The 1073926-nt window shown below is 40.4% G+C and overlaps 31 protein-coding genes, 16 long non-coding RNA genes and 1 other non-coding gene across 74 annotated transcripts; 19 read left to right on the top strand and 29 right to left on the bottom strand.

The window, feature by feature from the left end:
• Window positions 1-13621: 13621 nt before the first annotated feature.
• LOC145434657 (uncharacterized) lies at window positions 13622-21889 on the bottom strand. 4 transcript variants are annotated; one of them, XR_013913516.1, is made up of 9 exons: window positions 21422-21889; window positions 20240-20294; window positions 19907-19962; window positions 19366-19558; window positions 18863-18982; window positions 18117-18306; window positions 15922-16020; window positions 15159-15257; window positions 13622-14791 (listed from the first exon to the last, which is right to left on the bottom strand). It is a non-coding gene; the product is annotated as an uncharacterized LOC145434657 (long non-coding RNA). The 4 variants fall into 4 exon arrangements; XR_013913515.1 differs by having other exon boundaries at window positions 20240-21889; XR_013913517.1 differs by lacking the exon at window positions 20240-20294.
• A 17161-nt stretch (window positions 21890-39050) lies between these two features.
• On the top strand, window positions 39051-88433 carry LOC145434656 (cGMP-specific 3',5'-cyclic phosphodiesterase-like). 5 transcript variants are annotated; one of them, XM_080311996.1, is made up of 22 exons: window positions 39051-42070; window positions 44740-44877; window positions 50791-50971; window positions 52114-52327; window positions 53163-53264; window positions 59345-59461; window positions 60378-60467; window positions 64777-64947; window positions 65007-65145; window positions 67305-67426; window positions 67486-67533; window positions 67592-67667; window positions 68415-68581; window positions 70333-70383; window positions 70440-70586; window positions 74889-74975; window positions 76803-76933; window positions 77326-77414; window positions 77914-78094; window positions 81406-81469; window positions 83421-83579; window positions 88159-88433. In XM_080311996.1, exons 1-22 carry the CDS (start codon window positions 42043-42045, stop codon window positions 88270-88272), a joined length of 2616 nt encoding a protein of 871 aa, XP_080168122.1. In that variant the 5' UTR covers window positions 39051-42042; the 3' UTR covers window positions 88273-88433. The 5 variants fall into 5 exon arrangements, 4 of the variants coding, with proteins under 4 accessions (XP_080168122.1, XP_080168123.1, XP_080168121.1 ...); XM_080311997.1 differs by lacking the exons at window positions 39051-42070; window positions 88159-88433 and adding an exon at window positions 80348-80411 and having other exon boundaries at window positions 42082-44877; window positions 83421-83575; XM_080311995.1 differs by lacking the exons at window positions 39051-42070; window positions 81406-81469 and adding an exon at window positions 80348-80411 and having other exon boundaries at window positions 42084-44877.
• A 16876-nt stretch (window positions 88434-105309) lies between these two features.
• On the bottom strand, window positions 105310-108716 carry LOC145459255 (uncharacterized). The gene is made up of 4 exons (XR_013921318.1): window positions 108515-108716; window positions 106961-107101; window positions 106553-106632; window positions 105310-105586 (listed from the first exon to the last, which is right to left on the bottom strand). It is a non-coding gene; the product is annotated as an uncharacterized LOC145459255 (long non-coding RNA).
• A 1901-nt stretch (window positions 108717-110617) lies between these two features.
• LOC145459146 (uncharacterized) lies at window positions 110618-115940 on the top strand. 3 transcript variants are annotated; one of them, XM_080337774.1, is made up of 9 exons: window positions 110618-111221; window positions 111806-112014; window positions 112075-112128; window positions 112453-112506; window positions 112596-112661; window positions 112842-113055; window positions 113265-113589; window positions 113977-114033; window positions 114270-115940. In XM_080337774.1, the coding sequence occupies exons 3-7, from the start codon at window positions 112116-112118 to the stop codon at window positions 113389-113391; spliced, it is 474 nt and encodes a 157-aa protein (XP_080193900.1). In that variant the 5' UTR covers window positions 110618-111221; window positions 111806-112014; window positions 112075-112115; the 3' UTR covers window positions 113392-113589; window positions 113977-114033; window positions 114270-115940. The 3 variants fall into 3 exon arrangements, with proteins under 3 accessions (XP_080193900.1, XP_080193908.1, XP_080193916.1); XM_080337782.1 differs by lacking the exon at window positions 110618-111221 and adding an exon at window positions 112250-112392 and having other exon boundaries at window positions 111429-112014; XM_080337790.1 differs by lacking the exons at window positions 110618-111221; window positions 112075-112128 and having other exon boundaries at window positions 111429-112014.
• Window positions 115941-126520: 10580 nt separating this feature from the next.
• On the top strand, window positions 126521-127640 carry LOC145459224 (uncharacterized). Of its 2 annotated transcripts, none has more exons than XR_013921313.1 (4): window positions 126521-127126; window positions 127204-127321; window positions 127386-127460; window positions 127523-127640. It is a non-coding gene; the product is annotated as an uncharacterized LOC145459224 (long non-coding RNA). The 2 variants fall into 2 exon arrangements; XR_013921314.1 differs by having other exon boundaries at window positions 127255-127321; window positions 127523-127621.
• A 21886-nt stretch (window positions 127641-149526) lies between these two features.
• Window positions 149527-151946, top strand: LOC145434655 (uncharacterized). The gene is made up of 3 exons (XR_013913512.1): window positions 149527-149655; window positions 149896-150046; window positions 151695-151946. It is a non-coding gene; the product is annotated as an uncharacterized LOC145434655 (long non-coding RNA).
• A 15170-nt stretch (window positions 151947-167116) lies between these two features.
• On the top strand, window positions 167117-170903 carry LOC145434653 (uncharacterized). Its single transcript, XM_080311991.1, has 2 exons — window positions 167117-167345; window positions 169282-170903. Exons 1-2 carry the CDS (start codon window positions 167181-167183, stop codon window positions 170125-170127), a joined length of 1011 nt encoding a protein of 336 aa, XP_080168117.1. The 5' UTR covers window positions 167117-167180; the 3' UTR covers window positions 170128-170903.
• Window positions 170904-177824: 6921 nt separating this feature from the next.
• On the bottom strand, window positions 177825-178563 carry LOC145434654 (small nuclear ribonucleoprotein-associated protein B'-like). Its single transcript, XM_080311992.1, has one exon. It carries the CDS (start codon window positions 178470-178472, stop codon window positions 177942-177944), a length of 531 nt encoding a protein of 176 aa, XP_080168118.1. The 5' UTR covers window positions 178473-178563; the 3' UTR covers window positions 177825-177941.
• Window positions 178564-193423: 14860 nt separating this feature from the next.
• Window positions 193424-202192, bottom strand: LOC145459244 (uncharacterized). The gene is made up of 7 exons (XR_013921317.1): window positions 201714-202192; window positions 201065-201194; window positions 200144-200260; window positions 199438-199544; window positions 198010-198126; window positions 197693-197799; window positions 193424-193658 (listed from the first exon to the last, which is right to left on the bottom strand). It is a non-coding gene; the product is annotated as an uncharacterized LOC145459244 (long non-coding RNA).
• Window positions 202193-229596: 27404 nt separating this feature from the next.
• Window positions 229597-229670, top strand: Trnai-aau (transfer RNA isoleucine (anticodon AAU)). The gene has a single exon. It is a non-coding gene; the product is annotated as a tRNA-Ile (tRNA).
• Window positions 229671-232489: 2819 nt separating this feature from the next.
• Window positions 232490-250839, bottom strand: LOC145459041 (uncharacterized). 2 transcript variants are annotated; one of them, XM_080337623.1, is made up of 5 exons: window positions 250417-250839; window positions 238342-238517; window positions 236958-237085; window positions 235851-235968; window positions 232490-234235 (listed from the first exon to the last, which is right to left on the bottom strand). In XM_080337623.1, the coding sequence occupies exons 1-5, from the start codon at window positions 250580-250582 to the stop codon at window positions 233549-233551; spliced, it is 1275 nt and encodes a 424-aa protein (XP_080193749.1). In that variant the 5' UTR covers window positions 250583-250839; the 3' UTR covers window positions 232490-233548. The 2 variants fall into 2 exon arrangements, with proteins under 2 accessions (XP_080193749.1, XP_080193754.1); XM_080337628.1 differs by lacking the exon at window positions 250417-250839 and adding an exon at window positions 250161-250364.
• Window positions 250840-257374: 6535 nt separating this feature from the next.
• On the bottom strand, window positions 257375-259278 carry LOC145459635 (ficolin-1-like). The gene is made up of 4 exons (XM_080338218.1): window positions 258988-259278; window positions 258857-258925; window positions 258120-258216; window positions 257375-257577 (listed from the first exon to the last, which is right to left on the bottom strand). Exons 2-4 carry the CDS (start codon window positions 258899-258901, stop codon window positions 257474-257476), a joined length of 246 nt encoding a protein of 81 aa, XP_080194344.1. The 5' UTR covers window positions 258902-258925; window positions 258988-259278; the 3' UTR covers window positions 257375-257473.
• An 8488-nt stretch (window positions 259279-267766) lies between these two features.
• On the top strand, window positions 267767-684353 carry LOC145459277 (uncharacterized). Its single transcript, XR_013921333.1, has 2 exons — window positions 267767-270611; window positions 683876-684353. It is a non-coding gene; the product is annotated as an uncharacterized LOC145459277 (long non-coding RNA).
• On the bottom strand, window positions 275186-334403 carry LOC145459127 (uncharacterized). The gene is made up of 6 exons (XM_080337759.1): window positions 334400-334403; window positions 286384-286468; window positions 284952-285084; window positions 284576-284648; window positions 284169-284298; window positions 275186-275499 (listed from the first exon to the last, which is right to left on the bottom strand). Exons 2-6 carry the CDS (start codon window positions 286445-286447, stop codon window positions 275273-275275), a joined length of 627 nt encoding a protein of 208 aa, XP_080193885.1. The 5' UTR covers window positions 286448-286468; window positions 334400-334403; the 3' UTR covers window positions 275186-275272.
• On the bottom strand, window positions 287300-289012 carry LOC145459215 (SOSS complex subunit C homolog). Its single transcript, XM_080337855.1, has one exon. The coding sequence runs from the start codon at window positions 288955-288957 to the stop codon at window positions 288616-288618; it is 342 nt and encodes a 113-aa protein (XP_080193981.1). The 5' UTR covers window positions 288958-289012; the 3' UTR covers window positions 287300-288615.
• LOC145459236 (large ribosomal subunit protein eL38) lies at window positions 295517-298117 on the top strand. Its single transcript, XM_080337884.1, has 3 exons — window positions 295517-295660; window positions 296346-296459; window positions 297961-298117. Exons 2-3 carry the CDS (start codon window positions 296355-296357, stop codon window positions 298069-298071), a joined length of 216 nt encoding a protein of 71 aa, XP_080194010.1. The 5' UTR covers window positions 295517-295660; window positions 296346-296354; the 3' UTR covers window positions 298072-298117.
• LOC145434651 (ficolin-3-like) lies at window positions 306303-312501 on the bottom strand. Its single transcript, XM_080311989.1, has 5 exons — window positions 309536-312501; window positions 308260-308318; window positions 308122-308197; window positions 307831-307927; window positions 306303-307621 (listed from the first exon to the last, which is right to left on the bottom strand). The coding sequence occupies exons 3-5, from the start codon at window positions 308143-308145 to the stop codon at window positions 307467-307469; spliced, it is 276 nt and encodes a 91-aa protein (XP_080168115.1). The 5' UTR covers window positions 308146-308197; window positions 308260-308318; window positions 309536-312501; the 3' UTR covers window positions 306303-307466.
• LOC145458946 (uncharacterized) lies at window positions 334514-381791 on the top strand. 4 transcript variants are annotated; one of them, XM_080337464.1, is made up of 16 exons: window positions 334517-334685; window positions 348484-348616; window positions 352443-352552; window positions 362762-364015; window positions 364618-364782; window positions 365165-365365; window positions 366811-367097; window positions 367722-367947; window positions 368185-368271; window positions 368607-368771; window positions 369119-369225; window positions 369290-369413; window positions 369818-369864; window positions 369930-369961; window positions 377993-378056; window positions 380789-381791. In XM_080337464.1, exons 3-16 carry the CDS (start codon window positions 352462-352464, stop codon window positions 381098-381100), a joined length of 3162 nt encoding a protein of 1053 aa, XP_080193590.1. In that variant the 5' UTR covers window positions 334517-334685; window positions 348484-348616; window positions 352443-352461; the 3' UTR covers window positions 381101-381791. The 4 variants fall into 4 exon arrangements, with proteins under 4 accessions (XP_080193601.1, XP_080193590.1, XP_080193595.1 ...); XM_080337475.1 differs by lacking the exon at window positions 368607-368771 and having other exon boundaries at window positions 334514-334685; XM_080337469.1 differs by lacking the exon at window positions 348484-348616.
• LOC145459136 (fibrinogen-like protein A) lies at window positions 387274-391934 on the bottom strand. Its single transcript, XM_080337766.1, has 2 exons — window positions 391567-391934; window positions 387274-387941 (listed from the first exon to the last, which is right to left on the bottom strand). The coding sequence occupies exons 1-2, from the start codon at window positions 391749-391751 to the stop codon at window positions 387635-387637; spliced, it is 492 nt and encodes a 163-aa protein (XP_080193892.1). The 5' UTR covers window positions 391752-391934; the 3' UTR covers window positions 387274-387634.
• LOC145459292 (uncharacterized) lies at window positions 394743-397792 on the bottom strand. The gene is made up of 3 exons (XR_013921339.1): window positions 396256-397792; window positions 396038-396192; window positions 394743-395401 (listed from the first exon to the last, which is right to left on the bottom strand). It is a non-coding gene; the product is annotated as an uncharacterized LOC145459292 (long non-coding RNA).
• Window positions 402696-413620, bottom strand: LOC145459079 (actin, cytoplasmic-like). Its single transcript, XM_080337676.1, has 7 exons — window positions 413405-413620; window positions 411395-411610; window positions 410890-410998; window positions 409906-410067; window positions 406417-406544; window positions 404758-404941; window positions 402696-403049 (listed from the first exon to the last, which is right to left on the bottom strand). Exons 1-7 carry the CDS (start codon window positions 413525-413527, stop codon window positions 402844-402846), a joined length of 1128 nt encoding a protein of 375 aa, XP_080193802.1. The 5' UTR covers window positions 413528-413620; the 3' UTR covers window positions 402696-402843.
• LOC145434650 (lissencephaly-1 homolog) lies at window positions 418618-437275 on the bottom strand. Its single transcript, XM_080311988.1, has 11 exons — window positions 437077-437275; window positions 434561-434639; window positions 432469-432543; window positions 431747-431953; window positions 430947-431043; window positions 427274-427345; window positions 426126-426228; window positions 425083-425182; window positions 424321-424449; window positions 422405-422663; window positions 418618-419889 (listed from the first exon to the last, which is right to left on the bottom strand). The coding sequence occupies exons 1-11, from the start codon at window positions 437106-437108 to the stop codon at window positions 419816-419818; spliced, it is 1227 nt and encodes a 408-aa protein (XP_080168114.1). The 5' UTR covers window positions 437109-437275; the 3' UTR covers window positions 418618-419815.
• Window positions 453685-455022, top strand: LOC145459298 (uncharacterized). The gene is made up of 2 exons (XR_013921340.1): window positions 453685-454111; window positions 454147-455022. It is a non-coding gene; the product is annotated as an uncharacterized LOC145459298 (long non-coding RNA).
• Window positions 454578-464595, bottom strand: LOC145459070 (proliferation-associated protein 2G4-like). The gene is made up of 8 exons (XM_080337666.1): window positions 464456-464595; window positions 463541-463669; window positions 462608-462713; window positions 461668-461830; window positions 460997-461139; window positions 458355-458515; window positions 456652-456926; window positions 454578-455022 (listed from the first exon to the last, which is right to left on the bottom strand). Exons 1-8 carry the CDS (start codon window positions 464541-464543, stop codon window positions 454918-454920), a joined length of 1170 nt encoding a protein of 389 aa, XP_080193792.1. The 5' UTR covers window positions 464544-464595; the 3' UTR covers window positions 454578-454917.
• Window positions 484249-519053, bottom strand: LOC145459062 (protein Wnt-10a-like). The gene is made up of 7 exons (XM_080337656.1): window positions 517636-519053; window positions 506878-507049; window positions 503309-503423; window positions 502125-502270; window positions 500588-500773; window positions 490394-490551; window positions 484249-487130 (listed from the first exon to the last, which is right to left on the bottom strand). Exons 1-7 carry the CDS (start codon window positions 517698-517700, stop codon window positions 486752-486754), a joined length of 1221 nt encoding a protein of 406 aa, XP_080193782.1. The 5' UTR covers window positions 517701-519053; the 3' UTR covers window positions 484249-486751.
• LOC145459184 (ficolin-1-like) lies at window positions 545541-556463 on the bottom strand. The gene is made up of 5 exons (XM_080337819.1): window positions 556337-556463; window positions 556224-556282; window positions 556093-556161; window positions 555830-555926; window positions 545541-547529 (listed from the first exon to the last, which is right to left on the bottom strand). The coding sequence occupies exons 1-5, from the start codon at window positions 556392-556394 to the stop codon at window positions 547402-547404; spliced, it is 411 nt and encodes a 136-aa protein (XP_080193945.1). The 5' UTR covers window positions 556395-556463; the 3' UTR covers window positions 545541-547401.
• On the top strand, window positions 569389-570101 carry LOC145459165 (uncharacterized). Its single transcript, XM_080337802.1, has 2 exons — window positions 569389-569750; window positions 569973-570101. The coding sequence occupies exons 1-2, from the start codon at window positions 569424-569426 to the stop codon at window positions 570090-570092; spliced, it is 447 nt and encodes a 148-aa protein (XP_080193928.1). The 5' UTR covers window positions 569389-569423; the 3' UTR covers window positions 570093-570101.
• Window positions 573953-579463, bottom strand: LOC145459121 (ficolin-2-like). Its single transcript, XM_080337746.1, has 6 exons — window positions 579324-579463; window positions 579213-579271; window positions 579078-579146; window positions 578801-578897; window positions 578295-578394; window positions 573953-574390 (listed from the first exon to the last, which is right to left on the bottom strand). Exons 1-6 carry the CDS (start codon window positions 579382-579384, stop codon window positions 574081-574083), a joined length of 696 nt encoding a protein of 231 aa, XP_080193872.1. The 5' UTR covers window positions 579385-579463; the 3' UTR covers window positions 573953-574080.
• LOC145434649 (angiopoietin-related protein 2-like) lies at window positions 604464-615335 on the bottom strand. Its single transcript, XM_080311986.1, has 6 exons — window positions 615067-615335; window positions 614954-615012; window positions 614824-614892; window positions 607480-607576; window positions 607189-607288; window positions 604464-605078 (listed from the first exon to the last, which is right to left on the bottom strand). Exons 1-6 carry the CDS (start codon window positions 615125-615127, stop codon window positions 604763-604765), a joined length of 702 nt encoding a protein of 233 aa, XP_080168112.1. The 5' UTR covers window positions 615128-615335; the 3' UTR covers window positions 604464-604762.
• Window positions 624723-627949, bottom strand: LOC145434648 (C-type lectin lectoxin-Thr1-like). Its single transcript, XM_080311985.1, has 3 exons — window positions 627831-627949; window positions 625481-625628; window positions 624723-625092 (listed from the first exon to the last, which is right to left on the bottom strand). Exons 1-3 carry the CDS (start codon window positions 627907-627909, stop codon window positions 624825-624827), a joined length of 495 nt encoding a protein of 164 aa, XP_080168111.1. The 5' UTR covers window positions 627910-627949; the 3' UTR covers window positions 624723-624824.
• Window positions 635606-660239, top strand: LOC145459019 (uncharacterized). 2 transcript variants are annotated; one of them, XM_080337564.1, is made up of 15 exons: window positions 635606-635698; window positions 636902-637056; window positions 638073-638174; window positions 638902-639044; window positions 641311-641455; window positions 645598-645744; window positions 646816-646926; window positions 648427-648621; window positions 650089-650249; window positions 652021-652128; window positions 653919-654099; window positions 655382-655562; window positions 656567-656764; window positions 657269-657435; window positions 660013-660239. In XM_080337564.1, exons 1-15 carry the CDS (start codon window positions 635626-635628, stop codon window positions 660157-660159), a joined length of 2214 nt encoding a protein of 737 aa, XP_080193690.1. In that variant the 5' UTR covers window positions 635606-635625; the 3' UTR covers window positions 660160-660239. The 2 variants fall into 2 exon arrangements, with proteins under 2 accessions (XP_080193690.1, XP_080193701.1); XM_080337575.1 differs by lacking the exons at window positions 635606-635698; window positions 636902-637056 and having other exon boundaries at window positions 638091-638174; window positions 638865-639044.
• On the bottom strand, window positions 660177-693555 carry LOC145458976 (uncharacterized). Its single transcript, XM_080337493.1, has 13 exons — window positions 688842-693555; window positions 682957-683261; window positions 682053-682232; window positions 680881-680958; window positions 677752-677940; window positions 666913-667082; window positions 666565-666701; window positions 665411-665818; window positions 664806-664980; window positions 663584-663897; window positions 662274-662885; window positions 661616-661694; window positions 660177-661146 (listed from the first exon to the last, which is right to left on the bottom strand). Exons 1-13 carry the CDS (start codon window positions 689272-689274, stop codon window positions 661098-661100), a joined length of 3129 nt encoding a protein of 1042 aa, XP_080193619.1. The 5' UTR covers window positions 689275-693555; the 3' UTR covers window positions 660177-661097.
• Window positions 693556-696096: 2541 nt separating this feature from the next.
• On the top strand, window positions 696097-701521 carry LOC145434646 (uncharacterized). Of its 4 annotated transcripts, none has more exons than XR_013913511.1 (6): window positions 696097-696242; window positions 696837-696945; window positions 697031-697203; window positions 697579-697692; window positions 698533-698639; window positions 700553-701521. XR_013913511.1 is itself a non-coding variant. In XM_080311984.1 (6 exons), the coding sequence occupies exons 4-6, from the start codon at window positions 697586-697588 to the stop codon at window positions 700612-700614; spliced, it is 276 nt and encodes a 91-aa protein (XP_080168110.1). In that variant the 5' UTR covers window positions 696099-696242; window positions 696837-696945; window positions 697007-697203; window positions 697579-697585; the 3' UTR covers window positions 700615-701521. The 4 variants fall into 4 exon arrangements, 3 of the variants coding, with proteins under 3 accessions (XP_080168110.1, XP_080168109.1, XP_080168108.1); XM_080311984.1 differs by having other exon boundaries at window positions 696099-696242; window positions 697007-697203; XM_080311983.1 differs by having other exon boundaries at window positions 696099-696242; window positions 697031-697692.
• Window positions 701522-704106: 2585 nt separating this feature from the next.
• Window positions 704107-707619, bottom strand: LOC145434645 (uncharacterized). Its single transcript, XR_013913510.1, has 3 exons — window positions 707068-707619; window positions 706909-707005; window positions 704107-704265 (listed from the first exon to the last, which is right to left on the bottom strand). It is a non-coding gene; the product is annotated as an uncharacterized LOC145434645 (long non-coding RNA).
• A 9939-nt stretch (window positions 707620-717558) lies between these two features.
• LOC145459020 (uncharacterized) lies at window positions 717559-722063 on the bottom strand. Its single transcript, XM_080337591.1, has 2 exons — window positions 720356-722063; window positions 717559-718603 (listed from the first exon to the last, which is right to left on the bottom strand). The coding sequence occupies exons 1-2, from the start codon at window positions 721810-721812 to the stop codon at window positions 718129-718131; spliced, it is 1932 nt and encodes a 643-aa protein (XP_080193717.1). The 5' UTR covers window positions 721813-722063; the 3' UTR covers window positions 717559-718128.
• A 9818-nt stretch (window positions 722064-731881) lies between these two features.
• Window positions 731882-751262, top strand: LOC145459102 (very long chain fatty acid elongase 4-like). 3 transcript variants are annotated; one of them, XM_080337718.1, is made up of 8 exons: window positions 731882-732012; window positions 733421-733527; window positions 736804-736991; window positions 741127-741207; window positions 744068-744239; window positions 747986-748113; window positions 749974-750156; window positions 750874-751262. In XM_080337718.1, exons 2-7 carry the CDS (start codon window positions 733479-733481, stop codon window positions 750130-750132), a joined length of 777 nt encoding a protein of 258 aa, XP_080193844.1. In that variant the 5' UTR covers window positions 731882-732012; window positions 733421-733478; the 3' UTR covers window positions 750133-750156; window positions 750874-751262. The 3 variants fall into 3 exon arrangements, 2 of the variants coding, with proteins under 2 accessions (XP_080193844.1, XP_080193834.1); XR_013921278.1 differs by lacking the exon at window positions 731882-732012 and having other exon boundaries at window positions 733385-733527; window positions 750874-750900; window positions 750960-751262; XM_080337708.1 differs by lacking the exon at window positions 731882-732012 and having other exon boundaries at window positions 733386-733527.
• Window positions 751263-756763: 5501 nt separating this feature from the next.
• Window positions 756764-761058, top strand: LOC145434644 (uncharacterized). Its single transcript, XR_013913509.1, has 3 exons — window positions 756764-757006; window positions 758301-758475; window positions 760766-761058. It is a non-coding gene; the product is annotated as an uncharacterized LOC145434644 (long non-coding RNA).
• A 12230-nt stretch (window positions 761059-773288) lies between these two features.
• Window positions 773289-776487, top strand: LOC145434642 (uncharacterized). The gene is made up of 2 exons (XR_013913507.1): window positions 773289-775324; window positions 776219-776487. It is a non-coding gene; the product is annotated as an uncharacterized LOC145434642 (long non-coding RNA).
• A 17025-nt stretch (window positions 776488-793512) lies between these two features.
• On the top strand, window positions 793513-803490 carry LOC145459113 (ficolin-2-like). The gene is made up of 5 exons (XM_080337732.1): window positions 793513-794502; window positions 794566-794720; window positions 794782-794878; window positions 797347-797446; window positions 801542-803490. The coding sequence occupies exons 1-5, from the start codon at window positions 794460-794462 to the stop codon at window positions 801897-801899; spliced, it is 753 nt and encodes a 250-aa protein (XP_080193858.1). The 5' UTR covers window positions 793513-794459; the 3' UTR covers window positions 801900-803490.
• A 1038-nt stretch (window positions 803491-804528) lies between these two features.
• On the bottom strand, window positions 804529-891857 carry LOC145458996 (protein NLRC5-like). Of its 5 annotated transcripts, XM_080337523.1 has the most exons (14): window positions 884838-891857; window positions 883373-883502; window positions 865008-865151; window positions 864260-864406; window positions 855862-857301; window positions 852865-853172; window positions 846629-846733; window positions 844746-844832; window positions 831060-831209; window positions 826961-827041; window positions 826616-826783; window positions 826132-826333; window positions 819307-819361; window positions 804529-804870 (listed from the first exon to the last, which is right to left on the bottom strand). In XM_080337523.1, the coding sequence occupies exons 2-14, from the start codon at window positions 883446-883448 to the stop codon at window positions 804810-804812; spliced, it is 3024 nt and encodes a 1007-aa protein (XP_080193649.1). In that variant the 5' UTR covers window positions 883449-883502; window positions 884838-891857; the 3' UTR covers window positions 804529-804809. The 5 variants fall into 5 exon arrangements, with proteins under 5 accessions (XP_080193649.1, XP_080193642.1, XP_080193658.1 ...); XM_080337516.1 differs by having other exon boundaries at window positions 883373-891857; XM_080337532.1 differs by lacking the exon at window positions 826961-827041 and having other exon boundaries at window positions 883373-891857.
• An 11635-nt stretch (window positions 891858-903492) lies between these two features.
• On the top strand, window positions 903493-906701 carry LOC145434641 (uncharacterized). Its single transcript, XR_013913506.1, has 3 exons — window positions 903493-904148; window positions 905449-905634; window positions 906528-906701. It is a non-coding gene; the product is annotated as an uncharacterized LOC145434641 (long non-coding RNA).
• Window positions 906702-941485: 34784 nt separating this feature from the next.
• On the bottom strand, window positions 941486-947604 carry LOC145459175 (uncharacterized). Its single transcript, XM_080337811.1, has 5 exons — window positions 946712-947604; window positions 946040-946238; window positions 945438-945582; window positions 943711-943790; window positions 941486-941900 (listed from the first exon to the last, which is right to left on the bottom strand). Exons 2-5 carry the CDS (start codon window positions 946079-946081, stop codon window positions 941736-941738), a joined length of 432 nt encoding a protein of 143 aa, XP_080193937.1. The 5' UTR covers window positions 946082-946238; window positions 946712-947604; the 3' UTR covers window positions 941486-941735.
• Window positions 947605-952397: 4793 nt separating this feature from the next.
• On the bottom strand, window positions 952398-955713 carry LOC145459285 (uncharacterized). The gene is made up of 2 exons (XR_013921337.1): window positions 955540-955713; window positions 952398-952835 (listed from the first exon to the last, which is right to left on the bottom strand). It is a non-coding gene; the product is annotated as an uncharacterized LOC145459285 (long non-coding RNA).
• Window positions 955714-962342: 6629 nt separating this feature from the next.
• LOC145434640 (uncharacterized) lies at window positions 962343-963387 on the bottom strand. The gene is made up of 2 exons (XR_013913505.1): window positions 963101-963387; window positions 962343-962897 (listed from the first exon to the last, which is right to left on the bottom strand). It is a non-coding gene; the product is annotated as an uncharacterized LOC145434640 (long non-coding RNA).
• An 8171-nt stretch (window positions 963388-971558) lies between these two features.
• LOC145459024 (cytochrome P450 2C3-like) lies at window positions 971559-991693 on the top strand. The gene is made up of 9 exons (XM_080337604.1): window positions 971559-971873; window positions 974148-974293; window positions 977211-977313; window positions 978831-978940; window positions 982032-982153; window positions 982213-982331; window positions 984363-984507; window positions 988196-988356; window positions 991115-991693. Exons 1-9 carry the CDS (start codon window positions 971598-971600, stop codon window positions 991439-991441), a joined length of 1509 nt encoding a protein of 502 aa, XP_080193730.1. The 5' UTR covers window positions 971559-971597; the 3' UTR covers window positions 991442-991693.
• Window positions 991694-994979: 3286 nt separating this feature from the next.
• On the bottom strand, window positions 994980-996711 carry LOC145459261 (uncharacterized). Its single transcript, XR_013921321.1, has 2 exons — window positions 995711-996711; window positions 994980-995233 (listed from the first exon to the last, which is right to left on the bottom strand). It is a non-coding gene; the product is annotated as an uncharacterized LOC145459261 (long non-coding RNA).
• Window positions 996712-1019629: 22918 nt separating this feature from the next.
• Window positions 1019630-1025865, bottom strand: LOC145459193 (uncharacterized). Of its 3 annotated transcripts, XM_080337836.1 has the most exons (6): window positions 1025199-1025865; window positions 1025084-1025140; window positions 1024799-1025026; window positions 1020372-1020470; window positions 1020192-1020296; window positions 1019630-1019946 (listed from the first exon to the last, which is right to left on the bottom strand). In XM_080337836.1, the coding sequence occupies exons 3-6, from the start codon at window positions 1024814-1024816 to the stop codon at window positions 1019860-1019862; spliced, it is 309 nt and encodes a 102-aa protein (XP_080193962.1). In that variant the 5' UTR covers window positions 1024817-1025026; window positions 1025084-1025140; window positions 1025199-1025865; the 3' UTR covers window positions 1019630-1019859. The 3 variants fall into 3 exon arrangements, with proteins under 3 accessions (XP_080193962.1, XP_080193968.1, XP_080193955.1); XM_080337842.1 differs by lacking the exons at window positions 1025084-1025140; window positions 1025199-1025865 and having other exon boundaries at window positions 1024799-1025030; XM_080337829.1 differs by lacking the exons at window positions 1024799-1025026; window positions 1025084-1025140; window positions 1025199-1025865 and having other exon boundaries at window positions 1020372-1020604.
• A 6450-nt stretch (window positions 1025866-1032315) lies between these two features.
• Window positions 1032316-1037880, bottom strand: LOC145459270 (uncharacterized). The gene is made up of 3 exons (XR_013921326.1): window positions 1035949-1037880; window positions 1035544-1035701; window positions 1032316-1033884 (listed from the first exon to the last, which is right to left on the bottom strand). It is a non-coding gene; the product is annotated as an uncharacterized LOC145459270 (long non-coding RNA).
• Window positions 1037881-1073926: the final 36046 nt, after the last annotated feature.

Here is a 1073926-nt window from a genome sequence, read left to right as displayed (position 1 = left end):
GAAATCATCTGTACTGTATTGTGAGCCAGCGAAAAGCGCGAAAATTTTCGATAATTTATGATAAAATCGGTCAAATCAGATCGGCGATTGCATATATATTATGCTATCAATTTATTGTCCTCTCTACTCACGTAATTAGATTTACCGGTAGAGCTGAGTGAAGTGTCTTGAAAACGGGACGGCCCGTAAATAATAATTAAACATCTTCGGCCGGGGTGACCCGTAAATATGACTTCGTTACATGATGTTATTTCGTGACTTCCAGTCTGCTATATCAAAAAATATAGAATCGCCCAAACGTAGGCTTCTAAACTAAGAGACGCACACGATTTCAAATTGGTATTTCTTCACTGGCATAAAATTTTTCCCAGAGGGATGGTATTTGTCTTGTGAGGTTCAGATTGCAAAGACAGGAACATTCGGCGCCAGTCATTTAGTCGCCTATGGACAATTAAACCTATATGTAGGCTATTATGTATATATAACGAAGTCTTCGGTCAGCATAAGGGCATAGACCTTTTCGGCCAAGGTTTTCTCGCTGCCGATAGTTCTGGCACACTTCTTGGAGTCGCAAGTTATATGGCCTAAAACTTGATTGTGTTTCTTGGTTAGTCGTGGCTCGGTAATGGCCTAATACCCAATAATGCAGATAAATGGCAACTTGAATTCGCGCGCTACGTGAAAAAATTTTGAAAAAATTGCATAAATTTTCAAAAAATACTCAATGATTTATGCTAATTCACGAAATAATTTTGGGCCTCCTTCGATCTCGCCCCCCCCCCAATTGGGGGGTTTGGGGTGCGGCAGTTACGGTGCTGCTGGCAACATACGGCCCGCAACGAGATTTTGTCCGGCCCGCGGACAGTTTCCCGTCATTTTACATGATAATGTGGCCCGCGGCCCAGTCTGCCGAGATTCCCCACTACTTGCCTCAACGTCAAATTTTAGTCACCGCATGTTATTATATAGGTCTGCGCACTGCGCAGCGTGCGAGAGTGGAGCCCAAGGGTAAGTTCTTCGAAGCGAGAAGACTTGCATTATCGGCATTTACGATGTACCCAACCCTAATGAATTGATATCTTGGTAAATTTTGGGGAAAGGGGCTTATCAAACGCTTTGCAATCTTAATTAAGGATTGCACTGTGAGTTAGTTGATCGGAGAGAAGCAGACATGGCGGCGCCTGTATGACAATGCTGTTCTCAGATCCACATTGTATTTTCATTATCGGCGAGAAATGGCTTTGAAGTGACATTGCTGTCGATAAAATACATTCAATAAATACGATTTATTCCTTGTATATATGGGCGAATAATTTATCCATTCAGCAATCCGGCCTGCCAAGTAAGCCTACTTAATTTTCCTATATCCCGCCCACCTACTAGAGAAGTTGCACGCCCATGCTCCGAATATCATCGCATTTCCGGTACATTGGCATGAGACACATGCAAGTTTGAAGTAAATACTCGCAAAATAATTTATAATATAGGCGCACCCATAAATATCGCAGCTGCAGGCGATCAATACTGCAGCGATCTGCGTGATTATTAGTACAGTATTTGGTTGGGATTAGTGGCGAGAATTTCAAACTAAATCTACCCCACTCCCTGATCTATAATCCTAATGCGAGAGCGTTTGAAATATGACCAATAAGATATCTCGGCATGTAAATAGTATAAATGTGCAGATAATATTTCAGAAGAAATGTAATTATCAATCACATTGCGCATAAAGTACGTTGCATCATGATTGCTTGTAAGTTCTCGTCACTCAAGGAATGAGGTAGTTGGAGTAGCCAACATTGCCAATTATTGCGTCACATGATAGACTATGCTCGGAGACGTCGTGTCTAGACTCGATAGAATATCGGAACAACAGTACTGTTGTCATTATTACATCACAAAATCATGCCAATCCAAGTGCTCCTAAAACCGTTGCACAAGCGTGTATTTGATCCTACACAGCGTTCAATAGTTCACGTTCGCACATAACAAAAGCGACCATATTCCGTGAACAGCGAACAACGTACGTTTCAAGAAGCTTGCACAGATCACGATAAAACACCAAAGTATGGAAGTATGGAAATGTCGTTCCATACCATAGATTAAAATCTTCCATTCCATACCATACTTGCATTGTTCCATATTCCATACCAAAATATCGATCCATACCATTCCATACCATACCATACCATACCATGCCCTGGTTATTTCCTAGATAGAAAAAGCATATGAAGATGAGATTCTGGGAGGTACAGAAGTTCAATACACAATTGAACAACATGAGCATATTGAAATAACCCCGAGTATTTTCTGCTCACTCACCAGAGGTAATAGTCAGAAAATGGTTAAAAAGCAAACCGTATCACGATTATCTCAGTTACCATACCGAAGCATTTCGGAACAGACAAATATCTGGCGTTTCTTGCTAGATCACAGTCAAATAGATTAGAGAGAAATTTTTTTGGTCCCCAGGTCAGTCGAAGCGGTTTTATACAGTCTTATAATATCCTCAAGACGTTCAGCGAAGTAGCCACGTCTACGCGATACCAAGCGATCAGAGGAGATTTTATAATCAATTATGCAAAAATAGTCTTTGCTGGGCTAAAGCCGCTGGACGAATCGGTCGTAAAGCATATGCTTTGAAACTCTTTGACATTTTCGAATGTAGCCTATATTGCGCGACCTTTGTAATGGAAAGTCAAAATATTCAAAGCTCACAATTGCTGATTGATCTTTCGACGACAAGGTATTCATCATCATCATCATTGGTTTATTAGCAATTTTATCAGTTCAATACACCACAAAATGCGATACAATGAAAAGACAGGAAGATGTCGAAGCGACAAGGAGTATCATACTCTTTAAAACTAAACACGTAGTAATCTGATTTAGTACAGCAGAATTATAAATAATGCAGGCATTCTCATTTGAGAACTTACTTGGACTGTGTAGCCTATAGTAATTATTGACATATTATAGCCAGTCTACACTTTCTGATTTTGTAATTCTCAATCATTTCGATCTCAGACATCTCACCGTCGCTGGTGACTAATGTTCCGTCGCCGAGAGACGATAGATTCTTCTTATAACGATATTTCTAGAAGCGCTGTATTTGCTGCCACTATTCAGCCTGTGTGTATTAGGAGATGAAATCCTCACCTTGAATGAAATCACATCTCAGGATGGTGTCAACCAAACGATACTTTATATCCGTCGTTTGTGTGTATTGGTTATGATATCCAGATATCGCCATTCAACGGGTCGAACATGAACGAATGATGCTGATGTGGCAGCCCTCGTGCGCCCCCTATCTGGGTTGGTGCCCTTGTGATGCTCTAGTGATTTCATGCTAGGCGTGTCTCTTCTTGTTTGGTCTCGTCGCTGTTGGTTTGTTTGAGTACGACTGAGTGAATAAACCTCCTATCTGAGCAAAGGCCTCTACATTGGCGAGCACGCCAGGACCAGAATGGATAGTTCACCTCAGTCGTTAATTTCCGAGGCCAGACAGATCGAAGAAGAGATCGAGTCGCATCAACTAGAAGTGCTGCGAACGAAAATTGAATACCTCGAACTGAGAATGACCAACACCGAAAGTAGAGTATCGGGACAGATTGAGCGCATCTCATAAAAAATTCTACTTGCTGTCGAAGAGATGATCGACCGAAAAATGCAGGCGTGGGAGACCAGGATTCTTTCGCTAATTAGAGAAATGCAACGTACTGTACCGGGACAGACTAGTTCTGACGACAAGGGCAGTGTTGATCGTCCATGTGTTTCTGTTCCGGATGGCATAAATTCCAACGATACCATATTTTCGAGCAGCAAGAAATCAACTGAAATACCAGTGCCTGGTAAGCCTATTTATCTGGAATCGAAAACGCCAAATGTTCTACCTAATAATAAGTTCAGTGGAACAACGGACGTTACGTTGAAGACCATCTAAGCCACTTTGAGTATGTTGTTGGCTGCAACCCATCTTGGGGTGTACGTGAAATTCTTTCATATTTAGGCTGGAGCCTGGAAGGTCCCGCGCTAAAGTACGCCAAGGAGGTTTCTGCCGAGGATTCCCAAAACTTCGACATAATAGTGGAGCACCTCAGAAAACGTTTTGGGAAGGAGCAATCAGGACAAAACTACAGAACTAAGTTCAACTGCCGAAGGAAAAAGCCGAATGAGACCCCTGCTGCATTTGCTGCTGCTCTCCGAGAATTGGTACGTAAAGGCTACAAGATGATAAACGGTAATGCTGCAGAGTTACTGGTACGTCAACAATTTTGTCAGGGGTTCTCTGATGTCACACTGTGTGGTATGCTTGCTGTGCGTGAGAGTGACAGTTTAGAGGAGTTAGTTCGTGCTGCCGAAAACTATGAGTCAATGGCTGCTACTCATGGGGCCAATGCAGGTACAATAAAACCTTATGTGGCAGTCGTTAACAACCCTACCCACAAGGCTGACTTGAACTCAAAATCAGAATGTGATGAATGTATTGGTGAATTGCAAAACCAGATTAAGTGATTGAGAACTGAGCTGACCGAGTTATTTAATAAAAATCATGTCCCAGACAATAATGCGAGTCGTCCGAATTCACCAATTAGAAACCGTGAAAGTCCCAAGTCAAAATTCTTTGGTAAATGCTTCAGGTGTGGCAAGTCTGGTCATTCTGCACGTTTCTGTAGGGCACCCTTTTGTCCACTTTGTCGAAATGCAGGGCAATATGATTATCAATGTCAATATTCCAATCAGAATAGTTCATGGCAGCATGGGCCCAATGCGCAAACACAATATTTCCCTCAACCTCAGCCAACTATGGATAATAATGGAAATTGGAACGGTCGTTTAAACTCGCAGTAGCGGGGTGCGAAACCAGTAACCCCGCTTGTAATACAGTTGATGATGATCTGGATAACTTGATTTGCTCCCTCAATGTTTCAACCAACTGGTACACACTTGTTAGTATTGCCAGGGCAGATTATAAATTTTTGGTAGATACCGGTAGTCCGGTAACATTCATAGATTCTGGGTTACGGGAGTTTATTGATGTCGGTGAGCTAGAATCGAGTCCGGATGACAATCGATTTAAAGTGGCTAATGGCAGACCCCTAGTAGTGCATGGAAGTTGCACACTCAAGTTGTGTATAAATAAAGTTTGTGTGAGGATGCGAGTGTTTGTGGCTGAGCTCGGAGCGAAAATTGGTATTTTGGGTATGGATGCTCTGAAGGAGTTGATGTCACCTTGTATGCCAGACGTAGAGTACTGCAAGTGGGTGATGACTCGGTTCAATTAATGAGTTCCAATAATGTCACGTGCAGCCGTATAAACATTAGGGAATCAATTTTGGTCCCCGCTCACAGTCAATTATGTGTGACTGGAGAGAATAACCACCCTTGGCCAGTGGATGTTAAGGGAGTTACGGCTGTAGTTGAGCCAGTCAGGGATTTTTCGTGGGCACAGAATAAGTCGGGAGTGTATGTGTGTCCTGCTTTCGTTACCGCATCAGAATGTTCGGTGCCAGTTCTGGTTGTAAATGATTCAGATTGTGTGGTTGAGATACCCTCTGGCACTTTTGTTGGCATGATTTGCCCTGCAGACAACTTCCAGGATGTACATGGAAGAGTTTCCGGCATTGCCAGTATAAGGAAGAGTGAAGATGAAGAGGTGCCCCCGGGTGAAGCGAAGTACTATTTAGGTGAAGAATCGAAATTGCAAACGGGAGAATTTCCAGGTCATCTGAGTTCCATGTTAGATGGGGTTCAGAACTTAACGGAGGAGCAGTAGTCTGCAGTGCGGGATCTCTTGACTGAATTCCAGGATGTTTTCATTGGGCCGGATGGGAAACTCGGACAGACGCAAGTTTTGCAGCATAGAATCACTCTCACCACAAAGCAGCCTGTCAAAGTACGTCCTCGGCGCATAGGCTGGGAGAAACGCAAGTTGGCTATTCAAGAAGTGGAAAAGCTGAGAGCACAGAACGTGATAGAGGAGTCTGATTCACCTTTCAATGCATCAATTATGCTGGTTCCTAAAAAAGATAATTCCTGGAGAATTGTTCTGGATTACAGAAAACTGAATAGCGTAACGGTCAAAGATGCGTACTCATTACCTCGAATTGAAGATATTTTGGATTCGTTGGGAGGAGCCTCGTGGTTTTCATGTCTGGACTTGGCAAGCGGTTTTTTCCAAGTCACAATTGATCCTAAGGATCGCTCCAAAACAGCCTTCAGTGTTCCAGGTCATAACCATTACCAATTTACAGTACTTCCCATGGGATTGGCAAATTCGCCAGCTCTGTTTCAGAGATTGATGGAGAAAGTTCTTGCTGATGTATTATGGTCGCGAGCTCTGGTTTTCCTGGATGATGTTATGGTTTTCGGAAAAATGTTTGAGCACGAAATGGAGAACCTTCGACACGTTTTCTCCAGGATACGCTCGGCGGGACTAAAGTTCAAACCAACTAAATGCAGGTTGTTCCAAAGACGTGTACAATATCTTGGCCATGAAATTTCAGACAAAGGGGTTAGCTGCAGTGAGACAAAGATATCGTCGATTCGTGACTGGCCGGTTCCTGGGAAGTTGAAAGATCTCCAGGCTTTCCTGGGCACCGCAAACTATTATCGGCAGTATGTGAAGTCATTCGCGTCCATCGCTTACCCACTGACACATCTGACAATGAAGAATGTGCCTTTTAACTGGGACGATCAATGCTAAAATGCGTTTGACACCTTGAAGGAGTTATTGACAAAATCTCCGATACTGTCTTACCCACGTGAAGATGGTGAAGTGTTCATTCTTGACACTGATTGCAGAGCTTTTGGTGTGGGTGCGGTTCTCTCACAGAAGCAAGAGGGTCTTGAGAGGGTAATCGCTTATGCAAGTACTACTCTCAACAAATCACAGAGGAATTACTGTGCTACATATCGAGAGCTTTATGCTGCAAGATGGGCAATTGAGCATTTCCGGCATTACCTTTGGGGGAGACCATTTATTCTGAGGACTGATCATTCTTCATTGCGTTGGCTTCTCACTTCGAGCGAACCCCATGGTCCCTTGGTGGCAAGATGGATTGCGTTTCTGAGCAGCTATGATTATACAGTAGAACATCGTCCGGGCGTGTTGCATGGGAATGCTGATGGTCTTTCCAGGAAGTACCGTAGACGCTGTGAGCGAGAGGAATGCTCGGACTGTTGTGACTTGGCGGAACCTCCAGCAACAAGATGTGCTGCGGTCATCGTAGGAAGTTTGGAGCAGGTTGCTGCCGAATCTGCATCTACAAGACCTGATTTGTCAAACTGGTTGCGGTCATACACTGAAGAAAATTTGAAGGAGCTGCAGATGAAAGACAAGGACTTGAAAACAGTCATTTCAATGAAGGAAACAAGAGATTGTAGACCTTCTGGGACTGAACTTCTGTTTCAGCAAAAACAGGTCCGGGACTTGTGTTCGCAATGGCGACTCATCAGTCTGCGAAATGGGGTACTTTATCGTGAATTTGTGCATTCTAATCCTGGGGGTAAACCAATATTTCAATTAGTCCTGCCTCTTTCGGTTCGTAAGGATATTTTTCACCAGTTTCATGCATTGCGAATAGCAGGTCATTTGGGCCGTGATCGTACTTATAAGAAATTGAGAGATAGGGTGTATTGGCCTGGAATGAAACGTGACGCTGAAAGTTGGATTAAATACTGTTCTGTGTGTACCAAATCGAAAACTCCTCATGGAGGTCACAAGGCTAATTTGCAGAAAATGTTATGTGCTGAGCCATTTGACAGAATTTCTATTGATTTCATGGGTCCCTTGAATGAGACGGAATCGGGTTATAAGTACATTATGGTATGTACTGACTACTTCTCAAAATGGGTAGAAGCAATCCCGTTGAAAAACTTGTTGGCTGCTTCTGCTGCAGATGTACTTGTGACTGAAATTTTCACCAGATTTGGTGCGCCGTCTATAATCCATACGGACCAGGGTGTACAATTTGAATCTGACCTTTTTAAGCAAATGTGTATGCTATTTGATATTGATAAAACTCGCACTACTCCCTATCACCCTAGATCAGACGGGCTCACAGAAAGGAACAATCGGGTTTATCTGCAAATGCTCAAAAGTTTTGTGAACAGTGCCCAAGACAACTGGGATGAACATTTACCTTATTTATCCATGGCTTACAGGTCATCAGTGCATGCATCTACTGGTTATACCCCTAATCGTTTGTTTTTAGGAAGAGAGATATCCCTTCCTGTTGATATCATGTTCGGTAAACTGCCATGCAACACTGCCTATCGTTGTTATACTGAGTTTGTCAAGTGGTTTGACATTGCTAGTACAGATGCTTTTGCGTATGCCCGTGAGCCACTGAGTAAGTCTGCTATCCGCCAGTCTAGAAACTTCGATCCATCTGTTAAACCCTTGATTCTGGAAACTGGTACCTTGTGCTGGTATTTCCATCCACCCGCGAAGTCAAAATTGAGGACCGGCCCATGGGTTGTGTCAGAGCGAATTGAACAATTCCTCTATCGGATAAAACAAGTGGACTCCGAACGATATCGCATTGTGCATATGGATAATTTACATCCTTACGTGGATGATGTTGAATCACTTCCAGCTCTGGAGGACGATTCAGTCGGTGAGACCGTCATCGCTGTGTCGGAAGAGATACCGAGCGTCCTGCCCGGCCGTAGCAGACAAATGCCCTCACGGTTTAATGACTATGTTATGTGAAAGTTTTTTTTTTTGTTTTTTTTTTCAGTTAATGCTTGTTGCATGGTTATTGCTTGTATTTTGTTGTGAGAGTCTACTTGAGTAGCACCTCTCAAAATTGATGGGAGGGTGATGTGGCAGCCCTCGTGCGCCCCCTATCTGGGTTGGCGCCCTTGTGATGCTCTAGTGATTTCATGCTAGGCGTGTCTCTTCTTGTTTGGTCTCGTCGCTGTTGGTTTGTTGAGTACGACTGAGTGAATAAACCTCCTATCTGAGCAATGGCCTCTACACTATGCAAACTGTTGCATGAGAGTATCTGGTAGGCTACTAGTCACTACCACTAACTAAGACAGGAGCTTCGTAAATTTAAGTCTATTAATTCGAATTCAAAAATTTAACAATCTGTTTGGCTAGGAAACTCTTTCTCAGCCTTTATTGCTGGAAATTAATAATATGTAAAGGCTTCCTATTACCAACACCGCAGGACGGCGCTATAGAATAATACCTGAATCGCCTAGTTGAGGAGTATCAAACATACGGCTTGCCAGACAGTTTCTTCCAGCCCGCATGCCAATTTTGAGTAAATTGAAAATTTATGTATTATCCAGCACATTTCTACTTTGTCAAGACCGCACATATCGAACATTTTCATAGGCCAAATTATGACCACCTGTCGACGGTGTTGTGTTCTTACTCAAATACCCATCAACTACATGTCGGTGACATTGTCGCTACATTCTGAGAAGGCGAAAAAATTCACACCTGAGAGTTTTGTGAAAAAATGGACTAAATAATAATTATAAACGGAGGCGAAATCGCCAATGCCCAACCGCTGTATATGTTAAATACGTGTGGAATTTGTTAGCTACACGAATAATATAATTGCAATATCCTTAGTCGCACTGCAGCCCAGCACACCTCGGTCTGCAGAGAAACTCGAATGTTGAATTGGCGATATAAAAATATTGAACAAAATTCCAACGTCAGCATTTACAATATCTTGTATTCCTCAGCACTAATGCTCCGGGCGAACAACACATCACGACTGAAACAAGGGTGCTTCAACTTATATCGGCTCCAGAGCCACAGATTCGGTGGTTGACAATATTCCCTCTAAGCTGCGCACGTTCGCAAATGCGCAGTGCTGAAACGGTCTCTGCGCACAGAAAATCCAGGCTGCGCACAAAAAATCCGAAGTGATGATTTTTTCTTAATCGTTGCGCATACGCACTCTTGTCCAAAGCACTGCGCAGGCGCTCAGACTCGAGAAAAATGAGAGGGAACATTGCCAGGGGTGAATAGTGCTATCGCTGAAGTCTGAAACCGAGGTAGGCCTACAAGTGCGGCCCGAAAAGGCAAATATTGCGTTCCGCGAAGCAATGAGAATTTGCAATCGAGTGCGACTCAAGAAAGAGATTTTTCTTTTATTATGGTATCGTATGTGTGAGCGATACTGATATCATATCAATAGCGCAATCCTTTGTGGGAATGGCGAAGTAACATGGTTTAACAAAGTTATAAATAACAATGGGCTAGCTCGAAATTAACTGCGAGATACTAACGAATAGTCTTCTCCGCGTGGCATGAATATTGTGTAAGATTTACTGTACAATTACATGCTGCGAATTTTCGAAGTCATCACTTCCTTCAGGCGAATCTGATCACGTATGGTGATATAGGATAATATGCAGAATATGCAAGTACAAGCACCAATATTGTTGAAAAAATCCATCCCTTGGCAAACGTTGATCGGAAATGCAGCAATTATATGCACTGTGCACTTCGTGCCTTCAGCTTCTCAGCAGCACAAATTTGTGATTTTATTCGATTCGTTTGAACGGGTATCTTCTGTCGATAAGGTCATACGCTGATCTTGTTCTTGCTTCAATCAGACTTGAATATTCGTGTCATTATATATCGTATCATTATATATTCGTATATTATATCTTGATAGTAATGAGTGCATTGCCGGTATTAAGACGTCACATCAGTGTTTTAACGCGATAGGCCTACATCGATCGCATGTATTGATTTCAAGTGCATTCTCGTGCGTGTATGTCTGTCTTCTAGTAATCCGTAGTATGTCACCATATCGTCGCAGTGGAATCAAAGTGACTTATGTCCAGATTTAAATATCTTTTGGCATAGCAGATAGGAGGTCACGAAATAGCATGATGTAAGGAAGTCATACCAACGGGTACGCCCGAAGATGTTTAATTATATTTAGGGGTCTTACCTTTTCTCACTCGATCAGCTTTACCTGTAAATGTGATTACGTGAGCAAAGACAGGATTAAAATTGACAGCAATATATGCAATTCCCGATGATATTTACCGATTTGATCATGAATAATAGAAAATTTTCGCGCTGCGCGCGTTTAGTCGTAACACCACTAAACAAATACCGGACATAGATGACTAGTAGCGGTAAAAAGCGCGTAGCCTAAGGGGGGTCCGGGGGGCGAAGCCCCCCAGAAGTTAGGTTTATTATCCCATGGGGGGCCTGGTTGCGCACTGTTGTTCAGGGGCCTGCGCAGTGAGTTGGCGTATTTGCGCAGACTCGTGAAAAATTAAAGGGAACATTGGTGGTTGACTGCATTCAATCGGCCAACCACGGTGTTTTTGCCAATTCCATTGTTTAGAATAACGGTGTTACTCGAACAGAGACCACATGATCCGTGATATATTTCATTCTGCATAGCGTTAATAACGCGAAACAATAACTTCATATTGTTAATTTATTCGCTAAAAGCTTTTCGACTGACCCTCATCAGTAGCGAAACGTCAGTGATAGGGTGAATCAAATTCGAAATGTAAGAACTATTTTGTTTGTATGACGTAATAATAACAAAAACAAACAACTAGTAGTCGAGCAAGATACGGCAGTAACGCCAACGGTACAAAACAAACGTTAACGAGTACATATTCGGTTACAAATAACCGAAAACACAACACATAACATTAATGAAATATTCCAAGAGTGTAGAGGCGTTCCTTCTGGCGACAGAGAATCGGCTTTCGTAGCTTTATGATCGTAGATTCCAGGACCTTTAAATGAAAAAGAGAACGGCCACGAGCAAGTTTAGAAAATTGGCTGTCATTCTAATGATCAGCACGTTCTGGATGGGATAAGAAATGCTGTCCAATAGCCGAATTACAAGCAGTAACTTGATCATAATCACGCATTGTGTCAACAGACTGCGATGAAGGAGTAGGAGAAACATTAGTTATTCTAATTTGCCGTGGGACATGCTGGCGAATTCTTTGCTGCAAGCGCTGAGACGTGCGACCTACATACCGACTGTCACATCGGCACGTGTATTCATATATTATGTTGCTTTGATTTGTCGCAGGTAGCACATCCTTTTGTGTTGCAGGCATCAGAGATTTCGTCATGAAGATTATCTGAGGTTCTACTTGTGAAAAACAATGCCTCACTGACGATTTAAATTGTTTTTCAAACCTGTTGGACACTTTCCCAATCCAAGGAAGATGCAAATAAACAAGACATTTTCTAGGTCCAAACGGTTTAAGTTTTCTGAAATCTTTGAGTTTACGATCCATGGTTATTTTAATGATATGATCAGGATAACCATTTGACTGAAAGATTGACCGAATGTTCTCCAATTCAGAATCAAGTTTGACTTTACTACAAATCATCAATCAAAACAATCAAAACTTTTGAATCCGGCCCGCGACCCAATTTGAGTCTGACAGCCTTGGCCTAGTTGATTGAAAGGGGCTGCGACTCATGTCAACAGTCACGGATCGTAAAAGGTAACTCTGACTTATCCAATAATTCGACGTCCGGTGCTTCGGTCCATTGCATTGAATTTTTCAGTCTTTGCACAACCATCACCGAAACTTCATCTCAGAGTAGTGAAGTAGTTTGAAGGAGAACCCATCATACCAGTATTGGGATCAAGTCACTACCGTCGAGTCACAAGTTAATGTCTACACAATGCATACTTTGACTCGAGTCAAGTCAAGTAACTCGATTTTTGGAGTTGACTCGTGTCAAGTCAAGTCGCGAGTCAAGTCACTATCTATTCAAGTTGAGTTCTCACAGTACGAGGCATGATTCAAAGTCATTGCATTTTGCTAACTGTTTTAAATACTGATGAAGTCCCCATTTATTCTGAATCGTGGAACGAATGAAGAGTTGATTATTCACGCAAAAAAGTGCTGTATCACTCACGCATACGTAGGACGGCTATACTACGCGAGTATAGCGGTATATACCCTCAGTCTATAATTTATCAGCCAAAATACAGGATAACGTGCGAAGCCTTAGAAAGTAAAAAAAATGTTATGGTGCAATACCATAATACCAGCGTACATATCAATGATATGCAATTATATAAACGTATGAGCAATATTCGTTCGATTAAAATTCTACAAAAGGCCTAGTTAAGGTGATCAAGATTACGACAATGTAAACTGTAAGCTCCGGTTACTGCGTTTGCGATCAATTTTTTGTGATTACCAATGGAGGCTCCGTAAAACGCACAATCATTGGGTAATTGGTTAGCAATCCGAAACTATACAAGATACAGCAATTTCGTCGATATCGATTAGCCTACTTGATGACTTGAAATTGACTCGTCAATTTTTCTTCGACTCCCGAGTCAATCTGAATTTTTGAAGAGTCGAGTCAATTCGAGTCAAGCCATTTTTGCGAAGTGACTCGAGTCAAGTCAAATCATTCGAAAAAGGTAACTCTAGTCATCCCAACCCTGCGTCATACCACCAAATATAGGCCTACACTGTAAATTCTGAAGTGTTGCTCAACACGGAAAATTGAACACGAAACGTGATCCAAAAATTGAACGCCTAGAAGTGTTGCGAAGTGTTTAAATTAAAAGTGTTTACCTAAAAAGTGTTCAGCCTCAAAGTGGCTGGTTGACTAGTCACCGGAACGCAGGGCTCAAAATAAAATCAGATTTTATTGATTCATGAATAGATGACGCTTATAATACCCAACCTGGGTGATTAAATACGTGCAAACATTGAAATTTCCAATAGCTGCTGTGACAGGGTTTCATAAATTCAGATCAGCAGTTGAAACCGTTTCCGGAATAGTCCATGAAATCACGAACATCACAAATGATCAAGAGCAAACTCACTACAAATATCATGCAACTCGTTCAATCATGAAAATGAATGCATAGGGAATTAGGGATAGTGATAACAAAATATCATTTAGTATCTTCAACTTTCGTGACAATGGCATGGATTCAAATTCATTGGTTACATCCGTTAACGGAAAACATGATCAACACAAATCATTAAAACATATTTATAATTGATCAAATTATGGCTTGTAAATTTCTAATTTTATTGTAAAAAAACAAACAATGAATATATCAGTTTCACTACCACTACCACGATAAACAAGTAACAAAGTATTTTTTTACTCTTAATGAAATTGGGCCTGCTAACCATGCATCAAAAATATTCTTGGGCTTGCATTACAAGGATTTATATCAGGTTAATGCCAATCACTTTTGTTTAAATAACAAAGAAATCGTTTCTTTCAGTCCATACAAATTTTGCAGATTTACAGAAAAGATTTTGTTGTTATTTGCCAGTCTGCTGCAAAATATGAAATCTGGAAGTCATTAGGGCACTGGTTCATGAACATATTTGGACACGCCCCGTTATGATAGCAAAAAAAATTCACACACCCCTTATCGTCGTATCATGAAATTAAAAAAAGCAACCAGAACGCTAAAAATCCCAACTGATAGTTGGATGGCAGTGACGGTAATAGTTGTTGATGAGAGAATATTCAAATATTAAATTCTGACCATACACAGAGAAATAAGTAGAAGCTGCCATGTGCGAACAAGATTTTAGTTGACAGCGGGTTCACGCCCCTTCAAATGCTTTCTCCTGTTTGAGAACCACTCCTTCAGGGTATGACAATCCAATGCATAGTAGCTCAAAACGTCAACAATGTTTCTGAATACTTCATTTTCACTGAAGCAGTTTTATATTCTTGGCATCAGCTACAATCCAGGATCGGTCAATCTCTGATTCGTGGCGTGCCATGATGTTTGCTTCTTTTCTACTGGTCGACTCCAAGTTGTGCTCCCTGAAAATGTGATTAAATTCCAAAGTTTTGAATATGTCAATGAAAATTCTAAATTTTATGCAGAAATAAATATAAATATTTCACACATGCAGGTTACACAAGCGCAGGAAAGGCGCTCAAGTACATGTGAAATGCTATCACTGAGAAGAACTAAAATTCGCATAACGACTAATAAAAATATCTTGAATTAGGTCCGCGCTTTTTTCAATTCGGCCATTTTGACATTTACATTGACATTCAGACGCACAGGCCACAGTGAGAATGCAGAACTGTAACTCAGGATGAAATTTATAGCAGAACGTCTATGTACGTCTACGAACGGTCTATGTATATTTGTATGGTCCACAAAACAGAAAGATTACGATACCTGTTTCAATAAGACATGCGCTTGGGTCTTGGATTGTATTTGCTTGTCTCTCAATTTGGCTTGGAGAAGAAGACAGTTGACTTCATCAACCTCGTTTTGCTGAAAATGTAATTGATTGCAAACAAGATCCGAAAATAAATATAGTAGAATCGTTATTCCTATGGATTTGGATTTCCATTACAATAATTGACCAGACAAAGGACACATTGATTGTCTTTAGTAAAGACTTTGTGACATCTTATCGAAGGTGTTGAATACTTTTCCTTCATTGCAGTAATTGTAATTGTTCTCAATCTTTCAAAATACTTCCTTCCTGATTAAATTTAATTAACGAAATTATTTGGAATTAGCATGGTGTTTGCTTCTTTTCTACTGGTCGACTCCAAGTTGTGCTCCTTGAAAATGTGATTAAATTCCAAAGTTTTGAATATGTCAATGAAAATTCTAAATTTTATGCAGAAATAAATATAAATATTTTACACATGCAGGTTGCACAAGCGCAGGAAAGGCGCTCGGGTACATGTGAAATCCTATCACTGAGAAGGACTAAAATTCGCATAACGACTAATAAAAATATCTTGAATTAGGTCCGGGCTTTTTTCAATTCGGCCATTTTGACATTTACATTGACATTCAGACGCACAGGCCACAGTGAGAATGCAGAACTGTAACTCAGGATGAAATTTATAGCACAACGTCTATGTACGTCTACGAACGGTCTATGTATATTTGTATGGTCCACAAAACAGAAAGATTACGATACCTGTTTCAATAAGACATGCGCTTGGGTCTTGGATTGTATTTGCTTGTCTCTCAATTTGGCTTGGAGAAGAAGACAGTTGACTTCATCAACCTCGTTTTGCTGAAAATGTAATTGATTGCAAACAAGATCCGAAAATAAATATAGTAGAATCGTTATTCCTATGGGTTTGGATTTCCATTACAATAATTGACCAGACAAAGGACACATTGATTGTCTTTAGTAAAGACTTTGTGACATCTTATCGAAGGTGTTGAATACTTTTCCTTCATTGCAGTAATTGTAATTGTTCTCAATCTTTCAAAATACTTCCTTCCAGATTAAATTTAATTAACAAAATTATTTGGAATTAGCACGAAATGGGAAATGATCTCAATTTGATGTTCCAAGTATAGATCAGTAAGCAGTAGTTTAAATACAAGTTACCCCAGCTCTTTACATTCAACAACACCTCTGTTCAGGGCTGTGGAGTCGGTAAATTTTACCACCGGCTCCGGCTCCGACTCCACACATTTTCAATATACCGACTCCGACTCCTGAGTTCTTAAACGTACCGACTCCGACTCCTGGGTCTTTAAACGTACCGACTCCGACTCCAGCATTATTACCAATTTACTTCGAAAATCATATGCCACATTGTCGGTTGAATGACTATCATACAACCATTAAACATATGCAAACATATGATTAACTGTGGCATGCTAAATTGTTTCATTGTGGCACAACTCGAATTATCCACTTGCAATTAACATGAAATAAAGATTTGCTAAATATCCTTCCTTATTCAAGTTTTTATAACATGGACTCTCTAATATCCTGAAATGTATGAATCATTCAAATATGGCAGATATCTAATCCTGTTTAATAAAAATGTAGATAAAAAATCCAAGTGTAGCTCTTACGTATGACTCAGCAACTAATAAAGAAATTGAACTTACTAATTTTGTCATTGCACACTATCCTGATTACAAGCACATACAGTCTTACTGCTAACAATAGACATTGGTCAGAAATGGAATTTAGTTAAGTAGTCAAAGACCATAGCCTATGTCTAGTCTGCATGTACTTAATCAAGTATTCAAGGATTGGGACTTGCAGTCTTTCTTAATCATTTGTTCGACCCAAACAGCTAAGCTACACTACAAATATTTTTAATTTTGTCAAGTGGGGAGCACTCGCGCGAAAATTTTTTGCAAGATAACGACTGAATTAGGCTATAGCTATATCAAGAAATATGTCGCTATCATACATTGGGGGTCGCATCTGTATATCACTGGGCTCATTTGGCAAGGACAGGATTATTCGACTTTTAGACATAGCAAAATCGATATTATCAGTGAACATGCCTCTATCATTTTGTGCAAATGTTTTGTCGACGATCTCGCTGCGAGTGCACAAGCGAAGCCGTATCTCCTAATTGCGAATACAGTTAGACTCAATTCTGTGAATAATACGTATTTATAATTTTCAGAAGTGGGCTCAAATACTGAATGCAAGAAATCTAGTGACAATGAATCATGCGAAGTACCGAGAAAAATTTCAAGTCCAATAAATCTGCTATGAAATATTCTACTTCATGGTCATATACGAAGATCTGGGATAAATGTAGCTGGCCCCTGGATACGTCAATGCGTCAGAACTGTTGTTTTAGTCATCATCAAATTTCGCGGTCATGCTAATCAAATTTTGGTTGGCCTTGCGATTGTACCTGATGTCATAAATAATTTCGAGAATTACCTCGCAGGCCACACCTAACCTTCTCGTGTGCCAAATTTGGCCTTCGTGCCACGGGCTGGCCGCACCTGATCTGCATGTATGGTTAATAATAACAGTGGTTGGTGGTACATAAAAATTATATTGAAAATTCTTTGAAAGCAAATGTTTTCATGATAGAGAAGTTGGAGTCGGAGTCGAAGTCATAGTCATTCTCACAAACTCCGACTCCGACTCCAGTCAGTATTTTCCCACCGACTCCGACTCCAGCTATTATAGTTTTCACGACTCCGACTCTATCAAGCGAAAATTACCCCGACTCCGACTCCACCGACTCCACAGCCCTGCCTCTGTTCAATGTACACAGATCAAGCCTCTCTTCAGCTCATATCGCATATATAGATAGTTATTAAGAAAATTAGGACTGCAAAAACCAGCACATTACATGATCAATGGTGATATATGAAATGAGTAAATAGACTTACATGATCACATGTTTCCATGGGTTCTTGAGGCAAAAGTATTATCGCAAAAGATGACTGCACCGGCACAAAATCCGTTCAGATGACTCCTCACGTCACTATCAACATTGTCTGTTAGCACACGCACGGTAGAACCAGGGGGTCTCTTCGAAGAGTCGACACCAGTTGGATGAATTTGAAGATCAATCCAAGACTGTTGAAAAGAAAATACTTGTTTCAAAAATTTGCAATACAAGGGAACTATTCAATATTCGAACAGCTTCTCCGAGGTGCCAAACTTCAATATAAAATTGAATAGTATATGCATATTGAAATGAGCCCGAATATTTTCGGCTGAGACTCGTCAGGGGTAATCGTCAGTAACTAGTAGAGAACTCGAAAGAACGTTGTACATCAACAATCGTATCACAAAATATCACGTCACCGGCATTCAGTATTACGCAGATATCACACTGGATACATTTGTATGTGACAAAAGGGTGTCTTTCATAGAACAAATAATTATTGTAATGGAAAGTTGCATGTGACCGTACCACCAATTTTACTACAGCACGAGTAGCATACTTTCCTGGATTGTTAATCATTTTAGTGGAATTTTACCAGCAAACATTCATAAAAATAACCAAATGCAGCAGAATCAAATTCATTATCTAAGGATATACCAGTTTACTTACGAAATACCGCGATGCTTACCAGTATTTAAAACAACAAATGCATTTCAAGAAGGTGCCAATTGCAATACATACTACCTGCACATTAGGGTATTTTTCATATTCTTTCCATCAGCCGCAACCCAGGCTTGATGAGTCCCTGATTCGTGGCGTGCCATGGCGGATCTTTTTTTTACTGGTCAAATCCAAATGCTGCTCCTAGAAAATACGAAACATTACAAAGGAAAATTGTAAATTTGATGCAGAAGTAAATATAAATATTTCACACAGATAGGTTACAGAAGCGCAGGAGAGGTGCTCAGCCCCCCAGGTTGAGAACCACTGACCTAGCCCATTATAGTTCAGTAAGCAATAGTTAAAGTACAAGTTACACGAGCTCATTACGTTTAACTACATCTCTGTTCAGTGTAAACAGTTCAGGATACACTTTACTGTGCAGTGTACACAGATGAAGCCTTTTTCAGCTCATATCGAATAGCCCGTAAGCTACTCTGCGAGATAGTTCGTGAGAAAAGTAGGACTGCAAAAACCAGCAAATTACATAATCAATGGTGATATATAAAATGAGAAAATAGGCTTACATAATCACATGTATCCATGTGCTCTTGAGACAAAGGTCTGTATCACATAAGATGACTGTGCCGGCACAAAACCCGTTACGAACGACTCCTCACGTCACTGTCAACATTGTCTGATAGCGCAGGCACGGTAGACCCAGGGGGCTCTTTTTAAAGAGTGGACATCAGTTGAACGAATTTGAGGATCAATCCAAGACTATTGAAAAGAAAATATTTGTTGCAAAATTTCGCAATTCAATTGAACTGCTCAGTAATCACGCAGATATCATACTGGATACAGTTTTTTTTTCTGCAATAAGTTGTGCGTGACAGAAGGGTGTATTTCATAGAATAATTGAGTAATGGAATGGAAAGTTGCACATGACGTTACCACCAATTTTACTCTGGCACAGTTAGTATACTTCCTGGATTGTTAACAATTTTTGTGAAATTTCACCAGTAAACTTTCATAAAAATCTTTATCACAAAGATAACCGATTGCAACAGAATCAAATTCATTCTCTAAGGATATACCAGTTCACTTACAAAACAACGTGATGCTTACCAGTATTCCATACAGCAAATGCATTTCAAAAAGGTGCCAAGTTCAATACATACTACCTGCAAAATAGAGTTTAGTTCAGTTACCGTATCACAATAAACTCAGAAAAGTCAAATTTGGGGATTGGGCAAAACAAATACTACCCCTTGTGATCCATGGTTTGTTGAAAAGATTGTTTGTTTGGCTGTGCTATTATTGGGGCGATTTTTTGGACCTAAAAAGGTAAGATTTTGACTAAAAAATTCAACTTCACACATATTTTGATGATGAAAAACTTAATTTTGACCCCATGTACTTAAATTAGGTTTTTCTCACATAGTGTTAGAATTGTATTACCAGAACTTATCTTTATTTCTGGCTGGAGCTCTCTGTTCTTCCGAAGTAATTTGATCTGAAAAAATCTTTTAGCATGAAAATTGACAAATTTTTACATGAAAAAGAACTTATTTTATCGAAATCTGGACCCATGAATAATTCTAGTATTAGTTACATCTCGTATTATGGTAGAAATAATTAAAAATTTGTTGTAGTACAACGAAAGATACTTTCCTACATTTTCGGGTAGAAAGTGTCTGTCCTAACTAAGTAGCTTGGCAAGAATGAAGAAAGAACGTTCACCAGCTGCAGTTGTTGGCCGGCAACACTGAAGTTGTGCGTACACTGCACTCTCTCTCTCATTATGACAAAGTTGTCTACATTGCAAGTATTCATCATACGGTTTTTAATCGAAGAACCAATGCCCACGCAGTCTCGCTTCAGTTAGGATAGTGCAATAGGCTACGTTGAGTATTTGTTTCATTTGACAGTTTATGATTCACAATGAGCAGACGATGGTCCGTCTACAACGGTAGGACTATAAAGTAGGCTACAAGATGTAAATTGTAAAATGATAAGTTCACCGACAGTGCAATCATCTATGATACAAACGAAATGCAAGTTGCCAACAAAATTTTGATTTTGTGAAGAATTTTGGCAATTTTTGACCTAACGGTACAATTTTGACAAAATTCTGACCTATTTTGACATTTCAAAAATCGCTTTAGTTAACACCTTACCACTTGGAATAAACAGTAGGCCTACAGTGTAAAACGTGTTGCAGTTGAAAAACAATCAAAACCGTTGCATGACTGTCATACCGGCATTCAATTGCTGACATTGCAGTACTTGTCTACAATGGACCACAATATCGCCTACATAGTGATATTTCAGTGTGGATAGAGAGAACATCCCTTTATCCATATGTCAAAAAAGTTAATTTTATAGCAGCTTCCCATCAGTACCGTTACTGGACCTGGTCGCAGCCTGGTATATTATCAGATTCGAAGCTCGATCATCCAGCAATAATATCAGACGAATCATATACTACAAAACATCTAAAGAACATTCATATGAATAAGGGATATGAGTAGCCTGCTACAACATCTAAAACAAACGACGTTACTGCAATGTCAAAAAGAGTTAATTTTATGACTATTCTCACATTACATACATTCAATAACATTTACCGCATCTCCATACCTTACAGTACATGGAATTTATGATCCTTTACGCCATCAGGTAGCAGAAACTGCTTCAATATATCCATTTCGCCAAGTTTTTTCGTGTACCTTACTCTCTGCCTGAAGCCTGACGAACCACCAATTCAAATCCAAACTGAAATCGAGCGCGCTCTACCGCGACGAAGGTTGTGACCCCTCTGCGTCACAGGGAAATATGTATATTTCATTGAAATATTACCCTTAAACTTAGTGTTGGGTCAAGTGAGTAATATTATTTTACATATACCGTGATTTAATGTGATCTCCAAATGTAGCGATGGTTTATGAATGCAAAATTGATGATAAATTACCAAGTATAAATTTTCTTGAAAATAAGCCGCAGTGACGAAGTGTTACAAGTAAACGGAGAAATACGCAGAAGCGTTGCGACGATAATGGCCCAATGCGTTTATATGCCCAAAAAGTGTGTCTGTACGCAGAAAAAAGTGTCATGAAGTGTTCAATACGACCTTGCGGATTTACAGTGTATTTCTGTTCTGTTCTGTTTTGTTGCAGTTCCAATTCATATTGCTGCCAGCGCATGGTCGCAATTTTGTGATGCAGCTTTCGTTGACAATTGTTGATTGTTGTGATGTGTTCGAGCATGGGTGGGCAAACTACGGCCCGCGGGCCGCACCCGGCTCGCAACGCCGTTTAGTGCGGCCCGCGAAAGCCTAAAGAAACGTAAAAATATTGATAAATGCGCAATAAATTCAAATTACTGTCGGTGCGAGTTAGTGCGGAGCATGGACCGGAGTCAGATTGGATATCCGGCCGGATCGGAGCCGGATCAGTACTTTTTTGATAATGCCAGAATCTTTATAGATAAGCATGACGTTTGTAACTAAATAGCCACCCACCAACCACGCGCAAGTAACCGTCAAGCCAGTGCGAAAAGAAACGAGCCATATTTTGAAATTCACGGAACCACCGTACCGTGTTGGGCCGGATTTCCGGCAGGACTTTTTCATTTTGGGCCGAAGCGGATTGGAGCCCGATCAGGTTTCCTGATACGGCCGGAGTCGGACCAGAGAATGGGCAAGCCGGATCGGAGTCGGACCAGAGAATTTTTCGATCCGCTCCGCACTAGTGTGAGTATTTGATTAAAATTTTTCTTAATATATTTCAACATGGTAATCATTAGCTATATTCTTACCATAGTATTTTTTTTATTTCATTGATGTCGCGATAGCATGACCTTGAGGCCTGGCATTTTTAAATGTTTCAATTGCTAAGCATCACAGAAAGTGAGACGTAAATGACTCAATTCGGACCACGAGTGTAATTTTAGGAAGTTTTTTTCCTTTTAGTGCTGTACTTGAAAAAACCAATTACCTAGTGTGTTAGATAGATTCGTTCTTTGTATGTGTAGAGACGTTTATCTTTATCATATATAGATATCGTAGAAGCGTATTTAAAGTTAATGTGGTTATGATGCTGTCAGCATTGTGAGTCCTGGAGTTGGAAAAAAGTACAATCAGCAAATCTATGAACAGATCGCTGCTCACAGACTCAAATTCGCGTCCTGTTGTACGAATCGGGACAACCGACTTTCATGCCTAATTTTAACAATGAGGACGACCAGCTTATAAATTCTCGTCAATGCTCCTGAAGAGTGTATGTTATCATCAAATCAATGTTTGGCTTGTTTCAAATATACATCTATATTATTACCATGTCGTCGGTCACTATATCATGAAATAACAATATTGCATTTTGGCGTATAGTATCCTAATTTTTAATGGTGCGACCCGCGAAAGGTTTCAAATGTTGAATGCGGCCCGCGAGTTAAAAAGTTTGCCTACCCCAGTCTTACAGCATCACGATAGGTAATCCCGGAGTATCCGGATATAGTCAATCGGCAGCTGTTGGAACCGGGAATGATTACACAATAGCAGGATAATAAGAATGGTCATTAAATTGTTAGCTTACTGCGAATGATACAATGAAGATGCATAGGCTACGTAAGACGTAATTACAGTGAATTCAGAAAAATGTTAAGTACTGTATCGGAATGTCATCATTTCAAAACACCACAAGAGTGCGATACAATGAAGAGATAGTAAGGTGTCGAAACGACTTGGAGTAGTCTTTGGCGAATGTTAGTTTGCAATGAGAACTCGGGGATATATAGAACTATTGTTCTACTATATAATCATATGTCCTTAGTACACCATCTACTTCGAGGCCATTTTTCTTCAGCGTCCCTCATACCGGCCCCCTGAGCGCAGATCCCCCTATTTCGCCCCCTGAGCGTTTCCGGCCCCTTCAAAATCGAAATCTCCCACTCGGGGGCGCTGGGGGAAAGGTCAAGAACCACTGGTTTCGGAATAACATACGTTCTCTTTTAAGAGGATTTGTCCTCTTTTTTGACTTTTTTGAAAGTGTCCTCGGAGGACGCCCAAATGTTTTCTTTTTTGAGACTTATGGTTTTATATAGGGCAAAATTCGACTGAGATACATCGAATTTGCAGTGAAGTAACACCCCGGCGGCTATTTCGGAAGCTGGGCCAGAAAGTTGACATTTTTTTTCTCAGTCTATTTTCTGGTCAACCACTGGATGATGTAAAACAGTGGTTCTTAACCTTGTGTCCAGCGCCCCCAGGGGACCATTTGGATTTTGAAGGGGGCGGAAACGCTCAGGGGGCGAAATGGGGGGCGCTGGACTCAGGGGTATGGTATGGGGGCACTGAAGAAAAATGGCCTCGCAGTAGATGTTGTAGTAAGGACATATGATTATACAGTAAAACGATAGCTCTAAATATCCCTGAGTACTCATTGAAAACTAACTTTCGACAACAATGTTCCCTCTAATTTCGACTAGTCTGCGCACGCTCACCAACTCGCTGCGCAGATCCTTGTACAACAGTGCGTAACGACTAAATAAAGGTCATAACTTCGGATCTTTTGTGCGCAACTTAAATTTTTGTGCGCAGAGACCATGCCAGCACTGAGCATTGGCAAACGTGCGCAGCTTAGAGGGAACATTGCTCGACAAACTATAAGTCAAATCACAACGTTTTCGCTACGCTCATCGCGAAATATCCACCAACCATGTTTTCATGGATGCGGTGGTTTATTTTAATTCATGTAAAATTAATTCGGCGTAGTTTTGGATTGTCAATTCCCTGTTATCACACTCACGACACGCTAGCTACTCCAAGTCGTTTTGACACCGTCCTAATTCCTATCTTGCCATTGTATTACAGTTTTGTGCTGTTTTGAAATGATGAAAATATTGCAGCGAACTGCGTGTCGAAATCGAAAAGGCACTGTACGCCACTGTACAACTTCGAGTCTTCGAGTTAATAAATTCTTCACTGCAATGAATGTATAGTTGTGAAAGCAATACTCATACAAAGTAGTATCCAATAAAGATGTTTTGAAGCTTTTTGGCCAAAATAATTAACTAAATATACTTCTAGTACAAAGCTACAAATTAAATCGTCAGAATATTTCTTCATCGTATCATAAAGGATGGAACTGATTAGAGTCGTTACCCCCATTCATGGTAGTTAAGAGCTTGATGCAGGACTAAATTTAATGTGACCAAATCTCTACCAAATTCTCAGTTGATTTAATATTGTCACGAAGCAATGAAACAGAACCCAGCACAAGTGACTTCCCCGTATTGCCAATCGCAGAGGAGAATTCTGGATGTATATATCGATCTCGAACCAAATGATACGAGCCCGTAGGCCAGTGGTTCTCAACCTTTTTGTCCTCGCGGACCCCTTTCGGACCGCCGCGGACCCCTTGAAGTTTTAGTCCAAATTTGGTTGAATTATCATACAATCATCATCTGTATTGTGAAAATGATATCTGTTGGCTATAGTGATAAACATCTAAAAAATGACTTTTCTTGAAAATAGCATCATATATGTATGTGGAAATTGGGTTGATTTTGACTATTTCAATGCGAATTCTGCAAGTGCATTTCTTGAAATACCTGGTCGTGTCTTCAGAATCCCTGTCTTCGATTTGATATCAACGAATATAGGTTGTAGCGAATTTATTAATAACGTGTAACGCTTCCGACGACACGTTTGGGCATGATCGCAACAATATTTCACCAAAATTGACAAGCAATTTTTTTAATGAACATATGATGCTAAGCCTGGTCAATAGTCATTTCTATCTAGCACAGTGGTTCCCAACCTTTTTTAGACACGCCGCCCTTTGTGATAGTGAAAATTTTCGTGCCCCCCTTACCGTCATATCACAAAATCTAATCGGGATGCTAGCAACCTCAATAGATTGTTTTTTGGCATGGAAGGTTATGACTAGGGCAAGTTTTTTGCAATTTTGGCAACTTTTTTTACAGCTTTCGGCAGCTCCCTAAATACTCGTAAGATATGTAGAATGCTGTTTTAAGCTGTTTGAAGGAATCTTATAGTGCAACTTTTTGCAACTTTTGTCCATTTTTTTCATGCAACTTTTTGCAACATTTTGCAACTTTCTAGATTTTTCGCGTTACGCGCGATTTATTGGTGTCGACTTTCTTGATTATTGGGTACCCTTCCCCTAAGAAGAAAAGACGCATGACTAATATCTTTTTCCCAAACGCCTCACTCAGCTTTACCGGTAAATCTGGCTACACGAGCAGAGACATGATAAAAAGTTTGCATCAATATATATGCAATTCCCGATCATATTGACCGATTCAATCATGAAATAGGGAATATTTTCGCGCCTCGCGCGGTTCATTCGAAACAAGCCGGCTAACTAAACGGTACAAATATTTCGCTGAGAAGTAGCGGTAAAAAGGTTTCGGAAGAGGGGGGTTTGGGGGCGAAGCACCACAGAAGTTAGATTTATAACCCTGTGGGGGCCCAAGACAAACGTTTTTTTTTGGGGGGGGCTGACGATGTGGTGTTACGGTACTGCACGTAGGCACCTTGCATACGTTTCCGGCGCGATATACGCTGAGTATTGTTGATTGATTATTGCGACTCGTTCCCTTGCAGACGTTATTTGGATATTGATAAATCGTAGGGACATGTGCTAATCACAGTAACAATCTATGGTTGTCTATTATAAGTAGAACTCGAGATATGGACTGCATTACTGAACAGTTGCTTGAATTACAAGCCGATAGATGTGGAAAGACATGTTTACAAAAGCTTCCTTGACTCAATTTTGGCCAAATGTGCAGTCGATGGAGCATAGTCTTTCAGATATTTGCTAGCAAGCTGCAACAGCTCTTTTGCTATTTCCGGCCACATTGCCTACCTGTGTGAATCTCTGACGGTGAACAAAGGAAGTAGGCTATAGCAATAGACTTCAACCGTAAGGTGACATCAGATGTAGGCCTACATTGACAACCATAATTCCGGAATTCGATAAACAAACTTGTCAAGCAAGATCAAGGACAAGGCTCTCATTAAATGTGGGTGGAGTGAAAAACAGTGCTTGCCTGTTTTGTTGATACCGTATTACACTCTCTTGGATCGATATTGAAAAACCTCCTTTTCGTTAATATAAAGCTCGAGTCCGCGGATATATAGGTGAGCTTGAGAATAGTCCGCGGCTCAAAAACGTTGAGAACCACTGGGCTACATAGAGGATTATCAACGAAAAACTCCAATACCTCTGTTTCTACTGGTTGGAACTGAGTCAAATTTGTTTTGCATCGTCTCTGAAGACAGCTCAACAATTTCATGGGGTTGACAGAAAAATTTGATTTTTTTTTAATTTTCCTATTTAAATTAAAAATTTTAATTAGATCTTCGGAACCCTATACTTGTTAGAATTGAACCAAATTTGGTGTCCAGCATTTTTAGGGTAACCTGACAATTTAATGACTGAATAGCTCGAATCCAGAACAAAAAGTTATTTTTGAACAGCCCTATTGTGCATGTACAATGTATACAATACATGTATGATATATGTATGTATGTATGTAAGTATATTGTATACAGTAATATAGGCAATGACTTCACTCAAATGCAGGGTTGAAATTAGCAATATGACGTCACGTCACGCCATGAGGTTCACGTTCGCGTTCACACAGAACTTTTCAAAAAGGTTCGCGTTTACAGGAGCCTGAACCTTTCAGAGGTTCACACCATCCCTAGTAATCAGCGTTGAATTGACAGTCGAAATTTGTATCATGGAATAATTATGTTCAATTTGGAGACTTTTCGGAGCGACTAAAGAGTCACCATGTTTATAGTTTTCTCCGACATCGATTGATCGTCAGACATTGGAAAACGTATCTTATAACGTGAAGAGGAGCCTGTCCATAGTCAATTCTATGTTGCTGGATGTTATTTGGGTGAGCGCTGGTAGAAATATCCAAGAGAACTTTCACAAGATTACTTCTCCTTCCTCTTTATCTTAGTTCTAGTTTTCCGGGTCAAGTATTGAAGTGAATCTTTCGAGTACTACACCTTTGCGCAACTTTGCTTCTAAGAGAGTTCATTTATCAACGAGGTTTCGGTCTATTTTCCACTGCGGAACCCGTGAAAGCTCGATGGGTCGTGTCTAGGTTTGCATTTAAAACAAATGATTGTTTAAAACACTTTGTTTAAAACATGCATTGAATAGTGTTTTAAACGAAGGCCTCTTCAAAAAATGGTGCCCAAATTGTGTAAATACTTTTTCAAAAAACATGTAGAATGAGCCTGCAGTCGATTTACACCCGGTGTAACCGACGTATTTAATATGGAATGGTAGGAAACCTCGAAATAGTGGGCCTAATAGCTATAGTACGTAGTTTTAGATCATTGGTACGGACTGAATGTTCTGGTGATGATGGTCCCGACAGTAACAACGCTGTATGACGATGTAGTCCTGGCTAAAGATATTTTAGGGATCTATATGACCTGGGGTTCGAAGCCTATTTGGTCAAAGGAGCTATATTTACCGTGTATTTTTAATTGTCGATGCCATTACACTATGACAGGGGCGGGCAACTTCTCCGGTCGGCGGGCCGGATATGGGAAAATGAAGCACTTGGCGGGCCGGATTACAGAATATATATATTATACCAGGGGCGGGCAACTTTTCCAGTCGGCGGGTAGAATATAGGAAAATTAAGAACTTGATGGGCCGGATTGCTGAATCGATAGGCCTACATTATTCGCCCATTTATCCATACATACAAGGATAAATCGTAGCCTATTTAATGAATATATTTCAACGACAGCAATGTAACTTCATAGCCATTTCTCGCCATTAATGACGAAGACAATGTGGATTTGATAACAGCATTGGCATACAGGCACCACCGTGTCTGCTTCTCTCTGATCAATCAACACACGTTGCAATTCTTAATAAGGATTTCAAGGCGTTTGATAAGCCAGGTACGGTACCCCAAATTTATCAAGATACCAATTCAAAAGGGTTTAGTTAGTAGGTGACGAGATAGCGTGGTTGTTCAATGTTCAGTTATGTGGCCTATTCTATTTCGATATTGAATTCATGCGGCCCGCGGCCGCTACGAAATTTGAAAGTGACCCCGACCCGTTTAGAGTTGACAACCCCGTGCATAAGTGATGTCTTACAGAAGCCTAGAAGTGTGCCGTGCTACAAGTCGACGGTTACGGAATGAAAAATAAAAAAATATCGGCCTGGTGTAAAAGACCATTGTTGTCTACAAACACCATGATTACAACAAATGACATTAGGGTTGACTACATCGTAAAGGGCGTTAATGCAATAAGTCTTCTCGCTTCGACGAACTTACGCGTAAGCTTCACCCTCGCTCGCTGCGCAGTGCACTTACATGTGCCGCGGGCCACATTATCATGTAAGACGGAAAACTCTCCGCGGGCCGGACAAAATCCCTTCGCGGGCCGTATGTTGCCCGCCCCTGCACTATGACGTCACAATTGAATATTCCTGACTTCATGGCTTTAAAAACAACAACAACAAAAACAATAAAAAACATGTTTTATACAAGGGCTTTATTTTAAACATGTTTGTCTATTGTTTCAAAAGCAACCCTAGTCATGTCGCATAGTACGCAACATCCAGTACAAAGCTACCGCCTTAGTTTAGTGAAAATGACATATCTGTGATCAACTTTCAGCATTGTCACAAGTTGCAATGAAACGGGCATTATCGCAAAATACCAAATCATGAATGTGATGTAGAACTGGGATTATCTTTTTGCGCTAGCTTGAAAGGTACATATTTGAATTTTGCGCATTATCCGTACCGTTTTGAAGTCAAATGAGTGCTACTCGAATGCCATATTCGACGCCTCATGCTCAATTCGGAATCGAATCGCTCATAGCTAATCGATTTTGCCCAGCCCTACTTATGAGCAGACGTGGCGTCAACAAAATACCTCCGAAAGACTCGTCACCTACGGTGATCTATTCCCGTTCACAACCCAAGAAATGAGAGTGATCTCGGTATTAGGATGTACATCGTCCGAACATTAATCAGCATTATCCGTGCCATCCATCATGATAAAGATGGCTCTACAGTTCAACGATGGATCAAATCATTTTCCTCGTTCCCTGGAAACAAACAAACCGTCAAAATCGGCGCCATCTCGGCGCGCTTGACGGAAGTGACTGAACTGAATAGGTAACGAAGTAATTCGTGGGAGTACTCAAGTAGGTTTCGTATACGTACCTGAGTGACTACTTGAACTTATACTTGAACAGATTATGAAGTAAAACTACATGATTTTCAGAATGCAATAAATTGCAATGGCACCTTCACATTTTGAAAGGCTATCTCAGAATTTACTGACACTAGATCCCGATGATAGTCCATCGAAAATATATGCTAATATGACTGTGTTGATCCTTGCGGTATTCAAATTCTGCACCACGACTAATACGGCTGGGCTAAATCGCTCGCATGAGTGAATCGATTCTGAATCAACTATTAGACTCGATTCCGGTATAGAGCCATACTCTATAATTCCAGCATTCGAGCATCACTCATGATGACGTCACAACAAAATGAAACGACGTGGAAAATTCAAATCCGCACCTTTTATGCGACGACAGAGAATATCATGACAGTTCTACATCAAATGAGAGATGAGACGGTATTTATTCGAGCATGCATGCTTCATTGCACTTTGTGACAATGCTGCGGGTTGATGAAGACTTCTCATTGTGCTCAAATATGTCATTTCCAGTAACATGCGTAGCTTTGTACTACAGTACTACACGTTTCGTATGCCGCGATACGCCAATCGAGGTTTACGACTTTCCATAGTGTCGAACGTACAATTCTCGTTGCTAAATTAATTATTGGCAAGGAGGGTATCATTTCAGTATCCGCAAAAATCATCTCTCCTCACTCGACTTGAACATTAAAATTTGATAGTCGTTACAGATTCGAGTGCTCGAATTATTTTACTCAGTCCTATTCACGAGGGACCTATTAATGATATTATATATTTGTCACCGGGAAGTAGTATTTGCGCCTCCTTTTCCACAGTGAAATCGCTCTAACGACTAGGCGACATGGCTGTTGCGTCACTGTAATACTTTCGAACCGAAGCTATTTGTGACGGCATTTCAATCACCCAACGTAAGTATTTGAGATGCATCTTGCAATTTTAGAAACTATCGAAAACGATTGACTGCAGGTGGCGAGAAACAATATCAATGCAGAAACAAGGATGTGTTTTTTTTTTGCTTTCGGGGAACCAAAACTCGGATAGAGGTCGCATGAGAGAGAAGGGAGAGACAGAGAGAGAGAAAGAAAGAGGGGGAGTGAGAGGGAGAGAGAGAGAGAGAGAGTCATTTTTATTTGTCGAAACGGAAATAAAATCATATGGGCCAATGGACGCATGAAAATAATAACAACTATATTTATCGGTGTACGACAGGGTGCGATCGGTATGACTTTGTGTTAACTGGTCTGATCACAATTTCCAGTCAACAATTACATGCAATATTTAGAAACTTGGTTGGTTGAGAAAAATATCGTAATTATACTCATCTTGATACAGACGATGCAAGGTTAGGCTGAGTTACGTGTGTTGTTAAAAGGGCGGGTATATGACGTAACAATTCATCAAAGGTGACCATGTAGACCAGTGGTTCTTAAAGTATGGGTCGCGACCCAAACATAGGTCGCGAAGGGTATAATTTTGGGTCGCGAAGGTGCCAGAGCGGTATTTTAATATGTATGTAATATTATTTGAGGTCATTGCAACAACAAAAATATCTTCGCTTTTCGCGCGATTTACTGTAGTTGGTTTGAGCATATCAGAGGTCACTGAGTTTGGTACCGCGGCCAATAAGCGAGACACGCGGAGAAGTCGCCACCACAACATGACTTGATCATGAAAATGTGCCGACCTTTGTATTAAACAAATTGGTTTGAATTCATGATAAGATTTTTCAACATTGGTTTCTCTGAGAAACACTACCGTCGAAGACCTGGGACGCTCTAGTGTAGAGTTGTATAACGAGCGGTTGCCGGTTTATGAGGCCAAAACCCGCCCACGCTTGGATACATGAATATATGACGTTGGGCCAACATACGGCTGGGCAAAGTGCGGTGCCAAAAAGTTCGGTGGCGATAATTCACCGTCGCTGGGTGGCCAAACCCTTCGTTATTGATATAATTGGTCGGCACCAAAATGAATGCATTCATTTTGGTGCGTGTTGCTTGGGTCGCGATATACCACTAAAAGTCAGATTTGGGTCGCGGTCTAAAAAGTATAAGAACCACTGATGTAGACTGTAGAGTCTGCAATGAGTTCACGATTATATTTTGAGTGACAGAGAAATACAGTTGTATTTAGATCTAGAGTAATATTATCAGAGACGGTATTAATATGCAGCAGCAAGAATGTTCTTAAACGACAAAAGTCAAGAGACAGCCTGAACCGTCTTGCCGCTAATTATATTTTCTGCCCTGAATTATTGATTCACTCTCGAGTAAAGCGCACGGCGAGCTATCAATAACTATTACGATCAATGTTTGCGAAAGCAAATGCGTCACAACCTCTGAAGGACGAGCCGATCGATCTTGTGTCGATTTTCTCTCGAACAATACGTTCAACAAGCGACTGATGACCATAACCATGCCATCTAAAATCTACGGCAGATATTCGATTCGACCACGCACTGCATCTGCAAAGGTACACCTCCCAAAGTACTCAAGTGAGGATTGTCTCCGTAGGCGATTTTGGTCATGCTTGTAACATTAAATCCTATTTTAAGATGCGTAATCGTATGACGTAATGATGTATGACAATATAAATACTGGTGTACATTTCGGAAACAGTTTCCATTACCATGTTGCTAGTTACATGCACTGATTTTGTCGGCTGTCATGGAAATTTCACTCGTAAAAGGGGTGTAAACTTTTCCCGAATCTACTTTCTACATTACAGTTCGAAAGTGTAAAACAGAAAGTACTTTTGCCCCAACTGTTTAAGTTTAAGTGGAAGTGGTGTGGAAGCATAATCACTTGAGCAAGCATGGCAAGTAGGCACTAGGCTACTCCGGAAAAGTACACGTACTTCGTTACTGACCACCTCAGGTAACGCATACTCAGCGACAGTTACGTGCGGTGAGGTTCATGGCTGGTGAGGCACGGACCCCCCCCCCCCCAAAAAAAAAGACACACACACACACACAAACAAACAAACACTCACGCACGTAAAGTACTTGATAAAGAGACCCAAAATATGAATAACAGCAGCGACATTTTCTTTGCACACTGATAGACTTTGCAATTGGACATTCTAAAACACATGTAGGGCTGGTCGCTATTGCGCTGAATGGGTAAGTTTTGTCGGATAATAATTACAATCTCTTCAAGTACTGGCATAAATTATTCGAAGAGCATGAAAATAGCATCCTCATTTTACAGATACTTTTCAGTAAAAAAACATCAGGTTTGCCGAATTTCGAATGAAAATGCACTAGGACACAACTAGGTGAAGTCAAAATACACTAGATCTAGTGTAAAAATACTACTGGGAGTAGTGGCAACACTGACCACAAATATCGACAACGCAGGCTATGTAAGTATAGCTATCACATTCCACAGCTAAGGGTTATAGATATTGCAGTTGAATACAGCATTAAGGCCACAAACAACGACAATGCAGTCTATGAAAGTAGCTATCACATACCACAATTCAACATAGCTATGGATGGAAAATACATTACAGCCACATAAGTAGGAGGACGTAGTTTATTTTTGTCCTTGATGTTTTTGCGGCATATACACCGACTCATGATACACATACGTACGATTTGCGCATATGCATACCATGAGTGCATGATGTGCATATGCCGCTGGACAAGGAAGTGCAGATATAGCCTTTACGGCTTTCTAAGTCATGCACCACCCCTCCATGCCATCCCAGTAATGCATGAGCGCCAAGCAGAGAAGCCATGGATACCAGTGTTACTAATCAGGTCTTTGGTCTGACCCGGCCGGGAATCGAACCCACGACCTACCGATCAAGAAGCCGGACGCTTAACCATTACGCTATCTTGTCGGTCAAGTAAGGGAACGTAGTTGCTGCGCATTATGTATTGGACGTCGCTACTATACAATTCCTACAAGACTGTTGTATTCCGAAATCGGCAGCGCGTTTCACTGTGCTGCGATTGTCCAATTGTTAGCGAATAGTGCATGAAGCAGATTCGTTTGTGCCTCACCTGGCCATTGTTTCTCTGCGATCGCATTGTCTGTAATAAAGCTGAATGTCACCTTCCTTGGCGATTTTTGGGGGGTTATGGTGCTCTGACACTGTTAATATTTGGATTTTCGGAATCAGTGTGACGATAACATTTGATTGATACCAGTTATTATGAATTCCGAGCTATTTATGATGAATTGCATTGTCTCAGGTGAGTCACGACCCGCCCGTGCCCCACCTGTGCCTCACCTCTCCTTTCGCGTTGTATTTTGAATAGGAATTATTGAAAATTGATGATGTTGGGTAAAAAAATGTTCAAATTTAGTTATTTATGAGTATCGATGTAAAATATCAATAATCTTCGACTCATGGAGGGTTTTCACAATTTTCACTTACCCACCCTAACAACAGGTGAGGCACTGCCTCACCTGCCTCATTGGACCGCACGTCACTGCTCAGCGACGTGATATCCTGCTTTCATATGCGGTCATTGAGAAGATGATCGCGTAATGAAATGATGGGGTGGGCTTGTGGGGTCGAGATCCCTTCCATTTTAAGACTCGACTGATGTCCACGTGGAAGGCCGGTCCGATTAAATAAAAACGATTTGTTGCGGGATTGAATCTAGTTAGCTGTGTTTTAGTTCGTCGGTTGCGGATTTTACAAGGTTGTTTGTTCCCCACTTACAAGATTTGAAAAGTGATTGGTTCTGGTTCTAGTTGTGCCTTCTGAAAATCTAGTAGTTTATACAAGTCAGAGCAGAGATACGGTCAGAAATGACGAACTTGTACTTTTTCGGAATCTTCAACTTCAGCTAGCATTTGCCTACTTGTACTACCGACTCAGGTGGATATGTATTCAAACGACTTCCTCTGTTGCTAAGCAGTTTACAGTTTTTTGAGGGGCACGATTATGCCTAGAATAGTCACTTTTGTACTTAAAATATAATTCTACTTGGACTTGTAGTAGAAATTTTCGACGTTACTTCTACTTCTACTCAGGTACAGCCTCTGGTCAAAGGTGACACTCGCTATAATACTGGCGACATTTCTTGTACAGAGACTGTGACGTCATTCTTCGAAAATGAGAGGCTACCAACTAGCAATCACCCTGTAATGCCGACGGTGATGATGAAATGATTATTTTCATTTCGAACCCTGAAGTCTTTCATGGAAACTCTTGTAGCTCATTACGTCAATGTTTAACCGGCTCGCAAATATTCCGTTGGCGAAAAGGTGGACTCCTCCAGAGATATGTCGCCATTTCAGTCGTTTAGCGGAAAGTCTTCCAGACAGGTAGATTGCATTTGCGTTGACGATCAGTGCCAGTAATGCATGTCGGATCAGTTGAAAAGTTTGCGTTTCGCAGAGTCACAAGACTGTGGCATCTTTGTGTCAACTTCGTCGGGCACGTAAGCTAACGACGGACGCTTGTTTGTCGTATGATAGGAATGTGGTGCCTGGTATCGGTGTAAATAACGGTTTACTGCGAGATTTTGAAGTACGGGCGTCTTTGTTTTATGCGTGTCGCTGACACGCTGAACCTTTTTAGTGCGGAGAAGAGTTTGTTATCCATGAGTAGCGCTGTTTACGAGCTTGGAGGGTTTTACCAATAGTTGCAAGTGAATTCAGCATGTTCAAGTCGGCACTTGGTGAATTTACCTTTAGATGAAACATGAAAGCAATGCATAAATATTGTTTTTCGGACGTACATTTTTCACTGAATGTGAACGTGAATTATGATATTCGGCACTTGTTATTATGTTTATTAATGTATTCGGGTTATGACTTAGAGTTACCGGTATGGGTTCGGGTAGGGTTAGAAGTAAGCATTAGCATAGTCGCATGTTCGGATTACGATTAGGGGAGGCCAAGTGCTGTTAACTCACTGGTGACCTTACCAATACAAAGACCGGTCAAGTAGTGATATACATGTCACTTTTGGCATTGACACGCACGATCATTGTTGCATCGATCATAGATTTGTAAGTTGCTTTAGAGTTAGACAGAATACGTCAACGATCATATCCTGCTCGTGGGTATCGATCGAAAAATGTTTCATCGATCGCAGATTCGTTTGTAATCCTCAATTTGTCTTCGCTGTTTGAAATATCAGTAGGTGAACATCAATAAGTGAGTGGACATGTTCTTTAGGTAAAGCTGTTCGCAATTCCGCGTCAGCTACGTATTGCAATTCATCGGTTGCTGACATCTAATATTGAAGAAGCGTCCTTTTAACTTATGGTTGAGATCTTTAGTGATGATCGTCCAGCAATGAATGTGATGTTACATGTATCCGTTAGGTGCCTACGTTTGCTATATGTACGCTAGGGTTAGTTTAGATATCAATAATTTCACTATCCGGATAACTGATATATCCGTATATTTGGAATTTATCTAACCGGTTAACCGGATAATAACTGCTGAGTGAGACAATCGATTTCACGAGGTCTGCATGACAAACGAATCGCAAAATCATTACACGGTGTTATTGTAGACCTATACGTACACGCGCAGTACGAGCGAACACGAGAAAAATCACGCAAATTTTGTGTTCACTGCTTCTGCAACACCCTCCTTATAAAGCCCTATGCGTCATTTGTGGCATCCTGTAGCCGGGACCGGAGTACTGGTTTGCAGTACTGGATGGACGAGTAGCTGATACTGAAATTGATGCCGACATAATATCTCGATCTAATTCCTCCGTGAGAAATTCAAGTGATCAGGCGCGTAGCCAGCCGAAATATAAGGAGGGGCGGGTGTTTGAAATAAAATGAGGTGGTTTTGATTTTCTTCGAATTAAGTATCAGCGGAAATCCATTACGCTTGTACACTCGTAATTATTGCTTCCGTCTGTCCTTCATTTAGCGTTACTACAGTAGCATGTGTTTTTCTGATTTTATCGTTTAGAAAGCCTCGTATCTGTAGGTAGGTTTTCCTAGACGGGTCACGACAGAACTACGTACGGTACGTATATCGTCAGTCGTGGTATTATTATGGAACCATCAGGCTGGATTTAATAAAGACACCCTTCCCGAGAGCGGTCGCTTAATAAACACCGGGAGATCGATACTGGTGACGTAAACCCAGTAATACTATATGGTTCATTTGCGTCACGATTCAATATCGCTGCTGTGTTGTTTTACGAACAGCGATGATCGGCACAGCCACGTTGCAATAATTCGGTTTGAAGGAAATTATTTCCAGAGCGTATGAATCTAAACAATTAGCGAGTCATACCGCTGTGGAGGCAAGTATTCAAACGACGCGAGGTAGAGAAATTCAGCCAGGCTCGAAACAAAACGTTGTTAAGGTGCGCTGTAAATAATTGTGACAGAAGCCATCTTCTTCAAAACTCCGCTGTATTCAAACTGCAGATAGACGATTTTCACGATTGTTACTTTGCGATCTAGCTTATTTCTGTGACTTCATAACCATTCGCCAAATGTTTGTCACGCGTCACTTTCTCGATGCGATCAAGCAGAGGATGGACTTGGACAACTAGAATATTTTCAGCTTTTATAAATTAGATTGGAATTAGAATGACAGCTACACAGTCTTTTCGAAAATTGATTAAAATTGGAATGATAGCAATACAGTTGTTTTTCAAAATAGATTAGGATTAGAATTACTGTTCTCAAACACTTGGACATTGTTCAAGTTCAGTTCATATCAAATCAGAGTTCATTCTCGTGAGCATGAGAATGACAAATGTCTGCACACCGAACTTCGCTCGCTTCGCACTATATATTATCCTGTAGTATAAAAAAAAACAGAAATTATATTAGAATTAAAATGAGAGCATATAAACATTTCACGCATTCGATCACAATCATAATTAGAGGAAATATTCATTTAACTAATTAGATTCGTATTAGATTACTGGAATTTCGCTTTTTAGTCTAATTGGGCAACTAAAATTCTCTAGTTTGTCAAGGCTGGCAGGTAGTTTGAGATAGTAGTCAGCTGACATTAGGAAGGAATTTGTCTTAGGAGCCACGGTGGTTTCGTATATTCATTTGGGATTATATCCTTTTTATAGCGCAGTACCCATTTACTCTGTCCAGGATCTTTTCATTTGATTCTCATGGCCGTGCTACAGACGTTAGCTAATGACGAGGGGATCAGTGGAAAAGCTTTTCGGGATTAAATTAATTCTTACTTCGAGTTATTCAGAGGTAGTTAGTAGGGATGGTGTGAACCTCTGAAAGGTTCAGGTTCGTGTGAACACGAACCTTTTTGAAAGGTTCTGTGTGAACACGAACGTGAACCTCGTGACGTCACGTGACGTCATATTGCTAATTCCAACCCTATCTTTCAATGAAGTGATAGCCTATATTAATGTACACGATACCTAGCAACGACTAGGGCCACATAATGCCATAATGCTGAAGTACATTTTGGCGATTTAAACGTCACTAAATGTATCAACTGGGGCAATCATATGATATATTACTCCCATAAAATCAATATCATCCGTCGTTTTGCCAATAATTTCGAAGAGGTGTTGCCAGGGAATATAAGCTTACGCCTTAACGATCTTGACCAGACCGGGCAATGTATTCGGTGTATGAGTATTGCTACATTGGTATTGGGCAGAGTGTAGTACAGGTTTTTATACTTGCTACCGATATTAGGCTACCCCAAAAGTTATACTGCTGTGACCAACACCTCAATCGCACGGATTTGGTTTTATTGACACAGTAAACATATGAAGTGAAGATAGACCCCGTACGCTAGCTAGATTTGTTACATCAAAAAACGATATCAATCTCATTGATTGGTTGAATCGCTCTCTACATGTTATATATGTCGCTCGTGATGTTATGTGATTGCGGGTCAGCTCACAGCAGAGAGTCACTATATATTCACAAACGGAAAGTTGGATATGTAGAGCAGAATTTTTGTAACAAAGCAAGTAAAATCTTTGAGATTGTCAAAGTGCATGCTCGTTTTGAGTTTTTTTTATGCTGCCGGCGTCATTCATAGAGTTGCCCGCAGTTGAAATGCAATAAATTCGAACCAAAGATGTCATTATGAAGTGAAAATTGTTATGTATGAGAAAGGTTCACAGTGCAGAACCTACCAAGGTTCTGTTGTGAACGCGAACCTCCAAATTCCCGAGGTTCACACACAGAACGCGAACGTGAACCTCGGGTTCACACCATCCCTTGTAGTTAGTCTGCAGTCGGCAATCGTAGGATGGCAAAATCGAATGAGCTTGGTCGGTCAATATTTCGAATTTGTCCCATTTCCTTCATTCTTAGGTTATTTGTTTGTTGGCGATTGCCCATGTGATTTCATCACCTTTATTTGCAATTGAATAGTATAATCATATTGAAATGAACCCGAATATTTTCGCCTGACACTCGTCAGTCGTCACCAACCAGTAGAGAATTGGAAAGAACATAGTATATGAACAATCGTATCACAGCCGCAAATATTCGGGTTCATTTCAATATGAATATACTATATACTATTCAATTGTATATTGCAGGTCTTTACTTTGAGTTGCGTCCGTAATGAAAGAATCATTTGCAATTAGGGCTTTTCATACCAGACTTGGACAACTATATATTCCTAGTTGTCTAGAGAGATTAATCAGAGCGAAATTCTAATCAATTTCCCGAGTTGCTATAGAGCTGAGTAGTGTGAAACGACGAGCCAAGCCTGGTGTACGAACTGTGCATAGATTTACCATTCACGAGCTAATGAAAATCAACTGTGGTTTGACATAAAGTGAACTTGATATTTGTTGTATTTATGCTAATTAGGAATGGAATTCAATTTCCATGTTTTCGCGAAATCAGTAATTCTAATTTAGTTGTATGTTTCAACTGTGTAGCTATATTCCTAGTTTTTATCTAATTTGAATAGAACTGGGTAGATATAATTCTAATTCCAATCTTAGATGGAAAAGCTGAACACCGAACTTTGTATTAGATAGGTAATGTATATCTTTATCTAAAGCGTCCACAAACAAATCAATCGTTGGTCCTTTACGACGACGTATCATTAATTGTAAATCTTACGCTGTTTCGTACGTTCTTACCGAAGTGCGTTGGTTCGATGTTAAAATTGTTGATGTCTCTTTGATTGGTAACATAGAAATTCCATTACATACTTTGGAAAAGACAGGCGTGTGGCATAAAAATCGACATCAGAAGAATTGGACAGCCCCGCAAAAATACTAGTGATTTAGCGGCTATACCATGCTTTATCCCGGCGAACTAGCCGAGTGTAAACTAACGAAAGCTGCAGATTGTACGGTTGTAGATTGAATCTGTTTCGTGTAGATCAGAGACTGCGTATTTAATGCCGCTACTTTTGCGTCTCTGCATCGCTATTGTTGACACGGACTAATCCCGTGTTTGCTCACTCATGCTTCTGAGATTTTCATATCGCGATAACGCTGCGATTTCTGTAACAGAACACCATAATGGAAACTTTTCCGCGCGAACAGCCGTTCCGTGAATTCTTTCGTAGCCGCAAGCGGAAAACAACATTCGAAGCGGAATTCGCGATTATTTGCTGCAAGATTCGGCGTTTGTTCTCAGGATGAGAGCCGTTGTGCCAGTTTAGAAAGATGAGTGTAGACATTTAAATTAAAGCGAACACGATGTTAGGATGAAAATTATCGACCAGTTTTCCGACAAATCTAGTAAGAGCGTTTTGCGAAAATGGCGATGCTTGGCTCTGCACTGAGGTTGTTTGGTATTTGTTCGTTGCTTCGTATCGAGTGCTTGGTAGAGCTAGGCACAAGGGTTCGAGTACTCAAATCTGAATCGACAATTCATTCTAATGCTTCGAGTCGAGCAGTGAGAGATGATCTTTTCAAGTAATAAAATGACACGCTCATGGCCACCAAGAGTTAATTTTTCAACTAGATTTATGGGGTTTGGGTTATGGTTTGGGTTAGGGTTTCGATACTATTTTCCACTGTGGAAGCCTTGAAGCTTCGATTGGTCGTATCGCAGCATAGGAAACGTGTAGCATAAGGCTATATACTAGCGTTAGTACAATTGAGACATCTGTGAATGTGTGATCGAATTAAAACATTGTCACAAAGTGCTATGTAAATGAATGAAACTTTTGATCCAACAAAGTAGATTTCGATCCACATACGATTAGCATACATCCGGCTAAGCTAACTTTATGATCCCCGCCTTTATACAACAGCTTACTTCGCTATAACTACGATCTGATTTCAAGATTTCGTGCAGAATTCACAATGTTCTACAACTGAAAATCATTTCTTTGGCCGACCGCATTTCGTTTCAAATCCATTCGATGCGGTCTACGCTACTTCAACTTTTTAACGGTACGGTTTGGATCGATATGAGTTAGCATGGCAGTAAGTACGATGCACGAACAGAAGGCATCAATATTCCAGATGCCATTCAGCTTTATTTGTTATGTATCAGAGATTCAGAGTCGGTGGGGCACAATGATTCGGATACGCAAATATGAATCTTTACCGGAATGAAATGATACTCTCCTTGCCAGTAAGAGCAAATTGATCATCGAAAATGGTCATTTCGATTCTTTTTCAATCTCGATTGATCGTATCCTACCACACGAAACATGTAGTACAAAGCTACGCAGTACGCGCGTTATTGGAAATGACATTTCTGTGAAGCCGTGATCAACCGACGACATTGATACATCGTTCAATGGCATCGTCGAAAAATACCAAATCATCTTTTTTGTGATGTAGAATTTCCATTAAGAGTATTTGTGATCGCATAAAATATACCTATTTAAACTTTCCACATATCTCATACGGTTCCGACGTCATGATCAACGATACTTCACTCGCAGCGTAATACTCGATACTCAGAATCGAATCACTCAGGTACTCGATTTTGTCAAGCCCTATGTACGAGATAAACTCGTTGTTCCTTTATTTATCACGAACATTCATGCTTCTACTACGTCACAGAACTCGTTATAAGCTATGAATTTTCCGGGATAGGCTTTGTTTGGATGATAGGAAAAAAATAATAATAAAAGAAGATGGTGAATCTCAGTGAACGGGAAGTTGGTGAGTTTTCTTTGAAATTTTTTGAAAAATCTCAGAAAATTGAAATCTTGTCGCTGTCTCATCCATTTAATGCAGGGTCTCAAATTCAAATGTAATAGCGGATCATATTCCTGGGAAAATAATCATCCTTTTCAGCTGACGAGTGTTAAACGGAAATATTTGGTTTTATGTGACTATAATTCCGTGGTTCTGTATCTCGAAGTGTCTATGCAAATACATAGACAGCTGTAATAGCCTAAATCGAGCGAAGCCCGGAAAACTTCACATCTGTAAAATCCGATGGTCAACATTTTGTAGGGACTCAACGTAATTGTATGTGTGCTCTGCTACTGATCATGTCATTGCAAGAGTCAAGTATGTAGCTCGCTTTCGAATATTCGCATTCCTATAGATCAGAGGTCTCAAACACGCGGCCCGCGAGATCATTTTGTGCGGCCCGCGTCGGCATTTTGGATTTTGAAGTATTCATATTTATATGCCACATTATTTTTTCGGATATAAGAACTTACAATTCGCCCCCAAACTACTCCAAAAACATGACCCGTTGCTGATTTATAACTGAACATTGTGATTTGTACTTGGGGCCAACCTTTCGTGGAATTACTCGAATTCGGACTGAATGGGTAATAAAATAAAAATGATTCGAGTTGAGTCAGATCAAACGTTACTTGTGACTCCGACCGATTTTACTTGATACAACAAGGACGCAACACAATATCAAACTGTTGTGGGCAATAAAAATAATATATAAAAAGGTCGTAGCTTGCGTTGCGTATAGCGCATTTAGCTAATCAGTTCGCTATGGGAATGGAATCGATTGGCATTCTGTTTTCCCCTTGATGTATTGTTAGTTAGGCTTCATCCTGCGTCATCTAGGGTCTTGTCTTCTCTCTTTATACATATTAATATCACCAATTAAAAGTGGCGAGTCAGGTAGTGGTAACTCCACATGTCTATTACTATGGCACATTATTCAATATATATAAGTTGTTATTGGTCTGTTCCAATGTTCGGAGGAAAATCTAACGCTGATTTAATTTGACTTTGATAATGACATGATCAATAGCCTAGTTATCAGGAGTATACTCGAAAACCTGAATTAGGCTGTGCTGCTGGAATGGTCTGATATCAGATCAATCTTTGTTAAATTCTAAAATATTCTACCTATAATTGTGACACGTCAAATTTCCGCTAGCTGCAAAATTATAACGCAAAATAATAAGCTTTTACGATGTCATTTGTATGATCGCATGGTGCCTAACTATTCATTTTCACAAACTATACCAAGTATACAACAACAATTTTATTCAAATATTTAAAAATATTTTTTTCCTGCCAGGCGTGAATTCGCAATAGTAAATCACATTTTCACGATGTGTGTGGAATGCCAATCTGCAAGGTTCCGCCCAATAATGCCTACTTGGAAATACATTCAATACCCCTATTATTTGTGCTGCGGCCCGTGGCGCCATCAACTACCAGGAAATTGGCCCGGGAGCACATTTGAGTTTGAGACCTCTGCTACAAATGAATAACAGCACAGAACGACCTTCAATTCATTCGTGCTTCACAACATTGACTGATGCTGTAACTTTGTTGCACGAAATGTGTAATGTGCATAGACAAGGTCTCTCCATAGCCTACAATGACAACATCATGATAAGTGCATCGTGTTGCCGCGAATTTTGGTTTATAGCTTCAGTTTAGGTGACCTGATAGATTTGAACGCAAATAGGCCTATGTTTGAAATGAGCGTTCATTAAACGTGCATGGGTGGGTGGTTTTGCGAATAAACAGATAAGCAATATTGTTTGCGACATTCTCATTTGTATTTGCTTAGGTAAATGAATGAATGACTATAAAATTATGATTATTGCTTTCACAAAGGAGTCAGTGGACTCATTATACGGATGGACCCCCGAATCTCAAATTAGCTTCTATTTCAGTGACCTCATATGAACCTTCTTTTTGGATGCCAATGGGTTTGAAATTATGAATCATCATGCGAGGAAGAGCGATTTTGCGACAAACAGATAAACAATATTGTTTGCGAAATAGACGTTTGTAATTGCCTACGTAAATGAATGAATGACTGTATTATTGCTTTTATAAAGGGTGTGTGAGGACCGGATTTGAACAAACTACCAATCTGGTTAGTTGGTGGTCACCTAACTGCTGCTTTTTGAGTCGTTCTGGCTCTAGTTCTAGTTCCTGTCTGTCTGTCTTTCTGTCTGTCTATCTGTCAGTCTAATTGCGGTTTTCGAAATGTGAGTAGTTCATGAACTAGGTCTAGTTCTGTATTGAAAAATGTAGTTGCCAGACAACTAGAAAACACGTGTCGTTGTCTGCTGTGAATCGTGATACCGGTGTTCAGTGTTTTGTGATGTTCTTAGACCCATTGCTATCTAGCTACCATTTTTAGAAGGGAGTATTTGCGGTTCTAGTTAAACATTTTAAAGATCCAATGGTTTGTATAAATCTGATGCGGACTAGTACTCAATACTCACTACTCACCATCAAGTTGGTCCCAGATTATCTGCGTTGAGAGTTTGGACCCCGTATGCATATCATGCTGGTGGGTGCACCGTTTAGTAGCCAACATTTTCTCCTGGAAACGTACGCTGTGCTGTGGCTATGGCGTCACCCAACGGCTTCATTTCCATTTTCAGAGTCGTGGCTCGACGACCACCCGGAGTTCAGTCAGGAATATTTCCTCCGCAAAGCCACGAGAACGATGATCAACAGCTGGCTCGTCGAACGAGTCGTCAAATTATCTGTTTCGGATTTCCGGGTTACGGATGATGACGGTTAGTGCGGGGGTTCTGCCACGAAATTGTATTCGATGTCACAGTAGCGAATGAGGTCAATAACGCTGTTATGAACGTACTTCTGAAACCTTTATTCAAATACCGTATTAGTAAACGGTTATGCAACGACGTCAATGTACGAAATGAGAGTAAACTTTGTGGCACTCAACACTTTGATTGTCGTCACCTCCAAATTGGATGCAGGACAATTTAGCACACGACAGAATGAAAATCGACAGACCAGAAGGCCATACGTTAGCATGAGACTTTAGAACCCCAGAATGAACCTGAAACCCAGTCCTAATCCTGAAATTAACCCTGTAATATATCCAAACTCTACCCTTAAAGTAACCTTAAATATACCCCTATCCTGACATTTAACCCACATGCCCAATCATCGCGTGCTCATGTCCGCCGCCCATCCAAATGACCTTCCACAGAGTATTATGTTTAAATGCATTGTGACGCAACCAGTCGACGACCGACTTAATCCTATGGGTATCAGTAAAGTGGTGCGCAACAAGGCATTACAGATCAAACTGTCCTGCCTGGCAACTAGCGTGGGGCCACTGGAAATCCCGATCCCGGGATCCCGGGATTTGAAGCAATCCCAATCCCGGGATTAATCACAATGAAATCCCGGGATTTGTAAACAGCATCTACCAAGGCTTACGTAGCGCCATATCTGTTATTTTGGTGATAAAGCAGTGTCACAAACTCGGTTCATTGTCTAAAACATTGTTTCTTAACCTTTCTCCCTGCATTGCCCTTTTCGAAAATTGCCTAGGTCTGCCCCACCCATATTTTAGGGATATTTCGCCAACAAATTACTAAACCGTCTAAACCATTGGTTCTCAACCTTTATTCAGTCACGCCCCCTCATGATATTGAAAAATTTCGCGCCCACCTTATCGTCGTATCACAAAATCCAACGGGGATGCTAGCAACCGCAACAGATTGTTTGATGGCATGGAAGATTATGACTGTTGATGAGAGTATTCAAAAATATGAAAATCGGTCTATATATAGAGAAACACGCGTGAATTGGGGGTACATCGCGCAGAGCGCGAAAAATGTTTGTAGTTGACCGCTTCTTTGCGCCCCCCTTCAGAAGCTCTCACGCCCCCCAGGTTGAGAACCACTGGTCTAAACGATGATACTCCTAACCATTTTGGATGTCGGAGCCGCATTTTAAACTTCGGAGTATGCGTAGAGAGCCGCATTAAGACACTCGAGTAGGCATTAGGCAATATACCTATAACGAAAATTGAGAGGTAACCAATAACCTACCTCTGGATCTCACTATCTAGCTAAGTCAAAAGCATGCGTATGCACATAGACTTATATAGACTCTATATCGGTTATTTTAGCATTGGTCGACGAGTGTTATATACATTGGAATAAACTGAAAATGCATATTATAACTACTGCATACTATTTTGTCATTATGTGATAGCTCTTCATACATTCCAGCACTTGATGCACAAGTTTGCGGGGACCATCCGTTGAATAATATTGGACTTATTGCAATTTATACTTGACTATGATCCGTTATTTTGATGTTGGTAAAATTGTGTCGAAATTTACTCTTCACAAAGACTATATATAAAGGTCTATGAATAGCAGAACTCGAGATATATCGTTGTCTGACGGGTATTCATCCATGCGTTTGACGCTAGTCTGCAAGAATTCTCTTTCCCTGTTTTCAGAAGCGGACTTGGACGGCATTAGACATAACTAATATCCCTCATTTTAGCATTAATATACAGAAATTGACCATAACTATTCATAGAAACAAACAACAACTATCGTCTATCATATCTTTGTGAGAGGTCATTCAGAGCCGCAAAAAGGCTACCTTGGAGCCGCATGCAGCTCTTGGAATCACTGCCCTTGATGCTCTCATGTTGTGCGTCAATATTACATGGGATAAATGTTGTTTGTGTAGCTTTATGTATGTGTATTTTATTATTTTGCTAATCACGGGAAATTCCGGGCATGAGAAGCGAAAATCCCGATCCCGGGATTTCAAATTTGATCCCGAAGTCCCAACCCTACTCGCGACCAGAGTTGAATAATTGGAAAATTTTCAGCTTTTCCAGATTTTATTACAATTAAAATCATAACTACGTAGTGCTTTTCCAAATTAGCTTATAATTAGAATGACTGAATTCGCATTAATTCGATTCAATCCTCACGTAGAATGAAATACAACAAAAATCAAGTTCAAGTCATCAAATCAGAGTTAATTCTTTTAAGCATGCGAATGATAAAGGTCTCTACACCAGGCTTAATTCTCCCGTGGCATTTTCAGGAAAACCGGAAAGAATTAGGTCACCGGCACATTGCTGAAAGTAGACCAATTATACGACTAGAATCATCTATTTGTCCTAGCCTGCTGCTAACAAGATTACTGACTAGCGTACGTTCACAAATTCAGAAACTGTGGCGCCTGATATTATTCACAAACTTCGAGGCATCTGTAATCGAATGACGTACAGTTATGGATATGTTTCGCGGTGGTCCACAATGATCCCCGCCATGAATCGATTTCAATATTATTAACTTCCATCAAAAAACATTTTTTGCTGTAAGCTTGAGCCAAAACATTCGAGGTCAATAGACCATCTTGATTGATAACACAAGATGTGCTGCTCGCTATTTTCGGTAGCGGTGCAGTACTTTACGATCGATCGTACTTCGCAACTTGGAAATTTTATCCGCATCATATTAACGGTACGTCAAGAATACCGCAGGCTCTGATTACTTCGTAATATATAAGTGGGGTAGGCTCAAAAGTAAATGTTAGGATTTTACGGTATTCATGGAGCATGGAAATAAAGGTGTGACATAATTCGGGCTTGCCAAATGTAATTGGAAAATGCTGGTGATCATCTAGTACACTTATATCAAACGATATTTCTTATAGGCTATCTATCCAAGTGAACATTCCCTTAAGATGCGTTATGCCTATAGCCGTTCAAAGAAGCATTGTAGAAGTTAAACAAGTTCTAATAAAACTCGAAAATTGCATTAAGATACAACTTTGGCATACATCTTGAACTTTCCATGGTGACGCATATCAATCGCTAGCTGTGTAAGCAATAAATTTCTTGTGTTGAATTTGTCAACAAAGTGGATGTACGCTGTTCGCGGCATATATTATGCAAGTCGAGATAATGATATCTGTAATTCCGGCTTGATTGTTCATATTAAATGATAGCCACAATGTGTAGCCGGAAATCAGGTAACCTGACAATTTTATCAAGTAGCCAGTACGATTTGAGAAAAAAGTTATTTTTGAAGACCCCTCAGCCACATACGAGGTGCATAGGCTAGCTATCATTACCGTGAGGGTCTCTACTAGGGGATGGAGGATGTGGATATACACGTTATACATTACAATATTTCTTGGTTACTAAGTTGTTAGGTACAGCCAGTCGGTGTATATTGTATAATCCGTGAGTTTCGTAGCCAAATTCAGTTTAGCCGTAATCTACATTTATAGGGGACCAACCGTCGGTAATTCCGGGCTGGTTTTGAGTACTTTCCCGTCAAAGCCGCCGGTATCAGCTGGAAGCATGTCAAATGACTTACACATCGTCAGTTATTCTGAGAAATTACTGCGCCTGATACCGCGCCAAACTGAGAATGAAATATTTTTTTGAATGCTAATTGTCGCGAAAAACGTTCGAACATAAACGAAATGATGATTTTGAGTGTTCATAAAATTGTTGTAAATTGACGGTACATTTGTGCTAACAATCTACAAAAGAAATGCTGCAGATTTATATAAAAATTGTATCATTTCATATCTTTGGGTAGCATCTGCCATCGTATCGACCTCTATATGTTGTAACGATGTTTATATTTTTAATCGGCGGGGATATAGGGTGACGTGAAGTGAAGCGTCATAAATAGGATGTTTTGTAGATATTTTATAAATCATTTCATAATCCACGTGCTGATCATGACGGCCATAAAATCTCTTTTACCTACACAGATTTTTCGCAGGCTTGACCAATGATAATGAGCATTCCACCGACAGCACGGTATCTCCATGCGAGAATGGAAGGGTCCGAGACCAGCCGTGGCGATAATTCTGGTTGTCAAAATAGACTAACCGCTGCAGGGGTTACCATCCAGGGGTACGAGATGCATTGTGAAATTAGGCCTATACGATGTCTAGAGCTCAAAATTATTTTGCAAACCTATATAAAGTGGGTTATTTTCGGGATCAAATTATACAACTCATACCATTTCTTCCCGCTGTGCGCGATTTCATGTGCATGGTCTTTGTAATTTTAATACAGGTACCATCATAGGCTGTGTTAAAAAAGCACAGTACATGTACACTGCATGGGAGAAATCTTTATTGACAGCTCAAGGGGTACTAGCGCTAAAAAGGTTAGGAAACACTGAATTAGAGCGAAGTGCCGGTAATCCAATTCTAATCTAATTTGTGAAATGTTTCCATGCTCACTAATTGTAATATAATTTCTGTTTTTTTTTCTTCTGAAAATGCTACATAAGAACTGTATCGTGCGAAATGAGCCAATTATATATAGAGAGAGATTTGTTATTCTCGTGTTTATGAGACTGAAGTCTGATTTCATATAAACTGAGCTAGATTTTTGTTATATTTATTGCTAATTCTAGATTGAATTCAATTTCCAAGATTTTTTTGCAATCAGTAATTCTAATTTAATTTGTAAATCAATGTAATCGGAGTTGGAAAATCTGAATTTTTTTAAATTTTCAAACGATGTCTGTAACATATAAGCGTGTCCGGGTAGCAACAACACCTGGCCTGCCGCGCATCCAATCGATTGATCAGTTAGTTATGACCCAGCCGAACAGATGTCGGTCAACGAACGATAGTTTACGAGCGTGTTAAATTTCTCGACGTCGTTATCGAGATTTGTAGCCGTCACGTACTCTTGTTTGCTTGCAAGTTTTAGAACTGACGTATCAGCTTGCCATTCGGACTCTTGTACAAACTGGTGGGACTAGAACTAGAAATAACGACCTTCAAAAATCAGTATCCAATGAACTAAAACACAACTAACTATAGACTCAGTTCTGGAGCAGCACAAAAACATTTATGTTATCGGAATCGGATCGTATTCCACACGAACTGAACGCAAACATAAAACGGGAGGTGTCTCGCCCCGAAACTTACCCCCTGACTACGCCACTGTAAGAAGCGATGACTCTGAGATAGTGATGCCTGCAAGAACATCACGCATCAAAACACCGGTATCACCGTTAACGCCAAACGACGACACGTGTTGTCCAATTGTCTTATACCATTGTTTTTTATCATTCCCGATTCACTTTTCAAAATACGCAACTAGAACTAGAACTAGAATTAGAACTACTCACCACTGTTCCTTTTAATTATTCACGAGTCTGCACGCTCTCTCCAACTTGCTGCGCGGTCCCTTGAAAGACAGTGCGTAACGACTAAACATTAAACAAAGGTCATTACTTCGGATTTTTCGTGCGTAGCTTAGATTTTCTGTGCGCAGAGGCCGTGTCAGCACTGCGCAATTGCACACGTTAGTATATTAGAGGGAACATTGTAACTCACTTTTGAATGCACAACTAGAACTAGAACTACCTAATTTTCCAATGCGATAGCTACAACTAGAACTGTTACTCTCTTTTAAAAATGCACAACTATAGAACTAAAACTAGAACTATCCTTCATTCGAAATCGTCAATTAGAAGTATAACTGCTTGCTTTTGCTTTTCAAAAGGAGCAACTAGAACTAGAATGACTCAATAAAACAGTAGTTAAATGACCGCCAATTAAAGAAATTGGTAATTTGTACAAGTCTGACCAGCTTTTCATTTCGAAGGTCCTCAAGTTTAACATCTTGTGATGACTTATCGTTATCTTATATGTAGCGAAACGAGAGGGTGGATCCCCGATGCTCGAGCGAGGCCGACACACCCCGATTCGAAAGGTGTCGTCAGACCAAATCAACTCAAGACATCTGCCTCTGAAGCCGATGGTTTTGAAAGACGAATTGGGAACGCCCAGTTTTTATACCCCGGCCGATAATGCCTCGCCTGTCACCCCTAGAAGGTGAGACCTCGTTTGGTTTCGCCACAAAACGACTGAAGATCAAAGTAGTAATCCTTGCTACTCAACTAGAAGTAATATCGTCTATTTCCACTGGATTGAAAGTATTTTTAGCGACTACCAGGAGCCACAGCTACTTGAACTGGACGCGAGAAGTAGCAGGTCTCAAAAGTATCTGAGTACTTTCAAAGCGTAGCTTTGGTGGAGGCATGATTTAGCAGTTGCTATTCGAAATATAAAAGATGTCGCGCTTAACACAAGATAACGTCCGACCGATTGACTATTCAAAGTGATACAAATCCAGTGCTAAAACTACTTGCCACTTTTCTAACTCAAAAGTGGGAAGAAGTAGGTAGTTTTGCTTCTCAAAACGTGAAGTAGATGTGGAAGTAGTCTAAAGTCCTGACACTTGAGTAAGTAGTGAAAGTATGCCAAAAGTATGCCAATATTTGAGTAATGTGAAACGTAGGAGTTCGTTACGGGGATTTAGAAGTATCCTGGTACATTTCTAATCAAGTACAAGTACAAGTAGTGGTCTCCAGGACATGGCGAATCTACTTGAAGTGTAAGTAGAAAATGAAGGTCGGGAAGGTACTCGAATATTGTTTCAAAAAAGTAGTTTTGCTTGAGAGATCAAGCGGATACTCCGCCCAGATGTTATCACAATTGAACATATAAAGCTGATGCAAAAATACCCATAAAATAGTTCCAATTTCTAAAATTGGAATTTTAAAACAAAATAGTTTTTCCAAAAAACTAGAGTTGAAGTAGAAGTAGTTGAAAGACATATTCACTCGGGTAAGCAGTGGAAAGCCATACCTACTTAATTATTCCGGAAAAGTAGCAGTAGGCTACTTCGTTGATGGGATTCTAGAACAGGTGGGAATTAACGAAGTACTTCAAGTAGATTTTTCCTATTCGCACTACTTCCTCAGGTGGTCATTATGTTAAACTACTTCTACTTCCACTTGGCAGTTTACAGTTTTTTGGAAAAAGTATTCCTAGAATACTTACTTTATGCTCACTTATAAATCGCTACTCCTACTTGAGTACCGACGGTGAATACTTTGACCCCTTATGGATTCTAGTATTTTTGCTGAATTCGATCTGAGTTGATGAAACTGAATGTCAGTCTTAACCTTCAGAGGATCATCAGTGCAGAAAGTTCAAGAGCAGAAAATCCGAACGCGCCGATTGTCGCACTATCACATGAAACCGAATATTGCTCCGGATCTGCCGGACGGGCCGGTTCCGAAATCAGAGAGCTCCGTGATTGACGAGCGAGATATGATCATGGAGCTCGTGAAAGATATCGCCATGGATCTCGACATCACATCTGTCAGTCACAGGATATTGCAGGTAACTTTACATCGTTCTACATTAGAACTCTACAAAAATATCTTTCCTAATTTCAATAGTCCAATTAACTGATTACCTTAATATGTTGCTGATTGCTGCTATCACTGAGCAATTCTGAATCACTACCTATAAAATCGAAGTAATTTCAACCATTTTAAAGGATAATAATATGGCTGGCCAAAATCGAGTAATATCTGAGTGATACGATTCTGAATCGAGTGCTAGACTTCGAGCCGGGTATTCGATTATCACTCGCGATGACGTCATAACCGCAGGAAATATGTGTATGGTTCAAATATGTACTATTTACTGTATTACAAAGAATATAATGCCAGTTCTACATCACTTAATGATCATTTCGTATTTCTCGATCGTACCTATTTCATGCCATTTGTGATAACTCCGTGGGCTGATAACAACTTTACAGATCCGTCATTTCCAGTAACGTGGGTAGTGTTTGGGCCTACTACATGTTTCGTATGATGTGATATGACGAGTCGAAGTTTAAAGGCTTCCACGTGGAAAATGATATCCAAACTATAATTGTCATTGATAATTTAACTCGTAGTAGCGAGGAGTTTATAATGTCAGTACTCTGGAAAACAGTCACTATACTTGACTCGAATCATTGGAATTACAACGCGATTCGGATTCGAGTCAAATCATTTCGCCTTGCCCTACATAATAGTACGACGTGAGAGCATCATCAATACGTCGAGCACCGCCAATATTTCCTAAAAACATAAATGTTATAGAATATATATAAGAATGAAGTATAATTTTTTTAAAACTATCCGTCGTGCTTCGTTTTTGTAAGTTACGGGATTGCTTTCAGAACGTGAGCATACTCTTAGACGCAGATCGGTGCTCGTTATTTCTGATTCGAGAAAAAGAAGGAAAGAATTTTCTCGTCAGCAGACTTTTCGACGTAAACAAGGTGAGAGTTTCGTGCCAGAAACACCTTATCTGGAATTTTAAAAGTCAACCTTCAACTTAACACATTTAATATTTATGGGTATGATATGAAAAGTCTCGAACCAATTCTGGATGTTACTTAGTACAGTGCTACTCATGCTACGCGGTGCTGGTCAAATTAATCAGAGTTGCTACTTTAGTACATGTATAAATTACTCCTTACATTTCTCGTAAATAGCACGTAAAAGTGGTAATTTCCAGTGAATGTCAAAACTATTTCAAGCTGAAGTAAAACATTAAAGGCTCAACAAGTAAGTAGTTTTTAAAAGTAGATGTGGTCGAGGTGTAGCATACTTTTAGTAGTCTATCGAAATTGACTACTTTCGAAATGGCAAGATGCATATTCGTGACTGTTGATAGCCTAGATCAGGGGTTCTCAGCCTTCTTTTGGCCGTTGTCCATTTTCGGGTTTGAAAATGTTCTGTGACCCACCTCTTATCCTAGAATCATAGTCCTGTTCCAATGTGTGGTAATCGCCGTCACCGATATGCCAATTTTTCTAAAATATGCACATTTTTCTCTTAGCCTACTATTATTATATAAAGGTAGGCCTGTAAGTACATGAGATCGCGCCTAGCGCGACAAAAAGTTTGAAGTCCAGTAGTTCTCCGCCAACATATACCAACGGAATAATTTTGGGCCCTTTAGAGCTCCCCCCGATCAGGAGTTTGGGGTGTGACAGCTACGGCCTCGAAGATCGTATATCTCGTCTGTACTCCTGCTGTTTCACTCATGTCGCGAAAACCAATGATCCAATCCCCACATACACTGTGTGATTGGGGTTTTAGTTCTATGGTGGGGAATAACATCATCATACTGGGCCCAGTCCAAACAATTCTTTGGTGAATGGGATATTACAGAAAAGTGGAGAAAGAATTATTTAATATGCTGCAGGTACAATGCACATAGTATGTCGTGTACCTATTGAAGTTGCGATGCCAGAACATTAAATCCAATGATGCAATCAATTCATGTTACTCTTATGTACAATGACTTCATGGCCGGGCAATGTGGGTATTATCGAGCATATTTCTAACAGCAAATGTTGGATTTTTAGCAATAAATACTTCCATTAAATAATCCCTCACGACAGCAAGTGTAGATTATGTTTATAGGCCATAACCGTATTCGCCATTACGAACGAGTCGTTCACATTGACGCACAATTTCGAGAATGCAAAAGAGGGATAGGCCTACAGAGTTCGCCTGATGCCAGTGCACGACCGAATCAAAGGGTGCACAGAAATACGACAACTTGTATCAACGTGAGAGCCTCTGTTATAGCCGTTTATTACGGTATTCAACCGCCCATTCATCGTATCATTGCCATAATTCCACTGTTTGCGAATAACGGTATAGCTAGAATAGAGCCCGTATAATCCGATATATTATGTAATACCGTATACTATTATGCGTATAGGCTTGATAACAAATTATTAAATTGAAAATCAAGGGTAGTAATTTTGAGGTAATATTCTGGAATCATTTGACTACTGCGGCCCACGAGCAATCTCAAGGTTTCGATCCGGCCCGCGATGCAAGTTGAGTTTGACACCCCTGTTTAGACCGAAACCAAAGATTAATGTGTTGCGCTAAATCCCCAATTCATTACGATTCGTTGCGAGGGTGCCGTATGCCTCCACAGGAAGGCGATAATTGATAATAAATTGCAACTGTGGCTATTTCAATAATGCGACCTGCCGAAGTAGGCCTACCATTAATCTACATCAAATGCTCTTCAGTCCTAGATTAATGCACACACCCATTTTAAGGACAACATACGACGTAGGACATTGCCGGAATATTTGGTCACTTTAGTATTAACTTCCAGTTAATATATAATCGAAATTATTTCCGTTGCTATTGGATGTAGGCTGTCATAGCCGGGGACAAAAGCCGCCGTTTCCCCTCCTATTTTCGACTCGTACATTGTGAATCCAGACGTCAATACATCTCATACACAACATAACAAATATAACGAAACTTTCACTAATTCTACAATTTTCCAAATAGATCTGTGACCCACATCAAATTGCGTCTGTGGTCCACCCTTTGAGAACCACGGGCCTAGGGTTACCATACGTCCTCCTTTTTCAATAACTCGAAAATTTCATCCGATGACGACCGAATGTCCTTCATTGTTTTGGGAATTCGTCATTCATTACAGCTTTGAAAACCAGCCGAGTGTACGTACACGGAAAACAAAAATGACGGCAGTGACGATTTAAAAAAAAGTTCAACCCCAACCGATTTGACGTGGGGGCGGGTCTTTCGGTAGTCGGGTTGGAAATATGACCTCTTTTTTAGTTAAACCAATGGGATTTCACGCAAAGATTTTTAAATCAGCATATTTATCTACCGCTTTTATATATTTTGCAACTTGTAAAGAGTGTCCTACAGGGTTGTAATGACTCGAGTCATGACTCGACTCGAGTCCGACTCGAGTCACGATTTTCTGATGACTCGACTTGACTCGAGTCATTTTTTCAAAATACGGAAATGACTCGACTCGACTCGAGTCAATCTGTGTATTGACTCGACTTGGACTCGAGTCATTGCGCATGACTCGATCCAAGTCATTGACTCGAGACTCAGACGGCCAAGACCGACATTTCATTGTAATTCCGAAGCCAACACACTATTGGGATTTCGTCTGTGGGTACTGGTACTTGAATATGCGACCAGAAACTGCTAAAAGTGAGGAAAATTGGTATATTATGAATGCGAAACATTCGATATCACCAAACAGAGTTATAAAAAGTGGGTTTACCAATACTTTAACTGGAAACTGAGCAGTCTATACAATGACTTGGACTCGGACTCGAGTCATAATTCCATGACTCGGACTCGACCCTCTGCTCGCTGACTTGGACTCGGACTTGACTCGGTGGTGAATTGAAATGACTCGACTTGACTCGAGTCAAAACTATAAAAGTGAGATTGACTTGTGACTCGGAGCCTTGTGACTTGGTTACAACCCTGGTGTCCTACTTTTCGGATCGCAAAATGTGGTAACCCTACTAATGCCAAATTACAGATGATACTACAAATTGGTGCATTTCTTGAAAATCAATCCAGATGATGAAAAACTGATAATTTTGTCTACGGAATTTAGCTACATCTAACAAAGTACGATAAAATGGCAACTTATAGAACTACCTAGTAAAAAAGTATCGAGTATGAAATCAATTTTGAGAATCGCAACCTTGTGTCCATCTCAGCCGCAGAATATTTTGATAATACCGGACATGTCTTAGGACACTGGTTCTAAACCTTTTCGTCTTCGCGGACCTCTTTTGGACCGTCACTGACCCCCACGGACCCATAAAGTTTTAGTTGAAATTTAGCTCTATTATCGAACAACCGTCATCTGTCCTGTGCAAATATCAACTGTAGGCTAGTGATAAAGAGCAACAGAATGACCATTCTTGAAAATAATATCCTAGCCAACTCTATATGTAAAAATTGGTTGAATTTTATGATTTCAAAGCGAATTCTGTAGCCAAATGTCTTTGAAATACGCGGCAGGTCTTGAAAATCCGCGCAGTCAAGTCGATATGAACGAATGTCGAAAATCCATTTCCACAAACGTATGCGGTGGCGAATGTAATAATAGCGCGCAACGCTTTCGACACCACCTTTGGGTATGATCGCAACAAATATGACACTAAAATAATATAACGTCCAGCATTGTCATTTCTATCTAGCAGCCCATCTCGAAGCTATTCTGGAATAGCGGTTATGCGTATCGCGGGACAAAATGGATTTTTGCAAGCAATTATTTTCGAACACACCAGCAAAACATCTCTGAACCGCCATACGTTTGTATCAGTAGGCTATTGGCAATTCGGCAATTAAGATGAGTTTGCACAGTAGAATATTTCATCCCCGACGGCCATTCTGTTTATGTGAGATATGAAGTTTTAGCAGTTATGAAGCGAAACTGCCTCGCGGTTTCGCAGACCCCCGGTTGAGAACCTCTGTCATAGGATATTTGGACGTATGGCAACCATGCATCGGACGCTCTATGGCAGTGGTTCCCAGCCTTTTTCATCTCGTGCCTCCCTTGGCCGAAATTTAAGCCAAAATTCCCCCCTTAGGATAAATCTCCCCGGTGATTAAAAAAGGTCATTTTTACCGCGCAAACACCTGTTGACTGAGAGAATAAGCCGGGCGGTTCCGAGTGTTTGTTTCTAGCAGTGCTGTAATAACACTTCGTAGACCTCCAAAAATAATGGCCTTGGTTCCAATCAAACAAATTCTGGAAGGCTTGACTCAACAGACCCCCTCACTTCCATTTGTACTTTCGGCTTAACATGCACCAATCGCTAATATAACTGCTCTGAAAAATCGGTATCCATAAATTTACTGGTCTCGCGATTTTTTTTTTCTCAAGTTTGCGTTTGCATTTGGCCAATAATATTGGTACTTTCATATATAGCAGGGTTGACCAGACTCGAGTCAGACTCGATTCACCATTTTCTGATGACTCGACTTGACTCGAGTCATTTTCTCAAAATACGGAAACGACTCGACTCGACTCGAGATAATCTGGGTATTGACTCGACTTGGACTCGAGTCATTGTGCAGGACTCGAACAAAGCCATATGACTCGAGACTATAAAACGTTGGACGTTGGGATATTTTGTCACTGTCTGAAAATGTTGACTTGAAAATATAAGATAAATTATTTCACTAGAGGCCTTATTGTGATAGAACGGCACGACATTTCCTCGCTTAGGAAATATTTGATTGACAGGCCGTCGCCTGCCTACAAAATTGTCTTGCGAACTGCAGCACATCTGAACTAGTTTAAAAATGGGGAGCGGGGATTCGTATGTGAAAAAGAGATTTCAAATAGCATTTGAACATACTTTCAGCAAACAAAAAAACAGCCACAAGGAGCATACGTTCGGATATAACTGGTTGACTACATGTCAGTTCGGGCATAAACAATTTGGGAAATCCGTTACAATTATAAAGTGGAATTCCTCCCTAAAAATTGCAAAATTCCCCCCAAGGGGGGAATTCCTCCCCGGTTGGGAACCACTGCTCTATGGTCTATGTTCTTTGGAAGCTCAAACTACACACCAGAAGAAATTTTAAAAATGTATGAAGCCCTTCTCACCAATGTGGTGCAATATTAATTCAAGGGTATAATAATTACGCGTATCACTCCTTATGACTTCATTGCAGTGGATGATTTCGATCGTTATAATAAGTATATTTTACTTTTTTCAATTTGCGCCGGGTCACAAAACAAATCAACCACATTACAAATCTTATACATTACTATAGAATACCCTTGCACAAAGTGAACTGTTGAATACTATATTCATATTGAAATGAGCCCGAATATTTTCGGCTGACACTCGCCAGGGGTAATCGTCAGCAACTAGTAAACGGTATTCTTTTGAATTCTCTACTAGTTGATGACGATTACCCCTGACGAGTGTTAGCCGAAAATATTCGGGGTCATTTCAATATGAATTGGATATACTATTCAATTGTATATTGAAGTTCTGTACCTCCAAGAAGCTGTTCAAAGTGAACTCTGCATCAACAGAGTGCTGAAAGAACAAAAGCATTAATATCTGATGTAAGGTTGCATTTAAAATACAAATCAATTTAAAACAAAAATCAATTTAAAACAAACATGTTTAAAATAAGGCCCTTATTAAAAACATGTTTTTTATTATTTATAGGTCATGACGTCACGAATATTCAATTGTGACCTCACAGTAGATTGACATACACAATCGAAAATATATGGTAAATATGGGTAAATATTTACCCAATTATAGCATAATTATAAAACTTTAAAAAAAAACATTTTTTTAAAAGGCATTTTTCTGTGGTATTCATGGTGTTTGTCGACTACTATGGTCACTTACATCTGGCCGATATTCTTCATTTTTATTCCTTAACTGCCGACTTATAGCACGGGCCACTTCTAAGCTTTTTGTAAGACACCGCTTTCGCGGATGAGGTGGCGAGGAAGAGCTTAGATAAACCTTCAAAACTTAATTTGTTTCGTTGGCAGGATTCTTCATTGGAAGATAGTTTGGTGAAGAACGAAATCAGAATCGAGCTTGGTCAAGGAATCGCCGGACAAGTTGCGTTGAGCGGAAAGAAACTCAACATACCAGACGCGTACAAGGTCTCAGCTCATAACATTTTTATAGCATGGGACAAGAGACGTTATAATGTAGAGCAGCGGTTTACAACCGTTTTTTTTTCACCGTGGCCCTTTGAAAATTTAGAAAAAATCGATGACCCCTCTATTCTTCCAACTTTCAGCTATCCTGGTTTCATTGACTCATTAGTTAGAACTGTTGAATATAAATCGCATTGCGGCTTGCACACTCCTCCGTCACGCAGATATGTAAATCCAAGCTTAAGTTAATTTCATCACGGTTTATTCTCTTAGCAGGGCTAGCCGTTGCCATTTACAATATTAATATTATTAACCTCAAGTGTTACTATAAGTAGTTTATTAGTACAATTAGTAGATTAATATCAGTAAACTTAAGATCAAGTATAGTAGATTATTACTGTGTGGGCATTCTTATTAAATATTGATATATTGCCTTTGTTATTGTGGAGTATACTTAAATAACATACATTTTTAGTGGCCCTCTTTCAAACTCATCTTGGTTTAGAGCAGTGGTTCCCAACCTTTTTCGACTCATCGCCCCCTTTTCAAGTTCAACAAAGATCATCGCCCCCCCCCCCAAAATTTTATGAACCGAAAAATGGACATACGAACTGGAATCACCGGCGGGTTGACTAAAAAAAAGTCAACTTTTCGGCTTGATGTTGAATTTTCCACATTTGCAACCAAATTTTGGTGGGTTGACTAAAAAAAAGGTCATTTCTCCGCTTTGACTCTAATATAGCCGTTTTACCGTGTCCTCGCCCCCTTCGCTATTTTCGACCCCTATCGCCCCCTTTGTCCATTCCCCCCCCCCCCGTATCGCCCCCTTCGTCATTTGCGCCCCCCCTAGACCGCCAAATCGCCCACGTTGGGAACCACTGGTTTAGAGTAAAGTTTTGATGTCACTTTTCTGTGCCAGGATTCCAGATTCAACCAGGAAGTGGACAGGAAAACCGGCTACCACACTTCGAGTCTGCTTTGTATGCCGATCAGAGACAGCAGGAAAAGGGTGAGTCATCGCGTCACGCTCTGGTGATCTTGTGAGACTGCAGGGAAAGAGGAAGATTTATTTCGTCAGCAGAGAAATAAATTACAGATTTGCTATACAACAAGAAATGTTTGATCAGTATTGTCTGGTATCGGTGATATGAACATAACGGTCTTGGTGCAGACTTGTACAAACTACTGAATTTCCGAAATGCTCTACTAGAACTACAACATATGGCGTTTAAAAATCCGCATCTAACTAACTAAAACACAAATATTCGATTCAAATCCGAAGCAACTTGTACATTCTGGTTTTTGTTCCGCTCGTGGCCCTGGAACTCCCACAATAAGCCTCGAATTTTCCATTGTTATGGAGATTGGCATTAGGACGCACCAATGCTGTCTGGCGAAACGAGAGAGTAGCGCAAGAGCAAAAGAGCCAGACAGCATTGTTGCGTCCCAATGCCAATCTCCACAACAATGAAAAATTCGAGGCTGATTGTGGGGGTTCCAGGGCCGCGAGCGGAATAAAATTTATATCTTCGTAATCGGTGCAGAGTCAGCTATCGATTGATACCCGCTTTACCAAATTTAATGCTCGGCAAGCCGGTCAAAAATGACCGTCAAATTGCCTGTAGCCAAATGGAAATTGTGACGTGAATCAATTTCACTGAGCCGTGAGATTTGCTTGTGTCGACACCATATGCAGGGTTGCCATATCGTTCTTATTTCTAAGATTTGTTCTTATTTTGAAGGGCAACGTCTTAGAAAACTCAACTGTCACTATTTCTAAGAAATGTCCTTATTTTCGAGTTGCGTCCTTATATTGTCTTATTTTCAACAACTACAAAACTTCGATAGTTTCCCTCTGGTATCTGTGTTGCATAATATTCTAAAATTATGCTTTTGCGTCGAGATGTTATGACATCATGAAAAAAAAAACTCCCGTGGCGTACGCACCACTTGATTTGACTTCGAAGTGGTGCATTGGCTTAGCAAGGGCAGTGAGTGGTGTAGGAATTTCGGCTGTACCAACCTATCATAGCGGATGTCATTTTAGCAGTAAACAGCAGTACCAAGTTTCTGCTGTTTAGTCCAAAGAAGAATAAGCTGCAGCGAAGGCAGCATTTAATATTGCGTACTAAAAAAAGACATTGACACCTGGGTTCAAAAGTAAAGCTATAAATCATTGATAAATACATATAGTTTTAGGCTGTTAGCAACTAATAAGGCTAAATCTGGTAGTTAAAATGAGCATGCGTAAAAACGTTTTTTGTGGCGATTATGAAAGAGAATTTAAGAGTATCAAACGAAGCTTGAACGGCGAGTTCTTCGCACATTGCAATATCTGCAATTGCGACATTAACCTGGAGCTGCGGAGACCACAGGAAAAACCGGTATTTCAACTGATATTGATACCCCAACACACAAGAAGTGTGTCACATTGATTAATTCGAGGCAGTCGATGAATAATTTTTTCACCAAGTTGGTCAGCACCAACGACCTAAGACTACAAGGCTGCTGCTGCTGATGGTATCTGGACATTGCATACTGCAAACACCAGCAATCATTCCGCACCAACGATTGCACATCGAAGTTGTTCAAAGCAATATTCCCCCATACCAATATCGCAACGAAGTTTGCTTCGGCCAGAACCTAGACTACAAGTATTGCTACTGGAGTTCTTGCTCCGCGATTAAAAATGATTTTGTCTAAACCTGCTGTACAGCCATTTTCCATCTTGGCTGACGCCTCTAATCACAACGAGGTGTAAAGGTTTGGCTTCTCACCCCATGGGGGGGGGGCAAGACCAACGTGTTTTTTTGGGGGGGGCTGACAAAGTGCTGTTTCGGCCCTGAGGAAAGGTAAACCTAGACCTGAGCTGTCGTAAGGTCAATGAAGCACTTTATACTGACACGGAGGTGCTGGAGCCGGCTGTTTCTGGAATGAGCTTGTATAATTACAAGGCATATGTACAAAAACGCTTTTAATGCGAATCTAATTTTTCGACTGCCATTATTTTTGTGTCGATGGCAACCTTGCATATAGGACACTATGGTATCACGATTCACGCCACATTTTTCTAGTTGTTCGGTAACTACTTTTTTATTCGCAACTAGCACAAGAGCTACACACTTCTTAGAATTCGCTACTGGAACTTGAGCTAGGACTATTTATAGAACCATTATGATCTTCAGAGAGTTTGAGTATCAGAAAATATATCAAAATTTGAATGATATGTAGATAATATATTATACAGAATACAATAATGCCAGTCGCTGGACAGGAATGACAGATGTACAAAAACGAATGAATGATAAGAAATATTATATACATATAAACACGTCTATTAGTGTAGGGGGGTTGTGGTACCTATAGATCAAAAATTGTAAAATGATCTCTGGCCCCAAAATTTTCAGCCGATAACAGAAGATCATTTGCTGGCTCAACACTTTGATACAAGCTCTACCTATCACGCATATATACATGAGTGTCCGTCTTCTCAAAAAATATTTATGAACGTTCAAAATTTGCTGCTCGAACGTATTATCACCCGGTGGGTCCAATGGCACACGAGCCGTGGACCTATGAGACTTAGGGGAGATGTGGTACCGATGGATCAAAAATTGGAAAATGATCGCTGGCCCCAAAATGTTCAGCCGAAAACAGCAGGTCTTTTGCTGGCTCAGCACTTTGATACAAGCTCTACCTATCGCGCACATATACATGAATATCCGTCTTTTCAAAAAATATTTATGGACGTTCAAAATATGTTGCTCGAACGTGTCATCGGTCCCCACCCGGTGGGTCCAATGGGACACGACCTTGGGACCTATGACACATATACCCTAAATACCTCAGATGAGACAACTTTTCTTGCTCAGTATTATAATCTAAGCTACAGTAAGCCAAAGAAGAATGTTTGATCGCAACCGTCAATAAATAGAATAAATATTAACTCAAATGTTGTCATAAAATCACGTTTCGATTTAGGGTCGGACTTATAAATTTGAGGGTACCTACATATTGACCGAAAATCGACAGTGTGACTTCCAAATACCTCGTTATAGCGATAAAACATCATATGCAATTATTACATAAAGATTTTCTGTACGTAGGCATGTTTCATTTGTTTTATGATTAGTATGCTTGATTATTTTGCTTGATTTGGCTGTTGTATCTTCGGTCCCCACCCTACGAATTTTATACATGAATCGAAAAAAATTCCACTCAAGGAAAGTACTGAAAAAAATAATAGGTGCCATTATATAGCCTGATACAAGCCCTGCACTTCACAATAAAAATGATTGCTGGTTTGTTCGTGTTGAAGGTTACAAAGAAAAATGTATATGTCGATATAAATTTACTTTACACCCCCCAAAACAAAAAACATCTGTGAGAGACCCCATAGCTCGCGCACGTCGAAATTTTTTGTATGTGAGGAAAGATTTTGCCAGCAAGCAACTGTGGACAAGTTCACGGAGTGTAATCATGGAATTATCATAGAGAATTTTCAAAGTATTTTCGGTCCCAGTGATCCATCGGTACCACATCTCCCCTACTCTCAAAAACTCAGATGTGACAACTTTTCTTGCTGTGAACATATAAATTTGAGGGTATATACATATTGCCCGTTAATTGACAATGCGACTTTCAAATACCCGTTATAGCAATAAAACATCACCTGCAATTATTACGTAAAGAGTTTCTGTACGTAGGCATGTTTCAGTTGTTGCGTGATTAGTATGCTTTGATTAGTTAGCTTGATTTGGCTATTGTATCATCGGCCCCACTCTACGAATTTTATACATGAATTGAAAAATATTCCACACCACGAAGGTATTGAATAAAATATTACGTGCCATTATATAGCCTGATACAAGCCCTACACTTCACATTAAAAATGATAGCTGGTTTGCTTGTGTTGAAGGTTACAAAGGAAAATGTATGCGTCTATCGAAATTTAGTTTACACCCCCCACAAACAGAAAACATCTGTCAGAGACCCCATAGCTCGCGCACGTCGGAATCTTTTGTATGTGAGGAAAGATTTCACCAGCATGCAATTGTAGACAAGTTCACGGAGTGTAATCATGGAATTATCATGGAGAACTTTTCAAGTATTTTCTGTCCCAGTGATCCATTGGTACCACATCTCCGCTATTTATGAATATCATAACGAACTAAATAAATACATAAATATGGTGAATATATATATATCAAAAAACGACAAATATTAGTATTTCTTGCCTTGAACGAATAGTAATTTGTGTACAGAAAGTGAGTGAGTGAGAAAGAGTGAGTGACGTCACTAACTTGAACTACGTTCAGATAGTGGGCGTGGCGCAAGTGATCAACAAAGTGAGTCTGGACGGAGTGACTCATCAACCTTTCACTGCGAGAGACGAAAAGATATTCGCCTCTTATCTCGGATTTTGCGGGATCGCCATTCACAACGCGCAGCTCTACGAGAAGTCGCTGCTCGAGAATCGACGCAACGAAGTGATTCTCGATTTTTATAAAGATTTGACAAAATGACCTAATATATATTCCCTTCCTAGGTGCTTTTGGAGTTGACGAAGGTTTTGTTCGAAGAACAAAGCTCTCTCAATCAAGTGATGGAGACCATTCTTCTCCACACGACGTCTTTGCTGAACTGCGAACGCGCCTCAGTGATGCTCGTGGGAGACCAAGACGATAGTGAGCGAACTTTTATGTAGATAGGCAGAAGTCATAACTCGACTCGACTCGACTCCGATTTAAGACACAATTTTTCGTTGACTTGACTTAACTCGAGTCGCTTTCTTCAAAACGTAAATTATCTCTATTCGACTTCAGTACCTTTTTCTGTTAACTCGACTTGTACTCTTTAAGCACTGCGCATTATACGACACATTCCATATGACTTGATTCAAGACTCGTCTATCAGCAATGATATTTTAAAATTAGACCTGACAACTGTTTTTAGTTGTTTGAATGAACATGTTAGGAGTCTAATCATGAATGTAAGACATTCGATATCAGCCCAGAGTTTCAAAAAATTGAGTGGGACGCATGACTTTTCGGAATCGAGTTTCAACACTACGACCCGGATTCGACCCATATCTCCCTGCCTTAGAATCGCACTTGACTCGTTGGTGGATTGAAAATGACTAGACTTGATTGGAGCCGAACTATAAAAGAAAAAATTCGCCTTTGACTCGGCACCTCATGACTTGCTTACAACCATGTAAATTGTAAATAGGCAGCACCGAGATTTAATATAAATGCTAAGTCAATACGCTCATTCGATGAAACTTTCGGAGTTATACGGTCTCGTACCAAAATTGTAGGTCTAGGCCAGTGGTTCCCAACGTGGGCGATATCGCCCCACAGGGGGCGATTTGGCGGTCTAGGGGGGCGAAAATAACGAAGGGAGCGATAGGGGGCAATGGCGCGTTGAAAACGGCTATATTGGAGTCAGGACCGTAACTTCCGCAACCCAAACCCCCAATTGGAGGGGGGCGAACTCGAAGGGGGCCCAAAATTATTTCGTGAATTAACATAAATAATAGAGTATTTTATTAGAAATTCGTGCAACATTTTAAAAAAATTTCGCGCTGGGCGCGATTTAATATTATCATGTATCTTGATTTTGGGGTTCCCTTCCCCCAACAAAAATACGCATTATTTATGGAAATGGAGACTTCGGTGTCGGCCATTACTGCGCCGCGGCGCGCCAATACATATGAAGTTATAGGCCATGTAACATGCAACTCCGAGAAGTGTGCCAGAACGATCAGCGGCGAGAAGACCTTGGACGAAAAAGAATGCCCTTGTGCTGACCGAAGGCTTCGATATACATATATGTTTAATTGTCCTTAGGCGCCTCAATGGCTGGCGTCGAAATTTCCTGTCCGGGTGATCTGAATCCGACAAGACAAATGCCACCCCGCGGGGAAAAATTATATGCCACTAATGAAATACCCATTTGAAGCAATATCCGTCTTTTAGTTTGGTTCGTTTTGACGCTATCCACATCTTTTGACACAACAGACATGGGAGGTCACGAAATAGCATCATGTAACGAAATCAATATAACAAAGGGTCCACCCGAAGATGTTTAATTATTATTTAGGGTCCCTACCTTTTCCAACACACCACACTCAGCTCTACCGATAAATCTGACTACGTGAGCAGAGAGAGGATAAAAAATTGATAGCAATATATATGCAATTCCCGACCATATTGACCGATTCAAGCATGAATTATATAAATTTGTCGCGTTTAGGCGAAGTACGATACCTCACCAAACAGTACATGAATTAGGGTATAGCTGATATGTACCGACAAAAAGCCCACTGGTTGAGGGGGGCTGGGGTTTGGTTTATCACCCTATCGGGGCCCAATACCAACGTTTTTTTATGGGGGGAGGGGCTGACGAAGTGCTGTTACGGTCCTGATGGGAGTCAAGTCGCAGAAATGACCTTTTTTTAGTCAACTCACGAACATTTAGCTGTTAAAGTGTAATTTCGAGGTCGATCGAGCCGAAAAGTTGACCTTTTTTTTATTAGTCAACTCGCCGGTGATCCCAGATTGCATGCCCATTTTTTGGTTCCCAATATTTGGGGGGGCGATGATCGGCGTGGAGCTTCAAAAGGGGGCGATGAGACGAAAAAGGTTGGGAACCACTGGTCTAGGCCTTCGGGAACATAGAGAAATCTTGGTCAAATTGGAATTTTCATACCCCCCAAAATCTCTGAGGATAGATGGCGTTTGCCAGAGGCGGTCACTGGTCAGTAACGGATGGATTTGATAGACTTGCACTACTTAATCAAGTGCCTATGATTTAAGACTACTACGAAGTTCACGCTTTTCAGATGTTTTCACTCAAACGTTCGAGCACGTTTCTAGTTTTTACCAAGGAAAGCATCCGTCAGTAAACACTCGTAAAGTTCCTTTCAACGTCGAGTTGACTTCTTACGTCAAACAAACCGGAAAGGTGAATTCCCGTTCAATCAATTCGCCTCCCTTGTAATAAGCGTGATTCTATCCACACAGACGGTGAAAATTTCGAAAGGATCTTCGGAGAAGCGATTCAACTTTTCGGTATTTTCCTGCAAACTTCACACCAGTTTTTCGTAGAGTTTTCGATTTTTTTCCGCAGGAAGATTCGGAACTCGGGTTAATAACGAAAAGTCTCATTTGCACTCCGATCAGAGATGCGTCACGTCATGTGATCGGTGAGTGACATAATCCGTAGAGTCAGACTACAGCTTTTACAAATTGCAATATAATTTGAATGATAACTACACAGTTTATTGTTTATCAAGGAATTAAATCACAATAACTGAAACCGCATAAACTTGGTAACTGAATTACATTCTGAACTCCAAATATATACAACATAAGCCAAGTTCAGATCTTATCAGATCAGAAATTATTCTCATAATTAGGACTGTGACAAATTCGGTACACCGAGTTTTGATCGTTTCGCACGATACGCAATTCTCGTGTATAGCGTTTTCAACAAAACCGGAAATTAGATTAGAATTAAAACAAGAGCAAAGAAACATTCAGCAAATTAGATTACAATTAGATCACTGGCATTTTGTTCTAATTAGTGTAATCAGACAACTAGAATTACCTAGAATTATCTAGTTGTCAAGTCTGGTTAAGTGTCGGTTCGGCGGCTTGGAGTCATGAGCAGAGCTTACATGGATAACAAAAACGCAATTCGATGAAATGCAATATACAGATAAGCATGGCATAGATTGGAAGCTCGATATAGTAGAGTCATCAAAGCCGAGCCGCCCAGATCAGGAGCCCCCTGCAGAAAATTCGTTGCCCGCAAACGTTTCGATTATCTAATAAAAATAAATCTAAATAAACACAAGTAACAACAACAACACAATGGATCGTGGAAAATTAGAAATGATATCAATAAAATAAGGTTATTGCATATACAATATAGCGGGTGTTGATGACAGGCGTGATTCAACTGATCAACAAGAATCTGGGCGATGCAAGTTCGTTTACAACAAGCGACGAGCAGCTCATCGAAGCTTTCAGCATTTTCTGCGGACTCGGGATCAGTCAAGCGAGACGATACGAAGAGAAAAAGAGATTGTTGGCCAAACAAAGCGTCGTTCTCGAGGTAACTGGTCGTTTGGGGCTTGGTAAAATCGGGTACCTGAGTGATTCTGAATCGAGTATTAGGTTTCGAGTCAGTTTCGAGTAATCAACAGAGGGGTCAAAGTAGTAGAAGTGGCGTTAAATGCGTAAATTCCTAGTCAAGTGGAAGTAGAAGTAACGAATCTCAAGTAAGTAGAAATGTATTCTAGGACGAACTTTGGTTATGCAATTTAAACGCTTGAGTATAAGTTTTCTTAACCATGACCACTTGAGGAAGTAATGGAAGTAGGTAATATATATTTGAATGGAAGTACAAGTACTCTAGTATTCAACTATCAGTGATTATGACTTCATTACAGTATGTGCGATGTGTAAAGTTGAAACATGTACCTTTTATGCGACTACTAAGAATATAATGCCCTTTTTTACATGACATTAAATATTATTTGGTATCATTTCAACAATTCCAATATCATCCCATTTGTGACAATGGTGCAGATTGATCAAGACTTCACAGATATGTCATTTTGCTAACGTGCGTCAGTGTTGGGATGACTCGAGTCATGACTTGACTCGAGTCAGACTCGAGTCACCTTTTTCGTATGAATTGACTTGACTCGAGTCACTTTGCTAAAATGACTTGACTTGACTCGGCGTATCAGAAATGTGGATTGACTCGTGACTCGGAGCAAAATTCACGAGTCAATTTCGAGTCATCAAGCAATCGAGGTCGATAAAAATCATTGTGTCTTGCATATGTTCGGATTGTACGCGAAATGCTGGTGTAACCCGTGAGAGCAACCAATCATTCAATGATCGTGCGTTTTACTGAGCCTCCATTGTTCTTACACAAATAAACTGATCGCAAACGAATTTATCGTAGTTTACAGCTTACGCTGTCGTAAACTAGTATAGTAAAGTAATTTAGCAAAATGTCTATTTCTGTTCTCTGTTCCTTACTTAACGAAACCTCTTGTTTCATTGAAATTGAATTCCAATATAGTTTATATAGTCCTCAACCATTAGCGCAGGCTGGAATTGTATCATATGAATTTGTAACTGGGTAATGTATTGAATCTTATCAATTCGTTTCTCCATCTTGGCTGGTAACTATAATCCGAGGCTATGCTATTACTCACGTAGTTTAGCATTTCTACGTATATGTGAGCAGTGAAGCGCCTTCTTGCGTTTATATTCAACTCCATATCCGTTCATGAGTCCAGAATCAATTACCACTCAATCCGTATTTCAAACAGCTAGCAAAATGCAAAGACGTAAGCCTGCCTCATACTTTGAAAAGGCAACTTGACTTGAATTGCGACTTGACTCGCTACTTGACTTGACTTGACTCGAGTCACCTCCAAAAATCGAGTGACTTGACTTGACTCGAGTCACCTTCGAAATTCGATTGACTTAACTTGACTCGAGTCAAAATGTGCAATGACTCGAAATGACTCGTGACTCGAAGGTAGTGACTTGATCCCAACACTGACGTGCGTAGCATTACACTACATGTTTCGTTTGCTGCGCACGGCCAATCGAACTTTACACGCTTACAAAGAAAAGAGTAGTATCGAAACTGTAATTGTCGCTGCTATATTAACTCAAAGAAGCAAATAAGAGTATGATTTCAGTCCTCAGACATATCATCTCCCCACTACTGGCCTGGAATCATTGATACACGATTCAGATTCTAATACTCGTATCATTGTGCCTAACCTTAGCCATGTTGTGTTGATCCCGCAACAGCGCTAAAGATGATTCTTTTTGCAGGTTTTGTCGTATCATGCTGTTTGCGCGCCAGAGGAAAGTTCCGAAATCGACGTGAGATCGCGCGTTCATTCGTCCAAAATACAATCACAGGTGTTGTTTTGTAACAGAGACGTTTGGTGCCGTCGTCCAAGAAGTTTGATCTTTTCAACTTCGGGTTTGACGACGAACGGCTGAACACGGACGAGACGTTGGTCGCCTCCATTCGAATGTTCAAGGATTTGAATCTGTTCGAAAGATTCAACATCAACACCGAGGTTATTTGACTTCTGCTACGTGATCAATTCAACTTGTGACTTGATCAGACTAGGACAGATAATTCTAGTGGTGTAATTTAACTAATTTAAGCGAAATGCTGGTATGATTCTAGTTTACCTTTCGAAATGTTTCTATGGATAAGTGTTAGTTCTAATCTCATTTCTGATTTTCCTGAAAATGCTACTGGAGATCTGTATCGTGCCAAACGAGCCAAGCTTGGTGCTGCACGGACATTTGTCATCCTCGTCTTTATGCGAATCAACTCATGATTTAATACATGGGTGGGCAACTTCTCCGGTCGGCGGGCCTGACAAGGGAAAATGAAGTGCTCGGTGGGAATCGATGCATTATTCGCGTATTCAACTGCATGTACAAGGAATAAACCGCATTTAATGTAAACTTCAAGTTTAAAGCATAGAGAAGAAAAACTTGAGTGTTTTTTTACATCGTCTAGGCAAGGTTGGTGTGTGATATCGAAGACTACTACACGTTGTTTCAACACCTTCCTATCTTTCATTGTAACGCCATCTATTGAAATCATCATCCGGCACCGAAGTCAAAGAAACCTTACGGAGGTGTTGGTCTGTACATTGAAGAAAAAATTCCTTACGAAATTTGAACGGACTACGATCTGAATGTCAAAGATTGTGAAGAGTTATGGCTGGAAGTTGATCACCCAATTGGAATTCACAAATCTCTTCTTGTGGCCGTATTATACCGTCATCCCACGCAAAACATGAACCAATTCGCGAAAGCGTTGGAGCACTCACTGGACAAAGTCAACAGCGACAAAAAGATGTGTTTCATTGCGGGAGATATTAGCATAAACCTTCTAAAACACAAAGGCAACACATACTCCAACGCCGTCAAATCCGCCGGTCTCTACCAAATGATCACCGAGCCTACACGCATAACCGATAAGTCAAGGACTTTGATCGACCACATATATACCAACTCGCGCGACATGGAAATCATTCCATTTGTCATTTCGGCAAAACTCAGTGACCACAACCATATTGGTTTTCTATCACAAGAACAACAAAGGACACCCCCCGAAACATATCACCTCTGCAGACGACGAGAGTTAGTGGACGAAGAAGCGCTCGATCATGCCGCATTCAATCAATTTAAAACATCAGCCATCCCCCACATCTCGATAAACAACTTTGACGAAAAATTTGTAGAGTTTATGCCTGCTATCAAATCACTGCTGGATCAATTTGCACCTCTACAGTGCCTTTCGAGAAGTCAAAGAAAATTGAAGCGAAATCCGTGGATGACCACAAAGCTGATTCAACTTATCCGTAAACGTAACCGGTGGCATAACCGAATAGACACCAAGAACTGCCCAGAACATGAACGAGAAAGATTTCGACGTTTCAGGAATCGCACCGTGCATCTCATTTCCAAGGCAAAAGCAAAGTACAATGAGAGATTTTTCAACAGACACAAAAAGGACACTCGAAAAACATGGTCAGGACTTAACTCTCTCCTACATCGAAAAAAAGGCCTCTCTCCTACATCGAAAAAAAGGCCATAAGTCAGTTTCGGAAATTGTGAATTCGGATACCGGAAACAAACTTTCAGACCCGGCGGCCATCGCGAATCACTTCAATGAATATTTTTGTAATGTAGGCCCTAATATTGCTTCTTCTATTACAAAACCTGTGTCGGCCAGGTCAGAGGTGAGATCGATATCCCAGTCGATTGTGCTTGAACCTACGACCAAATACGAAGTAGAAGTAGCCATCCACAAACTGAAATCGCACAAGGCCGTCGGCTATGACCAAATCCCATCATGGTTTTTAAAAATGATAAGCCTGCATATCGGTCAATATATGGCCCATTTTTTCAACTTCATGATAGAAAATGGAGTCTACCCAAGCTACCTTAAAAAAGCCAGAGTAGTCCCTGTACACAAAGCTGGAGATAGAACTAATGTCACCAACTACCGTCCGATATCCGTTCTCCCATGCATTGGGGTTGTATTCGAAAAGTTGCTCCTCTCCCGCCTGTCCTCATTCCTCGCCAAAATGTCTATCATTTCCCCTCAACAATTTGGCTTCCGAAACAAACACCAAACCGCACATGCCCTCCTAACAGTGGCCGAGCAGTATTATGATATCTCAGAGAAGCGAAACGTGGGATGTAGCATTTTTCTCGATCTAAAAAAAGCGTTTGACTGCGTAGATCATAAAATTCTCATGTCGAAATTGGCGCGTTGCGGACTTCGGGGCGCACAACTTGAGCTCATAAAAAGTTACCTCACTGGACGCCAACAAATGGTTGCGATCTCAAACACCTTGTCCTCTCCTCACCTGGTGACCTGTGGTGTGCCTTAAGGCTCAGTACTTGGACCGGTCCTCTTCACCTTATATGTCAACGACATTTTTGAAACCTCCTCATTGAACACCACACTGTTCGCTGATGATACTCACCTCCTCTCTTCCGCATCTTCGACGGCAGAGCTGGATGCCCTGACTGGTGACCAAATGCCTAAAGTCCATGAGTGGACGGCCCAGAACAACCTTTGCATAAACGCCTCGAAATCCCAATTGCTGATAGTAAATTCAAAAAATAACCTAACCGTTAATATCGCTGGTCAGCCCGTTTCCAACACAGATAATGCCAAATATCTCGGGGTTTTACTGGACTCGAACATGTCCTGGAAGAGTCATATTCAGTCCCTAGAAACTAAATTATCTCCGAAGTGCGGCCTGTTCTACAGCCTTGGGCGCTTCATGCCAGCATGGCTTCTTCTGATACTCTTTAAATCCTTAATCCAATCGAAGTTACATTATGGCATCCTCTGTTGGGGGGCTGCCAGTAAAACTGCACTCAAGCCACTGCAGAAACTACAGCATAAAGTACTCCGAATCATAGCTAGGGCCTAAAAGGGGCCTGGCTGCCCATAAGTCGCTGCTGAAGAGATTCGGCGTCCTAAACACAGAAGATATGCGGAAACTAAAAATCGCCAAGTTTATGTATCAGTTTCACTGCGGTCGTTGCCACGAATATTTCAATGACTTCTTTACCTCTTAATCAAAAGCGCACAAGTACAACACACGCGCGTCCACGTCGTCCAAATATCATATGATCGACCGAAAAGATCATCGCTCTATCAAATATGCCGGACCTAAGGTGTGGAACAGTAGCCCACCGGCCATCCGGCAGTCGAAGAGCATGTCCACATTCAAGTCGAAATACCAGCAATTACTACTAAATAAATACAGTCCATCCTCAAGATTACCGGACCACGACTGACCTATCGATCTCGCTTCCCATGACATGGCGCCCTATATTTCTTGTCGCTTCCTTTTTCTATATTATCTTCTTTACTTTCATTCAGTGTGCATGCCTCCTCTTTACATCGCCTAGGCCAAGGTGGGTGTCCGATTCCATAGACAACTCCTAGTCGCTTCGACATCTTCCTTTCTTTTCATTGTATCGCATTTTTTGTGGTGTATTGAACTGATAAAATTGCTAATAAACCAATGATGATGATGATGAAAATTGTAGCAATAAATTGAAATAAATTGAATTGAGTGAATTTATTAACCTAATGTACTTCAATAGCTATTGCAGTCAATCAGACCTCTGTGGTCGATTAATGTTGTCAACAAGGTCTTTGAACTCTGGCTGCATGTCAGAAGTAGAAACTCTTAGTAAAGACTGCACGTGAACATCGGTTATAATTGGAACGCGGTCTTGTCTTATTTATGTTCATCATTGAAAATGATTGCTCAGAAATGTATGTAGACTCAAGGGAACAAGTTGTTTCATAGCCACCTTTCTCAGGTTGGCAAACTTCGATTCATTATGTGCCGCATCAAATTTGTCAATACTTTCAGGATAGAAACTCTCTGCGGGCCGCTCAATATCCCGTCGCGGGCCGTATGTTGCCCGCCCCAGATTTAATATGAACTGTATTTCTTTCTACGCGATTCACTATTTAATTTCAAATCCCTGGTTTTTGCGAATTCAATGATTCTAGTTCTGCGTAATTGGATAAAGTGTATAGCTATGATTATATTTTTAGTCAAAATTGTTAGTTGTTGAAATCCGCTATACAAAAATGGATTGATTTCATAATAATATCCATTGCAAGAAAACATTTATTGTAACTGGAATATTTTCCGCGTTCCTCTTATAACAAATCAAGTTCTGTACAATGACCAAGTTCCTCATTTTTACATCCAATGCTGTTATTCAGTAGTAGGAAACAAACTGTCCCTCGTCAATTGCGTTGACCTTCAGCTTTACAAATCCTTCCCGTCTCTTTGATTTGGTTTCAACTGCAGATATTTTCGAGATGGGTATGCAGCGTGAGGAAGAACTACCGTCAGGTCAAGTACCATAACTGGAGGCACGCTTTCAACGTTTGTCAGGTACAGATTTAAGGTGTCGGTAATGCCTACATCTATACCACCCAGACTTGTGTACAAACTGCTGGCTTTTCAAAATGCACATCTAGGATTAGAACTACAACTGCTAATTTTTCAAAACTCGCATTCAGAACAATAACCATATCTAAAGACTTTACATTTCTACATCTAACTGATACGAAACTAATTAGACTCATTCTGAAACAACTCATTCATTTTTATTTTTATCGAAGTCGGATAGGTTTTTCACTTGTATCAGTAGGCTACAAGTATGGAATGAGAGGGTTTCGGTTTGACCGCTCAAAACCCACTGGCTATACGCCACTCTTACTATCGATAACTCTGAGCTAGCAGTGACTACGGGAATAGTAGTCCATTCTCAAGATTAGCGGATAGACCTATAGATCTCGCATTCCATGACACGCCACCCCATTTTTGTCGCTTGCTTTTTCTATACTATATTCTTTTACTTTTCATTCAGTGTGCATGCCTCCTCTTTACATCGCCTATAGGTCAGTGGTTCCCAACCTATTTCGTCATGCGGACCCCTTGTCCGATATTTGAGCTATAATCACCCCCAATGAAAAAGTTGCCTGTCACTAAAAAAGGTGCTTTTTAACGCACAACCTTTTGTTGACTGAGCAATATATGGCCAAACATATTCAGAGATGTCTGAACTACGTCGAATGTGCACTGCAATACACTTTGGTAAAGTACCGTTAAATTTGACTTGTTTTTACCGGTCGCGTAGCCACTGACGAAAAAGAAATCGCCAAGGTCGCTTGCTATGGCCTTGAGTTGAATCTATGAATTTGGTCTGTTTTTCCCGCTAGCTCATATGTTGGCTTAAAAAGGTAAATATTTTCACTGGCGGCCTTGTGCTGAATTCGGCATAACTTTTTCCTACTTAGTAACAATTTGGTCGAGAGGTTATCACGGGCCCAACGAAATCGTCTCGCGAGTCTGACTTTATCAAAGTGTGTAATATCTACGGTAGGCATTTAAACATAGACCTAGCTAAAAATCCACCAAAGAAACATACAATTATGAAGAACTAGTTTCAAACTTGACATTTTCATTTAAAAAATTTAAAAAACTTCGTGAACCCAGTGTATCTTCCGATACAACTCTAAAGCCAGATTCTCCCCTAAAAATTCCAAAACTCACCTAAGGGTGGAAGTCCCCCCCCCCCCCGGTTGGGAACCACTGGCCTAGGCCAAGGTGGGTGTCGGATTAGAAAAATTATTCCAAGTCGCTTCGACACCTTCCTATCTTTTCATTGTATCGCATTTTTTGTGGTGTATTGAACTGATAAGAATTGCCAATAAACCAACCAGCACGCAACAGAACGCCGGTATCACGATGTAAGCCAGTGGCTTAAACCACGTGGCCCGTGTCGATAGTAAGAACAGCGACAATTTAATTCAAATATATAAAAATCTGATTTTTGCAGTGTTGGGCAAGAATTGATACATAGTAAGTCACATTTCCACTATGGTTGTGGAATGTTATTCTGCAAATTTCCATCACATAAAGCCTACTGGCCTACTTGCCTACTTGGAAAGACATTGAATGAAACTGCGGCCCGTGACGTCATCATAAACTAGTAAATTGGCCGGCGAGAAAATTTGAATTTGTGGCCCCTGATTTGAGCGAAACGACGACACGTGTTTTCTAGTTGTTCTACAGATGAAATATATTTCAAATTCGCAAGTGGAACTACAACTAGGCTACTCACTTTTGAAATCCGCAACTAGAACCACTAAAACACCAGCATCAGCTAGATAGTTGGTCTCCACAAGTCGGATGGGCATTGACTCGTTATTGCAGAGCATGTTCTGTATGATCGTGAGCGGAGGAATCGCGCAATATCTTAACGACTACGAAAGGCTGGCTTTGCTCGTGTCTTGCCTCTGCCACGATCTCGACCATCGCGGAACAAACAACGCCTTTCAGGCAAAGTGAGTTTTTCTATTTCACCTTCTCCTTCCCAATGGTGGTCATGGTCAGTTCACTGTCTAATTTTCAGTTGCTCAAGTGGCTATGTTTTAAGACTATATACTTCTACTTCTACTTACAAGTTTTAAGGCATTTTAAGGCAGTTGTATTAGGCCTACACCTTGGACTTTGTAAATAGGAAATAGGATTTTGGGTATGTGTGAAATAGCTGTGATATTTGGGCGAAATATCCCTTATATTACCCCAACTGTGGGTATTCATAGCCTCAGTCGCCATTTCACGTTAGTCACTAGGATACGTCTTGGAATTTCGAAAGTTGCGATGATACCTCCGATCACTTTCATTCCTACTTGAGTACCAAGGCTGACTATGCTTTGACCACCTCTGCTTCCAGAACCGAACATCCACTTGCCAGTCTCTACTCTACCTCTACGCTCGAGAAGCATCACTTCGACCAATGCCTCATGTTACTGCAGAGCGAAGGTGAACCAGCAATTTTAAGAGTAGGGGCTCCCAACCTAGGGACCATAATCCCTTTCCATGTGACATAGAGATTATTTGGAAAAACATCTATTCCTTCATAACTGAAGAAATTAATTAAAACTCGATAAAAATATTTATACATCAGTAAACTTACTTCTTTATCTTGAGTTAACTTTCTTTCTTCCCTACGCCACCAAACCAGCAATTAGGACATTGACAGAGAAATAAACAGCTTAACCTGATCGCTAATCACTAATTAATGCATTATCATGTTCATTGCGTGCTGTATTTATGTCATTTTATCCTTCTGGCTACTGGGAACTGTAAAAATCCTTTATTTAATGAATATAAAAGTTCCTAAATTTTGTCAAGTGTTGGAATATTAGGGAAGCCCATGATTTTCCCAAAAGGGTCTGGTGTTGAAAAGGTATGGAACCCCTGTTTTCGAGCCGGTGACGCCGGCTTTTCGTAGCTAACGGCGACCGGGAAATGTCTTCAGGTTGCCAGATATTCGGACACTTGGACGCGGAGGAATACGAGAACGTGATCAAGTTAGTCGAACACGCGATCATCAGCACAGACCTGGCAATTTATTTCAAGAAACGGAGCCAGTTCCTTGAATTAGTCAATATGGGAAACGCGGAATGGGACGTGAACCCCGAACACAGAAAGCTTCTGAGGTCTGTGAAATTGCACGAAATTAATTGATTTGTTCGCATTTCGAACTACGTCAGTCATGCCTGAGCTGTAATAACTCATATTTCGAGTTTTTTTTGTGACTCGACTTGACTCAATTTGTGTCTCCTGACGCGACTTGTACTCGAGTCATTGCGCATGACTCGAGACTAGGACGGCCAGGACAGCCATTATTTCATTTTAACTTCGAAGTATTGCTTTAGGGTCCGACATCCTAAGTATTACATCTGTATCGGCGCTGATATTCAAGAATAGGGCAATAACCTGTTATGAGCGGTATTTTAAGAATGCGGGTATTCTATATCAGTGCTCTTCAACCTTTTTCGAAGTGGTACACCCTTTTAAGGTTTGCTCAAAACTCGTACACCCCTTTTCATTAGGGGTCTTCAAACATGACTATTTTTCTCAAATCGTACTGGCTACTTGATAAAATTGTTAGGTTACCTAATTAAGCCTACACACCAAATTTGGTTCAATTTCAACTAGTAGCCGCCTTGCTACGGGAGAGGAAAGTTTCTATTTACTATACAAAAATAATTAACGAAAAATTTGAAATTTTTCTGTTCACCCCATGAAAGTATTAGGTTGTCTATAAAAACTATGTTATTCAAATTTGGTTCAATTCCGACCAGTAGAAGCGGAGGTATTGCCGTCAAAAAAATGGATTGAATAAAATAGTATTTGGTCACAGAGTCTATTAGCAGCCAGTTAGGCAGCCCGCCACGCAAATTTAGGCTTACCATATTTTGGAAATCTAAAAAGAGGACACTTTTTCAGAAATTTGAGACTTGCAAAACCGGAGAAGAATTCTAAAAAACCGGTGAATTATTTCCACTTGGTGATCAATTGACTAAAAATAAAGGTCATCTTTCCGCTCAGAGCTCAAAATATCGTTTTTCTCTCCGCATTGCTAGGTGGATGACTAAAAAAAGGTCAACTTTTCACTCAGAGCTAAAATCACAGTTTTTCACTCCGAAATACCCGCCGGAGCGTCACTTCTGTGCTGATTTACGGCATATCAATTTGCTCTAAATCTGACCTAAATTTTCAAAAAAGAGGACAAAATCTCAAAAAAAGAAGACAAAAGGGCGTCCTCCGAGGACACTTTCAAAAAAGTCAAAAAAGAGGACAAATCCTCTTAAAAGAGGACGTATGGTAACCCTACGCAAATTGGAATTTATTTCGTGTCAGAGCAAAAACAGCATGATATAACGAACGATAATCAACCTAAATGTAACAGTATTGGGGGGAGAGTAGGTAAAGCTACTGCTGCAGAAGCGGTAATTCAGATCAGCGATGATAGCAGGCGCACCAGCCTACTGCACATCAGGCCTGCCACACACCACACACAGTCGATAGTAGCACATGGGCTGCAAGAGATGTCAGTAACCTCAGATCATATGGCGCTTTCACAGTCTACTGTCGCTAATTTACATCACTTATAACAAAATACTAGATTGCAAATGTATGGCGAAAGATTGGACATACAATCGGGTAGGAAGCACGGATTCAAAAAGTCTGAGCTATCGCGGCGGTTTCCTCACAAATCAATAAAATACTAATGACTAGCTGAACACATGTTTGTTAACAGCATACTTTACAACACCAAACGGAACCATTGGTCTATTGCCGACGGCTAAATGAATAGAAGAAATATTTGCTTATGACATCACAATCAAGCGGTGTACAGTATTACACTTGAGATAACATTGTACCATATTGCTCGTTAACCTGTGCGTCAACCTGTCTGTACTGACCTATAAACCAGCATTTGTGATAGCTAGCCATCGGCTCATTGTTCCTCGGATCTGGTACACCCCTGTACACCCCATCCGAGTGGTACACCCTTTGCGAATTCTGGTACACCCAAGGGTGTACGACCACCCCGGTTGAAGAGCACTGCTATATCACCCAATGACAGTTGCAAAAAGTTGGTTTAACATGGCTTGAACTAGAGAGTGTAGCCTACGTACAGTAAGAAACACCAAAATTTGGACTCAAAATCACGACTCGGATTCAATTCTTTGCGCCTCGACTTGAACTCGGCGATGAATTGAAAATAACTCGACTTGACTCAAGTCAAAACTGTGAAAGTAATATTGACTTTGTGACTCGAAACTTTGTGACTTGATTGCAACCCTGGTCCTGCGACATGTGAAAAGTACGTTATCTTGCCATTGGACACTTTGGCATGTGAAGGAAAATGTTTTTCGTTAATATCGTGTTCAACTCCACAGGGGCATCTTAATAACCGGATGCGATATCGCGGCAATAACCAAACCATGGAGTGTCCAGAGAAAGGTAGCTTGCCGGTTACGCTCTAATGCACGCAGCAAGTCACGTTACTATGCTCAATCAGTATCGTTGCATCCATTCGTCATCGATCGTTTAGAAGATTGGTTCTTAACCTCTTTGTTAGCGCGGATCCAGAAATTTGTCTGTGTGGTTGTGTGTTTAGAGAGCTGATGAGTTTGACTATTGTGTGTGAACTGTGGTGAGCGCTGACTATACGCCAAATATTGTTAGATATTATAAATACCAATGTAATATCATAATTGTAGTTTCAACATCGGCCTTTCATGAATCCACTAGAAGTTGTCGGCGACCGCCCAGGGGTGTATGGACCCCAGGTTATGAAACCCAAGTTTAGAATCGGTTCAGTATAAAGAGAGAAAATCGCCATGCTATGATACTATCGCCCGCGTTGTACTATAGCTTCAGCCTCCAACCAAACAAGAATAGTAATCTAAGTTGCTTGCAGAGATTGTCAGGAACCGTTTGGGACGAAATTTGCTTTATTTAAAACTAGCTGACATCTAGCAGTGTTTTGTATGAAAAAGGAAGCATAATTTTATATAACAGTAGAAATAAGTCAAAATTAAACCGATGTAAAAATAATAAATTATACAGAATAGAATAATACCGATCGCTGGAAGAAATGATAAATATAAATAAACGAATGGACAAAATAAGAGTTCATGGAATAGAAGCGTGTTAATCCGTCCGGCATTTACGTATACAACAAGGAAATAGATGAATAAATATGGTGCAAATATATATTAGATTATACAAATAAATGACTTCGTACAATGCCTCGTGAGGTTCACAAAGACTGATGTTCAGAAAAGCCTTCAATTTCCACTCTTTTCAATTGTTCATCAATGCGTGTGAACCTTCATTCTCCGCGCAATGCGCCGCGAACCGCGCACATTGTGACGAATTTCATTCATAAAAGTTTTCCATCTCATCGAAATGTTGGGTCGCTTCATTTAATGGACCCCTTGTGTGCATGCAGGGGTATGATCATGACCGCCACCGATATATCCGCCATCACGAAGCCGTGGAAAATACAAAGCAAGGTATTGCTCTCCATAATTTGCTTCTAGCTAATCCCCCAAACGCGCTGTCATCGCTACACAGAGCTCGAATGGAAGAAACTCAATTATTGGAACACATCCTTTTGTTCCCTAGTCATCCATGCTTAGTGGAAGCGACACACAGACTTTGAAACATACGTCAGCCTTGGGGACTATTATATCACTGTCAATTGAACTATAACTGTAATGTTTGTCCGTCCTCGTTGTCGCGAGTGGGGCTGCACACAATGATACGGGCATTCGAATCAGAATCGAGTATACTTGTGATGTTTCGAGTCGAGTAGTAAGAGGTGCTTTTTTGAGTACTGAATTCATAAAATCATACGCTCCTTGCTAATTAGAGTTATTTTGTCAACAAGAAATATAGATTCGATACTATTTTCCACTGTGAACGCATAGAGTCCTATATGGTGTGGACACAATCTCTCAGCTCAATGCGATTGGTCTACGTCAAACTTGCCATTTGGCTAAAGGCAACTGCCGGTAATTTTCGACCGGCTTGCCGAGCATTAAATTTGATAAAACGGGTATCAATCGAAAGCTGCCACTGTACTGATTACAAAAATATAAATTTTCATGTACCTGAAACCTCCACAATTAGCCTCGAATTTTTTATTGTTATGGAGATTGACATTGTGACGCAACAATGCTGTTTGGCTAAACGAGACCGCAGCTCAGGAGCAAATGAGCGGATGCGCGGCGAGAGTGAGAGTGCTAAGCTGACTTCGCTGCAATGGGCATTGGGCAATGAACTTTTGTCTGGCAGTGCAATCGCGTCGCAGGGAAACGTTGCGCTGTTGATACTTTCTATAGGCGCTTCGGTAGAAGCGAGCACACATTACCAGTCTTTCCTTGACTTGTGTGCTCAAACTTAACCAAAGCGACTGAAGTACCGACACTCGCCATCAACAGCGCAAAGGGTCTCTGTAGCCTACACAGCAATCGGGATAAGCCGAGCTATATCATAATTATCTGACATGTCTGATGTTTGTAGCTACCTAGACGGAAAGATCTCTGTAAGGTGAAAGATAAGGCGCGAAAATTCGTATAGGGCCCGAATGCATTCTGTGGACCCAGTTCCACCCAAGTCAAGAAAAGCGCAACTGAGACGCGATTGCACTTCAAAACACAAACTCGTTGCCCGAAGGCCATTGCCGAGGAATCAGCTGAGCACTCTCACTCTCGCCGCGCAGCCGATCATTTGCTCCTGAGCTGAGGTCTCGTTTAGTCAGACAGCATTGTTACGTAGTAATGGCTAATTGTGGTGGTTCCTGGGCCATGAGCAGAATAAAATTTATATTTTAGTTATCAGTATAGCGACAGCTTTAGAATTTTACGGTCGGCAATCCGCTCAAAAATTACCGTCAAATTGCTTTTTGCCAAATGGAAAGTGTGACGTAGACCAATCGCAGTGAGCCGTGAGATTTGCTCGTGTCCACACCATATAGGACACTATGGCCAAAGCCTTGCAACCGCGCTTTGCCGTATCGCAGCATACGAAACATGTATTACAAACTTACGTACGTTATTAGAACTGGCATATATGCGAAGTCGTGATCAACCCACACTATTGCTACACAGCCCAATCGGATTCAAGCGGTCTAAATAAAATCAAATTGTTTTTATAGTGATGCAGAACTGGCATTTTAATCCTTTTGGTCGGATAAAAGTTAGATATTTGTACTTTCCACATCATTCATACCGTTATCAAATCATCATCAGTGATCTACTTGACTCGAAGCCCAACTCTCAATTCAGAATCGAATCACCCAGATACTCGATTTTGCCCATCCCTAGTCGCGAGATACCCCGAGCATAGTCGGCTATGTGTTCGTATAGTTCCCATCTCTGTGATCGCTCGTGATTTGCATGAACTCAAATAACCATCAACATCTCGCCGTATCGATTTAAAACCGGTTTTATCCTGCTGCAGGTGGCGCGTCTGGTCGCTGAAGAGTTCTTCGATCAAGGAGACATCGAAAAGAAGGAACTTCATCTGGAACCGGCCGAAATGATGGACAGAAACAAGTCGGACAAATTGCCTTCCATGCAAATCGGTTTCATCAACGCCATTTGTCTTCCGCTGTACGAGGTAAGCTCACTTGGTCCCTTTTAGCATGAGAGATTCCAAGCCATTATTTGTGTCAGAGTACAATGCGGAGGCATAATAATGCTGTATAACCAAAATTTTATAGCATGTATGTCTCAGAATACGACGATTCGCCAAATTCCAAATCAGGCATATAGACTTCTACAGACTCCGTATCTTTTAGTTTATCATTTATAGTCGCAGAATGGCAATATATGATTTATGGCAAGTGTTATTGATTGAAGCAAACCACACAGTTGCACATGCATATTGTTGCTACAACGTAATATATTTGTTGCTATGTCATAGTTCTTCATGCATACACTTCTAGCGAAAAAAATCGTGTATTCATACCCGTCAACCACCCGTCAGATAAGGGTGTGAATGTACAGTTTTACACCCGTGGCACACGAAACCAGAGCCTATACATCAGACTCACGCCACGGTATAAATCAAACACAATATCCTCAAATGCACGTAGGCACGTAGGATTTACAACGGTGGTATAATTCTGAGATTGGTTCTGTTTTCGTGCACCTCCTTTTGGGTGTAAATACACACACCTTTCGCTAATAATAAATGTACGGCGTACGTACAGGTTTGCGGGGGAGTGGTAACACACGTGTAATAATATTGGACTTATTGCAATTTATACTTGGCTATGAGTCGTCATTTTGATGTTAATAAATTTGTATGGGCATGTGTTCTGCACAGAGACAATATGTAAAGCAGTGTTGGGATGACTCGAGTCAGACGCGAGCCAACTTTTTCGTATGACTTGACTTGACTCGAGGAGTCACTTTGCAAAATTGACTTGACTTGACTCGACGTTCCACAAATGTCGATTGACTCGTGACTCGAAGCAAAATTTACGAGTCAGCTTCAAGTCATCAAGTAATCGGTGTCGACGAAATCGCCGTATCTTGTATAACAGGGACGGGCAACATACGGCCCGCGGGTCGAATCCGGACGCAGACAGTTTCCGTTCTTAAATGATGACATGACCGGCGATAACAGTAGTCTTCCGCAATTATCCATTATACTTGCTTAATGCGTCACATTATAGAGACTCTGTATGTTATTCGTTCTTGTTATTCGGACACAAATAATAGTTCTTTGTTTCCTTTGTCTCCGACACGCTGCCAGAGTGCAAAGAACCTGTACACAACTTTGATCGACCACAGATGTCTCATTGACTTGAACAGTCATTGACGTACATTACGTTAATAAATTGATAGAATACTGCTTGGGTCTATATGATTCAAACTTAAAGTTTACATCAGATGAGAGTAATCCTTGTATAGGTGGATAATACGCGTCTATGTATCGATTCAGGAATCCAGCCCGCCAAGTAGGCCTACTTCATTTCCCATATCCGACCCGGCAACTGAAGAAGCTGCCCGCCCCTGTTTTATAAGTTCGTATTGTTCGCGACACACTGTTGTCACATGTGAGCGCTATACCAAACATTCAATGATTACGCGTTTTACCGATCCTCCATAGTTATAACACAAATAAATTGACCGTATTGAACACAGTGGTAGGAGCTTTACAGCGTACGTTGGTGTGAATAAGTAGTAAAGTAGTATAATAGCAATGTATCTCCGTTCTATAAACTGCTCTCAGGGCCCAGTGCTGGAATAACCAACACTCCTGTATGATTTAAAGCAAACGAATATCGTTTATACGTATATATTAATCGTAAACAATATGTGTGTATGTTGGTTTCGTGGGTAGGGTAGCGTATTGCATCATATTAATTTATCTCAACTTTCTGAGGTTTCCTATTCTATCTTCTATTTGGGCTGATAATTATAAGCTGGGGCTATAGCGTTACTTGTGTAATGTGTAGCGACCATGAAACGGCTCTATACACCCAGCAGGGAACTTGGTTGTGTTCCTGGGCTTGGGACCTCGTCTCTCTGCGATTGCCACCTACTGGCATTCGTTACATTGAACGCCTATCACAGTACACAAGTCCTTACGGTTATTTTGGGATTATGTTACATGGCACAGTACTCCAAAGAGCGATTCACACTAGACTAATATTCTCACGATACATACAAACTCATAACGGACACAGACGACCTATCAATACGAGTATAGCACACAAGTTCACACAAACCGTATTCCGACAGCTAGGCCCAAACCTACACCAGCAGCAGCCTTGTCATCTACAGGCGAGGGACTACTTACGGGGCAATATCACTACCCAGGTGCTCGCGTAGCATCGTCCGTGATCTTTCCATGTCCCAGTCAATTTATCCTAGTAGTTCCCAACCGGTGGGGAATTCCGTGCTGATGGGGAATTCAATAGTTTCTGACGGAGAATAGACGCATTTGTAAACCTTATATACAGGATAGTATACATATTTACGGAGACACATGCGCGATTACCGTTACAACTTAACTGCTCTGGAATGTATGCATCGAAGATCATATTGCGTGTTTTTCACAAAACTCATTTCACAAAACAAAAGCAGAATTCACATTGATTGTGAGGTAAACTGTTATGTGGTGTGTTTTATATTATCTTCCGTTGAAATGATTCATTTGTTGAATATCATACACTTTTCCAATAGCAAGTCCCTGCTAAAACGAGTTTTGGGTAGTGGGGAATGAAGACTCGTAATAAATCTGAAGTGGGGAATGAAGAGAGAAAGGTTGGGAACCACTGACCGATCCTCACATAGATTCCGACAGAATACATTCACCTCAAGCCAGCAAATACAATGCCAACTACGTGCTGCTTCACACCCTAACTGCCTAATACTACAACTACTTCATGCTGCTGCTCCCGACTACTCATAATTCAGCTACTCAACACAGAGGCATACTCACTCACATCCAGAGGTGATCAAAGTAGTCAAGAAGGCTACTCAAGTAGAAGTAGAAGTAGCGACGAAAAAAGTCTACTCAAGTACGAATAGAAGTACTTTCTCCATAAGCCACCTAAAACTACTAGAATTAGAAGTATAATTGACTGATTTTAAATCTACTCAAGTAAGTAGTTTTTAAAACGGTCTTAATTCGTTGGCATGGACTGTCAAAAGCTGCAACTTGAGCTATACGGAAGGTGCAGAGAGCTTGATTCGTATTGATGCGTCCCAGCAGGTATTAATTTTCGACAGAATAAGCATTCTTTCGCATCATGGGTTGCAAATTATAGTATTGACATGAAAATGCGATACTAACCCTTTGTTTACTAGAAGAGCGCGTCTTAGATAATATCATGACATGGCGCCCTACCCTATATTATAGGGCCCCAAGCTTAGGCGAACAGCAAATACGGAGAGGTTGTATTGGATACGGTTTCAACACTTTGCGCGATTAGTATACGTTAATAACAAATATTGTGAATCGTGAACTTTATATTTAGTGTAGCTTTATTTTCGGAAAATAAAGGCATTACTACACTTGCTTTTATGCTTCAACACAACATGTATATGTTCTGCACACAACCGAATTGAAAGTAATTAGAACTCAAAGTATGATGCTCCGAGTATCATACTCGGAATTGAAAGTGAAATACAAATACCACTTCTAGAAAGCGGAAATATATATCAAAGCTTCAAAGGTGATCTGCTTAAACAGGTGTAACGTTCCAAAATGCCGGATTTCCAGATTAGCAGGACACGTCATACTCTGCTAGATAACGATAGGATAGGTAATTGCTAGATTGCGAAACGGTAGTTTCAAACGTTATGGTGGGTCATGTTTACTGTGATGAAATATTTGATATGGGCGTCAATGCGATGTGAGCGGAACCATAAGCAATCCGGTACCTAAATTATATTACCTGATACTTTCGTGAAAACATATATGACACCCATATACTTGAGTACTTTCAAAAAGTAGAACTACTTCGTTACTGATCACATCTGCTCAATCCGCCTTTAGCCACGCTCTCGGCCAACTTCCTAAGCAACTAAGTCAACGCGCGGTCTCCCGCCATACCCCGCGCAACATAATTTCCAAACGGCAAATACAGAACGTTCTGGACACCCCGGGTTGCCGCACTTGCGTAGCGCAGTTATACGGATGCGTGGCTTTTTGCGAGCATATTCAAATCTTTATTCGTTCCCTAATTCAGCATATTTGGGGGATCAATTCCTATTTGGAATAGCTAGCAAAACCCAATGACTTTGAATCATGCCTCGTACTTTGGAATTCAACTTGAATTGACTATAATGATTCGACTTGACTCGAGTCAAAATGTGCAATGACTCGAAGGCAGTGACTTGATCCCAACACTGATGTACAGATATATCGCGGTATGTAGCCTAACATATATACGTCCATGGATTTGACGATAACCTGGAGGAAGTCCTTGCCGGTTTTCAGAATCGGTCTTGAGAGACAGAACTAATATTCGTTATTTTGTTAATATTCTTACATTAGTGTAGAGGAATTCATGAGACATATTGCACGAAACCAATTACAACTGTCTGTGATTGTCAATACGATTTCTGTGAGATTTTCAGGGCTCAGTGACATCCGCGAGATAGCATGCGGCTCCAAGAGCCACGCTGGAAAACCGAGGGTTAAGATGATGACATAACCCTTGTTGTAACGTTGACAGGGGCTAGCGAAAGTGTCGGACGGACTGAAGCCACTTCTGAACGGATGCCTCGAAAATCGCCAGCAATGGGAGAAGGAGCGAGATGAGCCTGATTTTCAGGAGGATAAACTCTGACTTTCGTGGCGAAAGAAAATCAACTGGATTCTTCAATTTATTTATTTCCGCAAGCATGATTTTTAATCTTAAAATGAAGTCGGGATTCTTCAAAGGTGATCGCTTGAAACTTTTCTATACAGTCGACTTTAAATAACAATAAAATTGACAATTTGTGGCAAGATTGCCGCTTCAATTCCTTTTTCCAGTAGTATGTGGGGGCGAGCTCGAAGGTGGCTAAAAATTATTGCGCGAGAGGAACATGCATTAGAGAGTAGTTTTCGAAAATTCTTCCATCTGTTTTCAATTTATTTTTCGCGCTACACACAATTTAATGTTCATATTGTTCAAGGATGATTATACTAATAATAGGCATTTCGGCGTCGACCAGTACCGCGCTACACCGCACCATTACATGTAAAGTTCACCCAGTGGCGACTCGTGACAATCTCACAGTAGGGGTCTCAGCTTTCCCGTGGCCACTTACTGGCCACAGTTTTTTTCATGGCCGGCCACAGTGAATTTCGTGGCCGGCCATACGAAATCATCGTGACCAGCCACGAGTTCATGGCCAGTTCGTGATTTTGCAACGTCTAGTTGAATAAAATTCCGCCCTTTGCCTCTACTTTGACTATATTCGTGTAGATATTCTTCATTTGTACTACGAATTTGCTGGCGGCTAGGTTTGTAGACAGCTACCACTAATATCGCACGTACTCAAGTTACATTACCACTATATTGAGCAGTTCGGGGATTGGTTCGAAATTACCATGGTTTTACACATGTTTACGCTATGTGTTCGCTGTAAAAATGAATTCAATTCCCTCTGAGTATGAAAAATTACTCTTGGGCGGTGCGTTGTAAACTAACACCGAAACCGGTGTTCCTTGAACTTCCTAGATAGTTGATATTATAGAAATTAAACAGATAGTTGATATTATAGAAATTAAACAATTTCATTTCTATAGTTGAAAGAGTAATGTTAGATCGTATGCATCTTTTTGCTCGGCTAGACAAACGACTTTACATTAAAATTGTTGTCCACAGCTTCCACGCCAGGCGCTTAACGCACTGGGATTGTGTGGAGAGATAAAAGCGTGGTGCAGACTCGATATCCTTGCAGTCTCTTCGCTTCTCCACCGTCCAAGCCCATTAGTTAATCAAACGTAGATCATCCAACTCCCTACCCCTCCTTTCTTTTCTACGTAACGAAACCGTCATATTTTTCTTCAAAAAGTTCGCTTATTCCGGCCGTTATTAACAATTTCCCAAAATCGAAAGCAATTGAAGATATGATTACAATCACTCACATACAAGTAGTTCAATACAATGTGTCGAATGCATGTTTTTCATAGAAGACACCCAGTGGCACAAGAGATCAGATGCACTTTACACAGCGATAAGCATTTGCACTGCCTTCAGATGCTAAAACTATAATGAACGATTCGAACTTGTCTGTGTCGTCAAAATTGTTACCTGCACATTGTTTTGGGAAACATTCCATTGCTCCTTGCATTATAACCACAAATATATTATGAGTATTGGTCAATACGCAGGCATAGGCATTTTTCCGTCGGTCGATGTTACTGCATTTGATGACGCAAAGCATCTGGAGTGATTTATTAGGCCTATTATAACAGTAATTTGATTATAAAGCAGACGTCCTATGATCACCACATCGGTTAACTGCTTGATCTCACAACGACATGCTTTAAAAAACGATCCTTGCACTTGCACCCAAGTAATCATATATCCTCTGGCATGCACGCCATGGATAGTGACTGCGACATACATTTCATTCGTACATGATTTGTTTCAACCTGGAAGAACGGCTCCTAGATGACATATAGATCGTCGCAGTGGAATCAAAGTGACATATGTCCAGTTTTCAAATTTAGAAGTTCCATTTTAAAAATTTGAAATAAATCAAGTTTTTGAAAAAATTTTCAATTTTTTTCGGTCATGGTTACTTCTGTTTCATCAATTCAAAGTTAATCAGGGCCAATATATGGATGGAAGAAAAAGAAAAGTTTACGTAAAGTCAATTTTCTCAAAATGTGTAAAATGGACATATGGACATAAGTCACTTTGATTCCACCGTGACGATATACATACAAACTATACGGGATCGGAAACGTGACCAAAATCGAATTTCTGGGAACAAAGCCCCACATGTTATCATTAGTAGCCTACTGGCAGTAGGTTAGGCTACATCGTTGACTTTTGTCACATATGCAGAAGATCTGCAGTGCGTCAAGTTCAAGTGCTGCTACAGCATCGAAATGTTCATAGCTTCATCGACACAATTATCATCGTCCAACAATATGAGTGCAGCAAGCTCCATTGATGTTGAGGATTTTATACAACCGTATATCTTGGACTTATCATGGACCTGATGCAGAAAAGAAGTATTGTATCAGCCAGTCATTATCCAATTCACTGCTATTTAGCTATACGAAAGATAACAAACTATGGTATTGTTTGCAACTACATATCCTATCTATACCGCTGGAAAGAGCTATCAGATCGGGGAAGCACCGGCCACAGCCAGTTGCTCTGTGGCCGACCACAGAATGTTCAGTGGATTTCACAGCAGTATTTTCTACATATTCTCGGTTCTTTGGAACATACATATGTATTCATAAGAAAATATAAACGTTAATCGAACAAATCTGCAGTAAATTAAGACAAATTTCCAGTATAGTATTGTACTATTCATAAATTCATCAGGGCAATTCACGATAAAGATTTTAAACTGCCCCTACATTCTTTAAGTACATGATCTTAAAGTTGTAGTAAAGTAATTTAATAGAAAAATATATCTTTCTGTTCTCTGTTCTTGCATTAGCCAAACCTCTCGTTTTATTGAAATTGAATTCTATAGTTTATATACTCCTCAACCATTGGCGCAGGCTCGTATTGTATCATATCAATATGGAATTGGGTAATGTATTGCATCTTATCCATTCGTTTCTCCTTTCTCTATTTTGGCTGGTAATAAACTAGGTCTGTGCAATTACATAGGTAGTTTAACAGTTCTAGGTATATGTGAGCGATACAGCGCCTTCTTGCGTGCATATTTAACTCTATCTTTTTCATAGGTTCAGATTCAATGACCACTCATTATGTATTTCAGACAGCTAGCATATTGCAATGACGTAATTATGCCTCATACTTCGAAAAGGCAACTTGACTTGAATTGCCACTCGACTCGTGACTTGACTCTATTTGACTAGACTAGAGTCATCTCCAAAAATCGAGGGACTTGACTTGACTTGACTCGAGTCAAAATGTGCAATGACTCGAACTGGCTCGTGACTCGAAGGTAGTGACTTGATCCCAACACTGGACTAATACAAAATCAAGTGACTGGCAAACCATGTCCATCATTCGCTGAAATGTCTGCGCTGCGTTTTCAAGCCCGAATGGCATGCGTAGGAATTCGAACAATCCGAATGGTGTGGTGATCAGAGGTGGTCAATAACGAAGTACTTCTACTTTTTCGAAGTACTCAAGTAGTTTTCCTCTACTTCTGGGACTTACTCAAATACATCGAATATTCGCTACTTCTACTTCGTAGTATTTTGTGATCTACTTACTTACTTTTCACTATTTTCAGTTTGTCAAGTAAAAGTAGTGTAACCCTCCATTCAGAAAGAGAAACTGAGGAATTCTCGGTCTGTTTTCACGGAGTTCTAACTTTCAATTTTAAGAAAATTTAAGTAAAACCCAGAATTTCCATCGCGCTTCACATCGAGTAGATATAGAGTTACAAATATTTTTTCACAAAAGTGAATATTATTTAGGTTGCAGGTTGAATTGCACCGCATTGTTGCCTAAATGACATTATTTCATCACAATAAATATGGCCCATCATAACGTTTGAAACTACCGTTTCCCAATCTAGCATTTACTCATCATATCGTAATCTAGCAGCCCATGGCGTGTCCTAATCTGGAAAAGTGGGCTCTGACTTTTTGAGTGTTAGGTCTGCTTTAGCAGACCATCGTTAAAACTGTCGACAAAAGACATAAAACATATTTCCGCTATTCTGATGTAGTATTGGCATTTCTCGTTCAATTCGCTGTATTATTACTTATATTTCTAATTAGTTGCAGTTCTTTTTGCCTCGAGAACATACATGTTCAAGTTTAAAAGCAAGTGTAGGATCGACGTCTAATTTCCTAAAATACAATTACACTATATGGCATTTTTACGTTACGCCATATTTTATTATCATCGTATACGAATTGCGCGAATTGTTAACATCTTATCCATAAAACTTCTCCGTATTGCTCTTCGACTAAACTAAAGGTTGCAATATATGCGTGAGGGAACATGCCATGGCATTTTCTTAAACGGGATGTTCGATTGAACAAAAGATTAATATGTCATTTCCATAGCAAAACTATCATTTGCATCTCATGATGCGGCCGAATGCTCATGCTGTCGGAAATCTATACCTTCTGGGATGCGTCAATAACTCAATATGCTTTGTACATGAAGCGCTCTGCATCTTACGCATAGCTCAATTAGCAGCTTATGAAAGTCCATGCGAACGTATTATGGCCGCTTTCAAAACTACTTGCTTACTCGAGTAGATTTGAAGCCAGCAAATTCTACTTCTACTTCAAGTAGTTTTAGGTTGCTTATGGAAGAAGTACTTCTACTCGTACTTGATTAGATTTTTGCGTCGCTACTTCTACTTCTACTTGAGTAGCTTTCTTGACTACTTTGACCACCTCTGGTGGTGATGGCTGTTTTCGGAATGTCATCAGGTGCTACGGGAACCTGATGGTAACCCCGCACCAAATCGATTTTAGAAAATACATTTGATCCCGCGAGGCGCGCGGTGAAGTCTGAAGATGTGGGATGGGATAACGGTCTGGTTGCGTGGCGGTATTAAGACGCCTGTAATCTCCACAAGGCCGCCAACCTCCGGAACCCTTGGGCACCATGTGCAAAGGGGAAGACCATTGGCTCAAGAACGGTGGATAATTCCCAGCTCTAACATCTTATTGAACTCAGTTTGTGCGATGGCGAGCTTATCAGAGGCCAATCGCCTTCCACGTGAATGAATAGGCTGTTCTGTTGCTGAGATAAGATGCTCCACTTTGTGCTTGGGTACATGCGTAAAATGAGGGGTGATGATCTCGGGAAATTCAGCTAAGATTTGCGCGTAGCAAGACCGGCCCGTGCTGACAGAATTAGGACCAAGCGAGACGTGTTCACTAATACGGAGAGGAACGCTGGTCAGGGAATGCAAATGATTCAGGCGATGGTGTTTGACATCAACCAGCAATTGTTGCGCTCGAAGGAAATCTGCTCCGACCCAAGGGCTGGGACACGTCAGCCCTTGTGAATTCCCAACCGTATTTGCCTGGCGGGAAAAACAAAGAAAGACGCTTGGTCCCGTAAGTAGGCTACGTATGATGCTTCCGTTCGCGGCCGCAAGCAGTGGACCTTGTGTGTCCGTTCAAGCCTGGTAGGTGGGAATACGCTCACGTTCGCCCCGGTGTCGACAAGAAAAAGGAAGTTAGACCTCAGGTCTCGAAGGCACCGGTGCGGACAACCGGCTTTGTCATTTTCCTGTTGCCAAGCACAGGGAGGGCAGCATCGTCGTGCTTACTTACCAAATCGTCGATGGTAGAAGCAGAAGTTTGAAACCGGCTTAATAGTATTAGGGATGGTCGGTTTTGTCTTACTCAATTCACTAATGCTGTAATTGCCGGATCTCGAAAGTCGAAAGCCACATTTGATCAGCCCGCCGAGCCAAATCTAGGGGGTTATCTAGATCAGTGCTCTTCAACCTTTTTCGACGTGGTACACCCTTTTAACGTCTGCTCAAAACTCGTACACCCCTGTTCATTAGGGGTCTTCAAAAATGAATTTTTCCTCAAATCGTACTGGCTACTTGATAAAATTGTTAGGTTACCTAAGTTAAGCCTACACACCAAATTTGGTTCAATTCCAACCAGTAGCCGCATGGCTACGGGAGAAGAAATAACGAAAAATGTGAAATTTTTCTGTTCACCACATGAAAGTATTAGGTTGTCTATAAAAATGATGTTCTTCAAATTTGGCTCAATTCCAACCAGTAGAAGCGGAGTTATTGCCGTCAAAAAATTGGATTTGAATAAAATAGTATGTGGTCACAGAGTCTATTCGCAGCCAGTTAGGCCGCCCGCCACGCAAATTGGAATTTATTTCGTGTCAACGATAATCAACCTAAATGTAACAGTATTGTGGAGAGAGTAGGTAAAGCTACTGCTGCAGAAGCGGTAATTCAGATCAGCGATGATAGCAGGCGCACCAGCCTACTGCGTATCAGGCCTGCCTCACACCACACACAGTCGATAGTAGCACATGGCCTGGAAGAGATGTCAGTAACCTCCGATCGTATGCCGCTATACACAGTCTATTGTCGCTAATTGGCATCACTAATAAAAAAATACTATATTACAAATGTATGGCGAAATATTGGACATAAAATCGGCATTTTAAAACAAGATGGTTTCGATTTCAACATGGAAGTTGTTTCGACCCTGGCTGGCTCCGTCATTTTATTTATGTGCATTGCGGTATTTATTAACGTCGGGTAGGAAGTACCGATTCAAGAAGTCTGAGCTATCCCGGCGGTTTCCTCAAAAATCATTAAAAGACAAATGACTATAGCTGAACACATGTTTGTTAACTGCATACTTTCCAACACCAAACGGAACCATTGGTCTATTGCCGACGGCTAAATGAATAGGAGAAATATTTGCTTATGACATCACCATCAAGCGGTGTATAGTATTACCTTTGAGATAACATCGTACCCAGAGATGCCACTCCTGGGTTTTTCCACCCAGATCTGGGTTTTTCGAGCATCACCTGGGTTTCTGGGTTTTTGTGCTTGAAATCTGGTTTTTTTTCAACATCATGTTGGTCAGGTCAATTTTACGGCGCAAAATTGATTATTAGCTTAGTAAGATCTAATAATATCGACGGATTCTACTGTGATTGAGTCTAAAGAGATCCATTTACTATTAAAATGAGAGGTCTTGGCGTGATGAGAGAGCTTAATTGAATACTGACTACTAGGTCGCAGAAAGTCATTTTCACAAGGCAACTCTGGAGCATTTGTTTTGCAATTCAAAACTATTCAGGACTTGAATACTAGCGCTGCAACAAATTCGTTGTGTGTCAGTAAATAGTATGTAACTGCTGTAAAGTATGCAATTAATGCACATGGAAAGACCAAATGTAGATCTAACTAATTCACCATGTTGACATCGGATTATATTCACTTTGAACAGGGACACTCAAAGAGACAGTTTGGGCACCCGGGCAAGTTATTCAGAGGGAGAGGGGTTTGTCAAATTCAAATGTACCCTTAATTTCATGATCTGGCAGTTTCTTTTTCGACTAAACATCCCAGATAAAAGTGCTTGTCCCAGGTTTAATGAATCGAAAGCTATTTTTAATCTATCTGGTCAGCTCACAGTCACTGGAACTATACCCTAGAATCATCCTCATCATAGATGGGGATTAGCATTGTGACAAACATTACGAATATATAATAAACTACGCATTGACCCCCCCCCCCCCCCCCCTCCATACCGAATTACCCGTAGTAATGTGTCGAGAGGAAAGCATCATCTTTCGATGGATTTGCTCCTTTAACTGAGCAAGATGTATAGTATGAAAATGAACAGTTGGGATTTCAATATCAAGGGCTAAAACTTCTTCTATGTCCGTATAACTGTCGTTGATGACTCTCAGTCACTGTTTTGCAGCTATATCATATAAATTTGAGTGAAATATAGGATCTGGGTTTTTCTGGGTTTTTTCAACGTCCAAATCTGGGTTTTTCCAAGATATCTCAGTGGCATCTCTGCGTACCATATTGCTCGTTAACCTGTGCGTCAACCTGTACGGACCCATAAACCTGCCTTTGTGATAGCTCATTGTAATTCGGATCTGGTACACCCCTGTACACCCCATCCAAGTGGTACACCCTTTGCAAATTCTGGTACACCCTAGGGTGTACGACAACCCCGGTTGAAGAGCACTGATCTAGATCCTCTTTTGCCAGCACTATCCGTATGTTTTCCGGCATTTGCTGTAAGAATAAGCATTTGAAAAGGAAGCAGGGGTGATGATCTCCTAGCAGCGCTAGCATTTCGTCTATCATCTCTGTCAGTTTTCTGTCGCCGAGAGGTGACATATTCAACAGACGTGCAGCTCGCTCTGGTGGAGACAAGGCAAATGACTGTAATAACCTGCTTTTGATTGTGTTGTACTTCTCTGCCTGCGGAGGATTGTCCAATAGTTCCATCAGCCGTTTTGCTGCGGTCTGATCTAAAGCTGAAACTACGTGATGGAGTTCGCCAGGTTTCGTCCGTAGTAACTCCTTTCACGGCGAACTGTGCTTCCGCCTGTCGAAACCAAACTCGTGCTTCCTCTGCCCAAAAGGTTGGGAGTTTAACAGCTACCGCATTCTGATTGCCTGCTTGCTGATCCATGCTCGTAGTGCAGGAATACGTTCCTGCGCGTCGGGGTTACCAATGAAGCGAGAGCTCCGTTTATTGCGAGCGAAAAGAGTAACTGACGCGTAGATGCATCAATATGCATGCATTGGAAAGGGACGCGGAAGCATACACAAATTGCTAATCAAATAATTAACACGATCGACGAGCGCGCCTTGTAGAGTCGCTACCACACTGGGGAAGAGGAGCCCAGATAAACCTACGCGGAATCGAACTCGGGCCGCTCGGTTTGCCGGCGGTTACCGTCACCACTCGCTCTAACTCTCCCTCAACTTCAATAGTTATCGAAATGCATAAGTTATTATATTCATTAAACAGTGCTTTGGTCTGCATGCTTTAAACTTAAAGTTTACAGTAAATATTTTGATATCCGGTAAAGGGGACACTTCACATAGTCACAAAATTTATAAAATAAGACGAGGTAACGCAGAGTTTGAATATTATTAATGTAACGTCCCTTTCCTAGTCTGGTTCAATAGTCCGATTTTTACATATACTTCAGATTTGCACTATATGCAGCCACAGACTCCTATCGTATTATCTTAGTAACATTTAATTATAAAGCAGCAACTCACTACCGTACTCAGTGTTCACTGCAACCCAATCACAAACCAATACCGTCGACAGACTAACAAAGGAATGCGCGCCGAAAGTTGCACCAAAAATTTTATAACCGGAAAATATCAATACATCAAAACATTGGATTTCCACATTAAAACTAGAATTACTCTTGTGTAGACTAAAAAATAAATAACGGTAATTTTCCAACTCGACCTCCACCCGCTCTAACTTAATACGGTTGTGTAACTAAAAAAACTGTCATTTTAAGAAATAGATTCCCGGTAGACCCGCTTTAACGTAAGTTGTTTGTCATCTTTGCCGTCGTTATCCGGTTTTCGCGCCATTTATGCCGTTTTAGTTATGCCTTACCGTTCAGTTGATTAACAATTTTCATCAATTAAAAACACCACAAGACTGCGATACTATGAAAAGATAAGAAGGTGTCGAAACGACTTGGAGTAGTCTTTAAAATGCCTGTGCAATCTTCTACCTGTCAAAGCTTTAAAGGAGGACATTTAGGCGTCATGGGCAGAGATTTTTGATATCTTGAATAAGGACGACAAATTATCCTAAAGGAGGACGTATCATTGGTAACCAGAGGTGGTCAAAGTAGTCGCCGTTGCTACTCAAGAAGAAGTAGAAGTAACGTCGGAATTTCTAATCAAGTAGAAGTAGGAGGTGTGGTTCACAAGTAATTAAGTAAGTAGGTATTCCACGCCTATCTTTGCCTAGAAACTGTCAAGTAGAAGTAGAAGTAGACTAAAATCATAACTACTTAATAAGTAGTGCAAGAAGGCAAAATCTACTTCAAGTACTTCAAAAAGTAGAAGTACTTCGTTACTGACCACCTCTGTTGGTAATCCACGATTTAATTCCTGTGCAGGTGAATAAATACGCGAATAATGTATCGATTCTGGAATCCGGCCCACCGAGCAGCCTACTTCACTGTTCCATAACAGGCCCGACTATTGAAGAAGTTGCCGGATCGTTCATTAGAGTCATTTTGTCTTTACTTTGGTCCACCCGGTCAGTGGTCAGTGGGTCAGCGTCAGAGATGGTCGGATTCCCGATTTTCGGAATCCAAATCTATCCGGCTTCGGCTGGCAATTCGAAATATAGAGTCCGAAAATATCAGGCTGATGAATTTCCATATTCAGAGTCCAAATTAATGCTGCTAATCTGACGATTGATCTAGCCAATTTTTCATATTTCAATGGGAAAATCCTGCTTAAGTCCGACTTTCAAAGCAGATACAAAATCTGGGTCCAATCAATCAATCAGTTTGATAATATTTTCATATTTTCAAAACATTACAAGACTGCGATTCAATGAAAAGATAGGAAGGTGTCGAAACAACTTGGAGTAGCCGTTAAGATCAGACACCTACCTTAGCCTAGGCGAAGAGTATAGAAGAGGCATGCACACAGAATGAAAAGTAATGCAGAGAATATAAGACGCAAGCGACAAAATGAGGTGGCATGTGGCGGAGGGCGAGGTCGATGTTAGGTCGTAGTCCTTTAATCCAGAAGGCTGGCTAGTATCCATTTAGAAGAAATTGCTTGTACTTCGACTTGAAGGCGGACATGCTCGACAACTGTCGGATTGCCGGCGAGATGCTGTTCCACAATTGGGGTCCGGCATATTTGATAGAGCAATGCGTCTGTTTGTATTCCGTCTTGATCATATGGTAGTTGTTCTTCGTTTAGAGAGAGAGAGAGAGAGAGAGACAGGATCTTTATTCGTATACATTCCATATCATCATTACACTATAAAGATGTAACAATGAATTGCGACATAGGTAGACGGGAGGCTCGATATGACAAAGTCTTCAGAGCCGAACCACCCAGGACTGGAGGAGTTTTCAAAGTTGATAACAAATAAACAAAAAATAAAATTAACCAACGAACGAAAAGAAAAATAAGACACAGCATCATGGACCAATTCGAAATACAATGCAAACACAATTCAGCGGTAGTTAGACATAGGAGAATGGAAACATTGTTTTTAAAAGCATAGATTGCGGAGATCAGCTGGCAGCATTATTCCAAACATTGACACCAATAAAAATGATCGAATTTTGTACTAGACTGGTAGAGTGATGTTGCACAGACAGAGACACGTTAGAAGAAAATCTGGTATGATGTTGGCGCGCGTGTGCTGTAGGCTACTTGTGTGCTTTTGACTCGGAGGTGAAGTAGTCGTTGAAATTTCAGGGACATTGACCGCAATGGAACTGATACATAAACTTGGCAATTTCTAGCTTCCTCATATCTTCTATGTTTAGAATACGATCCGATGTTGAAATTTTTGCAGTGGGTCAATCGTATTCTCGCATACAGCACCCCAACAAAGAACTCCGTATTGTAACTTTGATAGGAATTGCTGAAGAGTATCAACAGCACGCTGACTGACAGGGTGTACTTAAGGCGGCGAAACAGACCACATACCTTCGATAGTTGTCGTTTGAGTGATTTTATGTGACTCTTCCATGACATGTCAGGAGGGATAGAGTAGTACCGTATAGTGTAGTGGTTACGATAAGCGCCCACCAAGCAGCCGGCCGGGGTTCGATTCCCGTCGGGGATTATCTGGGCTCCTCTACCCCTGCCGATGCCGTTCTTACGGCGACAAAAGAGCCCAGAAAAAGACCCAACGTAGAAAGCATTCACAGGGAATGGAAATCCCTAGTAGAAAGGGCCGCTACTGATACGTGTCGTTCGACATCCATCCTATCTTAGGGTTGCCATACGTCCGGAATTTCCCGGACATGTCCGGGATTTCACTGAAAAATGGGCGTCCGGGAGGAATTTCTAAACTATGCCTAAAAGTCCGGAATTTTAAAGGCTTGAAGCAGGCTCAAAAGTTTTTCGTATATCAACATAAACAATATTAATTTGAAGCAGATTTATGCTATTCGAAATTGTTCTTCGCGCCGCGCGCGAGTTAATGCAACGTATAATGATATTAGTATGTGCACCAGGCACCACCGTCGTTAAAAAATGCAATCAAAATTAATATAAATAACCATCATTTACTGAAATAAGTCTGATTGTAATCGGAATTATAAGCTAACGGCATATTTCTAGAGTTGTTTAAGGCCGATTGGATGCTTCAGTCACAGACAGTGGTTCCAAATCTTGGGGTCGTTCGCCGTTATCTGGGGATTGCGATGATGTTGGACGTAATCAGCTTCCTAGGCCGTGAGTAAGTTTGGGCAAGCTGAATTTTTTTAGTAATCAGTTTTGAACTTTGCCGCGGAACATTTTCAAATGGGAAATGAGGTCGCGACCATATAAGGTTGGAAATCACCGGATGTGCAACCTGTTCATGCATTTCATAGTAGCCTAATATATGGAAGAATCAATATTATTGACAGAATTCATACATAAAATTTAACAGCCAAATGCATATAGTAAGTGCCCAACAAGTTACATCGACTATCCTATAGTGGGCCCAAGATCAGTGCTTTGTTGGGTGGAAGCGGGCAGATAAAATGTTGTTTCGGATCTGATTAAAACACATAAACAGATAGCCACACCGACCTAACAGTATAGCAGGGCTGTCAAACACAATCCTGACAGGCCAGACACGGCCCGCCAGATGATTTTATCCGGCCCGTGGATGAATCTATTGCAGACCCTAGCAAGTAGCAATCACCAGAGATCACATTATACAGATGGCCCAATTCATGACCCATGTTCCACTCCATTCCTGTATAGTGTATACCAGGGGCAGCCAACCCGTGGCCCGCGGGCCAAATGTGGCCCGCGAGAAGGTTTTGAGTGGCCCGTGACGTAATTCTCGAAATTAGGTATAACAAAAATTAATTAGCCAGGTAACTTATTGTGAACTGGCAAGGCAAACTAAAAATTTGATTAGTGTGACCACGGAATGTATGATGTTGATGACTAAAATATCAGTTCCGATGCATTTACGTCGCTAGGGGCCAGCCACATTTCTCGTAGATCTTCGTATATGATCATTGATCAAACAATATAATATTTCGTGGCCGATTTATTTGTCTTGATACGTCTCGCGATTTATTGTCACTCGATTTATTTGTTTTAGTATTGGTACCCCCTGAAGATAAAAATTTTAAAATACGCCAAATTTACGGAATGGAGTATGACTATATTCGAAATTATGAGAGAACGCCGCGTGTCGTCAAACATGTTCTAGTCCAGTGGTTCTCAACCGTCGGTCCGCGGACCGGTGCCGGTCCACGACGACTTTCCTGCCGGTCAGCCAGGCATTTTACAATTTTAAACCTTAATTTCAAGATGCAATATGTTGAAGGCTTGTCCATTGATAAAATCAATAAAGCGTCAAAACTTAAACTGATTGAGAACTTCGTGAGGTAGCATTAGGTCTTGAAACATTTGACTTGAAGTTCCAGCCGTGTCGTTTGACGACATGTGACAGTACCAGTACAAGCTGACTTGCTAAAATGCGCAGTTTGCACGATGATTCGTTATCCATTCATTCATTTTGTGCAGTATAGTAACTATAGTAACTGCCACACTACAACCCCTAATTGATAGGGGCCGAGCTTGAAGGAGCCCATAAAGTTATTTCGTGAATGAACATAAACTAAAGATGATTTTAGTTGAAACTTCATCCAACTTTTAAAAACGAAATTTCACACTTTGTCCGATTTGGTGTCACTAAATAAATTGGATATTGAGTGATCAGTAGGGCGATTTTTTTTTGACATGTCAAAAAAAGTCAAAATTTGGTCAAAATTGTAGCGTTAGGTCAAAATTTGTCAAAATTGTTTACAAAATCAGACATTTTTTGACCTCTACATTTCGTTTGTATCGTCGATTTTGCGCTGTTTGTGAACTTATCATGTGGTAATTTACAGCCTGTAGCCTACTTTATAGGCTTACCGTTGTAAACGGCCCATCGTCTGCTCATAGTGAATCATAAACGGTCAAATGAAACAAATAGTGACATGGTTTTATGGTCAACGTACCGCAATATTCTAACTGAAGCAAGACTGCTTGGGCATTGCATGGTTCTTACATCAAGAAGCGCAAGCTGAAAATTGTGATATAGACCAGTGGTTCTCAACCGCCGGTCCGCGGACCGGTGCCGGTCCGCGACGACATTTCCGCCGGTCCACCAGACATATTGCAATTTTATACCTTAATTTCAAGATGCAATGTTGAAGGCTTGTCCATTGGTAAAATAAATAAAACATCAAATTCTAAACTTATTCAGAACTTCGTGAGGTAAGATTAGGCATAGAAACATGTTCGATTTGACTTGAAGTTCAAGACATGTCTTTTAACGACATGTGAGCGACAAGTACAAAACAGATACGAGCTGACTCATCGCTAAACAGCGCAGTTTGCGCGATCATTCGGTTTTCGCCCAAAATTATTTTGCAAGTGAACATAAATCATGGCGTATTTAAAAAAAAACTTTTTCCAACATCTTTCAATTTCCTTTCGCACTTTGCGCGATTTAGCGTCACTAAATGTTTTGCTTATTAGGTGACCTTCTCCGTGATTTATAGAAATAGTCATTTCGGAGTCAGCCATTACCGCGCCACGGCGTAATAACACATAATGAAGTTTTACCTAACACGGGACTCAGAAATGTGTGCCGAAAACTCGCCAGCGAGAAAACCGATTCAGTTATGAATGAGCTATCACAATTTTCGCTATTGGCGTCCTAGTACAGTGGTTTTCAACCGCCGGTCCGCGACGACATTCCTGCCGGTATACTACAATTTTATACCTTAATTTTAAGATGCAATGTTGAAGGCGACAAGTACAGAACATATACGAGCTGACTCATCGCTAAACAGCGCAGTTTGCGCGATCATTCGCTTTCGATTCATTCATATCGGGGAGGACCGTAACTGGGGCCCCCCAAACCGCCCAATCAGAGGAGGGCCGAGCTTGAAAAGGGCCCACACTTATTTTGCAAATGAACATAAATCATTGTGCAATTTTTTTTTAAACTTTTTTCATCATTTTTCAACTTCTTTTCGCGCGTTGCGCGATTTAGTGTCACTAAATGCCATGCGTAAATGTTAAGCGTCCGGCTTCTTGATCGGTAGGTCGTGGGTTCGATTCCCGGCCGGGTCAGACCAAAGACCTGATTAGTAGCACTGGTATCCATGGCTTCCCTGCTTGGCGCTCATGCATTACTGGGATAGCATGGAGGGGTGGTGCACGACTTAGAAAGCCGTAAAGGCTATATCTGCACTTCCTTGTCCAGCGGCATATGCACATCATGCACTCATGGTATGCATATGCGCAGATCGTGTGTATGTATATCATGAGTCGGTGTATATGCCGCAAAAACATCAAGGACAAAAATAAACTACGTCCTTTCCTTTTCCTTTCCTTATAGGTGTCCTTTTCCGAGATATAAGCATGATTTATATAAATAGGCATTTCGGCGTCAGCCATTACCGCGCCGCGACGTACCAACACAAGCTCAGGCTAACATGAGACTCCGACGGTTGTGCCAAAAATTCGGCAGCGAGAATACCGATTCAGTCATCAATGATCGGAAATTTTCGCTATTGGCGCGATTAGGCTGCATAAACTTTCTGGTTACACTGAGTAGATTGAATGTGCTCACAAGTAGGCCACAGGTAAAAACATCCACCTAACTGTGGGGTCTGGGGGCGAGGCCCCCGGAAGTTTATCTTATCGCCCTGTGTGGGCCCAAGACCAGCGTTTTTGGGGTGAGTTGACGAAGTCATATTTCGGCCCGGGTTTGTGCATGGCCGGTACAGCTTCTGTAAGGTGTTGTCTTGCGGCACGCATTGTATTCGTAGTTGCTAGCGTAGCCTGCGTCTGGTGACAGTGTGCAATGAGCAAGGTAGCACGACAAGGTGCTTGGCTCTACTCCGAAACGCTTCTTCTCTCGATATTGTCAAAGAGAAGAATATTATTCGTGTTGGCGTGGTCGGTTAAACCCACGGCCTTCGGCGCGAAAGACTGTTAACGACTCTCGGCGGTAGCACGTTTATCTGGACAAGGCAATTCAACCTCGACTCAGCAAACTCACTACCATGAAATCACATGGATGCCATCATGACGATAATTAATTACGATCAAAACCCTCTAAATGTCGCACTCTAGCACCATATAATTGCAAAAAACGGTTGCATACTTTACATTTTGGCTTCATTTCAATTTTGAAAGTTCACCGGTCCGCCAGACATTTTTGAAATTTTACCGGTCCGCGAGGTGAAAAAGGTTGAGAACCACTGATATAGACAACATTGTCAGAATGAAGCAACACGGTGTATTACCAGAAAGCAGTGTGCACACAACTTCAGTGTTGTCAGCTAACAACTGCTGCTGTTGAACGTTCTTTCTCCATTCTTGGCAAGCTACTTAATAAGAACAGACACTTTCTACCCGAGATAGCGCAGTGGTATAATCCGCGGCTGCAACACCAATGGGTGTGGGTTCGATTCCGACCGAGGTCGACTTCATAATTCCGATAGCTAAGTGTTGGAGGTTTACCTGGGCTCCGCCTCGCCACCTCATCCGCGTAAGCGGTGTCTTACAAAAAAGCCTAGAGGTGGGCCGTGCTATATGTTGGCAGTTACGGAAAATAATGAAGAATATCGGCCTTGTGTAAATGACCATAGTAGTTGACAAACACCATGAATACCACAGAACAAACAAACAAAACGAACACTTTCTACCCGAGAATGTCGGAAAGTATCTTTCGTTGTACTACAACAAATTTTAATTATTCCACCATAATACACTCTAAAAACTGGGCCCACCTTTTAAGGTGTTTCAAAAAAAACCTTCAAAAGAGGAGGGAAATTTTCTACCTTATTTTATACCTGGTGGTTATTTTCCCACCTCATCACAAGGTGGGCAACTTTCCACCTTGCCCTATCCGGATTCCGCTTCATCCTACCCGGATATCCTCGAGGTACAGCATATAACCACACTTTAAGCCTTCACAAAACACTAAATCACCTTCATTCCAATGCCTTTATTTGCAAATTAGTCACGAATGTGATCCAGTTTGGCATACTCTGCAGTACTGATGTCTCTTACACCTGGCAAACGCGCCAGAAAAACTGACATGACAGTCACAAACTGCATTTCGAAGATCCAATGAATTTCTAGCATCACTGCAAATGCCTCATGGAAGCTCTCGATATTCTTCACCTTCTCAACATCAAACCAGACGGTCCACTCTTTCTTCGTTGTATCGTAGCAAATTGTAGGGCACGCGGATGTGGGTGTCTTGAAGAAATATATTATTATGTGAAAGAAGCATCAGGTCAAACATACACTTAACACACACACACATTGATGTTATTTCAGTATTCAGCTTATGAAATATACCGGCAGCAGGGCACTGCGGATCCTATTTTCAGTCAACATATGATATCAAATAGCAAATAGGCCAATGTATACGCAGACTTGGCCAGGTGGAAGTGATGACCATTTTGAGTCATCAGCTAATGTGAACAGTAACCTTTAGTAGAGTGGCTCTCAATTTTTTGTCGGTGTGGACCCCTTTTCTTATACATCAGGGCAAGGCATCCGTGCAGACACCCCTAAAGTTTTAGTTCAAATCATGCTCAATAATAGTGCAACCGCCAACCACCTCTTGTCAATAGTCCTTTTTTTGCAAGTTGCAAATATACATCTTGGCGAGTTCAAAGTAGCAACCTCGGATAACTGCTGATATCTACTTTTCGAAACTACTTGAGTACTTTGCAGCCCTTCATTTCCTACTTCCACTTGAAGTAGCTTTGACATGGATTTGAAATCACTACTTCTACACTGTAATAACCTAGAAATATCCGAAGTGATGCTTTACCCGAGCTAAGAAAATCACAAATTATATTACCATTCAGATAAAAAATTTAGAGGTCTGCAAACACCATAAAGATGTGCTTCACGGACCCAGAGTTAGAGCTGCGGGTTGTGGGACCGAGCTGAAAAGGGAGCATGGGCTTGTAACACCGGTTTTAGGTTTGCTCCTCACTAAAAAAGGTTGAATACACCACATTAACAGAAATGTATTGATACTATAATTCAATAATTGATAATATAAAACGTAATTTTCAGTATTTAAAATCGTCTCCGAATCTCCACAACTCGACTACAGTTGAAGCTCGATTTTGTGCCAGTAGTGGAATAGTTTTTCCCATCCCAAATTTTAAGCAAACAGGTACTTATAATATTTATAAAAATCCGTACCTGTTGAACCTGGAAGAAATTGCCACATCCTTCATGAAAAATTGTAGGTATAGAAACAATCCGGTCTAGATTTTGAGATGCTGTAAAACAAAATATATTATAAGTCCAAGTTGATCACTGAATACATACAGGTCAACATCAACTCATTACAATACAGCAGAGTGGAGTGCGTCAACGCGTCGCGTCGTAATGACAGATTAGTATAGATTAAAAACAGTGCGAAAATTGATGCCGTGCAATTGCAACATGACTGAAGAACGCTTTATAGGCCTATATCCTGAGAGGCAATTTATAGATGGAAATTACCTACTCAATACAAATATTTGAAGAGATCAATGCTTATGTCAAAATCAACAGCTTTATTACAACAAAAGTAATAGATATAATAGCAGAAAGAGAAAAACATACCAATCACAATCCATCATTTTGTCTTCGGGACATCGATGTCAGCTTCTGCGCTTCATCCTATCAATCATATTTTCAATCAATTCCGCGTTGAGGGGAAATCATGCTCATCTCGTCTTCAGGGACAGAAGACGAAACCCTTTTCTGCAAAGCAGTCGAAATTTGAAATATGCAGTAAAACAGAATAAATATTTCATTAGGAGAAAAATTCGTCAAACCGAACCTCAAATCATTTTTTTAACAGATGAAGCAGCAAAAATGAGCAGATTTAAATTTATAGGCTTTACTTTGCCTTGATGAGCCAGTCGAACTTTTCATGCTACTAGTAGGGCTGGGCAAAATCGAGTACCTGAGTGATTCAATTCTGAATCACGTAATATGCTTCGAGTCGGGTCAAGTAATCAAGTATCACTCATTATGGCGTCATAACAGAATGTAAGATGTCAAAGATGAAATATGTACCGTTTCTGCCACCACCAAGAATTTAATGCCTTTTATCCATCACATATAAAATGCTTTGGTATTTTTCGACTTCATCAATTTCATTCGACTTGGTGACGATGCTGTTGGATGATCATGACTTCGGAAATATGCTACGTCCAGTAACCTTGGTAGCTTTGGTACTATAGGTTTCGTATGCTACGATACCGCCAATCAAGGTTTAAGGCTTCAACTGTGAAAATTAGTATCGAAACTATAATTCTAGGGTATAAAGTAACTTTCAGTGGAGAGAAGCGTAATATCAGTACCGGTACTCGAAAATATCGTATTTTACTACTCGACTCGAATCATAAGAATTAATACTAAATTCAAGATTCAGGTTTGGGTACTCGAATCATTGTGCCCAGCCCCAGCTACAAGTGATAGTCAGCCTGCCAGTCGCCTAATTGTGCTGCGTACACCAATTCCCTACTGGATCTACTATATAGCATGGTTTCATATCATAGGCTTACCATACGTCCTCTTTTAAGAGGATTTGTCCTCTTTTTTGACTTTTTACAAAGTGTCCTCGGAGGACGCCCTTTTGTCCTCTTTTTTGAGATTTTGTCCTCTTTTTTGAAAATTTAGGCAGATTTAGAGCAAATTGCGAGTGATATGCCGCATATTAGCACAGAAGTGAAGCTCCGGCGGCTATTTCGGAGTGAAAAACGGTGAATTTAGCTCTGAGCGAAAAGATGACCTTTTTTTTTATTTTGTTTTTTAGTCATCCACCTAGCAATGTGGAGTAAAAACGTTATTTTGAGTTCTGAGCAGACGTGATGACCTTTTTTTTTTTTTAGTCAACCGATCACAAAGTGGGAAAAATTAACCGGTTTTTCAGAATTTTACTCCGGTTTTGCTAGTTGCAAATTTCTGAAAAAGTGTCCTCTTATGTGATTTCCAAAATATTGTAAGCCTAACATATCAGAAAATGACCATAAATTGCAGTTACTTTTAAAATTTTTGAACAATTATTTCAACTGAACTGAAACAAAGCTCACTCTGACTTAAGCATGTAGATTTGAAAAGGCAAGTTTGAAGCATGAAAATTCATTCATTAGTGCATTATCGTCTCACCTTCCATTTCTTCACGTGGCGTAATGTAATCTCCATTCTCCAATATGGCGGCCGATCGTCAGACAGCCGACAACGACAGGAACAGTTGAGCAACTATATACGGGTTTATGCTGGCGAGAAAAGAATGCGTTCATACCGCATTCCTTAACAGGAAGAAGCGGTTCATATTTAAAAACGTACAACTATTGTCTGTGTAGTAAGAAAAAGCACAAGTCATAAGAATAATCTTCATAATGAAATTCAAGAGGAGAAGACATGCGTCGCCAACGCGGTCTCTTCGATCTGTCTGCTTCGAGGTTCGGACGCTTATTAATTAAAGCGTAACCGACATGGCTGATCAGTCAGCATGAGATATTAGAATCTTCGCTTTTTGTGTTCGAATTACTACTTAGTACACTAAATAAATATTATAACTATCATTATTGAGTACAGACTAGAAATTGACTGAAAAGGATAGTAAGATGCAAGTCGAACCATAAGTAAATCGGTGTTTATGAAACTCGATGGTTGAACGGGGTCCGTTGAGAATGTGGTTCCCGCGGAAACTCAGCTGACTTCACGGAATCGCCGCGCAAGTAACTGATGCGTTGCATTAATTTAGTATATATTATTCGATATTATTTTCGTAGTTAAATGCATTCATTGCTATGGATCAAGCCCAGGCTGGTTTCGGGAATATATGACAACGTTGAAACCGCTGATACCAGTCACGTCTTTGAAATGCGTAAGCAAGATAATTAAGTTTCTGTGCAGTGATGTGATGATGAATGCTGAACGAGGACGACGGCAGGTTCCTGCAAGCGAGCTGCAGAAGTGTTTGTTTTCGAATTCAGTTGTTCATCAGACATTGATTCTTATACTGCATGTTCATCAGCCATTAGGTTACTTGATATCAGTTGTCAGGATGACAGAAGAGCGAGGTGTCCGTGTTGTTGCAGAGGTACCGTAACTGGTGGTTCTGATTTCTGCTGTCATTTGGAATGATTGTGTGGTGAGGTAATGTATGAATATATGCTGGCATGGTCAATTGGTCATGTTTATGATTTCGGAAACACACTGGAACTGAAGAACTACCGGTACTCTCTGATTGATTGCGCACATCATCATGCTGGTTATATAATACTATTTATATTTCCTATTCATTGCTGTGCTGCTTTATCAAGTGATAATTTTGATTGATTCATCCATTTTGTTTGATATATGGCTGTTCTGTGACTGCTTACTTCTTGTGAAAATTTAGTATCATTCTTCAGGAGTATTATGGTAGGAGGCCTAGTGGTCTTGGCCAAGTCACAGTAACACAATATTTAATTTTGTTGTTGGCATCAGCAATGCATCATGGCATGCCTGGTTTACTTATGTTAACTCTCCATTAAGCAACTAATATTGCTTTCTCTGTTCTCGCAGTCTTTTTATCTTAGTTTCTCTGGCTAGTTCCTACCACTTGCATTTATATTCAAAATATATACCGTACCTAAGATTATTGATTTGAAATGTAATATATATAAACCCTTGTAAGGCATTTGTTGATACTAATTTTTTGATTATAATGTTCATATCTGTTTTGCAGGCTATATTTATGTGAAATAGCACTAAAGCAATACCCCGCAAATAGTAAACGTTTGACACGGCTTTCAAACGTTTACAAAAGTTTCAAAAAGATGTTCAAAATAACGATGGGAATATGGGTTATGTATTTTCATGATCAATTTAAGCTGTGAGGCATGGGGACTTGAATTAATACGAACTAAACTGCAGGGGGAGTGTTATCATGACGTATTATCGCGTATGTCATCTGGAGGTGGCAAACATGTAATTCGCTACTGCCCGACATGGCATGCAAACATTCTCATCTTGACGATACACGCATCATGTTGTCATTTTATTGCAATTGTAGCATTCAGACCCAGTTCACTGATTACCGACAACGAAAATACTACATGCGCACATACCCGACACTTCATATTGCATTATACACAGACGCGTGTCGCGTTGGGATACAGCCGGCACGATGTCGCCGAGTGACGTAGGGCATTTTTTTCCTACACGAACATCAGCTCGCCCGCCGCGCACGTGTGATGCCGCCAGACAACAGCGCGAGGTCTTACAATCGTAGTTGAGGGTGCGGTGTTAGTTGAATTCGCGGATTAATCGCGGTTAACTGATGTTGAAGCAAGAACATAGCTATAGCGGAGTGCCGAAAACTGAACTTTGCATGCTAATTTATAATTATGCTTCGTATAAAAACATAGTTCAGGCATACAGTTACTTGATAGACCGTAGTTTTCTGTCGGTCATATCGTCAGCCGTAGTTACATGCGTGATTTCTCGAGTATAGTATTCATCTGTTCCTTATTAATTGATGGCATGTGCAAGTATGCTTCCTTATCCACAATGACATGTCTGACCATCACCAATCAGTGTTCCTTGTGAACATGTCAAAAATATTAGTGTTTGGTAGAATGCAGATTTCTATTGATCATGAGGTCGTGATATGCACACAGCAAACCGTGGACTCTAATAGGTTCAATAATTTTCTACTCTATTGAAGCAGCTACAGTTCAGTATGCCTAAATGTCGAAAAAGACACCGATTACCGTAGCTTATAGAAGGAGATGGACTGCTGCGACCAGGTTAATCAAGCAGGCTTGAACTAACAAAAAGGATGAAATTTTACAGTTTGAAGATATTAATAGACCAGTATCAAGTAAGTGTTTAATTTTATTCAGTTTTGGATTTGAGTTTCATGAATCACATGGTATTGGCCAGACTGGAATCGGTGGTTGTTTTCGACAACATGTTGTGCGTGACAGACAGATTTCTCGCGTGATTGGAAAATTTCATCCGCGTGACGGAAATATTTTTCGCTCTGATTCAATACTGAATTACTTATTAAACGACACAATGCGCTAAAATAGACCTGGTATACGCCGGACTAGGGCTACGCCGTATATTCGTTGTTACTCAAATGCCACGCTTGCTTGAGTTCATTGTAAAGCGCAAGCCTTATTCTGGATCTGGACTTTGTTATCGCTTTGTGACGTCATGATAATTCATTAATCGGCGTGATCAGATATAAATGCTCGCGTGACGTTGCGCGTGCCGTTGCCACCGATTCCACTCTGGGGTATTGGCATCATAATGTTTGTGTGATGTCAATTTTAGAATCAAGCTCTTTTCTCCCAGCCAATAAGATGAAATCTTCTGCTCATTCTTACAATAGCTCCCAGTCCAAGTAAACATTTCATCATTCTCATGCCTGCTTTAATACATGAATTACTTTATCAACAGATGGCCGTAACAGTACAATGTTGGATCAATTTGAGGATGTCACTCCATTGCATGCAGAAACGGCTGTTCCTGCCACTCATTCTGATTCAACTCCCTATGAGAGCTCGGACACGGATGACCGCCCAACAATTATGTTATCTGATGTTTCATTGTGTCTGCCTCAACTTCGAAGCAAACTTCGCAGTTCCTATCCAAGAAAAAGCGGGGAGGTCTGTTTAATTACAATCTGAAAAATAATTCGATACGTGACTATGTATTGCTTTCTTCAGTCACCTCAACACAACGACGTCCCGAGAGGCACCACGTAGAGATGATTTTGGAAGGTTTGTTTAACATTTTGTACTCCCGAGATGTTGCTTGCTTTGTAAAATTATTATGTATTTATTATAAATTGTTTATCCATTTCCATAGTGTTAGTGTCATTCCAACTTGTATTTTCTGCAGATATTGATGATTCTGACAATGAAGCAGTTCCTGCTGATACTTATATTCATTCTCAACCATTGTCTGCCATATTCATTCTCAACCATTGTCTGCCTCAACTTCGAAGCGAACTTCGCAGTTCCTATCCAAGAAAAAGCGGGCAGGTCTGTTGAATTACAATTTGAAAAATAATTCGATATGTGACGATGTATTTCTTTCTATAGTCACCTCAACACCAAGACGTCCCGAGAGGCACCAAGTAGAGACAACTTTTAAAGGTTTGTTCAACATTTTCTTCTCCTGAGGTGTTAACTTGCTTTGTAAAATTATCAAATATTCATTATCAATTATTATTTATTTATTTTAGGTTGCTCTTCGTTCGAAATGTCTACCGACAGTGTATTCCACAGGCGAAACGGCTATTCGGATGACGGTACGTTCTGAGATTCATATTTTTATAGGTAGTGGCATTTGATTCACTTTTACGTATTACGCTTCCCAGAACTCAAATTTATATTATAAGGGGTCGAGCTTTGAGACATTCATGGCCATGTCGTTACACAATAATTGATGATTTTAATGTGCGGTATAGATGACTTTTAATTTTATTTAGAAATCATGAAGAAAATCTTGATTTGTGTGCGAACTATCTCGGAGAAAGTAGATAAAAATCAAGCGTATCTCGTTCGACAAGATGTTGGAAAACGTATGCAATCGCAGTCAAGCACGCAGAATTTTGAGTATTTAATCAAGAAACCTGCAACTAGTGTTGATGAATTAAAAGGCATAGATGAGGAACTTCAGCAGGGGGAGCAAAAGTTGCCGCAGTAAGTAGCTGTTATAATTACCAAACCCATTAATTTTCGATATACAATTGCTAACATTTTTTCCCAGCTGATCAAGTTAAATGACTCTCGGTGTAGTTTTTCATTCACTGTAAAAATACTGTTACAACTAGAATTGGTCATGATATAATTTGACAGAGTGCTGTTGCCACCTGTTTTTATGATTTTTTCTGGATTTCTTGGTTTTCCAGGTATCGTATATTTGTCGTTGGTTGGTGGACAAACTGTGACTGCTACAATTCGAGGCGTGTGGGACAAAATTGCAACCAAGTTTCTACTTGCTCAGTATTCCAAAGATGGACAAAAAGGAAAGCATAAGCATCGCTTCAAAGACCATGAAATGATATGTGAGTATTGAAGTTAGAGCAACGCTCCCAGACAGTACAAGGTGTAATTAACTTAGCTCCAACCCTATCTTCTTGTAGCTATATGCAGAAAGACCCACAGCAAAGTAACGGAGAAAGAGAAACGCACATCGGTGAAGTCTTCAAGTCCTACCCTCATTATCTCAAGAAGGTACAGTTTGCTGTTGGTTAATCATTCTGATATCCCTCGGCTATAAAAAAAAAATCAGTCATAGGTGCTGGTGCATTAAATTACAATTATTGTTATGATGCGCATTCATGTTGGTGTCATATCTTATTTAGTAACAATCATCATTTTCTCGTGTGCCTTGCTTTGTATTTATACCCTGTGTTCTGTGATCTACTCTCCTTTGTTTATATGCCCTCTGGATAGTAGTTGCATGGTGCTTGCTTGTCTAAAGTAATTCTGCTGAACAGGATTAAATACATTGGATTTTTATTACAAGTTCTTCGTATAGGTTTACTGTCCTACCATGACCTAGAATATAACAATGAACTTCTTGCAGCAATCATCAACACGACAGGATGGACGTTGCAGCAATCATCAACACCACAGGATGGACGCACTACTAGTGAAGAATTCGCTGTGGATGAGGTATGCATTTTTCAAACTTGGTTTTAATGGGACTCGTGAAATCATCCAGATTGAAATAGTGAGAAATTTAACACTGTTGATCCCGCAACACCATTTCTTACATATTCTCAGCATGGGATTCTGTTTTTTTGTTTTGTTTAGCTGTTCCAACACAGCTCTTGTACATTAAATTGATGTGATATTGTTCTAGCTAGTCATCTATTTCTGACTTACCAACTGTGACTTCTTGATTTCAGGAATGATAGATGGTGTGCTTTGATGAGAAGAAAGAGGTGGACTAGTGAGCTTGAAAGTTACGTTTAATAGTCTCAAAGAAGACGTCATACAGTTCTTGCATCCAAGTGCCACCTTATAAGGTGAACAGCGGACATCCAGGCACCATGTACTGGTGTAATTGCCTGCATTTAACTAAGAATGACATTCCTGCTACCTTTGCTCATTTATATTTGTACTTAGAAAACCTGTAAATAAGTGATTTTGCTGACATCGGCTACGCAGTTTTTCATTTCTTTATTTGTCAATATCGTAGGGTTACCATATGTCCTCTTTGAAAGGGGATTTGTCCTTTTTTAAAGTGTCCTAGCAGGACGCCCAAATGTCATTGTCCACGTTTTGAAAATTTTGCGTAGATGTATGTTAAATTTAACTGCGATAAAGCAAGCTCAAGTACCGGTTAGGTGGGTCTTACAGGAGTTGTGCCAGAAAAACGGCCTTTTGTTTTAGTCATCTAAATGAATATTCATAGAAAGTGTGTAATTCGGAAGTCGAGTCGGAAAGATGACCTTCTTACAGTCAACAAACTACAAACTCGCAAAATGTCTACCAATTTTACCGGATGTTACTGCTGTATTGTAAGTCCGGAAATTTTTATTAAGTGTCCTCTTTTCAGATTCCCAAAATATGGTAACCCTACAGTATCGTAAATTGGCTCACGGTAAAGTGTTTAAAGATTTTACTTGTGATGGTGCTAACACCGGCTACGCAGTTTCTTCATTTTTTATGTATCAATATCTTGCCATTAGCTTGCTGCCAAGTGTTTCTTCAAGTGTCCCTGCTTCTCCATTACTAATGTCCTGTCTATCTAGACACATCTAGGTAAAATCCAACAATAATTGCTAGTCAAATTTGTCGTAGCTCTGCTGTCTAAGGGGGTAAAGCGTTGTTGCAAAAGTAGAACTGCAATATCCAAGGCATGTTAAATTTACTTGGTACTTAAAACTAGTAGTTGAAAATGAAGGCATTGAAAGTACTTGAGCTGGTAGTCTGAAAACTTCGATTCGGACCAGGTGTCGCATTCTTTTAGCACTTTTAGCCACTTTTGAAATTGTTGCTTTAGTGTTAGTGACTAATATGATGCTACGTCGACTTTTCGAGAATATATAAATTCAGTTGCTGACATTATTGTTGTTATACTGATTAAATTGTGATAAGTCATTGTGAGAACGACAACCGTATTTCACAAAACTAATTTAAACATACAAAATCCGAAATGAAAAAGTCTGTATAGTTTTTCCTAATAGCACGTGAAGTAGAAGTGGTATAACATCACCTCTAGAGTAAGTAGTGCCAAGTAGCCAAACCCGAGTACTAAAATCAACGGTACTTAGTTTAACACCTCTGGTTAATATGAAAGTGTGTCTGATATTTGAATTATTGACGTCGTAGTATATTGCTATGTTGGTTATACCTTGATATGTTAGTCCTGTGATTTTTGTTTGATTGCATGTATTCTGTAATATTAATTATACCTCCGAGCTCAGTACCTCAATTATACAAAATTGCAATATTGGTGTTGGAATATTTTGCACAATGCTTGCCTTCCACTCTTTGCGCCATTTATGACTGTGTGTAGAACTGGGCCTAACGACTTGTTATCTTTTATTGGCAATAAACTCATTGTTCCTGAAGTATTGTGACTCGGTATTATTGCATTAAGAGCTCTAATTTGAAAGGCAGCATTTAGCAACGTGGTCAGGACCAACGTGGTTAAGGTGTCGTTTCAATTACGTCATCAGAAACGTCAGCTCATCGCTACCTTTTGTTCACAGAATGTCGCAATGGTAACGTGAGCGCCAAACGTTCAACGTTCCATAGTTAACGTAATCGTAACGTGACAGGCGCGTGATCTTGTTTGCGGGGTAGCAGGATTTTTTTCGGATCCTAATTTTGTTACTCAGCTGTCGGACTCCGAAATCCTATTTGACTGTTGGATCAGGACGGATACAGATTCCCCAAATCCGCCCATCTCTGAAATCATCTCATCAAATCATCTCATTTGGCTGCAATTCTCAAGATTCCTGGACAGTAACGGCATGCTGAAAGATTGGTGGAAATTCGATTACGGCATTGGCTATCTGAACCGATTGAAGAAGCAGTTTTGCATCAATATGAGAAGTTTGAAGACTTGACTGGCTGCTTCACTTCATAATAACTGTTTCACTGGCGGATCTGATGTAAGCGCGCGTGGAAGGGATGGAGCTTGTGTCTCTCCCGGTGCGGTAATTCTCCCCATGATGTGGCACGGCGTTGTTATGGTTTTAGTTTGGGGAATTTGTTCATTGATGTTAGTTTAGGGCTAGTGTTCTGCTAATGTAGTGCGGTCATGCCCGTGTTTGCGGTTTTGTTGATGATTTTTAACTTTTTTATGGTATTTTGTGAGACTGCTGCTATAGGCACTTCTCAAGTTCGATCGGAATAGTGTAGCAGCTGTGTTCTATACTGCTCCTTACGTCAGTTGTAGTATCATCGCATCGTGCTTTCACTTCCGCTTTTGCTGCTGACCGCTTCGGCGGACGGACGTGTAATAAAGTCTCTTCAGCATTGTTGAATCGTGCGTGATCATGATAAACTACAGATGGAGGTCTTTTACAATTATGCATTCGCATTCAGATTCATTATCAGGTGATGCATTATATGATCTCGCGCGAAAATACATCTTCCACCTCCCAAAACCCTCCTTATAAAGTGATGTATCGTATATCACTTTATAGGAGGGTTTTTGGAGGTGGATGATCTATTGTCGGAGGTGGGAAGACGTACTTCACCTTCTTCAGAGGTGTATACCATGTTCCTACCTCTTGTGAAAGGAGGAATTATCGTTTCCACCTCAATTTTAGCCAAAAACCCACCTTTATTTTTTACAGTGTACGTAATGTAACTACTGCAATTCTTCATAGGGCCAGATTTCGTTAAAATACTAGTTTTTTCATGTAAAAATGTGTCAGTTTTTTAGCCAAAAACGTTCTTTCAGGCCAATCTACTGTGTAAGGACAGACAGTTCCAACCGGAAATGAAGATAAGTAGTACAATTTTAACATTATGTGCGAAAACACCTAATTTGCATACGTGAGGTCAAAATTTGGTCAAATTTCAGTTTTTTTAGGTAAAAAAAAGTCAAAATTTCGATTTTTTAGGTCAAAATCATCCGTTTTTTAGGTCAAAAAAAATCGCCCTAGTGATCAGGCATTTTCGGCGTCAGCCATTGCCGCGCCACGACGCACCAATGCACGATGAAATTTGGGCTAACACAAGACTGCGAAAAGTGTGCCAAAAATTTGGCAGCGACAAAACCTTGGCCGAAAATAACTGCCCTTTGTAGACCAAAAACCTCGATGTAAATATGTCAAATGTGTCCATATGTCCATAGGCACCTAAATGACTGGAGCCGAATTTCCCTGTACTGTACCCACATCAAAAACGCCATCCCACAGAGAAAAGTTATTTTCCAGTGAAGAAATAGCAATTTGGAATCGTGTGCTTCTTTTAGCTTAGTACGCATGGGCGATTTCAATACCTATTCGCTTTATAACAGACAGTAGGTCATGAATTAATGACATGCATGTAATTATTGCAACAGTCCAGCCCGAATATGTTTCATTTGATTACATGCCATAAATTTTCCAACACGACACCTCACTCAGCTCTACCGGAGAATCTGATTCTGATAGGATAAAATGTAGCAATGTCTACGCAATCACCAATATTATTGACGGATTCGGTCATGAATTATAGAAAATTTCCACGCTTCTAGCGATTAGGCTACGTAAACTCTCTGCCGGCACTTAGTAGAACGGATGTGCTCTCAAGCAGTGGTGAAAGCATCCATCTAGCTGTGGGGCCCAAGACTAACGTTTTTCGGGGGGTTGACTGACGAAGTGCCTTTTCGGCACTGGTTTTGTGTATGGCCATTGGCCAGGTATAGCTGTTCCAGGTGTTTTCATGCGGCGCATTGTATCCGTAGTAGCCAGAGTAGCCTACGTCTGGTGGTAGTGAACAATCAGCATTCAGGAAGGTAGCACGACAAGGTGCTTGGTTCGACTCCCAAACACTCCTTCTCTCGATATTGTCGAAGAGAATAATATTATTTGACTTGACATGGTCGGTTAAATCCACGGCATACGGGGCGAAAGACTGTCAACGACTCTCTGTGGTAGCACGTTTATCTGGACAAGGCAATTTTACCTCGACTCAGCAGACTCACTACCGAAAAATCTCATGGATATACACCATCATGAACATAATTAATTACGATCGAAACCCTAAAATGTCACTCTCTAGCACAGTGGTCGGGAACCTATGGCTCGCGAGCCATATATGGCTCTTTTGGGTATAAGATATGGCTCTTTGCCAAATATTTATTTTTGTGCTGAATTGTTCAATATTGCAGCGACTTTTTGGTAAATTTTCATCACGGCCAGAATAATTATTCTCGTGGCAGTATAAACATGTCCTTGAGAGGTAAAGAAAATGCCATCTTCAAGTTTAGGGGCTCGAGCCCCTCATTTCAAAATTATCTAATTTAAGTTACTGTCACGCCGTCGGCCAATATCACTTGCGAATTATGTGTACCCGACTCGAAATCTTGCATTGTGCGATACGTTGATTAATCAAAGAACATGGCGGCGCCCATTTCAAAACGCAGTTTTCAAATGCACCTTGTCTTTTTGATCCACGGCGCGAAATGAACTGGTGTGGATGTGACATTCACAATTACAAACTCGAATTACAAACAACGCCATAGCCATCCACGTTCTTGATTGGTAAGTATAGCTCTGTGTAGTACAGGCGGTAAAATATATGCCTGTAGCGCGACGTTACGTTATACCGCCGAAGACTTTGAGAAGTCGATAAGTATTTAGATTTTTGGAATCAGTGTGACAGTCACATTCGATTAAAATCAGTTATAATAAATTCTAAGCTACTTACGATGAATTGCGTTATCAATGGTGAGGCTTGCATAGCCTGTCTGTGCCTTACCTCTCGTTTCAAACTTTATTTTCGAACAATAAATACCAGTTTTTACAGAGAAAATATGACGCACACGAGCAATCCCATGTAGTCAGATCGAATTAGTGCTACCATGACGTCACGAATTTTCAATTGTGACGTAACAGTTGATTGGCATATATGGCTCTTTGGCAGTTAAGATGTAAGAAATAGGGCCAATTTTATCTTCGGACAAAAAAGGTTCCCGACCACTGTTCTAGCACCATATACCAAGCCCCGAACTACTGCCATCTCCGGCTAAGCAAAATGGACGATTCTCACCGCTTTACCGTTTCCTTGTGGACGGTTGGCCAGAGTGACTTTGGCCTCCATAAGGCTAGCATTGTCAGCAAAGGCAATCTCATTATTTTGCCCTTCTGGCGACGCTTTACTGCGAGCGTACGAGTTCTTAGTTATTGCTACAGCCCTCATGTCTGATTTCATGTCATTGCTAGCAAAATCAGGTCCCTATTTGTTCACTAGTTGTTTGAGAATCCTTATCTGTTGAATTGCATTTTGCCAAAATGCACTGATGCCAATGTTTATCTCCAATGTCACAAATGATGGTAGGAACATTTTAGTCAGTAAGTGAACCGAGAGTATGGAACTAGTATATTCTAAGTTGATGATGGGTTTACCCACGTTCAGTTTTGCTGACGTAGACAGGATTGCCAGTGAATCGAGGGTCAGTGGAAATAACAAAGATAAAGGATATAAATTATTCGCTGAGCTTATATAACAGATTTTAGAGGTATGTAGAAATTTACACCATCATAGGTCGTTGGTAGATATTATCATGCAGTTCAGTCGTTGGCTCTCACCTGCCTTTCCGTATTTTTTATTTGAGAACTAGTAGTAATGACTTCGCAAGTAGCATCAGTAATGAGTTTGATCATCTCGGTATCTGCACAGTGTTGAGCGATGTACAGCACTTTGCAGACAGTGTGATGTTATATAATGTTGAATCAAAATTTTTAGGCAGTTGTATTTTCAGCATGTCACGACACTGCAATTTTCTACGTGCAGGCGAAGAGCTATCATACCATGTCGAGAAACAGCCCTCTTGACAATTTGAAATTGACAATCAATAGACTATTTTATCAAAGAGAATGGCAATTACTTTTATCAGGTCATGGGCCAACTAGCTTTAACAGGACTGTCATGGTGTGATTTCGTGGTCTACACACCTTCTAAAAAGGTCTACATAAACCGAATTTATGCTGATGAGATTGTGTTCAAAGAAATATTCTCCAAACTTGAAATATTTTATTTCAAATTTATTTTGCCTCTCGCTGCCGTCAATGCGTGATATTGGTAAAGCAATAACTTGTAGAGCTAAGTATAAGCAGTGAAATTGTTCACAAATAATAACGAATTATACGAAGCTTCAAATACGAGTGCAAAATACTGCCGCATATTCTTATTTTCCATGTGCAGATGTGCCATATTAACCAACCACAACGCCGTGGACCATGAAACGATGGACATTATTTCAAGATCTGATGACGAACTGCCTAAAACTGTCAGTGGCACCCAACCCATTTGCTGGATATGAAAGGGTCATGGCGACCCGGAGATCTTTCATTTTAACCGGGTTTATACTTCGGTCTCCATGGTGTTCTCATGCACCAAACCCCCCACTTCCAGTTGTGCCCCGGATAGCTCTGCATAACTGGCTACGTCATTGTCTACGTGCCTAATTCGTCAATATAAATAACGCACAGAACTGTCAAAAGTTGATCATTTATTGAACAGATGGGAAATGAAAGGATTGCATGCTATGATAGAATAGCAGTCAACCATGCCTCAAGACTTGTGTGTATCCTCCCTTCCGTGTGCTAGAGCAGTGGTTCTCAACCGCCGGTCCGCGGACCGGTGCCGGTCCGCGACGACGTTACTGCCGGTCCGCGAGGTGAATTACAATTTAATATACCCTAATTTCGAAATGCAATATGTTGAAGGATTGCCATTGATAAAATAAATATAACATTAAATTTTATACAGATTCAGAACTTCGTGAGGTAACATTAGGCCTAGAAACATGTTCGATTTGACTTGAAGTTACAGCCGTGTCATTTGACGACATGCGAGCGACAAGTACAAACTGACTCACTAAACAGCATGGTTTACGCGATCATTCGTTTTCGATTAATTCATTTTGCGCGGGACCGTATCTGCCACATCCCAAACCCCGCAATTGGAACGGGGCCGAGCCCAAAATTATTTCGTGAATGAACATAAATTATTGAGTGTATTTTATTTTATTTTATTCAACCTTTTTCACATTTTTCCGAGCCTTGCGCGATTGTGCATCACTATAAATGTCTTGCTTATTAGGTGCCATTCCATCAAGTAATACGCGTGATTTATAGAAATAGGCATTTCAGCGTCAGTCATTACTGCGCCACAACGCACCAACACATAATTAAGTTTAGGCTAACACGGGGCTCCGAAAAGTGTGTCAAAACATTCGTCAGCGAGAAAACCTTGGCCGAAAACGACAGCACTTTGGTGACCGAAATCTTCGATACCTATATGTCTAATTGTTCATGAGCGCCTAATAGCTGCCGCCGAATCTCGCTGTTCTGACAATCTGTACCCCACAGGACAAATTATTTACGAGTGAAGAAATAGCAATTTGGAATTGTATGCGTCTTTTAGTTTAATACGCTGGGGCGATTTCAATATTCGTTCACTATATGAGAGACAGTTGGTCACGAAATATTGACATGTAACCGAGTAAATTATTCCAACAGGCCCACCTGAATATGTTTAACTATTATTTACGTTTAAATTTTCAAGACGACACCTCACTCAGCTCCACCGGAAAATCTGATAATTATGATAGGATAAAAAATTTATAGCAATAAATATGCAGTCACAAAATATCGAAAATTTTCGAGCTTGGCGCGTTTAGGTTACATTAACTCTCTGGATACACTGAGCAGAATGAATGTGCTCACTTCTCACAAGTCCTGGTGTCCACAAGTCCATCAAACTGTGGGGTATTGGCGGAGAAATCCCCAGAAGTTTGGTTTATCACCATGTGGATGACCCAAGACCAGTGTTTCTTTAGGGGTGGGCTGAAGAAGTGCTTTTCTGGCCCTGATTTTGTGGATGGCTGTTGTCGGGTGTTTTCGTGCGACGGGCTCTATTTGTAGTAGCGAGCAGTGTTAGGATGACTCGAGTCATGACGTGACTCGAGTCACCTTTTTCGTATGACTTGACTTGACTCGAGTCACTTTGCGAAAATGACTTGACTTGACTTGACTCGACGCTTCAGAAATGCCGATTGACTCGTGACTCGAAGCCAAATTTACGAGTCAATTTCAAGTCATAAGTAATCGATGTCGACTAAATCGCTGTATCCTGTATAAGTTCGTATTGCTAACCAATCACTCAATGATTTTTTCAATGATTTGATTTTACCAAGCCTCCATTGTTATATCACAACTAAATTGATCGCAAACGCAGTGACGATAGCTAACAGCTTACGTTGTCGTAAACTTTGCTCACCTTAGCCTCACCTTTATAACCTACTTGTGTGATTTAAATCGAACGAATATTGTTATAATTGTATATCATGGACATGTAGGTGGGAAGGGTATTGCACCATATCACTTTTTTAACTTTCTTTAGGCTTCGTGTGTTATCCTGCATTTTGACTGATAATTATTATAGACTGAGGCTATACCGCTTGAGTAGTTAATCAGTTCTACGTATGCGTGAGCGATACAGCGCCCTTTTGCGCGTATAATCAATTCTTTATTCGTTCCTCGATCACGAATAGATGGAAACTTCATCTGTATTTGAAACAGTTAGCAAAATGCAATGACTTTGAATCATGTCTCGGACTTTAAGAATTCAACTTGACTTGATTACTGACTTGACTCGAGTCACCACCAAAAGTCGAGTGACTTGACTTGACTCGAGTCACTTTTGAAAATCAAGTGACTTGACTTGACTTGACTCGAGTCAAAATGGGCAATGACTCGAGATGACTTGTGACTCGAAGGTAGTGACTTGATCCCAACACTGGTAGCGAGTAGCCAGAGCAGCTAGCCTACGTCTGTGTGTGGCAGTGGGCAATAAGCAAGGTAGCATGACAAGATACTTGGTTCGTCTCCGGAACACTTCTTCTCTCGATATTGTCGAATAGATTAATATTATTCTAGTTAGCGTGGTCGATTAAATCCACGGCCTTCGGCGAGAAAGACTGTAAACGACTCTCGGCGGTAGCACGTTTATCTGGGCAAGGCAATTTTACCTCGTGAACATAATTATTTACGGTCAAAACCCTCCAAATTTCACTCTCTAGCACTATATACTTGCAATAAAATGATTGTATACTTTACATTGGGCTGATTTCAATTTTTGAAAGTCCACCGGTCCGCCCAATATTTTTCGAAATTTTACCGGTCCGCGAGGTCAAAAAGGTTGAGAACCACTGTGCTAGAGGATTTGTGAATATACGCATCGTCATTGAACCTTGTAATAACGTTTCGTTCAGACCTTGCGATCGCTAGCTGCGAAGAGAGAGACGATTGGCAGTGCAGACAGAGCAGCGCAGATAGAACGTCAATCAGAAAACTATAATAGCATATTAGGAACAACAAAGGACCTAGTTCCAGATTCCTTAGAAACTACATGAAAGTAATGGCGAAAAGTTACATGGTAGGAATATTCAAAACAACGGGCCCCTGAAGTTAGTGAGAAGACATGCCACACACCAACTGATTAGCAATACCCATTTTACCTTGTTTCTTCTTTAACAGGAAACCTGTGAAAAGATAAATTCATCGTCATTCTTGAGTCATTGTTGCATTTTCGAACGCAACAGTGCAAATGGGATCTTCCTTTCACAGTCCGCGGTCCCTTATCTGCATTCATATCCGATTTCCTATAAGCTATATAAAATAGGCTATAGATTTTTTTAACGGTACTTTGCAAATCAACCTGTACAGATAAAACATAAAGATTATTAGTCGAATAAATTCATCACTTTATATGCGTTATGACCAATTATTTCACAGATAGGGTTATGCTATGGCCTCAAAGTCTATCTGGTATTACTTGTTGGTCCTGTGGATATACAGCTGTCGAGTCGAGTCGAGTCATCAGAAAATCATGACTAGAGTCATTGCCGCATTGGCTGTGATACAGCTAATACCTGAGTGATACACCTGATACTTGGGTGATACAACTGAAACAGCTGTGATACAGCTGCATATCCACAGGGCCTTACTTGTTCCCCGACTTTTGTGAGTGAAAAGTTGTCACACACCGGTACAAGAAAGCTTTGTAAAACGACTGTAAACCAGCTCGGTTTTTCGCTCAAAAACATTGCATAGTATTGATGAGTATTTTATCAATACTTAATTTGCACCAAAACGCGGAACCACCATAAAGCGAAAACGCACGGCGTTAAATAACGTAACCTACTCCAAAACAGCCACCTTCGCCTATGAAGCTCGATTCAGCTCTGGCCAACCATAGGCCAAGATGGCGGCGCCCGAAAGCAAAAATGAAAATCGTCCATTGTGTGGTCACCATCTTACAGATGCATTATGGGTAGTAGGCTGGACGATTTAGTACAGGCGCTTATGGAAAAACGTCCAGTGTTAAAATATATTTGATTCGTAATGGGTTTGTAGTATTTTATACGAATGGAGCTTTGAATGAATAATCATCGTAACATTCAGGATTTGTTTCAGCCCAATATCTCGTGTTTATATCTGTGTTATCTGTGTATTTCGACATGACGAAGACATCTCGTTTTGATGGTAGTGATTGTTGCGTCTATGAGTGCAGTAAAAGGCAGAAAAAGATATCCACGGAGTCATATATATGAGAAGTTATAGCGATGGTAGTAGCGATGAAGAGTCTTTGGTAAAGCGTCGGCATCCAAGAACATTTCACCGGTGAGTGAATGGCAGAATAAGCAGGGCAGCAAGACTATATTTGAAGAATCTGTTTCTATTTTTAATATCTCCTGACCATCACAGTCAATCAATGTCCAGATAAGCCACAGCAATAATGAATAGGCCCATGTTAAAGTGTCATTATACCAGAACATTTTGTCACAAGTATATGGATGTTGGTATGATCAGAGCAGACTATATCATCAGTCCCAGCAACATGTCAGTTCATCAGTATACCTGTAATAGCATGACCAGGTCACTGTTTGTATTCTGTATGGGCAGTTCAGCCAATAACTAGCTTAGTACTCAATCCTTGCTTAAAATTGTCGTGAAGGTTGGAGGTAGGACTAGAAGGAAAGGTATAATTAACGGCCACACGGTTTTGCCCAGCATAGTTGATTTCTGGTGCCAGATGCCCACACTACAGTTCAAATTGCTAACTCCGTGGTCGAGTTCATTATAGCTTCGTGCGTGCGAGACGTTCGATTTGTCTCGTAAGATGTTTTTAGGATCACCTTTGGCTTTAGATTTAAAAGGTTACCTAATAGTCTATCCTTCTGGGGTAGAAAGTAACAGATATTTTAAATCGAACAAGATAATTTCACATATGTTCCTGCTACTTTAATCGTCGTTCATAACAAAGAATGGTCAATTTGGTGTGCTTTGTATCATAGAATTACTTGTGAACTGATACAATGTTCTGTACAACGGGGCTTTCCTACCAATGATTCCCTGAAAGAAAGATGGATAGAATGTATTAGAAGAAAAGACTGGGTGCCAGCAAGATACTCGGTCATTTGCCCTGATCATTTTTCAGAAAGTGATATTAAACGTGTTGACGGGAGAATTGGTTTAAGGACGGCGGTGCCGACAAGATTTCTGAATTTTTCAAAATATATGAGGACAAAGGTACGGTAAACACTAGACAGTGACTATATATTTATAAAGTTTGAGTTCTAATTACTATACCTTTATTTTAGCCCTAGTTAACGTAAAATTCGCAAATTTCAGGCTTCGAACACCCGACGAGTGAGACCTTCTGCAGTTCCAGATAAGAAACGGCATTATGAAGCACAATCCGCTGAACCTGAAGTAGTTCTTCAAGACCACAGCTACTGTGCGCATACGTCTCCTCGAAAAGTCGTTCAACAGCAACGCCGTAGGATGGCAGATATTGAAAAGAGGTTGCATGCAGCCAGAATGAGAACATACCGTCTGCAAAAAAAGTGAAGACTCTGGATGAGGTCATTGCATCTCTTAAGAAGAACAATTTGATAAGCGATTCGTGTGTAGAGGTAATGTCACAAAAATTCAGTAGTCTACCAAGTGAGCTCTTGCAACGTATGAAGCTACAAGCTGGTGAAAGAGGAGTCAAATATTCTCAGGAACTGCAATCATTTGCAATGACGCCTCAGTATTATTCCGCTAAGGCATACGATTTTGTGCGTCAGAATTTTCAACTTGCTCTTCCCCATCCAAGTGTGATAAGACACTGGTATGGAAAACTTCCCGCTGAGCCTGGCTTTACTGGTATTGCCTTTTCTGCTATCAGAGGAAAAGTAGAGGCATCAGCAAATCCTGTAATATGCTCCATAATGATGGATGAAATGTCGATCCGCAAACAGGTTTTTTGGGATGGAAAACGATACCGAGGATATGTAGACATGAGTACTGACTGTGAGGATGATGATTCTTTGCCTCTTGCTAAAGATGCATTAGTACACACATAGTAACTATCGCTATATTCCATACTTGCTCGTGGCTGTTCTCTTTTCTTTTTCATTCAAAGGTTCTGGAATCGACCATCGTTAAGCTGTAAAGCCAATCCTGCGTCGCCAGAAAGAATGTTTACATACCCAACTCGTACTTCAAACCCACGGAAGACACCGGCTAACCCACTGAATGAGGTGAGGCCACTTTCTTCGTATGCCGTAGAATTTTCGTTATTGTAATTCTGTACTAACCGTTTTTGGTATCTTTACAGATAATAAGCTTCAGTAAATAATTATGGATAAGATATCCTTCATTTTTGAAGAGGTTGAAAAAGATCAAATTGATTTGGCTGTGGAAGAACCAGCACCGGAAGATGCAACGGTCAAAAGGTATCCCAATGAATATGACGCCAATGTCATTATCATTTTACAAACAATTATCTATATTGTTCAGGACTCCGATCGTCTATGACCTCCCTCCCCTACCGAAAGAAAACAAAGAAGGGAGGGAGGTCGACGCAACTCCAAGGTATGTCGATCAATGTGTTGAGTCAAAAATTTCTCGAATTTTAATTCATACATCGTGAACAGTGTGAACTCGCCAAACCCCCATCTACGACACACACGTCGTCGGCACCGCCGTAGCCGTAGGACGGGAGTAAATGTGTTAATTCAATTACACTGGAACTGAAATATGAAACGGTATGTTTATAATACCTCGTTCGCAGATACTAAGCCCTAACTTATCCCACTTTTTATTTTCAGATCACCCTCAATTACGTCGAGGGCGACGTGAAGTCAATTACCAATAATTAATTAATTCTGTCTTTATTTTTTCATGTCATTTTAATATCATTCAATCATTCAAAACCTTGCGTTTCTTATAACTAAAGCTGTTGTTTCTGTAAAGGAAAGTTCAGTATTTTGGTACGAGGCAGCACAACCCGTTATTTCGTGTGATCACAGAAATGGTTGATCTAAAGCCAGGTTGGAGTGCTTCATCTAGTAGGGTAGGCAAGTATCGTAGGCAGAAAAACTGCGTGTGAAATGTTCACGTGTCCAGTCAGTTTTGAATCTAATCTTATTTCTGGTTTCATGAAAGTGCAAAACGAGCCAAGCTTCATGTACACACATATATGGGTAGCTATAGGTGTAATTATGATCAAATACACGTACGTCATCTAGATTGTATCTTGTGCCGTATTGATCCGATAAAATAAATATTTATTATGAACTCCCACAGTGCACAGATTGCTGTAACCAACATAGCCTCAATTTCAGTGTGAATTAGGCAATTCTAGCTACATCTGAATATATTCAGGGTAGGACCCATGCATCTATTCCCAGCAAACACAAAACCGTAAAAGGATCATCCGGGATCATCTCGATTAGGTTCTGATTTTCTAAGTGTCGAGGGAATGTCTAAAATACGTAGTAGGATGGTATTGTGGTTATATTCAATCAGAATAAATTCATACTCGGTGTTGTTCCATCTCATGCATTAGGCTTCGTTATATCCGGTAGTTAACCTAATAATGCAAATTTTCTATCTCTCGCTGGTATGACTAAAATACGTAGAAAGGATGACTTTGTCGGTACATTCAATCACGATGAATTCCTATCCGGTTTTGTTCGATCTCATGCGGTAGCTTCGTTCTATCCATTAGAAAACAATGTTCTCCCTTCGTTTTATTGCGTGAGGATGTCACCGGTGTTGTATATTCGTGTTGTTGCTCTAAGGTCGATCAGTTTTGTTTTCTTCTGATATATATGATCTTCATTATATATATATTCGCTCTTTCGGTAATCTCGCATGTTCAACGAGTATGGCTAATAGTTTTATTCAGAGAATAACTAAATAAGTGAGATGTTGTACGTTTAGGAATATGATTATCGATGCGTGACTTCTAGAATATTTCGGCGATTCAAATTTTACGTCATCGCGCCGGACAAAGATTTGACGCGCAACAGGTCGCAGCCAGGCATAGTTCGCTCTTTCTGTATGGTAAATGCCGTAAATATATAGGAATTGTGACTGACTGAGGTAGCGGGTTAAAGGTATATACGCAGTAGCATATAGCTTATGGGGTATTTCGAATTGCCTGTAGTATATGACGCCTAGAGCTGTTTGACTTTCTGCAAACAGGTGTAGAGAGAGAGAGAGAATTTTTTTTATTCATCATCGCAAAATAACAAAACAGACAACAAAGTAGCATAAACTGGACACATACAAAAAAATGGTTACAGTGTCAATTTCAAAGTAAATGAGATGTGTACGAATACGATTTACAGTTCATAGGATTGGCCATTATGTTTTACGGTTGCAAGATGAAGCTGCAGCGAAGTGATCTGTTGATCATCGAGTCTGCTGCAGCTGATCGAAGTAGATTGGCTATAAATTGCATACATCGTACTGCAACAGTGAATTGTAAGATTGACAGAATAAATGTAAGAGCACATGTTAGGAAAAACGGAGGAAAAGAATATAAAGTGTACTGGTCTGAAGCAAACAAGATATGTTGACCGGTACTAGTTACCACTGAAAATACATTTTAGCTTTTGTATGACTCATTAAGGAAGGCACGATACATGGTTTTAAATACATATAAAGAATTGCTCCTAATATGCGAGGAATGGAGTTCCATATTAGAGGACCTTGATAGGCAATGGTAGTAGTTAGTATGATCGGTCGTGACGGGCTATGGGCTCTTATGGGTGCGGTCGCACATCGTATGGAAAACTCGTGGTGGCACATCGTACTTTTTGACCCCCCTCTCGGTCGCACATCGTAATGCGTTCTTATGGGTGCGCTCGCACATCGTACTTTCAGGTATAGGCATCTGTCGCATATCGTATTGAAAACTCGTGTTGGCACATCGTACTTTTAGGTATAGGCATCTGTCGCACGTCGTACTTTCGCATGTCGTATTTCGCGTATAGGCAGTGGTGGTGATTCGCCATGTGTTCTTATGGGTGCGTCGGCATATCGTACTTTCGGGTATAGGCGGCGGCGGCACGGTGTTGAATATGTATCGGGTATGGTAAATAGTCACGTGATTGCTCCTTAGTTAATGTGTATATCCCAAATTATTATATATGACCGGTCCGAGTTGATCCTAGCGTTTACGGTGAGTGCGACTTCGATATATCGTTATTCTTATGGGCGCGGCGATGATTCGTACTTTCGTTGATAGAATGCTAGCGGCATGTCATACTTTCAACAAAAAGGGTGTGAAATAGTTTGCTAAATCTAGGAATCAGTCGCTTGGTAATTAGTTTACCACGGAGCCGGCGTAGACGGCGATTCCAATACCAACAATAGCCGCGTTCACATATTAACACTCCAAATAGGTGTGAAATAGTTTGCAAACCCGGCGATCGCTGACAAGATAATGTCTCAGACATACGCGACTTGATGTTACAGGCATATCGATCGCTCACGCGGTGAAATTCTCGTAAGCAGTTTGTCACAGAACTTGATTTCACTCGTAAAGATTTAATAAGTAACGAATAACAGACCGCCAGTGTCGGTAACTTGAATAGCGACAAATTGTCACTTATTTCTACTCTAACCCTAATCCTTTGTGAAGTGTACGCTTATTCAAAAAAGTGCGACATAATTCTAAAATCCTACGATCGCTCACAAGATAACACCTATAAGACATAACCATCTCTCGTGACTTGTGGTTACATACATCGCAATCGCTACAATGTAATATGTTGGTAGTTTGGTGCAGAACTGGATTTCACGAGTCTGATACAATAAGAATATTACCTATTAAGTAATAAGCACCGAATAACAGAACCGTCGCAGACGGTGACTTGAATGTCCAAGATTTGATACTTTTCGCGATCGCTATATGTTTCACGTTGACTTTGGTTGCGTGATGCGAATCATGAGAATATTCAATCAATGTGTCAATTTGTCAACTTGAAATGAAACTCACTACACAAACCAAGTTGATTCATATTTGAATGTGTTGATCCGGTACAACTCTAATCCTTTGAGAAATCCATTTACCGCGATCAGTTGATTCGAACGTAACTTGAATATTGCTGACTCCAACTTCAGTCGCATCGAATTATTCACACATTCCACGCTGCTGTTTTCACACCTATAGAATCAATACCAACTAACTAAACAAGAATCAAGAGTCACAAGTATGTGCATTATACAGTTATTATCTTTATAAACATGAATTTAAACTCTTAACAAAAACACACAACTAATCATTCGCCAGCTCTAACATTATCAAAAAAATTCCAGTATTGTTGATTGAAAATCCTTGAACCTGTATTATTAAGAGTATTATAGCACGACGTCGGAATCCACTCGCGAGGTGTACTAAAGGTAAATTCAGATAATCCAGAATGAAATATTTTGACTTTGACATAGTGTGAATTGAAATAGGATTGACAAACATGAGTAACAACTTTCAACCCGGTCATATTTAGAGATTATACGCACATTGATTCGAAACAAGTAATGAAACATTACAACTCTATTCGCGACCTGTCTTTACGTTTGTCAAAGAGAGTTTCAGAAATATTATCACTATGACATCTCAACATTTTAACATCTTGCCATCAACAAAAGAGTAAAATACAAAAACCTTGTCAAGTCAATCCGTTTGTAACTCACCGAACCAAAGCAAAAAGTGTCCATACGAAAAGTAGACAAGACTACGCAAGTAATCACTACAACCCACAAACATAGCAAGTTCGGTTTTAGGCATATGCCACCAACTCGTCTTTTTTGTTCAACTGTAAAAGTCGTTACTATGCCGCAAGACCAAGAAATTACTATGCGGTATATTTTGTAAGACAAAAGTAATTACTTCTCGGTGTCGGCGACTTGAGATTAACATAATATATTTGAGTATACGACATTTGAAAGTATGGCCATCGTAGTTTCTTACAATCGAACGCAGGTGTTATATCGAAAATTATCGTGATGTAAACATAAGGATTGTCACATCGATTTAACATATGAGATTTTGTAATGGTCTATCATGACTTGATTATTAAATTATTCGCGTTAATTAGACCCGGCGTTGTTGTTGTAAAGGTTATTATGACAGCAACAAACTTTTCAGTACCGTTGTTATTAACATATTGAGTTGTAAAACTATGCGTGTCTGAAATGTTCTTGAATGGAAAATTATTCCACCTTGGTACATATCACCCTGCGTATCGCGGATATCAGAAAATATTTTACAAATGTAATTGTCTCCACTAACCGAGACTAAAGATGAAACAACAATTTCCTTTGTTAAACAATAACCGGTACAATACTTTATCATCGTAAACAGCAGTGAGAATTGAAACACTTTCGCACATTATCCGGTGTCAAGATATCGCACTAGGTGAATTGACATACCGCCGCTTGATTAATACCTAATCCATTCGCGCCATTTCACATACTTTGATCATTACAAAAGTAAATTGGAATATGTTTGCTAGATGCATTCAATTCAGTTAGAAATGGCTGGTACACAACAATCGTAATATCAAGGAAGTACTTGCTACGCTGTAATTCACTTAACGTGTTTTGTATTGTTGTTCATTTGTAGTATTGATTGTTTTTGAACCCCCAAATAATAATTCCCGACATGAAACCAAACCGCCGAAAGTCGTTACCATCACAACGAAACAATCTGTACAATGTTTGCCAAATGTATCCTATAGTTAGGTGTACTAGAATTATTCGTCTAACACATACACCGACAATGCAACCGAAAATTTTTCCGTTATCATTCGCTAAAGTAAATGTCGTCACAATACTCATCAAGCTGTCATCTGTAAATCAAGATTACATCCAACTTGTAACTGTATCGTTTAACTACTGGGTTGCATCAGTTTGCTATTTTTGTCATTTAGTGACTGCTGAACATACCAAACGATACACATTCACTTACGAAATACTGTGTTGATCGTAATTTCAATCATCGTGATAATCGAAGTACATTTGTTTCGAGTTCATAACAACCGACTACTTCTCTATGACATGACGAATTTTTGAAAAGTTATGCTTAGAAGATTGGTTGCATATCGCGAAAAATAATATACCACTCATATTGATACTGTTACTCCATTGATCGATATTTTCAAACGAGTAAAATTTATTACTTGAGTTTCTCCGCTTAATGTAAATGAAAACTCAGCCGTCTTTTAACATCACAAAGACATTGATAAAAAGTAGGCAATCAAACACAACACTTTGTACGACACTAATTATTGTTCCACACATCTCATTTCATACTAAGTGTATACGAAAGATATTCACGACACATGAAAATATTCCCATGCTACAAACCTGTACAATGATTGGTGGTGCTTTCAAACTGTTTCGATATCACAAGAACTTTATTGTCTGAACGGGTGTTCATGTATCTTAATAATCAACACAGAACTAGTACTAACAGAAACATCAGAGTTGTTTACACAAAAGTTTGTATGTGTACAGTATGCGAATACCATGTGTAAGTCCAGCACAATTGCGGTATCCATCCGAGTTTAGTTAACACAAATTTATTACAACGGAACCACGTAAACTTTCGTGAAAGAAAAGCATACTCACTTCCAGAGGGTTATGTCAATACCATAGCAGTAAATCAGCTACTCCAACAAGAAAGTACATATGTTTTCTAGTCACGGTCCTTCCATCTTTCACATTGATCAATCTACTTTGCTAACGAAAAGTGCTGAGTCATCACATGATTGCCCTCACAACAAAACAGCTAGTAGATATTATCATACAAAAATATTCCTAACCCTTTGAGCACCTGTGACAAATCATACAACGAATATGTTTTGTGGGTCGAATTGTTGTTCAGTGTCAAGTCTACCTGTTGAAACGTACATTAAAACAACACAGTCACAATTCAATTAAAACCACGAATCTATTTTCATTTCGTCACATACAGAAAAATAAATTTTCTTTCCCAACACATACTTGTAACCAATCGCTTTCATTAAACACACAACTTCATAAAAGTATTTACTTTCTACAACATAGACATTCCGATGTAGTCAAGAAATATTTTTATTAATCAAAATCATCGATTTCTGTTTACGGCGTTAGTGTGTGCATGTCATATATGTGGGATCCGTATTAAAATGGACACGACGCGACTGAATGTAAGGAGATAGAAGTCTATCGCATAGATTTACATGTGGTCTTCGCTACGGTTTCAAAAAACTAATCATCGCTTTTGCATTGATCGAGACCGAGCAAGTTAGTTAATGGCCATGATTGTGTTTGTCATATGCGAATGATAGGGTTACTGTCAAATCTACATACAACAACCTTCTGGCACTCATAATAGCAATTTCATTCTCTCCTTTCGTAATTGTAGACTCACGACAAGTATATTGTACAACTCGACAGCTACGTTTAACAACACCAACGACACTAAACATACGATACCTACCCAAGTAAAATTACCATTTTCACCTAGAGGTCAGCCGTTACCTGAGTAAAAATACCATTATTCTTTGGAGATTTATCGTTTAATCAGAGTAACAAAACATTTTCACTTGGGGGTCCATCGTTTCCCAGAGTAACAAGCCCCCTTTCCTTTGGGAATCTATTTTGTTCCGTGGGTAACAAATCTTTTTCACTTGGAAATATCTTTTTTCCTCGGGTAACAAACCTTTTTCGCTTGGAAACATATTTTTTCCTTGAGCAACAGACCATTTTTACTTGGAAATATAATTTTTCCTTGAGCAACAGACCATTTTTACTTGGAAATATAATTTTTCCTTGAGCAACAGACCATTTTCACTTGGAAATATATTTTTTCCCTGAGCAACAAACCATTTCACTCGGCGGGTCGTCGTTTACCTGAGTAAAATATCATTTTTCTTTGGAGATCTGGCGTTTACCCATTGTAACAATACATTTTCACTTGGAAATCTGTCGTTTACCTGAGTACCAATACCGTTTTCACTTGGAAATCTATCTTTTCCCTGGGTAACAATACCCTTTTCGTTTTTGAAAACTGACAACCACACCGGTCAATTTGATATTTTTTGTATATTGTTACAACAGACAGCGACAAAATATACACCAACAACGACTCCGATACATGTGTCTAATCAAATATTCACTTGCTCTGATGCATCCCATCAAAATCATTGGTTACTCACATACAATAACAATGTGCTGTTGTACATCGACATGTATGTTTTCGGAATTGGTGAATAAAGGGGTTTCCGATATGTCCGTGATGTCCGGGTTTGTGCTTTGGATTTTCCAGAGTCAAAATGTCTGAATAAAACACCTCCTTGACGATGGTTGGTATGTGGATAATGGTGTTCGGAAAACGGATGAATTTATGTTCCCCATCGCGCTGACAGCATCGGGTTACTTGTGAGTTTCCTCGGGTCAGTTTACTATATTGTGTCTTTACTGGTCAATACATGTCGCTCCAGTCAGCTGAAACCGGATCACCAATATGAGAAAGTGTGGGGGCCGGATCCGGATATTCACTCATGACCCAACGACCGATATTCAAGTAAACATGTTACAGACCGTGTTTTGTCTCCATGAAAAATACCAATGCATACACCATCACATCAAGTACGTCACGATTGTTCACAAGTATTCGCGTAAACCAGGTGTACATACAAGGTGTCGGTGTACAAACATCACGGAAAACAAATTCATGTTCTCAAGTCTCATCATGCGACGACTCTGTACATTCAATATGGGCATAGATGACTTGGAGACAGGTAAGCAGCCATATTTGGACGTAACATGGTCTTAGTATGAACCGACCTCCACCCAACTTGTGAAAAATCAATCTCACACGAGTGCAACCCTTTCACGGGTTCACATCTTGATTTTGCAAGATTGTTCGGATTCTCAGGTAGACTTGCATCGTGATCAAGACCTCGATATAATCGTGTTGCGTAACTCACTCAATCCCTGCGCATTGTTGGTCATAACCTGCTAACTTTTTCGCCGAGACCGCAGTGTTTCACCCGACATAATGTATTTGTCGATCACCATCGTATCAATCTTTCACGCGATGAATATGTCAGATGTCGCTACTCCCACATAACGACTACAGATAAACATCGTGAGCAGTGACTCCGCATTGAAATCGTAAACATGGACTCTGTGTGTGTGTGAATCTCGAGTTCGATTACGATTTGATAATGTAATCCAAGGTGAATCTCTGCGAGTCGAAGACTGATTTCGTGTTAATCACGCCACAAGAGGGCGATGTCTCGTAATTCTACAGGTCAACATAAACCGCGGTTGGAAACTTTTGGTCTAGTTGATCCAGCTACGTATTGAAACGGTGTACCCACACAGACCATTGAGAAAACGTTGTCGTTACCTGACTATATCCACGAGTGAATATGGGACTATGCGTAACGTTCCACAGATTCCTCTGGCCCCACACCGTGGTTTTACGACACAGACAAGATGCAGCGGTGGAAATATTGAAAATGAAAAACGATACCTTGGTGACATTTGATTTGGATTTTACACCTGATGAACCATACACTCGATTGGTACATTGGGATGACAACTCTATCATCGAGGTCAAGGGAAAAGAAATGTACAGATTTGTTGGTGTTGTGGATATTCAGCGAAAATCAGGGTATATGGTTGTGTATGGTTCGCATATTTGACTGAGAATATATCGGTATGCATAATGCACTATCCATTGTATCATATCGTGTGTCATCTATGCCCACATTGAATGTCCAGAGTCGTCGCATGATGAGACTTGAGAACATGAATTTGTTTTCCGTGATGTTTGTACACCGACACATTGTATGTACACCTGGTTTACGCGAATACTTGTGAACAATCGTGACGTACTTGATGTGATGGTGTATGCATTGGTATTTTTCATGGAGACAAAACACGGTCTGTAACATGTTTACTTGAATATCGGTCGTTGGGTCATGAGTGAATATCCGGATCCGGCCCCCACACTTTCTCATATTGGTGATCCGGTTTCAGCTGACTGGAGCGACATGTATTGACCAGTAAAGACACAATATAGTAAACTGACCCGAGGAAACTCACAAGTAACCCGATGCTGTCAGCGCGATGGGGAACATAAATTCATCCGTTTTCCGAACACCATTATCCACATACCAACCATCGTCAAGGAGGTGTTTTATTCAGACATTTTGACTCTGGAAAATCCAAAGCACAAACCCGGACATCACGGACATATCGGAAACCCCTTTATTCACCAATTCCGAAAACATACATGTCGATGTACAACAGCACATTGTTATTGTATGTGAGTAACCAATGATTTTGATGGGATGCATCAGAGCAAGTGAATATTTGATTAGACACATGTATCGGAGTCGTTGTTGGTGTATATTTTGTCGCTGTCTGTTGTAACAATATACAAAAAATATCAAATTGACCGGTGTGGTTGTCAGTTTTCAAAAACGAAAAGGGTATTGTTACCCAGGGAAAAGATAGATTTCCAAGTGAAAACGGTATTGGTACTCAGGTAAACGACAGATTTCCAAGTGAAAATGTATTGTTACAATGGGTAAACGCCAGATCTCCAAAGAAAAATGATATTTTACTCAGGTAAACGACGACCCGCCGAGTGAAATGGTTTGTTGCTCAGGGAAAAAATATATTTCCAAGTGAAAATGGTCTGTTGCTCAAGGAAAAATTATATTTCCAAGTAAAAATGGTCTGTTGCTCAAGGAAAAATTATATTTCCAAGTAAAAATGGTCTGTTGCTCAAGGAAAAAATATGTTTCCAAGCGAAAAAGGTTTGTTACCCGAGGAAAAAAGATATTTCCAAGTGAAAAAGATTTGTTACCCACGGAACAAAATAGATTCCCAAAGGAAAGGGGGCTTGTTACTCTGGGAAACGATGGACCCCCAAGTGAAAATGTTTTGTTACTCTGATTAAACGATAAATCTCCAAAGAATAATGGTATTTTTACTCAGGTAACGGCTGACCTCTAGGTGAAAATGGTAATTTTACTTGGGTAGGTATCGTATGTTTAGTGTCGTTGGTGTTGTTAAACGTAGCTGTCGAGTTGTACAATATACTTGTCGTGAGTCTACAATTACGAAAGGAGAGAATGAAATTGCTATTATGAGTGCCAGAAGGTTGTTGTATGTAGATTTGACAGTAACCCTATCATTCGCATATGACAAACACAATCATGGCCATTAACTAACTTGCTCGGTCTCGATCAATGCAAAAGCGATGATTAGTTTTTTGAAACCGTAGCGAAGACCACATGTAAATCTATGCGATAGACTTCTATCTCCTTACATTCAGTCGCGTCGTGTCCATTTTAATACGGATCCCACATATATGACATGCACACACTAACGCCGTAAACAGAAATCGATGATTTTGATTAATAAAAATATTTCTTGACTACATCGGAATGTCTATGTTGTAGAAAGTAAATACTTTTATGAAGTTGTGTGTTTAATGAAAGCGATTGGTTACAAGTATGTGTTGGGAAAGAAAATTTATTTTTCTGTATGTGACGAAATGAAAATAGATTCGTGGTTTTAATTGAATTGTGACTGTGTTGTTTTAATGTACGTTTCAACAGGTAGACTTGACACTGAACAACAATTCGACCCACAAAACATATTCGTTGTATGATTTGTCACAGGTGCTCAAAGGGTTAGGAATATTTTTGTATGATAATATCTACTAGCTGTTTTGTTGTGAGGGCAATCATGTGATGACTCAGCACTTTTCGTTAGCAAAGTAGATTGATCAATGTGAAAGATGGAAGGACCGTGACTAGAAAACATATGTACTTTCTTGTTGGAGTAGCTGATTTACTGCTATGGTATTGACATAACCCTCTGGAAGTGAGTATGCTTTTCTTTCACGAAAGTTTACGTGGTTCCGTTGTAATAAATTTGTGTTAACTAAACTCGGATGGATACCGCAATTGTGCTGGACTTACACATGGTATTCGCATACTGTACACATACAAACTTTTGTGTAAACAACTCTGATGTTTCTGTTAGTACTAGTTCTGTGTTGATTATTAAGATACATGAACACCCGTTCAGACAATAAAGTTCTTGTGATATCGAAACAGTTTGAAAGCACCACCAATCATTGTACAGGTTTGTAGCATGGGAATATTTTCATGTGTCGTGAATATCTTTCGTATACACTTAGTATGAAATGAGATGTGTGGAACAATAATTAGTGTCGTACAAAGTGTTGTGTTTGATTGCCTACTTTTTATCAATGTCTTTGTGATGTTAAAAGACGGCTGAGTTTTCATTTACATTAAGCGGAGAAACTCAAGTAATAAATTTTACTCGTTTGAAAATATCGATCAATGGAGTAACAGTATCAATATGAGTGGTATATTATTTTTCGCGATATGCAACCAATCTTCTAAGCATAACTTTTCAAAAATTCGTCATGTCATAGAGAAGTAGTCGGTTGTTATGAACTCGAAACAAATGTACTTCGATTATCACGATGATTGAAATTACGATCAACACAGTATTTCGTAAGTGAATGTGTATCGTTTGGTATGTTCAGCAGTCACTAAATGACAAAAATAGCAAACTGATGCAACCCAGTAGTTAAACGATACAGTTACAAGTTGGATGTAATCTTGATTTACAGATGACAGCTTGATGAGTATTGTGACGACATTTACTTTAGCGAATGATAACGGAAAAATTTTCGGTTGCATTGTCGGTGTATGTGTTAGACAAATAATTCTAGTACACCTAACTATAGGATACATTTGGCAAACATTGTACAGATTGTTTCGTTGTGATGGTAACGACTTTCGGCGGTTTGGTTTCATGTCGGGAATTATTATTTGGGGGTTCAAAAACAATCAATACTACAAATGAACAACAATACAAAACACGTTAAGTGAATTACAGCGTAGCAAGTACTTCCTTGATATTACGATTGTTGTGTACCAGACATTTCTAACTGAATTGAATGCATCTAGCAAACATATTCCAATTTACTTTTGTAATGATCAAAGTATGTGAAATGGCGCGAATGGATTAGGTATTAATCAAGCGGCGGTATGTCAATTCACCTAGTGCGATATCTTGACACCGGATAATGTGCGAAAGTGTTTCAATTCTCACTGCTGTTTACGATGATAAAGTATTGTACCGGTTATTGTTTAACAAAGGAAATTGTTGTTTCATCTTTAGTCTCGGTTAGTGGAGACAATTACATTTGTAAAATATTTTCTGATATCCGCGATACGCAGGGTGATATGTACCAAGGTGGAATAATTTTCCATTCAAGAACATTTCAGACACGCATAGTTTTACAACTCAATATGTTAATAACAACGGTACTGAAAAGTTTGTTGCTGTCATAATAACCTTTACAACAACAACGCCGGGTCTAATTAACGCGAATAATTTAATAATCAAGTCATGATAGACCATTACAAAATCTCATATGTTAAATCGATGTGACAATCCTTATGTTTACATCACGATAATTTTCGATATAACACCTGCGTTCGATTGTAAGAAACTACGATGGCCATACTTTCAAATGTCGTATACTCAAATATATTATGTTAATCTCAAGTCGCCGACACCGAGAAGTAATTACTTTTGTCTTACAAAATATACCGCATAGTAATTTCTTGGTCTTGCGGCATAGTAACGACTTTTACAGTTGAACAAAAAAGACGAGTTGGTGGCATATGCCTAAAACCGAACTTGCTATGTTTGTGGGTTGTAGTGATTACTTGCGTAGTCTTGTCTACTTTTCGTATGGACACTTTTTGCTTTGGTTCGGTGAGTTACAAACGGATTGACTTGACAAGGTTTTTGTATTTTACTCTTTTGTTGATGGCAAGATGTTAAAATGTTGAGATGTCATAGTGATAATATTTCTGAAACTCTCTTTGACAAACGTAAAGACAGGTCGCGAATAGAGTTGTAATGTTTCATTACTTGTTTCGAATCAATGTGCGTATAATCTCTAAATATGACCGGGTTGAAAGTTGTTACTCATGTTTGTCAATCCTATTTCAATTCACACTATGTCAAAGTCAAAATATTTCATTCTGGATTATCTGAATTTACCTTTAGTACACCTCGCGAGTGGATTCCGACGTCGTGCTATAATACTCTTAATAATACAGGTTCAAGGATTTTCAATCAACAATACTGGAATTTTTTTGATAATGTTAGAGCTGGCGAATGATTAGTTGTGTGTTTTTGTTAAGAGTTTAAATTCATGTTTATAAAGATAATAACTGTATAATGCACATACTTGTGACTCTTGATTCTTGTTTAGTTAGTTGGTATTGATTCTATAGGTGTGAAAACAGCAGCGTGGAATGTGTGAATAATTCGATGCGACTGAAGTTGGAGTCAGCAATATTCAAGTTACGTTCGAATCAACTGATCGCGGTAAATGGATTTCTCAAAGGATTAGAGTTGTACCGGATCAACACATTCAAATATGAATCAACTTGGTTTGTGTAGTGAGTTTCATTTCAAGTTGACAAATTGACACATTGATTGAATATTCTCATGATTCGCATCACGCAACCAAAGTCAACGTGAAACATATAGCGATCGCGAAAAGTATCAAATCTTGGACATTCAAGTCACCGTCTGCGACGGTTCTGTTATTCGGTGCTTATTACTTAATAGGTAATATTCTTATTGTATCAGACTCGTGAAATCCAGTTCTGCACCAAACTACCAACATATTACATTGTAGCGATTGCGATGTATGTAACCACAAGTCACGAGAGATGGTTATGTCTTATAGGTGTTATCTTGTGAGCGATCGTAGGATTTTAGAATTATGTCGCACTTTTTTGAATAAGCGTACACTTCACAAAGGATTAGGGTTAGAGTAGAAATAAGTGACAATTTGTCGCTATTCAAGTTACCGACACTGGCGGTCTGTTATTCGTTACTTATTAAATCTTTACGAGTGAAATCAAGTTCTGTGACAAACTGCTTACGAGAATTTCACCGCGTGAGCGATCGATATGCCTGTAACATCAAGTCGCGTATGTCTGAGACATTATCTTGTCAGCGATCGCCGGGTTTGCAAACTATTTCACACCTATTTGGAGTGTTAATATGTGAACGCGGCTATTGTTGGTATTGGAATCGCCGTCTACGCCGGCTCCGTGGTAAACTAATTACCAAGCGACTGATTCCTAGATTTAGCAAACTATTTCACACCCTTTTTGTTGAAAGTATGACATGCCGCTAGCATTCTATCAACGAAAGTACGAATCATCGCCGCGCCCATAAGAATAACGATATATCGAAGTCGCACTCACCGTAAACGCTAGGATCAACTCGGACCGGTCATATATAATAATTTGGGATATACACATTAACTAAGGAGCAATCACGTGACTATTTACCATACCCGATACATATTCAACACCGTGCCGCCGCCGCCTATACCCGAAAGTACGATATGCCGACGCACCCATAAGAACACATGGCGAATCACCACCACTGCCTATACGCGAAATACGACATGCGAAAGTACGACGTGCGACAGATGCCTATACCTAAAAGTACGATGTGCCAACACGAGTTTTCAATACGATATGCGACAGATGCCTATACCTGAAAGTACGATGTGCGAGCGCACCCATAAGAACGCATTACGATGTGCGACCGAGAGGGGGGTCAAAAAGTACGATGTGCCACCACGAGTTTTCCATACGATGTGCGACCGCACCCATAAGAGCCCATAGCCCGTCACGACCGATCATACTAACTACTAATGGTTTTGTGATGGGCCTTAGGTAAATACAGATTCATAACAGAACCTCTTGTAAAATGAGAATGGTGTTCACTGATAGGTGTAAAGTAGTTCGAGAAAATGTCAGGTAGGGTGTTATTGTAGAACTTATGCATCAGAATGCCGACTTCAAATCTGTAAATATCATCAATTTTCAGGATTTTTAAATTATAATATAAAGGGTTAACGTGATCTCTACGATAGACAACTACGGTATAGAAAAGTTTCAGCTTTTCCAGGCTAGAATTAGAGCTAAACCGTTTTTCCCGAATTAGATTACAATTATATTGCTGGCATTTCGCTCTAATTTAGTGAAATTGGACCACTATAATTATCTAGTTTTCCAAGTCGCTTCAAACATCTGAATTACCGGTACCTATACCTACGGTATATCATAATATTTATGCTTGTATTTTCTATGTATATAAGTCATATAGATACATACCTGTAGAACACTGATTCGTGATTTTATACAAGTTGGTGCAAGAATGGACATTTTCAACTTGATGTTGATTAATGGAGCAAAATTTGGTATTTGAGTGCAATTATACCTCGAATATAGTGACAAGATTATTGATCGTTGAAACCAAACGCAGCTTGTTTATGTTGGCCCAGAGAATTTGGCTAGCCAGACCATATTGATAGAATATGGTCACAGTAAGATAATATTTTGCTACAGGGTTGGTTCGATTGGTTTGAAATAAGGACAGATTTGTTTGAAATGAGGAGAGTCTCATGTTTGAAATGAGGATAGTCATGTCAGAAATAAGGATAGTCATGTTTGAAATAAGGATAGTCGCTATATTCACTATAAAGTCAGTTGCAGTACCAGGCACGACTTCCCAGTGGTAACCCAGTCCGAATACATCCCAGACATGATGTCCGAACACGCCCCAGACACGATGTCCTAGCGTCAACACAGTCCTAACATACCCCAGACATGATGTCCGAACACGCCCCAGACACGATGTCCGAATAGCAGCACAGGCCGAACACACCCCAGACATGATGTTCAAACACGTGCAAGACACGATGTACGAGTGTCAATACAGGCCTAACATCACGCCCAAGACACCATGTCAGAATGGCAACACAGACCGAACAGGCCCCAGACACGATGTCCTAGTGTCAGCTCAGATCCGAAAACAACCCAGACACCATGTTTGAATGGCCAAACATGCCCCAGACAAGATTTCCGACTGGCAGCACAGGCCGAGCACACCCCAGACATGATGTCCAAACACGCCCCAGACACGATGTCCGATTATTGGCAACACAGGCCGAACACACCCTAGACATGATGTCCAAACACGCCCAAGACACGATGACCGATTGGCAGCACAGGCCGAACACACCCCAGACATGATGTTCAAACACGCGCCAGACACGATGTACGAGTGTCATTACAGGCCTAACACGCCCAAGACACTATTCTGAATGGCAACACAGACCGAACACTCCCCAGACACGATGTCCTAGAGTCAACTCATAGATCCGAAAACAACCCAGACACCATGTTTGAATGGCCGAACATGCCCCAGACACGATGTCCGATTGGCAGCACAGGCCGAACACACCCCAGACATGATGTCCAAACATGCCCCAGACACGATGTCCGAGTATCAACACAGGCCGAACACGCCCTAGACACCATGTCCGAATGACAATACAGACCGAACACGCCCCAGACACGATATCGGAGTGTCAACTCAGACCGAACACAACCCAGATACCATGTTTGAATGGCCGAACACGGCCCAGACACGAAGTCCGATTGGCAGCACAGGCCGAACATACTCCAGACATGATGTCCAAACACGCCTCAGACACGATGTCCGAGTATCAACACAGGCCGAACACGCCCAAGACACCATGTCCGAATGGCAACACAGGCCGAACACGCCCCAGACACCATGTTTGAATGGCAATAGCACAGGCTGAACACGCCCCAGACATGATGTCCGAACTCGCCGCAGACACGATGTCCGAGTGTCAACACAGACCGACACGCCCCAGACATAATGTCTGAATGGCAGCACATGCCGAACACGTCCCAGTCACGATGTGCGATTGGCAACACAGTCCCAACACCCCCCCCCCCAGACACGATGTTAACAAGGTTGGTCATGTTTGAAATACGGTCCTTGTCAAATGAGCCCAGCGGCAAACACAGGCGACCCGCAATAAATGCAAGGGACATTAGTATTGGCCGAACTCATACATTAACTTTGAAACCCCAATTTAACAATACCGATCTTGATCAAAAGCTATTCCGGAAATACAATTTTAAAGCTGGCAGGTCAACGGAACCACCCAGAAATATAGCCGTCCAAGTCTGAAATCTGAAAATCGGCATTGTTCCGAATGATCGCTCGATAAAATTCCCATTATCCTGGTCAATTATTCATTCGGACATGGTGTCTTGGGCGTGTTCGGCCTGTGTTGATACTCGGACATCGTGTCTGAGGCGTGTTTGGACATCATGTCTAGGGTGTGTTCGGCCTGTGCTGCCTATCGGACATGGTGTCTTGGGCGTGTTCGGCCTGTGTTGATACTCGGACATCGTGTCTGAGGCATGTTTGGACATCATGTCTGGGGTGTGTTCGGCCTGTGCTGCCTATCGGACATCGTGTCTGGGGCGTGTTCGGCCATTCAAACATGGTATCTGGGTTGTGTTCGGACTGAGTTGACACTCGGACATTGTGTCTGGAGCGTGCTCGGTCTGTGTTGCCATTCAGACATGGTGTCTTGGGCGTGTTAGGCCTGTCTTGACACTCGGACATCGTGTCTGGATCGTGTTCCGACATCATGTCCGGGGTTTGTTCGGCCTGTGTTGCCAATCAGACATCGTGTCTGGGGCGTGTTGGGTCTGTGTTGTCATTCGGACATGGTGTCTTCGGCGTGTCTGGGGCGTGGTCGGACATTATGTCAGGGGTGAGATCGGCCATTCAAACATGGTGTCTGGGTTGTGTTCGCACTGAGTTGACACTCATCGGACATCGTGTCTGGAGCGTGTTGGGTCTGTGTTGTCATTCGGACATGGTGTCTTCGGCGTGTCTGGTGCGTGGTCGGACATCATGTAACGGGGTGAGATCGGCCATTCAAACATGGTGTCTGGGTTGTGTTCGCACTGAGTTGACACTCATCGGACATCGTGTCTGGAGCGTGTTCGGTCTGTGTTGCCATTCAGACATGGTGTCTTGGGCGTGTTAGGCCTATGTTGACACTCGGACATCGTGTCTGGAGCGTGTTCGGACATCATGTCCGGGGTGTGTTCGGCCTGTGTTGCCAATCAGATATCGTGTGTGGGGCGTGTTCGGTCTGTGTTGTCATTCGGACATGGTGTCTTGGGCGTGTTCGGCCTGTGTTGATACTCGGACATCGTGTCTGGCGCGTGTTCGGATATCATGTCTGGGTCGAGATCTGCCATTCAAACATGGTGTCTGGGTTGTGTTCGGACTGGGTTGACACTCGGACATTGTGTCTGCGGCGAGTTCGGACATCATGTCTGGGATGTGTTCGGACAAGATCTGGGATGTGTTCGGACTGGGTTACCACTGGGAAATCGTGCCTGGTACTACAACTGACCTCATAGTGAATATATAGCGACTATCCTTATTTCAAACATGACTATCCTCATTTCTAACATGACTATCCTCATTTGAAACATGAGACTAACCTTATTTCAAACATGACTATCCTTATATCAAACATGACTATCCTCATTTCTAACATGACTATCCTTATTTCAAACACGACACTGACCTTATTTCAAACATGACCAACCTTATTATCATCGTGTCTGGGGGTTGGGGGGGGGGGTTGGGACTGTGTTGCCAATCGCACATCGTTTCTGGGCGTGTTCCGACATCATGTCTGGGTTGTGTTCGGCATGTGCTGCCATTCAGACATTATGTCTGGGGCGTGTCGGCCTGTGTTGACACTCGGACATCGTGTCTGGCGCGTGTTTGGACATCATGTCAGGGGTGTGTTCGGCCTGTGCTGGCAATTGGACATCGTGTCTGGGGCGTGTTTGGACATCATGTCTGGGGTGTGTTCGGCATGTGCTTCCAATCGGATATCGTGTCTGGGGCGGGTTCGGCCATTAAAACATGGTGTTTGGGTTGTGTTCGGACTGAGTTGACACTCGGATATCGTGTCTGGGGCGTGTTCGGTCTGTATTGTCATTCGGACATGGTGTCTTGGGCGTGTTTGGCCTGTGTTGATACTCGGACATCTTGTCTGAGGCGTGTTTGGACAACATGTCCGGGGTGTGTTCGGCCTGTGCTGCCAATCGGACATCGTGTCTGGAGCGTGTTCGGCCATTCAAACATGGTATCTGGGTTGTGTTCGGACAGAGTTGACACTCGGACATTGTGTCTCGGGCGTGCTCGGTCTGTGTTGTCATTCACACATGGTGTCTTGGGCGTGTTAGGCCAGTATTGACACTCGGACATCGTGGCTTGCGCGTGTTTGGACATTATGTCAGGGGTGTGTTCGGCCTGTGCTTCCAATCGGACATCGTGTCTGGGGTGTGTTCGGCCTGTGCTGCCAATCGGACATCGTGTCTGGGGCATGTTCGGTCATTCAAACACGGTGTCTGGGTGGTTTTCGGATCTGAGTTGACACTAAGACATGGTGTCTGAGGCGTGTTCGGTCTGTGTTGCCATTCAGACATGGTGTCTTGGGCGTGTTAGGCCTGTATCGACACTCGTACATCGTGTCTGGCGCGTGTTTGAACATCATGTCTGGGGTGTGTTCGGCCTGTGCTGCCAATCGGACTTCGTGTCTGGGACGTATTTGGACATCATGTCTGTGGTGTGTTCGGCCTGTGCTGCCAATCGGACATCGTGTCTGGGGCGTGTTCGGTCCGTGTTGCCATTCGGACATGGTGTCTTGGGCGTGTTCGGCCTGTGTTGATACTCGGGCATCGTGTCTGGGGTGTGTTTGGACATCATATCTGGGGTGTGTTCGGCCTGTGTTGCCATTCGGACATGGTGTCTGGGGCATGTTCGGCCATTCAAGCATGGTGTCCGGGTTGTTTTCGGATCTGAGTTGACACTCGGACATGGTGTCTGGGGCGTGTTCGGTCTGTGTTGCCCTTCATATATGGTGTCTTGGGCGTGTTGGGCCTGTATTGACACTGGTACATCGTGTCTGGCGCGTGTTTGAACATCATGTCTGGGGTGTGTTCGGCCTGTGCTGCCAATCGGACATCGTGTCTGGGGCGTGTTCTTACATCATGTCTGGGATGTGTTCGGACTGGGTTACCACTGGGAAGTCGTGCCTGGTACTGTAACTGACTTTATAGTGAATATAGCGACTATCCTCATTTCAAACATGACTATCCTTATTTCTGACATGACTATCCTCATTTCAAACATGAGACTCTCCTCATTTCAAACAAATCTGTCCTTATTTCAAACCAATCGAACCAACCTTCCTCATATTTTGGGCTAATTTACATGAACTATCCAACATTTGATTTGATATGTCCGCTAAAACAGCTGTTATTCTGCTTTCGAATAAGACCTAAATTGCTGATTTCAATGGTAACTGTGTTTGTCAGAGGCTGTAAAGGTAATTTCTTTTTCATGTTAGATGTTTGTTTGTTTGTGGTGTTCATGGTGGTGGTTCGACTACACTGGTCATTTTACACCAGGCCGGTTCTTATTATTATCATTCCGTATCTGCCCGATTACCAGTGAACTCGGTTCTTATTGAATTCGGCCGCACAAACTCGGCACTTGGTGAATTCGGCCGTGGTAGATCTCGTAGCGGTACCGGTCACCATGATTGGTAACTGGAATGTTTGCCGATGAACTTGGCACTTTGAGTGGTTGTCAATGTTGTACGGGGGTCAGGGCATGCGTAGATCACACAGTCACGGCGTGATTAGATCACAGATTGCGTAATCGCGGGAAATAACGCGACGCTCTTCACTTGGTGAACTCGGCCCTTGGAGGAATTGGCACTAGAACACCTTCGCATTAGAAATGCATTTAATATGAATGAACAGTATCAAAAAGGAAATTTAAACGTGTCGTGGCTCGCGTTAGATCTCGTAATCTTGGGATCCTTCAACCCTGTTATCGAGACACCCTCACCCCAGAGTGGAATCGTCTCTTCAAAGGCAAAAAATAAAATATTTTGACGTGATCATGCGAAACATTTGTTCATGAGGAACACTGGCTTGTCGTGATCGATAAACGAAGAAGCGCCGCTTGATCTTCCACAGTTTCGATCTCACATACAACGCCAAGATCCATCTTCTCAAAACTTACACGACACAGGCCCGTCACTCACGCCATCGATTCCAAGCAGACCGCGCGTGGTCGGTATATGAGCGTTGCGTTATTTCCCGCGGCTACGCAATCCGTGATCTAATCACGCCGTGACTGCGTGATCTACGGATTCCCTGACCTCCTTACAAGATTTACGAATCACTTGATAATACTATTATTAGTTTAATAATTCATATTAATAGCTGTTAATACACTTCATTACAAAATTTCCCGAGGGCCGAATTCACCAAGTGCCGAGTTCATCGGCAACCATCTGCCCACTTATAGCACGGCCCACTGCTAGGCTTTTTAAGACATGGCTATGCGGATCAGATGGCGAGGAGGAGCCTAGATAAACGGCCAACACTTCGGTAGGAATTATGGAGTCGACGTGTCAGGCTCGAACCCGCAATTCATTGGTGTTTAGCTATAATGGAGGGTACCACTACGTTACTTCGCCATACCTTGTAAAATGGGACCGTAGCATTTGGCATTTCGTGTGGCAATTGACTTTTGTGTGGAAAATTGTGTTCGCTTTAGAACTTATCCGAAACTTTTATTCCACCATAGATTGTATATGATAAAACGAAGCCACTCACCACAAAGGAGGATTTAAAGAAGTTTGATGACATATTGAATGAAAGCAAAAGCCTTTGCAAGAGATGTGGTATGTTGAATCTGTTTTGTTATTTTCAAATGCTTGCCGATAGCAGACGGTATATATAAACGTAAGATGTGGAAGCTATCAAGGTGTCATGTTTATTATTTTTAGAAATTCAGTCAGTCAAAGTGGACGATCGTATTGCTTGGATTATATTTAGGCTTATTTTAGCATCTTTGAAATGCAACTCTGAACGTGGACGGTCATGAACAGTCAACTAATTCTGTTCCTATATTGACATATCAGACATTTGCACTCGTACCGTTGGCGGCGACAATATTGGTCAGTCAGCGAAAAGCATCATGAAGAAGGTTGCCAGTCTGGTGAAATTATAGCAGAGTCGGAAAGAATGGGAAATACGCTTTCATCAACCTCCATTTGAACAAGATCACATATAGTAAGAGACATTCATGATATGCTGCAAATGTCACTGTGTTCTTTGTCTAGTCACCCCACTCAAGTAACTATTGAGGCTTCATGCCAGGGTTGTAACCAAGTCACAAGGCTCCGAGTCGCAAGTCAATCTCACTTTTATAGTTTTGACTCGAGTCATTTTTTATTCACCACTGAGTCAAGTCCGAGTCCAAGTCAGCGAGCAGAGGGCCGAGTCCGAGTTATGGTATTATGACTCGAGCCAGAGTCATTGTGTTAGCTGCTCAGTTTCCAATTTAAGTCTTGTTAAACCAAATTTTTATATATTTTTTGTGATATCGAGTGGGTCGCATTTTTAATATACGAATTTTCCTTGCTTTTAGCAGTTTCTGGCCGCATTTTCAAATACCAGTATCAATAGACGAAATCCCAATAGCGATTTGCTGTACTATTCTTTGAAATAATCATGAAATGTCGGTCTTGGCCGTCTGAGTCTCAAGTCATGCGCAATGAGTCGAGTCATTTCAGTACTTTGAGAAGATGACCTGAGTCAAGTCGAGTCAACAGAAAATCCTGACTCGAGTCTTACAACCCTGCTTCATGCAATGAGCATTTACTTTGAAGATAAATAGTAATTAAATAACTGGTTGGTGGTACAAAATTGTAATACTGCTTTCAAAAGTACGTTCATGATAAACGTTATTGAAACCCGAAGAACTTTTCGCGTGCCTATTAAAGAGCTACCGGCACGATAAAGGAAGCAAAACAGAGTTGAATTCAAAACCAGATGGAGAATTATGACGCATTAATGTCGAATTTAGAAATAACATCAATGGAGCCAGAACACAGCAACAATGCAGTGCATAACAACGGTTGCGTAAAACAGTATGACAGCGTGACACAATTCTTTAATTATTTATTATAGTGGTGCCCACCGTAAATACTATTTTATTAAAATCCGAATTTTTCGATGGCAATAACTCCGCTTCCACTTGTTTGAATCGAACCAAATTTGATGAACATCGTTTCTATACATAACCTAACACTTTCATGGGGTGAACAGAAAATTTTCAAATTTTCTCTATTTATTTTTATATAATAAATAGAAAGTTTCTTTTCCTGTAGCAATGCGGTTACTGGTTGGAATTGAACCAAATTTGGTGTGTAGGCTTGAATTAGGTAACCTAACAATTTTATCAAGTAGCCAGAACGATTTGAGAAAAAAAGTCATTTTTTAAGAGCCTTAATGTCCATGTCAGAAACGTTTTAGGGTAGGCCTACTCACATGTCTCGCAGCGTTCTCTACATAATTGTCAATTGCGATACAAACTGTTCGCTTGTATTGGTTAAGCCATCCAACTTCGAATTGTAAAATGTTGGGAGTCTTGATATCAAATTTTTGAAAGGTGCACTTTGAGAAGAATTCGGAATCTGTCAAATTATACAAAAAAATTTAGCAAATTCTTTGACATATTTCATCCATTTGGGACTCGATCAACGTAAAAGAATTAGTAATTATTTTATACAATATATTGTATTTGTAGTTGAAGTATAGTAATAATTCTTATGGTTACCGCACTTGTAACGATTCACGGCCATAACTGGAATAATTAGAATGATGTAACTTTCAAATTGTCATGCATTTTGCAACAACATTGTTCTCAGTTTTCAAGGTGCTGACCATTGGAGGAAGAATCACCCTTAAGCCGGGAATTCACGATCCGTAAACGCGGCCGACTGTTTCTCTCCTCAAGAGGAAGGAAGAGAAAAAGGGAGCAGAAATAGCAAGAGTGTGACAAGTCGCGTCCATTCGCTTTAATGCGTATTTCCATCCGCGAAGCGCGAAGTAGTAGGTGGGAAAACTAATGGGCGTTTGGTTAGCGCTTTATAAGGTTGACTCCAGCGCTGTATTTGCTAAATGTTGCGGTGAAATAGGAGTGGTGTCATTTGGTATCAATATTGACTATTAAAAGACCATTTGTTAGTGGTCATGGATTTGTTCGGCCAGTATGCAGTAATTTCTGATGGTCACTTCCCGGGCTTCTGTTCTCTAACCCCTCATGATTGTTATTCTGCTTCTAGTAAGACTGTCGATTCTAATGTTTTATCGTATTATTTGTCGGAGGTTTCGCTCGCTTTTTTTTACAACGTTTTGCTCTCTGCTAGGTCAATTACTGGCTGAGTATCACTACAGCCTAAGAAACTGCACTAATTCTCATTTTAATGTCTTGCTGGTTATCTTGCTGTCAATTCTGATAATTTGTTAATATCTATACCAGTGCCGCCACTCAAATGTTTTGTTCTCTGTACACAATATTGTTAGGTCTTCAGCTTTCCAGGCAGAGTATCATTCCACTTTCTAGACTTGAGTATGTATCTCTCCAACTAGCTGCCAAATAACTGATTCATTTGGATTGTTGAATTGATCATTTCTGACAGAATGTGAAGAAATTTTAGTCAAGAATTCTTTTTGTGTTAGTGGCTGTTTTCAAAGATTGCTGAAGTAGTCATCGTTGATCTTGATAATCAAGTAGAAGTGGCGATTGAAGTCAGTTCTCTAGTCAAGAATTCTTTTTGTGTTAGTGGCTGTTTTCAAAGATTGCTGAAGTAGTCATCGTTGATCTTGATAAACAAGTAGAAGTGGCGATTGAAGTCAGTTCTCTAGTCAAGAATTCTTTTTGTGTTAGTGGCTGTTTTCAAAGAGTGCTGAAGTAGTCATCGTTGATCTTGATAATCAAGTAGAAGTGGCGATTGAAGTCAGTTCTCTAGTCATATAATATTAAAAAATATAATAATAAAACTTGAAAACTTGAGTGGAAATAGTTCAGAATCAAATCCATTTTAGTAAGTATGGGCGAAGAAAATGTAGGAGTCATTCGTTACTCGCTACCTCTGCCATTTTCGCAGTACGAATGTCTTAGCTATTAATCGTCATTTTCATTTTATTTCTGCAGGATGTTGAAAAGAAAAGGCCGCAGGGTTATTTATCCAGCTCATCAGAAGATGAAACCTGATGATACGGACTGTTTTCAGTTTCTTTCTTCGGGCATTCATTCGTTTGTTCATTTCATTTTTTACAATGGCATTATTGCCAATTCGTTTACAATTAAATTAACACAAATGTGATTATTATGTAGTAGATAATGTGGTGTGTGTACGCAGCCGTGATCAGGTTATGCCCAGTGGTAGAAAACAGGTTATTATATCAGGATCTTCTTCTAATGTAGGATCTACATTCTACTCACCATGTTTAAAGGCTGTAGCATCTGCATAATATTTACATTATTGAAGAACATGGAAAAGACATTGAATTGAGTCGACACAAAATCCCCCTTTCTACGACCTGCCGAGATCTAATATCTACTATATCGGGCTCGGCTTTCTACATCTTTGGTCTGTACTGTGTTTACTGGGTTGTTTCTCTCATTCAATGAACTCATTCAGTCACTTCTGCAGAAATCACTACCCTGTCGCTACACATAGCAGACATATCTTTACTTTCTCTTTTTTGGATTTATTTAAATACACTGAAACAATGAAGACGTAGAATAACCACAATGGCATTCAATTGATTTCAGCAGTGCCTTCTGATATGTCCCATGATGCTGAATTTTCTCCATCAGCAATATTCACAGCCACCACGTAGCTGGCAGTTACAGCATTCACATCAGCTGCATTGCAGTATGAAGATTTTGAATCCAGGATAGGTAATTCCGAGGCACGCTCCGATAATAACTTCAAGCTGGCAATCGTAAATGCTCTTACTTCCTATAGATACATATATCTGAAAGATAACTGAACTGGCATTATACATCTTTTGACAGCTTGGTTATTTCTGCACACGTAAAATATGCCAGTTTGTTGCTATCCAACATTAGTAATAAAAGCAAACTGCAATGTGTATTTGTATCATTGCATATACGGTGACCTGAAACTGAAGGTAAGGAGTAAGAAGACAGCATCAGAAAACTCCCTCAGGATAAACGGTGTCATACCCAAGTCAAATTGTCAATGCCATGGCAATCACCTTATCCAAGTAATTGTGATAAAGGCACTGAACGACCATAGCAATTTCTGAACATAAGTACGTTTATTTAGCTGCATACAACGAGTAAAGCAATCTACATCAGGAATATAACCACAAATAAATACATACGATGACACATAGACAACATTATTTTACCACGAACAATCGAAACCACTTATATCTTCGACATGTCGAACTGCACAGATAACACCGATATAAACACGAGATGTTGGGCTGAAACAAATCCTGAATGTTACGATGATTATTCATTCAAAGCTCCATTCGTATAAAATACTACAGACCCATTATGAATCAAATATATTTAAACACTGTATGCTTTTCCATGAGCACCTGTACTAAACAAGCCCCGAACTACTGCCATCTCCGGCTAAGCAAATTTGCGTTGTCACCATGTTACAGTTGCATTGTGGGGGATAGGCTGGACGACTTAGTACAGGCGCTTATGGAAAAACGTCCAGTTTTAAAATATATTTGATTCGTATTGGGTTTGTAGTATTTTATACGAATGGAGCTTTGAATGAATAATCATCGTAACATTCAGGATTTGTTTCAGCCCAATATCTCGTGTTTATATCTGTGTTATCTGTGTATTTCGACATGTCGAAGACATCTCGTTTTGGTGGTAGCGTTTGTTGCGCCTATGGGTGCAGTAAAAGGCAGAAAAAGATATCCACGGAGTCATATATGAGAAGTAATAGCGATGGTAGTAGCGATGAAGAGTCTTTGGTAAAGCGTCGGCATCCAAGAACATTTCACCGGTGAGTGAATGGCAGAATATGCAGGGCAGCAAGACTATCTTTGAAGAATCAGTTTCTATTTTTAATATTTCCTGACCATCACAGTTAATCAATGTCCAGAGAAGCCACAGCATTAATGAATAGGCCATGTTAAAGTGTCATTATACCAGAACATTTTGTCACAAGTATAATGATGTTGGTATGATCAGAGCAGACTATATCAGCAGTCTCAGCACCATGTCAGTTCATCAGTATACCTGTAATAGCATGACCAGCCAGGTCACTGTTTGTATTCTGTATGGGCAGTTCAGCCAATAACTAGCTTAGTACTCAATCCTTGCTTAAAATTGTCGTGAAGGTTGGAGGTAGGACTAGAAGGAAAGGTATAATTGAGGGCCACACGGTTTTGTCCAGCATAGTTGAGTAATAACTCTATATTTCTGGTGCCAGATGCTCACACTAAAGTTCAAATTGCTAATTCCGTGGTCGAGTTCATTATAGCTTTGTGCGTACGAGACGTTCGATTTGTCTTGTAAGATGTTTTTTTTAGGTTAACCTTTGGCTTTGGATTTAAAAGGTTACCTAATAGTTTATCCTTCTGGGGTAGAAAGTAACAGATATATCTAAATCAAACAAGATAATTTCACATATGTTCCTGCTACTTTTATCATCGTTCATAACAAAAAATGGTCAATTTGGTGTGCTTCGTATCATAGAATTACTTGTGAACTGATACAATGTTCTCTACAACGCAGCTTTCCTACCAATGATTCCCTGAAAGAAAGATGGATAGAATGTATTAGAAGAAAAGACTGGGAGCCAGCAAGATCGTCGGTCATCTGTTCTGATCATTTTTCAGAAAGTGATATTTACCGTGTCGGCGGGAGAATTCGTTTAAGGACGAATGCGGTGCCGACAAGATTTCTGAATTTTCCAAAATATATGAGGCCAAAGGTACGGTAGACACTAGACAGTGACTATATATTTATGAAGTTTGAGTTCCAATTACTTACCTTTATTTTAGCCCTAGTTAACATAAAATTCACAAATTTCAGGCTTCAAACAACCGACGAGTGAGACCTTCTGCAGTTCCAGATAAGAAACGGCATTATGAAACACAAACCGCTGAACCTGAAGTAGTTCTTCGCGACCACAGCTACTGTGCGCACACGTCTCCTCGAAAAGTCGTTCAACAGCAACGCCGTAGGGTCGCAGAAATTAAAAAGAGGTTGGTTGCAGCCAGAATGAGAACATACCGTCTGCAAAAAAAAGTGAAATCTCTGGATGAGGTCATTGCATCTCTTAAGAACAATTTGATAAGCGATTCGTGTGTGGAGGTAATGTCACAAAAATTCAGTGGTCTACCAAGTGAGCTCTTGCAACGTATGAAGCTACAAGCTGGTGGAAGAGGAGTCAAATACTCTAAGGAACTGCAATCATTTGCAATGATGCTTCAGTATTATTCCACTAAGGCATACAATTTTGTGCGTCGGAATTTTCAACTTGCTCTTCCCCATCCAAGTGTGATAAGACGCTGGCATGGAAAACTTCCCGCTGAGCCTGGCTTTACTAGTATTGCCTTTTCTGCCATCAGAGGAAAAGTAGAGGCATCAGCAAATCCTGTAATATGCTCCATAATGATGGATGAAATGTCGATCCGCAAACAGGTTTTTTGGGATGGAAAACGATACCGAGGATATGTAGACATGGGTACTGACTGTGAGGATGATGATTCTTTGCCTCTTGCTAAAGATGCATTAGTTTTTATGGCTGTTTGTATCAATTCATCCTGGAAGATCCCGCTTGGATACTTTTTCATTAATGGTTTAACAGGATCGGAACGAGCAAATTTGGTCAGAATTTGCATAAACAAGCTTAATGAAGTGGGTGCAACTGTTGCTTCATTGACATGTGACGGACCCTCATGTCACTTCGCAATGCTTTCTGCATTAGGGGCAAATATATCCTACAGGAACATTGTGTCTAGTTTTACTAATCCGTATTTACCCGATCATCAAATCCAAGTAATTCTATCAATGTGTCTTCAGGTGAACAATTTCTCATATGTTAGTTCATTTATCTTGAACAGTGCCCCAAAACGACGTCGTCGTCGTAGGACCCGTAGTGGGGTGGCCTTCAATGTGACTGTGCCTGTGCCGCGTAAGAAGAGAAGAAATTCCATTAAATTGGAACTAAGATCAGAATCGGTTCGTTTATTATACCTCGTTCGCAGATATTAAGCCCTAACTTATCCCACATTTGACTTTGAGATCACCGTTAATTACGCCGAAGGCGACGTAAAGTCGATAACAATTAATTTATTTCTGTTTTTATTTTTTATGTTGTTATTTTAATAGAAAAATTCGTTTCTCATAACCGAAGCTGGTGTTTCTGAAAACGAGAGTTCAGCATTTTGGTACGAGACAGTACAGCGCGGTATTTCGTGTGACGAGGCAGTACAGTTCACATCTCCAGTTTAGTTTTGAATCCAAACTAATTTCTGGTTTCATGAAAGTGCAAAACGAGCCAAGCTTCATGTACACACGTATATGGGTAGCTATAGGTGTAATTATGATAAAATACATGTACGCCGTTTAGATTGTATCTTGTGCCGTTTTGATTCGATAAAATTAATATTTATTATGAACTCCCAAAGTGCACAGATTGCTGTTACAACCAACATAGCCCCAATTTCACTGTGAATTGGGCAATTCTAGCTACATCTGAATAAGGACCCATGCATTTCTTGTTTCTCTCATTCAGTCACTTCTACAGAAATCACTACCCCATCGCCACACATAGCAGACATATCTTTACTTTCTCTTTTTTGGATTTATTTAAATACGCTGAACCAATAAATACGTAGAATAACCACAATGGCATTCAGTTGATTTCAGCAGTGCCTTTTGATATGTCCCATGATGCTGAATTTTCTCCATCAGCAATATTCACAGCTGGCAGTTATAGCATTCACATCAGCTCCATTGAAGTATGAAGATTTTGAATCCAGGATAGGTAATTCCGAGGCACGCTCCGATAATAACTTCAAGCTGACAATCGTAGATGCTTTTACTTCCTATAGATACATATATCTGAAAGATAACTGAACTGGCATTATACATCTTTTGACAGCTTGGTTATTTCTGTACACGTAAAATATGCTGGATACAACGAGTAAAGCAATCTACATCAGGAATATAACCACAAAAAAATACATACGATGACACATAGACAACCTTATTTTACCACGAACAGTCGAAACCACTTATATCTTCGACATGTCGAAATACACCGATAACACAGATATAAACACGAGATATTGGGCTGAAATAAATCCTGAATGTTACGATGATTATTCATTCAAAGCTCCATTCGTATAAAATACTACAAACCCAATACGAATCAAATATATTTTAGAACTGGACGTTTTTCCATAAGCTCCTGCACTAAATCGTCCAGCCTATCCCCCACAATGCAACTGTTTCTAGTGACAACGTAAATATCGCGAGTAGCGCACTCCAGTGTTTATATAGCTCAGTGGTACTAAATCGTCCAGCCTACTACCCACAATGCAACTATTTCTAGTGACAACGTAAATATCGCGAGTAGCGCACTCCAGTGTTTATATAGCTCAGTGCCATATACTTGCAAAAAACGGCTTCATACTCTACATTTTGGGTTGATTTCAATTGCTGAAAGTCCACCAGTCCGTCAAATATTTTTTGAAATTTTACCGGTCCGCGAGGTGAAAAAGGATGAGAACCACTGTTCTAGTCTGCAATTGCAGAAAGATAGTTGGCGATAAAATATTTGCGCAAAATGATAGACGCATATTTGCCGAAGCCCGAAATATTCGATATTAATATGCCGAACCGATTAATCAGGTCCTTGCCAAATGAGCCTAGCCCTATCTGTATCCTGTTCATGATATCGCATTGTGTATTATTGCATTGTACATTGTGTGTGACTTGTTCAGATGAAAAATATAACCCAATGATGTTATGTTATGTCCGAATCCAGTAAAACACCAAGGTATTTGGCATTTTTATTCCAGTCCAGCTACATAAAAACGATCGATTAAGTCCTGCACCTATTCCAGTCCTGATCTCCTGGACCGGAGCTTGGGATTCTTGGCCACCTCTGCTCAGTGGCCTCACCCCTGATCCGTACTCCGTAGTCCCAACCAGTCCCAACGGGTCCACCGTTTACTAGCATAAGTTCCGCTGGTCCGAGATCTGTGGTTTAGTGTTTGTCAAATATTTGCTCAATAATAGATTTATATTTTACCACTGTGATGCTAATAGCACATCAGCAGAAATATCATGACCGGGTGAATCATTGTGAATGTACATGGAAATAACGTATTTTTTCCGTATATAAAATTTAGGAATAACTGGAACATGGGTTGCCAGATCTCAAAATTCTCTGGAAAACCAGTTGCCAGTTCTTGATGTTAAGAAACGAGAAATTTCAAAAATCAGATTTACCCCCTTGCAGTCTCAAAGGAAGAACTACACCGTGCTGCAAGTCGAGATGACTATCCCAACATTACCCAAAAAAATATTTAAATCTTCGGAACACAATAGATTACAGCTTTCAATACAACATCCATTGTAGCAGTATATTTATTAAACTCAAAGACTTTTCGGGTGCCTCTTTTCAAGAGTTATCGGCACACTGAAGCCAAAAAGGCACAGTATGACGCAACAATCAAAATCACAGACCATAGACAATAGATTACCCACCAAAGTCCAATGAAAATGGATCATTTATCAGGAAATAGAAATTCCCGCACTGATATTATAACGGAAATTTGAAAAATCATATTCACTACCCTGCGGCGTCAAAGGCGTGACTACATATTGCTAAAAGTCAAGAGGAGTATCCAAACATTACTCTAAAAAATATTTCAACCTTCGGAACACAATAGGGGACCCACCAGAATCCAATGAAAATGGATCATTTTTGGGAAATAGATATGCCAGTACGGATATTATAACGGAATTCCAAAAATCATTTTCACTACCCTGCGGCGTCAAAGGCGTAACTACATATTGCTACAAGTCGAGAGGAGTATCCCAACATTACCCCCAAAAATATTTCAGCCTTCGGAACACAATAGGGGACCCACCAGAATCCGATGAAATGGATCATTTTTCAGGAAATAGACATACCAGTATTTATATTATAACGGAAGTTAGAAACATCATATTCATCCTCATCTCCTGCGGCCTCACAGACAGAACGGAATTACAAATAAAATCATTTCTAATCTAGTAAACCGCAAGGAGAGTACGGATCAGGAAATTGAAAATGCCGTCAGGGAATCTGCTGAGGCTTGTAAGTTTCCAGAGGGACAACAGCAAGATGCCATGGAATTTTTCGAGCTCAGCAATATTCCCACAATTTTGGAAAAGGTTAAACTGAATTGTGACACGCATATTGAATTACGAGGAGCTTGCCAATCCTGTGGCTTCATAAATCAATCGACCACAAACAAAACAGTCATTCGTCTTGTTGTCGGGGATAATGCACCTGAGTCACTGGAGGACAATATCCGAAAACAATTCGATGATTCGACGACAGAACATTGTTTGAAATGTAACTCTATGGTGAATATGCATCGTCAGATCTTGTCGACTCCGACTTTATTGGTCGTTCATGCACCAAGGAACGATCGCAGCAATATTCTTTCCTACAGTCTCGCAGCAGCGGAAAACATTAAATATGGAGTCAAGTGCTTTAATTTATGCGCCGTAGTTTCAAGGCTTGGTGAATCGGTCAACGCGGGGCACTACGTCACCAACGTATTCAAAAAGGATGGTACCGCAGTTGTTTATGATGACAAAACCGTTTATCGAGAAAGCCGTGACGTTTCATCTACTGTGAAGACTCAGAATGGATACATATTTTTTTATGTAAGACGCCCAGATAAGCGTCTGATTATAAGCGACGATGATTCTACCGCCGACGAAGATGAGACTCCAAAACCAAAAATTGTGAAGAGAAAAAGAATGAGACCAATTGAAAATGTGGAAATCAGGATGGAAAATGTAACGGAGTTCCAAATGATAATATTTAAAATACCACAAGAATTTGACGAAATCTTTGCTGACGGTTTAGTTTCGTACTTCACAGCTTTGTGTGAAAGGCCTCGAAACGCGTGCCAGGAGCCAAATCATCAAACTCACAGATCTTTTCTTATCAACAAGAAATTGATGATGATGCAATCCAGATTGGCTCAGCGTACTCCGTCCAAAGCGCCGGCAGACTTATTACCAGAAGATCAAATTGGAAACTTGTATTGGTATTTGATGTCGAAGTTATGCCTGCATAAAAAACTCTTCAGAAAATGTGTCAATTCGACTGTCACTGTGCACGCGTACTCAGCACCACGTATCACGAATGTGTTCAATCCATCGGTCATCAAAAAAGATTGTGAACTGATGAAAGTGTTGGAGCCCGATTTTCGTGCAGATGAATACTTCCGACACGTTATACTCACAGAGGTCTGCATTAAATATGTAATGCACACACGCAACCTCAACTACATTGCAGCTAAAGCGATGATGGACTCGTAATATGATATTTTTGTATTTATACTATGAACGAATACTGATTTCGAATGAAATTGCTTTTATAATTATAATTGATCGCCGATTTTTACATGTATCCTATATATTTGCGACGAACTCTATATAACCCTGGTTTGCATTCGCATTTACGATCTAACGTGAATGTTTGACTTTAGTCGAACATCAACGAACATGACATGACTCGACATTATTCCTGTTTTTTTTTCGGAAAAGTTTATGATTGGGATAGTCATTTCGACCTGTAGCACAGTGTAGTTCTGCCTGTGAGGCCGCAGGAGAAGGGGGTAAATATGATGGTAGCAATATGTAGTTACGCCGTTGACGCCGCAGGGTATAGTGAAAATTATGTTTGTAATTCCGTTATAATATCAATACTGGTATGTCTATTTCCTGAAAATGATCCATTTTCATCGGATTCTGGTGGGTGTTCCGAAGGCTGAAATATTTTTGGGGGTAATGTTGGGATACTCGTCTCGACTTGTAGCATTATGTAGTTACGCCTTTGACGCCGCAGGGTAGTGAAAATGATTTTTGGAATTCCGTTATAATACCAATATTGGTATGTCTATTTCCTGAGAAATGATCCATTTTCATCGGATTCTGGTGGGTCCCCTATTGTGTTCCGAAGGCTGAAATATTTTTGGGGGTAATGTTGGGATACTCCTCTCGACTTTTAACAATATGTAGTTACGCCTTTGACGCCGCAGGGTAGTGAAAATTATGTTTGTAATTCCGTTATAATATCAATACTGGTATGTCTATTTCCTGAAACTGATCCATTTTCATTGGATTCTGGTGGGTCCCCTATTGTGTTCCGAAGGCTGAAATATTTTTTGGGGTAATGTTGGGATACTCCTCTCGACTTGTAGCAATATGTACTTACGCCTTTGACGCCGCAGGGTAGTGAAAATGATTTTTAAAATTTCCGTTATAATATCAATGCCAGCATGTTTATATCCCGAACAATGATCCAGCCAATTTCATTGGATTCTGGTGGGTCCCCTATTGTGTTCCGATGGCTGAAATATTTTTAGGGGTAATGTTGGGATACTCCTCTCGACTTGTAGCAATATGTAGTTACGCCTTTGACGCCGCAGGGTAGTGAAAATAATGATTTTTGGAATTCCGTTATAATACCAATACTGGTATGTCTATTTCCTGAAAAGTGATCCATTTTCATCAGATTTTGGTGGGTCCCCTATTGTGTTCCGAAGGCTGAAATATTTTGGGGGGTAATGTTGGGATACTCCTCTCGACTTGTAGCAATATGTACTTACGCCTTTGACGCCGCAGGGTAGTGAAAATGATTTTTAAAATTTCCGTTATAATATCAATGCGAGCATGTTTATATCCTGAACAATGATCCAGCCAATTTCATTGGATTCTGGTGGGTCCCCTATTTTGTTCCGATGGCTGAAATATTTTTAGGGGTAATGTTGGGATACTCCTCTCGACTTGTAGCAATATGTAGTTACGCCTTTGACGCCGCAGGGTAGTGAAAATAATGATTTTTGGAATTCCGTTATAATACCAATACTGGTATGTCTATTTCCTGAAAAATGATCCATTTTCATCGGATTCTGGTGGGTCCCCTATTGTGTTCCGAAGGCTGAAATATTTTGGGGGGTAATGTTGGGATACTCCTCTCGACTTGTAGCAATATGTACTTACGCCTTTGACGCCGCAGGGTAGTGAAAATGATTTTTAAAATTTCCGTTATAATATCAATGCGAGCATGTTTATATCCTGAACAATGATCCAGCCAATTTCATTTGATTCTGGTGGGCATCCCCTATTGTGTTCCGAAGGTTGAAATATTTTTTAGAGTAATGTTTGGATACTCCTCTTGACTTGTAGCAATATGTAGTCACGCCTTTGACGCCGCAGATCATATTCAAATTTCCGTTATAATATCAGTGCGGGAATTTCTATTTCCTGATAAATGATCCATTTTCATTGGACTTTGGTGGGTAATCTATTGTCTATGGTCTGTGATTTTGATTGTTGCGTCACTGTGCCTTTTTGGCTTCAGTGTGCCGATAACTCTTGAAAAGAGGCACCCGAAAAGTCTTTGAGTTTAATGAATATACTGCTACAATGGATGTTGTATTGAAAGCTGTAATCTATTGTGTTCCGAAGATTTAAATATTTTTTTGGGTAATGTTGGGATAGTCATCTCGACTTGCAGCACGGTGTAGTTCTTCCTTTGAGACTGCAAGGGGGTAAATCTGATTTTTGAAATTTCTCGTTTCTTAACATCAAGAACTGGCAACTGGTTTTCCAGAGAATTTTGAGATCTGGCAACCCATGTTCCAGTTATTCCTAAATTTTATATACGGAAAAAATACGTTATTTCCATGTACATTCACAATGATTCACCCGGTCATGATATTTCTGCTGATGTGCTATTAGCATCACAGTGGTTATATTTTCTAGCATCCCGGTGCGGATGGATATAGGTAGGGCTGGGCACGATGATTCGAGTACTCGAATCTGAATCGAGTATTCATTTTAACAATTCAAGTCGAGTAGTAAAAGACGATTTTTTCGAGTACTGAAATTGTACGCTTATCGCCACTGAAAGTTAATTTATCAACGACAATTATAGTTTCGATACTAATTTTCACTGTTGAAGCCTTGGAAACCTTGATTGGCGGTATCGTAGCATACGAAACATATAGTACAAAGCTACAAAGGTTACTGGACGTAGCATATTTCCGAAGGCATGATCATCCCACAGCATTGTCACCAAGTGGAATGAAATCGGTATGGTCGAAAAAATACCAAAGTATCATTTATGAGATGGATAACAGACATTATATTCTTTGTGGTGGCCTAAACAGTACGTGTTTGAACTTTGACGTATTACATTCTGTTATGACGTCATAATGAGTGATACTCGATTACTCGACTCGAAGAATATTACGTGATTCAGAATCGAATCACTCAGGTACTCGATTTTGCCCAGCCCTAGATATAGGTTTCTACCTTCCGTCATAGGTCAGTCATAGATGACCGTTACTAATCTATTTAGTCTATGACGATGCTGCATAGCATGTTAATGAACAATGAACCTGAAAATCATTATGCATTGTCGCAGATCACGCTCAACTCGGGCGATTAATGCGAGCCTTTCACCTATATTCAGGGTTGCCGTACCGTCCTTATTTCTAAGATTTGTCCTTATTTTGAAGGGCCACGTCTTAGAAAACTCAACTGTCCTTATTTCTAAGAAATGTCCTTATTTTCGACTTGCGTCCTTATTTCGTCTTATTTTCAACCACTACTGAACTTCAATCGTTTTCCTCAGGTATCTGGGATGCATAATATTCTAAAATTATGCTTTTTCGTCGAGATTTTATGATATTATAACTGAAAGGAACTCTCGTGACGTACACACACACAACAAGATTTGACTTCTAAGTGGTGAGATAGCTAGGGCAGTGAGTGGTTGTATAGCAATTTCGTCTGTACCAAGCTACCACACCGGACGTCATTTTAGCAGTAAACAGCAGTGCCAGGTTCCTGCGGTTTGGTCTGCGGCAGAGTAAGCTCAAGCTGTGGGGAAAGCAGCATTTATTGTGTAGTGAAAAAGGGCGCAGTGCAGTCGACACATTGGTTAAAAAGTAGTAAAGCTATAAATCATTGATCAATTTATCTAAATTATATTGTACTTGCGCATATAGATTTAGCTACTGATGCTTAATCTGATTAGTTAAAATGAGCAGCCGTAAAAACGTTTTTCGTGACGATTATGAGAGAGCATCCTGAAGTATCTAACAAAGCTTGAAGGGCGAGTGTTTCCCACTTTGCAATATCTGCAATTGTGTCAATAACCTGGAGGGAGGCCATAGGAAAGACCGCTATTTCAACTCACATTTATTGCCCAAAACACAAGAAGTGTAATTTGAGCTAGTCAATGAATAATTTTTCCACAAGTCGATCAGCACCAACGACCGCAGACTACAAGGTAGCTGCTGCAGTGGGTACCTGGGCATTCCATACTGTCAAAACCGTGGTGTACGGCCTTTTTCCATCTTGGGTGACGCCACTAATTACAACGAGGTGAAGAAGTTTGGTTTATCACCGTATGAGGGGGGGCAAGACCAACGTAGGCATATGTTTTTTTTTGGGGTGGGGGGGCTGACGAAGTTCTGTTTCGGCCCTGAGTATAGGTAAATCTAGACCTGAGCTGTCGTGACATCCATAAAGAACTTTTTAATAACAAGGATTTGCTAGAGCAGATTGTTTCTGGCGAAAAGTATGGAATGTGATGTGCCACGGCTCGTATAAATACAATGTATATGTACAAAAATGCTTTTTCATGCTAATCTTATTTTTCGAGTGTCCTTATTTTTGGGTCCATGTCGATGGCAACCCTGCCCATATGGGATAGGGATAGGCTAATAACTAGGGCCATTTTTATATGACCTTAAAAATCAATTATATGACTTTATTTTTGGGAAAATATGACTTTATGTGACTTTATGCGAAAATCGTGTATTTTTACATGTAACCAACGTCACTCATGGAACTGACGAGTAAAACATGAACAACATAACAGTAATACACGTCCATTTTTATTTTAAACCACTTTTGTAGTACAGTTTCATGTAGTGTGGAATGTTGGAGTCTTTAAAGTTACTATTTGGACGTAAAAATGACTTTGATAAGGAAAATGAGCGCTCTACAGACGCAGATGTTTGTTGACACTTCTGCAGTTTTGCATACGGCGTTGGTGAAATGTCTTGTCTTTGTAGCTCCATAATTTGTTTCACATCATGTTTGTCCAATCGCTTCTTAATGTAATTTTTGAGCTCAAGCCGTTCTTTTCCGAAATCAAGGCCATTTAGATCAGCATGAGCCTCTTTGATAGTGTACGTACAACTCCATTTTCAGTATCAAGTTTGGAATATTGTAGCGGAGGCATATTTCTGTTAACTGACTCGTCAACTTTGGATCGTTCACTGAATCTTTGACGCTCTTTACAATAACTCCTTCAGCTTCCCATGCGCCATGCGTTGACTATTTCTTTCACTTGTGGAAGTCTCTGAACTTTAAATTACGTCCCACTTCAGTGCACAGAAGTAAAACAGATTGTGTGGCAACACAATGCAATGTGTGACCTCATAGGTCTGCGACTGTAATGTTATGTAGGCTAACCTTACAGTTGGCCTTCGTTCAATCAGAAATTGCCTTACTTTCTTAGTGCGTAATTTGCTTCAATTGACACATTTTATTTAAAGTATACAACAATATGACTTTATAACTCATATATGACCTAACAAGAAAAATATGACGTTATATGACTTTATAACTTTCTTAATATAGCCTGTAGACCCCATATGGATGCGATTTTTGCGTTAAAATTGATTTCACGACTTACTGATGCATAGAAAAAAATATGACTTTAATGACTTTAAATGGCCCTATAACACTGCAGCAATGACCGCAGAGTTACCGGTAAAATATCGGTTCGTTAAGGACCGACTTATCCAGCCTACCAATTTTTGTAAAAAACTATCTGCTACAGCTGGAATTCTTGCCATGCCAGACATAGAAATTCTCTCCCTAGATTGGCCTTGGAAACCATATATTTCTCATTATTTCGTCTCAAAATTAAGTCCGAAATTGCTTGAAAATAAGACTTTTTTTAAATAAATGTCACTTTGAAAACTTTGAGACTTGTAAAATCTAAAACAACTATAGAAATAATGCAAGCTCCCCCCTGTATTCTTCAACAGGCTATACATAGGTCTATATATTTATCTGCTTACGATGGCTAATTATGACCCCACCGAGGGCCGGGGGGATCGCAAAGACGTTTGGAAACTCAATCTTCCTCCAGATTTGAGAAAAGGAAGCGATTCGTTCTTCTCCGAAAATCCAGAGCTGCTATGCGGGACTTCAAGTCATTTCTATGCAGAACCAAAGATGGGCGAGGTAAGTTGCAATGTTGTCAAGTCAATACCATGTGAGTCTTTTCAGATTAGCCTATTTTTTTTCTTGTGGTATCAGATTCAGTTCATTGATAATTTCATTGTTTCAAAACACCACAAGACTGCGATACGGTACAATCACTATAACAATGAAAGGATGCAAGGAGTTAAATGAAACAACTTGAAATAGTCTTTTAATGGTTGCTTAGACCAGTGCTCTCAAACTGTTTGGCTGTCAGTAGAGATTATGCACGCAAAAATTTGGCTCAATTCCAACCACTAGAAGCGAAGTTACTGCTGTAGAAAAATTTGGATTTGAATAAAATAGCATTTATGGTGCCCAACTCTTCAATTAACACTGTGCTGCATTTGAAAATTAATTTTCGAAGGTGAAAAATGTTTTTGAGTCAATATTTTGCGCTGAACTCAACAATGCAACCAGTTTTTTCTCAATCAGGTCAATTTTTTTCTCTGCGGCATATTCAATTATGCTAGCCTTTGGTCGTTATTCTACACAAAGAAACTAATTTCTGTGGTAGCTTAATTGGTCATGCATGTTGTCAATTTTTGCAAGACGATATTTTTGTCTGAATTCAAGATTTTGCATTCACAGCCATTTTAAATACCGTACTAGCCTACTAAAATATAATAACAAAGTTGAAATGAAGGCGCTTACAAGTTACAACCAACCAAGAAATTATAATTTTGTTCAATGGCGCTCAACCTAATAAAAGAAGGTAGGCTAGAAGTTAATATGTAACATATATTCCAACGATAAATACAATAACAATATAAGATACAAATGATTTATGCTGACTATAAATGTCGCTTCAAAGATTCTCTTTCGTGTTTGGCGTCATGTGGGGATCACTCTTTAAGCACCAACGGTTATCTACAAACATGTTTCCTGTATCCTTAATACTCTTCTTCCCTCTGGCGAAGGTCTTGGGGGAATCTCTCTCCTTGTTGTTCGCTGTAATCACCGCAGTTGACGGCAAAGTAACCCTAATGAGAAGTCAGAAAGTGCATTTTCACAGACATCAGGGCTCAAAGGGATTGAAAGCTTTCAAGCAGCTCTTGACCTGTGCTTCGTAATCAAGACTTCTATGCTTTCCATGCAATTTTGAAGAACTGTCAATATTTTAGTAACCTCAAAATTAACGCAGCACAGTGTTATTTATTATGAAATCGTGGAATTAAAATTTTTTTTACTGCAATAACTTCGCTTCTAGTGGTTGGAATTGAGCCAAAATTTGGTGTGCATCATCTCTACTGACGGCCTAACTATTTTATTGGGTCGTCCGAAAAATTTCGAATTTTTTCTATTTATTTGTTAATGACAAATTAAAAACTTTCTACTGCAGGAATTTCGCTTTTACTGGTTGGAATTGAGCCAAAGTTGGCGTGCAACGTTTTTTTTAACCAACCTAACAGTTTTATCATGGAAGCCAGCGAAATCTGAAGGAGAAGTTTTTTTTTTTGTACAGCCCTAATGTATGCTAATCTTTACTGGGGCTATTTTATTATGCCTGAAGAGCTACCTGATAACTACAAAAAACTGTCTCATTAACCCAATATCCGCTGCCCGAAAACTAGAACTAAGACTACTCAATCATCAGACCCAGAAATAGAACTACTCAAAAAGCAGTAGTTACTTCATAGTTCACCGTCATCTAACTCGAACTATTGGGTTCTCAAGGTCCGCCACGAGAATTAGAACTAGCCTACTGACTTTTGAAAATGCGCTACTAGAACCACAACTCATTTTTCAAAATGCACAACTAGAACTGCTGATACGGGCAGTATGGTTGTTAAAACCAGCTTCCCAGAAAGCTATCCTACCTAACGACTAAAACATCAAATACCGTAGTCACTTCTGTGGACCCGGTTTAAAAACCCTGACATATTTAAACTGCTTCACGTGTACCTCTTTCTTGCAGGTCGATTTTGACCTGACAATGGAGACACCGGCCCTAGTCTGCGGTGATTTCATTTTCACTCACGAAGACCCAGAGATCAACTTCGGCCGGACGTCGCTCTCATTGCAAGACCCGGTCATTTTCAACCGACCCGAAAAGTTTTCGATCAAATCGCCTACTCCCGCCATTATAAATGACGCCGGTCACGTTCTATTCTTCAAAACAGAACCGCGAATTTCTACCGGTTCTGACACTCTCCTTTTCGAAGATTCAACCCCCAAGTTTTCGGAAAAGGCCGAATCGCGTGAATTCACAAACAACTATCCGAGAATGATCGACTCGGCCGAAACGGAATTGAGGCACAACGAGCCTCGGATGGTTTTGAAAACCGAAGCTATTCTGGATAAGAGGGAACCGTTGATGGCTGTAGGAGAGAATGTAACCGAGCTCGAAAAAAACGAATGTCTCATTGTGACAGGTGAATCGAGTTTAGAGATTGCCGTGCCTATAATGAGCGAGAATTTCGACGAAGTCGTGCTACAGGAGAACAACCCGTTAATCAACTGCGGAGAATCGTCTTTACTTGAAAGCATTCCGATGATTAACGTCGGAAAATCCATTCTGGAATGGAATCGCGCCCTCTTAAAGGCCGGAACACTCTCCCTAAAACACAACGTTCCGATTCTGGCAAAACTGAGACAGACGTTAGCTCATAATTTGCCCAAAATGGGGTCCACTTCCGATGAACTGCAACTTAATCTTCCAAAGTTCTCTACGGGAATGTCGTCCGAATTGCAGCACAACGAACCTGACGTCAATTATGGCGAAATGATTTTGGAGCATAATCAGCCAGTTTTGATTGAGTAACATTTTCAAGGCCGATCACCAAAGCTGGGCAAAATCGAGCACCTGAGTGCTTCCATTCGGAAATCGAGTATCACCGATTATCACACCACAACCACAACAGTATGATGTGGAGAGTTCAAGGTGATTTGGTATTTTTTCGAGCAAGCCTATTTCATTGCACTTTGTGATGATGCTGTGGGTTGATCGCTACTTCACAGATGTATCATGACCACTAATGCGTGTAGCTTCGTAAACTGCATGTTTCGTATGATGCGATGTAAGCAATCTAGGTTTATAGATATCATCAAAACTCTGTGGCAAGGAACATGTAATTTGAGTACTCCAAAAAATCATCTTTCACTTCTATACTTGAATCATTAGAATGAATCCGCAATTCAAATGCGAACACTCGCATCACTGTATCCTGTCCGCAAGTCATATCATGGTGCTTGGTGTATCTATTTTGTCAATGTCGCCAACTATTCTACTTGAGTAGTATCAATGTCAGGATCTACCACGAAATACTTCATTCTACTACTTCTAACTTGTCAATGTCGCTAAATATACCCGAGTAGCATCGATATCAACAACTATGTCGATCCTACCTGGATCTATTTCACTGTTCTACTTCAGACCCAATGTGGGTTACTATCTCGTTTCCTTCACAAACTATATCATTGTTTTACTTGAGTAGCGTCAATGTCATCATTTATCTCAACTAGGACTGAGAAAAATGATATGCCCGACTGAATCGAGTATAAAGTTTGGAGTCGAGCATTTGACTTGAGTATCACTCATGAATAGGGCTGGGCACAATGATTCGAGTACTCGAATCTGAATCGAGTATTAATTTTAATGATTCGAGTCGAGTAGTAAAAGACTATTTTTTCGAGTAGTGAAATTATACGCTGAATGTTAATTTATGAACGAAAATTATAGTTCCAATACTATTTTTACTGTGGAAGCCTCGAAACCGTGATTAACCGTATTGCAGCATACGAAACATACAGTACAAACCTACGAACGTTATGGAAATAACGCATTTCCGAAGTCATTATCATCCCACAACATTGTCACAAAGTGCAATGAAATCGGTATGGTCGAAAAAATACCAAAGTGTCCTTTATGTGACCTAAAAGAGGCAATATATTCTTTGTGGCGGTATAAAGGGTACATGTTTGAAATCTGACATACTAGAATATGTTATTACGTCATAATGAGTGAGACTCGAATACTCGACTCGACTCGAAGCATATTACGTGATTCAGAATCGAATCACTCGGGTACTCGATTTTGCCCAGCCCTACTCATGAATCATGATGACGTCATAACAGTATGGATGGTGCGGAAAGTTCAATTATGAACATTTTATACGACTACAAATACGATAATGCCAATTCTACATCGCATTAAAGATGATTTGGTATTTTCGACCAAACAAATTCCATTGCACTCTGTGTGACATTGATGAAATTGATACAGCCATGGTGCTGATGGCCACGACGTTTTTAAATTCAAACCGCACTTCGTAGAGGCTGGTTTTCTTGTGTGGCTCTTATGAGATATTAATTACCTAATTTATGGTCTTTGTAGCATGAGATTCTCTGAAGATTGTCACTAGAGAGTCATTACAACCTTGAATTGGTGTAGATTGATGAAGATTCAACCGGCGGCCGGTTTCATGCGAAGTACTGACAAAGCCAAAAAACAACGACAAACATTTATTGTTGATATACAATGTTCTTTCCAATTCTCTACTAGTTGCTGACGATTACCCCTGACGAGTGTCAGCCGAAAATATTCGGGTTCATTTCAATATCAATATACTATTTAATTGTACAAACATTTATATATCCCATTGTGATATGTTGCTACTCAAGTCAAAGTAGAAGTAATGCCGGAATTTCTACTCGAGTAGAAGTAGTAGTGCTGGTTCACAAGTAAGCAAGTAGGCAGGCAATCTACACCTACTTTTGCCTGTAAAACTGGAAACTGTCAAGTAGAAGTAGAAGTACCGTAAACCAGGGTAACTTTGGACAATTTTCAACAATTCCGCTTTGTATCATGGAAATGCTAGGGTGAAGGGGACGCAAGTTTTGTGTTTTTCAGGAGTCATGGAGCAAAGATTAGAATTAACTAATCCAAAATCTTCATGGTCACAAATCAGTACCTTATTTTTGTAAATTATCCGTGTCCAAAGTTACCCCGGCATGTGGGGTAACTTTGGGCAATGTTGTCTTTTGTATGCCTTTACACTCTATTGTTTATGAAACCTTGTAAATGAGGCTTATTTGGTAAGTGTTGATGAGAGCAGTGGCTAAAACTGAAACAAAATAGGAAATGTCTGGCCTATTGCATGATTTTTACCTAATCCCCACCAAAAAAAAATAGGTAGTTTATGAAGGCTAATGCCCCCTTCTTCATCCCTTATCTCAATTTTCCCTCATGCCTTCACCAATTGGGACTTATAAATAAGACATTGTGATAAGGGGTGTCCCACTGGCAGTGACAGCAATCGACACCAAACATTAAGCATGTTTCCGTGATTTATTGCCTATTTCAAATATACTACTGTTCTTTAAAAGATACATTTTGCCTTTGCTATGTCCTCTGACGGATATATTTGCCGTAATTTACGATATCCCATATTCAGCAGGCACATCTTTATGAGTATGTGATAAGTTTTTGAAGTAGCTGACACCCGATTACAATCTCTCGGCTTATTGTGCCTACCCATTTTTCATATTTTGGCAAACTCTTAATTTATTAACCTTCTCGTTCCATTTTAAAAAGCCATCAGGCCGGTCATAAGGAATATAGTTGACGATACACTTTGACACAGATGAAGCAGCCACTTTCCAGAGCTCTAAATATCACATTTACAACTGTCCAAAGTTACCCCGTTCTGATAAAATTTGACGGGGTAACTTTGGACATCACATTTTCTTGTATTGATCTAAGGGTGAGCCTACTGAGATTTTTGCCATGGATTAAGACTACTTGAAGGTATCTGCTGCCAAGTTTTGAATCTATGAAACACATGTTATCTATGTTTGGTTGTAAGAAGTTTAATGGCCATCAATCTTGATGAAATTGACCCCTGCCATTAATTTATCAATGCTGGGGCAAGTTTATCTGGTAGTGAAATGAATCCACCTTTTATTGAGACTACTTGTGGTACTGTTGCCTCGTGAAAAAGATTTGGACATCCAGCGGCCACCCTTTTCCATCAATAACCATGTAAATCTTTTACTGCTTAGTGTCCAAAGTTACCGTTAAGTCCAAAGTCACCCTGGTTTACGGTACTTCGTTATTGACCACCTCTGTGAGCAAGTATGTACATTAAGGCTGTTCAAAAATAACTTTTTTTCCCGGGTTCAAGCCATTCACTGATTGAATTGTCAGGTTACCCAAAAAAACGCTGCATACCAAATTTGATTCAAGTCTAAAAATTATACGACTCCACAGATCTAATTTAAATTTTTAATTTAATAGGAAAAATTTTGAACAAAATTTTTCTGTCGACCCCACGAAATTGTTGAGCTGTCCTCAAAATCGATACGAAACAAATTTGAGTCAATTTCAACGAATAGAAGCGGAATTATTTGAGTTTTTCGTTAATAATCCAACGATCAAGGATAATCTGAGAATTATCAACGAAAAACTGGAATAAGTCCGCTCGTTTGAATTGACTCAAATTTGTTTTACATCGTCTTTGAAGACAGCTCAACAATTTCGTGGGGTCGACAGAAAAATTTTTCCTGATTGGATCTGCCGAGTCGTATATTTGTTAGCATTGAATCAAATTTGGTGTGCAGCGTTTTTTTAAGTAACCTGACAATTTAATCAGTGAATGGCTGAAATCCGGGAGAAAACTTATTTTTGAACAGCCCTAATGTGCATATCCAAGAGCTGGCTAATGTAGGCACCATTGTAAAAGTAACATGATGAATATATGCTCAATAACAAGTAGCAATTTCTACGACATGTCAAAACTACTCGTGGAGTTGCATAGTATTAGCAGGTAATCATAGGTCTCCACTTTCAAAATTGACAGATGTATATTCACACTATGAATAGATGAAATTTTATAATACATATTCAGTTAGCGTGATACTATGGTTGGCGATATAACTGCCTTGTAGTTTTCAAAACTTCAAGTTATTTTGCCTACAAACTGTCGAGTGGAAGTGGTGTCAAAACATATATAAGCACTTGAGTGAGTAGTGCAACAAGGCAGAACTGGAAAAACGTACAAGCACTTCGTTGCTCGGCTGTCTTGACCTACCATAGCAACAACAACCCCATAGATTTGGGATTTGCTCAGATTCAAACTGCAATTCATAAAGGCTGTTATTGTGGAAGCCTTCCATGCGATCCATGATCCACGTATATTTCAGGGTTTTGTGATTTTATTCTGCCCATGCCTCAAACGCTTCTGAAATTTGCTGCGATCCTTATGTAAAAACTTACTGCTCTGCTGTATCTAACATATGCACGATCTATATTTTTGAATGCACTACGGTCTCATTGTGAGATGTACTGATAATATATCGGGGTAACCACTTTTCACCTTTTCTAATTCAATAAAAATCTTTAAAACTGGTGTGAAAGTTTCGCGTTATCTTTGTGACATTTTATGGTGGTCGTCGGCATTTTCTGATTATTCAACTGATTTAAAATGCTTTTAAGACTGGTGCGAACTGCCGATCCAGTTGGTTGGCGGTCACCTGACTCACCTCACTACTGGTTTTTGAGTGGTTATAGTTACAGATTTTGAAAAGTGAGTGGTTCTAGTTCTACTTGCGCATAAAAAATATATTAGTTGTCCAACAAATATAAAACGTGCGTCCTTGTTTGACGTGAATCGTAATACCGATTCTCTGATGTGTAATGTTCTTGCAGCCATCGCTAGCTCAGAGTTACCGCTACTAACAGTGGCATACCGAAGGAGTGGGTTTGAGCTTGAAACGACTTCCCCATCAAATTTGTACCGACTTTCATGTGGAATGCCGATTACGATAAAATAAAGATTAAAAGTTGCTTCAGAATTGAATCCAATTAATTGTAGATTTTTAAAGTCATCAGTTCTAGTTGCGAGATTTTAAAAGTGAGTAGTTATTGAAAAGTAAATAGTCCTAGTGAGTTATGAATGAAAATCCAGTAGCCCACCTTGAACAAGTGTAATGGAAATAGCAGGAGTTAACCAACCAGCGCGGTGACCAGATAGCTGTCCCGCCTTCGAGTTTATTTCTAAATTTCCTTCATTCTAATGGAGACGTCTGCCATGTACCCAGTGTTAACAATGACACTAATCAGCTTTGGTAACCCCACGCACGAAATAGGCGTGTCAGTCAGAAATGATTGAAATTTGAGTAGTCATCACACTGGTACTGCTGATTTGAAATTTTAGAGTTGTAAATTTAACGGTAAATAATTTTGGCAAGCGCAACATGAACATGAATAGTTTGATGCACAAATCGCACATGCTAATAACGGAAAAAGCTGTGATGCACTATGCAATGGAAGATTCTTCACATCACCTTAACTCACTCAAGTATGTAGTTACGGTACTGGTATTGGCACAACAAATCTTTTTCAAAACTCTTGCACATCATAGATCCGGGGCGGATATTAGACCGCTCTTTGCAAGTTAATTGCGCATGATTGGAATTTTTGCAACAAACAACACATTCACATTGCCAAATTTACTACACTCGATGATTTTCGAGTTTACTCGTGTGAAGAACATCGATTTTAGGGTATGACGAGGCTTGAACCATGTGCTATATACAGGGTTGCCATCGACATGGACCCAAAAATAAGGACACTCGAAAAATGAGATTAGCATGAAAAAGCATTTTTGTACATATACATTGTATTTATACGAGCCGTGGCATATCACATTCCATACTTTTCGCCAGAAACAATCTGCTCTAGCAAATCCTTGTTATTAGAAAGTTCTTTATGGATGTCACGACAGCTCAGGTCTAGATTTACCTATACTCAGGGCTGAAACAGCACTTCGTCAGCCCCCCCCCAAAAAAAAACAACAACATATGCCTACGTTGGTCTTGCCCCCCCTCATACGGTGATAAACCAAACTTCTTCACCTCGTTGTAATTAGTGGCGTCAACCAAGATGGAAAAAGGCCGTACACCACCGGTTTTGACAGTATGGAATGCCCAGGTACCCACTGCAGCAGCTGCCTTGTAGTCTGCGGTCGTTGGTGCTGATCGACTTGTGGAAAAATTATTCATCGACTAGCTCAAATTACACTTCTTGTGTTTTGGGCAATAAATGTGAGTTGAAATAGCGGTCTTTCCTATGGCCTCCCTCCAGGTTATTGACACAATTGCAGATATTGCAAAGTGGGAAACACTCGCCCTTCAAGCTTTGTTAGATACTTCAGGATGCTCTCTCATAATCGTCACGAAAAACGTTTTTACGGCTGCTCATTTTAACTAATCAGATTTAGCATCAGTAGCTAAAACTATATGCGCAAGTGCAATATAATTTAGATAAATTGATCAATGATTTATAGCTTTACTACTTTTTAACCAATGTGTCGACTGCACTGCGCCCTTTTTCACTACACAATAAATGCTGCTTTCCCCACAGCTTGAGCTTACTCTGCCGCAGAACAAACCGCAGGAACCTGGCACTGCTGTTTACTGCTAAAATGACGTCCGGTGTGGTAGCTTGGTACAGACGAAATTGCTATACCACCACTCACTGCCCTAGCTATCTCACCACTTAGAAGTCAAATCTTGTGGTGTGTGTGTACGTCACAAGAGTTCCTTTCAGTTATAATATCATAAAATCTCGACGAAAAAGCATAATTTTAGAATATTATGCATCCCAGATACCAGAGGAAAACGATTGAAGTTCAGTAGTGGTTGAAAATAAGACAAAATAAGGACGCAAGTCGAAAATAAGGACATTTCTTAGAAATAAGGACAGTTGAGTTTTCTAAGACGTGGCCCTTCAAAATAAGGACAAATCTTAGAAATAAGGACGGTATGGCAACCCTGGCTATATATATAGACTGTCTGGTGACAGTATTGACGGGCCGAAATCAATTTATAGCATTTGCGGTGGACAGACGATTTTTATTAGGCAGTCAACACTGCATGCTGATTGTGTGCAATATTACAGGAATCCACAACCTTTTTTGCTCTATGGACCGCTCTTCAAAAAACACAATTGTCAACGTTGAAAATTGATTGGACCTATAATACCAGATAAGGTCAGTAAAGCGTTTCCCAGTAAGGCAGTAACAATTAACTGTTTTGGCTGACGAGTTTAACTTCATTTTTCAATTTTTATCTATTGATTCTGGCCACTATGCAAAAGTATACATACTTTTTGCGGACCACAAAATCCTGGCAACCGTAATTGCCAACTATGTCGGGATGACTGCGTGCCAAGGACACCAGACGATTAGGAAATATAGACAGCAAATCGTGATTGATCAAATGTAAAATGCAGCTTCTTCGGTATTGTCAAGATATAGTTGTCTAGGACATCAGGTCACAAGTTGTTGAAAACAAAAGTATAACTGGACTCGACTAAAAACATACAGGTGTTCAAGGAAAAACCTCTGCCATCTCACAGCATGGAAAGCGATGCAGCTCCAAGTCACTTCTAGCAGCTGCCTAACCACAACTATTGGTGCATTACACTGAAAACTGCTTGTGAAATAATGGAGTAGCAAATTTTGAAAACTAAGCATTTTTAATAACATGATCAAAACTCACGAAATCAACAGGTGCAGTCATTTGTATAACGCGTTTAAAGTCGAGAATTGACCCAATTAGTTTGCATCATTTGTCTCAATATCCACCCCCGTATCCTCCAAATCCACGACCCATGCCGGGTGGCGGGCCCATTCCAGGAGGCGGCCCTCTCATACCAGGCGGTCCAAACCCTCCAGGCCCTCTCTGAGGCATCATGGAACCCTGTGCGGGCCCACCAACGCCCTGTACTGGACCCCGTAAGCCAGGCGCCGGACCTCCTGGTCCTGCCATACCTCTGCCCGCAACACGACTTTGACCGGGGCCGTGATCTCCTCCAGCCATTGGGTTGCCCACAAAGCCTTTTTCTTGAGGTGGGGGCCCTTCAACAGACATAGAAACCAAATGTTCGCCGCGTAGCAGTACGAGACCTAGAGTTCGCTTCTCTTCTCTGTCAGTCGAACCTTTCTTGGGTCGGATCCTTCGGAACTCGTCGCAATCCACGAGGATGAGGTTCATGTGCTTATCGAATGCTTTAAACGTGCCGATGAAGGTTCTGCCGTCTTGGAGAATGCATCGCATGCGAAAATTAATGTGGTTGTTGAGCTTCGAGCCTCCCTTGGGCGGCATTTTGGTGTTTTCCGAGTAAACGGCTGAGCAAAATTTCGCGACTATACGCGACTGTGAGCAAGCGACGAATGAAGATCGAACTTTTCGCGACGCATGCGCGCCAATCGATGTTTTTTAAAGCGACGCCGCGCGGCCGCGATACTCAGCTTCTTGTCACCGTTAGGTGCAAAGCTATGAAGTAAGCTCAGTGAGTAAGACACAAAATAATAGTCAGCAGCATTTCCGTCGTCAGTGATCAGACTTTATACAAACTATAGACGATTTCCACTGGCTGCGCAAATGCGCATGGTTTCGAAAGGCTGGCCAGTTGTCGGAGCGGACTGTTGAAGCTTTCTGCTTGGTGGGCGCTTATCGTAACCCCTACACTGTCTCTCCCGCTGTTATTTTTAACATTTATTTCCATTCACTTCCAACATTATATTATTATGACGACCAGCGTATTTTTATCGCCTCGACTGCCAGTTTAGTTATATAGGCCGTGGTGTTTTTCTTATGTCATCTCTAATGGTTGCAGTCAGGGCGTCGGAGCCGGAGCCGGAGCCCCGGAGCCGTGCATTTTTACCGGAGCTGGAGCCGGAGCTCTACATAAAATTCAGCCGGAGCCGGAGCTGGAGCCAGTTATTTGAGGGGTGGCTCCGGCTCCGACCTATTTCATAAGATGCTATTATATGTGCAACAACCATATCTGCTGAGTTCACATAATTCAACAGCAGGCCTTCGCGAAATTAAGAATCTTTTCCTCTTTGGCGCTTCCTTTTCGGACTAACCATGTTCCTGGGGATTTAACAGCAGAGCAGTGGTATGTTCATTGTTCAATGTTCAATTTTCATACATTAGTGCCGAACCTCGGTATGCGAAATATGCCTGTGAATATTGTGGGTATTCGGCATATCCGCAATTTCATCATCAGCATAACCTTGTTGGTATACGGTTCGGAAATAATGGTCACTATGTATTACGGGAAATGAGAGATAGGATAAAAACGTGATTTCGTTGCACATGTCGATATGACGAGCACGAGCCGAGAAATTCCATCTCATCGTTGCTATGAATCGGATGAGCAAACACTCGTTCTTTTGTGATAGTTCTTCAATCGGGACGCGAAATTGGACAGTGTTATTGAGTATGCAATTATGCATGCTAATTGGAATTCATTACTGCGCATCATCGTCATTCACTCCAGTAAGGATGTTCGAGCGTAAATAGGGGATGGCAGAAGAGTAGCCCAAAACACCATGGTATTTTATGTTGGAGACAAATTATTGATTTGATATGCGATCTCCAATTTGTAATCATCTGTTTCGTAAACTTGTAAATGTGCAATGTGTATACTGTATAGTTTAATTCGTTATGGGCAAGGCGCAATGTGCATGGCGCAGTGTTTAATTCGATTGTTCGATTCGTTTTAACGGGAAGATATGATATTCAGATAAACTTGAGCGACACCGGATGGACTGGTAACGAGTGCACCAATGTTGAACGTCAAACCATTGGCCATTTGTACAAATCGAATTTCTATTGATCACGTCGTTATATCCGCCCATATTGCTCTTACTACAGTTCATCATCATCATCATTGGTTTATTAGCAATTTTATCAGTTCAATACACCACAAAATGCGATACAATGAAAAGACAGGAAGATGTCGAAGCGACAAGGAGTAGTCTATGGAATCTGACACCCACCTTGGCCTAGGCGATGTAAAGAGGAGGCATGCACACTGAATGAAAGTAAAGAAGATAGTATAGAAAAAGAATGCGACAAGAAATAGGGCGGCATGTCATGGAAAGCGAGATCGATAGGTCAGTCGTGGTCCGGTAATCTTGAGGATGGACTGTATTTATTTAGTAGTAATTGCTTGTATTTCGACTTGAACGTGGACATGCTCGTCGACTGTCGTATGGCCGGCGGGATACTGTTCCACACATCAGGTCCGGCATATTTGATGGAGCGATGATCTTTTCGGTCGATCATATGATATTTGGACGACGTGGACGCACGTGTGTTGTACTTGTGCGCTTTTGATTCAGAGGTAAAGAAGTCATTGAAATATTCGGGGCAACGACCGCAGTGAAACTGATACATAAACTAGGCGATTTCTAGTTTCCGCATATCTTCTATGTTCAGGACGCCGAATCTCTTCAGCAGCGACTTATTGGATGGGCAGCCAGGCCCCTTTGGGGCCCTAGCTATGATTCGGAGTACTTTATGCTGTAGTTTCTGAAGTGGCTTGAGTGCAGTTTTACTGGCAGCCCCCCAGAGGGCAGCCCCCAGAGGATGCCATAATGTAACTTCGATTGGATTAAGGATTTAAAGAGTATCAGAAGAACCCATGCTGGCATGAAGCGCCCAAGGCTGTAGAACAGGCCGCACTTCGGTGATAATTTAGTTTCTAGGGACTGAATATGTTAGAGTTGAATAATATATCGCACATTTAAAGATTGAAGTGAACTGTAGGGCTGTTAACGAGTACAGTGCCAGTGTTAAAACGCCGCATCAGAATTTTGATGCTGTACAGTGTACACAGCAATGGCACGGAGTATGGTGCGTTCTAGTGCAACTATGATGTTATCGACAATTGACAAGTACTCATTATGTCGTCACAAGCCGGCACGGTGGCACCTATGTCTTCGTTGCTGCATCCGATGTTACTGACGGCTGACAGAATCTAGATTACCATAGATAACTAACTTACGGGTAAATTAGTAATCTAAATAGACCAGAGGTGGCCAACCTTTTCGGCTAAAGGGCCACATGAAATTGACGAACGAGTGCGTTGCCCACTAGCCGCGCCAGGCACGTAAAATTTTCAAAGGTAACATTATTATTACTTGGCCCGCTTGGGTATATTGCGGGTCGACTGTATACCGCCCGCTGGGCTCAGTGTGCAAGGACAGGACTATTCGGCATCTGGACATATCGATATCGGAGATTTCCGCTAATATACGACAATCATTTTGTGCCTACATTTCATCGTTGGCGATCTTTCTGCGAGCGCAAACGCGAATATACTTTCTCTCGTAATTGCTAATATAGTTAGACTACAGAGTATGACTGGAGTGACGACTCGATTGTTCTCCCATTGTTAGCCGGCAGAATGGTCACGGTCAGATGGCTGCACCCAAAACAGGATCGCTCTGCGCTTGTTTCTGTGGCGTTCAGGGCGATTCGTCATGTATTTCTCGAAGTTGCGTCGGATTTAGTTAGACAGTTCAACATTTAGGTAGCGGTGGCGAGTCGTTATGACTAGTGAATATTACCGTGTAGCCCAGGGGTGGGCAAACTACGGCCCGCGGGACGCATGCGGCCCGCAACACCGTTCTGTGCGGCCCGCGAGAGTCTAAAGAAACTTTTTTTAAATATTGATAAAATGCGTACTAAAAATCGAAATAATGCATGGACTTGATTAAGCTATTTCTTATAGTTTCTTATTTCACCGTGATAGTTCTAAGACAGTGGTTCTCAAACTGGGGGCGTGAAAGCATCAAAAGTGGGGTGCAAAGCCGAGCTCAACTGAAAAAATTTTTCGCGTTCGGCGCGATTTAAAACCAATTTCATAATTTTTGCTCTGTATTTACCCTGAATTTCATATTTAAAAATCTTTCGTCCATAGCCGTAACCTACCATGTCATCAAACTATCCGTTATGTTTGTTAGCAACCTGGTAGCGTTTTGTGATATGACGATGAGGGGCGCGAAATCTTTCACCATCATAAGGGGGGGGGGGCGTGTCTTAAAAATATTGATAACCACTGTTCTAAGGTAGATATTTTCTATATTCCTTTTTATGTTTAATTTCTGGTGCGACAGCCCGATCTCAAGGCCCACAGGGTTTGAAAGGTTTCAACTGCTAAACATCACAGAAATCCTGAACGAGATTGACATAATTCGGATCACGAGTGGGATTTAGATTGGCCACTCAAGTTTTAATTATTTCAGTGATGTGCTTATAAAAACCGATTCGCGCGTGTCTTAGGTAAATTCGTTCTCTGTATGCGTAGAATTGGAGCATTTATATTTTATCTACACATAGTATATAAGCGTGTTTGAAGCTAGCATGTAAGGCCATTTCCATGTCCAGGTTTCGTTGGCAGAGTGACCATATATTAGTTTCTGTGAGCATTGTGTGTACTGGAACTGAACCAAAAGGGAAATGAGTAAATCTATGAACAGATCGCTGCTCACAGTTTTAAATTTCAATCCTGTTCCAAGAATCGGGATAACCGATCTTCCTCTCTATAGTTTTGATAATTGGTTAAATGGTTATTGAGGTCGACCAGCCTATAATGAAATCTCGCGTGTACGATATCATCAAAGCAATGTTTGGTTTGTTTTAAATAAACACATATATTATCTCCATGTCCTCACTATATAATCATATACCAATATTGCGTTTTGGTTCATAATCCCATTTTCTATAGTGCGGCCCGCGAATGAATTCTGATGTTGAATGCGGCCCACGAGCTCAAAAGTTTGCCCACCCCTGGTGTAGCCTATGTTACATTTCTCACGAGATTGATGTGATATTGTGACTTTGATCCTTTATAGAGTTTGCTACGTATATAAATATAATGACAGAAGGTAGATAGAATATCTGGTTCGTGTGCAGTGCATGTGCATTGGCTATTGAAATGAATGAATGAATGAATTCATGGAAAGGACGACTGAAGAATACTACAGAGTGAACAAGTGGAAAGATCTTGAACTATATCGATATGCAGTTCACAATAGCTTTGATTGCAAATATATCCTAAATTAACTGCAGAAATTCGAGTATGAATCAGTGTTGGGATCAAGTCACTACCTTCGAGTCACGAGTCATCTCGAGTCATTGCACATTTTGACTCGAGTCAAGTCAAGTCAATCGATTTTCGAAAGTGACTCGAGTCAAGTCAAGTCACTCGGTTTTTGGAGGTGACTCGAGTCAAGTCGAGTCAAGTCAAGTCAAGTCACGAGTCAAGTCACAATTCAAGTCAAGTTGCCTTTTTTAAGTATGAGGCATGATTACGTCATTGCATTTTGCTAGCTGTCTAAAATGCAGATTGAGCGGTCATTGATTCTGAACCAATGAGCGAATATAAGTTAAATATAAGCGCAATAAGGCGCTGAATCGCTCATATATACGTAGAACTGCTAAACTACGTAAGTGATTGAACAGCCTCAGTTTATAGTTACCAGGCAAAAGAGAGAATAAAGAAACGAATTGAAAAGATGCAATACATTATGCATTTACAAATTGATATGATACAATTCAAGCCTACGTTAATGGTTGAGGACTATATCAACTGTATTTGAATTCAATTTCAATAAAACAAGAGCTTTAGTTCAGGAAAGAACAGAGAACAGAAATAGACATTTTGCTATTAAATTACTTTACTGTATTAGTTTACGACAACGTAATCTGTAAATTTCGATCACTCCGTTTGCAGTCAATTTATGTGTGCGAGAACAATGGAGGTTCAGTAAAGCGCACAATCACTGAAAGATTGGTCACTCTCACGGGTTACACCAGCATTTAGCGAACAGTCCGACCATATATGCAAGATACAGGGATTTTTATCGACACCGATTACTTGATGACTTGAAATTGACTCGTGAATTTTGCTCCGAGTCACGAGTCAATCCACATTTCTGATACGCCGAGTCAAGTCAAGTCAAGTCATTTTAGCAAAGTGACTCGAGTCAAGTCAAGTCATACGAAAAAGGTGACTCGAGTCTGACTCGAGTCAAGTCATGACTCGAGTCATCCCAACACTGGTATGAATATAACAAATAATATCGCAGCAGTCTTGTAGTCTCGTGTGCCTGTCCGATAACCGCAGAAACTTGAGTATGACTAGAACCAGAGCCTTGTGTAATGTCAATGTTCTGCTTGATCTCGATTCACAATAGTCAGAGCTTACTCCTTGGAAGTATGCAAAATCGCACTTGAATGGAACTCGTTGTCATTGCCAAAAATACAAGAATACCCTGGAATTCGCTTGGAAGACCTCTGCCAGTCGACATTAGTAGAAAGCCGATGCACCACGTCAAGGTTTCGACGCATTGGTTTCCTTTTTTAGGTAGGGAATCTCAATGTGGATAGGCAGCATTTGACACAGAGAGAAAAAATACCATACTAACACTACCAGAAACTACATTCGCTTCATCTTTTCTTGGTCATGGGTTCCTAGCCGACTTTTGTCCAAGGATTTTGATCACCATTGACTATGTTGTATTGGCACCTCTCCCTCTCTTTATAACCTTACGCTGGCATAAGGCATTTACTGAGTAACTGACTTGGCTAATATCTGGATTCCTGCTGTATGTCATCGAAGACCGCTGTTAACGTTTAACATCCGTGAATAATATTAATGAATGTCAACTCGAGTTACCAAAGATCCAAATGCTGCTTCCAGAACATCTTGTGTTAGGACTCTGAAAGATACTGATTCCAAACACCATTCAAAAGCCGAATTGCTAGCTTGACCATATTCTTGGTCCATATTTGTATGAAACTCTGAACATAGTGTTCACTTTTAACCTTCTTGAAATTGTATGTAAATTTCACCGACTTGTTACTAGTGGTAACTAGAGTGGAACCACATAGTCGGGTGGTTATAATGGGACCTATGAACATGGAAGTATTTCCTGCCAAAAATCTCAACATTTGTAACAGATATGCTGGAAAATATAAGAATATTTCAATCTACTCGGAATTGCTTCGCTGGCAGGATGAAATTGTCTGGCGGGCCGGATGCGGCCCGTATCTTTGACACCTCTGCTTTACATTATAGTAAACCCCACAGTGATAGCAGTAGCAATTGTCAGATTAGTAAAGAAATACCATGGCTTATACAATTTCAACAATAACAAAAAAGACTTTCAACAGCGTCATGATTGAAACAAGAGGTTTTAACGTATAGAAAATGGTGCTAAAATAGCATTGTTTTCAAGCTATGTCGCAAACATTTGGAGAATTGTGAGAACAGATGTTATTCAAGTGTTTCATTGCCTTGTCCATGACATCCTCAACCTCATTTAGGTCTGAAACAGATTGAAGGGATACAGTATGAATCAATTTGTTATCGAATGGATCGCATTGAATTGCCTCAACTACCCTGAAAAAATGTATCTTTTTCAGGGGTTTTGCCATTTCTTTACTGTGGATAACATAAAAGCGGAGAACCGTGCCATGAAACTATTTAGACGGGCTCTTCAATCCACCGTCTTTCTTCTGCATCACTTTAATGAGGTTTCCCGATGGCGCTGCAGTTGTTAGGCATGTGGCCTTTGCTTCGTTGGCTTGCTTAGAAATGGCTTCCAAAAGCACTCCACCAAATATATTCAAGTATGTCTAAAAACACGTCAAAGTTTTTCCATGGAAAGGAAAAGTATAGGCTATTTACTTACCATATTCCTTGCTGTTGACTCCTCCAATCTATGATTGTATGCTGCTCTTTACCGCAGACGAGAGAACCAAAAATCTTCAAAAGCAATGCTGAAGCTGGCAATTGTGGCAAACCCAGAAACTTGTTAGCTTGATGGCAGGATGTTCGAGTAATGTTGATAAAATCCGTCAACACCAAGTTTACAATATTCAGAATGGAGTTTTTCCACCAATGGAACAGCTTTGGTCATGTCTAGTTCCTCGAATGATGGCGCGCATTCAAAGTATTTTTTGCTATTTACACAAGCCCTCTTCAAAACAGCAATTACAGCATCCTCAGATATATTCCAATTACTGGTGAGAACTTTATGATTTTTGTAATGTTTCTTCAAAGCTTTCACATTAGGAAAGGATGCTTCGCATTCCTCACAAAACACACCTTTCCAGTTATTGAGTCCTTCGAAACATTCTTCAATTTCCATTTCAGTTAGTCCCTCCCAGTCATCCCCAAAGGCCAAAGTGATGCGGCGAATCAGCAATGATACCGACTTCTATGCGTGACGAAGTATGATCTAATTCTGGCGAAAAATATAACAGAGGATACACGGCATTATTCACTAGTCATAACGACTCGCCACCGCTACCTAAATGTTGAACTGTCTAACTAAATCCGACGCAGCTTCAAGAATTACACGACGAATCCCCTTGAACGCCATAGAAACAAGCACTGAGCGATCCTGTTTTGGGTGCAGCCATCTGACCGTGACCATTCTGCCGGCTAACAATGGGAGAACAATCGAGTCGTCACTCCAGTCATACTCTATAGTTAGACTCAATCGGCTAAATCAGGCGTTTTTTCATTTTCAGTGTGGGGTAGGCTACAGAGAAAGAAATCGCGTGACAATTAAACACGCGAAGCGTGAAGAAAAATTTTACTACTTTTTTAGTTTATTGTAATGTACGACGATTTATTAAAAATGTGACTGCTTCACCCTGGATCTGCCAATGCGTCGGAACTGACATTTTAGTCATCAACATCCCGGCCATATTAATTATATTTTTGGTTGGCCTTGCAAGTTCACAATCTGAGCAATTCAATTTCGATAATATAACAGAATTTCGATAATATAATGGGAAATTAGCTCGTGGGCTACTCAAAACCTTCTCGTGGGCCACATATGGCCCGCAGACCGCGGGTTGCACACCCCTGATATAGACAGACACCTTCGATAGTTTTCAGAGCCGGAGCTGGAGCCGGAGCAGGGGCAATAATGCTGCTCCGGAGCTAATGTATGAGAGAAGAAAGCTCCGGAGCTGGAGCAATGCAAATTTACGGCTGCTCCAAAGCCCTGGTTGCAGTATAGAAATTAAACGTGGAACGGCAACGACCGATTTTGCAGCTTCGTTCCGCTTCGCTGAGGCTGGTGTGAAGAATGGGGTATTTCCACTTCATTCTGAACACTAGGGGCGATAAAGATAACGCGACCCAAAACTGTGGGACTGGAGTAAACATGGACATTATTTCGTCTCTTGATGCACAACGAGAATGGTGAAAGTATTCATATCAATACAAATCATCCATATGGCTATCAAATAGCCGTTAGTGACGAAAATGATGCTGTTTCTTGGCGTCTTATCCTCGTGATGGACATAGAGATCCTGGCAGCTTACGTTGCTGTTGCTGTTAATTTTCGAAAGTCGTATGATATGGCTGTTGTTATATTCCTCATTGTGTAAGGATGATGGTCATTTGATCTTAAAAGATGCATCAATAAGAAACAGAAAGTTATCGGGAGGATGATTCTGTTTACGAAGAAGAGGTATGGATATGGATGCCTGGTCCTGGAAAAGCTGTCTGCAGAATATCATTTCACCATCATGATTCATCATGCTTCCCCTGCAGTAAATCAGTTCACCGATTAGTGTTGTGCGCTATGGGAAATCGTGTAATGTGCAGTTGCTGCTATGAGGTCCTACAGCATATAAAAATCATGCGTTTGAATCACAATGAAGCTGATGAAACTTCAAAGAGAGAGGCAGTCTCATCTGTTTTCAATGAATGAGGTTGCAGAAGAGACGTCTATGCCAAAAAGCAAAAGCTGTTGCAAAAAATAGACCGTAGAGTCATCAGTCATGGCATCTTGTTATGACAATTAAACAATTTGGGAAAGGACTCGCTGAATCTATAGTGATTCACCCGTTATCAAAAGAACTAAGAAGCATACTTAGTGAAAAGCAACCAGCATTCCAATGATAAATCCATCAAATATTGTACCGGTACTTTTTTCAAGTACAGTCACTTCAACCTCTTCTATGACATTATGATGCCTATGGATTGAATTAGAGCTGTTGGACATTGAACCCAGAAGAGTATATCAATGAAGCTGTGTAAAGCCATGGATGATTATGAGCCAGACCAGAGTGGACGGTTATTGACTATTGTCGGTTGCTCGCTACCGGGACTCTTGTTATATGTATCTGATACATATTATGTTGGTAGCGCAAGGAACTCAGCTAAACCTTCTAAATTTTCAAGTACAAATGACCAATGCTCGCGAGCTCATTCTTGTGTTTTACAATCTGCAAGTTTCACATTAGCATTCTCGTTGAATACTCTTGGATATGGTGATGGTATTTGTATCAATTGAGTTCCCACCGTAGTATTTTGCTTTGTGTCTAGGGCAATCCCATACATAGGTTTCTCAAATAGCAGGTTGACATTCCTTCAAGTTAAGAATTGTTATGCATCCAAGTAATAATGAGCATGAATAATGCGTTGCTTAGAATTTTACAATCCTAAGTTTGTGCTTACCATACAATTTATTTCCGGGGTCGGTCAATAAATATTCAGGACTCTGCTTTATAGACTATAACCGTTCCATTTTATTCCACAAGATAACTGCAAGAATACAACTGGTACATCCTTTCATTGTCAATCATCAGAACGAGTTGGTATTATTAGTATTTTATCATTTAAAAACACCAACAGATAGTGATGAGATTGAAGGATAGGGAGGTATTGAAATGACATAAGGTCTTTCAACCAGACAGCTACTTGACCAAGATCATAATATATCTAGAAAGGGTATGTATTGAATGCAGTCCAATCTGGTGTAGCTTTGCCCGATAAATCGGGAAAATAATAATGATAGAACCATTACAATTGGTGATAAGAATAGAATCGTAATTTCAGCACTTCCATCACGACGACTCACGCCAAGAAACAGCATCATTTTCGTCGGCTAACAGCTATTTGATATCCATATGGATGATTTATATTGATATGGATACTTTCACCATCCTCGTTGTACGCCAAAAAACTAAATTAGGTTCATGTTTAGTCCAGTCCCATAGTAAAGCATATAGCAGCAAAACAGTTTTGGGTCGAGTTATCTTTATCGCCCCTAGTGTTCAGAATGAATTGGAAATGCCCCATTGTTTTAGGTTAGCGACTGTAGGATTTCTGGCAATCCAAAAGCTATCTTCCCGAGCGCAGAAATTACTGAATCTGGTTTTGATCGAAAGCTACTGTTGCACCGATTCCGAAAATATAAATTAAAATAATGATCAGGTACTGTCCACCTAGAATCTGTCCTCCAAGTCAAAATATTGGCATTGTTCAGAACAATCGGGTAACCGCAACACAATGGCCATAGCAATGACCCGTTGCGACTCTCCGATTGTTCGAACAATGCCGATAATTCAAACTTGGAGGGCGGATTCTAGGTGGATCAGTGCCAAATCATTATTTTAATTTATATTTTTGGAATCGGTGCAACAGTAGCTTTCGATCAAGACCAGATTCAGTAATTTCTGCGCTCGGGAAGATAGCTTTTGGATTGCCAGAAATCCTACTGTCGATTACGCAAAACAATCCTCCACTCCAGCCTTGGCGAAGCGGAACGAAGCTGCAAAATCGGTCGTTGCCGTTCCATGTTTAATTTCTATAGTTGCAGTCTTGCACACTATATCTATCCTATGGTAAAATGAATGCACTGTATCACACCAATTCTGTGTTGGCGACGAGTAATAATAAGACCTTTTACAAGTTACACCATAATTTCCAGTGATATTTGTTGATTTTGTACGAAGCAATGAAATGTCTCTCTGTCTGTACCGTTTGTGATTTACATTTCTAGATCACTCATAGAATACAGGTGTATACGTGGAAGACATTTCCACGATAGTGATATCAGACTTGTCTCAGTTAGTAATTTCCATTACTAGAGCTCTTAGAATATATAAGTACGTGGAATACATATCCACGATCATCAGTCTCTAACGCATTGCTGCAGACAGAATGTGATTCAGCTCTGTCTTAAAAGACTTCAGTTGAGCAATATCTAGTGAGGAAAATCTCTGACAAGTTATTGATTGCGGTGGATCATTTTCTATAGATTCAAGAGACCGATCCAACCAGTCATAGCCATCATATATAGTCAGTCTACAGCAGGGTCGCAGTAAGGCAATATCGAGACGAAATAATGAGGCAGTCAGAGAGCGAATTTTAGATAATTGTCAGCCGATGTTATGAAGGTAATATGTCCAAAGTTCGTTCTGTGCGTGACTCCCTTATCGCGTCGAGCAAGCGCGACGATGAAGACATCGTACCATGCAACGGGTTAAGCAGCCGCGGCAGCTGGAGCGTGAAGGTCTTGTAGAAATTTCAATAAATTGCAGCTCCATTACGGTGGCGTTCTGAAGGAAATGGTTGCGGCCAAAAAATTTTGTTCGTTTTTGCCTTCAATTTGAGACCACATCATTTTTAAAGCGCAGTCCTCCTTTAAGTTGTCGCATTCGTCAATTCCATTTCATGTAAGCCACTACAGACACACAGGGAATTGGCTAAGCAGTTCAGCGTGGCCATGGGCTTTTGTGGCATGCAAAACGAAATGATCTGTCTCAGCCTAATTTTCTTCTGATCTTTCTTTAAAGTCTCAATTTCAGTCCTACTTGACCAGAGATGGTCGGTAAAGAAGTACTTATTATTTGCCAAAGACTCAAGTAGGTTCGCATTCTTGCATTAATTACTTAAGTGGTTATGGTTTTAGACTACTTCTACTTGACCGTTTTCGTTTTTAGGGAAAATCAGTCCCAGAATATTTCGCCTTACTTGTAAATCGCTACTCCTAGTTGTACTCGGGTATAAATTTACTCAGTTACTTCTAATTCTACTTGAATATCGGCGATTGCTACTTTGACCACCCCGGTCCCTGTGGCATATATCGCGAAATCTCGAAATTCACGTTACATGCCATTTCAACACGTTCACTACCATTTTCAATATAGAATTGAAGTTGTGTACCTCCAAGAAGGTCTTCAAATTCTCATTATCCAGGTATTTCCGAGTCTCATCTGCTTCCTCGAAGTACAGACTGCAAGCAGGCGAGTTCTCCGGAAATGCGTCCGGCAATGGTTTGCCAACGTACAACAATCGCGCTTTTTCAACGAAAGACGCTGACCCCGGCACTGGTTGGCACTGCGCTCGCACTTACGAAGGGGGCTGGTGGTATGGAGAATGCGGGTATAGCAATCTGAATGGAAACTTCAACAAAACAGGCGACCAAGGAATCTGGTGGTATGATGGTTTATCCCACAAACAGCTGCGTTATTCGCAGATGAAGTTTCGCATAAGATTCGATGACGATTCTGACTTTAAATAAGCTATGAAGGGAGAAAAATCAGTGAAATGGACTTTTGTAAATAACTTTTCCCCTCTCCCCTCCTGATTTGTCGGTCATTATCAATAGCAGGAGTGGGCCAAATCGAGTACTTGAGTCATTTTATTATGAATCTATTATGTAGCTTCTAGTGGAGTCGAGTATTCAAGTACCACTCATTATGACGTTAAAACAATACGAACGATGTGGAAATACATATAGATACCTTTTATGAGACCACAGACAATATAATGCATGCCAGTTGTTCATCAGTTCAAAGAGGATTTGGTATATTTTGGACCATGCCTATTTTATGGCACTTTGTAACAATGCTGTGCGTTGATCACGACTTCACAGATAAATGTCTTTTCCATAAATGAGCGTAACTTTGCACCACATGTTTCGTGTGATTCGGACAACCAATCGATAGTATCTAAACCGCAAGCTACAACACTACAAATTACCACTATTCTGTGTACGACTGGCATTATATTGTATGTCAGTGATTCTAAACTGGGTGCCGTCACAGATTGTCATGTGTGCTGTGGATTTTGGAAAAGAACTGCTTAATATTGAAGATAGGGCATGTAAGACTGGCATATCCGACTTAGAATTGGTCTAACTTTTTCAATAGCGGACAAAGCCCACGAGACCATGACCATGAAAGCAATCATGGCATTGCCGTTGAGTACGGTAATGTCCACATCACAATTTGGATGGTATGTCTCGCAGAAATTCTTTGATTCGTTCCAAATCAACTCATGAACAAAAAATCGTGTCCCAAACCTTCACTTCAACAATATTTCCGAGGATATGCTGTAGTTTTGTATTAAGCAAATGCATGGTGGGTAGTTCATTTGGAAGTCATAAATCAAGCAATCGTTTTGAAGAGGAACAGCTGATTGACTTATGAAACGCCCCGCTTTTTTAAAACGCTGTTTTCACAAACAAATTGATGCGTTTTGCATGCCTCCTTCCAAATCCTATTCCATGATATTACAATTATAATTATATTGTCATTTGCTCCATAATTTGTATGCGAACATAATTGCTTTTCGTTTTGATTGACATTTACAGCTGTTACCGAACGACACTGCTTGGAAAACGACGAAATGCGGGTTTGTCAAAAATTAAACCTCGCTTCAGTCAAATGTATTTTCGTATGAACTAGCATAGCCATCGAAGTACCACGTGAGTAGATTTTCAAGCAACTTTCTTGTAAGTGTGCCGTGTGGGTTGTATAATGTTTATGCCACAAGCCACAAAAGTTTGGGAACCACTGTTATATGTGGTAGGGGTAGCATAACACTTTTTTTTCAAATTCTCCGTTGATTGACTAAATAAAAACACTCCAGAAATACAGTTTTTTTTTCAAAGTTTACATTGGTTGACTAAAAAAGGTCGTCACTTTCGTTCGTTCCTACTTAGCGGCATTTATGCCCATTTTCACCACTATCTTAGCTCTATAAGCTGTTAAGGAGGACGAATTGCCAAAAAGGAGGACATTTAGTCGTCCTCTGAGAGCATTTACAAAAACCCGAAAAAGAGGTCAAATCCTCCTAAAGCAGGACGCATGGTAACCCTAATAACAATGCGAAAACGCGTTCTGTCAGTTGCCAATTTGTTGAATGAAACAGCAGCCTGCTGTTACGGATACTCCACTGCAATAGGTAGAATTTGTGTGATTATCTCTTACTACACTCTTAGCGAAAAGAGTGGTTATACACACCCCAAAAGGTGGTACACGAAAACAGAACTTACGTAACCCTGCCGGTGTGAATGACCAGAATCCACCCCATTCCTTGAGGTGTATATCGGATATCTCACCCTAGCCATTAGAATTGATTGGGGCGGAATTTCAATATATACACCCCACTTGAAATCCTGCATCTTCTTCCAAATGGCACGCTATTGCAAATAAACTTTCTTGATTGCATATATTCGATATCAATTGAATCATAATAACATAAAATGGAAACATATTTCGTGAAATAACAAAAACAGAGATCCCAGCGACGGAGAAAAAATTCACTGAAAATACTGCTCGAAGAACATTGCCCATGTAGTATTGGGAAGTCGCCTCCTCCAGGTTTCCGAAATACACTCTTGTACGGCGAAGGCTGAGTCACTATCTTCAGCAAGAACTTGTGGCATCATCCTGAAATCAAAATGCATATTCACAACCCAAATAACAATCACATATGCTAACATGCATAACTTAATGAAAGACCACAAAAATAGAAGCCATTACAAAGTATATATATTTTCACAAAGTACTTACAAAAAATCAGATGTTACACTTGCTAAGGAATTGCAGCACAGACTGTGGTCCGATAGGGTGAACTTACCGCTATAGGAAACATGTTCACACACGATCACTGTATGTGTGGGCAATTAGGCATCGACAAGATGGAAATTGATGGATAGTTTTCATGCAAACCGCATGTAAAAGGCAGACTTGGACAACTAGAAAACGTTCCCTTTTTCCAAATTGGATTGAAATTATATTACAACTACAAGTTTTTTTTTCGAATTAGAGTAGAATTAAAATTTGAGCTAAACAGTTGGAAATTAGATTAAAATTATAATTCTACCTAACAGTTTTTTTCAAATTAGATTAGAATTAGAATTACTGAAATCGCCAAAAGTTGAATCAAACTCCGTTATCATCAAATCATAGTTCATCTTATAAGCATGAGAATAGCAAATTTCTACTGTACAGTAGGAGTGTTCAAAAATGACTTTTTCTTTCAAATCTACTGGCTACTTGATAAAATTGTTAGGTTACCTAATTGAAGCCTGCACACCAAATTTGGTTTGATTCCAACCAGTAGCCGCATTGCTACAGGAGAAGAAAGTTTTTTTATTTATTATATGAAAATGAACGAAAAAAGATTTAAAATTTTCTGTTCACCCCATTAAATTGTTAGGTTGTCTATAGCAACAATGCTCAACCGATTTGGCTCAATTCCAACCAGTGGAAGCGGAGTTATTGCCGTCACAAAATTTTGGATTTGAATAAAATAGTATTTACGGTGAACGATTCTTTAATCATTTATGACTGTTGTGCCCACCGTAAATACTATTTTATTCAAATCCAAATTTTTCGAAATCACCAACTACGCTTCGGCTGGTTTGATTTGAGGCAAATTTGGTGGGCATCGTTTCTATAGACAATTTTTCATGGGTGAACAGAAAATTTTGAATTTTTTTACCAATTTTTAAATAATAAATAAAAAAACTTTCTTCTCCTGTAGCAATGCGGCTACTGGTTGGAATTGAACCAAATTTGGTGTTTAGGCTTCAATTCCGTAATCCAACAATTTTACGAAGTAGCCAGAAGAATTTGAGAATAAAGATTCATTTTTAACACCCCTACTGTACAGCAAGCTTGGCTTGTTTCGCACTGTACAGTTCTCCTGTAGCATTTCCAGGAAAACCAGACATTAGATTAGACTTAAAATTAGACCATAGAAAGATTTCATACATTCGATTAGAATTGGAATTAGAGCATAGAAACATTTCACAAATTAGAATAGCTTCTATTAGGATAATTCGACAACTAGAATACTGGCAACCGCCCATATCAGAAATAACTGAATATATTTTTGAAGATTCTTGCTGTTAGTAGTGTCATACAGGGGCGTAGCCAGCCGAGATAAAAAGGGGGTAGAACTGAATAAAGGGGGCAGAATGAGCCTCTATGCGTCATACCTTTAGCGATTTCTGTATTCCGTACGCTTTTGAAAGCGTAACTAATTGGCGGATCTAATTACCGAAAGCGAGTTAGCAATCAACAACTTGCACGGGGATCATGTTACGATGCGCACGCGCTCATCCCGTGACAGTGCAGGAGATCTTATTTGTATTCAAATAAGTAATCGACCTTGAAACAATACCAGAACAACATTTCACGACGAACAATCTATACAGCGCAGAATCTGTTATATCTTCATGAATTTTGACATGATTCAATTCGCGTGTAAGAGTAACGTCTTCTCGGCGTTTTAATTCCATTCATTACCCTACCCCGCCCAGACATTGCTTCATTGATCATTTGCTACCATTGTTTAATTTTTTTTCTATTTTCCTTTCCTAACTAAACACTTTTTTACAGCCAGACTGTTCTGAGTCAAGTGTACCTGTTTGATGCTGGTGTGATCAGACTAGATGACCTTCACGGTCTTATCGATCATTCCTATCTAATACCGAATACTGTGCACGCATATTTTCTGTACCACCATCACTGCCGTTTGTTATGTATTTTGGTTCGATGAAAAATAAAGACTCTCTCTCTCTCTTTCGAACAAGGCGCATATACTAATTGTACCGGCGTGTGAATAATGACCTATTCGCAAAGCCAGGGAATCCCAAACAAGTTTCGGCGCGGCTATTGAAGGCTGAATGCGTCCCGGTGGGATACCGATCACGAAAGGCATAACCTAGTATGACGTATACATGGTCATTGAGGTCAAGACGATGCACAACAATGGCGTCAAATATAAAATGCGAATCGAATGTATTATGTCTTCACGCTGTTTTGGGGAACAGACTTGAGATGCGATTGCTTTAAAACATTTCATTCAGTAATAAAAATAAGTTGTTATTTTCATGTTATTAATGTTCGTTATCGTTTACAATGAACTGTTGATGAGAAAACAACGCGTGAACGACGCGACAAATGTTATTGTTGCGCGACGGCTGCATTCAGAATAAATGAAGGGATTAAGCTGATCGCTAACCCTCGCCAAGAGAAAAATCTAACAATGGCCCTTTCACGCTTGCATAGACGCGCTTCCATAGACGAGAGATCGACGAGAAAAGGGCATGTAATCAGCGTCGGCGATCGGCGTCGCGCGCAGCAAATTGAAATTAGGCGATAACGTGATGAAATGTTGTTATAACAATAGCGTTGACTTGGGATTTTCGGGATAGAATCGAGCCTGGAAGGGGGTAGAACGTTCTTCAATTCTACCCCCCTGTCTACGCCCCTGGTGTCATATGCCATTAGTAATTTTATATTAGTCGCGAAGATTCATATTGCAATTTTCAAGGTAGAATCCTCTGAAAATCTGCGTACCATACTTGATTATTTTTCCAACATTTCGTATTCTACTTCCACTTGGCGTAGTTTTGACTCGTATTGGGAACTGTTGCATCTACTTGTAATCGAGTATAAATTGAAGTTGGTATTTCTACATCGACTTGAGTAGCAACGCTGGTAACTTTGACCATCTCTGCTTTGGTTTACCTCATAGATGCGACTACGAAAGTTGACATCAGGTGTCATTACTAGGGCAATTTTTTTTGACATGTCAAAAAAAGTCAAAATTAGGTCAAAATTGTAGCGTTAGGTCAAAATTTGTCAAAATTATTTACAAAATTTGTCAAAATTGTTTACAAAGTCAAACATTTTTTGACCTCTGCATTTCGTTTGTATCGTAGATTTTGTGCTGTCGGTGAACTTATCATTTGATATTTTACAGCTTGTAGCCTACTTCATAGGCCTACCGTTGTAAACGGACCATCGTCTGCTCATTGTGAATCATAAAGGGTCAAATGAAACAAACATGGAAATGGTTTTATGGTCAACGTACCAAAATATCCTAGCTGAAGCAAGAATGCTTGGACATTGCATGGTTCTTATATCTAGAAGCGCAAGCTGAAAAATTGTGATATAGACAACATTGTCAGAATGAAGCAACACGGTTTGTCACCAGCAGTGTGCACACAACTTGAGTGTTGTCAGCCAACAAATGCTGCTGTTGAACATTCTTTCTCCGTTCTTGGCAAGCTACGTAGTAAGGACATACACTTTCTACCCGAGAATGTAGGAAAGGATCTTTCGTTGTACTACAACAAATTTTAATTATTTCCACCAGAATACGAAATGTAACTACTGGAATTCTTCATAGGGCCAGATTTCGTTAAAATACTAGTTTTTCATGTAAAAATCTGTCAATTTTTGAGCAAAAAACGTTTTTTCAGCCCAATCTACTTTGTAAGGACAGACAGTTCCAACCAGAAATGAAGATAAGTAGTACAATTTTAACATTATATGCGAAAACACCTAATTTGCATACGTGAGGTCAAAATTTGGTCAAATTTCAGTTATTTTAAGTCAAAAAAGGTCAAAATCTTCCTGTTTTAGGTAAAAAAAAATTGCCCTAGTCATTACCAAAGTTGTCATACCTGCTGGCTTGATAACGAGTCTTTCAGTTTTCGCAGCAAACGTCTAAACTCGGTTAGTTCCTATGATATAATCTTGCTCTTGCAGCATCCAGTCTTTAAGCAGCATCCTAAAATTAGAAGAAAATCAGAGAAAGAGATGCATGGACTTGATTTAAATTTGACTACTTGGTATTAATGCAAAACACGAAACGTTTTCTAGTTGGGCAATATTGACTTTCAGAATGGATTCAAAGCGACTGCAGATACAGGTCTGATTAGAAAACCTTGACTTGCCTTATACATGGAAATTAGCAAATTAACTGGATGCTAATGATTACCTTGCAATATGTGCTGTTTGATAACGATCCATCACTGTTTCGCAGAATACGGTTTTATGGTTCAATGCGACGTCGACTTGGTTAAAATGCCCTGACATGATCTTGTATAGTAGCATCCTAAAATTGAAATAATAACCATGAGGTATAAACGTTTAGTTGACAATTTGGATTGGATTCTAAACTCATCTGATATGTGCGCTGGGGGTCTTCAAAAATGGATTTTTTTCTCAAATCGTACTGGCTACTTGATAAAATTGTAAGGTTACCTAATTTAAGCCTGCACACCAAATTTGGTTCGATTCCAACCAGTAGCCGCATTGCTACAGGAGAAGAAAGTTTTTTTTTTATTATATGAAAATGAATAAAAGAAGATTTGAAATTTTCTGTTCACCCCATTAAATTGTTAGGTTTTCTATAGAAACATTGCCAACCGATTTGGCTCAATTCCAACTAGTGGAAGCGGAGTTATTGCTGTTGAAAAATATTGGATTTTAATATAATAGTATTTTTACGGTGACCGATTCTTTAATCAGTTATTACAGTTGTGCCCACCGTAAATACTATTTTATTCAAATCCAAATTTTTCGACATCAGTAACTCCGCTCCGGCTGGTTTGAATTGTGGCAAATTTGGTGGGCATCGTTTATAGACAACAATTTCATGGGTGAACAGAAAATTTTGACTCATTTTAATATAATAAATTAAAAAAACTTTCTTCTCCAGTAGCAATGCGGCTGCTGGTTGGAATCAAACCAAATTTAGTGGGCAAGCTTCAATAAGGTAACCCAACAATTTTATCAAGTAGCGAGTAGAATTTGAGATAAAAAGTCATTTTTGAACACCCCTACTGCACCGCAAGCTTGGCTCGTTTCGCATTCTACAGTTCTCCTCTAGCTTTTTCAGGAAACCCAGACATTAGATTAGAATTAAAATTACCGTAGACCATAGAAAGATTTCATAAATTCGATTAGAATTAGAGCATAGAAACATTTCAAAAATTAGAATAGCTTCAATTAGTATAATTAGACAACTAGAATATCTAGTTGTCCAAGTCTAGCAACACCACCTGTACCAGGAATAACTGAATATATTTTTGAAGATTGTTCCTGTTAGTAGTGTCATATGCCATTAGTAATTTTATATTAGTCGCGAAGATTCATATTGCAATTTTCAAAGTACAAACTTCCGAAAAACTACTTACCATACTTGACTATTTTTCCGACATTTCGTATTCTACTTCCACTTGACGTAGTTTTGACTTGTATTGGGAACTGTTGCATCTACTTGTAATCGAGTATAAATTGAAGTTGGTATTTCTACATCGACTTGAGTAGCAACGCTGGTAACTTTGACCATCTCTGCTTTGGTTTACTTCATATATGCGACTACGAAAGTTGACATCAGGTGTCGTTAACAAAGTTGTCATACCTGCTAGCTTGATAACGAGTCTTTCAGTTGTCGCAGCATACTCCTAAACTCGGTTAGTTCCAGTGATATAATCTTGCTCTTGGAGCATGCAGTCTTTAAGCAGCATCCTAAAATTTAAAAAATAATCAGAGAAAGAGATGCATGGACTTGATTTAAATTTGACTACTTGGTATTAATCCAAAACACGAAACGTTTTCGAATTGGGCAATATTGACTTTCAGAATGGATTCAAAGCGACCGCAGATACAGGTCTGATTAGGAAACCTTGACTTGCCTTAGCCCAGTGGTTCCCAACCTTTTTCGACCCATCGCCCCCTTTTCAAGGTCAACACCGATCATCGCCCCCAAAATTTTGTGTACCGAAAATTGGGCATACAAACTGTAATCACCGGCGGGTTGACTAAAAAAAAAAGGTTAAATTTTCGGCTCGATGTCTAATTTGACACACTTTTGTAACTAAATTTCCGTGGGTTGACTAAAAAAAAAGGTCAGCCGTTTTGACGCGTCATCGCCCCCCTATCGCCCCTTCCTATTTTCGCCCCCCGTCGCCCCCTTTGTCCATTTTCGCCCCCGTGTCGCCCCCTTCGTCATTTTCGCTCCCCTAGACCGCCAAATCGCCCCCTGGGGGGCGATATCGCCCACGTTGGGAACCACTGCCTTAGCCTATACATGGAAATTTGCAAATTAGCTGAATGATAATGATTACCTTGAAATATAAGCTGTTTGATAACGATCCTTTACTGTTTTGCAGCATACGCTTCTACCGTTAAATGTGACGTCGATTTGGTTGAAATTCCATGATATTAGCTTGTATAGCAGCATCCTAAAATTGAAAAAATAACCATAAGGCATACGGTAAACGTTTAGTTGACAATTTGGATTGGATTCGAAAGGCCCACGACATCCGAAATGTGTACTGATGTTGTAGCCTTGACTTGCTTTATGCTTGTAAATAAGCGAGTTAAAGTACAATTTTGTAACTATCCTACGCATAGTATATTACTCACCAACAACATATTTGATTTCACATTCACAGAGTAAGAGTCTGCTACTAATAGCAATCAGTCCTTGAATCTAACAAAAAGCAGATTTGTGCATATGCACAGATCGTGTGTATGTCATATCATGAGTCAAGAAGTGCATATATTATGATTTGTTTATATTGATCGAAAGGATGGTTTGATAAACTTTGGCAAGGCTATGTTTGCCTCTTCATATTGGTTAAAACATTGAAGACCCAGCTAACCCGTGCATTGTTGCACACCGAGTTGACCGCAGTAGTGCGCATTGCTACTCAAACAATAGATGTCAATTTCTACTCAATGAAAGCATATAGAAGTGGCTATGTCAAGCTGCTTCAAATTAAAATAAATATATGAACAGAACTCAGAGAAGTAGTTTCAAAAGAAGTAGTCTGGTTGATGGGTCACATACTCTTAACAGATAGTCTGAGTTGGCCACTGCAAAATATGTTCAATGAGGTAAGCCTGTTCCTAGTCAAGTCTCTCATATTCATAGTGATGGCAATATAGCATCGTCATATTTTCACCCATGTCATAATATCATTAACATGTACTGGCCCCAATTTACGGGGATCGAAAGCTTTCATGAAATTTCCATTGCTCACCTCAGATACCATTGCTTCATATGCTTCAGCCTTTTGCTGTTTGTATGTTACACTTATTTTCTCATGAGGAGAAATCGATAATTTCATTAGCTTCAAGAGCCCCAAATTTGCGATCTTTGCCCATGCAAGTCTGAAGTAGAATAGATAATATGTTTACCTTCCTACCATAACATAACATAATAAATAATGTGTATATAGCTCAGTGATAATGACAGGGTGATAGGCCTATAAATATAGCTCTGCATAGTCAGTGGTAGGCTACCCTTTACACTTAAACAGGTCGTGATGTGCTTTGGTAATCAATATAACGACAATCGAGTCGATTTTTTTTCAATGCACTTACAAACGATGTCGCTCAAACCCAAATTACCATAGTTTATAATCATAGCTAATGCTGGACCTGTCAACAGTATCTCCATTAGAGACATTGAGCTACTGTGTCTTGGAGATTGGTATCGGTACTGGTGATACAACAATTTATGTTAATTCAATGTATCGACACTACCGGTACGTTTAAAATTCCAACTTGCTACATATAATTGTGTTCAGTACAGCTGCGACACTGAGTAACAGGAATCGGATCTGTACTGGAAACGCAACGGAACAAATGTTCTTTACTACAATAGTACAGATACGAAATGTAACTCACCATCCAGATATTTTCAATCTCGAAAGAGGCTTTCTTCACAGATTCACGACGACTAATACGGTCAGTCGATAGCCAGTCTGGTCTCTTAAGCGCGGAAATACGGCATATAACGAAACATTTTACATAGCTGTAGCCAAACATAGCAGCAGCTGTTCTGGTGACGACGGTTTGTATATTCCATTATGATGTGACAATTGACTAACTGATGTAATAACTATATTGAAGTTGAGGATCTCCGGAATATTTGTATGTATACTATAATTGATTTATCGAAAATATGGATTTGATAGCTGTGAAGCTGCAGATTGCATCATAATAAGCTTCAAAAAGTCTTGCAGTACTAGATTTATCTTCATAGATCGAACCATTGATACGATCCGAAAGCTGTATGCGAATTGTCGGTTAGGCTTAGTGTGCAATTCATAAAGCTACCAAATAGTGAATAACTATAGAAAGTCACTTTCTATAGAATAACACATCAATATAGATATGAAAATAACCAGGAAACTTTGCCCAATTTAGTCCCTCTTTCGCCCAATTCAATGATTGTTCCGTGACGTAACCTGGTGTTCCATTCTAATTTGAATTCTTGCTACGCCCATATTGCGTACTGCTCATATAAGTTTGTGGCTGAAATTTAACTCCTTCTAGTATTCGCAGCTCTAAATACCCTTAACCTGCATTATGGGGAAGCGAGTGGCGCAGTTGGTTAAACGCCAGCGCCACGACACCAATGGTAGTGATTCGAATCCCGGTTCGGACCAACTTCTATGTGTCGGAGGTTTCTCTGGGCTCCTCATCGCCGACCTCACTGCAGTAGCAGTGCTTTGAAAAGCCCAGACCGAAAGTGAGCCGTGCTACAAATTGGCAGCAAAGACCGTGACGGGGGCGCATGGATGCGAGAGAGACTGTCTGAATGAGCGAAAGATTGAAGAAGTCGTCCCCAACATTACGAAAGACAAAGACCTATATGAACATTACAAACATTCATGTCGTGGTGCACATAGCCTGAAAAAGGCGAGAAGCACCACTGTAAAATGTGTAATAATATTAATAATAATAACCTGCATTATATTGTGGTTATACACTAATGCTGTGCGGAATAGGCCCGATATATTTTGTACATATAGGCTACGTACAATGTACAATTGTGCATTTGACGTGACATGAAAGAAATTATAAACCAGTATCGTGACAACTTCATAATGTGTCGTATTTTTGCGACACACTTGAGATACATCGGTCACACTATAGTAGACCGGGTGAAATTTCAGCCAAAGTACGAGTACCGCAGTGCACGATAAATGTGAATTACAATATGATATTGCGGACTTAGCTATCATTCATTCATGTCAATGTAGCACACGAATGTTATACAACGAATGCTTATTTGTCACTGAAGCTGAAACTATATGCGTAGGCGAATTTACTTGATCGAACCGGGTTAAATCCATAAAAACTGAACAATGGAACATTGCCGAAGCCTACCCAAGAAGCCTTAAAGACATGGACAACAATAAAGTGGGCGAAAACACGCATTTTCTGTGGATAATTCAACCCTAAAGAGAATATGTCCTACACGACCTACAGTTAGACACAGCAGAGAAGTTCTCAAGTGCCCATACAATGATCAGTACAGTGATTCGACTGAATTTTTAACAAGAATCCAGACTTGCCGCACCCCTGCCTGCTTAACCAGGAATCTGAGCGACACAGACTTGAAACTTCAACAGTCAAGTTTTGTGGAAGCGGCTAGCGCGGATTGAATCCCAAACTTCATATTTGTCTGACAAAAGGTGTAATCTTTAACAATTCACCCCAAATGCCAATGCTTGGGGTGTATATCTTATGGTATATGTGTGTAGGGGTGAGTTCGGCTCATTTCCACCAATAGCTTAGATGTAAATGACAAATTTAGTACCCAATAGGTGTGATGACCCAAAACACACCCTACGCTAGGGTGTGAATTGCGAAAACACACCATTTTCGTTTACAGTGTACTATCTCTCTGTCTAATAGTCTCCCTAAACGCATGAGCGATCTCGTCTTCTTGTTGTTGTGATTGTGCGACGTGCGTGCATGTATATGTATATATTAACACCCACGTTTTGTGAGTTGTTGGAGCAATAGGGATTAGGCTAGTCGATGCGACTGTTCCTTTGTATTTCAGTTTGATCATTTATTACGGTATTTAACCTATGAATAAATGCAAAGTTGCCAATCAAAGCATGGGTCCCAGTTTTCACCCAGCGCAATATCAGGCCATTAAGGAGGAACCTCTGGCAGAGTCGCGAGCACACGTTACGTACCAGATTTGCGAAGCAGCTGGAATCTCTGTCGTTGAACACTAAGCCATTATCACCGCTTCTTGAAGGTGATGTCTGTCGCATTCAAAACCAAAACGGTCGTTATCCCCTTCGCTGGGACAGAACCGGCACTGTGGTTCAGTGCCGGGACCATGACCAGTACCTCGTGAAAGTGGACGGTTCCGGCAGATTGACGCTGCGCAACAGGAAATTTCTGCGTAAGGTTGAGCCGTACTTCCAGAACCAAAAGCACACACCTTTTCAGCCAACGGTCTCGTCTCCCGGCACAGCCATGTCACCTCAAGTCGTTTCGCCACCCGCTCTAAGTGGACAGTCAAATGAGGCAGACCCTGGCGCGCTGAGATCCACCGAATTGAGTGCAGAAGATCATCTACCAGTTGAAGTACCGATCGACGACACTAGTGTTGCCGCACCGTCTAATGACAGACGCCAGCGCTCGGGCAGAAATGTTACTCCGCCAGTATGGCACAAGGACTACGTTATTGGGGCACAAATTTTATGTTGATTCCCGCTCCAATCGCCATTAGAGTATTTGGTTGGACGTTCTCTACACGCTGTATTTTGAACTCCTCACTCAATGCACGTTGATTTCGTTAGGAGTTGGGGGGGGGTGATTATCTCTTACTACTATCTCTCTCTCTAGTAGTCTCCCTAAACGCATGAGCGATCTCGTCTTCTTGTTGTTGTGATTGTGCGACGTGCGTGCATGTATATATTAACACCCACGTCTTGTGAGTTGTTGGAGCAATAGGGATTAGGCCAATCGATGTAACTGTTCTTTTGTATTTCAGTTTGATCATTTATTACGGCATTTAACCTATGAATAAATGCAAAGTTGCACAGAATTATCATCATCGCGAAATGATAGTCGTGTCCAATTCATACGGTACAGCTGAGAAACGGATAACGGAATATTGATATCGCTCTGCAATGACGGGTACATATAATTCGTTGATTGTTTAGTGAAGCCATTATTTAGGAGACAGTCGGCACATTATCGAAAATATTTGGGCGTAGGAAAGGTAAGCAGCGTACGCAGTATTTTTAGATATAGTATCTAACACGCAGTTTTTTAGATGTAGTTTGTTAAATCATGTGATTAACACTAACTACATGCGCTGTGATCAACCGGTTTCCTGGGTTGATAAATCGCGACGAACGCGATAATCGACTTTATTGCTAATCCAACGTTATTATCGACGCCCAAAGTCTTGTTCTCGAATTGGATAACCATGTCGATGATAAGTCAGAGTGGTTGATCTTCTACGATCACAATTCAATTCAACACTTCCTGTGAATCTGTATGAATGTATTTTAATCACCGAAATTAGGAACTACCAGCGTAAGTAACGATTGCGACTTTATAGCTCCATCTCGCGGTGGTGGTAGTCGCGCGCTAGACAGATAAGGCGAGTTTAAGTGAACCGTGAACCCAAATGAAAGGTTAAACGATCTTTACAAATCTAGTTGCGTTTCGAACTGAATTTTTTTGGAGAATTACAAACTGCAGGTGTCAAATAAGACCAATTAGAACAGGGATCACCAACACGCGGCCCGTGACCTGATTCGTGATTTCGGAAGGCATTTAAAATGCTGAAATTGATTTCCATTAAAAATATTGTTGTTGTTGTTCAAAATAAGCCATTCTCTCGTGCCCAACATCACTATTCTTCACTAGCTGATACGGCCCCAGAGATAGCAATAGCATCCATGAAGGAGGCATTCGCTGACATGAATGGGCATTGGACACGGGCATGCACGTTCCACAGTGACGTGCGGTCCAATGAGGCAGGTGCGGCAGTGCCTCACCTGTCGCCAGGGCGAATCACTGAAAATTGTGAAACCCTCCATGAGTCGATGGTTATTGATATTTTACATCGATGTCCATAAATAACTAAATTTGAGCATTTTTTCACACAACATCATCAATTTTCATAATCATTATTCAAAAATACAGCGCGAAAGGAGAGTTGCTGCATAGGTGAGGCACGGGCGGGTCATGCCTCACCTGCGACAATGCAATTCATCATAAAAAGCTCGGAATTCATTACAACTGGTATCAATCAAATGCTATCGTCACACTGATTCCGGAAATCCAAATAATAACAGTGTCAGACCACGAGACCCCCCTCAAAATCGCCAAGGAAGGTGGCATTCGGCTTTATTACAAACAATGCCATCGCAGAGAAACAATGGCCAGGTAAGGCACAAACGAATTTGCCTCATGCACTATTCGCTAACAATTGGACAATCGCAGCACAGTGAAATGCGCTATCGATTTCGGAATACAACAGTCTTGACCAGTGATTCCCAAGCGCGGCCCCCAGATAAGCCTTCTTGTGGCTCCCAAAATATATTAAGAAATCGATTTATGACAAAAAATAAAATTTATAAGTGTAAAATACTCTTGCTTGGCTTGACCTCTGTAGTTTTAATTATAGAATTGCAGGAAAGTTGTGAGTATAGACTGCTAGCGTTACGTCACTGCTGCTTCAACAGAGGTGGTCAGTAACGAAGTACTTCTACTTTTTGGAAGTACTAAAGTAGTTTTCCTCTACTTCTGCTACTTACTCAAGTAGATCTGATTTTCTCTACTTCTACTTCTACTTCGTAATATTTTGTGATCTACTTACTTACTTTTCGCTATTTTCAGTTTGTCAAGTAGGAGTAGTCTAATCCCCCAATACGAAAGATAGCCTGAGGAATTTCGGGGCTGTTTTCACGGAGTACCAACATTTAATATTCATAAAAGTCAAGTAAAGCCCGGAAATTTTGTTGCGCTTCGCGCACAGTAGTTATGGAGAGACAAATATGTTTTCACGAAAGTATCAGTGAATATAATTTAGATACCGGATTGCTTGGTTCCGCTCACACCGCATTGTCGCCAATATCAAATATTTCATCACAGTAAATATGGCCCACCATAACGTTTGAAACTACCGTTTCGTAGCAATCACCTATCATATCGGAATCTGGCAGCCCATTACGCGTCTTAGCATGTCATGTGGAATATCCAGCTTTTTTGAACGTTGCACCTGTTTTAGCAGATCTCCTTTGAAGCTTTATGGACAGAAGACATGAAATATATTTTCCTCTTTTAACAAGTGGTATTTGTATTTCACTTTCAATGGCGATGCGACTATGCGAGTATCATACTTTGAGTTCTAATTACTTTCAGTTCTTTTGTCTGCAAAACATACATGTTGAAGCATAAAAGCAAGTGTAGTAATGTCTCTATTTTCCGAAAATAAAGCTACACTAAATATAACATTTACGCTCCACAATATGTGTTATTAACGTACTAATCGCGCAAAGTGATGAAACCGTAGCCTATACAACTTCTACGTATTGCTCTTCGCCTAAACATAGCGGCTATAATATGGGGTAGGGCGCCATGCCATGATATTCTCTAAAACGGCGTCTTCTAGTAAACAAAGGGTTAGTATCGCATTTTAATATCAGTACTATAATTTGCATCCGATGATGCGAAAGAACGCTTATTCTGTCGATGATACCTCATGGGATGCATCGATACGAATCAAGCTCTCTGCACCATTCGCATACCTCAATTCGCAGGTTCTGACAGTCCATGTGAACTAATTAAGACTGTTTTCAAAACTACTTACTTACTTGAGTAGATTTAAAGCCAGTCAAATATACTTCTACTTCAAGTAGTCTGAGGTGGCTAATTGAAGAAGTATTTCTACTCGTACTTGAGTAGATTTTTTCATCGCTACTTCTACTCCTACTTGAGTAGATTTATTGACTACTTTGACCACCTCTGTGCTTCAATGCAATGTGCCCTAACTTTCCAGTTGAACGAACCCTAGCTATAGATATAAATAGGTATTGATAACTTTCAAAACCGGAGGAAAATCCTGAAAAATGGTAAATTTTTCCCACTTCGTGGTAGCTTGACTAAAAATGAAAAACAAGCTCAACTCCCGGAAAATACAGTTTTTCTTTCACATTAACAGGTGGTTGACTGAAAAAAGGTCAACTTTCCGGTCCAGCAGCTTCCGAAATAGCCGCCGCAGCGTTCCTACTGCTGACTTAATGTATATCAGCCAAATTTGGCCCTATATGTAACCAAAATCCTCAAAAAAAAGACAAAATCACAAAAAAGAAGACATTTTGGCGTCCTCCGAGGACACTTTAATATAAATCAAAAAATAGGACTAATCATCTTAAAAGAGGACGTATGGTAACCATATGATAACTAGATGTGCAACACGTTACTCACGGTTGAATACGTCGAGATGTATACTGCTTAGCCGGCTAAAAACAGCATAATTGGTAGTCCTATAGTCAGGGCTGTGGTGACCTTTCGAGGAAAGCGTAGGTATAGACGAAGACGAAACTGCTTGACAGCATTCTAGGTTTTTATTAACTGAAATTCGGCTACAATCAACTTCACGGAACTAGGACATGCACTCGACAACACAGATATAAGCAACTGAGGTACGAAAGGAATGAACAGAGCAAAGTAAACTAATTACAGTAATCAGCACTTATACAATCACAACAATCACCACATTCACCCCCACCAAGAAAAATAGGGACTAGCTTTTACGAGGTCCCTTGCCCGTAACGTTCGGGAGCGCGCCTTATGCGCGTGGATCGGCGCAGTGGAGGTTCCCCGACATCTATACGCTGCTACTGGGCTCCACTACTTCGTCGCGACACGGAGAAAATGTTTTACAAGTAACGCCATGTTTTTCGCTGCTGGACGACGTCGTAAGTTCATCGGATGACGGTTCCGTTGTATCGCAGACTGAGGAAAACTCTTTTTCCTTTCTTTCAAGCGCCTCAGAAGACTTTGTAGAAACAGGGTAGGGTGCGAGATCTTTAACGGAAACCGTTGATTCTACGCCGTTTCTGTAACGTATTAAGGCGTATTTAGGGTTGGCATCCAATATTTCTACCTCATTAACGAGGGGGTCGCCTTTGTTCCGCACAAAATTTCGTAGAAGTACGGTGCCGCCATGAAGAAGCCAGTCGGGGATGGAGTCGCCCAACATGGATCTCCTTTCAAACTTGAAGAACCTGTCATGAGGAGAACAATTAGTTGCCCTGCATAAGAGCGACCGGATGGAATGCAGAGCATCCGGCAAAACCGATTCCCAATGTCTCTCCGGCAATCTCCGACTTTCCAAAAGCAACTTGACGGATTTCCACAAAGTCTGATTAAGCCTCTCGCATTGCGAATTGCCTGTGGGGTTATAAGGAGTCGACTTGCTGGTGGCAATACGCTTGCGTGTCAAGAAATCGGTGATTTCCTTAGATAGAAATGAGGCACCCCTGTCACTGTGTACATATTCCGGTACACCGACAAGCGAAAACAAGGATGAGAGACAATTGACTACCGTTGACGACGTCATGTCGCAACAAGGATAAGCAAATGGGAAGCGACTGCATTCGTCAATAATAACAAGTACAAACTTTCTGAGTCCATCAACGGGACCTTTGAAATCGATGCTAATACGTTTCCATGGTCGAGTAGCTTTTATCAACTTGTTCGTTTCATTAGACATGAAGAACCGAGGTTTCAATTTAGCACATATTTGACACTTAGCACAAGTTCTTTTAACGTCCTCCATTGAAAAAGGTAGATTCTTGGATCGGACGAAGTGATCAAGTCGTCGAATCCCAGGGTGACTCAGCGCTTCATGGATCTCTTGAAGGCTCATGTGTGGCTGGCCTGGGGACGAACAACAAACCCGAGACAGAGTATCAGGTCCGATATTCTCGGATCCAGGGCGGTGAATTATTTGATACTTTAGCGGACTTAACTCGAGTTTCCACAGAGTGAGCTTTGCATTTTTAATCTTACTCGGATGGTCTTTTCGAAATATGAAAGATAATGCCTTTTGGTCCGTTATCAATTTAAATTCATTTCGGTTCAAGAGATAATCCCATTTTCGAAGAGACTCGACAATGGCCTAAGCTTCCTTTTCTACAGCGGGGTATTTCATTTCGCATTTTGATAGCGTTCGAGACATGAACGCAACAGGCCTGCCTTTTTGGCTTAAAATAGAGGCGATCGCAACTTCGGAAGCATCGCATTCAACTTGAAACGGTTCGTCATCATAGACACAGCTCAAACAGGCGCGAAGTAGATTCTGTTTTAACGTTTCAAACGCGTTTCTCTGTTTTTCAAGCAAGGGGAACACGACATTTTCACACAGGGGCTTCACTTTGTCGGAAAAGGACGGAATCCATTTTGAATAGTACGAAAACATGCCCAATAGGGCTCTTCAAAAATGTCTTTTTTTCTCAAATCGTACTGGCTACTTGATAAAATTGTTAGGTTACCTAATTTAAGCCTACACACACAATTTGGTTCAATTCCAGCCAGTAACCGCTTTGCTGCAGGAGACGAAAGTTTCTATTTATTAAATGAAAATAAATGATGAAAAATTTGAAAATTTTCTGTTCACCCCATGAAAGTGTTAGGCTGTCTATAGAAACGATCCTCACCAAATTTGGTTCAATTCCAACCAGTGGAAGCGAAGTTATTGCCGTCGAAAAATTTGGATTTGAATAAAATAGTATTTACGGTGAGCACAACTATAATAAATAAGCAAAGAATCGGTCACCGTAAATACTATTTTATTCAAATCCGAATTTTTCGACGGCAATAACTCCGCTTCCACTGGTTGGAATTGAACCAAATTTGGTGAGGATCGTTTCTATAGACAGCCTAACACTTTCATGGGGTGAACAGAAAAATTTCAAATTTTTCATTATTTATTTTTAGATAATAAATAGAAACTTTCTTCTCTTGTAGCAAAGCGGTTACTGGCTGGAATTGAACCAAATTTTGTGTGTAGGCTTAAATTAGGTAACCTAACAATTTTATCAAGTAGCCAGTACGATTTGAGAAAAAAAGTCATTTTTGAAGAGCCCTAATGCCCAAACAGCGCTTCAGACTACGAGTATCGCTTGGAGCCGGCATTTGCGTTAACGGTCGCAAATGATCCGGATCCGGTCGAATATCATTGTGGGATATCAGATGGCCGAGCAGTGAGAGCTTCGAAACCCCGAACGCACATTTATTTTTATTTAGAGTCAGACCTGTTGAATCAGCGGCGGTCATGAACGAAGAGAGCCTCTCATTGTGCTCCTTCTGATTCCTTCCGTATATAGTTACATTATCCAAGTAAGCTATTGTGCCTTTCAAGTGATTGTCCGCTATGAATTTATCAATGAACCGCTGAAATGCAGCGACCCCATTGGTGATGCCGAAGGGTAGGCGACGAAATTGATACAGACAGCCATCAGCTTCAAAAGCTGTGAAGGGTCGGTCGGCCGCAGAGAGAGACACCTGGTGATAAGCAGACTTGAGATCGATCGTGCTATAAACGACACCTTTTGCAACTTCATTGACAATATCATCAATTTTTGGTAGTGGATAAGCATCCAAAGGGGTGTGTCGATTTATCGTCCGCGAGTAATCAATCACTAACCTTTTCTTATGTCGAGGGTCCTTGGTTACCAAAACTTGAGCTCGGCAGGGAGATACCGACTTCTCTATAACGCCTTCATCCAGGAGCTTCGACACCTCGCTCCGTACGAAAGATCGATCCTCTGAGCTGTACTTTCTCGACTTCACAGCTACAGGCTTTACAGCTGGATCGACAAACTTGAATATTTCAGGCGGATCACTCACTTTAGCGGCAGCTACGGCACAATGCTTGCGTCCTATTACGAGATCTCCCTTCGGCCCACCGAATTCAAATATAACTCTCTTATGCTGTTTGAGGAATTCCAAGCCGATAATTACGTCGGCGCACAATTCATCAACGACGCATAATTGAGTGGCGCCGTAATCTTTATCTTCAATACGAAGTGTCGCGTATGCGTGACCAATTACTCGAGCAGAAGATGACTTTGATGCCAAGGTAATAGTGTAATCCCGAGGAGTAAGAACGAGATTGAGAATTTTGGCGAACGATGAGCTAATGTAGCATTCGTATGCTCCCGAATCTACAAGTACTTTGACCAACCTCTCAGCAACAAAAACTTCCAACGTCGAACGCCTCAAAGAACCGGGTACACCGGCTAGCGAAGCCAAATTGAATTTGCAGACTTTGGCAAAGTGACCCCGTCGGCCACATCTCGAGCATTCGCTGTTTCGGGCTGGACAAAACTTGCGAAGCATCGTATGGAAACCGCCACAAAATAAGCACTTCTTTTTTTCAGGAGACTTCTGTAATGCAGCTAATTCAGAGCCGCAAGACAACACAGGCGATTGATCAGGCCTATGTAAAGTCTTCTGCATTTCCTGATTTCCCGGAACCATGTTAGCGGTAGGAGGCGATATTACATAGGACGAGGAAAACGCTTGCGCCCGTTCAAGAGAGTCTGCTATCTGCATGGCTTTTTCGAGTGTTAACTCATCATGTTCGAGAAGACGCAATCTAATGCCAGAGGACCGCAAGCCAGTAATTAGGGCATCTCGCACGGCCTCCATTTTATGCACTTCTGCATTAACAGTTTCAAAATTGCAATCACGCGATAGAGCGATCAACTTTTGTGAGAAATCAGCGACGGTCTCACCAGAGTCTTGCTTAGCAGTTGCGAGTAAATGTCGAGCATATATGGTGCTCTTTTTCTTCCGATATAACTTGGTTAGGTGTGCCATGGCAGATTCGAACGTGCCATGATCTTCGATCAAAGCGTACACGCATGGCGATATATAACCAATCAAAATAGCCAACTTATCGAGAACTGCCCCGGGGCGGCCACTGCTAGATTCTTGTCCAGTGTCCGTGCTGCTGGTCGATGGCAAAGAAGACTCTGCAGCCGATATGAAACTCGACAACATTTTGTCCAAGTGGTTGAATACTTTCGAAGAGTCTTGAGAGCTCGGTAATAAATCTAGAACCGGCACGCGGATATACTTCTCTTGAGAGAAAGCCATTCCAGAGTCGATCGTGTCAATAGCAGTTAATAAAATTGTGGTGACCTTTCGAGGAAAGCGTAGGTAGACGAAGACGAAACTGCTTGACAGCTTTCTAGGTTTTTATTAACTGAAATTCGGCTACAATCAACTTCACGGAACTAGGACATGCACTCGACAACACAGATATAAGCAAATGAGGTACGAAAGGAATGAACAGAGAAAAGTAAACTAATTACAGTAATCAGCACTTATACAATCACCACAAGGGCCGTAACTGCCGCACCTCAAACCCCCCAATTGAGGGGGCCGAGCTCGAAGGGGGCCCAAAATTATTTCGTGAAGTAGCATAAATTATAGAGTATTTTTAGAAAATTTATGCAACTTTTTCAAAAATTTTGAGCGCTCCGCGCGATTTCAATTCGCCACATATCTTGATTATTGGGTACTCTTCCCTAAGAAAAATACGCAAGATTTATAGAAATAGGCACATCAGCGTTTGCCTTGACCGCACCACAATGCACCAAGACATATAAAATTTTAGGCCATGTAACATGTGACTCCAAGAAGTGTGTCAGAACGATCGGCAGCGAGAAAGCCTTGGCCGTAAAGGACTGCTTTTATGCTGACCAAAAACTTCGAAATATCAAAAACTTCGTTATATAAACAAAATAGAGAAAGGTTTAATTGTCCATATAGGCGCCTAAATGACTGGCACCGAATGTTCTTGTCTTGGCAATCTAAACCTCACAAGACAAGTACCATCCCGCAGGAAAGAAAATTATATGCCAGTGAAGAGATACCAATCTGAAATCGTGTGATCTTTCAGTTTAGTAGGTTTGGGCAATTCTACATTTTTTGATATAGCAGACAGGAGGTCACAAAATAACATCATGTAAAGAAGTCATACCTAGGGGTCCGCCCGCCCGAAGATGTTTAATTTTACAGGGTCTGCAGTATCAAAGATACCTCTCATTCAGCTCTACCGGTAAATCTGATTACTTGGGCAAAGAGGACAACCATGCAACTCCCGATCTTATTCACCGATTTTATCATAAATTATTGCAATATTCGCGCGTCGCGCTGTCTCACTAAACAGCACAACTTTAATTTCGTGGCAAAAGCGAACAACGTGATGCGGGGTCAGTTTATCACCCTACGGGAGCCCGGGGTCCTGACGAAGTGCTGTTACGTTCCTGCCAACGGGTATACCCCCGGAGATGTTTAATTACTATTGAGGGGGCCTATACCCTTTTAAACACACCTCACTCAGCTCTACCGGTAAATCAGATTACGTGAACAGAGACAGAATGAAAATTGATAGCAATAGCCTACATGCAATTCCCGATCATATTGACCGATTCAGTCACGAAACTAAAGAAAATTTATCGCACTTCGCGCGTTTAAGCGCGAAAAGCTGATTCACTCAACGGACACCCAATGTAGCCGATAAGTAGCGGTAAACAGTGTACAGTTTTGAAATATCGCCAGGGCAATCAAACTACTCCGAAATGGCCGTGATGACTGTTTGGGTCCGTTTCATAGCCGTAGTATTCTTGCGGCCCCGACCGTACTCTGAAATTCTAAATTTGGCCCTCACACCGAAAAAGTTTGGGAACCACTGGTCTTGACTGTCTTGTAGGAATTATATAGTAGCGACGGCCAATACGTAATGCGGAGCAAATACATTCCCTAACCTGTTATTTATTTTCCGTTAAGTTGTGGTATGTGATAGCTACTTGCATAGGCAGCATTGTCGTTGCTTTATGCTTCGAATAATTTATACCGGTACTTGAAGAGATAGTATTTATTATCCGTCTAAACTGGCCCCTTTAGCACAATAGCGACCAATCCTAGATGTATTGTATAATGTGGAATTGCAACGCCTATCAGTGTGCGAAGAAAATGCTCTCTATACCCGCTGCTGTTGTTATTCACATTTTGGATCTCTTTATCAGGTAGGCTACGTTACGTGCGTGTGTGTGTGTGTGTGTGTGTGTGTGGAGGGGGTCCGTGCCTCACCAGCCATGAACCTCACCGCACGTCACTGACTTTCCATGACCCAAACCCCACCAAGACCAAGAAGCTTAGAAAACAACTTGGGGATTCCCCAGAAAAACAAGCTTAACGAGGAGATATTTTCCAGAAAGTACCGTGTCTCGCCAACCCCAATATCGCCAAGTGTTTTCGGGTTTCGTGCACAGCTAATAGTTTGAAATAGAACGAAAGTGATGTTCATTATACTTTTTGTTGTATTTGTATTTTCATATTAAAATAATATTTCTCTTGTGGCAACTATGCCTGTCACCTATGTCAGACCGCACCGCGTTGTACTGACGTAAAGTTTTAAAAGCGTGGTTGCTAAACTGTGTGACAGAATTTTTCTCGATATTGAATGCATGTGGCCCGCGACCTCTATATGAAATTTTAAAAGTCGCCCGTCACCCGTTTTGAGGGGCAACCCCCGGATTAGAGCGATATGTCGGTAATGTAATTTTAATCTCTGAAATGTTTATGTGCTTTAAATTCTAATATAATTTCTGGTTTCACTGAAATGCTACAGGAAACTATATTGCGAGAACGAGCCAAGCTTGTTGTACACTGTGCAGTCGTTTGCTATTCTCGTTGTTATGAGAATGAACTCCGATTTGATAAGAAGTGCACTTGATTTTTGTTCTATTTCTTTCTAATTCAGCAGTCGGGAACCTTTTTTCCATCTCAACTCCCAAAGAGCCATACATGCCAATCTACTTACGTCACAATTGCAAATTAGTGACGTCATGGTAGGACTAATTGGAACTCACTCTATGGGATTCCTCGTGTACGCCATATTTTCTCTGTAAAAACTGGTATATATTGTTCGAAAATGAAGATCGAAACAAGAGGTAAGTCACCGACGGGCCAAGCTTCACCATTGATAACGCAATCAATCGTAAGAAGCTTAGAATTTATTATAACTGATATTAATCGAATGTGACTGTCACAATGATTCGGAAAATCTTAATACTTATCGACTTCTCAATTCTCAAAGTATTCGGTGGTAACATAACGTTGCGCTACACGCCTACATTTTATCGCCGGTACTACACAGAGCTTTACTTAGCAATCAAGAACGTGGATAGCTATGGCGTTGTTTGTAATTCAAGTTTGTAATTATGAATGTCACATCCACAGCACTTCATTTCGCGCAGTAGATCAGGAAGACAATGTGTATTTGAAAACCACATTTTGCAATGGGCTTCGCCATGTATGCTATGCTCTTTGATTAATCAACGAATCGCACAATTGAAGATTTCGAGTCGGATACATAGAGTTCGCGAGTGATATTGGCCGCCGGCGTGACAGTAATTTAAATTTGAGGATTTTGAAAATAGGTGGTCCGAGCCCCTAAACCTGAAGACGGCATTGTCTTTACATCTCAAAGACAAGTTTATACTGCCACGAGACCAATTATTCTGGCCGTGATGAAAATTTACCAACATGTCGCTGCAATATTGATCAATTCAGTACAAAAATAAATATTTGGCAAAGAGCCATATCTTATACCCAAAAGAGCCATATATGGCTCGCGAGCCATAGGTTCCCGACCACTGTTCTAATTCATAGTTGAATTCAATTTTCAAGTTTTTACGAATGTAGTAAGTCGATCTATAATGGAATTCGTAGAAAATTGTGGTTATCATTGGAACTCTAGTCTAATTTAAAAAAGCTGAAATGTTTTGGTTGTCGATCTCTGCTCGTGAGGGAAAACTAGCTTGCTAGCCGGGTCCGGAGTTTCCGAGAGAAACCGGCCACCATCAAGCCATCATCATCCCGCCATTCATGTGATTCCAGGATGATACCGTTAGGTAAACAACACATCGCTACCAGATGGTCGGAATTATTTCTGACAATTTCAGAAAAGGTGCTGACTCGCGGTCACGTGTCGTTGCGCTTCTACGCGGCCAAACCCGCTTCTCACAATGGGTCTGGAAGTCACTGACAGATATCAACAATGGACATATTTCTGATGCTGAATGAAGAATATCTATGTTTTGTGTTGCCGGTTATAGTTTGTTTTATTTTCAGACAAGAGTCGTGCTCGATACAATTACCGCCATTTTTACGACTTCCTTGATCGCAACAATGGATATTATTTTTGCGGGTAAACCAGCTTGTCATTGTTACGAATAATGCTGGTTGTTTTATTGTCTCCCTGAACGCAAGGGCCCGACTTTACGGATCGGGCATTGGGCTTATTTCGGGATCACGCGAACGACTGATCTCTCACCTGCCTGTAACTTGGAATTCGGTATCTAACGATTAAATGTTTAGGACTTAGTTGATTGACGGCATGAACACAAAAGCTGTCGAGGTAAAAATCGCACAAAAGCTGACAACTTTCCGCTAGCCGACTCGCCACGAGCATCTTAGAACTTTATCTAAATAAAAGTCGCGTGCCGTAACAATCGACTCGAGGCTGCGTGTTGTCAAAATAAAGTCACATTTCTTGACCTCCGCTTCGACAGGTATAGTGGAAAAGTCATCCATGGTATGGTTATTTCAATATGAATACACTTTTCAATGTTATACTGAAGTTATGCACCTCCAAGAGTATATTCGTCGTATATCGTTGATAATTTCAATAGTTTTCATGCCCTTTGCGAATCACGTTTTTGGCCACACTTCACTCAGAAGCATGAATTTTTATTGTCATTGTTTGCCCATTTTAGGCTATTTCTTTGTGTTTCCCGTGTACCGCTCATTTTTAAAAGCTCATTTATTATTACTATATGATATATTGAGCGTTGGATGCCATCCAATTCACTTCCTTTCTTTTCATAGTATCACAACTATCTCGCGAAAATAGTTAGTTCCGTGCAGCTTATTGATCAGTTCAGCATTGTAAAACATCAGAAGATTCCGTAAGAATGAAAAGATAGGAAGGTGTCGAAACGACTTGGAGTAGTCTTTTAATCAAGTACCAACCTTGGTTCTAAACGTTTACATTTACTAGACCAAGGAACATTTACGCTAATCTAGAAGCCTTCGCGGAACCCTACGGCCTACATGTCCGTTCAGTCTCCACAATGCATAACTAACTAGACAGGGAATACATTACTATAGATTATTAGTGCACAAAATGAACTGCGCTTCAACAGTATCATGTCAATTGCTTGATAATAAATGAGCTTATAAATAGTAGAGATGGAATAGACATTTCAGGATGTCGACGATTCGATTTCGAACCCCCACATATCATAATGCGTACGCCAGTGCACACGACGTGTCATCGCGGCGTAACAGTCATAATTCGACTACTGATCGGTTTTAATTGCCTGCAATCAATGGTAACCAAGACCGGCGGATCATCACAAATCATATGTGTGAGTTGAGTGTGTGTCTCCACCTCTCCGCGGAACCCCTGAGACTGGTTCGTGGAACCCGTAGTGCGCCACGGAACACCGGTGAAGAGCCACTGGACTGAAACATGTAAATAATAGGCAAGTAGCCTTCATAGGATGTGATCTATTTAAAGATACTATAAAAGGACAAGCGATGAAAATCAACTGGCATGCATCGTTATATGAGAAGTAGATGTGTAAGATCATAGTTCGCTGACTATAGTTTGACAAAATCCGTTTCTATTTTGACACGAAAGTGCCGCTCGGAGACTGTCGGATTGACGACGGAATACTATCCCGCTATATTGTTGAGTGATGCTCGACTCTACCATAGTTGTGAAAGCTATAGCAATTGTCCCAAGTCTCATGTGATCAGATCTCCATCGTATACGATTGGTACGCTGTCACATCGATAGTAACCTTTTCGCAGTCCCCGTGTCGAGTCTACATTTGTAAAGGAACAAGAAAACCGAGATCCCGCTAAACATACGAAGTAGGATTCGAATTACCTGAATCCGTGTACTTCGGTAATTACAACACGGGTGACCCTTTCGGATTTCGTGTAAACGCGGCCTTTTGTTGCGAGGGAATGAAAGTTCTAAAGAGATTACTCGCGAATCAAGTGTCGCCTTTTCACGCTCTCAGCACGAGACTCTTATAGGAAATCTCGGCATGTTCCATGGAAAGGTCCGATGTTCATGGACTTGATTATCTCTTCAAATCTATTGTACTATCGCCGTTGCAACTTCACTCCCTATCTTCTCTCGTTTATCAGCCAAGATAGCATATTGAAAATAATAACTGAAATACGAATATTATAATAATTGTCGCTCACTGTTCCTATTTTTTTTGCATAACACATTTATCAGCACCATCAAACGTAACGCATTATATATAACCCCACTCCTAGCTATAAAGCTGGGCGCAATGACTCGGGTACTATATTCTGAGTCAAGTTTTAATTATGATGATTCGAGCCGGACAGGAGAGATGATTCCTTCTAGTAGGCCTACTTAAATAATACGTTCCTTGCCACAATAAGTGGCTAAACTTCAGTCGTATCGCAGCATACGTAGCATGTAGTACAAAGATACACACTTTACTGGAAAGGACATATCTAGGGATGGTGTGAACCTATGAAAGGTTCAGGTTCGTGTGAACGCGAACGTTTTTGAAAGGTTCTGTGTGAACGCGAACGTGAACCTTATGACGTCACGTGACGTCATATTGCTAATTCCAACCCTACATTTCAGTGAAGTGATAGCCTATATTAATGTGCAGTGTGCACGATGCCTAGCGACGACTCGAGTCACATAATGCCACAATGCGGACGTTTTAAACGTCGCCAAATGTATCAACTGGGGCAATCAAATGATATAATAATCCCATAAAATCAATATCTTCCGTCGCGTTCCCAACAATTTCGACGAGGACTTGCAAGGAGATATAAGCTTACGCCTTAACGATATAGGTCAGGCCGGACAATGCATTAGGCGTCCGAGTATTGCTACGTTGATATCGAGCAGAGTGTAAAACGGGTTTCTATACTTGCTACCGATATTACTACCTTAACAAGTTTTACAACAGTTCCCAACTCCCCAATTGCACGGATTTGGTTTATGTAATGCAATAAACATATGAAGTCAATATCGACCCTGGCCCCGTATGCCTGCTAGATTTTCTAAATCAGACAACGATATCAATTCTATTGATTGGTTGAATAAGAATCATTCGCTGTCTACATGTAGTGTATTTCGCTTTTGATATTGTGTGCTTGCGGGTTAATCTCACAGCAGAGCGTCACTAAATATTCACAAACGGAAAGCTGGATATTTCGAGCAAACTTTTGCAACAAAGCAAGTAAAATATTTGAGATTGTCAAGGTGCATGCTCGTTTAGTGTTGATTTTTTTTATCCTGCCAGCGCCATGCATAGAGTGGCCCGCAGTTGAAATGCAATAAATTTCAACCAAAGATGTTATAATGAAGCGAAAATATTATTATATGAAAAAGGTTCACAGTCCAGAACCTACCAAGGTTCGTTTGTGAACGTGAACCTCTAAATTTCTGAGGTTCACACACAGAACGCGAACGTGAACCTCACGTTCACACCACCCCTAGACATATCTGTGAATCCATATCATCAACCTTCAGCCAAATTCTCGATTCAGAATCGAATCCCTCAGCCACTTGAATTTGCCCAGCAATAGTTATAACACAACGTGCTCGGACGCGATTCGTGTCAGAAACAATATTTTCATATCAACCGCGTTCGCCCAAAATAATACATTCAGTTTGGGTAGTATAACGAAGTAATGCCTCCGAATAGCTTCAAATATCTCGAGTGCTTCTCTTCAGTCGTAAATAGCGACACAGCTCATGTTGTTAATCAAAACAAACGGTTTGAATGCGGCGACGCTAAAATAATATTGCCGGTCTTGTAAAACAACTTGTAAATTCGAGAGGTTTTGTCGCACGCGACTGGGGAAGCACCCATGATATTCCGGACTGGTTTGGAATTACGAACAGGAAAATTCGTGATGCTACGAGAAGGTCTGGCAAAGTTGATTATCGGAGTGCTTCGATTCTTAATCGGATATTAGGTGCCGAGCTGGGTATTTTGGTATCACTCGTTATGGCTTCCTAGTTAGAGCATAAAACACGCGGAAGGTTTACAAATTCACCATTTTCGCGACTACAAAGGATATCATGCCAGTTTTGCACCTCATGAAAGATGATTTATTATTTTTTCGACCATGTATTGCACTCTGCGACAATGCTGTGGTTTGATCACGACTTCACAGATTCGTCCTTTGACTCATTTCCACTAACGTTTTTTGTACTAACGACATGTTTCGTACGCTGCGACACAACCGATCGAGGTTTGAAGGCTTCCGCTGTGAAAAATAGTAGCGTGAGTCGTAACTGTATCGCTCTCGTCTGTAAATTAATTCTTATTGGCAAAGAGCGTGTAATTTTAGGCAATCGAAAAACCATCTTCAACTACTCGACTCGAATCAATTAGATTAAATTATTGATTCCGATTCGAACACTTTGCATTACACATTGCGGCCAACCCTAGTCCCGAGGCCTTGATTTTTGTACAAATGGTGTAGTAATCCAGGTTGCTACTCAAGTGGAAATGGCAAGTCGATTTCTAGCGTCATCATTTGCCGAGACTTGACAAAAGTACCTGAAGTGTGGAAGTACAAAATAAATTGTTCCGAAAAATAGATTTGATCTATAGGTATCGCATACTTTTAGCCATTTGAGCAAATAAATTAACAAATTATTGACTGATACCAACATTTTACATGTAATCGACTTTGTATAGTTGCGTTATGAATGATTCATGAGAATTAACTTTATATTGTGAATATGTAGCATCTCTTTATACAATTACCTGAAAAACTTGTGGTGCAATAGATATTCGACTTTATAAGCATCACAACATTATTTTAACAATTATTATCAAAAAAAAAAAATAACAATAACTTTTTGCAGTTCCGAAATTGCAGGACATATCTTCCTCATTAAATCAAAGTAACAAATGAAATACGATTAAATAGAATCTTCTAAATATATATTTTAGTTGTCGTGATACAGTGACTATTCCGTTCAGTTGCCATGACAATTTCACTCGTAATAATGACTCAAACTTATCCCAAACTACTTTCTACTTTATAAAGTCCAAAGTTTAAACAAGTAGTGTGTAACGTAGTAGGTAGCAAGCATATTAGTCAGTAGTTAATATAGTTTTGCCTACAAAACTCTTCAAGTAGAATCGGAAGTATTCTGAAACACGGCCCCTTTAGTGCACGTGCTAGAGTACTCCAAAAGCACAAGTACTTAACTATACTCGCCATCTTTGGTTCGATACATTTTCACTATATTCCGTCAAATTTCGAGCGTAAAACCGTTGGTGAATTCGCAGTCGTCCACTGCATTGTTGACAGAATAATTCATTGTCACATATAATAAGTTCCGGTTCACCGCCGTACTGCGAGACGCCTCGTTTGCCGTAAATCAGTCAAGATTAACCAGCTCGTCGCGAGTGAGGTCGTTCCATTTCACGTTTGGGCTAGTAACAAGTTGGAGCTCTCCAACTACTACATTTACAGACTTTCCGAATTAGATTATAATAAGCATGATAGCTACACTTTTTTCCAAATTTAATTAGAATTAGAATGAGTGATTCTGAAAATATTTTGAAATCGAATTAGAAACAATACAGCAAAAATCAAGGTGACTCCATATCAAATCAGAGTTCATCTAGATAAGCACGAGAATGAATAATGTCTGTATACAAAGATTGCCTCGATACAGTTCTCCTGTAGCATTTCCTAAATAGCGAGAGAAATAAAATTAAAATTTATACGACAGCATTAAATGGTTCGCAAATCAGACTGGCTTTTCACTTCAATTTGTCTCATTATACAACTAGAATGATGTAATTGTGGAAGTCTCTCTAGGAATAAATTTGTAGGAATGAATATTCCGCTACAGTTCACGTTTCCAAGGAGTGTTCGTGACAGATAGCGCAGTAACGGGTCGCGATGATTTTCAAAATTAATCTGCAGTTATGATATTATCATTCTCCGGCGCATCGCGTCGCTTACGGTCGAATAAATTACAAAGGCCGCTCCGTATTTACACCTTACCTTCAAATTCCGAGGTTGCTTCGCTACTGAATGCTTCACTGACAGATTATGGGCGAATTGGAATTGGAAAAGCTGATGGCGGCGTGAATAATTTTCGGCCATGTATCATAATAAAGTTGAGTTATTTCTATGGCCGGATTCGGTCTCGTTGAAGTGAGATAAATCCCAAACAAACATTAAGTTAAGCATGGTGAGACTGCGATATTAATATACGACAACTTGTACTTGAAATGATCGATGCCAGATGCTTCTTGATCGGTAGGTCGTGGGTTCGATCCCCGGCCGGGACAGACCAAAGACTTATTGAAAACTGGTATCCGCTGCGATCCTGCTAACAGGGGCGGGCAACTTCTCCGGTCGACGGGCGGGCGCCGCCATGTTCGCTTCTTTCTGATCAATCAAACACACGGTGCAATCCTTATAATTAGGATTTCAAGGCGTTCGATAAGCCCGGTACCCCAAATTTATCAAGATATCAATTCGTTAGGGTTGAGTAGGTGACGAGATAGCGTCGTTGTTCAACTGTGTGGCCTAATTAATCTCGATATTGAATTCATGCCCGCGTCCTATTCGAAATTTGAAAAGTGGCCCGCGACCCGTTCTGAGATGGCAACCCCTGGCATAAACGGTGTCTTACAAAAGTCTAGAAGTGTGCCGTGCTACAACTCGGCGGTTACGGAATCAAAAATAATAAATATCATCCTGGTGTAAACGACCATTGTAGTCGACAAACGCCATGATTACCACAAACAACACTAGGGTTGAGTACATCGTAAATGCCGATAATGCAAGTCTTCTCGCTTCGACGAACTTACGCGTAAGCTCCGCTCTCGTACTCTGCGCATACACGTGTAATAAAATACAGTCACTAACATTTGACGTAGTAAGCATATAGTGGGGAATCTACGCAGACTGGGGCCGCGGACCACATTATAATATAAGACAGAAAACTGTCCGCGAGCCGAATCCGGCCCGCGGGCCGTATGTTGCCCGCCCCTGTGCTAGGCGGTCAGCATCCACGGATAGCACGGAGGAGAAAAAACGGGGGTGCTGACTGGATGACCTTACGGTCGTATCGCGTCTCCGTCGTCAAAAGAATCTCGGTGGTGCAGGCGAAAACGAATACCTCTCTCTCGCTCTCTCGCTCTATCTCTCTCTCTCTCCCTCTCTCTCTCTCTCTCTCTCTTTCACTGTTCGTATAGAAACAAAAGAACTTAAAATGCAAACTGAAACTCATTTCAATCACTCAAATCCAGCAGTTTTTTCGGAAGTTTAATAATAATAACATCCGGACCCGGTGGATAAAATTATTTTGAGCAGACTTTGACAACCACAAAATTTTTAGCATTTCCAAATTAGATTTGAACTAGGAGTACAGCTACAACGTTTTCTCGAAATTAGAATTTAATCATAGTTATAGTTACGCATTTTTTCAAATTAGAAAAAAATGAAAAATTATAACTACAGTTTTGTCAAATTATATTAGAATTAGAATGATAACTTCATAGTTTTTTTTTCATCAAATTAAATTAAAGATATAATTACTGAATTCACAAAAACTTGGACTTTGAATCGAGTTCATTTCATATCAAATCATAATTCATTCTTATCAGCATGAGAATGGCACTATTCGCACTATTTAGTTCTTTTGTGAGAAAAGCGAGAAATTAGATTAGAATGAACATGAGAGCAAAGAAACATTCAACAAATTAGGTTATAGATTTAGATTTGCAGCATTTCGCTCTAATTCGTCTAATTAGACAGGTATAGTTTTGAAATTTCAAAAGAAGCCACCGCTGAGTCACTGTTCGAAGCATATGCGATTCCTCGAGCAGATGTATATATACGTTGTACAACTATACTGACTCGAGTGCTTCGAAGACCTTTATTTTCTACTTCCATATCAAGTAATTCTGATTTTATCTTGGAATCGCTACTTCTACTTTTATACTTGAGTACCAGCGATGAGTACGTTGACCAATCCTTAGAACGAACCACATTTAGTTACAATATACTTATATCTGCAATCGTTTATGTAAAAGAGTCTATACTCTATACTTCTGCGGCATAATATCAACCACAAACATTGTTAAGTACCGTGCTATCTAATCCGTGACTAATAAATTGTTGCCGGAATCTTATACACTTGGTATGCGCGCAAAACAGAATCAATATTCTTGAAAATCATGACAAATCGAAGCTCGAACGAAGACGAGATTTTCCGTCATTTCATGCAGGCTCTTATCCGCCATTTTGTAGGCTTTCGCCGTAATTACACAACGTGATCACGCGATTCACCATCATTTCCAAGGCCAAATCTACAGGTCATATTTCTATCTACAGCATGGTATGGTAAGATGTATACATTATCTTCAAAAATATTCCGGTCTTAGCAGATGATGCGTGGAATCTTTTGAATTTTGTAAATATGATACGATAATATTGTGACAATTTGCAAAACTTTGCCTTCTAAAAACTTGACTAGCATATTCATATTGAAACCATGCATTTGGTGTATAGAAAAGCTTCTCGGAGGTACACAGTAGTTACGCTCACTATATTGACCACCGCTGGTGGTAAGGCTACCATCACGCCGACTTGAAGGTGCGTACACAATCTTAGTTTCGCGATGCTTAGAGAATTTGGACGTTTAAAATTATAATTGTCCAACTTACGTCAATCAATCGTAGCAACTATTATTATGGTTAGAGAAAGATGTTGGTAATCTAATTCTAACACAATTTGTGAAATTTGTTTCTATGTGGATTTTAATTCTAATTTCAGATTCTCGTGAAAATGATACAGGAGAACTGTATCGTGTGAATAGAGCCAAGCTCGGTGTACAGACATTTGTCATTGTCGAGCTTATGAGTACCAAATCTTAGATATCAACTTCTTTTGTTGTATGTCTTTCTCATTCCGAAGTAGGCCTAACTCAATTTCCTACTTATTACGAATTACGAAATTATAAATCTAATCCAATTTACGAATAAATCTTTGTGGCTATCATTCTTATTCCAATCTAATTTGGAAAATCTGTAAATTTCCAAGTTGTCCAACTCTACAACAAAAGGCTACGATCTACCACAACCCCGTGGATTCAAGATTAGAGAAATGGCATTCCCGTTTGAAGCCTACCGAGTGTTTGTATATAATCCGCAATTTTACAAACCCTTCAAAGCCTCGCCAATGAATCACCGTGTTGCGTCTGTCACGCATTCCGACGACATTCGACATTTTCAAACGCCAGATCGGAATCTGAAAGCGCACATCTTCGCCGCTCGACCTCTCGACGATGGCTTTACAAATCACCGACATCATCGCCATCATTTGCCTTCGGTATAATACGAATTAACGCGGATTTCGTGCGGCGATTATTGATGACGCTTGCTTTCTATCCCACAAATTATACGTATTCATCGCGGTCGGACATCTAGATAATTTTAATTGGAGAAAAATACCGGTAATGTAAGTCTAATCTAATTTGTCAAATTTTTCTATACTTCCATTTGCATTCTAATCTTACTTCTGGGTTTCCTGAAAATGCTGCAGAAGAACTGTATCTTGCGAAACGAACCAAGCTTGTTGTACAGACATTCGCCATTCTCGCTTTTACGGCAAAGCATTCTGATTTGATATGACGTGAGCTTGATTTTTGTTGTATTTCTTTCGATTCATGAATTTAATTCGACTTTCAAGTTTTGACGAATTCAGTAATTCCAGTCCTAAATCTAATTTGGAAAAGATGACGAGTTTATTTGAGTTGTTACAGGCTATCTAGCGATAGCTGTGAAGGAAACGGTTGCGTTTTTTACATATACGTGTAGGGTGTAGAAAAGACACTGTATTCTCGTGAATCACGAAACTTGATAACACGAAAGTAAGGCATGTTTGGGAGATGCACCCGGGCGATTAAATCATCATTTCACCGGGATGCCTGTATTCAACTCAGTTCATTAACATTTTCATCATTTTAAAACACCGCTAAATTGCGATAAAATTTACAGATGAGATGGAATCTTAACGACTAGTTGCGGTGTTTCAATCAAGCACCCACTTTGGCCTAGTACATGTAGCCAAAATACGAGGCATCACAATGATGTTATATGCAAATGAGTTGGTATATCTGTCGGTCAGACCTGTACAAATTACACTGGTCAACACATATTTTTATGCAGACAAAGTAAGAGTGGTTTTGGAGGTTCTGAAGGGAACTGATTCCGAATATGACCTTGTCTTTCAAATTGTCTCTTGATTTGGAGGTAACTCATGGGGATATTTTGACCAAAACCTCCGATTTTTGCTGTAATAGCTGGATAGAAAATCGGCTCAGTCGTACTATAAAGTTTATAAATGGAATTTATATGTTATTTTTACACACAGAAGACTCTTTTAAATCAAAATGCAGCAACAGCACTATATTTAAGGGTATTAGATTTATCACAGTTAAAGACTTTCACGGATAAACTCCAATCATATATATAAGTATTTACATATTCAATATCTAAATTTATTTATTTAATAATAATATTTAAATAACGTGGCAATAATTCAAACAGTTTTATGCCAACCACCTATTATAAATTTGAAATAATTAGTTGCAATATATTAATATTAATTTATTTTAAAGCACAATTGTTTTTTGTACGATTTTCGTCTGTAAGTGCAGTTTCTCGAAAGGTCCCAGCAATGGTCTGCCATAAGCCTATGTTCATCTCATCTTCCCCCATATCTTTCTTTTGTTGTTTTGATGTCTTCGTGGAACCTCCCCCCTGGCTAATCAACAAGAGGCTGAGTAAATATATCAAGATGACTGAACAGAAAGTGAACTTTTATGCTTGTGGGTATTCCAAGTTTTCCATATGCAGATACGAATTTTCGGATTGATTGTTTGTAGTTGGGTGCTTTGTGATCATCTAAATAGTTTTATTTGCTACATCTTAGGAGAAATTACATGCAGCAGTGAGCTCCTTCCTAATATGAAATTGGAATCTTTCATCCGTTTCGGAATCCGAAATCTATCAAAGATACCAGATTTAAGCTTCTCGTTTGATTGGCAACTAGGTATGACTAAGCGGGAAGTTATCCATTTACTAGTCAAACGACATGAACAAATATGAATTCTTTGTTGGGGTGCGATTGACCCACTGCAAAAAACTTCAACATCGGATCACCTGTATCATTGCCAAAGTCCCACGGGGGCCTGGATGTGCAACTGACAAATCGCTTCTCAAAAGATTTGGTGTTCTAAACATGGAAGATATGAGGAAGCTAGACATTGCTGAGTTTATGTATCAATTCCATTGCGGTCAATGTCCCTCAAATTTAAACTACTACTCCACCTCGGGGTCAAGAACGCACAATAGCCTATATAACACACGTTGTGTCAACGGAGAAGAACCACCATACGATCAGGACGGAATACAAGAAAATGCATTGCTCTATTAAGTATGCCGGACCCCAATTGTGGAACAGCATCTCGCCGGCTATTCGACAGTCGCCGAGCATGTCCACATTCAAGTCGAAATAAAAGCAATTTCTTCTTAATGAATACTAGCCAGTCTTCAGGATTACCGGGACCACGACCTAACATCGACCTCGCCCACCTCTTTTTGTCGCTTGTGTCTTATATTCTCTGCATTACTATTCATTCAGTGAGCATGCCTCTTCATTACTTCGCCTAGGCTAAGGTGGATGTCTGATCTTAAAGGCTACTCCAAGTTGTTTCGACACCGTCCCATCTCCTATCTTTCCATTGTATCGCAGTCTTGTGATATTTTGAAATGATGAAAATAATAATAAAAACTGATTGATTGGTTGTAGTTAAGCTTTTCACGGAAAATTGTTATAGCTTTATACTCCTCTTTGATCTGGATAGAATGATCAATTGATGCATGAGAATTGTACATTTCCGTTGTGCAAAAGTACGACCGTTAGGCTTGACAAACAGCTTTTTTGACAAACAAATATTTCGCATGAGGTCATGTTAATATTGATAGATTGACTGATAAGAACATGATTGTTCATCATAGTCTATCTATATATGCATCGCATAAAATTAGGAAAACTACTATTTCTTCCTACCAAGTGAAATATTCGAGGGTAAAAACACTAATTTTGGGCTTTATAATGGGTATACAAAAATACATATCTTCTGAACAGCGCCAATCTGGCAAAACTATTTGGTATTCGTAATCAGCAACCGCGAAAACCCCTAAAACGGCAGTCAGATGTTTTGCTATTTTTTTCATTTTGTTGACAACGGAATTTAAGTAGTTCTAGATGCGTAGCCTACTTTAAAATTTAGTTCACGGAAAAATAGAAAACACGTGTTGTCATTTGGCGTCATTTGCTCAGTATGAAAATCCATTAGTTAGCGCAAATGTGACAGCGAAACATATTGCCAGCACTATGATCAGTAAAATCTGCTGATGTAAACACGGAGAAAATAGTTCGGATGTTATTAGGATTGGGCATTTAAAACACAATTAGCGCCACGTAATAGGGATACGGTATTGGAAAATCTGAATAGAATAGAATCACTCAAACAAAAGTCTTTATTTCAGTTCACTGGTATGTATACGTAAGTTGTCTGCATCGTCGTCGCGGCCGGTTAGCTCAGTTGGTTAGAGCGTCGTGCTAATAACGCGAATGTCGCGGGTTCGATCCCCGTACTGGCCAGAGTTTTTTGTTTTTAATTTCAACACCAACGTAACTGTAGTGACTTTTTGCAACATAACCAGCACACAATCACCCATTACTACCTCATGCTTTCTTTGATCTCTCGTCAACTAATAGCGATCGCGGACGAAATTAGAATTCAAGCAGGATATATATGACATTGATACTGATCAAATCTTTTAATGAGACGAGAGTCCAAGTTGGCATCTTGTATTTTACCGTGCGATCATAGACTCTGCTCCATTACCACCGATTTTATCAGCCAGAATTGCCGGTCTTAAATAAGAGAGGCCTTCACAATTATGAGAAGGCGGTTTGTAAGGGCCCTTTGAAGTTGTTTTATCTTATCATTTCAACAGTTTTGGGCAAATGGAGGGTTAATCGCCGTATTACGGACACAATGCGATGGTATATCGAATAACGACCGATTGGTGACGAATTTGGGAAATTTAAATCACCAAGTCCGCGGGTTGTGATTAAAGATATCGGGTTTTATAAGATGCTGAGTTGATAAGTCATAAATCTCGATCTTGAGACTTCAGAAAATAGCTGCTTGCTATCATCCGGAAGTGTTGGGACATATCCACAAGAAATAGAACCTCATAGCCTACATGTCAAACTCACACATCATGCAAATACCAAGAGCTGGGAGTAAGTTTATTCCTATTAACTATGGAATAAAATATACAATCCGTTATTTACGGGGATTCTTACCAAACAAATTCTCGTTTTGAGCTGTTTTTTCATCAATTTTCTGTAACTATAGTCATCATTTGGATAGAGGTAGGGCCTACAATAATCACTGGATTATTATATATCTATCATTTGGCTTCCGCGAACTCTAGAAACTTCACAGTTGGCAATTTCAATTTCAAAAACTTCTTGGAGGTAGGCCCTACAGAACTGCAGTCTACATATGAATAATATATTAATATTGAAATAACCCCGAATATTTTCGGCTGACACTCGTCAAGGGTAATCGTCAGCAACTAGTAAAGAATTGGAAAGAACATGGTACATCAACAATCGTGTCACAAAATATGTCACCACCCATTTTGCGGTCTCGCATCGAACCGAAATAACTGTATCTTATCCGTAGGATGTCTCAATTCTGATATAAGAAATAGTCCGTGCACAATTTCACTCCGGCGCCCGTCCTTTGTTTATAGTTTTGTATCAAATTTTGTTCGGATTTAATTGTAATCGAATCTTTCTGGTTCTTAACCCGAAATCGCTGATGGATAAATTATAAGAAGTCACGTAAGTGACGGCCGTTTATCGAGTTGCGGATCAGATTGATTGAACTATCAAATCTCTTCAATGGGTCATGAAACGTAGCCAGAAAACGAAGGCTTCAACTTGAATGTGTAACTCTTCACCTCAGAATTAAAAACGCGTATAAGACAATATATACGCGCGCCCTTGTTTTCCAACTTCCATATGTTATACAACCACAAAGAACACATCGCTCTATCAAGTATGTCGGAGCACAACTGTATCATTCCCAAATGTATATCTTCATTGTGTCGCAATCCTATGGCGTCTTTAAAAAGGATCAAAATATTCAAAATAAGCCCAACTTAACACTTTAGAAATAAATAATAGACGCCGTAGCTTGCGTAAAAGCAGTACATTCCCAGCCTGATGCCGCTGGATTTCCAGAACCCTAGAAATAGAAAAATGTGTCAAGTCTTCGTGGTGCCATCTCGGTCATTTTCGGATATGTTCGTAGATCGTAGAGTTCTCAGCAAAACTCCGCTACATGTTCTCTCTACGTGAAACGGTCGAATTTCGAAATTGCTATAATCAGTCTGCGCGATGCATCTACTCTCGAAGATAATTTGACATAATTTTATCGCTGTTTGTAAACTCGGGCATCATTATAAACATTGAAGTTGGTAATAGAGCGATCGTATCGCACCATTCACTACAATTACGATATCGACATGCCGGGCTGTGCGTCGCGTACGATTCAATTCCGGATTCATTCTGTAACAAAAATTCGATCGACCTTCTAAATTTGTGACGCTATCTTTTTTTGAGATGTCACTAGGGCCGACGCAATTATAGGAGTACTCGAGTCTGAATCGAGTATTCATTCCACTGATTCGTGTCGAGCAGCATTCAAAGATGATTTTTTTCGAGTACACTGAAATGATACCATCCTTGCTACTAAGAGTCCATTTGTCAACGCAAATGATAGTTTCGATGCTATTTCTCCCTATGAAAGTCTCAAAACTTTGATCGGTCGTATTACAATATACGAAACATGTAGTACAAAGCTACGCACGTTAGTGGAATTGATGTATCTGTGCAGTCGTTATCAAGTCACAGCATTGTCACAAAGTGTAATGACATAGTTATGGTAGAAAAGACCAAATCATCTTTATTGTGATGTAGAACTTGCATTATATTCCTTGTGGTCGGACAAAGGATACATATTTGAACTTTTCACTTCATTCACACTGCCTTGATATCATAATGAGTGATACCCGAACACTCGGCTCGAAGCCTATACTCGATTCAGAACCGAATCAATCAGGTATTTGATTTTGCCAAACCCTCATCGCCAGTCACTCACCCATTCAAGTATTTGATGAAAAGGTAACAAGACATTGCGACGAAATGTCGTTGCAAATTTTAGCCTTTATCGGAAAATAATGCTCGCAATTTGTATCGTTGAAAATGCATTTCCTGGGCCGTTACAATCTATAGATTACCTCGAAATAGAAATGAGTCATCGTCGAATCATGGTCTGTCTTAATCCAAAATTGACGATATGATTCTGAATACACTGGCCGATTGCAAAACGCCGCACATCTCAGTCATAATTCCTTTTATTTCTAACAGCACAGCCTACGAGCAGAAGAGAAAAAACGCCATTTAAATAAAAAAATGAATTTACTGCATAAGTTACGGGAAAACGGAGGCATCCGACGACTAAGAGCGCGTCTGATTTGATTCGGAAATGAAAAATCGACCCCTTTAGACGGAGACACAGTGAACGCACCATAATCACATCTCGGGTCCAATCTGAACCAGAACTAAAGTCGCAACACCTTTACGCCAATAAACAAAAATAAATCAGGAAAAAAGAACCAGTTCAACGTCCGCATCGAAAATGTCAGCATTCGTATCTTGAAAGGGATTCTGATTCAAATATTTCCGCACGACGACGCTAAACCTCTCATGAAAATTCACAGATAATCAAATATCATCAAATAATTCGGGCATGAAAACAACGCATATGTAGAACAGAATGTGCAAATTGATTTTACAAATTCGTTGACTTTCACTGTGTAACGCACATAAACGTTAGGTGTGAATTCTATCAAACGCGGAAATAAACACTGTTTTGGTTAGAGACATTGTGGCTAGAGGCCCCCGATATCAGATTTTTGAGCCTATACCGATAAAAACCGACCTATTCGATATTCAAAAGATATAGCATCTAGTTTGAGGCACATTTCAAAAACTTCATAGCATTGATTTGAAAAGCTTTACTGCCATTTATATTCTTGAAGCTTGAAACTAGAAAGGTTGCATCTGGACGTGTGTAAGCTATAACAAAAAGCTCAATATTCCCAGTGTAGCAGTTCAGACTCCATAACACCATGCTGGACGTCGCGAACTAACCGATAATATTTACCTCTTAAGGCCGACACCGATATTTCCTTCCAAGTGTGATATCGAGTCGATATGATCAACGAACCAATGATAATGGGCCTCTAATTGATCACTTGATTTCGAAAGTCATGCTGATATTGAAATTTTTAGCCTTCCATTTTTGTCACTTCTAGGATTCTAAGATATAGATGTCGCTAGGCTGGAAGGTCGCCATTTTCACACGCCGACGTCACAATGGTAGAAATTGCGCATCAATACTTGGGATACTCGAAGGGCGAGTATTTCCCGTGCCTGTGCATGGTCTGGTATTGGTGGTAGTAGGTCTGAGGCGCTGGGGTGGAATATCGCAGTTGATATCCGTGCGTCGCTATTGCGATTTCGTCTTCGTGAACTGATTGAAGCACCGACGTTTGATTCGGGGGGTAGAATTCATGGGATGGGTATATAGGGGGTTGCGTTTGGTGGTAAGAAACTGGGGTGTTGATTCCGTAACTGCCATCTGAAAACCAACACAGTCCGTTGCTAGTAGAGACAGCGGTTGGGGGCGGGGTCGCGATTTGGGGTAATACATCAGGGTTTCGGCAAATTAAACCTCTCCCTTCGTCTTGGTTTGCGGTTTGCTCCGAAAAAACGTTTTCCCGCTCTCGCCCGATCTCGGACGACGCCCCCGTCGCGTCGCAATGATTAGACGAGTCGGACGCAGGTGACCGCGTCATGCGCGAATTTTCCGCGTACTTCGCCGCGTGCACCGCCGTGTCCGGTAAAGCTTCATGGCGCGGAATTGGATCCGGATCCGGGTTTTCCTCAGAGTTGTGGCGCATTCGCAAATCCTCGGCTTTGTTTTCGGGACTAATTTCTTCGTTCGCGATTTCAGACGATTCTTTCGAGGAATTTTGTGGATCTTTGGTGAATTCGAAATCTTCCGTGTTGTCGCGTTTCTGAAGTTTTGATCTATATATTATTATATTGTATATAGCTCATATTGCTTTACATTTTCCTTTATATATATATATATAATTATTCGCTATCGGTTTAAGATAGATGGATAGATATATTAATAAGGCTAGTAACAATGATTCGAGTTGAGCAGGGAGAAATGATTTCTGTGAGTAGTGAAATGAAATAATACGCTCCTTGTTACTAAGACCTGACTTGAGTTTAAAAAAATTTTTGCTACTTGCATTTCGTTTGTATCGTAGATTTTGCACTGTCGGTGAACTCATCATTTTACAGCTTGTAGCCTACTTTATAGGCCTACCTTTGTCGACAGCCCCTTGTCTGCTCATTGTGAATCATAAACAAATAGGTTAACGTGGTGTTATTATCGAATGTTAACATTCGATAGTGTTATGCTCAACGTATTACCGCAATATCCTAACTCAAGCAAGACTGCGTGGGCATTGAATAGTTCTTATATCAAGAAAAGCATGATGAAAAATTGTGATGTAGAAACCATTGTCAGAAAGAAGCAACACGGTTTGTCGCCAGCAGTGTACGCACAACTTCAGTGTTGTCAGCCAACAAGTGCTTAGCTACTTAGTAAGGACAGACACTTTCTCACTGAGAATGTAGGAAAGTATCTTTCGTTGTACTACAACAAATTTTAATTTTTCCCACCATAATACGTGATGTAACTACTAGAATTCTTCATAGGGCCAGATTTCGTCAAAATAATTTTTTTTCAGGTAAAAATCTGTCAGTTTTTGAGTCAAAAAAGTTTTTTCAGGCCAAACTACTTCGTAAGGACAGACAGTTCCAACCTGAAATGAAGATAAGTAGTACAATTCTAACATTATGTAAGAAACACCGAACTTGCATGCGTTAGGTCAACATTTGGTCAAAATTACGTATTTTATAGTCAAAATTTTGATTTTTGAGGTCAAAATCTTCCGTTTTTTAGGTAAAAAAAACTGCCCTACTTATCAACCACAATTATGGTTTAGATACTATTTTACACTTTAGTAGCCCATAAACCTGGATTGCTAAAAAAACGCCATCCAAAGCATGCACCATCAAGCCGACTTGTGCAACCACATAACTCGATGAAGTTCTGTAATTAGAGCGAAATGCTAGTAATTTAATTATTATTTAGTTTGTGAAATGTTTCTATGCTCTAATCCTAATTGTAATCTAATTTCTGATTTTCCTGAAAATGCTACAGAATAACTGTGTAGTGCGAGACGAGGCCAGCTTGATGTAGAGATATTTGCTTTTTTCATGATTCTGAGAAATAACTCTGATTTGATATGCACTGAACTTGATTTTTGTTTTATCTCTTTACAATTCGAAATTGAGTTCAATTTCCAAGGTTTTGCGAATTCAGTGATTCCAATTCTAACCAAAATCGAACAGGCTGAAACTTTTGTAGTTGTCCGACTACGCACGTCAGTGGAAATGACATGACACGCTCAACCCGCAGCATCATCACAAAATGCAATGAGATAAGTACAGTCCGAAAAATACTAAAACATCTTTATGTGGGGCAGAACTGGCATTATTATGTTTCAGGTGATAAAAAAGTGCATATCCTACCAACCGTTAATATAATCTCACCTCTTTTTTCTCTTTCTTGAATCGCTTTCTTCGTCTGAGGTAGCTCCCGTTTTCGAACATGTTGTAGGAATCGGGGTCCAGGGTCCAGAAGCTTCCTTTGCCAGGTTTGCGGTCGTCCCTGCCGGCAAATATTCGTTCAGGCATCGGCATATAACTAGTTGGCTATGCTTTGGTTTTGGGTCGTTCAGCCGTGACTCATCATAATCAGTAGAATTTATTTAGACTATACCAAGCTTTATTCGTGATCTACACATGAATGAGATATTGGCGACTGTAGCCCAAAACAGTTATTCTAGGGTACGCACACTTTCCCAATAAGTGAAAATGAGTCAATACAACAATTGATATGGAGATATATCCTAGTGGTGTAGTGGGTTTAGTTTACGTGTACCACCCCGATAAATCCATAACAGGGGGTCATATACAAATCCCTGTGATATATCTACAAAAGGATTGATATTTTTGACTCATTTTCGCCCATTGGAATGGTGTGAAAGCACAAGTTCGTACCATAAAATGTCGTTTACTCTATTTCACCCCACGCTATAGTGAAATCTAATACACTCTTAGAAAGAGTGTGTATTCACACCTGTTTACCACCCGTGATATACGGTGTGAAAATATATCCGTGGTACACGAAATCCGAACCTACATCAGATTTACACCACGGTATAAATAAAACGCAACATTTTAATCTACATTATGCATGTACGTAGGAACATAGGATTTGTAACCGCGGTATCATTCAGATTTAGGTTCTGTGTTCGTGTACCACTTTTTGGGAGTGAAAACGCACCCTTTTTGCTAAAATTAAATAAGCTTTGGGCATCGGCCATGTTAGCATATGAGTTAAGGTTAGAGTTGGTTTGGATTATGTCAATGGGTCGTTCAGCGTTAGGATTACAAAGGCATTATATTGCGGCTAGGATTTAGGTTAGTTTTGGGTGATAAAGTCAAAAGCTCAAATGACGCGCGAGCTTTTTCTAAATGTGTTGCACATAATACTACTATAAAACTACTCGAATGTTATAATTGCGATGCCGGCTATTCCAGACAGGTGACTGGTGTTTAAAAATGCTACGCATTTAGCTCGACACGGCCACGCACCTGGGTATTTTGACGAAACATTCGTTGAGAGAGAGGTTGTGTCGAATGGAGTTCTGCCAACCCTGTTTGTTCTCTCGGTAGAATGGAAAACGCTCCATAATCCACTGGTAGATTCCGTTCAATGTCACCTGAAAACGAGAAACAAGCTCCGTTTTTAGTATTCATAGTGCTTCGACGTGTATGGCCAATTCCAGAGGTGGTCAGTAAAGATGTACTTCTACTTCTCCCGAATACTAAAAGCCTACTTACACTACATTCTCAAGAGGTTATGTTTTCAATTACTTCTACTTCTATACCACATTACATTTGGTAATTCGGATTTTGAAAAGTAGAAATTAGCTTTTTGATTAGTCTTATGAGTGAAATTGTCATAACAACCGTCTGAGAAAGTTCCTGTATCATGATAACTGACTATAGATTTGCTAGATTATTTCACACATTTCTATTGTCGTTTGCGTTGGCTGTGAAGATTGATGTTGAAATTCGTCAGATTAATTGCGACACTTCACTCTTAGCGAAAATAGTCAGTGTATTCAGTCCCTAAAGATGGTACACGGTAACAGAACCTAACTCAGAATTATATAGCGTAGCAACACCGACTGCTTAGAATCCACTGACAATTTTACTCCCGGAATCATTACTCCTTGCTATTCTGCTACTTCCATTGTTTACAGCCTTGTACAAACCAGCAATATATTTAGTTGACGGTCAACTACCTACTAACTTTTTGATACGGTCTAGCTTTAGTTGAAAATTTTGGAAATAGAGTAGTTCTAGTTCCAGACCTAATTGCGGATTTCACAAATTATTTAGTTGCTCCACTACCAAAAAGCATGTGTCATGTACGTATGTATTGGAGGGAGGGGGTGCTTCTCGGTAAACTGAGGCCTTTTACACCATGCCTGTTCATTAATACAACTATAAGTCCCTAGTGGACAATATAACAAAGTCTAACAGTGATTGTACCGTGTAAGGACTTTGAAATAGCGAACTAAACGAAAGTGGAATATTGTGTCTATGAGCGGATGTGTCATCGTTTGGCGTGAATCGTGATACCGGTGTTCTGTTGCGCGATGTTCTTGCATTCACTGCCGGCTCAGAATCATCACTACTAACAATGTGTAACCATAGGGCTGGGTTTTCGGGGTGGAAACCCCTCCCATTTCAAACTTGTACTGATGTTCATGTGGAATGTCGCTAGGATTCCGATAAAATAAAAATGAATCAGTTGCTTCGGAATTGAGTCTAATTAGTTCTGTTTAAGTTAATCAGTTGCGAATTTTTAAAGGTTGTTAGTTCTAGTTCTACGTCTAGTTCCGAGTTATGAAAACGCAATAGTCTGTACGCGTCTGATTGCTTATTATTACGTAAAAATGCGGCGAACCTTTTTGTCTGTGGCGTCGTTGATGGCCATCGCTATGAGCGCGATGTAGGAGTAGGGCGGCTTGACCATATCCTTGTTTTGGTGCGGGTGGGGGTGATGGCTCGCTTGCCCGTAGGGTGGGTACGGGGAATGGGGTCCGTGAGGCATGTAGTGATCATGGCGGTGCTGGTGAATCCCTGAAAATGAGAAAGTATAACAATTGTCACGCAACGTGAAGGAAAAGAGGCATCGAGACATATTGGTACTCGAAAGAATTCCGTTTTTAACAACGCGACTCGAATCGTTACAATCCACACTAGAATCTAAATCGAATCTTGTTGATACTATACTTCTTGGTGGAAAGGATCGTGTCATTTCATTACTAGAAAAATAATCTATTACTACCAGGGCTATAAACAATGAATCGAGTATTACTCGAATGATTCGAACCGGGTGTAGTGAAAGATGATTCTTTCGACTACTGACATGATATGCGCTCCCTGCCACTAAGAGTTCATTTGATAACTAGAACAGTGGCTCTCAACCTTTCCGTCGATGCGGGCCCCTTTTGGGCAGTCACGGACCCTGCGGACCCCTAAGCAATATTCCCTCTAATTTTTGCCGAGTCTGCGCGCACTCACCAGCTCACTGCGCAGACCCTTGGAATACAGCGCGTAACGACTAAAAAAAGGTTATCACTGCGGATTTCTTGTGCGCAACTTATATTTTCTGTGCGCAGAGACCGTGTCAGCAGTGCGCATTTGCGCACGTGCGCAGCTTAGAGGGAACATTGCCCCTAAGGTTTTAATTCCAAGTAAGCTAAATTATCGTGCAACCGTCATCTCTTTTGTCCAAATAGGAACTGCATGTTAGTGATAAACAACAGTATGATGACTAGGGCCATTTAAAGTCATTAAAGTCATTAAAGTCATATTTTTTTCTATGCATCATTAAGTCGTGAAATCAATTTTAACGCAAAAACCGCATCCATATGGGGTATATTAAGAAAGTTATAAAGTCATATAAAGTCATATTTTCCTGGTTAGGTCATATTTGAGTTATAAAGTCATATTGTTGTATACTTTAAATAAAAAGTGCCAATTGAAGCAATTACGCACTAAGAAAGTAAGGCAATTTCTGATTAAACGAAGACAAACTGTAAGGTTAGCCTACATAACATTACAGTCGCAGACCTATGAGGTCACACATTGCATTGTGTTGCTACACAATCTGTTTTACTTCTGTGCACTGAAGTGAAACGTCATTTGAAGTTCAGAGACTTAGTCAACGCATGGGAAGCTGAAGGAGTTATTGTAAAGAGCGTCAAAGATTCAGTGAACGATCCAAAGTTGACGAGTCAGTTAACAGAAATATGCCTCCACTACAACAATATTTCAAACTTGATACTGAAAATGACAAAGTTGTACGTGCCCTATCAAAGAGGCTCATGCTGATCTAAATGCCCTCGATTTCGGAAAAGATCCGCTTGAGCTCAAAAATTACATTAAGAAGCGATTGGACAAAAACGATGTGAAACCAATTATTGAGCTACAAAGACAAGACATTTCACCAGAGCTGTATGCAAAACTGCAGAAGTGTCAACCAACATCAGCGTCTGTGGAGCGCTCAGTTTCCTTACTAAAGTCATTTTTACGTCCAAATCGTAACTTTAAAGACTCCAAATTCCACACTACATGAAACTGCACTACAAAAGTGGTTTAAAATAAAAATGGATGTGTATTACTGTTATGTTGTTCATGTCTTACTCGTCAGTTCCATGAGTGACGTTGGTTACATGTAAAAATACACGATTTTCGCATAAAGTCATATAAAGTCATATTTTCCCGAAAATAAAGTCATATGATTGATTTCTTAAGGTTATATAAAAATGGCCCTAATGATGACCTTTTTTGTAAATAATATCATACTGTCAGTAGAAATTACGCCTATTTTATTATTTCAAAGCGAATTCTGCAGCTACATTTCTTGAAATATAAGGTTGTGCCTTGAAAATACGAGCCTTCGATTTGATGTGAACGAGTGCCGAATATCCATTTCCACAAAGATAGGTGAAGGCGAATGTAATAATAACGCGTAACCCATCCGAAGACGCAACATATGTGGCCCCAAAATGGGGGAAGATATTTTAACGAACCTTTTGCGTACACTGTACAGTCTAGTCCAGAGGTGGGCAAACTGCGGCTCTTTCAGCCTTTGGTAGAGGCTCTTTAATGATTGCACAACAGAGACACGCGTTTCGCCATTTTGGTAGAAAATTTTAGGGATGCATTCTATCGCGTATATATGCGTATTGTTATGTCCTTATGGTTTACGCCAGACTGGTAAAAGTCAGGGGACGGCGGAACTACACAGACTACTACAGTGTTGCATATCGAAGTCTCGAATCAAGTTAACATAAACGTTTCACCCGCAATAATGGTGCCGGGTCAGTGGGCATCAATCAATGATTGATCTCAGAAGGTCATTCTGACGATGCGAGTCTTGAAGTTTTAGCAGTTATGAAGCGAAACTGCATCGTGATTTTCCAAATTTAGAAAATTACAAATTACGTTATCAATCATTTTCAATTTTGGAGGTTTCGAGGACCCCCTAAAAATGCTTCGCGGACCCCAGTGGTTCTCAACCGCGGACGGTTAGGAACCACTGAACTAGAATCAAAGTTTCAATCATATTTTTCACTGTGGAATGCTGTAAACCTTGATTGGTCGTGTCGCAGCATACGAAACATGCAGTAAAATGCTACTCACGTTAGTGGAAATGACATAGTTGTGTTCAGTTATGTGTTCAAGTTATGATCAACTCACAGTACTGCCACAAAGCGTAATTAAATAGGCATGGTCGAAAAAATACAAAGTCATTTTTCATATTATGTATAACTGGCATTTTATTCCTTGTGGTAGCATAAAAGGTCTATGTTTAAACTTTCCACATATTTCATACTGTGGTGGCGTCATAATTAGTGCTGCTCGAATAGTGGACTCGAATCCCAATACTCGACTCAGAACCGAATCAGTCAGATACTCGATTTTACCCGGCTCTAGTTATGATAGTTAAAAGATCTCCATAATCGCTCATCAAACACCCCGCACTGCCGCTAGTCCGTAAGAAACGACCGGAGCATTTTTCTGATACAAATCAGTGTCAAACATCATCTCAAAAACGTTTTCAAAGTTCATCGGCTCGTTCAAAGGCCGATTACTGGCGAAGATAAACTTGGCTTTATGTCGCAGCCGTCTCCGATGCGTTACATCCCAATTAAGATCGCAATCTGGCCACGCGCGCAAATTACATCATCAGATTGCGATTTGGCGAATTAAAAAAGCTCCCTGTGAAATCGTAGCGTTCGGTACGGCGTAACAACGAACCGCTAGCCGTCATTTCCAGTCAAAAGTGTGCGACCGCACGGCGTAGGTAACTTAATAGCGTGTTACAAGCACAAAGACATTCGTTCTATTGACAAGTGACAGCTTTGTCGATTCCAGTAACATTGCTTTGATCACAACAGTCACTGCAGGAATACATGTATGATAACACGAAGTGTGACTTTAGTCTGCCGTTAACTCTTGATAAAATGCACCCGTAAAGTCATCGAGTTATCGTTGGGGCAAAATCTGAGTGATCACTTGAGTGATTCGATTCTGAGTCGAGTATCGCTCATTATGACAACAATCTAAATGATGTGAAAAGTTCAAATGTGTACTTTTTTGTGACAACAATGATCACAATGCCAGTTTTACATCACATGAAAGATAATTTGTCACTTTCTCGACCATACCTATTTCATTGCTGTTCGTGACCATGCTGTGATCACGATTATCAAAGATATGTCATTTCCTCTAACGTGCGAACCTTCGTACTACGCGTTACGTATACGGCCATACCCTCAATTCAGTTTACAAGGCTTCCATAGAGTAAAATAGTATCGAAACTATGATTTATCGTTGTAAATAATACAACTCTCATTGGCAAGGTTCGTATCATTTCAGAGCTCGAACGAATCTGCAGAGTCTCACTGCACGACTCAAAACATCAGAATGAATACTCGATTCAGATTCAGAGTGCTCGCATCATTGTGTCCAGTCATAGTTATCATAAATGTATTCCCGAAACGGATTCGATTTATGTACCGTGAACCAAGTTATTGACGGTAGCATCGGTAACGTATTTTCGCCTCGTTATCAACGGCAACTTCATCGAAACACGGTCAGACCTCGCGATATAACGGGACGCTATCGAGCGTAGAAATCACAATGGATTTCAGCGCCCGATGACATATTGACTTCCGACAGGCCGTCGTAAATCTGGCGTGTGGGAAACGGTTCGGTAGGCCATGAGTCGCAACAAGATTCATGCGGTGATTCTACTCTTTCCGCCTTTCAAACTCTAACGAGTTGAGACATTTGTGAATTCCCAGGCAGCCCATTTTAGAAATTCAGCAGCGGCCTTCGAGAAGCGCGACCTTTCGAATAGCAAGCCGCCCACGGATGAGTCTGCTGGTTTATCCGCGAGTGAAATTCAGTTGTGCTTAAATGGGCGTTTCCTGTCCTTACAATGCTTTAGTAGCACAAGATACTGGATAATCACCAATTGTGTCGCACCCTGCTCATGCTGATACCTGCATCGTACGTTAACTTCTTGTTGTGGAATTGTAGAGTTTGATGTGATTGTAAAGTTCAACATCCCGAATGGCTTGTTTTAAATGGGTTGTGTTTTAAGGCTGGGCACAATGAGTAGTACTCGAATCCAAATCAAGTACGAATCGCGATGATTCGGGTAGAGTGGTGAGAGACGATATTGTTAAGTCCCAGATGATTCGTCCCTCTCCAAAACCAGTTAAATTATCAACTAGAATTATATTTTCGAAAGTATTTTCCATTACGGAGCCTAGTAATCTTGATTGGTCGTATCGCAGCATACGAAACATGTTCTACAAAGCCACGCAGAACACACGTATTTGAAAATGAGATATCTGTGATATCATGATGAATTCGCAGCATTGTCAGAAAGTGTAACGGAATAGGTATGGTTGAAAAATGCCAAATCTGCTTTTTGCGGTGCAACACAGACATTTTAACAAGCCATTTAGGGTACTGAACTTCAGAGTAACGCGAAACAATACTTCATGTCTTTAATTTATTCGCTACAAGCTTTTCGACTGACTCTCATCAGTAGCGAACGTCAGTAACAGGGAGAATCAAATTAGAAATGAAGGTACTATTTTGTCTGTATGACGTAACAATAACATGCATTATTCTCATTTTGGTCGCATAAAATGTACATATTTTAGCTATCCGCGTCATACTGTAATGCAGTTATAACAAGTGATACCGGACTCGAACCATGATACTCTGAAACGAATCACGAGCGGTATGATACTAGATTTTGTCCAACCGTACTTACAGCACCTTATCGAATTGTGTAGTGCAGTGCTTTTCAACCTTTTTGAGCTTCATTCGCACTCTTTTTAGAAAATAAATTTCATTCGCACAAGCCACCGAAAATTGTTATACAAAAAGAAAATGAAGATATTTAAGAATATTCTGTTCAGATGTGCAACAAATTGGCTAGTATAGCTTTTAGGCCATGAAGTGTCTCATTAATAAGGCAACTCTTTTCCCTCGTTTTGATTTCAACTATTTCACTAAAACGCTTCTCGGCCAAACAAGTTTTTGGATTTTGTATAATAACGCCTACCATGGTGCTTGGATGGCCAGGTCTTAAGAACTGTTCTGCACTCCTATCCAAAACACAGCGTATTTTCCACGAGTGAAAAACGCTTGCTGGCAGAAATCGTTTTTGAGAGATGACACAAAGGTCCAGGAGGGTCCAGTTTGTCGAAAGGGTGAAAAATACACATGCTTATGTAGAGGCTTGTGCCTGATATCTTGGAAAATATAGTCCAGTAACATCAAGGATAGTATGCACATTAGAGCTCGCTACCTTATGATACGTTGCTCCAACTTGTGTTCCATTTTTTATCGGTTTCCTATTTTCTGTCTCGCGAGTATATGAGAACAGCAAATAAAGTCACGATACTGTATGTTCGGCTCTTCAGCTAAATCTAACTTGAAAATTCATGACAGTTTAGTAACCTTAAAGCAGCTTTTCAGACTACCACCAAAATCTGAATGTTTGTGGCATCTTGCGACCCGAGCCTCACCCATGAAAAGGAATTCATTTTTAGTATTACAGTAGTGTGCTACGATTTTACGGACATCTATGACATACAGAACGCGCACACCACAATTCTACCCAACACAGCTCTATAAAATATGTCTGACGCACGTGATTTCAAATTAGGGTGAAGTAAATTCCTCTGCGTGTCGCATTTGTACTACTGTCTACTCAGATTGCAAGAACGGGACTATTCCGTGCCGACAACGGAGTATATCTATATCGAAAGGTTTGGCCATCCAATGACGGTCATTTTTTGGCCAAGGTTTTGTCGCCGCTTATGTTTTTGGGACCGCATTTTATCAGCGGTTGGTTGGCAAAAACTTCACGTCTTCATGTGCCCCGACACAGCTAGGGGTTGGCCTCGAAATGAATGACTCTCATAGGCCTGAACTCGCTCCTTGCACACCCCTACACTAGTTCATCCCAACGGTCTTCGTCCATGTTTTCCAGAAAAAACATACGGACAAATCTTATTATGAATTCAAACCAAAGGTCGGCTGATTCTCATGATCAAGCCATATTTTCTGCGTGTCTGTCTTATTGACTACAGTACCCAACACAGTGACCTTGGATATATGTAAAAACTATCGCAGGACTTTTTGCAATAAATTCAACAAATATTACATACATATTATCAGATAGCTCTCGCACCGTATCGACCCAAAATTATACTCATGCGGTCCATACTTGGAATAACCCTTGAAGAAGTAAAAATGTGTGTTACAGTAACATGCAAATGTGAGAATGTAATGATGGTATTTACTACCTCGCGCTAATCGAAGAGTGATTACGAAAATATGATGATTGTTTAGCGAAAGAAAGCAGAAAGTCAATTTGACGTCATTTTTTCAGCCTGTCGCAGGCTCAGACGGGCTCGTATACTGTATGTCTGCAACAACACCAGCTTCCAAACCTGGTTTTTGATTACGTAATAATTAAAGTGCGAAAATGTTAATTCACTACGGCTTGTGAGAGCTACGATTAGTGGTGCGTCAAGTTAAACAAGTTTTTACAATTGCGTCTCAACTATACAGCAGTTACACTGCCTTGAATTTCCAATAAGGTTTATTTGAATTATTCCACGTCAGAATAATTAACAATTATTTACAATTTTCATTCGCACTCATCCGGATTTTTCATTCGCACTGTTCGCACCACCTTCGTCATTCGCACTGCATTTTTTTTCATTCGCACCAGTGCGAACCGTCACACAGGTTGAAAAGCACTGGTGTAGTGGATTTGATGACATCGTTAGCAATCACAACACTAGCAGGTATTCGGGGTAATCTCTATAATCCCACAGTACCCATTTGTAATCACAAAGCCCACACGGCTGGGATGATATCATTGGGGTAGTTTACGACGCAAAGATTTTTTCATAACACAGCGGGCCATTTAGTTTTTAGTTCAAATTGACACATTCAGCTGATCTAGCAAGCAAATGCCGGTCCAGAAATACTGTTTGATTTATCACGCTACTCCGCGTGTGCAATTCGACATTTGCCTCCAGCAATATTCCAAGTCACACTTGTACAAATACTAGTGCAGTGGACGGTCAACTAACTACAGACTTTTTGAGTAGTTCTAGTTCTATTGGCTAGTTCTGGTAAATGAGCCGTTTTAATTCTAGTTCTATATGCTAGTTTTGAAATGTAAGTTGTCCTAATTCCAGTTCTAGTTGTTAATTTTGAAATGTGATTAGTTCTAATTCCAGATCGAGTTGCGAGATTTGAAAAGTGAGTAGCTGCAGTTGTAATTCTAGTTTCACATTTTGAGAACCATTTTACGAATCTGATTCTAGCAGCTACATACACAACAAATTTCCACTCGGCCGCCATTTTGCGTAGAAACAATGTTTGTCCAACTCATGCAAATTGTAATAAAACACAGCACTACCAATGAGTGTGTCGTTATACAAGTGTGCTGCGACACTCTTCATATAATGCAATAATGTGGTACATGTAAAATAAACACACGCAATGTTATTTTAACTTGCGCCGGTTTTGAGTAAGAGTTATGCTCAGCGCCTTAATTCACTTCATTACAAGACGCCTGAAATGACTTAATCGCCCACCGAGCTTCAAACCACGCCAGATCCATATCATTTGTCAGGCACGGGTAGTCGAATACGTTTTACCGGAAATTCGCAATCAGTGAGTTGCATATGAAAAATCAACATGGTGGTTATTATGTTACATTTCAAACCATCATTTCATATGAAATCATTCACAAAGTTTTATACGGCCCAACGATAGCTCCGATATTTATTTACATTTCAGAACTATATAAAACATTCGGAATCATGTTTAAAATGACAAGAAAACTATTTTACAACAACCATCAATGTATCGCACACTGTGATATGTGTGCGTCGATATAGCGGCTTTAGCCTTTAGCACCATCCATTTAATAACTCGCAGTCAGCGCATCAACTAGAATAGCTGCTATATGCAAGGCCGGGCTCGCTAAACCGAATTTAAAATAACGGACGCAATATTGATTGTATTTCTCGTGACCAAGGACAGTGGAACTTACGTGAGAAGATTTTTGCGTTAAAAATCAACCATTTTGATAGCAGGATCAATAAATTATTTGTGATAAGCATATGGATGATATAGTTGTCTGATCATGATGTCAACCTTTTAACCCTCCAAGTTATAATCAATTGTTGAATTTGACATTTAAGGTGCTTCGAGTATATTGGTTATTTTACACCAGGCCGATATTCTTTGTTATGGACCAGATCTGTCGACTTGCAACACGGCCCATTTTCGTTCTAAGCTTTTGAAAGATACAGCGCACGCGGATCAGATGATGGCGGAATGCTTCATAATCTTTATTTAGGTCTCCGCCCCTAAAACATAATCGAAAAGGCTACGGACCTACTCCGAAAGATATCGGGGTACGCTGCTCCATATTACGTGAATCATGTACTGTTTTATATTTGATGACATGAAGCTCACTTGATAAGCATGGAAGAAAACGAGCCTCTTGTTGGAGGCAGAAAACCTCAATATACGATTGATTAGTCTATTGATATTGAAATAAACTCAAGTATTTTCGGCTGAAACTCGTCAGGGGTAATCTTCATCATCTAGTAGAGAATTGGAAAGAAGATTGACATTTCTAACCCGAATTTGCGTACTACTCAACAAGAATGCAGCTTCCGCCATATATAACCAGACGTTACCGTGGGTGCTCAGGACCGGTTATTATTTTTTCAGCCTCTTCCTGCAAACGCGGTTCAGGGAAGGAACACGGTAAGGTAGACGCGTTCGCCCGCATTTCCGATGTTATGCACATTTTCATTCAATAGAGACAAAGATATTTATGCGGCCTATTTTCCGGCCTGGGCACCCACACTTTCTACGCAAATGATAGGATCCGAAACCAGAAGAAATAGCGAGCGAACAATCGATGTTGTCCAGTTATATCGGCCCACTCAGACTTACGATGCCATGCATATAAGTATCGATATAATATAGTCTACGTTATGTCTATGCTATCGTTTATTTATTTTTATGAAATATACATGCCTTTTGTTGACTTGCTCTAGACCAGGGCGGGCTACCTACGGCCCGGCGGCCGCAGCCAGCCCGCGACCGGATTTTGAGCGGCCCGCGGACACTTTCCGGTGTTACATGATAATGTGACCCGCGGTTCTACATACATTTGCGAGCAAACATTTTCGACCATGAACAATGAACATGAATAAGACAAAGCTGCGTTCCTATAGAACAGGTCTTAACGTGCAGTCTTTACTAAGGGTTTCTACAGCCGACATGCAGTCAGAGTTCAAGGAACTAGTTGACAACTTTCATCGACCACAGATGTTTCATTGACTTCGACTGCTATTGAAGTACGTTTGGTTAATAACTAACTTCATTGAATGTTGTTTTTGACCTCTGTGCTTTAAACTTATAATTTACATTAAATACGGTTTATTCCTTGTATAGATGGATAAATATGCGAAAACTGTATCGATTCAGGAATCCGACCCACGAAGAAGCCTACGTCGTTTTCCCATATCCAGCTGCCAACTGGAGAAATCAATTGCCCGACCCTGCTCTAGGCCAAGGCGGATGCTGGATTTAAAGACTTATATACTTCAAGTCGTTTCGTCACCTTCCTATTTTTCATTATATCTCAATCTTGCGGTGTATTGACCTCATAAAAATTCCAATGAAATGACTCTCACTCTGACCGACCCACAAATATTACAACATGTAGTTGAATATGTTAGATCGGCGGGAAGAACGTTAAAAGCTACAGGGGCGACTGTGCACTAAGGCCTTGCGGCCCCTCGTCGTCACCCTAGTCCGTACCGGATTTTCACTGGTGCGACAAATATCTATGTCTATATTCATACTGTTTGTACGCACATCGGTAGTGTGTTATTTTCGTGTTTTATATTATGAATGTCCTCTAGCATTAACTTCACTCTGTCAATTGTATAATAGATTCATTCGGAATGAGCCCGCATATTTTCGGCTGATGCTTGTCAGGGTTGCTCGTCAGCAACTAATATAGAGAATTAAGAAGAGCTTTTTATATCAACAATTGTATCGCCAAATATGATGTCAGTGACCTGATGTTTCGAATAATCGATGTCACTGTCGCAAAAATCCTACAGACTTTATGTTCTCCACTCTACCCACTGTTTAATGTATAATAATAATTCGCCCACTCACACTCATACGCGTGTTAAAATATTTCATGGAGACAGTAACCATTCACTGATAACGGTATAAACCAATGGTCATCAACCTTTTCCAGCTTGCGAACCGGTCAAATTTCAAACATAACTTTACAGTGAAATTTAAAAAATGGAAATCAGCCAAAATGTGGGTTTCGGGTTAGTTTGGCGCTCTGGCCCAGTTGGGAGGGTTGGTGTGGGGCTATATTCCATTTCCAGACAGTATTACAAACCCTGTTAACGGGTGTACCATCATCATATTGTGATTATGACAGGATCACGCACAGAATGAATTAGAATTTTAATGTAATGAAGAATTTCCTGCTGTATTTTTAATATCACGCACGTTACGATTGGTTTTATTGAAGCTTAATAAAGTCCTGTTAAAACCACCAACTTGATTTCGTATGTTGCATTTCTGTTGAAAGAAATCCGACTTTGCTCATCGCTAGATTCTATTACAATGTCAAACGTCGCGAAATTGTGGTGTTGTATTTTGTCAAAATTTGTCAAAACGACTTCTTACCTTTCACATAGTACTGATCCTAAGCGAGTGTTACGCTGTTTATAAACAGTACACAGAACTTGTAGCATTGCGACTAAAGCTAATTAGCAAGCAGACTACGATCAAGACGTCACGTCTCTGAACCCGTTCTAAATTAGTTTTAGATTTAATGTTTTAATTCTTCAATTCATTTTCAAGCCTCCAACCGCTGATGTAAACCATAAACGAAACAGTGGATTTGACAAAATTTTCTTGATATCGTTAGATAAACAAGTCTACGCTACTGTATTGTACAAAATCCAGTCGCCCGCAGTAGATGGGCAAAATCCAAATGTCTGGTGTACGGTGCGCTACGTTTCTGCGAACCATCGTCTTCGATAACATCGTATTTTTAATCTCAAACTATCAACTATGCCGATAAATCGTCTCGATTGAGCTTACCCACATATTGTAGCATCGCAGGTTAAATAATCACCGCATGTCCACCGGTTTCAGAGCATTAATCATTTCCAAGTCCTGAATCACGCCCGCGTCTAGTCCTATACACTTGCTAACATTCTACCGTGTAGGAACGATACGGTGGGTGATTCGCAACACAAACTACGCAGTGAATCAAAATTGACAAAAAAAATATTTGCCCTGACATGAATGAAAATAGATTAAAACAACAGCGTGGAAAAATCATGTTGTTCCTCACCTGCGACGTCGATGGGTTGGTAAGTCCCGTGTTGGTATTGCGTGTAGTACGGATGCTCGGCGCTGGGATACATGTTTGGCGGCACGGCGGCTGTTATTTGCGGCAAAGGAGATCTGTGCGACGCAGGATGATGAGGAGAAGACGGGTAACGAATTTGCATCGCCATACTCCGGCATAGACTTTGTTCAGAAGGCAGCTATCAATTTCATTCGTAACACAATCCTGTTCTAGTGCTAAGCGACACTGTCAATCGACCTCACGCCTGGCGTTAGCAAAATGGTGCATCCGACACTTTCCGTATGCTTATAAATCTCACCCGCGGCCGTTGATGAACGAGATAGATCGCGAAAAAAGGTTGCGCGAAGAAACATCTAAAGATTCAAGCAACGGTCGCAACGCGTCGCATTAAAACCGAGCTTATGTCGCGGACTGAACTGTGATGAATCTAGATTTGTGACACCGCGCAGGTGCGGCACCACGCGGATTTAGTTGCTTAAAGATTTCGCTTAACAGAAACGATTCGAATTTCCGCCGGGCTTGTACAAACTAATGAATTTTCAAAATGCGCGACTAGAATTAGAACTAACAACCTTTCAAACTCGCAACTTAGTAACTCAAAATCAAACGCACAACAATAGATTCAATCCTTGTATATTACAGGAATTGCTTCGGTTTAACGTGCGTGAGTCATAAGTCCTAGTTTGAAATGAAAGGTGTTTCAACCCCTATAATCTACCCGCTGGCTACGCCATTGCTGGTAGTGATGACTCTGAGTTAGCAATGGCTGCAAGAGCATCACACAACAGAACTCTGGTATCGCGATTCACGCCAAACGACAACGCGTGTTTTCTAGTTGTTCGACCAATATAATTTGTTTTAATAAAAGCAACTTGAACTAGAGCTATTCGATAATGGCAATCTATGACTAGAATCAGAACTAGAACTACTGAAAAACCATAGTTGAGTTGACTGCCAATCAACTATATTGGTAAGTTTGACCGAGTCCGAGTTCCGGGCCTCTGTGGCTCTGTCGAGGTGACACCTGCGAAGGAAATCGAACGTCTCTGAACCACTATTTGTCGCTCGATATCTGGGTTAAATCTACAGATATTAAAACCAGGGAATCTAAGACTTCCGTTTCATACTCTAAAGGAAGATATAGGACCAAAATAGTCGATATTCTCCCGTCGTTGAATGAATCTGTAACGCGAATTAGTATCTTATTTACCTCTATAGCAGACCTGGTCAAAGTGCGGCCCAAAAAAGTTGCTTGAAATTCAAAACATAAAGCCTACTTTTTATTACTGCTGCGTGGACTAAAACCATATGCTGTATAAACTGAACGGAAAATCTGTTTACTTTCGAGCCTGTTCATTAATATGTCGCGATTACGCAGCCTACGAACCTCGCATGCGGATTCAAAATAAAGTCTACGTAGCAACTTTTGCCGTAACAATTTAAGTCGCAAGAAGTCACCAAACCTTTTTTGTTGACATTGTCACATTACACCAGTGGTTCTCAACCTGGGAGTGCGCCCCCCTTGGGGGGCGTGAAAGAATCTGAATGGGGGGCGCGAAGCCGTGGTCATCTGAAAACTGTTTTCGCGCTCCGCGCGATTTACCTCCAATTCATAGTTATTACTCTGCGTATAGTCCGAATTTCATATTCAAGATTTCTCTCATCAACTGTCATTAGGTTCCACGCCATCAAACTATCCGTTGGGATTGCTAGCATTCCGGTTTATTTCGTGATATGACCATAAGGCGGGCGCGAAATATTTCACTGTCATTAAGGCGGGCGTGTCTAAAAATGTTTGAGAACCACTGCATTACACGGTCTGTCTGTGCTTCAAATTATTACGGGATACTTTTTTAAATTCATAATTCGTAAAACATATCAATCAGTGCCCGTGATTCCTATGTGACATCATCACCCGTAAAGGATGGTTGGGCTTGTCAAAAAAGAAAGCAGAAAGCTGAGATTCAAAGATGGTTTGGCGCACTGAATATTAGTCTACTGAAGTCAGGAGTAACCCCTTTTATTTAGTAGTTAGTAGTGAGCAGATCGCAGTGTTTAGGGACCATAACTCAAGTCGGTCTTATGATAAAACACGAAGCACTCGGGACTCAGCCAAAGGAGTGCGTAGGCCTACTTCAGAAGAACTACCAGCTTCGTTCCAGGCTCTTTCGCCAAGCTGCACACAGTGAACACTGCTCGGAAGGCAGCGACCACAACAATAACCATTACAGTATCCGAAAAAACGTTTTAATGTTTTGATAGAAAAGCGCGATTAGGGGTTTAATGAGAGTTCAAAATGTATCATGTTTAACATTGTTTCGAAGTATCAAGCCAAATAAGCATTATTTTGGGGAATTAACCGTCACTTTCCCATTCCCTAATATCAATAACACCCACTGTGCAGAATTTATTGGCTAACAGTATAATGTACTGCTTTCAATTTAATAATAAAATGAATACGCTTGAGAATACAGCTAAAAAATTACTCGGCCCGCCAACGTATTTCCTGCTTCTCATTTGGAAAAATAATTGCCCACTCCTGCTCTATAGCCCACATTTCATTTCACAGCCTGATCTTGTTTTGTTCCCAGGTAGAAAACCAACCCAACAAGTCCTGACCTGAATCGTTACATTTTAAAGACATCTTGCAGAATAATCATTATAAAATAAGTTTTACTGTCCTCAAATATCGTTTTCACCGAATCGTTTCACAATAACATATCGTCATTGGGAGGGAATGAACGCTGCGGTCAACACCTTCCTATCTTTCCATTATATTGCATGCTTGTGGCCTTTTAAAATGGAGAAATTATGAATAAACTCAACTGAACTAAAGTTATTCACTAGATTTTTTCTACTAACCTTCAAATGAGGCCTTTAGAAGATATAACGACGGTACGATTTATTCCTAACAAGTGCAAAAGATCATAGCTATGCTATGAATAAAAGATATGAAATTGAAGCGAAGGAAAAGTTGGAATCACTCTCGAATTCCAGAAAAAAGTCGAGGCTGATCATTTTAAAAGTTTCTAAGTTGGAATAAATTCCTAGATAATGAACAATAGACAGAGTGGCGCTCCATAATCCAGATCATAAAGAACACATCCGATATTACAAGTGTCCCACAGCCGGCGGTGATTAACGTCCGTACTCCTTGCGAGCCTCGCCAAAGGCGCGGTTACGTAACGATCGTCCTGCATGCACGTGCAGTAAGTTTCAGTAATTACTGGCAACTCGATATCCGAGATTACGGTGTCCAGTAAATAGAGGTGTATTGGATTACCCGAGTAACTTATAATGAGCGAACATCAGTTTACAAGTGCCTTGTGTAGTAAGATGGGGAATAGTTATCATGTTCTACTTCCATGATCATAATTACGCGCCCGCTGCTATATTGAGGAAGCTGTGGTACTGCTACTAAACTCCAAACACTTAGGTATGAGCGCACTAGCGTTTCAAGTTACATTCAACGATTCGTGGCCGGCCATAGACAACTAATGGACGGCCAAGGTTTGGCGACCAGATCTAACTAGAAAATGATATTGATGGCATAGCACTGTGCTTCGCAGCCTTTTTCTGTTCGCGACTCACATTAATGCAAGTTAAATTGTGTGACCCACTATGAGATGGACCAAACCATGAAAAGAAATAATGAGTATAGAAATAATGTATTGAATACACCTGCAATTTACTATTAATCCGAAAGTTGAGCTCGCATATATTAGATATTATCAGATCAAATCTAGGCTTAGTGTGCAACCTTTAGGGTGTCAATACACACTCTGTTCGCTTAGTTTGGATGACCAGCCTCGCAGTCACGTGTTCCGCATCTATCCACAGTTATCTTTAGTCGGACACTTCATTTGGAGGTTAGGACCGAATAGCAGAGACGGCGTTTGAATCTTCCATGACGACAGTCGCACATACTGACCCTTGCATGTCTCAAGTCTCAGAAAACTCGATCGACAGAATCAAGGGTTTGATCTGGAATTTTGATCACTTGTCTATTTTATGTTATCTCCTGATACCAGTTAACAAATTGTATGATATGACTCGAGACTGCTGTAAAATAGTGGCACAGTGTTACCACTCCCCCAGTTGCCTCATAAAAGCCTGTAGCACTCATGAGTCTTATTGGGATAGCCCAATATATGTTGGTCGGCTAACCTTCGTAAAAAAAAATTTGCCCAGGCGGCATGTCACACAAGCAACTATTAGAGCTGGGCCCAATGATTCGAATACTCAAATCTGAATCGAGTATTAACTCTAATGATCCGAAGTGAGTAGTTTGAGATCACGGTGTAGGTCGCGACCTAAATCTGAGTTTTAAAGGCTCTCGCAACCCAAGCCTCACACATCAAAAAGAATACAGGTTTAATATTCGTATATGCTACGTTTTTACGGTCATTTATAACATAGAGAACGTACAAACAGCATTTGTACACAACGTAGCTCTATGCAACATGTCTGACGCACGCGATTTCAAATTGGGGTGCTTTACACTTCTCTAGGAGTCAAAGTTGTACTGCATTTGTACTATAGGCCTAATTGTCTACTCAGATTGCGAGGACATAAGGAATACCATTCGGTGCCGACCATTTCGACGACCGGACGTATCAATATGTTTTGGCCAACCAGCGACGGACAATTTCGGCCAAGGGTTCCTCGTCGTAGATATTTTTGACGTCGCACTTTGCCCAACCGTATATTGGCCTAAACGCCATGTAGTCATGTGTCCCGGCACGGATGGCTATGGCCTCTAAGGACCAGCATATGATACTTCCGAACTCGCTTGCACACCGCTATACTGAAGCATACCAACGGTTTTCGACGGTGTTTTCCAGAGAAACCAATGTCGGACGAATCTCATCAAGAATTAAAGCTAAATTGTGTAGCCTCATTCAAAGGTCGCACATTCCCATGATCAAGCCATACTCATACTGTAGTAACGACTTTTCTGCGTGTCTCGATTATTGGTTATAGTACCAACATAGTGACTTCGGATATGGATAAGGAAGTCGCGCGAATTGCGAATAAATTTTTTAGTTGCAAGAATTTCACGATCGCGCTCGTGCCGTCGCGACCCAAATTTATACCCTTCGCGACCCATACTTTAAGAACCCCTGACATAAAACATAAAATCGCCCTATAGCTGTCATGCAGAGATCTATAAATCTTGAACAGAAAAAATGAGAGAAGATGCGAACCATCATTGCGAAAGAGTTGGCTGTGCACCAAAATTCTCATTCCTATTTGTACTTCTATCACCAAGTTCGACGGTCCTGTCCCTGATCTTGGAACCATTGCTAGGTCAGAGTCATCACCGCGAACAGTGGCGTAGCCAGGGGTTCGAAACCGTCCCATTTCAAACTCGAAATTCCGTCCCTTTGAAATGACGATTCTGTCTCCCCCATTTCTTAGGTAATTAACAATTTACTAAACCGTGTCATCGTTTATTAATTATAGTCGTGTTTTGGTTATTTATAGTTGCGGATTATGGTAGGCCGTTAGTTCTACGCTCCTGCCGAAAAGAATGTGTGCTTCGACCCGTGTACCACTCCAGATGTACGGGTGTCAATATAAACCCGTGACACTTGAAACCAGAAACAACTCAGACTTATACCACGGTATAAATTAAAAACAACATTTTAATCCAAATTGTGCTTGCACCTAAGCACGTAGGATTTCAGACCGCGATGTTATTCTGAGGTAGGTTCTTTTTTCGTGTACCATCCTTTTCGGCCCTTTGGGTGTGAATACACACTCTTTTCGGTAAAAATGTAATAGCTCCAGTGGTCAGTATTGAAAAGTATGAATTTCTAGTTTCAGTCATAGTTGCGCATTATGAAAATTCAGTAAAGTTCGAAAAATGTTTTCGAAAAGATCATCCAATTGAGTTTTCAGGCATCGCCCGTTTTGAAGTATATTTTTATAGTTTTCTTCGAAACTTCATCTCTGAGTAGCGCAGGTAGCGTCTGGAGGCGGTTGCATTAATCCACCACATTCCGTTGTCCCCTGTTCTGTAGAAGATTCCATTCAGATTGGCGGAGACACAGTTACGATACCACCAGCCTCCGTTTCGTTTTTTAGCGCAATTATGCGAAGACTTGGTGTCATATGTTGTGAATTTTCGGTTGTTGTGATGAGAGAGAGCATCGTATGTTGCATTTCCGGAGAATCCTGATACGGTCAGTGTGTAGTTGTCCGTACCGGGTCCGATGCGGAAATTGCTAAATAATAAAAAATGTTGCGGTTGTGGAATAAAGCCAATTTTGAAGTAAATTGGTCCAGTGCTAGGGGTAGGGCCGGACACAAAAATTCGACTGCTCAAATCTGAATCGACAATTAATTTTCATGATTCGAGTCGAGTAGTGAAAAATCAATTCTGCGAATACTGAAATGATACGCTCCTTGCGAAAATAACGAAAATTATTGTGCCGATGCTATTTCACACAGTGGAATGGTCGTATCGCAGCATACGAAACGTGTGCACAAAGCTGCGTACGTTACAGGAAATGATGTATTTGTAAAGTCGTGATCAACCGACAGCATTGTCGCAAAGTGCAAGGAAATAGGTGTGGTCGAAAATAATCTTTCTAATGTGATGTAGAATTGGCAATATATTCTTCGCGGTCGCTTAAAAGGTACAGATTTGAACTTTTCACATATTTCATACAGTTATGACTTCATGATGATATATATAACTTAATATATTCGACTCGATTTCGGCCAACCCTATACAGTTATTGATTTTGCAAGCCCCACGACGATAATCTATAGATCAAATTTCGGTGCGAAAAGCATTACCGGCGTAAAGATCACAATATTGCAGCACATACTCACCTGAACATTGTTTCGTGAATGCTGTCAACGCTGATTCAAAATATTACATACTGATTTCGCTCTCATTCGCTCTAAACCAGCTCCAGCTGTTTTTAACCTGTGAGCACTGTGTCTAGTTTTGTTGGGCATTTTATTCTCCTAATGATATTACCATTATTTCCAAATGTATGCATCAATTGATGTAACGAAATACAGCTTACCTGTATTTAGCCACCCAATGAACTCTTGTATCGTTCGTGATCATGTTGATTTCTAATTCCATCTCTCCTTCCTTTGTCCATTCATGCAATCGCTTGAGCCCTGGACACGCACATTGTGAAATGATTAGAAGACGTTGGTTTTGAATCAAACTACTTGTCAGGCGAAAATGCTATAATCCATATAACCTCTACAAAACAGAAAAAATTGTACTCCCTGCATAATGGGCTGCATTTGTTATATAGGCCTAATAACTAAGTTAAGATCGACAAAACTCTACAACTAGATCAGTGGTTCTCAAACTTTTTTAGACACGCCCAACTTTATGATACTTAAAAATCCCCCCCCCCCCCCCACCCTACTGTGATATCACAAAATATCGAAGAGAGCAATTAGAATGCTGGCAATCCCTACGGATAGTTCGATGGTATCGAAGGTTATGGCTGTAGACGAGAGAGTTCACAAATATGGGAAATTCGGACAATAGACAGAGCAATAACCATGAATTAATAGTCAATCACGCAGATCACGACAATCTTTTCAGTCGACTGCGGTTTCGCGCCCCCTTCAGATGCCTGCACACCCTCCCAGTTTGAGATCCAAGTGAACAAGTTGGAATCAAATGCAAATCAAAACCTTCGTACCGAGCCAGAAATCGCCGTCACGATTTCCGAATCCTTTCTCGTAATTATCCCAATCTCGGTAGAAACTCACGTTTCCGTGTTTTCGTCGCTGGAAAACCTACAAAGAAATTCAACAAACAATCAAACCATCAGATATCCCATGAATACTCTTCTGTGAGTCAGTTCGGCCTTCGAAGTTACGGTTGAAAAGTATGTATAGCTGGGAACTTATTTCAAACTTTTGTTCTTCTTGAACCGAGCTTGCTCACGGTTAGAGCCCGGCCGATATTGGATTTTGAGCCGATACCGATAAAACCGATCACTAGCACCTTCACCGATAACTGCGATATATTCCGACGATATTCCAAAAGTGCAGCATCTAGAATCTAGATTCTACATTAAAGTAGAAAGGTTCATCTGTACACATGTGCGCAGAATTGGTTGGTAATGAAAAACACTTGTACTCTACAAAGCGCCCAAGTAGTTTTTGTGTACTGCACTAATTGATCGAGTATACGATTTCAGACCACTTCTACTTCTGCTTCGTTTTTCAGATTTCATGCAAAACTAGGCGTAGAATTCTTACTTTTATCTTACTTTGAAATCGCTACTTCTACTACAGGAGTACCAAATATGTCTATTTAGGTCACCTCCATATGCCAGAAAACTGTAAGAAATATATGCATATTCGCTATTTGTTTGATATTTATTTACTTACCGTCCAATATTCGCTATTTGTTTGATATTTATTTACTTACAGTCCATTTCTGCTCATTTTCCGCTCTGAGTTGACTTTCCTTCATTATCTCCGACACCCTTTCCGGACCCTTCATGAAACGTACACAGAATAGAACTTCCAGTAGTAAAGTAAAACTACTTGCATACCAACCCCACAATCTCCCACTGAAATCCATTCACCGTCAACGTGTCTCCTCGTGCAAAATCGGGCTGAAAATGACAAAGTTGCGACTCATATCTAGGCGGCTATAGCCTACGTGTTGTTCATACCTGATGCCGGCGGGAATCCATACATCGAAAGAGTCCAGATAAGGAGCGACACTTTCAGAAGCGATTTCATATTCAATATCCAGCGGCCGTGAAGTTGTGTATCCTACTAAGCTGAATGCGGTGGTGCAGTGGGTATGAATGTATTGGCGCACGGTAGCCTATAATGCGACCAACTTCAACTGAGCCACACACATCAATGCTTTTTTAGTTCAGTGTCCGACAATTTACTATGAATAGCAACCAACTCTTCCGTCGAGTGCAATACGTATGCATGGGCTCAGGAAGGCGGCTCGTTGATATCGTTTATGAAATACCCGGAATCGCGTTTAACAGGAAGCTCGCTCGATGAAGCATCAGTTCTAGAAAATTAGATCTAAACAAGGAAACGTTGACGCTTTATTAAAATAGGAATTTCTGGAAATGGCATGAATGTTATGATGAAAAAACGAATTCTCCATTTTGGGCGAAATGGTATTATCGTATCCACATAAGCAGACTTGTACAAACTATCAATCTAATTTGTCGACGGTCAAAACTGCTGGCTTTGGAGTAGTTCTAGTTGCGAGTTTTGTAAAGAGAATATATAGTTCTAGTTCGCATTTCAAATAGAAAGTAGTTACCGAAAAACTAAAAAAACTTGTCGTCGTTTAGCATGAATCGTGATACCGGTGCCGTTCTGTTGTGTGATGTTCTTGCAGTTATTGCTAGACGAAAATCATCGCTACTAACAGTGGGGATAACAGTAGGCTTACCATATTTTGGAAATGTAAAAAGAGGACACTTTTTCAGAAATTTCAGACACGCAAAACTGGAGAAGAATTCTCAAAAACCGGTAAATTTTTCCCACTTCGTTATCGGTTGACTATAAAAAAAAAAATTCCGCTCAGAGCTCAAAATAACGTTTTTCTCTCCACATTGCCAGGTGGATGACTAAAAAAAAAGGTCTTCTTTTCGCTCAGAGCTAAATTCACCGCTTTTCCCTCCGAAATACCCGCCGGAGCTTCACTTCTGCGCTAATTTGCGGCATATCACTCGCAATTTCCTCTAAATCTGACCTAAATTTTCAAAAAAGAGGACAAAATCTCAAAAAAGAGGACAAAAGGGCGTCCTCCGAGGACACTTTCAAAAAAGTCAAAAAAGAGGACAAATCCTCTTAAAAGAGGACGTATGGTAAGCCTAGATAACAGGGATAAACAAACTAATGGATGTCAGCTATTTTAGTGATGCGCATGTGTTAGTTTAATCACTGGGTAGTAGAACAGAATATCCTCATCGCTGACCTCACTGCTTATGCAGTGCCGTACGAAAAGGCATCACATAGACTCTATACCACGAACAGCTCACAAGACGAGCGAGAAATGTTTTGGCCCTTCAGAAATCACATCGCCCAAGGTAAAAGCGAAGGCTAACGCGAAATTCTTCAACAAACATAAGAAGGACACTCACAAAACCTGGTTAAGAATTAAATTGCCCTTGCACTAGAAAAAAACGCCCCAGGCCTGTCACGCAAATCACGAGCTCGACTACCGGGGACAATCTGACAGATCCTGCGGCCATCTCAAATTACTTCAATGAGTATTTTTGCAATGTATATAGCCTCAATATAGCCTCATCTATTTCGAAACCTGCGTCGACCAAGCTTGAGGTTAAATCAGCCGTGCTCGAGCTGCAACTTCCACGGAAGTGTTAGGCTACTTAATTGCCATTCATGAGCTTAAATCTAACAAGGCAACTGGATATGATCTAATTCCAGCCTGGTTTTTAAAACTGATTAGCCTACACATCGGCCATCCCATTTCTCATTTTTTCAATTTCATGATAGAAAATGGTGTCTACTCAAATGATCTGAAAACTGCCAGAGTTGTCCCGGTTTACAAAGCCGGAGATAGAACTAACGTCACCAACTACCGACCTATATCTGTCCTACTGTGTATTGGAATTGTGTTCGAAAATTGCTCCTCTCCCGCCTATCTTCGTTCCTCGCCAAGAAGTCTATCATTTCTCCGCAACAATTCCGCTTCCGCAAAAAGCATCAAACCTCGCATGCCCTGCTAACACTGGCCGAATAGTAGGCTACTACGACATCTTGAGGAAACGAAGTGTGGGCCGGGTGTAGCATTTTTCTTGATCTAAAAAAAGCGTTCGACTTCGTCGATCACAGTTTGTTTGTTTGGGGAATTCATAGTGTTTGTCGACTACTATGGTCATTTACACCAGGCCGATATTCTTCTTATTTTCCGTAACTGCGGACTTATAGCACGGCCCACCTCTAGGCTTTTGTAAGACACCGCTGACGCGCATGAGGTGGCGAGGGGGAGCCTAGGTAAACCTCCTACACTAAGGTATTGGAATTCAGAAGTCCACCTCGGTCGGACTCGAACCCGCACCCATTGGTTTTGCAGCCGCGGATGATACCACTGCGCTATCTCGTCGGTCACAGTATTCTTGTCTCAAAATTGGCGCGTTCCGGGTTGGTCCACAACTATAGAGCCAGAGCTCATGACAAGCCACCTGACTGGGAGATATCAAATGGTTTCGATATACAACACTTTGTATTGCCCTCAGCTTGTTACCTATGGTATTCTGCAAGGCTTTTTTCTTGGGCCGGTCTTTTTTACTTTGTATGTCAATGATATCGTTGAAACCTCATCATTGAATGCCACACTGTTCGCTGACGATACTCACCTCTTATCTCACGCACCTACTACCTCAAGCTTGAATGCCGGCACCCGTGATCAAATGCCCAAAGTGCATGAGTGGACGTCCCATAATAGCATTCGGGTTAACGCTGCGAAATCCCAATTATTGGTCGTGAACTCCTGCGATGACCTAACCGTTGACATCGCAGGCCAACCAATTTCCAACACTAAAAAAGCCAAATACCTTGGAGTCTTTACTGGATTCGGACATGTACTGGAAGAGTTGATCACATACAATCACTCAAACCATAACTATCGAAGGTATGTAGTATGTTTCGCCGCCTTAGCTGCACTCTGCCAGTCAGGGTGCTGTTGATGCTCTTCCACACTCTATTCCTATCAAAGTTACAATACGGAATTCTTTGTTGGGGTCATGCCTGCAAGAATACGATTGACCCACTGCAAAAACTTCAACATCGGATCACCCGTATCATTGTCAAAGCACCACGGGGGCCAGGATGTGCAACTGACAAATCACTTCTCAAGAGATTTGGTGTTCTAAACACAGAAGATATGAGGAAGCTAGAAATTGCCAAGTTTGCGTATCAGTTCCAATCAGGTCAATGTCCCTGAAATTTCAACGACTACTTCACCTCGGAGTCAAAAGCGCACCAGTAGGCCTATACAGCACACGCGCGTCAACGAATAACAACTACCATATGATCAGGACGGAATACATGAAAACGCATTGCTCCATTAAGTATGCCGGACCCAGGGGCGTAGCCAGTCGAGAAAAAACTGGGGATATTTAAAAAAGGGGGTATTTTATTTTTTTTTAAAAGGAGAATGCTTAAAAAAAATGATGTTCCAAGTTCTAAACGATTCATCGGGTTAATTGTATAAATAAATGCAGACATTACAATGGTCAGATAATCTTCCTTGTGTTTGTGACTTCATCATTAGCATATATATAACCCAGTTGTACGATTTAAATCAGTGGCTCCCAAACTTTTTCGGTGTCAGGGCCAAATTTAGAATTTCAGAGCACGGTCGGAGCCGCACGAACACCAGGGCAATTAAACGGACCCAAAATGTCATCATAATATGAAAATCGGCATTGTTCCGATCAATCACTTGACGCTATTGGCCATTGTTATGGTCACTGTATTGCTGCGCTCCCATTGCTCAGAACTGTCGACCATTGGAGGCTATTTCGGAGTAGTTTTACTGCCCTGGAGAGATTTCAATTTGCATTTTTGGAATCAGTGCAAAACTAGCTTTCGATAAAGACCGGACCTATCAAATTATGCGGAGGCTTCGGTCGTGAGCTATAGGACTACCAATTATGCTGCTTTTGGCGAGATTTACTGAGTCAGGTTTTATCGCCTAGATGCGCTAAGCGCGAAAATTTTCTGGAATTCATGATTGAATCGGTCAATATGATCGGAAATTGCATATATATTGCCATCAATTTTTATCCTCCCACTGCTAACGTAATCAGTTTTACAGGTAGAGCCGAGGGAAGTGTGTTTGAAAAGGTAGGGCTCCTCAATAATGATTAAATATCGTCGGGCGTATATACCCGTAACAGCACTTCGTCAGCCTCCCCTCCCAAAAAAATAGTAAACTTGGGTCTTGGGCTTCCATAGGGTGATAAACCTATCCCTATCACCTTGTTCGCCTAGCTGTACTACTAAGTAAGCCAGCGCGAGGCGCGGAAATTTTCGATAATTGCCTCCTCTTTACATCGCCTAGGCCAAGGTGGGTGTCCGATTCCATAGACAACTCCTAGTCCCTTCGACATCTTCCTTTCTTTTCATTGTATCGCATTTTTTGTGGTGTATTGAACTGATAAAATTGCTGATAAACAAATGATGATGAATGATGATTTATGATAAAATTGGTCAATATGATCGGGAATTGCATATATATTGCTATCAATTTCTTGTCCTCGCTGCTCACGTAATCAGATTTACCTGTAGAGCTGATTGAGGTGTCTTAGAAACTGTAGGGCCCATTAGTATGATTCTGTAACATGTTATTTCGTGACCTCCTGTCTGCTATATCAGAAAAATATAGAATCGCCCGAACGCAGGCTTCTAAACTAAGAGACACACACGATTTCAAATTGGTATTTCTTCACTGGAATATAATTTTTCCCTGCGGGATGGTATTTGTCTCGTGAGGTTAAGATTGCCAAGACAGAATTTTGTATATACAACGACGTTTTCGGTCAGCATAAGCGCAGTCCTGTTCGGCCAAGGTTTTCTCGCTTGGTGCGTCGTGGCGCGGTAAAGACTATAACGCTGATATGCCCAATGCCCATTTCTATAAATCTTGCGCATTTTTTCTTGGGGATGAGTACCCAAGAATCAAGATATTTGGCAGCATGAAATCACGCCTACAGCAAAAAAAAATTGAAAAAGGTACATTGGACGTTTGGCGTGCGGCAGTTACAGTCCTGTCTTTACCTATATCTGTAGCTATACTGCTCGTTCGATAACAGTCTACTCACGACTTTCCTACAATCTTAATTAAAGACTCCAGACTCCAAGCCAAGCTAGTGTATTTTATAAATATAAATTTATTTTTTGACACAACTCGATTTCTTAATATTTTTTGGGGGGCCGCAAGAAGGCTAGCTGGGGGCCGCATGCGGCCCTCAGGGGCGCGCTTGAGAATCACTGATTTAAATACAACACCGCAGCCCCTAAGCTAAGATAACAGCAGAAAGAGGGACAACGAGGTATCATGACCTAAGCGAGGATCGTTATCAAGAAATCGCGCGCGCAGATCATATTACACCACGGCGGGAGCTTTCTCAATTTTGCGATCAGATATGAACACTGAACGCTGAACAGCGAAGATGCACAAATGAATTAGCCTGTTGCCTTTTGTAGCCTGTTGCCTGTTATTGCACATGATCTGGATTAAATTTGTTTTAAATCAATGTGATGTCTACTGTCGTCTAAGATGGTGTAGTATTTTGATGTGTGGAGCCGAGAGCGTAGCCAGGAAAAATATTTGGGAGGGGCGAAAAAAATCGATGACGTAAATGAACACCCCCCTTAAAGATAAGTATAAAAGATAGGCAACAACGATGGTCTTGGGCCCTTATTGGATGATTAACACAACAGCTGGGGCGATCGTTATACATATATTCCACTCACAGACATAAAGTGATGTGATAAATGATTGTGGAAGTATTAGGCGTCAACACTTTCGCGCCATGCGCGAAAATTTTACATGGTTAATGAATGAAATTGGTTCCTTATTTTTACTTGCATATTGCAAATAGGTTTTAATTATCATATTTACCGGTAGGGCTCACCGGTAGATCGCTCACACGCAGGGTCGTACCCACGTAGGCAGAAAAAAACATTTGTCTTAAAAGGAGGGTTTAACGAGTTTACGGGAGCTCCCCCATGGGAACACCTCGGAGAACCGTACATCCTTCCATTGCCCATATTCATCACTACCCTTTTATACATACGATTCTTAGACACACACACACACAAACACACCCTATGGAAGCTCCCGGTTGCCAACTACAGCTTGTATAAGGCGGTCCTTTCACGGACGAGCCCAAATCGCTGACACTAAGTGGTGAACAATCAGTGTGAATTTTGGGCCTAGTCGCGCCGCCGAGCGTAAATAATATATTTTTGAATAAATGAAAGAATTGATCAATATTATTGGTGCACGCGTGTATATGAGCAAGTGCTGTCCATTTTTAATAATTAATTCGTTGAAGCACGGTTATTTAGTAACCTCATGAGGTATAGATTGACGCTACTTCAAAGATTGGAATCGCTGATACATACCAAACCAATTAAAAAAACTCCTTTGATCAGACTCGTGCGATTTCAAATTAGCCCTTTTTAACGGGAGGTGGCGATATCTTCTTGTGTCAAACGCATTTATGTCGAAGGTGTCTGATTGCAGGGACAGAGTCATTAGGCGCCAGCCATTTTAAGCACCCGAAAATCCATATCGAAGGCTTCGGAATACATGCGTAGGTGTGATGACCATCAATAATTTTGGGAGCGCACTTTGCGGAGTCGCGTGTAGCCTACTGTATATGTCTTCGTGTATGTCCCGGAACGGAAATTGCCGGCACTAACAGTCCCCGACCCGATACTGAGCTGACATCCCTAGACTAGGGCTACCATATCTCCGCAACCTGAATTCCGGACACTCTTTAGCGCCCACTAGTGGATTTCAAAATGAGTTATGATGTCACACTAGCTTTTCTCGTATATACCAGAGGTGGTCTCGATCCGGTTCAAGAGTATGTTGCTGTGTGTCGCGTAACCGGGACCGAAAGCACATGTTTTCAGCCCCTTCCCGCCCAAATAAACAATTATTTTGAGCCCAGACTATAGGGTTATCGATGCAAACTATGGGGGGGGGTGTTGCTTCCAATATGAATCTGGTTTCTATATGCATTTGGTCGTTAAATTATTTGAATGAATTCTGGCAATAATATTGGTTGTTCCATATATTAATATATAGATACTACTCTCCGCACATATGATCAGAGTTACCGGTAGAGGTGGTGGAGGATGATGAGGTCGAAAATACAGGGAACGCAATTGCACATCGTTAAGTCATGTTCATGTCCTACCGATAAGATTTTTTATCAGCCTTATGCCGGTGCGCACCACGGAGCTTTATAAGAACCCCACATCCAGTGGTTTCCAACCTTTTATGGTCGCGACTCCTTGTCCAATTTGAAAATGTTCCGTGGCCCAGATCAAAATTTGACCAGCTGATTACCACAAGAAGTCAGCACCTTGCCTAGACGTATACTCACGGGCTATGTTGGAAGCCGCATGATTACGTTCAACATAATCGCAAACTCAAGAATAAATAAGGCAAACGCCCCCCTCCCCGTTTGGAACCATTATCTTTGAATAAAGCATTTAATTTTATCGATATCTATGAATATCCCGTTCTCCAGTGGCGGCTCGTGACAATATCGGGTGGTGGGGCAAGGGCCGCAAGCGACTTGTTATCAATATGACGTCACAGTAGCGTTTTTCAACGTTCATGATGGCCACATGAATTTCCCGTAAACAATGATTTTTAACGTAGGTGCCGCGAGAGGTTTGCCGGTGGCGTGACTTGAAGTGCGGTAACAAATGTTTTATTCATTGTTTTTTATTCAAATGATTATTTTACAAAATGTACGCGAACTAAGAATCGTTCCCATGCCACGAATCAATCATCAGGTTATCCTTAGTAGCATGCGTTATGATTTCGTGGTAGAGATTACGCAAGCGCCGAGTAAGACTATACCAAAAATACACAGACCAACTACCTACAAAGAGCATTCGCATGACACCTTGTGGTGTTTTAATCGTTCCATGCTCAGCAATTCTGTAAAGTGCTGCAGCGCCTCCGACCCGATTTGTATATGGATTCTCGTCCCGAAAGCGAGTCAAATCGATTTGCCCTCGTCCGAAAGTGTTTGGTACACGATCCTGATGCGTTACGACCAGGGGATAGGCAATCAAAGCGGTGGCACCCATAAACGTAAAACATTATAAAAAGCCAGCTGTTATCCATGGAAGATTAATTACGAGTCTGCCTGCCATCATTCAAGCAGGAATCAAAGCATTGTGTTAAATTGAAATGCGAGCACATATCGCATTAAACAATTTCATGAATAAATTATTTCATCTTGATGAATTTTTCACTTTTTTTCCATAGCCATAACAAAATATATCGGTAAATTAACTGTCAGTGTGCCTCGAGTAATAAGGATGAAAACCACTCACTTTTGCTTAGCCATAGACATGGTTGAGTTACCTGGGCTCACTTGATTGAAATTATTCGGAAAGAACATGATGTGTACACTGTACAGTAGGGCTGTTCAAAAATAACTTTTTCTTCCCGACTCAAGCCGTTCACCTCTTAAATCGTCAGGTTGCAGTAGAAAACCTTGCTCACCGAATTTCACTCGATTCCAATCAGTAAAAGCATTCGCAGATCCAATTAAAATTTTTAATTTATTATGGAAAATTAAAAAAAAAAAATTCCAAATTTTTCTGCCAACCCCATGAAATTGTTGAGCCGTCTTCAAAGACGTTGCAAAACAAATTTGAGTCAATTCCGACCAGTAGAAGCGGAGTTATGTGAGTTTTTCGTTGATAAATTGCGGATTATCCACCAATCAAGGATAATCCGAGGATTATCATCGAAAAACTCACATAACTCCGCTTCTACTGGTCGGAATTGACTCAAATTTGTTTTGCAACGTCTTTGAAGATAGCTCAACAATTTCATGGGGTTGGCAGAAAAATTTGGAAAATTTTTTATTTTTATTTTCCATAATAAATTAAAAATTTTAATTGGATCTGCGGATGCCTTTACTGATTGGAATCGAGTGAAATTTGGTGAGCAAGGTTTTCTACTTCAACCTGACGATTTAAGAGGTGAACGGCTTGAATCGGGAAGAAAAAGTTATTTTTGAACAGCCCTACTGTACAGTCGTCCGCCCACCAGCATTAATTTATGTCTTGTATAAGTATTGTGCGCGACGTGATTTCTTATTAGCAAAATGTTCAATAACGAGTTTATTGAAATCTGGAATTCCCAGAACCACGTCGTTGTGAATCGAGAGAACAGCCAACGCATTAAGCCTATCTTGGCCCATCCTGTTTCTGAGAAAGGTCTTGAGACGTTTCAATGTGCTGAAACTGCGCTCGGATTCCGCGGATGAAATCGGGGTGGTCAAAATGATATTCAGAAAGCTAGTTACTGTAGCAAAGTTGATCGAAAGCGAATTTTCAACAAGGAATTTTGAAAGTTCACTAGTGGTTTTAATTTCCGAAAAGGATGTGTTAGAATACAAACAAGTCAACTCGCTCTCCAACCGAGCAATGTCGATCATCGGGTAATAACGAGGCACGCTGCGCAGTAGTCCAGAAGGATAATGAATTTTGTAGGCAGGGAAATTTCTCGGATTTAACAGGGCGAAAGTAACCAACTGGTCACTATTCAGACGATGTTGGATTTGGGACATCAGTATATCGCAACATTCGTAAGCCGCAACAAGCAGGTTTTGCACACTTATCCCACGACGTAAAAGCGCTGTGTCACCAGCGAAGTGTACATTCGCCCGGATATGCGAAATTGCCTCACAAAAATGTGCAATACACAATTGCGCAGTAGTACCATCGGCCATACGCGACTGAAAAGTGCTGTACAGTGTATCGACGTGCATGAAGATGTCACAAAAAAGCTTCAAAAAGAACAAAAATTCTTCGTCTTCCAGGAGTCGTTTAAGCCCCGCCGCTTCACGTATGGAAGTATCATCCCAGACAGGAGAGCTCTCAATCACTGAGAAGCATTCCAGAAGCTCCACCCTACTCTCTGACACTCGTTGCACAACTCTGGATTGGAAGTTCCACCGTGTTGATACGCATCTAGGTAACCGGTGCTTGCATATGTCGCGCAATAGATCAGATCGCTTTGGCGAAATAGAGAAAAAGGAGGAGAACCCTGAAAGATTTGCAAAGAATATCTTGACAGAAGATATTCCTAAGCACATTTTTCCACTACAAGATTGAGCTGATGCGCGTAGCAATGCAAAAAATGCGCATGCGAGTAAACTTCTTTCATTAAAACTTGTACGCTATGTCGCGATCCGCTCATGACTGCTGCGCCGTCGTAGGTTTGCGCAATAAGTTTCGACTCAACTGAATAGGGCTGTAATGTTTTTTTTTAATACGTAAGAAATTCCGACAGCAGTGCGATCGTCAACAGCCACAAAGCTGTGGAATCGTTCGACTGGCATACCAAATTTCGTGAACCGAAAAATCACGACTAGTTGTGACAAACACGTAATGTCAGTTGTTTCGTCAGACTGAATAGATAGAAATTCAGCGTCAACAATCTCGGTAAACAAATGCTGTAGATAGATGTGATATATCGAATCAAGCACATCATTTTGAATAGTCTTTGAGGTACCCTTAGCTACTGTCGCGGTGTCGAGATGTTCGCGCAAAATGCTATCAATGGAAGCCGTGTATTTAATTAGATCCAAAAATACCCCCCTATTGAGAGAGCATTCCTTCTCATCGTGGCCTCGAAGGGGCAATTCATGAACTCCAATAAATTTAATGGCATCAATCACCCGAGAGAGAACATGCAAGCTCATTGTGCTTGCAGACTGATACGCGATAACTTTCATTGAGCTGCGACATTACATTTACTCTGCCAAACAATTTATATTTAACTGCACTAGCCATGTGCACTTGGGATTTTTGGTGCGTTTTCAGACGCTCTGACAAATGCTTCAGATCGCGATAACCAATTTTGTTCCAACAAGAGCCACTGCTTCCGGTACCGGCACTGTCGAATAAAAGACAGTAAAAGCAAAACAAGGCGTTTTTATCCTCGCCATAAGTAAGCCATTCATTTTTATCGAAATGCGCTGAAGAAAAGGCACGAGTGCGCTTTCCTCCGGCGTACGATTGGATCAATGGGCAATTTCTAGGCTGATACGGACCTAGTCGCTTTACCTCTAATTTTTGCTCTAAAGGCAGCTGGCTAAACGGCGTACGGAGCAAAGATTCAACACGATTCATGTTCGCACTTGACCTGACTACTTATCTGCAGAAATGGAAATGACTATAAATCGAGAGATTGCGTATGCCTAACTGGAAAGGTCAACGAGTTCGGACACATACGCAATTGTTATCTCATAGATTGGACAAGGAAATGTCATATTGAATCCAAAACATCATTCTGAAGAACTACGGATAGCAGCCTCGGAAATTCGGTCCCGGTACAGCTTGGGAGATTCTGGCCTTGAGGCTGGAGACTGTCACACGACACATACGGCTTACGGTCTATAGTGTCTATATGTCTGCTGCAAAATCGCCTTCGGAAATATATTACCGAATAAATACGTGGATGAAAGCCGAAAACTTGGTACACTGTTACATGAAATCATCGAGAAGTATAGCCTCATGACCGTTTTCGGTATGGTACACTGTCAAAATTAATACGAACAGATCAACGCCGAATTTTGCGTAATATTTACTGAGGAATCGGCTGATCAAGCGATCAGCTGTTAGCCGCCATCGAAAACGAAACAGCTATCGCGCTTGACAGGGGTTGTAATTGTGAGCAAATGGCCCGAAGGCCACCATTCCACGGTGAAATTGACATTGGAGAATATAAAATAAAACTAAATATTTGAATGCAAACCGAGGATGTTAGTAAACTGTTTCATGATATCATCATCTCATCACCTATCTCAGTATGGAACACAGATACACCGGCTTTTGCGTGAAATCCGCAATGCGTTAGGTAGGCTAAGTGTCAGATCAGCGCACATCTCTACCATACTCGAACTTAATAACGAAATTGCTGCCCTAATCATTGAGTGTCAACCTTGAGACTTGGCACAGCGTTCGATACTAAAATCAAGACATACCATGTAAAAGTTCATGACGGATCTAGCTAAGGAGCATCGTTAAAATCAATGGAGACCAATACCGGCTTTGCGTGAAATATGTTTGCGATACATGACCGATCAGCACACACTCGACTTTGGAAACGGAATTACTACCCTAAACTTTGAGTAGAAACCCTGAAACTTAGGACAGTGTTAAATACCACCATCACGACATGACATACCAAGTTTCAAGAATTATCATGGTGTGAAACACCATCAAAATCGACCTGTACCAGCAACGGTCGACTCAACGCATATCACGGTATCCGAGTTCAGATATAGATACGATTGTTACATCACACCTTAGGGGCGAGCAAGCATATTTGCCCCGGTTGCTCGGCCATTTTACGAATAGGAGAGAGTAAAGCAACGTTTCTTAATTGTGCGCAGCTTTGAGAGAATAGATAGTGAAAGCTTGTTATGAGCGCTACCGGGGCAAGCCCCGGCTAGGCATTCACAAAGCGAAAACACAGAAGAGAATTCGATTTTCGCGGAGACTTCGCTATGTATGGGCATTTGCAAGCGAAAGCACAAGAAGAACGCGGGTTTCGCTGTGATCTCGATATATATTGAGCGCTGTGCGTCTATAAATGGTTAAATTGTTATTGAACATAATTTTAGGTGGGGCAATGCCCCAGTTGCCATATAGGACGAGCCGCCACTGCCGTTCTCCTATAATTGCGATTACAATTAGGCTTATTCCAGTAAATGAAGGTTGTTTTTATTTATATTTCATCGCAGTTTTTGCGGGGGTGGTAGTCTCCATATTAAAATGAATAAATGTGATGGTAAATCGCGCGCATCGCGAAGAAAAATACCATACATCAACATAAATATTCCCAAAAAATATTGTTTTTATTTTTTGATTTACAAAGAAATTATGAGCCCACGTCAATCTTCAAAATTCCGGACATTTGGCATATTTTAGAATTTCCTACCGGACGCTAGTTTGAACAGTGAAATTTCGGACGTATGGCAACCCTACCCTAGACTCAATAAACTCAACGTCCTCGGGCTACTCTATAGATCAGGGGTCACCAACACGTGGCCCCAATTTTCAGTATCATAAAGCAGGACATGTCTAAAAAGGTTTGAGAACCACTGGCTTAGGGCTTCTTCACAAGATCAAGCTTTATGTGGAAATGGTCTTTCATCTAGTAACGTACCTATCTCGCTAGCCCCATAAATTAAGCGTTTCAGGGTATCGTGCACAGCTCAGAGTTCAAAATCAAATGAAATTGATGACGGTGATATTCTGTTCTATTTTTATTCCTTTAGTAAAATGTTACTTCTTTTGTGATCACTATGCCCATCGCCTATGTCATAGGTAGCACATTGTTGTACTGACACAGAGTTTTAAAACGTGGTTATGCCTACTTTATATCGATATTGAATTCATGCGGCCCGCGACCGCTACGAAATTCTAAAAGTGGCCCGCGACCCGTTTTGAGTTGGCGACCCCTGCTATAGATAGTGTATCTATACTGGTCCTGTTGTATTCTCATAATTGAGAATGCAGCTAAATTCAACTATGGGTATTTGCGGTAGAATTTATTTTTCGGGATACCGATAATAAAATCAATACATCTGTATATGGACAGTGGACACTAAATTGCGCGAACAAAATTTTAAGGTTACATTCATCTGCCCCAAAATACTGTAATCCCTACTGATTTTACGAAAATGTTCAAAAAATTTGGGAGGGGCGATTGCCCCTTTCGCCCCTCTCTGGCTACGCCAGTGAGTGGAGCTAGTAAAGACCAATTAACGCTCGAGCTTATGCGATTGTATCTCGTAAATAACAGCGGCCCGGCGCAGGCTCAGGCTGCAACCAAAAAGCATTCCCAAATGCGTTTGCCGTCCAAGCCAAGACTTAACTTCTCATCGTTACATCGAACATTGATAGCACTATGACGCGCCTCGAGTCACGGAGTAGCCTAATTTTCCTAGCCTCCGATGTTTCTACTACTGCCTACTGACCAATGGCCATTGGCCAATAATGGCCATTGGCCAATAATGGCCATGTAGCCAAGCGCGTAAAAACAGGACAATTAGCAGATGCGTCAGAGGCCCGAGACGCGCAAAGACTGAAATTTACACTGCGCCGAACTAAATGATCGCAAATTGGATCAATACATAATAGATTCCACATCGGACATTTGATTAGTACAACCTATTTTGGTACTTTAGGGATCTGCTATCTCTAACAATACAAGCCTAGGTCGGCTGCAATGTAATGTGATACGAGATTCCCGAGACTGACGCATGGAACGCGTGGGGTTCGTCGGAACACCGGGCTATAAAAACCACTAACTTAAATGTCTACGTGATTTCAAATATGGCGTACCATTGCTCAACAGATAAATATAGCGCAAATGGACTTTCGAGAAGCCATGAAGTCACAATTCATGAAATCAAATAAAATTAATTGCATCAATGATCCGAGATCAAATATGACGATTCTCGTCCATCAGCTCGTTTTGCCGATCTCAACAACTGCCGTGGACAGTGCTGTACTGATTCTACTCTTCAGTTTTTCTTTTGACTCAAGTCATGTTCTTAAAATTGGAAAAGAACTTGACTTCAGTTACTTTGTGTATTGACTCGACTTGCTGGCCTACTCTAGTCGATGTGTAGGCTACGACTTATTGACCAACAGCGGTGGTCAAAGTAGTCAAGAAAGCTACTCAAGTAGAAGTAGCGACGGAAAAAATGTACTCAAGTACGAGTAGAAGTACTTTTTCCATAAGGAATCTAAAACTACTTGAAGTAGAATTGACTGACTTTAAATCTACTCAAGTAGATGTGAAAACGGTCGTAATTCATTCGCATTGATTGTCAAAAGCTGCAAATTGATTCATACTTCTACTTGACAAACTGAAAATAGCGAGAAGTAAGTTGATCACAAAATATTATGAAATAGAAGTAGCAATAATTTGATCTACTTGAGTTAGTACTGGAAGTAGAGGAAAACTACCTGAGTACTTCATGAAAGTATAAGTACTTCGTTACTGACTACCTCTGTTAACCAAGTGGTATGACTCGGGATATTTTATGTGAATTGGTTCAAGTCTCGAGTATCACGACGGATACTTGAAAAATAGACCCAGAAACTGGCCTTTCAATGAATTTTAGGAGTGAGAAAATGGGTAGCCTATATTATGAAACCTAAGGGGAATCGAGTGTCGCGGCTAGTTACGTCGCTATGATCGTCGCGACACCAATGGAAGTGAGTTCGAACCCTGATTTGTCTAACTTATATGTGTCGGGGGCTTATCTGGGCACCATCGCTAACCTCACTGCAATAGCAGTGTATGAAAAGCCCAGAGTGAAGGTGAGACGAGTCAAAAAATTGGAGGTACAGACTAAGATGCGAACGCATGAAAAAACAAAGAGAGACGCTGGTGAATGGCCTCGGGCGTGAAAGTCGTCCAAAAGAATACAAAAAGCAAAAGACAATGGACATTTTCTGTGACCGTCGTGGCGCACAAATCCTTGATACACGACAAGCGTCACTGTATGCGTGTGAATAAAACTAAACATAAATCCGAGGCCGTCTTTCGATATCACTAGATACTTCTGAAAATATAGGTACCCATTTATAAAATTCATAGAAAATCTTTTTTTTTCAATTTTCTGGCCATATCTTGGCCACTTATTTCTGTCCCGCTGTTTCAACGTTAACCATGGCCAATATGCTCGAAAGGAAATAAAAACTTCACATAAAGTCGATTTTCTTGAACGGTGTGAAATGGACATAGCTACTTTGATTCTCCAGCGACGACATCCTCTGTGACGACACGCGTGATCGTGGGTTGCAACGCCTGCTTGGTGCTTAGTGTCAGTTCAGAAAATTAGCCTTTGATGCATAAAATCACACGAAATCTAGATATTTCGAATACGATCAGCTTGTTACGGTTTCAGATCTCTCTGGCCGCGGATCCGGAAAATCGCAGGCAGAAACCGGGTTGAACACAGAGAAATAAAATATATAATTCGCACACGACATCTTTGCGGACAACAAGTGAAGATATATAAACATTGCACAACACAAATCAAGCAGAAGTCTTCCCCATTTTGGCCCTGGAGCTGGCGATCACCCCGATAATGACCCCAAACAAGCCAATGGCGCTCCCGAAGATCTCAACGATGAGAACTTTCACAAACAAGGACTCATTGGCCGCATCTGCTAGCGCCGCTCCACTGCCAACTATACCAACACAGACGCCACATGCCAAGTTAGTGAAGCCCGTGATCAGTCCGGCCGCGAATATCGAGAAACCTGCAAAACAGACAAGGATTGATGATGGTGCGCGTGAGGGTGCCTACGCATACGCACTCCCCAGTTTTATAACTGGCGATTTCTCGTCCACAACTAGGCTTTGGCGTTTTTTTCCAAATCAGATTAAAAATACTGAGTCCGCAATTACTGATTTCAATTCCGAATTAGCAGGGGCTGCGACAAAACTCAAGTTCACTTGATATCAAATCGCACGAGAATGGCAAATGTCAGTACACCGATCTTGGCCTGATTCGCACGACACAGTTCTCCTGTAGCATTTTCAGGAAAACCAAGAATTTGGACCAGAATCAAGATAAGATCATATAGAAACCGGCATTTCGCTCGCATTAGTAGTCTGAGTCTGGAACATTATGAAACAATAATAAACAAAATCATATCCAGATTTTGATTTTACAATCTAATCCCGACATAATTGCAATACGAATATCCACATCTAGACAATTTAAATACTAATTTGTACTTTTCGAACTCAGAATCAGGGGGCTGATTAATTTTATTGGTTTCTCAAGTTCATTCTAATCTCATTTGTTATATGCTCTCATTTCAAATAAAATATCATTTATGGCTGCCCAGAAAATGCTACAGGAGAACTGTATCTAAGGAGATTCTTGGAGGTACAGAACTTCAACATGCAATTGAATAGTCTATTCATATTGAAATGAACCCGAATATTTTCGGCTGACACTCGTCAGGGGTAATCGTCAGCAACTAGTGGAAAATTGGAAAGAACATTGTATATCAACAATCGTGTCATGAAATGAGATCTGAAATAAGATGGTAGGGGAGAGTGTGTAGGTATGGGCCACTGCCATATCAGGCGTCTGTGACATCATATATGCTCGTCAAGCTCTGTGATTGTAAGAAAAGGCTCCAGACTCACCGATGTTACTCACAGCCATGAAGCCAGCAGAGTTTTTGACTCAGCTAGAGATATATAATTTTTGCAGCCTATAGTAAATTTTTTTGAAAATAGGGAATTTGGGTTTGAGTCTATGCATGTGCATGTTTGGATAAGACTTAGTTAGGGTGTGAAAGCTATAGAAATATGCTATCTACTGAGAATAGTTATAACGCGCTGTCTATCACTCGGATCTTGAAATTATGGGAAGAATCACCAAGATGGAGTGTTTGAGGTGCGGACCTTTCATCAGGTTGGGGTATGGGCCGGCCCATACCACAATAGGCTGGGTTATGGGACAGCGTAGCATATACCTGAGGTCAATATTTGATTGATCCTATTATATATATTTACCACTATAATACAGAAAGCGTTGGTCTTATCCTTCCCACATACAATCGCTTAAAAGTAGATCATGAAACCCGCTAAAAAGGCCAGTTTTCAGAATCAGATTTGAGCTTGGCAAATGATACGAAAAGTTAAAGCATGGGAGGTATCAAAAAGAGAAGCATGCTGTCAGTACAAAATTGATAGAGGTACATTAAACAGGTATCTGGAAAAAAAACGGGATGAATCTCGCACGAAAAACATTTCAAAATCGTTTGCCAATACTGTCTTTAATGAAGAGGCGAAAAGTTTGTTAGCACAGTATGTCATCATATGCTCAAAGATGTATTATGGTTTGTCCCTCCCACTTAAACAAGAGATTGCTGTGAGTGTGACATTTGGATTTGATGGGGTAGTTAAGGCGAAGGAAGCATAATTTGATAGTGATTTTCATGTTTCATATTTTCAGTTACCTGGTTTCGTTATGACTTATGATCAATACAGGAATTGAAATATATGAATTGTTCACTTCCAGACCAGCATTATATCAGTATATCCAAATTGTTGGTTACTGTGACAAGAGTTGAGGTTTTTAGGATAATGAATAGCATTTATTGATTTAATACAGGCAGCGGCCCATACCTCATCACCCTATTTTTTATTTACAATAATGATGTATTATTACAAAATTTCATGTCACCTCCAAATACATGGGTATTTTAACTCAATTCTATCAGTAATAGTTAGCCATATAACTAATGATTGTCTGTACCAAAATGTTGGAATATTGGACCAAGTTTGGCCAAGTTATAGCTTGGCAAGATTTGGTGGCCCATACCTACACACTCTCCCCTACATGAATTTGGGCAGATGTATTTTGATTAAGGTCGACTCCAAGGAACACTGATGAAACGGTGAGCGGCCCCTCCCAATGTTGACATACGATGTTCTTTCCCATTGTCTATTAGTTGCTGACGATGACCCCTGACGAGTGTCAGGCGAAAATATTCATGTTCATTTTGATAGAATATACTATTCAATTGTATATTGGTGAACTGTATCGTGTGAAACGAGTCAAGCTTCCTGCACAGACATTGGCCATTCTCATGTTTGAGAATGATTTGATATGAACCGGTCTCAATTAAATTTTAAAGTTTTTGTGGATTTAATAATGCTAATTATATTCAAATTTGAAAAAAAATGTAGCTATGATTCTAGTCTAATTTGAATAGAAGTGCAAAGATTTAATCCTAATTCTACAATATTTTGGCAAAACTCTTCAAGTAATAATGTATAATTATTAGGGCAAGTTTTTGTTGCACTAAAATCGCGAGAAAGTTGCATTTATAATTTTTGTTGTATTATTAGGATATAAGATACTCAAAAGGTTCCGTTCTATAACCGATGCATTACAGAAAAACTCGCTCTTGGAGACTTTACCAAAATCAATAGCCTGAAAAAGGTGACCCAATGAAAATCTAATTTCCGGCGGGCTCGCCAGGGCGTTCATAAAATGGGAAACTATTTTAAATTTAACAAAGCGATCTATTCACATATTGTACGGGCACGGTCGTGCTTGGCAGGTGTAGTTGAACTTGTTGCTTACAAGCCATTGTGTCATAGATAACAGTGAGATGCAGCCAACCCATCATATAGATCTTTGTTATGCAAATCAAAGAGAATAGAATCATACTAGAAATAGTTCATACTGTAGGCATAGGCGCCGACTTAGGAGGTTACCACCTCGTGACCATATTTACGAGGTGGCGACCACCTCGTACAAAATGCTCAGACGCTGAAGTGATTTGTGACCAGTAATCAGGCGAATCGATGCGACCTCGTTAGAGACGTCTCCGATTTCGATACGCGAGTGTGCCAGGCGCGTAGCCACAGGGTTTCGGGGGTCGAACTTCCCTATTTGAAACGCGAAACCCCGTCATTTTGAAATGATCATTCTAATTTCTAACTCTAGTATTCAGTTGCCATTCAATAATTTTGTTATCAGTGTTACGCGCGGCTGATTTGCGAGAAACGCGTTGTCAATTAGTGAGAAGAGTCAGTGGTAATCTCCCGCTGAGATGGTCGCGAAATTAGGTCATTCATTCCTGTGCGGGTGGCAATCGTCGCGAGCCCGATTTATCGCGTCTGCAATAGGCTCAGTTAACACTATATCGCCGCTTGCCTGCGCAATGGCATCTGCATTTGCATTGGAGGCTTCAGCCTGGTGTGCACGATATCATCGCTGGCGTACACAATAGCATCTGCAATAGGCGTGTTGTTGAAGATATCATTGCTGGCCTAACTATCGCGTCTCAGGCCTAGCACGCTTTGGCTCCTATCTCTCGCTGGTTTGGAGACAATGCGGTCGAGTTTACGCTAATTAGTAATTGTTTTATGTCATATTGATTAAAAAGCAACATCGCGAAACTGAATAACATCGAATCGCTGCAAACAGACGTAATTGATTCCCGCTCATACTTGAACGTATAACGATCAGATGTGTGTCATGCAGGGCTTTGGAGCCGGAGCCGGAGCACAGGAGCCGTGAATTTTTGCCGGAGCCGGAGCTCTACCTAAAATTCAGCCGGAGCCGGAGCTGGAGCTAGGTATTTGAGGGGTAGCTCCGGCTCCGACGTAATACATAAGATGCTATTCTATATGCAACAACCATATCTGCAACAGCAGGCCTTCGCGAAATTAAGAATTTTTTACCTTTGGCGCTACCTTTTCTGACCAACCATGTTCCTGGGGATTTAACAGCATAGCAGTCATATATTCAATGTTCAATTTTCATACATGAGTTCCGAACCTCGGTATGCTAGTTATCCCTGTAGATATAGTGAATATTCGGCATACCCGCAATTTCGTCATCAGCACAACCTTGTTGGCCAATTGTACGGTTAGAAAATAATGATAACTATGTATTACGCGAAATGGGAGAGAGGATAAAAACATGATTTCGTTGCACAAGTCGATATGACGAGCACGAGCCAAGAAATTCCATCTCATCGTCGATATGAATCGGATGAGCAAATACTCGTTCTTTCGTGGTAGTTGTTTAAATCGGACGCGAAATTGGACAGTGTTATTGAATATGCAATTAAGCATGCGAATTGGAATTCAATACTGCGCATGATCGTCATTCACTCCAGTAAGGATTTTCGAGCATGAATAGGGGATGGCAGAAGAGTAGCCCAAAACGCCGTTACACTCAATGAACAATTTTCGCGGTGTGAGCTACTCAATGCGATGTCAGGACCCCATGGTATTTTATGATGGAGACAAATTAACTGATATGATACGCGATTTCCAATTTGTAATCATCTGTTTCGTAAATTCATTCTTGATGTCTGCTTGATACTCTAGTATTCCCGGATTATCGCGGACTGTGACTTGTAAATGCGGAATGTGCATACTGCATAGTTTAATTCGTTATGGGCATGGCGCAATGTGCATGGTACAGTGTTTAATTCGATTATTCGATTCGTTTCAACGGGAAAATTACCTATTCGGATAAACTTGGTCGACACCGGATGGACAGGTAACGAGTGCACCAATATCGAACGTCGAACCATTGGCCATTTGGTACAAATCGAATCTCTATTGATAAGGTCGTGATGTCCGCCCATATTGCTCAGTTACAGTTGACTAATAATCGCTTATTTTAAGATTTAATTGAGCTTAATGTTAACGAGTACAGTGCCAGTGTTAAAACGCCGCGTTGTACACAGCAATGGCATGGAGTAAAGTGCGTTCTAAAATACGTAAAGTGCAACTATGATGTTATCGACAATTGACAAGTAGGCTATTCATAATGAAGTCACAAGCCGACACGGCGGCACGTATGTCTTCGTTGCTGCATCCAATGTTTCTGACGGCTGACAGACTCTAGATTGTTATAGATAACTAACCTACGGGTAAATTAGTAATCTATATAGACCAGGGGTGGCCAACCTTTTCGGCTAAAGGGCCACATGAAATTGACGAACGAGTGCGGTGCCCACTAGCCGCGCCAGGCGCGTAACATTTTCAAAGTTAATATTATTATTACTTGGGTATATTGCGGGTCGACTGTATACCGCCCGCTGGGCTCAGTTTGCAAGGACAGGACTATTCGGCATCTGGACATATTGATATCGAAGATTTCCGATGATATAAGACAATCATTTTGTGCCTACATTTCAGCGTCGACGATCTTTCTACGAGCGCAAACGCGAAAAGACTTTCTCTCATAATTGCGAATATAGTTAGACTCAATCGGCTAAATCGGTCGCTTTTTTCATTTTCAGCAGGGGGTAGGCTACAAAGCAAGAAAATGTGTGACAATTAAACACGCGAAGCGTGGAGAAAAATTATACTACTCTTTTAGTTTATTGTAATGTACGACAATTTACTAAAAAATGTGACTGGACCCTGGATCTGCCAATGCGTCAGAACTGATATTCTAGTCATCAACATCCCAAGTGTCGCGGTTTTTTGGTTGGCCTTGTAAGTTCACAATCTGAGCAAATCAATTTCGATAATATAACAGAATTTCGATAATATATAATGGGAAATTAGCTCGCGGGCTACTCAAAACCTTCTCGCGGGCCACATATGGCCCGCAGGCGGCGGGTTGCCCACCCCTGATATAGACAGACACCTTCCATAGTTTTCAGAGCCGGAGCCGGAGCAGTGGTAATAATGCGGCTCCGGAGCTGGAGCCGGAGCTAGTGTATGATAGAAGAAAGGTCCGGAGCTGGAGCAATTCAAATTTACGGCTGCTCCAAAGCCCTGGACTGTCATGGCTCGAGTTCTGAAAGACGTCAAAGATTTGAAATCGGTGTCATCAGGTTAAGACATTTTGATTTGCGAAAACTGTCGCCGAGACTACGTAATACGCGCACGTATTTAATTGTTCACCAGAAACCAGGGACTCGCTAATTGACAGCACTCCCGGACTCTTTGACAAGCTTATCATACGCCTAAAATCATAAATACGAAGAGAATATATGATCGCCATTTACGCATGTACTTGACCCGAATTGAATTGATGCTATATTGGTAAATTTGAAAAAAATCCAAATCCCCCTAATTTGCCGAGAAGCACCATCCTAGATCTCCTCTACCGACCAGGCGCTCAAATAGACGTTCTGCTTTTCTGAAATCTAAATTATGTGCGCCCATATTCGTTTGCAAAACCATTCATGGGCGAGCTAGCTTCGTGATAGTCTTGGTAATCGGAGCGCGGAATTGGAGGGTGTGTTGATGTGTGCCTGCAAATTGGAATTCATTTCTGCGCAGATTCGTTTCTCTAACAAGGCTTTGCCAGTGACATTAATCGGGAACTGCAGCAATACAGCTTAAACGCCGATATAATGAAAAACAATTGTCGCGACGAAAGCTACTCAATACGGTGTCAGACTCAAAACCCAGTCGTGACGATACTAATTAAAATACACGCTTTCTCATTTGCCATCATCCATATTTCTTGTTATCTACTTGATACATTCGTACTCCGAAATTGTCGCACAAAGTCATTTTGCAGTGTTCCTTTCATTAATAACGTGTAGTAGGCCATGCCATGCCATTGTCAAATATTGATGCATCACAAGATTCTGGGTGGCACAAATTCTGATTTTATTCGATTCGTTTGAACAGGGAACCATCTACATTCCGATAAACTTGATTGTTTGATGTACTCGTATCAAGAACAACATTATCGAATATTAAACTATTAGGCATTAGATAGACAGTGGATTTCTATTGATAAGATCGCGGCATGCGCCCGGAAGTGGAATTAATTCTAGCCCAGGGGTGGCCAACCTGCGGCCATAGAAGTAAATTTGTGCGGCCGTCAACACGTAATTCAATTAGTATGTGTTGGCGGCCGTCGACATGCAGATTGAATTTACGAATTGACCGATGTACTCCCGAAATGCTTCGCGAACATCAATCGGGAAATGCACCAATGCCGCCCAAATCGCTGTTTTAATCAGCAAACAATTGCCGCGATGCGAGTTGGTCAACGCGAAGCAAGAAACCGCAAGAGACAATTACTGATTGGCTGCGCGATTTCGCGTTTGTAATCATCATTATTGTCTGCTTGAAGTATTCGAGAGTTGTCGTGTGTTACTTTAAGACCAGTGTATTTCGTTAGTTACTCACACGGCGCAATGTGCGTGAATAACATTGATGGAACTGCAGATTCCCAGTGCAGTAAATGTTCGATGCATTCCGTCGGACGGACTGGTAGCGCCGGCCGCAGTTACACTTTCGAATGATATGTTTTAAGATTCCATTTAATAAATCGACTGCATGGTTTGATATTAATTAGTGCAGGGCCGATATTAAAACGACACGCGAATGGTTTAACTCTGCACTAGGGCTGTTCAAAAATAACCTTTTTTCCTGAATCTTGCTGGTTACTTGATTAAATCGTTAGGTTGCCTTAAAAAAACGACGCACACCAAATTTGAATTCATTCCAACCAATATTCGCGGATTTCGTAGAGTTTGAAAATTTTGAATTTGCCTAGAAATGAAAAAAAAAAATTTTTTCAAATTTTTCTGCCAACCCCATGAAATTGTTGCGCTGTCTTCAAAAACGATGCAAAACAAATTTTACTCAATTCGAAGCCGTAGAAGTGGAGTTATTTCAGTTTTTCTTTGATAATTCTGGGATTATCCTTGATTGGTGGATCATCCCAGAATTATCATAAAAAAACTTGAATAACTCCGCTTCTACAGCTTGGAATTGAGTCAAATTTGTTTTCCATCGTTTTTGAAGACAGCGCAACAATTTCATAGGGTTGGAAGGAAAATTTGAAAAAAAAATTTTTTTGCATTTTCAGGCAAATTCAAAATTTTTAAACTCTACGAAATCCGCGAATATTGGTTGGAATGAATTCAAATTTGGTGTGCGTCGTTTTTTAAGGCAACCTAACGATTTAATCAAGTAACCTGCAAGATTCAGGATAAAAGGTTATTTTTGAACAGCCCTACTCTGCACGTATGCTACACCAGCGGCATTTAGTGAAATGCGTTTTCGTGCGACGATGACGTCATCGATATGGAACAATTATGACGTCACAAGACTTCGCCACCTCGTAAAAAAATAAAAGCTGGCGCCTATGACTGTAGGCCCTAGCATGTTTTCAAATCATTCCTTAACATTTTTACGCAATATTTGATTAAAGTTGCAGTAAAAATTGGCATGAAAAATAGAGAAGAGTTGCAAAAAGTTGCACTATAAAATCGCTCTGCACATTTCAAGACATAATAGTATGTAGATTATGAGTATCTAGGCAGCTGTCGGAAGCTGTAAAAAAAAGTTGCAAAAACCGTCTGATTTGGAAGAAACGCATAGATTTCATTCTAATCCGAATGTAATTTGTAAAAGATGACAATTTTCCAGATGTCCAACTCTGTCAGATTCTCCTTACCGGCATAATAATTGGCGGCCCTTTCTTTGGCGTTGAGCGAGTCCCAGTCCACGTTTTCCAGATTGCTGGACATGACAATGGCGACGATGATCCCGTAAATGGCGACCGCCTCGCAGAAGATGATGCTCACCTGACAATGGTTGGAAATGACGGCCTTCTACTAGGACTGGGCAATGAATGCAATGAAATTGGTATGGTTGAAAAATATCAAATTTTCTTTAATGTGACGCAGAACTAGCATTAAATCCTTTGTAGTTGCAAAAAAGGTACATGTTTCAACTTCATGTCATACTGTTACGATGTCATAATGAGTGTTACTCAACACTCGACACGGTTTTGTCCAGCCCTAGTGACCAGCTCTACATTTCCAAAGGATTGGGTACAATAGAATTGTCAACTCTCCTTACCAGGTTTTTCGAGTAAATCCTCGGCGTCATGATGCCGGCGCCCATTATCGTAGAACCCGTCGTGAAAATACCCCTGAAAGTTAGTTTTGAGAAATTGTCATTCAATCAGACTTCTGAAAACTACTAATCTACTTCGTTGACATTCAATCTGTATTTTGAGTACCGGTGGTTCTAATTCTAGTTTTGAAGAGCGAGTGCTTCTGTTTATAGTTGAGAGTTTTGAGAATCGAGTAGTTCCAGATGCGGTTTTGGATTTTGAAAAGTCAGTAATTCTAGTTCTAGTCGCCAGTTTTGAAATGTGACTAGCTGTAGTTCTAGTTGCACACTTTGAAAATCCAATATTTTGGACTCAAGCCGACAGATAGCAGAAGCTTACCAAGCCGCTCCAACGACAGACAAGGAGACAGACAGACCGACGCCAACGGACCCGTAAGCGTACGGACTCACAGACAATATCAACCAACCGACATCGAGACGAAATTTCTGCTCCGTGAATAGAAAGTAGAGGCCTGAAATGGTAAGGTTCAATGAAATCATTGCTATGTTGTCATAACGAGAACCCGGCAAACATATTTTTGAGCCGACATTCAAAAGATATGGAATCTCGCTTTAAGGCACATTTATTTGAACATCTTTGCAGTCATTGCTATGATTGGACTTGACATAAACTAAAAAGATTTCATAAGGACTCCTGTAAGCAGTGGCAGACAGTAACAAAGTACTTGCACTTTATCAGAGTGCTCAAGTAGATTTTGCCCACTTGCGCAACTTTCTTAACCGGCGGGCACGTGCGGGTTTTTCCGAAAACTTTTGCTTCACTTTTCAAAACTGTAAAACACGACCTCAATGGGATGCGAAACCAACAAGCAACATATCGTTGGATTCAGAATGTCAACGACTAACCAACTACGCTTTAAAGCTAGACAAAAGCATGTCAACTGAGTGTGTATATAATCAAGAAGACGAGAAAACCTTGTTGTAAAAATGTACATTTTTGTACACGTCCACAACGGATAACTAGTGTAAATAAATACATGCTATTCACTGCGACAGAGATATCATCTTTCAAACAAGCCATTAGTGACCGCTTTTGCTCCACTATTTCAATCCATACTATCAATACATGGTAGAGCCACCAGGCAGGTTATAACGAATAGGATTTGACTATATACTTTGACGCAGATGAAGCAGCCACTCTCCAGAGCTCTAAATATCACACTTTCAACTGTCCAAAGTTACCCTGTTCTGATAAAATATGAGGGGGTAGCTTTGAACATCACATTCTATTCTATTGATCTGAGGGGGAGCATACTGATATTCCTGTTGTAAATTAAGACTACAAAGAGGTGTCTGCTGCCAAGTTTTGAATCGATGGCTCATATGCTATCAAGAATTTTGTAACCATCAATTTTGATGAAATTGACCAGTACGCCATTAATTTATCAATGTTGCGTCAAGTTTATCTGGTAGTGAAATGAATCCGCCTTTTGTCAAGACCACTTGTAAAAAAGAATTGGACATCCAGCGGCATTTCCATCAATAACCTTTGAATGTTTTACTGATTAGTGCTCAAAGTTACCCTCAAGTCCAAAGTCACCCCTGTTTGGTTTCGTTTCAAAACTTTCTACTGCAGGAATCTCGCTTCTACTGGTTGGAATTGAGCCAAAGTTGATGTGCAGCGTTTTTAACTAACCTAACAATTTTTTCAAGTAGCCATCGAAATCTGAAGGGAATTATTTTTTTTGAACAGCCCTAGTGTCCAATTTATTGGACAGAAATCTTGAACACCAAGTCTTGCAAATACTCACCAAAAGCGCTGATCGCGATCAGAGCGGTTGAGATTAAAGTGCTATAGATTGCAACCTTGACCATGATTAACTGCAAGAAAATGCTGCAAAATAGAAAATTTGATAGGTGGTTCAGATACCTGGGAATGGCGGCACTGGAATGGGACAATAGTAGAGTTGAACATGGCTGTTTGCAATCATCCAATCAATATCACATATCGACTATAACCAAGACTAGAAACGACTTTTCATTACGAGTGTGTCACTCTGTCACATGATACTGCATTCAGGAAACATGAAAATCAATACGATTGATGAAATGGCCTCTCACTCCAATGCAGATTTACGTGCCACTTAGCAAATCTTTGTTTGAATGCGAAAATTTTGAAGGCTATTAATGAATACTAAAATCTCAAAGAACGGCAGCTCAGTTCAAGCAAACTCAACAAAGTCACTTGAAGCACAACAGTCACCCAAAAATGAACTGCTCTCAAATAGGGGGCTGGGCAGAATCAGGTAGGGTTTACTGCAGGGGCGGCCAACCCGTGGCCCGCGAGGTTTTTGAGTGGCCCGTGAGGTAATTTTCGAAAATATAAAAAAATATATAAAAAATGGATTGCCCAGATTGTGAACTTGCAAGGTCAACCAAAAATTTGATTAGTATGACCGCAAAACTTGGGATGTCACGACTAAAATATCAGTTCCGACGCATAGGCAGATCAATGGGCCGGTCACATTTTTGGTAGATCGTCGTACATTACAATAAAGCAGAATATTCTGCGGTAGATTCAAACAAAGAAAGAATGTTCTATCCGCTTCCCGCAATATGCTGTTTATTTATTTCTTGCTTTTATTATTGTTACCCCTCCTGAAGATGAAAAGACGCCCAATGTACTAGATCCAACATCCGTTTGCGCTCGCAGAATGACTGTAGAGGTTGAAACCTTGGCACAAAATGGTTGACGAATGTTGGCTAAGCTTTCGATATCGATATGTCCAGGCGCCGAATAGTCCGGCCCTTGCAAACTGAGTCAAGCGATATACAGCAGACCCACAATACTCAAGTAACAACATCATTGACATATACACTATGAAAAATGTTCGCGCCCAGAGCAGCTAGTGGCCCGCACAATGATGTGTCACTTCCATGTGGCCCTTTGGCCAAAAAGGTTGGCCACCCTGGTCTACTGCCTTCTACAAATGAAAATAGCATCGAAACTACAATTGTTGTCAATAAATTAACTCTCAGTGGCAAGGCGTATATAATTTCAGTATGCGAAAATATCTCTCACCACTTGACTGGAGTCATCAGAATTATGGGAGAGGAGGGTAAGATGAGACACTTTTTGAATATGTCAACAACACACACAGATGCCTTCCAAGAATAAATTTTCGTTTTATTCATATGCCTAGCAGCCTAGGTTTGGAACAGCATGCTCCAGGATCTCTTGAGCTTCAAGAGTACTTGATCAAATGTCTCAATTTACCCGCGAGTGAGGGTAACATGGTCTTCAAGATGAGACACCAAGCCAATCTTGTTTATTGCAGCACCAATTCATCGCAAATGCTGAATCAACTAGTAACATCATAAATGAAATTCATAAATGAAATAATTCACTTTCAAAGAATTTTTATATCATATATGATTTTAAATGCCAAATCGAAAGCAAAGCATCCTTGGGATCCTGCAACAATAAGAGTTGCGTCATTGTTTTGTCTTGTACTGCCACATCTGGCCAACTACTAGATAACTACTCTTAATCTGTGCTGTGAACAGTTTCAATTTCGACGGGAATTTCTTCCGATATCCATGCCTCAACTTACCCCCGTGGCTTTGTCTCATCTTACCCCACACCTCAATTATTGAATAAACTTCAATAAAAACTTTTCTGTCTACTACTTTTTGAAGAAAAGTGCATGATTGTACTGCTATTATCGCACTCTACCAGTTCCAGTAATGTCAACATGAATAGGCATACTCGCATTTATAAACTATGAAATACCATTTTTGGCGTTTTTTTGTCAACCTAAAATCCGTTTGCCTTGGTCGTATATTAGGGCTAAATAACGACATATCGGGAACATTTACATGGTTAAAAGAACCTGTCCCCGTTCGTAAATTGCTCCATGAAAAAGATGCATGTCTCATGTTAGTCTCCTCTCCCTTAATACTCCATTTAGATTTGAGTACTACCCAGCCCTAGTCTCAAATATTCCACCGTCATAGTACAACAGGGAATAGATAATCTTGGATCAGTTCGGCCCGATTCTTGGAATAACAGGCAGAATCATATTTCCAAATCCAGAATCTTGTGGAATGAAATATCCGAACGAGGTAGAACTCGCCATCTGCATGGCCATACGCTGCGATACTCCGATACTGTTTGCGTTTTCCGAGCTTGCGACTGGAATGTTCATGCGTTGGGAGCTAGGGCCAGACGCAGACATAGGATTGTTGTGCAGCATTCGAAGACGCGCTTTTTCTTTCTGTAAATCCGATATGATCTTTCGATTTTGTATTTCTTGGCTGGCGTATTGTGGGAGACCGCTGTTGGCAGCTGACATGTCTCTGAGATTGACAGTTCGCTTGTTCATATCGACAAACGCAACAAAAGCCAAGATATTTAATCTGAATCGAAGAAAGCTTACTCAAGGTAATCCATAGAGATAAAAGCATTTGTAACGTGTAAAAATAGTACATTGAGCTGAAGCGATCTCTTTGCCTCGATTATTCGTAATTTCATGTGGTGACGTCATATCAGATAATACATTTGTTGATATGAAATGTTATATATATCCAATCTTTCACTAGTTGCTGACGATTACCCCTGACGAGTGGCAGTCGAGAACATTTGACAGACTAACAAATCGCTGAAATATGGGACCACATCCATTTACCGTGTAAAATTTAAAACCAAATTGCAAATTATATTTTGTAGTGTATACCAGTGCCATCTTCTTATTATGAAGGCTAACCGATCAGCGCTATTGCAATTTTCAATGTTTTGCTCAAGATTGATCAGCTTTAGTTTAGGAGGTTGACCTAGTATATGACTATATGCGGTATTGCTGTATAGCCATACTAATTGACTAATCAGGGGAGAACACGTAGCGGTGGCGATCCTGTGTCGCAGGTTATTCTGGACTCCTCTTCCCCCGCGTCGTTGTTCTTACAACGACAAAATAGCGCAGAAAAAGACCCGATGAAAGAGCGCACACACAGGAATGGAAAGAGCTGCGGAATAGAGACCAACATCGATAAAAGAACTGCATGTGGATGTGACATCGGGCACTAGGTCGATGCCTGTTCAAGAGACCGTAACTGTACATCGAAAATATAATCTGACACTGACGACTATTGACCAGGGTTGCCAGTGAACTCGCCACTTGGTGAATTTGGCCCTCGGGAAATTTTGTATTAAAGTGTATTAACAACTATTAATATGAATTATCAAACTACTAATATTAGTATCGAGTGATTTGTCAATGTTGTACTGAGGTCGGGGCATACAAAGATCACGCAGTCACGGCGTCATTAGATCACGGATTGCGTAGCCGCGGGAAATAACGCAACGCTGGTATTGGTAATTTGACGGCGTGAGTGACGGGCGTATGAGTTTTGAGAAGATGGATCCTGGCGTTGCATGCGAGATCGGAGCCTTGGAAGATCTTCTTCGTTTTACGATTGCGACAAGCCAGTCTTCCTCATCAACAAATATGTCCCATGGCATGATCACGTCAAAATAACTTATTTTTTGCCTTTGAAGATACGGATATCAAGGTTGGGAAGGGGGTATATTAGGGTTGAGGGAGGGGGATATAAGGGTTGGAGAGGGGGTATTAGGGATGGAGATGAGTTAGGATTAAAGTTGGGGTTAGGGTATCCCAAGATTAAGGGAGGGGGTATAAGGGTTGAGGGAGCGGGATATCAGTGTTGGGTGCGGGGGATATTAGATTTGAGGTGGGGGATATCAGGATTGGAGGTTGGTTAGGGTCAAAGATGGGGTTGGGGTATCCAAAGATTATAGTTTAGAGAGGGTCTATTCAAGTTGGATTTGAGGATATTAGGTTTGGGGTGAGTTAGAGTATCCCGATAATGGGGTTCAAGGATCCCAAGACTACGAGATCTACCACGATACGTTTAAATTTCCTATTTGAGAATGTTCATTCATATTAAATGCATTTCTAATGCAAAAATGTTAAAGTACCAATTCCTCCAAGGGCCGAGTTCACCAAGTGATGAGAGTCGGGTTATTTCCCGCGGTTACGCAATCTGTGATCTAATCACGCAGTGACTGCGTAATCTACGCATGCCTTGACCCCCGTACAACATCAACAAATCACTTGTTAATACTATTAGTAGTTTATTAATTCATATTAATAGTGGTTTATACACTTTAATACGAAATTTCTCGAGGGCCGAATTCACCAAGTGCCCAGTTCACTGGTAATCTTGACTAGATATCACACGGTATAGACCACTGTCCCCCCTATATAGAATCTCTGTCCATTTTTTGAAATAAATCCTGCGTGATGAGAGCTTTTCTATATAGAATAATTAAGGAATTAAACAGAAAATCCTGCGTGACGTTGCCACCAATTCCACTCCGGCTGTCCCCTATGGAATCTCGGTTCATTTTTTGAATTAAATCCTGCGTGATGAGAGCTTTTTTGCATAGAATAATTAGTTAATTAAACGGGAAGTTCTGATTGACGTTGCCACGAAATCCACTCTGGACTCCTGTATTGCAGCGAAGTTACGATCTTAGGGTTAAGTTTTTCAAGTCACAGCTTTGCATGGATACAGAACCGTGTACTGGAAAGTTAGAGTAGTCAGTAACTCAGTACATATTGGGCAAAGGTTTTGAGTTTTGACAGAAGTTCCTAATTTTCAACCTGTTTTATGGTGGCGCAGACAAGCAACGTGGAATTGGTGGCAACGTCACGCAGGATTTACTGTTCAATTACTTAATTATTTTATGTAAAGCTCTCGTCATGCAGGACTTATTTCAAAAAATGAACCGAGATTCCACAGGGGATTGCAAGTATAGGCCCCAATATGGAATCGGTGTCTCGTGCACACCAAAGATTCTACTGATTACACACAGGTGTGACGCTGAGAACCGTCTTGGCACACCAAAGATATTACGCTAAACCGGAGTGGAATTGGTGGCAACGTCACGCAGGATTTTCTGTTTAATTCCTTAATTATTCTATATAGAAAAGCTCTCATCACGCAGGATTTATTTCAAAAAATGGACAGAGATTCCATATAGGACGCTAAACGTACCGGGATTCCAATCCGGTATAGGCCTAGAGCAAAAAGTGAGCATTTGGCTGAATAGCATACACAAAACATGAATAATATTCTGAATATGACTAAGATAGCGAGTGGTAGGCTACGGGTAACCAGTAACCACCGTGTTACCCGTATGTACGCAGGCGGCAGGCCTATATCCAGCATTTCGTGTCCAACGAAATTATGGTCCACTGGTCCTATTTTGCCATTCCCTATTTAATCGCCAGTATCATCAGTCTGTAAATAAAGTTCAGAAACTGCACTGCCTTTGATATGATCAATATGCTAATTATTTGATAAACCCTCCCTACCACTGTAGTAACCATACAATCTACAATGTTGTAATTTCCTCCAGTCATAAAAACCAGAGATCTATTGAAAATCACGATCACGGGACTCGGGGAATCCTGAGGAATCGCGTCTCTCGGCTGTCACCACATGGCCAGAGAAAGTTTTGTTGTTGATGCTTCGATCACTGGCAGGCTGACTAAAATTGCAGTATAGAGACAGTCTCTATAATTGCAGTTACAAAATCACAACTCTCCGCATTGTGTTGATCATGCTCGTTATGCAGTAATCAGAATACAAGCACCTGCTATTGTATGAATACTTGTCAGCCCTCAAGATTTCCAGACCACAATCTGACATCGACCTCGCCCATCAACAATTCAACACATCGCATCGCACATCAGCATCAGTCAGTATCAGCCGCATTTATTTTCGTCGCTTGCTTTTGTCATAGCCTTGGTGAAAAAAATTGCTTTTATTTCGACTTGAATGCGGACATGCTCGTCTACTGTCGGGTGGACGGCGGAATATTGTCTCACACATCAGGTCACAGCTAGAGCGTTGATTTGATGAAAATTTTAATATAAATGACGATGGACGACGGAGCTGTGTTCGCTACTGCAGCATTCGCGGTGCTGGTGCATCTGATGGGATCGGCATAGGCATTATATTCTGTTATGGTAATTCCAACTATTCCATAGACTACTCCAGGTCGCTTCGACACCTTGCCATCTTTTCATTGTATCGCATTTTTGTGGTGTATTGAACTATAGATAACTAACCTACGGATAGATATACAACACCCGTCGTCGCGCTTGCTTGCTTGCTGCTCAACAATCTGAACGGAACGCAACAGTAGCTTTCAGATAACATCAACTTTATTCAATTTGAGGGCTCGGGTCGTCAGCTATGGGATTGGCTATTACGTTGCGTTCAGATTGTTGAGCAGTATTTTCCTCCGAGCAAGCAAGCGTGACGACGGGTGTTGTATATCTATCCGTAGGTTAGTTATCTATAATTGATACCAATGGGGGAGTTCCACTTCATTTTGGACACGCGCTAGCGATGAAGATAACTCGATCCAAATCTGTTTTGTTGCTATATGCTTTACTATGGGACTGGGCTAAACATGGACCTATTTTCGTGTCTAGACGTGCAACGAGGATGGTGAAAGTATCCATATCAATATAAATCATCCATATGGATATCAAATAGCTGTTAGCCGACGAAAATGATGCTATTTCTTGGCGTCTTGTCCTCGTGATAAGTGCTGAAATTATGATTATATCCTTATCACCGACTGCAATGGTTGTATCATTATTAATTTCTCCACTTAGCGGCCAATACTACATCAGGTTGGACTGGATTCAACACAAACCCTTTCTAGATATATTTATGTCATTTCAATACCCGAGTCCTATCCTCTAATCTCATCACTATCCGTTGCTGTTGGTATATTCAAATAATAAAATACTAATAATACCAACTAGATCTCATCCTCTCTGATGATTGACAATAAACGATGAAGCAGTTGTATTGTTGCAGTTATCTTGTTCAATAAAATGGAACAGTTATAAAATGAAGTCGCAAAGCGTATATAGTCTATAAAGCAGAGGTTCTCGAATAATTTTTGCCCGACCCCGAAAATAAATTGTATGGTAAGAACATAAATTTTGTATAATAAAATTCTAAGAAACTTATTACACATGCTCATTTATTACACTATTACATAATTCTTAGGAAAAGGGAATGTCAACCTGCTATTTGAGAAACCCATGTATGGGTCTGCATTAAGACACAAAGCAAAATACTACGGTGGAAACCCAATTGATACAAATAGCATCACCATATCCAAGAACATTCAACGAGAATACTAATATGAAATTGTAGATTGTAAAACACAAAAATGAGCTTGTGAGCCTTAGTCATTCTTGATCATCAAGTTTGAACTTGGAAATCTTGAACCTTTTAGCAAAGTTCATTGCGCTATCAATATAATATGTATCAGATACATATAATAAGAGTCCAGGTAGTAAGCAACCGACAACAATAGTCCTGTTTTGTTCAAGTCATATGAGATCGTTTGCGTCACTGTCTTACAACTAAACCTAATTTCCAAGTCTTTCAGTTGGAAGTACAAAAATGACGCCATCCTTTCAATATCCGACAGTGTTCATGGATATCATGAACGCAATAGAGAGCTCGTAATCCAGACCGGAAACTTTGGTTTCGCCAATAAGTTGCGCATGACAGAAGGTGTACTTGCATAGAATAATTACGAATGAAGCAAAGTTGTGTGTAAACTTGTCACCAATTCCACCCAGGCTCATAATCATCACTGGATTTACTCATCTTACTCACTGATACTCTTCTGGGTTCAATGTCCAACATCTGTAATTCAATCCATACGGTAGGCAACGTACCAGAATGTCAAAGAAGAAGTTGAAGTGACTGTACTTGAAAAAAGTACCGGTACAATATTCAATGGATTTATCATCGGAATAATGGTAGCTTTTCACTACCAACTATCCAATATGCTTCTTTCGATAACGGGTGACACACTATAGATTCAGCTATTCCTTTTTCCAAATTGTTGAATTGTCAGAATAAGATGCCGTGACTGATGACTCTACAGTTTATTCATTTGCAACAGCTTTTGACACTGACGTCTCTTCTGCAACCTCTTTCATTCAAAACAGACGAGGCTGCCTCAATTGAAGTTTCATCAGCTTCAGCGCAATTCAAACGCATGATTTTTATATGTTGTAGGACCTCACAGCCTCATTACATAATTTTTCCTGCCACACAACACTGATGGGTGAACCGATTTACTGCAGGGAATGCAGGATAAATCATGTTGGTGAACTGTTATTCTGCAAACTTTTCCAGGACTAGGCATCCTCCATATACCTCTTCTTCGTAAACGGAACCATCCTCCCGAAAACTTTCTGGTTCTAATTGATGCATCTTTCGATATCAAATGACTGTCGTCCTTACGCAATGAGTAATATAACAACAGCCATATCATATGACTCTAGAAAAATAACAGCATAGTAAGCTGCCTGGATGTCAATGTCCATCACGAGGACAAGACGCCAAGAAATATCATCATTTTCGTCGGCTAACAGCTATTTGATATCCATATGGATAATTTATATAGATCTGGATACTTTCACCATCCTCGTCGTACCTCAAGAGATGAAATTTGGTCCCTGTTTAGCCCAATCCCATAGTAAAGCATATAGCAACAAAACAGATTTGGGTCGAGTTATCTTTATCGCCTCCGCGTGTTCAAAATGAAGTGGAACTCCCCCATTATGATGATGATGATGAACTTCTATTTTTTCAATTTTTTTCATGAAACATCCGTCTGTATTCGATTATAGAGATTGTACAATCTCTATAATTCGATCGTGCCTACGTTTCCCGGAGATGTATGTATCTTCGGATATGAATTCAAATGGTATCCGGTCTTTGAGTCTCCGATGATTCCTTCCGTAATGGTAGCAGCTTATATCTTGTCACCATTATTTTAAATATTGGAAAAATATCGATAACATTCAAAAGGCTTATTTTCCGAACAGAAAGCAATATTACCCGACACGAATGTCTTGGATGACGTCAGAGAGCATGTACTGTGTGAGCACGGCTCCCGATCGAGATCTTCGATTTTCCTTTTTGCGAATGTCAGCTCGCCGATTCGCTGCTAAGGTGGGTTGTGTTCGGTTTTAGTGGCTTAGTGGCACTTTAAACAGTCTTTACAGTCTTTAAACAGTCTTTACAGCCTGCGTAATGTTGCGGCATGAAATGAGATTTAGCAAGAGATCGCACGCCTATGTTTTTTCTCCACAAAATCTGCTATTTTTAAACATGTTCGTCGTGTTAATTTTCCGGTGCAAAATGAATTATTGTATTAGTAAGATCGTAATGTCATCAAATTCATGCACTTCAGATTAATGGTTGGATTTCACCGTTATAGTAGCATCATTTTTTGTTATATTTTTGGGGTTTTCTGAGGAAATGGTGTTCTGTGTAGAAAGTAGGCCTACTCTGTTGGAAATAATACCATCTAAATAGAAGTTGCTTCTACGTCTATATGAGTATATGACTGTAATTTAGTACTCTCATTTTCCAGTTCATCATTTCGGTCGCATAGAAATTATAATGAAATATAGCTTCCTGCTTTTCTGTTCATTTTAGCTGCCGCAAACTATGACTTTTTTCAAGCATATCAGTGGGATCTGTGGGTTTAACAGACTAATTGTTTAGTTCGCCCGGGTTTAGTGTACTTAACTCTTGCTTTATGTAGACTTTATTTTAACTGTTTTACCAATGTATATGTACTGTATTGTGCATATCTTTTTGAATTTATCTATTGCAATATTGTATGATCTAGACCTGAAAAATGCCGAGAGAAATCAAGGAGATCAAGGATTTTCTGTTGACCGCGCGTAGGAAGGACGCAAAGTCGGTCAAAATCAAGAAAAACAAGGAAAACACCAAATTCAAGGTCTGTAAAAACTGCTATTAGATCAGAATCTATTCACATAGACTGTGCTCCATAATTTGAGTACTCGAGTCTAACCCTAATATAGATTTATATGATTCAAGTCACGCAATGAGAGATACTATTATAGAACCGAAATCATACGGCATTTTCCACTAATTGTTGATACATGGTACCATGTTCATTCTGGTTCTCTAGTAGGTGCTGACAATTACCGCTCACCAGTGGCAGTCGAAAATATTCTGGTTCATATCAATTATACTATTCAACTTGTGCTATTATTCTTTAAAAAATGATGGTTTTGATACTCTTCTCCCCATACTGGCAGCCTCGAGACCTCTATTGGTTACGCAACATCTGGATACTTGTCAAACAAATGTATACCAAATTGGTGAAAATAACATATCTGTGAAATTGTGATCCGTCCACAGCGTTGTCACAAAGTGGAATGAAATAAGTATGGTCGAAAAATACTGTTACGGTATCAAATTAACTTTATTGTAATGTAAAGTTGACATTCTTCGCCTCGTCCATAAATTATACATATATGAACTTACCTCATCTCTCTTACTGATCTGACATTGTAATGAGTGATACTTGATTCGTCTAATACTCTGGTCAGAATGCAATCATTCAGATACTTGATTATATCCACCCTTATACGCAGCACACATTCAATTTTTCCCACTCCACCTTTATTTGGAGGTGTGCGGGCTTAACACTATGAATGTATGGCTATAATTCTAGTCTGATTGGGAAACAGGAAGATTTGCAGCTTTGTCAAATTACTCTAGAATTAGGATGACTTGGCATGACTGAATTCGCAAAAATGTAAGAAATTGAATTGGAAATGCAATAACAATAGGCTCAGTTCACATCAAATCATAGTTCAATCGCTTGAGCACAAGAATGGCAGCTGTCTGTTCAGCAAGCTTGGCTCGTTTCACACCAATCGTTCTCAAAACTTTTTTAGCTCTATATGAATGACAAATTTTGCGCACCCTAATCGTCGTTGAACGAAATGCAATCGGAATGCTAGCAATCCCAACATGGTTTGATGGCATGAAAGGTTATGTCTATTGATGAGAGGATTGTCAAATATGAAATCCAGACTATACGCAGAGCAATAACTATGAATTGGAGGTAAATCGCGCATAGAGCGAACAAATTTTTCAGTTGACCGCAGCTTCGCGCTCCCTTGAGATGCTTTCACACACCAGTTTGAGTACCACTGTTTTACAGCATACAGTTCTCCTGTTGCATTTTTCAGGAAAACTAGAAATTCGATCGGAATTCAAATAAAAACATGAACATTTCACAAGTCCGATTAGCATTTTGCTCTAATTAGACAACTAGAATCATCTATTTGTGGATTTGTCCAACTCTGATTTTGGTGACAAAAGTGACATGTGTGTTTATTTGTCATCACAGATGTGTTTGAGCAATGTTTTTGAGAGAATTTTTGACCACGTAGGCTCATTTAAAAACACTTTATTATTTGCAGGTGCGATGCAGCAAATACCTGTACACTTTGGTGATCCAAGATAAGGACAAGGCAGAGAAACTCCGGCAATCCCTTCCTCCGAGTCTCAGCGTGAAAGACATCAAGGGTTGAATGATGTCGCTGTGCCAATAAAAACTGAATATTGTAAACCTTGCAATTGCTTGTTCGGTGTTGAACTTGAGTATGGTTGTTGAAGGGTGTTAACTAGAGCCCGACCAGAAGTACTCAAGTTTTCTCAGCTTGCAGTACTTGCCAAAGTAGAGCTCATTTTATTCTACTTGGTCAAATTTTCTTCACAGTACGTCCAGTGGAAGTATCATGTTTTCTGGTAAGAGAGCAATACCAAGGGGTCACTGTACCGCCGTGTATTTAGAGCAAATCGATCATGTGTATCACATGATGTGGCCAATATATATATATGTCGACTTTTTCAATTAGATTAAATAAAAAAGGGCAAAAGAAAACAGGATACAAAAGAACATCGAGATAATCTGTTTTGGGCTCGTGTTAAGCGTCTCCAACGTAGGCGGTCGTGGGCGTCTTCAAGCGACAGCCCGCGTTGCGCTAGATCAGTCTTCATTGTCGAGCGCCATGTTTCCGATTCCAGCCACCTCTGCGTCATGGCTCCGTGGGAATGTGATTGATGATGGCGGCGGCTGGTTGCTCGTCTTGATGCCGCACTAGATGGCCGATTAGGCGGAAGCGTCGTTCAGCTGCCAGTAGACGGCATGGGACCGTTCCTGTGAGTTCTCGCAATGCGTTCGTGGATATATGCTCCGGATGGTGAATGCCGAGTGCATAGCGGAGGAGTGCGTCGTAGTTGGTGGCCAATGGGAGTGTAATTACATGTGCCTTTTAAAATTAGATTTGGAAGAGCAACTTCTACTTGGAGCAGTTTCGGACTGACTCGGGAAGCTCATGCTTGATAAGCCTTTGATCACCTATAAAAAGGTTACCATACGTCCTCTTTTGGGAGGAGTTGTCTTCTTTTTTGAAAGTGTCCTCGGAGGACGCCCGAATCTCCTATTTTTTGAGATTTTGTTCCAAGTTTATTCATAAAATTTCATGACTCCAAATTATCACAAGACTGCAATACAATGAATGATAGGAAGATGCCGAAACGACTAGGAGTAGACACCCACCTAGGCCTAGGCGATGTAAAGAGGAGGCATGCACACTGAATGAAAGTTAAAGAAGCTAATAGAAAGTGGCAAGTGACGGAAGGCGAGTCCTTTTTTGGGGGGAATTTCGGTTAAATGCTGACTTTTTTTTAGTCAACCAACTGATAATGTGAAAGAAAAACTGTATTTCGGGCGCTAAGTGAGGAAGTTGACCTTTTTTTAGTCAACCGACCACGAAGTGTAAAAAAATTACCATTTTTTCAGTATTTTCATCCGGTATTGCGATTCTGAAAATTTTGAAAGCGTCCTCTTCAGATTTCCAAATTATGGTAACCCTAACCTATAGGCTGGATTGCCATCGACATGGACCTAAAAATTAGAGGTCGACCGATTATCGAAATGGCCGATTATCGAGGCCGATATTTAGAGCTTTCCCGATCATCGATATCGGCCTATGAAGGCCGATATTGCGGCCGATATTTTATATTTAAAAAAAATTCAAAATTATTGGAAATTCAATGCTCCGTCTTCTCAATCTCAAGAAATCGACGACGTAAAGAGTGATATATGACAGATTTACCCTTGCAGGACGAATTTAACTGGGTGAGCATGCAGAGAAACTATGCTTCCTGCATTACAATCTACCTTTTCTGTACTGATCTGCAATTCTGTATCATGTTTTGTTTTTTGGGTTATCCCAATTTTCAACGAATGTGCACAAATAAGCAATAATTATTTTCAATATCAGCTTTCTCGTTTGTTGTTCAACTTTCTGTGGCATGAACAAGTGCCATCTGGCCTAATATAGAATATCTTTGGTGAAATTTTTCTCTGCTCCTTCCATAATAATATCGGCCTATGATATCGGTTATCGGCCTGTGAGTGTGCCGATATATCGGTATCGGTATCGGCCTCTAAAAATCAATATCGGTCGACCTCTACTAAAAATAAGGACAGTCAAATATAGACTACATTAGCATTAAAAAGCGTTGTTGTACATAGGCTACTCTGTGTGAGTTGAAATAGCAGTCTTTCTTAGGGATTCCAGGCTAATGTCACAATTGCAGATATTGCAATGTGCGAAACACTCGCCCGTCAAGCTTCGTTTGGTACCTTTGAATTCTCTCTCATAATCGTCACGAATGACGTTTTTACGTTTGCTCATATTAACCAATCAGATTTAGTCTTTTTAGGATATAAACCTAAAACTATATAATTTAGATATGAGATGATTTATAGCTGTAGTAGGCCTACTTCTTAACCCGAGTGTCGACTGCATTGCTCCTTTTTTCACTACGAAATAAATGTTGCTTTACCACAGCTTATTCTGCTGCAGACTACAGCAGAAACCTGGTCCTGCCGTTTACTGCTAAAATCACGTCCGCTGCGATAGCTTGGTACAGCCGAAACTGCTATACCACTCACGGACATCTATCTTGCCACTTAAAAGTATAATCCTGTGGTAAGTACACCACGGGTGTTCCTTTCATTTATGATGTCATTTAAATCACGACACGAAAGCATTATTTTAGAATATTATGCAACACGGATACCAGAGGAAAACGATCGAAGTTCTGTAGTTGTTGAAAATAAGAGAAAATAAGGACGCAAGTTGAAAACAAGGACGTTTCTTAAAAATATGGACAGTTTAGTTTTCTAAGACCTGATGGCCTTTCAATCAGAGGTGGTCAGTAACGAAGTACTTCTACTTTTTGGAAGTACTCAGGTAGTTTTCCTATACTTCTGGTACTTACTCAAGTAGATCTGATTTCCTCTACTTCTACTTCGTAATATTTTGCGATCAACTTACTTACTTTTCGCTATTTTCAGTTTGTCAAGTAGAAGTAGTTCAAATTCCAATACGAAAGATAGCCTGAGGATTTTCGGGGCTGTTTTTACGGAGTACCAACATTTAATATTTGCGCTTCGTGCACAGTAGTTATGGAGTGACAAATATGTTTTCACGAAAGTATCAGTGACTGTATAATTTAGGTACCGGATTGCTTGGTTCCGCTCACACCGCATTGTCGCCCATATCAAATATTTCATCACAGTAAATACGGCCCAACCGTTTGAAACTAGTTTCGCAATCTAGCAATTATACCTATCATATCGTGATCTAGCAGCCCATGACGTGTCCTGCTAATCTGTAAAATCCAGCTTTTTTCAAGCCAAACTACTTCGTAAGGACAGACAGTTCCAACCAGAAATGAAGATAAATAGTATAATTCTAACATTATGTGGGTAAACACCTAATTTGCATACGTTAGGTCAAATTTGGTCAAAATTAAGATTTTTAAGATAAAACAAAGTCAAAATTAAGTTTTTTTAGGTCAAAATCTTCCATTTTTCAGATAAACAAATCGTTGCGCCAAGAACAGTCTTACTTTTAAGGCGCGTCATGTTGAGTCATTTTCAATTCACCACCGAGTTCGAGTCTTAGAGTTGAAACTCAAGTGAAGTCCAAGTCATATTGTTTCTCATTCAAGCCATTTTTTTAAAACTCTGCTTGGGTGAATCGAATCCGTCGCATTCATAATATACTAATTTGTCTCGCTCTTAACCAGTAAAGAAGTACTCAAGAACGTATTGTTTGCTTGCATTAATTCCATCAGCGTAACTGTAACCCTTCTTTGGGGTAATATTTGAACTCGTCTTTTGGTACCAAGGAAGTGTTTCAAAATCTCTGCTCCTTTAAATTAACAACGTTCAAATGCATCCGACTACTCCGCGGGTCGGCACTTTTTTGATATTCATGGTGCTTCGAGTTTCGACTGCATTGGTCATTTTACACCAGGCCGATCTACTTTATTTTTGATTCCGTATTTACCGACTTGTAGCACGGCCCACCTCTAGGCTATTTATATGACACCGCTGAGGCGGATCACGAGGCGAGGAGGAGCCCAGATAAACTTCCAACACATAGATAAGAATTCTGGAGTCGACCTCGGTCGGATTAGCACCCGTATACAATGGTGTTGCAGCTGTGGATTACACCACTACGCTATTTCGCCACAACGCACTCATTTGTTGGGGCTCTCTATCGCCTCAAAAATTTCATTCCTCATCAAACTCTCAGATCAGTCTACTATGCCCTAATTCAGTGCTATCTCATTTATGGGATCCTAGTTTGGGGACCTGCTGCGAAAAAACATCTGCAGAAATTGCAAGTCCTGCAAAACCGAGCCATACGAATTCTCTGTCGGAAATCTGAATATGAAAATTGTAATAGCATGTATCGAAGCGTTGGAATATTGAAAGTGGGAGACATTTTCAAATTTGAGGTAATGAAATTTATACATAGCTATCATCAGGGTGAACTGCCACCATATTTTGATAATCTGTTCAAGATACTTTAAGATACCCACCAACATCATACCAGATTTTCTGTTAGGTTGTCTCTGTCTGTGCAACACCACTCTACCAGTCTAGTACAAAATTCAATCAGTTTTATTGGTGTCAATGTTTGGAATAAGCTGTCACCTAATCTCCGTAGTTTAGACTCTTGTGCTTTTAAAAAACAATGTTTTCATTCTCTTATCTCTAACTACCGCTAAATTGAATTTGCATTGTATTTCGAATTGGTCCGTGATACTGTGTCTTGTTTTTCTTTTCCTTCGTTAGTTTATTTTATTTTATTTTTATTTATTAGTTATCGACTGTGAAAATTGCTCCTGTCCTGGGTGGCTCGTCTCTGAAGACTTTGTCATATCGAGCCTCCCGTTTACCTTGTATCTCGCATTTCACTGTTACATTTTTGTAGTGTAATGTTGATATGAAAAGTATACGAGAATTCTCTCTCTCTCCCTCTCTCTCTCTCTCTTGTTGGTAAGAATTTCGATTATCAAAATATCTTAGACGTCAGATTATAGTATTGTTACTTTGTATAAGTAGGGCATTTGGATCTACAAATAATGCGACTTATCTGCTATTACGAAGTCGTTATCGAATTCTATAGAACGGCTTATCGGATGAATGCGAAGCCTGTATTTCAGCGTAATATCAGAGCTTGAATAACAAAGTTCCTACGATTCATGGCGATGAATACATTAGTAAGTTGTTGAACAGACCGAATATCAGGGTTGTAACCCAAGTGACAATAGGCTCCGTGTCACAAGTAGGCTACATTTCAGTTTCATAGTTTTGACTCGAGTCAAGTCGAGTCATTTTCAATTCAACAACGAGTCAAATACGAGTCTAAGGTCGAGTCCGAATCAAGTTGTACTGTTCACTGTTCAGTCTCGAGTTCAAGCTAGGCTCATCTCACTTTCTGACTAACTCTTGTGTGATATTGAATGTGTCACATGTACAATGTACTCTTTATTCTCACATTTAGCATGTTTATCAAAACCGGTAAGAGACCCTATAACAATCGAAAAAAGCTGTCATATCAAATTATATCATTTTAATCAAGTCATATGGATTGGTCGAGTCATTCTTCGTAATGACAAGTCGAGCCAATACACAAAGAGACTCAAGTCGAGTTGAGTCAACGAAAATAGTGATCTGAGTCAATACAACCCTGCCAAATATCCCATTCCTATATCATTATATCATGGGTATATAAAAAAATATTAGTTACGTGAAAACTCAACAAAGAGGTTTCATATCCGTGGTTTTCTCTGTAGTAAGATTCGACATCGACACTTGGCGTCAGATCCGAGTAAATAAATCGACAGAAAATAGTCCCAAACAAAATATGTAAAGTATGCATTAAAATCAGGCGAAGTGTATCTGCATATCGTGACAAGCTGTAAGTCTAAAAATCATATCATTCACTATATACGTTCTAAACATGGAAAACAAGAAAAGTCCCAGCTTTTCCAAATTAGATTAGAATGACAGCTTCAGAGTTTTCTGCATTAATTCGCAAAAACTTGGAGATTGAAATCAATTCCGGATTACAAAGAATAAAACAGAAATCAAGTTCGGTCCATGTCAAATCAGACTTCATTCCCATAAGCATGACAATAACAAAGGTATGTACACTGCTCGTGTCGCGCTGTACAATTCTCGTGTAACATTTTCATGAAACCAGAAATTTGTTTCCAATTAAAATTAGAGCGTAGAAACAGTTCACAGATTGCACCAGAATTAGATTACAGGGATTTCGCTGCAATCAGCCAAATTAGACAAATAGATTTCTCCATTTTATGGATTTCTGTAGTTGTCCAGGTTTGTATGCAACGCGATATTGGTTTTATGCACAAGTCTATAAATCTGGAAGAGAAAAATGCGAGTAGTTTCCGATCATTGGTATGAAACAGTAGGTCTTTCTCGCTTTAAACCAAAATTCCCAGCAGCATTTCAACTGATATCACAAAGTTCGACGACCATTTCCCCGTCACAGAAACCACAGCTTTAACGTCCACGAGCACGAAAATCGTGACCCCATTCGGATAGTTCGGAATTTTGCGGATGCTAATTCAATCCAAGTAAAAGTTCAATTCAACATATCCGCTATACCAAGTATATAATGTGCGATCAGCAAGATTAAACCATGAATTGGGAGATCCATGGAGTGCTGTATAACCTTGTAAGAGGGCCCCATATGTTTTTAATTTTTTCATTCCGTATAAAACATGGGTGCATAGTCTGGATCTATGGATCCCTTCGGAGTATGAATGCATCAAATCAGGGTTCGTGATGCATAGTGGAATTATATGGAATTTAGAGCCAAAATTACTTCTCGAAGTAACATATCACGTGCATTATTTCTTGGGCGGATTTACACAACTAGGGAATTTTCTGATTTCATAGCAACATATTTTTTCATAATTTAGTATGTCTACACCCTCTCAAACAATCGTAACAGTAAAGATATCAAACATACGCATAATTAACAGAATTAGTTGATCCGTCTTCGCAATTATGAGGAAAAAGTTTATGTCATTTCTTTCGCTTGGGCTGTTGAGTTCTGTTTGTTTTTTGATTAGTTTAATTAAAAAACCCCACGGGACTGCGTTACAATGAAAAGAGAGGAAGTTTTCGAAACGACTAGGAGTAGTCTTTGAAATCAGTCACCCACCTGGTCTCAGGCCTGGGCCGTTGGGATGCTTTAATATAGTGCGCGTAATACGACCTGCTGGTGCGAGACTACTGGCCCCACAAAAATGCTGGGAGCAGTACAAGAAATGAGAATTTGAAATAGTTTACGTGTAACGAAAGTAGTTTTATTGCGGTTCGGTCTGGAACGTGTGAGCGATATCAATATTATTTGAGTATAGCGAATCTTATCCAGTATTTCACGAAATTCATTCATTAACCACAATTTCACGCATGAAATGTGTGGAAGGCTGATGGCAATACATAAATCAGTCTTGCGTTTGTGAATTGCGTAATCCGGAGTGTCGTTCTGTACGGAAAGAGTGTGTTTGCTTGTGTACCGTAAGTGTGAAGGGTAGCGATGAAGTAGCCAGTGTCAGAAGAAGTGTTGCACACCCTGCGGGGGTTCGAGGGCCAGACTTCTACAAACTACTGCATTTCCAAGATGCTCAACTAGAACTAGAACCTAGAAATTGAGGTGTAATCCACTGCTGCAACACCAATGGGTTGCGAGTTCGAGTGCGACCGAGGTCGATTCCTGAATTCCTATACCTAAGTATTGGAGATTTATCTAGGCTCGCCCTCACCATCTCATCCGTGCAAGCGGCGTCTTAAAAAAAAGCCTAGAAGTGGGCTGTGTGCTACAAGTCGGCAGATACGGAATAAAAATAAAGAATATTGGCCTGGTGTAGATGACCATGTCGACAAACTCCATGAATACCACAAAAAATAAACCTAAAGCTAGAACTACTCACTTTTCAAAACTCGCAACTAGAACTAGAAATAGAACTAGAACCACTCACTTTTCAAAACTCGCTACTGGACCCAGAACTAGAACTACTCGCTTTTCAAAACTCGCAACTAGATCTAGAACTAGAACTGCTCACTTTTCAAAACTCGCAACTAGAACTAGAACTGGAATTACTCACTTCTGAAAACTCGCAACTGGAACTAGACCTAGAACTACTCACTTTTTAAGACTAACTAGTAAACCTACAATTAGAACTGCTCACTTTTCAAAACTCGCAACTAGAACTAGAACTAGAATTACTCACTATTCAAAATCCGCAACTGTAACTACTCAAAAAATCAGTATTTAGTTGACCATCAACTAACGAGGTTGATAGTTTATGCAAGTCTGTTCGAGGCGCCTGACGAGGTGCTGTGCTGATCATGGACAGGGGGAGCGAGATATTTTAATGAAAGCGCAAGGGCTACGAGCGCTAAAAAGGTTAAGAAATATTAGTATAAAAGAATACACCGAACTCAAGTTTTCACAATCTTGTTCGGAACCTCATCTCCGAGTAGCTCAGATAGGGAAAGCGGGTATGATTTAACCCCCAATAAAATCCCTTGTATCCTTTTTTGTTGAAATTTCCGTTCAGATTGGCGGTGGTGCATTGACGATACCACCAGCCTCCTTCGCGGGACTTTGCGCAATTTACCTCAGCCCAAGCATCGTTATCGATGTCTTTCGTTGAAAATTGCATGTTGTTTAGACGTGCCAGTGTATCGAAGTGTCCGGATACGTTAAGTCTGTAGTTGTCGGAACCGTTTCCTACTTTGAAATTGCTGGATAATAAGAATTATCACGAATGTTGCATAAATCCAATCAGAAATTAGAGTTCGGGGCTTTATGATAACGACATTGAGACAAAACAGTGGCAGAAGTCCCAGCACCAGGGCTGGGCACAATAAATCGAGTACTCGAATAGGAATCGAGAGTATTTTCTGCAATGATTCGAGCAGAGTGGTGATAAATGACTTTCAGGAGCACTGAAATTATACAAACTTCATTTATCAACGGAAATTGAAGTTTCCACCGTGGAAACTTTGAAGCCTATATTAGTCGTATCGCAGCATACGAATCATGCAGTGCACAGCTACGTTAGTGGAAATGACATATCTGTGATGTCGTGATCAACCTACAGCGTGGTCACAACGTGTACTGAAATAGGCGTGGTCGAAAAAAGACCAAATTATCTTGAATGTGATGTACACCTGCATGCCATTATATTCTTTCTAGTTGCGTATAAGGTATAAATTCCAGCTCTGCGCATTTTCAATATGGTTATGATTTCTTCCGAATACCCGAATACTCGATTCGACTTAACGTTTAACTCTCAACTCATACACCGATCACTCATGTACTCAATTTTGACAAGGCCTACTCATCGAGAGGCCTTATTTTTATATCATATGATCGTGTATTAAGGTTATTGCTCGCAATACAGACTCAAAGTATTTCAAAACGCAAATCATAATACTCTCTGTGCATTCACTCACAAGCCAGTGGTTTTCAACCAGTGGACACCTTTTTCATGTTTATTCAATAATTTTTTATACATATATGTCCAAGTCGGCGTGGACATTGATGCATTGAAATAGCTCTTGCCTGTATTTAGCCACCCAATCAATTTCTTTATCTTTCCTGATCATGATGATTTCCAATTCCATATTTCCCTCGTTGGTCAGTTCATGCAATTCCTTAATTCCTTGAGACAAACGTTGTGAAATGATAGAAGGCGTTGATTTTCAAGTAAACTGCTTTTCCAGGTAAAAATGCATGAAACCATAAACCGCTACACGACGTAGATTGCTTCGTTCATTACAGAGTGAGCTTTATTCCTCAGATACTAGCCAAGTTAAGATCGAATAAATCGTACAACTTTAAAGAGTCAAATGTAATACAAAACTTTCTTACCGAGCCAGAAATCGCCGTCACGATTCCCGAATCCTTTCTCGTACTCAGTCCAATTTCGGTAGAAACTTACGTTTCCGATCATTCTTCGCTGGAAAACCTACAACGTAATTCAGTAAACAGTCAAAGTATCAGATATCGCGGGAATTCTCTTCTCTTCATCTTTTGAGGTTTTGGTTCACAATGTTATGCCGCCTCGACCTTTCTTGAACCAAGCAGTTAATGACGTGACAAAAACTCGATCTTTGAAACATTTACAATTCTACTCACAATTCTACTCACAATTCTACTCACAATTCTACTCACTACACTTCTCATTTTTCGCTCTGAGTTGAATTTCCTTTTGCATCATCGACATCCTTTCCGGACCCTTCATGAAACGTACACATAATAGATCAATCAGCGGTGACGTAAAACTACTATTATACCAACCCCACAATCTCCGTTCGAGATCCACTTGCCGTTGACGTATCGTCTCACGCAAAATTGTGCTAAAAGTAACAAATTTCCAACCGATTCGAGGAGGGTTGGTTCGATTTGTTTGAAATAAGGTCAGATTTGTTTAAAATGAGGTCAGTCTCATGTTTGAAATGAGGATAGTCATGTTAGAAATAAGGATAGTAATGTTTGAAATAAGGATAGTCGCTATATTCTCTATAAGGTCAGTTGCAGAACCAGGCACGATTTCCCAGTAGTAACCCAGTCCGAACACATCCCAGACATGATATCCGAACACGACCCAGACACCATGTCTGAATGACAACACAGGCCAAACACATCTAAGACACCATGTCCTAATGGCAGCACATGCCGAACACACCTCAGACATGATGTCCGAACACGCCCAAGACATGATGTCCTAGTGTCAACACAGTCCTAACACACCCCAGACATGATGTCCGAACACGCCCCCGACACGATGTCCAGGTATCAACACAGGCCGAACACACCCAAGACATCATGTCCTAATGGTAGCACATGCCGAACACACCTCAGACACGATGTCCGAGTGTCAACACAGGCCGAACACGACCGAGACACCATGTCAGAACACGCGCAAGACATGATGTCCGAACACGTGCCAGACACGATGTCCGAGTATCAACACAGGCCGAACACGACCAAAACACCATGTCCGAACAAGCACCAAACATGATGTGCGAACACGCTCCAGACACGATGTCCTAGTGTCAACACAGGCCGAACACGGCCAAGACGCCATGTCCGAACAAGCACCAAACATGATGTGCGAACACGCGCCAGACACGATGTCCTAGTGTCAACACAGGCCGAACACGACCAAAACACCATGTCCGAACAAGCACCAAACATGATGTCTGAACACGCGGCGAGTTGGGACATCATGTCTGAGGTGTGTTCGGCATGTGCTGCCATTAGGACATGGTGTCTGAGATGTGTTTGTTCTGCGTTGTCATTCAGACATGGTGTCTGGGGCGTGTTCGGACATCATGTCTGGGATGTGTTCGGACTGGGTTACCACTGGTAAATCGCGCCTGGTACTGCAACTGACCTCATAGTGAATATAGCGACTATCCTTATTTCAAACATGACTATCCTTATTTCTCACATGACTATCCTCATTTCAAGCATGAGACTGACCTCATTTCAAACAAATCTGACCTTATTTCAAACAAATTGAACCAAACCTGGTGACCGATTCGAATTCAAATGCGAATTCTTCATATACCTGATGAACGCCGGTAGATCACGGATCCGATCGTCAAAAGTATCCAGATGTGGAGCGGCATTTTCATATTTCACATAAGCTGTCGTGACGTTGTGTATCCTACTGAACGTAATAAGATAGGCGATATTGGGTAGATGACTGTACAAGTGTATATGCGTAGCATTTTATTAGGGCAGTGCACAATGATTCGAGCACCTGAATCTGAATCGAGTATTCATTCTAATGCAGGGGTGTCAAACTCAACTTCGGTCGCGGGTCGGATTCAAGAGTTCCAATCGCTCGCGGGCCGACTAGTCAAATAATTCCAATATTTACCTCGAAATCCATATATTTGTTTTCAACTGGAATGCTTTCTTATTATCAACGCTATGCAAAATAGTATTCTCCATTATATGATGTATCATGTGGCAGACTTGTACAACTATATAATTCTAGTTGTCTAATTTCACTAAATTTGAGCGAAATGCCAGTAATCTAATTCTAATATAATTTGTGAAACGTTTCGATGCTTTAATTCCAATTCTAATCTAATTCATGAAATGGTCCTATGTGCTAATTCTAATTCTAATCTAATTTATTGTTTTCCGGAAAATACCTTGTGGTCCGCGGCAATTTGCAGCGAGTTAACAAAAATATCCTTCTCGCGCAGGAAAATCCAGTACCAAAAGCCACCATCGCATTACTTATGCCGTACTTGCAATCATAGTAGTAATTGTGACGAATAATAGCCATGCGTTAGTGCAACTCCGAAGCCGTTTCAGCTAGTGCGGAATAGCGTTGTTGGCCACAGGCGAATATCATATTTTGAAATACCAACAATAATACTTTACTTTTACCGGACCACGACTGACCTATCGATCTCGCTTCCCATGACATGCCGCCCTATTTCTTGTCGCATTCTTCTTCTATACTATCTTCTTTACTTTCATTCAGTGTGCATGCCTCCTCTTTACATCCCCTAGGCCAAGGTGGGTGTCAGATTCCATAGACTACTCCTTGTCGCTTCAACATCTTCCTGTCTTTTCATTGTATCGCATTTTTGTGGTGTATTGAACTGATAAAATTGCTAATAAACCAATGATGATGATGATGATTCACGTTCCTCCAAAATCACAAATCAGATCGCCGGCCGCATGTGGCCCGCGTCTTTGTGACCCCTGCTGAGTGCAAAGCGAGCCAAGCGTGGTGAACAGACGCTAATCATTATCGTGGTTATGGGAACGCACTGTGATTTGATACCAACTGAACTTGATTTTTGCCGCATTTATTTCTCATTCACAATTTCATTCCATTTCCAAGTTTTTTTTTGCGAATTCAGTAATTCTAATTCTAATCTAATTTAATTTGGAAAAGCTGTGTAACTTTAATTCTAATTCTAATCTAATTTTGAAAAATTGTGTACCTCTAATTCTAATTCTAATCTAATTTCGAAAAACTGCCTAGCTTAATTCTAATTCTAATCTAATTTGAAAAAAACTGTAACTCTAATTCTAATTCTAATCTAATTCGGAAAAGCTGGAAATATTTTAGTTGTCCAAGTCTGCATGTGGGCCGAGGACTCTATTCGAGCAACACCGTTATTCGCAAACAATAGAATTGACAAAACTACGATAATTGGCCGATTGGATACAGCTATAAGCCACCAAAACAGTGAGTTAGACGAGAATAGAAGTTGGAATATTTCTATGATTCCCTTGTTTTAGTCGAGATGCCTCGTTGGCCCCGCGTATTCGTAGTCGGGAATACAGGAGATTATAAATTGGAATTTTGTTCAATATTTTTTTTATCAACAATTCACCGATCTATAGTTTCTATGAAGACCGTGGCTGGTGTCTTTTGGGTCAGAGTAAGGTGAAATAGCATAGCGACCAAAGATATTTAAATTAAATTCTTTGTGCATCTATGATATTCTCCTTATATTTTACATGTAACGGTTTCGGATTGTCGTTTCCGCCTCTGTGAATAACTATTATTTGGCCCATTTTTTCAATAAACTCTGAATGAACTGAGTGTGTACTTTTTGTCTTCTCAAAATGTAGTGTCAATGTCGTCGTCTTGTTCCTTATGGTTACTTGACTGATAACTTGAAACTGTCGACAGATGGTTCTAATGTGAACTTTGAACATGCTCGACATTTGCTGTCTTGATGGATGATATTATTTACGTCGAAGTATGTTTATTGCTAACAATCTCACCTTCTGTTATAAATCTGATGGATAATGCGATGATTTTTCAATATTCTAAGAATGGCCTCGCGGGCCGGATGAAATGGTCTGGCGGGCTAGATGCGGCCCGCAGGCCGTATGTGTGACAACCCTTCGAGTTGGGCGATGACAAATGAATTTTTCGATTACTAGAATTATATGCTGCATTGCCACTAAGAGTTAATTTATCAACGAGAATTGCGGCTTGGATACTATTTTCCGCTGTGGAAGGCTGTAATCCTCGATTGGTCGTGCCGCAGCATACGAAACATGTATTACAAAGCTATGCAAATTAATGGAATTGAGATTTCTGTGAAGTCGTGATCAACTCACAGCATTGTCACAAAGTGCTATGCAATGGGCATGGTCGAAACAACACCACATAATCTTAAATGTGATTTAGAACTGACATTCTATTATTTTTATTCTCTTGAACTTCCCACACATCACTCATAATGATCTGACGTTTAAAATAGCGTTACCGAAATACTCGACTCAACTCGAACCCTAATATTTGATTCATGACATCAGCTCTAAAGATAATGCTACCATAACTTAAAATGAGCCATACACACAGAAATGGCTTTCTTGGTACAGCATTCGCTGATTTATCCCGAATAGCATTTTTTTCTACACAGCCAACTTTTTCATCGATTGCAATATAGCTTTGCAATGGTAGTTAGATACGTTACTGCGGTGACTGTAATTTTGAGGAAGTCAAGCTCACTGGTATCGTTTATGAAATACCTGGCACCGCGTGACTCATTCTACGAAGCATCGCATCTGATATTCTGAACTAAACGAGGAAGCGTTGACTTTCGAAGAAATATGAAATGGTATTTTTCCATCAGAACACCGACGTCAACCATTTTACTGATGAGTTTTTGTGTAGGGGAGATGTGGGACGGATGAGACAATGGCACCGAAAATACTTGAAAAATGATCCATAATAAACCCATGATTACACTCCATGAATTTGTCTACAATTGCATGCTGGCGGAATCACTGCTAACATGCAAATTACTTCGACATGCGCGAGTTAGTGGGTCTGTGACGGATGTTTTCTGTTTTGGAGGGTGTAAAATAAATTCCGAACGACGCATAAATTTGTCAGGCTATATGAAGACACATATTATTTTGTTCAACACCATCCTTGATAGGAATTTTTTCAATTCAATTACAAAATTTATATAATGGAGGCCGATGATATCTAAGCCAAATCAAGCAAAATAGTTGGACCAACTAATCATGCAACAACAGAAACACGCTTACATACAGATATGTGCTGTCTGTAATAACGACCTGTGGTGTTTTATCGCGGTAGCTTATATATTAGAATTATTAAGCAGCAAGAAAACTTGGAACATTTGACTTGGAGCGTCCGTCTCATAGGTCCCCATGTCGTGTGCCCTTCGACCAACCGGGTGGGGACCGATGATAAGTTCCAGCACAAATTTTTAAGGGTTCATAAATATTTTTTGAAATGTGGATATTAATGTATGCAGCCGCGGTAAGTAGAGCTTGTATCAAAGTGTTAAGCCATTGCTGTGAGCACGAAGCAATATTTGTAAGCAGTTTATTAGGACTTCGCTTAAATGAACTAATACCTTGAATAGGATACTCGCAATACCAACAGTTGAGACAACAGCAACATAGACGAAGAACAGTTCTCAGTACGCGGAACAGGTAGACAGTCTGCAATCATTATAGTCCACGCCAGTACATTACGACGAATGATAATCAACACAGAAAGGTAATCACAACAAAACTGAAGTCGGAATCAATTTACCAACAACCACACAACATTCACCCCTCCTTATTTTAATGAGGCACTCGGCTTGTTCGCAGTGGCAGCTCGTGACAATATGGCAACACGTTACGAACACACCCTAGGCTCGAAGTCCTAGTTGCAAAACTGTCCAAACGCACCCAAGACATGATGTCCCGAACACACCCCAGACACGATGTCCGAGGGGCAAAACAGTCCGAGCTCATCTCAGACATGGTGTTCGAATGGCAACACAGTCCGAACACACCCCAGACATGATGTCCGCACACACCCCGGACTCGATGTCCGAACACGCCCTACTAGTACTGTATTTCCATGTACAAATGAAGTGTGCTCTTGAAACTGCAATTTCATCACTTTACAGTCTAAAAACCAAAATCAAACAGCTATGAACGAATTCTCCTTGAAGCAAACTTTCATTTAAGATCGTTTTTTCCAAAATATATTAATATGTTTTTGAGCAATCCGCAGTCTAAATCGTGTAACGCCTGACTGATTTTAGATTTCCCCCTCAATTTAACCTTTGGCCCTAACCTACAGGGCATCAAATTTCACTTGGAAATGTGGACGATCAGACAAGCTTCAAATAAATCCAAGTGCGGTATCTCAACTGTCGTCCATCATCTAGCTACACCTTCTTGAATATTTCATTAAAAAAAAACCGAGATGTGCAGACCTGAAATGAGCAGAAAATTGTCAATTTTCAAAGTGGCGTAACTTTTGACCCCGAAGTCCAATTTTCATAAAATAAAGTTCATCCTGTATCAAATTGGCTCCTCTGTGTGTGTACCAAATTTCAGGAGATTTGAAGAGGTAGTGATGTGAACATCGGTTGTCTGTGTATGGAATGGCCCAGTAACTTCATGATGGTACGGTAACATGAATTTGCCGGCAACTGTGATTTTAACGTATGTGCCACGAGAGGTCCGCCGGTGAGCTGTGACTTGAAGTGTGGTAACTGCGTAAACGGCGTACGGAACAAAGATTCAACACGATTCATGTTCGCACTAGACCTGGAAATGACTATAACTCGAGACTAGAGATAGCGTAAGCCTAAGTGGAAAGGTCAACGAGTTCGGACAGATACGCAATTGTTATCTCATAGATTGGGCCTGTCATATTGAATCCAAAACATCATTCTGAAGAACTAAGAATAGTAGCCTCGGAAATTCGGTCTCGGTACAGCATAGGAGATTTTGGCCTTCAAACTGGAGACTGTAACACGACACATACGGCTTTATTACTGTCTATAGGTCTGTTGCGAAATCGCCTTTGGAAAATATATTACCGAATAAATACGTGAATGAAAGCTTTAAACTTATTACACTGTTACATGACATCATCGAGAAGTGGTCTCATGCCCTTTTTCGGTATGGTACACTGTCAAAATTAATGCGAACAGACCAGCACCAAACTTTGCGTAAAATTTACTGAGGAATAGGCTGATCAAGTGATCAGCTGTTAGCTGCCCTTGAAAACGAAATAGCTATCTCGCTTGACAGCAGGGGGTTGTGAGCAAATGGCTTGAAGGCCACAATTTCACGGTGAAATTAACATTGGAGAATATAATATCAAAGTAAATATTTGAATGCAAACTGAGAATGATATCATCATCTCAGTTAACTTTACCGCAGATACACCGGCTTTTGCGTGAAATCCGCAATGCGTTATATGCTAAAGTGTCAGATCTGAGCACATCTCTACCATACTCGACCTTGATAACGAAATTACTGCCCTAATCACTGAGTATCAACCTTGAGACTTGGCACAGCGTTCGATACTAAAACCAAGACATACCATGCAAAATCTTATGACGGATCTAGGTAAGGAGCATCGTTAAAATCAATAGATACCAAGACTGGCTTTGCTTTTAATCTGTTAGCGATAAATAACGAGTCAGCTCTCACTCGAATTAGGAAAAGAAATTACCACTAACACAGTTCAGTGACAAACTTAAAGCTTGGTACAGCGTTTGATATTAACATTAAGACTTACCGTGCCAAATTTCATAACCGATCTCAGTATTGAACATCGTCAAAATCAATGGATACCAATACCGGCTTTTGAGTAAAATCTGTTAGCGATACATGACGGATCAGCACACACTCAACTTCGGAAACGGAATTACTACCCTAAACTTTAAGTAGAAACCCTGTAACTTGGGGCAGTGTTAAATACCACCATCACGACATGACATACCAAGTTTCAAGAGTTTTCATGGTGTGAAACACCATTAAAATCGACCTATACCAGCAAAGGTCGACTAAACGCGTATTACGGTAATCGAGTTCAGATATAGATACGATTGTTACATCACACCTCAGGGGCGACCAGGCATATTTGCCCCGCTTGCTCGGCCATTTTACGAATAGGAGAGAGTAAATCACCGTTTCTTCATTGTGCGCGGCTTTGAGAGAATAGACAGTGAAAGCTTGTTATGAGCGCTACCGGGGCATGCCCCGGCTAGGCATTCGCAAAGCGAAAACGCGGAAGAGAATTCGATTTTCGCACAGACTTCGCTATATATGGGCATTAACAAACGAAACGACAAGAAGAATACGATTTTCGCTGTGATTTCGGTATATATAGATTGGTGTGCGTCTATAAATGGTAAAGAATTGTTACTGAACAGAATATTAGGTGGGGCAATGCCCCAGTTGCCCTATAGGACGAGCCACTACTGGTTGTTCGTATCTGTTCGGTGGGACGCCTCTTGTTGTTCTAGAGGAGCGACGAGGTGAAATTTTCATTTCGTTTGTACCGAGAGCAGAATCATCAGCTTGTTTTGGCGGCTCTTCGTCCTTCTGCGTAACCGGCTTGCAACTCTGGATGGCATCGGAGAACTTCGAATCAAGCGGACATTGCTCCGGAACTTGCGGACGAGGACACGGGGCAATATCGGATATTGCAACAGTTCTTTCTCTCCCGTCGACGTGGCGAACGTTCGCATACAATGGGTTTGAGTTCAACAGTTCCACTTCCTCCACCAAGTCGTGGTTTTTGTTCGAACGGACGTGACGTTTCAGGAAAACAGGACTAGGCTGGGACAGCCAAGTCGGCAGGACCGTAACAGCACTTCGTCAGCCCCCCAAAATTTTGGATTCGGGCCTCCCACAGGATTGTCAATCCAACTTCTGGGGGGCTTCGCCCGCCAGACCCCCTCCCTACTCCCGTTTGCATACTAGCCAATTATACTCGCTGTACACGCTGAAGCATATTTCATGTCGGTAACCATGGGGTTTCGAAAGAAACGAAAAGAGTACATAATCGTTGTTTGTATACAAGTACGACGCATACTAACGTACGATTCTTGGTGACAAAACATGCAAAAAAACAATAACACTGAAAATAAGAGCAAATGTGTTATCGAAAGCGTTCGGAACGAACCTTACTAGTGGCAAAGGCTTTGATGACGTCTTCGTAATCAACACTCTTTTTACGAGCATTTTCGATAGACAACATAGTGAGCGAGGACAATCTGTTGTCGGACATACTAGTACGGCTGTACGTTTTTATAAGCTTCAGTTTACGGAAGCTGCGTTCGGCACTGGCAACGGTAGCAGGACACGTCAACACAATTCGAAAAGCGATGAATAAATTCTGATAAACCTCGAACATTCTTGGGGACAGGCAGTAATTGAGAAAATCCTCTGTGGATTTTAGACTGGTATCTGTAAGATCCGTCCCAGCAGGGTGCCAGTAATCTTCCCGTGCAACCCTCTCCTAACCTCATTTCCCACGACCTTAATCTCGTATCGATAAAGTATAGTCTGCGAAGCACGTGCTTTGAGAGATCGCCACTTCGCCAGTGTATAGCGCCGTAGCGGGCGTGCTCGCTTAAGTCACAGAGTCGTATACAGGCAATTAGATACATCTAACTTTGTTCTTTCTATATTCGTTAATATATTGCAGTATGATTTGAACCTGGTAAATCTACAAGTTTCTGACCACTATTACTACTATTTGGCTGTTCTGTGCTAGTAAAGAAAGCTCCTTGGATCTGCGTGTGTGATCAGGATTGCAAGTGTACTCAGAGCGGTCATTAGTCAGTGACTAGTGCGTACAACGGGAACTGTAAGCTGTAGCGTCGACTCCAATCAAGCACTATACCAGCGTGTCTTGCAACAAGTCGTTGCAACGACCGCTACAGTCAGAAACTTTACCAGTCATAAAGTTGAAAGTCGGAAAAGTTGAAAATAATGGAAGCTGCAGCAACGTCAGAGATAGCTGACTGCTCAGCCGTACAAAGTCAAACTGTGGCAACGTCAAAGAGTGCTGACTGCCCAGTTCCCCCAAGTCCAGAGAATGTTGAAGACGAACGTGGAAGTGTCAAGAAAGAAATTGTGGACCAGATCCCCGCGAAGAGCAAGTCAGTGGGTTCTGATGTTCCAACCAGTAGTGACGGCACTTTCCATGGATTCGATCAGAGATTGGTTGAACTTGAACGTCAGTTCCATGAAACAAAAGGCGAAGTTGAAAGATATTTGGACGAAACTGAGACTGCCATGGCGCTATGCGCAAATAAAGAGGAAGTGCGTGAAGAAATGAAAAGAGTTGTTAGCCATCGAAACGAAATGAAGAAAATTACTGAAGAAATTATTTCAAATCACGCGGAAAGTACGGAAACAAAAGACTTCACCAACAGTCTGAGGTTGGTTGAAATAGATTTTAAAAGAATGCGGCAAGCCGTTGCGGACTTCATGATGCTTCGATCCGAAAATGGATCCGTATGTAGCCGCGCGAGATCTGGAGCCGGCTCGAGATCGAGTCGCCATACACAACACAGTCGCACCAGCCTCGCCAGCAACAAAGAGCTACGTCATACGAGAATAAGGGAAGCAGCCGCTCTGGAAGCGAAGCTGGAATTTTCAGAGCAAGAAGCTGAAATGAAGAAAAAGTTGTCGCAATTGGCTCTGAAGAGTCAAATTGCTGAAAAACGAGCCGAGATCAAGGCTTGTGAGCAAATTGAAAGGGAGGAAAACGAAAACCTCTTTGGTTTTGATGATGATGAAGATGTCGTACGTGAAGAGCCAAGTTATGCAGATATTCGGTGCAAGGTTCCCGTATTGAATTCGGAGGAAAAGGTACAAAACTTCGTTATTAGTGACCCACATGTGTGTCCTGAAGTTAGGCAATGTAATGTGAAATCTAGTGAACCCGTATCCTACGGCCCAGTTATTGATGAAACTCCCGTGCAAATGAACAATGTCCCACATGTTGAACCGGAAGCAACCGGTCGAAACACGTATGTAAAGATGCCCGTAAATCAATCTATCGATATACCAATTGATCGTCAATACAACATGAAACCGTTGACGCGAATACCTGATATAAAGGTTTGGGTTTTCGATGGCGATGAAACTAATTATATGGAATGGGAAAATTCGTTTAAAGCGTTAGTGGAAGATAGAGTGTATTGTGTTCATGAAAAGATGAATTTGTTGAAACAACATCTTGGTCCGGGCCCGTTGAAAGTTGTAAAATGTTATTTTTTGCATGGTACCGAGGAATCTTATCGAAAAGCAATAAGTGACTTGCGAAGTAGGTATGGAAGCCCAGTCGTTGTTGGGCAGGCCTTCCTAGATAAATTGAAAGGTTGGCGTCATATAAAGGAACATGATAGACTTGGGCTGCAAGAATTCTCTGATTTCTTGGAGCAAGTTTTTGTGAACAAACGGTTTGTGCCAGAGTTAGGCACTCTTGATTACTCGTCAAATCATGTTTACGTTGTGAAAAAGTTACCTCCGTCACTTATTGATAAGTGGCGTTGTAAAGTGTCAAAGTACAAGGCACAGATGAATGATGTAAATTGCTACCCCCATTTGAGTATTTTGTGTCATTTGTGAGAGATCAGTCTGAACGTCGAAATATGCCAGAATTCAGAATGTTGGATGAAAACCGAAATAGTAATATCACGCAATCTGCTCAAAAGTTTGGCCGTGATAGGCCATGTGTTTCATTTGGTACTAATGTTATGTCAGGCGAATATAATTGCCTGTTTTGTGGAAAATATGACCACCATATCCCAGATTGTGTGGATTTTGAGAATTTACCGTTTTCTGAACGAATATCGTTTATGCGTGACAAGTTTTTATGTTATGGATGTGGGGAAAGATGTACTAGAATGCACCACGGTAAAGATTGTCCAAAACGCGTAGTTTGTAGGAAATGTGGAAAGTTACATTTAACTAGCTTGCATCCGTGCTCTGCTCCCGCTGTTTCGAATTGTATTGAAGTGTCCGAGTATAAAACTGTGGGTGATTGATGTTGTATAATTGGTGCTTTGGTCTGAGATTATCCTTGTCTGTTTTGTATTTTATTGCTGTATAATGTATGTGATTAGCATTTGTTTGTGTTTGTTACCTGTTGCCTGTTAGGGTCTATTTCTCCCTTTGTGTTCGATGTAATGTTTGTAAAAGTCCGATTACCCCGACGTGGAGCCACATTGTTTACGAAAATAGTTGTAAAGACATTTTGTGTTGCACAAAAATGTCCTTAAAGTGGGGAATGTAAGATCCGTCCCAGCAGGGTGCCAGTAATCTTCCCGTGCAACCCTCTCCTAACCTCATTTCCCACGACCTTAATCTCGTATCGATAAAGTATAGTCTGCGAAGCACGTGCTTTGAGAGATCGCCACTTCGCCAGTGTATAGCGCCGTAGCGGGCGTGCTCGCTTAAGTCACAGAGTCGTATACAGGCAATTAGATACATCTAACTTTGTTCTTTCTATATTCGTTAATATATTGCAGTATGATTTGAACCTGGTAAATCTACAAGTTTCTGACCACTATTACTACTATTTGGCTGTTCTGTGCTAGTAAAGAAAGCTCCTTGGATCTGCGTGTGTGATCAGGATTGCAAGTGTACTCAGAGCGGTCATTAGTCAGTGACTAGTGCGTACAACGGGAACTGTAAGCTGTAGCGTCGACTCCAATCAAGCACTATACCAGCGTGTCTTGCAACAAGTCGTTGCAACGACCGCTACAGTATCCTTCTCAATTACTAAAACAAATCTCTTCAACTCCAATGCCATCTCACATGCATCCCCGATCTTTTGTTGGAAGATTTTGCAGCATTTGTGAATGCTTTTATTTCTGTGTTCTCGCAATAAATTTTCTCGTGTCACGAGAAAGCCGAGTGTATCTGCGACGTCACGCATCATCTGGAAGCGTTCTCTGATTGACATAATAACTTGATCAACAACCTCCAGAAAGAAATTGGTTCTAAACCTGTCGACGGATGAAACTTCGTCTGTTTCATCTCCGGCTTCATAGCCGAACAATTTGCGTTTTCTGCTGGTTCTCGATTGTGGAAAGTTTGCATCGATGTTTAACTCCCGAGAAAGCTCGCGACCAGACAATACTACATTTTCGTAGCCTGTTTCGCGATATGGGCGCAAAAAGGTTGCAGTAGCTGCAACCTCCGTCACTGCTTTTGTAGCGATACCCCGCTGCCTTGTAGCAGTTTACTCGTTTTATTAATTTCACGGAGAATGCTAGGCCAAATAATCAGCGACAATATGAAGCTCCATGAATTCATTAATGCAAATAAAGATCTGGCCCAGGGTTGTAATGACTCGAGTCATGACTCGACTCGAGTCAGACTCGAGTCACGTTTTTTTTGTGACTCGACTTGACTCGAGTCATTTTCTTGAAATGGGAAAATGACTCGACTCGACTCGAGTCAATATTTGGATTGACTCGACTTGTACTCGAGTCATTACGCATGACTCGACCCAAGTCAATGACTCGGCTTATTTTATATGACTTGAAGATGAATAAATTTGCGAATCGTAATGGCTAGTTCAACACATCTGACGAATTCTGCCGACATCGCTATTTGTCACCACTGCATTCGTTGCACTCGTCTGATATCAGATATGCCGCCGCAAAAACAACAGACTATAGAAATTAAACATGGAACGGCAACGACCGATTTTGCAGCTTCGTTCCGCTTCGCTGAGGCTGGAGTGGAGCGTGGTTTTGCCTAAGCGACTGTAGGATTTCTGGCAATCCAAAAGCTATCTTCCCGAGCACAGAAATTATTGAATATGGTCTTGATCGAAAGCCACTGCTGCACCGATTCCGAAAATATAAAGTAAAATAATGATCAGGCACTGATCCACCTAGAATCCGTCCTCCAAGTCGAAATATCGGCATTGTTCGAACAATCGGAGAGTCGCAACGGGTCATCGTTATGGTCATTGTGTTGCGGTTACCCGATTGTTCTGAACAATGCCGATATTTCAGACTTGGAGGACAGATTCTAGGTGGATCAGTGCCTGATCATTATTTAAATTTATATTTTCGGAATCAGTGCAACCGTAGCTTTCGATCAAGACCAGATTCAATAATTTCTGCGCTCGGAAAGATAGCTTTTGGATTGCCAGAAATTCTACAGTCGCTTACGCAAAACAATTCTCCTCTCCAGCCTCTGCGAAGCGGAACGAAGCTGCAAAATCGGTCGTTGCCGTTCCATGTTTAATTTCTATAATGGTACCATAGTGTCTTATATGGCGTCGACACAACCAAATCTCACGCCTCAGAAATTGACTCACGTCACAATTTCGATTTGGCTACAGGCAATTTGAAGGTCATTTTCGACCGGCTTGGCGAGCATTAAATTTGGTAAAACGGGTATCAATCGAAAGCTGACTCTGGACTGATTACGAAAACATAAATGTTATTCCGCTCGTGGCCCCACAATCAGCCTCGAATTTTTCATTGTTATGGAGATCGGCATTGGGACGCAATAATGCTGTCTGGCTCTTTTGCTCTTGAGCTACTCTCTCGTTTCGCCAGACAGCATTGTTGCGTCCCAACGCCAATCAGGGTAGTACCAACTACCAATCCTGCTCTCTCTCTCTACAACCATTCAATTAGGCACGCTATCACTGTCAATTAATTGCGCGCATTAGTGGAAGCATTGAAAAATTCTATTTTAAAGCGTTTTGCAGGAGTGTTTGTAAATGTGAACATGATCACAACTGATTGGTCTTTGGATTGGCCTATCGGTAATCCAAAACCGTTTGGTGAAACCATCTTCTTCACATCATGCGTGTTCGATCCGAAATTTGCTTTCCATTAGCTTATGGATCTAAATTACTCAGAACAATCCCGAATTGCACTGCGGCAGAAAATAATCGAGTTGATGATGACTGGGCTTGACACTCATTCATAGAGAATTACCAGCCAAGGTACATGAACATTGAATCTAGCTCAATTTTAAAAAGTAGAATCAATTAGATGATAGGAGAACATTTGAATTTTGGATTTGAAAATAAATGAAGTATTTTTAGTGAGAAATTCTTTCATATAATATAATTACATTGTAGTAGTAAGCCGACTATTTTTTCATATCCAAAATATTCTACTCTAATAACTTCATTTCTTCTAGTTGGAATTTGCTATGAATCATATTTTTACACAATGTAACAATATCATGAGATAGCCGGTAAAATTCGAAAATCTCTATTTGTAATTAATCTAAAATTTTCTTTCATAGCATTGCTTTCTACTGGTTGGAATTGAGCCTAATTTGATTTTTTGGGGCAATCTAACAATTTTAAGGAGTAGCCGGAAAACTTCAAAAAATGTTTTCGAACAGCCCCATTGTACAATTATTTCTCCAATGCTGATGCTGCGATGTAGTCTGTAATGCAATTGGGAAAACCTTAAGTAATATCAAAAGGTATCTGTTTTTTGTCACTGCACAATGCACATCGCTGCATGCACGCTTTTACAGCATGGTGTAAATACCTCTACATAAACATGCATCTGCTGATTCTCTATCAGCTGGTATCTCCGTGAACTCGTTGGTTCTCTATCAGCAATTTATGAGCTATCGTCGATGTGCTTATCAGAAAAACTGAATGCTTGAATTGGTGATGTATCAGACTGACAAGACAGATATTTGATTTTACGTTCGAACTTAGTGAAGTTATCTGTAGCATCGGTAAATGAGGCCAGGACCTGTCCATTAACTGCCTAAATAAACACGTGCCAAAACTCTGATAGGGAGAAAATGAGCATGTTTGCCAATCTAGGAATTCGATATCACCCAAGCAGGATTGAAAACATGAGCTGAACATGACTTCAATACTGTGACTTGGACTCGACTCGAGTCATAACACTATGACTCGGACTTGACCCTTTAAGCGGTGACTTGGACTCGGACTCGAGTCATTGATGAATTGAAAATGACTCGACTTGACTCGAGTCAAAACCACAAAAGTAAGATTGACTCGTGACTCGGAACCATGTGACTTGGTTACAACCCTGATCCGGCCTCTGGAGCAGGTTTTCCATCTTTCTTCGAAAGATCTTGCAATTCAGGAAGAGCCTGTAAAACTTCCTTCAGATCAAATCGAATAGGTTTGATACATTTGATGCGACTTTCCCAGCGTGTGTCTGACGGAGCATTGACTGAATGCTTGACACGGTTTTCAGAATTGTCCAGCGTTGAGGTAGGACGAAAACAATACGTAGATTCTTGTTAGAATTCCAAAAAACTTGACCGATTCAATTGACGATTTTACGCTGTCTAGCAAAACCAGATTTAGCGTGTGATTAGCACATGGCACATACATTGCCTTGGGATTGATTTGCAGCATTCGAGCGTGGACACCAGACTGTTTCCCTTCCATATTGGAACCATTGTCATATGATTTCCCCCGACAGTCACGCAGATCAAGCCCAAGTTCCTCTACTCGCTCGAGGAACGCTTTGAGCAAACCCCCCTGTGGTGTCATCTACCCTCAAGAACCCGAAAATTTATTCTGTCACCACAGCGGCGGCGCAATAGTCCCATTCCACATATCTTAAAATAACAGACATTTGCTCATGGTGTGAAGGATCTGGAGTACAATCTAGAACAGTGGTTCCCAACCTTTTTCGACTCATCGCCCCCTTTTCAAGCTCAACGCCGATCACCCCCCCCCCCAAATTTTGTGAACCGAAAAATTGGTATCCAATCTGTAATCATCGTCGGGTTGACTAAAAAAAGAAGGTCAACTTTTTGGCTCGTTGTCGAATTTTACACTTTTGCAACTAAATTTCCGTGGTTTGACTAAAAAAAGGTCATTTCTCCGACTTGACTCCAATATAGCCGTTTTAACGCGTCATCGCCCCCTTCGCCCCCTTTGTCCATTTTCGCCCCCCTATCGCCCCCTTCGTCATTTTCGCCCCCCTAGGCCGCCAAATCGCCCCCTGGGAGGCGATATCGCCCACGTTGGGAACCACTGATCTAGAATAACTTAAAAGTATTTTGCTTTTTTCACTTGCTCCAGATTTTACTTCTCTACCTCTTTTGCCACAGTTTCGACCAGCTCGTTCTCAATTGCAGGACTCAAATAATTACATTCATGATTGTTTACTCTTTTGGATCCTGACTTGTAATTCTTTCAAAAATTGATCTCGTTTTGCCATAAGCTCAACTAAGCCTAAAAAGTTGCCATTACTCGGCGATCCAAATATTTCATTCGACCCCCTGAACGCCATATTCCTCTCAGCCCAAAAGAGAATTATATCGATCAACCTCTCCAAGACGTTTCTCCAAAATTTGTGCTCGTATTGAAATGATTCCATCTCTCGTTTGTCTATCGTGGAAGACCTTGCGATTCCTTGTTTAAGTGCCACACAGTGAGCGAAGTATTGTTGATGTAAATTTCCATTTCCATGGTCTTTGAGTTTCTTTGATAGCCCCTCCCATTTATTAATTCCAATGGAAAATGGATGCTGACCACCCCCAAAAAGCTTGCAGCAGAAACAGTACACTTTATCCGGTTCTACAGAATATATTAGCCATGAACGCGGAACATTCTCACCATTGTTTAAAATGCGTTGGTAGTGAGCTGAGGTAAAGCACCGTCGTGGAACGGAATCGTCAAATGGGAAGGTTGTGTGTATTTGACGTGGACCGCGCCTTGCTATGTCACATCTCTGATTTTCGGATTTTTTCTCTGGCCGAGTCCCGGGATCATCACTGAGAATATCATGCAATCTTGAGGTTGTCGGTAATTTAACATCCTGCGATGGCAGGGTATACGTTTTCGAATGTTTCTTATATTTATGCACAGAATCTAGATTGATTGAGTCATTAAATTCTGCATATTCCTGACAGTCCCCAGTAGACTCGTTAGGCTCAGTGGCGTGGATGATACTTTTACTAGTACAAGGCTCTACTGACCTGACCTTGAAATATTTCGTCACTTTCGGCAAATTTGCAATGCGATTTTTCAAGGCAGCTGCTTCTTTCCTTTTACTTGCTCCACTTTTTACTTTGAGCATGATTTACGAGACGCTGCACCTTATAAAATACTGACTAGCAACGACTACTCAACACTCAGATTGATGTGATCCGCTTTCATCAAACATTTGCCCGAAAGTCGCGACGGAATTAAGATGTCAAACGACGTCAACGTCGTAGCAGATTGATGCAATATTTCGTCATAGTAGATAAATGCTATTTCAACTTCAGATACTACAACGGCCAGCTAATTTAAATTGTGTCGGCGACTTCATTCGATACAGAAACCAGTTCTAACTAGCTTCTAATTACCAAAAGTGAAGTGATATCATATATAACGCAGTAGGACATCTCGTGTTTATGTACGTGACCTTGGCTCCGTATGATACCAGATATCACAAGTCAAAATATCCAAAGCAGAATTTCTATCTAACGATACGATTTGCGATGTTTAGTTCAATTGTTCGAGCGACGACTGCCCGGGTTCGTAATCTTTTGTTATCTCCGTCCTGCAGTACACTCAGGACCAAAACAACACGTCGCATATGCACTGATCGTGTAGTATATGTATATCATGATTCGGTGTATATGCCGCAAATAAACATCAAAGACAAAAACAAACTATACGTCCTTTCCGTTTCCCTTTCGTAACGTTGGTCTTGGGCCCCTATAGGGCGATAAACCAAACTCATGGGGGGTTTCACCACCAGACCCCCCATCAGGCTATACGTTTTGTCGCTACTTATCATCGAAGATTTTCTATAATTCATCCTATCCTCTCTTCGCTCACGTAATCAGATTTACCGGTAGAGCTGAGTGAGGTGTCTTGGTAAATGTAGTGCCAGTAAATAATAATATATCTTCGGGCGGGCGGACCCGTTGGTATTCCTTCGTTACATGATGTCAGTTCGTGACCTATACTGTCTGCTATATCAAAAAATATAGAATCGCCCAAAAGTCCTAAACTAAAAGATCACACGATTTCAAATTGATATTTCTTCACTGGCATATACTTTTTCCCTGCTGGATGGTATTTGTCATGTGAGGTTCAGATTGCCAAGACAGGAACATTCGGTGCCAGTCATTTAGGCGCCTATGGACAGTTAAACCTATATGTGCGTTTTATATATAACGAAGTTTTCGGTTGGCATAAGGACAGTCCTTTTCAGCCAAGGTTTTCTCGTTGCCGATCGTTCTGGCACACTTCTTAGAGTCGCATGTTACACTTCTTGGAGTCGCATGGCGCGATAATGGCCATCGCCAATATGCTCATTTTTATAAATCTAAAAAAAATTCTTAGGGAAAGAGTACCCAATAATCAAGATATTTGGCAACATGAAATCGCGCGGGGCGCGAAAAAAAAACTCTGAAAAAGTTGCATAAATTTTCAAAAATACTCTATAATTTATGCTAATTCACGAAATAATTTTGGGCCCCTTCGAGCTCGAACCCCTCCTAATTGGGGGGTTTGGGGTGCGGCAGTTACGGCCCTGCAAGTCGGCAAGGTCTTCTCGCTGGGTAGCCTGCGATTGAAACGAAAGAAAAGCTCATGCGGAGTAGAATTTGTGCTGGTACAAAGCAAGGAGGGAGTCGCTCGCAATACATGAGGTAAAGCTAGCTCCCAGGATTCAATGGGTAACTCGTGAGATCGAAGGTATAATCGGATCGCTTTCCACAAAATTCCATTATAGCGTTCGACTTGAGCGTTTCCGGTCGGATGATAAGGAGTAGAATGACTGCTAGCACTGCCTATACACAGCTGGTAATCTCTGATTTCGCGAGACATGAAAGAACTGCCACGATCCGAGTGGACGTAATTAGGCGTACCGCAAAGAGCAAACAGCTCATCTAAACATTTGATAACAGTAGATGACCACATGTTTGGACAAGGGAAGCAAAATGGAAAGCGTGAAAACTCGTCAACCACTACTAGTAGCCTACATATCTGTTACCAGTGTTCGATGCCAGGGGACTTTTGAAATCCATGTTTAAACGCTCGAACGGTTTCGTAGACTTGATCAGGACTCCCTGTTCTCGGCAATAAAACCGAGGCTTGATTTCGGCACTCACTTGACAGGTCGAGCATACTCTTTTCACATCGAAAGATGAGTAAGGCAAGTTCTACGAACGCACGACATGAAGAAGCCGGGTGACACCCGGATGACATAGCTCTCGATGCAATTCTTCGAGATTACATCTGGAAAGGACGAACAATGAGCTCGCGTTAGGGCGTCAGGTGCACAATTCATTTCCTCTGGCCTATATCGAATATCGTACGTGAACTGCGCGCCAACTAGGCGCCAACACTGAATCCTGTTGTTTTTGATTTTCGACCGTTTACGCATATCGAACATGAACGAAACAGCTTCCTGATCCGTGATCAGTGTAAATCTTCGTCTCGCCAGAAAATGATGCCATTTCCTCACTGCTTCGATGATAGCGGCCGCCTCTTTTTCTACGGCAGGGTATACTGCTTCTCGTTATTGTTGAGCGTGCGGGACATGAAAGCAATAGGTCGACCACCCTGATTCAACGTAGCCGACACTGCGACATCGGAGGCGTCACACTCAACCACGAATCGTCATCGATCGCCTGTAAAGCAGTATCTTCCACGCCCCTTTTCAATGCATTGAAATCATTCAAGCACTTCTTGCTGATTGGGAAATCGATACAGTTAGTCAAGCTTGCAATCTTGTCTGAGAACGCCGGTATCCACTTTACGTAATAGGCAAATAATCCCAACGCCCTCTTCAGAGCTTTCTTGTTTGTAGGCGGAGGCAATTAGCGCAATGGTTTCAAGCGCTCCGGATTAGGTTTTATAACACCACGACCAAGGCGGTATCCCAGTATATCCACCTTTCCACAGACGAAATGATCTTACTGTGGTTGAGAGTCATGTTTCTTGCACTCAGCGCATTCAGCAAACGCTTCACATTTTTATCGTGTTCTGACTGTGATTGACCTTCGACAGTGACATTATCAAGGTATGGAAACGTGTCTGTCAGTTTGTCCGAATCGACGATCGCGTCCATAGTTTGCTGAAACGCGGGAACACCGTTCGTGACCCCGAACGGCAATCGATTGAACTCAGACAATCGACCGACTTCTTCAAAAGCGGTAGGCGCTTTGTCGCTCTCTAGTGGCTCCAATTGGTGTTACGCGCTCTTTAAATCGAAAGTTGAATACACTTTGTATTTTGACAGCTTTTGCACGATGTCCTCTATGCGAGGTAACGGGTAGGCATCGACTACCGTAAATCGGTTTACAGTTTGTGAATAATCTATGCACATTCGCTTTTTACCGGATTCGTGATTGGTTACGACCAACGGCTGAGCGCGCCATGGTGAGCTACTTGGTCTTACAATTCCGTCTTTCGCTAGCTTGTCAATTTCGGATACGGTGAAGGCTGCATCTGCAGCCCAATAACGCCGCGATGGTACGCACACTAATTTGAAATCTGACGTAACGGACTTGAAGAGTTCTGCTAGATCAGCACAGGTTTCACGGTCTTGAGATGATAGAACGAGCTCGGGCTCTTTGCCATTATACGTGAGCACCACGCGTTTGTGTCGTTTCTGAAAGTCTTGGCCGAGTATTATATCGCAACAGAGATCTAGCGTAACATTTCTGTAAACTTTCCCGTTCAACACCAACTCTACGATGCATCGACCAGAGATAGTTTCTTCCAGAGACTTTGCCGCCATCATTACGCAATCTGTATAGGGCAACACCGGCAATTCCATCGCCTCAACTGTTCTCGGGTTAATGGAGCTTAAGTCACTTCCGGTATCCACCAACGTCGACATTCGTTAGTCTTTCAGGAATGTATCAGTGATTGCGTTATGTAAACATCTGGGAGCTTCTTGTATAGCGCAGGACGAGGACGAACTAGGCTTCCTTAGTACCTCTTATCAGTGGTATTATTAACCATTTCTTCTAGTAACCTGGAAGGTCACTCGAGGAAACCCAAAACCTTGAAATTGTGTTAAAATGTATATACAAAGCCATGCCAATTATTTGTAGCTATGTACACGCGACAGTTTACTCACTGGGTATTACCAACCTTTTTTTTCTTCTAGTAACCAGGAAGCTCACCTGATGATGCTCAGAACATTGAAATTTTGTTAAAATGCACGAGCGGTAAATTGGGTGCCGGATATTTTTAAAGATGCACGCGTGATACTTTGCTCATTGGCATTATCGACCATTGTTTCAAGTAACCAGGAAGGTCACCAGATGAGCTAGATGCCAACAGATATCGATAACACAAATAAGTACGACCTTCACCGATGACCCCGATGTATTCAGCCGATATTCGAAAAATATGGCGTCTAGCTCAAGCGATTAATTATGACTTTAGACCAGTGGCTTCCAATCTTTTTCAAATAATCGCCCCCTTCTCAAGCTCGACACAAATTTTCGTCCCCCCGATATTTACGGATCTAAAAGAGAGGTCATATATACGGGATCTAACTGTGATCGCTGGTGAATTGACTATAAATAAAGTCATTTTCCAAATAGGTGCTCTAAAAACCGGTTTGTGCGTCCATTTTCCGTTTAGTTATGACTAGGGCGATTTTTATTACCTAAAAAATGTAAGATTTTGACCTAAAAACTTCAATTTCGACATTTTTTACTTTAAAAAACTTAATTTTGACCAAATTTTGACCTCGTGTATGTAAATTAGGTGTTTTCCCACATAATATTAGAATAGGGGAGATGTGGTACCGATGGATCACTGGGACCGAAAGTACATTGAAAATTCTCTATGATAATTCCATGATTACACTCCCTGAACTTGTCTACAATTGCATGCTGGCAACATCTTTCATCACATACAAAAAAAAATCGACGTGCGCGAACTATGGGGTCTTTCACAGATGTTTTTTGTTTTGGGGGGTGTAAAGTAAATTTAGATCGACATATACATTTTTCTTTGTAACCTTCAACACGAACAAACCAGCAATCATTTTTATTGTGAAGTCTAGGGCTTGTATCAGGCTATATAATGGAACCTATTATTTTTTCCAGTACTTTCCTTGAGTGGAATTTTTACGATTCATGTACAAAATTAGTAGGGTGGGGACCGATGATACAATAGCCAAATCAAGCAAAATAAACAAGCATACTAATCATGAAACAAATGAAACATGACTACGTACAGAAAATCTTTATGTAATAATTGCATATGATGTTTTATCGCTATAACGAGTTCTTTGAAAGTCACACTGTCGATTTTCGGGCAATATGTATGTACCCTCAAATTTATAAGTCCGAGCCTAAATCGAAACGTGATTTTATAACAACATTTGAGTCAATATTTAATCTATTATTTGACGGTGGCGACCGAAAATTCTTCTTTGGCTTGCTGTAGCTTAGATTATAATACTGAGCAAGAAAAGTTATTACATCTGAGTTTTTTTAGGGTATATGTGTCATAGGTCCCCGGATCGTGTGCCATTGGACCCAGCGGGTGGGGACCGATGACACGTTCGAGCAACAAATTTTAAACGTCCATAAATATTATTTGAAAAGACCGATATTCATGTATATGCGCGCGATAGGTAGAGCTTGTATCAAAGTGCTGAGCCAGCAAAAAATCTGCTATTTTCGGCTGAACATTTCGGGGCCAGCGATCATTTTCCAATTTTTGATTCATCGGTACCACATCTCCCCTACTACTTATCTGGATTTCTGGTTGGAACTGTCTTTCCTTACGAAGTAGTTTAGCATGAAAAAAAATATTTGACAAAGTAACTGACAAATATTTTCATGAAAAAAACTTTATTTTAACAAAATCTGGACCTACGAATAATTCCAGTAGTTACATCACTCATTATGGTAGAAATAATTAAGATTTGTTGTATTACAACGAAAGACACTTTCCTAGAAAGTTTATGTCAAAACTAAGTAGCTTGCCAAGAATGGAGAAAGAACTTTCAAAAGCAACTGTTGTTGGCTGGTAATACTGAAGTTGTGCGCACACTGCTGGTGACACAGCGTGTTGCTTCATTCCGAAAATTTTGTCTACATCACAATTTTTCATCATGCGCTTCCTGATATAAGAACCAATGCCCACGCAGTTTTGCTTCAGTTAGGATATTGTGGCACGTTCAGCATAACACCATGTCAACCTATTTGTTTCATTTTGCCGTTTATGATTTACAATGAGCAGATAATGTGTCTTCTACAACGGTAGGCCGATAAAGTAGGCTAAAAGCAGTAAAATGCCTTATGGTAAGCTCACCGACAGTGCAAACATTTACGATGCAACCGAAATGCAGGTGGCAGAAAATCTTCGACTTCGTAAACAATTCTGAATTTTTTTTGACCTAACGCTACAATTTTAACAGAATTTTGACTTATTTTAAAGTGTCAAAAAACATCGCCCTAGTTATGACCTTTTTTTAGTCAACTTTCATGTCATATGCAGAACAAGCCGTATTTCCGTGTATTTTTAGGCCGTGATAGGACGTTCTAACATTTCACCCCCAGCACCCCCCCTGTCACCCCCTAAGCATTTCCCCCTGTTTCTCAAAATCGCCCACTGGGGGCGATATCGCCCACGTTGGGAACCACTGCTTTCGAATATACTTCACTAGACTATAGCTACTTTTTGTTTACTTGGAAATCAACACTTCTACTTGTACTAGAGTAGAAATTTACGACGTTACGTCTACTTCTACTCGAGTACCAACGAAAAATACTTTGACCTCTTCTTCGTTTAAGCTATAAAAATAGACGGATATTCCCAGTGTAGCATTCCAGATGACTCCCGTCTACCATGTTGTGATGTCTTGAAAAATCGCGATGTGTTCTAACACAAATGGCCGATACCGATATTTCTGTAAAAGGTGTGATACTGATGCGATTGTATCGGCGAACTGATGAAATGTTGACCTCGGGTTAACGTTTCAGACTTGATCATTGTTGTTGGCTGGAACACCGGTTAAAACACTCGCTTAGAGTGGATGAAAACGAAATGATTATATCTTAGCAATGTCCCCTCTAATACGCACTGCTGACAAAGTGTGTACGCACAGAAAAATGTGTGCCGCACGCAAAATAAATCCGCCTGTGGTTCGAAAAAAAGATCCCTATATCTTTCGCAGAAGGCACTGATGATCATGCGACCAAATTGACGACCATTTCAGAGGTACAAATGTTCATCACTAATTTGTAATCAGTAATTCGTATTCGCACGAAGCGATACCATCTCATTCAGTAAAAATGTATTGAAATGCGATAAAAAGAAACTCGAGTCCGTCGCTGCGAACGTCTGAGTTTCGCAAAATTCGGGAAGATCGGTGGTCGAGTCAAAGTGACAACATGTCTTTTAAGTCAACATCAAATATGATCGTAAAAAAGTGGGTATATAATTCGTGAGTCGGGCCGAAGTGATGACCTTTCTTTAGTCAACACCACACATTACCGGAAAAAATGCGGTTAAATCGGGAGTCCAGCCGTGGCAACCCTATATGTTACGCACGTTTGTCCAAGGGACCGCACAGTGAGTTGGTGAGTTTGCTCTGACTCGTGAAAAATTAGACGGAACATTGCATCTTAGGTTCTGAAATGCCTTAAATCTCCACTGAGAGCAGTATCGCGAAAATCTTTCAGCAATTTTATGACGAAACAACTTATGTTGTGCACAAAGATTCGCGTACTAGAATGTGAATCGACAACATAGCGTAATGACCGACAAGATAGCGTAATGGTTAAGCGTCCGGCTTCTTGACCGGTAAGTCGTGGGTTCGATTCACGGCCGAGTCAGACCAAAGACCTGATATCCATGGCTTCCCTGCTTGGCGCTCATGCATTACTGGGATAGCATGGAGGGGTAGTGCATGACTTAGAAAGCCGTAAAGGCTATATCTGCACTTCCTTGTCCAGCGGCATATGCACATCATGCACTCATGGTATGCATATGCGCAGATCGTGTGTATGTGTATCATGAGTCGGTGTACATGCCGCAAAAACATCAAGGACCAAAACAAAATATGTCCTTTCCTTTTCTTATTAATTCTAATGATTCGAGTCGAGTATTGTGTGACAGGAAATTTTCGAGCATTGAAATGATGCGTTCCAAGCCACCAAGAGTTAATTTCGATAATACATTTTTCACTGGGGATATCTGTAAACCTCGATTGGCCGTACCGCAGCACACGAATCATGCAGTACAAAGTTACGCACGTAAGTGAAAATGATATGTCTGTCAAGTCGCGATCAACCCACAGCATTATCATAAAGTGCAATGAAATAGGTATGGCCGGCATATATACAGCTGGCATTGTATTGCTTGTAGTCGCATAAAAGGTAGGTCTACATTTTTTGAAATTTCCATGTCAGTAATACTATATTGTGACTTCATAACGAGTGATATTCGAATACTCGACTCGAAGCCTAGTACTTGATTCAGATCGAATTACTCGGTATTCCTGATTTTCCAAATGAGAAGGAAAACTACTTGTACTAAGCTACTTCACACTTTTTCACTATGCATTTTGTAAAGTAGAAAGAAAACTACTTTTACAGGTAATGCTTACGATCATTTCCCCGAAACGCAATTGATATCGAAATAGCTGCTTTCGTAACAACAACAAGACGCACGCAATTACCTCTTGTGTATAACAACCGACAGTCATGTTTATTTTACTCGTATACGATCGTGCGTGCACACACACGCAATTATACTGCCAGTGACAACGTACACAGAAAATTAGGAGACGGCCCGTCTCTCTTTGCGCAATGTAAGCAACAAACTGCGCATGTTTTGGGAACACGCGACCATCAACTCTTAGAGCCTAGGACACCCTGCACTGTTGCAGACGGTTTTTTGCTACACGGGCAAGCAAGTTGGCGTATACTTTGTTGAAGAATCTTGGCGCGATCGAATATCAAGTACAATTAAGGTATGGCGATCATTTTGTTTATGTGTTTTATCGTGAAATGTGTGATCATCGGCAGTGTGATCATTAAATCGATCTTAGGCTTCATTGGTTGCTGTTGCGTGTGGCATTCATGGCATTTTTTATGATAATAGTCATTTGCACGAGGTCTTTATTGTTTATTATGGTCCCGCGTCTACCGACTTGTAGCATGGCCCTCTTCTAGGCTTTTTAAGATACAGTTTACGCGGATCAGATGGCGAGAAGGAGTCGAGATAAACCTCCAACACTTCACGCTTGGCTGTGAGATGTGCATTGTGCAATTGTGCGTGCATATCCAAAGGAAGCCAACGACTACTTTAATGACCACTGATCTTGATCAGTTGTCACTAATCTGTACACGGCATTCAGTAAAACATTAATCAGCATTTCTATGACATTAGCTTGAATTGCGAGTCACAACTTCAAGCTGCAACGTGAATACATCTGTACGGTTCCTGCGCGCGCGTATTACATTAGGGTTAGGCGTCATTGGCTGTGTATTGTTCTTCGTTCATATCATCATCATCATCATTGGTTTATTAGCAATTTTATCAGTTCAATACACCACAAAAAAATGCGATACAATGAAAAGAAAGGAAGATGTCGAAGCGACTAGGAGTTGTCTATGGAATCAGACACCCACCTTGGCCAAGGAAGACTAAGCCTAATTTAATGATCAGTAATGTGTATTCGGTCTTCTTGTTATATTCCCTACAATTGCGAGTCACAATTTGAAGCCGTAACGTAAATATAGCTCTATCAATAATGTATGAATCGCACAGAACGGTATGACACGGGTCGGATATGCGTATGAGAAGCATTATAAAACGCGTGTTTACATTCGAGAAGAGGCGATGGAAACGCACCAACTTCGAGAGGGCTCTTGCATTGCTTAGTTGCTTACGTTGACATTGTGAACGCACACACACAGTTTGTGTATTTTTCCGCCGGCCCGTAGTCAAACAATTTCTCGTAACTTGGCGCAAACCACACAAATATAGATAATGGAAGGAGGGACGGAGATCGTCCACACCACGCGCGGCTTGTAACAAACACGCGCGTATTAAATTTTAACCAAAACTATATCTCGTGTGTGCGCTTGTGAATCATATTTTCGTTGAATAGAAATTCCATACGCGCGGTTTTTATCGGGCTGTCGATTGTTTAACGATACATTACGAGTGGGAATGGATGTAAAGTGCGGCATCATAAATTTCGTAGCGACAATACGCGCTGCTCGGGAGACACATCCCGGTAAGTAAACAAATTTAGCGCGTCCTATACGAAATGATCGGACTCGAAATTGATGTTATCTATGTGTTTTCATTGTCGGAGCGCATTGAAAACATTTCGTTACGTTACCGGAGTAGTGCAAACTACTGGAATTTCAAAACGCGCGCCTAGAACTAGAAGTACTTGATTTCCGAAATCTGCAACTAGAAATAAAACTACTCACATTACAAATCTCGCAACTAGAACCACAACTACTGTAATTTTAAAATGCTCAACTAGAACTAGAGCAGTGGTTCTTAACTTTTTACTCCCAGCGCCCCCCCCTACCCATGTTTTAAGGACAACACTCAAGACGATAGGGTAGGGGCCCAAGTCCGGTCCATTTTACCGCAGGTTTGGACTTGTATATTGGGATTATTTCGCGCTTGAATCGCGCCCGATGACCACTGGACTCATTAACAATCTACTAATTGTATGCACTATTCTCGGGATGAAATCAATGTTCTTATAACAACTGTTGGATACGGGCTCATACCCATAGGTTGTGAGCCCAATGTATAGTTGTATACACCCTGATTAGGTGACGTTGTGTTTTGTAGCTCTCGAAAACAAGGATATTTAGGTAATAGTTGTGGTCAGACAGCTTCAAATCATGTCTACTGAAAAAATGGCTGTCACTCTCAAAAGCAGTATAAAGCCACTCTTCCAAATTTCGAGACGCAGTCTGCTGCATGCTATATATATTACCTAGTTCAAAATATGTTGTTGGATAACCCCTATCCAGTGTGCCGGAACTATGTTAAGAGAGATTTGCTATCTTCAACTACGCGCATGAAGCGAAAAAACACATTCCAGATGAAATAAAGTAACCGCTGCATTCGTGGAAACACTAAATAAATCATCGGGACTCGGTATATTTCGCGAAAATTTTGGATAATTGATGAATTTTGTTTGGAATGGATGAATTTTGCAACGAGATCTCAAGGAGAAGAACTATAGAGCTTTGTATCTCTATGACAACTATTACACCATCTGTGCAGTTTCGCTATTATTATTTCGCGCCACCATTATATCCCAGCGCCACCATAACGTCCCAGCGCCACCACATCACCCCTGAGTGTTTGAAAGCCAAATAGCCTCGGTTGGGCGCTGGCGACATGGTTAAGAACCACTGAACTAGAACCAGCCACTTTTCAAAACTAGCAACTAGAACTAGAAATAGACCGCAGCTAACTAAAACACAGCTGACTAGATTCAATACCGAAGGAACTTATTCAATTATATTTTTATGAGGATTAAATTAATGAATTGCGAATGAGCTGGGAATTATTATGTCAGTACGGAAAGCGTGGCTCGTTTAGCTCGACACAATTCTCACGAAAACCAGAAATTAGACTGGAATTGAGCTAAAGTCATAGAAACATTACGTAAATAAGATTGCTGGAATTTCGCTCTAATTAGTACAAGCAGACAACTAAAATTATATTTAGTGGTCCAAGTCTGCTGTATGGTAGATTCATATTTAGGCAATACATAGTCACCTTATATCACGACAACAGCTCGGATAACGCGGATGGGAGAAGCTATAGTAAATATCTCACCTACTATTTATTGGCAGTCGAAGCAGTTATGTTAAGACAGTACATTAAGTTAATGCCACTACGGTGGCCAGTTGACGTGACTCGACCCGAGTTTTTTCGGTACTTATCTAGACATATCGCTTATTTGTGCCAAGCCGTATTTTCACGACTATGCGATTGCAGTAAATATTGTGTTGAATTCCGCCATAGGTTACGAATAGCTTTGGTCCTTCGAAAAACCAGTTTTACCGCGACGCAACTAACATGACGTCGAACTGTGTCGTAGCCTACATGGTAAATCATATTTACTTCGTACGATAAAATACGCACGATACCTTGTTTTTATTGCTGTTAGTCAAGATTACGTCGAATAATTCTCGAAATATTTCTCTGACGCCATAAATTACAAACGGATAAATCATTTGTTGCGACCAGACGTGAAAAACTAGATAATTGTAATTGTCCCATTGCTCCACTTAGATCGAAATGCCGGTAATCTAATTTGTGAAATGTTTCCAAGGTCTCATTCTGATTCTGATCTAATTTCTTGTTTCCCTGAGAATGCTGCACGAAAACTGTATAGTGCAAAACGAGCCGCATTCGCTGTACAGACATTTGCCATTCTCGTGATTATGGGGATCAACTCTGATTTGATATGAATTGAACTCGATTTTTGTTGGATTTGCTTCTAATTAGGAATGGAATAGTTTGCTAATTTGGGAGAAAAAGTGTAGTTTATTCCTAATTCTGCCGAACTTCATATATTTGAGCAAGCCAGAAATTTACGACCGCCAGATGTCAACCGAGCGTTGAGATTAAAGCACTATCCATTGTAATCGGATTGTGATTAGTTCGCCGATCATACCGAGTCGATATCACGCTTTGAAAAAGTATCGGCATCGGTCATTAGAGGTAAAATGTCGGTATTTGCGTGACTTCACAACGTGGAAGTAGCGACTCAGAGAAGTATCGTCAGCGTCTGAAAAACTTGGGAACATTCATCTATTTATCGTAGATTACAGGCAGAAGTGGTCAAAGTATTTATCGTTGGTACTCCTGTAGAAAGTATCGTTGTAAATTTCCTCTCATGTACATCTAGAAGTAGCGATTTCCAAGTAAGCGCAAAAGTTACTATTTTAAGTCTAATTTGGCCTGGAGTGGACGTATCCTTAAAACATAACATGAAGCATTTTTGACCTGGTCATGCCTAACCGAAAACGAGTGAGAATAAGTAGAAATATAGTCTAAAATCATTCAGAACCAATCAAATAATCAGTGAATCTAGTTGAGTACTCTCAATTGGCAGAAATAGTTCGTTACTGACTGCCTCTTCTACAAATGTCCGAGGGACAATCGCTTCTATCGCGGTATCGACTCAAAAATCTAATAAAGGTCTGGCTCAATTCATAATCGCGTTCCAGATTAAACTATGCTTAAAGTTTATTTTGACCCGCAATCCATGATTGCGAAATTCGTCGATCTATTTTATCTCAGTCACTGTTTTCGTTTCTTTGCCCGAAACCTTGACTTCGATTCCGCAAATATTTATCGCAGAATGTCTCATTTTCTTGCTCTATGAGCCGTCTCTTAAACTCAAAAGCTTTTTAGCGATTCCAAAAAACAAGCCCAAAATTCCCGATATGATTTCGAACTGTTTACGGTAAAAAGCGACTTAAAACCCGCAGTCAACGCAAAATGACTTCACGCCGATGATGTCTCTCTTTACCTCGTCAGAGCCGCCGACCGTTTCTCCCGTTACGATTTCACAAATCCTAATTCGTAATTGTTTACATCCCCTTATAACGGTTGGCAGACTATCTGACTCTTAAATACTGTATTGATATTGGAATAAACTCGAACACTTTAGGCTGACACTCATCAGGCTAGTCGTCAACAACTACTAGAGAATTGGAAATAACATTGTATATCAACAATCGTATCACCAAATATTTTTCTCATGAGAACGGAAATTTGGATAATCGAGATGAACAGATTGCTTAAACTCAACGCACTATTTTTAGATGGTAAACAAACTACTTTTATTGGTTACTATAGTTTAAATTCATTTTAGTGTACACATTAGAGCCCGATCATTATTGGATCGTCGCTAATATCGAGTTGTTGTCACACTTCGATAAAAATATCGGTATCGGCCATTATAGGTAAAAAGATACAGCAACTTTTCCTTTCGACTGCTGGACTAGTAATATTGATCTTTTCCTCTAGCTTACAACAGGGTTCTTAAAGTATGGGTGGTGACTGGCGACCCAAACATAAGTCGCGAAGGATATAATTTTGGGTCGCGACGGCACCTCGGCGATGTATATATCTGTAGTGTTTGTTTAATTTCTTGCAACAAAAAAAAATCTTTTTACTTGCTTAGTTTGTCCCTATCCAAGGTCACTGTGTTGGGTACTATCAGGGCCGTAACTGCCGCACCCCAAACCCCCTAATTGGAGAGCGAGCTCGAGGGGGGCCCAAAATTATTTTGTGAATTAGCATAAATTATAGAGTATTTTTTGAAAATTTATGCAACTTTTTCGAAATGTTTTTCCGCCTCGCGCGATTTCAAGTTGCCAAATATCTTTATTATTTGGTATTCTTCCCCCAAGAAAAAACACGCAAGATTTATGGAAATGGACATAATAGCGTTGGCCATTACCGCGCCACGACGCACCAAGACATATAACGATTTAGGAGATATTACATGCGACTCCAAGATGTGTGACAGAACGATCAGCAGCGCGTAAACCTTGACCGAAAAGGACTGCCCTTGAGCTGACCGAAGATTTCGTTATATATACGAACTACAGATAGGTTTAATTGTCCATAGGCGCCTAAATGACTGGCGCCGAATGTTTCCGTCATGGCAATCTGAACCTCAGAAGACGAATACCATCCCGCAGGGAACAATTAGCAGACAGGAGGTCACGAAATAACATCATGTTACGAAGTCATACCAACGGGTCCTCCCGCCCGATGATGTTTAATTATTATTTACAGGCCCTACAGTTTCCAAGACAACTCACTCAATTCTACAGGTAAATCTGATAACGTGAGCAGAGAGGACAAGAAATTGATAGCAATATATATGCAATTCCCCGATCTTATTGACCGATTTTATCATGAATTATCGAACATTTTCGCGCTGGCTCGCTAAACGGTACAGCTAATTATGTGGCGAAAGCGAACAGCGTGATGGGGGGTCGGTTTATCACCCTGGGGAGCCTGACGAAGTGCTGTTTCGTTCCTGCCAACGGGTGTACGCCCGAAGATGTTTAATTATTATTGAGGGGGTCCTACCTTTTCAAACACACCTCACTCAGCTATACCGGTGAATCTGATTACGTGAACAGAGAGAATATAAAAATTGATAGCAATATATATGAAATTCCAGATCATATTGACCGATTCACTCATGAATTATCGAAATTCTTTGCGCTTCGCGCGTCTAGGCGAGAATAGCTGACTCACTAAACGGACAGTCAATGTATAGATAATAAGTAGCGGCAAATAGCGGACAGCCAAAGGGGGATCTTGGGGGCGAAGCCCCCCATAAGTTCGGATAATCAAGCAATGGGGGGCCCAAGACCAACGTTTTTTTGGGGGGGCTGACGGAGTGCTGTCACGGCCCTGGGTACTATAGCCAAGAAGCGGGACAAATATAAATTTCGCTATACAATATGGCTTGATCAGGAAAAAGTGTCGACCTAGGTATAACAGTCATTGGTTTGATTCCTGATACGATTTATCCGGCATTCGTGTCTCTTGAAAACACCAGTGTGCACCAGTGGAAAACAGCAGTGGAAAACAGCAGTGTGCGAGACTATGGGACACAGGTATTCCGAGACCAATCCCATCCGCACCGGAAAACCTCAATACATGGAGTTTTGGGATACATACGGCTGAGCACGGTGCGGTTCCAAAAAGATCGGCGGCGATAAAATCTTGGGCAAAAATGACCGAAGATGATTGGCCAAGAACTTGGATATTGATATGAATGTATAACTGGTCGGCACCGGCACAGTTCTATCCTTGCAATCTGAGTGGACAGCAGTGCAAATGTAGTACAAATGTGACACCCAGAGAAAAATATTACACCCCAATTTTAAATAGCGTGCGACAGACATGCTTCAGCTGCGTTTCGTACAAATGTTGTCTGCCGCTCTCTATGTAAGAAATGCCCGTAAAACGTAGCATTCTCATATTCAAAATGGATTCTTTTTTATGACTACGGCTTGCGTCGTGAGATGCCATTAAACTCAGGTTTGGGTCGGGGCCTAAAAAGTGTAAGAAACACTTAATTGCAGGCAGAGGCAGGTTTGTAACCAAGTCAGACAAGGTTCCGAGTCACAAGTCAATCTCACTTTTATAGTTTTGACTCCAGTTAAGTCTGGTGATTTTCAATTCACCACCGAGTCAATTCTGAGTCCAAGTCACGGAGTAGAGTGTAGAGTCCGAGTCATAGTGTTTGACTCGAGTCCGAGTTCAAGTCATTGTGTTGACTGTTCAGTTCCGAATTGTTGTCATGTCAAACCCACTTTTCACAACTCTGCTCGGTGATATCGAATGCTCTGCATTCATAATATACAAATCTTCCCTACTTATAACAGTTTCTGGTGGTATTTTCAGGTATCAGTACTGATAGACGAAATAATAACAGTATAATAACTTTACTATTCTTCCAAATTACAATGAAATGCCTGTCTTGGTAGACCTAGGTCTCGAGTCATATGACTTGGTCCGAGTCATGCGCAATGACTCGAGTACAAATCGACTCAATACGCAAATTGACTCGAGTCGAGTGATGACTCGAGTCATTACAACCCTAGGCAGAGGAGATCAAAGTCCTCATCGTTTATACTCGAGTAGAAGTAGCGTATTGCATTTTGACTCAAGTAGAAGAAATAGCGATTTCCAAGTAAGCAAAACGGAAGTACCATATATATCTTGTTTTGACTAAATAACCTAAAATCTGCTAAGTACAAGTAGTCTGAAATCATAACCACTTGGGCAGTTAGTACAAGTAGGTGAAATCTACTTGAGTACTATGAAAATGCAGAAGTACTTCGTTACAGACCTATGAGCTGCTAACGGATGTCCAGATGCAACCTTTCAAGCTCATTTCGTGTCCAAGCGTAGCGATGGCTGTGAAGTTGTTCGAATAAATGTTTTGACAATGCGAGTTCATGGAATAGATCGGCCCTAGTTACCGATTTTATCGGCATATGCTCAAAAACCCGGTACTGATCGGACGATATAGTACACATAGCGGGGAAATATTTATTCCATCGCTTCGATCGGAAGTGTCTCATCATGAAGGTTTCACATTATCGCTCTGAGTAACATCAGCATACACTTTAATCGCCCCAACATATTGCGCAAAGTCATAGAATCGCGTTCGCTATTCCTCGAATTAGAACCGCGCTGGCAAAACAGCGACTCTCGTTTCCTAATAAACACGACGTTAATGGAATCTGCTTCCGGAGTCTACGGCTAATGAGTTTCCGACCCGGCTGTTGCGACAATGATTAGCTCGCAACATCTTGCGTCTTGTCTTTGGGGCTTGGAAGAATCGAATACCTGCGTGATTCGATTCTGGAGCGAATAGGCCTATTAGGCGTCGAGTATCGCTCATGATGGCTTCAAAACAGTATAAAACATGTTTAAAGTTGAAATCTGTACCTGTTATGCGACTACAAAGAATAGAATGCCAGGTCTACATCATATTAAAGTTATTTGGTGGTTTTATTCTGAATCGCCGTGGAAAGTTGAGTAAATGGCCATGCAGTTGGTATTGTTTCTATCTTACCCATTTTATTGCACTATGTGACAATGCTCCGGGTCGATCACGACTCCACGGATATGTCATTTCCAGTAACGTGCGTATAGGTTTGTAAAATATGCTTCGTATGCTGCGATATCACCAATCGAGGTCTCAAGGATTCGACATGGGGAATAAAGCATCGAAACTATCATTATTGTTGATACTATGACTCTTAATGGCATGCATCGCATTATTTCTGTACCCGAAAAAACGCTTATCACTACTCAGGGCGTGCAGAATCAATCGAGTATTAATTCTAATGTTTTCAGTCGAGCAGTGAGGAGATGATTTTTTTCGGTGCTGAAATGAAACGCTGCTTGTAACTAACGAAAATGATAGTGTCCATACTATGTTTCACTGTGGAAGACTGTAAACCTTCATTGGTCGTACCGCAGCATACGAAACATGTAGTACAAACCTATACGCACGTTTGCCGAAAAGACATATCTGTGAAGTCGCGATCAACCCACAGCATTGTCACAAAGTGCAATGAAATAGGGATGGTAGAAAAAATACCAAATAATCTTTCATGCGATGTACAACTGGCATTCTATTCTTTGTGGTCGCATAAAAGGTACATATTCCGACTTTCCAAATCCATAAACTGTTATAATTTCAACATGAGTGATGGTTGAAAACTCTATTCGAAGCCCTACTCGATTAAGATTCGAATCACTAAACTATTCGATTTAGTCTAGCGCTATTCACTACTCGACTCGAATCATTAGAGTTAATATTTGATTCGAGAACTGAGGTCATTGTGCCCAGCATTGCTTATCTCCGGTATGTTTCGTCACAGTGTGGGCTGAATCGCACGCTTTTGTGCCGCTGTCGAAACCGGGTCGATTAAACAAAACTTACGTAAATAAATACCGATGATCAGCAAAATGCAGCCTCGCCCTCTTCCAGATTTGCTATCTCACGTTTTCTGCAGCCATTGGAAGTGGTTTGAAATTGACCTCAAACAAATCGCTTGTTCTGTTTATTTACGATGCGATCGTTTCCAAAATAATCGAAGGTATCGTTTCTTATCGAGCGGAACCGTTGTTATTGTTCCGCGCGGTTTCGATAATCGCAGTTTGCACTTTTCACTTCTCCTGTAGTTCGGACAACGAGGAAATCGGATGTAGTTTCGTATAAACATTGCGCGCTGTTCTTACATATGGACTTTATGGTCGCCGCGATAAATCGCTAACCAGCCCCTTCACCGATAACCTCGATATTTATTGCCAATGTTAAGAAATATAGTGTTTTTGTTTAAAGTGTATTTTCAAAACTCGAGAACATTTAGTTGAATACCTTTACATCCATTGCTATTCTTGAACATGGAATAAATTAGAAACGCTGTATCTGGACGTTTGTAAGTCAGAGATGTTCAGATTGTTTACACTTACTTCAGAGTACTCACGTAGATTTATGACCACTTGTTCTGATTATTCAAGTGGTTATGATTTTAGAATACTTCTTCTTCTTCATAATAACTTTCAGCTTTGTAGGCAAAAGCGCAAAATTATAATCCCAGAATACTTTCTCGCTCACTTACTGGGACATCGCTACTTATGTACTTGTACTTCAGTCTAAACTGCAACGCTGCTTCTAATTCGGTTAACGGCTTCCTGTTTTCACAAATAAAGGCCAGAAATCTTACTTTTTACTTACTTGGACATCCAAGACTGAATTTTCAAGTTAGCTTGTGCTATTGATGGAATTTTTGGCTTGTGGTGCAAAAGACCAACGCTGTTATAAGCACCATAATATGATTTTATTAATAAATAATGGATATCAAAACTTCTATACATGTATTTGAGTAGAAATTACGATGATAATTCTTCTTGCGACCAACGACCACTACTCTCTACTACGAATACCATGTAGTGACATCAATAAAATGTCCCGTATTTTTGACCTCTCATGGCCGATGCCGATATCTCTTTCAAACTGTGATGTCGACCCGATATGATCGGCGAGTTGATAATCGCGGGCCCTATTTTTGAGTCATTTCTGAAATGTGCAGCTTCATGGACTTGCCTTCCGCTAGCGCAGTGGTTCTCAACCTTTTTGGCTTCGCGGACCCCTTTTGACCGTCACGGACCCTCGCGGACCCCCTCAAGTTTTAGTTCAATTTCAGCTCTATTGTGGTTGTGGTGCAACCTTCGTCTGTCTTGTGCAAATATGAACTGTATGCTTGTGATAAACAGCAAAATCATGTTTTTTGCTTGAAAATAACATCATACTATTTATGTAGAAATTGGTAGACTTTTATTATTTCAAAGCTAATTTTGCTGCTGTATTTCTTGAGGTACGTGGTCGTGTCTTGAAAATCCGCGTCTTCGTTTTGATATGAACGAGGAGTGCCGAAAACCATTTCCGCAAAGATAAATGGAGGCTAATGCAATATTAACGCATAACGCTTACGACGATATTTTTGGTGTGATCGCAATATTTATGGCACCAAAATGAAGAAACACATATTTTATGAACATATCACGTCCAGCATCTAGCGCAGGAACGGGCAACATACGGACCGCGGACCGGATTCGGCACGCAGAGAGTTTCCACATTCAAAGTGAAATACTTATCTAAAAGTACAGACAAATTTTATGCGCCAAAGACTGGATCCAAGTTTTCCAACCCGAGAAAGACTGTCATGAAACGACTTGTTTTGTTCGGATCTACGTATTTATTTACTAGCAAACATTTTCGACGATGAACAATTAAACAACAAAAAGACAAGGCTGCATACCAATATAACTGGTGATATGAATTTCAGGGTTGGAGCGTAATGCTTTGATAGCAACGAAACACTCCTTGTTCATCAAAAAAACAGCCTTGTCGATAGGGCATCCTCAATAAGAATGCGCCAAATCAGATAGCCGAGCTTTAAACGCAGGCATATCATTGTCCGATTTATGACCAATGTCACCCGAAAATATTCGGGTCCATTCCAATATGAATATAATATACAATTGTAAATTGAAGTTCTGTACCTCCAAGAAGCTGTTCAAATAGTGGTTATGTATATCACAGGATAAAATTGATTTCGTGGCGAGGTTTCAATATCTGCATTGGGACAAATCAGGGAAATACGTCGGAAATTTTTATTTCAAACGACTGTTTACTAATTTGATGAGTCTGAGAACTTTAAATGGAGAAGGTTTCGCAGACATTAAGAAGCCACCCTGGTTGACGTTACTATCTCCATATTTTTATCTTTTCCACAAACCCCAACAAAATGTCTTTAAACAGCAATATATTGTTTCAGCAGGTTATGGGAAAATTGGTAATGAAAATGAATTTCCACACTGCGATAGTTCATGTCAAACGATTATTATGATGATATGAATCATGAGGTTTTAGCAGTTGTGGTGCGAAACTGCCTCATGCTTTCTCAAATTAAAAAACGAAATAAAAATTAGGTTATCAACCATTTAAAAAATGTTGAGGTCTCGCTGACCCCCTGAAATTGCTTCGAGGACCCCCGGTTGAGAACCGCTGCGCTAGCGAGTTTCTTGAAATTCTCAACTGCTGCGAAATCGCATCGAACAAACCTATTATTCCGGTAATGTAAACATAGTATACAAATCGCTTTGGATGTAAATAGCGTGACATTGCAGCGATCATATCTGACGTTGTACTATTTGTAGACGGTTCGCCGGTAGGATAATGATGCAAGAGTTGGTGAGATGGAATCCGGATCCCAGATTTGAGCAACTAGAACATCTTCAGTCTTCGTGCAAATTTGATTACATTAGGATGATAGCTGCACACGTTTTTCCAAATTTGACTGCAATTAGAATGAGTGAATTCGCAAAAATATTGATTACTTTCCGGGTTGGACAGAAATAGAACATAAATCAAAATCACTTCAAGTCATCAAACCGGAGCTGATTCTGATGCGAATGGCAAATGGCTCTACACCAAGTTTGACTCGTTTCATAATATTACAGTTTTCCTGTAGCATTTTCAGGAAAAGCAGAAATGAGATTAAATGAGAGAGTAGAAGCATTTCACAAAATGGAATTACAGTAGATTAACGACATTTCATTATTAAGCAACTAGGAACTGTCTATAGTTGTCCAAGTCTGTTGTATGTGGACTGTGGAGCTTCCACGAAACCGAAACCTCGTCGGAACGAACAAATTTCCGACCTGCTGCAAATGATCGGGTTGCGTCACGACTAGATCCCGACTGACATTGAATTTTTGAGCCGATAACGATCAAACTGATAACTAGCACCTTCCCCAAACTCGTGCAACTAGAAAATGTTCAGCTATTCAAAACTAGATTACAATTAGAATGATAGCTACACAGTCTTTTCTTTCGAATTAGATCAGAATTAGAATTACCAAATTCGCGAATGGACATTGAGCCAAGCTCCTTTCATATCACGTCAGAGTTGATTCTTTAAAAAAAGGTAAGCGTCTGTACGCAAAGCCTGGCTCGTTTCGCACGATACAGTTCCCCTAGCATTTCAGGGAAACCAGAAATTAGATTAGTATAAAAATGAGCATAGAAACATTTCACAAACCGAATTGAAATTAGAATTAGAGCGAAGAAAGAATTCACAAATTAGATTCGAAATAGATTAGCGGCATTTCGCTCTAATTGGACTGATTAGACAACGAGAATTATCTAGTTCAAGTCTGACCTTCGCCGATAAACCCGATACATTCAGCCGATTTGGTATCTCAATTATGGCGCATTTCCAGAACTTCGGAGCCATTTCAATGCTTGGATATGAAATAAACTCCAAAGGCCGGACCAGGGCCTTTGGTAAATCATTGTTTAGTTATCGTATAGGCCCCGGCTGGACACTTGAAATTAGTTGAGTAGGCCTACCATATTTCTGAATCGGGAGAGGAGGACACTTTTACCAAAACATAGAAGCTAATTGACCGAAATTGAAAACAGCTGATTTTGAAATATTTACTGGAAATCTTGTAGTGTTGACTTAAAAAAGTGATTACTTTGACTCGACTCCCGAATTACCGAATTTTTACGATAATTCAGTGATTTTGACTGAAAAAATTGTCATCACTCCGATTCGACTCCCGAATGACCCGCTCAAACGTCCGTATTACATGCTTCGCGCCATTTATGCAGATTTGCAGTTGACCCTGTCCATTACATCAATTAATAGCCTGGCTGTTAAAGCTGTAAAGGAGGAAGGATTTCCAAAAAGGAGGACGTTTGAGTGTCTTCGGAGGACATTTTCAATTTCCTGAAAAACAAGGGCAAATTCTTCTAAAGGAGGACGAGCGGTAACCCTAAAGGTGAGGTGGTGAGTTACTAAGTACTGTCAGAGTACTTTTTCTGGGTACCAAAAGTGGATTTTGCCTGCTTGCAGCAATTACTCGATGAGTTATGATTCTAGACTACTTCCTGTTCCAATTAAGAATTTCCGTTTCCGGACAAAACTTTTAATATCGATTTAATTCTCTTGTAGTTGCTGACGATTAGCCCTGATGTCAACCAAAAATATTAGGGCTTATACTTCAATATGAGTATATTATCCAATTGAACTCAGATTTTCAGAATATTCGCAATCATTATGGATTCGGATCATGATAATATCTACAAGCCAGTTTATTCCTATAATCCGAATCACCACCAAAAGGTTCGAGTAGTCTTTCGTAAACACCTTGAAAGTCTCACATCACAGTGATGCAGGATGCGCAGTCAAAGTCAACAAAAATAACCGCTGTGGTTGTGATTTTTTATTGTTTTTCGACGGAACCGTCCCACGACATTGGAAAGTCCAATCGAGAAGCGGGAAAATATTTTCGTGTTTACAAAAGCGGCCTGAAACACAAATGACTGTTCGATGATCGTGTTGACTCTCGGTCGATTCCCTGTTGGTTCGGGATTCTTTGTGTTTTAGTAACCGCGTAGTCAACGCTTTATTATCATACGCCGCCGGTCTGACATCTTTCTATTCGTAAACGTGGGCGAAGGTCGCGATTTTACAACGAAACATCGTTCGATGCAAATGTGCTTGCAAATTGTGATCAGACTTGTAAAAACTGCTGGGATTCAAATACCAGAACATAGTATGTCGGATGTCGTCTATTTTTGGCCATGCCACTTTCAGAAAAAATTTGGGTTTCAGTGTTGACCAGGTTTCTGATACATACTGGAGCCCAAAATGGACTCTGCATCCGCAACAGTGTTGCGGTCATACATTGTAGTGGTATGATCCTTAGCTGCAACATCAATGGGTTGTTGGTTCGAGTTCGACTCCAGAAGGCCTATCCAAGTGTTGGAGGTTTATCTAGGCTCCTCCTCACCATATCATCCGTGTAAGCGGTGTCTTATAAAAGCCGTGAAGTGGGTCGTGCTACGAGTCGGTCAATACGAAATCAAAATGGAGAATATCGGCCTGGTGTAAAATGACCAGTCGACACACCATGCATACCAAACATACAGCAGTCTTAAGAAAACCAAACCATCAATAACATGATGTCACACAAATAAAAAATAATGTAACGAATATTAACCGGTAATCAATAGAACTTTTGCTGTTTGAGTCGGGCTCGTGTTTTCACCTCCTACGAATCCATGGGGTTCGTTTGAAGCCCCAGTTAAGAAAACAAGGTGCGTGATGATGATTAGTGGACGGATTATTTTATTTACAAATATCTTACATATCAACATTGAATGACATTTTTCGTATTTTAACTCAATTATAATTGCTGGTTTGACCTTTTATAAAAGCGATACCCATGGTCTAAATCTGTGTTTCTTACCTAGGTCCCGACCGATTATGATTATCGTTACTCTAATCATATTGAGTCGATACCACACTTCCAGAGAAATATCGGTATCGGCTGTTAGACGTAAAAATATCGGGAATTTTCGTAACGTCACAACATGGTAGTAAGGATTGAGACAGTTATAATCTGCGAATGCTGGAATGGAAATAATGAGTTATTTTTGTATCATACAAGTGTTCAGATGTAGCCTCTCTAGTTTATTTCATGTCCAAGCATAGAATTGGATGAAAAGCTGTTCAAATCAATGGTCAGAATTTTTGGAGATGCGCTTTAAGCTTGGTACCATATTTGGTGAATATCAACTGAATATATCTGGATTTTCGGTCAAGGTACTAGGTACTATCGGTTTTGTCGGTATTGGCTCATAAATTCGATATCGCTCTAGCTATAATCTTAACCTTTTTGGCGCCACACTTTTTAGCACCAAAATTTCCAAGTTGGACGAATTTAGTAATTTTAGTTCAAATCTATTTAGGAAAATCTGAGAACTTTCTCGTTTTCCAAGTCTGGTTCCACAGCATGTTTCATGCAATTCAATCGTGAATCATATTCCTGATTTAAAAGCGCCACTAAACTCACTTGCTTATTGTGGACGATGTGACTTCGCTTCAGCATCTGCGCACTAACGGTGACGAATCGCGAGTAATGGCACTGTTGCGTCACAGACCGTGCTGCCGTGACACAGGCCAGATGATGTCATTCGTTCTATTTTGTAAATATTCAAACCAAAACATAAATGCATGGCCTGCAAGATTCTTTGCTGGTGATGTTACAAACCTAATGAGTGAGGTATTCAGGTTTTTGCAGCAGTTAGACACAATTATCTGATTTATAGAGCTAGGTGAAATCGAATACCTGAGTGGTTCCATTCTGAATTAAGGACTATAGGCGTCGAATATCGCTCATCATGGATTTATGACAATATGAAGTATGTACCTTTTATGCGACCGTGAAGAATATGATACCAATTCTACATCACAGATAATATATTTTTGTATTTTTTGGATCATACCTGATTCATTACACTTTGTGGCAGATAATGCTGCTGGTTGATCGAGACTTCGCAGAAATATCACCTTTCCTATTTTGTTGTAAGATAGCAATGTGCGACTGGCTTGAAGTCAAATTGTTTTCATGGACAAGAATCGCTACTGAAGCATGTTTTGTAAATATATCACGCAATAAAAGCATGGCGTCTTTCGAATATCTGTACCAATCAATACGATGCATCTGAGAATCGTTTATTTTATCGAAATTGCGAATCATTGTTGTCAGCAGGGCTGACCACGATGATTAAAGAACTCGAATCTGAATCGAGTATGAATTCTAATGATTCGAGTCGAGTCGTGAGAGAGGATTTTTCCGAGAACTCAAATGATACGCTCCTTGCCTCTAAGAGTTATTTTATCTACGAGAATGATAGTTTCGATATAGTATTTTCCACTGTGGAAGCCTTTAAACCTCGATTGGTCATATCGCAGCATATGAAACATGTAGTACAAAGCTACGCACGTTAGTGGATATAACAAATATGCAAAGGTTTGATAAACCCACAGCATTGTCACAAAGTGCAATGAGATAGGCACGGTCGGAAAAAGACCAAAAATCATTAATGTGATGTAAATCTGGCGTTATATTCTTTATGGTAACATAAAAAGGCTCGTATTTAAACATTTTGCATAGTGTTGTGAATTCATAATGAGTGATATTCGAATATTCGTCTCGAGGCCTAATACACGAATCACAATCGAATCATTCAAGTAATTCTCGATTTTGTCCAGCCGTAGTGGTCAGTTTTGCCTCGTCTGTGAAGCTCGGTCGAAATACGTCAAAAGTCGCTCTACTGGCAACAGAAATATTTGTTAGTACGTAATGACACAGTGGCCTGATTAGATGATCGGTGTTTGACACATGTTCACTGCTTGTTGCCTTGTTTAGACTTGTGATTCGGGTGTACGAGGTGATACACGGATTGCGTAAGAGAAATGAACTATTACACGCGCACCTACTAAGCCGTAAATGCGTCATAACCTGAATAGGAATACTTGAACAAATGAACAATCGAACTAGCCTGGTTTTCTGTACGAATTTGTCCATTTTCCATGTGTAAGACTAGAGCCCAGCTGATTATGATCGGTTCGTAAATGATATCGAGTCGATATCGTAATTTGAAAAATAACTACTTCTACTCGACTACTTTAAACATTTTGATTACAACATTATGTTGCTGTGATGCAAATGGCTTTCATGCCAGAAGCGTCACTCTATTTCCCTTTATTTTTTTAAACAATAATAATCGAATTTTGCTATCAAAATCGTTTGTCAGGTTGTTCGGTTGATCTACGATGAAAACGAGGACTCGGGTATCGAGGAAGTCGGGAGCCCACGACATCGCTAGAAAGGCGTCATTGCATCATCAAAATACGGAAAACTCAGGTGAGCAGCAAAATTGTACAAACAACAAATCTAGATTTAGTTAACGGCCAACTAACTACTGTGTTTAGTAGTTCTAGTTCTAGTGGGAGATTTATAAAAAACTAGTAGCCGAACAACTAAAAAACAACTGTCGTGGTTTGGCGTGAATCGTGATACCGGTGTTCTGTTGTGTGATGTTCTTGCAGGCATTACTACTCACAGTAGCGTAGCCTGGGGTGGATTTTGGGATCGACATCCCTTCCATTTCATTTTCGTGTTCAGTTCGTGTGGGAAGCCGATCCGATTCCGATAAAATAATTAGTGATACGTTGCCCCTTTGCCCCCTTTTGAAATGCCGATTCTATCTCTACTTGAAATTCAATAATCCATGTAATCGGTTATTAGTTACTTGTGTTTTCCTTAGATAGTAGGGGATTTTTAATGGTCATTAGTCCTAGTCTAATTGCGCAGTTTGAACATCCAGAAGTTCTTATTCCAGTTCTAATTGCGCATTTTTAAAAATCAATAAGTTTCAGATCTAGCTCTAATTGCGCACTTTGACAAACCAGTACTTTGTACAAGTCTGGTAAGCAGTAAATTCACAAAAAGTCTGAAATTCATTTGTAATTCGTTAGCAACCTTAGACTTAGTGAAGAGGCAAAAGTAGCCAATTTTGTAGCAAAGCAAGCAGAAGTGATGGCTCAATCATCTTCTTACATGCAAGTACCAGTAGTTAATTCCAGTACATGTCAGAAACTACCAAAAGTACAAGTAGAAAGTGAAACGGCTGAAAATTTTTAAAGTATGTAGTCTCAAAAATGAAATCACAGCTTCCATGCACTTGTACTTGAGTACACATTTGTGACTTCTACTTCTACTTGAGTACCAACAATGTCTACTTGTTATTTATTTGAAATAGATGAATATTCCTAGTTGAACAATCTCACATTATAGTGCTCGGACTCCTTACTGTCATGCTGTGAAATCACGAAAATGGCAGATATTTTTACCGATAACGATATTGCTTTCAAATTGTGATATCGAATCGATATAGTCGACGCACCGATCATCGATCAGGCTTTACATTCGTGAAAGTGTATAGGTAGAAACATGCCGGTTTTGCATGACACAGTTGTAGAATCATTCCTGAAATATCTCGTTACGACTTGTATCGTTATTACACGCGCGATAAATATCGTGATTGATACTCAACCTGGGACATAGCATCAAGATGATATCGCACAACGCATTTACGTAACTTGCAACCACACGCTTTATCACGTTACCACCAATTGATTTTATACGAAGTGACCCGAATGTGTATTGACGGAAACGCCTATCATTGTACGTCTACTATTTACGACTGTGTCGTTTTTTGTATATTTGTGAGTAGCTCTACTTCTAGTTGCGGATTTTTAACAGTGAGTAGTTCCAGTTCTAGTTTTACTTGTATATTTTGAAAAGTGATTAGTTCTACTTTTATAGTTCTATTCGGTAATTTTGACAAGTGAGTAGTTCTAGTTCTATAGTGGCGGGTTTTGAAAAGTGAATAGCTCGAATTCCAGTTTCTGGTTCTGAAACGTGGGTAGTTTTAGTTGTAAATGTGAATTTTGAAAAGTGAGTAGTTCCAGTTCTAGTTGTAGTTGCACATTTTTAAAATCCAGTAGTTCGTACCAGTCTGCTCCTGCGTTGAGAAATCTAATGTCTCAACTTCAAATTCATTGCATTAGTTACCCATCCGGTTACCACAGCCTACCATGTAGCGTGTAATGATGCAATCATTGATATGAATCATGACTCAAAATTCACGTCATATAATATAATTATGCTTGTGTTTTAGTTCCAGAAATTGCCGTAGCGACGGCAACAGTATATAAACTGGTTTTAAAAAATCGATTTGTATAGTAGCCAGTAGTTGCATCAAGACGGCGGATCTAATTATTGACAATTAGCTCAATATTGTGGATATCAGTCCTCGTCGAGATTAATCAATTAGTTTATGTTGTTGGAATTAATTCAGCTCATGGTGCAAAAGACCTTCGTTTTTATAGAATGATTTTTTAAATTATAAATAATATTAAAACCGATTTCAAAAAGGCATCTTATGGTTCAATTATTTATCGCATGGCAAATATCCATAATCTTTGCGTGACGCAAACCTTTTCAGAACATAATTGAAGTACTACATAATTCTAGTTGACCAATTTGTTTAATTATAGTGAAATGCCAGTAATCTAATTCCAATCTAAGTGTAAAATTTTTTTATGTTATCATTTCCTTTCTATAATCGAATGTCTAGTTTTCCTGAAAATGTTACAGGAGAACTGTGTAGTGAGGGCCGGGCCAAGCTTGCTGCAGTGGCGTAGGAGCACATGACGCCGCCCATGGCTTTCGTTGAAACTGCCTTTCAAACTCTGAAATAGTTCCAATCTTTTGAATTATATTTACTGGAAATCTTGTTGTGTTGACTAAAAAGGGGTCATGACCTCACATTTTGCCGCCCCTAGCAGCCTGCCGCCCGTGGCGTGGAGCCCTAAGCGCCAATTGGCTGCTAGGCCACTGGCCTGCTGTACAGACATTTGCAATTCTCGTGTTTATGGGAATGAACTGTAATATGACATGGACTTGATTTTTGTTGTATCTCTTTCTAAATCGTTGGAATTCAATATAAGTTTCCGGCGAATTCATTCATTCTAATTGTGATCTAATTTGGAAAACATGTGAATGTCCTAGTTTTCGAACTCTGTTTGATATGTAGATCAAATTATTATGATGCCATCCTTCTTTGCAAAAGCACCTTTTCACGCACCGGGAAGTAATGCTTCCGATGCAGCAAACGCATTTCGAATTCCGGTGGTGATGTTTTCGTGATCAGGCGCGAAATTAAAATAAGAAAACATTGCCACACTTATGACATCAATAATCGTACTAACGAGTTATTCTTTCATCAGAGCGCGGTTTCCATCCGTGGTGCGAATATAAATCAATCCGGTGCACGCCTTCCGCCGAATAACGGCGATATGCGGCGTTTGCGAGGCATGTTATGTTATGAAATGGTGGTATCGTGTCTCTTGGAGCTGTTCATGTGCGCCTATGCTCGTGGCCTGGTCATGATTCGTGTAGTGTAAGCGAGGTAGTCTTCATGAATCGTTATAGATTAGTTGGCTAACATGATAATATGTGTCTTCTTGACCTTTATGATCTTATGTGTGAGCTTGTTGGTTAGTACCGAGCATTGAGAGACGAAGGCAGAGTCCATGCAGGTAGAATTGGACAAGTAGCAAACTTTTAGATGTTCCTAAGTAGTATTCGAATCACTGAATTCACAAAAGAAATACAGCAAAAAAGGACTTGGAAATCGATTTTAATTTTGAAATAGAAAGAAATGCAACAAAATCCCGTTCAGCTCATATCAAATCAAGATTCAATCTAATAAGCATTACAATGGCAAATGTGTGTATACTGTACAGCGATCTTGACTCGTTTTGCACGATACAGTCCTCCTGTCTCATGTTTAGCAAATCAGAATCTAGAATAGCATTTCGTAAATTAAATTAATGGCATCTCGTTCTTATTCGTCTAATCCAGTGGTTCTCAAACATTTTTAGACACGCCCCCCTTTTTGATTGGGAACTATTTCGCGCCCTCCTTATCGTCATATCACAAAATGCAACAAGGATGCTAGCAATCCAAACGGCTTGTTTGATGGCATAGAAAGTTATGACTGTTGATGAGAGAATTCTCAAATATCAAATTAGGACTATACACAGAGATATAACTGAGAATTTACGTCAAATCACGCGCAGTGCGAATTTTTTTTTCAGTTGACCGGTGCTTCCCGCCCCCCAGTTTGAGAACCACTGGTCTAATCAGACAACTAGAATTATGTAGTTGTTCAAATCTGCTATCAATATTATATCCACCTCACGTCGTGCACTCATTACATTTGTTTATAATAAACACGGGTATAGTGTTGTATTTTTGAGTATTTATTACGTGGTATTAGTTATTCATACGGTGTCGGTGATTCCCAATATTTTTTCGGTCACTATACTGAAAAATACGTCAGCAAACTAAATTCAAACGAAACCGTTATTGCAAAACGCGGAATACGTATCGCAAATAGTTCTACACTTTGTGGAAATTTTAATCGAGTGTTGTACCGAAATTCGTCACTTGCTGCAGGTTGGTAGCATTGGAGTTGTGTCGTCATCATTTTTGAGCTTGGGTTTCAGCCAAACATGTCAACTACTATTGCCGTGGATGATTATTCGCGCTTCGTACTGATAGGTAATTCGGGTTTGTAGCGCTGTGGCCGACCTATGTTTATAAATAATAGTGTTCATTATAGAGTGCGTCACGTGAAATGGAGTGACTAGCGTTCGGTAATGCAGGTCATATCACGATGCTAGGAGAAATGCACTCGTATCTCACTACATTGCGAACATAACGCACTGCTGGCTGATAGCTTCGGCTTTTGGGAATATGCCGTTGGCAAGCTAACAGCGTTACGTCGTGGGCTTTCCACAGTGTACGCTGTACAGTAGCTATACAGTATAGATAGCTGTGAACCGTGTGAGGAGAAGATAGATATATAGCAAGAAGCAGGGCTTGGCAAAATCGAGTAACTAAGTGATTTGATTCTGAATCGTGTAGCTCCGGGTCGAATCGGGTATCACTCATTCTGACGTCACGACAGTATGAATAACGTGGAAAATTCAGATATGTACCTTTCATGCGACCACAAAGAATATAACGCCAGTTCTACATCACATTTACGATTTTTTTTTGTATTCTAGTCGATACCTATTTCATTGCACTGTGTGGTAATGTTGTGGGTAGGGTTGCATTTAAAACAAACGGTTTTTTAAAACGCTTTTGTTTAAAACATGTTTTAAACAGTGTTTTAAACAAAGGCCTTTAAATACTTTTTTCAAGTTGTAAAATTATGCCATAGCTGTGTAAATACTTTTCAAAAAACATGTTGTATGAGCCTACGGACAATTACCACCCGATATAGCCGACGTATATCGATATGGGATGGTTGGAACCCTCTAAATCAGTGGTTCCCAACCTTTTTGTCTTCATTCCCCACTTAAGATTTATTCCGAGTCTTCATTCCCCACTACCCAAAACTTTTGTCATTACGGAGAAGCTATTTGCTTGTTTGAGTAAACAAGACGCATATCCACACCAGTACGCAAGATAATCGCCTATAAGTACAACATAAAACGTAACGGTAACCCTCAAAATGTAACGAAAGCGTTATTTCACGTCATACTGGTCGTGCTGGATGCGTTTATGACGCCATCATTGGCTATCCAATGTTAAAAATGGGTTTTTGTGAACAACACGCAATATAATTTTCGATACAAACATTCAAGAGCAGTTAACTGATAACGGTAATCGCGCATGTGTGTCCGTAAATCTGTAGACTGTCCTGTATATAATTTTCAACAAATGCGTCTATTCCCCACCAGAAACCATTGAATTCCCCACTGGTTGGGAACCACTGCTCTAAATAGTCGGTTCAACAGCAATAGTACAGATATTTCGTCAAAGTAGCTATAGTCACCCAATATATTCAATTGTCAATGTCAATCCACTATGACGTCACAATCGAATATTCGTGACGTCCTGGCTTAAAAAAAACATGTTTCAAACAAGGGAATGCAACCCTAGCTGTGGATTGATAACGACTTGACTGATATGTAATTTCCAGTAACGTGCGTAGCTTGGTACTATCTGTTTCGTATGCTGCGATACCACCAATCAAGTTTTACGACTCCCACAGTGGAAAATAGTATCGAAGCTATAAGTCTTGTTGCTAAATGAACTCTTAACGCCAAGAAGCGTCTAATTTCACTGCTCGACTCGAATCATTAGGATGAATACTCGATTCGAATTCGAGATTTCGGGTGTGCCCAGCCCTTGTGCTCACTTGGAGACGTGGACCGTGAAAAGGCATTTTCTGACTCCCATCTATACTTTCAAGAATACAATCGAGTTAATGTGGCTTCACAACGACGCTTACGTTGATACGGATTCTGTTTCGTGTGGACTACTTTTACTCGAAACGTAAGAAAATAACGATTTTGGCCTCAAGAAAAAAACGCGAGTTGAAACTCCCCGTTCGAATCGATTTTGTTTAGTTCGGTTTTTTAATAATTTCATTTCACAGCGCCACAAGATTGCGGTAAAATGAACAATGAATACGTAAGGAAAGAGCCAAAGCGACTTGAAATAGACTATTAAATCAGACAATCACCTGGGCCCACAACAGTTGTTGCTGTTGTTGTTGTTGTTGTTGTTTGTGGTATTTATGGTGTTTGTCGGCTACTATGGTCATTTACACCAGGCCGATATTCCTAAGTTTTGATTCCGTATCTGCCGACGTGTAGCACGGCCCACTTCTAGGCTTTTTGTAAGACACGCCGCTTATGCGGATGAGATTGCGAAGAGGAGCCTTCAACCTCCAACACTTAAGCAGGAATTCTGGAGTCGACCTATTTGCTGTAAATATTCATTCTCGTCTTTTTGTTTAGTGTGAAAACTAAGTTTCAATGCTTTGTTTTTAGCCCTATGTTTATGCACACTGCGCAGTTTATTTTGCGCGTCACTATTTGATAGTAATGTATTAGATGCGTAACACAGAAGCTTTTTGCTTTTGTGACTTAGGGTTACCATACGTCCTCCTTTAGGAGGATTTGTCCTCCATTTTCGAGATTTTGTCCTCTTATTTGAGAATTTTGATCAAATTTACTGTGAAATTGTAGTGAGATTCCGTAAATCAGCACCGAAGTAAAGCTCCGGGGGGTATTTCGGGAGCTGAGCCGAAAATATGACCTTTTTTTAGTCAACCATCTGTTAACGTGAAAGAAAAAACTGTATTTTGGGCGCTGAGCGAGAAATTTGACCTTTTATTTTTTTTCAGTCGACCGACCACGAAGTGGGAACAATTTACCATTATTTCAAGATTTTTCTCCGCTATCCTAAGTTTGAAAATTTTGAAAAAGTGTTCTCCTTTCCCGCTTCCAAAATATGGTGACCCTATGTTACTGTATCACTGAGTTCGAAAAAACTTGGAAATTGAATTAAATATGGAATTTGAAAGAAATTCAACAAAACGAAGTTCACTTCATATCAAATTAGAGTTCATTCTCATCAAAGGCACGAGAATGGCAATGCCTTTACTGTACAATGTACAACAAGCTTGGGTATTTTCGCATCATACATTTCTCCTGCAGCATTTTCATGAAATCCGGAAAATAGATGAGAAGTTAGAAGAGAAATGAGAACATTTCACAAATTATATTACCAGCCATTTCACGCTAGTTAATCCAACCAGACAACTGGAATGATCTAGTTGGGCCGAGTCTGGTTTATGAAGCCTGGCTAGGGTTTTGTATATTCAACACAGGCTGAAATGTTGGCTCATTAGTTCCCGGATGTCTTGGCGATCATTTTCGTAAGTACCGGTGTGACTCTTAGTTTCGGTACGTCCGCTTTTACTGAAGAAAACTTTCAGGCGTCGCCAGTGCGCAGCTCAGTCGCGCTAAGGCCTTTGTTACCGCGAAATACGCTGAGACTTTCTGTGTCGAAAACACAACTCGAGAGAGTGTGTAAACTAAGATGCAGTATATATGCGATACAAATACACCAGACACGCATAGTGGGTGCTATTTGCGCTTAGTAGTAATATTAGAGCTTGGAAAAATTGATTACCTTAGCGATTTGATTCTGAATCGAATGTTAGGCTTCGGGCCGTGTCGAGTATTTGTGTATCACTAATGATGGCGTCAAAGCAGTGTGAAAAATGTATAAAGTTTAAATATTTTCCTTTATGCGGCTACGATTAATACATAGCCAATTCTATTCACATTAATGATGATTCGGTATTTTTCAACCATACTTATTTCGTTGCACTTTGTGGCAATGCTGTGAGTTGGTCAAGATTTGACAGATATATCATTTGCAGTAACGTGCGTAGCTTTGTACCACAGTTTCGTATGCTGCGCGACGAGCTATCGTAGTTGCAAGGCTTCTGTACTGGAAAATCGTATCGAAACTATAATTATTGTCGATAAGTCAACTGTTAGTGACGAGGAAGGTATCATTTTAGTAGTCGAAGAAAATCATCTGTCACTACTAGACTCGAATCAGTAGAATGACTACTCGATTCATATTCGGGTACTCGAATCATTATGCCCAACCGAATTACTAGCAAACGTTAGTATTAGTATCCTTTGTGTAGCTGACAAGCGCTATTTCAAATATGACATTTCCTCGTCGCACAGAGTGTTACGTCATGCGGTCTTCCGAATCATGTAAACAAACTTCTCGCGCGAAGCAATCTCGACCATTGTAGCCTTTATTGGCGTACTTGTTTACGGCCAAGCTGTTTATAACAGCCCGCGTAGATGCTATACAGAATCGTACCGACGTTGTTTGTGATATTGTAGCAGGTATGATACAGCTATGCAATATGTGCTGTTAAATAGTGATTAATAACTAGTTGTGACGCATATAGTAAGCCATCTCGATTAGTTCGATGTTATTCACGGCGTCGTACTCACAAGTTAGCTTTCTTTACAGTCTTTTGTCACTGCATAAGTCACTGTATATACACGCGCATTTGGTTTAATTTATATGACGCTATGCTTAGATCAGACGCTTAGCGACAACAAAGAGTGGAAACAAACGCGCGCAGAATATTTATCATAAGCTTTATTTCTAATAATGCGTGCCGGACGCTGTGTCCGAAGCAGATTGCGGTGTTGGTGTCGAATTTAGCTGCATAATAAGGTAGAATGTATCAGGCAGGATATTTGTGAATACTGGTATTAGCACGGTTTCCCGTGATAGTGATCGGCGGCTGTAAATGAGATGATATGATTGTGTATAACAAAAACCGGACCAGGCAGTCATATCACAACTATTTACTCGTGTTTTATGCTTCTTTAGGTCTAACGGGTGTGCGTTCATATCCTGTGGGATAATGTTACATTCGCAGCTATCTAAAACGCATAATAATCATGCTTTGTATCGCAACAAGGCCATAAAACAGCAGCTTGTAGGGCGATTTACAGCGCTGTAATTTTACACAGCAATAGGAAACGCTTGTCAGAGGCACCGGTCCGAACAATCAACAAACATGGAATCCCTCGCACGATGCGCTGGTTTCGCGTAATCTACACAAACCAGGAAACTATGAATATGTGAGACACTCAACGCATAGGCTCAATTACGGTGTTGAAGTCGTTAATTAGCGGCAACGTAACACTGAATGCAAAGTGAAAGGCTGCGTCTAGCCTTCGTTAACGCCGTCAAATTGTGTGTCTGTAGAGACGATTTGCTATTCTGTGTAATTGCGAATTTCACCGTGATATGACGCTAATGTATTGTGACATTCCTGTTTATAATTGGGTTTGTTGCTAATTGACACGTATTCGAGAAACATTTTCCTCGTAATCGGTCCGGCGACAATTGTTTTGAAGGAGTTATTTCGGTACGCAGCCTAATTTTGTTTCTAATATTGTGTAAGAAATATCGTAATTAAGGCTGGGGAAATTGGAGTGTCTGAATGATTCGATTCTGAATCGATTATGAGTCTTCGAGTCGAGTGTTTTATTACCACATTTTATGACTTCAAAACAGTATAAACGATGAAAGTTCGCATATGCACCTTTTACGCGACTACCAAGTATATAACGCCAGTTCTACATCATATTAAAGATTGGTATTTGCGACCATACCTATTTCATCGCACTTTGAGACAATGCTGTGGGTTGATCGCTACTTCACAGATAAGTCATTTCCACTAACGTACGTAGCTTTGTACTATATGTTTCGTACGCTGCGATGCGACCAATCAAGGTTTCAAGGCTTCCACAGTGGAAATAGTATCGAAACTCGAAACTATCATATTTGTGGATAACTGATTTTTTAGCTATACGAGAGCGTATCATTTCAGTACTGAAAAATATCATCGAATATGATCGACTCGAATCATTACAATGAATACTGTATTTAGATTCAAGTACTCCAATAATCGTGCCCGACTTTACATTCGTTATCAATTTGCGCGCGTACTATAGAAAAAGTGCTATGTACGCGGCCAGTATGGGGTACGCGAATCATAGTATTGTGTTTACCTTTTTAGATACGTGTTCACTGTTAATATCGCGGTGTACATTCTTGTTTATAATCGCCTTTCGATCAATTTCAAAGCTTCGCACGGAACGCCAAACCAAAACGCGACGAAGAACAGCCCTAAACATATCATAGCGTGCGAAGAGCCCGGGAATGCCAAACAATCTGTGTTTACATCAGCCCACGATACAAACCCGATACAAGATAATAGCTTCGAAGATATAAACGCGAAAAATTCAACAAAAAGCAGAAATCTCGACCTTGTAGTGAGTCGTATGTTGAAAGCGAAAAAAGGAGACGCCCTCTTAAAAGCGTGCGCGTCAGACTCGAACATCGTCAGTAGTGAGTCGCAGTGCGCCAGCACGATACAGATTAATCACAAAGGAGAGAATTTATCAGCTCTACGCGGCGTCGCAAGCAATCCTATCCCCGCGGAAGGAATGATAGACATCCAACGTTCAGGGCAGATTATTCTCGAGAACGATAGAGTCGATTCGCCTCAAGCCACATCTTCGGACAACGAAAATTGTAAACAATTCGAGTCGCATTGTGACGAAGACAAGGCAGAAAACATGACCATGTCGACTTTGATCAAGCAAGAGCCTATGGCGCTGCAAGAATCGCGCGCGGAGATATACGCGCGCCAACCGTCGCCCGCTTCATCGTACAACAGCGCGCACAGCGCGGAACATCGAACCCCGAGCCCCAAATCGCCCCAGGACACCCACACGGACGTAATGCGACATTTAGCGCAAAATTTTGTTAACGCGCACCAGTTGCACGATACTTTTAACGGATACGGATCGAATTCAACCGCAGAATCACCAAATAAACGAGATAGATCTTACAACGATGACGTGACAAAAGGGGCCGGACCCCCTTCTCTTATCCCATCACAGTCGGCTATTTCTTCAATAGAAGCTTACAACACTTTGATGACCCACGCCGGATATCGAGATCAGACTTACTTCCAAAGCCCGTTTTTACCCCATCAAAGAGACGCAAATCCACAAGGAATCAGAGTATCTCCCACTGCACCGTTGGGTCGAACCCCAACTAGAGGCATCGTGGGCCATAAGGAAGCGGCCGCTGCAGAAAACGGGGGTCGTCGCGGTAGCGCAGACGGGAAATGTACCTACAAGCGACCTCCGCACACTTACCCGGCTTTGATAGCGTCTGCTATCTTGGACAGTCCAGGGAATTTGATCACGCTACGCGGGATCTACGATTATATCATGAACAATTTTCCGTACTATAAATTCGGACATGATAAATCGGCTTGGCAGAACTCAATCCGACACAACCTCAGTCTTAACCAGTGTTTCATAAAAGGTGATTTTTTACGTTTTATTCGAGTCCTGTATCGTCCAAATAGCCAGCGATGAAATCCTAGTAGAAGTATTAGTAACGTACTAAACTTGTACTGATTTAAAAGTTATTAAAACGATTACATGCTGAACCTGCTTCAAGTAAAAGCATATCACGTCATGTCTAAAAAGAACTGATGTAGCCGGTTTGAAAATGTATATTGGGGCGAATTTGCTGATCATTGCTACTCGAGTAGACGCAGAAAGTCACAGCGATAAGTTCCACCCAATTACAAGTACAAGTACCGAGATGTGAAAACTACGTCAAGATATGGTATGTCATGCATTAAAACTGCGAAGTAGTATAAGTAGATTTGGTGTAGACGACGCATACTCTTATTAGTAGTAATTCGAAGTTGGCTACTGTCGAATTCGCAAGATGCATGTTCGCCTTAGTCGCTTTACAAAAGTCTACGTGTAACAAATGAGTAGTTTTGCGTCACAAACTGTAAAGTACAAGTGGAAGTGGTTTGAAAACACTCCGATTTCAGGGAGTAGTTCGGGGAAACTAAAAAAATAAAAAAATAAAAATAAATAACAAAAATGAACTTGAATATTTCGACCCAGTGCCTCGATACGAGAACGCCGCGAAGTCGAACTACTGGACGATGACGAGGGAGGGGTTCGAAGAATTCGGGAACGAGAACAGCTTCAAGCGCAGGCGCAGGAGGGGCGCTACCCTGGCCCCCATTTCAGCCTACAAAAACAAAAAAGGGATTCAAAACAATGAAAGTAAGCCAAGAAATGTGAACTTGAATAGCATATTATTTAATCCTCTATTCAAGCTCTGTACCTCCAAGTAGATTCGCACAAACTACCGATCTAGAAGGTTAATAGTGTCAACTAACTCCCGTTTTATTGAGTAGTCCTAGTTGCGAGATTTGGAAAATTAGTAGTTCTCGTCTAGTCGTCTTATTACCAGTTGAAAATTTTGAAAAGTGAGTCGTTCTAGTTCTAGCTGTGAATTTTTAAAATCCAGAAGTTTGCACAAGTCTGTTGACACCCGACAGCGCTAACTATTCAGGCTAATTTCAATGTAAAAATATTATTCAATTGTATTTTGAAATTCTGTACCTCCAAGAGTGTCTTCAAATGGAATTTTTCTTCTGTCAAGATAACAGAACCAAACAACGGGAAGCCTACGACACAGCAGCCCGAGAAAAGAAATTGGTCTGGCATTCCCGCGCACACACCCCAGACGCCTCGACAGGACACAAGGCGCTCAAGAGACCATGCAGTCCCGGTTCGGACCCGCAGGCCGGTTGCAAGAACCCGAAAATGCTGGTTTTGAAACACGGCGAGGGACCGTCTCTAGGTTTGTGGACTATTGAACAGAGTTGTTATTAGAATATTTCAGAGCTTTACAAAATATTAGAATTACAGCTACACAGTTTGATTTTTAAAATTGGATTAGAATTCGAAAAAAACACAACAAATATCAACTTCAGTTCATATCATATCAGAGCTGATTCGCATCAAGTCAGAGAATGGCAAAATACAGCAAGCTTGGCTCGTTTCGCAATGTACAGTTCTTCAGTAGGATTTACGGCATGACCGGAAATTAGATTCGAATTAAAATTAGAGCATAGAAATATTTCACTAATGAGATAAGGAATTAGATTAGTCCAAGTCGCAAGAAACTACTTGTTTGAGAACTTGTAGAGCTTTCGTTTCTTCTTCCACTTGAAGTATCTTTGACATCAGTACTTGCTCTTGCAACTCAGTAGAACTTTAACGTGTTACTTCCGCTTCTACTTGACTAGCAAGGATAGCAACCTCGACTAATTCTACGTTTACGAACTATTTACCTTAGCATTTTAAGACATGAAATTATGTACTACTTCGACCGCGTATTGTATTGAAGGCTATACCTTGTTTCGCGTGTTTGTACCAGCGATATCTGTGTATTGTTTACGGATAATTCCACTCGGGTAACGATGATTGTCGCGTCGATAACAGGAAATTGTTTCCAATTGATCGTACCGTTTATTTGAGAACGTATGGTCGATGTAATAACAAGATGGCGGACATCCCTCGTTATTAAAACAACCCTTGTTATTCCTAGTATCGTTTTTGTGTAGGGGAATGTAAACATCCTGGTTTAGCGCGTTTTCAGCCGTTTTCTCCCAATCTGTAATTGGATAACGTCTCGAACATGTGCGTGTTGCGTCACAATTAGTGTTAGCTCACCGTATTATTCACACGCCGCAAATATCGCGGATATTCAAATTGAGTGTTCGCCGATAGGTCAGTGGTTATTAACCTTTACTGACCCGGCAGACCTATATGCTAATCCGCAGTCCTTTGGCGTACCCCAAGTTGTCGCCTAGTCACAATAAATGGACCGCATCTCATGCATTACGAGCGAATATTGGTACACAAAATGAACTGTCCACCAAAACCAGAAGATAATTCTGGTTGTCTAACTATACTAAGTATTGCGGAATGCCTGGATTTAATTGATGAAATGCTCCTATGCTCCCATTTTAATTCCAATCCAATTTATGGATTTCCTGAAAATGCTATAGCAGAGCTGTATCATGCGTAACGAGCCAAGATCGCTCTGCAGACATTTATCAGGCTTGTGCTTATGGGAACCAACACTGATTTGATATTTGCTGTGTGTAGCTATAATTCTAATTCTATTGTTATTTGGAAAAAGGTGTGTAGCTATAGCCTGTCATTGAAATTCGAGTCGAATTTCGCAATGCCGAACATTTTCTATTTGTCAAGCTTTACCAATCGCTACAAAACTCCCAGATGGAATCTCCCAAAACCAGGACAGGCGCCCAAACTCCCTCTCCTCGCTGGACGAGATGCAGGTCAACGTCAACACGTTCACGAAAAGTCTGAACCCGCCTTCGGACAACCGGAACCATCCGGAGTCTCCGGTCGAAAGTTTGAAACAGCAGTGGATGATCGCGGCCGCCATGCAGAAAAACTTCAACATGTTCCCGATGCTGCCGGACTTGAGTTCCGGAGATAGGAATCAATCCGGGGCAAAGTCCGGATCCGGGAAGACGCCTGTGATGTACGACGGGGTTGAGGTGAGATTTGAAACTGATTTTGCGAACTCTTCTTATGACTCGGGCTCGGCAAAGATTTTATTCTGAATCGTTGTGGAAAGCTGAATATAATGCCAGTGTTACATCACATTAAAGATCATTTTGTATTTCTTGTGCCTTACCTATTTCATTGCACCTTGTGACAATGCTGTATGGGTCGACCATAACTTCACAGATATGTGATTTTCACTAACGTACGTAGATATATTACGCATGTTTCGTATGCTGCGATACAACCAATCTTTCGAGGCTTCGGCGGTGGCAAATACGATCGAAACTCACTCTTACTGGCAAGTAGCGTATATCGTTTCAGTTTCAAGAAGATCATATCTCACTGCTCGACTCGAATCATCAAAATTAGTTCTCGAATCATTGTGCCTATTACTAGTTAAAGTTGAGCCTGGGTTAGGCTAGGAATATGATTGGGGTCTACTATATTCTTGAGATAGCTGTGGTATTTCATACGTGACGCTCATCGTAGCGGAACCGATTGTTGCGCAACTACCTCTTATTTTGTAAACACTTCGTAAACAGCTGCTATGGGGGGCGTCTACTTTTGCTTTCGTGTGTCTTTTCTCTACGACTTCAAGTTAGTTTGTTTTGCAGATCGGTTTCCGTACCCCCGTTTACTTCGATTCGAACGGGCTCGGTTCGAAATGGTCGTTCCGCTGCCAGTTCTGCGAATACCGAAACGTCAGCGACTCGCAGAACCTTTTGGAGCAGCATTTCCTGCTCATGCACCCCAAAAGTCACGATTCTGCGGCTAAAATCGCGAGTGGGGCTCGACGGGCGAGCGATCAGACCCAGGAACGCAAGTCACCTGGCAGACAAGGTAGCTTTTTGTATAACTGCACAAGTAAAGTTGGATTACCATACAAAATTTACATTAGAATTAGAATCAATTGATGATGATTCGATTATAATTACAATCATAGCTACACAGATTCTTCTAAATTAGATTAGAATTTGATCACCGTCATTTTACTCTAACAAAGGCAATTATAGAATTATTTTCTATTTGTCCAAATCTCGAGAACATGTCGGTTCTAATCGATAGTTTTATTCGCAGATGCGTCTCTGCCAAGCATGGGTTGGCCCCCTTCCATTCTGGCCCCCTACAACGGTCACAATCTGTTCGCGGCCCCGCAAGGATCGGGTAAGTGCACTTCTGGACGTCGTGTGTGTTTATTTGATGAGTTTCTATATCTTGCTTCGAAATATTATGTTGCGGACTTGGACAGCTAGATAATTCGAGTGTAATTTATGAAATGTTTCCTATGCTCTCCTTCTAATTTTCATCGAATTTCTACTTTTCCTGAAAATGCTACTGGAGAACGGTCTAGTGCGAAAAGATCCGAGATTGTTGCATGTGTAGACATTTGTCATACTCATGCTTGTGTGATTGAACTCTGGTTTGATGTGATGTAACTCATTATAGTGTGGAACATGATACAATTTTCAAGTTTGTAAAATTTGCCTTTCGCATTTTAGCGTTAAATTTACCGATGTCGTTCGCTTCGACCACGCCCTTTGATTCGCTGGCCCGCGCCCTGGCCCAGCAGATGAACCCGAACGATCCTGCCCACTCGAACGCCGATCACGTGAGGCGGTTGCAGGCCGGCAGTGATGCAATGAGCGGGGCTTTTGCCAAACCAGGTACAGATTTGGATCTTTTCCAAATTTTATCATAATTGGAACGGTAGCTACAAAACGTTTCCAAAATTTGTTTACAAGCTCGATAAAACTAAGCTTTTGAATAATTCCAAACTAGCAAGAAATACGACTAAAATCAAGGTCATATCGTATCATAGTTGATCCTCATAGGCGCGAGGATGACAAATGTCTGTACACCTGGCTTGGCTCGTTCCTTGCTATACAGTTCTCCTGTCACATTTTCAGGAAAGCAGATTAAAGCAAATTAGCCTAATAGGCTACTAATTGGTCTACTAGAATTATTCGGATGTCCAGGTCTATTGTTTGACTTTCGACTTTTGTCGTTACAGGCGATTTATCGAACGCGACCCAAGAACACTTCAGACAGCTTCTCTACCAGCAACTAATGCCACAAAACCCCTTTTTTCCGGGGTCCAACCAGGCTGTTCCGAGACCGGTACGTGGCCCGATATTCAACACGATTTTTGAGTGTTTTCAATTGTTTTTATGAAAATCGACAGGTTCCCAATCATCAGGGCGGTGACATGAACGAGATCGCGCAAAAGATTTTGCTCTACCATCAAAAAATGATGGAGCTCGCTTCTCAAAAAGGGGGCGACCCCAGTACACCCCCTCGCCCAGCAGGTTTGTTTCTTAATTATACAGATAGAAAGTTTTCACATTTTTTTAAATAAAATGTAAAACAATTTGAATGATAACGACACCGTTTTTTCCAAATTAGACTGTAGTATTAGAATTAGAATTAATGAATTCGCAACAACTTGGAAATTGAATTTCTTTCCGAATTAGAAAGAAATGCAACAAAAAACAAGTTGGCTTCGTATCAAGTTTGAGGAAATTTCTGTACACCAAGTTTGGCTCGTTTCGCACTACACAGTATACAGTTTTCTTGTAGCATTTTCATGAACGCCAGAAATTACTTTGAAATTATATTACTGGTATATCGCTATGATCACTCTAATTAAGACAAGTAGAATGATCTAGCTGTGCAAGTCAATAGTTTGTAATACAGTGACCTTGTTTCGCAGTATCTCCCGTCGAACGAAATCCAGACAAAGCCAACGACAACCGCGAGGTATGACATCACAATAACAAAAACAACTAAAAACCGCCATTCAGCGCTTTGATTTCTGTTTTCAGGCGAGAATTCCCAGTCACGGCGCAGTCAACACGTGAGTAATCTGTCGATTAGATTCGCGCATGCAGTTGGTGATTAGCTGTTTGCTTTACCGGGCCTGGTATTGATCGCATCCCTTTGAGATCAGCAAAGCTACAAACTATCAATGTCGTGTGCTGTAATTTGAATGACTCGATGGATCAGACCCCGTCTGATTATGGACAGCTTATCGAACGATTGTTAATCCATTTGGGAATACATATGTATGGTTGCTGACAACTGCCAAGCAATTGCATGCGTGCGTACATCACAGCGTCCTTTTGATGCACTGTGATATTAAAGATGACACGCTCCATTACGAGTAACAAAATATTCGAGTATTAATTGTAATGAGAGATAATTTTTTGAGTACTGAACTGATGCGATAATTGCCAATAAGAGTTAATTGAATGACGAAAATAAAGTTTTGAAGCTATTTTCCACTGTAGAAGGTTGGGAAATTGATTGGCCATATCGCAGCATACGACACACGTGGTACAAATAACATATCTGTGAAACCGTGATCAAACCTGCTGTAGAACCACATTATCTGCTTTGTGGTGGCATAAAATGTACATATTTGTACTTCATACATCAGCCATACTGTAATGAATTCGCAAAGAGTGATTCTGGAAGTCAAATACTCGATTCAAATTTGATTCGTTCGGTTACTGGGTTGTACCAAGCCTTAATGATGAGTGCTTACGCGAAATCGAGTATTTGTGCCCGCAATGCGATTATTTCTGGGTGTTCCAAAGCGTCGTGAACCTATCAATACGCAATCGCGGTGCCTGTTATGCCGCGGTGTGCGCGATCATTTCTAATTCGTGTGCAAAGACAAATTCTTTCGGATACAATTGAAGAACATATGATTATGTTATTATGTTATGTTATTCAATCTTGTTTACAGCTAAAAGTGTTGTCGACTCGTGTGAGGCCAATATCTGTCATTGCGTTGAAACAAAGGATAACCATTTTTTCTGGTTTACTAAAACAAGGAATGATTGGGGAACTAAATACGTAAATAATCCACCGTGTTTTAATCACTAACGCACAAAGAAATCCGTGGGTGTTGTCATAACCGGTCGAACGCTTTGGAATTTTTTGAACAGACACTCGTTTGGTAATAATTGTTCATTGTGGAATCGAAAATATGACATATCTGGCCTGATTACGTCACGCGAGGCGGACGTATTTAGATTCGCACTACAACTCTGTGCCGGTAAATATGTACAAACTAACAATCAAGTTGGTTGACAGCGAACTAACTACTGTTTTTTAGTATCTCTAGTTCTAGTTGCGGATTTTGAAAAGAGAATAATACTAGTTCTAGTTTGCGCATTTAAAAAGAATTAGTTTTAGAACAATTTGAAAACATATTGTCTTATGTCGTGAATCGTGATACCGGTGTCCTGTTGTGTGATGTTCTTACAGCCATTGGTAACTCAGAGCCTTCACTGCTAACGGTGGGTAGTAGAAATGTGGGTTTTGGGGTCGAGACCCATTTCAAAGTAGGAACCCCGTACTTTTGAAAAGTGAGTAGTTTTAGTTCTAGTTGTAGTTGCGTATCTGGAATAGTGAGTAGTTCTAGTTCCAGTTGCGCATTTTATAACTCCAGTAGTTTGCACAAGCCTGCGGCTATTGATGTGTTTCGCTATCCCGCGAGTTCCCATTGTACAGCGACCGTTTCGCAAGAAGCGCATTCTATAAATAACGACATCCCTTGTGCCCGAACAATGTACCGATGTAAACACGCGCCTGTTGACATGAGTCACTTTTGTGACGTGTTTACGAGTCACTGGTACAAAAGCAAATTGCTTCCGTTTGAATGCAGAACCGCGCATGCGAAACCAAACATGCACAGATATATACAGTTGAATAATATATTCTCAAGTTCTGTGCCTCTCAGACAAAGATGTGTTTTGCTTCTGAACAAACCCCACTAACGCATCGACTTGGAGCAGTATTAGTTTCCTCTCGACCGATTACAATATCAATAACCCGAATGTTATCAATCTCGGCCTGTCGCATACTCTGCGGGGTTGTTCAACTCGTAGAAAGGTCACGGATTGCTTGTAAACAAGCTATACGATGGTTGATTACGGGGTTGTGCAACTTGGAAAGTCAAATTAGATTAAAATTGGAATTATAACTACATAGTTTTTTGCTACAAAAGTAGATTAGAAAAACCTAAAAATTGAAGACAATACGGAATTAAAATGAAATACGAAATAAATCAAGTTCACTTGGCTTCATATCAGCTCTGCAAATCTCATAAACGCTCACGCTTTAATTCGTGTAATTAGACAACTAGAATTATGTAGTTGTTCAATTGTGGTTGATCGCGAGCAGTTTCGCTATTGGTTACCAGTCAATCTTAACTTTACGTCATTTCCGCTGTTTTATAGCACCGCAACAAGGCTGTTAACTAACCCTGTATTCAACGATCGGTTTTAAGATATATATCTGTATCCTTTGATTTGTGGCTCAATCCCAGATGCCTATTGTGTGGCGCTGTTTCGCCGTGAATGGGTGAAGTCATAACAATGTGTGCTGCGTCCACAAAACGTTTGTAACAAACGTAAATACATATCCAGCACTCTGCCCACAAAGAGATATTAGCTACAGTTGTTTGTGTAAGTGTAAGCAAGTGAACTGGAATTATTCCAAACACTGAATCCGTAACCATAAGATACTCTCTTTTCATAACAACCATATATTTCAAGCTTTTATCCGGCCAATATGTTCTGCTATAAAGCTACCCTTCCATTGTGCGAGCGCCTATGAACGCATGTAACAGACGCCACATTGCGTTAACATCGCTTTCATAAACAATTGTACCTTACACACAAACGCCAACGCTGTATTTACTCAGTACTATGATAAAATGTCAGCACACGTCACAACAAGACGCCCCTGGCGATTATGAGTAGCCTAGGCCAAGATAAACGATTCGGGGATTGATTGTAGTGATTCGAGTCGCATAAAGTCAATAGATCAAAAATGTCATATTTCCGGACTAAAACTGCTTCGTGCATTTCTGACCATTGTGATGGTCGGCCGCTACAACAACCATTCGACAACTGTAGAAAATTTTCAGCGTTTTCCAAATCGCCGTACCCCACCTTATTGGTTTTGCTTTTGAAGCTGTTTACATCCCGTTAGTGTGCCGATATCTCATGAAAAGAGGCACCCGAAAAGTCTTCGAGTGTTAATATATGTTATACTGCAATGGATGCTGTATTGAAAGCTATTTTTCAAATTAGATTAGAATTAGAATGATAGCTACATCGTTATCTTGAAATTGGATTGAAATTTTAACTTTTTAATTTGAACTTGGAAATTGAATTCAATTCCGTGAAACATTCAAGTTAATTTTCATAAGCACGAGAATGGCAAATGTCTGTACAGCCGAGCTTGGCACGTTTCCCGCTATACAGTTATCCTGTAGCATTTTACTTAACACCAGAAATAAGATTGGAATTTAAAATGAGAGCACAGAATCATTTCACAAAATAATTAAATTACCGACATTTCGATGTAATTAGTGTAATTCGATACTTGAATTGTATAGTTGTCCAACTCGTTACAGGATTTCCAGCAGTTGTATTTTTGCCAGACATATTCGATATTATGCGTGTGTAACTGTGTACGTGTGTGTGCAGAAATATCCTCCTCCCTTTAACAAACAATCAACTCTAAACATTCATTCGTACGCGGAGTGTTATGTCTCCGCGAGCTAACAAAGTGCGGGTCGAACGATTGGGAAAGGTTGCGAAAATATTTATGGATTGAATCATCGTTTGATAACTGGTTATTTATTAATCATCAGATATCTCCCGTTTCCTCGCAGTCTCAAAACTGTTAACATGCCTTGTCTGTTTTCATAATCGCCTCGATTTGATAAGGGGTGACTAAACGGTGTTATCCTAATATTGCTAACTTGCAACTCTCATATATTGTCTCCCTGTATGAGTAAAAATTGTTAAAGTGAAATCATAATTGTGAAGGCGGTTTTGGGGCCTATAACCCACCTGTGTGTAGGTTATGTATCCTTTAAAATAGACGCTGATACCATAATAGCGTGATAACGCCCGTGCTCGTCATAATACCGTGTATACGCGCGCTTATCGCGTTAGATATTATCTCGCGCGGTATAGAGAGAGAGAGAGAGTCTTTATTTTCATCCAACCAAAATACATAACACACGGCAGTTATGGTGATAGATATAGATATAGATATAGATATAGATATTGGCATTATCGTGTTTTGGATACATGATTCGTGAAACACAGTTGTAATAATTTATACGCCCGATGCGTCGCATCTTTGTATGTACGTTGGCTGTAAATGGAACGATATTTTTCTAATTTATGATATTTGCGCGCTGTTAAATCAATATGACCTTTGTTTTATGGGTCGGCGTCGACGTGTGCGGTATTTTGTGGGTAGCGACTTGAGTTTGGGAAATATGTTATCGTTAAATCCGGTCCATTATCGAAATCCAAATCTACGCCAATTTACTCTCATATACATGCAGGGTGTTCATTGATTTGATATGAACTAAATCTGGTTTTTGTTTTAATCTGGAATTGAATTCAATTTTCAAGTTCTTACGAATACAGTCATTCTAATTCCAATCTAATTTGAAAAAACTCGAATGAACTGAGAAATTAGTTGTACCGGTATTTCTTTCTCGAATTCAAAAATTGTAATTCCAATCAAATTTTGAAAAGGCGAACATTTTCTCATTGTCCATCTATGAATGGCATTAGCTTGCGTCCCATGCGTAATTCGGCCAAGTTGTCTAGCCGTAACGTAACAGGAAACGGCTTACTGTGCGAGTTACTACTTGCTGGTACCTTTACGAAATGAGAAGCATCTATACGCGGAATACAGTCGATTGTAAAGCACAGAAACAAGCGCGTCTGAGTCATAACTATACAAATTTCGGAACCAGTCGCAACTGGCGTTTCCACACGAATCGTTTCTCGTAAACAAGATCATAAACACGAAGCACTTGCGATCTCCGTTGCCAGCGACCGCACAAATTCCATCTTGCATGAATCGCTTTGACAAGGAGGCGAATGTTATGTTATCTCTACTGAAAAATTCCGGTCCGTACAATAACATGATCTTATTGACTCCCACTGCTGTGATAATAACGTATACCGTTACCAATACCTAACGAAATAGCGTATGCATTTAACCTCGCGTCACAGATATCAGTTTTATCTGCAATATGTCTGCACCACAGCTAGAAGTCATTCATTTCGCGATCCATGAAATACAAAATGAACCGTACAAGCCATGGAATTAGATCATTTTTTGAATAATTGCGACACTGGCATTAGATGGAGACCCGATATGACTACAGCAAACTCAGATGCTTCAAATTAGATTAGAATTAGAATGATGACGACACAGTTTCTTTCCGAATTAGATTAAAATTAGAATTATAGCTGCACAGATTTTTACGAATTAGACTTGAATCAGAATTTTAGCTACACAGTTTTTTTTTAATTAGATTAGAATTTGAATCACTGAATTCGCAAAAACTTTTACATCGATTCTAGTTCTAGTTTCAAAGTTCATTCCTGTAAGTATGAGAATAACAAATTTCAGTGCGCCGAACGTGGCTCGTTTCACACTAAACAGTTCTCCTGTGGTATTTATAATGAATTTCCTCGCTCAGTTAAGTAGGATAAACAATATAAAAGTGTAAATATAACACTAAAATGGAAGAAAACCGCAGTGTTGACAGTGTGATTTTGTGTTGAGAAACTAACAATTTGATCTGAGCACACAAAGGCGATATGATTGCAACATATGAACCAAAACAACAACGGCATTTACTCAAAATACATCACTATGATGACGTGATACATTCTTAGCATTTGGATAAGATGCGTTTGCTGTTCCATGCTCATACTCATCCAATTCGTTACGCAAGTCCCATATCGATTGCTGTGTTTCCGTGTAACTATATACCTGTTGTTGATTTTACACCCTAACGGATGCGCTTTGACAGTTAACGGTCGCCCGTTTTCCGTGATTATTAAGATGAATCGATTCTGTGATATCTCTAAAGCCTGGGGTTGGACGAAAACGAGTTTCTCAGTGATTCGATATTGAATCGAGCATTAGGCTTCGAGTATCGCCGATACTATAACCGTTTGAAAGATCTGGAAAGTTCAGATATGTACCTTGCGAGCGACCACAAAGAATTCAATGCCAGTTCTAGATCACATTAAAGGTTATTTGGTATTTGTTCGACCATACTCATTTCACTGCACTTTGTGACAATGCTCTGGGTTGATCACGACTTCACAGATACGCCATTCACTTTAACATTTGTAGCGTTGTACTGCATGCTTCGTATGCTGCGATACGACAACCGAAGTTTCAAGGCTTCCACGTTGGAAAACTTTAATTTTTGTAGATAAATTAGCTCTCGGTGAACCGTGTGATACAAGTACTCCAATATATCATTTCTCTCGACTCGAATCTTTTGAATGAATGCTGCAATCATCGTAGGCCCCAGTAATATCGGCACAATCGTTTAGTAATGATTATTCCGTCACGTAACTCTCTGATTGGACTTGTCTTCGAGTAAGCGCGTTTTGACTTTATTAACGGCCACGATTCGTCACTTCAAAGGCGCTTTTGTGATAGATTACATAACTTGCGATGTCTCACTCTTATATCACGGTGCTTGCGATGTTATTGTAATCCTTTGACGGATAAGCGGAGCATTCGCGTGCCAACCCGAAGGCCATATTCGGCTATCTCGCTGAGCGATGGAATCGCGAAAATTGCGCCTCTAAAAAGCGATCTAGACACGCGATGTTGTGGACGGTGTAAACAGCCAACGAGATCTAAACATCGCGTGCCAGAGAAAATGCGTGCGGTTTACGTTGGAAGGCCAGTTTCTAACGGGCTGTATTTACAAACTATCCGTTCACGCTAGGGTGCATTGCTCGTGACCGTGAAATTACAATGCTGGCTCAAGGCAGAATGGATCGACTACATAGTTCTAGTTATCCAATTATACTAATTAGAGCAAAATGTCGGTGTTCTAATGCTAGCTCTTATCTTGATTACAATCTAAAGTGTGGTTTTCCTGAACTGTATAGGGCTAAATATGGAAATATTGATCTATTTGTTGTAGCTCAAAGTAGTCCTCGTCGGTAGTCGAGTAGAAGTAGAAGTAGCGATTTACAAGTATGCAAAAAGTATGTGTTCTAGGCCTAGTTTTGCCTATAGAAGACTAAATAGTGTCAGGTGAAAGTAGAAGTAGTCGAAAATCATAATTACTTGACTAAGTAGAGCAAGCAGGAAAAACCTACTTGAAGTAGAAGTGCAAGTAGTAGAAACTACTTCATTGCTGACCTTCTCGGGCGAGATGCCACAGTTTTTGGGTATATATCGTTGATACCGGTGAAGGCGATTAGCGATCGGTTTTATCGGTATCGGCTCAAAAATCTGATATGGGTCGGACAGAATATTATAAACTACCAATATGGTTAGTAGGCGATCAACAGACTACTGTATTTTTGGGTAGTGTACGTATTTTGAGAAGTGAGTAGTTCAGGTTCTAGTAGCGGATTTCGAATATTGAGTAGTCAGTATTAAGTCCCGGTCATTCTCTTCATATAAAACACTCTGGACTTTTGAACCTTTGCGGATTGGTGCGGTCAATAAATAATCATCATCCCGAACACGATTCGCGTTCTCCACAGAACCCGGCACGCACGGGCACCAAAATAAACGCTTACTTTGATGTAAACAGCGCATCTCGTGCGAGCCTCTCTCCCGCGAAACGATTAGATTACATAAACAAGCAGATAAGCAGACGTGGTGTGTCATCCATGTTTATAAACGCCTTTGTATTGCCATTCACGAAACCGTAAGAAACAGCCTCGGGCTTTTTTGACTTCTCACGCGATCGCGAATTTGCAACACGGCTGTCTGTGGTTCTTTTGTTTGATGACGTACCAGTTATCGTGACGTCGGATCTTAATTGCTGTTCTAATCCTGATTACAGAAATTCTTCGAAATCGAGCGACAGATTCCAGCCCGCTAGTCGACAACAAAGCCTTAACGAAGAGGTAAGCTCAGTTTGAATACACTCTTGGAGGTATTTGACTTTAATGTAAAAACAAATAATATATTTATATTGGAATAAACACCGATATTTGTATAGTTTGTGATACGATTGTTGATATGCAACGTTCTTTTCAATTCTGTACTAGTTGCTGACGATCACTCCTGACGAGTGTCAGCCGAAAATATATATGACAATTGTAAGCACAATTTCTAGACACAAAATTTGACTCAATTTGATATACAATATTCTTATCGTAGCGTAGGCGTTGGGCCACTACAAAACTCCAGCTTTTTAAAAGGTAATTAAACGATCTTAGCTACACAATTTCTTCCGAATTAGATGAGGATTAGAATTACTGATTCTAAAAAAACCTTGGAAATTGAATTCAATCCCGGCTTAAAAAAGAAATGCAACAAAAATCAATTTCGTCGCACACCAAATCAGAGTATATCCTCAGAAGCACAAGGATGGCAAATGCCTGTACACCGAGCTTGGCTCGTTTCGCACTATACTGTTCTCCTACGACATGATCAGGGAAACATCTCTCAAATTCTATGAGAATTAGATTACCGGCATGTAGCAATTAGTCTTATTAGACAAATAGACTAATGTAGTTATCCAATTCTGGAAGTGGTGATTTCATAGAGTCGCTGAAAAATACTTAAAATTCATATGCATATGCTTTTTCAATATCACGTAGCTATCATATTCCGAACTGTTCGGCGCTAGCTATTCATGCGGTCGTGACGTCACAGAGAGAAAAGCGACCGCCGTCCGAAACGAGACCGAAATTCCAAATCTGTGAATCAGCGCGATAATTGGCCGCTTCCATCACGCAATTTAAGTCCAAGTTTAAACAAACCATTCGATGTTGATGTTTAGGCCTGGCTCGCACGCGATCTCGACTATCGCGCATGCGTGACCGGCTATTTTCGTGTCAAATTTCAGATTCTGAAAGCCGCTGATAACATGCCTCGCGTTGCGTAAATTTAACCCGGTACGCGCCTCGCGCGGTGTTATCGTTGCGTAGTTCGTTATGTAGTCATTCGATTCTAAATCTAGTATTGTGATTCGATTATCACTCATTATTAATTCATAACATTATTAATAATGTGGAAATTTTTAAATGTACCTTTAATGCGACCACAAAGAATAAATGCCAGTTCTACATCACATGAAAGTTAATTTTGTATTTTTTCTACCATACCTATTTCATTGACTTTGCGACAATGCTGTTGGTTGATCACGACTTCACAGATATGCCATTTCCAGTAACGTGCGTAGCTTCGTGCCACATATTTCGTATGCTGCGATACCACCAATCGAGGTTTTGGGGCTTCTACAATGCAAAATAGTATCGAAATTATAATTCTCGTTAATAAATTCCGTATTAGTTGAAAGAGCGTATCATTTCAGCACTCGAAGATATCATCTTTTACCACTCGACTCGATTTGCTGTTGCAACCCAAACTTGTCACGCGAGGGTTAACGTAACCTTACATTCGTACGGCCTTGAGATTTTATTTCGGTTTGAACATAAACATTCGGCGGTTTTGGTTCGCACGCAACTGTAGTGGCGCCATTGTTTAGGCGAGGACGGCTCGCGGTTGCTTGCAACGAAGGTCACCTTTTCACGTCGCGAAATCGACCAAAATCCTTACTAATTATCGAACTAACGCGTGAATTATACAATATTAGACGATTGTCAGCGATACAGCTTATATTTCGTCACGAAATCGTTCAAATATCTATGAAATCAGAACGATTTAAAACCACACTAATCTGACACGCGTATGCTCGAACTGATTATAATACAAACCGCATTTCTTTTTACATAGTAACGTGTTTAGTAAACGAAGTAACAATTTTAATAGTCTAGTAGGGATTGGTGCAACGATTCGAGTGGAGTCGTGATAGCAGATATGATCGAGAATTCACGCACATTTATTATATTCGATCAGAGGAGGTTACTTAAAAAATTGGAGGTTGTAAGGTAGTTTCTCAGCAAACTGTCAAATGGAAGTGGGAAGCGTATAACAACATAAGCCTTTGAGTAAGTAGCGTAATTCGGCAACGCCTACTCGAGCACTCGTAAATAGCAGATGTACATTGTTACTAACCACCTCGGAACTAGAAAAAGGTAGCTTTTCCAAATCAGATTAGAATTAGAATAATAGCTACACATTTTTACCAAATTTCATCAAATAAACAATCATTGAATTTTCAAAAACTCGGAGATTCAATTTTATTCCGGATCAGAAAGAAATGTAACAAAAATAAAGTCCATATCAAATCAGAGTTCATCCTTCTGAATATAAGAATGACAGATGTCTGTGCAGAAAGCTTGGCTCATTCCGCACTACACAATTCTCCTGTAGCATTGAAAAAAAAACACAAATTTGATTACAATTCATATTTGAAGAGCCGCTTGGTAGTACAGAACTTCCATATACAATTGAATAATATATTCGTGTTGAAATGAATCCGAATATTTTCGGCTGACACTCGTTAGGGGTAATCGCCAGCAAGTAGTAGAGAATTGGAAAGAATACTGAATATCAACAATCGTATCACAAAATATGAATTAAAATGTGAGCGTAGAAACATTCCAGATATATCTCGAATTAGTTAAATTAGTCAACTATAAGTAACTAGTTTCAGTTCTATAGTATATAAGTTTGGTAAAAAAGTTCTGTAACATAAAGTGTTATAATGACATCATTATATCATTAGGCGCCGTCAACCTCGACCTCTGAAACCAGCACTCAAACTTGCACCGACGAATCCAAACGCGTTTGCACGTACTGCGACATCACGTTCGGAGACGACACCATGCACGCCCTGCATATGACGTGCCACGACCGCAGCGCGCCATACCGATGCACGATATGCGACCAGGACTGTCACGAGAAATACTACTTCAACGTGCACCTTTTAAGAGGCTTACATCAGCCTAGACCAGACTCTGGGGCGGTATCTAGCGCGGAAATCGATCGTGAAGTCACGGAACCGGTATCGAACGGGGTTCCCGATCAAGTCGAATAGTTTACTTATCGTCAATGATTAGTAGATAATTACGCTGGATTTGAGCCCGGCCGATTTATCGATTCGCCGATCATATCGAGTCGATATCACGCTTTAAAAGAAATATCGGTGTCGGACTTTAAAGGTGGAAAAATGAATGCTCTGAAGTTTTGAAAATGCCGTATCTTTTGAATATCGACTAATTATATCGGGATTATTGGTTAATAACTACGAAATCGGCCGGGGTCACCACTTGATCGCTTTTTACTGAGAATTTACTGCCGCTAAACTGATCCGGAAGGAAATACCCGAGAATCGTTTTGCTTTACCAATCGTGACGTCACGTTTGTATTTGCTATTTTCTTGTCGTAATTCGTAATTTTCTGTTCCACGATTTCGATAAAAACGAAATCTGACTCGTTCCAATTTATATAATTCTGGTACTTTATACGCTTCTTGTTTTTTGTATTTTATTTTTGATATTTTCACCCCTTTTCTATATAGTCGCCCGTTTCGTTTTCGTCGCGACGCTCAATTCGTTATCAATATCGCTCGCCCTCCATGACGTTACAGTAATCAATCCTATCGAACGCTGTTCTGTTCGTTTTTCGCAATCCTTCAACTTTTGTTCGATTCGTATTCGCGTATTTTCTCCGATTTTCTGCGAAACCGGTTCGTATTTAGTCGATGAACAATACGTGATATCATCATTTGTGACTTCGTGATTTTTTGTTGTGATATCTCGGGTTTACTATTCGGTTTATTTTCATAATGGTTCAGGTAGGCTGCCGAAAAAGCCAACATCCCAAAGTTTGATAATAAGACAGATAATCCTGACTTTGACGACTCAGGCAATTCTCAGCTTCTCCAAACACAGTCATTTCTAGGTTAGATCAGAATTAGAATTACTGAATTCGTAAAAATTTGGGAATTGACTTTAATTCCGAGTTAGTAAGAATTACAACAAAAATCGAGTTCAGTTTATGATCAATCAGAGTTTATTCTAAGAAGCGAGAAAATAGCAAATGTCTGTACAGCATGCTTGACTCGTTTCGCACGATGCAGTTCTTGTGTAACATTGTCAGGAAATCCAGAAATTAGATTAGCCCACAATCGAAATGAGGGCATAGAAACATTCAAAATTAGATTACAATTAGAATTATAGCTACACAGTCATTTTTCAAATTAGAATAGAATTAGATTACCGGCTTTTTTTCTAATTGGTCTAATTCAGGGGGGTCCAACCCGTGGGCCGCGAGGTTTTGAGTGACCCGCGAGGTAATTCTCGAAATTAGTTGGATCATCAGAAAATAAATTAACAAAATTTGATTATTCTAAACGCGAAATTTGGGATTTTGATGGCTAAAATATCGGTTCCGCCGCATTGGCGTAGCCAGGGGTCAGTCACATTTTTCGCAGGTCTTCGTATATGACCACAAAGTACAATAGTTGCCGAAATCTTCGATATTTATAAGTCCAAGCGTCAAATAATCCTGTCCTTGCAAAACGAGCCCAGCGGTGTGCAGAGGCGACCCGGAAAATATGCAAGTAATATTAATATTGACCGAATTCATTCATTAACTTTAAAACGAATTCGCGGGGCGTTACGTCGTGTCTGCACAACGGATCTTCATGTCATAATTCTTATTTATTTTGATGCGTATTATTATAAGTATTATTGTACCGTTACCTAATCCGGTTATCTCCTATCGGAAGACTATAAAATGGTCGTCAACATTCAAGTGGCCCTCGCAATGGTTCGCAGATCTCATGTGGCCCTTTGCCTGAAAATGTTCCCCCCTGGTCTACTTATACAACTAGAATTATCTAGCGGTCCAAGTCTGTTACAGTGTGTGGATTAGCAGTCTAAAAACAGAGCCCTTGAGTCAGTATAGTTCGAGTAGACAAAATCTACTTGTGTACTGTGGTAAGATGCAGGTACTTCTTGGTTAAAGTAATTATCGTTGGTAATCAAGTAGAAGTAGCCCGTACATTTCCACTCAACTACAAGTAAAAGTAGCGATTCACAAGTAGTATAGCTTCACATCTACTAATTAGAATCGAGCCAAATTTGATGTGCAACATTTTTTCAGCCAACGTAACATTTTTATTAAAGGGCTGTAAAAATTGAAAAAAAATCTTTTTTGAACAACCCTAATGCACAGTGAATGAAGAGTAATAGAAAATAACATTAAAGGACAAGCGATGACATGAGGTGGCACGTGACGGAAGGCGAGTTAGATATATCGGTGAATACGATTATATACCGAGTAAGCAGCAGGGCTGCAACCGATTCACAAGGCTCAGAGTCGCAACTCAATCCAATACCAATGACTCGAGTTCAAGTCGAGTCAATACACAGATTAACTCTGAAAGTCTAGTCGAGTCAATTTCCGTAATTTGAGAGTCGAGTAACCATTACTTTACAGCCCTGTTACATACCTGCACGTGTATGTTTGTCTTGCAAACTCATACGGAAAATTGCAATGGATTTTTTTCTTGATAATCGTGCTATTTCATAGCTGCCAACTTATATTGATCTGAGTGAAAGAAAGACCCGAGAAAGAACGAAAGAAAGAAAGAAAGAAAAAGTGATAGAAATAGCTTCTCAAAAGGACCGACGAAGAAAGAATAACATTGAAGAAGACTGTGACATCGGGCACTAGGTCGAAAGGAATAGGAAAGGACGTAGTTTATTTTTGTCCTGGATGTTTTTACGGCATATACACACCGACTCATGATATACATGCGCATGGTCTGCGCATATGTTTACCATGAGTGCATGATGTGCATATGCCGCCGGACAATGAAGGTACAACAATAGACTTGCACGGCTTTGTAAGTCTTGCACCTCTCCTCCATGCTATGCCGATAACGCATGAGCGCCAAACGGCGCAGTTATGGATACCAGTGTTACTAATCAGGTGTTTGATCTGACCCGGCCGGGGATCGAACCCACGACCTACCGATCAAGAAGCCGGACGCTTCACCATTACGATATCTTGTCGGATATTACCCTATCTCGGGGATGGGCAAACTTTTCAGATCGCGGGCCGCATTCAACATTTGAAACCATTCGCGGGCTGCATTATATAGAATTAGGATACCAATCTAATATTCTATATTATAATTTGATTATATAGTGACCGAGAACATGGAAATAAATATATCCGTATTTGTATATTTAAAACAAACCAAGCATTGATATGATTATAACGTACACGGGAATGTGCAAGCTGGTCGCCCTCATTGTTTAAATTAGAGATGAAATTCGGGTGTCCGATTCTTAGAACTAGATGTAAAATTGGGTCTGTGAGCAACGATTTGTTCAAAGATTCGCTGGTTGTGCTTTTGGCTTAACTCCAAAACACACAATGCTGACAACATTATAACCATGTTACCTTTAAATACGCTTTTACGATACATAAATATTATAAATAGAAATCGGCTACTTCTACACAGACAAATACCGAATCTATCCAACACACTTGCGAATCGAGTACAGCACTAACAATAATATACTTGCTCATGAAGCGAATTGGATATCACACTCGTGGTCCGAATTAGGGGATTTACGTTTCACTTTGTGTGACGTTTAGGAATGGCAACCTTTCAAAATACATGGGCCCCGAGGTCAGGCTATTGCACCATCAATAAAATAAAAATATAAACACTACAGAAAGCATATAACTTATCATTATCATGTTGAGATATATTTGGAAAAAGTTTATAACCAAGTATACCCACAGTAATTGATTTTCGTACGCATTTTATCAATATTTTTACAACGTTTCGTGAGGCTTTCGTGGGCCGCATGCGACGCGCGCGGGCCGTAGTTTTCCCACCCCTGCCCAATCTTGTCGAGGTGGATGCCAGTTCAAGAGACCCCGACTGGTTGGTCGTTCGGCATCCCCCTATATGTTCATTACACCGCATTTTGTGTTTTGTATTTCGCATTGTACATTTTTTGCGTGTCTTGGCCAGATGAAAACATGATCTGACCGTTGATTGATTTATTGATTGAGAGCCATATGCAACTACCAAAAGATAGATTCCTGACCACTGATCCACCAGCAAAGATGCTTGCATTGATTACGACTCCATATCGCCGTCTCGCGATGTAGTCGGATGAATCTGAATACCGCTGTTTTAAAGCAGTAAAGATCGAAAAATACTTTCGTGGCCGCAAGCTGCGAGTTTTAATGAGTAGTTTACACAGAAGACCCGTTACAGTTAAACCCGTGGTTCTTTACCTTCAATCCTTCGCGGAATCCACATTATTATTTTTTCGCTGAAAAATAAATATCAATAGAGTGCATTAAGAACAAAACCATTAAAATATAATTTTCACACAAAACGAAAACATGAGTGTTCCCATTCTGATACCAGTTCAAAAATAAATACGAGGCTGCACTTTGGAATGTGTCATCGTATTGTTCGGTCGAAGCACGACGGCGTGATGCCGATTGCTTACAAAATGAACTTAGCGAGGGACATTGCGTAGCGGTGACGATAAGCGCCTACTAATCTGGCGGACCCTATTCGATTCCCGTCGGAGGTTTATCTGGGCCCTTCTTTCCCCGCCGTTGCCGTTCTTACGGCGACAAAAAAAGCCCAGAAAAAGACCCGACGAAAGCAAGCACTCACAAGGAATGGAAAGAACTAGAAGAAAGGGCCGCGGCTTCAAAAAGATCAACATTGAAAAGAACTGTGACATCGGGCACTCCAGGCCGAGGTGGATGTTAGATCGCACACATGACACATGACACATCGACACATGACATCGCATTGTGTCTAATCGCATTGTACATTGTGTGTGACTTGTTCAGATGAAAAATATAACTCAACGATGAAAAAAAAACTTCTAAGTACAAGTTTGTACAAGTCTCACGATAAATAATCTGAGCTGCATATGTCTGTACTTGTTATATGCTAAGACATATATTTAACCGATCACTATCACCTTAACCGATAACCCCGATATATTCAGTCGATACGATAAAGCAGGGGTGGGCAAACTTTTGAGCTCGCGGGCCGCATTCAACATCTGAATCCATTTGCGGGCCGTACTATATAGAATTGGGATTATAAACCAAAACGCAATATTGGTATTTGATTACATAGCGAGGACATGGAGATAATGTAAGTGCTTATTTAAAACAAACCAAATATTGTGTTGATGATATCGTACACGCGTCAGAAACATTGGCGAGATTCTATAGGATGGTAGACCTCTATAACCAATTTGTAAAAACTATAGAGATGAAAGTCGGTTGTCCCGCTTTTTAGAACAGGATCGAAATTTAGATCTGTGAGCAGCGATCTGTTCATAGATTTACTAATTCCAGTTTTGGTTCTGTTCCATGACACACAATGCTGACAGCATCATAACCATGTTAGCTTCAAACTCGCTTCTTCTATGTGTAGATATAATATATTATTACCCCGATTCTACGCATACAGAGAACGAATCTACCTAAAACACGCGCGAATCGTTTTTATAAGCACATCACTGAAATAATTAAAACTGGAGTGGCCAATCTGAAATCACACTCGTGATCCGAATTACGTCAAACTCGTTTAGGATTTCTGTGATGTTCAGCAGTTGAAACCTTTCAAACTGCGTGGGTCTTGAGATCGGGCTGTCGCGCCAGAAATTAAACATAAAAAAGAATAATAGGAAGTATTTACCCTAGAACAGTGGTTCTCATTTTTTTAAGACACACGCCTCCCCCCCCCCCCCCCCGTATGATGGTGAAAGATTTCGCGCCCCCTTATCGTCACAGTACAAAACGCAACCACGATGCTAGCAGACCTAACGGATAGTTCACTGGCATGGAAGGTTACGACTGTGGATGAGATATTTTGAAACATGAAATTCAGACTAAATACAGAGCAAGAATTATGAATTTGAAGTAAATCGCGCGGAGCGTGAAAAATTTTTTCGTTTAGCTCAGCTTCGCGCCCCCCTTTCAGATGCTTTCACGCCACCCAGTTTGAGAACCACAGTCTTAGAATTATCATGGTCAATTATACTAAGAAAATGTTTAATCAAGTCCCTGCATTAATTCGATTTTTTGTACGCATTTTATCAATATTTAAAAGAAGTTTCCATTGACTCTCGCGGGCCGCACAGAACGGTGTTGCGGGCCGCATGCGGCCCGCGGGCCGTAGTTTGCCCACCCCTGCGATAAAGATATGGTATGTAGCTTAAAGCGCATTACCAAAACTTTAGAGCATTTATTTGAACAGTTTTACAGCCATTGCTATGCTTGAACATGGACAATGGACACGAAATAAACTAGAAAGCTTTAAGGCTGCATATAGACACTTGTAACTCTCTGTCTTCCCGCTGCCATTCTGTGACGTCACGAAAATTGCCGATGATTTTTTACTTCTAATGCCGGTACCGATATTTCTTGCAAAATGTGATATCGACTTGCTATCATCGGCGAACCGATAATGATCGGTCGGGCTCTAGTTATATCGGCAACAGTTTTCTAGAAAATGTCGATTTTATAGTTTTTTTCAAACATCACGTATTGTCATGTCTTTTCAGAATATTCTGCGAAACTTCATCTCCGCATAACGCAGCCGTCTATAGGAAGCACCGTCATACCACCACATTCCCTTGTGGTCTGTTTTGTTGAAATTTCCGTTCAGATTGCAGTAGGCACACCTGATATACCACCAGCCTGCGTCGTCGTGTGAACCGCAATTTCCCGGCCAAACATCGTGATCGGAGTCTTTGGTTGTGAATTGCACATTGCTGTGACGGGAGAGAGCATCGAAGGTTACATTTCCGGAGTATCCAGATGCGGTCAGTCTGTAGTTGTCGGAGACGGGTCCGATGCGAAAATGACTGAAAAATTGAAATTTCGCGTACGTTGATAAATTCGATTTGAGAATAAATTGGGTTTCGGAACAAAATTTTAATATCGTGTTGATTGGAATGTGGCGTCATTTTCTCTTTACTGCATAGTTTGAAAATCATAGCAGCTGGATATTTGGAGCCTAAAACTTACTTTACAACAATTACTGTATACTGTTAGTCGTGAATCTCACGGTCTAGTACACAGATCTAGAGATCACCCGGAAATCATTCAACAAACTAAAGTGAAGAATATGTAAGCTATACGTTCAAAGACCGTAAATGATTGTGGGCCCGGTTTCAAAGTAGCCTATTTTACTCGATGTCTCGCATAAATCCTCCCTAAATAGACGGATGTCGATCTTGACGTCAGAATTAGTCTTAATCGGATACTTGATGCCGTTCGACGAGGATCCATACATACATGAGGGGTCGCAGTTATATCAGATAGTTTGAGCGCCTTAGCTATATACTGTAAATTCGTAAACCCATTTATGCACTGTACGTGTATACGCAGAGTTGTAGACGCTATGGTCAATGGTATTTCAACTTCCTACAGAGATCTTCATCGTGCTGGGATAAATATTACAATCCTTTGGATTACAGCTCACTGCGGGGTTGGATTTAGCAGTATCACCGTAACCTCGCAAAGGAAGCTGAGTGCTGACACGTCTCCAACACAACGAATAGTCAATAACATCCCATTATCCCTACAAGATGCAAAAACAACTCCCATAAAATGGATAAACGAATTTACATTCTACAACAAGCTAGTTGGTCAGCCAGGGCTCGAAATAAATATAGGTATCAAAAATATATCCTGTCCAACTTCGAGGCTGCGCGATCATAAAAAACTTGATTGTTTGATTGGAATTGTTGTTCATTTCAACTATAGCCCGTCGTCAAAACTCGGTATGATTTTCGGTCATGCTTAATTGGGCACGATTCGCGAAGTCAGCGCTCTGATTTCACACCCTTTTCGAACCTCTGGACTTTTCATAGGAAATTTCCTACAAAGTTATTCGCAAATGTCTCTATTGAGTGAAGCCATACACGACGAACATTAGCAATGAACAAACTATAGAAGAGCGTGGGTATTGAGCGAATAATATAGTTCAAAACTAGCTTTACTCTGGTTGTAATCTCCCTGAATCGACTTTGAAAATAAAGCTCTGGGACTGATCAAGTTTTAGTTTCGAAATTTTCTGATCAAATCATTCGCTAACTAACTAATGATAATTATCTAACATGTAAACCAGACATGGGGTGATTACTTCATGAATGTAATCGATTGCGATTACGATTACTTCCGAATGACGCGATTACGATTACGATTACGATTACAGCAAAATCAGGAAGTAGTCGATTACGATTACGATTACATTGGAAAAGTAATCACGATTACTCACGATTACATTTATTTTGCATTTTAGAAGTTACATTGGAAGACAATATATGGATTGCGCTGAAGAGGCCTAACGAGATAACAAACTTCCTTTAAAAAAGATGCGTCATTTGCTTGTTACATCATAATGTACCCATTGCCCATTTTTTTAGAGGACGATTCATCGCACCCAACCAATTGCATTCTTGCCAGGTCCATGACTGCCGCACCCCAAATTTCTCAACAGGGTGGGGAGCGAGCTCGGAGGGGACTCAAGAGTATTTCGTAAACCAACATAAATTATAGAGTATTCTCGAAAGATTTAATTAACTTGAAAATTCTCTCTAGATAAGCTTGATTTTGGAATGCATACGTTTCCCCCTCAACAAAAAAGCATACATAATTTATAGTAGGCATGTATTTAAATTGTGTTTTTTTAAGTTGTAAAATTATGCCATAATTGTGTAAATGCTTTCCACAATTACCACCCGATTTGGCCGACGTACGTCGATATGAGATGGTTGGAACCCCTCAAAATAGTCGGTTCAACAGTTATAGTACAGATATTTCATCAAAGGAGCTATATTTACCCTATATTTTCAATTGTCAATGTCAATCCACATTGGTGACGTCAAGGCTTTAAAAAACATGTTTTAAACAAGAGCATGTTGTAAACATGCTCGCTTTAAATTTATTTTTGTTTTAAATGCAACCCTAATTTGTAGCAATAGGCATTTAGTTTCCAGTCAATACCGTGCCACGACACACCAAAAGACATATGCAATTTCGACCAACACGCGACTTCACGAATTGTGCTACTAAAGAAAGACCTTGGCCGAAATTTAGGGCATGTGTCAATTGTCAATAGCCAATAGCCGCGCTGGGCGGGTGTGGCTAATAGTCCAGTCTTTCCAATCCGAGCCCACAATGCAAATGCCACCCGGACACTCACAGAGCATTAAAGACATGACAATTTTTGTGTGCGTCTCACGAAAGTTTTTCTTTTAGTCTGCTACGTTAGGGATACAACAATATCTTTTGATTATATAACATACCGGAAATCACGAATTAACTACATACACTAAAGTAATTATAAACAAGATAACAGACGTTATAATTATGAATTACGTGCCCCCAGCTCTGCAGGTAAATCTGACCATCGGGGGCAGAGAGAGAGAGAGAGAAGAATAAAAATTAATAATAATGTAATGCGATTACCAATGTTATTGACGAAATTCAGTCTTCAACTTGAAATTATCACCATATGGGGGCCAAAGACTAACGTTTGGATTGGGGGACGAATAGCTGTTTTGTTCCTGAGTCTAGCTACAACCCACGCTAACATGATATATAAGCCCATGGCTATGGCGGCAGGTCACAATGTTGAGTAAAGAATTTGAAATAACGATTAGCGCATGTTTCAAGTGGAGTCATATGAGAATAAGATGAAGAGAACATAAAATTCTGCCTTCAACTTAATACAGATAATGTACTACAAGCTGCCGCTACGAGAAACGGCAAAAAAGGCTCGTTTGTGATATACATCAGCAACTGTTGATTTTTATTGCTTCGTTGTGGAAACCGTAATGTTATATCTGACGAGTACAAAATTTCAAATCTCTGTCCGGTGTATGTAGTACTACATAGGGCTACTGCTCGCCAAGCAGCAACGGTCAAACTGCATTTGCCTAACCAAACATCAATACACAAGTTACTTGGTAGAGTGGTGATTAATTATCCTGCTCCGGGGTACTGACGTGTGGGATGGGTTGATAACCTGATATACAGCACGGCGGGTGTTCTTACAATCACACGAATGTACGTGACGTAGGCCTACATCGAATATCTATTTACTGTGGATACTTCTTACGCAATGACTAGCAACGCTAATAGGCTACTTCTGACGTAATAATGAGCAATGGCATTTAAAAATCAAACGTATGTGTTATCATGAACCTGGTATAATATCTTTCTTGTTCACGAATGTTCAGTTTATGTCATAGTCCTTGTACAAATAAAAGTAATCGTTCTTTCACAAAGAAATCGATTAGATATAGGAAGTAGTCGATTACGATTACGATTACTTCGGAATTTTTTCGAATGTAATCGATTGCGATTACGATTACTTGAAAATGCTGTAATCGTCGTAATCGATTACGATTACTAATCGCGATTACCCCATGTCTGATGTAAACTATGAAATGCACCAATATATGCACAACTCAAAAACACCTGTATTTAGCAACCCAATAAGTTCCATCATCCTTCGTAACCATGTTGATTTCCAACTCAAAACGTCCTTCATCTGTCATTTGATGCAATGGTTCCAAGAGAGAGAGAGAGATATGATATTCTTTCTCGCCTGCACCATCGAGATGCTTTGGCGACGGAGTTGCGATACGGCCCCATGAGGTCATCTAGTCTGCGCCCCCGTTTTTTTTTCTCCTCCATGCTATCCTTGATTGCTAAGCGCCTAGCAGGATAGCTGCGGATACCATTTTTCGAGTCTTTGGTATGACCCGGCCGGGGATCGAACCCACGACCTACCGCTCGAGAAGCCGGACGCATAACCATTACACTATCTTGCTCCAATCCTGAAATAAGGTAAATTGTCACTCATCACAAAAAAATTGTTATGACATTCGTCTTCCATTTGCCAATACACAGAAATTGTCATCATCTGCAGCAGTGGTTCTCGAACTGGGGTTCGCGGTCCTTTTGGGGTCCACGAGACAATTATTTAGCACCTTCTGAAAAATTGACGCGAACCCGAAAATTAATTGCAGAATATAAAAATTCATAGGCAACTTATTTTCCAAACCAAAAAATTGCAAGGAGTCGTTGCGTAATTTTGGGACAAGTTTGAGAATCACTGATCTATTACAGCCATATGACATTCGTGTTGTCTATCTAATCGTAAATGTGGACTCTGGTTGTCAGCGTAACATAACGAGCGACACAGGTGCCCGCATTCCAAATAAATCTCTGACAATGCCGAGAATCGAACCGGGTATACCGGAGATATAACCACTATGCTAATTCCTAACTCCATATCTGGAAAAGTGCGACGTGATAGGGCCAGAAGTTCTCGGTAACAGAGCACTTCTACTTAGAGTAACTCTACATCTACTTGACAGCTTTCAGTTCTCCGGACAAAACTACGCCTAAAATACCTGCTTCAACTCATTGAATTCGCTATTCGAGTACAAATGTAGGACGTTACTTCTACTTGACTACCAACGATGGCTAATTTGACCATATGTGGATATGATCTCTCTATGATACAAAATACCATCGAGATTATGCAGAAGGACCCATATATATGATTCGAGCATATATGTCTGAAAGCACATTGTGTAACGGCTTGTCTCTGATCCAAGTCCATGTTCTAATCTAGCTGCGATCCCGCTACATCTGTGAGCTACAGAAAGATGCAGGCACGTCAAAATTATAGCTAACAACTGAAGCTTTTCTACTGATGACTCAAGCACCTAATTTATGTTTCAGAAATATTAGACATCTTGTTGGACCTTATCGGAGTGCAGTACAAGGGATGTATCGACGACAGAGAAAGAGTCTTTTTAAATTGTGCTTCCAGATCCACATTAAGCTCTTTTACTTGACAACAACCTAATACATGTTTATTTTTGTAGCCGAGAAAAGACTACTACATTCTCGCGTACGACTTACGGCAGTGGTTCCCAAAGTGGGCACCAGCGCCCCCCTGGGGGCGTTCGCGAGCGTGAAGGGGGCGCTGGCGATGAAATTGGCGATTGAGGGCGCTGGCTATGAAATTGGGCGGCAGGGGGGGGGGTGGAGAGCAAATGGGGACGGTGTAGGCTTCGAAGGCAACTTCTCCGTAGTGTTGAAACGGTCGATGAATGGAGCAGCTAAATATGCAGTAAAATGCAAAATCGATTTACTTAGGGCAATTTAGGGTCGTCCATCTCTATTTCATCAGCTGTACCGGAAACAGCCATTGTTACTTGACAATGTTGATCGTTCCCATCAATAGACTAATTTAGCAGTCGTCAGAATCCCTAGAAAGCGTGGTTCATTGTGTGCTGTGAGAACTACAAAGTATTTGAGCAGTTATTGCTTACTACAAGGTGTGATGGCTTTTTGAGATAAACTGCGTTTTGTGATTTTAATCTCTGCGTCAAACGATTGTGGATTATCCACAGTGGTGCCGCCGAGGCCTTCGACACGACGTTCTGGTTGCGAGATGCGATGTCCCTTCTAGGCCTACTTGACGGGCATATTCTCCAAAATTTATGAGTAGAATATTTCCGTTTTTGGTAATAATGAAATCTGATAAAGACAAGAACGGCACTGTCCGGATTCAGTGCTAAGCCCGTGATATTTCACCGAAATTTTGCGAGACGTGAACTGCATGTTCCAATTATTATCATGCTTGCATGAGCTACCGGCCCTGCTCGAATACCCGATTTTGACGGAGAAGCATAAATCAATCATCTTAGAAAACTGCACAAGGATATATGGTGGCTCGATTCCGGGATATATTACAATGAGAAATTCCTTACCGTATTAGCAATACATTCTGTAAAGTTTTCTAGCATGAAATGATCTAAGGGCTGATTGCATTGTAGTGTTGGTAGAACAAGTTTGAGTTCTAACTGAAGTTTAATATCTCGAATCAATCGTCCTGGATGCACAATTAAATCAAATAAAAATACTCTCACTGGAGTCGGGTTGACATTTTGTCGTTGCCTTCCCCGCTCATATTTGATAGAATATGACACTCACACAAGGTGTCCGACTCACAGCAGAAACCGACTTGACAGTACCGGACGTGGAGACCGGAGATTTCAGAATGAGATTGGCAGGGTGGTAACCAAGTCACAAGGCTCCGAGTCACAAGTCAATCTCACTTTTATAGTTTTGACTCGAATCAAGTCGAGTCATTTTCAATTCACCACCGAGTCAAGTCCGAGTCCAAGTCAGCGAGCAGAGGGCCGAGTCCGAGTCATGGTATTATGACTCGAGTCAAGTCCAAGTCATTGTGTTGACTGACCATTTTCCGGTTAAAGTCTAGTTAAATTCACTTTTTATAACTCTGTTTGGTGATATCGAATGGTTCGCATTTATAATATACTAATTTTCCTAACGTTTAGCAGTTTCTGATCGCATTTTCAAGTACCAGTACCAATAGACGAAATTCCAACAGTGTGGTTACTTCACTATTCTTCGAAATGTCGGTCTGGTCGTCTGAGTCTCGAGTCATATGACTTGGTTCGAATCATGCGCAATGACTCGAGTCCAAGTCGAGTCAATACACAGATTGACTCGAGTCGAGTCATTACCGTATTTTGAGAAAATGACTCGAGTCAAGTCGATTCATCATAAAATCGTGACTCGAGTCAAACTCGAGTCATTTCAACCCTGGAGATTGCTCTTATCAAAACTCAAACCCAATATGACGAGGATGATGATAATAATAATGATACACCCGCTTGAACCGACTCGTTATTAGCTGTAATAAATGCAAAACAACATTTATTTGATTTAGGCGTGGTGAGGGGGGTCGGGGGCGCTGGTACTTTATTCGTTGTCCAGGGGGCGGTGGCTCAAAAATGTTTGGGAGACACTGACTTACGGTAACCAAAGCGTCATTTTCGTTATTATGTTTTCGTTTTGTGTGAAAATAATATTTCATGGTAATGTTCTTTTCAAACTCTGTTTGAGGACAGTTCATTTATGAACAAGACTAATGTAGTAGATTTTTGTTATTATGGCTCATAGAAAATTTTAATTTTCCAAAAGATTTGAAGGTTGCCCCGGTTAGTAAAGGTTTGGAACCACTGTCATAAACTACGTATATGTTTATAGAATAATTAATTGATTGAGTGTCTTGTAGAGTCATCGATATACAAGCGCAATTCATGAGATAAAACAGGCTCGAAAGCAATATATTAGCAGCAACGAAAAAAGTTATATACTTAGTCATACCCAGCCAAAACTCTTCTTGCAAATCACCAAATCCTTCCATGTAATCTACCCAACCTCGGAAGAAATCAACTTTTCCGTTCATCCTCCGCTGAAAAACCTTTAGAACCGGAAATAAAGATCATTATTCTACAAAAAATCATCCAATCAATTCAGGGTTGTAACCAAGTCAAAAAATTCCGAGTCACAAATCAATCTCACTCTTTTGGTTTTGACACGAGTCAAGTCGAGTCGTTTTCAATTCACCACCGAGTCAGGTCAGGAGCAGAGGGTTGAGTCCGAGTCATAGTGTTGAGACTCAAGTTCGAGTTCAAATCATTGTGTTCACTGTTCAGATTCGAGATCAAGTCATGTTTAACTTACTTTTTCCTACTCTACTGGGTGATCTCGAAATCATCGCATTCGTCATATACCACATTCCTCACTTTTAACAGTTTCTGAATTCTGACCCTGTTTTTCAATTACAGGTCCTGATAGACGAAATACCAATAATATTTTGATTTTACTATTCTTCGAAATTATAATGAAATGTCGGTATTGACCGTCCGAGTCTCGAGTCATATGACTTGGTCGAGTCATGCGCATTATAAATGGCACGAGTACACGTCGAGTCAATACACAAATTGACTCAAGTCGAGTCGAGTCATTTTCCGTATTTGAAGAAAATGACTGGAGTCAAGTCGAGTCACCAAAAAATCACGACGACTCGAGTCATTGCAGTCTTGATTCAACTTACGGTCCAGTTTTCTCCCTCGCCAGTTATGTCACAGAATACGTCCTTAAATCCAAGTGTTGGGATGAACAATTTGAAGACACCACCCGAGTCATTACGTGCCAATGCTGATTCTAATTTGGCGCCATGACAACTTCTCAAGGAGAACATTTGAAGAGCTAGAAATCATGATATCCATTTCATAAACATCAATCGACGAATGACAGCGATTGAAATCTTACCTTCCTTGATTTTTCTGTCGATGCTTTGCTCGATCAGAGTCATGTTAACGACCCCGCTAGGGCCTCTTGGTCCCACTACCCCATCTTTGCCACGCGGTCCAATGTCACCTGATCTACCCACTGGGCCCTGTGGGCCAGGGGCCCCGGGAGCTCCCTGAGGGCCAGCTTTACCGATTCTCGTACTCCCCACTGTCACCGTATACATATTATCGCACCATTGTTGGCACTGGTTGCAAACAATTCCCTTGAAAGGCGACGATTGAACGTTTGTGGCCCACGTTGCTGATGTGTCGAGGACAATACAAAACAGCACGAAAGGAACCAGGAATTGCATCTAATTTTACAACGGACGCAAAAGATGAGAAGTCAGAAGTGAGAGAATTATTCGAAACTCCCTACACTCTACAGCAGGTCGGGCAATATACTGCTCCCGACGGCGTTTAGGGCGGCCCGCAGACAGTTCCCGGTCTAACGTGTCCAACCTGACAAAGATGGCCATAAAATATTTGTTGTGTTCGAGTCTACATACATTTGCGAGCAAATCTTTTCGACGATGAACATAAATGAGACGAAAGTGCTTTGCTATATAACTGATGTTCACGTGCATTCATTACTAAAGGTTGCTACGTCCGACATGCACTCGGAGTTCTAAGAACTTGTTGACAACTTTGATCGACCACAGATGCCTCATTGGCTTCAACAGGTATTGAAGTAGCCTACATTACGTTAGTATATCCGTTAAATACTGTTTTGGTCTCTATGCTTATGAAAGTTGAAGTTTACACTAAATACGAGTAATTCCTTGTACAGTAGTATACGCGATTAATGTATCGATTTCAGGAATCCTGCCGACCAAGTATTTCATTTTACCATATCAGGCCTGGCAACCGGAGAAGTTGCCCGCCCCTGCTCTACAGTGATCTGTGATCATTCATTTCCGTTGTTGCAATGCCATTCTATGTGACTCCGGAAAAACCTGTGCGCCCAGCGATTCCCATATGATGCGCCGACCACACCGCTTGGCCGTAATAGAATCGGCCAAGATCATGGTCAGAGTTGTAATCAAGTCACAAGGTTCCGAGTCACAAGTCAAATTCACTTTTGCAGTTTTGACTCAAGTCAAGTCGAGTCATTTTCAATTCACCGACGGGTCAGTCCGAGTCCAAATTACGGAGCAATGCGTCAAGTCCGAGTAATTGTGTTGGGACTAGAGTCCGAGTCATACTATTTACTGTTCACTATCGAGTTCAAGTCGGGTTCAACACACTTCTGTAAAAATTCTGGGTGACATCGAAGGCCTCACCCTGGTACGACGCAATTTAGACATTTAAATAGGATTACTGCTATTGTGGAAACTTGGAAGTTTCAACATAATTTAAACTCATTTCGAGCGCATGAAACATTTCTCTCGGGCGGTTTCGCGCCTCACCTCAGACGCTTTCACTCCCCGCAGTTAGTGAATCGCTGCTCTGACATGTTCCGTTGTCAGCTTGCCTTTATAAGTGCAGACCCCCTTCTTCTTGTCGCTTCATAATAACCTAAATTTCCAACTCATAACGACTAATGACGCAGTTGCAATGATAATGATGAAACTGCAGAATGCGGACGAAACAACACGCTGATTGACCTCATCGCTTTTTACCGAATCAATGACTCTCAGACGTTTTCGAGTGTGAACCTCTAATTATCTCCATTAGTGGTTGCATCGATAGTGTATTCATTTTTCAGCTTCATAGCCAGGCTAACTACCGTTGTCGTGCATCAAGAATGTATGACATTAGCCCAGCCACGAAATTTGGAAATTTGATGACTAACATACAGTCATCACTGTTTCCCTCTCCTCGCTACGGTCTGATTACAGGTTGGAGAAGGCTACATTTATTCGTGCTCGTGACATCCGCATGGTTATTGAGACCAGAGGTGGTCAGTAACGAAGTACTTCTACTTCTCTTCCAAGTAGACAAATGTGGTTTCTCATTATAATTAAATAATAAAACAATTACCAGTTTCGCGTGTGAAATATTGACTAGTACTGCCACGCCGTTATAGTCTCGTATTTATGTTCAATGTATAATTACAAGCTGTGGTTAGGAACGAAGTAGGTCTATGTCTGCTTGTCGAAGTACGTCACGAAGATTTTGCACTATTTCCTGAACTGGTTATGATCTTAGACTGCTTCTACGTTTACTTGACAGTTCTCAGTTTTCTAGGCAAAACTAGGCTTAGCATTTAAAACACTTTGTTTAAAACAAAGGCGTATAAAAAAATGTGTTTTTTCAAGTTGTAAAATTATGCCATAATTGTGTAAATACTTTTCAAAAAACATGTTGCATGAGACTATTTAGCCGACGTATATCGATAGGGGATGGTTGGAACCCACAAAATAGTCGGTTCAACAGTTATTATAGTACAGACATTTCGTCATAGGAGCTATATTTACCGTCTATTTTCAATTGTCAATGTCATTCCATGATGACGTCACGATTGAATATTCGTGAAGCAATGGCTTGAAAAACAACCATAAAAAACATGTTTTAAATTAGGGCCTTGTTCTAAACATGTTTGTTTTTAATTGATTTTTGTTTTAAATGCAACGCTACCTAGCATACTTTACTCATCGGGAATCGGTGCTTTTACTTGTACTTGAGTACACGTTTTCGTTACCTTCACTTCTACTACTAATGACTACTTTAACCCCCTCTGCTTGTGACCTGTGGTGAGCACTGACAAAAATACAGATATTTGCTTAGAAATAAGGAAAATCTAGTCGTGTAGTTTCAACACTAGCAGACCCCTTGAAACTAGTTCACGGACCCCTAAGAGGTCAATGGACCCCTAGGAGGTCAATGCGCCCCAGTTTGAAGTACTCCGGGATCTGGAAACATTTCAGTTTGATGTTAGAAAATTAGAAATTTTACCCTAATGTTGAGTTTGTTAGTCACTTCAATAAAGATGTATTTGCGGCAGTGACTGCACAATAGAGCTATTTATTAAATAAAAATAACTATAAATATGGTTCTAATTTTACTGGCTACCCTATGAAATTGTTAGGTTGTCTAGAAAAACGGTGAGTACACAGAATTTAGCACAACTCCAACCAGCGGAAGCGAAGTTATTGCATTTGATAAGTTTGCATTTGTAAAAATAGTATTTACTCTGGGTATAGGTCTATAATAAAATAAAAAAAAAACGATCTATAAATTTGCCACGGTACATACTATTTTTTAAATCCGAAATTTTGCACTGCAATAACTGCGCGTACGCTCGTCGGAACTGTGCCAAATTTGGTGTGCAGCGTCTTTTTAGGCCACCTAACTATTTTATCAAGTAGCCAGTAAAATTAAAAATATATATATATTTTTGCACAGCTGCAATACCAATGGGTGTCGGGTTCGAGTGCGACAGAATTCCTATCTAAGTGTGCGAGGTTTATCTCGGCTTCCCTCGCCACGTGATCCGTGTAAACGGTGTCTTAAAAAAGACTACAAGTAGGCCGTGCTACAAGTTTTTTGTTTTTGGGGTATTCATGGTGTTTGTCGACTACTATGGTCATTTACACCAGGCCGATATTCTTCTTATTTTCCGTAACTGCCGACTTATAGCACGGCTCACCTCTAGGCTTTTTGTAATACACCGCTGACGCGGATGAGGTGGCGAGGAGGAGCCTAGGTAAACCTCCAACATTTAGGTGTCGGAATTCGGAAGTCGACCTCGGTCGGACTCGAACCCGCACCCATTGGTGTTGCAGCCGCGGATTATACCACTGCGCTATCTCGCCACACGTGCTACAAGTTGGCAGCTACGGAATAAAAAAAATAAAGATTGTCGGCTTGGTGTATATGGCCATTGTAGTCGACAAACACCATGAATACCACAAAAACAAAACTTCGCTTGTGACAAAATGAGACGAGACCTCACACCTCTGTTTATAGACTGAAACGAGGACATCGCGTGCGAAGAACAAAGACCGCTGTTGAAGAATCATCGGACATTCGAAATACCACTCTTGAACATGCCATTCTCACCAGGACTGGACAGACAATTCATTCACAACTATTCATGCATGCAATTGACGAACAAAGTGTCGTATATAGCTATAGATTACTAACCTGCGGATAGATACGCAGGTCCCGTCGTTACGCTCCGGCAAGCAGTTACACTTACTGCTGAGCAATCTAAAAGCAGTTCGAGTTAATAAATATTATTCTGCAATGGATATTGTATTGAAAGCTATATTCAAGTTCTGTACCACGAACCAGCTATAATTGGTAGTGTTTTAACTTGCGACCCGAGTGGTGAAACTTAATGAAACTGGTCTTAATCGAGAGCTACTGTCGCACTGATTCTGAGAATACAAATTAAAATCATGTCAGGGAAATGGAACTACGTCAAAACATCCCCCAAAGTCTGAAAATTGGCATCGTTCTGAACAATCGATTGACGAAATTGCCATGGTTATGTTCATCGTTTTGCGGTGGTGCCATTGTTCGAACAATGCCGATTTTCAGATTTTGAGGGCTGTTTTGAGGTGGTTCTATATCCCCGACAAGATTCTAATTTGTATTCTCAGAAACAGTGCGACAGTAGCTCTCGATTAAGACCAGTTTCATTAAATTCCACCCCTCGGGTCGCAAGTTATAACACCACCAATTATGCTGCTTTTAGATTGCTCAGCAGTAAGTGTAACTGCTTGCCGGAGCGTAACGACGGGACCTGCGTATCTATCCGTAGGTTAGTAATCTATAATATAGCATGAACTTGCGATATTATCTCTGACCTCTCAGATTACTAACATGCGGTTACTCAAACCCAGGATTTTAGATTCGTGCTAATTTGAATTCATTGTCCCTGATAGATATATCTGCTCCTAAACTTGGACATCTAGATGATTCCAGTCGTCTTATTGAACTAATTAGAGCGAAATACCGGTAATGTAATTGTAATCTAATTTGTGAAATGTTTCTATGCTCTCATTTTAATTCTAGTCCAATTTCTGGTTTCCCTCAAAATGCTAGAGGAAAACTTTATAGAAGGAGACGAGCCAAGCTTGGTGCACGAACATTTGCCTTTCTCATGCTTATGAGGATTCGATTTGTGATTTGAACATGATTTTTGTTGAGGCCTACTTCTTTCTTATTTTGTTTCTAATTCAGAATTGGATTCAATTTTTGCGAATTTCGAACAACATAATTTTAATCTACGTTGGTAAAAAGTGTGTAGCTATAATTCTCATACTGATCCAATTACAAAAATAAAATCTGTATAGGTGTGACTCAAATTTTCATCTAATTTGGAAAAGCTGATTTTTTTTTAGTTGTTTAACTCTGTCTGGTGCATTTGTTATTGCATCTCGCCAGTGCAGATAAAAGTATTCCGGCGCCTGCATGATTGCTTGGCTTAGAGCTGGTTAGCCTTGTCGGGTTTCCATGGCTTTCGAGAGTTGATGACCAGAAGCCTTTGATATTGATCGTGTTACGTTTCGGTTGACTCTGTATTTGAAGTACGCAAAGCTTGTTCTGGGATACTTAGAAATAGCCCTAAATTGTCTTTTCATCAACCTAAAACTAGGAGATCCTCGATTCGCGTGAAATGCAGTAAGGTATCATTTTCAATCCAAGCCAATTTAGGGGGTGGTCAATGTAGTCGCCGTTCTCCGACAAAGCACAAATAGGCTACTTTGTTGCTGTAGGTGGCAGTAATGAAGTATTTCTGCTTGCACTGATTCCTCAGGTGATAGACTACTTCTGCTTGACAGAGTCTAAGCCTGGAATACCGACTTGGAAATAGCTACTTCTGAGTGGCATTAATGCAAACTTTTTTCAACAACACTTGCTTGTGTACTTTCCAAATCTTCATGTTCTGCTTCTACTTGGAGTATTTTTGAAGCGTCTTCGAAACCGCCACTTCTACTTTTTATCAAGTAGAAATTTATGGCATTATACTTCTACTAGAGTAGCAACCATATGTCTAGCTATATTAAATGAAGCAAAATGCCAGTAATCTAACACTAGTGAAATGGTTCTATGCTCTAATTTTGATCCAATTTGTTGTTTTCCTGAAAATGTCTTTGTCCCTGGCAGTTAGCAACAACACAAAAGGAATACCCCTCCCGAGCAGAGAAATCCAATGCTACGCCGCCACAGCATTTCTTACAACGTAGTCATAGGGACGAATAATAGCTTGTAGTCTGCGAACAAGCTTTATTTTCGATCACAAACAGAACGCCGAAGAAAGCGAGGTATTTGGTACAGGCTTGTTTACCGTCATGCCCTCAACTATCTCAGTAATTCTAATCCAGAAAAGGTGGAAATTTTCTCGTCGTCCAAGACTGGTTTACAGCATTTCATCTTCTAGCTGAGTAGCAAAGATGACTCCTTGATCAGCTCTGAACGTTACTGACATCTGGCCCTCTCTAATTCTGTAAGCTGCAAAGACGCAAATAACTCGGTATCATGTTGACTCAAGAATACAAATATCCCAGAATAATAAAAAATCACTTTTCAACTGCCAACAAACGACCAACACTCAACCGACTGCAACACGTGGTATACGATCACTGTGCACTGTACACTGAACAGTATTCGCATCTCAGAAACATTTCCTGTGCACGATGGAAGGCCCCGATTCGTCATACTCTGGTTTGGAAATCCACATTTGTTGAAACGTGGACAGAGACGCCAGGATCGAGCCACCGATCCAGACCGAGTATTTCCTTTCTGGAGGGGCGATGATTTTGATTTTCATCGTGCTCGGGGCTAACGACGTGATTTCCTTTTGCATGCGGTCGGCTATGCCTGGGAAGGACAGAATAACACATACCATGGTTGGAGCATTCTTGGACAACTAGCTAATTCTCGTTGTATATTAGCAGAGCAGGTCAAAGTAGCCAACGATGGTACTCATGCAGCAGTAGAACCACAAATTTATACTCAATTACTAGTACAATTCGTGTCGTTGGGAGGGGCCGTTCACACTCTCATTTGTGTGGCTTGGAGTCGACCTTTATCAAAATACACCAGCCACGGCTGTGTCAACAAAAGGAGTTCGTGTACCATCGAAAAATAGTACATTGAACGCTGTGTTATTTGAAATTTCCATGCTGGTGACGTCATATTTTGTGACACGATGTTCTTTTGAATTCTCTACTAGTTGCAGATTACCCCTGACGAGTGTCAGACAAAAATATTCGCGTTCATTTCAATATCGCTAATGAATATACTATTCAATTACTAGTAGAAATAGCGCTTGGAGCTACTATAATTACATTTACTGAATAAGCAAAAACTCAATATTTGAATTCAATTCTGAATTTGAAATTATTGCAACAAAAATCAAGTTCACTTCATATCAAATCAGTGATGATTTTTATAAGCATGAGAATGGCAAATGTCTGTACAGCAAGCTTGGAAAGTTTCGCAAGATACACTACTCCTGTCGCATTTGCAGGGGAACCAGAAATTAGGTTAGAATTGAAATAGAGCGTGAAAGCATTTCACAAGTTAGATTAGAATAAGACCAGTCATTTTGCTCTAATGATTCTAACTAGACAAGTTGCGGCCAACCCGTGGCCAGCGAGAAGGTTTTCAGTGGCCCGCAAGGTAATTCTTGAAATAAGTTATATTATGTAAGATAAATTACCGGGGTAATTTATTGTGAACTTGCAAGGCCAATCAAAAATTTGATTAGCCAGACCGCGAAATTTGGAATGTCGATGGCTAAATTATCAGTTCCGACACATTGTCGTAGCCAGGGGACAGCCACATTTTCGTAGATCTTTGTATTTGATGATAAAGTTGAATATTCCGTGGCAAATTTATTTGACTTGACATTTTTCTTAGCATTTCGCGCTATTTATAGTCACTCGATTTTGTGCTTTTCGTATTGGTACCCCTTCCTGAAATTATAAATACGCCCAATTTATAGAATTGAGTCTGACTATATTCGCAATTATGAGAGAAGGTGTCCTCTGACAGCCGACTTTGCATGTGTGCTCACAAAAAAATCATTGGCAAATGAAACATTTCCACAAAATGATTGACGCATCTTCACCGAAATCTTCGATATTTATGTCCAAAAGCCGAGTAATCCTGTCCTTATCAAATGTTCCGAGCGTTATACAGAGGTGACCCGTAATATATGCAAGTGACACGATTATTAACCGAACTCGTTCATTAACTTTGAAAAACTTTCCCGCTTCGCGCGGTTCTGGCATGAATACACGTTGACTTTTCATGACATGATTGCTATCGATTTTGATGAGTTTTGTTTTCACCGTTACCTAATCCACTTCGATCTTATTGGACGACTAAAAAAAGGTCATTAACATTCAAGTGGCCGTCCGCAATGGCTTGTAAATCTCATGTGGCCCTTTGGCCGAAAAGGTTGGCCGCCCCTGAATTAGTCAATAGAATTTCTAGTAATCTAAGACCGCTAATCAACCTGATTCTACATAGTTGAAAACTGAGCGTTCTTCTGGTAGACATCTCATACACTGTGTCTCACCCGGAAACATGGTCGTGCCCCCAGAGAGCACGGTGTTAGCGTAGAGGTCGCGTCTGATGTCCACGTCGCATTTCATAATGGAATTGTATGTCGTCTCGTAAATGCCGTACGATTCCATCCCGAGCAACGACGGTTGAAACATGGCTTCCGGGCAGCGGAAACGTTCGTTACCGATTGTGATCACCTGGAATTAAAAAATTGCAGAAATTTCAGGGACACTCAACTTGGGGGCCATCAAGTCTCGGCCACTATAAAAGATGGCAATTGAAACGCATATAACAATACTGGTACAGCAATAAGGTACTGGTCGTGGGCTCAATTATTTTGTTTTACTTTTAGATGTACTAGTCATAATTCTGACGCTTTTTTTGACATGTCAAAAAAAAGTCAAAATTGTAGCGTTATGTCAACAAAGACAAAACTTTTTTGCAACCCGCATTTCGTTTGTATCGTAGATTTTGCACTGCCGGTGAACGTATCATTTGACATTTTACTGCTTGTAGCCTACTTTATAGGCCTACCGTTGTAGACGGCCCATTGTCTGCTCAATGTGAATCATAAACAGTCAAATGAAACAAAAGGTTGACATGGTGTTATGCCCAACGTACCGCAATATCACAACTCAAGAAAGACAGACTGCTTGGGCATTGCATGGTTCTTATATCAAGAAGGGCATGATGAAAAATTGTGATGTAGACACCATTGCCAGAATGAAGCAACACGGTTTGTCAGCAGCAGTGTACGGTGTACGCGCAATTTCAGTGTTGTCAGCCAACAACTGCTGCTGTTGAACGTTCTTTCTCCATTCTTGGCAAGCTACTCAGTAAGGACACACACTTTCTACCTGAGAATGTAGGAAAGTATCTTTCGTTGTACCACGACAAATTTTAATCATTTCTACCATGATACGTGATGTAACTACTGGAGTTCTTCATAGGGCCAGATGTTGTTAAAATAAAGTTTTTTTCAGGCGAACTACTTTGTAAGGACATACAGTTTCCACCAGAATTGTAAATAAGCTGCACGATTCTAACATTATGTGGGAAAACATGTAATTTGCATACGTCAGACCAAATTCGGTCCAAATTAGGATTTCTAAGATCAAAAAATGTCAAAATTTTGATTTTTTAGGTAAAAAAAATCGCCCTAGTCATATTTTCTAATTTGCGCAATGGCTACCCTCATACTTGTGTACACATTACCAATCTAGTTGACAATCAACTACTGGTTTTTTGACTACTTCTTGTCAGGCATTTTCAAAAGAGACTAGTTCGAGTTCTAATAGCAGATTTTGAAGAGTGAGTGGTTCAAGTTGTGCGTTTAAAGATTTGTTGCCAAACAACTACGAAACACATGTCGTCGTTTGTCATGAACCGTGATACCGGTGTTATGTTGTGTGATGCTTTTAAGCCGTTCACTGCTAACAGTGGCGTAGTCGGAGTGGGTTTGGGTGGTTGAAACTCCTCTCATTTCAAACTTGTACTGCTGTTCATGTGGAAAGCCAATCTGAATCCGATAAAATGTATTTTAGTTGGTTAGTTCTAGTTGTAGTTTCTAGGTTTTAAAATGGAGTAGTTTTAGTTACGCATTTTGAAAATCCAGTAGTTTTTACAAGTCTGCTCATGGCCCCCAGGCTGAGCCCGGTGTAAGATTACATACTTGACCGTCTGGCATTTCGTAGCACTTTTCCAAGGAGCTACCGGTAGCTGCAGTCGCCAATTCTTGGTCAAAATCCAGCGCGATGTAGCAAAGCTTCTCCTTCATGTCTCGAACTATTTCTCTCTCCGCTGAAATGCGTTACAATTACAGATACTTTGGTTGAGTGGTCCATTTTTCGGCATAATAATTCGAGCCCGACAGATCATGGGTTCGCCAATCATATTGAGCTACACTTCTAGCATAGATATCCCTGACTTCTAGTCCCAGTTTTGCCAATAAAGTAGAAGTAGTCTAAAATCATCTCCACTTGAATAATATATTGATATTGAAATCAGTGGCGTATCCAGGGGGGGGTTTTAGGGGGTCGGAACCCCCCCCTTTTCAAAATCCTAAAAATTCATGTCAAATATAGCCTCTAATATTTGCTAACTTATTAGTTCAACATATTCATTTTTACGTATGAGAAGGCGAATATGGCGTCTTAATGTTATTTAAGGGGACTAAAACCCCTACAAAATATTGGAATTATGCGCCGAATTAGTCGAAAGGATAAAATAGGTCGTTATATTTCGCTAATTGCGTACGAATTCTGCGCTTGTTCAGCTACATTTCAGCTGTGGCAGATGCTGACGTTCACAACTTTCTTCCCTCGATTTCTCTCTCGCCTTGCTAAAACGAGAGACGCATTTTAGGAAAATCTAATCTAATTGGCCGACGCGATACCGCCGATACGTAATTGCAAAGACAAAGTTGTCGGCAATGAACATCGCCCGCGAATTCGCTACACCTGCTCGCCTTGAAATCCTAATTAAGAATTGCACGGCGTGTTGATTGATCAGCGAGACGCAGACACGGCGGCACCGGTACGCCAATGCTGTTCTCAAATCCACATTGTCTTCGCGATTATCGGCGAGAAATGCCCTACGATTGACATTCACATTTCAAAATACAAGCCTATAGCGATACACGTTCACGTTCCCGATTGTTAGGTGGCTGTCGTTGAAATACAGGCCTATGTTGCCGCTGAACGGGAGAATTGAGTAGGCCTATTAGTAAAGTTAACGTAATGATATCGGCTGACAAGGTCCTCTGTCGCTCAAGTTATTATCCCAGTGTGTAGGCCTACGCTGTATTAATAGAGTGACTTGCGTGCCTGCAATTAAGGGCTAATTATCTTCGCGCGTACTACACGCTCAACCGTGCGGATAGTAAAGCCATCGAAATGCACACATTCGTGTACAGCTGTACACTCCACACCTCTCTGTGGCGATCGCGATCGCCCTCGTGTATGCTACCGCACTATTCCGCGCTTGTTCGTCCGCTGCGATACTACCGGCTGGGCGCATAATATAGTCAAAACCTAACAAAATCGTGCATCTCTGGCCGGAACTAGGCGCTTGGAGACCGGCGGCGTTAGTCGGCTCATGACTAAATGTGAGCATTTACGAATTTCGTTCAATCATAACGTAAAAACACGAAATTTCAGGCATTGTCTGTATCGAATTCGTACATCTCCCACTCACCGCAAATCTCTTTTATTTATTGAACTATAATATATCGTAAATATTCGCCTTGGCGTGTAGACGAGTGATCGTAATTATGACGTCATAATAGGTAATTTCACTCAAAACCCCCCCCTTTTTCGCGCTCTGGATACGCGCCTGATTGAAATGCATCTGAATATTTTCGGACCACACTCGTCAGGAGTAATCGTCAGCAATTAGTAGAGAATGGAAAAGAACATCGTACCACAAAATATGATGTCACAAGCATGAAATTTTGAATACGAGAGCGTCAGGGGCGTAGACAGGGGGGTAGAATTGAAGAACGTTCTACCCCCTTCCAGGCTCGATTCTATCCCGAAAATCACAAGTCAACGATATTGCTATAACAACATTTCTTCACGTTATCGCCTAATTTCCATTTGCTGCGCGCGACGCCGATCGCCGACGCTGATTACATGCCTCTTTCTCGTCGATCTCTCGTCTATGGAAGCGCGTCTGTGCAAGCGTGAAAGGGGCATTGTTAGATTTTTCTCTTGGCGAGGGTTAGCGATCAGCTTAATCCCTTTATTCTGAATGCAGTCGTCGCGCAATAATAACATTTGTCTCGTCGTTCACGCGTTGTTTTCTCATCAACAGTTCATTGTAAACGATAACGAACATTAATAACATGAAAATAACAACTTATAACTGAATGAAATCATGTTTTAAAGCAATCGCATCTGATTCGTGCTTTGCCGAACTCAAGCCTGTTCCCCAATACAACGTGAAGACACAATACATTCGATTTGCATTTTATTTTTGACGCCATTGTTGTGCATTGTCTTGACCTCAATGACCATCTATACGTCATACTAGATTATGCCTTTCGTGATCGGTATCCCACCGGGACGCATTCAGCCTTCAATAGCCACGCCGAAACTTGTTTGAGATTCCTTCCGCTTTGCGAATAAGTCATTATTCACACGCCGGTACAATTAGTATATGCGCCATGTTCGAAATGAATGGAATTAAAACGCCGACAAGACGTTACTCTTACACGCGAATTGAATCATGTCAAAATTCATGAAGATATAACAGAATCTGCGCTGTATAGATTGTTGGTCGTGAAATGTTGTTCTGGTATTGTTTCAAGGTCGATTACTTATTTGAATACAAATAAGATCTCCTGCACTGTCACGGGATGAGCACGTGCGCATCGTAACATGATCCCTGTGCAAGTTGTTGATTGCTAACACGATCCCCGTGCAAGCTGTTGATTGCTAACTCGCTTTCAGTAATTAGATCCTCCAATTAGTTACGCTTTCAAAAGCGTACCGAATACAGAAGTCGCTATCGCTAAAGGTATGACGCATAGAGGCTCATTCTGCCCCCTTTATTTAGTTCTACCCCCTTTTTATCTCAGCTGGCTACGCCCCTGGAGAGCGTTATGTACTATTTTTAGATGGTACATTTGACGCAGCCAACAAAGAGAGTTTGTGTACCGTACCATCTAAAAATAGTACATTGACCGCTCTCGTATCCAAAATTTCATGCTGGTGACGTCATATTTTGTGATACGATTGTTGATGTACGATGTTCTTCTAAAATCTCTACGAGTTGCTGAAGATGACCCCTGAAGAGTGTCAGCCGAAACTATGCGGGTTCATTTCAATATCAATATACTATTCAATTGAATAAGTGTACCTAAGTAGACGTAGTCTAAAAATCAAAGCATTTGAGTAAGCAGCGCAAATAGGAAAAATATCTTGAGTAATCTGAGTGAGTACAAGAATTTATTACTGGCTGCCTGTCATCAGCAGCACCAAAAAGCGGCAAAACTACATACTTTTTACGATTTGGATTTTGAAAAGTAAAAACGGAGTTTTGCGATGAGTTGATATTACTTCCGCGTAACTAAATCATCGAGCAAAAGTACTTGTTTATTTATTTGGATTTTGAAAAGTGAAAAGTAGTTTTGGGTAGAGTTAATATCACTTCCGCATACCCGTTGTTGTGAAGGAATGGCCTCGTTCTGTCAATATCTTCATCAAGTAATCCGTGAGGTCTCGGCCAGCCAAGTCCTGCCGTAGAATCGCGTGCGGTAATGCGTATCCTTCGTAAATTGGCACAGTGTGTGACACACCGTCGCCGCTATCAAGGACAATTCCTGCAATAGGGCATGAAACCAGATTTTACGTACTGTATTTTCAAAATGCGTAACTCGAACTACTCACTTTTCAAGATTAGCAATTACAACTAGAACTACTCGCTTTTCAAAACCACTAACTAGAATTATAAAAAGTAATGGTCACATTATAAAACCAGCAACTAGAATTTGAACTATTCACTCTTCAAATCTCGCAACTGCAACTAGAACTACTCCACTTTTCAAAACTTGCAACTAGAACTACAACTGCTCACTTTTCAAAATGAGCAACTACAACTAGAACTACTCGCTTTTCAAAACCACTAACTAGAATTATAACTAGACCGGAACTAACTAAAACACTAGGCCTACTCCCTATAACTAATAACTGCTACTACATATTCCGGAACTGAAAATGAGGTAGGAAATATAGGAGATAGAATCAGCATTCCAAGAGGACGGGACTTCCACCCCAAAACTCACCCCCTGGCTACGTCACTGTTAGTGACTTTGAGCTAGCAATGGCTGAAAGAACATCACGCAACAGAACATCGATATCACGATTCATGCCAAACGATGTTTTCCGGTTGTTTGCCAACTATTTTTTTTGAATGTGCAACTAGAACTAAAACTACTCACTTTCTAAAATCCGCATCTAGAACTACTCGCTTTTCAAAATGCGCGACTAAAACTGAAACAACCACTTTTCAAAATCTTCATGTCCTCAAAAATCAGTAGTAACTAGATTGGTAGTCTGTACAAGTCTGCATTGAGATCCAAGACACATTGCTTGACAGAATGATAAAACTTGTCAATAACTTGATGAGAACAAGGGAAACTGACCCGTTGTACGTCCAGATGCGTACAGCGAAAGAACAGCTTGAATGGCGACATACATTGCAGGAGTGTTGAAGGTTTCGAACATAATTTGAGTCATCTTTTCCCGGTTGGCCTGCGATAGAGAGTTACTACAGTTTTTACCCAATTAGATTTGGAATTACGGAAATCGTAAAAACTTGGATACTGAATTCAATTCCGAATTGGAAGGAAATGCAACCAAAATAAAGTTCATTTCATTTCAAATCAGAGTTATTCTAGTAAGCACAAGAATGGAAAATGTCTGCACGCTGAGCTCGTTTTGCACGGTTCAGCTCTCGTGTAGCCTTTTAAGGAAAAGCAGAAATTAGATTCGAATTAAAATGAGATCATAGAAACATTTCACAAATTGGATTAGAATACCGGCATTTTGCTTCAATTAGCCCAATCAGACAAGTAGAATGATCTGGTTTACCAACTCTGGTCAAAAATGATAAGCATAGTATGTATAGTCTGGAGTGGTGATTTTCACCTTTGGATTGAGAGGGGCTTCCGTTAAAAGCACGGGGTGTTCTTCGGGGGCCACGCGCAGCTCGTTGTAGAAAGTGTGATGCCAGATCTTCTCCATGTCGTCCCAGTTCCCCACGATCCCGTGCTCGATGGGATATTTCAGGGTGAGTATTCCGCGTTTGCTCTGAGCCTCGTCACCCACGTAACTGTCCTTCTGACCCATCCCTACCATCACGCCCTGCAATGAATGAAAGTTTGGAACGTACAAGTACAAGTAATGCCACCACAAATTTCTAGATGCGCATTTTGAAATTCTGGTAGTTCTAGTTCTAATTCTCAAGTTGTGAGTTTGAAGAGTAGTTCTAGCTAGATCTAGTTGCGCATTTTGAAATTATAGTAGTTCTAGTTCTGGCTACAAGTTTTGAAAAGTGAGTATACCGTTCTAGTTATACACTTTGAAATTATAGCAGTTTTAGTTCTAGTTTCGAATTTTGAAAAGTGAGTAGTTCCACTTCTAGTTTTGAGATTTGGAACGTTTCCAGTTATATTTCTAGTTGAGAAAGTTTGGAATTCTAGTAGTTCTAGATCATGTTGCCAGTTTAAGAAGTGAGTTTTAGTTGCGCATTTTGAAGTTCTACCGTAGTAGTTCCAGTTCTAGTTACAAGTTTTGAAAAGTGAGTATATCTAGTTGCGAGCTTTGAAAAGTAAGTTGTTCCAGTCAGGGGCGTAGACAGGGGGGTAGAATTGAAGAACGTTCTACCCCCTTCCAGGCTCGATTCTATCCCGAAAATCCCAAGTCAACGCTACTGTTATAACAACATTTCTTCACGTTATCGCCTAATTTCAATTTGCTGCGAGCGACGCCGATCGCCGACGCTGGTTACATGCCTTTTTCTCGTCGATCTCTCGTCTATGGAAGCGCGTCTTCTACATTTTTCTCTTCGCGAGGGTTAGCGATCAGCTTAATTCCTTTATTCTGAATGCAGTCGTCGCGCAATAATAACATTTGTCGCGTCGTTCACGCGTTGTTTTCTCATCAACAGTTAATTGTAAACGATAACGAACATTGATAACATGAAAATAACTTATAACTGAATGAAATCTTGTTTTGAAGCAATCGCATCTGATTCGTGCTTTGCCGAACTCAAGCCTGTTCCCCAAAACAGCGTGAAGACACAATACATTCGATTCGCATTATATTTTTGACGCCATTGTTGTGCCTTGTCTTGACCTCAATGACCATGTATACGTCATACTAGATTATGCCTTTCGTGATCGGTATCCCACCAGGACGCATTCAGCCTTCAATAGCCGCGCCGAAACTTGTTTGAGATTCCCTCGCTTTGCGAATAAGTCATTATTCACACGCCGGTACAATTAGTATATGCGCCATGTTCGAAATGAATGGAATTAAAACGCCGAGAAGACGTTACTCTTACACGCGAATTGAGTCATGTCAAAATTCATGAAGATATAACAGATTCTGCGCTGTATAGATTGTTCGTCGTGAAATGTTGTTCTGGTATTGTTTCAAGGTCGATTACTTATTTGAATACAAATAAGATCTCCTGCACTGTCACGGGATGAGCGCATGCGCATCGTAACATGATCCCCGTGCAAGTTGTTGATTGCTAACTCGCTTTCAGTAATTAGATCCGCCAATTAGTTACGCTTTCAAAAGCGTACGGAATACAGAAGTCGCTATCGCTAAAGGTATGACGCATAGAGGCTCATTCTGCCCCCTTTATTCAGTTCTACCCCCTTTTTATCTCGGCTGGCTACGCCCCTGGTTCCAGTTGCATATTTTGGAATTCTAGTAGTTACAGATCTATAGTTGTCAGTTTTAAAAAGTGATTAGTTCTAGTTTTGTAAAGAGAGTACTGGTAGTTCTAGTTGCACATTTTGGAACTCTAGTAGTTCTAGTTCAAGTTGCGCATCTTGAATTTCCAGTTGTACTAGCTCTAGTTGCTAGTTTTGAAAATCCAGTAGTTTGTACAAGTCTGCATGCCGGTATAGTGTCAAAACATCTCACCTGATGCCTTGGCCTTCCAACGATCGACGGGAAAACAGCTCTTGGCGCGTCGTCACCGGCAAAACCAGCTTTACACATCCCACTTCCATTATCAACAACTAACGCGGCTATATCATCGTCCATATTAGAGATTTAACAAGATATATAGGCCGAAGAATACAGAGCACACCAAGCAACGGTAGCAAGAGACAGGCTTGGAATCTCACTGTGCGCACGTGACTTTGAACATTGTGACGTAATAGAGATGTTTGACTCGGTTCTAGCACGATGGCTGCTTTCGCAACTAGGATCGCTTTTTTCTTATTACCTAATATGGGCATGGGATGGTTTATTCAAGGGGTGGCTATAACCTTGCGGTTGTAGACGGAAATTTGTGCGGCCGTGGATACGTAATTCAATTAGTATGTGTTGGCGGCCGTCGACAGCCAATTCGAATTCACGAATTGACTCCCGCATTTTTGAGAGATAATATACTAATTAATCTTGTAAATTTCTTCGCGCTGCGCGCGATTCATCTTCACTTCATACTTTCGATTTTAGTATATTAGCGCCCTTTGCAATCTGAGTCCCGCGATACAGATATGAATAGCAGAGGAAAATGATTTGCCCAACAGCAACATGAAATCGTGTGTTCCTCACGAAAGAAATTTGTTTATGGTAGCCTACGTTTGGGCGATTGCAATATCTTTCCACTATACCGACAATGCATATGGGAGGTCGAGAAATAGCAGCATGCAACAAAGTCATCATCATCATTGGTTTATTAGCAATTTTATCAGTTCAATACACCACAGAAAATGCGATACAATGAAAAGACAGGTGATGTCGAAGCGACAAGTAGTAGTCTATGGAATCTGACACCCACCTTGGCCTAGGCGATGTAAAGAGGAGGCATGCACACTGAATGAAAGTAAAGTAGATGGTATGGAAAAAGAAAGCGACAAGAAATAGGGCGGCATGTCATGGGAAGCGAGATCGATAGGACAGTCGTGGTCCGGTAATCTTGAGGATTGGTCAACCCGAAGTTCTATCATCTTTTGTAAGTTGTCCTGAATTTTCGATAACACCCGCGGGCCTCCATAAACTCTACCGGTGAATATGATCACAGACGCTGAGAAAGGAAAATGTTTGATAGCGATATGTAAAACTACTGACATTAATGACGAAATTACCTTGTGAATTTGAAAAATTCTCGCGCACGGCGCGACCGCAACGAATCCAGACTCAGTTCATAACGTGACGACTTGCGATTTCGGTGCGTATAGTCGGCCGATATGAATAAATAGATTAGTCCGGAGTTCACTGGAAATTGACATGTACAGGGTAATTATTATGGGTATTTGGCGTCCAGTTAGTTCATATTACGACCATGCCCTAGAATGCGGCCGCGTAGACTACATGAATAATCGAAATGTTGCCGAGGATAGCAAAAAAGTTGGCCACTCCTGGTTTATTCAAACTGAACAACCTTACTCTGGCCGACTTTTCGTATGGTAACCAACACGAACCCACACTTCAGTGAAGTCGTTAGGCGGAGGCCACACGTACAATAGCCTAGTGGCCGCACTAGGGTTAGGTACCATATTGTGAGATCCGAAAAAGAAGGGAACACATTTTAAACACTCTGGAAGCTAATACCGGAAAAGATAATGTTTAATTTAAAAAGTTTTCGACCGATAGTACTTGTGTAGGCTAAAAAATAAAAAAAGTCATTAGAATACTTCGACTCAATCTCCGTTTTACCCGATTTTTTTTTTACGAAACTCTGACGTTCGCTGCGTCGAGGTGGAGTTTTTGATGGCATTTTAATACTGCTTTTTAAAGAAAAAGAGGGCAAATTCCCCCGAAATGAGGATATTTTTAGGCGTCCTCCGAGGACACTTTCAATATATTGAAAAAGAGGAAAGGACAGATCCTCGAAAGAGGACAGCCCTACACTAATATAGTTTTTTTTTCTACTACCACTGTTTTGCGTTTGCGTTTTGTTGTTTAATCTTTTGTTGAAGTGTTACTGACCGACAGTTGCATGATATAAATGTTCTAACGTTACGCCTTGACTACAGCTGACTTGAAGACTACACATCTTGATGTGGTCATATCGCTGTGTTTGTCTTTTTTACATATTTGTGTGAAGAACCATCGTACGAATAAAGAATCTGTCTGTCTGTCTATGTAACTTTTGGTAATACCGCAATTCTTGTGGTGCGTTGATCTGACTAGGACGACTCAGAAAGTCGCAGCGACCATTTCGGCGCCAGAACATCATTTCACTGGAAGTTTTCGGTCAACATGGGTATATAGTCATGAGACAAGACTCTAGAGACGAGCTTCATGAGCGCATTTTTGGTTGCAGACGTCGCCAAGTATAGTCAGCATTGCGTTGAAGTAGAACTGCAGATCTCAAACCTGTCTCTAATCCATTATCAACCCATGCCAAAAAACTAGCTATACTTTTAGTGGCAGTAAAATTTGAAACGTCTGAGAAGTCGTCGAGTAAAGTTTCAGAAACTAGATTCAAAGATCAAAACTACTTCAAGAAGAACTTAAGGGATCGAAACAATTCTTTCTCAGCACCCTCTCGCCCAAAAAAACACTGGTTTGGGGAACACCATAGACACTGATCGGTGCAACTTCTGGGGGAGGGGGCTTACTATATGCATCGGATTGTTAAATTTTGTGAATGAAGTCTGCCAATAATCTTACCATAACCTACCATAAATTTGTCCAAGATAAGATATTGTTTATGTTGATTTACGGAAAATTCTGAGCTCCCTCAAAAGTTGCGGACATTTTAGCATAGTTCAGCATTTCCTCAAGGACGCAGTTTGAACAGTGTAATTCTAGACATGTCCCAGAAAATTCGGACGTATGGCAACCCCAGCGTCGAGTAAACAATAGGATAGGGTTAGGCTACATGCTGGACTATACGGAACCATTACACACCATGTTGTGAAGTTAATTGGCCAGTCGTCTATATATGCATATGTGGTCACTGGTCAGTAACGAAGTAAGTAGCCTACTTTTACTTTTGTTGAGTAGTTGAGTATAGGTTTTGTTTACTTCCGCTACTTCAAGGAGGATTATGTAACTTTCGACTACTTCCAATTTTCATGTTAGGTATTGCATATTATCTACATAGAAAGGGGTATGTCAGGAGTCGATCCGGAAAGCTGACCTTTTTTTGGTCAACCGACCACAAAGTCGGGACCATTTTTTAGGTTTTTACCCCAGTATTGGAACATTTTGAAGAAGTGCCATCTTTTCAGATTCCCGAAATATGGTAACCCTATAGTTGTGTGTGGATTAATTGGAGGAAAAGTGGTGATGTAATTCTAATCTAGTTTGTGAAATGTTGTTTTGCTCTCATTTTCATTCTAATCTAATTTCTGCTTTCCCAGAAAATTCTACAGGATAACTGTAGCATGGGAAACGAGTCAAGCTCTGTACGAGGACATTTGCTATATTCACATGCTTGACATGAAGTGAACTTGATTTTTGTTGTATATCTTCCTAATTAGGAATTGCATTTTTGTGCGAATTTACCAGTGATGGGATGACTCGAGTCATGACTTGACTCGAGTCACCCTATTCGCATGACTTGACTTGACTTGACTCGGCGTATCAGAAATGTGGGTTGACTCGTGAGCAAAATATACGAGTCAATTTTAAGTCATCAAGTAATCGGTGTCGATAGAAATCACTATAGCCTATCTTGCATATGTTCGGATTGTTCGCAAAACGCTGGTGTACCCGTGAGAGCGACCAATCTTTCGATGATCGTGCGTTTCATTGAGCCTCGATTGTTCTCTCACAAATAGATTTACCGCAGACGAAGTGATCGAAGCTTACAGCTTACGTTGTCGTAACTCTATAGTAATAAAGTAATGACATAGCAAAACGCCTATTTCTGTTCTCCCCTTAACCCAAGACCGGCCAACCCGTGGCCCGCGAGGTAATTTCCGAAATTTCTAATGTTATCAAAAATGGATTGCACAGATTGTGAACTTGTGAGGCCAACCAAAATTTGATTAGTAGGCTATATGGCCGCAACACTTGAGCTGTGATGACTAAAATATCAGTTCCGACGCATTGGCAGATCCATGAGCCAGTCACATGTTGGTAGATCTTCGTAGGCTACAATAAAGCAGAATAATTTGCGACAGATTTATCAAAAGTAAAATTTTTCTACACGCTTCGCGCAACATGTTATCACTCGATTTCTTGCTTTTAATGTTGTTGCCCCTTTGTGAAAACAGGGATATAGAGAGCTCTAGATATCCCTGTGTGAAAATGAAAGAACGCCTAATGTATCAGATTGAATCTAACTATATTCGCGATTGCGAGACAGAGTGTCGTTCAACATATGCGACTTTGCGTTTGCACTCGCAGAAAGACCGTCGACTATGAACCTTGGGCACAAAATGATTGACGCATGTTGGTTGAAACTTTCGATATCGATATGTCCAGACGCCAATAGCCCAGTCCTTGCAAACTGAGCCCAGCGATATACAGCAAGCCCGCAATATAGTCAGGTGACAATATTATTGATCTGTTAACTTAAAAAAAAATTCGCGCTTCGCGCGGCTAGTGGCCCGCGCAACAGTTCGTCAATCGAATGTGGCCCTTTTGCTGAAAAGGTTGGCCAGCCCTGCCTTAACCAAACCTCTTGTTTTATTGAAATTGAATATAGTTCTCAACCATTGGCGTAGGCTCGAATTGTATCATAACTATTTGTAAATGGGTATCTTATCAATTTGTTTCTCTATTTTGGCTGGTAACTACAAACTGAGGCGCAGTTTAACAGTTCTACGCATATGTGAGCGATACATCGCCTTCTTGCATGTATATTGTATATTTAACTCTATATTCGTTCATTGGTTCAAAATCAATGACCACTCAACCTGTAATCCAAACTAGAAAAATGCAATGACGTAATCTTGCCTCTTACTTCGAAAAGGCGACTTGACTTGAGTCACCTCCAAAAATCAAGTGACTCGACCTGACTCGAGTTACCTTCGAAAATCGATTGACTTGACTCGAGTCAAAATGTGCAATGACTCGTGACTCGAAGGTATTGACTTGATCCCAACACTGGAATTTAGTCATCCTAATGCTAATCCAATATGAAAAGAAAACGTGTGGCTATCGTTACGATTCTAATCTAATTAAAAAAAAGCAGCTCCCTGCCCAACACACGTCTTCGGAACCCACCATTTTTACATATAAGGTTCAATTTATTAAGCTTCAAACCGCAAACATGCAACAGTACCAACACCGATGGCAGATGCTACAAAATTTGTCCTCGCCACAGACCAGCGAAAAATTCAGCGGAAGTACCCTACTCGACGCGACTCAAGCCTGAATTTTAATACTCTTCCGCCCGATACGTGGATTTCCGAAGACGAACAGGAGTCACAACACCGTTAATAAATACAAGCAGGTTTACGATACAGATATACTTGATAACTCAAGTTACGCACGTCAGACGCAGTAGCAGCTGATGGTCTCCACGTTACATTTCAAAGTGCAGCGGCAGTATAATATATTCAAATCCAGGGCTGGGCACAATGATCCGAGCACTCGAGTCTGAATGGAGTATTCCTTCTAATGATTCCGGTTGAGTAGTGAGAGATATTTGTTTCGAGCACTGAAATGATACTCTCCCTGCCATCAAGAGATAATTTATCAGAGTAAATTATAGTTTCGATACAATATTCCACTGTGGGAGGCTGTAAACCCCGATTGGCCGTATCGCAGCATACGAAACATGTAGTACAGAGCAACACACGTTACTGGAAATGACATATCTGTAAAGTCGTGATCGACCCACTGCATTGTCACAAAGTGCAGTAAAATAGGCATGGTCGAACAAATACCGCATTACCTTTGATGTGATGTAGAACTGGTATTATACTCTTTGTGGCCGCATAAAAGGTACGCGTTTGAACTTTCCACATCATCCATATTGTTATAGGATCAAAACATGCGATATTAGATTGCTCAATCCAGAATGGTATCACTCAGGTACTTGATATCAGCCAGCCCCAACTGCAAACCACCTAGCACTCGGAAATAACAAAGGCGCGGACCCGGATCTGTTTCCCGACATTGTAGAGGCACGCTTCTACCGTATTTTCGTTCACAAATTTTCAGGTGGGAAACTCCATGATTCTACCGGCGGTGTTTAAAAACACTCGATATAATAGTGCATGTTCGAAAAAAAGCGGATATCGCGACACACGTAAACACAACCGATCACAAGCGAACAATCAACGACACATTTATCTAGTAAGGTTTCAAAGCGGGGCGGGCCTGAGGAAAAAAGCCGTATTCAGTCACTCGGTGGTGGGGTTTAGCCCGTAGATTCTAATTTGAAACGGTGACTAAAGCGCGCCAGACTCGGTTCCGATGCTAGCGACACTCCCACACTCTGGCTAGTAAATCGACACTTCCTGTTATGACGTACGGTGCTGTTGGGTGGACATCTGAAAAATACAAGATATAAAAAATTCACAAAATACAGTCGACTTGGTTCAATTCGAATACCGGATAACCGGAACAACCCCTTAATTTGACCAAAGTGCTTTCGAATGGAACAAAAGTAAAGATTGCATATAAAACATGCTCTCCATTCGAACACAGGTTCACAATTCATATCGTTAGGTTATGACACAATAAACAGTACTTCGTTTTAGCACAAGATGAGTGATCACAGTGAAACAATGACGTTCTGTGTAACAATTGACAATAAACTCATATAAGGCTGTGCCCGCTTCATAGCAGTGTTGGGATGACTCGAGTCATGACTTGACTCGAGTCACCTTTTTCGTATGACTCGAGTCACTTTGCTAAAATGACTTGACCTGACTTGGCGTATCAGAAATATGGATTGACTCGTGACTCGGAGCAAAATTCACGAGTCAATTTCAAGTCATCAAGTAATCGGTGTCGATAAAAATCCGTGTATCTTGCATACGTTCGGATTGTTCGCGAAACCCTGGTGCAACTTGTAAGAGCGACCAATCATTCAATGATCGTACGTTTCACTGAGGCTCTATTGTTCTCTTACAAATAAATTTACCACAAACGAAGTGATGGATTCTTACAACTTATGTTGCCGTAAACTAGAAGTAAAGTAATTTAATGGCAAATTCTATTTCTGTTCTCTGTTCTTACCATAACCAAACATCTTGTTTTATTGAAATTGAATTCGAATAAAGTTTATAGAGTCCTCAACCATTGGCACAGGCTCGAATTGTATCATATCAATATGTGAGTGGGTAATGTATTGCATCTTATTAATTACTTTCTCTATTCTCTATTTTGGCTGGTAACTTTAAACTTTGGATATGCGAATAATTACGTAGTATAACAGTTTTACGTATATATGTGAGCGATACAGCGCCTTCTTGCGTGTATATATTCAACTCTATATTCGTTCATCGGTTCAAAATCAATGACCATTCAATCTGTATTAGACATCTAGCAAAATGTAATGACGTAATCATGCCTCATACTTCGAAAAGGCAACTTGACTTGAATTGTGACTTGACTCGAGTCACGTTGAAAAATCGAATGACTTGACTTGACTCGAGTCAAAATGTTTAACGACTCGAAATGACTTGTGACTCGAAGGTAGTGACTTGATCCCAACACTGCTTTATAGTCGCTTTTACTTCGGTACCATTACACGAATCTTGTAGAACAGATTGGTAGAGAGAAGTTTAGCAGAAAAAAGTGGCAATTTACAACACACGTAACATTCCCCAAAGCATATGAAGTGGGGTGCGAAGCCGCGGTTAAGTGAAAAAAATTGTCACGGTTTACGTGATTTGCCTCCAATTCACGGTTTTGCTCTGTGTATAGTCCTCATTTCATATTGGAGAGCACTCTCATCAACAGTCACAACCTTCCATGCCATCAAACTATCCGTTTGAATTGCTAGCATTCTGGTTGCATTTTGTGTTATGAGGATAACGGGGGCGCGCCTTAAAAAGTTTGAGAAGTAGAGGGTCTATTCCGAGTCATAGTATTGTGACTCGGGTCCAAGTCATTGTGTTTACTGTTCCGTTTCAAGTTCAATCCACTTTTTCAACTCTGCTCGAGCGATACAGAATGGCTCGCATTCATAACTTGGTAATTTTCCTCAGTCCCAACAGTTTCTGGCCCTATTTTCAAAGTATCAGAACTGATAGATGAAATACCAACCGTGCGGTAACTTTACTATTCTTTGAAGTTACATTGAAATGGCTGTCTTGGCCGTCCTAGTCTCGAGTCATATGACTTGGTTCGAGTCATGCACGGTGACTCGAGTACAAGTCGAGTCATATACAAAAATTGACTCGACTCGAGTCATTTTACGCATTTGAAAAATTGACTCGAGTCAAGTCGAGTCACCAAAATATCGCGACTCGAGTCATTACAAGCCTGCAATTTAGCTGATCCGAGGTCAAAAATGTTACGCAAAGTCTTTCTAACGAATCAATGTAAATGCCTACTCGATTACATGTAGTGGAAGTTATTTACAGAACCTAGTCTTCAAGTAGAAGTAGAAAATGAACGTCAGAAAAGTGGTTTTGGAACGAAGATATGTTCTCCTACTTCTAGGTTCAAGCAAGAAGAAATGAAAATTAGATAATAAAAAATATAAAAAGGCTGGACAACCTGTGCAGCAGGTAATAAATCCAGAACAAATGTAAAAAGACAAATATAGATAAATATATATGAAAAAATTTGTGGGGAAAAATAATTGCCGACCCCTGACCTACATGATGACTCCCAATTTGAAAAAATCCTGAAACCGTTGACGTAAAACCTTGAGTGCGAAAGTCCAAACATAAATACTGAAAATGAAAAGATAAGAAAATAAATCATAAAAGACTGAAAATGAAAGCAGAAATTATGGTGAAAAAATAATTGACCACCCTGACTAACACAATAAAGCTGCATTCAACAAAATCTCAAATCGGTCCAAGAGTAGAATACTAGCTATCGACTCACCCAAGGTAGTTACGAAGTGTTCGTGGGCGGCCAGCGTTTTGTGGCATCGTTTGCCCTTCACGTCCCACACTCTCAAGGTCTTGTCGTCCGAAGCGCTGAGCAGGTACTTGCCACGCGGGTGAAACGCGACCCCCCTCACCCAGTTGTCGTGACCCGTCAGCACCACGACGCATTGCTGTATGGAGATGTCCCAGATGCGGATGGACTTGTCCCTGGACCCGGACACGAGGAAGGGACCCACTTTTGTGTCGTTGCGTCTCTGAAAAGTTCAATCGAAATTATTCGTTATCCACTATGAGTGCAATTGATGTAAGTTCTTGATAACATCAAGTCAGCAATGTAGTTCGTTGAAGGCCAACTGACTTCAGCAGGGGTGGCCAACCTTTTCGGCTAAAGGGCCACACGAGACTTACGAACTATTGCGCAGGCCACTAGAAAATTGATGACCTTTTAGTAGTCGTCCAATAAGAGCGAACCGAATTAGGTAATGATGAAAACTATGTCATTAAAACCCAGTGTACATCAATGATCTAGCCGCGCAAGGCGTGAAAATTTTTCATAGTTAATGATTTGTCAATAATAATGGTACTTTCATATACCGCTGGGCTCATTTAGCAAAGAATGGATTATTCGGAGCCTGGACATATCAATATCGAAGATTTCGGCGAACATGTGTCTATCATTTTGTGCCAAGGTTTCATTGACGAAAATATTTCTGCTGGTGTAGACGCTAAGTCGCATGTTGGACCACAGGTTGCGAATATAGATAGACTCAATCCTGTAAATTGGACGTATTTTAATTTTCAGGAGGAGTCCCAATACTAAAAGCAAGTAATCGAGTGACAATAAATCGCGCAAAGAGCTAAGACGAATTCAAGTCAAATAAATCTGCCACGAAATATTACACCTCATGGTCATATACGAAGATCTACGAAAAACGCGGCTGGTTCCTGGCGACGCCAATGCATCGGAACTGATATTTTAGTCATCGGAATCCAGTATTTAGCGGCCAGGCTAATCAAATTTTTGGTTGGTCCTGCAAGTTCACAAAAATTACCTGGCTAATTTATTTTTCGATATTATAACTGATAACTAGAGCAAGTTTTGCAACTTTTTCTTACAGCTTCCTAAATACTCGTAACATATGTAGAATGCTGTTTTAATCTGTTTGAAGGAATCTTATAGTGCAACTTTTTGCAACTTTTGTCCTTATTTTTCATGCAACATTTTGCAACTTTTTCGATTTTTCATGAAAGTATTTTCGATTTTGGTGAAATACACGGCCAAATTCGACTGAAACACCGTAAATCAGCACCGAAGTAACGCTTTTACGGGTATTTTGGAAGCTGAACCGGAAAATTGACCTTTTTTTTAGTCAACCGAGCATAATGTGGTCAAAATACAACTTCTGCAACTTTTTTCGAAAATAAATGAATAAATGCAACTTTCCACCGATTTAACTGCAACAAAAACTTGCCCTACGATAACGTAAATTACCTCGCGGGCCACTCAAAACCTTCTCGCGGGCCACGGGTTGGCCGCCCCTGGACTACAGGTTTTGACAAGAGTTCTAGTTGCGCATTTTGAAAAGCGACTAGTTCTACTTCTAGCTACGGTACGACTTTTAATATGTGATAGTTGCAGTAGCTGATTGTGCGTTTTTAAAGTGAGCAGTTCTAGTGGCACGTTTTGAAGAATTGGGCATTTTACAAACTTAGTTGCCGAGCAATTAGAAAATATGTGTCATCGTTTGTCATGATTCGCGATACCGGTGTTCTGTTTTGTGATATTCTTGCAGACATTGCCACCTCAGAGTCATCACTGCAAACAGTGGCGTAGTCGGGGGTGGTTTATTCTGATCAGCCCCAACTGAAACTTACCATTAGCTTAGCCATGAACGCAAACTCAAATTTTACCTCCATTTCAGCGGCTTCACATATATTAGGATAGGATGTCTGCGGTGCCCACGAGACGCACTCAACCACATGCGAATGGTCTCGCAATTCTGCTTTACATTCCGATGTAGACGTCACCCAGATACGAATCTGAAAGGAAATTCAGATCACGCATGTAATCGAACTACGGATATACTCGGATTCCTAATGCCAACATATCTTAACATATTGTAGCTCAGGGCATCTAAAAGAGGCACAGATCCACTGTTCATCCCCGCAAGCCAGCAGAGTAAGACCAGGAAGTATTCGATTTCAAGGTGCCAGACCTCCTGGGCTCAAAATATGCAAAATATCTTGTCAGTGATCAACTGCAGAACGCTGCACTTCGTTTGATCACAGGCTGATATGATACCGCATACATTGATACCTAACCTAAAGTTAAAGATTGAAACCTTGATTGGTCATATCGCAGCATACGAAACATGTATTACAAAGCTATGCACGTTACTGGAATCACATATCTGTTAAGTCATGATGACTCACAGCATTTTCACAAAGTGCAAAGAAATAGGAATAGTCAAAAAACACTAAATCATCTTTAGAGTGATGAGTAGAACCGGCATTATATTATTTGCGGTCACATATTTCAACTTTCCACATCATTCATACTGTTATGACGTCATCATGAATGATACTCGATTCAGAATGGAATCACGCGGGTCCTGGATATTGGCCAGCCCTTGATATTTAGACATTGTCTGATCAACACTGTAGAATACCAACCGTTTGATCATTGGAACAGCTGGCAAGAAGACTTCCGTCAATATTTGGCCGCGTCATCCGAACCCAGTCTCTGTGCCCCATGTAAGTCTTGATACAATACCTGCGATAATTCACAAACATTCACATCTATCATGCCACCATATGTTTCACCACGCCGCGAGGTGTTAGGGATGCTTTTACTGCTAACATGCAGTTCTAAGAGTCGCTATTCTCAGCCCCAGCCGTATGTATGCTAGAAGTTGACTTGATAGGGTATGTTTCACAGTACTAAGATCAATAATAGACTTTTGATACACTGGGCTGCAATTCACCGCATCAATTTCAGCAGAAAAAATTAGTACTTTGCTTGCGACTTCAATCCTTGTCAATTTAAGACTTAGTTCTATGAGATATGAGATAGAAACATTTTACTTCTACAGCTTTGTAGTATAGGGGGTTATCAAAATATGGAAAAACTAGCTATTTCATGGCTCGTCTGGTGAAATCGCACAGCCACTAGAAGTTAGGAGGACCCAAAATCATGGCAGCAGTACTTCATTTTTGGCGGCCAATCTCAACCCGGCTTTTTCAAATTTTTTTATTTTTAGGTCATGTTTTAGACACAACTTAAACCTCAACAAACAGTTTTTAGGCAAAATAGTTGCTTTATACATGTTGGATTTTGCGAAGCAAAAAGTAGTTCGAAATAGGTGTGTATTACTCTCGCGACTGAAATTGTCATGAAAACCAGGTTTCAGTACTCTCCAATTGACTATGTTCAAAGTATGTGACGATTTACTTCTATAAACTATTTACTCAAGCAGGAGTAGCCTCAGTGCCTTTGAGAATTGAGACATCTCACTTTCCAACTCTTGTTGAAATAGCTTGGCCATGTTTTCGAAATGGCTACTTCTACTTGTAATTGCGCAAAACTTCATGCCATTACGTCTACTTCTGCTCTAGTAACAACGATGACTTGTTTAACCATCTCTTCCTGAATATGATATGATGTCCAAATTAGGAGACGTTTCTATAGGCACGAAACATAAAACAAGCTGAATTACCCTGTGGCCACTTCCCATAACTTGATAGTCTTGTCGCGACTGCTTGATACAATATGGTCGCCGTTGGGCATGAAGCATACAGAGGACACGTTGTGATCATGGCCTGAAAAGCACATGTTTGACAGTGTGTTATCAACAGTGGGTAGCCCCTGCACAACGGACAGATCTGGCAGTATCACTCAGAATAGTATATTGATATTGAAATAAAACAGATGACACACTTCAGCAATTAGTAGAGAATTGAAATAAACATTGTATAACGAAAATCGTATCCCGGTGAGGTCGTCTTTTCTGATACAACTTTCGATATACGATGGTCTATCCAATTAGTTGCTGGCGATTACCCCTGACGAGTGTCAGCCGAAAATATTCGGGTTCATTTCAACATCAACATACTATTCAACGGTATAAATTCAGCAGAAATAAACTAAAATAATCATGATAAAACGTGTACAATGTTTCTGTGGTTATTACCACAGATATGTATGTCACTCAACGCTGCATATGGAGATTAAAGTTCCAATGAACAAATAGCACTGGGCGAATTGCTGATATACAGTTGCGTTCAACAATATCTGTGACCGGCGACCATCTGCAACCTGCATCAATTATTAAATATCACAGGCTGAAGTCATAAAGTAGGAGTCGTATAATCTGTTAAAATGCTGCAATGCCCACGCATACTTTTAATTCAGTGTATCGATATACTATTCAGAATCCTGGAGGGAGGAGGGTTCATATTCTGTAATTCAGAAAGATTTCAAGGGGGTCATACTTCTACTAGCATTTCGCTAAATTTTCTTGGCCAATGAGCAACTTAATTCACAAGTACATCACATTAAAGATTAAAGATTTTTTCGACCATGCCTATTTCGTCGCACTTTGTGCCAAGAGCCAACAACAAAGTGGTGCCCTCTATTGGTAGAGTAAATGTACTTTAAAACAGTTTTGAGGAGTGATAGCAACAACAAAACACATTTTAAACAATAACAAGGTGTTTTTCTTCATAGAAAAAATGGAGAGTGAAATTTTTATGTCAGTGTGTTTGACAACCAAACCCGGAATTCCTAACGGTAATGAATAAAACTTTGTGGCGAGCAAATATTGAATCTACGCCACGATCTTCAATAAATAAAACACTGCCGTACCGTGCAACGTTTTCATACATTCGAATCCTTGAAAGTCCCATAATTTGATTGTCATATCGGCCGAGCATGATACTGAAATAGAAGGAAAATTCTTGATTTATACCAACAAAAGCACGTTTCAGCAATGAAACAACACAATGGGATTTCAAATTTGCCGTCAATACTGGTATTCAAGGGTAGAGAACTATAGAATGGCAACAACCAATAAAATCATGTTACCAAACTGTTTACAATACTAGCAGACTTGGAAAACTAGAAAATGCCTTTTCAAATTAGATTAGAATTATAACTACTTGATTCGTAAGAAACTCGGAAATTGAATTCAATTCTGAATTACAAAGTACAACGAATAAGCTTAGTTCATATTAAACCAGAGTTCGTTCACATAAGCACGACCACGGCAAATGTCTGTAAACCGAGCTAGACTCGTTTAACACTATACATTCCTCTTGTAGCATTTTCAGAAAAACCAGAAATTCATTCAGAATCAAAAGCATACAAACATTACACAAATTAGATTAGAATTAGACGACAGACAGGCTAATTAGTCTAATTGAACAACGAGAATTATCCAGTCAAATAAGTCTCCATACTAGTTAGGCCGGTTTTATGCCTTCATCACATTTAAAGATGAAGTATGTATAATACTATAGTCCTAAGGTTTGATCTAATCTGGTGTGAAATCAAGCAAATAGTCACCAACCCGACAGAGATGCATGAAATGCATTCTGAAGCAGATTACAAGCATTATGATAGAATACACACCATTGGAAATGTCAACAAAATATGTCACCATATGTCCAGACAACATCACAAAATGTAGCTACAAACTTCAGAAGCAACAAAAAATGACCGACAGTGCCATAAAGATTATATAACAGATGTTTGGATATCAACCTATAGAGTAGCTGTTTGCACAGCAGAGGTATTTGCATCATGCAGACTACATCGTGAATAAGGCAATGATTCAGTAGCTATGACTTGGTGCACAAGATGACAAGAACATTTTATATCAACAAACAACGGCACCAGCAACCTATCTAGTTGACAAAATTTCACAAATACTGCAGTGCTAGGGACAAGGCCATAAAATTGCGTAAATATAACTTGAAAAACAATAGCGAACATTATTTTGTCACAAAACACATATGGACTATGTCATCCCAAATGCTACCTGTCCTTAATTAAGGAGACAATTTTCAAATTAGCATCACTAGATTAGAATATGATTAATATCTATTCAAGTGCAGTAGTTGGAAAGAGCATCTTTGAATGATAAGATAAGCCTACTGGGCTATATGTAGCTGAGGCATTGAGGATATATGCAGAGTATTCGATTAATGAAACAGAAAACTGCCATTATTTCGATGTGAGTGATAATAACAATCATTCTCTAAGCTCAAATAACCAAAGTATCTTGTTGGTACAATAGGCATTGGACGTTAGGCTATAGGCTACATTACATGTAGAAAAGACTTGTACAAACTACCAATCTAGATAGTTGATGGTAAACTAACTACCCAGGTGAGCCTATTGGGTTTTTCCACTACTTCTAGTTATAGCCGCATATTTTTTGAAGTAGTTTGGTTCTGGTTGCGGATTTTGAAAACTTTGCAAACTAGCCATGGCTAGCTCAGAGTCATCAGCACTAACAGTGGCGTAGCCAGGGGGTGGGTTTTGAGGGACGGAACATCTATAATTTCAAACTTGTACCGATGTTCATGTGGAAAGTTGTTTCGATTCCGATAAAATGAAAATGAATTGAGATATTTCGGAATTGAATATATAGTCTATGGAGTTGTGTTCCAGTTAGTTAGTTGCGGCTTTTCAAGGTTGTTAATTCTAGTTCCAGTTGCGAGTTTTGCAAAGTGACTAGCTCTAGTTTTGAAAAATGAGTAGGTCTCGGTTCGAAGTCTAGGTTTAGTTCCAGTAGCCCATTATGAACATCCAGTCATTAGTACAAGTCCGATGAGCGATGACCACATCTCAGACTATTTGCCGCTGTTGAAGTGATGAACTAACAGACACAGCATGACACCTTTGTAGTGGACCTGAATGAACACATCCTTTCCACAGTGCTGAAGGATATTTTGAAAGGTTAGGATATAACAAAAGAACCAGGGGTAATGTACTAGGTTTTATTTGCTTCTAAAATAGAAATATTGTATTAATTGTGAGTTGATGTGAACATATGATAATACTCGCCTCTATATAGCTCACCTTGAATGTAAACATCAAAAGGCACCTTCACACATTGTCAATACAAGAATAATATTTGTCAATTGTATTTCCTTGCTGGTAGGGATGGGAAAATTTTAATTCTCCATTTAGTATGAAGATTGAAGTCAAGTGTCACTCATTATCATGTCACAACAGATTTTATGCTACCACAAAGAATGTAATCCCAGTTCTACATCACAATTGAGATAATTTGGTAATTTTTCGACCATGCCTATTTCATTGCATTAGTGAAAATTCTGTGGGTTGATCACATCTTTACAGATATTATGTCATTTCAAGTAACGTGTCTAGATTTGTATTGTATGATATGTGTGCCGAGATACCAATCGAAGATTACAGGGCCTTACACAGTAGCCTACTTCGGAGTACTCGAATCATTGTGGCTGGCCCCATCTGCCACACAGACTTCTTAACAGGCAAAAACAACTTCATAGTCAGTACTTGAGAAGACTTGAACATATCCAATGTCAGGAGAAATGAAGAATTGGTACTTATTGCCTACTTGGCAAAAGTATGAAGCAAAGCTTGAACAACACTGTATGATAAACGCAATGCAACAACATGAACTGGGGTTTGACGATTAGAAACAATATACGATTCCCATTATGACGGCACCTAATGACAGAAATTAATATGGATCACGTATGGCATACTTTTACTTCTTTAGTAGTTTTAGTTCTAGTTCCAGATTTTGAAAAGAGAGTTGATGGTCAACTACCTACTTTTTTTGGTAGTTCTAGTTCAAGTTGTGGATTGTGGAAAGTGAGTAGTTCTAGTTGAGCATGTTGAATAGAGATCAGTTCTGGTGCTGATTGCGCATTAAAAATACTTGTAGAACAACTAGAAACCATGTTGTCGTTTGGTGTGAGTCATGAAACCGGTGTTCTGTTGTGTGATGGTCTTGCAGACATTGCTTGCTCAGTCGTTACTACTACTAACAGTGGCGTAGCCAGGGGTGGGTCTTCAGGGTCGAAACCCCTCCCATTTCAAACTTGTATGAATGTTCATGTGGGAAGAGTTGCTTTTGCTTTGCAATTGAATATAGTTAGTTAGCCGTCAATGAAAATAAAAGTATCAGAATAGAGGGCATAACTGCAATGAATTCGAAAAATGCTTACGAACTATTCAAGCGTCGAAGCCCCGTTTATAATTTGAGGGATGGAATATCACCAGTAGGAGCCACCAACAACAACAGTTATTTCCAGATCTCTTCAAGGTAAGGTAGTGATATAGAAATTACCAATCGCCGCAGTGTACAGTAGAGGAACTACATCCATTGCAATCTTTCCTAATGTCAAACTGTGTAGTTATCAAGTTATGGACTCTCTTACTACACAAAATCTGGAATTAGTCTACGGAACAGTTGTTGATAGCCATGAAGAAGCATTGTTTTTGTGTTAATATTATATGGAATACTATGACCAAAACTCACCTAACAGTTTTCCTTGGCTGTCAAAAGAAACATCTTGTACTGAGTCGGTGTGGCCTTTCAAGGTCCGTTCGAAATCACCGGTTTCATAGTCCCAGATCTATAGGGGTACGAATTGCTACAGGTAACTATTGATATCACAGATTCCAGCAGGGTTGTAATAAAGTCACAAGTCGATGCTACATTAATAGTTTTAGACATTGTAAATTCACCACAGAGTTCGAGTCTTACAGTGGAGACCCTGACTCGTATTCATCACCCTGACATCTACTTGGCAGTTTTCAGTTTTTTAAGCAAAACTAGGCCCATAATGCTTACTCTTTTACTTGCTTGAAAATCGTTACTTCTACTTGTAGTGAATTTACATCATTACTTCTACTGCTGCTTGACTACTTTGACCACTTCTGCTCTTAAGAGGTTCATGCAAACAGATAAAAGACAGTTAGTTCCTGGCCGACTTCTCTCGAGTCATTATGACTTGGTGGAGTCATGCACAATGACTCGAGTACGAGTTGAGTCAGCAAAAAATTGCGACTCGAGTACAAGTCGGGTCAATAGACAGATTTACTCGACCCAAGTCGAGTCATTTTTGATATTGAAGAAAATGACTCAAGTTGAGTCACAGTTATGCCAGTGTCCAGTCCAGTTACTTTCCGTATTCAAGAAAATGACTCAAGTCAAGTCACCAAAAAATGGCGACTCAACTCAGACTTGAGTCATTGCAACGATGGATTCCAGTAAGGCCGGTTTATTGAGGAGCATGACAAGTAAAATTAGTTTCCGAACACCGCCATAAATCAAACCTTTATCGTTGCGTCTTCTGAGGTTGAAACAAATAGACTGTATACAGGATGGAACACAACACGCGTTATAGGAGTCCGATGTCCACTCAACGAAAAGCGTTCGGGCGGCCGTGGGATCCATTCTGATGGGTCTTTACGGTCCCGAGGTACGATGCCGTCTCGCGTCTCAGTTTGGAGCTCGCCCAGCTTGGATTCCAAATCCATAACCTCAAGATAACACCAATTGATTACACCAATACATTCGCAGCATAAGGATGAATAACTAGGGCTAAGCCCAATGATTCGAGTCATAAATGCGATGAATCGAGTCGGGTAGGGAGATATGATTTTTATGAATACCCTACTGGAATGATACGCTTCTTCCTGCTAAGTGTTTATTTAATAACAAAAATTACAGATTGGATATTATTTTACATTGCTTAAACCTTGAAACTTGGATTAGTTAGATCTCAGCATATGAAACATACAAAGCTACTCACGTTACTGGAAATGACATATCTGTGCAGTCCTGATCAAACCACAGTATTGTCACAAAACGCCATCAAAAAAATAACAAATTATCTTTATTGTCATTTCGAACTGACATAATATTCTTTGTAGTCGCATAAAAGGTATATATTTCAACTTTCCAAACCATTCATACTGTAATGACATCACACATCATCATGAGTGCACCTCATAACATCGAGGTTAAAAGTCAACAATTTAATATCATTTCCTACTTTTCGTTGCAGTCGCACAACTGACGTCCATTTTTTCTCCATGAGACCTTCATATTTCTTTTCCACCGTTCCTGGCTGCAAAAGAATTTGGTAGTTTCGTTTTAATCAAAAATTAGTTGCTTTTTGAGCCATTTTTAGACCCTCGACGTTGTTTCTATCTCAGCATTCTAATTGAGCTTTAATAAAAGGACGATCCATCGAGGACGTTTGTCTGCAGTCTTATTGGATAAATACTGCTAAAAATATTCATGCGCAAAAGTCAGTTTATCTCGAGTGTTTTGGGCACTTATCTCATTTCACCATTTTAAATTGGAATCTTATTTCGAGGCAGAAAACAATTCAAAATTGCCACTTCATTGCGGGACACAAAATGTTTCTTTTCAGGCTGCAGATTGCACACTAGGGCTCTACAAAAATGACTTTTTTTCTCAAATCGTACTGGCTACTTGATAAAATTGTTAGGTTACCTAATTTAAGCCTACACACAAAATTCGGTTCAATTCCAGCCAGTAACCGCTTTGCTACAGAAGGAAGTTTCTATTTATTGCCGTCGAAAAAAAACTCCGCTTCCACTGGTTGGAATTGAACCAAATTTGGTGAGCATCGTTTCTATAGACAGCCTAACACTTTCATGGGGTGAACAGAAAATTTTCAAATTTTTTATTATTTATTCTTATATAATAAATAGAAACTTTCTTCTTCTGTAGCAAAGCGGTTACTGGCTGGAATTGAACCAAATTTTGTGTGTAGGCTTAAATTAGGTAACATAACAATTTTATCAAGTAGCCAGTACGATTTGAGAAAAAAAGTCATTTTTGAAGAGCCCTTTTGCACACTCCTCCTGGCCTATGCTGTCATTCCGCGTATTTGTACAATGTGGGTATATTGTAGTCGTTAAGATAAATGCTCAAAGCAGACTTGGACTACTAGCTAGATAGATATTTCGATTGGTCTAATTAGGCTGACTCAGGCAAAACGTTAGTCATCGAATTTCAATCTAATTTGTGAAATGCTGCTCAGCTCCCATTTCTATTTTAAACTCGTTTCTGGTTTTACTGAAAATGCTGCAGAAGAACGGTAGGCCTATCGCTGAAATGAGCCAAGGTTGGTGGACTGATATTTGCTATTCTCATGCTTATTAGAATGTGCTCTGGTTCGATATGAACTAAATGATTTTTGTTGGATTTATTTCTATTTCTGAATGTATTTCCATATCCAAAATTTTGCGAATAAAGTACCGTAATTCTAATCTAATTTGGAAAATACACTGTACAGTAGGGTTGTTCAAAAAAAACTTTTTTTTCCAAATCTCACTCGCCTAGTGACTAAATCGTCAGGTTGTCCAAAAAAACGATGCACACCAAATTTGACTCAATTCCAACCAGTAACGGCCGTGCAATCTTGAATTGAAATTTTTAAATTATTAATAAAAATAAAAAAATTAAAATTCTCAAATTTCTCTGTCAACCCCATGAAATTGTTGAGCTGTCTTCAAAGACGATGCAAAACAAATTCGAGTCAATTCCGACTTGTAGAAGTGGAGTTATTCGAGTTTTTCGTTGATAATTCTCGGATTATCCTTGATCCGCGGATTATCAACGAAAAACTCCAATAGCTTCGCTTCTACTGGTCGGAATTGACTCAAATTTGTTTTGCATCGTCTTTGAAGACAGCTCAACAATTTCATGGGGTTGACAGAAAAATTTGAGAATTTTAATTTTTTTATTTTTATTAATAATTTAAAAATTTCAATTCAAGATTGCACGGCCGTTACTGGTTGGAATTGAGTCAAATTTGGTGTGCATCGTTTTTTTGGACAACCTGACGATTTAGTCACTAGGCGAGCGAGATTTGGAAAAAAAGTTTTTTTTGAACAACCCTACTGTACAGCTATCATTCTAATTTTACTCTAATTTATAAAATCTGAAAATTTTCTAGTTGTCCAAATCTGATTCACTGTGTGCATATGCATTAGCTGACCATTTGCGAATATATGTTAAAATGGTTCAATGCCATCCAATATAGGCCTACTTACCAAATAATTGCACATCAGAAGAAAAATAAAATAAAATAAAAATCGAACGGTACTTACAAGGTTGGCCTCGGCTTTGAATGCATTGAATGTTTTTTCGTAACCGTTCGATCGTAAATAATCTGAAATAGCTTGATTTCTGAAAGAAAAAGGTAGGCATAATCTAGAAGGGCAGTATGATTTAAGTTACTGAGATATGCTGAGATGAGAAGATGTCAGGTAGGATATTTTAATAGTAGGCTACTTATATGCATTATACAATCGAATAGTATATTGATATTGAAAAGAACCCGAATATTTTCGGCTGACACTCGTCAAGGGTACTAATAACCAGCAACTAGTAGAGAATATATGCATTAGAATGTAGACTTCACAACTATAGATTTCCTCAATTTTCAGGACATTCGGACTGCAATATAAGGGTTTGAGGCCATTCTATGAACGGCAAGGCATAGTTGCTTGACGAAACAGAATGAAAAGGGTAAAAAAGAAAATGAGACATTGATATTTAAAAAGATCAAGTTCGAGCACTGTTGTTACATTGAGCATAATAGGAGGAGATCATGTTGATTTTAATATGCACAATGAATACTTTGTACCAGTAGACCCGAATGGAATATCGGTCCTTTTTTAAAAATGAATCCTGCTTCATGTGATTTTCTCGCGTGACAGAGCCGACTTTGCGGCGTAACGAGTGAGATTACTGATTTCAAATAGCTATGCACTTAGTCAGTTACAAGAGATCAGATGCTTGTCAGCAACTGGCAAGGTGGAAGTGATTTCCCAACAGATACTAGTCAATATATCCTGGTAAAAGAAAAGGTCAAAACATTATATACCACAACCACATACTAACTGCAATATAAGCATTTGGGTTGACCGAGTCCACCAACTTTTTTTCAATTTAAATAAATAAAATCAACGAACTGTGACCGCATGCAACTATGGAAGATGAAGTCTGCAAGCCATGAACACCAATTCCATACTGGCCAGTAGGTTGACATGGCCGCTAGATTTACAGATTGTACTTTGTCATTTTTACTAATACTATATCTTCATTACTTAAATTATCTTTTACATTTGTGTTTTAGGACTTGTACACATACCTATATAATAGATAGTCAACAAACTACTGTTTTGTTTTTGAGTAGTTCTGTTCCTTGATAGTGGCCGATGGTTCTGGTTCTATCTAGTGGCGGATTTCAAAAAGTGAGTAGTCCTAGTTCTATAGTTGTGGAGTTGGAAAGTGAGTAGGCTAGTTCTGGATCCGTATTTAAAAATAGTTTAGTTGTAGATCAACTAGAAAACTCGTGTAATCGTTTGGTGTGAGTCGTGATACGGGTTTTCTGTTCCGTGATCTTCTTGCAATCATTGCTAGCTCAGAGTCATCACTACTAACAGTGGCATACACTCATGAGGAAGGCGGGTTTTGGGTTCGAAGCAATTCCCTTCCCATTTCGAACTCAAAATCCATTCATTTTAAAATGCCGATCTCCAATAGCTCTAAGCTCATTTGCAATTCAGTAATTTGCATCAGGCTATCAGTTGTAGTTAGTTGTGTTTTAGTTACTTGGTAGTGGATTTTTAAAGGTCATTCGTTCTAATTCTAGCTGCAACTTTCGAAAAGTGAGTTGTTCTATAATTGTACTTCTAGTTCAAGCCTAATATAACAGGTGAGCAGGCGATGATTATCCAGGTTAAAGTAATTTGATAAAGAATATTAAAAATTAAAGAATTGTGTGAGCACAGGAAACCAGATGTTTAGTTTGAGCAGAGGTGGTGCGTCCTGACCTGAAACACGAATTTTGAGCGCAATTGGCAACTTTTGTGTAGCTTATACATAGCGTGACCGTCGTGCTCGTGAGCAATGTTCCCTATAAGCTGCGCACGTGCGCAAATGCGCAGTGCTGACACGGTCTCTGCGCACAGAAAATCTAAGTTGCGCACAAAAAATCTGAAGTGATGACCTTATTTTAGTCGTTACACATTGTTGTCCGAAGGTTTGCGCAGTGAGTTGGTGACCAGAGTGGAATTGGTGGCAAACGTCACGCGCAACTTTTCATTCAATTCTTTAATTATTCTATGGAAGAAATCCTTCTGTCACGCGCAACTTATTGACAAAAACAACCACTGATTTCAGTCTGGGTTGGTGAGCGTGCGCAGACTCGTTAAAAATTAGAGGTAACATTGGTCGTGAGTGACTATGCGCTCTGAGCAGTGACACCTAACTTGAAAATCCTACTGGTTTTTAAAAATGAACAACTAAAAGTAGAACTAATGACGTTTAAAAAATCTGCGAACTACCATAACTAATTACTGCTGAAAATTTTCAGGGGAGCTGAGAAATATTGAAGATAGAATCGGCATTTCAAAGGGACAACGTTTCTAGCCATACTGAAATCTCGGTACGTTTTGCCTAATATAAGAGGTGAGCAGCGATGATTCTCAGAGTGTAAGTAATTTAATCAAAATAAATAAAAAATAATAAATAATTGTGTGAGCACAGGACACCGATTCCATACAGGGAAGTGACTCAGAGAGATTGATATAGAGTTTAAGGTTAAACGTAAACTTACAATTCATCTCGTTGTCTTGTTGAAAGGACCATTTTCGCAGCATAACTGGTCCAATGTTTAAAATCCGCAGCCGCTCCTCACGATTGCACCTCGCCGCAGCACATTCACTATTAGCTCTCTATAATGATCTCTTTATTCTGTATTCCAACTATTTTCACTGTAGTATAAAGCTGAATGAACAAAGAAGCATTACGTGTATATATTGGTAAACAAGCAGTAGTGTATAAAATGAGGTGAGCTCGCCTATACATTAAAATATATTGATGAGTTTGGAAAAAGAAATAGCGTCAACATTTTTACGATTCGATAATCCTTGCCAGCTCCACCTTTTTGTGAAATTCATCGTTTCGTAGTGGGGCGCTTCTTATCGTCCATGTATCACACGAGTATCACGTGAAATTAACCCTGGGTTTACAGATTTTTTATAGTAGGTTGTTGATACGATTGTTGATATGTGATGTTCTTTTCACGTCTCTTTCACTTACATTGATGGTTGACAGCCAAAAATGTTCGATTTTATTTGAATATGATTATATTATTCAATTGTACATTGTAGCTCAGCAGTCTTGACGATAGCGCCTGCTACCCGAGAGACCCGGGTTTGATTCCGCGTCGGATGATCATCTGGGCTCCTCTTCCCCCGTATCTCTGTTCTTACGGCAACAAAAAGCCCAGACAAAGACCCTATGAAAGAACTCACAAGGAATGCAAGAGCAAAAAGAACCACGGGATAGAGACTAATATCGAAAAAAGAACTGCTCGCTCTCTCTCGCTCTCTCTCTCTCTCTCTCTCTCTCTTTCTCTCTCTCTCTGCTCAAAAGATTCGGTGTCCTAAACATAAAAGATATACGGAAACCAGAAATTTCCAAGTTTATGTCTCAGTTCCACTGTGGCCACTGCCCCGAAAACTTCAATAACTTCTTTACCTCGGTATCAAAAGTACATAAGTACGATACACGCGCGTCCACGTCTTCCAACTACCATATTATCGCCAAAACAGATCATCGCTATATCAAATAGACTAGGGTTGCCATACGTCCGGAATTTCCCGGACATGTCCGGAATTTCACTGTTCAAACTAGCGTCCGGGAAGAATTTCTAAAATATGCCAAATGTCCGGAATTTTGACGTGGGCTAATAATTTTTTTCGTAAATCAGCATAAAAACAATATTGTTTAGTAATATTTATGCTGATGTATGATATTTTTCTTCACGCTGCGCGCGATTTACTATCACACTCATTGATTTTAATATGGAGACTACCACCCTCGCAAAAACTGCCATAAAATATAAACAATAACGATATTCATTTACTGGAATAAGCCAAATTGTAATCGCAATTATAGGAGAACGGTATATTCCTAGAGATCATTAATGCCGTTTAAATGCTTTATTCAAAGATAGTGGTTCCAAACGGGGGGTCGTCGTTTGCCTTTATTCTGGGATTTGCGAAAATGTTGAACGTAATCATCTTGCAAAATAGCCCGTGAGCAAGTCTGAGCAAAGGTGCTGACTTCTTTTAGAAAGCGCAGCTCGTAAAATTTTGATCTGGGTCACGGAACATTTTCCAATTGGAGATGGAGGCGCGACCAAGAAAGGTTGGAAACCACTGGATGTGGGGTGTTTATAAAGCTCCGTGGTGCGCACCGGCATACGGCTGATTAACAAGCTTATCGGTAGGACATGAACATAACTTAAAAATGTGCAATTACGCTCCCAGTATTTTCGAACTCATCATCCTCCACCAGCACTACCGCTAACTCTGGTAATGTGGGCGGAGAGTAAGTATAGTATCTATATAGTAATATATGGAACGACCAATATTATTGACAGAATTCATTCAAATAATTTAACGACCAGATGCATATAGAAACCAGATTCCTATAGCAAGCACCCTCCCTTCAGAAGTTGCATCGAGTACCGTATAGTGTGGGCTCACAATCATTGTTTATTTGGGCGGGAGGGGCTGAAAACATGTGCTTTCGGTCCCGGTTACGCAACACACAGCCACATGCTCCTGAACCGGACCGTGACCGTGACCGTGACCTCTGGTCTATGAGCAAAGCTTTGCTGGTGTGACGTCATAACTCATTTTGAAATCCACTAGTGGGCGCTAAAGAGTGTCCGGAATTTGGGTTGCTGAAATATGGTAACCCTAAAATAGACCTGACTTGTGGACTCGACGGCTATCCGACAGTCATCAAGCATGTCTACATTTATGTCGAACTACAAAAATTTTTCACGGAGTAGCCCTACTAGAATAGTCCTCTAGTCAGGGCCGTAACAGCACTTCGTCAGCCCCCCCCCCCCCCCAAAAAAAAAAACGTTGGTCTTGAGCCCCCATAGGATGATCGTCATCATCGTCATTGGTTTATTAGCAATTTTATCAGTTCAATACACCACAAAAATGCGATACAATGAAAAGACAGGAAGATGTCGAAGCGACAAGGAGTAGTCTATGGAATCTGACACCCCCTTGGCCTAGGCGATGTAAAGAGGAGGCTTGCACACTGAATGAAAGTAAAGAAGATAGTATAGAAAAAGAATGCGACAAGAAATAGGGCGGCATGTCATGGGAAGCGAGATCGATAGTTCAGTCGTGGTCCGGTAATCTTGAGGATGGACTGTATTTCAAGCCTTCCTCAGTGGAAAATAGTACCAAAACTATAATTCTCGCTAGTCAATTACCTGTCAGTTGCGAGGAGCGTATAATTACAGTACTCGAAAAAATCCTCTTTTACTACTCGACTCGAATCATTAAAATTAATACTCGATTCAGATTCGAGTACTCGAATCATTGTGCCCAGCCCTACACATAAGTACGGACGTATATAGGTATGTATGCGCGTATAGTCATATAGGATTTATAACTGCTGTCTGCGATATCATTCTGAGTTAGGTTCTGTCGAGGTGTACCACATTTTGGGCGTGAATACATATACGTTTCGCTACGAATGGACCGATTATATTTTCATCGGCCACGACACACACAATGTAGCCTACAATGCGATATACAAGACACACAATGCAATGTAATGAACAGATAGGGAGATGCCGAACGACCTACCAACCAGTCAGGGTATCTTGAATTAGGATCCAACTATTGCATTGACAGTGCGATGTATACGAATAAAGATTCTCTCAAGACTGGGTGGTGTGCCCACGTTTTGCCTAGTAATTTGTTGTTTGTGAGTTGATTCATTAGGAGCGTTAAACGAATTAAAGACTTTCTACGACACATGGCATCCTACCCAGGGCATGGTATGGTATGGTATGGACGTATGGTATGGAAGTATGGTATGGATCGATATTTTGGTATGGAATATGGAACAATGCAAGTAGGCCTATGGTATGGAATGGAAGATTTTAATCTATGGTATGGAACGACATTTCCATACTTACATACTTTGATGTTTTCTACATTTTATCGTGATAAGTGCAAGCTTCATGAAGCGTACGTTGTTCGTTGTTCACGGTAAAGGATCGCTTTTGTGATGTGTGAACGTGAACTATTGAACGCTGTGTAGGAACAAATACACGCTTGTGCACCGGTTTTAGGAGCATTTGGAATGACATGATTGTGTGATGTAATGATGACAACAGTAATGTTGATCCTATGTTCTATTGAGTCTAGACCAGTGGTTCCCAACGTGGGCGATATCGCCCCCCAGGGGGCGATTTGTCGGTCCAGGGGGGCGAAAATAGCCAAGGGGGCGATAGGGGGGCGAAAACGAACGAAGGGGGCGATAGGGGGGCGATGGCGCGTTGAAATGGCTATATTGGCGTCCATGACCGTAACCGCCACACCCAAGCCCCCAATTGAGATGGGGGGCCCGAGCTCGAAGGGGGCCCACAATTTTTTCGTGAATTAACATTAATTATAGAGTATTATTTTGGAAATTTAGGCAAATTTTCCAAAAAATTTTCGCGCTGCGCGCCATTTCGTGGTCGCATATTTCTTGCTTATTGGATACGCTTCTTCCAAGAAATAATACGCATGAGGTATAGAAATGGGCATCTCGGCGTCAGCCATTATCACACCATGACGCACCAAGACATATGAAGTTTCAGGCCATGTAACATGCGACTCCGAGAAGTGTGCCAGAACAAGAAAACCTTAGCGGAAGAGGACTGCCTTTATGCTGACCGACTTCGATATATATATACGATATACATATATATTTGATTGTCCATAGGCGCCTAAATGGCTGGCGCCAAATGTTCCTGTTCTGTCTAATCAGAACCCCACAAATAAATGCCATCTCGCAGAGAAAAATTAGTTGCCAGTGCAGAAATACCAATTTGAAATCGTGTGCGTCTTTTAGTTTAGTACGTATGGGCGATTTGAATATCTTTTGACATAGCAGACAGGCCACGAAATGTCATTACGTAACGAAGTCATTATACCCACGGGTCTGCCCGAATATGTTCAATTGTTATTTACGGGCCCTACATTTTCCAAGACACCTCACTCAGCCTTAGTGGTAAATCTGAATACAAGAGCAGAGAGAGGATAAAAAATTGACAGCAATATTTATGCAATTCCCGATCATATTGACCGATTCAATCATGAATAATAGAAATTTTTCGCGCTTCGCGCGAATTAAGCCGACTAACTAGAGAGTCCAACATGTTGTGCTGAGAAGTAGCGGTAAAGATGTATCGGGGGAGTTAGGTCTGTGGGATGCAGAAGTTTGCTTTATCGCCCTATGAAGGGGGTCAAGACCAACGTATAGGGGGCCTGACGAAGTGCTGTTACGGTCCTTTGGGAATCAAGTCGGAGAAATCACCTTTTTTGTTAGTCAACTCACCAAAAATTTAGCTGGAAAAGTATAATTTCGAGGTCGAGCCGAAAAGTTGACCTTTTTTCTTAGTCAACTCGCCGGTGATTTCAGTCTGTATGCCCATTTTTGTGTTCCCAATATTTGGGGGGGGGGGGGGGGGGGGGCGATGATTGGTGTGGAGTTTGAAAAGGGGGCGATGAGTCGAAAAAGGTTGGGAACCACTGGTCTAGACTCTAGACTCTAGCTAGACTCTAGAGCACGACGTCTCCGAGCATGGTCTATCATGTGACGCAATAATTGGTCATGTAGGCTACTACAACTACTTCATTCCTTGAGTGATGACAGCTTACAAGCAATCATGATGCAACGTACTAAATGCTCAATGTGATTGACAATTACATTTCTTCTGAATCATTGTCCGCACATTTAAACTATTTACATACCGAGATATTGGTCATATTTCAAACGCTCTCGCATTAGGATTGTAGATCAGGGAGTGGGGTAGATATAGTTTCAAATTCTCGCCACGCTAACCCCAACCAAATACTGTACTAATAATCACGCAGATCGCTTCAGTATTGATCACCTGCAGCTGGGATATTTTATGGGTGCGCCTATATTATAAATTATTGTGCGAGTAGTTACTTATTGAAACTTGCATGTGCCTCATGCCAATATGTATCCTCAAGATTACCGGACCACGACTGACCTATCGATCTCGCTTCCCATGACATGCCGCCCTATTTCTTGTCGCTTTCTTTTTCTATACTGTATTCTTTACTTTCATTCAGTGTGCATGCCTCCTCTTTACTACGCCTAGGCCAAGGTGGGTGTCCGATTCCATTGACAAATCCAAGTCGCTTCGACATCTTCCTGTCTATTCAGTGTATCGCATTTTTTGTGGTGTATTGAAGTGATAAAATTGCTAATAAACCAATGATGATGATGAAATGCGATGATATTCTTGTGGACGGGTAACTTCTTCAGTTGGCGGGCCGGATATAGGAAAATTAGGAACTTGGCGGGTCGGATTGCTGAATGGATAGATTATTCGCCCATATATACAAGGAATAAATTGTATTTAATGAATGTATTTTATCGACAGCAATGTCACTTCAAAGCCACTTCTCGCCGATAATGACAATACAATATGGATTTGAGAACAGCATTGTCGTACAGGCGCCGCAATGTCTGCTTCTCTCTAATCAACTATACTCACGGTGCAATCCTTAATTAAGATTTCAAACGTTTGATAAGCCCGGCACCCAACAATTACCAAGATATCAATTCATTAGGATTGAGTGCATCGTAAATGCCGATAATGCAAGTCTTCTCGCTTCGACGAACTTACGCGTAAGCTCCACTCTCGCACGCTGCGCAGTGCACTCAAATTACACGTTTAGGCAAGTAGTGGGGAATCTTGGCGGACTGGGGCCGCGGGCCACATTATCATGTAAGACGGGAAATTGTCCGCAGGCCGGACAAAATCTTGTTGCGGGCCGCATCCAGCCCGCGGGTCGTATGCTGCCACTCCCTATTATGGACGGTCCTAGATAACAATCAGCAGACTATCTCACTTTTCTCGTGGAATCTGTAGAGTAGACGTACACGGCACCTCACCACCGTGAACTAAACCTCACCAAAACAGACTATGTAAAACTATTACCAAGAATTAGATTCGCATCATGGTCAGTTTAAGCAATAAATACATCCGAAATATCAATAATATAGGTGCTATAAAAGGTACTATACTTATGATATTGAAGTATTTGAAAGTATGGAATATGTATAAGTATGGTATGGAACAATGTTGGTATGGTATGGAAAATTGCAAGTATGGTATGGAGAGAGTAAGGCAAGTATGGAGTATGGAAAATTCTCGTTCCATACCATACCATGCCCTAATCCTATACGTATGACGTTTGCAAATACTCAGCTCGTCAGCAATACCTTGATTGGTTCCATTGAAATGGTCGCATCATATATGTTTATTTATCAATATCACATATGAAACGGTTAGAGCACTTTCTAGTCGCATATGATAACATGCATGCCTCATTAAAAAAATATTCAAGTTATTTTCAAAATTACAAAAAGATTCGCGGCACACCTAGCAATATGTGGAGCCACACTAACCTGCCGCGGCACCCAGTTTGGGAATCACTGCTCGATCTAGGGCAGGGGCGGGCAACTTCTCGAGTCGGCGGGCCGGATATAGGAAAATTAAGTACTTGGCGGGCCGGATTGCTGAATCGATACAATATTCGCCCATTTATCCACATTCCACATATACAAGGAATAAATCGCATTTAATGAATACATTTTAACGACAGTAATGTCACTTCAAAGCCATTTCTCGCCGATAATGACGAAGACAATGTGGATTTGAGAATAGCATTGTCATACGGGCGCCGCAATGTCTGCTTCTATCTGATCAATCAACACACGGTGCAATCCTCAATTAAGATTTCAAGGAGTTCGATAACCCCGGTACCCCTAATTTACCAACACATATATTCGTTAGGGTTGGGTAGGTGACGAGATAGCATCGTTGTTCAACTGTGCGGCCTGAGAAATCTCGATAATGAATTCATGCGGTCCGCGACCTCTACGAAATTTGAAAAGTGGCCCGCGACCCGTTTTGAGTTGGCGACCCCTGGTATAAGCAGTGTTTTCGTCTTACAAAAGCCTAGAAGTGTGCCGTGCTACAAGTCGGCGGTTACAGAATGAAAAATAAGAAATATCAGCCTGGTGTAATTGACCATTGTAGTCGACAAACACCATGATTACCACAAACGACATTAGGGTTGAGTACATCGCAAATGCCGATAATGCAAGTCTTCTCGCTTCGACGAAATTACGCGTAAGCTCCACTCTAGCACGCTGCGCATATACGTATATACTAACATGCACTATGCAGTCACTAAAATTTGACGTTGTAAGCAAGTAGTGGGAAATCTCGGCAGACTAGGGCCGCGGGCCAAATTATCATGTAAAACGGAAAACTGTCCGCGGGCCGGACAAAATTCAGTTCGCGGGCCGTATGTTGCCCACCCCTGATCTAGGGCGATCTTTTAACAGATAATAGATATGTGACACTTGTCAAATAGCACGCAATAGGTTTATTTCTTCGCGTATCGCGCGATATTCTATGGAAAGTTTGTTAATTTCTAGCGTCACTGTGTTGCGTCGGCTTACAATAGCCAACAAGGAAGATACACAGTAAATAGGTTAGGACAATATGGGTTGATTATGGAAATGTGCAGATCGTTGTCTGAGATTGGATTCTCTTTGAAGGTCTATAACTTGCGCGACTAATACTCGGGCTTCGGGCATTTATAATATGTAAAGGTACATCACTGTAGGCCGGGGGTCACCAACACGCGGCCCGCGGGCCGCATGTGGCCCGTCAAGTCATATTCTGCGGCCTGCGACCTGATTTGAGATTTTGGAAGAAAGCTAAGAAATCCAATTTCAAATGCGGAAATTGACTACAGTTTCAACATGTTGTTGTTTCAAAACAAGCTATTCTCCTGTGCCCAACATCACTATTCGTCACTAGCTAAAACGGATGTGGTGATGGCAACAGCATTCCATCGCGTGAGAATCTGCTGATGTGAATGGGCATATTGCGTTGACTTGCAATGGCCCAAACACTGCCAAAACCGAGACGCTTAGAAATGGCTTAGGGCAGTGGTTCCCAAACTCGGGAGCGCGAAAGCATCATGAAGGGGAGGAGGAGATGCGCTCAACTGAAAATTTATTCGCGCTCGGCGTGATTTACCTGATATTCATAGTTATTGCTCCGTGTATAGGCCGGAATTCATCTTATAGAATTCTCTCATCAACAGTCATAACCTTCCATGCCATTGAACTAGCCGTTGGGATTGCTAGCATTCTGGTTGCATTGAGTGACATGACGATTTTTCAGTGTCATAAAGGGAGGCGTGTCTGAAAAAGTTTGAGAATGACTGTCTTAGGGCTTCTCCACAAGATCAAGCTTTACGTGGAGATGGTCTTTCAGCTAGTAAGATATCTCGCTGGTCCCAATATCGATTCCTTAGTTGCTGAAAAGCGTTTCCAGGTATCGTACACAGCTCGCAGTTCAAAATGAAATCGAATTAATGATAATGGTTTTTTGTTGTATTTGTATTCATTTGATAAAATATTATTTCTTTTGTGGTCAATATGCCCATCGCCTATGTTAGGTAGCTCGCCGTGGTACTGAAGCAAGTTGCAGTAAAAAGTTGCATTTATTTTTGCACTAAAAGACCACATTTTGCTCGGTTGACTAAAAAAAAAGTCAACTTTCTAGTTCCATCCGCATTCTCTAATGATTGACTAAAAAAGGTCAACTTTCCGGCTCAGCTCCCGAAATACCCGTAACAGCGTTACTTCAGTGCTGATTTACCGTATTTCAGTCGAATTTGGCCGTGTATTTCACCAAAATGAAAAATACTTTCATGAAAAATCGAAAAAGTTGCAAAATGTTGCAAAAAGTTGCATGAAAAAAAAATGGACAAAAGTTGCAAAGAGTTGCACTATAAGATTCCTTCAAACAGCTCAAAACAGCGTTCTACATATGTTACGAGTATTTAGGAAGCTGCCGGAAGCTGTAAAAAAAATTGCAAAAACTTGCCGTATTCATGACTGAATCGGTTTTCTCGCTACACAACTTTCGGAGTCCCATGTTAGCCTAAACTTCATTATGTGTTGGTACGTCTTGGCTTGGTAATGGCTGACGCCGAAATGCCTATTTCTATGTATCATGCGTATTTCTTGGAGATGGGCACCTAATAAGCAAGACATTTAGCGACACTAAATCGCGCAAAACGCGAAAAGAATTTGAGAATGTTAGAAAAACTTTCAAAAAATACGCTATGATTTATGTTTATTTGCAAAATAATTTTAGGCCCCTTTCAAGCTCGTCCCCTCCCCAATTGGGCGGTTGGGGTGCCCCAGTTACGGTCCTGCACAAAACGAATGAATCGATACGAATGCTTGCGCAAACTGCGGTGTTTAACGATGAGTCAGCACTTATCTGTTCTGTACTTGTCGCTCGCATGTCGTCAAATGACACGTCTTGAACTTCAAGTCGAATCGAACATGTTTCCAGCCTTATATGTTACCTCAATAAGTTCTGAATTAGTTTAAAATTTGATGTTTTATTTATTTCATCAATGGAAAAGACTTCAACATTGCATCTTGAAATTAAGGTATAAAATTTTAATATATCTGGCGGACCGGCAGGAATGTCGTCGCGGACCGGCACCGGTCCGTGGACCGGCGGTTGAGAACCACTGCTGTACACGATACACGTAGCGACGACTCGGGCCACATAATGCCACAATGCTGAAGTACATATTGACGTTTTAAACTTCTCCAGATGTATCAACTGGGGCAATCATATGATAAGATAAATCCCATAAAACCAATATCTTCCGTGGCTTTGCCAACAATTTCGGCGACGACTTGCAAGAGAATAAAAGCTTACGCAACGGTCTCAGAGGCCAGACTGGACAATGTATTCGGCGTCTGAGTATAGTTACGTGAATATTGAGCAGAGTGTAAAATGGATTTCTATACTTGCTACCGATATTACCCCATTACACATACATACACCAGTAGCCAAACTCCAATCGCATGAATTTGTTTTTTGTGATACAATAAACATATAAAATCAAGATTTACCCAGTACGCCTGATAGATTTTTTACATAAGACAACGATATCAATTTCGTTGATTGTTTCAATAAGCATCATTCGCTGACTACCTACATGTAGTGTATTTCTCTCCTGATGTTGTGTGATTGCGGGTCAAGCTCACAGCAGAGAGTCACTAAATATTCACGAACGGAAAGCTGGATGTTTCGAGCAAACTGAGCGTCTGAGAGTTACCGGGGGGGGGCTATAGGTATCTAACCGTAACTTCTCGGGGGCTCCACCCCCCAGACCCCGCTTGCGCACATGTTATAATTACCTATCTTTCACCGCGTCAAGGTTTGCCCAGATGCTGGATTCAGCCATATCTATTATTGCATGTGTGCAAGGATAGACTACATCAAAACTAAGTAATTCTACCGCATGCAGAGACGTGCTGATTATAGGGATACGGGACTTTCCTAACAAATGCAGAGATTTGATGATGATTGACACATCTGCACGGAATCATATTCTTGATTGGTACACGGATTTCCGTGTTTAATCGCTATTATCCCTGAAAAAAAGTACATGAACCAAAGAGGGGGGGCCCCTTCGACCAGGGGGGGGCCCGGGCGACCGCCCACCTCGCCCACCCCAAAAGCCACCACTGGTTGGGAAGCATTGCTCTGGAACAGTCCATATTAGTGTGATAATAATACCAACTTACACTGATGAATTATTCTAACCTTCACTGACACTAATATCGGTAATAACTACGCAGCCTGCTGTGATTCATACCTCAAAATAGGAGTAGTCTGATTGGAAATCCTGAATATTATTAAAGACTGTGATTTGATTGATTCAAAACTGCCACTCACCGTCGACATGGCATCACTTTTCTAACCAGGCTAGACATCAGGGACAAACAATACCCAAAGACTTCAATTCTTGAAAACTTAAGAGGCGAATCATAGCCTGAATTTCGCAGTTGATTACTGCGGAGTTGCGACAGGGATTATACGAAATTGACGAATTTTCAACCGCGAATCAGAAACTTTCCCAACAATGATACTCTCGTGTTTTGCGTCTACACAGTATGAGGTTTGTTTAGCTTACACGTGTACGTTCGTACTTTGTTAACCCAGGGATCAAGGATTAGCAATACCAAAATCTCTACCCGACACATATGTTATTTCAAACTGTCATTTTATTGATGTTTGCCATAACGCTTTAGCAGATATTTTGCTTCATACCATAGTTTTCGTTGTGCAGTTTGAAAATTGCCCTAGTACTAGGGATGGTCTGAACCTCTGAAAGGTTCTGGTTCGTGTGAACGTGAACCTTTTTGAAAGGTTCTGTGTGAACGCGAACGTGAACCTCATGACGTCATATTGCTAATTCAAGCCCTACATTTTAGTGAGGTGATAGCCTAGGGTTACCATATTTTTGTGAAGCAAATTCCGGACACTTTTTAGCGCCCACTAGCGGATTTTAAAATGAGGTGTAACTCATTGACCGTCAATATGACGTCACACTGGCAAAGCATTGCCATTGACTGTATAATACACTATACCGGAATGGAGTGGAGCATATGTCATGAATTAGGTCATCTGCAGGGCTGTGGAGTCGGTAAATTCTACCACCGACTCCGGCTCCGACTCCGACTCCACACATTTTCAATATACCGACTCGGACTCCTGAGTCTTCAAACGTACCGACTCCGACTCCGACTCCTGGGTTTTTAAACGTACCGACTCCGACTCCCGACTCCGACTCGAGCATTATGACCAATTTACTTCGAAAATTATATGCCACATTGTCGGTTAAATAACTATCATACAACCATTAAACATATGCAAACATATGATTAACGGTGGCGTGCAAAATTGTTTCATTGTGGAACAGCTCGAATTATCCACAATGCAATTAACATGAAAGAAAGATTTACTAAATATCCTTCCTTTTCCAAGTTTTTATAGAATGGACTCTCCAATATACTGAAATGTATGAATCATTCAAATATGGCAGATATCCAATCCTGTATAATAAAAATGTAGATAAAAAATCCAAGTGTAGCTCTTGTGCATGATTCAGCAACTAATAAAGAGATTGAACTTACTAATTTTGTCATTACACACTATCCTGATTACAAGCACACGCACTCTTACTAGGCTACTAATAGACGTTGGTCATAAATTGAATTTAGTGAAGTAGTCAAAGACCATAGCCTATGTCTAGTCTACATGTACTTACTCAAGTATTCAAGGATTGGGACTTGCAATCTTTCTTAATCATTTGCTCGACCCAAACAGCTAAGCTACACTACAAATATTTTCAATTTTGTCAAGTGGGAAGCATTGTTTGGTCATATTTACATGATTCTTACAATTTTACAAGGCCAGCCGATGCATTTGCTCTGTCACAGTACCATGGTATAATTCCAAAAATTGCATCAATTTTGACTGCATCGCGAAAACGCATATTGCGATTTTCTTCCCCTCTGCAACTGAGTTGTAATTTGCAAGCAGCACCGTAACTGCCGCACCCCAAACCCCCCAATTGGGGGGGGGGGGGGCGAGCTCGAAAGGGGCCCAAAATTATTTCGTGAATTAGCATAAATCATAGAGCATTTTTTGAAAATTTATGCAATTTTTTTATATTATTGGGTATTGGGACATTACCGAGCCACGACCCACCAAGACATACAATCAAGTTTTAGGTCATATAACATGCGACTCCAAGAAGTGTGCCAGAACGATCGGCAGCGAGAAAAGCTTGGCCGAAAAGGTCTATGCCCTTACGCAGACAGAAAACTTCATTATATAGGCTATATAAAATACATATAGGTTTAATTGTCCATAGGCGCCTGAATGACTGGGGCCGAATGTTCCTGTCTTTGCAATCTGAACCTCACAAGACAAATACCATCCCGCTGGGAAAAATTTTATGCCAGGGAAGAAATACCAATTTGAAATCGTGTGCGTCTCTTAGTTTAGAAGCCTACGTTTGGGCAATTCTATATTTTTTGATATAGTAGACTGGAAGTCACGAAATAACATCATGTAACGAAGTCATATCAACGGGTCCGCCCGCCCGAAGATGTTTAATCAATATTTACGGGCCCTCCCGTTTTCAAGACACTTCACTCAGCTCTACCGGTAAATCTAATTACGTGAGTAGAGAGGACAATAAATTGATAGCATAATCTATATGCAATCGCCGATCTGATTGACCGATTTGATCATAAATCATCGAAAATTTTCTCGCTTCGCGCTGGCTCGGCTCACATTACAGTACAGATGATTTCGTGACAAACGCGAACAACGTGATGGGGGCCTGACGAGGTGCTGTTTCCGTCCTTCCAACGGGTATACGCCCGAAGATGTTGAGTTATTATTGAGTGGTCCTACCTTTTCAAACACACCTCACTCAGCTCTACCGACAAATCTCATTACGTCAGCAGAGAGAAGATAAAAATTGATAACAAATACGCAATTCCCGATCATACTGACCGATGAAATCATGAATTCTAGAAATTTTCCGCGCCTCGCGCGCTTAGGCGACAAAACCTGATTCACCGAACAAACTCCCGATGATCATGATGAATAGTGGTAAACAGTGTATTGCCGGACGTTCGCCCCCCAGACGTTCGGTCTATAACCGGGGGGCCCAGACCAAAGTTTGGAGGGGGGGGGGGGCTGACGAGGTGCTGTTACGGCCCTGTTTGCAAGTAATGTCTAATTGTATCTATATCAGGGGTGGGAAACTTTTTCGGCCAAAGGGACACATGAGATTTACGAACCATTGCGCGGGCAACTGGAATGTTGATAACCTTTTTTAGTCGTCCGATAGGAGCGAACCGAATTAGGTAACATTGCAAACAAGACTTATATAAATGCGCTCTAAAATTGATAACAATATATCATGCAACGGTGCAGTGCGCAATCAGGCCCTGGTCGCGCCAAGCGCGAAATTTTTTTGCAAGATAATGACTGAATTATATCAATAAATATGTTGATAGCATACATTGGGGGTCGCAACTGTATACCACTGGGCTCATTTGGCAAGGACAGGATTATTCGACGTTTAGACATAGCAAAATCGACGATATCAGTGAACATGCCTCTATCATTTTGTGCAAATGTTTTGTCGACGATCTCGCTGCGAGTGCACAAGCGAAGCCGCATGTTGGACGACACGTTATCTCCTAATTGCGAATATAGTTAGACTCAATTCTGTGAATAATAGGTATTTATAATTTTCAGATGGGGGCTCAAATACTGAATGCAATAAATCTAGTGACAATGAATCATGCGAAGTACCGAGAAAAATTTCAAGTCAAATAAATCTGCTATGAAATATTCTACTTTATGGTCGTGTACGAAGATCTGGGATAAATGTGGCTGGCCCCTGGATACGTCAATGCGTCAGAACTGTTGTTTAAGTCATCATCAAATTTCGCGGTCATGCTAATGAAATTTCGGTTGACCTTGCAATTGTACCTGATGTTATAAATAATTTCGAGAATTACCTCGCAGGCCACACCTAACCTTATCGTGTGCCAAATTTGGCCCGCGTGCCACGGGCTGGCGCCACCTGATCTGTATGGTCATTAATAACAGTGATTGGTGTACATAAAATTATATTGAAAATTCTTTGAAAGCAAATGTTTTCATGATAGAGAAAGTTGGAGTCGGAGTCGAAGTCACGGTCATTCTCACAAACTCCGACTCCGACTCTAGTCAGTATTTTCCCACCGACTCCGACTCCAACTATTATAGTTTTCACGACTCCGACTCCATCAAGCGAAAATTACCCAGACTCCGACTCCACAGCCCTGGCCATCTGTAATGTGAGCTCTGGTGATTGCTACTTGCTTGCTATGGTCTGTGTGTGATTATCTCTTACTACTATCTCTCTCTCTAGTAGTTTCCCTAAACGCATGAGCGATCTCGTCTTCTCGTTGTTGTGATTGTGCGACGTGCGTGCATGTATGTATGTATGTATTAGCACAGTCTGCAATAAATTCATCCACGGGCCGGATGAAATCATCTGGCGGGCCGTGTCTGGCCCGTCAGGATTGCGATTAGCAGTCCTGCTATACTGTTGGGCTATCGGTATATGTGAAATCAGATCCGAAACAACAATTTTTTTTCTCCTCCACAACCCCCCCTTCCGCACAAAAAAGCACTGATCTTGGGCCCACCATAGGATAGTCGATGTAACTTGTTGGGCACTTACTATATGCATTTGGCTGGTAAATTTTAGGTATGAATTCTGTCAATAATATTGATTCTTCCATATATTAGACTACTGTAAAATGCTCCAGCAGGTTGCACATCCGGTGATTTCCAATTTTGTATGGTCGCGACCTCATTTCACACTTGAAAATGTTCCGTGGCAAAGCTCAAGATCATCGCGATCCCCAGACAAAGGCGAAAGACCCCAAGATTTGGAACCACTGTCTGTGATTGAAGCATCCAATTGGCCTTAACCAACTCTAGGAATATACCGTTAGCTTAGTTAGAGTTATTTCAGTAAATGATGGGTATTTATATTACTTTTGATTGCAATTTTTGGAGAGGGTGGTGCCTGGTGCCCATACTAATATCATTATACGTTGCATTAACTCGCGGGCGGCGCGAAGAACAATTTTGAATAGCATAAATCTGCTTGAAAATAGAATTGTTTACGTTGATTTACGAAAAACTTTTGAGCCTGCTTCAAGCCTTCAAAATTCCGGACATTTAGGCATATTTTAGAAATTCCTCCCGGACGCAGATTTTTCAGGGAAATTCCGGACATGTCCGGGAAATTCCGGACGTATGGCAACCCCATGATAGCCTATATTATTAATGTACACGATACCTAGCGACGTCCCGGCCCTAAGAATGCCACAATGCTGAAGTACATATTGACGTTTTGAACGTCGCCAATTGTATCAACTGGGGAAATCAAATGATTTAATAATCCCATAAAGTCAACATCTTCCGTCGCTTTGCAAACAGTTTCGACGGGGACTTGCAAGGGAATATTAGATTGCGCCTTAACCGTCTAGGCCAGACCGGACAATGTATTCGGCGTCTCAGTGTTGCTACGTTTCTCCTATCTTTTCATTGTATCGCAGTCTTGTGATGTTTTGAAACGATGAAAATATTAATAAACCTGACTGACTGACGTTGATATTGAGAGAAGTGTTAAACGGGTTTCCATATTTGTGAACGATATTACCCAATTAACAAGTTATACAGCAGTAGCCAACACCCCAACCGCACGGATTTGGTTTTTATGGTAATTGGTTCAGTAAGCATCATTCACTGACTACCTATAGTACCTACATGTAGTGTATTTCGCTCTTAATGTTGTGAGATTGCGGGTCAAGCTCACAGCAGGGAGTCACTATAACTATTCGAGCAAACTTGCGCAACAATGCAAGTAAAATTTTTTGATTTTCAAGGTGCATGCTCGTTTAGTGTTGATCTATATGCTGCCAGCGTCATGCATATGACGGCCCGTATAGTTGTAATGCAATAACATTTAACGAAAGATCTTATAATGAAGTGGAAATTACAATATATGACAAAGGTTCACAGTGCAGAACCTACCAAGGTTCGTTTGTGAACGTGAACCTCTAAATTTCCGAGGTTCACACACAGAACGCGAACGTGAACCTCAAGTTCACACCATCCCTACCTAGTACCATTTGTGGATTTTGAAAAAATCGAGTTCTAGCCGGGCATTAAAAAATAACTGCAGAAAAAACCAGCAACATGTACCATCGTTTGGCGAGACACCGGTGTTCTTGTAGCTACTGCTAGCTCAGAGTTATCACCACTAACAGTGGCGTAGCCAGACCCTTTCCATGTCTAATTTGTACTGATATCCATTTGTAAAGTGGATCCTTTAAAACAGAAATGGAGGAGTTGCTGTGGATTTTTGAACGGTCGGTAGTTCCGGTTTAGAGTTTTGAAAAGTGTGCAGTTCCAGTTGCACGTTTTGAACATCCAGTATTCGGTGTAAGTCTGGCCGCCCTATCCTGTTCTTGCTACCTTCAACCACAAAGCAAACGACGAAATCCAGTTCAAACACAGGCAGATGAACCACCAAGTTCTAATCAGTTCCAAATCCACCACTCTTAAAACAATTATCGTCAAACCAAACACGAAGAAGCAACCCCAGAGAAGTAATATTCCTAGTTGGCTCTCTGCTAGACGAGCGCATCTTCACAGAAAAAGCAGAGCAGCCCATGTCTCTTGTAACATCTTGGGAAAATCATGTTCATGCAAGATCTTACGTAAACTGGATTTTCCTAACATGTTATAAATGAATAAGCTACTCAAATTTGTCTGTCCGACAAGCACATCTCCCACACAACGTAACCCCGCGCCAATAGCACATCTTCGAAACGTGCCATATCAGGCCTGTGCGATCTCTTCCGCGGTATCTTGAGCGGCTTTAGAAGCAGCCTTCTTCTTTTTCTTCTTAGCGGCGCGCTTGCTAGTAGAAGTGTTCAGCAAAGCCTGGAAAAATCATTTGCAAAGTGTTTCCATGCTCCCATTTTCATTCTCATCTAATTCATGGTATTTCTGAAAATGCGGCAGAACTGTATGGTATGAAATGAGCCAAGCTCGGTGTACAATGTAGGCTACATACATTTGTCATTTTCCTGATTATCAACTCTGATTTAACATGAAATGAACTTGGTCGTTATTTTATTTCCAATTCGGAATTGACTTCAATCCGAAAGTTATTGACAATTCTGTAATTCTAATTAAATTTGAAAAAGCTGAAATTATTCTAGTTCTCCAATTCTGGCTAAATGCAATTCACACTTAACCAGAACACATCATCAGACGAAGCTCAACATGGGCTGAAAATTTTGAAAATGTATGTCTTTCGAATTGGATGGAACATGGGAAGACAAATGACGCCATGACTAGAGCCCGACCGTTAACCACGGTATGTTCAGCAGATACGAAAAGAAATATGGAATCGAGATCAACACTCATTTCAAAAACTTCACAGCATCGATTTGTAAAGCTTTACAGGAAGAGACTTGTACAAACTACTAATCTAGTTACTTGACGGTCAGGTACATATCAGTTTTTCAGAAGTTTAGTAGCGGATTTTAAAATACAAGCAGTTCTAACGCGAAACAGTAACTCCATATTGTTAACAATATGAACAATATGTTAACAATAATAATTGTTATTATTAGGAAATTAAAAAAAATTAAATTGTTAATATGTCAACAATATGAAGTTATTGTTTCACGTTATTCTGAAGTTCTGTACCACAAATGGCTTGTACAAGCAGTTCTACTTGCGAATTTTCAAAAGTGACTAGTCTTGGATGTGAGCATTGAAAAGCCTAGTTCTAGCTGCGGATTTGGAAATGTGATTAGTTTAAGCTGCGAGTTTTGTAAAGTGATTAGTTCTAGTCATAGGCGCCGACTTTTATTTTTACATGGGGAGGCCAGATGAAAAAAAGGGAGATGTTTGAAATTATCTCAAATTTACCAAGTCGGCATCAATTTAGTACGGTTAAGTACACGTGCAAATGCTCCTAATACATGGACAGATCAAGCTTCAACGTGTTGACGCGTAAGCTTGTCAGCGAGTCCAGCGGTTAATTAGCGATTCCCCGATCCCGCTCCAACATCATCTATTCGCTATCCACCAACAATTGAATACGGAACCTCGGTGACGACGAACAATTTCACAAATTAATACGATTGAAATCTGCTGTGTAATCTGATCTGCAATGGCACCGATTTCATGCGATTCAGGACGGTTGTTTCGTTTGATAACACGGCCTTAACACACATCTTCTAATGTTTTAGTATTAGCGCCGCTAATCAATTACGTCCGTTCGCGCCACCCAGTAACTTGGCGCCTATGGTTCCAGTGCTAATTGCTAGCTTTGAAAAGTGAGTAATGCCAGTTGTAGTTGTGAATTTTGAAACGCTAGTGGTACTAAATCTAAGCTGCTAGCTTTGAAAGGCGTGTAGGTGTAATTACAAGTATCGAAAAGCGAACAGTTTTAGTTCTAGTTTGGAACTTTGAAAAGTGACCAATTCTAACTGCAAGTTTTGATAAGTTTTATTTGCTAGCTTATAAGAGTCGGTAGTCGCAGCTCCAATTGCTCACCGAAATCTCGGGGTCCTTGACGCTAAACTCAGACTTGTACATCTCCGCTTCGAACGGCCCTGACGTGATCCTCATCGGCGAGTTTGGCATGAGCAAGAGCGTGTACTTGAACTGCGCCACCGTCTCTCCCTCTTTCTCCCAGAGTACGGGAAACGCGGACAAGAGCTCGTGCTTGACGCACTCCACAACGCCCAGCTTGCCTTTCTTCTCGTCTTCGATCGCTCGCAACGTGAAGCACATCGAGCCGAAGCGCTTTTCCACTTCGCTGAACAAGGCTGCAAACAGAACCACTTCACTCAGACCGGGCAACTACACAATTCAAGTTATCTAGGTGGAGCGAAACAGCTGTCCTAGAATTATAAGGATTTTTCAAATGTTACCATCTTCTCTTATTCGAATTATATTCTAATTTCCGCTTTTCCTGAAAATGCCACAGTACTGTATAGTGCGAAATGAGCCAACCTCGGCGTATGGACATATTACATTTTCGTTCTTATGAGATTCAAGTAGGATTCGATAGGAACTGAAATTGATTTGATTGTATTTCTTTCTAATTCGGAATAGAATTGAAGATCAAAGATTTTGCGAGTTCAGCGATTCTAATTCAAGGCCCTTCAATGACTATTGTTTTCATGTGAAATAGCCTATTTGAAAGAAACAAGATTCAAAAACCTAATTTTGAGAGGGCAGAAAACCACTTCAAAATGTGGATGGTTCGGCAGTAATTTGCAGTAAATATTCATCATCAGCTTTTGGCTTTGTCCGAAAATCACGTTTTACTGCTTTTTTTTTCACATTTCATTACTGATGACGTCCAGTTCCCTCTGAACGACAGAATTTCATTAGATGTGTATTGTGGTGAGCATAGGCGCCGATCGCGAAATTGTGTCATTGATTGCCGTGCGCTCGGCAATCATCGTTTGGGACGCTTGCCTGCTTTATCGTGTCTCCGACAAGCCTAGTTTCACTTGCTTGTGCATGAAATCACATCAGCAGTAGGCCCGGTGCCATCGCTGCCTGCACTATCGCATCTGCATTGGCGCGCACGACAGCACTTCCGGACTCGTTGACAAGCTTATCATACGCGCAAGTTTGTTAACACGAAGATATTGCATAATCGGCATTTATGCAGGCACTTAACTCTCATGAATTGATGCTGTATTATCCCTAATTATCAATTCCGTCGGATCATGACGTCATTCCTTTGTGACGTCATCGAACTCGCATGCCTAAGGAAAATTAGCGTTCGGCGCCTATGGTGGTGAGATCTTGTTTTTGGACTCACTGAAAATTTGGGGTTCACCCGGTTCGTGAAGGTATCCACTGTATTAGATGAAGCTAAATTGAGCCTATCAAAAATAACTTTTTGTTCAAATTTTGCTGGCTACACTGTGAAATTGTAAAGTTGTCTAGAAAAACGATGCATAACACATTTGGTTTCATTCCAAATTTTGTTGAAACGAAGAAAATTGGAAAATTTTGGATTTGAAAAATTAGTATTGACAGAAGGAAAAAATCCAAGTATTAATTATAGAACTGTCAGTCGTATAATCAACGCCCAAATTTTCCAATCCAATAGATTCGCTTCTACCGGCTGGAATCGAGTCAAATTCAACATGCAGCGTTTTTAGCAAACTAATATTATTGAACAGCTCTACGCCCCCCTACTATGTAGCATTTGCGCAGAATTGACGAGATCTCACCTCTGGAAGTCTTCATTTTCAATTGGTACATAATCTCCGGGTTGCGTTTGTAAATGGTGGTCCTGGCGTCCATCTCACGAGGTTTTCCCTCACCGGTACTCACCAGAACGTCCACTGCGTATACTTCGTGAACACCAAATTCAATCTCTTCGTGCTCCTGCCTACGAACAACACAAGTTTTAAGTAGGGATGGGTACAATGAGTACTTCAGTCTGAATCGAGTATTAATGAACAGTTCCGAGCAAAGTAGTGAGTGATTTTTACGAGTACTGAATTGATTCGTGCCGCAAAGCAGGCGTGTAGCCAGGGGGATTGTCTCCTATCACTCCATTGTTTTGAGACAATGTCGTTATTCGTTACGGGTATACTGCTAAGCAATTGTTATGTCATAATGGTTAGAGCGACATTGTGAAACAAAATGACATTGAAGCTTGCAAACACACTTCAACGTGGAACGTTAATTCCCACTGATACTAAAGACGTGTTTCAAGATACCGTAGAAGATGAGACTCAACTCCATCAACACTAGAAAAGCTTGTATGATCGCCATTTACGCATGCAGTGTTCACTCAACCCTATTGAATTGATGCTATATTGGTTAATTTGAAAAAATCAAAAAACACCCTTCCATTTCAAACCTCTTTTTCGGCTGGCTAAGCGCCTGCCACAAACTGAGAGTCAAAGGGGAACTGCGCGCTAAAATTGATGTGGTCTCAAATTGAAGGGCAAAATGAAAAAAATTTTGGTCGCAGTCATTTTCTTCAGAACGCCACCGTAATGGAGATGCAATTTATTGAAGTTTCCACAGGACCTTCACGCTCCAGCTGCCGCTTAAACCGTAACATGGCACGATGTCTTCACCGTCGCACTTGCTTGACACGATTAGGCAGTCACGCAGAGAACAAACTTTAGATAGTTGTCAGCCGATGTTATGAAGGAAATTTGTCAACAACTATCTTAACCCTTTCGCCGCGGGTGGATCCTAGAGGATCCATGCACAGTTTTTCACAAACACGCTTCAATCAATGAACAACATCTGGCGTTGTAGGGGTCATAAACGGTTACAATGATCGTCTATAAATAGCGATTGTCGATACGCATACGACCAGCTATATATAACCCATTGCCTTATGGCATAACCTGTTCAAAATACAGAAAAACGTTTCTCGCAAAATACAATGTGTAGCTCAGTTCGCCTGAATGAACGCTAATCTTATAATTCCTTATATCTTCCGTTCTACACGTCGTAAGCAGACACAGTTGTCGTTTTAGAGTAGTTGTTGATCGCAAGAGTTCATTGCAACCATAATATCGGGAATTAGTTGGATAGAACACGCTTCAAATTGGTGTGAAATAAAGCAATACTCTGTTACGTGAAAAATGCGGCGCACGTATGAGCATTGCCGCATAAGGCCATATACATTCACTTACGATTGTCTTATACAGTTGAATGTCACACACATAGTTAGATGCAGTCCATAACACTTCAACAAGATCAGTATCACGAAGGTTGGTCTTATATAAGTTACACGACGCCAGTGCTAAACACTCTAGACATGGGTGTGTAAGTTGGTGCGAGTGTACGGTACTCGCGCCTGTAATAACAAAATCATACAGACAGTTGAATCATCCGTTTTATATGTTATACGAAGTTACTGTAGACTTCAATGAACAGATGTTGATCATATGGCCATATACTGACGAACCTGTATCGGACATTCGATGTGTAGAACACGTTTCAAGTTGATATGAAATGAAGCAACAAGAGAAATCGCGCGCCTATGAGAAGTGTCAAACAAGGCTAATATATTTACTTCCGATGGCCTTGTGCAGTTGCAAATTGAACATTTTGTTAGTTATGTACGATCAATAGTATCTATAAGATCAGTAACATGGATTTGGACTTATATAACTGGATCAGGCAAAGCCAAATAAACACGAATTACAACGCGCGTTGCCTCTATCGCGATGACGTAATCAGCGGCGGCCGTGAGTAACGCTTATAACGAAAACTTCCCAGTCGCGGTGCGCTCAACTGCGTAAAGATTTCAAGCTCAGTAATGTCTTGTTTGAATGCCGAAATTGATATGTAAGACAACCACGTGGTCATTCACCATGGGAAGGATTATGTATCACGTCACGTGAAAACGAAAAACAAATTTCTCTTTCACTTTTGAGAAATCGCGTAGACTGGTTTGAATATCATCGTCACCTCTCTCGCCTGAGCCTTCCGAGTAGCTCAGTTGGCTAGGCTGCTATATCCTGATCACGGCGATATATTGGGCGTCGGTTCAAGTCCCGTTGTTGGCGTTTTATGAACTTTTTGGTTGATGCATTAAAATTTGGCCTGGAGGCCGACCGCGGGAGTAGGGTTAAGTTCGTTCTCTGCGTGACTGCCTAATCGTGTCGAGCAAGTGCGATGGTGAAGACATCGTGCCATGTTACGGGTTAAGGAATGACGCACAGTTGCAGCAGCTGGGGCGTGAAGGTCCTGTGGAAATTTCAATAAATTGCAGCACCCTTAAGGTGGCGTTCTAAGAATATGGCTGCGACCAAAATTTTTGAAGTACATGTTTGAAGATGTTGAGACAATGAAGACATCATTTTTCTATCTCTCTATTGGAGAGCACAATTCTTGCTACCTTTGTCGTTCCGACGGGTTTTGTATGATGCTTTTGGCTCCGTCGATACGATTTTGTTGAAGTTGATGCGACAACATGCCCTCGACCGCCGTGCAGTTGAACGATTCCGCGACAGTTTGAAACGCTTTCGTTACGTCACTATTCTGTAAATAGCAGTCGTCGGATTATTTGTGCAGGCAAAAGAAAATCGATGGCTTTCTAGCAAGCCTAGAGAATTTTCAGCTTTCAAGCTAAGATTTGAATGATAGCTACAGTTATTTAGAAATTACATTAGACTAGAATTAGTGAATTACAAAAAAAATAGTAATTGAATTAAATTCTGAATCAAAAAATACTACAACAGTGGTTCTCAAACTTTTTAGACCGCGACCCAAATCTGAGTTTGAGTGGCATCTCGTGACCCAATCTTGACACATCAAAAAGAGTACATATTTAGTATTCGTATACATTTTATGGACATCTATGACATAGATAACAAGCAGAAAACAGGTGTACGCAACGCAGCTCTATGCAAAATGTCAGACGCATGCTAAATTGGTGTCGGAAGAATCTTATCAATAATTCGAATCCATTTGTATAATACATGTCTCGCTTATTGCCTGTATTTCCCAACACAGCGAGCTTGAACATCTACAAACTGTTGGCAGGTTTTGCCCAGTTGCGAGTCGTACCTTATTGCCAGGCTTGATAAGTCTGAGAGCGGCTTCCGAGCAATAATAGGCGGCCATAATCACGTCGGCTTTTTTCCCAGTAACAGGATTGTCTTTGCTAGCTCCCACCACGAGCGTGTGGGCCACGGATCCGATGAAACCGTCGATATGAGTTGCTAGATCGCTGAAAATAAGACAGGTCAGTACCGGTGTTGATCAGATCCACATCACATTTCAACATATGTCCACACTTGTAAAAGCGACCATGCAGTTCGTTGACAGTCAACTCATTTATCGCTTTTTTGAGTAGGTTTACCATATTTTGGGAATCTGTAGAGGACACTTTCAAAAAAGAGGACATACATGGTAACCCCAAGTTGAGCATTTGCAAAAACATAGTTGCCGAACAACTAGCAACCACGTGTGGTTGTTTGGTGTGAACGGTACTAGTGTTCTGCTGTGTGGTGCTCTAGCAACCATTGCTACCATAACTACTAACAGTGGTGTAGCTAGGGGGTGGGTTTTGGGGGTCGAAACACCTCACATCTAAGCTTGTTCTTGTATTCATGTGGAAAACGGATTCCGATACAATAAAAATGACTGAGCTTCTTCGGAATGATATCTAGACAGTTGTGTTTTAGTTAGTTCGTCAATTCTGGTTCCAGTTGCAAGTTTTGAAAACTGAGTAATTCTAGTTTCTAGTTCTAGTTATGAGTTTTGAGAAGTGAGCAGTGCTAGTTCTGATTGAGAGGTTTGAAAAGTGAGTGGTCCTAGTCACCTTGTTGCAAATTTTGAAAATTGAGTAGAAGGCCACCAATACTGGTGCCAGTTGCAAGTTTTTAAAATTACTAGTTCTAGTTTTGAGTTTCGAAATTTGAGTAGTTCTGTTTGCGAGTTTTGAAAAGTGAGTAGTTCTAGCTGCGCATTTTGAAAATCAAGTTGTTTGCAAAGGTCTACTTACATCTTTACGACATCGCCGGCCTTCAAAATAACTTGCTTTTCGCTTTTTAGAGGTGAAAAATGACATACACAGTTGTTGACGGATATCGAAGTTGGAAAACCAATTCCTGCACGAAAAGATCGGATATTTTATCAGATTTAGAACTGTACACAGATGTCACCAATCATATCATACTCCTACCACGCCGAGAAAAAAACGCATTAATTCATAGGGTTAAGTTCTTAAGTAGCCTACAAGCGTAAATGTAGATCATACATGCAGATTTGGACAACTAGATAATTCTAGTTCTGTTATCTGATTAATTAAAGCTGAATGCCGTTAATCTAATTTGTCAAATGTTTCTATGCCCTAATTCTAATCTAATCTCTGCAGGCACGTAGTCAAGGAGGGGGCTTCGGGGGGGTCAAAACCCCTTACTTTTGAAGCGCGAAAGCCCATCCCTAATCGTGACACCCCGTCCTTTTGAAATGATTGTTCTGACGCTAATAATTGGTTGCAATTCAATCAGTCAAAAAAATCAAAACCCCTCCCTTTTATTTCAAAACCCAATTCTTATTTATCGGCTGGCTACGCGCCTAAATCTCTGGTTTTCCTGTAAATGCTACAGCACTGTATAGTGCGAAATGAGCCAAACTTGGAGTAGACATTTGCCAATCTCTGACTTTTTGGTGTATAAATTTTCAAGTTTTACAGATTTCAGTCTAATCTGATTTGGATAAAGACCGTGCAGCCTAGCTATATTTCTGATTCAGAAGTAATTTGGGAAAGCAGAAAACGTTCTAGCTGTCCAAATAGGCTGATAGGCTAATGTCCAGGCAACACTGGGTTTGTAATTCTAAACAATTTAAAATTTCGAGAATAACTTCGCTTCTACTGGCTGGAATTGATTCAAATTCGTTCTTTAAGCGTGTAGACACAGCTTAGACATACCACCTTTGAGCATTTCTTTTTCTTTCTTGAAAACTCTGGTGGTGTGTTCTTCTATAAGTCTGTCTCCCTCCATACAGAGTTCGATGACGTTGGCACCGTCAACACATTTCTTCACCAATATTTTCAAAATAGCTGGAATAAAATGAGATTTCATCATACGCTGAAAATAACTCTTTCAACAGATAATAACCAAAGATTAAAATGTGCGTGCGAGTTGGACAAGTCAAAACGAGACAGTGTTGAGATCAAGTCACTGAATTTTTGGAGGCGACTCCAGTCAAGTCGAATTTTCAAAGTTCAAGTCAGTTCATTTTGCAAGATAGAATATAGATTGAGTCACTATTTCTTCCGAATCGACTAACCAATTATGATTCAGTTATAAGTTATTATGATCGAACATACAAAAGCGTGCGCGGAACACGGACATAAAAGTACAACAACTTAGTCGAGAACGATTCCTGAATGATTTGAAATGGACATTCTGCTTCTAATCAAGAAAAACTTTAAATTTTGAAACCTCAAGTCAAGTCAGTTTTATAGAGTGTATAGAGTTAGGTGAAGCAATTTGAAAAATTTGACTGGAGTCATCCTAATCCATAGTGACCCGTAGAATCACCCGGGCTATACAAGTCAAAGCCAAAACACAACTACTGCAAGTTTTAACCGCAATTGCGAACTTTTTCATGTTTTTTAGGTAGAAGTGGACAAGAATATGAACAGGTGTGATGTAATTGAAGGATTGTTGCATCATAATAAACTATATATATACACTCAGAGTGACAATTTCATGTTTAACAAAGTTGAAGGTTGGGAAATCTTGGCGTCATATATCATTACAGCAGACTACAGCATAGATGCCGCAAGAATTGAATAACTGAATCTAGTCCGCATATCACACAAACGAAGCTTTCAACTTACTGTTCGCCATATCGCCGGCCATTTTGTACTTTGTGACAACGACATCCTCAGCAATCGTTTGTTCTGAATCAGACTCGGAGTCAGACATTCTGTTTGATCTGACTGCTTGGAATTAAAACCAAAAGTATAGGTAAAAATCTGGAAACAAATGTATCAGTTGATATGGAATCTCAAGTATAACTATAATATCTAAGCAGCTGAGTTGCAACTGAGATCTTTACCATTTATTATCAGACTTGTATCCACTATATATACCAATCTATAGTCGACAGTGAACTATATAGCTACGGGTATTCTGAGTAGTTCCAGTTCTAGTTCCGCAGTGCAAAAACTCAGTTGCCGAAAAACTATAGGAAACATGCGTTGCCGTGAATCATGATATACCGTGTTGTGTCTATTGTGTGATGTTAATTGTTCCGGCAGCCATTGCTAGCTCAGAAGCAGAACTAGTCATAGTCACTAGTATATCACAACTAACTGGTGTAGGGTGGGTTTTGGGGTTGAAACCCCTGCCATTACAAACCAGAAACCCTGTCCTTTTGAAATGCTGATTGCATCTTCAATATTTCTCAGCTCCCCTGCAAATTAGTAATTTTTTATTGGCAGCAGTTATTTGTTAGTTGCGGATTTTTAAACGTCATTGGTTCTAGTTCAAATTGCGCATTCTCAAAAAAACAGTAGGTTTTACAAGTTTGGTGTCACTGCATCGAGCGCCGGTCACAGTTATACTATATACAAAAGTTGCAATTTGCGCACAAAAACCGTGTTTTTCTACGCACCACCTCTGCTTTAACTAAGTACTGGGTGAAGACAAATCCGCGTAAAAATACACGTTTTTAATGATTCTGTCCCCTATCCATGAGTCCCATTCAAAGAAATCATCGTCCACACGGCATATAGCCGAGGCGTATTCGCCATTATCTCCATTCGCCAACCACGAGTTTGCGGAAAGCGCGCAAGGAGGCGAGTACGGTTTGTATTGGTTAGCAACATCGGCTATATCAGCACTTGAGAACTGTCTGAGAACTGGGAACTGAGAACTGGGATGCCATCAGGATATTTCGGATAAACCCAGATGCGGGCGTTCAAAATGTCAGAAAAACTAAGATTACATATTTTACTCAAATTGTCATGAGGATAACCATGAGTGATAAAGTCACTGACCACAGTCACAATAACGAAGAGGTAATTTCCAGCCTGTATAATTGAAATTCAAATAGTTCTAAAAGCCGTCTTTCGTTCATTCAGTAAAGATGATAGTTTGACTCGATTTGTAACCATGTATTTTATATCCAGTAAAGGCGTATTATTCAACAGTCACCCACCTCGCAGAAACGACACGAAATGGCTCGGTTGTCAGATGTCGACACTATTATTTCAGTGATGCAGGCGCCATTACCAGGGTCCAAGGTTACCATATTTTGGAATCAATAAAAGGTGGACACTTTTACCCAATCATAATTCAATTCAATTCAATTTATTGCTACAGTATCCGTCATTTCAATACAACACAATACTGAGATACAACGAAATAGGAAGGTGTCGAAACCGCTGAGCTATATAAACGATTAGGAGTATTCTTCGAGTTAGTTGAACGAAAATAATTCATCAGAAAACACTGTGAACTCGTGAAACATAAGGCAGTTTGGATTGATGGGGCAAAGAGAACGGGGATGGACTGGGTGGTGTGGAGCTCTGGCCCCTTCTCTCTCCTATATCTGTTATGGTATAATGCTATATCACGTGACTTATCGCATAGTTATAACCCAGTGCATATCAAAGATTGACTCAGATTTATACGAGACTCATGTACGCTGTACTTACTGCTTAAACTATCCAAATTACTATCAACCCGTACAATATATCTGGAAAAGGCATTGTTTGTGTCTATTGAACTACAGTCAAGAACTAAACAGAACACAGGACGTTCGTGTCAGCAGCTACTGCGGAAGTGCCAGTTAAGTATAAACTGTAAGCGGATATCCGTTGACCACGGACTTGCCGTATCCTTATCGCAGACTAACCGACAGCTACTACCTGATGTCGCAGTGGGCATGCGATATAAAACATAACCTAATTCTATAGTTCTGTTTTGTGTTCTAACATAACTTTGAAAAGGAATTAAGCATGTATGAATCACGGTCATGGGGAACTCGATCTAATCTTATTCGATAAAACGGAATCTTGATACAATCCGGATAATATTTCCGTCGGATCTAGGAAGTTCTGCTCAAGGTTGAGCATCCATTGACATGAAACGGTCCTCGATGTCTTTGTTTTTAGTTGTCGACATTATTATCTACCCCCGGCAAACACTGGTACAGACCAGAAATGTTGAAAATTTGTTTTTTTAGGGCGTGGTGAGTAGTTATGTAGATCGGTCGTGATGTGGCAGGGGCTCTTATGGCGGGGTGGCGATTCGCCTGGAAACCCGGGGTGGCGATTCGCCTCTTATCTCTTATGGCGGGGCCGCGAATCGCCATGTGTTCTTATGGGTGCGGTCGTGATTCGCCTTTTCGGGTATAGGCCGCGGTCGTGATTCGCCGTGAAAACTCGTGGTCGTGACTCGCCTTTTTTGCTATAGGCGGTGGCGGCGATTCGCCAGTCGCACTTTCAGACATCTCTCGCGTGGTGTTGAATATGTACGAGTCACCAACAATAACCGCACCAACGGAAACGCGGCTTGCAATAGGATTACGCGTGCGACCCATATTTCGAATGTTGAATTGTAATTGAATGCGAAAATTTATCACCTCGACATCAAAATTCGAAAACAACAACTTGATGCTTTATGTTCTCACTCTAATTTCATGATAAGTGTAATAAGTGCCGAATAACAGATACACCACCGGCGAGACTTGAATACCAACAAATTGTCACTTATTTCTATTCTAGCCGTAATCCTTTGTGAAGTTAACGCTTATTCAAAAATGTGTGAAATATTTGCAAAACCCCGCGATCACTGACAAGATAATGTCTCGGACATAGTCATCTTTCACGACTTGGTGTCATAGCCATACCGATCGCTCGCGCGGTGAAATTTTAGTAATCAGTTTGACACAGAACTGGATTTCACTGGTAAGATTTAATAAATACCGACTAACAGAACCATCAGTGTGGGTAACTTGAATAGCAACAAATTGCCACTTATTACCAACGGGGAAATTCACTAAACCACAGTATATTGTGCGATTTTGAAAAACAGATGTTTGGGCTTGCGTTTTGATATGTGCGACCCACTAGCTACATCCGTTTTGCGAACACGGTTTGTTGTGAGGATTACGCGCGCGCCCTATATTTCGAATGACCCGCGCGCTGAATTGTTACCCGTGCAGCTGTTTCGTGCTACTATCGTATCGATTATTACACTAATCCAGTCAGTGCGAAATAGTTTGCTAAATCTAGGAATCAGTCGCATGGTGTTACTTTAGTAATTAGTTTACCACAGAGCCGGCGTAGACGGCGATTCAAATACCAACAATAACCGTGTTCACATACTAACACTTCAAAAAAGGTGTGAAATATTTGTAAAATCCTACGATCACTGACAAGGGTAACGAATAACAGAACCACAACGGCGGCGACTTGAATACCCACAAATTGTCAATTATTGGTATAACTCGAATCTTTTTAAGAGTATAATCCTTTTGAAACTGAATATTACTTGACTTGACCAACTTTCAACTCCGTTTCCGGATCATTCACACATTCCACGCCGCTGTTTTAACACTTATAGAATCAATACCAACTATCTCTAACCCGATAATATTCAATCATTTTGGTAATTTGCCAACTTTAAATCCATTCGTCAGATGTACTAAAGGTAAATCCAGATAATCCAAAATGAAATATTTGGACTTTGACATAGTGTGAATTGAAATAGGATTGACAAACAAGACTACCAACTTTCAACCCACCCATATTTCGAAATTATACGCATATTGATTTGAAACAAGTAATGAAACCTTACAACTCTATTCACAACTGAGTTTTCCGTTTATCAAATAGAGTTTCAGTAAATACTATCGCGATATTTTAATGTGTTACTACACACAATAGAATCAATCAATGAAATAACACCTGTTGTAAATATTTCTAACTTGACAACCACTTGTGCATACCGCGATCGACTTGTGACGCGATGAGTTAAATCGGAATATTTCAATCTATTTGTCGTAACCTTGAACAAACTATCGGGTTATTTTTTGTTGCAATCGAGTGAACGGAAATAGTATTACGTCTCGACATCTCGCCATCTTACCATATTCAAAGAGTCAACCACGAAAACATTGTCAAGTAAATCCGTTACCCGACCAACTCAAACAGTTAGCCAAGCATACACGAGTCCATACAAACACTAAAACCTAAAATCCATAACAAGTTCGGATGTATTCGTATCCCTACGCATCTTTTTTAATCAACTTGAAAAGTCGTTACTATTCTGTAAGATAGAGGGATTACTACGCGGTATATTCTGCAAGACAAACTAATTACTACTCGGTATATTTTGTGAGACAAAAGTAATTACTCTTTGGTACAGGGGACTTGAGCTTAACATAATATGTTTGAGTATACGAGATTTGAAAGTCTGATCGACGTAGTTGCGACTTCATTTCTTACAATCGAACGCTGGTGTTACATTGAAAGTTATCATGCTGTAAACATAAGGATTGACACATCGATTTAACATATGTAATAGTTGATCATGACTTGATTATTAAATTATTCGCGTTAATTAGACCCGGCGTTGTGTTGAAAGTTATGACAGCAACAAACTTTTCAGTACCAATGTTATTAGCATATTAAGCTGTAAAACTATGCGTGTCTGAAATGTTCTTGAATGGAAAATTATTCCACCTTGGTACATATCACCCTGCGTATCGCGGATATCAGAAAATATTTTACAAATGTAATTGTCCCCACTAACCAAGACTAAAGATGAAACAACAATTTCCTTTGTTAAACAATAACCGGTACAATACTTTATCATCGTAATCAGCAGTGAGAATTGAAACACTTTCGCACATTATCCGGTGTCAAGATATCACACGAGGTGAATTGACATACCGCCGCTTGCATAATACCTAATCCGTTCACACCATTTCACATACTTTGATCATTACAAAAGTAAATTGGAATATGTTTGCTAGATGCATTCAATTCAGTTAGAAATGTCTGGTGCACAACAATCGTAATATCAAAAAAGTACTTGCTACACTGTTATTTGCTAAACGTGTTTTGCATTGTTGTTCATTTGTAGTATTGATTGTTCTTGAACCCTCAAATAATAATTCCCGACATGAAACCAAGCCACTGAAAGTCGTTACCATCACGAAGAAACAATGTGTACGATGTTTGTCAACTGTATCCTACCTAGCCACCAGAAAACAATTTTCACTCACTCGAAATGAAACCAATGTGATGGTCTCCATTCGATATTTTGTTTGTGTCAAATACTTTACAATGATCACATTTGAGTGGTTGAGGTTTACATCATCAAGCTGTTATTTGTAAATCAAGATTTCGGTAAACTTGTAAATGTATCGTTTAACTAACCAACATTTAGTGATTGTTGAACATACGACTTCGAAATACTGCGTTGATCGTAATTTCCATCATCGTGATAATCGAAGTGCATTTCTTTCGAATTCGTAACAACCGGCGTTTCTACGACATGATAAATTTTTGACAAGTTATTCTTAGAAGATTGGTTGCATATCGCGAAAAATAATATACCACTCATATTGATACTGTTACTCCATTGATCGATATTTTCAAACGAGTAAAATTTATTACTTGAGTTTCTCCGCTTAATGTAAATGCAAACTCAGCCGTCTTTTAACATCACAAAGGCATTGATAAAAAGTAGGCAATCAAACACAACACTTTGTACGACACTAATTATTGTTCCACACATCTCATTTCATACTAAGTGTATACGAAAGACATTCACGACACATGAAAATATTCGCTCATGCTACGAACATACGCAATGATTGGTGGTGCTTTCAAACTGTTTGGATATCACAAGAACTTTATTGTCTGAATGGGTGTTCATGTATCTTAATAATCAAATAGTTCAACACAGAACTAGTACTAACAGAAACATCAGAGAGTTGTTTACACAAAAGTTTGTATGTGTACAGTATGCGAATACCATGTGTAAGTCCAGCACAATTGCAGTATCCATCCGAGTTTAGTCAACACAAATTTATTACAACGGAGCCACGTAAACTTTCGTGAAAGAAAAGCATACTCACTTCCAGAGGGTTATGTCAACACCATAGCAGTAAATCAGCTACTCCAACAACAAAGTACATATGTTTCTAGCCACGATCCTTACATCTTTCACATAGATCAATCTACTTTGCTAACGAAAAGTGCTGAGTCATCACATGATCGCCCTCACAACAAAACAGCTAGTAGATATTATCATTCAAAATATTCCTAACCCTTTACACACCAGTGACAAATCATACAACGAATATGTTTTGTGGGTCGAATTGTTGTTCAGTGTCAAGTCTACCTGTTGAAACGTACATTAAAACAGCGCAATTCAATTAAAACCACGAATCTATTTTCATTTCCTCACAAACTGTCACATACAGAAAAATAAATTTTATTCCGCCAAAACATACTTGTAACCAATCACTTTCATTAAACACACAACACCATAAAAGTATTTACTTTCTACGACATAGACATTCCGATGTAGTCAAGAAATATTTTTATCAATCAAAATCATCGATTTCTGTTCACGACGTTAGTGTGTGTATGTCATACCTGTGGACCCCGTATTAAAATGGACACGACACGACTGAATGCAAGGGGGTAGAAGTCTATCGCATCGATTTACATGTGGTCTTCGCTACGGTTTCAAAAAACGAATCATCTCTTTTGCATTGATCGAGACCGAGCAAGTTAGTTAATGGCCATGATTGTGTTTGTCATATGCGAATGATAGGGTTACTGTCAAATCTACATACAACAACCTTCTGGCACTCATAATAGCAATTTCATTCTCTCCCTTCGTAATTGTAGACTCACGACAAGTATATTGTACAACTCGACAGCTACGTTTAACAACACCAACGACACTAAACATACGATACCTACCCAAGTAAAATTACCATTTTCACCTGGAGGTCAGTCGTTACCTGAGTAAAAATACCATTATTCTTTGGAGATTTATCGTTTAATCAGAGTAACAAAACATTTTCACTTGGGGGTCTATCGTTTCCAAGAGTAACAAGCCCCCTTTCCTTTGGAAATCTATTTTTTCCCTGGGTTACAAACCTTTTTCACTTGGAAATATATTTTTTCTCTGGATAACAAACCTTTATCACTTGGAAATATATTTTTTCCCTGGGTAACAAACCTTTTTCACTTGGAAATATATTTTTTCTCTGGATAACAAACCTTTTTCACTTGGAAATATATTTTTTCTCTGGGTAACAAACCTTTTTCACTTGGAAATATATTTTTATCCTACAGCAACAAACCATTTTCACATGGAAAACTACTTTTACCTAGAGTAACTAATCATTTTCTTTTGGAAATATATTTTCTCCCTGGGTAACAAACCCGTTTCGTTTGGAAAACTATCATTTACCTGAGTACCAATACCGTTTGCACTTGGAAATCTATCTTTTCTCTGGGTAACAATACCATTTCCGTTTTGAAAACTGACAACCACACCCGACAATTTGATATTTTTGTATATTGTTACAACGGGCAGTGACAAAATATACACCAACAACGACTCCGATACATTTGTGCAATCGCATATTTACTTGTGTTGGTGCATCCCATCAAAATCATCGGTTACCCACATGCAATGTGCTCTTGTATATCGAAATGTATGTTTGGAAAATTGGACAATAGGCTTCGATAGGTCTGTGATGTCCGGGTTCGTGATTTGGATTTTCCAGAGTCAAAATGTCTGAATAAAACACCTCCTCGACGATGGTTGGTATGTGGATAACGGTGTTCGGAAAACGGTTGGATTTATGTCACCCATCGCGATAACAATTCCAGGTCGAGTTTTCCCCCCGCATGTTTACTATATTGGGTCTTTATTGGTCATGTATGTCTCGACATTCAGTTTGAAATCGGAAACCCTGATAAAGTATGTAACCGGATCCGGATATCAACTCTGAATCGATAAACCAATGAACAATATTCAAAGTAAACATGTTACACCCTGTGTTTCCACGAAAAAATACCATCCAGACATACGTCGCGCTTGTTTGCCCACATCAGTATACGCGTAAATGGAGGTGTGTGACATTGCATGCAATGTGTTGGTATACAAACATCGATCCACAGACATTATCATAGCCGGTAATTTTGATGCAGATCGAATGTCACCCGATAACAATACCAATAAGCCACATTGCAACGACTCTGAGTCAATCTGAAGTATGACATACAGACACACAAACATGGAACCGTAACATGGGTTATTCGCACGACGGTGAAAGTGAACTGTACAACATATACCAATAGAGCGTTCACAGTCGAATATGCGAACCATGCACAATCATATACCCTGGTTTTTGTTGGATATGTACGAAACCAATAAATCGATACATTTCTGTTCCTTCTACGTCAATAATACAAGCGTCATTCCAATGCATCGCTCGAATGTAAGGTTCGTCGGGTGTAAAATCCATGTCAAATAAGACCAAAGTGTGCTTTCCGTGTTTTATTATTTCCACCGACGCTTCTTGTCTGTGTCGTAACACTATGGTGCGGGGAGTTGAAAAACGGTGGATTGTGAAACGGATTGACATGACCAACAGAATCGACGTCAATAGACTTGTGACGATGTCGTTTCAAAATGATACCGATCTCTTGTGGCGATGACCGTTTCGAAACCGGACGAACTGGACCCTTACGATGATGTGTGTTTATGATTGCGTGTGAAATCGCGAGGTAGTGTTCTATTGTGGTGTACGATTGCAGTCTTCATTCCACATAAACACACCTTATTGGATCACAGTATCAGTCCGAGATTTTCAGAATCACGATATTTATCTGGAGTCGTTATGTGGGAGTAGCGACATCCATGCATCGTGACTGAAAGACTGATGGCAATCATTTCGAGCACCCGTGATTCGATAGTTCACCTTGGTCAAACACTGCAGCAGAAAACCTCGGACAACACGACGGATATTGACCGATGTATCCAATTGGTCTGGGTGGTCTGTCCGGAGATAGGGCCGTGACTATCTTGTAATGTTACAACACAATAACACCATCGAGTAAATCAGTGAACGGTGTGGAAATATCGATGTAATAGCGCGGACTCAGAGTCGTTGCAATGTGGCTTATTGGTATTGTTATCGGGTGACATTCGATCTGCATCAAAATTACCGGCTATGATAATGTCTGTGGATCGATGTTTGTATACCAACACATTGCATGCAATGTCACACACCTCCATTTACGCGTATACTGATGTGGGCAAACAAGCGCGACGTATGTCTGGATGGTATTTTTTCGTGGAAACACAGGGTGTAACATGTTTACTTTGAATATTGTTCATTGGTTTATCGATTCAGAGTTGATATCCGGATCCGGTTACATACTTTATCAGGGTTTCCGATTTCAAACTGAATGTCGAGACATACATGACCAATAAAGACCCAATATAGTAAACATGCGGGGGGAAAACTCGACCTGGAATTGTTATCGCGATGGGTGACATAAATCCAACCGTTTTCCGAACACCGTTATCCACATACCAACCATCGTCGAGGAGGTGTTTTATTCAGACATTTTGACTCTGGAAAATCCAAATCACGAACCCGGACATCACAGACCTATCGAAGCCTATTGTCCAATTTTCCAAACATACATTTCGATATACAAGAGCACATTGCATGTGGGTAACCGATGATTTTGATGGGATGCACCAACACAAGTAAATATGCGATTGCACAAATGTATCGGAGTCGTTGTTGGTGTATATTTTGTCACTGCCCGTTGTAACAATATACAAAAATATCAAATTGTCGGGTGTGGTTGTCAGTTTTCAAAACGGAAATGGTATTGTTACCCAGAGAAAAGATAGATTTCCAAGTGCAAACGGTATTGGTACTCAGGTAAATGATAGTTTTCCAAACGAAACGGGTTTGTTACCCAGGGAGAAAATATATTTCCAAAAGAAAATGATTAGTTACTCTAGGTAAAAGTAGTTTTCCATGTGAAAATGGTTTGTTGCTGTAGGATAAAAATATATTTCCAAGTGAAAAAGGTTTGTTACCCAGAGAAAAAATATATTTCCAAGTGAAAAAGGTTTGTTATCCAGAGAAAAAATATATTTCCAAGTGAAAAAGGTTTGTTACCCAGGGAAAAAATATATTTCCAAGTGATAAAGGTTTGTTATCCAGAGAAAAAATATATTTCCAAGTGAAAAAGGTTTGTAACCCAGGGAAAAAATAGATTTCCAAAGGAAAGGGGGCTTGTTACTCTTGGAAACGATAGACCCCCAAGTGAAAATGTTTTGTTACTCTGATTAAACGATAAATCTCCAAAGAATAATGGTATTTTTACTCAGGTAACGACTGACCTCCAGGTGAAAATGGTAATTTTACTTGGGTAGGTATCGTATGTTTAGTGTCGTTGGTGTTGTTAAACGTAGCTGTCGAGTTGTACAATATACTTGTCGTGAGTCTACAATTACGAAGGGAGAGAATGAAATTGCTATTATGAGTGCCAGAAGGTTGTTGTATGTAGATTTGACAGTAACCCTATCATTCGCATATGACAAACACAATCATGGCCATTAACTAACTTGCTCGGTCTCGATCAATGCAAAAGAGATGATTCGTTTTTTGAAACCGTAGCGAAGACCACATGTAAATCGATGCGATAGACTTCTACCCCCTTGCATTCAGTCGTGTCGTGTCCATTTTAATACGGGGTCCACAGGTATGACATACACACACTAACGTCGTGAACAGAAATCGATGATTTTGATTGATAAAAATATTTCTTGACTACATCGGAATGTCTATGTCGTAGAAAGTAAATACTTTTATGGTGTTGTGTGTTTAATGAAAGTGATTGGTTACAAGTATGTTTTGGCGGAATAAAATTTATTTTTCTGTATGTGACAGTTTGTGAGGAAATGAAAATAGATTCGTGGTTTTAATTGAATTGCGCTGTTTTAATGTACGTTTCAACAGGTAGACTTGACACTGAACAACAATTCGACCCACAAAACATATTCGTTGTATGATTTGTCACTGGTGTGTAAAGGGTTAGGAATATTTTGAATGATAATATCTACTAGCTGTTTTGTTGTGAGGGCGATCATGTGATGACTCAGCACTTTTCGTTAGCAAAGTAGATTGATCTATGTGAAAGATGTAAGGATCGTGGCTAGAAACATATGTACTTTGTTGTTGGAGTAGCTGATTTACTGCTATGGTGTTGACATAACCCTCTGGAAGTGAGTATGCTTTTCTTTCACGAAAGTTTACGTGGCTCCGTTGTAATAAATTTGTGTTGACTAAACTCGGATGGATACTGCAATTGTGCTGGACTTACACATGGTATTCGCATACTGTACACATACAAACTTTTGTGTAAACAACTCTCTGATGTTTCTGTTAGTACTAGTTCTGTGTTGAACTATTTGATTATTAAGATACATGAACACCCATTCAGACAATAAAGTTCTTGTGATATCCAAACAGTTTGAAAGCACCACCAATCATTGCGTATGTTCGTAGCATGAGCGAATATTTTCATGTGTCGTGAATGTCTTTCGTATACACTTAGTATGAAATGAGATGTGTGGAACAATAATTAGTGTCGTACAAAGTGTTGTGTTTGATTGCCTACTTTTTATCAATGCCTTTGTGATGTTAAAAGACGGCTGAGTTTGCATTTACATTAAGCGGAGAAACTCAAGTAATAAATTTTACTCGTTTGAAAATATCGATCAATGGAGTAACAGTATCAATATGAGTGGTATATTATTTTTCGCGATATGCAACCAATCTTCTAAGAATAACTTGTCAAAAATTTATCATGTCGTAGAAACGCCGGTTGTTACGAATTCGAAAGAAATGCACTTCGATTATCACGATGATGGAAATTACGATCAACGCAGTATTTCGAAGTCGTATGTTCAACAATCACTAAATGTTGGTTAGTTAAACGATACATTTACAAGTTTACCGAAATCTTGATTTACAAATAACAGCTTGATGATGTAAACCTCAACCACTCAAATGTGATCATTGTAAAGTATTTGACACAAACAAAATATCGAATGGAGACCATCACATTGGTTTCATTTCGAGTGAGTGAAAATTGTTTTCTGGTGGCTAGGTAGGATACAGTTGACAAACATCGTACACATTGTTTCTTCGTGATGGTAACGACTTTCAGTGGCTTGGTTTCATGTCGGGAATTATTATTTGAGGGTTCAAGAACAATCAATACTACAAATGAACAACAATGCAAAACACGTTTAGCAAATAACAGTGTAGCAAGTACTTTTTTGATATTACGATTGTTGTGCACCAGACATTTCTAACTGAATTGAATGCATCTAGCAAACATATTCCAATTTACTTTTGTAATGATCAAAGTATGTGAAATGGTGTGAACGGATTAGGTATTATGCAAGCGGCGGTATGTCAATTCACCTCGTGTGATATCTTGACACCGGATAATGTGCGAAAGTGTTTCAATTCTCACTGCTGATTACGATGATAAAGTATTGTACCGGTTATTGTTTAACAAAGGAAATTGTTGTTTCATCTTTAGTCTTGGTTAGTGGGGACAATTACATTTGTAAAATATTTTCTGATATCCGCGATACGCAGGGTGATATGTACCAAGGTGGAATAATTTTCCATTCAAGAACATTTCAGACACGCATAGTTTTACAGCTTAATATGCTAATAACATTGGTACTGAAAAGTTTGTTGCTGTCATAACTTTCAACACAACGCCGGGTCTAATTAACGCGAATAATTTAATAATCAAGTCATGATCAACTATTACATATGTTAAATCGATGTGTCAATCCTTATGTTTACAGCATGATAACTTTCAATGTAACACCAGCGTTCGATTGTAAGAAATGAAGTCGCAACTACGTCGATCAGACTTTCAAATCTCGTATACTCAAACATATTATGTTAAGCTCAAGTCCCCTGTACCAAAGAGTAATTACTTTTGTCTCACAAAATATACCGAGTAGTAATTAGTTTGTCTTGCAGAATATACCGCGTAGTAATCCCTCTATCTTACAGAATAGTAACGACTTTTCAAGTTGATTAAAAAAGATGCGTAGGGATACGAATACATCCGAACTTGTTATGGATTTTAGGTTTTAGTGTTTGTATGGACTCGTGTATGCTTGGCTAACTGTTTGAGTTGGTCGGGTAACGGATTTACTTGACAATGTTTTCGTGGTTGACTCTTTGAATATGGTAAGATGGCGAGATGTCGAGACGTAATACTATTTCCGTTCACTCGATTGCAACAAAAAATAACCCGATAGTTTGTTCAAGGTTACGACAAATAGATTGAAATATTCCGATTTAACTCATCGCGTCACAAGTCGATCGCGGTATGCACAAGTGGTTGTCAAGTTAGAAATATTTACAACAGGTGTTATTTCATTGATTGATTCTATTGTGTGTAGTAACACATTAAAATATCGCGATAGTATTTACTGAAACTCTATTTGATAAACGGAAAACTCAGTTGTGAATAGAGTTGTAAGGTTTCATTACTTGTTTCAAATCAATATGCGTATAATTTCGAAATATGGGTGGGTTGAAAGTTGGTAGTCTTGTTTGTCAATCCTATTTCAATTCACACTATGTCAAAGTCCAAATATTTCATTTTGGATTATCTGGATTTACCTTTAGTACATCTGACGAATGGATTTAAAGTTGGCAAATTACCAAAATGATTGAATATTATCGGGTTAGAGATAGTTGGTATTGATTCTATAAGTGTTAAAACAGCGGCGTGGAATGTGTGAATGATCCGGAAACGGAGTTGAAAGTTGGTCAAGTCAAGTAATATTCAGTTTCAAAAGGATTATACTCTTAAAAAGATTCGAGTTAGACCAATAATTGACAATTTGTGGGTATTCAAGTCGCCGCCGTTGTGGTTCTGTTATTCGTTACCCTTGTCAGTGATCGTAGGATTTTACAAATATTTCACACCTTTTTTGAAGTGTTAGTATGTGAACACGGTTATTGTTGGTATTTGAATCGCCGTCTACGCCGGCTCTGTGGTAAACTAATTACTAAAGTAACACCATGCGACTGATTCCTAGATTTAGCAAACTATTTCGCACTGACTGGATTAGTGTAATAATCGATACGATAGTAGCACGAAACAGCTGCACGGGTAACAATTCAGCGCGCGGGTCATTCGAAATATAGGGCGCGCGCGTAATCCTCACAACAAACCGTGTTCGCAAAACGGATGTAGCTAGTGGGTCGCACATATCAAAACGCAAGCCCAAACATCTGTTTTTCAAAATCGCACAATATACTGTGGTTTAGTGAATTTCCCCGTTGGTAATAAGTGGCAATTTGTTGCTATTCAAGTTACCCACACTGATGGTTCTGTTAGTCGGTATTTATTAAATCTTACCAGTGAAATCCAGTTCTGTGTCAAACTGATTACTAAAATTTCACCGCGCGAGCGATCGGTATGGCTATGACACCAAGTCGTGAAAGATGACTATGTCCGAGACATTATCTTGTCAGTGATCGCGGGGTTTTGCAAATATTTCACACATTTTTGAATAAGCGTTAACTTCACAAAGGATTACGGCTAGAATAGAAATAAGTGACAATTTGTTGGTATTCAAGTCTCGCCGGTGGTGTATCTGTTATTCGGCACTTATTACACTTATCATGAAATTAGAGTGAGAACATAAAGCATCAAGTTGTTGTTTTCGAATTTTGATGTCGAGGTGATAAATTTTCGCATTCAATTACAATTCAACATTCGAAATATGGGTCGCACGCGTAATCCTATTGCAAGCCGCGTTTCCGTTGGTGCGGTTATTGTTGGTGACTCGTACATATTCAACACCACGCGAGAGATGTCTGAAAGTGCGACTGGCGAATCGCCGCCACCGCCTATAGCAAAAAAGGCGAGTCACGACCACGAGTTTTCACGGCGAATCACGACCGCGGCCTATACCCGAAAAGGCGAATCACGACCGCACCCATAAGAACACATGGCGATTCGCGGCCCCGCCATAAGAGATAAGAGGCGAATCGCCACCCCGGGTTTCCAGGCGAATCGCCACCCCGCCATAAGAGCCCCTGCCACATCACGACCGATCTACATAACTACTGTGGTGGGAATATAAGAAGACCCTGCCTGTCGACTCTTTTCAACGTACTTCTAACGCTCTGCGAGACTGTCTTTATTACGACGTGGCGAGAATGTAAAAAGACCCTGTGTTGTCGACTCGGTGCAACGTACTTTTAACGCTCGACAGGGCTATCAACACTAGCGTCATACCTGATCTCGGGAACACACAAATGACGCCTTTGTCCCTCTCCACGCTATACTAATGTTCAGACTGTGAAGCATTTGCTACAGCGCTAATGACACATCAAAAGCTGATTGATATCATTAACATCAATACTGTGCAATAGCCAAATGGATTATATCACAAAACAGGCTATTTTGGATGCCTCTCGTTAAATGATTACGCTGATCTACACAATTTTTGCGCCAGAACTTTTTAGGGTCAATTATGCTTAATTTGGGGGCACTGAATACGAATCTGGCGATAATTTTCGCTTCATCACGTCACGTTTTGAGATGTTATATAGGTTGAATATTTCTACTTTTTCGAGGTACTCAAGTAGATTTTGGCTACTTTCAGTACTTATTGAAGTGGTGATGTTTTACAACTACTTCGACATCTACCTGAACAGCATTCTGGATGAACTAATTACATTTGCAATTTTGTTTTTGTAAAGCAGAAAGTATAGTTCAGGGATAATATTGTACCACCATCATGAGTTGAAGTGTCATCAGGAATGCGTAAAATAGCTTCTGAATCATGATAACTGAATATATTTTTTCGAAGATTCTACCCATGGGTGGTGTAATTATAGTCATTTCGCGTTATATGCGTCGATACATCTTGCGATTTCGTATGTAGCTACCTCCGACTAGCTGTTGAAAGTATGCGACCACCCTCCCCCGGAAACACCTTCTAATTGAACGAAGATAGAGAATCACTGTATTCGAGTTCACCGAAAACTCACCCATTCTGTACTACAACAACTCAGGTCTCATGACAGACGATTTCAATAACAATATTTGATCTGTTGTTGTTGTATGGTTACCGTGATTTCACTACGGAAAGCCGAAATTTCATTAATTCAATAAAAATGAAAATATTCATGCGGAAAAAAATCTGACGTGATGAAGAAATTCTGAGCATAGAATCGGATTAGCCTTAAATTAGCCTAAATCAATCATTAAAATTTTTGGTGCAAAAATTTTACCGAAATTTGTCGACCAGTGTTATAGATCTTTGCACATAATGATCGACTGTTTGACAAGTTACTCTCTTGTGCGTCTGTACTACTGTACTTCCATGTCACGTGATAAACATATTAAATTTTCCGGCAGTAAATTTGGACGATGTCATGTTAGTTAGACGTATCCGTTTCTTAAGTCGCAGTCGCAATACGACCAGAGGTGGTCAAAGTAGTCACCGTCGCTACTCAAGTAGAAGTAGGAGTGCTGGTTCACAAGTAAGTAAGTAAGTAGGCATTCTACGCTTATTTTTGCCTACAAAACTGTAAACTGTCAAGTAGAAGTAGAAGTAGTCTAAAATCATAACTACTTAAAAAGTAGTTTGAGTAGGCAAAATCTACTTCAAGTACTTCAAAACGTAGAAGTACTTCGTTACTGACCACCTCTGAATACGACCATGGACCATACAACACCCTAGTAACCTGGTCCGATCTTTTCATAAACTACCACTTACGGAGCAGCCACAGCTAATATATAATCCAATCTGAATTATTCCGCCAGAAGATTTTAATATTACAACCCCACAACGAAGATTTATAATGTTATGTCATAAGCATATATACACAGAATAGCTTACTATATAGTCAGTCAGTCGTTGATGTGTGACTGTGCAATCATCGTCCCATGAAGTCCTATAATAGCCTATGATATCAAGTGTTTCAATGTGCATACGAAGAAATCCTACCTTCCATCGGCATCCCTCTTTCCGGCTTGGGAAGTGCCGCAGTGCTTCCCTGATAACATGAATATAATCTTTTTCATTCGTCCCATGAATCCTTTTGCAAGCTTCTAAAACGATTTTTAGACGCGTTGGCATCAGGAATAGTAAATCAATATTCCCTTTCAAGCAACACATTTGATCCGCTTATATAATTACATTACTCATAGGCATTGCCTTTTATTTTTTTACGAGGTGGTCAAGTCTTCTGACGTCATCATCGCACATCGCACTACATGCCGCCGGTGCTGCGTTAAACCATTCGTGTGACGTTTTAATACCGGCTCTGCACTCGGTAATATTAAACAATGCAGTCTAGTTATTAAATGGAATCTTAAAATGGTAAGATCATTCGAAAGTGTAACTGCGCTACCAGTCCGTCAGACGGAAAGCATCGAACAAAAATCAGAATTTACATCACTGAGAATTTGGAGTTGCATCCAGTCGGACGCAATGCGCCATTTGATTAACGAAATACACTGGTCTGGCAAGCTCACAAGTAATACACAACTCTCGAAATATGAGGTTTCAAGCAGACAATAATGATGATTACAAACGTGAAATAGCGCAGTCAATCAGTAATTGTTTCTTGCGGTTTCTGGCTTAGCGTTGAGTAGCTCGCATCGCGGCAATTGTTTGCAGTTTAAAACAGCTATTTTGGCGGCATTGGTGAATTTCTCGATTTACGTTTGCGAAGAGTTTTTAGAGGAAATAGATCTAGGAACAATATATAAACGTCCCCTCCCTATTTAAAGTAACGACTATATGCGCTAGAACAGGGGTGGCCAACACCGCCCACGCGGATGAGGTGGCGAGGAGGAGCCTACGTAAACCTCCAACACTTATTGGTATCGGAATTCATCAATCGAACGCGGTATCTACCGACACATACCAATTCATTTTCATCTCATGTACTTCGTGATTGAATGTAACCCCAAAGTCATCCTTTCTACGGATTTTAGACACTACTGGGCGATGCTAATGAATGACAGTGCACGAGTAAATGACCGGACCGCGATCGAACGCGTATTATTATTTGCTTTATGTTATTCATAGTGTTTGTCGACTACTATGGTCCTTTATACCAGGCCGATATTCTTCATTTTTATTCCGTAACTGCCGACTTGTAGCACGGCCCACTTCTAGGCTTTTTGTAAGACACCGGTTACGCGGATGAGATGGCGAGGAGGAACCTAGATAAACCTTCAACACTTGGTAGGAATTCTGGAATTGACATTGGTCGGACTCAAACCCGCAACACATTGGTTTTGCAGCTGTGGATTATACCATTACACTATCTCGCCGCAAGATCAAACGCGGTATCTACCTACACACACTGGCGTAGCAGTAGGTATGTGCGGCCGCCCTTGGCTCTCGCTTGAAATGCCGCCCCCCCCCGTAAGTAAACCGCAGCAAATTTCGACATAGATTCATGCTCAGGCAATCTTTTCAATGAAAATTATTACAAATAATACAACGCGTCTCAGCCTCACCGTCCCAACGTTAAAGGCCAAAAATATTAAAGACAAGAAATAGCGAACGAATGCATTTTTGTCAATCTGTCAATCGGGCAATTATTACCAACTTAAACAGTTCCTAGGACCAGTTTACCTTCATTGCTATATCTCGGTCTGAGCGCTGTACAAATCGTGACCCAGAGTATAGATCACTAACCTATGGATATATGGGCAACTTATTGTCACACTTGAATTCCCGGACAAGCCTTCTGCCGAGACAACTAAGAACAGCATAATTGGTCATGGCCATGGCCATCCTATAGTTGGCCAGGCCCTCCGTGCGCTCAAATTTAACAATACTGATCTTAATCGAAAGCGGGGCCTATACGAAATATAAGATGTAATCAAACTGTTTTCAATCGCAAGCTATTGTGGCCTTGATTCCGGAAATACAATTTAAATATTGGTCAGAAAATCGGCATTGTTCCGAATAATCGCTCGATATAATTTCCATTATCATGGTCAATTGGTCATCGTGTTGCGGCACTCCGATTGTTAGGAACAATCGGCCTTGCCGGCTATTTTGGAATGGTTCCATTGCTATGTTAACATATTCGGAATCAGCGCGACACTAGCTTTCGATTGAGAACAGTTTGATTACATTTTAGCTCACGGGACGCCAGCTATAGGACTACCAATTACGCTGCTTTTAACCGGCTGTGTACACTGTGCTGCCTCATTTGCCGCCCCCTGGAGCCTGCCGCCCCTGGCGCAGAGCCAGAACCGCCAAGTGGCTGCTACGCCACTGCCTACACATACCAATTCATTTTCATCTCATGTACTTTTTGTTATCTTTTGTCACTTTTCATTGAGTTCCAGACCAAAGCAGGTCCGCCATTGAAAGACTACTCTAAGTCGATATGCTGACTCTTTCCTATCTTTTCAGTGTATTGCGGGGATTTGAAATGATGAAATTGAATAGTATAGGTATTGAAGTTCTGTACCTCCAAGGAAGCTCTTTAAATGATGAAATTGTAATAAAAATCAATATTAAATCAATTTTCATCAGAATATATTTTCATGTGAACTATAGTATATAAACACACTCAATGCGATAAGACACAATACGACGTAATGAACAGATAGGAGAATGCCGAACGACCAGTTATGGTTGCAGTAGCGGTCTCTGGCATCCACCTCGGCCTAGTGCCCGATTTTAGAGTTCATTTTTCGAGGTTAGTCGTTATTCCGCGGCTATTTCTTGCTCTTTCCATTCTTTGTGAGTGTGCTCTTTTCATCGCGACGCGGGAAAGAGGAGCCCAGAATAACCTCTGACACGGAATCGAAGCCAAGCTACCTGAACCAGATTTCTTTCTCGCTTGCGTAGTCAAATTAGAGTTAGGCGGACATGGTAACGAGGATGTAGCCAAGTAATTGCAGACTTTACTAAAATGTCACTAAGTTTGAAACTTTCTAAAATCTTTATTGCCTGAAATAGCATTAGGAAAAGATATATGACCGCCGAAAGTCGCTATGGAGCTGTTATCAATGTATTCACTTGCAAGATGCAAGTACTAGTTAAGGATTTCAGTGAGCAAAATATAAGTGGTATCACTTTCAAATACTAGTAATTTATGTTTTATCGGCCCGCCAAAATCCTACCAGTTCACATGTTACATGGTCCACAATTGCAGATCCTCTGCCGTTTTCTTATGCCTGAATAATGCATTAATATCTATGCCCAGTTCATTGCTTTAACACAGCTCACTACGAAAGAAACAAATATCGATTTATTATATAGACGTCAGAATAGCGATACATTCAGAAATTACTTCATAAACAGAACAAGAATCAAGAACGAAAAGTGAATGACCAATTCATACAATTGCTCTTTCAATTTACAATCTGCAATTTAAACGAGAAGTTAAATTGCTCGGAAACAACAGCAAAAATCAGCATGCAGGAAATCTACCGATGGAGGGGAAACGTCGTAAGACTCTCTAATTTTATCACACACATTTAACCTCAACCAAAACATGACCATAACGCTACATGCGTGCCTACTAGGGTTGTTAAAAATAACTATTCTTCAGGATTCCAGGGATTCACTGACCAAATTGTAAGGATGCCAAAAAACGCTGCATACCAAATTTAACTCGATTTCAACCAGTAGAAGCCGGCGCAGAGCAAATTAAAGTTTTTGAATTTATTAATTTATTTTCCAATTCTACTGTCAACCCCATGGGATTGTTAAGTTGCCTGTAGAGCAATACATACCAATTTTTGCCTACTTCCTACCGGCAGAAGCGAAGTTATTGCAGTTGAAAGTTATGGATATGCAAAATAGCATTGATGGTGCGTATGGTGTCAGAATTATTATTGAAAAACTCAAATAAATTCGCTTCTACTGGTCGGTATTGCATCAAATTTGTTTTGCATCGTTTCTGTAGACAACTCAACAATTTCACGGGGTTGAGAATAAAATTTGAAAAATATTCAAATATTTCAATCGTCTCTGCGTCGGCTTCTATTGGTTGGAACTGAGCCAAGTTTGGCGTGCAGCGTTTTTTAGGCAACCTAACAATTTAATCAATAAATCCCCGGAATCCCGAACAAAATGTTATTTTTGAACAGCCCTAGTGTCCACCCCGAAACTTTCCACAACCGATTGCCATTAGCGCTTGCTACTTCTTGGATATACAAAAAATAGCAGTGTAAATTCGTGCTCATTTCGATCAATATTGCGTCCATACTAGTAAATCCAATTTTTGAACGAGGTATTTTACTTCCTTCGTGAATTCTTTATTCAATACAAGCGTTCTCTGTACTTCCGAGAGACGACAATAAAATGTAGACGGTGTTAGAGACAGTTGAAATATCCCACCAATTCATATTTATTTATGTATAAATAAAACTAAAAAACAATATTTCACCATCCTACACAATAGATTTATAAGATAATGGATCATTGTTAAACGATGACAGTTGCCATACCCGAACTGTTTCAGAAATATTCAGAAAAGTCCATCACTTTATCTTAAGTCATACATTTGCAATTCATTTAATTTAATAAATTTAGAAGCGATTTACCGGTTGCGATTGCAGCTATTGATTATCTCACCATTCGACTCGAATTATGAAAATGAATACTCGATTGAGATTCGAGTACTGGAATCATTGTGCACAGACATACTGAGCAATGCATGTATCCAACTGGATGCTATCAATTGCGCTGAACAAGTTTCCTGACAGTGTCGAATTTATAACCCCTCCAATACGAAAGAGATTGTATAAAAATACTTCTTTTGCTGGAAGCAATAGCCAAGACATTATCTCTATCACGTTAGATTAGTAAAAATAGTCCCGAGTGTTCAGGCATGGAGTTTTGTCGTGGATACACAGTCTATACTCTTTCCAAAGCGTCTTCGAGACTTGATGGTGGCGGAAATGGCTCGGAAGGACTGCAGACCGTGCCCAGATCAGCCTCCTCTACCGATGCGAGGCATATTTATACGATTATTTCGGTTTGGATTTTTTTTTATTTTTCCGTGTGGAAAACTATCTGCAAACCGACATTTTTTCGACTTTTGTACACGAGGCGCACTCCACGCGGCAGCACCAATGGAATTTACAGTTGCATTGCTCCACCCTGGTCTCTTTGAATGTCCTGTGACCGCGGTTGCAACACAGGTTGGCACAGGAGCCTAGTTTTTTCACCCCTCCCTGCCTACTGCACTGTCTTCCTTTGGTGCCGTAGAAGTTTATGGATGGTTCGATCCTGCAGTAGTCCGGCGATTCGTTCCAGTACACCAAGCTGGTGAGACCAACGCCAAAGCGACGGCCAAGGCCTCGGACTCGCCGATTCCGACTGTTGCGATGAATTGAATTGCCGATGTTGCGAATGGTGTTCTCGATTTGGATGGAGTTTTGACGTACCCTTCAAAAGAAAAAAGTAGCAATTTTGAAATTGAAATCGGAGAAAACGAGAATCTTTAATAGTTCACCGTGTGAATCAAAAAGATGTATTTGAACAGTATATACAGACAGAAATGAACCGAATATGTTCAGCTGACACTCGTCAGAAGCAATGGCTAGCAGCTAGTAAAATTGGCAAGAACTTTGTATATCGATAATCGTATCACCCGTGTTCCTTCCAACTATCAACTAGCTGCTGATTATAATCCCTGACGAGTGTCAGCCAAAAATATTCGGGCTTATTTCAATATGAATACACAATTCAATTGCATGTTTAAGTTATGTGCATCCAAGAAGATCTCGATATAACCAGAGCTGGTTAGTAATGAAGTACTTCTACTGTTTCGAAGTATACTCAAGTAGTTTTCCTCTACTTTTTGTACTTACTCAAGGAGATCTGATTTTCGCTACTTCTACTTCTACTTCGTAATATTTTGTGATCTACTTACTTTTCGCTATTTTCAGTTTATCAAGTGGAAGTAGTTTAATCCTCCAATCAGAAAGATAGCCTGAGGAATTCCGGGGCTTTTTTTCACGGAGTATCGACATTTAATTTTCATAAAAGTCGAGTTAAGCTCAGAATTTTCGACGCGCTTCGTGCGCAGTGAATGCGCAGTATCCATTATGATTTCACGAAACTATTGGTTAATATAATGTAGGTAGCGGGTTGCGTAGTTCCGTTCACACCACATTGTCGCCCTTCGCCATATCAAATATTTCATCACAGTACATATGGCTCATCATAACGTTTGAAACTGATGTTTCGCAACCTAGCATTTACTTATCATATCGTAATCTAGCTGTCCATGGCGTGTCCTAATCTGAAAAAGTGGACTCTGACTTTTTTATTTTATTTTTGGAGCTGTTTAACCATACCAACCTTCGAAACTTGCTGGAATAAAGACATTAAATACATGTTCCGCTTTTAGATTTATATTTCAGTTTTAATTCCCAGTATCATATACTTTGAGTTCTAATTACTATCAGATTTTTTTGTGTGGATAACATATATGTTGACGTATAAAAGCAAGTGTAGTAATGCCTTCCATTTCCAGAAATAAATCTACACAATATAGCATTTTTACGGTCCACTATAATCGGACAAAGTGTTTACACCGTATCCAATACAACATCTCCGTATTGCTCTTCGACTAAACTACAGACTAGGGATGGTGTGAACGTGAGGTTCACGTTCGCGTTCTGTGTGTGAACCTCAGATATTTAGAGGTTCACGTTCACAAACGAACCTTGGTAGGTTCTGCACTGTGAACCTTTTTCATATATTACAATTTTCACTTCATTATAAGATCTTTGGTTGAAATTTATAGCATTGCGCTGGCAGCAAAAAAATCAGCACTAAAAGAGCATGCACCTTGACAATCTCAAACATTTTACTTGCTTTGTTACAATTGTTTGCTCGAAATATCCAGCTTTCTGTTTGCGAATATTTAGTGTCAGCGAATGACTCTTATCCAACCAATCAATGAAATTGATATCGTTGTCTGATGTAAAAAATCTAGCAGGCGTACGGGGTCAATCTCGATTTCATATATTTATTGTATCATAAAAACCAACTCCGTGGATTGGGGTGTTGGCTACTGCTGTATAACTTGTTAAAGGGGTAATATCGGTAGCAAGTAGGGAAACCCGTTTTACACTCTGCTCAATATCAACTTAGCAATACTCGGGACGCCGAATACATTGTCCGGTCTGACCTTGACCATTAAGGCGAAAGCTTATATTCCCTTGCAAGTTCTTGTCGAAATAGTGGCAAAACGACGCAAGATATTGATTTTCTGGGATGATTACATCAATTGATTGCCCCAGTTGATACAGATGTAGACGTTTAAAACATCAATAGGTATTTCAGCATTGTGGCAATATGTGGCCCGAATCGTCACTAGGTATTGCAAGGTTATCAATTCACTGAAATGTAGGGTTGGATTAGCAATATGACGTCACGAGGTTCACGTTCGGGTTCACACAGAACCTTTCAAAAAGGTTCGCGTTCACACGAACCCGAACCTTTCAGAGGTTCACACCATCCCTACTACAGACCTTATAATATGGGGGAGTGCGCCATACCATGATTTTTCTAAAACGTGCTGTTCGGGTATCACATTTCCATATCATTACTATCATTTTCATCCCATGATGCGGACGAATGCTTAGGCTGTCGAAAATTGGATACCTCCTGGTATGCATCAATATGAATCAAGCTCTGGACCTTTCTCATAGATCAATTTGCGCCTTTGACAATCCATGCGAACGAATTACGATCGCTTCCACCACTACTTACTTACTTGAGTAGATTTAAAGTCGGTCAATTCTACTTCTACTTCAAGTAGTTTTAGGTTGATTATGGAAGAAGTACTTTTACTCGTACTTGAGTAGATTTTTTCGTAGCTACTTCTACTTTTACTTGAGTAGCTTTCTTGACTACTTTGACCACCTCTACATATAACACACATAATAGAAATACATTTGACTGAAATGCGATATACAGAGCAAAGTATAAACCAGGGGTTCGCTTTTTACATAGCGTCCCCCTTATAAAATATGGAAAATGAATGAACCTCTATTTGTCTCAACCAATTTTTTTCGAAAAATTAGGAAATATTTTGTTTTGAAATGATAATTAACGAAGCTGGTTTGTACAGTGACCGATTGTTAGTACGATACAATGATATAATTACAGGATAAAACGATAGTACACTAATTAGATTTCCGATATTCAGTATACTGTGATGGTTGAACTCGTTTTTGCTTTAACAATGTCTTAATTGCTGGTTTCTTGGTCTTGTAAAAATCAAGATGTGGATTATTGCTGTAATTGCATTTTTTTATAAATCATCAACGATTTAGAAGTAAGTAAAGAGAACATATTTTAGGTGGTCTAGTTTAGCCAAAGAATAGAAAACTGTCAAGTAATGCAAGTAGGCAAAATCTAATTGAAGTACTTCGAAAAGTAGAAGTATTTTGTTAATCATGATCTCATGCATACTTTCCTACGTCAGTATGCGCCTAAGTTTGTTTGTACGTCATTTGCGCTGATTCTAATTGGTCAAGTATCATTTGAATTAACATGTTGTGTTTGATTAAACAACGGTATAATTCTGAGCTAGGTTGCGACTTCGCTCGACACCTTTGGGTGTTAATACGCGCTGTTTCCGCTAAGAGTGTATGACGCTAAATAGTACCAAAGCACATATCAATCATCCCAACCTGTTGTCGTGTGGCATTTTCGCGGCGGCCGTGTAGAGCTTCTTCAGCGTATTTCCGACCTTGTGTATTTCCGGGGCTTCCTGCCAGCAAGTCTCAATGCTGCACGACCCCGACATGCCGTGGCACGAGCACTTTTTGCGCATATTGTTGGCGACTACCTATAATTAATGACGGATTACGATAAGGGGTTTATAGTTCTGGGTATTGGATTCTTGAAAATGTGAAGGCACGCGCTGGCACGCTTTTGATGTGGTGAAGATGAATTGTCGTTTGTTAGCGGTTGAGGGTATGGGTGGCCTGTTCTGCAGTCGAAAGTCTAAGCATCGCCAAACACTAATATTCATTTGAATGGCCCATCCCGAGGCAGTAAATGCGTAATTTCATTCTAAACTGATAGGAATTGGTTTCTGGCATTCGGTATCCTTAATCTTAGAGTAGGGGTAGGGAGACGTATCCGCCGGAAGAGCCATATTCGTATACTTTATTTTTCGTTGTAATACATTGGAATGTAGCGATGTAAATTAACTTGTACTTCGGCATCCCTGGAAATGCTACAAGAGAACTGCACAATGGTGTACAGACATTTGGCCTTCTTCTGTTTATGAGAATAAACCCTGACTTAATACGAACTAAATAATTTACTTTACTTTAATTTAATTTCCAATTTTTTTGCGACTTCAGTAATTCTAAATAATTTGGAAAAACGGCAAAGATATAATTTTACTTCTAATCAAATTAGGAAAAGATGGAGATTTTTTAGTTGTCAAACTGGAAATGCCTAAATACGTACTTTTTATGCGGCTACGAAATAAAGAATGGAAGTTTCACTTAACTGTATATTGTACATAGAAGTCGCTGTATTATGTTGCACGTATTGAATCAGATCCTATATACTTTTTTGTTTGTGTTATTCATGGTGTTTGTCGACTACTATGGTCATTTACACCAGGGTAATATTGTTCACTTTTATTCCGTCACAGCCGACTTGTAGCACGAGCCACTTCTAGGCATCTAGGAAAGGCTGGTAATGTGTGCGGGCTTCTGCCGAAGCGCCTATAAATAGTATCAACAGCGCAAAATTTCTCTGCGACGCGATTGCACTTCGAAACACAAGCTCATTGCCGCGACGCTAGCTGAGCACTTTCACTCTCGATGGGCAGCCGCTCCGTTGCTCTTGAGCTGCGCACTCGTTTAGCCAGACATTATTGCCGCCTCTCAATGCCAATCTCCATAACAATACAAAAGTTGAGGCTGCTTGTGGGGGTTCCAGGGCCCTGAGCGGAATAAAATTTATATTTTCGTAATCAATGCAGCGGCAGCTTTCGATTGATACCCGTTTTATCAAATTTAATGCTCGGCAAGCCGGTCAGAAATCACCGTCAAATTGCCTTTAGCCAAATGGAAAGTGTGACGTAGACCAATTTCACTAAGCCGTGTGATTTGCTTGTGTCCACGCCATATAGGACACTATGCTTTAAGACGCCCTTAGTGTCGAAGCATATCAACGAACCTTTTCTTCATGAAATATTAGGCAACTTATCATTTCGGTACTCGGAAACATTAACTCTCATCACTCGACTCGAATCAGTGAAATTGACACTCGATTCGGATTTGAGGACTCGAACCTCTTGTTGACTGTAAACAATGTTTCAAATACGTAAATAAGTCATTAACGACGTCTACTATCAACAGAAGATTCCGCGAAAAAGCAATTCGAATGGATATATTTGATACGTTTCAAGTCTAGAGCCAGGCGCGTTACATTCAATATTTACGGATATAAGAGATCTTTCCAAACCTGCTTTGAGTCTAAACATTGAGGTTAAACTTTAGATCCGCATCACGACCGGATCTTGCTTGCTGTAATGCAGGGGTGGCCAACCTTTTCAGCCGAAGGGCCACATTTGATTGGCGAACTATTGCGCGGGCCACTAGCCGCGACTGGAGCGAAATTTTTTCGAAGTTCATAGGTCAATAATATTGTCACTTGACTATATTGTGGACCTGCTTTATATCGCTGGGCTCAGTTTGCAAGGAATGGACTATTCGGCGCCTGGACATATCGATATCGAAAGCTTCGACCAACTTGCGTCAATCATTTTTTGCCTAGGTTTCATAGTCGACGGTCTTTCTGCGAGCGCAAACGCAAGGTCGCATATGTTGAACGACATTTTGTCTCGTAATCGCGAATATAGTTATACTCAATCTGATACATTAGGCGTTCTTTCATTTTCACAAAGGGGTACCAATATTAAAAGCAAGAAGTCGAGTGACAACGTATTGCGGGAAGCGTGAAGAAAATTTTTTACTTTTGATAAATCTATCGCAAAATATTCTGCTTTATTGTAGTGTACGAATATCTACCAAATTGTTACTGGCTCATGGATCTGCCAATGCGGCGGAACTGATATTTTAGTCATCACATCTCAAGTGTTGCGGCCAGACTAATCAAATTTTTGGTTGTCCTTGCAAGTTCACAATCTTTGCAATCCATTTGTGATAATATTACTAATTTCGGAAATTACCTCGCGGGCCACGGGTTGGCCGGCCTTGCTGTAATGGCTGTATATACCTCTGCATTGTACCTTTTTATTTTTGTTCAATGTTAAGATTTCGACTGTTGTTGGTTATTATATTTCTCAGATGGAAGCCTTGGAATCGCAATTAGAGCTAGACCGACATAGGATTTTTGAGCCGATATTGATAAACCGATAACTTGCACCTCAACCGATAACCCGATATCTTCTGCAGATACTCAAAAGATATGACATCTAGTTCACGTGTTATTTCTAAACCTTCAGTGCATTCATTTGGACAGTGGCGGCTCGTCCTATAGGGCAACTGGGGCATTGCCCCACCTAAAATTCTGTTAAATAACAATTCTTTACCATTTATAGACGCACACCAATCTATATATACCGAAATCACAGCGAAAATGGTATTCTTCTTGTCCTTTCGCTTGTAAATGCCCATATATATAGCGAAGTCTCTGCGAAAATCGAATTCTCTTCTGTGTTTTCGCTTTGCGAATGCCTAGCCGGGGCATGCCCCGGTAGCGCTCCTAACAAGCTTTCACTGTCTATTCTCTCAAAGCCGCGCACAATAAAGAAACGGTGATTTACTCTCTTCTATTCATAAAATTACCGAGCAACCGGGGCACAATAGCTCTGTGCCCCTAAGGTGTGATGTAACAATCGTATCTATAGCTGAACTCAGTTACCGTCATATGCGTTTGGTCGACCTTTGCTGGTATGGGTTGATTTTGATGGTGTTTCACACCACGAAAACTCTTGAAACTTGGTATGTCATGTCGTGATGGTGGTATTTAACACTGCCCCAAGTTTCAGGGTTTCTGCTTAAAGTTTAGGGTAGTAATTCCGTTTCCGAAGTTGAGTGTGTGCTGATCCGTCATGTATCGCAAACAGATTTTACTCAAAAGCCGGTATTGGTATCTATTGATTTTGACGATGTTCAATACTGAGATCGGTTATGACATTTGGCACGGTAAGTCTTAATGTTAGTATCGAACGCTGTACCAAGTTTTAAGTTTGTCACTGGACTGTGTTAGTGGTAATTTCGTTTCCTAATTCGAGTGAGAGCTGACTCGTCATTTATCGCTAACAGATTATACGCAAAGCCGGTATTAGTCTCTATTGATTTTAATGTTGCTCCTTACCTAGATCCGTCATAAGCTTTTGTACGGTATGTCTTGATTTTAGTATCGAACGCTGTGCCAAGTCTCATGGTTGACACTCAATGATTAGGGCAGTAATTTCGTTTTCAAGGTCGAGTATGGTAGAGATGTACTCCGATCTGACACTTCAGCCTACAACGCATTGCGGATTTCACGCAAAAGCCAGTGTATCTGCGGTAACGTTAACTGAGATGATGATATCATTCTCAGTTTGCATTCAAATATTTACTTTGATATTATATTCTCCAATGTCAATTTCACCGTGAAATTGTGGCCTTCAAGCCTTTGCTTACAACCCCCTGTCAAGCGCGATAGCTACTTCGTTTTCGATGGCGGCTAACAGCTGATCACTTGATCAGCCTATTCCTCAGTAAATTTTACGCAAAATTCGGTGTTGGTCTGTTCGCATTAATTTTGACAGTGTACCATACCGAAAAGGGCCATGAGGCCACTTCTCGATGATGTCATGTAACAGTGTACTAAGTTCAAGGCTTTCATCCACGGATTTATTCGGTAATATAGTTTCCAAAGGCGATTTCGCAGCAGCCCTATAGACAGTAATAAAGCCGTATGTGTCGTGTTACAGTCTCCAGTTTCAAGGCCAAAATCTCCTATGCTGTACCGAGACTGCTATTCTTAGTTCTTCAGAATGATGTTTTGGATTCAATATGACAGGCCCAATCTATGAGATAACAATTGCGTATCTGTCCGAACTCGTTGACCTTTCCAATTAGGCTTACGCTATCTCTCGAGGAATAGTCATTTCCATTTCTGCAGATAATTAGTCAGGTCTAGTGCGAACATGAACCATGTTGAATCTTTGTTCCGTACGCCGTTTACGCAGTTACCACACTTCAAGTCACAGCTCACCGGCGGGTCTCTCGTGGCACATCGTTAAAATCACTGTTGGCGGGAAATTCATGTTACCGTGCCCAGTGGTGGCTTTTGGGGTGGGCGAGGTGGGCGGTCGCCCGCCCCCCCTGGTCGAAGCCCCCCCCCCCTATTTGGATTTTGCGCTTTTTTCAAGGAGAATGACGAATAAACATGGAAATCCGTGCACCAAGCAAGAATATGATTCCGTACAGATGTGTCAATCATCATCAAATCCCTGCATTTGTTAGAAAAGTCCTGTATCCGTATCCGTAAGTTTCGGATAGATACTTATAAGGGGCCCCCCCGGTAAGTCTCGCCCAGACCCCCCCCCGTTCGTAGGGCCACCACTGACCTTACCATCATTAAGTTACTTGTTTACGTTGGAAAACGCCATTGTGACGTCATCTTGATAAAAAGTCGCTTGCAGCCCTTGCCCCACCACCCGATATTGTCACGAGCCGCCACTGCATTTGGATAGCTTTACAGCCGTCGCTATGCTCGGACATAAAAGAAACTCGAAAACTAAAAAGGCAGCAACTGGACATCAGTAAGTAAAGGTAATGAAGTATCTCTACTTAATCAGAGTACTCAAGTACGTTTGTCTACTTGCGCGAATTACTCAAGTGGTTATGATTGTAGACTTTTACTTCTACTTAACACTTTTTAGGGATAAAACTAGGACTAGAAGAGTTACTTTTTTACTTACTTGCAACGCGCCACGTCTACATGTAATCGAGTATAAATTTTTGGGACTAATTCTACCTCTACTTGAGTACCAACGATGGCCACTTTAACCACCTCTTCCTGTAACTATAAGAAATAGACAAGTATTCCCAGCAGTCTACCATACGCAGATGATAGTTCTCCAACTCCCTACTACTAGGCTTACCATATTTTGGAAACCTAAAAAGAGGACACTTTTTCAGAAATTTCAGACTTGCAAACCGGAGAAGAATTCTCAAAAACCGGTGAATTTTTTCCACTTCGTGATCGGTTGACTAGAAAAAAAAAAAAGGTCATCTTCTCGCTCAGAGCTCAAAATACCGTTTTTCTCTCCACATTGCCAGGTGGATGACTGAAAAAAAAAGGTCATCTTTTCGCTCAGAGCTAAAATCACCCTTTTTCACTCCGACGTACCCGCCGGAGCTTCACTGCTGTGCTAATTTGCGGCATATCACTCGCAATTTGCTCTAAATCTGACCTCAATTTTCAAAAAAGAGGACAAAATCTCAAAAAAGAGGACAAAAGGGCGTCCTCCGAGGACACTTTCAAAAATATCAAAAAAGAGGACAAATCCTCTTAAAAAAGGACGTATGGTAAGCCTACCTACTACCATGTTGTGACGTCACGAAAATGCCTGGCATTTTTGACTTCTAGTGGCCGATACCTACCTTCTTTCCAAGTGATCCAAGATGTCAACTTGATATGATCGGCGAACCGATATTGAGACGCTCTGATTTCAAGGCAGGAAAACACAGCTTTATGATATATCGGCTTGAATAGATGTGTTTCATTTCATTACCGTCTATCAGTTGAATACATCACAGGTTTGTAGGCACAAATTACTATAGGTTATGTTTAATGTAACAGTCCCTGGGAGTCTCAAGACTGTCCCTATTTAATAACTCTACCAGCTTGTTTGAACTCTAAACTTAAATCTTCTGCATTTAAGGATGAATATTACTCCTTGTTACATCACGGTGGACGATATCTATCTCGATGCGTTTTTGGATATGACAACTACAGAGTAGTAAAGTGAGTTATGTCCGCCTGGATTATGCTTACACACTGCTGTTTACATTGGAAGTGATATCTTCGCATCCCGGTAAAGATTTCTAGCAGATTTCCCCTTCGTAAACAAAATAGTGACTCAAGATTCCTGACAATATCTCAAGAGCTAGGATGAACACCGTTTACACTGTAGCGGCACGGGTCATCGGTAATAATGATCCTACTTTGTTAGACTCGAATAAATTCACGTATACAAGAGCACAATGTTTATATATCTGAGCAGATATTTTATGACATATTCCTGGATTACTATAAGGCGTTAAGTGTGCTTCTATGTAGTAAAACTATAACGGTGTCTCGTGTGACTAGTCGATCACAGTGACACAATGTTCGTGCGGTTATCATTAGAATGCCACCTGACTGAAATTATATTTTGAGGAGTAGTAATACGTGGAATAACGTAACATATTCCATGACGCAGAAATCCTTGAACTTGTCTAATTAACTTATTAGAGCGAAATTCCGGTAATCTAATAACATGTTTCTATGGTATCTTTTAGTTCAAATCTAATTTATGGTTTTCTGTAAAATTCTACAAGAGAACTGTAGACTGCGAAAGGTGTCAAGCTTGGTGGACAACAATTTGCCATTTTCGTGCTCAAGAGAATCAAGTTTGATTCGATTGTTGTTGTATTTCTGTCCAATGTGGAATTGACATAAATAATTACCAAGTTTGTGCGAATTCCGTAATTTTAATTATAATCTAATCCGAAAGAAAACGGTGGCTATCATTCTAATTACGGTATAATGTAATTTGAACAAGCTAAATCTTGCCTTGTTGTCCAACTCAGGCAGAAAACAAACATGGCATCAAACTATTCCGATCAAGATTTTGTCTCGGGGGCGCTATGACTGCATATTACGGCGTGAGTTTGGAAAGTGATATCACAATTGTACAGTAGGCTGGTGATATTCGCCTCACACAGGATAATCCCACAGCAATTATGTTTCTTCGCGCGACCCGCGTAGACTATGATTCATTTCGTTTAATCTATTTTGACATATTCTCGGTGAATCACGTCGATAAGGCACAATACTGAAATACTTCGGCGAATTCTACAAGGTCGGCATGGATTAGGGTGTTAAAATAGGGGGTCATTTCGCTAGCAAACGAAAAGTCACCATGAGGTCCATTATTTGGTGCAGAGGGGGCAGGCCTAAGCCCGTATATTTTCGGCTGACACTCGTCAGGGGTAATAGTCACTGTACATAAAAAACCGTGTCACCAGTTATAGAAATTCTAATAATTGAGATGAACAGATGGCTTGCTCAATGTACTTTATTTATACATTAAACTCTAATTGCTTTTGTTGAAAAAGACTATAGATTGGCCGATTCTGATGAATGACCAATCCAGGACACACAGATAGAACAATATTGAACACTAACTACCTCACAAGTTTAGTTTAACAGGTTAAATTTTTCGAAATAAAGGCTGTGCTTTCATCCAATATGTGAAATCAGTCGAACCAATCGTTGGTGGATTGGTGAAAAGTTCACCCGGACTCTAAACTTCTAAGCTTCTGCCAAAGCCTAGTTCATGCCAGGGTTGTAACAAAGTCACAAGGCTCCCAGCCACAAGTCAATCTCACTTTTATAGTTTTGACCCGAGTCAAGTCGAGTCATTTTCAATTCATCACTGCGTCAAGTCCGAGTCCAAGTCAGCGAGCAGAGGGTCGAGTCCGACTCATGGTATTATGACTCGAGTCCGAGTCCAAGTCCGAGTCAATAAACAAATGACTCGAGAGTCATTACAACCCTAGTATTCACCCCCCAAAGGGCAGAACAGGGGTACATGAAACAGAACTCAACTCAATCACACGTTTCATTTCAATACGAATATGCTATTCAATTGTATAACTTAGAATTATATCGTGGTCATAAATCCTATACGTGCCGACGTGCATAGCTTCCGACGTTCCTAGAGAAATGCGTAATTTGTATAAAATGCTGTACTCTATTTCTACCGTGGTTCAAGTCCGAGTTAGGTTCTGGTTACGTGTGTCATGGGTGTATATTCACACTGCGGTAGGACTATCTCAAGGGTGGTACACGGGTGGAAATACGCATCACTTCGCTAAGAGAGCCCGCTATATTAGGGTTACCATACGTCCTCTTTTAAGAAGATTTGTCCTCTTTTTGACTTTTTTAAAACTGTCCTCGGAGGACGTCCTTTTGTCCTCATTTTTGAGATTTTGTCCTCTTTTTTGAAAATTGAGGTCACATTTAGAGCAAAATGCGAGTGATATGCCGTAAATTAGCACAGCAATGACGCTCAAACGGTATTTTGAGCTCTGAGCGAAAAGATGACCTTTTTTCTTAGTCAGCCACCCGGCAATGTGGAGGAAGAAACAGTGTTTTGGGCTCTGAGCGGGAAAGCTGACCTTTTTTTTTAGTCAACCGATCACAAAGTGGGAGAAATTCACCGAATTTTGAGAATTCCTCTCCGGTTTTGCAAGTCTCAAATTTCTGAAAAAGTGTCCTCTTTTTAGATTTCCAAAATATGGTAAGCCTACTCTATATGTACGTACTCGTATATCTAGAGTATTATGTATCTATAGGTATTAGATAGACTGTTTAAATCAGGTAATTTCCTAATTGAGAACATAGTTAGACTCAATTCTGTAAAGTATGCGAATTTATAATTTTCCGGATGGGGCTCCAATACTAAATGCAAGAAATCTAGTGAGAATAAATCATGCGAAGTGCTAAGAAAAATTTCAAGTCAAATCAATCTGCTACGAAATATTTTACTTGATGGTCATATACGAAGATCTGCGTTAAATGTGGCTGGCCCCTGGCTACGCCAATGCGTCGGAACTGGTGTTTTAGTCGTCATAAAATTTCCCGGTCAGGCTAATCAAATTTTGGTTTGCCTTGCAATTTTACCCGAGGTTATAACTAATTTCGAGAATTACCTCGCGGGCCACTGGTCGACGGTCCATGGTTTAAATCAGTGGTTCCCAACGTGGGCGATGTCGCCCCCCAGGGGGCGATTTGGCGATCTAGGGGGGCGAAAATGACGAAGGGGGCGATAGGGGGGCGAAAATGGACAAAGGGGGCGACGGGGGGCGAAAATAGCGAAGGGGGCAATAGGGGGGCGATGACGCGTCAAAACGGCTGACCTTTTTTTTTATTTATTTTTTTTATAGTCATCCACCTAGCAATTCGGAGAGAAAAAACGTTATTTTCAGCTCTGAGCGGAGAAAGATGACCTTTTTTTTTAGTCAACCCGCCGGTGATTACAGTCTGTATGCCCAATTATTGGTGCACAAAATTTGGGGGGCGATGATCGGTGTTGACCTTGAAAAGGGGGCGATGGGTCGAAAAAGGTTGGGAACCACTGGTTTAAATCGTCCCGGTAAGTCCAACAACATTAAGTGATATATCTTTCAAGTCCGAATTCATCCGGTTAGCGTGAGAGCAATAAAGAGTCTATGTTCTTTGCTGTCGATATTTCACACAAAGAAACAAAAATGATTCCACAGTCGAATAAACGAAACAAGTGCACCGTGTGAAAACGCAATTTTCGACCTTAAACTAATTTCATGGTTTCAAACTAAAAACATACACGTAAATCCGCACAAAAATAGCAGTCTCAACGCCTAGGCCAAGTTACAATCGATTACTTTCAAGATTCTCTAGCCGCATTAACGATTTACTCGAATTTCGCTCAAATTAGCTAGTCCGCGTCGAATGATTTGGGATGTTTGTTAGCTTTGAGTGTTTTCCGGTCAACATGACCCCTTGCAGCGCAAAAAACTGCTTGACCCTCGTTAATCCCGAGGTGTGAATTGTAAGAATCACAAAACGTATATAACAGTGAGGTGACTCACCAAGCGTCCGACTCTGTTGTTGTGAAGAGTCAGTCTTGCGTAGAAACTCTTTGAGGATTGCCGCTCGTCTAGGAATCGCCTCGAGAATTTCATGGCGAAGTTGATGTCATGGTCGCAACGACCCCACGAGTATTGCAGCAAGTTTGCGTCCACTTCTGACTCGTCGCCGCCGTTCTGTATTAATTGCTGGGAAGGTGGAATATACTTTTATCTGTCTGGGATGGCTCTAGGGCTGCGACAAATTTCAAGATCACAAACCTCAAAGTGCTAATTCTAATTTATTAAGAAACATTATGGCCGTACTACAGCACACGAACCAAGTAGTAAAATGCCATTCACATTCGTGGAAACGACATATCTGTGGAGCCGTAATCGATCCACAGAATTCTCACAAAATGCAATAAAAGAGTAGTCGAGACGATTCGTTTGAGAACTGGAATGACACGATCCAGGGCCTACTATAGTAGGCCCTGCACGATCCTTGCCAATAAGAGTTGATTTATCAACGTAAATTATAATTTTGACAGTATTTTGTGTTGTAGTAGCTTTAAAGCAGGAGTGACCAACCTAATCGGCCAAGGGGCCAGCACGTGCCGTGTACGAACCATTTTGCGGCCCACTTGAACGTTCATGACATTTTATAGTCGTGTACGATACGAGCAGAATAGGTGGCGGTGAGGGCAAGATTTGTCTTACTACGCGCCGAAACCACTGACATTTATTACCTAAAAATTCATGTTCTAGCCGCAAGAGGGGCGAAATTATTTCAACATTTAGGAATGTATTAGCAAAAAATCGAGTGGCACTAAATCACGTGAAGCACGAAAAAAAAATATACGCTACATTAATCGGGCCAGAAATACTCTATCACGTAAAATTATAAAGATGTAAGAAAAACGTGCGGCATGGCCTTTTTCGCCTACCATGGGTCGGATCTGCTTTTCAATCATCAACACCACAATCCCGCGGTCAGGAGTTAATCAAACATTTGGTTGAGCTTGCAAGCTCACATGAAATTACGTCAACTCATTTGTGATACCGTAACTTATTTCAAAATTTACCGCGCGAGCCACTCGAAACCTTCTCGCGGGTTGGCCACCCCTGCTTTAATGCCTCTAGTTTTCGCATCGCTGCATACGGAATATGCAGTACCAGGTTACGCACGTTAGCGGAATTACATTACGTCGCGATGAATCCACATCGCAAAGTGCAATGAAATAGGCATGGTCGAAAAATTACTATAGCATCTTTAATATGATGTGGAACTGGCATTCTATTCTTTGTGGTCGCGTAAAAGGCACATATTGATAAATCAACCTACCACATATTTCATACTGCTTTGACTCTCATATTGAGTTTTACTCGAATGCTCGACTCGCAGCCTAATACTAGATTCAGAACACTCAGGCACTCGATTTTGCCAAGTCCTACATATACTCTAAAAATATGAATGACAATCTGTACCGCATCCCTGAAAGCAATGCTTCGATACCATACTCAATCAGTGGCATCTACAGACCATTTGTCTGGCCATTACCTGGTGAACGTATTCGGACGCGGCCTCTCGGTGCCTCCCGGCCAGGCATTCGCATCCAGGTATTTTTCCGAGGCCACAAGCATGCGCCACAGCGTACGAAACCGCGGCCGACGACATGGCGTGAAAGAAGGCAGCCTCTCGATAACCTGAAAGTCAACAAGTTCAAGTTTAAACGCGGGTGTCGTTTTGTATCATTTGAAAAAGTCTGGTTAACGATTTTCATTGCTTTAAAACAGGGCTTTTCAATCTATTTCTACATATTGGAACATTTTGAAAATTCTGAAAAACCAATGTTCCCGCATTTCTCAAACATTTGAAAATATTAGGATACTGTAGCCCCTAAAAATTATTTTCATTAAAATATTCGTTTACACAGTAATCAGTATTTACAATGATAACAGGCAGTTAACCATTAATTAGTAGGGCAAGTTTTTGCAACTTTAGCAACTTTTTTTTTACAGCTTCCGGAAGCTTCCTGAATACTCGTAAGATATGTAAAATGCTGTTTTAAGCTGTTTGAAAGAATCTTATAGTGCAACTTTTTGCAACCTTTTTCCATTTTTTTATGCAATATTTTGAAACATTTTGCAACTTTTTCGATTTTTCATGAAAATATTTTTGATTTTGGTGAAATACACGGCCAAATTCGACTGAAATCAGCACTGAAGCAATGCTCTTACGGGTATTTCGGGAGCTGAGCCGGAAAATTGACCTTTATTTTTTTTTGGTCAAACTGGGAAGTTGACCTTTTTTTTTAGTAAACCGAGCAAAATGTGGTCTTTAAGTGCAACTTTTTTGAAAAAGTAAATGCAACTTTTTACTGCAACGTTCCACGGATTTAACTGCAACAAAAACTTGCCCTATTAATTAGTTATTACAGATTCAGTTACTGTGACATGTGAGTATGTTTTTGTTCTGACATCGTCTTAGTTTTTGGTTGGTGGCGAAGATATGAAATTGAACTCAAGATCGAGTAGTAGCGTATTGCCTTAATATAGTATTTTATTGTATTTATTATATTTTATTTGCAGTTGTGATGATCGTCTTTATAAACTTCCTGTACGACCCTCTGTAAAAGGCTCATGGTACCAGATTGGGAATTCCTAGTTTAAAATGTAAAGGAAGACCAGGATTTCAAAATGGCATATCCCGTAAAGTCGTTGTGGATAAATGTAGACTTTTACCGGTATAAAAAAAATCGCTCGTGAACGGAATTTTGTTTCGGGTTTCGAGAGACGAGCAGTTCCATCGGTGGTTCTCGAATTGGAGCTTGCATTCATACAGAGCGATTTGTAGTCCCTAAAACGGAAAACAAGAATATAAAACCTGTTCAGACCAAGAGACCCATGAAGGTACAGAAATTTTACTACAAAATATTTTCACGCCTACTTTCTATACTAGTCTCTGACGATTAGGCTACTCCTGGCGAGAGTCATCCGGAAATATTCAGGTTTATTTCAATATGAATATATTATTTAATTTGTATATTAAAATCAAATGAGCGAAACAGGTATTCTACGAATGTTTGTGCGCTTTGAGTGAGTGAAGCGTGGGGTGTCAAGGAGTTTCAACGAAATCGATTACTGCTTTTATTCATATTTCCTTCGGATGAATATGCATTTGGATTTATTTTTAGATCGTTTATCAATTCGGTACCTAAAAGCATAAATTTAGCACCGGGGGTGAATTTACCCAAGATTAAGAAACTCAGCACTAGATTAAAATGGACGACCAATAATCGATTCTAATATATCGCCTTCGAGAATGTTTATTTTTGATCGAGTGCACGCAAATAGCATTGTTTTCGGGCTTATGCTGAAAGCCAGTTGCTCTAGTACTTTACGTAATTTATCTGTCAATGATGAAGGTCGGGCATTAGTACGCACAGAAACTACTAATCGAAGGTAGTCCAAATTCGTCATGGGCGTAAACGACTCGCCAACTCAATCAAACCCGAACATGGTTAGACGTTTTGTCACAAGTTAAGGTCGTACATTCAATGTTGCCAAATTAGTGAGTTTACTGTGTAATCTATAAATAGCATACTGTATCAGTATCAGTACTAGTTTTATCAATATTTTCAGCTATTAAAACACCACAAGACTGCGTTACAATTAAAAGAACGGAAGATGTCGAAACAACATGGACTGTGAAATGCGACACGCATCTGGACGTAGAACATGTAAATAAGAGGTATGTATACTAAATGTATAGTGTGGCGAGATAGCATAGTGGTATGATTCACGACTGCAACGCCAATGGGTTGCGGGTTCGAGTCCAACCCGAGAGCGACTCACGAATTCCCACCTAAATGTGGGATTTCATCCAGGCTCCTCCGCGCAACATGATCCGGGTAAGCAGTGTATAAAAAGCCTGGAAATGGGCAGCGTTCCAAGTCGGCAGTTACCGTAATCAAAATAAGGTCAGTCGGTCAGGTGTAAATGACCGTTGTTGTTGACAAACACCGTGAATAACACAAGCAAACAGATTGAGTGTATACATGTATGTAGGGGAGATGTGGTACCGATGGATCAAAAATTGGAAAATGATCGCTGGCCCTAAAATGTTCAGTTAAAAACAGCAGATCTTTTGCTGGCTCAGCACTTGGATACAAGCTCTACCTATCGCGCACATATACATGAATATCCGCCTTTTCAAAAAATATTTGCGGACGTTCAAAATTTGTTGCTCGAACGTGTCATCGGTCCCCACCCGGTGGGTCCAATGGCACACGACCCGGGGACCTATGACACACATACCCTAAAAAACTCAGATGTGACAACTTTTTTGCTCAGCATTATAATCTAAGCTACAGCAAGCCAAAGAAGAATGTTTGGTCGCAACCGTCAAAAAATAGATAAATATTAACTCAAATGTTGTCGTAAAATCACGTTTCGATTTAGGCTCGAACTTATAAATTTGACGGTACATACATATTGCCCGAAAATCGACCGTGTGACTTCCAAATACCTCGTTATAGCGATAAAACATCATATGCAATTTTTACATAAAGATTTTCTGTACGTAGTCATGTTTCATTTGTTTCATGATTAGTATGCTTGCTTATTTTGTTTGATTTGACTATTGTATCATCGGTCCCCACCCTACTAATTTTGTACATGAATCGAAAAAAATTCCACTCAAGGAAAGTACTGAAAAAAATAATAGGTTCCATTATATAGCCTGATACAAGCTCTAGACTTCACAATAAAAATGATTGCAGGTTAGTTCGTGTTGAAGGTTACAAAGAAAAATGTATATGTCGATCTAAATTTAGTTTACACCCCCCAAAACAAAAAAACATCTGTGAGAGACCCCATAGCTCGCGCACGGCGAATTTTTTTGTATGTGAGGAAAGATTTTGCCAGCATGCAATTGTAGACAAGCTCACGGAGTGTAATCATGGAATTATCATAGAGAATTTTCAAAGTATTTTCGGTCCCAGTGATCCATCGGTACCACATCTCCCCTATGTGTGTATACTTTTGACATTGCGTTTTGAAGCTATTTTATTCTCCTGCGAAAACGGACAGCTATTTATCACGATATTGGTTGCTAAGGTCAGTCCATTCTCATTTATGTTTGAAAATATTTACCAGCAAACTGGTGCTGATGCTGACCTCTACCATGACGACATCGACCACGCTGTTGTCTCACACTTTCGACGATAAATTGGTAATCTCCCAAACGTAATTAGTTTTGCGGCTCATCAGCGCGAACGGGGGATATTCGACAGAAAAGCAGACGCAGCAAAACTAAACATCTATTTCACGAAAACACTTCCCAGCGACTAACTTTTGTGGAACTTTCATGGATTTGTACGGAAATTTATGTTACACATACCTCAATTTCTGGTGTATTGGTAATAGTTTTATTTTATATTTTTTATAAGTTAACCTTAAGTTTTAAAGTTTGCTGTTGTTCGTGGTATTCACGGTGTTTGTCGACTGCTATGGTCAATTACACCGAACCAATTTTCTTCATTTTTATTCCATAGCTGCTGAATTGTAGCTCGGCTCTAATAAGACACCGCTTTCGCGGATCACGTGGCGAGGTGGAGCATAGCCTAGATAAACCTCCAACACGTATAGGTATGAATTCTGGAGTTGACCTCGGTCGGACTCGAACCCGCAACCCATTCGTGTTGCAGTTGTGGATTATACCGCTCCGATATCCCGCCACGCAAGTTTTTAAGGTGATGTTTTCTACAGTTATAAGGTTCTGACCAGACTTCTGTGTTTTAAAATTGAGCAAATAAAACTAGATCTGGAACTACACACTTTTCAAATCCATCAACTAGAACTACTCATCTCTTCAAAACTCGCGACTAGAACTTGAACTAGCCCTACTCACCTTTCAAAATCCGCGCATAGGACAAGAACTAGAACTATTCACGTTTCGAATCTAGTAACTAGAATCTGAACTAGAACTAGAACTAGAACAAACCGCGTTTCAAAATCAACTAAAACTACTCAATTTTCGAAATCTACAATTGAAACTAGAGGTACTCACTTTTCAAAATCCGCAACTAGAACTAGAACTGCTTAAAAATCGGTAGTTAGGTGACCCCCAATAAATCTGGCCTTGGCCTGGGTTATTGCGCTTTGATGGCACATTTTTATCGAGTCTCCGGTCTGCACCATGCTTATTGCTTGTCTATACACATAGCATTTCACTGAATTTCATTTCTGATGTTGTTGATTTGCACGGTTGAGAAATATCGATTTCTCTCTCTGATCAGAGTTCACATTACCTGGATCGCGGAGGCCACCGCTTCTGGATTTTTGAGGCACATCTCGTACTGCTTTTTGGATAAGCCGTCTGCGTTACCGCATATCGTGTTCGTGTTGATACGCTGCGTAGAGCTTGGTAGACCCAGGCCGACGACGTCATCGAAACTGGACGTGAAAACGGTCTCCTGCAAACTGAGAATTTATTAATTACATTCATTGTAGCGCTTATGCGAGAATGCCAATATTCCGTGTGGGTATTTACGTGGAAGATATTCTTTATCTTGCGTAATGGAAAATGTCTCTCGATGAGAAATATACTATGCTATAGGGCAGTGATTCTTAACCAGGGTTACCCGGGATTCGCTGGAGTACAAGACACATACTCAACTCGTACAGAAGAAGTCAGACTGATTTGGAGTAAATATTCATATCATTATTTCGTTTTGTGTGAAAATCGTGTTTTAATGGCTTAGTTTTGTTAACGCTGTTGTTGATGCCAGGGCGTTGGAGCTGGCACAAATTTTAGCTGCTCCAGCTCAAGCTCCGGAGCTCTCTTCTATGATGAACTAGCTCCGGATCCAAGCTCCTGAGCTCATTGATACCGCTGCTCCGGCTCCGTAAACTATCGAATGGTTTCGTCATTTCTGAGCAGCCTCGTGTACTTTGTAGGCTGCGTTATATTTAGTTATGGACGGATATATTTTGGCGATTCCTGCCACTGAATCAGGTTAGTGGTTACATCGGCGAATAAGTTTTAGAGAATACTCCAAGAGTTGGCATTGGATTAAGGAGCATCGCCAAACCAAAGTATGTCCGTTCGTTGGTTATTGTTCATTGCTGGATTATTTACAATTCTGTGTTTTGCAGAATTAAGGAGAAGTCCCTCCATTTTAATTCAATGTTTCGCAAGATGGCGCTATGTTAAAGTAGAGTTAGCACTCGGTGTGGCGCGGCGACCGACATTTTCAATCAACGATAACATCCCGGCAGAGATCGGCCTTGGAATTCCTTACCTATGGCACATTTTCCTGTGTCTTTTGAAAAGAACAAATTGATGCCCATCAGATATGCTGCCCTACAAGCTACGATGTTGTGTCTGGTCTCTGGCGTTAGGCCATGACTTTGAAAACATACATATCAAATCAGGCATAATTGTGCTACTTCGGAAAAATGGCGATTTTGAAGATGTTAGTGGATTATTGCCCGCGAACATTCTAATAGTATTCATTTGTTGTTTATTATTATGCAATAAGTTTCTTATCATTTGATGATGGTGGTCCTGGAATGCAGTGGTGTTTGGGGTAGGCCTAATATTTAATAAGTAAAACAGAAATTCACATTAAATTCGGAAAATTTCCCTACCTCCCAAGTCTCCAATTTTTATATGTTAACAATGTAATTTCGTTGCAAACTTGGCTGTGGAGGGGCTGTTGACGATACATCTTGTATCAATTTCGAGGGTATTTACTTTGAGCCTAAGGGTACATTGGTCTTCCGTCCTGTAGGCGTCTGTATATTTACTTAGACTTAGGTTAATGCTACGAAATTATCGATTACTTGTTGTAATGTTGACTGAGGCAAGGTAATTTCACCAATGACCTCAAGTTATCGCTGGCTAGCAGCTTTTTCCATGTTTTTCGGTAATCTCCCAAAGCCACCACGAAATCATTCTATTAGGAATCATTGCAGTTGCGCACCATTCCATCATTGCACTACAGGCTTATGGATACCGAAATCTACACGAGGCGTGATGAAATAGCAAAGCCGCTCCGATGATGTTGTGTGTATGCGATCGCCTGATTATATTTACAACTGTCTGGATCGACGTACTGTCAGAAAAATGCTCAAATATCATGAATTATCACCGCGTTTGGATGTCTAGAATCCCTCTCATTCTATCAATTATTATTTTGTGTAATGCCTCGAGGGTGGTGGCCTGTACAAAGGTTTCATGGCTGTTGGTTGACTCTGTCTTTGCAGAATCTAAATACACGATTATATCATGAAGAGAAATATAGGAACCGCGATACACATATCGTATTAGGAGATCAATTGAAACCTATCAGCAATATCGAGTCGATAGCACACTTTGAGACAATATTGGTATCGGCCATTGGAGGTAAAATAGAATATCGGTGATTTCCGTGAAATAACAGCATGGTAATAGGGAGTTGTTGAACTATAATCTCGACTGTTGGACTGGGAATAATAATCTATTTATTACGAGGGATGGTGTGAACCTCTGAAAGGTTCAGGTTCGCGTGAACGCGAGCGTTTTTGAGAGGGTCTGCGTGAACGCGAACGTGAACCTCATGACGTCACATGATGTCATATTGCTGATTCCAACCTTACTTTTCAGTGAAGTGATATATACTAATGTTCACGATACCTAGCGACTACTCGGGCCACATAATGCCACAATGCTGAAGCACATATCGACTTTTTAAACGTTGCCAAATGTATCAACTGAAGCAATCAAATACTATAATAATCCCATAAAATCAATATCTTCCGTCGCTTTGCTAACAATTTCGACGAGGATTTCAAAGGGAATATATACTTACGCCTTGACTGTCTAGGCGTGACCAGAAATGTATTCAGCGTCTTGAGTGTTGCTACACGTTGATATTGAGCAGAGTGTAAAACGTTATACAGCAGTAGCCAACACCTCAATCGCACGGATTTGGTTTTTATGGTACAATAAAGATATGAAATCGAGATGGACCCGTACGCTTGCTAGATTTTTTTACACCAGATAACGATATCAGTTTTATTGATTAGTTGAATAAGCATCATTCGCTGACTACCGACATGTAGCGTATTTCGTTGTTGATGTTGTGTGATTGCGGGTCAAGCTCACACCAGAGAGTCACTAAATATTCACAAACGGAAAGTTAGATATTTCGAGAAAACTTTTGTAACAAAGCGGGTAAAACTTTTGAGATTGCCAAGGTGCATGCTCGTTTAGTGGTGATTTTTTATGCTGCCAGCGGCATAAAGTGACCCGCAATTGAAATGCAATACAGTTCAACCAAAGGCGTTATAAAGACGTGATAATTGTAATATATGAAAAAGGTTTACAGTGCCGAACCTACCAAAATTCGTTTGTGAACGTGAACCTCTAAATTTCCGAGGTTCACGCACAGAAAGCGAACTTTAACCTCACGTTCACACCATCCCTATTTATTACAGCTTACAAGTGTCCAGATGCAGCCTTTCTAGTTTATTCTACGTCCAAGCATAGCAACGGCGGTGAAGTTGTTCAAATGCTGTGAAGTTTCGGAAATGTGCCTTAAGCTAGAAGCTATATCTTTTGAATATCAGGGTTATCGGTGAAGCTGCCGCTTATCTGTTTTATCGGTATCGGTTCGAAAATCGGTACTGGTGGAGCTCAACTCAGCGCTTTGTATATCCGTTAGTGATGAGCATCGGAGCGGAGTTTTGCCGATTTCGTGACAGTCGGAGCGGCGTCGGAGTTTACTACAAATATTTTTCGGATAATTTCGGAGTATTGTAACTTTTGTCTCCGATATCTTTGGAGAGCTCTGACCAGAATACACTATTGATTATGATTACAGACCAAAACACAGACAGTTGACACCTTGTAAAGTTGCAATATGACGGGTAACATGCAAAAATGATTGCCAAGTGCATAAAAATCAGCCATCTGCACTGCAATTGGGGACTGGAGAGTAGACAATACTATGAGGCCAACGCTATTATCACATTAATTTAGAAAAACACATTACCAAGTGTACCATGATTGCCACTGTTTCGGATACTTGACGAGATTCATCGGAGTATCTCGGAGTCTGGGATTGAGCTCTTCGGAGTCGGAGGGAGTTTTCCTCAGACACTAAAGTTGTCGGAGGGATTCGGAGTCTCGAAAAGTACTATCCGCTCATCACTGATATCCGTATACTAATTCAGACTACTCAGTGCTAAGGCAATAGAACTTGATGCGAAATATCTATCACTGATATATAATGGATTGTGCGAATTGCGTGTGACGTTAACTTTCCCAGTAATAATCGAGGCAAGTGACTTATTCGGTTTCAAATTTCGCAACTGCGAAATCTATCCCAGATTTGCTCCATGCCTGCGGCGTGAGAGGTAATCCGAAACGGCACAGTCGACACTTGTCTTGCAGTTATTACGACGCTGATGTTACTAATGGTAGGCACACATATATGTATACTGAGTATGGTGGGCGACAGTCTAGTAGAGTTTTGCATCATGGTGACCTTCAACTGCTAGCCGATGTCGAGACAGTACCAGCACTGCCCTACTGTGAGATGCCTTGTTAATCAGCATTTCTCTGTACGTCATGCAGTATGATGGTTATAAATACGGTTCTCAAAGCTCATACACATTCAAAACATAACATATCACCAACAGCATTCCACTGTCTTATTCATTCAATATCCAGTGATAAGCGCCACCCTACCTTCTGTTTTTATATAAATTATTAATGACCACGTTTCATCTACCACAATTCTGTAATCTAACCTCTTCAAGTCTTCATGCATATAGGATTAACGATTTGACATTGTTTGTAAAATTTTAAAACTCATAAATCTCGACATTTTACTGATTAAGGGGCAGATTGCGACCCCGGTTGTGTGCGTATTTACCAGTTTTATTGTGATTGAAGGATATTATAACAATAAAGCATAGTTAGAATCCAATATTGCATGATGCAACGGCACCGAATTTTCCTAGAAGATCACCAAGATCAGGCATGGGCAAAGTGCGGCCCGCCGAGCGATTCTGTGCGGCCCGCGAAAGGCTGCTTGAAATTTAAAATATCAAACCTACTTTTTGATGTTGCTGCGTGGACTAAAACCATACGATGTATAAACTGGACCAGAAATTCGTTTACTATCAAGCCTGTTCATTAACATACCGTGATTACGCAGCCTATACGTACCTCACATGCAGGGCCGTAACAGCACTTCGTCAGCCCCCCCCCAAAAAACTTTGGTCTTGGGCCCCCCATAGGGTTATAGACCGAACTTATGGGGAGCTTCGCCCCCCAGACCCCCCTCCGGCAATACCCTGTTTACACCTATTTATCATATTCGTTCGGAGTTTGTTTAGTGAATCAGCATTTGTGGCCTAAGCGCGAGAAGCGCGGGAAATTTCTAGAATTCATGACTGAATCAGTCAGTATGATCGGGAATTGCATATATATTGCATATATATTGTTATCAATTTTTATCTTCTCTCTGCTCACGTAATCAGATTTGCCGGTAGAGCTGAGTGAGGTGCGTTTGAAAAGGTAGGACTACTCAATAATAATTAAACATCTTCGGGCGTATACCCGTTGGCAGAAACGAAACAGCACCTCGTCAGGCCCCCAAAACGTGGGTCTTGGGCTCCCATAGGGTGATGAAACGACCCCTCCATCAAGTTGCTCGCGTTTGTCCCGAAATCACCTGTACTGTATTGTGAGCCAGAGCGAAAATTTTCGATAATTTATGATAAAATCGGTCAATCAGATCGGCGACTGCATATCTATTATGCTATCAATTTATTGTCCTCTCTACTCACGTAATTAGATTTACCGGAAGAGCTGAGTGAAGTGTCTTGAAAACGGGAGGGCCCCTAAATAGTAATTAAACATCTTTGGGCGGGCGGACCCGTTGATATGACTTCGTTACATGATGCTATTTCGTGACTTCCAGTCTGCTATATCAAAAAATATAGAATCGCCCAAACGTAGGCTTGTAAACTAAGAGACGCACACGATTTCAAACTGGTATTTCTTCACTGACATAAAATTTTTCCCAGCGGGATGGTATTTGTTTTGTGAGGTTCAGATTGCAAAGACAGGAACATTCGGCGCCAGTCATTTAGGCGCCTATGGACAATTAAACCTATATGTATTTTGTATATAACGAAGTCTTAGGTCAGCATAAGGGCATAGACCTTTACGGCCAAGGTTTTCTCGCTGCCGATCGTTCTGGCACACTTCTTGGAGTCGTATGTTATATGGCCTAAAACTTGATTGTATGCCTTGGTGGGTCGTGGCGTGGTAAGGGCCCAATACCCAATAATAAAGATAAAACGGTATTTGAATTCGCGCGCAGCGCGAAAAAATTTTGAAACAATTGCATAAATTTTCAGAAAATACTCTATGATTTATGCTAATTCACGAAATTATTTTGGGCCCCTTTCGAGCTCGAAATTATTTTGGGCCCCCCCAATTCGGGGGTTTGGGGTGCGGTAGTTACGGTGCTGCTCACATGCCTAAACCAGACTAAAACTAAAGTCAATGTAGCAAGTTATGCCGTTAGAATTAAAGTCACAAAAAATCACCAAGCCTTCTTTGGTGCCATTGTCACATTACGCATTACATGGTCTGTGTTTTAAATTGTTACGTGATGTGTTTCCATTCATGAAACAAGTGAATCAATGCCCATGATTTCTATGAATATATCACCACCCATAAAGGTTGTCAAAAAAAAAGAAAGCCAAAAGTTGAAATTCAAAGATGGGTAATAACTGCAACCTTCGCTGATCAACAAGGCCATTTCGGCAAGCTGCACAGTGTACACTACTCAGAAACCAGCTACCAAGACAATAAGCTATATATTATCCTTAGGACCGTAACTATCGCACCTCAAACCCCCCAATTGCGTGGCGAGCTCGACGGGCGCCCAAAATTATTTCATGAGTGAACAAAATTGTAGGGTATATTTTTGAAAATTTATGCAACTTCATTCAATGGTTTTTAGAATGGGCATTTCGGCGTTAGCCATTTTCGCGCCACGACGCACCAAGATAAATAAACTTTAGGCCAACGCGGGATTCCGAGAAGGCACTGCAATTGCAACTGCTGATCAAATTAACTAAGTAAAGGGAATAAAGCTCGACAGCGAGAAAACCTTGGCCGAAAAGGACTGTCCTCATGTTGACTGAAAACCACAAAGTCCAATTGTCCGTAGGTAATATTTGCCAGTGAAGAAATGTCAATCGGGAATCGGGGTCGTCTTTTTAGTTTGGTACCCTTCGGCGATTTCAATATCTTTTCACATAGCAGACGGGAGGTCACGAAATAACAACAGGTAACGAAGTAATTATACCAACGGGCCCTCCCGAATATTTCCAAGACAGTACCTCACTCATCACTAGCGGTAAAACTGAGTAGGCCACTACGTGGGCTGAGAGAGGTTAAAAAATATAGCAATATATTTGCAATTACCAATATTATTTATCGATTGAATTCGCGTGATTAGGGCATACAAGACATCTCGTGCATCGTGCATCTCGATGGGGGCTGTTATTGATAGAAAAACGCGGATAGGGGTTTAAAGAGAGTTCAAAATGTATCATTTTTAACATTGTTTCAAAATATGACGGCAAATAGATATTTTTTTGGGTGATTAACCGTCACTTTGTCATTCCTCAATATCAACACATCCACTGAGCACCAATTCGTGTAAAACAGTGCTTCCAATTTAGAAATAAAATCAATACGCTGGATATTCTATATTGCTGACTCGGCCCGCCAACATATTTCTGCTTCTTATTTGGCCCGCGGAGAAAAATAATTGCCCACGCCTGACCAAGATGGTAAATAAAGAGTATTCAGTGAATGCGTGCCCGTGAGGGTTGATTTCATTGAGCTATATCTCCGAGCGAAATGCGATATGCACAGAAACAGCTCGTTGGCTTGTTCAATATCAGAATGGAATATGACCAATAGATTCAGGGCGTGCGAGATTACTGCCAAGAATCCGTTTCGTATCCGGATCGAATTGACAGAGAACGTCCGGAATATCGGTGATTCCCCGCTATGCGCCCAATTGGAAGCGAGTTACGAACACGAACGGGAATAGTAATACCGGAATTAGTAATCTATACTGTATATGCGATACACTTCATGCAACTATGGCTAGTAAAATTGAGTATCATTATGATTTCATTGTAAATCACGTATTAGACTTTGAGTCGAGTCTCATTATGCTTGACGTTGGAAATTAAAATATACATCTGTTATGCGACCGCAAAGAATACAATGCGAGTTCTACACCACAGATTTATCAGAACACGTGCATCAGGCTCGGTGAGAAGCTCACCCTTAACTCATCCGCTTAAGCTTGATGCTGACAGATCAAAGGCCTATAATTCTGCCATCGGCAAACATTTAATAGATAATCCAATTTGTGCGAATAATTATCGAGACGACAGATTTCGAGTCGTTGGGAGGGGGATGAACTGCCCTACAGCGCCGCAAAGTCCTATAAGTTTCCCGATGTAAATATACGCGATCTTGAAGTACGGCAGAAACAGTATAATGCTTGAAGTTCCAATTGATCGAATTTCCTTATATCCAAATTATAATAAGACACGGTAGTAGTACGAATAAGATATTGTCCCAACAAGATCGGGAGGGGCCGTTCCCACTTCCATTTGTGTGCCTTGGAGTCGACATTTATCAAAATACACTAACCCAAACTCTGTCAACAAAACGAGTTCGTGTACCACCTAAAAATAGTACATTGAACGCTCTCTCGTTCACGAAATTTCATGCTGGTGACGTCATATTTTGTGACACGATTGTTGATATACAATGTTCTTTCCAATTCTCTACTAGTTGCTGATGATTACCCCTGACGAGTGTCATCGGAAATATTCGGGTATATTTCAATATGAATATACTATTCAATTGTATATTGAAGTTCTGTACCCCCAAGAAGCTCTTTAAAGATAATTTGGTACATTTACGACCATACCTATTTCGTTGCACCTTCTGGCAAAGCTGTGGGTTGGTCACGACCTCACGAAAATGAAAATAGCGTAGTGGTATAACCCACAGCTGCAACACCAATGGGTTGCGGGTTCGCTTCGAGTCCGATCGAGGTTGACTCCAGCATTCCTACCTAAGTGTTGGAGGTTTATCTAGGCCCCTCCTCGCCATCTCATCCGTGTAAGCGGTGTCTCATAAAAGCCTACAAGTCGGTAGCTACGGAAGATGCGAGACGACCTATCTATAGGTTTCAAGGCTTTAACAGGTTCGAAACCAGGATTATCGTTGATCAATTAATGTGTAATTTCATTACTTGAAAAAACCGTGTCGCACTACACGACTTGAATCATTACAATTCAAACTCAATCAGATTCGAGTGCCCATACCTGATCATTGATATCGAATATTATTTTCGCCTCATTACTTCGTAGATCGAGATCTCAAATTCCAACATTATATCTCGTAGAAACCTATAGCCGCGCTTTCGTTGAGAAATCGCACACCGGTAAATACGAAGTTAGTTAGTGTCACTTCAAAGCCACCACAAGTTGAGTGCCGACCAAGATGCAGTGTTTATTGGGCAGCGACAAGTGATCATTACGCAAAATCTAGACAGACGGCTTGAATACAAATGAAAGGTATCAACCAGATCCGTACCTTGTGGTGTTTCCTTTGTAACAGGAGTAACACATCCGCATCGATTTCGACTTGATCGCGTGACTAGCGCAATAATGTTTGGTATTTTTGGTGTCGTGGGATGGAGAATTGCAAATATATTCGATATCTACCTGAGAACCACAGACTTTCTTCCATTAGGCTTGAATATGTTTCGAGGTCTAGAATCTTGTCGAAAATAGTTCACCCTAATGGTGAACAATATGGTTCAGGAAGAGCGTGTATTTCCACCCGTGCACCACCCCTGCTATACGGGTGTGAATATAAACTCATGGCACAAGAAACCAGAACATAACCCAGACTCGTACCGCGGTATAAATTGAGTACACTATTCTAATACAAATGATGCTTGCACAGGAACGTAGGGAGGTATGTGCGTATAGGCACGTTTGATTTACGACAGCGATATAATTCAGAGTTCGGTGGTTCTGCTTCAATGTACCACCCTTTCCGGCCCCTTGGATGTGAAGTGAATACACGCTCATTTCGCCGAGAGTGTAGAGCCTATCCCACAATTGAATAGCTAGCGAAACCAGAATAAGTAGAAATGGGGTGCGACGGGACGTAGGCACATAGGGACGTTGTAAGGAATTCACGTTGGCACGTTCGATTGATCAAAAATAATTTAAATCATGAATCAATCACAACCCTGTCGCCCGCAAAGTAAACAAACGAACTAAACTAGCGATTTGAAAGTAAGTAAAAGTAGCAATTTTCAAGTACGTAAAATGTAAATATTCTTGGCCCAAAAATGGCTTGTAGAAGTAAAAGTAATCTAATATCATAAATATTTTAGTAATTATTTAAGTGCAAATAGGGAATATCTACTTATTCAGTGGAAAATTCATAGTGTAAATAGCACAGATGAAATAAGAATATTTCCAATTCTATTCTAGTTGCTGACGATTAACCCCTGACGAGTATCAGCTGGAAATATTCACGCTTAAGTTCTGTACCTCAAAGATGCTCTTCAGCTATGAATTTGAAATTTGCATTGAAATCTTTTTTCCACACTGTATATCCGTGCAGTTCATTATTCACTTCCGTTAAATTTTACTGTACCCATTTTCGTTTCATTGTTGTATATCCGTTGATGAGCGTATATTTTTGCGGACATTTGAACAAAAATTATATCGGCTTCCCCGACCGCATTCTCCCGAAAACAATACCACTCAAAATTCTGAGAGGCAGAAAAATGGTTGCGCCACCATGAGCGGGTGATTATGTAAGGCAATAAGGAGGCTTTGTATGACAAGATGTCATTGCCCTGTTAGAAAGAGCCCGTAATACATCATGATCGATGGCATATTCTGTCTTAACTAAGGCTAAAGTATCTGGGCGTACTCACCTGAGCAAATAAATAATCATGGAAATCCACGCTGTATGGGTTTTAGTTACTCCAATATTCTTCATATTCTCGGGCGATTTTATAGATTCCGATTTTTAATGTATCCTGAAATCCGTATCCTCTTCGATCAAAGTACAGCCAAAATAGGAGTCATCACCTTAGAATATTGCTATATTTTCTGGATATTGAGACTAAAAGTGATTAATAATAGTTATAGAATGTCGGTAATGTCGAGAAAAAGCGTTTTCTTGAAATAATTAGATTCGCAAAGCGCGTAAGAATGGGGTTATTCGGACAAGCTTGGTCAGCGTGTCGTCCGGAATTTTTGTTTGTGTACGTAATAATCGTAATTGGGTAACGAATTGTCAACAGGACTTAACGGGAGGTGTGTGGTCATTGGTGCGGAATCTCGGAATATTGCTAATTTACGTGAAAGTATTTCTCATTTGACGCGTAGGCCTATTCTTGCTAAATATTTTGGAATCGTACTGTAAATGACCCCACCTACCACTAAGAGACTGAATAGTAATGTTACGGTAATCAATTTTTATGAATTTGGATGTTTACCGTACGCTGGCAAAGTACATCAACAGTTTTGGATACTTTTGACGTTAAAAATTGATATAGGAATAAATTCATGATAGCAAAACAGATTAGTAGAGCGAAAAGCCGGTAATCTCTAATTTTTGAAATGTTTCTATGCTCTCATTTGAATTCTGTTATAATGTCTATGATTATCCTGAAAATACTACTGGAGAACTGTATCGTGCGCAACGAGCCAAGTCTGCAGTACAGACATTTGCCGTTTTCGTGCTTATGAGATTGAATTCTGATTTGATACGAACCGAACTTGATTTTCGTTGTATTTCGTTTTAATTCGGAATGGAATTCAATAATTACCAAGCGTTGGCGAATTCAGTAATTCTGATATCATTTGAAAAAAAACACTGCGTAGCTGAAATTCTAATTGTAATCTAATCTGAGAAATGTGAAAATCTCGTAGTTGCGAAACTCTGCCGCGGACATGAGAACAAAACATATGGAAAACTTAACCTCACAATACTGTCCGAATTTTCGTCTCGTTACCCCCATGTCCGAAATCTCCAATCAGTTCGTGCTTGTTAGGAGTTGATGAATATTATGTAAAAACTACTACAGTATTAATAGCGGTTATATCGAACAATGCGCTAGGACATAGCCACACACTTTCTAAATATATATCTGGCGAATAGCAACCTAAAAATTGAGTTCCAGCCATACTAACAAACATAACATTTCCTAAATCTTCCAATAAATCCTATTTCAACGCAAATGTTTAGTTACCCTACAAGATGACACACGTCCTCAATTGAAATCAAAAACAGAAGCAAACATACTTTTTGCGATTTATTCGTATTTCACGAATACCTTCTATCCTCCGACGCAAAAATTTAAAAACTGAAAAAATTAACACCTTTTCCAATGAAATGAACAACCTTTTGATCCTTATTAGAAACTTTGATAATATGTACACCAATTACAGTACGAAAATATATAAATATTACTACCATTAATACGCTTCCTGAACATAAAGTTCTACGTTTAAGAGTTTGAGTGTGCGATATGTCTTAACATTTGCTTAGTACTATAACTGTACGCTGTATTATGCCACCTGAAACGTACTATCGCCATAATGACTTCAGGATGTACAAAACCGATTATAATACTTTTACACGCAGGTAATGGTGACATAATATAGTCCCCAAAAGCAGTTATACGCAACTGAATATGTTGATAGTGGTAAAGGTCGTGCGCGGTATAAAACACCTTACTGACTCAGCCAAGCTACCGTCACACACTCCCATGGCACAGTACATAGTTACAGATCACCTTTGCACTTGCTTTTCGGATCCTGGGTATATCATACAGTCTAGTTGTGTATACGTAAACGCAAGCTAAAAGTTTTCCGACCCACGATCATCAACGAATGCGTGTGTTTCGCGAATGCCGTATTTAGTTTGAGGTGACAACATAGCGGATGAAATTTCATAGTCAATTACGCTTTACTGTAGAACGACTACAATCGGTACATACGCTACATAGATTTGATTTGCGAAGGACATGATTCTTTTCATACTAATGTTACATAATGAGATATATTGACAATGAAGTCAATGCATGTATAAACATAATTATAATGGCGATCTGGCTGAAGTAATACCACTGGTAATGAAATAGCAGCATTAGGAATTCACGAGACGAATTGGTAATGATATTTGTCAATACTGTTATAGAGATCACAATATAGATTATATATTTTCTTACGTCTATGGTAATTAAAACTAGTATGTTATTAATTTCATATGCAGGCTTCACCTTCCAAACTATTATATGACACGATTTTCACGATGCATTTCGCGGTTCAAAACTTGCGTTTTGTGTTATAAGGTGATTCAATCTTTAAGTTTGATTAAATTTCTTGCAGTGAGGTTAATTCTTTATTTGCATCGCATTTATACTTGTAGAGATTCCCTAAAATTTCATAAAAATCGCCAGGTCTCCAGTAAGACGCCCTACCGAGTCGCACGAATCAGCTTAAAGCTGCAGCAGTCGTGTTTGCTGAAGACTTGTTACGATTTAGCAGCACTGGAAAAGTATCAGTCGCACTTTGTTTACTCTTCAAATGCTGAAAATTCTGTAGCAACGATTTGTCGACGATTTTCCAGAATTGTAAGAGTAAATAAACATTGAACACGACATCGTCAACATTTGGCAAATAACGCGACACGTGTATACTCGTCATAATCATTCGAACATAAGAAGATAAAGCGTCAGAAAGTTTCTAGTATACAGTTAAACTTTTAATGATCTTTGCCCAATTTTATAATAATTTGAAAAACACTGTGCAGCAATAATTCTAATTCTAATCTAATTTGGAAAATTTGACAATTTTATAGTTGATCCAATCTGTCTAAGCATAACAATCGTGTGATATTTATGTACAGTGGGCATTATAATGCGTATTGCGTCCTGCGCTTGGACCGTGGGTAACTCTGAACTTGCTAATTCAAAATGCGAGTAAATCGTAGAAAGCATGAGACATGAATTGGAAACAATAATTCTGGCGATTCTTTACGACTGCCGTTTATCATTCTGCGTCTATTTATTATGATACGGTTCGGCACTGATTATTTGCTCTCGCCTTGGTGCGCTTGGAAGACAAAACCGGCCATCTGCGTGTGTTCTCCTTACTGACACTTGCCTGCCAAGAATATTAATATGTATTGTCGTTGAGGGCCGATTTTGGAAACGCGCTACGTGGATATTCTCCATAGAAAGTAGGATATTTCACACGCGAAAGGTCGATCTGTTGAAATCTGTGTATTAGTCGCTGTGCGTCCAATTAGGAGCACTTGGTTGCGCACGGTAGCGCTGTATAGTCTCGTCATCTGTCAATGATGACATTATTTTTATAGGAAGCAAAACTTACGAAGTATTATGATAATATTGAATATTCCAATTGAAATGAAGCCGACTTGGAAAGAACATTTTATATCAACAATCGTATCACCGAATATGTTACGATTATTGATAAACAATGTGCTTTCCAATTCTCGACTAGTTGCTGACGATTACCCCTGACCAGTTTCAGTCAAAAATGTTCGGTTTGATTTCAATATGAATATAGTATTCAGGTGTATATTGATGTTCGTAGATTTAAAAATAACTGGAACGAACTATAATATTGGCTTCTATAGAATGATTTGATCCGTAGTTTCCTAATCTCCGAGAAGAGTTTCATTATTTCGGTCAATATTCATTAATTGTATCATATATTCATATCAAAATAAACTTGAATATTTTAGGCTGACAATCGTCAGGGGTGATCGTCAGCAACTAGTAGAAGATGGAACAGAGCATTGTATATCAACAATATTCTTAATTTATATTCGAACGTAGAGTCATACAGAGCTACCTTGACAATACCTACGCTGTTTTTCCATAAACATAATTTCAGTTGATCTCATGACCTTGTATCGTATATACGTAGAATCACTGACTGAATTAACATTTGTGTACATACGAGCGCCCTACATATGTACCCATGCGCATTGATATTAACATATTTACATCAGCTAACTTTACATCGCATTTTCTCTTCTTAATTTAAATGAAATACCTCATCAGCTATGTAACAGACATAGGTCTCGTTCAGACGATTATGTGGATACAATATGATATTTGAATTTGTCATATTATCAGGTAGAGAAATCTAACATTAGGATCGTCCGTATATAGTATAAAATAGCATTGACCATATTTAAATGATATGGTGCAATGACCATTCGCAGTTGCACGCACCATTTCTAATTATACACACATACAAGTTGACCTGGATTAGCGATTGTTGCATCAGGTATACTTGAAATCAATCTGGTGTGATCCATAGAGCAGACTCGGAAAACTAGTAGCATAACTAGACCCAGTATAGTGAAATGCCGGTAAACCTATTCTAATCTAATTTGTGAATTTTTCTTTGCTCTCATTCTAATCTAATTTATGGTTTTCCTGAAGGTGGTACAGGAGAACAGAATAGTGCGAAACGGCCAATCTTGCCGCACAGACATCTGCCACATGCTCATGAGAACGAATTCTCATATGATATGAACCGAACTTGATTGAAATTCCAAGCTTTCGCGAATACAGTAATCTTAAATCGAATCTAGTTCGGATAAAACGTGTAGATATAAATATAGTTCTAGCGTAATTTGGTAAAATGTATAGCTATCCTTATAATGCTAATCTACGTCATAGAAAATCTGAAATTATTCTGGTGGCCAAGTCTTGTGTAGAACGAATCGTAATTGAGAATGGACCAGTGTAATCGAGATAGTGTAACAAAAATGGGTTGGGAATCATTGATTTTATTCGGTGCGATGCGGCTGCATTTGCCAGATGCCATGTGATTTCGTAGAAATTAGTTGTAGAATTTAGACGAACATGACGCTTCTAATACTGCTAGTTATGAGCTTTCAAGATTGCAATAATATCAGTAATAATAACAGAGATCTTTACTCCAATAAACATTTTACTGTGCAAATAACAATAGAAATCGATCGTGGATGCGTGATTCATGCTTATCGTGGTAAATTAGTAATAAAAGTAAATTATTGTGATAAATGATTAGACGCTATCATTTTTAGAACTACTAGCCCAAAAGAAAGATTCCAGTACAAGTCTCGTGCGTACAGAGAATGGAATGAAGCAAGCGATAAAGTTACATAGCCATCATAATATACCAACTGCGCGACGGATTATGGAGTAATCATAGAGTGAGAAGAGGACTGTTATCAAGATAGTATCTATATTCAAGAAAAGATTGAATTTCTGTATGAAAAATGGCTCCTTTTCGGAAATTGTAAACATAGCCGTTATCAAGTTACTGGACTTGGCTCGAACCCGTCTCGTGAGGTGCTAGAAAACTGCTTAAGCGATACTTTATACCTGGAAATGAGCTAGGGTGGTTTTCAACAAATTCTTTTCACGCGCCTTATTGGAATGCATATTTGGTATATCCTTGCAATTTAGGATCAAAGGATAATTGCATCGCACGAGGATCACAGGATTCTTAACTTTTCTTCGAATATGGTGAGATATCGTACCAATTGACACTGGTCGACGCTGACTGCCTTTCAAAAGAGTGTACGCCTTTTAAAATATACCCCTTATATACGGGAAAATGTAATGCGAAATGTCCCAATAAAACTAATTGAAAGTGAAAATGCGAACCAATGCGGTAAATATGAAGTAAAAGACAGAAACGTCGGCTATACTCGAGCCTTGGTTATTGTTCTAATATCTGTTTATGATGGTATCAAATGTTGCATATCTTTACTTGAGCAGAGCAGGGATCTACATACAAAGAAGTCCATAATGGTTAAAGTTGAACAGAACAGCTTGGCTCGTGAACATGGCCATGGCCAGTCGATTAATACTCGGGCTGGGTAAGATCAAGTACCTGAGTTAATCGATTCGAATCGATTATTAGCCTTAAATTGTTAGACTCAATATTACGTCACAACAGCATGCATGAGGTACAAATTTCAAATATATGTACGTTTTATGGGGCCACAAAAAATATCATGTCAGTTTTACATCACGTTTTATATTTTTTCGGCAATACCTATATTTCATTGCACTTTGCGATAATGCAGTTGGTTTCGCTATTGCTTCCGCTATTATTTCCTCTCTTATCCGTATAGCTTCCATATTGGATACAACCGAAATACGAGCCCCCGTAGTGGAAATTAGCATGGGAACTATAATTCACGTTGATAAATCAACTATTAATGGTAAAGAGCGTATCATGATGTCTCACTACTCGACTGGAATCATTAGAATTCACAATCGTTTGAGATTCGGGTACGCTAACCATGGTATATCAATAAGACAGACCGTCGACAGGAAAATCGATTTCAATTCGCGTGAATCGCGACTCGCGTGCTACTAGCGTCTCTGCGTCGATGATATTGGCGTTCCAGTTCAGTTCAAATTGCGTAAATATTGATGTTGTCCGTGCGAACTATTCTATAATTGGTCGTGAGACCTATATGGCATAATGATATCTTCCAAGGCTACTGAGACTGTAATGTTTCTCTTTGTGGTTCGATCGTCTGTGCAATGCATCTGAGAGCGACTGTGAACTTGATTTGGAATTATGCTGCAATTTTGATGGATTTAACAGAGATTTACTGGGTGAATATATCACAATAGCATTATTATTTATTTTGGTTCAACCCTATGCCGTCGCTAGATAGTGTATTACAGGCAGAATATCATTCTATTGGCGTACATTGGACATCGTTTGTATCTAAAATATCTTGCAAATAAAAGAGTATGTATCCTAAAGTGAAATCTACTCAATATCGCAGAATTTTGCTCTAAACAACGCATTCTTCCCACCGCGTACATACTTTTCGAGATATTCGCAGTGATATCTGAATAGTGGATCCACAACTTCAAAGAGCTTCATCGATCACTTGACACAAGTTTCGACTGAATCAGCGTCAAGTATCAATAATTCAATATACATTACATCGTTTGTAAATCAATCTGTCCAAAACCCACTAAACTCGAAGCTTCACTGCATATAGTTAATTAAGACATCGCGATATAAAAATCGAGTTACATTTCACTATCATTATTTTAATTTGCGTTTTACCAGACCACATAGATAAGGCTTATGGTTGAACATGACCTGAAAATCACTGAGAATACACCGTCAAAGAACATGGGAGCAAGACAACCATATAAATTGACGTTTTCCGACAGAGTTCCACAATTCGGGTCTGAAGTCACGTCCGACAAGACCGCACCGCGACAGCATCGACTGGCGACCTCAAACCACGTAATTATCTAATCACTTTTAGTAAATATAGAATTGAATAATCTATTCATATTGACATAAATGTTATTTCAATTCTCTACTAGTTGATGACGATGACCCCCAATGGATGTCAGCCGAAATTACTCGTGTGTCTTTCAATATGAAAATATTATTCAATTGTATAACGAAGTTCTGTGCGCCCTAAAATATTTTCCCGGATATTTATGCTATATGTCTGACCGGGCGATCAATTTCGAAAGATTTCGAAATTTCACGACTTTGTGTTCAGCATATATGCCGTCATTTTATTCCACACCCCATTCTAAAAGTAGTCTCGTCCTATTTTTTCTTTTTTCGCGGAATCGATCAAGCGCTGGATATACAACGCAATGAATTCTGATCTTCCCTTCAACGCAATGTTAATTGCTATATAGTTGGTTTTCCGAGTCTAATTATTTGATAAGGAGTTAATGCAGGGATCAAGCATCGTGGATGTTGTAAGATCATCTAAGTACACTTTGTTTCATTGTTTGCGCAAAAAAGACAGAGCGCGCTAAGTTATCTTACACGCGAGCATTACATCAGGACAGTGTCCTTGATAAGTCTCAAAATGCCGGCCATAATAAGAGCAATGGAAGCGTCAGGGATGTAACGACAAGCCATCATTAGTCTGGCTTCGTGGTGAACTCTGCGCCCGCAGTACAGCAAACGATGCAGCTAATTCCATCGCTGATAAACAGGATCAAACCAAAACAAACAACTTATTCAACAACACTCGAGACAAAGCTTCCTCGCAGATTTGACAGGGGGAACAAATCGTTCCGCCCTCAAGATCCAATCAATCTCACGATCTCATTACGTTCGCCTCGCCACTCGACTGAAGTTGAACGGCCAGCATACGGTACCAGGTACAGAAAAATGCGATTTCATCGCTCAAAATTCATGTGATTCGATATCAACATACTCGCAAATGACCACCTCACACATTGATTACCTTCAAATAGATTTGGTAGTGGTTTTGTGGCTATTTCGTCCTCGAAACGGATGAGCAATACGTAACGTAATAAGAAATTGAATCGCATAACGTATTCATATTGAAATAAAGTTTTCCATTCTCTACTAGTGCCTCAGACCCCTGACGAGTGTCAGCCGAAAATATTCGGATTAATTTCAATATGCATATATTATTCCATTGCATATTGAAACTCTGTCATCAAACAGTCTCTTCAATTTGAAACGAGATGAATGCAAAAAATACCAATGCTCGTATTATATTACAAAGATCTTAATATTGTGATCGAGTTCTAATCAACTTTTCACGGTATTTTAATGGATTCTATTTCAGAAATGAGTACGGAGAGCTGGGGTGTCTCTAGTTGTTAGATTAAAATTACAGTTATAGCTACGCCTTTTTTCAAATTAAATTAGAATTTCAATCACGCAAACACTTTGAAATTGAATTAAATTCGAACGAAGGAAGGAATACACCAAGAATGAAGCTCAGTTTACATCAAAGCATAGCTCATCCTCATAAGCATGAGAATGTGGTATGTCTCTACACTGGGTTTCGGTACGTTTCCGCACTATATACAGTTCTCCGGTAGCAATTTCAGGAAAACCAGTAATTAGAATAGAATAGCAATTAGAGAATGGAAAGATTCCACAAATTACTTAAGAATTACAATTCGAGCATATTAGAAGTATCTCACAAATCATAAAAATTTATATTTAATTGGTCTAATTATACAATTATGATTAACTAGTTGCCCATGCCTGCTCAGTTGCGATTTCCAGACTGTGACAATGGAACGAACGACTTCCTCTCCATCTATCGCTCTTAAAATATCAACATCGCACATGCTACTTAAAAACAATTAACGATACCAATCACGGGTTTTGGAAAAAAATCTTATCCCTATTATCATTCACTTTGGTCGCTTTGCAACTTTACTGCTCCAACAAGCAATCACCATTTTTGTACAATATCAAAACTTGCAGCGATAATGTGCCCTACACCGGAATATTCTACCACCGAAAAGCAGTCTTTCATTATAATTTTCTTCCATTAATATTTCACACTGTCCAACAGAATCTTTGACTAATCAGCCGTTTCTACACGGCAACGAACCATGTATTCTACCTCAGATTGCAAATGCGATGCATATATACCTTCTGACTATCAGCTAGAAATCCACGTCAAGCGATTATATGAAGATATATACTAATAGATGGACGAACAATTTTTGATAATATGACGGCGTCAAAAAACATCGAAAACCAATCGACTGTCTAATACGGGTAAGGACATAACAAATCCCGTCAGTAAATTTAATCTAATCTAGAAAAGCTGAAAATTTTCTAGTACTCCAAGTATGCTCAGAAGATCCCTGTCTAGCTATCCCTATCAGCGCTGTTTCATGTCATATTATGTTTGAAGATCGAACCGATGTCGTTATGTTCCTCCGCGACTACCTTTTACCCACCGCTGGTTCTCTCGCATTGGGGTTAGGAGCAATTACACGGGCATTATGACATCTGATACTGTCAACTACACTCGGCAAACACCAGAATATTCCCTCAATTCTACAAGTTGTGTCATGAATTCAAGTTTGACAACACTATTGCCCAGATATACATGATATTTAACACGCAAATGCGACTCCAAAGAGGGTAAATTCCTACGGTAACAAACTTGTTCCAAAATCCGTACATAAACAAAATTAAACAGATATTCAGGTTTTGTGTACATCTCAAAGTAAGACTTGGGTATAGTTGTGACGATGGTGTTTCGAAAGCTCAAGCATTATATACGAAGTAATTGATCTTCACCGTATTACCAAGATAATGTTGGTGAATTATTTCTAGCACGTAACCAGCATTTGATTGATGAAATGAGCCCATTATGACTTGGCGCAGAAGGTGAAGAGGTTAAATAAGGTTCAGGGATGGGGCTCATTATTTCGTCGGGAATTCTTCGTTAATCAGGACATTGATGAAATGAATAAAGTTAAGAATCTAAAATTCATGATTTCGAATAACAGGATTGGAAATGGAGTAGTAGGCTATATTCATACTGAAATGAATCCGAATATTTTCGACTGACACTCGCCAGGAGTATTCGTCAGCAACTTGTAGAGAATTGGAAAGAACATTGTATATCAACATGTATATGTTAGGGTTGTCCATAATTTGGAAAATCTCAAAATTTATGCGTATCCATGTCTCATTTTTTAGATTATAGATAAAAAAAACGTCAATGAACCTGCAATAAGCTCACAGGAAAGTCGTTAACATTTGTCTAAATGCGTTTGAAAGTAGCTGCCGTTGAGTGGGCGTGTCAGCGACCATAGAACGGCAGGCAGACTAGTAATCACAAAATCCCGGCGCTTGATTGGCTAATCTGATATGCTTCAATGATCACGACGGTGGCGGCATGCTGATCAGCAGGTCAAGGAGTCGGCTAACGGCGGTGATTCCGTAAGCGCATTGTAGGTTGGTCCGCAGATAATGATTTAAGATTAATTCAGAACATGTTGAGTGACGAAATACATGTTGAAAAAAGAATAGCTGCTTCACAAAAACTTTAAATACATGACTTGATGGCTTATTGTGAAGGCAACCGTTGTAGCCTGTATGCCTTGTTTTCATCGAGGGAAAGTACAAAAACACGAGAAGAAATATTGCAAAGGCGCTTATGCAAGTGGCGAACGAACTTCTAGTTTCAGAGGGGATGTATCATGATTGAATACAAATATAAAACTTGACATTGACGCTACTGTGTCTGATCTTATCTTATCGTGGTAGCCTATATAATTGAACTCTTAAAAGCTGTACGGGCTGGATGAATCTGCTATTTATGCTTGGCACTTGTCACATTCTTGCAGCATAATGAATCATACCCGCGAGTGCTGTCAAAGTCCTCAATGATGCCCCGGAAAAGGGTCTAAAGGCAAGCATAGACTATGCTGGTAGGACCAGCAAAAAGACTGTTCGCTTGCATTGTTTGGCATGTCCATAATGAATCTTAGATCATTACCGGCTACATCACGACTAATGCTTGAATCAAACCAGATATAGACATAAAAAAGAATGTATTGAAGCGGTGCGGTAGTTACATTTCTTCAGAGTCCCAATGTAAGCTACCTCGCCAGCCCACATATCTTCTGAGCATACAGGATTGTGTCCAGAATCCATCTCACATGGTGTGATGCACCAGTTTGGCGATAACTAATATAGGCTACATTACCTGCACTGCACCCAGAAAAGCAGGACCACTTGGCGTAATCTCATCATATCAGATAGGTATTTCTGGGATCTATAAGTTCAGAAGCATTCGATGTTTCACCTCAGCTGTCATGCCTGCAAGAGGGTATTGTTGTTCTGAACCTATCGTTATCTAGTTTTAACACTAAAAATTCAATGACCAAGTGTCTCATTTTATTATTTAATCACCAACGTACAATGCACTTACAGAATCATCATTGCCGTTAGCGTAATTCTTGAACTACTAGAAGCACGTAATCAGCAAGCCGCCGTGGTCGTGATCATTCAAGCATAGCTGATTAACCATTCAAGAGACGTGATTTCGTGATTACTAGTCTTCTCGCCGTTCTATGGTCGCTAACACGCCCACTCTATGGCAGCTACTTTCAAACGCATTTAGACAAATGTTAACGACTTTCCTGTAAGGTTATTGCAGGTTCATTGACGTTTTTTATCAATAATCTACAGAATGAGACATATGGATACTAGGGTTGTCCATAATTTGGAAAATCTCAAAATTTATGCGTATCCATGTCTCATTCTATAGATTATAGTTAAAAAAACGTCAATGAACCTGCAATAAGCTCACAGGAAAGTTGTTAACATTTGTCTAAATGCGTTTGAAAGAAGCTGCCGTAGATTGGGCGTGTCAGCGACCATAGAACGGCAAGCAGACTAGTAATCACGAAATCACGGCGTTTGATTGGCTAATCTGCTATGCTTCAATGATCACAACGTTGGCGGCTTGTTGATTAGCTGGTCAAGGAGTCGGCTGACGGCGGTGATTCTGTAAGTGCATTGTAGGTTGGTCCGCAACTAGTGATTTAGGATATATTCGGAACATGTTGAGTTACGAAATACGTGATGAACTACAAGAACAGCTGCTTCACAATATCTTTAAATACATGGCTGGATGGCTTAGTGTGAAGGTAATCGTTGTAGCCTGTATGCCTTGATTTCTTTGATGGAAAGCGCTAAAACACGCGGAAAAATACTAGAAAGGCGCTTATGCAAGTGGCAAACGAATTTCTAGTTTCAGAGGGGATGTACAATCATTGAATACAAATATAAAGCTTGACATTGACATTACTTTGTCTGATCTTATTGTTCTGTTGTCGTGGTACATAATTGAAGTTTTGAATGCTGTAAGTGCTGAATGAATCAGTCATTTATGCTTGGCACCTGTCAGATACTTGCAGCATAATGAATCATACCCGCAAGTGCTGTCAAAGTCCTCAATGATGCCGGGCAAAGAGGTCTAAAGATATGCACAGACTGTGCTGGTAGCACCAGCAAAAAGACAGTTTGCTTGCATTGCTTAGCATGTCCTTGATGAATGTTAGATCATTACCGGCTGCATAACGACTAATGCTTGAATCAACCCAGACATGGACAAAAAAGGGATGGATTGAAGCGGTGTGGTAGTTACACTCTTCTTCAGAAATCCAATGTAAACTACCTGGTAGGCCCACATATCTTCTGAGCATACAGGATTGTGTCCAGCATCCATCTTACATGTTATGCTGCACCATTTTGGTGATGTCTAATATGTCTTACCTGCACCCAGAAAAGCAGGACCACTTGGCGTAATATCAAGCATATCATATATGTATTTCTTGGATCTATACTTAGTTCTATAAGTTCACTATCATTCGCTGTTTCACCTCTGTCATGCCTGTAACATAGGCTTACCACATTTTGGAAATGTAAAAAGAGGACACTTATTCAGAAATTTCAGACATGCAAAACTGGAGAAGAATTCTCAAAAACCGGTAAAGAGCTCAAAATAACGTTTTTCTCTACACATTGCCAGGTGTTTGACTAAAAAAAAAAAAAAGTCAAAAGGTCTTAAATCACCACTTTTCCCTCCGTAATACCCGCCGGAGCTTCACTTCTGCGCTAATTTACGGCATATCACTCGCGATTTCCTCTAAATCTGACCTAAATTTTCAAAAAAGAGGACATAATGTCAAAAAAGAGGACAAAAGGGCGTCCTCCGAGGACACTTTCAAAAAAGTCAAAAAAGAGGACAAATCCTCTTAAAAGAGGACGTATGGTAAGCCAACTGTAACAGGCTATTGTTGCTCTAAACCTATCGTTACCTAGTTTCAACACTAAAACATTCAATGACCAGATGTCTCATTTTATTTTTAAATCACCAATGTACAATGCGCTTACATAACCATTGCCGTTAGCGATCTCCTTAGAAGCACATAATCAGCAAGCCACTGTGGTCGTGATCATTCAAGCATAGCTGAATAACCAATCAAGAGACGTGATTTCGTGATTACCAGTCTTCTCGCCGTTCTATGGTCGCTAACACGCCCACTCTACGGCAGCTACTTTCAAACGCATTTAGACAAATGTTAACGACTTCACTATGAGCTTATTGCAGGTTCATTGACGTTTTTTATCAATAATCTACAGAATGAGACATGGATACGCAATTACGCATCTTTTTTGAGATTTTCCGAATTATGGACAACCCTAATGGATACGCACTATTTTGAGATTTTACAAAATTTTGGACAACCCTAGTGTGTATGTTAATATACAATGCTCTTTCCAATTCTCTACTATAGTTGCTGGCGATTAGGCTACCCCTGACGAGTGTCAGTCGAAAACGTTCGAGTTCATATAAATATCAATATACTATTCAATTGTATATAGAGGTTCTGTTCCTCCAATAACCTCCTGAAATTAGACAATCCGGGCTAAAGATACTCTTTTCACCAAGTATCTTGCGAGCACGAGAGCCGATAAATTAAACTGTAAAGTGTACACTTCTCGTGGGGTACATCTCAGGGCGTCGATATTATCAATTGATTCATAGCAACAAAACGACTCGCTTAATCTGCACGAAAGTCTTAAGATAATTAAACAAAAATAGTACTTCGATACAAAAGTTATAATATACCACAAAAGTTCGACTACGACCGAAACCAAGTAATATTGAATGCAGTTTGTGACATCATGGGAATACTAGGATTTTATGGGACATGACACGCGTTTAGTGTTCAACATGACAAGTATCTTTATCATGATTTTGACGCAAAATTTTATATATTTTGACTTTCTTATCTCGTTCTGTAGGTTTAGCTCGGAAAATGCAATAAAACTGCGGTTGGTTACCGGTATATTCAGCCTCCAATCATATTCGTATCCTACTATTACGCTATTGCCCGACACCTACCCTCACGCAACCCTTAACCCTAACCTCAACTTAACCTAACCCATAACTTAACTCTGCGTTACATAACCCGAATACATTGTTACATATATAACAAGAGCCGCATGTCCAATTCATGCTCATTTATAAGTGAAACATTCATTTATTGATGCATAGCTTTTATTTTAGCAATAGCATTTGCATTTCTAATGCTAAATTCACCAAGTGCCAAATCGGCGTTCAATGTATCTTTACATATCTATGACGTCGTTCAGAGTCGGTGATGCTTGTATGAGTACGTCGATTTCTATCAAGACTATCAATAGCGATGATTACGGCATCGCCTCTCTCTCTGAGCGACATCATATCCCTTATGTATCTTGTCCCACGGATTTGGTCGCCTCACAAGTACGCTAATACGGCACGTTTCTCCTACGATGCATATTTCTCAGCCTAAATCACAGATCATCGTTGCGTTGATACAATGTAACCAAATACAAACTAGACTTACCAAAAGGGCTTGGCAAAACGGAGTATAAAAGTCAACCGATCCTGAATCGAGTTCAAGTCAATTATTCGAGTTCCAATGATTGTGACGTTGCAACAGTATGAATGATGTGCAAATATATAACCTATATGCGACCATACCTGTTTCAATGTATTGTATTGTATAAATGCACATTGCACAACTGTTTGGCAAGATACTTCGACGGTGTAATACTTACAAACGGAAGTGCCAGTAAGGTATAATTGGACGGATGAGGCGTAGAAATTATGTAATGTTTGTATGCTGCGTATAATCACGATTTTTCACCCGGCTTCTCCAGACTGCACTACTGCGGAATTCCTTTATGAATAGCGAACAGTCTGGCGGGTGAATCAATATAATCCTTTACGATGCTCACGATGATTTGATAATACCTGTATGGGGATAAATCATACAAAAGTCGAACCGTACCGTCGGGAGATTAATGACCTTCGGATCACGCTACAGAAAATTGTGCCTTAACTGTAACATTACTAGGGCTGAGCATAGTGATTCGAATCGAGTATGCTACCAGTTCAGGACAGTTTATTTGGAATTTTTATCATTTCAAAACACCAAAAGACTGCGATACATTGAAAAGATTTCGGACACATATTTGATGCAAACTGCAGGATATGGCAAGAAAAATAAACATTACATTTACTATCAGCTATAGGTCCAAAGTCCCATTCAGCTTAAGTGTAACTTGACATTCATATACGCTAGGGTTACCATGTTTCTGCGACCCAAATTCCGGACACTCTTCAGCGCCCACTAGTGGATTTCAAAATGAGTTATGACGTCACACTAGCAAAGCTTTGTTCATAGACCAGAGGGGGTCACGACCCGGTTCAGGAGTAAGTGACTGTGTGTTGTGCACCCGGGACCGAAAGCACATGTTTTCAGCCCCTTTCCAGCCACACTATGGGGTAATCGATGCAACTTAATTATGGGCGGGGGGTGCTTTCTATATGCATCTGGTCGTTAAATTTTTTGAATGAATTCTGTCAATAATATTGGCTGTTCCATATATTACTATATAGATACTACTCTCCGCCCACATGATCAGAGTTAGCGGTAGAGCTGGTGGAGGATGATGAGTTCGAAAATACAGAAAGCCTAAATGTACATCGTAAAGTCATGTTCATGTCCTGCCGATAAGATTAATTATCAGCCTTATGCCGGTGCGCACCACGGAACTTTATCAACACCCCAGATCCAGTTGTTTCTAACCTTTTATGGTCGCGACTCCATCTCCAATTTGAAAATGTTCCGTGGCTCAGATCAAAATTTGACGGGCTGATTACTAAAAGAAGTCAGCACCTTTGCCCAGACTTACTCACGGCTATTTCGGAAACTGATTACGTTCCACATATTCGCAAACCCCAGAATAAAGGCAAACGACCCACACGTTTGGAACCACTATCTTTGACTAAAGCATTTAAACGACCTTAACGATACCTAGGAATATACCGTTCTCGTATAATTGCGATTACAATTAGGCTTTTTCCAGTAAATGAGGGTTGTTTTTATTTATATTTTATTGCAGTTTTTGCGAGGCTGGTAGTGTCCACATTAAAATCAATAAATGTGATAGTAAATCGCGCGCAGCGCGAAGAAAAATATCATGCATAAGCATAAATAGTCCCCAAAATAAGGTTTTTATGTTGATTTACGAAAAAATTATGAGCCTACGTCAAGTCTTCAAAGTTCCGGATATTTGGCATATTTTAGAAATTCCTCCAGGACGCTAGATTGAACAGTGAAATTCCGGACATGTCCGGGAAATTCCGGATGTATGGCAACCCTAATATACGCTCGGTAATTTGGATCAAGATGAAGATCATTGGGATAACAGCTCTCATGATGAAGATTTTGAAATCGAAGATGATTCTGAACGTAGAGTAGTCCATCAACACAAGTTAAATGATCGTACATTGGCTTTCGGACTTGAAATCGAAATATTCGGAACTTTTCGCATCCTTGCGATTTGAGAAAAAAATACTTTGCAAGACAAAGAAGATATCTGACTTTCGATCATGAGAAACGACGTTTTCATCGTAGGGCTACTTTGGGTAGCTTTGCGTATTGCCGTGATACTGGCATTGGTATGATACTGTTACCATGGGTTGCTGGAGGAGTCAGGAATCCCGATTTACAACTCGAGTTAATGGCAAATGTCCATTGGTGGCTCAAACAGGATCCTAAATTGTGGCATTCTCCAAAGTTGCAACGTCTTAGCGGCAGTAACAATTACACACTCAGTTAGTCTTCGTGAATAATCCAGAAACACTGAATTGTTGCAATATCACAAGCACGATTGGATCATGTGCCAGATTTGAAATATTGTGTTTTCTTAGTGGTCAGACAATGAGGATACACATTTTACATGTAACCCTGATGCACATGTGCCACTGGCACATGTTTACGTCAGACAGCAGACCTTCAAAAAAGCTAAAATATCTAAATAATTCACCGAAAACCTTGGCATAGTCAGCGATGGACAAGGAGAAAGTGTTCCCCATTATCTGAAGATGATAGGGGTAAGATACCAGAGTAGATTGGAGCTTACAGTAGTTAGTTGACTATTGCTCGAGTATCAAACGGGACAACTCACTGAATTATGAGTTATTAGCATGAATTTGAACCCTGCGACCCGCCCTTTATTTGTCCTGGAAAAGCAACCAAATGAAGCAGTGCAAATGTTTATTTGAAGTCTATTGATTTACTTTCCATTGCTTGTGGTTTTTGAAACGTTTTATACAATAAACACAAACTATTAAAAGTAGTGCTTTGATGTGGGTTATGAGACAATGTGGTGAGTGTCTATAACCCAAAAACTTGACGTGCTACAGAAAAACGGAAGTCAACTTTGAATTCAGCGCCCAAAAGTTAGTCACAATCAATTGTCTGATTAAAGTCAACAAAAATTGTGTTGACCAATGCTATACAACAACAGTCAACTCGAATTTTAAAATAAATCATGTCGTACTTTAGACTGGACACTATGTTATCTGTTTGTATACCTGTCAGTATTAAGCCTCGCATTGCTTGCTGTCAACCAATGCGCTGTACTCGGGTATGTAATTTGACGCTGCAACTCTGAGAAAGTGTATTCCATGCGCATTAGGGAGGCGTGTTCTGTGTTTGTTTTTGATGAAGTTCATGTCCGAAAAGGCTGATTCACAAGGATAAGTTGAACCAAACACGCGTGCAACCTTCATAGCTGCGGCGCATACACTGTACTTTTCCGTGTCAACATGGCACCAAAAGTGTGCTGCAGCCTAGTGGCAGTGGAGTTCATTTTGCAGCGTTCCAATTTCAATCTTCAACTGTTCAGCATTCAGACATGACAGATTCCGTTATACCGGACAGCAGCAACGATTACAGAAAGTTAGAAACATGGTACTAGACAGCGTTGAGTGTAAGAGAAACAAGCTGTGTCAATAGCTGCAATACGTAATCGACGTACCTATATTGAAAATCTGCTGGTACTTCACGGAGCACGGCAATCTGCTACCAAATAGTAATGTTGTTTACTACTTAAGCGTTGTCCTAGACGTCGAGCTACCATACCGGAGCACCCGGCCATTTCACGAAGACCGTGGATGGCATTCCGTCATGTCGCCTGTATATAGGCAGTGCACCGAATCCTACGTCTTCGCTATGTTGTGATTCTATCACGTGCTGGTATATTATAGGGTTAACATACGTCCTTCTTTAGGAGAGGATTTGTCCTCCTTTTTCAGGTGTTTGAAAATGTCCTCCGAGGATGCCTAAATGTCCTCCTCTCTGGGAATTCGTCCTCCTTCACAGCTTTTAGAGCTAAGAAATGAGCATAAATGACGCTATATAGGACATTCGTGTTCCAAACGAAAGTACCGACCTTTTTTTTTGTTAACCAACCACAAAGTCGGGAAAAAAGTTACCATTTTTCCGAATTTTACCCCACATACTAAATCTGAAAATTTTGAAAAAGTGTCCTTCTTTTCCCGATTCCAAAATATGATGACCCTAGTATATTACTAATTGTAATTGAGGATATTTGATATCATCATTTCGAGTGTTTGTATACATGTATTGTCATTAGTAAGTTACATGTTAGCGTGATCATAAACAAGAATAGCTAAATCAATCAATCTATATATTTAAAATCTCACCGGTAATAATCTGACGAATACTGGTAAATGCTGCTATTCGATCTATTTCTAGAGCAGGCGCGCGGGCTACTGGTGGCCCGCGGGCACCGCGTTGGTGACCCATGCTTTAGTGCAGGGGTCACCAGCACGCGGCCCGCGAGGTCATAATTTGTGGCCCGCGACTTGGTTTGAGATTTCGGAAGAAAGCTAAGAAAACCATTTTGAACTGCTGAAATTGAGTACAATTTCAACATATGGTTGTTGCTGTCTCAAATAAGCTATTCTCCTGTGCCCAACATCACTATTCGCCACTAGGTGAAACGGCTGCGGCGATGGCAACAGCATTCCATCGAGCGAGAATCTGCTGATATGGATGGGCAAATTGCCTTGACGTGCAATGGCACAAACACTGTCGAGGCCGAGACGCTTAGAAAACTGCTTAGAGAAGTGGCTCCCAAACTGGGGGGCGTGCTCCCATGCGGGGGCGTGAAAGAATCTAAAGAGGCGCAGAGCTGCGCTCGACTGAAAATTTTCTCGCGCTTCCCGCGATTTCCTCTGATTAATAGTTACTACTCTGTGTATAGTCCAGAATTCAAAATATAGAGTTTTCTCATCAGCAGTCATAACCTTCCATGCCATCAAACTATCCGTTGTGATTGCTGACATTCTGGTTGCATTTTGTGATATGACGATAAGGGGGTGGACGCGAGATTTTTTAGTATCATAAAGGGGGCGCGTCAAAAAAAGTTTGAAAACCTCTGGCGTAGGGATTCCCCACAAGATTATCTTTACGTGGAGATGGTTTTTCAGCTAGTAACGTATCTCGCTAGCCCCGATATCGATTCCTTTCTCGCTGAAAAGCGTTTCCAGGTATCGTGCACAGCTCTGAGTTAAAATTAAAATGAAATTGATTATAATGATTTTGGTTGTATTTGTATTCATTTATTGAAATATTACTTCGATTAGAGTCACTATGCCCATCGCTTATGTTAGATTGCACAGTGTTGTACTGACGTAGAGTTTCAGAACGTGGTTGCCTATGTTACATCGAAATTGAATTCATGCGGTCCGTCGCCACTACGAAATTTGAAAAGTGGCCCGCGACCCGTTTCGAGCTGGCGACCCCTGCTTTAGTGTGACACGGCTGATCTCATCTGTACCTTTACGTACTAAGTTATCGCCTTACTACCGTAAGCATCGAATTTTGCGAGTTGACGAACTATATCGCTTCGAAGTATCAAAAGTTATTCACAAATATTTTTCCAATAGTCTGCCTCCTGTGTTTGATGTTTTTTCATACCTGCTAAAAATGTCAACTCCCATTACACGACATCCTCGTCAAAGGGAAATATCTACTTACCCCCTCCCAATAGCAACCTAACTAAGAGATCTATCGACTACTCGGGACCTGTCATCTGGAATGCATTACCACCATATATCCGTGAATTGCCTTATAATAGATTCAAAAAAGACCTACCTGATCACCTCCTGTCGTTATACTGACACTGTTGCCCTATCTCGCCCAAACATTGCTTCATTGATCATTTGCTACCATTGTTTAATTTTTCTTCTATTTTCCTTTTTTAACTAACATTTTTTTTACAGCCAGACTGTTCAGAGTCAAGTGTACGTGTTTGATGCTGGTGTGATCAGAACAGATGACCTTCACGGTCTTATCGATCATTCCTATCTAATACCGAATACTGTGCATGTATATTTTCTGTACCACCATCACTGCATGCCGTGTGTTATGTATTTTGGTTGGATGAAAATAAAGACTATCTCTCTCTCTCTCAGTGCATCGCCGGGCGTCTCGCATATCGCACGTGCATTGCTTTACGAAAATATAAGCGCTTTCAATAGCTTATGGTTTTGTTACTGAGAAAATCGAGACAATTTCATAAGCATTTAATGCGCGGGTCGGGCATTGGGCGTAACGTCACCAGTGTCATGTATGATTCCAAGGTTGGCCAAGATAGGCGTAATCGATATTTGCTTTGTAAATATCGTGAATCTATTTAGGTATTTATACGTTTCATTCTTCCGCCATGTCCACGCGCTCTTATACAAACGATTTATTCGGATTATGATTATCAAATAATACAAGTAATTGAATAATCCTCTATGTAAAACGGTATAATTGGTATGATGAATAAAACAATATTGCTCTATGTTACCGCTTGTGATGTGAAATATTGATTATGTAATTCCAACCGGCGCACTATTCATGATTTATTCCATAAAATTAAGGAAGCATACAGTTAATACCAGTGATTCCCAACCGCGGCCCTGCGGGCCGCATGCGGCCCTCAGCTAGCCTTCTTGCGGCCCCCACAAAAATATTGAGAAATCGATTTATGAAAAAAAATTATATTTGTAAAATACTCTTGCTTGGCTTGGAGTCAGGAGTTTTCAATTAGGATTGCAGTAACGTTGTGAGTAGACTGCTAAGATTACGTCACTGCTGTTTCAATGCAATGTGCCCTAACTTTCCAGTTGTACGGGCAGTACCTATAGATATAGGTATTGACAGGACCGTAACTGCCGCATCCCAAGCCCTCCAATTGGGGGGAGCGAGCTCGAAGAGGGCCCAAAATTATATAGTGAATTAGCATAAATTACAGAGTATTTTTTTGAAATTTTATGCAACTTTTTCAAAGATTTTTCGCGCTGCGCGCGATTTCACGTTTCCTAGTGCCTTAATTATTCGGTACTCTTCAACAAAGATAAAATACGCCAAGATTTATAGAAGTAGGCATATCGCCGTTGGCCATTACCGCACCACGACGCACGAGGACATATAAAGTTTTAAGTCATGTAACATGCGACTCCAAGAACGATCGGCAGCGAGAAAACCTTGGCCGAAAAGGACTGCCCTTACGCTGAACGAAAACTTCGTTATGTATATTCAAAATACATATAGGTATAATTGACCATAGGCGCCTAAATGACTGGCGCCGAATGTTCCTGTCTTGGCAATCTGAACGTCACGAGACAAATAGGCTACCATCCCGCAGCGAAAAATTATATGCCAGTGAAGAACTAACAATTTGAAATCGTGTGCATCTTTTAGTTTAGTATGTTTGGGCGATTCTATATTTCTTGATATAGCAGACTGGAGATCACGAAATAACAAATAACATTATGTAACGAAGTCGTACCAACGGGTTCGCCGTCCGAATATGTTTAATTATTATTTACGGGCCCTACAGTTTCCAAGACACCTCACTCAACTCTATCGGTAAATCCGATTACGTGAGCAGAGAGGACAAGTAATTGATAGCAATATATATGCAATTCCCGATCTTATTGACCTATATTTTATTTTGAATTATCGAAAATTTTCGCGCTACACGCTGGCTCACTAAACGGTGATCCTGATTTCGTGGCAGAAGCGAACAACCGGACGGGGTGTCGGTTTATCACCCTATGGGAGCTCAAGACCTAAGTGTTTTGAGGGGCCTGACGAAGTGCTGTTTCGTTACTGCCAACGGGTATACGCCCGAAGATATTTAATTATTATGGAGTGGTCCTACCTTTTCAAACACTCACTCGGCTCAACCGCTCAATCTGATTACGTGAGGAGAGAGAGGATAAAAATCGATACCAATATATTTTCGATTCCCGATTACATTGACCGATTCAATCATGAATTATATAAATTTTTTGCGCTTCGCGCGATTAGTCGAGAGAAGCTGCCTAAAGCGGACATCCGATTTAGACGGTAAACAGCGGTAAACAGCCATCTATAGCCTGAGGGGGCCAAGAGCAACGTTTTTTTTGGGGGGGGTGGGGGGCTGACGAAGTGCTGTTACGACCCTGGGTATTGATAACTAATTTACGGATAGATGTGCAACAAGTGACTCACGATTGAATACGCCGAGATGCGTACTTCTCGGCCGGCAAAAACGGCATAATTCGTAGTCCTATAGCTCGCGACCCAAGCGTCCGAATACTTTGATATGACGGTGTTTATCGAAAGGAGGTGTCGCGCTGATTCCAAAAATACGAATTGAAATCTCGACAGGGCAATAAAACTACCCCGAAATAGCCAGCAAAGGTTGATTGTTCTGAACAACGGGAGCGCGGCAACACAATGGCCAATGGCGTCGAGCGAATGATCGAAACAATGCGAATTTTCATATTTTGGTGACTATTTTGGGTTCCTTTCATTGCCCTGGTATTCGTGCGGCCCCGACCGTACACTGAAATTCTAAATTTGGCCCTGCCACCGAAAAAGGTTGGGAACCACTGGTTAATACAGTCAGCAAGTCATACGTGGGAGCTGTTTACCATACCTTTTAGATATACGATACTTCGAACAGTATTCATCTGATAATGACTGCGAAGGCATTTGTAGCCTAGCCGTCATAAATACTGTCATAATACCAATTTAATGATGACAATAAATGTGCTGCTACCATCATGGTATTACATTTGAGCGTGCAACGCGTTAACATATGTTACTTGAGCATGTGACTTTATAACCCCCAAACTAACCTATTATGTCGCATGCTCATAAGTCCACGGACCCTATATATCATGGGGACCTAAAACTAATGTCTCAACCGTGACAAATATTTTACATCAGCCGTTTTCCTCAGAAAGCGACCGTATACGATATGCTGCAAAACTATTTTCACGAGGACCATTCAACTCCATCTATCTTGTGTGAAATCGAGATCACTGGTCATCATATTTACCCTTTGTAAAATTTCTGGCAAGCATTACTGTTGTACGTTAGAACTCGATCAAGCAGTCACGCAGAAAATAAATTTTATATAATTGGCAGTCGGGGAAACTGTGTCTTACGACCCGCGGTGGTTTTCGACCAACAAACGCTACCAACTGTAAGGAGAAATAACCAATAATGAGGCAGTGGGAGTAAGAGTATCTACAAAAGTCAGTTTCCTTTCATCAAACTGAATAAACTACATGTAAAGTTCCATATATTCGACAGATTCTCTACTCCTGCGGTTCACAACCGGGGGAATTCCTCCCTTAGGGAATTTTGAAATATTTAGGGGATGAATCCGGGTTTAGGGTTGTATCGGAAGATACACTGGATTCACAAGGTGTTCAGATTTTTACGGTAGAACTGCTAATTGTATAACTAGTTCTTTACAATTGTATGTTTGTTTTGTTTTATGCTTTAGCTAAGCTATCGGCAAAAGGTGTCCCGCGAGACGAAAAAGGTTAAAAACCACTGCTACTAGTCTACTCAGTCTACATATAGTCATTTCTAACATATTTCGAATACTAACGAAGATGAACAACGAATCAGTCAGGGTAGGTCCATAGTTTACTACAAAACGTTATTTGATTGCGTTTTTCAGGCCTCTATTCATCCTTTATTTTTCTGTGAAACTTCATCTCCGAGTAGCGCAGCCGTGTGAGGGTGGCACCGTCATACACCCAAATTCCCTGCCACCAAGTTTTGTTGAAGATTCCATTCAGACCGCTCCAGCCGCACGCGTGATACCACCAGCCTCCTTCGTGGTCAGAAGCGCAATTTCGCCCCCAAGGATCGTGATCGGCATCTTTCGTTGAGAATTGTTGACCGTTGTTAAATACCAGATAATTGAGGGTTGCATTCCCGGAATATCCGGAAAAGGTCAGTCTGTAATTGTCGGAACTTGATCCGATTTGAAAATTGCTGAAATAGATAACATTGAAGAAAGTCGATTGTGATATCAATAGAGTTTGAGATCAGATATCTGGAATACTATGATAATAGGAATGCGGCCCCGTATGTGCTCTTCAGTTTAGACTTGCCGACTTTGGGAACAAAATAATTTTAAGAGCTTCTTAGAGGTACAGAACGTCAATATACAATTTATTACAATATTCATATTGAAATGAACCCGAATATTCTCGGCTGACACTCGTCAGGTTGCTGACGATCACCCCTGACGAGTGTCAGCAGAAAATATTCCGGTTCGTGTCAATATGAATGTACCATTAAATTAGATAATTTTAGTTGACAAATTAGACCAATTATCAAATGGAAATGCCGGGATCTAATTCTGATCTAATTTGTGAAAATGTTTTTTTACTTCAAATATAATTATAATCTCATTTATGAAATGTTTCTATGCTCTTATTTTCATTCTAATATAATTTCTGGATTTGTAAAAGTGTAGATGCTACAGGAGAACTGCATAGTGCGATATAAGTCCATTAGATCAGGGGTCGCCAACTCAAAACGGGTCGCGAGTCAGTTTTCCAATTTCGTAGCGGCCGCGGGCCGCAGAAATTCAATATTGATATAAAATAGGCCACGCAGATTAGCAACCACGTTTACAAATTTCATGTTAGTACAACGCTGTGCTATCTAATATAGGCGATGGGCATAGTTGCCACAAAGGAAGTAATATTTTATCAAATGAATACAAATACATCAAAAATCCTGATGATCAATTTCATTTTATTGTGAACTCTGAGCTGTGCACGATCCCTGACAACGCTTTTCAGTGATTGAGGAATCGATATTAGGGCTAGCGAGTGAGGTAACTAGCTGAAAGATCGTCTTCACGTAAAGATTGATTATATGGCGAAGTTCTATGCCGTTTTCTAAGCGTTTCTCGGTCTTGGCAGTGTTTGGTTCATTGCACATCAAGGCAATATGCTCATACCAGTGTTGGGATCAAGTCACTACCTTCGAGTCACGAGTCATTTCGAGTCATTGCACATTTTGACTCGAGTCAAGTCAAGTCAATCGATTTTCGAAGGTGACTCGAGTCAAGTCAAGTCACTCGATTTTTGGAGGTTATTCGAGTCAAGTCGAGGCAAGTCAACTCAAGTCACGAGTCAAGTCACATTTCAAGTCAAGTTGCCTTTTCGAATGCCTACGCAATTGCATTTTGCTAGCTGTCTGAAATACAGATTAACCGGTCATTGATTTTGAACCGATGAACGAATATGAAGTTAAATATACACGTAAGACGGCGCTGTATCGCTCACATATACGTATAAATGCTGAACTACGCAATTATAATGGCATAGCCTCAGTTTATAGTTACCAGCCAATATAGAGAATAGAGAAACGAATTGATAAGATGCAATACATTACCCATTTACAAATGGATATGATACAATTCGAGCCTGCACCAATGGTCGAAGACTATATAAACTATCTTCGAATTTAATTTCAATAAAGACGTTTGATTCAGGTACAGAGAGAAGTAATAGACATTTTTCGATTAAAATACTTTACTATGCTAGTTTACGACAGCGTAAGCTGTAAGCTTCGATCACTTCGTAAGCAATTAGTTTATTTGTTAGAGAACAATATAGGCTCAGTAAAACGCACGATCATTGAATGATTGGTCGTTCTCACGGGTTATACCAGCGTTTCGCGAACAATCATTCAATGATCGTGCGTTTTACTGCGATTGCAAGATACAGTGATTTTTATCGACCTCGATTGCTTGATTACTTGAAATTGACTCGTGAATTTTGCTTCGTGTCACACGAGTCAATCCACATTTCTGATGCGCCGAGTCAAGTCAAGTCAAGTCATTTTAACAAAGTGACTCGAGTCAAGTCAAGTCATACGAAAAAGGTGACTCGAGTCATCCCAACACTGACTCATTCATATCAGCTGATTTTCCCTCGATGAAATGCTGTTGCCACCGCCAAAGCCGTTTTAGTTAGTGAGGAATAGTGATGTTGGGCTCAGGACAACGGTTTATTTTAAAACAACAACAAGAATATGTTAAAACTGTAATCAATTTCAGCATTTCAAAATGCTTTTTTTTAGCATTTTTTCGCAATCTCAAATCAAGTCGCGGGCCGCAAAATATGACCTACTGGACCGCATGCGGCCCGTGAATCGCGTGTTGGTGATCCCCGTATTAGATTTCTCATGCTCATGAGAATGAACGACGATTTGATGTAAGCCAAACTTGATTAAAATTTCATTTTTTGCTGATTTCATTCATTTTAAATATAATCTAGTCTGGAAAAATGTATAGCTGTAAGTCTAATTTCAATTTAATTTAAAGAATAAACACAATGTTGGTATAATTGTTATTCTAGTTTAATTTGGAAAAAATCTATAGGTGTAATTCTAATGATATTCTAATTTGGCAAAGATAATAAGTTTCTAGTTTTCCAAGTCACTGCATTAGTTGGAGCATTCACAGCACCTGGGCTTCGGAGTCTATAACCGACGTCACAACATCGTATCAAATACCCGTTAGTGACATATCCAAGCCACAGTTATTGGCACCTGACTGGTCGGCTTTAAAAAGATACGAATGAGAGAATCCAAAAAATTCTCTCAGACTGCGGTGTGTTTACGAAATAAGCCAAACTATAAGAAAGGCATGCGCATTGTCTATTTCCCACTCATAGCGACACCTCATCAACATTAGGGCTGGGCAAATCTAGTAACTGAATGATTCGATTCCCATCGAGTATTGGGCGTCGAGTCGAGACGAGTATTCTAGTGCTAATCGTTATAACGTCATAACGGGGCGATTTAGTTTGACCTATAAAACGGAGGATTTCGACCTAAAAATCAAAATTTTGACATTTGTGACCTTGAAAAACTTAATTTTGAAAAAAATCGACCTCGTGGTGTTTTAGGTGTTTTAGCACATAATGTTAGAATTGTACTACTTATCTTCATTTCTTGTTGGAACTGTCTGTCCTTACGAAATACCCTGGCCTGATAAAACTGTTTGGATTTAAAACCTGTCAAAGTTTGACCTAAAAAAACTTCATTTTAAGGAAATCTGAATTTCAGTAGTTGGGCCTACATCATGCATTATGGTAGAAATAATTAAAATATGTTGTGATACAACGAAAGATACTTTCCTACATTCTCTCGTAGTGATTGTTTTTCCTTACTAAGTAGCTTCATAAGAATGGAGAAAGAACGTTCAACAGGATAAGTTGTTGGCTGGCAACACTGAAGTTGTGCGTACACTGCTGGTGACAAACCGTGTTGCTTCATTCTAACAATATGATCCACATCACAATTTTTCATTATGCGAGTCTTGATACAAGAACCAATGCCCACGCAGTCTTGCTTCAGTTAGGATATTCCGGCACGCTGCGGTACCATGTCAACCTATTTGACGGTTTATGATTCACAGTAAGCAGACAATAGGCCGCCTACAACGGTAGGCCTATAAAGTATGCTACAAGCGGTACAATGTAAAATAAGCTCATCGACTGTGGAAACATCTGCGATACAAACAAATTGCAGATTGGAAATATTTTTTGACTTTGTAGACAATTTTGACAATTTGTGGACCTAACGCTACAATTTTGACAAAATTTCGACTTTTTCTGACATCTCAAAAATATCGCCCGAGTATTTACCAGTATGAAATATATTGGAAGTTGTGGAACGAAATAGCTAGGCCTTCCTTATATCCGACCTTAAAGAATATAATGTCAGTTCTAAAGCTCATTTAATATGATTTGGTATGTTTTCGGCCATGCCTATTTCACTGCACTTTGTGGCCATGATGTATATCAGTGGTTCCCAACGTGGGCGATATCGCCCCCAGGGGGCGATTTGGCGGCCTAGGGGGGCGAAAATGACGAAGGGGGCGATAGGGGGTGAAAATGGACAAAGGGGGCGAAAATAGCGAAGGGGGCGATAGGGGGGCGATGACGCGTTAAAACGGCTATTTTGGAGTCAAGTCGGAGAAATGACCTTTTTTTTATAGTCAACCCACGGAAATTTAGTTGCAAAAGTGTAAAATTCGACACCGAGCCGAAAAGTTGACCTTTTTTTAGTCAACCCGCCGATGATTACAGATTGTATACCGATTTTTCGGTTCACAAAATGTGGGGGGGGGGGGGTGATGATCGGGGTTGAGCTTGATAAGGGGGCGATGAGTCAAAAAAGGTTGGGAACCACTGATGTATATTGATCACGACTTAACAGATAGATATTACTTCGATTAACGTGCGCAACTCTGTACTGAATTTTCCGTATGCTGCCATGCAGCCTGTTCAGATTTCAAGACCAAACACACGCAACCTGCCTCGACCAAAAAACACAGTTCGGGTGCTATTGAATTTCTAAAGGCAACTACGAGATACCATTTCCCGTCAGATTTTCGACAGGCTATATGATATTTTCTATCATTGCGATGACGACTCAGCTTATAGATCCCATTACTGAATCATATATTCGCCCGAAGACAGTCACGCTGACGCTCACAATGCATTTTAAAACAAAACACGAAATACTTTCGCATACACACTCTAATACAGCGGCTCTTAACCTGCGGACATTTCGTTTAGTTTTGTTGCTCATTTTATTGTACCGATTTGTGCATTATTTGATGTAACGAAATAAAGCTTGCCTGTATTTAGCCACCCAATGAATTCCCGCATTTTTCGTGATCATGTTGATTTCCATTTCCATATTTCCTTCCCTGGTCCCTTGATGTAATTCCTCGAGCCCTGGAGACGAGGATTTTGAAATGATGGAATGTGAATGAAGTTACGAGTTGAGTCTCAATTTAAGTCAAATTGAATTTTAGAAGTATGTGGGATGATACAAATTGATTACATTTTGCTATTCGGTTTGAAACGCAGATTGATTCGTCATTTATTCTGAATCAAATAACCAATATAAAATTAAATATATATTTCAAAAAGACGTTTATTTCACTTATTCGTACTTAGAACTGCTGATAAAATACGCGAGTAACAGTATATAAAACTCCAGACTGTAGTTATGAGCCAAATAGAGGATCGAATACGAAACCTCGAGAAGTTGGAACAAAGTGATGACGCAAGACAGTGAATACACCACCCATCTACACATCCGGAAAACAATTTAAGCCTACTTCTGTTGACGAGTGATCTAAAGCAGTGATTCCCAAGTGCGGCCCCGAGGGCCGCGTGCGGCCCCCAGATAGCCTTCTTGCGGCCCCCAAAATATATTAAGAAATTGATTTATGACAAAAAATAAAATTTATATTAATAAAATACTCTTGCTTGGCTTGGCCTCTGTAGTTTTTAATTATAGAATTGCAGGAAAGTTGTGAGTATAGACTGCTAACGTTACGTCTCTGCTGTTTCAATGCAATGTGCCCTAACTTTCCAGTTGAACGAGCAGTAGCTATATATATAAATAGGTATTGATAACTTTCAAAACCGGAGGAAAATCCTGAAAAAATGGTATATTTTTTCCACTTCGTGGTGGCTTAAATTAAAAAGAAAAAGAGGCTCAACTCCCGGAAAATACAGTTTTTCTTTCATATTAGCAGGTGGTTGACTGAAAAAAAGGTCAATGTTCTGGTCCCGCTCCCGAAATAGCCGCCGTAGCGTTCCTACAGTGCTGTCTTAAGGTAGGCCTATATCAGTCGAATTTGGCCCTATATGTAACCAAAATCCTCAAAAAAGAAGACAAAATCTCAAAAAAAGGTGACATTTGGGCGTCCTCCGAGGACACTTTAAAAAAAAAATCAAAAAAGAGGACAAATCATCTTAAAAAGACGACGTATGATAACTAGATGTGCAACACGTGACTCACGGTTGAATACGCCGAGATGCATACTGCTTAGTCGGCTTAAAGCAGCATAATTGGTAGTCCTATAGTCAGGTCCGTAACTGCCGCACCCCAAACCCCCCAATTGAGGGGGGCCGAGCTCGAAGGGGGCCCAAAATTATTTCGTGAATTAGCATAAATTATGGAGTATTTTTTGAAAATTTATGCAACTTTTCCAAAAAATTTTCGCGCGTTGCGCGATTTCAATTCGCCACTTATCTTGATTATTGGGTACTCTTCCCTAAGAAAAAATACGCAAGATTTATAGAAACGGGCATATCAGCGTTGGCCATGACCGCACCACAACGCACCAAGACAAATAAAGTTTTAGGCCATGTAACATGTGAGTCCAAGAAGTATGTCAGAACGATCGGCAGCGAGAAAGCCTTGGCCGTAAAGGACTACTTTTATGCTGACCAAAAACTTCGAAATACCAAAAACTTCGGTATATATACAAATACATATAGGTTTAATTGTCCATATAGGCACCTAAATGACTGGCGCCGAATGTTCTTGTCTTGGCAATCTGAACTTCACAAGACAAATACCATCTCGCAGGAAAGAAAATTATAAGCCAGTGAAGAAATACCAATCTGAAATCGTGTGATCTTTCAGTTTAGTAGGCTTGGGCAATTCTTCATTTTTTGATATAGCAGACAGGAATTCACGAAATAACATCATGTAAAAAAGTCATACCTAGGGGTCCGCCCGCCCGAAGATGTTTAATTTTACGGGGTCTGCAGTTTCAAAGACACCTCTCACTCAGCTCTACCGGGCAAAGAGGACAACCATGCAATTCCCGATCTTATTCACCGATTTTATCATGAATTATCGAAGTATTCGCCCGTCGCGCTGTCTCACTAAACAGTACAACTTTAATTTCGTGACAAAAGCGAACAACGTGATGCGGGGTCAGTTTATCACCCTATGGGAGCCCGGGGTCCCGACGAAGTGCTGTTACGTTCCTGCCAACGGGTATACCCCCGGATATGTTTAATTACTATTTAGGGGGCCTATACCTTTTCAAACACACCTCACTCAGCTCTACCGGTAAATCAGATTACGTGAACAGAGACAGGATGAAAATTGATAGCAATAGCCTACATGCAATTCCCGATCATATTGACCGATTCAGTGATGAAACTAAAGAAATTTCTCGCGCTTCGCGCCTTTAGGCGAGAAAAGCTCATTCACTCAACGGACACCCAATGCAGCAGATAAGTACGCTAGCTGTAAACAGTGTACAGTTTCGAAATCGCGCCAGGGCATTAAAACTACTCCGAAATAGCCATGATGACTGTTTGGGTCCGTTTCATAGCCGTGGTATTCGTGCGGCCCCGACCGTACTCTGAAATTCTAAATTTGGCCCTCACACTGAAAAAGTTTGGGAACCACTGGTATAAATAGTATGATGCTATTTTTTTAAAAAGGTAATTTTGCTGTTTTTATCACTAGCCTTAAGTTAATATTTGCAGAAGACAGATGACGGTTGCATGACAATAGGAGTCAATTTGCATTAAGACATGGGAGTCCGCGGGGGTCCGTAGCGGTCCAAAGGGGGTCGCAAAGACAAAAAGAGAACCACTGCGCTAGAACAACAACAAGATAAGTTATGATCATTTCGTTTGAGGTCAATTTATTTGTGACGTAACTATGTGATGCATCGAGAACAATCCGAATATACACGAAATACAGCGATTTATAGTAGTCATCGATTACTTTATGACTAGAAATTGACTCGTAAAGTTTGCCCTGAGTCACGAGTCAATCCACATTTCGGTAACGCCGCGTGAAGTCAAGTTAAGTCAATTTTTCAAGGTGACTCTAGTCAAGTCAAGTCATACCAAAAAGTTGACTCGAGTCATGCCAATACTACTCATTAGAGAATGAGCTTTACAAAGAGACGCTTTGGAGTACAGAACTTCATGGCGCATTTGAATATTATATTCATAGTTATTCCCGACGCTTTTCGGCTGACTCATAACCATGCAGGCCATGGTTCAAAAGCCTTTTATCTGCAAACATTTACTGGAATATTTTAACGAAATATATTGTTCACACCATTTTAAGATTTGAACAATAGGGAGTGTTGTGAACCTTGCCTAATTCCCTGAACTGAAACCTGATAATACCTTTGTGAGTCGTATAATTTGTCGTGTGGACGTAGATAACGAAATATGAAATCGTACGACGTTGGGTTCATTTCGAGATATACGTGTAATACCACGTAGAGGTATTGATGTATACATTCATGATTATTAGCTGGTTCGGAAGTTGATATACATTCATGATTATTAGCTGGTTCGGAAGTCGATAGACATTCATAAAGACTTCGCCAATTGCGAGAAATATATATTGCATTTTGAACCGTACGTGATATTCAATAAAGTTACAAGTCGGGGAGACGGAAACAAAATATATTCGTCAGTGTGATCCATCGAATACGTGTGCAATAGACAGGCTTCGGGGTACGTCAGCCAACAAGGTCGTAAGGCGTGGTTAGCCGGTCCGTCGAACGGAAGGAGAACACGCAGCGAATTGTAAACGCAACCTTCTTGGAGTCAGATATACAATTATACAACTACAAACGTTCGCTCTGCGTTAAAGTGGTGACCTTCCGACGTTCAATCAATCAAGACCGACCGACCGGCCGACCGACCGAAGACAATCAATATAAAGATTCGCCTTGCAAAAACGGCGACGGTGAAAACGTTCAATCAACATTCAGTGACGAGGACGGACATCAAAAGTAATCGCGACGTTCTCGCAAAACGAATTGACAATCGAAGATTCGCCTTGCACGACGGCGAGAAAGAGCAATACAGCAACGGACCACGGAAACGATCAATATAAAGATTCGCCTTGCAAAACGGCGACGGTGGGAACGTTCAATCCACAATCAGTGACGAGGACGGACATCAAAAGCAATCGCGCGTTCTCGCAAGAAGAATTGACAACGAAGAGCGCCTGCGCAGAAGATACGGAGGATTGTAACATATTTTGAAGTTAAGTAGCATTCCCGGAGAGGGCTTTGCATTTTATTTCGGTTTCAGAGACGGTGGAGTGTGTAGTGAAGTGCATAAATATCAGAATTCATTCTTTGAGTCATGTCAGAGAGTCGGGATATGTTGTAAAGGTGTATTGTGTATGAATATTCTATATCCGATCGAATAAGTTAATTAAAAGTAGACAATTTCTAGTATTTCGGTGTAAATTCCAGGTGGCTTACTGTAATTTTGTTTTCTCAGTGATATAGCCAATAATTCGTGCTAGAAGCTGAGCTGTTTTTGCTGCGGAATCTTCGTCTGTGTGCAGTGCGACATTTGCGTGTACGGGCAACGGAAAAGGTAATCATTTTCAATTCTCGCATGAGCAATTGCTATTCATTGTCATAAATGGAAGTGGAAAGTAGTGACAACGAACCTCTGGACAGATTCACCTCTCGCGAGATCAATATCAATCGGCCTTTTAACGAGAATGCTCCGGCACGGTATTTCATGACGTTAGAATGTCAACTTGAAGGCGAGAATGTACGGTCGCAAAAATCTAAATATATCATTTTGCTGAGGAACTTGAATGACGCGCAATTCGCCGCTATTGACGGAAGTGTTCCGAGCTCACATGATCCTAATTGCTACGACTTGCTTAAAAAGGTTCTGTTGGACCGTGTTGATGTCCCGACTAATCAGAAGTTAAATAACTTTTATGCCGAGGCAGTTCCGGGCATGAACCCCAGAGCTCTGAAATCGCTGATTAATGCATCAAACGGATTAGAAAAATGTAAGGTAGATCGATTTTATTTTCTTGCACTACGACGTTAGTTGGTTGCTGTTATTGGGATATTGACAAAGTATAGTTTTGTAAAGTAACTTGCAATCATTGGTTTCTCTACCCAGATAGGGGTCGCATTTCCTGCGGGTCAAATACTGCGCTGTTTGCAGATGTATGACGCAGGTGCTTATATAGCATAATGTTTTGATAAGAGATGTGTGCGGGTAAACCCGTGGCAAGAAGGCTACCCTATTTATTCGATGCCATGATGCATCCAATAGCTGAATAGCTTATTATTTATGTGTGATGAACGATGATATATTGCAAGCCTTATGAAGAGATATTAGGCCTCTGCCATACGACGATACCCTTATGTCGAGTATATCATTGAGAAAATATGCACCGCGGTAGTGCATGATATTTGCAAACATTGCTTTGCATGTAATACAATAAATAGGGCACACTCTCGTTCTGTTGGTATATACCAATGTTAAATGCTACGTGATATGAATTAGGAAGTTTCATATCAATTTAGAATAAAATGATTGCAGGTGGAAATTCGATTTTTTTTTATACCAATAACAGTATCTTTCTAATTAGTTCGTGTGCGAGTGATATTATCGGTTTTCTGAATGCCCAATGTAATGTGTCCTTTAATGTTGCCGTAATATCGTGTATGTGTTGTTTTGAGGTATTAAGTGATGTTTGTGTTTTTTTTGATCGCCTAATGTTGTTGATTTGTAAACTCCGCGGGAAATCCGGGTGACGTGCATGTAATTTTGTCTAGTTGTGATGACAGCGGTAGCGACTGTCCGGGTAGTGTTAGTGACGCGTCTCGAGAGCGTACATCTGAATGCTTACCTATTGATGTCGATCGCGATAATAATGGACATGAATCCAAATCTAAGACCCAAACATGTAATGAAGGCAGAACTCTCAACGAGTCAAGTCCAAGATATACGTCCAGAGGGAGACGAATTGTTAGACCAAGACATTTGAATGATTATGTGTTGCAGTAAATCGCGTAGAATATAGATACGCATGATTAAAAATTGTGCCTTGTGCATTAATACGCTGTGTAAATGCAGGATTGCTGCATCATCGATCGTTGAATCGCGTAAAGTAAAAATATGCGTAGTGAAAACGTGCTTTGTGCATTGATATATTATGTAAATGCAGGATTGCTGCATCTTGTTGTGACTCCCCGTTGTAGAATGTAAGGTGGGGTCACCGAAGCTCATTGCTGAAGTATGCGTTGTAGTAATAAATGCTGACATCAAAATGTTAGTCTCGTGTAGGCCCGGTTATACTTCACGGAACTGTGTGTCATATTTGAGATGGTCACGGCAGAATTGTCGTTGAGTTGCCATAAGCCCTCTGTTGTTGCGCGCGAACAACACGGATTTGGTAGGAATGGTTGCTTTTCCCGCTGGACGGGTTAACGGTAATAATGAGGAAGTAGAAGAAGAAGTGATTGATGACAGTGAATAGCATGTTCTGTGGGTTTTGAAGCATGATTGCTGGATGAATTATGGTGTTGCATACACGTTGATGACTTTCGTCAGTGCATATAGACTGGTTTCGTCTATGAGTTGCATTGCATTTTCTAGTTTTTGTTGCTCTTTATTATACATTTTCATTAATTTGTTGTTAGTGCATGCGAAGTGACCTTTAATGTCGCTGTTGTAACGCTTTTGTGCTGGTTATATTATGTATTTTATTTCTTTGTTTTGTTAGAACGCTAACTATTGTTGATCTGAGTTTCAGTTGCCAGTAGGACGGAACGATGATATTGCGAGTCGTTCCGAGGTGGTAATGTAAAATAGGGTTTCCGAATGCCACGCTTGGATGGTATGTCGTTTCATTAGTTTACTTTTGCCCCTGCATATAAAATCGTTTCCTGTCTCCAATCCCTAGGATTAGCTTCAGTCCCTATGATTAGCCCCCGTCCATATGTCGTATGTCCCTAGGTATGAGATATTGACCAATATGGAAGGTTTTGAACGGTATGTTCGGTTTTTTTTTTTACACAAAGTTCTTTGGCTGAAAGGGGGGAATTTATAACCGAACATTTTGAACAATATATTCGTTTTTTTTTTACACCAAGTTCTTTTGGGTAGCAAGGGGGAACTTTTAACGAAATATATTGTTCACACCATTTTAAGATTTGAACAATAGGGAGTGTTGTGAACCTTGCCTAATTCCCTGAACTGAAACCTGATAATACCTTTGTGAGTCGTATAATTTGTCGTGTGGACGTAGATAACGAAATATGAAATCGTACGACGTTGGGTTCATTTCGAGATATACGTGTAATACCACGTAGAGGTATTGATGTATACATTCATGATTATTAGCTGGTTCGGAAGTTGATATACATTCATGATTATTAGCTGGTTCGGAAGTCGATAGACATTCATAAAGACTTCGCCAATTGCGAGAAATATATATTGCATTTTGAACCGTACGTGATATTCAATAAAGTTACAAGTCGGGGAGACGGAAACAAAATATATTCGTCAGTGTGATCCATCGAATACGTGTGCAATAGACAGGCTTCGGGGTACGTCAGCCAACAAGGTCGTAAGGCGTGGTTAGCCGGTCCGTCGAACGGAAGGAGAACACGCAGCGAATTGTAAACGCAACCTTCTTGGAGTCAGATATACAATTATACAACTACAAACGTTCGCTCTGCGTTAAAAATATCATACATGTGCTGCTAATTATCATGAGGACATGTTCTCTATGTTGGCTAAGGGTCGCAATTTATTTCATTTGCTTGTTCTTGAGTCCACCATCATCCCTATGAGTCAACCTATAGTCTATGCCAACAGAAAGAATATGAGAATCATTTGAAAATCGCAAATAGACTTGTTTTGTTTCACGATCTCCGTGCTGGTGCTACTCGTTTTCCATACTTTTATTTACTCTCTGTGACGTCATAATTAGCGATGCAAATTGTTGTTAAACATGGTTATTTTAATGCTCGCCTTATTGCTGACGGTATCCCCTGTTGAGTGTGAGCCTCAAAGCTTCGGGAATAAATATGAATATATGATTAAAAAAGAATGAGCTTTATTACTCAGATGCCAACTAATTTCTAGCATCGCCGCAATCCAAGGGTTATGGTCATTAACGAAGTACTCTTCATTTTCGAAATATCTCAAGTAGATTTGCCTACTCGCACCACTTACTCAAGTGGTTATTATTTAGTCTAGTTCTATTCCTACTTTATACAGTTTCCATTTGTTGGCCAAAGGAGAGAGGAATACTTAGTTTTTACTTACTTGGATACAGCCTATTCTACGTTTACTTTAGGATAAGTTATTGCTCTAGTTCTACATCTACTTTTGTACCAACTGCCAACGATGACTAATTTGACCATCTATAACGAAATCTAAATTGAACAACTAAATTAAACACAAAACCATCCTACCGAGCCAGAAATCTCCTGCGGGATTCCCGAATCCTTTCACGTAATCATCCCAACCGCGGTAGAAATCCACGTCTCCATTCAGTCTCCGCTGGAAAACCTACAGCGGAATTCAGCAAACATTCAAAGTTACATAAATTTGTTAAAGCCTCTTCTCGAAATCCGATTCAAATGGTTGCAATTCTTGACTTTTCGTCAAATTTCCAACCCAAGTTTGTTCATGACGTTTCCGCGCTCAATCTTTGGAAGACTTAAATTCTACTCACAGTCCATGTCTTTCCATATTTTGGTCTGAGTTGAAGTTCCTTCATTATCTCTGACATCCTTTCCGGACCCTTCAGGAAACGTACACAGAATGGAAGGCGTTTTAGTGATGAAAAACCACCTTTTTACCAACCCCACAATCCCCATTCAAGATCCACTTGCCGTTGACGTAACTTCTAATGCAGACGTGTGCTAAAAATTACAAATTTCTAACTTAAAAAAAATTCAAACCCGAATTCCTCCTACCGGAACGTGAATAATTGACGAATTCGATCGTCAAAATAATCCAATGCTTTAGCAACATATTCGGAAGCAATTTGATGTTCAATATGAGGTACTCTGGCGATGTATACGCCGATCTTACTGAGCTCAATAAGTTAGAAGGTAGTGGGTTGATCAATGTTTAGGTGCTTAATATAATGTTACCAAGAAGGAAGCTCACTTGGTGACGCATCTGATCTGATATTTTGATTACACAAGGATTAGTTTCGCTAAGTAACGGGACGATGAGGAAGCCGTGATGTCATTCCAGTGTCATCAGAAATTTCAATATTAAAATATCATCACTTATAACATACGTAATTAAATATAACATTGAATTGATTTATATCTAAGATTTCTTCAGATGGATAGATTTCTCGATACATTATTATCTTCTTTATTCACAATGAAGCTGGTAAATACACACATTATCCGGGGAGTAACCCGTCCCTATAGAATATGGCGAGATTGAAGTAGTCAAAAATATTTCAGCAATACAGTCAAATTGCTATTCCTATGCAATGCACGAAGAGGTCAGATTACAGGATTGCGGTAGCTGAATAATTGGCAAGGTTTGCGGAGGTATAGATGATTGAAAATGAAGAATCGAAATTATAGAAATCTTGCTGTGACTTACGCGCATTAGCGTTGCTATTATTATTTGTGTTGTAGAAAGCGGTAGTAGCGATTATCTCCTATAAGCTACTGGTGCGTCACGGTCGGTAATTACCTTCTGGTATAAGTTACTTTGGAATATAATTAGCTTGTGCGGGTCAAAATTAGACCAATACCTACGTTGGAATTCATTCAGACCTAGACACAGCCAGATCAACCTCGTGGGCACTCTCGTGCACACAACATTAATGATCTGTTCCGAAATCGAAATTAATTTTGAAGCTTGACAACATCCGCACAATCGAACTTAGTAGCGGTTGCCCTGAAAATTGCATCTTTCGAGAGAAATTTCACGCAATTCAACTCATGAAAGTCAGCAGAACCAACCGAACAAACAACCAAAGATGTTTATATCCATTTACCATGAAACACAAATGAACATAATTGGTTCCTGGGGTCAAGCGAACACCAACGTGATTTTTACGACGTCCAAACATTCCTTGCAACACCCGAGGATGCCCAAAAGTGATGTAGTCCATGAATACAATCGATACTACGATCGGTTACGTGAGGTAAACAGCACGGCGTTTGTATAGGAGCGCTTAAAACAGCATGTCCGCACATTTATTAGAACACGCGCATCACGCTCGGAATAACTTGATTCATCCACAACTTTCATATGGACGTTTGCAAAGATAATTATATTTTATATTTTAATTATATATATTATAATTTACGTTCTATCATGTACACCGGACAAGACATGTGGAATGATATTCCTATGAAAATTTGGAACTCGACGAGCATGTCCAGTTGCGTCCACATTCAAATCAAAATACATGACGGCTCCACTGAATAAATTCTAGTCAGATCTCGAGTTTACTGGACCTCGATCTGATATATCGACCACCCGTACCATCACATGCCACCTCATTTTGACGTCTGTCCTTTGATGTTACCTAGATTACTTTTCATGCAGTGTACATCATCGATTCAAGTCAAAGAGATCGCAAGTGAACTTGCTTTATTTTTAGTGAACAGCTTCCCGAGCGAGAAAAAAAACATGCTAAACTTGGTGCAATGTTGCCAAAACGGGAAGTGACGAACTAATTCCGCAAAGTCAGCTCTCACTCGACTTAGGAAACGAAATTACCACCCACATACTTCAGTGATAAACTTAAAAGTTGATACTACCACGAAGAATAACTGTGCCAAATAATATGACCTATCTCGGTATGGAACATCGTCAAAAGCAATGGAGACCAATACCCGCTTTTGAGTAAAATCTGTTTGCGATACATGACGGATCAGCACACAGTCAAATTTAGAAACAAAATTACTACCCTACACTTTAAGTAGCAACCCTGAAACTTGGAGCAGTGCTAAATACGACCGTCATGACATAACAAACCAAGTTTCAAGAATTATCATGGTGCGAAACATCGTCAAAATCGACCTATAGGCCTACCAGCAAAGGTCGACTCAACGCATATGACGGTAACCGAGCTCAGATATAGATACGATTGTTACATCACACCTTAGGGGCAACCAGGCAAGGTTGCCCCACTTGCTCGGTAATTTTATGAATAAGAGAGAGTAAATCACCGTTTCTTTATTGTGCGCGGCTTTGAGAGAACAGACAGTGAAAGCTTGTTCTGAGCGCTACCGGGGCAAGCCCCGGCTAGGCATTCACAAAGAGAAAACACGGAAGAGAATTCGATTTTCGCATAGATTTCGCTAGGTATGGGCATTTACAAGCGAAAGCACAATAGTAATGCGGGTTCCGCTGTGATTTCGGTATATTTTTGACTTCTGTGCGTCTATAGATGGTATATAAGTGTTATTGAACAGAATTTTAAGAGGGGCAATGAACCAGTTGCCCTATAGGACGAGCCGCCACTGTTACATCTAATTATTAAGTTACAATGCAGTTTATCTACTGACCATTGCAATAGCCTGTTTGTAATGCGAACTACACCAATCAGGCCTAGACACGCTTTCCTGTGACGACCTATGCCTTAACGATCTAGACGCGGCCTGACGACTGATGATCTCAGGCCGAGTCTACATAGTTAATGCATAGACCTATATATAAATAATTCGTGATGACACTAAGCTTGTTGATCCATGGGAAAAATTTGCTTGGTTCGTATTCTCACCGCCTTTGTTTGTACAACTAACTTTGTAATATTGTGAACTCTACCGATTTAATTGAGCACCCTCTGCAGAGCAAAATCAAATCCAGCAAGACGTATGTCTTGCGATATTCTTTCTGCTGCCTACTTCAAGCCTAATGTACTTTCACTCGTTTGTGCGTTCTAAATGCGAACACATTCACATCGCGATGACGTAACAAGTCGGTTTAGTGGAAAAGTGATATTGTTGCGAGTGAATATTGTACTTGGCAGAGATGACGGGTTAGAAATTTCTATGTCCTAATCCAATCCAAATCCGAAGCTTCAATCCAAGTCCTAATCCAGAAACTTTGTATATTCCAATTCTAATCCCGATCCTAATCCGATATGAACGTGTATTTATCGTAAACAGCCCACATCTTATGCCTATATTTACGTAAGAAGAAATAAAACGCATAATGAATGCCAAAGTACATAAAGTAACTTTGATAGGACGAAAAACATCGTCGCCATTCGCCACAGGACATCAATATCGCAGAAAATCGGTAAATCCAATCCAAATCTTAATCCGTTCAGAAACAAATCTTTTATCCTAATCCAATCCAAATCCGACAAAATTTCACAAATCCTGTTTTTTCAAATCCTAATCCTAATCCATGCTCATCTCTGGTACTTGGGTTCGCCCGAAGGAAATCACTACACGATACCCCAGGAAAACGCAACGAAGACCTTGAGAACAACGGGAGTGCGATATCGGTGATTTTTCTACTGCAGTGATTTTTGTACTTGATTAATCAATAATACGATACGCTGGTGGTAAAATAATTAAGCTCCTGTATTTCAAGACGCTCTTCGAATACAAAGTGATAAGTTTCCGCATTTTCTTTTTGTGTGATAAATAGGAAAATAGTGTCATCACTGGTGTATCGCTCTATTAATGGGGAATTCAATACAACAATATGAGCTTTTAATGCGCGGCTCCAGCGTAACTTTTCACCATGTAGGCTTCCAAGGCTGGCCCAGACAGATGGAATCGATATTTCTTTTGGAAATCTCATGAATTTGTTTAGGTATTTATACTTTCCATTCTTTCTCCATGTCAATGCATTCTTGAATAAAAAACGTTTTAATCGGATTATCAAATAACACAAGTAGATTAACCATATCTAAAAAAAGCAATATTGGTAATATGAATAAAACAAGAGTACTCTATATCAGAGCTCTTCGATCAGGTGTATTGTACACTCCGGGGTGTAACAAAATTGTAAAAGGGTTTACCACTCATATGGGGTGTACTGGGGTGTACCATATCTGCAATATAATATACCAATGGCCATAGGGGTATGGGAGGGGAAACTTTTGGGGATGCGAAATGTTTTCGCCCAAATAGACAGTGAGCCACAAAAGTTGATATGAAGCACTTGATAGTGTATATGACGCAATGGGAAGCACTGTACACATAGCCTATTTAGGACGAACTGCAATATAATGAAAGCAAATATATCCTATCACTAAAACGAAGTCCGAAATTTATCTAGGCTCGGATATTTATGGGCAATATTACCAATTCAAAAAAAGTATTTGTCTCCGCCTTAATGCATACCGAATAGGCCTATACATCAATGATGTGCTCAATATTGACAATACTTGTAATTTCTCTTTCAAGTTAAAATGCCGCCATATGGGTAAGTCGTGGCCGACCCATAGTCGATCTGAGATATGTTTTTAGTCTTTTTAACTTCGAAAAAACGCTTCCAGCAGTGCAGTCGGCATTTTTCTATCGCAGTAAGATGAGTCTTGTATACTTCGCATGATTAACCAATTTATGAGGCATCCTCCATTCTGAATACTTGAATCCATCATTTGATTTGTTTCATTTCAGGCATGGACAGCGTTCCATAGTCTTGTCATTTTTGTTACAAGTTAACCAGGGATGAGTTTTGAAGAGTTGGAATGTAATATCTTGTTTCTTTCTCATCGTCATATTTCTTTGGATTGTAGCGTTGCAAAATTGGTTAATGAGGCTCTATGTTGTTGCCAGCAGATGTTTTGAAATCATTGCTCATTACCGGATCAATAGTTGACATTGTAATGGTTTCAAAATTCGTAACAGATGACGAAGCATCGTCACCGGACGCTATCACACTCGTTTCTGTCACTGACTGAAGAATGTGACACTTGGAAAACAATCGCTTCAACAGTAGTTCTAGGGTGAGCAGGAGTTTCCATGTGCTTGTGCACTGTCAAATAGGTTCCAGTACTGACGGCTGTGAATATTCCATTCCAATTGGCTGAGAAATGGGTGTAAATGTTAACTTTCTTTGTTAAAGGTTATGTTAGCACTAAATTCAATTGAGCGATTGGCTGACTTTGTATGCTCTTCTTTGGAGGATGCAGCATGCAAATAGGGTTTGGCGGCAGTTTTTGCATGTCAGTTGATGTCCAAAAACTTCCATTTCGATGCCTATCCCTTGTATTACCTGAACAAAATTCAAAACCGTTACTGACTTTTAGTAGTTACACTACGTTTTGCTATTTCTCAAGTTAGGGAGCAACCGACCTCCACTTTCATTGTGGACAATACGGTATACCTGATAGGCGAAAACTACAATAGATAGTTTGGATACTGCCTATCAAAGCTAACAGAATTTCTTGCAAAATTTCCATTTAAAAAAATATATACAACTTACCTGCTTTCTGCATAATTTTCGATTCCAAAAAATTCCCGACAGCGCGATACTCAAAAATCAACAACATTTTTCATTGCAATTCGACAGGAATAAAGTGACAGAGAGCTAGGTATAACGGGAGCAGATGAACCAAACATACCTTCTGTTGGATTAGTGTGCGATGAACCATAGCTGCAATAATGTCTGTGATATTAGATTGTCTTTTCCCAGCCATGATTTGACGATATTATATCAATATTATTATATGCAGAAATTATCCCTTGGTTTATGCGACTATTAGCTCTGTTACCCGTGTTGAACTGTTAATATCCGCATTGATAGACTGAATATGGTCTTTCACCTATGACCTCAAATGTTTTGTTCTAACCCAGTGACCGTTGACGAGTTCTAGATAACCAACTTACTCCGTCGGTTAGTTATCTATAGACGAGTCCACTGCGTCTAGCTTGTGGTATTGTTCTTGGTGATGATGGCCAAAAATAGTTGATAAGCGATAAGAAATTTAGCAACGTAAACGCTGCATACGTAGGAAATCCATGAATCAAACTACTTTACATTTTTTAACTTGTAGGTACAATGTAGGTAAAACGATTGTTTCATATAAAAAATGCAGGTTAAGTACCGGTAACGGTTTCCATTAGTATACCTAGGGCTGACCAAATCTAGTACCTGAGTGATTATATTCGTAATAAGTATTAGGTTGCAAGTCTGGTGTCAATCATTATTATCTCATAACAGTTTGTATGATTTAAAAAGCTTCAAATATGAATATTTTATGCCATAAAAGACGAAGCGGAAAATATTGACTTTACGGCCATAAGAAGATGGTGAATTTGGTGCAGATGGTCCATCGATGACATAGCAGACTTTGATACGACCATAATATGCTGAAACTAGGATCTACGTAAGTGGAAAAAAGTCTAAAGAGTAGAACGCCATCCATGCGAGTTCCTAGCTAATCTGGCGGAAGATTGCCCATGTCCATCGATGACATAGCAGACAGTCATACGATCATAATATGCTGAAACCAGGATCATAAATAAGTGGAAAACAGTTTTAAAGAAAGGAAAGGCCGAGCATGCGCGTCCCAGGCTAATTTGACTAAAGATTGCCCAATCTCCCTCCATGACATAGCTGACAGTGATACGGTCATAATATGCAGAATCCAAGATCATAAATATGTGGCAACCATTTCTAAAGAGAGGAAAAGCCAATGATGCGAGTTCCAAGCTAATCTGGGGGATGATTGCCCAATGTCCATCAATTACATAGCGGGTACGGTCATAATATGCTGATACCTGAATCGAAATGAGTGGATAATGGAAACTTGCTGCTGTTTGACGTTTGTCATGGTGCCGTTAATACCATAAAGGGCACACAAAGACTTAACGAATTGATAACATATACTGCAATGATTCTATTGCCTTAAAACTAGATACCTGTTACTATAAAAGTATATCCACTCCATGTAAACAACAATTTTCTGTCAATGCTATTGAAATATAGGAAGAAACAGATCAGAGAATTCTTTTGAAATTATCGTGAAACTAAAATAATCAATTCGCAAAAATCCAAACATTTGGATCCACGAATCATTTGAGGATGCGGCCGCATCCCTTACATACCCCTCTCATACGATGGTGCCAATGGCTAGCTATCACAATAAACGCGCAAATTCACGCTTCAAAACATGTTGACCGGGTGTGCAATATCGTACAATGTTCATAACAGCGTATACGTAGCTTGTGAGTAACATACATTTTGTGATGTTATAAGCCAGTGCTCTTCAACCTTTTTCGTCGTGGTGCACCCTTTGAACATTTTCTGAAAACTCGTACGCCCCTGACCATATAATACACCGATAACGCAGAAAGCCGCATTTCGATTACATATACAATACGTTCGCATTCCAGCGGGGAGTCGCCATGGCCCATGGACAACAAATACTCGTATGAAATTGGCTACTGGGAAATTAATACCGTGGAGAGCACTTGCGGTGTTCTGTGCATTCAGTTGTTTCATGAGATATGCCTTGCGTAAATTTTTTTATTGTAGAAGCAAAACATCCCAGCAGGATTACAGTGTAATATATGTACCTAAGTCGCGAGTATAAACGTAAAGAATAGATACTTACATTACATTGGCCTCCCATCAGGATTGTTTGTCTTGTTATCAATATCATTATTATTACACATCAATGGCAGTGGCGCTAATCGCCTGATTAGGATTCTTGCGCCACGACAGTGCATTTTTTAAAGTTCAGTGTCTTTGGCCTAACCGAAATAAGAATGAATATTTGAGCAAGGTTACAACGTATAGGAAATGCTAAATACGAATCAGGGCTCGAGGTTACTGGACCACCATCTAACGCAGCGGTTCGCAAACTCGACCCCCTGGCTGTGCAATCATGTATTCTAAGCTATTTATAAGCTTGCTGCAGGAATCACCAATTCAAAATGTCTGAGCTATAGCGGTGGTTTCCTCGAGAATCATTAGATAGATATCGCAAGCTGAACATATGCTAACTCCACCCTGTTCCACTCCAAAAGGAACTAATAAGTCCATTACCAAGGTTAAATGAGGAGAAACATTTGCTTATGACATCACATTGTACGATATTACACATTAAGTCGACCTGTTCTGAACCATAAACTGGCGTATTTATTGTGATAGCTATACTCATCGTCTCATCGGTTCATTATAATGCGGATCTGGTACACCCCTGTACACCCCATTCGAGTGGTACACCCTTTAAAAATTACGGTTCACCCTGCGGTGTACGAAACATCCCGTTGAAGAGCACTGTTACAAGCAAATGCTTTTCATTATTCAAAGTTCATCGTTAGTAATGGACTTCTATAATCATTCTCCAGGAAACCACCGCAAGAGCTCAGAAATATTGAATTACTACTTCTTGCGAGATCCTTATGAATATCGCAGGGTACATCAATGCAGGGACGTAGGCAGGGTATCTCGCGGCGTCAAGTTTAGAACCAATGTGCTAGATCAGGGGTGGGCAACATACGGCCCGCGAAGGGATTTTGTCCGGCCCGCAGACAGTTTTCCATCTTACATGATCATGTGGCCCGCGGCCCCAGTCTGCCGAGATTCCCCACTACTTGTTTACTGCGTTAAATTTTAGTGACTGTATGTAGAGTGCGAGAGTAGAGCTAACGCGTAAGTTCGTCGTAGCGAGAAGACTTGCATTATCAGCATTTACGATGTACTCAACCCTAATGTCGTTAGTGGTAATCGTGGTGTTCGTCGACTGCAATGGTCATTTACACCAGGCTGATATTTCTTAATTTTCATTCCGTAACAGCCGAATTGTAGCACGGCACACTTGTAGGCTTTTGTAGGGCACCGCTTATGTCAGGGGTCGCCGACTCAAAACGGCTCGCGGGACACTTTTCAAATTTCGCAGAGGACGCGGGTCGCATGAATTCCATATCGAGATTAATCAGGCCACACAGTTGAACAACGACGCTATCTCGGCACCCACTCAACGCAAATCAATTGATATAGCTTGGTAAATATAGGGTACCGGGCCTGTCGAACGCCTTGAAATCTTAATTAAGGATTGCACAGTGTGTTAATTGATCAGATAGTAGCAGACATGACGGCGCCTGTATGACAATGCTGTTCTCAAATCCACATTGTCTTCGTCATTATCGGCGTGAAATGGCTTCGAAGTAATATTGGTGTCGTTGAAATACATTCATTAAATACGATTTATTCCTGGTATATGTGGATAAATGGGTCAATATCTTATAGATTCAGCAATCCGGCCCGCCAAGTACTTAATTTTCCCATATCCGGCCCGCCGACTGGAGAAGTTGCCCGCCCCTGTGCTAGATGATTGTCAGCTAATCCCAATCCTTGATTAGTATTTAGCATTACAATAAGTTATGGTCTTATTCATCCTTGTTTCAACAGGCCAGTGGTGGCCAACCTGCAGACGTTGCATGCAGCCGTGGAACAATAATTACGCGGCCATCAACACATAATAAATTTGCGTGTGTTGGCAAACGTCAATATTCAATTTGAATTAACGAATTGGTTCCCAAATCTTATAATAATATTATGAAGATTATACTAGCGTTGGGACCCCGGGAAATCCCGATCCCGGGATCCCGGGATTTGAAGCAATTCCGATCCCGGGATTAATCGCAATGAAATCCCGGGATTTGTAAACAGCATCTACCAAGGCTTACGCAGCGTCATGTCTCTTATTTTGGTAATAAAGCAGTGTTACAAACTCGGCTGATTGTCTAAAACAATTCACAATTATATGATAATAAAACCAACTAAGGCATAAAATGAACTGCACAATCATTTCCGTCGTAGTCTACGGATCGTAGCAGTGGCTTATTCTGCATACGACGCCAAAGTTGACTAAAAAATGCTCAACTTAACGGCGGAAACCGGTTTTTGGAGCACCTACTCGGAAAAATTACCTTTTTATTTACTCAGTTCTTTGGCGATCAAAGTAGTTAGGTGAATGATTTTCCCGTTTATATGTCCTCTTCTTCGGATCCGTAAATATGGGGCGATAGGGGATGGGGGCGATAATGTGTGTCGAGGTTGATAAGGTGGCGATAAGACGAAAAAGGTTGGGAACCACTGGTATAGCACAAAGGGACTGGTAGCGCATTTCAGGTCCGTACACATGATAGTAATTAAATCAACCCGCATGACTCAATCGGGCAAGTCAAAAAAAATCATTCCTTTTATAAATCGCATAATCCTCGGTTCGATGAACTTCCTAGACAGTTAACTGCTGTGGACGACGGGCTAGCATTTAAACAAATTGCTCCAAAGTGAGCAAATTCGTCGGGCCTTCAAGGCTGACGGCTATAACTTGTCAAGATGTCACAAACGGGTTCGGGACTTCGTGATCGAGCACAAAAAAAAAATCCGCAAGTGTGTGGAAGAAGAGCTCATGGCAATGTAACGGAATGATGGACGTTTTTCGATCACGTTGGACAAATCAACTCCTACACGAAGCAGGCGGTACATGAATTAAACGCTCATTATCCGGGTGGCGTTCGATCGCTGCGTTTCATTCGTATTCACGGGAGCATGTTTTTGCGTCAATATTACAAGGAATAAATGTTGTCTGTGTAGCTTGTATGTGCATTTTGCTACTTTACCAATCCCGGGAAATCCCGGGATTGAGGAGCGAAAATCCCGGGAAATCCCGATCCCGGGATTTGAAATTTGATCCCGAAGTCCCAACCCTAGATTATACATAGATATAGATATATTATATATAGATGATAATATATATATATATATAGAAAGAAATTAGGAAATGCCAAGTCGGAATCGTGTGAGTCTTGCGAATAGGCGTTTTTAATTTTGTGACTGAAATTTCGAAGACACCCTTCTTTCAGTTCTATCGGTTAATCTGATCACGTGGGCTAAGAATGGAGAAATATTTGACAGTAACGTATGAAACACCCATTATCATCGACAAAATTAATTTCACAGATATATCAATTTTTCACTCACTGCGCGACCAAAAAGGCAATGTAGACGAGATGTGGTACCAATGGATCACTGGGACCGAAAATACTTTGAAAATTCTCTATGATAATTCTATGATTACATTCCCTGAACTTGTCTACAATTGCATGCTGGCAACATCTTTCCTCACTACAAATAAATTCGACGTACGCGAACAATGGGGTCTCTCACAGATGTTTTTTGTTTTGGGGGGTGTAAACTAAATTTAGATCGACATATACATTTTTCTTTGTAACCTTCAACACGAACAAACCAGCAATCATTTTTATTGTGAAGTCTAGAGCTTGTATCAGGCTATATAATGGAACCTATTATTTTTTTCAGTACTTTCCTTGAGTGGAATTTTTTTCGATTCATGTACAAAATTAGTAGGGTGGGGACCGATGATACAATAGTCAAATCAAACAAAATAAGCAAGCATACTAATCATGAAACAAATGAAACATGACTACGTACAGAAAATCTTTATGTAATAATTGCATATGATGTTTTATCGCTATAACGAGGTATTTGGAAGTCACACCGTCGATTTTCGGGGAATATGTATGTACCCTCAAATTTATAAGTCCGAGCCCAAATCGAAACGTTATTTTATGACAACCATTGAGTTAATATTTAATCTATTTTTTGACGGTTGCGACCGAAAATTCTTCTTTGGCTTGCTGTAGCTCAGATTATAATACTGAGCAAGAAAAGTTGTCACATCTGAGTTTTTTAGGGTATATGTGTCGTAGGTCCCCGGGTCGTGTGCCATTGGACCCACCGGGTGGGGACCGATGACACGTTCGAGCAACAAATTTTAAACGTCCATAAATATTTTTCGAAAAGACGGATATTCATGTATATGTGCGCGATAGGTAGTGCTTGTATCAAAGTGCTGAGCCAGCAAAAGATCTGCTGTTTTCGGCTGAACATTTTGGGGCCAGCGATCATTTTCCAATTTTTGATCCATCGGTACCACCTCTCCCCTAGTTATCTTTTCCTCACATTTATTCTCGCGTTTTTGTTGAAGAGATAGTAAGCCATCAGGGTGTTCTGCTGCTACAATTTTAAAGTTTATACGAAAGGTATATCTCAAGAAATCAGTGATTGCACAGATCACCACAAGGGCTCTCCGCGGTGTCAAGTTCCCAGTAGTCAATTTAACATGAGTATGACCAGTGGTGGCCCTAGGATTAGGGGTCCTGGGCGCAACTTTCAAGGGCCCCATATATCTATAAACGCAGCTTCTGCGGGGCTCCTCCTCCAGACCTCCATCCCTCTCAATACAACTAGCATATATTGCATGTTTACAGACTCCGTGATACTATATGGGATTTTTATGATGTATGTAACTATTTGCAATAAAATCAATCACAAAGTCCACAGACAACTGTGTCATTCAAGTTCAAGATGTGATTTTTATTCGTGAAAGTAATCACAAGTAGAGTGGGAACGGAAACTTGTAACTGTAACTTGTAACCTCCAACAGAATTCCTATACCTAATGGCCGTATTACGAAAACAAGGATTAATTCGAGAATTGCGTAATACTCGGATAGAAACTCGGCCTACAGTAAACTCCGGTTGATATTACGAAAAAAATGTAATTCGTCGCCTACTCAATACTCGCATTACATGTAATTCGCGTATTCGCGTCATATATCTTGGTCATATTTGCGATACCGGTACATGAATTTATCGTTACGCGAGCGGTTCGTGTTTTCACGGTGATTTTCAGCATCAATGATCGGTCATACCTGGCTCATCTTATAGAACAACAAAAGGAGCATGTCACTATAGATAACTCAGGTAATACATTCCATTTCGATGGTTACCCGTAAGTACAGTGGGGTGCCAAATTTGGGAATTTTGGAATATTTCAAGGCTGTTTCGCAGTATGTATTCGTGTACCTAAGGAAAAGTTCAGGTTTACTAAAGGAAGCATACGATATCTAACGATCAATAAATCGTTATCTTGCAATAAATTTTGAGTTACGGTACTGCATCTGCTATATTGTTACAAAACTGACGGCGGTGTAAACCTTGCTGTGGTGAAGCTATTACTTTTTAACGATAAGCTATTTTTCTTAGTTCTCTAGTTCATAGCCACAAGATTATAAATATGGATTCAAGTGTTGAAAAGAGGACAAACTATTCAGAGTACGAAAAAGAGTTTTTGCTGAATTTGGTGGAAAAGTGGCCTATATTAAAGGACAAATCAACAAATAAATTTACAAACAATTCCAAGGAGTTGGCCTGGACAAAGATTCAAGTTGAGTTTAATATGGACAGCCATACACGGCAAATTGACAATTGGATGAAGCTAAGAGCTCTATATAAGAACCTGAAGGCAAAGGCGGGAAAAGAAATGACATTTATCCGCAAAGAAAATGTGAAGACCGGTGGTGGATCCTTCAAGGATAAAGAATTAACTCCAATTTCGCAGCAGGTTTGTAGGCCTACTTCTTTTGCCACTCTTCGGTGTACATTGGCATCAGTGAACATTGAAACATATCTCAATCTTGAATTGAAATCGGAATATATTATTGCTGCATGAATTTTGTGATCCACACGCAGGGAATTGATAAACAATTCATTTGGTTTGCTTATGTTGTTGTTTCTCACTGAAGAAAATTGATTCTCATTTTGATTATTGCAATTGTATTTCCAGCTGCTCGCAATGGAGCCAGCGCACTTCAATCCCATAATCCCAGACTCTCAATTGGACACTGAAAGCGCAACTCTTCCACAATCTGGTGGGATCGTTGGAAGTACAGAGCAAGGTTTGTAAAAGTTGTCTCAATGTTGGGTATTATGCGTTCTCATAACACAATTATTGTACTATTTCGTAAGTGCAATCCAGAGCTACAAGCAGAAATAGGCCTGTATACGTTTGAACACAAACATGCAGGTCACGCCGTTCTCCTGCATTAAGGCTTTGAGAATACGCCAACTGCATGTATAAATTCAAACTTATAAATGCTTCTTACACCTCTGCGTAGTCCATACGAATTTGATAACCTATTTTACACAACAGAAATATATTAACTGGTAACCTGTTCTGGAAAGAGGAAACTTGCTCAGGAGTCTGAATCCCGGAATGAGCTGTACAGATTGCAAGCAATCAAACTAAAAAAACAGATAGAGCTCCTAAACAAAAAGCTGAAATTGGCAGAAATGGAACTTGAACAGCGTTCCATCAAAAAGTAGACGTGATTAATAGATATTTTTGAAGAGTCGTAATGCTCGTTCCTAACAGCTTCATTATTTCGTTTTAGCCAGCACTGTTCTTTTGTGATTTAATATATTTTCTTTATTGCAATAGAATTGGATCCATATCGCCGCTGTGGAATCAAAGTAGCTATTGGCCATTTTTGTAAGATTTTTATTCTCTTTTGATAACATCATGGCCATGACCATGTCTATTTGTGTGTGTCACGTTGTTTCTAACATGAACATGGTCAAGATATGACCGAAGAAAATTAGACACGTTCGATTCCAGAGCGATAATACGTTTGTATTCCAATACTGTGCTGCAAAGGGCTAATTGCCTAATATATTTTTGTACTGTGGTTCTACTTTGCTAATGCTAAAATGTCTCATTACTAGAGCGATTTTTTTACCTAAAAACGGCTGCTTCTGCTTCACTTAAGATACTGCAGTATGTTGAGTGTAACACCACATCAACCTAAAATTTGTTGCATTTGGCGTTTATGATTCACAATAGGCCGTCTAAAACGGTAGGGGCTACACAAGCTGTAAAATGTCAATAAGTTCACCGAGACCTCAGGTGAAACGAATGCAGGTTGCAAAAAATTTCGACATTATTTTGGCTCAACGTGACAATATTGACATGTTGGATATATTGCCCTACTCATTACCAATGTCATGCTGATTATACTGTGCTTGCTTATATGTTTCTTTGTTCTGCCACTCAATAAAGTTTCTTTGTGCTGGGCTGCTGCTCAATAAAAGAGTGCTTCAGACATCTAGTATTATTCATTCCACTGCAGGTACCATTTAAATCAGCAATAGCAAACAATCTGTATAATTGTGACAAGGTATATTTACTAGTAGTAACTTGTCAATATGTATTTCAGTAGTAAGATAAGAACCATGTCAAATAGCCATTGTATCATGGTAACGGAATAAAATTTCCAAGATTAATCCAATTTGAAGGGTTATTTTTGCTTATGTCAGGGAGATTGGACAATGGAAATTGTTTTTTAGGAAACATCTATTCAAAAACTATACAGTTATCTTATCATTTGCAACTGCACCACATCACATTCGGTTCTACGCAGATGAAAAGTGCAATCTTATCAGCTGCTGACGGATCGCAGAAGCTTGTGCGTAGTCTGTACGCTGGCCTTGTGGTGTAGAATCACTAGGATCCATTCCATCATCTGTAAATTCATCAAGTGATGCCTCGATCATGCCACGTTGCCTGAGAAAGTTGTACATGCAGACGCAGGCTGGAATCACGTTCAAAGTTGTGTCGACTTTTAACCTCATGCCTGTTTTCAGGCAGGAAAATACTCGCTTCAAAACACCAAACGCGCGTTCGATTGTCAATCTGGTCTTTTTGTGGCTTCTGTTGTAACACAGCTCAGGCTCACGCAAAGGATTGCGTAACGGTGTCATTAGATAAGTAGTCAATGGGTAGCCTTGGTCGCCAAGCAACAGTCCATTTGAGGTCGACTGGCTTTCCAGATAACCATATAATGCAGAATTATGGAATATCCTTGCATCATGTGTCGAACCGTACCATTTTGCATGAATGTTCGTAAAGACGAGTCTTGCATCACATACAGCCTGAAACATGAATGTATGTATTAGTATTGTGAATTACTATTCTATATATCACTTGCATCAGTGGACAAAAAAAAATTCATTAAATAGTTATTTTTAAATCACAACAAACACCCAAACCAAATTGTATGGTGTAACTTCATGTTTTGTTAGCTAGGAATATTTGCATTCTCATCAAGGCAGCAACATAATATGGGGGGGTCAGTGTAATTACTTATCAGCAACAGCATGACCAATTGACTATCACTAGGCAGTGTTCCCCATGAATATGTCAAAATTTATGGCATTTATGATTGGGTTAAGGTTGCGGTAGAGGTAACGAATGTTCCTATCATACCCTATACGAATTATAATTATTTTAGTGCAGGTGTTGCCGATATACATCATTATAAACTACGGTTATGATATTCACCTGGCAGTTTATGGAAAAGTAACCTTTTCGGTTCCTGAACCGTTCTGCATTTTCACCACCTGGGCTCTGGATGCGAACATGAGTGCAATCAATTGCACCTATTACATCTGGAAATGATGCAATAGAGTAAAATTCTTCCTTTACACTGTGCAAGTTCATTTGTGGCCATCGTACGAAAGTCCCTATATTACCAACTATGACGGCCGAAACCTGTAAAAAAAGTACTGGATTTGCAAAAGAACAAACAATCAATCACGGTCAATTCATTACCTCTTTGATCACATTAGATACAGTCGGCTGCGAAATACCTTCCAAATCAGCAGAAAGCAATTGGAATGACCCACTGCTTGTGAAGCGTAGGAATATGAGCATCTTATGCAGTATTGGTAGAGCAACACCTTTTCTAGAATGCCTGAAGTCATTCTGAATGACTGCAATGAAGTCATGAAGACCTTGTTTTGTAAAGCGATACCGTTGTCTAAATTCCGCATCTGTGTTCCTTTCCATCGGGTTCTGCAAATCCACCAGTCGACGTTTTGGCACTCTTTCAACAGCTTCGCCATCATATTCCTCCTCACAAAACCTCATAAACTCCAAAAAGTCCATGTTATCGTCAGCAGTCGTCCAATGCATCTATCGGGAACCCGGACAATGATAGATTATTCCCCGATTTCGGAGACTTGCATTTTAACAGTATCTGGGTCTCACAAAGCGCAGAAATTGATTTCATAATACCATCGCGGCTCAGGTTCCGCTCGGTATTACGAGAGTCGGCGATGTGTGACCGCAAGTAATGCCCGTCTTACAAAAACACTATTTTAATACGAAACAGAGGATAACTCCGCAAATTATCCTTAATTCGAGTGTTACATTCGTTTCGTAATACGGGCATAAGTGTTGGAGGTTTATCTATAGACTTCTCCTCGCCACCTCATCCGCGCAAGTGGTGTTTACATAAGCCTAAAAGTGGGCCTTGCTATAAGTCGGCAGTTACGGAAAAAATAAAGAATATCGGCCTGGTATAAATGACCACAGTAGTCGACAAACACCATGAATACCACAAACATTGAATGGTAATCGTATTTAAGATTTAGTTACGTATGTGGGGGCGTTATTAGCCTACGCGTTTCCTGATGAATATTGCTAACTTCAATAGAATGATAAATGCGCTGCTGCCATCTTGATCTTGATATTACTGCTGTGAAGCCATACTCGAAAGTCACTCCTACTTGTCATGTCTGCAGTCACTCCAAGGCACCCTAAATGGCAGCATGGACAGAAAATTCTATAAAATTCATGCCGGCGACGTCTTATCTTGTGATACGATTGTTGATATAATACCAAGCAGCATGTTCTTTGCAATTCTCTACTAGTTGCTGACGATTACTCCTGACGAGTGTTAACAGACGATATTCGGTTTTATTCCAATATCAATCGAATACTAATGAGGATGGTCAACAAATCAGTTTGGACGGGAGTCACAGTTCATTACAAAACTCTATTTATTTGAGTTTTCATGCATCGGATATGTTTTGACCGTCATCTGTGCTTGTTTTCATAATCTTCTGCGAAACTTCATCTCTGAGTAGCGCACTAGTCTGTGGTCTGAGGTACCGTTATACAACCACATTCCCTCCCATCCAGTTTTGTTGAAGTTTCCGTTCAGATTGCTGTGGCCGCACCTGTCATACCACCAACCTCCTTCGTGGTGAGAAGCGCAATTCTCAGGCCAATGATCGTGATCGGCGTGTTTCGTTGAGAACTGTCGGCCGTTGTTCCACGTCAGATAATCCTGGGTTGTATTACCGGAGAATCCGGATAAGGCCAGTGTGTAGTTGTCGGACCCGGGTCCGATTCGGAAATTGCTGTAGATGAAAATTGTCGAGAACGTTGAATGAAATCGATTGTGTTGCCAGTCGAGTTTCAGATCAGAAATCTAGAGCAGCGTTATCATGATTGGAATGTGGTGTCATCAGCATAAGCTGGAAAATCACAGGAGCCGGGCTTACAAAGTCTGTAGTTAAGATCGTTTTAAATTACCGTTAGTGATATTTCCAAACAAAATATATTACAATCCATCTGGCAAACAGCCTAGCTAGCGTTATCAAATATTCGAATGACAGAATCTCAACAGTTCCTTCGCACTTTGGCGTACTTTAAACTAACAGACGCATGGATATTGGACATTTCCAATTCCTACCCATACCCTTCCGTAATAAAATTTAGAGCTGGGCAAAATTTAGTACCTGAATGATTTGATACGGAATCGAGTATTCTGCTTCGATAATTGTTAAACACATGTATTAAAACATTGCTTTAAACCAGGGGTGGGCAATTATTTTCCTCCGCGGGCCAAATGAGAAGTAAAAATACGTTGGCGGGCCAAATATTCTCTGGCGTATCTCAATTTTATTTCTAAATTGCATTGTCAGTAAATGCTGCTCAGTGAGTGTGTTGATAGGTAATGAGAAATTGCCGTTTGCAGTCATAATTAGAAACAATGTTAAACATGATACATATTTGACTCTCTTAAAACCCCTATCAACGTTCTGCTAGTAAGACTTTAAAACAGTGGTTCTCAAGCTTTTTTCGGCACGCCTTCCTATATGATAGTGAAAAATTTCCCGCCCGCCTTATCATGATATTACAAAATTTTAAAAACTGTAACCAGAATGCCAGCAATCTCAACGGATAGTTTGATGGCATGGAAGGTTCTGGCTGTTGATGCGAGAATCATGAAATATAAAAGTTGGGCAATACGCAGAGCATAAACGAGACGCTGGAAATGAATCGCGCGTAGTGCGAAAAAAATTTTCGGGCAACTTCAGCTTTGCGCTAGGGTTGGGACTTCGGGATCAAATTTTAAATCCCGGGATCGGGATTTCCCGGGATTTTCGCTCCTCAATCCCGGGATTTCCCGGGATTGGCAAAGTATCAGAATGGACATACAAGCTACACAAACAACATATATTCCTCATAATATTGACACCAAAACATGCTCCCGTGAATACGAATGAAACCCAGCGATCGAAAGCCACCCGGACAATGAGCGTTTAAATTCATGTACCGCCTGTTTCGTGTAGGAGTTGATTTGTCCAACGTGATCGAAAAACATCCATTATTCGGTCACATTACCATAAGCTCTTCTTCCACACACTTGGAGATTTTTTTGCTGTGCTCGATCACGAAGTCCCGAACCCGTTTGTGACATCTTGGCAAGTCATAGACGTCAGCCTTGAAGGCCCGACAAATTCGCTCACTTTGGAAAAATTTGTTTAAATCCTAGCCCGTCCCCAGCAGTTAGCTGACTAGGAAGTTCACCGGACCGAGGATTATGCGATTTATAAAAGGAATCGATCTTCCTCGTCTTCATTTTTGACTGATCTTTCTTTGACGTGCCCGATTGAGTCATGGATGATTTAATTACTATCATGTGTACGGACCTCAAATGCGTTACCAGTCCCTTTGTGCTATACCAGTGGTTCCCAACCTTTTTCGACTAATCGTCCCCTTATCAAGCTCGACACAAATTTTCACCACCCATCCCCTATCGCCCCATATTTACGGATCTGAAGAAGAGGACATATAAACGGGACATTTATTCACCTAACTTTGATCGCCAAAGAATTGAGTAGATAAAAAGGTATTTTTTCCGAGTAGGTGCTCGAAAAACCGGTTCCGCCGTTAAGTTGACCCTTTTAGTCGTGTGCAGAATAAGCCATCTTCGCGTGCATTTTCTGGCCGTGATGATTATATATATCTCACTGAACGTCGTAACATTTTCGCCCTCTAATTGCCCCCTTGTTTCTAAAAATCGCCACTGTGTGGAGGTATCGCCCACGTTGGGAACAGCTGTGCTAGACCCTGAAGCTTTCAAACGTCTTGACACAAGTTGCATTTGGCTTTTTCTGTGAATTTGCAAGACAAAAAGTTTTGCCCCACATCTGATTTTTTTTTCGCACTGACATCTTCGAAATTTGCTATTATCCCGACCTCCGCAGCACCGTCTACGATCCGTAGACTATGACGGTAATGATTGTGCTGTTCATTGCTATGCCATAGTTGGTGTCAATGTCACATAATTTGGAATTGTTTTAGTTAGACAATCAGCCGAGTTTGTAACACTGCTTTATTTTCCAAAATAAGAGATATTGCACTACGTAAGCCTTGGTAGAGGTTGTTTGCGAATCCCGGGATTTCATTGCGATTAATCCCGGGATCGGGATTGCTTCAAATCCCGGGATCCCGGGATCGGGATTTCCGGGGTCCCAACGCTACTTTGCGCCACCCTTCTGATGCTTTAACGCCCCCTGTTCTTAACCACTGCACTGAAATGTACATGGAATAGTACGAAGCTCGTTTTCATGTTCGCTACCTTCCCTTGACCACGTGTTTCGTGCTTTCGTCATAAAATCGACTTTAATTAATACCCTTAATCTCGGCGACATGATCGGAAAAAACTAAAAGGACGAGTTTACCCCTGAATCAAGTATAAAATATTTAGTGCTCTAGTGTAAACCTAGAACTTTTTCGCCTTTTTTGGGGCATGCCTATTAATATAATTCATAGGTGATAGATATGATGAGTCGTGTAGTAATCGCGAGCACTGATTGACTTGTTCTACGAATTGGGGATTTGGAAACGCATCAATTTGAAACACATGCCGTATAATGCGTAATGTGTTGTTGTCACAGTGACAATGGCAACAAAGAAGGTTTGAACCAAACTATACGGAAAGAGTGATTTCTCGTGACTTCAATTGCTACTCATACTTTGCCACATTGCCTTTATTTTGAATTTAGACAATGCATGCGAGGTGCATAGGCAGTGTATATCGTGGCATATTAATTAGAAAGCTTCAAAGGAAACGAATTTCCTGTTCGTTTGATACAGCACGGTTTTAGTCATTCAAAAAGCAAGTTTTATGTTTTGAATTCCAAGCAACCTGACGCGGGCCGCACAGAATAGCTTCGCGGGCCGCACTTTGCCCAGGTCTGCTTTAAACAAAGGCCTGTAAAAATTATTTTATTTTGTACAATTTTTATCGTATAAATATGCCATTATATACTATGTAAATACTTTCCAGAAACATGTTGTATGAGCGTACGGACGATATAGTCGACATATACGATATGGGATGGTTGGAAGTTGGAACCCTCGAAATAGTCGGCTGAACAGCTATAGTACGCAGATATAGATATTTGGTACGGAATGTTTTAAGCAAGAGCCTTGTTTTAAACATGTTTGTTTTAAATTGATTTTTTCTTTTAAGCACAACCCTACTGTGGGTTGATCGCGGCTTAACAGATATGTTATTTAGTAATGTGCGTCGCTCTGTACCATATGTGACATATGATGCGATACAGCCTACCGAGATTCAGAGCCTTCCGCATGGAACAATACTATATCGGGGCCTACGATAACTAGACTGAACTTATGTTATAGTAGGCTCCAATACGATAGTTAATAAATTAATGGTAAGAATCGTGAAAGAATCATCTCTCACTATACTCCAATCGACTCATTAGAATGAATACTCCATTGAGATGCGAGTAATTGAATCATTGTGCCCAGGTCTAATTATACAAACGCGTGACGTCTGTTATTCTAATGTCCTCAATGTATTTTAAAAGTAAAGACGCAATACATTCGCAGCCCCGCACTCTAATCCAGTCGTTCCTGACCACAGGGTACTTCAATTAGTTATGCCCGCTAAGTTATTCCACTAATATGTGTAATAATGATATGATGCAAGGAAATAAAGTTTGCCTGTATTTAGCTATCAAATGACTTCCCGAATCCCTCTCGATCATGTTGACTTCCAATTCCATGTTTAAATCTTTTGTCCGTTCATGCAATTCCTCGAGCCCTGGAGACAAACGACTTGAGTCATAAAACGTGTATCAAGCAAAAATGCTACTCATTAAAGTACGAGCTTAATTACTCAGATACCAACCAAGTTAACACCGTCGAAATCCAGAGTCCAACGAAGTACTACTTTCTCAAGTACTCCAAGTAGTTTTCACCTACTCGTACTACATCCTCAACTGCTTATGATCTTAGAGTACTTGCACCGAGTAGTTTTTAGTTTTCAGGCAAAACTATGCTTAGAACGCGGACTTTTTGTACTTACTTGGAAATTTCTACTGTTACTTGTGGTCGAGGATAAAGTTACAGCGTAACTACTACTTCTACTTGAGTACCAACGATAACAAATTTGACCATCGCTGACGAAATCCTACAACTATATTAAACACAACACAAAACTTACCTACCAAGCCAGAAATCTCCTTCACGATTCCCGAATCCTTTCACGTATTCATCCCAACTTCGGTAGAAATCAACGTCTCCGTTCACTCTCCGCTGGAACACCTACAACGGAATTTAGCAAACATTCAAAGACTCAGAAATCTAAAATCTGAAAATCTGAAATCTCTTCTCGAAATCCAATTGAAATAGTTGAAACCTTTCGGCGATTTTTTGTACATCTTAAAGCTAGTTTGTTCTTGACGTTTCCACGCTCAATCTTTGGCAGATATAGATGCTACTCACAGTCCATTTCTTTTTATAGTCTGCTCTTAGTTGAAGTTCCGTCATTACCTCTGACATGCTTTGCCTACCCTACAAGAAACGCAGGCTAAACTGAATGGAAGGCTTTTTAGTGATGTAAACTAGATATATACTAACCCCACAATCACCATTTGAGATCCATTTGCCGTTCACATATCTTTTCTTGCAAATTTGTGCTAAAAATGACAAATTCATAACTAACCAAATTTGAATACGAATTCCTCGTACCTGATAAACACGAGTAGTTGACGAATCCAAACATCAAAATAGTCCAGTTCTTGAGAAACATAATCGGAAGCAATGTGATGTACAATATGAACTGCTGTTACGATGTAGGCATACCTTACTGAGCTCAATAAGATATAGATGGTAGTGGGTTGATCAAGGTTTGGGTGCTTAAGATAATGTTACAAGCAGGAAGCTCACTTGATGACGCATCAGATCTGTTATTTTGATTAAACAAGGATTCGTTTCGCGAAGTAAAGGGACGATGAGGAAGCCGTGATGTCATTCTAGTGTCATCAGAAATTTTGCGTAGGCGAGCAATAAACATTGATTGTTTATAGCAGTGGTTCTTAACCCTTTTCCTCCAGCGCCCTTTTTAAAAATCATCGTGCTCCAGCGCCCGCACCTCATATTGTAAGGAATGTAATAAAGGCAGTGGGTAAGAGGGAGGGCCAGAACTTCGTCTGCCCCCTCCCCTAAAAAAAAGATTGCCTTGCGCAGCCATAGTGCCCTAAACCAAACTTCTGAGGGCTTCGCCACCGAGAACGCCGTCGCGTGATTTCGATGGTCAGCAAAGTTCGTGCGGCCTGGTCGCCCTAGGCGCCAAAATTTTCTATAATGCTTTTTATCCTCTCAGCCCACGAAATAGGATTTACCAGATTTACCAGAGTGAGCTGTTGTGTTGGAAAATAAAGGCCAATTTATTGATAATTGAACCTATTCGGTCGTGCCCGTTGGTAAAATTACTTCGTTACATGTTGTTATTTGGTTACCTCATGTCCTCTATATAGTCAAATGAGTCCCATATTGACCGGAGCTACATATGTCTTTGTGCATCGTGGCGTGGTAATGGCCGATATGCCTATTTCTATTTTCTATTATTGTGAATATTCTTCCGTGAGGGAGTCGTCAAAATATGAAGTGTAATTTATGTTCATTTACCGAAATAATTTAGGGCACCCTTCGGGCTCACCGATTGGAAGTTTGGGTTGCAGGATTTTTGGTCCTGGTAAGAGGTCAAAGTCCTGTCGGTCTTTTCGGAACTTTGGTATTGTGAATATTTAGCGCTTTAATTGCGTTCGAGGACCATTCGACTATAATAAACCATATAATAATTGTGTGTGGTATAAAATTCAGGGTAAAATAAAGGTTTTTGTAATAACAATCGGGAACGTGCTCATACCCTGTGGTTAGAGCCATCCCGAATTCACATCTGCGATTGGCAATACGGGGAAATTAATGATATTGGATTTTGTTCTAGTGCTTTACCTAACTGTAACTATAAGTGAATCAACTGAGAATGGGATGCGCATATCTGCTCACATTGAATTCAGTACTGTACCCTGTAATTGATTTGAACATGAATGTATTCCAAACACAGCCACTCATATTATAAAACGTTCATGTTAGTTTGTGAACCACAACACTGGATGGTATCATCCTTAATGATACGACAAAAATATATTCTGATGATTTAATTTAGTAGATCTCGAATGCAAGTATATTTAGTTTTTCATCTCGCGCACAAAGTTTCAAAACTTATTTTGTGTCCAAGAGGTTCTCAATCTCATAAGTGATATACAGGGCCTCCTTCTTCGATTTTCACTCGCTGTCACAATATGTTGTTGAAAATAACCCTAGCAAGTGTGACGGCAGTGTTTTAACGGGACATTGGCGATCTAAAAGTACGCGCAATTCGTTTTACATGAATTATAGTAATTTATGAAAATATATATGTAGCAAACATCGTAGCGTAGTGCAACCAAACATTTCGGTATTTGACATGTTTTATTGTATGTTAATTTGCTCTGAATACTCATTAAGGATATGTCCTACTACCACGTCATCTACTGCGAACCCATTTTTCTTCAGCGCCCCCCATATCGCGCCCCCTGAGTCCAGCGCCACCCATATCACCCCCTTCAAAATCATCGAGGCAATGTTAAGAACCCCTGGCTTATAGAATCAATATTAAAATATGATCACTTATAATATACGCAATAAATTATCACATTGAATTGATTTATATCTCAGATTTCGACAGACGGACAGGTTTCTCGATAGATTGTCTATTCCACAGTAAATCTGGAAAATACACACATCATTCTGAGACCAACCTGCCCCTCAGGAAAATGACGAGATTGACGTAAATTTTTAAATTTTCAGTGTCACGTCAAATTGTTATTCCTGTGCAATGCACGAAGAGGTCAGATTACAAAATTCGATAGAAGAAGAATTGGCAAGGTTTGCAGAGGTATAGAGATGACTGATGATAAAGAATCAAAATTACATAAATTATTGCTGTGGTTTATGCACATTAATATTATTAAAATTGTAAAAAACTTTTAGCAGCGCTCATCTTACATAAGGGACTGCTATGCCATGGTCTGTAATTACCGTCTGGTTTAAAGCTACTTTGGAACATACTTTAGCTTTTACTATGCGGAATCTTTCACACGATAGCACAAACTCGGCAACAGGGGTAAATAACAGGGATGGTGTGAACGTGAGGTACACGCTCGCGTTCTGTGTGTGAACCTTAGAAATTTAGAGGTTCACGTTCACAAACGAACCTTGGTAGGTTTTTTATATATTACATTTTTACGTCTTTATAACATCTCTGGTTAAATTTGTTTGCATTTCAAATTCGGATTAGTCTATGCATGGCGTTGGCAGCTTAAAAAATGAACACTAAACGAGCATGCACTTTGCCAATCTCAAAAATTATTTCACTTGTTTGTAAATATCTAGCGACATTATGTTGTGAACCTGACCCGCACTCACAGAAAATCAAGAACAAAATATAATGCAGGTAGGTAGTCCGCTATAATGATGCTTATTCAACCAATTACCTAAATTTATGTAAGACCACATTGTTGTCTAATGTAATAAATGTAGCAGGCGTATGGGATCCATCTTGAATTAATATGTATTTGTATATTGTATCAGAAAAACTGATCCGTGTCATTAACATTAGGGTGTTGGCTACTCTGTAACTTGTTTATTGATAATATCAGTAGCAAGTATAGAAACCCGTTTACACTTAGCTCAATATCAATGTAGCAATATAGTCAGACGCTGAATGCATTGTCCGGTCTGATCGAGGCCGAGGCGGAAGCTTTTATTTCATTGCAAGTCCTCGTCGAAATTGTTAACAAAGCGACGAAAGATATTAGTTTTATGGAATTATTATAGCATCTGATTGCTCCAGTTGATAAATTTGGTGACCGTATAAAAAGCCAGCATGTAATTTGGAATTGTAGCATAATGTGGCCTGAGTCGTCGCTAGCTATTAATCTATCACTTGATTGAAATGTAGGATTGGAATTAGCAACATGACGTCACGCAGCGCCATAGATCACGTTCGCGTTCACACGAACCTGAACGTTTATGAGGTTCACACCAGAGTTGGATCAATTACAATATTTTAATTCAATTACAATTACAATTACAATTACTCAATGCTAAAAATATCAAATTACAATTACAATTACTGTTAAACATGTAATTAATTACAATTATAATTACAATTACAATTACTTTTAAACAGGTAATTGATTCAGTAAAGAGGTGTTCTTTGACAACCGTAGCAACGTATTTAGCAACAATCTCAAGCTCTTCATGTTACATTCCTGATATGTAGAATACCCTTTAATTAAAAAAAAACTCGAACGTATTCGAACTATTCCTAATCATGAGTACTGAAAACTTCCAGCATAGAAAAATTTTTCAAGCGACTGTTAAGAACCAAAGGTATGATCGACTAACAGCGAATAGGCTACAGGACAGTCAATGAAATGTAATCAAACGATAAGGCTACTCAGAGCTGAGTCAGGATGATGAAATGTAATTGCTAAGGCGTCAGCGATATAGATGCTACCGATAAGATGCAAAAGGAAAGAACCTCCTGATAACGAAGAATTACAATATTTTGGTTCGCATTTACATTTTCACTTGCTCGGAGACTTAGATTGCATTTGATGAACATTAGGGTGCGAAAAGTTTCTGGCCCCAGTAAATTTGGCCAAGATTGGAGGTAAGATTGGGATAACATCTCTACAAATGCGTGATCAAGTTTGATGAAGGCTTGGATGGAAACTTGAATTTTTTTGCTATTGCTGCAACAAGCCTCGGTACTGGTCAGAGATTTAAAAAACTTTGACCGTGGTGTAGAAAATGGTTTAGCACAGGTTTCAGAAGAGTTTATTTGCTGTTCATCCATTTTTGAAATATTAATATTTAGTTTAGCCCACTGGTTCTCTAAATTTTTAGACACGCCCCCTTTATGACAGTAAATATTTCGTGCCCCCCGTATGGTCATAGCACACAATGAAACTAGAAAGTTAGCAATCCTTACATATAGTTTGATGGTATAGAAGGTTATGACTGTTGATGAGAGAATTCTCCACTATGAAATTCAGACTAGGCGGAAAAGATTTCAGTTCTCTGGATCGTCGCGCCCCGTTCAGATGCTTTCACGCCAAGGGGCACGCCCCTAGTTTGAGAACCACCAGTTTAGTCTATATTGTAATCAGGGCTGTAACAGCACTTCGTCAGCCGCCCCCAAAAAAACGTTGGTCTCGGGCCCCCCATAGGGTGATAAACCGGACCCCAGACCCCTCTCAGCCTCTACGATATTTCCGCTATTTATCATCTGGATTAACTGAGAGTAACACTGTCTCGTCTAGCCGCGCAAAGCGCAATTTTTTTTTATAATTAATGATTGAGTCGGTCAATATGATCGAGAATTGCATATATATTGCTATCAATTTTTATCCTCTCTCTGCTCACGTATTAAGATTTACTGGTAGAGCGGAGTGAGGTGTGTTTGAAAAGGTAGGACCACTCATCAATAATAATAATTAGACATATCCGGGCGTATACCTGTAGGAAGGAAGGAAACAGTACTTCGTCAGGCCCCGAAAGAACTTGGGTCTTGGGCTCCCATAGGGTGATAAACCGACTCTCCCCCCTCCATCACGCTGTTCGCTTTTACCACGTAATTAATAGTATTATTTAGTGAACACGCGCGAGGCGCGAGCGAAAATTTTCAATGATTCATAATAAAATCGTTCAATAAGATCGAGAATTGCATATATATTGCTATCAATTTCTTGTCCTCTCTGCTCGCGTTATCAGATTTACTGGTAGAGCTGAGTGAGGTCTCTGGGAAACTGTAAGGCCCGTAGATAATAATTAAACATCTTCGGGCGGGCGGACCCGGTGGTATGACTTCGTTACATGATGTTATTTCGTGACCTCCGCAATATCAAAAAATGTAGAATCGCATAAACGTACTAAACCAAGGGCGGGCAACATACGGCCCGCGAAGGGATTTTGTCCGGCCCGCGGACAGTTTTCCGTCTTACATGATAATATGGCACGCGGCCCCAGTCTTCCGAGATCCCCACTACTTGGTTGCATACGTCAAATTTTAGTGACTGTATGTCATTATACACATGTATGCGCATGCGCAGCGAGTGAGGGTGGAGCTTATACGCGTGAGTTCGTCGAAGTGAGAAGACTTATTGCATTATCGGCATTTACGATGTACTCAACCCTAATGTCATTTGTGGTAGTCATGGTGTTTGTCGACTACAATGGTCATTTACACCAGGCCGATATTTCTTATTTTTGATTCCGTAACCGTCGACTTGTAGCACGGCACACTTCTAGGCTTCTGTAAGACACCGCTTATGTCAGAGGGGTCGCCAACTCAACACGGGTCAGGGCCACTTTCAAATTTCGTAGAGGCCGCGGGCCGCATGGATTCAATATCAAGATAAAATAGGCCACACAGTTGAACAACCACGCTATCTCGTCACGTACTAAACCCCAATGAAATGATATTTTGGTAAATTGGGGGTACCGGGCTTATCGAACGCCTTGAAATCTTAACTAAGGATTGCACCGTGTGTTGATTGATCAGAGAAAAGCAGACATGGTGGTGCCTGTATGACAATGCTATTCTCAAAGCCACATTGTCTTCGTCATAATTGGCGAGAAATGGCTTTGAAGTCACATTGCTGTCGTTAAATTATATTCATTAAATAAGATTTATTCCTTGTATGTGTCGACAAATGGGCGAATAAGGTTCGGCAATCCGGCCCGCCAAGTTCTTAATTTTCCTATATCCGGCCCGCCGACTGGAGAAGTTGCCCGCCCCTGTACTAAACTATAACACGCACACGATTTGAAATTGAAATTTATTCACGGGCATATAATTTTTCCGTGCGGGATAGTATTTGTCTTGTGAGGTTCAAGACAGAAACATTCGGCGCCAGTCATTTAGGCGCCTTTGGACATTGAACAATTAAACTTATATGTATCGGCATCAGCGCAGTACTTTTCGGCCAAGGTTTTCTCGATGCCGATCGTTCTGGCACATCTCTTGGAGTCGCATGTTACATTACCTAAAACTTTTTATCTCGGTAAGACGTGGCGCGGCAATGGCCAACGCTGACATGCCCATTTCTATAAACCTTGCGTATTTTTTCTTAGGTGAAGAGTACCCAATTATCAAGATATTTGGCAACCAGAAATCGCGCCGAGCGCGAAAATTTTTGAAAAAGCTGCATGAATTTTCAAAAAATACTCTATAATTTATGCTAATTTACGAAATAATTTTGGGCCCCCTTCGAGCTCGCCCCCCTAATTGGGGGGTTTGGGGTGAGGCAGTTACGGTCCTGATTGTAATTCTGGTGCTACGAAAGTATGGGAAACAGTTTAGGGTGACTGAATTATCTAGTTATAACGCAGCACGCATAGAACACCGATGTAAATAGGCTAATTATCACATGTGGTGACTGTTTACTAAGGCGCTAAGGCCCATCATCGTCATCCTGGCTCGTACAGGATTTTCACTGGTGCGACGAATAAATGATTGATTAAATCAGTGGTTTCCAACGTGGGCGATAGTGGGGCGAAAACGGACGAAGGAGGCGATAGGGGGCGAAAACAACGAAGGGGGCGATAGGGGGCGATGGTGCGTTAAAACGGCTATATTGGAGTCGGGACCGTAACTACCGCACCCCAAACCCCCCAATTGGGGGTGGGGGGCCCGAAATCGAAGGATGCCCAAAATTATTTCGTGAATTAACATGATTGATCGAGTAATTTTTTAGACATTCATGCGACTTTTTCAAAAATTTTTCGCCCGGGCGCGATTTACTATTTTCATGTATCTTGATGTTGGGGTCCCGCCACCCAACAAAAATACGCATGAATTATGAAAATGGGAGACTTCGGCGTCGGCCATTATTGCGCCACGACGCACCTAGACATAGGAAGTTAGAGGCCATGTAACATGCGCCTCCGAGAAGTGTCCCAGAACGATCAGCAGCGAGAAGACCTTGGCCGAAAAGGAATGCCCTTGTGCCGACCGAAAACTTCGATATGTATACATATATGTTTAATTGTCCATAGGCACCTCGATGGCTGGCGTCGAATCTTCCTGTCCTGGCGACCTTAACCTTACAGGACAAATGCCATCCCGCAAGGAAAAAATTATTTGCCAGTAAAGAAATACCAATATGAAATCATGTGCGTTTTTTAGTTTGGTACGTTTTGACGATTTCTATATCTTCTGACATAGCAGATATAGGAGGTCACGAAATAGCATCATGTAAAGAAGTCAATATAACAACAATTCTGCCCGAAGATGTTTAAATATTTTTTAGGGGTCCTACCTTTTCCAACATACCACATCGACCATATTGACCGATTCAAACATGAATTATATGAATTTGTCGCGCTTCGCGCGTTTAGGCGAAATACGGTGACTCACCAAACAGTACATGAAATAGGGTATAGCTGATATTTAGCAACAAAAAGCCCACTGGCTGAGGGGAGTCTGGGGCTTGGTTTATCACGCTATGGGTCCAAAGACCAACGTTTTTTTCGGGGAGGAGGGTTGCTGACGAGGTGTTGTTTTTCGGTTCCCAATATTTGGGGGGCGATGATCGGTGTGGAGCTTCAAAAGGGGGCGATGAGTCGAAAAACGTTGGGAACCACTGGATTAAATGAATATTTTATGTTGTGATTGTCAGGTTTCCATGAAAATGTAATTGAGATTGTAATTGAGCAAAATTTTGATCAAATTACAATTACAATTACAATTACACAAAATAGAAATGCTTCAATTACAATTACAATTACAATTACAATTACATGAAAAAATGTAATTGATCACAGTCAGCTCAATTACAAATTATAATTGAGCCAACTCTGGTTCACACCATCCCTAGTAAACAGAGATGAGCACGAATTAGGCATAGTATTCGAAAAACCGGATTTGTCTCAAAGGGACCAGGAAGTGTGTCCAACAAATCACTGCTCCAAGTATTCGGTGTCCTAAACACAAAAGATATTCGGAAACTAGAAATTGCAAACTTCAATAACTTTTTTACCTCGGTATCCAAAGTGCATAAGTAGGCTACGACATACGCGCGTCCACCTCATCTGACTATCATGGTTGACAAAAAAGATCATCGCTCTATCAAATATGCCGGACCTGAAGTGTGGAACAGTATCCCGCCGGCTATCCGACAGTTGTCGAGCATGTCCACATTCAAGTCGAAATACAAGCAATTTCTGCTGAATGAATACTAGTCAGCCCTCACCATTTACCGGACCACGACATGACATATCTATCTCGCCGTCCGTCACTTCCCACCTGATTTTATCGCTTGCCACTTAATATCACCTTCTTTTACTTTCATTCAGTGTGCATGCCTTCTCTTTACGTCGCCTAGGCCTAGATGGTTGTCTGATCCTAAGACTACTCCTAGTCCAGTAGTTCTCAACCTTTTTGTCTTCGCGGACCCCTTTCGGACCAGGGTTGTAACCAAGTCACATGGTTCCGAGTCACGAGTCAATCTTACTTTTGTGGTTTTGACTCGAGTCAAGTCGAGTCATTTTCAATTCATCGCCGAGTCGAGTCCGAGTCCAAGTCACCGTTTAAGGGGTCAAGTCCGAGTCATAGTGTTATGACTCGAGTCCGAGTCCAAATCGCAGTATTGAAGTCATGTTCAACTTCTGTTTTCAATCATGCTTGGGTGATATCGAATTCTATGCTTGCCAAACATGAATATTTTGTCCCTATCAGAGTCTTGGCATATGTATATAAAGGCAGATAACTGACAGTTCCTGGCCTCATTAACCGATGCTACAGATAGACGTGACAGGCCGCCTATATGATAAATTTACTAATCTTAGAACTTCAAATCAAATATCTGTCTTGTCAGTCTGATACATCACAAATACAGGCATTCAGTTTTTATTATGAGCACATCGACGATAGCTCACAAATATCTTATGGAGAACCAACGAATTCACGGCTGCATACTATCTGATAGAGAACCAACGAATTCACGTCTAGATACCAGCTGATGGAGTATCAACAGATGCATGTTTATGTAGAGGTACAGTTATTCTTTCACATTATCAGGTGGTTGACTAAAAAAAGGTCAACTTTCTTGCTCAGATCGCGAAATAGCCGCCGGAGCGTTACTTCAGTGCTGATTTACTGTAGCTTAGTCGAATTTGCCCTACATTTACCACAAATTCTCAACAACATACGAAATCTTGAAAAGGAGGCTATTTCTTGAAATTGTTAGATTGCCTAAAAGAACTTAAATTTGGCTAAATTCCAACTAGTACAAAGCAAGACTATGTGTGAGAATTTTGAATAAATTACAAATAGAGACTTTCGAATTTTACCGGCTACCTCATGATATTGTTAGATGGTGTAAAAAATACGATTCGTAGCAAATTTGGCTCAATTCCAAATAGAAGAAGCGAAGTTATTAGAGTATAATATTTAGGATATGAACAAATAGTCGGCTTACTACTAGTAGATAATTAAATTATATAAAAGAATTTATCACTGAAAATACTCCATTTATTTTCAAATCCAAAATTTTCTCCTCTCATATCACCGATTCTACTTTTTAAAATTAAGCCAGATTCAGTGTTCTTTTTATGCAACACACCAATTTTATCAAGTTGCCACCCAGTAGAATAAAAAAGAAGTTATTTTTGAACGGCCCTATTCTAGAAACATCACACAACATTAGCTATTCATTATTACTCACGTGCACAACGCACATACCTAACAAACCGTCAAATGGACATGAGGTATTGGGTGTTTTCACAGACAGCAGATCTAATCAATGAGTTGGACTTCAAAAATAATAAAGTGGAAATGAGATACTCAGATATGGTAAAGCGGCATGGCATGGTGCACTAGATGCAGGAATTGAAAAGCATATTTGAACCACACTGAAGAGCATTGGATACTCATTCTTTCTAGTCGCTCAAAAATGCAAAGAATCATCACCTTCAAATCTACACATGACCTTATCAGTCTCTTCCAAGTAGCCTACTAGACCATCTGAGTCATTTCATTGACTTTGCTTCGATTGTTTGCTTGTATAATTGAAAAGTCTTGAGTAATTTGATTGCGGAGGATCTATCACCTCTTCATTCCTGGATGATTTTGTACAATGCATTGCTACTCTGTACCATTGTCTGTTGTTTTTACGGCGGTATTGCTGATATTATACGAGTGCAATGAAAGCAGTGGTGACTAATAGCGATGTAGGCAGAATTCGTCTGATGCATTGATCTAACCATTACGATTCGCAAATTTCTTCATCTTCAAGTCATATAAAATAAGCCGAGTCAGTGACTTGAGTCGAGTCATGCGTATTGACTCGAGTACAAGTCGAGTCAATCCAAATATTGTCTCGAGTCTAGTCGAGTCATTTTCCCACTTCAAGAACTCAAATCGAGTCACAAAAAATCGTGACTCGAGTCGAGTCATGGCTCGAGTCATTACAGCCCTGTTTCGGACCGTCACGGACCTCCACGGGGTTTTGTTCAAATTTAGCTCAATTATCGTGCAATCGTCATCTGTTGTGTGCAAATGATAACTTGGAGATAAACATCAACAACAAGTCTTTTCTTGAAAATAAGATCATACTATTCATGTAGAAATTGGGTTGACTTCTCTTATTTCAAATTCAATTCTGCAACTGTATTTCTTGAAATAAGTGGTCGTGTCTTGAAAATCCGCGCCTTCGATTTGACATGAACGAGTGCCGAAAATCAATGTCTACAAATATAGATGGTGGCGAATGTAGGCCTAATAATAACGCGGAACGCGTCCGACAACACATTTCGGTATCATCGCAACAAACATGGCACCAAAATGGACAAACATTTCTTTTTTTATCTAGCAGCTTATCTTGAAATTATTATGGGAAAAATCGTTATCTATCACAGTGTTGGAGGTTTACCTAGGCTCCTCCTCGGCCCCTAATCCGCGTAAGCGGTGTCTCACAAAAGCGTAGAGGTGGACCGTGTTATAAGTCGGCTGTTACGGAATAAAAATGAAGAATATCGGCCTGGTGTAAATGACCATAGTAGTCGAAAAACACCATGAATATCTCAAAACAAACAACAAACAGGTGAAAATGGATTGTTGTAAGCATTTCGAAGTCACCGTTATTGACCTTACTGATCTAACTTTTCTTTCCCACAATCCCCAACAAAAATCTCTAAACAGCAAAACACTTGTATCAGTGGGTAATTTAGCAATTAAAATGATCTGCAAAGTAGGATATTTCATCTCAGACGGCCATTCTGTTGATTTGAGGTCTGGAGTTTTACTAGTAATGAAGCAAAACTTCCTCGCGATTTTCCGAATTAAAAAAATACAAATGAGGTTATCAAATATTTAAGGGTTCGCGGACCCGCGGTTGAGAACCGCTATCCTAGTTGTTTTGGCATCTTCCTATCATTCATTGCATTGCAGTCTTGTAATGTTTTGAAGTGATGAAATTTTATGAATAAACCTGAACTTGTCGGATTTGGATTGGATTAGGATTAGAGATTTTTTTCTGAACGAATAAGGAATTGGATTGGATTTAACGATTTTCTGGCAGATCGATATGTCGTGTGGCGAACGGCGTAAAACTTTATTCAAATCAGTTATATTAAGGTATGTATGGTACACTACACTATGATGCACTCGGTGCCAATGGACATGAGAGGTCCAGACCTATGCTAGGTTATCTTAAATCAAGAGAATTATTGGTTATAAAAGTAAGATTTCCAATTCCTCCCTTGCATAAATTATCATTTTTTTTCTGAATTTCAAGTTAGAACCGGATTAGGATTCGATGCGGATTTGAATATACAACATTTATGGATTAGGATTTAAAGCTTGGGATTTGGATTAGATTATGACGTAGAAATTCCAAATCCGCTCATCTGTAGTAAATAGGCCTAGGTTAGGCAAGACAAGGAGGTAATAAGGTTTGAATGAAATGTCGCGATTGTGTGTATTCATACCCAAATAAATTCGAGTCATTTCGAGTGATAATCGTCTGTCGGACATCTCGAAGATATTTTGATTATATTGAATGAGTCTGATAAAAAATTCTTGATCTATAAAACTTGCTTCACCCTTCCCTGATTTTATACTTGAACTCACTGTCATTTATGAATGTTCCGGTGTAACTTTTTTCTTTAATAAACCGACATTCCTATGCCAATACCTACGTTAGCATTAATTCAGTCGTACACACAGAAAGATCAACCTCATAGGCACCCTCGTGCATAGAACATTGATGATCCGTTCCGAAAATAAATTGAATTTGAAGCTTGATAATATCTGCGAAATCGCACTTAATAACGGTTACCCTGAACATGCCATCAACCGTTTCATTGAGTTGAATTTAACGTAATTGAACACACAAAAAATCAACAGAACCAACCGAATAAACAACGAAATATGTATACATCCATTTGCCATGGATTAGTTATGGAAAACAACTGGTTCCTGTGGTCAGTATGTGCTATGATACAATACAAGGAACCCCAACGTGATTTTTACAACAACCCAACTGCTGCTTGGAACACCCAAGGATCTTCTTCTTGCATGTCAACAAAGTCATTATAGTCCATGAATACAAGTGTCACTACAACGGTGATTACGTGGGAAGAACGGCACAACGTGGGCATAGAAAACCATAAAACAGTATACCCGTAGATAGAGTTCTGGTTAAAATCATTTTGGCCTTGATTAAAATCGATTTTAATCAATTAAATAATTCAAATCCTGATTTTTTTTACTCATAGCAACAACAACACGAACAAAAGAAAATGGGATGGTTGACGACCATTCAAATGTAGGTGATTAAGGATAGGGATTCAACGTCAATAATGTGGGGCTGTGAATCATCATCCATATAGAATATATGAAAACGTTCAACCTATGGCAGTGGTTCCCAACCTTTTTCGGTGGCAGGGCCAAATTTAGAATTTCAGAGTACGGCCAGGGCCGCACGAATACCAAGGCAATGAAAGGAACCCAAAATAGTCACCGAAAGATGAAAATTGACATTGTTCCGATCATTTGCTTGACGCCATTGGCCATTGTGTTGCCGCGCTCCCGTTGTTCAGAACAATCAACCTTTACTGGCTATTTCGGAGTAGTTTTATTGCCCTGGCGAGATTTCAATTCGTATTTTTGGAATCAGTGCGACACTTGCTTTCGATAAAAACCGACATATCGAATTATTCGGACACTTGGGTCGCGAGCTATAGGACTACCAATTATGCTGCTTTTTGCCGGCTAAGCAGTACGCATCTCGGCGTATTCAATGGTGAGCCACTTGTTGCACATCTATCCCTAAATTAGTTATCAATACCCAGGGCCGTAACAGCACTTCGTCACCCCCCCCAAAGAAACGTTTGTCTTGGGCCCCCCATAGGGTCATAAACAGAACTTCGAAGCCGCCAGACCCCCTCAGACTAGATGGCTGTTTACCGCTATTTATCATCTAAATCGGGTGTCCGATTTAGGCAGCCTCTCGCGACTAATCGCGCGAAGCGCGAAAAATTTCTATAATTCATGATTGAATCGGTCAATATAATCGGGAATTGCATATATTGGTATCAACTTTTACCCTCTCTCTGCTCACGTAATCAGATAGACCGGTTGAGCCGAGTGAGTTGTGTTTGAAAAGGTAGGACTACTCAATAATAATTAAACATCTTCGGGCGTATACCCGTTGGCAGGAACGAAACAGCACTTCGTCAGGCCCCCAAAAACACTTAGGTCTTGAGCTCCCATAGGCTGATAAACAATGTTCCCTCTAATTTTTGACGAGTCTGCGCACGATCACCAACTTGCTGCGCACACCCTTGGACAACAATGCGTGACGACGACTATCAAAAAAAGGTCATCACTTCGGATTTTTTTGTGCGCAACGGAGATTTTCTGTGCGCAGAGACCGTTTCAGCGCTGCGCAGCTTAGAGGGAACATTGGTGATAAACCGACCCCCGTCCCGTTGTTCGCTTCTGCCACGAAATCAGGATCCCCGTTTAGTGAGCCAGCGGGGAGGGCGAAAATTTTCGATAATTCAAAATAAAATAGGTCAATAAGATCGGGAATTGCATATATATTGCTATCAATTACTTGTCCTCTCTGCTCACGTAATCAGATTTACCGGTCGAGCTGAGTGAGGTGTCTTGGAAACTGTAGGGCCCTTAAATAATAATTAAACATATTCGGACGGGCGGACCCGTTGGTACGACTCCGTTACATGATGTTATTTGTTATTTCGTGACCTCCAAGTCTGCTATATCAAGAAATATAGAATCGCCCAAACATACTAAACTAAAAGATGCGCACGATTTTAAATTGGTAGTTCTTCACTGGCATATAATTCTTCCCTGCGGGATGGTAGCCTATTTGTCTCGTGACGTTCAGATTGCCAAGACAGGAACATTCGGCGCCAGTCATTTAGGCGCCTATGGTCAATTATACCTATATGCATTTTGAATATACATAACGAAGTTTTCGGTCAGCGTAAGGGCAGTCCTTATCGGCCAAGGTTTTCTCGCTGCCGATCGCTCTGGCACCCTTCTTGGAGTCGCATGTTACATGGCCTAAAACTTTATATGTCTTCGTGCGTCGTGGCGCGGTAATGGCCAACGCCGATATGCCCACTTCTATAAATCTTGCGTACCCAATAATTAAGGTACTTGGAAACTTGAAATCGCGCAGCGCGGAAAATCTTTGAAAAAGTTGCATATAACTTCATAAAATAGGCCTACTCTATAATTTATGCTAATTCACTAAATAACTTTGGGCCCCCTTCGAGTTCGCTCCCTCCAATTGGGGGGCTTGGGCTGCGGCAGTTACGGTCCTGTCAATACCCATATCTATAGGTACTGCCCGTTCAACATGGAAACAGCAGTGACGTAATCTTAGCAGGCTACTCCCAACTTTCCTGCAATCCTAATTGAAAACTCCAGACTCCAAGCCAATCAAGAGTATTTTATAAATATTTTTTTTTTCATAAATCGATTTCCCAATATTTTTGTGGGGGCCGCAAGAAGGCTAGCTGGGGGCCGCATGCGGCCCTCAGGGCCGCGGTTGGGAATCACTGACCTATGGTAATGATAGCTGAAAACGTTTAACCTATGTGATAACGATGGGTCGCTAGAATCATTACTGATCTGTTCCAGTAGTGAGGAAATATGTTGAGTCAAATCGGGACCATCATAATAGTTGCATCTTCATCTTGGTCGATGGAGAGGTTTCTGCCAGCATACTGGATCAGAGATGAGGGAATCTTTCGAATTCGATAGAGACTCCGGGTTGCGCGTCGTTTGCGGTATTCCACTAGTCAGGGTTGTAACTTAGTCACATGGTTCCGGGTCACGAGTCAATCTTACTTTTGTGGTATTGACTCGAGTCAAGTCGAGTCATTTTCAATTCATCACCGAGTCGAGTCCGAGTCCAAGTCACCGTTTAAAGGGTCAAGTCCGAGTCATAGTGTTATGACTCGAGTCCGAGTCCAAGTCACTGCATTGAAGTCATGTTCAACTCATGTTTTCAATCCTGAATTAGCTTATAGCTTTTAGAGCAGCGGTTCTCAACCGGCGGTCCGCGGACCCCTAGGGGTCCGCGAAGCAATTTCAGGGGGTCCGCGAGACCTCTAAATTTTTAAAATGGTTGATAACCTAATTTTTATTTTATTTTTTAATTTGAGAAAGCAGGAGGCAGTTTCGCACCACAACTGCTAAAACCTCATGACTCATATCATCATCATAATCGTCTGACATGAGCTATCGTAGTGTGGAAATTCATTTTCATTGCCAATTTTCCAATGACCTGCTGATACAAACATATTGCTGTTTAGAGACGTTTTGTTGAGGTTTTTGGTAAAAATAAAAATATGGAGATAGTAAGGTCAATCATGGTGACTTCGTAATGTCTGCGAAACCTTCTCGATTTGAAGTTGTCAGTCTCATCAAATTAGTGAACAGTCGTTTGAAATGAAAATTTACGAAGTAATTCCCTAATTTTTCCCGATGCAGGGATTGAAACCTCGCCGCGAAATCCATTTGATCCTGTGATATACATAACCACTATTTGAAGAGCTTCTTGGAGGTACAGAAATTCAATATACAATTAAATAGTATATTCATATTGAAATGAACCCGAATATTTACGGCTGACACTCGTCATAAATCGGACAATGATATACCTACTCTTACAGCTCGGCTATCAGATTTGGCGCATTCTTATTGCGGATGCCCTATCGACAAGGCTGGTTTTTTGATGAACAAGGAGTGTTTCGTTGCTGTCAAAGCATTACGCTCCAACCTTGAAATTCATATCACCAGTTATATTGGTATGCAGCTTGTCGTGTTAATGTTCAATAGTTCATGATCGAAAATGTTTGCTCGAACAGAATAAGTCGTTTCATGACAGTCATTCTCAGGTTGGAAAACTTGGATCCATTCTTTGGCGCATAAAATTTGTCTATATACTTTTAGATTAGGATTTCACTTTGACGGTAGAAACTCTCTGCGGGCCGATCAAAATGCCGTCGCGGGCCCAATCCGGCCCGCGGTGCGTATGTTTCCAGTCCCTGCGCTAGATGCTGGGCGTGATATGTTCATAAAATATAGGTTTCTTCATTTTGGTGCCATAAATGTTGCGATCACACCAAAAGTATAGTCGGAAGCGTTACGCGTTAATATTGCATTAGCCTCCATTTATCTTTGCGGAAATGGTTTTCGGCACTCCTCGTTCATATCAAAACGAAGACGTGGATTTTAAAGACACGACCACTTACTTCAAGAAATACAGCAGCAAAATTAGCTTTGAAATATTCAAAGTCTACCAATTTATACATTAATAGTATATGATGTTATTTTCAAGTAAAATCAATATTTTGCTGTTTATCACAAGCCTGCAATTCATATTTGCACAAAACAGATGAAGGATGCACCATAATAGAGCTAAAATTCAACTAAAACTTGAGGGGGTCCGCGAGGGTCCGTGACGGTCAAAAGGGGTCCACGAAGCCAAAAAGGTTGAGAACCACTGTTTTAGAGAATCACCGAATTCACGTCTACATACTATCTGATATAGAACAAACGAAGTCACGTCTAGATACCAGCTGATAGAGAATCAACAGATGCATGTTTATGTATAGATGTACAGTTTTTCTTTAACATTATCAGGTGGTTGACTAAAAAAAGGTCAGCTTTCCTGCTCAGCTCCCGTAATAGCCGCCGGAGTTTTCCTACTATGAGAGTAAATTTTGGATTAATTACAAATAGAGATTTTCGAATTTTACCGGCTACCTCATGATATTGTTATATTGTGTAAAACTATGTTTCATAGCAAAATTGGCTCAATTCCAACTAGAAAAAGCGAATTTATCAGAGTAGAATATTTTGTATATGAAAAAATGATCAGCTTACTATCAATATGTAATTATATTATATGAAAGAATTTCTCACTAAAACACTCCATTTATTTTCAAAAATAGGATTTTCTACTCTCATATCATTGATTCAACTTTTTAAAATTAAGCCAGATTCAGTGTTCTTTTTATGTAACATAACAATTTTATAGAAGTAGCCACCCAGTAAAATAAAAAAAGAAGTTATTTTTGAACAGCCCTATTGTACAAACATCACACAACATTAGCCGTTCATTATTACTCACGTGTACAATGCACATACCTAACAGAACGTCAAATGCACGGAGGGTATCATGTGTTTTCACAGACAGCAAATCAAATCATTGAGTTGCACTTCAAAATTGGAAAGTGGAAAGGAGATCCTCATATATGTTATAGCGGCATGGCCTTGAATAAATCCACATCTACTGAATTCACGTTCCACTGGTGCACTAGATACAGGAATTGAAAAGCATTTTCGAACCACTTTCAAGAGCATTTGATACTCATTCTTTCTAGTCGCTCAAAAATGCAAGAATCATCGCCTTCAAATCTACACATGAGCTTATTAGTCTCATCAAGTACTTGACCATCTGAGTCATTTTATTGGCTCCAATTGAATTTTGCTTCGATTGTTTGTATAATTGAAAAGTCTTGAGCACTTTGATTGCGGAGGATCTATTACCTCTTCATCACAGGATGATTTTGTACAATGCATTGCTACTATATGTGCCATTGTGTGTTGTTTTTACGGCGGCATATCTGATATCAGGCGAGTGCAACGAAAGCAGTGGCGACAAATAGCGATGTCGGCAGAATTCGCAAGATGCGTTGATCTAGCCATTACGATTCGCAAATTTCTTCATCTTCAAGTCATATAAAATAACCCGAGTCAATGACTTGGGTCGAGTCATGCGTAATGACTCGAGTACAAGTCGAGTCAATCCAAATATTGACTCGAGTCGAGTCGAGTCATTTTCCCATTTCAAGAAAATGACTCGAGTCAACGTCAAGTCGAGTCACTAAAAATTCTGCCTCGGAAATAGCAGCAGCATGTCGCAGACAACTAACTATACCCACAGCAAAACGGTAACATATTGATTGACTATCGCTCTTTGCTCTTATTCCGTCTGTCTGTCAAATAGCTGACCTTTACGGGTGTCGGTGACGAGATGCTATCTCCGGTTTAGATAAAATGCACATATTTGTCCGATAATATACCATATGCACGCATCTCCTCCGAAAATTTGAAAAAAAAATAATCAATAGAATCAAAATGGTAAATTTAAAATAAAAAATCAACGGAAAACCTGATTTATACCAGAACCCTGCCCGTAGATTCATTAGGACTAGGACACGCGCATCACGTTTGAAGGGAAGGTCGTCCTTAATTCATTACCAACTGCCATATGGTCGATTCGAAAGATCATCGTTCTATGAAGTATGCCGGTTTAGAGAGCTGGAACGATATTCCTATGACAATCTGGCAGTGTACGGGCATGTCCAGCTGACCACATTCAAATAAAAATACAAGAATACTTTACTAAATAAATAGGCCTACCATAGTCAAAGCTCGAGATTACTGTTCCACGAGCTGATATATCGACCACACGTCGTCTCATGCCACCTCAATTTGACGTATTTTCTTTTGAGTCATCTTTAATTACTTTTCGTTCAGTGTGCAAGCCTTTCTTTACATCGCCTACACGCAGGCGGGTGCCTGATTTCAAAGACTACTGCAAGTCGTTTCGACACTTTCCTATCGTTTCACTGTATCGTAAACTGGTCGATTGAACTGATAAAATTCTTGATAATAAACGGAAATGAACTGAGCAGAATCTTTTTTCTGAAAGCAAATTAATATATCCAGGATATCGGTACCGAATCCTCAAGATGGGGCCCGAGAGTCAAAATCGATGTATCAGTGCAAGGCAAGCCTTCAATCGTAGTCCTACCTTCTAGATCGGGAAATTGAAGAAAAACAGGAGACTCTTATGAGCGCACTTACTATCTCTATAGAGATAAAGCTCTTTTCTCTTGACATATATAACGCTCTGCCAGTGCCGGCTCGTGACAATATCGGGTGGCGGGGCAAGGGCTGAGAGCGACTTTTATCAACATGACGTCACACTGGCGTTTTCCAACGTAAAAAAGTAACTTTATGATGGTCACATCAATTTCCAGACAACAGTGATTTTAACGTAGGTGCCACCAGAGAGGCTTGCCGTGCAGTGACTTGAAGTGTGGTAACAAATGTTTTATTCATTTTTTCAATCAAAGGATTATTTTACTAAATATACGTGAACTAAGAATCGTCCCTATGCCACGAATCAATCATCAGGTCATCGTGAGTAGCATGCGCTATGATTTTGTGGCAGAGATTACGCAAATCGATTGGCCCTAGTTTTTCTAAGCCCGTCCGAAAGTGTTTCGTACACGATCCTGGTGTGTTACGACCAGGTGATGGGCAACCAAAGCGGTGGCACCCGGCGTACGATTGGATCAATGGACAATTTCTAGGCCTCTAATTTTCGCTCTAAAGCAGGCCTGGACAAATCGACAAAGTGCGGCCCGCGGGCCATATGCGGCTCGCGTAGCTATTCTGTGCGGCCCGCGAAAGGCTGCTTGAAATTGAAAATATAAATCCTACTTTTTAATGCTGCTGCGTGGACTAAAACCATAGGATGTATCAGCTGAACCGAAAGTTCGTTTGCCATCAAGCCTGTTCGTGTTCATTAACATACCGCGATTACGCAGCCTATACGTAACTCACGTGCCTAATCCTGATTCAAAGTAAAGTCAATGTAGCATATTATGCCGTTACAATTGAAGTCACAACAAGTCACCAAACCTTCTCTGTTGCCGTTGCCACATTACGAATTACACGGTCTCTGTTTCAAATTGTTACGTGATGTGTTTCCAAATCCTTAACAAGTCAATCACTGCCCGGGATTTCTATGAGTATATCACCACCCAGAAAGGATGCCAAAAAAGAAAGCCAAAAGTTGAAATTCAACGATCGTTCGGAGGACTAAATATTTGATTACTACCAATCTCTTTTGTAGTTAGTGGCAAGCACGTCGCTGTGTTCAAGGAGTATTATTTAGGTCGGTTCTACGACTAAAACACGAAGACATACGACCCACACTCGATCAAGGGATGGCGAATTTCGGAATACCTGCAAGCTTGGCCTAGCAACAAGTCCATTTCGACAAGCTGCACACTTTTCGGAAACCAGCTACCAAGACAATAAGCTTTACAGTATCCTCAGGATCGTAACTTCCGCACCCCAAACCGCCAATTGGGGGGCGAGCTCGAAGGGCGCCCAAAATTGTTTCGTGAACGACCAAAAATAATACAGTAGTTTTTGAAAATTTATGCAACTTCTTTCAAATCTTTCTCGCGCTATGCTCGATTTTGATATCAATGGTTATAGAATTGGGTACTTCGGCGTCAGCCATGACCGCGCCACGACGTACCAAGATATGTGAAGTTTCGGTCAACACTGGATTCCGAGAAGGCACTGCAATCGCAACTACTGATCAAATTAACCAAGTAAAAGCTCGACAGCGAGAAAGTCTTGGCCCAAAAGTACTGTCCACATGTTTACCGAAAACCACGATGTCCAATGGTCCGTAGGCAATATTTTCCAGTGATGAAATATCATTTGGGAATCGTGTGCGTCTAGTTCAGTACGCTTTGGCAATTTCAATATATTTTCTCATAGCAGACGGGAGGTCACGAAATAGCAACATGTAGCGAAGTAATTATACCTACAGGCCCGCTCGAATATTTCCATGACAGCACCTCACTCTGCTCTAGCGGTAAAGCTGAGTATGAGGGCTGAAAGAGGTTTAAAATATAGCTATATATATGCAATTACCAATATTAGTGAGCGATTGAATCATGAAACATGGAAAAATTCCGCGCATTGCGCGGTTCGGGCAAAAACGTTGCCAATCGGTGTATATAAGAAATGTCGCTCTGGAGTAGTGTTAAAACATGCATCCTGATGGGTCTGGTCTGGATGCGAAGCTTTCAGTTTAGAAATAAAATCAATACGCTGGAGAATAAAGTTATAATTTCTCGGCCCGCCAACATACTGTCTGCTTCTCATTTGGCCCGCGGAGAAAAATAATTGTCCACCCCTGCTCTAAAGGCAACTGCGTAAACTACGTACTGAACAAAGATTCCACACGATTCATGTTCGCACTTGAGTGACTTGACCTGACTAATTCTAGTGACTAGATTACTAGAACTCGAGAGATTGCGTAAGCCTAACTGGAAAGGCCAACGAGTTCAGACACATAAGCAATTGTTATCTCATAAATTGGGCCTGTCATATTGAATCCAAAACACCATTTTGAATGGTCTTGAAAGAACTAAGTATAGCAGCCGCGAAACTTCGGTCTCGGAACAATATAGGACATTTTGGCATTGAAACTGGAGACTGTGACACAACTCATACGGCTTACTGTCTATACAAGTGTGCTGCGAAATCGCCGTTGGAAAATATATTAATCAATAAATGGGTGAATGAAAGCCGTAAACTTAGTGAACTGTTACATCGCATCGCTGCATCGCAAGATACACAGGGTTAACAACATTTTTAGATTTTTATGGTATAACTGTCAAGTATGAAATTAGTTCTTTACAAAGGTATGTTTATTTGGTGGATTTTAAGCTAGGTGATGTTTAAATGCCTTCCGTAGATATTACACCCCCTGATAAAGTGAGACACGCGAGACGATTTCTTGGGCCCGTGACACCCTCTCGACCAAATTGCTACTAAGCAGGAAGAAGTCAAGCCGAATTCAGCACAAGGTCGCTGGCGAAAATGTTTGCTTTTTTAAGCCAACATATGAGCTAACGTGAAAAACATACCAAATTCATCGATTAAACTAAAGGTCATAGCGGACTTGATGATTTATATTTCGTCAGCGGCTACCCGACCGGTGACAAACAGGTCAAATTTAGTTTTACTTTACCAAAGTGTAGTGCAGTCCGCATTCGACATAGTTCGGACATATCTGAATATGTTTGGCCATATATTGCTAAGTCAACAAATGGTTGTACGTTAAAAAGCACCGTTTTTAGTCACACGCAACTTATTCATAGAGGGGGGGGGTTAGCTCAAATATCGGTCAAGGGGTCCACGAGACAAAAAAGGTTGGGAACCACTGATGTATGTAATCAGATAAGCGCGCATCTCTACCATACTCGACATCGAATACGAAATAACTGCCTCAATCATTGAGTGTCAACGTTGAGACTTGGCACCGCGTTCGGTAATAAAATCAAGACATACCGTGCAATAGCTCATGACAGATCTAGGTATGAAACATCGTTAAAATGAATAGAGACCAATACCGGCTTTTGCATAAATCTGTTAGCGATAGATGGCGAGTTAGCTCTCCCTCGACTTGGGAAACGAAATTACCACCCACATAGTTCAGTGACAAACTTAAAACTGGTCACAGCGGTCGATACTAATATTAAGGCATTACCGTGCCAAATGCCATGACCGATTTCGGTATGGAGCATCGTCAAAATCAATGGAGACTAATACGTAAAATCTATTTGCTGTACATGATGGATCACCTCACACTGAACTTCGGAAACGAAATTACTAACCTAATCTTTAAGTAGCAAGCCTAAAACTTGGAGCAGTGTTAAACACTACCTTCACGACATAACAAACCAAGTTTCAAGAATTATCATGGTGCGAAATACCGTCAAAATCGACATATACCAGCGAAGGTCGACTCAACGCATATTACGGTAACCGAGTTCAGATATAGTTACGATTGTTTCATCACACCTTAAGGGCAACAAGGCATATTTGCCCCACTTGTTCAGCAATTTTCTGAATTGGAGACAGTAAATCACCGTCTCTTTATTGTGCGCGGCTTTGAGAGAATAGATAGTGAAAGCTTGTCGCGAGCGCTACTAGGGCAAGCCCCGGCTAGCATTCACAAAGTGAAAACACGGAAGAGAATGCGATTTTCACAGAGACTTCGCTAGGCATGGGCAATGGGCATTTACGAGCGAAAGCTCAAGTAGAATACCGGTTTTGATGTGATCTCGGTATTTATTGATTGCTGTGCTTCTATAAATGGTAAATATTTGTTATTGAACAGAATTTTAGGTGGGTCAATGCCCCAGTTGCCCTATAGGACGAGCTGCCACTGCGCTCTGGAGATATTCATACGTGTCAAGCCAGTTATTGCGTTATCCTATATATTCGAAACCTTGAGTATCACACTGTTTAAGCGGTAGAGATGTACGGATAATGGTGTTTGGAACCAGGATCCAATCCTGTACGATAAAACAGAATCCTGATCCAATCTGAATGCTGTTTCCGTCTCAAATGTAAGAATTCGGACCCAAAAATATACTGCACAAGGTTGAGAATCTATTTGACCCTATAGTCGATATTTTTCGAAATATCGGTACAATGCTGAAGTCAGCCGATTCCAATTTCATGCAAAACATCGAAGTAAACAAACGGAAAGTCAAGCTCGTGCACTATAAATTTAGAATTCCGTCCTGATCCTGATCCGACAGTCTGGCAAAAATGTGAATCCTGATTCGATCCTGTTAGAGAAGAAAACTTGTGTCAAGTGGGGCAAGATTTCCCACTCAGCCCGAATTTCCTCTAAATCCCGTTTGATGCTCGCAATGACACTCTGGTCGGTTGATTTCAGCTGTACCTCTCTACACCAAATTACAACCGCACTATCGTAAACATTGAATTATGCGAGTTGACAAACTATTATCGGCTCGTAGTGTCAAAAGTTCTACACAAATATTTTTCCAATAGTTTGCCTGATGCGTTTGATGACCTTGTCGTACCTGCTCAAAATGTTCTCTCCCACAGCACAATATCTTCGTCAACGGGAAATATCTACTTACCCCCACCCATTAGCAACCTAACTAAGAGATCTATCGCCTACTCAGGAGATACCATCTGGAATGCATTACCATAACATATCCGTGAATTGCCATAATAGATTTTAAAAAAAGAGCTACTTGATTACCTCGCTTGCTTCATTGATTTGCTACCATCTTTTAATTTTTCTTCGGTAATTTCCCTTTTTAAATACCATCCGTTAGATCGTTACAGCTGTTTAGAGACAAGTGTACCTTTTTGATGCGGGTGTAATCAGACTAGTCGCCCTCCAAGGTCGTATCGTATAATTTCTCTACCACCATTATCGCTATCTTTTTGTTATGTGTTTAAGGTAGGATGAAAAATAAAGATTCTCTCTCCTTCTCCGTATATATACATTCGACTTGTGGCGTTCTGACAAAATTTAAGACAATATATTGCATTCGGAAAATATCTGGTAATTTTAGGTTTTACTTATATTTATTTTCAAATTTTCGTTGCGACTATATCTTACGACAAAAAATTATGAGTAAAAAGTCAAATGAATTGGATAAATCTCAGCCTTTCGTAAAATTTGTATGTGGCGAGAAATCGTCGTCGATGAGTAACTGGACCAGCCGTGCCATATCTGACCGTTACCAGCATTGACACCTTTAAAAGAGCTAACAATGTCTAAAACGGTATCATTGGTATGATAAATAAGAGAAGAAATTATTCTCCACAGCAGAGAATATGGTATATAACATATTGGTCACGTCACATTATCACCCTTTCACAATCTTTTACTAAACTTCATCTCCGAGTAGCGCAGGAGTCTGTAGGAGGATGGGTTGGGTGCATGCCACCAACATCCCGCAACATCTGATTTCTTGAAGTTTCCATTCAGATTGCTGTGGCCACAGTGACCATACCACCAGCCCCCTTCCCACCCAGGAGCACAATTTCCTTTCGACCAACCATCGTGGTCGGCGTCTTTCGTTGTGAATCGTCGGTTGTTGTGATACGAGAAAGTATCGCTGGTTGCATTTCCGGAGAAACCCGATAGGGTCAGTCTGTAGTAATCGGATCCGGGTCCGATGCGGAAATTGCTGGATAAAATTAATTGACGTGATTGTTAAATAGAGTAGATAATAAAATAGGGATCTATTTGTTCTTGGCTACTCGGTGATAGGTAGGCCTACTATACCAACTCGTTCTATTTGACCACGGATGTATGGTCTGTATAGGACAGTGGTCGGGAACCTTTTTTGTCCGAAGAGCCATATTGGCCCAATTTTTTCCATCTCAACTCCTCAAGAGCCATACATGCCAATCAGCTGTTACGTCACAATTGAAAATTCATGACGTCATGGTAGCACTAATCCGAACTCACTAAATCGGATTCCTCGTGTGCGCGATATTTTCTCTGTAAAACTGGTATTTTTTGTTCGAAAATAAAGCTCGAAACGAGAGGTAAGGCAGCAAAGACGGGCCAAGCCTCACCATTGATTCATCGTAAGTAGCTTAGAATTTAATATAACTGATAATAATCGAATGTGACTGTCACACTGATTCTGAAAATCTAAATACTTGCCGATTTCTCAATTCTCAAAGTATTCGGCGGTAATATATCGTTGCGCTACACGCATACATTTTACCGCCGGTACTACACAGAGCTGTATACTAAGAACGTGGATAGCTATGGCGTTGTTTGTAATTCGAGTTTGTAATTGTGAATGTCACATTCACAACAGTTCATTTCGCGACGTGGATCAGGAAGACAATATGTATTTGAAAACTTCGTTTTTAAATGGGCGTCGCCATGTCTGCTATGCTCCTTGATTAATCAACGTATCGCACAATTCAAGATTGCGAGTCGGGTACATATAATTCGCGAGTGATATTGGCCGCCGGCGTGACAGTCACTTAAATTTTAGGATTTTGAAAAGAGGGGGTCCGAGCCCCTAAACCTGAAGACTGCATTGTTTTTACCTCTTAAAGACATGATTATACTGCCACGAGAATAGTTATTCTGGCCGTGATGAAAATTTACCAACAAGTCGCAGCAATATTGATCATTTCAGTACAAAAATAAATATTTGGCAAAGAGCCGTATGTTATACCCAAAGAGCCATATATGGCTCGCGAGTCATAGGTTCCCGAACACTGGTATAGGACATATCAGGTTGTAATGACTTGAGTTATGACTGAACTCGAGTCAGACACGATTCACAAATTGCAGACGAATCGACTTGACACGAGCCAATTTTTGTATTGACTCGACTTTCACTCGAGACATATTGCTCATGACGAGGTCAAGTCATATAGGTTGTGACACGGAATATTACTATATATATTCCTGTATATTCCAGTCTCGTGTATAAGTGCTTATCCATGAAATGTAGCCCCAGAAAATGTATATTATCATACCAAGAGTGAGAAAATGAGCATATTATGAATACGCGCCATTCTCTATCACCCAGGAGTTTCACAGAAGCGAGTTGTACCTGACTTGAACTAGATAATGAACAGTAAACACTATGACTCGGGACCTTAGCACTTGTTTGCAACCACGGGACTCTAAAATTGAATGTTCCGTTACGTCCTACACTATAAATGGAAGTCAAACTAGGCATCATCGGTACTCAAGTAGAAGAAGAAGTGGCTCCGTCAATTTCTACTCAAGTAAAAGCAGAGGTGGTCAAAGTAGTCACCGTCGCTACTCGAGTAGAAGTAGAAGTAACGCTGGAATTTCTACTCACGTATAAGTAGGACTGGTGGTTCACAAGTAAGTAAGTAAGTACGTATTCTACGTTTATTGTTGCCTACAAAACTGAAAACTGTCAAGTAGAAGTAGAAGTAGTCTAAAATCATAACTACTTAGAAGTAGTGTGAGTAGGCAAAATCTACTTCAAGTACTTCAAAAAGTAGAAGTACTTCGTTACTGACCACCTCTGAGTAAAAGTACATGTAGCGATTCACGAGTCAGTAAAAGAGTAAGTGTTACAGAAAGAGGCGATCAGTGACGAAGTACTTCTACCTTAGATTTTCGCAACTTGCACTTCTTCCACGACTGATTATGATTTTAGACTACTTCTGCTTCTACTTGACAGTTTTCAGTTTATTTTTTAAGCAAAGCTAGGCCCGTGAATATTTGTTTGGTTTCCTTCGTTCGTAACCTTATTCCATCATTTGTGTATTATCGAAATATAGACTTGCCTGTATTTAGCCACCAAACGAATTCCTGTGGCTCTCTCAATCATGTTGATTTCCAATTCCATATTCCCTTCCTTTGTCATTTCATGCATTTCCGCGAGTCCTGGAGGCAATATTGTGAAATCATAGAAGACGTTGGTTTCCAATCAAACACTTTGCCAATCGAACATGAGGTGAACCATAAACCTCTACACGACGTAACAAATTATGTTCATTGCAGAATGATCTGATCTAGCTCATATCGACAACATCCCACATCTAAAGGCAATCGAATTAGATTCAAAACCATCTCACCGAGCCAAAAATCCCCTTCACGATTCCCGAATCCTTTCACGTAATCATTCCAACCTCGGTAGAAATCAATGTTTCCGGTCATTCTGCGCTGGAAAACCTGCGACGGAAGTCAGAAAGCAATCAAAGTGAATGAAATCTCAGTTTTCGTCTCTGAATGCATCTGAGTTTATGCTTCAAACGAATGTTCCAGATATACCTTTGTTTGTGATATCGATGGTGTTTGTAGACTACTAATGGTCAGTTACACCAGGCCTATATTCCTTATTTTTGAATCCGTAACTGCCGACTTATAGCACGGCCCACTTCTAGACGTATTTAAGATACCGCTTACACGAATGATATGGCGAGGAGGAGCCTAGATAAACTTTAACACTTAGGTAGGAATACAGAAGTCGACCTCAGTCGGACTCGAATCCACAGCCCGTTGGTATTGCAGCTGTGGATAATACAACAACGGTATCTCGCCACCCCCATATCTACCTTATCCTAAACTTTAGTTCACTAGGCACTAGGCGCTCATTAATCACGGATAGCATGGAGGAGGACAAAATGGGTATACAGACTAGATGACCTTGATATAAAGGCCGGATCGCATCTCCGTCGTCGAAGCATCTCAATGATCCAGTCGAGAAAATAGAATACAATATCTCCTTCTAGAATAAAGTTTCTCAAGACTATGAGCCGGCCCACTATCGGCTCGACGATCATATTGAGTCGTTATCGTACTGTGGAAAAATATCCCTATCGGCCATATTGGGTTGAAAATTCTGGGACTGCCGGACTGAGAATATTGGTACATTTCTTTTGTAGCTTGCGGGCAGAGATTGTCAAATTAGCCATCATTAGTTCTCAAGTAGAAGCAAGGTAATATTTTCTACTCGGGTGTAGGTAAAAGTAGCGAGTTTCAAGTAAGCAAAAAGTAGTAATGCTTGAAGTGAATTTGCTTGAATAACTGTTGAGTAGAAGTAGTCTATAATCATGCAACTATTTAACACAGTGGCGGCTCGTGACAATATCGGGTGGTGGGGCAAGGGCTGCAAGCGACTTTTTATCAAGATGACGTCACAATGGCGTTTTCCAACGTGAAAAAGTAACTTAATGATGGGACGGTAACATGAATTTCCCAACAACAGTGATTTTAACGTATGTGCCACGAGAGGTCTGCCGGTGAGCTGTGACTTGAAGTGTGGTAACTGCGTAAACGGCGTACGGGACAAAGATTCAACACGGTTCATGTTCGCACTTGAGCTGACTAATTATCTGCAGAAATGGAAATGACTATAACTCGAGAGATTGCGTAAGCCTACCTGGAAAGGTCAACGAGTTCGGATACATACGCAATTGTTATCTCATAAAGCCCATTTACATGGCCGTTTGGGTCAGCTTCGAAGCTGACTCGTCAATCCGACTTTCTCGTTTTTGAAAAAGAGAAAAAGGCTGACGGCTTCAATCCGTCTTCAGCTCAACCAGACTTGTACAAACTACTGGATTTTCAAAAACCACAAATAGAACTAGAACTACTCAATTTTCAAAATCTGTAACTACGACTAGAACTAGAACTACTCAATCAACTAAATATTTAGTCTGTACAAGTCTGAGCTCAACCCGTTCCGCAGAGTCGCTTGGAGACGACTTGAAGAGTACCGGTACTTGAAAACGAATCCAGACTACAGCAACATACCAACATTTCATGTTCATATTTCACGACACCGGCACGTATTTCAACTGGGTGAATATGAAAGCTCTATCAGTACATGATACTGCTTTTATAATATGCGCGTGGTATTATTTGTTCAGCGTCACAACTTATGAAGCGAGTACAGCCAACAATATAACTTGCACAACTCACAATCAGAAAGAATATATAAAAATACACGGTGTATTTGGTCCTTCTAGAATTGTGTTGAAGTATTTCTGGATATCTCAACTGCCGTAGCATATTCCCGAGATGAATCCCAAAGTGCTGTGTATCACTCGAGCTGCGATAAATATGACCATGTAAAGTTGTAAACTCGATCACTTTGGCAAGCCGTCTCATGATGTCACTCCAAGAAGACTTGACCATGTAAATGGGCTTATAGATTGGGCCTGTCATATTGAATCCAAAACATCATTCTGAAGAACTAAGAATAGCAGCCTCGGAAATTCGGTCTCGGTACAGCATACTAGATTTTGGCCTTGAAACTGGAGACTGTAACACGACACGGCTTTATTACTGTCTGTGTCTATAGGTCTGCTGCGAATTCGCCTTTGGAACATTACCGAATAAATACGTGGATGAAAGCCGGTAACTTAGTACACAGTTACATTACATCATCGAGAAGTAGCCTCATGGCCCTTTTCCGTTTGGTACACTGTCAAAATTAATACGAACAGACCAACACCAAACTTTGCGTAAAATTTACTGAGGAATAGGCTGATCAAGTGATCAGCTGTTAGCCGATATCGAAAACTAAATAGCTATCGCGCTTGACAGGGGGTTGTAAGCAAATGGCTTGAAGGCCACAATTTCACGGTGAAATTGACATTGGAGAATATAATATAAAAGTAAATATTTCAATGCAAACCGAGAATGTTAGTAAACTGTTTCATGATATCATCATCTCATCACCTATCTCAGTACGGAACACAGTTAACGTTAGCACAGATACACCGGCTTTTGCGTGAAATCCGCAATGCGTTGTAGGCTAGGGTTGCCATACGTCCGGAATTTCCCGGACATGTCCGGAATTTCACCATTAAAACTGCGTCCGGGAGGAATTTCTAAAATATGCCTAAATGTCCAGAATTTTAAAGGCTTGAAGTAAGCTCATAATTTTTTCGTATATCAACCAAAACAATATTATTTTTGGGCCGATTTATGCTACATGAAATTTTTCTTCGCGCTGCGCGCGATTTAGGAACACAAATTTTAGTTTTGATATGGGGTCTACCACCCTTGCAAAAACTGCAATCAGAAATAAATAAAATTACCATTCCTTTCCAAAAATTTGTCTTATTTTATCGCAATTACAAAATAACGGTATATTCACAAAGTCGGTTTAGGCCGTTTAGGTAGTTTACCTTTATAAAATTATATAGTAATATATGGAAGGACCAATATTATTGACATAATTCGTTTGAATAATCTAACGTCCAGATGCATGTAGAAACCAGACGCATATAGTAAGTCCCCAGAAGATGCATCGATTACCCTACGGAGTTTATTGGGACGGGAGGGCGCTAAAAATGTGGCTTCGGCCCTGGTTAAAACTTACATCACACAACCAGATACTCCTGAACCGGATCGTGACCACCTCTAGTCGATAGACCAGGCTTTGCTGGTGTGACGTCATATTGATCGACAATGTATTCATATCTCTTTCTAAAATCCGCTAGTGGGCGCTGAAGAGCCTCCGGAATTTCAGCCACAAAAATATGGTAACCCTATTGTAGGCTAAAGTGTCAGTTCAGCGCACATCTCTACCATACTCGACCTTGCTAAAGAAATGACTGCCCTAATCATTGACTGTCAACCTTGAAACTTGGCACAGCGTTCGATACTAAAATCAAGGCATATCGTGCAAAAGCTTATGAAAGACATAAGTAAAAGAGCATCGTTAAAATCAATAGAGACCAATACCAGCTTTGCTTAAAATCTTTTAGCGATAAATGACGGGTCTGCTCTCACTCGAATTAGGAAACGAAATTACCACTAACATAGTTCAATGACAAACTTAAAACTTGGTACAGCGTTCGATACTAACATTAAGACTTACCGTGTCAAATGTCATGACCGATCTCGGTATGGAACATCGTCAAAATCAATGGATACCAATACCGGTTTTTGAGTACAATCTGTTTGCTATACATGACGGATCAACACACACTCAACTTCGGAAACGGAATTACTACCCTAAACTTCAAGTAGAAACCCTGAAACTTGGGGCAGTGTTAAATACCACCATCACGACATGACATACCAAGTTTCAAGAATAGACCATTTGCAGGACTTCGATCACGTGACTAGATACGCATAGCAACCACAAATTGGTTAGCAAGCTACTTTCTCGCGCACCTGCTTTAGTGCTAAATATCGCATACTGTACTGTTGATTTCTGGTTGTAAACGTTTTAGAAATTTGTTGTGAAAGTCATCAGAGATTCACCTATCCTAGACGTCAGTCACGTACAAAGCATTTCAAATGACATCGTCAGAATTACGCAGAAATCCATCGGTAACGTATAGTCGTACGGTACTCAACTCTTATCATATGTACTTAAATTCTGGCATTTGAAGTAGAGCGATTGGTTTATATTCTGGTAAGAGCATTTGTTAGTTCAAGTAGTACTATATGTCTGTTGTGGAGCCTGGTTTTGGATGGAAGAAATGACTGAAGCAGCTGAGACATGCAAGGATCAGAATATACTCTCTGCTCTGCTGTCGGGCTGACATAAAACAATGTTGCTGAACACATCGGAAGTATCTTTTGGGAAAACCTGACATCAAGACTAGTGCACTTCATTGTTGCCTTATACAATGCTGATTTTATTAGCACTACTACTTGATTGACTACGTGATATTTAATGCAGCATTAAGTAGGTGTGGATAGTATACTAGAACCTACTATAGTTGTATTGTATAGTGGTAGTTTGCAATCATTGTAGTATTTTTATGATTGATATCATGCTACATACAATACATATATTAAATATCCTATGCTACTGTATGGCTTCTCAGTAAACAATTCAAAATATTTAGACCTCTATACCTATATTACAAGTTATTGATCATTCTGTCATGCTGCCAAGTGCCACTACCCGAAGAAAAATGATCATCAGCTCCAACTGATGATGCAACAAACCGTCTGGATTGCTTGCCTGGATTGGAATACTTTACTGTTTGGCACATTGCGGGAGTTTCAAGACATGGCTTTACCACGTGTATACGAATTGATGATCTGATGGATTATTCCAAGAGAGCCGAACATAGGCAACTAAGAAATTGATGATGCCCTCGTAAAAAATTCAGCCTGGAGCCAATTATGATCACCACATAAAATTTGGTTATGCGGTAAAAGGCAGTCTGGATTCATGCCGACAGAAATGGCAGCAGATGATCTGACCACAAACTAACTGTCCTGAACTTCTTTCCCGATGCTGATGTCTGTTTTGAAAATAATATTTCATTTGCGAACAGCAAGATAAGTGCTCTTCCGTAGATGCTATGAATCTGTCTAGACAAGTGGCTATGGAGGCAGAGGAAAAGACATGGGCATAAAAAATCGGCAGTTATTGAACTTGATAAGGTTGACATGCATTCTTCAACTATTTTTTATGCTCTGGGTATCGAATGCAAAACAAAAATTAGTAAATTGCACTTCTTTCCAAGTATATTTGTAAATTCAATGAATCAAAGAATATCATTTGTTCAGAATATTACGAAGTCAATGCAAAAGAAACAATGTTCGTCGTCTTAAGAGGATGTTTCTGAGTTGGTTGAACCAATATACAGAGGATGTCAGCAGCGAAGTACTATTTTACCTGAGTAATCGCGTCATTATGAGTTTAGGCAACTCCCACTTCTACTTGACACTTTTTAGGCAATACCTTTTCGTCAGACTTGAGATCTTGTCAACTAGAAAGTAGATTTGGCGCAAGATTGCCTCCCCTTCAAGTATGAGGCTGTCATAACAACTGGGCATAATAGCCCCAGTACCACGGTAACTAAATTAATTTTTGAATATTGCACCTATTTGTAGTGCCATTACTCTTTTACGTTGATCAAGAAGATGCACCGTGCAATGTTAACAGTTGTCATCTGGCATAAATTCTAAAACTAAGCAACCCTCAACCAAATCTACTTAATGTAACGAATTTCTTGACTACTTTTCAGAAATTCATTTCCACTTCCACTTGAAGTACTTTTAACCTGTCTTGGAAGTAACTAGTTCTGCTTGTACTGGAGTATAATTTACGGAGTTACTTCTACTTCTACTCGGTTCCCAACAATGACTACGTTGACCACATCTGGGTATAGGATGACCGATCTTATCACTGCGGTTGAGCTGTTCTAAGATTTATTTGATAGTTACTTCTAGTTCCCTAAATAGCGCACATGTGACATCAACTATTTGTCAAAATCGCGTGTGATTTTCCAAATCCACTTCTATCGCAGTTGCGAAGTAGTGCTAATAAAATCAGCATTGTATAAAGCAACAATGAAGTGCACTGCTTTGTTTAGTCTTGATGTCAGGTTCTCCCAAAAGATACTTCCGATGTGTTCAGCGACATTGTTTTATGTCAGCACGACAGCAGAGCAGACAGTATATCCTGATCCTTGCGGTCCCAGCTGCTTCAGTCATATCTTCCATCCAAAATCAGGCTCCACAACAGACATATAGTACTACTTGAACTAACAAATACTCTTACCAGAATATAAACCAATCGCTCTACTTCAAATGCCAGAATGTAAGTACATATGATCAGGGTTGAATACCGTAATACGACTACGTTACCGAGGGGTTTCTGCGTAATTCTGACGATGTAATTCGAAATGCTTTGTACAGGACTGACGTCTAGCATAGGTGAATCTCTGATGACTTCAACAACAAATTTCTGACACGTTTACAACCAGACATCAACAGTACAGTATGCGATATTTAACACTGAAGCAGGTGCGCGAGAAAGTAGCTTGCTAACCAATTTGTGGTTGCTATGCGTATCTAGTCACGTGATCGAAGTCCTGCAAATGGCCTATTATCATCGTGTGAAACACCATCAAAATCGTCCTATACCAGCACAGGTCGACTAAACGCATATGACGGTAACCGAGTTCAGATATAGATACGATTGTTACATCACACCTTAGGGGCAGAGACCTATTGTGCCCCACTTGCTCGGTAATTTCATGAATAGGAGAGAGTATATCACCGTTTCTTTATTGTGCGCGGCTTTGAGAGAATAGACAGTGAAAGCTTGTTATGAGCGCTACCGGGGCATGCCCCGGCTAGGCATTCGCAAACCGAAAACACAGAAGAGAATTCGATTTTCGCAGAGACTTCGCTATATATGGACATTTACAAGCGAAAGGACAAGAAGAATAAGATTTTCGCTGTGATTTCGGTATATATAGATTGCTGTATGTCTATAAATGGAAATGAATTGTTATTGAACAGAATTTTTGGTGGGGCAATGCCCCAGTTTCCCTATAGGACGAGCCGCCACTGGTTTAACAGCTGATTAATTAGTCTAAGTAGGCAAGACCTACTTGGGTACTTCTTTTAAATATCGAATGAATAGTATCGGGATTTCCGATGATAGTTATGGTATCAGCTAAAAAAACGATATTTTAAAATCTACTCACAGTCCATTTCCTCTCATTTTCCACTCTGAGATGAATTTCCTTCTGAATCTCCGACTTCCTTTCCGGGCCCTTCATAAAACGTACGCAAAATAAAAAAGTTTGCTGTTGAAATAAAACTACATGCACCAACCCCACAATCTCCCTTTGAGATCCATTTACCTTCAACGTATCTTCTCACGCAAAGTTTTGCTGAAATTGACAATAATTCAATTGCTTTAAATTATAATCACGAAAATTTCGAACCTGCCGAACGGATGTATATGACGAATCCGATCATGAAAAGAATCCAAATCTTTAGCGACATTTTCAGAAGCAAAATGATATTCAATGTTAGCTAATTAGGACTTGGAAATATTGGACATATGCTTGAATCTCTTCAACTGAAAAATTAATATTACTTGTATACGGATTTAAGATCACGAAGGCGCCGGTTTCATTCCCGTTACACCGAAGGAAGGTATACCACCGAATACAATACGGCAGAGACTGGGGGTTCACTATCGACGTTTTATCTAATACAAATAAATCATCAAGGAAGTGAATAAGATGGATAAACAACATTGTGCAACTCTCTTCAAACTCCAGACAAGTCATTGCAAACTCGACGGCACTCGCGCCATATTAGGTGCCATGTGGGTGGACTGTATGAAACCTGTTTCACTGAGGAATCGGTCGAGCACTTCTTAGTCCAGTGCATTTGATACTACGACCTTCGAAATTCTCTCAAAGAAGTCGACAATCAATTATGAATCTGTTTTGTACTGGACAATTTGTAATCGAAAAGTACAATCTGTAATTGCCACAGGATGAGACATCTGATTGTCTGACAATTGGAACTATACATAAGGAGTAGGCCCTACTTGACTCATATTACTATGGTGACTCCTTAATCGATGCACCATTTTCACTATCCACCAACCAAGGCTATGGAAGATCTCGAGTGCTGGAGGGTTTCGATTCTATTTTACTTCGAGTCGAGTATTTCAGTATCACTCGATAGGACGGCATAACACTACGAATGAGGTAGAGCGTTTAATATTCTCATCTTATTCCACCACAAAATATCGTGTAGGTTCTATATCACATTAACGGTTTTCACTTTGTGATTTGATCACGACTTTACAGATATTTCATTTCCACTACCGAGAGTAGCTTTGCACTACATGTTTCGAATCGGTTCCGACACGACCAATCGAGGCTTCAAAGGCTTCCGCAGAGGAAAATAGTGTCGAAACTATGATTTTGCTTTATAATTCCAATATTATATAAAAGCATCTCTCACTACTCTGCTCGAGTGACTAGAATTAATACTTCATTCAGATTCGAATACCCAAATCCCGGACGATAATGTGACCAACCTCATCTGAACCTTACACTCAAAGCCTCTATGAAGTACCGCGTTTAACAGGAAGCTTTCTCGGTGACTGGCTGAACAGATCAGGAAACGTTACGTAAAGTTCATATAGGTGACCAGTAACAAAGTACTTTAAGTAAAGTCTTGGGAACTGCTACTTGTGCATGTAACTGACACTTACAGTATCATTTTTCTTTCACTTGAATAGCCACGCTATCCACTTTGACCACTTCATAGTCACTGCAAGAATCGTAATCTATATTGCTACATTCAGCTGCTATAAAACGAGATGGTGTCTGTACACGAGACGAATTTCGTATCTTGATTCCAGAGGTGGTCACGAAGTACTTTTACTTTTCTATGTACTTCAAGTACATTAGGCCTACTCACGCTACTTCCTCAAGTGGTTATGATTTTAGACTACTTTTACTTGTACTAGACAGTTAGCAGTTTCTTAGGCAAAACTATGCCTAAAATACTTAATTTTTCCTTACTTGTAAATCTCGACTTCTAGTTCTACTTGAGTGGAAATTTAGAGCGGTACTTCCACTTCTAGTCGAGCGCCGACGGCTACTCCTATGGCTACCTCAGCATATTTTAGTTATAGAGCAACAAAACAAAACTCACAATCCATTCATTGGTATTGACAAGCCCACCTATGGCAACAAACGTTCTGTGATCAACCCCGAACTTAAGACATGTCTGTATGGTTTAGAACTATCTTGTAACCAGTACATTAATGACATATGTAGAAATCACACCATGATCTACAGCAGTGGTTCTTAACCTTTTTTCCTCCAGCGCCCCCTTTCAAAAATTATCGTGCTCCAGCGCCCCCCACCTCATATTGTAAGGACTGTAATAAAGACAATGGGTCAGAGGGAGGGCCGTAACAGCACTTTGTCAGCCCCTCTAAACAAATGATTATCTTGGTCACCCATAGTGTGATAAACCAAACTCGTGTGGGCTTCGCCCCCAAGACCCTCGTTCTCATTTTGATGGTCAGCTAAGTTTATGTGGCCTCGTCGCCCTAGGAGCCAAACTTTTCTATATTCCATTAATGAAATAGGTTGTAATCGCGTAATGCATATATAGCCTGTGTCACTATAAACTTTTTATCCTCTCAGCCCATGTAATCAGATTTACCAGTAGCGCTGAGTGAGCTGTTGTATTGGAAATTGAAGGCCACGTAATTAATAATTGAACATATTCGGGCGTGCCCGATGGTACAAATAAATCGTTACATGTGATTTTGTTATCTCTCGTCCGCTATATAGTCGTATTAAACAAAAGTTAGCACACGATTCAAAATTGGTATTTCGTCACTGAAAAATAATTTTTTGTGATGGATGTTATTTGTCCTGTGGGTGCAGATTGCGACGACATGATAATTCGGCACGAGCGATTTAATCACATATGAACAATTAGACTTATATGCATCGAAGTTTACGCTCAACATAAGGGCAATCCTCTTCGGCTAAGGTTTTCTCGCTGACGATATTTTTGACGAACTTCTCGGAGTCCCAAATTCACCGGAACTTCATATGTCTTCCTGCATCGTGGCGTGGTAATGGCCGACGCCGAAATGCCTATTTCTATTTTCTTTAATGATGCGTATTCTTCCGTGAGGTAGTCGTCATAACATGATGTTTAATTTATTTTCATTCACCGAAAAAATTTAGGGCACTCTTCGAGCTAACGGATTGGGGGTTTGGCTTGCGAGAGTTTCGGTATTGGTAAGAGGCCAAAGTTCAGTCGGTCTTTTTGGGACTTTGGTATTCGATACATTTCGCGCTTTAATCGCGCTCGAGGACCATTCGACTGTAATAAACCATACAATAATATGTAATAATTGGAATAATCAGGGTCTAATCAAGGTTGTTAAAACAACAATCGGGTACGGTTTCATATACCCTGTGGTTCGGATTTTGTCTTAGTGATTCGTGTAACTATAAGTAAGTCAACTGAGAATGGGATGCATTTATCTGCTCACATTGAATTTAGTACTGTACCCAGTTATTAATTTTAACATGACTGTATTCCAAACATAGCAACTCATATTATAGAACGTTCGTGGGAGGCTGTGACCACAACACGAGATAATATCATCCTTTATGATACGATGAAGAAATATTCTGACGATTTAATTTTGTAGCTCTCAAATACAATAGTATTTAGTTATTCATTTCGTGCACAAAGCTTCAAAACTTATGCTATGTACGAGGGGCTCTCACTCTCAATCAGAAGTGATATACAGTGCCTCCTTCTTCGATTTTCACACGCTGTGCGATGTGGAATATAATACCTAATTCAAAACATTTTGTTGAAAATAACCCTAGCAATCGTGACGGCAGTGTTTTAAATAACGGGAAATTGGCGATCTAAAAGTACACGCAATTTGCTTTATATGAATTATAATAACCCAGTACATTTATGAAAACATATGTAGCAAACATGTTCGTATTTGACATGTTTTCTGTGATGTAAATTTGTTCTGAATATTCCTTAAGGATATGTCCTACTACCACATCATCTACTGCGAAGCCAATTTTCTTCAGCGCCCCCTTATCGCCCCCCTGAGCCTAGCTCCCCCCATATCGCCCCTGAGCATTTTCGCCCCCTTCAAAATCGCCAGCGCCCCTTGGGGGGCGCTGGTGGCAAGGTTAAGAACCACTGATCTACAGTGACGACCACGGATGTGGCGCAGGATTATTTGTCGAGGGCTCTAAATGCTCTTATTATGTCGCCGTCCACAGCAAGGGTCCGTATTTACTGCGGAGCTTGCAGGGATATTAAAGGGTCTTTTACGGGCTGAAATCAATCTTCGCTCACATTGTGAAATAGCTATTTTTACAGACAGTCTAAGTGCCCTTTGTGCGATAGCCAATCGTCAATATGAGAATTCTTTAATTACTCAAATCTTTCTTGCAGAAATCTGTCGCGACGTAACATAACTACGCATCTAATATGGATTCCTGGACACAGAGGAGTGGGTCAAAACGAGCAGCCGGATCAGCTAGCCAGAAGTGCAGCATGCTCAACCCCAGCTCGTGGGGTCAAACAAATCTCGCTGTCACTCAAGGAACTAAGGTCGCAAATCGCCAAACACTGTGAGGAAAGACGGATTGATGAATTCAAAGAATCAGATGATTATTCGCAATATCGCGAGATATTCGCTTCGGAAACAATCATGCCAAGCTGCAGCACATCTTTGCGAACAATCTCATCAATTCTGATAAGATTGCGAACAGGCCACTTCAGAATTTACTGGCCCCGTCGCAGAATCGGATGTCACGACACTGATTTATGCGACACGTGCGATATCGACGAGACGGTCGAGTACTTTTTAATTGATTGCAAACGCTATTCGCCTCACCGCGATCACTTGAAGACGACAGCGGCGAATCTAGGCATACCGTTTCAGCTCACAAAACTGTTATCAGATCTATACGGATTTTACTACCGGTGGCTGAATTGGTTATCCTCACAGGCAGACATTGTGACGCCAATGGATTTATCAGACTCTTTAGACCTGGTGTATAAAAGGCCATAGTAGCCGAACACCATATATTTCAATACTAACAACAACAACAACAACAACAAATATATTATCCCCACCATGTTTTTGTATAGTTTAGAAATTCTACAAGCAATTAGATCTTCTGTATTTGTAAAACATTAAATCTGACTAAATCTTCTGTTCCCAGTAAACTCGTCATAATACTTTTTCTCACTCTTTTATTGCTGAGCGTTACCAAAACCTATCTATCAAATACTTGTTTAACTTTGTGTTTCTTGACCCTATAGCGCTCGTAGCCCATGGTGTTTCGATAAAATTTCTTTCACCGCCTGCCTATTCTCAACCCCGCGTCTGATGGTGCCTCAGTTAAAATCAATAAAATGGCGCGGATGGTGAAGAAATTTTTGGTGTTGAATAAATCTGCCTAGTAAAGTATAATATTTGTGGTTGGTTTGCAATGCAAGTTTGGGGTCCAGATAGCGAATAGGCATAATTTCACAAGGCGTCTCGTACCCCTTCATTTGGTGCTTCTTACTCGAAGGACCCCTGGCTAAGAACATTGTCGTAGACCGTGTAAATTACATACACTGTACTAAATCCAGAACTCGTCACGATAGTTCGGACATGGAGAGAATGTCGGATGCGGACTGAATCATGCTTATGTGGTCTTAGCTTAGCTACAGATTAGTTTGTATTCTCAATTCACATGCATTCACGAGTAATTGAGCATTTCTGTACATAACTGGCCCTGTTTCCTGACTTATTGAACCAATGCTCAAGCCTGTTTTACTTGCGTGTAGTTCCGCTACACCAAATGTTGTACCATTTCTAACAGAGCGTTTCAGCTTAGCACATTGTCTTACTTACTTATAACGGCGAATTGAGTAATCTTCAACGGCATTTTGTATTCAACTGCAACCAATATTGGTCACTGATCGCACAAAGGAGAGTCAATATACATCCGGCCATGACAGCTGGGCAATAGAACCCCTGCATCTTTGTAATTCAGTACACTTCTGACGATTCTACATCTTGGCAGTGTCACTGGTCATTCTGAGTCACGAAGATGCATCCTACAATTTTGAAAGTGGTCATCGCCCAATAACAGCTAAAAGTATGAAAATAATCTAATTCGAGTAGATTTTGCCACTGAGAATACCTCGTCAAGTGGATATGAGTTGAGACTACTTCTACACCTGCTTGACATCTTTTAGTCTTTTTTTGGAATGACTAAAACTAGAATACTTTACTTTTAACTGACTTGTAAGTCGCTACTCCTACTCCTACGTGAGTACAAATGGTCATTTGACAAAATCTGCTTGATATCAGTGTTAGGTGCCGCGATACGACTCCACCACACAACGGATATGTATTTTGCCTTCAAGAGTACCAACCACGTATAGAGCAGGCACATAAAACATATCTGAAAGAAACATCTTAAATGACTTTATCTGAACAATTGTAATATGTTAACAGCGGTACAACGAATATTTACTATAACTTGGTAGTATATCTCAATATAGCCTATAGCACAATAGACGAAAAAGCGTGCTAACCAGCCGATTGAGGCTACGTGCAAGCAGTCACGTGACCATAGCCCATAGACCAGGGGTGTCAAACATACGGCCCGCGGGCCGCATCCGGCCCGCCAGACGATTTTATCCGGCCCGCGAAGCAATTCTGAGTAGATTGGAAAAATTCTTGTATTATGCAGCACATTCTCAATTTTTTTTTTAAATTTTAGTAAGAAATACTTCAATGCAATCATCCGTCAGGATAACAAATGTCGAGTATGATCAATGATCATGGACCACTTTAAAACGATTCCACAGCGGTGTTACAAGGTTTCACTCTAATCGCTATTAGGAACCATCGCAGATACTGACACCCAATTCCGTAAAGGCAAAAAGTGCACATGCACACTGACGTCTACAATATGGGCCAAATGTAGTTATTCGCAGAAGCAAAAACGCCAATGTGAAACCGTATAAGCAGGTTACATAAAGAAAAATAGCCACAAAAATGTAATTCAAATATTTGTTATCGCAATTCTATATCAGTTTTCGTTCAAAAGATCCCCGACCTCCACATAAACCCAAGTCGCGGTATAATACTGATAAACCTATTTCCAATGACCGCGGGGCTAACTCCTCACAACGCATACCCACGGCTGCCGCCAGATTACGGCTAAATCAAACGGGGCATATAAATTTGCCAACATATGTCGTCGTTACAGCCATTGTTTTAGCGGTTTATAACTATTTCACCGGCCAATTATCGTACTTTTTGCAAATTCCATTATTTGCGAATAAAGGTGTTGGTAGAATAGAATCCATAAGATACGTAATATATGTAATATATACGATTATGTATGTAGGGGTGGGCTTAGTAACAATTGATTCAAGAAAAATGAGGGCATGGATTTTGAGGTAGCATTTTGAAATCATTTGATTGATCAGGCCCGCGAGCCATCCAAAGGTTTGAATCCGGCCCGCGACGCAACTTGAGTTTGACACCCCTGCCATAGACCATAGATAGAATATTGTTTGGCAAGTTACTAACAACGATGGTTGCGCACAATGATTCCAGTTTTCGAATCTGAATCGACTACTGATTCGAATCGAGCAGTGAGAGATGATTTTTCAAGTACTAAAATGATACATTCCTCGCCAATAAAGGTTAATTTATCAGCCAAAATTATAGATTCCAATATATTTTCCATCCCGCAAGCCTTGGGAACTAGACTGGGGGCATCGCAGCTTACGAAACATGTAGTGCAAAGCTACTGCGAAGTCGTGATCATGTTTAGCATGGCCTAAAAATACAAAATTGACTTCGAAAGAGCTACAACTGGCATTACCATCTTTGTGGTCGCATAAAAGGTACAAGTTTGACACAACCACATGTTTTATTTTGTTCCTACGTCGTCATGAGTGATACTCGACCCCACTCGAATCACTCAGATACTCGATATTGATCAGCCCCACTTACAACCAATGTTCCCTCTGATTTTTCACGAGTCTGCGCAAACACGTTAACTCTCTGCGCAGGCCCTTGGACAATAGTGCGCAACCAGCCCCCCACATAAGGTGATAAACCGAACTTCTGCGGGGCTTTGCCCCCCAGACCCCCCCCCCTATCGGGCTCTGCGCTTTTTGCAAATACTTATCATCTACATCGGGGCCCATTAGGGTGGTTGTGTCGTCTGAACGCGCAGCGCGAAAATTTTATATGATTCATGATTGAATCGGTCAATATGATCGGGAATTGCATATATCTATTGCTATCCATTTTTATCCTCTCTCTGCTCATATAATCAGATTTACCGGTGAAGCTGATCGAATGAGGTGTGTTAGAAAAGGTAGGTCCTGTGTTGCCTGTGACTGAAAATGTGCTTTTTAATGCGCAATCATTTGTTGTCTGAGCAATTAATGGCCAACATATTCAGATATGGCCGAACTATGGCGAATGCGGACCGCACTAAACTTTGGTAGAGTACAGTCAAATTTGACCTGTTTTTGACCGGTCGGGTAGCGGCTCACGGAAAATAAATCACCAAGTCCGCTTGCTACGGACTTGAGTTGAATCGATGAATTTGGTACGGTATGTTTTTCACGTTAGCTCATATGTCGGCTTAAAAAGTTAAACAATTTCACTAGCGGCTTTGTGCTGAACTCGGCTTGACGTTTTCCTGCTTTAGCAATTTGGTCGAGAGGCTGTCGCAGACCCAACGCAATCGTCTCGTGAGCCTCACTTTATCAGGGGGTGTAATATCTACGGATGGCATTTAAACATACACCTAGCTTGAAATCCGCCAAAGAAACATACAACTGCAAAGAACTAATTTCGACTTAAAAGTTCTATACCATACAAATCTAAAAACCTTGTGAACCCAGTGTATCTTCCGATACAATGCAAAGCCAGATTTTCCCTAAAAAAATTTAGCCAGATTCCTCCCTAACAATTTCAAAGTCCCCCCAAGGGGGGAATTCCCCCCCCCCTCGGTTGGGAACCGCTGTACTAAACTAAAACTCGAACACGATTTAAAATTGGTATTTTTCTACTCGACATGGCATTTGTCTTGTGGGACTCGGATCGCCAGCACATGAACATTCAGCGCCAGCCATTTACGCGCCTATGGACAATTAAACTTATATGTATGAATCGAAGTTTTCGGTCAGCATATAGGACAGTCCTTTTCGGTCAAGGTTTTCTCGCTGCTGATCGTTTTGGCGCACTTCTCGGAGTCGCATGTCACATAGCCTATAACTTCATATGCCCATTTCTCTTAATCACGCGTATTTTTTGTTATGGGAAGGGTGCAATAATCAATATATTTGACAAAATTAATTTGACAATATATTTTGAAAATTTCCCAAAAAATACACCATGATTTATGCTAATTCACGAAATAATTTTGGGCTCCCTTCGATCTCGGCCCTCTAATTGAGGGTTTGGGGTGCGACAGTTACGGTCCTGAGGAAATCTTACGCAATGTTCATGACACGCGGAGAAGCCTATGCGCTAGTTTCTCGCAGACTAACTTCGAGCTAGCCCATTGTTATTTATAACTTTGTTAAACCATGTTATTTCGCCATTCCTAGAAAATAATGCGCTATTGAAATTATGTCAGTATCGCTCACGCGTACGAGACCATACTAAAAGAAAAGATTTTTCGTTAGGTGCTCGTGATTGCATAGTCTCATTTCTTCACGGAGCACAATATTTACCTTTGCGGGCCGCACTTGTACCTCGGTGTAAGACTTCAGCGATAACACTATTTGCCCCTGGCAATGTTCCCTCTAATTTTTCACGAGTTTGCGCGCCTGCGTGGTCCCTTGGACAACAGTGCGCAACGACTTAAAAAACATCACTAGGGATTTTTTGTGCGCAGCTTAGATTTTCTGTGCGCAGTGACCGCTTCAGCACTGCGCATTTGCGCACGTGCGCAGCTTAGAGGGAACATTGCTTACAACTACTCCCAAGCCCTATCTCCCACCGAAGAATCGAAAACAAGCAATTACATCTCTGTAGTACAAGTTTATATTTCGCCTGCAATAGTTGTAGCCTACTATCTCGTATGCATCACTCTAACGTGGAAATATTTGCTAGAATCAGTAACACATTTTAGACACTTCCAAGGTATATCTCACAAATGTAGGGTTGTTTACGTCGACCTCCCTCGTCATTCAGGAACAGTTTCCCGTCCACGGCTGCCCATATTTGGGCGTACTCTTGGTTACCGGTTTTATTGTTTGGTTCTTCCGAGTTCCAAGCGGTAGTGTCTGAATTAGTGGCACCCTCGTCAACCCACATCCAGTCCCCGTCCACTTTTTCGAATCCAACCCACGGCATCCGGCCGCGACCTCCCACGTCAGGACTGTCACTGACGTATCTATGATTACATAAAGTTGATTTCCTGTATTTAATGAAATACTGTGCAACAGAATTATGAGCCGATACTGGTAACACCCAAACTTTACAGAATAAAAATTAAGAAATTGGCCTGGTGTAAATGACCATAGTAGTAGACAAATACCATGAAAACCTTAAACAAACAAACAAAACCGATGACAAGCATTTCACCAATAAACTTGATATATTCAGTCGATATTCAAAATATATGGCATCTAGTTTAAGGCACATTTTTATAACTTCACAGCATTTATTTGAACACCTTTATAGCCATTGCTATGCTTGTACGTGAAATAAATCGGTAGTTTGTACAAGTCTGACGCAGAGCGATCACAGCTAATAATATTGTCTGGAGCAAAGATTCATACCGCGCGAAGTCTTGGTTTCTCATTACTCCAGCCGCTAGATTTCCACCGAAACCCGAGCACTTTGCTTTTGCCATTACTGGGGTCACCTTTTCGTTGAACAACTTGAAGAGATAGTCCCCTGAAATTCGCCACCCGGAAAGCTCCACACCTGGATCAGAACAGAATTAGATGCGATTTTGACGAACCAATATGAGCAAAGATTTGTGGTTTTATGCAATGTTACACTGAGTGTGCATTCACACCCAAAAGGTGACACAAGAAAACTGAACCTACCTCAGAATTTAGAAACCCAGATCTGGGGTGTCGATCGAATATTTGACCTCCACTTGTTAGCGACTGAACAGCATTTCCTTACTTGTGTGTTTCGATTTAATTACTGCACAATCAACATAATATATCGGCGTTTCTCGTTCTTTGTGTACATTCAATCGCTATAGCTTTTTTATTTTGGTTGCTTTTTCAAACATACATTCTGACATCTGATTAAGTCATGGTGTAAAGGGAGGATATCAAACGCATGGCCCGCCAGACGATTTCATCCTGTCCGCAAAGCAATTCTGAGTTGATGGAGAAATAATTGTATTATTCGGTACAATTGCAACAAATGTTGAGTCTTTTCAGGAAATAGCCTATACTTCCATTTATTAATCGCTCTAGACAGCAAATGTCGAGAAGTTCATAAGTCGCATTATAACCACCCGACTGCGGTGTTGCAGTTTTACTCTAGTTTAGTATTGCCATACGTCCGGAATTTTCAAACTGTGTCCGGGAGAAAACTCTAAAATATGTAAAAATGTCCGGAATTTTGAAGGCCTGAAGTAGGCATATGTTTCTCGTAAATCAATATCAACAATATTATTTTTAAGCAGATGTATACTGCTTGAAATCTTTCATTGCGCCTCGCGCGAATTTAATATCGGCTTTGACGCCCTCGCGGAAATGTAATAAAAAATGAATAAAAATAACCATCATTTACTGAAATAAGTCTAATTATAATCGTAACTATTAGGTAACGGTACATTCCAGGAGTCGGTTAAGGCTGTTTGGATGCTTTACTCAAGGACAGTGGTTCTAAACCGGGGATGGTTTGCTTACATTCTGGGAATCGGGGAGGGAAGACGTTTAACGTAGTAAGATTACAAAATTGGCCAAGAGTAAGTCAGGGCAAAGGTGCTGAACTTTTTAGTAATCAGCATATCAAATTCTGGGCTGGAACGGAACATTTTCAAATTGGAACTGGAGTCGCCCCCTAAAAGGTTGGAAACCACTGGGTGATAAACCTGCTTTGGCGGACCGTCATTTCGGCTCGTAAATAGTCTTATCCGTGTGACATAAACATGACTTAACGATGTACATTTCCGCTTCTGGCATTTTCGAAGTCATCATCCACCACCAGCTCTACCGCTAATACCGAACACTTGGGCGGAGAGAGGATCATTTTTTTCAGTAATATATGGAAGAACCGCGAACTCGAGAAAGTCACAGAAAGCATACTGAACAGTTGCACAGAATGATGCACACATATAGTTGTACTAAGACAGTTGTTCACAGAAACGAAAACGGCAATGCGTAACCGTTATACGCAGGTTCCATGGAAAATATATTATTGTTACAGAAAAATATAATTCAAGTATCCATGGTCGCACTGCTATACAACTTTTGACTCAAATGGTGCCCTGCCTCCAATTTCCAACATCCGCGTTTGCAGTCAAATCTCATGTATTCCTCACAGCTCATACGTTCGGCCAATGCCATGCAGATTTTGACTAAAAAGAAGGCATGGAAATACGCCAACTTATATCGTCGTTAGCTCCATTACTTTAGCGGTTCATAACTGTACTAGACTGATCAATCATCGCATTTTGTCAATTCTATTGTTCACGAATAAAAGTATATTGCTAGAATAGAACCCCCATGATCCATGATATGTCATCATAATTTTATATACTATTAGGTATATAGACTTGATATTGAAGTATTAAAGAGAATATCAAGTGCATGCGGTATCATTTTGGAATCACTTGTGGGCCGGGCCCGCGAGCAATTTGAAGGTTTGAATTACCCCGCGACGCAATTTCTATTTGAAAACTCTGAGGTAAGGCATTGTTATAAATCCTACGTGCTTACATTCCTTCATACTGGATTCGTGATTATTCTAATTTATCAACCACCATTTGGATTACAAGATTCTTATTGCTTGACACCGCAGTACAATTATGAGGTTGTTTCTGTTTTCGCGCGCCACCTTTGGGCGTGAATATACGCACTTCTCTTTCTGAATGTACGCACTCTGAGAGTATGCGATACAAATTGCGAGGAAATTTACATACAAATACAAGTTAAAACTTACAAGCTTCACTGGCGAAATTTTGACCCATCCACGCAGTCACAACCAGCATAGAAACAATCATCTTTAATGCATACGCCATTTTGTAAGTATACTTACTATAGCATAAATAACTCTTGTTACTCAAGCTTTCTTATTGTTTTTGCGGCTATGCAGTGAATCGCACCCGCCCGATATGGCGACTACGATATGGCATGTGCAGAGGCCTATATACCGCACGCATTAAATTGTGGGTTTTAGCACTCCAGCGAAGACGTTGCATAATGATATTGTAGCAGCGTGAAGGACATATTGAACTACCGATACATTTCAATTTTCGTACCGCAATTATATAATTGATCCGCTATTTGCATTTATAACTCTCATTGACCGTTGAGATAATAGCAGAATTATGCCGCGAGAAATTTTCCAGTGTTTCCAAATTAGTCGAGTCAGAATGATAGCTTCACAGTTTTTGTCCAAATTAGACAAGAATTAGAATTATAGCTACACCGTTTTTCCATAATAGATTCGTGTTTAGGATTATAACTATATAATTTTTCCAAATCAGATTCGATTTAGAAATACTGAATTCGCAAAAACTGGGAAGTTGAATCAAGTTCAGAGTTCATTCCCATAAGCACGAGAACGGCAAATGTCTGTACCGCAAGCTTGGCTCGTTTCGCACTATACAGTTCTCCTGTAGCAATTTCAGGAAAACATAAATTAGATTCGAATTAAAACGAGTGCATATAAAATTTTCACAAATTGGATTAGAATTAGATCACTGGCATTTCGCTCTAAATTAGTCTAATTAGACTAGAATTCTGTTCTTGGTAGTAGTATCATCATGTCGGTGAATAGTTAATGGATGTAGTCGGTTTGATAACTTTTCCAATATATATTTCAAAACGACAACTACATAGTCAAGTAACGTGCGTAGCAGCTCGTAACGTCAGGAAGGAAACGTGGTTTGATTGATTGCGACACGGTGGCCCTCCTCAACGCTTGGCAATGGAATGCTGAATCGAATGCTGTTTATTATATCGTCATGCAAACATGAAATTGTATATAAATGCCGCTGCAACGTGCCGACGGAAAGCCCAAATAACAAATAGGTTACTGTTTCGAGTCAATATGTCATATAGCGACAGTGTTACAGATATCACATGCTATTGTGTGCTGGTAGCAAACAATAAATTGGCAAAACCGATTGATGACGAAACTAAACGACTAATCAACACTGTCCTGCATATATACAGTCGACTTCTCTTAATTTGGACATCGAATCATCAGAACAACCGCTTCATTCGGTCAAGATGCTAAGGAACGGAACAAAAGTAAAAATTGCACGCAAGCAACTCCAGTTAGTTCGGAAAATCATCCGCTTAATTCGGACAAGCTCGCTATTCCTAACGTCAGATTATGGCACAATAACCAGTCTACTTCGTTCGTTTAACCGCAAGAGGAGTGATTACAGTGTAACAAAGTCGATCATTACAGCAACAATCGACAATGAACTCATACAAGGTCACGCCAGCTTCGTAGTCTCTTTTAATGTAGGCCTACTACCATTGAGTGCATCTTGTAGAACAGATTGGTACATAAAGGTTTAGAAATAAGGTGAAATTGCTCACTAAAGAAAACGAGGAAAAAGTAAAGACGCACTACCTTGACAGTTTCGCAGTCCGCTGCGTTCGTGAGGATGTCAAATAGTACTATTTGAATCCTATGTGTAGGGTTGCATTTAAAACAAACGCTGTTTCAAAATAGTGTTTTTAAAACATGTTTTAAAAAGTGTTTTAAACAAATGCCTTGAAAATTTTTTGTTTTTTTTCAAACGTTGTAAAAATATGCCATAATCGTGCAAAAACTTTAGAAAAACATGTAGTATAAGCATACGGACAGTTTGCACCCAATATAGTCGGCGCATACGATATGGAGTGGCTGGAACCCTCCAAATATCCGTTGGTTCAGTAGTTATCGCAAGTAGATATAGACAATTGGTACGGAATGGGTGTTCTGATGATGATGACCGCCGACCGTAAAATGTTGCATAACGATGTAGTCCTGGTAAAGATATTTTCGGTCTGTTTATGACAGTGGTCGGGAGCCTTTTTCGTCGAAGCATCCATTTTCAATTCTCAATGTCAATCCAATGTGACGTAATAATTTATGTTTCGTGACATCACGCCGAGAAAGACAAAAGGAAACAACAACAGCAACAACAACAACAACAACAACAACAACAACAACAACAACAACAACAATGAAAACATGTTTTAAATATGGGCCGTGTTTTCGACCTGTTTGTTTTAAATGCAACCCTACCTAGTACCTATATGCGTTTGTTACACTGTAACACAGTATACAGCAGTGATTCCCAACCGCGGCTCCAAGGTAGCCTTTTTGCATCTCTGATTGACTAATAAATATGCCACAAAGATATTATAGCCGCCACTTCTTGTTTGTTTCTGTGAATAGTTATAGTCAATTTATGTATATGAATGCTCAAATAAGGGATATTAGTTATGTGTAAAGCCGTTTAAGGCCGCACCTGAAAACTGGGAAAGAGAATTCCGGCAGACTAGCGTGAAACTCATGGATGAATCGCCAGACAAGGATATATCTTGAGTTCTGCTGGTCGTGGTCACAGACCTTCATCGTCTCTGTGAAGAGTAGATTTTGACACAACTTTACTAACATCAAAATAACGGCTCATATAGTCAATTATAAATTACAATAAGCCCAATATTACTCAGCGTATAATACCCCGTAAACTTTTGCATCAAGTGCTGGAATGTTTGGAATGCTATTAACAACATAATGGTACGTTGTAGAGATGGTGCGAACCTCTGAAAGGTTCAGGTTCGTGTGAACGCGAACCTTTTTGAAAGTTTCTGTGTGAACGCGAACGTGAACCTCATGACGTCACGTGACGTCATATTGCTAATTCCAGCCCTACAGTTCAATGAAGTGACAGCCTATATAAATGTACACGGTACCTAGCGACGACTCGGGCCACATAATGCCACAATGCTGAAGTACATGTTGACGTTTAAACGTCGCCTAATGTATCAACTGGAGCAATTAAATGATATAATAATCCCATAAAATCAATATATTCCGTCGCTTTGCCTACAATGTCGACGAGGACTTGCAAGGGAATATAAGCTTACGTCACAACAGTCTAGGCCAGACCGGACAATGTCTCTGGCGTCTGGGTATTGCTACGTTGATATTGAACAGAGTGTAAAACGGGTTTCTATACTTGCTACCGATATTAGGCCTACCCATTAACAAGTTTTACGGCAGTAGCCAACACCCCAATCGCAAGGATTTGGTTTTTATGATACAATAAACATATGAAGTCAAGATTTCATTGATTGGTTGAATAAGCATCATTCGCTGACAAAATGTAGTGTAGTTTGCTGTTCGCTCGTGATGTTGTGTGATTTCGGGTCAAGCTCACAGCAGAGAGTCACTAAATATTCGCAAACGGAAAACTGGATATTTCTTTTACAACAAAGCACGTAAAAATTTTGAGATTGTCAAGGTATATGCTCGTTTTCGTTTAGTATTGGTCTGTCTTATGCTGCCAGCACCATGTATAGAGTGGCTCGCAGTTGAAATGCAATAACTCTCCATCAAAGATGTTATAATGAAGTGAAAATTGTAATATATGAAACAGGTTCACAGTGCAGAACCTACCAAGGTTCGTTTGTGAACGTGAACCTCTAAATTTCTGAGGTTCACCCACAGAACGGGAACGTGAACCTCACGTTCACACCATCCCTAGTACGTTGTAGTAATGATATGCGTTTTTAATGTATTTCAATGTACATCACTCGCCAATCAGTGTCAATAGTTGCTAAAATAACCGATATAGAATCTACAGAAGTTTATGTGCATGCTTTTGAATTAGCTGGATGGTGAGATCCAGAGGTAGGCTAGCTACCTTTAAATGGTCGTTCTAAGTAGTCTATACTCGAGTATTTTCATGCGGCTCCGACATCCAAAAAGGTTGGGAACCACTACAGTATTTGTTGAATGGTTTCGTATAGAAAATACTGTATACTAGAACTAACCTGAATGTATAACTAATACTCGTTTTTTTTTGCGACCATTGCCAATTACTGTATTATAGCTGCAATATTACGCAACCGTACATTATTTTAAATGGGCTGTGTCTTTACGCACGAGTATGAAGTGATCAATATATTTTAGGATAAACTAGGACAGATGCTTTTGTCCGCTGAATTCGGCCGAATTAAGCGACGTCGACTGCAGATCTTTTAGGGCTGGTGCATATGACTTGATTCCACCTGATGGAATTGGTGTCAAAGCTAAATCATTATCAGATATTAATTTCAATCTGTAAGTTACTCTGCATAACTCTGTCACTCAACATATTGAACTATACAACAGTTAACCTGAAGACCGTACACATGTTGATCACAATGAACAGCAACTGTAAAATGCCCATAATTTTAAAGAAATTTGATGGTCTATTCACATACTGCACAGGAAAAAAAAAGAAGTCGACGCTTCTTGATTTTCCATACGAATGCCGGAAAATGCAAATGAATGATTGATATCTCTTGGCGACAGATGCAAGCAGATATACCAATCAAATCGTACGTCAACAAACACGATTAAAATTCATTCTAGTTATGGCCAACACCGTCATCATATAGGGATTGGCCTCCGGTACAACTAGTCTGTTCATTATTTCGTTTTTAAAGAGCTCCCATATGAGATCTCCATTTTAGGATTAACGATGCTAATCAATTCTTGCAAACTGTCGGCATTACATCCGAAGCAATTTTAACGTCCGGTGTCGTAACGTTGCCAACGGATGTGTGTTATCGAATGACAATATAGTCTCAATGCACTTTTGCCAATTAGGTTCGTCAAATGTAGGCTATGCGCGAATCGATATATATCAGCTGACAAGCAGCCAAAATATTGTTCGTGACAAGTTTAGAATAATACTTGTGTCATATTCTCAGCCCCTACGCGATGCGGTTGTAGTCATTGTGGTACACACTTACATTCCCATATGATAAGGAAATGTAGATGATACACTGCTGTAGAACCGCTATACCAGTGGTTCTCAACCGGGGGTCCGCGAAGCAATTTCAGGGGATACGCAAGACCTCTGAATTTGCAAAATGATTAATAAACTAATTTTTAATTTTTTGAATTAGGGAAAGAATGAGGCAGTTTTCCTACACAACCGCTAAAACCTCATTACTCACATCCTCAGAAAAATCGTCTGGAATGAAATCCATTTCAATTGTCAAATTGCTAATAACCTACGGATACAAACATATTGCTGTTTAGAGAAGTTTTGTTGGGGTATGTGGAAAAAATAAAAAATATGGAGATAGCAATGATCAATCAGGATGACTTCGTAATGTTTGAGAAACCTTTGCGATTTGGAGTTGTCAGTGTCATAAAATTAGTGAACAGTCGTTTGAAATAAAACTCCTGAAGTATTTTCCCAATTTCCCAATGAAGGGAATGAAATCTCAACACGAAATCCATTTTATCCCGTGAAATACATAACCACTATTCTAGAATAACTTCATGATGAGATGCTGGATAAAAATGACTAGGCTGGACGTGAAACGTTCATTAAAAATATGTTTATTCCTTTTGGCGCCGTAAATGTTGCGATCACACCAAAAGTGTCGTCGGATGCGTTACGCGTTAATATTACGTTAGGCTTCATCTATCTTTGTGGAAATGAATTTTTGGCACCCGTTCATGTCAAAGCGAAGTCGCGGATTTTTAAGACCACATACTTCAAGATATACAGATGCAAAATTTTCTTCGAAATAATAAAATTCTACCAAATTTCTACATAAATGTAAATGTAAAACTAAATAGTATATTGTTATTTTCAAAAAAAAATCATTTAGTTGCTGTTTATCACAAGCCTACAGTTCATATTCGCACAAGACTGATGACAGTTGCACCACAATTGGGCCAAATTTCAACTAAAACTTGAGGGGGTCCGCGGGGTCCGTGGTGGTCAAAAGGGGTCCGTGAAGCAAAAAAGGTTGAGAACCACTGCGCTATACCATTGAATAAGATAACATATAGTTTCGTATATGTTTGTGTAAATCAGGGGTGGCCAACCTCTTCAGCCAAAGGGCCCCATGAGATTCACGAACCAACGTGCGGGCCATTTGAATGTTGATAATTTTTTTAGTCGTCCGATAGCAGCGAACCGATTTAGGCAACGTTGAAAACAAGACTTATATTACTGCGCTGTAAACCATTAACAATTATGTCATGAACACTGTGTGTACAGTACAACTGTGCAGTGTAAAATTAAGTCCCAGTCGCGCGAGGCGCTAAATTTTTGTTCGACGGTAATGAATGAATTCGAACAATAAATATGTTACTTGTATATGTTGGGGTCGCCTCTGTATACCACAGGGGTAATTTGGCAAGGACATGATTATTCGGCGTTTAGACATAGCAATATCGAAGGTTTCGGTAAACATGCCTCTATCATTTTGTGCAAATGTTTGATCGCCTACGACCTCGTTGCGAGCGCACAAGCGAATTCGCATGTTGGACGACACGTTATCTCCTAATTGCGAATATAGTTAGATTCAATTTTGTAAATTACGCGTATTTATAATTTTCACGATGGTGCTCCGATGCCAAAGAAGTCGAGTGACAATAAATCATGTGAAGTGCTAAGAAACATTTCAAGTCAAATAAATCTGCTACGAAATATTTACATAATGGTCATATGCGAAGATATCCGATAAATGTGACCGGCCTCTGGTGACGCCAATGCGCCGGAACTGATGTTTTAGTCATCATCAAATTTCGAGGTCAGGCTGATCAAATTTTGGTTAGCCTTGCAATTTTACCTGATGTTACAACTAACTTCGAGAATTACGTCGCGGACTGCATTTGGCCCGCGGGCCGCCGGTTGGCAGCCCCTTGGTATTTGTGTTTAATTCGCATATTTATGTGTTCTGGGGGTAAGAGATTGGGTATTATTCACAGGCCCGTGTTTCGAATTGGAGCTATTCAAAAGATTCAATTTAGTTAACTATACTAACATCAATTTTTAAATAATAGTAAGTTGGACATGTTATGGTATGGAATGAAAATTTTCCATACTTCAAACCCGCCTCAATTGATTCATACCATATTGGATAGTTTTCCCATATAGGCTACTTTCCCTGTTGCCAACCCCCTAGGTAATATTGTATTTTTGATGCGTGGAAAGTATTCTGCGTTTATATTATGAATATTTTGGATAAAATTATACATTTTAACAGCCCTGATCCACCAATTCTGTCCTCAATTTCTTTGTGACATATGTCAGCGATGTAGGTTGCCTAATCATCGATGACTGAACGTAAACTATATACGAGATTATTTTGGACACACAACAAAAGCTCGTGACATGTAAAACTTGTGTGGCAACGTAATGCTTGCAGTAACATAGAGATAATCTACGAAATTGCACGAGACAAATAAAAGGTACTTTCCCAAAAGAAAACATCATATAGAATACAATTTTAAAACGCTTTAATCATTACGCATTTTGAAAAAACGGACCAAATGCCTGATTCCCATAGTATACAAGTGAGTTAATGAAACAATTATGGTGTATGGTGTCTTTGACCGCAAGAAATTGGGATTCAGTCACTACACATCTGTTTAGACGAAAATTCTCAAAACTGCCAAATTTTGAATATTTACGGCCCGATTGTTACGTAATAATGAGGTCTTGTAAACTACAACGATCGATATAAATAATTGGGAGTTTGGGTCTGAAGCAATGGACGGAAACGCAATATCTTCGGTCACAACGCTGCTGATATATTTGAAAAAGTCCGAGCGGTTTAGCGACAGTAAGTTTTGAAATGATCGATTAGTTTTAGTGATATTCAGAGCAGTGGTACCTAACCATTTTACCCCTGGGGCCAATTTTAATGGCTACACGAAATACCATGTCGTAGAGCTCCAAATTTAATCGGGATTTTTAGTTTCTCCACTTGATTACTGTAAATATTTCTGTCCTGAGTTGCCAAAATGAATGGTATATGTATGTATGTGTCCGTATATATACGTGTATGTAATATTCTAAAACTCAAATAAAGTTACCATAAAAGCTTTAGATCACGGACTTAAACCAATTGGGTCCGGCCCAATGTACATTATACGCAGCTCACCAGGCTTACGCTAAGCCGATATTACTTATTTTTGATTGCGAAGCTGCCGACTTGTAGACTTCTGGGCTAAATTTATGACACCGCTTCCTCAGAGACGGGCAACATACGACCCACGGGCCGGATCCAGCCCGCGACGGGATTTTGTCCGGCCCGTGGACAGTTTGCCGTCTTACATGATAATGTGGCCCGCGGCCCCAGTCTGCCGAGATTCCCCACTGTTTGCTTACTACGTCAAATTTTAGTGTCGGTATGTTATTTTATACGTGTGTGCGCAGGGTGCGAGAGTGGAGCTTTCGCGTAAGTACGCCGAAGCGAAAAGACTTGCATTATCGGCATTTGCGACTTACTCAGCCCGAATGAATTGATATCTCGGTAAATTTGGGGTACCGCGCAGATCGAACGCCTTTAAATCTCAATGAAGGATTGCACCGTGTGTTAATTGATCAGAGAGAAACATACATGGTGGCGCCTGTATGACAATACTGTTCTCAAATCCACATTGTCTTTGTCATGATCGGCTAGAAATTGCTTTGAAGTGAAATGGCTGTCGGTAAAATAAATTGATTAAATACGATTTATTCCTTGTACATATGGATAAATGGGCGAATAATGTATCGATTCAGCAATCCTGCCTGCCAATTACTTAATTTTCCTACAACCGGCCCGCCGACTGGAGAAGTTGCCCGCCCCTGGCTTCCATGGAGCAGATGGTGAGGAGGAGGCTACGTAAACCTACAACACTTCGGTAGGAATTCTGTGGTGACCTCGGTCGGACTCGTATCCACAACCCATTGGTGTCCTAGCGTTGGATTATACCACTACGCTATCTCGCCACACAAGCAATGTCAATAACAATCGATTTAGAGATCCTTTGTGACGCAGATTCCGAAGATGACATCAACACAGTCATTGAGTGCGTGGAGAATCTGTACAACGACTTCCAAAACTTGAGAAGCGCCTTAGAAGCGGCCACGATCGATGCCGGTCGGGCATGGCGCAGGTTCACAGCACTTCGTGAGGATTGCGGAGTCGAATTGGTACGTGCCTGAGATGAACATATCTCAGCACGAGTTTATTGAAATTAATAGGTATAGCTATACAACAATTACAGATACCTATCATATAGCCCACGGGGACATGGAGAAAAACCCAATATACTATGATATCGCTAATATATCAAGAGGAAGTATAAAATGTTCTTAAATAAGTTGTTTCAAATAGTGGATTTGAGCTAGGCATACCATACTTAGGGAAGTTAGTCGGAGTTGGGTATCGTACGAGTTTAAATCTGCAATGCACAGTATATTAACACAGTATCACTAGGTCAGCGACAGTTGTTATGATCTGATATTGTGGTCAACACAGAATAGTAATGAAGTAAATTGAACAGCATATGAAATTTTGGACAACATTGCAGTTAAATAGAGTAAAACGCTGATTGGAAATTTTCTTTTAACATATTGTGATTGAGAATGATTACATTTCGACTCGGACAGTATATGATAGGGTTGACATATTTGGAAATCGGGAAAGGAGGACACTTTTTCAAAATTTTCAGACTTACAATACCGGAGTAAATTCAGGAAAAATGATAAATTTTCCATGACATTGTGGTCGGTTGACAAAAAAGGTCACCTTTTCCGGCTTAGCTACCGGAATACAGTCTTTCTTCCTCATTTACCGTTGACTAAAAAATAGGTCGTCGATCGCTTACGTTTGAACCACGAATTTCCTGCGTAGGGTCATTTATGCTCATTTTCGCTCGAATTTATCCATTATCTTAGCTCTAAAAGCTGTAAAGGAGGACGAATTGCTAAAAGGAGGACGTTTAGGCGTCCTCGGAGGACATTGTCAAAAAACTGAAAAAGGAGGACAAATCCTTCTAAAGAAGGACTTATGGTAACCCAAGTATATGATGATCGGTAAATGCAACACCATTATAGAGTTGAGTTATTGAATCTGTAACATTTACATCCCGATTGCCACAAAATTGCAAATGACGTTGACCAACGTGAGCGTCACTGTTGAACAAGCGATCTTATTTGCCATTCAGAAAAATGCTAGCAAAATCGCGAGAGCCGATAACGCACGCTACATACAAGAGCTTCAGAACGAAATGAAGCGTATAAACGAAGAACTGGAGGCGCAGCGCAAAGTAACGATGACTTTCTGACAGACTTGTACAAAACTATCAATCTATTTTGTTAACGAACAACTTACTACTGGTGTTTTGAGCAGAGTTCTAGTTCGAGATCTTGTTGTAAAAATATTTGCCCAACAACAAGAAGACACGCGTCGTTGTTCAGCCGGAGTCGTGATACCGGTGTTCTGATCTTGCAGTCATTGCTAGCTAAGAGTCGTGACTATTAACAGCGATGTAGCCAGGTGTAGGGTACGGGGTTCGAAACCCCTCCCATTTCAAACTTGCACTGATGTTTCTATGGCAAACCGATCTGACTCGGACAAAATGAAAAAAATGAATCCGTTGCTTTGTAATTGAATCTTCTTAGTTGTGTATCAGTTAGTTGGCTGTGACTTTTTAAATACTGGTATTGTTAGTTACAGTTCTATTGCTACTGAGTTTTCGAAAGTGAGTAGTTGCAGTTAAAGTTCTATAGTCGTCAGTTTTTAAAATTGAGTGGTTATACTTCTCGATGCAAGTTTTGCAAAGTGACTAGCTCCAAATCTTGTTTTTGTTGTCGGCTGTGAAAAATGATTAATTTTAGTTCTAGATGTGAGTGAGCAGTTCTAGTTCCAGTAGCGAGTAGCCTGACTCTAGTTCTAGTTTAGCATATTTAAATTGCATATTTAGCATATTTGTACAAGTCTGCGATTTGTCGCTCAGAGATATTCCGCAACAAATCCGCATTCCAATCCGCCAGAAATCTGCAGCGATCGCGAAGGAGAAAGAAAATCTAATGGAGAAATCGAGTAAGATGCACGAACTGTGGCCCGAGATCTCCATCAAAGTGAGCAAGACTCTCGAGAAAAAGGCGACCGCGAGGATGAAGGTCAATGAAACAAGGTAGAGTCAGAGATGGTCAGTTAGTGTAGCCGACTTGTCGTATTTAATTGAGTGGTCAGACTGTCTGCAGAGGTGATCAGTAACAAGCTAGATTTGTTTATTCGAAGTACTTTCGCTAAAGTTATGATTTTAGACTTCTACTTCGACGTATCAGTTTTAGGTTGTTTATCCAAAATCTGTTCTAGGATAGGCTACTTAACTTTTTTACTTATTTGTAAATCGGTACTACTAATCCTGCTTGAGTAGAAATTTACGGCGTACCTTCTACTTCTACCTGATCACCACTGATTGATATAGACTACTTCTACTAATACGTAATCTTTTTAAAGATCAAACTGCTAATTTTTACAGCTTAGGCATTCTATAGTATAAATTTCTTTTCGGGTACGATCAGCGGAATTTATTCTTGAGATCGTCATGGAAACCTGGAGACATAACCCCGATATTTGGTAACGGAACATATTGTCCTAATTCTTTTGTCATTAGGCATTTTGCGTTGGTCACGAAAATACTTAAATGCAGTGTAAAAAGTAGCCACCCCCCCCCACCGCTACAAGTAGCCTACGCCATCCTCCGATCCTCCTTCGTGCATGCATAATTTGGATTAAATGTTGTAGGCTACTCGATTTATACAGCGGTATAAGTATGAGATAGGTTCTGGTTTCGTGTGCAACAGGTTTATATTCACACCCGTATAGCAGGGCTTGCACACAGGCGGAAATACACAGTCTGTTCGCTAGGAGTGCGCCTATCTAGTTAGTCGACGGCTAGCCAACTAATGTTTTTGAGTTGTTCTAGTTCCAGTTGTGCATTTTATTGATCTAGTTGTAAAGCAACTAGAAAATACAAGTCGTCGTTTTGGATTAGTCGAGAAACTTGTGTTCTATTGTGCGATGTTTTGCACCCATTGCTAGCTCAGTAACTACTAATAATATTGGCGTAGCCAGTGGGCGTATTTTGGAGTCCAGACTCCTCCCATTTCAAACTGGAAAATCGTATTTTTAAATGCCGCTATCTCCAATATTTCTTCACTCATTTGCAATTCATTAATTATCACCATCCGGAAATAGTTTGTTATGCTTTTGCTCGGGGGTTCCCAAACTTTTATGGTCGAAATTTCGATTTAAAAATGTTTCGCGACCCCACCTCTCAATTTGGCGTTCTAGGTACTAAAAAGTGGTCAGCACCTTGGCCGAAACCCACTCACTGCATATGTGTGAAGCAGGCGACTATGAGCGCAGATAGCCAACCTCCGTCCTTGGGTTAAGAAACTCAATCAAGACTGTATACTGTATAGCAATGTCTTCCGGCAGCATATCTATCTACATCCAATCGAAGTATAATCAAGTACTGTTACGCGAAATACTGCGTCACACGAAATACATAAAACGATCTTACGTCATTCGACCGCGCCATCCGTCATGGCATGTATTAAACTGTTAACACATATCATTACCGTACACGTGTAGTTTTCCCGGAAGGAACAATCACTGACTTATGCCCGCGACACTTTCATCGTCAATAACACGGCCAGATATCAGCTATAAGTTACAGTAGGTGACGCTTTAAAATGACGATTCGACTGATCTGCTACATTGTTTGCCGGGTTCACAGCATTCCTCAAAGGTCGTGTTTTCTTTTATTTTGAAAAATGAACTAGAATATTCAGAAGTGAACTGCTGATAGCATCCTCTTAATTGGCATTCTTGTAATGGTAATTGGTATTTCATTTTCGTCTCCGCGACCCCAGAGAATAAGCAAACCACTCCATTGGGGTCCCGACCCCTAGTCAAGGAATCCATGCCTTTAGTTAGTTAGTTAGTTAGTTAGTTAGTTAGTTAGTTAGTTAGTTAGTTAGTTAGTTAGTTAGTTAGTTAGTTAGTTAGTTAGTTAGTTAGTTAGTTAGTTAGTTAGTTAGTTAGTTAGTTAGTTAGTTAGTTAGTTAGTTAGTTAGTTAGTTAGTTAGTTAGTTAGTTAGTTAGTTAGTTAGTTAGTTAGTTAGTTAGTTAGTTAGTTAGTTAGTTAGTTAGTTAGTTAGTTAGTTAGTTAGTTAGTTAGTTAGTTAGTTAGTTAGTTAGTTAGTTAGTTAGTTAGTTGGTTGGTTACCGAAGTGTGTTGCTTCTAGCCCCAGTTCTAGTTGGAGTTTTAAAATGTGAGTAGAGTTGTATACGTCTTTCTAAGAGCTAGTTTTGAAAAGTAAGTAATTCTAGTTCTTTTTCTACTTGCACATTTTGAATATCAAGTAGTTCTGATATGTCTGTTGCAGATGCCAGACGATAGATACCCATGATAAAGTGTTGATGATGATGGGAGAAGCGGACGAACTGTGTCGCGATATCGAAGAATATTGGAATTACTGCCTCTCGCAAATGTCGAAAATAAAGCCCCAGGCAGACGAAACTAGGGCAAAGGTAAACGAGTTTGCTTTCTCTGTGCTTTTAGGAACTGTCAATGTGGGTAGTGATGAATCCGTAGGTGACAGAAAGAAATCAAGGGTTAACGTTACACGAGGGCAATATATACATAATCTGACCCGCGTTCAAGACATCGAGTGTTATGAGAGCGATCCATTCAGAATAGAGACAGTCATAACTAGAGAGAGACGATATTTGATTTTTAGCCGGTACAGATTCAACCGAGAACCAACGCCTTGACCGAAAAGTCCGATTAAGACCTATTCAGAAGATATTTAAAAGATATGGCTTCCAACCAAAGGTTCAGAGCAATAATTGGAACAGCTTTACATTCATTGCTATGCCTGGATATGAAATAGAATAAGGCTGCGTCTCGACACCTGTATGCAGAGGTGACCAATAACAAAGTACATCTACGCATTCTCAGAATACTCAAGTGGGTTTTGCCTTTTACTCAAGTGGCTATGATTTTAGACTACTTTTATTGCAAAATTTACAGATTTTTTGGGAAAAGTAGATTGAAGACATATATTAATAACTTACTGTGAAGACGCCACATCACCTTCTACTTGAGTACCAACGATGACTAGACTACTTTTACCTCCGCCCGTAAGCTATAAAAAATAGATTAATATTCCCAGTATAGCAGTCGAAGGCTGCAGTTCTCTGATTCCCTACTACCATCCCGAGATGTGAAGAAAAATGAGATATTAAATATGATATATCCCGTGGTGCAAAAGACCATCAGGTGATAAGCGCCAAATTTCCCGTCCAATAAACAACAACAATAAGATATACATTAACATCTAATTGGCGTTTTTTTACCAAAAAAACGGACGATTTTGACCTAGAAAATCAAAATTTTGACTTTTTTGACCTAAAAAAATTTAATTTTGATGAAATTCTGACCTCACGTATGCAAATTAGGTGTTTTCACACATAATGTTAAAATTGGAATACTTATCTTCATTTCTGGTGGGAACTGTTTATCCTTACGAAGTAGTTTGGTCTGAAAAGAACGTTTTTGACTTGAAACACTGCCAAACTTTACATGAAAAAACTTGTACGTTAACAAAATCTGGCCCTATGAAGAATTCCTAGAGTTACATCACCTATTACGGTAGAACCAATTAAAATTTGCTGTAGTACAACGAAAGATTCTTTCCTACATTCTCGGATAGAAAGTGTCTGTTCTCATTAAGTAGCATGTCAATAATGGAAAAAGAACGATCAACAGCAGCAGTTTTTGGCTGACAACACTGAAGTTGTGCTTACACTTCTGGTGACACACCTTGTTGCTTCATTCTGGCAACGGTGTCTACATCACAAGTTTCCATCATGCGATTCTTTATATGCCATGCAATGACCAAGCAGTCTTGCTCAGTTAGGATATAGCGGTACATTGACCATATCACCATGTCAACCTATTTGGTTCATTTGACCGTTTGTTATTCACAATGAGCAGACGATGGGCCGTCTACAACGGTAGGCCTACAAAGTAGGCTATTCAAGCTGTAAAATATCAAATGATAAGTTCATCGACAGTGCGAATTCTACGATAAAAACGAAAGGTAGGGGTCCAAACTAAACAGTTATGACAATTTCCTGACCTAATGCTACAATTTTGACAAAATTTTGACTTATTTTTACATGTCAAAAAAATCGCCCTAGGAATGACCAATAACGATATTTCTCTCAAATCGTGATATCTACTCGATATGATCGGTGAACCTATTATCCGTCAGTCTGTAGTCAGAATGGAACGAGGCACTCAATTTATCGGAAAATAACCTTAACCTTACGCGAGACATTAAAATTAACTGTCCTGACCCAGGACATTAACCGAACTATAACTTCAATCGTATCCATGGTCCATGCATATACCTCTTAAACAAGATGGCCTGTTCCCGAACCTTAACCTAAGCCCAACTCTCACCAGCTACACATAACCCTGAAACAAACTAACCGGATCCCTAATCGTACCCGAATCATATCTCGAACCCGAAACTAACAACGAGCCCGCAGCCATTACCCTAACACAGTGGTTCTTAACCTTTTTTCCTCCAGCGCCCCCTTTCAAAAATTAACGTGCTCCAGCGCCCCCCTCATCATATTGTAATGACTGTAGGCTAATAAAGACAGTGGGTAAGAGGGAGGGCCGTAACAGCACTTCGTCATCCCCCCTAAAAAAACGATCGTCTTGCGCACCCATGTAGTGATAAATCAAACTTCTGAGGGCTTTGCCCCAAAAACCCCGTCACTTGATTTCGATGGTCAGCAAAGTTTGTGTGACCTGGTCTCCCTAGGCGCCAAAATCTTCTATAATAGATGAAGGAATAGGTGGAATTGCATTTATATGTCGCTATAAACTTTTTGTCCTCTCAGCCCTCGTAATTAGATTTACCAGTAGCGCTAAGTGAGCTGTTGTATTGGAAAATGAAACCCACGTAATTAATAATTGCAAATATTCGGTCGTTGGTACAACTTATTCGTTACATGTAGTTATTTTGTTATCTCTTGCCCGCTATATAGTCAAAAGATATCGAAACGAATAAACGTAATAAACTAAAGTAAGCACATGATTCATAACTGATATTTCTTCACTGGCAAATAATTTTCTCTGATGGATGTTATTTGTCCTGTGGGGTGCAGATTGCGACCACATGATAATTCTGCACGAGCGAATTAAGCACCTACGGACAATTAGACTTATATACATCGAAATTCACGGTCAACATAAGGGCAATCCTCTTCGGCTAAGGTTTTCTCGCTGACGATCTTTCTGACACACTGCTCGGAGTCCCATATTGACCGGAACTTCATTTGTCTTCGTGCATCGTAGCGTGGTATTGGCCGACGCCGAAATGCCCATTTCCATTTTTTTTTAATTACGAGTATTCTTCCCTGGGGGAATCGTAAAAACATGATGTGCAATTTATGTTCATTCACCGAAATAATTTAGGGCACCCTTCGAGCTCACCGATTGGGGGTTTGGGTTGCAGCAGTTTCGGTCCTGGTGAGAGGTCAAGTCCGGTCGGTCATGTCGGGTCTTTTATATTGGAAATGTTTCGCGCTTTAATCGCGCTCGAGGACCATTCGACTATAATAAAACATATAATAACTGTGTGCGGTATATTCAGAGTCAGGATTATTATAGCAACAATCGGGTACGGTCTCATACCCTGTGGTTCGAACCATTCCAAATTCACATCTGCGATTGACAATACGGGAAAATTAATGGAATTGGATTTTGTCTTAGTGCTTTGGTTAACAATAAGTAAGTCAACTGAGGATGGGATGCATATATCTGCTCACAGTGAATTTAGTACTGTACCCAGTTATTAATTTTAACATGAATGTATTCCAAAGAAGAAATATTCCGACGATATAACTTTGTAGCTCTTAAATAGGCCTACAAGTATTGTTATTCATTTCGTGCACAAAGCTTCAAAACTTAATTTATGTACAAGGGGCTCTCACACTCAAAAGTTACATACAGTGCCTCTGTCGATTTTCACACGCTGTGCGCTGCGGGATGTAATGCCTAATTCGAAATCTTTTGTTGAAAATAACCCTAGCAAGCGTGACGGCAGTGTTTTAATGGGAAATTGACGATCTAGAAGTACGTGCAACTCGTTTTACAGGAATTATAATAACCCACTGCATTTATGAAAACATATGAAGCAAACATTTCAAAAATTTCGGGATTTGACATGTTTTGTGGAATGTTAATTTGCTCTGAATACTGATTAACGATGTGTCTTACTACCACATCATCTATTGCGAATCCATTTTTCTTCAGCACCCCCATATCGCCCCCTGAGCGTTTCCGCCCCCTTCAAAATCGCCAAGGTTCAGAACCACTGCCCTAACACATGCTGGCCTGATCCCTAAATCTGAGTCTCTAACCAACCCAATACAACCAGATCATATTCATAACCATCATTATTTTTTTTTAACTCGTTATAATGAATGTATGGCTATGTTGAACTCGCTATATTGACACCCGCTGTTAAGCAGTAGCTATTCTCACCGGAATCCACATAATCTGCCTACGGAGAGTCCATATCGTAAGGAGGCGGCTCACCTAGTTTCAGAATCCACTACACATTGCTTTGGAGTTTGTGTTATCGCTGTAGATTGCGACTCAAGATCATCGCACCAGTTTGGCCAAAGCGCACTACGAGACGGTCGATAAAAAGTTCCGTAAAGCCCAAAAACTTTATGCAGCGCAGGAGAAAATTACGCTCGCTCGCGAAACCAATGCAGAGGACATTAGGGCGAAGGTGAGATGCAGATTTGAACAACTAGATAAAACCAGTTGTCTAATTGGACCGAATAGATCGAAATATCGGTAACGTAACTCTAATCTCATTTTATTGTAATTTGAGTCCTAGTTTTCCTGAAAATGATATAAATGCTTGGTGCACGGATATTCGCCAATCTCGTGCTTTAGAGAACGAATTCTGATTTTATATAAACCGAGCCTGATTTTTGGTTTTTATATTTCAAATTCAGAAGATAATTCAATTTTTTTTTAGTACCAAGTAGGTTTTTGCTTTCCACCACTTACTTCACTACGCTGCTTAAGCGGTTACGTTTTTTGAGTACTATCACTCCTACTTAATTGTATTTCAGTCATCGCGACCTATACTTGTTGAACTTTGGTCATTGAAACAGAGAAAGCAGTTTAGGGATATGCTTTAATCACATCTATGAGTGAAATTATATGAATTGGACGAAATAATACAGTAGCATGGAAAATAAAAATGCCAGGGTTGTAACACAGTCACAAGATTCCGAGTCACAAGTCAAATTGATTTCAGACATTTTGCTTTCTGCTTCCACTTGAAGTAGTTGCTATAATTTTACTTCTCCCTGTCAAGGATAACTACTTTAACCAACTCTGTAGATTCCTCTGCAGATTCTTCAATTATCCGGCATATAGAGTATTTAGTGGAGCTATGCAAATATGAATCCGCTAACTATACACGAAACTTCTTGCAAAATACTGCCAGCCCTAAACTTTTACCGGGTCAGGACATGATATATCGATCTCGCCCTCCGTCACATGCCACCTCATTTTGTGGTTTGTTTTATATTAACTTCTTTTACTTTTCATTCAATGTACATGCCTACTTTTACATCGCCTAGGCCCGGGTGCGTGTGTGATTTCGAAGACTACTCCGAGTCGTTTCGAGACTTTCCTATCTTTTCTTTGTATCGCATTCTTGCGGAGTCTTGACATTATGAAATTAACAATGAACTGATTCTGATACGGAAGCAACCTATAAAATTGTTGAAATCATCTTGCCCAACAGATAGACAAAAATCGAAATACGTTGTATCATTCATAGCGCGCCAAGCAGGAGACAATCATTGGCAACAAGCGAACCAGATTCAAGGCGGCCGTGGACGAGTTGGAAATGCTGCAGGCCCAGTTGGATTCTCAGACCCACGACTATGAGGTGATATGTCCTGGACAATTCAGTGTTGGTTTGCGTATTCTCCTCTCCGACCTAGTGCCATATCGAACGTGTTTATTTTTCTTTGTACTTACACTACACTGGTCCTTTTTCGGCAATCATAGTCACAACGAGACCCCTATTGGTATCGGATTTATGAGCCGATACAGATAAAAGCACAAATTCACTTGGATTGTTCAGAATATATTTTTTTCAAATTCTTGCAGCTACTTGATAACAATGTTAGGTTAGCTATGAATGTGCATTGTGCACGCGCAATTTGGCACACACCCTGCCGTGTGAATAATAAATGAGCTTTCGCATTGATTTGTGTCGATAATCGCCTCAACTAACTTAACTGTAATGAATTTCTGTTGCTCTACAGAGTTTTTCGTATGCTACTGTAGATCAGATGAGTTCTACTAGACGGTAATAGCTCTTCAGACTGCCGATGATCAACGTGAAACGGATTTTTGGCTAACTGATTCTGCATTACGACAGACTAGCATCACGTTCGCCTGGTCACTAAGGCGATTCATCTACTATAAGTACGATCAAAGTCAGGGTTGTTTTAGGAAAATCCAATTCAACAATAGTAGCTGTAGCAATACGCAAAGTGCAGGCTCATTGCAGTGACAATAAATCATTTGGAAGACTAGACAGCAAGCAACATACGAGGAAAGTTGTTTAATATGTATGCAACCCATGGTATTCGAAACTACACGACATAACATCTGCAGCAATATCACATAAACCATGGACGGGCAACATATGTCCCGCGGGAGGGATCCGGCCCGCTGCGAGTTTCTACCATAAAATGAAATAGTATTCTGAAAGCATTGACAAGCTTTATGCGTCACAGAATAAATCCAAGTTTGCCAATCTGAGAAAGATGGACATGAAAATACTTGCTCTGTTCGAATCTACACATATTTTAGACAATGAACATTAACGAGACAAGGCTGCGTTCCAAAATAACTGATGCTCCGCACGTTCAGTCTTTACCAAGGGTTTCTACATAGGCCTACGACATGAAGTCAGAGTTCAAAGAACTTGTTGACAACTTTGACCGACCACAAATGTCCAATTGACTTGTCCGCCCCTGATATAAACGCATGTAGAAACGAGTTCGATATCATTATTACAATACTGTGACTATGGGGTGCAGCGGGCAGTTCATGCAAATTAGGGTTGTTCAAAATTACCAAGTTTGTTCAAATTTGGTTCAATTCCAACTTGTAGCATCGAAGCTACATGAGTTAGAAAATATTAAATTTAATAGGATAAAATGAAGGTTTTTTTAACAAAAAACTTGACTGCCCTATTGCACATAAGCCTAGCACGAAATATCATTTACAGACGAAAAAGCGACTGTGATAACACACCAGTACTTTTCTAGGGCATATAGTTTCGATCATGTTTTTATATAAACGACCTGGTCAGAATTGATTCTCAGTACTTTGTTGTACAAAACGAATCAAAGTAACATGTTTTATTCTCTAGGAAAAAGTGGCTTCGCTGGAACGAAAGCTAGATGTTGTCCTGGAGGAGACGACGCGTGAGTTGGAGGAGAGAGCAGAAATGCGGAAAACCAGGAACGAAATGGCGGAATCGCTGGAGGCGAAAAAGGAGCAAATGAAAGATGACGGCGAGAAAGTGAAATTGAGAAAGACTGAACTCATGGATATGACTCATATGGTAATCAAAACCTTTCCTTCGAAGTCCTGCCACCCTAGTCGATTCACAGAGGTGGTCAGCAACGAAGTACTTCTACTTTTTCGAAGTACTTAAGTAGTTTCCCTCTACTTCTGGTACTTACTCAAGTATATATGATTTTCGGTACTTCTACTTCTACTTCGAAATATTTTGTGATCTACTTACTTACTTTTCGCTATTTTCAGTTTTTCAAGTACAAGTAGTTTAATCCTCCAATTAGGAAGATAGCTTGAGGAATTTCGGGGCTGTTTTCAAAGAGTATCAACATTTAATTTTCAACAAAGTTGAGTAAAGCCCAGAATTTTCGTCGCGCTTCGCGCGCAGTGGATTCGGGGTAACCAGTATGATTTCTCGAAGGTGTCAGTGAATATAGTTTAGGTAGCGGGTTGGCGTGGTACGGTTCACACCTATCATTGTCGCCCTTCGTCCATATCAAATATTTTGTGACAGAGTATACGGGTCATCATAACGTTTGAAACTGATGTTTCGCAATCTAGCATTTACTTATCATATCGTAATCTAGCAGTCCATGGCGTGTTCTAATCTGGAAAAGTGGACTTTTAGTTTTAGAGCTGTTGTAGCATACCAACCTTCGAAACTTTCTCGACTAAAGACGCCTCCAGAAGTAGTATTTATATTTCACTTTCAATTCCCAGTATCATTTACTTTGAGTTCTAATTAATATCAGTTCTTTTGTTTGGATAACATAGCCTACGCGTTGAAGTGTAGAACCAAGTGTAGTAATGCCTTTAATATCCGGAAATAAAGATACACAATATGGCATTTTTACGATCCCCATATTTTATTAACGTTGACTAATCGCGCTAAGTTTTTACACCGTATCCTATACCATTTCTCCATATTTGCTCTTCGACTAAACTACGGGCCTTATATATGAGGGGAGGGGCGCCATACCGCGATATTTTTCAAAACGTTCTGTTCGAGTAAACAGAGGATTAGATTCGCATTTCTATATCAATACTGTCATTTTCATCCCATGATGCGGACGAATGTTTATGCTGTCGAAAATTCGATATCTCCTGTATGCATCAATATGAATCAAGCTCGGCACCTTTCGCATAGCTCAATTTGAACCTTTTGACAATCCATGTGAACGAATTACGATCGTTTTCACAACTACTTCCTTACTTGAGTAGATTTAAAGTCAGCCAATTCTACTTCTACTTCAAGTAGTTTTAGGTTGCTTACTGAAGAAGTACTTCTACTCGTACTTGAGTAGATTTTTCCGTCGCTACTTCTACTTCTACTTGAGTAGCTTTCTTGACTACTTTGATTACCTCTGTCGATTCATGACTCGAGACAATACAACCAGTAGTGTATAGTATAGTCCACAACCTAAGTGACACAGAAACGTTATCGTTGGTTGCCCCTTCTCTAGTACAGTGAAATGCTTTAGCGAGATAACTCATCACTTCATAATACATGCAGCTGGACGCGGTGTCTGAAGAGGCCACGTTCGCTAAAAACGAGAAGGAGGATACGAATTCTCGCATCGCGACCGTTCTCAAGTATCGCGAAATGACGAGGAGCATCTACGATCGGAAGATCACCAAGTTGGAACACGATCTTGGCAGGGAAGAAGAATGCAGGTAAGCCGCTATTGTAGTAAACTTTGTAGGATTTTCTCAATCAACCAAAAGTACTAGGCAGCTGAGGTGGTAATAAGTACCACGTGAATACTTTATTATTGAGCCTATACTTAATCGTATGTTACGGAACATAGGGAGGAGGTCTATTCTAGCAACACCTTTCCTCTCATACAACGCATTTCTCAAAAATACGATATATGTTTATCCGATTGAATACCGTTATAAACAGTGGCACTACGAACATATAAGTTGGTGTATTTCTGTGCTCCATTTGTTTTAGTCCAGTGGTTTTCAATGTCGCTCGTGGGCGATTTGGCGGTCTAGACGGGCAGAAATAACGAAGGGGGCTATAGGGGGGCGGAAACGGACGAAAGGGTCGATAGGGAGCGACGGCGCGTTAAAACGGCTATATTGGAGTCAAGTCTGAGAAATGTCTTTTTTTTAGTTAGTCAACTCAAGAAAATTTAGCTGTAAAAGTGTAATTTCGAGTTGACCTTTTTATTTAGTCAACTCGCCGGTGATTATAGTTTGTATGCCAGTTTTTTGGTTCCCTATATTTGGAGGGCGATGATCGGTGTGGAGCTTGAAAAGGGGGCGATGAGTCGAAAAAGGTTGGGAAGCACTGTTTTAGTAGAAAAGTGTGCGCTGTGAGGTGGACAAGACATTCTACTGTCAAAGCGAACGTTGGATTTTGCCCATTATATTCAAATCACCATTCGATGCTTTCTAGATGCAATGGATCGTTGGAGTCTGAAGTTAAACCACGAATTCTTCGTGGACTGTTATATTCTCCATGTTGCCTGCGATAATGATTTCGCATTGGTTTTTTCGTTTCCGTGAATAACTACTTTTTGGTTTATTTTTCCATAAAACTCTGAGCTCAGTAGTGTCAATGCCACAGACTTGTTCACAGTGGTGACTAGTGCTAAACCGCAGCGGGACCGCCGCATAGTGATAATGTGGCATATGAAGTAGAAGTCGACCGATATTGGTTTTTACAGGTCGATACCGACACCGATATATCGACACAGTCACAAGGCCGATAACCGATATCATATGCCGATATTAATATGGAAGGAGCAGAGAACAATTTCACCAAAAATATTATTCGTTAGGCTAGATTGCACTTGTTCATGCCACAGAAAGCTGAACAACAAACGAGAAAACTAAAATTGAATAGAATTATTGCTTAATTGTGCACATTCGTTGGAATTTGGGATGACCCAAAAAGCAAAACAGGATACAGAATTGCTGATCAGTCCAAAAAAGGTAGATTGCAATGGAGGAAGCATATAGTTTTTCTGCATTCTCACCCAGTTAAACTCGTCCTGCAAGGTTAAATCTGTCATATATTGCTCTTTGCGTCGTCGATTTCTTGAGATTGAGAACACGGGGCATTGCATTTCCAATATTTTTAAAATTTTCTAAATATAAAATATCGGCCGCGTTATCGGCCTTCATAGGCCGATATCGATAATCGGGAAAATTCTAAATATCGGCCTCGATAATCGGCCATGTCGATAATCGGTCGACCTCTAATATGAATATGTTCGATACTTGCTTCTTTGAGAGATTACTTAATGGAAGTATGTGTTCTAAATTTTCTTTATAATACGAGCATTTTTCAAACTACTCTGAAGTGCTACGCGGGCTGGGTGCGGCATTCGGACCGTATGTTTGACACCCCTGTCGTAAACGATCAATAAAAATTCAAAGCATACACATACATTACAGTTACAGAGGCGTCATTAGTCTTCATTTTATTTTTCAGGAAAAGCGAGCTGTCACAAGTGAAACAGTTGGTCGAGGACATGCACGCAGAAAAGGACAAGATGGTCAAATTCACTAAAAACGGAGAGAAGCAACTGAACCTACTGATGTATGAGCGAATCACTGAATTCAGTATGCCTACCATATGTTTGAATGGAGAAAATCATGTGCAGCACAATTTCAGATGATGATAAGTATGGCTAGGGAATTCGAGTGACTGAGTGATTCTAGTCCGAGTCGAGTATTCATCTTCAACTCGAGTCCAGTGTCACTCGCAATGACTCTGACTCCAACCCTTACCCTAACCCAGAGTTTGGCAAACCTTTTGGCTCGCGGGACGCATTCAACTTGAACTTAATGGAGTTTCATATTCAAAATCACGCTCGTGAACCGAATCATGTCATTTCTGTCTTGACTTTATGTGATGTTCAACAAGACACATCTGAAAATGCACGGGTATTGAGATCAGGCTATTGCGGTATCAACAGAAATAAGAAATAAACATCTTGGAACGACCATAACTTATCATTGTTATAGTGAAGTATATTAAGAACAAGTTTAGTAAAGTCGGCACAATAATTTGATTTTTGGCACGCATTTTATCAATATCTTTCTTGAGGTTTTCAGGGGCCGCACAAACGGTGTTGCGGGCCGTGCATGCCCATTGCCCAAACCGGCCCTAAACATAACATGGAAAGTTCATATATACGCGTTTTATGCAACTGCAAACAGAAAAATACCGCATTGTTAATGACTTGATATTTTAGCGACCAAGGCTGTTTCATTTCACCTTGCGAAAAGGTAGGGCGTTGATCACGATTTCACAAAAACACATTATTCTCGCAATTATACTAGCTTTTTAGTGCCTGCCTGGGATGTTATAATACTACCAATCCAGGTTTTCACATTGGTAAAAAAGTGATCGAATGAGCCACCATCGGTACTCAAGTAGAACTAGAATTTAAACCGTGAATTTTACTCAAGTAGAAGTAGAAGTCGAGATATCCGAGTAACTAAAAAACTAAGTATTCTAGGTAGAAGTTTGCCTACGAAAGTGAAAACTATCAAGTCGAAGTTGAAGTAGTCTAAAATCGTAACCACTTGAGGAAGAAGTGCAAGTAGACAAAATCTATGTTTGATTGTTTGGGGCATTCATGGTGTTTGTCAACTACAATGGTCGATTTCTGCATTTTTAATTCCGTATCTGCCAACTTGCAGCACGGCACGGTGAAATCTACGTTTAAATACTTCTTTACTGACCATACGTACTTTTTTAAGAGGAATTGTGCTCTTTTATGAGTTGTTTGAAAGTGTCCTCGCAGGGCGCCCAAATGTCCCATTTTTTGGAGATTTTGTCCTCTTTTTTGAGAATTTTGGGTAAATACATGGCCAAATCGACTTAGATACAGTAAATCAGCGCTGAAGTAACGCTCCGCCCGGTATTTCGGGAGCTGTGCAGGAAAGTTGACTTTTTCTTGTAGTCAACCACCTGATAATCTGAAAGAAAAAAATGTATTTTGAGCACTGAGCGATAAAGTTGATCTTTTATTTAGTCAACCGACCACGATGTGGGGAAAATTTACCATTTTTCAGGATTTTTTTCCGGTTTTGAAAGTCTGAAAATTTTTGAAAAAGTGTCCTCTTTTCAGATTTCCAAAATATGGTAACCCTACCAAAACAGCATATCGGAACTATAATTCTCGTTATGCAACTATTAATGAAAACTGGGGTAGTACCAGGTTCGAGTACCAGGTACATTAACGCGTATTTGAAACGGATTTTGAGTGGGAAAATCCTATGTGGTGTGTTCAAATGTGATCTGCAAACCCGGAATAACTAATCCCTTGACAAACTCCATTGCCTTTAGTTATTGATTGTATGTTTTGATTACTTCCTCAGAGAACAGAAGGCATTGTGGAAACGGGACCACAAAGAAACCTCTGAAAGTGTGGAGTCGTATCGCAGGCGGCGGGAAAAACTGGTTCACGACGAAGAGATAACTGAGCGATATTACGAAATCGTCCTTCAAGAGCTTAGAGAGGATATCGCAAAAATAGAAACGTCATCGGAGAACAGCTCGGTACACCAATATTATTGTGCTAATGTCAGAACTAAAAATTCAATCATGAAATGAAATATATAAATTAATCCGTATTAAGCTTATTTGTACCTCACGAGGTCGCCGAAAATAACACTTATATCACACCATATTAACCTTTGTTTCCTATATTTATTCCAAATACCCACTATTACTAATGGCATCGTTCTGCGCTTGACCCTACTAACGCATACAATGTTTCTCATGCAGACATGATCAAAGACCGAATTAGTCTATCCATTCGGTAATTGTAGAGTGCAATGAGAGACGTGGGGGGGGGGATTCTAGCATATTCGGTTCTAGGACCGGAACCGATACTGTATTGCTTAAGGAGGGATTCTTGTGCATATTAGTCACGAGAACCGACATGACCACACTGATTTATATATAAATACATAGCTCAGTTATAGACTACCGGGGTTGTAATACCTCGAGCCATGACTCGAATCAAGTCCGAATCGAGTCGCGATTTTGAGGTGACTCGATTTACATCGAGTCATTATTTCAAAATACAGAAATGACTCGACACGGCTTGATCAACATGTGTACTGAATCATTGCGAATGACTCGAACTGAGTCATAGGACTCCCGACTTGGGCGGCCAAGACCGACATTTCATTGTCATATCGACGAATAGTAAAGTTACGACACTATTTCTATTTCGTCTATTAGTACTAGTAACTGAAAATGCGACCAGAAACCGTTAAAAGTGAGGTAAATTAGTATATAATGAATTCGAAGCATTCGATATCACCAAGCTGAGTTGTAAAATGTTGGGTTCACCAAGACTTAACGGGAATCTGAACAGTCAACACAATGACTCGGCCCTCTGCACGCCGACTTGGACTTGACTCGATAGTGGATTGAAATTGACTCAACTTGACTCGAGTAAAAACTATAAAAGTGAGATTGACTTGTGACTCTGAAACTTGCGACTTGATTACGACCCTGCAGACTACGATAGTTTATAATGCCGAATTTGGGTGATTTTTGTATCACTCATCACTGAGTCATGCGAGTGTGGATGATGTGGAAGTTGAAAATGTTTACCTTGTATCGTATTGTATAGTACCTTGTATGTGAACCTATCATTTGAAATTTCAGGGTTTTCAAGTTGGGACAGAAGCATCGAAATGCAAATGCCCTTTTATAAATAATTCATCATGGTGATGGGGCGCACGAGTTCTGCACGCGTCAAAATCGCGTCCCACCAATCGACTCGAATCATTGTGCCAAACCCTAGACATGACCTATTTATATTCAGGCAGCAATTGCATCATTGCAAACGCGATTCGATGAGTTGGAGCCTAAGCATTGTCGAGTTTGCGTAGAATACGCAGAAGTGAAGGAAAGTCACACGCTCGTGCGGAACGATATCGTCAGTTTGAACCGGACAGTGAGAGATATGAGTCTAGCAAAGGATAGAAAGAACAAAGAAATCAAAGGTAGGTCATCGCTGTAACGAAATACAAACCACCGAGTCTCAACTGTAGTTGGGATGACCGGGAGCGCATGAAATGTAGTAAAGCATGCCTGCTCAATTGGTCATACCGCGGTCTGAATGCAGTTATTTTCCGTGATAAACACGGACCTTATTTGTCTCAGTACTTATATAGTGTTCCACCGAAACAATAGATATTAACGTTGATTTACAAGCCTGAACTTTGAAAAGAATTAATATCGCATCTGCATGACCAGTGTAACTACTTCCCTACACTTACTCTCACCACTTTAGTGTCAATCAATAGAGAACTGGCAAGAAAAAGCAAACAAAATAATATCAAGGACAAAAATTTAAACGTCTAATTCCTATTTCTAACAATATGACTATTCTCCCACTAGCTGCGACTGACGGAACAATAATTCCGTTTCGCTTCTGCTAATATCGCTTAACCGGATTGGGTATATAGTTGATCCGCATTATATTACATGGAGGTAGTTTATTTCTTGGTTGGTACAAGTTATAACGCACTTATAAGGACTTACTTTACGAACATCTAGAAAATATGTGTCGTCGTTTGGCGTGAATCGTGATACGGCTGTTCCTTTGTGTGATGTTCTTGCAGCCATTGTCAGCTCAGTGTCATCACTACTGAGAGTGATGTAGTGAGGGGTGGGTTATGGCTTTTGGGGTAAGAAACCCATCAAATTTCAAACTTGTACTTCACATGGAACACCGATCCAATTATGATAAAATAAGAAATGAGTTACTTGAGAAATGAATCTGTAGTTGGTTGTATTTTGATTAGTTATAGTGACGGATTTATGACGGTCGTTAGCTCTAATTCTAGCTGCGAGTTTTAAAAATTGAGTAGTACTATGTTGTAGTTACAGATCGCGTTGCGCATTAAATAAACAGTAGCTTGTTCTGATGTGTTTGGTTCCCATTGCAGTATAAGTTTTCTATACCTGTATTTGTTGTTCCAAATGCGATTTGATTCCGTCTCAGAGTTGGACAAAATGAAGGAGAGAATAAAAGAGGAGATCGCCCAGACTAACGCAGAAGCATCGGAGTATTTCTCGAACATGAATCCTCTCAAGGAAACCAACCTGCTCGTGTGCGAAGAGATGAAACGGCACGAAAGACTGTATCAAGAGAATCACAGATTGAGCTACGCTTGCGAGAAGACCCGGGAGCATGTGAAGGGTTAGAATAGTATTCATTGACGAGTTTGTATGCTATTTAGTAGGCTGCATAGGCAATATTTTAGACATGTGAGACTTGAAGAACTATAGCATTCAAACTTCAAATTATTTGGCGGTCTGATTTCGGAAGATCTTCGTTACTGACCAGTGACCCCCTTTGGATATAGACCGACCTTCAAAACGATCAAATTCCCAACCATCATACTGCCCCTGAGATTGGAAATCAGTGAAATTCTAACGTTATCATGAAATACGTGCTGAAATTCGTTTCCATCCAGCTAATTGGCCTCATGAGGAGAAAACTGAACTATCTTTAGGAATTTGGAAAACATCTTCGTATTTGACTCGATGAACTACAGGGTCGGATCCCTCACTTATACGCAGAATAAAACTATTTAATCTTGTTTAGCATACCACCCATAAGATTTGTTGACCTTAAAATTTTCAAGTTGATCGCGTGGTTTTATTCTGTCTCCAATTGATTTTGCATCGTTTAATTAAATAGAGGCTCGCCGGATGATAGCGTACACGGAGAATAACATGAAGGCCATGGAAGATAAGCTTGTACAAAACCGAGACACTCTGGACGACTCCGTGACACTTACACTGCAACAAACCGACGAAGCTAGAATAAGAGACACGGACCTTATCGAAGATATCGCTGCGAAAAGGGTACTGTTTAAAACTTTGGTTCTCAACATATGGTTTAAAACCAGGGTTGTAATGACTCGAGCCGCAATTTTGCGATGATTTGATTTGACTTGACTCCTTTCATTTCCGCAGTTATTGCAAAAGGCACGACTTGACTTGAATCAATTTGTGTATATTGACTCGACTTGTAGTCGAATCACTCGAATCGTCCAATACATATGACTCGAGACAAATCGGACCATGGAGTGTGTTTAATATGATTGCATGCACCAGTTAGGAGTAGAGGTGGTCAAAGAAGTCATCGTTGGTACTCAAGTAGAATAACGATGTCAATTTAATTTCAAGTACAACTAGAAGTAGCGTTTCCAAGTAACCCAAAACTCAAGTTTTCTAGCCCTAGTTTTCAAACTGAAAACTGAAAAGTTGTAGTAGACTAAAATCAAAACTACTTGAGGAAGAGGTGCAAGTAGATAAACCTACTTGAGTACTTCGACAAAGTAAAAGTGAATATTTACTGACCATGTCTGGTCAGTACTAGGGTTGGGACTTCGGGATCAAATTTCAAATCCCGGGATCGGGATTTCCGCTCCTCAATCCCGGGATTTCCCGGGATTGGCAAAGTAGCAAAATGCACATACAACTACACAGACAACATTTATTCCTTGTAATATTGACGCAAAACCATGCTCCCGTGAATACGAATGAAACGCAGCGATCGAAAGCCACCCGGATAATGAGCGTTTAAATTCATGTACCGCCTGCTTCGTGTAGGAGTTGATTTGTCGAACGTGATCGAAAAAATTTCCATCATTCCGTTACATTGCCATAAGCTCTTCTTCCACACACTTGCGGATTTTTTTTGTGCTCGATCACGAAGTCCCGAACCCGTTTGTGACATCTTGGCAAGTTATAGCCGTCAGCCTTGAAGGCCCGACGAATTTGCTCACTTTGGGGCAATTTTTTTATATGCTAGCCCGTCCACAGCAGTTAACTGGCTAGGAAGTTCATCGAACCGAGGATTATGCGATTTATAAAAGGAATGATATTTTTTGACTTGCCCGATTGAGTCATGCGGGTTGATTTAATTACTATCATGTGTAGGCTACGGACCTTAAATGCGTTGCCAGTCCCTTTTTGCTATACCAGTGGTTCCCAACCTTTTTCGTCTCATCGCCCCCTTATCAACCTTGACACACATTTTCGCCCCCCATCCCCTATCGTCCCATATTTACGGATCCGAAGAAGAGGACATATAAATGGGAAAATCATTCACCTAACTACTTTGATCGCCAAAGAATTCAGTAAATAAAAAGGTAATTTTTCCGAGTAGGTGCTCCAAAAACCGGTTTCCGCCGTTAAGTTGACCATTTTTTAGTCAACTTTGGTGTCGTATGCAGAATAAGCCACTGCTACGATCCGTAGACTACGACGGAAATGATTGTGCAGTTCATTTTATGCCATAGTTGGATTTATTATCATATAATTGTGAATTGTTTTAGACAATCAGCCGAGTTTGTAACACTGCTTTATTACCAAAATAAGAGACATGACGCTACGTAAGCCTTGGTAGATGCTGTTTACAAATCCCGGGATTTCATTGCGATTAATCCCGGGATCGGGATTGCTTCAAAATCCCGGGATCCCGGGATCGGGATTTCCCGGGGTCCCAACGCTAGTCAGTACATATTTGACATTTGCGCATGATACGTCCAATTATGACTGACTGACTGTTTGACCATAACTAATATAGAATAAGAAACTGTAGATACATAGTATAACTATAATTGTGTTTGGTGAAGAATGTGCCATCGGTATATAACTCAATGGATTGCAAAAGATTTGTTATGATAAGAGCATATGAGCATTTGAGCAACAGTATTTATATATCTATCCGGTGCCATATAGATAGATAGGCTACGGTCGTTAAGATATAAATAAATCAAACTCTATTATATAGTTTTCGGACTGAAAAATTGGCGATATAGGTATTTTACTGGGTAACAGGGCTGTAGCGAAGTCGCAAGGTTACGAGTCACAAGTCAAACCTACTTTCATAGTTTCGACTCGAGTCAAGTAGAGTCAGTTTCAATTCACCACCGATACCAGTCCGAGTCGAAGTCAGGAAGCAAATAGTTGAGTCCTAGCCATAGTTTTGAGACTCTAGTCCGAGTCCAAGTCATTGTGTCCAGTTTTAACGTACAAATCCCACTCAACCCTCTTTTTTACAACTATGAATGGGTGTAATCGAATGCCTCGCATTCATAATATACCAACTTTCCTCGCTCCACAGTTTGTGGCCCTATTTTACACATACCAGTACGGATGGGCGAAACACCAATAATACGATAACTGACCATTCTTTGAAGGCATAATGACATGCTCGTCGTGGCTGCCTGAGTGCCGTCACGTGTGACTTGGCCGAGTCATGCGCAATGAGTCGAGCACAAGTCCTTATTTTCCTCAAGTTGACTTAAGTCGAGTCACCAACAATTGCGACTCGCACCATTACAACCCTTCTGGACTCAGCCGACATAATTATGCAACACTCATTCTGTTATTGAAACGCAAAAACTCAAAGACTTTATTTCCTGCGTTCAGGACTTTTCCAAATACCGTCACTCGGCGCTGGACAACGTAATTGGACAAATGGTGGACATTCTCGGCACCATGGACGATTTTCAATCCGGAAAAAAGAACCTGCATAAACCTTCGGTGTGCGGAGGCAAAACAAGAAGAAACTCTTGATGCTACGCCCTGACGAATTTGAGATTGCAATGTATCTGTTATTTATTTCATAAAATATAAACATATGAAACGCGTTGAAAGTTTTCGCGCATCGACAGTGAGGAAAATGTGATAAATATTTCGATCATTTTAACAACACGTAGTACTTTAAATACTTATGACGAAAGTGATTTTCTTGCTGACCCGATAGAATCAATTATACAGTGGATGCTGGATACTATATAAAGGTAAGTAACTGTAGCGCACAATATACCAAAATTCGATGGCTAATAAGATATCAATTTACCAACCAACAGGGTGCAGTGTCCAGTCATAGAAGTCTGGACGATATCGCCAGCCAGTAGGTGATTTTGAGTGAAAAGGGGGCAAAAATGTTACAACGTCCAGTGAGGTATATTTAATTAACCAGGTCGAAAAAAGGACGTGAAAGCGGCATATTCTGCATACGACTAGAGAAAAGGAACCGGTTTGCGAAGCACCTACTACCACGGCAAATGGTCTTTTTTAGTCAATTCACCAACAATCAGAGTTAGGTAAATAAATTTCCCTATTAGATGTCCTCTTTTTCAGATCCCTATATATGGAGGGGGCGAAAATTTGTGTCCATATTGATAAGCGGGATAAGAGTCGGAAAAGGTTGGGGACCAACGTTGCGATTGATCACATGGCTGAATAGATGATAGAATAGATTATAGCACGTCGAATGCCATAGGCCAATAACTGTATAAGCAATGAGCAGCACTGCAGGTTGTTCTGTAAGTAGTACGATTTGGTAAAGGTGATTTTAAATGACTTGAATTTCATTGGTGGGGAATATGCCTGAGCATGCATTTCCCAATTACTAAAACACGCTTCGATGACTCAATCTCGTTAGGACGTATTTTTGTCGATTTTTCATCAGATGCGAATATCACGATACGTTTAGTCCTTTTGAATCTTTAAAACCGGAATATTTTCGTCATTTTCTTTCTCTTTACAGGTGCAGAGCTGTGACACAGAAAATATAATGCAGCGTGCTATACAAAATATATGAAAACCACACATAACACCATCAGTGAAAATATACACTTAACGTTGCTTAAGTATAGGTATAGTAGTACAGGGATAGCCTATATCATATTTCAGAGCTGAACGAATTTGATATTTTGGATTCCAAATGATATTTGGCATTTGTGATTAAACTCAAAAGTCAAAAGCCGACATTGAATCAACTTTATAGGAAAGTCGTACGACTGTTAGTAAAGTATTGTAATGTCCAAATCCTCAGCAAGTTATGCAAAAATGGTGAATGCCAATACAAGTCGAATGCGGTCGTAATCTTTAATCCGTTTTTTTTTCAATATAAATTCACATCGACGTTCATCTCTGACCTGTAGGGCAACCCTTCAAGCTGCAGAAACTGTGTTTCGTCTCTAACGTCATTGCGATAGAACATAAAAATCCAATTAAGCATTACCTTGAATTTGAGAAATAGCTTTTGTTGTTGTTGACATTACCGCGCGACGACGTGTCCAGTGTCGGAGTGCGGTCGGCTTCTGAAATGAAAATCATTATTTCATATTTATCGAAGTGATGTATATCAGACAGGGACAATTATGCATAATTTTAATTGTCAAACTAGAGCTTAATGATGGTAATGCAATTATAATCTAATTGGGAAGAAACTGTGCAGTGTGCAGATATCATCCTAATTCTAATATATGCTCTTTTTAATCGGTGTTCTTTTGAATTCTCTACTAGTTGCTGACAATTACCCCTGACTAGTGTCAGCCGAAAATATTCGGGTTCATTTCAATATGACTGTACTATTCAATTAAAATTTAGATAACTGAAAATATTTTAGTAGTTCAATCTTTTTGTATGCTGCTAAGTGGTTCCTAAAGTAGTCGATTTCACCCGCTATTTTTAGAGGCAGGAGCGCATAAAGTGTTGAAGTACTATACGAGCATAACTGCTTGAGCAAGCGAATACAGCTGACTTGAATTCTGCGGAAAAAAGCTAACCATATAGATGACCTCTAGTCTTTAGAGAGGCGATAAATTTATGTCAAGCTTGACATGGGGGCGATGAGTCAAAACAGTTTTAGAATCACTGGTATAGCTGATGTCACTCACCTTGATGTTTAGTGTCTTTAGGCGTGGTCCGCGGTACGAAGTATGCGAAGCTGTTGAAGTTTTCTTTCTTATTATGCGTCTGGGCTGTTCGATTCGTCGACTGGCTGTTCGATACAGAATTCTGCTTCGCATCAATTGCAGTTTGAACTCCGGATGACGTCGCATGGTTTGATCTAGCGGGAGATTTCCCGCGCCCGATGGTTGGTGAGGGAGGTTGCACTTTTCTGAGAAAGCTGCTGTGTCTCGCAGGTATGGGAACTGTGACTTGGGCCGCAGATGAGTTTATATCGCGAGAGGAATAGACTTGGGACTTGGTGTGATTTGGACTGTATTTGCCTATACTGGACCGCGCTGACGAAGCAGGTGATGTAGACTGCTTCTTCCTATCGTTGTCTGGAGTCTGCGGCTGTAAATTTGAGTCTCTTGTTGTGTTCTCGATTACTGAATTCCCCGATAACGTTGACGGGCTCGACGACGTGCTGTCGTTGGCTCGTATAGTCGACGCGTTAGATATGCTGCTTTTCGCGCTAGAAGGTCTGATTGATGCGATCGACCCGATTTGATTGCTTCTGTAAGTAGCCGTTCGATGTTTGCCAGTGTTCGAGTGTTGATCTGTCAAGTATAATTTGGAAAATTGTCAGCGAGTACCAAGCTTGTAATTAAGTCACAGGGTTCCGAGTCATAACTCAGTCATACGTTTGCAGTTTGTAGTAGGGATGGGCCGATTATGGTTTCGCCGATCATGTCAAATCGATAGCATACTATGAAAGAAACATCGGTATCGACAATTGGGGGTAAAGATGAATCGCCGATTTTGGTGACGTAGCAACAGAATAGTTTGAAGTGAGAGAGCGATAATCTGCGACTGCTACACGGGGAATATTAATATATTCTTACACGATGAAGTCAAAATAATAATCGTTGGTAGTCAAATCGAAGTACAAGTTACGGCGTATATTTTAATCATATACAAGTAACAGTTGCGTTTTGCAAATAAGTAACAAGTAACTCTTCCAGGCGTAGTTTTGAAAACTAACACCATAACAGCTCGAGTAAATAGTGCGAATACGCAAAATCTACTTGCGTACTGTGGAAAAAGGCCTGGCGTTTTGAAAATGGCCCTTAAAAGGTATATACCATATGTTCAAATATCTGCTGAATATATTGTCGTCATAGGTAAAGGTGCTAGAAATTGGTCTTATCGGTATCGGTAAAAATCGACGAAATACACCATTTTCGTTTACAGTGCTCAGCCTCAGGTAAACTAAATTAGTATATATCAGAATTTGGAATACTGTGCGCATAATTACCTTCGTCATTGGCCACTGTACTCGCACTATGACTGGCGTTTGGTCTCAACTGCTGCCTCGCTGAGTTCATAGTCTGATGGGACAAGTTGACCGAGCTGGTGGGAATGATCCTGGCGGGCATCGGGCCCGATTTTGTTCCCTGTGGTATCGGTCCCACCATCGGTCTTGGCTTATGTGCGGACTGGTGATGCTTTGGCCTCAAGAAAGTGTTCGCGGTTTGTCGCATTCTCTGCGATACCTTGGAATCTTTTAAGTGGGCTTTGCCGCCGGCCTGCTGTACCAGGAACCATCGACTTGCTTCTGCCATGCGATCCCTGCAACGAGAAGAGAAAATGCAATGTAAATACGACCATATACTGTTGAATACGCATATTAGATTCATCTTCTGGTTGGTCGCAAATCACGCAACTCGAGAAATCGACTGACAATATACAACAGGGCTACTCAACTATATTTACGAGAGGTTATGTCGCTAAAGTTAAGAATTAGTCGATGACCATTTATAACGCTCACGAAATGATTTACAGTCACAAAAAGATAATGCCTTATTTCCGGCCCCCAGACATTTTTCAAGTATAGCCGGTAAAAGTTGGAAACTATAAAGAACTCACTCGCAAATAACGACTTTTGGACAGATATTACGAGAAAAAACTGAACGATGGGGGATCTTAGAGAAAATACAGGCGTTATACAGTACAAAAAACAGTGGTAAAACCATTAATAATTATCTATATTTGTGCACTAAGAAGAGAAAAACGTTGTCACGTCGTTCGCTGTTGTACAAGTCGCATTCAATCTGAAATCGTCACCGACGCGTCCCATTTATGTTCATTGGCATGCGATGTTCAGGTCTCTGACCAATCAATTATTACGAACAGATTTTATACCCAGAGAGGTGTATTGTACATACATTTATAAACTGCTGTACGAGTATGATGAATTTCTAAGAAGCCAATGCACCACAATGAAGTACAATGACATTTTAACGAAAGTTTGTATTTCTTCATAGCGTCTGTTTTAACATCTCTACAGAGTTGTGAGTTTGAAAATGTGCATCGTGCTGCCTATGATATATATTAACCGGAAACGACCAACGTTTGTGCCTTATCGTCCATGTTAGGGGGTAAGGGCGTTTGTTACCTTGAATATTATCCAAGTGGCATTATGTTTGACGAACACTGTTTTACAGCATTGTCTGGATTAGCTGATCATTCCCCGTTACCTCAACACTTCCTTGGACTCCATAGTGGAGTCTTCAGTCCTCACGGATATGGTCGGCGATGGCAGATATCTTGAGTCGCGCGCGAGACGCAGAACTTCGTCCATAGCCATTATTTCCCAAGCCTTGGCTCCCTGCATAGATGCTGACACTGCCGCTACCTCGTCGCTTGTTGAAGCTGCGAAGACAGAGGTGTATTGAAAAGAACATTCTTATAAGATGTAGCCAATTTAAGAATCCATTAGGAATAGAGTGGGTAGATTTACAGTAACAGAACCGAACTATCTAAATCGCTCGAATCAAATTCAGAAACCGAATTTCGTTGCCTCGTTCATAGGAATAATCTCAATTTTCTACGAAACTGGTTATAAAACGTATATCTCTAGGTTGAGATATTCACCCATTGGAATGAATGTCAAAGAACTATTCAAAACGTGAAAGTGCCGCTTACCTAATTGACAACCCACGCTGGGGTGAAAATCTGACAAAGTCATTTATTTTACATGCATTGTTTACAGTGCACCAAACCATAGCACTAGATATGACGGATATTATATATTCACAGTCGAGCCTACTAAATCATTGTCTCTAGTTTGAAAAGCACTTACTAGGGTTTGGTTTAGTACTGCGGTCTTTCTTTGTTGTTGAAACACGTTGTTCGTCTTGGACGGGCGCCTGGTTGGGCACCAAGGTAGTCCGCTCAGTACGGTGCTCAAGCTGGCGGGGGCCCATGCTTTGTGGGAATCTCATTGGCTTACTTTCATCTGCTACCATCTCGGGTTGGGTTGATCGGGCTATATTTACCGGATCTTGGTGTGGATTATGGCGGGTTTTCACTGTTCCTGATATTTGCACTGGGTCATGGAGCTGTGACGCGTCCTTTGCGATCTGACGAGTCTTAGGGGAGTGTAAAGTCTTACTCGGTAAATTGGCATCAGTGGGCTGTGGGGTAACTGGTACACCACCATCGACATTGTCTTTAGGTAAAGATGGCCGCTTCTGAGACACGATACTGTCTGAAAACATAGATATCATGGAGATAACCGTAACTATCGCAGACCAAACAACCCATTTTGAAGGGAAGTGTGGCATATTGACATGACTATGCGCGTAATAGCCCTTTCCTTGTAACCAAAAGCCTTCATTACGAAGCACACTAAAGAAAAAATACGATATTTGATGCTCACGGTAGGTAGGTATAGGGAAGTAAGTATTAGCTTCTTGGCTTTCTGTCCCAAGACCATATCTGGCAATAATCGACCAAGTATGTCAATGGTTTGCTCTTGTTCAGATCGGCCCACAACCAAAGGAGTCAGTAACGTAATACTCATACTTTTAGAAGTACTTCAAGTAGATTTTACCTACTCGGACCACTATCTCAAGTGGTTACGATTATAGACTGCTTCTACTTCTACTAAAGTTTTCAGTTTATTAGATAAAAGTAGCCCTGAAATACTTTATTTCCAACTTACTTGTAAGTCCACATGAGTGGCGACGGTGACTATACTTTGACCACCTCTGCCTACCACTTGATATTATGAATTTGATGTCTGGCCATATAGTATGTCTTACTGCGATATTTATTATCATGAATGTTAATGCGGCTCGCCGTATGCCACGCTGGGGAGGGTATGCGTTGTTTGGGCAGTTCTCCGTCAACGTGTTGTTTTTGATATATATTACTTTTATTTTTGGAATATTTCTCCGCCTATGACAAATCAATAATGTTTGATGCCAAGATATTAAGGCAATATGATCCAACCTTCGTCTTCATCGCAAGATGATATCCCCTGTAACGTTGCCTTTATTCTTTCTTCCACGGATTGTCTGGCCGCGGTTAATTTGGCCTCGTTTAAAGCTTGCACTTGCGACTTCAAGTTGGCGTTATCTTTGACCAGTCTGAATACAGAGTAAATATCAAATATCAAATCCAAAATATTCCACCCCAATAACCACGCATTTTGGGTTAGAATTGAGCCAAATTTTGTGTGTATTTATTTAGGCAACCTAGCAATATTGTTGGGCCCCAGTGCGTTTGAAACGATGCATTTTTAACAACCCTAATTAAAGGCGCTTCCTAATCGGAAAATATAAAAGTATAAATTCTCACCCTTCGTTTTCCAATTTAACTCGAATGAGTTGTTGGGCGAGTGACATGCAAGTTTCAACTACGACCAAGTATCCGACGCAAAGATCCATTCCATTTTTGTCCGCTACTTGACCCGGCGTGTCACCGTTGGAGTTGAGAACAGTTACGGAAGCTCCTTTGCCAACCAGCACCTGCATGAATGAGGGAATGAATCGATCAATAATGTTACACCTTAATGAACTTATAATATACATGGACTTATCATACATGACATAATCGTTGTGGCCTGTAACGCAGCGGTTCTTAGTTGGGGTTCACACGAGCGAGGGGTTTCTCTGGAGGTCAAGAGATACACCGAGTCATACAGAACACATCCTTCCGGTTTACAGTAAATACTTGATATGATGTCTTTGTTTAAAATAAAATTCTGTTTTACTGACCTTGCTCTTTTACACTGCGATGCACCGTGCACCGTTCATTTATAGTGCACCAGTAATAGGCCTATATCAGTGGTCGGGAACCTTTTTTGTCCGAAGAGCCATATTGACTCCATATTTTCCATTTTAAGTTCCAAAGAGCCATACATTTTAATCAACTAATACGTCACAATTGAAAAATCGTGACGTCATGGTAGCGCAAATTCGTCGACTTTCGTCAGTTATATGAGATCGTAGGTTCGTCTTGACGATATTCTTCAATGCGGGGACCCATGGGGACATAAGTAGGCGGGGCCAAACATGATGGTCACTACACAGCAGCATGCATATTGCATACCCACTGTAATGTGTGATGCGTCAGTCAGACATGGGGTAATCGCGATTAGTAATCGTAATCGATTACGACGATCACAGCATTTTGAAGTAATCGTAATCGCAATCGATTACATTCGAAAAAAATCCGAAGTAATCGTAATCGTAATCGACTACTTCCCATATCTAATGGATTTCTTTGTGAAAGTACGATTACTTTTTATTTGCACAAGGACTATGACATAAACTGAACATTCTTGAACACGGAACAGATATTATACGAGGTTAGTGATAGCACAAACGTCTGATTTTCAAACGCTACTCCTCATTATTACGTCAGAAGTATTAGCTTTGCTCGTGTCATTGCGTAAGAAGTATCCACACATAGTAAATATGTATTCGATGTAATAACACACACCGCTGTGAATATCGGATTATCAATGCACTTCTGTGATGTGCTTCATGCGAACCATCGTACAAAGAGACGCTTGGCGGCGGCTCGGAGTCGGGGGGTAGTGGAAGCGTGTAGTGGACGTGAGGGGACTGTGTGTTGCTGTTTCAGTTGACGTGTTTTATTACTTCTTTGAATATATACATCTTCGAGTACAAGCTATCGCGGCCAAGATGACAAGTGTCAAGTTAACGGATATCGTCAAGAATTATGTGGACTATGGAACGTCAGGCGACTTTGCAGAATGGGCGGAGAAATTGGAATTGGTTGCCAAACTGCAAGATTCGACTGCGTCTCTCGTGAACACCCTACCCTTATTGCTCGACGGGCCGGCATTTGCGGTGTATAAACAATTGCCTGAGGCGACGAGGAAGGATTATAAATTGATTAAAAAGGGGTTATTGGCAGCTTTTGGAGTGGATTGCTATGTGGCATATGAACAATTCCGTAACCGTGTACTTCAAGTCGGGGAATCGGTTGATGTATTCCTGTCTGATCTGAAGAGGTTGGCAATGTTGATAGGTCTGGACGGGGATAGGGCTAATCCAATAATTAAGTGTGCATTCATTGCTGGTTTGCCTGCAGATGCCAAGACACAGCTTAAGTCTATGGCTGAGGTAGAGCAATTAGAGTTGGACCGTATTGCATCTCGGGCACGTGTACTATTGCCCACAAAAGATGGTGAAAGTGTGTTTTGTGCTGCTGGGGCTCAGCGTAGAGTATACGGCCCCTGCTACATATGTAAGGAAGAGGGTCACATTGCCAGAGACTGCCGAAGTAGAAATTCTACTGGTGCACAAAGATACTATGACAATGCTCCAAGGAAGTGCTTTGCTTGTGGACAATGGGGACACATCGCCAGACAATGTAAAGGAAATCCGGCTGCGGGAAAAGGCCAGGGAGGGACGTTGGCACCGGACGCCCCCTCCGCATCGCATTAGGAGGGCGAAAGGTGCTACCATTTGTGCCAGTGGAGATTTGTGGCATGGTGACAAATGGGCTGGTGGACACTGGTTGTGAGCGGTCAGTTATTCATGAGGACTTATGTAAACAACTGGGTCTGACACCAAAAGGACCTTATATAGTTGTGGAAATGTTAAATGGGACACTCACTACTTGCCCAGGGTGGGTGCGGGCAAAGGTGACGATTGATGGTATTGCTGTAGAAATCGAGTTCTTAGTGGCGTCGGATCTGGTGTACAATGCAAAGATAGTGCTGGGGGATGATATCGTGAAAGTACTTGGGGGTGTTGAGGTTGATGCTGACCTAAACGCGAAGTTTGGACTTCGTGCGATTAAAGCATGTGTTGCAACGAAGGTTGCCTCGAGTATTCAGCCAGTGGAAGTAGTTGACTGCGATTTCAAAGCTGTTTTCGATGGGGAGAAGTGGACTGTGGAATGGGTGTGGGAGAACGAAGAAGAGCCGGAGATAAGAAACCGCTGTGCAATGTACCCAGTTCCATCAGAGTGTTGCGAGGCCTTTACTGGCGAAGTTGATCAGTGGATCAAAGATGGGTGGCTGCAAGAGTATTGCCCTGCAAAGCATGGGCACCAAGACGGATTAATCCCGCTCATGGCTGTGAAGCAACCAAATAAGCAACGTAAAGTGCGGCCGGTGATGGACTACCGAGAACTCAACACTTATGTCACGAGTCACCCCGGTCTGGACACTGCGGTATGTCAAGAAAAGCTAAGGTCTTGGCGAACGACCGGTGAAAATGCATATGTCCTTGATCTGAGAAAAGCGTATTTGCAGATTCATGTGTCAGAGCGACTGCAGCGGTTTCAGGTTGTTGAGTACCAAGGCAAAAGATACGTCATGACGCGAATGGGATTTGGGCTGAACGTAGCTCCAAAAATTATGTCAAAGATTATCGGCACGGTTCTAGGTCTGGATGAGGAAGTGGCTCAAGGAACAGATCACTATATCGATGACATATGGGTCGATGCGAGTGTTGTCGATGTTGGAAAGGTGAAGAATCACCTGGCCAAGTACGGTTTGCAGACAAAAGAGCCAGTGTCGATATGTGATGCTCGCGTACTGGGCCTTAGAGTCATGGCAGAAGAAGGCGGAGTGCGGAAATGGAGGAGAGATGGAGAACTTCCTGTGGTGGCAGAATCCCTGACAAAGAGAGCACTGTTTTCGCTGTTTGGGAAGTTAATGGGACATTATCCTGTGGCGGGATGGTTGAGAGTGGCATGTAGTTATGTCAAAAGACTTGCCAACGAGGTTGAATGGGATGCAGTTGTTCCGGAGCAAGTGAGGACTCTGGCCGAAGATGTGATGGCCAGGGTGCGGAAAGAAGATCCAGTCGGTGGGATTTGGTGTGTGTCTCCTAGTGGTCAGGCGCAAGTGTGGTGTGATGCAAGCAATTTGGCTGTTGGGTGTTGCTTGAGAGTAGATGGTGCCGTTGTAGAAGACGCGGCGTGGATGCGTAAGCAGAGTGACAGTGGGCATATCAATGTTGCGGAGTTGGATGCAGTAGTGAAAGGATTAAACATGGTGCTGAAGTGGAATATAAAGAACGTTGAAGTGGTTACGGACTCAACCAGTGTGTACAATTGGGTGAGTTCTATACTGGAAGACAGTCACAGACCAAAAGTGGGTGGGATAAGCGAGATGGTCACGAAGAGACGGTTGGGAATAATCTCGCAGCTCATTGAGGAGTATGCTCTTAAGTTGACGATTCGTTTGGTTCCATCAGGTGAGAATATTGCTGATTCCTTGACAAGGGTCCCAAAGACGTGGCTGAAACGAGTGGGTATGGCGGTTGGGGCAGCAAACGCATTAAGGAATCAAGTGCGCGAGATTCATGAGAAGCATCACCTAGGAATCGCGAGAACACTTTTCCTCGCACAAAGATGTATCGCGGATGATGTAAGTCAGGAATTAGTGAAAAACGTGATCGGAAATTGTAGAATGTGCCAACAAATCGACCCTAGCCCTGTTAGATGGGAACATGGCCAGCTGTCAGTGGAGAACGTGTGGGAGCGTTTGGCATTGGATATAACTTACGTCGGTAACCAGCCATACTTGAGTATGATCGACTGCGGGCCGAGTCGATTCACAATCTGGAGAAAGGTGGCGAATGAATCAGCCGACCAGATTATCCGGAACCTTCAGCAGGTCTTCTTGGAGAGGGGACCGCCAAGTCAGATCCTGACAGATCAGGGCGCTGGTTTCACATGCCAGAAGACAGTTCAGTTTCTCAAAGACTGGGGAGTTACGCATATGACGAGCTGTGGCTACAAACATTCTGGAAATGGGATCATTGAACGAAACCATAGAACGATTAAGAGAATGGCTGCTCGGTCTGGAAGAAGTGTGGAGGAAATGGCGTTCTGGTACAATCACACTCCGAACGCAGAAGGAATTGTTCCGGCGGAAGCTGTCCTCCGTTATCCGGTAAGGTTGCCAGGATCTCCCGTGAACGAAATGAATAGATCAACCGATGCAAACCCATATGTGGTGGGAGAGGAGGTTTTTGTGAAACCTGGAAACGCGAGGTGTTTCACGCCGTGGAGGGAGGGAACGGTGACAGGGATAGTTGCGGATGCTGTGGTGGAAGTGGACGGCAGAAACAGGCATGTTGCTGATGTTAGGCACATGGTGGGGGAGCGACGGAAAATTGCCGGCAGTGGTAAGGTTCCTTCCAGAATGTTGGAACTGGTGTTTGACGGGGATGAGGTGGGGGAGGTCAGGGAGTATGACAATCCTGAACCGCCTGATGCTGTCAGTCAAAGAGACCTGGTCTTCAACCAGGAGGAAGTTGGGCAGGAGAGAGAGCACAACAACCTTGAACCACCTGTTGAGGGTACTGTTCAAAGAGCATCGGAAGACGGACAAGACACTGAACGCGCCTCTCGTGATAGGGTCCCGCCCAGATGGTGGGCCGATTACTTTGTTGACGTATGAGTGGACACTGGACATTTTACCTTTGCTGGGTTTTTGTTCTTGCCTCGTTTACTTTTTGCTGTCGTTGGGGTTATTACTGTAACTGCAATTTTGTGATCTTTAGATCAGGGGGGGATGTGATGTGCTTCATGCGAACCATCGTACAAAGAGACGCTTGGCGGCGGCTCGGAGTCGGGGGGTAGTGGAAGCGTGTAGTGGACGTGAGGGGACTGTGTGTTGCTGTTTCAGTTGACGTGTTTTATTACTTCTTTGAATATATACATCTTCGAGTACAACTTCAGACGCCACTACCTCGCAGCAGGATAATAATCCCCACTCTGCCTAGTGTTAAATATAGTAACTTATGTATTGATGTTTGGTTAATGGTTATTCTTAGTTATACGTAGTTTGACCGTTGCTGCTTGGCGAACAGCAGGCCTATGTAGCATGTACGTACGTACAACGTACACCATACAAAGATTTGAAATTTTGTACTCGTCAAATAAAACATCACAGTTTCCACAACGACGAATTAAAGATCAACAGCTGCTAATATATATTATAACCGAGACGGTCTTTGCCGTTTCTCGTAACGGTAAGTGGCAGTATCTGTATTGAGTTGAAGGTAGAATATCATGTTTCCTTTATCTTATTCTCATATGACTCTACTTGAAACGGGCGCCAATCGATATTTCTCAAGTCTTTACTCAATATTCGGACCTGCCGCCATAGCCATCCGCTTATACACCATGTGCATTGTGCACGTGGGTTATTGTAGCTAAAATCAGACCAAAACAGCAATTGAGTTTTGGGCCTCATAGAGTGGTCAATTTTCAACTTCAAGACAGAATTTCGTCAAGAATATTGGTAATTGTATTATATTTAGGGTTGTAGTTAAAACGAAAATCAATTAAAAACAAACATGTTTAAAACAAGGGCCTTGTTTATTAAAACATGTTTTAGTTGTTTTCCTTTAAGCCATGACGTCACGAATATTCAATTTTGATGTCATAGTGGATTGACATTGACAATTGAAACTATGGGGTAAATATAGCTCATTTGACGAAATATATGTAGGCTACTATTGCTGTTGAACCGACTATTTTGAGGGTTTCAACCATCCCATATCGATATACGTTAGCTATATCGGAAGGTGATTGTCCGTATACGGCCCATACAACATGTTTTTTGGAAAGTATTTACACAATATGGCATAATTTCACAACTAAAAAACAACACAATTTTGTTTTTTAAAGGCCTTGGTTTATAACACTGCTTAAAACATGTTTTAATGGCAGTGTTTTAAAACACCGTATGTTTTAAATGCAACCCTAATCATCTTATTAATCATTTTTGATCCTCTCCAGTCCCCGATGGTCAGATTTACTTGTAGATCCGGGGGACGTAATTCATAATCATTACCATCTGGTAGGTTGTTAAATTGTGACCTCCGATCCCTTAAGTAATAAAAAGATGTTGCAGTCGCCCAAACGTATAGCAGACCAAAAAAACTTCGTGAGACGTTCACACAAATTGTCATGCCTTTATTCGTCTGTGGGTGCCCTCGGTTGGCATTTGCATTGTGTGCTCAGATTGGAAAGACAGCACTATTAGTCACGCCCACCCAGCGCGGATATTGACGACGGACAAATACACTAAGTTTCGGAAGTCTTTCTTTAGTCGCATATTGGCCCAAACTGCATATGTCTTTTGGTGTGTCGTGACGCGGTAATGACCATCACGCAAATGCCTATTACCATAAATTATGCATGTTTTTTTCTTGAGGGGAAGAGGTATGAATCTCAAAAGTAAGCTATCTAGAAACATTTAAATCGCGAAGCTAGAAAAAAAATTTCAAGTTGATTAAATCTTTCGAAAATACTCTATAATTTATGTTGATTTACGAAGTATTTTTGATTCTACTTAGAGCTCGCTCCCCACCCTATTGGTGATTTTTGGGTGCGGAAGTTACGGACCTAGCTGGCAAGAATGCAAATCGTTGGGTGCGATAAATCCTGTATTGTTTGGAAATGGCTACATTATGACGTAACAAGCAACTGACGCATCATTTATAAAGAATGTTGGTAAATCAATAGGCCTTATATTGTCTTCCAATATATCTCCTAAGATTAGTTCTAAGAATAAGCAAAATAAATGTAATCGTGAGTAATCGTGATTACTTTTCCAATGTAATCGTAATCGTAATCGACTACTTCCTGATTTTGCTGTAATCGTAATCGTAATCGCGTGATTCTGAAGTAATCGTAATCGCAATCGATTACATTCATGAAGTAATCACCCCATGTCTGGCGTCAGTGTATGACGTGGTTTCAGGGGAGGCACGTGAGGCAGTGCCTTACCTGTCTACTAGATTTTGAACATTTTTACTACGAAAATCACGCACCTTGCCATTTATTGTTCGAAAATATAGCGTGAAAGGGGAGGTAAGGCATAGGTGAGGCACGGCCGGGATTAACATAGCGCAATTCATCGTAAATATCAAAGAATTTATAATAACTGATAACACTGCATGGTCAACATATATTTTTAGGCATACAAAGTAAGAGTGGTTTTGGTGGTTCTGAAGGGCGCTGATTCCGAAAATGGCCTTGTTTTTTTTTCAAATTGGCTCTTGTTTTGGAGATAACCCATGTGGACAACACGAGGGTTCTTCAGAGTCAATTATTATCTATTGAAGTGCAGTATAAAATTAGAAAAAAAACTACGATTTTCTTCTTGCCAAGTGAAATATTCAATGGTAAATGCAGTAATTTTGAACTTTTTTAGGGGTACAAGAGCCAATCTCTAATCACTAATGTGATATTCGTAATCAGCAACCTCGAAAACGCCAGAAACGGCTTTTAGATGTTCTGCCCAATTTTTTTTCGTTCTGTTGACCAGTGTAATAATTGAATGCAATTGCCGCACCGATTTTGATTTGATTTCTTAATTCTCAAAAGTATTCGGCGGTAACCCAACGTTGTGCCACACGCCTACATTTGGACAGCAACTACAAAGCTACGTTGTCAATCAAGAACGTGGATCACTATGGCGTTGTTTGTAATTTTAATTTGTAATTGTGAATGTCACTTCCACGGAGTTTGTTTCTCGCCGTAGATCAGGAAGACAATGTGTATTTGAAAACTGTATTGTCATACAGGCGTCGGCTTGTCTGCTATTCTCAATGATGCAATCAACTCATCGCCATCCGAGATTTCGTGTCGGATACTTCGAAATTTGGGAGTGAGATTGGTCGCAGGCGAGACAGCAACTTAGATATGAGGATTTTGAAACGGGGTTTGAGCCACTAACCCTGAATACGCCACTGTATTAACCTCTCAAGACATGTTTATACTGCCACAAGAATAATTATTCTGATCGTGCTGAAGATTTAATAACAGGTTGCTGCAATATTGATAAATTATGCACAAAATTATAATTTTCGGAAAGAGCCATACTTTATGTCCAAAAGAGCCATATATGGCTCGCGAGCCATAGGTTCCCGACCACTGGCCTATATAGTAATACAAGGTCGTAAATTTTACATGTTTTTTAACTTTGTGAAAATTTGTATTCGCCGAAGGGTTTCCGACTAGCGTAAGGCCTGGTATGTTGAGAACCAATGCTGTAAGGGGAATATATAACGTGGAATCGATTAGTCGCCAGAATGTTCACGATTAAGTCAATTACACGCACATCTTAATTTTGGCGTTGATTTTGGACACCATATCTGGTGAATCAATCAGACTGAAAGAGTTATGATGATGCAGTAAACAGTGACTGTCGGATCATACCGATTTGACACCCACTATACATTTTGTACAGTGATGAAATACAATACAGTACGGCAATTCAGTAACATTTGATTTCCGATTAGCGTAAGGGCTGGTAGGTTTAGAACCAACGCTATAAGGGAATATAACGTATAACTGATTCCTCGGATGAATGTTCACGATTAAGTTAATAACATGTACAGAATAATTTATACAATTCATTTTAGTATTATAAATTTTGTTAAATATCGTTCAACATCACTGTCGTGAACTCAACTCAATTTTCAAACTATATGTAGCATGTTTCATAGCGTTCATCGAATCATAGGTATTACATAGTGTTGATCCATTCCATTTCAAGAATGACTTATGTCTGTTTGGATATGGTGGCACTGATATGTTTTTGTAACGAATTCCATAAGTATTTCAGCAGTAAGAGCAATCTATTTCAATCCGGTAGCCTAACCAATATAATAGCTCAAAGTCCCGCACTGATAGAAGTATCCTACGAAGCGTAATCCATTCTCCATTCACCAGTAATAGCGCACGGTATCAAAGGCTACACAATACGAACTATGCTTGTAAGGATAAAGACTCCCATTCAAAGAACCGAAACAATAGGTTCACCTACGCCCATTGTACCTGTACAAAAAGCATTCCAGTCTACTATATAGTATTTTAAACGGACACTCTCAATTAGAACTCCCTTGACTATATCTCGGAGGTGACTGCGTTAATAATTGCATAATGCATCTCCACGACTTCCATGGATCGACTAATAACGTTTCAAACATGTGCACTCAATTGATATATATGCAGTTACCGAGCAACATGGGCTATTTTTCGCGGTTCTTACGATAATTGTACTCATAAAAGCACACTCACACAAGCTTAATCCAAACTACTTGCTACCTTGCAAAATCAAAGGTGTGGACAGTAAGGAAGTTGGGTTGAAACGCAGTTAAGTAGAAGTGGGGCCCAATCAAAATTATTCTCCAAAATATAGAAGTCGATTAGCCTACTACATTACTGATCCTGATAACCCTGTATATATTTCATGGTTTCGATGATAATTATCATAATTGTCGCTGTATTGTTGTTTGAGGTATTCATGGTGTTTGTCGACTACTATGGTCAATGGTCATTTACACCAAGCCAATTGTCTTTAATTTTACTCCGTAGCTGCCGACTTGTAGCACAGCCCACTTCTAGGCTTTTATAGCACACCGCTTTCACGGATGAGGTGGCAAGGAGGAGCCTAGATAGACCTTGAACACTTATGTAGGAATTCTGGAGTCGACATCGGTCGGACTAGAACCCGCAACCCATTGGTGTTTCAGCTGTGGATTATGCCACTATGCCATCTTGCCACTGTTGTTGCATCATTATTCATGATCATTATGGTCAATTACACCAGGCTGATACTCCTTTTATGCTTCCTGATCTCCCAACTTATAGAACAACCCACCCTCTAATCATGGCTATTTTGTGGTTAATTTGCCATGAAATCATAATACTGGTGACCATCTAATATCAATATTGATTATCCATATTAATTACATGGTTTCTGAGTCGAACGGTTGAGTTTACATGTAATTGAGCTTATAGTTAAGAATTTTTATCATTTCAAACCACCACAAAATCGCGATGCTATGAATATATAGGAGGGTGTTGAAACAGCTTGGAGTAGTCTTTGTTATCACAGACAGCACCCACCTGGGGCTGTACTATATGTAATTATGGGGTATTGACATTGAATGGAAAATAATAATAATATAGAATAGTAATATAATAGTAATATAGAAAGGTCAAGTATTGAAAATGAAGTTTGCTTATTTCGTTATTCCGTTTATCATGTTAGTTACATGGTTAATTTATCATAATACAATAAAAGTGTTGATATACCATGTAATATTGATTTTAATTACATGGTTTCACAGAAGGGTAGCGGTAACCATCTCGTTACCACCTCTCGACTGCGGATTAGCTTACTTGAAGGGCCTTGAGATGGCCTTGCGCCGCGGCTTCATGCGTTGCGGTATTGCTGTGATAGTCAGCTGAATCAACCGAGCAGTTTTCCTTCGCCAGTTGCTCGCATAAATAGTCCAGAACTTGGTCTTGATTGTACCGGGCGGCGACGTGCGGCAGTGGTGGACGCATGCTCGAACCGTCAATAGAGGCCTGGACCAGAGATTAGGGCTTTCATATTTAGGAATCAAAATTATGTTCGATATACACTATACAGTGTAGTATTAGAGTCATATTGAAACACACCCGAATATTTTCAGATCGTTAACAATCATCATCATTGGTTTAGACATCAGACACCCACCATGTAGGCGATGTAAAGAGGGGGCATGCGAAGGAAAAGTAAAGATGATAGTATAGAAAAAGCAAGCGACAAAAATGGGGTGGCATGTCATGGAAGGCGAGATCGATAGGTCAGTCGTGGTCTGGTAATCTTGAGGATGGACTAGTTTTCATTTAGTAGTAATTGCTTGTATTTCGACTTGAATGTGGACAACTAGTAGATAATTGAAAAGAACATGGATATATACATTCCCATATATGTTAGCATGCGCAATGCGCATGAACGCATATGTATACACAACGCTTTATTCAAGTTTCATCTAGTTAGCCTACTGACGATTACCCCTGCGACTAGGTGGCGAGATAGCGTAGTGGTATAATTAGTGTTGCAATTAAACAAACGGTGTTTTAAAACACTTTGTTTAAAACATGTTTTAAACAGTATTTTAAACAAAGACCTTTGAAAAAAATGTGTTTTTTTAAGTTGTAAAATTATGCCATAATTGTGTAAATACTTTCCAATAAAACATGTTGAATGAGTCTACGGACAATTACCATTCGATTTAGCCGACCTATATCGATATGGGATAGTTGGAATGGAACCCTCAAAATATCTGGTTCAACATCAGCAGTTATTATAGTACAGATATTTCCTCAAAAGGAGCTATATTAACCCTATAGTTTCAATGGTCAATGTCAATCCCTTATGACGTCCCAATTGAATATATGTGGCGTCATTGCTTAAAAAAACATGTTTTAAATTAGGGCCTTGTTTTATACGTGTTTGTTTTTAATTGATTTTTGTTTCAAATGCAACCCTAGGTATGATCCACAGTTGCAACATGAATGGTTTGCGGGTTCGAGTCCGACCGAGGTCGACTCCACAATTCCTACCCAAGTGTTGGAGGTTTATCTATGCTCCTCCTCGCCATCTTATCCGTGTAAACGGTGCCTTATAAAAGTCTAGATGTGGGCCGGGCTACAAGTCGGCAGCTACGGAATGAAAATGCTGAAAATTAGCCTGTTGCAAATGACCATAGTGGTCAACAAACGCCATGAATAATACAAACAACAACAACCGCTGTAATTGATTATAGCTGTAAATCCTCTACTAGTTACTGACGATCACTCCTGACGAGTGTTAGCCCGAAAATATTCGGGTTTGATTCAATATCAATCTTAGTCAATTGTATATTGAGGGTTTGTATATCGAAATAGTGTCTTAAAATTCGGTTCTAAAACTGATTTGGTATCCTATTTAAATATGCAATCTAATCAAATTCGGAAATGACAGTATTTTCGGCATGTGCCAGGGGAATTATTCAAATTCATGTTCAACTCCAAAGCTAGTTTCAATAGGCTATATACTCCTATCTGATTATGAGTATCGAAAACCACGTACCAGCCATTGTACCATTCGTAATTCTAATGGGAGCGGTAGATCAGAACAGGTTTCAAAATCAGAAACGACTTATCATTCCTATAAAGGTGACCTCGGAGTGAACTGCATTGTTAGTCAACTTAACTGTGCGCGCTTTTATTGCAGTGTTGATAACCGCAATCAAGACAATTGAAGTTGAAGAAGGTAACGTGACCCAAACTACTACCAAGTAGGGTGTCAACTTTAGGCGATTATCGAAACTACTAAGAATGAATTGATGAAAATATTGAAATGATATCCACAAAATGATGGGTATGTTGCGCACACGGCGGAAGCGTTATTGTCAGCGGGGCCCTGAGTAACTTTACTCAAAAGTCTCATTCTTATCCGGTTTCAACAACCCCGTCTGACTTAGAGTGAAATTTACAAATCTGTGTTAACCGTGTAAAGCTCAAGGTTCAGGCTAGTATTTGAATCACATGTACCCATGCTCAGCGAGTGAGCTTATGGGTGCATAGTTGATACATAAAACGGCGAGTAACGTTTCTCCATAGTCAATATGGTCAAGGAGGAAATTCATGAAATTGTGACTCTCCATTAGCGGGAATGACACACTAGATTATCGTACCGAAGGTAGATTATCATCTGCATATAATTATTGGGAAACTCTACATTACGAAGAAATAAGACAATAATTTGGGGTATGACATGTGTTGATCAAGTAATAAAGTGATAAACAGCGTATTCTTTAATTTAATATGTTATGGAATATGCTGCCCCGGTTAATATTGATAACTGATATTACAAAATTGAACTTGGAACTGCATTAAGAGCAGGTTAATACGCTTAGCGAAACAACGAGAACAGAGTATGCTATTGGTAAATTACAATGGGAACAATCGAGTAGCCTACATGAGTGATTCGACCCTGAATATAGTATTAGGATTCGAATCGAGTCGAGTCGAGTCTTCGAGTTTCACGGTTCAGGCCGTCGATATGTACCTTTTATGCGAACACAAAGAATGTAATACCCGTTCCACGTCACGTTGAAGATTATTTGGTGTCTTTCAGGCAATACAAATTCCATTGCTCTTTGTAACAATGCTGTGGTTGATCGCGACTCCACAGATATGTCATTTCCACTAACGTGTGTAGCTTCGGACTACTTAAGTATCGTAGGCCCCGTTTGGACTATATATGTTCCGTATACTACGATATGACCAATCGACGTTTACATTTATTCACGATGGATGATAGCATATAAATTACACTTGTCATTGACCATTAACACTCCGTGGCAGACGCGTATCATTTCAATACTCGGAAACTCATCTCTCACTTCTCGGCTCGAATCATTAGAATGAATACTCGATTCAGGTTCGAGTACTCAAATCATTGTGACCAGATCTAGTAGAACAATGTAGTCCCACCTGTCTGGATGATGCAATCAGTTCTTTTCTCGCAGATGTATTTTCGACCATCCACCGTACGCAGGCCAGATGTCCTCTCTATAGAGATAAAATGACCATTAAAATGGAGAATGCTGTAGAGCCCGACTAAATGAATAAGAATGGATCATCCCCATGAAATCACTTACCCCCTCAATAGCAATATAATTAAGAGATCTACCAAGTAATCAGGACCTATCATCCGGAATGCATTACCATGACATATCCGTGAATGGCCTTAGATTTTGAAAAGACCAACCGGGCCAACTTAATTCCCTCTTGTCGTCATATTAAAAGCGATGCCCTGCCTCGCCCAGACATTGCTCCATTGATCATTTGCAAGCATCGTTTAATTTTATCTTTTGTCTTTTCCTTTTTAAGTAGCATTTTACAGCCAGACTGTATAGAGACAAGTGTACCTGTTCGATACGAGTAAGATCACACTATAGTTGACCTTCAAGGTCGTATCGATAATTCCTATCTGATATCGAATACTGCACAGTGTACATGCATATTTTCTGTACCACTATCATTGACGTCTGTTTGGTATGTATTTTGGATGGATGAAAAATAAAGACTCTCTCTAACGTTTCTCTCTTTTTGCCACATCTGATGCAGCCAGAAATGACAAGTTCGTTTGCTACGAGATTATTTAAACAGAAACACAACTCACAGATCATTACTAATACACGCCACCTCGATTAATCATAACATAGCGGAAAGCGATTTGCGAGGTACAGGATTGAAGCTCATAGATCCATTGAAAGTAAACGGTCGCGTGCGCGCGTGATGATAAGGGAGCTCGCATCCCCAGACACTCATCATTGTCTCTCTTTGATTCCAAACCCAAAGAATCAAAGAATTGTGAATGAGTGTTTTGATAAGTCCATGAATATCTAAAGTCTAAACGATAAACGTAATAACAGCTTGAACTCTGTGATGTGAACTACACGGCCAACTGACACTATTTTAGCAGTTATTTCATACAGATAAGAGTAATCTAGCGATGACTGCTGGTCATAGAATTTGCCGAAACAAAAGTACACAAAACCTACCCGAGTAGCCTACTCCGAAACAGTAGATGTACTTCGTTTCTGACCATCTATGCAACTAACACAAGTATAACTATAGCCAGTGTCAACTCTTGCGCATACCATGACAGCAAGTGCTGTGGGTGTCATCAGCTCATCATTCGGCAGCGATATCGCGTCTGCGAGAGGACCGCCCATCAAAAACTGAATCGATTGGAGTTGTCCGGCTGTAGCTGCGAGATGGAGTATTGTGTTCCCACGCTCGTCAACGGTTTCGTTCTGTTCCGTCACGGAGAATCGGCGCTGTAAAGGAAATTTCAAAATAAAACTAGATACATAGTACCAAGATTAATAATGACTAGAAGTGGCGCAAGAGGCTTGTACAAACTACTGGGCTTTCAAAATGCGCAAGTAGAACAGGAACTAGAACAACTAAATTCAAAACACGCAACTATAACTATAACTATAACTACAACTAGAATTGAACGAGACCTAAAACTAGAACTAGAACTAGAACTAGAATTGATCTAGAACTAGAACTAGAATTAATCTAGAACTAGAACTTACGAACTTCGAAATCCGCGACTAACTAAGTAAAACTCACTAACTAGATGCAATTTCGAAACAACTGGTTCAGTTCTATTTTATCGATCGGCTTTACACATGAACAATTGAACATCAGTACAAGTTGAAACTGGAAGGGTTAGTTTCGTCTCCCTAACCCTGCTAACGGCAACGCTACTGTTAGCAGCGATGTCTCGGAGCTGGCTGCAAGAACATCACACAGCCGAACAACGTTGCCATTCGCGACAAATAACGACACGTGTTTTTCTAGTCGTTCGGCAACCAAGTTTTTGTTCAATATACAACTAAAACTATCACTATAACCACACTAATACTATTACTCATTTTTCAAAATCCACAACTAGAACTAGAAGTAGAACTACTCCAAACACCAGTAGTTAATTGACCGCCAACTAACTAGATTGGGGGTTTGCGCAAGCTTGAGAAAGCAACGTAGAATTACCAGTGTGGGTAGGTCGCCTCTAGTTACTGCATTAAACATATCCGTCATAGTCAGCTCGTCTTCCCGTTGGGACATCGTGGAATCACTTCTCAATGAAATACTTGGAGAACTGGCCGTATCCGGTAAGCCATTCAGATATCCGTCCACGTATTGGATTGCGGAGGCTTCGTTGGCTGGTTGCCTATGGCTCACTACTGTGGTGTTTGGTTGAGTCAGGATCTCCTCACGGGTCGGATGATAACCTTCTGGACTGAGGCATTTGGCGTATACGATGCTGTTTTGAGCCGCATGATTCGCATGATTAGCTGGAATTTCAAGTTATTCGTGAGTGTTATGAGGGTGAAAGTAGGGCTGGAGTACTCGAATCTAAATCGAGTAATGGAATGATACGCTCGCTTGCCACTAAGAGTAAATGTCTCGACACTATTTTCAATTGAATTCCGGCTGTAAGCCTCGATTGGTAGTATAGGAGCATACGAAACATGTATTACAAAGATATGCACTCTACTGTAAATGATATTTCTGTGGCGTCGTAACATTGTCGCAATAGTGCAATTAAATATCATGTTGTCTGTAAATGATATCAAACCGGATTTATATTTTTGGGGTCGAATAAAAAGTACATATCCGAAAAGTCCACTTCATACCTACACTCTTGACGCAATAATGAATGCTATCTGACTACCCCATACGACTCGATGCCGCATCAATTAGGTAATCGATTCTGCGCAACCCGCACGGTAGGATGAAAGACAAAAAGCTCCTAATATCCTTGTAGTCGGATATACTCGTAGTCAGTATTTGCCCCGTAGTTTTTTAGGGATATCTTTGCAAGTGTGCATATCTGTACTGCACATTTATCAATCACTCATACGCCGGAAATGTTATGAATAATTCTTAAGTGCTTCGTTCGTCTAAGCCAGGGGTTCTCAACTTCCGTTGTATAACGGGCCGCATTTCAACAGTAAATGACGCTGCGGGCCGCAGAACATTATTACCATGTATTTTTGGGCTACTATTAAATTTGGGCTTCTGTAGCCTATCTATACCAATCGTATACGGGCATTTAGAACATTTTTATGAATTCTAAAGCATTGATGGACGGCGTTCGTAAGTTTGCAGTTGCTGTATTTTAGTGAGAATAAGTATCTTCCAGCGGCGCATGTAATTCCCTTCATGGAGCGTGCATTGCATTCGTTACCAAGTCGTTATATGCAGCTTCGAACTCTTCCACCAGAGAACCGAACTCTCTGTTTCAATGCGTGAGCGAGCAAGCATTAAATTACTGTCACTTTTTCAGTACTGAGGCAATTATCACTTTAAGCTCGCAAATATATGAGAAGAAGTCTGGCGTTCGGGGTTATTTCTGAGCAAACCAATCAACCCTTCTCCTTTCATTCCATAGTTACAAAAGTCAGCTTTATCAAGTTGATGTTTTTCGCTGGTCCCTCCCAACTTTTGCCCCGCCAGCATTTCGTCTGCAAATATGCCCACTCTGATAAATGTACCCAGATAATTAGCTCTGCAATGTATGTGGACTGTGGAGCCAGTGGATTAGTCCAATACGAGGCTACCGTAGTCTTCGCGGCAACGTGTTTTAGAACATGCGGTAAAAGATCGACGGACATTGCTGTTACTTATCTGGTCACGGTTGAATCAGACAACTGTGACGTCGAAATTTGTCAGGTGATGTGGTCCTTGGTGCTAAGGGCCGGAAACAGCGAATATTCGCACAGTATGTTAAAGTTTAATTGAAATACACCTTCTCTAGCAGATTTATTTGGTTTAGTGATATTCCAATCAATTTTGAACGATGCGTCAGTAACGTCGTCGGCAATTTTAACAATGTCTCGAAATTTGAATTGCTTGGTTTGACAGCTAGGTAGCAGTGAGAAGGTTATATGTATATTTGTATAACTCCAGAAGAAACTGTCGTGGTACCATTGTAAGCTTCAACCCTTCTTTACTACTAGTGTTCTTCGACAAATATGACACATTGGTTTTCCGTTAATATCCGAGAAAGAAAATTCATTGTTGCGCGCAGAGCTACAAACCCAGTTTTCGACGTTTAATGTCCCGTTCCTTGTTCTTGTTTCTGTTCAAATCATTCGCGGTGAGTGAAACACTCTTCAAAAGTCTACTACGAAGCGGGGTCCCCTTGAACCAGAGTCCACCCGAATAGCGATTCAAAACAATAACAATCTAAACTCGAGCGTATATCAAGAATCTAGAACACATCAAAGAATGAGTAATCAAATGAAACAGAGACGGTGCGATAAGAGAGTCAAGTAGCTAAATTGATATGTAACAATACCGTGCCACTAATAATTGCGTTCATGACGAAAGATGTCGCGGGCCGCAAAACGAACGTCTGCGGGCCGCGGGTTGAGAACCCCTGGTCTAAGCTATAAGTAATAAAGTAGGTACGCCTTATTATGGAATGACTCTTTTATGTTGTACCTGTCCCGAACCCATCATTTACTACAAACGGTGACTAAACAGCGAAGAGTAATGTTATGATTGCGTCGCATAAATTCCTTGCGGAAGCGAGCGCTATATTTGGAATCGCTGATCTGAACATTCATACGCGCTAAGAAGGATGTCATTAAGACACGCTCTATTGTAAAGAAAATGTTAAATATCCGGATTGAGTCATAAATATGGAATGGTATGTAGTATGCGGCAGAGCAAAACTCTATCACTTCATTACAAACGGCAATGGAATTTCAGATGACTTGACAACTGAGAGCAAGACGCCGACGTTTCCGCTAAAACTAAACATACAACTTATATATACTCTGTCTAAAGCCTAACCGATATATGAAATTACAGAGATACCTAGAAAACGATTTCTAGCACATTCAACGATAACCCCGATATATTCGTCCCATATTCAAAGGATATGGCATCTAGCTTGCGGGACTTTATTGGAACAGATTTAAATCCATTGCTATGCTATGGGAACGAAATGAATCAGAATGGCTGCATCTGGGCAACTGTAAACAGAGTTGGTCAGTAGCGAAGTACTAATACTTTTTTCAGAGCACTCAAGTTTGTTCCGACTACTTTCTTTATTAACTCAAGTAGTCATGACTTTAGACTATACTTCTACTAAACTCGGCGTAGCATACTTACTTTTTAATCACTTGCAATTAGGGTTACATTTAAAACAAACGGTAAAAATGCCTTTACCAAAATGCCTTTCTTTAAATTATTATCATACTATTTATGTAGAAATTGGGAAGATGGTCATTATTTCAAAACCCACTCTGTGGCTGAATTTTTTGAAATACACTGCCGTGTCTCGAAAATCCGCGAATTCGATTTGACATGAATGAGTGCCGGAAATCCACTAATTTATACAAAAATATGTGGTTGCGAATGTCATAATAACGCGTAGGCCTAACGCGGCCGACAACACCTTTGGGTCTGATCGCAACATACATGGCACCAATATAACGTCCAGCCTAGTTAATACTATGTAGCAGCTTATCTTGAAGTTATTCTGGTATAAAAGTTATGTATATATCAGGAGAAAATGGATTATTTTGCAAGCGAATTTATTGCGAAACCCCAACAAAACATCTCTAAACAGCAATTTGTTTGTATCAGTATAGCCTATTGGCAATTTGGCGACTAAAATGAGTTTGCACAGTATATTATTACATCTCAGACGGCTATTCTATTTACGTGAGTCCTTAAGTTTAAGCAGTTATGAAGCGAAATTGTTTCGTGATTTCTCTAATTAAAAGAAAATAGAAATTAGGTTATCACACATTTTGCAAATTTGGATGTATCGCGGACTCCCCGAAATGGCTTCGCGGACCTTCGGTTGAGTACCACTGAATTATGCCATAATGGTGTAAATACTTTCAAAAAACATGTCCTGTGAGCCTACGGACGATACGCACCCAATGCAGTCGACCTATACGATATGCAGGGGGTGGAACCCTCGAAATTGTCGTCGGCTTGACAGCTATAGCATGAAGATATTGATCATTGGTACGGAATAAGTGTTCTGATGATGGTGATGACTAGGGTTGGATTATCCGGATAACGGTTAACCGGTTAACCGCAGGTATTTTCACTATCTGATATCCGGATATTTTTCTGCCGGTTAACCGGTTAAAAAAGAATCGTTGCTAATGCGTTTTACACGTTTTAGTAAGCTTCAATAAGTCGTATTCAGTGTTGGCGCGGCCGATTAACGAGAAGCGTGTTGCCAATTAGCGAGATGCGTCTGTACACATTGCACAATGTAATGTGACGCGATCTCCTGCTGAGAAGATCGTTAAATTAGGTCATTGATTGCCGCGCGCTCGGCTATCGTCTCTGGCCTGATTTATCGCGTCTTCAACAAGCCAATAGTTCCACTGGATTGAAGAATCGCATCTGCAATGGGCCATGTGCAGTGTACACACTATTCCATCGCTGGCCTGCACAATCGCATCTTCATTGGCTTGGTGCTCACGATATTATCGTTGACCTACACAATCGTATCTGCAATAGGCCTACTAACGATATAATCGCTGGCCTAACCATCTCGGACCCAGCATGCATTGGCTCCTATCTCTCGATGGCTTGTTGACGATACGCCGTTAAGTGTATTCTAATTAGTGATTCTGAGAGTGACACCGCAAAACTGAATGACATCGAATGTTCGCAAAAATGTGCGTGCGTGCAAGCGTAATTGATTTCCGCTGATGATTAATTCGAAAAAAATCGAAACCCCCTGATTTTATTTCAATCCCCCTACATTTTCGGCTGGCTGCGTGCCTGATCACGTGAATTAGAGCGAGGTATCATGTCGGCATCAATTCCAGTATCAGCTAGTCGTCCTTCTAGTACTCCAAACCTAAACATAAGGATGGTCAAAAGGATGTAAAGCCGTTGAAGTTTCCGGCGTACGACCTGCCAACCTTTTTGACTCCCTACGAAGCGCTGCTTTCTATTCAGCCCACTTCTGTGGAAGCTGAAAAAGCATTCAATGAACGTGGACTCTTTATTACAAAATTCCGGTGCCGGCTACAGGATCCCACAATTGATGCATCTGTGCTTTAAAAAGAGGGCATTGCAGAAGCAGTGAACATTAAATTTGCGTGGTTTTTCTCGTATTCGCTCATACTGCGCGCGTAGGTAGGTACTCTACAATAACACTGTGTAATGATTTTGCGATCCGTTTTACATGCAGACCTAATGAAATCGATTGTCTCACTTCAGTTATTATCCGGTTAACCGGTTAGATAAATTTCAAAATATCCGGATATATCCGTTATCCGGATAGTGAAAATTATTGATATCCGAACTAACCCTAGTGATGACCGACGACAGTATAAATGCTGCATAACGATGTAGTACTGGCCAAATATATTTTGGTCTGTTTGGGACAGTGGTCAGAAGCCCTTTTCGTCGAAAGAGCCATATTTACTCTAAATTTTCTATTGTCAATGCCAATTCATTGTGACGCAACCATTAAAGATTCGTGATGTCATGGCTACAAAACAACAATAAAAACATGTTTTGAACAAGGGCTATGTTTTAAGGATGTTTGTTTTAAATTGATATTTGCTTTAAATGCAACCCTACTTGCAATTGGCCACTGCTATTAGACCGAGAGTAGAGATTTACGACTTCTATTTGTGCTTGAGTATCAACAATGAGTACTTCTACCACCTCTGCCTGTAAGCTATAAGAAATAGATGACAATTCCCAGTCTATGGGTTGCATATTATACTTCTCTGACTCCCTATACTATTGTTGTGACCTCACGAAAGTTGCTGACATTGTTTAACATCAATAATTCGATACGTATATTTCTGTCGATGCTTGATATCGATTCGATATTATCGGCAAAGCGATAATAGGTCAGGCCCTATTATACTCACGTTTAGATGAAGCGGGATTTAAATTGCTTGTTTGCGAATAAAGCGAGGATGATGACGAAGAGAGCGTGGGCGTGCTTTGGTCGCCGTCTGCACGATCGTAATCTCCAATGACAGTTGATCCGTTGCACGGGGTCGACCTTTCATCAAAATCAGACTCCAGCACAGATGATTCCTCAGCTATCGTCTCCAAGTCGCTGTCCAAGTAATAATCCCGCCCGGTGTCATCCAAAATCGGATCTGCCTGCGCTATAGGCCTGAATCCGAATGTTTTTATATCGGGTCTGCTTTGTTCCAAACCGCGGTTTTTACCGGACAGCAACACGATGGGTTCTTTCTGCACCGGTTTGAAGTTTGACAGCGTCGAGTTTGGCGGTATCCCACCACCAAAACCGTTAGAAAACGGCCTACTCGCGATAAATCCGTTTTCCATCATTGAGGCTTTCGTAAGTTATATAAACTTGCGGCGTAGACGAGTAGCAATGCCATCAGCGTTGTAAATCCGTAATTACGTGCTAATAATTTGGTTGCAGTATATGTATATTGTATAAGCATTTGTGTGGTCTGAAACCAACTAAGTCTGCGAACAACAACCAGTGGTGGTCAGAGCAGAGTTAAGCAACTAGACAATTTTAAGTTTTTCCAAATTAGAATAAAAATGTAATGATAGCTGCAGATTTTTTTCCAAATTAGACTAAAATAGCACCAACCAACTGAAAAAAACTTCAAAATTGCCTTGAACTCCGAATTATAGGAAAGAAATAACATCAAAAATCAGGTTCCGTTCATATCGAATCAAAGTCCATTCTCCTAGTCGTAAGAACGAGAATGGCAAACGTCTGTACACCGACCTTGGCTCGTTTCGCAAGATGCAGTTATGCTGTCGCATTTTCAGAAAAATTAAAACTCAAAATAGAATAAAAATGAAAGCATAGACACAATTCAGTAATTAGATTGCGGCATTTCGCGCTATTTCGTCTGATTAGCGATCTAGAATTATGAAGTTCTTAAAGTCGGGATCAGTGTACTCATTGTTGGTACTCAAAAGGATAAGCAGAAAGAACATCGTGACTTTCTGTGCAAGTGCTAATGAACTTTGTGATTTCCAATACCTGCTAAAACTAATCCAATTGGAAGTGTAAGTCACACCTTCAAGTACACACACACAATCGCACAAACAAACACATGGGGAGGTATGCAGAATGAGTATTGGCACATGAGCAAAATTTTATACAAGGCCTGGCATAGGCCTCTACATAATGCATTAACCAACGCGGGGATCGTAAATCTTGACGGAGCCAAAGGTCCATCCATTTCAACCCGTCCATACACACAAAACTGGCAAAGTCCACAATACCGGTTCGATAACGTAATCCTGATACTATGGTTATGAAATATGTATCGAGAATGTATTTTCAGCTACTCAGAAACCTCCATTACAATTAGGATCAGATCTTTCTGATGCTGCAAATACAGATGATGAAAAGCCTTCTTATGCCGCGCATTGTATCATGCACAATGCACAGTTCTTATTGTTGACTTCATTTACGGCAGAGGAGGTATATATATTCAAAAATTGCCTGACTCTGCCTAATTTCGTGTTACACTACCTTCAAAATATGTAAGGTTCGTGATGTATCTCCGCCACTGATGGGTATGAGTCTGGTCGTGTCGTTCTAAAAATTTGGCGGCACATCTTCTGACAATCTGCCAGCCACCGATTCCCAGTACAATCAAGGATTTCACTTGTATGTTATTATAATCGCGATAACCGACTGGATTATTTAATCGAGCTTCGTTACTATTTCTACAATATCTGCAGACGAAATACTTCAATACTAGAAACATATGCGTCACACGATGATGCATCATATCTCGTTAAGATCCCCGTTATCATATCAAATCTTTCTCACCGCGCCAATCCCCACATAACAACATTCATAGTTTACACATAAAGCGTAGTAAAAGTGCTTCAGACAAAAGAATTTACGGCAACGCGACACAGCTTAACGTAGGGGTTAGGAAATAATTTTATAGCTCCTAACACAGTGTGTACAAAGCGTCAGCTGAAATTTAAGTTGTCGCCACTCGATTACTGCGAGTCGCTCGGTAATGGGACATTGCGTGAGCTGTTATTTCTTTACGAAGCGTTTCATTATCAGGCGTATATGATTAACAATTGACGCGTGCGCTTTTATGCGGTGCCGCGATCGCACAGCGCTATGAAATCTCGATCTGCTACTGGGCTTGTGTAAACATCTTAAGTCGCAACGAAAACAGATCTACGTTAATGATTTACGGACGTACGTTGGTCGTTAAATCTCGCAATGGCGCGGATTTAAATCAACGGCAACTAGAACTAAAACCATTCGCTTTGCAAAACTCCCAACTAACGATTTTAATATGTCCACAACTAACTAACTGAAACACGACTAACCAATAACAGATTATACGAATTTCGGAATTGCAAATGAGCTGAGAAATATTGGAGATGAAATCGGCATTTTATAGGATCGGGGTGTCGAGTTTGAAATTAAAGAATGTTAGGCCATCAAAGCTCACCTGGATTTGCCACTGTAAGTAATGATGACTCTGAGCTAGAAATAGCTGCAAGTACGTAACGAAACAGAACACTGGTATCACGATTCACGCCAAATCTAGTTGCTCTACAACGTGCACCTGAGACTGAGACTAGAACTAAAAAATTTTCAATTTCCGCAACTAGAACTAGAGAGCCTCAAAATCAAGTTGTTAGTATGCCGTCAACTAACTATATCGGTGTACCGCCATAGTTTGCACGAGTCAGTAGGCTACTCAATGACTGAACGTGAACGGCGCAACTGCTCTATGTTTTGAAAGCCTGCTTGCGACGTTCGAAGTCTACGCGACGCGGTAGATATCGCTGGAATGTGAATTGGTCCAGTTGGGTCCGATAACAAATGTGATAAACAAATCCCGCTTCCAAACTTTGCATGAAGAAGTGGAATCACATCACCGCACAACGCCACACAATCGCTAACACAGTGGTCCTTAGCCTTTACTAATCTGGCGATCGCTCACTCTATTCTACAAGCCTTCGACGTACCCCAAAAAAATTCGCCAAGCCACAAAAATCGCATTTCGCATTTAATACTTTATTACGAAGTACTGATGCACAAATGAACCGTATATTAACAACAGTGTTGAAATAACAAAACCATTAAAACGCGACATTCACACAAAATAAAAATATGCTGCAAATCAGTCTTCTGCTGCACGAGTCGAGTGTGTGTCCACTGTCCAGCTGACTGAGCCCCGGATAAGAATCGTTGCACTATCATAATACAGCAATAGCTCGAACATTACAGACACAAGATAAGGCCTGAAAGTGTTTACTTGCATTCTAGCTCACTACACATACACAACGGCGTATCAACTCAATCAATACGTATCACCTCGATGCCTCAGTTCTTCGCGACGTCTGTTTACCTTAATCAATACAGAACTATCTCAGGTGTTTCCTATAGTGATTTCAAAAGGTAAACCTTGTGCCTTGAACTGACAAATACACGTACGGCACATCGTACAGAATAGCATACTCTATCACCAACTTGGGAATACTCGGTGCGATAGCAGTACTAGAATGTGTTATAATTAGCGCTGGGCAAAATCGTGTACCTGAGTGATTCGATTCTGAATGATGTGTTACGTCGAGTCGAGTATTTGAGTATCACTGAATATGACGTCACAACAGAATATACCATGTCAAAGTTCAAATGTTTAGCTGTTATGCGACCACAAAGAACATAATGCCTGTTATCCGTCACATTAAAGATACTTCGGCATTGTTCGACCATTCCGATTTCATTGCACTTGTTGACAATGTTGTGGGATAATCATGACTTCGGAAATGTGTTATTTCCAGTAACATTCGTAGCTTTGTACTATGTCTCGTATGCTGCGATACGGCCAATCAAGGTTTCAAGGCTTCCTCAGTGGAAAATCGTATCAAAACTAGAATTCTCGTTAGTAAATTAACTTTTAGTTGCGAGGAGCGTATAATTTCAGTACTCCAAAAAATCATGTTTTACTACTCGACTTGAATCATTCAAATTAATACTCGATTCAGATTCGAGTACTCGAATCATTGTGCCCAGCCCTAGTTATAGTCATGCTCTTAGTTACAGCAGCGTTATCCAATTATTGTTTCACGCGTTCATAATCATAACAAGGTCAATTCACTCATTAGGAAGGACGCACTCATGCAGGAAGTATTTAAAGTCACCAATGTATGAATTTTAAATGCAAACCACCATAACATTTGTTCTAAACAACACAGCAACATGATTTTGGTATCAAAACGACGGCTTTGACATGTAGTCTACTTTCTAATGAGACCACTGCCAGCACTCGAAGAATTAAGAGAAACAAATAACTTTTACAATAAAACATCAACTTCAATCCGTCATTGCTCAAAAACTAAAAGGTTTATTTACTGTATTTGATGATAAGTCCCTTAATTACAGCTTCAATGCCGAAACGAAACCAACATTCTACGAATGTCAGTTGTGACATAGCAACAGCATTTGCTACAGATTTATAGGTAAATTAGTATCAGTCTACTAATAATTTCATAGTATCAAAACACCACAAAACTGCGACACAATGAAAACATAGAAAGGTGTCAAAACGATTAGGAGTAGCCTTTAAAATATTACACAACCATATGGGCTTAGACCAGGGGTGGGCAAACTTTTGAGCTCGCGGGCCGCATTCAACATCTAAATTCATTCGCGGGCCGCACTATATAAAATTGGGATTATAAACCAAAACGCAATATTGATATATGATTATATATAGTGAGGACATGGAGACAGTATATGTGCTTATTTAAAACAAGCCAAGTATGGTGGCGGCGGAACAAGCGGCCGCAGACGCCCCAGCCAAAGCCTGCTTGTGCCAACTGTTTGAACCTTGAAGTAAACAGATGAAACAAGGAAGAAAAACAGAAGCAAACCGAGATTGGTGCTTTTGTGTCCTAGAATACACAAAAGGGCCCTATTACGGCGCTTGTGACGTTGTGCTGCGGCTAACCACCCAGTCTGTCACAAGCGTTACGGGGGGAGGTTTACTGCGGTTCCTCCGGTTACCCCTAAAAAAAAAGCCAAATATTGCTTTGATGATATCGTACACGCGAGATTTCATAGGCTGGCGGACCTCAATAACCAATTTGTCAAAACTATAGAGATAAAAGGCGGTTGGCCCGATTCTTAGAATAGGATTGAAATATAAATCTGTGAGCAGTGATCTGTTCATAGATTTAGTTATTCCACTTTTAGTTCAGTTCCAGGACACACAATGCTGACAGCATCATAACCATGTTAGCTTCAAACACGCTTCTACTATGTGTAGATAAAATATACATACCCCCATTCCACGCATACAGACAACGAATGTACTTAAGACACGCCCGAATCGGTTTTTTATAAGCACATCACTGAAATAATTAAAAATGAAGTGGGCAATCTGAAATCTCACTGGTGATCCAAATTATGTCAATCTCGTTGCAGCTATCCCGCTCTGATATCAAGTATTTACCTTAGATCAGTGGTTTTCAAACTTTTTAAGACACGCCCCGCCCCTTATGATGGTCAAAGATTTCGCGCCCCCTTATCATCATACCACAAAACGCAACCAGTCTGCTAGCAAACCTAACGGGTAGTTTGATGCCATGGAAGGTTACGACTGTGGATGAGAGATTTTTAAATATGTAATTCAGACTAAATACATAGCAATAACAATGAACTGGATGAAAATCGCGCGGAGCGCGAAAATTTTTTTTTGTCGAGCTCAGCTTCGCGCCCATTTCAGATGCTTTCACGCCCCCAAGGCGGGTGCGCCCACCAGTTTGAAAACCACCTTCCTAGAATTAGCATGGTGAAATATAATAAGAAAAAGTTAATCAAGTCCCTGCATTAATTCGATTTCTAGTACACATTTTATCAAAATTTTTAAAAAGTTTCTTTAGACTCTCGCGGGCCGCACAAAACGGCGTGGCGGGCCGCATGCGGCCCGCGGGCAGTACACTGTAAATTCACAGCGTTGAATGAGACACAACATTGTGCATAGGTATATACAATATTTGGCTGACACATATTATCGGCTGAGATCTGACATCGAGAATCCGCCATGTTGTGTGCACGTCCACACATCATCAGGGAATGTCATAAGATGTGGGTTAATGCTCATATGATGTGTCTATAAGCTCACATGCATATCAGTATAGTCATTCCGGACGAATTTCCTGCGGTGTCAAACATTCATACCGGATATCAATTGAGAGGGAGTTTGAGTGGTCGCTGGCCAATCTTCACTCTGAAACTTCACGAAGTTACTATTGACGTGATATATCATCCCTGGCAGCCTAAAGCGCGGTAATATTGATACACGTCGTAAAGCCTCGCCAAATGTGATTTGATCGGTATGTCCTTAGCCACAGATTTTTCTTCAGGCTGCAGTGTTTAATTAACAATATTATTACAGTTATAAATAACCAAGGTTGTAACCGACGGTGGTACCGGGCTTCAAGCAAATAGGTTGGTGATCAGATATTATGGTCGCGTGCTATACCAATACCTGAGAGATATGATATACTTTTTCGCCTGCACCATCGAGATGCTTTGACGACGGAGTTGAGGTCATCTAGTCTGCACCCCCGTTTTTTTCTCCTCCATGCTATCCGTGATTGCTGAGCGCCTAGCAGGATAGCTGCGGATACCAATTTTCGAGTCTGTGGTATGACCCGGCCGGGGATCGAACCCACGACCTGCCGCTCGAGAAGCCGGACGCATAACCATTACACTGTCTCGCTCTGACGACCCGCTGTCTTGAGGTTTGCTCTGATCTGACTTTACATACCTACGATAGTCACGTTAATCCTTTTAGTTAATCGCTTGTTTCTCATTTCAGTTTATTACAAACAAAATATCAGATCAACATACCAAGAGATTGCGATAAAATAATAAGGTGATCATATTATTTCCCTACCGAACTTACTGAAGAAATTTATAATACAAATATGGATGAAACACCCCGACGTTGGACATTTGACTTGTATCCGGTACCGCTGTCATTGCCATCGAGCAACAGTATAGCAATGATTTAATTATTAGTAGTACCCTTTGTATTTTATCATTGATGAAATAAAAAATTAACTCTATCTCTTTACGCATGACTTACTGAGTCACGTGATTGTATGACGCAATCCTGAGACAATCGATCGTTACCACGCAGGACCAGTGTGATTGAGATATACCGTGAATCTGTCGGTCTTTGTTACGTGAATCTAAATTGCATATAGCGAAGAAATGGAGATGTTTTTAGTTCAAAACGGAATGAGGAGGGAGCACATTGATTTACTGCAAGGTAATTCGTTTATGTAAATATTCAACATCATCTGTAAATAATGTTATGTTCATGTTATCGAGTTTCACATACAGCACCAGCGCCCAGCGGTATGGGTAGATATAGATTACCTATTTTCGATCTAGCAGCTTGATGCGCCATAAGAGCAGACCATGAAAATGGGAGCTAGTGCTGTTTAATAATTTCATCTGAAGATATAATAGATCTAGTGATGAAACCTCATTTGCAGATGAAGTTATGTACATCTTTCTTTGCACTTGACCTGTTTCAATTACTTGATATGGTTTGGTAGAATGTCTGATGGAAAGTTTGGTTTGTGCCCTTTTATCGGAACTATCGATTTGCTGTCTACACATTTATTGTCACAGACAACATCCGAGTGTTATCATGTCATGCAGGATCTGTGGCATAGTGTATTCAAAATATGAAGATCTCTGTATAGCCATTGTAAAAGGAGACACAAAAATATGAAGACACTGTACTTGTTTTGCTGTATGAAGCACCGTCCTCTCTTGACTATGACCTACTGCCCGAATCCTCTCCGAATTCAATATATTTTGTATTAAAGTGCATTCATGATGAAATGCTTTTCAGTATTACTTCTCAAAAAAGCTGTCGCAAAAGTTGAGGAATCTCAGACAAAAGACAAAGGCATCTGGTACATCTTCATGGAGAGCGCATGCTTTGTGTCCAGGCTCATCAGGTGATTAGGATGATTGTTATTCTTTTTTTTTATTGTTTATAAGTTTCATGTTATTCGAAAGGTCACCCTAATATAACAATTAAAGATGCAGTTGGTGCAGTTGGAAACAGAGTACAACAGACCTGGCGCCAATTGGCTGAATGTCATCACTCTCATGAAGTACACTCATCACGACAGACGTAATCAGTTGAAGGTGCTAGAATTTGGTGCGTTGCTGAAATTTTGAAGAGCTTTCCAATGTTGCAAGATATTAGACTTGTAAGTTCTTTCATTCCTTACAGATGACTTCAATTTGCAGTCATAACTTCAAAAATCAGTAAAATAAAATTGTTTGTGTGCTTCGGCAAATTAACCAATTATATTGCCTATGTATCTTCCTATTGCATTAATATACACTATTGGGTTAGAATTAGATTAATGAGATTTCGTGATACCATATGCTAAAAATAATTCAATTATTGTGATGATTAAATTAAGAAAATCTAATTATGTTCGTATCAAGATAAGTTAGTGCATAACTATGTATTTTAAAATGAATAATATGGATGAATTTACTCACTCTAACTAACCTGTTCAAGTGATGTGCATATTCATGACTAACAGCTCTGATAAACGCGTTGTTATTCCCAATAGATCAGACATGAGTTTCAACTGCTTGTTGCTAGATGTGTTGAAGAAATGCATGAGAAGTACATGGAAATGCTTCTCACTCTTCATAAAGTTTTTGGAGAGCAGACTGATCAAGAGGTTGGTATTGTGTTTGATAATTAACAGTGGTACAGTCATAGGCGCCGACTTTTATTTTTGCATGGGGTGGCGGCAGGCGCGTAGCCAGGGGGTGTCGAAATCCCTCTTTTTGAAACGCAAAACAACGATCTTTTGAAATGACCATTCTGACTCTAATATTCAGTTGCAATTCAACAAGTGGTATTATCGGTGTTACGCGGGGCCGCAACCCATTTGCGATATTCGTCTGTGCACGCATATCGCACAATGCTACGAGACGCGATTTCCTGCTGAAATATTTTAAACGCGGCTTGCGGCCCTCATTGATGCAAATAATGCACTTTAATTTGTAGAATTTGTATTTGTTTGTCAAATCGCGATAGGAGATGCTGTTTCTCAGAGCGCGCGATGAAATCTACGTTTCTAACGATGAGGTCGAATTTGTACTTCTAATAACGAAATCAGCATAGAATGTTGTCGTTCAAACTAACGAATAAATTGAGAATTTGCGCCATCGAGAATCTCGTGTTGCATCAATTTTTGAAAACGTAATTCAACCCCGTGTACTGCACAATGCGCAGTATTAATAACAAATAAAACACTGACAAGTGACGCCGAGGGAATACGAGTGTCTAAAGCAGACAAGAATTAGTAGCCTTCAGATGATAGCAAACTAGATAGCGCGCATCTAATCAGTAATTCCACAACTTGCGTACAGCGCTAATGCCCAAACTTGCCTTTATCTGAAATGTAATGTGATGGCTGGAATGGAAACTTTTTAATTGCAGGAATGCTCCTCGCCTGTCTAATATGGTTCTTATTAGTCCTTCACCTGTCTATTATGATTCTAATTGTTCGCAGGGAACTGAAGACGATGAAATTCATATCCTGCTCGAACTGCAGAAGGCTCTCGAATAGACAAGAAAATAAAGTCGAACCATGGTTTGAGTGCGATGTGTCTTTGTCAGGTAAGATTTGCTACCAGTCTAGTATGGATCTGCTTCAGTTTAGATATACATAGAAGTTCTAGAAAATAGAATCCTCAGATATGATCGAAATTCTTGAGCCGTCCCAAAACGAAGGTAAATTATGCTATGCTAAACACTGCGCTCGACGTAATGGGGCTGCAAAATTTTGTATTAAGACCAACTGATGTGGCTGCGCGTCATCGATTCTTAACCCGTTGCGAAAATATGCGATGGCGAAGGTAACGCACTAGAAACGCGGAAGCTCGAGCGTAACGGGTCTTATGCAAAATTCATTTAATTTATGTTTATCATATTTTGGAATCGGGAAAGGAGGATTTTCACACTAACAGTATTGGAGTTACCAAAAAGAAAGACATTTGGGCGTCCTAGGACGACAATTTCAAAAACCTGAAAAAGGAGGACAAATCCTCCTAAAGGAGATCGTATGTTAACCCTAATTTAATTGCAGCACCATTACGGTGGCTTTCTGAAGACAATGTCTACGGCAAATTTTTTTCGACCTGCGAGTTGATTTGAGACCACAACATTTTTATAGCGCAGTGCCCCTCTAAGATTGAGCAGCTAACAAGTTATGATGGAACGAAGTCCGAAGGTTCATTGTTACCCCTTAAAATTCTGATGATGTAGAGAAATTCATGCATCTGAACACAATTAATGCTTCAATTTATAATCAAATAATATATCAACTTTTAATCAATTTGCCCTTTGGAGCTAAGCTTGTTAACTGTGCTCTGCACTCTAAAAACTATTGTGATCTCAACTTCAAGGGCGAAACGGGAAAATTTTTCAGGCCGCAGCCATTTTCTTCAAAACGCCACCGTAATGGAGCTGCAATTTATTGAATTTTCCACAGGGGAATCATACTCTAGCAGTCAGGCAGAAATCGAACTTTATATAGTTGTCAGCCGATGCTATGAAGGAAACATGTCGTACACGCCCTATGTCCCAAAAAAATAGAATACACTAGGCCCGATTTTGACATGAATCTCCTGACTGAACATCTTCCGTTGAACGCGGTATCCAAATTACCTTCGCGTGTACGACATATTTCCTTCATAATAACATCGGCTGACAACGATATAAAGTTCGATTTCTGCGTGACTGCTGGAGCATGATTCCGATGTGGAAAATTCAAAAAATTTGCAGCTTCTTTACGGTGGCGTTCTGAAGAAAATGGCTGCGGCCTAAAAAAATTTCTCGTTTCGCCCTTCAATTTGAGACGACATGATTTTTAGAGTGCAGTGCCCTTTCAAACTATTCGCTGATTCAACTACACTTGAATCTTTAGTATGAGAAGCAGTGTCGTAACCAAGTCACAAGGCTCCGAGTCACAACTCGATCTCGCGTTTTGTAGGATTGACTCGAGTCAAGTCCGAGTCAAAATCAACAAGTAGAGGTTCGAGTCCGATTCATGGTGTTATGTCCAAGTCATTGTGTCGACGGCTCAGCTTCCAGTTAAAGTCTTGGTAACCCAGTTGTTGATATCGAATGGTTCGCATGTTAATATATTCATTTTCCTCATTTGTAGCAGTTTCTGATCTCATTTTAAGTACCAGTACCAATAGACGAAATCTCAATAGTGTGGTCACTTTACTATTCTTTGAAATTACAACGAAATGTCGATCTTGGTCATCTGAGTCTCGAGTCATATGACTTGGTTCGAGTCATGCGTAATGACTCAAGTCGAGTCAATACACAGTTTGTGTCGAATCGAGTCATTTTTGTGTTCTGAGAAAATGACCCGAGTCATGAGAAAGTCATTACTCGAGTCATTACATCCCTGATGAGAAGTCCCCTGTAAGCATTTCTTGCTGAAGTTGGTCATGTGCTCTGGATTTGCACGTGAATATTTAGCAAAATAATTTAAAGCTAACATATTGTTTTAATTCCAGGCACATACAGTCGATTTACCGACTTCAAAGTTGACTCCTCATCTTTTGATTGCACGTCATGAGAATGGAGATGAACAATCGTGGATGGCGGCCAATGGCATCACCATCAAGCACAGATCCGAAAACCAAAGAAGACCGCTTGAGATGATAATTGATCTCGTAGCATGCTACTACTCATGAGATCTTAGTTATCCCAAGGTCTTTCAAATAATGCCATTCATTCAATGTGTCCTTGTTGGTGATAAAAATTCGGGATTTCAGTTGAACAAGTCCGTCAATTCTTGGAAAAGAGATCAAAATGCCCATCAATCGATTAAAAAAATGTAGGCTAATTAATCTCCCTTGCTCAAAGTACTTGTGCTGTGAGTACTGCTTTCTTTTGGTACCTGCACATAGTGGATTTTGTTATTTTTTGCATTTGCAAAATAATTTGTCTTTTTTGTGGCTAGACTTTTTGCTATGCATTCAATTTGTAAACTTTTCGTTTTTAGTGGCACTGTACATTAAGGCTTTTCCAAAATAACATACTGTTGAGCCAAAATTGGTTTACCATGTTTTTTTGGCAATTCAATCATTTGATCATGTAACTAGTCAATTCGTGAGAAACAATGTTTATTGGTAACATTACTGTTCATACACTTTGCTTTAGTTCCGAATCCAGTTCTTTTATACTGTTATTACTGTTACATAGCATATTCATATTGAAATGAACCCGAATATTTTCGGTCGACACTTGTCAGTGGTAATCGTCAGCAAATCTAGTGGAGATTTGAAAAGGACATTGTATATCAACAATCGTATCACAAAATATGACGTCATCAGCATGAAATTTCGAGAGAGAGCGTTCAGTGCACTATTTCCAGCTGGAACACGAAAGCCTGTTTACAGAGTTTAGGCTGGTGTATTTTATACATGTGATTTCCGCTGCCATTAGTCCCTTTACTTCCACTATTGCGATTGGGTTGTTGTATAATGTATATCGCTATGTTGGCGTTGAGCGTTTCGCGAGTGACTTGGAGTTTTTCTAGTACTTTGATTGGCATACTGTGGTTCACTTATCAAAATACACCAGCCGGAACTCTGTCAACAGAAGGAGGTCGTGTACCAGCTGCATCGGAATAGTGCACTGAACGCTCTCTCGAAATTTCATGCTGGTGACATCATATTTTGTGATACGATTTTGTTGATAAACAATGTTCATTCCAATTCTTTCCTAGTTACTGACGATTACCCCTGACGAGTGTCAGCCGAAAATATTCGGGCTCATGTCAATATGAACATACTATTCAATTATATATTGAAGTTCTTTACCTCCAAGAAGCTCTGTTATTATTGTATAAAATCCTGTCTTACAGTGTCAAAACATTGTTGTTTTCAATTTTTCTTGTCATATTTATAACGGCAATTTGCACTTTTAACGTACATTTTACAACCGATTCTTTTAAAATAAAATATTTTTCCAGAGCCTGTGGAGGTATATCAGGTACATAATTTAGAGCTCTGCAGTGATAGGTACGGAGACGCCACTTCAGACCACACAATATTATGACATACATCGCTACCACGCAATGTGGCATCTAAAAAAAAATTCGAATATTGTGTGTTTTTTTTGTGCATAAATGCACGCGTTTCGGTTTACAGTGTAGTTTGCCCACCCCTGGCTTAGACGATGTAAATAAGAGCCATACACACAGGATGGAGAAAAAAGGAATTGCATAAAACCACCAGAGATGAAACTGAATGAAGCATGCGTCGATAGACGATGTTGATATGTCATATCGATATCCGGTAATCTTGAGAACTGACTAGTATTCACTCATCGCCGCTACCCCAAAACCACATGAAGTATACTTCGTTGAAATAATATATCCATACCTTTTGGCTAGCTTACAAATGAGACCATGACAAATACGCACCAAAAAAACTTCATAGCGAGGCTACAAACTCCCTAACAGAGCAAAGATAATTCTGCTAAAGAGTAATGATTCTTATGTTAATTCAATAATATATTTATACTCTCGTAAACACGGATATTGTGGGCTGACACTCGGGAAGGGCAATCTAGTAGATGCTGGCAATTACCCCTCACGAGTGCCAGCCGAAAATATTCGGGTTTATTTCAATATGAATATGTTATACAATTGTATATTGAAGCTGTATACGTCCAGGAAGCTCTTTAAATACTTATAGATATAGTTGATAAATGGATACTGCCTACTATATACGCTAGTCTGAGATTTTACAGTTACAACTTACAAGCATCAAAATCTGTATAGATGCTAGTTACAGCATTGTCTGCGTCAACCCAACTGTTTCAATGCGCTCTGCCCTCCCTTCGAATCAAGCTAACAATGAATTACCACAGCTTTATTTGGCTAGCGATATGAACTGGATACTTGAAAGAGTTGAATGAGCGCGCGTCCGCACACACAAACTATTGCGTGTTCGAAGTTCTCGACTCCGTCGAATGTGCTGAAGGGCTCCGTTAGGAAACGTTATGCCACCAACAAAAGATTTTGGCGCGTGTAATTGCTTACTGGTGGGGTCGTTACCGGTTTTGTACAAACTATCAGCCGAGTTAGTGAACGGTCAACTAACTACTGTTTTTTAGTAGGTATAGTCATATAGTTTTAGTTGCGCACGTGGGAAATTGGGTAGTTCTAGTTCAAGTTCTAACTGCGCATTTAATTTTTTTTTTTAATTTAGGCAGAACTAGGCCTACATTACTGTCTTAAGCAGTTACGCTGGCTTGGAAACCCCACTTCCACTTGTACATGGGTACAAATTGAGGACGCTACTTCTACTTCTATTTGAGTACGAACGATAACTATACTTTGGCCGCCTGAGCCTGTAATCTATAAGAAACAGATAAATATCCCCAGCCAGCTGTGACGTCACGAAAATTGCCGATATTTTTTCCTCTCGAATCGCCGATACCTATATTTTTCTCAGTCCAGAAGCCTCAAGTATCTACAATATACATACATGAACCATCGATAGCGGCAAAATCAATAGAGCATTCGCTTCCAGCAAAGTCCCATACCAACTGCATATGCATTATGCAGAGAAGAGCAATATCGGAACAAGACATGGAAGGCTTGATAATCCTAGTTGTCTAATTAAAGTAATCAACCGAAGTACCGGATATCTAATTCGGGTTTTGCTCAAGATGCTACAGAAGATTTTATAGCGCTTCAGCTACCGACATTGGCCGTCATCATGTTTACGGAAATGAAGTCTGATTTGATATGAGCTTTGATTTTTGTTGTATTTCTTTTGCGAGATCAGTAGATCTAATTTGGAAAAACTTTAATAGCTATCATTCTAATTCTAATCTAATTTGATAAAGCTGGAACTTTCCGGGTGTTCGACTGCAATTGGAGCATCTTATCATGCCCGCACGTAACAACCGTTAGTTATTCTCCTCCTTGATTTTATTTTGGACTCCATAACCTCGAAAGTATGATGCATCAATTGCATAATAATTAGGACAGCAGTACAGCGGTACAACAGTATACTGCAGTACAAATGTTCCCTGCATTTAGCAAGGAATGTAGCATTGTAGACTGATTTATTGCCACTTTGAAATCATTTTCAAGTATTGAGCGATTGATCGTAGAGATATATTTTCAATTACAAGTCAATTATAAATATTCAATGCTGGTCCTGTGATTTTGTTCCTGGCCTTGCGACGTTGAAGTTATCCTGCAAATCTGCAACAAAGGTGACTTCTAGTCCTCGTACTTGAAAAATAACTAAAAAAAATTCGACGCAAACCAATACATTTCGAAACACTATTTATGTTGAGTATGCAAATAAAACCCATCGTTTAAGCCATTTTCAAGGGGACTTCAATATACAATAAAAAAACGCACGAAACTTGAGATGATATCATCAACACTAAAATTCGACACTATTAGGATGCAAGCGATTGCAACTGCATCTCTAAAATTCAGCAGGCCTAAATGTCTATAAAATTGTTAAGACCCCTACTTTTTTTTAAAATGAATCGTTTCCATGTTAGTTCGTATTCTTGGCTGATAACATTCTCTACAAAGTGAAAATGTATATATACACCCTGCAAAACAGAGCCTATCTTCATTCTAAAGGTGTCGATGCAATATTTTCCCGGACTAGTTAGCGACTGAAAAGCATTTCCTTGATTTTGTGATTCAATTTAGCGTTAATTCCAACCAATCATCATTATCAAACGGCGTTTTTCTTTATCTTTATATATTTAATCGCTATAGTTTAGTTATTTTGATTACTTGACCGAAAAGAACGTACTAATCGATGTACGTTGCTATAAATCCTACGTGACTATAATGCACACTACTCATACCGTCCTGCGGCTCTACGTGTCCAGTCCATGTTCCGTCTGTTACTCCATCTGTGCCCTTTCTAATTTGTCAAGTATCATTATGATTTAAATGTTTCATTTGATTTATATAACAATCATACTCAACAACAGCAACAACACACTCTTTTCGTTAACAGTCTGTTTCCAAGTCTAGATTCGATCTCCAATTATAGGACTAGGATATGATGGCTACCGAAATGGTGCATCAAAACAAGGCACATAGATACCCAGCGTCCGGAACAGTGATGGATAACATCGGCCTATACCTTATTTACAGAAGTTTTATGTTCTGAGATCAAATATCCTACTACTGTAGAAACTCATTTTGCCAAATTGCCAACAGTTTGCTTATACAAACATATTGCGGTTCAGAGACGTTTTGTTGGAGTTTGTGAAAAAAACAAGTCGGAGATAACAGCGTCCATTGTGGTGACTTCTAAATGTTTGCAAAACATTTTGGATTTGGATTTTCATACAGTCTCAGCATATTGCTGTACAGCCGTTTGAAATATAAAGTCCTAAAGTTTTTTTTCCTAATCTGGGATTGCAACCTTACCACGAAATCCATTTTCTCCTTTGATATGGATAACCACTATACCAGAAAAACTTCAAGACGAGATGCTAGATAGAAATGACTAAGCTGGATGTGATATGGTCATGGAAAAATGTTTTTCAATTTTGGTGCGTTACGCATTAATATCACACTCGCAATCACCTATCTTTGTGAAATAGGGTTTTTTACACTCGTGGATATCAAATCGAAGACGCTGATTTTCAAGACACGACCACGTATTATCAACAAATACAGCTGCAGAATTTGCTTTGAAATAATTAATACCCACCCAATTTCTACATGAAGTATGATGCTATTATTCAAGAAAATTCATTTTGATGTTGTTTATCACAAGCCTACAGTTCATATTTGCACACAGGACGGATGACGGTTGCACGATATTTGAGCAAACGTTCAACTAAAATTTTAGGGGTCTGCGGACTCCATGACAGTCCGAAGTGGTCCGCGCAGACGAAAAAGTCGAGAACCCCCACTGCTTTCAACGATATTTTAAAATCGAGACGTTGTATTAACTTCCAAAATAATACTGTGGCCATGAAAGATACTGAATTACTGGTATAATAAAGTTTAAAAAAATCCGTACCAGCTTCATATCATCGTGATCGTTATTGGAAACATTATGCGGCGTTTTCTGTAAAATCTGGGCCTTTTACATGTGGGGATTTGTCTCAAATTTTCTGGCGCAAGATTTTTTGTGACTGTCTTTGTAAATTTTGCTTGAAGCTACCAAGGAAATGTAAAAAGGTAATAAACCTTTCAGTAACAATTTATGAAGAGAAGATACACCTGGACTCACTTTTATAAAATTTTTATGACAGAAATATTAAATATGAAACTAGTTAATTCCAAATTTGCGTTCCTTTAGGCTGATTTTTCGCTAGAAGCATGTTCAAATGCTATTTTAAACCCATCTTATTCGTGCAAATCCCACTTACTAAAAAGAAACTATACTCTGAATCACAAAGAGACCGCTAGTAAACATGCTTACCCATCTTTTCAAGTCAACATCTAATCCCAATATAAAAAAACATACCAAATTTGTCAAATAAAACATAAAGTCATCGCAAGCGAACTTGAGGATATATTTTAGTCAACACTGACCAGATCGTCAAAAAATCATTGCCGAATATATCGCAGAGCTTCCACAACATTTTATCCCGATTTATTTATTTTCTAGACCACAGTACAATAAGGGTTGCGTTGAAAACAAATGTTTAAAATCGTGTTTGTAAAAATGCTTCAAAAAACAATATGACGAAAATATTTGTTAAAAATAAATATTTATTTAACATGCGCCCCGAAGTGCACACAGTGCCACATAAATTTATACAGAAGTGACCATCGGTACGTTAATGAAGTGTATGCGTTCCGTATTCGAAATAGTTCGGTTGGGAACAACTGATCTATGAGAATTCAACTCACATATCTACAATTTTGCTATGCGGGACACACTTTCCACGGACGCATTGCCACGTTATCAACCAGTCCTCCTCGCAGTCGCTATCAGCGGAACAGTCGTCTGTAAAAATAGCGGTCTTGGCGAGGGAAACATGGCAGCCATATAAATGAAGCATTCCTTACCCGCGCTAGCAACCGCGATCATAAAGAATGCAAGAATCGTTGCGAATACTGCGATCAGCTTCATATTAACCAGATTCAACGTTTAAAGGCCTGAATATATCTAAATACAAAGATGCATTCCCTTCCAATAAATACTACAACATCCCTGTACGGTATAACCTACACGTATACGATAGGATTGTTAGGAATTGACCATTAACAAATTCTTGACTTTCATTCCGTTTTCCATGATTTATACCTTAAAAAGATGATCTAGCTACTTTTGTAGCGAGACCGGGAATTATCTGAGTCAACATTTATGTGGCAATGCCACCGCATACTCTTGCATTATATCATTTGAGCGTTATGTAACTTTCATAAAGCGGTTCCGCATTGACGTTTTCGCTTCTGTTACTGCATTTTAATCCATTTCATGAAAATTCTGAACTCGGTATAAACATCTCATAATTTGGAGTTGATGTCAGAGACTTGTACCTGATGTTGACGAGATTGAAAACGAAACTTCCATTTTGGACCTTCATAGTATTTTATATAAGGGGCGGCCAACCAGTGGCCCGCAAGAAGGTTTTGAGTGGTCCAAGTGGTAATTTTCGAAATTAGTTATAATATCGAAGACTAAATTACCCAGGTAATTTATCGTAAACTTGTAAGGCTAACCAAAATTGTGATTAGCCTGGTCGCGAAATGTCGGATGTTAATGACTAAAATATCAGTTCCAACGCATTGGAGTAGCCAGGCGCCAGCCAAATTTTTCCTAGATCTTCTTATGCGGCCGTGAAGGGCCCCATGGATATACTCAGATATCGCAGATATCGCAGGTATCGCAGATATCGCAGATATCACTACTGTGGATATACTCAGATATCGCAGATATCGCAGATATCATTGTGGATATACTCAGATATCGCAGATATCATTGTGGACATACTCAGATATCGCAGATATCGCAGATATCATTGTGGATATACTCAGATATCGCAGATATCGCAGATATCACCAAAAACCGCAGACATCGAGGTCATATAAAGGTCACGCTTCGTTTAGAGCGCAGATATCACGTCTTAAGCATGTCTAGGTCGATTCAGTGCGCAGATATCAGGTCCGGACCATACCTGGGCTCTTTTGGTGCGCAGATATCAGCTCTGGAGCATGTCCGAATGCAAATAGTGCGCAGATATCAGGTCTGGACCATACCTGGGCTCTTTTGGTGCGCAGATATCAGCTCCGGAGCATGTCCGAATGCAAATAGTGCGCAGATATCAGGTCTGGACCATACCTGGGCTCTTTTGGTGCGCAGATATCAGCTCCGGAGCATGTCCGAATACAAATAGTGCGCAGATATCAGGTCTGGGCCATACCTGGGCTCTTTTGGTGTGCAGATATCAGCTCCGGAGCATGTCCGGATACGAATGGTGCGCAGATATCAGCACCTATATGAGCATTGAAGATATAATGCCCTAACCAGTGCACAGATATCAGGTTTGGCGTCTTTTTCATGCGCAGATGTTAGCTTCGGAGCATGTCCGGATACAAATAGAGCGTTGCGACGGTCAACTTAATCGAATACGCAGGTAGGCCTAGTCGACAAACATGGTAAATACTGTTTGAACAGCTAAATGAGAAACTCCGACCATCTGCGCTTTGTTCGGCTCACGCATTAGCACGAAATCCGAGTGGTGTCGAATTCTTCGGGAATAATTGGTAGACAATCCGAGAATTATCAACGAAAAACTCAAATAACTCAGCTTCTACTAGTTGGAATTGATTCAAATTTTTTTTGCATCGTCTTTGAAGAAAATTCAACAATTTCGGAGGGTTGACAGGAAAATTTGAAATTTGTTCAAACATTTTTTCTAATAAATTAAAATTTTAAATTGGCTCTGCGGTGGCTTATATGCTTGTTAGAATTTAACCAAATTTGGCGTGCAGCGTTTTTTAGGGTGACCTGACAATTTTATCAGTGAATGGCTGGAATCTGGAAAAAAAAGTTATTTTTGAACGACACTGTACTCATGATACAGAAAACCTGAAAGTACCTCAGATTTAAACCGCGGTATAAATACAGTAGCCTAGCCTAGAACATTTTAATCCAAATTCTGCATGCTCGTAGTAGCGTGGAATGGTATGCACGTATAGGCACGTAGGATTTATGACCGCTATGTAATTCTTAGTTAGGTTATGTTTTCTTGTACCACTCTTCTCCGCCCTTCGGGTGTGAATACACACTCTTTTCGCAAGGAGTGTGGGGCTATTTGAACATTTATCATGACAATTATTCTTATAAGCGTGATAGAAACATGTGCCAATACTACTCTCTACTTTACAAAATCCAAAGTGTAAAAAATATTAATATTTCCCTAAAATTTTTTCAAGTAGAATTGGATGTAGTACAAAGATATATAACCACTAGAGCAGGGGTGTGAAACATACGACCAGACGATTTTATCCGGCCCGCGAAAAAATTTCGAGTTGATGGAGAAATTCTTGTCCTGCATATTTCTAACAAATGTTCCGATTTTTAGTCTGTGAAAATTCTATGAAATAATCCCTCAATGCAACAAAGGTCAAATATGTGCATAGGCCACATTTTAACTATTATTTTGTGGTTTCGCTCTAGCAGTATTAGCAAAAATTCGGTGACATTGACACGCAATTCCGGGAAGCAAAAATGGAGAACACTGAGTTCAGAGTTTTATGGAAAAAATTAACCTGGAATTAGTTATTCACAGAAGCGAAAAGGCCAATGTGAAATCGTTGCATGCATGAATATATGGAGAATATAGTAGTTACAAAAATGTAATTCAAATATCTGCGTTCGCACTACTGTATCACTTCTGACTGAAAAGGTTCCCGACTACCAGAGGAAAACGAATCGCGATTTGAATGAACCGAATTCCAACGGCCACATCTACAGTTAAGTCTCTTGTATGCCTCCCAACGCATACGCAGAGTTAACGCCAGATTACGACTGAAACAAGGGGATCATAGAAATATGCTTATAACGTCGTAAGAGCCCAGGTTTTAGCGATTTGTAACTATATTCAACCTGTCAATATTTGTATTTTTGCAAATTCCATTGTTTGCGAATAAACGTGTCGCTTGAATAGAACCCCTAATCCCCTATGTTCTGAAGGTTTGAATGCGGCCCGCGAAACAACTTGAGTTTGTCACCCCCTGCACTAGAGTAGCCTAAGTGATGCAAGCAGGCAAAATCTGCCTGAGGACTCCAAAATAACTGTAAGTGGTCTGTTACTGGTCAGCTTTGACCAGTGACCAGGCCTGACCATTTCCATCCAGACATGATGTGGAGTTGATATGGACCAAAGAAATACGCTCAGGCATGGTCCAAACCTGACATCTGCGCAATATTTGTATCCAGACATACTCCGGGTCTGATATCTTCGTATCGCTTGGCGTCAGACATGCTGCGGACCTGATATCTATGCAGGAAACAGCACCAGGTATGGTCCAGACCTGATATCTGCGCACTATTTGTATTCGGACATGCTCCGGAGCTGATATCTGCGCACCAAAAGAGCCCAGGTATGGTCCAGACCTGATATCTGCGCACTATTTGTATTCGGACATGCTCCGGAGCTGATATCTGCGCACCAAAAGAGCCCAGGTATGGTCCGGACCTGATATCTGCGCACTGAATTGACCTAGACATGCTTAAGACGTGATATCTGCGCTCTAAACGAAGAGTGACCTTTATATGACCTCGATGTCTGCGGTTTTTGGTGATATCTGCGATATCTGAGTATATCCACAATGATATCTGCGATATCTGCGATATCTGAGTATATCCACAGTAGTGATATCTGCGATATCTGCGATACCTGCGATATCTGCGATATCTGAGTATATCCACGGGGCCGCCGTGAAGCAGAACATTTCGTGGCAGATTTATTTCACTTGGTAATTTTTCTTAACGCTTCGCGCAATTTATTGTCACTCGATTACTTGCATTTAGTATTGGTATTATGAGAGAATGTATTGTCCAACATGCGACTCCGCGTCTACACTCGGAGAAATATTGTCGGCGATGAAACCTTGGCACAAAATGAGACGCATGTTCGCCAAAATCTTCGATATTGATATCTCCAGGCTCCCGAATAATCCAGTCCTTGCCAAATGAGCCCAGCGAAATACAGAAGCGACCCGCAATATATGCAAGGACCATTATTATTGACCGAATTCATTTGGAAAATTTCACCCCTCGCGCGGCTACGGCATTAATATAAGCTGAGTTTTGATAACATAATTGTTATCGATTTTGATGCGTATTGTCTCGGTTTCACCGTTACCTTATTCACTACCAAAAGGCCATGAATATTCAAGTGGCCCGCACAAGGGTTCGCAAATCTCACGTGACCCTTGGGCCGAAAAGGTTGACCACCCCAAGTTTATATGAACAATATTGAACATGTTCTATATTAACAGTCTTGGGAGATTATTCACCTGTATTTGTTAAAAATTTTCATCTTTTTATTGAAATTTGGTGGCTTTTTCTGGAAGTTTCCTTTATACTCTGCATTGTATTATTTGTAGTGATCTAAATGTACGTTGGACACCTTTGTTGTCCACTGTCCAGTGATACGTAGGCTATATACTCGTCGAGAGACTGAATAGATATTTTTAGAAGCAATGTAAGATATGCGATTTACTTATAAACTTTAGTTTGACATATCATCGGTTGGTACAAGCCCGTCTAAGGTTCGAGTTCGTGCGAGCTCGAATCCCAGAATCTGTAAACACGAATGGGAGGTATGACGTCGCATCGATAATTCTGAATATATCATATGCGTAATATATCGATACCTACCAAGTACGCCTACGTGCTAAACGGCGATTGCCTTATAATGGAAGAGATGTCTTGACAAACACGGAAATAAAAAATCACGATAATGGTGGTCGTTCTTTTCCAGTTTACCAATATCGTGCTGTACATTATACGACTGCTACCAACACATATTTACCATCTTGACAAATGATGACAGTGAATGATCAACTCTTTATATGTTCCCATCCATCCAAAAGGTTTTATTGATTCATTCCTTATTTTAGTTATTCATTTCTAACCCAACACACTGTCAGTTCAAACATAGGGAATAATTCACGGGGGTCAAATAAGATTGTGTGACAAAACCTGAATGTACTGCTCCTCCAGCGGACTACCAAATCAATCCCAACGAAACACCCTACAGCTTCTTGGAGGTACAGAACTTCAATACACAATTGGATAGTATAGTCATATTGAAATGAAATCTTACTTTGTTACGGTTACCTTGAATATGTCATCAACCGCAGCGTAGAGAGGAAAGTAACGCAATTTAACGCAAAAAAGTCAACAGAGCCTATCGAACGAACAACCAAAGATGTTTACATCAATCTACCTTGGATAGGCCCTATTTCCACCCGCTTTGAAAAGCAATTGATTTCAGTGGTCAATAAGTGGTACGATACAGTGAAGACCAACGTGATTTTCACGACAACGCAACTGTTCCCTGCAACACGTAAAGACGTACTTCCCGCACTACAACAGAGCAATGTAGTTTACGAATTTAAGTGTCACAGTGATTGTGGCTGCGTGGGAAGAACGCCAAAGCGCTTGCAGGAACGCATAAATCAGCATGTCTCTAGATTCATTACAACACGATATGTTAAAAGCTTACCCTTAACTCATCCGCTCAGGATTCATGAGCAACAATCAAATACCACAAATTATGCAATTGGCAAAGACTTGTTGGATAATCCCGCGTGTGCAAAAAATTATCGAGACGACAGATTTCGCATACTGAAAAAGGGTCGTTCACACTGTCATTTGTGTGCCTTGGAGTCGACTTTTATCAAAATACACCAGCCAAGGCTGTGTCAACAAAAAGAGTTTGTATATCACATTGAACGCTCTCGTATTCGACATTTCATGCTGGTGACGTCATGTTTTGTGATACGATTGTTGATATACGATAGGGTTGCCAGACGTCCGGAATTTCCCGGACATGTCCGGAATTTCACTGATAAAACTCCGTCCGGGAGGAATTTCCAAAATATGCCTAAATGTCCGGAATTTTGAAGGCTTGAAGTAAGCTCATATTTTTTTTTGTAAATCAACCTAAACAAGACTATTTTTGGGCAGATGTTTGTTACATGAAATTTTTCTTCGCGCTGCGCGCGATCTGTATCATATATATTGTTTTTAATATGGGGACTACCGCCCTCGCAAAAACTGCTATCAAAAAATAAATATTAAATAACATTCATTTACAAAAAGAAATCTAATTGTAATCGCAATTACAAGATAACGGTATTCATAGAGTCGTCGTTTTAGGTCGTTTCTATGCTTTATTCAAATATGATGGTAGTTTGCCTTTATTCTGGGGGTTCGCGAAGATGTTGAACGTAATTAGCTTCCAAAATAGGCTGTGAGTAAGTCTAGGCAAATGTGCCGACCTTTAATTAGTAATCAGCTCATCAAATTTTGAGCTGGGCCACGGCACATTTTCCAATTGGAAATGGATTCGTGACCATAAAAGGTAGGAAACCACCGGATGTGCGTTGTTTATATAGCTCAGTGGTGAAGTGCACACCCGCATTAGGCTGATAAATAATCTTATCGGCGTGACATGAACATGACTTAACGATGTACATGCATTTTCGAAGTCATCATCCTCCACCAGCTCTATTCTACCGCTGACTCTAATTATGTGGGCGGAGAGAGGATTAAAATTACACAGTAACATATGGAAGAACCAATATTGTTGACACAATAATTCATTCAAATCATTTAACGACCAGATGCATATAGTAAACCCCCAGAAGTTGCATCGAATATCCTACGATGGGCCCAAGATCAGTGTTTATTTGGGCGGGATGGGGCTGAAAATATGTGGCTTCGGCCCTGGTTACAACATACAATACACAACCACATACTCCTGAACCGGATCGCCAACACCTCTAGTCGATAGACAAAGCTTTGCTGGTGTGACGTCATATTGATCGACAATGCGCTCACGCCTCATTTTGAAATCCGCTAGTGGGCGCTGAAGAGCGTCCGGAATTTGTGAAACAAAAATATGGTAACCCTAACATACGATGTTCTTTTGAATTCTCTACTATAGTTGCTGAAGATTACCCGCTGACGAGTGCATGTTAGCCGAAGATATTCGGGTTTATTTCAATATCAATATACTATTCAATTGAAACACCCTACATGCAACATCATCTTAATATCAGAAAAGACCTAAGCCTGCGAACCTTACGGAGTCTTTATAACGTCTGTATTTATAATTGATGGGTTTATATATAGCCTATAATGGCTGCTCTCCGTTGCGATGTAATACAACTCGACATAGAAGTCACACTCAATGCCAATGGTCATTGGCCATGTAATGGACTACGTCGAGTGTCTTCAGTGTAACTCGCACAGCCTAGTAGCCTATATACAATATACATGATGTAGCGTGCGTGGATCTGGATATATCTGATTTTAATGTATTCTTTGGCCTCGAGATTCGTTACAGCTGTATTGCTGTGTGAGTAATACTGTGTAGCGCACAACGTATTATCTCCATGCAAGTCAATTAGAAAATGAAACATGTTTGTATTAATAGACCGATTGCATCGACATCGGTAGCGTCATTTCATTATATATATTATATAGCAGGGGGTTCTTAAACTTCTAAGGCAGCGACCCAAATCTAAGTGTAGTGGCAATAGCTCGCGACCCAAGCCTTGCACATCAATCACAATGCATTTATATTATCTGTGTGCTACGTTTTTACGGTTATGTATGACGTAGACCAGTGGTTCCCAACCTTTTTTCCTCATTTCCCACTTCTGATAAATTCCAAGTCTTCATTACCCACTACCCAAAACTATAGTCGAATTTCTTTTTAATTTTTGTCATCACGGATCAGGTATTTGCTTGTTTGAGTACACAAGATACACAACCACACCAATACGCAAGACAATCGCTTATGACTGCAACATCAAACGTAGGGTGAACCGATACCGGTAACCCTCAAAATTCAGCGAAAGCGTTATTTCACGTGATAATGGTCGTGCTGGATGAGTTTGTGACGCCATCATTGGTTATCCATAGTTACAAATGAGTATTTGTGAGCAACACGCAATATAACTTTCGATACAGACATTCCAGAGCAGATAAGAACGAGATAATCCTAGTAATGGTAATCGCGCGTGTGTCTCCGTATAAATATAGGCTATCCCGTATAAGTGTATATAATGTCTAACAAATGTGTCCATTCCCCACCAGAAACAGCAAATACTACACGTGAACATCACTTATATTGGAACGCAGCCTTTTCTCGTTAATGTTCATGGTCTAAAATGTATGCAGACCCGAACAGAGTAAGTAGTTTCATGACCACTTCTCTCAGGTTGGCAAACTTAGATTCATTCTGTGACGCATGAAATTTGTCAATACTTTCACATTAGAATTTCAATTTGAAGGTAGAAACTCTCTGCGGGCCGCTCAAAAATCCCTCCGCCCCACCTTCCCCTACCATCTAAAACTGGGACAGTGTGTAAGCGCGATCCATATGTTGAAGTCCGAATGATGTGAAGCAGTTCAAGGAATATCAAGGTCCATACTGTCACCTTCGCCCTTTCTCCCTACCAACCCCAGTCATCATATTTCGCATGTCTGCTGTAGAGGGTAAGAATTAGATGGTTGCGTATTTATAACTTGGAACGATAAATCTTTGCAAGATAAGAGCGGATTCTCAGCTACGAAGGAGGTCATCTTGGCAACTTAGATCCGAATCATAATCGTCACGTAGCGGATACTATTCTGTCGAATAGACTCTTAGAGGTACCGAATTCTAGTATGATCTAAAACTCGTCCTAGATCAGTGCTTTTCAACCTTTTTGAACTCTATTCGCACTTTATTTGGAAAATAAATTTCATTCCCACAAACCAACCAACCAAAAATTGTTATACAAAAAGAAGATGAACATATTTTGTTCAGATGTGCAGAGGTCCATTCGCACTTATTTTGGAAAATAAATTTCATTCACACAAACCAATCGAAAATTGTTATACAAAAAGAAGATGAAGATAGTTAACAATAATTTGCTCGGATCTGTAACAAATTGGCTACTATAGCTTGGGTCAGTGCCTTTCAACCTTTTTGAGTTCCATTCGCACTTTTTTAGAAAAATATATTTCATTCGCACAAAGAAACTGAAAATTGTTACAAAAAGAAGATGAAGATACTTGAAAATATATTCTGTTCAGATGTGCAAAAAATTGACTATATAATATAGTTTAGGCCACCAAGTGTCCCATTAAATAGGCAACTCTTTTCCCTCGTTTTGATTTCAACTATTTCACTAAAACCCTTCTCGACCAAGCAAGTTGTTGAGTTTTGTGCAAGAACGACTACCAGTGCTTGCATGGACATATCGAAATGTTCTGCACTACTATCTAAAATACAGCGTACGTATTTTCCGCGAGTGAAAAATGCTTGCTAGCAGAAATCGTTTGTGAGAGATGACGCAAAGGTCGCGGAGGATCCAGTTTGTCGAAAGGGTAAAAAAAAATTTTGTTTTTGTTGAGGCATTTGCCTGATATCTTGAAAATGAGCTCCAAAACGATCAAGGAGAGTATCAGGGCTGTGGAGTCGGAGTCCGAGATTGGCTAATTTTCGCTTGATGGAGTCGGAGTCGGAGTCGTGAAAACTTTAGTGGCTGGATTCGGAGTCGCAGTCGGAGTTTGTGAAAATGACCCTGACTTCGACTCCGACTCCGGCTCCAACTTCTTTATCATGAACACAATTGCTTAAAAAGGTATCTTTAAATTACTAATAACAACTATAATAGGAATTTTATGTGCCATCAATCAATGATATGAGTGGCGATACAGATGAGGGGCGGCAACACCGTTTCCCGCAGACCAAATGTAGTATAGGGCATAGCATAGGGTTGTCATACGTCCGGAATTTCCCGGACATGCTGTCCGGAATTTCACTGTTCAAACTAGCGTTCGGAAGGAATTTCTAAAATATGCCAAATGTCCGGAATTTTGACGTAGGCTCATATTTTTTTCGTAAATCAGCATAAAAACAATATTGTTTGGGAATATTTATGCTGATGTATGATATTTTTCTTCGCGCTGGGCGCGATTTACTGTCACATTTATTGATTTTAATATGGAGACTACCAACCTCGCAAAAACTGCCATAAAATATAAATACAAACGACCTTCATTTACTGGAATAAGCCAAATTGAAATCGCGATTTTAGGAGAATGGTATATTCCTATAGATCGTTAAGGCCGTTTAAATGCTTTATTCACAGATAGTGGTTCCAAACGGGGGAAGGGTCGTTTGCCTTTATTCTGGGGTTTGCGAATATGTTGAACGTAATCAGCTTCCAAAATAGCCCGTGACTAAGTCCGGGCAAACGTGATGACTTCTCTTAGTAATCAGCTCGTCAAATTCTGATCCGGGCCACGGAACATTTTTAAATAGGAGATGAAGTCGCGACCATAAAAGGTTGGAAACCACTGGATGTAGGGTGTTTATAAAGCTCCGTGGTGAGCACCGGCATAAGGCTGATTAACAATCTTATCGGTAGGACATGAACTTGACTTAACGATGTGCAGTTACGCTCCCAGTATTTTCGAACTCATCATCATCCAACAGCACTACCGCTAACTCTGATCACGTGGGCGGAGAGTAGCAGAGATGTGGTACCGATGGATCACTGGGACCGAAAATACTTTAAAAATTCTTCATGATAATTCCATGATTACACTCCGTGAATTTGTCTACAACAGAGGTGTGGGGACCTTTCGAGGAAAGCGTAGGTAGACGAAGACGAAACTGCTTGACAGCTTTCTAGGTTTTTATTAACTGAAATTCGGCTACAATCAACTTCACGAAACTACGACACATGCACTCGACAACACAGATATAAGCAACTGAGGTACGAAAGGAATGAACAGAGCGAAGTAAACTAATTACAGTAATCAGCACTTATACAATCACAACAATCACCACATTCACCCCCACCAAGAAAAGTAGGGACTAGCTTTTACGAGGTCCCTTGCCCGTAACGTTCAGGAGCGCGCCTTATGCGCGTGGATCGGCGCAGTGGAGGTTCTTCGACCTCCACGCTGCTACTGGGCTGCACTACTTTGTCACGACGCGGAGAAAATGTTTTACAAGCGACGCCATCTTTTTCGCTGCTGGACGACGTGGTAAGTTCATCGGAAGACGGCTCCGTTGTGTCGCAGACAGAGGAAAACTCTTTCTCCTTTCCTTCAAGCGCCTCAGAAGACTTAGTAGAAGCAGGGTAGGGTGCGAGATCTTTAACGGAGACCGTTGATTCTACGCCGTTTCTGTAACGTATTAAGGCGTATTTAGGATTGGCATCCAATAGTTCTACCTCATTAACGAGGGGGTCGCCTTTGTTCCGCACAAAATTTCGTAGAAGTACGGTGCCGCCATGAAGAAGCCAGTCGGGAATGGAGTCGCCCAGCATGGATCTCCTTTCAAACTTGAAGAACCTGTCATGAGGAGAACAATTAGTTGCCGTGCATAAGAGCGACCGGATGGAATGCAGAGCATCCGGCAAAACCGATTCCCAATGTTTCTCCGGCAATCTCCGACTTTCCAAAAGCAACTTGACGGATTTCCACAAAGTCAGATTAAGCCTCTCGCATTGCGAATTGCCTGTGGGGTGATAAGGAGTCGACCTGCTGGTGGCAATACGCTTGCGTGTCAGGAAATCGGTGATTTCCTTAGATTGAAATGAGGCACCCCTGTCACTGTGTACATATTCCGGTACACCGACAAGCGAAAACAAGGATGAGAGACAATTGACGACCGTTGACGACGTCATGTCGCGACAAGGATAAGCAAATGGGAAGCGACTGTATTCGTCAATAATAACAAGTACGAACTTTCTGGGTCCATCAACGGGACCTTCGAAATCGATGCTAATACGTTCCCATGGTCGAGTAGCTTTTATCAACTTGTTCGTTTCATTAGACATGAAGAACCGAGGTTTCAATTTAGCACATATTTGACAATTAGCACAAGTTCTTTTAACGTCCTCCATGGAAAAAGGTAGATTCTTGGATCGGACAAAGTGATCAAGTCGTCGAATCCCAGGGTGACTCAGCGCTTCATGGATCTCTTGAAGGCTCATGTGTGGCTGGCCTGGGGACGAACAACAAACACGAGACAGAGTATCAGGCCCGATATTCTCGGATCCAGGGCGGTGAATGATTTGATACTTTAGCGGACTTAACTCGAGTTTCCACAGAGTGAGCTTTGCATTTTTAATCTTACTCGGATGGTCTTTTCTAAATATGAAAGATGATGCCTTTTGGTCCGTTATCAATTTAAATTCGTTTCGGTTCAAGAGATAATCCCATTTTCGAAGAGACTCGACAATGGCCAAAGCTTCCTTTTCTACAGCGGGGTATTTCATTTCACATTTTGTTAGCGTTCGAGACATGAACGCAACAGGCCTGCCTTTTTGGCTTAAAATAGAGGCGATCGCAACTTCGGAAGCATCGCATTCAACTTGAAACGGTTCGTCATCATAGATGCAGCTCAAACAGGCGTGGAGTAGATTCTGTTTTAACGTTTCAAATGCGTTTCTCTGTTTTTCAAGCAATGGGAACACGACATTTTCGCAGAGGGGCTTCACTTTGTCGGAAAAGGACGGTATCCATTTTGAATAGTACGAAAACATGCCCAAACAGCGCTTCAGACTACGAGTATCGCTTGGAGCCGGCATTTGCGTTAAGGGTCGCAAATGATCCGGATCAGGTCGAATATCATTGTGGGATATCAGATGGCCGAGCAGTGAGAGCTTCGAAACCCCAAACGCACATTTATTTTTATTTAGAGTCAGACCTGTTGAATCAGCGGCGGACATGAACGAAGAGAGCCTCTCATTGTGCTCTTTCTGATTCCTTCCGTATATAGTTACATTATCCAAGTAAGCTATTGTGCCTTTCAAGTGGTTGTCTGCTATGAATTTATCAATGAACCGCTGAAATGCAGCGACCCCATTGGTGATGCCGAAGGGTAGGCGACGAAATTGATACAGACAACCATCAGCTTCAAAAGCTGTGAAAGGTCGGTCGGCCGCAGAGAGAGACACCTGGTGATATGCAGACTTGAGATCGATCGTGCTATAAACAACACCTTTTGCAACTTTATTGAAAATATCATCAATTTTTGGTAGCGGATAAGCATCCAAAGGGGTGTATCGATTTATCGTCCGCGAGTAATCAATCACTAACCTTTTCTTATGTCGAGGGCCCTTGGTTACCAAAACTTGAGCTCGCCAGGGAGATACCGACTTCTCTATAACGCCTTCATCCAGGAGCTTCGACACCTCGCTCCGTACGAAAGATCGATCCTCTGAGCTGTACTTTCTCGACTTCACGGCTACAGGCTTTTCAGCTGGATCGACAAATTTGAATATTTCAGGCGGATCACTCACTTTAGCGGCAGCTACGGCACAATGCTTGCGTCCTATTACGAGATCTCTCTTCGGCCCACCGAATTCAAATATAACTCTCTTATGCTGTTTGAGGAATTCCAAGCCGATAATTACGTCGGCGCACAATTCATCAACGACGCAAAATTGAGTTGCACCGTAATCTTCATCTTCGATACGAAGTGTCGCGTATGCGTGACCAATAACTCGAGCAGAAGATGACTTTGATGCAAGGGTAATAGTGTAATCCCGAGGAGTAAGAACGAGATTGAGAATTTTGGCGAACGATGAGCTAATGTAGCATTCGTATGCTCCCGAATCTACAAGTACTTTGACCAACCTCTCAGCAACAAAAACTTCCAGCGTCGAACGCCTCAAGGAACCGGGTACACCGGCTAGCGAAGCCAAATTGAATTTGCAAACTTTGGCAAAGTGACCCCGTCGGCCACATCTCGAGCATTCGCTGTTTCGGGCAGGACAAAACTTGCGAAGCATCGTATGGAAACCGCCACAAAATACGCACTTCTTTTTTTCAGGAGACTTCTGTAATGCGGCCAATTCAGATCCGCAAGGCAGCACAGGCGATTGGTCAGGCGTATGTGAAGTCTTCTGCATTTCCTGATTTCCCGGAACCATGTTAGCGGTAGGAGGCGTTATTTCATAGGACGAGGAAAACGCTTGCGCCCGTTCAAGAGAGTCTGCTATCTGCATGGCTTTTTCGAGTGTTAACTCATCATGTTCGAGAAGACGCAATCTAATGCCAGAGGACCGCAAGCCAGTAATTAGGGCATCTCGCACGGCCTCCATTTTATGCACTTCTGCATTAACAGCTTCGAAATTGCAATCACGCGATAGAGCGATCAACTTTTGTGAGAAATCAGCGACGGTCTCACCAGAGTCTTGCTTAGCAGTTGCGAGTAAATATCGAGCATATATGATGTTCTTTTTCTTCCGATATAACTTGGTTAGGTGTGCCATGGCAGATTCGAACGTGCCGTGATCCTCGATCAAAGCGTACACGCTTGGTGATATATAACCAATCAAAATACCCAACTTATCGAGAACTACTCTGGGGCGGCCACTGCTAGATTCTTGTCCAGTGTCCGTGCTGCTGGTCGATGGCAAAGAAGACTCTGCAGCTGATATGAAGCTCGACAACATTTTGTCCCAGTGGTTGAATACTTTCGAAGAGTCTTGAGAGCTCGGTAATAAATCTAGGACCGGCACACGGATATACTTCTCTTGAGAGAAAGCCATTCCAGAGTCGATTGTGTCAAAAGCAGTTAATAAAATTGTGTTGACCTTTCGAGGAAAGCGTAGGTAGACGAAGACGAAACTGCTTGACAGCTTTCTAGGTTTTTATTAACTGAAATTCGGCTACAATCAACTTCACGAAACTACAACACATGCACTCGACAACACAGATATAAGCAACTGAGGTACGAAAGGAATGAACAGAGCGAAGTAAACTAATTACAGTAATCAGCACTTATACAATCACAACAATCACCACAAGCGGTCTCAAACACGCGACAGCATTTTGGGATTTCAAGTATTCGACGATATATTCAAACGCCATATTTTGTTTTAAAGTTCACTCTAAAACTACTATAAAAACCTGAAATATCAGCAAATTTCACTATCTCATCACTTGTATATGCTACCATGCGGTAGAAGACCAGCTATTACGTCACATTTCTAGTTCATGATGATAAAACATGACCCGTTGGCCGTTGGTGATTCGTGACAGAAAATTGTGGCATTGGCATTTGGTGGCCTCGTGACGCATAGTTGGTTATATCCTGGGTGTTGTGTGTTTTCTTTATCCATGTTATTATCGGTGGCGAGTAAGGTAGGAGTATACGCTCCACAGCTGTAACACCAATGGAATTTTCGGCGATTGGACATTTCTATTCCAGGGATTCTTAACTATGCAGGGGTCCGCAGACCCCATCGGGGTACGAAACACCCCATCAGGGGCACGGGATCAATTGTGGAATTAGGCCTGTGTGCCGTGAAATATTTTCTGGGCCAATTTATTCAAGTGGATGATATTCTTCGCGCTACACGCGATTCTATGTGATTGGGATTTCTGATTTTATTATAGGCCTAGTTTCCATCAGAAATTGTGTTGAAAATGGACAGGGGGTACGATAAGTCTTATTGAAAGCACATCGCGTACGATCGTTAAAAAGGTTAGGAAACAATAATGCTATAATTATGGCACAAAGCACAATAATATTATATTCAAGTTGTTATTGATCTGTTCCGATAAAAATCGAAAGCAAATCTAACGCTGATTTATTTTGGCTTTGGCAATGACAGTAACAATAGCCTACTTATCACGACCATATCAGAATCCCGGAACTAGACTACACTGCCTAAGTGCTCTGAGATCAGATCAATCTTTCGGTAAATTTTAAAATATTCTACATAAAATTGTGGCACGTCAAAGATCCGCTAGCTGCAATATTATAACCCGACAGCTTTTACGATTTCATGATGCGTCCTTTCACATGATGTCTATAACTCATTATTTTAACAAATTATGCCCGGCACAAAAACAATTTTATTCAAATATTTGAAAATATGATTTTTCCGTGCCAATTAAGCGTGAATAGTACAATAGTAAATTACATTTTCACGAGGTTTGTGGAATGCCTGTAAGCAAGGTCCCGTCAAATAATGCCTATTTGGAAATTATACATTGAATGCCCCTAAAATTGATGCTGCGGCCCGCGGCGTCATCAAAACTATTGAATTGGCCCGCGAGCACATTTGAGTTTGAGACCTCTGGTCTACAATTACATGCTGACAGAATCTTTCCTCACATGCAAAAAAAAAATCAACCTGCGCGAGTTATGGGGTCTGTGACGAATGATTTACGTTTTAGGGGGTGTAAAGTAAATTTGGATCGACATTTGTATTTTTCTATAGCACCTTTCAGACTAACAAACCCGCCATAATTTTTGATGTGAATTATAGGGCTTGTATCAGGGTATGTAATGACACATAATTTTTGAATTCATTACATCCTCGAGTGGACCATTTTCAAGACAATTACAATATTTATGGGGTGGGGGCAGGGTTGTAATGACTCGAGTCATGACTCGACTCGAGTCGGACTCGAGTCACGATTTTTCGATGACTCGACTTGACTCGAGTCATTTTCTCAAAATACTGAAATGACTCGACTCGACTCGAGTCAATTTCTGTATTGACTCGACTTGGACTCGAGTCTTTGTGCATGACTCGAGCCAAGTCATATGACTCGAGACGCAGACCGCCAAGACCGACATTTCATTGTAATTTCGAAGAATAGTAAAGTAACCACACCATTGGGATTTCGTCTATCGGTACTGGTTGCGACCAAAACTGCTAAAAGTGAGGAAAATTAGTATATTATAAATGCGAACCAGTCGATATCACCAAAGAGAGTTATAAAAGGTGGGTTTAACAAGACAGGAATCTGAGCAGTCAACGCAATGACTTGGACTCGACTCGAGTCATAATACCGTGACTCGGACTCGACCCTATTTTCGATGACTTGGACTCGGACTTGACTCGGTGGTGAATTGAAAATGACTCGACTTGACTCGAGTCAAAACTATAAAACTGAGATTGACTTGTGACTCGGTGCCTTGTGACTTGGTTACAACCCTGGGTGGGAGACCTATGGTACCATAGCCAAATCAAGCAAAATAACTAGAAACTCGCCTACATATATATATGCTGTAAATCAGAGGTCTCAAACTCAAATGTGCTCGCGGGCCAATTTCTTAGTTTTGGTGACGCCGCGGGCCGCACCGCCAATAATAGGGATATTCAACGATGAATTTCCAAGTAGGCCTTCTTTGACGGGAGCTTGAAGACAGGCATGCAACAAACATCATGAAAATGTAATTTACTATTGTACTATTCACACTTGACACAGAAAAAAAATCATATTTTCAAGTATTTGAATAAAATTGTTTTTTTTACCGGGCAATATTTGTTCAAATAATGAGTTATAGACATCACGCGAGAGTATGCATCATGACTATAATGTTCACTCTAAGCTGCGCACGTGCGCAAATGCGCAGTGCTGACAAGGTCTTTGCGCACAGAAAATCCGAAGTGATGACCTTCTCTTTAGTCGTTACGCACTGTTGTCCAGGGGTTGCGCAATGAGTTGGTGAGTGTGCGCAGATGCGTCCAAAATTAGAGGGAACATTGATCATGACATCGTCAAACTACCGGGCTATAGTATTGCAGCTAGTGAACCTTTGACGTGCCACAATTTTATGTAGAATATTTTAAAATCTGCTGAAGATTGATCATGACTAATGTTCACTCTAAGCTGCGCACGTGCGCAAATGCGCAGTGCTGACAAGGTCTCTGCGCACAGAAAATCCGAAGTGATGACCTTCTCTTTAGTCGTTACGCGCTGTTGTCCAGGGGTTGCGCAATGAGTTGGTGAGTGTGCGCAGATGCGTCAAAAATTAGAGGGAACATTGATCATGACATCGTCAAACTGCCGGGCTATAATATTGCAGCTAGTGAACCTTTGACGTGCCACAATTTTATGTAGAATATTTTAAAATCTGCTGAAGATTGATCTGAAGTCAGATCATTTGAGCGGTGTAGCCTAATATGGGCTATGATAGTCGTGATAAGTAGGCTATATTGTTACTATTGTCATTGACAAAGTCAAATTAAATCAGCGTCAGATTTTGCCTTCGATCAATATTGGAACATATCAGTAACAACTTGAATATAATCATGATTAAACCATAGTAATAGCATTGTTTCTTAGCCTTAGCGATCGTACCCCTCGTGCTTCCAATAAGATTTCTCGTAGCCCCTGTTCATTCTCAACACAATTTCTGATTGTACCTATATTAAAATTAGAAAGCCCATACAGGTAAAATCGCGCGTAACGCAAAGACCATATTCTAGTTTGATAAATTGGTCAAGAAAATATTCCACAGGATATGAGCCGAACTCCACAATGCATCTCGTACACCATGATGTTGTGCTCCTTACCCCGAAAGGGTCTACGGACCCTGGTTAAGAACCCCTGGAATAGAAATGTCCAATCGCCGATGAATTCATTGGTGTTACAGCTGTGGAGCGTACTATACTACCTTACCCACCACCGATAATAACATGGACAAAGAGATCAGACAACACCTATCATGTAACCAACTATACGTCACGGGGGTCACATAATGCCGATGGTTGCCATACTGATCTGATTAGATAGCTATATATACCCTACGCAACGCAAGCTACAACCTTTTGATATATTACTATTCCCCATGACAGTTTCATAGACTGTTGCATCCGTAGGATTGCCAAGTCACCGTTCCGAGTCTCAAGTCCTGCTCTGATTTTAACGTTTGACTCGACTCAACTCGAGTCATTTTTATTTAATCATCCAGTCAATCCGAAATCGAGTAATTTTACGAAAGATCGGACAAAATCAAATCACAATTTCCAGTCACGAATCATCAACGGGTTATGTTATATCATCATGAACTAGAAATGTGACGTAATAGCTGATCTTCTACCGCAGTGGTTCCCAACCTTTTTCGTCTCGTGCCCCCCTTGGCCGACATTTGAGCTAAAATTCCCCCCTATGAAAAAGTTGCCTGTGACAAAAAAATGTGCTTTTTAACGCGCAACCATTTGCTGACTAAGCAATTATTGGCCAAACATATTCAGATATGTCCGAACTTTGTCGAATGCGGACCGCACTAAACTTTGGTAAAGTACAGTTAAATTTGACCGGTCGGGTAGCCGCTGACGAAAAATAAATCAGCAAGTCTACTTGCTATGGACTTGAGTTGAATCGATGAATTTGGCATGTTTTTCACGTTAACTCATATGTTGGCTTAAAAAGTTAAACAATTTCACTCGCGGCCTTCTTGCTGAATTCGGCTTGACGTTTTCCTGCTTAGTAGCAATTTGGTCGAGAGGCTGTCGCGTGCCCAAAGAAATCGTCTCGTGAGCCTCACTTTATCAGGGGGTGTAATATCTACGGAAGGCATTTAAACATACACCTATCTTGAAATCCGCCACAGAAACATACAATTCTTAAGAACTAATTTCTACTTAACAGTTCTATACCATAAAAATCTAAAAACCTTGTGAACCCAGTATATCTTCCGATACAATGCCAAAGCCAGATTCCCTCCTAAAAATTTCAAAATTCCCCCCAAGGGAGGAATTCCCCCCTGGTTGGGAACCACTGTTCTACCGCATGGTAGCTTTTAAAAGTGATGTGATAGCTTAGTTTGTTGGGATTTCAGTGTTTTATAGTAGTTTTAGGGTGAATTTCAAGTTCCTATATTTAAAAAAGATATGTGGCACTGGAATATTTAATCGAATACTTGAAATTCCAAAATGCCGTCGCGGGCCGCACAAAATGCTCTCGCGGGCCGCGTGTTTGAGACCTCTGCTGTAAATCATAGTTACCTGTGGTGTTTTATCGCTATTACGAGGTATTTGAAAGTCAAAATGTCGATTTTCGGGTTATATGTATGTGGCATTAATTTTGTAAGTTTAGGCGTAAATCAAAACATGATTTTATGCCAACATTTGAGTTGGTAAAATCTATTTTATTCTTGAAGGTCGCAACGAAATATTCTTCATTGGCTTGCTGTAGCTTATCTTATAGTACATAAAAAATCAAGTTACCAAATTCGAGTTTTTGAGCGTATGTGTTATAGGTCCCAAGGTCATGTGCCTTTGGACCCACCGGGTGGGGACCGATGACACGTTCGAGCAACAAACTTTAAACGTTAATAAATATTTTTTGAAAAGGCGGATATTCATGTAAATGTCCGCGATAGGTAGAGCTTGTATCGAAGTGTTGAGAGAGCAAAAGATCTGCTATTCTCGGCTTAAGATTTGAGGGCCAGAGATCATTTTGCTATTTTTGATCCATCGGTACCACATCTCCCCTAGTAGTATCCATATAGTAATATATGGAACGACCAATATTATTGACAGAATTCATTCAAATAATTTGACGACCAGATGCATATAGAAACCAGATTCATATAGCAAGCACCCCCCTTCAAGTTGCATCGATTACCCTATAGTGTGGGCTTAAAATCATTGTTTATTTGGACAGGAGGGGGCTGAAAACATGTGCTTTCGGTCCCGGTTACACAACACACAGCCACAAACTCCTGAACCGGACCGTGACCACCTCTGGTCTATGAGCAAAGCTTTGCCGGTGTGACGTCATAACTCATTTTGATATTCACTAGTGGGCGCTAAAGAGTGTCCGGAATTTGGGTTGCTGAAATATGGTAACCCTATGGTAGTATAGTTCAGTCTGCTCAAGTACAAGTAGAACAGATTTGTAGTGAATCAATGCGAATTGCCGCTACTGTACTCATAAATACAATAATATTCATAAATTTGTTGGTACAATTCACGAGATTTAAAATTTCACCTTACATTTTCGGACTATATGAATACCTCTCATCGTTATGATACTGTCAGCATTTTGTGTCCTGGAGTTACACCATTAGTACAATCAGCAAATCTATGAACAGATTGCTATATGCTCACAGACTCAAATTTACATCCAGTCCTAAGAATCGGGACAACCTTATCTAATCCATAATTCTGACAATGGAAACGGCCAGCTTTTAAATTCTCGTCAATGTTTCTGGCGCGTGTAGGCCTACGTTATCATCAAATTTGCATCTGTGGGTGCCAATCTACAAGTTTCTGACCACCACCACTACTATTTGGCTGTTCTGCGCTAATAAAGAAAGCTTCTTGGATCCGCGTGTGTGATCAGGATTGCATGAGTATACTCAGAGCGGTCATTAGTCAGTCGACTAGTGCGTACAACGGGAACTGTAGCTGTAGTGTCCACTCCAATCAAGCACTATACCAGCGTGTCTTGCAACAAGTCGTTGCATCGACCGCTACAAAATTAATGTTTGGGTTGTTTCAAATACACAAATGCATGTGTATTATTTTCATGTCGTCGGTCAGTATCTAACAATACTTTAGCTTATCATCTCAGCTTTATATAGTGTGGCCCGCAAATGCATTCAAAAGCTGAATGCGGCCCGCGAGCAAAAAAGTTTGCACACCCCTGTTATAATGGCAATGCTTGTAGGCTACTGTCACACTTTAAGTGTGCACCACATCAAAACAAGGCTGAAGAACACTGTGCTAGATACCATTTGTGTGTTGTAGTCAGAGGTGGTCAGAGTAGTCAAGAAAGCTACTCAAGTAAAATTAGAAGTAGCGACGAAAAAAATCTACTCAAGTACGAGTAGAAGTAATTCTAATTCGTTCACATGGATTGTCAATGGGTGCAAATCGAACTATGCGAAAGGTGCCGAGCTCGATTCATATCGATGCATACCAGGAGGTATCCAATTTTCGACAGCATAAGCATTCGTCCACATCATGGGATGAAAATGATGGTATGGATATGGAAATACGATACTAATCCTCAGTTTTCTCGAACAGCACGTTTTAGAAAATATCATGGTATGGCGCCCTCCCCCATATTATAAGGCCCGTAGTTTAGTCGAAGAGCAACACGGAGAAAGTGTATGGGATATGATGTAAACAATTATCGGGCTTAGTGAACGTAATTAAAAAATATGGTGGACCGTGAAAATGCCATATTGTGTAGCTTAATTTTCGGAAATTGAAGGCATTTATACACTTGCTTTTTATACTTCAGCATGTATGTTTTAACGAAATATATTGTTCACGATATTTTAAGATTTGAGCAATAGGGAGTGTTGTGAACCTTATCTAATTCCCTGAAGTGAAAACCCGAAAGACCTTCGTGAGTCGTCCATTTGTCGTGTGAACGTAGATAACAATTTGGGCATGTACTCTCTCGTGGCTATGAGAGACGGTCATTCTATTAATGATTGTTCCTTGATTCGGAAGACGATTGGCATTGCCGTACGTGATTCAATAAAGTTACAAGTCGTGGAGGCAGAAACAAAATATATTCGTCAGTGTGATCCATCGAATACGTGTGCAATAGACAGGTCGTGGTACGACAGCCAACAAGGCCGTACGGCGTGGTTACGCCGGTCCGTCAAAAGAAGAAACACGCAGCGAATTGTAAACGTAACCTTCTGGAGTCAGATAAAACACAACTATAACATCTACAAACATTCGCTCTGCGTTATATATGTTTTTCAGACAAAAGAACTGATATTAATTAGAACACAAAGTATTTGATACTGGAAATAGAAATATAAATACTACTTCTAAAAGCAGAAAATGTATTTAATGTCTTTAGTCCAGAAAGTTTCAAATTCAAAGGTGGTATGCTAAAACAGGTCTACAACTAAAAAAAAGTCTGAGTCCACTTTTCAAGATTACGACATGCTAGATTAGGATACGATAAGTAAATGCTAGATTGCGATACATCATCATTTCAAACGTTGTGATGAGCCATATATACTGTGATGAAATATTTCATATGGGCGAAGGGCGACAATGTGGTGTGAATGGAACCACGCCAACCCGTCACCTAAATTATATCCACCGATACTTCCGTGAAGTCATACTGGTTATTCCGTATCCACTGCGTGCGAAGCGCAACGAAAATTCTGGGCTTTACTCCACTTTTATGAAAATTAAATGTTAATACTCCGTGAAAACAACCCAGAAATTCCTCAGGCTGTCTTCCTGATTGGAGGTTTGAACTACTTCTACTTGACTAACTGAAAATAGCGAAAAGTAAGTAAGTTAATCACAAAATATTACGAAGTAAAGGTAGAATTAGCGAAGATAAGATCTACTAGAGTAAGTACCAAAAGTACAAGAAAACTACTTGAGTACTTCTAAAAAGTAGAAGTACTTCGTTACTGCCCACCTCTGGTTTTAGTTTAGTCTCTATGACATATAGTATGGTAATTTGATTCGATTTATTGTTGCCTGTTGGCTGTTACTCTGTTGTTGTTCGACTGTTTTCAATTTATTCGTGACGTGAGACTCGACCCTATAATAAGACGCTTTTTGCACCTCTATCAATGCAGCTGAGAAGATGATCCGCAGGAGTCCCTAAGGATCGTATTGCTGCCACATGTATTGTATTTTTTAATGCAACTCTATTCAATTAAAGTCCCTCCCTCTCTGTCACTCTTGGTCTCTCTTTCTCTCTCTCTCTCACTCTTGGTCTCTCTTTCTCTCTCTCTCTCTCTCTCTGTCCAAAGATTATTCCCGAAATAATCGATGCTGCCCCTTGCGAGGTTTCGCATAAATCCTCCCTTAGTTTCAGGATATCGATACTGACAGCAGAATTAGTCGCTATAAACGAGAGTCTTAATTGGATAATTGATGTCGTGCGCCGAGGATCCATGCAGAACTGTGGGATTGTAGTTTTATCAGATTGTTTGAGCGGCTTAACTATGCTCAAAACTCGTAAAACCAGTAATGTACGGGCCATAGTCGACGATATCTTAATTTCCTACAGATATCTTGATCGTGCTGGGATAAATATTACATTTATCTGGATCCCAGGTCCCTGCAGGGTTGGATTCAACGGTATCGCCGATAAACTCGCCAAATAAGCTGCTAACTTTTCCAACACAACGATTATCTAGTGACATATCCCACTCTCCCGACATGAAGCCAAAATAATTATCGAAGAACTGACTCACACAAGATGGAAAAACGAATTTGGAACGAATGATTCCGAAGATATCTACAAGCTAATTTACTCAGCACATGATTTCTCGCAGACTGGGCATTGCAAGCTGAACGCGCACTTACATAGAATTGGCTGTCACGACGATGGCCTTTGTACAACATGTGGCCTTATAGAGACGGCTGAGCATTTCTTGTTACAATGTTCTCGATATAACTCGGTGCGAAACTATTTTAAGGACATAGCACTATGAAACCATGTGCCATTAGACATTGTATCACTTCTCGACAACCCCTACACAATTTTGCCTGTGATTGATTATGTTTTCCTCACCTATAGGCAACTATATTGTAGTAGGAAAATCGACCGCACATGCCTACAAAACTTTGGCCTGGCGCACAAGTCCGTAGCATCTATGCACCAACCCCCAATATACATAGGCAACATACCCTAAAGACGCTTTTTGTACGCTATCAATGCAACTGAGAGGATGATCCGTAGGAGTCCCTAAGGATCGCATTACTGCCACATGTATTGTAGTTTTTTAATGCAACTCTGTTCAATTGAAATCCCTCTCTATTTCACTCTTTCCTCTCTCTTTCTCTCTCTCTCTCTCTCTGTCCAAAGATTTCTCCCGCATAAATCGCCGCTGCTCCCTTGCGGGTCAGAATCTATCTGTTCACGTGGTCATTAGATGTCGCAATGCAACCACCAGCTGATCGGCGATCGCTAATGTTTTTCTTCTCACGTTGTCCGAGGTTAGTGTGAGTTTTTCAATGCCATAGCCATGGTTGTTATGGCTGAGGGCGTCGGTACGGTACACTACAAAAAAAAATTAGACAAATTTGGTCTCAAATTTAAGAAATGAGGATGATTTGGTCTCATTTTCAGCAGTTTCAGTCTCACTGATGAATTGAGGTCTTAAAATTGAGATTGATTCAGCTGTTTAAGACCATACATAATTGTCCCAATTATTTGGTCTTAAAATGAGACCAATAAAACGCATCTCATAAGAGATATTGTGCTTATTAAGACAGTTTTTGATGTGTCAGTATTTTTGGTCTTGTTTCAAGACAAATTTCGCTAATCAAGAAACGACATCATTTTTAGTCTTAGAAATGAGACCGGACAGTTGACATGGGTCAGGAGCTCTAAGTCATAACAAGCTTATTGAGACTGATGTGTCAGTATTTTTGGTCTTGTTTCTAAGACAAATTTCACTAATCAAGAAATGACATGATTTGTGGTCTTAAAAATGAGACCGGAAAGTTGACATGGGCCAAGAGCATAAGACATAACTGGCTTTTTGAGACAGTTTTTGATGTGTCCGTATTTTTGGTCTTGTTTCTAAGACAAATTTCACTATTCAAGAAACAACATGGTTTGTGGTCTTGAAAATGAGACCGGAAAGTTGACATGGGCCAAGAGCATAAAATTAGACAAATTTGGTCTCAAATCGATTTTTTAGAAAAAGAAGTCTCAACACCAATTAGTCTTACCAAGTACATTCTGTCTCAAATCATTTTTTAGCAAAAAAAGTCTTGAAGACCAATTAGTCTTATACCAAGTACTTTCCGTCTCAAAAGTAAGACCCAACTTGATCGATAATAGAAGCACTGCTTTAGAGGCATCCTTTTCAATGTTAGGTTCTGAGTGAAGGGGTAGAGTGAGAGAGACCATGGGACAATACTTTTCTAAGGATTTCACAGACACAGCTAGCTTATCGAGATAATTTTTGATGCTTCAGTTTTTTTGGTCTTGTTTTTAAGACGAATTGTGCAGTATTTTTGGTCTCATTTTACCCACTCACCATAAATGCTATTTTCGACTCAGACAACCATATCTATATTGATCTGAATAGTATGTGTTAGTAGTATGTGGCATGTACCTTGATAACTATATCTAGTGAATATCTTGTAAACTCCTTAGTACAGTATCATCCCAACACTGCAAATTCTGGTCTCTCTAATGCTTCCCCCTCGCTCAAACCCTAACATTGAAAAGGATGCCCCCAAGGTACTGCTACTATTTTCGATCAATTTGTGTCTTACTTTTGAGACATAAAGTACTTGGTAAGACTAACTGGTCTTTAAGACTTTTTTTTTGTAAAAAATCGATTTGAGACAGAAAGTACTTGATAAGACTAATAGGTCTTTAAGACTTTTTTTTTGCAAAAAATCGATTTGAGACATTGAGACCAAATTTGTCTTAATTTTTTTTGTAGTGTACTAGGTGTGGGCATTCTGCGACTACTTAAAGTGGTGTAACAATCCAAACTCAATTGGTGATGGACAGGTTGTGGGATTTATACGACGAACTCATAGTTATAAGAGCAGGTAATAATAACTATTTCAAGTTATTCAGTTCATCATCATAAGTACCATATAGTTAGATTACATATAAGCTAATGGAGGAGATTCTAGATCTACTGAAGTGGCCATACCCTACGATGTACGCCAATACATAGCCAAGTCAAGTTTATTGTCCAAGTCCAGACTTGATACAATCAAGCAAAGCTGAGAACTTTGTACAAGCTTGCAGACAGTGAAACAGAAACAGGCACATCAACTGATTTGTAGGAGCCTTCATTTTGATGCATTCATACTGAAATGATCTTGTCTATTTTACGCTGACACTGTGGTAATCTTCAGCAAATAGTTGAGATGTGTGTTGCAATTTCAAATGTAGCTACACCTACAATTAATGAATGACTCTCCTAGAAAGGTACGGTATGAGCCCTTTATCGGCCTTTTGAAACTGCTTGAGTAGGTACTAGAGGGCTGTTCATTTTCTAGTTCCACCTGAAGTAGTTTTGAAATGTCTTGTAAATCGTTAACCTGTACCGTAATTGACAACGAATTTACGGTAGCTACTTTGAAACTTCCAATCACGGTAATTTTCTTCGACTGATGCAAGATTACTGCGCCGCAAAGTGCAAATCAGTGCAATATCCTAAAAGTTATTCAGCAACAGTGATACAGGGTGGTTTTGCCCAGTTTTTATGACTAGTTCACTCATTAAAGTGAGGAAATCTTACGCTAAAATCATTTTCTAGTGAAACGTATGAGTAATTCCCTGTCAACATGCAAATATTTTTTAAATCCGTCTCCACACCCTCTCAGATTTTTCTCTAAATTTATATACAACCAAAGTATCTAGTTCTGATTACAATGAAATTTATTTCGAACAATTTTGTTGAACGGCTCTCGAGTTTTTGCAGTTTGAAAAATGATGATTTTGTGATTACTCATCCATGAAATTTGGCAACACAAAACCTGTGTATGATTGTAACTGCTATAGCTCAGAGGTTACGTAGAGTAAAGGTTTAAATGTTACTTAGCAATAATTGTTGGTACATGTTCTTCACTTACCACGAATTTCCCCGCTCCATAGTATTGGGTCAAGGTTCAAAACGCGATTTCAAAATTGGCATATGTTAAAATCGGTGATGCATAACGATATTTTTCAACTCATCTGGTGCAATTCTATTTAAACCAAAATTCACAAGCAAGGTGTCATTTGAAAGCTGTCTCCAATTAGAATGCACGAAATTTGGTTTTAATATTGATATTTGGCAGCAACATGGTTAAAAATATAATATGGTGCATAATGCAAAATAGGTCATTTTTTAATTAATTTTAATTATAATAATTCAGTAGATTATTATTGCCGTGCTCAGAGAGTACTTTTATTTATTGCATGTGCATTATGCTTGCAAGGGTGCTTCTGGGTTTACCGACTATCAGCAATTCGAGTCAACATCCAAATAATATTTCAATTCGTCTTCACACCCTCTCAGATTTCTCTGCAATATCATGTACAACTAAAGTACCCAATTCTGAGTAGAATAGAATTTAATTAATATAACTTTATTGATCGGTTCTTGAGCAATTGCAGTATGAAGAATGCGGATTTTGTGCTTACTCAACCATGAAATTTGCGTATAATTATAACTGCTAAAATCATTAGGACTTATACAGGCTGCAGGTAGTAATGCTGGTAAGCAATGATTGGTAGTACATGTTCTTCGCTCACTAGGAATTCCCCTCCGCATTACAGAATCAAGGTTCAAATCTTGATTTGAAAATTGACATACCAGTATGTTAAAATCAGTGATGCGTGACGATATTTCTGAACTCTCTGGCACGACTCTATCTAACTCAAAATTCATTAGTAAGGTGTCATATGAAAGCTGTTACCAATTAGAATCCGTCAGAATTGGTTATGAATTGAATAAAGACAGGAACACGGTTAAAAATATACTTTGACACTTTATGCAGAACAGGTCATGCACTATTTAGAGCGCATCTTTTAAATGAAGTTTTAGACAAGTGGCAGTCAAATATCACATGCAATACCAATTCAGCAACGTTCTACTCTTTTCAAGCTTCCATTCGACACCTTCCTCGAAAAAATTGGTTTAAATAGAATTACGCTAGGCAGAGTTGCATATTTGTTACGCATGGCTGATTTTGAAAACATAATGACTTTGAATTGACATTTGACCCCTAACCCCCATTAGTAAAGTTAAAAATCACAATAAGTATATACCAAAATATCTTACTACCGTACAGAAATTTAAGTCTGCCGGCAGCAATTTGATCACTATAATGTTAATTACAATTAGACACAGGTTCCAAGCGGTATAGCGTCACGGCCGAGTGAGCACAAAATGTCATTTTCCAAATTGCAATAACTCTGTGACGAACTGTCCGATTTTCTTGAAACAAAGTTTGTTATGCACCAAATTTAATGCCTGATCGATGTGAAAATTTTCGATTTGATTTGAAATGGTGTGGAGACGGGCGTTTGCATGTTGAGAGGGAATTACTCAATAGAGTTAAACTGTATCGAAACTATCATTCTTGTTGATGAATCAACTCTTGGCAAGGAACATATAATTTTATTACTCGAAAATATCATCTCTTACCACTCCTCTCAAATCATTAGGATTCACACTCGATTTAGATTTGAGTACCGTACTTCAATATTTATGCCCACTACCCAGCCCTAATGACCACCTCTGGTCATTACGATCGATTATTGACTTATTTCCCACCGAGTTGTAATGGCTCGAGTCGTGATTTTTTGGTGACTCGAATTGATTCCGGTCAATTTTTACAATGCATAAAATGAATCGAATCGACTTGAGTCAAGTTTTGTATTGACTCGACTTGCATTCAAGTCATTGTGCATGACTCGAACCTAGTCATATGACTCGAGACTAGGACGGCCAAGACAGACATTTCATTGTAATGTCGAAGAATAGTTAAGTCACCACGTGATTGGTATTTCGTCTATCAGTCCTGATACTTGAAAAATAGGCCTATCCCTCGAGTAGAGGTTAAAAAAGGGATTGAGCCGGATTGAACTGAAAATTGATTATTGAACACATTAACTTGGACTCGGACTCGAGTCACAACATAATGACTCGTAATCGATCCTTCACTCACTGAATTGGACTCGGACTTGACTGGGTGGTGAATTGAAAATGACTCGAGTCAAAACTATAAAAGTGAGATTGACTTGTGACACGGTATCTTGTAACTTGTTTACAACCCTGTTTTCCACATTCCAGCCCGATATAATATATTATGCTTCTTATTTTTTAGATCCCAGAACGGATTCATGGTTTCTGGTGCACAGCCCGTGGCCTCCGTTCCTGATATCTGTCGCGTACATCCTATTCAGTTACAACGCAAAGCATCTCACGGAGAACATCCCCGCTGTGAAGCTGCGATGGGCTCTTATCATCTACAATTTTGCTCTAGTGGCGCTATCCGCTTATATGACGTTTGAGGTAAGGAAGGCGTGACTTTGATACTGCAAAATGTGGATTATTTTAATTTGCTTGATACAGATAATTCATGTAATTCAATGTCAGATCCAGAGTTATAAAACTATAAAATTTTCAGCATTTCCAAATTAGACTAGAATTGGTATTATATCTGGACAGTTTTTTTTTTTAATTTGTCTAGAATTAGAATTATAGCTCGCCTACACAGTTTTTCTCCCAATTAGAATAAAATATGAATTATAACTACAGTTTTTTTCAAAATCAGATTGCAATTAGAATCACTGAATTCTCGAAAACTTGAGTAGGCTATTGCATCCAGTTCCGATCATTTTCAATCATAATATATTCTCATAAGTACGAGAATGGCAAATGTCTGTACTGTACAGCAAGCTTGGCTCGTTGCGCACGACACCGTTGCCCGACGAGATAGCGTAATGGTAAAGCGTCAGGCATCTCGATCGGTAGGCCGTGGGTTCGATCCCCGGCCGGGTCAGACCAAAGACCTGATTGGTAACACTGGTATCCATGGCTTCCCTGCTTGGCGTTCATGCATTACTGGGATAGCATGGAGAGGTGGTGCAAGACTTGGAAAGCCGTAAAAGGCTATATCTGCACCTTCCTTGTCCTGCGGCATATGCACATCAAGCACTCATGATATGCATATGCGCAGATCGTGTGTATGTATATTATGAGTCGGTGTATATGCCGCAAAATACACCGAGGACAAAAATAAACTACGTCATCCTCCTCCTACCTGTAGCATTTCAGAAAACCAGTAAATATAATTATTAGGGCCATTTTTATATGACCTTAAAAAATCAATTATATACCGGTATATGACTTTATTTTTGGGAAAATATGACTTTATAACTTTCTTAATATACCCCATAGGGATGCGGTTTTGGCGTTAAAATTGATTTCACGACTTACTGATGCATAGAAAAAATATGACTTTAATGAATTTAAATGGCCCTAATAATTATATATTGGAATTAAAATTAGAGCATAGAAACATATCACAGATTACGGTAGATTAGAATTAGATTACCAGCATTTTGTTCACTTGGTCTCTAATCAGACATCTAGAATTACCTGGTGATCCAAATAGGCCTATGGTCAGAATAATGAAAAAAAAACTAATTCGGTCACCATCAGGTTGCAAATTCTGCTCAAAATTGTCACAAAATATTGAAGTATATCTGATATAGGCTATGTAAGTGGTGTTAGATTAGGGTTACCATACGTCCTCTTTTAAGAGGATTTGTCCTCTTTTTTTAATTTTTTAAAAGTGTCCTCGGAGGACGCCCTTTTGTCCTCTTTTTTGAGATTTTGTCCTCTTTTTTGAAAATTTAGGTCAGATTTAGAGCAAAATGCGAGTGATATGACGTAAATTAGCACAGAAGTGACGCTCCGGTGGTTATTTCGAAGTGAAAAACGGTGATTTGAGGTCTGAGCGAAAAGTTGACCTTTTTTTTTAGTCAACCGATCACAAAGTGGGAAAAATTCACCGATTTTTGAGAATTCTTCTCCGGTTTTGCAAGTCTCAAATTTCTGAAAAAGTGTCCTCTTTTTAGATTTCCAAAATATGGTAAGCCTATGTTAGATGCTGTGTGATAATAAAGTAATAGGCCTGGCCTATGTATTGCATATTGATACACATTTCTCTACAGTGCAGTATGAAAAAAGTGATCTTAACCTTTCCACTAAACATTAAGGCGCAAATTGCATCAAGGAAGGGCCATTACGTTTTACTTCGTTTATTATAGTTAGCAATTTCGCTTTTTCTTCTACAATTTTCTGTACATATCTGTTCTACAAGATTCACGAAATTGCACCCAATTAAAATCGCATCGTTGTGACTGATGCTAAATGATCAATCACGCTACAAATCTTCTTCGTCAGGTGTTAAAGTCTTCTGTGTATAAGACAAGTCTTTATAAGACGGTAGTTCAAAACTGGTGTTCCCTGAACCAGTCTTTGGGGTTCCTCTAAGGCAGTGGTTCTTAACCTTGCCCCCAGCGCCCCCCAGGGGGCGCTGGCAATTTTGAAGGGGGGTGGAAACGCTCAGGGGGCGATATGGGGGGCGCTGGGCTCAGGGGGGCGGTATGGGGGGCGCTGGAGAAAAATGGCTTCACAGTAGATGATGTGGTGATAGGACATATCCTTAATGAGTATTCAGAGCAAATTAACACCGAAAACTTCGTTACTTATTGCCTTCAAAATGCATATAGGTTTAATTGTCCATGGGAGCCTAAATGACTGACACCGAATGTTCCTGTCTTGGCAATCTGAACCCCAGAAGACGAATTCCATCTGGCAGGGAAAAATCTTATGTCAGTGAAGAAATACCAATCTGAAATCGTGTGCGTCTTTTAGTTTAGTACGATTGGGCGACAGGGATATTCCTGTTGGGCGTTATCCCCGTTGAGCGATTCTATATTTTTTGATATTGCAGACAGGGGGTCACGAAATAACATCATGCAACGAAGTCATACCAACGGGTTCGCCCGCCCGAATATGTTTAATTATTAGTAACGGGCCCTACAGTTTCCAAGAAACCTCACAATGTTCGCTTTAAGTTTTGATGAGTCTGCGCACACTCAACTAATTCACTGCGCTGACCCCTGGACAACAGTGCGTAACGACTAAAAAAAGGTAACTTCGGATTTGTTGTGCGCAACGTAGATTTTCTGTGCGCAGAGACCGTGTCAGCACTGCGCACGTGCGCAGCTTAGAGGGAACATTGCACCCCACTCAGCTCTACCGGTAAATGTGTTTACGTGAGCAGAGAGAGGATAAAAATTAATCTCAATTTACATGCAATTCCCGATGATATTGACCAATTCAATCATTAATTAGTGAAATTTGAAGCGCGACCAGGCGAGAATAGCTGCCTCAGTAAATGGACACCCAATGTAGATACCTAATAGGCTATAGGCAAATAGAGGACAGCCTAATGGGGGTCTGGGAGTGAAGTCCCCCGGAAGCTTGGTTTATCACCCGATGGGGGCCCAGGACCAACGTTTTTTGTTTGGGGGGGGGGGGGGGCTGATGAAGTGCTGTTACGGCCCTGGTAACGAATAATTGTACCTGCGGGCACACCCGAATATGTTTAATTATTAATTACGTGCCCTTTATTTTCCTATACAACAGCTCACTCAGTGCTACTGGTTAATCTGATTACGTGGGCTGAGAGGATAAAAAGTTTATAGCGACTTATATATGTAATTACCACCTATTCATTCATGAATTATAGAAAATTTTGGTACCTTGGTCGACCAGGCCACACAAACTTTGCTGGCTATCGAAATCACGATATGGGGTTCGTGGGGGCGAAGCCCTCAGAAGTTCGGTTTATTTCGCTATGGGTGCGCAAGGCAATCGTTTTTAGGGGGTTGACAAAGTGCCCTCCCTCTTACTCATTGTCTTTATTACATTCCTTACATTATGAAGTTGGGGGGGGGGGCGCTGGAGCACGATAATTTTTGAAAGGGGGCGCTGGATTTGTGATGCTACCCCAGTCTTCGCCATAATTGGTTGCAGGTAATGACTGTTGGGAATTGTTACTGTTATGGTGGTACGTTGTGTGCAGTATGGAGGCTTGGGTTCGAACTCGAAACCATGTCCTCCTGAAATGTCGATTTTATCTCTATATTTATTAGCTCATATATAATTTAACAATTGGTATCAAGCTGTTGCGTTTCGACCAAACAATACAATGACACTTTCCAAGGGAAGCGTTACATTTCGAACTGATCTCTGAAAGGGAACAACAGAAATCACAATGACTTGTAATCAATGTTCATTACGCTGGCCCTGTTGTCGCTCTGTGGGCAAATCATATCGATGTACAGTCCATTTTTTGCACCTGTAAGCTATGGTAATGTATTTTGGTAGATTTATGTTTTTGTGACTGGACATAATTTTGACATCCCCACAAAAGACTTGCAGATTAGGGTAAATGTTCCCAGGTTATTAGAGGATAAGACCCACTTTTATTAGACAAGTTTCTCAATAGAGGTTTAATGTTGACATAATAACTTACACATGCATCAGCATACCTATATTGCTGGACTTGATACTTGTATTGAGATGCGTAATGATGATGAACAAAATACATTTTGTTTTATTTCAACAGTTTGCAGTGACTGCTTACTTATCGAGCTACAGTCTTCTATGTCAGCCAGCAGATTATTCCAACAGCCAGCTTGCAATGAGGGTAAGTTGTGGATTGCACTGATTACACATCTGGTGCTGTATGTAGTGGCAGATGTTCCGTGTGTTACGCCAAGTTTATAAGCAGGTATCCACTGTATTGCCGTAATTTTCCATGTATAATCCGCAAAATTTTCACGATTTTTGCCCTAAAATCGGGGGATGCGTATTATACATGGGAACAACACGCTTGAAAAAAATCTTCCTTAATAAAAAACTTGAAATCACACCTTTCTGCATGTTTGTTTCCAATCGCGCATCACTTTCAGCCATTGTGCCCAGTAATTCGTATTATCAGTGTAACACGCTACCAATTAGCAAAAAGCGAGTAGTCTGCACATCACGCAATCTCCTGTTGAGTTGGTTTGCCGTGGCAAAATTAGGTCATTCATTTATTGCTGAACACGCGCGAGGCAATGAGGCAATCCCTAATTCATCGACAGGCCATGTGCGCAAAATATAATTGCTTGCGTAATCAGTCGCATCTCCAACAGGCGTGGTGTGCTCGACATAACCGTTGGCCTGAGCAATCGCATCTGACCTTGTGCGCAAGATGTCGCGTCACCGGCCTCGCAGGCTTTGGCTGCTATCTACTATCATATAGAGCAGGGGCGGGCAACTTCTCCAGTCGGCGGGCCGGATATAGGAAAATTAAGTACTTGGCGGGCCGGATTGGTGAATCGATTTGCCCATTTATTCACATATACATTATACATGGAATGAATCGTATTCAATGATAGTATTTTAACGAAGCAATGTGGATTTGAGAACAGCATTGTCATGCGATTAAGCTTTTTTGAACACTCCCCTTTTTTGACAGTGAAAAATTCCGCGCCATCCATGCTAGCCATCCCAAAGGATAGGTTATTGGCATTAAAGGTTATGGCTATTGATGGAAATTGAGACAATAGATACAGTAAACACCATGAGCTTGTGGTATATCGCGCGAAACGCAAAAAAATTTTCAGTTAACTGTGACTTCGCGCCCCCTTCAGATGCTCGCACGCCCCCTGCTTGAGAACCACTGTCATACATGCACCGCTATGTCTCTGATCAATCAACACATGGTGCAATCCTTAATTAAGATTTTAAGTTGTTCGATAAGCCCGGTACCCCAAATTTACCAAGATATCAATTCATTAGGCTTGGGTGAGTGGCGAGATAGTGCAGTTGTATAATCCACAGCTACAATAACCAATGTGTTGTGGGTTCGATTCCGACTCTAGGATTGCTACCTAAATTTTGGAGGTTTATCTAGGCTCCTCCTCGCCATATCATCGGCATAACTATTAAGCGGTGTCTCACAAAAGCCTGGACGTGTGCCGTGCTACCAGTTGGCGGTTACGGAATCAAAAATAAGAAATATCGGCCTGCTGTAAATGACAATTGCAGTCGACAAACACCATGATTACCACAGACAACATTGTGGTTAAGTACATAGCAAATGCTGAAAATGCAAGTCTTCTCGCTTCGACGAGCTTACGGGTAAGTAAGCTCCACTCTGGCACGCTGCGAAGTGCGCACACACGAATATATTAACATACAGTCGCTAAAATTTGACGTAGTAAGCAAGTAGTGGGGAATCTCGGCAGACTGATCGGCCGCAGGCCAGATTATCATGTAAGACGGGAAGCTGCCCGCGGACCGGACAAAATGCCGTCGCGGGCCGGATCCGGCCCGCGGGCCGTATGTTGCCCGGCCCTGGTATAGAGGCAGTACCGTTACTTGTATAATGATTAGCAATCGCATCTGTAATAGGCCTCGTGCGCAAGACGTCGCTGACCCGAACTATGGCTGCTATGTACTATCGTTTAGAGACAATGCCCGTTGATTGCATAATGATGAGCGATGGTTATGTCATGATTGCTCGACAGTGACATCGCAAAACAGAACAACATCGCGTACTAAAACACAGCTATTCATGTAGCCTACTGTGAATGCAGGGTGTATACTATACATGGGTACGCCAACAGGCTTTTTCCCAGAATTTTCATGCTATTTTAAGGGTGCGTATTATACTTGGGGGCGTAGTATAGGCTACTTGGAAAATTACGGTGATTGAGCTACTGCTGGTACCGGTACGCTGTTTTGATTGCAGTCTTTTTATACCAATATACAAAATGCTTAGCCACGTGGTCATATTGCTTGAATTTTAGAATTTCTTACCCTGGAAATCTTAGTCAAGTAGTAAATATCTAAAATTACCCAAAGAAACTCTTGGAGGTACAGAACATTCATCCGCGGCTAACAGACTTGCATTAACTACTTAAAATGTGCAACCTTTAAAAATCTGTAACTAAATGTAATACAACTACAATGTATGTCATAGATTCATTTCCAAAGCAATGCGACACAGTATTATTTAATTTTATTGGAATGTGATCCGATCTGAAAGGAGATGACTTTCAACCCCAAAATCCCATCCTTGAGTATACGCCACTGAAACTAGAACTAGAGCTACCTACTCACTTAATTCAAAATAAGCAACTTTAATACAACTAGTCACTTTTCAAAATGCGCAACTATAACTTTGAGAATTATTCACTTTTCGAAATACGCAACTAGATCTAGAACCACTGGTATTTGCTTCAAAAATGGCTAAATATAACTAGAACCACCGGTACTTGCTTTTCAAAATGCGCAACTAGGTCTACTTGGCTTTGAAAATACGCATCTCCAACGATAACTACTCACTTTTCAAAATGCACTACTGGTACTAGAAGTAGAACCACTCACTTTTCAAAATACGCAACCACTCAAAAAGCAGTAGGTAAATTTGTAGCTTGTATTAGTTCTTACCAGTTTGTAACCAGATTGCTAGCCTGATCGATACTGGATAAAATTGGTACCTCGCTCATGTACAGATGGCCAGCGTGTGTTGGTGGTATTTCTTCTCCAAATACATCGAGATTCTCGACACTGTGTTCTTCGTTTTGCGTAAAAAGTTCAACCAAGTCTCGTTTCTTCACGTCTACCATCACGCCACCATGTTGATCAACTGGTGGATGGGAGTGAAATATGTGGCTGGTGGCAACTGTGAGTATTCCGCATTTCTTTACTATGGTACCTTGTAATGTAGGGCTGTATTTTTCTTTATGGTTAGTGTCAAACGATGTCTACTTCTTATTGGTAGGGCTGGGCAAAATCGAGAACCTCGAGTTGAGTATCACTCATGTAACAGCATGAATGATGTGGAAAAGTGAAATACTTTTCTTGAAGATGTGAGTGTGACCACAAAGAATATAATGCCAGCTCGAGAAGACATTACAGTAATAATTTGCAATTCATTGCACTTTGTGACAATACTGTGTCCTGATCACGACTTCATAGATATGTCATTTCCACTAACGTGCCGGTATGTAGCTTTGTATTACAAAGGTGATGTTTCATATGCTGCGATACGTCTAATCGAGGTTCCATCATTTCATCAAAATTGTTATCAAATCAACACACCAGAAGATTGCGATAGAATGAAAAGATAGGATGATGCCAAAACGACTTGGAGTAGTCTTTTAATCAGACACCCACCTTGTCCTACAGTATGTTGAATAAGAGGCATGCACACTGGATAAAAGAAGGGATAACATAAAAGTAGCCGACAAGTGAATGATGCATGTTTCGGAATGCGAGGTCGAAAAGTCAATTCAGTCAGAATTTTCCATTTTGTATGTCAAGTAGGCTACTTCATAGTTTCATCTTACTCCCACCTTTAGTTTTAGCATAATTTGGAAATACTTACTTTACTTGTGCTTGTGTAGAAATTTATGACTTAACTTCCACGACAGTTTATGAGCTGACGAATTTGATCACCTGTGGTCGCAGACAATATGCATCCGGCGTATATAATAAAGCCTTTCAGCAAGAGTTGAAGTATAGTGGAAATTTATAGTCTTCGATATCTAAATATCTTCTGTACCCGTAAACCGGGGTAACTTTGGACAATTTTCAACAATTCCGCTTTGTATCTCGGAAATGCTGGGGTTCAGGGGAGGCAAGTCTTTTGTTTTTTAGGGGTCATGGAGCATAGATTAGAATTACCTAATCCAAAATCTTCATGGTCATGAATAAGTACCTTATTTTTGTAAATTATCCGTGTCCAAAGTTATCCCTGCATGTGGGGTAACTTTGGACAATGTAGTTTTTTGTATGCCTTTACACTCAATTGTTTATGAAACCTCGTTAATGAGGCTTATTTGGTAGGAGTTGATGAGAGCAGTGGCTAAAACTGAAACAAAATAGTATATGTCTGGCCTATTGCATGATTTTTACCTAATCCCCCCCCCCCAAAAAAAACTAAAAAAATTAGGCAGTTTATGATGGGCCCTTATTCATCTCTTATCTCAATTTTCCCTCATGCCTCCGCCAATTGGAACTTATAAATAACATACGGTGATAAGGGATATCCCACTGGCAGTGTCAGCAATCAACAGCAAACGTTAAACATGTTAACGTGATTTATTGCCGATTTCAAATATATTACTGTTCTTTAAAAGATACACTTTCCCTTTCCTATCTCCTCTGATGGATATATTTGTTGTAATTTACGATATCCCATATTCAGCAGGCGCATCTTTAGGAGTATGTGATAAGTTTTTGAAGTAGCTTACACCCGATTGCAATCTCTCAGCTCATTGCCTACCCATTTTTTCATATTTTGGCAAACTCTAATTTATTAACCTTCTCATTCCATTTTGAAAAGCCATCAGGCCGGTAATAAGGAATATAGTTGACCATACACTTTGACACAGATGAAGCAGCCACTTTCCAGAGCTCTAAATATCACATTTTACACTGTCCAAAGTTACCCCATTCTGATAAAATTTGACGGGGTAACTTTGGACATCACATTTTCTTGTATTGATCTAAGGGTGAGCCCACTGAGATTTTTGCCATGGATTAAGACTGCTTAGAGGTATCTGCTGCCAAGTTTTGAATCTATGAATCACATGTTTGATTGTAAGAAGTTTAATGGCCATTAATTTTGATGAAATTGACCCACGCCATTAATTTATCAATGTTGGGTCAAGTTTATCTGGTAGTGAAATGAATCCACCTTCTATTGAGACTACTTCTGGTATTGTTGCCACATGAAAAAGAATTGGACATCCAGCGGCAACCCTTTTCCATCAATAACAATTTAAATCTTTTACTGCTTAGTGTCCAAAGTCACCCTTAAGTCCAAAGTTACCCCGGTTTACGGGTATGAGTTACAATAATTTATGAGCAAGCAAAGTAAAGGGATGATGTAACGGCCAGTGTGAAATAAGAAAATCACGTATATCTGAAAACATTTACTAGCATTGCAATGCGGCCGTTGCTGTGTCAATTCTGTTTTGTTTGTTTGAGTCTGGTAGTCACTGATCAACACGTCACGATAGTATGGATGATGTGCTAAGTTGAAATATGTACTTTATATTCGACTACAAACAATATAATGCCAGCTCTACATCACATCGAAAATTATCTGATATTTTAACGCCATACAAACTTCATTGCACTTTGTTACAATGCTGTGGGCCGATCATGGCTTCACAGTTACATCTTTTTCACTAAACTGGTGTAGTTTTCTGTAGCCTACGTGTTTCGTATGCTGCGATACGACCAATTGAGGTTTCAAGGCATCTATAGTGGAAAATAGTATTAAAACCATAATTCTGGTTGGGTAATTCACTCTTGGGGACAAGCAATTTCTAATTTCAGTACTCGAAAAAATGGTCCCGCCCTACCAATGGTTGATCTTTCCAGTTACGTAACTCTGATAAGTAGGTTAGCTTCACGTTCTTATCTTGTGCGCAAATTAGTATGTTTGCACACTCTCGATCGTTTGACACTGCATCAGCACTGCGTGTTTAAACATTTGATTTGTAGTTTATGGTCAACCCATCCATATATGTTACTTCATCGCATCGATTCACAAATAATTGTGCAATCTTGATTCCAGCACAGTAAACTGGGGATAATTTTGGACATTTAACAACACATTTAAATGGTTATTGTTATATTGACGGGGTTGCCGCTGGATGTCCGATTCTTTTGCATGAGGCAACAGTACCACTAGTAGTCTCAATGAAATGTGAATTCATTTCACTGCCAAAATCATGCAATAGTCCAGATATATACTGTTTTGTCTCATTTTAGCCTTGCTGCTCTCATCAAGTCTTCCCAAAAAAGCTTCATTTAAAAGGTTTCATAAGCAATGAGCTGTAAAGACATACAAAAAAACTACATTGTCCGAAGTTACCCCACCTGCCGTTATAACTTTTATACACGGATAATTTACAAAAATGCAATGCATATATATGACCAATGACCATGAAGATTTTGGATTAGTTAAATACAATTTTTGCTCCATAACCCCAGAAAAACACAAAACTGGACTCCCCTGCACTCAAGCATTTCCATAATATAAAGCGAAATTGTTAAAAATTGTTCAAAGTTTCTCTGGTGTACCGTACTCAAGTTGGGTATGCTTCTACCAGGACTGCAACTTGACTCGACTCGTTTTGTTGAAAATCGAAAATGACCCGACTCAAGTCAATTTGTGTATAGACTCGAGTCGTTGCGCAATGCGCATGACTTGACACCTTCTATATGACTTATTCAAGTTCGGTGTGTCAGGACTGAAAATTGAAAAATAGGCCCAGAAACTGTCTTTTATCTGTTTGAATAAACGTGTTTAGAGTGAGTATATTATGAATCCCTGATTTCCTCAAGAGTTACATGGACGGTGATTTGAACCTGACAAGAACTCGATATATTCTTTATTGTCTCTCACCTTTTAGCATTCTTCATTGGTATGATCAATTCGTTCATCCACGTCATCATGTATTTCTACTACGGGATGTCAGCCATCGGTCCTCACATGCAGAAGTATCTCTGGTGGAAAAAGTATTTGACAATGATGCAAATAGTAAGTGGATAAAATCTGTCGCCTGCAGATTTTCAAAATGCGCAACTAGAACTACCGGTACTCAATTTCAAAACTGCAGTCTAGTACTAGAACTAATCATTCTTCAAGACTTGCAACTAGAACAGAAATTAGAAGTACTAGATTTTCAAGATGTGCGTGCAACTAGAACGTAAACTACTCACTTTTGAAGACTTGCAACTAGAACTAGAATTAGGACTACTCCATTTCAAAACTTGCAACTAGAACTAGAACAGGGGTGGGCAACCTGCTGCCGTAGAAGGAAATTTGTGCGGCCGTTTGCAAAAACTTATTTTCTCATTTGATATACACAACCAGTATTCCGGAATAACTTATAAAGATGAGCTGCTTGATGGAAATGACTAGGCTAGACGTTATATGCTCATTTAAAACTATGTTTCTCACTTTTGGTCATTTATGTTGCGATCATACCCAATGTCTCGTCGGAAGCGGTACGCGTTATTATTATATTCGCAATCAGCAATATTGGCGGCTATGGATTTTCGGCACTCGTTCATATCAAATCAAAGACGCGGAATTTCGAGAAATGCAGCTACCCTGCTAAAGAAATCGCTTTCAAATAAAAGTCTGCCCAATTTCTACATGAATAGTCTGATCTTATTTTCAAGAAAAGACATTTTGTTGCTGTTATAACTAGCCTAGAGGTAATATTTGCACAAGACAGATGACCGTTGCACGATAATTGAGCTAGATTTGCCCTAAAAGCTTGGGTGTCTGCTGGGTCAACGGTCCCGGTCATTATTCATAACATGGCCACTCGCTATGTCGGTGCGTATAGTAAGCTGATATGAGAAAGCAGATTAGTCCGGAGTTCACCGGAAATAGACAGTTTGACACGAGTGTTTGGCGCCCACTTGGTTCATTACGGCTTATGCACTGTAATGCGGCTGTGGGCTACATCAATAATCGAAATGCAGCAGTGAATAGCAAAAAGGTTGCCCACCTCTGAACTAGAACAACTAACTTCGAAATTCGCAACTAAGACTAGGACTAGAACTACTGACTTCTCAAAATCTACAAATGTAACTATTCACGTTTCAAGATCCTCGACCAGAAGTAGAACTACTCAGAAAGAGTAGTTAGTTGACCTTCAACTAGCGACTTTGTACAAGTCTGTTCTCACGCTAGATTTACCCCTTCATCGCTGTGATAAATCTGTATTTTTCATCGCAGTAGCCATAAACTTCCCTTGACTAAATGACCCTGTGAACCCCGCATTGCATTAAATAAAGTGTGGCAGTAAAATCACTGAAATGTCATTGAAGTAGCCATAAGTCGTGACACAGATGATGCGAAGTTCGCATGAAAATGTTCGATACCGTAGTCGTTGATGTTTTGACACACTGCATACAAAAGTATGGCTGGCATCTGGCAGAATATAATACCTGTTCTGCATCACATTAAGGATGACAATAACTTTTTCATTGCACTTAGTGACAATGCTGTGGGGGATCACGTCTTCACTGTGATATATAATTTTCACAAACGTGCGCATCTTTGCGCTACATGTATCGTATGCTGCGATGCGAACAATCAAGATATATAGCCTACCGCAGCGGGAAATAGTTTCGGTACTATAATTCTCAATTTTAAATTAACTCTCATTGGTGTGTAATGTATCATTTCAGCATTTGAAAAAAAATCGTTTCTGACTGCTCGAGTCGAATCATTATATGGCGATATGTTTCTGGCATGTAGTTATGATAGTACTGATAAATGATAGCTCATAAGCTCAGACAAACACAGCACATTCTCCAATTTGAGTCTTTAGCTCTCCTGTGAGAAGAAATAGATATGATCTACAATCCCTTCTTTTTCCAGGTTCAATTTTTCCTCATCTTGATCCATTCGGCATACGCCCTGTACACGGACTGCGATTATCCAAAGTTCCTGCTTTGGGCAGTTTTCGGCTATCAGATATCCCTGATTGTGCTTTTCACGGGATTTTACATCAGAAGCTACCGACCCAAGCGAGATTGAATCTTTGTCAAAAAATTAAAACTGGTATGTCATTACACGACTCCAGTGGTGGTCGGTATGGAAGTACTACTTTTTTGATATACTCAAGTAGGATTGCCTACTTGTACTACCTACTCAAGTGATTTAGGCTGCTTCAACTTCTATTTGGCTGTTTTTTAGCAAAATTATCCACTTCTTACACACTTTGTATTCCGATTTCGTATAGTAGAGTTTACTTTTGTGATATGTTCGAACCACTTTCATGAGTGAAATTGCCGACTCGGGGAAATAGAAATTCTACTACAGTTCGAAAACTTGTCATTTTGTCCGCCATTTCGCCAAAGTAACGACTTTCCGTTAACTACTGAAAGTATGCGAACTGTCGACCAAACTGACTCTTTCAAACTAGTTAGTACTTTTCACACCTTCATTTTTCACTTCCACTCCAAGTACTTTTGACCTGTCTTGCAAATCGCTACTTCCACTGTACAATTTTACAGTAATACTTCTTCTTAGTAGCCATATTAATTACTTTACCCGTCTCTGCACGGCTGTTTCTTCTATCATAAAAATATAGTTTCAGTTGAAAATTCAGTCGGCACTTCGGAATGTTCCGTTTCTTATTGTGTGACAAAACCTTTGTGCTTGATTCTTTGAAGAAACATAATGCCACTTTTGTTACTCTATGATGCAATTGTGATCTAGAAAATTTCCGATTCTGTAACTGTTAGAGCAAATATTTCCTCAATTTTTTCATTTCAGATTTTGTTATTCGTTGGCTGCAGTTACTTGGCGTAAGGTCAGGGTCGTTGCTGTTAGGCTTCACTTCGGAGTTCAACATCAACAACCTTCTTGAAACAAAGAGCTATTTCTTGGGTACTGATTAATGCGAAGGGCTGCACGTTACTCCCGTACTGAGCAAGATTTACGTTCCTTACCAAGAAAATATAACTGACAACTGAGGCGATTTTGACCTAAAAAATGAAAATTAAGACGTCAAAAAACTTAATTTTGACAAAATTGTGCCCTCATGAATGCAAATTAGGCGTTTTCGCACATAATGTGTGTAGAAATACGCGTTAACTATTAGATATTGCAGCAATTGTAGCTTATTGTCTCTGGTGATCTGTATTAAAAGTATAGCTAACCAATCATCTTGGTGTTCGGCTATTCAATACTTATCTGGAGAAAGCCCGTTGCCTTATGGCAGTGGTGGGCAAACTTTTGAGCTCGCGGGCCGCATTCAACATCTGAATCCATTCGCGGGCCGCACTATATAAAATGGGATTATAAACCAAAACGCAATAAAGGTATTTGATTTTATAGTGAGGACATGGAGATGATATTTCAAACAAACCAAACATTGCTTTGATGATACCGTACACGCGTCAGAAAGATAGTGGCGAGATTTCATAGGCTGGTCGACCTCAATAACCAATTTGTCAAAACTATAGAGATGAAAGTCGGTTGTCCCGATTCTTAGAACTGGATTGAAATATAAAATCTGTGAGCAGCGATCTGTTCATAGATTTACCATTTTCACTTTTGGCTCAGTTCCAGGACACATAATGCTCACAGAATCATAACCATGTTAGCTTCAAACACGCTTCTACTATGTGTGGATAAAATATAAATGCCCCAATTCTACGCATACATAGAACGAATCTACCTAAGACACGTGCGAATCGGATTTTATAAGCACTTTACTGAAATAGTTAAAACTGGAGTGGCCAATCTGAAATCCCACTCGTGATCTGAATTATGTCAATGTCGTTTAGGATTTCTGTGATGTTTAGCAGTTGAAACCTTTCAAACTGCGTGGGCCTTGAGATCGGGCTGTCGCGCCAGAAATTAAACATTAAAAATAATATTGGAAGTATTTACCTTAGAACAGTGGTTCTCAAACTTTTAAAAACTCGCCCCCCCCCCTTATGATGGTGAGAGATTTCGCGCCCCCTTATCGTGATATCACAAAACGCAACCAGGTTGCTAGCAAACCTTACTGATAGTTTGATGGCATGGAAGGTTACGACTACAGATGAGAGATTTTTAAATGTGAAATCCAAACTAAATACAGAGAAACAACTATGAAACTGTTGGTAAATCGCGCGGAGCGCAAACATTTTTTTTTGTCGAGCTCAGCTTCGCGCCCCGCTACTGATGCTTTCACGTCCCTCAGTTTGAGAACCACTGTCTTAGAATTATCATGGTGAAATATACTAAGAAATAGTTTAATCAGGCCCCTGCATTATTTCGATTTTTAGTACCCATTTTATCAATATTTTTAAAAAGTTTCTTTAGACTCTCGCGGGCCGCACAGAACGGTCTTGCGGGCTGTAGTTTGCCCACCCCTGCCTTATGGTGAAGTTCTTCGTAACAGATATAGGCTCAATACAATCGGTTTATTCAGACGTTATGCAGTATAGTTGCGTATATCATGGACGAGTGATCACAGCAGGATAGCTGCAATATGAACGAGTGCAGAAAACCCATTTCCACAAAGATAGGTGATGGTGAATGTAGGTCTAATAATAACGCACAACACTTCCGACGATACCTTTGGGTATGATCGCAACCTATATGACATCAAAATTGAGAAACAGATTTTTAGTGAACATATAACGTACACCATTGTCATTTCTATCTAGCAGCTCCTCTTATTGTCATTCTGGAAGAGCTTTAATGCATATCACAGGTGAAAATGGATTTTTGGGGACAAATTTGATCCAAAACATCTCTAAACAGAAATATTGACAGTTAGTTAGCACAATAGAATATTTCATCTCAGACAACCCTCTTATGATTATACGAGTTATAGGATTTTAGCAGCTATGAAGCGAAACCGGTAGTCTAAATAGAAACCGGAAATCGGTAAACGATTGATATACTATTTACATATTGAAATGAACCCGAAAATTTTCGGCTCACACTCGTCACGGGTGAAAAGCTCAACCTTTACTCATCCGCTTGAGCTTGATTCTGGCCGATGAAAGGCCATTAATTCTGCCATCGACGAACATGTGTTAGATAATCCAATTTATGCGAATAATTATCGAAACGACAGATTTACCGTCGTTGTAAGGGGCCGTTGACACTTTCATTTGTGTGCCTTGGAGTCGACTTTTATCAGATACACCAACCCAAACTCTGTCAACGAAAGGAGTTCGTGTACCACCTGAAAATAGTACATTGAACGCTCTCTCATCCGAAATTTCATGCTGGTGACGTCATATTTTGTGATACGATTGTTGATATACAATGTTCTTTTCAACTCTCTACTAGTTGCTGACGATTGCCCTTGACGAGTGTCAGCCGAAAATATTCGGGTTCATTTCAATATGAATATTATTATCATTATTACACACACGGTACTACAGTGACGCTCATCGCCGTTTAGGCCTTGTGCGTCACAACACAGATTTATTGTACAGTTCAGATGCATTGACGTTGTAAAGTTATGAATGTTCATCTTTATCTTCAGCTTGATCATGGGACGTCTTTCAATCACTCTTTCATTCACTCTTCAGGCATATCCTCTTGCATGCGTCCGTCTTTCGAGTCACGGCTGCCGACTTTTTTTAAGAGCGTGACTTATACTCTGTCTCTGGGCTTTTCAATACACTGCTAGCACAGTGGGATCGGCGGTGAGGAGTCCAGACAACCTCCGACACATAGAAGTTGTTACAAACCGGGATTCGAAACACTGCCATTGGTGTCGTGACGCTGGCGCTTAACCAACTGCGCCATTCAATATGAATATACTATTCAATTGTATATTGAAGTTCTGTACCTTCAAGAAGCTCTACAAATCAGTCAGTGATACTTTAAATGACAACGTTATGTAGAGCATATCTTATTAAATTGAGAGCAAACATGTGTTGTGTAGTGATACTGCAAATCCAGGCCTCCCTTCACCCGGAACCTGTCGCCGCATTATTCAACTACTTCTTCATGTGGGAATCGTATCATTGCAATATACGTGTCACCTCGTCGACCAACCACCACATATTCACGACGAATTACAAGAGATCACATTGCCCAAGAGGCTCTCAGAGCATTTGACTATTTCTTTAATAAAAATGAGATTTAGTTCCGCGTAGGCATTTTTACCTTGTTATGCCTTGGTGGATAAGGAGAAATACATAACAGGAAAACTTCAAAAGTCGTGATCTATATCATACTATCTTGCTTGCTAAGTGCCTGATCGTTGTTCTGTGCTTGCATTTTCAAAAATCAATCGCTAATTTTAATTACCCGAGGATCCGTGAGTTTGAGTTTCCGGCAAAGGAAATTCGTGATTGATGTGCAAACATAGCGCAAAATACAAAACAGTTACGCCATAAAAGATTCACGCCATAAAAGATTCAGTTACAACAATCTCGCTCAATTGATTATTGTTTTAAATGGATCACGTTTTGCATAACTGCGTACCGTTCAACTAACGGTTGTCTGCATATTTGCTAGTTCACACTCTTGAAGTGTTAAGCTTGGACCGCGATATCTCAGTGAATATACTCAGAGTCGAGTCAAGTCAAGTTAAGTCACGAGTCAAGTCACAATTCAAGTCAAAAGTTGCCTTTTCGAAGTATGAGGCATCCCAGCAAACACCCGATATCCCATGGAGTTACTGGTATGTCCACAATTGTTCCCACTCGTCCTACCTCCCACACTTAGTTACTGAGGACTTGCTCAGCATGCCCAACATTGGACGTCAATTTATGTAACTCCAGGTGACTACCAGAGGAAGTGAAATTTGGAATGTTCCTATGCTAGTCACCAATTACCATTCCAGTGGGTGTCATAATGGTGCGATGCCTGGATGCCACCAACACAGGAGTTCGTCAGGATGTCCCTACGTGGAAATCGTTTCTATGAATTCAAGTGTGCAATGTGCAATCAATGCAAAATAAGTTTTCTGAATACGCTCATGATCACCATTTGTAATCTACCGGAGTGAATACGAGAATGTTAATTGATGATTATGGCGATGACTTTCTATCGCGCGGAACTTCAGAAGCCCGGCTATCGATGATCGCACATTGTTAGAGATATAATGTACGATATAGAGGCATAACAGCTATTTTATTGTGACATTACTGGATCGAAATGTCCACATCAGGGCAAAATATGTTATTTCAAATATACAGTATACCAAATGCATGTGAAATCTTCCGACATGAAAACTTGACAACCGTAATAATGGTATGGTGACTATTCCAATCACGGAACTACTCAGTCTGCTCGGCTATTATCGATAATTACGGCCGCACTGCGCAAGAGGCCAGCGATAATGCATATGGCGAATTCCGATACCTGGTCGAGTCTCGAGTGTCGAGCCGAGCACGCCTGTTGCTTGAAATTCATTCAACCATAAAACCAAAATACGGCGTTCTTCTGTCTGGCGAGCAGAGCATGCGCGCGTGATTCATTCAATTTGAATTTGCAAGAGCAGGTTTTGTAGTAATGGCGGAGTGACGGATTTATCACAAGAATGGTTTAGGTTAGAATAAGATACTTAACGGCGTGGATCGATTGGGCGTGCAAATGATTATTATTGATATTGTCGCTGTCATGAGTACTGGAAAGGCAGAGAGCACGGAAGCTTGGTAATTGAGTGCTATATTTATTAAACAGCAACAGCCTCGATCATCATTAACTGCGATATACCGTAATGAATTTCACTATGATTATAGTGACACGTCTGCGCCGCGGTTTATCATGTACGAACGAAACTAATCGACCCGCTGCTAATCGTAAACTTATGCAGTACTTGTAATACTAGGCTAGTAGGCTATAGTATAGCGATGAGCATGATCATGATAATATTTAATTATATGCAATCATTGAAGTTCGATTTGCTGCACAGTGGGTTTCATGTTGTTGTAATATCCAACTTACTGTTTGATGTGTATATACTATGAAAAGAATTTCCATCCAGCAAACCAGATGCAGCATTGATGAATGTATTATAGCCTAGGTTCATATAGCTACATAATTTGAAAGTGTATTATAGGATGTTCCTTTACGGAATGTGAGATCGCTGAATTTGTGGCTGAAAACTATATAGTTGTACCTATGCTAATGAATATTTTCATCCCATTGACTGGCATATTTATTATCGTATTTGTTGTAATTTTGTGTTGTGTCCACAACAACATTAACCATTGATACTAATCGAGGCTTTCGGTAAACATGTCAAAATGTATGGCTTTAATATTAGTTTAATGTTAAGAGTATTCTGGGAGCGATCATTATAGTTAACCCAACTTTAACCTCAGCCTATTTTAATGATACCCCAACGCTAAACCAATTATAAACTACATGAATTTTAACATGATCATGGGGAAGAGTGGTTGTCGCAATGTCGCCGTGCAACATACTTAAAATGCTTACTTATAACTTGCAATATAACGATAACTTATAATTTACATATAGCCTAGCTTATCTATATGATATCTTGAAATCCCTGGTAAGAAATAGTAGTCGCAAAATTATAGTCGCATTTAGCTCATTGGATATGTTGCACGTTCCTCGTCATGTATTAATATGAAAGTTTAAAATGGGTGAAAGTAGATAATTATTCCATCGTGCCGACATTCACAAAATATATATGCACGGCCTACATTACAGCGACATTCACAAAGTAGATGGGCCCTATAGGGAAGACTGATTGCTGAGTCATGTTGTCGTGAATGAGAAAGCACACTATAGACCCTTATTATCAATGGATTCTTCATACGGTTGAGGCAGGGGCATACCTGGGTCTGCGTATACAACATTGCTTCATTTTTAGCAGGAGTCTAAATATCGAACAGGCAATGTTATATAGTACTTTTCAACTTCGGAGCAACGCATTGCAGTCGTGGATTGTCCATGGATTAAGAAGTTGAATCATGTAAGTTGGAGTGATGAGCTACGAGGAATTATTATTGTTCATGTTCATTAATCAGTGATTAAATTAGCCTGAAGAAAGTGTCATAAATGATGCGCAAATAGACTCTGTGACGGGAGCTCCCGATTTGGATTTCGCTAGTGGTGCTCAAAATTGCTGCATGATATATTGATATTGTAACTCTACGACTCGATGTTTCGTTGAATCCAAGTGTGCCATAATTCACAGTGACGCTAATCTGGTATGCATGATTTCTATAGATATCTCAGGTTGGCCGCATTACTTCTGTTCTGATTAGTAGGGCTTGGCAAATCGAGCACCTGAGTGATTGATTCTGAATCTGGTGTTAAGTGTCAAGTATTCGATAATCACTCATTATGATGCTATAGTCATAACAGTATGAGTATTATGGAAAGTTGAAAAGGTATCTTTTATGTTTACACTAAGAACATACGATGATGCCATGCAAGTTTTACATCACACTAAATTACAGATATTTTGGTGTATTTTCGACCGATACCTATTTCATTGCACTTTGTGACTATGCTGTGGGTTAATCATGACTTCACAGATATGTCATTTCAACTGAAGTGAATAGCTTTGTACTACGTATTTTGTATGCTACTTATGCATTGGAAAATAGTATCAAAAATATAATTTTATTTGATAACGGTACTCTTGGTGGCAAACAGCGTATAATTTCAGAGGGCCTACCTGAAAAAGTCATATACTTGGCTCGAATCAATAGAATTACCGGTGACCGGTGAACTCGACTTTGTCAATACAAAATATTATAAATGTCGTGAATTGTATTAATAATTGAATACAATGGCGAATTGGTGGTGGTGGATATGTCGTGTGAATGTTATTCCCACAGGGGGCGGTATCGTATGTCGGATGTATAAAATGTTATATTAGACGTACGGAGCTGTATAATGTTGACAAAGAGTGCAGAACGTCAAGGATCAGATCGCACATGGTGAATTCGGTGTATCCCAAGATTAGGGTGGGAGGGGCTTAGGTTTAGGCTGAGTTCACCTCTGAAGGCCGAGCTCACCAAAGGCCGAGTTCAATGGGCCGAATTCACCATGGCCTGAGTTTCACTGGTAATCGAATTAATACTCGATTTAGATTCGAGTACTCATGTGTCCAGCCCTACTGATTAGTGAGTAGAATGTGCGAATAGCCAAGCTTGTACACCATTGTTTTTGTGTTTTAACAGGATGTTATAGATAACTGGCTTGAGTTCTTGACAAATGCCTTCACTACACCTATTCTAATTATTTAAATTTTCTAGATCGACAATGTCTTCAATTAATGGCAACAACGTCAAGCAGGCTGTACGAAGAATGCCTTGTAGACTGGGGCCGACATCGTTTGGAAGAACTACTGCCACCTAGAACAAGCGTTGCTTTTACACTACAAAATCGGTGCTGCATCATGCCCGCGAAAAAGTCAAAAAGCAATTGAAGGTTTAAAACGTTGAATACACTATTTGGAAACTAGAGGTATGCAAAGTAATCATCTTTTGTACTGAAGTGGAAGTAACGGCATGAATTTATCCACACTTATATGTAACAAGTTACAGGGTGTGTCAAATCTATTTGAAATGGAAGTAGAAAATGAAGTTCTGAAATATGCTCAAGTATTTACTTTCAAAAAGTAGATTTGGTCGATATGTTGCATACGATTGCCCGACATATGAACACGCGACACAATCAAAACGACAGTCGCGCATGGAACACGTTATCATGCGTCACTTCAATATGTGATTTTATTACCCCAAAACTAACCATTAGCCGAAACCTAACACTGAAATTAACCGCTATATATATCCTGATCCCAAGCCTTACCCTAACCCAAGCCTAAATTCAACCGTAACCCGTAATTTAACTCACATGCTCATGTATCGCATCCTATAATGTCGCATGCTTGTATGTCCACAGACCGTTGCATACTCAATAGTTGGTGGGGTGATCAAAGTAATCGTTGTTTGCACTTGAGTTGAAGTAGTAGCAACGCTATTAACTTGTACTCCAGTATAGGCTAATTAGTGATTCACAAGGCTTGTAAAAATCACTTCAAAAAGAAGCAGGAAAGTTCTGAAAAGTAGGCCTACACAAGTATGTACTGAAGAAGTTTCAAAAACTATATTTATTGGTGGCATTACATACTTTTAGCACGTTGTTGTTAGAGCTGGGCAAAATCGAGTACCCGGGTGGTTCGATGCTATTTATCTTCGATTCGAGTATCACACATTATGATGTCACAACATTGTGAATGATGACAAGTTGTATGCAACTTCAAAGACGAAATTACCAATTCTACATCACATCGAAGATTGTTTGGTAAATTTTTGATCATACCTAGCTCATTGCACTTTGTGACAATACATGTGTCATTTACACGAACATGCGTAGCTATGTCCTACATGTTTGGTATTCTGCGATTTGACCAATCGAGGTTTCAAGGCCTCACAGTGGTATATAGAATCGAAATTCTAATTCCCCGTAAAGTATTATATAGTTTCGAGTACTGAAAATATATAATACTTTACCGACAATTAGAATTTCGATTCTATATTCGTACTCGAAACTTAGATCCTCTTTCACTTACTCGACTCGAATCATTGTGGCCAGCCCTAGTTATTGTAGGTGGTTACTTCCAAACAAAGATGGTCAGAGTAGTCGTCGTTAGTACTGAAGTATCAATAGCGATTTACTAGACATCAAACTACCTTTCAAGTGTAAGTAGAAAGTGAAGTTCGGAAAAGTAGGCTACTGGGGTGAGTAGTTTCAAAAAGTGGACGAAGTCGAAATGTCAAGACTTGTGGCATGTAGTCGTAGGTGCATGCCTCTGAACAGAGATGGTCAAAAAAGTAATTGTTTTCAGCACTCAAGTAGAAGTATTTGTAGTGTCATCAATGGAGTAGAAGTGGTAGTAACCCCATGTATCCACTCTGGTCCAAGCAGTGATTTACAAGGCTTGTCAAAACTACTTTATGTGAAAGCATAATTTCTGAAAAATACTCAAGTATGTCCTTTAGATGTTTCCAGGGTTGTAACCAAGTCACAAGTCAATCTCACCTATATAGTTTTGACTCGAGTCAAGTCGACTCATTTTCAATTCACCACCGAGTCAAGTCCAAGTCAGCGAGTATAGGTGGAGTCCGAGTCATGGTGTTATGACTCGAGTCCAAGTCATTGCGTTGACTGCTCAGTTTCCTGTTAAATTCTTGTTTAATCCACTTTTTATAACTTCGTTCGGTGATATCAACGGTTCGCATTTATGATATAGGCTACAAATTTTCTTCACCTTCAACGGTTTTTGGTCGCATTTAAAGTACCGCTACCATTAGACGAAATACCAATAGTGTGGTTACTTTACTGTTTTTCGAAATTACAATGTAATATCGGTCTGAGTCTCGAGTCATATGACCGTAGTCATTGCATAGATTGAAGCGAGTCGAGTTATTTCCGAATTTTGAGAAAATGACTCGAGTCATCAGAAAATTGCAACTCGAGTCGAGTTATTACAATTACAACCCTAGGTGTTGCTACAAGTTAATTTGATTGGCGTGTTGCATACTCCGTATCGCTAGTTCAGAAGCTATCCACACTCGAGTACAAATAGAAGTAGCGATTTACAAGACAAATCACAATTAATGCAAGTGGAAATATATAATGGAGTCTGACACCTATTTCATGTGCTATGAAGAGTGGATCTACAAACCATTTGCTGACATTGTTTTATGTGCTTCAGGCGAAACAAGGACTGAGAAGAAACCTGTTGTTGCAACCAAGTTTATTGCCAAAGACGAATACGCGCTCGCGCTCTTAACATTATGCGGTGCAACCGATGCGTCATTTTACATCTTGCAATGGTAGTTTCTACTTATGATTGCTTAGGTCTGTTTTTAATTGTCTTTGCAGTTGTCCTTTGTCAAATTCCTGTGACACGTTTCTTTCAAATTTCTCATATGCACCTCAATTGGAATGTTTGTCATGTTAGTTAGAACTAGCTGCTGTTACCAAAATTCATGTGACACATTTATTTCATATATTTCATACATTTTGTGATCGAATTTTCACCTAATCTTTATATAGTTTGTTAAATAATATTAGTTCATTATGTTGTACTTGTAATTTGCAATTTTCCAGTAATCCAACATAAACAGTATGTGAGCTTATATGATGTTGGATTTCATGTAGTTGGAGCAGGTATCGAAGTGGTCATCATGGAAATCATGAAGTATGGCGTCCATAGGGAGTGGCGTCACGTCCACAGTACGTGGACTGGCGTCCATAGGGAGTGGGGTCACGTCCACAGTACGTGGACTGGCGTCCATAGGGAGTGGGGTCACGTCCACAGTACGCGGACTGGCATCCATAGGGAGTGGCGTCACGTCCACAGTACGTCAGGCGCGCCCATAGGGAACCACGTGACGTCCAGGCTAGGTCAGCCGCGTCCATGAGGGGTCGCTTCATGTCCACAACACGTCATTGCGGACGTACTCAGAGGGCAGACAGGACGTCTCTAGTTGTCGACAAACCCACTCCAGGGAGGTGACGGCCGTAAGTTACCGGACGTCCTGCAGGCAATTCCACCGGAAGTCAACTGGACATCGAGTGTTTGCTGGGATGTTACGCCATTGCAGTTGGCTAGCTGTCTAGCATACAGATTGTGTGGTCATTGATTTTGAACCGATGAACGAATATAGAATTAAATATACACGCAATAAGCCGCTATATCACTCACTTATATGTAGAACTGCTAAACTACATAATTGTATAGCCTCAATTTATAGTCACCAGCCAAAATAGAGAATAGAGAAACGAATCGATAAGATGCAATACATTACCCATTTACAAATTGATAAGAAACAATTCAAGACTGCACCAATGGCCGAGGACTATATAAACTATATTCTAATTCAATTTCAATAAAACAAGAGGTTTTGGTTAAGGTAAGAACAGAGAACAGAAATAGACATTTTGCTATTAAATTACTTTACTAACCTAGTTTACGACACCGTGAACTTCGATCACTTCGTTTGCGGTCAATTTATTTGTGAGAGAACCATAGAATAGGGTTGCCATACGTCCGGAATTTCCCGGACATGTCCGGAATTTTACTGAAAAATCTGCGTCCGGGAGGAATTTCTAAAATATGCCGAAATGTCCGGAATTTTGAAGGCTTGAAGCAGGCTCAAAAGTTTTAAGTAAATCAACATAAACAATATTATTTTCAAGCAGATTTATGCTATTCAAAATTGTTCTTCGCGGCGCGGGCGAGTTAATGCAGCGTATAATGATATTAGTATGGGATCCAGGCACCAACCACCCTCATCAAAAAACGCAATCAAAATAAATATAAATAACCATCATTTACTGAAATAAGTCTGATTGTAATCGCAATTATAAGCTAATGGTATATTCCTAGAGTTGGTTAAGGCCGATTGGATGCTTCAATCACAGACAGTGGCTCCAAATCTTGAGGTCGTCCGCCTTTAGCTGGAGATCGCGATGATGTTGGACGTAAGCAGCTTCCTAGGCCGTGAGTAAGTTTCGGCAAGCTGAATTTTTTTAGTAATCAGCAAGTTTTGAGCTTTACCACGGAACATTTTCAAGTGGGAAATGAGGTCGCGAGCATAACAGGCTGGAAATCACTGGATGTGCAACCTGCTGGTGCATTTTTTAGTCGCCTTATATATCGAAGAATCAATATCATTGACAGAATTCATACATAAAATTTAACAGCCAAATGCATATAGTAAGTGCCCAACAAGTTACATCGACTACCCTATGGTGGGCCCAAGATCAGTGCTTTTTGGGCGGAAGGGGGGGGGGGAATGTTGTTTCGGACCTGATTAAAACACATAAACAGATAGCCGCACCGACGTAGCTGTATAGCAGGGCTGTCAAACACAAACCTGACAGGCCAAACACGGCCCGCCGGATGATTTCATCCGGCCCGTGGAGGAATCTATTGCAAACCCTAGCAAGTAGCAATCACCAGAGCTCACATTACAGATGGCCCAATTCATGACCTATGCTCCACTTCATTCCTATATAGTGTATACAGTCGATGAGCAATGCTTTGCTAGAGTGACGTCATATTGACGGTCAATGTGTTACACCTCATTTTAAAATCCGCTAGTGGGCGCTAAAAAGTGTCCGGAATTTGCTTCACAAAAATATGGCAACCCTACCATAGAAGCCCAGTAAAACGCACGATCATTGCATGATTGGTCGCTCACACGGTTTACACCAGCGTTTTGCGAACAATCCGAACGTATGCCAGATACAATGATTTTTATCGACACCGGTTACTTGATGACTTGAAATTGACTCGTGAATTTTGCTCCGAGTCACGAGTCAATCCTCATTTCCGATACGCCGAGTCACGTCAAGTCAGCTTAGCAGACTGACTCGAGTCAAGTCAACTGCAGACTGACTCGAGTCAAGTCAAGTCATACTAAAAAGGTGACTCGAGTCATCCGAACACCGGTGTGCAGTAATAATGCGATTACGACGTGTTTAGGTAATTGAATACGCAGGGATATTGACAAAAATGAAACTGACTAGGCAAATTTTAGTTTCGTCGAAAATACACTATACTACCTGTACAAACTACGAATCCAGTTACTATTGACGGTTAACTAACTACAATAGTTTTAAGTAGTTCTCGTTCTAAATTTGCGGATTTTGAAAGATTGGGCGTGAATCGTGATACCGGTGCTCCGTTTTGTGATCCAGCAATTGGTAGTTCGGAGCAGACAGGCCCCGTGGATATACTCAGATATCGCAGATATCGCAGGTATCGCAGATATCGCAGATATCACTACTGTGGATATACTCAGATATCGCAGATATCGCAGATATCATTGTGGATATACTCAGATATCGCAGATATCACCAAAAACCGCAGACATCGAGGTCATATAAAGGTCACTCTTCGTTTAGAGCGCAGATATCACGTCTTAAGCATGTCTAGGTCAATTCAGTGCGCAGATATCAGGTCCGGACCATACCTGGGCTCTTTTGGTGCGCAGATATCAGCTCCGGAGCATGTCCGAATACAAATAGTGCGCAGATATCAGGTCTGGACCATACCTGGGCTCTTTTGGTGCGCAGATATCAGCTCCGGAGCATGTCCGAATACAAATAGTGCGCAGATATCAGGTCTGGACCATACCTGGTGCTGTTTCCTGCATAGATATCAGGTCCGCAGCATGTCTGACGCCAAGCGATACGAAGATATCAGACCCGGAGTATGTCTGGATACAAATATTGCGCAGATGTCAGGTTTGGACCATGCCTGAGCGTATTTCTTTGGTCCATATCAACTCCACATCATGTCTGGATGGAAATGGTCAGGCCTGGTCACTGGTCAAAGCTGACCAGTAACAGACCACTTACAGTTATTTTGGAGTCCTCAGGCAGATTTTGCCTGCTTGCATCACTTAGGCTACTCTAGTGCAGGGGGTGACAAACTCAAGTTGTTTCGCGGGCCGCATTCAAACCTTCAGAACATAGGGGATTAGGGGTTCTATTCAAGCGACACGTTTATTCGCAAACAATGGAATTTGCAAAAATACAAATATTGACAGGTTGAATATAGTTACAAATCGCTAAAACCTGGGCTCTTACGACGTTATAAGCATATTTCTATGATCCCCTTGTTTCAGTCGTAATCTGGCGTTAACTCTGCGTATGCGTTGGGAGGCATACAAGAGACTTAACTGTAGATGTGGCCGTTGGAATTCGGTTCATTCAAATCGCGATTCGTTTTCCTCTGGTAGTCGGGAACCTTTTCAGTCAGAAGTGATACAGTAGTGCGAACGCAGATATTTGAATTACATTTTTGTAACTACTATATTCTCCATATATTCATGCATGCAACGATTTCACATTGGCCTTTTCGCTTCTGTGAATAACTAATTCCAGGTTAATTTTTTCCATAAAACTCTGAACTCAGTGTTCTCCATTTTTGCTTCCCGGAATTGCGTGTCAATGTCACCGAATTTTTGCTAATACTGCTAGAGCGAAACCACAAAATAATAGTTAAAATGTGGCCTATGCACATATTTGACCTTTGTTGCATTGAGGGATTATTTCATAGAATTTTCACAGACTAAAAATCGGAACATTTGTTAGAAATATGCAGGACAAGAATTTCTCCATCAACTCGAAATTTTTTCGCGGGCCGGATAAAATCGTCTGGTCGTATGTTTCACACCCCTGCTCTAGTGGTTATATATCTTTGTACTACATCCAATTCTACTTGAAAAAATTTTAGGGAAATATTAATATTTTTTACACTTTGGATTTTGTAAAGTAGAGAGTAGTATTGGCACATGTTTCTATCACGCTTATAAGAATAATTGTCATGATAAATGTTCAAATAGCCCCACACTCCTTGCGAAAAGAGTGTGTATTCACACCCGAAGGGCGGAGAAGAGTGGTACAAGAAAACATAACCTAACTAAGAATTACATAGCGGTCATAAATCCTACGTGCCTATACGTGCATACCATTCCACGCTACTACGAGCATGCAGAATTTGGATTAAAATGTTCTAGGCTAGGCTACTGTATTTATACCGCGGTTTAAATCTGAGGTACTTTCAGGTTTTCTGTATCATGAGTACAGTGTCGTTCAAAAATAACTTTTTTTTCCAGATTCCAGCCATTCACTGATAAAATTGTCAGGTCACCCTAAAAAACGCTGCACGCCAAATTTGGTTAAATTCTAACAAGCATATAAGCCACCGCAGAGCCAATTTAAAATTTTAATTTATTAGAAAAAATGTTTGAACAAATTTCAAATTTTCCTGTCAACCCTCCGAAATTGTTGAATTTTCTTCAAAGACGATGCAAAAAAAATTTGAATCAATTCCAACTAGTAGAAGCTGAGTTATTTGAGTTTTTCGTTGATAATTCTCGGATTGTCTACCAATTATTCCCGAAGAATTCGACACCACTCGGATTTCGTGCTAATGCGTGAGCCGAACAAAGCGCAGATGGTCGGAGTTTCTCATTTAGCTGTTCAAACAGTATTTACCATGTTTGTCGACTAGGCCTACCTGCGTATTCGATTAAGTTGACCGTCGCAACGCTCTATTTGTATCCGGACATGCTCCGAAGCTAACATCTGCGCATGAAAAAGACGCCAAACCTGATATCTGTGCACTGGTTAGGGCATTATATCTTCAATGCTCATATAGGTGCTGATATCTGCGCACCATTCGTATCCGGACATGCTCCGGAGCTGATATCTGCACACCAAAAGAGCCCAGGTATGGCCCAGACCTGATATCTGCGCACTATTTGTATTCGGACATGCTCCGGAGCTGATATCTGCGCACCAAAAGAGCCCAGGTATGGTCCAGACCTGATATCTGCGCACTATTTGCATTCGGACATGCTCCGGAGCTGATATCTGCGCACCAAAAGAGCCCAGGTATGGTCCAGACCTGATATCTGCGCACTATTTGCATTCGGACATGCTCCAGAGCTGATATCTGCGCACCAAAAGAGCCCAGGTATGGTCCGGACCTGATATCTGCGCACTGAATCGACCTAGACATGCTTAAGACGTGATATCTGCGCTCTAAACGAAGCGTGACCTTTATATGACCTCGATGTCTGCGGTTTTTGGTGATATCTGCGATATCTGCGATATCTGAGTATATCCACAATGATATCTGCGATATCTGCGATATCTGAGTATGTCCACAATGATATCTGCGATATCTGAGTATATCCACAATGATATCTGCGATATCTGCGATATCTGAGTATATCCACAGTAGTGATATCTGCGATATCTGCGATACCTGCGATATCTGCGATATCTGAGTATATCCATGGGGCCGAGCAGACATGGGGTTATTACTTCATGAATGTAATCGATTGCGATTACGATTACTTCTGAATCACTCGATTACGATTACGATTACACCAAAATCAGTAATTAGTTGATTACGATTACGATTACAATGGAAAAGTAATTACGATTACTCACGATTACATGTATTTTGCTTCTTAGAACTAATCTTAGAAGACATATTGAATGACAACAACAGGATTCCGATGAAAAGGCGTAATGAGAACACAATTTTATTTATAGATAATAAGTCATTAGCTTGTTACGTCATAATATACCAAATGCCCAACTTTATAGGGGACGAGTTATCGCACCCAACGATTTGCATTCTTGCCAGGTCCGTCACTTCCGCAACCCAAGCTCCTCAGTAGCTTGAGAGCGAGCTGGAAGGTGACTAAAAGGTATTTAGTAAATCAACATACATTGCAGGTTGGGTTGCATTTAAAACAAACGGCGTTTTAAACAAAAGCCTTTTTTTTAAATCAAAATTATTTTTTAAGTTCAAGTTTTTAACTTTCCAAAAAACATGTTGTATGAGCCTACGGACAACTACCACATGATATAGCCGACGTATATCGATATGCGATGGTTGGAATGGACCCCTTAAATCAGAGATCTCAAACTCAAATGTGCTCGCGGGCCAGTTTTCCAGTTTTGACGACGCCGCGGGCCGCAGCATTTATAGGGGTATTCTATGTCTTTCCAAGTATACCTTATTTGGCGGGAATGAATTGTCTTATTGAAAGTGAGCCGATTCAGCAGACTGACGGTAAACACACATCGTCAAATGTGATTTACTCTTGTATCAATTTAGGCCTGGCATGAAAAGAATCATCACATTTTTAACTATTTGAATAGAATTGTTGTTGTACTTGATATATATTAATTATAAGATATGGACACCATATGGGTGGACAAATCTATGTTGCCAACATAAAAGCTATCTGGTTATAATTTTGCAGCTACAATGAATATTTTGAATTTAACAGATTGAGAAATAGAGACTGATCTGATATCAAATCATTTTTAGGTTGAGCATTGTAATTCCAATCCAGGATTCGGGTATACTTCTAATAAGTAGGCTATTAATCTCATGGCCAAATATCTTCAAATATAGTAGAAGAAAAAATATAAATATATTAATGAATGCGTCCTAGTAATTGAAATGTCGGAACGCTGAACGGCCCATTGTTGTTACATCGTTGGAGCGCACCACTGCGGTACTCGGTACCTTTAAGGGACCTTAAATAACATGGTTTAGCGACCAAAGATGTAACTAACAGATCGCCAATAGTTGCCATAACTACTTGCTTAGTTAGGGAAATACCAAGCTGAGACCTTCTGATACGCAATTAGTTTGTTGCGTCCATGGTTCTAACAAATTCACGGCATTCCGAGTCCACTCGAGTCATTTTCATTTTGCCATCGAGTTAGCCTGAGTCTGAAAGGTCGCGTCCAAGTCCAACTCACAAATTTCAGTCACGAATCGTCTAAGGGTCAGCTTTTGTCATCATGAATTGGAAATGTGGCGAAATAGTGGATCTTCCACTGCATGGTAGCGTTTGCAATTGATGTGATAGTGAAGTTTGATGAATAGTTTCAGGCTTTCGGATCAATTTAAGGAGGAATACTCACTTTATAACCTGAAAAGATATATGTCACACTTATATATTGTCTAATTATTAAAAATCTAAAACAGTGGTTCCCAACGTGGGCGATATCGCCCCCCAGGGGGCGATTTGGCGATCTAGGGGGGCGAAAATAACTAAGGGGGCGATAGGGGGGCGAAAACGGCCGAAGGGGGCGAAAATGGACCTTTCAATCAAATATTATTCATTATATGATTGGTTTATTGCTTAGTTCAAGTTATATGAGATCGATGTTGATAGAAAAGTGACTCAATATTTGACCCAATTTAGCCTGTGATACCTGAAAAAGATTTAAAGTCCAAATTTGCATCATATTACATCTATTCCACTTGTTTAGAGCTCTCTCAACCTCATACCATCGAGTTGTTGGCGTACGTTTATTCTCAATGGCTATACCGCAATAGTTACATCATAATCAAACATCAGCTGTTTCTGCGTGAGCCAGCAAGCACGAACACTTTCTGTCAGAACTGCTAATTGGTGTGTCGTGTCGTTGCGAAGTAGCCAGTGTTGTCAATTAGTGCATATTGGGGCCAAATTTGGGAATATTGGCACGTTGGCACTATTTCAGATCGTTCGAATTTCTTCAACTATCACTGTGAAAATTTGTTTTCAGCATTTACATAAGTAGCAAGTGGTGCTTACTCGCGCACACAAGAACATATTGGGGTTGTTTTACATAATTTTGACCTGCAGTAGGCATACTGGGGTATTACGCCCCACAAACCGTTGTCCTATATAACATCGATATCATAGGTCCCAAGTCACTTTATCTGCTTCCCGCATTGCAAGAGTCAATTTGTTGTGTAGGTTATCATTTAGGCTACCAGGCCTACCTAAGCAAGCTGATATAGTGAAAAATTTGCTGGTTCGTTTTCGCGTCGATTTGGTAGTAGAATTCTTGACGTCTCTAAATGTACCTTGAGCTTGACGACCTTATGCGCACGGAAATGAATTCCACCACTTTCTTGCAGCGTAATTTAAGCGAAATTGAACAATTGAAACTGATTTCTATGAACATGTAAAGACATCTCGAACGATGAAGATAATTTAGTTATATTTCAGTCAGTTTGGCCTTATGTTTTGGCATATTTGACTCCCAGAGCTTTCGCACAGTTGGCAATCCTATGTATGACATCTGAAGCAAGCAAAACAGTTGATTTTCAATCACCGATGTAGTTTTCATTGGTCTACTTTTTAGACGTGACACAACATTGCTTCTTGATGTGCCTTATTTTTATAGCCTACTATAGTAACTACAATGGTTGCCAAAACGTTGATAACCCTGTACGGTTAGATTTGTGGAGGACAGTAAGTTGTTATGATACCGAATAGTACAGTAATGGCCATCTAACTTATTGTCGAACGTTAAGGATTTAGGCAAACCCCTGTCTCTGCGCGCTGCGCAATCACCAACTCACTGCGCGGTCCATTGGACAGCAGTGCCTAACGACTAAAAGAGGTCATCACTTTGATTTAACTACTGAATTCCCTATTTTCTTCTTAATTTTGTGGTGTTGACTAAAAGTTCGTCATCACATCGTATTTTATTTTTTTGTGCGCAGAGGCCATGTCAGCAATGCGCATTGGGCATGCGCGCAGCTTAGAGGGAACTGTGGTAACGAGAGGTCAATGAAACTCTGATTTGGGACACTTTCTTATAGGGGGGCGATGAAAATGTTTTGAGCTTCATAAGGGGGCGATTAGTCAAAAAAGGTTGGGAACCACTGATCTAAAATGTCGTCGCATGCGGCCCGCGGGCCGCGTGTTTGAGACCTCTGCCTTAAATAGTCGGCTTAACGGCAATACTACAGATATTTCGTCAAATGAGCAATATTTACCAAACATTTTCAATTGTTAGTGTCGATCCAGTATGACATCACAATTGAATGTTCGGTACGTCATGGCTTAAAATTAAAAAAATAAAATTAAAAAAACATGTTTTGAACAACGGTCCTGTTTCAAACATGTTTTTAAATTGAATATTGTTTCAAATGCAACCCTTACGGTATATTCGAGAGATTTAATTAATTTGAAAATGTTCTTTGCGCTTCGCCATTTAATGTCTCTAGATAACTTGAATTAGAAATGCATACGTCTCTCCCTCAGAAAAAAAAACATGCTTAATCAATAGGAATATGCATTTTGTTGCCGGTCATTACCGCGCCACGACACACCAAAAGACATACGCAGTTTCGGTCAACATGAATCTCCACGAAGTATGCTACTAAAGAAAGACCTAGGCCGAAACTTTGGGTATTTGTCCGCTGTCAATAGACGCGCTGGATGGGCGTGACGAATAGTCCTGTCCTTCCAATCTGAGCGCCACAACACTAATGCCACAGGGTGCACCCACAAAGGAATGAAAATATGACAATTTGTGTGTGCGTCTCACAAAAGTTTTAGTCTGCTACGTTTGGGTGACTACAAGATATTTTGATATTATAATTATGAATTACATGCCCCCAGCTCTACCGGTAAATTTAACCATCGGGAATTGAGAGAGGATTACAAATGAATGGTAATATAATGGAATTCAGTCATCAACCTGGAAATCGACCACCCCATATGGGGCCCAAGACCAACGTTTTGAGTGGGTGACCAATTGCTGTTTTGGTCCGGATTCTAGCTACAGGGAATGCTAACATGGTGTATAAGCGGATAGCTATGGCGACAGGTCCAAATTCTGAGTAAAGAATTGCAAAATAACTATTGACGCCCGTTTCAGGTAGAGCTACATGAGAAGAAGATAAGTGAACATACTGCCTTCCACTTAATACAGATACTGCAAACAACGGCTCCGTTATCAGCAGCTGTGGGTCTTTAATGATTCATTGTGGAAATCGAAGTATGTTTCTTTCATTTGACAAGTACAACGCTTCAAATCTTCTCCGGTGTACTTGGTATACAGATAGGCCTACTGCCAGCCAAGCAACAACGGTCAAGCCGCGTTAAACTAAGCATAACCAGACATCAATATACATAGTCACTATTTGGAACTAGGCAGACTGGTGATGATTATCCTGCTGCGAGGTAGTGGCGTTTGGACTCTGGAGTGTATATGATAAGCTGATATACAGCAAGGCAGGCGTATATATCTACAATAGAAAATGTACATCGAACGTCTATTTACTATGTGTGGATTCTTCTTACGCAATGACGAGCAAAGCTAACACTTCTGACGTAATAATGGGCAGTGACGTTTGAAAATCAGAATTCTGTGCTATCAATGAACCTGGTGTAACCTCTCTCCCTTGTTCACGAGTGTTCGGATTATGTCATAATTCTTGTACAACTGATAAGTAATCGTGTTTTCACTAAGAAATCGATTAGATATGTGAAGTAGTCGATTACGATTACGATTACTTCGGATTTTTTTCGAATGTAATCGATTGTGATTACGATTACTTGAAAATGCTGTAATCGTCGTAATCGATTACGATTACTAATCGCGATTACCCCATGTCTGGTTCAGAGTCATCACTACTAACAGTGGACCATCCAGTATGTAGGTTTTGGGGCTCCATACCCCTATCGATTTCAAAGTAAAAACCCACGACTTTTTGAATTGCTGATTCTATAGCCAATAATTTGGTGCTCAATTTCAATTCAATTATTCGAATTATCACTGATTATTTTATTATGTATTTTAAATGTCATTAGTTTTAGGTCTAGTTGTAGTGTTTGCGAGTTTGGAAAAATAAGTAGTTGTAAATATTGTGGTGTTCCAGTCCTATCTCTGGTTGCTAGTTTTGAAAAATGGGCGAATCGAATTTTAGGTCTAGTTGTGACTAGTTTTGTCAAGTGAGTATAGTTCTAGTTTAAAGTTTAGTTGCGTAATTCGAATATTTAGTAGTTTGTACTCGGCTCTGAAGACTATGTCATATCAAGCCTCCCGTCTACCTTGCATGTCGCATTTCACTGTTACATTTTTGTAGTGTTATGTTGATATGTAATGTATACGAATAAAGATTCTCTCTCTCTCTGTCTCTGTACAAGTCTGTGTGTGTATCTCGTACACATTTAAAGTACCGAATCGCTTGATTAGCGTAAACGTGCCTACTATATCATTCTGGTTTATAGTGTAGTGAAATTCGATTCTTCGGCACATGTTGTTTGTATCGTCCGCATCTACACTCGACGCATCGTTTCCAGAACTTCTTCCGAAAATTCGTAAGCATCGCGCATGAAACCACTCTTTTCTTAAGCGTACGACCAAACCCGAGTTTCTCTCGTCACTGACACCGACTTGGACGATCACTGGGTCCCAGTCAAAACCAGAGACATCCATGAATCCTCATCTACCTAAACGTGTATAATGTGAGAATGCAGTGTGTGATTGATTTTTATTATTTCAAGCTTCGTATTTGGCATCCATGAGTTCGTGCTCGAGTCTGCAACGTAAAAATTCCCTGGTGTGGGAGGTTCCTTTCACGTTAGTAAGGCCGGCAAAGTCAAGAAGACGGGGATTAGGGCTGTTCAAAAATAACTTTTTCTTTCTCGATTCAACCCGGTCACCTCTTAAATCGTCAGGTTACCCTAAAAAACGCTGCACACCAAATTTGGTTCAATTCTAACAAGTATAGGGCTCCGCTGATCCAATTGAATTTTTTAATTTAAACAGGAAAGTTAAAAAAAAAATTCAAATTTTTCCGTCAACCCCATGGATTATCAACGAACGATAATCCTCGGATTATCCACCAAATCAAGGATAATGCGAGAATTATCAGCGAAAAACTCCAATAACTCCGCTTCTACTAGTTGGAATTGAGTCAAATTTGTTTTGCATGGTCTCTGGATACTGCTCAACAATTTCATCGGGTTGACAGAAAAATTTGATTTTTTTTTTAATTTTCCTGTTTAAATTAAAAAAATCAATTGGATCTGCGGAGCCCTATACTTGTTAGAATTGAACCAAACTTGGTGTGCAGCGTTTTTTAGGGTAACCTGACGATTTATAAGGTGACCGGCTTGAATCGAAAAAAAAAGTTATTTTTGAACAGCCCTAACGGAGATATATGTATCGGAGGGTTGAATAATAAAGAGCAACGGCACGGTGAATATGATGCATACCATTGAATAATGTGCTTTATTAAAACGTCAATGTTATGAGTTGCGATCACGGAAACGTTTGCAGCAATACACGAACTTGTGTAGAACTATTTCCGTAACCGCTTATATATAAACTGTAAACTTGTTAAACTGCTCCTAGAGGAAATCAGTCGGCAGCAACTCTCTGGCCGCCTTAATTCGACGTGAAATAGTCAATAGTTTGTCTCTAGATTTTACAAACTTTACCGTCTTACTGATTTATCATCCTCAGCAACCGTTTCACCATACGTTACTTTTGTTCTATTGATGAAGTTTTAAATCAGGGTTTGTCAACCGGTTAGAGCAGGGGCGGGAAACTTCAGCAGTCGGTCGACCAAATATGGGAGTATGACGTAGGCGTATCCGGTTGGCCGAAGTCCTGAATCCCTAGGTTAATTGCATCTTTCTCCACCTATATACAAGGAGCTTCTTGGAGGTACAGAACTTCAATATACTATTTAATTGTATATACAAGGAATGCACCGTATTTATTTGAAACTTCAAGTCCTGAATTTATTATTGAATTTCAATAGTTATTGAAGTCTATGAGTCATCTGTGATCGATCAAAGTTGTCAGCAAATTCTTTGAACTCTAGTTGTATGTCGGACGTGGAGTCCCTTGGTGAAGACTGTACGTAACCCGCGGGTTGCATTAACCTGTAAGATTAGACACTCTCTGCGGGCCTCTCAAAATCCCGTCGTGGGCCGGGACCGACTCGTGAGCCGTATGTTGTCCGCCCCTGAGATAGAGCCTAGATTGAGTGACTTGCTTTACTTTGTTACTACAAAGAGCCACATCATAGGCTATATATATGGAGTAATGACATCAGCCGCGTCGGTCAGTCATTTAAAGTGAGCCCTACCGAACTAAATGCTCTACTAAAATTGGTACTAGATTCAGCCGGTTCCTTATGCTGTACCCGTTTAGTGGAATTGGGTTGAATCAGATGAAAGCAACCTGAGAATGACATGTAAGTGACAGTAAGTTGCACATGTACATCGGCTGCAAATAATTGGTAGCTAATTCATGTAGCCATGGTAGCCTGTTTAATAGTAATGTGACGGGTGACTGTTAGTCATTTTGCGATGAAATCCGGCAAATTGGCTTAACCGCATACTAACACATACTAACAAATTAAATTACCATCAACGTGCTATTATATCTCATTGACATTTTTACAGATATGCATTCGTGCTACAGGGACTATTTCGCCCAGTTCTTATAACAATTTCACTGATAAATGTGTTTACCTAACAAATCTAAAAAGTAGGGAGATTTGCCTAATCAACTTTGAACCACGGAAATTCTAAAAATATAACTGCTTGAGTAAGCAGGGCAAGTAGGAAAACCACGCTAGAGTACTCTAAAATAATAAAGGTAATTCTGTATTGATCGGCCCTGCTGATATCTCGCCAACGCGGAGCGTGCCTAAATAACATAAATGTACTAATGCAATATGTGTATACGGCTGTTACAAGACATTTTATAGTTGAACGGCAGATTTGCTTGTTATACCACGGGAAGAATGATGAAATTAATGCTTACCATAGTGTTTTGGGCGATGATGTTTGCCGTGGCAGTGGGACGAAAATCCGAACACGACGGAAAACTACTGGAACGGATCACCGACATGAGTGCAGCACTAGTAGATGAACCCCCAAATTGTGCTACAATGTTTTACGTTTGTTAGGTGAGTATAGCCATCACGGCTCAGTATAGGCATTGATTGCTAGACAGATAGGGTTGTTCACAAAAACTAATTTTTCGGATTCCCGGGATTAGCTGATTAAATTGTTAGATTGCCTAAAAAAGGCAGCACACAAAATTTGGCTGAATTGCAGTCAGCAGAGGTCGCCGCAGAGTCAATTGTAATTTTTAAATTTACCTAACAAATCTTTAAAAAACTCAAAAATTGTTAAATTGTCCACAAAAACAATACAAAATAAATTCGACGCAATTGCGACACGTAGAAGCGAAATTATGTGAGTTCGTCGTCAATAATTCTGGGATTACCCACAATTCCATTCTGCTTTTGCAAATCCAAAACTTTCAGCTGCAATAACTGCGCGTTGAGCAAAAATTGTTATTCACGTTCTTTTCGGCAACTTAATTAAACATTCCATGGGAATGACAATAAAATTTGGTGGAATTCTTTTTCATTTTTTAATACATTCAAAAATTCCAATTTCCTCTGGTCAGAATTGAGTCAAATTTGGTGCACAGCGTTTTTTTAGGTAACCTGTCAGTGAATCCCTGGAATCTCAAAGAAGCTATATTTGAACAGCCCTATCTTACAGGTCGAATGCACATTATCGAAATGACCTACGTTTTCTAATACGAATTTATATGCATGCTATATCCTTATCTTATCAGTGGGCGCAATGAGATGCAAAAGGCGTTTCTAAAATATTCGAAATATGATAAATGACTCTCGAAACGAACGGAAGATTACATATATTTGATGGTAGACCAAAATCAGTTTTCATTTATAGGATATGTATGAATGCGTATCTGAACTCGAAGTATGCATTATTCGTTATAGTTGGAATGGTGGCTGACATCTTCATACTTTTAATATCTAAAGGAACATAACGAGACTGGAAGAGTCGAACGTTGCAATGGAATACAACTCATTGAAATTGCAAAGTTTACATGCCACTAATATATATATACTTCGATGTCGTATTTCGTCTTTTCTATATACCAGTCAATATTTTAAAATAGAAGTCGCCCTCAGAAAATGCATTTGTGCTCATGTTACCCGAATAGTGAATGTAATGCATTGGTGTTATTATTTATGAGTTCCTGTCATACCGAAATTATTGTGATAAATAAATGGACAATACTATGTTATTCAGCGATGCCGTATCTACGAGTTGTGGCTGATATATTATGATCGCATGTTCAGTTTGCGATGGAAGCCGATTAATTTCACTCGCTTAAAACGTACGATTCTATCGCCAATGGATTGCTGATAGATGATAGCAACTCCTGCAACCATCTGACCTATTAATATAAGCCGTAGCTAAAATATCTGGTCATTGATAAAAGTTGATTGCAGAACGCATCATATAAGGTAAATTGTTTTTATCGCATTATTAACACATTCGAAGCTTAATGTGCAATGAGAGCAGAAAGGTAGACTGGTAGAAAAGCAGGAACAGTAGTATGCCGTTAATAAGGCGGAACAAAATCTAATATCTGTGTGAGTCTATTCTGAATTAAGTATTTGACTTCGACTTGAGTCGACTATTCGAGTATCACTCGTGATGACGTCATAACAGTATGGAAGACTTGGAAAGCTCAAGCACCAATGTGCCTTTCAGCAAACACCAAGAAAACAATCTCAGGTACGCATCGCATTAAAGCTAATTTGATGCTTTATCGACCACACCTTTTAATTTCACTTTTTGACAATGCTGTTCTGCGATGATATATATACATATACAATGATTGGAAACTTCCACGCCCCTTAACGCTATAAGATTCTAGGTTCTAGAGTTCTAGATTCTAGATTCTATAAGGTTCCTGGCGAAATTAGTCCGTCGCGGGATATGCTTGAGCACAGGTACGGGATTGCGTATGTCAACTGTGGTGGAGCGCGCTGCAATCGACCTTGCTGGCGTACTAATTTACTGATTTCAACATTGGTATAGTTTTTGTTGGTTTCTTGAGCATAGTGAGGCAGTGCTGCATACTAGGATGTAACATAACTTTTAACAATGCATATTTATCAAAGTACCGACGAGCTGCGAGCGCTGGCGTAGCAGCATGTGCTGCCGCCCCTGGCTTTACTTGAAATGCCGCCCCCTAAGAAGACCGCAAAAAATTTCGACATGGATTCCTGTTCAAGCAATCTTGTCAATAAAAATATTTACAAATAATTTGCCGCGTCTCAGCCTCACAACCTCAACGTTGATGAGGCCCAAAATAATAAAGACAAGAAATAGCGAAAGAATTTACTGTGCAAATAGAAAATCAATAGCCGCCTCAAAGCAAAATCAGCGATTATACGCTCAAATTCAAGTTTTTGAACGTAGTCTCTTTCTATAGACAGAATGGATACAGCTGACAGCCGGACATCATTCATGGTAGAACGTAAATAAGACTTAATCAGTTTGATCTTTGAGAAGTTCCTCACACAGCTCGCAATAGAAACACCAATGGTCAGAAAAATATCCTGTCGAATCAAGTAGCTTTGCATTAACTAATAACTACTGTAAAACATCACACGCTGTTGCACTACGATCAAACGTGGTTTCACTGCTCCGCACCAGCCCCTTAACCCTCTCAAAATCTCTAGTTGTACAACTTCATATGATCATATCTTAATTTGTGTACGTGTACCGCATTCCGGTCGTAATGGCTCATCTGGACGTGATATAATCAGAACTCTAACTGCCGCACCCAAACCCGTCGATTGGGGGGGGGGAGCTCGAAGGGGTCCCAAAATTATTTCTTGAATAAACATGAATTATCGAGTATATTTTTAAAATTCATTTAACTTCATTCAATTTTTTTCGCCCTACGCTCGATTCAATGTCAAATTTCTTGATTATTGGGTAGCCTTACCCAAGAAAAATATGCAAGATCAATGGCAATGGGCATTTCGGTGTCGGCCATCACCGCGCCACGACGCTCCAAGACATATGAAGTTTTAGGTCATGTAACAAAATGTGATCCTAGAAGTGTGCCAGAATGATCGGCAGCGAGAAAACATTGGTCAAAAAGGACCTCCCCTGTGCTGACTGAAAACCTCAAAGGGACCTAGGATTCCGCCCGAACTATTTTTATTTACGGGCCCTACATTTTCCAAAATATTTCATTTTGAATATAAATCTTGAAGTAAATCTGATTACCTGTACAGAGGGAGAGAATAACAAAATTTTCAACACTATGTCAGCAATTTCTGATAATATTGACGCAGACAATCACGAATTATAGAAAATTTCACGCCTCGAGCGATCTTACGCTATAAACTAGCCCACTAACGTGTATAACAAATTTCGCTGAGAAAGTAGCGGGTAAAACGTAGACCGTGATGAGGGGTCTACTGTTTGGTTTATGACGCTATGGGGGCCCAAGACCGACGTGTTTCGAACCCCGATTTGGAGTAACTTCTATGTGACGGAGGTTATATAGGCTCCTCATCGCCGACCTCACTGCAATCGTGGTGACTCAAAAAGCCCAGATATGACAGTTGGTGGAGCTATGAGTCGACGAAAAAAAGAACCGATGAAAGCCTAGAACATAGAGACTACTGAGGGAGCGAAAGAGCAATTGAACATGAAGAAATGCATTGAACTGTTTGATAAATGTGATCTCGTGGAGCACAAAGCCCCAATCGGGCTATAAGCACCACTGTTGTGTGTTGTAATATTAATAATATTACTGGAAACTTCACACCGCGGAGAGCGCTTGTGGTGTTCTGCGCCATCACTTATTTCTTGAGGCATAATACCTTGCGTATAGCAGTTTTTAATTGTAACAGTAGTCGCGCGGGCGCTAAAAACTTTTACATGTGCGGATGATTTATTTCGTCTATAATATGGGTAGTTTCATATATTAGCCTACTGTAAACTATTTATCCATTCTTGGCACACGTGAATGATTAAGCGATGGAGCTGATGGAGGGGGTGTAGGCATACACGCATACGAATCCGTCTTGGTATTTCTTTATGGGGTGCATCATTTTCCTCTAACGGTTTGCATTTGTTCGGTGGGACTCAGATTACGCTATTTATAAAATACAAAAAATCCTGGTCCCCTGAATCGCGCAAGCGTGCATAAAATTTGCAAGTTTAAAATCTCTCAAAGATTTGAGAACCTATTCGTTAATTCCAGTTTCATATTTACGGACGCCAAAACACACTCTAATTTAATAAATATGTTTTGCATAAATATTGTTTAACGGCTGCATGCGACCGTATGTCTGCAGGTGCTTGCCTGTTGAAATAAGGATGAACAATGCTGCAACGTATTTGAAATGCTACATACTAATCAGGGCTCGAGGATCCGGACCACTAGCTAGCACAGTGGTTCTCAAACTAGACCCCATCGAGACACCCTGGCTACGCCCCTGTAATGATGTACACTGCGCTATTTATAAGGAGCTTACAGAAAGTACAAATTCAATATTTCTGAACCGTCGCAGTGGTTTCCTCAAGCATCATTATAGAAGGATATTGCAAGCGGAACACATGTCAGGTCCATCATTTTCTACTCCAAAAGGAATCAAAAAGCCCATGCCAACATTTAGGTAATGTTCACAAACAAATGCTTATGATACACCGAAAGGAATATAGCTTACAAGCTCGTACAGCTGATATGAACATGTTTTACGATAATGCACGCCTGATCAACATATTGATGTTCTGAAGCATATAATTGCCTGTTTATTGTAATAGCTATATAGTCATCGGTCCATTTTAATTCGGATCTGGTACACTCCTGTACACCCCATGTGAGTGGTACACCCTTTTGAAATTTTGGTACACGCCTAGGGTGTACGAAAACCTAATGATCATTATTCATGACCGCAAACAGCAAAGCGCTGAAAAGGCTTCCATTGGCTATCCCGTTCTGCGGTACATTACTGCCCATAACCCAGTTAGCTACAATTCGTTTACTGCCCCGCATTATTCATCTACTTCTTCATGTTGGAATCGTATCATTGCATTATACGTGTCACCTCGTCGACCAACCACCACATATTCACGACGAATTACAAGAGATCACATTGCCCAAGAGGCTTTCAGAGCATTTGACTATTTCTTTAATAAAAATGAGATATAGTTCCACGTAGGCATTTTTACCTTGTTATGCCTTGGTGGATAAGGAGAAATACATAACAGGAAAACTTTGAAAGTCATGATATATATCATACTATCTCGCATACTAAGTGCGTGATCGTTGTTCTGTGCTTGCATTTTCAAAAATCAATCGCTAATTTCAATTATCCGAGGATCCGTGAGTTTGAGTTTCCGGCAAAGGAAATTCGTGATTGATGTGCAAACATAGCGCAAAATACAAAACAGTTACGCCATGAAAGATTCAGTTACAACAATCTCGCTCAATTGATTATTTTTTTTTAAATGGATCACGTTTCGCATAACTGCGTACCGTTCAACTAACGGTTGTCTGCACATTTGCTAGTTCACACTCTTGAAGTGTTAAGCTTGGACCGCGATATCTCAGTGAATATACTCAGAGTCGAGTCAAGTCAAGTCAAGTTAAGTCACGAGTCAAGTCACAATTCAAGTCAAAAGTTGCCTTTTCGAAGAATGAGGCATGGTTACGCCATTGCAGTTGGCTATGCTCTTTCCACACAGGTCCTGCATATTTGATAGAGCGATGATCTTTTTCGTCAACCATATGATAGTTGGACGACGTGGACGCGCGTGTGTCGTAGGCTACTTACGCACTTTTGCTACCGATCGAGGTAAAGAAGTCATTGAAGTGTTCGGGGCAGTGGCCGCGGTGGAACTGATACATAAACTTTGCAATTTATACTTTCCGCATTTATTTTATGTTTAGGACACCAAATTTTTTGAGCAGTAATTTGTTGGACACACATCCTCCTATCCCGATTCCAAAATATGGTAAACGCCATTAAACAGAGATGAGCGGATTTGAAATTTCAGTGTTCTAATCCAATCCAAATCCGAAGCTTCAAATCCTAATCCGATTCATCATGATTGGTTTATTGGCAATTTATAACAGTTCAATGCACCACAAAAATGCGATACAGTGAAAAAAGTAGGAAGGTGTCAAAGCGACTTGGAGTAATCTCAGGCCTAGGCCATAGTGGTTCTCAACCTTCACAGGCCCCTTTGGAGCGTCACGGACCCCCGCGGACCCCAAAGATTTTGTTCAAATTAATCTATATTACCGTGGAACCAGCATCTGTCCTGAGCAAATATCAGCTGCGATCTACTGATAAACAGCAACAAAATGACCATTCTTGAAAATAACATCATAGGCTACTATTTGTGTATATTAGGGCTCTTCAAAAATGACTTAGTTCTCAAATCGTACTGGCTACTTTATAAAATTGTGAGGCTACCTAATTTAAGCCTATACACAAAATTTGGTTCAATTTCAGCCAGTAACCGCTTTGCTACAGGAGAAGAAAGTTTCTATCCATTATATACAAATAAATAATAAAAAAATTGAAAATTTCCTGTTCACCCCATCAAAGTGTTAGGCTGTCTATAGAAACGATGCTCACCTAATTTGGTTCAATTCCAACCGGTGGAAGCAGAGTTATTGCCGTCGAAAAATTTGGATTCGAATAAAATAGTATTTACGGTGACCGATTCTTTGTTTATTTATTATTGTTGTGCTCACCGTAAATACCGCTCACCGTAAACACAAATTAACCTCCGATGCTTTGGCTACAGGCGAGAATCGAAATAGATTCGCCCGCGTCGATTACGTAACGGCTGAAAATTAAGATGGCATAAGTAGTACCTGGTGGTTGTAAATGAAGCACTCATTCAAGTTTCGATGACATATTGTATTGATCGTACCGTTTGCGCCATTTATTGATAAAAACCGTGTGTTTCAGTTCGTTTGCACTCCGAAATTGTTTTTCCGGTAATAATATTTCATTTCAGCACAAGTGAATCATTGCGACAGCAATGACCCCACAATTTTGGAAAAATGACGTAAGCATTTTCGATTGCTCCTATATACAATTGAATAAATCCGAATAATTTTGTTTGATACTTATCAGGAGTAATCGTCAGCAGCTTGTAGATGCAGTATACAATTGACTAACAGATGTATACAAAGTCTAGTCTAACTCATTTCTTCATACTACTCGTGTAATTTTCAGACCGTTCATTTTCTGCTTCACCAAGTAGATTTCAATATCCAATTGACAAACAAACGTCTGCAAAATCTGGTCTTAACCTACTTTTTCAAACTAATTCATGACTACTATCTACCATGATATGATGGTATATCTTATAAGTGTATGTGTGCGGAAGAGCGACCCAGACCCACAATAGGTAGAAAGTTCCTGCCACTGTCCATTTCAGGTTTGATAGACTTGTTCACAGCCAATGATATATAAATGATTTTTCACAGCATATGCTTTGTATAGTCATTTAATTGTAATGATGTCCATGTCCAGTTTGTCAACTCTTACAATCATAGTTGACTTGCAAGATGGTGAATTCGAAGAATGGGACGGAATAGAGACTGTCTAACAATCTCCTTCACTCAACAAATTTCCGGACTTACACATCACCATCTATTCCTTCAACAGTCGAGGTGATCATGGAAGAAGTTGATCAAATCCGAGCGTCATAACAATGTGTCATCGGATGGGTATTACAGAAGCAGGATTTTGAACAGCCTAAATACCTCACCTCTTCATGGACTCCTAAATGCGCTGATGCTAGTCGTGACTAAATGTCAATGAGGATGCCAACACCATAATATCATTGAGAATTTTATACAGGGTATAGATATTTCATTTACTGTAACACTTAAAAACTGCATAAACAACTTTTGTTATTATATCAGACTTGTTGTCATCTAAATTCAGAATAACAAGAACCAAAATCTTAGTCAGCGGAAAGCATTTAAGTCAAGTCAATATGTAGCAAAAAGGGATTTTCATGTTTATGCAAATTACAATATCAGATATACCTATGTTTAAGCCATTCGATAAGTGTACTGTGTGCATCTATTTTTGTTGTAATTTATGAAACTGTGCTGTGCTATTATGAACAATCGAATAACTGTGCCTAATAGTTGAAAACGTTAATGTTTCTTGTCACGTAACAAAAATATATATTCTCAAATGTTATTTTTTCGAGCTTTCTTATTCTCTCTTAATGACAATAACAGGACTGCAGTTGGATGGTAGAGCAGCAAGTTTACATGACGTTGAGCATTGGAGGGCATTGAAGCATCAAGTACCATGGCATTTGAACACTAGTATGTTTCAAGCCTCTTTAGAACTCAATTATTCTTTGAAAATTACCATATCGCAGGTACAACCAGATTTCCAGTGACGTGCGGTCCAATGAGGCAGGTGAGGCAGTGCCTTACCTGTCGTCTGGATGTGTAAGTGAAAATTGTGAAACCCCTCCATGAGTCGATGATTATACTGATGTTACACATCGATGTTCATAAATAACTAAATTGGAAAATTTTTCCACCCAACATCATCAATTTGCATCATTATTATTCAAAAATACAGCGCGAAAGGAGAGGTGAGGCACAGGTGAGGCACGGACGAGTCATGCCTCACCTGCAACGAAGCAATTCATCATAAATAGCTCGGAGTTCTTAATAACTGGAATCAATGAAATGCTATAGTCACACTGATTCCGCCAATCTAAATATTAACAGTGTCAGAGCACCAAAACCCCCCAAAATCGCCAATGCAGTTGACCTTCGCCTTTATTACAGACAATGCCATCGTAGAGAAACAATTCCTAGGTGAGGCACAAACGAATCTGCTTCATGCACTATTCGCTAACAGTTGGGCAATCGAAACGCAGTGAAACGCGCTATCGATTTCGGAATCCAACAGTCTTGTACGAATTATATAAGATTGAAGCGACGGGCCGACGGCCAATGCGTAATGCGAAGCCAATACATTCCCATACTTATTATGCAGTTGTTATGTATTCTGCACCCATAGCTACGTTAAATTGTGGTATGTGATAGCTACTTGCATCTAGGCCGCATTGTCGTTGTTTGAGTCCTTAATGCTGTGTTCGACTGCAATCCCTTTAACCGTTAATTGTGGTATGTGATTGGTATACCATACTTACAAAGCCTGCGTTGTTGTTTTTGGTAGTGTTGCTACTCCTAAACACTAGATCTAGTGTATTTTGACATGACCTATAGTGCATTTTCTTTCGAAATTCGGCAAATCTAGTGTTTCGTTACTGAATAAAATTTGTAACTGAGGATGCTTTTTTCATGTTCTTCGAATAATTTATACCGGAAGGCCTACTTGAAGAGATAGTAATTATTATTTGTCTAAACATGCCCATTTAGCACAATAGCGACCAGTCCTACATGTATTATAGAATGCGGCTACCAGTGTGCAAAGATAATGCTCTATATACCTGCTGCTGTTGTTATTCACAGTTCAAGTCTCTTTACGTGCGTGTTGATCTTTTGTATGTGTGTATGTGTGGGGGGGGGGGGGGGGGGGTAGTCGCGGGCCTCACCAGTCATGAGCCTCACCGCACGTCACTGCAGATTCCCTGATCCGGCTAAAAATGATTCCAATAACGGATCAATCTTTTGGTGATAATGAGGTAGTCTGCTCGATGGATTGGCAAAAATGTCCGTATCAAATTTATCGTTGTTGTTGTTTTCTTGTCTCCTTGATAAGCTTCCCTGCTCACGAATTGCGTTGCTGTTTCTGCGGCAAAAGAATATCCCCAGTTTTTCAGTAGCAGCATATCTTTCTCCAGCTAGTACAAGTGAAACAATATTATCTGTAATGCAATATCACTTAAAATGGCAGTTGTAGCAGAACTTGGTTGTCGTATTCAGAAGGCACACAAAATTATCCACAGATTGCATTGTAGTGTCCATCTCCTCACCTCTCGCACTCGAATAATATGCATATTGCATAGTCTTTCAGCAAGACTATTTTTTTCTGCATCAATCGATCCTGTGATTATCAATCCAATCCGGCACCAATCGTCAAAGTATTATTCATTTTGACTACAATCTTTGAAAATATCTCAATGTCTGAAGCAGAGTGGAATATCACATGGTTGCTTCTCATGGACTGCCCGGCGTGCCAGAATCCCATAAGATAATGATTTGCACTTTTATTAGGACCCCTAAATTAATTTCAATTTCCTCGCGGTGGTGGGTTGTTTTGCGACTGTTTCAATACACGGACAATCTTTTCTTTAAAGTTAGAATGGACTACAATTTTTAAATTGGTCAATAACGGTCCTGTAAAAAATTTATGCATTAGACATTTACAGAATGGGAATTTGGGATGCCACAGTTTTGCCAGTCAACTACAATTGAAATGAAGTTAAATATTAAAGCCGTCAAGTATTTTCCGTATTACCGCAATAGGGATGGTGTGAACCTCTGAAAGGTTCAGGTTCGTGTGAACGCGAACCTTTTTGAAAGGTTCTGTGTGAACACGAACGTGAACCTCCTGACGTCACGTGACGTCACATTGCCAATTCCAACCCTATCCTTCAATGAAATGATAGCCTACAGTAATGTACAGATTGTACATGATACCTAGCGACGATTCGGGCGACATAATGTCTCAATGCTGAAGTATCCTATACTGACGCTTTAGTCGTCGCCAAATGTATCAACTGGGGAAATCAAATGATATAATAATCTCGTAAAATCAATATCTTCCGCCGCTTTGCCAACAATTTCAATGAGGACTTACCAGGGAATATAATGACAGGAAAGGAAGTAGTTTATTGTTGTCCTTGATGTTTTTGCCGCATATACACCGAATCATGACATAAATACACACTATCTGCGATATGCTCACCATGAGTACATGATGTGCATATGCCGCCAGGCAAGGAAGATGCAGATATAGCCTTGTAGCAGTGTTGGGATGACTCGAGTCATGACTTTACTTAAGTCAAACTCGAATCACCTTTTCATATGAGACCGGAAAATGTATTCGACATCATATATTGATATTGAGCAGAGTGTGAAACGAGTATCTATGCTTGCTAATGATATTGCCCCATTAACAAGTCTTTCAGTCAATCGCACCGATTTGGTTTTAATGATACAGTAAACATGAAGTTAAGAGTGACCCTGTAAGCCTGCTAGTTTTTTACATCAGAAAACGATATCAATCTCATTGATTGATTGAATAAGCATCATTCTCTGACTACATAGCTTATTTCGCTCGTGATGTTTTGTGATTGCGGGTCAAGCTCGCAGCAGAGAGTCATTAAATATTTACAAACGGAAAGCTGGATCTTTCGAGCAAACTTTTGCAACTAAGCAAGCAAAACTTTTGAGATTGTCACGGTGCATGCTCGTTTAGTGTCGATTTTTTATGCTGCCAGCGCCATGAATAGATTGACCTGCCGTTAACATGCAATAAATTGAAACCAGCTATGTTATAATGAAGTGAAAATTGTAACATATGAAAAAGGTTCACAGTGCAGAACCTACCAAGGTTCTGTTGTGAACGTGAACCTCTAAATTTCCGAGGTTCACACACAGAACGCGAACGTGAACCTCACGTTCACACCATCCCTATCGCATATGCAATATATATGAGCAATGAACATAATCAAGAGAGAGATGGAGGATTGTGGAGTTACATTGCTGCAAAAATAACCTGGGTACTTGAGGCAGCAGTACATACAAATGCACGTTGATGCTCATGATCAGGTCATAAAGCGTGATGACGATAGCGAAAAGTTATGATTGTTATACATAAAATACCATAGACGTACACACTAGACCAGTGGTTCCCAAACGGTGAGGAATTCCCCACTGGTGGGGAATTAAATGGTTTCTGGTGGGGAATAGATGCATTTGTTCAAAATCATATACAGGACAAGTCTACATATTCACGGACACACATGCGCAATTACCGTTACCAGTTAACTCAACTACTCTGGAATGTATGTATCGAAAATTGTATTGCGTGTTGTTCACAAAACCTCATTTTTAACTCTGGATGGTCAATCATGGCGTCAGTAACACATACATCGCGACTAATTTGACGTGAAATAACGCTTACGCGAAATTTTGAGCATAACTGTTATTGTTTCACAAAGCGTTTTATTTATATTTACCGATTCAAACACGAAATATATAAATTTTTCGCGCCTCGCGCGTTTAGTCGAAATAAGGCGACGCACTGAACAGTAGAACCAATGTAGCTGATAAGTAGCGGAGAAAAAGCATACAGGCTCAGCGGGGTTGAGGAGGTTCTGGGGGGGGGGGGGCGAAACCCCCCAGAAGTCACGTTTATCATCCTGTGGGGGCCCAAGATCAACGTTTTTTTGGCGGGGCTGACGAAGTGTTGTTACGGTCCTGGTGGGGAATGAAGGCTCGGAATAAATCTGAAGTGGGGAAATTAGACAGAAAGGTTGGGAACCACTGCACTAGACAATGATGAAGGTTACAAAATCATTTCCTAACCTTTCAATGAATAAGACGCCATAGAATGTTGCTCGCAAATGCATAGATCATCTATTTTGTACAATCCTTCCAGCTATCAATATTAACGAGTACTCCTTGTTAATTTGTAAGGTTTACATGCAATTCATGGGGAACACTTGACAACGTGTAGTTTATATCGAAGAAGTGCCAAAACGTTTACCAGGTATATTTTGAATAAATGGGCATTGGTAGACGTTTTCGGACACCCCGGTGTGAAAATTCAACTATTGAGAGGAGTACGACATATCACGCCAGATCGATGAGAGCAATACCAACTATGGAGTGATTATCCTCAATGTCATTCTAGTGCATTGTTTCGCCGATGGAATATTGTTTGGAACAATGCCGATTCTCATCATTGATGTGGATTCAACGGCCTAACCCGGTAAAAAGTTATATATTGCAACGTTATAGGGTATTTGTTCCTGGGAGTAGAAGTATAGCTAACCAAAGTAATATAGGTTTAGCTGGCTGACTACTTAACCTGGAATCCTGTATCCTGGTGAGATCTTCTTAAGACGCAGATATACACAAGACATACGAATATATTTCAGACGTTGTTACAAGTAGGTTTAGCAAATGAGTCTACTGTTTCGATAGAATCAGTAGTTTTATACTAGAGGCAAATCACTCTAGAACAGGATGTCTCACGGTTACGAGATATACACATTTCATGGTTGGACGATAACAGGGATCTCCTAGAATGTGTTAGCATTTTAGCAATCAGTAAAATGATAGTTTTCGGTTAGTTCCGATTTTATATTATGAAGGTACAATCACTATATTGATACTATGGTTGCCAGTGAACTCGGCCCTTCGTGAATTCGGTCCCACGATATTACAATATATACTATTTAAAACAACTTAGTTGCTCACACAATTACCGTAATCAACTCTTGTCTTTTAAAAAATCAGGTGACGTAAATGCTGCCAGAAAATTTTCAAATCCTCTTTTAACAATCCTTCCAGGTTCTGCACATCTATATTGACGCTCACCCACAGTATCTAGTAATTTTGTAGGCTGTGTCGTACATGGATGGTTGCAACCGATGCTAAAATGCCTCGCAGCTTGTTAAAAGTTATATTACATCCTATTATGCAGCACTGCCTCACTGTGCTCAAGAAACCAACAAAAACTAAACCAATTGGGGAAAATCAGTGAATTAGTACGCCAGCAAGGTCGATTGCAGCACTCCACCACAGTCGACATACGCAATCCCGTACCTCTGCTCAAGCATATGCCGCGGCGGACTGATTTCGCCGGGAACCTATCTTATAGCGTTAAGGGGCGTGGCAGTTTTCAATCATTGTATATATATCATTTGGCTATTGATGAAATTTTGTACATGGTTGTTTAGATGTGGGTATTGTTAGTCAAATGGTGTTTTGGATAGCAGTGCAGTCAGATGAATTGCTTGTTTGCGGTAGGCTTGTAAATTTGAGTTGATATAAATCAGTGGCGGGTGACATAAGGGTAAATCACAACACGCTCCAACCCTACAACTTCAGCTTTATTGTTTTCGCATGATTTAAACCTTGCTTCTTGCTATTGTTGCACTCCAAATTAGGATATCCGCGATTTCAATAGTGATGTTAACTTTGGGGCGTGAAAATAAACTCTCTTTTTTCATTGTCTAATATGACTACATCCACTTAGCATCACGTGTAAACATAGCGAACCATTCACCGATCAATTTAGAAACAATATTTATAAGTTACAGAACATGGTATAAACCAGTGGTTCCCAAACTTTTTCGGTGTGAGGGCCAAATTTAGAATTTCAGAGTACGGTCGGGGCCGCACGAATACTACGGCTATGAAACGGAGCCAAACAGTCATCATGGCTATTTCGGAGTAGTTTTATTGCCCTGGCGAGAATTCAAAACTGTACACTGTTTACCGCTACTTATCTGCTGCATTGGGTATCCGTTGCGTGAATCAGCTTTTCTCGCCTAAACACGCGAAACGGTAGAAATTTATTTAGTTTCATGACTGAATCGGTTAACATAATCGGGAACTGCATGTATTGCTATCAATTTTCAACCTGTTTCTGTTCGCGTAATCTGATTTACCGGTAGAGCTGAGTGAGGTGTGTTTGAAAAGGTGTAGGCCCCCTCAATAGTAATTAAACATCTACGGGGGTATACCCGTTGGCAGGAACATAACATCACTTCGTCAGGACCCCGGGCTCCCCTATAGGGTGATAAACTGACCCCGCATCACGTTGTTCGCTTTTGCCACGAAATTAAAGTTGTTCGATAATTTCGATAATTCATGATAAAATCGGTGAATAAGATTGGGAATTGCATATGGTTGTCCCCTTTGCCCACGTAAGGAGATTTACCGGTAGAGCTGAGTGAGAGGTGTCTTTGAAACTGCAGACCCCGTAAAATTAAACATCTTCGGGCGGGCGGACCCCTAGGTATGACTTCTTTAAATGATATTATTTCGTGACCTCCTGTCTGCTATATTAAAAAATGTAGAATTGCCCTAACCTACTGTACTGAAAGATCACACGATTTCAGATTTGTATTTCTCCACTGGCATATAATTTTCTTTGCTGCGGGATGGTATTAGTCTTGTGAGGTTCAGATTGCCAAGACAAGAACATTCGGCGCCAGTCATTTAGGCGCCTGTATGGACATTCAAACCTATATGTATTTTGTATATACAACGAAGTTTTTGGTATTTCGAAGTTTTTGGTCAGCATAAAAGCAGTCCTTTACGGCCAAGGCTTTCTCGTTGCCGATCGTTCTAACACACTTCTTGGAGTCACATGTCACATTTCTGTAAATCTTGCGTATTTTTTCTTGGGGAAGAGTACCCAATAATCAAGATATATGACGAATTGAAATCGCGTTCTAGCGCGAAAAGGTTTTGAAAAAGTTGCATAAATTTTCAAAAAATACTCTACAATTTATGCTAATTCACGCAATAATTTTGAACCCCCTTCGAGCTCGACCCCCCTCAATTGGGGGGTTTGGGGTGCTGCAGTTACGGCCCTGACTATATGACTACCAATTATGCTGCTTTTAGCCGGCTAAGCAATATGCATCTCGGCGTATTCAATCGTGAGTCACGTGTTGCGCATCTAGTTATCATATAGGGTTACCATACGTCCTCTTTTAAGATGTGTCCTATTTTTTTGATTTTTTTTAAAGTGTCCTCGGAGGACGCCCAAATGTCTTCTTTTTTGAGATGTTGTCTTCTTTTTTTGAGGATTTTGGTTTCTTATAGGGCGAAATTCGACTGATATACATTAGGTCAGCAGTGTAGGAACGCTACGGCGGCTATTTCGGGAGCTGATGGACCGGAAAGTTGACCTTTTTTTCAGTCAAATACCTGTTAATGTGAAAGAAAAACTGTATTTTCCGGGAGTTGAGCCTCTATTTCTTTTTTAGTCAAACGACCACGAAGTGGGAAAAATTTACCATTTTTCAGGATTTTCCTCCGGTTTTGAAAGTTATCAATAACTATTTACATCTATAGCTACTGCTCGTTCAACTGGAAAGTTAGAGCACATTGCATTGAAACAGCAACGTAAAGTTGGCAGTCTATACTCACATCTTTCCTGCAATTCTATAATTAAAAACTACTGAGGCCAAGCCAAGCAAGAGTATTTTATAAATATAAATTTTATTTTTTGTCATAAATCGATTTCTTTATATATTTTATTGGCCGCAAGAAGGCTATCTGGGGGCCGCATGCGGCCCTCGGGGCCGCGCTTGGGAATCACTGGTATAAACTGTTGGTCGAAATAATAATTTTCGAACGCTACTATACCGGCGGATCACTGAGAAATTAAACTATAATGCTATCAATGATTCGAGTTAAGCGTTAGTAACAGTACAGCATGCATAAGATCCTAAGGCAGCAGCAGCTGAGGCAATTCCCCATAGACTAGAAATAGAGCGAGTGCGTTGTTAATACGGCTCCATGTGAATGTATCCAATAGCGATGATTGGTATAGGATATTGACAAATGTGCAGTCATATATCTTGGAATTCGACTTTTACATGGTCAATTGGTCAAATATCTGATCCATATGACGTTATCTAATACAGTGCTCTTCAACCGGGGTTGTCGTACACCCTAGGGTGTACCAGAATTTGCAAAGGGTGTACCACTCGGATGGGGTGTACAGGGGTGTACCAGATCCGAATTACAATGAGCCGATGGCTAGCTATCACAAAGGCAGGTTTTCAATACAATATCCATTGTAAAATATTATTTATTGAACTCGAAGACTTTTCGGGTAGGCCTACCTCTTTTCAAGAGTTAAACGGCACACTAAAGACAGGTTTATGGGTCAGTACAGGTTGACGCGCAGGTTAATGAGCAATATGGTAGGATGTTATCTCAAGTGCAATACTGAACACCACTTGATTGTGATGTCATAAGCAAATATTCCTCCTATTCATTTAGCCGTCGGCAATAGACCAATGGTTGTTCCGTTTGGTGTTGGAAAGTATGCAGTTAACAAACATGCGTGTTCAGCTAGTCATTTGTCTTTTAGTGATTTTTGAGGAAACCGCCGTGATAGCTCAGACTTCTTGAATCGGTACTTCCTACCCGACAGTTAATAAATACCGCAATGCACATGAAGGAAGTGACGTAGCCAGCCAGAGTCGAAACAGCTTCCATGTTGAAATCGAAACCCTTTTGTTTTAAAATGCCGATTTTATGTCCAATATTTTGCCATACATTTGCAATTTAGTATTTTGTTATTAGTGATGCAAATTAGCGACAATAGGCTGTGTATAGCGGCATACGATCTGACATCTCTTGCAGCCCATGTGCTACTATCGACTGTGTGTGGTGTGAGGCAGGCCTGATACGCAGTAGGCTGGTGCGCCTGCTATCATCGCTGATCTGAATTACCGCTTCTGCAGGTGTAGCTTTACCTACTCTCTCCCCAATACTGTTACATTTAGGCTAATTATCGTTCGTAATGTCATGCTGTTTTTGGGCTGACATGAAATAAATTCCAATTTGCGTGGCGGGTCGCCTAACTGGCTGCGAATAGACTCAGTGACCAAATACTATTTTATTCAAATCCAAATTTTTTGACGACAATAAGTCCGCTTCTACTGGTTGGAATTGAACCAAATTTGAAGAACATCGTTTTTCTAGACAACCTAATACTTTCATGGGGTGGAAAGAAAAATTTCAAATTTTTTGTTATTTATTTTTATATAATAAATAAATCTTTTTTCTCCCGCAGCAATGCGGCTACTGGTTGGAATTGAACCAAATTTGGTGTGTAGGCTTAAGTTAGGTAACCTAACAATTTTATCAAGTAGCCAGTACGATTTGAGAAAAAAAGTCATTTTTGAAGACCCCTAATGAACAGGTGTGTACGAGTTTTGAGCAAACGTTAAAAGGGTGTACCACGTCGAAAAAGGTTGAAGAGCACTGATCTAATAGACCTACGTTGCAATAGCGTTTCAATATTTACGTACTATATGGTTCAGTACATTTCGATTACGTACTCGGGGGCACGATAGCGAGTCGTCAATGTGTTGCAGACTTTTGCGAAACACCACTTATCTGTATAGGATGCCGATGAAGAGCCTTAATACATTTCAATACGAGAAGTATGTATAGCGAAATTGATGATTCGTCTAACACAGTGGTTCCCAACGTGGGCGATTTGGCGATCTAGGGGGGCGAAAATGACGAAGGGGGCGACAGGGGGCGAAAATGGACAAAGGGGGCGATTGGGGACGAAAATAGCGAAGGGGGCGATAGGGGGGCGATGACGCGTCAAAACGGCCGACATTTTTTTTTTTAGTCAACCCACAGAAATTTAGTTACAAAAGTGTGTTAAATTAGATATCGAGCTGAAAATTTGACCATTTTTTTTTAGTCAACCCGCCGGTGATTACAGTTTGTATGCCCAATTTTCGGTACACAAAATTTGGGGGGCGATGATCGGTGTTGACCTTGAAAAGGGGGCGATGGGTCGAAAAAGGTTGGGAACCACTGGTCTAACATAACGTCTATATCCCAGGTAGAAGAGAGATTAATAATTCGTCTATTACATGGCCAACCAGCCTATCCGTGCCAATGCTGCGTGTAATATGCATTACCACCATCACTGTTTTGAGCAACCATATTGTTATCTCGCTAATATAATTGCTTCGATGATGAAGGGGGAAGAAGATGATTTGTTTTGGTTTCCGATCAAACAATATTCAAAATTCTCTTAACCAATGCGTGGCTCAAAAAGATCAGTGGAAAGTGGATGTAATGTAATGCAGTAAATCCTACGTATTGCGTGCCACATCTTTTGTGTCAGAAATCGACTATGATTCATATCATTGACACCCTGCCATTGTCCGTGTTATTTTTTTTTGCAGGGGTCTAAACGGTGTTTAGGGGCTTAGATGTTTCTAGTGTAGTTTTTCTTGTTTTGGTAGATGCTATCTGCTTACTAAAAAGATTCTTATATATTTCGTCCTTCAAATTTATAATATTTATCTGCGTTTGCAACATTAGATGGAATTTATGTGTACTCTCCTGCTGCTTTTATTTCTATTGAACACCCCTTCCACGTGGGCGAAAAAAGGTCGAAAGCCCGTTTCAAAGGGATTCCCTGCAGCCAGTGTCAGCAGTGGTGTGAGCCAGTACTGCCTAAAGGACCACAAGCGGTCATAAACATGACTTTGATCGAGCAAACAATCGACAGAAAAATCAAAGAAGGTGAGATTTCTATCTCTATCATTGATCGAGCGACGTTTATGGAATGAATTCCGTGATTTCTAGCTTTTGAAACGTTTCCCGTGAGAAGTTGCCATGGTCCCAAATTCGAATCAGCATTTGCACGGAATGACTCTGGTGGCGTCTTCGAGTCCTACATCCCAACAATTGGATTCATTGACGTATTTTGTGACTTAGCTGATGAAGGTGGAAACTGGACCGTGAGTTGAATGAGTGATTTTTCTAAAGAACATATATATTCATTTTTCCGCTCTCAAAAAGGTTTTCCAGCGACGAATGAACGGGGAAGTTGATTTCTACCGGGGTTGGAATGACTACGTGAAGGGATTTGGCGATTTGAAAGGAGAATTTTGGATGGGTATGACTTAGTCTTAGTGCAGTGGTTCTTAACCTTTTTTCCTTCAGCGCCTCCTTTCAAAAATTATCGTGCTCTAGCGCCCCCACCCCATATTGCAAGGACTGTAATAAAGACAATGGGTAAGAGGAAGGGCCGTTGCAGCACTTCGCCAGTCCTCTTAAGAAACTGTTGTCTTGGGCACCCATAGCGTGATAAACTAAACCTCTTGGGGCTTCGCCCCCCCCCCCAGAACCCCGTCGCGTGATTTCGATAGTCAGCAAACTTTGTGTGGTCTGGTCGCCCAAGGCGTCAGTTTTTTCTATAATGCATGAACGAATAGGTGGTAATTGCATATATATGTCGCTATAAACATTTTAACCTCCCAGCCCACGTAATCAGATTTACCAGTAGTGCTGAGTGAGCTGTTGTCTTGGAAAATGAAGGCCAGGTAATTAATACTTGAACATATTCGGGCGTGCCTATTGGTAAAAATTACTTCATTACATGTTGTTACTTTGTTACCTCTTGTCCGTTATATAGTCAAAAGATCATGAAACGCATAATCATGTTAAACTAAAGTATGCATACGGTTCAAAATTGGTATTTCTTCACTGGCAAATAATTTCTCTCTGATGGATGTTATTTGTCCTGTGGGGTGCAGATTGCGAGGACATGATAATTCGGGCCTATGGACAATTAAATTAGACTTATCTACAACGACGTTTACGGTCAACATAAGGGCAAACTTATTCGGCCAAGGTTTTCTTGCTGACGATCTTTTTGGCACACTTTTCGGAGTCTGATATTGGCTGAATAAGTTCACACAAATTATAGTGTCATTGTTAAGCTTTATCTTTGTATTCAATAATGATATAGCCTTTCTGAAACTAGGAATCCGTCGGTATTTGCATAAGCGCCTATGCTTTCCCTCGTTGAAAACAAGGCATATAGGCTACGGCGGTTTCCTTCACAAAAAAGCGATCATGCTTTAGGTTTAGACGTAGTGACGCAGTGATTTCGTGATTGCTAGTGTTCTCGCCGTTCTATGGTCGGTGGCACGCCCATTCTTCGGCAGCTACTTTCAAACGCTTTGCACGAAATCTTAACGGCCTTCCTGTGAGCTTTTTTCAGGCTCAGTGTCGTTTTTTACCAATAATCTATAGAATAAGACATTACAACGGAAGATTCGTAAGATTTTCGAAATTATGGACAACCCTAATATACAGTGCTTCCTTCTTCGATTTCCACACGCTGTGCACTGCAGGATATAATATCTAGTTCGAAACATATTTTTAACCGTAGCAAGCGTGACGGTGGTGTTTTAGTGGGACATGGCGGTCTAAAAGTACGCGCAATTCATTTTACATGAATTAAAATAACCCACCACATTTATGAAAACATATGAAGCACACGTCAGCGCGTAGTGCGGCCAAGAATTTCGAGATTTGACATGTTTTGTGGAATGTTAATTTTCTCTGAACACTCATTACGGATATGTCCTACTACTACATCATCTACTGTGAAGCCATTTTTCTTCAGCGCCCCCTGTATCGCCCCCTGAGCACAGCGCTCCGCCTGAGCGTTTCGGCCCCCTACAAAATCCAAATCGCCCCCTGGGGGGAGCTGGAGACAAGGTTAAGAACCACTATCTTAGTGTATTTGCATAATTTATGTCCATCGCTTTCTACAACTTCTATCACGTGAATTTGCCTGATATAGATCACACTTGTCAACAAAATGAGAAACGTTTTTGGCATAACTACTATGATTGATTTCTTGGATTTTTAAGGTATGCCCATAAATAAGCCCAATTCCCTGTATTTACCCTCATCATTTCAAGTAGAAGGAATTAAATTGAAGCACTTTCATACAATAATAAGTGACTATGAAGAGCCCTAGTTTAGTCATCGGTTATTCAATCAATCAAAACTTGATGACACGATAACCAGATCTTTCTTGATCAGAAGATCAGTCTCAGATCAGAGAAGGTCAAGGTGAAAGTCGTCAATTCCCGACTATAATTTGTATGCAACTGTTTCTTTTTCTTGTACCGATATTATTACCGTAATCTGCGACCCTGAAACCTCTACTACACGAAGTTTCCGACTATATATATAATTGAATAGTATATATTCAATTCATACTGAAATGAATAGGAGAAATTTCATGCTGGCGACGTCATACATTGTGGTAGGATTGTTGATATAGTATGTTTTTTCCAATTCCCTATTTTGCTGACGATGAGGTCTACCCCTGACGAGTGTCAGCCGAAAATATTCTGGTTTATTTCAATATGAATATACTATTCAATTGTATATTGAAGTTCAATCGAATTCTGTATGATTTAGAGGGATCTTATCATGTCGCACTCTCCCATATATGAGACCCGAAGGTCATAAGACTGCAGATAAGTACACATCCAGTGTCATGTAAGAACGGTTGCCGAATGTCACATCAGGTTGTGATAACTGACCGTATACCTTTTTCAGGACTGGAGGCATTGCATCATATGACGAAGGAAGGGAACATCGAGTTGAAAATCAACATGAACACGAGAGATGATGGAACATATTGGGTGGCAAAATATAGGTACATATGAAATTTGTGTGTTGACATTTTTCATAGATCGCACATCGAACCTGTGGCTCTGGAATTGGAGGCACGAAGAAATTCAAGGCATAGCAAAAATTCTTAAGAGAAATAATGTGTTATTAGTGAAGTGATTTTTTGCCTAAAAACGGATGATTTTGACCTAAAAAAACAAAATTTGGACATTTTCTGATCTAAAAATTTTTTGACCTTACGTATGCAAATTAGGTGTTTTAGAACATAATGGTAAAATTGTGCTACTAACCTTCGTTTCTGGTTAGTACTGTCTGTCCTTACGAAGTAGTGTGACCTGAAGAAATGTTTTTGACCTGACAACTGACAAATTTGTACACGGCAGGATTAATATATGTAGAGTTTGATTTTGTTCTATACGGCGATGGATTTCGTAGTATATACCTTGCAGAGTTGGATCAATTACATTATTTCAGTTCAATTACAATTACAATTACAATTACTTTCATGCACGTTTCAATTACATTACAATTACAATTACTCCATGCTAAAAATATCAAATTACAATTACAATTACAATTACTCCTTGCATGCTTCAATTGCATTACAATTACAATTGCTGCTGTTGAATATGTAATTGAATGATCATAAATTCAACCGTGCTCCTTGACAACCGTAGCGTCGTAATTAACAACAATTCAAGTATTCATGTTTCATTCATGATGCGCAAATACCCGTTAATTGATAAAAAGAAAAAAACGTTTTCGAACTATTCCAGTATGCAGTATGTCGTTGAAAAAAGTATTATGATATTTATTATGCACGTGTTGGATTTGCGTATATAGTATATAATTAAAGAAATATTATTATTTTTATCGAGGGACGTAGGAATTAGGATGAGGAGTAAAAACAAAACCGTGCTTTGTCAGATAAGACGTTATATAATATCCAGTGGTCTGGTTAGTTAGCCAGACGAAGTAACGATGCAGCATCGTGATCTGAAATCGTATTGTAGATTGCCAACCCACGGATAGATGCGCAAGATGTGAGTCACGGATGAATGCACCGACAAACGTACTGCAGAGCCGGCTAAAAGCAGCAAACTTTGTAGTCCTAGAGCTGGCGATCCAAGCGTCCAAATTTGATGCATCTGGTCTTTATCGTAAGCTATTGATGCACTAATTCCGAAAATACAAATTAAAATCTCGTCAGGGCAATGTAACTGCTCAAAAATAGCCGTTTAAGGCCGACTGTTCTGAAAAGTGAGAGCGCCGCAGCAGCATGACCACAACAATGACTAATTACGCCCAGCGATTGTTCAGAACAATGCCGATTCCCAGACTTTCACGACTATTTTGGGATGGTACCATTGCCTGGAAATATACTTTTATTGCGGAATCAGTGCGATTAGGACCATACATATCAAATTTCGACGCTTGGATCGCCAGCAATTGGACCATCAATTCTTCTGCTTTTAGCCGGCTCAGCAGTTCGCTTCTCGGCGTATTCAATGGTGAGTCACGTGTTGTGAATCCATCCGTTGGTTAGTAATCTAATAATTGTATACAATGGCAGCCGAGGCCAGCATAGCGGTAAAAATAAAAAACTTCGCCTGCAAGGGCGCAGTCAAGGGCTTCCGCGAATGGATCCATCAAATTCCTTGTCGACATTTAAAGAGAATGCATTATAAGTCAATTATTTTATGTTGTGCTTGTCAGGTCTCAATAGCAATTTAATGAAATTGAAATTGTAATTGAGCAAAATCTTTGTCAAATTACAATTACAATTACAATTACACAAAATAAAAATGCTTCAATTACAATTACATTACAATTACATTGAAAAATGTAATAATTACATTCAATTACAATTACAAATTACAATTGATCCAACTCTGATACCTTGATGAGGTAATCTAACACTGTACCAAGTTGGAAGGCTGTGACTTAATATTTACAGTAGTAAGTACGCTATCAAAGTCGAGTATACAGGGTCTGCGTACGCTGATTTGGCATTGAGCCTATACCGCATACAGGAATTTTCGCAAAAATTTGATATTGGTATATGTGAATTTTGAAAGTGTTCCATGCCGAGATATATGACGTATTCGGTATGGTATATCTTGGTTGTGTTATCTAACTTCGCAGTAAGTTTCGAGATTGTCACTTAATGATTAGCATGGTAATTCCGTTATGAAAGTCGGCAATATATCGGTGCGGGCTCATCTACCAAATACTCGACTTTGACGGTGAAGTTACTACGCTACTTATTGAGTCACACCCTTGAAACTTAGTACAGTGTTAGATGACAGCATCAAAATATACCATACTAAATCCTGTCACTAAGCTCGATATGGAACACAGTCAAAATCAACAAAAACCAATAGCGACTCTGTCTTTAATTAGTGCTGCAGACGGATCGAAAATAACAAAGTCAAAAAAGGTATCAGGGCGTGACGGTAACGTGATTTTTCGAGTGTCCACACCACCTTTGAGTACACAATGGTGTTATCGCCGCGGATTGTTTTGACAGCACATGTGACGGAGCTGGGTGTTGCGGGTGTAATAAACTTCGTATTTCGTGGTGTGTCGTGACTCGTTACTGGCGGTCGTCGAGTTGCCAACTTCTCTAAATTCTATTCTGAGGATGGGGAGTACCTATATTAAAGTTATTCTTCCAAATTTTCTCGATAATATATTCTGATATCCGAAATAATTTTAAGCTCTCTTCGAGCTCGGTCATCTCTAATTTTGGGGTTTGCGGTTATTCCCTGGTTAGCTGCTTGTGGTTATACGATAACATTGGAGTTATTGTCTGCTCGGCCAGCATCCGTGTGCTGTCTTTGAATATAAATATTTCATAGTCAAAAAAAATGGAAATTAACTTTCCGTTTCGCGTCCATGTATATTCGCAATTAGTATGGGTAATCCGACACCAAATTCTATGTTTACGGGGTCACTAAACCGTTATATCTTTCCATATCTATAACGATAAGTATGCGATTGGGGCAAATTCATCATCATTCTCAATCGATTTCAAGTGTATTTTATAGGGCCGGATTGTATTAACCCTTTTATTGGGGGGGGGGGGGTCAGATTTTGCTGAACTGACTATCGCTTTTCAAATTCATACCGTGATCTAACCAAGAGTTTAATCTGAGCTGTTCCAGTTTAAAAATGGGCGGAGTATAGCCTTCTGCCGTTTCCGCCCTCGATCGACACCCCATGACATGTCTAGAGTTTTTTTTTATAAGACTAAATAAACAAACTTTTTCTCTGAAAAATCTCTTTCACTCTCTCATTTTTCCAGACAGACCCCCAGTATAGCGTCAGAGAGTCAAAAATGATGCCTCAGTGCGCAGCCACCGTTGCCTGGCTTCAAACAAGCCGTCAACCACGACCGTAACCCGCCCGGCTCGTCAAATATCGTAAAATCAAAAATACATGAAAAATTTACATATGGGCGTGGTCAGTGAGTGGTTATAATGGTCAAGTTCAAGATCAATGGCATGAAACAACGTGGTATACTTTCCCTTTTCATATCTAACCATTTGCCGACATAGTAAACCAGTTTGCGACTTGTATTCCGTCACGAACTTGGACTTGATTACGTTCTTGAAAATCACCGAAGCGTAACCAAAATTACCAAACCGCCTCTGAAAACCCCCAGAACAAAGTCTGAGGTTCGAAATGGTGAAAAATTGCACATTATACCGTACAAGCCGACTTCTGATGTTCTGGCAGAATTTCCGACTATATTTCTTACTCGGAAGATATCTGGATATTTTAGGCATGGGTATTTTCAGCCAAACTCCTCATGTCAGATCGTCGGTGTTCGAAAATTGTCATGCCCTATGCCTTCAAATTATGTATCATATAAATCAGATGATAGCTGGCTTTCCATAGAAACCAAAAGCAGTCCGCTACGACATATATCTTTAGAGAATTTGAGAGATGAACTTGAACTTGGGTCACCAGTGACCCCCCTCCATTAAAAGGGTTAATAAAATAGATAATATCAAACGATGTAGTTGCTATGATTTTTCAATTTCCAAGTAAAATATAAAGCATTAAAATTTACATTATATTTATTTTTATTCTTAAACCAATTTCTATCATCCAGCAATTTTCAACTCGGACCCAGTTCTGACAACTACAGACTGAATATTTCCGGATTCTCCGGAAATGTATACGATGGTCTCGCGGATAGCAACAATCTAGAATTCACCACGAAAGATGCCGATCACGATCGATATCTTCCGCCGCAAAATTGCGCCATTCACCGCGAAGGAGCTTGGTGGTATGACTGGTGCGCCGCAAGCAATCTGAATGGAAACTTCAACAAAACAGATGAGAAGGGATTTTGGTGGCATCATGGATCCTACAACAGACTCCTTCGCTATTCGGAAATGAAATTTCGCAGAAGATTCTCAAATGAAGGATGGCTTCAAAATATTCAAAGTCCAAACGAAATGGATTAATGTAGATCAGAGGTCTCAAACTCAAATGTGCTCACGGGCCAGTTTTCCCGTTTGAATACGCCTCGGGCCGCAGCACTAGGGGTATTATATGTCTTTCCTAGTAGGCCTTATTTGGCGGGAATGAATTGTCCTATTGAAAGTGAGCCGATCCAGCAGACTGACAGTAAACACACATCGCCAAAATGTGATTTGCTCTTGTATCAATTTAGGCCTGGCACGAAAAGAATCTTCACATTTATAACTATTTGAATAGAATTGTTGTTGTATCTGATATATAATAATTATAAGATATAGACACCATATGGGCGGACAAATGTATGATGCCATCATAAAGGCTATCGGATTATAATTTTCCATCTACTATGAATATTTTGAATTTAACAGATTGATATTAGAGACTGATCTGATATCAAAACATTTTTAGGTTAAGCACTGTAATTCCAATCCAGGATTCGGGTGTACTTCTGATATGTAGGCTATTAGTCTCATGGCCAAATATCTTCAAATACAGGAGCAGAAAAAAATATGAATAAGATATAAATATATTAATGAATGTGTCTTAGTGATTGAATTGTCGGAACGCCGAACGGCCCATTATTGTTACATCGTTGGAGCGTACCACTACGGTACTCAGTACCTTGAAGTGGCCTTAATAACATGGTTTAGCGACCAAAGATGTAACTAACAGATTGCCCATGGTTGCCATCACTAATTGCTTGGTTGGCAAAATACCAAGCTGCGACCTTCTGATCTATTACTATTACCCTGATACGCGATTAGTTTGTTGCGTCCACGATTCTTACAAATTCACGGCATTCCTAGTCACTCCGAGTCAACTGGAGTCATTTTCATTTTGCCATCGAGTTAGCCCGAGTCTGAGTAATTCTAAGAAAGGTCGCGTCCAATTCCAACTCACAAATTTCAGTCACGAATCGTCTAAGGGTCAGGTTTTGTCATCATGAATTGGAAATGTGGTGAAATAGTGAATCTTCCCCTTCATGGTAGCGTGTGTAATAGATGTGATAGTGAAGTTTAACGAATAGTTTCAGGCTTTTGGAGCAATTTAAGAGGGAATTTTGACTTTATAACCTGAAAAGATATATGTGACACTTATATATTGTCAAATTATTAAAAATCTAAAATGTTCACGCGGGCCGCACAAAATGCTCCGGCGGGCCGCATGCGGCCCGCGTGTTTGAGACCTCTGGTGTAGATAATGGAGGTACACACCCAACCTGATTTGTTGTCTGTTCTCATATGTATAAGAAACATAGTCGAAATGTCGTCGCTTGGAAGTCGAATTCCGCATTGTAACCCGCTCATGCAGCTCATATTACTTTCATCAAGACAAAAACATAATGCCATGCGTGATGACGCATTGACTAAACACTGTTCAAGTACGCATAGAGCTGACGACATCTGTATTGGTAATACGTTGTGATATATCAGGAATATAGCCTATGTGTGTGTTGGTAATAAAACATTTTAATGGATAGGGATTGAAGTAAACCGACAGAATCAATTTAGATTTAGAGTTTGAATTTGACCAAACTGAACTGACAGCACATTAAATGATTTTGGCAACAATTTAGACTGAGTTATGCAAAAGAAGCATCGTAGGTTTTTCTCTGGATCTCGAGGTAGAGGGAGGTTCTGACAAATAAGGGGATGCCCACTGCCACGATAAAAGGCGGGAGTTTCTATTCTGATTTCCGATCAAAGTGAGTTATTATTTCGGGTGAGGTTAATTTTGAGTTTTTTGAAGCCATCGTCGTCATGGGTAGGGACAATCCCACCAATGACGGTCTACGGAAATGAGATCTGGTCGTAAAGCATTGGGATTCTTACCTAACCAAATTCCGTTCAATATAATTGAGCACAAGAATTTCCAATGGACCCACTACAGAAATCATACACTGCGCCTTAAAATGGGCAGTTTATTTCTTGCTACACGTTTAACGGTGATAGTAATTATAATTTGATATTTTTTGAATTGGGTAATTGTAATTGTAATGTAAATGAAGCATGCAAGGGAGTAATTGTAATTGCAGTTGTAATTGAACCGAATTAAAGTAATTGATCCAACTCTGATCCCAACACTGGTAAGAATTTATTTCTTCCATTTTACATCAAAATGAATAGATTAGGTAGATCACTATTTTGACCCCCTCTATGCTTACTTTCCCTTATCGCTATTGATAAGATTTCAGAGCGACGGAGTGATGTCAATATGACACAGATATTGGCATTTATAGTATGCTGATAAACAGTTGTTGCAATCATGACGTATTTAGTGTTCTAAAGAATAAAATCATAGCATTACAGTTACACCTATATCTACAACTGATTTTTACAATTTTCCCGAGGTTCGTTTTAGATACGTAGTGGAGTGGGAAAGGAAAACTTAGTGATTTACGTGATAGTGCGTGATACGAGATGTAGTCTGAGTTAATCTATCTTTTTTATTACAATTGAAAGAGAGTTGTTAATTCGACAGGGAAATTGAACCAGATTTGGCGATTTTGGAATTCAAACCGCTTCTTTACGAAAAATATATACACTATGACAATCACTTTTGCTGAATGTCCATTGTAACACCCTGTATTCCATTCTAAGTGTAACACATATCTTTATGCACACAACATAATTCTTTATTACGGTTCGAACTCATTGAAAGGATCGTTTGTCAAAATGAACTAACCACTGATATATATGCATCACAAAGCAATAAATCAAAGAATTATCGGGCATCGGGTATAACAGTAGCTTTTGTTGAATCGAAAAACTCTGCAAATTTATTTTTGGTTACAAAGTTGTGAAATGCACAGCTAAATTCATATACTGAAATTGAGCACACGTCCGCTGAATCGAATGAGCGTCTTGAGTGATTGTGAAGAGCGTATACTTTTTTTAGTGATTTTCAATATCCGCCTTTCTTTCCGCAACCATAGCCTTCTTGAGGCCCATTGATCTGAATTATAAATAACGATTGAGGAGAGCAATATATACATTAATAATGAGATGCCGTCATACTTTTGGCATTCATATAAAAACTGGCTATAGACCATATGTGCGTAGCGTAAGTAATCATCAGGGATGTAATCGAGTCACAAGGCTCCAAGTCACAAGTCAATCTCACTTTTATAGTTTTGACTCGAGTCAAGTCGATTCATTTTCAAGTCCGAGTCCAAGTACGCGAGTAGAGGGTCTAGTCCGAGTCATGGTATTATGACTCGAGTCCGAGTCCAAGTCCTTGTGTTGACTGCTCAGTTTCCAGGAAAAGTCTTTCTAAACCCACTTTTCATAACTCTGCTTGGTGACATCGAATGGTTCGCATTTATAATATAATAATTTTCCTCACTTTTAGCAGTTTCTGGTCGCATTTTCAAGTACCAGTACCAATATACGAAATCCCAATGGTGTGGTTACTTTGCTATACTTCGTAATTACAATGAAATGTCGGCCGAGGCCGTTTGAGTCTCGAGTCATATGACTCGGTTCGAGTGATGAGCAATGACTCGCGTCCAAGTCGAGTCAATACACGGAACGACCGGAGTCAAGTCGAGTCATCAGAAAATCGTGACTCGAGTCGGACTCCAGTCATTACAACGATTGTAATTGTAACGTACAAAATGACTCATGAGCTAGGGGTCAGAGTCATATATTATGAACGGATCGAAGTTACAGATATATGAGAGACATTCAATTCGGACTGGAGACAGATGATAATTTTATGTATTCTGTTTTATTCTTAGCAATTTCGCATCGTGTTCGCAAAACGTGTTTGTTCTGATATAAAAGATTAAAATAGAATCCGAATCGCTGATGACAGTCGGAAATAACATAATTGGTGTCTATCTCTGTTCAATATAGTTTTGATACTGAGAAAGACGATCGATACAAGTAGTCACCGAGACATTACTACATGCAATGTCATATCATATATACGTTTCATAAGCATACTTGATATAGTTCTTCAGGTACTTGTAACAACACAATTTTTCTGTGGGCCAGTTCACATCCCTAGATTGCGGCGAGATAGGGCAGTGGTATAATCCGCGGCTGCAACACCAATGGGTGCGGGTTCGAGTCCGACCGAGGTCGACTTCAGAATTCCGATACCTAAGTGTTGGAGGTTTACCTAGGCTCCTCCTCGCCACCTCATCCGCATCAGCGGTATCTTACAAAAGCCTAGAGGTGGGCCGTACTATAAGTCGGCAGTTACGGAAAATGAAAAGAATATCGGCCTGGTGTAAATGACCATTGTAGTCGACAAACACCATGAATACCCCAAAAAAACAAATCCCTAGATTTTTATCGCCATTCTATCAGCGTGAAAGCATTGTCTTACAAAATCTTTAATTAGTTTAAAGACAACATTTTTAGATGGTGACAAAACATTCCAACGTCATTCAAGTCAAAGATCGCAAGTACACTTGCTTTATTTTCAGTGAACAGCTACCCAAGCGAAAACAAACATGCCAAACTTGGTGTAATGTTCCAAAACGGAAAGTGACGAACTAATTACCTGTGCTATATTTATCTGACATAGGGCCAAAGGCGCAACACCTCCAATTCTTATGTATTTATTTTTAATGAGCAATAAACACACTATTTTTGGACCAATTCATTAAACCTGAAATATTTCTTTACGCGCCTCGTGAGGTTCAGTGTAACTAGAAAACCAAAAGTGAAAAAATATCGCATTAGTTACGCTTGATTTATAGAATTAAGTCAATCTGTATTCATAATTATGAAAGGACGTTATTTTCTTAGTATCTCTTGAGACAGTAGAGATGCATCACTCAAAAGTTGCGCAGTAGACTGGGTGCGGGGCAATTGAACACATGACCAGAGGATGGTATGTTATGGATTGGGAAATTTCCATACTCCATTTCCATACTCCATACTCGCATCAATCGTTCCATACCATACTTGGAATTTTTCATGTCATAGCAATATTTTTCCATGCCATATTTGATACTTTTTTCCATACTTTCGCAGCTATACCCGACGTCTCAGATAATATTCTTTTATTGATATGTTGAAATTTTTGCGGCATTTATATTCCAATTATTTTTGATGAAATCATCCATTTCAACAGCCCTGATATACCAATTATATACTCCTTTCATTTGTGCCATATGAAAGCGATGTAGGTTACCTAATCATCGAAGTCGGAACGTAAAATATGTATAGGGTTATTTAGGAATCACAACAAAAACTCATGATATGTAGAACTTTCGCAACGCACTGCTAGCAGTAACATGGATATATCATCCACAAAATCACATAAAACGAAGGCATTGTCACATTAGAATATATATTTGAATACGAGGCTCTATGATCGAGGATCAAATGTCCGATTCCTCCGTCATCAATGTGTAAGCCTTAAGGCAGGTGGACACTGGTTTACACTAAAGGCGAAAACTCTGTCTATTCATCATAATTTTGAGTGCCTCATTACGCTTCTCGCCGAGCGTTTTTCTCGTGGCAGAGGGAAGCGCGCGGCGGCGGCGACTCGGAACCGAATGAGGTTGTCGGTGTCGGGACACCGGTACCGTTGAGTAGACGTCACAGGAGATATGCATATCTATAGTTACTGCTTTTGGTGTTGAGATTACTCCATGTGATCGATTCCAAGGAAAAGAAAAGGTGAGTTCACCCAATGTTGAAGACGAGAGAATCCAAGCATATATAGACACTAGGGTTGTCCAAAATTAGGAAAATCTCGAAAATACTCCGTGTTAGCGTCTCATTCTATATATTACACTGTGCTGCGAGGTCAAATATGTTTTATCTGTTTTTGTAGCAATTTTTTGCGCTGAACTCAATTATGCAACCGGTTTTTTTAATCAGGTCAAGTTTTTTTCTATGGCATATTTAATCATGCCAGCTTCTGGTCATTATTGCACACAACAAAACTAATTTCTCTGGTAGCTTAATTGGTCATGCATGTGTAGCAGCCGTGCTCTACATTTCCCCTTACGTCAGCTGTAGTATCATCGCATCGTGCTTTCACTTCATCTTTTGTCTCCGGCCGCTTCGGCGGATGGACGTATAATAAAGTCTCTGCAGCAGTTGTTGTATCGTGTGTGATGTGATCAACTACAGACGGAGATCTTGTTACACATGTTGTCAATTTTTGCAAGATGGTATTCTTATTTGAATTCAAGGTTTTTGCAATGATAGCCGTTTTAAGTACTAATAACATATAATGACACAGTTGAACTAAAGCACTTACAATTAACCAAGATATCATAATTTTGTTCAATGGCGCTCAACCTAACAGAAGAAGGTGTTAATATGTTACACTATGGATACGTAAACGTATATAAGATACAAATGATTTAAGCTGACAATAAATGTCGCTTTAAACTTTAAAGATTGTCTTCCCTGTTTGAAGTTATGTGCGGATCTCTCTTTAAGCACCAACGGTGATATGCAATCATGTTTACGTCCTTGTATCCTTGACACCCGCCGTCGTCCATCTTGCGAAGGTCTTGGTGGAATATCTTTTCTTGTTTTACGCTGTAATCACCATAGTGGACTGGAAAGTAATCCTAACCAGAACTCAGAAAGTGCATTTTCACATACATCAGGGCTTCAAGGGATTGAAAGCTTTCAAGCAGTTCTTTGACCCGTGCTTCGTGATCAGGGCTTCTATGCTTTCCAGGGAAGTTTGAATTACTACTCGAAAAGCTGTCCATGGTCTTTTTTCTACTGTACCCATGTCCCATGTGTGTAGTGAAACAGAGGTGGTCAAAGTAGTCAAGAAAGCTACTCAAGTAGAAGTAAAAGTAGCGACGAAAAAATCTACTCAAGTACGAGTAGAAGTACTTTTTCCATAAGCAACCTAAAACTACTTGAAGTAGAAGTAGAATTGACTGACTTTAAATCTACTCAAGTAAGTAAGTAGTTGTGAAAACGATCGTAATTCGTTCACATGGATTGTCAAAAGGTGCAAATTGATCAATGTGAAAGGTGCCGAGCTTGATTCATATTGATGTATACCAGGAGGTATTCAATTTTCGACAGCATATGCATACGTCCGCATCATGGGATAAAATGATAGTATTGATATGGAAATGCGATACTAATCCTGTTTAATCGAACAGCCCGTTTTAGAAAATATCATGGTATGGCGCCCTCCCCCATATTATAAGGCCCGTGGTGCAGTTGAAGAGGAATAAGGAGAAGTTGTATAGGAAACGGTGTGAGCACTTTGCGCGATTATAAAACGTGAATAATAAATATGGTGGATCGTGAAAATGCCATATTGTGTTGCTTTATTTCCGGAAATTAAAGACATTACTACAGTTGCTTTTATACTTCATCATGTATCTTATCGAGACAAAAGAACTGATATTATTAGAGATCAAAGTATATGATACTGGGAATTGAAAGTGAAATGTAAATACTACTTCTAAAAGCGGAATATGTATTTCATATCTAAAGACAGAAAGTTTCAAAGGTGGTATGCTAAAAAAGCTCTAAAACTAAAAAAAGTCTGAGTTCACTTTTCCAGATTATGACACGCCATGGACTGCTAGATTACGATATGATAAGTAAATGCTAGATTGCGAAACATCAGTTTCAAACGTTATGATGAACCATATATACTGTGGTGAAATATTCCATATGGGCAAAGGGCGACAATGCGGTGTGAACGGAACCACGCCAACCCGCTACCCAAATTATATTCACCGACATTTTCGTGTAATCATATTGGCTACTCCGTATCCACTGAGCGCGAAGCGCGACGAAAATTCTGGGCTTTACTCAACTTTTATGAAAAATAAATGTTGATACTCCGTCAAAACAGTCCCGAAATTCCTCAGGCTATCTTCCTGGAGGAAGGATTAAACTACTTCTACTTGACAAACTGAAAATAGCGAAAAGTAAGTAAGTAGATCACAAAAAATTACGAAGTAGAAGTAGAAGTAGCGAAATTCAGACCTACTTGAGTAAGTACCAGAAGTAGATGTAAACTACTTGAGTACTTCGAAAAAGTAGAAGTACTTCATTACTGACCACCTCTGTAGTGAAACCTTCGTATTTGATCAGTTCACAGATCTGTAGCTTCACAGACCCGTAGCTTTACTTCAGAGACACAGGGAAATTTAATTTGTTAAGAACTTGAAAGTTGGGCCATCATTACCAAGTGCCAAGGTATCGTTTTTTTATGAGACTATGTTTAATGTTTAGAGGTAGCCAAAGAATATTTTGAGGATAAATCAAGTGTATGCAGATTCGACATTTTCACTATCAGGTGTAAAACCTGTTCTGTGTGTATGTCCAGCTAATTTGTGTGTAGTGGTGATCATCATCAGCCCTCGAGTTCCACAGACACAAAAAATGGATGTTTAGTGTAACCGACCTGTGACCCTGTGAAGAAGTATCGGAATCATTATTCAGTTTACTAAATATTTTCCATTTGTGCTGGCTATACTGAAGAGGCTTCAAAAGGAATGTCATGTCTTGATCGCGTTATGTGAGCTTCAGTGAATGTTCAATTGTCCAACAGCAACAGATCCATTACGTAATTCTGTAGTAATACTGCCTTCAAACTCATTAGAGGTGAGTCCAAAACAATCGCCGTTCTGCCGATCTGTAGACTATGCCTAAAGCTGATAATAATCCGGAAACATCTTTACAGAATAGTAGTATAGTATAGTGTACTGAGTATACTATAGGGCAGGGGCGGGCAACTTCTCCGGTCGGCGGGCCGCATGTAGGAAAATTAAGTTCTTGGCGGGCCGGATAGCTGAATCGATACATTATTCACCACTTTATCCATATACGCAAGGAATAAATCGCATGTAATGAATGTATTGTAACGACAGCAATGTCAATTGAAGGCCATTTAACGCCAACAATGACGAAGACAATGTGGATTTGAGACACCATTGCCATAAAGGCGCCGCCATGTCTGCTTCTCTCTGATCAATCAACGCATGGTGCACTCGTTAAGATTTCAAGGCGTTCGATAAGCCCGGTACCCCAAATTTACCAAGATATCAATTCATTGGTTCTATACCAATACCGATAATCAGACATGGGGTGATTACTTCATGATTGTAATCGATTTCGATTACGATTACTTCTGAATGACGCGATTACGATTACGGCAAAATCAGGAAGTAGTCAATTACGATTACGATTACATTGGAAAAGTAATCACGATTACTCACGATTACATTTATTTTGCATCTTGGAAGCTATGTTGGAAGACAATATATGGATTGCGCTGAAGAGGCCTAATGAGATAACAAACTCTCTTTAAAAGAGATGCGTCATTTGCTTGTTACGTCATAATGTACCATTGCCCATTTTTATAGAGTGCAATTTATCGCGCCCAATGATTTGCATTTTTGCCAGGGCCATAATTGCCGCACCCCAAATTTCCCAATAGGGTGGGGAGCGAGCTCGAAGGGTCCTAAAAAAGTATTTCGTAAACCAACATAAGTTATAGAGTATTTTCGAGAGATCTAATTATCTTGGAAATCCTCTCTATATCAGTGATTTCCAACCGCGGCTCCGAGCTAGCCTACTTGCGGCTCCCATTGACGTTAGAAAATCCAACAAAAATATTATAAAATCAATTTGGAACAAACAAAAAAATTGATTCAAAAATTACACTTGCTTGGCTTGGAATCTGGAGTTTATAATTAAGGGTGGAGACCAATTCCTTTGCTGTCGAGTAGCGATTCTCTACTCAGCAACGATTTCGTTACTCAACTCACGTCAAAAAGTATGCTCACACTCAAATGCGTTTGGATCGTCACTCAAATTCAAGTCTGCTCATCATCAGACTTAATTAAGTGCAGGTGGTGTTGCAACACGTTTTACATCGCTATCCGACTATCAAACCAATGGATCATTTGACTTGATTTTTAAGTTCGACGGTCTCATTGACGGAATAAATGCTTTTTCCCCATGATGAAAATGTTTTCATGTCCTATTGTAGTTAATGTGGCCACTGACCATGGTAATTTACAACTTGAGTTGCTAGACATGCAGTCCGATATAAAGACGCATGACAATTTGTTTGTGCGTCTCACGAAAGTTTTTTTTTTTCCTGTCTGCTACGCTTGAGCCACTACAATATCGTTTGATTAAATAACAAACCGGAAGTCACGAATTAACAACATACACTAAAGTAATTATAACAAGATACCAGAGGATATAATTATGAATTACGCGCCATCAGCTCTACATGTAGGTAATTGTGTGGCGAGATAGCGCAGTGGTATAATCCGCGTCTAACGCCATTGGGTTGCGGTTTCGAGTCCGACCGAGGTCGACTTCAGAATTCCTTTCAAAGTGTTGGAGGTTTATCTAGGCTCCTCCTCGCCGCCTCATCCGCGTAAGCCAGGGGTTCTCAAAGGGTGGGCCATGGCCCAGTGGTGGGCCACAGGAGCATTTGAGGTGGGCCACAAAGCTATTTAGAAAATTTTAGAATTAATGTAAGCTCAGTCATATTTGTTAGGTTAATCGCTAAAAATATATTCATATTATCTAATTATACGTAGGCTACGAAAATCTTTTCATCCGACTCTGATGTGACGTAGTGGCACGTATGGAGTCAGCATGTTCAAGTTGAAAACGGGAGGGAGCAACGTCGGCTTTTTCCACTGGCTATAACAACCTACGGCTAACATCAACTAAAATAATTTCGAATATACACTGGGAGGCAGGGTTGTAATGACTCGAGTCATGACTCGACTCGACTCGAGTCCGACTCGAGTCACGACTTTCTGATGACTCGACTTGACTCGAGTCAATTTCTCAAAATGAAGACATGACTCGGCTCGACTCGAGTCAATCTGTGTATTGACTCGACTTAGACTCGAGTCATTGCACATGACTCGAACCAAGTCATAGTACTCGAGACTCAGACGGCCAATACCGACATTTCATTGTAATTTCGAAGAGTAGTAAAGTAACCACCCGATTGGTATTTCGTCTATTGGTACCAGTACTTGAAAACGAGACCAGAAACTGCTAAAAGTGAGGAAAATTAGTATATTATAAATGCGAACCATTCGATATCACCAAACAGAGTTATAAAAAGTGGGTTTAACAACACTTTAACTGGAGACTGAGCAGTCAACACAATGACTTGGACTCGGACTCGAGTCATAATACCATGACTTGGACTCGACCCTCTGTTCGATGACTTGGACTCGGACTTGACTCGGTGGTGAATTGAAAATGACTCGACTTGACTCGAGTCAAAAATAAAAAGTGAGATTGACTTGTGACTCGGCGCCTTGTGACTTGGTTACAACCCTGCTGGAAGGTAATGCTGAAATAACCAAGTATTCCGGCAGGGTTATATGTCGTATGCCGTTGAAAGGGGTGTGCATTAAAATCGGAATGAAGTGTAATTGAGGTATGGTATAGATTTACTTTACTTAGGCAAGTCATCGTATTATTGTAAGATAAAACTAGCCATAATTGCAAATTATTAGCAACTTCTGGTGGAGGTAGGAAATACTGCATCGCCACAACGAATCATAATGGATTGAGGATTTAGCGGAGCGCATTAAACTTTGGAGTCGGTTTAAAATGTCCGCCCTGGAAATCATTGTACATAATGCAAGAGTCACATGAATTGATTGTATCATTGGATTGAATATTCTGACATCGCAACTTCGGTTGGTTTGGAACAAGACATACAATGTGCATTGTACAGCATGCATATTAAATAAATCTTTCTCCACTTTTCTGTAGTGCCTCATTCACCTATCAATTGTTTGAAGGTGCTGACCCAGAATGATTTTATTATTCCCCACAATAGTGGAACTATAATCCCAATCACACAGCGGATGCGTGGATGTCATCATTGTGTTTCGCCACGCGAATGAAGCAGTGGACGATCATAATATACACAGAGTTTTAGCCTATGATCTACCAAGGCCGTAACTGCTGCATACAAACCCCTAATTGCGGGAGCTCGAAGGGGCCCAAGATTATTTCGATGGTCGTTTGTTGGAGGATATTTATTGAACATGACAATTTTTGTCGCGTTTCGTGCGATTTCATGGGTCGAGAGGTCTACATTTAAATATCATCAGTAAATTAGGAGAAAGATGCGCATATTTTGGAGAAATAGGCTTATCGGCGCTGTCGATTACCACGCATTGAACAAGATTATTACTCCAAGATAAGAGGTGGGCCGCAGCACATTTTCAAACCAGAAAATGGGCCACGGCCAAGAAAGGTCTGAGAACCCTGGCGTAAGCGGTGTCTTACTAGAAGTGGGCCGTGTTACAAGTCGGCAGATACGGAATCTAAAATGCAGAAAATCGGCCTGGTGTAACTGACCGTTGTAGTGGACAAACACCAAGATTACCTCAAACAAACTCTACAGGTAAATCTGACCATCGGGGGCTGAGAGAGGATTAAAAATCAATAGTAATATAATGCAATTTTCGACGAAATTTAGTCTTCAACTTGCGATTACCACCCTATAGGGGACGACTTGCTGTTTTGGTCCTGATTCCAGCTACAACCCATGCTAACATGATATATAAGCCAGGGCTGTGGAGTCGGAGTCGGAGTCGGTGGAGTCGGAGTCGGAGTAATTTTCGCTTGATGGAGTCGGAGTCGGAGTCGGAGTCGTGAAAACTGTAATAGCTGGAGTCGGAGTCGGAGTCGGGGTCGGTGGGAAAATACTGACTGGAGTCGGAGTCGGAGTTTGTGAGAATGACTATGATTTCGACTCCGACTCCGACTCCAACTTCTCTATCAGGAAAACATTTGCTTTCAAAGAATTTTCAATATAATTTTTATGTACCACCAATCACTGTTATTATTAACCATACAGATCAGGTGCGGCCAGCCCGTGGCACGCAGGCCAAATTTGGCACACGAGAAGGTTAGGTGTGGCCTGCGAGGTAATTCTCGAAATTATTTATGACATCAGGTACAATTGCAAGGCCAACGAAAATTTGGTTAGCATGACCGAGAAATTTGATGATGACTAAAACAACAGTTCTGAGGCATTGACGTATCCAGGGGTCAGCCACATTTATCCCAGATCTTCGTATATGACCATGAAGTAGAATATTTCATAGCAGATTTATTTGACTTGAAATTTTTCTCGGAACTTCGCATGATTCATTGTCACTAGATTTCTTGCATTCAGTATTTTAGCCCCCTTTTGAAAATTATAAAAACATATTCTTCACAGAATTGAGTCTAACTATATTCGCAATTAGGAGATACGGCTTCGCTTGTGCACTCGCAGCGAGATCGTCGACAAAACATTTGCAAAAAATGATAGAGGCATGTTCACTAATACCGTCGATTTTGCTATGTCTAAACTTCGAATAATCCTGTCCTTGCTAAATGAGCCCAGTGGTATACAGATGCGACCCCCAATGCATGTTAGCGACATATTTATTGATATAGCTATAGCCTAATTCAGTCGTTATCTTGCAAAAAAATTTCGCGCTTCGCGCGACCTGGGCCTGATTACGAACTGCACAGTTGGATGACATAATGTTATCAATTTTAGAGCGTAGTAATATAAGTCTTGTTTGCAATGTTTCATAATTCGGTTCGCTCCCATCGACGACTAAAAAAAGATTGTCAACAATCCCGTTGCCCGCGCAATGGCTCGTAAATCTATGGTGTCCCTTTCGCCGAAAAAGTTGCCCACCCCTGATATAGATAAAAGACATTACTTGCAAATTACAACTCAGTTGCAGAGGGGAAGAAAATCGCTAGATGCGTTTTCGCGATGCAGTCAAAATTGATGCATTTTTTGGAATTATAACATGATACTGTGACAGAGAAAATGCATCGGCTGGTTTTGTAAAATTGTAAAAATATGTAAATATGACCAAACGATGCTTCCCATTTGACAAAATTAAAAATATTTGTAGTGTAGCTTAGCTGTTTGGGTCGAACAAATGATTAAGAAAGACTGCAAGTCCCAATCCTTGAATACTTGATTAAGTACATGTAGAATAGACATAGGCTATGGTCTTTGACTACTTAACTAAATTCCATTTATGACCAATGTCTATTACTAGTAGTAAGAGTGTTTGCGCTTGTAATCAGGATAGTGTGTAATGACAAAATTAGTAAGTTCAATTTCTTTATCAGTTGCTGAGTCATACACAAGACCTACACTTGGATTTTTTATCTACATTTTTATTATACAGGATTGTATATCTGCCATATTTGAATGATTCATACATTTCAGGATATTAGAGAGTCCATGTTATAAAAACTTGAATAAGGAAGGATATTTAGCAAATCTTTATTTCATGTTAATTGCATAGTGGATAATTCGAGCTGTGCCACAATGAAACAATTCAGCATGCCACAGTTAATCATATGTTTGCATATGTTTAATGGTTGTATGATAGTCATTCAACCGACAATGTGGCATATAATTTTCGAGGTAAATTGGTAATAATGCTGGAGTCGGAGTCGGAGTCGGAGTCGGCACGTTTAAAGACCCAGGAGTCGGAGTCGGAGTCGGAGTCGGTACATTTAAAGACTCAGGAGTCGGAGTCGGAGTCGGAGTCGGTATATTGAAAATGTGTGGAGTCGGAGTCGGAGCCGGAGTCGGTGGTAAAATTTACCGACTCCACAGCCCTGATATAAGCCCATGGCGATGGCGGCAGGTCCCAATGTTGAGTAAAGAATTGTGAAATAACGATTGGCGCCCTTTCAAGTAGAGTCATATGAGAATAAGACGAAGCGAACATAAAATTCTGCCTTCAAATTAATGCAGATATTGTACTGCAAGCTGCCGTTGCGAGAAACGGCAAAAACGGCTTGGTTTTTATATAAATATATCACCAGTTGTTGATTTTTACTGCTTCGTAGTGGAGATCGCAATGTTTTATTTGGCGAGTGCAAAATTTCAAATCTTTGTCCGGTGTACGTACGTACTAGATAGTAGGCTTACCATACGTCCTCTTTTAAGAGGATTTGTCCTCTTTTTTGACTTTTTTGAAAGTGTCCTCGGAGGACGCCCTTTTGTCCTCTTTTTTGAGATTTTGTCCTCTTTTTTGAAAATTTAGGTCAGATATAGAGGAAATTGCGAGTGATATGCCGCAAATTGGCGCAGAAGTGAAGCTCCGGCGGGTATTTCGGAGGAAAAAGCGGTGATTTCAGCTCTGAGCGAAATGAAGACTTTTTTTTTTTTTTAGTCATCCACCTAGCAATGTGGAGTGAAAAACGTGTTTTTGAGCTCTGAGCGGAAGTGATGACCTTTTTTTTTTTAGTCAACCGATCATGAAGCGGGTGAAATTTACCTGTTTTTGAGAATTCATCTCCAGTTTTGCATGACTGAAATTTCTGAAAAAGTGTCCTCTTTTTTCATTTCCGAAATATGGTAAGCCTACTAGATAGGCCTATTGCTCGCCAAGCAGCTACGGTCAAATTGCGTTTAACTAATCATAAGCTTAACAAACATCAACCATAAGTTACTATTTGAAACTGGGCCGAGCGGAGATAAATTATACTGCTGCGAGGTAGTGGCGTGTGGAACGTGTTGATAACCTGATACACAGCACGGCGGGCGTTCTTACAATGACACTAATGTACAACGTATACGTACACAGAATATCTATTTAGTGTGGATACTTCTTACGCAATGACGCGCAAAGCTAATAGGTTGTTTCTGACGTATTAATGAGCTGTGGCGTTCGAAAATCAGACGTTTGTGCTGTCACGAGCCTGGTATAATATCTCTTCCTTGTTCACGAATGTTCGGTTTACGTCATAGTCCTTGCAAAAATAAAAAGTAATCGTTCTTTCACAGAGAAATCGATTAGAAATGGGAAGTAGTCGATTACGATTAAGATTACTTCGGAATTTTTTCGAATGTAATCGATTGCGATTACGATTACTTGAAAATGCTGTAATCGTCGTAATCGATTACGATTACTAATCGCGATTACCCCATGTTTGCGCGATAATGGACATTACCGAGAACGGCCAAGACCAAGAATCTAACTTACTGAAAACGCGTTGTCGAGAAACTTATATCTAAGAATCGACACCGAATGTGGCGTAGCCGTCATGTACATTGCACATGCACACGACCTGCATATATGCATAACATGCCTGCATTGCATACATTGCATTCTCGGTAATGTCTATTCTCGGTGGTGTCCACTCTCGGTATTGACCGGACACCGGCTGGCGGGCCGTATGTTGCCCGCCCCTGTTATAGGGAATGGTCTTCGTCATAATCGAAATATTTTCTCAACTTTCCATCAAAACTTCATTGCGAAATCCTCTTTATGGCGTCACAAATCTGGAAGGAAAGGAAGGAAGGAAAGGACGTAGTTTATTTTTGTCCTTGATGTTTTTGCGGCATATACACCGACTCATGATACACATACACACGATCTGCGCATATGCATACCATGAGTGCATGATGTGCATATGCCGCTGGACAAGGAAGTGCAGATATAGCCTTTACGGCTTTCTAAGTCATGCACCACCCCTCCATGCTATCCCAGTAATGCATGAGCGCCAAGCAGGGAAGCCATGGATACCAATGCTACTAATCAGGTCTTTGGTCTGACCCGACCGGGGATCGAACCCACGACCTACCGATCAAGAAGCCGGACGCTTAACCATTACGCTATCTACGCTATCTTAATCGCATAACGCTGAAATCTGCAGTTTTCGAAAATTCAAATGCAATTTGTCAATAAAGTAGACCTGATTGAAGAAAACGGATAACAGTTTTGGATTCAGCATCAAAAAGTAAACTAAGGACCGTCTATACCAGTGGTCGGGAACCTTTTTTGTCCGAAGAGCCATATTGGTCCTATTTTTTCCATCTCAACTCCCAAAGAGCCATACATGCCAATCAACTGTTACATCACAATTCTAAACTCGTGACGTCATGGAAGTCCTAATTCTAACTCACTACATGGGATTCCTCGTGTACACCATATTTTCTCTGTAAAATCTAGTATTTATTGTTCGAAAAATAAAGCTCGAAACGAAAATTGAGGCACAAGCGGGCCAAGCCCCACCATTGATAAGGCAATTCATCGTAAGTAGTTTAGAATTAATTACAACTAATAATAATCGAATGTGACTGCCACACTTATTCCGAAAATCTAAATACATATCGACTTCTCAATTCTCAAAGTTTTCGGCCGTAACATAACGTTCCGCTACACGCCTACATTTTATCGCCGGTACTGTACAGTGCAATACTTAGTTGCCAATCAAGAACGTGGATAGCTATGACGTAGTTTGTATTTAGAGTTTTTAGTTGTGAATGTCAGATCCACAACAGTTTATTTCGCGCCAAAGATCAGGAAGACAGTGAGAATTGATTGACCACTAAATGGAAGGATACGTCTCAATTCTCATTTTCGAACGGTCAGACTTAGCGAATAATACGACTCACCTGGCATAGAATGTGTAGTCAAGGAGCTCCCAGGCATCACTCTTTAGTCGAATCACTAAAACGAGAGATATCTTACAAACTGTAAAATATATTTAGTATTAGATTTCTGCATCCTATGTGTGGTGCTTCAGTACCTTTTGCCCACTAGATGGTGTTTTTTCTGATTGCTTTCTGATTGCCTTTACGTCGTGACTATCAAGTTCATTCTGTATTAGTTGGGTGCGGCATCGTTTCTGTTCGTTGTACCTGTTTTAACTCTGTTCTATTGCCGTGTTGTATTTCGATACACTAGCTTACTTTTATGTTAATAAAAGCCTAGGAACCGATCGTATTGAGTTCTATCAAAGGGTACAACAATTTTATTAACATAAATCGTCATCTCAACATGGCGTTCTCTCAAGAAAAGTACATACGTGTGCCAGTTCTGGAAGTGATGCCCAGCTCGGCTGACTCACAGAAGATATTCAATCATTGGGAGAAGATGTTTGGAAAATTCTTAGTTGCCGCGCAGGCTTCCGCTTCAAACTCAACGGCTCCCAATCGATCGGATTCTGACCCTCCAGCTGAAGTGACTATAGATAAATTGGCTATTATATACGGATATATATCGCCGGATGTGTTATCTTTTAGAACACCTCGCTACGTATGAATTCGCTTTTGAGACGCTATGCAAGCTCTACAAGATAACGAAGAACTTGATCTACTCCAAGACACCTCTAAGCCACCGCTCGTCGGATCAAGGAGAAAGCGTCACCGATGTATCACTAAAATTGCTCACTCTCGCTGAAGATCGCATATTCGCTGCTGTGAATGCCGACGAGCATCAGAATGAAGCAGTTCGTAACGCCTCGATAACTGGCTTACGTTCGCCTACGATTCGTCTTAGATTATTAGAGCACGATGATATGACATTAGACAAAGTGGTTAAGGTAGCCGAATCTCTCGAGCGAGCTCAGCAGTTTGCGTCTTCCTACGAGACCATATAGATTCCCGTCCCTGCCACCGTGAGTGCTATAGGATCTGAACGAACGACTAGTAGCGATTAAGTTCATATAACGACTGAGGGTACCGGTGAAGTTGCAATTGTTACCAAACGATACAAGAATTGCCGATATTGCGGCAGTCAACCCTCTGCGAAAGGTCTGTCCCGCGAAAAACGCTGAGTGCTATAAATGTGGATATAAAGGCCCTTTTCCTAACGCATGCAAGAATGGTACTCAGAACGGAAGATTACTGCGCCAGCGTTCGATTATGATAAAGCCTCTTATTTTGCATTTCTAGTCGCCGGTGGAGCCGGTGCCGTGACGTTTAATTCCGCCGAAGTGGCAGATCTAGCTTTCCTGTTGATTCGAGTACCGAAATCACTTAAATACTGGCTATCATTATCACTATAGCAGGATTGGCTATAGAGGCGCTGGTCGACTCGGTGGGGGGGGGGGCTTACGAATGCTTTATGAGACTGTATTTTGCTAATTCGCTCGCACTCCCTCTGCACGGACCGGAATCCACTATTACTCTGGCATCGAAGGATTCCACCTCCAAAGTATTGGGGCACGTTACTTTGTCATTCACAATACAGGATCAGAAATACAGCGAAACACTTTTTGGAGTCGTAAACAACTTGTGCGCGGATGTGATCTTAGGATTGGAGTTTCTGAGAACTCACAAGACCGTCATTTTCAATTTCAACGGGCCTCGAAACGACTTGATTATCGGTGAATCTCACTGTTCCGTCGCTAGCGCTAAGATTACGGAGACACCTAAGATATTCCGCTTCGTAGATAGGAATGTCGATCCAATCGCTGTGAAATCACAAAATTATTGCTCCGATGATGCCAAATTCACCAAAGAAGAGGTGTCAAGATTACTGGAAGAATATGTCATAGAGAAGTCGGTCTCTCCGTGGCGGCCTCAGGTTCTGGTGACGAAAGATGAACGCGCTTAGTGATCGACTACTCTGGAACTATTAATAGATATACACCCTTGGATGCGTATCCGCTACCTAATATCGAGCATTGTGTGAAGGAAGTCGCAAAAGGAACGGTATATAGCACCATCGATCTGAAATCCGCCTATCATCAGGTGCCGCTTCGCCCGTCCGACCGTCCTTTAACAGCTTTTGAAGCTTTCGAAAGGATACCTTCGTTTTCTGAAAAAGCGACGCCTATCATCAGGTGCCGCTTCGCCCGTCTGACCGTCCTTTAACAGCTTTCGAAGCTTTCTAAAGGATACCTTTGTTTTTGGAAAAGGCGAAACCATTAACTAGAAACAATGAATTCCCGTTAAAAACCGATTAACTCGAGGCTATCAAATCGTTGAAAAATAGTCTTATAGGTGCTTGCCCAAGCTGTAGATATGACGACGAGCCTTTCGAGGTTGCTTGTGATGCTTCCGACGTGGCTATCGCCGCCATACTATAAGTCAAAGAGGCAGACCTGCAGTGTTCATGTCGCATACTCTTTCCGAATGCGAGTCGAAGCACAATATCGTTGAAAAAGAGGCCCTCGCTATTATTGAGGCTAAACAAAAATGGGTTACTTGCTTCACCGCAACAAGTTCCGCCGTGTTACCGATCAAAAAGCGTTGTCATTCATATTCAGCAAAACTCACGATAGTAAAATCAAAAATGCTAAATTGTCGGCGTGAAAACTCGAATTGAGCGCCTCTAAGTATGAAACATTTCATTGTCCTGGTACTGAGAATGTTGTTCCGGATACATTTTCTCGTGTATGCTGCTCTTTGCCAAACTCGGGCTTGTCTCTCAATCATGTGCACGAAGCTCCTGCTCATACCGGGGTGCGACAGTTGCATCATTTTATTAGAGCGAAAAACTTGCCTTTCTCTATAGATGAAGTCAGAGAGATCTTCGGTAACTGCAGAATATGCTCGGAAATCAAACCGTGACTCTATAAATCAAACTTCCGTCACCGTCTCATCCAATTGACTAGGCCGTGGTATGGAATAAGTTTTGATTTCCAAGGCCCTGTCGAAGGATCTCGACAGTACCTGCTCGTAATTGTTGACGAATACAGCAGATATCCGTTTGCCTATCCATGCCGAGATATGACTTCAGCTACGGTTGTTAATTGTCTCACTGATTTATTTTCCTAGTTCGGTCTGCCAGAATATGTTCACGGCGATCGTTTAAATTCGTTCTTATCGAAGGAAGTAACGGCGTTTTTCACCCGCAACGGCATAGCAACGAGCAAAATTACTCCGTAGGCCTACCATCCCACTGGAATCTCTCACTGTGAGCGTTTGAATCAAACTGTCTGGAGATCGGTAAAAATGCTCTTAGCTTCACGAAAATTACCCGAAAGTTCATGGGAAACTGTATTGCCTGATGCCCTTCACTCTATCCGTTTGCTTCTGTGTACTACTACTAATTCGTGCCCGCACGACAGATTTTTCAATTTCTGTACGAGAAGTATGACGCGGAATCGGTTCCAGATTGGATACTCCAAGGGGGCTTCGTATTGCTTAGGAACTTCGCAAGGAGAAGCAAATGTGACCCCCTCGGAATTGAAGTCGATTGGCTCGAAGCTAACTCCAAATATGCCTTGATCTGGCATCCATCCGGGGTAGGAATCGACGGTCACTGTCAAGAACCTCGCACCTTATCCATCCACTACCGAGCAGTCTCCAGTCGATGATGACTAGGCTGTCGAACCGGACCAGTCAGCGGTCGACAACTCGTCTCTGGTTGAACCTACAGCTGACGTTACCAACAAGGAAGATTATTTGGAAACTTCGCAAAAGTGTCGCCTTTGAGAAGATCAAGTAGAATCAGACGCGCGCCTGAACGATATGGACAATCCTCTAAATCAGAGGTCTCAAACACGCGGCCCGCGAGACCATTTTGTGCGGCCCGCGACGGCATTTTGGATTTCGAAGTATTGGACAATATTTTACTACTAATTTTTATTTTAATTTTATAACTTGAAATTCGCTCTAAAACTACTCCAGAAGCCTGAGACAACTCATCAAACTTCACTATTACTTACATCACTTTCTAAAGTTACCACGCAGTGGAAGATCAACTATTACGTGACATTACTTGTTTATGATGGTAAAACACGATTCGTGACTGAAAATTGTGATTTGGACTTGAGGGCGCGACCTTCTGTGGAATTACTCGTACTCGTCGCGTCAGACGTTACAATCAGGGAAGGAATTTTGTGACTCGGAGTCGGAATGCCGTGACTTGGTACAACCACGGACGCAATAAACTATCAAACTGGTATGAGAAATAGTAAAATATCAAAAGGTCGTAGCCTGCGTTGCGTAGTTTATTTAGATATCTCAGCAGGTCGGTATGGCAACCGCCATTGGCATTATGTTGCCCCTTTAAAGTATAGTTGGTTACATCCTGTGTCATCTTGGGTATCTTCATATATGTTATTATCGCCAATTGAATGTGGCGAGGAATAAGTAGTCGTAGCCTAAGCTTCACGGCTGTAACACCAATGGATTCTTCGGCGATTGCACATTTCTATCGCAATGGTACAGTATTCATTATGTTCAAGTTGTTATTGATCTGTTTCAATTTTCGAAGGTAAATGTAACGCTGATAGTATTTGACTTTGGTAATGACATGATCAATATAGCCTAGTTATCAGGAGTAGGCCTATGCCCGAAACTCGGATTAGGCTGCACTGTACTGCTCCAATGCTTTGGTATCAGATCAATCTTTGTATAATTCAAATTCTACCTATAATTGTGGCGCGTCAAATGTCTGCTCGCTGCGAAATTATAACGCAACAGTTTTTACGATGTCCTGATGCATTTGTACTCTCGCATGGTGTCTACAACTGATTATTTTGACAAACTATGCCAAGTACAGCAACAATTTTACTCATATATTTAAAAATGAGATTTTTTGTGCCGTGCCAGGCGTGAATTCACAATAGTTAATCACATTTTCACGATGCGCGTGGAACGTCAGTCTGCAAGATCCCTTCAAATAACGTCTACATTGAATTCCCTAATATGTTTGGTGCTGCGGCCCGCGTCGCCATCAAAAAGTAGGAAATTGGCCCGCGAGCACATTTGAGTTTGAGACCTCTGCTCTAAATAATGACTTTCATTTATTAGTGAGGGAGATTGTGGTGCTTCAGTACCTTTTGCCCACTACATGGTGTTTTTGCTGATTAATTTCTGATTGCCTTCGCGTCGTGACTAAGTTCATTCTGTTCTAGTTGGGTGCGGCATCGTTTCTGTTCGTTGTACCTGCTTCAACTATGTTTTATTGCCGTGTTGCATTCAGATACACTAGGTTACTTTTATGCTAATAAAAGCCTAGGAGCCGATCGCATTGAGTTCTTTCAAAGGGTACAACACTATGGATTATGCTAAGCTGACGCAAACATATTGCGCAATTTGGAAACGGTCATTTGGTTCCAAGCAAGTTAAAAGAAACTAAAATTATTCAGTTCGGTTTGCGTTATTGATTATTGGTACGGAAATTCAAATTGGTAGGTTGGTCTTATTAGCCTATTCCAATAATAGGCACTCGTGTCTGCGTTACATGTATCTCATTGGTGTTGAAATCAGCAGCGGGTGTTCGTTCTGACATTGTAAATTGCGGATGTAAAGTGTGAGGATGGAAATCGATATCCGTCGAATAGTTGAGTGAGAATTAGATTATGTGACGGCTCTTAAAACGTTCGAATCAGGACCCAGGCCAACAAAATTTGGTTTTTCAAAAATCACGATATGCTATATCGAATTAGTGGCATATCAGGTGCGCTGAGTCCGAAAATCTCATTACTTTTCCTAATTCTCTCTATATTTTGATTTCTAATTGCGTTAGTGACGTGGTTCGTGCAAGTTGCAAGTGCAAGAACATATTAATTGAACGAACATTCAAAGAAAATACACGCACTTTGAAATAATTCCTTCGATATGACATTGGACTAGGAATATCTGAACAGTGACGAAGCTAATTCTGATTCAGTGAAGTTTCTGTAATTCGATATAAGTTCGAGATTCGCTCTCGATGCAAATGATGTGTTTCGTATAAACTGGATACAAATTCCATTTGAACCTCACACGACGGACGAAATCCTAAATTACTATAGCATGCTCGATGATCTTTTGAAGATCGATGCATATAGAATAGGGGTGGGCAACATACGGCCCGCGAAGAGATTTTGACCGGCCCTCAGAGAGTTTTCATCCAGAAAATAAAATTCTATTCTGAAAGTACTGACAAATTGTATGCGTCACAGAATGAATCCAAGTTTGCCAACCCGAGAAAGATGGACATGAAACTACTTGCTCTGTTCGGGAGTACGCTACTCGTACATATATTTTCGACCATGAGCATTAACGAGACAACGCTCCGTTTCAATATAACTGGTGTTCACTAAGGGTTTTTACATACGACATGCAGCCATAGTTCAAAGAACTTGTTGATAACTGCGACCGACCACAGATGTTTGATTGACTTCAACAGCTACTGTTAATAAATTTATACTGTTTTTGGTCGATATACTATACACTTGAAGTTTACATTAAATATGATTTATTCCTTGTATAGGTGGACAAATACGCGTTTATTGTATATATTCTGTAATCCGGCCCGCCAAGTGCTTCATTTTTTCAAATCCGGCCCGCCGATCGGTGAAGCTGCCAACCCATGATATAGAAGAACATTGGATATAATATGAGATTGCGTATTTCCAACTCAATTATAATGACAAACTTGATCTCGCTTCGTTTTCGTTGTTCGTCGAGTAATTATGAAATTAATAACAACCGTTCTGTACTATAATATTATAACTTATTTAAATTTCCGCTGTAACCAAAACGCATACTCGTCACCTTGTAATTTCGTAACCTCCAACTCAGTATCGAGATCATTTGCAATCATCTTGACTTTTGTCAATTCGTCTCCATTCAACATATCATCTTTACCCTTGTACAACAAGGTTACTTTCTTTGAATGAGAGTTTTTGACGAGAGACGAAATCTCGTCGAGTGACGCACGACATCCTTTGTCGAAAATGCATCTGATATATTCGATCTAAGATGGGCGATGATTAGTATTAATATTGTGTATCATAGCGAGGCTTGACGCGTTATTGGCATTTTCACATGGGCAACAATTTGTTACGAACAATCTTAGACGTGCGTATCTACTAGAAACCATACACGAATTCCATAACTAGCGTAGATAGTTAAAGTAGGGACAAACAGTTGATTAATTAGAAGAAAAATCGCGATGTACGACAAATTTCAATGATAAAGATGCAATGCAGGTAGAGTATGTACTTTCAAAACGTCTGATACCAGATGATAGTACTACCTTGTTTCGCTGACAAGCTTTGACTATGCTTCCGGAGTTATCCCCTTTCCCAACATAAAACATCGCATGGATTTTGATAAAAACGGAAATTTCCTTTCCACGCTCCAAAATTCTATTGTAATCGTCGGCTGATGTTTGGCCATTCACAGCAATGTCCAGCGGCGCAATCTTAAATTGACGAAGAGATATTTATCAATATGACGTACGAAACATCACCGAAACAATTATACATTAACATGACCATAGTCGCCGAAGCGATTATCGGATCTGATGCTCAATGAAATAATAAAAAAATATAAAAGCGTTTCAGAGCATTTAGCAATCGAATGAAGATTCTAACCAAACCTGATCATTTTTCGAAAAAGTTCCAATCAACGACAAAACGATAATTTCTTCTTCCGTGCAATCGACCAATATCTTGCTTATCTGAACTCAATATCGATTCCATGAGATAGATGACGTAGTCGTGTGGTTGATCATCAAATCAAATCGTTCTTTACATATTTACATTAACTAGTTTTTCTTTCCATATCCGAAAACAGCATAATTTTAATTCGCATTCCTGCCTTATGCGAAATATATTAAAAAGATTACAACAGAAAACACCACAACTGCTACGCGACAACAAATACGACCTCTCTCTCCCCGGGTCACACGAGCCCTGCCGGCCATTATTAACGACCATCAAGCATCACTATTGAAACTAATCTACGAGCAATCAATCAGTCGCACGCACTATGCTCAGCGTCCGTTGTAACGGTCAGTACATAACATCTACAACACAAAGGCTACCTATTCATGTTGCAATCGACCTTTAATATGCTATGTGGTATAGTAAAGTTTCTTCCGGCCCATATTTTCACTTAAGAACGTTCTTGGGGGTGAGTATTTAGGTATTTTTGCGTTATTCGTGCATTTGATACCGAGTAAAATGTCTTGTATGCAGGGCCGGCCAACCTTTTCGGACAAATGGCCACATCAGATTTGCGAACCATTGCGCGGGCCACTTGAATGCTAATGTTCTATTTTAGTCGTGCGATAGGAGCGAACCGGATTAGGTAACGATGAACACAAGGCTTATATTACTACGCAGGAAAATCGACAAAGATTATGTCCTGAAAAGTGACTGTGCACAATGTACTCAATACCTATCCGCGAAATTGTTTCAAAATCAATGAATAAGTTAGGCCCGTGCTAAAGTCACTTGCATATATTGCGGGTCTCCTCTGTATATCGTGGGCTCACTTGGCAAGGACAGGCTTATTCGGCGCTTGGACATATAAATATTGAAGATTTCAGCGAAGATGCGTCTATCATATTATGCAAAGGTTTTATCGCCGACCATCTTTCTGCTAGAGCAGACTCGAGTCGAATGTTTGCCAACACGTTCTATCATAATTGCGAATATAGTCGGACTCAATCCAGTAATTTTTTTTTCAATTTTAGGAGAGGTTCCTCAAAGAAAGAAGCTGAGTGACAATAAATCGCGCGAATTGCTAAGAAAAACATCAAGTCAAATAAATCTACGACGAAGTATTCTACTATATATACATATACGAAGATGTACGAAAAATGTGACTGGCCCCTGGCAATGCTGATGCGTCGGAACTGATATTTTAGTCATCAACATCCCAAATTTTGCGGTCAGGCTAATCAAATTTTTGGTTGGCCTACCTGAGTAATCCATTATTTGAGATGATTACTAATTTCGAGAATTATCTCGCGGGCCATTCCAAATTTTCGCGCGGGTCACATTTGGCCCGAGGGCCACGGGTTGGCCGCCCCTGCTAGTGTGTGGTACGTCAAGGTTATTGCTTACCCAAACATTTGAACATTCTGCCAACGACGTACGAATGGGAAAGTATACAAATTTATGATATATACCGCGCGGAGATCACTCACTGATGCTATATGTATCGAAAAGTGAGCCGACAGCCAAATATACCGGGGAGTCTATAAGCGTAACGTTGGATTTGGTCTCTGTCGATATCGCAATGGCGGTTCCACTGCAGTACACTTAACCAATAGGTAACGTTGTGCAGCGTTAATTTTGAGGTTACTAAAGTATTGACGATTCTCAGTCTACTTTTGAGGCTGAACCCAAAACTGTTATCCGTTTTCTTCAATCAGGTCTTGTTTTTTGACAAATTGCATTTGAATTTTGGAAAACTTCAGCTTTCAGCATTTACGATTGGGATTTATGACGTCATCAAAATGATTTAGCTATAAAGTTTTGATGAAAAGATTAGAAAATAGTTCAATTATGACGAAGACCATTCCCTATATAGCAATGGTCGACTCGACTGCTTTTGTCTGAAGAGCCATGCTGGCCCTGTATTTTCCATTTTAACTTCCAAAGAGCCATACATATCAATCAATTGTTACGTCACTATGGAATATTCGTTACGTAATGGTAGTACTACTTCAAACTCACCAGATGGGATTCATCAGGGACGGCATATTTTCTCGGTGAAAACTTGTAGGCTACCAATCGTCCCGTGATAGCGCAATTCGTCGTAAATAGCTCATAATTTATAACAGCTGATATTAATCCAATATAACTACGGCACTGATTCCGAAAATCTAAATATTGAAGACTTCTCAATTCTCAGAGTATTCGGCGGTAACATATTCTCTTTGATCAACCAACGTATAAAGCAATCCAAGAATACGCAGAGTGCGATATCGCGTACGCATAATTCGCACGGGATATGGGTCGCTGGCGATTCAGCTACTTGAATTTGAGGATTTTTTAAAGGGGTGCGAGCCGTTAACCCTGAATATGCCACTGTCTTGCTCTTTCAAATACATGTTTATTCTGCCACGAGAACAATCATTCTGGCCGTTATGAAAATTTACTAACAAGCTGCTGCAATCGGTAAAATTAAGTACAAACTAAAAAATATATCAAAGAGCCATATCTTATGCCCAAAAGAGCTATATATGGCTCACGAGCCATAGGTTCCCAACCACTGCCTTATAGTATACAGTCAAGATATTTCAGGATTGTTATCACCTTTGCGCATAGTCTAAAGTTCGGCAGATCGATGACTCATCTCTCAAGTGCTGGAAGGCAGTATTGCTACATAATGGCATTGGTTCTGTTGATTTTAGCCTATTAAAAATTCAGTGAAGTTCACTGAATGCTACGAAGACTTGAAATTCCTTTTCAAATCTCTTTAGTACAGCCAACACAAATGGAAAATATTTGGTGACTTGATGATTTCGATACTTCTTGTACTACAGGCCGGTTACACTAAACATCCATTTTTGCGTCTGTGGAAGTCGAGGGGTGATGATCGGCTTATTTAGTTAATCCAGGAAATATTCTCTTGCTACCCCCGCACATTACACTAGATCTCTTAAAAAACTGTACCTGATGGGCACTTGATAAAGATGGCCCCGCCTTCAAGTTTTTACGAAACAAATTTCCCCTTATCTTTGAAGCGACCAGAGGAGTCTTTGATAGGCCACAGATCTGTGAACTGATCAAACACGAAGGTCTCACTGTACACACGGGGTGCAGTAGACGACAGACCTTAGACAGCTTTCCGAGTAGTAATTTTAAACTTCCCTGGAAAGCATAAAAGCCCTGATCACGAAGCACAGGTCAAAGAGATGCTTGAAAGCTTTTAATCCCTTGTGATGTTAAGTGTTTACGTGTCTATAACGTAACATATTACCTTCTACCTTATTCTGTTAGGTTGAGCACCACTGAACAAACTTATGATTTCTTGGTTAATTGTACGCGCATTTATTTCAACTGTTTTAATTTCTTTTTGTAGTATTTATAACGGCTGTCATTGTAAAAACCTTGAATCAAATAACTTGCAAAAATTGACAACATGCACGGCCAACAAAGCTACCACATAAATTATTTCCTTTGTATACAATAATGACACGAGCTGGCATAACTGAATATGAGGCGAAGAAAAAACTTGACCTGACACGAGCTGGCATAATTGAATATGAGACGAAGAAAACACTTGACCTGATTGAAAAAAACTGGTTGAAATTTTTGAGTTCGGCGCAAAAAAATTGATTCTGAAACAGTTAAAACATCTTCGACCTTTAAAAAATAATTTCCAAACGCAGCACAGTGATAATCATTGTTTATTTAACTTACGTATCACAAGAAGCCGATATGTGTAATGTTCTTTTTCATATCGATCAACGACGCCAATGGATTGTTTACTTCGGCTGTGACTTTGTTACTTCATAATGGTTATCCTGATAATCGAGACCAGTGTCGTTGTGTAGTGCAAAGTATACGGTTACATTTAAGCATACCCATCAGAATATTGACTGTGAAATGCTATGTTTGATACACTCAATACCATTCCATATTTTTTACCCGGAATTCTGAACCTGAATCTGCTCAATGGTTAACTTCTGTTGAACCTTAATCTATAAATGATAAAAGTGAAATATATCAGTCACTCACTATTTCCAGTTTCGACTTCGATAACTCCCACAAATTCTTGTACTTGACGTATAGATGTTCAGGAAATTGAATCCCTTTAGCTCCGAAAAGAATCTCCAAATATGCCGCTGCACGGATGTGATAACAGCATTTGAATACTAACATGGATTCCTGCGAAAGCAAGTATCGTCAATTAGGTCACAATCACCCATCAACAAAGTTGTTATTGTAGCCTCAATTAGAACTTTCACTCTGCAAATGAGCATCAACTACCAATAATTTGAACACATAATTCCTATAGGCGCAGTAATACGATAATTGATAATGGTATTTCTATTTCGATTCGAAAACACAATATTATGGAACTCGTCTTGAATTTCATTAGACGTGAGTCATAATCTGCACCCTTTGCTGGAGCAAAGACGGTATATTACACCAAAGAAACGCATGCATAATAGCCGGAAATATGATACATAAGTGTCATTGAATGAAAATATATCATAAGCCTCTTTTCAAAGTCACTTCTTCCCTCGTATGATGCTGATTAAGAAGTCGTATGGAGTCGAATTTTCCTGTGACTAATAAAGGTATGACCTAATATCTTCCCATAACTACTTATTGAGATTGGTGGGACGGGGGGGGGGGGTAGGGTCGAGCCCGAAGTGGACCCAAAATCAAGAATTACCATGAAGTAATGCTCACAAATATCTATTGAGTACCCTTCCCCCAACAAAATATACGCATGAATTATAGTATTGGGCATTTGGGTGTCGGCCATTACTGCGCCACGACGCACCAAGATATATGAAGTTGTAGGCCATGTAACATGCGACTCCGAGAAGTGTGACCGAGCGATCAGCAACGAGAAGACCTTGGTTGAAAAGGACTGCCGTTGTACTGACCGAAAACCAGAAGTGGTCAAAGTAGCCAAGAAAGCTACTCAAGTAGAAGTAGAAGTAGCGACGAAAAAATCTACTCATGTACGAGTAGAAGTACTTCTTTCATAAGCCCCCTAAAACTACTTGAAGTAGAAGTAGAATTGACTGACTTTAAATATACTCAAGTAAGTAAGTAGTGTCGAAAACAGTCTTAATTCGTTCGCATGGACTGCCAAAAGCTGCAAATTGAGCTATGCCAACGATGCAGAGAGCTTGATTCGTATTGATGCATCCGAGGAGGTATAAATTTTCGACAGAATAAGCAATCTTTCGAATCATGGGATGCAAATTATAGTATTGATATGAAAATGCGATACTAACCCTTTGTTTACTAGAAGACCCCGTTTTAGAGAATATCATGGCATGGCACCCTACCTCATATTTTGAGGCTCCAAATTTAGGCGAAGTGCATTACGAAGAAGTTGTATCAGATACGGTTTCAACACTTTTCGCGATTAGCATACGTCAATAACATATATTGGGGATCGTAAAATTTATATTTAGTGTAGCTTTATTTTCGGAAAATAGAGGCATTGCTACACTTGCTTTTATGTTTCAACATGTATGTTCTGCAGACAAAAGCACTGAAAGTAATTAGAACTCAAAGTATGATACTCCGAGTATCATACTCGGAATTGAAAGTAAAATACAAATACCACTTATGAAAAGCAGAAAATATATTTCATGTCTTTTGTCCATAAAGATTCAAAGGTGATATGCTAAAACAGGTGCAACGTTCTAAAAAGCCGGATTTTTCAGATTAGCAGGGCACGTCATGGGCTGCTAGATAACGATAGGATAGATAATTGCTAGATTGCGGAACGGTAGTATCAAACGTTATGGTGGGCCATATTTACAGTTATGAAATATTTGATATAGGCGACAATGCGGTGTGAACGGAACCATTAGCAATCCGGAACCTAAATTATATTCACTGATACTTTCTTCAAAACATATCTGTCTGTCCATAACTACTATGCGCGAAGCGCAACAAGATTTCGGGGTTTTACTTGACTTTTATGAATATTAAAAGTTGGTACTCCGTGTAAACAGCCCCGAAATTCCTCAGGCTATCTTTCGTATTGGGGCATGAAACTACTTCTACTTGACAAACCTAAAATAGCGAAAAGTAAGTAAGTAGATCGCAAAATATTACGAAGTAGAAGTAGAAGTGGAGAAAATCAGATCTACTTGAGTAAGTACTAGAAGTAGAGGAAAACTACTTGAGTACTTCCTAAAAGTAGAGGTACTTCGTTACTGACCACCTCTGCCGAAAACTTCGATATATATGCAAGATACAACTATACATAAATGTTTAAATGTCCATAGGCGCCTAAATGGCTGACGCCAATTGTTCCCGTCCTTGCGATCTGAACCCCACAAGACAAATGCCATCGCGCAGGGAAAATATTAGCCAGTAAAGAAATATCAATTTGAAGGTGGAAATATTAGCCAGTAAAGAAATATCAATTTGAAATCGTGTGCGTCTTTTAGTCTAGTAAGTTTGGGCAATTTCAATATCTTTTGATATAGCAGATAGGAGGTCACGAAATAGCATCATGTTACGATGTCATTCTATCGACGGGTCCGCCCTAACATGTTTAGTTATTATTTAAAGGGTCCTACATTTTCCAAGACACCTCATTCAGCTCCATTACCGGTAAATCTGATTACGTGAACAGAGAGAGGATAAAAAATTTATAGCAAAATATGTGCAATTCCCGATCATATTGACGGATTCAATCATGAACCATAGAATTTTTTCGCGTGAGGCGCGTTTAGGCGTTATCACCTAACTTCCTAAACAGTACACCCAATGTAGCTGACAAGTAGTGGAATAGCGAAAATACTGAGGGGGTATGGGATTCGGTATATCCCCCTATAGAGGACCCAAGACCAACGTTTTGGTAGGGGCCTGACGAAGTGCTGTTAAGGTCCTGAGTATGTGTATGCGTTTGTACTGTGTATCTCTTTATAGTGCTGGTTTGTGAACATGAGATCATGAAACAGGTGAATGGATGACACCTTGCTACAACTGGGAAAAACAATCGATGCCGAAAAATATGCCTCATATGTATATCAGGGATTGAATTCTTGGGAGTGGCGCAATTTGATTTGCTAAATCCGAGCAATTTATGCGCTACATTCGATATTTACTCATGTCGGCATTTAAGACTCAAACCAAAATCTGGTAAATTTTGTTCGATACAGTACTGTAATGATGGTTATAACAAATTAGAGCTATTACGTTTGTTGAAATAGAAGAATTTGTATACTATATTTGAAAATCAAATCATTACTAGTAATCCTTCTTGAAATTCCATGTCACTAATACATTGCAACCATGCAAACGCCGCGGAAAGAATTTGATAACCGCTCTGATTATGATATAACGCGATGCATATTGATGGTTATCTCAAACCAAGATCGAATCTTATAACTTGGATTTGCGGATATCCATTTACATTCGAGAATTTATCGAACAACCATCGCGGGATCTAACCATGCACATAAAAACCGACTTTCGTTTCTTTTGGACTCGACCCCTCGACCGAATGGTTATGCAGCAATGAAACATATACCAGTACGCTACTGACCATTGTTATGTTCGTGTATTTACGTTGGTATCGTGCATTTACGTTGGTATCGTTTAACTCTTATTTGTCTGGGATTAGTAATTACCGCCAATCATTATTTCCTCGTGTGTCGTGCTTTGTATTTATATACTGTGTTCTGTTGTCTACTGGTCTTTCCTTTAACTGAACTCTGGATCGTGTCGCCTGTCCTAAAGTTATTCTGCTGTATAATATACTGATTTCATATTGAAACCTCGTCGTATTGAGTTATTGTTCAAACAAGATCAAGAACATTACAATTGGTGTCAGAAGTCGGATTCATAGTTATTTCTGCGACGAATACATATAATGGAATCGGGTATTTTGAAAATTCTTGAGAAGCAGCAAGAGATTATGGCGCAACAACAAGCGAAGCAGCAAGAGATGAAGGTGCAGCAACAAGCAAAGCATGAGGAAGCAAAGGCAAAAGTCATGACAGAGATGGCGCAATTGACGAGGTTGAATCCCGGTGCGTCAACATCTGAAGCAGCCGCTCCCAAGTTTGATTCGTTTATCAAATCAAAGGGGAAATGGGACCAATATATGCAACCATTCAATCATCACCTAGCAATTTATGGCATTTTCAACATGGAGAAGAAACGAGCGTGTCTACTCTCATGGGTTGAACCCGAAACCTACTCGCACCTACGTAATTTGTTAGGTGCTGCTGATGTCAGTGCGCAATCCTTCGACGCGTTGACTGAGAAGTTGTCTACACCAGTGGTTCTCAACAGCCGGTCCGCGGACCGGTGCCGGTCCGCGACGACTTTTCTGCCGGTCCGCGAGGTATATTAAGATTTTATACCTTAATTTCAAGATGCAAGATGTTGAAGGCTTGTCCATTGGTAAAATAAATTAAACGTCACATTTTAAACTGATGCAGAGCTTCGTGAGATAAGATTAGGCACGTAAACATGTTCGATTCGACTTTAAGTTCAAGCTGTATTCGGTGTTGACATGCGAGCGACTCGCTAAGCACCAACTGACCAGCTAAACCACGCTGTTCTTACGATTATTCGTTTTCGATTCAATAATTTTGTGGATGGCCAGGTATCGCTGCTGTCAGGTGTTTTCGTGCGGTGCATTGCACTCGTAGTAGGCTATGTCTGGTAGTAGTGAGAAATGAGCAAGATAGCTCGACAAGGTGCTTGGTCCTACTCCAAAACGTTTCATCTCTGGATGTTGCCGAAGAGTTGGCGCGGTCGGTTAATCCACGGACTTCAGCGCGAAATTATCCAATGTTTATCTGGACAAGATAATTTTCCCTCGACTCAGCATTTACCAGGCACAACCGTAAAATCCCATGAATACTATCATAAACATATTTAATTACGAAAACAAAACATCGAAATGTCACTCTCAACTATACAGAGGTGGCCCCAACCTGCGGCCGTAGAAGGAAATTTGTGCGGCCGTGGACACGTAATTCCATTAGACAAGGAAAATTGAATTTACGAATTGACTCCCGACTTTTTGAGAAATTTTAAAGTAGATTAGTCCGGAGCAATGTTGTCTCTAATTTTTCACGAGTCTGCGCGTATACTTACCAACTCACTGCGCGGTCCCTTGGACAACAGTGAGTAACTACTAAAAAAAAGGTCGACTTCGGCTTTTCGTGCGCGTCACAGATTTCGCTATGGGTGGCGACCTTGTCAGCAGTGCGTGGCCGCGCACGCGCGGAGCTTAGAGGGAACATTGGTCCGGACTTCATCATAAATAGACATGGAAAGTTTAACATGGGGATTTGGTGTCTAGCGACTATGACCTAGGATGCGGCCGTAGGCCATATAGATAAAAAGAAATGCGGCCGTGAATAGTCAGAATGCTGGCCACCCCTGCTCTAGTACCATAGTTGCAGATAATCGTCTACATACATTACATTTGGGGTTGATTTCAATTTTTTAAGGTCCATCGGTCCGCCAAATATATTTTGAAATTTTACCGGTCCGCGAGGTGAAAAAGGTTGAGAACCACTGGTCTACACAATTCAGGGACTCCATTCATGTGCAAGCAGCCAGGTACGAATTTTACAATTGCAAAATGCAGCCGGGACAGTCGTACGCCGATTGGATCGCTACTCTACGCGGAATCTCCAAGGATTGCAACTTCACATGCTCAAGAGAAGGCTGTGATAAGAGCTACGTGGATGAGCTAATGCGCGATCTCATCATTAAAGAAACGCCCCACGCGGATGTGAGACGGCATTGTCTAACACAAACCAATCCATCCCTCGACGACGTTCTCAAAGTAGCCGCAACATACGTGAGAACGCTGGAAACTGATAGGGTTATCCAGGGCGAGAGTAACGGTAAAGATACTTCCATCGTCAATAAAATGACGGGAAGTTATCAGAAGGGGAAAAAACCTTCCAAACCCATCCAGGGCAACTTCCCGGAAAGACTGAAATCCTGCAGCTGCTGTTTCATCGATCACCAGAGAAAAGACTGTCAATATCGACATGCAGTATGTCAGAAATGTGGCCGTAAACGTCACACCAAACCTGTGTGCATGTCCACCAAACCTAAGTGTCACGCAACATGTCACATCCGTCAATTTCTGCTCAGTGCCACTCCTCTTCTTCGACATCGATCAACTATATAGACGTGTAGGAAACCAGCTCTGAATCAACTCCAGCATCATCGGCATTCCGTTGCCGACACAGTGGGACACTGGTGCACCCTCCGCCATGGTGAGATTGACTGGGTACAAAACTTTGGGCTCTCCGAAACTCTCAGCATACCATTGCTCTTTCGTAACGTACGGCGACAAGCCTTTGAAAGTGAAAGCTATTTGCACTGTAACCGTGCAGGTGGGTTCCGAAGTTCGAGTTGGCTTAAAATTGGTATAGTTCTCGACGAACACCGTGGGCAAAAAACATTTTTGGTGTTGATTGGAGCGATGATTTCTCCATGACCGCTAAGGGAACGTCTGCTTTGGATGCAATTTCCTCACAGATGGTCAAATCGCAATCATGTAATATTATGGACATTTGCGATTCGAACGACAAATTGGTATCTTTTCAGTCCAAATTTCCCTCCGTTTTCTCTAATGTATTAGGACGATGCACCACGACAAAGGTTACAATTCACTTGAAACCTAATGCCAAGCCCGTATTTAACAAGCCACGTCCTTTGTCTTTCGCAAGGCAAATCGCTGTTCAAACCGAATTGGATAGATTAGTCCAGCGGTTCTCAACCGGGGGTCCGCGGACCCCTGGGGGTCCGCGAAGCAATTTCAGGGGGTCCGCGAGACCTCTAAATTTTTAAAATGGTTGATAGCCTAATTTTTATTTTATTTTTTAATTTGAGAAAGCATGAGGCAGTTTCGCACCACAACTGCTAAAACCTCATGACTCATATCATCATGATAATCGTCTGACATGGACTATCGTAGTGTGGAAACTCATTTTCATTGCCAATTTTCCAATAACCTGCTAATACAAACAAATTGCTGTTTAGAGATGTTTTGTTGGGGTTTGTGGAAAAAATAAAAATAAAGAGATAGTAACATCAATCAGGGTAGGGTGACTTCGTAATGTCTGCGAAAACTTTTCGATTTGAAGTTAGCAGTCTCATCAAATTAGTGAACAGTCGTTTGAAATAAAAATGTCCGAAGTATTTCCATAATTTTTCCCACTGCAGGAACAGCTTCTCGGAGGTACAGAACTTTAATATACAATAAAATAGTATATTCATATTGAAATGAACCCGAATATTTTCGGCTGACACTCTTCATAAATCGGACAATGATATACCTGCTCTTAAACCTCGGCTATCAGATTTTGAGCATTCTTATTGCGGATGCCCTATCGAGTATGGACAAGGCTGATTTTTTGATGAACAAGGAAGTGTTTCCTTGCTATCAAAGCATTACGCTCCAACCCTGAAATTCATATGACCAGTCATATTGGTATACAGCCTTGTCTTGTTAATGTTCAATTGTTCATGGTCGAAAATGTTTGCTCGTAAAGTCGTAAATATATATGTAAACCCGAACAGAACAAATAGTTTCATGACAGTCTCTCTCTGGTTGGAAAACTTGGATCCATTCTTTGGAGCATAAAATTTGTCTATACTTTTAGATTAGGATTTCACTTTGATGGTAGAAACTCTCTGCGGGCCGATCAAAATGCCGTTGCAGGCCGAATCCGGCCAGCGGTCCGTATGTTGCCCGCCCCTGCGCTAGATGCTGGACGTGATATGTTTATAAAATATGTGTTTCTTCATTTTGGTGTCATAAATGTTGCGATCACACCAAAAGTATCGTCGGAAGTGTTATGCGTTAATATTGCATTAGCCTCTATCTATCTTTGCGGAAATGGTTTTCGGCACTCCTCGTTCATGTCAAAACTAAGAAGCGGATTTTCAAGACACGACCACGTACTCCATGAAATACAGCATCAAAATTATCTTTGAAATAATAAAAGGCCACCAATTTCTACATAAATAGTATGATGATATCTTCAAGAAAAATCAATATTTTGCTGTTTATCACAAGCCTACAGCTCATATTTGCACAAGACATATGAAGGTTGCACCATAATAGAGCTAAAATTGTACTAAAACTTGAGGGGGTCCGCGAGGGTCCGTGACGGTCAAAAGGGGTCCGCGAAGCCAAAAAGGTTGAGAACCACTGGATTAGTCAATCAAGGTATTCTCGAACCAATCAATTACAGTGATTGGGCAGCACCAATTGTTGCCGTCACTAAATCTAAAGGATCAGTACGCACTTGTGGTGACTTCAAAGCATTGAATCAACAAATTCAGACGGATCAACATCCCCTGCCCTCCTTAGATGAAATTCTTCAAAAGTCACAGGGTGGTTGCATTTTCACGAAAATTGATCTTGCCGATGCTTATTTTCAGCTAAAATTAGATGATGATGCGAAGAGTTTGTGTATCATCAACACGCAATTCGGCCTATTCCGTTATCGACGCATGTGTTTCGGAGTCGCATCTAGTCCCGCAAATTTTCAACGATGTATTGATGCCATGATCGCCGGCTTACCCGGTGTTGCTAGTTTTATCGATGACATAATCATTACTGGTACTAATGAACGCGATCATTTCGCAACTTATCGCTACTCTTTGAACGCCTCACCGAATATGGTTTCACAGTCAACTTCGCTAAATGTGAATTTTTCAAAAGTAGTATCGAGTATCTTGGTCACATAATTGACAAGGACGGCAAACGCCCGTCTAACAAATCCGTTGAAGCAATCAAACAGTTGCCTAAACCTCAGGATGTTCGCCAGCTACAGGCATTCCTGGGCAAAGTCAATTATTATCGCGCGTTTATTCCTAATTTCACGAATAAAGCCGCTGCCTTGTACCGTCTTCTTCAAAAAGACGCGAAATTCATTTGGAATACGGACTGTGACGCAGCTTTTCGCATTCTCAAAAACGACGTAATCGACGCTACGCAGTTAGCTCATTATGATTTAAACAAGCATCTCATTTTGTCAACGGATGCTTCTCAATTCGGAATCGGCGCTGTCCTCTCAATCGAGCACAATGGCGAAGAGAGACCGATCGCGCACGCATCGAAAACGCTTTCCGATTCGCGAAAATCCTACTCTCAAATAGAGAAAGAAGCTCTGTCCATCATTTACGGAGTCACTAAATTACGTCAATTCTTGTATGGTAGAAAATTTACGCTCGTAACGGACCACAAACCGCTTTTAGCTATTTTCCCGTCAGACAAGAAAATTCCCGTGACTACAGCGCAACGCTTACAGCGATGGGCACTAGGGTTGTCCATAATTTGGAAAATCTCAAAATTTATGCGTATACATGTCTCATTCTATAGATTACGATTAAATGACGTCAATGAACCTGCAATAAGCTCACGGGAAAGTCGTTAACATTTGTCTAAATGCGTTTGAAAGTAGCTGTCATAGAGTGGGCTTGTTATTGATCATAGAACGGCAAGCAGACTAGTAATCACGAAATCACGGCGTTTGATTGACTAATCTGCTATGCTTCAATGATCACGACGTTGGCGGCTTGTTGATCAGCTGGACAAGGAGTCGGCTTATGGCAGTGATTCTGTAAGCACGTTGTAGGTTGGTCAGCAAATAATGATTTAGGATTAATTCAGAACATGTTGACTTACGAAATACATGATGAACAAAGAACAGCTGCTTTACAATATCTTTAAAAACATCACTGGATGGTTTGTTGTAACGGTAACCGTTGTAGCCTGTATGCCTTGATTTCATTGATGGAAAGCACAAAAACAAGCGAGAAAATATTGCAAAGGCGCTTATGCAAATGGCAAACGAATTCCTAGTTTCAGAGGGGATGTACCATCATTGAATACAAATATAAAGCTTGACATTGACACTACTTTGTCTGATCTCATTAGGATGTTGTCTTGGTATATAATTGAAGTCTTGAATGCTGTAAGGGCTGGGTGAATCTGTCATTTATGCTTGGCACTTGTCAGATTATTGCAGCATAATGATGGGTACTAACGCTCATGGCTTATCAATATGACATTCGCTATAAACCGACCAATCAGCACCGAACCGCCGACGGTTTATCTCGCCTACCAAAGGGTCCTGACCCTGAGTTTGACGAACTGGAAATTCGTGAAAACGCGGAGATCGTTCACGCTAATAATATGGCATTCGATGGCTTGCCGTTAACTCGCAATGAAATTCGCAACGCGACCGCTGAAAGACAAAACCATGATACTAGTAAAATTATCAGTCACTTATGGTAACTGGAATCCAAAGACGCACATTGATGATTTTTCTTGGTTTTCGACTCGTAAACATTCGCTTTCTCTGCACGAAGACATAGTCATGCTCAATATTGATGGTTTTCAGCGCGTAGTAATTCCGCAGTCACTTCGCTCGCGAGCCTTATCATTGTTGCACGAAGGACATTGGGGTATCGCGAAAATGAAGCAGATGGCTCGACGTTACATCGCATGCCCTTCCATTAATCGCAACATTGAAAATCTCGTGAAGAGTTGCGACGCTTGTCGTAAAGTAATGAATACTGATACTGATCGTCAGTATCGCGAATGGCCCAAAACGTCTGAAAGTTTTGAACGGATTCACTTGGATTTCGCAGGTTCAATAAAAAATGAAATGTGTCTTGTCATCGTCGATGTGCATTCGAAATATCCTTTCGTTAAAGGAATGAATGTCGGATCTACCACAACCTTGTGTGTAGTCAACGCTTTGAGGGAAGTCTTTTCTATTGAAAGCTTGCCTGTAACAATTGTTACGGATGACGGGCCGCATTCACATCGAATGAATTCGACACGTTTTGTTCGAATTTGGCAATCAGCCATATCGTATCACTGTCTTTTCACCCTGCCTCGAACGGGGAAGAGGAGCGTTTCGTCTAGACCAGTGGTTCCCAACCTTTTTCCACTCATCGCCCCATTTTGAAGCTACGCACCGACCATCGCCCCCCAAATATTGGGAACCGAAAAACAGCACTTCGTCAGGCCCCCAAAAACGTTGGTCTTTATCTCCACAGGGTGATAAACCAAACCCCCTCAGCCAGTGGGATTTTTGTCGCTATACATATCGGCTATACCCTACTTCCTGTACTGTTTGATGGTAATCACCGTATTTCCCTAAACGCGCGAAGCGCGACAAATTTATACAATTCATGTTTGAATCAGTCAATATGATTGGGAATTACATGTATATTACTATCAATTGTATATCCTCTTTCTTCTCACGGTATCAGATTTTCCGGTAGAAGTGAGTGTGGTGTGTGTTGGAAAAGGTAGGACCCCTAAATAATAATTTAACATCTTCTGGCGGAATCGATGCTATATTGACTTCGTTACATGATACTCTTTCGTGACTTCCTATATCTGCTATGTCAGAAGATATGGAAATCGTCAAAACGTACCATACTAAAAGACGCACATGATTTCAAATTGGTATTTCTTAACTGGTAAATAATTTTTTCCTTGCGGGATGGCATCTGTCCTGTAGGGTTAAGGTCGCCAGGACAGGAACATTCGGTGCCAGTCATTGAGGTGCCTATGGACATATATCTATCGAAGTTTTCGGTCAGCACAAGGGCATTCCTTTTCGGCCAAGGTCTTATCGCTGCTGATCGTTCTGGCATACTTCTCGGAGTCGCATGTTACATGGCCTCTAACTTCATATGTCTTGGTGCGTCGTGGCCCAGTAATGGCCGACGCCGAAGTCTCCTATTTCTATAAATCATTCGTATTTTTGTTGGGTGACTGGTATCCGAAAATCAAGATCGATAAAAATATGAAATCGCGCGCAGCGCGAAAAATTTTTGAAAAAGTTCCACGAATTTCTAAATAAGTTACTCCATAATTTATGTTAATTCACAAAATAATTTTGGGCCCCCTTTCGAGTTCGGGCCCCCCACCCCAATTGGGAGGTTTGGGGTGCGGCAGTTACGGTCCCGACTAGGGCTGGGCATTTTCGAGTACCTGAGTGATTCGATTCTGAATCACGTATTTTGCTTCGAGTCGAGTCGAGTATTCGAGTATCGCTCATTATCACGTCATAACAGAATGTGATATGTCAAAGTTCAAATTTGTACCTCTTTATGCCACAACAAAGAATATAATGCGTGCTATCCATCACATTAACCATACTTAGTATTTTCGACCATCCCGATTCCATTGCACTTTGTGACAATGTTGTGGGATGATCATGACTTCGGAAATGTGGTATTTCCAGTAACGTTCGTAGCTTTGTAATTCTACTTCATACACTGTTTTGCATGCTGCAATACGGATAATTAAGGTTTCATGGGTTCCACAGTGGAAAATAGTATAGACGCTATAATTTTTGATGATAAATTAACTTTTAGTGGCGAGAAGCGTATAATTTCAGTACTCGAAAAATTCGTCTTTTACTACTCGACTCGAATCATTAAAATTAATACTCGATTCAGATTCGAGTACTCGAATCATTGTGCCCAGCCCTAGTCCCGACTCCAAAATAGCCGTTTTAACGCGCCATCGCCCCCCTATCGCCCCCTTCGTTATTTTCGCCTCCCTAGACCGCCAAATCGCCCACGTTGGGAACCACTGGTCTAGACTCTAAAAGCTGGATTGATAAAAAATCGCGCTCCAAACACTTCTCGCTACGTACCGATGTGCACCGCACCCGGGCATAGACTGGAAAACGCCTGCTGAGATTTTACATGGTCGGCAGCCGCGAAATTTGTTAAGTTTGTGCTCGCCCTTCGATAAATCGAAACCCGTTACGCCTGGACAATCAATCACCCATTTCGAGATTGGTTCCTCGGTTCACGCTCGCAGTTACCGACGCTGACCAAAGTGGGTCGCTGACGTGGTGATGGAAATACTGGGACGTGTTGTATACATTGTAAAAACAGATCGTGGGTATTGGAGAAGGCATAAGAACCAACTCCAATGACGCTTGATTTCAGCTGGCAATAATACAGCCACACAGGAAGTTGCTGAGCCTCAGCAAACACAAGTTGAGCAACCATTGGTTAGTAATATGGCGCAATGTCCTGCAGCTAGTCCTGCTCGTACGTCGGGTAGACGTTACCCCGTTAGAAATAGAAAACAAACTGATTTCTATCGGCCAACGTGAATCACCTTGTACCTTTAACTTACAGGGGAGGACTGTTATGTTCGTGTATTTACGTTGGTATCGTTTCACTTTTATTTGTCTAGGATTAGTAATTACCGCCAATCATTATTTCCCCGTGTGTCGTTCTTTGTATTTATACCCTGTGTTCTGTTGTCTACTGGTCTTTCGTTCAACTGAACTCTGGATCGTGTCGCCTGTCTTAAAATTATTCTGCTGTATAATATACTGATTTCATATTGAAACCTCGTCGTATTGAGTTATTGTTCAAGCAAGATCAAGAACATAACAACCATCACGTAGAAGCTACGATATCTATCCAAATGTGTACGTACTTTACAATTCACGACATAGAAATTTGATATCATCGTTTTAGCTTTCGTTTTGGTCACAACTCCCAGAAAATGAGACGATAACGTAACCAATTTAAAACATGAATGCATATTGCATATTGTTGAAGTAAAATTTAAAATGTAAGTAACAGACAGAAACATGGGCGATGGACATAAAGACGTAAGATTTCAATCATTTGCATCGAATGGTTATCAAATTAGAATAAATCTTGATAACCGACCTCTATGTTAAAATGACCTTCAACAGCACTGCTTATCTCGATGACATCTTCTTCGTTCCTCAATTGAATATCATCCAGCCTGGCAACCTGAATATTGTTCAGATAAGAAGCTTGAGATCGTGGTAAGTATCGATGAAATAATGCGACGTAATAACCCGGATACATTAACGTCGTCGATTCCACGACCGGAAGCGAGAAATATGACATTAAAAAAAATAGTTTTGAAAATAGAAGTGGAGCATCAAACGCTTTCATTGCTCTTTAAACGTCATCACCGATAAAAGTTTGCGACAATACGTGCATGAATTATCATCAGTAGACAGTTACGTCAGTTGCATGTAACGTCAGTTATGAAAAAAAACAGCCGCTGACGATAGGCTTACCATATTTTGGAAATCTAAAAAGAGGACACTTTTTCAGAAATTTGCAATTTGCAAAACCGGAGTAGAATTCTCAAAAACCGGTGAATTTTTCCCACTTTGTGATCGATTGATTGAAAAAAAATAAAGGTCTTTTTTTCCGCTCAGAGCTCATAATACCGTTTTTCTCTGCACATTGCCAGGTGGATGACTGAAAAAAAAAATCATCTTTTCGCTCAGAGCTAAAATCACCGTTTTTCACTCCGAAATACCCGCCGGAGCGTCACTTCCGTGGTAATTTGCGGCATATCACTCGCAATTTGCTCTAAATCTGACCTAAATTTTCAAAAAGGAGGACAAAATCTCAAAAAAGTGGACAAAAGGGCGTCCTCCGAGGACACTTTCAAAAAAGTCTAAAAAGAGTACAAATCCTCTTAAAAGAGGACGTATGGTAAGCCTAACTGAAGAACAACATCCACTGTAAACCAGCGCCGGTACCGAGTCCGGATAAATGGAGAGGATTGCAATCAATGTTCCCTCCAAGTCAGGGACGGGCAACATACGGCCGGCGTGCCGGATCTGGCTCGCGAAGGGATTTTGACCGGGCCGCAGAGAGATTCTACCCTGAAAGTGAAATTCTATCGTGAAAGTATTGACGAATTTTATGCATCACAGTATGGATCCAACTTTGACAACCTGTTCGGGTGTACATATATTTTCGACCATGAAGATTAAGGAGACAGGCTACGTTCATAACTAATGTTGCAGTGCAGTCTTTACAAGGGGTTCTGACATACGACATGTAGTCAGAGTTCAAAGAACTTGTTGACAACTTTGACCGACCACAAATGTCTGATTGACTTCAACAGCTACTGTTGATAAATTCATTAGATACTTGTTTGGTCTCTGTGCTTTAAACTCAAAGTTTACACTACGATTTATTCCTTGCATCAGAGGTTAAATACGCAATTAATGTATTTATTCTGTAATCCGGCCCGCTAAGTACTTCATTTCCCCACATCATGCCCGCCGACCGGAGAAGTTGCCCGCCCCTGTTCTCAGCTGACAAAGTCTGCGTGCACACCAAAATGTGAGCCGTGCACAAAAACAAAATGCCCCTGCGGTTCGAAAAAATAATCATACGAAGCGACACCATCTCTTTTTGTAGAAAGTGTTTAAAATGCGATAAACAAACTCGAGTCCGTCGCAGCGAACGTCATAGTTTCGCAAAATCAGAGGAAACCGGGAGTCGAGTGGGTAATTCTTGAGTCGAGCCGAAGAAATGACATTTTTTAGTAAACACCGCACATTACTGACAAAGTGCGGGTAAATTGGGAGTCCAGCCGTGGCAACGCACTCTCGTCCAAGAGACCGCGCAGTGAGTTGATGAGACCGCACAGACTCGTGAAAATTACAGGGGGCATTGGTTGCGACAGGACGGGCATCTGGCGGAAACACGAATTATTAGGGTGATCACCCAATGAAATTGATTAGATCAAAGCCTAATCATGGAATCAAACTCACTTTCCAATCCAAATTTCCAGATAGCGATTCAATGCGGCGATGTCCGAGAAGTGAACGTAGTGCTGTTCCTGAGAATTTGTTGTCACGCAAATCCACTTCCTTTACCTGGAACGATGGAACGATTTTATTGAAATGTGAATGAAAACTATGAGGGAAATTCAGTCCTGAATTAAATTATCGGCGTCGAGATACAGATACACTGATCCGCAATAACTCACGTTGCTTTTGAAGGATCATGGATATATTCTATATTATAGAGCAATGGTCTGGAGCCTGTGGCTGGCAAGCCATATATGGCTATTTTGGGTAAAGTATGTGGCTCTTTGCTCGACATTTAATTTTGCACTTAATTTATAAATATTGCAGCAACTTGTTAGTGCATTTTCATCAGGGCCAGAATAAGTATTCTCGTGGATTTATAAACATGACTCTGAGAGGTTAAGACAGTGGCGTATTCAGGGTTAGGGGCTCTTGCCCCCTTTTTAAAATCCCCAAATTCAAGTTGATTTCGCGCCGGCGACCAGAATCATTCGCGAGATCAATGCGCCCGACATCGCTCGCCTCGAAATCTCGGTATGCACGATACGCTGATTGATCAAATGATCAAAGAAGATAGCAGACATCGCGACGCCTCTATGACGGTGCAGTTTTGAAATACGCATTGTCTTCCTGGTCTACGGCGAGAAACGAACAGCCGTGGAGGTGACATTCGCAATTACAAATTCAAAGTACAAACAACGCCATAGCTGTCAGTGTTCAAACTGTTCATATTCTTGATTAGTAAGTATAGCTTTCTTGTACCGGCGGTAAAATGTAGGGTAGGCGTGTTGCGCAACGTTATGTTACCGCCGAATACTTTGAGAATTGAGAAGTCGATCAATATGTAGAATTTTAAAATCGATGCGACAGTTACATTCGAATATCATGAAGTATTTAAAATTATAAGCTATTTATCATGAATTGAGCTATCACAGGTGCGGCTTGATATGTGGCCTCAGTTATCAGGCCCGGTTGAGCCTCACATTTGCCTTACCCTCACCTCTCCTTTCGCGCTTTATTTTCGAACAATAAATAGGCAAATTGCGTAATTTTGGGAATAAAATGGTCGAAATCTAGTCATTCATAAACAACGATGAAAATACCAATATTCATTATAGGTTTCAGAATTTGCTGTTCACGTGTTCAGTCATCACGACGGCAGGTGATACACTTCCTTTCTGGGTTCTCTGACCCCTCGTCACTGACGTATCACTTTTTACCGTGATATATGTGATGCTGCAGTGACCATGTTTGGTTCCCCCTACACGTGTAATATTTCAAAAACGGATGTACAGCAAATAAACTGGTCTGAAACCTGTGCTGAACCATTTCCTACACCAGGGTCAGAGTTATATTTTTAAATCTCTGACCAGTACCGAGGCTTGCTGTAACAATTGCAAAACGAAATTCAAGTTTCCAACCAATGCTTCATCAAACTTGATCACGCATTTGTGGAGATGTTATCCCAATCTTACCTCCAATCTTGGCCAAATTTACTGGGGCCAGAAATTTGCACACCTTAATGCTCATCAAATGCAATCTAACAGTTTCCGAGCAAGTGAGAATGTAAATGCGAACCAAAATGTTGTAATTAGTAGTTATCCGGGGGTTCTTTCCTTCTGCATTTATTTCAATTTTACACATCTTATCGGTATCATCCTAAACGCTGATGCCTTACCAATTACATTTCATTATCCTCAGTCATCTCTTAGTAGCCTAATCGTTTGATTACATTTCATTGATTGTCCTATAGCTTATTCGCTGTTAGCCGCTCAAACTTCCCGTTGTTAACAGTCGTTTAAAACATTTTCTGTGTTTGTGGTTTTCTGTACTCATGATTAGGAATAGTTCGAATACGATCGAGTTTTTTTTAAATTAAGGGGTAGTCTACGTATCATGAATGAAACAGGAATAGCTTGAGATTGTTGCTAATTACGTCGCTACGGCTGTCAAAGAACACCTCTCTACCGAATCAATTACATGTTTAACAGTAATTGTAATTGTAATTGTAATTTGATATTTTTAGCATTGAGTAATTGTAATTGTTATGTAATTGAAGCATGCAAGGGAGTAATTTAATTGTAATTGAACTGAATTAATGTAGTTGATCCAACTCTGATCCTCATATTACAAAAGAGCATCAAGACGAGCTTACGATCTCATAACTGACGAAAGTATTTTCACACTTTTACTGTTGTCTTCATCTGCTGTATATGGTATTTATCTCAAGTTTCGAAAAATATCATACGGCTCTTCTTACTATAATAAAATTACCAATATGTAACTAGCAAAAGATCTAAGCAACTCAACTTACTCAAGTTTCGCCTGCTTAAATAAGGCAACCAGCATGATAGTAAAAGTTTTTACAGAGAAAATGGGACGCACACTACGAATCCAATGAAGTGAATTCGAACTAGTGCTGTAATGACATCACAAAATAGTTTCTATTGCAGCGTAGCAGTGGATTGACATGTATGGCTCTTTGGGAGTTAAAATGGAATGGGCCAATATCGCTCTTCGGACGAAAAAGGTTCCCGACCCCCGTTATAGAGCGAAGTTATGTCGTGGTTCGCGATATCAGGACTCCAGAAGTGGTCCCTACCGAGGTATTTCTACTTTGTCGAAGAACTCGAGTAGTTTCCGCTACTTGGGGTACTTCCTCGAGTTAACAAAATTTCGGCTACTTCTACTATGTAATATTTTGTGACTTACTTACTTTACACTATTTTCAGTAAGGCAAGTAGAAGTAGTTTAATCCAATCAGAAAGATAGTCTGAGAAATTTCGGGGCTGTTTTCACGGATTAACATTTAGTTTTCATAGAAGTTCATCAAAGTCCAGAATTTTCGGCGCGATACGTGCAAAGTGACAATTATGTTTTCACGGAAGTATCGATGGATATAATTTAGATATCGGCTTGTGTGGCTCTGTTCACACCGCATTGCCGTCCATATGCAATAACAGTAAATACAACCCATCATAACGTTTGCAAATACCGTTTCGCAATCTGAAATTTACCTATAATATCGTAATCCAGCAGCCCCTGGCGTGTCGTACTCTGGAAAAGGAAACTCTGACTTTTTTTTACCGTTGGATCTCATTGTTTAGCAGACAAAGGTTGAAACTTTCTGGACAAAGGACATGAAAGATATTGTCTGCTTTTTAAAAGTAGTGTTTGTATTTCTCTCCCAATTCGTAGTATCGTACTTTGAGTTCAAATTAGTTTTAATTATTTTGTCTCGAGCAAATGCATGTTGAAGCATAAAAGCAAGGGTAGCACTGCCTCTATTTTCGGAAAATAACGCTGCACTATATGGCATTTTTACGATCCATATTTTTTATTACCAAATCGCGCAAAGTGTTAACACCGTATCAGATACATCTTCTCCGTACTTGTCCTCGACTAAAGTACGGCCCTTATAAATGGTTGGGAGGGCGCCATGCCATGATATATTCTGTAACGAGGTGTTCGAGTAAATAAAGGATCATTATCTGATTTCCACATATCAATACTATCATTTGCATCCAATAATGCGGACGAATGCTTATTCAGTCACAAATTGATACTTCCTGGGATACGTCAATATGAATCAAGATCTCTACACCTTACACATTGGTCAATTTGCAGCTTTTGACTATCCATACGAACGAATTACGATCGTATTCTCAACTACTTACTTACTTGAGTAGATTAGAAGTCAGTAAATTTTACTTCTACTTCAAGTAGTTTGAGGTTGCTATTAAAAAGACTAATTCTACTCGTACTTGAGTTGATTCTTTCGTCGATACTTCTACTTCTACTCGAGTAGCTTTCTTGACTACTTGAAAACCTGTGCAGGACTCTTATCAGTAATTGATATTACCAGGGTTACAAATTTATAGATAGCTAATTTATAACCGTTAAGTCAAATCAGAAAAGTATTGGCATGATATTGAATAAACAATTGATAGAATACTAAAATAAAGAAATATCTGTAGCGCAGAGGATGAGGGCCAGAGGGCCTCGCACTGTCGGGACTTAGTCGACCTTCGTCAAGCGGTTTTACTAAGGGGGTCAAGTTTTAATAAGGTGACACAAAGTGTCATGCCGGAACTTTGTCACTGTAAGCAAATGTATGTAACGGGCTGTTATTTCATTTCCTGAACTAAACTGCATGCTTTCAGTTCAATGTATTCACCGCATGCAGCAGCAGCAGCATTTTTTCTTAATTATGGCATAGCGGTACAGTTGGTACTCACGTATCGCTTGTATCGCTTTTCCATAAAATTCGTCAAAGTTGGAAACCACTGCTTTATTAGGACAGATTAACCATAATTGACTTTTCTATTCCAACTTTACATTTTTTCACTCACCGTAAGAAAACATCTCGAAACAGCAATATGTATGTATCGGTAGGCAATTGGAAATTTAACAATAAAATGAAGTCGCACTGTAGGATATTTCTGTTGATGTGCTCACGTGACCTCAGACCTTGTAGATCAGTGGTTCCCAACGTGAGCGATATCGCCCCCCAGGGGGCGATTTGGCGGTCTAGGGGGGCGAAAATCACGAACGGGGCGATAGGGGGGCGATGGCGCGTTAAAACGGCTTTATTGGAGTCGGGACTGTAACTACCGCACTCCAAACCCCCGATTGGGGGATTTGGCGCCCGAAACCGATGGAAGCCCAGAATTATTTCGTGAATTAACATGAATGATAGAGTAATTTTTTAGAAATTCATGCGACTTTTTCAAAAATTTTTCGCTCTGGGTGCGATTTAATATTGTCATGTGTCTTAATGTTTGGGTCCCCGTCACCCAACAAAAATACGCATGATTTATGGAAATGGGAGACTTCGGCGTCGGCCAGTACTGCGCCACGACGCACCAAGACATATGAAGTTAGAGGCCATGTAACATGCGACTTCGAGAAGTGTGCCAGAACGATCAGCAGCGAGAAGACCTTGGCCAAAAAGGAATGCCCTTGTTCTGACTGAAAACTACGATATATATGCATATATGTTTAATTGTCCATAGGCGCCTCAATGGCTGGCGCCGAATGTTCCTGTCCTGGCGACCCTAACCCTACAGGACAAATGCCATCCCGCAAGGAACAAATTATTTGCCAGTAAAGAAATACCAATATGAAATCATGTGCGTCTTTTAGTTTGGTACGTTTTGATGATTTTCATATCTTCTGACATAGCAGATATAGGAGGTCACGAAATTGCATCATGTAAAGGAGTCAATATAACAACGATTCCGCCCGAAGATGTTTATTTATTATTTAGGGGTCCTACCTTTTCCAACATACCACACCGACCATATTGACCGATTCAAACATGAATAATATAAATTTGTCGCGCTTCGCGCGTTTAGGGGAAATACGGTGACTCACCAAACAGTAGCCTACATGAAATAGGGTATAGCTGATATGTAGCGACAAAAAGCCCACTGGCTGAGGGGGGTCTGGGGTTTTGTTTATCACAATATGGGTCCAAAGACCAACGTTTTTTTCGGGGGGGGGGGTGACGAAGTGCTGTTTTCAGTTCCCAATACTTGGGAGGTGAAGATCGCTGTGGAGCTTCAAAAGGGGGCGATGAGTCGAAAAAGGTGTGGAACCACTGTTTTAGATGATGAGGTCCCGATCTCTAAAGAGTACACAGTATATGTGCGAATTCCGTGTTCTCTTCGAAAAAGACCGTACATGCTACCGGCTGATTACATTCAACTCTATTTCTCGTAGGCCGCATACAGGCTACATGAGACCAACTAAAGCTAGACCAGTGGTTCCCAACCTTTTTCGACTCATCTCCCCCTCGACAAAAATTTTCGCCCCTCATATTTACAGATCAAAAAAACGGGGTATATAAATCATGATCACTGGTGACTTGACTAAAACGAGAAAGGTAATTTTTACTAGTAGGTGCTCGGAAAACCGGTTTCCGTGTCTAGTTTCCGTTGAGTTGACCTTTTATTTCAGACAAGTTTCGAGTCATATGCAGAATAAGCCGTATTCACCTGCATCATTTGGCCGCTGTAATTACATATATCTCACTTGACTTTCCAACATTTTCGTCCCCCTAGTCGCTCCCTATGGTATTTTCGCCCCATTGTTTCTTAAAATCGCCTACCGCGGGGCGATATCGCCCACGTTGGTAACTACTGGGCTAGACTTGAGGTTTTCATCCTATGAGTCATGGGCTAATTTAAACTTACTTCGATTTGATCTTCCAGACATCCTGTAATGATCGCCAGGACCTCGTCGTTCATTTTGCAGTTGCTTAAATTCAAGCTAATCAGGCTTCTCCTGCATGATGCCAGTGATCCAACGATATGAGCTTCATCACGACTCAAAGCAACACCGCTAGCATCAATTACGGAGAGTCGCTTTATCAGACCTTTATCATTTGATTCATAAATTGCTGTATATAGTTCCATGCAACTGTATCGATTATCATCATCCTTCAAGAGTCGCCGGAGAATTGATTGAGCGATAACTTGCTGTTTCACCAGCCGATTTGGAACTGTCATGCAAAATATCTTCACGCTAATGGCGTTACAAGTAGGTAAAGAGCAAATTATTTTCGTGACAAATCATCCTGAATAAGAAGTAGCACTCTGATATGATACCCCTGATATGTCAGCAGATGCTGCATGATGATGTAATATATATAAGGCAGCATATCAATATAGCAATTAATTTACTAAGAATAGCTAGTTGAATATACATCGTATCGACACTCGCCTACATCTCCCATTCAGTAGGAATTTAGATGATGTTCACGTTTCGTAAGTATTAAGGGGTTTAGCTACTGCAACCATCCATTCTCTAGGCTTAATACCGTTATTTCGTGAACCAGAAAATATTTCAGCACTCACGATTGAAATAAGAAAATGAATTTTTAATTTGGTCATCGGGTTTGACAAGTGATGACACTGGTCCACACGATTTTGCGCCAGTACTTCTTTCGGTCAACTATACCTAATTTCGGGGCGCTGAATACGAATCTGGCGTTATTTCTGCTCTATCTCATCACGTTTTTGAGGTATAATATACGATGAATATATATCAACTTTTTCGAGATCTTTAAGTAGATTTTGCTTGCTTGCAGTACTTACTGAAGTGGTAATATTTTACAACTACTCCAACATCTACCTGAGCAGTATTCTGGATGAACTAATAACGTTTGCAATTTGGTTTTTGTCAAGTAGAAAGTAGTTCAGGCATATTATTGCACTGCTATCATGAGTTCAATTGTCATATGAAACTCGTGAAATAGCCTCTGGATCACGGTAATTGAATATATTTTTTCGAAGATGCTACCCATGGGTGGTGTCATTATAGTCGTTTTGCGTTTCCTGCGACGATACTTCTTGCGATTTGATATGTAGCCACCTTCTACTGAATGTTGAAAACATGCGACCACCCACCCCCCGACCAAATATATTTGGATATTTACTGGCATTAAGTAATTTTTAAACCTTTCATTTCGTCTTCTACTTGAAATATTTTTCACTTGTCTTGGAAATTACTAATTCTAATTGAGAAGAAATGTAAGGCTTTACTTGTGCTACGTGAGTAGCAACGCCGATCACTTCGACCACTCGAATTCATGGTAAAATATTACGGCAAATCAGAAACCGCCAGAAATGTGAAGCTTTTTGTATTTAGAACTGGCGTTTAATCATGCAAAACACTAACAAAAATCCTCGAAACCATGTAAAAATATCACTAGAAATTACCCAATGCTCATCTATGGCTCTGTTTCAGCATAAAACACATGGCATTTGGTGTAGGCCATAGAATGTCCTATGTTGAGACGGATCGACTGTACTATAACCGATGCGTATTTCTTTCTTTTGTGAAGTAACACGCTCTTCAGGTTTCGTGTTGATCTGTTAGTAAGCAGTTTCCATTCATCTGATTGTCTATAATAGGCAATGCAAAAGAAGCCTTTTATATCGCGGCAATAAACCAAAAGAAAAACAGTTCAGAAACAGCTTTCCTCGATTCCCATGAAATGTGACAGTGTATGGAATCTCGAGAAGAAGAACTAGCATGATAAGTACTGGCGGAGATTATTGATGATAATTTTTTTCAAGTTATTACGATAAGCACTCTTTTTTTTGGAAAGTAGACATCTTGTTTCTTTTATTGTTGCAAAACTAGCTAAAAGGCCACATATTTGGGTCATGTGTCAGAGTGAACAATTCTCTTCTACATAATATACCAACTGTACGATGTTTTGTTCGCAAACTTCAACGTTTTACGAATGACCAGTGTGCTGTCACAAATTGCATTAATCGAATAAGTCTGCAGGACAGATGTATAACGATAGATGACGCATGGAACTGAATTAGGTACGGAGCTACTAATCACGATCTTTAAATGAAGAGTGGTGTATAAAGATGATAACTGCTACCGACTAAAAATAGGCACATCCACATATAAATTTATGGGTCAAAAAGAAGTCCCGATCGAAGGAAGATAGAGAACTGCTGGATTCAAGTTCACCGAAAACTCAGTTATTCTGTCTTACAACAACCCAGGTTTGATTAGTATAGATGATTTCAATAACTATATTTGATCTGTTGCTGTTGTACGCTCACCGTAATATCGCTAACGAAAGCCGAAATTTGATTCCTTTATGAAAATGAGAAAATACATACCGAAAAGACTGACGTGATAGAGAAATTGTTAGCACAAAATCAGATTCAGACATTTAATATTAGCCTAAATGAATCAATTAAATTTTTGGGGCAAAATTTTTTGAAATTTGTAGACCAGTTTAATTTTATGGGTGGAAAGGAGCTTCTGATTGAACGAAGATAGAGATTCACTGGATTCAAGTTCACCGAAAACTCACTCATTCTGTGATAGATAATTTCAATAACAATATTTGGTCTGTGGCTGTTGTATGCTAACCGCGATGTCACTAACGAAAGCCGAAATTTTATTAATTTAAGAAAACGTGAAAAATTCATACGTAAAAAATCTGACGTGATGGAGAAATTCTGACACCAGAATCGGATTCAGCAACCTTGAATTAGCCTAAATCAATCATTAAAATTTCTGACGCAAATCTTTTTTCGAAATTTGTAGACCGGTGTAATTCATGAGTTGAAAGTACCGAAATATGAATACATACACAATTACACATACACACCTAGGAAAGTACATTATCGAAGTCTATATTCTACGTGGAATCTCACCTTTATGAAGTTGATTTGGCGAGTTGTCATAAATGATTCCGCACACGAATCTGCGGACGACCGACCATCGCTCTGTGTGAAGGTGTTTATGGTTGAAGCTTATGAACTTCCGAATCGTCATTTCAGCTACAAACTCCGCCGCAAGAAATTCCTGTAAACTTTGATGACAGAAAAAGAATATGAAATCGCCTTCCACTAGATTGCGACTGAGGAGTTTATTTCCGGGAACTTTCATCATAAGGTCACGAACATCTTCTTTCGAGATCCCAAACATTTCTAAATCCTTCTCATAAAATACGACTCTCCCTTCTTTCATACCACGATATGCCATCGCTTTCAATTTCTTGATAATTTCGGCGATATCGTCGGCATTTATGATGTTTTTCACATCACTCAGAGTGGAGATGATTATTTTGTAGAGTTCGGTGATCGTCTTGGGAGGAGGTTTTGTCGGATCCTTGGACATTATCACTGCAGTTAGGACAAGAAATACAGGGATGGAGACTAAATTGAGCAGCCTGGGGGACATCCTTTGTATCATCTCCCATGCCTTAGCCCCGTCCTGACCTATCAGAAACACGAAAAGATTTTTAGCGTCATCTAGACTCAAACCCGAAAGCGTGATGATGTCTTCAGGTCTCGCTTCTGCCGGTAAATCGGAGATTTGAAACTCCCGCGAAGAGATGACGACTTTTACACGAGGAAGAATGTTGCGTGAGAGAATATTGCACATGATCGTTGCTGAGTCGGCTGAAGAAAAAGGATTGATCTTCTTGTTCACCTTACTATTGATTTGCCATTTAGCCTGATCCAAACCATCGAAAAATAAAATTGATTCCGATGGATTTTTCAACATCCATTCATACATATGCTCCTCGTCGATCACGTTTTGAAACATTCCGCCGAAGAGAAATTTGGATGGCTTGATTGATTCCGAACATTGTATGTCCTTTACTTCAACATAATGTACGAGTTTATAATTTGACTGGAGAGAGCCTGAAGTGGTTGCATGATTTGCAAACGAATGCTCACAAGAACGTCTTGCCATTCTACGCATGAGAGTGGTTTTTCCCGATCCGGCAGAAGCAACTATGGCGGTCACGGAATTATCATAGATGTCCGCTTGAAAAATCTCACCGAGTGTAATGTAATCGCGATCTTCAAGTTGCTGGCGGAAAAATCCAAACTCTTTTCGAAATTGATTTTTAATAACCTGCGTCTTTTGTTTCCGAAACCATCCAGTCTTCCTTTTGACTACCATTTCCTGCACATGTTCATATTTGCCTTTGAAATATCCCGACCCTTTCACTCTTCTCATCTGTGGGTTCACTTCGAAATCTGGTGGACGAAGCTCCTCGGCACCGAAGTCCTCAAGAATTCTCTCCTTTGTCTTTTGCATTGTGTTATAGGTTATTGATTGAATCAGCACCGAAATATTTTCTGAAAAATAATAATAATGTGCACCGAGCACTATATGTTTAAAGTGGAAAGGGTCACATGACGGCTGTTAATTATATTTATAAGTTCATCAAAAATATGCCTCGACAGCAATGTTCCCTCTAATTTTTCACGAGTCTGCGCAAACACGCCAAGTCACTGCGCAGGCCCGTGGACAACAGTGCGCAACCAGGCCCCCCACGGGGTGATTTACCGAACTTCTGGGGGGCTTCGACCCCAGACCCACCTCGGGCTGTACGCTTTCTCCCGGTACTTATCATCTACACTGGGTGCCCGTATAGTGGTTGTGTCGCCTAAAAGCGCGAAAAAATTGTATGATTCATGATTGAATCGGTCAATATGATCGGGAATTGTATATACATTGCTATCAATTTTTATCCTCTTTCTGCTCACATAATCAGATTTACTGGTAGAGCTGATCGAGTGAGGTGTGTTGAAAAAGATAGGCCCACTAAATATTAATAAAATATCTTCGGGCGTACTCGTTGGTATAACAACTTTGTTACATGATGCCATTTCGTGACCTCCTATCTGCTATATCAAAAGATATTGGAATCGCCCAAACGTACTAAACTAGAAGACGCACACGATTTCAAATTGGTATTTCTTTATTGGCAGATAATGTTCCCTCGATATGGCATTTATCTTGTTGTGGGACTGGGATCGCCAGGACAGAAACAGTCGGTACCAGCCATTTAGGCGCCTATTGACAATTAAACATATGTACAATTGTATATACATCGATGTTGTCGATCAGCACAGGGGCAGTTCTTTTAGGTCAAGGTTTTCTCGCTGCTGATCGTTCTGGCGCACTTGTCGGAGTCGCATGTTACATAACCTATAACTTCGTATGTCTTAGTGCGTCGTGGTGCGGTAATGGCCGACGTCCAAGTGCCCATTTCTATAAATTACGTGTATTTTTTTGTTGGGGAAAGGGTACCCAATAATCAAAATATTTAACAACATTAAATGGCGCATTGCGCGATTTTGCTTTTGAAAAGGATAAAAAATATATCATGATTTACGTTAATTTACGAAATAATTTTGGGCCCCCTTCGAGCTTGGCCCTCCATTTGGGGGGTTTGGGGTGCGGCAGTTACGGTCCTGAGTATATCTTACGCAGTGTTTATACCACGCGGAGAATAATATTCGTTAGTTCCTCGTAGATTAACTTCGAGATAGCCCGTTGTTATTTATAACTTTGTTAAACCATGTTATTTCGCCATTCCCAGAAAATAATGCGCTATTGAAATGATATCAGTATCGCTCACGCGTACGAGACCATACTAAAAGAAAAATCTCTTTTGTGGGACGCACGTGATCGCATATTCTCATTTCTTCGCGGAGCGTAATATTTACCTTTGCGGGCCGCACTTGTACCTCGGTTTCAGACTTCAGTGCTAACACTATTTTCCCCTGGCAATCTTCCCTCTAATTTTTTCACAAGTCTGAGTGCCTGCTTGATCCCTTGGACAACAGTGCGCAACGACTAAAAAAAAAACATCACTTCGGATTTTTTGTGCGCAGCTTAGATTTTCTGTGCGCAGAGACGGTTTCAGCACTGCGCATTTGCGCACGTGCGCAGCTTATAGGGAAAATTGCTCGACAGGTGTTGTAAATGCAAGCATTTAACTCATGATATATTCTCCATGTAGATCAGTGTTTCCTAAACCTTATAGAGCTCTTACACCGTGATATTTTATTAGAACTCCTCGTACCCATATTGTTACGCCTTGAAACGCTATGTAGATTTGCGAAATAATTCCGGGCTCTAAATACCGTATAATTCCACAATGCATCTCGTACCCCTTTCTTTCGTGCTTCATACCTCCAACAGGTCCACGGATTGCTGAGACGCTTAATACGAGCCTAAAACTGATTATCTTGATGTTTTTTTTGTTTCCTGTTTTCTTTTGCCCTTTTCATTTTTTATTTATCTAATTGAAAAGTCGATATATAAAAATATCGCTGATTGAGAACCCATGATGTAGATCAGGGTTCGCCGAGACAGAACGGGTCACAGGCCCCGTAGAGGCCGCGGGCCGCATGATTTCAAAGGGCAAATATCGAGATAAAAATAGGCAACGCAGTTCAACAACCACCTTTTGATAACCCTACGTCAGTACAACGCTGTACTCTCTAACGTGGGGAACGGACATGGTTACCACAAAAGAAATAATATTTTATTCAAGAGATACAAATACAACCAAAAATATCAAGGTCATCACTTCCTTTCTATTATGAACTATGAGCTGCCTATAATACCTGACAACACTCTTCAGCAACTAAAGCAGGGATGAGCAACCTTTTTGCTATTCATGAACGCGTTTAGAGTACTTATGTAGCCTACGACCGCATTCCAATGCATGCATAGTCGTAATGAACTAACTGGAGGCCAAATACCCACGTTAAACTGTCCATGGGCCAATTGTCCGTTTCCAGTGAACTCCGGATTTATTTCATTACTCATATTATTATAACCTTAATATACGCACAAAAATCGTGAATAGTCATGTTATGAATAGCCACAGAGATTTGTTTTATTAGTTTGCGAAACTGGAAAAGTTTTTTGGAAGGCGAGACGGGCCTGGATAGCCTTGGTTTGAACATGACTAATATGATAAGAAGCAGGTCGCCAACTCAATAAGCAAACCTTCTAGGTTTTATATATTTGCGAATCTTATTCTAAGGAAATCTGCATCTTCAATCATAGCTATAAGCCTGATTTTCTACAGTCTGACACTATGAATGATGTTTCCAACATTTAGTTTGATGTTAGTGAGTGACATAATTAGTTTTGCTGATACAGTTGATTGGACTAGCAAAAGACAATAGAAAACCAAAATTAGGACCATTAATAAAATGTTTTTTGGATGTCCTTTCATCCTTTTCGTTGAACAATCTGTATTAAATAAATTAAAATAACTGAATAGTTCAGTGAAGGAAAAAATGAAATATGTATTGTGGAATGTAGAATTGTAACCCGCATTCTCATGATGATGATGTTGTTGTTACCCACACCCTTCAGTATCTTTATGAAGTACCTTACGCGCGCGCGTGTGTTTGCGGGGAGGGGGGGTTGTCAGTTCCTCACCGCACGTCACTGCATTGTCTCATAATTTGGTAGCGAAGAGCTAGATCTGGGCGTTTGCAGGAGACGTTCAAACAAGATTTTGTCCGTAAATAGTAAGAATGGTTCGAACGTGAGGTTCACGCTCGCGTTCTGTGTGTGAACCAGACATGGGGTAATCGCGATTAGTAATCGTAATCGATTACGACGATTACAGCATTTTCAAGTAATCGTAATCGCAATCGATTACATTCGAAAAAATTCCGAAGTAATCGTAATCGTAATCGACTACTTACTATATTTAATCGATTTCTTTGTGAAAGAACGATTACTTTTTATTTGTACAAGGACTATGACATAAACTGAACATTCGTGAACAAGGAAGATGTATTATCAACCCGTTCCACACGCCAGTACCCCGGAGCAGGATAATTAATCACCACTCTACCAAGAAACTTGTGTATTGATGTTTGGTTATGCAAACGCAGTTTGACCGTTGCTGCTCGGCGAGCAGTAGGCCTATGTAGTACGTACGTACACTGGACAGAGATTTGAAATTTTGTACTCGTCAAATATAACATTACGGTTTCCACAACGAAGCAATAAAAATCAACAGTTGCTGATATATATCACAACCGAGCCGTTTTTCGTAGCGGCAGCTTGCAGTACATTATATGTATTAAGTTGAAGTCAGAATTTTATGTTCTCTTCATCTTATTCTCATATGACTCTACTTAAAACATGCGCGTTATTTCATAATTCTTTACTCAACATTGGGACCTGCCGCCATAGCCATGGGCTTATATATTATGTTAGCGTTGGTTGTAGCTATAGAATCAGGACCAAAACAGCTATTCGTCCCCCAGTCCAAACGTTAGTCTTTGGCCCCCACAGGGCGATAATTTCAACTTGAAGACTGAATTTCGTCAATAACATTGGTAATCGCATTACATTATTATTAATTTTTATTCCTCTCTCTCTCTCTCTCTGCCCTCGATGGTCAGATTTACCTGTAGAGCTGGGTGCACGTAATTCATAATTATAACGTCTGTTATCTTGTTATAATTACTTTAGTGTATGTTGTTAATTCGTGATTTCCGGCTTGTTATATAATCAAAATATATTGTTGTATCCCTAACGTAGCAGACTAAAAGAAAAACTTTCGTGAGACTCACACACAAATTGTCATGTCGTTATTGCTCTGTGGGTGCCCGCGGGTGGCATTTGCATTGTGGGCTCGGATTGGAAGGACTGGACTATTAGTCACGCCCACCCAGCGCGGCTATTGACAATGGACACGTACCCTAAGTTTCGGCCAAGGTCTTTCTTTAGTAGCACAATTCGTGAAGTCGCGTGTTGATCGAAATTGCATTTGTCTTTTGGTCTTTTGGTATTGACTGAACCTAAACGCCTGTTGCTATAAATTAGGGTTGCATTTAAAACAAAAATAAATTTAAAGCGAGCATGTTTACAACATGCCCTTGTTTAAAACATGTTTTTTTTCAAGCCTTGACGTCACCAATGTGGATTGACATTGACAATTGAAAATATAGGGTAAATATAGCTCCTTTTACGAAATATCTGTACTATAACTGTTGAACCGACATATTTTGAGGGGTTCCAACCATCTCATATCGATGTTCGTCGGCTGAATCGGGTGGTAATTGTGGAAAGCATTTACACCATTATGGCATAATTTTACAACTTGAAAAAACACAACTTAGTTTTTTTTTTGCCTTTTTTTAAAACACTGTTCAAAACAAGTTTTAAACAATGTGTTTTAAACAACCATTTGTTTTAAATGCATGCCTACTATAAATTATATATGCTTTTTTGTTGAGGGAGAGACGTATGCATTCTAAAATCAAGCTTTTCTAGAGAGGATTTAAAGTTAATTAAATCTTTCGAGAATACTCTATAATTTATGTTGGTTTACGAAATACTCTTGAGTCCCCTCCGAGCTCGCTCCCCACCCTATTGGGAAATTTGTGGTGCGGCAGTCATGGACCTGGCAAGAATGCAATTGGTTGGGTGCGATAAATCGTCCTCTATAAATAAGGGCAATGGGTACATTATGACGTAACAAGCAAATGACGCATCTTTTTTAAAGGAAGTTTGTTATCTCATTAGGCCTTTTCAGCACCATCCATATATTGTCTTCCAATACAACTTCTAAAATGCAAAATAAATGTAATCGTGAGTAATCGTGATTACTTTTCCAATGTAATCGTAATCGTAATCGACTACTTCCCGATTTTGCTGTAATCGTAATCGTAATCGCAATCGATTACATTCATGAAGTAATCACCCGATGTCTGGTGTGAACCTCTGAAATTTAGACGTTTACGTTTACAACCGACCCTCGGTGGGTTCTGCACTGTAAACCTTTTTGATATATTACACTTTTCCACGTCATCAAAACATTTTTTGGTTACAATTCATTGCATTTCAACTGCGGGTCATTGTATGCATGGCGCTGCGGCAGCATAAAAATCAACACGAAACTAGTGTACCTAAAAAATCTCAAAAGCTGTACTTTCTTTGTTACAGAAGTTTGCTTGAAATATTCAGTTTTCCGTTTGTAAATATTCAGTGACTCTCTGCTTCGAGCTTGTCCCGCAATCACACAATATCAAGAGCCAAATACGCTACATGTAGGTAGGGTCAGCGAATGATGCTTATTCAACCTATCAACGAAATTCATATAAATAATACATCGTTGTCGAATGTAATAAATTTAGCAGGTGAACGGGGACCATCTTGATTTGATATGTTTATTGTATCGTAAAAAATCCGTGTGATTGGGGTGTTGGCTACTGTATAACTTGTTAATTGGAAAATATCGGTAGCAAGTATGGAAACCCTTTTGACACTCAGCCCAATATAAATGTAGCAATACTCAGACTCCGAATACATACTCCGGTCTGGCCTAGACCGTTAGGACGTAAGCTTGTATTCCCCTGCAAGTCTTCGTCGAAATTGTTGGCAAAGTGACGTAAAATATTGATTGTATGGGAGTATTATACCAATTGATTGCCCCAGTTGATATATAAGGCGAAGTTTAAAAAGTCGGTAGGTACTTCAGAATTGTGACATAATGTGGCACGAGTCGTCACTAGGTATCGGCAGTGGTGGCTTTTGGGGTGGGCGAGGTGGGCGGTCGCCCGGGGCCCCCCCTGGTCGAAGGGGGCCCCCTATTTGGATTTTGCGCTTTTTTCAAGGAGAATGACGAATAAACATGGAAATCCGTGTACCAAGCAAGAATATGATTCCGTACAGATGTGTCAATCATCATCAAATCACTGCATTTGTTAGAAAAGTCCCGTATCCCGATAATCATCACGTCGTCTCTGCATGCGGTAGAATTACTTAGTTTTGATGTAGTCTATCCTCGCACACATGCAAAACAGACATGGCCGAATCCAGGACCTGGGCAAACCTTTTGCGGTGGTACAAGATAGATAATAATAACCGATGCGGAAGGGGGGTCTGGGGGGCGGAGCCCCCCAGAAGTTACGGATAGATGCTTATAGGGGGCCCCCGGTAAGTCTCGCCCAGGGCCCCCCCGTTCGTAGGGCCACCACTGGGTATCGGGTACACTAATAAATCACTTCACTGAAATGTAGGGTTGGAATGAGCAATATGACGCCACGTGGCATCATGAGGTTCACACCATCCCCAGTAAATAATTGATATTAGAGGTATGTAAGATCATTGACGAACATGTTATTGTGGCCGTTTAGGCAGTCGTAAGCCTTCATTTCGACAATGGTACATTTCTCTGAAAACGCTCTCGTCCGTCGCCTTATTATAGAAAATCGCCTGAACAGTTACACCGTACAGTATACTGTGATATCAGACTGCACTTACTTTGAGTAGAATGACTTGCTTCGCCACCGATAATCGTAATGTTATTGACCATCTTGTTTCCATGGACCTGATCTCCAGCTGTGACAACTACCGAGCTGTCTTCGTTAACTTGATTGACATTTCCTCCTTGAGCCAATGTTGCCGATACTAAGATACACAGAATTATTAAATGCAATTCGGTTATACGTATACATATACAATAATGCGTACTCCGAAATTTAAATACGCCAAATTGCGAAATAGTCGTTTCCGAGCTGGATCGAAATCGGTAAACTGACACATCCATGATATCATTCACAAAACCGTTTCCTGGTGCGACATCTATAACGTTTGGCTGGACATCTCACAACCACATGTATCGCAAAGCATTATTTTGCAATGAAACTTTGCGACTGGTCTAAAATCGTTTCGCTACCAATAGTATGAACAGCATATTTCACAAAGGTGAGATGTTTGACGTTTTCGCATATGGATTTGGAACACTCGACCCTGTGGTATAATCGATTGGCGAAATTCTACGCTTATATGAGCAAGTCGCAATTTACCAATGTTGAGGCTGGTTACTTTGAGGCGGAGTTATCTTAGATATCGGTGAAAAATGCAGTTTACAGTGACATAGAATTCAGGAGCTATTTCTTTTCTAGCCATCTTACTTTCAACGCTTTCTCCAGTCACATACAATGAAGTTTGATTTGTTGGTCACCAGAACGACACACCTGCATTCAGGATAAAACGGCATTTCACTCACCTTGGTCTATGGTAGTTTCTTCGCCTCCAGCACTCATAGTTTGATTGACGATTTTATTCCCATGAATATTATCTCCGGCTTGAACTTTTACCAAGCATTTTGTGAACTTCTGAGTGACATGTTCACCTTCAGCCAATGCTGCCGCTAATAACGTAAACGAGATTTATTCTATGAGTAGGATTTAGGTAAATAACATATAATAGTATTAGGTCGTGTTATTATCATTGTAACTAGTGGGTACATTTTTCTACTCAGGTAATCTGGTTACGCATTGACCGATATAACGTATTAGCAATACCTCACTGTTATTTTCGGCAGATCATATTTAGGAGTCCAAAGCGTCCAAATTGAAAGCGTTAATTACTCTCCACTCCGCATTAGGAAGATCTGGGAGTGGCGTTCGCGACTCTTTTATTTAAATCCTGACATCATCATCATCATCATCATCATCATCATTGGTTTATTAGCAATTTTTATCAGTTCAATAAACCACAAATGCGATACAATGAAAGGATACGAAAGTGTCGAAGTGAATTGGAGTAGTCTATGGAATCAAACACCCACGTTGCCCTAGGCCAGTGTTTCCCAACCGGGGGGTAATTCCCCCCTTCGGGGGAATTTTGAAATTTTTAGGGGGGGATCTGACTTAAATTTTTAGGGGGAATCTGGCATTGTATCGGAAAATACACTGGGTTCACAAGGTTTTTAGATTTTTATGGTATAGAACTGTTAAATAGAAATTAGTTCCTACGAATTGTATCTTTCTGTGGCGGATTTGAAGCTAGATGTATGTTTAGATGGCTTCCGTAGATATTACACCGCCTGATAAAGTGAGGCTCAGGAGACGATTTCGATGGGCCCGCGACAGCCTCTCGACCAAATTGCTACTAGGCAGTAAAACGTCAAGCCGAATTCAGCAAGAAGATGGTGAAATTGTTTAACTTTTTAAGCCAACCTATGAGCTAACGTGAAAAACATACCAAATTCACCGATTCAACTCAAGTCCATAGCAAGCGGACTTGGTAATTTATTTTTCGTCGGCGACTACATGACCGGTCAAATTTAACTGTACTTTACCAAAAGTGTGGCGCGGTCCGCATTCGACATAGTTCGGGCATATCTGATTATGTTTGGCCAATAATTGCTCAGTGAACAAATGGTTGCGCGTTAAAACGCACATTTTTTTAGTCACAGACAACTTTTTCATAGGGGGGAAATTTAGCTCAAATATCGGCCAAGGGGGGCACGAGACGAAAAAAGTTGGGAACCACTGCCCTAGGCGATGTAAAGAGGAGGCATGCACACTGAATGAAAAGTAAAAGAAGATAGTACAAAAAAGCAAGCGACAAAAATGGGGTGGCATGTCTTGGAAAGCGAGATGGAAAGGTCAGGTTTTGGTCCGGTAATCTTGAGGATGGACTAGTAGTATTCATTTAGTAGAAATTGTTTGTATTTCGAATTGCATGTGGACATGCTCGTCGACTGACAGATGGCCTGCGGGATACTATTCAACACGTCAGGTCCGGCATATTTGATAGAGCGATGATCTTTTCGGTCTATCATATGATATTTGGACGACGTGGACGAGCGTGTGTTGTAGGCTACTTGTGCGCTTTTGATTCCGAGGTAAAAAAAAGTCATTGAAATATTCGGGGCAATGACCATAGTGCAACTGACACATAAACTGTCAGCACCCCAACAGAAGATGCCATATTGTAACTTCGATTGGATTGGGGATTTGAAGAGTATCAGAAGAACCCAGGCTGGCATGGAGTGTCTATAAGGCTGTAGAACAGGCCGCACTTCGGTGATAATTTAGTGTCTAGCTAGGGACTGAATATGACTCCTCCAGGACATGTCCGAATCCAGTAGAACCCCGAAATATTTGGCATTTTTTAGTTGGAAACAGGCTGACCAGCGATATTATTTTTTGAATCTACTGTCCGCAATTGGGATTTCGAGGCGTATATGCAAAGTTTATTTTTGGCCGTCCACTCTCGGCATTTGGTCACTATTCTAGTAAGCGTCCAGCTCTGCCGTCGTAGATGCGGAAGAGATGAGGTGAGTATCATCAGCGAACAGTGTGGTGTTCAAGAAGGAGGTTTCATAGTGTCATATATGGTGTGAGCACAGCGAGACTGAACGGCTCAGTGCATTTGGGTTACGTCATACTTTCCATTTGACCAAAGCCAACTTTACGGCCATTTTTGACCGGCTTGACGAACGCTAAATTCAATGGAAAGCTGATGGATACGGGTATAAATGGAAAGATGATGCTGTACTGATTACGGAAATATACATTTTAGTCTGTTAATTGTCGTGAAAATGAAAAATAAAAAATAAAATCAGCCTAGAAATTTGCATTATGATCGGGTTTTGGCATAGTGACGCAACATGACTATCTAGCTCTTGGGCCATTCCATACACCGACAAACGATGTTCACATCACTACCTCTTCAAATCTCCTGAAAATTGGTACACGCAGAGATGAGTTTATTCCAAACAGGATGAACTTCATTTTATAAAAATTGGACTTCGGGGTCGAAAGTTACGTCACTTTGAAAATTGACAATTTTCTGCTCATTTCGGGCCTGCACATCTCAGGTTTTATCATTGAAATATTCAAGAATGTGTAGCTAAATGTTGGACGACAGTTGAGATACGGCACTTGGATTTATCTGAAGCTTGTCTGATCGCCTATATTTCCAAGTGAAATTTAATACCCTGTAGGTTAGGGTCGAAGGTTAAATTGAGGGGAAAATCTGAAGTCAGTCAGGCATTACACGATTTCGACAGCGGATTGCTCAAAAACATATTAAAATATTTTGGAAAAAAAGATCTTAAATGAAAGTTTGCTTCAAGAAGAATTCGTTCATAGCTGTTTGATTTTGGTTTTGAAACTGTAAAGTGATGAAGTTGCAGTATTAAGAGCACACTTCATTTGTACATGAAAATGCAGTACTAGTAGGGCGTGCTCGGACATCGAGTGGGGTGTGTGCGGGCAACATGTCTGGGGTGTGTTCGGACTGTGTTGCCATTCGAACATCGTATCTGGGGTGAGTTCGGACTATTTTGCCCCTGGGACATCGTGTCTGGGGTGTGTTCGGAACATCATGCCTTGGGTGCGTATGGACAGTTTTGCAACTCGGATATCGTGTTCATAATGTGTTGCCATTCGGACATCATGTATGGGTTGTTACGACTGTGCTGCCACTCGGACATCGTGTCTTGGGTGTTTCGGATATCATGCCTGGGGTGTGTTCGGATTGTATTGTCACTTGGACATCGTGTCAGGGGGTGTTCGGACATCATGTCTGGGGTGTGTTTGGAATGTGTTGCCATTCAGACATCGTGTCCGGGGTGAGTTCGGATTGTTTTGCCCCTCGGACATCGTGTCTGGGGTGTATTCGGACATCATGTCTGGGGTGTTGGGACTGTGTTGCCACTGGGACATCGCGTCTGGAGGGAGTTGTTCGGACATCATGCCTGGGGTGTGTTCGGACTGTGTTTTCATTCGGACATCGTTTCTGGAATATGTTTGTGCTGCGCCAGACATGCCTCAGACCTGATATCTGCGCACTATTTTTATCCGGACATGCTCCGGTGCTGATACCTGCGCACTAAATACCCCCAGGCATGATCCGGACCGGATATATGCGCGCTTAATGGACACAGACATGCGTCAGACGTGATACCTGCGTCCTAAACGACGCATGACCTATATATGACCTATGTCTACAGTTTTTGCTGATATCTGCGATAGCTGGGTATATCCACAGTAGTGATACATGAGTATATGTTTGTGATGCGCACTATTTTAATAAGGACATTCTTCGGAGCTGATACCTGCGCACCAAATACTCCCAGGCATGGTCCGGACCTGATATCTGCGCGCTGAATGGACACAGACGACATGCTTCAGCCGTGATACCCGCGTCCTAAATGATGCGTGACCTATATATGACATCTATGTTTGCGGTTTTTGGTGATATCTGCGATAGCTGAGTATATCCACTGTAGCGATAGCTGAGTATATCCACAATTCCACATCCACAGTAGTGGTATCTGTGATAGCTGGACATATCCACAGTAGTGATAGCTGTGGATAAACTCAGCTATCACTACTGTGGATATACCCAACTATCGCTGATATCAACAAAAACCGCAGACATATAGGCAGGGTTGCGATCGACATGGACCCGAAAATAAGGGCAGTCGAAAAATAAGATTGGCATTAAAAAGCGTTTCGTACATACTGTGTATTTATACGAGGCGTGGCATATCATTTTCCATACTTTCGCCAGAAGCGATCCGCTCCAGCAACTCCTTGTTATCAGAAAGTGCTTCATTGATCTCACGACCGCTCAGGTCTAGGTTTACCTTTACTCAGGGCAAAAACAGCACCTTTTCACCCCCCCCCCCCCACTAAAAAAAGCAATACGATAGTCTTGGGCCCCCATAGGGTGATAAACCAAACTTCTTCACCTCGCTGTGATAGGAGGCGTCAGCCAGTATAGGAAAAGGCTGTAGGCCTACACCAAGTTTAGACAAAATCATTTTTGAGTGTATGGAACAAGACCTACAGTAACAATGCTTTGAAGTCTTAGTCCTGGCCGAAGCAAACTCCTTGCGATGTTAGAATCGGGGAATATTGCGAGGTGCAATCGTTGGTAAGTAGGCTAATGATTGCTGGTTTTTGTCAGCATGGAATGCCATAGGTATCCTCAGCAGCAGCTGACACACTTCGTGTGTTTTGGGGTATCAATATAAGTTAATAGTATATTCATATTGAAATGAACCCGAATATTTTCGGCTGACACTCGTCAGGGGTAATCGTCAGCAACTAGTAGAGAATTGGAAAGAACATTGTATATCAACAATCGTATCACAAAATATGACGTGACCAGCATGAAATTTCGAATGAGAGAGCGTTCAATGTACTATTTTTAGGTGGTACACGAACTCCTTTTGTTGACAGAGTTTTGGTTGGTGTATTTTGATAAAAGTTGATTCCAAGGCACACAAATGGAATTGTGAACGGCGTCACCCTACGATTCGAAATCGGTCGTCTCGATAATTATTCGCACAAATCGGATTATCCAACAGATGTTTGCCGATAGCAGAATTAATGGCCTTTGATCGATCAGCATCAATCTTAAGTGGATGAGTTAAGGGTGAGCTTTTCACTGAGCGTGACGCACGTGTTCTGATAAATCTGGGGACGTGTTGGTTTATGCGGTCCTGCAGACGTCTTGACGTTCTTCCCACGTAGCCACAATCACAGTGGCACCTATATTCGTACACTACAAGTTGTGGATATACACTACACGTCAAGACGTCTGCAGGACCGCATAAACCAACACGTCCCAGATTTATCAGAACACGTGCGTCACGTTCAGTGAAAAGCTCACCCTCAACTCATCCACTTAAGATTGATGCTGATCGATCAAAGGCCACTAATTCTGCCATCGGCAAACATCTGTTGGATAATCCGATTTGTGCGAATAATTATCGAGACGACTGATTTCGAATCGTAGGGCGAGGCCGTTCACAATTCCATTTGTGTGCCTTGGAATCAACTTTTATCAAAATACACCAACCAAAACTCTGTCAACAAAAGGAGTTCGTGTACCACCTAAAAATAATACATTGAACGCTCTCTCATTCGAAATTTCATGCTGGTCACGTCATATTTTGTGATACGATTGTTGATATACAATGTTCTTTCCAATTCTCTACTAGTTGCTGACGATTACCCCTGACGAGTGTCAGCCGAAAATATTCGGGTTCATTTCAATATGAATATTCTATTAAATTGTATATTGAAGTTCTGTACCTCCAAGAAGCTCTTCAATATAAGTTAAAATAGCGGTATTTTTCATATGGTCTCCAGGTCAATGTCACAATTGCAGATATTGCAACACAGATACCAGAGGAAAATGATCGAAGTTCTGTAGTAGTTGTTGAAAATAAGACAAAATAAGGACGCAAGTCAAAAACAAGGACATTTCTTAAAAATAAGGACAGTTGAGTTTTCTAAGACGTGGCTCTTCAAAATAAGGACAAATCTTAGATATAAGGACGGTATGGCAACCCTGCACAGGGCCGTAACTGCCGCACCCCAAACCCCCCAATTGGGGGGGGCGAGCTCGAAGGGGGCCCAAAAGTATTTCGTGAATTAGCATAAATTATAGAGTATTTTTTGAAAATTTAGGCAACTTTATCAAAAATTTTTCACGCTGCGCGCGATTTCAAGTTGCCGACTATCTTGAATATTGGGTGCTCTTCCCACAAGAAAAAATACGCAAGATTTATAGAAATGGGCATATCAGCGTTGGCCATTACCTCGCCACGACGCACCAAGACGTATAAAGTTTTGGGTCATGTAACATGCGACTGCAAAAAGTGTGCCAGAACGATCGGCAGCGAGAAAACCTTGGCCGAAAATTATGCTGACCGAAAACTTCGTTACATATACAAAAGACATGTGGGTTTAATAGTCCATAGGCATCTAAATGACTGGCACCTAAATGTTCCTGTCTTGGCAAACTGAACCTCACAAGACAAATACCACCCATCAAGGAAAAATTATATGCCAGTGAAGAAATACCAATTTGAAATCGTGTGATCTTTTAGTTTAGTATCTTTGGGCGATTGTATACTTTTGATATAGCAGACAGGAGGTCACGAAATACCATCATGTAACGAAGTCATACCAATGGGTCCACCTGCCCGAAGATGTTTAATTATTATTTACGGGCTCTACATTTTCCAAGACAACACCTGACTCAGCTCTACCGGTAAATCTGATTACGTGAGCAACTGAGCATAGAGGACAAGAAATTGATTGCAATATATATGCTATTCCCGATCATATTGCCCGATTCAGTCATGAATTATAGAAATTTTTCGCGTTTCGCGCGTTTATGCGATAAAAACTGGCTTATGAAGCGCACACCCAATATACATTATAAGCAGTGGTAAACAACGGACAGAGTAAGGGGGGTCCGGGGGGGCGAAGCCCCCCAGAAGTCAGGTTTATCACCCTATGGGGGGCCCAGGACCAACGTTTTGAGGGGGCCTGACGAAGTGCTGTTACGGCCCTGACCCTGCATATAGGTCATGCGTCGTTCAGGACGCGGGTATCACGTCTGACGCATGTCTGTCGTCCATTAAGCGCGCAGATATACGTCCGGACCATCATGCCTGGAGGTATTTAGTGCCCAGGTATCAGCACCGAAGCATGTCCGGATAAAAATTGTGCGCAGATATAAGGTCTGAGGCATGTCTCGGCAGCACGAACACATCCCAGGCATGATGCCCTAACACCCCCACCCCCCTTAGACACGATGTCCGAGTCACAATACAATCCGAACACACCCCAGACACGATGTCCGAGTGGCAGCACAGTCTTAACACCCCAGACATGATGTCCGAGCACGCCCTAGACACGATGTCCGAATGGCAACACATTACAAACACACCCTCGGCACGATGTCCGAGTTGCAAAACTTTCCAAACGCACCCAAGACATGATGTCCCGAACACACCCCAGACACGATGTCCGAGGGGCAAAACAATCCGAACTCACCCCAGATACGATGTCCGAATGGCAACACAGTCCGAGCACACCCCAGACATGTTGCCCACACACACCCCAGACTCGATGTCCGAACACGCCCTACTAGTGCTGCATATCCACGTACAAATCCAGTGTGCTCTTAAAACTGCAATTTCATCACTTTACAGTTTTAAAACCAAAATCAACAGCTATGAACGAATTCTCCTTGAAGTAAACTTTCATTTAAGATCGTTTTTTCCAAAATATTTTAATATGTTTTTGAGCAATCCGCTGTCGAAATCGTGTAACGCCTGACTGACTTCAGATTCCCTACTCAATTTAACCTTTGACCCTAACCTACAGGGTATTAAATTTCACTTGGAAATATAGGCGTTCAGACAAGCTTCAGATAAATCCAAATGCCGTATCTCAACTGTCGTCCAAAATCTAGCTACACCAGGGGTGGGCAAACTTTTGAGCTGGCGGGCCGCATTCAACATTTGAATCCATTCGTGGGCCGCACTATATAAAATCGGGATTATAAACCAAAACGCAATATTTGATTATATAGTGAGGACAGGGAGATAATATATGTGCTCATTTAAAGCAAGCCAAACATTGCTTTGATGATGTCCTACACGTGAGATTTCATATTCTTGCGGACCTCAATAACCAATTCGTCAAAACTATAGATGAAAGTCGGTTGGCCCGATTCTTAGAACAGGATTGAAATTTAAATCTGTGAGCAGCGATCTGTTCATAGATTCACTAATTCCACTTTTGGTTCAGTTCCAGGGCCCACAATGCTGACAGCATCATAACCAGGTTAGCGTCAAACACGCTTCTACCATGTCTAGATAAATTATAAATACCCTAATTCCACGCATACAGACAACGAATCTATACCTAAGACACGCCCGAATCATTCTTATAAGCACAACACTGAAATAATTGAAAATGTAATGGCCAATCTGAAATCCCACTCGTGATCCAATTATGTCAATCTCGTTGCAGCCGCTGTGATATCAAGTATTTACCTCATAGATCAGTGGTTATCAAACTTTTTAGGACACGCCCCCCCCCCCCTTATGATGGTGAAAGATTTCGCGCCCCCTTATCGTCATATCACAAAACGCAACCAGGATGCTAGCAAACCTATGGGATAGTTTGATGGCATGGAAGGTATGAGTGCGGATGAGAGATATTTGGACGTAAATCGCGCGCCCATCAGTTTGAGAACCACTGTCTTAGAATAATCATGGTGAAATATACCAAGAAAAATTAATCAAGTCCCTTTATTAATTCGATTTTTAGTACGCATTTTATCAATGTTTTTAAAAAATTTCTTTAGACTCTTGCGGGCCGCACAGAACGGTGCTGCGGGCCGCATGCGGCCCGCGGGCCGTAGTTTGCCCACCCCTGAGCTACACCTTCTTGAATATTTCATTGATAAAACCTGAGATGTGCAGACCCGAAATGAGCAGAAAATTGTCAATTTTCAAAGTGACGTACCTTTTGACCCAAAAGTCCAATTTTTATAAAATAAAGTTCATCCTGTTTGGAATAAGCTCATCTTTGCGTGTACCAAATTTCAGGAGATTTGAAGAGGTAGTGATGTGAACATCGTTTGTCTGTGCATGGAATAGCCCTCTTCTCAGTTTCACCTGCGTGTTCTCACAGGTGGTGTGGACCAGAGATGAGCATGGATTAGGATTAGGTTTTGAAAAAACAGGATTTGTGAAATTTTGTCGGATTTGGATTAGACATTTTTTTCAGAACGGATTAGGATTTGGATTGGATTGACCTAGTTTCTGGGAGATCGAAATGTCGTGTGGCGAATGGCGACAAACTTTATTCAGATCAGTTATTAATGTACTTATGGCTACTAAGTTATCTTGAATCAAGTGAATCGTTGGTTGTGAAAGAAAATTTTCGAATCCCTCGATCGCATAAATTAGTATTTTTTCTGAATGTCCAGTTGGAATCGGATTAGGATTGTACATGGACTTGAATATGTAAAAGTTACGGATTGCGATTTGGATTTGGATTTAAAGGTTCGGATTTGGATTGAATTAGGACATAGAAATTTCAAATCCGCTCATCTCTGGTGTGGACACTCGGAAAACCACGTGACTGTCACGCCCAGATATCTTTGACAACTTTGTTATTGTCGATCGGTCTGCAACGGTAACAAAGGCAAAGTCGCTATTGGTCTTTCTTGTTTTTAACCACGTTCCATATCGAGTTTGGTGACAGGATTTAGTATGGTATATTTTGATGCTGACATTTACCACTGTATCAAGTTTCAAGGCTGTGACTCAATGATTAGCCTAGTAATTTCGCTGTTGAAGTCGAGTATCTGGTAGATCTGCGCGCACCGATATATCGCCGGCTTCGATAACAGATTTACCAAGCTAATCATTGCGTGACAATCCTGAAACTTTCTCCGAAGTTGGATAACACAACCGAGATACACCATGCCGAATTTGGTCATCCATCTCAGTATGGAACACTCTTAAAATTCACATATACCAATATCAAATTTTGCGAAAATTCCTTCATACGGTAGGCTCATTGCCACATCGGCGCACGCGGACCCTGTATTCACGACTTATAATTATTGGGTCACAGCCTTAAAACTTGGTGCATCGTTGGATGCCATCATGAAGAAATGTAGAACGAAATTTTGTTATCCATCGCCGTGTATAACACAATTAAAATCTACACATGCCAATACTATCTTTCGCGAGAAATCTGCTATGCGGTAGGCTGAAGGTCAGATGATTTCATCTTACACTGAACCAATTTTCAAGGGTGTAGGAGAGTAATTTCGTTCTCATGGTCGAGTATATCAGGTTGAGCGCTCATCTCGCATCTAGCCTACCGGAATTGCTATATGTAGGCTTTAAATGTGTTGTATTCCGCGGGGGATAGCAGAATTTCGTAATATAGCACTGTGGTGGGTTTCAAATAGTCGACTTAAGCGGTCTTAAGCTTCACCCCTCAGCCCTAAGTCAATTTCAAAACTGTGGCTTAAGGGGATTTCCCTCCAAGCGGGAACTTTGTTAAGACCGATATCCAAGCCTGGTAGGGGGAAGGCTGAAGTCTCCTGTGCTGGTAACTGTTGTGCTGTTTTTTAGAGGAGATTGGCCATTTTTCTGATGAATAGCTTGTCAAATCAGACGAAATGATTGTTTAGTGCGCTGTCAGGCAGTTTGGAGCAATGCTTTATCTCATAGCATGATCCATCTTGTCATGAACGTGACAAGCTGATATGATATACTATTATATAATAGGATTTACAGTGAAATGCTGCAGGAGTCTTCATAACTTAGCGGATCTCATTCAAAATGGATAGCCAGAGCCCTGGACAGCTTAGCACTTCTCGCATAACCGCACCATATTGTATCGAATAGTGTTCCCTATGACCACCGTAACCTTCGTCCTCTGACTCCAATCAATTTGTTTACGAATATGATATGACTGTGGTTACGAGATACCGTAAATGATATTTGGGGTAAGGCGTAAAGGTGCGCATAGCGTTGGACTTGCGAATCCCGTCCATTTTGGTGAACAAAGCAGTGTTGCCAATTTAGCGATTTTGTCGCTAGATCTAGCGATTTTTCGTTCGGTTTAGCGACAAAAAATACCGACTAGCGATCAATCTAGCGACTTTTGAAAAATATTTAGCGATATTCTAGCGATTTTTTTTCAAAAATATCTGATATGAATCAGTTTTGAGCAGCCAACATCATGCACGTTCACCATGAGGGCCACAGCGTCAGAACGCATTGCCGAGATGCATTCAGGTTGCGTGCATGGACTTGGACATGGACAATTGGACATGAACGTCGATCTCTACTTACTTTCTTGGTCACGGGAGCAAAATGGTCATAACTTTTTCAGCGATGAAAATCGCTAAATTTCCCAAGATTGAACGAGATCGCCAATTGACTCCCAATACGACCAATCGCAATCATGCTCGTCCAATGAAATTTGCTATATGGTAGGTAGAAGGTCCGATATGTGAATGAATTCTGTACGTTCACGCCGGACGAATATATAGGATTCCGCATCCTCCAAAACGGAAACCGCGATTTACAAGATAACTGCGACAACTATTATGCATCGGACTTTTGACACCTATACGCGAGCTGCACCAGTCCTATAACACTATTTGTACCAATAACGGGATCGAAAGGGGATCGCGTTTAAATCGCCTTCCCCCGAATTGCTCGAATACAAAATTTTATATCTGATTCACGTCAAATCGATGAAAAAATGAACGATTACGTCGCGTAGGCCTACTTTTGATACTAACACATGATGTGACAACACTTTAATACTGAAATAACCAAAAAATGTAATCACGAATTTCTATGCGTGCTGCCGGATAACAGAAAGACTCTTAAATAGACTTTAGACAATAACTTACTTCATCGAACCGAACTTCATTCAGAATTAACACGTTACTTTTGCAAACAAATATCAAACGTAATAATTTATATACCATTGATCAGATGGGTGTACAGGGGAATAGAAATATAATTGGATCGTCTCCCGCTATATAAGTAGTGATATATATTTAGCAGATTGGCCTCCTATTCTTTTGTAAAACGTACGTTAATATAGGCTTACCATATTTTGAAAATGCAAAAAGAGGACACTTTTTCAGAAATTTGCAAGATACAAAACCGGAGTAGAATTCTCAAAAACCGGTGAATTTTTCCCACTTTGCGGTCGGTTGACTAAAAAAAAAAAAGGTCTTCACTTCCGCTCAGATCTCAAAATAACGTTTTTTACTCTACATTGCCAGGTGGATGACTAAAAAAAAAAGGTCATTTTTTCGCTCAGAGCTAACTTCACCGTTTTTCACTCCGAAATATCCGCCGGACCGTCACTTCTGTGCTAATTTGCGGCATAACAGACCTGAATTTTAAAAAAAGAGGACAAAATCTCAAAAAAGAGGACAAAAGGGCGTCCTCCGAGGACACTTTCAAAAAAGTCAAAAAAGAGGACAAATCCTCTTAAAAGAGGACGTATGGTAAGCCTAGTTAATACTAATATTGGCCAGCAGACCCGGTCGTGTCATGTCTTATTCAAGTACCCCCATCCATTCAGGAATATCTGGATGTCCTTGGTTGAAATATACCGCATAATTCGTCCCGTTCTGAGATGACTGACAATCTGACATGACTATTGCGTATTATGAACTCGAAATATAATAGGGTTCCACACATGTCCTCTTTCAGGAGGATTTGTCCTCCTTTTTCAGGAAATCTAAAATGTCTTCCGAGAACACCTGAATGTCCGCCTCAGGGTAATTCGTCATTCTTCATAGCTTTGACAGGCAGGCTAATGGACAGGCACAACTAAAAATGCCACAAATGACGCAAAATCTGCAATATGCGAATGTACGGGTGGGTCTTTCAACAACTTTAGGAATTAATTCAGATTTAGCGACTTTTTCTAGCGATTTCTTTTCAATATTTAGCGACATCTAGCGACTTTCGACACCAGTTTTAGCGATTTTTGTCCATTTGGAGTTGGCAACACTGGAACAAAGGTCAGCGATACGAATCCGCTAAAGGTAATGATGCTTATCGTGGTGGTCATGGGGATCATCAGTTACTATGGTGCATGTATCGAAGAAGCCCCAAGATGAGATTTTAGGTTGCGGCAGATCAACAGGTCCCTTATTGACAGCCTACGTCAACTCATCATTATAGTTTTCACGACTGGTTACGTCTTTTAACTTAGGCACGTTGACGTTTTGATAGTTTAACTTTGCTGTGGTTATAGCTAAAAAATTAACTCACGACGCGTCACCAGAAAATGGAAAATATGTATCATGCTCATTTCGTTGAGCCTAATCAACTGTGATTGATTGCAGGGTTCCCCTCAATATCCATTTTCGCTTCACGCCTATGAGCATTGTCATAAATATGTGTAACCGCTACTCTCTAGAATAGTGCTGACTACATGGAACTTTGATCAATATGTGTTTTTTCAACCAACATTGTATTGATATTCCGTTCACTGCACGCGCACCGAATTTCAGCATAGTGGATAAAGATTCAGAAGTTTTGGAAAGAAAAACGACATGACTTGGCATGAAGTTGTTAGTGAATTGCTACAGATGTGAAGCAATGTTACCTCTCATTTTTGACGAGTCTGTGCGCACACTCAAGAACTCACTACGCAGACCCTTTGACAACAGTGCGTAACGACTAAAAAAAGGGTCCATCACTTCGGATTTTCTGTGCGCATAGACCGTGTCAGCACTGCGCATTTGCGCATGTATGCAGCTTAAAGGGGCCATTGATGTGAAGTGATATATGCCAATAATATCCAAAGTACAGTACATGCAAACGCTACAGTAATCCAAATTTTTTGATATATATGTCAATTCAACATTGTTTTCACAGATATGATACCCAGTCATAGTATCGTCATAGTAGCATAATCAGTCAATGTAAAAATTATTACATAACTGTGCAATGTGGCACCAGAGTGAGCTGCAGGCTGTGAAACAAATGATAGCACCATTCTTTTGGAACACAGAGAAAATCAAACAAGCAGTGATGTGCCAAGCCATCAAATAGGTATTTATCTATCTATCTGTATATGTGAGTGTGAATGCGCATACCAATATCCAGTTAATTTTATATCAAGGTTTTTCTGAAAGCACTTTGCTCGAGCTTTATCCAGTTCCTCACACAGTGATACCAACACTGGGCTGTAAGTATGTCATTTCCATTCATATTTATACCATGCTTGATAAGTTGTTTTGTGATAGATGCTGACCCATCTGATCTGCCAACTTATGGAGTAGCAGTTGGGAGCTGCATCTGCTAGTTGTTTTGGCAGCAACATTTCCAACCAAATCACGGTAAATTTGCATTCATTACTTTTTACTAGTTCATCAATTGTCTGTTTGTTATCTCATTATTATTGCTATTAATTATTATTTCATTTGCTATTAACATTCGTATGGTTTGCTGATGCTATGTATTACTATTGAGTTTTGTATGGATAGCAACAGTATAAAAATTGAAAAATTCGTTCGAAATTCATCAGTTATATCTCTACCAACAGCTCACCGACGCCCAGGCCCACAGTCAGCTATGAAGCAGCGAAGATTTGGAAATCAGTGATAAAGCAGAAGAGAATAAAACAAGTTGAGCATTGTCTCAAAGTTAATAATTATAGAAAATGTTGAACAACATTAATTTGACGCTAGCCGAATCTAGAATCAAAACATGTCTTTTGTACATTTGATTCAATTTTGTTCAGCCGTTCATGTCCACCTGCTCCAGTTTTCCAAGCCCCTTGCAATAACTTTGCTATCTTGTGTCACAAATTTATAAACTTGAACTTTCTTAAAGCAATAATGCACATTTTACCTCATTTTTACGTGTCACAAGCAATAAAGCACGAGCATGTTTTGGAATGTAATCAAATGTATTGCAAACAAGAATATTTGTGAATGCTAGCTAGAAAAAAATCTCTAGATCATGCGTTGTCGTGCAGATTTCTATGTAGGATTCGATACCGTGCGAGTGCGTTCAACGATTCCAGATGCAGTATGCCATCAAATTCAGCTCCATCTGCCTTGTCTGCATTGCTATGATTGTGAAGGTAAAGGCAGGCTATTGTCATAACGATATTCTGAGGTTCTTCCTTGAATATTGCCAATGCGCGAGATATTTTCTTCAACACAGAAAGCACTGCGCTCTGCCAGAGGGTAATATTATGTATGAAAACAATAGTGACTTTTTTCGGTCAAAGTTCTTGGGCATAACAGTGGCGTGAGTAAGTAAGTCCTCAGTGGATATTCAGCATCTTCAAGAGCATAATCTTCATCATTTAATATGCCAAAATGCTGGGCAGTTGTGTCTTCAAAAATCGGAATCACAGCCGCACTATTTCTTCGAATACTTTGCGATAACGTGCTGAACATCTGCCAGATACTTCCTCGGGGTTCTGTTCTGATCATCCGTCCGTAAATTTCAACAACTCAATCAATTTCATATTCCTTCACTGCATCGCTATACTCAACGATATCAGCGAGCAACTCAAAACAATAGCAATCTGGCCTCGGTTCCGTGTTGAACTCGCTACAGCGACGAAGTAGACAGTAATTACTCGCAACTAACGGACTTGGCCGAGCCTGGCGCCAAATTGACATTTGAAACCCATGTAAGACGGCCGACGCCTGGCGACTTGAGCAAGTCATTCACTGGCCTTAAGCCAGGTCTAAATTAAGACTACTTTGTGAAACCCACCCTGAAGGCTGTGACTCAATGATTACGGTAGCAATTTCGTTATCGAAGTCGAGTATGCTAGGGTGCGCTCTAATCTGGCATTCAGCCTATTAGTATATAGCTGGATGAAGGAATCTAACACTGTACCAAGTTTCTAGGCTGTGACTCGATAATTACATTAGTAAGTACGTTATCAAAGTCGAGTATCCAGGGTGGGTCTGAATGTGCTTATTTTCCATTGAGCCTATACCGCATAAAGGAATGTTCGCAAAATTTGTAATTGGTATATGTAAATTTTGAAAGTGTTCCATACCGACATAGATGACGATATAAATTCGGTATGATGTATCTTGGATGTGTTATCAAGCTTCGCAGCAAGTTTGAGGATTGTTACTTAATGATTAGCATAGTAATTCCTATATCAAAGTCGGCTATACATCTACCAGATACTCGACTTCGACAGCGAAATTATTATGCTAATCATCAAGTCACAGCCTTGAAACTTGGTACAGTGCTAGATGACAGCATTACAATATACCATACTCAATCCTGTCACCAAACTCGATATGGAACATAGTCAAAATCAACAAAGACCAATGGCGACTCTGCCTTGCGACTTTGCCTCGCGAGAACATTTTGTGCGGCCAACGACATCATTCTGGAATTTCAAGCATTCGACAATATATTCAAGTGCCACATATCTTTTTTAGATATACGAACTTAAAGTTCACCCTGAAACTACAATAAAAATCACTGAAATCTCCACAAACTACACTATATCACATCACGTTTAAAAGCTACGATGCGGTAGAAGATCGGCTATTACGTCATATTTCTAGTTCATATTGATAAAACATGACCCGATGATGATTCGTGACTAAACATTGTGATTTTGTTTGGTGCGACCTTTCGTAACATTACTCGATTTCGGATTGGCTGAGCGATTAAATAAAAACGACTGGAGTTGAGTCGGGTCAAACGTTAAAATCACAGAATGACTTGCGACTCGGAACGGTGACCTTATATTCCTACTACGGACGTAACAATCCATGAAACTGTCATCGGGAATTGTAATATATCAAAAGGTCGTAGCTTGCGTTTAGTAGGGTATATAGCTATCTAATAAAGTTAGTATGGCAACCATCGATATTATGTGACCCCCGTGACGCATAGTTGCTTACAAGCTGGGTGTTATTTGTTCTCTTTATCTATGTTATTGTAGGTTGCGAGTAAGGTAGTAGTACGCTCCACAGCTGTAACACCAATAAATTCGTCGGCGATTGAACATATCTATTCCAGGGGTTCTTAACCAGGGTCCGTAGACCCCTTCGGGGTACGAAGCAGCGCATCAGCGGGTACGAGATGCATTGTGGAATTAGGCCTATCCTGTCCTATCCTACCTGTCTGATTTTAATATAGGTACCATCAGAAATTGTGTTGAAAATGAACAGGGGATACGAGAAATCTTATTGGAAGCACGAAGGGCACGATCGCTAAAGTTAAGAAACAATGCTATTACTATTGCTCAATAATGATTACATTTAAGTTGTTATTGATATGTTCCAAGTTCCAATAATAATCGAAGGCAAAATCTAACGCTGATTTAAGTTGACTTTGGCAATGACAGTAGCAATATCCTACTTATCACGACTACATCAAAACCCCAACTAGGCTAAACCGCTCAAATGCTCTGATATCAGATCAATTTTCATTAGATTTTAAAATATCCTAAATAAAATTGTGGCACGTCAAATGCCCACTAGCTACAATAATGTAACCCGACAGTTTGACAATGTTATGATGCATCCTCTCGCATGATGTCCATAACTCATCATTTTAACAAATTATGCCCGGTACAAAAAGGATTTTATTCAAATATTTGAAAATGTGATTTTGTTTCCGTGTCAAGCGTGAATAGAACAATAGTAAATTACATTTTCACGATGTTGGTGGAATGCCTGTATGCAAGCCCCCGTCAAATAAGGCCTACTTGGAAATTTTACATTGAATATCCCTATTATTGATGCTGCAGCCCGCGGCGTCATCAAACACTAAGAAATTGCCCCGCGAGCGCATTTCAGTTTGAGACCTCTGCTTCATCGGACACGACTACCACTCTAATGCGGGCCTCACAATTTTTTGTGGATATCATCAAATTTGAAGAGTAGCAACAGCACACTAATTGGCAATCACCAATGATATCAGAAATGTCAAATATTCGTACGGATTACTCACTACTTGGTGGCTACTCTGGTTTGGGGATACGGGATATCGAGTTCCTAGAGAACTTTGGATTGACAATTTACCTTCTGCGAAAGTCAGATATCATAGGACACTATTGATAACAGTATGCATGCGCGGTTCGATATATTGGCATATCAAATAATATTATCGATTCTGTAAAGATCTCCAAAACCATTCTGTCTCTATGCTAAGAACGGAGCAAAATGTGTTATACGTAAATAAGGTATCAATTATGGATAATATGGATATTAATATCAAGCAGTCCGAGATCGAATCTTAAAGGTATTACTTACCCTTAGTCCCGGAAACTAAGGATGTGGACGTGACATCAGCGACACCGGAATGTTGATTTTGACCCCCATCTGCCATTGTGTTGATTATACGTGGTACGGAATATCTAGCGTATAAGATGATCTGCAGAAACTGCATACGGTACACGTATTACTATGTAGGTTTATTATAAAATATTTTGTCGAGCTATATGGGTATATCTTGTGGATATTGGATCAAAATATGAAACCCTGAATATCCGTAGAAATTAATGTGTTTAATAGAGAATTGCATCAATTGCGTTTCAAGCGATCAGTTTGTCTGACATGATTAGACCAAAGTGCAATGATTAAACCTGAAGTCATCAAAATTATTTTTCTAGAGACGCAAACACAGTCGCTTTGATACCACGAGAAAGCTATGATCAAGATCGTACCAAACTAGCAATCATACCAGGCACCGGCAACATACGGCCCGCGAAGAGTTTGGTTTGGTTTATTTAACACATACAACAGTGGTGTTTATCGCCTATGAAGGTCATGTGCACCACGACAATGATATTAGTAATGTTCAGGATCTTTGCTTTCGTATTCTTTCCAGATGACTTCCACACTCGCGCGCTACCAATTTCAATCACTCTCTCTTTCATGCATCCGGACTCGTTCTTTACTGCCGACTTCTTTACTGGCGCGGCTCACCATCCTACTGTTTTTTTTAGAGACACTGCTATCGCAGTGAGGTTAGCGATGAGGAGGCCCGCGAAGGGATTTTGAGCGGCCCGCAGGAAGTCTCAGGCCTTACATGATAATATGACCTGCGGGTGGAGAAAGGTGGCCACGAAACTACTAACCAGCTCAGGGTTACTCAGTCCTTCCTTGGCCGCCGCCCATTTTCTGATTTGAAAATGTGCTGTGGCCTACCTCTTATCTTGGAGTCATGATCCTGTTCAATGCGTGTTAATCAACAGCGGCAATATGCCTATTTCTCTAAAATATGCGCATTTTTCACTTAATTTACTGCTGATATTTATATCTACACATCCCGGGACACGAAATCGCGCGAGGCGCGCTTCGAAATTTTTCAAGTTGAATAAATATGCTTCAACAAACGACCAACGAAATAGTCTTAGGCCCCTTCGAGCTCCCCCAATTGGGGGTCTGGGTGCAGCAGTTACAGCCTGATAGATCATGGGCTAAAACTCCTGAGTATATTATGATCATCCGCTGCGCCATTCACGTCGCGAAACACAATGATCGCATCCACTGCGTGTCTGGGATTTTAGTTCCACTATTGTGGGGAATAATATAATCATTCTGGGCCCGCTTCAAATATTTCATTGGTGAATGGGTTCCTAAATAGCGAAGTCGAAAAAATGTTTTTTAATATGCATACTGTACAATGTACAATATATGTCTTGTACCAAAACAACTGAAGTTGCGATGTCAGAATATTCGATCCAAAGATACAATTAATTCATGTGACTCTTACATTATGTGGGCAGGCGGGACATTCCAAAGAATAATGCACTCCGTTCAATCCTCAATCCATTACGATTCGTTGCGGTGGTGAAGTATACCTCCACCAGAATTTGCAATTATGGCTATTTTTATCTTACAATAATACCACCTGCCGAAGTACAGTAAATCTATACATCAATTACACTTCATTGCGAGTTCATTGCGTACCTTTCTCAACGGCATAGGGCATATGAACCTGCCAGAATACTTGTTTACTTCAGCATCACCTTCCAGTTATTATCTACTCAAAATTATTTTAGTTGCTGTTAGCCGTAGGTTGTCATAGCCAATGGAAAAAGCCGCCGTTTCTCTTTTACGTTTTCGACCTGTACAAGCTGACTCCACTACGTCTAATTAGAGTCGGATGAAAAGTTTTATGTATAGCCTACGTATAATTAGATAATATATTTTGTAGCGATTGAGATAAAAAATATACCTTAACTTATTACATTGGTTCTGAAATTTTCCAAATAGCTTTTTGGCCCACCTCAAATGCTTCTGTGGCCCACCCTTTGAGAACCCCTAAACTAGCTCATTGTTCTATATCCGGCCCGCCGAATGGATAAATTGCCCGCCACTGCTATAGATATGGGTCGTTCGAAACATCGCGGCCAGAAATAGCTAAACAACCTGAACTATTTACAATATCTACCTCCAGCACGCCACCAGAAGCTATTGAAACTTAATCCACTAGGTTGCGATATACATGGCCACTAATTTACCGTTCACGAATATAATCTTTAAATATTATGTGGTCTCTAATTTTCGTTGAAGGTGTGAAAACATTCCGGAAGAGTTAAAGAGCCACCGTAAACGAATAGAATGTACAATATTTCTACAAAAGGTAAAATTTGGGCCCTTATATCTATGAGGTGTTGATGTCACGCGTCATTTCTAATTACCATTTTGGAAAATTACAGGCACGCGTTCTTCACTATTGCACTTTTTAGTCGTGATACAGGCAAAGGAAGAATTTTAAACAGTGGACAATCGATATTAGACAGGAAGTGTTTTACCGTACGTAACTCGTCGGTTTAGTTATGAAAAATTGATTACGGTAACGGCGCTAAAAATGGCGTTCCACCTGGTATATTTCTGTTAGGAATTTGTTACCGGTACCAATTCTAGGCGTGCGTTGAGAGCCGGTACTTCGCCCTTATAGAGGAGAGGAAAACAACAGGCATAGGAGTGTGACTCACCCTCTATGTTCCGTTCATTCTCATGTATATATAAGAAATTGCAGACAGAAGCCATTATACAGATTCGTCACATTATTAGCGTACCCCGACTCAGGGGCTTTCACCAGTCGTCAAATAATATTAACGTCAGTATCAAATGCGTTGTACGCCGTGAACACACATCCACGTATGTATCTTTCTATTAATACATTATACAGCAGACTACAATGATTCGTGCTTCGTGACGTGACTTGACAATTGATACCGCAAAGAGCCACGACGAGACATATGTCCCCGAGTCCCCGAGCCCTGGCCTATAGCATCGATATGTCCTGAAAACTGGATTGAAGACTTCAACTATAGTCGCCAATCGGCATATACTAAACCATACACACCCTTTACTCAAATTCCCTAACCACTGATACTTTCACTTTCTACTATAAATAACTCTACTGAGGCTGTAATATTGAAATTGGTGAATGAATTCTAATCTTTATCACATCAGCTCGTGGGGCACATTCAACATTTGAATCCATCGTTGGTCGCACCATACTAATTGGGAGTATTAGCTAAAGAGCAATGTTTTTATGTAATTGTATAGGGACCGGGGAGTTATGGAGATGATATCTATGTAGTATATACTGAACATTAATCAAAGAATAATTTAATGATTACGCACACGCGTCAGAAACATTGGCAAGATTAAGCTGGTTAAGCTGGTCATCCTCGATAACCAATTTAGTAACATTTGAAATTAAAGGCGATTGAGCCGATGCTTAAAAGCGGATGCTAATTTAAATATGTGAGGAACGATCTGTTCAAAGATTTTCTGATCCGCACAGCCTCCAGGACAGACAATGCGGACACCATCATAACTCTGCTACTTAAATTGTCCCTTCCCACGATACAAGTTAATATAAAAGGAAAATACTTTTACACACATCGAGGTCATATCTATACCTAGCACACACGCGAATCGGTGTCCTAAGTACGATCACAAAAGTAAAAACATTGCTGGAGTTGCCATTTTTAAACCGCACTCATTATCCGAATTATGTTTTTTTTTCGTTTTGAATTTCTGTGATGTTTACCGACTGAAACCTTGGAAAATACGCGGTCCGTGTGATCAGGATACTATATACGTCAGCAATACAATAAACATCATAGTAAGACTATATCTTATCGTTCTCGTGGGTATATATATATATTAGGAAAACATACTGCCTAGTCACTGCAAAAATTACATTTTTAGCCAAGTGGAATGACAACGATATGACTATAAGAGCCTTATAATGGAATCTTACACTACGACAGCTTCACGTCCGCGTTTTGACACCCTTTTATCTTCATTATATCGTAATCCTGTGTTGTTTTTCATCTGAGGATATTTTTATGAAATAGTATAGTGTCTTGACCTGTTATCGACCTTTTAATATATTAATACTCCCAAGACAGTTACATAGATCATTGCGTCCGTAGTAGGATTATAAGGTCACCGTTCCGAGTCGCAAGACCTTCTCTGATTTTAACGTTTGACCCGAATCAACTTGAGTCAAGTTTATGTAATCACCCAGTCAATCCTAAATCGAGTAATTTTACGAGAAGGTCGCACCAAACCAGATCACAAGTTTCAGTCACGAATCATCAACGGGTCATGTTTTATCATTATGAACTAGAAATGTGATGTTATAGCTGGTCTTCTACCACATGGTAGCTTTTAAAAGTGATGTGATAGTGACGTTCTTCGAGATTTCAGTGATTTTCATAGTAGTTTTAGCGTGAACTCTAGGCTCTTATATCTAAAAGAGATATATGGCACTTGAATATATTTTTGAATGCTTGAAATTTCAAAATGCCGTCGCGGGCCGCACAAAATGCTCTCGCGGGCCGCGTGTTTGAGACCTCTGGTCTACATGGTGCGCAACAAGACCATAGTAATCGCAAATCACGTGATTGAGACTGTCTCGCTTTGTGGTGGAAAGTTGTGATATAACGCATTAAGTCACTGCAAGTGTTCATACGTCTCACATCTTTCTGTCAACCTACATGGAAGTGGCCTAACAGGGATAATAAATTGTATTTCAGCAGCAAGTTTAGCAAACACGTGGGCATGATAATCTTTGCTGAACAAGCCTACTTTTTGTTATCTGCGGAACTCTTGAATTGAAACCATCCGGATGCCCATATTCGGGTCATGACACATACTTTGGTGACCAGCGACAAAGACTTTGTCCTGACGAAACAACACCTTGAAAAGCGAATGGGGATTCAATCGTATAATCACCAAAGAAAATAGTAACATTCAACTCAATTTAAGGAAGTGTATCCAGTCGATAGGCAAGGAAAATTGTCTTACAATATGTTTATATGGAATATGATTAAAATATGATCTTGTCTTATAGCCGTCATCAGTTATGAATCAACTCAATCTTAAGCCGGATGAGGACAAGCTATGCACTAAATAAAACAGTTTCGCTGCAACTGTTATTTATTGAAACAGACTGAGTCAACAAAATATGCAATCACGCAAATCAATAAGCGCTACGTTTGTCTGTGTTCGTTGATTTCGCAAAATAATATGGAAGTGGAAGGATTGATATTGCTATTCATTGATTATTTCAAATGGTACAGCGTTTAATTCCCAATGATTTGAAATTCGTGACATAAAACAACGAGGCTGGACCCGTGATTGCTGTTAGGAAACATTTCATATTCTGCTGAAGCTGGATTAAGCATGTTGTTGCAGACGATGCGGTTATCCTCATAAATGACCGGATTAATCGAATGTCTCGAAATTGTTGTCCTGAAGCTTTGCAACTTCGTCATAATATAGTATGTCTAATATGTGTCTCATTCGATCACTTCATTCATGTACAATTCCGATACCAGCTGAAAGTTCAATGTCATCCCTAAAATATTCCTTTGATTTATACGCAATGGAGGCCGAGGTGCATAAAAGAAAAGGATAGATTAACGATGAGACCAGCTATCGGATTTTCACTTATTGTCTCTATACTTTTTGAAGTCAGTATATCATGTAATTGAACAATTTTGTAGGTAACCAGCTTTTGTCTTAACGGACAGATCCTTGATATTCATTGAGTAATTAATGACCTTATCACTGTCAAATTTTCGCCGTCCGAGTTTCAGTGTCTGGTGGTTCGGACGATCCGCGACATATAACCTACACGTTGTTCACCACGCCCATGTCTACGTAATACGCTGCGCACAAACCGATATGCATATAGGGTGCAAAGGTCGACACCTTCCATACATTTCACATGTTAATTATGAAATGTGTGCAACTATTTTGTGACAGCGCCACCGAAGAGACCGAAATCGACCATTCCATAGTCATTATATATATACCGGAATATATTAATTGGAGGGGGTATTGGAAATACTTAATAAATAGTTGTTGCGTTACGATTGCACAGCGGCGATGGATTTCACAATGTTTATGGTTGCCTCGGGTTATAGACCGATATAGCCAAGTCATGGATGGCATGCGTGAAATAACTAACAACATTACCTCTTAGATCAGGGGCGGGCAACTTCTCCAGTCGGCGGGCCGGATATAGGAACATTGAGTACATGGCGGGCCGGATTGCTGGATCTATACATTATTCGCCCATTTCCCCAGATATATAAGGAATAAATGGTATTTAATGAATGTATTCTAACGACAGCAATGTCAATTGAAAGCCATTTCTCGCCAACAATGACAAAGCAATGTGGACCTGAGAACAATATTGTCATACAGGCGCCGGCATGTCTGCTTCTCTCTGATCAATTAACAAACGGTGCAATCCTTAATTAACATTTTAAGGCGTTCGATAAGCCCGGTATCCCAGATTTACCAAGATATCAATTCATTAGGGTTGAATACATAGTAAATGCCGATAATGCAGGACTTCTCGCTTCGACGAACTTACGCGTGAGCTCTACACTCGCACGCTGCGCACACACGTATATAATAACATACAGTCACTAAAATTTGACGTGAGCAAGTAGTGGGGAATCTCGGCCGACTGGCGCCGCGGGTTAAATTATTATGTAAGACAGTAAACTGTCCGTGGGCCGAACAAAATCCCGAGCGGGCTGGATGCGGCCAGTGGGCCGTATGTTGCCCGCCCCTGTCTTAGATTGTATATGTAACATTACCTTAACGGAAATGACTTCAGAAATCACAATGACTACATTTTGTCAATTTAATGCAATTGTGGGGCCTTATAAGTTTAGCTGAAGGTAATCTCTCTGCATTTTATCGAGCGATATTATCATTGATCGCGGTGCGTGAATACTTATACTGGAATTCCAATCGAGTGTGTATCATGCCGGCCTAATAATAAGCTTGGATCTTTCATGCCAATAACTTAGTCCCTACGGGCCAACACTCAGGTAATTTTGAATGCTCTTTATTGAGCTGGAAATTTGAGGATGGTCACAGCTGTAGTTTCTGATGATCTCCTTTTGTCTTTCGAATTCACAAGTTCGTCCACCATCCGGCATACAGAACCGATAACATAATCACAATTAAACGTCGCCATGTCTTGACCTAATACTTCTGTAAGTTTGTATCTATAAGGTGACGCGCTGTATTGGTGGCAGTTCATTCGTGAAAACATGTGACGCAAGCACATCTGCTCCCATGCAGATTCAAAGTATTTCCTGTAAGACAGGTGCGCGACGCGCTTTCTCGTTGAAACCTGATAAGCATTAGATACAGTCACGCGTTCATTTCACTTTCGAAGGGCGGCATTGAATAAATACAGACGTGGTGCGTTTTTCCGGTCGATTATGACACATTGGGGATTTTCAAGCCGAACGTTTTCCGTAATATGAAGTTTACAAGAGCCTAAACCGAAATATCAAGAAATTAGGATTATGACAATTCGGAAACAACCTTCGAATGCAGAGAATTATATAGCGTATAGCAATTCCCAAAGATAATGGTCAAAATTAAGACATGGTAGCATCACCGTTCTGAATCATGTCTCTGAAATGTAAAAATAATTTATTTGTGGATAGGATAATGGCAGTAACTGGTCACTCATGAGAGATTGGTTATATTAAGAATTTGAATATACCTTGAATTCCATGATGGGAATTTCAGTTCAGCTTCCGACTAAACAAACATGTCACCTTATCCCAGATGAAAGTAGTTGACCTAGGATCAGCAGTCGAAGTCTAGTGATCAGATAATCACCTTCGAGTATACAGATTGGCATCGTTCCGCAAATCGGTGATACCATGCACTGTTGACGGCTAAGGCCGATCGTTTAATAGGAAGGAGAAAACAAGGACGAAGAGGAAAACAACATATTTTGTTTGATTTTCTGTGCTAATCGAGCAAAATGTATGATATGGCTTATTCGACTTCCGATATCAAGAGCTAAAATTTACTCGTACTGCCGAGTCACGCTAATTGATAACTGTCCGTTTACAGCAGGGGTTCTCAACTTCGCTCGTATAACGGGCCGCATTGTAACAACAAAAGACGCCGCGGGCCGCATAACATAATCGCCACGTATTTGTGGGCTACTATTAAATTTAGGCTACTGTAGCCTATTTACCAGTCTTATACGGAAATTTAGTACATTTTAATGCATTCTAAAGCAATAATGGACAGCGTTCGTAAGTTTGCAGTTGCTGTTTTTTTTTTGTGACAATATCTATCTTTCGGCCGCGCAAGTAAATCCCTTCATGGAGCGTGCGCATAGCATTCGTTGCAAGTCGGTATATGCACCTTCAAACCTTTCCACCATAGAGTCAAACCTCTGTTTCAATGCGTGAGCGAGCAAGTATAATATTACGTTATTCGTTACAGAGGCCATTATCACTTTGAGCTCTCAGTGATACGAGAAGAAGTCTGGTGTGCGGGGTCATTTCTGAGCAAACCAATCAACACATCTCATTTTTCCATTACTGGACCCCAACACATAGTTACAGAAGTCAGCTTTCACCAGTTGATGTTTTTCACTGGTCCCCTTCGCACGTTTGCCCCGTCAGCATTTACTCTGGAAATATGTCCATGTCCAATCTGATAAAACGCACCTGGATAATTAGCTATGCAATGTGTGTGAAGTCGGTGGATTCGTCCAACCCTAGAGGCTGAAGTAGTCTACGTGGCAACGTGTTTCAGAACACGCGATAAAACATCGACTGAGACTGCGCTGTTACTCTTCTGGTGACGATTGTATCAGACAACTGTAGCTTCGAAATTTGTCAGGTGATGTTGTGTTGGCCTTGCTGCTAAGTTGCAGAAACAGCGAATATTCGCACAGTACATTGAAGTTTTATAGCAGTCACACCTTCTCTCGCAGATTCTTGGGTTTAGCGATATTCTAAGAATTTTGAACAATGCGTCGGTAACGTCGGCAATTTTAACAATGCCTCGAAATATGGATTGCTGGGCTTGACACCTAGCTAGCAACGTTTTACCTAAGATCAGGCGATATGTATAACCAGGGTTGCCATCGACATCGACCCAAAAATAAGGACAGTCGAAAAAATTAGATTAGCATGAAAAAGGCGTTTCTATACATACTTCGTATTTACACGAGCCGTGGCATATCACATTCCACACTTTTCATCACCAGAAATAATCTGCTCCAGCAACTCCTTGTTATTCGAAAGTGCTTCTTGGATCAGCTCAGGTCTAGGTTTACCATTAATCAGGGCCGAAACACCACTTCGTCAGCCTCCCCCAAAAAACGTTGGTCTTGCTCCCCCCCCCCCCCATAGGGTGATAAACCAAACTTCTTCATCTCGTTGTGATTAGAGGCGTCAACCAAGATGGAAAAAAGGCTCTACACCAAGTTTAGAAAAAAATCATTTTTGGGCGTGTGGAGCAAGATACCAGTAACAATGCCAGTAGTCTTAGTTCAGGCCGAATAAAACTTATTTGCGATGTTGGAATCGGGGAATATTGCTTTGAGTAATTGCGATGTGCAATCGTTGGCGAGGAATGATTGCTGCTGTTTGACAGTATGGAATGCCCAGCAGATACCCTCCGCAGCAGCTGCCTTGTAGTCTATGCGGTCGTTGGTGTTGATCAAGTTGGGGAAAATTATTCATCGACTGGCTCAAATTAATTATTATGACACGCTTCTTGCATTTTTGGGTACCAATGTGAGTTGAAATAGCGGTCTCTCCCATGGCCTCCAGGTTAATGTCACAATTGCAGATATTGCAATGTGCGAAACACTCGCCTTCGAGCTTCGTTAGATACCTTTGGATTCTCTCTCGTAATCGTCACGAAAAACGTTTTTACGTCTGCTCATTTTAACTAATCAGATTTAGCGTTATTAGTAGCTAAAACTATATGCGCAAGTGCAATATAATTTAGATAAATTTATCAATGATTTTTAGCTTTACTACTGTTTAACCAATGTGTCGACTGCACTGCGCCTTTTGCACTACACAATAAATGCTGCCTTCCCACAGCTTGAGCTTATTCTGCTGTAGACCAAAGAGCAGGAACCTGGTACTGCTGTTTACTGCTAAAATGACGTCAGCTGCGGTAGCTTGGTACAGACGAAACTGCTCTACCACCACTCACTGCCCTAGCTATCTCACCACTTAGAAGTCAAATCTTGTGGCGTGTACGACACGAGAGTTCCTTTCATTTATGATGTCATAACATCTCGACGCAAAAGCATAATTTTAGAATAATATGCAGCACAGATACCAGAGGAAAACGCCCGAAATTCTGTAGTGGTTAGAAATAAGACAAAATAAGGACGCAAGTCGAAAATAAGGACATTTCTTAGAAATAAGGACAGTTGAGTTTTCTAAGACGTGACCCTTCAAAATAAGGACAAATCTTAGAAATAAGGACGGTATGGCAACCCTGTGTATAACTCCAGAAGAAACTATCGTGCTATCATTTTAAGCTTCTACGCTTCGTTACAACAACTGTTCTTCGAAAAATATGACACATCGGTCGTCCATAACAATACTGTGCCAGAAGCAATTGCGTTCATAATGGAAGATGTCGCGGGCCGCGAAATAATCGTCGGCGGGCCGCATGCGGCCCGCGGGCCGCGGGTTGAGAACCCCTGGTTTACAGAGTCAAATATTAGATTTGAGTTTTTCTGTTGTTGTTAAACATTCGCGTCTGTATATTTCCAAAGTAACCCAGTGGGATCATTGATCAACAGTTGTACGATACACGATCAACATTGCACGATTACCAAATGCCCGAAGTTGGAATTATAATGTCGTAGCTGGAAACATGATTTTGCTATAGATAAAGAAGGCTTTCAAGAGATCTCGAAATAACACAGTTTCTCATTCACTAACATATCAATGCGACAAAAATGTAACGAATATCACGGCTAGACTGACCTCTTTAATGACACAGTGACTCTCGTATAGCTAATACTGCATAGTGAATATGTAACACCGAACGGACTTATTGAGAGCACGTCCGGTAGACTTTGCCATCTACCGCACTGTCTCTAGCTGACACTGCATTTACCGATAGACGGATAGAGCATGTAGCTAGATAATGTGCAATGCAATGCATTTCACTATTCCTTTGTGACAATTTTGTACGTGTGCCTTCCTACATATGTTGTCGTTCTTATCACAACTGAATATTGCATATCCATCAAACCTGGCATTCAAACTCTACCGTTGATTTCATGACAAAAACATTTACTTCATAAATATCACAGTATACAAGAAGTGTGTGTGACTAAATTAAAGACCGTTAATGAGTAATGTTTTCACAAGTCGATTAGCATTAAATGCAACAGACCACAAGGCAGGACTGAGGATACCTGACCATTCTATACGCACAAACATCAGCAGTTTAGCATTTCTACTACGACATCCATTCTGACTCTCGATATGACTCGAAATGACACACATATTTATCATCATAACAGATCCTTTCTCCTCACTATTTAAGTCAACAAAAAAGCAAAAGGTGGACAAGTACGACAGTATGAGACAGACCACAAGCATCACTTTACACAGCCGAACGTATGGACACCTAAAACACGCACCAGAATCTCACGGATCAGGAGAAAACTATACTGACGTCACGACCGGCAATTATTCCTATGACCCACCGTACACGAAATTGAATCAACCGCGGAACAACAAGTCAACCAGTTTTACGGGTTATTGTTCCCAAGCCACGAAATTGGACCACGGAACAACAGGTCAGTACATTAAAAGTCAATCCATTGTTATTCGCGGGAAAATATAAAAAAATAATACACAAGTCTCGTGTACCAGAGGCGAGGTAGAATCAGGAGTGGAAAAGTACAAGTAGAAGTACTCCAGTCTGAGTACAAAGGTCAATCCAGATTCTTTGTTCGTTTTCTCTCTATCGTTAATTATTCCCCCTTTTTTAATTGCCGCACAGCCAGAAGGGAATTCCCCTCGAGTATTGCTGCAAAACTGAGAATGAGCTAATTCTTACACTGTTTATTATATTGATAATGTTTGTTTGTTCTTTATAAATCGCGAATGGGCGCGTCGTGCACATTTATATTACTACTTATGATGATTGTTTATCGAAAGAAAGCAGAAAGCCAATTTGACGTCATTTTTCCAGCCTGTCGCAGGCTCAGCCGGGCTGATATAATGTATGTCGGCCAGCCACTACAGCCACTTCCAAACCAGGCTTTTCGTTACGTAATAATTATGGTGCGAGAATATTAATTCACTACGGCTTGTGGGAGCTACGATAGTGGTGCGTCGTATTAAGTCTTGAGTCGCAACTACAAAAGTTACACCGACCTAAAATTTCTTTTAGGTTTATTTGAATTATTTCACGTCACAAAAATTAACAATTAATCACGATTTTCATTCGCACTTTATCCGGATTTTCATTCGCCCCATTCGCACCTCCTTCGTCATTCGCACTGCAATTTTTTAATTCTTTTCATTCGCACAAGTGCGAATCGTCACAGAGGTTGAAAAGCACTGGTCAAGACTAATACGATGATCAGGAATTGAAAATCGATGGAGAATCACTTGATTCAAGTTTAGCGAAAACTACACGATTCCGTGCTACGCTCGAGCGTGTATCATCTCAGATACCGTCAAGGTTTAAATGACTCGCCTCCGGCGTTTACTGATGATTTAATTACCCGTATTCTCGACATGCAAAAATTATGCATGTATTAGTATGAAGCCCTATTCAGTAGCACTGCAAACTGAACATAAGTCGTACGGATGGTACGAAAAATAACTGTGAATCGTTTTGTATGCTGACATATTGCAGTGTTGCGATATACATCGGATGCGATTGTCCAAGTTCTGAAAGCTGGAAAGATACTCTCATATTATTTGATTGCGATTTTAATCCGACGGAATCTCAAGTTATCCGTAGTCAATGGAATGGTAACTCTATCATAGATGTAGAGGAAAATAGATCTTCCGGTTTGTTGGTATCGTTAGTATTCAACAAAAATCGGGCTTCATAATTGTGCGCAGGTCCCATTGTTGAATTTGAATTGATCAGCGTGTCGCTATACATGATGCACTATATCGAAAGCATTAATGCTAGTTGAATATTGTCGAATGGTTGTCTATAAATGTTATATTATATAACGTAGCACGGAAGATTACATCTCTGTGAAAATTGCAATATGCCAGAAAAAACGGCGCGGACCACTTCGTCCGTTGCTTTTAGGGACGAACGAACTCTAGAATAGCGATAACGCTAGTATATCACTGCCCGACTAACATCGGCCCCAGGGGGAATATCGGTATCGGTCAATATTTATCGATATTTATCGGTCGATATTCATCGGCATGTCCAATGACGGCATCTATTCCTCTACCGCGCCTTGGTCATTACAGTTATCTCGTATTCCTTGCTAGAAGCAAATCGTCTATATAAAATTCCGACTCAATCATTCCATAGCTGTCAACCATTATGCGACAGTATTGTCAGACGAGTACACGTCTGAGTAATTACGGATCTGATTTGAGGCTACTGTCACGGCAGAACTGTCGGTAAGCCAATCGTTGCCTTGTTCAGATCATGCTTCACTGATGTTTGAACGTTCAAGGCAATGTTTGTGATTTCGAGTGATGATGTTGACAAAAAAACGAGATCGGTGTGTACTTATGTTGAAATGCGAAAATCCTGTATCTTCACAACTTTAATCTACACCAGGGGTTCTCAACTTTCCTTGCATAACGGGCCACATCTTAACAGCAAAAACCGCTGCGGGCCGCAGAACATTATTACCATATATTTGTGGACTACTATTATATTTAGGCTAGCCCATTTACCAGTCGTATATGTGCATTTAGTACATTTGTATGCATTCTACAGCATTAATGGACAGCGTTCGTAAGCTTTCAGTTGCTGTTTCTAGTGAGATTATGTCATCTTCCGACGGAACAAGTAAATCCTTTCATGAAGCGTGCATTGCATTCGTTCCCAAGTCGGTATGTGCACCTTCAAACCCTTGCACCAGAGAACTGAACTCTCTGTTTCAATGCGTGAGCAAGCAAGTATAAAATTACGGTAACTTTTTCGTTACAGAGGCCATTGTCACTTTGAGCTCTCAGTGATATAAGAAGAAGTCTCATGTTCGGGGTAATTTCTGAGCAAACCAATCAACCGTTCTCCTTTCCTTCCATGACTGATGCCCTGCACCAATAGTTACAGAAGTCAGCTTTGTCAAGTTGATGTTGTTTGCTAGTCCCCTCTCCCCACGTTTGCCCGGCCAGCAATACGTTTACAAATATATCCACTCCGATAGAATACTCCAATACAATTAGCGTTGCAATGTCCGTGGATTTTGTCCAATGCTAGGTTAAAGTAGTCTACGCGGCAACATGTTTCAAAACATGCGGCAAAAGATCAACTGACATTGCTGTTACTCTTCTTGTCACGGGTGAATCAGACAACTGCAGCTTCGAAATTTGTTAGGTGAAGTTGTCCTTGCTGCTAAATTCTGGAAACAGCGGAGATTCGCACAGTATAGTAACGTTTTGTTGAAAACACACCTTTTCTAGCAGATTTCATGGGTTTAGCGATATACCAAGCAATTTTGAACCATGCGCCGTCGTCGGCAATCTCAAAAATGCCTCAAAACACGAATTGCTGGGTCTGAGACCTATCTAGCAACGCTTTTTTCTAAGATCAGGTGATATTTATAACTACAGATGGAACTGTCCGAAGACCTGTTCAAAATAATAAGAATCTAAACTCGACCATATATCAAGAAACCAGAACACATTGAAGAATGAGAATAAATCAAACGAAACAGAGGCGGTGCGATAAGAGAGCTTAGGTAGCTAAATTAATATGTAACAATACTGTGCCGGTAGTAATTGTGATCATATTGAAAGATTATAGATAACTAAGGTAAACCGGTTTACCTTAGTTATCTATAGAAAGATCTCGCGGGCCGCAGAATAAGCGTCTGCGGGTTGAGAACCCCTGATCTACACCTTTAGGAATGTAAATGGTAATTATTTTTAAACTATTGCAGTTTTATCGTAAATAACTGAAGTATAATACTGATACTGGATGTGGCCTACTTTTTTAATTCGCGTCACTAATTAAAATTTCTAATCAAAATATATCATATTTTGATATCGCCCAAAATACAGGTTTAGTGTCATTATTTTTATATCAGTGATATCACTACTGTTCGAAAATTCCGATATCTGCCTAGTGCTAATTATGACCTTAGTCGACCCCTTAACCAGCCTAACGGCGATAGTACCCGTTATGGATTTGATAATATTTTCGCTGACCAGACACAGAGAGACTGTCAATTTCGTATTAGTTCATGGTCGAGTCAGTTGGACTCAACCAACAGCAAGACTGACACGAAACATCCTTCGCGCTGGAAAGACAACCGTTTTCACAATGACATCAGGTGTCTATCAAATGCAAGAATGCTATCGCGATGCCTATACAGGTTAATCTAAAATTGTGAAGGACAGTGCTAATCCTTACCTTGCTACTACTGCTGAAACAACAACGTCACAACCGCTGAAAAGCAACCCAATGCAATCGGCAGAATTTTTTTTTCATCTGACGTGAATGAATGAGCGAGGGCATTTCGGGTGTTTGTCGAAATGTAGCTTGCAGTCGGCTTCTTGTAATGAATTGTAGTGCTTCAAGTGGTGGTCTGTAGTTCACAGAGGTGGTCAAAGTAGTCAAGAAAGCTACTCAAGTAGAAGTAGAAGTAGCGAAGAAAAAATCTACTGAAGTACCAGTAGAAGTCCTTCTTACATAACCAACCTAAAACTACTTGAAGTAGAAGTAGAATTGACTGACTTTAAATCTAGTCAAGTAATTAAGTAGTTGTGAAAACGATCCTAATTCGTTCGCACGGATTGTCGAAAGCTGCAAATTGAGCTATGCGAAAAGTTCATATTGATGCATACCATGAGGTATCCAATTTTCAACAGCATACGCATTCGCCAACATCATGGGATGAAAATCCAAGTATTGATATGGAAATGCTAGGTATACTAATCCTCCATTTACTCAAACAGCACGTTTTAGAAAATATCATGGTATGGCACCATCCCCCATATTATCGGGACCCTAGTTTAGTCGAAGAGCAATAAGGAGAATTTGTATCGCATACGTTGTAAACACTTTGCGCGATTAGTAATCGTTAATATGATGGATCGTAAAAATGCCATATTGTGTAGCTTTATTTCCGGAAATTAAAGGCATTACGACACTTGCTTTTATACATCAACACTTAACATGTATGTTCTCCAGACAAAAGAACAGAAACTAATTAGAACTCAAAGCATACTACTGGGAATTGAAAGAGAAATATAAATACTACTTCTAAAAGCCGAAAATGTATTTAATGTCTTTATAGTCCAGAAAGTTTCAAAGGTGGTATGCTAAAACAGGTCTAAAGCTAAAAAATGTCAGAGACCACTTTTCCAGATTAGGACACGCCATGGACTGCTAGATTACGATTAGGGTTGGGACTTCGGGATCAAATTTGAAATCCCGGGATCGGGATTTCCCGGGATCGGGATTTCGCTTCTCAATCCCGAGATTTCCCGGTATGGGAAAAATAGTAAAATACCCATACAAGCTCCACAAACAACATTTAGTCCTTGTAATAATGACGCAAAAACCTGAAAGCATCAAGAGTATCATCGTTCAGACCAGGGTTCCCAAACTTAAATTTGCTCGCGGGCCAATTTCGTAGTTTCTGATGACGCGGCTGGCCGCAGTATCAAATAGGGGTATAATCTGTAATTCCAATTAGGTCTTATTTGACGGACCTTGCAGACTGGCATCTTATACACATTGTGAAAATGTGGTTCATTATTGGAATATGCACGTTTGCCACGAAAAAGTCATATTTTTGAATATTTTATTAAAAATATTGTTGTGCTTATGGCATAATCTGGCGAATGAATGAGTTATAGACAGTTAGAAATCAGGCGAGACGACAAATGCATCATGTCATCGTAAAAGCTGTCGAGTTACTACTTCGCAGCTAGCGAACTTTTGACCTAGCGATTCAGGTTTTTGGAGTGGTTTTCGAGTGAATTTTAAGTTCTCTAATCCGAAATAAGATATATTCCAGGTCAGTGGTCGGAAACCTATGGCTCGAGAGCCATATATGGCTCTTTTGGGTATGAGATATGGCTCTTTGCCAAATATTTATTTTTGTGCTGAATTGATCAATATTGCAGCAACTTGTTGGTAAATTTTCATCACGGCCAGAATAAATATTCTCATGGCAGTATGAACGTGTCTTTGCGAGGTGAAGACAATGCCCTCTTCAGGTTTAGGGGCTCGGAACCCCTCTTTTCAAAATCCTCAAATTCAAGTTGCTGTCGCGCCGGCGACCAATATCATTCGCGAATTCGATGTAGGGTGTAGGCCAGTGGTTCCCAAACTTTTTCGGTGTGAGGGCCAAATTTAGAATTTCAGAGTACGGTCGGGGCCGCACGCATACTACGGCTTCGAAACGGACCCAAACAGTCATCATGGCGATTTCGGAATAGTTTTATTGCCCTGGCAAAATTTCAAAACTGTACACTGTTTACCGCTACTTATCTGCTACATTGGGTGTCCGTTGAGTGAATCAGCTTTTCTCGCCTAAACGCTCGAAGCGCGAGAAATTTATTTGGTTTCATGACTGAATTGGTCAATATGATCGAGAATTACATGTATTGCTATCAATTTTCACCCTGTCTCTGTTCACGTCATCTTATTTACCGGTAGGGCTGAGTGAGGTGTGTTTGAAAAGGTATACGCCCCCTCAATAGTAATTAAACATCTCCGGGGGTATACTCGTTGGCAGGAACGTAGCAGTACCCAGCAAACACAAAACCGTAAAAGGATCATCCGGGATCATCTCGATTAGGTTCTGATTTTCTAAGTGTCGAGGGAATGTCTAAAATACGTAGTAGGATGGTCTTGTGGTTATATTCAATCAGAATAAATTCATACTCGGTGTTGTTCCATCTCATGCATTAGGCTTCGTTATATCCGGTAGTTAACCTAATAATGCAAATTTTCTATCTCTCGCGGGTACGACTAAAATACGTAGAAAGGATGACTTTGTCGGTACATTCAATCACGATGAATTCTATCCGGTTTTGTTCGATCTCATGCGGTAGCTTCGTTCTATCCATTAGAAAACAATGTTCTCCCTTCGTTTTATTGCGTGAGGATGTCACCGGTGTTGTATATTCGTGTTGTTGCTCTAAGGTCGAATAGTTTGTTTTCCTCTGATATATATGATCTTCATGCATGATCTTTCGGTAATCTCGCATGTTCAACGAGTATGGTTAATAGTTTTATTCAGAGAATAACTAAATAAGTGATATGTTGTACGTTTAGGAATATGATTATCGATGCGTGACTTCTAGAATATTTCTGCGATTCAAATTTTACGTCATCGCGCCATACAAAGATGTGAAGCGCAACATGTCGCAGCCAGGCATAGTTCGCTCTTTCTGTATGGTAAATGCCGTAAATATATAGGAATTGTGACTGACTGAGGTAGCGGGTTAAAGGTATATATGCAGTAGCATATAGATTATGGGGTATTTCGAATTGCCTGTAGTATATGACGCCTAGAGCTGTTTGACTTTCTGCAAAACAGGTGTTGACAACTATAGAAAAGTTTCAGCTTTTCCAGGTTAGAATTAGAGCTAAACCGTTTTTCCGAATTAGATTACAATTATATTGCTGGCATTTCGCTCTAATTTAGTGAAATTAGACCACTATAATTCGCTTCAAACATCTGAATTACCGGTACCTATACCTACGGTATATCATAATATTTATGCTTGAATTTTCTAGGTATATGAGTCATATAGATACATTCCTGTAGAACACTGATTCATGATTTTATAAAAGTTGGTGCAAGAATGGACATTTTCAACTTGATGTTGATTAATGGAGCAAAATTTGATATTTGAGTGCAATTATACCTCGAATCCAGTGACAAGATTATTAGTCGTTGAAACCAAACGCAGCTTGATTATGTTGGCCCAGAGAATTTGGCTAGCCAGACCATATTGATGGAATATGGTCACAGTAAGATAATATTTTGGGCTATTTTACATGAACTTTCCAACATTTGATTTGATATGTCCACTAAAACAGTTGTTATCCTGCTTTCGAATAAGACCTTAATTGCTGGTTTCAATGGTAACTGTGTTTGTCAAAGGCTGCAAAGGTAATTTCTTTTCCTTGTTAGATGTTTATTTGTTTGTTTGTGGTGTTCATGGTGGTGGTTCGACTACACTGGTCATTTTACACCAGGCCGGTTCTTATTATTATTATTCCGTATCTGCCCGATTACCAGTGAACTCGGCACTTGATGAATTCGGCCGCACAATCTCGGCACTTGGTGAATTCGGCCGTGGTAGATCTCGTAGCGGTACCGGTCACCATGATTGGTTACTGGAATGTTTGCCGGTGAACTTGGCACTTTGAGTGGTTGTCAATGTTGTACGGCGGTCAGGGCATGCGTAGATCACACAGTCACAGCGTGATTAGATCACAGATTGCGTAATTGCGGGAAATAACGCGACGCTCTTCACTTGGTGAACTCGGCCCTTGGAGGAATTGGCACTAGAACACCTTCGCATTAGAAATGCATTTAGTATGAATGAACAGTATCAAACAGGAAATTTAAACGTGTCGTGGCTCGTGGTAGATCTCGTAATCTTGGGATCCTTCAACCGTGTTATCGAGACACCCTAATCCCAGAGTGGAATCGTCTCTCCAAAGGCAAAAAATAATTCATTTTGACGTGATCATGCGAAACATTTGTTGATGAGGAACACTGGCTTGTCGTGATCGATAAACGAAGAAGCGCCGCTTGATGTTCCACAGTTTTGATCTCACATACAACGCCAAGATCCATCTTCTCAAAACTTACACGACACAGGCCCGTGACTCACGCCATCGATTCCAAGCAGACCGCGCGTAGTCGGTATATGAGCGCTGTGTTATTTCCCGTGGCTACGCAATCCGTGATCTAATCACGCCGTGACTGCGCGATCTACGGATGCCCTGACCTCCTTACAAGATTGACGAATCACTTGATAATACTATTATTAGTTTGATAATTCATATTAATAGCTGTAAATACACTTCATTTCAAAATTTCCCGAGGGCCGAATTCACCAAGTGCCGAGTTTGTGCGGCCGAATTCACCAAGTGCCGGGTGCATCGGCAACCATCTGCCCACTTACAGCACGGCCCACTCCTAGGCTTTTTAAGACATGGCTATGCGAATCAGATGGCGAGGAGGAGCCTAGATAAACGGCCAACACTTCGGTAGGAATTATGGAGTCGACGTGTCACGCTCGAACCCGCAATTCATTGGTGTTTAGCTATAATGGAACGTACCACTACGTTTCCTCGCCATACCTTGTAAAATGAGACCGTAGCATTTGGCATTTCGTGTGGCAATTGACTTTTGTGTGGAAAATTGTGTTCGTTTTAGAACTTATCCGAAACTTTTATTCCGCCATAGATTGTATATGATAAAACAATATCGGAATTGATCCTAGAAGAATTCCAAAGCAACTCACCACAAAGGAGGATTTAAAGAAGTTTGATGGAAAATTGAATGAAAGCAAAAGCCTTTGCAAGAGATGTGGTATGTTGAATCTGTTTTGGTATTTTTAAATAGGCCTACTTTGTTGTGCCGATAGCAGACAGTATATATAAACGTAAGATGTGGAAGCTGTCAAGGTGTTTTTAGAAATCCAGTCAGTCAAAGTGGACGATCGTATTGCTTGGATTATATTTAGGCTTATTTTAGCATCTTTGAGATGCAACTCTAAACGTGGACGGTCATGAACAGTAGGGCTCTTCAAAAATGACTTTTTTTCTCAAATCGTACTGGCTACTTGATAAAATTGTTAGGTTACCTAATTTAAGCCTACAAACAAAATATGGTTCAAATCCAGCCAGTATCCGCTTTGCTACAAGAGAAGAAAGTTCCTATTTATTATATAAAAATGAATAATAAAAAATTTGAAGATTTTCTGTTAACCCCATGAAAGTGTTAGGCTGTCTATAGAAACGATGCTCACCAAATTTGGTTCAATTCCAACCAGTGGAAGCGGAGTTATTGCTGTCGAAAAATTTGGATTTTAATAAAATAGTACTTACGGTGAGCACAACTTTAATAAGTAAACAAAGAATCGGTCACCGTAAATACTATTTTATTCAAATCCAAATTTTTCGACGGCAATATCTCCGCTTCCACTGGTTGGAATTGAACCAAATTTGGTGAGCATCGTTTCTATAGACAGCCTAACACTTTCATGGGGTGAACAGAAAATTTTCAAATTTTTATTACCTATTTATTTTTATATAATAAATAGAAACTTTCTTCTCCTGTAGCAAAGCGGTTACTGGCTGGAATTGAACCAAATTTTGTGTTTAGGCTTAAATTAGGTAACCTAACAATATTATCAAGTAGCCAGAACGATTTGAGAAAAAAAGTCATATTTTAAGAGCCCTAATGTCCGTGTGAGAGAAACGTTTTAGGGTAGGCCTACTCATATGTCTCGCAGCGTTCTCTACATAATTGTCAATTGCGATACAAACTGTTTGCTTGTATTGGTAAAGCCATCCAACTTCGAATTGTAAAATGTTGGGAGTCTTGATATCAAATTTTTGAAAGGTGCACTTTGAGAAGATTTCGGAATCTGTCAAATTATACAAAAATTTAGCAAATTCTTTGACATATTTCATCTATTTGGGACTCGATCAACGTAAAAGAATTGGTAATCATTTTATACAATGTATTGTATTTGTAGTTGAAGTATAGTAATAATTCTTATAGTTACCGCACTTGTAACGATTCACGGCCATAACTGGAATAATTAGAATGATGTAACTTTCAAATTGTCATGCATTTTGCAACAACATTGTTCTCAATTTTCAAGGTGCTGACCATTCGAGGAAGAATCACCCACCGGGAATTCACGATCCGTAAACGCGGCCGACTGTTTCTCTCCTCAAGCGGAAGCGACAGAGAAGAGAAACGAAGAGAAAAAAGGAGCAGAAATAGCAAGAGTGTGACAAGTCGCGTCCGTTCGCTTTAATGCGTATTTCCATCCGCGAAGTAGTAGGTGGGAAAACTAATGGGCGTTTGGTTAGGGCTTATATAAGGTTGACTCCAGCGCTGTATTTGCTAAATGTTGCTATGAAATAGGGGTGGTGTCATTTGGTATCAATATTGACTATTGAAAGACCATTTGTTAGTGGTCATGGATTTGTTCGGCCAGTATGCAATAATTTCTGATGGTCACTTCCCGGGCTTCTGTTCTCTAACCCCTCATGATTGTTATTCTGCTTCTAGTAAGACTGTCGATTCTAAGGTTTTATCGTATCATTTGTCGGAGGTTTCGCTCGCTTTATTTACAACGTTTTGCTCTCTGCTAGGTCAATTACTGGCTGAGTATCACTACAGCCTAAGAAACTGCACTAATTCTCATTTTAATGTCTTGCTGGTTATCTTGCTGTCAATTCTAATAATTTATTAATGTCTATACCAGTGCCGCCACTCAAATGTTTTGTTCTCTGTACACAATATTGTTAGGTCTTAAGCTTTCCAGGCAGAGTATCATTCCACTTTCTAGACTTGAGTATATATCTCTCCAACTAGCTGCCAAATAACTGATTCATTTGGATTGTTGAATTGATCATTTTGGACAGAATGTGAAGAAATTTTAGTCAAGAATTCTTTTTGTGTTAGTGGCTGTTTTCAAAGAGTGCTGAAGTAGTCATCGTTGATCTTGATAATCAAGTAGAAGTGACGATTGAAGTCAGTTCTCTAGTCATATAATATTAAAAAATATAATAATAAAACTTGAAAACTTGAGTGGAAATAGTTCAGAATCAAATCCATTTTAGTAAGTATGGGCGAAAAAAATGTAGGAGTCATTCGTTAGTCGCTACCTCTGCCATTTTCGCAGTACGAATGTCTTAGCTATTAATCATCATTTTCATTTTATTTCTGCAGGGTGTTGAAAAAAAAGGCCGCATGCTGGTTATTTAACTGGCTCATCAGAAGATGAAACCTGATGATAAGGACTGTTTTCACTTTCTTTCTAAAGACATTCGTTCGTTTGTTCGTTTTATTTTTTACAACGGCATTATTGCCAATTCGTTTGAAATTAAATTATCACAAATGTGATTAATATGTAGTAAATAATGTGGTGTGTGTACGCAGCCGTGATCAGGTTAAGCCCATAGTGGTAGAAAACAGGTTATTATATCAGGATCTTCTTCTTCTAACGTAGGATCTACATTCTACTCACCATGTTTAAAGGCTGTAGCATCTGCATAATATTTACATTATTGAAGGACATGGAAAAGACGTTGAATTGAGTCGACACAAAATCCCCCTTTCTACGACCTGCCGAGATCTAATATCTACTATATCGGCTCGGCTTTTCTACATCTTTGGTCTGTACTGTGTTTGCTGGGTACTTATTCGTCAGGACCCCAGGCTCCCATAGGGTGATAAACTGACCCCGCATCACGTTGTTCGCTTTTACCACGAAATTAAAATTGTACTGTTTAGTGAGACAGCGCGACGCGCGAATATTTCGATAATTCATGATAAAATCGGTGAATAAGATCGGGAATTGCATGGTTGTCCTTTTTGCCCACGTAATCAGATTTACCGGTAGAGCTGAGTTAAAGGTGTCTTTGAAACTGCGGACCCCCTAAAATTAAACATCTTCGGGCGGGTGGATCCCTAGGTATGACTTCTTTACATGATGTTATTTTGTCACCTCCTGTCTGCTATATCAAAAAACTGAATAATAACACGATTTCAGATTGGTATTTCTTCACTGGCATATAATTTCATATCTGCGGGATGGTATTTGTTATGTGAGGTTAAGATTGCCAAGACAAGAACATTCGGTGCCAGTCATTTAGGCGCCTATATGGACAATTAAACTTATGTGTATTTTGTATATATAACGAAGTTTTTGGTATTTCGAAGTTTTTGGTCAGCATAAAAGCATTCCTTTAAGGCCAAGGCGTTCTCACTGCCGATCGTTCTGACACACCTCTTGGAGTCACATGTTAGCCTACATGGCCTAAAACTTTATAAGTCTTGGTGCGCTGTGGTGCGGTCATGGCACACGCTGATATGCCCATTACTATAAATCTTGCGTATTTTTTCTTGGGGAACAGTACCCAATAATCAAGATATGTGACGAATTGAAATCGCACACAGTGCGAAAAATTTTTGAAAAAGTTGCATAAATTTTAAAAAAATACTCTATAATTTATGCTAATTCATGAAATAATTTTGGCCCCCCTTCGAGCTCAGCCCCCCTCAATTGGGGGGTTTGGGTGCGGCAGTTACGGCCCTGACTATAGGACTACCAATTTTACTGCTTTTAGCCGGCTAAGCAGTATGCATCTCGGCGTATTCAACCGTGAGCCACGTGTTGCACATCTAGTTATCACAGGGTTACCATACGTCCTTTTTTAGGATGATTTGTCCTCTTTTATTTTTTGTCATAAATCGATTTCTTAATATATTTTGGGGGCCGCAAAAAGGCTATCTGGGGGCCGCACTTGGGAATCACTGGTGTAGGCCTACCCGACTCGAAATCTTGGATTGCAAGATACTTTGATTGATCAAAGAGAATAGAAGACATGGCGACGCCCATATGAACGCAGTTTTCAAATACACAAATACACACTTCTTGATCTTCGGCGCGAAAGAAGCTACCGTGGACGTTACAGTTAGAATTACAAACAACGTCATAGCTATCCACGTTCTTGATTGGTAAGTAGCTCAGTAGTACCGGCGATAAAACATGTAGGCGCGTAGCGCAACGTTATATGCTACCGCTGATACTTTGACAATTGAGAGGTCAATAAGTATTTGAATTTTCAGAATCGTTACAGTTACGTTCGATTAATATCAGTTATAATTCGAATATAATCAGTTGTAATAAATTCTAAGATATTAACAATTAATTGCGTTATCATTGGTGAGGTTTGGCCCATCTGTGCTTTAGGCTACCTCTCGTTTCGCGCTTTATTTCCATACAATAAATATGCAAATTGTGTGGTTTTGGAAAAAAAATGTCTAACATCTTGTCATTCATGAACATCGATAGAAAATACCAATAGTAATTCAAGGTTTCACGATTTCCGTGCACTCATCCTGACGACTGGTGAGGTACTGTCTCACTTGCCTCACCTGACCCGACATCACTGATGTCTCATAGCTTAGAGTGGGTGGGTAGGCATGTATACTACTGTAGTGACCATGTTTGGCTCCAACTACGCTTGTGATCATGGGTTCTCGCATTCAAAAGTAGCATCACGACGAACCTACGTTCTCGTAACTCAAGTTTCGTAAGCTTAAATTAGGCAACCAGCATGATCAGTACGTGATTTTACAGAAAAATTGGGGGGAACATAACGAATCTCATGTAGTGAATTCTAGCTCGAACGATTTTCCATTGGGACGTAACAATTGATTGGCATGTATGGCTCTTTGGGAGTTAAAATGGACAAAATAGGGCCAATATGGCTCTTTAGACAAAAAAGGTTTCCGACCACCGTTCCAGGTAAATATTGTCGAATACTTGAAAATTCAAAATGTCGACGCGAGCCGCGTATTTAAGACCATTGTTTCAGACAATCAGCCGAGTTTGTGACACTGCTTTATTACCGAAATCAAAGATATGGCGTTTCGTAAGCCTTGGTAGATGCTGTTTACAAATCCCGGGATTTCATTGGGAGTAATCCCGGGATCGAGATTTCCCGGGGTCCTAACGCTAATTACGATATGATAAGTAAATGCTAGATTGCGGAACATCATTTTCAAACGTTATGATGGACCATATACACTGAGATGAAATATTTCATATGGACAACAATGCGGTGTGAACGGAACCACGCAACCTGCTACCTAAATCTTGTTCACCGATACTTTCGTGAAATCATGCTGGTCACTCCATATTCACTGTGCGCGAAGCACGACGAAAATTATGGGCTTCACTTTTCTGAAAATTGAATGGTGATACTCCGTGAAAACAGCCCCGAAAATCATCAGGCTGTCTTCCTGATTGGAGGATTAAACTACTTCTACTTGACATACTGAAATAAGCGAAAAGTAAGTAAGTAGATCACAAAATATCACGAAGTAGAAATAGAAGTAGCGGCAAATTAGATCTACTTGAGAAAGTACCCAAGTAGCGGAAACCTACTTGATTACTTCAAAAAAGTAGAAGTACTTCGTTACTGGCCAACTCTGGTAATTCAGAACCTTTGAATTCATAATGAGACTAGTAAATCTGTTTTAATCTTCGGACAGGTTACTTACTTTGATATTTGTTACTGCAATTCCGGACTTTATACTGAAAAGTAACGAAGTCCCCTCGCTTCCAATACTTTGAGTCGAGTGTGGCCTGCACAGTTGTGCACTGCAATTTTTGAGTTTATCATCGGAATATGATTCGCATTGCGTCCAATTGGGTAGAGTCAGGAAACATGAAATGGGTATGATTCTGCAAAACACAAGCCCTTAAAAGCAAAATACAACGAGAATATAGGAAAATTAAAGTGGCCCGAGTTGGACTTGATGTTGGACTTATTGCTGTTGATGAATTGGTTCATCGACACCATTTTATCTGCACAAGCGCTTTCTTTCAATGTGGCACGCTAACGTCATTCAGAGCACAATTGTGAATGAATTCTTCCAAGTTTAGGCTTGGCGTAGTCTCTGATATCTGGGCTCATATTCGTGCGATGTACTGTGAGCCAGATATCTTACGACTGATCTTGGACATTGTTGCTGAAGGATGAACCAATGCTTAGAGGACGATATTTCATGAACTGCTGCCTTCGCCAGCGCTGCATTCTTTTCAATTCTCGATCCGACTTATATTGATATTTGGACATATCGCAACACTTCATGGCTTCAGAGTCCAAGGCCATATAGCAACAAAATAACCCGTAGAATAACTGAAATGAGTATCACAAATTTAAATCAGAAATTATTACAAGATACAGTATTTGGCTGGACAGATGAAATGCCAACCGTTGTAACGAACATCCATGATTCTAAATTCAGTCACAGATATTGCTGACAGAGAAAATAGATGGTTGGAGCATATCCTATGTTTCGGTAATATACATAGTATAATGAATAAACTAACAAATGATGTCAAAGCCATAACCAGAACACGTCAAGATTCGGTGAGGGGTACCGACCTACCGACACTCCTCCGTGGTTTAGCATGAAAATATCAACGGACCAGTAGTAGGCCTACGCATTACGTTCAGAGCACTAATAACTTGACATTTCAGGACACGGAAAAGTCAAAGTAAGCATTTATATCAAGTCGTATTTTAGAAGCCCTACGCAAACAAGAGTACAGTTAATGTAGAGTCACCATACTTTTGTGGCTCTAATTCCGGACACTCGTTAGCGTCCACTAGCGGATTCCAAAATAAGGTATGAGCACATTGTCTGTCCATATGACTTCACACTAGCAAAGCTTTGCCTATCGACCAGAGGTGGTCATTATCCCGTTCAGAAGTATGTGGCTGAATGTGGCTAGTTGTAACCACTAGCGAGGACCCAAACCATATTTTTCAGCCCCCTCCCGCCCAAATATACACTGATCTTGGGCCCACCATAGGGTAATCGATGCAGCTTCTAGGAGGCTTGCTATATGCACCTGTTCGTTAAATTTTTGAATGAATTCTGTCAATAACATTGCTGGTTATTCCATATATTACTATATACCAGTGGCGGCTCGTCCTATAGGGTACCTTCGGCATTGCCCCACCTGAAATTCTGTTCAATAACAATTATTTACCATTTATAGACGCACAGCAATCTATATATACCGAAATCACAGCGAAAATCGTATTCTTCTTGTCCTTTCGCTTGTAAAGGCCAATATATAGCGAAGTCTCTGCGCAAATCGAATTCTCTTCCGTGTTTTCGCTTTGCGAAGGCCTAGCCGGGGCTTGCCCCGGTAGCGCTCATAACAAGCTTTCACTGTCCATTCTCTCAAAGCCGCGTACAATGAAGAAACAGTGATTTACTCTCTCCTATTCATAAAATTACCGAGCAAGTGGGGCACAATAGGTCTGTGCCCCTAAGGTGTGATGTAACAATCGTATTTATATCTGAACTCGGTTATCGTCATATGCGTTTAGTCGACCTTTGCTGGTATAGGTCGATTTTGATGGTGTTTCACACCATGATAATTCTTGAAACTTGGTATGTCATGTCGTGATGGTGGTATTTAACACTGTCCCAAGTTTCAGGGTTTCTACTTAAAGTTTAGGGTAGTAATTCCGTTTCCGAAGTTGAGTGTGTGCTGATCCGTCATGTATCGCAAACAGATTTTACTCAAAAGCCGGAATTGGTATCCATTGATTTTGACGATGTTCCATACCGAGATCGATCATGACATTTGGTACGGTAAGTCTTAATGTTAGTATCGAACGCTGTACCAAGTTTCAAGTTCGTCACTGAACTATGTTGGTGGTAATTTCGTTTCCTAAATCGAGTGAGAGCTGACTCGTCATTTATCGCAAACAGATTTTACGCAAAGCCGGTATTGGTCTCTATTGATTTTAACGATGCTCCTTACCTAGATCCGTCATGAGCTTTTGCATGGTGTGTCTTGATTTTAGTATCGAACGCTGTGCCAAGTCTCAAGGTTGGCACTCAATGATTAGGGCAGCAATTTCGTTATCAAGGACGATTATGGTAGAGATGTGCGCTGATCTGACACTTAGCCAACCCAACGCATTGCGGATTCAACGCAAAAGCCGGTGTATCTGTGTTAACGTAAACTGTGTTCCATACTGAGATATTTGACGAGATGATGATATCATGAAACAGGTTACTAACATTCTCGGTTTGCATTCAAATATTTACTTTTATTTTATATTTTCCAATGTCAATTTCACCGTGAAATTGTGGCCTTCGGGTCATTTGCTTATAATTACAACCCCTGTCAAGAGCGATAGCTGTTTCGTTTTCGATGGCGGCTAACAGCTGATCACTTGATCAGCCTATTCCTCAGTAAATTTTACGCAAAATTCAGTGTTGGTCTGTTCGTATTAATTTTGACAGTGTACCATGCCGAAAACGGTCATGAGGCTACTTCTCAATGATGTCATGTAGCAGTGTACCAAGTTTTCAGCTTTCATCCACGTATTTATTCGGTAATATATTTTCCAAAGGCGATTTTGCAGCAGACATATATAGACAGTATAGACCAGTGGTTCTCAACCGCCAGTCCAACATTTTTCAATTTCATTTTTCGCTTTGCGCGATTTAGTGTCACTCACTGTCTTGCTTATTAGGTACCCTTCTCCGGAAATACGCTTGATTTATAGAAATAGGCATTTCGGCGTCAACCACAGCCACATAATAATGAAGATTAGACTAACACGAAAGAAGTGCCAAAAATTCGGCAGCGAGAAAACCGATGGAGTCATGAATGATGGAAAATTTTCGCTATTTACGCGATTAAGCTACTCAAACTCTTTGCATACACTGAGTACAATGAATGTGCTCACAAGTAAAGGTGAAAACATAAGCCCAACTGTAGGGTCTGGGGGCGAAGCCTCCAGAAGTTTGGCTTATCGCCATATGGAGCCCAAGACCAACGCTTTTGGGGCTGGGCTGACGGAGTGCTTTTTCAGCAGGTATGGCCGGTATAGTTGCTGTAAGGTGTATTCTTGCGTCACGCATTGTATTCGTAGTTGCCAGAGTAGCCTATGCGTCCGGTGGCAGTGGGCAAGGAGCAAGGCAGCACAACAAGGTGCTTGGTTCGACTCCGAAACGCTTCTTGTTTCGATATTGTCAAAGAAAAGAATATAATTCGAGTGGGCGTGGTCGGTTAAACTCACGGCCTTCGGTGCGAAAGACTGTAAACGACTCTCCACGGTAGCGCGTTTATCTGAACAAGGCAATTTTACATCGACTCAGCAGACTGACTACCATAAAATCACATGGATGGCATCATTAAGATAATTAATTACGATCAAAACCTCTTAAACGTGAATCTCTAACACCATATAATTGCAAAAACGGTTGCATGCTTTACATTTTGGCTTCATTTCAATTTTGAAAGTTCACCGGTCCGCCAAACACTTTTTGAAAATTTATCGGTCCGCGAGGTGAAAAAGGTTGAGAACCACTGGTATAGACCGTAAGCCGTATGTGTCGTGTGACAGTCTCCAGTTTCAAGGCCAAAATCTCCTATGCGGTACCGGGACCGAATTTTCGAGGCTGCTATCCGTAGTTCTTCAGAATGATGTTTTGGATTCAATATGACATGCCCAATCTATGAGATAACAATTGCGTATGTGTCCGAACTCGTTGACCTTACCAGTTAGGCTTACGCAATCTCTCGAGTTTTAGTCATTTCCATTTCTGCAGATATTTAGTCAGGTCAAGTGCGAAAATGAACCGTGTCGAATCTTAGTTCCGTACGGCGTTTACGCAGTTACCACACTTCAAGTCACAGCTCACCGGCAGACCTCTCGCGGCACATACGTTAAAATCACTGTTGTCGGGAAGTTCATATTACCGTACCATCAAGTTACTTGTTTACGTTGGAAAACGCCATTGTGACGTCATCTTGATGAAAAGTCGCTTGCAGCCCTTGCCCCACCACCCGATATTGTCACGAGCAGGGCCGTAACAACACTTCGTCAGGCCCCCCCCCAAAACGTTGGCCGTGGGCCCCCCATAGGGTGATAAACCGAACTTCTGGGGGGCTTCGCCCCCCAGACCCCCATTTGGCTGACCGCTTTTTGACGCTATTTTACATCTGCATTGGGTGTCGGTTTAGTGAATCAGCTATTCCCGCCTAGACGCGCGAAGCGCGAAAAATTTCAGAAAATCATGATTGAATCAGGCAATATGATCGGGAATTACATACATATTGCTATCAATTTTGATCCTCTCCCTGCTCACGTAATCAGATTCACCGGTAGAGCTGAGCAAGGTATCTTTTAAAACGTAGGACCGCCCAATAATAATTAGACATATTCGGGCGTATACCCGTTGGCAGGAACGAAACAGCACTTCGTCAGCCTCGCCCCCCCACAAAAACTTGGGTTTGGGGGTCTCATAGGGTGATAAACCGACCCCTTCATCGCAGTGTTCGCTTTTGCCACGAACTTAGCTGCACTGTTTAGTGAGTCAGCTCGAAGCGCGAAAATTTTCGATAATTCGTGATACAAGCGGTCAATAAGATCGGGAATTGCAAATATATTGCTATCAATATCTTGTCCTCTCTGCTCACGTTATCAGATTTACCGGAAACTGTAGGGCCCGTAAATAATAATTAAACATCTTCGGGCGGCCGGACCCGTTGGTATGACTTCGTTACATGATTTTATTTCGTGACCTCCTGTCTGCTATATCAAAAATATACAATCGCTCAAACGTACTAAACTAAAAGACGCACACGATTTCAAGTTGGTATTTCTTCACAGGCATATATTTTTTTCCTGCTGGATGGTATTTGTCTTCTGAGGTTCAGATTGCCAAGACAGGAAGCAACATATGACGCCAGTCATTTAGGCACTTATGGACAATTAAACCTATTATTTTGTATATATAACGAAGTTTTCGGTCTGCGTAAGGGCAGTCTGTTTCGGCCAAGATTTTCGCGCTGCCGATCGTTCTGGCACACTTCTTGGAGTCGCATGTAATAAGTCCTAAATCGTTATATATCTTGGTGCGTAGTGGCGTATTAATGGCCAACGCCGATATGTCCATTTCTATAAATCTTGCGTGTTTATTCTTGGGGGAAGAGTACCAAATAATCAAGATATTTGGCAACTTTAAATTTTGGAAAAAATTGCACAAATTTTCAGAAAATACTCTATAATTTATGCTAATTCACGAAATAATTTGGGGCCCCCTTCGAGCTCGCCCCCCCCCCCAATTGGGGGGTTTGGGGTGCGGCAGTTACGGTGCTGGTCACGAGCCGCCACTGCTGTATACTTTTGATTCTCTCTCCGCCCACATGATCAGAGTTAGCGGTAGAGCAGGTGGAGGATGATGACTTCGAAAATGCAGGGAGCGTAATTTTACATCGTTAAGTCATGTTCATGTCACACCGATAATATTATTTATCTACCTAATGCCAGTGCGCACCACTGAGCTATATAAACACCACACATCCGGTGGTTTCCAGCCTTTTGTGGTCGCGACTCCATTTCCAGTTTGAAAATGTTCCGTGGCCCAGCTCAAAATTTCATAAGCTGATTACTAAAAAAAAGACTAGCAGCTTTGCCCAGACATACTCACGGCCTATTTTGAAAGCTGATTACGTTCAACACCTTCGCGAACTCCCAAATAAACACAAACGACCCCAGGTTTAGAAACACTATCTTTGAATAAAGCATTTTAACGATCATTACCGACTCTAGGAATATACCGTTCTCCTAGAATTGCGATAACAATTAGACTTATTTCAGTAAATGAAGGTTATTTGTATTTATTTTTGATTGCAGTTTCGGGCGATAGTGCCCACCCCATATTAAAATCAATATATGTGATACTTAATCGCGCGCAGCGCGAAAAAATATTTCGAATATAGCATACATCTGCCAAAAAATAATGCTGTTTGTGTTAATTTAATAAAAATTATGAGCCTACTTCAAGCCATCAAAATTTCGGACATTTAGGTATCTATTTGAATTCCCTACCGGACGCTGATTTAACAGTGAAATTCCGGACACGTCCGGAATGTAACGTATATAGACAAAGGACAACTAGATTCATTTCACTTCGTTCTTTCTATATTTGGTAATATATTGCAGTATGATTCGACCCTTGTAAATCTGCACTGACCACTAATTACTACTATTTGGCTGTTTTGTGCTATTAAAGAAAGCTCCTTGGATCTACGTGTGATCTGCACTGACCACTAATTACTACTATTTGGCTGTTTTGTGCTATTAAAGAAAGCTCCTTGGATCTACGTGTGTGATCAGGATTGCGAGAGAACTCAGAACGGTCATTTGTCAGTCGACTAGTGAGTACAACAGGAACTGTAGCCGAGGCGTCGACTCCAATCAAGCACTATACCAGCGTGTCTTGCAACAAGGCGTTGCACCGACCGCTACATATGGCAACCCTAAATTAATGTGACGGAACTGCCATTGAAACACCATTTGACTATCAATATACACACTTCAAGGCAAGCATGTAAAGATAAAAATCGATCGTCTGAATTCGAGAGAGATCACTTTTCATTCATCAAAGGTGCCGCCTCACTTTATAGTGTCAAAACGGGTGCGTTCACTTCTTCTGCACTGTCTTCGCCTGTTTGGGCTCGAATATACACACTTTTGTTTACTGCAGGGGCGTACAACATACGGCCCGCGGGCCGGAGGGATTTTCAGCTGCCCGCAGACAGTTTCCGGTCTTACACGATTATGCAGCCCACATCCGAAAAAAGGTTGCCTTGAAACCGCTTGTTCTGTTCGGGTCTACCATAAAACTCAAAAGACAAAGCTGTGTTTTAATCTAACTGATGCTCACATGCGGTCTTTACCGATGGTTTCTACGACCGACATGCAACCAGAGGTGAAGGAACTTGTCGACAACTTTGATCTACCGTTGACTTTAACAGCTATTGACGTGTATTGCGGTAATTAATTCATTAAATGATGTTTTTAGCCTCCATGTGCTCTCAACTTAATATTCATATTATATGCGATTTTATAGGTGTATCGAATATTGTAAAGCAGTTGTTCTCAACCGAGGAGGCGTGAAATCATCTGAGGGGCGGGGGGCGAAGTTGCGGTCAACTGAAAAATTTTTTCACGCTCCGCGCGATTTATCCCCGAATCATAGCCATTGTTATGTGTATATAGTCCGGATTTCATATTCTCTCATCAACAGTCAACCTTCTATGCCAAGGGTCGGCAACCTACGGCCCGCGGGCCGGATCCGGCCCGCCAAGTGAAATCGTCCGGCCCGCGACATAATAATTAGTTATCACAAGAATACGGCCCGCCGCTTCATAATGAGTTTCAATCTGCAGTGCAGCGCTGCATGAAAAAAATGCGGCATTGCTACGTTATAATAGTAGCCTATACATCGTATTAGTCTATTGTTACGCCATAAAACGAAGGTGGTTGAAGTAGGAGATGGAATGGAGATAGACTAGACTGGATCAGTGCTTATCAATCGGGTGTATCTCGCAACCGAAGGTGTTCCATGCTTTTTTAAAGGTTAATACTCTAACGGGGTGTTACAATAAACGTGTTCTTCCTTTGCTTCAAAAAACGCTTGGAGCATCTCAGACGCAGTGACGGAATTTCAAACTATTCAATTATAGATAACTAGCCTCCGTATGTTAGTTAGCCTGTCTATAGTTTGATTTTCCAGAAGGCATTGTGTGCCAGACAAAAAACCTGAATAGTGTTTTAGTCACAATGCTGAAAACTGTTAATATGATTTTTGTCTCATCAACTGAATCAGTTACGCCAGATATTACTAGAAGCAGAGAATCAATATGCCGATGTCATGTAGGCCTATATCTGTCATTTTCGCTCATTGAGTAGAGCAGCTATACTTACGCGAGTGTATGAACTGAGAAATGAAATAGCAACTTTCCTCGAAAATACAAATATTGCCGACTCATAATCTTGTAATCGAAAATGGGTATCTCTCAACGTCATATCTGAACAAATTGAACTTGCAACTTCAGGGGGAAAACAACTACATACATGAGCTGTTGAGGCGCATTCAAAACAAATCTGGAAATGTCAACAGTACAAAGAAAATTATGCTCACTCTCCTATACTGGAGGAGAGAAAACCTAGTACCAACACTACATTTGTAACTGTGATACGAAATTTAACTACTGAATATTCACCCTCTTTTCCGACATTCCTTCTCTACAAAATGAGTTCTGACTATTCAGTACTCTGTTTAATGTGGAAGCCAATACCACTGCCTGAAAATTTCAAATGGGCCTTTTTGAAATGCGATGCAGTTGAATTGAATGACAAATTTTATACAAAGAGCATATCGCTGCATGACTTTGACAAAGAGTACGTTCTTGAAATTGGTCTTTATCCCAGCTTGACCAGCAATGCAAAAGAAATTGCATCGATTTTTGGAAGCACGTACGCATGTGAACAATAGTTTTGAACAATGAAATTCACGAAGAGCAAGCTAAGATCACGTATTTCGGACGTCCATTTTGAATAGGGTCTGATTCTTGTTTCATCTAACTTGTTACCAGAAGTTGAAAACCTTTCACAAAGCAAGCTGCGTCAATTGTTACAATTATTCTGTGTCGTTGAAGTGTAAATACAGGTGTCTTCGGATTGGTATGATTGAGATTGCAGCAATGTAGGATAATATACCGAAGTGAGCGTAAAATATAGTACTAAGAAAAATCCGGCCCGCCAAAAGGTTGTTCACCCGAGATTTGGCCCGCGACTAGCAAAAGGTTGCCGACCCCTGTTCTATGCCATCAAACTATCCACTGAGATTACTAGCATTCTGGTCGCATTTTGTGATATGACGATAACGGGGGCGCGAAAATTTTCACTATCATAAATGGGGGCGTGTCCAAAAAAGTTTGAGAACCACTGTTGTATAGGTACAGGTAAAACTTGTATAGATGGATATAAATACACGATCATTTTGTATCGATTTAGGAATCCGGCCCTCCAAGTAATTTATTTTCCTATATCCGGCCCGCCGACTGGAGAAGTTGCCCGCCCCTGGTTTACTGGGTAGTGGGTAGCTCCCCAAGCCCAGTGGTGTGCGTTGAGGACACCTAAGATCACTGCTTTACTCTGCCAGTTCCCTATGAAATGAAAGTAATTTGGAGTGATCGATGACTCTGGGTGGCAGTAAATATTACAGATGGTAATTTCGCCCACTTTAACGCATAACGTTTCGACACCCGGTGGGCCATCAAGTTGTATCTCACTGCGAACTGCGTGGCATCGTCTGATTACACGGTATAGCTATTATATTTTGGTACGTATTCGGGGATAAGATGCGCGTCTCTTGGAGTAGCATAAGGTCTGGTTGCTTCCGGAGTTTTGATAAATACCGCTTGAACGCTGGGGTTTTCCGATAGATACCGTGACAGCTCCATTGCAGTATACGCAGTCCTATATTGACCGCCATCGCTCACAGCGTCAACGCCAGTGATTCACCGATAATTGGTAAGCCGAGCCATTTTTGAGCCGCACATGAAATTACATGAGATATATAATCTCTTTCTTTGGATTAACAAGATATGATGGGCACACTTATTATCTCAGATATAAATTCAAGCATTACCAATGGGTGGAGAGAAGTCATCAGTGATAATATTGAGTCTTCTGGGATCTGCGATCCATTGCTAGGCGGGACAGCACTTCTTTCGGCTTGCGTCAAATTGCATGCGTTTGGAATTGGATAAGTGGGTGTTTTAGGTTTTAGGTCTTGGGGTCTTGGGTTGTATTTAGCACTCGAGTTATATCGCTGTACGAAGGACTTTGAAGGGTAGTAGAGGGTCCACTCTCGATTTGCACTTTGGCTCTCGCTGTTTCGAAATTAATTTTCTCACTTTCTTTCAGTTTCTGTATCTGTCGTTCTCTTTCGTATGCTGGGCATCCCCTATATGCAGAACTATGATTACCTGGACGGTGAACAGTTACGCATTTCATATCTCGCGTGCAATTTGAATATTCGTGATCCCGGCCACCACATCTCGAATAGGTGGTTGTGAAACCGCCAAGCAGTACGGTGAGACTTTCTACGAATCCATCATCTGTTTTACGCTTTAGACGTTTTACAAATGTCATTCCATAATTTGATAACGCTTGGATGACTTCATATTCACACACATCAGTTGGAACACCATTAAGGACGACTCTGGAAGCACGTGTCCTATTTAGGTAGCGTGTAACTTCCACAGGAATGCGGGTTGTCGACTCTTTAGTAATTATTTCGTCAGTATCAAGAAGGATCTTTACCTGCCTTTCGTTGTAGCATTTGATCATAATATCTCCCGATGGCCTCTTAATGTCCTCATAATTGCTTACTATAGATACAATCTCATCATGAACTGCAATCGGATTCCAGTGTTTCATTCTGCGTGTTTTACCTGTAATGGTCTTTATGTTCGCATACGGAGATACATTTGGACATACCTTCTCGAGTTTTGAGGTCTTGATTCATGCAGAGTCTACTCCTCGGCGGTGGTTTTGTTGCCAGATCCTCATCTTATTCAGTTGATAGAGATGATTTGCGTTTTGCCATATCCTCAATAGCAACCATGTCTTCCGAGCTGTTTTCCGATATTGCGCAAAGGCGAAGGGCGTATTCCAGTGTCTCTCCTGATTACCACTGATCACTGTACGTCCGCTTTCGACGACTATCGGAACCGGGATGCCTAGTTGCCAAATATTCGTTTTTTTAATCAAATTATCAAAATGTTGCAGCAACTTGTTAGTATATTTTCATTGGGCCCCGAATTATTATTCTCGTGGCTGTATAATCATGACTCTAAGACAAGGGTCGGCAACCTACGGCCCGCGGGCCAGATCCGGCCCGCCAAGCGAAATCGTCCGGCCCGCGACATAATAATTCGTTATCACAAGAATACGGCCCGCCGTTTCACAATGCTTTTCAATCTGCAGTGCCGCACTGCTTGGAAAGAATGCGGTATTGCTACGACATCGTATTAGTCTATTTTGACGCCATAAAACGAAGGCGGTTAAAGTAGGAGATGAAGATTGTCTGTTTAGAGTAGAATAGATCAGTGCTTATCAATCGGGTGTATCTCGCAACCGAAAGCGTACCATACTTTTTAACGGGTTTACCGATGGGGTGAGACAATAAAGGTGTCCTTCCTCCGCTTCAAAAACGCTTGGAAAATCTCAGACGCAATGACAAAATCTCAAACTTACACTGCTTAATTACAGATAACTAGCCTCCGTAGGTTAGTTATCAATAGTTTAATTCCCAAAAGGCATTGTGCGCCAAGACAAAAAACCTGAAGTGTTTTGGCCACAATGATGAAAACTGTTAATATGATTTTGTCTCACAAACTGAATCAGCAACATTGTTACGCCAAATATTACTAGAAGCATAGAATCAATATGACGATGTAATGTATATCTAACATGTTCGCGCATTAAGTCGAGCAGCTATGCTTGCACGAGTCTATGAACTGAGAAATGAAATAGCACCTTTCCTCGAAAATACAAATATCGCCGACTCATAATCTTATAATCGAAAATGGGTATCAAATCTTACTCTCCTGGTACATTTAACGTCACATCTGAACAAATTGAATTTGCAACTTCGGGGGGAAAACTACTGAATACATGAGATGTTGAGGCGCATTCGAAACAAATCTGCGTCTCGGGGAATTTCAACAGTGCGAACAGTGCTCACTTTCCTATACTGGAGGAGAGAAAACCTGGTACCAACGCTATATTTGTAACTGTGATACAAAATTTAATTACTGAATATTCACCCGCTTTACCGACTTTCCTTCTATACAAAATAAATTCCATTTAATGTGGACGCCAATAGCATTGCCTGAAAATTTCAAATGGGCCTTTTTGAAATCCGATACAGTTGGATTGATTGACAAATTTAATACAAAGAGCATATCGCTGCATGACTTTGATAAAGAGTACGTTCTTGAAATTCATCTTTATCCCAGCTTGTCCAACAATGCAGAAGACATTGCATCTATTTTTGGTAGCACGTACGCATGTGAGCAATAGTTTTGAACAATAAAATTCACGAAGAGCAAGCTAAGATCACGTATTTCGGACGCCGATTTAGAATATGGTCTGATTCTTGCTTCATCTGACTTGTTATCAGAAGTTGAAAACCTTTCACAAAGCAAGCTGCGTCAATTGTCACATTTATTCTGCGTTGTTGAAGTGAAAATACATGTGTTTTATGATTGGTATGATAAAGATTGCAGCAATGTAGGATAATATACCGAAGTAAGCGTAAAATACATTATTAGGAAAAATTCCGGCCCGCCAAAAAGTTACACACTCGAAATTTGGCCCGCGACTAGCAAAAGGTTGCCGACCCCTGCTCTAAGAGGACAAGACAGTGGTGTATTCAGGGTTAGGGACTCAGCCCCCTTTTTAAAATCTTCAAATTCATGTTGCTTCCGCGCCGACGACAAAGATCACTCGCGAGTTCGATGCACCAGACATCGCGCGCCTCATAATCTCGGATTGCACGATACGGTATTAACGGTAATTGAGCAAATGATCGAAGAGAATAGCAGACATTGTGACGCCTGTATAACAGTTACAATTACAGAATTACAAATTCAAATTACAAACAACGCCATAGCTGTCAGTTTCCACGTTCTTGATCAGTAAGTATAGGATTGTAGTATCGGCGTTAAAATATTGGCGTGTTGTGCAGCGTTTTGTTACCACCGAATACTTTGAGAATTGAGAATTCGATTAAAATATTTAGATTTCCGGAATCTGTGCGACATTAACATTAGATAATTAATTAGTTTAAGCTATTTATGGTGAATTGCGCTATCATAACTGAGGCTTGATATGCGACCTCACCTATGTGGCTCATGTCAGCCTCATACGTGCCTTACGTCTCCTTTCGCGCTTTATTTTCCAACAATAAATATGCAAATTGCGTGATTTTGGGAGTGAAAATGTTCAAAATCTAGTCATTCAATAACATCGATAGAAAACAAATATATTCACAATTTTCGTTCACACATCCCGACGGCAGGTGACATACTGCCTCACTTGCCTTCTCTGAACCAACGACCTCAACGTATCACACCTTACAGTGGCTATGTACGTCTGTGGTCATCACGTTTGGCTCCACCTACGTATGTGAACATGGAGCATCACATTAAAAATGAGCATCAAGACAAGCCAACGATCTCGAATAACTGACGAAAGTAGTTTCACACTTTTCCTGTTGTCTACATCTGTTGTAAATGGTAATTGTCTTGAACAGGGCTTTGGTGCTGACACAAATTTTAAACTGCTATAGCTCCGGCTCCGAACTCTCGTCTATAATGAATTAGCTCCGCCTCCAAGCTCCGGAGCTCATTGATACCGCTGCTCCGGCTCCGTAAACTATCGAATGGTTCAGTCATGTAGTCAGTAACAACCGTTGCGCCGAGCCGTTATTTTACGTGGGTATACCCAGTCCTGTGACGTCATAATTACTCTTTGCCTTATGTCGAAAACGTCATAGTCGCACGAGATCTCATTCCGCCTCATCAAAAGCGGCGTTTTAACACAGGGGATGCTCATATCAAGCCATGCAGTTGACTGTAATCTTGAAATTGTGAGGTTGTTCAAGTGTAACTGCAGCAAACGCAGCATGATTGCATGTCGTGACCAGGATTTCGCTTTCTACCAAATACCCAATGGTTGAAATTCGATATCGATGCGCTCGTCCGTTCGGTGTCGATAAAGTTTACTGGAGTTTAGAAAGTTTTTCTCCAAAAGAACCGAATAAATGCAGAACTAGTGCCACTGATAATCTGGTGTGCAGTACACCGTGTCTTTAAAGAATTAAACTATACCCGCTTATTGCGTGACAATTGAGGAATACAACTGTTTCAAGCAGACAAGAATAAATGCACAAAACAGATGACTACATACGGGGAAGCGCGCACTCTATCACTAATTCATCTCTATCATATCCAACATCATGGGGTTCGGGCTTCGAATTGACTAGTTCGCATCGTGAAAATAGTTCGCGGACTTTTAACGGCGTTCTGGGATGCGTTTCTCTATTTATGTTCCCAGATCCGTACCGCAAGACACGATCATGCGCAGGATTGAATTCCAATTCGCAGGCACCCACGATAACACACCGTTGAATTTCGCCGTATGATTGAAAAGCTATCACCGAAGAACAAGCATGTGCACGTCTATTTCAGAGAGTAACGGCGTATCTCTGCGTACTCGCCTCCAAATCGACATGTGCAAGTCCAGCAAGGTCACGTTTATCCTCTGACGTCGTCGGGGGAGATAGTGTAGTGATTACGATAAGCGCTCACCAACCAGACGGACCGGGTTCGATTCCCGTCGGAGGTGTAACTGGGCTCCTCTTCCCCTGCCGTTGCCGGCGACAAAAAAGCCCAGAAAAAGACCCGACGAAGCAAGCACTCACAAGGAATGGAAAGAACTAGTAGAAAGGGCCGCGGCTTCAAAAAATGATTAACATCGAAAATAACTGTGACATCGGGCACTCTAGGCCGAGGTGGATGTTAGAGTAAAGGATCGCTACTGATGCGTGTCGTTCGACATCCTCCTAGCTGTTCATGACATCGCATTGTGTCTTATCGCATTGTACATTGTGTGTGACTAGTTCAGATGAAAAATATAACCCCACGATGTTATGTTATGTTATCTAATCCAGTGTTTCTCAAACTTCTTCCCATCGCGTACCACTAATTTGTTCCTCTACCACACGGCGTAATACTAACTAGGGGTGGTGTGAATCTGTGAAAGGTTCAGGTTCGTGTGAGCGCGAACCTTTTTGAAAGATCTGTGTGAACGCAAACGTTACCATCATGTCGCCACGTGACGTCATATTGCTAATTCGAACCCTACATTTTAGTGAAGTGATAGCCACTATCAGGGGTCACCAACCTTTTTGCATCCAAGGGCTACTTTTGGGTACTGATTGAAGCGACGGGCTACCCTTTATTTCCTCCGTTTACCCGTGCCAGACTGAATTTCCGCTTTGATATTCATCGAACTGGGCAGGAATCACATTGCAACAAGACTTCTAAGAGAGTATTTTAAGTCAAAATATCTCATTTCAACTAAAACTAGCCACTAACATTTTTAAGAAATCATGAATTACTTCGCACCAGGTTTGTATAAATTATACAACAGTCAACTCAAATTTTAAAATAAATGATGTCACACTTTAGACTGGACTTGACATCATGTTTTCTGTTTCTATATTAGTCAGTGGGAAGCCTTGCATTGCATGCTATCAACTAGTGGTATGTAACTTGACCCTGCAACACGAAGTGAGTGTTCCAGATTTACATTAGTGAGGCGTGTTATGTGTTTGTTTTTGATGAAGTTCATGTCCGAAAAGGCTGATTCACAGCGATAAGTTGAACCAAACACGCTTGCAACATTCATAGCTGCTGCGCATACGCCGCTGTACTTTTCCATGTCCACAAGGCACCAAATGTTTGCTGCATCCTGGTGGGTTTCGAGATGGAGGTGATTTTGCAGTATTACAATTTCAATCTCCAACTGTTCAGCATCCAGACGTGACAAATTTCATTATACCGGACAGCTGCAATGATTACAGAAAGTTAGACACATGGTACTAAACTGTGTAAGAGAAACAAGCCGTGTCTAAAGATGCAATACGTAATGGGTGGTTGCCCGACATATGAGCATGCGACATAATGCAAAACGACAGTTGAGCATGCGACGCTACAGCATGAGGACACATTAGCATGGTAGCACAAGTAGTATATAGGATCGCTCGTGACCTGACTGGGGTTCTTATGGGCGGGGTGGCGATTCGCCTGGAAACCCGGGGTGGCGATTCGTCTTTTTTGCTATAGGCTGCGGCCGCGATTCGCCATGTGTTCTTATGGGTGCGGTCGTGATTCGCCTTTTTTGCTATAGGCGGTGGCGGTGATTCGCCTGAAAACCCGGGGTGGCGATTCGCCTTTTTTGCTATAGGCTGCGGCCGCGATTCGCCATGTGTTCTTATGGGTGCGGTCGTGATTCGTACTTTCAGGCATCTCTCGCGCGGTGTTGAATAGTCACCAACAATAACCGCACAAACGGAAACGTGGCTTGTTGTGAGGATTTACGCAGTGCGTGCGACAGACGGCGATTCGAATATCAACAATAGTCGCGTTCGCAAACTACCACTTCAAAAAGATGTGAAATATTTGTAAAATCCTACGATCGCTCACAAGATACCACTTCCGGCATATCGATCCATCACTCAATACACAACCGAAGTTGAATTGTAATTGAATGCGTAAATTTATCACCTCGACATCAAAATTCGAAAACAACAACTTGACGCTTTATGTTCTCACTCTAATTTCATGATAAGTGTAATAAGTGCCGAATAACAGATACATCACCGGCGAGTCTTGAATACCAACAAATTGTCACTTATTTCTATTCTAGCCGTAATCCTTTGTGAAGTTAACGCTTATTCAAAAAGGTGTGAAATAGTTTGCAAAACTCCGCGATCACTGACAAGATAATGTCTCGGACATACCCATCTTTCACGACTTGGTGTCATAGCCATACCGATCGCTCACGCGGTGAAATTTTAGTAATCAGTTTGTCACAGAACTAGATTTCACTGGTAAGATTTAATAAATACCGACTATCAGAACCATCAGTGTGGGTAACTTGAATAGCAACAAATTGTCACTTATTTCCGACGGGAAATTCACTAAACCGCAGTACATTGTGTGATTTTGAAAAACAGATGTTTGCGCTTGCGTTTTGATATGTGCGACCCACTAACTACATCCGTTTTGCGAACACGGCTTGTTGTGAGGATTACGCGCGCGCCCTATATTTCGAATGACCTGCGCGCTGAATTTTTTCCTGTGCAGCTGTTTCGTGCTACAGTATACTGGACTATCGTATCGATTATTACACTAATCCAGTCAGTGCGAAATAGTTTGCTAAATCTGGTAATCAGTCGCAAGGTGTTACTTTAGTAATTAGTTTACCATAGAACCGGCGTAGCCGGTGATTCGAATACCGACAAATTTTCACTTATTTCTGACCCAACCCTAATCCTCTGTGAAGTTGACGCTTATTCAAAAAGGTGTGAAATAATTGTAAAATCCTAATCCTAATCCGATTATTTTGACTTTGGCGTAGTGTGCATTGAAATAGGATTGACAAACATGACTAGCAACTTCCCCACAGTCCCGTTTCGATATTATACACACATTGATTTGAAACAAGTAATGTAACATTACAACTCTATTCCCGATCCAGCTTTCCGTTTGTCAAAGAGACATTTTAACATCTTACCATACTCAAAAGAATTATTCACTACATTGACAAGTGTTTAAAATCTAGTTTTCACTTACTTGGCTATATCAGTACAACTCGCAAACTTGAATTAATTCATCTGGTTGCATTCATAGGACCGATAATTTTTATCCAACTGTAAAGGTCGTTATACTATTCTGTAAGGCAGAGTATTTACTAATCGGTGCATATACGATTTGACTTGGGCATATTATATTTTGAGTATACGAGATTTGAGTGTCAGAACAATAACTGAGAATTAAATTATCACAATTGAATCCATATACGACAGCGTGAATTAAATTATCATAATTGAATCCATATACGACAGCGTAAAAGATATTGGGATGTCAGCATCTCTTTACGGTTATAGTTACAACCACATTACCTAATTTACCCGACCAACTCGTCATGATCATTCCCGAAATCAACACAAACATGACTACTGACTTGAGTCAACCACAAAACAGCATCAAGTTTTAAATCCACTTGTAGCTTACGGCTTATTTGTAGGGCTGGGCAAAATCGAGTACCTGAGTGATTCGATTCTGAATCACGTAATATGCTTCGAGTCGAGTCGAGTATTCGAGTATCACTCCTTATGACGTCACAATAGAATGTACCATGTCGAAGTTTAAATATATACCTTTTATGCCACCACAAAGAACATAATGCCTGTTATCCATCACATTAAATATACTTCGGTATTTTTTTCGACCATACCGATTTCATTGCACTTCTTGACAATGTTGTGGGATAATCATGACTTCAGAAATGTGTTATTTCCAGTAGCTTTGTAGTTCGTAGCTTTGTACTATGCCTGGTATGCTGCGACACGGCCAATCGAGGTTATCGGGCTTCCTCAGTGAAAAAATAGTATCAAAACTATAATTCTCGTTAGTAAATCAATTTTCAGTTGCGTGGAGCATATACCTTCAGTACTCGAAAAAATCGTATTTTACTACTCGACTCGAATCATTGAAATTAATACTCGATTCAGATTCGAGTACTCGAATCATTGTGCCCAGCCCTACTTATTTGAATGCGGGTTATGTTTTGTTGTAATTGAGTGTACGGAAATAGTATTACGTCTCGACATCTCACCATCTTACCATACTCAAAGAGTCAACCACGAAAACATTGTCAAGTAAATCCGTTTGTAACTTACCCAACCAACTCGAACAGTATCAGTATGAAAAACAGCCAAACATACACGAATCCATAAAATCACTAAAACCTAAAATCCATAACAAGCTTGGTTGTATTCATATCCCTACACATCTTTTTTTATTCAGCTTGAAAAGTCGTTACTATTCTGTAAGATAGAGGAATTACTACGCGGTATATTCTGCAAGACAAACTAATTACTACTCGGTATATTTTGTAAGACAAAAGTAATTACTTCTCAGTGTCGGCGACTTGAGATTAACATAATATGTTTGAGTATACGAGATTTGAAAGTCCGACCAACGTAGTTGAGAATTCATTTCTTACAATCGAACAATGGTGTTATATTCAAAGTTATCATGCTGTGAACATAAGATTGACACATTGATTTGACATATGAGATTTGTAATAGTTGATCATTACTTTATTATTAAATTATTTGCGTTAATTAGACCCGGCGTTGTGGTAAATGTTATGACAGCAACAAACTTTTCAGTACCAATGTTATTAACATATTAAGCAGTAAAACTATGTATGTCTGAAATGTTCTTGATAGGAAAATTACTCCACCTTGGTAAAAATCACTCTGCGTATTGCGGATATCAGAAAATATTTCCAGTACCCAAGACTAAAGATGAAACGACAATTTCGTTTGCTGATTAACAATCGGTACAATACTTTATCATCATTATCCGCGGTGAGAATTGAAACACTTTCGCGCATTACTCGGTGTCAAGATATCACACTAGGTGAATTGACATACCGCCGCTTGAATAATACCTAATCCGTTCGCACCATTTCACATACTTTGATCATTACAAAAGTAAATTGTGATATGTTTGTTCGATGCATTCAATTCAACTAGAAGTGTCTGGTACACAACAATCGTAATATCGAAAAAGTACTTGCCACACTGTTATTTGCTAAACGTGTTTTGCATTGTTGTTCATTTGTAGTATTGATTGTTTTTGAACCCCCAAATAATAATTCCCGACATGAAACCAAGCCGCTGAAAGTCGTTACCATCACGAAGATACAATGTGCACGATGTTTGTCAAATGTGTCCTACCAGGCCAACAGAAAACAATTTTCACTCACTCGAAATGAAACCAATGTGATGGTCTCCATTCGGTATTTTGTTTGTGTCAAATACTTTGCAATGAACACATTTGCGTGGTTGAGCTTTGTCATCATCAAGCTGTCATTTGTATCGTTTAATTAACCGACATTTAGCGATTGGTGAACATACCGAACGATACACAGTCACTTCGAAATACTCCGTTGATCGTAATTTCCATCATCATAATAATCGAAGTACAATTGTTTCGAATCGCTAGAGTGGTTGAGCTTTACATCATCAGACTGCCATCTGTACATCAAAAATACATCCGACTTGTAACTGGGTCGTTTACCTAACCGAGTTGTATGCACAGTTTGATATTTACCGATTGCAGAACATACCATTTCGAAATACTGCGTTGATCTCAATTCCTTTGTCGTGATAATCGAAGTATATTTGTTTCGATTTCATAAAAACCAACTTTTCTATGACATGATAAATTTTTGAAAAGTTATACTTAGAAGGTTGGTGCATATCGCGAAAAATAATATACCACCCTTATTGATATTGCTACTCCATTGATCGGTATTTTCACGCGAGTCGATTTTCAAATGAGTAAAATTTATTACATGAGTTTCTCCGCTTAATGTAAATGAAAACTTAGTCGTCTTTTAACATCACAAAGACATTGATAAAAAGTAAGCAATCAAACACAACACTTTGTACGACACTAATTATTGTTCCACACATCTCATTTCATACTAAGTGTATACGAAAGATATTCATGATGCACGAAAATATTCGCTCATGCTACAAACCTGTACAATGATTGGTGGTGTAAGGCCAGCACAATTGTGGTATCCATCCGAGTTTAGTTAACACAAATTTATTACAACAGAGCCACGTAAACTTTCGTGAAAGAAAAGCATACTCACTTTCAGAGGGTTATGTCAATGCCATAGCAGTAAATCAAAAATATTCCAAACCCTTTGCACACCGGTGACAAATCATACAACAAACATTTTTTGTGAGTCGAATTGTTGTTCAGTGTCAAGTCTACCTGTTGAAAAGTGCATTAAAACAACACAGTCACAATTCAATTAAAACCACGAATCTATTTTCATTTCGTCACATACAGAAAAATAAATTTTCTTTCCCCAACACATACTTGTAACCAATCGCTTTCATTAAACACACAACTCCATAAAAGTATTTACTTTCTACAACATAGACATTCCGATGTAGTCAAGAAATATTAAAACGGACACGACACGACTAAATGTAAGGGGATAGAAGTCTATCGCATCGATTTACATGTGGTCTTCGCTACGGTTTCAAAAAAACGAATCATCTCTTTTGCATTGATCTAGACCGAGCAAGTTAGTTAATGACCATGATTGTGTTAGGGTTAGGGTTAGGGTTAGGGTTAGGGTTAGGGTTAGGGTTAGGGTTAGACCCTAACCCTAACCCTAACCCTAACCCGACGTTTACCTATTTAAAATTACCACTTTCACTTGGCAGTCCGTCGTTTACCTGACTAAACATATCATTTTCACTTGGAAATCTATTTTTTTCCAGAGTAAGAAACCTTTTTCACTTGGAAATCTATTTTTTCCCTGGGTAACAAACCTTTTTCACTTGGAAATATATTTTTTCCCCGGGTAACAAACCTTTTTCGCTTGGAAATATATTTTTCTCTGGGTTACAAACCTTTTTCACTTGGTGATCCGTCGTTTACCTGAGTAAAAATATCATTTTCCTTTGGGGATCTGGCGTTTACCCAGTGTAACAATACATCAATACATTTTCTCTTGGTCATCTAGCTTTTCCTAGAGTAACAAAACCATTTTCATTTTGAAATCTGACAAACACACCTGACAATTTGATATTTTTGTATATTGTTACAACGGATAGCGACAAAATATACACCAACAACAACTCCAATACATTTGTGTAATCGCATATTCACTTGTGCTGATGCAACCCATCAAAATCATCGGTTACCCACATGCAATGTGCTGTTGTACATCGACGTTTATGTTTTTGGAAAATTGGACAATAGGCTTCGATAGTTCTGCGATGTCCGGGTTCGTGCTTTGGATTTTCCAGAGTCAAAATGTCTGAATAAAACACCTCCTCGACGATGGTTGGTATGTGGATAACGGGGATCGGAAGACGGTTGGATTTATGTCACCCATCGCGATAACAATTCCAGGTCGAGTTTTCCCCCCCGCATGTTTACTATATTGTGTCTTTATTGGTCAATGTATGTCTCGACATTCAGTTTGAAATCGGAAACCCTGATAAAGTATGTAACCGGATCCGGATATCAACTCTGAATCGATAAACCAATGAAAAATATTCAAAGTAAACATGTTACATTCCACGAAAAAATACCATCCAGACATACGTCGCGCTTGTTTGCCCACAACAGTATACGCGTAAATGGAGGTGTGTGACATTGCATGCAATGTGTTGGTATACAAACATCGGGGAGTAAGCCTTCGATCCACAGACATTATCATAGCCGGTAATTTTGATGCAGATCGAATGTCACCCGATAACAATACCAATAAGCCACATTGCAATGACTCTGAGTCCGCGCTATTACATCGATATTTCGACACCGTTCACTGATTTATTCGATGGTGTTATCGTGTTGTAACATTACAAGATAGTCATGACCCTATCTGTAGACTGACCACCCAGATCAATTAGAAACATCGGTCAATATCCATCGTGTTGTCGACACCGAAGTTTTCTGCTGAGACTACAGCGTTTGATCTAGGTGAACTATCGAAGTACGGTGCTCGAAATGATTGCGATCAGTCTTTCAGTCACGATCAATGGATGTCGCTACTCCCACATAACGACTCCGGATAAATATCGTGCAAATGTCGGACTGATATTGTGATCCAATAAGGTATGTTTCTGTGGAATGAAGACTGCAATCGTACACCACAATAGAACACTACCTCGTGATTTCACACGCAATCATAAAACACACTTTCGTAAGGTAGTGGGGCAGCATAGCAAACCTATTGTGCATTTTGTGATACAAGCACCAAATTTGGCACACATGTATAATAACATGTTGCGAACATTTTCAGATATTGAGCCACTCGGAATTCTCTCTTTATGTCCGCCATATTGGATTTCAAAATGGCCGCCATTTGAAATCTACATTTGCGATTATGTCTGGGTCAAATGCTACTATTGACTTCATTTTGGTGTCAAAATGTATGTTTTTTGGGTCAAGGAATCCAATGGTACCAATTTCACAATCCAATGCTCAAACCAGTGCACAGTTCTAATGCACTAATTTAAATCAAATGCACAAATCTAAATCAAATGCACATATCTAAGATTCTAATGCACAAATCTAAATCAAATGCACAAATCAAAAATTCTAATATGAAAATCTAAATCAAATGCAATGCACAAACCTAATCCAATGCACAATCCAATGGTACGAATTCCAACTTGATGTTATCTTTCATAGTCTGTTGTATAATTGTAATTACAACTTATCTAGGAAATATTTGATTGAACTCGATACTTTGAAAAGAATGATTTTATGCAAGCATGTTAAATGGGTGTGAAAGTCTTATGTCTGTAAATGTCTTAGGTACAATTCTGTCATGCTACATGGTCTAAAATCTGAGGCTAGGTGTATACTGACATTCTACAATGGTCTGGTATGATAGGTATCTGAGGCTAGGTATATATCGGTACTGAGGATACGCGTATATAAACAGTGTCATATTAACAAGTTCAGCACTGCCACAAGTACATGTATGTTGTGGACTCATCGTCTTGTGCAGTCCCCGTCACACACACAGAGGGCTGTGCACTGAAGGCCAGCCTTCTTGCATTTGCAGCGTTTCACAAACCCTTTCTGGCACTTGCAAGAAATCAGCTCAATGCAGCTGCGAGCTGCCTCAGGTAGCCTGGTCCAGTATGGTGTGTACTGTCCTCCAATCATTGACCAACCCCAGTTGGTTGGTGGAGGGAGCTCAGGTGCTGGCAGCAATATCTGATCCCACCAGTGTTGGGATGACTCGAGTCATGACTTGACTCGAGTCACTTTTTCGTATGACTTGACTTGACTCGAGTCACTTTGCTAAAATGACTTGACTTGACTTGACTTGACTCGGCGTATCAGAAATGTGGATTGACTCGTGACTCGGAGCAAAATCCACGAGTCAATTTCAAGTCATCAAGTAATCGGTGTCGATGAAAATCACTATCTTGCATATGTTCGGATTGTTCGCGCAACGCTGGTGTAACCCGTGAGAGCGACCAATCATTCAATGATCGTGCGATTTACTGAGCCTCCATTGTTCTCTCACAAATATATTGATCGCAAACGAAGTGATCGAAGCTTACAGCCTACGCTGTCGTAAACTATAGTATAGTAAAGTAATTTAATAGCAAAATGTCTATTTCTGTTCTGCGTTCTTAACTTGACCAAACCTCTTGTTTTGTTGAAATTGAATTCGAAAATAGTTTACATAGTCCTCAACCATTGGCGCGGGGTCGAATTGTATCATATCAATATGCAAAAGGGTAATGTATTGCATCTTATCAATTTGTTTCTTTATTTTGGCTGGTAACTATAAACTGAGGCTGTGCAATTACTTGCGTAGTTTATTAGTTCTACTTATATGTGAGCGATACAGCGCCTTACTTGTGTGTATATTTAACTCTATATTCGTTCATCGGTTCAAAATCAATGACCACTCAATCTGTATTTCAGACAGCTAGCAAAATACAATGACGTAATCACGCCTCATACCTCGAAAATTCAATTTGACTTGAATTGTGACTTGACTCGTGACTTGACTTGACTTGACTCGACTTGACTCGAGTCACCTCCAAAAATCGACTGACTTGACTTGACTCGAGTCACCTTCGAAAATCGATTGACTTGACTTGACTCGAGTCAAAATGTGCAATGACTCGAAATGACTCGTGACTCGAAGGTAGTGACTTGATCCCAACTCTGGATCCCACACATATCCACCTTGATGCACTGCCCTCTTGACATGTTCCTCTAAAGATGCCTTCGTTGGAGGGATCAGCTGCACATCGTTCTTCCTCGCAAAGAGTTTCCTCCTGGCCGTGTCAATGTCCGTGCATTTGCTGGTTCGATCATACAACAAGATCACAAACCTCTCGATGATGCACATTGCATCATTTGGTATGTCACGTGGTGCGGAGGACAGCAGCAGCAGCGCCTCAGTGAGTTCTGGCAGTACCGTCCGGACTGCCCACGCAGTCTTCTTACCATGTCTGGCAAAACTAGACACAGTGTCGCATCCAGTTAAAGCGTTGAACATTGGCAGTGCACGAGCCTTTTCTGGTCCCAGTCCAGCTGCAATTTCGTGTGCTGCTAGGTATCGGAATCTTTGGCCTGTTCCGAATGCCAGCCACAGTTCTTCTTCTGGTTGCAACTCCTGTACCACGGACACTGCCAGTACCACAACATCGGTGTCTACAGTCCGGATGACTATTGAGTGGTGTCCATGCTTGGCTGCATGAGATGCATGCAGCAACATCCGACTGTGGCCTCTTCATGGTTGCATGGGGCGAGTGAGGTCAGATCTGGTAGTAGTGGCTTGCTGAGTACTGACTCTCCATCAGTAATGACCAGTTGCTTGTCCTCCTGTTCAAACCATTCCATGAGAGCTGCTGACAGGAACTTAAACAGCTCGGTCTTGTTGCTGTCCACTCGTAGGAAATTTTGCGAGTTTCCTGGTATGGATGCGGCGGCCACCACACGTCTCCGCACGCCTTGTCCCCGCTTTGCACTACCTTTGTACTACCTTTCAGTGAATCAGCAAGGTAAGTATCCCAGACCAGATCCAGGCGTGACACTGTTTTCATTTTCGTAGACATATATGGGATGAAGATCTGATGTGCATACTCTTCAAAGGTCTTTAATGCAGCCGGATTCAGCATCTGGACTATGGACGCTCCATCAAGCACTATACAGGTAGTGACAGGAGTCTCTGTCTTGGGGTCGGAGACTTCTTCCAAGCATGTGATGAGATCATTCTTGGTACCAGTTAAGAGGTTTCCACCAGAAGACAGTGCAGGAGGACATGCCTGGTTCTCGTGACGAAAGAACTCCTCAAGGTTTACATCCCTCATCTGGCAGCTAATGTACAGGCGTGCGAAGAGTTCATGGTCATTCTTGACAGAGGCGAGCTGTTGCTGACCTTTGCTCTGGTTTCTTGGGGTTGAAGTGTTGAACACCTTCAGCTTGTTACGAGGAATAGGGTCGTCCACTGCCTTTGTTCTGTCCAACAGACACTCTCTGGTGAAAGCCTCGAACTGCTCTTGGCCAATCCTCTTCACATTCATCACGGTCTCCACGACAGCAGGACCTGCGATGTCCTTTGTGTCCAGCACGACTAGATCCTGACCCTCCTCCTCGAATGGGTTGCCCATCGCCTCTATAACACCGACGAGAAAGCGAACATCTTCCACAAATGAGGCCTGTACACTTGGCGTCTGATCGTGATGACGTGTGTCTGCTGTTTGCCGTCTCCAGTATTGGTTCCCGTCCTGGAATTTTTCTATAACCCTAGCAACTTCTGGTCCCGCAACCATCCAGCGACGAAGGGCACTAGAGTTGTTAGTGAGCCCAACTGTGCCATCTTCTCCTTTAATGCAGGCAATATTTTGCCCATGTGCCTGGTCAATCGGGATTGAAGAGAACACCCTCTGTGGTTTCTGAACTGTGAAATGGCCTTCACTGAATTTCCTGGCTACGTCTGGGTGTTTGGTAGTGAGTTCGGCCATGTCCTTCAGGTGCACTGGTATCCACCTAGCATAGTGGGTATGATCTAGTGCGTGGAACCAGGTGACTAGCTCTGTCAGAGCATCGAAGTACATCGTCAACGATCCCTGCCTGAGAGAACGCACATACACTAGAACCAACAGTTCTATTTCCAGCACAGTTGCCCAGTAGCGAAACTGGGGGATGTTGTCTCGTCTCTGGCGACACCAGTCTTCAAACGCGGGAAGGTCCTCTGCATCCCTGGTTTCTCCCAGACAGTAGTGGTTGTAGACATGGTCTTGCAGGATGTACACTGTACAGTGCTGTTGCAGTTACTTGATGTGCTCTTCTTGTGCGCAACGCATGAGATGCTCGCAGAAATGAGTCTGCAGTCCCTGCTGTCGCAATCTCAGCTTGCACAAGTGCTTGCACCCAACCACTCCCTTGCAGCCAGTTCCCCAGTGTTTTCGGTGCCGTCATCTCTATGTGGAGACCACCAAACATCACCAGCATGTGGTCTTCACCATAACTCTCTGGCCACTTCCACTGTATCTGCTTAGCCAAAGCGAACAGTGGCTGATCCAAGGTGACCACTGGATTCAGGTGTTCTACAGCTTTCTTCACAATGTCCATTGAATGCCGGATCATGGCCACAGTGTGGGCACTTTCCAGGAAGAGTGGAAGCAGCGACGTGGGGCAGATGACTCTAGCATCCGGTGGCTGTCGGCTGGCATGAAATGCAGCCCAAGATGTGTTTCATTGTCTACTGTACCAGTGTTGTCTTCCAGGACTTGTTTTGCATTGCCTAACCATTGGTATTCTTCATCAGTGTGCCATGTAATGTGAAGCCGCCATTTTCAAATCCAATATGGCGCTACATTGGTAAAAATACACATTACAGATTGTTACCATTGGATTCCTTGACCCAAAAAACATACATTTAGATACCAAAATAAAGTCAATAGCAGCATTAGGCCCAAAGATAATCGCAAATGTCGATTTCAAATGGCGGCCATTTTGAAATTCAATATGGCGGTCATAAAGAGAGAATTCCGAGTGGCTCAATATCTGAAAATGTTCGCAACATGTTAATATACATGTGTGCCAAATTTGGTGCTTGTATCACAAAATGCACAATCCTTTTGAATATTTGGGCTAAACCGCCCCACTAAGGGTCTAGCTCGTCCGGTGACATTTCGAAACGGTCGTCACCACAAGAGATCGGGGTTGGTCTCGTCATATCGGAGCATTTTGAAACCACATCGTCACAATTCTATTGACGTCGATTCAGTTGGTCATGTCAATCCGTTTCACAATCCACCGTTTTTCAACTCCCCGCACCATAGTGTTACGACACAGACAAGAAGCGTCGGTGGAAATAATAAAACACGGAAAGCACACTTTGGTGTTATTTGACATGGATTTTACACCCGACGAACCTCACATTCGAGCGATGCATTGGAATGACGCTTGTATTATTGATGTAGAAGGAACAGAAATGTATCGATTTATTGTTTTCGTACGTATCCAACAAAAATCTGGGTATATGATTGTGCATGGTTCGCATATTTGACTGTGAACGCTCTATTGGTATATGCTGTATAGTTCACTTTCACCGTCGTGCGAATAACCCATGTTACGGTTCGGTGTTTGTGTGTCTGTATGTCACGCTTCAGATTGACTCAGAGTCATTGCAATGTGGCTTATTGGTATTGTTATCGGGTGACATTCGATCTGCATCAAAATTACCGGCTATGATAATGTCTGTGGATCGAAGGCTTACTCCCCGATGTTTGTATACCAACACATTGCATGCAATGTCACACACCTCCATTTACGCGTATACTGTTGTGGGCAAACAAGCGCGACGTATGTCTGGATGGTATTTTTTCGTGGAATGTAACATGTTTACTTTGAATATTGTTCATTGGTTTATCGATTCAGAGTTGATATCCGGATCCGGTTACATACTTTATCAGGGTTTCCGATTTCAAACTGAATGTCGAGACATACATTGACCAATAAAGACACAATATAGTAAACATGCGGGGGGAAAACTCGACCTGGAATTGTTATCGCGATGGGTGACATAAATCCAACCGTCTTCCGAACCCCGTTATCCACATACCAACCATCGTCGAGGAGGTGTTTTATTCAGACATTTTGACTCTGGAAAATCCAAAGCACGAACCCGGACATCGCAGAACTATCGAAGCCTATTGTCCAATTTTCCAAAACATGCATTTCGGTGTACAAGAGGATATTGCATGCGGGTAACCGATGATATTGATGGGTTGCATCAGCACAAGTGAATATGCGATTACACAAATGTATTGGAGTTGTTGTTGGTGTATATTTTGTCGCTATCCGTTGTAACAATATACAAAAATATCAAATTGTCAGGTGTGTTTGTCAGATTTCAAAATGAAAATGGTTTTGTTACTCTAGGAAAAGCTAGATGACCAAGAGAAAATGTATTGTTACACTGGGTAAACGCCAGATCCCCCAAAGGAAAATGATATTTTTACTCAGGTAAACGACGGACCACCAAGTGAAAAAGGTTTGTAACCCAGGGAAAAATATATTTCCAAGCGAAAAAGGTTTGTTACCCAGGGAAAAAATAGATTTCAAAGTGAAAAAGGTTTCTTACTCTGGGAAAAAATAGATTTCCAAGTGAAAATGATATGTTTAGCCAGGTAAACGACGGACTGCCAAGTGAAAACGGTATTGGTACTCAGGTAAATGATAGTTTTCCAAACGAAAAGGGTTTGTTACCCAGAGAGAAAATATATTTTTAAAAGAAAATGATTAGTTACTCTAGGTAAAAGTATTTTTCCAAGTGAAAATAGTTTTTTGCTGTAGGAAAAAAATAGATTTGTAAACGACAAGGGTTTGTTACTCTAGGAAAGGATAGATCGCCAAGTGAAAATGATAATTTTACACAGGTAAACGTCAGTTGTCCAAACCCGTATGATATTTTTGACTTGGGTAGGTATCTTGTGTTCAACGCTGGTAGTGTGATTGGTCTTGTTAAACGTAGTTGCCGAGTTGTACAATATACTTTTCGTGCGTGTACAATTACGAAGGGGTGGCAAATGAAATTGCTATTATGATCGTCAGAAGATTGTTGTTGTTTGTTGATTTGATTTGTCGGAGTAGCAAACCTATCATTCGCATATGACAAGAAAAATCATTACCGCGAATACATGTAACTGGCTCGCTCGGTCTCGACCAATGCAAAATAGATGATTCGTTTTTTGAAACCGTAGCGAAGACCACATGTAAATCGATGCGATAGACTTCTATCCCCTTACATTTAGTCGTGTCGTGTCCGTTTTAATATTTCTTGACTACATCGGAATGTCTATGTTGTAGAAAGTAAATACTTTTATGGAGTTGTGTGTTTAATGAAAGCGATTGGTTACAAGTATGTGTTGGGGAAAGAAAATTTATTTTTCTGTATGTGACGAAATGAAAATAGATTCGTGGTTTTAATTGAATTGTGACTGTGTTGTTTTAATGCACTTTTCAACAGGTAGACTTGACACTGAACAACAATTCGACTCACAAAAAATGTTTGTTGTATGATTTGTCACCGGTGTGCAAAGGGTTAGGAATATTTTTGATTTACTGCTATGGCATTGACATAACCCTCTGAAAGTGAGTATGCTTTTCTTTCACGAAAGTTTACGTGGCTCTGTTGTAATAAATTTGTGTTAACTAAACTCGGATGGATACCACAATTGTGCTGGCCTTACACCACCAATCATTGTACAGGTTTGTAGCATGAGCGAATATTTTCGTGCATCATGAATATCTTTCGTATACACTTAGTATGAAATGAGATGTGTGGAACAATAATTAGTGTCGTACAAAGTGTTGTGTTTGATTGCTTACTTTTTATCAATGTCTTTGTGATGTTAAAAGACGACTGAGTTTTCATTTACATTAAGCGGAGAAACTCATGTAATAAATTTTACTCATTTGCAAATCGACTCGCGTGAAAATACCGATCAATGGAGTAGCAATATCAATATGGGTGGTATATTATTTTTCGCGATATGCACCAACCTTCTAAGTATAACTTTTCAAAAATTTATCATGTCATAGAAAAGTTGGTTTTTATGAAATCGAGACAAATATACTTCGATTATCACGACAAAGGAATTGAGATCAACGCAGTATTTCGAAATGGTATGTTCTGCAATCGCTAAATATCAAACTGTGCATACAACTCGGTTAGGTAAACGACCCAGTTACAAGTCGGATGTATTTTTGATGTACAGATGGCAGTCTGATGATGTAAAGCTCAACCACTCTAGCGATTCGAAACAATTGTACTTCGATTATTATGATGATGGAAATTACGATCAACGGAGTATTTCGAAGTGACTGTGTATCGTTCGGTATGTTCACCAATCGCTAAATGTCGGTTAATTAAACGATACAAATGACAGCTTGATGATGGCAAAGCTCAACCACGCAAATGTGTTCATTGCAAAGTATTTGACACAAACAAAATATCGAATGGAGACCATCACATTGGTTTCATTTCGAGTGAGTGAAAATTGTTTTCTGTTGGCCAGGTAGGACACATTTGACAAACATCGTGCACATTGTATCTTCGTGATGGTAACGACTTTCAGCGGCTTGGTTTCATGTCGGGAATTATTATTTGGGGGTTCAAAAACAATCAATACTACAAATGAACAACAATGCAAAACACGTTTAGCAAATAACAGTGTGGCAAGTACTTTTTCGATATTACGATTGTTGTGTACCAGACACTTCTAGTTGAATTGAATGCATCTAACAAACATATCACAATTTACTTTTGTAATGATCAAAGTATGTGAAATGGTGCGAACGGATTAGGTATTATTCAAGCGGCGGTACACTGTAAAAAATAATCATGGGTGTACCCATAGTCTAGACCTGGTCCCACCTGAGTCATGTTGACATGGAAAAGGCCCATGATAACTTGTTAACATCCATGTAGACCTGTTGACATCCATGTTCCTACCCATGTCCTAATATTGCCTCAAATTGACCTTTCACCTCTACTAATGTACACATACCCTGTGGTTCGATGTATTTATCTGTATTTGACATCTGGAATGTATGCAAGAAAATCTGCGAAAAGTTCAATGAACTCGCTGACGCTGGCGCAAACTTGATGTTGAAACGCAATATGTCGCCAATGTATGATGGAAACTCATTATTCCATCGACAGATTCCCCAACGAAATGGATTGTCCACTTTTTCTGAAGAGTATCGAACTTCATCGTCGGGTAGACATTCTTCGGATCCTATAATGAATATAAATGTCATTACCATCCATGCACTATTCAAGGCACACGGGTTGATAGAATACAGATGAATAGTTTCCAAGGTGGTTTAAAGTTGTATCAATCACAGCCAGTTAAGATGACAAAAATCTATTAGCACCTCATTACATTGACCTTGTCTATGAATTGTCTCGGTATGTACAAAATCTACTTTTAACTTGACAATATTAAGTATGCACACATGCACAGTCTTCCATTCCTTTACCTCTGCACCACTATACTATTTGATGCTACGGCCTACGATTATCCAATTATTAATAAATGGATGGATTAATGCACGGATGTGCAGTAAATCCAGGATTTGGAAAGTTGTATTTTGGTGACGGAGTTCAACTTTGGTGATTGTGACCCAGCCAAAGGTTGTTTGTGTCTTTTCTGGGAATTCCGAAAACAGAACTACTCGCTTTTTTAAATCCGCAAGTAAAACTAAAACTAGGACTAATCAATCATCTTATGAAATTCAAAACTAGAATTGTAATTAAAATTACTCAATTTTCAAAATCCACAAATATAACTATAACTTACAACTATACCTAGAACTTTTTAAAATTCGATACTAGAACTAGTACTAGCAACCTTTTAAAATCAGGAGCTTACGAACTAAATCACAACTAACAATATCAGTGGCTTTTGACTGGTTTTCCCGCGAGGCAATGGCGCACACTAAACTCACATTGTTTGTAGGGCTGGGCATAATGATTCGAGCACTTGAATCTGAATTGAGTATTATTATTATTATTGTTTTCAATACAACATCCATTGATAGTAAAATATTTATTCAACTCGAAGACTTTTCGGGTGCCTCTTTTCAAGAGTTAACGGCACACTGAAGGGATTTAAGCAGAATGAAAAGCAAAACCAGAAAGGCGAAGTATGACGCAACAATCAGAATTACATACCATGAAGTCCGCAATGTAACAATGGCAACAATAACAAACTTGAAGTGTACGGTACTAGTAACATATCAATTTGAAACTAAACAATAACAAACACGAATTAGAACGCATTATAATGGGAAATTTATAAGTTATACAGAAAATCTTTTTGTCTACATAATATAGACTTGGTCAATTGGATGATTATTGATTCTAGGGCTTTCAAATGAAACAAGGATCTGATTCGCTCAAAAACTTGCGCAAATGACCGTACGGAGTTCGCACGACAATGTAAATCAGCCGCCAAAACCGACTGTTACGACGATTACCAAGCATACGCTTCGGCCAACATTTAAGTGAGAACCCTTCTTGTGCTCAAAATTATAATGGCCAAATGTTTACTGTCATTGCGCGAGGCAGATCCTTGTTTCATTTGAAAGCCCTAGAATGAACAATCATCCAATTGACCAAGCCTATTTTATGTAAACAAAAAGATTTTCTGTATAACTTACAAATTTCCCATTCGCGCGTTCTAATTCGTGTTTGTTATTGTTTAGTTTCAAATTGATATGTTTCTAGTACCGTACACTTCAAGTTTGTTATTGTTGCCATTGTTACATTGCAGACTTCATGGTATGTAATTTCTGATTGTTGCATCATACTTGGGCTTTCTGGTTTTGCTTTTCATTCTGTTTAAATCCCTTCAGTGTGCCGTTAACTCTTGAAAAGAGGCACCCGAAAAGTCTTCGAGTTGAATAAATATTTTACTACAATGGATGTTGTATTGAAAGCTATCTTCAAGTTCTGTACCACGAACCAACTGTTTTTATTATTATTGTAGTATTGTCTTGTAGTATTATTGAGCAAACCCGTTTTGGCCATTATCAACAACTCACCTTATCCACAATCAGGAAGCTGCCGAAGCGTTCATTGAAAATGGTGGGGATGCCGGCCACCCAGTCCAATTTCTGATTACCTGAATGAGAAGTGAGAGATCAGCTCAAGTGAAACACTCGAGAAAAAAAAACGTTTTAAAAATTAAATAAATGCAGTTACAATAAATGAATGCAGTTAATGTTAGTGTAATGTGAACTGCAAATATGAGCGTGGCAAAAAATATGCAAATTTTACCATTGCCTTAGGAACCAGACAGTTTTTAAAATCGGCAACTTGAAATACCCTATTTCTATAATATCCTACCAAGTAATCAATGACTTTTATGAATCCGCAACTAACGAACTATAATACATCGAACTCAGCCATGGGCAAAGTGAGCCCCGCTATTTTGAGAAGCACGCGTGGCCATTATTTAAAATTAAAAACATAAAACGTACTTTTGAATATTGCTGCGTGGAATAAAACCATAAGCTGGATGAACTGAGCTGGAACGGAAATTGATTTACTTTGAAACCTGCTCAATAATATATCGCGATTACATAGCCTACGTCCCTCCCAAGCTTGTATGCGTAATCCAGATTTAAAATCAAGTCAATGTAGCAAAGTCGTAACAATTAGTCACAATAAGTTACTCCTTCCATATAGTTTGGTTCAGACCTTCTTTGTTACCATTATCAGTGCGCGTGTTGACGGAGACCTCATCATACATAAAGGGTGAATGGGCATATCATAAAAAGAATGTCGAAAGCTGAAATGCAAAGAAGGTATGGAGCACTAAACACAGGGCCGCAACTGCCGCATCCCAGACCCCTCAAATGGAGAGGGCCCGACCTCGAAGCATCAAAAATTACTTCGTAAATGGACATAAATCCTATAATTTATGAAACTTCATTCAAATTCAAACAAAGATGTTTTGATAATAATATGGGTACCACTCTACCCGCAAAAACAGCTCATTTAGAGAGATCAGCATTTCGGCGTCGGCCGTTAGCGCGTCAGGACACACCACGACGTTGACAATGACGTTTCGGCTAACAATTGACTGTGCGAAGTGTGCTGCAAAAAAGCTCAACGGCGAGGAAACCTTGACCAAAAGTACCGCCACATGTCGGCCGAAACCGATATATATATGTCAATTTCATCAAGTTGCAACTGTTAGGATATAGCCTTCCTTTTAATGTCTTGATATAAAAGCCTGGATTACAGAGAATTCAAAATGTATCATGTTTAACATTATCTTGAATCACGAGGGAAAATAAATATAAATTTTCATTTCGTTAATTAACCGTACTTTTCTCAATAGGCTATCTAATATCAACACATCCACGGAGACGTATTTATTAACAATGTAATTCACTGCTTTCCATTTATAAATTAAATCAATACACTGGAGAATATAGCTAAATATGTAGGCTCGGCAGTCGGTACTCCAACTTATTTTCTATTACTGAAGTGGCCTGCAGCGAAAAATAATTGCCCACCCCTGATCTAACTAAATCTGTGGAATCACTCAGGTAGGCTATTCGATTTTAACCCACCCTCGCGATGACATGTGTTTTTCAGTTATTGAACACCTACACAACTGCGAAGCTGAAACAAGAATTACTCAGTTCCCGAAACCCGCAACTAAAATTTGAACTAATCATTTTTCACAATCCGCAACTAGAACTATACTCGACAGATATTGACCGCCAACTAACTAAATTTTCAAAAGTCTCTTACTTACCCATAACTTTTTGTATTTCTATCAGAATTTCTTGCGGTTGCAGGAGACTGAGTGCAGAGCTCCAAGTCTTTTCCAAAATCTTCGAGGTCAAGTCAACATCCAAGCAGGCTTGATTCAGGCAACATATTTTCCCTTCTTCCAAAATCTGAACATTGTGACAGATTTACATCATAGCTAATTAATCAAGTTCGTCTGCAGGAGCCTTTAGTACTATCAGTAGTCTCAATTTAGCACAAGTCGGGCTTGTGGTGGAGGATATGTCACAACCAATGTTCCCTCTAAGCTGCTAACGTGCGCAAATGCGCAGTGTTGACACGGTCTCTGCGCACAGAATATCTAAGTTGCGCACAAAAAATCCGCAGTAATGACCTTTTTCTAGTCGTTACGCACTGTTGTCCAAGGGTCTGTGCAGACTCGTCAAAAATTAGAGGGAACATTGTTCACAACTATCGTAAATTATTTCAGCAATATATATATGTAGTTTGTTTTGTACTATCATAGCACTCTGAAAAACGAACTCTTTGTGGGTTTGTTGCAAAGTAGCGGGTTGACTCGATCATGGCAGTGTCGTGTTTGAAACCACTGCGTTAGGCTGTACCTACCAAGGGAGCATGGGTAAAAACTGGGTATATCTTCAATTCCATTTACGACACTGTCGCGGCGTGATTTAAAAGTTCTTCTCATTCTATCTTGCAGCATCTCTTCATCTGGCACCCTCTCTGACTTATTCCCTTTTGATGCTCGTCGACGCTACGTTCGTCTTCGGAAGGGTAGATGTGTTGACTTTGCAAACAGCTTTCTCTGCACAAGTATAGAAGAGTCGCGATAATACTTGGCTTAGCCATGTAAATATCTCTTCAGCGCAAAAAATAGCAACGTGCTTGTAAGAAATGGATTGCAAGGTTGAAATTAAAGGGGCACCACTCTAAATATGATGTGGCTGTGGCCTCTCAAGAAATAATCTATAAAAAACTCCAATTATGATAAATCCAATTACCATTAATATAATTATTTTACTGCATTTTGATTTAATACAGTGTTCAGTATAACAAGTAGATCTAATTTCTTTTTTTATCTGGACCATACAGTGAAAATGTGACGTTTGTCAAAATAACCCCATGGGACATCACCAAAACCAGAGACAATTTGAAAAAACCAAGGTCATATTTGGAATAAGTTTCCTTCGGAACCCCGAAACAACTATTCCAATATGCGTTCAGAGTGTAATCCTAGTATAGTAGCCTACCAATTTATTTGGGGTAATAATTACTCACTTTCATCGTCTGTCAAGATTAGTCCTTTATCTTGAATTGCCGAGAGATCATTCGAGGCAAATGCCTCGTCGGAATATAGAAGTTGAATATACTGTCCCCGACATTACTCCGAAATACAGTTCTCACAGTTTCAGCTATCTCAGATCTGTGATCCACTGTAATCACTTGTTCATGATCTCCGGCAGCCTCATTTTCAATGTGACAAATAACTCAGGAGTAATATTACTAACAACTGCAGTATGTATATCTGTAAAATACAAATTTACATCAGTTCCTTGTGTTTCTAGGGTTTTCAAATCTTGAATCAAAGGATCGAGTATAGCATGACATCCCATATTTTTTAAAGCTCAAATTTTTTCAATCACCTCAGGATGAATATTCCTCCAGTTGGATAAATACTTCACTTGAACATTGCCCAGTACGGTACAAAATAAAAGCAAGGGAGCTTGTGTAACGTCTCGAACTACTAACGCATTACCAACTTCCATATGATCTACAACTACATACAAATGGATACGCAGTAAACTTTGATCACTATGTGCAGCCGCTCGGCAGTATATACCGCTATATACCGGTATCTGATTGAATACGGCTAAGTTGCTAAAGGTTCGACTATACCCAGTGACGCATTGCAGATTCGGCGGATATATTACAACGAAGGCAGGCACAATAAATATATCAATACTTACCATCCAATCCACGGCTTAATACGGCAACAAGCAATAAACTTTGCAACTTTGACTAAGCCAACCCATGAAATGACCAACTCTATCAAACTTACTCTTTATGCCAATCCTTTTGAATCGAACGCTACACCGTACGCATGACTGGTCTTGTAACCAGATAGTCCGGAGTCATTATGGCTCCGTAACCGAACGCCTATGTTTGCGTGCGATTATAGAGTCATACTCTATAGTGCGATGATGTAGCTATTTGTGTGTTGCAATATATCCTGTGAGGATGTAACGATATTTACTTGTCACTCAGCTGTAATAGCGATATAGTGAAATGGTAAAGCGTCCTGCTTCTTGATCGGTAGGTCATATGAACAATTCTCGGCCATGTCAGACCGAAGACTAAAAACTGGTATCCGTGGCTATCCGGCTCAACGTTCAGCATTCAGGGATAGCATGGTTATCGCATCTCAATCGTCAAAGCATCTCAATGGTGCAAACGAGAATAAGTCTGATATCTCTCCCCCCTATCTCTCTCCTCCCCTCTCTCTACCTCCTCTCTCTCTCTCTCTCTCTCTCTCTCTTGCTCTCCTTTCTCTATGCTCCCTTTCCCTTCTTTCTCCCCCTCTCTTCTTTCTGCTCTATTCTCTATATCTCCCCCCTCTCTCTCTCCTCCCCTCCCCCTCCCCCTCTCTATCTCTCTCCTTTCTCTATGCTCTCTTTCCCTTCTTTCTCCGCCTCTCTTCTTTCTGCTCTATTCTATATATCTCCCTCCTCCTCTCTCTCCTCTCCCTCCTCTCTCTCTCTCTCTCCCTCCCCCTCCTCTCTCTCACTCCCTCCCCCCTCCTCTCTCTCTCTCTCTCTCTCCCTTTCTCTCAGTGACGATGATGATGATAATTATGATGATATCACTGAAGCTCAACGTGATACTCTTACTTGATAACCATGGACATGGATGCCTTTATCATGTCTAACATGGAAGTTTTTGTCATGTCAACATGAGATTTTAAAGTCATGTCGGTGTTTTCATGGAATTAACATGACTCAGAGCAAGTCATGTCATTTCCATGACAAAAACCCATGTTTTTTTTTACAGTGTATGTCAATTCACCTAGTGTGATATCTTGACACCGAGTAATGCGCGAAAGTGTTTCAATTCTCACCGCGGATTATGATGATAAAGTATTGTACCGGTTGTTAATCAGCAAACGAAATTGTCGTTTCATCTTTAGTCTTAGGTACTGGAAATATTTTCTGATATCCGCAATACGCAGAGTGATTTTTACCAAGGTGGAGTAATTTTCCTATCAAGAACATTTCAGACATACATAGTTTTACAGCTTAATATGTTAATAACATTGATACTGAAAAGTTTGTTGCTGTCATAACATTTACCACAACGCCGGGTCTAATTAACGCAAATAATTTAATAATAAAGTAATGATCAACTATTACAAATCTCATATGTCAAATCAATGTGTCAATCTTATGTTCACAGCATGATAACTTTGAATATAACACCATTGTTCGATTGTAAGAAATGAATTCTCAACTACGTTGGTCGGACTTTCAAATCTCGTATACTCAAGCATATTATGTTAATCTCAAGTCGCCGACACTGAGAAGTAATTACTTTTGTCTTACAAAATATACCGAGTAGTAATTAGTTTGTCTTGCAGAATATACCGCGTAGTAATTCCTCTATCTTACAGAATAGTAACGACTTTTCAAGCTGAATAAAAAAAGATGTGTAGGGATATGAATACAACCAAGCTTGTTATGGATTTTAGGTTTTAGTGATTGTATGGATTCGTGTATGTTTGGCTGTTTTCCATACTGATACTGTTTGAGTTGGTTGGGTAAGTTACAAACGGATTTACTTGACAATGTTTTCGTGGTTGACTCTTTGAGTATGGTAAGATGGTGAGATGTCGAGACGTAATACTATTTCCGTACACTCAATTACAACAAAACATAACCCGCATTCAAATAAGCCGTAAGCTACAAGTGGATTTAAAACTTGATGCTGTTTTGTGGTTGACTCAAGTCAGTAGTCATGTTTGTGTTGATTTCGGGAATGATCATGACGAGTTGGTCGGGTAAATTAGGTAATGTGGTTGTAACTATAACCGTAAAGAGATGCTGACATCCCAATATCTTTTACGCTGTCGTATATGGATTCAATTGTGATAATTTAATTCACGCTGTCGTATATGGATTCAATTGTGATAATTTATTTCTCAGTTATTGTTCTGACACTCAAATCTCGTATACTCAAAATATAATATGCCCAAGTCAAATCGTATATGCACCGATTAGTAAATACTCTGTCTTACAGAATAGTATAACGACCTTTACAGTTGGATAAAAATTATCGGTCCTATGAATACAACCAGATGAATTAATTCAAGTTTGCGAGTTGTACTGATATAGCCAAGTAAGTGAAAACTAGATTTTAAACACTTGTTAATGTTGTGAATAATTCTTTTGAGTATGGTAAGATGTTAAAATGTCTCTTTGACAAACGGAAAGCTGGATCGGGAATAGAGTTGTAATGTTACATTACTTGTTTCAAATCAATGTGTGTATAATATCGAAACGGGACTGTGGGGAAGTTGCTAGTCATGTTTATCAATCCTATTTCAATGCACACTACGCCAAAGTCAAAATAATCGGTTTCGGATTAGGATTTTACAATTATTTCACACCTTTTTGAATAAGCGTCAACTTCACAGAGGATTAGGGTTGGGTCAGAAATAAGTGAAAATTTGTCGGTATTCGAATCACCGGCTACGCCGGTTCTATGGTAAACTAATTACTTAAGTAACACCTTGCGACTGATTACTAGATTTAGCAAACTATTTCGCACTGACTGGATTAGTGTAATAATCGATACGATAGTCCAGTATACTGTAGCACGAAACAGCTGCACAGGAAAAAATTCAGCGCGCAGGTCATTCGAAATATAGGGCGCGCGCGTAATCCTCACAACAAGCCGTGTTCGCAAAACGGATGTAGTTAGTGGGTCGCACATATCAAAACGCAAGCGCAAACATCTGTTTTTCAAAATCACACAATGTACTGCGGTTTAGTGAATTTCCCGTCGGAAATAAGTGACAATTTGTTGCTATTCAAGTTACCCACACTGATGGTTCTGATAGTCGGTATTTATTAAATCTTACCAGTGAAATCTAGTTCTGTGACAAACTGATTACTAAAATTTCACCGCGTGAGCGATCGGTATGGCTATGACACCAAGTCGTGAAAGATGGGTATGTCCGAGACATTATCTTGTCAGTGATCGCGGGGTTTTGCAAACTATTTCACACCTTTTTGAATAAGCGTTAACTTCACAAAGGATTACGGCTAAAATAGAAATAAGTGACAATTTGTTGGTATTCAAGACTCGCCGGTGATGTATCTGTTATTCGGCACTTATTACACTTATCATGAAATTAGAGTGAGAACATAAAGCGTCAAGTTGTTGTTTTCGAATTTTGATGTCGAGGTGATAAATTTACGCATTCAATTACAATTCAACTTCGGTTGTGTATTGAGTGATGGATCGATATGCCGGAAGTGGTATCTTGTGAGCGATCGTAGGATTTTACAAATATTTCACATCTTTTTGAAGTGGTAGTTTGCGAACGCGACTATTGTTGATATTCGAATCGCCGTCTGTCGCACGCACTGCGTAAATCCTCACAACAAGCCACGTTTCCGTTTGTGCGGTTATTGTTGGTGACTATTCAACACCGCGCGAGAGATGCCTGAAAGTACGAATCACGACCGCACCCATAAGAACACATGCCGAATCGCGGCCGCAGCCTATAGCAAAAAAGGCGAATCGCCACCCCGGGTTTTCAGGCGAATCACCGCCACCGCCTATAGCAAAAAAGGCGAATCACGACCGCACCCATAAGAACACATGGCGAATCGCGGCCGCAGCCTATAGCAAAAAAGACGAATCGCCACCCCGGGTTTCCAGGCGAATCGCCACCCCGCCCATAAGAACCCCAGCCAGGTCACGAGCGATCCTATATACTACTAGCATATGAGCATAGGGAAACGTGACCATGGGGACACATGCGCATGGGGACATATGAGCATGTTGAAATATGAGCAAGGGGACACATGGGCATGGGGACAGTTTAGCGTGCGACACTTGAGCATGGTTACGCATTAGCATGGGGACTAATGAACATGGCTACATATGGGCATGGTAACACGTGAGCATGGGGGCAAATAACGGTTGGGACACTTCAGCATGTTAACACTTGCGCATGGTGACATATTAGCATGGTGACAAATGAGCACGCGGACACTTGCGCATGCGACACTTGAGCATCAGACACTTGAGCATGCGACACTTGAGCATGCGACACTTGGGCATGCGACACTTGGGCATGCGACACTTGGGCATGCGACACTTGGGCATGCGACACTTGGGCATGCGACATTTGAGCATGCGACACTTGAGCATGCGACACTTGGAAATGCCACAATTGAACATGCCACAATTGAGCATGCGACACTTAAGCATATGCGACACTTGAGCGTGCCACCCCAGCAAACACTCGATGTCCAGTTGACTTCCGGTGGAATTGCCGGCAGGACGTCCGGTAACTTACGGCCGTCACCTCCCTGGAGTAGGTTTGTCGACAACTAGAGACGTCCTGTCTGCCCTCTGAGTACGTCCGCAATGACGTGTTGTGGACATGAAGCGACTCATCATGGACGCGTCTGACCTAGCCTGGACGTCACGTGGTTCCCTATGGACGCGTCTGACGTACTGTGGACGTGACGCCACTCCCTATGGACGCCAGTCCACGTACTGTGGACGTAACACCACTCCCTATGGACGCCCGTCCACGTACTGTGGACGTGTTATTCGCCCCTGTTCAAGTCCTCAGGATTACCATCTCAGGACTCCTTGTGAAATACTTCATGATCTCCATGGTTACCTCCTCCACTTCGATACCTGCTCCAACTACACGGAATCCAACATCATATAAGCTCACAAACTATTTATATTGGGTTACTGGAAAACGACAATTGCAAATAACAAGTAAAAAATTAATTAAGGAACTCTTATTATTTAACAAAGTTGAGTATTAAGTGAAAATTCGATCACAAAATTACCAATATATGAAATAAATGTGTCACATGAACTTTGGAAATATCAGCTAGTTCTAACTAACTAACATGACAAACAGTCCAATTGAGGTGCATACGAGAAATTTGAAAGAAACGTGTCAGAGGCATTTTACAAAGGACAACTGCTAAGACAATCAAAAACAGACATAAGCAATCATAAGTAGAAACTACCATTGCAAGACGTAAAACGATGCATCGGCTGCACCGCATCATGTTAAGAGCGCGAGCGCGTATTCATCTTTGGCGATAAACTTTGGTTGTAACAACAGGTTTCTTCTCAGTCCTTGTTTTGCCTGAAGCACATAAAACAATGTCAGCAAATTATATGTAGATCCACTCTTCATAGCACATGAAATATGTATCAGAACTTCATTATATATTTCCACTAGCATTAATTGTAATATGTCTTGTAAATCGCTACTTCTATTTGTACTTGAGTGAAAATTTATGACGATGCTATGACTTCTGTGTCTACTTGAGTGTGGAGAGCTTCTGAACTAGCGATACGGAGTATGCAACCAGCCAATCAAATCAACTTGTGGAAACACCCAGGGCTGTAATTGTAATGAGTCGAGTCGCGATTTTCTGATGACTCAGTCATTTTCTCAAAATTCAGAAATGACTCGGACCAAGACGGCCAAGACCGATATTACATTGTAATTTCGAAAAATAGCAAAGTGACCACACTATTGGTATTTCGTCTAATGGTAGCGGTACTTGAAAATGCGACCAGAAACTATTAAAGGGGAGAAAAATCAGTAGCCTATATTATAAATGCGAACCGTTGATATCACTGAACAGAGTTATAAAAATTGGATTAAACAAGAATTTAACTAGAAACTGAGCAGCCAACGCAATGGCTTGAACTTGAGTCATAACACCATGACTCGGACTCGACCCTATACTCGTTGACTTGGACTTGACTCGGTGGTGAATTGAAAATGACTCGACTTGACTATATAAGTGAGATTGACTTGTGACTTGGTTACAACCCTGGAAACATCTAAAGTACATACTTTTCAGAAATTATACTTTCACATAAATTAGTTTGGACAAACCTTGTAAATCACTGCTTGTGCCAGAGTGGAAATACATGGCGTTACTACTACTTCTACTCCATTGATGACACAACAAATACTTCTACTTGAGTGCTGAAAACAACTACGTTTTTGACCATCTCTGTTGCACCTAGCATGCACCTACGACTCAGGGTTGTAACCAAGTCACAAGTCAATCTCAATTTTATAGTTTTGACTCGAGTCAAGTCGAGTCATTTTCAATTCACCACCGAGTCAAGTCCGAGTCCAAGTCAGCGATCAGAGGGTCGAGTCTGAGTCATGGTGTTATGACTCACGTGTCCGAGTCCAAGTCATTGTGTTGGCCGCTCAGTTTCCAGTTAAAGCCTTGTTAACCCACTTTTTATAACTCTGGTGATATTGAATGGTTCTCATTCATAATATACTAATTTTCCTCACTTTTAGCAGTTTCTCGTCGTATTTTCGAATACAAGTACCAATAGACGAATTCCCGAAAGTGTGGCCACTTTACTATACTTCGAAATTGCAATGAAATGTTGGTCTCGGCCGTCTAAGACTCGAGTCATATGACTTGGTTCGAGTCATGCGCAATACACAGATTGACTCGAATCGAGTCGAGTCATTTCCGAATTTAGCGGAAATGACCCCAGTCAAGTCAAGTCATCAGAAAATCGTGACACGAGTCGAGTCATTACAACCCTGCAATTACAACATGCAATAAGTCTCGACATTTTGACTGTGTCCACTTTTTGAAACTACTCACCCCAGTAGCCTACTTTTTCAAATTTCACTTTCTACTTATACTTGAAAGGTAGTTTGATGTCTTGTAAATCGCTATTGATACTCAAGTACTAACTACGACTACTCTGACCATCTTTGTTTGGAAGTGACCACCTACAATAACTAGGGCTGGCCACAATGATTCGAGTACTTGAATCTGAATTGAGTATTAATTCCAATGATTCGAGTCGAGTAAGTGAAAGTAAGTTTCGAGTACGAATATAGAATCAAAATTCTAATTCTCAGTAAAGTATTATATATTTTCAGTATTCGAAACTATATAATACTTTATCGAGAATTGGAATTTCGATTCCATATATCACTGTGAGGCATTGAAACGGTGATTGGTCGAATCGCAGAATACGAAACATGTAGGACATAGCTACGCACGTTCGCGTAAATGACACATGTGTTGTCACAAAGTGCAATAAGCTAGGTATGATCGAAAATTTACCAAACAATCTTCGATGTGATGTTGAACTGGAAATTTTGTCGTTGAAGTTGCATACAACTTGTCATCATTCATAATGTTGTGACGTCATAATGAGATATTCGAATCGAAGCTTAATACTCGATTCAGCATCGAATCACCCGGGTACTCGATTTTGCCAAGCCCTAATAACAACGCGCTAAAAGTATGTAATACCTCCAATAAATATAGTTTTTGAAACTTCTTACGTATATACTCGCGTAGGCCTACTTTTCAGAACTTTCCTGTTTCTTTGAAGTGATTTTTACAAGCCTTGTGACTCGCTAATTATACTGGAGTAGAAGCTAACAGCGTTGCTACTACTTCTACTCAATGCAAACAATGATTACTTTGATCACCACATGAACTATTGAGTATGCAACGGTCTGTGGATATACGGGCATGCGACACATGAGCATGCGAGTCAAATTACGGGTTAGGGTTGAATTTAAGCTTGGGTTAGGGTAGGGCTTGGGGTCGGGATATATAGCGGTTAATTTCAGTGTTATGTTTCAGGTTAGGGTTAGTTTTGGGGTTATGAAGTCACATACTGAAGTGATGCATGCTAAAGTGTTCCATGCTCAATTGACACACCCTGTAACTTGTTACATCTACGTGTGTATAAATTCATGCCGTTACTTCAACTTCAGTACAAAAGATGATTACTTTGACTACCTCTGGTTTCCAAATAGTGTATTCAACGTTTTATACCTTCAATTGCTTTCCGACTTTTTCCCGAGCATGATGCAGCACCGATTTTGTAGTGTAAAAGCAACGCTTGTTCTAGGTGGCAGTAGTTCTTCCAAACGATGTCGGCCCCAGTCTACAAGGCATTCTTCGTACAACCTGCTTGACGTTGTTGCCATTAATTGAAGACATTGTCGATCTAGAAGATTTAAATAATTAGAATAGGTGTAGTGAAGGCATTTGTCAAGAACTCAAGCCAGGTATTTATAACATCCTGTTAAAAAGCAAAAGCAATGATGTACAAGCTTGGCTATTCGCACATTCTACTCACTAATCAGTAGGGCTGGGCACATGAGTACTCGAATCTAAATCGAGTAATAATTCGATTACCAGTGAACTCGGGCCATGGTGAATTCGGCCCATTGAACTCAGCCTACGGTAAACTCGGCCTTCGGAGGTGAACTTGGCCTAAACCTAAGCCCCTCCAACCCTAATATTGGGTTACACCGAATTCACCATGTGCGATCTAATCCTTGACGTTCTGCACTCTTCGTCAACATTATGCAGCTCCGTACGTCTAATATAACATTTTATACATCCGACATACGATACCGCCCCCAGTGGGAATAACATTCACACGACATATCCACCACCCCACCACCAATTCGCCATTGCCTTCAATTAATAATACAATTCACGATATTTATAATAATTTGTATTGACAAAGTCACCATGGGCCAGTTCACCGAAGGCCACGTTCAATGGGCCGAATTCGTCATGGGCCGAGTTCACTGGTCGCAATTAATTCTATTGATTCGAGCCAAGTAGATGACTTTTTCAAGTAGGCCTTCTGAAATTATACGCTCGTTGCCACCAAGAGTACAGTTATCAATAAAATTATATTTTTGATACCATTGCCAATGTGGAAGTAGCATACAAAATGCGTAGTACAAAGCTATTCACTTTAGTGAAAATGACATATCTGTGAAGTCATGATTAACCCACAGCATAGTCACAAAGTGCAATGAAATAGGTATCGGTCGAAAATACACCAAATTATCTCTAATTTAGTGTGATGTAAAACTTGTATGTTCTTAGTGGAAACATAAAAGATACGTTTTCAACTTTCCATACTCATACTGTTATGAGTATAACATCATAATGAGTGATTATCGAATACTTGACACAGGCCAGATTCAGAATCAATCACTCTTCACTCAGGTGCTCGACTTTGTCAAGCCCTACTAATCGGAACAGAAGTGATGCAGCCAACCTGACATATCTATAGAAATCATGTATACCAGATTAGCGTCACTGTGAATTATGGCACACTTGGATTCAACGAAACATCGAGTCGTAGAGTTACAATATCAAAATATCATGCAGCAATTTTGAGCACCACTGGCGAAATCCTGAACGGGAACCACCATCACAGAGTCTATTTGCACATCATTTATGACACTTTTTTCAGGCTAATAAATCGCTGATTAATGAACATGAACAATTATAAATCATCACTTCAACTTTCATGATTCAACTTCTTAATCCATGGACAATGCACAAATGCGATGCGTTGCTCCGAAGTTGAAAAGTACTATATATCATTGCCTGTTCCATATTTAGACTCCTGCTAAAAATGAAGCGATGTTGTATACGCAGACCCAGGTAAGCCCCTGCCTCATCGGCATGAAGAATCCATTGATAATAAGGGTCAATAGTGTGCTTTCTTATCCACGACAACATGACTATCAGCAATCAGTCTTCCCTAGGGCCCATCTACTTTGTGAATGTCGCTGTAATGTAGGCAATGATATTGCCGTGCAATATCTTTTGTGAATGTCGGCACAATGTCGCCGTGCAATATACTTATTGGAAGGTAATGGGCGAAATATCTAAAGATCAATGTCAACTCGAGGTCCGAGAAGAAGCGAAAATTCAAACGGAATAATGATCTACTTTCACCAATTTTAAACTATCATAATATATGACGAGGAACGTGCAAGATTTCCAATGAGCGAAATGTGACTATAATTTTTGCGACTAATATTTCTTACCGAGGATTTCAAGATATTGTATAGTTAAGCTATATGTTAGTTATAAGTTATCGTTACATTGCAAGTTATAAGTAAGCATTTTAAGTATGTTGCACGGCGACATTGCCGACATTGCGACAACCCGTCTTCCCCATGAACATGGTAAATCCATGTCGTTTATAATTGTTCAGCGTTGGGGTATCATTAAATTAGGCTGAGGTTAAAGTTGAGTTAACTATATTGATTGTTCCTAGAGTACCCTAACATTAACTAATAATAAAGCCATACATTTTGATATGTTCACCGAAAGCCTCAATTAGTATCAATGGTGTTGTTTGTGGACACAACACAAAATTACAACAAATACGATAGATGATAAATATGCCAGTCATGCAACTATCGTTTTCAGCCACAAATTCAGCAATCTCACATTCCGTAAAGGAACATCCTATAATACACTTTAAAATTATGTAGCTATATAAACCTAGGCTATAATACATTCATCGATGCTGCATCTGGTTTCCTGCATGGATCTTGCAGTCTTTGGAAATCATTGTCAAACTTTTCATAGTATATACCGTACACATCAAACAGTAAGTTGAATATTACAACAACATGAAACCCACTGTGCAGCAAATCGAACTTCAATGAATGCATATAATCAAATATTATCATGATCATGCTCATCGGCTCATCGCTATACTATAGCCTACTAGCCTAGTATTACAAGTACTGCATAAGTTTACGATTAGCAGCGGGTCGGTTAGTTTCGTTCGTACATGATAAACCGCGGCACAGACGTGCCACTAGAATCATAGTGAAATTCATGACGGTTATCGCAGTTAATGATGACCGAGGCTGTTGCTGTTCAATAAATATAGAACTCAAATACCAAGCTTCCATGCTCTCTGTCTTTCCAGTACTCATGACAGCGACAGTATCAATAATAATCAATAGCACGCATAATCAATCCACGCCGTTAAGTATCCTATTCCAAACTAAACCATCCCTGTGATAAATCCTTCACTCCGCAATTACTACAAAACCTGTTCTTTCAAATTCAAATATGAGAATCACGCGCGCATGGCGCATGCTCGCCAGACAGAAGAACGCGGTCTCTTGGTTTTATGGTTGAATGAATTTCAAGCAACAGGCGTGCTCGGCTCGACACTCGAGACTCGACAAGTATCGGAAGGCCGTAATATATGCATTATCGCTGGCCTAGCTCTTGCGCAGTGCGGCCTTAATTATCGATAATAGCCGGGCAGACTGAGTAGTTCCGTGATTGGAATAGTCGTCACCATACCATTATTACGGTTGTCAAGTCTTCATGTCGGAAGATTTCACATGCATTGGGTATACGGTATATTTGAAACATATTTTGCCTTGATGTGGACATTTCGATCCAGTAATGTCACAATAAAATAGCCGCATGTCTCTATATCGTACACTATATCTCTAACAGTGCGACCGCGATCATCGATGGCCGGGCTTCTGAAGTTCCGCGCGATAGAAAGTCATCGCCATATCATCAATCAACATTCTCGTATTCACTCCGATAGATTACAAATAGTAAAATATATCATGACATTCATGGGTGTATTCAGAAAACTATTTTGCATTGATTGCACAATGCACACTTGAATTCATAGAAACGATTTCCAAGTAGGGACATCCTGACGAACTCCTGTGTAGGTGGCATCCAGGCACCACACCATTATGACATCCATTGAATAGTCATTGGTGACTGGCACAGGAGCTTTCTAAAATTCACTTCCTCTGGTAGTCGCCTGGAGTTACATAAATTGACGTCCAATGTTGGGCATACTGAGCAAGTCCTCCGTAACTGAGTGTGGGAGGTGGGACGAGTGGGAACAATTGTGGACGTACCAGTAACTCCACGGGATATCGGGTGTTTGCTGGGACATTTTAGCATGTGCCACATTTTAGCATGCGTCACTTGAGCATGTGACACTTGAGCAAGTTAGCTTGTGTTAGTGATGGAATTTGTTGTCACGTGGTGCAAAAAAACACGCTGTTATAAGCACCACAACATGCTTTTATTAATAAATAAAATAACTCGATTTCACGGCTAGCTTCGACTGCGGTTAGTGAAACATGACATCAGTGGAAATTGCAGTCTGTATATTTCATAATCCTGCACATCACAAGACTGGGCAGTGTGCATGTGCATACCCATGCAAAATGAAGTTTGTTGTCGATGTGGGGACGCCACGATACTGGATATAGTGTTTGTTCTGAAAGTAGATTCTAAACCAGTGATTCCTAACCCGGCTAACCTTCTTGCGGCTCTGATAGACCGCTGAATGTGCCACTAAAATATTATAAACAGTTGCTGATGTTTGCCAAAGGCCTCTTCTGAAAATGGAGATAGATAATTTTTGCAGAATAGCGTCGAAACCATGGATTTATACCCGTCAGAAAATGATATATCCTTAGTTCTGATGGTCATAGACCTTTACAGATTGTCTCTGTGAAGAGTAACTTTCGACACAATTTTACTGGCATCAAAGTATGGGCTCATAGTCAAGTATAAATTGCAATAATACCAATATTACTCAGCGTATAATCCCAATCAAACTTGTGCATTAACTACTGAAATCTATGAAGAGCTATTACATAACGTTATATATAGTAAGTATACTGTAGTGATGATATGCATTTTTAGTATATTTCAGTGTATAGCACTCGCCAGTCTTTATCTAGCAATGCTAAAACAACCGATATAGCATCTATAGAAGTCTATATGTGCATCGTACATGCCTTTGAATTAGCTGGACGGTGAGATCCAGAGGTAGGTTATAGCTATACTGACTTGTTACCAGAAGTTGAAAACCTTTCACAAAGCGAGCTGAGCCAAGTGTCACATTTATCCTGCGTTGTTGAAGTGTAAATACATGTGTTATGCCCTTTTTGTGATTTGTATGATTGAGATCGAATCAATGTAGGGTACTATTCCGACGTTAGTGTTAAATATAGTATTAAGAAAAATTCCGGCCCGCCAAAAAGTTGTGCACTCGGAATTTGGCCCGTGACTAGCAAAAGGTTGCCGACCCCTGCTTTACTCGATAGATTAGACAGCTTGATGACTGCTTGCAGACGTCTGCGGTTTTGTTAATTGCTCGCGATCTGGCAATCCGCGGGTCTGGGTGTGATGTTGGTTGCCTAATATTGCCTTCAATTACGTCAACACATTATATTAGAATTATACGCTGGATGTATAGACGAAATAATACCGCTCAATAACATGACTTATTTGACATACTGTAGTAGCCAAAGCAAATATTTTCAAATAATGAAACACCAGACTTCATCCTGAAGTTTTCAGGCATAAGCACAAGCTATTTATTGGATTACTGATGATGGGTATTGGTACGGCGTTGTTGATATTTCCGCCATACACAGGGACGGACGGTTTTATCAACTGTATCAACGATTCGGGAATAGCCTACGCAGCCAACGATGAAGCCATACGGCGCTAGAACATGATTTCCTTCTTATAACGGTGCTATATATTACTGTTGAAATTGTGAATGCAGGCACCAAACATGCTCACAGCGCAATTTCCGCAATATATTCAGGGCCAAACCGTAAAAAAAGGAATGAGTAAGGCCTTGAGTCTGCCCACGGCTTGACTCGGAAAACGCTTGCTCAACGCCGTATTTCGAGATCGACTGGCATTTCGGCGTTTGGAATTTTGACACCACGAGACCCACGTTTCGGGCAACACGCGACTCCTTGTAGGTACTGACTGCGATAAAACCTTGAAATAAAATAACCGCCACATGTTGACCAAAATGTTCAACATTGTTATGACCACTGTCCAGGCGCCGAAAAGACCAGCGCTCGCAGCTTGAACGTAACGTATAAATTGAGACCCACAAAATAAAATAATAAGTGCCGTGTCGCATTGCGAATTTGGAATTGCTTTCGTCTGTAGAAAGGATATATCCTTTTAGTTCGTCTGGTGTAAACGATTCCAATATATGTGGAGCCATAGGCGCCGAGTTACGGGGTGGCGGGGAGGCGCAGCCACCCCATGACACAATTATGGGGTGGCGGCCACCCCATGCACAATGCTTAATCGCCGTCTGCTCTGTCACTTAGCGAGTCCGTGATATCGCGTAAATGCCAACTATTTACCGTCGGCGACGACGAACTAGTGCTTAAAACGCCCCAATAAAGTGTAATCCGTGATTAGTAATCAGTAAGCCTGGTTACATGTTCGACTCGACTTGGCGTTCAAGTCGTCTGCAGTGACGTCACGTGTCATCTCCAAGCTGACTCGTTAAAGGGCCCTGTTTACATGATCCTTCAGGAAGCTGTATCGTGGACGACCCGGTGTCGCTTTACCCCTTACAAATATATATTCGTAGTAAGTTTGGTGGGCAAAGGTACAACGACAATGTGTGTTTGGTCGTACTCTGAAATGTTTCTTATCCTCGAAATTAACGAGGATGATTAGATACTCATAATATCGATATTTGTAGAGGAAAATAATCTCGTTCATATCATGATTGTAGAGGAAAAAAACAAGTATAACTTATCAGCTAGCTTTTTCGGCGTCAACGAAGATGGGCCGTGGAGTATAGGCGGGAGTAACGACTGTTTTGATATGTCAGGCATCACTTGTCGATGCGATTAAAATAGGGTCATTAACACTCAAGTGACCGACTTGCAAACCCAATGTGGCCTCTAGTTGTCCGGCCGCTCCTCTGTAACAGACTACCCAATGTATGCCGGTGACTTAAGAGTCAGTCACGATACAGCAACTACTGCAGAGATTTTATTGAAGCATCTTGTCGGCATGATATACCAAATAGGAAGTTAACAATACCAAGAATGTCTATAAAAACGGTCATAAAGAGCAATATAGAGCACTACTACTAAATTGCTACCCACCAATTAAACTTTAAGAAGTGCCAATTTCAGCACCCTCACAAACACATAGGCTACCATGAATACAATATCAAAACGGCAAGCTGAAAATCGTGAACACCCGCACGACCGCATCATATCAGCAGAACACTATAACCCAGAACTAAAAACAAAGCAATAATCCTAACACCGCTGCGCTTCATCATCACCAGGAGAGGCACAAATCTCCATATCATCCACCCGGGAGAGACACCAGCTCCATCCCATCACATGCGCGCTCACATCAGTTTATCCAGTGGAACAGTAGGCCTATGTACGAAATGCAGCAATCGTTCATGTATTCCCGTATCGATATAGCACACTGCAAGGCCGCTTCTTCCATCAGTTCACTATGCATGTCGTAGTCGAATTGTAGTACCGGTAAAATCCACATCTCTTCCGAACTGTAGTCTGAGAAGTTGAAATACAGATGCAACGTTTTATCTTGTTAGCCATTTTATGTAGCTGATGACAGCAACTAGGCTACTACAGATCGAAGTGTCGCAGCCAAATATCAAATATAAAACTGCCCTAAAAGAGCACGGTTGTTACTCCGGTACTGGTGTAGGCCTACTACATATGATATATTCCATCGTAAACAAGCGAGCACTTACAAAGTAACCCCACTTTGCCTTGCCATGTTTGCCCAATTTCTCAACATCAGATGAAAAACATGAATTACGATGCCAAGAGCCCGCGCGGCAAAAAACAGCGCCGTCGAACGAAAATCGCCGGACGCCGATGACCAAATACTCAAGCCGATCGTAAACCACATCACACAACAGCTTGAGGCTCGAGTCGACTTGAAGCAGTTTGCCTTTCTCTTTTCATCGAATACGAGAGAGTCGGATCGACGAGTCAGCTTCGAAGCTGACTTAAGCCGTCATGTAAATGGGCCTAGTGATTACTACTCAATAATCATACAATCGAAGCGACCTCGTAGACGGCGTCGATTTCGAGACGCTTGCGCTGAGAAACACCATCTCCTCTCTCGACCAGACGATCGAATTAACGTTCTACTTCTCTCAATCAAGTTGTATTTGCGCGCATATTCGTTTACAAAATAATTCTTGGTCCGTGATAGCCTTTTTATTTGGAGCACGAAATAGGAAAGTGTGTTTGTGTATGCCTACGATTAGAAAGTCATTTCTGTGCAAAGTGCGCATATTCAATATTCATTACTCCAATAGGGCTTTCCTAATTTTATCGGGAAATGCAGCTCAAACGTCGTTATAATGAGCAAACAATTGTCGCGATGTCTGACTCGGATCCTCATTGTGCTGTACGCAAGTTGAGGAATTACTGATTAGATGCGCGCTTTTTCGTTTGCTATCATCTGTAGGCTACTCATTCGTGTCTACTTTATACATTCGTATTCCCCCGATGTCACTTGTCAGTGTTTGATTCGTTATTTGTTACTGCGGATTGTGCAGGGCATGGCTGAATTATGTTCTCAAATATTGATGCAACAAGAGATTCTCTGTGACGCAAATTCTGAATTTATTCGATTAGTTTGAGCGGGAACCTTCTATGTTCCAATAAACTTCATTGCTGGATTCTCGCCAATTAGCAGTACGCAGCATCGATAATACGAATTGTGAATTGACATTTCAGAAGGAAGGATTTTTGGTTTTAAATATATCATTGGCCTTAACGGTCTAGGCCAGACTGGACAATGTGTTCGGCGTGACTATTGCTAGGTTGATATTGAGCAGAGTGTAAAACAGGTTTCTATATACTTGGTACCGATAATACCCCATTAGAAGGTATACAGCAGTATAGCCAAAACCCCGATCGCACGGATTGGGTTTTTAATAAATATATGAAGTCAAGATTGACCCCGTATGCCTGCTAGATTTTTTACATCAGACAACGTTACCAATTTCATTGATTTGTTGCATGATTATCATTCGCTGACTATATGGAGTGTATTTCGCTTTTGATGTTGTGTGATTGCGTGTGAAGCTCACAGCAGAGAGTCGATAAATGTTCCGAAACGGAAAGCTGGATATTTCGAGCAAACTTTTGTAATATATCAAGTAAAATTTTTGAGATTGTCAAGGTGCATGCTCGTTTAGTGTTGATTTTTTTAATGCTGCCAGCGCCATGTATAGAGTGGCCCGCAGTTGCAATGTAATAAATTTCAACCAAAGATGTTATAATGAAGTGAAAATTGTAATATATGGAGAGGTTTGTTTGTGAACGTGAACCTCTAAATTTCTGAGGTTCACACACAGATCGCGAACGTGAACCCGCCTTCACACCATCCCTACCACTAACTTGTTTTTCACTACAGGTCGTACCCCCTGAATTGCTTATTCTACTTGAATGTACCGGTGTTTTTTGGTAATTCCTGTTAGTAGGCCTACTATACCGTAAACCAACGGATATCAATAAAGCACAATTTAATGAGATAATTGCAACTGTTTTTTTATGCAGAAACTCGCCAATCTGAGGTACGACATTGCTCACACCTAAGAAGCTCTCGTGCACCACAGTGGCCAATTACTCATTAGTTAATTTGCCTAGTTCACACAAGCACCAGTCCCATTTTGTGAAATACATAGTGATCAATATTTTTCGGAACGCTCTATTGGCCATCAGTGTTGTGCTGATTACGAAATTGCGGGTATGACGAAAAACCCCATCCCAGAATATAGTTATGCACGGCATATCTCGCATACCCAGGTTTAGCGCGCTCTATATGAACAATTTGAACATGAACATTGAACATGCTTAGTTTAAAGAACGTGGCGCCAACGATGAAACAATTCTTAATTTTTTGAGCGATTACCGTAAAATTTTGTGAATTCAGCTCAAAGTATTAGCATAGCATCTTATAAAATGCGGCGGAGCCGGAGCTACTTTCCAAACAACTGGCTGTAGCTCCGGCTCCGGCTCCGTCAGACTTTTATCTTGAGCTGTGGCTCCGTTGAAAATACATGGCTCCGGCTCATTGCTCCAGCTCTGGCTTCAAAGTCCTGGTCTTAAGTTCGAAAAATTGCTTTCACTGTAATACAATTAAAAATACGTAACTTGCAAAAGATCTATGCAACTAAAGTTTCGCATACTCAAATAAGGCAACCAGAATGACTAGTACATGATTTTACAGAGAAAATGGACGCACACTACGAATCCCATGTAAAGTGATTTCTAATCAGTGTCAAGACGACGTCCCAAATGTTCAATTGTGACGTAACAGTGGACAAACATGTATAGCACTGCGGACGAAAAAGGTTTCCGACCCCTACCTTATTGCCTGGGTTGACGGAATACTTGCGTGAAAAAATCACAAGTGGGAAACCATTCCTATCCCTACAAGGGGAGGTTGGCTGCGGTCCCTCCGGTCCCTCAAAAACATAACGCAGACCCCGTTCAGAACAATGCAAAATTTCGATTACATAGTACGGATCGATGGGTTGGAGTCCGAACGAATTAATGAAGTACCCTTCATACCAGGGCTTTGGAGCAGCCGTAAATTTTAACTGCTCCAGCTCCGGCTCCGGAGCTTTCTTCTATCATACATTAGCTCCGGAGCCGCATTGTTACCACTGCTCCGGCTCCAGCTCCGGCTCTGAAAACTATCGAATGAGTCTGTCTATATCAGGGGTGGCCAACCCGTAACCCGCGGGTCAAATGTGACCCGCGAGAGGGTTTTGAGGGACCCTCGAGGTAATTTCCTGTTATATTATCGAAATCCCGTTCTATTATCGAAAATGAACTGCTCATATTGTGAACTTGCAAGGCCAACCAAAAATTACAAGTCTGGGTGCGACACTTGGGATGTTAATGACTAAAATATCAGTTCCGACGCATTGGCAGATCCAGGGTCCAGTCACATGTTCAGTAAATCGTCGTACATCGCAATAAACTAAAAAATTAGTGAAAGTTTTCTTCACGCTTCGCGTGTTTAATTGTCACACGATTTCTTGCTTGGTAGCCTATCCCCTGCTGAAAATGAAAAAGACGCATAATTTACCCGATTGAGTCTAACTGTATTCGCAATTACGGGAGAAAGTCTTTTCGCGTTTGCGCTCGCAGAAATATCGTCGACGATGAAATGTACGCACAAAATGATTGTCGCATATTAGCGGAAACCTTCGATATCGATATGTCCAGATGCCGAATAGTCGTGTCCTTGCAAACTGAGCACAGCGGGCGGTATACAGTAGACCCGCAATATACTCAAGTAATAATATTATTGACCTAGTTCATTTATAAACTTTGAAAATTTTACGTGCTTGGCACCGCTAGTGGACCGCGCACTCGTTGGTCAATTGCATGTGCCCCTTCAGCCGAAAAGGTTGGCCATCCCTGGTCTATATAGATTACTAATTTAGGTTAGTTATCAATAGTAATCTAGAGCAGTGGTTTTCAACCTTTCTGGCTTTGCGGACCCCTTTTGACCGTCACGGACCCTCGCGGACCCCCTCATGTTTTAGTTCAATTTTAGCTCTATTATGGTGCAACCTTCATCTGTCTTGTGCAAATATGAACTGTAGGCTAGTGATAAACAGCAAAATAATGATTTTTATTGAAGATAACATCATACTATTTATGTATAAATTGGTTGACTTTTATTATTTCAACGCTAATTTTGCTGCTGTATTTCTTAAGTATACGTGGTCGTGTCTTGAAAATCCGCGTCTTCGTTTTAATATGAACGACGAGTGCCGAAAACCATTTCCGCAAAGATAGATAGAGGCTAATGCAATATTAACGCATAATGCTTCCGACGATACTTTTGGTGTGATCGCAACATTTATGGCCCCAAAATGAAGAAACTCATATTTTATGAACATACCACGTCAAGTATCTAGCGCTGGGACGGGCAACATACGGACCGCTGGCCGGATTCTGCCCACGACGGCATTTTGATCGGCCCGCGATCCAAGTTTTGCAACCAGAGAAAGACTGTCATGAAATGACTTGTTCTGTTCGGATTTACATATATATTTACGAGCAAACATTTTCGACCATGAATAATTGAACATTAACAAGACAATAAGGCTGCATACCAATATAACTGGTGATATGAATTTCAGGGTTGGAGCGTAATGCTTTGATAGCAATGAAACACTACTTTTTCATAAAAAATCAGCCTTGTCGATAGGGCATCCGCAATAAGAATGCGCAAAATCTGATAGCCGAGCTTTAAGAGCAGGTATATCATTGTCCGATTTAAGACGAGTGTCAGCCGAAAATATTCGGGTTCGTTTCAATATGAATATTCAATTGTATATTAAAGTTATGTACCTCCAAGAAGCATTGCATTGGGACAAATTATGGAAATACTTCGGAAATTTTTATTTCGAACGACTGTTCACTAATTTGATGAGACTGACAACTTCAAATCGAGAAGGTTTCGCAGACATTACGAAGTCACCCTGATTGACGTTACTATCTTCATATTTTTATTCTTTTCACAAACCCCAACAAAACGTCTCTAAACAGCAATATGTTTGTATCAGCAGGTTATTGGATATTTGTCAATGAAAATGAATTTTCACACTACGATAGTCCATGTCAGACGACTATTATGATGATATGAGTCATGAGGTTTTAGCAGTTGTGGTGCGAAACTGCCTCGTGCTTTCTCAAATTAAAAAATGAAATAAAAATTAGGTTATCAACCATTTAAAAAATTTAGCGGTCTCGCGGACCCCCTGAAATTGCTTCGCGGACCCCTAGGGGTCCGCGAACCCCCGGTTGAGAACCGCTGATCTAGAGTCTGTCAGTCGTCAGTAACATCGGATGCAGCAACGAAGGCATAGGTGCCTCCGTGCTGGTTTGTGACGTCATAATGAATACTTGTCAATTGTCGATAACATCATAGTTGCACTGGAACGCACTTTACTCCATGCCATTGCTGTTTACAGCATTGAAATTCAGGCCTGCTGTTAAATTATGTGAAATCAGCAGATATGATTGTTGCATATATAATAGCATCTTATGAAATACGTCGGAGCCGGAGCTACTCCTCAAATAACGGCCTCCAGCTCCGGCTCCGGCTTCGGCTCCGGGGCTCCGACTCCTGGCTCCGGCTCAAAAGCCCTGCTTCATACAAGCGACTAACTGATTAGCCTAAGGTAGCAATCTTCATCACTATATATGTAGCACAGGGGCCGGCAACCTTTTGTATGCAGCGTGTTAAAATGTCAAAAAATGTGAAATTATTATCAACTGGCGCGCCAAACATTTTTAATGTTGTTATATTTAGCGTTTCAAGCAAGAAACCCCACCAAACGCTTATCTGCAGGTGACAACGGCAACCGTTACGCCAGTGATTTTAAGGTTATTGGTTGCTACCGTACTAGACGTATCGCCGAAATGTACGGAATATTTGCACAATTTATTTTTAATCGCGCAATGATCGATCTTCTGTGGTTGCTTTGGTCGTTTCAAGCCAACTGTTTTCGGTACCATATACAATCAGTGATAGGCCAATCAATGTTGTTACGAAGATATGGCCTAATGTTGAAACATGTGCCCTCCCCTGTATCCGTGTGTCATTCAAGTCGGTTTGGTGTCACATTAGGGTTGGTCTGGCACTAGATCAGTGGTGTCAAACATACGTCCCGCGGGCCGCATGCGGCCCGCCAGACGATTTCATCCGGCCCGCCAAGCGTTTCTGAGAAAGGGCTGTATTATCCAGCACATTTCTGATGAATGTTGAGAATTTTAGTGCGAAATACTTTCATTAAATAATCCCTCAAGACAGACAATGCTGAGTATGTTTATAGGCCATATTATAACCATCCATCAGTGGTGTTACGGTCACTGCAATGACCATCAGCAACAAGTCCCTGCTATTGACTCCTAATTCCGAGAACTAAAAAGTGCACACTGAACTCAGAGTTATGCTGAAAAATAGACCTAAACCAGGTTATTCACAGAAGTGAAAACCCCAGCTCGAAACCGGTATATGCAGACGACATGGAGAACATAGGGTGAATAATTGAGTAATCAAGTGGACAACACAGGGATGAATTTTGAGGTAGCATTTTGGAATATTATGACTGGCTCGGCCAGCAAGCCAGTTGAAGGTCTGAATCCGGCCCGCGTCGCAAATTGAGTTTGACACCCCTGCACTAGATTGTCTACTAAGCTCCAAAGGTCGCGATAAAGGTCCAATATGTCCTTTCGTGAGATCAGCACGATTTCTAATTCCATTCCGACGCAGGGTCTCATTATTTTCCTAGGCGGGTCTCATTTGATACAAGGCTCAAGCTACGGGTGCTGGTCATTTCGGACAGCTATGGTGCCAGTATATCAACGGCATTTGAGGATTTATATACTTCGCCACAAATATCATGGTGACTGCAGTAAACCGATACAAGATTAACCAGGATAAAGTGACGTGACACTGAATTTCCGGTTTTGACGCCGTGATGTCTGTTGTCTTAAAATCGTGTGATAGCAGTTATTTAGTTCAGTCATGCCTGCTTTAGCATCAACTTCATTGTGGCTCATACCGCTAGCACAAGTATGAAGGATAAAAACACGAACAAAGCCCACTGTGAATATATACGCATAAATTTGTGAAGGGCGTTATGCAATATCTTATATCTAGGCAGTAACTCAGTTTTGTTTACATGATTTATGATTAGCTACTTGACACGATGGGCTCATTTGGAATCGAAGTAACGAGGATTGGAAGCTTAAATGACGATAGAAATCCCCTATGGCCCAATCTGTAATTCATTAGGTATCACGAGCAAATCCACGGCTAGCAACTGACTCAATTCACCCGAATAGTGAATGTAAATTATGGATTTTATGAAATTCACGATCCTCTGGTTTAGAAAAAGTGAATGTTACGCTTAGTCCTCCAGCTCACTTTTTCTTGACATTGACAGTACAGTGATATTCCCTTGCATTGTATTACACCAAATCCGGTTAGACTAACAATTGAAAGAGAAGTTACTATGCAACATGTTGGCAGCCTTACCAAGTGACGTCACGAACAGCGACTTTCAATCACGCGCGGGAGAAAACTATCACGATCCTGCCGCGACTATGCGGCACATTTGCGTATCGAACAGTGTAGACTGCTTGTGGATGATCGACATTGTGTAGATTCCATCATTCGGGTTCTGATGGTGCAGTTTCAAGCCGACATTGCGCTGTTTTGGATTGGATATAAGTTACAACAATTGATGAGTAGGATTCCGATACAGCTAAACGAATTATATTTATGCGAGTGAATATATATATATCACAGAAATATACCATTGTTAGTGCGGAGCATATCGCGTATCATATTGTATAACTGTGTAGTAGAATCGTTGGGAATATGTCAATAATATCATCGATTTTGCGTGTCATATCCATGAGTCATTCGTTGAGGCCTTAAAGCAGATTTACTGAAAGCAGACCTATATTGCTGCCGCGACTAGGCGTTTACCAAAACATTGGCATAAGATAAGTCACATCACGCGGCAGAGTGAAATGACGAATATGTGTTCTTAGCAGAATATCAGGCCTGTCGAGTACTTAACTGGTATTCCCAGTAAGGTGATGGCGTGAAATTAGTGAAAATGAATATTTTGTAAGATTTCAACTAATAATGTAGGGAACTCAATAGTAATCAGATACAGCCAACTTGTGTTATTTCTTAAGCTGACAGCTTTGACTAATTTAAATTGCACTATTGCATACAACTGTACATAATTGTATGTCCTGTTAGAAGTGTATTGATCGGATTAGCTACTTCATTCAATAGCGTAGCATGTTTCATGAGTCGTATCAGAATCAGATGTATACCAGAGATACGTGTGAATACACTCGTGAAGTAATATATAAATACACGTCATGTGATGTAGCAGTGCTGATTTATAGCTATTTCCCGGTGTGAGTATATGTAGGCTACTATAGGATGTGATGCACTAGAAGGGATAGGGTTAGGGTTATCCACCATGTATTGTGTGTCAAGACATTGGTTAATTATATTGCTAGATTTCAATTTGGTACTTGTAATTTCGTTGCTAATCCATTTTCGGATATATTGCGATAGGGATATATGATTCAATTCGATATTGCAGTTACGTACCTCAAAAGCTATCCGTATATATCCTATTTATCTTGGAGCTATTATTTTCAGGTATAATCATGTCGATAGACTCAATAGCGGACGGCGGTTTAGGGGCGGTAAAATCATTTTTGCTCTTCGCCGTTGTGTTACTGTTTATGCTGTGGCGTCGCGATCGCAAGAAAAATTTTCCAAGCGGTCCTAGCGGGATTCCAATCGTTGGATATTTACCTTTTTTGGGAACTTCACCACCGGACACTCTGATTGCGTTGTCAAAAAAATACGGGAAAATATTTGCTTTGCGACTGGGAAGGAAGAGTCACGTCGTGCTCACTAAGTATGAAGATATACACGAGGTGTGGTGAAAATTGGTTGCGGATATTGAACCTATCCCGTCTATTCTCTGCATTACTTTATATTCGATAAATCAGCTGATTGACACAATGTATTATTATCGAAGAGAAGCAATTTGTTCGGCACTGAGTCACGAAGTCAATTCAGGTCATTCGAGTGTGACTAAGCGAACTGTCGCCTCTGCGTAAATTACCTACATTCCAGATTCCCAGAGATATGGAACTTCAAAAAACGTTTACATACCCATGCAACAAAACCACAATTCGCTAGATAGAGACCTGGAACATTGTAGACTAGGGCTGTTGAAAAAAAAAACACTTTTTCATCAGATTTCACTGGCTATGTGAAAAAATTGTCAAGTTGGTGAAAACAACGCTGCACACTAATTTTGGCTCACTTCCAACCAGTTGAAGCGATTTTCCTACATAGAGAGTTTTGAATCTATCTTTGCAAAATAAAAAATTTGTAACATTTTTTATGGACCCCATGAAATTGTTAGGCTGTCAGTAGAGATGATGCTCACCAAATGGACTTAAGAGTACCCTTCACCATGGAAAATATATCAGCTACCGATTATATATTACCTTTGCTGTGGGAATTCATAGCGAAGACAAAGAGACAGTACTAAATGTTTAGTTGACTTTATTTACTTATCGCAATATCGATTCGATTAGCAACTGTTATTGAGTCGTGACGCAACAGACCATAGTTGTTATATGCGTCCCTGAAATTGTTTTTGAATATTATAGTAATAATAATTCCAACCACTTGAAGCGAAGGTATTGAGTAGAAAAATTTGGATTTGAATGAAACAGTATTTACGGTGGCTAACTCTTTAAATATTTATTATAAAATCATGGAATGTACAAGCAATGCGTTGGTGTCAACATTTAACTAAAGATCGAGCGGTATGTGTCAGGATGCAATTCCAAAACTAACATTTTAGGTTTGTTCCGTTTAAAAGAAGACCTGTGAATTCTACTATTGCTGAATTTGCCGTTTAAAATGCAATAAATACTATAATCATAAAGGTGATGCATCAATATTGAATTAATGAATTTCGAAATGTATGCTCCATCACACATAAGCGTGATTTGTGATTTATGGCACTTGGTCAATTCAACACTTGGTATCTATGCATTAAAGTATTCTGTTTATGAAAATAGGAGACCCTGTGATTATAGCTACGTGGGAGCGCAGAAAACAGCATGCCCCTAGATTTATTAAAATGGGATACGCGTATCACGCTTGGAGAAAGGCTCACTCTTGACTTATGCCCTGAAGCGTGACTCAGAACAGGCCAAGGCCATAAATCCTGCCATTGGCAATCACTTGCTGGATAATTCTGTTTGTGCGAAAAATTATCGACACGACAGATTTCGTGATGTCCGGAGAGGCCGTTTACACTTTCATTTGGGTGCCTTAAGACTCGGATTTTATGAAAATACGCAAACCAAGTCTGTGCCAACAGAAGGGGTTGGTGAACAGCTAAAAATATTACATTGAACTCAAGTGCCCTCTTCGCCCGGATTATTCGAAATTTCATGACGGTGACGTCATATTTTGTGATACGATTGTTGATATACAATGTTATTTCTAATTATCTACTAGTTGCTGACGATTACCCCTGATGAGTGTCAGCCGAAAATATTCGGGTTCATTTCAATATGAATATACTATTCAATTCTATATTGAGGTTCTTAAGCTCTTTGAAGGATTGATATTTTGCGAGGTTAGGGTTAACGTGAGATAGCTTAGGAGTTGGAATTTAAGGCCGCCTAGTGCTGAATTCACCGGTAACCTATGTTCCCTCTAAGCTGCGCACGTGCGCATATGCGCAGTGCTGACACGGTCTCTGCGTACAGAAAAAATACGTTGGGCACAAAATAATCCGAAGTGATGACCTTTTTCTAGTCGTTACGCACTGTTGTCCAAGGGTCTGCGCAGTGAGTTGGTGAGTGTGCGCAGACTCATCAAAAATTAGAGGGAACATTGCCGGTAACCCTTCATAACACCAAAGTGTTGCAATACAATGTAGGTAAAGAAAAGAGACGAAAATACCTGATGAATGAGTGATGATATATGTTAAACAAGAACCGATGAATTTCCGTCTGCAAATATGATGATATCAATTCGCTTAAACCGAGACATGGACTCCAAAACGTTCTCACTACCGCGACAGGAACGAGTTGCCCATTAAAAGTTCGCAAGAATTGACGCAGCCGGGCTAGAATCGATGAGAAATTCGTGTGCTAATTCGTTTCTTGCATTTTCAGGCATTCGTTAAAAGATCTTCGTCATTTTCCGGTCGCGAGGTATCGCAATTGATGCTTGACAACGGGGCGCAGTACGGGATTATATACCGGCCGTACAGCGATACCTATAAGTGCATACGAAAGTTTGGCATCACTGCGTTGAAAGGGTATGATGAGACAATTCGTAAACGTGCGGGATACAGAAAACTTTTTACTGGCATACAGTTATTGTTTCAATATTTTATGCATAAATGACTGCAATTAGGGTTGGGCAATATCGACTACCATAGGGGATCGATTTCGAATCGAGAATTAGGTTTCGACTTGAGTCGTAAATTGGATATGTGAAGAGTTCGAATATGTACTAATCATGCGAGCACAGAGAAAATACGACCAGACGTTCGCCACATTAAAGACAATTTGATAGTTTGTTTATTGTAATAGCCTACATTTTAACAATGCTGTGGGTTGATCAAGTAGACCAGGGGAGGGCAAACTTTTTACCTGGCGGGCCGCATTCAACATCTGAATCCCTTCATGGGCCGCATTATAGTACAATCGGAATTATAAGCTAAGAGATAAGCTTTTATTTGAATATATAGTAGCCATGTAGTAACCAAAGACACGTAGGGATTGGTGACAACACATCTACAATTTAAACATTGAGTTGTTGATGAACCCACGTGCGTCAGAAACATTAACGAGATTTTATAAGCTGGCCAGTGGCCATCTTTAATCAATTCGTCAAAATTAGGGACGAAATTCTCAAAGGATGGAAATTTGAATATGAAAGCAGCGATCGGCTCATAGATATATATGCTGATTATGCGTTTGGTCAACTTCAGAACGCACAATACAGTCTAAGTTCTAGTTCTAGGTTCTACTCTCCCGACATTTTCCAGTAATCTCAACATTCCCCATGAACATTGATTGATTTGAACCCTTACGAGGTGGGGCCATATTTTGCAGAATTAACCTTCACTTTTCTAATTCTTACCGTGACCCCACCATGACTTGATTCTGGGCCGTTCCAGTTCAAAAGTTTGTGGAGTATAGCCCTTTACCGATTCCACCCTTGATCGACACCCCATTACATGTGTAGGTTTTTTTTATAAAGTTTAAATAAACAAACTTTTTCTCCAAAAAAATCTCTCTCTCTCTCTCAATTTTCAAGGCTGACCCTCAGGATGGTGTCAGAGAGAGAAATATGATGCTTCAGTGCGTAGCCACTGTTGCTTGGTTTCAAACAAGCCGTCATCCATGGTTGTTTGTAAACCACGCATTTCGTCAGATATCGAAAAATGAAAAATACATATAAAATTTACAAATGGGCGTGGTCAGTGAGTGGTCATCAAAGTCAAGTTCATGATCAAGACTCAATCGACCCCTACCGTCCGGTTTATGGCATAAAGCAACGCAATATGCTTTCTTTTGTCATATCCAAGCATTTGCAGGCATAGTAAACCAGTTTATGACTCATATGCCGTCTAAATTTGCTCTTGAATTTGACCTATATCTTGAAAATCACTGAAGCGTGGACAAAATTAACAAATCCATCTCAGAAAACTCTCCAGAACACGTTTTGATGTTTCAAACGGTGAATACCGTACATGTCGATTTCTGATGTTCTGGCAGATTTTCCGACAATATTTCCCACCCGGAAATATCTGGAAATTTATAGTGATAACCATTTTTTCATTTTTTTTTATTTATTTTTTATTTTCGCAAACCAGAATTTTTGAGCAAGGTGCATCGGAACAGTCTCAGCTTTTCAAAAAACGTAACCCCGATGTCTGAGGCGTGTTAACATGGAGAAATCGGTCAAATCAAATCGGTCAAATCAAGAAAGGAAATTTAGCACTACACTCCGAGAAAGCTTGAGACGTCAGAAACAGTGCTGGTTTTGAGAATTGTGCTGAACATATCTAATGTTACCATAATTTGGAATCGGGAAAGGAGAACACTTCTACCAAATCATAAAAATTATTTGATCGCACCTGAAAACAGCCAATTTTGCGATATTTACAGGAAAATATAGTTGAGTTGACTACAAAAAAGGTTATCACTCTTAATCGAATCCCGATTCACCCCTTTTTAATTTAATTTTGTGGTGTTGATAAAAATAAGGTCATCACTTCAATTCTACTTCCGAATGACCCGTTCGAACATCCATATTACGTAATTTCAAGTCTTTTAAGCAGATTTTCAGTTGAACCTGTCCATAATCCTAATTGTGAAAGCTGCGAAGGATGACGAATTGCAGAAAAGGATGACATTTAATAGGCGTTCTCGGTGGACATTTACAATTTTCTGATAAAGGAGGACAAATCTTCCTAATTGAGGACGTATGATAACGCTACATATCACGATATTGAAGATGTTAATTATACAGAAAGACTATCTTTCGTAACTTCTACTTGCTTGACCCACAAGCCTATTTTCCCGCGCGATCGTAAATTAATCTGTGTTTCATGATATAGGGATGGTTCTGTGATGCAAAATAGTTCCAAAGGCTCTCTGAGCATCCTTATAGCACCATGCACTTACGCGTGCAAAGTGACCATCTATCAGAATCAAATCTACTAGAATTCTGCCAATTACATATAAGTACAGACAGACATGAGATATTTCGCTAACGTCATATCTGTATTAATCACCAGTTACTACTGCTAAGTACGTAATCTAGTTATTTACTGCTACTTCAGCAATATCTTATACCAACATAAGCACTGAAAGAAGGGCAGGAGCACTTCGCTATCGGGCCGAAACTCTAAAGAACACAATCTGAATTTTCCGATAAGTGCTGGACCAGATATGTCAAATTGATCAATCTTAATCTCTATAAATAAATGAGGCTTTTTTTATCCTCAAGTGTCTGCCGTGATTTCCCCTATTACGTCGTGGTCTTCCATTCATATGGGGCCATGTTTGTTCGGTGGTAACTCCAACAAACAGAGCGTTATCTTTCTACACATACGCGTTTTGCCGCACTAATTACGGAGCTTTCGCGAAAGTCACCCATCGAAGTGAATCCTAACCTGTGAATACAAACTTGGAACCTAATGAAACGAACATTCTGTCTAGGTTTGGAGTTGGAAAACGTAGCATGGAAGACAAAGTAAATGAAGAATTAAGATGGCTTGTTGAAGCGGTCCGAACTAAGGATGGACGACCCTTCGATATTCACGTAAAACTTAGCTTTATGTCTAATACGTCATATCTATATCAAAATGAATTCGGTATAGGCGTGAGAGTCATGACGTACGGCGTACGCTCATCCGCTAATATGGCTCTTAATTTGAGATTCATCTCATACAAAAGCGACGCGGACTGCATGCTCTCGTAATATATTTTACCTATATTGGCGCCGCATTTTCTTCGTCGGAATCGCGACTGTCCAGTAGGGATGTCCAATTTTTTCAAATTTTAGCCATTCACTTGTTAAATCGTCAGGTTACCTAAAAAATCGTTGCACGACAAATTTGGCACAATTCCAACTATTAAAAGCCTTTACTGTGGCAGATTTCCTCACTACGACATGTCAAAAAAATCGTGTTCCATGTATGCCTATTGCAGAGTGATGCTTTTATCATGTGTTACTTTCTTGACAAGGGTCTGTGGTAGAGTTTTGATAACGACATTGCTATTCAACGAAAAATAAATATCACACTAATTAGCAGGAAATTAGTCAACTCCAGCGAAATATCCACATTAATATAATGGTGCTATAATTCCTCATAGAAAACGACCATAGAAATGGACAGAAATGTTGTAGGACTATGTTTGGCCTGTAGCTGTCACGACAATGTAAATCCGTGTGGTAATTGATTAACTGCGAGTTATGAAGGCTCGCATGCCGGATGTAATTGGTCAAACTTCAAATATTTACTGTATTTAATACTGTGATTGACCGGTGACGACCACGCCGTTGCAACACAAATAAGTATTGCCAAGTAAGTTGATTTATTTCAAGTAGTACTTTACCCCCACTCCCTTTAAGGGGTTGTCAGATTTTGCGCGGCATACTTTTAAAAGGTACTAAGAGGTGGCTACTTTGGATATCACAGCATGCATCAACCCAACTAACGCAAAATGACAAATAATACTGCAAATAATAGGAACCTTCGAAAATAAATTCGTTTACCATGATACCGGGTACATTTTTGTGGTTCTCACTTGTAAAAACGTTGCAAACTTATCCTAAAAAACTTCCTACTTTTCTGAATTCATATTGCAAAAAATAATTAGTCTTCACGAAAAATTGTTCGAGTAGAATTAGAAGTTATTTTAAAACATAACCACTTTCGTCAGCAGCGCAAGTAGGCAAAATCTCCTTGACTACTCCGGATAAGTAGAACTACTTCTTTACTGATCACCTCTGTAGTAAAGATAGGCCTATATATAATATCTGTGATACAAAATCATATTGTCAGATTGAATTGATAGAATTGAACATGAGCACGTGTCACTAATATTGATCAGGCCATTTGTGAACTAGTCATATATGAGTACCTCGTCAACGCGACAGTTTCCCGGTTTACTGGAAGATATCATCATAATAATGCAGCACAATATTGCCTTTTATTTGCCGACATGTGTATTAATTTGGTCTGATGTCTATTTAAGGGAGATTACCCTCTATCAACTGGTACAATAGTAAAGCTACAGCCTACTCATGACAATGTAAATTTACGAATCTTGTAGGAGCATCTCAACAACTCGGTTGCGAATGTCATCATGTCGGTCGTTTGTGGAAAGCGCTGTGATTTGGAAGATAAACATTTTAAAAATATCCTGGAATTGCTCTCCGAAAGGTAAAGCGAAATTATCTTGAGTCATCGTGGTATGGTTTCGATACTGCTTTGCGTTATTATTGAGCATTTCTATTCGTAGTGTCAATGGTTACAAATTATACCAATATATTAGTGCATATCTGGATAAAGTCCGTATGTTTGACACACCTGCCATAGACTGTATAAACTGAACCGGAAACTCGTTTACTTTCAAGCCTGTTCATTCATATGCCGCGATTACACAGACTACGTACCTCGCATGCGTAATCCAAATTCAAAATAAAGGCAATGTAGCAAATTATGTCGTAACTAGGGATGAAGTGAACCTCTGAAAGGTTGAGGCTCGTGTGAACGCGAACCTTTTTGTAAGGTTCTGCGTGAACACGAACGTGAACCTCATATTGCCAATTCTCACCGTACATTTCAGTGAAGTGATAGCCTATATAAATGTACTGTACACGATACTTGGAGACGAGTCGGGTCACTTACTTTCACGTTGATATTAAGCAGAGTGTAACACGGGTTTCTAAACTTGCTACCGATATTACCCCATTAACAAGTTATACAACAGTAGCCAACACCCCAACCGCACGGATATGGTTTTTATGATACAATAAATATTTGAAATCAAGATTGACCCCGTGCGCCTGCTAGATCTTTTACATGAGACAAAGATATCTTATAAAAGCCTAGATGTGAGACGTGCTATAAGTCGGCAGGTACGGAATAAAATTAAAGAAAACTGGCCTGGTGTAAATGACCATGGTCGACGATAAACACCATGAATACCACAAATAACAGCAACGATATTAATTTCAATCATTCGCGGACTACCTACATGTAGTGTATTTCCAGAGGTGGTCAAAGTAGTCAAGAAGGCTACTCAAGTAGAAGTAGAAGTAGCGAATAAAAATCTACTCAAGTACGAGTAGAAGTACCTCTTCCATAAGCAACCAAAAACTACTTGAAGTAGAAGTAGAATGAACTGACTTTAAATCTATTCAAGTAAGTAAGTAGTTGTGAAAACGATCGTAATTCGTTCGCGTGGATTGTCAAAAGCTGCAAATTGAGCTACCGGTATGCGAAAGATGCAGAGCTTGATTCATATTGATGCATACCAGCAGGTATCCAATTTTCGATAGCAGGAGCATTCGTCAACATCATGGTATGAAAATGCTATTATTGATATGGTAATGCGATACTAATCCTCTGTTCACTCGAACAGTCCGTTTTAGAAAATATCATGGTATGGCGCCCTCCCCATATTATAAGGTCCGTATAGTGTAGTCGAAGAGCAAAACGGAGAGGTTGTATCGGATACGGTGTAAGCACTTTGCGCGATCAGTCAACGTTGATACAAAATATGGTGGTTCGCAAAAATGTCCTATTGTGTAGCTTTATTTTCGGAAATTATAGGCATTACCACACTTGCTTCTATACTTCAACATGTATGTTCTCCAGACAAAAGAACTGCAACTAATTAGAACTCAAAGTATGATACTGGGAATTGAAAGAGAAATATAAATACTACTTTTAAAAGCGAAAAATGCATTTCATGACTTTAGTCAAGTTTAGTCAAGTAGTTTCAAAGGTGGTATGCTAAAACAGGTCTGAAGCTAAAACAAAGTCAGAGTCCACTTTTCCAGATTAGAACACGCCATGGACTGCTAGATTACGATATAATAAGTAAATGCTAGAATGCGAAACATCAGTTTGAAACGTTATGATGGGCCATATATACCGTGATGAAATATTTCATATGGGCGACAATGCGGTGTGAACAGAACCACGCAACCCCTCACCGAAATTGTATTCATCGATACTTTAGTGAAATCATACTGGTCACTTCATATCCACTGAGCGCGAAGCGCGACGAAAATTTTGGGTTTTACTCTCAACTTTTATGAAAGATAAATGCTGATACTCCGTCAAAACAGCAACGAAATTCCTCAGGCTATCTTCCTGCTAGGTGGATTAAACTACTTCTACTTGACACACTGAAGATAGCGGAAAGTAAGTAGTTCACAAAATATTACGATGTAGGAGTAAAAGTAGCGGAAAAAAGATCTACTTGAGTAAGTACCAGAAGTAGAGGAAAACTACTCAAGTACTTTAAAAAAGTAGAATACTTCGTTACTGACCACCTCTGTGTATTTCTCTCTTGATGTTGCGTGATTGCGGGACAAGCTCACAGCAAAGAGTCACTAAATATTCACAAACGGAAAGCTGGATATTTCTAGCATACTTTTGTAACAAAGCAATCAAAATTTTGAAATTGCCAAGGTGCAGCCAGCACCATGCATAGAGTGGCCCGCAGTTTCAATGCGATAAATTTCAAACAAAGATGTTATATTGAAGTGAAAATTGTAATATATGAAAAGGTTCAAAGTGCAGAACCGGCCAAGGTTCGTTTGTGAACGTGAACCTCTAAATTTCCGAGGTTCACACACAGAACGCGAACGTGTACGCCACGTTCACACCATCCCTAGTCGTAACAATTAAAGTCACACGAAGTCACCTAACACGGTCTGTGCTTCAAATTGTTACGTGATACGTTTCAGAATCCCTAATTCGTAAAACAAGTCAATCAGTGCCCGCGATTACTATCATCACCCATAAAGGATGAACGGGCATGTCAAAATAAGTCGAAAGTTGAAGTTCAAAGACGGTTTGGAGCGCTAAATATTTGTTTACTAGAGTCAGGGTTAAACCAGTATTATTGGTAGGTTTGCCGTGTATAAGGAGTATAATTTAAGCCAGTATCGTCAAAAACAATAAGACATACATACACTCGGTCAAGGGAGGAGGAACTCCAGGAGAACTGCAAGCCTCGCTCAACAACAACGTTGTGTCGTCAAGTTACACACGGCTGACAGAAAAACGCGGATTGTTTCGAAATGTGACGGCAAATATATATTAATTTTTGGTAATTTACCGTCACTTTTCCGTTCCTTATAATCAACACATCCGCTGAGCAGCATTCATTAACACTGTAATGGACAGCTTTCAATTTAAAATTAAAATTAAACGCTGATTTTTGACTCGGGCCGCCCATGTGTTTCTGTTATCAGTTGGCCCGTGGAGTAAAATAATGGCCCACCCCTCTATTAAGGTTCAACGGCCAGTCAACGGCGAAGAGGCTGTTTTTAATAGACATGTTCCCGGTACTGAAGCATCTGCCGTATTTTAAAGCGAGCCATAGCGACCTGGTGAAGCAAACGGACGCTTGCTCACGTAAGACCAAAGCCGTGATATACGACGGAGCAGTCCACACGCATTATTTGTGTTTTCAGAAATGTTCCTGACCTCGATACGTCATCACGAAATGACCTTCGACAAAAGCGATTTGCGAGATGTCCTCGATGCGTACTTGTACGAATCACAATTTGGAAAACACAAGGACCACTTGGAGGTTGGTGGAAATGGTGCGCCTGGGAGGGCACCACTACCAGATGTATCGACAGTCTATATCAGGGGTGTCAAACATACGGCCCGCGGGCCGCATCCGGCCCGCGAAGCAATTTTGAGTAGATTGAAAAAAAACGCCTATATATCGAGCACATTTGTAACAAACGTCGATATAGTTTGTAGGAAACACTTGACCATGAAATAACCCATCTACAGAGAAAATGTTCACAGGCCACATTATAACCACTCGGCTGTGGTGTTCTAGTTTCACTCTAGTCGCCATTAGGAACAAGTCGGTGACATTGACTGACACCCAATTTCGAGAAGGCACACCGAGTTCAGAGGTTTATGGGAAATGGACTTAAAGATAGTTAGTTATTCACGAAAGCGAAAGCGCCAATGCGGAACCGCCATATGCAGTATGTACATGGAGAATATATTAGTTACAAAAATATGATTCAAATATCCGTGGTCGCACTTCCTACTCTGAAGGTCCCCGGACTCCAGAGAAACCCGAATAACGATTTCATAATAATATACCGAATTCCAACGTCCGCGTTTAAAGTTAGATCTCTTTAAGCCTATTCACCACATATTACGATGAAAGCATAGGGAGCAGAGAAATATGTCAACTGGTATCGTCGTTAGCGCCACTGTTTTAGCGATTGATAACTGTAGTCAACCGACCAATTCCATTGTTCGCGAATAAAGGTGATGCTACTTAAAATGAAACCCCTATGATCCATGATACAAAATAATATATATGTTGTGTATATATACTTGATAACAAAGTATGCGAGTGTCAAACGAGGGCATGAGGTAACATATTGCAGCTGGTCCGGCCCGCAAGCGATTTGAAGGTTTGAATCCGGCCCGCGGCGCAATTTGAGTTTGACACCCCTGGTCTATATCAACAGCGGCGTCAGACTCCTGCTTAAATCGCCTGTTTGATAGAATCCTGTTTCGCCTCCAAACCGGTCACTGTCGCCTGGCGGCACACCTGCTCAAAATCGGTTGTGCTGACTCCCCACTTTGTAATGTCTGTTACGGCCCCGACATGGATGGCCACATACTGTTGCATTGCGAAAAATATGATTTATACCGAACATTTCTTACTGACGCCAGCACCACGCTCAATATACCGCTTACTATCCAACTTACTTACTCTGTTGCAATTACTTACCCCGGTCGCCGAGTCGCCGAGTTTATTATTTCATGTAACTTGTATATATAGTTTGAAAGTTATTATAAACCTATGTCCCATAGGACGAAAATTCGATCCTTGATAACATGTTTTGTATGTGGCGCACAAGGGCGGAAACGGCGACACGGTCCACTTAAAACTTGTCATTGATGATAATAATAATAATAAGAAGAAGAAGAAATGGTGCGCCGATATCATAGAATACAATGAAAAAATTGACATGGAGTTTGGGAATAGGCGATTCCAATGACATCCAAGTTATTACTTTCACAGTTGGTAATGCGTTCAATGTCATATGTAGTACCAGGCCAATACATATAGATTACCTGGTACCTGTGGTATACGCATGCCCTTATCACGGAGGCGTATGTAAATATTTAACATTCGACTACTGGATTGGTCTGACAGGAACCCTGAAGCCCCTGAAAATAGAATGTTTTCGTCCGGTGTAACATTTATGCCAGAAAATGTCGGGTCAGGAGTTGGTGGAATGGCTTATTACCACGCATCTGAGCCTTTTTCATAGTTGCAGCTCAAAGTCAGTGGGTGAAGCAGTTTTAATGTGAAATAAAATCAACTGTCATTCAGTGTGTTAAATGCTTTTTTGATTTGTACTGGACCGTTGTTCTACGATCGTTCTATCTCACAATATGCATTGGTTTCATTTTGGTGAAATTCATTTATGCACTCCAAACTTACCGAAAACCCCGCCAACATCTTAATTAAATCTCCGAGCAGACAATGAATGATAGAATATTTACACTAGTGCATTCAATGAAGAGTTTTCTTATTTATATTCCCTGCATTGGCTTTATGTCGTGATGTTTACAGAAATCATTCCTCCTCGTCCTCTTGCGGGATCTTTTCAACGCCGGAACAGAGACAACCACCACGACTTTAAGATGGTGCCTTCTTTATCTTGCGAAAAACATTGACACTCAGGAGGAGTTGCGAACTGAAATTAACTCAGTTTCAGGTATTATTTGCTACGCAGCTATCAGACAAATAGCTGCTTGCGCCCGAATAAGAATTAAAGAACAGAACAACATTTATATTTGCCGGGAGATTATAGGCCTGCGTATTAGTACATGATTTTCATCTACTTCGTGAGAACTTTTGAATGCTGAGGAGCAGGGCAGAGCACAGCGGTTCGAGTACGCGAATCCGAATCGAGTATCAATTGCAATGATTCGAGTCGTGCATACAGTGGCAGACGAAGTTTTATAACACCAAAGTTTCACGATCCTTGACCCTGAATGTTACTTTTATCAGTAATCATCATTTAATGCTTAAGGGTGGATTGCACGGATGACGATTTAAAAGTAATCGCCGATTGTCCTAATCGGCGATAATTTAATCATCGAGCGTGGTCACCTGGTCGGTGTGTTGCACAGATGCTGATTCCTCACTGAGTTATCTTATCGCGCATTACTGACGCAAAATGACGCACAGGATTCCGTTGGCATCACGCTCGGGGTACTTCGCACTAGAACACGTGACGCCACTAGAACATCGGGTTTGGGGTACGTACGGACTGTGTTACCACTGGGACATGGTGTCTGGGGTATGCTCGGAGTGTGTTACCATTCGGACATCATGTCTAGCTTATGTTCGGATTGTGTTGCCACTCAGACATCGTGTCTGGGGTATTTTCGGGCTGCGTTATCAGTCGGACATTATGTCTGGGGTGAGTAGGCATATAATGACCACTCGGACATCATGTGAGAAGTGTGGTCGGACTACGTTGCCACTCGGATATCATGTCGGGAGTATATTCGGACTGTCTCGCCACTTGGACACCATACCAGAGTTGGATCAATTGTAATTTGTAATTTAGTTGAATGTAATTAATTACATTTTTTCATGTAATTGTAATTGTAATTGTAATTGAAGCATTTCTATTTTGTGTGATTGTAATTGTAAAGGTAATTTGATGAAAATTTTGCTCAATTACAATATTAATTACATTGTTATGGAAACCTGATCATCACAACATAAAATAATCAATCAATCAATCATTTATACGTCACACCAGTGAAAATCCGGCACGTACCAGGATGACGTCGAGAGGCCGCAAGGCCTTAAAGCCTTGGTACACAGTCGCCACCTGTAATATTAAGCCTATTTACATCGGTATTCTATGCGTGCCGCGTTATAAGTAGATAACTCAGCCATGCTAAACTGTTTCCCATACTTCAGTAGCAACAGAAAACCTTGTGAATTACATTATAGGCCAATCCAGTGGTTCTCAAACGGTGGGGGGGGGGGGCGCCCCCCTCCTGTGGCGGCGTGAAAGCATCTGAAAGGGGCGCGAAGCTCCGGTAAACTGAATTTTTTTTCCCGCGCTTGGCGCGATTCACCTCCATTTTATAGCTTATGCTATGTGTATAGTTCGAATTTCATATTGGAGAATTCTCTCATCAACAGTCATAACCTTCCATACCATCAAACTATCCGTAAGGATTGCTAACATTCTGGATTCATTGTGTGATCATAGTGCCCTATATGGTGTCGACACAGGCAAATCTCACGCCTCAGTGAAATTGTATCACGTCAAAATTTGTATTTGGCTACAGGCAATTTGACGGTAATTTTTGACCAGCTTGCCGAGCATTAAATTTGGTAAAACGGGTATCAATCGAAACCTGACTCTGCACTGATTACGAGAATATAAATTTTATTCCACTGGTGGCCCTGGAACTCCCACAATCAGCCTTGAATTTTTCATTGTTATGGTGATTGGCATTGGGACGCAACAATGGTGAACAATGCTGTCTGGCTCTTTTTCTCTTGAGCTACTTTCTCGTTTCGCCAGACAGCATTGTTGCGTCCCGATGCCAATCTTCATAACAATTAAAAAATCGAGGCTGATTGTGGGAGTTCCACAATAAAATAACATAATAAAATAATAATATAATAATAAAATTTGTATTTTCGTAATCAGTGCAGAGTCAGCTTTCGATTGATACCTGTTTTACCAAATTAAATGCTCGCCAAGCCGGTCAAAAATGACCGTCAAATTGCCTGTAGCCAAATGGAAATTGTGACGTGATACAATTTCACTGAGGCGTGAGATTTGCCTGTGTCGACACCATATAGGACACTATGGTGTGATATAACGATAAGTGGGACACGATATATTGCACCGTCATAAAGGGGGCGTGTCTAGAAAAGTTAGAGAATCAGTGGGCTAAGCTAACTCTTAATATTTCAAAAATGAATGAACAACAAATAAACTCTTCTGAAACCTGTGTGGAACCATTTCCTACACCACGGTCAGGGTTTTATTTTTAAATCTTTTAAACCAGTACCGAGGCTTGCTGCAACAATTGCAAAAAGAAAATCAAGTTTCCAACCAAGGCTTCATCAAACTTGATCACGCATTTAATGATATGTTATCCCCATCTTACCTGCAATCTTGGCCAAATTTACTGGGGCCAGAAATTTTCGCACCCTAAATGTTCATCAAATGCAATCTAACAGTTCCCGAGCAACTGAAAATGTAAATGCGAACTAAAATGTTGTAATTCGTAGTTATCAGGAGTTTTTTTCCTTTTGCATTTATTTTAATTTTACACATCTTATCGGTATCATCCTTATCGTTGATGCCTTACCAATTACATTTCATTATCCTCACTCAGCTCTGAGTAGCCTAATTTGATTACATTTCATTGACTATCCTGTAGCCTATTCGCTGTTAGTCGCTCAAACTTTTGGTTGTTAACAGTCGCTTGAAACATTTTTGTGTGTTTGTAGTGTTTAGTACTCATGATTATGAATAGTTCGAATACGATCGAGTTTTTTTTTAATTAAAAGGTATTCTACGTATCATGAATGAAACATGAATAGCTTGAGATTTTTGCTAATTACGTCGCTACGGTTGTCGAAGAACACCTCTCTACCGAATCCATTACATGATTAACAAAATTTGTAATTGTAATTGTAATTGTAATTATAACATGTTTAACAGTAATTGTAATTGTAATTGTAATGCAACTGAAACATGCAAGGAAGTAATTGTAATTGTAATTGAAATGAATTATTGTAATTGATCCAACTCTGCACCATACCATGTTTTTGATATGTTCGGACTGATCTGCGAGACTTGTCGGGCATCGGAGGGCCGATTAACTTTTTTAGGCACCTCGCTCGGCGGTTCAAATTTGGCCGATTAAAATTATCCGATTAGTGGTCAATTGACATCTGTTCAACCGAAGCCAGCCGATTACTGACGTTTAATCTGCGATTGCGGATTATTCGACAACTGTACAATCCACCCTGAATCCTCAACCGGTGATACCGCAACATCTAAAATTTCTAGAAAAAGATACGCATGTTCACCAAAACTATATTTCAGTGAAATAGTGTTCGACCCACAGCATTGTTACAAAGAACTATGAAATGGATATGATCAAGAAACACAGGAATATTCTCGATGTGGCATGTCTGCAAAAATATTTTATATACAGTGACAAACAGTATTTGGAGTTTCCAGGCAGCACATCTCGTTATCGTGTCATAATTAGTGGTGCTCCATACTATGCTGCAATACTCGACCTCGATATTGAGACGTCATATTTGATTAGTTCGGCTTGTCTTTATAATCGTATTCTCCATATTTTATTCGTGTCGTTGGGTTACTATTTATTGTTTGTTTTCATCAGATAGCAACGAACTAGTTCTTTCCGAGCTCAGGAAGCATACGCCTCTCACGTGCTCCTTCATTCATGAAATGCAGCGACGCAGGCCAATCGTACCGCTGGTGACGCACGCGACAACTGACAACGTCGAATTCCAAGGATATCAAATCCCTGCTAATACACCGGTGGGTTTATGTTGGTGGAATTGTGTGCGCATTTGCCGTCCCCTTTATGTATGGTTACCTTATTTTGAGATCCGAAAAAGCGGACAGTTTTAAAAAAAATTCGAATGCTGTAATACCGGAAAATCCTCACTTTGACATGACCCACGGATTATCTGCGCTTTTATGATACGTCTGTGCTGTTGTCTAAAAACAGGTCATCACTTCGGCCCGAATTACATTTTGCCCGTTTTATAAGGAACTCTTTCGTACGCTGCGACGACGAAGTTTTTAATGACATTGTAATACTCTTTCTGGAAAAAGTGGACAAATTCCCCAAAAATAGGACATATAGGCGTCCTCCGAGGACACTTTCAATTTATTGGAACAAGAGGGCAAATCCTCTTCAAAGAGGACATATGATATCCCTACTTTATGCTTCACACATTTCGTACATGTTGACATGTATACTGTACAGTACAATCAGCACCGTAGCAGCACTTCGTCTAGCCCAAAATTTCGTTGATCATAGACTGCCTAATTTTCAAACTCCTGATTGAATTTTGTCATGAAGTAGTTGTATCTATTACTATCATATTTCGACTCTCTCTTAGCCCATGTGATCATATTCATCGGTATAGAGCAAAAGGGACTTGGTGTCATCAAAAATTAAGGGAACCTAATTCATAATTATCCATCTTCGATGAAGTATTTGGTGACACACTTCACAGACTAGCATGTTGACTGAAACTTCGCGTCTTCATATATCTTGACGCTATAATTATCGGCGTCGAAATTCATATTTTCATAATGTACCCAAAAAGGCACCCATAATTAAAGCATCTAGTTTGAAATCTGGTGAATAAAATACTCAGGTTGACTAAATCTCCCAGAGAATAATATATGATTTATGTTGGTTCACGAAATAATTTTGGACTCTCCGATCTCGCGCCCAATTTGCGGCTATGGGTGCGGCAGTACATAAATTGTACTTTGATCATTTCCAGCAGAGCGTAGGATGCACATCAGTTGAAAGGCACATTATTGCACAAATATTTTCTATCACACACTTTCCAGTGGTTGAATACGACCAAAATGCATCAACTGTTATGTACATTTATCCCATCTTTGGACTGGGCCCTGCTGCCGTGTACCACCTCATGGAGTAAAAGCTGTTACACGAAAACATAGCTTACTATACCTCTCCGTTATATATATTTTATCGACTGGTGTATTTGACTCGTCTGACCCATCGGATGAGTGTGGAAGCCAAATTCGGAATCCAAAAGTGCCGACGGTCCGATTTAATCCCTAGCTACGATGGAAATATTATATACACCTCACTTCCACCCATGTATTTGCAGTGCACGGCTGGGATAGTGCTTTGCGTACTCGATTCGGAGTGGAATAATAAATTCAATATTTCGATTACACTGGATTAGTTGAACGCGTTGTTTTCCAATATCGCATCATCAGACCCTTCTGGATAACAATACCGTTAGCTACGATGTTTCATATTTCCTTACCCTGCTACAACGCTGCAACCGGGCTTGGCAGTGTCAAACAATCACAAAAGTGAATCATATGAGGTGCGAAAACGTGATCTCTTCAAATTTGGTAAAAAGCCTCATCGTTGCCGGAATGTATTCTATAGTTTTATAAATAAAGAATTTCCGACCGTAAATAGTACTTTTATCAAGCCCAAAATTTTGTACTTCAATAACTTCGCTTCTACCATTTAAGGCTCAACCAAATATCCTGAAAATACCGATTTCATACGACCACGAATGATTAGTATCAGATCTAATACGCGTAATCATGCTGATAATCACGCTGATCATCGCAGACGGGCAGTCGTCTTCTCGAGAGTATATTTCCGGCATGAGTATGTTCCATATCATGAATTTGTATCGAATGTGGGTAGGGTTCCCAATATAGTATAAGCTATCGCAGTGAACAAGGAAATCGCGAACCGCCTTGAAGACATGGGCGAAAACATTGACGAGTTACTGGATGGAAATTGCCAAGAAGTCGGTATATTATGAAATTTTGGCGCTTTTCTTGACCCAATTGTGCTTAAAGCTTGCATTCACTCGTACCAGACGTGTGGCGAGAAAGCGTAGTGGTATGATCCACAGTTACAGCCCGACACGTTTCTGGTTCAGGCTCGACCAAGTTCGACTCCATAATTGCTTCCCAATCGTTCCAGGTTTATCTTGGCTCCTCCACGCCATCGCATACGACGAGTAAGCGGTGTCTACAAGTCGGCAGATACGAAATCATGATTAAAAAGAATAAATGCCTGGCGTAAATAACCAATGTACTTGAAAAACACTATGAATACTACAAACAATAATAATAATAACAACCAAATTAAATTAGACATCCACTTCGCGGGCAGCGGTCAATTAAAAATTAGCACTTCTTCACGGGCCACAGAAATTTTCCCTGTATGCCGCATTGCCGCATATGTCCCGCGGGACGCAGGTTGCGGAAGAAAAACAGAGCAATTGGTTTGTAGGTTAGATCCAGGGCCACTGTCTGTTTGTACCATATACTTGACCACCCGCTTAATTTATGAGCTCGAATTTCCTTGTAGCCACCAGCCAACCATTGCTACTGTCCAATGCCTATCACTAGGGGGCAATAAAACTATGGATCCAAACTTACGTAACTAGCTGTTACATTAGTTGTGTTCTTTTAGTTCGGTACTTTCCGAATACAATCGCATGTTTATTAAATATGTCAGACGAGAGTTTAAAGTCGTCGTAATTCTTCACAGGTAATCGCAAATATCTGGCAAAGTCACCACGACGACGCGACGTTCAAGGACGCTTGGAAGTTTGATCCGCAGCGTTTCATTAACGCGCTGGGACAATTTGAAAAACACGATAGAGTGATTCCCTACTCCGTTGGACCGCGTTACTGTTTAGGCATGCACCTGGCAGAATTAGAAGTTTATGTGCTTCTGGTGGGGTTGATCAGGTCGTTCCGTTTTACGGAAGATCACAATGATCCATTACCCGGGTTCGAAGAGAAAGTGGCCGGACTGGTCCACAGTCCTTTACCATTTAAATTGCAATTTCTGCCAACTGAATCTTATTCTTAGGTAGGTCTGGTCAAATCAAGGTACCTGAATGGTTCGATCTCAAGTAGAGTATTAGAATGACATCTATTGACGCCATAACTAGATTTGAAAATCGGAAATATGTATCTTTTCGCGGCTTCAAATAGTTCAAAAGAAACAGACGCAAATTATCCAAAATAATTTCGTATTGCTGGACCAAAACTATTTCGCAGTGCTTTGTTACCATTGCGGCGATCGCCCATTTGATATATGAATATTAGTAGTCCTGCGCAACATGTATTTGGATGCTGCGTTACAGTCACGGTGTTTTAGAAGTGTCAACGGTGGCAATAGACGAGGGGTTACTACACTTTTTCGATAGCGGAATCCTTCAAGTTTTGATTGCGGCTGCGCGTACCTTGAAAGTATCAGAAGCCGATGACTTGAATATCGTCACATGAGGCTGAGGTCTATTTAGGGCAGTGATGAAACCTACTACCTCCATTGCCACTTTTCAGAAGTTGCTGGGTTTTGACGCCCCCAATAAGGATTGTACTAAATACCGTGGGTATGAGATCGAAGTCAGGTTGATTTTTCGGGTTGGGACTTTAGTATTGGAAATACGACTACCAGATGACTACTCGACTAAATAACGACATAGTAGCGTACTTGTGTGTGTGTGCTATATATTAGGCTTCACGACAATCATCTTGTTTGGGCTCATGCCACCGGCTGTGAGTCCAATATACGCATCCCGAATACTCCTCTGCGATTGGCAATACGAGCAAGCAAATAGTATTAGGTTTTGTTTTCTTTGTGAGATTATAGAATGTCAAGTGAAAATGTGACGGAGATCTCTGCTCACATTGAAGTCAGTTGCCTTAAAATATAGGGATACTGCAGCTAGCTCTTAACTTAATATCAATGTACCCTAAACCAGGGGTCGCCCACTCAAAGCGGGTCGCGGGCCACTTTTCAAAATTCGTAGAGGCGGCGGTCCGCATGACTTCAATATCGACATAAAAATAAGCAACGCGGTTAAACAACCACGTTTCGATAACTCTACGTTAGTGCAGTGCTCTCCAACATGGGCGACGGGCATAGTTATCGCCAATGAAAAAAAATTTTATTGAAGAATTACAAATCCAAAAAAATATCGTGATCATCACTTTCATTATATTTTGAAATCTGAGCTGCGCACAATACCTGATAACACTCTTCAGCAACCGAAGCAGGGGTGTCCAACCATTTGAATATTCACGGCCGAATTTCAAGTAATTACGCAGCCAACGTTATCATTCAGTCCATAGTCGTAATGAACTAACTGAAGGCGAAATATCCGCGTTTAACTCTCCTTGTCCATTGCCGGTGAAGTCCAGGCTAATCTATTTACTGATATCGGCTTACTATGCGCAGCGAAATCCCGAGTAATATCCATGTATGAATAGCCACAGAGATCCATTTCCTATAGTCGCGCCAAGCGCGAAAAAAATTTCATATTCATGAGTGAGTTTCGTCAATAATGTTAGTATAGTTTCACATATTACTATCAAATGTTTATCCTTTCTCAGTCCATGTGATGAGATTAACCGGTAGAGTAGATGCAGGGGGTGTATTCAAATATTTAGGGAATATCTTGATGATGTTCTGCATCTATGGGTGAGACAATTGTCCCCTTTTTTGTGTGCTGTTAGTTCTTGACTTACCATCAGAATTTTCGGTATAGTGGAAATACATTGGATTCGTCGAAACGTAGGCCTACCAGAAACGAATTTCCTTCGTAATGAGAAAGAAGAAATCGATTACAAATTGGTATTTCTTTTGGGGGCTCATCATTGTCCTCTGCTGCAGTTCGTGTACTGTGTGCTCAGATTACAAAGGACACTACTACATCAAAATCGTAAATGAACTCGCATTGAACCGCGCTTAGCGCGAAGAAAAGTTCAAGAATAATTCAAACCTCTGAGTAATTTGGAGAGTCAATTCGTAAATTCAATTTGCACATTGACGGCCGCCAACACATCCTAATCGAATTAAGTGTCGTCGACGGCGGCATAATATTCCTTCTATTGCCGCAGATTAGCCACCTCTGGACTAAAGTATCGATATTAGGGTTAGCTATAGACATGATATCAGCTGGAAAACTATCTCCTCGTAAAGCTTGGTCTTCTGGGGAGCACGAAGTTTATTTCTAAGCGTTTCAGTCTTGGAAGTGGCGGGCCAATGCATATTCATATCAGTAAATCCTTCCTCCATCGAATGATATTACCGGCGCCTAAGCCGTATCATCTAGTGAGCAATGGTGATGATGGACACAGGAAAATAGCTTACTTCGAACAACAACAACAATATGTTTAAACTCAAATTAATCTCCGCATTTTGAAATGCTTTACCAAGCATTCTTCCGAAATTTCAAATCAGGCCGCGTGTTGGTGACCCCTGTTCTAAACAAAGCAACAATTCTTACATATCCTACATGTGGAGTTGTGAGTCACAACGCCAAACGGTATGATATGCTGCGATGCAGTAATACTATGACCATTAAATTTTGCAGTTCTCAAGTACAAGGGTTTAACTGGTATATTGCGTCTTTGTCAAATTTCGACTCGCTGTGCGCGTAACTAGCATGAGGGGAGTGCGTTAATGCAAAATCTGCGATCTTCAAGTATGCGCATACACGTTCGTGAGATTCATTTTACAGGACTTAATACACTGGATATACGGAAACATGATGCAACCACCTTCAGTATATTTCGCGCCAAGCGCGACGAAAAGATTGGAGATACTAGATAAGTTTTGTCGAATGTAGATTTGCAATAAGAAATCATGGATGTATTGGACTATTGTTCTACTATATCATCATATTTCCCTTGGGGAACTACTAGATCATCTACTGCGACAACATTTCTCTTTAGCGTCCCCTGATCCCAACGGCCCCGCTTTTATCCTATGAGTGTTCCCGCCCCCTTCAAAATCCGAATCGCTCCCTGGGGGGCGCTCGCGACAGGGTTAAGAACTACTGATTAAGGAGTCACAGTAGGCTACCACTCACGGCGGCATTCTCGAAGAATGATCTTTTTTCATGATGACGTATTGCCCTTTCATGGACCACCCAAAACTAGTAAATACTTTTTATCGAGTAATGGATCTTACATTTTAATAATAAATTCATGGCTGAAATATATTAAAACCCAAAGCTTTTCGAGTTGACAGTCTTCAAGGGCAATCGTCAGCAAATGGAGAATTTCAAAAACATGCATCTAGCTACACTGTAAAAAATAAAAACCTCGATTTACCGCGAAATGTTTGGAAGCACGGTAGCCAGACATTTCGTAGTAATCTAACATTACCGTTAGTCAATGTAAATTTAACTTACACTCGTCCGGTAATCTCACTTTACACGCCAGACTGTAATGTTACAGTCACCTCCGGTATATCTAATCTACATGTTCTCCTGTACATTTGCGATCGAGACTGTCATTTTACCGCCTACCTACCTACATGCTGTCCCTGTAAATCAGGATTACATACCAGCTTGTAAATTCACGTACATCCATACCTATCGCAAAGCAACCCGATGCAAAAATATCGCAACATTTTCTTCACATCCCCAAAACGACATTGGAACAAACTGTATATTCATTCATGATATCACGATGAAGTGGTTATCGATGGCAAAATATTGCTGCTGGAGGTCTAATTCTTCTTTAGGAGACATGCAGTAACACGAGTGGTCTCAAGAAATCGTGAATTAATTCCACCACCGGCCAAACTTCCAATTGTTTCTTTTTCTCGTTCTCATTCCTTCTGTGTAAGTAGTATCTTGCAGTTCCACTAAACAGAATTCATGCGTAAGTCGCTATATAAAGCAAAGTTCCTAACCTGGACAGTGGACATGACATTATAAAGACTAAGACAAATAGGCTAACAAAAATGTAACATGTTTTGAAGTACCGGTACTGGCACATTGTGTGATAACGGCTCCACCTTTTACATGACATAGCAGAGATTCATGACTTTATCTCTGTATTGAAGCAAAAGGTTCCTAATTTAAGGGTGGCCTGTGTGGCAAACAAATCCAGCAGTGGATGAAAACATATCTATGCTATGGCCCGAAAATGACATTACCAAGCCAACAGTTTCAACTCCTCCGCAGCGGAGTATGTGGTCACTATAGAAGTCGACAAATATCCCAAAATAGAACAGAGAATGCGGCGAATGAAATATATCAATCATGAAATCTAAGTCATCGAGGGCTGGTGTGCAGAGTCAGATATTCACGGTAACAAATACCATGTAGTACTGTATTACCTTTTAAGATGCGTATTCCATTCAGCATTCCTAGGAATTTTCAACGATCGCGTCCACTTTCTTCAAGCACAACAAGCTTCGCTCCACCCTTTGCTCAAATCTCACTAATGGCCACTGGCCAGACGACACTCGAACGATTTCGAAATAAATGGTATTCATCCGCTGACACATGACACCAATAATATTTACTGGCCACGTTATAATGTTTGATCTGGGTCGTTTTTTCCATACAGAAACATTTATCATTGCATATAGTCCCGTTTTTGATCTAATTTTGTATAAATTGATGTATATTCCATTCCACACTACTTACTGTACTTGCCTAACTAGACGCTACTTGTGATGTCACAGTTGTGCGTTGGTTGTTTACTACGAATCTCAGAAAAAGCAGTCACCTAATGTAACCTAGGTCGCCTTGTCCGCCATTAACAAATGGTCAGCTGAGCATGCGGTGCTGATATTTCTAGTTTCCCCGAGCAATATTATACATCCTGAACTAATTTTCTAACTTATCAGCCTTATCCGTGACAACAAATGTAACCAGCGAGACTGGCCGTACAGCCATTGCCTTATAATATAATATGGCTACGGTGTACCACATTAGCTACGATGGTCAGTTATTTCTTGTACCCTACTAAGCTTAAATTGATACTAGGGCCAACAATTTCGGTATGACAGACCCCAGTCTCGCAAATGAGGTTCAATCAGGTCAAATCACCTCTAGAATGATATATCAGTAACATTCAGTTCTACGTATACATTGGCTGCAGCGATTTTGAAGCTAATCAATTTTGCCAATAGCCCGGTAAACTGCAGTAACGAGTAACTGTCAGTAATTTTGCGAAGAAATTCTGGTAACTTACTTTACAGCTATATTAAGGTAATATTGCATATCAAAATGTAAAATGACAAGCTACGCACAGTAATTGGCTGCGACCGGTAATTCGTGGTAAAATTTACAGAGATTTCCCAGTCAATCTACCAGATTTTTTACAGTGTATATTGCATACAACCAATTATGACGTTCATGGAAACGAACAACATGAAATATAGGCAAACCGCGAGCGCAGCTAGTGGCCAATTTTTAGATTGACTAAAAATTCCTTCTGTAGACACAAGCGAGGTCGGTCGATTTTAACATCAGTCCACTTCAGTGCAGACAGATGGAAATGAGTGCGGCCTCGACCTAATATAGAGAATCTTTCATCGCGATAGTTTTTAGCACAAGTTGCATTCTCAGCCAAATGCTTGCCGATGGCAGAGTTCATAGCCATGGCTGATCACGTTCTAGTAATCGCAGATCAGTTACGGCTGCATCTTCGCGAGAGTCCAATGTGCTCGATCTAATAACGCGCGGAACATGTTGTTTGATGCGTTCCTGCAAGCGCTGAGTTGTTCTTCCCACGTACCGACAATCACAGTGGCACTTGAAATCATAGACTATATTGCTTTGTTGAAAAGCAGGAAGAACATCTTTGCGCGTTGCAGGAAGCAATTGCTTGGTGGTAAACACAAAATTAGTTTTTACGTTATCGTAACAGCGATTTACAGCAGAAATCAATTGTTTTTCAAAAATGGAAGAGATGGGGCCCAGCCTCCTCAGACCGTGTGTTCGTGTTTTGTGATTTGCTGGGTTTGAAATTACTGAGTTTTTTGTCCACAGATCTCTTGATGATATCTTCGGGGTACCCGCTATCGATTAGAATTTTGCGGATATATTCTAGCTCCGCGTTTAATTTTACATCCGAACATATCATCAAGGCTCTGTGCACCAACGTACTAATCAAATTTAGTTTACGGCGATTCGGGCTAAACGAATTCAAGCGTATCTATTGTCCTGTAAACGTTGGCTTCTGGTAAACCGAAGTGACAAAGCTAATACCCCGTTTTTCCACTAGAACGTCTAAGAATGGTAAGGAGTTAGCACGCTCTTTTTCAAATGTGGTGCTCTTTTTCAAATGTGAATTTTAAAGACGAGTGTAGAGAATTCAAGTTATCAAGAGAGCCATCAAACTCCGTCTCGTTTTGACAGATGCCGAAGGTGTCGTTGTCATAGCGACCTACATGAATGGAGGCTTGGTTTTATCTGCGGCGAAAAGTCTGTCTTCATGGAATCCCACAAATATATTAGCTAAAATCGGGCCAAGAGGGCTTCCCATAGCTACACCGTCGGTTTGCCTGTTCATGGTATCGTTAAAACTAAACTTAACAGAGCAAGTAGCCGTATTAAGAAGTTCAACGAACACTTTACGCGAGAAGGAAGGTGGTGCTAAATCACCACCACCATATAGCGCGTCCGCACAAATATCAATGGTCTCCTTCAGCGGCACGTTCGTGAAGAGGATAACGATATCATAAGAACCGAGAAATAAATTCGAGTTTGGAAGGTCGGTGGTTTTCATCTCGTGCGCGAATGTAAACGAATCAGAGACACAATGCGAACCATACATGGAACGCACTGGTTCCAAAATATCGATGAGCCACTTCGCGAACTTGTGCTGAGCCGATCCAATCATAGAAAGAATTGGTCGAACGGGCAGGTTGGTTTCATGAGTTTTAGGCGGTCCGTACATTCGTGGCCTCTGCGCTCCGACCGGTCTGATGGACGCGTAGACCTCAGGTGTTATGGAGCCGTTTTTCTTGAGGCTGAATAGTCGGCGCTGTATCCGTCTTTCGATCTTCGCAATATCATCGAATTCAGCAGTGGGACCAAGTGTCTTGAATTTTGATTCGTCACCCAGTATTGCTTCCATTTTGAGTATGTAATCCCGTGTGTTTAGGTTTACAACTCCAGACCCCTTATCCGGTTTGCTGATGTGAATGTCTGGATTTTGTCGCAATGCTTTTATTGCGCAAAAACATTCCTTCGTCATTAAAAAATTTGCTGAATCAATAGGAGGATATCCACAATAGGCATGTGCCAAATCACTCAATCTTGCTTTGAGGGCTAACTCTTATGTGTCGGAGGTTATATGGGCTCCTAATCGCTGACCTCACTGCAGTGGCAGTGACTTAAAAAGCCAAGAAATCACAGTGAGCCGAGCTACAAGTCGGCGGCGCAAGACCAGATGATTAGCGAGTGAGAGCCTGAGAGAGTGGAAAGAATGTTAAAGCAAAGAAAAAATGCATTGATCCGTTGAAAACTGTCATGTCGTGGATCACAAAGCCTGAAACAGGCTATAAGCACCACTGTTCTGTACAATAATAATAAATAAATAATGTTGTTTGTTTCTATTACGTCGTAATTTGTTGTATGCAATGTAGCTAGATGCATGTTTTTGAAATTCTCCATTTGCTGACGATTGCCCCTGAAGAGTGTCAGCTCGAAAAGCTGCGGGTTTTAATATATTTCAGCCATGATTATATTATTAAAATGTATATTAAAGTTCGGTACCCCAAAGAGTCTCTTCAAGTAATGGATCTATATTTTTCGCTCATAAAATATTGTAGTATTTGTGTGAAGGCATATATATAGCCTATTCTTTAATACTGGAATCGTTTTGGTTCGCCGTAGTTAATATCTACACCGGCTTGCTGTTCTTATCTAAATTTGGTGCGCCAGGCAACTAAATGCACGAGTCATGCACGAATCATACACGAGTTTATTAGTTTTTAATCATTAAATTATTATCTTAACAAGTCGATGGGCGGTTAATTCAGATACTGAACTAGATATTTGGTTGTTCATAACTGTACATCACACTAACGTTGCATAATGAAGATAATATTTCATATCGACGACCGAATCATCATAATTCAACGAGTATCTGGTTTAGCCTAACCTTGATGTAGTTTGCTATCGACGCAGCCAACGACTTCAACCTGCCCAGTGGCGCAATCCACGGTTTGCGGCTACGCTGATAACAACAGTATAACGACGATCGAAAACTAGAAGGTTACAATTTCATCAGTTGGAACTCTGTACATAGGTCGAGGAAAAGGTCGCGTGTTTACCAACGTCTCATTTTATGAGAAAGAGTGATAATGTCGACGATTTTCTTGTTTCAGATGCCTTAACTTTGTTTATACGCTACTTTCTAGCTAGACCGTAATTCTCCCCAGTCTTTATCAGTACATGCGCCCTGCGCCGTCGTTACGCTACGTCGTATATCAGATTTGGGCAACTAAACGATTTTCTAGTTTTCCAAATAATATCATAATTAGAAAGATGGTTACACAGAATGACTGAATTCTCTAAACTTGCAATTGAATTCAATTATTAATTTGAAACGAACACAACAAACTCTAGTTCAGTCCATGCTAGATCGAAGGTCATTTCCATAACTCGGCAATGACAGATACCTGTAAGCTATACCAAGCCTGACTTGTTTCGTGCTATAAAGTTCGCCAGCAACATTTTAAGGAAAAGTAGAAGCTAAATTAGAATTGAAATTAGAGCGTAGAACAGAAACATTTCACAAATTAGATTCGAATTATAGATTACCCGTAGGGCTGCATCTAAAACAAACGGTGTTTTAAAACACTACGTTCAAAACATGTTTTAAGCAGTGTTTTAAAGAAGTCCTTTTTAAAAAAAACGAAATTGTGTTTTTTTTCAAGTTGTAAAATTATGCCATAATTGTGTAAATACTTTCTAAAAAAACATGCTGTATCAGACTATTACCACCCGATATAGCCGACGTATATCGATATGGGATGGTTGGAGCCCTCAAAATAATCGGTTCAACATTGATAGTACAGATATTTAGTCAAAGGAGCTATATTTACCCTGTATTTTCAATTGTCAATGTCATTCCACTATGAAGTCACAATTGAATATTCGTGACGTCATGACTTGAAAAAAAAATGAAAAACATGTTTTAAATTAGGGTCTTGTTTTATACATGTTTGTTTTAAATCGATTTTTGTTTTAAATGCAACCCGAATTCACCGGAATTATAATGCATTAGTCGCTCTAATGCAGTGATTTCCAAATTCTGTGCAGCGATCACAGATTCTCAGGTGTGCCGCGAATCTTTTTGTAATATTTAATTAAAGTTTCATAACCTGCTACAATATGTGACATGAATACGCTCCATTTGCTTCATAGCTGATAAATGAGCATCACATATGAATATTACAACGGAGCCAATCATGGCTTTGGGATGAGTTGGGTATTATTATTATTAGTATTGTGAAAAGTAGTAGTGGCGCTTATCTCCCGTAAGGGTCTGGTGCGCTGTGAATCAAACAATTTTTCTGCAGAAGCACAGCTCATTAATTTACGAAAACGCTGTTTTCACGAAAAAAGATGAGTTATGCCTGTATCCTTCCAAATCCTTTACCATGGGTAAAAATACAAAAGCAATCAGGATTTATTGCCATATGCATTGTTGATTTCCATGACCATGTGTAATATAGCTTTGTGTTTTGACTGAAATTAAAAGCTGTGCACGAGAGAGATGGCTTCTTATGGATGAATAAAAATGGGTATGTTTGACAACAATTTGCAACTTCGTTTCAGTGGTATATATGTTCGTATATATTAGCACAGCCATCGCATCACCACATTTATTGAAAGCTACTTTCTTGTAAGTGTGCCTCGAGTGTTTTATAATTTTTTCTTGTGTCCACAACTCAAAAAAGCTTGAAAACCACTACTATAATTAGACAACGAGAATTATCTAGTTATCGAAGTCTGGTCGCATCGGCACGATGGAAACATCCATTACAATATGTGAATACTCCAACCCTGCTCAGTGCAATACAAGGAAGGATTACAAAGCAGCAACTGTGCCGGCTCAGATCATCAGACACAAATATGCGCTTGTCACTACATCTAATATATCATGCATATAAACTGTACGACGCAATTCTGTCAATGCTGTCAATAACGATAACCTATGTCTATGCCTAGTGTCAGAGAGTGACGAATACAGGCTAGGCTGCTTGTAACCTTTTGAATTTCTGAATTTACAAATTGCGATGTCGTCGTTTTCCAACCGGTTCAATAGTTGGCGACGTCATCAGGGTTTACGTGGATGCCAATATAGTACAAACGGTACGTCTTGTTGGGCATCCAGAACAGTGAATGCACTGCGTGACATCACATGCGTGTATTGGGTTCATGTTCACCTCGAATATTCCAGGCATTTGTTGGACAGCGGCAAAATTATCACATGCGTTCATGTATTGTTATACACTCGCAAAATATGGCTTCTTTAAGACAGTCGTTCTCAACCGGGGGTCCGCGAAGCCTCTGAATTTACAAAATGATTGATAACCGTATTTTTATTTTATTTTCAATATAGAGAAATTATCAGACGGATTCGCTTCATTACTGTTACAATTTTCATGACTCACTGAATGACGGTATGAGATGAAATATCCTACTGTGCAAACTTATTTTAATTCCCAAGTTGCCAATAGCCTACCGATAAAAACATATTGCTGTGTAGATATGTTTTGTTTGGGTTTGCGGAACGAATAAAATATAGGAATAGTAAGGTTGATCAGCGCGATTCAAATGTTTGCAAAATTCCATTTTCCTGTGATGCACATATACCCACTACTCCAGAACAACTTCGAGATGAACTAATATTTAGAAATGACCAGGAAAGAACTCCGTGTCTCAATTTTGGCGGCATATATGTTGCGATCATACCCAAAGGGATCGTCAGAAGCGTTGCCCTTTATTATATACCCTTCCTCACCACATATCTTTGTGGAAATGAATTTTCTGCACTCGTTCATACCAAATTGAAGACGTGGATTTCCAAGACACGACCACGTATATCAAGAAATGCAGCTGCGAGGCCCGCGAGGTCATATTTTGCGGCCCGCGGCATGTTTTGAGTTGGCGGCCCCTGGTGTACGTACACCCTAATTCCAAATGAATAGCGAGATGTTATTTTCAATAGGTCATTTTTTTCTGTTTGTCTTTGTCACATAGCCTACAGTTAATATTAGAAAAACACAGATGACGGTTGATGTATTATAGGCAGGGCCTTAACAGCACTTCGTCACCCTCCCCAAACTTTGGTCTTGGGCCCCCCATAGGGTTATAGGCCCTGGTAGATCGAAGCCCCCCAGACCCCCCTCCGGCGATACACTTCACCGCTATCTATAATTTTCGTTGGGAGTTTGTTTGTTGAATCAGCTTTTGTGGCCTAAGCGCGCGAAGCGCGGGAAATTTCTGGAATTCATGATTGAATCGGTCAGTATGATCGGGAATTGCATATATATCGTTATCAATTTTTATCTTCGCTCTGCTCACGTAATCAGATTTGCCGGTAGAGCTGAGTGAGGTGTGTTTGAAAAGGTAGGACCACGCAATAATAATTAAACATCTTCGGGCGTATAGGCCTAACCGTTGGCAGGAACAAAACAGTACCTCGTCAGGCCCCTAAAAACGTGGATCTTGGCTCCCATAGGGTGATTTACCGGTAGAGCTGAGTGAAGTGTCTTGAAAACGGGAGGGCCCGTAAATAATAATTAAACATATTCGGGCGGGCGGACCCGTTGATATGACTTCGTTACATGATGTTATTTCGTGACTTCCAGTCTGCTATATCAAAAAATATAAAATCGCCCAAACGTACGCTTCAAAACTAAAAGACGCACGCGATTTGAAATTGGTATTTCTTCACTGGCATAAAATTTTTCCCAGCGGGATGGTATTTGTCTTATGAGGTTCAGATTGCAAAGACAGGAACATTCGGCGCCAGTCATTTAGGCGCCTATGGACAATTAAACCTATATATATTTTGTATATATAACGAAGTCTTCAGTCAGCATAAGGGCATAGACCTTTTCGGTCAAGGTTTTCTCGCTGCCGATCGTTCTGGCACACTTCTTGGAGTCGCATGTTATATGGCCTAAAACTTGATTGTATTTCTTGGTGGGCCGTGGCGCGGTAATGGCCCAATAGCCAATAATAAAGAGAACTGGTCACTTGACTTCGCGCGCAGCGCGAAAAAATTTTGAAATTTAAAAAAAATACTCTATGATTTATGCTAATTCACGAAATAATTTTTGACCCCCTTCGAGCTCGGGCCCCCCTAAATTGGGGGGTTTGGGGTGCGGCAGTTACAGTGCTGATTATAGTCATTGGTGCCTGTATACTCAGCCTTAATAAATTCAAGCTCTATACCTCCGTAAATTTGAAATTAAATTCAATCAATTCAGACGGCTGGCTACTCGCACTCACGACAAAATCGTATTTTTGTTACCATACACCAGCGACTAGGGTTGCATTTAAAACAAAAATCAATTTAAAACAAACACGTGTAAACAAGACCTTGTTTAAAACATGACGTTACGAATATTTATTGTGACGTAACAATGAATTGGCATTGACAATTGAAAATATGAAGTAAATATGGCTCCTTCGACGAAGAGGGCTTCCGAACACTGTCATGAAAAGATTAAAAATATCTTTAACCAGGACTACATCGTTATGCAGCATTTTTACGGTCGGCGGCCATCATCATCAGAACACCCATTCCGTACAAATGATCTATATCTACGTGCAAAACCTGTTCAACCGACGACGATTTCGAGAGTTCCAGCCACCCCACATCGTATACGTCGACCATTTTGAGTGCAAATCGTCTGTGCGTTCATATGGTTTTTCGGACATATTTACACAATGAGGGCATAATTAAACAACGTTTGCACAGAAACACAATTTTGTTTGGTAATTGGTGATATTGATCACTTACGAGTCAGCTCATTTGTTAATTCCGACTTATTATGATGTCACCCGTTTGTGACGCAACGACCCCGAATAGCTACGGAAAATTAGAGTTCAGCGCCAATGAGTGGTATGATCCGCAGCTGCGACCTCAATGGGTTGAGACACCATGAATATCAAACAAACAAACTCTCGTTGAAAGCCTCTGGCTCTCTTTCCCTGCTGTGCCGCTGTAGCGGGTTGGTCGTCTGCATAGCTTGTATTTTTTCTAGTTTCTTTATATTGATATTATGTTGCTTGTCAATTGTATTTTATTGTTTGTCAATTGTTTAATCAACTTTTGTGCCGCCAATAGTGTATTCAACTTTTGTTTTCTCGTTCATTCGTTCTGCTGTTCTTTCTTTATTCAACAGCAACAGCTATTTCACACAGTACGGTAGTTGAGTAGCATAATTTTTCTAAAGGTCAAAATTATGCTCATTGAGTTTCAGGCAAAATTTAGGCAGGGGCCCGCAGAATTAATAATTTGTCTCAAGGGGTCTCTCACAACAAAATGGTAGTGTACCACTGTCTTAGTTGAAGAACTTCGTTGTGAGCCACTTCTTGTTGAACAGGCTACATATACCTATTGTTCAAAACTAGTTGTTTTTAATTAACTGGACGCATCCCTGACTGTATCTTCAATAGGTAGCACACTGTATCCCTCTTGTCACCGCAATGACTAGTGAGGGTACTGTGCACTTGTGCAAGGGAAAAAAACTTTTACAAATTTCAACGAGATTGCCGGCATTACGATGTAACATGCAACGTTCCTCGCTTAGTGGTATCTGTTTATCAGTATATGTGGAACACCAGACTTTTTCTCAATGCGAGATATGTATTAAAAAATCTTCAAGTTTGCAGATAGAGTCAGACCAAGAGAAATGCATGCTCGCGAGATAGCGACCAGTATTGTTCTTTGTTGCTTCACGAACGTATATGCTGGCTCATTTGTGCCTGATGCAAGCCAGGAGATGATGATTACAGATGAGATTCTGCGAGGGTGAGTTACGCAGTTCGTGCTGGCAATTTTGTGTTTAGTATTGACTTCATTTTACGTATATTTATTTCCTAATTCACATTAAGTCAATGTACAGGCTACCTACCGTATATCTGTGGTATTGTTGAAGGAATGTATGCGTGTGGATATTTGTGTGTAATGGTTTGATTCGTATGTACATACTAACAGAATGTAAATTCACAAAATACTGGTCCACGTTCGTTTGCCATGACTCTCGGGCAGGGCAATATGACAGAATAGATTGAATCTAAGCTACTTGAAGGTATATGCTCCAGCACAGGGGTTCTTAACCTTTTCCCCTCCCAGCGCCCCTTTTCAAAAACTACCAAGGTCTGGCACCCCAGTGGAAATATTTCGCGATTGAACTGCGCGCGAGGACCACGCGACTAATTAACGATTTATTAATTGTATGTGCTATATTCAGGATCGGATCAAGATTGTTATAACAACCATTGGGTACGCCGCGTACGGGATCATACCATCTGGTTCGAGGCCGATGCACACAACCCAAATTCACCCCTGAGATTGACAATATTCGTTAGTTAATCGTATTCGGTTTTGTTTTATTGCTTTTTGTGACTAGTAAATCAACTGAGAATGTGTTAGAGATCTTCGATTGCACACATTGAATTTAGTAATGCACCCATTTATTAACTTTAACATGACTGTATACCAAACAAAGCGACCCGTATTATATAACGTTATTGTAAGGTTTTTGATCACAACAATAAGATGTTTTATCCTTTATGATTCGACGAATAAATATCCTGAAAATTTAATTTTGTAGCTCTAAAATACATTCGCAGTTACTCATTTTGGCGAAAAAGCTTCAGAGCATATTTAATGTACAAAGCTATATCAATATCAAAAGGGAGAGCCTCTCTGATTACGACACGCTACGCGCTACTGCACACAATACCTAGTTTGAAAAATTTTGTTGAGAATATCCCGAACTATCGTGATGGGAGTGTTTTACGGGAAATGAACGATCTAAGAGTACGCGCAATTCATTTTGCATGAATTAAAATAAACCATTGCATTGATAGAAACAAGTTGCCAAAACCGCCGTATCCATTAGCGCGCAGCGCTACAATCAATCTCAAGATTTGACAGATTTTGTCGACTGGTAATTTACAATGAGAACGCAGGGATATATAGAACTATTGTTCTACTATATAATAATATATCACAGTTTCCTACTACATCATCTACTTCGACGCATTTTTCTTCAGTGCTATCCATATCGCCCCCCGAGCATCTTTGTCCCCTTCTACATCCAAATCGCTCCCCGGGGGCGCTCGAGTCCAGGTTAAGAACCTCTGCTCTTGCATATTATGTCTGGTGCCCTCTTTGATACTACCTAGCACTATTTCTGCAATACATTTTCAGGTCGCTGCATGTTTTATGAAGCGCCAATTTCGACGATACAATTGTTATTATTATCCCCTTTTTTCTTACTGCGCAAGAAAAATGCCTGGTTTCAAAAGCATTTGTGTTTTGACCGATCTGATCAACTAAATCAATGAAATCTGTCTGTTCCCCTTGCACCCAACTTTTATACCATGTGTTACTTCATAGTTCTGGTGTACAAAAAATTGCCATATATTATTTGAAATTACTGTCACGCGTGATTGCCTTTGAAAACGATTCAGTGCTAAACCGGATTCTGCCTCGTGATATTATTTGATTGCGGAACAAATTTCAATTCACCAGAGTTCTATACTTGATCTTGAGACACTAAAACGTGGTCTTAATTACATAGCTACTCTGTTTTCTGACCGACAATGTCATACGCGTTTTCAACGTAATTGAACTCGATGATCGGGTAAGCGCACATTGCTCATTTTTAACGCGATAACTCCACGATATTGGATTGAATTAAAGAAACATACAAGTGCGCCCTCCAGTAAGGAGTCCTTTTCCTCTCTCCACCTAAGAAATTCCACTTCCAAAATCGTGAGGCTGTCGATTACGGCTGTTCAAAAAAAACTTTTTACCCGAATCTTGCTGGCTCCGTGATTACATAGTTAGGTTGTCTTAAAAAACGACGCACACCAAATTTGAATTCATTCCAACCAATAATCGTGGATTTCGTAGAGTTTGAAAATTTTGAGTTTACCCAAAAATGCAAAACAATTTTTTTTTCGAATTTTTCTGTCAACCCCATGAAATTGTTGCGCTGTCTTCAAAAACCATGCAAAACAAATCTGACTCATGTCCAACCCGTAGAAGCTGAACTATTTGTGTTTTTTTCCGATAATTCGGGGATTATCCTTGATCGGTGGATAATCCAAGAATTATCACAAGGCAGTTACGGCGCTGGTAGATCATTAGCTAAAACTCCCAAGTAGATTATTTTCGTCCGCTGCTCCATTCGCGTCGCGAAACACAATGATGAGATCCCCGCATTGTGTGATTGGGACTTTAGTGATACTATTGTGGGGAATACTATAATCATTCTGCGCCAGCATCGAACAATTCATTGGTGAATGGGGTACTACAAAGAAGTGGAGAAAGATTTTTCAATATGCATGATGTAGGCTACTTTGTATGTCTTGTACCAAAACAACTGAAGTTGCGATGTCAGAATATTCAATCCAATGATACAATCAATCCCTGTGACGCTTTCATATGTACAATGATTTCCAGGCCGGACATCTTAAACCGACTTCAAAGATTAATGCGCTCCGATAAATCCTCAATCCATTAAGATTCGTTGAGATGGTGCAGTGTACCTCCGCCAGAAGTTGCTAATAATTTGCAATTATGGCTATTTTTAGCTTGCAATAATACGGCCTGCCGAAGTACAGTAAATCTGTACATCAATTGTACTTCATTGCGAGTTCATTGCATACCCCTTTCAACGGCATACGCCGTATGATCATGCCGGAATACTTGGTTACTTCAGCATTATCTTCCAGTTATTATACGCTTGAAATTATTTTAGAATCTGTTAGCCGTAGGTTGTCATAGCCAGTAGAAAAAGCCACCGTTTCTCCATAACGTTTTCGATTTGTACATGCTGACTTCATACGTGCCACTACGTCTAATCAGAGTCGGATGAAAAGCTTTATGTAGCCTACGTATAATTAGATAATACGAATATATTTTTAGCGAATAACATAAGAAATATAACTGAAATTTTCTAAATAGCTCTGTGGCCCACCTGAAAATGCTCTGTGGCCCACCCTTTGAGAACGCCTGATGTGAGCGCATTGTAGGTTGGTTGGCAGATAATGGTATATGATAAATTTAGGACATCTTGAGTTACGAAATACTTCATGATGAACAAACAACAGTTGCTTCACATAAACTTAAAGCATGACTGGCTTATTCTGAAGGAAAGCACAGTAGCCTACATGTCTGTTTATACCAAGGGAAAGCAGAGAACCTGAGAAGAAATATTGCTAAGGCGCTTGTGGCGAACTCATTTCTCGTTTCAGAAGGAATACATCATCATCATTGAATACAAATATAAAGCTTGACAATGACACTACTTTGTCTGATCTTATTAGGCTCCAGTCGTGGTATATAATTGAAATCTTGAATGCTCTAAGGATAGGCTGAATCAGCCGTTTAGGCTGGAGACTTTTACGCTCTTACAGCAAAATGAATTCACTCGTAAGTACTATCAAAGTCGTCTATGATGCCGCAGAACGAGGTGTAAAGGTGAGCACAGACTATGCTGGTATGACCAGAAAAAAAAAACAGTTTGCTGGTATATCTTGGCATGTTCTGAATGAATCTTGAATCATTACCGGCTGCAACACTACAAATGCTGGAATCAAACCAGACATGGATATAGAACGAGCGTAAATACACTTCTTCGGGGCTTCAATATATAAGCTATGTGGTCAGCCCATACAACATCTTCTGAGCAGATCAGATTTTGTGGGGCATCCATCTCACATATGGTGTGCTGCACTAGTTCACGATGACTATATATATACTTTACCTACGCCCAGAAAAGTAGGAGCACTAACGTAACTGCAATAATAGCTACGTATTTCTCGGATTTATATTTAGTTCTAAAAGTACACAATCATTCGCTGTTTCACCTCTGTCATGCCTGTCATTCTCTAAGCCTAAGCTATACAAGCCAACTTTCTTTTTAATGGTCAAACCAGCATAGTCTGTGCTCGCCTTTACACCTATTTCTGTGGCATCATTGACGACTTTGACAGCCCTTACGAGTGAATCCATTTTGCTGTGAGAGTCTGATAAGTCCCCAGCATAAACGGCTGATTCAGTCAATCCTTAGAGCAGTGGCGGCTCGTGACAATATCGGGTGGTGGGGCAAGGGCTGCGAGCGACTTTTATCAACATGACGTTACAATGGCGTTTTCCAACGTAAAAATGTAACTTTATGATGGTCACATGAATTTCCCGACAACAGTGATTTTAACGAACGTAGGTGCCGCGAGAGGTTTGCCGGTGAGCCGTGACTTGAAGTGTGGTAACAAATGTTTTATTCATTTTTTTTTAATCAAAGGATTATTTTACAAAATATACGTGAACTAAGAATCGTCCCTATGCCACGAATCAATTATCAGGTCATCCTTAGTAGCATGCGTTATGATTTCATGGTAGAGTTAGAGATTACGCAAATCGATAGGCCCTAATTTTCCTAAGCCCGTCCGAAAGTGTTTCGTACACGATTCTCGGTGTGTTACGACCACTGAGCTGGTGGTTACGACTAGTACTGGGCAGTGGGCACAATGATTCGAATCTGAATCGAGTATTAGTTTTAATGATTCGAGTCGAGTAGTAAAAGTCGATTTTTTTGAGTACTGAAATTATACGCTCCTCACCACTGAAAGTTGATTTATCAATGAGAAGCTTATCAACGATCAACGAGTTTATGCTAATTTCATTGTTGAAGCCTTGAAACCCTGATTGGCCGTATCGTAGCATACGAAACATGAAGTACAAAGGTACGAACGTTACTGGAAATAGCACATTTCCGAAGTCATGATAATCCCACAATATTGTCACCAAGTGCAATGAAATCGGTATGGTGGAAAAAAATAACAAAGTATCCTCAATATGATGGATAACAGGCATTATATTCTTTGTGGTCGCTTAAAAGGTACATATTTCAACTTTGACAAATAATATTCTGCTATGACGTCATAATGAGTGATACTCGATTACTCGACTCGACTCGAAGCATTTTACGTGATTCAGAATTGAATCACTCAGGTACTCGATTTTGCGCAGCCCTAGTTGCGACGAGGTGATAGGCAACCAAAGCGGAGGTACCCGGCGTACGATTGGATCAATGGACTGGACAATTTATAGACCTCTAATTTTCGCTATAAAGGCAACTGCGTAAACTACGTACGGAGCAAAGATTCAATACGATTCATGTTCGCACTTGACTTGACCAGACTAATTCCAATGACTAGAACTCGAGAGATTGCGTAAGCCTAACTGCAAAGGTCAACGAGTTCGGACACATACGCAATTGTTATCTCATAGATTGGGCCTGTCATATTGATTCCAGAACATCAATTTGAATGGTCTTTGAAGAACTAAGGACAACAGCCTCGGAACTTCGGTCTCGGAACAACATATCACATTTTGGCCTTGAAACTGGAGACTGTGACACAACACATACGGCTTACACTCTATAAATCTGCTGCGAAATCGCCGTTGGAAAATATAATAATAAATAAATACATGAATGAAAGCCGTAAACTTAGTATACTGTTACATGAAATCATCGAGATGTAGCATTCGCAATCTCATAACTAGGGCAATTTTTTTGACATGTCAAAAAAACTCAAAATTAGGTCAAAATTGTAGCGTTAGGTCAAAATTTGTCAAAATTGTTTACAAAATCAAACATTTTTTGACCTCTACATTTCGTTTGTATCGTAGATTTTGCGCTGTCTGTGAACTTATCATTTGATAATTTACAGTCTGTAGCCTAATTTAAAGGCCTACCGTTGTAAACGGCCCATCGTCTGCTCATTGTGAATCATAAACGGTCAAATGAAACAAATAGTGACATGGTTTTATGGTCAACGTACCGCAATATCCTAACTGAAGCAAGACTGCTTGGGCATTGCATGGTTCTTACATCAAGAAGCGCAAGCTGAAAAATTGTGATATAGACAGCATTGTCAGAATGAAGCATCACGGTGCATCACCAGCAAGCAGTGTGCACACAACTTCAGTGTTGTCAGCTAACAACTGCAGCTGTTGATCGTTCTTTCTCCATTGTTGGCAAGCTACTTATTAAGAACAGGCACTTTCCACCCGAGATAGCGCAGTGGTATTGTCCGCGGCTGCAACACCAATGGGTGTGGGTTCGATTCCAACCGAGGTCGACTTCATAATTCTGATAGCTAAGGGTTGGAGGTTTACCTAGGCTCCTCCTCGCCACCTCACCCGCGTAAGCGGTGTCTTACAAAAAAGCCTATAGGTGGGCCGTGCTTTATGTTGGCAGTTACGGAAAATAATGAAGAATATCGGCCTGGTGTAAATGACCATAGTAGTTGACAAACACCATGAATACCACAAAACAAACAAACACTTTGTACCCGAGAATGTAGGAAAGTATCTTTCGTTGTACTACAACAAATTTTAATTATTCCACCATAATACGTAATGTAACTACTGCAATTCTTCATAGGGCCAGATTTCGTTAAAATACTAGTTTTTTCATGTAAAAATTTGTCAGTTTTTGAGCCAAAAACGTTCTTTCAGGCCAATCTACTTTGTAAGGACAGACAGTTCCAACCTGAAATGAAGATAGGTAGTACAATTTTAACATTATGTGCGAAAACACCTAATTTGCATACGTGAGGTCAAAATTTGGTCAAATTTCAGTTTTTTTAGGTAAAAATAAGTCAAAATTTAGATTTTTTAGGTCAAAATCTTCCGTTTTTTAGATAAAAAAAAATCGCCCTACTAATAATCATGAAAGTACGGCTCTCGACTCGCTAATCGGCTATGCTTCAATGATCACGCCGGTGGTGGCTTGCTGATTAGGAGTCTGCTAACGGCGGTGATTCTGTTAGCGCATTGTACGTTGGTTGGCATATAATAATTTAAGATTAATTCAGGACATGTTGAGTTACCAAATACATGATGATGAACAAACAATAGCTGCTTCACATAAACTTTTAGAGCATGACTGACTTATTGTGTAGGAAACCTCCGTAGGCTTCATGTCTGTTTTTACCGAGGGAAAGAACAGAACACGGCGAGAAATATTGCATAGGCGCTTATGCAAGTGGCGAACAAATTTATCGCTTCAGAAGGGATGCATCATCATTAAATACAAATATAAAGCTCAACAATGACACTACTTTGTCTGATCTTATTAGGCTCCAGTCGTGGTATATAATTGAAATCTTGAATGCTCTAAGCCAGTGGCGGCTCGTCCTATAGGGCAACTGGGGCATTGCCCCACCTAAAATTCTGTTCAATAACAATTTAACCATTTGTAGACGCACAGCGATCAATATATACCGAGATCACAGCGAAACCCGCGTTCTTCTAGTGCTTTCGCTTGCAAATGCCCATACATAGCGAAGTCTCTGCGAAAATCGAATTCTCTTCTGTGTTTTCGCTTTGTGAATGCCTAGCCGGGGCTTGCCCCGGTAGCGCTTATAACAAGCTTTCACTATCTATTCTCTCAAAGCCGCGCACAATAAAGAAACGGTGATTTACTCTCTCCTATTAGTAAAATGGCCGAGCAAGTGGGGCAACTATGCCTGTTTGCCCCTAAGGTGTCATGTAACAATCGTATCTAAATATGAACTCGGTTACCGTAATATTCGTTGAGTCGACATTTGCTGGTATAGGTCGATTTTGACGGTGTTTCGCAACATGATAATTCTTGAAACTTGGTATGATATTTCGTGAAGGTAGTATTTAGCACTGCTCCAAGTTTCACGCCTGCTATTTAAAGCTAAGGTTAGTTATTTCGTTTCCGAAGTTCAGTGTGTGCTGATCTATCATGTACATTGTACAGCAAATAGATTTTACTCAAAAGCCAGTATTGGTCTCCATTGATTTTGACGATGTTCCATACCGAGATCGGTCATGACATTTGGCACGGTAAGTCTTAATGTTAGTATCGATCGCTGTAACAAGTTTGAAGGTTGTCACTGAACTATGTGGGTGGTAATTCGGTTACCAAAGTCGAGTGAGAGCTGACTCTTCATTCATTTACGCAAAAGCCGTTATTGGTCTCTATTGATTTTAACGATGTTCCATACCTAGATCTGTCATGAGCTTTTGCACGTTATGCCTTGATTTTAGTATCGAGCGCGGTGTCAAGTCTTAAAGTTGACACTCAAGGATTGAGGCAGTTATTCCGTTTTCGAGGTCGAGTATGGTAGAGATGCGCGCTCACCTGATACTTAGCCTACCTACATCATTGCGGATCTCACGCAAAAGCCGGTGTCTGTCTGTGCGAATCTAGTCTGCGTTCCATAACGAGATCGGTGATGATATGGTATATCAATGGTATATCTCGATGATCGCATGAAACAGCTAACTAAGATTCTCGGTTTGCATTCAAATATTCACATAATTTTATGTTCGCCAATGTCCATTTCACTGTGAAATTGTGGCCTTCAAATTTTACTCAAACTTCGGTGTTCGTCAGTTCGTATTGATTTTGACAGTGTACCATGCCGGAATGGGTTATGAGTAGGGCGATTTTTTTTTATCTAAAAAACGGATGATTTTGACCTAAAAAATCTAAATTTTGACTTTTTTTGATCTAAAAAACTGAAATTTGACCAAATTTTGACCTCACGTATGCAAATTAGGTGTTTTCGCACATAATGTTAAAATTGTACTACTTATCTTCATTTCTGGTTGGAACTGTCTGTCCTTACAAAGTAGATTGGCCTGAAAGAACGTTTTTGACTCAAAAACTGACACATTTTTACATGAAAAAACTAGTATTTTAACGAAATCTGGCGCTATGAAGAATTGCAGTAGTTACATTACGTATTATGGTGGAATACTTAAAATTTGTTGTAGAACAACGAAAGATACTTTCCTACATTCTCGGGTACAAAGTGTTTGTTTTGTTTGTTTGTTTTGTGGTATTTATGGTGTTTGTCAACTACTATGGTCATTTATACCAGGCCGATATTCTTAATTATTTTCCGTAACTGCCAACATATAGCACGGCCCACCTCTAGGCTTTTTTGTAAGACACCGCTTACGCGGATGAGGTGGCGAGGCGGAGCTTAGGTAAACCTCCAACACTTAGCCATCGGAATTATGAAGTCGACCTCGGTCGGAATCGAACCCACACCCCTTGGTGTTGCAGCCGCGGATTATACCACTGCGCTATCTCGGGTAGAAAGTGTCTGTTCTTACTAAGTAGCTTGCTGCCAAGAATGGAGAAAGAACGTTCAACAGCTGCAGTTGTTAGCTGACAACACTGAAGTTGTGTGCACACTGCTTGCTGGTGATGCACCGTGTTGCTTCATTCTGACAATGTTGTCTATATCACAATTTTTCAGCTTGCGCTTCTTGATGTAAGAATCATGCAATGCCTAAGCAGTCTTGCTTCAGTTAGGATATTGCGGTACGTTGACCATAAAACCATGTCACTATTTGTTTCATTTGACCGTTTATGATTCACAATGAGCTGACAAAATGGGCCGTTTACAACGGCAGGCCTATAAAGTAGGCTACAGGCTGTAAATGATAAAATGATAAGTTCACAGACAGCGCAAAATCGACGATACAAACGAAATGTATAGGTCAAAAAATGTCTGATTTTGTAAATAATTTTGACAAATATTGACCTAACGCTACAATTTTGACGTGTCAAAAAAAATCGCCCTACAGTTATTACGGATCGTGAATGTTATTTCAGATTCGCCACTTCACCAAGTTTGTTACTAAAATAACTGTACTTTTGTTATAACTGATTTATAACTTTGTTATAGTGTTTTGAAATATCATCTATCTGCTCAGACACGTTATGTACAAACTTTTAACAGGTTATATTATGTTTGAAGGTTTCACTGTCCCAGAACTTAAAAATTGAATTGGAAACATTTCATCCGAATCATAATGAATGCAACCGCGCATGAAATTGAACTAACCACAACTGTATGTAGGTATGGGGCAATATTGCGCTCAGCAACTAGGGCTTCGTGCGCCAGGCCTGGGTGGGAGGGTTGATAGAGGGGTATATTCCCCTTCCGGTCAATATCACATAATCTATTAATGGCTGTACCATTATAGAATTGTTCAGTAGTACATGAAGGTCCGTCGGAAGTTGTAGATTACATTTACCGAGTAGGTAACCTCTTTGGGATCGGTAACGCGTGCATGTAAATATGAAGTGTTCTAACGTTTCGGGCACATGGCATCGTTCACAGAGACCACTGTCATGCTGACCAATTCGGTGTAGGTGTGCATTTAGTCGACAGTGACCTGTTGGAAGCCGAATCAGGATGGAGTTTTCACGCTGCGTCAGTTCATGTAGCTGGGAGGTTGCACCAACCGAATTCAACAGGCGAACATATCAGGAGCTCGATTCCTGATCCCGTATCTCCTTTTTCCATTTTATGCGACAGAAGTCTGATATCATGAATTTACATTCGCTAAGCGTCAGCGAAATCTCTTCGATCCCATCGTTGACGATGTCCGCTGCAGCTTTTGCAAGCCTTTCCGCCACTTTGTTGTTTACTATTCCTTTGAGAGCCGGGATTTAGATAATTGCAGTGCAGCTGCCGCTTGACGAGACGCGAGATAGCCACAACTGTGTCTCATCACACCACGGATTTTCAACTTCCGCAAAATCTGAACGAGATAGAATTCTTAACGATCTGGATGGTTTTCGGGATTACTTGGGCTTTTAGTTTATTCGTCAATCTATTTTTGGTTGTTAATGTCATCATTATCGGCTTATGCTGTTCCGATGTTGTATCAGCCATCGCTTCACCTTTCATTACGGGACAAATTATGTACTATGGAGCTGACAAGGAATACCCGTGGAATGTTGTGATCTGCTAGACAGCGGTTCCCATCGGTTCAGTAACAGGTGCTGTTACAATCCAGCTTTAGTCTACATTATCTTTTTGGCGATTGCATGCTATTCGACGACCTCAGAAATCGGTTGGATTTATGACATAAAGAAGGGCTAAGAAAATTGTGACGTTTTCGTGAGTAATATAAACGGTTATACTCCTTCCTCTAGCGGCATACTTCTTGGATATTATTTATTCGTCTGTCAATCCTGGAAAGAAGATGTGCTTCACCATAGATCAGACTATTTGGATCGTTGATGTGTACAATATCTTAGATTCCGTGATCATGAATCTGATTCCTATAATTTGATATTCATGCTGTGCGCATCGATCGGATTTTCCCTGCTGCGACGGAAGACGAAAAGCCACGAAGTTACGGGAGATATTGAGCTTCGTAAAGATAAGAAGCAGGCGCTGATTCAGCTGTCATTGATTATCGCCTGCTTTCTGCTTGGCTATGTCCCGAAGTTATTTCACATCGCGTCGTATATTGTTGGTTACAAAAATCAACGCGCCGACACCATCACCTATCTGGTATTACGCGGTCTTGCAAATATTACGAAGTCCCTCAACCCACTCGTATACAATCTCAGTTCAACGGATCTACAATCTTCGACGAGGCATATTCTACAGCGCGTAATTTGCATTTGCCGACACTGTCGGGAGAACGAACTCAATGTGGTAATAACGTAGAATATCAAAGTGATAAATGAATCAGGTTAAAAAAAGAGACATGCGATTTAAGTCATTTACCTTCACCCGTCTATTTTGTACGACACTATATACATTGGATGATCACAACGACACAAAATTTATGCCTATGGAAAACATCATAGGCCCGCTATTAAATTAATCTCAATGTGGTTTCAGACGAAATAGATGATCCTTCGATTACGTAATGCCGATGCATGATGAAATATAACACAAATAAATCAATAATGAAAGAATTGTTGTTGCAGTATTCATCGTGTTACAGCATGCTTGCGATATATAGTCTTGAGGGGCGTCGTCTTATTCGCAACACGGGCTACTATAGACCAGGGGCGGGCAACTGCTCTTGTCGGCGGGCCGGATATGGGAAAATTAAGTACTTGGCGGGCCGGATTGCTGGATCGATACATTGTTCGCCCATTTATCCACGTATACAGGGAATATATCGTATTTATTGAATGTATTTTACCGACAGCAATGTCACTTCAAAGCCATTTCTTGCCGATAGTGACGAAGACAATGTGGATTCGAGAATAGCATTGCCATGCTGGTGCCGCTGTGGAAGACCTCCTAATACAGTCGATGTAAAGAGATTCACAATAGGTTTTAGACAGCTTTATTTCTGCGTCCTCACGGCAGCCAGTTCAGACAAGAAGGGGCGCATGCATTATCATGGGTCCACGAAGTGTCCATTTCACGTAGTCGGTGCTAGACACTTGGCGGCCCTAGAAATAACAGTACCATCACAATGGTAACAAACAATTATCACATACACCCCCAACGGGTGGGCTGTCATACTGCTCCCCCCCAAAGTAGAGGGAATTACATAATAAATAAAAATTCACTCTCACATCTAACCAAAAACTAACAACAATTATCAAAATAAACAATAATCATGACTCATAATCCAACAAATACCTAGGACGCCTGACAAAACGTTTCGACCTTGTAGTATATACACTTATACAGTTTCAGGCACGTCCTGGTCATTCACAATATCAAAAATCTCATCACCATGATCAGAAACATCTGCTATTACCGGTTCAAAAACATCACTACTTTCCCCATCGTCACGATCATAAGGCATCAGGTAATCAACATGAGACTTGCGAAAATTCTGAGTTCCAACTTTCTGTATGCGGTAAACACACTCCGAAATTTGATCAACAATTACATAGGGTCCTGACCATCCAGAGGACAATTTCCTCTTTCTAGGAGGATAGAAATACCAACAATACACTGTAAATATTTTAGTGTCTTTAAAAGCATAAAAGATATCACGTTTCATGTTCAAAAAGATATCACAATAAAATGTGCTTGATGCTGTGTATATTGTGATTTAAGATTTATGTGCTATATATATAGTGCTTCATGATTCAAGCGCTATCTGAGCTGTGCTACGGCTTGATATGGATTACTAAATAATCTGGCGTACTCGACGACTTATCCTGTTCGAAACCAGCAATATATGAACATTTTACTATAAACGAAACAAGTGATGTGCATGCTTTCAAGAAAACATGTTATCAAAAAAATGCACTTGTAGACATTAAACGAAATTTACAAATCTTGCACATATACCTGAATGTATAGCATAGAGGCCAAGATTGAAGAACAAACTTGTAAATTAACGGGCTAAGCAGCACTGAACTATTTGACAATACTTCCATTATGTCATGTCAAGTCATGCCAGACGTAGAACTTCAGAGGTGCAAATAAGTTATAGTACTTACTGATATCTAGATGTCATGGCCAAAGTGGGAACAAGTATAGACAAAAGATAAGGGACAACGAACCATCAAGTTCCTGGGATACTTTCCATACTAGATTGCTTGTACAAGCCAGCACTAGAACTTCAATAAGTACGAGCTGGTGCAAATTCAAAAGTAATGACTGCCTTCACAGTTAGATGCCAAGCTAAAAGTAGGAACTAGCATAACGAAAAGATAAGCGACACTGCTGGAATATTTGCAATGTCAGATTACTTGAACATTATATGACAAGACATGAGTAGAATTGCCAACTTCAAATGCGAATGGACCAACGAATGATTGTAAAACCTAATGGAATGCTAACAAAGGTCTTCTGCTGCAGCAGACTGTTCGAATTTACGAAAAAAATCAGATAGTTTGGTGCATACATATTGATTATTCTTGTCACCGACAACGACATACTGCACGAACTCCAGGAGCTGGAATTCTTTGGGCTAAGACAGGTCCCAGTATAGATATATCGACTTTCCATTAAATAAAAGGGCAAAGAACATAAAGATAATCAGTTTTGGGCCCTTGTTAAGCGCCTCCAGCGTGGACGATCGTGGGCGTCTTCGGGCGATAGCCCGCGTTGCGCTAGCTCGTTCTCTATTGTCGAGCGCCATGTGGTGTGGAATGTGGTTGATGATGGCGGCAACTTGTTGATCGTATTGATGCCGCACTAGATGACCGATTAGGCGGAAGCGACGTTCAGCAGCCAGCAAACGGCGGATATGTGCTCCAGGTGGTGGATGCCGAGTGCATAGCGGAGGAGTACATCGTAGTTGGTGTTGAGCGTCTTAGCCAGCTTTTCTGTCAGCGTGAGTGCTTCTATTCCGTAGATAAGAGCCTGCTCGACAGTGGCACGGAAAATGCGGGTCTTGAGCTGAGGTGAGGCACTTGAGTGGAAGAGGCAATGTAGCCGTCTTGTTGCGCCCCAGGCCTTTGCTCGTTTGGCCATCAGCCAGAATCTATCCCTGTATCTTTCCATTTCCATGCTTTGAAACCACCAAATGTGGAGCTTCGGACATTTTGCTGTTGATGTGAATGTCATGGGCCTGAAATGTAGGCAAATTTTTTATTGTAACTACTCCAAACCATTTCGAGGGCCACGGGTTTACCGCCCCTGGTCTGCACAATCATCTGTGTTAACAGAAGGTGCTACGAAACTCATTGACATTACAACAATAATGCTCACAATAAAAACCTTCTTACGGTCATCATAGTTATCAAGCTATTGCATGATTTTCAAATCATACATTCGTTATAAACTGAAAGTTATATTCATCTTATAAACAAGTACCTGTTGTACTGATAACGCAGATATTGCGGTCTTCTTTTTCGAGTTTATTCTCAGATCGGTAACTTGTGATTGTAATTGTTGCAGCTTCACTTCATTAGTACTGGACTGAAAACATTGAATAATTGAGGGGTTATTATCAATCAAATTTAATTCAGAATGGAATTGCGAGTCCGCATTTACCTCAAATATCTTATCCAATATGAGCGTCATTCTTTCGTAGTATGTTCTGATATCTTCAACTGTGGTTGGTGCGATCAAATTCCAGTTATCTTCCCTTACCTGTAAGAGAATGTATGTGTCTAAAAGAATGATTAGAATATGATCAGATCTATGAATATATTCATACAACGGGGTTGTAATGACTCGAGTCATGACTCGATTCGAGTCGGACTCGAGTCACGATTTTCTGATGACTCGACTTGACTCGAGTCATGACTCGATTCGAGTCGGACTCGAGTCACGATTTTCTGATGACTCGACTTGACTCGAGTCAATATGTGTATCGACTTGACTTGGACTCGAGTCATTACGCATGACTCGAACCAAGTCATATGACTAGAGACTCCGACGGCCAAGAGCGACGTTTCCATGTAATCTCGAGATTAGTAAAGTATAACCACCCAATTGAGAGTTCATCTATTGGTACTGGTACTTGAAAATGTAACCAGATAGATACCAGTGTTGAAATCAAGTCACTACCTTCGAGTCACGAGTCATTGCAGATTTTGACTCGAGTCAAGTCAAGTCAATCGATTTTCAAAGGTGACTCGAGTTAAGTCAAGGCACTCGATTTTTGGCGGTGCCTCGACTCAAGTCACATTTCAAGTCAAGTCGCCTTTTCGAAGTATGAGGCATGATTACATCATTGCATTTTGCTAGCTGTCTGAAATACAGATTGAGTGGTCATTGATTCTGAACCGATGAACGAATATTAAGTTAAATATGCACGCAATAAGGCGCTGTATCGCTCGCATATATGCAGAACTGTTAAACCTAGCAAGTAATTGCATAGCCCTAGTTACCATCCGTCAAAAATAAAGAATAGAAAACTAATTGCTAGCTGTCTGAAATACAGATTGCGTGACCATTAGGGCAAGTTTTTTGCACTAAAATCGCGAGAAAGTTGCTCTTAATTTTGACAAAAGTTGCAGTAAAAAGTTGCATTTATAATTTTGGATCATTTAATAGGGTATGAGATACTTGAATGGTTCCGTTGCACAACCTAGTTTCTGCCGAAATGTCAAGTTTATTACTTTGCCATTTAACAGACATTTTAGCAAGCCAAAAATTCTGGCGAGACCGGGAAAAATTACATTTTATCCAGGGACGCAGCAAGAAAATACGCAATGCGGGAATAGTTTCCCCCCAAAAGCGAAAGAGCATAGCGATACCCCTCCCTCTAAAACAGGGCTGGCCAACCTTTTCAGCCAAAGGGCCAAATTCGATCGACGAAATATTTCGCAGGCCACTAGCCGCGCGAAGCGCGAAAATTTTTCGAAGTTCATAGCTCAATAATATTGTCACTTGACTATATAGCGGGCCTGCAGTATATCGCTGGGCACAGTTTGCCAGGACCGGACTATTCAGCGCCTGGAAATATCAATTTCGAAAGCTTCGACCAACATGCGTCAATCATTTTGTGCCTAGGTTTCATAGTCGATGGTCTTTCTGCCAGTGCAAACGCTAGGTCGCATATGTAGAACGACACTGTGTCTCCTAATGGAGAATATAGTTAGACTCAATCTGATACATTAAGCGTTCTTTCATTTTCACAAAGGGGTACCAATATTAAAAGCAAAAATCGAGTGACAACATGTTGCGCGAAGCGTGTAGAAAATATTTACTTTTGATGAATTTATCTCAAATTATTCTGCTTCATTGTAGTGTACGAAGATCTATCAAAGTGTGACTGGCTCATGGAAATGCCAATGCGTCGTAACTGATATTTTAGTCATCATATCTCAAGTGTTGCTTCCAGTCTAATCAAATTTTGGTTGGCCTTGCAAGTTCGCAATCTGTGCAATCCATTTTTTATAACATTACCAATTTCGGAAAATACCTCGGGAGCCCATGGTTGGCCGGCCCTGCTCTAAAAGAAGTCAAATAACACACCCTAAACCCCCTATAGGTCTGCAAACTTGACCCAAGGCGTTGCCACACTCTTGGCGACTTCAACAAAATCTATAGCCTATATAAGGCGACTCAGTGAAATCAAAAGTGAAATTTTCGGCGGTCTCGCCTGGGCGTTCCCGAAATGGGAAACTATCTCAAATTTAGGCGACATGAATTAATGAGGCGATCAATTTACATAATGTTGGACGCGGTCGTGCTTGGCAGGGGTAGCTGAATTTCTTGCTTGCAAGCCATTGTGTCATAGATAACATTGAGATGCAGATAAACCATCATATAGTGCCACTTTGTTATTTGAACCAAATAGAATAGAACCATACTAGAAATAGTTTATAGCATTTTTAAAGCACTCCTTCCTATTTTTCTCATTATTTGATCAAAGCTGCAGTAAAAATTGGTATGAAAACGAGAGAAAAGTTGCAATATAAAATCCCTCCAAACATTATCTAGGAAGCTGTCGGAATCTGTAAAAAAACTTGCACTAGTGATCATTGATTCCGAACCGATGATCAAATATAGAGTTGAATATACCGGCAAGAAGGCGCTGCATCGCTCACATAAACGTAGAACTGTTGAACTACGTAGATAATTGCATAGCCTCAGTTTATATAGTTGACAGCAAACATAGAGAAACGAATTGATAAGATGCCATACATTACCCATTTACAAATAGATATGATACAATTCGAGCATGCGCTAATGGTTGAGGACGATATAAACTATGTTCAAATTCAATTTCAATAAAACAAGAGGTTTGGTAAAGGTATGAACAGAGAACAGAAATTTTTCTATTTTATTGGTTTACTACTAGAGTTTACGACAGTGTAGCTGTAAGCTTCGATCACTTTGTTTGCGGTCAATCTATTTGTGAGAAAACAATCGAGGCTAAGTGAAACGCTCGACCATTGAATGATTGGTCACTTTCAAGGGTTACACCAGCGTTTCGCGAACCATCTGAGCATATGCAAGATACAGTGATAAATATCGACACCGATTACTTGATGACTTGAAATTGGCTAGTGAATTTTGCTCACGAGTCACAAGTCAATCCGCATTTCTGATACGCCGAGTCAAGTCAAGTCATTTTACCAAAGTGACTCGAGTCAAGTCATGACTCTAGTCATCCCAACACTGCCAGATACTATTAAAAGTGAAGAAAATTAGTATATCATAAATGCGAACCATTCGATATCACCAAACAGAGTTATAACAGTGGGTTTAACAAGACTTTATCTGGAAACTGAGCAGTCAACACAATGACTCAGACTCGGACTTGAGTCATAATTCCTAGGGATGGTGTGAACGCGAGGTTCACGTTCGCGTTCTGTGTGTGAACCTCGGAAAATCTGAGGTTCGCGTTCACAACAGAACCTTGGTAGGTTCTGCACTGTGAACCTTTTTCATATATTGCAATTTTCACTTCATTATAACATCTTTGGTTCAAATTTATTGACATTCAACTGCGGGACACTCTATGCATGGAGCTGGCAGCTTAAACATTCAACACTAAACGAGCATGCCCTTGACAATCTCAAAAAATATTGTTACAAAAGTTTGCTCGAAATATCCAGCTTTCCGTTTGTGCATATTTAGTGTCTCTGTGCTGTGAGCTTGACCCGCAATCACATGACATCAAGAGCAAAATACACTGTATTTTGTCAGCGAATGATCCTAATTCAACCAATAAATGAGATTGATATAGTCTTCTGATGTAAAAATCTAGCAGGCATAGGGGTCAATCTTGACTACATATGTATACTGTATCATAAAAGCCAAATACGACTGGGGTGTTGACTATACTGCTGTATAAGTTGTTAATGGGGTAATATCGGTAGCAAGTATAGAAACCAATTTTACACTCTGCTCAATATCCATGTGGCAATACTCAGACGCCGAATACATTGTCCGATCAGGTCGAAATTTATGGCAAAGCGACGCAAGATACTGATTTTATGGGATTATTATATCATTTGATTGCCTCAGTTGATACATTTGGCGACGTTTAAAACGTCAATATGTATACTTAAGTACTGAGCTATTATGTGGCCCCAAGTCGTCGCTCGGTATCGTGTACAGTAGATTAATATAGGCAATCACCTAATTGAAATATGGGGTTGAAATTAGCAATATGACGTCACGTGACGTCATGAGGTTCACGTTCGTGTTCACACAGAACCTTTCAAAAAGGTTCACGTTCCCACGAACCTGAACCTTTCAGAGGTTCACACCATCCCTAATAATTCCCATGACTCGGACTCGAACCTCTGCTTGATGACTTTGACTCGGTGGTGGCAATTGAAAATGACTCGACTGGACTCGAGTCAAAACTAAAAAAGTGACATTGACTTGCAACTCGTAGCCTTGTGACTTGGTTACAACCCTGCCATACACATACAGTGAAGAAACAGCCTTGGCACATAATCTCTATAACAAAGCAATAAGAAGTTGTCATAATTGCAATTTGCATGCATACTCACTAGTCTGATGTCGCCCATGGTAGGGAACGTTCCAAGAAATCTCTTTCTTCGTTAGCTGAGAACGCCGGAGTCCGTATTGACGCTTGAATAGAGACAAGCCTTTGTGCCAATTGCGGTCTACATAAGCTGTATGAGTGTACGTGATTCGAGCGCTTGCTGAACTTTGAAGCTGCATACCAGCAAGGGCATCGGAGCAATGAGTTCAGGGTCTTTGGGACTGCACGACGGCTGCAATATTGATGGAAATATAAGATAGAATCTTACTAGAATTATGCGGATCAATACCATAACATCCACATGGAGATCTGCATTGGTTGCTCCGGCATCTCCCCGAGATATGAGCTGCAGACACAGACAGTTTAGCTCAATTCATAGCAAAATATTACAAAATAATGATTACCGGTATTGGCGTGGCTGAAGGTCCTATATCCTCCCGGACTGATGGCTCTATGGGTAGGGTGGTATCTGACTGCACGAGTGATTCTACATCAATATGGAGCGACTCATCCACAGGCAACGTGGTGTCCGACTCTGCGAGTGACGCTGATTCACCGCATGGATTGTTTGGGTCTGCGACTGAGAAAGATTCATGGCGTGTATTGTCTGGACCTCCATTAGTTACTAGTTTCTCCCATAACTGTAACAACAAGATTTAGTTGCAAGAACGGAGCTTCCATAGTTAATTAGCTCGTACTTCTTGCAGTCTCAACAGACGCCAGACGGTACGTCATTTGGTACGTCATTTGCCAAAGGTCTTTATCACGAAGCTTGGTGAAAATATCCTAATCTATGTCATTCTCTCAGATATGAAATAATTTTGAACATAACATTAATTGACAGAGCTTGCATGTATAAATCAGACTTGACGTTTCAGCAAATGTTTTGTAAGCCGATCTGAACTCCCAACAAAGGGGCACAACCAATAACAAGACTGTCCGTTAGACATTTATCAAAAGTACACGCTAATAATAACCTAAGCTGCATAGTAACCATTCTAATAGATCAGAATTGGCACCAGCATTCAACCAACTCCACACAAGATGTACTGAATATAACTGCACAAGCTGTCTCGATTAGCTAGTTCAGAGGGCACATTGCTGAAGCTATATTACTTATATACTTACCTTCCAATTTCTGGATGTGCTACCATGCAATACCGTTAGTCGCCAATAAAGCTTCAAAATCCGCATGCTGATTCCCTGTCATCGCGATCACACCACATCGCGAAAGAGCGAGAAACGGCCGAAAAAAGAGGAAGTTTATGAACAGCACTAAAGGTCACTCCCGGTCGTGACGCTTTAGCACAATATTGTGCTGCCACAAGCGGCAGATTTGGCGATTGCGCTTTATCTCATTTACAGTGTAGTCACCCACGGCAAAAGCCAGCGGTCTCACCGCACTATCAAAATCACGTTTCTGCCTTACTGCAGACTTAGATAGACGTTCTCGAGCAAAAGTAAAAGCATCTGAACATGCATCACGAAACCAATTGACATAATCCACATAGCATTTCGCACTGTCATTATTGGGGGGGTGTCCATACATGATATCTGTAGGAAGTGATATCTCACGACCCATGAACAGGCGATTCGGGGTATAACCAGTGGAATGATGAACTGTTGAGCGATAAGCCATCAAAATATACGGCAAATGGTCAGCCCAATCAGACCGAGAATCATCAACAAAACTAGTAAGCATTTGCTGCAGCGTTCTGTTCATACGCTCACAGAGTCCATCCGAACGGGGATGATAGGGGGTGGTACGTGTCTTCCTAATATCAAAGAGCAAACACATGTGCTGAAAAAGTTCCCCCTCGAATTGTCCCCCTTGGTCAGTATGAATTATCCGTGGGCACCCATATTTGGTGAAAAATTGGGACACCAGAATTTCTGCAGTATTTTGAGCAGATTTAACACGCATCGGATACACTTCAACCCATTTTGAAAAGTAATCAGTAAGCACCAACATGTGCAAATACCCCTCATCAGTCTCAGGCAATGGCCCAACAAAATCAAGCGACACTCTATCTAAAGGTTCAGCACAAAGCATCTTGCACAAAGCAGCTTGGTGAATACCATGAGGTGACTTGGTAGCCGTACAAGTCTTGCAAAATTTCACCCAGTGCTCCACCATGCGTTTCATACCAGGCCAGTAGTAGCGTTCTCTCATCTTCCAGTAAGTCTTGTCACGTCCAAGGTGACCTGCAGTCCGAAGACTATGAAGATGATTGAAAAGTTCCCTGCGCCACGATCTTGGCACTACCAGTTGATAAATTATGGGACATCCAGGCTTTGTCTTCGAATACTTCCTATACAGCACTCCATTACACAGCGACAACACAGACCACTGCATACACAGCTGACGCACTACATGCGGCTGAAACAACAATTCTTCCGATGTGGGACGGTCCGTACGATTCTCTTTATACTGTATGACCGCATAAAGTTCCGGGTCTTCTGCTTGCCCTTGACGGATGTCAGATAACGTATAAGATCCCAACCAATTAGTAGTCCTATCGTCAGAAATACTGGCAACAATTGCAGATACAATTTTCCCACCTTCGGAAGGCAAAAACGGGGCACATGAACCACACTCTTCACGATTGCAACGTCGCCGAGGTCTGCGACTTAAACCGTCCGCATTGCCATGAAGCTTCCCAGGCCTATGTTCAACGGTGAAATCATACGTATTCAAGTAAGATATCCAACGGGCTACCAGGCCTTCCGGTTCGCGAAAATTCATCAGCCATTTAAGCGCCGCATGATCAACCCTCAGAATGAATTTTCGACCCCAAAGATAAGTCTTGAAATGTTCAACTGCCCATCTACAAGCATACAGCTCTCGGAAAGTAGCGCACCAATTGGACTGTTCCTTTGAAAGAGATTTACTCGCATATGCAATCACCTTTTCTTCGCCATCTTGAAGCTGTGACAACACTGCTCCTGCACCAAAACCAGAACAATCAGAATCCAATATAAAAGCACCACCATCCTCCAAAGGAAACGCCAATATAGGAGCCGAGGTCAGTTTCGTTTTCAATTGATCAAATGCCATCTGACACTGTTCATCCCATTTGAAGTTCACACCTTTCTTAGTGAGCCGCAGCAACGGTTTCGCCACCGATGCAAAGAATGGCACAAACTGTCGGTAATAATTTGCAGTACCCAAGAATGCCTGCAAATCCTTTAATTTACAAGGCACAGGCCACTCCTTGATCGCATTCACTTTCTCTTCACAGCACAAAACCCCGTTTGACGTGATAACATGACCCAAATACTCCACCGACTTTCGGAACAATTTGCACTTGGACGGTTTAAATTTCAGTCCTGCAGAACGAATCCTGAGGAAAACATCCCTCAAATTTGCAATTTCCTCTTCGAAACTCCCGGCATATACCATGACATCATCAATGAATACCAGAGCTTTCTTGTATAAAATACCAGCAAGAACTTTTTCCATCAATCTTTGAAACAGAGGTGGCGAGTTGGCCAATCCAAAAGCCATAACCTTGAACTGGTAATGGTCTCTCCCAGGAAGGCTGAAAGCAGTTTTGTGGCGATCCTTCTCATCAATCTCCACCTGCCAGAAACCACTGGCTAAATCAAAAACAGAAAACCAAGTGGAATTACCGAGCGAGTCTAAAATGTCATCAATCCTTGGCAGGCTATAGGCGTCTTTCACTGTAACTTCATTCAGTTTTCGAAAATCCAAAACAACACGAGATGACCCATCTTTCTTAGGTACCAACAACAATGGTGTATTATACGGGGAGTCCGATTGCTCAATAACATCTTGATCTAGCATCTTATCAATCTCAGCGTCCAATATCTTTCGCTTGGCCCAGCCCAATCGTCGCGGAGGCACTTTGATTGGTTTAGACGAGGAAGTCACAATTTTGTGCTTGATCACAGAAGTACGACCCAAGCGACCATCTGGGCCACAGAAAACATCCTGAAATTCAACCAGGAGGTTCCGCAATGATTCGAGATGGAAATCAGAGAGACCTTCCACACCGTCTACCAGACACTCCAGATGCTCAGGAAGGGATCCAGGATGATGAGGGACATCCTGAACAAGCGTGGGACAGCAAAATTCCACAGGCTGACACTCTTGCGGACACAAAACTCCCAGTAACAAGGCAGCTGGCAAAATAATGTCCTCACCACCAGAATTAACCAACAGCAAGGGTATCCTAACCAATTCTGGGTCTATTAATCCAGGGATCAAATACAGACCACTCGACCCATATTCACTCACGAAATTGCCTGAAGGTTCGAAAATAACCGCAATTCCATCCAACTGGGGCCAAGTCTCATTAAGCTTACCAAATATTATCGTCTCACTGTACCCAGATATAGCTACATCACCGTCCAAAAAGATTCTACAGCAGGGCACTGATGGAGTGGACGGTTTAAGATTGACCCTTTGGCCCAACACTTCCATGCATTCGTCTTTTGCATACAACACACAATCATACTCTTTAAAATAATCATAACCCAAAATCCCAACAGCGGCGCCGAGCTCCGCAACAACCACTTCCTTGACAACACACACAGACTCAATGCACATTTGCACCTTACTCCTACCTAACACGTTGTTCAGCCATCCACCATTGGCAACTTTATACGACTTCTCATACGGAAACAGCTCACCTTTGTTAGGCATATCATCCCACACAGAAATATCGATAATTGTAATCGCACTGCCCGTGTCGACGAGAAACTTGATCGAAAAACCATTCACACTCACCATCGCAAACCAATTAGTTGATAAAGCTAACGAAAAAACCAGAGAATCATGTTTTAACATCCTATCCTAAAGTCCTATATCAACTCCGAACAGGTTCATGAATATGACTTGAAATGCAGTGGTGTTGAACAATTATGGGTGGAAATTTCTAATCCTAGAATTAGAAATAAGCATACTGTTGTTGGTGTCATCTATCGTCACCCTAACTTCAATATTTCAGAATTCACAAGTGAACTCAGTAGTACTCTCAACAAACTGCAGCAAAGAAAGATCCAATTTTTCATAATGGGAGACATCAATATTGATCACCTATCAGATTTAGCGACGCACCAGGACTATCTCCTTATGCTACGATCTAAAGGAGTTGCATCCGTTATTTCAAAACCCACTAGAGTCACAGCTACCTCTTCCACCATTATTGATCACATATACACCAATCTTTCCATTATCAATATTAGACCTATGGTGTTAGACTATGTTATGACTGATCACTGCCCTGTTCTAGCTCAGGTTAAGTTGTCAAAAAATCGTCAAAAAGATAATAAGCAACCGATATACCGGCGCAGTATGCATTCTGAAGCATGTGAACTTCTGACAGATAATGTAGAGGAATTCTTCTCATCCAATGAACTTCCCACTCTTTGCCATGGCAACTTCAATCAGTCATTCGAACATTTCTTGTCAGTAGTGAAGATACTAATTGATCGATATATGCCTCTTCAAAAACTGAGTAGAAAAAAAAGAAAATTGCTGTTGAAACCTTGGATAACTGCAAGTATTCTTAGGGCCATTAAAAAACGAAATAGTCTTCATAGAAAATGGATATCACTAGGCTCAGACGAATCCAAAATTGAATACCAAGAGTATGCCAAAGCACTTTCCAGGATCAAAGCTAAAGCAAAACGGATGTATTATTATCAGCTGTTTCACAGAAATAAAACCAATCCTAAGCAAACCTGGAAAACTATCAATAGCATAATAAATCGTCCTTCGGCTAAAGGTACACTGCCAACGACCATTACAGATGAGCAGGGAGTACCGACTTCTAATTCTCACGACATAGCCTCCTTATTCAATAAACATTTCTGTTCTATCGGTAATAACCTAGCATCCAAAGTGCCGCCAAGCAATGATTCCCCTACAGCAGCTATTCGCAGTGTTCCCAACTCGATACTTCTCTCTCCGACCACAGAAGAGGAAATGATTATCTTAGCGTACTCACTCAAGAATGACAAAGCAGAAGGATGTGATCGAATTTCTATTAAACTACTAAAATTGATTTTTCCTTTGGTCTCTAGACACCTGGTCCATTTTTTCAACATTTCTATTTCATTAGGGATATTTCCAGATGCATTGAAGGTTGCCAAGGTTGTCACTATTTTCAAGTCAGGTGATAAAAACAAAGTCAACAACTACCGCCCCATATCATCCTACCATCCTTGTCAACAATTTTTGAAAAGCTACTACATCGACGACTTACCAGCTTCCTCGATGCTCACTCTGTAATACTAGACAACCAATTTGGCTTCCGACAAAATCTTGACACAAATCAAGTAATTCTTGCCCTTACTTCCAAAATTTATCAGAGACACAACTCTGGTATGATTTCATGTGTTGTTTTTCTTGATATAAAAAAAGCTTTCGACACTGTCAATCATTCAATACTTATAAGTAAACTCTCGTGTTATGGAATCAGAGGTGTAGCCTTGGATTTGATTACAAGCTATCTTACCAATCGATGTCAATATGTTTACATTAAGGATCACCTACCTTCTGAAAAGGGTGACATATTGTGTGGTGTACCACAGGGCTCCGTTTTAGGACCCCTATTATTCAGTCTTTATATCAATGATGTTGCTGCATGTATCTCAGAGACCTCGGTCCTATTTGCTGATGATACTTGTGTACTTATATCTGCTACAGACTTGACCTCTCTACAAACCAAAGCTAATTCCGAGATTTGTAAGATGACTGCTTGGATGAAAACCAACCGACTAACCATTAATCCAATTAAGACTCAGGTACTGGTCTTCAATTGTAAAGCTACCTCAACTTTTTCACTAAGGGTATCTGATGTCATTATTGCACCCTCAACCCATACAAGATATCTGGGAATTATCATTGACTCCAATCTTAAATGGAAGACCCACATTTTCAATCTATGTAAAAAGCTATCTGCTACGGCCGGAATTCTAGCGAGACTGAGACATTCTCTCCCTAGACAGACCTTGAGAACCATATATTTCTATTTATTTCACCCTCATCTGCTTTATGGATTATGTGTATGGGGGAAGGCCAATCAGACGGATTTAAACAGAATCTGTGTCATCCAAAATCGAGCCATAAGAAATATATGTGGCATAGATTCTAGGTCATCTGCTACTCCTGGTTATTTAGCTCTCAGGATACTTAAGCTACCCGATTTGTATAATTATGAAATAGCCAACCTGATGCATAAATTCACAAACGGTAATATCTCCCCTTACTTTAATAGCTTGTTTGAGCAATCTTCCACTGTGCATGGGTATTCTACTAGATCATCGGAATCTGGTCATCTTTATGTTCACCGTATGAACTCCAGACTGACCCAACAGTCCATTGAATATATGGGCCCAAATATTTGGAATGACGTGCCCGACAGTATCAAAGAGCTACCTCAGCATGAATTCAAAACCCAATACCAGGATTACCTTTTTTCAAATTATAATCAGAAATGAGAGTATCTACTATCTAGTACCCGTTGATTTATAAATTATACATGTATTTATTGACTTCATCCCAGCAAACACAGTACAGACCAAAGATGTAGAAAAGCCGAGCCGATATAGTAGATATTAGATCTCGGCAGGTCGTAGAAAGGGGGATTTTGTGTCGACTCAATTCAACGTCTTTTCCATGTCCTTCAATAATGTAAATATTATGCAGATGCTACAGCCTTTAAACATGGTGAGTAGAATGTAGATCCTACATTAGAAGAAGATCCTGATATAATAACCTGTTTTCTACCACTGGGCATAACCTGATCACGGCTGCGTACACACACCACATTATCTACTACATATTAACCACATTTGTGATAATTTAATTTTAAACGAATTGGCAATAATGCCGTTGTGAAAAATGAAACGAACAAACGAACGAATGCCCGAAGAAAGAAACTGAAAACAGTCCGTATCATCAGGTTTCATCTTCTGATGAGCTGGATAAATAACCATGCGGCCTTTTCTTTTCAACACCCTGCAGAAATAAAATGAAAATGACGATTAATAGCTAAGACATTCGTACTGCGAAAATGGCAGAGGTAGCGAGTAACGAACGACTCCTACATTTTTTCGCCCATACTTACTAAAATGGATTTGATTCTGAACTATTTCCACTCAAGTTTTCAAGTTATTTTTATTATATTTTTTATTATTATATGACTAGAGAACTGACTTCAATCACCACTTCTACTTGATTATCAAGATCAACGATGACTACTTCAGCAATCTTTGAAAACAGCCACTAACACAAAAAGAATTCTTGACTAAAATTTCTTCACATTCTGTCAAAAATGATCAATTCAACAATCCAAATGAATCAGTTATTTGGCAGCTAGTTGGAGAGATATATACCCCAAGTCTAGAAAGTGGAATGATACTCTGCCTGGAAAGCTGAAGACCTAACAATATTGTGTACAGAGAACAAAACATTTGAGTGGCTGCACTGGTATAGACATTAGCAAATTATTAGAATTGACAGCAAGATAACCAGCAAGACATTAAAATGAGAATTAGTGCAGTTTCTTAGGCTGTAGCGATACTCAGCCAGGAAAGTAATTGACCTAGCAGAAAGCAAAACATTGTAAATAATGCGAGCGAAACCTCCGACAAATGATACGATAAAACATTAGAATCGACAGCCTTACTAGAAGCAGAATAACAATCATGAGGGGTTAGAGAACAGAAGCCGGGAAGTGACCATCAGAAATTACTGCATACTGGCCGAACAGATCCATGACCACTAACAAATGGTCTTTTAATAGTCAATATTGATACCAAATGACACCACCCCTATTTCACCGCAACATTTAGCAAATACAGCGCTGGAGTCAACCTTATATAACCGCTAACCAAACACCCATTAGTTTTCCCACCTACTACTACGAGCTTCGCGGATGGAAATACGCATTAAAGCGAACGGACGCGACTTGTCACACTCTTGCTATTTCTGCTCCTTTTTTTTCTTCGTTCCTCTTCTCTTCTCTGTCGCTTCCGCTTGAGGAGAGAAACAGTCGGCCGCGTTTACGGATCGTGAATTCCCGGCTTAAGGGTGATTCTTCCTCCAATGGTCAGCACCTTGAAAATTGAGAACAATGTTGTTGCAAAATGCATGACAATTTGAAAGTTACATCATTCTAATTATTCCAGTTATGGCCGTGAACCGTGAATCCGTGAAGTGCGGTAACCATGAGAATTATTACTATACTTCAACTACAAATACAATATATTGTATAAAATAATTACCAATTCTTTTACGTTGATCGAGTCCCAAATAGATGAAATATGTCAAAAAATTTGATAAAATTTTTTGTATAATTTGACAGATTCCAAAATCTTCTCAAAGTGCACCTTTCAAAAATTTGATATCAAGACTCCCAACATTTTACAATTCGAAGTTGGATGGCTTTACCAATACAAGTACAGTTTGTATCGCAATTGACAATTATGTAGAGAACGCTGCGAGACATATGAGTAGGCCTACCCTAAAACGTTTCTCTGACATGGACATTAGGGCTCTTAAAAAATGACTTCTTTTCTCAAATCGTTCTGGCTACTTGATAAAATTGTTAGGTTACCTAATTCAAGCCTACACACCAAATTTGGTTCAATTCCAACCAGTAGCCGCATTGCTACAGGAAAAGAAAGTTTATATTTATTATACAAAAATAAATAGAAAAAAATTGAAAATTTTCTGTTCACCCCATGAAAGTGTTAGGTTATGTATAGAAACGATGTTCACCAAATTTGGTTCGATTCAAACAAGTGGAAGCGGAGTTATTGCCCTCGAAAAATTTGGATTTGAATAAAATAGTATTTACGGTGGGCACCACTATAATAAATATTTACAGAATTGTGTCATGCTTCATACTGTTTTACGCGACCGTTGTTATACACTGCATTGTTGCTGTGTTCTGGCTCCATTGAGGTTATTTCTAAATTCGACATTAATGCGTCATAATTCTCTATCTGGTTTTGAATTCAACTCTGTTTTGCTTCCTTTATCGTGCCGGTAGCTCTTTAATTGGCACGCGAAAAGTTCTTTGGGTTTCAATAACGTTTATCATGAAAGTACTTTTGAAAGTAGTATTAAAATTTTGTACCACCAACCAGTTATTCAATTACTATTTATCTTCAAAGTAAATGCTCATTGCATGAAGCAGGGTTGTAAGACTCGAGTCACGATTTTCTGTTGACTCGACTTGACTCAGTTCATCTTCTCAAAGTACGGAAATGACTCGACTCATTGCGCATGACTTGAGACTCAGACGGCCAAGACCGACATTTCATGATTATTTCAAAGAATAGTACAGCAAATCGCTATTGGGATTTCGCCTATTGATACTGGTATTTGAAAATGCGGCCAAAAACTGCTAAAAGTAAGGAAAATTCGTATATTATAAATGCGACCCACTCGATATCACAATAAAATTATAATAAGTTGGTTTAACAAGACTTAAATTGGAAACTGAGCAGCTAACACAATGACTTACACTCTGGCTCGAGTCATAATACCATAACTCGGACTCGGCCCTCTGCTCGCTGACTTGGACTCGGACTTGACTCGGTGTTGAATTGAAAATGACTCGAGTCAAAACTATAAAAGTGAGATTGACTTGCGACCCGGAGCCTTGTGACTTGGTTACAACCCTGGCATGAAGCCTCAATAGTTACATGAGTGGGGTGACTAGACAAAGAACACAGTCACATTTGCAGCATATCATGAATGTCTCTTACTATATGTGATCTTGTTCAAATGGAGGTTGATGAAAGTGTATTTCCCATTCTTTCCGACTCTGCTATAATTACATCAGACTGGCAACCTTCTTCATGATGCTTCTTGCAGAATGCAGACTGACCAATATTGTCGCCGCCAACGGTACGAGTGCAAATGTCTGATATGTCAATATAGGAACAGAATTAGTTGACTGTTCATGACCGTCCACGCTCAGAGTTGCATCTCAAAGATGCTAAAATAAGCCTAAATATAATCCAAGCAATACGATCGTCCACTTTGACTGACTGAATTTCTAAAAATAATAAACATAACACCTTGATAGTTTCCACATATATACACATATATATATCGTCTGCTATCGGCACAACAAAGTATTTAAAAATAACAAAACAGATTCAACATACCACATATCTTGCAAAGGCTTTTGCTTTCATTCAATATGTCATCAAACTTCTTTAAATCCTCCTTTGTGGTGAGTGGTTTTGGAATTCTTCTAGGATCAATTCCGATATCGTTTTATCATATACAATCTATGGCGGAATAAAAGTTTCGGATAAGTTCTAAAACGAACACAATTTTCCACACAAAAGTCAATTGCCACACGAAATGCCAAATGCTACCGTCCCATTTTACAAGGTATGGCGAGGTAACGTAGTGGTACATTCCATTATAGCTAAACACCAATGAATTGCGCGTTCGAGCCTGACACGTCGACTCCATAATTCCTACCGACGTGTTGGCCGTTTATCTAGGCTCCTCCTTGCCATCTGATCCGCATAGCCATGTCTTAAAAAGCCTAGGAGTGGGCTGTGCTATAAGTGGGCAGATGGTCGCCGATGAACTCGGCACTTGGTGAATTCGGCTATTAATATGAATTATTAAACTAATAATAGTATTATCAAGTGATTCGTCAATCTTGTAAGGATGTCAGGGCATCCGTAGATCACGCAGTCACGGCGTGATTAGATCACGGATTGCGTAGCCGCAGGAAATGACGCAGCGCTCATATACCGACCACGCGCGGTCTGCTTGGAATCGATGGCGCGAGTGACGGGCCTGTGTCGTGCAAGTTTTGAGAAGATGGATCTTGTCATTGTATGTGAGATCGGAGCTGTGGAACATCAAGCGGCGCTTCTTCGTTTATCGATCACAAGCCAGTGTTCCTCATCAACAAATGTTTCGCATGATCACGTCAAAATAAACTATTTTTTGCCTTTGGAGAGACGATTCCACTCTGGGGTTAGGGTGTCTCAATAACAGGGTTGAAGGATCCCAAGATTACGAGATCCACCGCGAGCCACGACACGTTTAAATTTCCTTTTTGATACTGTTCATTCATTCAAATGCATTTCTAATGCGAAGGTGTTGTAGTGCCAATTCCTCCAAGGGCCGAGTTCACCAAGTGAAGAGAGTCGCGTTATTTCCCCGCGGTTACGCAATCTGTGATCTAATCACGCCGTGACTGTGTGATCTACGCATGCCCTGACTCCCGTACAACATTGACAACCACTCAAAGTGCCAAGTTCACCAGCAAACAGTCCAGTAACCAATCATGGCGACTGGTACCGCTACGAGATCTACCACGGCCGAATTCACCAAGTGCCGAGTTTGTGCGGCCGAATTCACCAAGTGCCGAGTTCACTGGTAATTGGGCAGATACGGAATAATAACAAGAAGAACCGGCCTGGTGTAAAATGACCAGTGTAGTCGAACCACCACCATGAACACCACAAACAAACAAACATCTAACATGGAAAAGAAATTACCTTTACAGCCTTTGACAAACACAGTTAACATTGAAACCAGCAATTTAGGTCTTATTCGAAAGCAGAGTAACAAATGTTTTACCGGACATATCAAATCAAATGTTGTAAAGTTCATGTAAAATAGCTTAAAATATTATCTTACTGTGACCATATTCTATCAATATGGACTGGCTAGCGAAATTCTCTGGGCCAACATAAACAAGCTGCGTTTGGTTTCAACGATTATTAATCTTGTCACTGGATTCGAGGTATAATTGCATTCAAATATCAAATTTTGCTCCATTAATCAACATCAAGTTGAAAATGTCCATTCTTGCACCAACTTTTATAAAATCAGGATGCCAGTAACAAGGCAGGTAACCTACGAATCAGTGTTCTACAGGTATATATCTATTCTATATGACTTATAGGCCTAGAAAATTCAAGCATAAATATTATGATATAGGTATAGCAGGTAGGCCTACCGGTAATTCAGATGTTTGAAGCGACTTGGAAAACTAGATAATTCTAGTGGTCTAATTTCACTAAATTAGAGCAAAATGCCAGTAATATAATTGTAATCTAATTCGGAAAAACGGTTTACCTCTATAATTCTAACCTGGAAACGTTGAGACTTTTCTACAGTTATGTCTATACGCCTGGTTTGAAGAAAGTCAAACAGCTCTAGGCGTCATATACTACAGGCAATTCGAAATACCCCATAAGCTATATGCTACTGCATATATATCTATTACCCGCTACCTCATTCAGTCACAATTCCTATATATTTACGACATTTGCCATACAGAAAGAGCGAACTATGCCTGGCTGCTACCTGTTTCGAGTCAAATCTTTGTCACGCGCGATGACGTAAATTTGAATCGCCGATATATTCTAGAAGTCACGCATCGATAATCATATCCCTAAACGTACAACATCTCACTTATCTAGTTATTCTCTGAATAAAACTATTATCCATACTCGTTGAACATACGAGATTACCGAAAGAGCGAATATATATCTAATGAAGATCATATATATCAGAAGAAAACGAAACTGTTCGGCCTCAGAGCAACAACACGAATATTCAACACCGGTGACATCCTCACGCAATAAAACGAAGGTAGAACATTGTTTTCTAATGGATATAACGAAGCTACCGCTTGAGATCGAACAAAACCGGATAGTAATTTATCGTTATTGAATGTAACACAAACATTATCCTTTCTACGTCTTTTAGACATACCCGCAAGCGATAGAAAATTCGCATTATTAGGTTAACAACGCGATATAATGAAGTCTAACGCATGCCATGGAACAACACCGAGTTGGATTTTATTCTGATTGAATATAACCACAAGACAACCCTACTACGTATTTTAGACATTCCCCCGACACTTAGAAAATCAGAACCTAATCGAGATGATCCCGGATGATCCTTTTACGGTTTTGTGTTTGCTGGGATATTGCTTTACCTAGTATGTTGCCATGACTACTGTCTTTGTTATATATTTGTGTTTATTATTGTCTTCTATTTGTGATTATTATTTTCTTTCATGTTGCAGACTGTCCACTGTTATATTTATTGGGATGAGTGCACTTGATTATTTCACTGCCATGGAGGTGACGAGTAACAAGGCCTTTACAGGCCATAACGTCACCTCCAGTCAACTTTTTATGTTTGACGAAGCAATAAATGTCTGTCTGTCTGTCTATCCAATGATTGGTCCATAGCACTGGTCTCATTCGCGGTATCACTGGACCAATGATCCGCTACTATCGGTTTAAAGCTTGATGGGTCGGTTGAGCAGGCACATTTTGATTAAACACAGGGCCATACATCTGGTTCGGAGCAGGATACTGGAATTGACATTGCTCGGCCACATGACCAGCCCCACGGCACCTTGCGCAAACAGGAACCGGGCAATTACGTATCAAATGAGACGGATCACCGCACCGATAGCATTTCGACATTACACGACGTTCTGGTTTTGAATACCTAACTGGGGCAGATTCCATTGATTTCACCAGTTTTTTAACCTCCAAAGACAAAGTTTCCAAGTCTTTGCGAAGATCTGAAACACCAGAACACACTCCACTACTGGACGTACAATTTCGATCAGAGTCATAACCATCACCAGTTTTAATCAAAGACTTGGCCACCTTGCCCTGGTCTACTTTACTCGAAAAAGCGCCTTCGTAAACCTCTGCGACTTTAATCAGGTCGCCCAAATTGCTCGAATCCTGCAAGCTAAGTAAAGCACACACATGGGGGTCTGAGAAACCATGGCAAAACTGCTGAATTACCATCTGCTCACAAACTTGGTCAGACATTTGAGGATATGCCTTATGGGCTAAACTTCGCAGGGCCGCAGCAAAAGCTGTGGGTGACTCCCCTGGCAAGTTCTTTCTAGTAGTGAAGGAATTACGATAAACCAGTGAGCCATGAGAACTAGTTTTACACCTTTTTCTCAAATGTTCAACGAGGCGCACATACTGCACACGAACATCAGCTGATAACTCACACGCAACAGACAAAGCTCGGCCACGCAAACTAGCACCCAAATAGCAACCCCTACGTTCATTGTTCCACTCGTTACACAAAGCAGTAAATTCAAAATGACAGAGGTATTCCTCCAGAGAAGTACCACTAGCACCATCAAATGTGTCGGGGGCCATTTTAACATAATCAGACGCACCATAATGGAACGGTCCCACATTCGTCATTTTAGGACTACTTTGAGCACCATTACAAGGAGGGACAAATGCTGTCTCATCTCCACAAGAATCTATCACAAATCCAACCTTGGGCCTACTTACAGGATCACAACCTAATTCCCCATTGCTGTCGGCATCAACCTTAGGCGAGTTCACCACAGAAGCCAACATACCTTTTATGTCACCCATGCCACTGCTCATCAACAGGAACTTCTCTTCAAATCCGCTGTTCATCAGCTGCAACTTCTCTTCAAATCCCCGAACTTGCGAGTGGAGAGCAGCTATATCCCCATTGACCGAATTCATCAATTCCGCAGCCTGACGCTTCGCTTCGTATGCCATATTCCGCGGAATACCTTCCATAATTTTGTCCAATCTCGCCAAGCTTTCTTTGACTTTTCCATCCACACCGGTACTGGTAACAGCAGAGTCATCATCCGAATCCGAAATCGTGTCAAGTACTAGGAATCTGTTGCGTGTCTCCAGAAAACACTCCGCGGACTGCGATATCGCATCGACATTGTTATTTGGCGTGCTCGCCATTGTGGAAGACCTCCTAATACAGTCGATGTAAAGAGATTCACAATAGGTTTTAGACAGCTTTATTTCTGCGTCCTCACGGCAGCCAGTTCAGACAAGAAGGGGCGCATGCATTATCATGGGTCCACCAAGTGTCCATTTCACGTAGTCGGTGCTAGACACTTGGCGGCCCTAGAAATAACAGTACCATCACAATAGTAACAAACAATTATCACATACACCCCCAACGGGTGGGCTATCACACCGCCATGTCTGCTTCTATCTGATCAATCAACACACGGTGCAATCCTTAATTAGGATTTCAAGGCGTCCGATAAGCCCGGAAACCCAAATTTACCAAGATTTCAATTCATTAGGGTTGAGTAGGTGACGAGATAGCGTCGTTGTTCAACTGTGAGGCCTAGTTAATCTCAATATTGGATTCATGCGGCCCGCGTCCTCTACGAAATTTGAAAAGTGGCCCGCGACCCGTTTTGAGTTGGCGACCCCTGGCATAAGCGGTGTCTTTCAAAAGCCTAGAAGTATGCCGTGCTACAAGTTGGCGGTTACGGAATCAAAAATAAGAAGTACCAGCCTGGCGGAAATGACCACTGTATTCGACAAACACCATGATTACCACAAACGGCATTAGGGTTGAGTATATCGTAAATGCCGATAACGCAAGTCTTCTCGCTTCGACGAACTAACGCGTAAGCTCCACTCTCGCACGCTGCGCATACGCGTATATAATTACATACAGTCACTAAAATTTGACGTATAAGCAAGTACAATTGAATAGTATATTCATATTGAAATGAACTCGAATATTTTCGGCTGACACTCGTCAGGGGTAATCGTCAGCAACTAGTAGAGAATTGGAAAGAACATTGTATATCAACAATCGTATCGCAAAATATGACGTCACCAGCATGAAATTTCGAATGAGAGAGCGTTCAATGTACTATTTTTAGGTGGTACACGAACTCCTTTTGTTGACAGAGTTTTGGTTGGTGTATTTTGATAAAAGTTGATTCCAAGGCACACAAATGGAATTGTGAACGGCCTCGCCCTACGATTCGAAATCGGTCGTCTCGATAATTATTCGCACAAATCGGATTATCCAACAGATGCTTGCCGATGGCAGAATTAATGGCCTTTGATCGATCAGCATCAATCTTAGGTGGATGAGTTAAGGGTGAGCTTTTCACATCGCGTGACGCACGTGTTCTGATAAATCTGGGGACATGTTGGTTTATGCGGTCCTGCAGACGTCTTGACGTTCTCCCCACGTAGCCACAATCACAGTGGCACCTATATTCGTACACTACATTACTTTGTTGAAGTGCAGGAAGCACGTCTTTGCGTGTTGAAGGGAGCAGTTGTGTTGTTGTAAAAATCACATTGGTTTTGACTGTGTCGTAACATTTACCGACAGCAGAAATCAATTGTTTTTCAAAGCGGGTGGAAATGGGGCCAATCCAAGGTAGATGGATATAAACATCTTTTATTGTTCGTGCGGTGGGCTCTGTTCGTTTTTCTGCGTTGAATTGCGTAAATTTCCTCTCCATGCCGCGGCATTTCCTCTCCATGTGATTGTGGCTACGTGGGAAGAACGTCAAGACGTCTGCAGGACCGCATAAACCAACATGTCCCCAGATTTATCGGAACACGTGCGTCACGCGATGTGAAAAGCTCACCCTTAACTCATCCACTTAAGATTGATGCTGATCGATCAAAGGCCATTAATTCTGCCATCGGCAAACATCTGTTGGATAATCCGATTTGTGCGAATAATTATCGAGACGACCGATTTCGAATCGTAGGGCGAGACCGTTCACAAATCCATTTGTGTGCCTTGGAATCAACTTTTATCAAAATACACCAACCAAAACTCTGTCAACAAAAGGAGTTCGTGTACCACCTAAAAATAGTACATTGAACGCTCTCTCATTCGAAATTTCATGCTGGTGACGTCATATTTTGCGATACGATTGTTGATATACAATGTTCTTTCCAATTCTCTACTAGTTGCTGACGATTACCACTGACGAGTGTCAGCCGAAAATATTCGGGTTCATTTCAATATGAATATACTATTCAATTGTATATTGAAGTTCTGTACCTCCAAGAAGCTCTTCATATAAGCAAGTGGTGGGGAATCTCGACAGACTGGGGCCGCGGGCCACATTATCATGTAAGACGGAAAACTGTCCGCGGGCTGGACAAAATCCCTTCGCGGGCCGTATGTTGCCCACCCCTGCTATAGACCTAGGAATTGATAACTCATTTTGCCTTTTACACATTGATGACTAAATTCGAAGTATGCGCGTCTGCATGCACCGCGCCTAATATTACTCATTCAACGTAGGAAACAACTTAGTAATAAAATCATAAACTTGTGTTATCTCGTAACATAAACTTCTGTTATCTCGTAATAAAATCTGGCGTCACGTCCCCTTAACTTTCAGTTATTACATTGCTATCATGAATGGCATGCATTTGGAATTATTTAAAAGTCAATCGGTCAATTATCGAAATTTTTGTCAGATGAAAGCACAACAAAATTTCGATATAATGAAAGGATAGGAGGGTGTCCAAACGACTTGGAGTCGGGCCCACCCACCGGGCCTCGAGCACGGATCTGGAACGCATAGCCAACGAGTCAGATATGACTGTTTTGAAAATGTGATATGACTGCAGATAAAGAGATAAGACAAGAAATTTTACGTGACTCAATCATATCGCAACGTATTAGAGTCGACTTGATGTAATCTAGACCAGTGGTTCTCAACCCTTTACACCCCGCGGACCGGTAAAATTTCAAAAAATATTTGGCGGACCGGTGGACCTTCAAAAATTGACATCAATTCAAAATAGAGAGTTTGAAACCGTTTTTTTGCACTTATGGTACTAGAGAGTGAAATTTTGAGGGTTTTGTTCATGATAGTATTCATGTGATATTACTGTAGTTATAGTTTGCGTAGTCGAGGTAAAATTCGATCATAGTCTTTCGCGACGTTGGTCGTCGATTAGGGAATAACCGACTACGCCAACTCGAATAATATTCTTCTCTTCGACAATATCTATAGAAGAAGCATTTCGGAGTTGGACCAAGCCAGTGTTGGGCTACCTCGAGTCACCTTGGAAAAAGGACCTGACATGACTCGGCGTCTCAAGAATGTGAATTTACTCGTGACTCGAAGCCAAATTTTCGAGTGAATTTCAAGTCATGAAATAATCGGTGTCGACTAAATCGCTGTAGGTACCTGTACCTGTACATATGATGTACAATGTACATTGTACATGCACTCGGCACCCTAATATGATATGTTGAGTAACCAGTCATTCAACGATTGAGCAACCTGCATGGTTTTAGTCATCCTCCGTCAACAAGTCACAAATAAATTGACGGCAAACGTGGTGATGCCGTAGAATAGTACTATTCTATCTGTAGCAGTGTCATTCTGTTCATTCTTAACGAACCTCTTGTATAATTTAAATCGACGTTTATATTACGCGTCAGCAATTGGTACAGGCTTCAATTGTATCGAATGTATTATACATATGCGCGAATTGTGGATTGGATCATATCAATTTATTTCAACTTCTGAGATTTCATATTGTGTCATCTATTTGGCGGGCAGTTACCGAAGTGGCCTAATAGTTCTACGTATGTGATCCATACAAAGCCCAGCTGAATATATAATTAGCACGATATTCGTTACTCAATTAATAATTCATAGGAAATCAATCTGTACTTCAATCATCTTGCAAAATGAAATGGTTGAATCGTGTTTCAAAAATTCGACATGACTTTGTGACTTGACTCGTGAACTAGACTTGACTTGTCTCGAGTCAACTTCAAAAATCGAGTGACTTGACTTGAATCGAGTCGGATTGTGCAATGACTCGAATTGACTTATGATTCGAAGGTTGTGACGTGATCCCAACACTGGGCCAAGCACCTTGTCGTGCTACCTTGCTCATTTCCTACTACCACCAGCCGTACTATGAATGCAATATGCCGCACAAAAAACCTTCCAACAGCGACACGGGTTTATTCACAAAATGAATGAATCGAAAACGAATGATTATGCAAACTGCGCGGTTTAGCGAATCAGCTCGTACTTGTTGCTCGCATGTCGTCAAAGGAAGCGGCTTGAATTCAAGTTAAAACGAACATGCTTCCAGGCCTAATGTTACCTCACGAAGTTCTGAATAGGTTGATGTTGATGTTTGATTTATTTCATCAATTAACAAGCCTTCAATATTTTGCATCTTGAAATTAAGGTAAATTTCTTTAAAATACCTGGCGGACCGGCAGAAAAGACTTCGCGGACCGGCGGTTGAGAACCGCTGATCTAGACCAAGGGTAAAGGTCCATCAATTGTTGCTATACGCAGCACATTGTGCAGTGAACAGTAGAGGTGGTGTGAACGTTCGCGTCACGTTCGCGTCTGTGTGTGAACCTCAGAAATTTAGAGGCTGTTCAAAAACGAACCTTAGTAGGTTCTGCACCGTGAACTTTTCTCATTTATGACAATTTTGCACGTCATTACAACATCTTCAATTAAAATTCTTTGCATTTCAACATCAGACCACTGTATGCATGACGCTGACGGCATAAATAAATCAACATTAAATGAGCCATACACCTAGCCAGTCCCAAAATTTTATAAGCTTTGTTAAAAATTTCGTTGAAATATTCAGCTTTCCGTTTGTTTAGATTCTGTGACTCTGTGCTGTGAACTTGACCTGCAATCCCACAACATCATGAACGAACTAACCTACATGTAGGTGTAGTCAGGGAATGATGCTTTTCCAACCAATCAATGAAATTGACATAAAGAATACATAGTTGTCTAATGTAAGAAAATATCTAGCAAAAGTACGGGATCCATTTTGATTTGATGTGTTTGCAGTATCATAAAAACATTGTTGAAAATGTCAGCATGCACTTCAGCATTGTTGCATAATGTGGCCTGAGTCCTCGCTAGGTGTCGTGCTCAGTATGAATTCACTGAAATGACGGGTCGGAATTATCGATATGACGTCACTTGACGACATAGGTTCACATTCGCGCTCACAGAAAACCTTTCAAAGAGGTTCGCGTTCACACCAACCTGAACCTTTCAGGGGTTCATACCATCCCTAATGAACAGAGCCCCGGAGCTGGAGTCAGCTATTTTGACTAGCTGCGATTCCAATGTATTTCATTAGATTATATGATAGTTTGATTGAATAAATTCATATAATAACATAGCAACCTTATATGAAATTAAGACGTCACGTCTTTTAGTCGCCACATTTTCTAACTAAAGAAGTCGCTGGAAATTTGACATCATAACAGTCAAATGTCCAGAGCAGCAACCGATGGTACTGAATAATGACTGACCGGAGCCAGAGCACTGGTATGAAACAACTCTGGATCTGGAGCATTAAACATTTCATTCGGCTTTAACGCCCACCTTAAATCTCTCAGTATTTATTATTTATTGACATTTTTGCTAAGGTTTACCACCTTTGCAAGAAAAATCATTCAGTTTTTTACGTTCGAAGGCATCTTCTGCACAATTTCTGCAATTACTTGGCTTGCTATTAAATCAATTTAAATCGATGAAGTTAGCATGTTTCGCAAGCCAAACATTGAGCACACCCGAGCTACTTTAATGATAACATCGACGAAGCGAAACACTTTTATGAAAAGGGAAGACGCCCAATGGAATGTAAACATTCTACGAGCAAGAAATCTGACAAAATAAATACGCATTTAGAAAGATCTAGTTAGGTGGTTCTTGACCGGTGTTCCAAGGAACACCAGTGGTTCCGCGTAAGGTCACAAGACACAAAACACATACATGTGATCTGTGATGACACGCGATGGTTCGTTACAGGCGATACCATTAGCCGAATTGCGAATTTCGTAGTTTCAGGTCGTGTGTAATGCCGGTCCCGGTATGCCACATAATTTTACGAACAGTTCGTTAAGACATGAATAGTAATGAATAAGACAGTTTTATATCTAAGATTTAAATTCAAATTGAAGAGACGATGTATAAAGTGTACAGTTCTGTGTTACCAAACCTTTCTCGGTTCCCTACCCAATTTAAATGCAAGTTTCATTATGCAACCCACCATGAGCTTTCACCAAATGAATGAGGACGTAATTCGACGTACAACGGATCGGGCGAGTAACGAGTTAACTTGTACGCTCGCAAGTGAAATTGCGCGAAAATTCGAGAAGGCGAGTAATCAACAAGGTATGAATACACATAATAGATGATTACAAACGATGAAGTGCGTATTATTCAAGCATTAATTTTATTTTACATCGAACAAAATGGGTTTCGAGCAATAATCTCTCTAAGGCAAGTGGTTCTTAACCTTTTTTCCTCCAGCGCATCCTTTGAAAAATTATCGTGCTCCAGCGCCCCCCACCACATATCGTAAGGACTGTAATAAAGGCAATGAGTGGAAGGCAGGCCTTCGTCGTCAGCCCCCTTAAAAACGATTGTCTTGGGCACCCATAGCGTGAGGACTTGGCCCCCGAAAACCTCCTCAAGCGATTTCGATGGTCAGCAAAGTTTATGTGGCCTGGTCGCCCTAGGAGCCAAAATTTTATATAATGCATGAATGAAATAGGTTGTAATTTCGTCTATATGTCTCTATAAACTTTTTATCCTCTCAGCTCACGTAATCAGATTTACCAGTAGCGCTGAGTGAGCAGTTGTATTGGAAAATGAAGGCCACGTAATTAATAATTGAACATATTCGGGCATGCCCGTTGGTACAATTAGGTCGTTACATGTTATTTTGTTACCTCTTGTCCGCTATCTAGTCAAAAGTTATTGAGAGGCATAAACGTATTAAACCAAAGTAAGCAAACGATTCAAAATTGGTGTTTCGTCACTGGCAAATAATTTTCTCTGATGGATGTTATTTGTCCTGTGGGGTGCAGATTGCGACGACAGGATAATGCAGCACGAGCGATTTAAGCGCCTACGGACGATTATAGACTTATATACATCAAAGTTCCAGCTCAACATAAGGACAATCCTCTTCAGCTAAGGTTTTCTCTCTGACGATCTTTGTGACTCATTTCTGGGAGTCCCATGTTCACCGGAACTTCATATGTCTTCGTGCATCGTGGCGTGGTAATGGCCGAGGCCGAAATGCCTATTTCTATTTTCTATAATTATGTGTATTCTTTCGTGGGCGAGTCGTAAAAACATGATGTTTAATTTATGTTCATTCACCGGAATAATTTAGGGGATCCTCCGAGCTAACCGATTGGGGGTTTGGGTTGCCGCAGTTTCGGTCTTGGCAAGAGGTCAAAGTTCAGTCGGTCTTTTTGGGACTTTGGTATTGGAAATATTGCACGCTTTAATCACGCTAGAGCAGTGGTTCCCAACCTTTTCCCACCCACGTACCATTTCGAGGTACATGCAGTGCTGGCGTACCACCTACAAGTTTCGCGCGCCGAAGGCAGTCAAAAATGTTTCCACCATTTATGACGTCATAAGTACGTATTTGACCTATGCGAGGTGTAATAACAAATTCTATTAAACTATACGCATTACCAGTCACGGCTGATGGGATGCATGGAATTGTCTTTTCACCACCAGTCACAAGAAGAACAACACAATGAATTAACAGCAAACACCAAAAGTCAATTTATTTAATGCGATGGCTGCATTTGTTTATTTTCCACTAGCTCAGGGGCGGCCAATCTTTTCGAACAAAGGGCCACATGACGTCTGTAACCCTTTTCAGACAACTTAAATGTCGATGACCTATTTTTAGCCACCCGATAGGAGCGAACCGGCTTAGGTAATGATGAAAACAAAATTTCTATTACTACGCATCAAAATCGATAACAATTATGCCATGAAATGTCAGTGTGCATAGTGCTCTGGTGACTTAACCGCGCCAAGCGCGAAAATTTTTTAAAGTTGGTGAATGGGTTCGGCCAATACTAATGTCACTTTCATATATTGCGGGCCACCTCTGTATACCACTGTAATCACTTGGCGATCACAGGATTATTCGGACCTATTAATATCGATGATTTCGGTGGACATGCGTCTGTCATTTTGTGCCAAAGTTTCATCGCCGATCATCTTCATCTCCATCATCATCTCTGCTAGTGCAGACGCGAAGTCGGATGTTGGACAGCACATTCTCTCATAATTGCCAATATAGTCGATTAAGTAGATTGGGCGTAATTTTATATTCAGGAAGGACTACAAAAAGCTAAAAATTGAGTGACAATAAATCGCGCGAAGTGCTAAGAAAAATGTCAAGCCAAATAAATCTACAACGAAATATTCTACTTTATGGTCATATTGGGAGATCTACGAAAAATGTTGCTGGCTCCTGCCTACGCCAATGCGTCGGACGGAACTGGTATTTAAGTCATCAACCTCCCAGATTCTTGGGTCAGACTAATCAAGTTTCTGGTTGGTCTTGGAAGTTCACAGTAAATTACCAGAGTAATTTGTTATTTCATATTATAACTAATTCCGAGAATCCTCTCGCGAGCCACATTTGACCCGCTGGCCACGGGTTGGCCGCCCCTGCACTAGTTGGGCGATGCGTGGCATACGTTTACTCACAGCGTATCAATAGTCATACATGGGCGCAACAAGTCGGTTTCGTTTCTTCGACTTAGTCATCAGGGATGAAAATCCTTCCTCGCACTCCCACGTAGAAGGGAAAATTACCAGCTGGGGAATACCGTGAGAAGCTAGCGTCGAATACGAGGAGGCGATGCTACAAAAAAAAACAAAATCAACGCCGCCCGATCTAATAACTCCCTCCGGTTGAAAAAAAAAACAGAATCTACTCGCGTACCACCTGGAAGACCTTCGCGTACCACTAGTGGTACGCGTACCACAGGTTGGGAACCAATGCGCTAGAGGATCATTCGACTATAATAAACCATATAATAATTGTGAAGTGTATATTCAGGGTCAAATCAAGGTTGTTATATCAACAATCGGGTATGGCCAAACACCCTGTGGTTCGAGCACTCCTGAATTCACATCGGCGATTGGCAATACGGGGAAATGAATGGTATTTGATTTTGTCTTAGTGCTTTGTGTAACTATAAGTAAGTCAAGTGAGAATTGGATGCATATATCTGCTCACATTGAATTTAGTATTGTACCCAGTTATTAATTTTAACATGAATGTATTCCAAACAAAGCAACTCATATTATATAACGTTCATGCGAGGCTGTGAACCACAACACGAGGTGGTATCATCCTTTATGATACGATGAAGAAATATTCTGACGATTTAATTTTGTAGTTCTCAAATACTAGTATATTTAGTTATTCATTTCGTGCACAAAGCGTCAAAACTTATTTTATGTACATGGGGCCATCACTCTCAATCAAAAGTGATATACAGTGCCTCCTTCTTCGATTTTCACACGCTGTGCGCTACGGGTTATATATTACCGAATTCGAAACATTTTGTTGAAAATAACCCCAGCAAGTGTGACGGCAGTGTTTTAAATAACGGGAAATTGGTGATCTAAAAGTACGCGCAATTCGTTGTATATGACCCACTACATTTATGTAAACACATGTAGCAAACATCGTCGCATTGCGTGACCAAAAATTTCGGGGTTCTACATGTTTTGTGGAATGTTAATTTGTTCGGAAAAGGCCTACTCATTAAGAATATGTCCTACTACCACATCATCTACGGCATTTCTCTTCAGCGCCCCCTTATCGCCCCCCTGAGCCCAGCGTTTCCCATATCGCCCCCTGAGCGTTTCCGCCCCCTATCGCACCCTGAGCGTTCCCGCCCCCTTCAAAATCGCTGGAGGCGCTGGAGGCAAGGTCAAGAACCCCTGCTCTAAGGTGCGCGCGTTGGCGGCCGCGCACAGCTGACAGAGTCGCCGCGCAGAGAAAAACGTGAAACTCGAAGTGATGACCCTTTTTTTAGTCGTTACGCACTGTTGTCCAAGGGACCGCGCAGTGAGTTGGTGAGTTCGCGCAGACTTGTGCAAAATTAGAGGAAACATTTGTTTCGAGAATAGCTTGCGTCGCTGCAATTCTTCGCTGATTATATTGGAGATAAATTGCGTTTTCAAATCAATGTTCGTAAAGCCTTTGGAAAAATGAAGAAATGAATTCCAATTTTAAGGCATACGCAAAATCACACTGTCCAATTTCGCGTTACAATCAAAATGTCTGTCAGGAAAACTCTGATCACGAATAATTGTGAGCATGAGAACATGGCTTACGGCACTTACGGAGGCAAAAATAATAATTTAGAGCAGTCGCTCTCAACCTTTTCGTTCTCGCGGACCCCCTTAGGAGTGTCCCGAATCCCCCAAGTCCTAGTTCAAATTTAGCTCTATTACCGTGCAATCGCCACCCGTCTTGTGCAAATATTAACTGAAGGCTAGTGATAAACAGCAACAAAATGACCTTTCTTGAAATTAACATCATACTATTTATATCGAAATTAGGAAGACATTTAGTACTTCAAAGCGAATTATGTGACTTCATTTCTTGTAGTACACTGCCGTGCCTCGAAAATCTGCGCCATTGATTTGACATGTACGAGAGCTGAAAATCCATTAATTTCCACAAATAAATGCGGTGGTGGCGAGTTTGATAATAACGCGTAACGCTTCCAACGACATGTTAAGGTCTGATCGCAACATACATGGCACCAATATCATCATCCTTTTAATAATATAGCGTCCAGCCTTGTCATTTCTATAAAGCAGCTCATCTTGAAGTTATTTTGGAAAAGCAGTGTTGTATAACGCGGTAAAAATGATTTTTTTTACAAGCGAATTTATTCCGAAACCCAAACAAAACATATTTAAACTGCAATATGTTTGTATCAGTAGGCTATTGGCAATTTGGCGATTGAAATGAGTTTGGACAGTAGAATATCTCATCTCAAACGGCCATTATGTTTGCATAAGTCCTTTAGTTTTAGCAGTTATGAAGCGAAACTGCTCCGGGATTTGTATACTTAAAAAAATAGGAAGTCGATTTTCACACATTCTGCAAATTTAGAGGTTTCGCGGACCCCCTGAAATTACTTCGCGGATCCCGGTTGACAACTACTTACTTAGAAATAGGGAGCAGATAATTGCGCGTCCAATCGCGGAAAGATAAGGTGTTTGGCATATTCGGAATATTGAATAGAAAAATGTAGCATTTAGAAACTGATGACTAGAGCGAATTCTTTTTGACATGTCAAAAAAGTCAAAATTGCAGCGTTAGGTCAAAAAATGTCAAAATTGTTTGCAAAGGTAAAACTTTTTTGCAACGTGCATTTCGTATGTATCGTGGATTTTTCATCGTCGGTGAACTTATCATTTGACATATTATAGCTTGTAGCGTACTTTATAGGCCTTCCGTTGTAGACGGTTCATTGTCTGCTCATTGTGAATAATAAACATTCAAATGAAACAAATAGGTTGACATGGTGTTATGCTCAAAGTACCGCATTATCCTAACTCAGTGGTTCCCAACCTTTTTTCACCCACGTACCACTTCGAGGTTTTGTGCAGTGCTCGTGTACCACCTACATAAGTTAAGCGCGCCGTAGGCGGTTATAAACGGATTCCATCATTTATGACGTCATATTCACGTATTTGACCTATGTGGGGTGTAAACATATAGGGGAATATTTTTTTAAATACAAAATGGAGGATTTTGGCCGAAAACATCAAAATTTTAACATTTTTTGACCTAAAAAAACTGAATTTTGACTTTTCTGCCGGTCCGCCAGATATTTTATCATTTGATACTCTAATTCCAAGATGCAAAATGTTGAAGGCTTGCGAATTGATGAAATAAATGAGACATCAAATTTAAACATATTCAAAACTTCGTGAGGTAGCCTACCATTAGGCCTGGACGCATGTCCGATCAAATTCAGACCTGCGAGCATAGTACGGCCTGCAACGCGATTTTGACGGGCCCACGAAACGTAGCCTTGAATTTAGAACATAAAACCTACTTTTGAATATTAATTTGTGAATTAAAACCAAGGGTTGCATGGAATGAACCGGAAATGCGTTTACTTTTAAGCCTGCTTGTTCATCTGTGTACACTACAGTAATTACGCAGCCTACGTATAATTCGTATAATCTGGATTCAAAATACCGCAATCATAGCAAAGTATATCGTAACAATTAAAGTGAAAAGTATTGGTTTCCTGATAGTTGAAAACGTTTTTGCCATTGTTACATTACAAATTACCCGGTCTGTGGTTTAAATTGTCATGCCATGCATTTTCAATCCATATTCCGTATAACAAGATCAAAAATAAAGGTAGATGCTGAGGGCAGACATTTAAAGAAGATTTGGATCACTAAATATTTGTTTACTTGAGTGAGAGGAAAACCCGTAATTTTTTTGTGGTGAGCAGATCGCCGTGTTTGTAGATATATTTTGATTCAGCATTATGATAAAAACGCAGTTAAATACAAACACTTGTCGGCTGGCTGAGGCCGACTGAGCGCGGATTCCAGAGCATTAGCCAGCGAAACTCTCAAACAACGAAGCTAAATGCCACAGCACAGCTCGGAACCAAGACCAGATTTGTAATACCCCAAATAGATTTTGACGTCTCCATAGAAAAAGGATATCGGGAAATGTGATTTAGGTGTTTCATGTTTCGCACTGTTTTGAATATTGTCACTGAATGAATCAATACAATATTTGGTAAATTAACCCTACCTTTCTCATAGTCTAAATTTAACACATCCACTTAGCTAGCAACTTGTGTTAACAATGTAATTCACTGTTTTCTGTTTAGAAATAAAAAATACGTCACGGAATATAGTTTGAACTTTTGGCACGGCCCACAAACCTATTTTGTGCTTCTCTTTTCACACGCCTAGAAAAATAATTTCCCACCCATGAATTAACTTGAAGTTCAAGCCGCCTCTGGGGACGACATGCGAGCGACAAGTACAAGCTGACTCGTTTAACAGTTTGCGCGATCATTCGTTTCCGATTCATTCATTTTGTTGGTGACCCCGTAGCGCAGTTGCCAGGTGTTTTCGTGCAACGTATAGCAGTAGTAGTGGTGGTTGTGGAAAATACCCAAGGTAGCACGACAAGGTGCTTGTTCCGACTCCAAAACGCTTTTTCTCTGTATATTGTCGAAGAGAATAATATTATTGGAATTGGCGTAATGCCTCAGGTGGTAATTCACGGACTTCGGTGCAAAATACTGTAATCGACTCTCGGCGCTAGCACGTTTATCTGGGCCAAACAGTTCGACCTCGACTTACCAGACTAACTACCGCAAAATCACATGAAAACTATCATGAACATATTTAATTACGAACAAAACTCACAAAACGTCACCCTCTTGTATCATACAGACAGAAAACGGTTTAATTCTTGAAATTTTTGGTTGATTAATATTTTTGATGATTCACCGGTCCGCCAAATATTTTTTTGGTCTTCATCACAATTTATCATCATGCGCTTCTTGATATAGGAACCATGCAATGCCCAAGCAGTCTTGCTTCAGTTAGGATATTGCGGCACGTTAGCCATAGCCCCATGTCAATTGTCAAACTATTTGTTACGTTTGACCGTTTATGATTCACGATGTTTTGACAATCGGCCGTCTAGAACGGTAGGCCTATAAAGTAGGTCACAAGCTGTAAAATTTCAAATGATAAGTTCACTGATAGTGCTAAATATACGATACAAACGATATGTCGGGGTAAAAAAAATTTTGACTCAGGAAACAATTTTGGCAAAATTTCAACTTATTTTGACATGTAAAAAAAATCGCGCTAGTAATAACAAATTCTATTAAACTAGGCATTATCAGTCACGGTTGATAGGATGCATGGAATTGTTTTTCACCACTAGTCAAAAAACTTCAGAAAATTCCAACTCAATCCCACCTGAGCTAATAACTACCTTCGGTCGAAAAAACAAATAAACATAATCTACTCGCGTACCACCTGGAAGATCTTCGCGTACCTCTAGTGGTACGCGTACCACAGGTTGGGAACCACTGTCCTAACTGAAGCAAGACTGCGTGGACATTGGTTCTTATGTGAAAAATTGTGATGTTGACAACATACTCCGAATGAAGCAACATGGTGCGTTTCAGTGTTGCCAGCCAAGAACTGCTGCTGTTGAATATTCTTTCTCCATTCTTGGCAATCCACCTGGTAAAAACAGACACTTTCTACCAGAAAATGTTGGAAAGTAGGCCTATCTAACCTTGTAATACAACACATTTTAATTATTTGTAACATAATGCGTGATGTAACTACTGGAATTCTTCAAAGGCCTAGATTTCGTTAAGATAAAGTTTTTCAAGTAAAACTTCGTCAGTTTTTAGGTGAAGTATTTCGTAAGGACAGACAGTTCCATCCAGAGATGAAGATAAGTAGTCCAATTCTAACATTATATGCTATAGCACTTAATTTACATACATGCGGGCAAAATTTTGTTGAAATCAAGTTTTAAAGTTCAAAAAACGTTAAAGAGCACTCATTTAGATGGATATGTGGTAACGTTTCTATTAAAATTGAATAGCTCGACTCGGTTGACATATACATTTATTCATATATGCTTTCGGGAGGGGGTGGTAGCACATTTAGGTAACCCGAGTCCTGCGTCAAGTCGATCACCGACCCGATTGATCGGGTGGACTCTTTTCTGTTGCTTTCAAACTCGCTTCCTGCTAATTTCCTCTCCGTATCCACGGATTTGATTGCACCTGTTTCGCTTCGTTCGTTATTGTCTGCCGAATCTATGGAAGCGATATCAAGCGATTCATTGGCGGCTGTATCCACTTTATCATCGTCATTCTGTAGCAAACTATATTCTGCGCGCGAGACTCTCTCGTCTTCGTCTGTATCCTCTCCTGTTTCAACAACCTCAGAAAGAGAACGGAACACTGACGCCTTTTGACCGCTTTCGAGATCATCAGTATCAACTAAGTCTATTTCCGATGATTCATCAGCGGTGACAAAGTCAATATCGCTAAATTCACGCGTCTCGCACGCGTCCGTGTCATTCACATCTGTTGCGATATCGTTTACGGGCGCCTGAAAGCTGCTGATACTGACACTGTCGTTAGCAGTTGCTTGTAAGTCGAACGCTGGGTTTGTGACCACTGGTGAATCATCCTCATTTTTCAGCGCATCAACGGTCGGGTAGAGTTCCTTTATTACTTGCTTAATCACTCTTTCTGATGTCGATTCCGGTTCGATTTTTTCGGTTATTGGTGTGGTTTCTCCCGTCTCTGTTTCTGTTGTTTCATCGACGATAGTTGACTCATTCGCGTTTTGCACTATTGATGCTGCGTCAAAATTTGTGCGTAACTCATCGGTGACTTGTACCCCAGCTTTGGGACTACTTTTATAATGGGATTGCTTTACAGTCACAACAGAGTCTATCGACCTTTCATTAAACTGATCGGAATCTGTAGTCTCGCAAGTTTCGTCGATTACTGCCAGCACCGTACCAGCCCGATGTTTCTGTTTAGGAGCGTAACCATACTCATTCTTGGCTTTTGGATTGGCATCGGTTACAATCGGTGACACAGAAGATACCCGCTCCGCATCGTCATTTACCTTGCGATTTTTCTGGCATGTCATCTCAGCAGTCTCGCCGATTGCATCATATCGCTTGCTGAAGCAAAAGCAGTAAATTGCGAGCAACACGAGCAGAGTTACCATTGACCCAGAAAGAATACCAATCCCCACGTAAAACCAATTATCAGAATCTGGTGGTGAAGAATTAGGGGTGGTGGTATCATATTCCAAATCTGTGACTCCACTCCCAGACATTTCACTTGTCAGGAGCCTGGTTCCAAATTCGAATCACGGACTATTAATATGAATATGCTGGCTGAAATGACAATAAATAAATTAAACGATTCGTGGACCAGTGTGATAACTTCAAGGCCCCAACACAAATATAGGGTACGCCAGCAGTTCTGCATAGTAAACGAAAACCAAATAATTCACCGCTTTTTCTACCTTTTAGCATTGGGTGCAAATCATTTAAATTAAACAGTTGGCCTACTTCTAGGTACAGAATTTTGCTCCTCATGGTTATTTCAATGGGTGAATAGGCTACAATAAATATACACTGATTCATATATGGACATATATGTATCCGAGGTGTGAAGAGGGTTCTGTTTTCATGAACCGTTCCTAGAAGACGCATAAAGATGATGTGCATGATTTGGTACCAAAAATTTATGACCTACACGCCCTATACCAGGGGTGACCAGCCTTTTCGGCCAAAGGTACACATGAGATTTACGAAACATTGCGCGGGCCACTTTGATGTTGATGTCTGTTTTTAGTCGTCCGATAAGAGCGGGCTCTGTGGACTTGTACTAGCCGCGAGAGGCGCGATTTTTTTAAAGGTAATTAATGAATTCGGTCAATAATAATGTTAGTTGCATATGTTGTAGGTCTCCTCTGTATACTGCTGGGCTCATTCAGCCAGGACATGGTTAATCGGTGTTTGGACATATCTAGGGCTGCATTTAAAACAAACGGTGTTTTAAAACACTTAGTTTAAAACATGTTTTTAACAGTGTATTAAACAAAGGCCTTAAAAAAATTGTGTTTTTTCATGCTGTAAATTTACGCCCTTATTGTGTAAATACTTTTCAAGCAACATGTTGTATGAGCTTACGGACAATTTCAATCCGATAGTGCCGACGTATGTCGATATGGGATGGTTGGCGCCCGCAAAATAGTCGGTATAACAGCAATAGTACAAATATTTCGTCAAACGAGCGATATTTACCCTATTTTTTCAATTGTCAATGTCAATCCACTATGGCGTCACCATTGATCATTTGTGACGTCATGAATTTAAAAAAACACTAAAAACATGTTTTAAACAAGAGCCTTGTTTTATACATGTTTGTATTAAATTTACTTTTGTTTTAAATGAAAGCCTAGACATATCAACATCAAAGATTTCAGTGAACATGAATCTATCATTTTGTGCAAAGTTTTCATCGCCGACAATCTTTCTGCGAGCGTAGACGCAAAGTCGAATGTTGGACGACACGTTCTCTGGTAATTGCGAATATTGATAGACGCAATTCCGTATTTCGGGCGTTTTTTTAATTCCTAATTTTCAGGAGGGTGCACCAATACTAAAACCAAGAAGTCGAGTTACAATGAATCGCGCGATCGGCTATGAACGATATGAAGTTAAAAAAAATCTGTCACGATATATTCTACTTTGTGCCATATACGAAGATTTACCAAAAATGCGGATGGCTCCCGGCTACGTTAGTGCGTCGGAACTGTTATTTTCGTCATGAACATCCGAAAGTTCGGGGTCAGGCTCATTAAATTTTCGGTTGGTCATGCAAGTTCATAATAAATTACCTGGGTCATGCATTTTTTTGATATTATAACTAATTTTGAGAATTACATCACGGGCCATCTCACCTTTGGAATCCGGGAAGGAAGGCAGTTTTTGGAAATCATAAAAGTCAGATTACGGGATTAGAAAACTGCTGAATGCTAAAATTTGTACTGTAAAACTTCTTCTATTCACTACGAAAAGGTCATCATTCTGTTTCGACTCCCGAAGTAGCCGCTTTTTAACGATGCTGCTGTGGTGTTGACAAAAAAATGATATCGTGTTACAAGTCCCGCACCCGAATAACCCGCTCGGGGGTCCGCATTAAAGGAAACGCGTCATTTATGGCGTTTTTAGTTCAGCCTGTCGATTACCCTGGCTGTAAAACCTATAAAGGAGGTCGAATTTTCAAAAACGAGGACATTTAGGCGTCCACGGAGGACATTTTCGATTCCCTGAAAAAGGAGGACAAATACTCCTAAAAGAGGACATATAGAGACCCTATTATATACAGTATAGAGCACCATGCGACCGAACTCGACCAACCAATTTCTACATCCACCTATGTAGGTCCCGAATTCAACCTTTTCTATAATGTAATATACATCACAGTCAAACTATCGAGTCGCCATTACTATATCGAAGTTTATGAATTTGCGTCATGGGAGCGATAACAAAGTATAGTATTTTGAAAGAAATAATAACGGAAAGAAATACTACAGCGAAATTACTGACCCTGGGATACATTTTTCTCATACTGAAATTACTCATCAGCCAAAGTTCCAACTACTTGACGATGATTGTACCCTTCTATCTATAGCTTGCGCTATAAAACAGTATGCCGCATGGTGCCCTGTCAAAACCCTAATGTCATGTTTTAGACGGCTCTAAGAAAAGGAATTTTCGAAACCCCAAGCAATGACGCGCTCTCTACGAAGTGAAACGAATCGTTACAGGAATGATGCGAGCTATGTTAGTTCAAATAAAAGCATGTGTCAATGCTTCGCGCGCGTAGCATATCATCGACGGCTTGGAATCACCCTAGAATACCGTGTAAACAAAGCCTATCAATAATGGCTATTGATTTTTCAATCGCAATTCGAAACCAAATGGAATCAGCGGTAGATTTCACGACCTCAGCTTTCCTCCGAATAGATAAATAAACCATTGAAATATTACGCGCGTATCCATTCGCCTGGTTTGCCACCGTAGTTCAGCGATAACTACTAACCAAGCAAGTGTTTCGTAATTTGTTGAGCAGATTCTGGTCATAGATTCTATTCCGCAACTAGAAATAGTGTTATAACTGCATGAATGTTGTAATTCTAAGTTTGCTTGACTTCAGAAGTTTGGCTGTAGTGATAAGCGATAACCGAGTGATAAGTCTATGCTAGTCAACAATCAATAAATTTTATTGCACACCCTAAGTTCAATTGTGCCACATTTACATACGTTAGAGGCCATGGACGCGCATGTCCTGTTTTATCTGCCATTGACTATTGCGTTGTATAAATGCACTCGTAAAGCAAATATTTTAGGACTACATCGTGTGGTATCGGGTTGGAAACGCGTCCCTACATGGCCCACTGCAACCGATCTGCCCGAACGATAAACATTGTCCTTTCCGTACACAGAAACCGACCAAATGACTTATGAATATGTAATGATCGTGCAATAGTGTTGAATTTTATTACATACCACCTGTACGGAAAATTGATCAGAAATTAGAAACACGAAACCAAGAAATTGACCAGACACCGTGACCATTTCCTAGATATTTGAAAAGCATATATTGTTTGTATGCAACAATGTCAACACTTTTAACTATGCCTTATATATACTACAAAATATTACACTGTAAATGCATGAAAAAATAGGGACATCTATTACAGTTTCAAAGTATTTCGGTTGGAAAACAGGCCAGCAGCATTTTCAGGTACCAAGTTCTTTCACATATATTCGAGTAGGTATAAATGAGTGACGTACGCCGATACTTATGGAGCTATATCCTAAAGTCTAAACTTCTAAATTCGATAGTTTCAAACCATAAAATATCAGGATTTAAGGTATTGCTTCGTATTTTGTCTGCATTTTATTGCTAAGTAATTTCAAGTAAAGTTTTTATGAGGGAAGGAAGTGGAAAATTATCCTTTATTAACTGTAAATATCTGAATAATACATGGAAATTCTCATTCTTAGAGATATATCACCCGAGAGAAGTGTGTTCTGTTGCACGTGAAAAATTTTGCCCTGTACTTGAGATGCAGCATGACAGCTTTACCAGCTTCACCCATGGAAATAGATCAATGGTTTCAAACCTTTTTCGACCCATCGCCCCCTTATCAAGCTCGACACAGATGTTCGCCCTCCATATTTACGGATCCGTAAAACGGGGCATATTACCGGGAAATTTATTCACTAAACTCTGATCACTGGTGAATTGACTAAAAAAGAAAACTAATTTTTGCGAGTAGGTGCTCGGAAAACCGGTTTCTGTGTCTACTTTCCGTTCAATTGACCTTTTTGGTTAGTCAACTTTCGCGCCATATACAGAATTACCCGCCTTTCCAATCGCCTCCATTGGTATTTTCGCCCCCTTGTATGCTTCTCAAAATCGTCCCCCGGGGGACGATATCGCGCACGTTGGGAACCACTGGTATAAATCTTTACAAGAATTGCCGTATTAGACGCGTTTTTAATAATCGGAATAGGTTTGGAAGCAATATTTTGCATCGAAATTTGTTGTTTACCGCATCAGCACTATACGTTATGCCGGAAATTCGCCAAATATATGATTTTCTTTCCTAATCAATTAAATAACGCATATCCATTATATAGTTCATGAAAGGAAAATGAGCCAAACAGCAGCGCTATACCAAATCAGATCGATAGTCACACATTGCATTGCATTTCCACACTATCTCCATTACGTTTGTCCTGTGGGCGGTGTCTGCAAATACAGGATGCGCGACGAACAATATCCTTTGTAGAAGATCGTATATTTTTCGAAGTGAGGTTGTATACCACCAGGTCGAGAGACTCTGTGATATTCGAAAGGTAACGGGATCATAAATAAGAGATGGTCAGGACGCGTTGATTTTTGTAATCAACAATATACGACATGATGTGAAAGGTCTTTGGAAGGTAGCCGATCAGGAAAAAGACGACAATCAGAGATAATTGGAACAACGCCTGCTTCTCTTGTACACGAAGCTGATTGTCTCCCGTGATTTCCTGTCTTTTCATTTTCTGTCGAAGCGCCGCAAATCCGATCGCAACACACAACATAAAGATTAAAATTATCGGAATAAAATTCATCATCACGAGATCTGCGAAATTGTACACATTAGCAATCCAAATGGCCATGCTTCGTGGTAAAGCATATTGGCTTTCCAGGTTCAGAAGAAGAATGAACAGTATCCAGGAAGTATGCACCAAGAGGCATGAACATAACTGTCAAAATCATCCAGGCAAATACCACAATTTTTTTTCCCTCCCTAATGTCATACTTCCGATGGATATTACAGACCGGCGAATAACATGAAATCTCCAAATTGACAATGCAAGTACAAGCTGAATTGGAACTGCACCTGTTACTGAACCCATCGAAATCGCTGTCTTGCCGATCACGGCATTCCACGGGTATTCTTTCTTAGCGCCAGAGTACGCGATTCGTCCAACAATGAACGGTGAGGCGAGGGCTGACAAAATATCGGAACAGCACAAGCCAATTATGATAACAGTGAGGAGCGTTTGTTTCGTTCTACTTAATGCTACAACCGAAATTAGATTGGCGATCAAAGCAAAACCCCAAATTATCCCGAATACGTTCCAGATCATGATCAATTCCTTCTCGCTCAAACTTTGTGGAAGAGTAGAATCCGAGGTTTCATATGACACCGTTGTGGCTGGATCAGCACCATCTGTGGTTACGTTTATTATGGATCCGCTGAGTTACATTCAATTCAATTTTTCGCTCATCACACGATGAATCCTTGAAACGTAATGGGACCTGCGAAAAGATTGAACTCGAAGTATTTCACCAAAAGGATAATATTCTATAGGACAGGGGCAGGAAACATACGGCCTGCGCCGGGATTCTGAGCGGCCCTCAGAGGGTTACTACCCTGAAAGTGAAATTCTAATGTGAAAGTAATAACAGACGAATCCAAGTTTTCCAACCTGAAAAAGATGGTTATGATTTTTTTTTTTTTTTTATTCGGCTCTGCATACATTTTTGACAATGATTACCAAGACAAGACTGCGTTGCAATCTAACTGATATTCAAATGCAGTCTTTACTAAGGGTTTCTACAATCTATTTCCGACATCATTATCATCATTGGTTTATTAGGGTTTTTTATCACTTCACCACAAAATGCGATACAATGAAAAGATAAGAAGGTGTCGAAGCGACTTGGAGTAGTCTTTGGGATCTGACACCCACCTTGGCCTAGGCGAGGTAAACAGGAGGCATGCTTACTGAATGAAAAGTAAAGAAAATAGTATAGAAAAAAGCGACAAGCGGCAAAAATGAGGTGGCGTGTCATGGACGGCGAGGTCGATAGCTCAGGTCGTGGTCCGGTAATCTTGAGGATGGACTAGTATTTATTTACTAGTGATTGCTTGTATTTCGACTTGAATGTGACATGCTTGTCGACTATCGGATGGCTGGCATGTAGCCAGAGTCCAAAGAACTTGTTGACAGCTTTGATCGATCGCAAATGTCTGATTGACTTCAAAAGATATTGAAGTACATTAGATTAACATATTCATTAAATTATGTTTTCGATCTCAATGCTTGTAACTTTTAGTTTACATTAAATACGATTTATTCCTTGTATAGATGGATAAATACGTAGTTAGTGTATTGATGCTGTATTAGCCGGCCGGTCAAGTACTTCATTTTCCCATAGGCCCGCTAACCGAAGAAGTTGACCGCTCCTGTTATAGGACTACATAATAACCACTGTGGATGATAACTGTGGAAGTGTCCACATTAGGTATTCTCTGTGGTATTATATTTCTTGGGATACACTATTTGTTGTGTTGCATTTAAAACTAACGGTGTTTTAAAACAATTTATTAGAAACAGAGGTCTCAAACACGCTTCCAGCGAGACCATTTTGTGCGGCCCGCGAAGGCATTTAGGATTTCGAAGTATTCGACAATATTTAACTACCAATTCTGTTTTTAATTTGAGAACTTGAAATTCGCTCTAAAACTACTCAGAAACCTGAAACTACTCATCAATCGTCACTATTATTACATCACGTTCAAAAGTTACGACGCAGTGGAAGATTACCTATTACGTGACATTATGTCTATGATGGTTAAACATGACCCGTTTATGATTCGTACTGAAAATTGTGATTTGGACTTGGACGCGACCTTTTGTAGAATTACTCGAACTCGGACTCAATGGGTGATAAAATGAAAATGACTCGAGTTGAGTTGAGTCGCGTCAAAAGATTCAGTCAGAGAAGGACTTTTGTGACTCGGAACGCCGTGACTTGGTACAACCACGGACGCAAAACACTATCAAACTGGTCTGTTGTTATTGATCTGTTCAATTATTCGAAGGTAAATCTAACGCTGATTAAATTTGGCTTTGATAATGACATAATCAATGGCCTAGTTATCAGGAGTATACCCGAAGCCCGAATTCGGCTGTACTGCTCCAATGCTCTGATATCAGATCAATCTTTGTAACATTCTAAAATTCTGCCTGTAATTGCGACACGCCAAATGTCCGCTAGCTGCAAAATTATAACGCGACAGCTTTTACGATGTCATGATGCATTTGTGCTCTCGCATGGTGTCTACAATTAAATATTTTGACAAACTATCCAAGTACAATAACAATATTATTCAAATATCTAAAATTGTTATTTTTTCGTGCCATGCGCAAATTCACAATAGTAAATCACATTTTCACAATGCGTGCGGAATGTCAGTCTGCAAGGTCTCCTCAAATGAGGCTTACTTGGATATATATAGAATTTCGCTATTATTGGTGCTGCGGCCCGCGGCGCCATCAAAAAGTAGGAAATTGGCCCGCGAGCACATTTGAGTTTGAGACCTCTGATTTAAAACATGTTTTAAACAGTGTTTTGAACAAATGCCTTAAAAAAAATTGTGTTTTTTTAAGTTGTAAAATTATGCTATATTTGTGTAAATACTTTCCAAAGAACATGTCGTTAGACTTGGACAACGAGATAATTTTAGTTTTCTAATTCAACTAAATTAGAGTGAAATGCAAGTAATCTAATTCTGATCTAATTTGTGACAAAGTCGTATGTTCTAATTCTAATCTAATTTATTGTTTTCCTTAAAATACCTAGTTGTGCACGGAATTTTGCAGCGAGTTAACAAGAATATCCCTCTCGCGCAGGGAAATCCACTGCCAAGCCACCATCGCATTACTTATACCGTACTTACAATCATAGTAGTAATTGTGACTAATGTTAGCCGTGCGTTAGTACAACGCCGAGGCCGTTTCAGCTAGTGCGGAATAGTGTTGTTGGGCACAGGCAAATAGCATATTTTTATACAACAATAATAATTTGTAACTGAATTTAATTTTAGCATTTCAAAATGCTTTACTTTACATTCTTCCAAAATCACAAATCAGATCGCCGGCCGCATGTGGCCCGCGTCTTGGTGACCCCTAGTGAGTGCAAAGCGAGCCATGCTTGGTGTGCACTGTTCAGGCGTTAGCCATTCTCATGGTTATGGGAACGCATTGTCATTTGATATGAACTGAGCTTGATTTTTTGCCGTATTTATTTCTCATTCACAATTTCATTCAATTTCCAAGTTTTTTTTGCGAATTCAGTAATTCTAATCTAATTTCGAAAATCTGTGTAGCTTTAATTCTAATTCTAATTCTAATCTAATTTGGAAAAAATGTGTGGCTCTAATTCTAATTCTAATCTAATTTGGAAAAGCGGAAAATTTTCTAGTTGTCCAACTCTGCATGTCGTATGAGCCTTCGAACAATTACGAACCGATTTAGCCGACGTATATCGATATGTGATGGTTGGAACCCTCAAATAGTCGGTTCAACAGTTTTTTCAAATGCAACCTTACTATATGTGTACTAAATCGAGAAATTTTGCGTGAAACAAATTTTTTATCAATAATAGGTTTTGCCAAGTAACCTCAATGGGCGATTTCAAGAATATGCATCATCGTTTTTATAATGCACGTCAGCAGTGAGAAGAAAGTATAACTGCAAAATAAACTGATCAATTTATTCAAATATGAGTCGATTTAGATAAGACGCAGATTGCTGCACAGTACCACGTAAATGTTGGCGCATGTGTAGCGTATGCATAGCGTAGCGAATGCGTAACAACCTTTTAATCAGTATCCTGAACGTCATTTCACTAAATTCACATGAAACCCTTTTTCTAATTGAGTAAACGTTTACGGCGGTTATTCTAATTCTACTCGAGTACCAAAGCATACTACTTTGACCGTCTCTACCTACGTCAGTGGTCGCCAACTCAAAATGAGTCGCGGGCCAATTTTCGAAATTCGTAGAGGCCGCGGGCCGCATGACTTCAATACGGAGATAATAATAGGCAACGCAGTTTCATGTCCATTGTCCGTTGCCGGTGAACTCTAAACTAATCTATTTACTCATATCGGCTTACTATGCACACCGAAATCGCGAGTAGTCATGTTATGAATAGTCAAGGGATTCGTTTTCTAGACGCGCGAAGCGCGAGAATTTTTCCGCAACCATGAGAAATTTCGTCATTAATATCAGTATAGTTTCACCTATTACTTATTATTCACCTATTATCGACGAGATAGCGTAATGGTAAAGCGTCCGGCTTCTTGATCGGTAGGTCGTGGGTTCGATCCCCGGCCGGGTCAGACCAAAGACCTGATCAGTAAAACTGGTATCCATGACTTCCCCGCTTGATGCTCATGCAATAATGGGATAGTATGGAGAGGTGGTGAAAGACTTAGAAAGCCATACAAGGCTATATATGTACCTTCCTTGTCCAGCGGCATATGCACATCATGCACTCATGGTATGCATATGCATGCGCAGATCGTGTGCATGTGTATCATGAGTCGGTGTATATGCCGCAAAAAACATCAAGGACAAAAATAAACTACGTCCATTTTCCTTACTATCAAATATTTATCCTTTTTCAGCCCATGTCATCAGATTCACCGGTAGAGTTGATGCAGGGGGTGTGTTCAAACATTTAGCGAAGTTATCAATGCTGTGCTGCATTTTGCGAGGGCGAATTGTTATTAGTCCCCTTTGTTACATGTTGCTATCTCTCGACCTCACATCAGGATTGTCGGTATAGTGGAAATATATTGGATTTGCCCAAACGTATGCCTACCAGAAACAAATTTCCTTCACGAGGAGAACACGATTACTAATAGGTATTTCTTTATGTGGCGCATCAATTTCCTCTGCTGTTCGCATCTGTACTGTACGGCTCAGATAACAATAAGCACACTACTATATTAAAATCGGAACCAAACTCGCATCGAACCGCGTGCAGCGCGGAGAATATTTCAAGAATAATTCAAATCTCTCAATAATTAGGGAGTCAATTCGTTTCTTCTACTGTCGTAGATTGGCTGCGGATGGCCTGGACACGGTTATTGCTGGAAAACTATCTCCTCGTAAAGCTTGATCTTTTGAGGAGCCCGAAGTCGTTTTCTAAGCGACTCGGTCTCGGCAGTGGTGGGCCATTGCCCATCAAGAAAATATGAATGGTCATATCAACAAGTTCTTCCTCCATGGAATGATAATGCAATCGCCGAAGCCGTATCAGCTAGTGAGGAATAGTGATGTTGGACACAGGAGAATAACTTACTTTGAACAACAACAACAATATGTTTAAAAAAATGAAATCAATTTCAGCATTTCAAAATACTTTACTAAGCCTTCTTCCGAAATTTCAAATCAGGTCGCGGGCCGCAAAATATGACCTCACGGGCCGCATGCGGCCCGCGGGCCGCGTGTTGGAGACCCCTGACCTACGTCATACTCATACCGCCCACAGCAAGTCTACCAATACAGTTATCTAACAATAAAGAACATCAATAGTCACGACATTTAGTTCCATTGATGCCAGGGATTGGCAAATATTTTTATCGGTAAACTGCTGGGATCAGCAATTATACGTATAGTATAAATAGGCCAAGCATTCTCTAACTTAATCACGTCTACTCTTCGCTTTTAGTTAGAATACAGACGCAATATCTGCCTTCCAGAGGTGGTCAGTAACGAAGTACTTCTACTTTTAAAAAGTACTCAAGTAGTTTGCATCTACTTCTGGTACTTACTCAAGTAGATTTGATTTCTCTACTTCTACTTCTACTTCGTAATATTTTGTTATCTACTTACTTACTTTTCGCTATTTTCAGTTTGTCAAGTAGAAGTAGTTCAATCCTCCAATCAGGAAGATAGTCTAAGGAATTTCGGGTTTGTTTTCACGGAGAATTAACATATAATTTTCATAAAAATTGAGTAAAGCCCAGAATTTTCGTCGCGCTTCGCGCGCATCCGATACGGAGTGGCCACTGTGATTTCACGAAAGTATCGGTGAATATAATTTAGGTTCCGTTCACACCACATTGTCGCCCTTCGCCCACATGAATTATTTCAACACACTATATATATGGCTCATCACAACGTTTGGACTGATGTTTCGCAATCTACCATTTACTTATCATATCGTAATCTAGCATGTCCATGGCGCGTCCTAATCTGGAAAAGTGGACTCTGACTTTTTTTAGTTTCGGAGCTGTTTTAGCATACAGCCTTTGAAACTTACTGGACTAAAGACATGAAATACATGTTCCGCTTTTAGAAGTAGTATTTATATTCCACTTTCAATTCCCAGTATCATATACTTTGAGTTGTAATGATTATCAGTTCTTTTGTCTGTATAACATACATGTTGAAGTATAAAAGCAAGTGTAGTAATGCCTCTAATTTCCGGAAATAAAGCTACACAACATGGCATTTTACGGTCCACCATATTTTTTATAACGTTAACTTATCGCGCAAAGTGTTTACACCGTATCCTATACAAATTCTCCGTATTAATCTTCGACTAAACTACGGGCCTTATAATATGGGGGTGGGCGCCATACCACAATATTTTCTAAAACGTGCTCTTCGAGAAAACAGCGGATTAGTATCGCATTTCCATATCAATAGTATCATTTTCATCCCATGATGCGGACGAATGCCTATGCTATCGAAAATTGGATACCTCCTGGTATGCATCAATATGAATCGAGCTCGGCACTTTTCGCATAGTTCAATTTGCACCTTTTGACAATCCACGTGAACGAATCAGGATCGTTTTCACTACTACTTACTTACTTGAGTAGATTTAAAGTCGGTCAATTCTACTTCTACTTCAAGTAGTTTCAGGTGACTGATGGAAGAAGTACTTCTACTCGTACTAGAGTAGATTTTTTCGTCGCTACTTCTACTTCTACTTGAGTAGCTTTCTTGACTACTTTGACCACCTCTGCTGTCTTCATTCACATTGGTGAGATATTTCGAGGCTAAGCGCTGGCAATCCTAGAATTTCAATCTGTTAATAATAATTAATTAAGTAATTAAATAATTAGCTACTTCAAGAGGTCGAGCCCATATAATGTAGCTTCAAAAGTGTGAAACCGTGAAAATCCAATATGTAATTCCCGGCAGCGGAAATTTCATTTTAACATTGGAACGATGGGGTATTGTGCAATCAGTTGATATAGCACTAAACGTTAATAAAGCAGGTTTTGTCACATGCATTTCCATGCGTTACACAATCCATCATTTCGATTTCTAAACCAGGACGGTAGCAAACCTATAAGGTTACTTAACGAGTTGCACTGATATCAAATGAATTGGTACACATCCAGTTGATGAATTTCGTAACTTTTTGTGAGTGATGGTTACCGAAATACGACTGAAAAACACAAAATATTTCTTGCTGAAAATAGTATCACTCATATCAGGAGCACACACATCTAACTAGGGTTGCATTTAAAACAAATGGTAGTTTTAAACAAAGGCCTTCAAAAAAATGTTTTTTTCAAGTTGTATATTTATGCCATAATTTTGTATTACTTTCCAAAAAACATGTTGTATATGAGCCTACGGACGATTACCACCGGGCATAGCCGATGGAATGAATGTTCGGATGATGATGATCGCCGACCGTCAAAATGCTTCATGACGGTGTAGTCCTGGTTAAAGATATTTTTTGTCCAAATATGACAGGGGTCGGAAGCCTATTTCGTGAAAGGAGCTATATTTACCCCATATTTTCAATTGCTAATATCAATCCACTATGACGTCACAATTGAATATGCGTGATGTCATGGCTTCAAAAAACATATAAAAAAACATTTTTAACAAGGGCCATTTTTTAAACATGTAAGTTTTAAATTGATTTTTGTTTTAAACACAACCCTAGTTGTCACTGCTGAATCCGATAACCACATTAGACCAGGCGTGCTCAACCCTCTTTGGGCCGTGGCCCATTCTTGGGTTTGAATATGTTCTGTGGCCCACCTCTTATCCTCAAGTCATAGTCCTGTTCAATGTGTGGCCTATTTCTCTCACATATGCACATTTTTCTCTTACTAATCATATTCAAATGTAGGCGCGTAGGGATATGAAATCACGCGAAGCTCGACGAAAATTTTCAGATTAAACAAATCTCCAGCAAACAAAACCTACGAAATAATTTGTGTACCTTCGAGCTCTCCGCGATTGGTGGCTTGGGGTGCGACAGTTACGGCCGTACAAGATCGTAAAACTATTGTGCACTTTTGTTGTTTGTCCAACGTCGTGGAACCTAATGATACAATCCCCGCATCCACTGTGTGATTACGGTTTTATTTCCACTATGGTGGGCAATAATATAACAATTCTGGACCCGCTTCAAACAATTCTCTGGTGACTGGAACACTAAAGAGAGGTGCTGGAAAAAGATTTTTTTAATATGCTAGCTGTGTACGTACAATGTGCAGTACATGGCATGTGTTGTACCAATTGTGGTTGCGATGTCAGAAAATTAAATCCAATGATACAATCAATTCATCTTACTCTTACTTATATTATGTACAATGACTTTGAGGCCGGACGCACACTTCCACGGGAAGTTGATAATTGATCTGCAATTGCAGTTATTTTAATGTTACAATAAATCGGCCTGCCGAAGTACCATATATCTACATCAAATACCCTTCAGTCAGTGTTGGGATCAAGTCACTACCTTCGAGTCATGAGTCATCTCGAGTCATTACACATTTTGACTCGAGTCAAGTCAAGTCAATCGATTTTCGAAGGTGACTCGAGTCAAGTCAAGTCACTCGTTTTTTGGAGGTGACTCGAGTCAAGTCAAGTCAAGACAAGTCAAGTCACGAGTCAAGTCACAATTCAAGTCAAATTGAATGTTCGAAGTATGATGGATGATTCAAAGTCATTACATTTTGCTCGCTGCGTGAAAGACAGAATAATTGGCCATTTATCATGAATCAAATAACGAATATAAAGTTAAATACATGCAAAAAGGCGCTGTATCACTCACACACACGTGGAACTGAAATACGTGAGTATAGCGGTAGAGATACATGATCCAGTCTGAAATTAGCATCCAAAATTGCGGATCGAATACGAAGCCTCGAGAAGTTGAAACAAATTGATTTGGTACAACACAGTACCCTCCAATCTACACATCCGTGAGAATATAAACGCATGAACTATATTCGTTCGATTCAAATCATAGAAGAGGGTTGGTAAAGATGAGTGCTGCGCAATCTAAGCACAGAGATACGTTGCTATTACGTTATTCTATACTACTACTGAACTACGACAGCGTAAGCTGTGATCATTTCATTTGCGATTAATTTATTTGTGATGTAACAATGGAGGATAAGTGAAAGGTACAATCAGCGACTACCGATTTCTCTCACAAGTGACACCGGCGTATCGCAAACAATCCGAACATACACAAGATTCAGATTTAATCGACTCCGTTTACTTGATGACTTGAAATTGACTCGTGAATTTTGCTCCGAGTCACGAGTCAATCCACATTTCTGAAGCGCCGAGTCAAGTCAAGTCAAGTCATTTTTGCAACGTGACTCGAGTCATGTCAAGTCATACGAAAAAGTTGACTCGAGTCTGACTCGAGTCAAGTCATGACTCGAGTCATCCCATCACTGCCTTCAGTACGAGTCTAAGGCACATCTTTTGCAAGGGCATACGACATATGACACCCCCGGAATACTTGGTTACTTCCGCATTAACTTCCAGTTATTATATAATCGAAATTATTTTCATTGCTCTTGGCCGTAGGTCGTTATAGCCGGATGACAAAATCCGCCGTTCCCTTTCCCATCTTCGACTAGAAAATTGTTACTCCTTACGTGCCACTACATCTGATCTGAATCGGGTGAAATGCTTTATGTAGCGTACGTATAATTCGATAATATGAATATATTTGTGAATATATGAACATAACAAATATAAATAAACTTTCACTAGTTCTACAATTTTCCAATTAGCTCTGTGACTTACCTCAAATAACTCCTGTGGCCACCAGTGGGCCAGGGCCCATCCTTTGAAAACCGCTGCATTAAACGGTCCAGCTTATAAATGATCCACCGGAATTATTTTTAGAAGCGACCACTACGGCATTTAGAAGCAAATTCATGCAATGGCTTGATAGCATAGTAGTATGATCCACAATTGAAACACCAATAGCTCGTTGGTTTAAGTTCGAACAAGGTGTTGAAGGTTTATCTATGCTCCGCCTCGACATCAGACTCGCGTAATCGGTGTCTTAAAAGGCACATAGGAGAGCACGGTGCTACAGGTCGGCGACTACAAAATTATAATAATATCTGCCTGGCGTGAACGACGATTGTAGTAGGAAAACACTATTGATACCATAAACAACAACAAAATTCACGTGGATCACAGAATACATGCAGCTGATAAGCATCTTCAGATAAGGCGATTGCGGAATGCAAACTATGAATAATTAAAACATATCTCGGTACATAATATTCTATTGACAAACCTAGACCAATCAGGGACACTATCAGTGGAGGTATTGACCAAAGCTCGTAGTCAAGCCTGTTAAGCTACCATATCCTTTACTACATCGTCAAATATATAAAGTAACCGCAGCTTCGTGGAATGCAAAATGAGCAAATACTGTACGATGTAAACCCGCAGTCTTCCTACAAATGAAACCGAATCTTCAAGTGGACAATGTGGCGCATATTCATCGCCGACGGGCCATGTAAATGATGATTATCTGAATATTGAATAAATCATATTAGACATATTTCCGTACTTCACTAATTAAAAATATCGGCGTGTCGGAGGTTTGGCTAGTTGGCGGAGTGAGATAATCCAGTGGTTCCCACCACATGATCGCTACCTAAACTTATGTAGCCCGATCACTGTTTTAGGTCGCCTGTTTTGTGGCGTTGGTATCTGACACGAATAAAAACAATGGAAATAATTGAAATCGTCAAGTGATTATAAAACATACACATCGTGGATTCGCGGCCCTTATTCAAGAAACCGACTAAGTGCTAATATTATTTCTGTGTCAAAATCTCGTAGTAATTGATAACACTGGTCAACACATATTTTTAGGCAGACAAAGTAAGAGTGGTGTAGGGGGTTCTGAAGGGCACTGATTCCGAATATGACCTTAGTTTTATTCAAATTGGCTCTTGTTGTGGAAATAACCCATGGGGGTATTCTGACTAAAATCTCCCATTTTTGCGGTAATGACTAGATATAAAATCGGCTCAGTCGTACTATAAAGTTTAGAAATTCAATCTACTTGTTATGACTCTTTGAATCAAAATACAGCAACAGCACTATATTAAGGGGTAATAGATAAATCATAGTTACAGACTTTCACGGATACCATGTACATAAATAAACTCCAGTCATGTACATAAGTATTCACCTAGATACATAAATAACGTGACATAAATTCAATCGGTTTTACGTCAACCACCTACTGTAAATTTGAAATAATCAGTTGAAATATAATACTTTAATTTATTTTAGAGCACAATTGTTTTTTGTACGATTTTCGCCTGTAAGCTATTTAGGGCAGTTTCTCGAAAGGTTCCGGCAATGGTCTGTCATATTATGTTCAATTTGTCATCTCATCTGCCCTGATATCTTTCTTTTGTTGTTCTGATGTCTTGGTAGAATCTCTCCCCTTGCTAATCAACAAGATGAGCAGGAAATATATCAAGATGACTGAACAGGAAGTGAACTTTTATGCTTATGTTTGTGCTCAAGTTTTCGTTATGCACATGTGAATTTTCGGACCAACTGTTTGTTGTTTGGTGCATTGTGATCATCTAAAAAGTTTTATTTACTACATTTTAGGAGAAATTACAGGCAGTGAACTCCTTCCTAATGTGAAATCGGAATCTTTCATCGGTATTCGAATATACCAGATACCAGATTTAAGCTTCTCGTTTAAAAGGGTTACTAGGTATACCCACTTTGTTGACTAAGCGGAAAATTATCCATTTACCAGTCAAAAGAAATGAAACGCATATGAGTATAGTAGTTAAGCATTTCAAGGAATAAATTTTATAGTTTATACTCCTCTGTAATCATGGTAGAATGACCAATTGATACAGGATAATATGTATTTCCGTTGTACAAAAGTACAATTTTCAGGCTTCACAAACTGCTTTTTTGACAAACAAATATTTCGCATCATGTCATGTTAATATTGATAGAATGACTGAGATCGACATGAGGATTCTTCATAGTCAATTATCTATTTATGCGCAGTGTAAAATTAGAAAAAAACTACGATTTTCTTCCTACCAAGTGAAATATTTAAGGCTAAATACGGTAATTTTGGGCTTTTTAGGGGTATAAATATATCCTGACAAAGAGCCAATCTGACAAAACTGGTGTGATATTCGTAATCAGCAACCTCAAAAACCCCAGAAACTGCTCTCAAGTGTTCTGCCTAATTTTT

This window comes from Botryllus schlosseri, chromosome 2 (assembly GCF_051294905.1).
Source record: "Botryllus schlosseri isolate E-star chromosome 2, Bs_hap1, whole genome shotgun sequence".
In the NCBI taxonomy this organism is placed as follows: domain Eukaryota; kingdom Metazoa; phylum Chordata; class Ascidiacea; order Stolidobranchia; family Styelidae; genus Botryllus; species Botryllus schlosseri.
Note: the sequence above shows the minus strand (reverse complement) of the source record. Positions and strands in the feature narration are given on the sequence as shown.

Bases quoted from the DNA above. Each gene is read 5' to 3' on its own strand.
- LOC145459236 (XM_080337884.1), top strand. From the start codon at position 296,355: ATGCCGAGAGAAATCAAGGAGATCAAGGATTTTCTGTTGACCGCGCGT. The intron at 296,460-297,960 runs GTCTGTAAAAAC...TATTATTTGCAG, and splicing joins AGGAAAACACCAAATTCAAG to GTGCGATGCAGCAAATACCT.
- LOC145458996 (XM_080337516.1), bottom strand. From the start codon at position 883,508: ATGCAGTTTCTGCAGATCATCTTATACGCTAGATATTCCGTACCACGT. The intron at 864,407-865,007 runs GTGAGTGAAATG...TGTGTATCTTAG, and splicing joins AGAAACTACCATAGACCAAG to TATCGGCAACATTGGCTCAA. The intron at 846,734-852,864 runs GTAAGTTTAAAT...CCATCGTTCCAG, and splicing joins GTCTGGAAGATCAAATCGAA to GTAAAGGAAGTGGATTTGCG.
- LOC145459079 (XM_080337676.1), bottom strand. From the start codon at position 413,527: ATGGACGATGATATAGCCGCGTTAGTTGTTGATAATGGAAGTGGGATG. The intron at 411,611-413,404 runs GTGAGATGTTTT...CATTCATTGCAG, and splicing joins TTGGAAGGCCAAGGCATCAG to GGCGTGATGGTAGGGATGGG. The intron at 404,942-406,416 runs GTATGTAATCTT...TTTTAATTCCAG, and splicing joins ACGAAATGCCAGACGGTCAA to GTGATCACAATCGGTAACGA.
- LOC145459635 (XM_080338218.1), bottom strand. From the start codon at position 258,901: ATGAAGGAAAGTCAACTCAGAGCGGAAAATGAGCAGAAATGGACT. The intron at 258,217-258,856 runs GTAAGTAAATAA...ATTTCTTTGTAG, and splicing joins AAAATGAGCAGAAATGGACT to GTTTTCCAGCGACGAAAACA. The intron at 257,578-258,119 runs GTACGAAGGTTT...GTGCGTGTCCAG, and splicing joins TGACGGCGATTTCTGGCTCG to GGCTCAAGCGATTGCATGAA.
- LOC145434650 (XM_080311988.1), bottom strand. From the start codon at position 437,108: ATGGTCCTTTCAACAAGACAACGAGATGAATT. The intron at 431,044-431,746 runs GTTTGATTTATG...GTACCCCTATAG, and splicing joins CAGAAGACGCAACGATAAAG to ATCTGGGACTATGAAACCGG. The intron at 425,183-426,125 runs GTAATTCAGCTT...GAATTATCGCAG, and splicing joins TTATGGGAAGTGGCCACAGG to GTATTGTATCAAGACTTACA.
- LOC145459175 (XM_080337811.1), bottom strand. From the start codon at position 946,081: ATGGAATTGAAGATATACCCAGTTTTTACCCATGCTCCCTTG. The intron at 943,791-945,437 runs GTAAGTAAGAGA...CTTCTCATTCAG, and splicing joins AGAAATACAAAAAGTTATGG to GTAATCAGAAATTGGACTGG. The intron at 941,901-943,710 runs GTGAGTTGTTGA...TATTCATTATAG, and splicing joins GCTTCCTGATTGTGGATAAG to GATCCGAAGAATGTCTACCC.
- LOC145434648 (XM_080311985.1), bottom strand. From the start codon at position 627,909: ATGGCGTATGCATTAAAGATGATTGTTTCTATGCTGGTTGTGACTGCG. The intron at 625,629-627,830 runs GTAAGTTTTAAC...GTTCTGATCCAG, and splicing joins AAATTTCGCCAGTGAAGCTT to GTGTGGAGCTTTCCGGGTGG. The intron at 625,093-625,480 runs GTATGAATCTTT...ATGTAATCATAG, and splicing joins AGAAACCAAGACTTCGCGCG to ATACGTCAGTGACAGTCCTG.
- LOC145459019 (XM_080337564.1), top strand. From the start codon at position 635,626: ATGGACGGAAACGCAATATCTTCGGTCACAACGCTGCTGATATATTTG. The intron at 650,250-652,020 runs GTAAGCCGCTAT...TTTATTTTTCAG, and splicing joins GGCAGGGAAGAAGAATGCAG to GAAAAGCGAGCTGTCACAAG. The intron at 655,563-656,566 runs GTAGGTCATCGC...ATTCCGTCTCAG, and splicing joins AAAGAACAAAGAAATCAAAG to AGTTGGACAAAATGAAGGAG.
- LOC145459193 (XM_080337829.1), bottom strand. From the start codon at position 1,020,563: ATGACTCGAGTCATTACAACCCCGTTGTATGAATATATTCATAGATCT. The intron at 1,020,297-1,020,371 runs GTAAATGCGGAC...CAATGTTTTCAG, and splicing joins TATTGGATAAGATATTTGAG to TCCAGTACTAATGAAGTGAA. The intron at 1,019,947-1,020,191 runs GTACTTGTTTAT...CCTACATTTCAG, and splicing joins CTGCGTTATCAGTACAACAG to GCCCATGACATTCACATCAA.
- LOC145434649 (XM_080311986.1), bottom strand. From the start codon at position 615,127: ATGTCGCTAAAGATTTGGATTCTTTTCATGATCGGATTCGTCATATAC. The intron at 615,013-615,066 runs GTTCGAAATTTT...TGTCAATTTCAG, and splicing joins CATATACATCCGTTCGGCAG to CAAAACTTTGCGTGAGAAGA. The intron at 614,893-614,953 runs GTTGGTGCATGT...CGTTTTATGAAG, and splicing joins TCTCAAAGGGAGATTGTGGG to GGCCCGGAAAGGAAGTCGGA.
- LOC145458976 (XM_080337493.1), bottom strand. From the start codon at position 689,274: ATGATGGAAAACGGATTTATCGCGAGTAGGCCGTTTTCTAACGGTTTT. The intron at 677,941-680,880 runs GTGGGACTACAT...TCTCTGGTCCAG, and splicing joins TGATTGCATCATCCAGACAG to GCCTCTATTGACGGTTCGAG. The intron at 663,898-664,805 runs GTAACGGGGAAT...TTCTCGTTGCAG, and splicing joins GAGTCCAAGGAAGTGTTGAG to GGATCGCATGGCAGAAGCAA.
- LOC145458946 (XM_080337469.1), top strand. From the start codon at position 352,462: ATGAAAACGAGGACTCGGGTATCGAGGAAGTCGGGAGCCCACGACATC. The intron at 364,783-365,164 runs GTAAGCCAAGAA...TCTTCTGTCAAG, and splicing joins AGGGATTCAAAACAATGAAA to ATAACAGAACCAAACAACGG. The intron at 369,865-369,929 runs GTATGACATCAC...TTCTGTTTTCAG, and splicing joins AAGCCAACGACAACCGCGAG to GCGAGAATTCCCAGTCACGG.
- LOC145459113 (XM_080337732.1), top strand. From the start codon at position 794,460: ATGACTTTGATCGAGCAAACAATCGACAGAAAAATCAAAGAAG. The intron at 794,721-794,781 runs GTGAGTTGAATG...GCTCTCAAAAAG, and splicing joins ATGAAGGTGGAAACTGGACC to GTTTTCCAGCGACGAATGAA. The intron at 794,879-797,346 runs GTATGACTTAGT...TACCTTTTTCAG, and splicing joins GAAAGGAGAATTTTGGATGG to GACTGGAGGCATTGCATCAT.
- LOC145459146 (XM_080337774.1), top strand. The intron at 112,662-112,841 runs GTACGTTCTGAG...AATTTTATTTAG, and splicing joins AAACGGCTATTCGGATGACG to AAATCATGAAGAAAATCTTG. The intron at 113,056-113,264 runs GTAAGTAGCTGT...TTGGTTTTCCAG, and splicing joins GGGGAGCAAAAGTTGCCGCA to GTATCGTATATTTGTCGTTG.
- LOC145459127 (XM_080337759.1), bottom strand. From the start codon at position 286,447: ATGGTCAAGGTTGCAATCTATAGCACTTTAATCTCAACCGCTCTGATC. The intron at 285,085-286,383 runs GTGAGTATTTGC...TTACCATTTCAG, and splicing joins GATCGCGATCAGCGCTTTTG to GCCTCTACTTTCTATTCACG. The intron at 284,299-284,575 runs GTAAGGAGAGTT...AACCATTGTCAG, and splicing joins GGATTTACTCGAAAAACCTG to GTGAGCATCATCTTCTGCGA.
- LOC145459102 (XM_080337718.1), top strand. From the start codon at position 733,479: ATGGACAGGTTGTGGGATTTATACGACGAACTCATAGTTATAAGAGCA. The intron at 733,528-736,803 runs GTAATAATAACT...CTTATTTTTTAG, and splicing joins ACTCATAGTTATAAGAGCAG to ATCCCAGAACGGATTCATGG. The intron at 736,992-741,126 runs GTAAGGAAGGCG...TTATTTCAACAG, and splicing joins CCGCTTATATGACGTTTGAG to TTTGCAGTGACTGCTTACTT.
- LOC145459165 (XM_080337802.1), top strand. From the start codon at position 569,424: ATGGATTCAAGTGTTGAAAAGAGGACAAACTATTCAGAGTACGAAAAA. The intron at 569,751-569,972 runs GTTTGTAGGCCT...TTGTATTTCCAG, and splicing joins TAACTCCAATTTCGCAGCAG to CTGCTCGCAATGGAGCCAGC.
- LOC145459020 (XM_080337591.1), bottom strand. From the start codon at position 721,812: ATGGCTTTCTCTCAAGAGAAGTATATCCGTGTGCCGGTCCTAGATTTA. The intron at 718,604-720,355 runs GTTAGTGATTGA...TCCTCATGACAG, and splicing joins GGCCCTCGACATAAGAAAAG to GTTCTTCAAGTTTGAAAGGA.
- LOC145459062 (XM_080337656.1), bottom strand. From the start codon at position 517,700: ATGAAGAATATTGGAGTAACTAAAACCCATACAGCGTGGATTTCCATG. The intron at 507,050-517,635 runs GTGAGTACGCCC...ATAAATTCTCAG, and splicing joins ATGATTATTTATTTGCTCAG to TTTGCAGGAGACCGTTTTCA. The intron at 500,774-502,124 runs GTAATGGCCAGA...CCACCTTCCCAG, and splicing joins CGTCCGAATACGTTCACCAG to CAATTAATACAGAACGGCGG.
- LOC145459121 (XM_080337746.1), bottom strand. From the start codon at position 579,384: ATGTTTCTCAAGAACTGGACTATTTTGATGTTTGGATTCGTCAACTAC. The intron at 579,272-579,323 runs GTACGAGGAATT...TGTCATTTTTAG, and splicing joins CAACTACTCGTGTTTATCAG to CACAAATTTGCAAGAAAAGA. The intron at 574,391-578,294 runs GCAAACTTTATT...TTTCATCTACAG, and splicing joins CATTTGATAGCTAAATACAG to CAATTTCCGAATCGGACCCG.
- LOC145459136 (XM_080337766.1), bottom strand. From the start codon at position 391,751: ATGACCTCATGGGGCCGTATCGCAACTCCGTCGCCAAAGCATCTCGAT. The intron at 387,942-391,566 runs GTGTTTTTGAGT...TCAATTTTTCAG, and splicing joins TATTGGGTTGCTAAATACAG to TCATTTTCGCATCGGACCCG.
- LOC145434653 (XM_080311991.1), top strand. From the start codon at position 167,181: ATGGCTAATTATGACCCCACCGAGGGCCGGGGGGATCGCAAAGACGTT. The intron at 167,346-169,281 runs GTAAGTTGCAAT...TCTTTCTTGCAG, and splicing joins CAGAACCAAAGATGGGCGAG to GTCGATTTTGACCTGACAAT.
- LOC145434646 (XM_080311983.1), top strand. From the start codon at position 697,526: ATGTGCATATTCATGACTAACAGCTCTGATAAACGCGTTGTTATTCCC. The intron at 697,693-698,532 runs GTTGGTATTGTG...AATTGTTCGCAG, and splicing joins GAGAGCAGACTGATCAAGAG to GGAACTGAAGACGATGAAAT. The intron at 698,640-700,552 runs GTAAGATTTGCT...TTTTAATTCCAG, and splicing joins GTGCGATGTGTCTTTGTCAG to GCACATACAGTCGATTTACC.
- LOC145434656 (XM_080311995.1), top strand. From the start codon at position 44,631: ATGCATATCATGCTGGTGGGTGCACCGTTTAGTAGCCAACATTTTCTC. The intron at 60,468-64,776 runs GTGAGTCATCGC...AACTACGTTCAG, and splicing joins TCAGAGACAGCAGGAAAAGG to ATAGTGGGCGTGGCGCAAGT. The intron at 68,582-70,332 runs GTAACTGGTCGT...TTCTTTTTGCAG, and splicing joins AACAAAGCGTCGTTCTCGAG to GTTTTGTCGTATCATGCTGT.
- LOC145459215 (XM_080337855.1), bottom strand. From the start codon at position 288,957: ATGAACAAGCGAACTGTCAATCTCAGAGACATGTCAGCTGCCAACAGC.
- LOC145459184 (XM_080337819.1), bottom strand. From the start codon at position 556,394: ATGTTGCTAAAGCATTGGATTATTTTGACGATCGAATTCGTCAATTAT. The intron at 555,927-556,092 runs GTGAGTAGAATT...ATTCCGCTGTAG, and splicing joins AATATGGAAAGACATGGACT to GTTTTCCAGCGGAGACTGAA. The intron at 547,530-555,829 runs GTAGGATGGTTT...CCTCGTCTCCAG, and splicing joins CGCAGGAGATTTCTGGCTCG to GGCTCGAGGAATTACATCAA.
- LOC145434651 (XM_080311989.1), bottom strand. From the start codon at position 308,145: ATGAGAAGTGTAGTGAGTAGAATT. The intron at 307,928-308,121 runs GTGAGTAGAATT...ATTACGTTGTAG, and splicing joins GAAGTGTAGTGAGTAGAATT to GTTTTCCAGCGAAGAATGAT. The intron at 307,622-307,830 runs GTAAGAAAGTTT...GTTTGTCTCAAG, and splicing joins TGACGGCGATTTCTGGCTCG to GAATTAAGGAATTGCATGAA.
- LOC145459041 (XM_080337623.1), bottom strand. From the start codon at position 250,582: ATGGCGATGCAAATTCGTTACCCGTCTTCTCCTCATCATCCTGCGTCG. The intron at 238,518-250,416 runs GTGAGGAACAAC...TCTCATTTTCAG, and splicing joins CCAACCCATCGACGTCGCAG to GGATTCACCAGCACCGCCAT. The intron at 234,236-235,850 runs GTGAGATTATAT...TCAAAACTTCAG, and splicing joins TCAAGAAAGAGAAAAAAGAG to AAACGCGACAACACGGAAGA.
- LOC145459024 (XM_080337604.1), top strand. From the start codon at position 971,598: ATGTCGATAGACTCAATAGCGGACGGCGGTTTAGGGGCGGTAAAATCA. The intron at 977,314-978,830 runs GTAAAACTTAGC...CGAATCTTGTAG, and splicing joins GACGACCCTTCGATATTCAC to GAGCATCTCAACAACTCGGT. The intron at 978,941-982,031 runs GTAAAGCGAAAT...CCCTCTATTAAG, and splicing joins CTGGAATTGCTCTCCGAAAG to GTTCAACGGCCAGTCAACGG.
- LOC145434654 (XM_080311992.1), bottom strand. From the start codon at position 178,472: ATGCCGCCCAAGGGAGGCTCGAAGCTCAACAACCACATTAATTTTCGC.
- LOC145459070 (XM_080337666.1), bottom strand. From the start codon at position 464,543: ATGTCTGACTCCGAGTCTGATTCAGAACAAACGATTGCTGAGGATGTC. The intron at 462,714-463,540 runs GTGGTATGTCTA...CTTTTCGTGCAG, and splicing joins AGAAAAAGAAATGCTCAAAG to GAATTGGTTTTCCAACTTCG. The intron at 456,927-458,354 runs GTGAGATCTCGT...TTCTGTTTGCAG, and splicing joins GAAAATGAAGACTTCCAGAG to CCTTGTTCAGCGAAGTGGAA.